This window comes from Scyliorhinus torazame, chromosome 14, assembly GCF_047496885.1.
Source record: "Scyliorhinus torazame isolate Kashiwa2021f chromosome 14, sScyTor2.1, whole genome shotgun sequence".
NCBI classification, from domain to species: Eukaryota; Metazoa; Chordata; class Chondrichthyes; order Carcharhiniformes; family Scyliorhinidae; genus Scyliorhinus; species Scyliorhinus torazame.
In genome coordinates, this window is record NC_092720.1 from 53,913,990 (window position 1) to 55,067,422 (window position 1,153,433).

A 1,153,433-nucleotide genomic window follows, 5' to 3' on the forward strand; every position below is an offset into this window, starting at 1 on the left:
CCAATCAATTGAATGTCTGCTGTGACAGACGAGGCACAGCTGATTAGAGTAGAGCCTGCAATAAGCATGACATTCACACATCTAGAGGGCACCCACATTCTCCCATTTCACAAACCCTACACACTTATTCCTGAAAGACAAGCTTCCGAAACAAGTGTTATTGTAATCAATAGAGATGGACCTATTGGTAACCAGATTTGTGCCTGAGTATAGGGTTGTACTCACAGTTCATTTGTGCTCCCCCAAGCGAGAGGGTCATCATTCCTCCTGAGGCAGGGAAGCAATCTATTACTGATTCACTCACTCTGGCCTCTCATGGGACCCCACCCAGCTACCTCACAGTGTGATGAATATAGAAAATTGTTATATATAATATTTTTATATTTGTTGCAGTAAAGTTATTAAAAACCCTGGTTTAAGATACATATGTGCAGTATGCCTGCTGAACCTGTGATTAAGGGGGCATAAAAGTGAGATAATTATTACTTGTTGACTGATAGATGGCAAAAGGCACACTGTTGAGAGACAGTAGAATGCCATATGCTTCAGGTAGAGATGATGTAATTCAGGGGAGGAGCCAGGTCATTCTGTAGTTTCAGTTTGTCATAGGAATTTAAGTTAAACAGGAGAGTCTTGAATTTGCTCCTGAAAGGTTCTCTCCAAGATCTTGGCATAGAGAAGAGCAAGTAACCCTGAATGTTAACTTTATTTGTAAGTGGTATTTGAAATATATTGGTTTGCTTAATTGGAATATATATAGTTTCAGATGTAGGTAATATGTTTTTCTTTTTATTTAAGAACTTTTTTTAAACTGTCAACTGTAAAGCTATTACTTTGTTACTAATGTGACTGATTCCGTGTTTAAATTAAAGTTTGTTTTCAGATAAAAGATACCAATTGATCAGTGTTATCACTCCCATGTGCAGTCAACTTTCCTCACAGTTTTACAAATCGTAGATAGCTGGGTTCTCATCTAGGATCTTAACATGAGTCATTCATACTGGACACTGAGGGGCGATTTTGAGCTCTCTCTCTTCATCTGTGAGAAAGTCGATGTGGGGTCAAAATCTGGAGGGAAGTGAAAAAAGTGATTCTCTCTGCGGCATTTTAATTTAAACACAGAATCAATTACATTAGCAACAAAGTAACAACCTACAGTTCTTAAAATACAAGGAAAGTGTATAACTTACTCCTGATACATGCAACTATATACATATTCCAATCAAGTAAACACATATAAAGTTCAAAGACCACATGTAAATAAAGTCAACCATCAGGTTTACTTGCTGTTCTCTGTGCAAAGATCTTGGAGAGAATCTTCCAGGAGCCAGTTGAAGCCCGGTTTTGTCAGATTAAAATCTGAGGCAAACTGCAAAACTACAGATAGACCTGGCTCCCCCTTAATTGCACCATAGGGCATTCTGCTACCTCCTCTCACTAAGATGTCCCTTGACCTGTTTATCCAGGATGAAGCACCGTCCATCAAAAAGTATCTACACCCTGAATCCTCTAAAATCAAAAACAATATTGCATTTGCCCATTATCTGTAAACAAGTAAATGGTTAAAATTAATTTTTACCTCACTTTTACACCCCTTAATCAGAGCTTTAGCAGACACACTGGCTGTATGCATATTAAACCTATTTTTAATAACATTACGGCAACAAATATAAAATACAACAATTTCTCACATTCATCACACTCAGTGTCAGAGTCAGTGACTACGTGCCCCGCGTGAGTGTCTCTTGTCGGAATTCACACATGGCCCTGCTGGCTGGTAGGATTTTGCGGGAGTTGAGAAATTGGTTTCATGCTTACCTGAATTCCAATGGTATCTTCTGCTGGGGCGGAATTCTCCGGTATCAGCGCGATATCCGCCGACTGGCGCCCAAAATGGCGCAAATCAGTCGGGCATCGCGCCGCCCCAAAGGTGCGGAATGCTCCGCATCTTTGGGGGCCGAGCCCCAACCTTGAGGGGCTAGGCCGGCGCCGGACGAATTTCCGCCCCGCCAGCTGGCGGAAAAGGCCTTTGGTGCCCCGCCAGCTGGCGCGGAAATGACATCTCCGGGCGGCGTATATGCGGGAGCGTCAGCGGCCGCTCACGGCATTCCCGCGCATGCGCAGTGGAGGGAGTCACTTCCGCCTCCGCCATGGTGGAGACCGTGGCGAAGGCGGAAGGGAAAGAGTGCCCCCACGGCACAGGCCCGCCCGCGGATCGGTGGGCCCCGATCGCGGGCCAGGCCACCGTGGGGGCACCCCCCGGGGCCAGATCGCCCTGCGCCCCCCCAGGACCCCGGAGTCTGCCTGCGCCGCCTTGTCCCGCCAGTAAGAGAGGTGGTTTAATTTACGCTGGCGGGACAGGCATTTTAGCGGCGGGACTTCGGCCCATCCGGGCCGGTGAATCGCGGGAGGGGCCCCGACAACCGACGCGGCGCGATTCCCGCCCCCGCCGAATATCCGGTGCCGGAGAATTCGGCAACCGGCGGGGGCGGGATCACGCCAGCCCCCGGCGATTCTCCGACCCGGCAGGGGGTCGGAGAATCTCGCCCCTGGTGTTTGCCATAGTGGACTGGTAAACCCGCTGGGTGCCAGCATGAAATTGCCTCTTAGTGTCCAAAGATGTGCAGGTTTGGTGGGGTTACAGGGATAGGGTGGGGGAATGGGCCTAGGTGGGTGTTCTTTCAGAGGATTAGTGCAGACTCGATGGGCCAAATGGCCTCCTTCTGCACTGTAGGGAATCTATGGATTCTATGGATGCAGATAGAGGCCTGACCAGGATCTTTCATCAAAGCTCGCGTCTCCATGAGGCCAGTGGGAAAACATGCCGGTCCAGACCACATCTGGAACAATGTGGCAAGCAGATGTTTGGACGCACCTGAACAATGCCCCGGACTGTCCCCAGAGATTGGAATGGTGGCCACTTGCAACCTTGGACCCCGGAATACTGGAACAATGGCCGTAGGGAGCATCTACAGGTGGATTTTTCAGATTCAGTGTCATCAAGGAGGTCCATTTTCCAGCCTCAAAATGTTCCTAGAGATCCATCTTCTTTCTTGGGAGGTCCATCTTCTGGCAGAATATTCCTAGAGATCCATCTTCTTTCTTGGGAGGTCCATCTTCTGGCATCAGAATATTCGCAGAGATCCTTCTTCATTTTCAGGAAGTCCATCCTCTTTTTTTCAACTGTGGGCCAGTGATGTAGGGTCCCTTTTCAATATGGCGCCTGGATACAATGGCGGACTGCACCCCTTCAGACCTGCCCCACCATGGAACACAGTGTTAAACATATGGTTGCATAACGAATGACGTCAGGGCCAGAAGATATGATGTTGTTTACCACTGGCCTCTGCAACAGGAAACGCTCTACATTCTCGATTCCACCACGGGATTTATTCCCAAATGGGAGAAATCCACCCTCGGTTTCAGTATGAATGAAATTGTGGCTTTCGAAAGATAACTGGATCAACACCTAAAGATAAAAGTTTTGCAGGGTTTCTGGGAAAGAGTGGGGGACTGCGACTACCTGAATTGTTCTTGCAAAGTGCTGCAGTGGACTGGATGGCCCAAATGGCATCTTTCTGCACTGTAACCATTCTATTATTCCATGAGTCTATAGATCCAGAAAATAATGTGGTCTCTGTTCAAGGCAATCCTGAAAAACACTTTGAAGTTTACTTAATGACTTTAATTCTGTGAACTCATTTCATTATCATCATGTGGCTGTACTTGTAATGTTAAAAGAATTCCCTGTTTACATGGAAACCATTCTCTGGACTATTTGCAACATGGAAACCTATTACCTGGAGCATTACAAATGCATAAAAATAAAACTACAGGGGTCAGGAGGATTATTACAATAATTACAAATCCTTGACAATTTGCAATTACCTTTCAAAGAGAATAGCTCTCCACCATCACAAATACGCTGTGGTGATGAATTCACATTTATTGTGAATCAGGGGTACTGTGATGAAAACTTTGTGTGAATGTTGGGAAGCTTTGTGGTACATGAGATTTCTGACAGAAAATCGATAGCTTTAGCTGTCAGACCTGTCTGCCACTGCAATGCAGAAGATTCAGTTGGATTATGTAGGCATCAACTAGTTTTATGCTGGTATTCAGCCTTGTAGATTGTAAACAAATGATTCGCTAATTGAGGTGGTAAACAAGATAGCAATGTCTCCACTTTAAGGAAAGGAGGGGGGGTGGGGGGATGGTGAGGGATGGGTGAAACAAGCAGCCTGGTTACTTCCCTAGTGGTGCTCTGCTGGAAAACATATTTGTAAAGAACTTTTGGTGAGGTGAACAGGGGATTGAGTTCAGACTTGATGCTTCCATTAGTAAAAAATCCCTACTTCTGGGCATATGAAATGTGTCCATTTGGAAGAGAGTATCAGAGAGAAGCTGATGCTTGTGTCTCCTCATCTTAACATGAGGCACTGCCCTGAGGAGGCGAGTTAAAGGTGGGAGACTGATATTACACACTCCTATTATTGACTAAGATAAGTTGCTAAAAAGCAAAACAGATTTTTGTCAGCATCTTGTCTGAAAGTTAAAATATGTAGATGCGGACTAAGGTTTGGTTTGGTGGTTAATTTTTGCAGAACAATATCAAAATTTCTGCTCTACTGGAAACGCGTTTTGAAATACATCTCCCACAAGCTATGTTAAAGGTTGTGAATTGTGAATGCTTTCATGGCTCCAAGACAACTAATTGACCTATTTATATAAAGATACAAAAGAGTAACCGATTCTCTAACTGAAAATTTTCCACCTAATTTTTGAACCGGCAAAGACACGTTAGAAAATTTAGTGCTGTGATAATGTGGAGGATTATTCACCATTATAGCCAAATAAAGCTAAGTGACATCACTTAACACCTTCTGAAAATATGCTGCTGAATGACATGACTGGATTAGTTGACATAAAATAGACAGTATCTAGCACTGCATACTGGGGAAATGTAAGTAGAGCACTGGATTTAGTAGCTGTGTATTTGACCTTCGGGAATGACGCTTTTCTTTTTATTCTGCAATATATTATTTCATATTCTTTGTATTAAGAAGACCAGTCAGTCCGAAGGATTACCAAGGAATTTGACCACAATTTTTTACATTGGAAAGGCCACAAGCTGTCATCAGTTGCAGGTGTTAATCTCATTATGGCTGAACTTGATCTGCTCAACGGTCACAAATATAAAGATAGTCGAAATAGTTAGTAGCAAGAAAGCCTAATTTACATTTCTCCAAGAGCTGCTGACCAATCAGAGACTAGCGGCTGCTTATTGCTGACAGCGCCACCAGGAGCCACCAGGAGCAGTGGTCACTGCTGGTAATGTTCCAAGACCCACCCAGAGGATTACCGCTGGATTGCTGAAGACAGGTAGGTTGGGCAGGATGATGGTCGTGGGGTGGAGGTTGCTGGAGAGGGGTTGCAGGGGATTCGGGGGGACAGGCAAGCGGTGGTCAGAGGGCAAGGCTAGGAGGTTGCTTTCAGTGGCCCCCACTTCCCAATGCAAGATTCTTCCATTGGGCACTGAGTCCCTGTTACCTGGGGACCCACCGCATACCCCCAACAGGGCAACAAGCAAACACACCTTAAGGTGTCTTTGTTCCAACTTTTTAAACTGTTAAGGTAAAAATTGCCTTCAGTGTCTGTAGGGCAGCACGGTAGCATAGTGGTTAGCACAGTTGCTTCACAGCTCCAGGGTCCCAGGTTCGATTCCCGGCTTGTGTCACTGTCTATGAGGAGTCTGCACGTTCTCCCCGTGTTTGCATAGGTTTCCTCCGGGTACTCCGGTTTCCTCCCACAGTCCAAAGATGTGCAGGTTAGGTGGATTGGCTATGCTAAATTGCTCTTTGTGATCAAAAAAGGTTAGGTGGGGTTTCGGGGATAGGGTGGAGGTGTGGGGATAGGGTGGCTCTTTCCAAGGGCCGGTGCAAACTCGATGGGCCGAATGGCCTCCTTCTGCACTGTAAATTCTATGGTCTATGGTACCTCCATTGTGGAGGTGGAAACCCTACAAATGGAAGCCTAAGGCCACAGTTGTGGCCATACATGCAGGTGGGAAGGGCAACTAGGGATCGGCAATAAATGCTGGCCTAACCAAGCGACATCCACATACCGTAAATGAATTTTTAAAAAGGGCCCTAAAGCCTGACTGAAGGTTAGAACATAGAACATAGAACATTACAGCGCAGTACAGGCCCTTCGGCCCTCGATGTTGCGCCGACCTGTGAAACGACTCTGAAGCCCATCTACACTATTCTCTTATCGTCCATATGTTTATCCAATGACCATTTGAATACCCTTAGTGTTGGCGAGTCCACTACTGTTTCAGGCAGGGCATTCCACGCACTTACTACTCTCTGAGTAAAGAACCTACCTCTGACATCTGTCTTATATCTATCTCCCCTCAATTTAAAGCTATGTCCCCTCATGCTAGACATCACCATCTGAGGAAAAAGGCTCTCACTGTCCATCCTATCCAATCCTCTGATCATCTTGTATGCCTCAGTTAAGTCACCTCTTAACCTTCTTCTCTCTAACGAAAACAGCCTCAAGTCCCTCAGCCTTTCCTCATAAGATCTTCCCTCCATACCAGGCTACATTCTGGTAAATCTCCTCTGCACCCTTTCCAATGCTTCCACATCCTTCCTATAATGCGGCGACCAGAATTGCACGCAATACTCCAAATGCGGCCGCACCAGTGTTTTGTACAGCTGCAGCATGACCTCATGGCTCCGAAACTCAATTCCTCTACCAATAAAAGCTAACACACCGTACGCCTTCTTAACAACCCTCTCAATCTGGGTGGCAACTTTCAGGGATCTATGTACATTGACACTGAGATCTCTCTGCTCATCCACACTGCTAAGTATCTTACCATTAGCCCAGTACTCAGTCTTCCTGTTATTCCTTCCAAAATGAATCACCTCACACTTTTCTGCATTAAACTCCATTTGCCACCTCTCAGCCCAGCGCTGCAGCTTATCTGTGCCCTCTGTAACTTGTAACATCCTTCCGTACTGTCCACAACTCCACCGACTTTAGTGTCATCTGCAAATTTACTCACCCATCCTTCTACGCCCTCCTCCAGGTCATTTAGAAAAATGAGAAACAGCAGTGGCCCCAAAGCAGATCCTTGTGGTACACCACTAGTAACTGGACTCCAGTCTGAACATTTCCCATCAACCACCACCCTTTGTCTTCTTCCAGCTAGCCAATTTCTGATCCAAACTGCTAAATCACCCTGAATCCCATGCCTCCGTATTTTCTGTAATAGCCTACCGTGGGGAACCTTATCAAACGCTTTACTGAAATCCATATACACCACATCAACTGCTTTACCCTCATCCACCTGTTTGGTCACCTTCTCAAAGAACTCAATAAGGTTTGTGAGGCACGACCTACCCTTCACAAAACCGTGTTGACTATCTCTAATCAAATTATTCCTTTCCAGATGATTATACATCCTATCTCTTATAAACCTTTCCAAGATTTTGCCCACAACAGAAGTAAGGCTCACTGGTCTATAGTTACCTGGGTTGTCTCTACTCCCCTTCTTGAGCAAGGGGACAACATTTGCTATCCTCCCGTCTTCTGCACTATTCCTGTAGACAAATATGACTTAAAGATCAAAGCCGAAGGCTCAGCAATCTCCTCCCTAGCTTCCCAGAGAATCCTAGGATAAATCCCATCCGGCCCAGGGGACTTATCTATTTTCACACTTTCCAGAATTGCTAACACCTCCTCCTTATGAACCTCAAGCCCTTCTAGTCTAGTAGCCTGAATCTCAGTATTCTCCTCGACAACATTGTCTTTTTCCTGTGTGAATACTGATTAAAAATATTCATTTAGCACCTCTCCTATCTCCTCGGACTCCAAGCACAACTTCCCAATACTGTCCTTGACTGGCCCTACTCTTACCCTAGTCATTCTTTTATTCCTGACATTTCTATAGAAGGCTTTAGGGTTAGCCTTTATCCTACCTGCCAAAGACTTCTCATGTCCCCTCCTGGCTCTTCTTAGCTCTCTCTTGAGGTCCTTCCTAGCTAACCTGTGGCTCTTGAGCGCCCTAACTGAACCTTCATGTCTCATCTTTACATAAGCCTCCTTCTTCCTCTTGACAAGTGTTTCGACTGCTTTAGTAGACCACGGTTCCCTTGCTCGACCACTTCCTCCCTGCCTGACAGGTACATACTTATCAAGGACACGCAGTAGCTGTTCCTTGAACAAGCTCCACATTTCCATTGTGCCCATCCCCTGCAGATTTCCTCTCCATCCGATGCATCCTAAGTCTTGCCTCATCGCATCATAATTGCCTTTCCCCCAGATATAACTCTTGCCCTGTGATATATACCTATCCCTTTCCATCACTAAAGTAAACGTAATCGAATTGTGGTCACTATCACCAAAGTGCTCACCTACCTCCAAATCTAACACCTGTCCTGGTTCATTACCCAGTACCAAATCCAATATGGCCTCGCCTCTCGTTGGCCTATCTATATACTGTGTCAGGAAATCCTCCTGCACACATTGGACAAAAACGGACCCATCTAAAGTACTCGAACTATAGTGTTTCCAGTCAATATTTGGAAAGTTAAAGTCCCCCATAACAACTACCCTGTTGCTTTCGCTCCTATCCAGAATCATCTTTGCAATCCTTTCCTCTACATCTCTGGAACTTTTCGGAGGCCTATAGAAAACCCCTAACAGGGCGATCTCTCCTTTCCTGTTTCTAACCTCAGCCCATACTACCTCAGTAGGCGAGTCCTCATCAAACGTCCTTTCTGCCACCGTAATACTGTCCTTGACTAACAATGCCATCCCTCCCCGCCTTTTACCACCTTCCCTGAGCTTACTGAAATATCAAAACCCTGGCACCTGCAACAACCTTTCCTGTCCCTGCTCTATCCATGTCTCCGAAATGGCCACGACATTGAAGTCCCAGGTACCAACCCATGCTGCAAGTTCACCCACCTTATTCTGGATGCTCCTGGCATTGAAGAAGACACACTTTAAACCACCTTCCTGCCTGCCGGTACATTCCTGCAACTTTGAAACCTTACTCATGACCTCACTACTCTCAACCTCCTGTATACTGGAGCTACAATTCAGCTTCCCAAGCCCCTGCTGAACTAGTTTAAACCCTCCCAAAGAGCATTACCAAATTTCCCCCCAGGATATTGGTACCCCTCTGGTCCAGGTGTAGACCACCCGTTTGTAGAGGTCCCACCGACCCCAGAATGAGCCCCAATTATCCAGAAATCTGAAACCCTCCCTCCTGCACCATCCCTGTAGCCACGTGTTCGACTCCTCTCTCTCCCTATTCCTCGCCTCGCTATCACATGGCACAGGTAACAACCCAGAGATAATAACTCTGTTTGTCCTGGATCTAAGTTTCCACCCTAGCTCCTTGAATTCCTGCCTTACATCCCTGTCCCTTTTCCTACCTATGTCGTTGGTACCTATGTGGACCACGACTTGGGATCCCTTAAGGATCCCGAAAACACGATCCGAGACATCACGCACCCTGGCACCTGGGAGGCAACACACCAACCGCGAGTCTCTCTCGTTCCCACAGAATCTCCTATCTATCCCCCTAACTATGGAGTCTCCAATGACTAATGATCTACTCCTCTCCCCCCTTCCCTTCTGAGCAACAGGGACAGACTCTGTGCCAGAGTCCTGTACCCCATGGCTTACCCCTGGTAAGTCACCCCCCCCCCCCCAACAGTATCCAAAGCGGTATATTTGTTACTAAGGGGAATGACCACAGGGGATCCCTGTACTGACTGCTTCCTCCCAGCCCCTCTCACCGTCACCCATCTATCTTTATTCTTCGGAGTAACTACATCCCTGAAGCTTCTATCTATGACCACCTCTGTCTCCCGAATGATCCGAAGTTCATCCAGCTCCAGCTCCAGTTCCCTAACGAGGTTTCTGAGGAGCTGGAGATGGGTGCACTTCCTACAGATGAAATCACCTCAAACATTCTGCAGGAGGAACATTTCACTACCTTCCCTGCCATCCCCTCTAGATAAAAAAAGAAAAAGAAAGAAAGAAAGTGCTTACCTGTTATTCACTCCCCTTCTCAGCAAGCACTCACTCAGCAACTTCTGCGCCCCGCACGATAACACCTGAGGGAAAATAAAATAAAAACTACTTACCAGTCACCAGCCAATCCCTTACCTGCAGGCTGTGACTTCACAGTTCAACTTCTTTCTACTGCTACCTGCCCTCGAGCCTTCCTTTTGATCTTTACAGCAGTTGCTTTTTTTTGTTTTTTTCTCTGGTTGTTGCTGGGAATCCATTAATTGGGGCTGGAGACTGACTGAAAAATTCAAGCGGTCTCTAACAGTAAGCCTTTAAATACCATTAATTGGCTATACCATTGGTGATGGTGGGGGGGTCGGAAGGCAAAATCCAACCCATGGCCTGGAGCCACATTTAGGCCAGCCTGCTGGGAAAGGCAATTCTCATTTTCTAAAGGACATTTGTGAGCCAGTTAAGCTTTTGCAGCAATTTAAGGTAATTTTATCTGGTGCCAGCCAACAAGTGATCAGATTTAATGTGTTGAATCTTTAGGACCATATGGGGTTGGGCACAGAGAGGGACAGCATGGACCATTTACCTGGAGACAGGATGCGGGGATAGCAGTAGGGCTACCCACCCGCAGGTGGCAGGTAACCAATTGACCTTGTTAAATGCCTACTCAGGCCTATTGTCGGAGACCGATGGAAACTGGACAATAGGCATCAAGGAACAAATGTAGCTGTAAGTTGGTGTCACCCTCTCCCCCTCCAATGGTGGCCCTGCTGCTCTGGCCATTTATGGAGTTGAAGTTAAAGAAGTTGTAGAAAGGACCCTTCTATGTTTCTTTAGAGAGCCTGCTCGTTGTCCTCAATTGGATAGCAAACCTGCACGCTGGCCACTAATTGGCCAGATGGAAGAATACATTTTTACTTTGGTCCCCTTTATTTTTCACATGCACTCCTGAGAAAGCCCTGGATACTTTCCAAGGATTTTATACAGACCACTAGTACCCATCTCTTCATGATATATATATAAATGAAATATATTAAAATATTGAATATATTAATGATTTAAATGAGGGAACAAAATGTAATGGCCGGTATTATCTGGTCCGCCAGTCGCGTTTTCCTGCGTGGCGTGCCCCTGCCGGCAGTGAGATTCTGCTTTCCCGCAGCCAGCCAATGGGGTTTCCCATTGTGGCAACTCCAAGCCATTGGGAAACCCACGGCGCTGCCAGTGGACTGGAGGATCCCGGTGACGGAGAATTCCGCAGCATATCTCCAAATTTGAAGATGACGCCAAGTTGTGTGGCGGATGAACTGTGAGAAGGATGCAGAGATCCCTTAGTGTGATTTGGACAGGTTGAGTGAGTGGGAAAATGAATGGCAGGTGCAGTATAATTTGGAGAAATGCGAGGTTATCCACTTTGGTAGCAAAAATGAGAAGGCAAACTATTATCTGAATGGCAATAAATTAGGAGAGGGGAATGTGCAACAGACTTGGTTGTCCTCGTACACCAGTCACTGAAAGTAAGTATGCAGGTACAGCAGGCGGTAAAGAAGGCAAATGATATGCTGGCCTTCATTGCGAGAGGATTCGAGTACAGGAGCAGGGATGTCTTGCTGCAATTGGGCCTTGATGAGGTCTTGTATAATATTGTGCGCAGTTCTGGCCTCCTTATCTGAGGAAGGATGTTCTTGCTCTAGATTTAGCAGACTGATTCCTGGGATGGCGGGAATGGTGAATGAGGAGGGATTGAATCGGTTAGGATTGTATTCACTAGAGTTCAGAAGAATTAGGGGAAATCTCATAGAAACCTATAAAATTCTAACAGCACTAGAAAGGGTAAATGTAGGAAGGATGTTTCCGATGGCGGATGTGTCCAGAACAATGGGTCACAGTCTGAGGATACGGGATAGACCGTTTAGGACAGAGATGAAGAGAAATTTCTTCACCCAGACAGTGGTCGGCCTGTAGAATGTGTTACCACAGAAAGTAGTTGAGGCCAAAACATTATATGTTTTCAAGAATCAGTTAGATATAGTAGTTAAGGCGAAGGGGATCAAAGGATATGGGGGGAAAGCGGGATTAGGCTATTGAATTATATGATCATCTATGATCATAATGAATGGTGGAGCAGGCTCAAAGCGCCGAATGGCCTCCTCCTGCACTTATTTTCTATGTTTCTATCCTGAAAATCAACTGCCAGTCCAGCTCACGGCATAGGAGGCTGGGCCCAGATCCTTACACCACTACTAGAGGTTGTAACAATATGTGTAAAGAATACAAAGGGTTAACAATAAGATAAAAATACTTCTCACCACCAGATGAGATAAGGGACAGTCGTATAAATATCATGTGACTCCTGGGATTCTGGGAGAAGGTGGTTAGGCATGAGATAGATTAGTTGCATAGCATAGAGTTCCGTTGTAAGAATATCGTATAGTTTTATTCAATGATTTATTCCTTGTTGACTGGTTATAATCTATAATTTAGTAGTGCAAATAAATTAGTGGTGTTCAATAACTCAGCATGATATTCTTTGTTTACACTATGTTCTCAAGACATCCGGATAGACCCAACAGAGAACATCACAGCGTTAGCCTAACCGACTGTTGTTCATGGGTAACCGGGGTCACCATGATACAATGGTCAATGGTTCCCCAGTGGATGTTGCCAGCTGGGCCTTGGTATCCCTCAAGCTCAGGTGCAGGATTCCCAACGGAGCTTACGGAATGTTTGTTGTTCGATAATGGAGACAGCAGCCCCACTATCAATTTCCCTGTCTAAGGGCTGACTGTTGACTTGAAGTCGTATACGAGTTTGGGCTGCCTTGGGTGCCTGGATGCAGTTTAACTGCATTAGGTCCTCTTCCTCGGGCAGGGAAATGTGCTGCCCATTCTGGTAGCCTTGACTGCCATGGTTCCTGTGACTGCAAGTGCAGCACTGTTGTGGGTACTTCTCTTCATCCTCCAGGGAGATGTCTTGTCTGGTCCTGGTGGCCCTTGATCATTGGGTTTGCCTGTAAAGCGGTTTCGGTGGTGACTGTGTTACGTGAGCCCTATCCTTGGGGGGCATTGCCCTTTGGAATGGGGGCAACGCTGTGTACGTCATAATCCATGGAACCCTGGAGCTCCTCGACTCCCTTTTCTGCATTCTCGTGGGAGAGTGACAGCTCTATGGCCCTTTCCAGGTCCAAGACGGGCTCTGCTTACAGCTTCCTTTGAGTTACCATATTGTTAATACCGCACACCAATCGATATCTTAACATTTCGGGGATGGAAGGGCTGAAGTCACAATGTTCTGCTAACTTGTGAAGGCACGTCAGAAATGCTTCAACCGATTCCCCTGGAGTTCGTCCGACCGCATTGTACCGGTACCTCTGCATAATTACCAACAGCTTAGGGTCGTAATGGATTGCGGCAAGTTCGAAGAGCTCACCAAAGGTCCTCACATCTTGGCCGGTTGGTTGGTGAGGCCAAATGTCGGGCCCTGCAGATGGCCAGGAGTATTACCTTCTGCAGGTCATCTCCAACAATACCAGTTGCCTGGAAGAAATACCGTATCCGTTCGGTATACTGGGCCCAGTCTTCTGTGCTTGTGTTAACAGCCTCTAGCTTTCTGAAAAGTGGCATTTTCAAACACCCCCTGACCTCGCTCTTGTGCTGGGCTCTTCCGGTATGGTCAAGACATCCAGAATCACAGCCACCATTTTCTTTGTCGCCAGTATAAAAGTTCAGAAGATACGTATTTAATAAACCAACACAAAGTAAAGGTCTCAACACGGCTTATGGTCCAAAGATCCCAACCAGGACTACCTGGGGCAGCACGGTAGCCTTGTGGATAGCACAATTGCTTCACAGCTCCAGGGTCCCAGGTTCGATTCTGGCTTGGGTCACTGTCTGTGCGGAGTCTGCACATCCTCCCCGTGTGTGCGTGGGTTTCCTCCGGGTGCTCTGGTTTCCTCCCACAGTCCAAAGATGTGCGGGTTAGGTGGATTGGCCATGATAAATTGCCCTTAGTGTCCAAAATTGCCCTTAGTGTTGGGTGGGGTTACTGGGTTATGGGGATAGGGTGGCGGTGTTGACCTTGGGTAGGGTGCTCTTTCCAAGAGCCGGTGCAGACTCGATGGGCTGAATGGCCTCCTTCTGCTCTGTAAATTCTATGATACCGATCACACTGGTCCGATCACCTGGCCGGCTTTTATAAGGCCAATTTATGAGCCCCAGCTGGGACGGCCTCTGCTCACTAGCAGGGGAGCTCGTTTTCCACAAGTACCACGGGGAGATCAATTTAGGTGCCCCGTGGGTCTTGTGAAGATTATTACATTGACTATGATGGGTTGGTTCAAAAGTCCGCCCAATGACTGTGGGTGGAGTACTCTCACTTTGAGACTAAACATGGTGGCGGGTGGCAGATCCTATCTCATTTACCAGGATGGCAGAATCCCAGGCCAAATTCAGTACATGGAACCTCACTAATTATGCACAAGCAAGTTCTTCCTCTGATTCAGCTGGCGCAGGACAGCAGCTGATTTATCCGCCCAACCTCAACTCGGGTTTGAAGGCTCCTGAGCCATATTTAAACACACTCAAAATACTCTTTCCAGCCTGCCAGGACACGTAAAGGGGACATGCATTTTACCTCGGTCCATTTCCTCTGATCACATCTTTTTATTTTGTTCCCGTACAAACCAAACTTGCACACAAGTGAGACTGAGCATAGACCTAGGGAAGGACAGTAGAGATGCTCACCCTCAGTGAGTTCAAGGAGGCTGCTGCAGAGCCCATTGGCGAGGACTTGGATTGCTCCTATGGTGATGTAGAGCTTGGCCTCTCGTGCCAACCTACTCTGGATCTCATATCCATCACTTCAAAGTGAATTCAAAGTGAATGCATTGCACTCTAAATGAGCTTCAGCTCATCCACTAAAACTGTCCTTTTGTCTGTTGCAGGTACAAACAGACCACAGCCAGCTAGCCAGCCCAGCAGCACTCCGAGCCTCTGAAGCACATTGGAGAATGAAAGGGCTCAGGAAGAACTGTCACACCGCTCATCCACACCCTCCACCAGCACAGAGACACATACCTCAATGGAACTCAGTTCAAGGTTAGACTCAGGGTCACTGTTAGGACAACACCTCTCAGACACTTCCTCGCAGTAGTCCAAGGCAGGAGCATCCCAGGTCTCCAGCATTCAGAGTGCTGCTGGAGACCAGCCTCCTGCTCAGTCCCAGTCAGATAATGAGCATCTGTTAGTGGCTTTGAACTCACTGGTGGAGGTGCAACGGCAGGCAGCAGATCAACAGAGGAGCTTTTCAGGGTCACTATGGGAAAGTTGGCAACCATCATGGAGACCTTGGTGCCGGATATGCACTCCATGGCCACACACTCTAGTGGACACCATCAGGATGTAGGCCACATGGAGATCAAGCACTTTGACCTCCATCCGGGCACTCCATCACGCCAGGGCCCTCTGGCACCCACAGGGAGGATGAGTGTCAGCCGGACACCCCGGGACCTCCATTCAGGACACTCCAAGAGTGTGCAGCCACTTACAGTCCCCTCTCCTGTACCTGCACCAACTTCAGCAGCACAAGCCGCAGAAGGTGCTGCTACCCCTGAGCAGGAGGCCATAATGAGGCTAGGCTTCCCCAGGGCTTGTTACACCAGGGAACATTTGCCAAGGTAATCACAGGAATCATCCCGAAGAAGCATAATTAAGTTCCCAAATGAAACCAAATTTCTGGATATTTTTGGACTGTGGAATTGTGTTCATCATGATATGAATTTGAAACTCTTCCACTAAATCTTGCTTAGCACAGCTGTCAGAGGAGATATTTGGGATGATATTCTGTTGTGCAATATTACCAACAAATATATTTGCATGCCATTTTACCATGATTGCATCATGCAATTTCAACTCTCTGACACATTTTTGCTGAATTGTAATCCAATTTTTTTACTAGCATACTGCAATATACCAGTTCATCATAAATTTAATGTCAATTGAATTAATAGGTGCATTCGGGAGGGCAGCTAAATATTAAATTATTTTGAGAGATACAGTACTGATTGATCCTGAACCAAGAGAATTTCTTTATGCATGCCAACCTCAAAATTGTTTTTTATTCATATGAGCTGTCACTGGCTAGGCCAGAATTTATTGCCCATCCCGAATTGCCCTTGCGAAGGCAGTTGTCAGCTGCGTTCACAAACTGCTGCAGTCCATTTGGTGTAAGAATATCCACAGTCCTGTTAACAAGGGAGTTCCAGGATTTTGACACAGCGATACCGAAGAAACAGCGATATGTTTCCAAGTTAGGTTTGTGAGTGGCTTGGGCAGGAACTTCCAGGTTGTGGTGTTTCCATGGATCTGCTACCCTTGTCCTTCTAGGTGGTACGCGTCATGGGTTTGGAAGCTGCTGTCTAAGGAGCCTTGGTGCGTTCCTGCAGTGCATTTTGTAGATAGTACACACTGTTGCTCATGTGCATTGGTGGTAGAGGAAGTGAATATTTGTGAATGGTGTACCAATCAAGTGAGCTGCTTTCTCCTGGATGGTATTGAGCTTCCTGAGTGTTGTTGGAGCTGCACTCATCCAGCCAAGGGGAGAGCATTCCATCACACTCCTGACTTGAGACATGTTGATGGTAGACAGGCTTTGAGGAGTCAGGAGGTGAGTTACTTGCCACAGGATTACTAGCCTCTGACCTGTTCTTGTAGCCACAGTATTTATATGGTTAGTTCAGTTAAGTTTCTAGTCAGTGGTAATCCCCAGGATGTTGAGAGTGAGGGATTCAGTGAATGTAATTCCATTGAATGTTGAGTGGCATTCCCTCTCAAAGAACAAAGAACAAAGAACAAAGAAATGTACAGCACAGGAACAGGCCCTTCGGCCCTCCAAGCCCGTGCCGACCATGCTGCCCGACTAAACTACAATCTTCTACACTTCCTGGGTCCGTATCCCTCTATTCCCATCCGATTCATGTATTTGTCAAGATGCCCCTTACATGTCACTATCGTCCCTGCTTCCACCACCTCCTCCGGTAGCGAGTTCCAGGCACCCACTACCCTCTGCGTAAAAAACTTGCCTCGTACATCTACTCTAAACCTTGCCCCTCTCACCTTAAACCTATGCCCCCTAGTAATTGACCCCTCTACCCTGGGGAAAAGCCTCTGACTATCCACTCTGTCTATGCCCCTCATAATTTTGTAGACCTCTATCAGGTCTCCCCTCAACCTCCTTCGTTCCAGTGAGAACAAACCAAGTTTATTCAATCGCTCCTCATAGCTAATGCCCTCCATACCAGGCAACCTTCTGGTAAATCTCTTCTGCACCCTCTCTAAAGCCTCCACATCCTTCTGGTAGTGTGGCGACCAGAATTGAACACTATACTCCAAGTGTGGCCTAACTAAGGTTCTATACAGCTGCAACATGACTTGCCAATTCTTATACTCAATGCCCCGGCCAATGAAAGCAAGCATGCCGTATGCCTTCTTGACTACCTTCTCCACCTGTGTTGCCCCTTTCAATGACCTGTGGACCTGTACTCCGAGATCTCTTTGACTTTCAATACTCTTGAGGGTTCTACCATTCACTGTATATTCCCTACCTGCATTAGACCTTCCAAAATGCATTACCTCACATTTGTCCGGATTAAACTCCATCTGCCATCTCTCCGCCCAAGTCTCCAAACAATCTAAATCCTGCTGTATCCTCTGACAGTCCTCATCGCTATCCGCAATTCCACCAACCTTTGTGTCGTCTGCAAACTTACTAATCAGACCAGTTACATTTTCCTCCAAATCATTTATATATACTACAAAGAGCAAAGGTCCCAGCACTGATCCCTGTGGAACACCACTGGTCACAGCCCTCCAATTAGAAAAGCATCCTTCCATTGCTACTCTCTGCCTTCTATGACCTAGCCAGTTCTGTATCCACCTTGCCAGCTCACCCCTGATCCCGTGTGACTTCACCTTTTGTACTAGTCTACCATGAGGGACCTTGTCAAAGGCCTTACTGAAGTCCATATAGACACCATCCACTGCCCTACCTGCATCAATCATCTTAGTGACCTCCTCGAAAAACTCTATCAAGTTAGTGAGACACGACCTCCCCTTCACAAAACCATGCTGCCTCTCACTAATACGTCCATTTGCTTCCAAATGGGAGTAGATCCTGTCTCGAAGAATTCTCTCCAGTAATTTCCCTACCACTGACGTAAGGCTCACCGGCCTGTAGTTCCCTGGATTATCCTTGCTACCCTTCTTAAACAGAGGAACAACATTGGCTATTCTCCAGTCCTCCGGGACATCCCCTGAAGACAGTGAGGATCCAAAGATTTCTGTCAAGGCCTCAGCAATTTCCTCTCCAGCCTCCTTCAGTATTCTGGGGTAGATCCCATCAGGCCCTGGGGACTTATCTACCTTAATATTTTTTAAGACACCCAACACCTCGTCTCAATGTGACCCAGGTTATCTACACACCCTTCTCCAGACTCAACATCTACCAATTTCTTCTCTTTGGTGAATACTGATGCAAAGTATTCATTTAGTACCTCGCCCATTTCCTCTGGCTCCACACATAGATTCCCTTGCCTATCCTTCAGTGGGCCAACCCTTTCCCTGGCTACCCTCTTGCTTTTTATGTACGTGTAAAAAGCATTGGGATTTTCCTTAACCCTATTTGCCAATGACTTTTCGTGACCCCTTCTAGCCCTCCTGACTCCTTGCTTAAGTTCCTTCCTACTTTCCTTATATTCCACGCAGGCTTCGTCTGTTCCCTGCCTTTTAGCCCTGACAAATGCCTCCTTTTTCTTTTTGACGAGGCCTACAATATCTCTCATTATCCAAGGTTCCCGAAAATTGCCGTATTTATCCTTCTTCCTCACAGGAACACGCCGGTCCTGAATTCCTTTCAACTGACACTTGAAAGCCTCCCACATGTCAGATGTTGATTTACCCTCAAACATCCGCCCCCAATCTATGTTCTTCAGTTCCCGCCTAATATTGTTATAATTAGCCTTCCCCCAATTTAGCACATTCATCCTAGGACCACTCTTATCCTTGTCCACCAGTACTTTAAAACTTACTGAATTGTGGTCACTGTTACCGAAATGCTCCCCTACTGAAACATCTACCACCTGGCCGGGCTCATTCCCCAATACCAGGTCCAGTACCGCCCCTTCCCTAGTTGGACTGTCTACATATTGTTTTAAGAAGCCCTCCTGGATGCTCCTTACAAACTCCGCCCCGGCTAAGCCCCTGGCACTAAGTGAGTCCCAGTCAATATTGGGGAAGTTGAAGTCTCCCATCACCACAACCCTGTTGTTTTTACTCTTTTCCAAAATCTGTCTACCTATCTGCTCCTCTATCTCCCGCTGGCTGTTGGGAGGCCTGTAGTAAACCCCCAACATTGTGACTGCACCCTTCTTATTCCTGATCTCTACCCATATAGCCTCACTGCCCTCTGAGGTGTCCTCCCGCAGTACAGCTGTGATATTCTCCCGAACCAGTAGCGCAACTCCGCCTCCCCTTTTACATCCCCCTCTATCCCGCCTGAAACATCTAAATCCTGGAACGTTTAGCTGCCAATCCTGCCCTTCCCTCAACCAGGTCTCTGTAATGGCAACAACATCATAGTTCCAAGTACTAATCCAAGCTCTAAGTTCATCTGCCTTACCCCTAATACTTCTTGCATTAAAACATATGCACTTCAGGCCACTAGACCCGCTGTGTTCAGCAACTTCTCCCTGTCTGCTCTGCCTCAGAGCCCCACTGTCCCTATTCCCTAGTTCTCCCTCAATGTTCTCACCTTCTGACCTATTGCTCCCGTGCCCACCCCCCTGCCATACTAGTTTAAACCCTCCCGTGTAACACTAGCAAACCTCGCGGCCAGGATATTTATGCCTCTCCAGTTTAGATGCAACCTGTCCTTATATAGGTCACACCTGCCCCGGAAGAGCTCCCAGTGGTCCAGATAACGGAAACCCTCCCTCCTACACCAGCTGTTTAGCCACGTGTTTAGCTGCTCTATCTTCCTATTTCTAGCCTCACTGGCACGTGGCACAGGGAGTAATCCCGAGATTACAACCCTAGAGGTCCTGTCTTTTAACTTTCTGCCTAGTTCCCTGAACTCCTGCTGCAGGACCTCATGCCCCTTCCTGCCTATGTCATTAGTACCAATATGTACAACGACCTCTGCCTGTTTGCCCTCCCCCTTCAGGATGCCCTCTACCTGTTCGGAGACATCCTGGACCCTGGCACCAGGGAGGCAACATACCATCCTGGAGTCTCTTTCACGTCCACAGAAGCGCCTATCTGTGCCCCTGACTATAGAGTCCCCTCTTACTATTGCTCTTCTGCGCTTTGACCCTCGCTTCTGAACATCAGAGCCAGCCGTGGTGCCACTGCTCTGGCTGCTGCTGATTTCCCCTGATAGGCTATCCCCCCCGACAGTATCCAAAGGGGTATACCTGTTCGAGAGGGGGACAACCACAGGGGATTCCTGCACTGACTGCCTGCCCTTTCTGGTGGTCACCCATTTCTCTGCCTGCACCTTGGGTGTGGCCACATTTACATAACTGCGATCTATGACGCTTTCCGCCACCTGCATGCTCCTAAGTGCATCCAATTGCTGCTCCAACCGAACCATGCGGTCTGTGAGGAGCTCCAGTTGGGTGTACTTTCTGCAGATGAATCCATCCGCGACGCTGGAAGCCTCCCGGACCTGCCACATCTCACAGTCCGAGCACTGCACCCCTCTAACTGACATTGCGTCAATTAATTAAAATTTAAATTTAAATTAAAAAAAAAAAAATATATAGTTTTTAAATGTTTTCAAAGTTACTGTTAACTATCTGTTTCCTAGCACTAGATTTCTAATAGAAATGCTAAAGCTAAATATAGTACTCTCCGATCTCTGGCTTAGATACCCCTCTAAATTATAATTAAGTAATTATGTTTAATTAGTTACCAATGCTTAATTTTTTTAATTTAGTGTAGATTCCGAACCAGCCACTCAGGCCACAGCTTTTCTGTGATGTCACTTCAGTTTCCCCCCGACACACACAATTTGAAAAAGGTATGAAAGTAAAAATGAGTAAAAATCACTTACTTACCTTCTGAGTGTCTTAGATGTTCTCAGGTTCTCTCCCTGACAGAGACTGCTCCTCCTCCTCCTCCAAACGGCTCCCGAAACTAGGCCGCGATCTTTTAAAATCTCCGCTCTGACTCGCAGCTCCTTGGAGATGGTCATTGCCTGGCACTTGTGTGTCATAAATGTCACTTGTTACTTGTCAGCCCAAGCCTAGATATTGTTCAAGTCTTGCTGCATTTGGACATGGACTGCTTCAGTGTCTGAGGAGTCCTGAATGGTGCTGAACATTGTGCCATCATCAATGAACATCCCCACTTCTGACCTTTTATCGAAAGGAAGGTCATCAATGAAGCTGAAGGTGGTTGGGCCTAGAACATGACCCTGAGGAACTCCTGCGGCAATGTCCTGGAGCTGTTACGACTGACCTCCAACAACCATAACCTTATGTGCTAGGTATGACTCCAACCAATGGAGAGTTTTCCCCTTGATTCCCATTGACTCCAGTTTTGCTAGGGCTCCTTTTTAAAAAAATATATATTTTATTCAAATTTTTTTCGGCCAAACACAACAGTACAAAATTGTTTCCCTTTTACAACAATAAAACAATATAAATAATAATGACCGTTTTTAACAAATAAATAAATAATATATAAACTAAATGGCAACTGCCATAACAAAATATTAACTCTCCCAAATAATAAAGTCAAACAAGCCAATATACATATCCAAGTAAAAATATCCATACAAAAACACCCCTGAGGACCCACCCGAGGCCTCCCCCCCCCCCCGCCCCCTGGGTTGCTGCTGCTACTTTCCCAGTTCCTTTATCGTTCTGCGAGATAGTCAATGAACGGTTGCCACCGCCTGGTGAACCCTTGAGCTGAACCTCTTAGAGCGAACTTTATCCGTTCCAGTTTTATAAACCCTGCCATGTCGTTTATCCAGGCCTCCACGCCCGGGGGTTTCGCTTCCTTCCACATTAACAATATCCTTCGCCGGGCTACTAGGGACGCAAAGGCCAAAACATCTGCCTCTCTCGCCTCCTGCACTCCCGGCTCTTCTGCAACCCCGAATATAGCCAACCCCCAGCTTGGCTCGACCCGGACCCCCACCACCTTCGAAAGCACATTTGCCACCCCCACCCAGAACCCATGCAGTGCCGAGCATGACCAAAACATGTGGGTGTGGTTCGCTGGGCTTCTCGCGCATCTCCCGCACCTATCCTCTACCCCGAAAAATTTTCTGAGCCTTGCTCCGGTCATGTGCGCCCTGTGCAAGACCTTGAATTGTATCAGGCTAAGCCTGGCACACGAGGACGAAGAGTTTACCCTGCGTAGGGCATCTGCCCACAGCCCCTCTTCGATCTCTTCCCCCAGCTCTTCTTCCCATTTTCCCTTCAGCTCATCCACCATGATCTCCCCCTCGTCTCTCATTTCCCTGTATATATCTGACACCCTACCATCCCCCACCCATGTCCCCGAAATCACTCTATCCTGAATCTCCTGCGTCGGGAGCTGTGGAAATTCCCTCACCTGTTGCCTCACAAAAGCCCTCAATTGCATATACCGAAATGCATTCCCCTGGGGCAACCCGTATTTTTCCGTCAGCGCTCCCAGACTCGCAAACGTTCCGTCTAGGAACAGATCCCTCAGTTGCACAATCCCTGCTCTCTGCCATGTTCTAAATCCCCCATCTACTCTCCCCGGGACAAACCTATGATTATTCCTTATCGGGGACCGCACCGAGGCACCTGTCATTCCCTTATGCCGTCTCCACTGCCCCCAGATTTTCAGCGTTGCCACCACCACTGGACTTGTGGTGTATTTCTTCGGAGAGAACGGCAACGGCGCCGTCTCCAATGCTTGTAGGCTGGTTCCTTTACAGGACGCCATTTCCAGTCTCTTCCACGCCGCTCCTTCCCCTTCTCCCATCCACTTACACACCATTGAGATATTGGTGGCCCAATAATAATCACTTAAGCTCGGCAGTGCCAGTCCCCCCCTATCCCTGCTATGCTGCAAAAAAAACCTCCTCACTCTCGGGGTCTTCCCAGCCCACACAAAGCTCCTAACACTCTTCTCAATTTAAAAAAAAAAAGCCCTCGTAACCATCACCGGGAGGCACTGGAACACAAAAAGAAATCTCGGGAGGACTACCATTTTGACCACCTGCACCCTGCCCACCAGTGACAGGGACACCATGTCCCATCTCTTAAAATCCTTCTCCATCTGTTCCACCAATCGTGTTAAATTAAGCCTATGTAGGGTTCCCCAGTTCCTGGCTATCTGGATCCCTAAGTACCGGAAATCTCTTGTTACCCTCCTCAGCGGTAAATCATCTATTCCCCTGCTCTGTTCCCCCGGATGCACCACAAACAACTCACTCTTCCCCATATTCAATTTGTACCCCGAAAATTCCCCAAACTCCCTGAGTGTCCACATTATCTCAGGCATCCCCTCCACTGGGTCCGCAACATACAGCAATAGATCATCTGCATACAATGATACCCGGTGTTCTTCTCCTCCCCTGAGTACTCCCCTCCACTTCCTAGAGCCCCTCTGTGCTATGGCCAGCGGCTCAATTGCCAATGCAAACAGTAACGGAGACAGGGGACACCCCTGTCTTGTCCCTCTATAAAGACGGAAGTAGTCGGACCTCTGCCTGTTCGTGATCACACTTGCCACCGGGGCCCTATATAGCAGCTGTACCCATCCGATAAACCCCTCTCCAAAACCAAATCTCTGCAACACTTCCCATAGGTAGTCCCACTCCACTCTGTCAAATGCTTTCTCAGCGTCCATCGCCACCACTATCTCCGCCTCCCCCTCCAGCGGGGGCATCATCATCACCCCTAGCAGCCTCCGTATATTCGTGTTCAGCTGTCTCCCCTTAACGAACCCAGTTTGATCCTCGTGGACCACCCCCGGGACACAGTCCTCTATCCTTGTCGCCAGCACCTTGGCCAGGAGCTTAGCATCCACGTTCAGGAGGGAAATAGGGCTGCAGCGGGTCTTTTCCCTTCTTTAAGAGTAACGATATCGTCGCCTCCGACATAGTCGGGGGCAGCTTCCCCCTTTCCCTGGCCTCATTAAAGGTTCTCGTCAAAAGCGGAATCAATAGGTCCATGTATTTCCTATAAAATTCCACCGGGAACCCATCCGGTCCCGGGGCCTTCCCCGCCTGCATGCTCCCAATCCCCTTTACCACCTCCTCCACCTCAATCCGTGCTCCCAGTCCCGCCCTCTCCTGCTCCTCCACCTTCGGGAATTCCAGCCGATCTAGGAAATGCATCATTCCCTCCTTCCCTTCCGGGGGCTGAGCCTTATACAGCCTTTCATAGAATGCCTTAAACACCCCGTTCACCCTCTCCACTCCCCGTTCCATCTCACCTTCCTCATCCCTCACCCCACCTATCTCCCTCGCCGCTCCCCTCTTCCTCAGTTGTTGGGCCAGTAACCGGCTCGCCTTCTCTCCATACTCATACTGTACTCCCTGTGCCCTCCTCCACTGTGCTTTTGCCTTGCCCGTGGTCAGCAGGTCTAATTCCATATGTAGCCTTTGTCTTTCCCTGTACAGTCCCTCCTCCGGAGCCTCTGCATATTGCCTGTCTACCCTCAGAAGTTCTCTCAACAGTCGCTCCCTTTCTTTGCTCTCTTGCTTCCCTTTATGGGCCCTTATGGATATCAGTTCCCCTCTGACCACCGCCTTCAGCGCCTCCCAGACCACTCCCACCTGGACCTCTCCATTATCATTAAGCTCCAGGTACCTTTTGATACACCCCCTCACCCTTAGACATACCCCCTCATCCGCCAACAACCCCACATCCAATCTCCAGAGTGGGTGCTGCTCCTTTTCCTCTCCTACCTCCAGATCTACCCAATGTGGAGCGTGGTCCGAAATGGCTATGGCCATGTACTCCATCCCTGTCACCTTCAGAATCAGTGCCCTTCCCAGGACAAAAAAGTCTATCCGTGAGTATACTTTGTGAACATGGGAGAAAAATGAGAACTCGTTACTCCTAGGCCTACTAAATCTCCAGGGCTCTACCCCTCCCATCTGCTCCATGAAGTCCTTGAGCACCCTGGCTGCTGCCGGCCTCCTCCCGGTCTTAGACCTAGACCGGTCCAGCCCTGGATCAAGCACCGTATTGAAGTCTCCCCCCATTACCAGCTTTCCGCCTCCAGGTCCGGGATACGCCCCAGCATACGCTTCATGAAGTTTACATCATCCCAGTTCGGGGCGTATACGTTCACCAGAACCACCGCCTCCCCTTGCAATCTGCCACTCACCATCACGTATCTACCCCCACTGTCCGCCACTATGGTCTTTGCCTCAAACAGTACCCGTTTCCCCACTAAAATAGCCACCCCCCTATTCTTCGCATCTAAGCCCGAATGGAACACCTGCCCCACCCATCCTTTACGTAGTCTGACCTGATCTGCCAGTTTCAGGTCCGTCTCCTGCAACATGACTACATCTGCCTTTAAGTTCTTTAGGTGTGCGAGTACCCGTGCCCTTTTAATCGGCCCATTCAGCCCTCTCACGTTCCATGTGATCAACCTGGTTGGGGGGAGTCTTTACCGCCACCCCCCCCCCCCCCCCCCCCATGTCGACTAGCCATCCCCTTTTCTAACCCAGCTCCTCACCGGTTCCCACGTACCCGTATATCCCACCGACGGTGCTCTCCTGTCCCGACCACCCCGCCCCATAACAGCTCCCCCTTCCCCCTAGCAGCAGCAACCCAGTTAACTCCCCCCCCCCCTCCGCTAGATCCCTTTCCAGCGTAGTTGCACCCCCCATGTTGCTCCCAGAAGTCAGCAAACTCTGGCTGACCTCAGCTTCCCCCGTTTGTCCTCGGCCCCTCATTGTGCGAGGCCCCCTCCTTCCTGCATCCCCGTTCCCGCCACAATTACCATAGCGCGGGAGCAAAGCCCACGTTTCCCACTCGGCCCCGCCCCTGATGGCGCAGTTCCCTTCTCCTTCCCCTTTCCTTCCCACCGGCGCCCACAGTTCCCCATACTCCCCCCCCCCCCTCCCCCCAACGAGGGGAAAAGAGAAAAGTTACAAAATTGAAAAAATTCCCCCCCCCTTCCCCTTCCTCGTCCCACACAATCACCCCACCACTTAATTACAGAAGCTTTTTCTCTCTCCTGACTATTCCAGCTTCTCGTCCACAATGAATGTCCACGCCTCTTCTGCCGTCTCAAAGTAGTGGTGCTTCCCTTGGTGTGTGACCCACAGTCTCGCCGGCTGCAACATTCCAAATTTAACCTTCTTTTTGTGGAGCACCGCCTTGGCCCGGTTGAAACTTGCCCTCCTTCTCGCCACCTCCGCACTCCAATCCTGGTACACGCGGATCACCGCGTTCTCCCACCTGCAGCTCCGAGTTTTCTTTGCCCATCTTAGAACCATCTCTCTGTCATTGTAGCGGTGAAACCTCACCACTATGGCTCGAGGTATTTCTCCTGCCTTTGGTCTTCGCGCCAAAACTCGATAAGCTCACTCCACCTCCAATGGGCCCGTCGGGGCCTCCGATCCCATTAGCGAGTGAAGCATCGTGCTCACATATGCCCCGACGTCCGCCCCCTCTGTGCCTTCGGGAAGACCCAAGACTCTTAAATTCTTCCTCCTCGAGTTATTCTCCAGGGCTTCCAACCTCTCCACACACCTTTTGTGCTGTGCCTCGTGCGTCTCTGTCCTTACCACCAGGCCCTGTATTTCATCCTCATTCTCTGCAGCCTTTGCCTTCACGACCCGAAGCTCCAACTCCTGGGTCCTCTGCGCCTCCTTTAGCCCTTCAATCGCCTGTAGCATTGGGGCCAACACCTCCTTCTTCAGCTCTTCCACACAGCGCCGCAGGAACTCTTGTTGCTCCGGGCCCCATACCAAACAGCCACCTTCCAACGCCATCTTGCTTCGAGCTTCCCTTCCTTGCCGCTGCTCCAGTGGATCCACTGCAATCCGGCCGCTATCCTCTCCTTTATCCATATTTATCCGGGGGGATTCCCTCCTATTTCACCGCACAATGATTTTGGCCGTTAAAAATTGCCGTTGGGGCTCCTAATAAGAGCCCAAAAGTCCGTTTCAACGGGAGGTGCCGAAACGTGCGACTTAGCTGGTCATCGCCGCACCCGGAAGTCTACTAGGGCTCCTTGATGTCATACTCAGTCAAATTTCATAGAATTCCTATTGAGTCTGCACCGACCCTTTGAATGACCATGTCCACCACCCTACCCCATCCCCGTAACCTAACCTGCCCATCCCTGGATACTAAGGGGCAATTGACCATGGCCAATCTACCTAACCTGCACATCTTTGGACTGTGGGAGGAAACCGGAGCACTCGGAGAAAACCCACGCAGGCACAGGGAGAAATTGCAAACTCCACAGTCACCTGAGGCCAGAATTGAACCCGGTCCCTGCTGTGAGGCAGGAGTGCTAACCACTGTGTCACCATCCTGCCCGCCAAATGTGGCCTTGATGTCAAGGGCAGTCGCTCTCACCTCACCTCTGGAGTTCAGCCTTTTTGTCCATGTTTGAACCAAGAATGTAATGAGATCAGGAGCTGAGTGGCCCTGGTGGAACCCAAATTTAGTGGCAGTGAGCAGGTTACTGCTTAGCAAGTGCTGCTTGATAGCACTGTTGGTGATCCCTTCCATCATTTGACTGATGATCGAGAGTAGACTAATGGGACTGGGATGGATCTTTCCTGCTTTTTATGTACAGGGCGTGCCCAGGCAATTTTCCACATTGCCAGGTAGATGCCAGTGTTGTAGCATGCAGAAATGTACAACCGGCATTCAAAAAACTGACAATCAAAAAAACAACCCTACGTATAATCAGTGTTACACTGAAAGTGCAGGAAGTGTGAGGTGCTGAGAGTTAAACCGCAGGAATATCAAACATTGCATTACTTCTATCATAGCCGATTGTGACAACAACTCGTGAAATTGTAGCTGTACATTGAAGACCTGTCCCCGAACAGGCGCCGGAATGTGGCGACTAGGTGCTTTTCACAGTAACTTCATTGAAGCCTACTTGTGATAATAAGCGATTTTCATTTCATTTCAAGAGGTTGCTGCATCTGCTTATTAAGTTGTTTATATTTTTGTCATGGTGACACAAAAGTACTCGATTTGCCATTCCACCCCCCGCCCCTTCCCCCGGTTCACACTGGCTCTTTTTGTCCATTACATCTCGTTCGCACTGGCTTTTTTGATCCATCACCCCCCCCCATTCACACTGGCCCTTTTCATCCATCTTCCCACATTTCACACTGCTATTCCACTCCTCCCCTAGTCTCCTTAGATAATGCTGGGAAAAACCGTCTTTCCATCCAATTGTTCCTGGCACTTTTTTCCCCCTTTTCCCTCTTCATTGCTGCTGGTTGCAGGATGGAATTCTTCTCCATGCTGTGGGCTGTAACGTGTGATCTTTTAAGTAAGAAGAGTCCCAGCCCTTGGAGTAGTATGAGCATCAGGTAGCAGCTCAGAGGGACAGGACCTGAAATTGCACTGATTTTCACCTGAAAACACACACAATTGGGCACTGACTCCAAACTTCTAGGCTGACAGTGTAAAACATGTTTATTTCAAATTTCACACTTCATTTGGGATAAGCTGTCTTTTTTCTGGAATTAATATGTGAGCCTCCATTGAGAAAAGAAACACTAATGAAAAGTAGAATCAAACTGTTAATATTCATGTTTAGTAATATTTGTTTAGATATATTTGAGACCAGTGTGTGCGCATAGAAAACGTAAGGGGCGGGGTTCTCTGTCGGCGGGATTCTCTGCTTCGCTGGCAGCGCACTCATGACCGCGGATTTCCCGACAGCGTGGAGCGTGGGGAAATCCATTGGCCGGCTGTCAGGACGGAGGATCCGATCCCACTGCCAATGGGGACGTGCTAGCAAACGGGTCTGGTGGGATGATTTATCCTGCCCACAGTCTTTAAGCCGAACTTGTTAAATATACACTAGTTTCTATGAATTACTAATTGTTTGGTAAAGCTTTGAACTCTGGCCAATTTCTAATAATTTATAGTAAAAATAACGTGAGAAAAATAGGTGCTTGTAAGAAAAAGGTTATTGAGCTCATTGAGTTCCTTTTTTTTTTTTTTTTTAGAAAATATTTTATTGAGGCATTTATAATTTTAACATTTTAACATTCTAAACAACAGAGCGGTCCAACACACTCAAAACCCCCACAATAACATACCTAACTTGCCCCAGCCCTAACTCCTAGCTACTGATATATTAGATTCCCTGCCCTTATTCTTCACTACAATATCTCCCCTTCCCCCCCCCTCCATTCTGCACCCTCCCCCCGCCCCCCCCCCCTCCTGCTAACGGCCAGTTTTCCTTAAAGAAGTCGACGAATGGCTGCCACTGTCATGATATTCATAACACATACATAATGATAGACAGACCAACGGACCAATTAGCACACATAACACAACAGCCAATCACAGACAAGCGCAGACACAGTATAAAACAAGAAACACGACACTTCCTGGGCAGTCCATCTGGAGGCAGCACAGGGCCAGGACCTCATAGCAAGACACTCACACAGTCACAACGTGCTGAGTACCAAGCCAGATGTATAAATAGTTAGATGGAATAAAACTGCGTTGTACCAATCGCAACCGTGTTGGTTTGTCTGTACCTCAGAGCACCCAACATCTCATGATACCAGGAGTGAATCGATACTTACCGGCAAATCTGCCATCCTGAGCCATGGACACCCGCAACAAACCGCAGCCGTTGCAAGTCGCTGGGAACCTGGGCACAAATTGGAAGCTCTTCAAGCAGCACTTCGAACTCTTCATGCAAGCCAATGAAAAACAGGGCGCCTCGGACGAAACAAAGATTGCCATGCTCCTCACTAACGCAGGTCAGCATGCCATCGATGTATACAACTCCTTGGTGTTCGCGGAAGGCGAGAACAAAGCTAAGTATGACACGGTCCTCCTCAAGCTCGACAAGCAGGTCAACATTGAGGTCAACGAAAGCTTTGAGAGGGATGTCTTTCAGCAGCGCCTGCAAGGTAAGGATGAGCTCTTTCAGTCCTTCCTAACGCACCTCCGCATACTCGCACAGTCCTGCGGTTACGACACCACCTCAGAGTCCGTTGATCCGGGACCAGATCGTTTTTGGCGTTGTCTCCAGTGGCCTACGCCAGCAGCTTCTAAAAATTAAAGGCCTGACCTTAGCATCTGAGGTTGAAGCCTGTGTCCTGCATGAGAATGCGACTCGCCGATATGCCCAATTTCAGACGACCGAATCGGCATGGAGGGGGTCCCACGCGATCGAATCGGCAAGCCAGGCCGCCCACGAGGCCGAACGCGTCCAGGCAATCGGGTTTCTCCCGGCCTGGACGAGGGCGGCCGTTTCGCGCGCTTTTTAAGGCCTCCCGCGTTTGTGCGCGCCAAAACCTACGGCAACACTGAGGGACGTGCTGCGCAGGCGCGCCCGACGCAAGACCGAACTGCGCATGCACAGTGGCGTAACGAACGCCATGACGTCATGACATGCGGCAACTGTGGAGCTGTACATTTAAAAGGGCAATGTCCTGCAAAAACCCGACAATGCCTACGCTGTGGCAAGATGGGCCACTACGCTGCCTACTGTCGAGCGGCTCAACCTGTTGATCTTCCACATCTCCGACAACCTCGCAGGAACATGCAAACCATTCAGCCTCCACATCACGACATCCAAACCGACGACACAGATGACCAAGACGCCTTCCGTGTTGCGGTCATTGATGCGAACCGGGTCAACACCATCAATCCGGGCGATGAATGGAGTGCCAAACTAACGGTCAGCCGATCGCCGATCACTTTCCGCCTGGACACTGGCGCCTCCGCCAACCTCATAGCATGGTCAGCCTTCTACGACATAAAGGTCAGACCACCAATCCAGCCATCCCGGTGCAAGATGGTCGACTACAACGGGAACGTTATCCCGTCCATGGGATCCTGCCAGCTCCAGGTGACACACAACACACACACGGCCACACTCTCGTTCGAGATAGTTGGCTCATCGAAGGACTCCCTGATGGGCGCACAGGCATGCAAGTCTCTCCCCCTTGTGCAACGAATCCTCTCTCTCTCTCCAAACGGCACATCTGACTTCTCGGATGCAGAGTTCTACGCACAGCTCCAATCGCTCCTCGCCCACAACCAGGAGGCATTCAAAGGCATGGGAACACTGCCATACACCTACCGAATTCGCCTCAAACCGGACGCCATCCCGGTCGTTCACGCACCTCGCAGGGTTCCTGCGCCACTTAAAGACCGCCTCAAGCAGCAGCTGCAGGATCTCCAGGACCAAGGGGTCCTATCCAGGGTCACAGAGCCCACGCCATGGGTCAGCTCCATAGTGTGTGTCAAGAAGCCCTCTGGCGAGCTCCGCATCTGTATTGACCCCAAAGACATCAATAATAATATTATGAGGGAACATTATCCCATACCCAAACGGGAGGAGATCACCAGTGAAATGGCCCAGGCGAAGATATTTACGAAACTGGATGCTTCTAAAGGATTTTGGCAGATCCAACTGGACCCATCCAGCCGAAAGCTATGTACCTTCAACACCCCTTTCAGCCGGTTCTGCTACAACCGGATGCCATTTGGCATCATCTCGGCATCCGAGGTCTTCCATAGAATCATGGAGCAGATGATGGAAGGCATTGAAGGGGTGCGCGTATATGTGGACGATGTCATCATCTGGCCCACCACACCGCAGGAGCACACACATCGTCTCCAACGCGTTTTTGCCCGCTACGGGAAAACGGCCTGCGCCTCAACCGAGCCAAGTGCTCCTTTGGCCAGACCGAGTTGAAGTTCCTGGGGACCATATCTCCCGGTCAGGGGTCCGTCCGGATGCAGACAAGGTGAGCGCCACCACAGCCATGCCGCAGCCGGCCGACAAGAAGGCTGTCCTACGCTTCCTTAGCATGGTCAACTTCCTGGGGAAGTTCATTCCCAACCTTGCCTCCCACACGACGACTCTGCGCCACCTCGTCAGAAAATCCACAGAGTTCCAGTGGCAACACACACACCAGCTGGAATGGGAGGAGCTCAAACGCAAACTCACTACGGCACCAGTGTTGGCGTTTTTTGACACGTCTCGTGCCACCAAAATCTCAACTGATGCCAGCCAATCCGGCATTGGAGCAGTGCTCCTGCAGAGGGATGACACGGCATCATGGGCCCCAGTGGCCTATGCATCGCGGGCCATGACCCCCACAGAGCAGCGCTACGCGCAAATCGAAAAAGAATGCCTGGGCTTGCTAACCGGTTTAGACAAGTTCCACGATTACGTCTATGGTCTTCCACGGTTCACGGTCGAAACTGACCACCGCCCCCTGGTCAGCATAATAAACAAGGACCTGAACGAGATGACCCCTTGCCTCTAGCGCATCCTACTTAAACTCAGGAGGTTCGACTTCCAACTGGTCTACACTCCAGGGAAGGACCTCATTGTGGCGGATGTCCTATCCAGAGCAGTGAGCATGCCACCAGATGCGGAGGGGTTCGTATGTCAGGTCGAGGCACAGGTGGCTTTCACATCGGCCAATCTGCCAGCTACTGATGCACGTCTGGCCCACATTCGCCGTAAGACTGCAGCTGACCCCCTTCTACAACGTGTGATGCGCCACATGACGGAAGGGTGGCTCAAGGGTCAGTGCCCACAATTCTACAATGTATGAGACGACCTAGCCATCATTGATGGTGTCCTTCTGAAGCTGGATCGGATTGTGATTCCGCACAGCACGCACCAGCTGGTTCTCAACCAACTACATGAAGGTCACTTGGGGGTCGAGAAGTGCAGACGGAGGGCTCGAGGGGCGGTATACTGGCCGGGCATCAGTGACGATATTGCCAACATGGTGCTCAACTGTACCACCTGCCAAAGGTTTCAGCCGGCGCAACCTCCTGAGACGCTTCTGCCCCATGAGCTGGTGACGTCCCCCTGGGCGAAGGTGGGTGTCGACCTATTTCACGCGCTCGGCATGGACTATGTCATCATAGTTGACTACTTCTCAAACTACCCAGAAGTCATACGCCTGCACGATTTGACGTCACCTGCTGTCATCAGGGCCTGCAAAGACACCTTTGCTCACCACGGCATTCCGATGACTGTCATGTCGGACAATGGGCCCTGTTTTGCGAGCCATGAATGGTCGTCCTTTGCTGCTTCGTATGACTTCACACACGTGACGTCCAGCCCTCTGCATCCCCAGTCCAATGGAAAGGCGGAGAAGGGTGTTCACATTGCCAAGTGGCTCCTCTGCAAGGCTGCTGCTGCCGGGTCGGACGTCTACCTCGCCCAGCTGGCCTATCGCTCGGCCCCACTAGCCACTGGTCTCTCACCAGCACAGCTGCTGATGGGTCGCGCCCTCAGAACCACTGTGCCTTCCATCCTGGCACCAACAATAGACCATGCTCCGGTACTGCATAGGATGCAACTGCAGCGCGATCACCAGAAGCGATCGTACGACATACGGGCAACTGATCTTCACTCCCTGGCCCCTGGAGACAACGTCTGCATCCACCTACCAGACGGTGGCTGGTCAGCACCTGCCGAAGTTCTCTGACGCGTGTCTCCGCGCTCGTTCCTGGTATGCATGCCGGATGGATCCGTGCGTAGGTGCAATCGCCGAGCCCTTTGCTTACTTCCACGCTCGCAACGGGACTCTACACAGACGCCGTGTCCTCCACTGGTTCCTGATAGCGACTTCGTGGAGCTGCCATATACCACACCCCTTCTGTCGCCGCCCGTGGCCAGGCTCGCACCTCAGCCGGTGGTTCTCGACCCACCCTTGAGGCGGTCAACCCGAATTCATTGCCCACCTACTAGACTGGACTTATGAGACTGCTCACACGTCAAACGTTTGCAACCACTGTTTTATAACATGTCAATGTTTTATCGTTACAGGCCTCGTTTCATCGTTCCAAATTTCCACGTTGTTCTTCTTTTGTTATGGTACAACCTCGTTTGCATGTCACACCTGACATTGCCCCTTGTATATAGTTAAGCCCCATGTACATGATGTAAATATTACGCACACACATACACCTTTAGCTGCACTCAGGACACATTTATATTTATAACCACATAGGCACATAATCTTGTAAAAAAGGGGGGATGTCATGATATTCAAACATACATCATAACACATACATAATGATAGACAGACCAACGGACCAATTAGCACACATAACACGACAGACAAGAGCAGACACAGTATAAGACAAGAAACACAACACTTCCTGGGCAGTCCATCTGGAGACAGCACAGGGCCAGGACCTCATAGCGAGACACTCACACAGTCACAACGTGCTGAGTACCAAGTCAGATGTATAAATAGTTAGATGGAATAAAACTGCGTTGTACCAATCGCAACCGTGTTGGTTCGTCTGTACCTCAGAGCACCCAACACCTCAGCCACCTTTGAGCGAACCCCTGTAATGAACCCCTTAAGGCGAACTTAATCTTCTCTAGTCTAAGAAACCCTGCCATGGGTTTACTGGGGCTGATTTAGCACAGTGGGCTAAATAGCTGGCTTTTAAAGCAAACCCAGGCAGGCCAGCAGCGCGGGTTCAATTCCCGTATCAGACTCCCCGAACAGGCGCCAGAATGTGGCGACTAGGGGCTTTTCACAGTCACTTCATTTATAGCCTACTTGTGACAATAATTGATTTTCATTTCATTTTCCATGTCACTGACCACACCCCCGACTTTGAAGGCTCCGAGTCCCTCCATCCCAGCAAAATTCGTCTCCGGGCCACCAGGGAGGCAAAGGCCAAAACATCGGCCTCTTTTCCCCCCTGGACTCCCGGATCTTCTGACACTCCAAATATTGCTACCTCTGGACTTGGAATCACCCTCCCTTCCAGGACCTCTGACATGACTTCTGACAATCCCTGCCAAAACCTCCGCTGCTTCAGACAAGCCCAAAACATACGTACATGATTCGCTGGACTTTCCCCGCACCGCCCACATCTGCCCATTATCTCCTCAAAATACCTACTCATCCAGACCACAGTGATATGAGCCCTGTGGACCACCTTGAACTGGATCAGGCTGAGCCTGGCACATGACGAGGATGCATTGACTCTCCTCAGGGCCTTCTCCCATAGCCTGACTTCCAACTCCCCTCCCAACTCTTCCCCCCACTTCCTCTTCTCCTCCCCGATTGGGAGCCTTTCCCACTCCATCAGTTCTTTACATATTTCTGAGACCCTCCCCTCCTCAACCCCTGTTTTGGACATCACCTTATCCTGTAGTCCCCTTAGAGGGAGGCGAGGGAAGCTTGGAAATTGCCTCTGGACAAAATCCTGCACCTGCAGGTACCGGAATCCGTTCCCACCCAGCAACTCAAACTCCTCTTCTATCTCATCTAGGCTCGGGAAACCCTCCTCTATGAAGATATCCCCAAATCTCTCAATCCCTTCCCGCTGCCATCTCCTAAAGCTCCCATCCAGCCCCCCCGGAGCAAACCTGTGATTATCACAGATCAGTGACCATACTGATGCTCCCTCCAGTCTCATGTGTTGCCTCCATTGCCCCTACACACTCAGGGCTGCCACTAACACTGGACTTGTGGAGTAACGAGCTGGTGAGAACGGTAGAGCTCCGTTAACAGAAACTTCAGACTCGTGCCTTTGCAAGATGCCGCCTCCACTCGCTCCCACACCGACCCCTCCCCCACTACCCATTTCCTAATCATCAAAATATTAGCCGCCCAGTGAGTTCATTTTAAATGATCATAAGCAAAGACTTTGATAGAATTGATATAATCCCTACAGTGCAGAAGGAGGCCAATCGACCCACCGTGTCTACACCGACCCTCTGAAAGAGCACCCTAACTACCCCATCCCTACCCCCCCATCCCCGATCCCTGTAACTCCACCTAACCTTTTGGACACTAAGGGACAATTTAGCATGGCCAATCCACCAAATCTACACATCTTTGGACTGTGGGAGGAAACCGGAGGTCCTGGAGGAAACCCACGCAGGTACAGGGAGAATGTGCAAACTCCACACAGACAGTCATCCAAGGTTGGAATTGAACACGGGTCCCTGGTGCAATGAAGCATCAGTGCTAACCACTGTGCCACCGTGCCGACCTTGCTTGTGTCTTTCACAACCTCAGGATGTCCTGTAATTCCTGCCTCCATGGAACTGATGCTGGCAATCCTATAATGTTTGAATCCAAAGTACACAAAAATACACTTTGAGATACATATGGGTCAGATAGTTTCCAATGTTTCAAGCTATATCTGTCATTGAAAACCAGCATTTTGCATTCTACATATCAAAATGAATCCTTGAAAATAATGGAAAATACAAAATGGAAGAAGCATATGTGAGAGTACTACAAAACAGATTACATTAGGATAAAACATTTGAAAATTGGGCCCATGATCTTTATGCACTTTACTACTTCAGTGGAAGAACTGCATCAACATAAATATTGGACCGTGGTTGTGATAATCTCATTACATTTAACTGTTGTAGGTTGGAATGGATTAAAGGCTGTTGGGTGAAAGCTTAAAACAGTGAATGGCATTTCAGAGCTTGAAATAATTGCCAGCAAATTACATTTCTTTTTTTCTGAGGATTTATCATTTATTCATTACAGATGCAGACCTACAGAATGATGCAAACATAGAAACATATTAAACTATACTTCCTTTACAGTACACATCTTTATCTGGATGCATAGACGTGTCTAATGAGCAAAGACAATGGCACTAATTTTGAATGGCATCATTCATGACAAATGTGGATTAACAAAGGCTTTGAATGTTTGCTCATTATTTTTAACTGGGTAACTCACTTTTCCTGGATCAGATGCTGCTGTTGTTCCTTAGCTGCACATAACTTAATACTGACATGGATTGCTTTTGTGCTTGCTCATTTTGTAAAACTGCAACTGTTTACTGAGCACCAGTTGGCTTGGATTAGTATTTCCTGCACCTTATCATAATATTGGCAGCAGAACAGGTTTACATGTGCATTCTTTCCAATTTGTTTGTAGTTTTGCCTCTTATTCCTACCTTGTTTCTTTGACTAATAACTTCTTGAATTTTGCTGGAAGGAGGGAGAATTCAATGTGTCGCTTCTGTGATTTAGGCTAACGGTCACCCAGATAATCTTTCTTCACTTAATAGAACTTTTCCTACATTTTTGATTTTGACAGATGGTGGAGATAAGTAATTTCTGCACCTATGAGTTTGATCTACTGTCTGTAGAAACCATTACCTGTCCAGCGGTAAAACTACCTCCCTTGTCTGAGCATACAGGCTAGTGTTGTACCTTAAAAACTCCTGGTATATGAATGTACACAATTAAAGCAACCACACTGTGTGCCAGTTCATGTTACCATTGGGCCCCATTTAAGTTTCTGCACTGTAAATTCTATGATAATCTATGAAATGCCACCAGGAACGAGGAGAATTGTTCATTTTCATTCTGGGTTGGCTAGCAGGTCAGGTCTTGGGGGGGAGCCTCAAACACACCAGCAGTGGGTTAGAATTTCTTTGTGAACCTGGAAAGAGAACTCCTGCGTCTTCTAGGCTCACAAAAAAATACAAGTTGAAAATTTAAAGAACGCTAGTTATGTTGCTGTTGTACAAATAAGCCAACGGTTGTTCAAGGATTTGTACCTAAATATCACATTCAGGATTCTACAGCTGTTGTTGAACCACCTCTTCCCCACCCTGTGCCCTTTGCCCCTTCTCACCTTCCTGAGGCCCCATGTAGTCTTATTTAATAGCTTTGAAACTAACCCAATGGGGCTGATTTTCAAATGGTCATGGAGGTGGGACTTGAGATGGGTGGGCTTTCAATTTTCTGCCACCAGCCGATGTGCCAATTTGTAGGCATGTTCCCGCCTCAAGGCCATTTTTGAACAAGCTTGTTCACGATGGAAAGGGTTACCATCCGCAAGTGGAAGGTAGCCAATTAGGTATCTTTATGGTTCTGTTAGGACCACTATGCCAATGCTGACTGAAGTTTTCTAGTCTGCATGTCCGAAGCACAAGCTGTGTGATGGAGGCAGCCTACTGGTGGCAAACCAGGAGTCCTGTGCTCCTTCCCATAATTTAATCCCCCCCCCCCTCCTGCCCCAGCCACAATTGGCACAAGGCCATGCAATTAGCCGCTGGCCATCATGTGGAGGTGTCGTATACAGTACCGGACTTGTGGGTTGGAAATGATTATCTTCCCCACGGCTCTCGCGGAGTACGAGCTCCTCCACTGAGGGGCGGGGGAACACCAGTCAGCTATGTATAAAAGGTCGGCCAGAAAGACACCGACCATGAAGAGACCGGTAGGAATCTATCGTGAGTTGTACATAACGTTAATAAACAAAATTCTACTCGGTCTGGACTCGCCGTGTCCTTATTAAAGGAGGGTCTCCCCCTCCACAATCGTAGCTGGTAGCTGTGGCCTTAAATTCTACCGTTTTAAAAAGTCTTCAGAGGATATCTCCATTTTGAGACGAGATTTGGGCGGCATTCTCCGTTTCAGAAACCAAGGGTGCAATTCCATGCCTTGTTGCGCTCTTGCTCAAGCGTAACAAGGCTGGTAAATAGCGAGAGACACCAAAAATGAGATCTGCGTCGGCCGGCAAACAGTTTGTCATAATGGTTGTGCAAAAAGTTGTTTAATGTGTTGTACAATACCCCATTCCCGGCGGTGCACCCACCCCCTCCCCCCCCACTACCTACCACCCCCACCACCCCATCCCTCCTGATCCCGGTGCCCTCAGTGATGCTCAACGTGCCTGACCCTTCTAGCTCTACTGCTACATCTTAGTGTTTCCCCAGGATGCACATAAGAGGTGGAGGCAGCCAGCTGCTTACCTCGTCCCATGGCCCTCGATGCCCATGACGGGCATCCTCCAAGGCCGGACGGCCCCGGCTCACTTGTCGGCGGCATACCTGTCTCATCTGCTGACTTTGAGGCACAGTCTAATCAGAGGGGTGGAACTCGGGGAGCTGGTTGCCACCGTCGCTCTGGCTGCCCCTGCATTGTCTGGCCAGACCCGGTGGTTCTGCATCGTCTGCAACATGGTGTCGACGCCCTTGGTGATGTTTCCCAGTGACTGGGCCATGCTCTGCAGCGCCACAGCCATTCTCACCTGCGACTGGTACAAGTTCTGATGCGCCTTGGCCACGCCCATCTGAGAGTGGGACATGTTCCACAGAACCTCATCAAGGTCGGCCTTGTGCTGGGTGACATCCCCCAGCGAGGCGGTCATTCTGCCAAGACCCTGAGCCATGGCCGTCACGACTGGGCGACGCCTTAGACACCCTCACTCATGGTGCCGACATCGTGCACCAGGTTCTCCACTGCGGCCGCCACCCTAGAAGTGTTGGCCTTGGTGCCAGTCATTGCCACCACCACCTCTTGTGCCCATAGCCTCTGGGACTCCTCCAAGCAGTTACTGATCTGCTGGAGTGACGCTGACATCTCCCTCTGAACGTCCCTGCCGCTCCCTATCATCTCCATCAGCTTGGGGTAACCCACTTCCAGATGCTCAGCATCAGGCGGGGACCCAGTTGTGTCCTGGATCCAGCAGACCTCCGACTGTTGTTTCACCTGGTGTTCCTGCCCCTGCCTGATGTACATCAGCAGCAGTGTGCTCACCAGGGGCGTCATTCTCCGCCGGCGGGAGTCTCCGTTTTGCCGGCGCCCGGGGGTTTCCCGACAGCGTGGGGCTGCCCCAAAATGGGAAACCCCATTGACCGGCCGGTGTAACGGAGACTCCCGCCGGCGGGTCGGGGCAGAAATGTGGCGGGGCGGGATGGAGAATTTCGCTCCAGATTCTGGCCCCAGAAGCCTGACCACAACATTTCCCACCGAGGTGAGTGTATCTGCGCTAGTGGAGGGTGGGGATGACAGCTGTGCCGCGACCACGGTGACATCCTTGGAGCTCTTCTCTGAGGTGTTCTCCTCGGAGTCAGGAAAGGGAGCCAATGGGATGGGCTGCCGCCGTTGGCTGGAGCACCTGTGGGGGAATGGACATGTGTTCAGTGGGAGGGATGGGTCAGTCAGTAAGGCAATCACTCCTCATGTTTGACAGGTACCTTGGGTGGGGCCCGATGGTTCTTCACCTCTGTGGCATCTGTCAGCCTCTGCGTGGGTCATCGATCTGTCCTCGGCCACCCCAGTCACCTCCAGGGCCCTCTACTTGAAGGAGTTGAGGAATCCTATGCCTGGTACCCCTCCGCTGGTCAGGGCCCTCTCGCGCCGATTGTGGGAGAACTTTTTCTGCGGAGACACATGGAGGGCATCGTTAGCCACAAGCGTGGTTCAGTGAAAGGAGAGGGAGTGTGAAGGCGGGTTGAGCGGGGGGAGGGAGGGCTGAGGGTCACTTGGAGAGTTGGGGGGTGGATGCTCCCTTGTGGGAGGTGGAGGGGGGGAGTGGGGGGTGTTGGTGTCTACTCACTCGTGCTTGCCGGTGTAGATCATTGACCTTCCTGTACTGCTGGCCAGTCCAGTTGGGTAAACTGTTCGAACTAACTCTGCCGCCACCTCATCCCAGACAGTACTGGTTGCCTTGTGGCTCACCATCCGGGACCCCCAGAGGAACAGGACATCTCTCCTGGTCTCCACCACGTCCATGAGTGTCCCTGAATCTTGGGGCTGATCTCCTCGGTGCCATTATTGCGAGCTGGCTGGGGTTGGCTGAGCAAGTGCAGTTTAAGAGCTGCTCGACCTTGTTAGTGGGGGGCTGCCGAGCACGGTCCCGGCGAATCAGCTGGCGAGCCGTTATTTGCTGCGAGAAGCCTGTGAAGCCTCGTCAAGTGGACAAATTGACGTTGAATTGCGTTTCCATTTTCGCTGGGTCGAGTGCCGGGAAGCTCACGGCAATTCCCACTCGCTACCACATTTCAAAATTGTTTGCGAGAATCGCGCCCTAAGTGCTGACGCCGGGACTGAATCCGTGGACTTCTACGACAGCAAAATTGGCGCAGGTGCCAGAGCAATTCAACAATCGTTAATAGGCTAGCACTGGCACCACATGGAACACGATCGATTTCAATGAAGAACGCATATTAGCATTCCACTCCCCACACACACTCACCCACACTCCCCACACACACTCACCCAGCCAACAGGATGGAAGCACGGAGAGGGGCACCCCGGTTTGCAGATGCGGAGCTGGAGATCTTGCTGGACACCGTGAAGGAGAGGCGAGCTACCTTGTACCCTGGGGTGGGAAGGAGGTTGCCAGATCCTGCTATATGCTGGGCCTGGGCGCAGGTGGCAGACACCATGGGCCCCACCACCAGGACCGAACAGCAGTGCAGGAAGAAGCTGCACAACTTGCTCAGTGCGCCCAGTGTGAGTAGGCAGCATTGTGCCCCTGGCACTAACCCCTGTCCCACACACCCATAACCATCACCACCCAGAGGGCGACCGAATCCCCACCCTGCACCACATGCCAGCACCCATACCTTCTACCATGGCTGGGTGCCCTGGCAACGAACCCATAGCTACCCACTCCTTGTGCTGCATGCGCTTTCTGTCTCTTCCTAACCCTTCACGCCCCCAGGACAAGGGGGCCCACAACCGCCGGAGAGGGAAAACACTGGAAGGGGATCGCCAGACCTGCGGCACCTCACCACAGCGGGCACTGGATCTGGTTGGTGGGCCCGGAGAGAGCAGTCACCGAGGTGGAGGTCGGCAATAGGCGAGCAAGTGAGACCTCACTGAGTTGCGGTTCCCCATGGCATATGTGTCTCTCCGCCCCCCTCTACCATCCCCAACCCCCCCACAAGCCCCCTAAGACCGCTGTCCCCACACCAACCCCCCCTCCAGAACCACCACCCCCACCCCCGCAGCTCACCCTCCACCACCACCACCTCCAAACCATTTACACACACCACCCCCACACACTCCTCTCCTACACCACCCACCACCCCAACTCGCAATCCAATCATGTGTCATGATTGTGTCTTGCAGGATCACCGACTTATGAGGCGAGTCTTTCTGGTGTCCCCCAACCCCAACCACAGCCCAAACCCCAAGCAGATAGCAACGATGAAGAAGACACGGACAGCAACCCGGGACGGCCAGGAGCACCAGTCCGGGGACAACTCTGACTTCCCACCACAGCTGTCTCCAACTCCCGAGTGGGCGGATGGTCGGAGGTTGACCTGACCTCAGGGACTAGCTGCTGTCCAGATGGGTTTCGGGCTTCAATCGACGGTGGAGATGCAGCCGCAGAGTCAGGGACTGCATGAGGGGATGTCAGCAACCATCCAAACTCATGGGTGACGTCAGTGGTGGAGGCCTTGTGGGCAGAGGTTTTGGCCATGATCAACATGTCTAAGATCTTGGCAACTCTGTGCAGGCGGTCTTGAGGTCCAGGAGAGGGCTGCCCCGTTGCAGGCAGCCATTTACCAGGGCCATCTGGACATTGCAGCGGTGCTCCAGAGCTTGGCCCAATCAGAGCGGGTCAAGGCTGAGGGCGTCGGCGGCAGAGCCTGTGTGCTGGCTGACCTGAGCCAGGCACAGAGGGAAGTGGCACAGTCACTGGCTGATGTGGCATAGAACAAGAGGGAGTTGGGGTAATCACCGCTGATGTGGCTCAGACCCAGAGGGTGGGGGCACAGTCACTGGGTGATGTGGCACACTCCCAGAGGGAGATGGTCCACCTCTGTGCTCTATTGCCATGAGCATAAAGACCCTGGTCGAGATGGGAATGGACCTCCAGGACTGGCAGCGCCAGGTGGCAGGGGATCCTCAGGGGCTATCTCTGCTCGCACCGCTGTCCCATGGAGGTGCCCGGATGTGATCGGGCACCCCGAGTGAGGAGGAGGCCACGGTGCCCCTGCCGGTAACTCCTGCAGGGGAGGTGCCGGAACACCACCTTTGACTCCTGTCTCTGCAGGATCTGATGGCAGTGGGAAGAACAGGGAAGCACCTGGGACACCCGAGTAGTAGCTGGACCTATCCAGGTCGCCCCAGAAGATGGACTCCAATGGGATCCAGGTCACAGGGCAGGAATCTCAGCAGGCCGCCTCCACTCTTGATGTACAGCCGGGGATCTGCCAGGCGTAGCATTAGGGCCCGTAAGGCCAGAAAGGTAGACACCAATTAAGTTGGCATGGGTACAGGACACAGTATAGCAATAGGGGCTAAGGCACAAACCTGTATATGTATGTTCACTGTTCACAATAAACACCTGTTCACAACGTTTCAACCTGTGTCGGTGCTCTGTCAGAAGGATGTGAGCGATGGGATGAGCTGGCTACAGAGGGGGCACTGGGGGCATGGGCAGATGGGCAGACGGTCGGGTTGGGATTGGGCCAGGGACTCCAGGACAGCCAGTACCGCTCTGTTGCCCCAACCTCCATCCCTCTCCACCCCACCGTCCCCCCGGCCTCCCCGTCCCCACCACCACCCCGTCGCCACGTCCGCCACCCAAGGGTTCAATGGGACCTTGTGGTGGAATGGCCAGCTCGCATGTAAGGATCACCCGGGTGGACGGTGGAAAGTGCTACAGTGAGTAGGAATCAGATGTTGTCAAGCAGTGCGGAGGATCAGAGCTCATCACAGAGCGGGTTGTCATCATCGTCCATCCCACGGATCAGATGCGCTGTTACTGGCGTCCCCAGAGCTGTGTCAACTCGGATGAAGCCACCATTCCTGGTTGGATGCCGAAGTCCATTGTCTGTAGGGGTGTGAAAGGCAAGACATGTTAGTATGGTGCATACCCTCGTGCGGGCTACACAGTGGCCCCGGTCTGCACTGCAGACCTTGCACCTGCATGTCTCCCCCCCCCCCCCCCCCCCCCCCACACACCTGGCCATTCCCTGACATTCTGCCCTCCCCACCCCTGGCTCCATCGCTGCCGGCCCACTGGGGGCCTCTGGCCCTGGGACCCATCCCTGCTGTCAGGGGTACAGAGGTGGGGGGTGGAGTGGAGGCACCCATACGGCCGGTGTCACTCTGCACAACCAAGGGTCACAGAGGGTGATCAGGGTGATCCGCTGCAAGGTGGCTGCCTTGCAGGCTGTGGAACTGGCAATCCGTGTCTGGGCGCTCCGGTCCAGTGGGGGAGCCGGGGGGGGTCAGGGGTCACCCCGACCCCCCGGCCCATCACCTGGCCACACCCCATCACCCCCCCGCTGTCCCCCAACCCCTGGCAGATGTCGACCCACTAGCCCTGCCAGTGGCAGGTCCAGCAGCCCACAGTTGCGCCTCTGTATGCCCTACCTCCTCTCTCTCCCTCATCGGCCAAAGCCCCTGTTTCCCAATTTTTGAAACCTCAAGTGAAACTCGCCATTGGTAATTTCTCCCGGCGGAGCGGAGCATCGCAGAGGCCCCAGAGAATACTGGGTCAGGCCTGCTAATAATATGGGGATGCCGTTTTTTGTACGTGCGGAGTAGAACTCATTGACGCCTCTCTTGAGGCACTGGAGCATGGCATTCTGGCCGATGCCTGGCACCGGCCACTATTTTGGCCTCACGATCGTTTCTCCACCCAATCGCCTTTCCCAATTTTGCCGTCGGCCAATGGAAAATCCCGGCCGCTGTTATCATCTAACCAAACAGGCAATCCCTGTCTTGCCGCTGTTATCATCTAACCAGCAGATGTTTCAGAGCAGCACGGCTCACTATTGCCCCTTGGCCTGAATGTTAAAAATCATGCTGGTGGTCAGGCGGTGATGTATGCAGTGTCTGGACCTTTAATGAACACTTTTTGTGTGATTTGCCCATCACGTTGTGCCTGCCACCGATCCTGGCATGCCAGGTACATCGCAAGAAAGACACAAATTGAGGTTCTGGCCAGCTACAATCCATTTTGCAATTCACCTGGCCTGCTCCCAATGGCGAGATCGTGACCAAAAATGGTGAGAAGCTCATTAAGCCTAATTTGCATTTATTTCAATCTCATTAGCGAGATTGAATTCGAATTCAGTCACCCAACTCCCCAGCGAGAGGTGCTTTGCATTTGTGAGGCCTTCAAGCCACCTTTAAATATTGTGGGCACCCATAACAGGAGCAATCACAGCTGCAGCCTGCCTGTCCTCCCAATCTCTCCCAGGACAGAGCCCTGCTGCAGCTTCTCCATGAAAGTCAATTTTGTGGTGATGTGCATCACTGTAAATACACAAGGGGTTAATGTAAATACACTACGACCAAGTAAACACTAGAGGGAGCACCAGAGACGTCATGACATGCAGACATACAGCTAATGAACACACAGAATAGGACACGACCAATGGGCAGTTAAGACACCCATAGGTGACACTACCACAAAGGGGCATTACACAACCCATATATAAGGACAGGGCACACATGCTCTGTCTCTTCCACAGGCGACACTTAGAGAGTAGGACAGGGGCAGATCAGAAGCATCACACCCACCACATGGCTTAGAGCAGACTGGTTAGTTAGACTGAGTTACTATAGCAAGATTAGCAGGAGAGTTGAACTCATACAGAACTGTGCTAATGGTTCAATAAATCACATTGAACTTACTTCAAAGTCTGGAGTATCTTTTGGTCAAAGCTGCATCGAGTTGCAGCCTGTGTTATCCCAGAGTACATAACACAACAAATTTCACCCCATTTGGTGTAAGCAGGCTATTCCAAAGGAGGGATTAATAATTCAATGACCTTTATTGTCACAAGTAGGCTTACATTAACATTGCATTGAAGTTACTGTGAAAAGCCCCGGGTCACCACATTCCGGCGGTACACAGAGGGAGAATTCAGAATACCCTAATTACCTAAGGTTAGCTGTGATAGTGCTTCACGCTCCTGAACTCTCAAGTGCCTCCTCAAAGGAATAGGTGCTCTGTCTAAGAGGACTGGATATCTTGCAACCTTTGATGCCTGAACTCTAGGAGCGACAGCACCATAGAGGCAGCAGCCAACAATCAAATACTAAAGAGCAGGGCTTCACCATTGAGGACCCTCTCACAGCTAACAGTTAAGTGTCTAGAAGAGCGGAGGATAGCTGAGTATGAGCCCCCTGTTGCTGGCAGAGGCCCGATTCCTGATCTGGCCAGAAGTGAGTGTGCAGAGTGAGGTTTGCCAGCACACCTGGCTGGCCGGATGGTACTCTGAGAGAAGGCGGGACAGTCATGGTAAGGGTGGGGGAGGCTTGGCCGATTTGAGGTTCCCAGGATGGAAGAGCTAACTGTTTGTCGGTCTCTCTCCTTCTCCAATTCCTTCCAGATAAAACTATGTTTGCTGGTGTAGATCCAGTGGAGGCTGCCCTTGCTGTGTTTATCGCAGCCGAGGTGGGCAGACACTGATGACAGCAGCAAAGCCATCACAGGTTGGTGGTGGCAGCACATGTGTGGTGCACCGTTGCACACACTGAAGACCTGGCTGCCCATCAGGCTGAGAAGGAACCCATGACGGGAGGCCAGCGCCAGCGTGTACAGGAGTCGTTGCTCCCTCAATGAGCTGATGGACAGCATATGTCACAGAAGACTGTGTCTCAACAGAGAGAAAGTGCGGCACTTGTGCCACCTCCTCGCAGACATGGCACCCTGTGGAGGAAAAGGGCATCCATTGCCAGTGGCCGCAAACGTCACTGCAGCACTACATTTTTATGCCACGGGGTCAGGGGTCATTCTAGGGCTCGAGTGGGAACCTGTGAGGCATTTTGTTGTCTTCAGTCCACAAGTGTATCCAGGAGGTGACGGATGCTCTTTATGCCCGGGCATCGGACCACATAATCCTTCAACCTGGGCCAGGTGTACCAAGATTTCCGGGTTGCAGGATACGTCACCATCACCAGTATGACCCATATCCAGTGGGCCATCAATGGCATGCATGTAGCACTGGGAGCACCTGGGCATCAGCGAGTGCCCTATATTAACAAGAAGGGGTTCCACTCCGTGAATGCTCAGATACACGACTGAGGATCACGCATGTATGTACCCACTACCCTGGGAGTGTGCATGACAGCTAAATCTGGAGCACTCGGAGATCCCTGGTGTCTTCAAGGCCCACCCCAGAATGCAAAGTTGTCTCATGGGGGTCAAGTAATACCCTCTGAGGTCATGGCCGGTGACGCTGGTATGGAGGCATGATGCTGAGGTGGAGATCCGATATGAGGCCAACGTTTCTACCACTCCTGTCACTGAGCAGTGCTTCGGGCTGTTAAAAATGTGGTTCTGCTACCAGGGCCACTGAAGCGGGGCTATACAGTACAGCCCCCAGAGGGTCACCCGCTTTGTGGTGGTCTGCTGTGCCCTCCACAATCTGGCACAGCAGCGGATGACATGCTGGAGGAGGAGGAAGAGGATCAGGAGAAGTTGAAGGAAGGGCCCGAGGAGGAGCTGGAGGATGGAGGACAAGCCTGAGGAGGAGCGGAGAATGGAGGTCATTAAGCGGCAAGGATTTGACATGCCAGGAGGACCAGGGAGGCCCTCATCATCTCCAGATTCTCCTGAGAAAGGCTGTGTCCATCAGCTCAACATCCCCATCCCATCCACCCCCAGTCACACCACCACCTCCCCAACCACCCTGTTCCCCCCTCCATGAGTCTATGTAACATCACTCCATGGTGATGTATTAGCACTATCAGCGGGTCCCTTTACAGGGCAGGAGAGTAATGACCACTTGATGTGAGGAAAGCTCTGGTGTTTCTCAGGATCTGATTCATTCTGACTGTTGTCTTCCTGCCGACAGCGTTCTCACACCCATCCCCATGATGGAGTCTCCATCTGGGGCTTCTGATCTTGGACCACCATGGAAGGGCTGGAAACGGGGGCGAGGGTGTGTGGGCAGGCCCGCTGTGAAGATTGAAGTGACAGAAGCATTGCATGTGTCAGGTGTGAAATGTTTTAATAGTGAACATTTTAATGTGACAGATTTCTATTCCCACTAGCTATGGATAGTGACCCCACCAGTGCCCACTCACTTCTCTTGATCTTTCGTGGTCTAGCGCTACAACAAGGTGTACCCCAGGATGCACATGAGAGGTATGGGCTTGTCACAGTAACTTCATTGAAGCCTACTCGTGACAATAAGCGATTATTATTATTATTAGAGGCAGCTTGCTGCTTTCCAGGCCCTGTGATCTTTTATGCCCTTGGCGGACATCCTCTGGATGACCTGCAGTCGCAGGACCTCGGCTGACTTACCAGTGTCACAGGCGTTGCCATGCAACTCTGTTCTGGCCACTGCCCTTTAAATGTGCCGGAGTCAGGAGGGTGGGGGGGATTCAGAAGAACTGGAGACCATTTTAGTCTCCTTGGTAGTAGGGCCCGGGATGGGCTCCAACGCTTATTCCTCTCTCAGCGTGTTCTTCGGGCCCTGGGTGACTCCATGGGATGGAAGGGCAGCTGGAGTGAACTCTAGAAGCCTCTAAGTCACCTGGCGCTGCTAGTCTTGGAAGCCCCCATTATCTGCACCATGGTGTCGATGCCCGCAGCGATGGTCCTCAGCAACTGGGCCACGTCTACCTGTGTCTGGGACATGTCCCTCAGTGAATGGGACATGTTGTCAAGGCCCTCAGCCATGGTCGTCACAGACTGAGAAACACTTTGAATACTACCACTCAAGGTGCGGACATCGTCCTCCAAGTGTTCCACTGTGGCTGCTACCCGAGCAGTGTTGGCCTTGGTGCCATGCAATGCCTGCACCATCTCCAGTGCCCTAGGATTTTGGGACCCCTCCAATTTGCCATGTAGTCACTGACACCCCCTCCTGAATCTCCTATCATCTGAATCATCTGGAGAACTTTGTCCAGAAGTTCAACATCTGGCTGAGATCCAGCTGAGTCTTAGGATCCAGCAGACCTCCAACTGCTATTTCCCTTGGACGTTCCTGCCTTCATCTGATGTGCATCAGCAGCTGTGTCGTGCTCACCCGAAGCCTGTCCACTAATGCCGTCCACCGAGGTGTTTCTCTGTGCGGGTGATAGCTGTGACATATTGCCAGTTATCTCCTTGTAGTTCTCCTCTGAGGTGTCCTCTTGGGTGGCAGAGGCGGGTACGACTCTGGATGGTCTGGCCTCATCAGATGGTGATTCTGCAAGACAATGGACATGTGGCTAGTGAAAGGGAAGGATAATTTTGTCTGACATCAGCAACACACTTGAGACAGGTCATCTGGATGAAGTGACAGTGGATCCTTACTTCTCTGTCACAGGCCGACCTTGCTGTTGGTGACTGCTCTCCACTCGGGCAACAGCACAAACTCCAGGGCCCTTTCCTCATCGGGGTGAGGACGCACATCTATGGGATTCCGCCCCATGTCTTCACCTTTCCCTCATATAATGGGCTATTTTCTCCTGCAGGGACAAAGAGAGGGCATTTTGAGTTGCATACTTGATGGGGCAGGAGGATTTATCGCAGTTGGCATGTGTGTGCACCTCGCCTGGATATTAAGAGGTTGTGCTGGAGGGTGCTGGGGGTTCTGAGGAACAAGTTTGAAGAGCAGATATTTAGAGGGTGTGAGGTGTCAGCCAGTGGATTGGGGAGGAGGGATTGTATTTGGGAAAGTTAAGGGTGGCAGGCGGGACTGATGCCAAGAGAGTGGTGATAACTTACCTTTGCAACACGTAGGAGGTAGTTCACCTTCTTCCTGTATTGGATGGCGGTCCTCCTGGCCATCCTGCCCACACTCACTGCAGCTGCCACTGCCTCCCAGGCGGCACTTCTCACCCTGCTGTTGGTTCTCTGACCCCCCTTGAGGTGCCCCATTTATCGGCCACTGCATTGAGAAGCCTGGCCAGGTCGGCATCCCCAAGGTAAGGAGAAGGTTGGCATCGCCAAAGCGAGGAGCAGGTCTCCGTGCTGCCATCCTCTTGTCTTGACTGGGTGTGAATGGTGAGGGAGAGTTTAAAATCAGCACCCTCTTGTTAGCAGTGAGCAGTTGAGGCCCGAGTCGGGCAAATCAGATGGCGAGGGAACCACGCATGACGAGATTCACGTGGTGGCTCATTTTCTACATTAAGTGTGGGTGAATACAGGTCTCGATCTCACCGTTACACCCGACATAAAACACCCCGCCAAACTCACCCAAAATGACAGGGTGTGATTCTCCAGCCTCATTGTGTTCTTGCCCGAGCAAAACGAGGCTGATGAATAGCAGGAGAGGCCGAAAACGAGAACTGGGCCAAACAGTTTGCGCTCCTGTAGGCAAAATCGGGATCTTGCCTTGGCATGGCAAGAAACCAATTTCACTACTTAAGCCCTATTTCCATACAATTAACGTGAGCCACCCCTTATCCAATGGCCTCCCGTGATTCATCGTCCTCCCCAGCATGGTCATGCTGGCGCCGATTAGTACTCCTTTTGAAAAGCGTGAACCTGGCGGGAGAGTTTCTGTGGGGGGCCGAGGAGGTGAGTAGCCACATTTGCTCACCGGCAAAGAGCCCGGGGGCGCTGGGCTTGCCACCCCAGTGCTTGGCGGACGTGGGGAACCCTCTGCAGGGGTGGGCCACCATGGGAAGGTGGGGGGGAGGCATTGGGTAGGCATCCAAACGCGGCACCACCATGCCAACCCTGAATCGTATGTACTCTTCTGGGGGCAAACCTTGTCCCTGCCTGTCTGCCCCACAGATCACCCATCGACTGCTGAGGCCTCTGGTCGTGTGGCTAAGGTTATTGCAATAGGAAATTGGCAATCGTGGTTAAGTGAGCAGTTCACACAACCCAAATGGATTCCCATGGGTAGGCAGGCCATGTAGCATGTGGGAGTCATTGCCTAACATCCGAATCATACCTAGACACTGTGCATAAACACTGGGGGAAACAACACCATACACGCAGCAGCCAACATCCGAACACCCAGGGGATGGGACTCAGCTCCGGGGACATGTCCATGCCTGGAGGGTGGGTGAGTGTCACGGAGAGGGGAGGATGCCTGGAGAGATGGGCCAAGGGTTTGGAGGACGGCCTACATTTCAGACGAAAGTGACAGAGGCATCATACTGTGTAACAATTCCCCATTCTCCCGATAGTGCCGCACATTCCCCCCCCCCACACACCCGCCCCCCCCAACCCCTTCCCCCCTCCCCCGGTGCCCTCAGTGATCCTCAATATACTTTGACTTCCTAGCCCTACTGCTACATCAAGGTGTGTCCCCAGGATGCACATCAGAGGTAGAGGCAGCCAGCTGTTTACCGTATCCCGTGGCCTTCGATGCCCCAGTGGGAATCATCTGGGGCCGGAGGGCAATGGCTCACTTATCGGCGGTACATGCACACAGTGCCGCCCTATTACGGGGTGGAATTCGGTGGAGCTGATGGCCACTGTCCCCACTCCCTGGGATGGGTCCGAGTTGGCACTCACCGGTCCCTGCTCCCGGTCGGTGCCGATCGGGCTCTGGGGTTCACCTTGGAATGGAGGGGTACGGAGGGGCAGCTGGTTCGAGCCCCGGCTCCCTATGGCGGACATTCTGCTTAGACCCTCAGCCATGGCCGTAATCCATGGCAAAGCTTTGGGCACCTCCAGTCACGGTGTCAACGTCGTGCCCCAGGCTTTCCACTGCTGACACCACCCTAGCAGTGGTGGCCTCCGTGCCACGCATTGCCAGCAACATCTCCTGCACCCATAGCCTTTGGGACTCCTCTAATCGGTTTGGACCTGTTGGAGTGTCGCTGACTTCTCCCTCTGAATATCCTAGGCTCACCCTAATGTCTCCATAAGCTCCTGGAAAATCTCTTCCACAGGCTCAGCATCAAGCTGGGACCCAGCTGGGTCCTGGGATCCAGCAGAATTCCAACTGCTGTCTCACCTGGGGGTTCCTGCCTCCACCTGATGTGGAGCATCTGTGTGGTGCTCATCAGATTGTGCCCCAGAAGCCTGACCACTAACATTTCTCACTGAGGTGCGTATATCTGCATTGTTGGAGGGTGGGGATGACAGCTGTGATGCCTCGATCGTATCTTCCTCGGAGCTCCCCTTTGAGGTGTTCACCTGGGAGGCTGGAGAGGGTGCCACCCAGGATGCTTCAGCACCGTCGACTGGAGGACCTGCGGGATAATGAACATGTGGCCATTGGGAGGGTTGGGTCAGTCAATAAGGCAATAACAACTCACGTTTGACAGGTCCTTTGGCTGGGACCTGATGGTTCCTCACCCCTGCGGCGTTCGCCAGCCTCCAGCTTGGTGACCACTCTGTCCTCGGCCACCCCAGTCACTTCCAGGCCCCGCTCCTTGAAGGAGGTGAGGATTCTTGGGCGAAATTCTCCCCCAATGGCGGGATGTCCGCCGACTGGCGCCAAAGACGGCGCCAATCAGACGGGCATCGCGCCGGCCCAAAGGTGCGGAATGCTCCGCACCTTTGGCGGCCTAGCCCCAACATTGAGGGGCTAGGCCGACGGCGGAGGGATTTCCGCCCCGCCAGCTGGCGGAAATGGCATTTGTTGCCCCGCCAGCTGGCGCGGAAATGCGGCGCATGCGCGGGAGCGTCAGCGGCCGCTGTCAGTTTCCCGGCGCATGCGCGGGAGCGTCAGCGGCCGCTGTCAGTTTCCCGCGCATGCGCAGTGGGGAGAGTCTCTTCCTCCTCCGCCATGGTGGAGGCCGTGGCGGAGGCGGAAGGGAAAGAGTGCCCCCACGGCACAGGCCCGCCCGCGGATCGGTGGGCCCCGATCGCGGGCCAGGCCACCGTGGGGGCACCCCCCCAGGGTCAGATCGCCCCGCGCCCCCCCCCAGGGCCCCGGAGCCCGCCCACGCCGCCTGGTCCCGCCGGTAAATACCAGGTTTGATTTACGCCGGCGGGACAGGCAATTTCTGGGCGGGACTTCGGCCCATCCGGGGCCGCCAACCGGCGCGGCCCAATTCTCGCCCCCGCCCAATCTCCGGTACCGGAGACTTCGGCGGGGGCGGGGGCGGCATTCACGGCGGCCAACGGCCATTCTCCGACCCGGCGGGGGGTCGGAGAATGACGCCCCTTATGTCTGGCACTCCATCACCAGTCTGGTCCCTCTCCCGACGGTTGTGGGACAGCTTTTCCTGAGGTGACACAGAGGGTATCGTTAGCCAAACGTGTGGTTCACAGTGTAGGAGAGGGGTTGTGAAGGAAGGGTTGGGGGGCGGGGGGCAGTCGAAGGGAGAGAGGAGTAGAGGGAGGGTTGGGAGTGGTTGCTTGTGTGGGGATGGAAAGGTCTCGGGGGGGGGGGGGGGGGGGGGGGGGTGGAGTTAGCCCTGTATTCAATTGTACTGCCCAGTGTAGATCATTGACCTTTTTCAAGCACTGGAGGCCAGTCCTCCTGGTCACATTCCCGGCATTCACAGCCACTGCCACCTCATCCCAGGCAGTACTGGTTGCCCTGTGACTGACTCGGGACACTTGGGGGAACAAGACATCCCTCCTGGCCTCCACTGCCTTCAGGAGCCTGGCAAGATCTGCATCCCCGAATCTTGGGGCGCATCTCCTGGGTGCCATTGTTGTGAGCTGTCTCGGGTTGGCTGAGCAAGAGTTGTTTAAGTGCTGCTCGACATTGCTAATGGGGGACTGGCGAGCATGGTGCCAGCGAATCGGCCAGCAAGCCATCATATGCGGTGAGAAGCCTGTGGGGCCTTGTTAAGTGGACCAATTAACGTTGAATAGTGTTGCCGGCTTTGCTGGGCTGAGCGCCAAGAAGCTTGCGGAAGTTCTCGCTTGCTACCACACTTAGAAATCATTCAGGGGAATCGTGCGCTTAATCATTTTTTGGGTGGATCGCGCTGTATGTCTGGTTCATGACCGCAGAACCAAAATTCAGCCCATGGCTGATTTTGGCTGAGTTTGGAACCTACATTTAATCCTCCAGACAAGAACTCGTGAAGCTCACTCCAAATAAATGGCATGTAAGTAACACATTGGCTCTGGCACACACGCCTTTTACAGTTGTTCTGTTTGGAAGCAGGTGTTTCACCAGTGCTTGCATTCTGCTAATTGACTTCCCAACTTCATATTTTTGCATATTATTTGTTAAGTAAATGTTCCCAAATAACAGATTGATCTTTTCTTTGTGGATAATATTAATAATATATTGAAGAAATATAATTGTTTACTGTAATAATCAGGAGTTTAAATTACTATGCCAGTTCCTACACATTCTTTTTTAAATAGGCTGTAGTTCATTGTTAAATTAAAGTGGAAGTTTAACAATTGATTAACGGTGCATTCAGAGCAGAAACAGTTAAAGTTAGAGTGCCTCATATTTCAACTCTGAGTGTAAATGTACATCCTGGGGACAATCATTACCTCCCACTGTCAAAAAGAATACTTTCTTTCCTGGGAGATTTTAGTTTAAAACTTTTAGCTGAAAATCTGGAAAGGAACACATCCTAATTTAAGTACCCAATCTAGCCAGAGGCCTCTGTAGCAGACGCCCTAAATAAGTCTAGGTCAGTAAGGAATCCCCAGTATGACATATCTATGGCAGGCGCCTGTGAGGAGAGATGCCCATATTCAGAAGATTTGAAGAGTTAAAGTGATCAGCAACTAACAGCCCTCCCAATGGGGATGCAAATGAACTGCCTCCAGCAAAGCCCTTTAGGAATTTTAAAAATGCTCCTCTTTGAAAATTAAGGGACGTACCATTCGAAAGAAAGAACTTAGATTTCTTTTGTGCCTTTCATGACTTCAGACATCCCAAAATGTTCTACAGACAATAGAGTAATTACAAAGTGTGGTCACTGTTGCAATGTAGAAAATTGCAGTCGCCAATTTAATGCACCAAAAGCTCCCAAAATAGTAATGAGACGAATAACCAGATAATCTATTTTAATAATGATGGTTGAGGGAAAACTATTGGCTGTGGCTTTGGAAGATTCTTATATATTGCATTGAGATTATTTACATCCACCTAAGAGGGCAGAGAGGGTCTTAGTTTATAGCAGCTCATAGACCGCTCTTCCAACAGTGTAGGACTCCCTTAGTACTCCACTGAAGCCAGTGGAGGTTATTTGCTTAAGTCTCTGATGTGGGGCTTGATCCCATAATCTCCTAAATCAAATATTAGAGCACTAAAACTGAATCAACAATGCCTTAAATGTCTGATTTTAGTCAATTGCTCCTTTGTTAATGCAGGTGGCTACAAGCATTCTTCTACTGATTTGATGACCTGAAAATGAATTTTCTCTGTATAACTGCTAAATGTTTTATTTTGAAGAAATGCCTGTTTCAAAAATTGCTATTTTGAAGAAATGTTTGTGCCCCATCAAACAAAAAAATTATCAGGGGTCACAGGGTTAGTCACTTTGATCTGCTCTTCAGCACCTCACCATGGTCGGTCAGCGGCATTGGCTGAGGAGATTGTCTCAGTCCTGTCCTCGAGGTTGGAAAAGAAATGTGAAGCAGGTTCTTTGAAGGGCATAGGAGAGAAATTCAATTTCTTGAAATAAAATTAATTATTTTTGCAAGCGTTAAAAGAGATAGAATCTATTTGGAACATAATTCTTTCATAGGGGTCCTGCTACCTTCATTCTGATCCTGTTTTGTGCCAATTGTTTTAACTGCCACACAAGTTGGCTTTAAGAAACATATGATAACACATAGCCGCCCCTTCAAATATTTACATTCTTTTTCTTCATGGTTCGTGAATGCTTGTGATCATTGCAATTCAGGTACTCTTTGAGCTTTTAAGATAGGAAAATGCTCAGTTGGATAGGCATGTTCAAAGAGAATATCCATCATGCTTTTGATCAGCTGGACTGTGCAACTTTCAATGTGTACATCTTTTTTACTCATAAATATGTCTGGGTGGAATCAGAAGTTAAATAATATTGTTACCCGTCAAACAAAACTGCAGATGTTTACTGATCACTCCTAAAGATTCAGTTGGAGAGACAGAGACATTTGTAGCTTAGATCAATCTCATCTGACCAATGCTTTTTAAACAAGATAGCTGAATTATGCATTGAATATGCCACACAGTGCTCATGAATTATGCCTCAATTTTTAAGAGCTATTGACACAAATGTCTACTTTTTTAATCTACTTTATACATAATTGCACGTGTTAGCAAGATGCCTGGTATAATTCAGTTCAGCTTTTCACTGCGGCCATTAACAGTTTTCTGTTTTTCTTGTACAGCTGGTTGTAGTGGGAATAAAGATTCCATACTTTTTCATTGTGTAAGAAGAGAGAGTACATTTTTGAACAGGAGGCACTGATTTGACAAACCTACTGTCGTTTTAGGTACACTGGTCTAACACTGGCTGCAACTGGATGCAGCGAAGATTAGAAAGATACTCCAGATCTTGAAGTTAGTTGAATCAGGTTTAGCACAGTTCTCTGTGAGTTCGACTCTCTGCCAACTTAAGTGTGTTTACTCTGTCTGACTGAACCAGACTAGCTCTTAGCCACGTGGTGGAGGTGTGAGATTGTAACAACACCCTTGACTGACTCTCTAGATGTTCATCAGTGGAAAGAGGCGGAGTGTGAGTGCCTCGTGTCTTTTATCGTCAGATCCCATCCCCGAGTGTACTGTCTGCTTATTGGTCATGTCCTGTTCTCTGTGTCCATTAGCTGCTTGTCTGTATGTCATTATGTGTGTGTCTGCATATCATGACACTTACGATGTACGTGTGTTATTCAGTCAGTTTGGTTATTAAAATCCCAGGATAAGTAATTAGTTGCTTGAATTAGTAACCTAACACTACAGTGGTCCAGGTATAGTGTCTCATATTTCGCCATCCAAAGATCAGGGGCTGGAGTCTCCATTTCAGGGACTATGTCCCCTCGCCATCGTGAAAACTGTTGGCTTTTACGCCAGAAAAACTGGGGTCAAAAGGCCACAGATTCACAGCCTTGCAGGGGGCTAGCAGGCAGCTGTTGTGGAGCTCACAGCTCCAGCTGCCAACAGCTGCCGTTTCGGCCCCCCGCACCTCCGGGTCAAAGGCCACGCATGCGCATGCTGGTGGCCTCCAGCGGCGGACTCAGACCGCTGACCTGGACCGCGGAAATAGTGCCCCTGATTGGCCCCTCTGTCTTCTGATTGGCCCGCCCCCATCTGTGGCAGCTGTGGAGTGAGTCCATAGCCGCCTTGCGAGTATCCTGCATGGCAGGACCAGATTAGATCCACGCCTCGGGAATTCGGCCGGTCGTGGGCGGAGAATAGCGGTGCGGGCCTCTGGCAATTGTCTCAGGTGGTGTAGACGCTGTACTTTTCGGAGGGGGGGGGGGGGGGGCGGAGAATCGCCGAACCGGCGCTGGTCCCGATTTCATGTGAGGAAATGGATTCTCCGCCTCGTGATTCTGGCATCGGGTGCGGAGAATCCAGCCCCAGATTTTTCTGAAAACCGTCCATTTTTAGAATGTGCCAAGCATCAATTTTACTTGAGCAATATAAAAATATATATAACTTACCCGGACAATTCGGTTAGGCAATGCATTGGTGAGGTGTGGTACTGGGCTAGTTATCTGCTTCCCACACTCCAGGCGACCCTTGACACCACCCGACCTGGCTTGGCCTGAACTCCCCATGGCCCAAACCATCCAACCCAAAATTCGGCAAGATCTGAAATCTTGCACGGCCTTGGTCCCAAGGTTGCTGATTTTGAGACATGGCACCTGTATTGCATTTTAAGGATAAGAAATTGATTCATACGCAGCTCTAAAACTGATATTTTTAGGTTGATCTGTGCACTCCTGATCTGCAATGATGAAAACTACACACACCCAGATTCATGTCAAAGTTGAAAGTGTTTGAAAGTAACATATGATGCACCAGCACTAGTTTACATTTGCGTAGCAATTTTTAATGCAAAAATACATCTCAAGGTTCCGAGGTATATTCCGATTCATTACGCAAGGGCCAGCGAGGCTGGGTGTCAGACCGTCATTTTCAGCATTGACCAAAAATCCGAACACTAGGCGAAATTCGGAAAAAACTTCCACCCAAAAGGGCCGGACAGCCGGCAGGGCGATGACCTGGGCCAGTCTCTACAGACCTAGAGACTCGAGGGGACACTTGGAACCAAAGTCCAATTCTCGACTTGCAGGTACCCTGCCAACCCCCAGGGCCAGCAAATGCAAGTGTCAATTCAGCGGGAGGACGCCCGGCAGGGGGAACAGAGGAAACAACTAGGCTAAAAGAAATTACATGTGGGCAGTGAACAATTGTTTTGTCAAAGTAGTGAGTTTTAAGAAACCTTTTTCAGTGAAGAAGAAGGCGGTGAGGCAATTGGGTTTAGAGAACGAATTTCTGAGCTTGAGGTTTAAGGTGGAACGCATTGATGCCTAAGATGGAGAAAATGGCTGAACACAAGACGTCAAACTCAAAAATTGACAACTTGGAGGCGAAGAACTGGCATAGCTGGAGAGGTTACCAAAGCAGCAAGGGATTGAAATTCAAAAGTGAGAATTTAAAATTTGGGGTCTGGCAGCCAATGTAGGCAAGCAAGGATGAAGTAATGGGAAAGAAACCATGATAAGATATTGAAAACTGAGTTTTGGATGAACTGAGGTTTTGGAGTATGGAGGATGGGAGGCTGGCCCAGAGACCATTGGAGAAGTTGAGTTACAAATACATGACTGTGCATTTCAGTGCCAGATGGATAGAGAAAAGGGGTGTAGACAGGTGAAGCTATGGAATTCGGAAGAGACAGTCTTTGGGATGGAGAAGATAATGTGGTTGAAAGCTCTGCTGGAGTTTGCAAGTACTTTAGTGTAGCCAGATGTTGTGGAAAGGAGTCAGTGATCATATTGTAGAGTTTGTGTAGTCTGGATAGAAACTTTGCAGATTTAATGTAAACCTGTGCAACCATGCAAATCTAATGAACACAAATGTATGTAAACCAATCTTCCATAGCAGATGTATATGGTACGGTAGCAATGCTCCAGACATTTGAATAAATTGGCGGTCATAGCTTAATTAATACTTTGGCGAAGCTCCTCATATTAACACTATGGTTAATCGAGAACTTGTTATGCCAGTTGAAAGCATTGAGGCAAAGCATTGAAACATTGAATTAATTAGTAAATGTTTAAACCTTATAGGCAAAACTTAGATATTTGTTATCTCAATCTATGTTTTATGGTATTCAACTTTTGAGAACTTGACTCAACCCTTACACTGAAGGATTTTAAATCAATGCTGTCATCTGAACAGTCCAATACGGGGCAGAAACCCACCGGCATAAACTCACCTTGCAATTCTCCGAATGGTGGGTCGATATTCCTGCCGGCAGGAGGCGCAAACATCATTTGCATTAATTTGCATCTCACAATTGCTCATTAAAACAATGGGGCCACCGGCATCCCGCCAAGCCTTTCAATATTGTGTCATACCAGCGGGAAATTACATTGGCATCAAATACGATGCTAATGAGTAGTGTGCACAAGGTGGTCCTCAGTTCACCAGAGGCTTCAGGGTGAGTGCAAAAACATTTTGCCACGGTACTGCCCTGCTCCTGATGCCACATGCCAGTGTCTATCTGGACAGGACTGTGTTGCGGGCTTCATGCAGCCACTGCAACAAATGTCCTAAGTTTGACAGAGAATAGAGTGTGAGGTGAGGCAGCGGGTTTGCGGGTTTGGCCGAATGAAGTGAGGAATGTAGAAGAAAGGCTGTGCATGGGAGATGGGGGGGAGGGCTTACGATAGCAGGCAGAGGGGCAAGAAGGTAGATGCAGGTGACAAACAATGGAAGGCAGAGGGAAGACAAAGGAGAGGGAAGCTGGACCCTAACAAGGCTGCATGAAAAGTTCACAAAAAAGGTGACTAAAGGAATACCACATTGATTGGAAGGCGATGCACAATGACCTCAGATGCAATGGATAGAGGTCCAAGTGGGGCATGGGCACCTTGCAGGTGATAGGTTGGGGGACAATGGCTGAATCAAGGAGAAGACGTCTTGAGGCTGTTAGCCTTTTTCTCTGGGTTGTTAACATCTTGCATGGTCTGGTGAAGACAGTTGGGCCAGAGAGAGTGTCCTGGACTGGTATTGAAATATGGCGCTGGGACCTTCGAACCCCCCAGCTGGTGGCGGGCGGTTGAATCAGGTGACCCGGAGGGGAATGCACTTCTGAATAATTATTGAGCTTTTAAGTGCAGAATCTGGTGCGGAATCATGTCATTCTGGTCGGTGGGAGAGGCCTGTCAGAGCCGCCTGTCACTGCACTTAGTCTCAAAATGGGAGAATTCCGCCCATGATTTTTGACCATGGAACTGTACTGGATCAATAAATCTTGATTTTCCAAAGGAATATTAGATTAATGTATTCAAAAAATATATATTCTACCCTGTCCTCCTATGGCTTAATTACTTAATGTATAATGTGGTTTGGCACTGAGCCATAATCACCAAGTTTGATTATGTCAGCCAGATCAATCGTTGACCTTGTAGCTGGCCTCACTTCCTGAACCAAGGTGATGCAGAGTCAGGGGGAATTTATCAGTGTTCTTGCTGCCATTTGTTATCTGTGACCTCTTGCAGGTTGTGCATGTCTCAGTTGTCATGGCTGCCAGGATCAGATGAGAAAAGATGAACTGGCTGTCTTCTGTTCAATCTTCTCGGTTGGTCACATAAGGTTTAAGTTTCTTTTTTACAAGGGTGCATCTTTTCCAAATCAGAATGTATTTAACTATTTAAACTGTGAGCAATAAGAAGCCAATCAAACAAGGTTTTCTTGAGTCAAATAAGGAAAATAGGTATTAACCACTAAACCTGAGGAAAATAATAAAAATGCAACATCGAACAATTGGCCCTCATGCCATCATTCAGGCACACACACACACACACACACACACACACACAGCTATAAGAAATAAGGGACTTTAGAGTGTAATAATAAAGGTAAAATAATACATTGTTAAGTTTCCTTTGATTGCCTTTGAGGTGTAGATTTTTAAATGTTGCAGACAATTTAGGTTAGCTGGTTTCTTGTATGCTGTCAGATGTAGATGTTGCAATTATTACAAAATCTTGTTTGCTGGTTGGTTTCTGGTAGAGTTGGCTTCTCGAACTGGGTGACACTTTATTTCCAAAAGAGAGAGAGGGAGAGTAACCGCGGCCTGTTTCCTCTGCTGAAGACTTTCTTGACAACCTCTGCATCACTCTAGTGGCTGACAGCCTTGTCTTAAATACTTTACCCATTGTGTATTTCCAAGAAGTTTTGGGTATGTCTGTCTGTCTGCCTTTGTTTCAACATCCAATAGTTTGCATTTTTAATGTCTCTTCCACAGACAGTTATGAGTTTCAATGCATGTCTGGATTATAGGAAATGACTCTCTCTTCATGCTCCATGGAGATAATTTGTTTGTTTCTCACTTTCACCTTGGAATGTGGCCTTGCATATTCTGAGCTGTTTGCTCTGCCTCAGTTCAAATTGTAAAATTTCCAGTCAGATGAAAGTTGAAGAATCATGGGCAGATTCTCTGTTCCAGAGACTAAGTGCTGACACCGGGATGAAACGGTTGACTTCTCGACAACAATATTGGCGATGGTCCCGGATCAATTCATCCACTGTTAATGGGCTAGCACCGGCACCACGTGGGACACGATCGATTCCAATGAACAACGGTGTCAGGATTGGCACTCGAGCAGCTGACAAGCTACAGCCACATATCAGCACTCCACTCCCCCACACATTCATCCCTCCCAGCCAACAAAATGGCACTGGTTGACCTGGAGCACACCTGTCCCGTTGATGTGTTGGCTGGGGCCAGACAGCACCTAGGGGGGTGATCTGGGGGTAACACCCATATGACCCGTGGCACTAAGCTCATAGTGGGCAGACAACAGTGTGCGCAGCCGCATGACTGCCTTGCAGGCTGCAGCAATGGTGTTTCGTGCCCATCCATCCCAACTAGTGGGCAGCACGGTAGCATAGTGGTTAGCACAGTTGCTTCACAGCTCCAGATTCCTGGCTTGGGTCACCGTCTGTACGGAGTCTGCACGTTCTCCCCGTGTGTGCGTGGGTTTCCTCCGGGTGCGCCAGTTTCCTCCCACAGTCCAAAGATGTACAGGTTAGGTGGATTGGCTATGCTAAATTGCCCTTAGTGTCCACAAAGTTTGGTCAGGTTGCTGGGTTACGGGGATAGATTGGAAGTGTGGGCTTAAGTGGGGTGCTCTTTCCAAGAGCCGGTGCAGACTCGATGGGCAGAATGGCCTCCTTCTGTACTGTAAATTCTATGAAATTCTATGAAACCCCATGGTATCCCTGCTGACACCTGCTATGCCCCTAGCCCTGGCGGAAGTCCTCCGGCCAGCGGTACAACTGTCAGCGATGTTGGACACTTTTCGTACCCCCTCTCTCTCAGGCAACCACAGTGCCTGTTTCCTGATTTTTAAAACCACAAGTGAAACTCGCCATCCGTAATTCCTCCTGGCGGAGGCAGAGCATCGCGGGAGCCACGGAGAATACTGGGTCAGGCTCGTTAGTGAAGTGCCAACGGTGATATGCGTTTATCGTACATGTAAAGTAGAATGCCGCTGTTGTGGCACCGGAGCATGGCATTATGATTGGCGCCCGGTGCCGGCCACAATTTTCGCCTCACGCACGATTCTCTGCCCAATCGCGTTCCCCGATTCCAGAATCGCTGTAAAGAGAATTCCGCCCATTGTCGTTACGAGAGATGGAGCAAGAATGGAAATTAGGGGATCTTTTTATTGTTGGGAGATTTGGGAGAATAATAATCATATTGTGGTACCCTCAATAATGACGCTTAGAATGTATTGTTTTCTACTGTGGCACCGGTGGTGGCTTGGTTGCTGCTGGTGGTGATGCCAAGTTTCTCAAGCTTTCTGTTCTTGGTGTGCATATAGGTGGCGTAGTATTGTTGTCTCATCTGTTTGGCGGTGTTCCGCAGCTGGTCTGCTGCGTCCTGAGCGCAAGTTGAGAATATGGCCTCTATCTTGGTTTCCAGGTTGCGTCGTCTGCTGTAGAGCTGGCGGACGAGGTGGTTGAGGAGTGTGAGAGAGGTGCGACGGCAGAGTCTCTCAGCGTAGTCTGTGTTGTAGGTCGACTTGAGTGGGTTTGTGATCTGTAGCCCTTTCGGGATCTTGTCTGCTTTCTTGCATCTTTGTAGAAACTTAATGTCAGTGTCTATATGTGCGATCTTCCTGGAGATCCTCTCCACTTTGAGACGGCAGTTTGCGGTGTCAATGTAAGCCATGATGTGGAGATGCCGGCGTTGGACTGGGGTGAGCACAGTACGAGTCAGTGTCTATATGCGCGATCTTCCTGGAGATCCTCTCCACTTTGAGCCGGCAGTTTGCGGTGTAAATGTAAGCCGTACTGTGCTCACCCCAGTCCAATGCCGGCATCTCCACATCATGGCTTAGAATGTAAACAGTAAAGAAAGCTTTAATAAACTAAGAACTAGACTAGTGCCGAGACGTGTGCTAACTGCTACACTGCCCACAAGGCGGCCCCTTATATACGGCTCCCGGATGGGCCAGGAGTTCCCCAGGGTTCCAAGCCCGGTCTTAAAGGGGACATCACCTTACATGATGAAAAGGGTACAGTGTTACAGTAACCGTTCATCACACATATAATTTATAAAACAAATGTGCCACTCATAAAATAATTTTCGGCATTTATTTTGGTGAGATAAATGGCCTAAAAATAACTGGAGATTCCATTGACTCAATGGCCGGCTCATATAAACTCATCATGCTTTAAACTAGGTCTTAAAGAACAAAGAACAATACAGCACAGGAACAGGCCCTTCGGCCCTCCAAACCTGCGCCGACCATGATACTGCCTAAACTAAAACTGTATGCACTTAAAAGTGGAGTAGATACCTAGGGTGACTTTCATTTGTGAAAATATGAGATTTATTTTCTACCATTTTTATTCCTGCTAAACCAGAGATTTTCCAAGTGGCTCATTTTATACTTTGCTCTTCGCAAAGCTCAGCTGGAATGTCAGTTTCATTTCAGCTTTAAAACATTTCTCTTTCAACACAGCCACGTAGACAGACAATGGGTAATTGAACAACATTTTTTTTTGCTTTTAATGTAAGGCATGATCATCTCCTGTGGAACAAAAACATTTTGCAGGATTTCTCCAATTTGTCCATCATCACTCCAGTGCAGGCAAAGCTCCAAGTCTGGCAGAGAAGCCGAGTATGGTATCTATTTTTTAATCTTGTTTTGCTGAACACCTGTTTCCAACTCACAGATGTTTGTCTGCTGTGATGCAGAATTGAGATAATTTAACTGCCAGAGAAAAATAGGAATATTTACAGATCAGTCTTTTAAAAATATCAATAGGTCAAAATACCACCTCTGGTCTCTGCCAACTAAATATTTTATTCTGGTTCTGTCTTTTAAGCAGAACCATTTCTCTTTGACAACTACAGTTGAAGATTTTTTTTTCATGCATTTTTTTTTACTGCTGGTCGTCAAAGGATTTGGGCTCTACTCGCAGGGTCTGAAGGAACATTTGCTTATCCAACACTCGGAATTGAGGAAACAATCACTGGATATTAAGTATATATGAATATTGGTGCCAGTTTTTTTTCCAGGTAAACATGATCGGTCATGATGGTGGATGTTTTTCTGTGAAGCCACACCTTTGACCACCCACAGTGCATAACACAATCATTATTTCAACTGTTTATGCCTTTTCAGTGGTGTTGAAGTCAAGAGCTTCAGTACCTATTCTGAGGACATAATAATTCATTACAGTTAACATTAATTAGATTTTACTGGTGTACATTTTATGACGTTAAATAATAGGATAAGTTGCTCCCAACCATTATGTCATGAATTACATCAGGGAGCCTTTTTGAAGATTTTAAAATAAGTTTGTCCCTGATGTAGTACTAATGTTGTATTTTTGCAATTTTGGTTCCATGTCATTTTGGTGTAGCGTGTGCACATTCCTCCTGTAGTGCTCAAATGGGTTCTTGGATGAAACATTTTAAATTTGAAGATTAATAATGCAGTTACTAAATAAACACGTCTGCCAGTAGTTGATTTGATATCCAGTCTCAGTTAGCGACCACATTGAGAAGGCATGTGAATACAAACCCAATCTTGTTCTGTTGCAACATGCAGCATTTTAATTTTCTAGTTTATCAGTTCAAAAGCTACAGAGATGGAGAACATGTTTCTGCAGTAGTGTGTGCTGCCAACTACAAAGTGAATTAGATGATGCACACCATTCAACAGCACTTTAGTTCTTTACACATTCCTATCTTTTAAGGAGTTGTTTGTTGGTAACTGCTTTAATGATCCAATGTAACAGCAGCTTAGGGTTCAATTTAATTCCTGCAAAAATGACAAGTACTGAAAGTCATGTTTAAGGAGTGTTATCTAAAAAGCACAAGAATCACTAGCACCAGGAACTTGATGCTTGATTATGGAAAAAAAGGCACTTCTTAAATTTCAGCATACAGATTTTAGATTTAGAGCTGCAGTATCCCATTTCCCTATTTCCTACCTGCCACTGGTGAATTTAAATAGGAGAGGAGGAAATGTCCTTCCTCAGCAGAACCATGTCCTTCCTCAGCATAACCACTTGCCTTTTCTTACAATTCCTGAATTAGTAAAGTAACTTAGTTGATAAATCTAAATAATTTTATATTGATTAATCCCAGTTATTATCAGATTCCCTTCCACTTCAAATCATTTTGTAGTTTCCACTGCCTTTGTCAAAGGGTCATCTGGACTTGAAACATTAGCCTTTTTCTCTCCCTACAGATGCTGCCAGACCTGCTGAGATTTTCCAGCATTTTCTCTTTGCTTTTATAAAGAAGTTCAAATTTCCAGTTAATAGCTGAAAGAATCACACAAAACGATTTCATATTTTAAGACTTTTACTGTACCAAAAGACTAAAAACAATGAACTAAATGAAAAAAAATCGCTTATTGTCACAAGTAGGCTTCAATGAAGTTACTATGAAAAGGCCCTAGTCGCCACATTCCGGTGCCTGTTCGTGGAGGCTGTTACGGGAATTGAACCGTGCTGCTGGCCTGCCTTGGTCTGCTTTCAAAGCCAGCAATTTAGCCCTGTGCTAAACAGCGCCTGCTGGCTCGGCAACATATACGTTAAATCATAAAATAAAACATTTCCCTTTTTCTTTTAGCACAGCCAAAACACATTTCACACTTATACGTTACACTGGCCTTTATGTAAATAATCAATTCTCCTGGACCAAGTCCAAGGTGGGTCTAGATCCTGAGAATTTATAATCATAGAACTGTCATTCACAGTTAGGTTTGTTTTCCGAGCAATCTTCCCTCTAGCATATGCTAGGAGGATCTTCCAGCTTTGTTTTAACTCCTTATGAATTTGGTCACGCTCAGGTTGAATTGTTTTCTGAAAGTGGAAGAACCATCCTATGATTTCAGAATTTTAAAAATCTCGTATGTTTCCTTAAGCCAAACCAGTGAGAAATTGATATCTTAAGGACCATTGTACCTTTTTGCTTCAGAATCTGTGGAAGAAATTTGTTAAATTATAGTTTCTAGCTTGAATGTAGCTGAAATTAAGTTATGTATTCAAATCAGTTAAAGTCCTAGTTCCTACACCTTCTTTCATTTATGGACATCCAGGTTCACATCCAAAATAAGTAATCTTTATGATGCTTCTGTTATGGGCCAGGGTTTAGAGAACACCTAAGTGTATAATGAAGTTCACCTGACCCACAACTTTTAATAGATTGTGGTATGGGGAGCACACGGCCCACTCTACAGGTGTGGTACAGCAGAAATGGAAAACGTATTTTTTAAAGCAAAACAATGTTTATTCTATGAACTCAAGTTAACTTTTTCAAAACATACAGAAAACATCTTAGCAACCATCAATTTAAATACAACCCCCAAAGAATACAACACTAAGTAATCCTTAATAACTTCCTTTTAACATCCAGAAGACTTAAAACACCTTTTACCAGAAGCACATCAGGTTAAAGTCACTACTGTTATTAGTTTTAAATCACCGGGATCAATTTACAGTCTTTAGTTTACAAAGAGAGATTCATACACCTTTTGGCTGTGACTGCAGCTACCCAGCTCTGAACACGAAAACTAAAACACACCCTGCAGCCTACTCAAAAATGAAAGTAAAAAGCTGACAGACAGCCCAGCTCCACCCACTCTCTGACATCACTGCAGAAATAAACACCCATTTCTTAAAGGGACTCTCAATACAGATATTTATATACACACCCATTTATAAACACCCATTTCTTAAAGGTACTCACATATGACACCTCCCCCCAAGAAAAAAAAATAAACCATCAACTTCAAGATGGTTCCATTTTTCACCTTTTCACTGTCCTTTAAGAAATGCACACAGCAAATATACTTTTTTGTTTCCAAAAAAACAATACACGCAAGCAGGTACAATAAGATAATCCATTTTTGTTTTTCCTCCAACTGAAATCCTTCTCAATTGACAGTCTCTTTGAACAAGAAGGTCTCTGAACGATCCGTCCATTTCTCTACGCCTCGGCATTTATCTTTAACGTCAGATACTTTAGTTCAATCTGACCGCAGAGTCCCTTGTAATTCTCCAACACAGGAGCATTGGTTATCACAGCTTTCAGGCAGTCAAATGCCTGTTGAAAGTCCGCTGTCCACCGAAATTTTCAACGTGTCTTCAGCAAATCCATCAGTGGAGCAACCATGCTACAAAAGATTTTCACAAAGTTTCGATCAAATCCACTCATGCCAAGAAATCGCATTATTTCCCTTCATCTTGAGGGTATCGAAAACTCCTGAAGGAAAGTGACTTGGGCTTTTCCAAATTCACTTTTAGCTAGGTTTATCACCAAACCCGCCTCCTGAAGTCGATCGAATAACTCCATCAGATGTTTTAAATGTTCTTTCCATGCCGGGCTGAAAATTACCAGATCGTTGATGTATACCGCACAATTGGGTAATCCTGAAACAACTTTGTTAGTTAACCATTGAAATGTGGCTGGGACGTTTTTCATGCCAAATGGCATAACTTTGAATTGGTATATACCATCTGGAGTCACAAAAGCTGAAATCTCCTTCGCCCTTTCGGATAAAGGTACCTGCCAGTAACCTTGAAATAAATCCAGTTTGGAAATAAAAGCTGATTTCCCACTTTCTCAATGCAATCCTCCAAACATGGGATAGGATAAGAGTCCGTTCTTGTAACTGCATTAACCTTTCTATAGTCCACACACAACCATTGGGTACCGTCTGGTTTTGCTACCATCACTATGGGTGAGCTCCATTGGCTGCAACCCACTTCAATTATGCCATTTTTAAGCATACTCTAAATCGCTTTGTTAACCTGTGCCAATTTTAACGGGTTATGTCTACATGGATGTTGTTTGATTGGAACAGCATTTCACACATCTACACCATGTATAGCCATTTTAGTGCTTCCCAATTTATCTCCACAAACTTGCCCATGTGATATCAGTAACTCTTTCAGGTCAGTCGGTTTTTCCTCTGGAAGGTAACTCAACAATTTATCCCAATTTTTAAGAACATCCTCGTTTCCAATTTAATTTGAGGTATGTCAACTTCACAGTCATCTGGATTTGTTTTGTCACTTTGAGTTAGAATCATTAAAACCTCCTTTTTCTCTCCTTCCCTTTCAAAGTACCTTTTAAGCATATTCACATGACACACTCGGTGAGTTTTCCTTCTATCTGGTGTTTTTACCACGTAATTCACCTCACTTAATTTCCTTTCAATCTGATAAGGTCCACAAAACCTAGCTTTTAAAGGTTCACCTACCACTGGTAACAATACTAAAACTTTATCTCCACTGGCAAAACTACAAACTTTGGATTTCTTGTCCACGATCCGTTTCATCACATTTTGTGCAACTTTCAAATGTTGTCTAGCCAATTCAACTGCTCTATTTAATCGTTCCCTAAAATTTGACACGTAATCCAATAATGTAATGTCCAATTTCTCACTCAATTTTTCCTTAATCAATTTAAGTAGTTCTCTTACCTCATGACCAAAGCTTAGTTCAAAAGGACTAAATTTGGTTGACTCATTAGGTGTATCCCTAATTGCAAACAGTACGAATGGAATTCCTTTATCCCATTCCTCTGGGAAATCTTGACAATAAGCGCTCAACATTGTCTTTAATGTCTGATGCCACCTTTCTAACGCTCTCTGCGATTCTGGATGGTACGCAGTTGATATAAATTGTTTTATTCCTAAGCTATCCATAACTTCTTTGAATAACCTCGAGGTAAATTTTGATCCTTGATCCGATTGTATTTCTGTGGGTAGTCCATAACTAGTAAAGAATTTAAGTAACTCCTCCACAATCTTTTTAGCTGTAATATTACGTACTGGAATGGCCTCTGGAAACCTAGTAGACACATCCATCATAGTCAAAAGATATTGATTCCCACTTTTTGTTTTAGGAAGCGGTCCTACGCAATCAATTTGGATCCTTGTAAAAGGTTCCTCAAATGCTGGAATGGGTATTAAGGGCACTGGTTTTATCACTGCTTGAGGTTTACATGTGTGACATGATTGACAAAATTTAACTACATCTTTATGTAGCCCAGGCCAATAAAAATGTTTTTGGATTTTAGCTTAAGTTTTCCTTATTCCCAAATGACCTCCCACTGGTACCTCATGTGCATCTCGCAACACCCCCTTTCTATACCCTACCGGCAATACTACTTGATGAACTTCTGCCCACTTTTCATCCGCCTGCACATGTAAAGGTCTCCATTTTCTCTTCAAGACATCACTTTTACAGTAATAACACTCTGGTATAACTCAGATTCCTGTTCCGTGTATGCTTTCTGATACATCCGTTTTATTTCAACATCTTTTTGTTGTAACTCCGCCAATTTTCCTGAACTAAAAATATCCGCTTCATCCTCAACCTGTTCTTGTTCTTTTTCAACCATCTGATCAAAAATCGTTTCTGATAATTGCACTTCAACTTCATCTTCACTCTTCGATTTCTCCTCTTGTCTTAACCTGTGATCTTGCGACCTTGTTACTACACAATCCAGAAAAATCCCAGGATATTCGTCCTTCAACATTTCAGTTGTCTGATTTTCCACTGGCTTATCAATCACAGTAGACATCACTCCCACCTGCGATCCAGCTATATCATTACCCAAGATAAACTGTATTACTGGACAAGATAGTTTCATTATTACTCCTACTACCACTTCACCACTCTTCACTGGACTTTCGAACCTTACCTTATATAATTGAGCACGACTCCTCTCACCCTGAATTCCACATATTAACACCTTTTCTGGCAATATCCTTCCCAGACTAGATAACTCCTCATCTCTTACCATTAAAGATTGACTAGCTCCCGTATCTCTTAAAATTGTGACTTCTTCACCTGCGCCTCCTGATACACATGAGTAAACTTTACCCACACAAGTAAATTCTTTAAAGAGATCTGGCACCTTCTTATCAATCGCCTCTTGATCGGGCTGCACAATCTTTTGCAGCTCCTTCGCTTCACTTGGGCTTTCCTTTACCACTTTAACAAACCCCACTGTCTTATCCTGTTTTACCATATCAGCCTTCCCAGTGCTTTTCTTCAACCACCAACACTGTGACTTTACATGGCCTCGTTTATTACAGTGAAAACATTTGAAATTTTTCATTTCTTTTCCACCCTCTTGGATTTATTTTTTAATCTGAGGTACACTCTCCTTATTATCTCCCATCAGATCACTTTTACCTTTACCACTTGAGTATTTCTCATGTCCCCAGTTTCTATCCCTCACAGGCTAAAACTGATGTCAGAAACCAAGCTTTGATTTATGAACTAATTCATAATCATCTGCCATTTCTGCTGCTAATCTCGCAGTTTTAATCCTCTGCTTTTCCACATGAGTTCTCACTACATCAGGAATTGAATTTTTAAACTCCTCCAAAAGTATAATTTCTCTGAGAGCTTCATATGTTTTGTCTACTTTCAAAGCCCTTATCCACCTATCAAAATTACTCAGTTTGAGCCTTTCAAACTCCATGTATGTTTGACCAAATTCTTTCCTTAAATTTCTAAACTTTTGTCTGTAGGCTTCAGGCACTATGCACCTAAGATGGATTTTTTCACCTCCTCATACGTCCCAGATACCTCCTCCGGTAGTGATGCAAACACTTCACGAGCCCTACCTATCAGCTTTGTTTGAATCAATAATACCCACGTGTCCTGTGGCCATTTCATTTGTTTAGCTACCTTCTCAAATGAAATGAAAAAGGCTGCCACTTCCTTCTCGTCTAACCTTGGCAAAGCTTGGACATATTTAAATAGATCCCCACCAAGCCTTCGACTATGACGCTCTTTCTCACTGTCCTCATCACTATCATCCAACTGTACGTTTCCCTTTATTAATCTGCCAATTTTAACTGACTGTCATGTTTCATGGCCATTTTCTGAAGTTCAAACTCTCTCTCTCTTTATCTTTTTCCCTGATCTGTATCTCCCGTTCTCTTTCTTTTTCCTCACTATCTCTTTCGTATTCAAGCTGCTTTAATTCTTTCTCATGTTCCATTTGTTTAATTTGCAACTGAAGTTTTGCCATTTCTAATGAGTCAAACTGTATCTCAGGCAACTTTAAATGCTTAGCCATCACCATAATTACTTCATCTTTTCGCATTTTGTCAGGTAATGTTAACTGCAATGTTTTTACCAAATCTAACAGTCTGCTTTTAGTCTCTGTCCGTAAGGTACTGCGTGTGACCGTCTCCACCCCCCAAAACCTTCAGAGCCTCTGAAAGTGCCATTGTCCACAACACACTCCCTACTTTCCTGAAATACCACACCTGAAAAGCAACCACAATATGCTTACCCCTCACTGTCTTTAAGTTCAATAAGCCAATACAATAGATAGACTTTTATCCCCCTCTCGCCCCCAATTTGTTATGGGCCAGGGTTTAGAGAACCCCAAAGTGTATAATGGAGTTCACCTGACCCACAACTTTTAATAGATTGTGGTATGGGGAACACACGGCCCACTCTACAGGTGTGGTACAGCAGAAATGGAAAAGTATTTTTTAAAGCAAAACAATGTTTATTCTATGAACTCAAGTTAACCTTTTCAAAACATACAGTGAACATCTTCGCAACCATCAATTCAAATACAACCCCCAAAGAATACAACACTAAGTAATCCTTAATAACTTTCTTTTACGGTAGAATTTTATAGGAAGTAAGTGGACCTGCTGGGCCCGCTAGTGAGGACTTTCAATGAGGCGAGGGAGGGGGGGACCTTGCCCCGACAATGTCCAGGGCGCCGATCTCTTTGATTTTGAAGCGGGACAAGGACCCATTACAGTGTGGATCGTACAGGCCGATCTCGCTCTTCAATGACGACGCGAAGTTGCTGGCGAAGGTTATGGCCACGAGAATTGAGGACTGTGTCCCGAGGGTGATTCATGAGGACCAGACGAGGTATGTGAAGGGTAGGCAGCTGAACACCAATGTGCGGAGGCTCCTTAATGTAATTATAATGCCTTCGGTGGATGTGGAAGCGGAGGTAGTGGCGGCTATGGACGAGGAGAAGGCCTTCGATAGGGTGGAGTGGGAATATCTTTGGGAGGTGCTGTGGAGGTTTGGGTTCGGGGAGGGGTCCATCAGTTGGGTTAGGCTAATATATAAAGCCCCGGTGGCGAGTGTGGCTACGAACCGGCGGAGGTCGGAGTACTTTCGGCTGTACTGGGGGCGAGGCAGGGGTGTCCCTTGTCCCCCTTGTTGTTTGCACTGGCAATTGAGCCGCTGGCCATGGCATTCAGGGAGTCCAGGAACTGGAGGGGATTGGTTCGGGGGGGGGAGAGGAACACCGGGTGTCGCTGTATGCCGATGACCTGTTATTGTATGTTGCAGACCCAGTGGAGGGGGTGGCGTAGGTCATGCGGATCCGTAGGAAGTTTGGGGACCTTTCGGGGTATAAACTTAACAAGGGGAAGAGTGAGCTCTTTGTGGTGCACCCAGGAGACCAGGGAAGGGGTATAGGCGAGCTTCCGCTGAAGAGGGCGAAAAAGAGCTTTCGGTACCTGGGGATCCAGGTAGCTAGGAGTTGGGGGGGCCCTGCACAAGCTCAATGTGACATGGTTAGTGGAGCAGATGGAGGAGGATTTTAAAAGATGGGCTATGTTGCCACTCTCACTCGCGGGTAGGGTGTAGTGGGTTAAAATGACGGTCCTTCCGAGGTTTCTCTTTGTATTTCAGTGCCTTCCCATTCTGATCCCTAAGGTCTTTTTTAAATGGGTAAGCAGGAGCATCCTGGGATTTGTGTGGGCGAATAAGACCCCATGGGTAAAAAGGGTTTTCCTGGAGCATAGCAGGGACAGAGGAGGGCTGGCATTGCCGAATCTATGTGGCTACTACTGGGCAGCCAATGTGGCGATGATCGATAAGTGGGTAATGGAAGGGGAGGGGCCGGCGTGGAAGAGGCTAGAGATGGCGTCCTATGTGAGCACGAGTCTGAGGGCGCTGGTGACGGCACCGTTGCCGCTCCCGCAGACAAGGTACACCATGAGTCCGGTGGTGGCGGCGACTCTGAAGATTTGGGGGCAGTGGAGGCGTGATAGGGGTGAGGTGGGGGCTTCGGTTTGGTCCCCGATTCGAGAGAACTATCGGTTCATCCCGGGAAGGATGGATGGGGGGTTTCTGAACTGGCATCGAGCAGGGATTAAAAGAATGGGGGACCTGTTCATTGATGGGACGTTTGCGAGCCTAGGGGCGCTGGAGGAGAAGTTTGGACTAATCCCGGGAAACGCTTTCAGGTACATGCATGTGAGGGCTTTCGTGAGGCGGCAGGTGAGGGAATTCCCGCTGCTTTCAGCACGCAGGATTCAGGACAGGGTGATCTCAGGGGTATGGGTTGGAGAAAGCAAGGTCTCGGCAATTACCAGGAGCTGCAAGAAGAGAAGGAGACCTCGGTGGAGGAGCTAAAGGGCAAATGGGAAGAGGAGCTCGGGGAGGAGATGGATGAGGGTCTGTGAGCTGATGCTCTGAGTAGGGTTAATTCTTCCTCCTCTTGCACCAGGCTCAGCCTGATACAGTTTAAAGTTGTTCACAGAGCGCATATGACAGGGGCGAGGTTGATTAGGTTCTTTGGGGTGGAGGACAGATGTGTGAGGTGCTCGGGGAGCCCAGCAAATCACGCCCATATGTTCTGGATGTGCCCGGCGCTGGATGGGTTTTGGAGGAGCTTTATGAGGACTATGTCCAAGGTGGTGAACGCCCGGGTCAAGCCCAGCTGGGAGGTAGCATTATTTGGGGTATCGGATGAGCCAGGAGTGCAGGAGGCGAAAGAGGCCGGTATTCTGGCCTTTGCGTCCCTGGTAGCCTGGCGGAGGATTTTGTTCCTGTGGAAGGATGCAAAGCCCCCTAGCATGGAAACCTGGATTAATGACATGGCAGGGTTCATCAAGCTGGAGAGGATAAAGTTTGCCTTGCGAGCGTCTGTGCAAGGGTTCTTCAGGTGGTGGCAACCGTTCGTAGACTTTCTCGCAGAGCGTTGGGAGGAGGCCAGCAGCAGCAGCAACCCGGGGGGGGGAGGGGGTTTCTCTTTTGGGGTGGCGTTTGGGTTAGGGTGGGGTGTTTCCCTATTTGTGTTTTTATTGTTATGTGGGGGTTATGGTAGTTTGGGGAAATTCTATGTATAATTCTTGCTGGTTGTGTTCTTATGTTCTTGTTTCTTTTTTCTGTGGGGGGGTTGTTGAAAATCTGTTGAAAATTTGAATAAAGATATTTTTTAAAAAATAATAATAACTTCCTTTTAACATCCAGAAGACTTAAAACACCTTTTACCAGAAGTACATCAGGTTAAAGTCACTACAGTTATTAGTTTTAAATCACCAGGATCGATTTGCAGTCTTTAGATTACAGAGAGAGATTCATACACCTTCTGGTTGTGACTGCAGCTATCCAGCTCTGATAACGAAAATTAAAACACACCCTGCAGCCTGCTCAAAAACGAAAGTAAAAAGCTGACAGACAGCCCAGCCCCACCAATTCTCTGACATCACTGCAGTCATAAACACCCATTTCTTAAAGGTACTCTCACAACAGATATTTAGATACACATCCATTTATAAACACCCATTTCTTAAAGGTACTCTCACATGACACTTCTCGCTCTGACATTCAAGATTGCATGTGTATTGGAGTCTAGTCATTCAAGATCCAAATAGAAATTGACTCAACATGCAAACCTTTGAAAAATAATAAACTTAATGTAGTTGCCTCTTCTTTGAAAGGTCACATTTAACTATGTAATCTTGGTGTAGGAGAGGCATTCTTCTGGAAGTTTGTTTGAAATGCATGGTTCAAGTAATGTAAGCGGTTCCAAAATTACTGATAACCTGTGAAATGTAAAAGTTGTTGATGGAAGAGATGCAGAATGGAGAGAATGCTCCATATTTGAGCTCTTTTCAAAAATGTTTCAACTCATACCAGGGCATGAATATGTTCAGTTTTATCCACAAACCCTTGTGTTTCCAACAATGTTCTTTATCTTAAAGGTGGGGTGGTTTGGATCACTGATCTGCCACTGCTACTTGTGAAAGCACAAATGAATTTGAGTCTGACCTCACTCCAGATCCCAATAGGTTTGACCTATCAGTGGAGATGAATAATATCAGTTTGCTACAGCATGCAGTATGCGTCACTATCTCAGAACCAGAATGAATAACACTCGTTAGAGCTGTGGTAGCTGATAAATTTGCATGGCAAGTAGATGTGGCATTTGAATTTGTGATCATTAGTTTATAAAACCAGCAATGTAACCAGTGAGGTACAAGATCTGCTACTTTATTATACTATTAGTCAGACCTTATTCCAGATAGATTTTCGAAGACCTTTGCAAATCTTCGAAAATATTTAATTTCATATTTACTGCCTGTTAATTGTAAACACTTGAGCTATGCCTTTGCGTATGTTTCTTCCACATTGAAAATATCAATTCATATAGACTATTAGCACTGAACTACATCACCAATATCTCTACATATCCTCTTAGAATTGTACAGTGGTAAATTGAACACAGTTTTTTTATCCATTGTCATTTCCAGGCCAGCATTATTGCCTATCTCTAATTTGCCCCAAGAAGATAGAGATGAACTACCTTCTTAAACCATTTCAGTTTGTTGTATCGATGCTCCCTCTGTGCTCTCAGGTATTAATTGTGTATCAATTGTGTTTAATTATATTCAGATGAAGGGATTTGATTGCCATTTCACTTGAGCACATATCATATAAAGAAACACCTTGCCTTTTTAAGGGGTTGTCAATTTGTTCATTTGTTTCCCGGTTAATTTGTTTATTTTTTATTTTCTCAAAAGAGTATAAAGAGGCACTTATTGAAACTGTGGCATAGTTCAGTTAGGAGGTGTATACTTGTAATGTTTTATTCTGTATCTAAATGTAAGACGGAATAAAGATTGGCTGCAGTAGTATCCTTCACCAACTGGCTTTGTACATTAGAAGATGCGAGCAGCGAATGGTTGCCAAAAGGGAAAGATTGGAAGCTAAAAAACAATCAGAAAGAAGATTACAATCCTAGTAACCATTGTGAGAAATGGCAGCAAGAAAGTGGAAATTGTTGTGGTGTGATTATCCTCCAATGTTTTGGGACTGTATGAAAGAATGAAATGGATATGTTTACAGGGGTTATTTCCCTGCCAAAGAGGAAATGAGGTATGACCTTGGCATTATTGCTTCCCACCAGAAGTAATATTAGGACAGAACTATCAGGCCTAAGGCCCAATTGTCCCCTAGTGGGTACTCAGGTGACTTAGAGTCCAAAGCGGGTTAAATGAATGGAGAGATTTTGACAATTGTGGGACATGCAGAAAAAGCTACTTACAAGTTTAAATATTTGTTGAATGTTCAGGATGATGGCCAAGTAGTAAGACCAGGGACTGGCAGAATAGAGTGGGCAGCACGGTAGCCTTGTGGATAGCACAATTGCTTCACAGCTCCAGGGTCCCAGGTTCGATTCTGGCTTGGGTCACTGTCTGTGTGGAGTCTGCACATTCTCCCCGTGTGTGCGTGGGTTTCCTCCGGGTGCTCCGGTTTCCTCCCACAGTCCAAAGATGTGCGGGTTAGGTGGATTGGCCATGCTAAATTTCCCTTAGTGTCCAAAATTGCCCTTAGTGTTGGGTGGGGTGACTGGGTTATGGGGATAGGGTGGCGGTGTTGACCTTGGGTAGGGTGCTCTTTCCAAGAGCCGGTGCAGACTCGATGGGCTGAATGGCCTCCTTCTGCTCTGCAAATTCTATGAAAAAAAGAAAGCAAGCACAGTGCAAATTCTGGTAATGGCTCTAGAAGTGACTCTTGCACCAGAAAACTATCACACACTGACAATCGCGTTTCCAATAGAGAGGCAACCTCATTGAAGTAGCCCCAACAGACACAAAAAACAAATCAAGGCTGTAGATGACGCAAAGGGCATGATTCTCCAGAAAAATTTCCCAGTGTGATAGCGAGCGGGAATTGCCGTGAGCTTCACGACACTCGGCCCAGCGAAACCTGCAATGCAATTAAATGTTAATTGGTCCACTTAACGAGGCCTCACAGACTTCTCGCTGCAAATAACGCCTCGCCAGCTGATTCGCCTGGACCGCGCTCGACAGCCCCCCGCGAACATGGTCAAGCAGAACTTAAACTGCACTTGCTCACCCACCCCAGCCAGCTCGCAATAATGGTGCCGAGAAGGCCAGCCCCAAGATTTGGGGACGCTGATCTGGGGAGGCGCCTGGACGCTGTGGAGACCAGGAGGAATGTCCTGATCCCCTGGGGGATCCTGAGGGTGAGCCACAAGGCAGCCAGTGTTGCCTGGAATGAGGTGGCAGCAGCCATTAGCTCCAACAGTATGACCAAGAGGACTGGCCAGCAGTGCAGGAAGAAGGTTAATGACTTACACTAGGCAGCACATGTGAGTAGACACCAACGGCCCCCCACCCCCAAGGAAGCATCCACCCCCCAACTCTCCAAGTGACCCCCAGCCCTCCCTCGCCCCCCCCAAAACCCCACCTTCATACCCCATCTCCCACCACTAAACCATGCGCGTGACCACTTGCTGGGGAGACCGCTGAATGACGGGAGGCAGTTGGATATGGGGATTATATGGAAATGGGTCTTAAATGGCGATGATTGGTTTCTCGCCTCGCTACGGTGAGATCCTGATTTTGTCAATAGGAGCAGGCCTGTTACATCGCAACTATTTGTGCCTGGCACGGATCTCGATTTTGGCCTCTCCTGCTATTCCCCGGCCTCGTTACGCTCGACCAAGAGCAACGAGGCTGGAGAATCGTCCCCAAAGAAAAGAAGGCTATATCGCAGTTGGAACAGAACTAGAAGCAGAGGACCTCGTGTCTTGAGGTTTTGATGGCCGTCAACAAACTTGAGGATAAACTAATAAGAGAGGCAAAAACCAAAGGACTCAGTTGTAAAGGTTTTGAAGATGTGGCTTCATGCTATATATGTTAAAGTGGACTCTCTCACAGCTGGAAAAGTAATCTAGAAATTCTTTTGCCACATAGTGTTGATCGATCAACATAAAAGCCGCATTTTGCAGGGCAGTACTTTTCAGAGAATAGTGTTTCTGAAATTGCCCAAAGAGGCAGAAGATGCAAAACCGAAACCGTGGAAACTGCCACATGCACAGTTTTACTGGGAAACACTTGCAGGTATTGTCACAATGCATGTTGTTTATTTCTTATGGGATGGTACCGTGGAATTTGTGAAACGTATTATTAATAAGATTAGAGTATAATTTGAACTTGGGAGTTAGATTTCTGGGGCGTTTAAATTTATTGATTTGGACATTAAGCAGAATAGGTGAGGATAACTTTAATAATAATAATATTTACTGGTGTCACAAGCCGGCTTACATTAACACTGCAATGAAGTTCCAGTGAAAATGAGCAATCCTATTTTGAGAGTGTTTCTACCAATTGGATAACCATGCTAGGTTATCACACAAAGATGATGCTATATCCAATAAAGAGTAATTGCGAAATTTGATTGTCAGTTGGAATGGTTGTGCACTTGACTAGATCGTATCCTGATTTTGATGTGCTAAATTAGGTACTACATTGAAACATTCTAAAGTCGAGAATGTTTTAAGGGCAAAGAATACATTGAAAAAATTTAATCTGCAGAAATGTGATATTTAATTTCCTATCCTCAGGTGACCCAAAAAACATGAAATTAATCATTTTTAGAGATGCTTCACAGGTTAATCTTCCTGACGGGTATTCGAGTGCAGCTGTTTTCATAATATTTCTTATTTGTGAAAATGAGAAATTTCCTTAGCTTGCGAAGCTAAGAAAATAAAGAAAGGCTGTTCAAATAATTTGGCTGTTGAAATGTTGGCTCTTGAGGAGGCAGTGGACAACGGGGAACCGGTGGATATGGTGTATCTGGATTTCCAGAAGGCATTTGATTAAGTGCCGCACAAAAGGCTGCTGCATAAGATAAAGGTGCATTGCGTCACGGGTAAAGTATTAGCATGGATAGAGGATTGGTTAACTGACAGAAAGCAAAGAGGGGGGATAAATGCGTGTTTTTCTGGTTGGCAATCAGTGACTAGTGGTGTGCCTCAGGGATCAGTGTTGGGTCTGCAATTGTTTCCAATTTACATAGATGGCCAAATGTTCATAATGTGTCAAAGTTCGCAGATGACACTAAGATGAGTGGTCGAGCCAAGTGGGCAGAGGACACTGAAAGTCTGCAGAGGGATATAGGTAGTTTAAGTGAGTGGGCAAGGGTCTGGCAGAGGAGTACAATGTTGGTAAATGAGGTATTCCATTTTGGTAGGAATAACAGTAAAATGGACCATTATTTAAAAGGTAAAAAATTGCAGCATGCTGCTGTGCAGAGGGATTTGGGTGTCCTTGTGCATGAATCGCAAAACAATGGTTGCAGGTGCAGCAGGTAATTAAGAAGGCAAATGGAATTTTATCCTTCATTGCTAGAAGGATGGAGTTTAAAAGCGTGGAGGTTATGTTGCAGCTGTAAAGGGTGCTGCTGAGGCCACATCTGGAGTACTGTGTATAGTTTTGGTCTCCTTACTTGAGAAAGAATGTAATGGCATGGGAGGATGTGCAGAGGAGATTCACTAGGTTGGTTCCGGAGTTGAGAAGATTAGCTTATGAGGAGAGACTAAGTAGACAGGGACTATACTCATTAGAATTTCGAAGAATGAGGGGGGGATCTTATAGATACATATAAAATTATGAAGGAAATAGATAGGATAGAAGCAGGGAGGTTGTTCCCACTGGCAAAACTAAAACTAGGGGGGCAGAGCCTCAAAATAAGGGGGAGTAGATTTAGGCTGAGTTGGGGAGAAACTTCTTCACACAAAGGGTCGTGAATCTGTAGAATTCCCTGCCCAGTGAAGCAGTTGAGTCTACCTAGTTAAATGTTTTTAAGGCAAAGGTAGATAGATTTGTTGGTTTAGCACAGTGGGCTAAACAGCTGGCTTGTAATGCAGAACAAGGCCAGCAGCGCGGGTTCAATTCCCGTACCAGCCTCCCTGAACAGGCACCGAAATGTGGCGACAAGGGGCTTTTCACAGTAACTTCATTTGAAGCCTACTTGTGATTTCATTTCATTTCATTCATTTTCAAAAGGTTATGGTGAGCCGTCGGGTAAGTGGAGCTGAGTCCACAAAAAGATCAGCCATGATCATAGTGAATGACGGAGCAGGCTCGAGTGGCCTGATGGCCTACTCCTGCTCCTAGTTCTTACATTTTTTATGTTCTTATGTGCAAATCTCCGCCCAATCGTGTTTCCCGATTCCGGCGTCAGCAGAGGGAGAATCCCAACCCTTGTTCCTGCACTACACACTGCAACCATACTCAGCTGGTGGATGAGACAGAGAATGTTTAAGATGGCAGATGTGGGCAGCACGGTGGCCCAGTGGATAGCACTGCTGCCTCACGGCGCCGAGGTCGCAGGTTCCATCCGGCTTTGGGTCACTTTCCGTGTTGAGTTTGCACATTCTCCCCGTGTTTGCGTGGGTTCCACCCCCACAACCCAAAAGATGTGTAGGGTAGGTGGATTGGCCACGCTAAATTGCCCCTTGATTGGAAAAAAATAAATTGGGTAATCTAAATTTAAAAAAAATAAAAAGTTGGTAGATGTGTCAATCATTGTTTCTATAAAACTGCTTTATCCTGAATTATGTTAAGCTTCTTGAGTGTTATTGGAGTTGCAGCTCCTAACTTGTTGCCTGTAGGTGATAGGAAGGATTTGCCGATTTAGGAAGGGATATACTTGCTGCAGAATATCTAGCCGCTAACCTTTTCTTGTAGTAACATTATTTAAGTATTTGGTCCAGTTAAGTTTCTGGCGATCCTCATGAGATGAAGATCTAGCGATAGTAATGCCATTGAAATTACACTGTCTTTTGGGGATGGTCACTGTTTGGCTCGTGTGTAATTTGAATGTTACTCACCACTTATCAACCTAAGGCCTTACTGCACGCAACCACAAGCTGCTTCATGTTCAGAGGAATTGTGAATGGAAATGACATTGTGTAATTATCAACAAACACCCCCACTTCTGACCATAACACAGAACAGGGGTTGCCAAACTGTGTTCCGTGGAACACTGGACTCATCCAGGGTTCCCACGGTAGGTTCGGCCCCGGGGGTCGGGGGGGAGCCAAGGTCAGGATGAGGTTGGAGGGTGTGGGGGGGGGGGGAGGTGGCAAGAGGATAGAGAGAAGATCCTTCTGTCAGATGGAGGGAAGATCTTTGATGAAGCATCTAGTGATGTTTGTCTCTATAACACTGCCCTGAGGAACTTTTGCAATGATGTCCTGAGACTTGGGTAATTGGCCTTCAACAATAACTCAGTGCCCAATATGACGTCAGTGGAGAATTTTCCTCTTTATTCCCATTGACTTAATTTGTACTAGGGCTGCTTGATGCCATCAATGTCTAATGCTACCTTCATGTCAAGAGCAATCACCCTCACTTCGGGCAGGATTCTCCGCGAACCGGCAGGGTGGGCCACTCCGACGCCGAGGAGTGGCGTTAACCACTCCAGCGTCAGGCCGCCCCGAAGTTGCGGAATCCTCCGCACCTTCAGGGGCTAGGCCGGCGCTGGAGTGTTTGGCGCCACACTAACCGGCGCCGAAAGGCCTCCACCGGCCGGCGCGAGTTGGCGCATGCGCGGGAGCACCAGCGTGTGCTGGTGTCATCCCAGCGCATGTGCAGGAGGGTTCTGCTCCGCACCGGCCATGGCAGAGGTTGATAGCCGCCGGTGTGGAGGGAAAGAGTGCCCCCACAGCACAGGCCCACCCGCGGATCGGTGGGCCCCGATCGTGGGCCAGGCCACCGTGGGAGCACCACCCGGGGCCAGAACCCCTCGTGCCCTCCCGAGGACTCTGCAGGCCGCCTGTGGAGCCCGGTCCCGCTGGTAAGGACCTGTTGTGATTTACGCCGGCTGGACCCGCCGAAAACGGGCGGCCACTCAGCCAATCGCGGGCCGGAGAATCGCTGGGGGGGCCGCTGCCAGCGGCCTCCGACCGGCGCGGCACGATTCCGGCCCCTGCCAAAACCCCGGCACCGGAGAATACGTCAGCCAGCGGGGGCGGGATTCACGCCGCCCCCCGGCGATTTTCCGACCTGGCAGGGGGTCGGAGAATCTCGCCCCATATCTCTGGTTTTGGTTCTTTTGTTCATATGAACGCAATAAATAGTAACTGGAGTGAGCCATTTGGCCCTTTGCATCCTTTTTGCTATTTAATAGGTAGTGTTTATTTCTGCTGCAACATTAGGGGGAACACTTGCTGCATATGTGCAGCTGCAGTCTCTGTCAGAGAGTCAGCTGTTTCCTTTAAAATTAACAAATTGGCTTGACAGAGGTCAACAATAAAGTTCAAGTTACCCATTCTTAGGTCTGTTCAGTCCTTAACCAACTGCAAATTCTTGTATCTAGTCTACATATACATATACTACTGTTATGGGCCAGGGTTTAGAGAACCCCAAAGTGTATCATGGAGTTCACCTGACCCACAACTTTTAATAGATTGTGGTATGGGGAGCACACAGCCCATTCTACAGGTGTGGTACAGCAGAAATGGAAAAGTATTTTTTAAAGCAAAACGATGTTTATTCTATGAACTCAAGTTAACCTTTTTGAAACATACAGTGAACATCTTAGCAACCATTAATTCAAATACAACCCCCAAAGATTACTAAGTAATCCTTTAAGCTTTCCTTTTAACATCCAGAAGACTTAAGAAATCTCTTTTAACATAGAATTTACAGTGCAGAAGGAGGCCATTCGGCCCATCGAGTCTGCATCGGCTCTTGGAAAGAGCACCCTACCTAAGGTCAACACCTCCACCCTATCCCCATAACCCAGTAACCCCACCCAACACTAAGGGCAATTTTGGACACTAAGGGCAATTTATCATGGCCAATCCACCTAACCCGCACATCTTTGGACGGTGGGAGGAAACCGGAGCACCCGGAGGAAACACACGGGGAGGATGTGCAGACTCCACACAGATAGTGGCCCAAGCCGGAATCGAACCTGGGACCCTGGAGCTGTGAAGCAATTGTGCTATCCACAATGCTACCGTGCTGCCCTTTTAACAGGATCACATTAGGTTTACATTCACTACTGAGAACATTTATAATTCTGAATTCACCAAATGATCAAGAGGTAGTCTTTTGATGGCAGAGAGAACAGCAGTACACCTGCTTGGTCTGGCTTCAGCTCCAACACTGAAAACGAAACTAAAACACACTCTGCAGCGAACAGCCTAAAACAAAAGTAAAAAACTGACAGACAGCCCAGTTCCACCCACACTCTGACATCACTGCTGTAGTAAATACCCATTTTTTAAAGGTACTCTCACTACAGATATTTATATACACATCCATTTATAAACACCCATTTCTTAAAGTTACTCTCACATGACACTACATAGGAGGTCCGTGCACAAAGGAAAAGCTTACAAAAAGACAGAACATAAATGGAAACAGTTCACTTTCAAGGGTACTGTTATGTGGGTCAAATCTCTGGACACCCAATCAATGGAGCTTGCAGGAAATGGATGGAATGCAAAATAAACTCGTTGGAGCCTCCATATTCTGAACAATTAGAAAGGCATTAGGAAGAGTTGTGCATGTGCCAACAACCATAGTGTGGGCCGAGTGTGCAGTGCAACTCTTCCTTCTGCCTTTCAGGTCGGTGGCAGGAGTTACAATGTTTTCAACAAGATAATGTCTGACTTCTACCTCATCTCCACCTTTCTGCGCTATCCTCATGTCTCTTAATTCCTAGTACCCAAAAATCTATCAACCTTTATTTTGAATTTATTCAAAAGCTCAGCACCCACAGCTTTCTAGACAAGTGAATAACAAAGATTCACAGGAATTTGAGTGAAGACATTTCTGCTCATCTCAATCTTAAGGACCAACCCCTTATTCTGAGATTGTGACCTTTTTTTCTAGATTCACCAGTCAGCTGAAACACATTTGGACCAAATTTGAAGTCTGGAGCAGAGTGCTTCAGACTGGACCCAAACTGAGGATTGCTGTGCAGGTGATTGGTAAGTACTGCTTGATTACACTGTCAAAAACATATTTCATAACTTTGCTAATAATTGAGGGTAGACTTTATGGAGTGTTCATTGGCCAGATTGAATTTGCCCTGAATTTTTGTGGAAGGGCTTAACTGTAAAGCTTCATATTTGCCAGGTAGGTGCCAGTATTGTGGCTGTAATGAGCAGCTTGGCTAGAGGTGCAGCTAGCTCTGGTGCACAAGACTTTGACACTACAGCTGGGATGTTGTCAGGGTCTGTCGTGTTCGCCATGTCCGGTGTGCTCAGCCGTTTCTTGATATCACATGGAGTGAATCGAATTGACTTAAGATTGCCTTTATGATGGCGAGGGCCTCAGGAAGAGGCCAAGATAGATCATCCACTCAGCACTCTGATTAAAGATGGTTGCAAATGCTTCAGTCTTGTTTTCTATACTCATGTGCTGGGCTCTGCCATCATTGAGGATGGGGGTGTTTGCAAAGCCTTCTTGTCCCATTAGTTTAATTGCTTGCCATCATTTACAATTGGATGTGGCAAGACTATGTACCTTTGAACTGATCCTTTGATCATTGCAAATAGATTAGTTGCATAGATTACATCAGAAGAAAAAACTACCCATTCTAGATGAAAACAATGTACGTTAACGATCATATCCAATGTTTTTGTGTATTCATGGATTTTCTTTAAAAAGTCACTGTGGAAACTAGCATTAAAGGATTGGAGAATTGTTATTGTTAGTGGTAATTGGCTGTCATCTTTTCAGTTGTAAGGAGAAAACATTCAAACAATTGCTGCTCACACTATTTTACTTTGTATATTTAACTATATTGGTATGTATTTCCACACTAGGATGATAATGCAGACATTCCAATGCATATGAAATATATGAATAATGGCATAACTGAAATGTAGACCATTTGTATTGATGCAGAGTGTTATTAAAGGACAATTATATAAAAGCATAAGCCCTGCTGACCAGAAAGTTGGTGGTGAAGGAATAGAAATCAAATTGCTCAGGTAGATCCAGAATGTTGCCACATTAAACACTAGATCCTGTTGATTTAAGTTTGTTCAAAATAAATTTAAATCTGATTGGAAGAATTATTTACTAAAAGTGATAAATGTTTAAAATAATGGATGCAAGACATCAGAAGCTACCAAAAATACAGACGAATGTTATAATAGGAGAATTGGGGTATTGTAGGCATGAGCTTTTACAGGCCAAATGACCTTTTCTTGTCCTTTACTTACTTCAGTGTTTATTCAGTCTGGATATTTTCAGAGAAATTTGGCAGAATTTTAACCTTGGGCCGATGGCCCCAGAGGGTCGGAGAATGGCCGTTGGCCGCCGTGAATCCCGCCCCCGCCGTTTGCCGAAGTCTCCGAAGGGAGAAAAGTCGGCGGGGCGTTAATGTCGCCGCTGCCGTTGGAGAATGGCACGGGTCTGCGCAAGGCAGACGATTTTCGGCCTGCCGATATTCTCCCTTCCGGATGGGCCGAAGTCCCGTCGACGTGATGACCGTTCACGTCGACGTAAATTAAACCTCCTTTTCATCGGCGTGACCCTGTGCTCCAGGTTCACGCCGACCAGCGTGGAGGTGAGTGACGGCCTGGGGGGTTGGCTCTGGGCAGGCGATGGCGTGGCCGCAGTCTGAATGCGTGAGGAGAGGTGTATCTAGGGTTGTCTGTGTGTGTGTGTGCGGCGGGGGGGGGGGGTGGTTAGAGTGGGCTGGGCTCCGGGGGAGTGGCGGGAGGGGGGTCCGTGCCGGGGAGGGGGATGGGGGGGTCCGTGCCGGGGTGGAGGTTGGGGGGGGTCTGTGCCGGGGAGGGGGATGGGGGGTCCGTGTCGGGGTGGAGGTTGGGGGGTGGGTCCGTGCCGGGGAGGGGGATGGGGGGGTCCGTGCCGGGGAGGGGCATGGGGGGTCCGTGCCGGGGTGGAGGTTGGGTGGGTTTCCGTGCCGGGGAGGGGGATGGGGGGGGGGCCGCGCCGGGTAGGAGGTTGGGGGGAGGTCTGTGCCGGGGAGGGGGATGGGGGGTCCGTGCCCGGGGAGGGGGATGGGGGGGGGGGTCCGTGCCGGGGAGGGGGATGGGTGGTCCGTGCCGGGGTGGAGGTTGGGGGGTCCGTGCCGGGGTGGAGGTTTGGGGGGGGAGTCCGTGCCGGGGAGGGGGATGGGGGGTCCGTGCCGGGGAGGAGGTTGAGGTTCGTGCCGGGGAGGAGGTTGGGGGGGGGGGGTCCGTGCCGGGGAGGGGGATGGGGGGGGTCCGTGCCGGGGAGGAGGTTGGGGAGGGGTCCGTGCCGGGGAGGGGGATGGGGGGGGTCCGTGCCGGGGTGGAGGATGGGGTGGGGGTCCGTGCCGGGGTGGGGGATGGGGGGTCTGTGCCGGGGAGGAGGTTGGGGTCCGTGCCGGGGAGGAGGTTGGGGGGTGGGTCCGTGCCGGGGAGGGGGATGGGGGGGGGGTCCGTGCCGGGGAGGAGGTTGGGGGAGGGGTCCGTGCCGGGGAGGGGGATGGGGGGGGTCCGTGCCGGGGTGGAGGTTGGTGGGGGGTCCGTGCCGGGGAGGAGGATGGGGGGTCCATGCCGGGGTGGAGGTTGGAGGGGGGGGTCCGTGCCGGGGAGGGGGATGGGAGGGGTCCGTGCCGGAGAGGAGGTTGGGGGGGGTCCGTGCCGGGGAGGGGGATGGGGGGTCCGTGCCGGGGTGGAGGTTGGGGGGGGGTCCGTGACAGGGAGGGGGATGGGGGGTGTCCGTGCCGGGGAGGAGGTTGGGGGGGGTCTGTGCCGGGGAAGGGGATGGGGGGGGTTCCGTGCCGGGGAGGAGGTTGGGTGGGGGGGGCGTCCGTGCCGGGTAGGGGGATGGGGGGAGTCCGTGCCGGGGAGGAGGTTGGGGGGGGACCGTGCCGGGGAGGGGGATGGGGGGGTCCGTGCCGGGGTGGAGGTTGGGGGGGGGGTCCGTGCCGGGGAGGGGGATGGGGGGTCCGTGCCGGGGAGGGGGATGCAAGGGCAAGTGAGTTGGTCCACCTGGCCAGGTGCCAGCCTCCAACAGTTGGACCCATGCGGTCCATGCCACCTGGCTGGGGGGAGGAGGGGATATGGGCAATGATGACATGTCGTCGTTCCCCTCCCCCCCACCAGGCCGTCATGTTTTCCGATCATCCAGCGATGTTGGCCGCTGTGGCGGCAGCTGCTAATGTCTATGTTGCCCTGGATGAGGAGGAGGAGGAGGAGGAGCGTGCCAGAGAGGCGGCGCAGGCTGCCGCAGAGGGACAGGCGGCAGCCGCCCAGGCTGGAGGGACACCTGACTGACAGGACGAGGAGGGGGAGGAGGACGTCGCGGCCCCACGGCAACGGGGGCACCCGAGGGCGCCCCGTGTGTACCGGCCCCGGCAGTCATACCAGGGCCTCACGAACCGGGAATGCAGGAGGAGACTCCGGATGAGGCGGGAAACCGTGGCACACGTCTGCCACCTGCTGGCACACCTGTCACCGCGTGGCACTGGCGGGGGGCACCCTCTCCCCGTGTCCGTCAAGGTTACGGTGGCCCTGAACTTTTATGCAACGGGGTCATTCCAGGCACCGAGTGGGGACCTGTCCGGCATATCGCAGACATCGGTGCATCGGTGCATCCGGGCAGTGACAGATGCCCTATATGCCATGGCGCACCGCTACATCCGCTTCCCCGTGGACCGGGCCAGCCAAGATGCCCGGGCCGTGGGCTTCTCTGCCGTGGCCGGGTTCCCCATGGTCCAGGGCGCGATCGATGGGATGCACGTCGCCGTGCGGCCACCTGCAGATAACAGGGCCGTGTTCACCAATAGGAAGGGGACCTATTCGATGAACATACAGGCGGTCTGCGACCACCGCATGATGATCCTGCACGTCTGCGCCCGTTACCCAGGCAGTGTACACGACTCATACGTGTTGTCACGGTCATCCATCCCCGGCATGTACGAGGGACGCCATCCCCGGCTGAGGGGCTGGTTGCTGGGCGACAGGGGCTACCCATTGCGATCGTGGCTGATGACGCCTATACGGAGGCCACGCAATGAGGCGGAGAACCGCTACAATGATGCCCATGTAGCGACAAGGGGAGCGATAGAGAGGTGCTTTGGCGTGCTGAAGATGCGTTTCAGGTGCCTGGACCTCTCTGGGGGCGCCCTCCAGTATCGGTCAGATAGGGTCGGCCGCATCATTGTGGTGTGCTGCGTCCTGCACAACATAGCCCAGCAGAGGGGCGATGTGCCGCAGGCAGAGGAGGGCGGAGTGGAGGAGCAGCAGGAAGAGGCGCAGTCCTCCCCAGATGAGGGGGATGCGGGTAATGGTCAGGGCAGACGGGGTAGACACAGGCGGGTGGCTGTCCACCGTTACCGGCTGGCCCAGCGGGCATGGGACAGACTGATAGCCGCCCGCTTCACTGACTAGATGGGCGTGGGAATCGGGTAGTATGGCTACAGACCGCACACCATGGCAACAGCCGACCACCCACATCCCCCACCCATTCACCCACCCAGCACCCTCACCCCCCTCCCCAACCCCACCCACCCCACCCGCATGCACACCACCCATTGCCGATCCACCTGCGGCACAACGGGCCGGGCTCACACAGTTGCGGGTGGGCGCGTGTCTATTGCAGGCCATGGAGGATGATGACAACCCGCCCTGCGGTGAGCTCCTGGCTCCACATCGTTGGACTATGTCTGACCCATGGCCACAGTGCCACCATCCACCCGGACCATCCCTGCATGCGGCTGTGACACTGCAGTGCACGGTCCCGTCCTCTGCCCGGGGGATGTTGATGGCGGCCCAGGGGGAAGGGGGCAGACTCACCTGGGGCTGAGGTAAGACCACCCCTCACACACACACTTGGGCTCAACGTACATGATACCGCCCTCACGCTTTGGACAGAGCACAAAGGCAGCTTCGGTAGGTGTAACATTGACTTTAATAACCAAAGGAGTTCATGCGCGTGCCCTTGCCCCTAAAACTCATCTGTGCCCTGCACCCGTGCCAACTTACTCAGTGTCTAATTGTTTGGCCTTACGGGCCCTTTGACTACGTCTACGTGGTTCCCCAGACGGTACAGCAGAACTGGAGGTGGGCTCCTGTGATTCCTGCCCTCTGTCACTGGATCCCTTTGGCGGCCGTTTCCTGGGGCGTCCTGGCCTAGATGGGCCAGGCTGCGGCCCGGGCGACTGGGATGGCGAGCTGCCAGCCTGTCCTGCCCGTTGCCCACCCGATGCACCTGGGACGGAAGGGGGGGTGTCCGAGGTGTCGCGGTGTACCGGGACCTCCCCTACAGCGGGAGCCGAGACGGACCACATCACCTCCTCCTCCCTCGGGGTGCCCAATGGCCCCCAGGCCTCTACATGGGTGGGGGATGCGAACGGACTGGCCATCCGACGCCCCCCAACATCTGGCGCTGCCAGTCCTGGAGGCCCGTGCTGGTATCGACAGGGGTCTGCAGGTTTGCAGCCATGGAGCCCAGGGGGTTGGCAAACCCTGTCTGTGACAGTGCGACGCCGGCTCGCACATGGCCATTGGCGCCGATGCCCTCAGCGATGGCCTGGAGAGACTGGGCCATGGCCTGCTGAGACTGGGCCATGGCCTGCAGAGACTGGGCTATGGCGTTGAGCGCCTCTGCCATCTGGCGCTGGCACTGGCTCATGGCCTCCTGTGAGAGGGCAGCCATGTCCTGGGCCACAGACGCCGCCTGCACGGAAAGCCCCAGGCCTCACAAACCGTTCCCCTTGTCTGACACCGTCGCACCCATTGCCTCCACCGCGGACGCCACCCGTGCGGTGTCAGCCTGGGTGGCACGCATGACCGGCACCACTCCCAGCTCCTGGACACGGGTGGACTCCTCCACCTGCGACTGCAGCCGCCGCAAGCCGGCCGTCACCCTCTTCGCTCGTCTCCGGGTCGGTGGTTGCATCGGATCTATGTGTGGGTGTGGTAACTCCAGGAACCCGGGATCCATCTGGGCGGCAGATGTTCGCATGGGCTGGGCTGCCCTCCGACCGCCCGGCCCCTCTGCTGCTCCTACCTCCACCTGCTGTACCGGGACGGCTGTGTTGTGCGCACCAGTGAGTGTACCAGACGCCTCATCACTAAAGTGCCCAACCGAGGTGGGTGTTTCTGCGATGGTGGAGGGTGTTGGTGACAGCATAGAACATAGAACAATACAGCGCAGTACAGGCCCTTCGGCCCACGATGTTGCACCGAAACAAAAGCCATCTAACCTACACTATACCATTATCATCCATATGTTTATCCAATAAACTTTTAAATGCCCTCAATGTTGGTGAGTTCACTACTGTAGCAGGTAGGGCATTCCACGGCCTCACTACTCTTTGCGTAAAGAACCTACCTCTGACCTCTGTCCTATATCTATTACCCCTCAGTTTAAGGCTATGTCCCCTCGTGCTAGCCATTTCCATCCGCGGGAGAAGGCTCTCACTGTCCACCCTATCTAACCCTCTGATCATTTTGTACGCCTCTATTAAGTCTCCTCTTAACCTTCTTCTCTCTAACGAAAACAACCTCAAGTCCATCAGCCTTTCCTCATAAGATTTTCCCTCCATACCAGGCAACATCATGGTAAATCTCCTCTGCACCCGTTCCAAAGCCTCCACGTCCTTCCTATAATGCGGTGACCAGAACTGTACGCAATACTCCAAATGCGGCCGTACCAGAGTTCTGTACAGCTGCAACATGACCTCCTGACTCCGGAACTCAATCCCTCTACCAATAAAGGCCAACACTCCATAGGCCTTCTTCACCACCCTATCAACCTGGGTGGCAACTTTCAGGGATCTATGTACATGGACACCTAGATCCCCCTGCTCATCCACACTTTCAAGAACTTTTCCATTAGCCAAATATTCCACATTCCTGTTATTCCTTCCAAAGTGAATCACCTCACACTTCTCTATATTAAACTCCATTTGCCACCTCTCAGCCCAGCACTGCAGCTTATCTATATCCCTCTGTAACCTGCTACTTCCTTCCACACTATCGACAACACCACCGACTTTAGTATCGTCTGCAAATTTACTCACCCACCCTTCTGCGCCTTCCTCTAGGTCATTGATAAAAATGACAAACAGCAACGGCCCCAGAACAGATCCTTGTGGTATTCCACTTGTGACTGAACTCCATTCTGAACATTTCCCATCAACCACCACCCTCTGTCTTCTTTCAGCTAGCCAATTTCTGATCCACATCTCTAAATCACCCTCAATCCCCAGCCTCCGTATTTTCTGCAATAGCCTACCGTGGGGAACCTTATCAAACGCTTTGCTGAAATCCATATACACCACATCAACTGCTCTACCCTCGTCTACCTGTTTAGTCACCTTCTCAAAGAACTCGATAAGGTTTGTGAGGCATGACCTACCCTTCACAAAGCCATGGTGACTATCCCTGATCATATTAGTGGCGTTGTGTCATGCTCTTCGTCCCACTCTGAGTCCATGGCACTTTGGGGTGGGGGTTCGTCTCTACCCATCCACTCTGAGTCACTGTCCGGTATTTCGTCTTCCTGGGTAGTGCTGTCCCGGGTAGCGGTGTCTTGGGCAGTGCTGTCCCGGGTAGTGGTGTCCCGGGTAGTGGTGTCCCGGGTAGTGGTGTCCCGGGTAGTGGTGTCCCGGGTAGTGGTGTCCTGGGTAGTGGTGTCCTGGGTAGTGGTGTCCTGGCTCGGATGTGACGGGGGCCTGTGGCTGCCCCCCTCGTCGCTGGGTTGTCGCTCCCGCACGTGACAGGGGTGTCATCTCCCTGTTGCTCCAGGTCTCTCCGTCTCCCGTGGTGTGTGAGGGGCATCCTGCGGGCGTCGCATGCTGGAGGGTCCGTGTCTCTCCGTCTCCCGTGGCCTCCGAGGGGCATCCTGCGGGCGGCCTGCATCTGCGGGGCTGGGTGCCTGGACGTTTGGTCCTGCGATACACAATGAAGCATGCATGGTTAGACATCAGGCAGTGATCAGGTGATATGGGGAAGGGGGATATAGGGGAGGGGGGATATGGGGACGGGCTGTCGGTGGCTCACTTGCTAGTACGCCCCCGACCTCTGCATCAGCAACCTCCCGGATATGGGGGAGGGGAGATATGGGGTAGGGGGGATATGGGGGATATGGGGGAGGGGGGATATGGGGGAGGGGGGATATGGGGGAGGGGGGGATATGGGGGAGGGGGGATATGGGAGGCTCACCCTGCCTGCTCTGACGAGGTCGTTCACCTTCTTGTGGCACTGGGTGCCTGTCCGTGGTGTCAGGGCCGCAGCGGTGACGGCCTCTGCCACTTCCCTCCACAGACGCCGGCTTTGGCGTGGGGCAACTCTGCGGCCGTGCCCGTGATACAGGGCGTCCCTCCTCTGCTCCACCGCGTCCAGGAGCGCCTCCACATCCCGTGACTCGAACCTCGGGGCTGAGCGGCGGCCAGCCATCCTGTCGGGTGTTCCGGTCGGATGTTCCGGTCGGGTGGGGGGGAGCAGCACGGCCTTATGAGCTGTCACGCCGTGCGGCGCGTATGACGCTGCACGGCGTGAACCACGTGCGCAAGCGCGGATCCCGTTACGTCGCTGCTAGCCCATTTCGGGCCGGAGACTTTCGACCCATTTTTCCGACGTGACGCAAGTCGGATTTGCGCCGTTTTTTGCGCCGATCGGCGGACTTTCCGCCGATAACGGAGAATTTCGCCCCTTGTCTTTTCAAGGTATCTTTGATATTCTTTGTTAGAAATCACTATTTCTTTAAATAATAAACAGTGACAATACAATGAGCATTTAGTATGTTTCTGGGAGGAGCTAAACGAGCTGTCAGAAATTAGCAATTATATAATGCAGAAACAATTGGAGTCTACGAAGTCAAGCTATCGGCTTGAAAAATAGGCTGGTTTCATAAGTCGTGATATAATAAAGTGAGAATCAGAGAGTCCACACATGTATCTGTTGATCTTACCTGAGAGTGAAAGGAGTCTCAGAATACATTGGGCGAGATCTTCTGGCTGTTCATGTTAGTGGGATTGGAAGATCCCGTTGATGGCGTACCTCCACAGTGGCAGGTTTCCTGGCGGCTTGGGGTGAGTTCAATGGGAAATCCCATTGACAGCAGCGGGACCAGAAGATCACGCCACCAGCCAAAGGCGGGCCATCTCCCGCCGCCGAGAAACACCCATATGGAGGCCAATGCCCATTGTCATATGTTTTAATCCTTCAATGGTGTAAATGAAAATGTCAACATGAATTAAGGTTTTTTTCTATTAATTTATAATATGTGGGCATCACCCACCATAGCCAGTTTTTATTACCCATCCTTAAATGTCCTTCAGAAGGTGGCATCTCAATATACCCCCTTCAGCACAGCTGAATGGAATGAATGGGCACTTCATAGAGCAATTAAGAATCAACTAGATTGCTTTGGGTCTGGAGTCACATATGGATCAGACAGCAGATTTCCATCAGTGAACAGATGGATTTTTAAAAGACAACCCAGTAATTTCATGGTCACCATTATTGATACTGCCTATTTACAGATTTTATTTAATTGAATTTAAATTTCCCCAGCTGGTGTGGGATTTGAAGCCACATCATTAGTCCAGTAAGATAACCACTATGCTATCATTCCCCACAATGTTGCACTTGTAAAAGGTGTGAAACCTGATTTACACTTGAGCTAATCATTTTTTTGTCAATATCAGCAAATTGCTAAAAAATCTCCTCTCTCACCATAAAATGATCACATGTAAAACAATGGTTGGTAACTAGCTGCTACTTCAGTGATACTGTGGCTAACAGGGATTTCTGCTTACTAAGGGTTTCACTCAAGAGCACTCATATCTTTGAATGAGATTTTATGGACATTATTTGAAGTGATAATCAATTATTGGGCATGGAACAAATATATTAAATGTAAATGGTTTAAGCAACTTGACGAGCGAGAAATTTAAGTGTGTGATTCTTGCATGTTACTGCTTGACAAAACTGCTCTTATAAAATTGTATAAAATGTCTTTTTAATTAAAAAAGAAATAAGAAGCCAAGATTTGGAAAGCAGGAGCTAGAGCTCATTATTGTGGGATGTTGAGGAGCAGAAACTCAATCTTGAAGGCCAGATAATATGCTACTAAATTTTACACCAATCTCTCATTGTAAAATAATTTGTCTAGGTGGTGGAGAGTGGTTTAGTAATGTCACAATGTCAGTCAAAAGGAAAAGGCATTCGGTTGTCAAACTCAAGAAAGCAACAAAAGACCTGTGACCACAGAGTGGAGGTTTGGAGAATAACAGTTTCTATGTAGTTTGAGGACGGCACAGTGGTTGTGAGATAGGTGACATGTTAATATACAATACAGGACGCAATTTAACTAAATGGGAACAAAGTCCCATAGCGAGCGCATTTAGCCACATGTTTCCCGGCTCTTGCAGTGCCGAAAAACACCAGACTATAAAACACGACTCATGTTAGATAAGGGGTCTCAACGGGGAATGCGCGGCTAAGGTCACACATAGGCTCGTTTTGTACACTTCGGAACTCTGCTCTCAGAACTCCTCAGTGTAGCGAGGCCCCCAAAGCAATCCCCAACCCCTGCAAAGCCCCAACGCTCTACGGAAGGGTTCCTGGCCCCCCAACACCCGCAAAGGACACTCTGACTGCACCCGCACAAAAAAGCCAGCTTGGCACCTTGGCAGTGCCAACCTGGCAGCCTGGCAGTGTCCCTGCCAATAGACAGTGCCACCAGTGTGGGAGGTGGTATAGTGGGGTCTGGGTGTGGGAGATGGTAGGGTGGGGGCTGGGGTGATGGGCTTGGGGGCAACCCTACGACCGGTGTCACTGCAGAACCAGGGGACAAGGCCGCTGCAATGGTGGTCTGTGCCTGGGCACCGCCCCAGTCCCATGGGCTGGGTAGGGGGGGGGGTCACCCGGCCACACGACCCGTTCCCCCGTCGACCCTCCCCCCCGTCATTCCCAGCCAGCCCGGCTAGTGTTAGGACTGGCAGCCCATGGTCGCGCCTCTCTGTGTCCTACCTCATCTCTCTTCCCCCATGACGCCCGTTTCATGATTTTTAAAAGCACAAGTGAACCTCGCCATTGGAAAATCGCCCCGGTGGAGACAAAGCATCGTGGAGGCGCTGGAGAATATCGGGTCGGGTCTGCTCATAATATTGTGGAATCATAGAATTTACAGTGCAGAAGGAGGCCATTCGGCCCATCGAGTCTGCACCTGCTCTCAGAAAGAGCACCCTACTTTAGCCCGCCACCCTATCCCCGTAACCCCGGTAACCCAACCTCACCTTTTGGACACTAAGAGGTAATTTAGCGTAGCCAATCCACCTAACCTGCACATCTTTGGATTGTGTGTAGAAACTGGAGCACCCGGAGAAAACTCATGTGGACATGGGTAGAAAGTGCAAACTCCACACAGTCACCCGAAGCCGTAATTGAACCCAGGACCCTGGCGCTGTGAGGCAGCAGTGCTAACCAGTGTGCCACCGCGCTGCCCTATGCCAATGGTGTTTACGGTACGTGTGTTCTGGAACGCATTGATGCCGCCGTCGAGGCAACGGAGAATTGAGATTTGGTGTGAAATCGACACCCGCCACACTTTCGGCACCGGAACCGATTCTCTGCCCAATCGCATTTCCCAATCCAAGCGTCAGCTGACAGAGAATCCCACCCTATAGCTTTAAAAGACAATGTAGATCTAAAATCTTCAAAATCTGTCATGTTTGAATCTTATGACTTATAATCTGAACTGAACTGATTCAAGTGACTCAAATTCAAGATGCACTGAAACATCCATCCATTTCAAAATGCATCGAGAGCCTCTGGTGCGAGAGATGGCATACTAGCATATGTGTCAACTTGGAAAATTATTAAAAGCAGACCAACAGCTTTCAACAAGCTGATACAGCCCTCAAAAACCTTGACAACTTTAGAATGAAAGACAGTTGGTTTCCCAAAAATATTCTTCTCCCACTTCCACTGCTCTTCCTTCCTCTCTTTCCATAGTTAACCCTGTCATTCATTGTTCCCAACTCCACATAATGGTATTCCTCCTTGATCCTCACTGTTTAGTCTGTTTCTCTTGATCCCCATTCCCTCTCTGTAAATATAGTGTAAGGGTCCTTCCTGTTTATTCCCTTATTTCCCCTTTTTTTTTTGCTGTAACATTTTTGATCTGTGAATTATTAATGGACACGTGTCTTTAAGGCAAGTAGCCTGTATCTTTAATTGAAACAAAATAATTCAGAAGGTTTTGCTGGTTTAAACTGGAGTTGCAAACTGGCCAGCACCAATTGAGAGAGTTGGCATTGGGACTCGGTTTAATTGTTGGGAGGTGGCCAATGGATTGGCCCTAAAATCTGCGCTTTTTAGGTGGTGATTGGATCTTATCCCACTCCGATGCTTTTCAGAGTCCCAAGGTTTCAGATTTGATTCTTTCAGAACAGCAAAAAGATCAAACAAACTCTCTCCAGAAGGCTGCTAAGAAGGCCCTCTCTCTCTCTCCCTCTCTCAAGCCTGTGGGTGTTGTATTCCTGAAACTGCAGGGGCCTGAAAACAGACCATGAACTGGAAGCAAGGACAAGAGAAATAGGGCGGGATTCTCTGATCCCGCGAATCGTGCCATGCCACCCCGACGCCAGCACGCGATTCTCCGCAGAGCGGAAAATAGGCGCCATTGGTGCCGGCGGGGTTGGCGTGGCCCCAGTTGCGGGCCGCTCTACGTGGCCGGCCTGCCAATTCTTCAGCCGTAAGAAAAGAGCTGAGCCCCGCCGGCATCGTTCTAACCTGCTCTGGGCCGGCGAGTCCACGGCGTGTAAGGGTCGGGTGTCGGCCTTTGGGGGGAGGGGGGAGTGGGGGGGCTCTGATGTGGCCTGGCCCGCGATTGGGGCCCACCAATCGGCTGGCCGGCCTCTGTGGCTGGGGGCCTCCTTTCCTACGCGCCGGCCCCTGTGGTCCTACGCCATGTTGCGTTGGGGCCGGTGCGTTGAAGGAGGCCACTGCGCATGCGCGCATTGGAGCCGGTGCCGCTGCGCATGTCCTCGTTGGTGCCAGCGCAACTGTGCATGCGTGGATCCCACAGCACACAGTTCACACCGGGATCTGCAGCTGGAGCGGCGCGAACCACTCCAGCACCGTGCTGGCCCCTGTAGGGGCCAGAATTAGTCGTGGGAGCGGCCCATTCACGCAGTCATAAAACGCGACGGTGTTTACGACGGCGTGGACACTCTGCTGCGGGATGGGAGAATCCCGCCCATAAAGTGCCTCTCCAGAAATGTTATGAGTACTGTATTTCTAAACCATAGAGAAGACCATTACTGGCTGCAAATCAACGACTTTAATCTGCAATGCCTAAAACCATCATCTGAAATAAAGACTCTTTTTCCTTTCACTTACAATTTTTACCCCTTTCCACCCCTCTGTGTTTGTCTCTCATGTGTGTGTGTGTGGAGGGTGGGGGCAAGTTAAAGTGGGGGTTAGGTAATAGTTAATCATTAACCAACTGTATCTCCTGCGTATTTCATTATAGTTCTTGTTATAAATAACAGTAATTGTGTATACATTTACAAACCTGCCTGGTCACTGTAATTATTGGGCAGCCAAGGGCCAAAGACTTTGGGTATTTTTATAAGAATTATTGGTTAATTCACTTGTGTTGTGACTCTGGGACGAGTGGGACTGGAATTGACCGCGCACTTGCCCAGGGTGTCAGAACAATAGGCATTCTCGTTACTACCCACCCTTCTACCCAAACTCCACCCTTTTTCTCATTCTCTTCTGATGGTTCTTCCCTTTTCTTATATTAGTAATCATTCACTCTGGCTGTTAGAGCTGGAAGTGGTATTGAGATGTGATTGGAAGCTGTTCCACTGCATAACTAGCAGTCTTGGGAGGAGAGCGAGTGTGATGGGAAGTGCTAATTGCACTGATTTTTGATCCCAAATAGTGACATATTGACCACCCCCAAAAGTACTGATTGTCAATGAAATGTTGATAGTTGGCACGCATGTACAGGATGGATGTGCTTTGACGAGTTCAGTGGTTTTATCTTGTTCTCGAATTCACTGTGCACTTATGGGCTGTATTTTCCTAACACATTGGAGACGGGCTGACAGACAGGAGAGCTGTCAAAATGGTAGGGGAAGACTTTGAGGGAAAAGCACACCTTGTCATCATACCATATTGCCAACAATGGGGAAATTGCAGCTTGGCCGTCCACCGGTTGGCCAATTGGGGACTTAAGTAGCCAATTGAGGGTCACTTCCAGCCTTCATAGGCATTTTTCCTGTGTCAGTAGGACCCGCTGTTGCATCAAAAGACAGGCAGGTAAACTATGTGTTATAACCTGACCACTTACCATTGGCTGGGGACTAATGACTATCCCACAATCCTGTGGGAGTATGAGCTTCCCCAATGAGGGGGGGCGGAGAAACCACTAGTAAACTCCTAGTATAAATAAGCCGGCCAGTTCAGGAACCAGGAGGAAGGAGTATGTAGCAAGGGAAGTTACTGCTACTGTTATGTATATATGTTATAGTAAATAAATGTTATTACTTTGTATCCTTAAAACTCGTGCTGGATTCTTCGTGGCCCTTACAAAACTGGCGACGAAGGTAAAAGCGAATAGCTGTCTACACTGCTGAAGCCACCTCCCTGGATTTTTGTTGGATACAGGTTGGAAGTTGTTTTCTATTATACCATGCCTCTGTACGGACGTTTGGATGTTTTTGATGCTACGCTGGAAAGCTGGAACCAGTACACACAACGGATGCGTTACTATTTCCGGGCAAACAATATCACCGAAAACGAGCGCCAGGTGGTCATATTGCTCACCGCCTGCGGCCCGCATACGTTTGGGGTGATTAGGAGCCTTACGTACCCAGCTGCGCCGGACACCAAAACGTTTGATGAACTTGTGAATATAGTGGGGCAACACTTTAACCCAACCCCGTCCACGATAGTCCAGCATTACCGGTTTAATAGCGCTGAGAGGACCCCTGGAGAATCCCTTGCCGATTTTCTATCCAGGCTACGCAGGATTGCGGAGTACTGTGACTCTGGTGAGACCTTGTCAGAAATGTTACGCGACTGTTTGGTTTGCGGTATTAACAATGCAGCCACCTAGAGAAAGTTGTTAGCAGAGCCAACATTGACTTTTCAACAGGCCATTCAAATAGTCTTGTCCCGAGAGAGCGCAGAGCGAGGAGTACAGGAGCTACAGGGAATGGAAGTGCATGCCTTGGGGAGCAACCCTTTCCGTCCAAAAACGTCCCCCCGCACTCCTGCGGTACCTTGGGCGAGGCAACGTCCGGACCGACGCCAGTGGCCATCGGACATTCCTCCCCGAAGGGAGCCTTCTCCAGAGCCAATGGATGAGGTGCCATGTCCGTGTCAGACTTGTAGGCGCCGACCCCGTCGCGGACGGCGGTCCTGGGGACGCCAGAGGTGCTGTCGTTCCGACCGAAACTGGGACCAGCCCAGGGGCCATAACTGGGACCAGCCCAGAGGCCGTACCTTCCATGTGGATGAACCTGCGGCGACTACTCCTGGGGACGTGGAGACGGAGGACGACTGCCTGCAGCTGCATTGTGTGGCAGCTCCCCATGTGGCCCCCATTAAGGTGACAGTACGGGTCAATGGCCACCCGCTTGAGATGGAGTTGGATACTGGCGCAGCGGTCTCCGTGATCGTCCAGAGACCGCATTCGACCGCATCAAGCAGGGTATACAGACCCTTACATTAACCGACTCACAGGCCAGGTTGGCCACCTACACGGGGGAACCACTGGACATTGCAGGAACTACAATGACCCCTGTTGTCTATGGACGCCAGGAGGGGCGTTTCCCACTTATCGTGGTGCGCGGCCATGGGCCCAGCCTGTTGGGTCGGGACTGGTTGCGCCATTTGCGGTTGCAATGGCAGCACATCCTCCAAACAGTTTCTGAAGGGTTGACTGAGGTGCTAGGACGATACCCAGATGTATTCCAGCCTGGTTTGGGGAAAATAAAAGGGGCCGTAGCCCGTATCCAAGTTGAACCAGGAGCCACGCCGCGCTATTTCCGGGCGCGCCCAGTGCCTTCCGCCTTGCTCGAGAAGGTAGAAGGGGAGCTCACTCGTTTGGAGCGTTTGGGTATTATCAGGCCCGTCCGTTTTGCTGACTGGGCAGCACCAATTGTACGTGTAATGAAGCCAGATGCCACAGTTCGCTTGTGTGGTGACTATAAACTTACAGTGAATACAGTTTCCCGACTCGACCGATATCCAATGCCTCGCATAGAGGATCTCTACGCGAAACTTGCAGGTGGACTCTCGTTCACAAAATTAGATATGAGTCACGCCTACCTGCAGTTGGAGCTGGACCCTGCCTCCCGACCATATGTAATGATTAATACACACCGGGGCCTGTATGAATATACACGGTTGCCCTTTGGAGTATCCTCTGCCTGCGCAATTTTTCAACGTGTTATGGAGGGCATTTTGAGAGGTTTACCACGTGTGGCTGGCTACCTAGATGACGTTTTGATTACAGGGATGTCGGAGCAAGAACATTTGGAAAATCTGGAGGCTGTCCTTAGACGCCTTTCGGAGGCTGGAGTCCGTTTACGTCGCACAAAGTGCGTATTTCAGGCAAAGGAAGTAGTCTACCTAGGTTATCGGGTGGACCGCGAAGGTCTGCACCCCGTCGCAGAGAAGGTGCGTGCAATTCAACATGCCCCCTCCCCGACTGACACTTCGCATCTTCGTTCTTTTCTCGGTCTCGTAAACTATTACGGGAAGTTCCTCCCCAATCTGGCAACTACGCTGGCTCCCTTACACCTGCTGCTAAAGAAAAATCACACCTGGGTTTGGGGTCAGCCGCAAGAAACCGCTTTCCGGTGGGTAAAGCAACAATTGTCGTCGTCTGGGTTACTAACCCACTATGATCCTGGAAAGCCTTTGCTCGTCACATGTGATGCATCCCCGTATGGTATTGGGGCCGTCCTGTCCCACAAGATGGAGAACGGGGCCGAGCGACCGATAGCTTTCGCCTCCCGCACATTGACTGCAGCGGAGAAAAAGTACGCGCAGATCAAGAAGGAGGGCCTGGCAGTGGTTTTTGCGGTGAAACGCTTCAACCAGTACGTGTACGGCCGCCATTTCACTATCGTGACTGATCATAAGCCCCTGCTGGGACTTTACAGAGAGGATAAGCCAATACCGCCCATTGCTTCTGCACGGATCCAGCGCTGGGCTTTGTTGCTTGCTGCATACGAGTATTCTCTGGAGCACAAACCAGGTACGCAGATAGCAAATGCCGACGCACTGAGCCGATTGCCTTTATCGACCGGCCCCATGTCGACCCTCACGACCGGTGAGGTGGTTGCAACCCTAAATTTTATGGACACCTTGCCTGTCACGGCATCACAGATCCGTGAGTGGACCCAGACGGAGCCAGTCCTGTCAAAGGTTCGGCACATAGTCCTGTCTGGTGGGCAGCATTGACAGCTCCCAGGCGAGTTGCGGGCATTTTCCTCCAAGTTGTCAGAATTCAGCGTGGAAGACGCCATCCTCTTGTGGGGGACGCGTTTGATTGTCCTTGAAAAAGGCCAGGAGCTGATACTATCAGACTTGCACAATGGGCATCCAGGCGTGACCAAAATGAAAATGTTGGCCCGGAGTTATGTCTGGTGGCCAGGCCTCGACACCGACATTGAGAAGGTGGCCCAAAACTGCTCCATTTGCCAGGAGCATCAGAAGCTTCCGCCGGCCGCGCCCCTACATCACTGGGAATGGCCAGGGCGGCCTTGGGCACGCTTGCATGCAGATTTCGCAGGCCCTTTTCAAGGATCCATGTTCCTTCTACTAATTGACGCCCAGTCCAAATGGCTAGAGGTGCATAAGATGCAGGGGACAACGTCCTGCGCAACAATTGAAAAGATGCGTTTATCGTTTAGTACGCATGGCCTCCCCGAGGTGCTGGTCATGGATAATGGCACTCCATTCACGAGTGAGGAGTTTGCTAGGTTCACAAAGATGAACGGCATCCGCCATATTCGCACTGCCCCTTACCACCCGGCTTCAAATGGGTTGGCAGAGCGCGCAGTGCAGACATTCAAAAGAGGCCTAAAGAAGCAGTCTTCCAGATCAATGGACACGAGACTGGCTCGCTTTTTGTTTACGTACAGGACCACCCCCCATGCAGTGACTGGGGTAGCTCCCGCAGAACTCCTAATGGGCCGGAGACTTCGCACCCGCCTTAGTATGGTTTTCCCGGACATTGGCGCAAAAGTACGCGGCACACAAGAACGGCAGGGACAGGGATTTTCTCAGCATCGTCCGATTCGGCAGTTTGCGCCCGGTGACCCAGTATTCATTCGGAATTTTGCTGCTGGTGCCCAATTGGTTCCTGGTGTAATCTTTCGCCAAACGGGCCCTATATCTTACCAAGTGCAAGCCCAGGGTCGTCTCCAGCGAAAACATGTAGACCACGTTCGGTCCAGAAGATCATCCCCTCAAAAGATTCCCCGCCCCCGGAGCTCATTTCAACAGCCGCAGAGACCAGAGACAAGGGAAGGTAGTCCTCACAATCTTCCACTGGTGCCTCACTCGAAACCTGCGCAGGTCGTTGCGGGACCGAATGGAGATAGAGACGCTGACGTGACGGAGGCAGCAGACTCTGACTCCGAGATGGAGACACAGGATGCATCAGAGGGGGAATCCTCGGGTCCACAGGCTGTAGATGTACAACCGCGCCGTTCATCACGGAAGCAGCGGTCTCCGCCTCGTTACACGCCGCCTGATCCAGCGCCGCGTGCAAATGGCGTCCGGCCTGCGGCCAAACGAGTCCGACGCCCTCCTTCGCCAGGGTCTTCGGTGGATTCCTTGGACTTTGGGGGGGAGGGATGTTATAACCTGCCTACTTACCATTGGCTGGGGTCCAATGACTATCCCACAATCCTGTGGGAGTATGAGCTTCCCCAATGAGGGGGGCGGAGAAACCACTAGTAAACTCCTAGTATAAATAAGCTGGCCAGTTCAGGAACTAGGAGGAAGGAGTATGTAGCAAGGGAAGTTACTGCTACTGTTATGTATATATGTTATAGTAAATAAATGTTATTACTTTGTATCCTTAAAACTCGTGCTGGATTCTTCGTGGCCCTTATAAAACTATGGTATCCTCCCAGTCATTTCTTTGGGGGAGGGGGGGGCCTCCTTTATAGGAACTCCATGGCCCAGGTAGGGGTCCCCAGTTGTAATGGCTGCACTTGTGACAACAACGCCATCGGTGCTCAACAATCCTCTCTCCTCCTCTCTCTGAACAATGGGGCCTGCCTGCCTGGCTCTGGTTTACCCCAACCACACTTTATCTTCGTTTGTACCTCATCATTGAGGCACTGTCCTCCTGGGCACCATTTAATTGCCTGTCACTGGCAGCTTGTTGCTCAAGTCCTTAACACTGGCCAAGGTGGCTCAGTTCCCACTTTCGTCCTCGACGACATGACTTCACCATCACCCACAAAATTCAGCCCCATATTTCTTCCGCCTCCACTTGTAGTCATCTGCTCCTGGCACCGATATAGGGTGAAGCATCAAATACCACATTTGAACCTTAGATTACAAGATGCAAATCAAATGATATAACCCAATTTATTCATTTTTAAAAGTTCTTTGTTTCACTCTTTGTTTCTATTGTGTTTTGCTTACTCATTTTGTTTAACTTTTTCTGTGCTGGATTTCACTATAGTCCCAGTGCCCTCTCTGTTTTCCTGGGAGTGAACAGAAAACAACACTTCTTGCTGTGCAGGAAGAAAGCCTGTCATTAAAAAAAAATCTGTGAAAAGAAGTCCTGATGGCAAAACTCATGTTTTAAATGCCCTCCATCAGCACCTGCCTACCCACATGTTGCTTTTTTGTAAATTGCTGTGCCTAAACATGCTGTGATTTTCAGCAAAATGGGCTCCACACTGCTTCAGAAATGTGATGCAAAAAGGATAATTCAAGTAGACCTGAACTGGTGATATTACAAACTGAAAGAACCTCAAATATTTCCAGGACATCAGTGGCACTGTGAGATTGAATTATTGGCCAGAGTTTATTGTCATTTGTATTTATTTTGAAATGGGTATTTTGTTTACTTTTTCCCTCTCTATCTCTTCCTCTGTTGCATTATTCCCCGGTTGACAGAGAAGGCAACTAAAACTTACTCTCAGACCACACATTGTTGCTTCCTGTTCTATGGGCAAGTACCTGAACTCTGTGTGAGGAACTGCACGTGTGACCAATATCCTGCCACCTCATAATCCAGAACATGGGGTGTCACTGCCACTCCAATTATGAATTTTTGAAAGTTTACTGTTTTATTTTGACTATTCTGAGATTATCTAAGGTGGTATTCATATATTTATACAAATGATAATGAGGTGAGTTCTCATGTTATATACTGTTACTGTCGTGGTACAGGATCACAGGATAGGTTTGGATGAACATGTTACTGTCGTGGTACAGGATCACAGGATAGGTTTGGATGAAGATGACCCTTCAGTCCGTTTAAACCCATCCTTCCAGAATCCAGGCTGTGATTCTTTGATGACAGCAAGTTACTGTGGAATATGCTTGGTATGATATAAGTCAGGAATAAACTAGAACTTGGTAAAACATGCTTTTGTCATTAGATTTGTTATGCCAGGTTTCAGCTGTGTAGGTTCTGTTCTTTTTAAGTTTCAAATAAATTAATTTATTATTTAGATTGACAGAAATAATGTTTGAATTTAATATTTAAATATAGACTGCTAAATCTATTCTAATTCCATTTTGATGATGAGATCGAATATGGCAGCAAAAAGGGGATAACTGAATGCACTTTAATCCGTAACTACGGAAACCTGCGCAACAAAGAAAATAAAAGCATTCTCAAAAATATTGGCCTACATAGATGAGCTAATTAATAGTTTACTATATTTATGTCATGTTACATATTTTCATGTATTTGGAAAATGAAGCTAATTATTACAAAAACTAACATTTGATGGTTCTATTTATTTTTCATTTAAATTATTTTTCAAGGGAGAAAATAATCACTGATCCCTCCACACTCACCCCTTCAGTACATTCAAAAATCACTGTTTCTAAATTACCTATGGACAATAATTGTGTAAACCTCATTACTGTTAGGGGTATCAGCGGATAAACACTTCTTTGTCCATTATTTTAACACCGGCATTAGCCCGTTTGCCAGGAATCCGTTAACATACCCTCTAAATTAGCAGACAATAGGAACACATTCAGCATTTGTCGACTAATATCTGCTATATAGCTTTATCATTCAACCATAGTTAAAATACTGAATACAAAATCTATTGGTTTGACAGTAAAAATTAAATTAAAATTAAAAGTTTCATTTCATTATTAGAACTCTAACACTTGACTTTTAAATTGCTATTGCTTTAATAAATCAAAACCATTATTTAGTAGTACGCGAAGTATTAAATCTAATAAATGACTCAGTAAATTAGGCTGCTAAATTGCTAATTAACCATCTTTTAAAACTTGTAATAAAGTACTTTTGTTGAGAAGCCTGAGGGGTTGATGGAACTTTTGCTCCCAAAATGAACATTGTTAAAAAAAAAGCAGGATACAATTTCAAAAAATGTCAAAATATGTCAAATGCAGATACCACTCAAGGATTTCATTTACTGAAGCTTTGGTGATAACTGTCATCTTGTCAGAGGCCCACCCATCTATTCCAGTACATTACCAAATGCACTAATTTCCTTGCTGAGTTTGATGTTTATTGTATAGCTGAAATTGAAAATGGTCGGTAATGGAGTGAGCCTCAATCCTAGACCAATTCTGAATCTAAATTACTTGCTTCTTTCAATGGCATCGACCGAAGAGAGCTTTGTACACCTCGTACCTAATCAACCCTTACTGTGACCCTAAATTCAGCAGCCTTCACAGATTAAAAATAAAATCCAGGGTTCAAACAATTATTTGCCCTGAAATTGCTGGCCATTTTATTCTGAAAATTAAAGAATGTGAAATTAATTTTTTCTGGGCCCTGTGTGTTGTAGATCACCACTCATTCTTGAACTCTGACCTACAAAACCAGATTTCAAATTTATTTTTTAATTGCAAAGCCTTTTTTGCATTGAGTACCATTCTAGCTGGCATCTACAGTATTACGCAGTCTTTCAAACTTTCATGAAAAAATCCTGCAATTCAGCTTGCACTGAGCAGCAATTTGTTTTCTCAGCATATGTATTAACAATGTGAAAATATAAATAACACATACAAATAATGCATTTTCAATCTCTTTGTATCCTAAGTGAACATAGCATCATTAGAATTGCATGCCCAAATTAAAAAGTAAGGATTCTGAAGATTCTTTCTTCACTGTTATTGCATAAGTGCTTCCTGAGCCTGCAATTTGACTTTTAAAGCTGGTATTAAATTATTTTGCAAAACGTCATGATTTGAAAACTGGAAAGAAAATCAAAATATGACAGATTTGTTTTGTTTTGCAAGCCCTATTATGATTACTTTACAATGATGTCATAATCCTGTTGATTTTTTTAAATTAACTATATATAATTGTGATGTAATAGCTTTGCAAATGTTTATTGTTGACTGTATATCAACATGGTTATTATAATTTATTTGGAGATGCACAGGGGTAATTTTTCATTACTATGAAATGGCCGTGATCTCACCAAATTGGAAGGGTCCCGTGCCAAGTCCATTTAGCCGTGTGTCTCCAGTGCTCACAGCGCTGAGAAACGTCACACTATCTATTGGGACTCTGTTACAATTCAGGGCCTGAGCCGGGAACTCTTCTCCCAAAGCCACACTTAGTACCGTATCCCGCTCACCAGATCTTCTCAGTGCAGGAAGAGAATAGCATCTCGATCTCTGGACACCACAACCTGACCCCCGAACAACTCCAAAGCCTGAACTCACCTATAAGGGGGTCCCTCAGACTTTGCCTGCACCCCACCTCAGCACTGCCAGCCTGACACTGCCCCTGCCAGTGCCACCTGAGCACCAGGGTGCCTGGCTGGTAGTGCAAGGCTGGCAGTGCCAAGATGCCAGCTTGCCCAGAGGGCAACCACCTGGGGACCTCTGAACCCCTGAGAGGGCCCCCATCCAACTACTGTTCCGTCGGATGCCCACCAGCACTGAACGGCACTCAGCCGAGGTCTCCGAAGCAAAGGGATTAGATACCAGGGCTCAGTAGATCAGGTGAGCGCATATTAGAGAGAGGCTAGCTGTCTCACTCTAATAGTCAGATTTGCAAAAAACTGATCCCGTCCACAATGGCCGGGATTTATATCATGAGGTCTTGATCTCGTGAGGCGCGACGAACCGAGTAGATCCTAGAAGAGGGATCTCCCGACATCTAATGGCCGTGCCGCACCGCCTTTCGGATGCAACGCGGCCGGTAGATCACACCCACTATCTCTATTTGTTAATTATGACAAAATTGGTAATTAAAACATGTATTATATGGATTCATAAATCAGATCACTCGTTGACCAACACACTCAAAGGCAAGAAAAAATATAAAAGCTCCAACAGCTATTGAAGTTACATTTATTTATTGTGTGCTGAACAATGATTGGAATTGAAAATCTCTTGTGCTAGCCTGCCAAGTCAATTGAAATTAACCTGTCTCACATACTGGGTGGGATTCTCCCAGCCCTGGGCTGGGCTTGAGAATCCCTGCGACCGGGCTCCGGCACGTAGGCCACCGTGGTTGGTGCGGCGCCGGTCGCCGGCCGCTCTACGCGGCTCCCCCGCGATTCTCCGGCCAGCATTGGCCGAACGGCCGTGATAAAAAAAACGAGTCCCACCAGCGCTCTTCTAACCTGCTCTGAGCCGGCGGGACCTCGGAGTTGAAGGGTCAGATGGCAGCCTGTGGGGGGGGAAGTGGTGTCCGACCCTTGGGGGGGCCTTCGATGCGGCCTGGCCCGCGATCGGGGCCCACCGATCAGCGGGCTGGCCTCTCTAGCTGGGGGCCTCCTTTCCTACGCGCCGGCCCCTGTAGCCCTGCGCCATGTTGCGTCGGGTCTGGCACGTCGAAGGAGGCCACTTCGCATGCGCGGATCCTGCGGCGCACAGTACGTGCTAGGATCAGCAGCGGAGCGGCGCGAACCGCTCCAGTGCCTGTTGGGGCCAGAATTAGTCCTGCCAGCTGCCCATTCACGCCGTCGTAAAATGCGACGGCGTTTACGACGGTGTGGACACTCTGCCACGGGATGAGAGAATCCCGCCCACTGATCTTTGCAGTGCTATTTTACCATGTGCTTTTGTGATATTACTGCAGAATAGCATCTGACGTTTTGCATATAAATGAGTATTGAGAAGTAGGAAATATGTAAATACACAACTGAAAACTAACTGATATTAGATGTGTATAAAATGTAATAAAATATTTTTGAGTTAATTTCAAAAGTTTATTTTAAATTAAATTGGACTGTCACCAATTTTACCAAGTACAAATGGAGCACAGTGATCAGGACATTTATATAAATGAGTTGTTCACACTTTTCACATTGGCCTGGATTTTGCTTTGAGTGAGAAGAAATGGTGTTTCACCATTGACTTTGCAGATAGTTACCTGGGGCGGTATTCTCTGTTGGCCGAAGCCGAAATTGGGAAAGGTGAATCGGTTCCGATGCCAAAATCACGGCAGGTGCCGATTTGACGCCAAACCACTATTCTCCATCAACTCGACAGCGGCCTCGATGCGTTCTGGAACGCACGTACAGTAGACACCATTTGCGTCATTAGCGGGCCCGACCCGGTATTCTCCGGGGCCTCCACGGTTCTCCACCCCCAATGGGCCGAGGTCACTTGTGCTTTTAAAAGTCATGAAACCGGCATGGTGGCTGCTGAGGGAGAGGTGGTATGACACGGAGAGGAGTGACTGCGAGCTGCCGGGCCGGTCACTGGCTAGGCTGGCTGGGGTGGGGGAGGCCCTGCCAGGGCCGGGGGAGACGGGGGGAAGAAGACGAGAGGCCGGGGTGACCCCCCCCCTCCCCCACGGGGCTGGGGCGGGGGGGGGGGGTTTGTGCCCTAGACCCTATAACTAAACTGTGCACTGCACCCGTGACAACTTAACTGGTGTCTACTTTTCTGGCCTTATGGGCCCTAATGCTATGTCTATGTAGATCCCCATACGGTATAGCAGGAGTGGAGGTGGCCTGCTGCGACAAGGGTCCCCATTGGTGGGCATCTTCTGGGGGCGACCGGGTCTGGATGGGCCCGGCTGCTGCTCGTGTGTCCCAGGTAGCGTGTTGCCACCCTGTTCTGCCCGCTGCCCACCAGATGTGCCAGGGTCAGGAGAGTGGTGGAGTCTGAGGTGCTGCAGTGTTCCGGCACCTCCCTTGTTGGAGTAACCGACACTGGCTCCATCATCTCCTCCTCCGTTGGGGTGCCCAATGGCCCCGGCTCCTACATGGGACAGGGGTACGAGCGGAACTATCCCCTGAGGCTATCCCGATTCCTGGCGCTGCCAGTCGTGGAGGCCCACTCTGGCCTCGACCAGGTTCTGCATGCTCGGTACCATGAAGCACAGGGAGTGGACCACAGCTGCCTGGGACTGCGCCACATCATGCTGCGATTGTGCCACCACCTTCTGGATTTGTGTCACATTAGCCAGTGACTGGGCCATCTTCCTCTGGGACTGGGCCACCTCCCTCTGTGTCTGCGCTATGTTGGCCAGCACCTGGGCCACTGATGGTCCCAGCCATGGCCTCCTGTGACTGGGCCACACTCAGGAGTGTTATGGGCCAGGGTTTAGAAAACTCCAAAGTATATCATGGAGTTCACCTGACCTACAATTTTTATTAATTTTGGTTATGAGGAGCACGAGGGCCTACCTAAATAAAGTTTATTCTATGAATTTAGTTAACATTTTTATAAACACACACAGTAAGCATTTAAATCAACTACAAACATAAATACCCTACAAAGCTACAGTACTCTATGTATAACCCTTAATAAATTCCCCCTTTTAAGCTGTTCCAATTTAGTAACAAAATTCCACAAACCAGAAACCCCTTTTCAAATGTGTGGCCCAGCACACAGCACTCAAGACCTAGTATTGACACTCTTGTTTCCTTTTCAAAACACCAGGTTTGAATTCCTTCCAGAAAGCAGTTATTTCTTTTCAAGTTATCACGTAATATGGAAACAGCTTTTAAAATGCAGAGAGAGAGAGAGAGACAGAACAGGACTGCTCTGTCTGAATCCAGCAGCCAAATATGAAAATGAAAGCAAAAACCTCAGAGCCACAGCCCAGCTCCACCCACACAATGACACCACTGAAGCCAAGTGATAAGAAAAAGCATTTCTTAAAGGGACACTCCCATGACAGGAGTGCTGCTGCAATGAACAGGTGGCGCTGGGACATGGTCGCCTGTGAGGCGGCAACCCTGTCTGGGCCTCGGCCAGTGCCTGTTCAAAATGCCACAGGCCTTGGACATGCTGATCAATAGCCACAATCGCCGGCCCCCCAATGCCAACACCACGGACACCTCCCATGCGGTGTTGGCCTGGGTGGCACGCATTGACGGCACCATCTCCTGCTCCTGCATGCAGTGGGACTCCTCCAACTGCGCTTGCAGGTGCTAGATTCTCACCGAGAACCCCTCCTGTAGTCCCTGGTTCTGAGACTGCCTATTCCAGAAGCCCGAGACCCGTGTGGATGGCAGCTTGTTCCTCGGATTGGCCTGCCCTCCGACCGTCCGGCCCCTCGGGAGTTCCTACCTTCATCTGCTGTACTGGGTCAACTGTATGGTGCACACCAGAGAGTGTCCCAGAAGCCTCTTCACTAACATGGCCACCCGAGGTGAGTGTCTCTGGGATGGTGGAGGGTGTCGGAGACAGCTGTGACTGAAAGTCAGTGTCATCCTCCCACCCAAGCTCTGGGGTGTCCTGAGCCTCGGGTGGAGGGCAGCTCCCATCACTGCTCGGCTCATGGGGGGGCTCTGGCTGTGGCACTGGCTGGGAGCGGGGGGAGCTAGGTGGACCCGCCCCATCTACAGCACATCCTGCAAGACAAGACAAAACTCATGATTAGAGTATGGGCCGGAATGGGCTTGGGGGTGGACGTGGGGTGTGTGGTGGAGATATGAAGGAGTGGGTGGGGGTGAGGGTGGTGTGGGAGTTACGGTGGTGTGGGGGTGAGGGTGGTGTTGGCATTACGGTGATATGGGGTTGAGGGTAGTGTTAGCGTTACGGTGGTGTGGGGGTGAGGGTGGTGTGGCGATAGTATTGGGGGGGGGGTTGACACACTTATCACAGGGAATCGCAACTAAGCGAGGTCTCACTTCCTCGCCCATGGTTGAGCTCCACCTTGAGGACCAACATTTTGTCCAGGCTGCCAACCACGTCCAGGGCCCTCTGCTTTGCCACAGAAAGGGGTCGCAGGTCAAGTGGTGCTCCTCCTGTCTTCATCCACACCCGGCGGTTGTGCGCACCCTTCTCCTGGGGGTGGGGACACCCACACACGTAAAACAACAGTGTTAGACAATCCGACGCATCAGCCCCGGGGGTGGGTAGGTGTTGGCCTCAGTGGCCAACTCACCCGGCCATTGCAGCTGGTATGGGTAGCCATATGTGGTGCAGGGTGGGGGTTCAGCTGACCTCTGGTGGGGGCGGGTTATGGTTATGTGTGTGTGGAATGGGGTTAGTGGCAGGGGCTCACTGCTGCCTACTCACCCTGGCCGCCCTGAGGAGGTCATGCACTTTGTTCTGGCACCCATGGCCCGTCCAGATCTTGTTGATGGTGGCACTCACGGCCTCTGCCAATTGTGCCCAGACACGACGAACGGGGGCAGCTGGCAACCTCCTTCCTGGGCCAGGGTATAGGACCATCAGCTTCACCTCCACCACGTCCAAAAGGATCTGCAGCTCGGCATCTCTGAACCTCGGTGCTCCTCTCCTCATTGCCATCTTGTTGGTTGGGATGGTGTGTGTGGGGGAGAATTGTTTATATGTGGCTGCAGCTTGTCAACCTTTGGGCGTCAATCGCGAAACCGCCGAATCCAGCACCGTTTCCCATTAGAATCGATTGTGTTCCATGTGACGCCGGTGCTAATCCCTTAACAGTGGCAGAATCGGTCCAGGTGCTGTCATAAAAGTCCACAGATTCTGCGTTGGCGTCAACACTTCTCAGAAATGGAGAATCCCGCCCCTGGTCTTGGCAGTGGAGGTTTTCACTAATCTGGGGCGCAATTTAACCGTAATAATGTTAGTGGCTGCATTTAGCGGGGTGTTTCTCAATGGCTGCAGTGCTGAGAAACACCCTGCCATTCAGTGGCACTTTGCCGGTTTGTTTTGGCCCTGGGACGTCTCTCTCCTCCGAGGTCAAACTTGAGTCATTCCCTGTTGGAGAACCCAGCAGGTAAGGCTGCTTGCGGATCGAGGCACAATTTTGTCTGGCTGCCCCGATCATAGAATTTTATCATAGAATTTACAGTGCAGAAGGAGGCCATTCGGTCCATCGAGTCTGCACCGGCCTTTAGAAAGAGCACCCCACCTAAGCCCACACCTCCATCCCATTTCCGCAACCCAGTGACCCCACCAAACCCTTTTTTGGACACTAAGGGCAATTTATCATGGCCAATCCACCTAACTTGCACATCTTTGGACTGTGGGAGGAAACCGGAGCACCCGGAGGAAACCCCCAGCTGCCATTACAACTGGTCCATGTTTGTACTAAACTGTGTCCTGGTATGGTCTTTCAGCATTGGTCATCTAGGTCCTGGGCACCTAATGGTTCATTTAAATATGCTGATCTGGATCACGGCCAGTGAGGGCGAGATCCAGATCGCATCATCTCACAAGACTCCGTTAAATCTGGCGAGGCGTCTCGAGCATCACAAATCATGCAACATTCAACAGTCTCACCCCGATACCAAGTCGGGCTCAATAAAACCATTAAATCGTGCCCCTGGTGTCTGTTTCAGTGCAGCACCCTCTCTATAGGGTGACCTTTGTGATCAGGGCAAACAACAGTGAGGCTCTTCAACCTGTCATTTAAAAAAATATCTTCACTGAGACACACAATTCAATGGTCGAAATGTTATGCCTGCATTCGCCGTGAGTGCAAATGGCGACATGAGTGCAAATTATCACGTGACTCGGAAAACGGGTATCTCGCAGGCGAGACCTCATTTCCAATTCTCCCCACCCCTCGAGAGTGACGTAACAAGGTACATTTCCATATAATTGCTAGCTTCCCTGCCGTATTGTCCCCCACATTTAGAATTCTCCCCTCGCCGACGTGACTTCTCGCAGCAGGATTTGCAACTGCTTTTTGAAACCATGAACCAGGCGAAGGGAACCCACCAAGGTGCACAGATAAGTATAGCCCCAGGTGAGAGGGGCAGCCCTGGCCAGTACCCTGGCACTGCCTCCTGGCACTGCCACCCTGGCACTTAGGGGATGGTGCCAGAGGGCCTCTGGTTGCTTCACTGGTGGGAGTGGGGGATCCCCTTATCGGTTGTGGGGGTTCCCTATGTATATGTGGGAGGAGTTCCCATGTCTTTGGGGAAATGTTTCCGTGTGCTTGTGGGGGGGGCGGGGGTTTCTGTATTTTCTGTCTGAGATTGGGGTGCCCTTTTTAAAGAGTGCACCGATCTCAGGCTTCCCTAATGCCAGCTTTTTCCGGCCCCAACCCACCTGTGTGATGGCATGGGCCACGTCTCCAGATTTTTTCTGCTCAGAGTTCTGAATTATCTGGAGAGAAAAGCCGGCTGTGCAGCCTGTGAGCTGAACGCCAGTTTTCTTGCCTAAGCCAGCACTCTGTGCAGAGAAGAAAATTCCGTCCCATGTCAGTGAATAGGTTTTGACTGTGCAGGCACAGGCCTGCCCGCGGATCGGTGGGCCACGATCGCGAGCCAGGCCACCATGGGGGCAACCCCCCCCCCAGGACACCGGAACCTGCCTGTGCCGCCTTGTCCCGCCGTTCAAAAGGTGGTTTAATCCACACTGGCGGGACAGGCATTCCAGCAGCGGGACTTCGGCCCATCGCGGGCCGGCGAATCGCCGGGGGGGGGCCTGCCAACCGGCGTGGCGCAATTCCCACCCCCGCCGAATATCCGGTGCTGGAGAATTCGGCAACCGGCGGGGGCGGGATTCACGCCAGCCCCTGGCGATTCTCCGACCCGGCGGGGGGTCGGAGAATCCCACCCCTGAATTGTGGTCTAACTAAGGTTTGGTACAGGTTGAACATAACGGGCGAAATTCTCCCCCAACGGCGGGATGCCCGCCGACTGGCGCCAAAGCCGGCGCCAATCAGACGGGCATTGCGCCGGCCCAAAGGTGCGGAAGTCTCCGCATCTTTGGCGGCCTAGCCCCAACATTGAGGGGCTAGGCCGACGCCGGAGGGATTTCCGCCCCGCCAGCTGGCGGAAATGGCGTTTGTTGCCCCGCCAGCTGGCGCGGAAATGCGGCGCATGCGCGGGAGCGTCAGCGACCGCTGTCAGTTTCCCCGCGCATGCGCGGGAGCGTCAGCGGCCGCTGAAAGTTTCCAGCGCATGCGCAGTGGGGAGAGTCTCTTCCGCCTCCGCCATGGTGGAGGCCGTAGCGGAGGCAGAAGGGAAAGAGTGCCCCCATGGCACAGGCCCGCCCGCGGATCGGTGGGCCCCGATCGCGGGCAGGGCCACCGTGGGGGCACCCCCCGGGGTCAGATCACCCCGCGCCCCCCCCAGGACCCCGGAGCCCGCCCACGCCGCCTGGTCCCGCCGGTAAATACCAGGTTTGATTTACGTCGGCGGGACAGGCAATTCCTGGGCGGGATTTCGGCCCATCCGGGCCGGAGAATCCAGCGGGGGGTCACGCCAACCGGCGCGGCCGGATTCCCGCCCCCGCCCAATCTCCGGGAGCGGAGACTTCGGCGGGGGCGGGGGCGGGATTCACGGCGGCCAACGGCCATTCTCCGACCTGGCGGGGGGTCGGAGAATGACGCCCAACTTCCTTACTTTTCAATTCTACCTCTTTTGAAATAAGCCCTAGTCTTCGGTTTACTTTCTTTTATAGCCTTGCTAAAGTTTGGCACTTCTTTTAATGATTAGTATATTTATACTCCAAAATCCCTTTGTTCCTGTACCTCACCTAGTCCTGCACTTTCCAACTAATAAGTGACCTCCCTATTCTTTGTACCAAAATGTACTACCTCACATTTATTTCATTTACCAATTATTTTCCCATTCTGAAAGTTTATTAACGTTCTCCTGTAATTTGTTGCAGTTCTCCTCAGTATTGAATATTAACCCCCCCAATGTGTTAACATCCATAAATTTAGATATTATGACTTTGATAAAAATTGAAAACAGTGGATCCAGCACAGATCCTTGTGGAACACCCTATCCACCCTGCCATCCACCCTGCCATCCTATCCTTTCCACCTGCTCTGCTTTTTGTCCTGAAGACAGGTGGAAATCCATCCTGCCACCTGTCTCCTGACTCTGTATTCGCTGGCCTTTTTTATTAGGATATGATGGGACACCTTATCAAAGACCTTAGCAAATGCAGATAAATTACATTTACAGCATTACCATTGTCTTTGCTGAATTCATCTGCAGGGACTGCAACAATACATCCTGTGAAGGACAAACATATCTCTGATAGCAATTTTAGATTTCTTCATTCACCTGCTTGACCTGAATTTTTCTTTTGTGGAGAATCCCTTTTCGCCATCCAAAGAATTGGCGGGGAACACATCAAGCTTGAGCTTCCTGTAAGTATTTCATGCTCGAAAGAGCTTGAAGTCGCTGCAGGTGGGGCTTCTGTCCCCCACTCAATAGGAAGCCCTGGGCCAAGTTGTCCACTTCGCGACACCGGAAACATGAACCGCAATTGGGCGGAGAGTTGGGTGTCTGGCCAAAATCAAGATCTGCACCCGGTGCTGAATTGGGCACCATGCTGGTGGTGATAATGAGGTACGCGGCCCATGCCAGCGGCAGTATACATGCATTTAAATGTCATCAGTGTGTTTGACCCACTATACTCCGGGCGTCCGCTCCGCAGGCGTGGTTTACTACAGGTATTTACAAACCAGGACGGGGTGCCCTGGCTGCTGAGGGTGAAGGTAAACAAAGTTTGAAAAACTGTTAAAAATTGTACCGCTTGCGAGGGGGTGGCTGCCAGGGTCGGGGGTGGGGATTGTAGCGGGAAGCGACTTGCTGACAGTTCTGTGGATTCCGGGTGTACCCCTCGGGATTGGGGTGGTCTGACTCAGGCCATCATCGTTACAGCATTTGTTTTAAATGCACACATTTGGTACAAGTTACAGGCTCCTGACTGCTCACTCGGCTGACTGCTCATTGAATCCTGCAAATGTTCACAGAGCCTCAGGTTATTTGGGAGCCCACCTAAGCCACCCCTCTGGAAACCCTCAGACCCCAACTGACTCCTCAACTGGATGGGCGTGGCCAAGTCAATCATTGGCACACCAGGTGCTGCCACCCCTCAGTGCACTCATCAGAAATGCTGCCCCCTGCAGAGGAAGCAGGGGAATAGCAGAGCTCACCCCAAAGACCACATGCACCGTGGTCTTTGGCACACTCCCTGGCACACTGCCCCTCTCAAGGCAGAGGCCTCACCTGTGACACTATCAGCTAGCCCACTCCGCAGGGCCACCAGCTGTCTCCAGGCCCTGTGCCTACTATGCCCCTGCCCCAATCCATTCTGTCCCCAGTCAGGTTGCCACAACCTGTGTGTTGCACCCAGGACACACATCACACTGTCATTAAGCTCCCAGCTGATGCACATCTCACTCGCTCACCTCCATCTGTATGTAGGACCTGCCCCCACACCAGCCTCTAAGCATGGAGGCGTTTGGCACATGGTGGCCCCCTCTTCCGCACAACCAGGTGCCATCCTGCTGGCAGGATTAAACACGGCTCACCCAATGAGGAGATCCACTGTAGACCCCACTGGGGAAACAGGACAGAGGCTGCAGAGCCCATCACTGACACAGGTTGTGGCAGCCACTGGTACCCCTGTTGACAGAGATGGGTGATGAGAAGGAGGCTCCCCAGTGCCACTTACTGCTGGGGACAGGGTAAGCGTGGAAGGCAACACATCGGGGGAAACGGCTGAGGGGTGGGGGTGGGATTGGGGGAGACACGTGGAGTGGAGCTGAAGTACATCTCAGGGTCACCATGTAGCCTGTTAGACCTGGATGGGCCAGGGAATACTCATCTTGCGAACATGTCTTCTCTTTCCCCCCTCTCCCCTGCAGAAGATGAATCTCGGAGTACAACAGGAATGCTCGCCATCCATCTGGCCGTAACTGTGGACACATGGAGGTTGGAAGCACAGGGTGTGCTCAGAGAGGAGCCTGTCCCAGAGGAGCAGCGACCAACCGATGAGGCTGGAGAGGTGGCCGTCCAACAGACCGAGGAGGAGATGCGAAGGAGGCGTCACATAAGGCCACATTTATACCATTGGCACAGTCTTTCGACAACCTCCTGGACCGCGTGTGCCACTAAAGACTCCGGCTAACCAGGGTGACCGTGCACCATGTGCCAGATGATAGTGCACCTGGCCCTGCAGGAGTTTGGAGAAGGACACCAGCTTCTGGTAGCCATCAGGGTTAGAGTAGTCCTGAGCGTTTATGCCCCAGGTCTTTCCAGGGGCTGTCAGGGATATTCCGCACATCAGCACACAGGTACACCCACGCTGTGACGGATGCCCTATGCGCCTGGTAGCGGATTATATCAACTTCATTCTGGACTAAGCCCACCAGGATGTCCAGGCAGCAGGATTTGCCACCATATCTGGCATATCCCAGGTCCAGGAGGTGATCGAAGGGACATATGTCCCCCTGCTTTTCATCAATAGGAAGGGTGTCCACTTCCTGAATGTGCAGTTGGTGCGTGACCACTAGCTGCACATCATGCACATCTGCGCTCGTTACCCAGGCACCGTGCACAACGCCCACACCCTGACTCACTTGTCGGTTCCCGGCACCTACGAGGCTCCTATTCAGGTCTTGGGTGACAAGGTTTACCTGCTGAGGTCATGGCTAATGATGTCTCATGCAGCAGAGGGAGGACATGCTGGAGGAGAAGGAAGAATGCCAGGCCTCATCTGACGAGGAGGATGAGGAGGAAGGCCAAGAAAATGGGGTATGGAGCCCGCGCTATCACGTCACCGATGATTTGACAGCTAGGAGGCTTGGCTACCAGCAGTTCCTCTACCCTGTCCCACTCCTCCATACTACCCCCCACACCCACCCCCTGCAAAGCCCCTTTGAAGTGGTGTCTTCTTACCCATAGCTGCTTCACATCCTCCCCTGTCTCTCCTCCCTTTTCTCCACTCACAACCCCAGCTCCCCCTCGTCCCTCCACGGGTCCTACCAGCATCACTACAGGGTGTTAGCCCGAGGCATGCAGTATCAGCAGGTCTTGTTATTGGACGGAGGATGGTGTTGACTCGCTGTGAGATGAATACTGGTGTTCCGCATTATTTGACAAAGTCTGATTCCTGTCTTCAGGATCACATTCCACTGTTTGCCCAGGTTATTCCTGCATGTATGATGGCCATTCTATCTCACGGGCCCATACATCCTATGGGGGGTGAAGGGGGGTGGACTGTTGTGGAGATGGTGAGCAGTGGTGGATCACTCGCTGGATAAACTGTCCTACAAGGCAGACTCATACTCCTTGCCCCGTTCCCTCTCGCCTCTCAGGGTGACCCCAGGTGGAATGCCGAACTGTCCAGCGGGCCATCTTCCAACACCCACACCACCAACTTCCCACATTCGCCATGTGGCACACCCTCTATATACAGCCCAGCCCAACCCATCCTTCACACCTTCCCCTAGACAGACGATTAAGGCAGGTTGGAATGTTTGTGAAAATGTGTTTAATAGTGACTATATACATTATTGTGCCCTGACCCCACCTCTAATTTATGTGCTGCACCCATGCCAACTTAACTGGTGTCTAACGTCTTTATTTTAGGTTGCCTACCGTTCCTTCTAGGTGTGACCCCAGACAGCACATCAGATGTGGAGGCGGCCTGCTGTGTATCTCGCCATCTGATCCAAGGTGCCTTTGGTGGACGCCCTCTGGACCTGGACGGGTCTGGATGACTTTTGGGTGTCACAGCTGACGAGTTGCCATCCTTGGGATGGTTCCTAGGATTGGGCAGCCCTCTGACTGCTCGCTCCCTCGGCAATTTCCGCCTCCACCTGATGCGCTGCAGCATGTGTGACGTGGGCACCAGAAGGTGACCCAGGAGCCTCTTCACTAATATGCCCCACCAAGGTGGTGATATCTGCATCGGTGGAGGGTGCAGGTGAAAGCAGTGCCGAGATGTCGGTGTTGTCCCTGGACTGGTCCTCCGGGTGTTCTTGGATTGGATTGAATTTGTTTATTGTCACGTGTACTGAGGTACCTTGAAAGGTATTTTTCTGTGAGCAGATCATTATGTACATGGAAAGAAAAGGGAATAAAAGGAAATACATAATAGGGCAACACAAGGTATACAATGTAACTACATAAGTACCGGCATCGGATGAAGCATACAGGGGTGTGGTGTTAATGAGGTCAGTCCATAAGAGGGTCACTTCGGAGTCTGGTAACAGCGGGGAAGAAGCTGTTTTTGAGTCTGTTCGAGCGTGTTCTCAGACTTCTGTATCTCCTGCCCGATGGAAGAAGTTGGAAGAGTGAGTAAGCCAGGTGGGAGGGGTCTTTGATTATGCTGCCTGCTTTCCCTAGGCAGCGGGAGGTGTAGATGGAGTCAATGGAGGCAGGTTCGTGTGATGGACTGGGCTGTGTTCACCATTCTCTGAAGTTTCTTGCGGTCCTGGGCAGGGCAGTTGCCATACCAGGTTGTGATGCAGCCAGATAGGATGCTTTCTATGGTGCATCTGTAAAAGTTGGTAAGAGTTAATGTGGACATGCTGAATTTCCTTAGTTTTCCTGAGGACGTATAGGCGCTGTTGTGCTTTCTTGGTGGTAGCTTCAACGTTGGTGGACCAGGATAGATTTTTTGGAGATGTGCACCCCGAGGAATTTGAAACTGGGTTTCTGGGGTTGTTGCTGGAGATGAGGTACCAAAGATGGGCCAGCCTGGTCTGATGGTAATCCTGCAAAACAAAAGACAAGAGACATCTTGGGAAGGAGGGGTCTGAGGGAAGAAAGGTGACTCACTTGCTATAGGAACATCATTTTGCAAAGTCCAATATCATTCACTTGTATATTTCAGATAAGATAATGACCATTCAGATTGTGCAAAAAAGTGTACACCAGTGTGTTAGCCAGTGTGCTTAAATTAGCACAAATCATAACTTCAATTCCTAATTTAATAGGGTTGTCCTGTAAAATGTTATAGTAGTGTATTTGCATTGCAATTCATCTGAACCTAATGAATGCTTTCTTAACAGTCTTTGCAAGACCAGAGCATTTTATTCTGTTGCCCTCTCTGTTGGGGAGGTGTGAATAACTTTAGTTCAATAAAGGTTGCCTGAAGTTGAGCATTCACTCAGTGCAATACACAGCAGAAAGATAACAACGATGATAAGTAGAATTCTTTTTTGTATTTCATTCGAGAAATTAATGGCTGAAGAATTTTGTGGCACACTTTTGAAACTCATAAAGTTCATTTTGAGGAAGTCTTAAATATTTGAAAGATTGCTCTATGTGTACATCATATGAAGGTACATAGTACGTTATAAAGAAATGGCACTGAAGGAATATTTGGGGACATTGGGAGAGTTCAGCCCTATCAAAGAGGCCCTGTCAAGAGGTTACATATTTGGCTGAAAGTGAATAAAATAGGAGATGAGGATAAAAATGTTTTCTTCACCATGATTAGAATTAACTGACCAGAGCAAGGAACTACTTATGATTCAAGCACATAAAAGGGTGTATCAGTATCAGGTGAGTGACTTCCCTTGACATCAAGGCAGCATTTGACTGAGTGTGGCACCAAGGGGCCTTTGCGAAACTGAATTCAACCATTGACCAGAAACCTAAGTGGACTAGCCATAAAATTATTGTGGCTACAAGAATAGGTCAGAGGCTAGGAATCATGCAGTGAATAACTCACCTCCCACCTCCCCAAAACCTGTCCACCACATACACAGCAGAAGTCAGGAGTGTGATGGAATACTCTCCACTTACCTGGATGAGTGCAGCTCCAGCACTCAAGAAGTTCAACACCAGCCAAGTCAAAGCAGCTCACTTGATTGGCAGTCCTTCCTCAAACGTTCACTCCCTCCGCCACCGATGCACAGTAGCAGGAGTGTGTACCATCTGAAGCAGTGTTTTTGGAACTTTTTTCCCCCAGGACCCACTTTTGCCAATTGGGCAACCTTCGCATCCCATGCCAAATGAACTTCGTGACCTATGGTGGCCAACCTTCGCAACACATCCCATGTTTGCTTACCTTTAATGCAAAGGGGGAGCCTGCTTGGTACTCACAATCTCACTCCAATCAGGTTCACAGGAGGAGAGGACAATGCACATATCAGGTGTAGATTTCAGCCAGTTCGTTTGTATCTCTTCTTTTTTTGTGAGATCGTAAAATCCAACCTCGCACATGTAGGTTGTCATGAAGGGCAATAACAACAAAATGCGTGTTTTATTCAGCACTGTTCCAGGGAGATGCTATTCCAAAATGCTGATAGCCTAATAGGAACATAGGAATTAGGAACAGAAGTAGACAATTCAGCCCTTTGAGCCTGTTCCGCCATTCAATCAGATCATGGCTGATCTGTTCCTGGTCTCAAATCCACCTCCCTACCTGTTCCTTTACCCAATTTTCTTATCAGAAATATATCTATCGCCTTCTTGAAACCATTTAATGATTCAGACTCCACCACTATGGGGCAGCGAGTTCCACAAATTTCCTCTGCGAGAAGTAGTTCCTCCTCATCTCAGTTTTAAATCAAGCACCTCTCAACCTATATCGCTCATTCTAGATTGCCCAACAAGGAGGAACATTTGGTTTACATTTACTTTGTCAATCCCTTTTACTATTTTATATGCCTCGATCAGATCCCCTCTCATTCTTCTAAACTCCGGCGAGTATAAGCTGTTTAATCTCTCCCCATACGTCAACCCTTTCATCCCCGGAATCAATCTAGCTTTTAGCGAGTTTTTAATGTGCTGTCACAGGTCAGGTACAACAGCTTAGTCTTTTCATTTCGAGTCAGCTGTAAGTTAATAACTGACTCTGGGGTCTCAACCTCAAAAGTAATTTTTCACCCACCATTTCCCTTTCAACAATTGAATCTTCTACTCTCATTTGCCAGTACTTCCCTGTTTCTAACACACCTGTGGCTGGATTCTCCGCAGCCCCGTGCCAAAATTGCATTTGGCGCAGGGGCGGCGAATCACCTTTCACGCCAAAATCTGGCCCGGTGCCGGTCCGGCGATTCTCCGGGACCCAAGAATCAACGTGTTCGCGGCGTACTTCGCGCGGCTGGGGGGCCATTGCCAGAGGCCCGCCCAGCGATCTTCGGGCATGTGGCCGATCGGGGGGCCTACATTTTTCCAGCTGCCTCTGTGGTCCAGGTCCACCATGGCGCTCGGCGCGGCCACTGGAGACCGCCGCAGCGCACATGCGTGGACTCGAAACCGAAAGTGCGGGGGCTGTATCCACAGCTAAAGCTGCGTGAATCACTCTGGGTCCATGCTAGCCCCCTGAAGGTGAGTGAATTAGCTTATCTTTTTTTGAGGAAACTCTGGAATGAAACACCAGCAATTTTACACCGGCATGTGGACATAGTCCCATTTTGGCAGAATCCAGCCCCTGGGCTTTGCATCCTTATTTACATTGGCACAATTGACAAAACCATATATCAAGAAATCATCTTTATACTGCTTTGTTTCCGAGTTAATTTTCTTCTTTGTAGGCTGTTAACCAGGGGCCCTTGAGCTCGCACTGCACTGTTCTGCCATGGATTCCCCTGAGCAGCTCTCTCCAGCAGATTCAGATGTGAGATCCTGTTCAGTAGGTACATGCCTATTTGTGTCTCTGGCTGTCCCTTCCTTGTAACGAAATGATCTATCTTCACAATCCTGTTGCCTTGCTTGCTAGCAGTGATAAAATGGAAGAATCTCACCTCTGTGATTTGGTGCTTGACGTCAAGTGCACATGCACGTGACCTGCTCACTGCTGCCGCTTATGGTTGGAATATTGCACACAACCACATTTTAAAAAAATAATAAATTTAGAGTACCAAGTTATTTTTTTTCCAATTAAGGGGCAATTTAGCATAGCCAATCCACCTAACCTTCACACATTTGGATTGTGGGAGTGAAACCCACGCAGACATGGGGAGAATATGCAAAGTCCACACAGACAGAGACTCAGGGCTGGGATTCGAACCCGGGTCCTCAGCACTGTAGTCTCAATGCTAACCACTGTGCCACATGTCCCATTGGGCAGCACGGTAGCATTGTGGATAGCACAATTGCTTCACAGCTCCAGGGTCCCAGGTTCGATACCGGCTTGGGTCACTGGCTGTGCGGAGTCTGCACGTCCTCCCCGTGTGTGTGTGGGTTTCCTCCGGGTGCTCCGGTTTCCTTCCACAGTCCAAAGATGTGCAGGTTAGGTGGATTGGCCATGATAAATTGCCCTTAGTGTCCAAAATTGCCCTTAGTGTTGGGTGGGGTTACTGGGTTGTGGGGATAGGGTGGAAGTGTTGACCTTGGGTAGGGTGCTCTTTCCAAGAGCCGGTGCAGACTCGATGGGCCGAATGGCCTCCTTCTGCACTGTAAATTCTAAATTCTATGACACTAACACACAACCACATTTTGTTCTCATTTAAAAGCCGGTACCAACTGGCAATCTCAATTTAAATAGTGGCCGTTGAGCGCTTCTCCCGTGATTGGGACCACCATGAGAACGCTGTGACCCACTCCCGGTTCGCAGCCCACACTTTGAAAGATTCTGATCTAGACAGCACTTGGATATTCAACTGGTTCAAGTGCAGGACATTAGATGTACTCACTTTGGGCAATGGATTCTGGTTGAGAAAGGAACTAGTCCAGCCATAATCTAATCAGATCTAAACCATAGACTTGGAATCAACTTGCTTTTGACCATGTTTGGATAACTGGTCAGTTGGTGAGGGGATGATATGATGAGCCAACTAACGCTCTCGATTGTTGTTAAGAAACTGCTTTTCTTCAGGCCACAGAACTAAGCAGAAGAGATGCTGAAGAAATAGAACACTGAGTCGGGCACTATCTCTCCCCCCAGCCATCCTGCAAAGTTGAGCCCTGCCTGTTGTCTGACCATCTACTTGCTGCAGGTAATGTTTTCGGAATCAATTCAGCAGCTACTGCCTCCAGGAGGACACACACAAATCATCCATCAACATCTTTAAACCATCTTGGTGCAAATAGACCAGGTATTAAATACAATAAACACTGTTCTCTTTTCTTTTTAAAAAACTTACAAGGCAAACTGCAGTGTGTGTCTTTTACAGTCATGGCATGTAAACATTTAAGCTTTCACTGAATTGGCAAGCATATCTTTTTTAAAAACCTTGCTGTGGTCAAATGAGGAGTGGAAAATAGGTGCGCCAATCTCCGACTTCTCACTCGGTCATAGCAGAAAATTGGGGGCTCATCTATGATTGGACCCATGTAGACAATGAAAAGTTGGAAGTGGAAAATCTCATTGATTCTTAGCAGTATTAAAACTACCAAAGAGATTTTCTTGATGTTATTTACAGTACTAGAGTACTAAAAGATCCACATTCGCGGCTGGTCCCTTCATAGTGCAGAGTGAATTAACTTTGGACTATTAAAATTCTTTGCCATTGAAGAGTTATGTAGTGTATGCCAAAAGGCTTAGAAAAAACAAAATTCTCAAACTTTTGGCCACCCATTTTGCAACTGAACCTGAAGATCAGGAGGTAGGAATGGAATCTTAAATGAACAGGTTAGCATTAGCAATGATACAGCTAAAGCTGTGGAAAGTTGAGCTAGAATTCCAAGCAAAGGAAAAAAAAGGGAAAAGAAGGAAAGAACGGAAGAGCGAGAATTCCAGAAAAAGGGTAAAGAAAGAGCTTTCCAGAAGGAAACAGGAAAGGGAATTAAAGCAGTAAGGAAGGGCCAGCTGTATCCAGTGAAGACATCACTGTGAGGCAATTACCCCTAGCTCAGGACCAAGTGTTAACATCTTAAAGTACTCACAATTGGTACCAGGATTTAATGAAAATGGAAACAATTTGTCTCATTATAAACTTTTACAACAAGGATGAAGTGGACCATTCCAGTACAAAGCAGATCAGCAGGAAAAGCCCGTGAGGTTTATTTCCGATTGTAAAACGATGAAATGGCCAAAAGAGCCACGCTGAGTGCATATGAACTGGTATCGGAGGTGTACCAACAGAAATTCAGATTTTAAAAAAAATGTGTTCATGGTACGTGGGGTCATTGTTGTGACTAGCCGTCATGGCAGGAGTTCCCCCATAAAGGTTGCTAGCCATGCTTCGGTGACACGCAAACCCAGCTGTTGAATTCCAGTCCTGATTTTCTAAAAGGTCTGTCTCCCTATTACTGAAATTGTGGCCCCCATGTCCAACTCCATCTGTAACGGGTGGCCGTCCACCTGGACAGTAAATTCTGGGGCGTCATTCTCCGAACCCCGCCGGGTCGGAGAATGGCCGTTGGCCGCCGTGAATCCCGCCCCCGCCCCCGCCGAAGTCTCCGGTACCGGAGATTGGGCGGGGGCGGGAATCGGGCCGCGCCGGTTGGCGGGACCCCCCGCTGGATTCTCCGGCCCAGATGGGCCGAAGTCCCGCCCAGAAATTGCCTGTCCCGCCGGCGTAAATCAAACCTGGTATTTACCGGCGGGACCAGGCGGCGTGGGCGGGCTCCGGGGTCCTGGGGGGGGGCGCGGGGCGATCTGACCCGGGGGGGTGCCCCCACGGTGGCCTGGCCTGCGATCAGGGCCCACCGATCCATGGGCGGGCCTGTGCCATGGGGGCACTCTTTCCCTTCCGCCTCCGCCACGGCCTCCACCATGGCGGAGGCGGAAGAGACTCTCCCCACTGCGCATGCGCGGGAAACTGACAGCAGCCGCTGACGCTCCCGCGCATGCGCCGGGAAACTGACAGCGGCCGTTGACACTCCCGCGCATGCGCCGCATTTCCGCGCCAGCTGGCGGGGCAACAAACGCCATTTCCGCCAGCTGGCGGGGCGAAAATCCCTCCGGCGTCGGCCTAGCCCCTCAATGTTGGGGCTAGGCCGCCAAAGATGCGGAGCATTCCGCACCTTTGGGCCGGCGCGATGCCCGTCTGATTGGCGCCGTCTTTGGCGCCAGTCGGCGGACATCCCGCCTTTGGGGGAGAATTTCGCCCCTGATGGGGGCAATTCATGGCCCGGCAAAGCAATGCAATTGCACACTCCTGTCATCATCAGACTGTTCTAAATGGAGGGTTCTGTCTCCCCTTTTTTAAAATGTTTTGTTGGCACATGGGAACATACTTACATGTGGTGGCATATATTAACATATTTACAAACGGTGGCATATGTGAACGTATTTACATGTGAAGACTGCTGTCTAATGTGAGAAAACAGAACATAGCAAACAAAACAAATGTTCATACGTCCAGTCTCTGGGGCTTGCATCTGATCCTTGTCGACCGCCGGAGAGGTGGTGGTGAGGACGATGGCGCCTTGACAGGCAGGATGGAAGCCTGACTGGTGGCCTCGTAGTTCGAGGTATCAGGAGGTGGCAAAACAACGAACGGAAATGGAGAAGAAAGCGGTTGCGGGCAGGCAACTTTGCACAGTGCCCGTCTGTTTGTCGCACAACAGAACCATCAGCCATACGTACAACATACGAGTGGGGCGCAGCCTGTCGAACAACGATAGCTGGAGCAGACCAGCCACCATCCGGTAGCTTGATCCTGACAGTGTCTGCCAGGGATAACACAGGCAAATCGGTGGCATGAGCATCATAGCCCTGCTTTTGCTGGTTTCGGAGCTGCTACACCTTCTGCAGCACCGGGAGGTTATCCAGGTTGGGCAAGTGTATGGTTGGAAGTGTCGTCCGCAGGTCCCTGTTCATCAGGAGTTGAGCCGGCGACATACCAGTGGACAGTGGGATCGCCCTGTACGCAAGCAGCGTGAGGTAGATGTCAGAAGCAGAATCCGCGGCCTAGCAGATGAGCTGTTTCACAATGTGCCCCTTTTTCAACCTTCCCATTGGACTGCGGATAGTGTGGGCTGGAAGTGACATGTTTGAAATGGTGTGACTTGGCAAACATAGACCATTCGTGGCTGTTGAAGCACGGGCCATTGTCACTCATGACAGTGAGTGGGATACCATGCCTGGAGAACGTCTCCTTACAGGCCTTGATGCCTGTCCGAGATGTGAGGTCTGAGAGCTTCATGATTTCAGAGCAATTGGAGAAATAGTCAATAATCAACACGTAGTCACGACCATTCGCACGAAAGAGGTCGATGCCAACCTTGGACCACGGGGAGGTCCCGATTTCATGCTGCTGGAGCGTCTCCTTGCTCTGCGCTGGCTGGAATCGTTGACAGGTCGCACAGTTGAGGACCATGTTCGAGATGTCGTGGCTAATACCGGGCCAGTAGACAGCCTGCCTGGCTCTGGTCTGCACTTCGACGCCCAGATGTCCCTCATGGATTTGGCGGAGCACCAAGCTCTGGAGATTGAGTGGAATGACAATCTGGTCCAGCTTGAGGAGGATACCATCAATCACCGTCAGGTCGTCCTTTACATTGTAAAATTGATGGCACTGCCCTTTCTGCCAGCCATTGGCGAGGTGGTGCATGACACATTTCAAGAGGGGGTCTTTGGCTGTCTCCTCGCGGATACGAACCATCTTCTCATCAGACGCTAGCACACAGCTGCACCTGTGATTCAATCTGCCGGATGATTTCCAGCGGTTCACTAGACAATGTGATGGAGCGGGACAATGCATCAGCGATGATGAGCTCCTTGCCAGGCTTGTACACTAAGTCAAAGTCATACCTTCTGAGTTTGAGGAGGATGCGCTGCAACCGAGGTGTCATGTCGTTCAGATCCTTGTGGATAATGTGGACCAGAGGCCTATGATCCGTCTCGACAGTGAATGTCGGCAGGCCGTAGACATAGTCGTGAAACTTGAGAATGCCAGTGAGAAGACCCAGGCATTCCTTCTCTATTTGCGCATACCTTGTTTCAGTGGGCATCATGGTCCTCGATGCTTAGGCTACTGGTGCCCAGGCTGAAGTGTCATCGCATTGAAGCAGCACCGCACCAATGCCGTCCTGGCTCGCATCTGTCGAGATTTTCGTCTTCGTCTCCCTGTCTGGGTCGAAAAATGCCAAGACGGGTGCAGTGGTGAGCTTAGCTTTCAGCTCCAACCACTCTGCCTGATGTGCTGCCTTCCACTCAAAGGCAGTGGATTTTTTCACCAGGTTTCGTAGGGCCCTGGTGTGTGAGGCCAGGTTTGGGATGAACTTGCCCAGAAAATTGACCATGCCCAGGAAGCGCAACACCGCCTTCTTGTCTTCAGGGACCTTCATGGCTTCGATGGCCTTGACCTTGTCTGTGTCTGGGCGCACGCCCTCCTGAGAGATCTGGTCACCTAGGAACTTGAGTGTCGACATGCCAAAGCACCATTTGGACCTGTTCAGCTTCAGGCCATTGGCATGGACATGGCAGAATACCTGCTGGAGATGGGAAACATGCTCTTCAGGGGTCGTGGACCATATGGTGATGTCGTCGACGTACACATGAACCCCTTCAATGCCCTCCATCATCTGCTCCATGATGCGATGGAAGATCTCCGATACCGAGACAATGCCAAACGGCATGCGATTATAGCAGTATCTGCCAAACGGTGTGTTGAAGGTGCAGAGCCTTCTGCTGGACTCATCCAGCTGGATTTGCCAAAATCCATGTGACGCATCTAACTTGGTGAAAAAACGTGCGTGTGCCATCTTACTGGTGATTTCCTCCCGCTTCGGGATGGGGTAGTGTTCACGCATTATATTCTTATTGAGATCCTTGGGATCAATGCAGATGCGCAGGTCTCCCGAAGGCTTTCTAACACATACCATTGAGCTGACCCAGTCAGTCGGTTCGGTTACCTTGGAAATTATGCCCTGTTGCTGAAGATCCTTGAGCTGTGCCTTCAGGTGCTCCCTCAGCGAAGCCGGGACCCGGCGTGGTGCGTGGACCACTGGCTTGGCATCAGGTCGTAGCAGAATCTTGTACCGATATGGCAGTGTGCCCATCCCGCCAAACACATCCGGATACTGAGCGAGGATGTCATCAATGCCGGCCTGAAGATCCACATTGGAGGATGTTGTTGTGTAAACCCGCTGCACGAGGTTCAGCTGCTTGCAGGCATGCGCGCCAAGTAGCGATGCCCTGTCTGGCTTGACAATTTCAAAACATAACCGAGCATGGGTGCTCCAGTTGGAGACGAGTCGATGGCAGGATCCCAGTGCCGTGATAGCATTTACGTTGTAGTCCAGGAGCCTGCAGGCTGCTGGAAGGACCTTCTTGATGCGTTTGAAATCTGCCTGTGAGAGGACTTTTTCAGAAGCACCTGTGTCCAGCTTAAACTGGATGGAGCAGTGGTTGACCTGCATCACCGCACGCTATTCGTCCGCAGAATCCACAGCGAGGATGGATTGAATTTGTGATGAGTTGGATGTGGCATATTCACATTTGGTAATGATGCCCACACAGTAGGCGGAGTCCAGGCATTCTTCCTCTGGATCCGTTGTGCTGCCAGGATCAGAATCCTGTAATCGTTGTTGCACACTCTGAACGCGCCGTGGTTGGAATTGGGAGCGTTGGCCCCTGACTGGTGGCTTACTTTCAGCGACTGATGCGCAAGGACACCAAGTTCTCACTGAGTATCCACCTCTCTCAATTTACACCCATTCAAATAATAATTTGCCTTCCTATTTTTGCTACCAAAGCGGATAACCTCACATTTATCCACATTATACTGCATCTGGCATGTATCTGTCCACTCACTCAGCCTGTCCAAATCCCGCTGAACCATCTCTGCATCCTCCTCACAGCTCACTCTCCCCCCCAACATTGTATCATTTGTAAATTTGGAGATAATACATTTTGATCCCTCATCCAAATCATTTATATGTAATGTGAATAGTTGGGGTCCCAACACAGAGCCCTGTGGTACCCCACTAGTTACTGCCTACCAATTGGAAAAGACCTACTTATTCCAACTTTTTGCTACCTATCTGCTAACCAGGACTGGGATTCTCCCCTACCCGGAGGGGCGGGGGGTCCCGGCGGGATGGAGTGACGGGAACCACTCCGGTGTCGGGCCGCCCCAAAGGTGCGGAGAAGCCAAGCCCCCACCTTGAGGGGCTAGGCTCGCGCCGGAATGGTTGGCGCACCGTTGGCCGGCGGGAAAGGCCTTTGGCGCCACGCCGGCGGAAGTCCGCGCATGCGCGGGAGCGTCAGCGGCTGCTGACATCATCCCTGCGCATGCGTAGGAGGGGGTGCCACTTCTGCATCGGCCATTGCGGAGGCTATGGCCGAGGCGGAAGGAAAAGAGTGCCCCCACGGCACAAGCCTGCCCGTGGATCGGTGGGCCCCGATCGCGGGCCAGGCCACCGTGGAGGCACCCCCCGGGGCTAGATCGCCCCGCGACCCCCCAGGACCCCGGAGCCCTCCCGCGCCGCCAGTCCCGCCGGTAAGGTAGGTGGTTTGATTCACGCCGGTGGGACTGGCTTGACAGCAGCGGGACTTCGGCCCATCGCGGGCCGGAGAATCGCTGGGGGGGGCCGCCGACCGGCGCGGCGCGATTCCCGCCCCCGCCGAATTTTCGGTGCCGGAGAATTCGGCAGCCGACGGGGGCAGGATTCACGCCTCCCCCCGACGATTCTCTGACCCGGCAGGGGTCGGAGAATCCCGCCCCAGCTTTCTATCCATCTCAAGACATTACCTGCAATCCCATGTGCTTCAACTTTACATAGTAATCTGCTATGTGAGACCATGTTGAAAGCCTTCTGAAAGCCTAAATAAACCATATCCACCGGTTCTCCCTGGTCAACTCTACTAGTTACATCTTCAGAGAATTCTGGTAGATTTGTCAAACATGATTTCCCTTTCGTAAATCCATGCTGACTTTGTCTGATTATACCACTGCTTTCCAAATGCTGTGCTATGAAATCCCTGATAATGGTCTCCAGCCACTTCCCTGCCACCGACCTTAGGCTCACAAGCCTATAGTTCCCTGTTTTCTCTCTATCTTCCTTTTTGAATTGTGGGGGTGTATTAGCTACCCTCCAATCTGTAGAAACCATTCCAGAGTCCAAAGAATTTTGGAAAATGACCACGTACTATATCTATTATTTATAGGGCCACTTACTTAAGTACTCTGGGATGAAGATTATCAGGCCCTGGAGATTTATCCGCCTTCAATCCCATTAATTTCCCCCAAACTATTTCTCTACTAATACTAATTTCCAACAGCTCCTCACTAAAACTTGTGTTTGTCAGAACTTCCGGTACATTATTCATACCTTCCTTTGTGAAGACAGAAGCAAAGTACGAATTTAGTTCCTCAGCCATTTCTTTGTTCCCTGTTATGAATTCCTGAGTTTTTGACTGTAAGGGGTCTGCATGAGTTTTTATCAATCTTTTTCTCTTTACATACCTTTTTTAAATTAAAAAAATAATTCCAATTAAGGGGCAATTTAATGTGGCCAATCCACCTACCCTGTACATCTTTGGGTTGTAGGGGGAGACCTACGCAGACACAAGGAGAATGTGCAAACTCCACACGGACAGTGGCCCGGGTCCGGGATTGAACCCAGGTCCTTGGCACTATGAGACAATAGTGCTAACCACAGCACCACCGTGTCGCCCACTCTTTACATACCTATAGAAACTTTTACAGTCAGTTTCTATCCCGCTAGCCTACTTTCATATTGTATTTTCCCCTTCTTAATCAATACCTTGATCCACCTTTGCTGAATTATAAACTGTTCCCAATCTGAGGATTGCTTTTTCTTGACTCTTCTTTGTTTCTTAACTCGACCCATACAGATTCCACATCATCTGTGCTCATATTTTTCCTCAATATTGTTCTTAATTTAAAAAATATATATTTTATTCATGCATTTACATAAAAAACAAACCGAAGCAGAAGTAAAATTGGACGACATCATAAATAACCAACACCACGCCTCCCCACCCCCGGCTCCCTACTCTCGCCCCTCCTCCCGTCCTGCCTTCCCCATTTTAACCCCCTTACCACCCCCCCCTCCCCAACCTCCCCTTTTGTTGACTCCTCAACCCTCCTTAAAGAAGTCAATGAATGGCTTCCACCTCCGAGCAAACCCATCAACCAACCCCCTCAGGACGAACTTGACCTTCTCCAGCCTCAGGAATTCTGTCAGGCCACTCACCCACACCTCCGCTTTCGGCAGCTCCGAGTCCCTCCATCTAAATAAGATCTGTCTCCGGGCTATCAGGGAGGCACAGGTCAAAACGTTGGTCTCTCTCATCTCCTAGACTCTTGGATCTTCCGACACCCCAAATATCGCTACCTCTGGACCCGGGGCCACCTTTACCCCCAACACCTCGGCTATTATGTCCGCAAACCCTTACCAGAACCCCTTTACCTTTGCACATGCCCAAAACATGTGGACGTGATTTGCGGGCCTCCCCACGCACTGCCCACACCTATCCTCTACCCCCTCAAAAAATCTACTCATCCTCACTACCATCATATGTGCCCTATGAATTACTTTAAATTGAAAGAGGCTTAGCCTCGCACACGACAAGGACGCATTCACCCTCCACAGGGTCTCAGCCCACATCCTAGCCTCCTCCTCCCCACCCAGCTACTCCTCCCACTTCCGCTTTATATCCCCCACCGGGGCCCCCTCCCAATCCATCAGCTCCTTGTAGATCTCAGGCGCCTTCCCCTCCCTTAACTCCCCTTTCGACAGCACCTCGTCTTGCAACCCCAAGGGCGGTAACCCGGGAAAGGACGGCACCTCTCTCTTCATAAAATCCCGAACCTGCAAGTACCTGAAACCATTCCCTCTGGACATCTCATTCTCTTCCTCCAGAACCTCTAATTTCTCGAAACTATCATAAACGGGTCACCGAATCGCTCAATCCCTGCCTGCCGCCACACCCGAAATCCCGCATCCAGCCCCCCTGGTGCAAACCTATGATTATAACAGATCGGTGCCCACACCAAGGCACCCTCCAGTCAAAAATGCTGCCTTAACTGCCCCCATATCCTCAAGGCCGACACCACCGCTGGGCTCACGGAGTGCTTGGCTGGCGAGAATGGCAGAAGTGCTGTTAACAGTGCCCTTAAGCTCAAAAAGGCAAAAAGCAACGGGGAGTGCGGGCACCTCTCCCTCGTCCCACGATGCAACCCGAAATATCCTGAACTCACCCGGTTCATCCGCGCACTTGCTACAGGTACCTTGGACAGCAACCGAACCCAGTCCACAAACCCCTGCCCAAACCGCCCCAGCACCTCCCACAGATATTCCCACCCCACCTGATCGAAAGCCTTCTCCACGTCCATTCTCCACGTCCATCGCCACAACCACCTCCTGCCCCTCTGGAGGCATCATAATCACATTCAGCAGCCTCCTCACATTTGCCAACAATTGCCTCCCTTTCACAAACCATGTTTGATCATCACCTATCACCCCCGGGACGCAGTCCTCTATTCGCGAAACCAACACCTTCTTGTAACTTGGTTTCTACATTCAATAGCAACATCGGGTGGTATCCTTGTCCTATTTCAATATCAGAGAGTTGGATTCCTGCGATAGTGGAGGGGAGAGTTCCCCCCCTCTCCCTAACCTCATTGTATGCCCATACCAGAAGTGGCCCCAGTTACGCCCCCAAACCTTTTATAAAACCCCACCGGGAACCCATCCACGCCCGGGGCCTTCCCTGCCTGCATCACCCCCACACTCCCCATCACCTCCCTCAACCCGATATGGGCCCTCAATTCCTCCACCAACTCCTCGTTCACCCTGGGAAATTCAAACCCGTCCAGGAACAGCCGCATTCCCTCCCCATGGCCTGGGGCTCCGACATACAATCTCCTGTAAAAAGCCTCAAGCACCCCATTCACCCCCACTGGGTCCACCACCCTTCCTGTTTCGTCCTTTACTCTACCAAACCCCTTGCCGCCTCCTGCTTCCTCAGCTGGTGGGCCAGCATCCAACTCGCCTTCTCTCCATACTCATCTTCTCCCCCATTAGCTCTCCACAGCTGCCCCACCTCCTTCCCCATGGACACTAATCTGAGCTCCATCTGGAGCCTCTGTCTAACCTTCAGCAGCCCTGCTTCCGGGGCCACCGGGTGCCTCCTATCCACCCTCAGAACCTCTTCCACCAGCCTTGCCATCTCTGCCCTTCTCTCGCCTTTTCCCTCTGCGCCTCGAATTGAAATAAACTCCCTCCGAACCATTGCCCTGAGTGCCTCCCACAGCGTGGTGGCCATGATCTCCCCCGTGTCATTGAGCTTTACATACCCTTGGATGGCGGCCCTCACCCGCACGCACACATCTGCCAACAATCCCACCTCCACTGAGGGCGCAGGACTCCCCCCCACCCCGCCCGGTCCACGCATAAATCCATCCAGTGTGGCGCGTGTTGGGAGGCCACCCCCATACACTCCATGAACTCCTTGAGCTCCTTTGCCACTGCCAACACCTTCTCCGACCTCGGGCTCGACCGGTCCAAGCTTGGCTCTATAACCGTGTTAAAATACCCCCCCCATGATCAACTGGTGCGAGTCTAGGTCAGGAATCTTCCCCAGCACCCGCCTCATGAAATCTACATCATCCCAATTTGGGGCATAACCATTTACCAGGGCCACCGGTATCCCCTCCAGCTTCCCACTCACCATCATAAATCCCCCCTCCCCCATATCTGCCACAGTATTCCCCTCGAACGCATCCACTTATTTACCAACACCTCCAGCCCCTCGTCCTCATGTCCAGTCCCGAGTGGAACACCTGCCCCACCCATCCTTTCCTCAACCTCGTCTGATCCCCTTTCTTCAAATGTGTCTCTTGTAAAAAGGCCACATCCGCCTTCAGCCTATATAATGAATATAAAAAGTTACAACACATAAACAATTCGGGAAACAAGCTTCCCAACAAACTACACAGTTTGTACAAATTCTTCCCTTTTTCACCCCCTCTCCCGCTCCCATTAACAACTCCTCAAACACGATCACGAACATCCCCCACCTTGCCTCGAAACCCTCCGCTGAACCCCTTAACTCGTATTTGATCTTTTCCAGCCAAAGAAAGTCATTCAAATCCCCCAGCCAGGCCACCACCCCCGGTGGCGTTGCAGACCACCACTCCAATAAGATTAGTCGCCGGGCAATTAGAGAGGCGAAGGTCACAACATCGGCCCACCTCCCCTCCATCAGCTCCGACTTCTCCGATATCCCAAATATTGCCACCAAAGGACGTCTTCAGCCTCCTCAGGTGGCGAACGCACGTGACTGTTTGACCGGCCCATTCAACCCTATCATGTTCCATATGACCAGCCTGGTTGGAGGGCTCCCCACCCCCCACCCCCCTTCCCAACCGATCAACCCTTTTTGGGCCATCCTCAGATGTCCACTGTCATCGCTCCCTTTCCAGCTGTGCCACAGCAACTGCACCTTTGTCAGCAATCCCTCCCCCTCCCAACAAATCAACAACCCCATCCCCCTCCCCTACACCCACCTCCTGACAACCCTCCACTGCACTTCCGTTAACTAGCCCGCCCAGCTAGCATGGCAGCCCCCGCCCAAGGCCAAACCCCCTGCCCCCAATTTTCCTCCCCATCACCCCACCCCCGTCTATGCTCCTCCAAAAAACAGAAAAGGTGCACTCACCCTTCATCTGCCCCCGGCGGAGGGACCTGCCCTCCAAACGCCCAAATAACATTTCAGGGGGAAAAGTTTCCAGAGAACAAAGAAACCTCCTCACAAACTCCTTCAAGTGTTCAACATTCTCTTTCTCCTGCCAGTCCTTTGTCTCTCAGAAACTCCATCGCCTCCTCTGGTGTACCAAAATAATATTCTAGAAGACCCCAGAGGTGGGCCGTGTACAGCACCCCGAACTTCACCTCTTTCTTGAAGAGGGCAGACTTGACCTGATCAAACCCGGCCCTCCTCTTCGCCAACGCTGCACGAAGGTATTGATACACCTGCTGCTTGTTCCCTTCCCAGGTGGACTTCCTCGTCTGCCTCACCCACCGAAGAATCTTCTCTTTATCCAGAAAGTGGTGCGGTCGCCCTTGGCGACTTGCCCGCTTACGGGCTCTGCATCAGCGCTCTGTTTGCTCAGTCGACCTCCAGGGGCCAGTCAAAGGCCCCTTCCCCCATCAACTGCTCCAACATTTTGGCCACATATGTGCCGGCATCTGCACCTTCAATACCTTCAGGCATCTCCACGATCCTCAAATTTTGCCTTCTGGAGCGGTTCTCCAGATCCTCCACCTTCTCCTTCAGCCTCTTCTGGATCTCCCGCATCTTCCCTATCTCAGCCACCAATGAGGCCAGCTGCTTATCGTGCTCCCCCATTGCCTCCTCCACTTTCTGGATCACTCGGCCCTGGGACTCCAGCCTCTGCTCCACTCTCTCAATACCTGCTTTAACCGGCCCCATCACTTTGGCCAGGTCCTCCAAGTCCTCCTTCCTCTGTTGGTTGAACTTAGCATTCAGAAATTCCACCAGCTGCTCCATTGACCACTGGGTGGGCAGAACAAGCCCTTTGTCCTCCGCCATCTTAATCTGTGGCGCACCACAAAGACTGTCCTGCTGCAAAACTCCTTTCTTCTTCACCCACTTCTAGTTCATGGATCCATCCATCAGCCACGCCAGAGGAGTTACACCTTCTCCAGGTACTCCTACACCTCTTTTCATCCAAAACTTCACCCTCAGGCGGGGAAAAGTCCGAAAAATACCACCTTGAGCAGGAGCCACCAAATGTATGACTGCTCACTCCATGGCTGCCACCAGAAGTCATCAATACCTTCTTTAATCAACAATACAACTTCACCACTTTTTCCTTTCTGTCTGTCCTTCCTAAAAACTGAATAGTGGGTCATCTACTCCCAGCTGATTGTGTGAAGCCAGATCTATACAAGACAACAGATATACGACTAAATTCCATTCCCAAAGTTAAGCACTCCTTGCAGTGCTTCCTTGGTATGATGAATTATTTATCCAAGTTCATTCCTTGCTCCAATGAGGTGATTGGCCCCTCTGTCAGCTCCTCCACCAAGATGCTGAATGGTGTTGGCAGGAGCACCACACTGCTATGATAAATAAACTTAAGCAGGCATCAACCACTCCAGTGTTACAATACTTTGACGTTTGAGCACCTGCACTCTTATCAGCAGATGCCTCCCAGCATGGATAAAGCGCAGTATCCAAAATTGCAGACCAGTTTTCGCATCAAGGCTTTCAATGACACTGAAGCTCATTATTCCCAGATTGAGATGGAACTCCTTGCCCTAGTCTTCGCTTGTCAAAAATTTCATGACTTTATCTATGGCAGTTCTGCCAATGTTGAAACTGATCACCAGCCACTCATAACCATTCGCAAAAGCCTCTTCATACTGAGACAACACAACTACAGTGCTACCATCTCAGAGCCCTCTACAAGCACGGTAAGGAGCTGTACCTGGCTGGTGCCCTCTCCAGGGTTTACCTACCTACCACTGACCAGGCAGATTGTGAGGAGGACAAGTACGATCGTCCCTGTCACCAAAGCTCTTCTGCAACCAAAAATGGAAACAAATGTGGGTCCCACTCTCATGAAGTGGCGACAAAGAGGTAAAAGTTACCATAACCAGAATGCCCATGCTGCACTCCAGAAGCAACCCAAATGGTCAGAATCAAAACCGCACAAGGCCATGACAAACTGGTGGTGGTACACAGCCATGCCCCACAACCAAACAGCTAAGTGGTTGCCTTGGATGGTGCTCTCTATGCCAGGAACTGGTATTACCTGTTGCAGGTACCTTAATCAGCACCTCAACCTCCACAGAGTCCAACACACAAGCCTACAATTTGTGTCCTATGCACTGGTGGGAATGGAGGCCTCCCCCGAGGCCAATAGAACAACCCTGCAGTCACTGGGCACACCACAAGGATGCCTGATGCCATCCACCCTGAGAACGGCAAAAATGGCACAATCACACAATCGGGGTGCCTGAGCAGGTCACATTCAAAGTTCAAGAGCTATGTACTGACCTAGTCTATTTATGGACTGTGTATTTTTAGAAAAAGGAGGGGTAGGAGACAAAATGGGCTATGCACCAGGTGTAACTCCATATCGTAAATAATTTATGTTCTGTTGCCCAAGTTTCTGCACTGTACATTGTAAATAGTTTATAACCTGTCACCGCTGTCCTACATTGTCACATGCCTCTGGTACCAGTTGTCCCAAATTAAACTGGGAAGATGTAGACCAGGTGCTCACGTGTACATGGGATGACATGGATACGGGAAATGATGTGTCAGTAGCGTGGGAGTTCTCCGCCAGCACAAGCAGCCACATTGCTTGTAAGAGCTGCTAAGGTTATTGAATAAACCCTTCTGCTTGTTAGGCCCTTGTTATTAGCCTATGCAACCCAGCAACGCAGGTACCCTCTGGAGAAATGTCAAATCACTGACAGCAACTTCTGGATTTCCATGCTATTATGTGCACATGGGAACTCCACAGCTGCTATCGGTTTTAGTGGGCTAATGATGGCAAATGCTGACAGTTTTACTGTCATTACCAGCACAATATCTGAGCCATTGGCGCAACAATGTTGTGTTTTTGGATGAAAATATTTCATTTTTTTCTCCTATGCTTCTGGAATCTGGCCATCCTCTAGCCAACATGTGTGGTGTTGGTAAGCCTGCTCTATTCACAATGTGCATTTACATTGGGATAAAACAAATTCAATGCACAATCATATTGAACCCTCTGTTTCTACACTCTCTAGCCACACTGAAACAGCTGCATCTGTAGTTGGTTGTGACACTGAGCCTGATTTGTCTGCAGTCTGCACTCTAACTGAATCGGTTTCACTCAAGACACACTTTCACCAAACTTTATCAGTGCATATTAGTATTGAACCTGCTCTGTGCGCACTTGTGTAGCCACATTGAACCCACTGTATCTTCAGTGTGCAGTCATACTGAGCAAGTGTATCTGAATATGTAATCATATCAAATTTGCTGCATCCTAAGTTTGTAGTCCATTAAACATAACAAGTGCATTGTGTGCAGTCACTGAACGCAATGTATCCTGATGTATTGAATGCATAATTTTTAACTTTACCACACTGGGCGCGATTTAAAGTGCAAAAAAGAGTCCCGTTTTGGGCGCCTATAGTGGAGTTTTCTTGGCGCTGGTAGTGCTGAGACCAACCCTGCTATCTCATAGGACTCTGCTGTTTTCTTTGGCCTCGGCGAGGAACGCCCCGCCGAGACCGCACTTACCTAACTTCCTGCACTGATGAGCTCAGGAAGATGTTTTGTGGATCCGGACACCATTTTTAAATGCCATCCTGATCATTTAACCTGCCCTGATCTGCTGACTCCCTCTGCTCCACAATCATGGCTCTGGACTTCCCATCTTCTCCATCTTCGGTGGTCCTCGAACCCCCTCTCCCCTCACCTCACCTCTTAAGGGCAGTGCATCCTCTGGCCTGATCCCCGGCATGGGCAACCTGGCATCTGGGCACCCAGGCACTGCCAGCCTGGAACCCTGGCAGTGCCCCTGTCAGCCTGACAGTACCACCTGGAGACCCTGGCAGTGCTAAGATGCCACACTGGCAGTGCTAATGTGCCTGGATGCCAGCAGGAGTGCCAGGATGCCACTCTGCCCTGTCCCCGAGCACCCAAGGTCTCTAATGGTCTGAGAAACACTCCAAGATGCCGTTACACTGCTAAACAGCGACATGGCGAGGTCTCCCAGGACATGCTGTTAGTTCCCGGGCCTTGGGAGAATCCGTGCCGTCTCGAGATTTGCGATGCTCGGAAAGCCTCGCGGGATCTAATAAGATCTCGTGAGACATCGTGATTTGGATCTCGCCCTCGCTGGATGAGACCCAGATATACATATTGAAATCAGCCATTAAGCTAAGAACTCTGTCAAAAGCAAGAAAGTTATTTCTGGTACTGGGTTTATGGAGGATATGAAGGCTTTAATAAGGATGCAGAAAAATTTCCGAGAATGGTTCCGGGGATGAATTACTTGTTTTGTGGAGGGTGAGGTTGTTCTTTTCAGAGAAGTGATATTTGAAAGGAGATGTGAGAGTTGTTAAAAATCCTGAGGGGTCTAGATAGATAATTGTTTCCATTGATGGAAATTTCAAGAAGAGGGCACATATTTAAAATGATTGACAAAAGAATCCAAGATGACGGGAAAAAGTGTTTACGATTTGGAATGCATTGCTTGAAATGGTGGTGGAAGCAGATTCAGTCATGGCTTTCAAAGAAAACTTTGTGGGACTATAGGAAAAGGGCAAAGGAATGGGATCAGCTAAATTGTTCCTGCAAAGAGTAAGCACAGGTTAATGGGATGAATGGCCTCTTTCTGTGCTGTAGTTATTCTATGATTCTATTTAAAGTAAAACAATTCTTATATGTTGTAGAAGAATTGGAAAAGTGATAGTTTCCGCTGAGGTCATCCTCAACAGGTGACCAATGAGGTCCAGGTGCATAGATGCAAATGTTCTCAGCCTTGTGTGATTTCCCCTTTGCCACTACATCTGTCTTGCAATTTGTGGCTGATTTGGCCATGATGAATCACTTGTCACAGCTTTTGCCAATTGGAATGAAGACAGTAACCAACTGGAATGGGAGATAATTGACAAGCATCTAATCACAAAGCACTTACTTAAAAAGTGAATTCAGCATACCCTGTGACGGCCAACCAGCATACAGGGAGGGTCACATTCTGTGCACTAAGGTGGTGAGAAGTTGTTCACCAGTCAATGTAACTATGCTGACAAACAGCTACAGGTGATTCCAAGTCCTGTTTTTATGTCCACCCTGAAGTCTAAAATGCTTTATTTTTCAGTATAGATACCATTTCCTGGTTACCTTAGTGTGAACTGCAGTTACTGCAGGAGATATTTGTGGGATATTAGAAATTGGCAAGTAATTATACTTTATTAATTAACATGCCTTTATGATACTCTGATTACACACTGAGTTGGTTCAGTAATGAGCTGTACCAAAGTTACGAGAATCAGATTTACATTCACATTGTAATTTCCCAATCTTGATTAAGAAAAAGAGCAGGCAAGATGAGAGGCTAGGCAAATGGCAGATTTTTTTATTCAAGGAGTGAGTTAAACCCAGAGGAAGGACCTTCTGAATTGTTCCTGTAAACTTCCTATAATCTAATTACACAGGCTATTTTTCATTTGTGTTATAACACCCAAAGTCCCTTAGGATGTGTTCCCACATTAAAGATCCTATATAAATACAAGTAGTTATTGTCTTAGGTACATTTAATGAATGTGGGACATTTTTATATAAATTGTATTATATATACTTGTTGCAGTAATATTTAAAAATATGCAGTAATTGATGGGAGTTTAGTATTGGCGTTGCAACATGTTTATATTTATGTTAGTAACAAATCATCACAGACAATTATGTATACATACATACATACATACCAGGGGCTGGTTTAGCACAGTGGGCTAAACAGCTGGCTTGTAATGCAGAACAAGGCCAACAGTGCGGGTTCAATTCCCGTACCGTTGCCCCAAACAGGCGCTGGAATGTGGTGACTAGGGACTTTTCACAGTAACTTCATTGAAGCCTACTTGTGACAATAAGCGATTATTATTATTGAGGAACCAGGGCTGTATAAAACGGTTTTGGCTGTGGGATCTTTGAGTCTGACAAACACAGAAGGATTTGAAGGTTGTGTGTGAACTATAGAAAAATCAATGCAGTTACAAAGTCAGATTTGTAACTTATTCCTCTTTTGGAAGACTGTATTGATAAGATGGGACAAGCAAATTTTATTAGCAAACTTGACTTACTTAAAGGATAATGGCAAGTACTTTTATCAGAAAAGGCGGAGGAGGTTTTGGCTTTTGGAGCACCAAATGGTCATTTGGCATGAAGAATGCACCAGCAACGTTCCAAAGACTAAACAATGAGGTAATTTCTGGACTAAACAATTGTGCAATGTACACATGATATGGTGGTGTTCAGTCAAATGTAGAAGGAGCATTTGGAACATTTAAAGGAATGTTCAATCGTTCAAAGGAATGAATTTGTGAAAGCCCAAGTCACGTTTTTAGACCATACAGTTGGACATGGTCAGTTGGCCCCATGGAATGTGAAACCAATGCTGTTGAGGAGTTTCCAATACCATTAACGAGAAGAGAAGTTCTGAGATTTCTGGACAAGAGTGGTTTCTACTGGAAATTTGTGCCAAATTATAGCAGCGTGGTTACTCCACTGACAATTTCTGAAAACACACAGGAAATTTAATTGGACATCAGGGGCGAAATTCTCCGGAAATGGCGCGATGTCCGCTGACTGGCGCCCAAAACGGCGCAAATCAGTCAGGCATCGCGCCGCCCCAAAGGTGCGGAATGCTCCGCATCTTTGGGGGCCGAGCCCCAACCTTAAGGGGCAAGGCCAGCGCCGGACGAATTTCTGCCCCGCCAGCTGGCGGAAAAGGCCTTTGGTGCCCCGCCAGCTGGCGCGGAAATGACATCCCCGGGCGGCGCATGTGCGGGAGCGTTAGCGGCCGCTGTCGGCATTCCCGCACATGCGCATTGGAGGGAGTCTCTTCTGCCTCTGCCATGGTGGAGACCGTGGTGAAGGCGGAAGGGAAAGAGTGCCCCCACGGCACAGGCCCGCCCGCGGATCGGTGGGCCCCGATTGCGGGCCAGGCCACTGTGGGGGCACCCCCCGGGGCCAGATCGCCCCGCGCCCCCCCCAGGACCCCCCCCGCGCCGCCTTGTCCCGTCGGTAAGGTAGGTGCTTTAATCTACGCCGGCGGGACAGGCATTTTAGCGGCGGGACTTTGGCCCATCCGGGCTGGAGAATCGCGCGGGGGGGCCTGCCAACCGGCGCGGCGCGTTCCCGCCCCCGCCGAATATCCGGTGCCGGAGACTTCGGCAACCGGCGGGGGCGGGATTCACGCCAGCCCCCGGCGATTCTCCGACCCAGCGGGGGGGGTCGGAGAATCTCGCCCCTGAATGTCACGAGGTATTCGACAATCTGAAAACTATGTTAACCACTGCAACAGTGTTGGCGACATCGAATTATGCCAAGCAATTTGATGCAAGTGGTGTGGGCATTCGGACTGTACTGTTACAAGAAGAGGATGAAAGTATAGCGAGGCCTGTTGGTTATTTTTCCAGCAAACAACATTCATCAAAAGAAGTGTTCAACAATTGAGGAGGAGGCATTGAGTTTAGTATTGGTGTTGCGACATGTTTACATTTATGTTAGTAACAATTCATCACAGACAATTATGTATACATACCATAATCCATTAAAATTTCTGGAGAAGTTTAAAGATCGAAATGTAAGACTACTTAGCTGGAGTTTATTGCTACGACCATTTAACTTGGAAATTATCCATGTAGCAGGAAGACAAAACTTGATTGCAGATGCTTTATTGCGACTTTGAGATGTGAGAAGAATGGCAAGTTGAAAGTTGGAAAAGAAAGACTGAAATGGACTACACTAATGTTTGCATTTGCATGCCTAAATATAATAAGCTATGTATCTTATAGAGTACAAGTAGTGTTTAGGAATGAGTAGTGTTTAAAGTTAAAAATGCTTTGGAAAAATGAAGCCATCTTTACATATTGCTGGTTTATCTTTTTAAAGGGGTGGTGTGGTTTACGTAGGAAGTTTTATATGGATTGTACAAAGAACAAAGAACAAAGAAATGTACAGCACAGGAACAGGCCCTTCGGCCCTCCAAGCCCGTGCCGACCATGCTGCTCGACTAAACTACAATCTTCTACACTTCCTGGGTCCATATCTGTCTATTCCCATCCTATTCATGTATTTGTCAAGATGCCCCTTAAATGTCGCTATCATCCCTGCTTCCACCACCTCCTCCGGTAGCGAGTTCCAGGCACCCACTACCCTCTGCGTAAAAAACCTGCCTCGTACATCTACTCTAAACCTTGCCCCTCTCACCTTAAACCTATGCCGCCTAGTAATTGACCCCTCTACCCCGGGGAAAAGCCTCTGACTATCCACTCTGTCTATGCCCCTCATAATTTTGTAGACCTCTATCAGGTCGCCCCTAAACCTCTGTCGTTCCAGTGAGAACAAACCGAGTTTATTCAACCGCTCCTCATAGCTAATGCCCTCCATACCAGGCAACATTCTGGTAAATCTCTTCTGCACCCTCGCTAAAGCCTCCACATCCTTCTGGTAGTGTGGCGACCAGAATTGAACACTATACTGCAAGTGTGGCCTAACTAAGGTTCTATACAGCTGCAACATGACTTGCCAATTCTTATACTCAATGCCCCGGCCAATGAAGGCAAGCATGCCGTATGCCTTCTTGTCTACCTTCTCCACCTGTGTTGCCCCTTTCAGTGACCTGTGGACCTGTACTCCTAGATCTCTTTGATTTTCAATACTCTTGAGGGTTCTACCATTCACTGTATATTCCCTACCTGCATTAGACCTTCCAAAATGCATTCCATCACATTTGTCCGGATTAAACTCCATCTGCCATCTCTCCGCCCAAGTCTCCAAACAATCTAAATCCTGCTGCATCCTCTGACAGTCCTCATCGCTATCCGCAATTCCACCAACCTTTGTGTCGTCTGCAAACTTACTAATCAGACCAGTTACATTTTCCTCCAAATCATTTAGATATACTACAAACAGCAAAGGTCCCAGCACTGATCCCTGTGGAACACCACTGGTCACAGCCCTCCAATTAGAAAAGCATCCTTCCATTGCTACTCTCTGCCTTCTATGACCTAGCCAGTTCTGTATCCACCTTGCCAGCTCACCCCTGATCCCATATACTATATATCTGTTGCAGTAATGTTTTTTTAGAATGTGGTTTAAAATGCAGGCAGGCAGTGTATCTGCAAAAGGCACAATTAAGATGTTGTAAAAGTGGGATAATCATTCAATTTAACCATTTACTTATTTCCAAAGCTATGCCTAATGGAACTTCATTATGAATGCTGGAGATTCCCTGGAGAGTAGATAATTTGAGGCATTGCGTTTATGTTAGTAACTTAGGTAAGTAGAAAATGGGATGAGTGAAATAGAGAATATGTAATAAATGGGAGGAGCAGGAATGTAGCAGGCAGTTTTGGCGGTAGACTTTTTGAGTCTGACAAACACAGAAGGATTTTAGGTTGTGCCTGAAAGGGTCTCTCTTTCCTTTTCTAAAAGGAAATGTCTACATAATAATACAGCAAGTATCCCTGTGTTTGCTAACTTTATTTACAGGTGGCTGTTGACCTGTAATGGACTTTGCTTAATTGGAGATAGAGAAGGTACGAGTTAGTAGTTAAAGAGTTTTCTTTTATTTTAAGAAATGTTTAATGGTTTATTGAAAAGCTATTTTCTATGAGTTTTGTGTGGTTACTCCTCTGTTAATAATAAAGGTTTAATATAAAAGATCTCTCTGTCAGTGGAATTACTCTTGGAGTGAAGTATCATTTCTTCACAGTTTACAAATTAAAAAATTGTTGGGGTTTCTCATCCGGTTTCCTAATACAAATTTGGGTCTGGTCCGGTACCATAACAATATGTTGCCAATCCTCAGGAGGGTATAATTTCTTCAGTTGTCAATGCAAGTGGGAAATCTAAGTGCAGGTATAAAAATGGGTCTTCCGATTTATAGCTGCAATGACTTCTCCATTTACAATGGAAATGGGCAATATATTGAAGTGTGTGTGTGATGCAATGAGACTTACTTAGGGACGAAGAAATGAAAATCTCATATAAGATGGACAAGAAAACCTGTATTACAGAATGTGGTCAGACTCAAAGAGTAGACTGGAACAATTGTTCCCTGATATACAACAACAGCTTATATTTATATAGCACCGTTAACCATTAAACATCACAAGTTGATTCACAGGAATATTACAAAATAAATTATTACATTGATCTACGTAAAGAGATGTTAGGTGAGATTCTAAAAAGCTTTTTCAGAGACGTTGGGTTTAAGGCATGTCTTGAAAGTGAGGTAGACAGGAGAGATTGGCGAAGGATTTCCAGGCCTTGGGTAACTGAAGGCACATTCACTCATGGTGGAGAAATTAAAATCAGGGATGCTCAAGGAGCCAAAATTGAATAAGCACAGGTATCTGGGAGGGTTGTGAGACTGCAGGAGATTAGAGTTAGGGAGGGTTGAGGCCATGAATGGATTTCAAAACAAGGATGAAAATTTTAAAATCAAGATGTTGCTTAACTGGAAGCCAACGTAGGTCAGGAAGGACAAGGGTGATAGGTGAATAAGACTTGGTGCGTGTTGGGACATAGGCAGCAGAGTATAGGATGACGTCAAGTCTATGGAGGGTGGAATGTGTAGTGAAGTCCAGAGGTAAAAAAGGCATGAATGAGGGTTTCAGCAGCAGATGAACTTGGTGAAGTCATGCAATGTTGCGGAGGTGGATAAAGGCGGTTTTAGTGATGGCATGAATATGTGGTTGGAAATTCATCTTGGAGTCAAATATGAAACACCAAGGGTGCAAGCAGTGTAATTTAGTCTCAAACAGTTGTCAGGGAAAGAAATGGAGTCAGTAGCTTGGGATCAGAGTTTGGAGTGGGGACCCGAAACAATGGACTGGATTCTCCGTCCTGCCGAGCCAGATTTCTGGTTCAGCACGCCAATGGGATGCTCCATTTCGCCGGCTGGTCAATAGGGTTTGCCATTGTGGGCAGCCCCACGCTGTAGGGAAACCCCCTGGCTGCCAGCAAAATGGAGCATCCCGACAACGGAGAATCCAGCCCAATGGCTTTAACCTTCCCAGTATTTAACTGGAGGAAATTTATATTTATCCAGTACTGAATGTCAGATAAGCAGAGTGATAATTTAGCGACAACGGAGGAATCAAGGGAGGTTGTGAGTAGAGATGGATGTCTCCAGCATGCATGCTGAAACCTAATGTCGTGCTTTTGGATGATGACATCGAGGGGTATTATGTAGATGACAAATAAGAAGGGAAAAGGGTAAATCCTTGGGGGACATTAGGTAAGGAAGAGGAAACAAAGCCTTGCAAGTAATATTCTTGCTCCGATTGGATAGGTAAGAATGGAACAAGATGAGAATAGTCCCACCTCGCTGGACGGCAGTGGAGGAGGATGGCGTGGTGAACTGTATCAAAGGCTGCAGGGAGAGTAAGAAGGAAACAGAGGGATGACAGAGGATGTAATCTGTGACTTTTTTAAGGGCTGTGTCAGCGGAAACCTGATTGGAGGAATTCAAACGTGGAGTTCAGAGAAAGATGGGCAAGGATAAGGCAACAACACACTCAAGGACATTGGAGAGACTGGGAAGGTTGATGCATGTTGGGAATCATGGGTAAATATTTTGAGAATGGGCGGTGATGATTGATTTAAACAAGGGAGAGACAAAGCTGAAGAGAAAGAACCATGAACAAAATAGGCCAATATGAGGGTAAATAAACTTTGAGCTGGAGAAATTTTCAAAGCAAGCACAATTAATTGTAAAAGTGTAAAATGGGATCAATTGAACAATAAATAAATTAGTTGAAATGAGTGTGAACATCCTGGGTCCATTTTATTTTAATCACGTTTTCATGTAGGTTTGGTGAACATTCCTCATCACAGCATATCATAAGTCTGACATATGGCAATTTTTTTCCCACTGATCAATTATACTACAAATTTGCACAAGTGTAATTTCAGAATATTTAAGAGTTAGGCCCCAAGTGTCTGGATGGTAAGTTCAGTAATGTAGCACACTGATCACTTCATATTTCAAACAATTATTTTCCTGTGCTATTAAGCATTTATGTTGTCAGTCCATTTTACTGACATGTGTAGTTGCTGAAACTTCTCATGTGAGAACAATAATTTTTTTTAAATTGAACCACTGGGGAAGATCTCCTCAGAGTGTGACATATAACAAAATCATAACCAAACATATTTACAGTTTTACTGCTAGTTTACAGATGGAATCTGTCTCTTACGTCAGACTCTTATCTCATGAGATGACAGGGTAAATATCGGTCAGATTTCCTTTGTGAGTATTCTTATGTAAATCCAAACTACATTATGTTTCTTACATATACTGCTTGTTAGTAAAGCTTATTAGTTCACTTAACTAAGTTTCACATGAATTATATATTGATTTTTTAAAAATTCTTAAGGGAATTTGCCAAAACAGAACACTAAAACCGACCTGAATTTTTAACTGCCTGAGAATCTTCGGCAAAAACCAGGCTGGCAGGAGAATGTTCTGTCCACTACAGCAGTGGGTCTTAATTTCCAGACGGGAAATAGTGGAAAATTGAATAGCCTGGGACCTGCCTATATGCTGCATTCACTGGCAGAATTAGCTGCCAGGTTATTCTCTGAGGGGTCCCATAATTGTGGGCTGACAGGTGGTGGTAAGACCATGGTGGAAAGCCTATGATTACCTTTCAGAGTACAGGGGAGCACTCCTGCTTCACTTGGAGCCACGATGCAAGTCTATAATGAAAACTTGGCTTCTTGAGCCTCAGCTCGCCCCAATTGTTTTGGCCATTGGGTTATTCTGGAAACTCACTGGTGCTTCTTGCTAAAGTCACCTAGTAAATGTTGCAGTCATGTTGCGATGACATAATTAGGATCTGACATTCATATGTTTAAGAAGAACCTTGCCAGATTTGTGTAGGCACTCTTTCCTCCTCAGGATAGCAAGCAAAAATTGGAAGTTGTCAGGTTCAAGGTGGGGTAGAGTTAAAATCGCCCCCCGTATTGTGATCAGGTCACATTCAGTTGCTGATTTCAATATGTTGGAACTGGCTGGTGTAGCCATACATTGTGAAGAAATTCACACCAGTATATTCAATTTTTTAAAATTTGAAAACAATAATCTTATGACATAGATCAGAAATGCCGTATTTGAACTTTAAAAAAATGACTACAGCAGGTGGTTGTCAACACTGGAAGGGAAGATGGTTGAAAGGTTGCAGTTATTGTGTGAACTGTGCAGCATCATGACATTTATCGTTGAAAATAGATTCAGATATCAATGCAATTCTGATACATTTTTCAACCATTTCATAGTGTTATGGTAGTAGAAAAAGAGTAGAATTTATTTATTAATAATCTTGTTTCTTACTATGTTAACTATCTTAAAATATTGATATGATTTAAGGAACTGAACTAAATTGGCAGAATAAAATGAATGAGTATCATGAAATCAGTACTTAATTTAAATAGAGTGCATATTGGAACTTTTCTTTCTTTCTAGCTTATATGAGTATTGTGCATAAAAATGAAAAAACATAGAATCCATTTCCTTTCAACCAATGCCTACATATAAGTTAAAGAAAAAAATGATTTTACCTTATTTACATACGGCACAGTCCTTCCAATTTTCCAGGGTTTTGTTTGAAAGCAGGAACACTGGGGATTACCATGGCAACAGATAGCATGCTGGCAGTATCCAACTCAGTATAGCTTTGTCTGGGCAGACCTGCAATTAATCAACCATCTACACGCAGAGGTTTCTATCTGAGCGATTGCACTGGCACTTCCTGTCTAACCCTGCTTTTGAAAGACTTGGCTTCTTGTCGGTTGAAATAAGGCAAGGAACTGAATAAGGATAATGAAACATCAAAAAATTAAGAATGCTGTATTTCTTAATTACTTTTGAGATTATTCCCTGAAACTATTCCCTGACATACAAAAATGGATTTAAAATACTTAAAATTACTATAAGGTAAAGCAAAATCTTACCGAATATTAGACTGCAAAAATCTGCTTGTGATCCTTTTCCCGAGCAAGAAAATTAATTGTGTGAATATAATTGTACAGGTACCAGTGAGCTGCAATAGTTTAGCACTTTAACAACACAGCAGCCACACAAAGACACATGTGGTGCAAACAGACTAAAACACTAGCGTACAGTCTTAAATAAATATTTCTATAATTTTCTTCCCTTCTATACTTGAAGGTGCCAATCCATGCCGAGATATGATTCCATGAGCACTGGCAGCCATTCAGTGCCCTGTTTATGTTGCAAATCTTCATGTGTACACCTGGCTGGCAGGCTGTTCAGGTGTGAGGTGCATCACAACCAGCTCAATCCTTTCCTGGTGCACTATCAATCAAAAAGTGCAATCGCATTTTTATCCCTTCATTGTTGAGGACATTGAGGAGGACTGGAGGCATCTATTGCCAAATCTGATGTTGCAGATGAGAATAATGACCAGGAATCAAACTTTTGATTTTCCCAGTCTGTCTGACTCCATGTGGATTCAAATTGATGCAGTAGGTGCTAAGGGAATCCAAGAAAATGTGGAGCCAAAAATCTGCATTTATTTAGCTGGGTGTGTAACAGCGGATTAGAATATTGCACTATGTCCCAGTGCCTGCTTGCGAGGGATTCTTTTGGGGGGGGGGGGGGGGGGGGGCGGCGGTGCGGTGTCTGCCACAAACATCCAAACCACATTTGAGTTAAGCCATTTAGGAAGAAAATCAAGGGCACGTATTCACATACAGAGTAGTGGAAATCTGGAACACTTCTTTCTCCCACCCAAAAGGCTGTGGATGTCATGTCAACTGATATTTTGATAGATAGATCTTGTTAGATAATGGAACATAGAACATAGAAAATACAGCACAGAACAGGCCCTTCGGCCCACGATGTTGTGCCGAACCTTTGTCCTAGATTAATCATAGATTATCATTGAATTTACAGTGCAGAAGGAGGCCATTCGGCCCTTTGAGTCTGCACCGGCTCTTGGAAAGAGCACCCTACCCAAACTCAACACCTCCACCCAACACCAAGGGCAATTTGGACATTAAGGGCAATTTATCATTGGCCAATTCACCTAACCCGCACATCTTTGGACTGTGGGAGGAAATCGGAGCACCCGGAGGAAACCCACGCAGACACGGGGAGGACGTGCAGACTCCGCACAGACAGTGACCCAAGCCGGAATCGAACCCGGGACCCTGGAGCTGTGAAGCAATTGTGCTATCCACAATGCTACCGTGCTGCCCTTGAGAACAAATAAATCTACACTATATCATTTTACCGTAATCCATGTACCTATCCAATAGCTGCTTGAAGGTCCCTAATGTTTCCGACTCAACTACTTCCACAGGCAGTGCATTCCATGCCCCCACTACTCTCTGGGTAAAGAACCTACCTCTGATATCCCTCCTATATCTTCCACCTTTCACCTTAAATTTATGTCCCCTTGTAATGGTTTGTTCCACCCGGGGAAAAAGTCTCTGACTGTCTACTCTATCTATTCCCCTGATCATCTTATAAACCTCTATCAAGTTGCCCCTCATCCTTCTCCGTTCTAATGAGAAAAGGCCTAGCACCCTCAACCTTTCCTCGTAAGACCTACTCTCCATTCCAGGCAACATCCTGGTAAATCTTCTTTGCACCTTTTCCAAAGCTTCCACATCCTTCCTAAAATGAGGCGACCAGAACTGTACACAGTACTCCAAATGTGGCCTTACCAAAGTTTTGTACAGCTGCATCATCACCTCACGGCTCTTAAATTCAATCCCTCTGTTAATGAACGCGAGCACACCATAGGCCTTCTTCACAGCTCTATCCACTTGAGTGGCAACTTTCAAAGATGTATGAACATAGACCCCAAGATCTCTCTGCTCCTCCACATTGCCAAGAACTCTACCGTTAACCCTGTATTCCGCATTCATATTTGTCTTTCCAAAATGGACAACCTCACACTTTTCAGGGTTAAACTCCATCTGCCACTTCTCAGCCCAGCTCTGCATCCTATCTATGTCTCTTTGCAGCCGACAACAGCCCTCCTTACTATCCACAACTCCACCAATCTTCGTATCGCCTGCAAATTTACTGACCCACCCTTCAACTCCCTCATCCAAGTCATTAATGAAAATCACAAACAGCAGAGGACCCAGAACTGATCCCTGCGGTACGCCACTGGTAACTGGGATCCAGGCTGAATATTTGCCATCCACCACCACTCTCTGACTTCTATCGGTTAGCCAGTTCGTTATCCAACTGGCCAAATTTCCCACTATCTCATGCCTCCTTACTTTCTGCATAAGCCTACCATGGGGAACTTTATCAAATGCCTTACTAAAATCCATGTACACTACATCCACTGCTTTACCTTCATCCACATGCTTGGTCACCTCCTCAAAGAATTCAATAAGATTTGTAAGGCAAGACCTACCCCTCACAAATCCGTGCTGACTATCCCTAATCAAGCAGTGTCTTTCCAGATGCTCAGAAATCCTATCCTTCAGTACCCTTTCCATTACTTTGCCTACCACCGAAGTAAGACTAACTGGCCTGTAATTCCCAGGGTTATCCCTAGTCCCTTTTTTGAACAGGGGCACGACATTCGCCACTCTCCAATCCCCTGGTACCACCCCTGTTGACAGTGAGGACGAAAAGATCATTCCCAACGGCTCTGCAATTTCATCTCTTGCTTCCCATAGAATCCTTGGATATATCCCGCCAGGCCCGGGGGACTTGTCTATCCTCAAGTTTTTCAAAATGCCCAACACATCTGCCTTCCTAACAAGTATGTCCTCGAACATAAGTCATACAACACCAGGTTAATTTGTTTTGAATCACTGGCTTTCGGCATACAGATCCTTCATCCGATGAGTGAGGAAGGAGCTGTGCTCTGAAAGCTGATTCGAAACAAACCTGTTGGATTTTAACCAGGTGTTGTATGACTTCTTACTGTGCCCACCCCAGTCCAACGCCAGCATCTCCACATCATTAGCTAATGGTACCAACAGATTTGGAAGTAGTATGTCCAGTCAAGTCATGTGTAGTGGGGAAATGAGTGGGGCTCGGTGTCCCAACCTCTGACTTTGGAGCAGGGCTGGATGCTGGGTCCTACCCACTATGGGGCATTTCCTGCGTGACACTAGTCCCCATCAACAGAGGTTGTCTGGGAAGCTGTCTGGCTGAGAGAGTGAGAGAGAGCAGGGCATCAGCACGGAGCTGGAGCAGAAATTCAAGACTGCTGAATCTCAGCGTTGAGGAACAAAGACCAAAGTGAGGAAGACCAAAGCCTCTGACGTTGGTTAGAGAACTGCGAAGCATCAGCAGAATTGGAGAATATCTGATGGAGACCTAGACGCACCACCTGGGTACCACCTCAGCTCGAAAGTCTACAAGGAGGAAAAGTGTGTATCGGAATCAAGGTAATCTGTGTCACAAGCTCACAGTAATTAGCAGGTGAAACTCCACCAACTGAACTCTGTTAACCAGAATGTAGAGATCAAGAGTTATCACCTCTGGGGAATCTGCAGCTTCAGCCATGTATGTCCATTGTAAATAGTTTGATTCTCTGAGCTGAGATTTTCCGTTAATGTTGATAAAGATCTGGGGTGGGGATTCCCCGGTTGCCGAAGCCAAAACTGCGTTCGGCGATTGGCTGGAGAATCAACGTTTCTGACAAAATTGGAGGCGGCACAGTTTTCGCGATGCTCCGCCCCTTCCAAAGCACCGTACTATCGGAGTACGCCATGCGCTGTATTGACGGCCTCAGGACATTGCCTGAGGCTCTTTCCCCAATGCTCCGCCCCGACCGGCCGAGTTCCCGACGGCGTCGGTCGCGTGTGTTGTCATTCGTCGGGAACTCGGCGTGGTGCTGCGGACTCAGTCCAGCGCCGCCACAGTTGGGGGAGGGCCGAGCCGCGGGCAGGGGGGACTTTGGCAGGGGCTGGGGGCACTGTTGGGGGGGTGGTCCAGGGGTCGCGAGTCGGCCAAAAGGGGGTATTATTTTGCAGGCCGGGTCCGCGTGCGGCCGGGGCCATATTGCACGGCACAGCCGTTGCACACCGCCGCCATGTGCCAGCGCAGCCATGGACCAGGCAAATCTCCGGGCCATATAAGCAGCTAGAGCCGGGTGCTCTACACTGCCTGCCTACTATCTCCCCTCCAACCGGAGGATCGGTGGCCGTTTTGCACCGAATGTTCGGACGTAACATGCCACGTTCCCACGCCGGCGTCAGGACATAACCTGAAAATCGGAGAGTCCAGCCCCTGATGTCATTGGAATAATGATTCCCTGTTTTTTTCAGTTTGTGTGCTTGAATATTATGTTATTTCTTGGCATCAGAATTGGGATTCCACAGCACAGGCAGCAAATCATGGTGGCTAAAATGGAAAGACACCTGGATGACAAGGAGCAGAGGGTGGCGGAGTTGGAACTTCCAATATCCACGAGGGAGGCTAAAGTTTTCATAGTTTTCATAGAATTTACAGTGCAGAAGGAGGCCATTCGGCCCATCGAGTCTGCACCGGCTCTTGGAAAGAGCACCCCACCCACGGTCGACACCTCCACCCTATCCCCATAACCCAGTAACCCCACCCAACACTAAGGGCAATTTAGGACACTAAGGGCAATTTATCATGCCCAATCCACCTAACCTGCACATCTTTGGACTGTGGGAGGAAACCGGAGCACCCGGAGGAAACCCACGCACACACAGGGAGGATGTGCAGACTCCGCACAGACAGTGACCCAAGCCGGAATCGAACCTGGGACCCTGGAGCTGTGAAGCAATTGTGCTATCCACAATGCTACCGTGCTGCCCTATGTTCCAGTATAATTGGGGGCTCAGACATTGGTGGAATAAATTAAATCTTGTGGCCAAAACCAGACAGAGGCTCCCCAAGTGCATTCCCTTTATCCTGCAGAGGGTGAAAATAGTACCCCCAGTCAGATATTCTACCTGCCAACAGGTAGGAGGCAGGATAGATTTGGAGGAAGACCAGAAACAGTCAACAACCTGGCAGCCAAGTCTGGATCGAGGATGTGCAGCTGATCATGGCATCCAGAGGTCCGACGAGAGTGAGCAGGTGGTGTTCATGGTGGAACAGCTGTATGGGAAAGCTCATAATTGTAGCGCACAAAGACTCCGTGAGACGAATAGAGTGAAGTCGATGAGGCTTTATTAAGCGTGTCTGTTCCCCCGCAGCTCAATAGTAGACTGGCCTGCGGGGGAGTACTCCGGCTTCTTATACTCCGCCTTCAGGGCGGAGCTAGAGGTCAACAGCCAACCAGGACCCGGGATCTGTCAGCCAATGACATTAGGGCTTACAGTCCCACATGACCCCCAATACATACTACCACATTCACCCCTTGTCAAAAATGAACCCGGCGGGGTGATGCTTCGTATGGTGGTAAGGGTTTACAGGGCTGGTCCTGGGAGGAAAAAAAAACATTCACATGGCAGTACAGTATTGTACAATTTTGTCCTGTTTCAACGATTTACAGAGGGTATAGGGAGAAAAGCAAAATGTTCTTGTGAAAAGTCCATATTTTGATTTAGATCGACGCCACGAGTCGGTCGGGCGGTCTGGTCGTCCGTGTCGATCGCCTCGGTCCCGGTGGTGGTGGTGGTGCTTGTATCGGTGTTGTCGTCTCCGGGAGCCTTACGGTTTCAGCTTGGGCTTTATTCTTGGTCGGGCCTGAGGGGAGGGGAACCGATCCTCCTGGGAAGGGGGTGGTCGCGGGGTGCGGCGGTGGCAGGAAGGGGGGGGGGGGGTGAATGGTGTCGGGGGTGTGTGTGTGTTGCCGGCGGGCGCCAGATCCCGCAGGGAGACCGTGTCCTGTCGGCCGTCGGGGTACTCCATGTAGGCGTACTGCGGGTTCGCGTGGAGGAGGCGAACCCTTTCGACCAACGGGTCCGCCTTATGTGCCAGGACATGCTTTCGGAGCAAAATGGGTCCTGGGGCCACCAGCCAGGTCGGCAGCGACGTTCCAGAGGAGGACCTCCGTGTCGGGGTGGATAAAGCTCTCCGTGCTCCCGGAGTCGACTAGGCATGGCGTCTCGTGGCCGTTTATTAGCACCGTTGTCGTCGTCGTCTGGAGTGTCCGGGGCCGAGCTTGATCGAGCGTAATTGAAGCGAGACGTGGTTGTAGTAGTGGAGTGGGGTCCGTTGTTGCCGTCCAAGATGGCGTCGGGGATGGACAAAATGGCCGCCCCCATACATCACACGTGGCTGGTGGGTCACAAGATGGCAATGGGGGTGGACAAAATGGCCACCCCCACGCGTCGTACAGGTCTGGGGCGGTCCAAGATGGCGGCGCCCTTCCTCCCCTCGTGGTGGCCGGGACCCAAAATGGCGGCGTCTGCGGGTCGCACATGGGGCGCTGAGGGGGCTGGGGAGAGCTAGGACCGCGTGGAGCTCCCTCACCGGGGACAGCGGTGGTCGGGACCCAAGTTGGTGGCGCCGGCGGGTCAGACGCGCGGCGCGGGGTGGGGGTTAGGGGGGCGTTAGGGACGCGCAAAACTCCCTCTTCTCCATGGAGAGTGGTGGCCGGGACCCAAAGCGGTAGCGCCGGCGGGTCATACATGGGGTACGGGGAGGGGGGTTGGGGAGCGTAAGCGGCGTGCAGGGCTCCCTGTTCTCCCGGGACCGCGGTGGTCGGGACCCAGAGCGGCTGCGCCTACGGGTCGTACATGGCGTGCTGGGGGGGTTGGGGCGCGTAAACGGCTTGCAGAGCTCTCTGTTCTCCCGGGACAGTGGCGACCTCGCGGGACCGGCACACAACCGCGTAATGGCCCTATTTCCCGCAGCTCTTGCAGATTGCTGTGCGGGCCGGGCAGCGCTGCCGGGGGTGTTTCGCCTGGCCGCAGAAATAACAGCGGCTGCCCCCGGTGCGACTCGGCGTTTGGACCGCGCAAGCCTGTGGGGTGTCCGGGGGGGGGGGGGTGGGTTTGTCGTGACGGGCACGTACGGAGCCCAATGGGCTGCCGCGCGGTCGGGGCCGTAGGCGCGGGTATTACGTGCGGCCACGTCTAGGGAGGCTGCTAGGGCCCGGGCCTCTGAGAGTCCTAGCGACTCTCTTTCTAGAAGTCTTTGGCGGATTTGGGAGGAATTCATACCTGCCACAAAAGCATCGCGCATTAACATGTCCGTGTGTTCATTTGCGTTCACCGAAGGGCAGCTGCAGGCTCGTCCCAAAATCAGCAGCGTGGCGTAGAATTCGTCCATCGATTCTCCGGGACCTTGCCGTCTCGTGGCGAGCTGGTAGCGAGCGTAGATTTGGTTAACTGGGCGGACATAGAGACTTTTCAGTGCTGCGAACGCCGTCTGGAAATCCTCCGAGTCTTCGATGAGGGAGAAGATCTCCGTGCTCACCCTCGAGTGCAGGACCTGTCGTTTTTGGTCTTCTGTGACCCGGCCGGTGGCCGTTCTGAGGTAGGCCTCGAAACAAGTCTGCCAGTGCTTGAAGGCTGCTGCCGCGTTCACTGCGTGGGGGCTGATCCTCAGGCATTCCGGAATGATCCTGAACTCCATAGTCCTTTTTAGGCACGCTTAATAAATTGTAGCGCACAAAGACTCCGTGAGACGAATAGAGTGAAGTCGATGAGGCTTTATTAAGCATGTCTGTTCCCCCGCAGCTCAATAGTAGACTGGCCTGCGGGGGAGGACTCCGGCTTCTTATACTCCGCCTTCAGGGCGGAGCTAGAGGTCAACGGCCAACCAGGACCCGGGATCTGTCAGCCAATGACATTAGGGCTTCCAGTCCCACATGACCCCCAATACCTACTACCACAATAGGAAAATACTGGGGCGAGGTCCAGATGTTCATAGAAGTCCATTGCAGATTATTGAGGTCCTGGCACGGCCTTTTGGGGACAGCAGTAGCCTTTTACGTCTGCAACAATGGTTTTATGAATATAAGCAAGCCAAAGGAGAGCACCTTATTTTCATAAGCTGGAGCTGGTGAAGTTGTTTGACGGAATTGTCATCCTGGATCCCTCCTTCAACTTGACCTTCAAATGGACACACAGTTGAAGGACCTCAGGCTGGAGTGGTGAGAGATGAAAACATCTAGATGGAGTTGAGGAGGCTTAATAGTGACAAGCTCCATTTGTCTTTTGTTGGCACCCAGGATCACATCATCCAGATCACAAAGACTGGACTCCTGAAACTTGGTAAGAGGCCATTATCAGGGAACAGACTGACAGCGTGGACAGAATGTTGACCTCAGGCTGAAGAAAAAGGAAGAACAGATGGCTGCACAGCAGGTGCAGTTCCAGCCCTGCCATGTGATACGGGTAGTTACCGGGATGAGAACTCTCAAGCAGGGAAGTGTATAGCAGGCCTCAGCATCCCCACTTCCACCTTCAGAGTGGGGTTGGATGCCAGTCCGTGCCCACTATGGGGTATTTCCTGCAGGACACTAGTTCACTGCCTGCTAAAATTGTCGGCCCGATAGAACAGCAGGCCAGGGCCTAGAGGCCCCCTCGGAATAAAAGGCAAAGATATCAGTGGACTCGGGATGGAACCTGAGCCCAGAGGGCGGGGCTGAGGAAGGAGGGGTTGGAGCGGAGGCTGAAGAAAGGGCAGAGGCAGAAACCTTGTGGAGAGAGAGTGAGAGAACAGGGCAGCAGCAAGGAGCTGGGGTGGAAGTCCGAGACTGATGAGTCACAGCTTTGAGAAACCAAGTCCACGAATAGGGCAGGCTGAAGCATCTGGTAATGGCTTGAGAACTTGGAAGCAGTAGCAGAGTGCTGGTGAGCTAGATGTACCACCTGGACATCATCTCTAAGTTCAGGATACCACGAGCAGGGGAAGATCCTCTTTGTGTCTTGGAGTCAACGTAATCTGGGTCACATGGTCACGGAAAATTAGCAGTCGAAGCTCCACCAACTGCACTTTGCTACCCAGCTGTTTAGCGATTAAGAATTAAGTTCTTGACCATTTCCTGGTGAATCTACAGATTCGGCCTTGAATGTCCATTGTAAATAGTTTGTTTCTCTAGCTAAGCTCTTCCATTAATGATAATAGAGACCTAATGCCAGTGGAATTAAGAATCCTTGTTTTATAATATTCTTGCCATTCACGCACTTGAATCTCTCATTACACACATCAAATTTACAATTTTTAAAGCATAATTTGTATGCAGTGTGTAATCTTCTGGATCTATCATTTCTTTTCAAAATGGCCAATGGTGGGCTACACAACAAGGCCACTGAGGGTCACCTAACTCTTGGTCTGTGGATTCAGAAACTACCACACAGTCTTGAAAGGACAAATAGACATATTCCAGACTGAGAATGTCAATGTCCATATCCTGAGACAATCCATGCTACGTTCTTGACTTGAATGGGGCACTCTGAAACCAGGACAGGATTGTCGCAAACCGCCAGGTAAATATCTGCAAACACAAACCCAAGTTGAGGCTAATCAAATGAAGCCCAATACCATATTTGGAAAAGGCACTGTGAGAAACCACATGGTAAGGCAGCCACGTTGATCCCCTTTTTAAATCTTTAAGTGCTGTCTGCACGACAACACAAGTACAGAAACAGCAGCATCAGAAAGAACAGTTACACCTATTCCATAAGAGCGGAAATCTGTAACATCATAAGGTCTCCTAGCTTGTTCCTTTTTAAGTCCATCAATGAATCAAAATGACCTCCTGGTTACAAGACCACAAGTAACTGATTCTGTGACTTGCAAAAAGTCCACCAGCAGAATTCTCCGTTGGCAGGATCTTCTGGTCCGCCAGCAGTGCACCCATGCCTGTGGGTTTCCCGATGGCATGGAGTGGCTACAATGGAAAACCTCATTGGCCAGCTGCGGGAACAGAGAATCCTGCTGCCGGCGATGGCACACTGTGCCATAAATCGCGACTGAGGGAAAGGAGAATCTGTCCCACAACTTTGAGAGAATCCTACAATGACTCTGATAAATGACTTGGCTATTGCATTAATCTAACTACACTTCAGGAATGAAAGGCTTCTTTTTCACCAGGCCCTCACCATGTGTTTTTTCCCCCAAGGTGAGCCAGTTACATGAATTAGAAACTGTTATTTTGATTAGAACATGTAAAAGTGCACTATTGTCTTTTACTGTCATTTCCTCGAGTTATGTGAGTGGCTCAGTGAGTGACGTGGCAGCAGATTTTTAGGGTGAGCGGGTGAATAAATAATCCTTTTGATTTAAACCCATTATTAGTTTACTGTTGGTTATGCAAAATGATCACACACTCAGGTGTTAAGAAACACACACATATTTCTTTTCAAAACACATTGATTACGGGCAGTAATTGAAGGGAACAGGAGATTCAGTTCTCTCCCATCCCTGTCATAGCAGATACAAATCAAACATGGCAGTGAATGACTGCCTCTCATACCTCCTGTTCCTATTTCTATCATATCAGAAGAGACAGGGTCAAAGGGATGGAATTCTCAACTGAATTTCAATCTCAACTGAGCTGGTATTCTCGGTTCAACAAGGTATATTGCCCCTTGATTTGGGGTAGCTGGTACTCACCTGAATGTCCAGACCTGGATCCCAAAGTAAATATCAATAAACACCCGCCTTACACTGGAGTCAATTGGTTTTTGGAATAGTTTCTGTATTTCCCAGCTACTGGCTGAAAGAGCAAATGGCTTCCCAGTGACATTACATGCCCTAATGCCCTGATGGATACCCTGATGGATGCGCCATAGTGGTGTGTCATTCACCAGCCATATTCAATTTAGGAACCTCCCCAAACTTTTCAGTCTTTGAGATAGTCATTACCTAGCACTTATGTGGTACAAGGATTGGAATGAGTTCGAAGGGAGGGACGCCATCAATTTTGAAAAAGCAATTGAGACATCTTCACCCATTGATCCATGATACACCTAGCCATTGTTTGTTAGAAACCCTTGCCCCCATCCGACCCTTCCCCTCCGAACCCCCTACTCTTGTTACTACTGTGCCAGTAAAGTACCTGCCTCACAAAAGGCAGCCAACCCTTCATTGGCTGCTGGAACCCTGCAGCGCAGCCTTGGTGCAATCAATTCAACACGAGAGACATACCCAGAGAAGCAGTAAGTTATGCAAATAGATTAACCGTACATTTTCTGAGAAGGAAGGTTCATCACGTGTAGTAGTAGTTGTATGCGTAGTACCTGTGTAACATCAGGGTTTAGGCAATCAGTCTGCATCACTGGCCACCTAATGTGTCCAAGTAGTTTGCTTTACCCAGACAAATGACTTGGAACAAGTGAAACAGCACATTTTCTGATTTTCTGGTACTGTTTTTTTATTGCTTCCAATCCCACAATTTCATGCCGCCAGCTCCATGCTAATTTCTGTTTCCTAATTGTTCACTGTGAGTCGCACTGTTGTCCCTCAATTTCTTACCTCAAATTTTCTATGTAAGTGCATATTTGCTTAGCCAGCCAGCAGGAGGTATGAGAGTGCAGTCCTGAGTAACTCCCTCTGATCTCTTCCTCAGGGGAAATCTTTGACCTTCTCTCAATGGCTCCTGTGCACAATGTAGCTGAGATTGGAAACTCACTGAATGGGAAATTGAATGTGCATTCACATCCTGCAACTTTGTGATATAGTGGGATGGGGCTAAAATGTACTGTGGTATGCCTCTGAGTCCTTTGATTCAAGTAAGTTTAGATACCTCTTATCGATAAGTGCATTTTTACTCTTTTTGATCTTGATGTTGATTCCCATCCAAGTCGATCTCTACTTTTATGTAATTGCATGTTACATGTTCTCAACCAAATATTGAGTAACATTTTCTTCTTGATGTTGCTATGGTGTTGTCAGGAAGCTACCAAAATAATAGAATGCCACAATTGACGTACATTACTGGATGATGTTTACTTATATAACTGTGCAAAATATATTTTATTCGCTTTCAGATTTTTGTTTTGCAATGCAAAATTTAACAGCTTTAAATATATGCAGTACAATTCAAAAGAGAGGGACTTCTTTGATCCCAATGATCAAAGCATTTTGACTTACCTCAGATACCATCATCCTTTTATACCTGCTGCACTCCCACAGGCATCTAAAGGGAATTTGCCTCCTGTTCTATTGGAGTTGATACTTGAGGGTGAATTTCAGTCCAGTTTGCCTGGTGGAAACTGATCAGGTGTGTAGTTAAAATAATTGTGCCCATTTCCATGTTACTTGGACCCTTTTTTTCAGCAAGTCAGGCAACTGTCTGACTTGGCTCAGAGCCTCAATAATTTATTGAGGCCCGAGGATGTCTTTGCTCATCGCAGGTTGCACATGCACCTACTAGTACACATGATGAACCTACCTTCTCAGAAAATGTAAGGTTAATCTACTTGCTTAACTTACTACTTAGTAAGCTGTCTGGGTCAAAGAAGAAGCTACGGTAAAGCCAAAAACCATCCTTGGTGTGATCAGGAGATTAGCCTCCCTCTTAACCACCCTGCAACATCCCTAAAAAAGAAACAGAGGAAACTGAAGTACTTTCACTGACACCAAAGTGTGACCTGAAATTGGGGGTACAGGGGGGCAGGTTGTGTACGCTGTCGGAACCTTTATTTGAATATTATAAACAGGGTGGTCTTGAATATGGTCACATTATCAGTTCTGCAGGAATGCACCTATCCAGACCCTAGATTTAACAAAGTCAAAATGGCTTTTACGAGGTTGCAGTCCAAAACCCAGTTTTTAAATCATTAAAATGATCCAAAGGGTTTCCCATTCCTTGCAGACAGTAATTGATTATAGAATCTACTTAACGTGCTGGTCCCATAAGATCTGTCTCAATTTAGTTACATTTACAAGAGATGTATTCCAAGGGAGTTCCTTATTCATTCCAGTTATCAATAGCAGTAGATTGCTGACTGATCCACATTGCTGAGTGCAAAAAAACTTTTAACAGTTTATTACACGGAAAGACTGGCTTGGTAGAATTATATTATGGGAATTTATGGCTGTGGCACACAATCTGTATGTGTTTATGAAATGGTTCAATCCAAGTGCTTGTTAATACATAAATAATAACCAGAGCTCCCAGGATGAAAAAGGGTCATAAAGGAAATTAAGACAGATGATTCCAGAACTCTTCAGCACCTAAGACTGTTTCTGCCAATTTGGAATCATCTGCAACTGCTAGATAAAGCAGGAATTTAATAAAAAGCTGGAGCTCCCCAGTGGTTCAAAGAGTACATGTCTCACATTATGTGTACTGCTGAGCCACGCAGTGTCGGTTCAATACTGGCTGATCTATGTTGAATTTAATATTTTCAGCCAGGCAGTAATAAGAAAATTTTCCACAGTTCCCCCATCTCAGAAAATAAAAATTCTAATAGCTTTCAAATGAGCCTCTACAGGGAAGTCTTGTGGGGGTAGGGTTTGGGGGTGGAGGGGGTGGGGTGGGGACTGGAATTGGATAAGGCCCGGAAACAAACTGTGCCCATTCGTTGTGATGCAGGCAACACTCTGGGGTTCTCTGGTGCAATACTGGAGACCTTGATGCAGGAGGAAGAAATTCAGGAGGAGAGAGGTCCACTATCCTAGGTGCACGAGAGACCCCCCCCCCAAGCAGAACTGAGAAGACAATGGGAGCAGATAGTTATCACTGTGTAGAACTGGATGCAGTGTGAAAACATTTAATGACCTCAAATGAATGATCAAGAACAGTGAATGCATCATCAAATGTCATATATTTATGAATGAATTACTAGCCTCACAAAGGTTGCTCCATTCAACATCCCCCTCTTTCATTCACCTACCAACATTCTCTTAAAGCATGACTCACATGTAAAATGTGTAACCTCACCTATTAAGAATTAGTCATACTGCAAGCCTCAGATCCAAACCTTATTGTTTCTATGCAGTTCCAGCTATTCAACTATGATAGGAACATCATTCAAACATTGCACCGCATACACTAAACCACTTCGCTCTTACTGGAGAAGCTGGCACATAAACAAACGCAGCAGCACCTAACCAGTGGGGATTGGCACAGCTGCATGTCCTCAGCCTCATGAGGAGACAGCGTCGGCTACATTCGGAGAGACCATGTGTGGTGGCTCAGGGGGCTTCTAATAGTTAGCCAGGAGTTTATTGATGAAAGACAAAAACAATAAATAGACACAGAGCTCGTATACATCAGGTCTGATCACTTCAGCTCCGGGGTCTACACTGCCTGGGGTCCTGCTCCCAAGGCCCCACGAAAACTCCCTATTGGCCGGTGTTCATGTGCTCCCGTGCGATTGGCCTTAACCTGCCATATAGTCTGTCGAGCCCGCTCCCTAAAAGAGGATGTGCTACTCAATCCCTCCCCCTTAAGTCCCTTATTACAACCACACAAAAAGATAAGTAGAAACTTTACAAACATAACAAGAGACAATGGGAAACGAGTGTCCATCAAAATGTCAATCAGTCTGGAGACGTCCAAGTCCTTTCGGACCTCCGCAGCATGCCCACAGGTTCAGCCCCCTTTGAGATAGTCAAGTTATCAGCCATCTATGACACTTCAGAAAGCATCACCTCAACGACAGGAGGACTGGCTTCACTGGCTTCCACAGGTGCAGCTAGATGAGTAGATTCAGGAGTCCTAGGCTACCTTTGGTCAGAAACATTTACAGAAGTGTCTAGAACACTATAAGAAATTGCTGGCTCCAAATTGGGGATCGTCAGCCCCCCAACTCCTCATGTGGTCAACGTACTTTATTTTTATAAATTAGAGTAACCAATTAATTTTTTCCAATTAAGGGCAATTTAGCGTGACTAATCCCCAATCCACCTACCCTGCACATCTTTGGGTTGTGGGGGCGAAACCCACGCAAACTCCACATGGACAGTGACCCAGAGCCGGGATCAAACCGGGGACCTCGGTGCCATGAGGCAGCAGTGCTAACCACTACGACACCGTGCTACACCGTCAATGTACTTTTTGACAGTTCTTCCATTTATGTTGGCCACGTACAATACTGGCCCTAACCTGGCCACAATCTGTCCAGCTAGCCAAGGCGACCTGAGGCAAAGTTATTAACCAAAACCAGGGGTGGGATTCTCCGCAATCGGCGCGATGTCCGCCGACTGGCGCCAAAAACGGCGCGAATCAGTCCGGCATCGGCCGCCCCAAAGGTGCGGAATTCTCCGCATCTTGAGGGGCCGAGCCCTCACCTTGAGGGACTAGGCCCGCACCAGACTGATTTCCGCCCTGCCAGCTGGAGGGAAAGGCCTTTGGCGCCCCACCAGCTGGTGCGGAAATGACTTTGCCGGGCGGCGCATGCGCGGGAGCGTCAGCGGCCGCTCACGGCATCCCCGTGCATGCGTAGTGGAGGGGGTCCCTGCCGCCTCCGCTATGGTGGAGACCATGGCGAAGGCGGAAGAAAAAGAGTGCCCCCACGGCACAGGCCCGCCCGCCGATCGGTGGGCCCCGATCACGGGCCAGGCCACCGTGGGGCACCCCCCAGGGCCTGATCGCCCCACGCCCCCCCCAAGGACCCCGGAGCCTGCCCGCGCCGCCGTGTCCTGCCGTCCCAAAGGCGTGGGTTGACAGTGGCGGGACTTCGGCCCATCGCGGGCCGGAGAATCGCCGGGGGGGGGGCCCACCGACCGGCGCGGCGCGATTCCCACCCCCGCCGAATATCCGGTGCCGGAGAATTCGGCAACCGGCAGGGACGGGATTCACGCCAGCCTCCGGCGATTCTCCGACCCGGCGGGGGGGTCGGAGAATCCTGCCCCAGATCCCCCATCCAGAACGACCTGTCTCCCTTCTGCGCAACCCGTTGACTTCTTTGGGAGGCCTGACCTGCCTCTACCGTACCCGCCAAATTAGAAAACACAAGATCCAATCAAGTTCTGAGGTGATAGTCAAGGGTAGCTTAGCAAGTGTGACCCCTGTGGCGGTGTGGGGGTTTGAGTTATATGATAATAAAAAATTGTCCAATCATTGTGGAGTGGCTTGTCAGACATTTTCTGCATTGCATTCTCGAAGATCTGAATGGCCCTCTCTGCGAAACGGCAGGTGATACAGGGCCATTCTCCTGCGTCGTGTGCCGTCAGCTCAGACGAAAACCTGGAAGTAATTGCATGTAAAAGTGGAACCATTGTCTGATACGATGAACTCCAGCAGACCATGATTAGTGAACACTCAGTGCAAGGCATACACCGCAGCCACCGAGGTCGTGGTTCCCATCTCCTGTATCGACAGCCACTCAGAGTGGGCATCTACCAGAACTAAAAACATTTTGCCCGTGAAAGGGCCCGCGTAATTAACATGGGCCCGGTTCCACGGGCGACCTGGCCATTCCCAAGGGTGGAGAGTGGCTGACAGAGGCAGGGGCTGCTGTTTTTGACAAGGGTGGCACTGTTTCACCAATTTTTCAATGACTTGATCCATAGCTGAATGCTAGCATCTTCATCTGTGTCTGCCCTAGGTGGGTACTGTGCAGCTCCTGTAAGAGAGGCTCCCTGGCTAGAGGCAGAATGACTACTTGTGGTCCCTACAAGATCACATGATCCTTGCAGGTCAACTTGTCCTACCAGATAAAATAGGGCCTTAATTGTTCCGATTTCTCATAGTACCATCCGGTCTGTATCATTGCAATCAATACATTGCGTGCCCTTCTTTGGAGCTCCTCTCTAATATGTTCAGTGGCACTGCGGACTGCTGCTGCTTTCTTTGCATTGGCCCGCTTTGCCTAGCACGACAATGTGCTTGAATGAGACCCTGCAATTGTTTCAGACACAAACAAATTCCCAAACATACCAGGTCTCTTGGGGATGGTCTCCCCGCTGCCCCCTCCCGCCAATAATGATAGCAATCTGCCTCTGACTTGGATTGACGCCCCTCCTTTGATTCCAGCCCTGTCCCGAGGTTCTCTACTGTGCCTGTTGAACCTGACGCGCACCTCATGGCCCTACTGCCCCTTACTTGATTGGTAAGATAAAGTTAATTAAAGTTGCCTTAGTCCCAGATGACCATAGGCTGCTTTCCCCTTTGAGGGGAGAGCTCACTGGTGATGGTTTAAACTGAGGATCACCACACCTCAGGTGAGGGGTAAGGTTGAGAAGGCAGGCCTTCATGAATAACACCTGAGCCAACAACTTTGCATCTGGATTTAACAGTGACATCGGTCGATAAGAACCACACTCTTCAGGATCCTTAACCGTTTTTCAGAATGAGCAAAATCAAAGCTTGTGCCAACGTGAGTTGTACCATGGCGAACAAATCATTGAATATTTCCACTAGCTGAGGCCCCAACTCCGTCGCAAACGTTTTCTAAAATTCCGCTGGGAATCCGTCCGGTCCCGACGTCATCCCAGACTGCATTGGACCAATGCACCCTGATGCACCGTCAATTACCACAAGACGAGAATGGTGGAACAATCAAGGCTTTATTGAGCAAGATGTTGTGCCTCCTGTACCTGGAATCAGAATGACTGCAGCATCGGAGAGCACACACTTTTATATGCCGCCTGCTGGGCGGAGCCAGCAGGCAGAGATTTACCGTTGTACCCTTAATATACGCGCAGTGCCGTAATACATATAATATGCCACTAGTGGTGACTACCACATTCACCCCCTGTTAAAAAAAGAGTCCGGCGGGGGTGGTGGAAAACATTACAAGTTAAGTCTGTCGGGGGCCTTGAACCTCCTCTGCGATCGCCTCAGTCCTATTGGTGATGTGGGCGCCCACTTGGTCACCTGTGACTCCGGGAGCGTGTTGTCCTCGTCTTCATCACCCCTGAGTGGATCCAGTGGGAGAACGGATCCTGCTGGGGTGGGAGCTGCGGTGAGGTTCGCTGGAGGGAGGATGAGTGGCGCAGGGGTGAATGAGGCAACCGGGTTGGGGGGGGGGCGGGCGGTGTCAGGTCGGGGGTCATGGGTGGGGATCCAGCGGGTGCCAGGTCCCAGAGGGAGACTGTGTCCTGGCGCCCGTCGGGGTGTGCACGTAGGCGTACTGCGGGTTTACATGTAAGAGGTGGACCTTTTCGACCAAGGGGTCCGACTTATCGGATGGAGTGGAGCGCGTCGGGGAAGACCTCCTGCCAGCGGGAGACTGGGAGATTTTTAGACTGCAGGGCCCGATCTCCCTCGAAACCGCCTGCTGTCACATCTAGTGTGCCAGCAACCTACTGGCCTTTTCACCATATTCATAAACCCCCGCCCCATACCCGGCCTACTGCCTTCCCCATCGACAACAGTTGAAACTCCATCTGGAGTTTCTTCCTCGCCTTCAACAGCTCATCCTCTGGTTTTGTCGAGTACTGCCGGTCCACTACCAAAATGGCCTCCACCAACCTCTGTCTTTCCATCCTCTCCACCTTCTCCCTTGATTGAGATAGCTCCCCTCCTAGTTACCACGTTCAATGCCTCACAAAAAGTGGACTGAAAGATCTCCTTGTTTTTATTGAACTAAAGCTACCCCAATTCTCACATGCCCCCTTATCCGCCAAATGCTACATCCAACCTCCACAGCGGTCGCTTGGTGCCTCCCTTCCCCACACACAGACCCACAAAGTGTGACATGTGATCTGAGATAACAATCGTCGAGTGTTCTAGTCCCACCACCCCTGGAAGCAACACTTTATCCATAACAAAAAAGTCGATATGGGAGTACACTCGGTGTACATGCGGAAAAAAAGAAAATTCCTTTGCCCTTGAGCGCCCAAACCGCCACAGATCCATACCCTTAGCCGCTCCATGAACCGAAGCAATTCCTTCGCTAACCCCGACACCTTCAGGGATTTGGGGCACAACTGATCCAGCCCAGGGTTAAGCACACAATTAATCTCCTCCCATAATCAACCAATGCATATCCAAATCCGGAACCCTCGCCAACACCTTCTTAATAAATTCCATTTCATCCAAGTAGGAGGTGTACACATTCATTAACAGCACAAGAGCCCCTTCCAACCTTCCACCCTTTTGTTGACCAGCACCGCAGCTACCCCTTGTCTCCATATCCATCCCCGAATAGAACACTTGTCCCACCCACCCTTTCCTCAACCTGTTTTGGTCCTTAGCCCTCAGGTGAGTCTCCTGCAGAAAGACCTAGTCCACCTTCAAACTTTTTAAATGGGCGAACACCTGAGACCTTTTAATTAGTCCACTCAGTCCCCTCACATTCCATGAGACCAGTTTGGTCTGGGGGCTCCAGGCCCCCACCCCCACCCTGATCAGCCATACCTGAATCCTAATGGGCTCCTCCAGGTCCCTACCTCGCCCATCTCCCGGGCCCACCCAAGATGGCCACCGCCACACCCTCTATGCAATGACTCTGACAAAAAAACGTTGTTGCATAAAACCCACATCCCATCCCAAACAAAGAAACCCCACCGCTCCAGACTCACTATACTAACTCACAAGAAAACAAAGAAAACAGAAGAAACTTCCGCCCCCCCCCCCTCCAAATAGTCAGCTGCGGCTTCCCCCCTTCCCACTTCCATTGACCAGCATTTCTGCTAGCAGGGTGACCCCCCACCTGAGGCTAAACACAAACTTTATTTACAAAAAGAACCATTTACTGCCCAGTCCTTCTTTAGTCTCGTACCCACCTCCCCCACTCGCCCCACGCCCCCCACCATACCCAACAAATATTTTAATACACCCAATGCCCACACCCCACATGCGGGGTGGCAGATATTACAAACCTATTTAACTATACATTCAAAATTGAAAGTGAACAGAAAACAGCAGCAAACGTAAGCAAAAACAAACAAGTCCCCTCCCCCCCCCTCAGTGCAATGCCATAGCTCAAACGTGCAGGTGGAACCTCCCAGAAATCTCAACTGTCCTGCAGTCCATGATCCTTTATGAAGTTACTTGCCTCCTCTGGCGTATCGAAAAGTGTTCTCTTCCCTCATGCATGACCCACACGCGAGCTGGGTACATCACGCCATATCTCACCTTGCTCCTGAAAAGAGCAACCTTCACCCCGTTGAACCTGTCCATTCTCTTAGCTAGCTTCGCTCCCAAGTCATAGAATCATAGAATCATAGAGTCTCTGCAGTGCAGAAGGAGGCGATTCGGGTCATGTCTGCACCGACCCTCAGAAAGAGCACCCTACTTAGGCCCACTCCTCTACCTTATCCCCGTAACCCCACCTAACATGTACACCCCTGGACACTAAGTGGTAATTTTATCATGGCCAATCCACCTAACTTGCTCATCTTTGGACCTCATAGATTCAGATAGTATGACCTTCCCAGCTACATTCTTGGGTTTACTTTGCCCACATCAGGATCTTTTCCTTGTCCAAATATCGATGTACCCATACGATAATCGCCCGCAGCAGTTCCCCAGTTATCGGCTTGTTCCTCAATGACCGATGGGCCCAGTCCACTTCAGGAGGACGGTCAAAGACCCCCTCTGCCACCAACTGCTCGAACGCCTTTGCCACAAAATCGGTGGTTCTCGTCCCCTCAATGGCTTTGTGCAGTCCCACGATCCTCAAGGTCTGCCTCTTTGAATGGCCCTCCAAATCATCAATCTTAGCCGTCAGTTTATTTTGCCACTCCGACATTATTAATATCTCTGCCAACAAAGAGGCAATCTGATCCTCGTGGTCAGCAAAATTCTCCTCCACCTTCTGGATCGGCACATTCTGCGTCTCCAGCTGCTGTTCCACCCTCTCCAGGGGAGCCAGAATGAGCTCTGCCATCCTTGCCAACCTTTGCTTTTTGAATTTGGCTGACAGGAACTCGACCAACTTCTCCACCAATCACTGTGCGGACAACGACGCCACAGGTCCCTTTGCTATCTTTACCCCTTCTGTGCCACGTGTGTCCTCCAGATCCGAAGAATGCCCCTTGCTCGACACACTCCTCGCCTGGTAACTCTTCGACATCACTTTTCCACCTGCACCAACCCCGTAAAACGGGCAAGAGAACCGAAAAAACAGTCCGCAGGTAGGAGCCACCTTATGTGCGACTACTCACTCCATGGCCGCTATCTGGTGTCCGAGGCTTCCAGTAGTTAACAAGGGGTTGATGAAAGGCAAAGGCAATAAATAACAGGCATAGAACACATATACAGATCTGACCACTTAGGCTCCGTGGTTCACACTACCGAGAGTCCTGCTCCCGGGGCCCTGCGCAAACTCCCGATTGGTTGGTTTTTGTGCGCACCCGCATGATTGGCCCCGAGCCAGTCACGTGGTCTGTCGGGCCCACCCCCTTAAAGGGGCTGCGCCAGCACACCATAAATTAGGCTGTGGCCATGGTGGGGCTCAAACCATAGAAGAAGGCAGTATGGTCCTACCTAAGCCACCTTCTCACATCTCACTTGCCCCACATTTCATAATGTCTTATGATATGTAAGTTGCAGGTAGTGTAAGCATGCACCTCTTATTTTCACCAGCTTCCCTCATGCAACCCCACTCTTGTGCCCTTTGTCATGATATGCAGACACACACATAATGATATACAGACAAGCAGCTAATGGACACAGAGAACAGGACATGACCAATAAGCAGGCAGGACACTCAGGGGTGGGATCTGACTATAAAAGACACGAGGCACTCACACTCCACCTCTTTCCACTGATGAACATCTAGAGAGTCAGTCAAGGGTGTTGTTACAATCTCACACCTCCACCACGTGGCTAAGAGCTAGTCTGGTTCAGTCAGACAGAGTAACCACACTTAAGTTAGCAGAGAGTCGAACTCACAGAGAACTGTGCTAACTGTGCTATTAGTTCAATAAACCTGATTGAACTAACTTCAAGGTCTGGAGTATCTTTCTGATCTAAGCTGCATCCAGTTGCAGCCAGTATTAGACCAGTGTACCTAACACAACACCCTTCTCCTTTCAAATACATAAGAGCTGCCATCTAATCAAACACTGGTGTGGGAGCCTGAAGTTCAGGAGGTGCAGGACACTGATAATGAAGAAAATCCATAATTTAACCTCTCATTCGCAGCCATCAGCTCATATACTGGTACTGCTAATACTTTGGTAGTTTCAAGGTGAGGTTGAGATCTTCACTACAGCACGGATGTTGTCATGACCTTTTGCTGTCACCAGTGTACACAATCGTTTTTTGGTATTGGATGTAGTTAGTTGAATCAGCTGAACACTGGCTTTTTTGATGGTCAGGCCCTCAGGAGGAAGCTGAGATTGATCATCAACTTGCCACATGTGTCTGAAGATGAATTGCAAATGCTTCAACCATCAGCGGGATTCTCCGTTTCTGAGACGAAGTGTTGATGCCAACGCAGAATTCGTGGACTTTCACGACAGCATTACTGGCGCCGCACCTGGACCGATTCCGCTACTATTGAGGGACTATCATCGGCGGCATGTGGAACACAATCGATTCCAATGAGAAATGGTGCCGAATTCGCCGGTTTTGTGATTGACACTCAGGAGGTTGACAAGCTGCAGCTGCATATACACACTTCACTCCCCACACGCACCATCCCAGCCAACAAGATGGCAGCAATTCACCGACGCTCAGCTGGAGATCCTCCTGATCGCGGTGGATGAGAGGTGGGAAGGAAGCTGCCACCTGCCGCCGTTGGTCGTGCCTGGCGCAGGTGGCAGATGCGGTCACCCTTCGGACCGGCCAACAGTGCCGGAAGAAACTCCTCAGGGCGACCAGGGTGAGTAGGCAGCAGCGTGCCCCTGGCACTACACACACCCGAAGCCCTACCCCTCCCCCACCCCCCCCGAACCCGGAGGGCGGTCGAACCCCCACCCTGCCCCACATGCCGGTACCCATACCAGTTGCCATGGTCGGGTGCCCTGCCCACTGAGGCCACCAGCCACCCACCCCTTGGGTTGCATGAGTCGGACTCTCTAACACTGTCGTTTTCTGTTTCCACCCCCGCCCCAAGCCGTGCACAACCGCCGGGAGCAGGAGAAGACTGGAAGGGGACAGCCAGACCAGTGACCCCTCACCATGGCCGAGCAAAGGGCCCTGGATGTGGTCGGTGGCCCGGAGGAAAGGGAGGGCACTGGGTTGGAGATTGGCCGCGGGCTAGGAACTGAGACCCTGCTGAGTTGCGGTACTCTGTGACACGTATGCCATCATCCCACACCACCCTCACCCCCACACCACCCTCACCCCTACACCACCCTCACCTCCACACCACCCTCACCTCCACACCACCCTCACCTCCACACCACCCTCACCCCCACATCACCCTCAGGCCAACACTACCCTCACCTCCACACCACCCTCACCTCCACACCACCCTCACCTCCACACCACCCTCACCCCCACACCACCCTCACCCCTACACCACCCTCACCTCCACACCACCCTCACCCCCACACCACCCTCACCCCCACACCACCTTCACCCCAACACCATCCTCACCCCAACATCACCCAAACCCCCACACCACCATCCCCCACCCACATGCGCCCCCCCCCGGCCCGCAGTCTAATCATGCATCTTATCTTACCAAACCTGCTGGGGATGGGGCGGGGTCCATCTGGTGTCCCCCCGCCCCCAACCAGTGGCACTCCCGGAGCCCCCCATCAGCAGCGACAAGGAGAGCAGCTCGGACACCAGCCCTCCGCCCGAGACTCAGGCGACCCCGCAGCTCAGGTCAGAGGGTGATCGTGATTTTCCATCACAGCTACCTCCAACGCATTCCACTATCTCAGAGACACTCATCTCGGTTGGGCATGTTAGTGAAGATACTCCTGGGGCACTCTCTGGTGCTCACCACACAGGTGACCCGGTACAGCAGACGGAGGTAGGAACACTCAAGGGGGCGGACGCTCGGAGGGGAGGCCAACCCGAGGAACTAGCTGCCATCCAGACGGATCTTGAGCTTCTGGAACAAACAGTACCATCTATACAGGTGCAGTCGCTGAGTCAGTACCTGCAGGCGCATTTGGAGGAGTCCAGCCGCATGCAGGAGCAAGAGGTGGTGCCGACAATGCATGTTACCCAGGCCAGTACCGCACAGGTGGCGTCCGCAGTGAAGGCCTTGGGGGACAAGGTTTCGACGCCAGATCAGCATGTCCAAAGTCTGTGCAGGCACTGGCCTTGGCCCAGGACAGGGTTGCCGCCTCACAGGCGATCATATCCCAGAGCCACCTGGAAATTGGAGCAGCGTTTCTGAGCATGGCCCAGTCACAGCAGGCCATGGTTGGGAATGTAGCCAGTATTGCCCAGGCATTGGCTGACGTGGCGCAGACACAGAGGGAGGTGGTCCAGTACCAGAGGGAGATAGCGCAGTAACTGGCTGATGTGACACAAACCCAAACAGAGATGTTCCACTCCCTGTGCTCCATTGTCACGAGTGTGCAGACCCTGGTCGAGACCAGAGCAGGCCTCCAGGACTGGCAGCGCCAGGTGGTAGAGGAGCCTCAGGGGATAGCTCCCCTTGTGCTCCCGCCTCATGGAGTAGCCTGGGGGCTATCGGGCACCCGAGGGAGGAGGAGGAGATGGGGCCCGTGCCGGTGACTCCCACAGGGGAGGTGCCGGAACACCATATCACCTTCGGACTCCCGCAGTGGGCAGAACCGGGTGGAATCACGCCACCCGGGGCACCCAAGCAGCAGCCGGTCCCATCCAAGGCCAGTCGCCCCAGAAGATGCCCGCCAACGGATACCCAGGCCTCCACTCCTGCTGTACCATTTGGTGAACCACCTAGACATAATGTTAGAGCCCGTAAGGCCAAGAAGTTAGACACTAGTTAACTTGGCACGAGTGCAGGGCACAGTTTAGTTATCGGGGCTAGGGCACAAATCTGTATATATTTGTTCACATTAAACACCTGTTGCCACCGTTACAACCTTCCTCGCTGCTCTGCCTGATGGGTGTGAGGGGTGGGCTGGTCTGGGCTGGCAGGGGGAGGGGGAAATGGGCGGTCATTGGGGGTGGGGGAATGGGCGGACCCTGTAGGTGGCCTGGGCTCCACACCCCCCGACTGTCCCCACGACTGCCACCCCAGGTATCCGACGGGACCGTGTGATGGAATGGGCAGCTTGCATGCAAGGATCACCCAGGTGGACGGTGGAAAGTGCAAACATGGGCAGGAGTTAGACATTGTCAAATGATGTGGAGCACCGGAGCCCATCGCTTAGCTGGTCGTCAGCATTATTCATCCTACGGACCAGACCCGCTGTTACTACCAATTCAAGGCCCGCACCCCATAGTGCGACAGGTATGTATCACAGAGGGAGTTGGAGGTGGGGGTGGTCAGTGGGGGGTGTTGAGGTGCAGTGTCTATGCCCCTGGCCAGTCCCCCCCCCCCCCCCCCCCCCCCGTCCCCGTCCCCCCTTCCGCCCCCACCACCACCACCACCACCACGCTTTACTGGTCCAGCCACCTGAACCGCATCTTCAGGAAGCCGAATCACCGCTCGTTCACGCTCCTGGTCGCTGCATGGGCTTCGCTGTAGCGGGTCTCTGCGTCAGTCTAAGTGGCCTCCGGATAGGCATCATCAGCCACGACAGCAGTGGATAACCCCTGTCACCCTGGAGCCAACCCCTCCCAGCCGGGGAGGAGACGGGGTTGGTGGGGGGCATCTCGAACGTGTCAGGAATCGTCGAGTGTGCCAGGATGAAGGCGTCGTGCACACTGCCCGGGTATCGGCGCAGATGAGTATGATGTGCAGCTGATGCTCACATATCAGCTGCAAGTTCATCGAATGGAATCCCCTTTTGGTTTGTGCAGAGCAGCCTGTCGTCTGCAGGTGCTCTTGGGTAACATGCATCCCATTGATGGTGGTGAACCCCGCTGCTCGGGCATCCTGGTGGGCTCGGTCCACATTGAAATGGATGTATTGAGCCACCTGGGCAGATAGGTCCTCCGTGACGGCACGGATGCACCTGTGCACCGAGGTCTGTGAGATCCCGGACAGGTGACCACTCGGTACCTGGAAGGACCCCGTCACCTAAAGGTTCAGGGCGACTGTCACCTTGACAGCCACTGGGAGCGGGTGTCCTTCCCCCATACCCCCACGGTGCCAGGTATGCCATCATCTGGCAGATATGTTGCAATGTCTCTCTGCTCAGCCGGAGTATTCGACAGCATGCCCTGTCCGGAGCAGGTTCTCGAATGGTCAGTGGGTGCGCAGCAAGCAGGCCGCGGTAATGCCTGGGCACCAGCCCAATCCCGTGGGGGCTCATCCGACCACTTGCCTATTCCCCCCATTCCGTCCCCTCCCCCGGCCCAGGCAGTGCTGGTACACGCCACGCCTCATGCCTCCTTGGCACCTCCTCTTCCTCGACCTGGTGGCAGGCCGGCTCTCCCACCTGGAAGGCTGCCACCTGTCCCTCTGCTGCCTGCTCCGCTGCTGCACACTCTGCTGCTGCAGCCTCCTCCTCCTCAAGCAGCACGCGCTCATACAGTCGCGAGACTTCACCCAGGGCTGCAGCCACCAGCAGCAAGGCCACCAATGCTGGTTGAATTTCAATATCTATTGTCTGCAGGGGGGTGACGGGGGGGGGGGGGGGGGGGGGGGGGGGGGGGGGGGGGGGGGGGGGGGGTTGGGTGCGGGATTGGGGCTGGCCGGTGTCACTCTGCAGGGTCCAAGGTGTGTGGTCAGTGGGTGCGCAGCTTGCTGGCCGCGGTAATGCCTGGGCACCACCCCAATCCCGCGGGGGCTCATCCCGACCACTTGCCTATTCCCCCCATTCTGTCCCCTCCTCCGGCCCAGGCAGCCCCCTCCCCACCCCTCCCCCCCCCCACCCCAGCCAGCCCGACCAGTGCCTGGCAGCCCGTGTGGCCGCTCCTCTCCATGTCCTACCTCCTCTCACTCTCTCCCTCAGCAGCCACCACACCAGTTTCACGATTTTTGAAAGTACAAGTGAGGAACTCAGCCCATTGGAGGAGGAGAATCGCGGAGGCTCAGGAGAATACTGGGTCGGGCCAGCTAATGACATGCAAACAGTGTTTACTGTATGTGCGTTCCAGTACGCATTGACGCCACTGCCGAGGTGCAGAGAATTGCGATTTGCCGTCAATTCGGCCACCGCATTTTTGGCTTAGGAACTTATTCTCCACCCAATAGAGTTTCATGATTTCGGTGTCAGCAAATGGAAAACCCGCCCCTTGTCTTTTGCACTGATGTGCTGGGTTCTGTCACCATGAGGATGTGGATGTTCATGAAGCTTTTATAAAAATCCCATATTTTAATGTTCACTGTTTGGAGAAATGTCTACGTGTATTGCTGCCGTTTGTACGCATTATAACTTGCCATAAGTGACCTTTGAGGTCATTGATGAAACAAAGGATTGAGCCAGAAGCCATTTTCACACACTACATGAAACAATCATGATTACTGATACTAGCTTTTTTATTCCAGATCTATTTAATTAACTAATTAACAACTTTATATTTAATGAACTCGAGACTCTGGAGCATTAGTCGTCTCTGGATTAGTAACATGTCCACTATACTATGACACCCTGGGGTCTGGTTAGCTCAGTTAGCTAAATGATTAGTGTGTGGTTCAGAATAACACCAACAGCACCAGCACCAACAGGGTTTGATTCCTGTTCTGGCTGAGGTAGACTTGGAATTTGTCTCCTTGCCCTGCCCCTGAGAGTAGAAGGCAATGGCAAACTATCACTGACAAAAACTGCCAAGAAAATGGCTCGGAATGAAACATCAGGGGTTGGATTCTCCGCATTCCGATGCCAAATTCGCATTCGGCGACAGGGCGGAGAATCCGTTTTCCCGCATGAAATCGGGACCAGCGCCGGTCCTGTTATTCTCCACCCCCCCAAAAAGCCGAGTGTCCACCGCCTCAGGCCATTGCCTGAGGCCTGCCCCGCTATTCTCCGTCCCCGACCGGCCGAATTCCCGATGACGTGGTTCTAATCTGGTCCTGCCATTCGGGAACCTCGCGTGGTGACTGCGGACTCAGTCCGTGGCCGCCACAGTCAGGGGAGGGACGGTCGGAGGGCAGGGGGGCTTCATTCGGGACTGGGGGCTATGTGTGTGGGCGGTCTGGGTCGGGCGAGCAGCCGATGCGGGGCACTATTTTGGCGGTCCGGTGGCTGAGTCCGCCATGTAGCACGGCCGCTGGAGGACGCGCCTTGCACATCGCGACCTCCGACCGGAAAAAGTGGGGGGGCCGTATCGGCAGCTCCACGACAGCTGCCTGCTAGCCCCCTGCAGTACGGTGAATCTGTGGCCTTTTGATGCCAGTTTTCATGGCGTAAAAGACCACAGTTTTCATGATGGCGTGGGGACATAAGTCCCAAAAAGGGTGAATCCAGCCCCAATGTGGAGTTTGCACATTCTTCCCATGCCTGCATGGGTTTGACCCCCGTAACCCAAAGATGTGCAAGGTAGGTGAATTGGCCATGCTAAATTGCCCCTTAATTGGAAAAAAAAGAATTCGGTACTCTAAATTTTTTTTAAATTGTCTGACTGCTTGCTGATATCCAGTACTGGATGACCAGAAACTTTCTTCTACTAAATATTGTAAAGACCAAAGTAATTGCCTTCCATCCTAACCACAAACTCTGTTCCGTAGTCACTGACGCAACACCTGTCACTGGCAACTCTCTGAGGCTGAACCAGACAATTTGCAACCTTGATGTCCTATTTTATCCTGAGTGGCGCTTCTGACCATATATCCACTCCATCACTAAGACTGCCTACTTCTTCCTCGATAACATCGCACAAGTCAATTCTTGCCTCAACCCATCTACTGCTGAGACTCTCAGCCAGGCCTTTGATGCCTTTAGACTTGACTACTACAATGAACTCCGAGTTATCTTGCCATCTTTCTCCCTTCCTAAACTTAAGGTCATCCAGCACTCTGCTGCCTGTGTCTTATCTCGCAACAACTCCCACTTACCCATCACCCCAATACTGCTGATCTGTATTAGCTCCTGTTGGAGCAGCACCTTGATTTTAAAATTCTTATTGCTGTTTTCAAATCACTATATGACCTCACTCTTGCATTTCTGTAATCTCTTCAAGTTTAACCCTTGGGGACACCTGTTCTCCTTAAATTATGGCCTTCTGCATCTATTTTAATTGCTCCACCATTGGCAGCCATGCCTTCAGCTGCCTAAGTCCCAAGTTCTGGAATTTCCCCCCATGCCTCTTTCCCTCATTATTGACCTAGATCTTCTGGTTTGCGGCAATTGTTGGGGGTGTAATTGGGTGAGGGGGTTGGCAAGTTGGGTCAGGGCTGGTTAGTTCCGTAGTTTGGGGGTTGATTGGGGATGGTGCTTAGTTGAGTTACCCAAGCTAATCACTGAGTTAGACCAGGTATCAAACTGTCTAACAGGATAAGTACGCATTCCTGAGCTCAGGGTCAGAGACATTTGTGGAGGGTGCGGGACAGCAGGGAATCAGCCCAAGGAAGTTTAAACATTCAGAGCAATTTTTACATATGTTTGTGTGTAAGCACTTCCACGGTGGTCCTGACACGCATCTCCCAATATCCCATCTCTGATTATCCAGAGACTGGAAGATTTTGGCCAACCTCTCTATCCTTCTTGAGGTTGCTTTTTAAAAACTATTAGTACCTCTTTTGTCTTAATATCACCTTATGTGACTTTGTGTTAACATTTGTTTGATAGCCTTCCTGTGAAGCACCTTGGGATATTTTACTTTATTGAAGGTGCTAAAAAAAATACAAGTTGTTGTTGTCTGGTCCATCAACTTGACCTACACCATGTGATACTCTTCACTCTCCACCCCACATAAAATTGCATGATCTCCTGAGGGAGGCAAAAGATAAAATGTAATTTTACCATTTATAGAAGTGACCATAATAATATTATAGTGTAAAATGTAATTTAAATGTTCCCGTTCTGCCAGTGGAGCTAGCACATTGGCTTTGCTCTGAACTTAATCCATTCTATTAAGCTTTCACCTTCATGAACACAGAAGTTCATCCAAAAAATATGCTTCTGCAATGCAGGCCACCCCCTTTCCTCACAGAGCACGAATCCATCACTTTCCCCACCTTCTTCTGGCAAATATTTAATGTACATTCTTCCTTTATTTGTTCCAATCCAGCATGATAGTATGTTTGCCTACATCCAAGTGATGTAAAGAACATTCTTTTTTTTTCTTCAAAATTCCTTCTATATGAAATCATATCTAACTGTAATTAGCTGCAATATTTGGAAAATTCAAATGACATTTTTGTACACGTTCAAAATTTCAGAGGCTATCTGTGGTACTCTCAGGTGTTTAATTGACTGCTGATATAGGGAAAGACATTTGTTTGCATAGTGTCACTTCTGAGGGCATTACACCGACTTACCTCGATTGCCTGGGGAGTTGTTAATGCCGCGGGTTGCTACATGTGCGGCCCACCTGGCATTCCTCATTGACATCATTGAAGAATAGCAAGTAGCCCTACTTATTCAGGGTTAGCTGCACCTCCACCGTCTTTTAAATTATAAGTACATTTCAGAAAATTTCACTGTGAGTTAAAATTAATTATTGATCAGTTAGTTAAAAATAATTTTTCCTTGCTTTTCAGAATGTGAATTTCAAACTACTCTGCATTAAACATGGCATTCTACAATTTGCAATAACATCTAAGTAAATATTAGCTTGAAGATTCATTCCTCAATGTTGCTTTGGGATTTTGAAGTAAAGTCACAGGTACTTTGTTTTTCTCCAAATTAGCTTCACCGTGAAACAATCTTGACATTCTCCAGTCCCACGGAACTATAAACGCATGAGTAGTTTGCCTCTGCCTTTTTCAGGATTAGCTTTCCCACCATGTTCAAACATGATCTGCCTTCTGTTGAATTTAGCACTCCAGTTGTCGAAATGTTTAACAAACAGCAGCTAATGGGATGTGAAATACTTTAGAAGGCAACAGTAATACATGAAAAGACTTGCAAAGCTGGCAAAATGTCCATGTGCAATTTTATGACACTTGTAATGTATTGCTTCTGCTTATGAAACGTACAGGATGAATTTATGTACAGGCCTACTTGTTTCCCTGAAATGATTATTCTAAAATTGGGCATAAACCTCCATCATTACAATTTACTAGACACCAGAAAGACACGTTGGGCTGGATTCTCTGTTGGCTGACGCCGAAATTGGAAACGCGATTGGCTGGAGAATAGATTCCGACACCAAAATTGTGGCGGGTGCCTATTTGACACCAAATCTCAATTCTTTGTCACCTTGACAGCGGCATAAATGCTACCTAGACGCACATACAGTGCACACCGTTTGAATATCATTAGTGGGCCTCACCCGGTATTCTCCGGGGCGTCCGCGATTCTCCACCTCTGATGGCCCGAGTTCCCGACGGCTCGGTTCACTTGTGCTTTTAAAATCGTGAAACCGGCGTCGTGGCTGCTGAGGGAGGGAGAAGGGGTACGGAAAGTGTCCAACATCACCATAGCTTGCTGACAGTTGTGCCGCTGCCCGGGGGGCTTCTGCCCGGGCCGGGGAATAGCGGGGAATGGCCAGGAAGTGGGCTGTGGGGTCAGGGTGGACGGGCACGGAACACCTTTGCCGCAGCCGGAAAGGCAGCCATGCGGCTGCGCATGCCGCTGACTGCCCAATGTGAACTTAGGGCCACGGGGCGTATAGGTGTCCCCCCAGGCCACCCCTCCCTTGCCGCCCTCTGGTCCCAGCCAGCCCATCAGTTGTATGGGCCCGCTCCAGCACAATCAGTGCCATCTTGTTGGCTGGGTTGAGTGTGTGTGGGGATTGTAATGTGTAGTGCGGCTGCAGCTTGTCAGCCTCCCGAGTGTCAATCATGGGCCCAGCGAATCCCACACCGTTTTTCATTGGAATCGATTGTGTTCCACGTGGCGCTGGTGCTAGCCCCTCCACAGTCGCTGAATTGGTCCAGGTTCGGCGCCAGTTTTGCTGTCGTGAAAGTCCACGAATCCTGCCCTGGCGTCAACACTTAGTCGCAGAGAATCCAGCCCATCATCTATACAGTACAGTACTTCATTCAGGAGTGATATAATAAAAATAAGCTGGACAACTAGTGAAACATCTCAGTTCTGTAAGTTGTTAGGCATAGTTCAGTAGGTCTCATCAAGGTATTCATTGTCATAGGTAGTTCAACGGTAAGTAGTTATTAACTACTAGAATCTATATACATAGTCACAGTAATGGTTGAAGATACGAGATGTCTCCATGTTTGTTTCTGTCCAACACTAGACTGATCCCAGGTGTGGTCATGTGTTCTCTTGCATCACTGTATGAGCGGTACTGTACTCAGTCTCGCATTAACCCTACATGTGCCAAATCCTTATACAGTAACCCCCCCCCCCAAAGTCTTCATCCAACATATTTACAGGTTATCCTAGTTTACCCCATTTTTGTATTTTTGTACATCAGTACTGTTATACCATTCCTCCCGCCCCCCCCTCCCCCTCAAGTTCTGAGTTCATAGGTTCAGGCAATCTGGAGACCTAAGCACTTTGATATCTTGGTCTCACTACTGTCTGAAGAGTAGTAGACTCAGTCAATGCAGGTAATCTTTGTTGAATTGGAGATTGTTCTGTCATCTGGGTATCTTATCATTCCCTTTTTCTGTTCTTTGGCATTGAATCTCTCTTTTTTTATTCCCCAGCTGTAGTGATAGATAACAGTTTAATTTTGCTTTTTACGGGCCGAATGAACTCTGCACTTGTACTATAGTTTTTTTTTGCTTCTTCCTTCGTGTGGCTTACCATGATGCATGGTGGGATGGAAGATGGCTCTTCCTGTTGTGTGGGTGTGACTTAGTAGTAAGCTCACCTTTACTTTTGGCTGTATGGTGTGCTGTTGTCAATGGATTACTGCTACTCAGTTCCAGTGTCTTTTGTGGCGTTGTCAGACTGACTGGGGATTGCCGTGTCTGCCCTGTGGTCTCAGGGGTTATCTCTTCAACAGATATTGGAGCTGGAGTTGAGGTTCTCTGGTTGCTGTTTCCTCTCTTTACCATCATCTATTCAAGGTGAACTCATAGAACCATAGAACATAGAACAGTACAGCACAGTACAGGCCCTTCGGCCCACAATGTTGTGCCAACCATTTATCCTAATCTAAGATCAATCTAACCTATACCCTTCAATTTACTGCTGTCCATGTGCCTGTCCAAGAGTCGCTTAAATGTCCCTAATGACTCAGACTCCACCACCCCTGCTGGCAGAGCATTCCACGCACCCACCACTCTCTGTGTAAAGAACCTACCTCTGACATCTTCCCTATACCTTCCTCCAATCACCTTAAAATTATGTCCCTCGTGACAGCCATTTACACCCCGGGGAAAAGTCTCTGGCTATCCACTCTATCCATGCCTCTCATCACCTTGTACACCTCTATCAAGTCACCTCGCTTCCTTCCTCACTCCATCTGAGTGGTTGGTTGATGTGACCAATGAGGGGCTTCTGGCACCTTGGATAAGTCCTAATTTGTCTGGAAGAGTGGATTTCTGATCCATGGTTAACAGTTTTAAACAGTTTTAAGAGATTTCCGAAAATCCAAGGTGGTGCAGCCATATGCTTCTTCACCAAGGGGTTTTCCCACGCTCGCCAGTTTTGGCAGCCTCCCACAAATATGGCGTTCAACATCCCAGCGTATACACGCCTAGATCGACTGAATCAGGGATAGCGCCTGTTTTCGGATGCTCCGCCTCCTTCAAAACGGCGTCATCAGGGGAGAACACCGCACGCCATTGGGACAGCCTCAGGACGTTACCTGAAGCCCTCCCCCATGCTCAGCCCCCGATGGGCTGAGTTCACGATGGCGCGGTTCGCTTGTGTTCTCAGTTTTTGTGAACTAGGCTTGGTGGTTGCGGACTGTGTCCAGCGCCACCACAGTCCGGGGGTGGGGGGGGGGGGGAGCCATGACGCTTGCCACGTGGCTTTGGGCGAGGGCTGGGAGGACTGGTGGAGGGTGGTCCGGGTGGCAAGGTGGCGTGCAGGGGGGCATAATCTGGCAGGTCGGGTCCCCGAGCGGCCGGCGCCATATTGTACGGCGCGACCACTGCAGGTCACGGACCTGGCAATTTTCCGCCGTTTATTTTGGGAAGGCCGTGTGTTTTACGTGGCACGGCTGCTAGCCCCTCACTGTGCTGGGGCTTAGACGATTTTTTCATCGTAGGACTAGACACTTCCACCAGGCAGACTGTTTATCTAACTCAGCATAAAATGTTGTGTGTTGTCATATCGTTATGTTGGTTTTTAAGACGTGCGAATGCAACCTTTACAAGTGGTTATCTGGGGTAAAATGTGTGGGTAGAGTTTTTGCCCAGTGTTGCTAATGTACCAAACATAGTAAATACAATGTTCATCTAAAATCACAATGGGTACAGTGAAGTACAGTGATGATGCAGCATAATTTCTTCCAGTAGAAAGTTATAGTTACCTCACACAAAGAAGATGGAGTATTTCATAATGAGACGCTTAACACAATATAGTTGGACGCTGACATTTTGCAGTTAAGTAGTAAAGGATTATGCTGATGAAGTATTAGTCTGTAGTTTTCTTAGGGATAAGGATGGTATTTAATTGACATTCTGAACTGTACTAATGCTTTAATGGAAGGACAATGCAATTTAGGTTTATGTCGAGTCGATGTCTTAGAGTTCTAAAAGGGACACAGTTTTATATTAATGTAAGCAGTGAATCATTTTGCATTTGTTTTTGAATTTAATAATGACATTTATTTCCATTGCTGTGTCTGCTATTCTTCCATTTGAATGCTTCAATGGATGGGATTTTTTTACCCCCCCCCCCCTCCCCACCTCAATGCAGGTTTTCTCCCAAATGGCAAGCCATTGGCCATTAGTGGGAACTTCCAGTCTTGCCAAAGTCTATAATGTCATGTGAGCATACCTTTAAGAAATGGGTGTTTATAAATGGGTGTGTATATAAATATCTGTAGTGAGAGTATCTTTAAGAAATGGGTGTTTACTACTGCAGTGATGTCAGAGAGTGGGTGGAGCTGGGCTGTCGGTCAGCTTTTTACTTTCGTTTTAGGCTGTTTGCTGCAGAGTGTGTTTTAGTTTAGTTTTCAGTGTTGGAGCTGAAGCCAGACCAAGCAGGTGTACTGCTGTTCTCTCTGCCATCAAAAGACTATCTCTTGATCATTTGGTGAATTCAGAATTATAAATGTTTTCAGTCGTGACTTTAACCTGATGTGCTTCTGTTAAAGTTCTTTTTTTAAATTCGTATGGATGTTAAAAGGAAAGCTTAAAGGATTACTTAGTGTTGTAGTCTTTGGGGGTTGTATTTGAATTAATGGTTGCTAAGATGTTCACTGTTTGTTTTAAAAAGGTTAACTTGAGTTCATAGAATAAACACTGTTTTGCTTTAAAAAATACTTTTCCATTTCTGCTGTACCACAGTTGTAGAGTGGGCCGTGTGCTCCCCATACCACAATCTATTAAAAGTTGTGGGTCAGGTGAACTCCATGATACACTTTGGGGTTCTCTAAACCCTGGCCCATAACAATAAGCTTTGCATGGCCTCCCCGCCCCACCGTCAGAGAAACTGCCAGGTGGGGGTCGACTTTGGTGGGACTGAAAGATCACGCTAACAGGATGGAACGGAAAATCCCACCCCGTGCTTTTACATAGAATTACATCGAATTTACAGAACAGAAACAGACCATTGGTCTAAAGGTTCATGCTTAATGTGAGCCTCCTCCCAAGCCTTTTCATCTAAATCAATAAGTGTTACCTCCTATTCCTTTTCCCCTCAAGCATTTATTTAGCTTTCCATTAAATGCATCTATGCTCATTCCAACAGCTCTCTGGGGAAAGACATTTCTCCTGATTTTCTTATTGGATTTATCAGTACCTGTCTTATGTTTATTGCACCTTATTTTGAACTGCAACACAAAAAGAACATTGGGTGTGGTTAAACCACTGCGTTGCGCCCGACACGAATCTGGGCATGCTGGGTAAATAGCGGTGATGCACGATCAATTACAATCAAAGACGAGGTTGTAACATAACTGGAGGCTAGAACTGTTCCCCAGCAGCTTCGGTACAGAAAATGAGGGCTGCTGGGACAGCACCGGTTCTTATACCCTGCCTGTCAAGGCGGAGCTACATACCAACAGCCAATGGTAAACTCCTAGGTTTAACCAATGATCTTCAGCCTCTTGGGTACTGTAATACCTGATAATACCACATTCAACCCCTGTTAAAAAAGAGTCCGGCGGGGGTGGTGGCCAGTGGTTACAATTGCATCTAACATGGTATGATCAGATACGGAGGTACTGTGATACCTCCTTACAGAGTTGTCGAGAATATTTCCAAGTGTGGAAGATATATACATTCAGTGTTCGCTTACAGTTACAGTGAAGCAATCAGTCGGTCGGGTGGCCTGGTCGTCGTCCTGGATCGCCTGGGCTTCGGTGGTGATTCTGGTGGGGGTCTGGGCGTCTGCGACTCCGGGAGCGTGGATTCGGCCTACATGGCAGCTTCGTCACCCTTAGACGGCGCTGGTGGGGCAAACAGTTGGCCCAAGAGGGGGGCGCCTGTAGGGGGCGTCATTGGGTGGGAGGGCCTAGGCAGGAATGGCGGGAGGACTGACCCTCCAGTGAGGTGCTGTGGGTGGGGTGGGGGGGGGGGGGGTAATGGTTCGGGTGCGCGTGGGGTTCCGGCGGTCCCTGGTGACTGTCCTGACCTCCTCAATGGAGTAGGGCAGGTCGCGGGTCTTAATGAAGTGGAAGAAACGAGTGACCCCTGGGTGGCAGAGGTCCTCGTGGAGGGCTCGGAGGCGATCCACTTGTGCAGTGGCACATGTGCCGCGGGACAGGGCATCAGGAGGCTCGTTTAGCTTCCCAGGACGGTACAAGATCTCGTAGTTATAGGTGGAGAGTTCTATCCTCCACCGTAAGATCGTGTCATTTTTTATCTTGCCCCACTGTGCATTATCGAACATGAACGCCACCGACCGTTGGTCAGTGAGGAGAGTGAATCTCCTGCCGGCCAGGTAATGCCCCCAATGTCGCACAGCTTCTACTATGGCTTGTGCCTCTTTTTCGACCGAGGAGTGGCGAATTTCGGAAGCATGGCGGGTACGGGAGAAGAAAGCCACGGGCCTGCCCGCTTGGTTGAGGGTGGCGGCCAGAGCTACGTCGGACGCATCGCTCTCAACCTGGAAGGGGAGGGACTCGTCGATGGCGCGCATCGTGGCCTTTGCAATGTCTGTTTTGATGCGGCAGAAGGCCTGGCGGGCCTCCGTCGACAGGGGGAAGGTTGTGGACTGGATTAGGGGTCGGGCTTTGTCTGCGTAGTTAGGGACCCACTGGGCGTAATAACTGAAAAACCCGAGGCAACGCTTCAGGGCCTTGGGGCAGTGAGGGAGGGGGAATTCCATAAGGGGGCGCATGCGTTCAGGGTCGGGGCTTATAACTCCATTTTGCACCACGTAGCCGAGGATGGCTAGGCGGTCGGTGCTAAATACGCATTTATCCTTATTATACGTTAAGTTAAGGATTTTCGCGGTCTGGAGAAATTTTCGGAGGTTGGTGTCATGGTCCTGCTGGTCATGGCCGCAGATGGTGACGTTATCCAGACACGGGAACGTTGCGCGTAAGCCGCACCGGTCAACCATTCAGTCCATCTCGCATTGCAAGACCGAGACCCCATTAGTGACACCAAAGGGAACCCTTAAAAATCGATAGAGCCGCCCATCTGCTTCGAAGGCAGTGTATTTGCGGTCACTAGTGCGGAGGGGTAGTTGATGGTAGGCGGACTTGAGATCCACCGTGGAGAAGACCTTGTATTGCGCGATCCTGTTTACCAGGTCGGATATGCGGGGGTGGAGGGTATGCATCCAGCTGCGTAAACCTGTTGATAGTCTGACTGTAATCAATGACCATCCTATGTTTCTCCCCGGTCTTTTCCACCACTACTTGAGCTCTCCAGGAACTGTTGCTAGCTTCAATGACCCCTTCCCTCCCCTCAGTAGCCTTTGGACCTCTGACCTGATGAAGGTCTGGCCCTGGGCACTGTACCGTCTGCTCCTGGTGGCGACGGGTTTGCAATCCGGGGCGAGGTTCGCAAACAGGGAAGGCGGGTCGACCTTTCGGGTCGCGAGGCCGCAGACAGTAAGGGGGGGGGGGGGTATAGGGCCGCCGAATTTGAATGGTGCATCAAACTGCTCAAAATGTGGTCCTGATGGCTATACCGCTCTGGTGGTGCCCTGCTTTACAGCCCCCAGAGGGTCACCTGCTTTGTGGTGGTCTGCTAGACCTCCACAACTTGGTACAGCAGCGGGGCAACATGGTGGAGAAGGAGGAGGAGGGGCATGTGACCTCGCCTGAGGAGGAGGACCAGGAGTGGCTGGAGGACGAGCCCAGGGAGGAGCCATAGGAGGAGCTGGAGGATGGAGAACTGGCGGTGGCTAGGCTCTGACCAGGGAGGCCCTCATCCTTACCAGATTCACATAGGTTGAGGATATATCTGTCAACCCCTCCCTTCCCCTTTCCCTCCTTTACCCCCCCTCCTCCCCATTTCCCTCCCTCGCCCCCAATCCCCCCTCAGCCCAATCACCTAACCTCAACCACCCTGCTCGCCCTCCAAAGGTTTGTGTAACATCACTCCAGGATGATGGGCCTGTGTCGGCACTGTCATTGGGTCATTATACAAGGCAGGTGAGTGATGATAACTCGCATGAGGCAGTTTCTGCAAAAATCTGACTCCGGTCTTTCTGCTAGCAGCGCGCTCACACCAATCTACTGAATGGGGCGTATGATCTTGGACCACCATGCCAGGAGGGTGGGGGGGGAGCGGAGAGATAAAGGGGCTGGGGGTACAGGCAGGCCCACTTTGAAGATTGACGTGACAGAGGCTTCCCATGTATCAGCAGTTACATATTGAACTATTGACAGTTCCATTCCCACTAGCTACAGATTCTTCTGCCACCCCTCCAGTGCTCTCTCAGTGCTCCTCAATCTTTTAGATCTTTTATGGTCCACTGCTACGTCTAAATGACCCCCAAGGATGCCCATCAGAGGTGGAGGCAGCCTGCTGTTTCTCATGCCCTGTGGCCTTTGGTGCCCTTGGCAGATAGCCTCGGGTGGGTTTGGAGCCGAGTGGCCCAGGCCAACGTATCGGTGTCACAGATGTCGCCGTGCTACCCTGTTTTGCCTGCTGTCCTTGAGACACGCCGGTGTCAAGGGGGGGGGGGGCTTCGGGATAGCCCGAGACTGCCGTCTCCTTGGGGGATGGCCCCAGGTTGGCTTCCAGCACTACCTCCTCCCTGATGATGGGTCCTTGGGGGTCTCCATGGGATGTGGGCAGCTGGAGTGAGTTCCCAAGGCCTCTGATGACTCTGGGTCTGCTAGTCCTGGCAACTACCCTTTGTCTGCACCATGGTATTGACACCCTCAATGATGCTCTTCTGTGAGTGGACCACGCTTTGGAGTGCCTTGGCAATGTCCATCTGCATCTGGGCCAAAGCCCTCAGTGCCTGGGATATGATGTAAAGGCCCTCAGCCATGGTCGTCACAGACTGAACCATGCCTTGGACAACACCACACAAGATGCGGACATCATGCTCCAGGTTTTCCACTGAGGCCACCACCCTAGCAGTGTTGGCCTCAGTGCCATGCATGGTCAGCAACATCTCCTGCGCCTGAAGGCTTTGAGACTCCTCCAATCGACTATGCAGTTACTGAAATGTATCTGACATCCCCTCCTGAATGTCACGGCTGTCTTCTGTCACCTGCATCAGCTCTGGTGCCTCAACTGGACTTTTTCTAATAATTTTTAAAAATCACTTACCTTGCACTGAGGGTGTGGAGACTGCTGAAATGGCAAACACCTGTTTTAGGTATTTCCCAGAGATGCATAAAAATGTCTACATGAATGTAACTGTCTGGCCAGCGCCTGTGCAGGTTGGGTGCAGATTGAACCTCTGATAAACCAATAAGCTTTGTCCCTGATTTACACCTGCAAATATTTGCCTGATAAACTTCTCCGGAATGTCATGGAGTTATTTTAAGGAAACTGCAGATCTTGAAAGTAAATACAGGACTGTCTAATGATGATTTATAAAAGGACAGAAAATAAGTCTTCAAACCACAGCATTGGGTTAATGAACTCTTTTCTTTCTCCCTCGTACTCCTGTAGGAGTGACCATGGCACAAAGTCCCATCTTCGTATTGAGGATACCCTCCATCGTGTTGTATTGCACTACCATCGTGCTAAATGGGATAGACCTTAAATAGATCTGGTAACTCAAGATTGGACATCCACGAGACGCTCTGGGCAATCAGAGCAGCAGAATTGTACTCAACCACAGTCTGCAACCTCATGGCCTGGCATATTCCCCACTCTAACGTTACCACCAAGCCAAGGGATCAACCCTGGTTCAATGTTGAGTGCAGGTAAGCATGCCAGGAGCGACATCAAGCATACCTAAAAATGAAGGGTCAACCTGGTGAAGCTACAACACAGGACTACTTGTGTGCCAAACAGCATAAACAGAAAATACTAGGCAGAGCTAAGAAATTCCACAACCAACCTTTTGTAAGGGCCACGAAGAATCCAGCACGAGTTTTAAGGATACAACGTAATAACATTTATTTACTATAACATATATACATAACAGTAGCAGTAACTTCCCTTGCTACATACTCCTTCCTGCTGGTTCCTGAATTGGCCAGCTTTATTTATACTAGGAGTTTACTAGTGGTTTCTCCGCCCCCCCCCCCCTCATTGGGGAAGCTCATACTCCCACAGGATTGTGGGATAGTCATTAGTCCCCAGCCAATGGTAAGTAGGCAGGTTATAACACAACCGATCAGATCAGTCCTGCCACATCCAGCAATGAACAATTAAATAACTGACTGGAGGTGAAAGCTCCACAAATGTTCCCTTCCACAATGATGGGGAGCTCAGCACGTAGCAGTGCAAAATATAAGGCTGAAGCATTCACAACAGTCTTCATCCAGAAGTGTTGAGTGGATGATCCATCTCAGCCTACTCTGGAGGTCCCCAGCATCATATATGTCAGTCTTCATCCATTTGATTAACTCCATGTGATATCAAGAAATGGCTGAAGACATCGGATACCGCAAAGGCTATGGGCCTTGACAATATTCTGGCAGTTTACCCAGCATTTTCAGTGAGTAACTCACCTCCTGATTCTTCAAAGTTTGTCCACAAGTCAGGAGTGTGATGGAATACCTTCCACTGGCCTGAATGAGTGCAGCTCCAACAACACTCAAAAGCTCAAAACCATCCAGGACAAAACAGACTGTTTGATTGGTACACCTTCCTCATAAATTCAATTCCTCCACCACTGATAAACAGTGGCAGTCATGTGTACCATCTACAATATGCACAGCAGGAACTCACCAAGGTTCCTTAGGCAGCACCTTCCAAATCCATGACTGCTACTATCTTAAAGGACAAGAGGAGTAGATATCTGGGAACACAACCACCTGAAAGTTCTGCTCCAACTCATTCACCATCCTGACATGGAAACATATCGTTGTTGCTTCACTGTCGCTAGGTCAAAATCCTGGTATTCCCTCCCTAACAGCACTGTGAGTGCACCTACATCTCAAGGACAGCAGCAGTTCAAGAGGGCAGCTCACCACCACCTTCTCGAGGGCGAGTAGGAATGGGCAATAATTGTTGGCCTCGGCAGCGGTATCCACGTCCCGTACAGGAATTAACAAAAATAATTAATAAATAATGAAAAACAAGATGGCCGAGATCTCCGGCTGTTCGTGCCGGTATGATCTTCCAGTCCTGCCAATGGCGTATCTGCACCACAGGTTTCCCGATGGCTTGGGGTAGATTCCTTTGACAGTGGCGGGACCAGAAAATCTCACCGCCAGCCAACGGCAGCCCACCTCTGGCTGCCGAGAACCACGCCGCGGGGACACCAGAGAATTGCTCCCAATGTCTTCAGGCTAAAAAAGTGATAACAGGAAAGATAAGCCTTTATCAAAATCACACATTCCTAAGCCAGGTAGATTCATAAACATACACGACAAACTATAAAACTTAGAAAGCTGATAAACTGTTTGAGAAGAATCATAGAATCATTGAATTTACACTGCTGAAGGAGGCCATTCAACCCACTGAGTCTGCATCGGCCCTTGGAAAGAGCACCCCACCCAAGACCACACCTCCACCCCATCCCCTTAACCCAGTAACCCCACCCAACCTTTTTTGGACACAAAGGGCAATTTAGCATGGCCAAACCACCTAACCTGCACGTCTTTGGACTGTGGAAGGAAACCGGAGCATCCGGAGGAAACCCACGCACACACGGGGAGATCGTGCAGACTCCGGACAGGCAGTGACCCAAGCTGGGAATCGAACCTGGGACCCTGGAGCTGTGAGACAACTGGGCTAACCACTGTGCTACCGTGCTGCCCATAAAGATTAATGTAACCCCCAAAATTTATCAACTCAAAACATTACATATTGTGGGCGCAATTTCGAAGTGTCATTTGGGTGAGGTTGGCGGGCTATTCCTCGACAGCTCCATAGGCACTTATTCAACGGCAGGTAGTGCAGTAGACCACGAAAGATCTAGAACATTGAAGAGCACTGGGGGGGGGTCACTATCTGTAGCTAGGGAGAATGGAAATGTCCATAGTTCATTATTAAAACATTTTGCACCTGATGCATGTGAAGCCTGTGACATGTTAATCTTCACAGCGGGCCTGCCTGCACTCCCACCCCCTTGCCCTCCGCTCGCCCCTGGGTACAGTGGTCCAAGATCAAATGCCGAGGAATCAAAGAGCAGCCACAGAGAAGAGTAGCGCCAACCAAGCACTCCAAGGGCTGTATCCCAGGACATCCCACCTCCCCTCTGCCAGTGACCCCATCACCTCCAACAGGTCAGGCTGAGGAGGGTGCATCTGCAACTGAGCAGGTCCAGGCCCTTGAGGTCGCAGGCCACCAGGGGACACCTATCACAGGGCATAGCACTGATCAAGGTGCCTCTACCTCAGCTGTGGATATTGGGACTGCACCTAGATGTAGTAATAGGAAAAGAAAGATAAAGAAGTTTTGAGTGCATACAGGTGGCACAGGTGTACAACAATTGTATATACTTCGGCACTTGTAACTATATGTTTAATTGCACTGTATTCAGGGTGTCTGTATTCCCATGATGCTGCTAGTTCCTGCCATGGATGTGGTGAATGAGGCTCCCAATGAGATTCCGATGATGCGGTTCTAATGGTACACCATTTAATGTCTCACATCATCAGTTGTATGATATTGAGTATTCTGACTATGTTTTAGCCTTGGCCATCATCCGTGAATGTGCGGCCTAGGCACGCATCAGGTAATCCAGCTGGTATTGCTCACCTGATTTTGAGCCCTTTTAGAATGCTGTTTATGCAATGTTTTCAGTCAAGTCATTGTATGTCCTGCTGGTGTCCTGATGTAAGAAATGAAGAGGATACAAAGAGGCCTGAAGGGGCGTTAGTCTTCCTAAATGAATGGCCAGAAACATAGCAGCTTGAGTATGAGGGTCAAAAGTGTGAGGCTGTCCATTCCTCAGTGGTGCGATAATGAGAGGTGTGGCTGGCCAAACATACCTGGCTGTCCTTGTTCAAAACATGCAGGTGCAGCCAGCAAGTAAGGAGATAACCATGAAGTTGGCCTTGATTGCAAGGCCGAAGGAATATCGGATGAATGTGGTCTGGGAGCAGTGGACTGCAGTCTTGGTGATTCCTCATCTGGAATAGTGCCTGTTGTCTGTCCTGTTTGTCTCTTTATCTAGCAAATAGTTGACCTTGCATAAAGTGATTGCTGCCAGGTTCCCCCAGGCTTATTCCAGGGACTGGGGGATCACCGGATGAGGTGAGATTACTATAGCTTCCTACCTTGCTGAAACCTCAATGTTATGAGACCCATAAGTCAGGGAGCATCCTGCTGCCATGTAGGCTTCACCACAGAGAGGAGAACACAACTGAGTATGGTTCTCATCCAGTTGCCTCATAAATATTAGGGTGTCCCTTTAGTCGGCCAATTGTGCTGACCTCAAAATCCACTCGCCCAAAAAGATCCTCCTCCCACTTTGATGACTCACAATGATGGAGAAATTGTCCTGTGAAGAAGAGCCTTGAAAAAATGGTATGCATGGCTTTTTAGACATGCTTCACCACCCAGGGCCGACATGGTGGCACAGTGGTTAGCAGTGCTGCCTACAGCGCTGACAACCCAGGTTCAATCCCGGCCCTGGCTCACTGTGTGTGGAGTTTGCACAATCTCCCCGTGTCTGCGTGGGTTTGACCCCCACAATCCAAAGATGTGCAGGTTAGATGGACTGCCACGCTAAATTGCCCCTTAATTGGAGAAAAAAATAATTGGGTACTCTAAATTTTTTGAAAAAAAATGCTTCACCACCTTTTAACTTCCCCTGACACCCACCGATGTCCGCCCATCACCCTTGACCCACCCAATATCACCATTCCTTTGTCACCCTTTAACCTCCCTCCATTAACCTTGAACCTATGACTTCTCTTCCCTCTGAGCCTACACCTGTTACCTTCCCCATACCCAGCCTTATCCTGACCTCTCCCCTTATCCAAGCCACCTGTTTCATCCATTTCCGTGACAACCCCATGAAACCTTCAGCTACCTGACTATCACCATGGACCTACCACCTCACCACATCTCACTCACTGTAACTGTTTCCCCTGCTGCCCAGTGCTCTCAGTTCAACTACCGGGCTCCACTGTAGACAGTACCAACCTCACCCTCTAACATCATCTCTCGATTAGCATCCCTGCCTGGAAAGCCCCTCCCCCACACAACCACGGGACTCCCTGACCAAACAATCAAGGCCCTTCTCTCCATCCCATATCCCTGCACCCTCCAATTCCCTTGCTGCCTCCCTCCCTGCCCCAGACAGTCTGTCTCCCTTCTCTGGACAGTCTCCCAGCCTTCCCCACTGGCCCTGCCTCCCTTGTGCAGCCTCTGCTGCACCTTCCCCACTGGCCCTGCCTCCTGTATCCAACCTCCATGCAACTTGGCCCATCAGCACCCAAACTCAATAAAGAGGCTGATATTGTGAGCAGTCCACAAGAAGTCCAAAGCAGTCGCTACTCACTTCAAAGTTGTGGAAGAAGTCAAGCTCACCAGGTGCATGTCATTTTTATGAGGTCATAAATGTGAATGTTCTAATTTCTGACTGCAGGTGAAATTACTTTTGAAGCCAAAATTAATTCTGGTTAGCTGGACTTTTAATAAGCATGCATGACATGCTAAGTGCTTCCTGACATTGTTCATCAGAAAGCTCAATCCTCCTTTAAAATCCAGTGAACATAATTGTAAAGGTCAATCCTGCCATCAGGAAACTGTTTTTTGTCCTCACGCCAAATTAAGTTCCCCTGCCCGCCAGGCTTCCTGCTGCGGCAGGACCGAAGGATTCTTGCCAATGTTTCTGAAACATTGGTCGGGATTTTGCGGCTGCATTCACTACAAGTGCCAACGGCAACCGGGGTGCAAAATATCGCGAGTAAACAAGAATCTCGCCAGATCTCATTTTCTGATTTTCCCGGCCCCTTGCCGCTGATGAAACAAGGCTCCTGCCCAGAAAGTTTAATTTCAAAACTTAACATGTAATTAACGGGCTTCCCCGCCCACATTAGGAATTCCCTTCTTCTTGACGTGAAGTCATGTTGGCGAGGTTTACAACTGCTTTTTAAAGATGGGAATGAGGCGAAGGGAACCCGCCGGAGGTGTTCAGGTAACTATAGCCCCTGGGGGGAGAGGGACATGCCCATGCAGTACCCTGCCATTGCCCCAAGTTCCCCCAGCATTGCCTCCTGTAACCCTAGAACTGCCTGCTGGCATCCTTGCACGAACCATTAGGACGCCCTGATTCAGGATTCCTCTTTTTTCCTGGTCTTGCCCCGCCAGGATATTTTCTGCTCAGATGTGGTGAAAAAAGCCAGCTGTGCAGCCGGCTAGCAGCACGCTGGTTTTCACGCCTCAGCCAGCACTCTGTGGAAAAAATGGAAAATTCCTGCCAGTAACTCTGTTTCACTCCACAGATGCTGCCTGGCTTGCTGAGTGTTTCCAGCACTTTTTGTTTTTATTTCAGATTTCCAGCATTTGTAGTATTTTACTTTTGTATCAGATGTTAAGAGTAAGATGTCCTTCGCAAAGCTAATGATTGAGTAAGTGGCACAAATCGGCCAGCAGATTGTGTTGATTCACAATTTAGGAGCTATCTCTTCCTCACCACAAGTTGCTGGTGAATTTGCACATTAATTATTTCATGAGCCATCCACAAGCTGTTTTTTTCCCAGCAAAGTTTGGTCCATTGTATCCAGATAGCATTCAGCTCCGTCATATGGAATGTTTTCTGATTCCTAACAGACACCTTATTGTCCACAATAGTGTATCATACAAAGAAAGCAATGTCAGGGTGGAAAAGTAAGAGATTTATATTTACCTAAGGGATAATATTGAAAACCATGTCATTGAGTTGTACAAATATCAGTTGACATCCAAGAGTATAAAAACCGTCAGCTACAGACAGTCAAATAAATGTCTACAACTTATTCTCTGATACTAAATTCACAGAAACAACAGTTCAATATATATAGAAACACTGCTAAAGGATGATGAAACTTTAAATTTATCACTGTGGGTCTACACTGGATAGCATTCATTTGACTGCATAACTCAACAACAAATAAAGATCTTTTATGCAGTTCTGAATATCCAAACAATGATGGTTTAAATAACAGGAACAAAATAAGATTTCTGTGTGACCTGATTTCCGAAATCAGTGTTTCTCCAACAGCAGAAATGGCATGCTGTATTGAGGCTAAATTGACGAATTCTATGGGTATGTATGTATGAAAATACGGTTATTAAAGTAATACTCGACAAATTCGGTACTCTTACTTTAATCTGTGTTTACGATGACATTTCAGTAAATTACATTTTTAATTAGGAAGTGGTGGTAGGCACAAATTTCAAAAGAAATTCAGTAATCCTTTGGTACAGTTAATCTAATTCCCATAGTTACAGCACTCTGATGGAAAAGCATTAAAATTTATATTTTTTGCAAAAAATGATAAAGAAAATACTCTTCCAAATAGGTTCAGGAGCATGTTTCTGAAACATTTTTTGTGTGATCCATTCTACCCAGTAAATTTTTAAAAATTACTTACCATATATAATTTTCAGTTAAGTACAGTATTTTATTCACTGGCATCTAATATTGCTGCAATCAAACTTGCAATAGATTAGATTTGGCAAACAACTATTAAAATTAAAAATGATGTCCAATATATGCCAGTGCTGCACCTTAGTGGGGAAGTAGTCTGTGTCAATATGTGGATATAACGTACATTTTCCAAGAATTGTAAAATATGTGTTAATGCACAACTCATTTTCTGGCATTGTAAACAATGAAACAATATCTGTTTATTGTAAATGAAAATGTAATTGTTACATGAACTAGAATGTGCTCCCTTACAATCCTGTGAGGTGTCGAAGCAATCCCACCAAAGAGACTTGTAAGGGTAAGGTGATAAAATTAATTTCTATTGATCTGCACACATTTGACCTTCAACCAAAAAAAAGTCTGATAAATGGCTTTTAAGACTAATCTATGCATATTTTTCAGAAAATCCATTTTGTGAATATGCCAGCTGCTCGTGGCAGTATAATGTACCAAAAAGATATTTATAAAATGTAGCTAACTCAATGTGACTGCTGTAGTGAGTGAATGTGGTAGAACAGCAGGATGCTAAATCTGTTACCTTACGTAAATTTACTTGAATATCAACTTGACTCAGTTTCAGCCCAGAAGGTTGTGGGCTTGAGCCTTACATCAGGGCTTGCAAACATAATCTGTTTAGGTGGATGGGAAATTCTGAAGTCATGAAGGGCATTATATCGCCGCAAGTTCTTTCTTTTGTAATGCTCCGTAAGAGATTCTTCAGCAGGTTTGGACTGCAGTTATATTTTATCATCAGCATGAAATTAATATTATAGCTTTGGAGTTAGGATTTGATTTGACTTATGAAAACACTAAACTCCTGCAATCTATGTGGTGTAGGTACACCTGCAGGTCTGAGAGGAAGGGAACGCCAGAATTTTGACCCAGTGACAATGAAGGAATGGGCGCGATTTAACTAAAAGGGAACAAAGCCCCATAATGAGCGCATTTAGCCGCATGTTTCCTGGCGCTCGCAGCGCCAAGAAACACATGGCTATAAAACACCACCCGCGTTAGATAAGAGGCCTCAGTGGGGAATGCGTGACCGAGGCCGCACATAATCCCCTTTTGTGCACTGAGGAGCTCCACTCACCGGAATTCCTCAATGCAGCAAGAGACTGGGATGCCATTTTAAAATGGCATCCCGATCTCCGAGGCCCCCAAACCGCCCGCCCCCGCAAGCCCCAATGCACAATGGGCGGGCCCCCACTCCCCAACACCCACACAGGGCACTTCCAGCCTGATCGACGGCGCACAAAAAAAAAGCTTGCCACATTGGGGGCACCAACCTGGCACCCTGGCAGTGCCCCTGCCAGCTAGCAGTGCCACTTGGGCATATTGGCAGTGCCAGGCTGGCACTCAAGCCAGGGTACCACTTTGCCCAAAGGCATGCACCTGGCAGCCTCCGATCCCCTGGGAGACCCCTACAAGTGCCATTCCATCTGGTTCCCGTTTCTGGAGAAAAGTAATGAACAGCACGCGCCCAAGGTGTCCGAGGCGAAGGCAATATATCCCAAAACCTTGGGTATCTCGGGAATCTTCACATTTAAGTAAGACTAACTGCTAATATGCAGATTTGCTAAAAAGTGATTGTGGGCGGGATTTACATTGCAACTTCTCCGAGACCCTGGGAAAGGGGTCTTCTAGCTTTTATTGGCTATGCTGTGCCGTGGCGAGCTGCCTTTTGGGCGCAGCGTGGCCGATGGATCACGCCCAATATATTTATTTCCAAGTCAGGATGGCGAGTGACTTGGAGGAGAACTTGTAGGTGTTATTCCCATGTGTCCGTTGTCCTCATTCCTCTAAAGAAAGAAAATCGTGCATGTATAAGGCACTTCTCATGACCACTGAACACCTCAACTGGAGTTATAGCTCATTAAGTATATTTGGAAGTGTAGCAATGTGATATGTAATTTGCAGTCAGAAAACTCACACAAACAGCAATGTAATAATGACAGGCAACCTATTTTTGAGATGTTGATCGAAAGTCAAACTGGGTAGATTCAGAAAGAATGATCTCAATGGTGGGGGAGTGCAGAACTAGGGGTCATAGATTGAGGTTTAGGACTGAGTTGAGGAGAAATCTTGTCACCCAGAGAATGGTGAACCTGTAGATTCACTACCACAAAAAGTAGTTGAGGCAAAAACATTGTGTAATTTCAAGAAGAAATTAGGTATAGCTCTTGGGGGTAAAGGGATCAAGGGATATGGGGGGAAGGTGGAGTCAGGGTATTGAACTTGATGATCAGCCACGGTCATAATGAATGGCAGAGCAGGCTCGAAGGGCCGAATGGCTTCCTCCTGCTTCTATTTTCTATGAATGTTTCTATGTATGAATACTTGCCAGAACAGAAGAGATATCTCCCCCCATTCTTCAAAATATAGCCACTGGATCTTTTACATCCACTTGAGCAGGCGCTTGGGCTGTCGATTTAATGTCTCATCCTTGGATAGTGTAATGCTACCTCAATACTGCACTGGAATGTCAGGTTTGATTTTTGTGCCGTAGCCCAGGGTTGGGATTTTCTGGCTCCTGTCAGCATTAGGAAGCTTGGCAGGCGTGGGAACATAATTTGGCATGCGGCCAAAAGCCAATTTCCACGACAGCAGGATGAACTTTAGGAATTCTGTTCTTGGGACTTTACAGGCAGATTAAAGGTAGGTCAAGCCTCCTGAAGAATAATGTTAAGAAACTCTTTTGCATGCATTAACATGTCAAGCATGCTCATTAAAATTTCACCTCAATGAAATTAAATTCCCTCTCCAAATTAAGTTCCCCACTTGTGAGAAATTAGAATGTTCACTTTTACAATTTCGCATGCATCTGATGAGCTTAAACGTTTCCACAACTTTGACGTGAGTAGGTGCTGCTTTGGACTTTTTGTGGACCACTCACAAATTTTGATTCACCTTGGGTGCCGGTAGGACAATCTGTGCAAGGCTGGACATGGGACACATGCTAAGGGTGGAAAGGTGGAGCGAAGGCTGGACATGGCGGCAGGCGAAGAGCGGAAGGTTAGGGTACAGTGGAGCTTTGGTTGGATAGGGAGTGCAGATGAAGGGTGTAACAGAAGCTGTACAGTGGAGGCAGGTGAAGGTTGGAGTGAAAGCTAGATGGGGATGCAAGCTAAGGGTGGAAAGGGGGAAGACTGTCCAGGACAGGGAGGGATATTGCCCAGAGAAGAAGAAACTGTCCAGGGCAGGGAAGGAAGCAGTGAGGGAAAGGGAGTGTGAAGTGATGTGTGATGGAGGGAACTGCCTTTGTTAGTGCACTATATCTGTGGTAACATGATAATATGCAAAGATACAAAATGTAATTTTTTTTTTTTTCTTTGCTATCACTTATTTTTATTTTCCGTCCTAGTAAATGTTAAGGACACCTTTATAAAATAGTGAAACATTGTACAGACAAATCCTGTTTTTACGAAATGGGTTGGCTGAGTTCATCCCATAAAAAAGGATTTTCCTGAAAGACAGAATTGTGTTTTCACGAGGAAATGTTTCAGCCTAATTAACCGAAAAAATCTCGGAAAAAGTAGATTGCCACAAGTGTTGCCACAAATGGACCCACAATAGAAAGGGGACGTGCCACCACAATCCAGTTATAAAATGAAACTAATGTACCCTGAGTGACGCCCAATATTCAGCCTGCTGCCATTATAAGCCCACAAGCCTGTCCGTAAAAGCGGCATTTCTGGTAAATTGATATTACTAAAACTTGGGATTTACCTGTAATGTGCTGATTGTATCTGGCAAGAGAATGTAAAACTGTCTTGCCACATTCAAGTCACTATGCTGAAGGATGTTCTAAACTTATCATGGGGTGAGGAAAGGAGGATTTTTGTCAATGATGATGACTGCCAGGGGGATTAAGACTTTGCCAGATATTTACCTCTATCACTCAAGGTGGAAACAGGTGATGTTTTCACTCCTGTTAGTCTGTTTGCCTGTGCACAATATATTTCAGAAACTACTGGATGGATTTCATTGAAACCTTGGATACAGGAAGGGTATGACCCAAGGAAGAACTGATTAGTTTTTGGCGAAGATGCAGATATGGATCCTGGAAATATTTAAGGCAGATAGGGTGAATTCACTTTTTTTTTACAATATTATGGGCTGTTTTATTGCGAATGTTGTTAATTATTTTAGGATGTTGTGGATTGTCTGACCTGCTGTGGCACAATTTGTCAGAGTTGCCAAACAGCGTCCAGAGTTTTCAGAGCAGGTTTCTGGAAACAAAATGGCCACTGAAGCTTCCTCAGTGAGATGAATAAAAAGATTTATTTTTTCAGCTTTGTAGTTATGAAGCATCAAGCAGGCTTGGGAAAAACCTCAAGGAAATGCTACAGAATTGTAATAATGCTGAATTAACATGGCAGTGGCAACTGTATACACTCTACTCAGTGTCCTCTTCACTTGTTTCATATGTTTCTATTATTTCAATGGAGAATGTATGATTGCTTACTTTAATTGCTGGTATATTTTGATTAGAAAGCTTAAAAAATATGTTTTCATCATGTTTGAATATGTGACAAGCTAACCAATTAGTGTAATATATTTAAAAAATGATAAATGTCAATTGATAATTCTAATGATGTGGTGATGCCAGCGTTGGACTCAGGTGGGCACAGTAAGAAGTCTTACAACACCAGGTTAAAGTCCAACAGGTTTGTGTCGAATCACTAGCTTTCGGAGTGCAGCTCCTTCATCAGGTGAACGTGTTGGACTTTAACCTGGTGTTGTGATAATTCTAATGTTTTTCTTTTGAGGTTGAATCAGTTCCTTCAGCTCCCACCTTGCTTCACATCCATCCACCATTACTATCTTTTGGCTATATATAAATTCACTTATAGACACTATAATTTGATACTTTCAATGTTGGTTGGCCTGGACTCTGAGCAAAATTCTCCATTTGGGGTTGATGCTGGGACTGACTTGTGTGCAGTTTGTGTTCTCACTGGGGGTTCTATTTGTGGAGTAATTCAGGACATGCTAATGGGTCAGCACTCTGCCCACGTGATTCTAGAGCTAGTCTCATTCCCGCCAGCATCGGATTCGTTGGAGCTGGAATTGGTGCTGGAGAGTTTGACAAGCTGGACCTACTTATAAGTACTCCACCCCCCACATACTCTCATTCCAGCCAAGAAGACGGCTCCATGAAGACTGCCCCCCCCCATGTTTCTGGACTCCGACCTCGAGAGAATGCTGGACGCAATGGAGGAGAGGGGGGGGACCCTCTTCCCCAGGGTGCGCAGGAGGCTCCAGCCTGCAATCATGAACCGGGTGGTCTAGGTGGAGATCGCCGACGCGGCCAGTGCTGCCAGCATCACCAGGCGAACTGGAACATAGTTTTGGAAGAAGGTGAGTGATCTCCTTAGGGCAGCTTGAGTGCATCACCACTTCTGTTCCCCTGGCATCACCCCTGTCCCTCACTCCTCATATTAGACCCCCACTCCCATGGAGACCAATCAAAACCCACCTGCTTGCATCTCCCTCACACTCAACCCTGAACCAAACCCCAACGCCTGTATTGCCCTCTTTGGCCAGGTGCCTTGCACACACATGCCAACGGCTACAAATCTCCAGGGTGGAGGGATCAGTCACAGTAAGTTATCATCATTCTCCGTCCCGTGAATAAGACCCACTGATTCTGTCTGCCCAGGGCCAACACTCTGTAGTGATGCTGGAAGGACCCTCAGGGAGTGAGGAGGAACTGAGCTGGTGGGATGCAGTGAAGAGAGGAGGGACAGGCAAGAATGTGAGTGGCTATGAGTCAGGGGGGCACAATCTGGAAGGGGGTTTGGGGATGGGGTTTATGGAGAGGTGGGACAAGGTGGTGGAGCTGCTGGTGGCCAGGCCTTTTACTCGGCAAATCAGAAGCTGATGAGGTTGTCCCGTCTGCAGCAGCCATGGAATAGACATTGTATGGCCTGCTGTGCCAGCCGGTCTCCATGCTTGGTTCATCCTGGCCATCCTCCTCATCCTCAGATGAGGCCTGGCATTCTTTATCCTCTTCCAGCATGTTCCCCCCTCTGCTGCACGATGATGTGCAGAGCGCAGCAGACCATCCCAATATTAGCGACCCTCCTGGGGTTATAATGGAGCATTTCACCGGAGCGCTCCAGGTATCAGAAACGTATGTTGAGGTCACCGATGCACCTCTCAATGATGATCCTGCATGGATCATCAACTGGAGGTTTTGATTGTAAGACCAGACCCTTTTCATACCAAGTGGCCACGGATTGGATTGGATTTGTTTATGGTCATGTGTACCGAGGTACAGTGAAAAGTATTTTTCTGTGAGCAGCTCAACAGATCATTAAGTATATGAAAATAAAATAAAAGAAATGCATAATGGAGGGACTGATCGTTCATTAACATGTGAACCACTTTAGGCGTAGAGAGACGCTTGAGCAGTCAGTATTGCAATCAACAAATGTTTCCGAACCCGTAAACACCAAAGTGTAATAGTAATAACTGATGTCTCCTTGGCAGAAAATAGTGATGAACTGCCTGTACTAGACGAGGTTTCAGTTTGATGTTGATCATGGGGAAGCACCCCGACAACAGAATTATACTGTGTTTAGTTAGAATTTAGAACTGAATAAATTACTTATTGAAGATTGTATAAAGAAGTTAAAGTGGGAGGGAGGGGGCACAGTAACATTCCTCAGTCCCTGGGCAGAACAGCAATATTGTGCTTTTTAATTGGCTAAGAATAGCTGTGCTGATCTTTTCCAACACACCCAGAGGCCCCTCCCCAATTGATACTTTTCGAGCTTGTTTTCTAGTTGCATCATTGTTAGGTGAGATCAAAAATGGTGCTGTCGACTTTCGTCCGTGAGACCAGATTCCAACCCCCCTCCCCCCCCCCCCCCCCCCCATCACCTACCATGATTTTGCTATCCTCCTCCATACTCACTGCCTCTAAATACCCCTTCCTCTTATCTTGCCTACCCCTGTTACCCTTGACACCATCCTTGTCCATATGGATATTCGTGTTCTCCCACCTGAACCTTGTAATGTTGATGTCTGCATGTTCTTTGTCAACATCACCTCTCTCCTTCCTAAGGCCGCATGGACCCATTGTTTTCAGGAAACCCACTCGACGGGATCATCCAACATTCCCCCCTGACTTTTCACCTATTGATTTACAGGATCCAGATACCTCCCCCGAACGTTACTATGCCCTCTGTCTCACAATACTATGACTCAATCCCCTGGATCAAATTCCTTAGGTGATTAACCATGCCCTACCTAAGACAGGGACCAAGTCGTGCATGCCATGCTGAGCCTTTGAACATGGCCCACACAACCCCAGGACAGTTTGTTCAATATGGCCCCAACAGCGTGGCCTCAGCCCCAGGACAGTCTCAGACTTTTCTTTGGACAGTATTATAAGTCTTGCCTCAGGACAGGCTTTCTCTACTCCATTCTGTTCCTTGACCATCACCTTCTCCTGTCTCTGTTTCCCCCCTTCGCTCTTGTATTCCCCTCCATCACCAGTCCAACTCCATCTCCCCTACCCTGTCGTGTTCCACATCAGCGCTGCAGTCCTGCATCCATCTCATCCCTACCTGCCTGTCTTGCCTCCCGTGCTCAACCTTGGCATAGCTTATACTACAGGCACCCAAGATCTTGCAGCAATGCTCTTAAAGGTAGGCAAAAACAGGATTTACTGACCTCCAAGTCATGGGTGATCTGAAGCTCATCAGGTGGGTGGCACTTTTGTACAGTTCTAATTATCTGCTGGTGGGGCACTTAATTTGGAGGGGCAACTTAATTCCAGCAAGTTGGTCTTATAATGAGCACTGCAGATGTGGGGCGAGATTCTCCGGTATCGGTGCGATGTCTGCCGACTGGCGCCCAAAACGGCGCATATCAGTCGGGCATCGTGCCGCCCCAAAGGTGCGGAATGCACCGCATCTTGGGGGGCCGAGCCGCAACCTTAAGGGGCTAGGCCCGCGCCAGACTGATTTCTGCCCCGCCAGCTGGCGGAAAAGGCCTTTGGTGCCCCACCAGCTGGCGGGGTAATGACATTGCCGGACGGCGCATGCGCGGGAGCGTTAGCAGCCGCTCACGGCATTCCCGCGCATGCGCAGTGGAGGGAGTCTCTTCCGCCTCCCCCATGGTGGAGGCCGTGGCGAGGCGGAAGGAAAAGAGTGCCCCCACGGCACAGGCCCGCCCGCGGATTGGTGGGCCCCGATCGCGGGCCAGGCCACCGTGGGGGCACCCCCCAGGGCCAGATCACCCCGCGCCCCCCACAGGACCCCGGAGCCCGCCCGCGCCGCCTTGTCCCGCCGGTAAGGTAGGTGGTTTAATCTACGCTGGCGGGACAGGCATTTTAGCAGCGGGACTTCGGCCCATACGGGCCGGAGAATCGCGGGGGGGAGGGCGCCAACCGGCGCGGCACGATTCCCGCCCCCGTCAAATATCCGGTGCCGGAGAATTCGGCAACCGGCGGGGGCGGGATTCACGCCAGCCCCCGGCAATTCTCCGACCCGCCCGTGGTTCCCAACTTAGACTGGAGGGAAAATTGATCCACCTTTAACCAGCGATCAAAGTTAGAAAATTCCAAACAAATTTCAGGCAGGAAGGAAACTGACTTTTTCCATCACATCAAATTTTGGTTGCCCCCACTCGTCATGATTCCTGCTGCTGGTGGAGCAGAAAATTCGTCCCATTTGTAACAGGAAAAGTTTAACATTTTAAAAATATTTTTAAATGACATGGACAGTGGCACAAAATTATTGTTGCAAATATTCTTATTACATATGTAATTGTTGCAGCCACTGCAAAAGTAGTGTATAAAGGTCATTTTACTTCCTGTAACGTAATGACTGTATACAGTCTGTGTTTTGTCTATTGACTATGTGGAGCCTTCTCATCTGTCTGTAGTATATACATGAAGCCACTAAGTGTGTGCTGCCTCAATGGATTCATTGTTCAAATTCAGAAGACAAAAAAATGAATAGACTAGTCATAAATTAAGGTCACCAAAGCTGATTACAGTGGAGCTCTTTTAGTGCTCAATTGTTGCTCAAAAAGTTGATCTTATGTTGGAATTGATCTTCACAGATCTGTGCAGATTTTGTCTGTAATAAAGGAAAAACTGACATGGAACCATTTTTGCAACTAAAAATGTTAATATGTTAAATATTGTATTGTAGGAAAATCACATTGCGCTGCAGACATCTAGTGGCAATTAAAAGATATTGCACTAACTTTTCATCTTGATTTATCAAATATGAAAGATAGACGAAACAATGACTGATTAAGTATGCTTTGTAGTTTGGAAGGAGTCAAACATCTTGATTTCAATTTGCCATAGATAAAAGTCATTTTACAGTTTGTAATATCAATCTTTAGCACAATCGCATTCAATTGAAATTATTAACATTTGGAAGATGCAATCTGAAGTGATCTTAAAACAGAATGTAGCAAAATAGACACGGTGAAAAAAAATCAGGAATTGTTAACAACACAAATTTATTTTGATTGAAAGAAAATGGGGTTAAAATCAACTTTAGTGAAGTGTAAAACGAGTGGTAGTGGATTAGAAGAAAATGGAAAACAAAATCTGTGCAGGTAATCAATCTGCAATTGCCTGGTTTGCACTTCTGCTGAAGTTGAATTTCATCCATTATAGCTTTTAATTATTTTCTTGTCTATTTGGATAAAGTATGTATCCATACAAATACACACTTTCAAAATGCAACACAGATTCCTTGCGTAAGGTTAATTGTGAGTTTTTACACGGATTTATCATTTAAAATAAATACCAAAATGAAAATATGGAGCCCAAAGGATTTCAGATTACGAGGGGTTTAAGAATAATAAAGAAACCATAAAGGAAGGAGTTAATTTGTCTATTCAATTTGTTTTAATTCTTAAAGATGTTTCCTTTGGTGAGTAAGCAGCCTTGATTCAGAAATCCTTTGTTTGTCATAGAAAAGCTTGAAAAGTCACATGGCCAACAAACGGTTACTCTATTATACAAGCAAAACAATGGCATGTTCATGTTTGCTCTAATTATTATTCTGAGAATGCACTAATTTGTTACATCCAAGATGACAGTTAGTTTGGTCCATGAAAAAGGCAGTGTGCCAGTGACTGGAGCTTTGTAAAAGGGCTTCTTTCATTCAGGGCAGTGAGACAGAAATTAGCCTGCCGAGTGTGTGGGTGGGGGTGGGGGGGGGCTTGCCAGCACAATCAGACTGGTACGAAGCTTCACCACACAGGCTGCTGAACTAGGCCAAACCATGACTTCACTAAATGTCAGCTCCAGCAGCTACATTTTTAAATGACCGGTGTTCTTTTTGAGAAACAATGGACAATGCATAGGGTGCAGATTCAGAAACTGAAGACCAGTGGGGCACAAAATTATGTTATAAAACTGTGCATGAGTGTCGTGGGTAATAACTTCCTTGCATTAAATCCTGGTAATTAATTTTTGTGATGAACAGCAGAAAAATGTTATAGCCGCTGTTGTTTTTGTAGTCACAAAGACAGAAAGTTTACAACTGTAGCACAACCTGTTTTCACAGATTCATCAGTTTATTGATCATGAACTTGGTCTTAGACGCTATCCTTGCTTACAGTTGTTGCAACTATATTTTTAAAAATAATTTTTGACTGAGGGAATAATTTTTATTTTACACTTTCTTCTTGCAAAGTTCTCTCTTCCTCTCCAAAAGGCTGAGTAACATCAACTAAGGGACCGTTGGACATGGTTAAATCTATACTGTGACGGTCAGCTAGCGATTTGGAAGCTGGGCCAAGTCACGTGTACACCAAACTTCCACACTTGCTGATGAGGGCCACAGAATTGCAGCATGAGCTGATTCTTAGCAGATAGTTTTTCCTCTCCAGTGTAGGGATGCTGAGTCTAGTGAGAGAATCCCGAGTGATACTCTGGTTCAGATACTGTTGCAATTTCCATGTGGGATATCACAAAAGTAGGATGTACCCCAATATGACTGGTGGAATTTCATCCTCAGGGTAGTAGCTGTCTTTTCAGTATTAGAAATGTGGGTAGTTTTCTGTCTTTTGTCAGCATTTCTGTGTTTTTTTGACCGTTATTGAAACGGAAATAATTGAATAGCTGTAATTCATTCTGGTGTTCCCAGGCGCCATGTCAAGGCAGGAGGTCTGTTTGCATTGCCTACTTAGCCTAACGTATAATATTGCTTCTGCAGCCTTAAGCTGTAGCACTGGTATTTTACCTTAGTTGTCAACTGGCATGTGCTGGTTGTTTATTGTTCAGTATTTTGACATAATACTGGTGTGCTTTAGAAAATAGTGTATCCATTTTCCGCTCACCCTGACCTCATCATTATAAATACTTTCATTCAACACAATTCTGTATGTATAGCCTTAATTGTTGGTGTAGCCATTTTTGCTCATTTTTCAGAATTGTTTCACCTCATGCTCAGTTTCTGCAAAGATCTGTTTTATTTCCTTTCCAGTTGAGTCACGATAGCTCTTTTTGTTCTTGTACTGTTGCTCATGTTTTTCAGGTAAGCTAAATTGACTTGAGCTAACTGAGGCTAAAATTTGCAATTTATAGTTTGCACTGTATTACACTTGTACTCCAATTGTTTCTCTTTTACTGCTAACATATGTCTTGCCGAGCAAAATTTATTCCTGCTTTGGCATTAATAGATGACCATTTGCAAGCTGGACAAGAAAGGCATGTTTTCAGTTCATGAGAACCCAATTGTACACCATACCATACACCAAGGGATTTAGAGATGTGGATCAGAAATTGGCTAGCTGAAAGAAGACAGAGGGTGGTGGTTGATGGGAAATGTTCAGAATGGAGTACAGTCACAAGTGGAGGACCACAAGGATCTGTTCTGGGGCCGTTGCTGTTTGTCATTTTTATCAATGACCTAGAGGAAGGCGCAGAAGGGTGGGTGAGTAAATTTGCAGACGATACTAAAGTCGGTGGTGTTGTCGATAGTGTGGAAGGATGTAGCAGGTTACAGAGGGATATAGATAAGCTGCAGAGCTGGGCTGAGAGGTGGCAAATGGAGTTTAATGTAGAGAAGTGTGAGGTGATTCACTTTGGAAGGAATAACAGGAATGCGGAATATTTGGCTAATGGTAAAGTTCTTGAAAGTGTGGATGAGCAGAGGGATCTAGGTGTCCATGTACATAGATCCCTGAAAGTTGCCACCCAGGTTGATAGGGTTGTGAAGAAGGCCTATGGAGTGTTGGCCTTTATTGGTAGAGGGATTGAGTTCCGGAGTCGGGAGGTCATGTTGCAGCTGTACAGAACTCTGGTACGGCCGCATTTGGAGTATTGCGTACAGTTCTGGTCACCGCATTATAGGAAGGACGTGGAGGCTTTGGAGCGGGTGCAGAGGAGATTTACCAGGATGTTGCCTGGTATGGAGGGAAAATCTTATGAGAAAAGGCTGATGGACTTGAGGTTGTTTTCGTTGGAGAGAAGAAGGTTAAGAGGAGACTTAATAGAGGCATACAAAATGATCAGGGGGTTGGATAGGGTGAACAGTGAGAGCCTTCTCCCGCGGATGGATATGGCTGGCACGAGGGGACATAACTTTAAACTGAGGGGTAATAGATATAGGACAGAGGTCAGAGGTAGGTTCTTTACGCAAAGAGTAGTGAGGCCGTGGAATGCCCTACCTGCTACAGTAGTGAACTCGCCAACATTGAGGGCATTTAAAAGTTTATTGGATAAACATATGGATGATAATGGCATAGTGTAGGTTAGATGGCTTTTGTTTTGGTGCAACATCGTGGGCCGAAGGGCCTGTACTGCGCTGTATTGTTCTATGTTCTATGTTCTAAGGGAGGTGATGTGGTATTGTCACTGAAGTATGTTGTGTTATGTAATCTGGAATAACACATGCTGCCACTTGATGCAGTTTTGAGTAAAAGATGCTCCAGACTTTGAAGTGAGTTCAATGTGTTTTATTGAACTATTAGCACAGTTCTCAATGAGTTTGACTCTGCTAATCACAGATTATCATAGAATTTACAGTGCAGAAGGAGGCCATTCGGCCCATCGAGTCTGCACCGGCTCTTGGAAAGAGCACCCTACCCAAGTTCAGCACCTCCACCCTATCCCCATAACCCAGTAACCCCACCCAACACTAAGGGCAATTTTGGACACTAAGGGCAATTTATCATGACCAATCCACCTAACCCGCACATCTTTGGACTGTGGGAGGAAACCGGAGCACCCGGAGGAAACCCACGCACACACGGGGAGGATGTGCAGACTCCGCACAGACAGTGACCCAAGCCGGAATCGAACCTGGGACCCTGGAGCTGTGAAGCAATTGTGCTATCCACAATGCTACCGTGCTGCCCGTAATCTAAATGTAGTAACTCAGTCTAACTGAACCAGCCTTGCTCTAAGCCACGTGCTGGGGTGTGATGCGGAGGATACACCCTGTCTCACTCTGTAGATGTTGGTCCGTGGAATGAGGCAGGGTGTGAGTGTCTCATCCCTTTTATAGTTGGATACCACCCCTGAGTGTCCTGACTGCTCATTGGTCGTGTCCTATTCTATGTGTTCATTAGCTGCATGTTTGCATATCATGACATCTCCCTTCTTTTAATGTTTTGTTGGCGTATGTGAAGGTATTTACATGTGAATGAGTCTGTCTAATGTGACTGACGGAGGACAACAGAACAGAGCAAACAAAACAAACATTCACAAGTCCAGTCTCTGAGGCTTGCGTCTGATCCTGGTCGACCGTCAGAGAGGTGGCGGAGGGGACGACGGCGCCTTAACAGGTGGGATGGAAGCCTGACTGGTGGCCTCGTGGTGCGAGGTGTCAGGAAGTGACAATTCAACATATGGAAATGGAGCAGAAAGCAGTTGCGGACAGGCAACTTTGCGCAGTGCCGATCGATTCCTTCGCACGATGGAGCCATCAGCCATACGTACAACATAAGAGCGGGGCGTGGCCTGTCGAACAACAACAGCCAGGGAAGACCACCCACCATCCGATATCTTGATCCTGACGGTGTCTGTCGGGGATAGCACAGCTAGAACGTTGGCATGGGCATCATAGCCCTGCTTTTTACGGTCTCTGAGCTGCTGCATCTTCTGCAGCATCGGGAGGTGATCCAGGTTGGGCAGGTGTATGGCTGGAAGCGCCGTCCATAGGTCCCTGTTCATCAGGAGTTGAATCGGCGACATGCCAGTGGACAATGGAGTCATCCTGTACGTGAGCAGTGCAAGATGTATGTCGGAAGCAGAGTCCGCGGCCTCGCAGGTGAGCTGTTTCACAATGTGCACCCCTTTCTTGACTTTTCCATTGGACTGCGGATAGTGCGGACTGGAGGTGACATGCTGGAAATTGTATGACCTGGCAAACATGGACCATTCTCGACTGTTAAAGCACGGGTCATTGTCGCTCATGACGGTGATTGGGATGCCATGCCTTGAGAATGTCTCCTTACAGGCTTTGATGACGGTCCGAGAGGTGAGGTCCGGGAGTGTCAGAACCTCAGGGTAATTCGAGAAATAGTCGATGATCAATACGTAGTCGTGATCATTCGCATGAAAGAGGTTGAAGCCAACCTTGGACCACGGAGAGGTCACTATATCATGCTGTTGAAGCGTCTCCTTGCTCTGTGCTGGCTGGAACCGCTGACAGGTAGCACAGTTCAGGACCATGTTTGTGATGTCCTGGCTGATGCCGGGCCAGTAGACAGCTTGCCGGGCTCTGCGCCTGCACTTCTCGACGCCCAGGTGTCCCTTATGAATCTGGCGCAGCACCAAGCTCTGGAGACTGAGCGGAATGACAAACCTGTCCAGCTTGAGGAGGATACCGTCAATCACCGTCACGTCATCCTTCACATTGTAAAATTGTGGGCACTGCCCTTTCTGCCAGCCATTGGTGAGGTTGTGGATGACGCGCTGCAAGAGGGGGTCTTTGGCTGTTTCATCACGGATGAGAACTATCTCCTCATCTGTTGCTGGGAGAGTGCTAGCACTCAGCTGCACCTGCGATTTGGTGTGCTGGATGATCTCCAGCGGCTTACTGAGCGAGGTGACGGAGTGGGACAATGCATCAGCGATGATGAGCTCCTTGCCAGGTGTGTACATCAAGTTGAAATCATACCTCCTAAGTTTAAGCCTGATTCTCTGCAACCGAGGCGTCATGTCGTTCAGGTCCTTGTGGATGATGTGGACCAGAGGCCTATGATCCGTCTCGACAGTGAATGTCGGCAGGCCGTAGACATAATCATGAAATTTGAGGATGCCGGTGAGAAGACACAAGCACTCCTTCTCAATCTGTGCATATCTGGTTTCAGTGGGCTTCATCGCCCTTGATACGTAGGCTACTGGTTCCCATCTCGTTGAAGCAACACCGCACCGATGCCATCCTGACTCGCATCTGTGGATATCTTTGTCTCCCAGTCCGGGTCGAAGAATGCCAGGACTGGTGCAGTGGTGACCTTGGCTTTCAGCTCCAGTCACTCTGTCTGGTGGGCCACCTTCCACTCAAAGGCAGTTGACTTTTTCACTAGGTTGCGTAGGGCCGTGGTGTGTGTGGCCATGTTTGGAACGAACTTGCCCAGAAAATTGACCATACCCAAGAAGTGCAGCACCGCCTCAGGGACCTTCATCGCCTCGATGGCCTTCATTTTGTCTGTGTCCGGGCGCACACCATGCTGTGAGATCTGGTCGCCTAGGAACTTGAGCGTCGATGTGCCAAAACAACATTTGGACCTGTTTAACTTTAGGCCATTGGCATATACACGGAGGAATACCTTCTGGAGACGGGACACATGTTCTTCAGGGGTCGTGGACCAAATGATGATGTCGTCCACGTACACACGAACCCCTTTAATGCCTTCCATCATCTGCTCCATGATGCGATGGAATATCTCCTATGCCGAGATGATGCCAAATGGCATGCGATTGTAGCAGTATCTGCCAAAAGATGTGTTGAAGGTACAGAGCCTTCTGCTGGATTCTTTCAGCTAGATTTGCCAAAATCCCTGTGAATGAGGTTCAGCTGATGGCAGGCGTGCGCACCTAGTAGGGATTCCATGTCCGCCGTAACAATTTCAAAGCGTAACCGTGCTTGTGTGTGTCGGTTGGATATGTGCAGATGGCAGGATCCCAGTGCCATGATGGCATTCCCGTTGTAATCCAGGAGCTTTCAGGCAGCTGGAAGGACCGTGGGGGGCTTCTTAATGCGTCTGAAGTCTGCCTGTGAGAGGAGGTTGGCAGAGGCACCTGTGTCCAGCTTGAACTGGTTGGGGCAGTGTTTGACATTCATCACTGCTCGCCATTCGTCCTCGGAATCCACAGCTAGGATTGATTGGACTTGCGATGTGTCTGGTGTGGCATATTCACACGTTGTAATAATGCCCACATGGTAGGCATTGTCCAGGCATTCATCATCTGGATCTGTTGCACTTCCGGGATCAGAATCCTGTAGGCATTGTTGCACACTCCGGATGCGCCGTCGTCGGAATTGGGAGCGCTGGCTCCTGACTGGTGGTGCAGATCTGCACAGGGCTGCATAGTGGCCTGGCTTCCCGCAGTTTAAACAGCGTCTGTCTCTTGCAGGGCCGTGTTTCTTTAAATGGGCAGTGCCACAGTTCGAACACGTCATGACTTTGGCGTCCTGACGCTCCGTGTGTTGTTGCACATGCGCACTGTGGTTCTCAGACGTCTGCACCTGCGCAGTGCGGGTTTCGCCCGCTTCGTTATCCCGTTCGCATCGCGCATATGTCGAGCCCCTGGAAGAGCGTGCAAAATGGCCGCTTTCGTCAATGTTGAGGCGCTGCATCCGGGAGATGGCCTGCACATCTCCGCCTCGTGGGAGGCTACTTTATCATTTTCTGCCGGTTTATATTGGGAAGAGCGATTTACAGCGTGCTCATTCACTGTGCATGTTTCAATCGCGACTGGCAGGGTCATATGCTGGATCTTCAGTAACTGCTCTCTCAGAGGATCAGAGTGAACTCCAAAAACGATTTGGTCTCTGTGGTAGTATGTATTGGGGGTCATGTGGGACTGGAAGCCCTAATGTCATTGGCTGACAGATCCCGGGTCCTGGTTGGCCGTTGACCTCAAGCTCCGCCCTGAAGGCGGAGTATAAGAAGCCGGAGTCTTCCCCCGCAGGCCAGTTTACTATCGAGCTGTGGGGGAACAGACACGCTTAATAAAGCCTCATCGACTTCACTCTATTCGTCTCATGGAGTCTTTGTGCGCTACAATTTATTAAGCGTGCCTAAAAAGGACTATGGAGCTCAGGATCATTCCGGAATGCCTGAGGATCAGCCCCCACGCAGTGAACGCGGCAGCAGCCTTCAAGCACTGGCAGACTTGCTTCGAGGCCTACCTCAGAACGACCACCGGCCGAGTCTCAGAAGACCAAAAACTGCAGGTCCTGCACTCGAGGGTGACCACGGAGATTTTCTCCCTCATCGAAGACTCGGACGATTTCCAGACGGCGTTCGCAGCACTGAGAAGTCTCTACGTTCGCCCAGTTAACCAAATCTACGCTCGCTACCAGCTCGCGACGAGACGGCAAGCTCCCGGAGAATCGCTGGACGAGTTCTACGCCGCGCTGCTGATTTTGGGACGAGCCTGCAGCTGCCCGTCGGTGAACGCAAACGAACACACGGACATGTTAATGCGCGATGCTTTTGTGGCAGGTATGCAATCCTCCCAAATCCGCCAAAGACTTCTAGAAAAAGAGTCGCTAGGACTCTCAGAGGCACGGGCCTTAGCAGCCTCCCTAGACGTGGCCGCGCGTAATACCCGCGCCTACGGCCCCGACCGCGCGGCAACCCATTGGGCCCTGTACGTACCCGTCGCGGCAAACCCCCTACCCCCTCCCCCGGACACCCCACAGGCTTGCGCGGTCCAAACGCCGAGGCGCACCGGAGGCGCCCGCTGTTATTTCTGCGGCCAGGCGAAACACCCCCGACAGCGCTGCCCGGCCCGCGCATCTATCTGCAAAAGCTGCGGGAAAAAGGGCCATTATGCGGTTGTGTGCCGGTCCCGCGAGGTCGCCGCCGTCCCGGGAGCACAGGGAGCCCTGCAAGCAGTTTACGCGCCCAAACCCCCCCAGCACGCCATGTACGACCCGCAGGCGCAGTCGCTCTGGGTCCCGACCACCGCGGTCCCGGGAGAACTGGGAGCCCTGCACGCCGCCTACGCTCCCCAACCCCCTCCCCGCAGCCCATGCATGACCCGCCACCGGCGCTACCGCTTTGGGTCCCGGCCAACACTCTCCACGGAGAGGAGGGAGTTTTCCGCGTCCCTAACGCCACCCTAACCCCCATCCCGCGCCCCACGCCTGACTCGCCGGCGCCACCTACTTGGGCCCCGACCACCGCTGTCCCCGGCGAGGGAGCTCCGCACGGTCCCAGCGCTCGCGGCCCCACGCCTGACCCGCCGGCGCCGCCGACTTGGGCCCCGACCACCGCTGTCCCCGGTGAGGGAGCTCCGCGTGGTCCTAGCGCTCGCGGTCCTAGCACTCGCGGTGAGGGAGCTCCGCGCGGTCCTAGCGCTCGCGGTCCTAGTGCTCCCCAGCCCCCCCAGCACACCATGTGCGACCCGCAGACGCCGCCATTTTGGGTCCCGGCCACCACGAGGGGAGGAGGGGCGCCGATGTGCGACCCGCAGACGCCGCCATTTTGGGTCCCGGCCACCACGAGGGGAGGAGGGGCGCCGCCATCTTGGACCGCCCCAGACCTGTACGACGCATGGGGGCGGCCATTTTGTCCACCCCCGCCGCCATCTTGTGACCCCCCAGCCACGTGCGATGTATCGGGGCGGCCATTTTGTTCTTCCCCGCCGCCATCTTGGACGGCAACAACGGACCCCACTCCACTATTACAACCACGGCTCGCTTCGATTACGCTCGATCAAACCCGGCCCCGGACACTCCAGACGACGACGACAACGGTACTAATAAACGGCCACGAGACGCCATGCCTAGTCGACTCCGGGAGCACGGAAAGCTTTATACACCCCGACACGGTAAGACGCTGTTCCTTGACCACCTATCCCAGCGCACAAAAGATTTGCCTAGCTGCAGGATCCCACTCCGTACAGATCCGGGGATTCTGCATAGTTACCCTAACGGTGCAGGGGAGGGGGTTCAAAAACTACAAACTAAACGTCCTTCCCCAACTCTGTGCCCCCACCTTGCTGGGATTAGATTTCCAATGCAATCTACAGAGCCTTACGTTCAAATTCGGCGGCCCCATACCCCCACTCACTATCTGCGGCCTCGCAACCCTCAAGGTGCAACCCCCGTCCTTGTTTGCGAACCTCACCCCGGATTGCAAACCCGTCGCCACTAGGAGCAGACGGTACAGCGCCCAGGACCGGACCTTCATTCGGGCCGAGGTCCAGCGGCTACTAAAGGAGGGCATAATCCAGGCCAGTAATAGTCCGTGGAGAGCGCAGGTGGTAGTAGTGAAGACAGGGGAGAAACAAAGGATGGTCATTGACTATAGCCAGACCATCAACAGGTACACACAACTAGACGCGTACCCTCTCCCCCGCATATCCGACGTGGTCAATCGGATTGCCCAATATAAAGTCTTCTCCACCGTGGACCTCAAGTCCGCCTACCATCAGCTCCCCATCCGCCCAAGTGACCGCAAGTACACAGCCTTCGAGGCAGACGGGCGATTATACCATTTCCTCCGGGTCCCTTTTGGCGTCACAAACGGGGTCTCGGTCTTCCAATGGGAGATGGACCGAATGGTTGATCAACATGGGTTGCGGGCCACGTTCCCGTATCTCGACAATGTAACCATCTGCAGCCACGATCAGCAGGACCACGACGCCAACCTCCAAAAATTCCTCCAGACCGCCAAAGCCTTGAACCTCACGTACAACGAGGACAAGTGCGTTTTTAGCACCGACCGGCTAGCCATTCTGGGCTACGTAGTGCGCAATGGGATAATAGGCCCCGACCCCGAACGTATGCGCGCACTCATGGAATTTCCCCTCCCACACTGCCCAAAAGCCCTGAAACGCTGCTTGGGGTTCTTTTCGTACTACGCCCAGTGGGTCCCCCAGTACGCAGACAAGGCCCGCCCCCTAATACAGACCACGACCTTCCCTCTGTCGACAGAGGCTTGCCAGGCCTTCAGCCGCATCAAAGCGGATATCGCAAAGGCCAAGATGCGCGCCATCGACGAGTCCCTCCCCTTCCAGGTCGAGAGCGACGCCTCCGACGTAGCTCTAGCGGCCACCCTTAACCAAGCGGGCAGACCCGTGGCCTTTTTCTCCCGGACCCTCCACGCCTCAGAAATCCGCCACTCTTCAGTAGAAAAGGAAGCCCAAGCCATAGTGGAAGCTGTGCGACATTGGAGGCATTACCTGGCCGGCAGGAGATTCACTCTCCTCACCGACCAACGGTCGCTAGCCTTCATGTTCGATAGTGCACAGCGGGGCAAAATCAAAAACGACAAAATCTTAAGGTGGAGGATCGAGCTCCCCACCTTCAACTATGAGATTTTGTATCGTCCCGGAAAGCTGAACGAGCCGTCCGATGCCCTATCCCGCGGCACATGTCCCAACGCACAAATTAACCGCCTCTAAACCCTCCACGAGGACCTCTGCCACCCGGTTCAGCTTTCCGGGACGATACAAAATCTCATAGTTGAAGGTGGGGAGCTCGATCCTCCACCTTAAGATTTTACTCCACCTTAAGATTCCACTCGGTTTTACCACTTCATCAAGTCCCGCAATCTCCCATACTCTTTAGAGGAGGTCCGTACAGTCACAAGGGACTGCCACATCTGCGCGGAATGCAAGCCGCATTTTTTCAGGCCAGATGGAGCGCACCTGATTAAGGCTTCCCGCCCCTTTGAACGCCTCAGTCTCGATTTCAAAGGGCCCCTCCCCTCCACCGACCGCAACGCATATTTTCTTAATGTAGTGGACGAATACTCCCGCTTCCCTTTTGTCATTCCCTGCTCTGACATGACCGCAGCCACAGTCATTAAAGCCCTGAACAGCATCTTCACACTGTTCGGTTACCCCGCATACGTCCACAGCGACAGGGGGTCCTCTTTCATGAGTGACGAGCTGCGCCAGTTCCTGCTCAGCAAGGGCATAGCCTCAAGCAGGACGACCAGCTACAACTCCCGGGGGAACGGGCAAGTAGAAAGGGAGAACGGCACGGTCTGGAAGGCCGTCCTACTGGCACATAAGGCGGACCCGTTGGTCGAAAGGGTTAACCTCCTCCACGCGAACCCCCAGTACGCCTACGTGGAGTACCCCGACGGCCGACAGGACACGGTCTCCCTGCGGGATCTGGCGCCCGCCGGCAACACGCACACCCCCCCGACACCATCAACCCAACCCCCCCCTTCCTGCCACCGCCGCACCCCGCGACCGCCCCCTTCCCAGGAGGATCTGTTCCCCTCCCCTCAGCACCGACCAAGAATCAAACCCGAGCTGAAACCGTACGGCTCCTGGAGGCGACAACACTAGTACAAGCACCACCACCACCGCCGGGGCCGAGGCGATCGACACGGACGACCAGACCGCCCGACCGACTCGTGGCGTCGATGTAAAACAAATATGGACTGTTCACAAGAACATTTTGCTTTTCTTCCTATACCCTCTGTAAATAGTTGCAACAGGACGAAATTGTCCAATACTGTACTGCCATGTGAATGTTTTGTCCTCCCAGGACCAGCCCTGTAAACCCTTACCACCATACGAAGCATCACCCCGCCGGGTTCATTTTTGACAAGGGGTGAATGTGGTAGTATGTATTGGGGGTCATGTGGGACTGGAAGCCCTAATGTCATTGGCTGACAGATCCCGGGTCCTGGTTGGCCGTTGACCTCAAGCTCCGCCCTGAAGGCGGAGTATAAGAAGCCAGAGTCTTCCCCCGCAGGCCAGTTTACTATCGAGCTGCGGGGGAACAGACACGCTTAATAAAGCCTCATCGACTTCACTCTATTCGTCCCATGGAGTCTTTGTGCGCTACAGTCTCTGATCATGGAGTCAGTGATATCAACAAAGTTGCAGGATTGCGCTAGCAGTTAAATATGAATTGAAGGATTCGCCTTTACCTTGCAATCGCTGCTTGAATATGTAGCGCTCGAAGATTTCGTTGGTAGTCCTCCTCATAGTGGCTGTCAAACTTGTCCAGGATGGTCTGAAACTTTGTCTTGTCCTGGTGTTCGGCAAAGTGAAAGGAGTTGAATATTGCCAAGGCGTGATCACCCGCTGTGGTGAGGAAAAGAGCTATCTTCCGTGCATCAGACGCACCATTGAGGGCTGAAATTTCTGCTTGAATGTCCACCAGTTGGCACTGAGATTGCTGGAGGTCCTGAGCTGGTGAGGAGCCGGAATCTTTTCCATTGTGCCGGTGTACTTTCGCTGGTCGTCATGGATCTTGCTGAGTTGAAATAACTAGATTGAACAAACTCCTGGGGCGAAATTCTCCGACCCCCCCCCCCGCCGGGTTGGAGAATCGCCGGGGGGTGGCGTGAATCCCGCCCCCGCCGGTTGCCGAAGTCTCCGGCACCGGAGATTCGGCGGGGGCGGGAATCGCGCCACGCCGGTTGGCTGGCACCCCCGCTCGATTCTCCGGCCCGGATGGGCCGTAGTCCCACCGATAAATTGCCTGTCCCGCCGGCGTAAATTGAACCACCTACCTTACCGGCGGGACAAGGCGGCGTGGGTGGGCTCAGGGGTCCTGGCGGGGCGGAAATTCCTCCGGCGCCGACCTAGCCCCTCAATGTTGGGGCTCGGCCCCCAAAGATGCAGAGCATTCCGCACCTTTGGTGCGGCGCAATGCCCGTCTGATTGGCGCCGTTTTGGGCACCAGTCGGCGGACATCGCGCCGTTTCCGGAGAATTTCGCCCCTGGTATCATGTTGTGTTATGTAATTTGGAATAACACAAGCTGCCACTTGATGCAGTTTTGAGTAAATGATGCTCCAGACTTTGAAGTGAGTTCAATGTGTTTCATTGAACTATTAGCACAGTTCTCAATGAGTTTGACTCTGCTAATCTAAATGTAGCAACTCAGTCTAACTGAACCAGCCTTGCTCTAAGCCACGTGCTGGGATGTGATGCTGAGGATACACCCTGTCTCACTCTGTAGATGTTGGTCTGTGGAAAGAGTGGGGTGTGAGTGCCTCATCCCTTTTATAGTGAGATACCACCCCTGAATGTCCTGACTGCTCATTGGTCGTGTCCTATTCTATGTGTTCATTAGCTGCATGTTTGCATATCATGACAAAGTAGTAATCCAGAGACCCAAACTAATGCTCTGCGGACCTGGGCTCAAATCCCAGCAAAGCAGACGGTGAAATTTGAATTAAATTAGAAGTCTAATGGTGACAGACCATTGTTGATTGTTGTAAAAAACCTTCTGGAAGGAAATCTGCTATCTTTACCTGGTCTGGTCTACATGTGACTCCAGATCCACAGCAATGTGATTGACTCTTGCAAGTTCAAGGGCAAGTAGGGATGGGCAATCAATGCTGGCTGATTTTTTAAAAGTTGATTCTTTTACCCTTCTATGTTATTGTTTTAAAGAAGGCGTACTACCTGCTCAGGCATGGAGTCTTTGAACAGCCCAAACACAGATTACTCAAATACGTTTGATCCTACAAAGCTAAAACTTGGACAGTGAGGAATCCAGCAAATTTGTTTTTAGCCATTAGCTGTGAAAAGGTGGAAAATAATGTTAGAGGATTCACTATAAATGTGGGAAAATGCAGCAAAATGTTTAGTAATACATTAATAATTCATTGGCTATGTGCTTCTTTATTTGCTGGGCAAAGAATTCAGCTGCTGATAGCCCTTTGATCAGTGGGAATACAATCTTGCAGGATTGCCTTCCAAAGCAGTAAATGGATAATTCGAGTAATTGGTGACTTTGGTTGCTATTAGAACTGAAATGGGTAAAGAGGAGTGAAAAATGGAGTGCAGTATTGCTTAGGTTAGCATAACATGAAGGAGTGCAAACAGAGGTCATTCAATCTGAGAATAAATCACTTAACAGCAATTTTCTCTGAAGATCAATTTAACACAGTGCACCATATTTTGGGGAAGATAGCAATGGTTAAAAAGGTATACATTGTACTTGAGAGGGCAATTTTGGTCAAGAGTATGTAACTTTAAAAAAAAAACAATCCTTCTTATCCTGTGAATAAAGTGACTTCACTATGTATCGGCATTAATTTTTTTTTTGCATGTTGATGACTATATTTTAATGCACACGAAATATCAATTTGACTTTGGAGACTGAGTTTTTATATTACACTGTTCGTGGTGCTGTTCCTGACTGATTGGTATCGCATAAGAAGGTGTAATGTAAACATGGGGGGATTTGCTAAGGCCGATGACCATAAGAATTGGCAACTCATTCCCAATGGGAATGACAAGCAAAACAGAATTGCTGATTATTATTATGGAAGTAATCTTTTACCTACCAGAGGACACAATAAAACGTCATAAGATTGTTGTTAATTTAGTTGTTTAGCTGTGGGATGCAAGGTAAATTTTATCAGTGTGTATTCCTAGCACATATTGAAGAAACAGTAGGTGTGCCTCTGAAGGTTTTCAATCCAATAATGAATGGAAAATCATGCAAAGTTCCACACTGCAAGCACACGTTCATAACATTTTCCCTATGTGTTCTGTCCAGACCAAGTTATCATCTGTACTTCACTGATTCAAAATGTAGCTTTTAGACAATTGATCATTTGTTGTTAGTACAATAAAAGTGAAATTACAAATTGGTTCAGCTTGAAAACCTATCCCACTTACTAGTCTATCTGCTCTGTTATAGGAAGAAATGCTGTGACATAGCTTTTGGATACAATTTAGGTAGTTTTGTTTTTGTTTTTTTTAACGCGAGAGTAGTATCATACTGTGGTACCCTGCTGCTAATAGCATTTCAGAAATCACTGTATTGTTGAGGGTACCAAGGTAGAATTGTATTAAAAATGTACACAGAATTGAAATGTATAACTCTACATTGCTGTGTTTATTTTTTTCTGTTTTGTGGTTGATTATGTGCCTTATTCAAACAAAAGATCAGCAAAGAGAGTATTTTAAGATGGTTTTATGAATATATTACATTTTTACTGATCCAGTTTTAATATTGCATAAACTCTGTACAATAGTACCAACTATTCAAAAATTCAGCAGTGTAAAAGCAAGAAATATTTGTCTTCGACAGAGGTGGGAAAGGGACAGCAATGATTTAGTATGAACTGAATCCAGATAGCTTAAATCCTTAGAGAGATTATACATTTTTTTCTTTCCTGGGTAGACTCATTCACAAAGAAAAATAGATTTATGTGATGTTTAATTAAAATTCAGTCTCAATCTGAGGTTTCCAACGCACACTGAGGTTGCTTACTTGTTTCACTGGTGTCGGAACAAACATTTCTTTAATGAGACTATGGCGCATTCTCATCTGGCTAAAGATGGATATATAACGATCAGTCCCATTCAGAATCGCTGCATTGACCTATGACACAGTGAGTGCTGCAATGTGTTGGCAAAAGAGGGGCTAGGCATTCATTAATATGCATAGGACTTTCCACTTTTGAAAGGACTCTGCTTCTTTCAGTGCTGGATATTGTTTGCCTGGGTTGTGCGCAGTATTTTGGCAGCTGAGAACAAGAACTGAAACCATTTGGCTTGCAGACTCATTATGACATAATCCTTTAGTAATTCCACATTCTGTGTTAATTTATCATGACAAAAGTTCTTATTCAGTTAACTGCAGAGGAAAAGTTGACTGCTATCATTCAGAATAAATTAATAAGTGACACTAAGAATACATTTTGCTGAATCCACTTACTGACCTCTCTAAGTTTAAACATATTGTTGCCTCAAGTTTGCATCTGTTCCTATAGTGCAAGATGCTTAATTTTTTGGGTTGGAGAGTATTATTCAAGAATGGGAAATTCAAATATTGAGAAAATAGTTGTGAAATTCAACTTTCTTAACTCTGACAATCTAGTTGGAAAACAATAAAGAGTAACACAAAGCAATGCATCTGTAAGTATTGCTGAACTGACCCTTAAAGTGATAAGTGGTGTAGTGGTATTGTCACTGGACTAGTAATCCAGGGACCCAGGGTAATCCTCTGGGCACCTGGGTTTGAATCCTACAAGTCAGATGGTGGAATTTAAATTCAATAAAACATCTGGAATTAAAAGTCTAATGATGACCTATGAAACCATTGTCAAATATCGTAAAAAAAACATCTGGTTCACTAATGTCCTTTAGAGAAGGAAATCTGCCATCCTTACCTGGTCTGGCCTACATGTGACTCCAGACAGCAATATGGTTGTCTCTTAACTTACTACTCAAGGGCAATTAGGGATAGACAATAAATGCTGACCCAGCCAACCATGCCCACATCGCTTGAAAGAATAGAAAAAAACTTGTGGGCGGCACAGTGGCACAATGGTTAGCATTGCTGCTGAGGATCCGGGTTCGATCTCGGCCCCGGGTCACTGTCCGCGTGGAGTTTGCACATTCTCCCCATGCCTGTGTGGGTCTCACCCTCACAACCCAAAGGATGTGCAGACTGGGTGAACTGACCACGCTAAATTGCCCCTTAATTTGAAAAAGAAATAATTGGATACTCTAAAAAAAAATTTTAAAAGAAAAAAACTTGCTCTTTTTCCAAACCTAAAACTTTTGAGAACTGATGAACCATATCTAATGTAATTGTAACTTGGAAGATTATATTTAGGACACAGTATGCCATCATTATTTTCTTCATGAACTCTAGAAAAGCTGTCAGGGGCCAGAAGCAGGTTACTGTGGCACGAAAGCTCTGAGCCTGTCTTTTTGAGAACTCCTGGATTTGTCAGGCCTTTCCCCAAACTACCACAACAGGAATTTGCAAGGATATTTGAACGGAACACATGGGATTGGAAAGGTATCTGCACTTGAGGCCAACATTTTCAAAAGCGAGAGGTTCCAAGAGTTGGCTAACAGATTCCACTCCACACAGTATCGAAACATGACCTTGGAAACAATTCATAAACCCAAATACATATGAATGAATGATAGCTAAGCTCCCTATCATACCTCCTGAGACAAATTCATAGGCAATGAACCATGGCAACACCATATCATTGAATCATAGAATTCCTACAGTGCAGAAGGAGGCCATTCGGCACACCGAGTCTTCACCGAACCTCTGAAAAAGCACCCTAACTAGGCCCATGCACCCAACCCTATCCCCGCAACTCCGGAACCCCACCTATCCTCTCAAAAAAACTTCTAGCTTTAAAAAAATGATCTCTAATAACTGATAAATAATAATTAAACTTTATTGAATGTGTTCATCATCAGAGTTCCTGGACTATTTGAATGCAATGGAAAAATCTGTAAAAAGAGAACTTGGGAGCATGCATCTTATAGTGTATTCCCACCAAACCTAGGGTTGCCAACTGTGATTAAATATATCCCTGTAAGAAGGTGGCATGGTGGCGCAGTGGTTAGCACTGCTGCCTCACGGCACGAGGACCTGGGTTTGATCTCGTCCGTGTGGAGTTTGCATTCTCCCGTGTCTGTGTAGGTCTCACCCCCACAACCCAAAAATGTGCAGGATAGGTGGGTTGGTCATGCTAAATTGCCCCTTTATTGGGAAAAAAAAGAATTGGGTACTCTTTAAAAAAAATTTTTTTTTTAAATTTAATATCCCTGCAGGTTTCATCAGCTGATTTTCCTCCAGGCTCCAGCCATTCGTCAGCCAACGCATTTATCTTTATGACGTTCTGCCTTCCTGCATTAAATGGAAAGCAAAATGACTCATTACTCAATTGGATGGTGTTTGTCTGTCAGCCAAACAGCCATTTTTCCTATTTTCAATATTTTTATATCTAGTGAAGAGAAAATTATAAAAAACATCTTTTTTAATATCCTGATGTTTTTCCCCCAGGGTTGAACACATCAATGTACTGGAGATTCATCTGCAATCCCTGGAGCTGCTAGGCCAATCTTGAGTGTTGGCAACCCTAACCAAACCCTATTCTCTCACCAGAAGCTACACTTAAAGGGAATGTGAGTCAGAGATAGAATATAATATTAATGCCCAATTAAGAGCCCCAATTTGCAGCAACGGAGGTGGATCCTGTTGGATGGTTCCTTGAGCAGACAGTCAAGGTCATTCACAGAATGCCTCTCTGGTGGTATGTATTGGGGGTCATGTGGGACTGGAAGCCCTAATGTCATTGGCTGACAGATCCCGGGTCCTGGTTGGCCGTTGACCTCAAACTCCGCCCTGAAGGCGGAGTATAAGAAGCCGGAGTCTTACCCGCAGGCCAGTTTACTATCGAGCTGCTGGGGAACAGACACGCTTAATAAAGCCTCATCGACTTCACTCTATTCGTCTCTTGTGCGCTACAGCCTCATCACCAGAACTTTCAAAAGAGCCAAGACCTAGCTTGGCTGGTGGTGAGAAAGACCATCCCTGTCAGATCCTTCCAACATGCCCGGAGTCTCACTCCATCTACATGTTGCCCTTGAGGTGACTGTGGTGGGTAAGAGACCATTATCCACCTCCTTGTGGAATGGGCTTTTGCACAGAAGGTCTAAAGAGAGATCAGGGAAGGGATTCTCCGACCCTCCGCCAGGTCGGAGAATCTCCGTGGGGTGGCGCGAATCCCGCCCCGCCGACGCCGGCTGCCGTATTCTCCGGTGCCAGTTTTCGGGTGGGAGCGGGGATCACGCCACGCCGGTCAGGGGCCGTTGACAGTGGCCCCCCCTGGCAATTCTCCGGGCCCCGATGGGACGAGCGGCCGTCGGTTTCTGGCCAGTCCCGCCGGCGTGGATTGGACATGGTCCCACACGGCGGGACCTGGCTGGTAGGCCAGCTGGTGTGGTCCTCGGGGGGGGGGGGGGGGGGGGGGGGGGGGGGAGGCGCGGGGGGACCAGCCCCAGGGGGGACCCCCACGGTGATCTGGCCCGCGATCATGACCCACCGATCTGCGGGCGGGCCTGTGCCGTGGGGGCACTCCTTCCTTCTGCGCCGGCTCCGCCATGGCCCGCGCGGCCATGGCCGGCACGGAGGAGACAACCCCCTGCACATGCGCCAGAATACACGGGCCGGTCTGCGCATGCGCTAAACCACGCCAGCGGTTCTGCGCATGCGCTAACTCACGCAGTCCCTTCGGCGCCGGCTGGCGTGGCGCCAACCCCTCCGCCGCCGGCCTAGCCCTGGAAGTGTGGAGAATTCTGCAATTTCCGGTTGGCCCGACGCCGGAGTGGTTCGCGCCGTTCTTGGCGTCGGGCCAATTCGCCGATTGTGGTGAATCCCGCCCCAGGTGTTTTTTGTCGAGATTCATCCTGAGCAGATCTGTGACACAGGACTATTTGCTGTTTGCAGGGACACACAGTGAGACAAACATCAACTGCTGCTGCAGGATCATCAACTTGGTGAAAGATATCCCATTGTCTGTCTGGGCAAAGAGTTGTCTTTGTCTGAGTGTTGCAGATTGACACATTCCAAATCCCAGGACTACGTGCTGAGGGATGCACTGCAACCTGGGGCAGCCGCCGCAGAGGCGCAACGGGGGAAGGTCACTGATTATGACCTTTTTGCCATAGTGAGCTGAGGCAAGAGGAACTGCATAGAACTCCCTTGGACTATATGACTCACATTGAATATATATAGTATATATTACATGTATTACAAATGTGTGGAAGCACCTTGGTGTGCAATTTGATCTCGATAGTCAAATTAAATACATTTGTACCATTTATAATAGCCATTTTGAAATGTCTGTGATATTTCTTTGACTGTATTGAAGCACCTCAGTGTGCAACATGATATATGTACAGAACCTGAATATTATTGCACTCTGTATGATGGCCTCATTGAAATGTTTGAAATGTTGAAATGCTCTTTAGGATATTTTACGAATAAAGTGTATGTTTGCAACAATAAAAAATTTGCAGCAGAGGCAGGAAGGCCCTCCATGAGCCTTCCTGCTACAGACTTAATTGGCTTGGAGGATCCTCACCTGCCATACTACCACCTGATTAAATGCCTTCTTCCATCAAACTTCCACAGAGGAGGTCACAATATTCCCCCCCATGTGTGGAGGTCACAATATTCCCCCCCATGTGTGGAGGTCACAATATTCCCCCCCATGTGTGGAGGTCACAATATTCCCCCCCATGTGTGGAGGTCACAATATGCCACCCCACGTGTGGAGGTCAGAATATTCCCCCCCACGTGTGGAGGTCACAATATGCCACCCTATGTGAAAGAACACTACTTCCACTGCTGAGATACAGCCTCCTCATTTAGTTAAAATGACCTAGGCCTGAAACTTTCTACAGTAAGTGCGCTTCACACTCACACCGCCTCTTAAGTCCACACAAGATTAAATTCAAGGCTGAATTTTACATTCCCCCGCTGGTGGGTTTGAAGCAAGGGGCTAATTTAATTTAACAGATGGCCTGCTTGCAACCTCTTCACTCATCCCTGCCCCCACCACAATTATACAAGCAGCGGGGGTGGTATTGAGCAGCCCATCCGCCAGTAGGCCATTTGAGACACTTAAATGGACAATGAATTCCCATTAAGCGGCTTCATCCTGCTGCTGCCGGGATTTAATTGGCTGGTTTCCCTGTGTGGGCTGGTGGTAGGTAGGAGAATTGTCCTCCATAATGGGCCCCCTGGATCCTTCAGAGGGGAACCACCAAAGATTTAACGCCCCCTCAAATTGCTCTTTCCTCATAGTCTCTCAAACCCAGTCCACCACCTCACTCACCACCCCCACCCCCTTGTTGGGTCTTGCCAGTTTGGCACCCCATGAGACTCTTGGACACATACCCAAAACCCGATCCAATGCTACAAGACTCTGTCCCGAATTTCTGGACAGCTGCTTTCCTTGGTTAACTAAGGAAATTAAGGATAGTACAAAATTGAAAGAAAAAGTGCATGATACTGTGAAAATTAGTGATATGTCAGAAGATTGGACAGATTATAGAAATCCCACAGGAATGACTAATAAAAAACTGAGGGAGAAATTAGAGTTTGAGAGAAATATAACTAGAAATATAAAAACACATGAAGAATTTCTACAAGTATTCAAAAAGGAAAAGAGTAACAAAAGTGAGCAGTGGTTCCTCGAAAGGTGAAAATGGGGAATTTATAATGAGAAAAACTGAAATGATGGAAGCCGAACAGGTATTTTGTGTCTCTCTTCACTGTAGAAGAAACACAAACATACCAAAAGTACTTGACCATCCAGAAGTAAAAGGAAGAAAGAACTTAAAACAATCACAATCATAGGGGAAAGATACTGGGAAACTATTAGAACTAGAGGTTGACAATCAAGTCCCCAGGACATGATGGCTTTCATTCTAGGGTCTTAAAAGAAGTGGCTGCAGAGATAGTAGTTGGTTGTGATCTTCATAGATTGCCTAGTTTCTGAAAAAGTCAGAGCAGATTAGAAAGTCGCTAATGTACCACCTATGTTGAAGAAAGGAGGAAAACAGAAAGTAAAAATCTTTGGGCCAGTTAGCCTAGCATCTGTCATAGGGAAAGTGCTAGAGTCCATTATTAAGGAGGTAATAGCAAGGCATTTAGAAAATAATAATACAATCAGGCAGAGTCAACATGGTTTTGTGAAAGAGAAATCATGCATGACAGATTTATTAGAGTTTTTTGAGGAAGATGGATGAAGTGAAACCTGTACATGTACTGTATTTGGATTTTCAAAAGGTGTTCAATGACATCCCTCATCAAAGGTTTCTACACAAAATAAGAGCTCATGGTTTAAGGAGTAACATATTAGCTTAGACAGAGGATTGGTTAGCTAACAAGAAGCTGAAAGTTGGGATAAATGGGTAATTTTCAGGTTGGCAAGCTGTTACTAGTGGATTTCCACAGGGATCAGTGTTGGGACCTCAACTATTTACAATTTATATCAATGATTTGTCTTTAGGGACAGAAGGTATGATAATTAAATGACACAAATATAGGTAGGAAAGTAAGTATTCAAGAGGACATAAAGAGACTACATGGAGATTAAGTGAGGTGGAAAAATTTGGCAGGAATATAGGCCGGGATTCCCCGAGCCCACGGCAGCTTGGAGAATTGGAGGTGATGGCAAGATGGCCTGCGAGGCCGGTCCAACGCCGGGACGCGATTCTCCGGCGACCGGAGAATTGCCGCCAGCCGCGCGCACGCGCGCGGTCGACGTGGCGCCGGTCGGGGGCTGATGAAAGAGGCACCCACGGCGATTCTCCGCGGTCGACTGGCCGAGTTCCCGCCAGCAATGATCCATCCGGCTGGCGCTCGGACCCGTGGCCGCAGTGGCCGCCCTGGTGGGGGGTCGGGGGGATCAGCCTCCGGGGGGGGGGGCCTCCACGACGGCCAGGCCCGCGATCAGGGTCCACCGATTGGTGGGCATGCGCGATCCAGGGGGCACTACCTTCTTCCGCGCCGGCCCGCTATGTGGCTCCATCATGTTGCCCGGCGCCAGCACGTGCATGCACGGACCCGTGGCAAGCATTGCATGGCCATGTACGGCAGCTAGAGCAGAGCACTCCAGCGCCATGCTGGCCCCCTCTGGGCAACAGAATTGCTGGGCCAAGAGGCCCGTTGACGCTGGCGTGAAACATTACGGTGTTTATGCTGGCGTCAACACTTAGCCGCGTTTTCAGAGAATCCCGGCCACAATGTGGAAAATGGGAATTTGTCCACTTTGACAGGAAGACTAGAAAAGTAATATATTATTTGAATGGAGAAAGACTGAAGGTCTGTATAGTACAGAGGGATCTGGATGAGCTGGTACATGAATCACAAAACGGTGGTCTTCGGGTACAGCAAGTGATTATGAAACCAAATGAAATGTTGTTGTTTATTGCAAATATAACTGAGTACAAAAGTAGAGAAATGTTGCTGAATCTGTACAGGGCTTTACTGAGATAGGTTTAAGGTGTGAGGGTCAAAGTTTAGAGGAGATGTGCGAGGCAAGCTTTTTACATAGAGGGTGGTGAGTGCCTAGAACTCGCTGCCGTGGGAGGTGGTGGAAGCAGGTGTGATAGCAATGTTTAAGAGGCATTTTGCCAAATACATGAATAGGGTGGGAATGGAGGGTTACGGTCCCCAGAAATGCAGAAGGTTTTAGTTTAGGTAGGCGTCATGATCGGCGCAGGCTTGGAAGGTCGAAGGGCCTGTTCCTGTGCTGTGCTGTTCTTTGTTCTCAGACCACATCTGGAGTGCTGGATGCAGTTTTGGTCTCTTTACTTAAGGAAGCATATAATTGCTTTAGAATCAGTTTAGAGAAGGTTCACTCGACTGATTCCTGGGATTAAGGGATTATTTTATGAGGAAAGGGTCAACAAGTTTAGAAGATGACATTACTGAAACATATAAGATTCTGTGGGGACTTGACAGGGTGGATTCTGAGAGGATGTTTTCCTTTACGGGCAAGACTAGAACTAGGGGATATGGTTTTAAAATTAGGCCTGGGATTTTCCACTCCCGTTCATGGCGGGTGGGAATGGGAAATATTGGGAAAAGATCAAAAATCGGTTTCATATCGTCGTAAAACCAGGTCACGATTGTGCACTTCTGTTTACATTGTTGAGCTTGCAAAGACTGTCCTTGTCCCTTTCCAGGGAGTTGGGATGAATGGGTGGGGGGAATGCCAGTCCAGTCTCAGTCATGTCAGCCTGTTGTTAGAAGTGCATGGTTGTAACATCACATGCCTCTCCCTGGGGTTTCTGCAATCATCATTAGCCACAATTGGCACACTCAATCAGGGGTGGCATCTGCAGCCTACTCATGGGGAAATGGCATGGGGTGTCCCAGGGTGTGGAGTGGGCTGTATGTTTAACTGTGTAAGTGGGCTGAACATGGGGAGGAGTAAGGTCCAAACAAGGCATAAGAACATTCACTTCAAGATATCCAGTGGCTAACAAATGGATAGGCACCTCAAAAATGACAGAGGGGGAGAAACCTGAACATTAAACTTTCCCACCACAATGGAGGGCGTTTCCACATTCACACAGGGAAGGTTCTGGCAGTAGACATCTGTACCAACATCTTCCAACCTGCAACGATGGTGCAGTAGAAAATTAAAATAGGAGAAGCTCTGCTGGTGAGGGCTTTTCGAGTGGATTAGAGGACAGGTGTGTGCACTTGGGGATGGTGGGTGATTAAACGGGTGCCCAAGTGATTTGTGCATTGCCAAATCAGGATAGAGGCACAGTTGAGACATGGTAGAAGCCCTTCAATGACAAAGCACAGAATCTCATGAGGTGGTATTCTTTGTTTCAACCCTTTGTTCACAGGCTGGAAATTCCCCGAGTAATAACAAACTCCAGAACAATTATGTGACTGGACCTCAATATGCTCCCAGCATTCACCAGCATTTCAGGGGCCAGTATTTTCTGACACAGGAAAAAAATCCCTTGAACTCACATTCACTGAGGAGCCATTGACAGAATGAGGACCTTTCAAAACTAATGCTGACTCTTGTCTGTTTCTCATCGATACTGCAGAGAGGAGGCCATCAGGAAATGGAGTCTGGATTTATTGCTGTTTTATTATCGCTTACAGGCAAGACAGATGAAGAAGGTTGCAACATAGACTCCTGGTTTGCCAGAGGCAGGAACAAATACCTCAAGCCCAAGGACCAGCAGGGCCCCCTCCGGATGCAATGAACGACAGAGATGTCATTCGTAGGCAGCTCGCAAGATCCATGGTGTACAGAACTCGCATATATTATCTGCAGATGGGCGAGAACCATTGTTGTGATGCTGCCACATGTCCAGGGATTTGGTGACTCAAATTAGCCACATTCTCCAGGTGTTGGCACCAAGGAGACTGGGTAAACACACATTGTCGGTGGCCGTGAAAACAACTGCTGTACTGAATGCCTATGTCAGTGGCTCCTTCCAGGTATCCACAGAGGACTACTGTGGGGTCTCTCAAGCGTCAAATGCATTCATGAGATCCCAGACACCCTTTTTGCCAAGGCCCACAATTACATCGTCAACAGAGATTAAGCAAAACAAGACACCAGAGCACAGGGCTTTTCTGGGATATCCAGATACCCACAGATACAGGGTGCCATCAACTGCACTCATGTGGCTATAAAAGCTCTCTGACAACAGGCGCACCAATACGTAAACCGTAAAGGCTACTACTCACTCAATGTATAGCTGGTCTGCGACCATAAGAAATTTATTATACATGTTTGCACCAAATGCTCAGGAAGCATCCACGACTTGAACATCTTGAGTAGATCGCAGAACTTGGACATCTTCGAGAGACACTACAGGAGTCAGGGTTGGCTCCTTGGCAGAAAAGGATACCAGCAAATGACTTGGCTGATGCGGCCCTGACAGTGGCCTCAGACTCCTGCAGAAAGAAGAAAAGACGAGGCTCATGCCACTGGTTGAGCATTAGTGGAACACATCATAGGCACCCTAAAAATGCGATTCCGATACCTGGATAGATCTGGCAGAGCACTCCAGTATAGTCCTCAGTGTCTCTTGGATCATCGTGGCTTCCTGCGCATTGCACATCCTGGTACAGCAAAGGGGGCAGGATGATAAGGTAGAGGTGCTGCCCATCTCTTGCAATGAGGAGGACCTTGAAGGTAATGGGTTCTATGAAGCTGGGGCTGCAGAGGAAGAGTCCACAGCACTGGCTAAATGACGTAGGTGTGTGATGAGGCACTCATTGTCACCAGATACCTCGAGGAGGAGGATGAGTTGCAGTGAGTACTTGTCTTCTTGGACAAGTACCCTCCATAATGAGCCAGCATCAACACCAGTGTTGCTATTCCTCTCATTTTACCCATGCACTTCAATATACAAGTTAATAGTTACACATCAGGCTCGCAGTGTCTTGATCCTTGAAGGATGATGAAGACTCAAAGCATGTGTCCTTGCTGAGATAAGGTGCTAACTAGTGGAAGTTGTCCCGACATCAGCCATTAGAAGGCGCCACTCCAGCATCCCAGTCATAATGGCACCTTACAAGATGCAGGCACAGTTGCACGGTCTTTAGGTCGTTAGGGGCAGCATGGTAGCATAGTGGTTAGCACTGTTGCTTCACAGCGCCAGGGACCTGGGTCGATTCTTGGCTTGGGTCACTGTGCGGAGTCTGCACGTTCTTCCCGTGTCTACGTGGTTTTCCTTCGGGTGCTCCAGTTTCCTCCCACAAAGTTCCGAAAGATGTGCTTGTTTGGTGAATTGGACATTCTGAATTCTCCCTCAGTGTACCCGAACTGGCGCCGGAGTGTGGCGACAAGGGGAATTTCACAGTAACTTCATTGCAGTGTTAATGTAAGCCTACTTGCGACACTAATAAAGATCATTATTATTAGTTGGCTCGTAGCTGTATGCAACTTGACAAGGCTCATCAAGGAGATCTATCTGAGGCAATAGAACAATGCACTCTGTGTAACGTTGATGGTGAATCAGATAATTCACACTTGGGAAAAAGCAGCTGATGACATTTTGCTGCTGTGAATTCATTGAGAAACGACAGTCATATGTGGTGCAATCTTCCAAATGACACTGTCACCTCTCATTTAGTTATCCTGGGCTGCATTTATCCTCACCTTAATATGGATGCAGACCACCTGAGCATGATGACATCAAAGAACAAACAAAGAACAAAGAAATGTACAGCACAGGAACAGGCCCTTCGGCCCTCCAAGCCCGTGCTGACCATGCTTCCCGACTAAACTACAATCTTCTACACTTCCTGGGTCCGTATCCCTCGATTCCCATCCTATTCATGTATTTGTCAAGATGCCCCTTAAATGTCACTATCGTCCCTGCTTCCACCACCTCCTCCAGTAGCGAGTTCCAGACACCCACTACCCACTTGCCTGCTAGATATTGAAATGTCTCTTAAACACAGATATTGTGCCTAATGGCCAGTCCTGGCTCTTGCGAAGTCCAAAACGTTCAGACAACATGAAACATTCAAGGGCACACATCCTTTATAATAAACAATGCACTTCAGCTTCAGCACATCCTTGTTCGTATTCCATTGTTCCCCTCCACATTGTCCAAAGCAACAATGTGCGCTCAAAGACGTGATTGGAAATCACCATTCGAATTAGCTTCAGTGACCGAGGCGGGTAGGGGATGCACAGTGTTGCATTCCAACTTGGTGATCCGAACTTTGTCCCCACAGTAGACACATCTACAGGGTGTGAGACACTCAAGTTTTGTCTTTTGAGCACCAGTACAATAATGTAGCTGAGAGGGGCCCAACTTCATCACCTTGAGGTGGCAAAGTGCTCCCTGTTATATTATATTACTACTCCTGGTAGCATATTATATTACTTGCTGTAATATATAGAACATAGAACATAGAACAATACAGCGCAGTACAGGCCCTTCGGCCCACGATGTTGCACCGAAACAAAAGCCATCTAACCTACACTATGCCATTATCATCCATATGTTTATCCAATAAACTTTTAAATGCCCTCAATGTTGGTGAGTTCACTACTGTAGCAGGTAGGGCATTCCACGGCCTCACTACTCTTTGCGTAAAGAACCTACCTCTGACCTCTGTCCTATATCTATTACCCCTCAGTTTAAAGCTATGTCCCCTCGTGCCAGCCATATCCATCCGCGGGAGAAGGCTCTCACTGTCCACCCTATCCAACCCCCTGATCATTTTGTATGCCTCTATTAAGTCTCCTCTTAACCTTCTTCTCTCCAACGAAAACAACCTCAAGTCCATCAGCCTTTCCTTATAAGATTTTCCCTCCATACCAGGCAACATCCTGGTAAATCTCCTCTGCACCCGCTCCAAAGCCTCCACGTCCTTCCTATAATGCGGTGACCAGAACTGTACGCAATACTCCAAATGCGGCCGTACCAGAGTTCTGTACAGCTGCAACATGACCTCCTGACTCCGGAACTCAATCCCTCTACCAATAAAGGCCAACACTCCATAGGCCTTCTTCACAACCCTATCAACCTGGGTGGCAACTTTCAGGGATCTATGTACATGGACACCTAGATCCCTCTGCTCATCCACACTTTCAAGAACGTTACCATTAGCCAAATATTCCGCATTCCTGTTATTCCTTCCAAAGTGAATCACCTCACACTTCTCTACATTAAACTCCATTTGCCACCTCTCAGCCCAGCTCTGCAGCTTATCTATATCCCTCTGTAACCTGCTACATCCTTCCACACTATCGACAACACCACCGACTTTAGTATCGTCTGCAAATTTACTCACCCACCCTTCTGCGCCTTCCTCTAGGTCATTGATAAAAATGACAAACAGCAATGGCCCCAGAACAGATCCTTGTGGTACTCCACTTGTGACTGAACTCCATTCTGAACATTTCCCATCAACCACCACCCTCTGTCTTCTTTCAGCTAGCCAATTTCTGATCCACATCTCTAAATCACCCTCAATCCCCAGCCTCCGTATTTTCTGCAATAGCCTACCGTGGGGAACCTTATCAAACGCTTTGCTGAAATCCATATACACCACATCAACTGCTCTACCCTCGTCTACTTGTTCAGTCACCTTCTCAAAGAACGCGATAAGGTTTGTGAGGCATGACCTACCCTTCACAAAGCCATGCTGACTATCCCTGATCATATTATTCCTATCTAGATGATTATAAATCTTGTCTCTTATAATCCCCTCCAAGACTTTACCCACTACAGACGTGAGGCTCACCGGTCTATAGTTGCCGGGGTTGTCTCTGCTCCCCTTTTTGAACAAAGGGACCACATTTGCTATCCTCCAGTCCTCTGGCACTATTCCTGTAGCCAATGATGACATAAAAATCAAAGCCAAAGGTCCAGCAATCTCTTCCCTGGCCTCCCAGAGAATCCTAGGATAAATCCCATCTGGTCCTGGGGACTTATCTATTTTCAGCCTGTCCAGAATTGCCAACACCTCTTCCCTACGTACCTCAATGCCATCTAATCTATTAGCCTGGGGCTCAGCATTCTCCTCCACAACATTATCTTTTTCCTGAGTGAATACTGACGAAAAATATTCATTTAGTATCTCGCCTATCTCTTCAGACTCCACACACAACTTCCCATCCCTGTCCTTGACTGGTCCTACTCTTTCCCTCGTCATTCGCTTATTCCTGACATACCTATAGAAAGCTTTTGGGTTTTCCTTGATCCTTCCTGCCAAATACTTCTCATGTCCCCTCCTTGCTCGTCTTAGCTCTCTCTTTAGATCCTTCTTCGCTACCTTGTAACTATCCATCGCCCCAACTGAAACTTCACACCTCATCTTCACATAGGCCTCCTTCTTCCTCTTAACAAGAGATTCCACTTCCTTGGTAAACCACGGTTCCCTCGCTCGGCGCCTTCCTCCCTGCCTGACCGGTACATACTTATCAAGAACACGCAGTAGCTGATCCTTGAACAAGCTCCACTTATCCAGTGTGCCCAACACTTGCAGCCTACTTCTCCACATTATCCCCCCCAAGTCACGTCTAATGGCATCATAATTGCCCTTCCCCCAGCTATAACTCTTGCCCTGCGGTGTATACTTATCCCTTTCCATCATTAACGTAAACGTCACCGAATTGTGGTCACTGTCCCCAAAGTGCTCTCCTACCTCCAAATCCAACACCTGGCCTGGTTCATTACCCAAAACCAAATCCAACGTGGCCTCGCCTCTTGTTGGCCTGTCAACAAACTGTGTCAGGAAACCCTCCTGCACACACTGTACAAAAAACGACCCATCTAATGTACTCGAACTATATCTTTTCCAGTCAATGTTTGGAAAGTTAAAGTCTCCCATAATAACTACCCTGTTACTTTCGCTCTTATCCAGGATCATCCTCGCCATCCTTTCCTCTACATCCCTAGAACTATTTGGAGGCCTATAGAAGACTCCCAACAGTGTGACCTCTCCTTTCATGTTTCTAACCTCAGCCCATACTACCTCGGAAGATGCGTCCCCATCTAGCATCCTCTCAGCCACCGTAATACTGCTCTTGACTAGCAGCGCCACACCTCCCCCTCTTTTGCCTCCTTCTCTGAGCTTACTAAAACACCTAAACCCCGGAACCTGCAACATCCATTCCTGTCCCTGCTCTATCCATGTCTCCGAAATGGCCACAACATCGAAGTCCCAGGTACCAACCCATGCTGCCAGTTCCCCTACCTTATTTCGTATACTCCTGGCATTGAAGTAGACACACTTCAAACCACCTACCTGAACACTGGCCCACTCCTGCGACGTCAAATCTGAGCTCCTGACCTCTATACTCTCATTCTCCCTTACCCTAAAACTACAATCCAGGTTCCCATGCCCCTGCTGCATTAGTTTAAACCCCCCCAAAGAGCACTAACAAATCTCCCCCCCCAGGATATTTGTGCCCCTCAGGTTCAGATGTAGACCATCCTGTCTGTAGAGGTCCCACCTTCCCCAGAAAGAGCCCCAGTTATCCATTTGCTTCTTACCAAGATGCTCTTAAACTCAATGTAGATTAACAGTCGTAGTCGTCCAAAGCAAATAATTTATTGAGTAACTTAAACAAATAAACTGTGAGTTTGTTTTCTCTCCGATACTTTTACTAGATATGAAATAAACAAGATTAAATAAGAATAAACTATGATTAACTACACTTGCACTCTGAGCTAACTCTCTCTACCTCTGGTCACTAGTCACAATACACATGAAGAGGCAGGAGCTCGGATTGAGTCTGTCTTATCTACCCCTTTCTAGTGCTGCCATCTAGTGATCACTTAGCTGTGATCACTTTACATTAACCCCTTGTACACATACAGATATGCAGATCACTACATCCCCCTCTCTTTGTTTTACATATTTTCTGTATTGTTGAAAGAAAAATGTACAATAAGAAATGATGATGTGAATATCTGTACAAGTTGTAACAATATTGATAATTATACAACGCCAATTAATTTTTATTTATGAGTCCAGTCTTTATAAATTGAGTCTCTTAGGGTTCTTTATTTCTTCTGTTTTCTTGTGTTTAAGTACCAAGAAGTCATCATGAGGTGTTTGAATGGTTGAATCACTTTTGTTATCTGACCTGACCTTTTTTCTGTGCTTGTGGTATCGATTCTGTATGTCATTTGTCTTAAAAACTGTTTTGCTTCTTTGTTTTGGAGCAAATACGAATACATGAAATTCGTTGGCATGACATTTGTTTTGTCTGAACAATATCCATGTTATCTTTCTACTCTTTGCTTTGGACTGTGCTGGAAGGTTGTCCTTTAGTTGCAGAGTTGTACCATTTTGTACAGGTTGTTGTTTCATAGTTTCTGTTGTTGTTGTGCTCAACAACTGTTCATTGTGGATAATTTGAGTCATTCTCAAAGTTATTAGTATCAGTGTCCTTTGTGGTGCCTGATGTTTCATTGAGCTTTATGATTTGAGGTTTTTGTGAATGATCTGATGTTGCATTGATCTTGGTGACATCAGTCATTTCTGGTTGATTTGATTCATATTTGATCCCTTGGTGCTCTTCTTCTGGAGTCATTTCAGGTTGATTTGATTCATCTTTGATTTCTTAGTGTTCCTCTTCTGGCGTCAACGTCTCCAAGATTTCATTTTCATGAAGGTTGTTTAGAGTAGATGAGGTTTCAATTGATGTGGTCTCAATGGACTCATGTGTAGTTTTACTTTGATTATTATGTTCTTCTGTACAGTCGAGCTGAGATCTTTCAGTCTCGCTGTGGTCTTGCACATCTTGTATGCTGATTGTGATCACTTTGTCACTATTCTCACATACAGTGGGTAGGCTTTCATAATCATCTTCTTGTTGATCAAATAAGGTGGATAGACCTTCAGAGTCTTCTTCATGCATGGTTGTCGCTCTGGAATCTTTAATTGCTTCTGTGCTGGAATCTGTCAATGAGCTCTCTGTGGAGGCTTCCATCGCTCTCTCTGTGGAGTCTTTCATTGCCCTCTTTGTGGAGTCCTGCAATGTTCTTTCTGTGGAGTCGATCAGCGCTCTCTCTCCACGGAGTCACTTAGAGCTCTCTGTGTTGTAGCGTTTTCTTCTTGGTTATTTGACAGCATCCAATGTATCAACGATCTGCCATTCCATCTTGGTATTGGATTCATCTACCATGAGTAGAGTCGTATTGAGCTTTTCAACTGTGTTGCTGATGCTATGATCATCATATCCGAATAACTCAGCCATGTCTGATAATAAACAATAAACAAATCATCTTCTTTAGTTTTGGATTTGTTATTGTGTTCTTCATTTTGAATTAACAAATCATTTTCTTTAGTTTGGGATTTGTTAATGTGCTCTTCGTGTTGAATGCTGCAAACTGCTTGTTCCGAGGTGCTACAAAAGTTATCTTCAACTGTTTGTTGAAATTCAGGCATTGTTCTGCCTTACAAGGTAAAAATGTTGGGTTTTGTGGCTTTAAAACCGTTATTTTGAATTTTCGGGCTGTTTCCCTTTAAGTGGGCCTGTACTGAGTGCTCTGATGGCATGACGCCCATGCGTAATCATCGATTCTGCATGCGCAAATCGATCCTCTTCCAGAGTGCGCTCTTGTTTCAACTGTGCATGCGCAGCTTTTCACACATGCGCGGAACTGTATTTTGCCAGTTTGCGTCTTTTCTGCATGTGCGCATGCGCATACTGGTTTGAATGCTCTCGCGCAAGATGGATGCCGTCAAAAACATGTTTCTTCATCGAATACGATACTGCCTCTACCTTGTGGTAAGTTTTCACATCATTTTCACGGATTTTATATTCTAGGTATTCATTATCTTGATTCTTTGATTGTTCGTGAGTTAAACATTTCTCAATCGCGGTTTTAAGCATTAAATCGTTTTGCCTTAATAATGCTTCCCCTAAACTTTCATCACAAAGTCCATATACAATCTGATCCCTTATCAGCAAATCATCAGTGAATCATGCAAATCTGCGAAGTTACATGTCTGTGCTAGCAATTTTAAGTCAGTGACAAAGCTTGTGATTGGCTCGCACTGTTTCTGCAACCTTTTGTGAAATCTAAATCTTTCCAAGTCTGCATTTTGCAGTGGTCGTCAAATTTTGCGATTATTACATTAAATTTGCTTTTGCCCTTCAGAGAAAATGAAAGAGTTGTAAAAATCCTGCCATGGATAATAGCAGCGCTATTTTTCCAGCTTCAGAAGCAGTGGTCAAATCATGCACCTCAAGATAAATTTGGAACTGCTGCTTGAAATGTTTCCACTTTGAGTTTAGGTTACCGGTAGTTTTTAGTTGACGTGGAGCTTGAACGTGGTCCATCGAGCCGATTGTTCTTCGAGGGTCCGAATGCTGTGAAGCCTTCCAAAGTCGAATAGTCGGTACATATTTTCTTGTTTATTTGCTAATTCTTATCTAATCAATCTAGTAAGCTTTCTTGAAATTAATTTCCTGGTACCATGTTATATTATATTACTACTCCTGGTAGCACGTTCTGTTACTTGCTGTAATATATGTTAGTCATTTGCTTCTTACCAAGATGCTCTTAAACCCGATGTTGATTAACAGTCGTAGTCGTCCAATGAAAGCAAATAATTTATTGAGCAACTTAAACAAATAAACTGTGAGTTTGTTCCCTCTCCAATACTTTTACCAGATATTAAATAAACAAGATTGAATAAGAATAAACTATAATTAACTACACTTGCACTCTGAGCTAACTCTCTCTACCTCTGGTCACTAGTCACAATATACATGAAGAGGCGGGAAATCGGATTGAGTCTGTCTTATATACCCCTTTCCAGTGCTGCCATCTAGTGATCACTTAGCTGTTATGTCTATACATTAATCCCTTGTATACATACAGATGTGCAGATCACTACACCCCGACTTATTGGTGAGCTTAGCAGATGAACACTTGGAAAGTTGTAAAAGGGTTGGGTTGGCTGACAGCAGCACGCACAAGTTCTGAGTATTGGTTCAGAGCATGAAAATCCTGCTGGGAGACAGAGAGCTCCACAATAAATGAGTCTTGTCCATGCGTGTACACATCTCTCCTTGTACGCTACACCTCACTTGTCAAGAATACAGAGGAGATAGGAGAAGACCAATGGCACAATCTTACACAGCCGAGAATAAACATGACATGACCCTGCAAAGCATGTGAACAAGATTTGTTCTATTAACACACTTAACATTATGGTCGAGACATTACTGATGTGGAGGATGATCGGGAAAAGGGCCACAGACTGTGGTGATATGGAAGTAATGTTGTCAATGATAATCTTGGCAGGTGTACCCTGGAGAGCTGATGTCCCCAGGCTGCTTTGGGTGTCCTGCCGTGGGGCAATGCATGCTCCTCAGCCTGTGGAACTGGAGGTGATGGAATCATAGGAAGGGGGGAATAAGGATCGGCCAGAGAGTCCCAGAGGCATCAGGGTAGATGGCTCCAGGGTGTCAAGCTTCTAGCCCACCTCCCTATGGGTACCCGATGCCCCTTGGCTGACTCCTTGAAGTGAAGGGGCAGCTGGAGTGAGATGTTAGTGCTCTGCCCCCATCTCTTGTAGCAACTGATGGATGCCACCAATGGCTACAGCGATGAATTGCTGCTCCTGAAACAGTGCAGGACCAATGTCCTGGGCAGGTCTCTACACTGGCTGCCATTCTAACAGTGTTGACCTCGATAGGTTGGCATTCCAGCGCTATTGCCTCAGGATGAACGGACTCTATTGCCCATTGCAACCTGAGGAATGCAGCTGAAATCTCTTCCTGATGTTCCCGTGATTGTTGCTTCAGCTCCAGCAAATGATGTAGGAGTGAGTCTGGAGCATTGACATGTGAGTAGGAGTCAGCAGAATTTTGGCCTTCAGCCGACCTCAAAGTGCTGATAACTTTGGATGTCTCTGCTTCTGCCTGCTATGTGTGTACTGTGCTCACCAGATTGTGACCGCAAGGCTGCTCTAGAACTAAACCCAACTGAGATGTGTGTCTTTGTGATGCAGGAGGGTGTGGGCGAATGCTGTGATGAATCTTCTGCTGTGGTGTCCTCTGGTTCCTCATCCAAGGTGACGTCAAGGCTGGAGTTGAGGGCCTGGTTAGTGGATATCCTCAAGAACTTTCCAGTGGTGCCTATGAAAGAAAGATGAAATCATTAGTGCATGGCAGGCACCTTGGAAACAGGACAAAGCCCTCACAGTATGGTCGTCTGAGGGATAAGCTGGTGCAGGCACAGTCAATTTCCTCACCAGCCAGCTCCATGACTTGGTTTTCGAATTGTATGAGGACCTTGAGTTTGGTCACTCCACCCCCAGTTTAGGACCGCTTCATTTTATTGTGCACGAGCTTATCCTGCATGAAGATAGACAGAGAGAATGTGAGCAAGGTGACAACCAGGGCAGAAGATAAGGATATCTGGCATTTGTGAGTGGTGAGTGGAGTCTTGTATGGGATGGGAATGCAAACTCCAGAGGAAATTAGGCCAGGTGGAGATGTGAGGGTGTGTGTGTGAGAGAATGAGTGGTGACGTCCCTTGAATTGGCAGCAAGTGAGATGTCAGTGAATGTGTGATGGGCTTATCAGTGTGTGAGTTTAGAGTGATGAGATGGTTGACTTACCCTGCTGGCACAGATGAGATCATTCATCCTATAGCTGCACTGGTGGCTGACCTTTTTGCATGGCAGTGGCACTGACCACTACTGCCACTGCCTCCCAAGCCAGATTGGTCACCTTGCTGCATCTCCTGCGCCGAGAGCAGGGGTAGTGGACATCATGGTAGAGGACATCATGGCACACTACTGAAGCGTCTCTGAATTTGTGGGCAGCTGTCTTCTTGGTTTTCCAGGGTCATCTCTCTCATCTGTCAGAGGAAACTGGAGCCCCCAGAGGAAATCCACGCAGAAAAGGAGAAAATGTGCAAATTACACACACATTACACAACTCTCCCAAAGTCGGAATTGAGCCCGGATCCCTGGCGCTGTGAGACAGCAGTGATAATCACTGTGCCGCTGTGCAGGGCACTGTTTAAATATGACACCTGAAGTGAGGAAGTGATGAGCTCACAGTAAGGTGGGCAAATCAGAAGCCACCTGCTAGTAATCACTCCTGCGCTAAGTGCAATGGGGGGGGAAATGCCAGCCTAGGGATTTCCATTTAAGAATGAGATGAGGAGATTTTTTTTCTCAGAGAATCGCTGGTCTGTGGAATTCATTTCCCCAGAAAGCAGTGGACTCTGGACGATTTAATATGTTCAAGGCTGAGTTTGGTGGGTTTTGATCAACAAGGAAGTCAAGGATTATGGGGGGCAGACAGGAAAGTGGAGTTAAGGCCACAATCAGATTAACCATGGTCTAACCATGGGGGAGTAGGCGCCAGGGACCTGGGTCAATTCCGACCTTGGGTGGCTGTGTGGAGTTCGCACTTTCTCCCCATGTCTGTGTGTTTCCTCCGGGTGCTCTGATCTGTTCCCTCCCCCATAACTTCTATCACCACCAATCACAAGGACATTCTAGACCACCTATCGTTCTCACTTACACAACTCCTCTTCCTTCTTCCTTTCATAGCAACCATTAGTACTATCTTCTTATTTGCTAGCCTTTGAAGAATCTCTCATCTTCTTTCATGGTCCCTCACTTCAGACTCCAGCTACTTGCTTTCCATTATCCCTCTTATTCCTCTTATCCATCCTTATCCCTCTCAGAATGTGCACAAGTAGAAGCCACACACATTTATTCTGTACTTCGACAATATCTAACTCTGGTCCTCACTCTTTGTACATGGAAACAACAAATAACAGCATAGACTGAGGTAGGATGGGGCTAGCCAACCGTTTGGTCACATTAAAGCTGGGGAAGAAATCTATTTAAAGAAATTATTCTGTAAAAAGTGCACATTTGGGATTTTGAGAATCGTGACATGATATGGACAGGATATCTGGCTCTGTTGCACCCCTCGTGAAGAGAAGTTATCGACCATGATCTCAAACATTTAAGAGTTCCCTTCTACTTTTTATACCTTCATAGTGATGTAGATGTTACTGGCAAGGTATTTATTGCTCATCCATAATGGCCCTTGAGAAAGAGGTGCTGACCAGCCTTTTGTGTACAGTGAGTGGCTTGCTAGACATGTTCAGAAGATTGTTAAAAATCAACTACATTCCCACATCTAGGCATAACCAGGTAAGGACAGCAGATTTACTAAAGCATATTCATAAACCAGATGGGTTTTTATGATAATCCACAAGTTTCATAATCCATCATTTCTGATACTGGATTTTAGTTAAATTGAACGTATTACCTGAATTAAAATTTCTTAGAAACATGGTGGGATTTGAATTTATACCTACAGAGCAATTGTAAAATCTTCTGTGCTGTTAGTCCAGGACATAAGCACTCTGCTACGTTGCCTCCAGATTTAGGCAGTTTACCAGTTTTCCTGAACCACTGGAAGAGACTTTTCTTTCTTTATTCTTTCATGGGATGCGGATTGCAGACAAGGCCAGCATTTGTTGCCAGTCCTTAATTTCCCTGAGTGGCATTTTAAGAGTCTGGAGTCACATGTAGGCCAGACCAGGTAAGGATGGCAGATTTCCTTCCCTAAGAGACATTAGCGAACCAGTTTTTACGGCAATTGACAATGGTTTCATCGTCATCATTAGACTTTTAATTCCTCTTCCTTCTTTATTGAATTCAAATTTCTCCATCTGCCATGGTGGGATTTGAACTCGGATCCCCAAAACATTACGCTGGGGTGTCTGGATTACTAGTCTAGTGACAATACCACTACGCCACTGCCTTACAGTAGTACTAGAGTCAGGAAACCCAAATGCCCAGTATCCATATGAAAAAGGTATCACATTCATTGGCTCCATAACATTTCTCCCCAACTCCTTCAATCTATTTTACACCAAAATAACTTGGAATAAATTCCAATATCAGTCAAGAGTTCCATTTATTAAACCTCGCAGTATGAGGTGCCAGATGTGGTGAAATTTTGCCTTCTGTTATTGAATATAAAGGCCTACGGGATCATAAGGAAACAGCATAATTCCCCAGACACAGGGTCACTTGGTGGGTTTACACTGCCCCTGGTGACCGGAGGTCGTGAATAATACTATGTACAGAATTGCTTTATGCATATCATCACATCCCCTTTCCTTTGAAAAATGAAATTATTTACATACACTAGATTATTTTTAAAATTCATCATGATCTGCATAACTATTTACATCTTTAGAGTATTTACGGTCTGTCACAAGTTCAGTCTTTCGGCTTTGCGCTTTAGCCTTGTAGATCTTCTAAGTGGCTGCTGAACTTGCAAAGTTAATTAATATTCTTTAGTGTTTGTTGATTGTGTTTGTTGATGTATCGATGTATCTTCCTCTTGTTGTTTTTGTTCTGTATGCTGCACTGTATATTCTTTCGCTGTTTTAGGTCTGTTGCATGCTTCTTCTGGTGGTTGCGTCACAAACGGTTGCCGGACCTTGAACAAAGCTCTTGTATTCCTTCTCAAGCCAGCACCTTCCTCAAAACAGCACCTTCATCCATAATGATGAGATATGAGTTTGAACCTGCTTGTCGAAGTACCTTCGCCTGCTTAAACCATCCATCTTCTCGTCTCACCATGTCCTCTGGCTGCAGAGGTTGGAGTCTTTTTGCGGATCTATCATAGAATCCTTTCTGCCTCCTTTTTTGAGAGATTAATTGTCTCGCTAACTTGTGGTTCACGGGTTCTTGAGGAATACGGGGCAAGGTCGTTCTCAGATGTTCATCAGCATCTGAGCAGGCGAGAGCCCATTGACTGGTGATGCTGAATGATAGCTTAGGAGCGCGAGATAGGTGGCATCTTGGCTGTCTCGTGCTTTTTTTCGGAGCTGCTCAATGATATGAACTCCCATTTCAGCATTGCCGTTTGACTGAGGGTAGAGAGGACTGGAGGTTACTTGTTGGAAATCATACTGCCGTGCAAATTCTGTTCACTCATAGCAATCAAAACAAGGACCATTGTCACTGGTGACCACGGGCGGGATTCTCCGACCCCCCGCCGGGTCGGAGAATCGCCGGGGGCTGGCGTGAATCCCGCCCCCGCCGGTTGCCGAATTCTCCGGCACCGGATATTCGGCGGGGGTGGGAATCGCGCTGCGCCGGTTGGCAGCCTCTCCTCCCCCCCCCCCCCCCCCCCCCCGGCGATTCTACGGCCCGTGACGGCCCGAAGTCCCGCTGCTGGAATGCCTGTCCCGCCGGCAAGAATCAAACCACCTCTCTTACCGGCGGGACAAGGCGGCGCGGGCGGGCTCCGGGGTCCTGGGGAGGGGCGCGGGGCGATCTGGCCCCCGGGGGGTGCCCCCACGGTGGCCTGGCCTGCGATTGGGGCCCACCGATCCGCGGGCGGGCCTGTGCCATGGGGGCACTCTTTTCCTTCCACCTTCGCCATAGTCTCCACTATGGCGGAGGCAGAAGAGACCCCCTCCACTGCGCATGCGCGGGGATGCCGTGAGCGGCCGCTGACGCTCCCGCGCATGCGCCGCACGGCAAAGTCTGTTTCGCGCCAACTGGTGGGGCACCAAAGGCCTTTCCTGCCAGCTGGCGGGGCGGAAATCAGTCCGGCGCGGGCCTAGCCCCTCAAGGTGAGGGCTTGGCCCCTCAAGATGCGGAGAATTCCGCACCTTTGGGGCGGCGCGATGCCAGACTGATTCACGCCGTTTTTGGCGCCGGTCGGTGGACATCGCGCCGATTGCGGAGAATCCCGCCCCACATTCGGAATGCTGTGGCACGCAAAAATCTCTTTGACATTCTTAATGACACATTTGGCCTTAGAGTTCGACCACTATGCTATCTCCGGGTAGTTAGAGAAATAGTCTATGACCAGAAGGTATTTCTTTCCATTTAAGTGGAAAAGATCCATGCCAACCTTCTGCCATGGAGTTGTGACTGTCTCATCCATCTGCATCGGTTCCTTGCCTTGCTTACGCTGAAATCTTTGCCATGTTATCCACCATCATTTCAATGTCATGGTTTATCCGTGGCCAATAAACTTACTCCCTGGCTCTACGCTTGGACCTTTCCACCCCCAAGTGCCCTTCATGTAGCTTCATGAGCATCATTGACCGTAGTGCCTGTGAAATCACAATCCGCTGATTCCGCAGCAAAAATCCATTCACATCACTTAACACTGCTCATACATTGTAGAAACCTCGGGCCATCCTTCATGGAGATACTTTCTCACTTTCTGCAGGACAGTGTCCCTGGCAGTTTCTTCTTTAATTATTTTTGACTTATTGTCAGAAACTGGCAGATGCTCAGTTACCAGGGGCTGGAATCTCCCATAATGGGGCTGTGTCCCCATGCCGGAGTTTCCAATAAAAAAGATTAGTCAATTCACTTACTTGCAGGGGGCTCGCAGGGACCCAGAGTAATTCACGCTGGGCCCCTGCACTTCCGGTCTGGAGTCCATGCATGCGCACGGCGGCAGCCTCCAGCGGATGTGCCGTGCACCATGATGGACTCGGACCGCAGAGGTAGCTTCGAAATGTAGGCCCCCCCGGATCGGCCACGCGCCCGAAGATCCGTCCGGCCTGATCTCCCCCCCCCGGCCGTCCATAAGCCCCCCCCCCCCCCGTGCCCGATCCCCCCGCCAGGGCGGCCGCGGACTGCATCCAGACCAACTATAGCATGTTAGTTCCATGCCGTCGGGAACTCGGCCGGTAGGGAGCGGGAGATCGCTGGGCAGGTCTCTGGCAATGGCCCCCCAGCTGCGCGGAGTACTACACGCACACGGCGATTTTCGGGGCCCGGAGAATTGCCGGACCGGCACGAGGCCCAATTTCGGTGCCAAATTCGATTCTCCGCCCCAGCGCCAAAAGCGATTTTGGCACAAGGCTGCGGAGAATCCAGCCCCAGGTTTACGTGGACCTGTATGTCCTCATGCAGCTGGAGTGATTCCTCAATGCTGGTAACTCTGGATAGCTTGTCAGCAACAATAACATGCTTTCCCGGTGTATACACCAACTCGAAGTCACACCTTTGCAACTTCATGATCATTCGCTGAATCCTTGGGGACATCTCGTTCAGATTTTTTTTATGATGGCGACCAGTGGTCTGTGGTCAGTCTCCACAATGAAGGTTGGAAGCCCATACACATAATCATAGAACTTCATTAGCCCATTAATCAGCCTGAGGCATTCCTTTTCGATTTCTGCACATCTTCGTTCAATATCAGACATCAATTTGGATGCATACGCTACTGGAAACCAGTTTCCTTCTAGATCCTGTTGGAGTAGGACCGCTCCCAAACCATCCTGTGATCCGTCTGTTGAGATTTTCGTATTTTCCACTGGGTCGAAAAACGTCAGGACTGGCACTGTGGTGAATGAAACTTGCAATGCCTGCCATTCTTGTTCATGGCTGCTGGACCACTGGAATGTCACATCTTTCGTTATCATTTCCCTAAGATGTGCCGTTTTAGCTTCCAAGTTGAGAATGAATTCGTCCACAAAATTTATCATCCCTAGCATTCTTGAAATGCCTTTTTTATTGGTAGGGCGTGGCATCTGCAGAATTGCCCTTATTTTGTCGCTATCAGGCTGAATGCCTTGTCTGGAGCTTGTCTCCCAGGAAGGTGATGCTGTGCACACCGATTTGACACTTCACCCTGTTCAACTTCTGACCGTTTTGCTTGATACTTTTTAGCACCCTGAGAAGCCATCTATCCTGCTCTTCCTGCGTCGATCCCCAAATATTTATGTCATCCACATAAACTTGGACCCCTTTCAACAACATGCTCCATGGCATGCTGAACATTTTCTGAAGCCGCAATTATGCCAAATGGCATTCTTAAGAAGCAATATCTTCCAAAGGGTGTTTGAATGTGCAGAATTTAGTGTTTCTTTATCTAGTTTAAGTTGCCAAAAGCCTTATGATGCGTCTAATTTGCTGAAACAGGTTGCTCTTGCCATTTTCCACGTTCTCTCCTCCCTTTTTGGAACAGCGGAATGTTCCCTTTTAATATTAAGATTCAAGTTGTGATGGCGTTCACGAACGGAACGGCCGCAGCAAAGAGGCGCCCGCAGGTCCACACAAACTGGGGCTTTTTTCTGGGGGTTTGCCGGCGGGTCTTTTAAAAAAACTAAAGTCCCGTGAAATCGGCCCTGCCTCCCTCACCCTGCCCAGGCGCCAAAGCGCCGTTCCATGGAGCCGAAGAGAAAAAAAAAAGTCAAGAGAGGAGAGACTGGTCCCCGTAGGCTCAGCGGAGCGGCTGCATGTGGAGGAGAAGTGGGGATCGCAACAAGAAACAGCCTGGAGAGGATAAGACAAAAAAACAATTTTATTCAACTTTTTTTTTCTCCTGAAAATGTTAAGAAAACTTTTAAAAAGAAAAAACTTTATTAAAAAAAATCCCTTTTTATAAAAAGAAAATCGTTTTTTAAAAAAAAAAAACCCTTGGGGTTTTTTTCTTTGAGGTGGGGGGGAAAGAATTTCTTTCTTTTTCGCACCAAAACCCAGTAAAAAGAGAAAGGCGCATAACAGAAATATGCCTGCAAATAATAATAAATCGGGTGGACGGCGAGATGTAAGAAGGAGCAGCAGCGAAGGCGAAAGAAAAAGGCAGGAGCTGCGGCCGCGCAGGCAGACGGCCCCACGAGGCGAGACGGAGGTTCAAGCCAACCAGGAAGCGGAAAAGCCAGTGAGCCGAGCAGCGAAGCTGGAACAGGACGCAGCGACCATCCCCCATCACCTCCCGCACAGGGGAAGGAATGGAGACGCGTGCTGAAAACGGAGATAAACGCCATAAAGGAGGAGATGAAGATGGAGATAAACGCCATGAGGGAGGCACTCAGGGCGGAGCTCCACACAATGGTGAAGGAAATGCTGGCGGAGACAACAGAAAAAATGCAGCGAACCATCGATGGCCTGGAAAGGAAGGTGGAGGCACAGGAGAAAACAATTCAGGAGTTGGAGAGGGCCGCCTCGGACCAGAGCGACAGGATGGTAACTCAGGAAACCGAGGTGAAAAGGCTGGTAACCACCCAGGGGAGCCTAAGAGGAAAAGTGGAGGACCAGGAAAATAGGTCCAGATGGGATGGAGGGCAGAGACCCAGCAGACTACGTCACCCAAATGCTGGGCAAGCTAGTGGGAAGGGAGAAATTTCCAAACCCCCCAGAAAACGACAGGGCGCACAGGTCGCTCCGACCCAGGCCCAAAGCCGGGGAGCAGCCCAGAGCGATTAACATGAAGCTGCACAGGTTCCAAGACAGGGAAAAAATCCTAAAGTGGGCCCGGCAGATGAAATCGAGCATGTGGAAAGGGAAGACCATAAGGGTGTACCAAGACATTGGGGCGGACCTGGTCAAAAGAAGGGCTGAATTCAACAGGGTCAAATCAGCACTCTACAAAAGTAATGTGAAATTTGGGATGTTATTCCTGGCCAAACTCTGGGTAACATTTGAGGGGAAGGAGCTGGTTTTTAACACCCCAGCAGCAGCTGAGGAGTTTGTTAGAGCAAACTAACTGGGGGAGGAACAGCCGCAACGGCCATCATGAAAGCGACGGGGATGGAAAAGAAAGCAAGAATCAGACGAAGAGCGGCGGACAGACGACAAACAGAGACAATAAAATCATGAACACTGTGAATGAGATCACAGGAGCTGGTTTAGCACAGGGCTAAAGAGCTGGTTTATAAAGCAAACCAAGGCAGGCCAGCAGCATGGTTTAATTCCCGTACCAGCCTCCCCGAACAGGTGCCAGAATGTGGCGACTAGGGGCTTTTCACAGTAACTTCATTTGAAGCCTACTTGATACAATAAGCGATTTTCATTTCATTTTTTTTTTCATGAACTGTACACACGTGTTTGGTGTACTGCGTGGGACTGCGCTGACTCGTTCCCGGGCTCATTCCATCTCTCAATGCAATGGGGGGCAGCTAAGCAAGGTAAAGGAGGGCGAGACAAGGGCTAGCAAAAGAAAGGTAAAACAGGACCAAAGCAGGGCAAGTGCTGGGAGGGGGGCCACTGTGCTAGTGAGGAGGGCTAACATGGGAGGACCGGAAAAAGGAGGCCCGCGGTGCGCCTCTCAGGGGAGAGGGAGCGCCTGCCACAAGCAGGGGGGGGGATAGGGCAGAAGGGGAGGAAGAACACAGGGGAGGGGGGAGGGACAGAGGAACAGGGACTAAGGGGGAGGGGGAGGAGTCAGGGGGGAGAACGTAGAACAAAAGAGAAGCAAAGGGAAGGGTGAGGTAGATAAGCAGCACGAACACAGGCCTCGGCAGGCATGGAGCAGGACGAGGAACCTAGATGGCGCCAAAAACAGCCACTCGGGAGGGCTGCAGGACGAAGGGAGACCCTGGAGTGCAGGGGCGCAGCCACATGGCGTACACCATAGCTGGTGGCCATGTTGGATGCTCCCTGGACAAAGGAAAACCCCGGAGCGCTGGGGCCCGACCTCATCAATGGTGACCGCGGCCATCTCGGATGGCCCCCTAACAAAGGGAAACCCCGGAGTGCAGTGGTGCATCCACCAGGTAAGTATGGGTGATCCCGCAGGACCAGGGGTCGAAACCCCCCCACCAGGATGGTTAACTGGAACGTAAGGGGACTCAATGGCCCAGTGAAAAAATTCAGAGTCTTCACCCATCTAAGATGCCTAAAAGCAGACATAATCTACCTTCAAGAGGCGCACCTGAGGGAGAAGGACCGACTGCTGGTAAGAAAGGGCTGGGTGGGACAGACGTACCACTCATGCTACGGGACGAGGGCTAGGTGGGTAGCAATATTAATTAGCAAGAGGACGAGGTTTAAGGAAACCAAGACAGTTACGGACCCAGGGGGACGGTACATCATGGTCAGCAGTGTCCTGGAAGGGGCACCGGTCGTACTGGTAAATGTGTACGCTTCCAACTGGGACAACACAGAATTCATAAAGAAGACCATGGCAGAAATCCCCGACCTTGACACACATCGCCTTATCATGGGGGCCGACTTCAACTGCATACAGGACCCACTGACCGGCCGGTCAAACCCCAGAGCAGGGAAAAAGACTGGCATGGCTAGGGAACTAGGAGCATTTATGTAGCAGATGGGGGCGGTGGACCCATGGAGGTTGCTGCACCCAGGAGAGGAGGAATTTTCATAATTCTCATAAGTACACAAGGACCTTTGACAAGGTCCCTCATGGTAGACTAGTACAAAAGGTGAAGTCACACGGGATCAGGGGTGAGCTGGCAAGGTGGATACAGAACTGGCTAGGTCATAGAAGGCAGAGAGCAGCAATGGAAGGATGCTTTTCTAATTGGAGGGCTGTGACCAGTGGTGTTCCACAGGGATCAGTGCTGGGACCTTTGCTGTTTGTAGTATATCTAAATGATTTGGAGGAAAATGTAACTGGTCTGATTAGTAAGTTTGCAGACGACACAAAGGTTGGTGGAATTGTGGATAGCGATGAGGACTGTCAGAGGATACAGCAGGATTTAGATTGTTTGGAGACTTGGGCGGAGAGATGGCAGATGGTGTTTAATCCGGACAAATGTGAGGTCATGCATTTTGGAAGGTCTAATGCAGGTAGGGAATATACAGTGAATGGTAGAACCCTCAAGAGTATTGAAAGTCAAAGAGATCTAGGAGTACAGGTCCACAGGTCATTGAAAGGGGCAACACAGGTGGAGAAGATAGTCAAGAAGGCATACGGCATGCTTGCCTTCATTGGCCGGGGCATTGAGTATAAGAATTGGCAAGTCATGTTGCAGCTGTATAGAACCTTAGTTAGGCCACACTTGGAGTACAGTGTTCAATTCTGGTCGCCACACTACCAGAAGGATGTGGAGGCTTTAGAGAGGGTGCAGAAGAGATTTACCAGAATGTTGCCTGGTATGGAGGGCATTAGCTATGAGGAGCGGTTGAATAAACTCGGTTTGTTCTCACTGGAACGAAGGAGGTTGAGGGGCGACCTGATAGAGGTCTACAAAATTATGAGGGGCATAGACAGAGTGGATAGTCAGAGGCTTTTCCCCAGGGTCGAGGGGTCAATTACTAGGGGGCATAGGTTTAAGGTGAGAGGGGCAAGGTTTAGAGTAGATGTACGAGGCAAGTTTTTTACGCAGAGGGTAGTGGGTGCCTGGAACCCGCTACCGGAGGAGGTGGTGGAAGCAGGGACGATAGTGACATTTAAGGGGCATCTTGACAAATACATGAATAGGATGGGAATAGAGGGATACGGACCCAGGAAGTCTAGAAGATTGTAGTTTAGTCTGGCAGCATGGTCGGCACGGGCTTGGAGGGCCGAAGGGCCTGTTCCTGTGCTGTACATTTCTTTGTTCTTTGTTCTTTGTTTGTATACACCCGTATCGACTTCTTTGCAGTGGGGATATCGGTGCTACCAGTACTCCGCAATCGTTATCTCCGACCACGCTCCACACTATATGGATGTGAGGTTGGAGACAGGCCTGGCCCAGCGCCCCACGTGGAGGCTGGACATGGACCTCCTGGCCGACAAGGCCTTCTGTCAAAAAATATCACGGGCCATACGCGACCATGTTAGTAACAACCAAAACGGTGAAGTCTCACCCTCCACGTTCTGGGAGGCAGTGAAGACCGTGATTAGAGGAGAAATCATAGCCTACAAGGCAAGCAGAGATAGGGAAGATAGGGTGGCCAGGCAACAACTGGTGGACTCCATCCTGGAAGTCGACAGAAAATACTCCTAGGCCCCTGTAGTGTACTGTAGAGCTGCTGGCAGAGAGAAAAAAGCTGCAAATGGACTTTAACCTGCTATCCACTGGGAAAGCAGTGTACCAACTCTATCAGACAAAGGGGGACCTTCTACGAACACGGAAACAAGGCTGGCCGCCTATTGGCTCACCAGCTGAGAAAGCAGGCAGCCACAAGGGAAATAGCGCAGGTAAATGATAGCAGAGGCAGACTGATATCAGAACCAAAGGATGTCAATCGGGCATTTGAGACTTTCTCCCGGGGACTGTACACCTCCGAGCCCCCCAACGGGGACGCGGGGATGAAACTGTTCCTAGACAGACTGGAACTACCAGTTGTGGGGGAAGACAGAATGGGGAGCTGGAAGCACCAATAGATCTGGGAGAAATCATGGAGAGCATCAGCTCCATGCAGGCGGGGAAGGCACCGGGACCCGACGGGTTCCCGCCGGACTTCTACAAAAAATTTGCACCAGTCCTGGCCCCACACCTAAGGGACATGTTTGTGGACTCACTGGCAAGGGGCACCCTGCCCCCAACGCTAGCGCAGGCCACACTTTCACTGATACCCAAAAAAGATAAAGACCTGACGGAATGCGGATCATACAGACCCATTTCACTGCTGAACGTGGATGCGAAAATACCCGCAAAAGTCCTGGCCAAAAGGCTGGAGGGCTGTGTACCAGAGGTGGTCGCAGAGGACCAAACAGGCTTTGTTAAGGGTAGGCAGCTCACAGCAATCATCAGGCGGCTGCTGAACGTAATGATGCCCCCCCCCCCCCGGGAGAGAACACCAGAGGTGATCGTCTCCCTGGACGCAGAAAAGACCTTCGACAGAGTCGAATGCAAATGCCTCCTCGAGGTACTGTAACGGTTTGGGCTAGGAGCGGGGTTCACCGCCTGGGTGAGGCTCCTGTACAATGTTCCCAAAGCAAGCATCCGAACTAACACCAGAGGAAGAGAGAGGAACAATACAGGGCTGCCCCCTGTCCCCACTCTTGTTCGCGCAAGCCATCGAACCCCTGGCGATAGCCCTGCGGGACACGAAAAGCTGGAAGGCAATCCGAAGAGGAGACAGAGAGCACAGAGTCTCACTCTATGCAGATGACCTGCTCCTCTATGTCTCAGAGCCACAGGAGGGACTGAAGGCAATACTGCAAATACTGAAAGAGTTTGGAAACTTCTCGGGCTACAAACTTAACCTGGGCAAAAGTGAGGCATTCCCAGTGAACCCAAACGGGGGAGGGAAAGAGCTGGAGGGGCTCCCGTTCAAAACGGCCCAGAACAGATTCCGTTACCTGGGGATCCAGATAGCCAGATACTGGACACAGATCCACAATTGGAACCTGACCAGCCTGGTGGAGGAAGTAGGAAGAGACCTTCAAAGGTGGGGCTCACTCCCACTCTCCCTGGCGGGGAGAGTGCAGACGATCAAGATGAACCTCCTGCCAAGGTTCCTCTTCCTGTTTAGATCGATTTCAATCTTCATCCCCAAGGCCTTTTTCCAAAACGTAGACAGTCTAATCATGACGTTTGTGTGGGGGAGTAAGAACCCGGGAATTCCCAAACAGACACTGCAAAGAAGGAAAATCAAAGGGGGCTTGGCCTTACCAAACCTATAATACTACCACTGGGCAGCAACGGCAGAAAGAATGAGGGGATGGGTACAAGAACCCGGCACAGATTGGGTACAAATGGAGGAGGCATTCTGTAAAGGAATGACCCTCCGGGCCCTGGCCACAGCAGCACTCCTATCCTCCTCAACAAGATCCACAACGAGCCCAGTGGTAGCGGCCACGCTGAGAACGTGGACACAGCTGGGACAACACTTCGGGATAACTAAAATGTCCCCCATGGCTCCCATATGCGGCAATCACAGATTCCCCCCAGCCATGCTGGATACCACCTTCAAAAGATGGAGGCGGGACAGGGGACACACTGACAGTCGGCGACTTCTACGTAGGGCACAGACTGGTGACACTAGACGAACTGACGAGGAAGTGGAAACTAGCAAAAGGACAGAAAATGAGACACCTCCAAATAAAACACTTGCTCCGCAATGAGACAGTAGGGTACCCCAGGGCCCCCAGAAACTACACTACTAGAGGACCTGATAGGCATAAGAAACGGGAAGGGGGGTCTATGTGGGAGAATATACGGACAGCTACTGGACAGAGCCCGGACTCCACTGGATGAGACCAGACAAAAATGGGAGGACGAACTAGGGACAGAGGTAGGATGGGGACTCTGGAACGAAGCACTGAGCAGGGTGAACTCCACCTCCTCCTGTGCAAGGCTAAGCCTAATGCAGCTCAAAATGGTGCACAGAGCGCACCTGACCAGAACCCGAATGAGCAGGTTCTTCCCGAAGGTGGAGGTCAAATGTGAGCGGTGCCTAAGGGGCCCGGCCAACCACACCCACATGTTTTGGGCTTGCCCCAAGCTTGCTGGGTTCTGGACAGCCTTCTCCGAGGCAATGTCCAAGGTTGTGGGGATGAGGGTGAAGCCATGCCCAAGAGTGGCAATCCTCGGGGTATCGGAGCAGCCAGAGGTACACATGGGAAAGGGGGTCAACGCCCTCGCTTTCGCTTCCCTAATCGCACGCCGGAGAATCCTGCTCGGCTGGCGATCGGCAGCACCACCCACACTTGCAGACTGGTTCGCTGATCTTTCGGAATTTCTCCACCTGGAGAAGATTAAGTACGCCATCCGAGGTTCAGAGGAAGGCTTCCTGGATACTTGGGGCAGTTTGTCGGTCTGTTCCAAAACCTGTTCGAGGCCAGCAACGAGGGATAACCTAATAAGAATTTTTTTTTAAAACACCAAGATAAATGAGGTACCAAAAGACTGCGCAACCCGGGGGGGAAGGGGTGTGTGAGGTGGAAGGAGGGGGCGGGGAAACCACGAGAGATGGAGGGGCTACCCCCCTTTTTCTCCCCATTCTGTCCAGAAAACAAAAGAAAAGCACAGCCGAAGGCCGAGGTGTGTGTGTGGGGGGGGGGGGGGGGGGGGGAGGAACCATAGACCGTTCCAGAGGGCAACGAAATGCACATAGGGTCAGTTAATCGAAGAACAAAATAAACCTCTCTGTATAATAAAGGAAATTAGCACGGGCGAGAAAAGTGTGATTGTATATATACAACTGTTTATAAATATGAGAAATGGCAATAACAAGATTTTAAAAATATATATTAAGATTCAAATCCTTAGGGTCCATACAGATTCATAGGTCTCCATTACGCTTCTTGACACAGACCATGGAATTAACACAGTCTACAGGCTCTTCAATATACTAATGATGCCTAAAGCTGTCATTCTCTCTAGCTCAGCCTTTAGTTCATCTCTTGGTGGAGCTGGTACACGTCTCGGCACATGAATCACAGGCTTTTCGTTTTCCTGAAATTGAATCTTGTACATGTATGGCAAGGGACCAAAACCCTGGAAAATCTCAGGGAAATCAGTTAGTATGGGGTCTCCTGAGGCATGAGGGCTTGTGGCAGCACTGTCTGCCCTGTAGTCTCGAAAGACTAGCTGCAGCTCCTCACAAGCTTCTACTTCAATCAAAGATTCACATTCCGCCATCACAACAAAAGATTTCAACTTTTTACATCGACATCAACCTCACATGCTCCGAACGTCGAGGTTTCATTACCATTGTAATCTCTTAACAATAACATTTTGTAAACGACATGCGGTTCAATTCGCAACTTTTTTACGAAGGACAGATTGATGTGGTTGGCCCTAGCACCGGTGTTGAGCTTGACTGTTATCACTGTGTCATTTATCTTGAATGGCACTGTCCATTTATCCTTGTGATTATCTGCCTTTAATTCACTATTGCTACATATTGGAACAAACGCATTGTCGTTTGGCATGACTTGAGTCTCTTTGTCTTTGCTGGAGATCATTTCTACAAAAAATGTGTCCTCGAGGCACACTTCATCAACTGTGTTGATACTCTTTGTCTGGTCAGGCCTTCTCCTGGAAAAACATTGTGTGGCAAATAATTTCTGCCATTACACCTGGCACATGTCTTCCCAAACGCCAAATTCCCAAATTTGCCATGGCAAATGCCGTTTGCCACATCTCGGACATAAAATGGAGGTTCAGGCTGGCCGCTCAAAATGGCCATCCGCACTGGGAGTACCTTTTTTACTTGGCTGAGTCACCACACTAATAGCGTCTGCTGCCTCTTCGGCCTTCGTGAAAAAATGTCAGAGATTTAATGTGCTGATCTGTTTTGCTGATAGCTCACTAGTGTGACATATTTGATGAGTATTTTCGAGTTGCAGGTCTGCTTCCCGTAGAAGCTGCTCGCGCACCTTATCGTGGGAGATCCGGAAAATGATCTGATCGCGTATCATTGACGACTGGAGTATTGCTAAAATTGCATGACTGTACCTTCAATCGCAAGTCAGTGAGGAAGCTATCAAATGTTTCTCCTGTGTTCTGGGCGCGCGTACGAAATATATAGCGCTCAAAGGTTTCATTTTTTTTAGGAGGGCAATGCCGATCGAATTGTTTGAGAATTTCATCAAAGCTCTTGCTGTCTGCCTCGTTTTCAAAGACAAACATGTTGAAAATTTAAATTGCTTGTGGACCTGCTACAGTGAGCAGCAGCCTCATCAGATTGTGCCTGCAGACCAAGGGCTGCAACATAGAGTTTAAATTGTTGCTTAAACACCCTCCAATTCTCATCTACATTACTGGTAATCTGAAGCTGCTGAGGTGCCTTGATACCTTCCATCCCAGGCTTTGAAGTTTTGCCTCAAGCTGAGCACCAATTGTCAGTAGCTTGCAAGGTTGGTAGAAAAAACAGCATTTTCTTTCTTCTTCAGAGTTATCTTTAGTGGTTCGGATTGTTTTATAGAATCTTCTTGTTCTTTGTAAACCATCAATCCTGGTACCATGTCATGTTCTGTTGTTCTGTAGACTGGCCAATGTGAATGATGAACTACAGAACATCTAGTTTCAATAATTTATTATGAAGTAATTGCGTGATAAAGGAAACTATGATAAATAGAACAACAAACTACTAACACCAACTATCATAGAGCTACTGTAAAATACATCTATCCTCCAACATGACTTACTCCCAACTACCCAGACACAGGATCATCTGGTGGATTTAAACTGCCACCTGGTGGTCAGAGGTTGTGTATAATATTATGGACAGAATTGCTTTATGTATATCATCACAGTCAGGGCAGAGATTCCTGGGTAGTGAGTACTAACGTGGAACTTGGCCAAGGAACTCAGTTCTGGAAAATGTTTATCAACCTTCGTGAATCTGGCAAACTAACATCTAGAGCTATACACCTTCTGACAATGCACTGAATGAAATATATCTGAAGCATGCAAAGATGTCTACATTTATGTGTAACGTACTTCAGTAGCTTGCCATCAGTGCTTATGAACCGGCACAAGGCTCTCCACACCTCTTCTCTTTCAATGTCATTGTAATCATTGCTCTGTTCACTTGCTCTCTGTGGGACTAAACACATCTTAATGTTTTGTATCTGGAGAAACATTCTTATGGGCATGCACAAAAGACAATTTGGGTCTTAAGGGTGAAGTGTTGTTACATGCCTGGGTTATGCTATAATAGTGGATACTGAGAAATATAAGTAAACTTTGACCACATAAAGGGTGCAGGATCTATTTTTGGGAGTGACTGATACCACTGAGGCTTTGTCTTCGACAGATCTGAATTTAGCTAAATGTCTTAGCTGCCTTTTACAGGAAAAGACCTGGCCCTTCACTTTAAGCAATGCTGTGCTTAGTACAATCAATGCCCATTTTTATCTGTGGTTCTGAATTACGAAGACCAATCAGGAAAATATTATCAGCACGATTTGGAAATCGACATGGGCGGGATTTTTCAGATGGCACCATTTTCAGCCCTGCCATGGGAAGAGTCAGCAGGGAATGCATCCCCTCTGATCAAGGCAACTCCACAGCCATTTAACAGGCCAAGGAGCATTTATTGGCTGGAGACAGAATTTCTAATGCTCACTCAGGCGGAGGTTGTGCCTCAGGGTGTTACTGACCAACCTGATTGGCCAGCTGATCTGTAGCCCCAGCAAAACCAGTCGCAGCATTGGCCAGGACTGTGATTACTTGCAGTCCACAGATCCTAAGTCCCAGAGTCTAAGACCAGTTCGGGGGGGGGGGGGGGGGGGGAAGAGGGTCGTAGGGATCTTGGTGGAGACTTTGTTGAGGGGGGGGGGGTTGTCCGATGTGGAAAGGAGGTCCTTGTGGGACGTGATGAAGGCGTCCCCCCCCAACTTTCGCAACTGACGCCTGAGCGGGATGAACTGCCGAACCTCTCCCACTGCCCCAGAGATCCTCCTGCCAGCTTCAAAATTCAGATCGATCAGGAAGGAGCTCTTAGATGAGGGCAGGCAGGCCATCTCGGCCTCACTTATGTGTCATAATATACACCAGTATATTATGGTGCAGACACACATACACACACTGATGGACATGCAGTGGGACCATAGAACATAGAACATTACAGCGCAGTACAGGCCCTTCGGCCCTCAATGTTGCGCCGACCTGTGAAACCACTCTAGAGCCCATCTACACTATTCCCTTATCGTCCACATGTCTATCCAATGACCATTTGAATGTCCTTAGTGTTGGCGAGTCCACTACTGTTGCAGGCAGGGCATTCCACGCCCTTACTACTCTCTGAGTAAAGAACCTACCTCTGACATCTGTCCTATATCTAGCTCCCCTCAATTTAAAGCTATGTCCCCTCGTGCTAGACATCACCATCCGAGGAAAAAGGCTCTCACTGTCCACCCTATCCAATCCTCTGATCATCTTGTGTGCCTCAATTAAGTCACCTTAACCTTCTTCTCTCTAACAGAAACAGCCTCAAGTCCCTCAGCCTTTTCTCATAAGATCTTCTCTCCATACCAGGCAACATTCTGGTAAATCTCCTCTGCACCCTTTCCAATGCTTCCACATCCTTCCTATAATGCGGCGACCAGAATTGCACGCAATACTCCAAATGCGGCCGCACCAGAGTTTTGTACAGCTGCAACATGACCTCATGGCTCCGAAACTCAATCCCTCTACCAATAAAAGCTAATACATCGTACGCCTTCTTAACAACCCTCTCAACCTGGGTGGCAACTTTCACGGATCTATGTACATGGACATCGAGATCTCTCTGCTCATCGACACTGCCAAGAATCTTACCATTAGCCCAGTACTCTGTCTTCCTGTTATTCCTTCCAAAATGAATCACCTCACACTTTTCTGCATTAAACTCCATTTGCCACCTCTCAGCCCAGCGCTGCAGCTTATCTATGTCCCTCTGTAACTTGTAACATCCTTCCGCACTGTTCACAACTCCACCAACTTTAGTGTCATCTGCAAATTTACTCACCCATCCTTCTACGCCCTCCTCCAGGTCATTTATAAAAATGAGAAACAGCAGTGGCCCCAAAACAGATCCTTGTGGTACACCACTAGTAACTGAACTCCAGTCTGAACATTTCCCATCAACCACCACCTTTTGTCTTCTTCCAGATAGCCAATTTCTGATCCAAACTGCTAAATCACCCTGAATCCCATGCCTCCGTATTTTCTGCAGTAGCCTACCGTGGGGAACCTTATCAAACGCTTTTCTGAAATCCATATACACCACATCAACTGCTTTACCCTCATCAACCTGTCTGGTCACCTTCTCAAAGAACTCAATAAGGTTTGTGAGGCACGACCTACCCTTCACAAAACCGTGTTGACTATCTCTAATCAAATTATTCCTTTCCAGATGATTATACATCCTATCTCTCATAAACCTTTCCAAGATTTTGCCCACAACAGAAGTAAGGCTCACTGGTCTATAGCTACCGGGGTTGTCTCTACTTCCCTTCTTGAACAAGGGGACAACATTTGCTATCTTCCAGTCTTCTGGCACTATTCCTGTAGACAAAGATGACTTAAAGATCAAAGCCAAAGGCTCAGCAATCTCCTCCCTAGCTTCCCAGAGAATCCTAGGATAAATCCCATCCGGCCCAGGGGACTTATCTATTTTCACACTTTCCAGAATTGCTAACACCTCCTCCTTATGAACCTCAAGCCCTTCTATTCTAGTAGCCTAAATCTCAGTATTCTCCTCGACAACATTATGTTTTTCCTGTGTGAACACTGACAAAAAATATTCATTTGGCACCTGTCTCCTCGGACTCCACGCACAACTTCCCGCTACTGTCCTTGACTGGCTCTACTCTTACCCTAGTCATTCTTTTATTCCTGACATATCTATAGAAAGCTTTAGGGTTATCCTTGATCCTACCTGCCAAAGACTTCTCATGTCTCCTCCTGGCTCTTCTTAGCTCTCTCTTTAGGTCCTTCCGAGCTAACCTGTAACTCTCGAGCGCCCTAACTGAACCTTCATGTCTCATCTTTACATAAGCCTCCTTCTTCCTCTTGACAAGTGTTTCGACTGCTTTAGTAAACCACGGTTCCCTTGCTCGACCAGTTCCTCCCTGCCTGACTGGTACATACTTATCAAGGACACGCAGTAGCTGGTCCTTGAACATGCTCCACATTTCCATTGTGCCCATCCCCTGCATTTTTTCTCTCCATCCGATGCATCCTAAGTCTTGCCTCATCGCATCATAATTGCCTTTCCCCCAGATATAACTCTTGCCCTGCGGTATGTACCTATCCCTTTCCATCACTAAAGTAAACGTAATCGAATTGTGGTCACTATCTCCAAAGTGCTCACCTACCTCCAAATCTAACACCTGTCCTGGTTCATTATCCAGTACCAAATCCAAAATGGCCTCGCCTCTCGTTGGCCTATCTACATACTGTGTCAGGAAACCCTCCTGCACACATTGGACAAAAACGGACCCATCTAAAGTACTCGAACTATAGTGTTTCCAGTCAATATTTGGAAAGTTAAAGTCCCCCATAACAACTACCCTGTTGCTTTCGCTCCTATCCAGGATCATCTTTGCAATCCTTTCCTCTACATCTCTGGAACTTTTCGGAGGCCTATAGAAAACCCCTAACAGGGTGACCTCTCCTTTCCTGTTTCTAACCTCAGCCCATACTACCTCAGTAGACAAGTCCTCATCAAACATCCTTTCTGCCACTGTAATACTGTCCTTGACTAACAATGCCACCCCTCCCCCTCTTTTACCACCTTCCCTGAGCTTACTGAAATATCTAAACCCTGGCACCTGCAACAACCATTCCTGTCCCTGCTCTGTCCATGTCTCCGAAATGGCCACAACATCGAAGTCCCAGGTACCAACCCATGCCGCAAGTTCACCCACCTTATTCCGGATGCTCCTGGCATTGAAGAAGACACACTTTAAACCACCTTCCTGCCTGCCGGTACACTCCTGCAACTTTGAAACCTTACTCATGACCTTACTACTCTCAGCCTCCTGTATACTGCAGCTACAATTCAGGTTCCCAAGCCCCTGCTGAACTCGTTTAAACCCTCCAGAAGAGCATTAGCAAATTTCCCCCCCAGGATATTGGTACCCCTCTGGTCCAGGTGTAGACCATCCCATTTGTAGAGATCCCACCAACCCCAGAATGAGCCCCAATTATCCAGAAATCTGAAACACTCCCTCCTGCACCATCCCTGTAGCCACGTGTTCAACTCCTCTCTCTCCCTATTCCTCGTCTCGCTAGCACGTGGCACAGGTAACAACCCAGAGATAATAACTCTGTTTGTCCTAGATCTAGGTTTCCACCCTAGCTCCCTGAATTCCTGCCTTACATCCTTATCCCTTTTCCTAGCTATGTCGTTGGTACCTATGTGGACCACGACTTGGGGCTGCTCCGCCTCCCCCTTAAGGATCTCGAAAACACGATCCGAGACATCACGGACCCTGGCATCTGGGAGGCAACACACCAACCGCGAGTCTCTCTCGTTCCCACAGAATCTCCTATCTATCCCCCTAACTATGGAGTCTCCAATGACTAATGCTCTGCTCCTCTTCCCCCTGCCCTTCTGAGCAACAGGGACAGACTCTGTGCCAGAGACCTGTACCCCATGGCTTACCCCTGGTAAGTTCCCCCCCCCCCAACAGTATCCAAAGCGGTATACTTGTTACTAAGGGGAACGACCACAGGGGATCCCTGTACTGACTGCTTCCTCCCAGCCCCTCTCACCGTCACCCATCTATCTTTATTATTCGGAGTAACTACATCCCTGAAGCTTCTATCTATGACCACCTCTGTCTCCCGAATGATCCGAAGTTCATCCAGCTCCAGCTCCAGTTCCCAAATGCGGTTTCTGAGGAGCTGCAGATGGGTGCACTTCCCACAGATGAAATCAGCAGGGACACTGACAGCGACCCTCACCTCAAACATTCTGCAGGAGGAATATTGCACTACCTTCCCTGCCAGCCCCTCTAGATACAAAAGAAAAAGAAAGAGCTTACCTGTTACTCACTCCCCTTCTCAGCAAGCACTCAGTCAGCAACCTCTGCACCCCGCACAATAACGCCTGAGGGAAAATAAAATAAAAACAACTTACCAGTCACCAGCCAATCCCATACCTACAGGCTGTGATGTCACGGTTCAACTTGTATCTACTTCTACCTGCCCTCGAGCCTGCCTCTTGATCTTTACAGCGGTTGTTATTTCTTGGTTAGAGGAGGGGGAGGGAGGGAAACACTGAAGAAGTGTTTTGTGTTTAAGTGTCACACCGGACGTATGCAAATTTTCCCCGCAACAGCCAATCAGCAGCTCCGCTCTACTGCCCTCTGCTGGATGCTTGTCTTCACTTGAACAGCTAAGGTCTCTTGCACAGGTACACCTTCAAGTAAGAGTGACTGCACCGGACGTATGCAAATATCCCCCGCAACAGCCAATGAGCAGCTCCACTCTACTGCCCTCTGTTGGATGCTTGTCTTCACTTGAACAGCTAGGGTCTCTTGCACAGGTACACCTTCACGTAAGAGTGACCGCACCGGATGTATGCAAATTTTCCCCTCAACAGCTAATCAGCAGCTCCGCTCTACTGCCCTCTGCTGGATCAATCAGCATACACAACACCGCAGCCAATCACCATTTTTGTCCAATGTGTGCAGGAGGGTTTCCTGACACAGTACGTAGATAGGCCAACGAGAGCACACGCACTATAAAGACAGGGGACAGGAGAGTTCCCGCTCATTCTAGTAGCAGCCAGCTCGGAGCACAGAGCTCACAGCCTGCAACACAGACATTCACCATGTGCTGAGTGCATCACCTGGTTAGGACTAGGCAAGGGTCAACAGTTAAAGCTGGTATTGCATTTACCCACAGTTCAAGTATGTTAATATAGTTAACCTTATAATAAAATAGAGTTGCACCACTTCCAGTGTTGGTGACCTGTTTGTGATCCAGAACACCCAACACATCGTGGTACAAGGAGTGGTTGCATACTAGCACTTCTGAGACCCACCTGCAACTAATCAGCATTCCGGCATCCTGAAGTATGGAGAACATCAATCCGCCGCCGCCGCTCCGCATCGCTGGCAATCTCGGGGTCAATTAGAAGATTTTTAAACAGCGCTTCCAGCTCTTCCTCGAAGCCACGGACAGGGAGAACGCCTCGGACACCAGGAAGATTGCTCTGCTCCTCTCCACGGCCCGGCAACACACCATCCACATCTTCAACTCCCTCACATTCGCAGATGATGAGGACAAGACAAAGTACAAGATGGTTGAGGGGGGGGGGGGGGGGGGCGCCTTCATCACGTCCCACAAGGATACCCATTTCAGCATCGAGATCAATGAAAGCTTCGAGAGATACCAGTTCCAGCAGCGCTTGCAGGGTAAGGGCGAGCCTTTCCAATCCTTTTTAACACAGCTCCGCATCCTTGCGCAGTCCTGCGGCTACGGGCCCACCTCCGACTCCATGATACATGACCAGATTGTATTTGGTGTTCTGTCGGACCCCCTGCGTCAGCAGCTCCTCAAAATTAAGCAACTCACCCTACCGACTGCCATCGAGACCTGTGAAAATGCCACCAGCCGGTACTCCCACCTACAGGCGGCTGAAACGACATGGCAAGGTCCCCACGAGGCGGAAATGGTCCAAACAATTGAACACCTCCAAGACTGCAGCCCGGATGAGGGCGGCCATTTTGAGCGCTTTTCGCGGCCTCCCACGCTTGTACGCGCCAAACGAGGGGACGGTGACGTAGAGGAACGTGATGCGCAGGTGCACACCATGCAGAACCGCACCGCGCATGCACGGTGGCGCAACGAGCGTATTGACATCACGACGTGCAGCAACTGTGGCTCCGCCCATTTAAAGCAGCAATGTCCTGCAAAATCGCGACAATGCCTATGATGTGGCAGACTTGGCCACTATGGTGCCTGCTGTCGAGCAGCTCAGCCTGCCAATTCGCATCGCTTCAGCCAGCCTCGCAGAAACGTTCGGGCAATTCAACCCACGTTCACCGAGTCCGATTCCGACTTCCCGCAGATCAGTGACGCCGAGGACCTGAGGGAGCCTTTTCGAGTTGCTGTTATAACAAAGAACAGGCTGTCCCCGAATCAAAACCACCAGCCACTGTCGGTGCACAGCATTGATCCAGACGACAAGTGGTGTGCCACCCTGATGGTCAACCGATCCCAGATACGATTCTGCCAAGACACTGGTGCTTCCGCTAATCTCCTAGCATGGTCAGACTTTCAGACCCTTGGGGTTAAACCAACCATTCTACCGTCGACCTACCAACTAGTGGACTACAATGGCAACGTCATTCCTGCTACCAGTTCATGCCAACTCGAAGTGACGCACAACTCGCGAAAAGCCATCCTTCCCTTCGAGATCGTGGGCTCCTCGAAGGACTCTGCTAGGCGCACAGCGTGTAAACTCCTAAACCTCGTTCAACGAGTACACTCTCCCTCTCCAGAGGACACATCTGCCTTCCAGGATGCGGACTTCAGTGCGCAACTCAGTGCCATCATCGAGCAGCACCTTGACATTTTCAAAAGCATGGGCACGCTTCCATACACTTACAAAATCCTGCTCAAACAAGACGCCACGCCTGTGGTTCATGCACCTCGCAGAGTCCCAGCACCCCTCAAGGACCGCCTCAAGTGGCAGCTGCAGGACCTCTAGGACCAAGGAGTGCTCTCCAGAGTGACTGGGTAAGTTCCATGGTGTGCGTAAAGAAGCCTTCTGGCGAGCTCCGGATCTGCATTGACCCAAAGGATCTGAATCGCAACATAATGAGGGAGCATTACCCTATCCCCAAGCGCGAGGAGATCACGTGCAAGATGGCTCGTGCCAACATCTTCACCAAACTTGATTCTGGCAAATTCAACAAGACAGGTCCAGCAGAAAGCTGTGTACCTGTAACACCCCGTTTGGCAGATACTGCTACAACAGGATGCCGTTTGGGATTATATCGGCGTCAGAAGTATTCCACCGGATCATGGAGCAAATGATGGAGGGCATTGAGGATGTGCGCGTCGATGTTGATGACATCATCATTTGGTCCACCACCCCGCAGGAGCATATCAGTCGCCTCCAGCGTGTTTTCAAACAAGTACGGGACCAAGGCCTTCGCCTCAACAGAGCCAAATGTTCCTTCGGCCAGACGGAACTCAAGTTCCTAGGGGACCACATCTCCCGGTTGGGTGTGCGGCCGGATGCGGACAAGATGGCAGCCATCACTGCCATACAGAAGCCAGCGGATAAGACGGCGGTCCTCCGATTTTTGGGCATGGTCAACTTCCTGGGGAAGTTCATCCCCAACCTTGCCTCCCATACCACAGCTCTCCGGAACCTGGTCAGGAAGACGACAGACTTCCAATGGCTTCCCGCCCACGAGCGCGAATGGGAGGAGCTTAAGACCAAGCTTACCACGGCCCCGGTATTGGCATTTTTTGATCCCATGAAGGAAACAAAAATTTCACCGGATGCCAGCCAATCCGGCATTGGGGCGGTGCTCCTGCAACGCGATGAGGCCTCATCATGGGCCCCCGTTGCATATGCGTCACGTGCCATGACCCCCATGGAACAGTGCTACGCGCAGATCGAAAAGGAGTGCCTGGGCCTGTTGGCTGGGGTCGACAAATTTCATGATTACGTGTACGGCCTCCCCCAATTCACTGTCGAGACCGACCATCGCCCGCTGGTCAACATTATACAAAAAGACCTGAATGGTATGACCCCACGCCTCCAGCGCATTCTGCTTAAACTCCGGCGGTACGATTTCCAGCTCCCATACACCCTGGGCAAGGACCTGATCATAGCCGACGCTCTGTCCAGGGCAGTCAACACCCCGTGTGACCCAGAGGGGTTCGTCTGCCAGGTTGACGCCCATGTGGCCTTCACGGCCTCCAATCTGCCGGCCACGGATGAACGCCTTATCCACATTCGCCGCGAGACTGCGGCTGACACCCTACTACAGCGTGTCATGCTCCACATGACGGACGGGTGGCTCAACGGCCAATGCCCGCAGTTCTACAATATCAGAGATGATCTGGCAGTAGTCGATGGTGTCCTCCTGAAGCTGGACCACATCGTGATCCGTCACAGCATGCGCCAGCTCGTTTTGGAACAGCTACACGAGGGCCATTTTGGCGTGGAGAAGTGCCAACGGAGGGCCCGAGAGTCTGTGTACTGGCCCGGCATCAATGAGGACATCGCCAACACAGTGCTCAACTGCCCCACCTGTCAGCGGTTCCAGCCGGCCCAATTACGTGAGACCCTACAGCTCCATGAGTTGGTCATGTCCCCTTGGTCTAAGGTAGGCGTTGACCTGTTCCATGCGCTTGGCAGGGACTATGTTCTGATTGCAGACTATTTTTTGAACTACCCGGAGGTCGTACGCCTGCACGACATCACATCATTGGCGGTCATCCGTGCCTGCAAGGAGACCTTTGCTCGTCACGGCATCCCACTCACTGTGATGTCGGACAATGGCCCCTGCTTCGCGAGTCAGGAATGGTCCAACTTTGCCAGCAGGTACAACTTTGTGCATGTGACATCCAGTCCCCTGCACCCCCAATCCAATGGCAAAGTGGAAAAGGGTGTCCACATCTTCAAACAGCTCCTCTGCAAGGCTGCCGATGCAGGATCCGACTTCTACCTCGCCTTGCTGGCCTATCGTTCGGCCCCACTCTCCACGGGCCTGTCGCCAGCCCAGCTGCTCATGGGCCGCACCCTCAGGATCACGGTGCCATCCATTCACGTCCCAGACCTCGACCACGTTCCGGTCCTTCAGCGGATGCAACAGTCTTGTGCACAACACAAGGCGGCGCATGACGCTCGGGCGACTGATCTCCCTGCTCTGGCGCCGGATGACAATGTCCGCATCCATCTTCCGGGGGGTGGATGGTCTGCAACTGCTGTGGTTCTTCGGCAGGTGTCTCCCCGTTCGTTCCTGGTTCGTCTGCCAGATGGTTTCATTCACCGCCGCAATCGGCATGCCCTTCGTCTCGTTCCACGCTCGCTACGTGATCCTCCACCGGTGCCACGCCCTCCTGTTGTCCCCAACCTGGACGATGTGGAGATTCCGAATACTCTGCATCCTCCTCAATCTGCCGTGGCCCAGCCCATTCCTCAGCCGGTGGCTCCTGACCCACCCTTGAGGCAGTCAACCAGAATTTGTCGCTCACCTCAGAGACTTGACTTATGAGTTTTACAATGTTGGACTCTTTGATCTGTTCAGTTATCCTGTTTCATCGTTCCAGTAGTTTGTATATAATGTTCATTTCGTTGTTGGTGTGACACCCTATTTCTCTGCACCAGGCACCTTCCCGTGTAAATAGATTAGCCTCATAGTCATGTAAATAACACACACACACATAGTCAGGTACATTCACTACACGATATTTATTGACACGCAGGAACATGTTCTTTATATAAAAGGGGGGATGTCATAATATACACCAGTATACCATGGTGCAGACACACACAAACACACACACTGATGGACATGCAGTGAGACCAATCAGCATACACAACACCGCAGCCAATCACCAGTGAGAGCACACGCACTATAAAGACAAGGGACAGGAGAGTTCCCGCTCATTCTAGTAGCAGCCAGCTCGGAGCACAGTGCTCACAGCCTGCAACACAGACATTCACCATTTGCTGTCTGCATCACCTGGTTAGGACAAGGCAAGGGTCAACAGTAAAAGCTGGTATTGCATTTACCCACAGCTCAAGTATGTTAATATAGTTAACCTTATAATAAAATAGAGTTGCACCACTTCCAGTGTTGGTGGCCTGTTTGTGATCCAGAACACCCAACACATCATTATGCTGTATAAAATTGTGGCAAGTTAGGGGTGGGCAGGATAGCAGTGGGAAGGACACCTAGGGATTTTATGAGACTCTTGGATTATGCGCCCATCAGCAGGATCAGTAAAATGCTGTCTCAAGTGTACAAAATATATTCAGTACATTGGGTGATATGTAATCATGCTGGTTTGCCACAAAGGCTAGTACTTGACCTAGAAATCTTCTAAATGATTCCCTTGTGGAAGCAGCACATCTGTCAACTGGCTTTGCAATTTGAATTATAACATTCTGGGACTCAGGTTACCCTTGACCAGTGGTTCTCAAACAGGGTTCCCGTACCAGCCTCCCCGAACAGGCGCCGGAATGTGGCGACTAGGGGCGTTCCACAGTAACTTCATTTGAAGCCTACTTGTGACAATACGCGATTATCATTTCATTTCATTTCAGATCCTTGGGGATCTGTAGAAACGTTCCAAGGAAACCATAAAACAGTGTGAAAGTAATAGTCGGGGTGGAATTCTTCCATTGAACGTGCAGCATAGATTGGGTTGGCTGTCTCAGAAATTAAAAACTTGGGACTGGATTTTCACAGAGTCTTCCCAATTCCTCTGACCTTTAAAAGTGGTGGGCAGTACCTGAATGTGGAAGTCCCACCCCTATTTCCAACATCGAGTTTTTGCTTGCGAGGTGGGCGGTGGGGGTTGGTTCTGGTAATTCACTAAGAAGAGAAACTGGAAACAGTAGGGTCTTTTGAACTTAATGCTTAGTTTAAAACAGCCGGATTTTGGTTGTTGCAAAGGCCTTAACCTGCAAAGAACAAAGAACAAAGAAATGTACAGCACAGGAACAGGCCCTTCGGCCCTCCAAGCCCGTGCCGACCATGCTGCCCGACTAAACTACAATCTTCTACACTTCCTGGGTCCGTATCCCTCTATTCCCATCCTATTCATGTATTTGTCAAGATGCCCCTTAAATGTCACTATCGTCCCTGCTTCCACCACCTCCTCCGGGAGCGAGTTCCAGGCACCCACTACCCTCTGCGTAAAAAACTTGCCTCGTACATCTACTCTAAACCTTGCCCCTCTCACCTTAAACCTATGCCCCCTAGTAATTGACCCCTCTACCCTGGGGAAAAGCCTCTGACTATCCACTCTGTCTATGCCCCTCATAATTTTGTAGACCTCTATCAGGTCTCCCCTCAACCTCCTTCGTTCCAGTGAGAACAAACCGAGTTTATTCAACCGCTCCTCATAGCTAATGCCCTCCATACCAGGCAACATTCTGGTAAATCTCTTCTGCACCCTCTCTAAAGCCTCCACGTCCTTCTGGTAGTGTGGCGACCAGAATTGAACACTATACTCCAAGTGTGGCCTAACTAAGGTTCTATACAGCTGCAGCATGACTTGCCAATTCTTATACTCAATGCCCCGGCCAATGAAGGCAAGCATGCCGTATGCCTTCTTGACTACCTTCTCCACCTGTGTTGCCCCTTTCAATGACCTGTGGACCTGTACTCCTAGATCTCTTTGACTTTCAATACTCTTGAGGGTTCTACCATTCACTGTATATTCCCTACCTGCATTAGACCTTCCAAAATGCATGACCTCACATTTGTCCGGATTAAACTCCATCTGCCATCTCTCCGCCCAAGTCTCCAAACAATCTAAATCCTGCTGTATCCTCCGACAGTCCTCATCGCTATCCGCAATTCCACCAACCTTTGTGTCGTCTGCAAACTTACTAATCAGACCAGTTACATTTTCCTCCAAATCATTTATATATACTACAAAGAGCAAAGGTCCCAGCACTGATCCCTGTGGAACACCACTGGTCACAGCCCTCCAATTAGAAAAGCATCCTTCCATTGCTACTCTCTGCCTTCTATGGCCTAGCCAGTTCTGAATCCACCTTGCCAGCTCACTGTGTGACTTCACCTTTTGTACTAGTCTACCATGAGGGACCTTGTCAAAGGCCTTACTGAAGTCCATATAGACAACATCCACTGCCCTACCTGCATCAATCATCTTAGTGACCTCCTCGAAAAACTCTATCAAGTTAGTGAGACACGACCTTCCCTTCACAAAACTGTGCTGCCTCTCACTAATACGTCCATTTGCTTCCAAATGGGAGTAGATCCTGTCTTGAAGAATTCTCTCCAGTAATTTCCCTACCACTGAAGTAAGGCTCACCGGCCTGTAGTTCCCGGGATTATCCTTGCTACCCTTCTTAAACAGAGGAACAACATTGGCTATTCTCCAGTCCTCCGGGACATCCCCTGAAGACAGCGAGGATCCAAAGATTTCTGTCAAGGCCTCAGCAATTTCCTCTCCAGCCTCCTTCAGTATTCTGGGGTAGATCCCATCAGGCCCTGGGGACTTATCTACCTTAATATTTTTTAAGACACCCAACACCTCGTCTTTTTGGATCTCAATGTGACCCAGGCTATCTACACACCCTTCTCCAGACTCAACATCTACCAATTTCTTCTCTTTGGTGAATACTGATGCAAACTATTCATTTAGTACCTCGCCCATTTCCTCTGGCTCCACACATAGATTCCCTTGCCTATCCTTCAGTGGGCCAACCCTTTCCCTGGCTACCCTCTTGCTTTTTATGTACGTGTAAAAAGCCTTGGGATTTTCCTTAACCCTATTTGCCAATGACTTTTCGTGACCCCTTCTAGCCCTCCTGACTCCTTGCTTAAGTTCCTTCCTACTTTCCTTATATTCCACGCAGGCTTTATCTGTTCCCAGCCTTTTAGCCCTGACAAATGCCTCCTTTTTCTTTTTGACGAGGCCTACAATATCTCTTGTCATCCAAGGTTCCCGAAAATTGCCGTATTTATCCTTCTTCCTCACAGGAACATGCCGGTCCTGAATTCCTTTCAACTGACACTTGAAAGCCTCCCACATGTCAGATGTTGATTTGCCCTCAAACATCCGCCCCCAATCTATGTTCTTCAGTTCCCGCCTAATATTGTTATAATTAGCCTTCCCCCAATTTAGCACATTCATCCTAGGACCACTCTTATCCTTGTCCACCAGTACTTTAAAACTTGCTGAATTGTGGTCACTGTTACCGAAATGCTCCCCTACTGAAACATCTACCACCTGGCCGGGCTCATTCCCCAATACCAGGTCCAGTACCGCCCCTTCCCTAGTTGGACTGTCTACATATTGTTTTAAGAAGCCCTCCTGGATGCTCCTTACAAACTCCGCCCCGTCTAAGCCCCTGGCACTAAGTGAGTCCCAGTCAATATTGGGGAAGTTGAAGTCTCCCATCACCACAACCCTGTTGTTTTTACTCTTTTCCAAACTCTGTCTACCTATCTGCTCCTCTATCTCCCGCTGGCTGTTGGGAGGCCTGCAGTAAACCCCCAACATTGTGACTGCACCCTTCTTATTCCTGATCTCTACCCATATAGCCTCACTGCCCTCTGAGGTGTCCTCCCGCAGTACAGCTGTGATATTCTCCCGAACCAGTAGCGCAACTCCGCCTCCCCTTTTACATCCCCCTCTATCCCACCTGAAACATCTAAATCCTGGAACGTTTAGCTGCCAATCCTGCCCTTCCCTCAACCAGGTCTCTGTAATGGCAACAACATCATATTTCCAAGTACTAATCCAAGCTCTAAGTTCATCTGCCTTACCCGTAATACTTCTTGCATGAAAACATATGCACTTCAGGCCACCAGACCCGCTGTGTTCAGCAACTTCTCCCTGTCTGCTCTGCCTCAGAGCCACACTGTCCCTATTCCCTAGTTCTCCCTCAATGCTCTCACCTTCTGACCTATTGCTCCCGTGCCCACCCCCCTGCCATACTAGTTTAAACCCTCCCGTGTGACACTAGCAAACCTCGCGGCAAGGATATTTATGCCTCTCCGGTTTAGATGCAACCTGTCCTTCTTATACAGGTCACACCTGCCCCGGAAGAGCTCCCAGTGGTCCAGATAATGGAAACCCTCCCTCCTACACCAGCTGTTTAGCCACATGTTTAGCTGCTCTATCTTCCTATTTCTAGCCTCACTGGCACGTGGCACAGGGAGTAATCCCGAGATTACAACCCTCGATGTCCTGTCTTTTAAATTTCTGCCTAGTTCCCTGAACTCCTGCTGCAGGACCTCATGCCCCTTCCTGCCTATGTCGTTAGTACCAATATGTACAATAACCTCTGCTTGTTTGCCCTCCCCCTTCAGGATGCCCTCTACCCATTCGGAGACATCCTGGACCCTGGCACCAGGGAGGCAACATACCATCCTGGAGTCTCTTTCACATCCACAGAAGCCCCTATCTGTGCCCCTGACTATAGCGTCCCCTATTACTATTACTCTTCTGCGCTTTGACCCTCCCTTCTGAACATCAGAGCCAGCCGTGGTGCCACTGCTCTGGCTGCTGCTGTTTTCCCCTGATAGGCTATCCCCCCGACAGTATCCAAAGGGGTATACCTGTTCGAGAGGGGGACAACCACAGGGGATTCCTGCACTGACTGCCTGCCCTTTCTGGTGGTCACCCATTTCTCTGCCTGCACCTTGGGTGTGACCACATTTACATAACTGCGATCTATGACACTTTCCGCCACCTGCATGCTCCTAAGTGCATCCAATTGCTGCTCCAACCGAACCATGCGGTCTGTGAGGAGCTCCAGTTGGGTTCACTTTCTGCAGATGAAGCCATCCGGGATGCTGGAAGCCTCCCGGACCTGCCACATCTCACAGTCAGAGCACTGCACCCCTCTAACTGACATTGCGTCAATTAATTAAAATTTAAATTTAAATTTAAAAAAAGATATATATATTTTTTTAAATTTCAAAGTTACTGTTAACTATCTGTTTCCTAGCACTAGATTTCTAATAGAAATGCGAAAGCTAAATATAGTACTCTCCGATCTCTGGCTTAGATATCCCTCAAAATTATAATTAAGTAATTATGTTTAATTAGTTACCAATGCTTAATTTTTTTAATTTAGTGTAGATTCCCAACCAGCCACTCAGGCCACAGCTTTTCTGTGATGTCACTTCAGTTTCCCCCCGACACACACAATTTGAAAAAGGTAAAGAAGTAAAAATGAGTAAAAATCACTTACTTACCTTCTTACCTTCTGAGTGTCTTACATGTTCTCAGGTTCTCTCCCTGACAGAGACTGCTCCTCCTCCTCCGAACGGCTCCCAAAACTAGGCCGCGATCTTTTAAAATCTCCGCAGTGTTAGAGTCAAAAGTAATGGAGAAGATGCAAACACACTTGAAGGGTCAATAAGGTCTGTTTAAGCGTCATGATATGAAGTTTTGTAAATCCTCTGCTCCTTGAACAAGAAAAAAAGGCTTAAGCTTCTGTGAGAGTTAAATGAAATCCTATCCTGCTTTGATTGATAGACTATCTGGTGTAGGTTAGGGAAAAACATTACCACCCGGTAATGCATTTTCACTACATGTTGACATTTCCCCAAGTGCTATTATAATGTTAGGCTCAATCTTAAAAGCTATAATTATCTCAGCAGAGTGTTCTCAGTTCACAGTTTGACTGAAATTTTAAAGAGGCCACTAAAGGAATAGTTGACTTTGAATTGGGTGTGATAGAAGTTTGTTTGTTTGTGCAAGAGATTAATCACTCGAGGTGACTGAAAATCTTTGGGTCCTACTTGCAGCGGGAAGCTTGGCAGGTGGGGGAAACTTAATTTGGCGGGATGACAAACATCAGTTTCCCAACAGAGAGATCAACTTTAGGACTTAGTTCTCAGGACTTTAAAGGCACGTTAAAGGTGGGTTGAGCTTCCCATGAACAATGTTGGGTCGTCTTTTTGCATGTATTAGCATGTTATGCATGCTTGTTAAAAGACCACCTCACCAGAATTAAGTTCCCTCTCCAAATTAAATTCCACACCATAGAGAAAGTAAAACATTCACCTTTCATACATTATCATAGATTATCACAGAATTTACAGTGCAGAAGGAGGCCATTCGGCCCATCGAGTCTGCACTGGCTCTCTTAAAGAGTGTCTTACCCAACTGCACACCTCCACCCTATCCGCTCACCCAGTAACCCCACCCAACACTAAGGGCAATGTTGGACACGAAGGGCAATTTAGCATGGCCAACCCACCTAACCTGCACATCTTTGGACTGTGGGAGGAAACCGGAGCACCCGGAGGAAACCCATGCACACACGGGGAGAACGTGCAGACTCCGCACAGATAGTGACCCATGCGGGAATCGAACTTGGGACCCTGGAGCTGTGAAGCAATTGTGCTTACCACCATGCTACCTTGCTGCCTTTATGACTATATAAGTGGTAGTCACCTGGCAAGCTTAACTTCTTCCTGGACTTTAAAGTGAGTAGCTGCTGTTTTAGTCTTCTTGGAGACTGCGCACAGGTCTCAGCCTCTTGACTCAGATCAGGTGCCGGAAGGTCAAGCTGTGCGAAAGTTGCACATGGGAGACAGGCTGAGGGTGCAAACATGGAGAGGAGGCTGCACATGGGAGACAGGCTGAGGGTGCAAGTGTGGAGAGGAGGCTGGGCATGGGAGACAGGCTGAGGGTGCAAACTTGGAGAGGAGGCTGCACATGGGAGACAGGCTAAGGGTGCAAGCATGGAGATGAGGCTGGACATGGGAGACCGGCTAAGGTGGAAGGGTGGGAGGCTGTCCGGGGAAGGAAGACTGACTGTCTGGGGCATGGAGGGAGGCTGACCAGGGACGGAAGACTGACTATATGGGCATGGAGCAGGGCTGTCTGGTGAAGGAAGACAGACTGTCTGGGGCATGGAGGGAGGCTGTCTGGTGAAGGAAGACAGACTGTCTGGGGCATGGAAGGAGCCTGTCTAGTGAAGGAAAACAGGCTGTCTAGGGCTTGGAGGGAGGCTGTCTGGTGGAGGGAGGCTGTCTGGTGAATGAAGGCAGACTGTCTGGACCATGGAGGGAGGCTGTCTGGTGAAGGAAGGCAGACTGTCTGGAGCATGGAGGGAGGCTGTCCGGTGAAGGAAGACAGACTGTTTGGACCATGGAGGGAGGCTGTCTGGTGAGGAAAGACAGACTCTCTGGGCATGGACCAGGGGTGTCTGGTGAAGGAAGGCAGACTGTTAGGAGCATGGCGGGAGGCTGTCTGGAGAATGAAGACAGATTGTCTGGAACAGGAGGGAGGCTGTCTGGTGAAGGAAGACAGACTGCCTGGGGCATGGAAAGAGGCTGTCTGGTGAAGCAAGACAGACTGTCTGTGCCATGGAGGGAGGCTGTCTGGGCCAGGGAGGAAAACAGCAAGGAAATGTGAGGGTGCAGGGAGGGAAGAGGCTTTATTGTTGGATTTGGAGGATCCTGTGTGTAGATGGAGGAGGTGCTTTCTGGGCAGTGACGACGGTAGAGAAATGGGCCTGGAGGGCGGGTGGGTGCATGATGGTGGGATACTGGGGAGGTAGTACTGGACAGTGGAAGGAACATCCACTGTGAGAGAGGGGAGTGGGATGCAATATGGTGGCAGGATCAGGATGATAATCTTGTAGCTGAAGGATTCCTGGGCTGGGTGGTACTCACAAAATGGACAAAACAGGTGGCTGGGGTAATGGGAGGGGTCAGGGTAAGAATGGGTTTAGTAACAGGTTTAGTAGGCACAGAAGGGAGAGAATACCTGTGAACGATGATGGGTATAGGTGCAAACGTAATGGGGGAAGTCTAAGGTTGACAAAGGGGGTAGAAATGGTTTTATTGGATGGGACAAGAGTGATGGGCAGAGGTCGGTGACTGACGGAAGGAGGAGTCAGAGTCGCACAGCATAGAAAAGGCCCTTTGACCTATTGAGACTGCACCGACAATAACTACCCCAAATCTGGTGCTAACACCACTTACCAGCACATCCCATATCCTTCAATGTGATGGTGTTTCAAGCGCTCAGCCAAGTGCTTTCTAAAGGTTGTGAGGGTTCCAGCCTTCACTACCTTCCTGGACAGTGTATTCCAGTGTGAGGTTTCCAGCCTTCACTACCTTCCTAGACAGTGCATTCCAGTGTGAGGTTTCCAGCCTTCATTACCTTCCTGGACAGTGCATTCCAGTGTGAGATTTCCAGCCTTCACTACCTTCCTGGACAGTGCATTCCAGTGTGTGGTTTCCAGCATTCACTACATTCCTGGACAGTGCATTCCAGTGTGAGGTTTGAGCCTTCACTACCTTCCCGGACAGTGCATTGCGGTGGGAGGTTTCCAGCCTTCACTACCTTCCCGGACAGTGCATTCCAGTGTGAGGTTTCCAGCCTTCACTACCTTCCTGGAGAGTGAATTCCAGTGGGAGGTTTCCAGCCTTCACTACCTTCCCGGACAGTGCATTCCAGTGTGAGGTTTCCAGCCTTCACTACCTTCCTGGACAGTGTATTCCAGTGTGAGGTTTCCAGCCTTCACTTATTTCCTGGGCAGTGCATTCCAGTGTGAGGTTTCCAGCCTTCACTACCTTCCTGGAGAGTGCATTCCAGTGTGAGGTTTCCAGCCTTCACTACCTTCCTGGAGAGTGCATTCCGGTGTGAGGTTTCCAGCCTTCATTACCATCCAAGACAGTGCATTCCAGTGTGCGGTTTCCAGCCTGCACTATCTTCCTGGACAGTGCATTCCAGTGTGAGGGTTCCAGTCTCCACTACCTTCCTGGACAGTACATTCCAGTGTGTGGTTTCCAGCCTCCACGACCTTCCTGGACAGTGCATTCCAGTGTGAGGTTTCAAGCCTTCATTAACTTCCTAGACAGTGCATTCCAGTGTGAGGTTTCCAGCCTTCACTACCTTCCTGGACAGTGCATTCCAGTGTGAGGTTTCCAGCCTTCACTACCTTCCTGGGCAGCGCATTCCAGTGTGAGGTTTCCAGCCTTCACTACCTTCCTGGACAGTGCATTCCAGTGTGAGGTTTCCAGCCTTCACTACCTTCCTGGACAGTGCATGCCAGTGTGAGGTTTCCAGCTTCACTACCTTCCTGGACAGTGCATTCCAGTGTGAGGTTTCCAGCCTTCACTACCTTCCTAGACAGTGCATTCCAGTGTGAGGTTTCCAGCCTTCACTACCTTCCTGGACAGTGCATTCCAGTGTGAGGTTTCCAGCCTTCACTACCATCCTGGACAGTGCATTCCAGTGTGAGGTTTCCAGCCTTCACTACCATCCTGGACAGTGCATTCCAGTGTGAGGTTTCCAGCCTTCACTACCTTCCTAGACAGTGCATTCCAGTGTGAGGTTTCCAGCCTTCACTACCTTCCTGGACAGTGCATTCCAGTGTGAGGTTTCCAGCCTCCACTACCTTCCTGGACAGTGAATTCCAGTGTGAGGTTTCCAGCCTTCACTACCTTCCTGGACAGTGAATTCCAGCGTGAGGCTTCCCGCCTTCATTACCTTCCTGGACAGTGCATTCCAGTGTGAGGTTACCAGCCTTCACTACCTTCCTGGACAGTGCATTCCAGTGTGAGGTTTCCAGTCTTCACTACCTTCCTGGACAGTGCATTCCAGTGTGTGGTTTCCAGTCTTCACTACCTTCCTAGACAATGCATTCCAGTGTGAGGCTTCCCGCCTTCATTACCTTCCTGGACAGTGCATTCCAGTGTGAGGTTACCAGCCTTCACTACCTTCCTGGACAGTGAATTCCAGTGTGAGGCTTCCCGCCTTCATTACCTTCCTGGACAGTGCATTCCAGTGCGTGGTTTCCAGCCTTCACTATCTTCCTAGACAATGCATTCCAGTGTGAGGTTTCCAGCCTTCACTACCTTCCTGGACAGTGAATTCCAGTGTGAGGCTTCCCGCCTTCATTACCTTCCTGGACAGTGCATTCCAGTGTGAGGTTACCAGCCTTCACTACCTTCCTGGACAGTGCATTCCAGTGTGAGGTTTCCAGCCTTCACTACCTTCCTGGACAGTGCATTCCAGTGTGAGGTTTCCAGCCTTCACTACCTTCCGGGACAGTGCATTCCAGTGTGAGGTTTCCAGTCTTCACTACCTTCCTAGACAATGCATTCCAGTGTGAGGTTTCCAGCCTTCACTACCTTCCTAGACAGTGCATTCCAGTGTGAGGATTCCAGCCTTCACTACCTTCCTAGACAGTGCATTCCAGTGCGTGGTTTCCAGCCTTCATTACCTTCCTGGACAGTGCATTCCAGTGTGAGGTTTCCAGCCTTCACTACCTTCCTGGACAGTGCATTCCAGTGTGAGGTTTCCAGCCTTCACTACCTTCCTGGACAGTGCATTCCAGTGTGAGGTTTCCAGTCTTCACTACCTTCCTAGACAATGCATTCCAGTGTGAGGTTTCCAGCCTTCACTACCTTCCTAGACAGTGCATTCCAGTGTGAGGATTCCAGCCTTCACTACCTTCCTAGACAGTGCATTCCAGTGCGTGGTTTCCAGCCTTCATTACCTTCCAGGACAGTGCATTCCAGTGTGAGGTTTCCAGCCTTCACTACCTTCCTGGACAGTGCATTCCAGTGTGAGGTTTCCAGCCTTCACTACCTTCCTAGACAGTGCATTCCAGTGTGAGGATTCCAGCCTTCACTACCTTCCTAGACAGTGCATTCCAGTGTGAGGTTTCCAGCCTTCATTACCTTCCTGGACAGTGCATTCCAGTGTGAGGTTTCCAGTCTTCACTACCTTCCTGGACAGTGCATTCCAGTGTGAGGTTTCCAGCCTTCACTACCTTCCTGGACAGTGCATTCCAGTGTGAGGTTTCCAGCCTTCACTACCTTCCTGGACAGTGCATTCCAGTGTGAGGTTTCCAGACTTCACTACCTTCCTGGACAGTGAATTCCAGTGTGAGGCTTCCCGCCTTCATTACCTTCCTGGACAGTGCATTCCAGTGTGAGGTTTCCAGCCTTCACTACCTTCCTGGACAGTGCATTCCAGTGTGAGGTTTCCAGCCTTCACTACCTTCCTAGACAGTGCATTCCAGTGTGCGGATTCCAGCCTTCACTACCTTCCTAGACAGTGCATTCCAGTGCGTGGTTTCCAGCCTTCATTACCTTCCAGGACAGTGCATTTCAGTGTGAGGTTTCCAGTCTTCACTACCTTCCTGGACAGTGCATTCCAGTGTGAGGTTTCCAGCCTTCACTACCTTCCTAGACAGTGCATTCCAGTGTGAGGATTCCAGCCTTCACTACCTTCCTAGACAGTGCATTCCAGTGTGAGGTTTCCAGCCTTCATTACCTTCCTGGACAGTGCATTCCAGTGTGAGGTTTCCAGTCTTCACTACCTTCCTGGACAGTGCATTTCAGTGTGAGGTTTCCAGCCTTCACTACCTTCCTGGACAGTGCCTTCCAGTGTGAGGTTTCCAGCCTTCACTACCTTCCTGGACAGTGCATTCCAGTGTGAGGTTTCCAGACTTCACTACCTTCCTGGACAGTGCATTCCAGTGTGAGGTTTCCAGCCTTCATTACCTTCCTGGACAGTGCATTCCAGTGTGAGGTTTCCAGCCTTCACTACTTTCCTGGTCAGTGCATTCCAGTGTGTTTTCCAGCCTTCATTACCTTCCTGGACAGTGCATTCCAGTGTGAGGTTTCCAGCCTTCATTACCTTCCTGGACAGTGTATTCCAGTGTGAGGTTTCCAGCCTTCACTACCTTCCTAGACAGTGCATTCCAGTGTGAGGTTTCCAGCCTTCACTACCTTCCTGGACAGTGCACTCCAGTGTGAGGTTTCCAGCCTTCATTACCTTCCTGGACAGTGCATTCCAGTGTGAGGTTTCCAGCCTTCACTACCTTCCTAGACAGTGCATTCCAGTGTGAGGTTTCCAGCCTTCACTACCATCCTAGACACTGCATTCCAGTGTGAGGTTTCCAGCCTTCACTACCTTCCTGGACAGTGCATTCCAGTGTGAGATTTCCAGCCTTCACTACCTTCCTGGACAGTGCATTCCAGTGTGAGGTTTCCAGCCTTCACTACCTTCCTGGACAGTGCATTCCAGTGTGAGGTTTCCAGCCTTCACTACCTTCCTGGAAAGTGCATTCCAGTGTGAGGTTTCCAGCCTTCATTACCTTCCTGGACAGTGCATTCCAGTGTGAGGTTTCCAGCCTTCATGACCTTCCTGGACAGTGCATGCCAGTGTGAGATTTCCAGCATTCATTACCTTCCTGGACAGTGCATTCCAGTGTGAGGTTTCCAGCCTTCACTACCTTCCTAGACAGTGCATTCCAGTGTGAGGTTTCCAGCCTTCACTACCTTCCTGGACAGTGCATTCCAGTGTGAGGTTTCCAGCCTTCACTACCATCCTGGACAGTGCATTCCAGTGTGAGGTTTCCAGTCTGCACTACCTTCCTGGACAGTGCACTCCAGTGTGCGGTTTCCAGCCTCCACTACCTTCCTGGACAGTGAATTCCAGTGTGAGGTTTCCAGCCTTCACTACCTTCCTGGACAGTGCATTCCGGTGTGAGGTTTCCAGCCTTCAATACCTTCCTGGACAGTGAATTCCAGTGTGAGGTTTCCAGCCTTCACTACCTTCTTGGACAGTGCGTTCCGGTGTGAGGTTTCCAGCCTTCAATACCTTCCTGGACAGTGAATTCCAGTGTGAGGTTTCCAGCCTTCACTACCTTCCTGGACAGTGCATTCCGGTGTGCGGTTTCCAGCCTCCACTACCTTCCTGGACAGTGAATTCCAGTGTGTGGTTTCCAGCCTTCATTACCTTCCTGGACAGTGCATTCCAGTGTGAGGTTTCCAGTCTTCACTACCTTCCTGGACAGTGCATTCCAGTGTGAGGTTTCCAGCCTTCACTACCTTCCTAGACAGTGCATTCTAGTGTGAGGATTCCAGCCTTCACTACCTTCCTAGACAGTGCATTCCAGTGTGAGGTTTCCAGCCTTCATTACCTTCCAGGACAGTGCATTCCAGTGTGAGGTTTCCAGTCTTCACTACCTTCCTGGACAGTGTATTCCAGTGTGAGGTTTCCAGCCTTCACTACCTTCCTGGACAGTGCATTCCAGTGTGAGGTTTCCAGCCTTCACTATCTTCCTGGACAGTGCATTTCAGTGTGAGGTTTCCAGCCTTCATTACCTGCCTGGACACTGCATTCCAGTGTGAGGTTTCCAGCCTTAATTTCCTTCCTGGACAGTGCATTCCAGTGTGACGTTTCCAGCCTTCACTACCTTCCTGGACCGTGCATTCCAGTGTGAGATTTCCAGCCTTCACTAACTTCCTGGACAGTGCATTCCAGTGTGAGGTTTCCAGCCTTCACTACTTTCCTGGTCAGTGCATTCCAGTGTGAGGTTTCCAGCCTTCATTACCTTCCAGGACAGTGCATTCCAGTGTGTGGTTTCCAGCCTTCATTACCTTCCTGGACAGTGCATTCCAGTGTGAGGTTTCCAGCCTTCACTACCTTCCTGGACAGTGCATTCCAGTGTGAGGTTTCCAGCCTTCACTACCTTCCTGGACAGTGCATTCCAGTGTGAGGTTTCCAGCCTTCATTACCTTCCTGGACAGTGCATTCCAGTGTGAGGTTTCCAGCCTTCACTACCTTCCTAGACACTGCATTCCAGTGTGAGGTTTCCAGCCTTCACTACCTTCCTGGACAGTGCATTCCAGTGTGAGATTTCCAGCCTTCACTACCTTCCTGGACAGTGCATTCCAGTGTGAGGTTTCCAGCCTTCATTACCTTCCTGGACAGTGCATTCCAGTGTGAGCTTTCCAGCCTTCACTACCTTCCTAGACAGTGCATTCCAGTGTGAGGTTTCCAGCCTTCACTATCTTCCTGGACAGTGCATTCCAATGTGAGATTTCCAGCCTTCAATACCTTCCTAGACAGTGCATTCCAGTGTCAGTTTTCCAGCCTTCACTACCTTCCTAGACAGTGCATTCCAGTGTGAGGTTTCCAGCCTTCATTACCTTCCTGGACAGTGCATTCCAGTGTGAGATTTCCAGCCTTCATTACCTTCCTGGACAGTGCATTCCAGTGTGAGGTTTCCAGCCTTCACTACCTTCCTAGACAGTGCATTCCAGTGTGAGGTTTCCAGCCTTCACTACCTTCCTGGACAGTGCATTCCAGTGTGAGATTTCCAGCCTTCACTACCTTCCTAGACAGTGCATTCCAGTGTGAGGTTTCCAGCCTTCACTACCTTCCTAGACAATGCATTCCAGTGTGAGGTTTGCAGCCTTCACTACCTTCCTGGACAGTGCATTCCAGTGTGAGATTTCCAGCCTTCACTACCTTCCTAGACAGTGCATTCCAGTGTGAGGTTTCCAGCCTTCACTACCTTCCTAGACAATGCATTCCAGTGTGAGGTTTCCAGCCTTCACTACCTTCCTGCACAGTGCATTCCAGTGTGAGGTTTCCAGCCTTTACTACCTTCCTAGACAATGCATTCCAGTGTGAGGTTTGCAGCCTTCACTACCTTCCTGGACAGTGCATTCCCATGTTAGATTTCCAGCCTTCATTACCTTCCTGGACAGTGCATTCCAGTGTGAGGTTTCCAGCCTTCATTACCTTCCTGGACAGTGCATTACAGTGTGAGGTTTCCAGCCTTCATTACCTTCCTGGACAGTGCATTCCAGTGTGAGGTTTCCAGCCTTCATTACCTTCCTGGACAGTGCATTCCAATGTCAGATTTCCAGCCTTCACTACCTTCCTAGACAGTGCATTCCAGTGTGAGGTTACCAGCCTTCACTACCTTCCTGGACAGTGAATTCCAGTGTGAGGTTTCCAGCCTTCACTACCTTCCTGGACAGTGAATTCCAGTGTGAGGCTTCCCGCCTTCATTACCTTCCTGGACAGTGCATTCCAGTGTGAGGTTACCAGCCTTCACTACCTTCCTGGACAGTGCATTCCAGTGTGAGGTTTCCAGCCTTCACTACCTTCCTGGACAGTGCATTCCAGTGTGAGGTTTCCAGTCTTCACTACCTTCCTAGACAATGCATTCCAGTGTGAGGTTTCCAGCCTTCACTACCTTCCTAGACAGTGCATTCCAGTGTGAGGATTCCAGCCTTCACTACCTTCCTAGACAGTGCATTCCAGTGCGTGGTTTCCAGCCTTCATTACCTTCCTGGACAGTGCATTCCAGTGTGAGGTTTCCAGCCTTCACTACCTTCCTAGACAGTGCATTCCAGTGTGAGGATTCCAGCCTTCACTACCTTCCTAGACAGTGCATTCCAGTGCGTGGTTTCCAGCCTTCATTACCTTCCAGGACAGTGCATTCCAGTGTGAGGTTTCCAGTCTTCACTACCTTCCTGGACAGTGCATTCCAGTGTGAGGTTTCCAGCCTTCACTACCTTCCTGGACAGTGCATTCCAGTGTGAGGTTTCCAGCCTTCACTACCTTCCTGGACAGTGCATTCCAGTGTGAGGTTTCCAGACTTCACTACCTTCCTGGACAGTGCATTCCAGTGTGAGGTTTCCAGCCTTCACTACCTTCCTGGACAGTGAATTCCAGTGTGAGGCTTCCCGCCTTCATTACCTTCCTGGACAGTGCATTCCAGTGTGAGGTTTCCAGCCTTCACTACCTTCCTAGACAGTGCATTCCAGTGTGAGGTTTCCAGTCTTCACTACCTTCCTGGACAGTGCATTCCAGTGTGAGGTTTCCAGCCTTCACTACCTTCCTAGACAGTGCATTCCAGTGTGCGGATTCCAGCCTTCACTACCTTCCTAGACAGTGCATTCCAGTGCGTGGTTTCCAGCCTTCATTACCTTCCAGGACAGTGCATTTCAGTGTGAGGTTTCCAGTCTTCACTACCTTCCTGGACAGTGCATTCCAGTGTGAGGTTTCCAGCCTTCACTACCTTCCTAGACAGTGCATTCCAGTGTGAGGTTTCCAGCCTTCATTACCTTCCTGGACAGTGCATTCCAGTGTGAGGTTTCCAGTCTTCACTACCTTCCTGGACAGTGCATTTCAGTGTGAGGTTTCCAGCCTTCACTACCTTCCTGGACAGTGCATTCCAGTGTGAGGTTTCCAGCCTTCACTACCTTCCTGGACAGTGCATTCCAGTGTGAGGTTTCCAGACTTCACTACCTTCCTGGACAGTGCATTCCAGTGTGAGGTTTCCAGCCTTCATTACCTTCCTGGACAGTGCATTCCAGTGTGAGGTTTCCAGCCTTCACTACTTTCCTGGTCAGTGCATTCCAGTGTGTTTTCCAGCCTTCATTACCTTCCTGGACAGTGCATTCCAGTGTGAGGTTTCCAGCCTTCATTACCTTCCTGGACAGTGTATTCCAGTGTGAGGTTTCCAGCCTTCACTACCTTCCTAGACAGTGCATTCCAGTGTGAGGTTTCCAGCCTTCACTACCTTCCTGGACAGTGCATTCCAGTGTGAGGTTTCCAGCCTTCATTACCTTCCTGGACAGTGCATTCCAGTGTGAGGTTTCCAGCCTTCACTACCTTCCTAGACAGTGCATTCCAGTGTGAGGTTTCCAGCCTTCACTACCATCCTAGACACTGCATTCCAGTGTGAGGTTTCCAGCCTTCACTACCTTCCTGGACAGTGCATTCCAGTGTGAGATTTCCAGCCTTCACTACCTTCCTGGACAGTGCATTGCAGTGTGAGGTTTCCAACCTTCACTACCTTCCTGGACAGTGCATTCTAGTGTGAGGTTTCCAGCCTTCACTACCTTCCTGGAAAGTGCATTCCAGTGTGAGGTTTCCAGCCTTCATTACCTTCCTGGACAGTGCATTCCAGTGTGAGGTTTCCAGCCTTCATGACCTTCCTGGACAGTGCATGCCAGTGTGAGATTTCCAGCATTCATTACCTTCCTGGACAGTGCATTCCAGTGTGAGGTTTCCAGCCTTCACTACCTTCCTAGACAGTGCATTCCAGTGTGAGGTTTCCAGCCTTCACTACCTTCCTGGACAGTGCATTCCAGTGTGAGGTTTCCAGCCTTCACTACCATCCTGGACAGTGCATTCCAGTGTGAGGTTTCCAGTCTGCACTACCTTCCTGGACAGTGCACTCCAGTGTGCGGTTTCCAGCCTCCACTACCTTCCTGGACAGTGAATTCCAGTGTGAGGTTTCCAGCCTTCACTACCTTCCTGGACAGTGCATTCCGGTGTGCGGATTCCAGCCTCCACTACCTTCCAGGACAGTGAATTCCAGTGTGAGGTTTCCAGCCTTCACTACCTTCCTAGACAGTGCATTCCAGTGTGAGGTTTCCAGCCTTCATTACCTTCCTGGACAGTGCATTCCAGTGTGAGGTTTCCAGTCTTCACTACCTTCCTGGACAGTGCATTCCAGTGTGAGGTTTCCAGCCTTCACTACCTTCCTGGACAGTGCATTCCAGTGTGAGGTTTCCAGCCTTCACTACCTTCCTGGACAGTGCATTCCAGTGTGAGGTTTCCAGACTTCACTACCTTCCTGGACAGTGCATTCCAGTGTGAGGTTTCCAGCCTTCACTACCTTCCTGGACAGTGAATTCCAGTGTGAGGCTTCCCGCCTTCATTACCTTCCTGGACAGTGCATTCCAGTGTGAGGTTTCCAGCCTTCACTACCTTCCTAGACAGTGCATTCCAGTGTGAGGTTTCCAGTCTTCACTACCTTCCTGGACAGTGCATTCCAGTGTGAGGTTTCCAGCCTTCACTACCTTCCTAGACAGTGCATTCCAGTGTGCGGATTCCAGCCTTCACTACCTTCCTAGACAGTGCATTCCAGTGCGTGGTTTCCAGCCTTCATTACCTTCCAGGACAGTGCATTTCAGTGTGAGGTTTCCAGTCTTCACTACCTTCCTGGACAGTGCATTCCAGTGTGAGGTTTCCAGCCTTCACTACCTTCCTAGACAGTGCATTCCAGTGTGAGGTTTCCAGCCTTCATTACCTTCCTGGACAGTGCATTCCAGTGTGAGGTTTCCAGTCTTCACTACCTTCCTGGACAGTGCATTTCAGTGTGAGGTTTCCAGCCTTCACTACCTTCCTGGACAGTGCATTCCAGTGTGAGGTTTCCAGCCTTCACTACCTTCCTGGACAGTGCATTCCAGTGTGAGGTTTCCAGACTTCACTACCTTCCTGGACAGTGCATTCCAGTGTGAGGTTTCCAGCCTTCATTACCTTCCTGGACAGTGCATTCCAGTGTGAGGTTTCCAGCCTTCACTACTTTCCTGGTCAGTGCATTCCAGTGTGTTTTCCAGCCTTCATTACCTTCCTGGACAGTGCATTCCAGTGTGAGGTTTCCAGCCTTCATTACCTTCCTGGACAGTGTATTCCAGTGTGAGGTTTCCAGCCTTCACTACCTTCCTAGACAGTGCATTCCAGTGTGAGGTTTCCAGCCTTCACTACCTTCCTGGACAGTGCATTCCAGTGTGAGGTTTCCAGCCTTCATTACCTTCCTGGACAGTGCATTCCAGTGTGAGGTTTCCAGCCTTCACTACCTTCCTAGACAGTGCATTCCAGTGTGAGGTTTCCAGCCTTCACTACCATCCTAGACACTGCATTCCAGTGTGAGGTTTCCAGCCTTCACTACCTTCCTGGACAGTGCATTCCAGTGTGAGATTTCCAGCCTTCACTACCTTCCTGGACAGTGCATTGCAGTGTGAGGTTTCCAACCTTCACTACCTTCCTGGACAGTGCATTCCAGTGTGAGGTTTCCAGCCTTCACTACCTTCCTGGAAAGTGCATTCCAGTGTGAGGTTTCCAGCCTTCATTACCTTCCTGGACAGTGCATTCCAGTGTGAGGTTTCCAGCCTTCATGACCTTCCTGGACAGTGCATGCCAGTGTGAGATTTCCAGCATTCATTACCTTCCTGGACAGTGCATTCCAGTGTGAGGTTTCCAGCCTTCACTACCTTCCTAGACAGTGCATTCCAGTGTGAGGTTTCCAGCCTTCACTACCTTCCTGGACAGTGCATTCCAGTGTGAGGTTTCCAGCCTTCACTACCATCCTGGACAGTGCATTCCAGTGTGAGGTTTCCAGTCTGCACTACCTTCCTGGACAGTGCACTCCAGTGTGCGGTTTCCAGCCTCCACTACCTTCCTGGACAGTGAATTCCAGTGTGAGGTTTCCAGCCTTCACTACCTTCCTGGACAGTGCATTCCGGTGTGCGGATTCCAGCCTCCACTACCTTCCAGGACAGTGAATTCCAGTGTGAGGTTTCCAGCCTTCAATACCTTCCTGGACAGTGAATTCCAGTGTGAGGTTTCCAGCCTTCACTACCTTCCTGGACAGTGCATTCCGGTGTGCGGTTTCCAGCCTCCACTACCTTCCTGGACAGTGAATTCCAGTGTGTGGTTTCCAGCCTTCATTACCTTCCTGGACAGTGCATTCCAGTGTGAGGTTTCCAGTCTTCACTACCTTCCTGGACAGTGCATTCCAGTGTGAGGTTTCCAGCCTTCACTACCTTCCTAGACAGTGCATTCCAGTGTGAGGATTCCAGCCTTCACTACCTTCCTAGACAGTGCATTCCAGTGTGAGGTTTCCAGCCTTCATTACCTTCCAGGACAGTGCATTCCAGTGTGAGGTTTCCAGTCTTCACTACCTTCCTGGACAGTGTATTCCAGTGTGAGGTTTCCAGCCTTCACTACCTTCCTGGGCAGTGCAGTCCAGTGTGAGGTTTCCAGCCTTCACTATCTTCCTGGACAGTGCATTTCAGTGTGAGGTTTCTAGCCTTCATTACCTGCCTGGACACTGCATTCCAGTGTGAGGTTTCCAGCCTTAATTTCCTTCCTGGACAGTGCATTCCAGTGTGACGTTTCCAGCCTTCACTACCTTCCTGGACAGTGCATTCCAGTGTGAGGTTTCCAGCCTTCACTATCTTCCTGGACAGTGCATTTCAGTGTGAGGTTTCCAGCCTTCATTACCTTCCTGGACCGTGCATTCCAGTGTGAGATTTCCAGCCTTCACTAACTTCCTGGACAGTGCATTCCAGTGTGAGGTTTCCAGCCTTCACTACTTTCCTGGTCAGTGCATTCCAGTGTGAGGTTTCCAGCCTTCATTACCTTCCAGGACAGTGCATTCCAGTGTGTGGTTTCCAGCCTTCATTACCTTCCTGGACAGTGCATTCCAGTGTGAGGTTTCCAGCCTTCACTACCTTCCTGGACAGTGCATTCCAGTGTGAGGTTTCCAGCCTTCACTACCTTCCTGGACAGTGCATTCCAGTGTGAGGTTTCCAGCCTTCATTACCTTCCTGGACAGTGCATTCCAGTGTGAGTTTTCCAGCCTTCACTACCTTCCTAGACACTGCATTCCAGTGTGAGGTTTCCAGCCTTCACTACCTTCCTGGACAATGCATTCCAGTGTGAGATTTCCAGCCTTCACTACCTTCCTGGACAGTGCATTCCAGTGTGAGGTTTCCAGCCTTCATTACCTTCCTGGACAGTGCATTCCAGTGTGAGCTTTCCAGCCTTCACTACCTTCCTAGACAGTGCATTCCAGTGTGAGGTTTCCAGCCTTCACTATCTTCCTGGACAGAGCATTCCAATGTGAGATTTCCAGCCTTCACTACCTTCCTAGACAGTGCATTCCAGTGTCAGTTTTCCAGCCTTCACTACCTTCCTAGACAGTGCATTCCAGTGTGAGGTTTCCAGCCTTCATTACCTTCCTGGACAGTGCATTCCAGTGTGAGATTTCCAGCCTTCATTACCTTCCTGGGCAGTGCATTCCAGTGTGAGGTTTCCAGCCTTCACTACCTTCCTAGACAATGCATTCCAGTGTGAGGTTTGCAGCCTTCACTACCTTCCTGGACAGTGCATTCCAGTGTGAGATTTCCAGCCTTCACTACCTTCCTAGACAGTGCATTCCAGTGTGAGGTTTCCAGCCTTCACTACCTTCCTAGACAATGCATTCCAGTGTGAGGTTTCCAGCCTTCACTACCTTCCTGCACAGTGCATTCCAGTGTGAGGTTTCCAGCCTTTACTACCTTCCTAGACAATGCATTCCAGTGTGAGGTTTGCAGCCTTCACTACCTTCCTGGACAGTGCATTCCCATGTTAGATTTCCAGCCTTCATTACCTTCCTGGACAGTGCATTCCAGTGTGAGGTTTCCAGCCTTCATTACCTTCCTGGACAGTGCATTCCAGTGTGAGGTTTCCAGCCTTCATTACCTTCCTGGACAGTGCATTCCAATGTCAGATTTCCAGCCTTCACTACCTTCCTAGACAGTGCATTCCAGTGTGAGTTTTCCAGCCTTCACTACCTTCCTAGACAGTGCATTCCAGTGTGAGATTTCCAGCCTTCACTCCCTTCCTGGACAGTGCATTCAAGTGTGAGGTTTCCAGCCTTCACTACCTTCCTAGACAGTGCATTCCAGTGTGAGGTTTACAGCCTTCATTACCTTCCTGGACAGTGCATTCCAGTGTGATGTTTCCAGCCTTCACTACCTTCCTAGACAGTGCATTCCAGTGTGAGGTTTCCAGCCTTCACTACCTTCCTGGACAGTGCATTCCAGTGTGAGGTTTCCAGCCTTCACTACCTTCCTGGACAGTGCATTCCAGTGTGAGGTTTCCAGCCTTCATTACCTTCCTGGACAGTGCATTCCAGTGTGAGATTTCCAGCCTTCACTACATTCCTAGACAGTGCATTCCAGTGTGAGATTTCCAGCCTTCACTACCTTCCTGGATAGTGCATTCCAGTGTGAGATTTCCAGCCTTCACTACCTTCCTGGACAGTGCATTCCAGTGTGAGGTTTCCAGCCTTCACTGCCTTCCTGGACACTGCATTCCAGTGTGAGGTTTCCAGCCTTCACTACCTTCCTGGACAGTGCATTCCAGTGTGAGGTTTCCAGCCTTCACTACCTTCCTGGACAGTGCATTCCAGTGTGAGGTTTCCAGCCTTCACTGCCTTCCTGGACAGTGCATTCCAGTGTGAGGTTTCCAGCCTTCACTACCTTCCTGGACTGTGCATTCCAGTGTGAGGTTTCCAGCCTTCACTACCTTCCTGGACAGTGCATTCCAGTGTGAGGTTTCCAGCCTTAATTACCTTCCTGGACAGTGCATTCCAGTGTGAGTTTTACAGCCTTCATTACCTTCCTGGACAGTGCATTCCAGTGTGAGGTTTCCAGCCTTCATTACCGTCCTGGACAGTGCATTCCAGTGTGAGGTTTCCAGCCTTCACTACCTTCCTAGACAGTGCATTCCAGTGTGAGTTTTCCAGCCTTCACTGCCTTCCTGGACAGTGCATTCCAGTGTGAGGTTTCCAGCCTTCACTACCTTCCTGGACAGTGCATTCCAGTGTGAGGTTTCCAGCCTTCACTACCTTCCTGGACAGTGCATTCCAGTGTGAGGTTTCCAGCCTTCATTACCTTCCTGGACAGTGCATTCCAGTGTGAGATTTCCAGCCTTCACTACCTTCCTGGACAGTGCATTCCAGTGTGAGGTTTCCAGCCTTCACTACCTTCCTAGACAATGCATTCCAGTGTGAGGTTTGCAGCCTTCACTACCTTCCCGGACAGTGCATTCCAATGTGAGATTTCCAGCCTTCATTACCTTCCTGGACAGTGCATTCCAGTGTGAGGTTTCCAGCCTTCATTACCTTCCTAGACAGTGCATTCCAATGTGAGATTTCCAGCCTTCACTACCTTCCTGGACAGTGCATTCCAGTGTGAGGTTTCCAGCCTTCACTACCTTCCTGGACAGTGCATTCCAGTGTGAGGTTTCCAGCCTTCATTACCTTCCTGGACCGTGCATTCCAGTGTGAGGTTTCCAGCCTTCACTACCTTCCTAGACAGTGCATTCCAGCGTGAGGTTTCCAGCCTTCATTACCTTCCTGGACAGTGCATTCCAGTGTGAGGTTTCCAGCCTTCACTACCTTCCTAGACAGTGCATTCCAGTGTGTGTTTTCCAGCCTTCACTGCCTTCCTGGACAGTGCATTCCAGTGTGAGGTTTCCAGCCTTCACTACCTCCCTGGACAGTGCATTCCAGTGTGAGGTTTCCAGCCTTCACTACCTTCCTGGACAGTGCATTCCAGTGTGAGGTTTCCAGCCTTCATTACCTTCCTGGACAGTGCATTCCAGTGTGAGATTTCCAGCCTTCACTACCTTCCTGGACAGTGCATTCCAATGTGAGATTTCCAGCCTTCATTACCTTCCTAGACAATGCATTCCAGTGAGAGGATTCCAGCCTTCACTACCTTCCTGGACAGTGCATTCCATTGTGAGGTTTGCAGCCTTCATTACCTTCCTGGACAGTGCATTCCAGTGTGAGGTTTGCAGCCTTCACTACCTTCCCGGACAGTGCATTCCAATGTGAGATTTCCAGCCTTCATTACCTTCCTAGACAATGCATTCCAGTGTGAGGTTTCCAGCCTTCACTACCTTCCTGGACAGTGCATTCCAGTGTGAGGTTTCCAGCCTTCATTACCTTCCTGGACAGTGCATTCCAGTGTGAGGTTTCCAGCCTTCATTACCTTCCTGGACAGTGCATTCCAGTGTGAGGTTTCCAGCCTTCATTACCTTCCTGGACAGTGCATTCCAGTGTGAGGTTTCCAGCCTTCATTACCTTCCTGGACAGTGCATTCCAATGTGAGATTTCCAGCCTTCACTACCTTCCTGGACAGTGCATTCCAGTGTGAGGTTTCCAGCCTTCACTACCTTCCTGGACAGTGCATTCTAATGTGAGGTTTCCAGCCTTCACTACCTTCCTGGACAGTGCATTCCAGTGTGAGGTTACGAGCCTTCATTACCTTCCTGGACAGTGCATTCCAATGTGAGATTTCCAGCCTTCACTACCTTCCTGGACAGTGCATTCCAGTGTGAGGTTTCCAGCCTTCACTACCTTCCTGGACAGTGCATTCTAATGTGAGGTTTCCAGCCTTCACTACCTTCCTGGACAGTGCATTCCAGTGTGAGGTTTCCAGCCTTCATTACCTTCCTGGACAGTGCATTCCAATGTGAGGTTTCCAGCCTTCACTACCTTCCTGGACAGTGCATTCCAGTGTGAGGTTTCCAGCCTTCACTACCTTCCTGGACAGTGCATTCCAGTGTGAGGTTTCCAGCCTTCATTACCTTCCTGGACCGTGCATTCCAGTGTGAGGTTTCCAGCCTTCACTACCTTCCTAGACAGTGCATTCCAGCGTGAGGTTTCCAGCCTTCATTACCTTCCTGGACAGTGCATTCCAGTGTGAGGTTTCCAGCCTTCATTACCTTCCTGGACAGTGCATTCCAGTGTGAGGTTTCCAGCCTTCACTACCTTCCTAGACAGTGCATTCCAGTGTGAGTTTTCCAGCCTTCACTGCCTTCCTGGACAGTGCATTCCAGTGTGAGGTTTCCAGCCTTCACTACCTCCCTGGACAGTGCATTCCAGTGTGAGGTTTCCAGCCTTCATTACCTTCCTGGACAGTGCATTCCAGTGTGAGGTTTCCAGCCTTCATTACCTTCCTGGACAGTGCATTCCAGTGTGAGATTTCCAGCCTTCATTACCTTCCTGGACAGTGCATTCCAATGTGAGATTTCCAGCCTTCATTACCTTCCTAGACAATGCATTCCAGTGTGAGGTTTCCAGCCTTTACTACCTTCCTGGACAGTGCATTCCAGTGTGAGGTTTCCAGCCTTCACTACCTTCCTAGACAATGCATTCCAGTGTGAGGTTTGCAGCCTTCACTACCTTCCCGGACAGTGCATTCCAATGTGAGATTTCCAGCCTTTATTACCTTCCTGGACAGTGCATTCCAGTTTGAGGTTTGCAGCCTTCACTCCCTTCCTAGACAGTGCAGTCCAGTGTGAGGTTTCCAGCCTTCATTACCTTCCTGGACAGTGCATTCCAATTTGAGATTTCCAGCCTTCACTACCTTCCTGGACAGTGCATTCCAGTGTGAGGTTTCCAGCCTTCACTACCTTCCTGGACAGTGCATTCCAGTGTGAGGTTTCCAGCCTTCATTACCTTCCTGGACCGTGCATTCCAGTGTGAGGTTTCCAGCCTTCACTACCTTCCTGGACAGTGCATGCCAGTGTGAGATTTCCAGCCTTCATTAACTTCCTGGACAGTGCATTCCAGTGTGAGGTTTCCAGCCTTCACTACCTTCCTAGACAGTGCATTCCAGTGTGAGGTTTTCAGCCTTCACCACCTTCCTGGACAGTGCATTCCAATGTGAGATTTCCTGCCTTCACTCCCTTCCTGGACAGTGCATTCCAGTGTGAGGTTTCCAGCCTTCACTACCTTCCTAGACAGTGCATTCCAATGTGAGGTTTCCAGCCTTCATTACCTTCCTGGACAGTGCATTCGAGTGTGAGGTTTCCAGCCTTCACTGCCTTCCTGGACAGTGCATTCCAGTGTGAGTTTTCCAGCCTTCACTACCTTCCTAGACAGTGCATTCCAATGTGAGGTTTCCAGCCTTCATTACCTTCCTGGACAGTGCATTCCAGTGTGAGGTTTCCAACCATCGCTACCTTCCTAGACAGTGCATTCCAGTGTGAGATTTCCAGCCTTCACTACCTTCCTGGACAGTGCATTCCAGTGTGAGATTTCCAGTCTTCACTACCTTCCTGGACAGTGCATTCCAGTGTGAGGTTTCCAGCCTTCACTACCTTCCTGGACAGTGCATTCCAGTGTGAGGTTTCCAGCCTTCACTACCTTCCTGGACAGTGCATTCCAGTGTGAGGTTTCCAGCCTTCACTACCTTCCTGGACAGTGTATTCCAGTGTGAGGTTTCCAGCCTTCGTTACCTTCCTAGACAGTGCATTCCAGTGTGAGGTTTCCAGCCTTCACTACCTTCCTGGACAGTGCATTCCAGTGTGAGGTTTCCAGCCTTCACTACCTTCCTGGACAGTGCATTCCAGTGTGAGGTTTCCAGCCTTCATTACCTTCCTAGACAGTGCATTCCAGTGTGAGTTTTCCAGCTTTCACTACCTTCCTGGACAGTGCATTCCAGTGTGAGGTTTCCAGCCTTCACTACCTTCCTGGACAGTGCATTCCAGTGTGAGGTTTCCAGCCTTCATTACCTTCCTGGACAGTGCATTCCAGTGTGAGGTTTCCAGCCTTCATTACCTTCCTGGACAGTGCATTCCAGTGTGAGGTTTCCTGCCTTCACTCCCTTCCTGGACAGTGCATTCCAGTGTGAGGTTTCCAGCCTTCATTACCTTCCTGGACAATGCATTCCAGTGTGAGGTTTCCAGCCTTCACTACCTTCCTGGACAGTGCATTCCAGTGTGAGGTTTCTAGCCTTCACTACCTTCCTGGACAGTGCATTCCAGTGTGAGGTTTCCAGCCTTCACTACCTTCCTGGACAGTGCATTCCAGTGTGAGGTTTCCAGCCTTCATTACCTTCCTGGACAGTGCATTCCAGTGTGAGGTTTCCAGCCTTCACTACCTTCCTGTACAGTGCATTCCAGTGTGAGGTTTCCAGCCTTCACTACCTTCCTGGACAGTGTATTCCAGTGCGAGGTTTCCAGCCTTCGTTACCTTCCTAGACAGTGGATTCCAGTGTGAGGTTTCCAGCCTTCACTACCTTCCTGGACAGTGCATTCCAGTGTGAGGTTTCCAGCCTTCACTACCTTCCTGGACAGTGCATTCCAGTGTGAGGTTTCCAGCCTTCATTACCTTCCTAGACAGTGCATTCCAGTGTGAGGTTTCCAGCTTTCACTACCTTCCTGGACAGTGCATTCCAGTGTGAGGTTTCCAGCCTTCATTACCTTCCTGGACAGTGCATTCCAGTGTGAGGTTTCCAGCCTTCACTACCTTCCTGGACAGTGCATTCCAGTGTGAGGTTTCCAGCCTTCATTACCTTCCTGGACAGTGCATTCCAGTGTGAGGTTTCCAGCCTTCATTACCTTCCTGGACAGTGCATTCCAGTGTGAGGTTTCCTGCCTTCACTCCCTTCCTGGACAGTGCATTCCAGTGTGAGGTTTCCAGCCTTCACTACCTTCCTAGACAATGCATCCCAGTGTGAGGTTTGCAGCCTTCACTACCTTCCCGGACAGTGAGTTCCAGTGTGAGGTTTCCAGCCTTCACTACCTTCCTGGACAGTGCATTCCAATGTGAGATTTCCAGCCTTCATTACCTTCCTAGACAATGCATTCCAGTGTGAGGATTCCAGCCTTCACTACCTTCCTGGACAGTGCATTCCAGTGTGAGGTTTCCAGCCTTCATTACCTTCCTGGACAGTGCATTCCAGTGTGAGGTTTGCAGCCTTCACTACCTTCCCGGACAGTGCATTCCAATGTGAGATTTCCAGCCTTCATTACCTTCCTAGACAATGCATTCCAGTGTGAGGATTCCAGCCTTCACTACCTTCCTGGACAGTGCATTCCAGTGTGAGGTTTCCAGCCTTCATTACCTTCCTGGACAGTGCATTCCAGTGTGAGGTTTCCAGCCTTCATTACCTTCCTGGACAGTGCATTCCAGTGTGAGGTTTCCAGCCTTCATTACCTTCCTGGACAGTGCATTCCAGTGTGAGGTTTCCAGCCTTCATTACCTTCCTGGACAGTGCATTCCAATGTGAGATTTCCAGCCTTCACTACCTTCCTGGACAGTGCATTCCAGTGTGAGGTTTCCAGCCTTCACTACCTTCCTGGACAGTGCATTCTAATGTGAGGTTTCCAGCCTTCACTACCTTCCTGGACAGTGCATTCCAGTGTTAGGTTACCAGCCTTCATTACCTTCCTGGACAGTGCATTCCAATGTGAGATTTCCAGCCTTCACTACCTTCCTGGACAGTGCATTCCAGTGTGAGGTTTCCAGCCTTCACTACCTTCCTGGACAGTGCATTCTAATGTGAGGTTTCCAGCCTTCACTACCTTCCTGGACAGTGCATTCCAGTGTGAGGTTTCCAGCCTTCATTACCTTCCTGGACAGTGCATTCCAATGTGAGATTTCCAGCCTTCACTACCTTCCTGGACAGTGCATTCCAGTGTGAGGTTTCCAGCCTTCACTACCTTCCTGGACAGTGCATTCCAGTGTGAGGTTTCCAGCCTTCATTACCTTCCTGGACCGTGCATTCCAGTGTGAGGTTTCCAGCCTTCACTACCTTCCTAGACAGTGCATTCCAGCGTGAGGTTTCCAGCCTTCATTACCTTCCTGGACAGTGCATTCCAGTGTGAGGTTTCCAGCCTTCATTACCTTCCTGGACAGTGCATTCCAGTGTGAGGTTTCCAGCCTTCACTACCTTCCTAGACAGTGCATTCCAGTGTGAGTTTTCCAGCCTTCACTGCCTTCCTGGACAGTGCATTCCAGTGTGAGGTTTCCAGCCTTCACTACCTCCCTGGACAGTGCATTCCAGTGTGAGGTTTCCAGCCTTCATTACCTTCCTGGACAGTGCATTCCAGTGTGAGGTTTCCAGCCTTCATTACCTTCCTGGACAGTGCATTCCAGTGTGAGATTTCCAGCCTTCATTACCTTCCTGGACAGTGCATTCCAATGTGAGATTTCCAGCCTTCATTACCTTCCTAGACAATGCATTCCAGTGTGAGGTTTCCAGCCTTTACTACCTTCCTGGACAGTGCATTCCAGTGTGAGGTTTCCAGCCTTCACTACCTTCCTAGACAATGCATTCCAGTGTGAGGTTTGCAGCCTTCACTACCTTCCCGGACAGTGCATTCCAATGTGAGATTTCCAGCCTTCATTACCTTCCTGGACAGTGCATTCCAGTTTGAGGTTTGCAGCCTTCACTCCCTTCCTAGACAGTGCATTCCAGTGTGAGGTTTCCAGCCTTCATTACCTTCCTGGACAGTGCATTCCAATTTGAGATTTCCAGCCTTCACTACCTTCCTGGACAGTGCATTCCAGTGTGAGGTTTCCAGCCTTCACTACCTTCCTGGACAGTGCATTCCAGTGTGAGGTTTCCAGCCTTCATTACCTTCCTGGACCTTGCATTCCAGTGTGAGGTTTCCAGCCTTCACTACCTTCCTGGACAGTGCATGCCAGTGTGAGATTTCCAGCCTTCATTAACTTCATGGACAGTGCATTCCAGTGTGAGGTTTCCAGCCTTCACTACCTTCCTAGACAGTGCATTCCAGTGTGAGGTTTTCAGCCTTCACCACCTTCCTGGACAGTGCATTCCAATGTGAGATTTCCTGCCTTCACTCCCTTCCTGGACAGTGCATTCCAGTGTGAGGTTTCCAGCCTTCACTACCTTCCTAGACAGTGCATTCCAATGTGAGGTTTCCAGCCTTCATTACCTTCCTGGACAGTGCATTCGAGTGTGAGGTTTCCAGCCTTCACTGCCTTCCTGGACAGTGCATTCCAGTGTGAGGTTTCCAGCCTTCACTACCTTCCTAGACAGTGCATTCCAATGTGAGGTTTCCAGCCTTCATTACCTTCCTGGACAGTGCATTCCAGTGTGAGGTTTCCAGCCATCGCTACCTTCCTAGACAGTGCATTCCAGTGTGAGATTTCCAGCCTTCACTAACTTCCTGGACAGTGCATTCCAGTGTGAGATTTCCAGTCTTCACTACCTTCCTGGACAGTGCATTCCAGTGTGAGGTTTCCAGCCTTCACTACCTTCCTGGACAGTGCATTCCAGTGTGAGGTTTCCAGCCTTCACTACCTTCCTGGACAGTGCATTCCAGTGTGAGGTTTCCAGCCTTCACTACCTTCCTGGACAGTGTATTCCAGTGTGAGGTTTCCAGCCTTCGTTACCTTCCTAGACAGTGCATTCCAGTGTGAGGTTTCCAGCCTTCACTACCTTCCTGGACAGTGCATTCCAGTGTGAGGTTTCCAGCCTTCACTACCTTCCTGGACAGTGCATTCCAGTGTGAGGTTTCCAGCCTTCATTACCTTCCTAGACAGTGCATTCCAGTGTGAGTTTTCCAGCTTTCACTACCTTCCTGGACAGTGCATTCCAGTGTGAGGTTTCCAGCCTTCACTACCTTCCTGGACATTGCATTCCAGTGTGAGGTTTCCAGCCTTCATTACCTTCCTGGACAGTGCATTCCAGTGTGAGGTTTCCAGCCTTCATTACCTTCCTGGACAGTGCATTCCAGTGTGAGGTTTCCTGCCTTCACTCCCTTCCTGGACAGTGCATTCCAGTGTGAGGTTTCCAGCCTTCATTACCTTCCTGGACAATGCATTCCAGTGTGAGGTTTCCAGCCTTCACTACCTTCCTGGACAGTGCATTCCAGTGTGAGGTTTCTAGCCTTCACTACCTTCCTGGACAGTGCATTCCAGTGTGAGGTTTCCAGCCTTCACTACCTTCCTGGACAGTGCATTCCAGTGTGAGGTTTCCAGCCTTCATTACCTTCCTGGACAGTGCATTCCAGTGTGAGGTTTCCAGCCTTCACTACCTTCCTGTACAGTGCATTCCAGTGTGAGGTTTCCAGCCTTCACTACCTTCCTGGACAGTGTATTCCAGTGTGAGGTTTCCAGCCTTCGTTACCTTCCTAGACAGTGCATTCCAGTGTGAGGTTTCCAGCCTTCATTACCTTCCTGGACAATGCATTCCAGTGTGAGGTTTCCAGCCTTCACTACCTTCCTGGACAGTGCATTCCAGTGTGAGGTTTCCAGCCTTCATTACCTTCCTGGACAGTGCATTCCAATGTGAGATTTCCAGCCTTCACTACCTTCCTGGACAGTGCATTCCAGTGTGAGGTTTCCAGCCTTCACTACCTTCCTGGACAGTGCATTCCAGTGTGAGGTTTCCAGCCTTCATTACCTTCCTGGACCGTGCATTCCAGTGTGAGGTTTCCAGCCTTCACTACCTTCCTAGACAGTGCATTCCAGCGTGAGGTTTCCAGCCTTCATTACCTTCCTGGACAGTGCATTCCAGTGTGAGGTTTCCAGCCTTCATTACCTTCCTGGACAGTGCATTCCAGTGTGAGGTTTCCAGCCTTCACTACCTTCCTAGACAGTGCATTCCAGTGTGAGTTTTCCAGCCTTCACTGCCTTCCTGGACAGTGCATTCCAGTGTGAGGTTTCCAGCCTTCACTACCTCCCTGGACAGTGCATTCCAGTGTGAGGTTTCCAGCCTTCATTACCTTCCTGGACAGTGCATTCCAGTGTGAGGTTTCCAGCCTTCATTACCTTCCTGGACAGTGCATTCCAGTGTGAGATTTCCAGCCTTCATTACCTTCCTGGACAGTGCATTCCAATGTGAGATTTCCAGCCTTCATTACCTTCCTAGACAATGCATTCCAGTGTGAGGTTTCCAGCCTTTACTACCTTCCTGGACAGTGCATTCCAGTGTGAGGTTTCCAGCCTTCACTACCTTCCTAGACAATGCATTCCAGTGTGAGGTTTGCAGCCTTCACTACCTTCCCGGACAGTGCATTCCAATGTGAGATTTCCAGCCTTCATTACCTTCCTGGACAGTGCATTCCAGTTTGAGGTTTGCAGCCTTCACTCCCTTCCTAGACAGTGCATTCCAGTGTGAGGTTTCCAGCCTTCATTACCTTCCTGGACAGTGCATTCCAATTTGAGATTTCCAGCCTTCACTACCTTCCTGGACAGTGCATTCCAGTGTGAGGTTTCCAGCCTTCACTACCTTCCTGGACAGTGCATTCCAGTGTGAGGTTTCCAGCCTTCATTACCTTCCTGGACCTTGCATTCCAGTGTGAGGTTTCCAGCCTTCACTACCTTCCTGGACAGTGCATGCCAGTGTGAGATTTCCAGCCTTCATTAACTTCATGGACAGTGCATTCCAGTGTGAGGTTTCCAGCCTTCACTGCCTTCCTAGACAGTGCATTCCAGTGTGAGGTTTTCAGCCTTCACCACCTTCCTGAACAGTGCATTCCAATGTGAGATTTCCTGCCTTCACTCCCTTCCTGGACAGTGCATTCCAGTGTGAGGTTTCCAGCCTTCACTACCTTCCTAGACAGTGCATTCCAATGTGAGGTTTCCAGCCTTCATTACCTTCCTGGACAGTGCATTCGAGTGTGAGGTTTCCAGCCTTCACTGCCTTCCTGGACAGTGCATTCCAGTGTGAGGTTTCCAGCCTTCACTACCTTCCTAGACAGTGCATTCCAATGTGAGGTTTCCAGCCTTCATTACCTTCCTGGACAGTGCATTCCAGTGTGAGGTTTCCAGCCATCGCTACCTTCCTAGACAGTGCATTCCAGTGTGAGATTTCCAGCCTTCACTACCTTCCTGGACAGTGCATTCCAGTGTGAGATTTCCAGTCTTCACTACCTTCCTGGACAGTGCATTCCAGTGTGAGGTTTCCAGCCTTCACTACCTTCCTGGACAGTGCATTCCAGTGTGAGGTTTCCAGCCTTCACTACCTTCCTGGACAGTGCATTCCAGTGTGAGGTTTCCAGCCTTCACTACCTTCCTGGACAGTGTATTCCAGTGTGAGGTTTCCAGCCTTCGTTACCTTCCTAGACAGTGCATTCCAGTGTGAGGTTTCCAGCCTTCACTACCTTCCTGGACAGTGCATTCCAGTGTGAGGTTTCCAGCCTTCACTACCTTCCTGGACAGTGCATTCCAGTGTGAGGTTTCCAGCCTTCATTACCTTCCTAGACAGTGCATTCCAGTGTGAGTTTTCCAGCTTTCACTACCTTCCTGGACAGTGCATTCCAGTGTGAGGTTTCCAGCCTTCACTACCTTCCTGGACATTGCATTCCAGTGTGAGGTTTCCAGCCTTCATTACCTTCCTGGACAGTGCATTCCAGTGTGAGGTTTCCAGCCTTCATTACCTTCCTGGACAGTGCATTCCAGTGTGAGGTTTCCTGCCTTCACTCCCTTCCTGGACAGTGCATTCCAGTGTGAGGTTTCCAGCCTTCATTACCTTCCTGGACAATGCATTCCAGTGTGAGGTTTCCAGCCTTCACTACCTTCCTGGACAGTGCATTCCAGTGTGAGGTTTCTAGCCTTCACTACCTTCCTGGACAGTGCATTCCAGTGTGAGGTTTCCAGCCTTCACTACCTTCCTGGACAGTGCATTCCAGTGTGAGGTTTCCAGCCTTCATTACCTTCCTGGACAGTGCATTCCAGTGTGAGGTTTCCAGCCTTCACTACCTTCCTGTACAGTGCATTCCAGTGTGAGGTTTCCAGCCTTCACTACCTTCCTGGACAGTGTATTCCAGTGTGAGGTTTCCAGCCTTCGTTACCTTCCTAGACAGTGCATTCCAGTGTGAGGTTTCCAGCCTTCATTACCTTCCTGGACAATGCATTCCAGTGTGAGGTTTCCAGCCTTCACTACCTTCCTGGACAGTGCATTCCAGTGTGAGGTTTCCAGCCTTCACTACCTTCCTGGACAGTGTATTCCAGTGTGAGGTTTCCAGCCTTCATTACCTTCCTAGACAGTGCATTCCAGTGTGAGGTTTCCAGCCTTCACTACCTTCCTGGACAGTGCATTCCAGTGTGAGGTTTCCAGCCTTCACTACCTTCCTGGACAGTGCATTCCAGTGTGAGGTTTCCAGCCTTCATTACCTTCCTAGACAGTGCATTCCAGTGTGAGTTTTCCAGCTTTCACTACCTTCCTGGACAGTGCATTCCAGTGTGAGGTTTCCAGCCTTCACTACCTTCCTGGACATTGCATTCCAGTGTGAGGTTTCCAGCCTTCATTACCTTCCTGGACAGTGCATTCCAGTGTGAGGTTTCCAGCCTTCATTACCTTCCTGGACAGTGCATTCCAGTGTGAGGTTTCCTGCCTTCACTCCCTTCCTGGACAGTGCATTCCAGTGTGAGGTTTCCAGCCTTCATTACCTTCCTGGACAATGCATTCCAGTGTGAGGTTTCCAGCCTTCACTACCTTCCTGGACAGTGCATTCCAGTGTGAGGTTTCTAGCCTTCACTACCTTCCTGGACAGTGCATTCCAGTGTGAGGTTTCCAGCCTTCACTACCTTCCTGGACAGTGCATTCCAGTGTGAGGTTTCCAGCCTTCATTACCTTCCTGGACAGTGCATTCCAGTGTGAGGTTTCCAGCCTTCACTACCTTCCTGTACAGTGCATTCCAGTGTGAGGTTTCCAGCCTTCACTACCTTCCTGGACAGTGTATTCCAGTGTGAGGTTTCCAGCCTTCGTTACCTTCCTAGACAGTGCATTCCAGTGTGAGGTTTCCAGCCTTCACTACCTTCCTGGACAGTGCATTCCAGTGTGAGGTTTCCAGCCTTCACTACCTTCCTGGACAGTGCATTCCAGTGTGAGGTTTCCAGCCTTCATTACCTTCCTAGACAGTGCATTCCAGTGTGAGGTTTCCAGCTTTCACTACCTTCCTGGACAGTGCATTCCAGTGTGAGGTTTCCAGCCTTCATTACCTTCCTGGACAGTGCATTCCAGTGTGAGGTTTCCAGCCTTCACTACCTTCCTGGACAGTGCATTCCAGTGTGAGGTTTCCAGCCTTCATTACCTTCCTGGACAGTGCATTCCAGTGTGAGGTTTCCAGCCTTCATTACCTTCCTGGACAGTGCATTCCAGTGTGAGGTTTCCTGCCTTCACTCCCTTCCTGGACAGTGCATTCCAGTGTGAGGTTTCCAGCCTTCATTACCTTCCTGGACAGTGCATTCCAGTGTGAGGTTTCCAGCCTTCATTACCTTCCTGGACAATGCATTCCAGTGTGAGGTTTCCAGCCTTCACTACCTTCCTGGACAGTGCATTCCAGTGTGAGGTTTCTAGCCTTCACTACCTTCCTGGACAGTGCATTCCAGTGTGAGGTTTCCAGCCTTCACTACCTTCCTGGACAGTGCATTCCAGTGTGAGGTTTCCAGCCTTCATTACCTTCCTGGACAGTGCATTCCAGTGTGAGGTTTCCAGCCTTCACTACCTTCCTGTACAGTGCATTCCAGTGTGAGGTTTCCAGCCTTCACTACCTTCCTGGACAGTGTATTCCAGTGTGAGGTTTCCAGCCTTCGTTACCTTCCTAGACAGTGCATTCCAGTGTGAGGTTTCCAGCCTTCACTACCTTCCTGGACAGTGCATTCCAGTGTGAGGTTTCCAGCCTTCACTACCTTCCTGGACAGTGCATTCCAGTGTGAGGTTTCCAGCCTTCATTACCTTCCTAGACAGTGCATTCCAGTGTGAGGTTTCCAGCTTTCACTACCTTCCTGGACAGTGCATTCCAGTGTGAGGTTTCCAGCCTTCATTACCTTCCTGGACAGTGCATTCCAGTGTGAGGTTTCCAGCCTTCACTACCTTCCTGGACAGTGCATTCCAGTGTGAGGTTTCCAGCCTTCATTACCTTCCTGGACAGTGCATTCCAGTGTGAGGTTTCCAGCCTTCATTACCTTCCTGGACAGTGCATTCCAGTGTGAGGTTTCCTGCCTTCACTCCCTTCCTGGACAGTGCATTCCAGTGTGAGGTTTCCAGCCTTCATTACCTTCCTGGACAGTGCATTCCAGTGTGAGGTTTCCAGCCTTCACTACCTTCCTGGACAGTGCATTCCAGTGTGAGGTTTCCAGCCTTCACTACCTTCCTGGACAGTGCATTCCAGTGTGAGGTTTCCAGCCTTCACTACCTTCCTGGACAGTGCATTCCAGTGTGAGGTTTCCAGCCTTCATTACCTTCCTGGACAGTGCATTCCAGTGTGAGGTTTCCAGCCTTCACTACCTTCCTGGACAGTGCATTCCAGTGTGAGGTTTCCAGCCTTCACTACCTTCCTAGACAATGCATCCCAGTGTGAGGTTTGCAGCCTTCACTACCTTCCCGGACAGTGAGTTCCAGTGTGAGGTTTCCAGCCTTCATTACCTTCCTGGACAGTGCATTCCAGTGTGAGGTTTCCAGCCTTCACTACCTTCCTGGACAGTGCATTCCAGTGTGAGGTTTCCAGCCTTCATTACCTTCCTGGACAGTGCATTCCAGTGTGAGGTTTCCAGCCTTCACTACCTTCCTAGACAGTGCATTCCAGTGTGAGTTTTTCAGCCTTCACCACCTTCCTGGACAGTGCATTCCAATGTGAGATTTCCTGCCTTCACTCCCTTCCTGGACAGTGCATTCCAATGTGAGGTTTCCAGCCTTTATTACCTTCCTGGACAGTGCATTCCAGTGTGAGGTTTCCAGCCTTCACTACCTTCCTGGACAGTGCATTCCAGTGTGAGGTTTCCAGCCTTCATTACCTTCCTGGACAGTGTATTCCAGTGTGAGGTTTCCAGCCTTCGTTACCTTCCTAGACAGTGCATTCCAGTGTGAGGTTTCCAGCCTTCACTACCTTCCTGGACAGTGCATTCCAGTGTGAGGTTTCCAGCCTTCACTACCTTCCTGGACAGTGCATTCCAGTGTGAGGTTTCCAGCCTTCATTACCTTCCTAGACAGTGCATTCCAGTGTGAGGTTTCCAGCTTTCACTACCTTCCTGGACAGTGCATTCCAGTGTGAGGTTTCCAGCCTTCATTACCTTCCTGGACAGTGCATACCAGTGTGAGGTTTCCAGCCTTCACTACCTTCCTAGACAGTGCATTCCAGTCTGAGGTTTCCAGCCTTCATTACCTTCCTGGACAGTGCATTCCAGTGTGAGGTTTCCAGCCTTCATTACCTTCCTGCACAGTGCATTCCAGTGTGAGGTTTCCAGCTTTCACTACCTTCCTGGACAGTGCATTCCAGTGTGAGGTTTCCAGCCTTCATTACCTTCCTGGACAGTGCATTCCAGTGTGAGGTTTCCAGCCTTCACTACCTTCCTGGACAGTGCATTCCAGTGTGAGGTTTCCAGCCTTCACTACCTTCCTGGACAGTGCATTCCAGTGTGAGGTTTCCAGCCTTCACTACCTTCCTGGACACTGTATTCCACAATCTGACCACCCTCTGAGTGAAACATTTCTGTCTCAGATCCCCTCAGAATCTCCTGCCCCTCACCCTAAAACTATGCCCTCTTGTGGTTGACCCCCTCAACCAAGAGGAACAGCTGCTTCCTATTTACCCTTTCCAAACCGCTCATAATCCGACACACCTTAATCATATCGCCTCTCAGCCTTATCTGCTCTAAAGAAAAGAAGCCAAGCCTATCCAATCTCTCTTTATTGCTCAGATGCTCCATCCCAAGCAACATCCTGGTGAACCTCCTCTGTACCCGCTCCAGTGCAATCATCTCCTTCCTATAGTGAGGTGACCAGAACTGCACAAAGTACTCCAACTGTGGTCTAACATTCTTCACACTTCCAACATAACCTCCTTGCTCTTATATTCTATGCCACAACTGATAAAGGTAAGTGTCCCATATGCCTTCTTAACTACTTTAATCACCTGCTCTGCCGCCTTCAGGAATCTGTGAACAAGTACCCCAGATGCATCTGTTCCTCTGGAGGTAATGGAGCGAGTTTCAAGTATCACATGAAATACTTTTCGAGTCTCAGTTATGCAACATTGCCATCCGAAAACTGCGATCTCTCAAATTGGGAGGAGGATGTTTTCAGGTGGATGGGATTCAAAGGCAGCGTAATGGCCTGAATAAAGGGACACTTTAATAATCATGAGGCAAATGGATGTGAAGAATGCTCAGTTGTGTTCTGCTCTCTATGATGAAGCCCACATGGCAGCAGGTTTCTTCCTGATTCATGGGTCTCATAACATTGAGATCCCAGTAAGGTCCATTCATTCTGTACAATTTGCCATCTGCTGCTGTCAGAGGTAGGGGAGGAAGGGAGGTGCATGCCCCAAGGGGAATGGCTGGTGGATGGAAGAAAGCTCCCAACTCCAAACTTCCATCCTCCCAGGCAAGGACTCATGTGGCTAGTCTTTCTAGCAATAGTCTCCCTATAGAATCTCAAGGGTAATGAAGGCAATCTGAATAGTCAGAAGGGGGGTTCATGCACATGGCTGTCATCACTCTGGTCAAAGAGAAATGTCTTCATGCACATGTTTGAACAGGAAGAGGGCCCCAGCCTGCTAAGGGTTTCCTGCTCTGGTGCTGCTGCGCTCTCCTTGACCTGATCTGCAGGAGGCGATGGTAGGACACTGGCAGAAGGGAGGTGGAGCAGCAGCGCACTCGTGGAGTGTCCTGAGATTAAGTCCCTGGGTGCTTGGCTCGCACTCCTTCTCAGTGTGGGCACCTGAAAGACACTCTGTGACTCTTTGAAGAGAAGGGTTACCTTGGAGGGACGTCAAGGAGCCCCATTCCCCACTCGCCTAGCCACTGCTGTGCTGAACCCATGGCAAGAGCATTGAAAGGATTCAAACACATATCCGCAAGTCAATTCACGGTCTGTTGGAGCTGGATCTCCAATGGGGCCACCACCCTTTCTATAGAGACAACCAAGTACTGGAGCCATGACGGCAGATAGAATGTGGACAGACTCCTCCAGCCCTCGATCCTGTCTGTGCCTGGCTCTGTATTTTTGCCTGATGTTCACCTGCCTGTCTCTGCATCTCCAACAGGTCTCTTAAAGTTGAGTCCAGAGGCTCATCAGTGGCATGGGGCTCAGCAGAAGCTGGTCTCCAGCAGTCTACCAAGTGTCACAGAGCTTGGCTGTCACTGCCTCTGCCAGCTATGGACCTGGTGTCAGTGATGTGCACACCAGACGATGAACCCGAGCATACTCTAGAATGTGCACCCACTGAGGTGAATGTATCTGTGCTGGTAGAGGGTGCAGATGGATGCCATGCCCGTGCATTCTCTGAGGCTTCTCAAGCACCTTCCTTGGAGGAGTGGATGGAGGTGGAAATGTGGATGGCCTCCGTTGTGGGTCTCCCCCTTTTCTCACTGATATCCAGAATGGAGTAAATAAAAATGTAGTGGTTGCATAAGCAGGTTTCTTAATTAAAGCACTGTCTCACTCTGTGGGTGCAGCTGACAACTGCAGACTGGAGACAGCCTCACTGGCTTCTTGTGGGAGTCCTATCTCGCCTTCAGCACAGGCACGGTCCTGCTCCTTCCTGACTAACCCAATGGCTTTCTCCCGTTTCTCGAAAGGGGTGCGAACTTGAATGTCTGGAATGCCACCTTGGTGCCCTCTCTCTTGTGGGTGTTTTTATCCTGCAGAAAGACAGGAATATTGTTGGGTCATGAGCAGTTTAGGAGCATGCATGCCTGTGGTTCTCCCCAGTAAGTGATTAACAAGCAGGATGCCCTGCAACTGATAAAAGCTTGAGAGCATGAAGTGACTGTGACATATTCAGTGCACATATCCCATTTGCAACAAGCAGGATGTCAGACAGGGGTTTGGTTGCAGCATTCACCAGCAGATGGGAAATATAGACAGCCTGATGACCTTATGAGTGTCACTTTGCAGTGAGTAGTCACTTATGCTGCAGATTGCTCATCCTCTTCCTACACTGCTGAGTGGTTCTTTGGTGACTAACTATTGCTACAACCTCCGCCCAGGTCGTTGTGGTCAGATGGAAGGGCCACCTGCTGCCATCCTTGGGAAACAGCACCTCCTGCATTTAATAATCTTTATTAGTGTCACAAGTAGGCTTACATTAATACTGCAATGAAGTTACTGTGAAAATCCCCCAGTCGCCACATTCCAGCGCCTGTTTGGGTACACTGAGGGAGAATTCACAATGTCTAATTCACCTAACAAACACGTCTTTTGGGACTTGTAGGAGGAAACCAGAGCACCCGGAGGGAAACAACGCAGACACGGGGAGAACGTGCAGATTCCGTCTCTGTGGTCTCCTGATCCCACTCCTTTCCGAGGGTGGTCTTTAACCCCAGACACAGGGAGAACGTGCAGACTCCACACAGACAGTGATCAAGGCCAGAAATCGAACCCGTGTCCCTAGTGCTGTGAAGCAACAGTGCTAACCATTGTGTGACCATGCCCTGGACAGTGAGGAGGGGAATCTACAGGAATGCTACACGAAACTGTGGTGCCACTTATTGTTTAGATTGCAACATCCTGGTGTTGGCAGAATCTAGAGTGCCTGGTTTGCATTGAATAAAGGGCTATCCGGGTGTCTTTTAAATATGGCATCTCGACCTTTGACCCCATGAGATAACGGTGGGAAAAGTGATTTCCTGCCTGCCCCCGCCATGAGATTTGCCAACCTCCTCACCGATACATATGTAATGAGCTGAACAGCACAAGATTGCGCCTGGTCAGCTGGTCTGCTGCTCAGAGCAGGGATCACTCCTACCCCTGTACCTGCCACCAAACTTAGACTCCAGAACAGAAGATTCTTGTCTTTGAATTGGTTTCATGGAAGCTTTTTTGTGCTATCAAATGTGCATGCTTGAAAACTGTATTAGATTGTTAGAAGTTTATTTTTTAATCTTTACATGGTTCTTGCTTCCTGCGGTATACCCATGGTGAATATTGGGTGAGTGGAGTATTTGGAGCAGGCATGGGGGTATGAGGGGGCATGCGGGTGGGTAAAGGAATATTGGCATGGAGGGCAATGGCAGTACAAGGGCTCATGGGGATGGGTGCATGGTACCATGGAGGTGGCATGGGTTTTGGATGGGGTTGGCATGGGGAGTATGAGGAGCATGTGGGTTAGTGAACTTAACAGTATCTAAATCAACTGGGAGGATGTCTCAGAGAACCAAGGCAACCCTACAGTTCACTTCAGCACATGTTCACCCCCGTGGTCATCTAGGATCGGCTTCCAAAGTACGCGTGCCCAACAAGATCCCTGGAGTAAAAATTGGGTCTCACAGGGTCCTTTAAATTGAGGCAGGTCTACCAAGTCAGGTAATTTCTTGACTCGAGCAACCTGCCTTCGGTAGTGAAAATTCAGCCCCTGCATTTCTGCAGCAGAGGAGCAGGCATGGATGAGAGTGGCATAGACTAAATTCTTGTTTTCTTTAAGTCTTTATTAAAAAGCATTATTAGATACAACTCACCCATAAGCATATAACACTCTGGATGGGGGTCAATGATTACTGGTCCACTTGAAAAAAAAAACTTCAACCTGTAGCACCGTCAATATGACGCGAGGCAGGTTGAGGTAATGTCAATTGAAGGCTTTATTAAGCAGAACTTTATCCCCAGCAGCGTGGTTACAGAATGCAACTGCTGAGGGAAATGGAGGGAAAAACTGGGTTCTTATACCGGCATTTCTGGGTGGAGTCCAGTAGGTGGCAGATCCTATCAGGACCTGGCATCCCTCCACCAATAGTCTGTTGACACATGGTGTACCGTATTACCCCTAATACATACCACCACACAACCAAAAAAGTTGAAGACTTCGACTGTGCAGTGTGAGTGTGCCTCATATATGAGTCATTCATATCCAGGACTGTGCTGCCTGATTTCAGCCACATCCTCTTACATCTGATGCATCAGGTACTACTTCAGATGTGGAGTAGAAATCAGTGTCATAAATGATTTACTTCCTCTCTGAACTTGCAGCAGGAATCCCGTAAAACTATCCTTTTCTAAAAATCAACAGTTCAATCATAGGCACAGTGCCTGCTTGATTGACTCGATATCAGGAACGGAGGAGGGGGCTGCTGACCCCGCCTACAGCCCTCTGCCTTAGATCCTATGCCACAAAAGCCCCCCACCCTGCCAAATTACTTACCTGTGGTTTGGGTCACATCTGTGACTCAGGTGCCTGTCCCTCCAGCAGCCCCACTATGACACTGTTGAGCACAAGAGCGGCCAGACTCTAATTGGTTGGTGGGACTTCTGCCCCTGGGGTCTTGATTCCACAATAAGGCTGGCCCCCCACTGCCTGATTAGTATGTGGTTTGGTGGGCCTTTCCAAAAAGGGCAGTGTGGGTCTCTCACCCACTCTCCAGCCAGCAGACAGGACTCTCTCGATGCCCCAAATGGGCATTTGCCTTTTAAAAATTGTGTATTTTGTTCTTATTTGTATTATATATTCCTATCTCCACATTTATTATGTAAACTACCTATATAAACATCTCACACTGTAATTACATCCTCCCAGTTGTGGTGAAGAAGAGGAGAGGTTGGTGTATAAACAGGTAGAACAGGGAGAATACAAAATAATAGGACAGAATAGGGAGGAGGTTAAAGAAGTGGACCAGCAATTTGGGATGGAGAAGCCTGAAGGGAGGTGGATGGTCAAAGCAGCAAAGAGATTGGACAGAGTGACCAGAGCGTGTTTATGGGGAGGAAGAAAAGTGGAGGGGAGGAAAGGCGTAGGGTTTGGGAGAGGGGAACGAGTGAAGAAGTAGATCTGTAAGAGGAGAAAGGAGGAGATGGGTAGGAGTGGGAAGGAAAGACAGAAGGAAGGGAATGGGGAAAGTGTGGAGAAGAAGGAAAGGGAAGGGAGAGAAAAGATCGGAAGATGAAGGGAAGAAAAAAACCAAAAGACTTACATTTATATAGCACCTTTCATGACTTCACAATGAAGTGTGGTTTGGAAATGTAGCAGCTCCACATATAACAATCAAATAAACTACCTATCCTGTTTAAGGTGTAGGATGAGGGTTAGGCATTGACTAGGATATCAGGAGAACCTCCTTGTTGTTCTTTGAATAGTTCAGTAGAATTTTTACATCCACCTGAGAGGACAAAAGTGCAAACATCTTGGCAATATCTACCCTATCAAACCCGCTCAGAATATTAAAAAACGTATATTAGGTAATCCCTTAACCTTCTTTTTCTAGAAGAAAGTGCCCCAGCCTGTCATTCTGTTCTGATGGTTATAACCTCTTCGTTTTGGTATTATCCTTGTAATTCTTTTTTGCGCCTTCTCCAATGCCTGTGATGTATGATGGGTGATCATCTGGAACCTGTGTGTTACGTTTTCTACAGTTTTTCCATAAAGTAGCAACAGTTTAATTTCCTCTTGTCTTTGCTCCTAAATGAGACATTACTCGAGACTAAGAGGGCAGTTCAAGAAGTTGTCCTGTCCAGCAAACAAGTGTGCTTTAATGGCCTTTCTTTTTGTACACCAGGCATGGAGTTTTCCTGGTGTTTTATATCAGGGACAGAAATTGAGTACACGTGTCAGTGAGACAATTTACTACTGTCTTAACTGGGCAATGAATAAGTGTAAGCACAGGTAGTGTTTCAGTGGAGATCATCCTGATTTGATCTGAAAATTATCTCTTACAGCTTGTAGTATAAACACAGCATAGGTTTGATGTTTGCTTACACATTTATGTTCCAGCAGATAACATGCTTGTCTTTTTTTTGTTGAGGCCACATAGCTTGTTCTAGGGGTCACCCACCTGTGTGGAAAGGGTGTGGGGAACTGGTAGTCAGGTGAGCATTGTGGTGATGCACTGCTATCTTGGGTATTTGTGGGTGGGCTGAAACCCAGAAGTATGCAGTATGTGTTGAGGGAAAAAGGTATGAAAATAGAACCAGGTCAGCAAGGTTGATAGCTTTGACAAGGAGTCACCAGTCTATGAAAAGCTTATGGAAGCATTGGCATTCAGCCTGATAGCCTTGCCTGGAACAGAACAAGTGAGTGGTGGAATTGGAAATGAAGCAAAACAATCTTTCTGTTGTCATCCGACAGATGACAAGACTCTGACTCAGATCCATATTTCAAACGAATCACATACGCTCTTATTGGTAAGATATGCTGCATTTTACTAACATAAGTGCACGCTACTTAAGATAAATTACCTGAGTTAGCAGCTATTAGAGAGAAAATATTTGACAGTGTGCCACAACTTTTGTGATTGTTTATCTTCAGGCAAGTGACTTGGAAACAGGTTGAGATGTGATTCTGGCTTAGTTTTTTAAAGTAGTCAATCAAGATCACCAGATGTTTTTCTCAAGTATCCTAAATTTTTACCAAGGGTATTTTATTGAATTGACAAGGTGTGCTGGTATGCAATCTTTGGTTTGTAACTGACTGCACACCTCAGTCAGTAACAGAGGTAAACTTAATGTAGTCAATATTCATTTGTTCTGTCACTGATTTCTCATTTTTTTCTGCCGAGATGTATGATGTTCATGCATCCTGACCTCTTCCTATCTTACTGGCCTGTCAGGACAGCAGTCCGTTTGATTTAGTTATCATTAAGTGGTTAGATGGCAAGTGTTTTGCTCACATGTCACTTGAGAAAAATGTACTGTAGGGATTTAATTGTATTTAGGCTGTTGGTTGGGACATATATAAATGTTGATCTTCAGCAATTGCATATAAGTTTTAAACAATACAGAGCGTGATTAAACGAAAAAGGTTCAGTGTCATATTGGGCTTGATTTCCTGGGTGTTCCACAACGGCTGCACCAGCGAGATCACAGCCTGTATCTAACGACACTTAGTGCCAAAATAAGCCACCACGAGCTTCACACTGAAGAGGCACGCCAGAGCATGTTTGAGTCACTGAGGAGCATCACTGAGGGCATCAACACCATGGTGCAGAGACAGTGGCATAGTGATATTGTCACTGGACTAATAATTCAGAGACCCGGGGTAATGCTCTGGGGATTCGGGTTCGAATCCCACCAAGGCAGATGGTGAAATTTGAATTCAATAAAAAAAATCTGGAATTAAAAGTCTAATGATGACCATGAAACCATTGTCAATTGTCGTAAAAACCTATCTGGATCACGAATGTCCTTTAGGGAAGGAAATCTGTGATCCTTATCTGGTCTGACCCATATGTGACTCAAGACCCACAGTAATGTGGTTGACTCTTAAATCCCTCAGGGAAATAATGACCCAGCCAGCAATGCCCACATCCTGTGTGAGGTACCCTCAATAACGACGCTTAGAGTGTAAACGGTAAAGAAGGCTTTAATAGACTAAGAACTATGCTGGAGACGAGACATGTGCTAACTGCTGCACAGCCCACAAGGCAGCCCTTATATATGGCTCACAGATGGGCGGAGCCAGAGGCGGAGTCACCAGGGTTCCAAGCCCGGTCTTAAAGGGGACATCACCTTACATGATGACAAGGCAGTAACCGTTCATCACATTCACCCCCTGTTTAAAAAAGAGTCTGGCGGGGGTGAAGTGCCATCATAGGTCCATCCGTCTCGGTGGCCGGATCGTCCTCATCGACCTCCTCAGTTCGGGCGGTGGTGCGGCGGGCACAGACGTCCCGGTTGAGGGTACATCCGGGAGCACAGCGGTCGGAGCTTCGGTCCGGGTCGGGCAGGGGGACTAGGCAGGGCCGGGGTAGTGGTGCCGGCGCCGGCGGGGTGTGTAAAGGGGGAGCGCAAGGGGGGGGCGCGCGGTAGGTGCTCACCAACGGGGTTAGGGCCGGAAGGGGGTGTGCTGTAGAGGGCGCCGGGTCCTGCAGGGGAGCGGCGCGGGAAGGGGCGTCTGTACTGGGGGATCCAGCGGGTGCCAGATCCCGGAGGGAAACCGTATCTTGCCTGCCGTCGGGGTACTCAACATAGGCGTAACTGGGGTTGGCGTGGAGCAGTCGGACCTTTTCAACCATGGGGTCCGTTTTATGGCTCCTCGTGTGCCTCCAGAGAAGAACAGGTCCCGGAGCCATCAGCCAAGGTGGAAGCGAGACCCCGGAGGTAGACTTCCTGCGGAAGACAAACAATCGGTTGTGAGGGGTCTCATTCGTGGCCATGCAGAGGAGTGACCTAATGGAGTGTAGGGCATCGGGTAGGACCTCCTGCCAGCGGGTAGTTGGGAGACTTCTCGACCGCAGGGCCAGAAGGACAGCCTTCCACACTGTTGCGTTCTCCCTCTCCACTTGCCCGTTTCCCCGCGGGTTATAACTGGTCATTCTGCTCGAGGCGATGCCTTTGCTGAGCAGATACTGACGCAGTTCATCGCTCATGAATGATGTACCTCGGTCGCTGTGGATATAAGCAGGGAAACCGAACAGGGTGAAGATGCTGTGCAGTGCCTTAATCACGGTGGCTGAGGTCATGTCGGGGGAGGGAATGGCGAATGGGAAACGGGAGAACTCATCGATAACGGTGAGGAAATAGGCATAACGATTGGTGGATGGGAGGGGCCCCTTGAAGTCCACGCTCAGTCGCTCAAAGGGACCCGAGGCCTTCGCGAGCCGAACCTTGTCTGGCCGGTGGAAGTGCGGTTTGCAATCCGCACAGATCTGGCAGGCCCTGACCATGGCCTTGACCTCCTTGGTTGAGTAAGGTAGGTTGCGGGACTTGATAAAATGGATGAGCCGGGTACCCCCCGGGTGGCAGAGGTCATTGTGGATGGCTTGCAGGCGGTCGTCCTGCGCGTTGGCACATGTGCCGCGGGACAGGGCATCTGGGGGCTCGTTGAGCTACCCTGGACGATACTTGATATCGTACGTGTAGGTGGAGAGTTCGATCCTCCACCTCAAAATTTTATCATTTTTTATTTTGCCCCTTTGCGTGTTATCGAACATATAGGTGACTGACCGTTGGTCGGTGACGAGGGTAAACCTCCTACCGGCGAGGTAGTGTCTCCAGCGCCCCACAGCCTCCACAATGGCTTGTGCCTCCTTTTCGACTGCAGAGTTTCGAACCTCGGAGGCGGTGAGGGTTCGGGAGAAGAACGCTACTGGTCTGCCTGCCTGATTGAGGGTAGCAGCCAGGGCGATGTCTGATGCATCGCTCTCTACCTGGAAAGGAATGGTTTCGTCCACCGCGTGCATAGCGGTCTTGATGATGTCGGCCTTGATGCGGTTGAAGGCCAATTGAGCCTCAGCCGAGAGGGGAAAAATGGTGGTCTTTATGAGTGGGCGGGCTTTGTCCGCATACTTGGGGACCCACTGGGCGTAATAAGAGAAAAGCCCCAAGCACCGTTTGAGGGCCTTGAGGCTGCGGGGGAGAGGGAGTTCCTTAAGAGGGCGCATGCGGTCGGGGTCGGGTCCTAGGACCCCGTCTTCCACGACATAGCCGAGGATGGCTAGCCGGGTGGTGTGGAAAACACATTTTTCATCATTATAGGTCAGGTTAAGGGCTCGGGCGGTCTGGAGGAACTTTTCGAGGTTAGCGTCATGGTCCTGCTGGTCATGGCCGCAGATGGTGACATTGTCCAAGTACGGGTATGTACCTGCAAACCGTACTGGTCCACCATTTGGTCCATCGCCCTTTGAAAGACGGAGACCCCATTTGTGACACCGAAGGGGACCCTGAGGAAGTGGAAGAGCCGGCCGGCTGCTTTGAAGGCAGTATAGGGGCGGTCTTTTGGTTGGTGGGGAGCTGGTGGTAGGCGGATTTGAGGTCGACCGTGGAAAAGACTCGGTATTGGGCGATCCGATTTACCATTTCCGCGATGCGAGGAAGGGGGTACGCATCAAGCTGCGTGAATAGGTTTATGGTCTGGCTATAATCCACGACCATCCGTTTCTTCTCCCCGGACCGGACTACCACCACTTGCGCTCTCCAAGGGCTGTTGCTAGCCTCGATGACCCCCTCTCCCAGTAAACGCTGGACCTCTGACTTGATGAAAGTCATACCTTGGGCACTGTAGCGCCGGCTCCTGGTGGCGACTGGCTTACAGTCGGGAGTGAGGTTCGCGAATAGCGAGGGGGGTGCAACTTTCAGTGTCGCAAGGCTGCATACCGTGAGGGGGGGGCAAGGGTCCGCCGAACATCAGTGTCAGGCTTCGGTGGCTGCACTGGAAATCCAGTCCGAGCAGCAGGGGGGCACAGAGGTGAGGGAGGATATAAAATTTGAAACGGGTGTATTTGGCGCCCTGGATCGAGAGATCCGCAATACAGTACCCCTTGATTTGTACCGAATGGGACCCGGATGCGGGGGCTATGGTTTGGGATGCGGGATGGGTGCGTAGGGAGCAGCGCCTTACCGTTTCAGGATGGATAAAGCTCTCCGTGCTCCCGGAGCCGAAGAGACATGCAGTGTCGCGCCCGTTGACCTGGACCTGCATCATAGAGTTCTGCAGGTGTTTTGGCCGAGTTTGGTCGAGGGTGATCGCACCCACTCGCGAGTAGTCCGAGTCCTCAGCCGAGTCGGACTCGTAAAATGGCCGCCGCCGTCGGTCGCACGTGTCGGGTCGAGAAGATGGCCGCCGACAAGGTGGCCGCTCCCATGATTCGCACGAGGCTGATGACGCGTCAGAAGGGGGCGTGTCGGGTTGGTGCGCAGCCGCATTGCGAGGCCTGCGGGCCTGAGAGCTTGATTTCCGGGCCGGCTGTTCTTTGTTTTTCTGGCCCCTGGGTCTGGCCAGGCAGACCCTCGCAAAATGCCCCTTCTTCCCGCAGTCGCTGCAGATCGCGGAGCGGGCTGGGCAGCGTTTCCGTGGATGCTGGCCCTGTCCTCAGAAGTAGCACGGTGTGCCCCCATGGTGAGCGGGTCGCCGCGCGGCGCAGGCCTGTAATACGGCTGAGTCCGCGAAGTCCGGGGGGGGGCTCGCAGAGTCCGCGGGGTACGTACCCAAGTTATGTCGGGCCACCTCCAGCGAGGAGGCGAGTGTTAGCGTGTCCTGGAGGTCTTTTGCCCCGTTTTCGAGCAGCCGCTGCCGGATGTTGGTCGAGCGGATGCCGGACACGAAAGCGTCTCTGATGTGCAGGTTCATATGGATTTCCCCTGTCACATCCTGATGGTCACAGTCCCTAGCAAGCGCGGTGAGTTTCTCAACGAATTCGTCTAGCGATTGCCCCGAGCGCTGCCGGCAGGTCGAGAGCAGATGCCTGGCGTGCACCTCGTTGATGGGCTTGACAAACCGCTTGCGGAGTAACTCGACCGCCTCTTCATAAGTCGTCGCCTTTTCGAGCGTGGCGGAGATTCTGTGACTCACCCGGGCGTGGAGTAGGCTCAGCTTGCGTGGCCCCAGGATGGCAATCTCTGCGGAGTCCAGGTAGGCCTCAAAGCACCGCAGCCAGTATTTAAAAGTTTCCTTTGCCTCCGGTGTCCGTGCTTCCAGATTGAGCTTCTCTGGTTTTAGGCCTGCGTCCATCCTGATCTAGTTTAGTCTATTAAATTGAGGTACCCTAAATAACGACGCTTAGAGTGTAAACGGTAAAGAAGGCTTTAATAGACTAAGAACTATGCTAGAGCCGAGACATGTGCTAACTGCTGCACAGCCCACAAGGCAGCCCCTTATATATGGCTCACAGATGGGCGGAGCCAGAGGCGGAGTCCCCAGGGTTCCAAGCCCGGTCTTAAAGGGGACATCACCTTACATGATGACAAGGCAGTAACCGTTCATCACACTGTGAATAAATAAATGAATAAAGAAAAATGTTGAAGTGCCAGAACTGACAAAGTCAGATGACTCAGGGGCCCCTGGATCTCACTCCAGCGGCCCCTCAGTCTCATGGAGACCCCCAGGGCCGAATGGGCACCATCCAGGAGGAGGGCGTGCTGGACGCCAACTAGTGCCTGCCTCCAGGGAGATGACGGTGGTCTCCATCTCATTGGAATCTCTCCCCCCTCCTGACTCTGGTGCATTTCAAGGACAGTGGGCAGAACAGGGTGGCACAATGATACCAGTGGCACCGGTAAATTGTCTGGGGCCTTCTGGCTCCAGGCCCTCCAGAGGATGTCTGCAAAGAGCATAAATGGCCAAAGGGTGCAAAAAGCGGCAGGCTACCTCCTCCTCTGATGTGCATCCTGGGGACACACCTAGACGTAGCGGTAGAGCATGAAAGATCAAGAAGATTGTGGATCACTCTGGCACTGGGGGGCATGAGAAGGCAATTAGAGGCAATTAAGGTTTCAAATGTTAATCTTTAAACATGTTACACCTGATATATGTGAAGCCTCTGTCACATTATTCTCCACAGTGGCCCGAAACTCCACCCCATGTTCCCCTCCGCCCACCCAACCCTGCTCCCCGGGGTATAGTGGTCCAAAATCAAGAGCCCCCGATGCAGACTCCGTTCAGAGGATGGATGTGAGAGCGCTGTCAGCAGAAAGACAGGAGTCATACTTTTGCAGAAACAGAAGAGCACTGAGCTTACCTCACAGTGAGTTATCACCACTCCCCTGCTTTGTATATTAACCCACTGACAGTGCTGTCACAGGCCCTTCACCTTGGGGTGATGTTATACAGATCCTAATGGGTGGAGCAGGGTTGTCGGGGAGGGCATGGTGTATGGGAGATCGGGGAATGGGTGGGTGAATGGGGGTGGGGGCGGGGGTGATCAATGGGGCAAGGGAGTGAGCTGATAGACAAAACCTCGTTCTATGAGAAGCGATTGAAAATGAAAGCCTCCTTGGACTTCCGGGCTTGCTGGACACTAGTCGACTGTCCTCCATTCTCTGGCTGCTCCCACGGAGCCTCCTTAGGCTCATCCTCCACCATCTCTGGTCAGACCTCTCCTCAACTTCCTCAGATGAGGCCACATGTCCCTACTCCTCCTCCTCCAGCATGTCACCCCGCTGCTGTGCCGGTTGCAGCAGACCACCACAAAGCGGGAGACCCTCTGTGGGCTTGTACTGCAGTGCACCACCAGAGTGGTCCAGGCATCGGAACCGCATTTTGAGCAGTCCGATTCACTGCTCAATGACAGCACGGGTGGCAACATGGACCTCATTATACTGGGTCTCGGTCTCTAGCCTCCGCACTGGCGTCATCATCCAGAACCTCAGCTGGTACCCCTTATCCCCCAACAACCAACCCATCATCCTGGGGTAGTCTTTGAAGATGCCGGGGATCTCTGAGATGTAACTGTCATGCACGCACCCTGGGAAGCGTGCACACACGTGCATGATCTGGAGGTGGTGGTCACACATGAGGTGAACACTTAGGGAGTGGAACTCCTTCCTGTTTAAGAAAGGTTTTCCTTGATGACCCGCGGTGCATGCAACGTGACCTGCATGCCATCAATTATCCCCTGGACCTGGGGCATTCCAGTGATGGCGGAGAATCCTGCTGCCCGGCTTAGTCCAGCTCAAAGTTTATATATTTTTTGCCCGGATAAACAGGGCAATCATGACTTCACAGTTGCACTGTGGGTTATAGCTTGTGAAATGCTGCAGAAGTCGCCACTTGAGCCCTGGAATGAACTCATTGCATAAACGTTCTAGGCTGCGGTGACCTTCATGGCCACTAGGAGCAGGTGTCCTACTCCTCCGCGGGGTGCCAGGTCCGCGAGGACGTGGCATAGGTGCCTCACCATCTCCTTGTTGAGACGAAGTCTCCTGCAGCACATACTGTCCACCATCTCCTCGTACGACCAACAACGCGTGTAGACCTTGGACATTTGCTAGCATCCCCCTCTGTGACCCTTCTCGGCCTGATGTGTGGCTGTGGCTTCAGCGTGTATGGCAGCCTCTTGCACATGCAGTGCCGCCTCCAACCTGCTTTGACGCTGCTTCCTTCTATAGCGTCTGCCAGCAACACTGCGAAGGCTGCTACTGTGGGGTCGACAACACCATCCATTTTGATATCTGTAAGGAATTGGACAAGGGGACAGATTGACAATCAGTTGGGGCTTCCACTCTGGGACCCTCAAATCCCCCAAGCCTCCCCTGCCCTTACGTAGCCCACCTTTTCTCAGAGTGACATTCACCGAGCCAGTTGTGCTGGAGAACTTCGCTCTGAATGCTCACCACTGGCCACAGCAGGAGTCCTCAGACCCATGCTGGGAACATTCGGGAGACGGTCCTCAGATGCCCTCCCGTGACCCACACACTCAAACTTTGGTTGTGAGGATATCCCCAGTGCTGAAGCCCAGCTCCCGAGTGTCTGATTGTTGACACTGTATCTGTGGTGCTGATGCCGCCAGGGTTCAGGCAAAGTATCCAGGCCTCATAGTTTGATTGGAATGCTCGACAATGACAATGACACCCATCTGAGACATGGCACGTGTACCCACAAGAATGCACTTGAGAGCTGAGCAGTTCTCGCATAACTAACAATGCCAATTTCTTATTAGTAATCGCCTTTAGCTGTGCAGTTAGGGGCTGCTCACAGTCAAAGGGAGTTAAAGTGACTGTCAGCATATAGCCAAGAACAGGGCTTTGTCCTGGAAGTGTTTGGTAGGACAGACAGACAGCAGCTGTAGTTGCCCCAGTTGCCCCAGTTAGGGATATACACTCTATTGGAGGATGGCTTGTATTCCCCGTGGACGCTAAGCCCCTCACTCCCCAGCCCAGGGGCGACCCCTGAGTCTCAGCCCCATGACCAGGCCCGATCACGGGGGCAACAGCTCCAGTGCCCCTGGGTTGCATTTCAGAAATGGCTACTGAGCTCCTCGGTCCCTCTCAGCAGCCATTGCACCAGCTTCCCAAATTTAAAAAGGAGTGCTCAATGACGCCCACGTGATCTCCCGCTGGGAAGCTGGTAAGTTCCCGGGAGGCCATTAGATTGGACTTACATCTCGCTAATGAGATGGAGATTGGCCTTAATTGGTGTCAATGATGTTCTCGCCACATTTGGGCAGGATACAGAACGTGCCAACGGGAGCGGGCCGGTTAGATAGCGAACCGATTCATGCCTGCCGTGGATCCTGATTTTGGCCTCTCCCACAATTTAACTGGCCCTGCCCAGATCTGCGTCAGGCGCAATACGGCTGTTAAATCGCGCCCACAATCTCCAGCTATAAATATTGAACTTACATGAAATTGTGTGTTTAGTTTCGCACTTTTATTTGTTAAGAATTTATACTTTTCATTTAAGTGCTGCTGATTGAATTCTAGCAACAGGAATATAGGTTTGGCATGTTAGTGTGAGTAACTGCTTTGATCAGAGACCTGTTATTCATTGTAAATTCAGTTGATTTTGATACAAATATATTTTGTAATATGTTTGAATTTTATTGATATGTGCTGAAGCAAAATTGTTTTAAAGAAACTTTTGCAATTGGAATGGTGCCACAGTTAGGACAATAAGAAAATGATGGTCAATTGTACTTTAGTGGGCAAACACCAAATGAAGAAAAAGCATAGGATAATAGATAGCTACTGAAAGATTCAAGGCACATGACTGGATCAAAAAGGTTTGATTTTGCATAAACCATGGAAATGAAGATTGAAGGTGAAAACCCCTTCATTCAACCAGTGTACTATGTTGGTTAAATTGAATATATTTTGTTTGTTTATACTGACTTGTAAAGTCACATCAAGATCTCTGTTTAAGTGGATGTATATTTTATACTTCCGATGTTACCTTTGCCATATACTGGCCTTGTCAATGTGACACTGTTGTTCTTTGTGTAATGCCCTGAATGGACAATACTGAGTTAAACTGTTTACTTGCACTACTATGATTAAGGAATGGGGGACAGAGATCTATGCCTGCATGTTAAACACACTTATTCACTCATAGAAAACACATTTTAAGCTGTCTTCTGTGCTGCCGCTCTGTGTTCCTGTTAAAAAGAAGAGCTGGCTGCACAGTCTGATGATTAGTCAGCTATTTTAAATGACAGTGATAAAATGGCAGCACAGGACGCTGGAAAGATTAATAAGAATATTACGTGAGCAATAGCACCACTGAAAAATTCAGGTGCAGCTGGGATCTTGGCCTGACCAATACTAAACGTGCACAGATAAGCATTCAGGACCAGTAAGGATGCTGATCTCCACTCACTATAATAGTAACTAGGCAAAAAACAGACACAATGCCAATTGGATAGTCATTCGAGTTGGTTTGTTTCAACTGTGAGAGCTGCATCAGTTGCTTTCTATGAGAATGCTTTTTGTTTTTCTAGTGCAGAGTCCTTCCTCTTGGCAATAAGAATTTGAGAGTTTCAGTTTCTTCATCACTGTGCAGTGCATACCTTGCTATGAAAGTAGCTTCATCATCTTCAAAGTGTGACGTTCCCATTTAAAAGCACGAACAAAGATAATTAACCAGGACGTACTGAGCAATAACTGAAATTTTCATGAAGTTACAATAAGTTGCTTATACTATTTCAAGGCAAATACTTGAGCAAAATTGAGGCAGTTTTAATCACATTAATCAAATCTGTGTAAGTTGTATGTCGCTATGAAGCTTTAAAAAAAAAATTAACATGAACATTATGAACAAAATATATGACGAGGTTGAAGGAGGTTTATGGAAATAAATAAAACTTTACTCATAGCAATGCCATTTTTGTGTATTTGACCTCATGTCACTTAGTGCTGTGTTCTTTGTAGATCGCTTTTCCACAGTGTATGCCTTTATCATAGTTTTTAAGCTAAAGTTGAAACACAAGCACATACAGTTAAAATCATAGTTTTTTTCTTGACCCAGCGTGCATAAATGAAACGCTGGCCAAATTATTAGCATATCATGTGAAATGAGTAGTCTCACACAGCGATTTTTGCCAAATAGGCATTTCAGTAACAAGAGGCAAAGCATCTGCTTAAAATATGCAACATTAGAATTTAATTTCACCACCGAGATGCTTTTGTGTGGTTAGGGTTGCCGCAGAGTACATGAGCATAGCGTTACGTGTCGGCAGGTGCATGCCACCAAATTACTGCTTTTAATTTGCATATTCATCTGCTAAGAAGCATGTCATTATCATATCAAAGGGATACTGAGCAACATCTAGCTTCAAGAGATGTGGCATAGTTTCAATTTGAGCAATTAATGCAAGATGAGGACACTCTCTGTGTCATGTCTCCCAGGGCTAACGGCAGTCAAGCTTATTGTTGGATGCCAGTAGGACAGAGGCACCAGTTGGCAGGAAAGGGGTGGTCTGAATGATACACTGGGATAAATGTTAAAAAAATATTTTTATTGAAAACTTTTCATTTATAACAAACACGACATTCACATCAAACAGCTCAGGAAACAAATATCAAATGGTACAATATCATACAAAAGGAAACAAAAAAGAAAAGAAGCACCCAACCTAACTTATAAATCCCACCCAAAGAAAGACCGAAATATCTTCTATTCTAAACCTACCCCCTAATAATAATATCTACCCACTCCCTGCCCCCCTTAACAGCTGATGGTGATTAACTTTTTAAAGTAGGAAATGAATGGCTGCTACCTCAGGTACAATCCCTCCACTGACCCCCGAACGGTGTACTTGACCTTTTCCAGATATCAAAGTTCCATGGGGGTCACCCTACGTTGAGGCACTGGGCGAGCAGAAGATCTCCATCCCAGGAGAACTTGCCTCCTGGCTATCAATAAGGCAAAGACGAGGACATCTGCCTTCTCCCCGGTGTGCAGCCCTGGCGTGTCTGACACCCCGAAAATGGGCACCAACGGGAAAGGCTCCAGGTCAGTGCTAAGAATCATATAATGCTAAAGAAGGAGACCCAAAAGCTTAGCATCCTTGTGCATGACCAGAACATGTGAGTGTGGTTAGCGGACCCATTAGAGCTCCACTCACATTTGTTCTCCACTCCCACAAAGAACCCACTTCATCCTAGCCTTAGTTTTTTTAAAAAATGTATTTTATTACAAACATGTGTCAAAACAGGTTACAGCGAATAAACACCCCAGGAAACATACTTCCCAACAATCAACTATACAGCCTGTACAGATTTTTCCCCTTTTCCACAATCCCCCCGCGATGAGCAACTCCTCAAACAAGATCACAAACATCCCCACCTTTCCTCAAACCCCCCTAAAGAGTCCCTTAACACATAATTTATCTTCTCTAATCGCAGGAGGTTGTACAGGTCATCCAACCAATCTGCTACCCCCGGTGGAGATGCCAACCGTCACTCCAGCAAAATTTGCCGCCGTGCAATCAGAGAGGCGAAGCCCAAGACATCGGCCTTCCTCCTCTCCATGAGCTCCGACTTCTCTGAAATCCCAAATATCACCACCAAAGGTTAAGGCCACCTCTTCCTGCACTAGCCTGGCTAAGACCGCAAACACTCCCGCCCAGAATCTTCCCAATTGGTCACAATCCCAAAACACGCGCGTGATTTGCTGGCCCCCGCCCACACCTCTCACACTCATCTGCTACCCCCTGAAAGAACCCACTCATTCTCACCCGAGTCATATGCACCCTGTGCACCATCTTGAACTGTATCAGGCTCATCCTTGCACAATAGGAGGTACCGTTTACCCTACGCAGTGCCTCACTCCACAGTCTCCAATTGACCTCCCCTTCCAACTCCGCTTCCCATTTCTCCTTGATCTTCACCACCCGCTCGCCTCCCTGCTCCCCCAGCCACTTGCATATATCTCCAATTCATCCCTCCCCTTTCGCATCCGGAAGCAGCAGTCGCTCCAGCAGGGTGTACCTAGGGGCATCCTAGCCTTAGTTAGGTGAACCTTATGTACCTCCTTAAGCTGAATTAGGCTTGTCTAAGGAGACAGCTTCCATTGACAGGATCTGCCCATAAATATTTGAAATCCTTCTACCCCCAGACCTCGGCAACAATAGGATTTTCCCCAGCAGGGTGGGGAAATGTAGGACATTTCCAGACAAAATCGCATAACTAGAAGTAGCGGAACAAGTGCGCTCCTGACAATTGCAATTTCACTGAAGGTTCCATCCAACTAGCAAACCATCCCTCCATGAACAGATCCCCACAATTCACAAGGCGCCTTCCTTCTCACGACTTAAACGCGCACCCAGACCCGACGGCACAAACAAATGGTTGCCGCAGATAGGGGCCAACAATGATATGATGCTCAGCTTCGATGCTGCCGAAACTGCTTCCATTTCCTTAAAGTAGATATCACCACCAGGTTTGAGGAATACCTTGCTGGGGAGAACAGCAGAAAAGCCATTACTAAAGCCTGTAAACTTGAACCCCTTCACAAATTTCCCTCCACCTGCACCTATATAGAATCTGACTTCCCCAACCACCCCAGCACCTTCTCAATATTGGCTGCCCAGTAATAAGCAAGCAAATTGGATAACGCCAGGCCCCCCTGGGGTTCCTCTGAAGGAATACCCTACAGATTCTCGGCGACATTCCTGCCCAAATAAAAGAGGTGATTAACTTGTTTACCTTGGCAAAGAAACATTTAGCAAGGAAAATCGGAAGACATTGAAACAAAAATAAAAACCTTGGAAGAATGTTCATCTTAACAGTCTGGACTGTTCCCGCCAGCAGAAGGTTATCTTCTGTAAGTCGGACCTCACCCTGGGGAAAGCATGTCGGGCAATGAACCCCAAGCCAAAGAATGATTGAACATATCTACAATGAATGGCACCAACTGGCCATCTCTCCTCTTATAAAATCCGTAAGCCCATCCGAACCAGGGGCCTTATCTGTTTGCATCAGTACATCCTCAGGGCATAACGGAGCTTCCAATATCTCCCATCTCTCTTTCTCCACCACCAGGAAGGATAGCCCATCTAGGAACTCTGACATGTCCACCCCACTCCCCAGGGGCTCTGACCAAAAGAGATCCCGGTGAAAAAACATGAATGCCGCATTAACCTATCTCGGAGCAGAGGCCAAGCCCTGAGTCCCTAATCTGTCCAATCTCCCGGGAAGCCATCTGGTGCCTCAGCTGGTGAGCCAAAAGATGGCCTACCTTCTCCTCGTACTCACAAACCAACCACCTCATGTGCTGCAACTGGCCCACTGCCTTCCCCGTGGACACCACATCAATCTGAATTGGCAGCTGCTACCTAATTGCCAGGAGCTCCGGCGTAGGGTCTTCCGAATAGTGGCGATCCGTCTCCAAGATCGCACACACCAGTCATTGCCGTTCCGCCCTCAACGTCCTATCTAAATGTACCTTATAGGAGATTACCTCCCTCCTTTCAACTGACCTAAGGGCCTCTTACAATATGGAGGGAGAGACTGAATCATTCCTGCTAAACCTAACATATTCTTCAATGTTCACAGACACAAGCTCACAAAACCTCTTCTCCGCTGGTAATGCCACATCTAACCTCCACAGCAAGTGCTGAATGGGACCCATCTCCACAAAGTGTGGAGCATGGTCAGAAATTACTACTGCTGAATATTCCACCCTTTTAACCAATGGAAGCAACAACCTACCCAGTGGAAAGAAGTCAATTCTGAAATAGACCTTCTACATATGGGAAAAGAACGAAAACTCCTTATCACTTGGGTGCTGAAATCTCCATGGGTCTGACCCCCCCCCCCGCCCCCCTCCCCCCCCCTCCCCCCGCCCCCACCGTCATCTGCACTATAAAGACCAGAAGCATCTTCGCCACCTCCGATAGAGCCAACAATTTAGGCCTGAACCGAGCCACTTTAGGATCCAGTGCAAAATTAAAATCCCCTCCCAGTACCAGCTGGTGCTTATCTAGGGAATGTTTTGAGTCTGGATGACTGTTTGTCAAAGAAAGTCATCAAGTCATTCAGAGGCTAAACGTTAGCTCCTTTCTCTCTCCACAGATGCTGTCAGCCTTGCTATGATTGTCCAGTATTTTCTGTTTTGTTTCAGATTCCAGCATCCGCAGTAATTTGCATTTAGCTTGGACTTATCTAGATCGAGAATGAAAGCCAACAGATTCTTAAAAAAGCCAAATCATCCCAGTTGGGGGCATAGACATTTACCATGACCATGAATATAACCACCAAAGGCCCACTGACTACCACATATCTACCATTGGGATCTGCCACAATCCTGTTTATTAACCAAGATGGCCACCAAACTCACCCCTGCCCCAGTTAAACAAAGAAAGTCCTACTATCACCATCAGCAACCTAACCCCCCCTCCCCGCTCCCACCTAACACCCTGCCCGAATACACAAACTGAAACCAAACACAAGCTCCAAACTGTCTCCACCCAAGCCCTAATCTAGACGCTAAGCCTGGCAAACCTGACCAAACTGATTCAATGGCTGCAGCTCTTCCCCCCATCTCACTCCCGTTCGCTGGCCTTGTTTATTGCTAGTGGAGCAGTTCCCCAACAGGACAAAGAAAAAAACAACGACATTGCCTGTCTTGTGAATAAAACAATCCTCATAGCACAGACCCCATAAAATCCCCCATGGACCCCATAAAAAGAAAACAAATGTTATCAACAAATGTCAACGACTATATACAGGATACCCCAACACCCTTCCCAAACCACATATATCAAAGCTATATGTGGTTTTTCTCCAGTTCCTCAAAGTATTACCTTGCTGGGTACACCCACCCCGAACCAAACTCCTTTCTTATACAGCACATACTTAACCTTATTAAAGACCATCTGCTTCCTTGCCAGCTCAGCCCCCATGTCATGGTAAGTCCTCATGAGGTTTCTTTCCCACTTTCCTTCTACCTAAAGCTGTAGAAGCGAATAATGATCGCTCGAGGTGGCTAGTTCGGCAGAGGCTTCTGCCAAAGTGTCTGATGAGCCTTATCTTTCTCCAGAGGGAATGTGAGACCATCCTCGCCCATCATCTTCTCAAGCAATGTTTCCGCCGCCATTTTCTCTGCTGGCAAACTGCACAAAGCCTCCGGGTCCGCCTGTTGTAACTCCCACAGGACCCATGGGGCCACGGGGCCGATTAGTCACCCCATGAGTCTCATGGAAAACAAACCTCCCCTCTGAGGGATAGGGCCCCCTCATAAGCAGGAGCGGAAATCAGAATATTTAAACCTGACCAGAGTGTTAGCCATGCACGGTAGCCGCTGCCGAGACCTGTGTACATAGTCTTTTCATACTTCTGTAAATCAACCTTCCATTCCCAAAACTTCCCATGTGGTTGCTTCTGTGAACTCAACACCACCAAGTAAGTACCTTCTGTAGGTATTTTGTTCTTTTTTCCTTTTCTTTTTGCCATATGTTTGGTGTGGGAACACTATTATTGACCCAGGGCATGGTGGTGCAGTGGTGAGCAGTGCTGCTTCATGGCGCTGAAGACCTGGGTTTGATTCCAGCCCCGGGCCACTGTCGATGTAGATTTTGCACATTCTCCCCGTGTCTGCGTGGGTCTTACCCCATAACCCCAAAAAATGTGCAGGGTAGGTGAATTGGCCATGCTGAATTGCCCCTTAATTGGAAAAAAAATTGGATACTCTAAATTTATTTTTTGAAGTCTATAGTCGACCCAGAATGCTTTCCTGCAAATGTCTCCTGAACAATTGGGTTAAAAGGCCTTAAAAACACGGATCCTGGTCAGAATTGTAATGTTCTTGTCGGATGGCCTGATTTATATGACAAGAACACTTGTAGCTAAAGCTATAAAAAATTTATTAACATTAACTGAGGGTAAACTATATACAAAACAACAGATGAGTAAAAGTATGATCATGCACAAGCAACCTCTTCCAGCCCTCCAGCCAGTCTGAGGTCACCTGACTCTAACATTCACTTATCTACTAATGAGACTCCTAGTGGTCAGTCAGTGAACTACAACACAACCATGTTATCACTACAAGAGCTACCTCGTGTGTGTCCTCCCCTCACATGTGGTGATTTTCTCCCTGTTTTCAAAAACCTTCAAAATGTGTTTTTCGGGCACTGAATAAAGAAGGATAATTTAATCGATATTTTCAAAATGATCACATTTACAAATTACTAAAGGTAGCGACGCATGTTAATAAGGCCATAGAAAAGGCAAACTAAACACCAGAAAAATAGAATTGAAAAGCACAGAAGGCAACTTAAACTTGTACAGCACCTTGATTAATATACACTTGGAGTACCCACGCAGTTTTGGCCTCCATGTCTGAAAGCTTTGGGTGCTGGTGAAAGTGCAAAAACAGTTCACAGGGATGATACTAAAACTGAGAGGAGATGCCTGTCAGGAGAAGCTCAAAGCCTGGGGGACATTTCCTCAGAAAAGAGGAGGCTGAGAGGTGACCCAATGGAGGCCTTAGTATGATGGAGTATGAATGGATTTGATAGAATAGACATAAATAAAATATTTCCATTTGTGGAGGTCTCCAAAACTGGAGGTCTTAAATATAAGGTAGTCAGCAATAAATCCAAACAAACAATTAGAAGAAACATCTTTACCCAGAAAAAGGTTCGAATGTGGAACTAGCTATCACAAGAACTATTTGAGGAGAAGGGCAGGGAGGCATTTAAGGGAAAGCTAGATAAAACCCATGAGGGAGGAAGGAACTGATAGTTATACCAATGAAATGAGATGAATCAGGATGGGTGAAGGCTCATACAGCACACAAACACCAACAGTTGAGGTGAATGGCTTGTTTCTGTACTGTAGATTCAATGAAACACGATGTTAAAAAAGGTAAATAGTAAAAGATTGAGTCTGCTGGTTGGTGAATTGGTAGACAATAGGCATGTATGGCCACAGCAACTTGTATTTGTATAGTACCCTGCACATAATAAAACATCCCAAAGGCTCTTCACAGCAGTATTATAAAATAGAATTTGACACCAAACTGCACAAGGAGATAATACGCTGGGTGACCAAAAGCTTAGTTAAGGAGAAAGGTTTTAAGATGCAGCTTCAATGAGAATAGGAGTTTGAGAGCCAGAGGCATTTAGGAAGGACATGCCAGAGCTGAAGGCCTAGGAAATACAACAGCCAATTGGGACGATTGGAAGATTTTACGAAAATTGGATTATAAATATATTGGGCAATTTAAGACTTAAAAGCTTGGGATTAAAATGTGTTTGAATGCAGTGGTCATGTTCTGCAGGGCCTGGGTGGTTTTAGCAATCAGAAGGTGAAATTGACAAATACATGTGTTTTTCAGTCTGGGCCAATGCATAGGGATTTGACTGGGGAAATCCCTGGGGAGTTAACGTGCTTTCAGTCCCTGGAAAGTTAATTTTTTTTTAAACTTGGGGAGCTGATGTTAGTGCTGGGTGGAGCTAAGAGAGATTTGTTTTGGAGAAAGGCTTTTGGAAGTGAAGTCTGATCTGGCAATCCTTGTTTTTTAGACCACGAGTAAAGGCAGTTTTCTTTCCCAGCGGGATAGTTTTTAAAAAAGAGCAATAATATTTTTAAAGCAGAGCAGTCTTGTCTGAAGGCAAGGAAGAGGCTGAAACAAACCAATTGAAGCAGCCATTTGAAGATATTCAGCCAGAGTCCAAAGGGGTTCTAACAAGAGCCAGAATCTGGTCTGGAAAGCAAGTATCACTATATGCCCCGCTGATTTTTAAGATGGATTGAGAGCTGTATGTTCCTTTTCTTGTTGTTTAATGAGAAATTGAGTAGTAGTATTAAAGAGTAATTGTGAGCTTTTTTTTAGGTGCAAAATTATAAAGTTTAATATTGTATTTATAATAAAGTTTTGTTTTAGAAATACCAAAGCCCTATTTTTCATGCAGCCACTCCTGAAGTGAATCATTCTTTCTGCACAGCCTTACAAATAAACTATAATATTGAGGTTTCAGTCCAGTATCCCTCGCCACTGTTGGGGTCAGGTCTGGGATTGTACTACAATGGTGGAGCAATGGAAATCATGAATGCGCAAGAGTGCAATGGAACTAAAGGACTGACATTATCATTATGAAGTGGGAAGTTAGATGGTATGGAATTGGATTTTCCACCACAGCAGAAGAATGTTTGCAGTAGTAGGGCATAAGGCAACAGCAACAGACTTGTTGAGTGCTCTTTCAGAGATGGAGGGCCCAAAACACTGACCTGTTTTTAGACCTGGGCATGCTCTGAATTTTAGCATAAATTCTTCCTGCAAACGTTCAGGAGAGTTTAATTTGGGTTCTGCCTCTTCTGGTGCTGAGGTAAGAATTTTCCAAACTTGCAATAGCAGACTCTTAATGCTGTCATCCCACTCAGAGCCCACCTTGCATAACATTTCAGCTCCAATCTCAAAGATTGTCAGTGAAGCAAGTGGGGGTCCTGTCCCATAATCCTCATCCACTGGAAAACTATCCAACAGGATAATCAAGACAATGGTCAAAGAATTATGAGAAAATGGAATGTTTTACCAGAACTAACTGATGAGATAAATTCTCTGGGCACAATTTTAACTGTGCAAATGAATGGATTTTGAGTGAGTTAAAATCTCACCTTATAATTTTCTTGAAAAGAGAATTGGATCAAAAATTGTAAAAAAAAAAGAATGTAAAAGGTTTCTGGGAAAAGCCAAAGATATGGGATTATGGTAGAGAGGTCTAATTGAAAAGTGAATACTGACAGTACCCAATAGACCAAATAAACTGTAATTCTCTGAATACACAATTGTCCCTTTTGATTTGGCAATTGTTTTCTTTATAAAATGATAGTGCTGGAGATTTTTTGGCATCATTTACTGTCCAGATTTCTGTTTTACCTCTCAATCCCTTGCTTTTTCTGCATTGGTATGTAGAGTTGTTTTCCCACTGATTCAGGCATAGTGAAACTCTATCTCGTTAGTTACACAGACCCATTGTCGAAACTGACAGATGGCCAATGCCAGCCCTCAGTGTATGCATGCTTGCCATTCAATTGTACAGAAATGAGGGCTGCGGGTAGGAGCAACTATATGAACAAGATATGTGTTCTTGTTCTTTCCTGATTCAATTGTGTGAGGCCAATTATGAAAGGGGGAAATCTCCCACACTTTTGTCTTATAGGTTTAATCATCCAACAGATTCTCTTCCTTCTAATAAAAATTATTCTTGAACCAATCTTTTATTTGTAAATATTTTTATTTTTTTAAATTTAGAGTACCCAATTATTTTTTCCAATTAAGGGGCAATTTAGCATGGCCAATCCGCCTATCCTGCACATCTTTGGGTTGTGGGGGTGAAACCCACGCAGACACGGGGAGAATGTGCAAACTCCACACAGACAGTGACCCAGGGCCGGGATTCGAACCCAGGTCCTCAGCGCCGTAGGCAGCAATGCTAACCATTGTGCCACCGTGCTGCCCTGTAAATATTTTTAATAGTGTAAGCTTTATTTTCACATTTTATGAAGATGAAAATGATGTATGAATCTGGACCACACACATGCAATTTCTTATTTCACTGTAGACTTGATTACAGAATTAATTTGAATCTGGAGTTCTTCCATCTCCATTCTAGCATTTATTTTGGGTAAGCTCTCTCCAAAGAGCAACTATACTTGCAGAAGGATCCATTTACTTTGTATGGCCTTACGAATGCTTTGTTACTCCTAAGGTCCTAAGGATAGAGGCACATCTTAATTCAGCTGGGCACTGGCCCTCTATTGAGGAGAGGGAATGGATTAGATACCCTAATCTTCATATTATTACAGCTGATATAGTGTACAGGATATGTGACTTTTCAATTACATCTGACCAAGCAGAATTGGATTGTAAATCCAGTTACATGATAAGAGGAAATAACAATGAAACACTTTTAAAAATGTTATCTCTGAAGGTGGGAAATGCTGACCATTATGTAATTATTGGTCATCCCTGGTTACCCTAAAAGGGTCTTCTGAACTAGTGCAGTTCTTGTGGTGCTGCTGTTCCCACAATATTATTGTTTTGTGGGCAATTGTTTAATGACTGAATGACTTACTAGGTCACTTGGGAGGGCATTAAGGGCCAGCCACATGTGGGACAGAACAGGTGAATAAGACAGATCAGATAGTGATGGCAGATTCCCATCCCTGAAAGACACGTTATGTCAGATTAGGATGATTTTACACTAGCCCACGGATTTCCTAATTTCTGAAATACAGTTCCATAATTTGCTGTGATGATATTTGAACATTGCTACCTTAGTACTATTCCAAGTAACTGATGTGTTGGGTGTTCTGGATCACAAACAGGTCACCAACACTGGAAGTGGTGCAACTCTATTTTATTATAAGGTTAACTAGATTAACATACTTGAACTGTGGGTAAATGCAATACCAGCTTTAACTGTTGACACTTGCCTAGTCCTAATCAGGTGATGCACTCAGCACATGGTGAATGTCTGTGTTGCAGGCTGTGAGCTCTGTGCTCCGAGCTGGCTGCTACTAGAATGAGCGGGAACTCTCCTGTCCCCTGTCTTTATAGTGCGTGTGCTCTCACTGGTGATTGGCTGCGGTGTTGTGTATGCTGATTGGTCCCATTTCATGTCCATCAGTGTGTGTGTGTGTTTGCACCATAATATACTGGTGTATATTATGACAGTAACTCCAGTGGCAGGTGATGAATACTGATAATAAAATGAAATGGTGAGGGTTCATGGAATATGGGCAGCATGGTAGCATAGTGGTTAGCACAATTGCTTCACAGCTCCAGGATCCCAGATTTGATTCCTGGCTGGGTCACTGTCTGTGCAGAATCTGCACATTCTCCCCGTGTCTGCGTGGGTTTCCTCTGGGTGCTCCGGTTTCCTCCCACAGTCCAAAGATGTGTGGGTTAGTGGATTGGCCATGCTAAATTGCCCTTAGTATCTAAAAAGGTTAAGTGGGGGTTACGGGGATAGGGTAGATAAGTGGGCTTGAGTATGGTGCTCTTTATAAGGGCTGGTGCAGACTCGATGGGCCGAATGGCCTCCTTCTGCGCTGTAAATTCTATGATTCTGTGATTCTATGGACTCTTTGTTGCACCAGAATAACCCTCAGGTGCTAGATTAAAATCAATACCAATTGTCCTCTGATAAAGACCAATAATCTTAAATGTGTAGGAGTAATAGGACTGAATTACCCGTAATTGCAAGTTGATACTCCTATTAGTAAAAAAAAATCCTTTTAATGGGATCCTGGCTCCAAGTGAAGCTGTTTAATTATAATAACAAGAGTGATGTAGGCAGATACAAAGTGCTACAACTTGAAATACAATTTAATTTTAAACATTTGCAAGAGCAGAAATTTATTTTAAAGATGATCCTGCTACTGAGATGGTTTTAAATAAAGTTTAAAAATATAAATCGGTTATAAAATACAAATGATAAACATTATCTAATATTTGTACAGTTGTAAAAATGTAAGCAAGAAATTCCTGATGATTGTGCACTGTAAGTGGTATGGACACAATGTATGTGCTCACTTTCTGCCCACGATAAGTATATGTTGTATGGAAAAGAATATATCCATTCTTATGCTTGGACTGTGTATTCCAAGTAAATAGATCAGCAGCAAGCTCTTGTGAATTTAAAATAAAGCAGGTTATTCACACTGTCCGTAGGTAAATATCCATTTACTGACTTAGGCAGCAGCAACATCCAGATGATTCACGGTGGTTTATTGTCATACTATAGTTCAGTACAAACACTGACATCCACTCCACTCTTCTGGATCATTGCCCTGTCAGAAAGAAGCAATGCCCCCACCAGGGAAAAAAACAGCTCTTCAATACAAGTTTCAATGAGGATTACTGCTCTCAATTCACTATGAAGCTAGTCCTGTTTACTCTTGAAGTAACCAACATTTCTAAAATTGTTTGTTTCATAAGAGAAAGGGAATCAGTCAATTATATTTCGATTAAATTATATTTACACGTATATAAATGCAGAAATTAAAATAACTAATTTCAGATTCTCCTGTTACATAGCAAGACAACCTTCTTCGAGAACTTTCTCAACAACCTTTCTGTAGAGGCATTCTTCTTGTTGAAGCAATCCAATAGTTGATGACTAGTATCAATCCCCCCACCCTTAGCTTTGTGATTTATTTCCTCTCCAACATCTGCTTTAAACTGGCTATGTCTATTCTAAGCCTTTTTCATTCACACTTTTTGTACCATGTACATTATCCCACAAAAAACGGTTATCAATATAAAATTTCATCAATCATGGCATGGTTTACTTTATACAAGCCATCCCTGATCAAACCTTCTGCAGCAATGTGCATGACTGTAATATTTAAGCTCTCAGATATGTCCCTAAACTCTTCATTCACAAATTTACCTCCAATATCTGTCAAAAGTTTTGTGGTGGCCTATCTGTTCAGACCCACTTTTCTATGACTTTATCCATGATTGTCGGTCTGTCCTTGTTGTTTATTATGATAGATATGCTGAACCTATTTGACATATTTATATAACTGATAAATACTCTGATCCTTGTCCCACACCTACAGGGCCATGGCTACCACCTTGTTAAATTCCTGGGGTATTGGAACACTTAAATTCAGGCACGGTGGCATCTTCCAATACTTATTGCATAAATCACATTGAGATATAGGGAGCGATACAGCGGCCTCGTCACATTCAACTTGGTGTTAGGAGGGAGAGGCCTCTCACGGGATTCGCAACGCTCGAGACATCTCGCGGGATTCAACGGAATCTTGCGAGACGTTAAGATCTGGATCTCGCCCTCACTGGACTTGATCCAGTTCAACATATTTAAATGAGCATAATTGCTTATTTAAATACCCGGATGCCAGATTCACCTGGTACCCGGGACCTGCCAGCTGCGCCTGGATGACCTCGCCAGGGTGCCATTTAATACTGGTCCACACAAACGGGACCAGTCATAACAGCATGTGGAGGGTCACCCAAGCTATTGGAGACCCCCGGGTGGTCAGGGAAAGAGCAAGATGACACTCTAGATCTTCCCTTTGTATGTGGGGACCTGGTACTGCCATCCTGGCACTCTGACAGTGTCACCTGGGCATCCTGGCAGTGCCACCACACTGAGAAATACCCCGCTAAACGTGCCCTTCAGCGGACTTTAACTCTAGTCCACTGAATCGCACCCGTGATCTGTTCTGCAATGGATTCATATTCTTTATCCACAACGCCAGCATCCTTTAGCAGTAGCTTTAATTTATCTGATGAAGGATGGACAAATAGTTGATGCGATTTTCAGATGACTCTCTTCTTATTAGCCAGAATCTTATCTTCAGAGGTCAACAATACTTTTTACGGGGACTTAGTCTCCAAAACGGAGAAGCCAGATCCCTGTGCTTTTAAAAATCGTGAAACCAGCGTAGTGGATACTGAGGGAGAGAGATAATAATAATCTTTATTATTGTCACATGTAGACTTATATTAACACTGCGCTTTGCAGTGAAAATTCCCTAGACGCCACACTCCGGCGCCTGTTCAGGTACACTGAGGTAGAATTCAGAATGTCCAGATTACCTAACAACATGGGCTGGATTCTCCGTTTTGGAGACTAAGTCCCCGCTGGCGTGAAAACGGTAAACTGGCGGAAAAGGGCCACCGATTCCTCATTTTGCTGGGGGCTAGCAGGGAGGCAACGTAGAGCTCGCAGCTCCAGCTGCTGATACGGCCCTCACCACTTCCAGTTACAAATCCGCGTATGCGCACGATGGCGGCCTGCAGCGGCTGTGCCGTGTTCCATGGCGGACTCAGCCGCAGACCTGGACCGCCAAACTAGTGCCCCCTCTGACCGCTCGCGTGTCCTGGACCACTCACCCACAGTGCCCCCAGCCCCAATGAAGCCCCCCCTGCCCGTGGATCGGCCATCCTCGATTGTGGTGGCCCCAGATGGAGCAACAGCCGCCACGCGAGGTTCCCGAATGAGCGGACGGGCAACGGCCTGAGGCGGTGGATAATCGGCGTGGCGTACTCGTGAAGTACACCACTTTTCAGGGGGTGAAGAATTCAGAAATCAGCGGCGCTCCCGATTTTGGCGACAAAACGGATTCTCCGCCCCATCGCCGAATGCGATTTCGGCATCAGGGTGCAGAGAATCCAGCCCCATCTTTCAGGACTTGTGGGAGGAAACCGGAGGACCTGGAAGAAACCCACGTAGACATGGGGAGAATGTGCAGACTCCGCACAGACAGTGACCCAAGCCGGGAATCGAACATGGGACCCTGACGCTGTGAAGCAACAGTGCTAACCACTGTGTGATCATGCCACCCTGCCAGGACCGGAAGGGAGTAGCGAGGGATGGCCAGGAGGTGGGCTGGATTGGGCATGGAACACCATTGCCGCAGCTGGCAAGGCAGCCATGCAGCTGCACACGCCGCTAACAGCCCACTGTGAACTTCGGGCCATCAGCTGTATGGGTGCGTTCCAGCACAACAAGTTCCATCTTTTTGGCTGGGATGAGTGTGTGGGGGGACTGAAATATGTGGCTGCAGCTTGTCAATCACAGACCCGGCGAATCCCACACCATTTCTCATTGGAATCGATTGTGTTCCACGTGGTGCCAGTGCTAGCCCCTCCACAGTCGCTGAATCGGTCCAGGTTCGGTACCAATTTTGCTATCGTGAAAGTTCACAAATTCTGCATCGCCGCCAACACTTAGTCTCAGAAACGGAAAATCCCACCCTTGATTCCTGACTTTTGGGCAATTCCCGACATGATATTTAGAATCACATCAGAAACACCGAGTAATTTCTCCCCGTGTATTTCTGGGATTCATTTGCTGCCGTCCATCAGCCAAATCTTGCTTGGTGCCTTAATGTATAAATCTATTTAAAGAACGACCCACCTCAGGATGCCTTCGAGCAGTACCTTCCTTCTACAAGTGCCTGCGACCAAGCCCTTGTTGATTTTGGGAGTCAGTAATCATGGAGTCCTCCATTCCATGCACCACTGCAGAATTTCCAATATCTCTCCCAAAGATAGCTTTGAAAATGTTTTAGGAGCAGCAGTCCTCACGATGGAATGGAAAACCTGCCAAAATCAGAAGTCTTTCCTTGTGAGATTTGTGCACAATCTAATAATCTGAACATAAGTACAGACTCTGGAATTTCTAGATCAAATTTCTTTAGTCTTTTACATAACTTTTCAAAATTCATGACATATTCTTTTATGGCCTGATTGTTCATCTTCCTAAAACTATCAGATATTGACCCTGCCTCATAGGCTTCAAATAAGTTATCTTTTTTTGTAAATTCTGTCCATAAATTGTAATAGAATCGACAATCCCTCTTTGGTATCCAAGATACTTTATTTACAATCTTACTTCTTTCTTGTAAAAACAAGGCCAAAGCCGTACCTTACGTCCTCTTGACTAGAGAACTGACCCGAGTGCGGGGGCGGGACTCTCTGATCCTGGAGCTAAGTGTTGACGCCAGCGTAAACCCTGGAGCATTTTATGCCGGCGCCAACAGGCCCCTAGGAGCAGCGATCCTGTGCCGCACAGGGGGCCAGCACGGCACTGGAGAGCTTCATGCTGCTCCAGCTGCTGATGCCGGCGTCAGAACGGGCGCCGCAGGTCCGCGCATGCGCGCTACGGCCGGCGCGAATTCATGCATGTGCATGGGTTGCCTTCTCCCCTCCGGCCCCGACGCAACATGGCGGAGAGCTACAGGGGCCTGGCGGGGAGGAACATAGGCCCCCACCAGGATAAGCCCCCCCCCGCCGATCGGTAGACCCCGATCGCGGGCCAGGCCACCGTGGAGGGTCACCCCCGGGGTAGGATCCACCCTCCCCCACACCAGGTCACCCTCCGCAACATGAACGCCGAGGTCCCGCCGGGTAGGACCACACAACGCTGGCGGGACTCGGCCTATCTCAGCGGGCACTCGGCCCATCGCACTTGGAGAATCGCCGGGGAAGCCGCTCTACCGGCGCCGCATCAACCGCGCTGGTGACCAGCGAATCAGCGGACTGGCATCGGGGCAGTGTCGCGTGAAACGCGCCCCACCCCCCCCCCCCCCCCGCCGATTCTCCGACCCGGCACGGGGTCGGAGAATCCCTCCCCATATCTCCACCTTGTTCTTCCAATGTTCATACGGTTCCAATTCCAAAACGATTGGCAGGCAATCCTGATTTCTGATCTTGCAGTATGACGCAGCCATTGCACCTTAAAAGCCACAAGATGCTTTACTTTTGTCAGAAACAGAGGGCGCGATTCAATGGAAAATTTCGAAGTGCCATTTTGGACGCATTTGACGGGTGTTTCGTGACGGCCGCGTGATTTCTCGCTGGGAAGTCAGGTACTTCATCAGAGGCCACTATTCAACTGGGCGAGATCCAGAACTTGTTAGTGGGAGCGGGCCGGGTGAGTTGCAAACTGGTTTGCACCTGACGAGAATCTCGATTTCGGCCTTTTCTGCTATTTAACCAGCACGTCCTATCCGCGCCAGCCTCAGCAGGGTGGTTAAATCACACTCAGGATTTTCTTTTGGTTTTCTTTATTTTCCCACCTGAAGAGATCAAGGTCAGTCCTATGCCACATTGGTGAACATGATGATTCACAACTGTCGCCACGCTACACAATGCCATGCCATGTCATGCCACGCCACTCTGTTCAAAAGCAAATCCCCCACTGGTGAAAAACACAACTCTTAAATACAAGCTTCAATGAGCTTCCGCGCTCTCAATTGAATGTGAAGCTATTCCTGGTTTACTCTTAAAGAGACCTACATTTCTAACATTGACAACACACACAATTGAAAACACATCCATGTTGGATACCAATAAAAATAGTGCACATTGACAGATTACAATTACTTCAGTTTCTGATTTTCAATTTCCGTTCTCTCATTTTGCAGGGCTGTGGTTCCTTGAATGGATTTAATATTTAAAAGTGAAGTGAGGATCTTGTAAGATGAAGGGTTCACAGCAGATTGTGAGGCTTCATATAATCAAATATCTAGGAGGTTGGTTCTTAGTTTTGAAACTGGAACAGGTTCAGTAAACTGAAATTAATTGCAAGTTCTCAGACTGGCTGATGATTGATGGTTCTGATGGATCTGCTGGGTCCTGGAGTAGTAAGGCAAGGAGGACCGCCGTCCAAAGTCAGAAGAAGACCAACGACCTCCAATGAGCTACAAGGGTAAGTTACCACCTCTCTCCTGGCATCAGTTCTGGCCTGCCACCCCTCAAATTCCCCAAACCCCCGTCCACCCCCCAATTGACTGGCTGACAGCTGGCCCTCACCCCCTATGAGGAATGGACTCTGAAAATCGCAGTGTTGCCCTAGGAGAAAGCAGTCACCGACAGCAAGGTTGGCCTGCACCACAGAGGTGGGAGTCCACTGCACCTTCATCCAGATGACCTGTCTCAAATGAGTTGTTCATGTCAGACAAAATGGTCCTTCCCTTTCACTGACCATGCCTCAGTGGACAGCATTAGTGGACAGGCTTCTGGGGAAAAATCTGGTGAGAACCACACGGTGGCTGATGCACATCTGGTGGAGGCAAGACATCCAAGGGAGACAGCACTCAGAGGTCTCCTGGATCCCAGACACAGTTGGGTCCTAGTCAGATGCCGAGCCAGAGTTGATGCAGATGATAGGCCACAACCGTGACATCCAGGACTGGGTGCCAGTGACATTCCAGCGACTGCAATGTCGATTTGAGGAGTCCAAAAGACAGCAGGTGCAGGAGATGGTGCTGACAATGCGTGGCACTGAGGCTAACACTGCTAGGGTGGCGATTGCAGCACGATATCCGCATCTTGAGTGGTGGTGTCCAAGGCATGGCTCAGTCTGTGACAACTATGGCTGAGGGCCTCGAGATCATGTCCCAATCATTGATGGACGTTTTGCTGAGGGCATCAACACCATTGTATAGACAGTGGGGAGTCACCAGGAATGGCAGCGCCAGATAACTCAGAGGCCATCAGGAGCTCACGCCAGCTGCCCCTGCCTCCAATGGAAACCCCCAGGGCCTTACGGGGACCATCAAGGAGGAGAAAGCGCTGGAGGCGAACCCGGGACCTGCCACCAAGTAGACTACAGCAGTCTCCATTTCTTCCGAATCTCCTCCTCCTGAGACCAACACATCTCAAGGGCAATGGGAAGAACAGGGTGGCACGGCAGTCACACCGGTAAGTTGGCCAGGGTTCCCATGCTCCAGGCTCTCCCGAGGACGTTCGCTGAGGTTAACAAAGGCCAAATGGCATGGAAAGCAGCAGGCTGCCTCCACCTATAATGTGCGCCCCGGAAACACACCTAGACGTAGCAATAGACCACGGAAGATCAAGAAGAGTGAGGAGCACTGAATGGGCACTGGGGCAGGCCCCTCACAACGATGCTTCTCAGTGACTGGGCAATGCTCTGCAGTGCCTCGGCAATTTCCACCTATGTCTGGGACATGTTCCTTAGTGACTGAGATATGGTGCCTTGGCCTTCAACCATGGTCATCACAGACTGATGCCTTTGACACCACTTCTCAAGATGCAGACGCCGTACTCCAGGTTTTCCACTGTGACCACCCGAGCAGTCTTGGCCTCAGTGCCACACATTGTCAGCACAATCAACTGTGCCTGCAGTCTTTGAGACTCCTTCAATTAGCCTTGCAGTCACTGGAATGTCGCTGACACATCACGGCTGTTTCCTAACATCTGCATCAGATCTATCCAGAGGTCCCAGCTATGGCCTGAGATCCAGTAGACCTCCGATTGCTGTCTCCCTTAGATGTTCCTGCCTTGACCTGATGTGCATCCGCAACTATGTTGTGCTCACCAGATTGTTCCCCGGAAGATTGTCCATTAATGTTGCCACTGAGGTGTGTGCCTCTGTACTGATGGAAGATGAGGGTGCAAGCTGTGACGCCTCACCCGTATTCTCCTCGGAATTCTCCTCAGAGGTGTTCTGTTGGGAGACAGTGGGGATACGACTCTGGATGGCCCGGCCTCATCAGATGGTGATCTTGCGAGACAATGGACATGTGAGAGGGAAGGATAATTGTGTCTGACACGAACAACTCACCTGTGACAGGACATCTGGGTGAAGGGACAGTGGATCCTTGCCTCTCTGGTGCAGGTCAGCCTCACTGTGGATGACTGCTCTCTCCTCAGGCAATCCTGCGATTTTTAGGGCCCGTTCCTCATAGGGGATGAGAACTCTGGGACTCCGCCCCCTGTCTTGGTCCTGTCCCGTTTATTATAGGCTATCTTCTCCTGTGCCGTCAAAGAAAGGGCATTGTGAGCCTCAAGCTTGATGAGTCAGGTGAGTATATAGCAGGTGGCATTTATGGGCAACTCACCTGGACATGAATGGATTGTGCTGGTGGATGGCAGGGGTGCTAAGCAACAAGCACCAAGATCGGATGTGGGGGGGGGTACGAGCTGTCAGCTAGTCGATTGCGGGGGGAGGAGGGGGCTTTGGAGAATTTGATGGGTGGCGGGTGGAACTGTTGCCAAGAGAGAGGTGGTAACGTACCCTTCCAGCTCATTGGAGTTTGTTAGTCTCCTTCTGATATTGGATGGCGGTTCTCCTTGTCATGCTGCCCGCATTGACAGCTGCAGCCGCTGCCTCCTAGGTGGAGTTGCTCACACTCACCCTCGGGGGGGGGGAAACAGGGTGCTCCACCTCTCATCCACAGCATCAAGAAGCTTTGAGGTCAGCATCCCCAAAGTGAGGAGCAGGTCTATGTGATCCCATGCTTGTGTGTTGACTAGAAGTGAGTGATGAGGTAGCATTTAAAAGTAGCTCCCTCTTATTAGCAGCAAGCTGCTGAGACACGAGTCTTGCGAATCAGATGGTGATGGAGCCGGTATTGTCGAGAATTTCGTGGGGGCTCATTTTTGGCACTAAGTGTCGTTGAATACGTGCCACAGTCTTGCTAACAAGCCATCGCAAAACACCCTGCCAAACGTGCATAAAACCGGCTTTAACTTTAGTCCGCTGAATCATGCTCCCAACCTCCTTTTGCTTTTTACCATTACCTCTTTTGTAATTTCATTTGTCCTCGCTTCCAGCCAAGCACAGATCTACTGTTTTGTTATGTTCTCCCCATCCCACTTCCCTTGCCTCTCAGTTTGCTTAGAACCTGTTATGTCTCTAACTCTTCCCAGTTGTGATGAAAAGTCAGCGACCTGAAGAATTAAGGAGTCTCTGTTCCTCTCTCCAAAAGTCCTGCTTGACATAATGAGCATTTCCAATATTTTCAGTTTGATTTTCAATTTCAGAATACTTTGCTTTTGTGTTAACTATTTTATCTTCATTTTGTAATATTTTTCTGTTCCTTCTTCTTATTTGACAGAAATCTATTCTGCAGTTTTCCGAGAACTTCTGGTTCCCTGTTACAGACATGTTAGGATTGAGAACTAACTGCCTTCCCTGTTCTGCAGTAAATTATATAAAATGTGACTTCTTGAAGAGTTCCCTCTGCAGGTGGCACATTATCACTGTAATTTTGTGCACTGTATAATGCAATTTAAAAATAGAAAGTGGAAATCATAGTTGCAACTTGATCGGCAGGCAGAAGTATAACCTTTCATACAGGAGCCTCACTATGCACACTCCATCTTGTGCTCTAATAACAATGTACACACATTTTCTGAGCTTAGTGGACAAGTATATCATCCACTGTGGTGCTGCACCATGCAGAGTAAGAAGGACCAGAATTGATCAATAATCTGTGCTGAGTTCGCTGACCTATCCGTGATGGTAGGAAAGTTGCAGTGCCTGTGGGGCTTGAGTAGGAGGGGGGGGAGGAGAATCACTATCCAGTGAACTCTGATGAAAAGTGCATGTTAAATAATGACACCAGGATCATCCTTGGGTCTGATCTTCCCAGCCCTTGCTGACACTCCGGGCTGAATTTCCATTTGGGTTTTGGAACCTAACTTGGAGGCTTGTTCCGGGCCCTTACCCCATACAGCATGTTATAGACAAACCTACCACTATTTTGAAATGCAGAGTCAATAGAATCCCAGCAATTGACCGTGGTGGCTGGTTCATGATGTTGGAGGGCCAATGGGAGTTCCTCCAGTGCTCTGATTGGCTGCTCCATCCACTGCAGTGGGAACTGCCAATGTAAAGATGGAGACAGTGAGGCGCAAATGCCAGTGATGTTTTGTTTTAGAAGCTACAGCTGCCTGGGTCCTGGAGAGGCTGCCCTCCTGAGGCTTTGGTGAGCATCATCAGCACAAAGTCTGCAGTCATTCAGGAAGAAAGCTCACCACTCTCAGCTGGAAAATATATATGAGCAGCAACCAACCTTACCAGTGTCACCCACTTCCTGAAAACAAGTAAAAGAATATTACAAAAAGAACAATTAGAAATTTGATAATCACCCATCGCACTTATCTCCCAACTTCCCGCCCTGAGCCCACCACGTTGGCCTGGACAGGCTGTCCATATTGCCAATTGGAAATTCCAGTCAGTATAGGCACGGGATCTTAATAAGCCACATAATTTGCCAATAATCCACGACCTGCTGGTAGACAGCAAGTCTGACCCTGACCAGGCCTCTTTGAATATGGGCCGGGTCAGAAACGCGGCAGGGGATTGACACAATGGCCAGTAGCTCCAAATTGTGGGAGTGCCTGCCTCCAATCTGGGCCTCAACCTCGATTGAAAATTTGGCCTTCAATATCTAAGCTCAGACTTGAAGAATGGCTACTTGGCAAGATATTGGAGAGCTGGACGCTATGGGCTCAATTCTACTGAATAATTGTCTAAGATTGCAATAGTTTTAGACAACCCCCCGGGCTTCATGGTTTACGCCGAATAGACTCAGATCTGGTGACCCGTAAACAAATGCAGTAATTAAGGTTCATATCTTGGCCAACTGTATCACACAACCTCTATTTTCTAGATGGCCATTGAATTTCTAATTGCTCTGTTTGTAATATTCTTTTAATTGTTTCAGGAAGAGGGTGACACTGGTAAGACAGCTTATTGCCCATCCATACTTGCCTGTGGAGAATGTTGGGCCTTCTCCCTGAAATACTGCAGCCCTGGTGGTCCTCTCCAGAGACATGGTGGGGTTTTGACCCAGTGATGATGAAGAAATGAAGGTTCTTGATGAACATTCCCTGCAGCGTTGTCCCGAGGCAATCCTGCTGATTGGTTTCCAATAACCATGACCATCGTTCTTTATGAGGTACGACTCCACCCACTGGAATGACTTTCCACTTGATTCTCATTTACATCAGTTTTGAATGGGCTCTTTGGTGCCACACCCAGCTAAATGCTACCTTCGTGTCAAAGGGCAATTACTCTATTTCTCCTCTGGAAAGTCCATGCCTCAGTTAACTTGCTTTGCCAATTGTAGTTAATCAGCAAATGGCTTCAGTTTAGAAGGGTGTTGCCAAAGATCCAGGTGGATACATTGTTTCCTGTACTATGGTTGAATGTTTTGTTGAACCTTATTAAGCTTTATACATTTAAGCTCAGCAGATGACAGCAGTATTTACATAGTATTGTGAGTTTAGCCAACATCCTTTCTTACTCACCACATTGGCATTTGTTTGTCCCATGGTGTAATACTCTAATGGATAAGGCCAAATTTGTAGCTTTTATTTGCCAAGCTTCTTCCTGTTGTTCGTGCCCTAGATAAATATCAGAAACTTATGATCAAAAGACAAAAATAGCTCATGTTGCAGCACCATATAAAATAGCTCAGCTATGAGTCACATCAAAGTATGATGGGTATAAATGGAAATTTTTGTGGGTGAGTGATCATGATATTTTTGGCTCGACGTATCATATCTTTCATGATTTAAACATAATGGCTGAATAATCAAACAATGAAATTACACAACTGGCAATGCTAGTATTGAAGACACTGATGCCTCCCTATCCACAGTGCCATGTTCAGGTGGCAGTAGAAAATGGAAATCACAACCTATGGCAACTCTACTAAAACTGCCAAAATCATTCTGAGAACAAAGAAAAAGGAAGCAGAAAAGATTAGATAATGCCTGTCTTAACAGAGACCGCACAAAAGTTGGGAATTGTAGACACGCTGTGTTCAGAAGAAACAGCGAAGTTCAAAGTCAGCTGGGTTCAAAACAGTGTCAGGATATATAGTGTGAATTGTACTCCACAGGAAGAGAGGAAGGCTGGGGTATGATGTTCTGTTGATTAAAAGTGATGAGAAAAGTCAGATTTTAAAAAATACAGGAATGTACAAGTTTTTGGAAATTATCTAACATCTCATCTAAACCTAATTATCTTGCCATTTATCTAAATGCTAAATAGTAAATCACCAGTTGGGCTTTTCCTGCAGTTTGCAATAAAGCTATCTGCTGTGATATTGAAATTTTAAAATAAATACAGATTCATTTAGATTACATTCAGGTGTTTCCATGCTGAGTTACCACTCAGATCCAAATAACATAATTTGATTTTGATTTTAGTCTATCTAAAATCTAGGTTGACACTCCTGTGCAGCACTGAAGAAATGCAGCTTAGTTGAAAATAGTGTTCTTTCGAAGCGACAATAAACCAAGATCCTGTCAGCCTATTTTGACTGAGCAAGGTCGATCCTGTGACAGTATTTTGATAGAAGGGTTCTCCTGATATTCTTCCCTCAAAGAATCCCACGAGAAATCAGATGACTAACCAAACATCTCCCAGCAATTCCAGGCCAGTCAGAGGCCTTGTGCCTTGCAATTGTCTTTGTTGTAACTGTTGAATTGTGATTACAATAAAATATTTCCAGGCCAGTCAGTTTAACATCAGTGTTGGGCAAGTTTCTAGAAGCAATTATTTGGGATAGAATTAGTTGTCATATGGAAAAATGTTGGTTGATTAGGAAGAGCCAGCATGGATTTCTAAAGGGAAAATTGTGTTTAATTACTGGAGTTTTTTGATGAGGCAACAGAAAGGATTGATGAGGGTTGTGTGTTTGATGTGGTGTACGTGGACTTTCAGAACACATTGATACAGTGCCACAAAACAGGCTTCAGAGAAAAGTTAATGCTCAGGGAATAAAAGGGACAGTCGCAACATGGATATAAAATTGGCTGAATATGAAGAAGCAGAGAGTAATGGTTAATGGATATTTTTTTGGCTGGAGGAAGATTTGTAGAGGGGTTCCCCAGATAGTGGCAATGGGACCCTTGCTTTTCCTAATATTATTAATGATCTGGATCTTGGTGTGCAGGGACAATTTCAAAGTTTGCAGATGACACAAAACTTGGAAGTATTGTGAAGAGGACAGTGTAGAACTTTGAAAGGACAGAGACAAGTTGGTGGAGTCGGCATATAGGTGGCAGATGAAGTTCAATGCAGAGAAGTGTATTTTGGTAAAAAGAACATGGCGAGACAATATGAAATAAGGGGTGAAATTCTTGAATGGGGGCAGGAACAGAGGGATCTGGGTGTATATGTGCATATATCATTGAAGGTGGCAGTTCAGGTGGAGAGAGCAGTTAACAAAGTGTAAAGTACTCTAGGCTTTATTAATAGGGGCATAGAGTACCAGAGCAAGGAGGTTATGCTGAAATTATACTAGATACTAGTTAAACAGCTGGAGTATCGTATACAGTCCTGGGTGCCACACTATATAAAGGATGTGAATGCATTGGAAACAATGCAGAAGAGGTTAACAAGAATGGATCCAGGGATCAGAAACTTCAGTTATGAGAAGAGATTGGAGAGGTTAGGAATGTTCTTCTTGGAAAGAAGAAGGCTAAGAGCTGATTTGTTTGTGATGTTTAAAATCAAAAGGGGGCTGGAAAGAGTAGATAGGGAGAAACTATTCCTGCTCATAGAATTATCAAGAATGAGAGGGCACAGGTTTAAAGTGATTTGCTAAAGAAGCAAATGCGGTGCGAGAAAAAACGTCTGCCACAAAATGTTGCTTGGGTCTGTAATTCACTACCTGGAAGTATAGTGGAGGCAGATTTAGTCGAGGCATTCAAGAGGACATTACATGATTACTTGAATAGAAATAATGTTCAGGGTATGGGGAAAAGGCAGGGAATGGCACTAAGTCATGATGCTTGTTTGGAGAGCCAATGCAGACACGATGGGCCAAATGATCTCCTCCTGCACCACAAAATTTCTATGATTCTGTGATTACTATTTGTGGGTTCTTGTGGAGTACCTGTATATTTTGCTACATTTTTAAGTAACTCATTGTTAACTACTTTGGGATTTTTCTGCGACCTGCTTTGGCTCTGTCTACGTTCTGTATTCAAAATAATAATGAATCTGAAGGTGAAATAACTAGGGGTGTGATAATCATTGATAGGGTGGCCTACCACAAGCTACTAGGTGAGGGATGTGCTGTGGGTTGCTTCCTGCATGGTCTGAACTAAAGTTCACACAATCCTCTGTGCACCCAATGACTTTGAATCAACACGATCATGACATTAGTGATGCAATACCAGGATATCAAACTTAGTTAACATGTGTGCTGACAACATCTTTGTTAAGCACTCCTGAAACAACAAACACTGCGAAGCAAGATGGGTCCTGTTCTGGTGCAATTTAAAGCATAACTATACAAGTTGAAGCTGAGGGGCTTTTGACTTAGTTTTGTGAAGGCAAAGTTTGTGGAAACACTGTGGTATATTTCTGGAGCAGTTTGGAAGTTTTTGCTGCACACAGGAAGGAAGTGAAGCCGACTGCCTTAAATTGGAATGGGACAGCTTTTATGCTATCACTTTCTCTACAACATTAGCAGAGATACACGGAGAGGAGAAGGCAGAGAGGGCAACTTCTGTGAGGAGAAAGGAAGGGGAGAGTTCTCCCTAGAAGATGTACGCACTGGGAGCACCACTTTGACTTAGCCATGAGTCAAGAGCAGTGGCTGAGGAGGTTCAGATTTAAGAAAGGAGGTTGTCATAGAGTTGTGCTGCCTCTTTCACACCGACCTGGTGCTTAAAGCAGATGAGGATGGCTGTCACAATGGCACGTCACTGTTGCCTTTACTTTCTATGCCAGGAGGTCCTTCGAGGGCATAATGAATGACATCAGCAACATATTGTAGTTCGCTTTGCACAGGTGCCTCAGGGAGTTCGCAGAAACAATCCATAGGAAGAAAAGGGACTTCATCCTCTTCTTTCTCAGAAGGGACTATGATGTAAGGACTTGTGGATTTTTCAGGATAATGGACTTCCTGATGATGCAAGGCACCATCAACTGCATGCACCACCAACATCAACTGTAGGTTCCTCACATCACCTGGAAGTGATACAGCAACTATAAGCTCTCCCACTCTGAATGTACAGTTTGTGTGCCACACAAAGAAATTCATCTCAGTGAATGTACACTATCCTGGAAGCACCCATGAATACTTTTAACTTGTGCCAGTCCACTAGCTCCAGGTCTCTGTGGCATACTACAAGATGGGTGCTTGGTGACAAGGGATGCCCCTCAACACAAGGCTCTTGAGCCCATTTGCACTATCATACTGTGTAAGGTTTTTTTTGGCCATTGACCTCCTTAGATTGCTGACACTACTGTTTGTGATTTGGTGTTGTGTTTTCACCAACATTGCCATTCTGAGGGCCCATCCAGTACCACAAGGTTTCCTCAAGAGGATGAGGATTGGTGGGCAGCACGAAGACCACATTCACTAGATTGACTGGACAAAGCAAGAGGCAACACATTACGAGGCTTTGCTTGAGTTAAACTGAGTTCCCCCACCCTAACATTGATCCACCTTTCATCTGTATCAGACTTCCTATTATAAAATCACTTTGACCAACGTAATTCAATAAAGGCCAACAGTAAAAACCTTTATTCAATAACTTCACTCAGCTACGCATTAATAATACAAAAAAAATCAAACTGGTCACCCTTGTGTATCCTCTTAATGTCTGCCCTGCTTGTCTGATCTAATGCTCCTATGCAGTGCTGCCCCAGTGGCTGCACAATGGTTGATGGAAGACTGCTGATTTTCATGGGAGAGTCACTAAATGGCCTTGTGGTACACCGTTAGTAACCCTGGGTATCCAGAGCTTGGTTTCATACGACATCACCCAGCATAGATGGCAAAAGCCTCAACTAGCTGGCTGAGGCAACATTTACGTCACCAAAGTGGCAGCGATGGGAATACAAATGCTATCATCTTAAGAGAGGACAGCGGGTTTAAAATTAGCACTGTGACTGGAAATCCCTTGGAACAGGACCTTAATAATCTTGGTAAACTGCTAGAGCATAGATTGCTGGACTTCTGTGAAAGCCTGCATGCCCTGTTAAGTGCTGAGATCCACATGCAAAAGGCTGTAGTTAGAGCCTGCTTCCAGCAGCCAGGAATCTCGTGAACCTCCATCTGATCTTCCACTGCGGCATTGGGACATTGTATTCTGTTGCCGTGGAATCTCAGACAGCGGCTAGCAGACACGTGGAAAGGATGGGCTCCAATTCTAAAAAAAATACCTTGTGCCATGGTTAAACTGATTTCTTCCCGACATGGATCTGGGTGCAACAGTTGAATCGCACCCAAGCTCCAAATCGGGCTCCGTGCCGGGCTGATCGCGAGTCACCTGACTTGCTCTGCCGGACGTGATCTGGATCTCACCTTGGCTGGGTGAGATCCAGATCTGAACATTTGAATTAAATACCAGGACATTAGATTCACCCAGTGCCTGGGACTCACCAACCGTGCCTGGGAGACTTGGTCCATACAAACGAGGACCAGGCATAAATTATTCTAAGTGCAGCCTTGGCAGGAAGAAACTCCAGGAGGCCAAATAAAACAGTGCTGCAGCCACCAAGAAACACCCTGCTAAACGTGTCCGACAGCGGACTTTAATGTTAGTCCGCTGAATCGCGCCCGGTATCTCTCCTGGCCTCCATGTGGCTGACCCATACCTCCCAAATAATGTCACTTCCCGGGCATGATGCAACATCTGATGCGACCATCAATTCACACGAAACCAGAGTAGAAGTAAACTGTGGCTTTAATCAACTAGAACAGTACCTGCCTGCGACTGATCTGTTAGTGGGAGCCGCCTACAGGGCGACTGCTCTTTATACCTCCCCTCAAGGGGTGGAGCCAGGGGCGGAGTCCACACAGGCCCCAACATGCTACATCATAGTTAATACCTTACAATGGTCCATAGGTGGAGCCCACATGGGCAACAGCGTAATACAGATATGCACATGGTGAATTGTTACAGCAATACATTCACCACATTCACCCCCGTTAAAAAAAATGAAGTCCGGCGGGGGTGAAGGGTTCATAAGTTCAGCCTGCTGGCGCACGGATTGTGCGCTGTGATCGCCAAAGCTCTGGTATCGCAGCTGGCCTGGGCGTCGAACTCAGCCGTGCTGGCATCGGTAGTGAAGTCGCCGGTGCGGGCACAGACGTGGACTCTGGGAGCGTGTCTTCTGGGGCTTCATTCCTGTGGGTCGGTGAGGGGAATGGCGGGTGGGAGGGGGTGCGGGTGCCATGTAAGGACGGGGGTGCTGATCAGCGTAGGTTGGGCGGGGTAAGATGGGGTGGCGGTGGTAGTGGAACCTGCGGGTGCTAGGTCCCGGAGGGAGACCGTATCCTGTCGGCCGTCGGGGTGTTCGATGTATGCGTACTGGGGGTTGGAGTGTAGGAGCTGGACTCGCTCGACCAGGGGGTCGGACTTATGACTCCTGATGTGTTTGCGGAGCAGGACAGGCCCCGGTGTCCTCAGCCAGGACGGAAGCGAAGCCCCGGAGGTGGATTTCCTGGGGGAAACAAATAGGCGGCCATGAGGGGTCTCGTTTGTGGCCGTGCAAAGTAGGGACCTAATAGAGTGTAGTGCGTCGGGGAGGACCTCCTGCCAGTGGGGAACTGTGAGATTCCTAGACCGTAGGGCCAGGAGGACAGTCTTCCAGTCCGTCGCGTTCTCCCTCTCCACCCGCCCGCTTCCCCGGGGGTTATAACTGGTAGTCCTGCTCGAGGCGATACCCTTACTGAGCAGGTACTGATGCAGTTCATCGCTCATGAACGACGAGCCTCGGTCACTGTGAACGTATGTCGGGAAACCAAACAGGGTGAAGACACTATGTAGGGCTTTAATGAAGGTGGCCGCGGTCATGTCGGGGCAGGGGATTGCAAAGGGGAAGCGGGAGAACTCGTCGATGATGTTGAGGAAATATGTGTTGCGGTTGTTGGAGGGGAGGGCCCCTTTGAAATCAATACTGAGGCGCTCAAAGGGCTGGGATGCCTTTACCAGGTGGTCCTTGTCTGGTCGATAGAAGTGCGGCTTACACTCCGCACAGATTTGGCAGTCCTTGGTCATGGCTCTGACCTCCTCAGTGGAGTAGGGCAGGTTGCGGGCCTTGATATAATGGAGAAGCCGGGTGACCCCCGGGTGGCAAAGGTCATTGTGGATAGCACGCTGGCACATGTGCTGCGGGACAGGGCATCTGGGGGTTTGTTGAGGTTCCCAGGACGATATACTATATCGGAATTATAGGTGGAAAGTTCGATCCTCCACCTCAAGATCTTATCTTTCGTGATCGTGCCCCGCAGCGTATTATCGAACATGAAGGCTGCCGATCGTTGGTCGGTGACGAGTGTAAACCTGCTACCAACGAGGTAGTGCCTCCAGTGCCGCACGGCTTTCACGATGGCTTGGGCTTCCTTTTCGACTGAGGAATGTCGAATTTCGTAGGTGGTGAGGGTTTGTGAAAACAATGCTACTGGCCTGTGTCGTGTTGGGTGTTCCAATACACAAACGAACCAACATGGTTGCAGATGGTACAACTCTGTTTTATTATTCTGTATAATAACAACTGTTAACTTCTGGCTGTGGTTCGTACTTCGCCAGTTAACCTGTGGACCCAGCCCTAGCACTATCTTAGAGAGGCACTCAGCACATGGTGTATGTCTGAGTGGCGCGCTGTGAGCTCTGTGCTCTGAGCTATCTCCTGGTGGAATGAGCGGGAACTGTGGTGTTCCCTGTTTTATAGTGCGTGTGCTCTCATTGGTGATTGGCTGTGATGTTGCATGTGTGTTGATTGGTCCATCGACCTGTCCATCAGTGTGTGTGTGATTGCACCATGATATGTTAGCATGGATATCATGACAGCCTGCTTGCCTGATTGAGGGTAGCAGCGAGGGCGACCTCTGATGCGTCGCTCTCCACCTGGAAGGGGACGGACTCATCCACCGCACGCATCACAGCTTTTGCGATATCCGCCTTGATGCAGCTGGTGGCCTTGATTAGTGGGCGGGCTTTGTCCGCAAAGTTGGGGACACACTGGGCGTAATATGAAAAGAACCCGAGGCACCTTTTCAGGGCCTTGGGGAAGTGGGGAAGGGGGAGTTGCAGGAGGGGGTGCATACGGTCGGGGTCGTGTCCTAGAACCCCGTTTTCCATGACATAGCCGAGGATGGCTAGTCTGGTTGTGCGGAAAATGCATTTCTCCTTGTTATAAGTGAGGTTAAGGGTACGGGCGATTTGGAGAAATCTCTGGAGGTTGGCATCGTGGTCCTGCTCATCATGACCGCAGATGGTGACGTTGTCCAAGTACGGAAATGTGACCCGCAGCCTGTACTGGTCCACCATTCAGTCCATCTTTCTTTGGAAGACCGAGACCCCATTTGTGACGCCAAAGGGGACACGGAGGAAGTGGAAGAGGCGGCTGTCTGCCTCAAAAGCCGTGTAGTGGCGGTCCCCCGGGCGGATTGGGAGCTGGTGGTACGCAGACTTCAGATCCACCGTGGAGAATACCCCGTAGTGCACGATCTGATTAACCATGTCTGCAATCCGGGGAAGGGGGTACGCATCGAGGTGCGTGTACCGGTTTATGGTTTGGCTGTAATCTACAACCATCCGGTTCTTTTCACCGGTCCTGACGACTACCACATGGGCTCTCCAGGGACTATTGCTGGCCTCGATGATTCCCTCCCGCAAGAGTCGCTGGACCTCAGACCTGATAAACGTCCTATCCTGGATGCTGTACCGCCTGCTTCTGGTGGCGACTGGTTTGCAGTTGGCGGTGAGATTTGCGAAGAGCGGGGGAGGGTCGACCTTAAGGGTTGCGAGGCTACATACGGTGAGTGGGGGTTGGGGCCCGCCGAACTTCAGGGTTAGGCTCCTGAGGTTACATTGTAAATCCAGTCCCAATAGAAGAGGAGTGCAGAGGTCGGGGAGTACATATAATTTAAAATTGGCGTACTCGGCGCCCTGTATTGCGAGGGTTGCGGTAGTACATCCCCGGACCTGCACCGAGTGCAATCCGGAGGCAAGGGAGATGGTTTGATGCGCCGGGAAGATTGGGAGCGAGCAGCGTCTTACCATGTCTGGATGAATGAAGCTCACTGTGCTCCCGCAGTCCAAGAGGCAGGACGTTTCGTGTCCGTTTACCCGGACGGTCATCATAGAGCACCGGAGGTGTTTTGGTCGCGACTGGTCAAGGGTGACCGCGCTGAGTTACGGGTAGCTGGCGTGGTCGGAGGTGCTGGGGTGGTTCCAAGATGGCTGCCCCCGTTGATCGCACGTGAGGACGGCGAGGAAGATGGTGTCCAAGGTGGTGGCCCCCATGAATCGCACGTGGCGGGATGCGTGGGCGAGGGTGGCCAAGATGGCTACCCCCATGAGTCGCACATGCTGTGCGGGCTGGAAGATGGCTGCCCCAAGGACAACACAAGGCCAATGACGCGCCCGGGAGGGGGGGCGGAGCCGGCAGACACACTGCCACTCTGCGGAATCTGAGGGCCTGTGAGTCTGAGGGTCGGGCGTGCGATTAAGAATTTTTAGATCTGGCCAGGCAAACTTTTGCAAAATGTCCTTTTCTCCCGCAGTCACTGCAGTTCGCGCTCCATGCCGGGCAGCGCTGCCGGGGGCGTTGAGGCTGGCCGCAGAAATAACAGGGTGGGCGGGCAGCCGCGCGGCACAGGCCTGGGGTATTCTTTGGTCGGGGTCCACAAGGGGGTCGCATGATTGGACGGGAACGCGTTAAGGCTTTGGAACGCTACTTCCACAGAGGAGGCTAATTTTACCATCTCTTCCAGGTCTCGGGCACCTTTTTCTAGTAGGTGCTGTCTCACGTAGTTGGACCTGACTCCTTCCACTTGGGAGCCCCGGATGGCGAGGTCCATATGTTGAGTGGCCGTAACAGTCTAGTAATTGCAGCTTCGTGCAAGGACTTTGAGGTCGCGTAGGTACTCTTCCAGCGATTCCCCGGGACCTGGTGGCAAGTGGTGAGGAGATGCCGCACGTATACCTCGTTCACGGGCCTTATGTAGAGGCGCTCTTGCATCGCGAGGGCGTCTGCGTAGGTGGAGGCTTCCTCGAGTTGAACAGAGATTCGATGGCTCACCCGTGCGTGGAGGAGACTCAGCTTCTGTTCGTCGGTGACGGAAGGCGAGGAGGAGGCGGCGAGGGTGGCCTTGAAACAGCGGAGCCAGTGTGAAAAAATCTCTTTCGCCTCGCGGCCTGCGGATCGAGATCAGTTGGTCAGGTTTGAGGGCCGATTCCATAGTGGGGTTGTAGTTGATTAAATTGATGCGACCATCAATTCACACGAAACCAGGAGTAGAAGTAAACTGTGGCTTTTATCAACTAGAACAGTGCCTGCCTGCGACTGATCTTTATACCTCCCCTCAAGGGGTGGAGCCAGGGGCGGAGCCTACACAGGCCCCAATATGCTACATCATATACAATACCTTACAATGGTCCATAGGTGCAGCCCACATGGGCAACAGCGTAATACTGATATGCACATGGTGAATTTTTACAGCAATACATTCACCACAACATCCTCCTTGGCCTTGAGTGTTTCGATGTGATTATCCAGTGGGCTTCAGTGCATTGTGGTGCACCTGCCCAACTGTGTCTTTGAAAAGAAAGCACGTGGAGCACGTGCTTTGTTCAGAATGCTACCTGAGGCTCACTGCACTGCAGAGAGGCTGCCGGATGGGCAGCACCACACAGAGGAATGCAGCTCGAGATCCACTTGCAGCCACATTATAATCATGGAATTTAGGGGAATTTTGCAACTAGTAAAGGCAGGTGTAGATCATGAGACCCTGCCCAAAAACTGGTGATATCTGATTACTAGCTCAAGATATTTTCATAGGTAGTTTTAGTTTTTGAGTAAAATGCATGGTTTGAATGAAAAGTTTAATTCTGCACAACTAATCTGATACAAATAAATTAATGAACAATGAGTGGAAAAAAATTAAACAGTGTATTTAATGCTAAATAAGTATTTATTTTAGAAGCAAAATGTTTCTATCAAAAGCCATCTTTAATATATGGTCCATATCATAACTTGTCCCAAGTCCCTCTAGCCTATATTGGCTTCTTCTTCTCCAATGCCTTTTCATCCTTGTGATTATATTCCTCATTGCCTCACCCCTCCCTATTGTAACTGTCTCTCGCCATACATCCGATGATGAGGATGAGTCTATGTTCCTCCAAATCCACATTCATGCATTGCCCAGTCCCTTCACTTCAGGGCTGGTGAGTGTGTCCTCTCTGGTACTCTTTCCAAAACATTTCCAACTCTTGTTCTCCCTCTAAGACACAACTTAAAACCAAGCTCTTTGATCAAACTTTTAGCCACCATCGATAATAACTTTGTACTTCGCTTAGTATTTTTTTTTTGTCAGATTACACTTCCAAGAAGCACCTTAAGACATGTTTCTATGTTAAAAGCACTGTTATCTGTAGTTGAATAAAATTTCACGACATCTGAGTGCTCTGGTGTTCCTACTTATGCTCACTAATCATTAACCTCCTGCTAGAAAGTGTACATATCTAGATGATTGGTTAACTCAGTTGTCAGCAGTGGGATTTGTGTTGCTGGTGTGGGAAGTGGTGAGAGGGGGAGGTGTTTAAGTCAAATAATGTCTGGATTTGGAATGGGAAAGGGGGGGGTTAAAGTCTTAAAAATTAGATTCCCCCAAATCTGAACTTGCCTCCCGCACCACCTGTGGCTTTAACTTAGGTGTGAATCTGGATGGGCGACCAACCAGTTTCAATGAGACAGGTTGGCATTTCAATTATGATAATGAGGCTGTGAGCTTCATTGCTATTATTGCGAGGTTTCTCCTGGAACAGTTAGCTAGCCTGTCACCAGAGCCTTATAGCTTGAGCGACGCCACTCTGAATCAAGCATGGCTGACCAGGAGCCTCTCCTACCCTTACCACCTGAATTGGCGCAGGTTGGAAGGATTTTTCAGGTTGATGTGACTTAAACCCAGAAGTTCTGGTTCAGAGGCAGGGGCGCTACCTACTGCGCCGCAATTCCTCCCATTGTTTTAGGTTGTAAAAGCAAATTGAGATTGGATATTCAGTGCTTAATCTCTCTGTGGTGATTGAACTGTGGAACAGGATTAAAGAGGTGATATTGAGGGCTGGCTCCTTGGGGCAGATTTTGCTGTCCTGATTCTGGGCAAATCCAAATCGTCTGGCCACAAATGGAGGTGGGAGGCAGAGTAAACTTAAATTTGAAAGGCGATTCCTGCCAGCCCCCATTCTGACCGGTGCTGGAAACATTTTGGATTGCGCTCCAATGCACTATCGATATGACAATAGTTTCAGTCTTTTAAATGCCTGCCTCAATTTTGAATGCCCCTGACTTTTGAGATCCTCCGTGATGTGGGTGGGTTTTAGAAACCTGTGTGAATCACGTCAGGTCAGTCAGTCAGAAGCTTGGGAGGAGCCTGTGGAGTCAGGAATGTTTTGACAGTTTAAATGGTCTTGCCAACTTCAAATTTGACTGGGGCTGGTTTAGCACACTGGGCTAAATCGCTGGCTTTTAAAGCAGACCAAGGCAGGCCAGCAGCACGGTTCAATTCCCGTACCAGCCTCCCTGAACAGGCGCCAGAATGTGGCAACTAGGGGCTTTTCACAGTAACTTCATTGAAGCCTACTTGTGGCAATAAGCGATTTTCAGTTTCATTTCATTTCAAATTTCCTAATTAGGTGCTGTATATCAGAAATGTATGATAAGTTAAGTATGTTTTAAAGCAGTGATTGATCATAGTGCTCTGTCCTTACAAGATAAGTGGCTGTTAAATTGACCAGCAATGTGTAAGTGTTCAAATGTGTTAGATTACTTTCTCCAGTGAATAAAGTGCTCTTCTACATTCAACAATGAGAGAGCTGGTGGTAGTCCCATGTTGCCTCTGTTAGGGAAAGGCCTGGCCTATTTAGTGCGTATAGGCACCTATGTGGCTACTGGATAGCTGGTTTGTGATACAGAGCAAGATCAACAGACCAGTTCCTGTACTGGCTGAACTTTGCCTCTTACCTGAGGTGTGGTGATCCTCAGGTTAAATCAAAGGGGAAAGCATCTTGGACAATGGTGACTTTACTTTACTTAAGGCCCCCACTATATTAAGGATCCCAGGGGCAGAAGTGTCACCCCTTGAGAGCTGCCGGCCAATCAGAAACCAGCAGCTCTCCACTGCAAGGCGCACCACCAGGCCCAGCCTTCCAGATACTCAAGGTCAATGAGAAACATAAGGCAAAAGGTGAGTGAAGATAGATGGGGGGTCATGGAGTGGGGTTTGTCAATTGTGGGTGTGGGAGTTGGTGAGGAGACCTGAAGGCAAGGGCAGCAGTTGGCTTTCAGCAGCACAAGCAAACCTGACAAGAGTTTGCTCTTGGGTGTCCAGTGTGACAAATGCCCTGCTTGCCACTGGTTGAATGTCATTGTTGATGGGATGTGGTCCTTAAGTGGGGTTAATTGTCCACTTGAATGCCTCAATTAGCTTCCAGGAGAGAAGGCCACCCATGAACCTTCCTGCCCTGGACTTAATCAATGGAGGTGGGAAGGCAGCTGGGAACCCCAGGTAGTACTTGCTCACCCAATTCAATGCACCCCGCCTCCAAACTCATGTGGGGGGAGCATTCACCAATATATTCCACCAATCATGCACATGCGGGTTCATTCAGAACTTAGAAATGCGACATCCAGAAATGGCCCAACTTGCGATTCCAGAGCCTATCATTAAAATTCAGCCCCTTGTGATCTCCCAAACAAAAAATAAAACTTTGGGTTAAGAATGTGGGTTCTTGGCTCCTTGTGACATGCCAGATCAGCTTGCAGGGGATAAAGAGTAACATTTTTACAGAAGACTTTTAAATACATTACATCTCTTTTCAGGAGTTTTTGATAAATGTTTTTCATTGGGTTTTTGAACACAGTATATGTACAGTTATGTACACAGATAAATATATATATATATATAGAAGAGAAGAAAACACACAAAAAAAAAACAGGTAGGGTATTATGCACACGCCCAACAACAGCAAATGTGTACAATTGGCAATATTATTTTAACACATAAGTAGGCACCTGTTTGTGGGGGGATGGAAACTGGTGAGGTACATATACATTTGGGTGCCAGAGAAACAATTACATTAGTTATGTCCAATACAGAGAGGGCAATACGCGAATGGATCTGGTGGTGTTGTTACTTGCTTCTCCCGGACGGTTTTCGCTGCCGTTGTCGTCTCCTGTGCACCTCCGCTTCGGCCGTTCGTCCCGTCTTTCGCCCGTATTTTCCTTGCTCTCTGTTCCTGTATTTGCTAAGTTTGTTATCGTTTCCCGTGCCCTCCTTCCGGTTATCATTCCCTTGCCCCCCCCACCTCTCTGGTTCCCCTCTATTGTTCCCTGTCTCCTCCCTCTTCTCCCCCCCCCCCCTCTGCCCCTCCTGCCCCCTTCCCCCTCCCCTTCTGTGGTTCGCCTTTCTTTTCTCTTAGGTTTAGCTCCCCCCCCCCCCCCCCCCCCCCCACACACACACACACACACACACCACCACCCCAGTCTATCCCTCCCTCTCATGCCTTGGCTACTTTCCCCTGATTCTTGGCTACCTGGCTATTCCTCTGCTTGTTTGTTGGCCACAAATAGGTCCCGGAACAATTGCGTGAATGGCTCCCACGTTCTGTGGAAGCCGTCGTCTGACCCTCAGATGGCAAATTTGATTTTCTCCATTTGGAGAGATTCTGAGAGGTCGGACAGCCAGTCTGCAGCTTTGGGTGGTGCTGCTGACCGCCAGCCGAACAGGATTCTACGGCGGGCGATCAGGGGGGCAAAGGCAAAGGCGTCCGCCCTCCCCAGGAATCGATCTGGCTGGTCTGATACCCCTAAGACCACCACTTTCGGGCATGGTTCCACCCTGATCCCCACCACTTTGGACATTGCCTCGAAGAAGGCTGTCCAGTTCCCCGCAAGTCTGGGGCAAGACCAGAACACGTGGGCGTGGTTGGCCGGGCCTCCTTGGCACCGTTCACATCCATCCTCCACCTCCGGGAAGAACCTACTCATACGGGTTCTTGTTAAGTGGGCTCTATGTACCACTTTTAGTTGCTGAGCCTTGCACACGTGGAGGTGGAGTTGACCCGATGCAATGCTTCGCTCCAGAGTCACCACCCTATTTCAATCCCCAGGTCTTCCTCCCATTTCTTTCTTGTTGCATCCAGTACGGTGTCGGCCCTTTCTACCTGTCGGTCATACATGTCGCTACAGTTCCCTTTATCTAGGATGCCTGCGTCCAGTAACTCTTCCAGTAATGTCTGTCGTGGCGGTTGTGGGTACGTCCTTGTCTCCTTTTGTAGGAAGTTTTTGAGTTGCAGGTACCTTAGCTCGTTCCCCCTGGCTAGCTGGAATTTCTCTGTCAGTTCGTCCAGTGTTGCGATCCTGCCGTCCATATACAGGTCCCTGACTGTCAGTATCCCTCCGTCCTGTCCCCACTTTTTAAAGGTGGTGTCAGTCAGGGCTGGTGTGAACCTATGGTTGCTGCAGATGGGAGCTTTGTCCGACATTTTGGTCAGGCCAAATTGCTGCCGTAGTTGGTTCCAGGACTGGAGGGTGGCTATCACCACCGGGCTGCTGGAGTGTTTTTTGGGTGGGGATGGGAGTGCCGCCGTGGCGAGGGCCCGGAGGAAGGTCCCCTTGCAGGAGGCTCCTTGATCCATCCCCTTATTCGCTCGGCTGTCCCCGCCCAGTGGTAGAATTGTACGTTTGGGAGGGCTTGCCCCCTCGATCCTAGCATTCCCCCCCCCCCCCCCCCCCCCGCCCATACGAATGCCATGATTAGTTTGTCTAGTGCTTTGAAAAAAGCCTTGGGGATGTAGATCAGGATAGATCTAAGTAGGGAGAGGTACCTGGGCAGTATGTTCATTTTGATCATCTGGACTCTCCCCACGAGGAAGAGTGGGCGTGTGTTCCATCTTTGCAGGTCCTTTTTTACTTCCTCTGTCAGACTGGTGAGGTTCCATTTGTGGATCCCTTTCCAGTCGTGGGCTATTTGGATCCCCAGGTAGCGGAATTTGTGTTGGGCTTGTTTAAACAGCAGTCCCATTAGTGCTGCCACCCTCACTTGTGGGTGTACCGGGAAGATCTCGCTTTTGCTCATGTTGAGTTTGTAGCCCTAGAAGGCGTCAAACTCTTTCAGGGGCGCGATGATTCCGTCCATGCTGCTCTGTGGGTCCGAAATGTAGAGGACCAGGTCATCTGCATAGAGTGAGACTCTGTGCTCTCTGCCGCCCCTTCGGATCCCCCTCCAGCTTTTTTGCTGCTCTGATTGCAATAGCTAATGGCTCGATCTCAAGAGCGAACAGCAGCAGGGACAGTTGGCATGCTTGGTTGGTGCCCCTGTGCAGCTGGAAGTATCGGGAGTTGGTGTTGTTGGTCTGTATGCTCGCCATGGGAGCGTTGTATAGGAGCTTTACCCAAGAGGTGAACCCTGTTCCAAGCCCGAACCGCTCCAGTAGCTCTATGAGGTATTTCCATTCGACCCTGTTGAAGGCCTTTTCTGCATCTCGGGAGACGATCACCTCTGGTGTTCTCTCGCTGGAGGGGGTCATTATCACGTTCAGCAGGCGCCTGATGTTCGAGGTTAGCTGTCTACCTTTGACAAAGCCCGTCTGGTCCTCTGCGACCACCTCTGGTACGCAGTCTTCTAGCCTTTTGGCTAGGATTTTGGCCAGTATTTTGGCATCTGCGTTCAGCAGTAAGATGGGTCTGTATGACCGACATTCCGTTGGGTCTTTGTCTTTCTTAGGTATCAGCGAGATTGAGGCCTGTGCTAGCGTGGGTGGCAGTGTGCCCCTAGCTAGCGAGTCTGTGAACATCTCCCGCAGGTGCAGGGCCAGTGCTGTTGCAAATTTTTGTAGAAGTCCGCTGTGAACCAGTCTGGTCCCTGCGTCTTCCCTGCCTGCATGGAGCTAATGCTGTCCATGATCTCTCCCAGTGCTAGTGGTGCTTCCAGGCCCCGTTTTCTGCCCTCCCCCACGACTGGTATGTCCAGTCCATCAAGGAACCGTTTCATCCTGGAATCCTCCACTGGGGGGTCTGAGGTGTACAGCCCTTGGTAGAAGGCCTTGAAGGTTTTGTTAATCTTTTCTGGTTATGTTTCTAATGTGCCTCTGGTATCTCTGATTTGTGCAATTTCTCTGGTGGCTGCCTGCTTTCTCAGCTGGTGTGCCAACAGGCGGCTGGCTTTGGCTCCGTGTTCGTATAGGGTCCCACGTGCTTGGCGGAGTTGGTGCACTGCTTCCCTGGTGGAGAGCAGATTAAAGTTCCTTTGCAGCTCTTTCCTCTCCGTCAGAAGTGGTACGGTCGGGGCCTCGGAGTATTTACGGTCTACCTCCAGTATGGAGTTGACCAGCCTCCCTTTCCTCCCTATCTCTTCGCGCTTTGAAAGCGATAATTTCCCCTCTTACGCCTTTAGCGCTTCCCAGAATGTGGAGGGTGAGACCTCCCCATTTTGGTTGTTCTCCGTGTACTCTGCTATGGCCTGCAATATATTTTCGTTGAAGGCCTTGTCAGCTAATAGGGCAATGTCCAACCTCCATGTGGGGCGTTGGGCCCTGCCCGTTCCAGCCTCACGTCCATGTAGTGTAGAGCGTGGTCAGATATCACAATTGTGGAGTATTCCACTTTGTCTAGCCCCGGAAACACCGTTTTCCTCACCGCAAAGAAGTCAATTCTGCTGTATACGTTGTGTACTGGAGAGAAAAAGGAGAACTCCTTCTCCCCTGGGTGGGTAAACCTCCAGGAGTCCACTGCTCCCATCTGTTCCACAAAGTGACCAAGTTCCCTTGCCATGCTTGAGGTTTTCCCCGTTTTGGTGCTTGATCTGTCAGTCGTTGGATCCTGTACACAGTTGAAGTTCCCACCCCCCCCCCATGCGTCGCTATGTCGGGGATTTCTGCCATGGTCTTTTGGATGAATCTCGTGTCGTCCCAGTTGGGTGCTTACACGTTAACTAGTACTACCCGTGCCCCATCCAGGGCCCCGTTGACCATGACGTACCATCCCCCTGGGTCCATAACCGTCCTCGTCGCCCTAATCATCGTCTGCTTGCTGATCAGTATTGCCACACCCCCCTGGCTCTCGTCCCATAGCAGGAATAGTAAGTCTGCCCCACCCAGCCCTTTCTTACCTGCAGTCGGTCCTGCTCTCTCAGGTGTGTGTCTTGGAGGAAGACTATGTCGGCTTTCATATTTCTTAGGTGCGTGAGGACGCTGGATCTTTTCACTGGGCCGTTGAGTCCCCTTATATTCCAGGTGACTATCCAGCTTCTGTCCCCCCCTCCTTTGGGGGGATATTTACCTGGTGGATGTGCCCCTGCACTCCAGGGTTTCCCTTTGTTAGGGGGCCGTCCAGGATGGCCGCTGTCACTGCTCTCTCCATGCAGTCGGGTCCCTGCGCTCCGGGGTTTTCCTTTGTCCCGGGGGCACCCGACATGGCCGCCTGCTTTGCATCCGCCACGCGGGTAGTCCCCTGCACTCTGGAGTCTCCCTTCGCCCAGAGACCGTACTAGGTGGTTGCTTACAGCGATTCCTTGTTTCGAGCCCTTGGTTGTGGCATTTTGTAGCCCTATTGTTGTTCTCTTTCTAGCCTTATTTGTCTCTCCTTCCCTGTGTCCCCCCCTACCCGGTCCCTCCCTTTCCCCCCCTTTTTCCCCCCTCTCCAGTATACCCCTCTTTTGTTCCTCTTTCCCCTGTTCCTATCCTCGTTTGGTCTCCCGCCTCTGTTGATTGGTCCCGTCCCCCCCCCCTGCCTGGCGCCGTCCCCCCTGTTGGGGACGCACTGCGTCCCTGCTTTGTTGCATGCCTCTGCCGCTAGCTTTCCAGCTAGTGCGGTGGCCCCCCTCTTGGGGTTACTGTCTTGCTTCTCCCTCGCTCGACCTCTGCTGTTTTCTGCTCTCTCTTCCCCCGTCCCAACCTGCACTCCTCTCGCTTGCTCTCCCTTCTCCGCTACTATCGTTCCCTCGTGCCGGGGCCTGGTCTCCCACCTGAAGCGGTCCCTCGGGTAGTGGTTTGCTTTTTGTTCATGGTGCGCTTGCCATGGCGGGGGGAGGCAGAGAGGCCTGGCGTTGCCTCACCCCCCCCCCCCCCCCCTTCCCTGTTGGTGTGCTGTTGCCCCTTGCCAGGGGCCCCTTATTCCTACCCTTGTTGTCGGCTTTCCAGCCCGTGTTCCTCGACATACTTGTTTGCTTCGGCGGGGGCTGTGAAGAAGTACTTTCTTTCTTGGTATGTGACCCAGAGTTTCGCTGCTTTCGCTCTAATGAATTCGGCCCATCTCCTGGCTAGGTCTGCCCCAATGCCCTTTAACACTCTAATGAAGTGTCCTTCCCACTTGTAGGTTCTGTTTTGCCTGGCCCAGTGCAGGATTGTTTCCCTGTCTTGGTACCGGTGCAGTTTAGCTATAACTGCCCTTGGTTGATCCCCTGCCTTGGGCTTCGGGCCCAGCGACCGGTCTGCTCTGTCCATTTCTGGTGGGTTGGGGAAAGTTTTCCTCCCCACGAAGTTGCCCAGCATCTCGGCCACGTATGCCATGGGGTTTCTACCCTCGACCCCCTCTGGTAGGCCCACTATCCTTACATTTTGCCTTCTCGAGAGGTTTTCCTGATCGTCCACTTTGCCCTTCAGGCTCCCCTGCGTTGTGACCAGTCTCACCACCTACTTCTCCAGTGCCGTGATCCGGTCGCTCTTGTCAGTCATGGCTTTTTCCAGCTCCTTAATGGTTGCCTCTTGGGCTTCAAGTTTCTCCTCTGCGCTGCCCAGGGCGAACTGCACCTCCGCCAGGGCCTTGACCATTGCTGCCTGCACCGCGGCCTCCCTGTCTGCTCTGGCCTCTGCCTTGGTTTTCTGCTGATGTTACCTCAGCGCCGCGGCAAAGGATGCCTTCCAGTTCCAGTTGCCCCCTGGCCCAAGGGTAAAATGCTCCTGACTGTCCAGTTCTTTTTGTTGCGGCGAACGCTTCGTGCGCCGGTTAGCTCGTCTGAGTGGGCTCGTCCATGGCCCCTTCTGCTTTTGGTGCCCTTTCTCCCTCTGCTTTGGCTACCTTCTGGCATTTAAAAAAAAAAACTCTTCTTTTTTCCTTTCTTTTTTCTATTTTTTCCTCTTTTCCGGGAATCCTTCTCTCCTTTAACACCTTTTTTTCAAACTTTAAAAAAAAAATTCTTTCTCTTCAAAAGTTTTCTTTTCAAAAAGTCCTGCTTTTTAAAAAAAAGGGAAAGTTCTTTTTTTTTCCTCACTCACCCACACACTGGGTCAGGAGGGTCGAGAGAGAGAGGCTCTGGTCAGGCCAGGAGTCCTCCTTTGTTCCGCCGCCTGCCTCGTAGTCGGCGCCGGGGGTGGGGGGGGTGGGGATCAGTCTTTGCCGCTGGCTCACTCCCCGCTCAGTCCCCGCTTTGGTCCAGACCACCGCTCGTCTTACCCCGCGCTCTCCTGCCGTGCGGGGGGGGGGTGTCAGTCTGTGCTGCTGGATCGGTCCCCGCTCTGGTCCAGGCTGCCGCTCGTCTTACCCCGCGTTTTCCTACCGTGCCGGGGGGGCCGGGGTGGGGGTGGGGGTGGGGGCACGGGGCGGCTGGGGCGTGAAGTCCGGCTGTCGGGACGCGACTACGTTCCCTTCTCCGGAGCTCTCCTCTTTTCAGGATTTGCTGACAGTTTCTACATCTGTTACATTTGCTACAAAAAGACATTGGGCTGTTTTCTGGACCTTCTTCTCAGCTGAACTATTCATTTTTGCTCTCCTCTTTCAATGCCCTTCTGAACAGTCAGCCTCCAGAGGCCATAGATGTCAGTGATTGTCTCCCAGTTGTCAGGGTCAATATCCACTAGCTTCATAAATCAATTATTGGTATGGAGGTAGTAGAGATTATGGATGCCTAGGAGGTCATGACCCAGTGGACAGTTTATTGTACCGAAGGTCTTTGGGCATTCGACCGTCTGTTCAACATGGCTAAGTCAGTGCAGACATTGTTGGTTTAGCAATGAGTGTATGTTGATGGAATTGGCACATTTCTGGATCTCTGTGTTGGTGACCTTGTCCTTCCAAGAGATGCTGAGGATATGACTGGGGCAATGAAGGTGGAAACTGTTCAGCCTTTTCTCATGTCAAGGTCTCACCGTTGTAAAGAAATGAGCTGAGAGGATAACTTGGTAGACAGGCTTGTTTTCAGTGAGATTGCTATTGCTCTACGTCATTTTATTCAGCTTGGACATAACAGCTGCAGCTTTTGCCATGCATTCATTGATTTCAGCATCAAGTGACAGATTGCTGGTGATTGTGGAGCCTTGATATGTGAAGCTATCAATAACTTTCAGTGTCATGTTCTCAATGCTGATAGATCATAGAATCATAGAATTTACGGTGCAGAAGGAGGCTATTCAGCGGAACGAGCATCCTACTTAAACCCATGCCTCCACCCTATCCCCGTAATCCAGTAATCCCACCTAACCCTTTGGACACCAAGGGGCAATTTAGCATGGCCAATCCACCTAACCTCTTTGGACTGTGGGAGGAAACCCGAGCACCCGGATGAAACCAACGCAAACACGGTGAGAACATACGAACTTCACACAGACAGTAACTTGAGGCCGGAATTAAACCTGGTTCCCTAGAGCTGTGATACAGCAATGCCACTGTGCCACCATGCTGCTCATATGGTAAATGGTAGCATAGCAACATACTGGACCTGTCATTTCTTTTCCTGATGCTGATAGTCAAACCAAACTCTTTACAGGCTTTGGAGAGTCTGTCAATTTGTTGCATCACCAGAGCAAAGAAACTCAATGACGAGGACTTGGCAAACCTTTATCTTGGACCTCACGAACAAGGCCGAACAGCTGTCAGCCAGTTCTGGGTTTTCTATTCAGTTATTGCCCATACCTAATTTCCCTTAAGAAGGAGGTGGTGAGCTGCCTTCATGAATCTCTGCCATCCATGTAGTGTAGGTACACCTACAGTGCTGTTAGGGAGGGAGGTCCAGGATTTTGACCTAATGACAGTAAAGGAATGGCGATATATTTCCAAGTCAGGATGGTGTCTTAGAAGTGAGCTTCCAGGTGATGGTGTTCCCATGTGTCTGCTGCCCATGTCCTTCTAGATGATAGCGGTCATGGGTTTGGAAGTTGCTTCTTAAGGAGCCTTGATGAGCTCATGCAGTGAATCTTGATACACACTGTGGCCACTTTTTGTCGGTGGTGGGGGGAGTGTATATTTGTGGAAGGGATGCCAATCAAGCAGGCTGCTTTGTCCTGGAGGGTATTGAGCTTCTTGAGTGTTGTTCGAGCTGCACTGATCCAAGCAAGAGGAGAGTATTCCATCACACTCCTGACTTGTAGATGGTGGACAGGCTTTGGGGAGTCAGGATTCCTAGCCTCTGATCTGCTCTTGTAGCCACAGTATTTATATGGCTGGTCCAGTTCAATTTGTGGTCAGTGGTAACCCTCCCCAGGATTTTGGTCGTGGGGAGTCAGCGATGTAATGCCATTGAACGTCAAGGAGTGATGGTTAGATTCTCTCTTGTTGGAGATGGTTATTGCCTGACACTTGGTGCAAATGTTACCTGCCACTTGTCAGCCGAAGCCTGGATATTGCACAGGTCTTATTATATTTGGACAGGGTATGTAGATGGCCTGAAGGCATATGAAAGCAGCAAAGAGAAGAGTATGCCTGAGTGTGTCAATGCCCAAACACAATCATGTTTGACCCACAGCTGATCCCAAAGGATTCTGATGTTGACCTGTCATAGCTGGCCTTACACACCATGTTATCATGGAAAGAGGAGATCACACTGAGCAGATTTGGTGGATAACCAATTTTCTCCGTCAACTGCCTCTACTCACATGGTCAAATGCATTAGTGAGATGGATGAAGGCAATATTCAGTGCATATAGAAAGTATAAGTCACATTTAGGCCCAATAGCTGCCTCTTGTCGTAAGTGCACAGCATAACCTAACATTTATTCAGGCTTTGGCTGATTACTCCTGCAGCCTGCATATATGGGTAGTGAAAAATGATCAATGAATGATTAAAATGCAGTAGGTTGCAAAAACGTTGAGGTTTGCAATTTAAGCATTTGCCTTCAGCTCAAATAAAATCTAGTAAAATGTTATTTTATTTAACTTGCAGTCTATACAAAATAAAACATTATGCACTACAGGCAGCAGCGTATGAATAAAAAAATGTTTAGGAGGTGTCATAATTGATTTTGTATTTAGAAAAACAACTCTGAATATCCGCTTGGTAAATGAACAAGAGGAGGATAATGAAGAATAATTAATCAGTCTGAAGCTATGAAACAATTTACACACAAACCACTTAAATTCTGAGTTATTCTGAGGTGATATCACAGAATATATTGTGACTAGACTAGGATCTATTAAATAGAAAAATCATAGGCCGTGGTGCTTCTCCTGTTTGCGAGCTACTTATTCCAATTGCCAGCCCCCAGCATCCATTAGCAACATTGCACCGCCCCCGTCTCCACATCCTACCCCCCCCCCCACCCCCCCGCCACATACTTCAGGTGTCACAGTGCGGCTGAACTGTTTCTTACAGGCATAGCATAGCTTCTTGGCTTGATTGTATGCCTCTATTGTAAAGCCCATCGAGAGCTCAAGTTTCAGTATGATACGCTACAACCATGACTTTGTCAGACAATTACATACATGTTACTCATTAATATTATTCAACCAGCTCTGCTTCTTTGAGCTTGGCTCTATCAGCAACATCAAAAGACTTGAACACCAAGCATCACAAACAACAATCCTATGGACAAATGAGAACATCTTGAACTAACAACAACATATTCTACATGGTCATTGTTGTAACCCCCACGAGAGTCACAGGATGTAGACAATAAGGTTCCCCGTGATCTCGGATGAATACGAGCTTAAGGCGGCGGGGTTTTCCCTTAACAAGGGAAACCAACCGGACATAAAAACTTTGACCTGGATGTGGGTCGGGCCAGAGACCCTTCAGGGTATGAACTTGTATAATGTAGTTATTTGGAGGGCAGCATGGTGGCACAGTGGTTCGCACTGCTGCCTCACAGCGCCGAGGTACCAGGTTCGATCCCGGCCCTGGACCATGCGTAGTTTGCATATTCTCCCCATGTTTGCAGGGATTTCGCTTCCATGAACCAAAGATGTGCAGGGTAGTTGGATTGGCCACGCTAAATTGTCCCTTAATTGTAAAAAATGAATTGGGTACTTAAAATCTTTTTTAAATGTAGTTAATTGTGTAAATAAAACTTTTGTTGCTTTCATCATCGCTTCCATGTGGTCGCTCTGTCTGGATCTAACACTGGCGATGAGGATAAATTGGAGCTGCCGACAGCATCATCTTCTCAGAATTCAGCCCATTTTTTATATGCCTCAGGAGGCCACCTCACTGATGGAAGACACGCCACACATTGGGTAGTTGGAGGCTTTTGGTGCAGGTACAAATGACTGGTCACAATATGTGAAGATAATGCAATATTTGTTTCACACCAATGTCATCTTTGGGGACGAGTGCCAGATGGTCATCCTCCGCATGGCTTGTGGGGCTGCCACATACAGCGTGATCAAAGGCCTCACATACCCTGATGCACGGTTATTCGAGGACTTGTCACATTGGTGGGTGAATATTTCTTTCTCAGGCCGCCCATTATTGTTCAGCATTTCTCTTTCCATACTGCCAGCCAGGTCCAGAGGAATTTTGGGTCCTCCTGCGGAAGCTTGCAGAGTTCTGCGAATTTGAGATATCCCTATCTGAAATGCTGAGAGACAGGCTGGTTTGCAGTATCCGCAAAGCGACAACTCAGAGAAAATTATTAGCTGAATCACGGCTGAACCTGAAGAGTGCAATTGATATAGTTCTATCCTGCGACAATGCGGAACAAGATGTCCAGGAGTTACAAGGCATGGAGGTCCTCAGTCTAGGGCATTCAACCGCCCACAGAAAAAGCCTTCTCAGTCAGATTATTTCAACCCCCGACCCTGGGAGTGCAACCGCCGAGAGCCGGACCGACGTTGGAGGGGCCAGGATGCTAGACGGACATTTTTCCCCAACCCGGAAGACCTGGACCATCAAGACGGGACACGTATGGCCGCCGGGACCATGATGTGGGGCGCCCAAGAGATAGCCTGCCCTCCCGCTGCCCCGCCAGGTACAGCCGCCCACCCCGGGCCTAGACAAACTTTGTAGATGATATTGCTGACGACTGCTAACAGCTGAGTTGAATTGTTGTACCAACAGTAGCACCAATACAAGTCATGCTCCGCATAAATGGCCATCCAATCTTGATGGAGTTGGATATGGGAGCTGTCGTCTCCATCGTCAGCTGCCGCAATTTCGATCGGATCCAGTTGGGAATCCAGGCCTTATCTTTGCAGGTAACAGATGCTCAATTAGCCCCCTCTTCATGAGAGCCTTTTGTGATTACCGGAACCTCAGTGGTTCCCATCAAGTACGGACAGCAATTCGCCTGTTTGCCATTAGTCGTGGTGCGAGGCCATGGCCCTAGTTTACTGGGCTGAGATTGGCTGAAACATCTCTGTCTTGACTGGCAGCAGGTATGCCAAATGGGCCGGATGCCATTCTGGCCAAATTCCGAGTGGTCCAGTAGGGGTTGGGTACCATCTGGGGGGGCCACACCGAAAATCAGTGTGTACCCATCAACGCATGTACGTTATTTCCACGTGTGCCCGGTTCCATATGCAATACGACTGAAGATGGATGCTGAACTTGACCACCTGGAGAGTTTGGACATCATCCGCCCCGTTCATGGATTAGGCAGCACCAGTCATACCCATGATAAAATCCGATGGCACCGTTTGTCTATAAAGGGATTACAAAATGATGGTCACCGAGTTTCCTGGTTGGACCTTTACCCAGTACCACAGATAGTGGACCTTTACGCGAAACTCACCGGAGGTCATTCCTTCATGAAGCTCGACATGAGTCATGCTTAACTTCAGTTGATTTTGGACCCGGGGTACAGGAAATATGTGACTGGAAGTACACATATGTACCAGATTGCCTTTCAGAGTCTTTATCATCGACCTGCATGATATTCTAGCGTGTGATGGAAAACATACTACGGGGTTTACCACACGTCATGGTCTTCCTTGTTGATGTGCTGATAAGAGGGACGTTGGACCAAGAACATTTGAGGAACTGCGATGAGATACTCCGCTGTTTCGCGGCCGTTGGGGTTAGACTCCGTAGAGAGAAGTGAGTGTTCCACGCTCGGGAGGCTACGGACCTCAGTTACTGCTTGGACCGATGCGGCCTTCACCCGATCGAAGACAAGGTTGGGACAATTCGCCAGGTCCCCGTTCCGGAAGGCCCCACGGAACTCTGTTCATTCCTTGGACTCATAAACTATTATGGGAAGTTCATCCCAAACCTTGTGGCCCTGTTGGCCCCGCTGCACCATTTTCTGAAGAAGGGCCAGACGTGGATATGGAGTACGCCATAGCAGGCGGCATTTGACGAGATTATGTAACAACTATCGTCTTCACGATTGTTCAACACAACTTCGACCCCGCCAAACCGCTGATAGTCACCTGTGATGTTTTGCCTTCTGGTGGCAGAGCAGTTTTGGCTCACTAAATGAACGATGGCAGGGAACGGCCCATCACTTTCGCCTCTCGGACTCTTGCCGCTGCTGAGCGAAATTACACCCAAGTCGAGGAGGAGGGGTTGGCCGAGGTTTTGTGGTTAAAAGGTTCCATCAATACACTTACGGGCATGCGTTCACAGTATTGACAGGTCACAAACCCTGCTGGGGTTGTGCAAAGAGGACCGGGCAGTCCCTCCCGTCGTCTCTGCAAGCATCCAGCGATGGGCTTTACTGTTGGCGGCTTATGAAAATGTGTTGGACATCATCCCAGGACGAAGATATCTTATGCAGATACTCTGAGTCAGCTTCCCCTGCGACCAGGCCGCCGATGCCTGCTTGCGTCGACGAGGACATCGCGACTTTACACTTTTGTGGGCACGTTGCCCATCACAGCATCCCAAATCGTACTTGGACCCAGATGGACCCCAGTTAACCCAGGTATAGCATATGATTTTGTACAGGGCCCAACACTGCATTGCCCGACGCCATGAAAGTCTTAATGACGAAGATTGCAGAACTCAGGATAGAAGACGGTATTCTTCTGTGGGGGACGTGTGTCAAGGTCCCAACAAAGAGTCGTCGTCCCATTTTACGGGCTCTTTATAACGGTCACCTCGGGGTGTCTAAAATGAAAATGGTGGCCCGCAGCTGTCATAATATGCACCCATGCACATCATGAGGTAAAAACAGGCAGTGACAGACACCCAGGTTAGCCAATCAACAGACAGAAAAGAACACAACCAATCACCAGACAGAACACCAGAGGGGGGCTTCCAACTATAAAACACATGAGGCATCAGCACTTCGCCTGTTTCCACTGGTGACAACTGTAGTGACAGTCAGGGTGTATATATCAGTCAGCACCTTCTAGCCTGGTCTAGTAAGTTAGAGTTAGTACACTTAGATAGTAGAGTGTCAACCCACAGCCAGCTGTGTGCATTATTGCAGAAGTTCAATAAATCGTATTGAACCAATGTCTACATTTGGGGTACGCTTTACCGTTCATCTGCATCCTGTTGCAGTCCGTGTTACCTCAGGGTGAATAACACGACATGATACCAGGAGTCTACTTCATCACTTGAATAATTCAGTGACGGCCAGCAAGTGCCTTCCAGGGACATGGAGAAGATCCAGGCCCCTCCACAGCTCCGGATCTCCGGAAATCTCGGCGCCAACTGGCGGGTCTTCAAGCAGACATTCAGTCCATACATTGAGGCCTTGGGCCTCGAGGATGCGTCCGATGCCAGAAAAGTCGCGCTGCTCCTATCGACTGCGGGGGACCAGGCCATCCAAATCTTCAATTTGCTAACTTTTGCCGACGGCGAGGACAAGACCTAGTTCCAGACCGTGTTGGCCAAATTTGACAGTCACTGTGAAGTCGAAACGAATGAGAGCTTTGAGCGCTATGTCTTCCAGCAACGCCTTCAGGGTAAGGATGAGCCTTTCCAATCCTTTCTTACTCATCGCCGCATATTAGCGCAATCCTGCAACTACGGTGACACCGCTGATTCCCTCATCAGGGATCAGATCGTGTTTGGGGTCCACTCCGATGCCCTGTGGGAGCAGCTCCTAATAATAAAAAACATGGCCCTGCCAGTAGTCATCGAGACGTGTAAAGTGCATGAACAGGCGAAAAGTCGCTACTCCCATCTTAAATCGGCAGAACAGGACCAACATGCCGCCCACGATGCAGAGAGTGTACAGGCCATCGCCCGAATGCGGCGCCTTAGCATCGATGCTTTTCCCGGGGTCCCACGCATGCGCACCACGGACGGGAGAACAAAGTGGCCGAAGACCACACTGCGCAGGTGCGAGCGCCGGCTTACCGCACTGCGCATGTGCGACCACGCACGGAGCATTACGACGTCAACGTTATGACGTGCCCGAACTGCTGCACCGCCCACTTAAAGCGGCAATGCCCTGCAAGAGGGAGGCGATGTTTAAATTGTGGGAAGCCTGACCATTATTCAGCCTTGTGCAGGTCTGCACCTCCGATCGTGGGCCAGCGATCCCAGTTCCAACGCAAACGGGTTTGAAGTGTGCAGCAAGAGCTGCTGGATTCCGAACCTGATACCACCACGGATCCAGAGGGCGACTGCCTGGAATCCCCATATCGTGTGGGCATCATTACCACGTATGACAAGGCCTCCTCAAATTCAGCAACACGCCTACCCACCCTCAACGTGGATTCTGCAGGCGAATGGCGTGCTGTCGTACAAGTCAACCAATGCAGCATCCGGTTCAAGCTGGACACTGGTGCTTCAGCCAATCTCATACCTCAAGCAGATCTTGCTCGCATCCAAAGGCAGCCAAAAATTCTTCCGCCGGCCTGCCAGCTGCTTGATTATAATGGCAATGCCATTACTGCGTTAGGGTCCTGTCACCTGCATGTCTCCAACAAGGCCATCAAAGCCACATTGCAGTTGGAAATCGTCAAGCCCGACAAGGCTTCCCTGCTTGGTGCCCATGCATGCAATCTACTCAGTCTGGTCCAGCATGTACATGCCATATCCTCTGTCAACATGAATCTTCAGGCTGACATTGACGGAATCCTATCACAATACCCAGATGTGTTCACTGGGATGGGCACGCTGCCCTACCGCTACAAAACCTTACTCAAGCCTGATGCCACGCCTGTGATCCATGCACCACGCCGGGTGCCGGCTCCTCTGAAGGACCGTTTAAAGGCGCAGTTAGAGAAGCTGCAAGACCAGGGTATAATCTCTAAAGTGACGGAACCGACTGACAGGGTCATCCCAATGGTCTGTGTGAAGAAGCCCTCTGGATTACTGCGCATATGTATAGATCCCAAGGATCTTAACCAAAACATAATGCGGGAATACTACCCGATCCCGAAGCAGGAGGAGCTAACCAGTGAGATGGCACATGCCAAATTCTTCACGAAGCTAGATGCATTGTGTGGCTTCTGGCAACTACAACTGGACGAGTCCAGCAGGAAGCTCTGCAGGTTTAATACACCTTTCGGAAGGTACTGTTCCAACCGCATGCCGTTTGGTATTGTTTCAGCCTCTGAAATCTTTCACAGGATCATGGAACAGATGCTGGAGGGCATTGAGGGTGTGTGGGTTTATGTTGATGGCGTCATTATATGGTCCACGACCCCAGAGGAACACATATCTCGTCTCCAACGGCCTCAAGTTGAACAAGGCCAAATGCTCCTTTGGCATGTCATCAATCAAGTTTTTGGGTGATCAAATATCCCAGCAGGGCGTGCAACCGGACTCGGACAAAGTCAAGGCCATCAACACCATGAAGACCCCGGAAGACAAAAAGGTGGTACTCCGCTTCCTGGGTATGGTTAACTTCTTGGGAAAGTTCATTCCCAACCTCGCATCACACACCACGGCTCTCAGGCATCTGGTGAAGAAGTCCGCTGCCTTTCAGTGGCTACCCACACATCAAGCAGAGTGGCTCGAGTTAAAGGCAAAGCTCACCACTGCTCCGGTACTAGTGTTTTTTGACCCAGAGCGGGAGATAAGCTGTCATTATGCCTTTTCCGGACACTTCTCTCCACGAGGCCACAAATCTGGCTGCAATCCTGCCTGTCAAGGCGCCGTCGTCCCCACCTCCACCTCTCAGGCGGCCGACAAGGATCCGACGCCAGCCCCAGAGATTGGACTTATAAATATTTCCTTTGTACATATTGTTCTGTATTTGCACGCTAGACACCTGACATGTACATATGCCTTCACTCGCCATTTGCTGTAAATAGTTATATCTGTAAATATGTCGTACATGATTTAAGCAACTGACAATTTTTTTTTAAAAAGGGGGATGTCATAATATGCACCCATGCACATCATGAGGTAAAAACAGGAAGTAACAGACACCCAGGTTAGCCAATCAACATACAGGAAGGAACACAACCAATCACCAGACAGAACACCAGAAGGAGGCTTCCAACTATAAAACACATGAGGCATCAGCACTCAGCCTCTTTCCACTGATGACAATTGTAGTGACAGTCAGGGTGTATATATCAGTCAGCACCTTCTACACGTGGATCAGAGCTAGCCTGGTCTAGTAAGTTAGAGTTAGTACACTTAGAGTATCAGAGTGTCAACCCACAGCCAGCTGTGTGCTTTGTTACAGAAGTTCAATATATCGTATTGAACCAACACCTACGTTTGGTGTGTGCTTTACCGTTCATCTGCATCCTGTTGCAGTGTTACCCCAGGATGAATAGCACGACAGCAGCTACGTATCGTGGTCAGGACTGATACTGATATCGTGATGCTCGCCCAGCAATGCAGGCCATGCCAGGAACACCAGAAGCTCCCATGGCCGGCTCCCCTCCACCCTTCAGAATGACCGGGCGACTATAAAAATGCTTCATAGCGATTTTGCCGGTCCTTTCCAAGGATCGATGGTCCTGATCCTGGCCGACGTCCCCTCAAAATGGATGGACGCTCACCGAATACTTTAGACGATCTCCAAGACCATGATCGAACAGCTCCGACAGACAATTTGCATGCACAGCATACCGGAGGTCCTCGTCTGGGACAACGGGACGGCGTTCACAACTGCAGAATTTGAGACGTTCTTGCAGACGAACGGGATTCACAATGTCTTTTTTAAAATTAATTTCCGGGATGTGGGCGTCACTGGTTAGGCCAGCATTTAGTGCCCATTCCTAGTTGCCCTTCAGAAGTACTGGTGAGTTGGCTTTTTGAACCATTGCAGTCCTTCAGATGTAGGTACACCCACTGTGCTGTTAGGGAGGGAGTTCCAGGATTTTGTTCCAGCGACAGCGAAGGAACGGCGATATATTTCCAAGTCAGTGTGGTGAGTGACTTGGAGTGGAACCTCCAGATGGTGGAGTTCCCAGGTATGTGCTGCTCTTGTCCTTATAAATGGTAGTGGTCGTGGGTTTGGAAGGTATTGTCTCAGGAACCTTGGGGAGTTTTTTTCATAGAATTTACAGTGCAGAAGGAGGCCATTCGGCCCATCGAGTCTGCACCGGCTCTTGGAAAGAGCACCCTACCCAAGGTCAACACCTCCACCCTATCCCCATAACCCAGTAACCCCACCCAACACTAAGGGCAATTTTGAACACTAAGGGCAATTTATCATGGCCAATCCACCTAACCTGCACATCTTTGGACTGTGGGAGGAAACCGGAGCACCCGGAGGAAACCCACGCACACACGGGGAGGATGTGCAGACTCCGCACAGACAGTGACCCAAGCCGGAATCGAACCTGGGACCCTGGAGCTGTGAAGCAATTGTGCTATCCACAAGGCTACCGTGCTGCCCAAAGTTACTGCAGTGCAGTAGATGGCACACATACTGCCACTGTTCGATGGTGGTGGAGGATTTGAATGCTTGTGGAAGGAGGAGCAATCAAGCGGGTTGCTTTATCCTGGATGCTGTTGAGCTTCTTGAGTGTTGTTGGAGCTGCACTCATCCAGGCAAGTGGAGAGTATTCCATTACACTCCTGACTTATGCCTTGTAGATGGTGGACAGGCTTTGGGAGTCAGGAGGTGAGTTACTCACCATAGGATTCCTAGCCTTTGACCTGCCCTGGTAGCCACAGTATTAATATGGCCAGTCCCGTTCAGTTTCTGATCAATGGTAACCCCTAGGTGTTGATTGTGGGGGATTCAGCAATGTTGATGCCATTGAATGTCAAGGAGCGATGGTTAGATCCTCTCTTGCAGGAGATGGGCATTGCCTGACATTTGTGTGCCGCGAATGTAACTTGCCACTTGTCAGCCCAAGCCTGGATATTTTCCACGTCTTGCTGCATTTGAACATGGACTGCTTCATTATCTGAGGAGTTGCGAATGGTGTTGAACATTGTGCAGTCATCCGCAAACATCCCCACTTCTGATCTTATGATGGAAGGCAGGTCACTGATGAAGCAGCTGGAGATGGTTGGGCCAAGGACACTACCCTGAGGAACACTTGCAGTGATGTCCTGGAGTTGTGATGATTGACCTCCAACCACCACAACCATCATCCTTTGTACCAGGTATGACTCCAACCATTGGAGAGTTTTCCCCCTGATTCTCATACACGGGTCAAATGCTGCATTTATGATTACACAAACCACCCGGCATCGAATGGTGTAGCCGAGCGGAGAGTCCAGACATTCAAGCGGGGGGGTGATAGAAACAGGCTATGGATTTCCTCGAGACGCATCTGGCCTGTTTCCTTTCCGTTGCATAAGAACATAAGAACAAGGAGCAGGAGTAGGCCATCTGGCCCCTCGAGCCAGCTCCGCCATTTAATGAGATCATGGTTGATCTTTGTGGACTCAGCTCCACTCTCCGGCCCGTACACCATATCCCCGAATCCCTTTATTCTTTAGAAAGGTATCTATCTTTTTCTTAAAAACGTTTAAAGAAGGAGCCTCAACTGCTTCACTGGGCAAGGAATTCCAGAGATTCACAACCCTTTGGGTGAAGAAGTTCCTCCTAAACTCGGTCCTAAATCTACTTCCCCTTATTTTGAGGCTATGCCCCCTAGTTCTGCTTTCCCCGACCAGTGGAAACAACCTGTCCGCATCTATCCTATCTATTCCCTTCATAATTTTATATGTTTCAATAAGATCCCCCCGCATCCTTCTAAACTCCAATGAGTACAGTCCCAGTCTACTCAACCTCTCGTCATAATCTAATCCCCTCAACTCTGGGATCAACCTAGTGAATCTCCTCTGTACTCCCTCCAGTGCCAATATGTCCTTTCTCAGGTAAGGAGACCAAAACTGAACACAATACTCCAGATGTGGCCTCACCAACACCTTATACAATTGCAGCATAACCTCCCTAGTCTTGAACTCCATCCCTCTAGCAATGAAAGACAAAACTCGGTTAGCCTTCTTAATCACCTGTTGCACCTGCACACCAACTTTTTGCGACTCGTGTACCAGCACACCCAGGTCCCTCTGCACAGCAGTATGTTTTAACATCTTACCGTTTAAATAATAATCCATTCTGCTGTTATTCCTCCCAAAATGGATAGCCTCACACTTGGCAACATTGAATTCCATCTGCCAGACCCTAGCCCATTCACCCAACCTATCCAAATCCTTCTGCAGACTTCCGGTATCCTCTGCACTTTTTGCTTTACCACTCATCTTAGTGTCGTCTGCAAACTTTGCCACATTGCACTTGGTCCCCAACTCCAAATCATCTATGTAAATTGTGAACAACTGCGGGCCCAACACTGATCCTTGAGGGACCCCACTAGTTACAGGTTGCCAACCAGAGAAACACCCATTTATCCTAACTCTCTGCTTTCTGTTAGTTAACCAATCCTCTACCCATGCTACCACTTTACCGTCAATGCCATGCATCTTTAGTTTATGCAGCAACCTTTTGTGTGGCACCCTGTCAAAAGCTTTCTGGAAATCCAGATATACCACATTCTTTGGCTCCCTGTTATCTACTGCACTGGTAACGTCCTCAAAAAATTCTACCAAATTAGTCAGACACGACCTATCCTTTATGAACCCATGTTGCGTCTGCCCAATTGGACAATTTCCCTCCAGGTGCCCCGCTATTTTCTCCTTAATGATAGATTCCAGCATTTTCCCTACAACCGAAGTTAAGCTTACCGGCCCATAATTACCCGCTTTCTGCCGACCTTTTTTAAACAGTGGTGTTACGTTTGCTACTTCCCAATCCTCTGGGACCACCCCAGAGTCTAGTGAATTTTGATAAATTATCGCTAGTGCGTTTACAATTTCCCTAGCCATCTCTTTTAACACCCTGGGATGCATCCCATCAGGGCCAGGAGACTTGTCTACCTTTAGTCCCATTAGCTTGCCCAATACTGCCTCCTTAGTGATTACAATCATTCAAGGTCCTCATCTATCATATCTTTATTTCCATCAGTCACTGGCATGTTATTTGTGTCTTCCACTGTGAAGACTGACCCAAAAAACCTGTTCAGCTCCTCAGCCATTTCCCTGTCTCCTATTATTAAATCTCCCTTCTCATCTTCCAAAGGACCAATATTTACCTTAGACACTTTTTTTTGTCTTATATATTTGTAGAAGCTTTTACTATCTGCTTTTATGTTCTGAGCAAGTTTACTTTCATAGTCTACCTTACTCTGCTTTATAGCTTTTTTAGTAGCTTTCTGTTGTCCCCTAAAGACTTCCCAGTCCTCTAGTATCCCACTAATTTTTACCACTTTGTATGTTTTTTCCTTCAATTTGATACTCTCCCTCACCTCCTTCGATATCCACGGTCGATTTTTCCCCTTTCTGCCGTCTTTCTTTTTTGTCGGTATGAACCTTTCCTGAACACTGTGAAAGATCGCTCGGAAGGTTCTCCACTGTTCCTCAACTGCTTCACCATGAAGTCTTTGCTCCCAGTCTACCTTAGCTAGTTCTTCTCTCATCCCATTGTAATCGCCTTTGTTTAAGCACAAAACACTAGTGTTTGATTTTACCTTGTCATCCTCCAACTGTATTTTAAATTCCACCATATTGTGGTCGCTCCTTCCAAGAGGATCCCGAACTATGAGATCATTAATCAATCCTGCCTCATTGCACAGGACCAGATCTAGGACCGCTTGTTCCCTTGTAGGCTCCATTACATACTGTTCCAGGAAATTATCCCGGACACATTCTATAAACTCCTCCACAAGGCTGCCTTTACCAACCTGGTTAAACCAATCGACATGCAGATTAAAATCTCCCATGATAACCGCTGTACCATTTCTACATGCATCCATTATTTCTTTGCTTATTGCCTGCCCTACCATCCTGTTTCTATTTGGTGGCCTATAGACTACGCCTATCAGTGACCTTTTCGCCTTACTATTCCTGATTTCCACCCAAATTGATTCAACCATGTCCTCCATAGCACCAATATCATCCCTTACTATTGGACGGATGCCATCCTTAAACAACAAAGCTACACCACCGCCCTTACCGTCCATTCTATCCTTTCGTATAGTCTGATACCCTTGGATATTTAACTCCCAGTCGTGACCATCTTTTAACCATGTTTCAGTAATGGCCGCTAAATCATAGTCATTCATGATGATTTGCGCCATCAACTCATTCACCTTATTCCGTATACTACGAGCATTCAGGTAAAGTACACTTATGCTGTTTTTAATGTCTTTGTTATGAATCCTAACACCTTGATCAGTAACTTTTCGCAAATTATTTTTCCTCTTACCCTTTCTCCTAATTTTCATTGTCTTTGAACCCATATCTCTACATAATAACCTGTCATGTAACCTGCTGCCTTGCTCTCCATTAACCATTATACTGTCCATAGCTTTACCCTTCCCTTCCCCCCAACTTGCTAGTTTAAAGTCCTTGTGACCAACCTATTTATCCTATTCGCTAGAACACTGGTCCCAGAATGGTTCAGGTTAAGACCGTCCCAACGGTACAGGTCCCTCCTGCCCCAGTACTGATGCCAATGCCCCATGAAATGGAATCCCTCTTTCCCGCACCACTCCTTTAGCCACGTGTTAACTTCCCTAATTTTCTCAACCCTATGCCAATTGGCACGTGGCTCGGGTAGTAATCCAGATATTATAACCCTGGAGGACCTGTTCTTTAATTTAGCCCCTAGTGTTTGATAATCCCCAAACAGGTCCTCTTTCCTAGTCTTACCTATGTTGTTAGTCCCAACGTGGACCACAACAACTGAATCCTCCCCCTCCCTCTCCAAAATCCTTTCAAGCCGATCAGAGATGTCCCTCACCCTGGCACCGGGCAGGCAACATACCATGTGGGACTCACGATCTGGCTTACAAAGGATGCCATCAATCCCCCTAATTATAGAATCCCCTACAACTACCACTTGTCTTTTTGCTCCCCCCTCTTGAATGGCTTCCTGTATCACAGTGCAGTGGTCAGTCAACGCATCCTTAGCCTTGCTAAGGCAGCACGGTAGCCTTGTGGATAGCACAATTGCTTCACAGCTCCAGGGTCCCATGTTCGATTCCAGCTTGGGTCGCTGTCTGTGCGGAGTCTGCACATCCTCCCCGTGTGTGCGTGGGTTTCCTCCGGGTGCTCCGGTTTCCTCCCACAGTCCAAAGATGTGCAGGTTAGGTGGATTGGCCATGATAAATTGCCCTTAGTGTCCAAAATTGCCCTTAGTGTTGGGTGGGGTTACTGGGTTATGGGGATAGGGTGGCGGTGTTGACCTTGGGTGGGGTGCTCTTTCCAAGAGCCGGTGCAGACTCGATGGGCCAAATGGCCTCCTTCTGCACTGTAAATTCTATGATCCTCCCTACAGCTCTCTTCCTCATCCACACAGGGAGCAAGTACCTCATACCTGTTGGACAAGGTCAAGGGCTGAGGCTCCTCAACTCCTAAACTCAGGATCCCCTACCTGCCTCCCTTTCAGTCACACCACTCTGTCCCTGACCACTGACCAAATTAACAGTACTTATTCTACCGGGTGTGACTGCCTCCTGAAACAAAGGGTCCAGGTAATTTTCCCCCTCCCTGATGTGCCGCAGTGTGTGCAGCTCGGTCTCCAGCTCATCAATTCTGAGCCGAAGTTCCTCGAGCAGCCAACACTTGCTGCAGATGTGGTCACTGACGGTCTCAATGGGATCCACCAGTTCCATCATCATACAGCAACAGCACATCACCTGTCCAGCCATATTCAACTGGTTAATTAATTTAAATAATTTAAAAAATTTTTTTTATAGAACCTCAAGGATAAACCCGAACACCAACAAAAACACAGCCCTCTCTCGCCACTCACCCGAACTCAGTCACTCACCTAAACTCAGATGCACTCTGTTCCAATCAGCACTCCATGTCTAAATGGGTTCAAAGTTACAGGACTACACTGCACGCCACCACGGTAGCGGCGCATCAGAGTTGCTCATGGGGTGGTGCCTATGCACATGCCTGTGCCTTGCGTTGTCGGACATTGCCGGGAATGTCTGCAGTATGCAGGAATGGTCCGAATTTGATTCCGGCACTCATACGCCCCTTCGGTGCTTTTCGCCTAGCGACATAGTGCCCGTCCAAAATGTTGGCGATGGAGTTATGTGAGTTCTGGGCATCGTGCTTAAGCAGACAGGGCCGGTGTCTTACGTGGTACGGGCGCAGGGTTGAGAATCAAATCGGTATGTGGGTCACCTCCGCAGCCACGCTCCAGCATTGGCCAACCCTTGCTCAGATGAATAGGTGCCGCTTTTGCCATCTCCACCACAGCTGGCACCGGAGCCACCACCATGGGCCCCAGGACCCCACGACAATAAGATGTTAGATGCGGAGGACTTGGATTCCTTCTTTGATATGGAGGCTCAACCACCTGTGGCTGCTGAAGACCAAGGAATGGATACTGGTCCACTGGAGGCAGCACCGCTTCGTCAATCAGCTCAAAAATGACGGTCCCCGTGCACTACATGCTGCCAGGACCTGCACAGATGCCACCCAAGGCAAAGAGCATCTGCCCGACAACCCATCAGGGCAGATGCTGTTCCATACTTAGGATGGGGGGAGGAGCTCTGTAACCCCCACAAAAGTAACGGGGTGTGGGCTGCCAGGTTCCCCGTGACATCGGATGAATACGAGCTTCCCCGTTAAGGGGACGGGGGTTTCCCTGAACAAGGAAAGCCAACCGGACATAAATACCCTGACCAGAGGTGGGTCAGGGCCGGAGATTTTCGAGGAGTGGAGTTGTGCAGTGTAGTCATTCGTGTAATTAAAACCTTTGTTGCTTTCAACATCATTTCCTTGTAGTCACTCTGTGTGGACCTAACAGTCATGACTATTGGATTCTCCATTTCTGAGACTAGGTGTTGACTCACCCCCTGAGCTGCATGCGTCGGACTGTCCATACTGTCGTTTTCCATTTGCCACCCATAACCGCTGGGAGCGGGAGAAAACTGGACGGGGAGCACCGGATCTGCTGCCCTTGACCGTGGCAGAGCAGAGAGCCCTGGACGTGGTTGGCAGCCCCGAGGAAACGGAGGTCACCGGGGTGGAATTTGGCTGCGGGCGAGGAAGTGAGACCCTGCTGATTTGCAGTTCGCCATAACATTTGTGTCAAACCTCCCTCCCCCCACCACACCACCCTCAACCTCACCCTCATGACCACACCACCATCACCTTCACCCCCACCCTTGGAGGAGGACATGCGTCCCGTTGATCACCCCCTGGACCCGGGGCATGCCGACGGTGGCAGCAAACCCCGTTACCCGGGTATCCGGGTGGGCTCAGTCCACATTGAAATGGATGTATTGGCCGACTGGGCATATAGGGCCTCCATGACGCACGGTTGCACTTGAGCACTGAGCTCTGTGAGATGTGAGACAGGTCCCCACTCGGTGCCTGGAAGGAACCTGTGGAGTAAAAGTTCAGGGCAACCGTCACCTTGACACCTCATGATGCACTTCCTTGGCACCTCCTCCTCCTCAGCCGGTTAGGCCGCTGGCTCTCCAGCCTGCTGCCTCCTGTTCCATGGGGCAGGCTCCACTGCTACATGCTCTGCTGCTGTACGCTCCCTTGCTGCAGCTTTCTCTATCTTGAGCAGCTCCAGCTCGTACAGCCACAGGACATCCCCCAGCGCTGCGGCGGCTAGCAGGAACGCCATCATTGCTGGTTGAATTCCAATATCCATTGTCTGTTGGGGTGAAAGGCTGACATGTTAGCATGGTGAGTACCCCCGTGCCCAACCAGTTCCAATGAGCAACATGGTGGCCCCAGTTGCACATGCCCCTCCCCCACCATCCCTACACCCCTGGCCCCGTCGGTTCCTGGCTGCCATCGGCTGACACTGCCCTTGCCAGCGGTACATTCGGTGTCCCCACCTGGTGCAGCCATAGGGGCTACAGTGGACATTGCAGTAGGCCACCTGATTCACCGGTGGGTGGCGGCGGGGTGGTATGGCGGATAGTGGGGTGCAATGTGGGAGTACCAGTGCCGGTGTCACTCTGCAGAACCAGGTGCCAACGTGGGTGGTCTATCGGATGCGCAGCAAGATGGCTGCCTTGCAGGCCGTGGCAATGGCGGTCCATGCGTGGACACTGCCCCAGTCCTTTGGGGAGTGACACCCTGGATACTGTTTCCCTCCCCCCACCCCAGCCAGCCCGGCCAGTGACCAGCCAAGCAGCCCACGGTCTTGCCTCTATGTGTGTATGTCATACATCCTCTCTCTCCCTCATCAGCCACGCCTCTGGTTTCACGATTTTTAAAAGCACAAGTGAACTGTCTGGAACTTGGCCCATCGGAGGCGGAGAACCGCGGAGACTCCGGAGAATACCGGTTCAGGCCGCTAATGATATGCACATGGTGTCTATTGTAGCTGCGTTCCGGACCGCATTGACACTGCTGTCGAGGTGACGGAGAATTGCGATTTGGCATCAAAACGGCGTCAGCCAACATAGAACCCTGCCCCTGGTTTCACTTCCAAGTTTAAAAATGTCAAAACCTTCCACTAAATTAGCAACAACAGGCGGCACGGTGGCATAGTGGTTTACACTGCTGCCTCACAGCTCCAGGGACTCGGGTTCAATTCCATCCTTGAGTGACTGCCTGTGGGGAGTTTGCACTTTCTCCCCGTGTCTGTGTGGGTTTCCTACGGGTGCTCGGTTATCTGCCACAGTCCATGGCTGTGCAGGTTGGATGGATTGGCCATGCTAAATTGCCCCTTAGTGTCCAAAAGGTTAGGTGGTGTTGCTGGCTTACGGGGATAGAGTGGAGGTGTGGGTTTAAGTAGGGTGCTCTTTCCAGGGGCCGGTGCAGACTCAGTGGGTCAAATGGCCTCCTTCTGCAGTGTAAATTCACAAAACTCACCTGCAATAATGTTCTACTCCGATCCACACAAGGAAGCTTTGTTAACAGAAAATTATACTTTTCATTCAGCGATAAATATTTTCGCATTTTGAATCGAAACTAACCACACTTACAAATGCCCAGCACAGAACATATGATATGAGAGCAAAGTACTGCAGATGCTGAATATCTGAAATATAAATAGAAAACACTGGAAGCAACCCGGGTTCGAATCCCGGCCCTGGGTCACTGTCCGTGTGCAGTTTGTACATTCTCCCCATGTCTGCGTGGGTTTCACCCCCACAACCCAAAGATGTGCAGGGTAGGTAGATTGGCCACGCTAAATTACCCCTGAATTGGAAAAAAATAATAATTGGCTATTCTAAACTTATATTAAAAAAAAGAAAACACTGGAAGTAGCCAGCAGTTCAGGCAGTGTCTGTGGAGAGAAAAACAAACGCAGTATTTTTCTGGCCCCATCATGGAAGATTTGGGAGCCCGGCCAAAAGTCCATTGACTGTCGGCAGAGCTGGACGTTTCCGGTGGCAGGCATGACCAGAGATTCCTTCCCAGGGTCAATGCTTCAGTTACAGTCTACATTAGTTCTTATGAAGGGTCACTAACCTTTGTTCCTCTCTGCCCTGAGACGACCAGACATGTTGGAACATTTCCAACACGTTCCATTTTAATTGGAGCAAAAATAACCCTTTTTACTACCCCTCCAAAGAGCAATTGGACTTTTTGCGAGCGTCTCATGCCCCTTCATCAAGAAATCCAGAAGAAGCTGCCTAAGATCTGGGGCGAAATTCTCCGGAAAAAGTGCGATGTCCACCGACTGGCGCCCAAAACGGCGCAAATCAGTCGGGCATCGCGCCGCCCCAAAGGTGCGGAATGCTCCGCATCTTTGGGGGCCGAGCCCCAACCTTAAGGGGCTAGGCCAGCGCCGGACGAATTTCCGCCCTGCCAGCTGGCGGAAAAGGCCTTTGGTGCCCCGCCAGCTGGCGCGGAAATTACATCTCCGGGCGGCGCATGCGCGGGAGCGTTAGCGGCCGCTGACGGCATTCCCGCGCATGCGCATTGGAGGGAGTCTCTTCTGCCTCCGCCATGGTGGAGACCGTGGCGAAGGCGGAAGGAAAAGAGTGCCCCCACGGCACAGGCCCGCCCGCGGATCGGTGAGCCCCGATCGTGGGCCAGGCCACCGTGGGGGTACCCCCCCGGGGCCAGATCGCCCCGCGCCCCCCCCCCCCCCCCCCAGGATCCCGAAGCCCACCCGTGCCGCCTTGTCCCGCCGGTAAGGTAGGTGGTTTAATCTATGCCGGCAGGACAGGCATTTTAGCGGCGGGACTTCGGCCCATCCGGGCCGGAGAATCGTGCGGGGGGGGCCGGCCAACTGGCGCGGCCCGATTCCCGCCCCCGCCGAATTTCCGGTGCCGGAGACTTCGGCAACCGGTGGGGGCGGGATTCACGTCAGCCCCCGGCGATTCTCCGACCCGGCGGGGGGGGGTCGGAGAATCTCGCCCCTGGTTTGGCACAATATTAATTAAGGGTTAAAATAAAATTTCATGAAGTAAACATAAACAACATTAACACCAAAGCAGTAAATTAATCATTGAAAAATATGAACAATTAATAAAATGACTATTAAATAGTGCCAAGCAGCAGAGCTAACTAATAAAAGCTTTTTTTGCCTTTTTGCTTAAGAAGCAGAGCTAAGAAGAGACAGACTAGGCTTGGTCCTGGTCACAGGGAAGTGGGAGGAGATTGGGACCAAGCTAAGGAGTTGGATTTAACTAACACTGACCTTGCATTTACTCTTGGTAACGCACACAGTGAGCTGGCCTCGGCAAAATCCGTACGAACGTGGCAGTTTTAGCCTGGGTTATCTTCCTCTGCAGGCCCAATGTGTGGATAGGTTTTTGGAGAGGGCAGAGGAAGAGGAGGGGTGGGGGAGTGGGTGTCGCTGCACTGAGCAGCCTAAGTGAGTCAGTGAGTACATGTGTACGTGTGAGTGTGTATACTCACTCTTTGCAGCTTCAGTGAAAAAGCTCAAACTTCTCAGGTTTCTCTTACTAACTCTGCCTCCTCATCTTTCAAATATTCTGATGAACTTACAATGCACCTTTTCTATTACTTTTATATCCTTTCCATTTGTGCATGTTCAAAAATGCACAGTAAAACTAGAAAATCTATATCCTGCTACAGTCTTTCACAACTGGCAATCATTCAGGCCAAGAAAGTTTGGAGATTAATATCACTGAGGAGAAGTTTGGGATGACTGTGAAGGTGAAAAGATATGCTTCCCCTTGGCCCCGTCCAACACTGCAGCTGCTCTGGGCCTCACAGTTGCTTTAAACACCCGTTCTCATGGCTTCCCTGGCCTACTCCACCATTTTGATTACTGCAGTCCTTTGGTGGGCCGGGGCATACACGGGAGGGTGAAAGAGCAACCAAAGGACTACAACATCCAACATGCACCCTGGCTGTCAAAACAAATGGCTGTGCGGACTCGGGCTCTTACTCCAATAACTCTTTATATCACAGAATTTTGTCCTGGAGCAGTGCCCACTGTGAACTTGTTTGCATGTACATTGCGGCATAAGGTGACCACTCGTGAGAGGGACCGTTGTTACCTGAGCTCCCCAAGGGTATTGGACCCGGTGATTAATTCCTTCTCTCGGGCCCTGCTTTTAATCTTATTTCAAATACTTTGGCCAGAATTTTCTGACTGTTCTCCCGCTGAAGCAAACCATGACACAAATATGGCTTTTGTTCCAGCAAAGCTGAGAGTGATGTTCCCTCTCTAGCCTTCTAAATCAACTGCTTCTAGAAGAGCTGTGAGAGTTGCCTTCTCTTTCACTACCTATCTTCAACTGTAATCAAATTAGCTAAATTAAAAGTTAAAAGCTTCTTTATCTTACAAATTGCTAAGCAATACCCACATACTTATTGTGGTAGTCACCACTGATGTATATATTAGGTGCTTTGTGGTAAGGCCCTGTACTACAGGTACAGGGGTAGTTCCCTGCCTGCTGGCTCCGCCCAGTAGGCGGAGTATAAATATGTGTGCTCTTCGTACAGCAGCCATTTCGCCAGCTGCTGTAGGAGGCCACACACCTTTGTGTAATTGATCGTGTATCACTTATGCATTTTATTTATTTTTTATGCCTTAGCCCTCTCTAAACGCAATAAAAGTACAGTTGGAACATAACCAACCCCCACACATACAAACACATTTGTCCAGCATGAATCTACCGATACGTTTTACCCTTCCAGACATAAAAACATTAAATTAAATCCACTAAAAACTATATTTATTTCTCATGTTTACCAATACAAATATAGATCGTTTAAAACTACCATTTGTTTTCCTAACACCAGCTACTTTGACAGGAGGGACAGTAAATTAGTAAGTGGATGGGATGGGTCAGGTGTTGGGGGGGATCTTGTGATCAGGGAGTGGAGGGAAGTCAACGGTGTTGGGGAGGGAGTAGCGAGGAAAGGTTGGTTTTAGTCGGTGGTGGTGAAGACAATCGGGGGTGAGGGTGTAGTTGGGGTTTGGGGTGGCTAGTTGGGGAAGGTTACCAGGTTGCAGTTGGGGGTGTCCACTGGGAGGGTCGGGAGGGGGGTGGGCTTCTGGTGTTCAGTACCATAATTATCCAGGAATTGGAAGTGCTTACCTTGCTTACCTTTCCTGGGTAACTATTCTGCTAAGACAGTCAGAACCATCCAAGTTTTGGATGGTTCCAGGCACAGAGTAATTGCCATCGGAAATTTAAACTTCTTGGACAATTCCCAGGCAGTACTTGCAAGGGGACTTCTGGTGATCACCCAGCACATCTTCTGGGGTACGGTACAATCCCTTGGGGGATGGAAGATTTGGGCATGTCTTACATCAAAGCACTTGCTCTATGATGTTGTTCTCTGACCTCCCAATCTCTATCCTCACTAAATTCCTGCTCGCCTGAAACTTCAGCTCAAGGGCTCTCAAAGCATTTGAGCTTGTTTTCATCCCATTCTTGGTAGTCCCTCAAAGCAAGATGGATGCCTGCCATGGAGTATATCCTGTGACAAGAACCGGCATGTGGTGTCTTTTAACATGGGGAGGCTGTTGCCTTGCAGCTCACACATGGTTCTGGCTGACACCATCACTACCTGTCATAGGTGCACCGGAAGGGTTTGCATGTTGGTGATTAACTAGTTTGGTCACTAGTGGCCATCATATCCTGCAGTGAGATTCTAACCCAGAGCTTCTGGCTCAGGTTAGGAATGCTATCACTTTGGCACAGGATCTGTTTTCTGAGTGCCGAGGTCCCACTTATGAAACCACCTCCTCAAATGTTTTCCTTTAAATTCTTCTTTAAAACTTAGTTCCTTGACAAAGCTTTGGGTCAGCCCTTCTAATCTCTTCTTTAGCTCAGCATATGTTTTTCTTGCCTCTCTGTGAAGAACCTTGAAACATTTTCTGCATCTTCAGGGGTACATCTTGTTATGAAGAGGAACATGTTGTGGTGAAATGAGCCATTCTGCTGCTTGTGTTATTACACCATTAGTACATAGGCATAAAGTTAAAATGTCACAGAGCTCATCACCATAGCTATCAAAAACTGACAGCAGAAATGAAAGACATACAAAAACTGTCATTGGAAGGAGAAAATGTAATTGTTTGCAATGAGTTGTGTGAATTAATGTGAAAGGATGTTTATAAAAACTGTTCTACATGGTTTATGGTATGACTGCTTAGTCAAGATATCAGTGCTAAGTCAGACAAAGTTGTATTGGCTTTTTTTGAGGCTGAAGGCATGGAACTGCTCACCAGGGAAAATTGGCCTTATCTGCTGGAGTTCTGGCACGATCCATTGGAAGAGCCAAACAATTTCAGAGTGAGTTGCTGGTGATAAGATATGATTGACCTATTGAATCAATATTTTTTTAAACCGGGGGCACTCTCTAAGATGTATTTCAATCCATTTGCTGGTTCTCAGAAACCCTAAAGGAGTTTATCACGATAAACACAAAAGTTAAAAAGCATCAGCTGATTCATAAATTCATTATAAAGGTTTTTCTGTACTAATGGAATGTTCATTTTAAGACAAAAGGAAAAACTCACAGGAGAACTTCACATAATATGTGGTGACACAACATGGAAGAATAACTTTGGCCCAGATTTTCCTGTCAAAATAACGATGAGGTTAATGGTGCATTTGATACCAGTGCACAAATGGTATGCTTCAGGCAAGCGACCAAATTCCATGTTATGCTACCCCATTATTAGTGTCACGAAAATGGCATCTTGTTGTTTGGCTCACCATTGAAATGCATTGAATGGTGTGAAGTTGTTGTATCTGCATGGTAGATAAGAATCAAATTCACCACACAAAATGAAGTCATGTTCCTTGCAGTCTAAGAACCCTTTAACAATATGTTGTGTTAATTACTGTCAGTCAACCTCTCTTGCACAGAAAATTAACTATTGCAAGTCAACCTTTCCATACCAGTGATTCTGACATATCTTCCTTTTTCCATAGTTGAGGACTCTGCTCCATTGTGGTTCACAGGGCACTTAACCGTGCCTATTCCATTTCCTGCTCTCTCCCCTCCCCCTCACCCTCAGAACCACAATGGGGTTCCTGTTGTCATCATCTTTCAGCCAAACAGCCTCTTTATTCAACAGATCCGCTACCATTTACAGCATCTCAATAAGGCCACCACTAAATACCTCATCCCTTCCACTTCCAGCATTCCGAAGGTTCTGTTTCCTCAATGTCATCCTGGCCTACTCGTCATTCACTAAGCCCTCCTCTTTCCATGGCACCTCCCTATGGAGATGTAACACTTGTTGTTTCATCTCATACCTTTCGACGATTCAGGGCCCGAAACACTCTTTCCATGTGGATTACGTGTACTTCTTTCAAAACCTCTTTACCAAGATGGCGCCGGAGCGAGGCGACTCTCTGCGAGCTCTCCCAAACAGATCCACTTTTTACTTAGCTTATACTCGTTCTAATCTTTTAAAAATTAATTCTAAAACTAACATTACATTGTATATGTTGTGTTGCCCTATTATGTATTTTCTTTTATTCCCTTTTCTTCTCATGTACTTAATGATCTGTTGAGCTGCTCGCAGAAAAATACCTTTCACTGTACCTCGGTACACGTGACAATAAACAAATCCAATCCAATCCAATCCAATTTAGTATGCTCTATGTACCACACATGGTGCAGACTCCTCTATATTTGATGACCAAATACAGATTGAATGACTGCATTGTGGAACACCTCCATTCAGTCTGCAAGCATAACCCTGTGCGTCTGGTCACCTTTTATTTTAAGCCTCTGTCTTACACCCACTTTGATGTTTCTCTTCATGTCCTCTGGCATTGTTCCAATAAAGCTCAATGTAAGATCAAGGAACAGCACCTCACCTTTCAGTTTGGATCTTTGGAGTCTTCCAGATTCAGCAAGTTAAACTTCAGGTCATAATGTCAGCCCTAGTATTTTTCAGATGGTAGGCTATTGGTAATGATTCTATTCTTTCTATTTACATCTTCTCTAGAGCCATATTTTGCTTCTTGTCACAGTACCAACGTCTTTGACCTTGCACAGCCATCCCTTTTGTCATTTAGTCTCTCCTATTTTCCAATCTCTCACGGAGTTTCTTTGTTTGTTCTTTCCTTCCTCTTTTGTTCCCGCTGCACTTTCCCTGCCTCTATACTTGCTAAAAATCTGTTATATCCCTAATTTGTTGACCTTTTGACTTATTGATCTAAATTATTGACCTGGATTGAAAATTGGTTGAAGTGACAGAGCAGAGAGAAAATGAGCAGGTACTTTAACTGGCAAGATGTGGCTAGTGGCATCCCGCAAGGATCCATGTTGGGGCCGCATGTATTCACCACATTTATTAATGACTTAGATAATATCCATTTCTGCTAATGACACAAAGATAGGCAGTATTGTAAGTTGTGTTGATTGAAGTATTACATTATAATGAGATATTAATAGATTTCTTGAAGAACAAAACTGGCAAATGTATTCCAGTGCAGGGAAATGTGAGGTCTTCCAGTTTGGACCTATTGAAGGCAGAACTTAGTGCTCTCTAGATGGTAGAAAGCTAGAAACAGTAGAGATCCAGAGCTGGATTTTCACTCATCAAATGGATACGGGGAATCAGGAAAATTTCTGCTTTGGCCTACCTGCCTTGGGAGAAAGTGTCTGCAAGGACGGGATTTTAATTATGTGGGTAGGTTACGGGCCGCCGTCAAACCAGCCAACTCAGGAAAAAGTTTGGAGGCAGCCACAGAGGCTATCAGGCACAGAGACAGGCTGTTTAAAAAGTCCACCTTCGTGCTATGGGATTTAAAACAGAAAGACCTACAAGCTCTCACACCTCACCCCCACACACTCCACATACCCCATCCATATTGCCCCCTGTCCAACCCCTTGCCAAGCTCAACCGCCAAGCAACCCATATGAACACTTACGCCCACATGTCAAGGAGTATCAACCACCCGGCCCCCATGGCCCTTCATCCCCCACCCGGCCCCCATGGCCCTTCATCCCCCACCCGGCCCCCATGGCCCTTCATCCCCTAATGCCACAATATGGCACTTCCATCCCCATTCACCCACAATACAATGTATAGAAGCAATGAATACTGCAGTGATAGTAGAATGTGTCAAAAACGTTTTTTAAAAAGATATTCATTCATGACTTTCCACATTCTTAAAATAATTCTTTTTACTACAGCCCATAAATGTGTGAGTCAACCAGACCATTAAAGGTATCAATACCAGAAACTGTGAGCAATGGAAACCTCTTTGGCCTGTGTAACTATTCTGTGGGGTTCAAATGTTTCAGTATGCTGACGGATTTCTGGATTCTCTGTCAAGAATAGAAATGAGGCTTGGCTAAGAGCCCAGCTTTGACAGAGTCATCCAGACTCAAAATATTATCTCTGTTCTCTCTCCACATCTGCTGTCAGACCTGCTAATATTGTCCAGCATTTTCTGTTTTTGTTTTAACCCAGAAACCCGTTAGCCTGTTAAAGCACCTGGGCCCCATGGAAAACATTGCTTTACTGATAGACCTGGCTCTTCTGATTTATGCTGTTAATTTCACAATGTTCATTTACACAAGATAAAGAGGTTTCAAGTACTAAAGTTTCAGCTCTTGATATTATAAAGGGTCTGGACGATTGAGACTTTTATTTGGTTGCAGTAAAATATATATTTTTATGAAGTTATCAATGAAAGACTTTTTAAAACATTTTTTTACACACCCTACTGCCACTATAGGGCTCATGCTTCTATACAATATATCATTGGTGAATTGGCATGGAAGCTCTATACCTTAGCATGAATGACAAGAGTGTTGTTTGGAGGTGATATCTTGGTGTGGGGACATGAGGGGCCATAGGGGATGGCAATGAGGGCATACCTTGGCAGAGGAAGGCATGAGAAGGACCTGCTGAACTTACTTTTCAAAAGGTTCCCTCATGCAGGCTACGGTTCACAACACATTAGAGGTGCCATGAACCTCACTCTTTGAAAAACTGACTGACACCATGAATATTGTGGAGGACTAGGACATGCCTGCAATGGAACCAGCCAGGTCAAGAGTACAGGGCCTGGGCTCCTCACCTGAACCAGCCGGCACCCTTAAAAGGCACACCTCAAATGAAAAAGCCTGGGAATTGAGTCGACAAAGACACTTGGGGGGGGGGGGGGGAGGGGGGAGTTGAGGTACATAGATTATTAAAATGCCATGAGCAGGTACAGAAAATAATCCAAAAAGATTAGTGGATTTCCAGGGTTAAATTTTAAGGAGAAATTACACAAACCTGAGTTGTATTTTTTGGAATGTAGAAAATTAAAGGGTGATTTGATTGAACTTTTCACCGTACTGAGGAGAACTGACAGGGTAGATGGAGAGAAATTGTTTCCTCAGGTTGAAGAGTCCAGGGCTAGGGGGACATAGTCGAAATATTACCTTTCAGGAATTGAATTAGGAAACATTTCAGTCACACAAAGGTTAGTAAAAGTAGCAACTCTGCGCTGCAAACAACAATTGATGCTAGATCAATTGTTAATTTTAAATCTGAGATTGATAGCTTTTTGTTAACCAGGTACGAATGGAAATTGGGCAAAAGTGGTTATATGGAGTTAGGTCACAGGTCAGCCATGACCTAATTACATGGAGAAACAGGCTCAAGGGGCCAAATAGCCTACTCCTGGTCCTAACATATTCTAGTCCTGACAATAGGTCATTAACCAGAAATATTGGGCCCGAATTAACAAAAGAAATAGAGTCTCGTTTTCGGCGGGTTTAGCGGGGTCGTTCCCAGTGCTCTTTCTTTTTTGGGGGGCTATGGAGTGCCCCGCCGAGGCCACACTTGGTCGCATTTCCAGCACTGAGGAACTCCGCTCGCCAGTGCAGGAAGAGACCCCCGATATCTCGACCCCCCGATGTGACCCCCGAACTGTCCCAATGTCCCACCTCACCTGTTGGGAGGTCTTCGAACCCCCTCGCACCTCACCTCAGGCACCCTTGGCTCGATCCCCAGCATGGGCATAATGCTACCTGGACATCTTGGCGCTGTCAGCCTGGCATCCTGGCATTGCAAGGTTGCCAGGCTTGCAGTGCCATGGTGCTTGGGTGGCATTATCAGCACCAGAGTACCATCCTGCCCAGAGACCAATCAGCTGGGGGCCTCTGATCACCTGAGAGATCCCTCCAAGTGCCATTTCACCTGGTCCCCCTTTGTGGAGACCTGTGCTAAACGGCGCTTGGCTGGGGTCGCCTCGGCAAGGCCAATAGATCCTGGGGACCGGTTAGATCTGGCATAAGCTTGGTTAAGTGAGCAGTTGAGCTCACTTAACTATATAAGCCTGGATCCCACCCATTCTGTGCCGAATCCAGATTGCGACGTCTCACGAGATCTCGTTAGATCTTGTGGAGTGCAACGGCTGTTGAGAATACTGTAAGAGGCTTTTTGCGGGATTTGCCATCTGTGCCCCGTCCCGATTCCGGCGGGACGTGGCCAGCAAATAACAGCCATTAACTCTGTTTCTCTATCCCTAGTAAGAAGTCTTACAACACCAGGATAAAGTCCCACAGGTTTGTTTCAAATCACTAGCATTCGGAGCACTGCTCCTTCCTTCATTCACCTGAGGAAGGAGCAGTGCATCGAAAGCTAGTGATTTGAAACAAACCTGTGGGTCTTTAACCTGGTGTTGTAAGACTTCTTACTGTGCTCACCCCAGTCCAATGCTGGCATCTCCACATCATCTCTCTCCCTAGATACTGCCAGACCTGCTGAGTATTTCACAATATGCTGTAGTACAACTGTGAAGTTCATTTCTTCAGGTTATAATTGCTATTGGGAAATTTTGAGAAAGTCAAATTTTTAAATCTTTCCCTTTCTCCTTTAATCAATTTTCCATCCATCTCTATTTTTCTTTCTGTACCTGATTTGATATTATAGAATTCATTCACTCTAGCTGGCATTTCTTTCTTAGCCCTCAGCCAATTTGAACACAGCAAGCTGCCACCAAAATAATGAGGTAATGACCAAATTATCTGCTTTAGCGATATTGATTGAGGGATAAATATTGGCAAGAACACCAGAAAAGCTCTTCTGTTCTTCAAATAATGTTTTGGCATCTTTTCCATCCATATGAAAGGGCAAAGGGGCCTCAATTTCACATCTAATCTGAAAGACAGAACCTCCAACAATGCAGCACTCCCTCAGTACTGCAGTAAAGTGCCAGCCTCTATTAGGTGCTTAAAGCTCTGGAATTGAAATTGAACTCACAACCTTTTAACTTGGAGGCGAGAGTGCCTGCTCGTGGTTGGCACCTATTACACTTGCTTCACTAATCATTTGCATATTTCGTTTTTGCATTTATAACAAAAAGATAGACAATTTACATGGCTTTGATTAACACCTGCTCAACCTGTTGTAGAATCTATTGGAATAACATAGCTTCTTTCTTTAATGCCAGTCATTAATAATTGTTCTCAGCAATGACTCGAGTCTTATGCTCTTATTGTACTGAGATGACAGTTTGAAGAAGTTCAAATGCCAAGTAGGCAGTTGAAGTTGTCAGTTACTTTTGTTCAAAGAAACTTACAGCAGCAAACCCTGTTTGACAGATTTAAAAAGAGGAATAGCTTTAATGCTATGGTTAATTAATGCAGCAAATATCAGAAACAAATAAGGCGCTGAATGCATCCCTACCACATAACTTATTCATTAACTAGTAAAACAATTATTTAGGAACTAAGCCAAAATGGGTCTTGATTTTTTATGTTGCACTATTTGACCTTCATTGTTTGCTGGTTTTCAGATAGTTACTATTACAGCCTCAAGTAAGACTGTGCAAACATTCACTTAACATTGAAGATATCAATCTTCTCTCACTCTCTTTTCTCAGTTTGAAATAACAGGGTTCAGATATACAGGTACACAATGCTGTTTTCTTATCAGGAATGTTATGTTAATGGATATTTGGGAATGATTATAAGATGGTGGCATCGTGTCAGGGGTTCAGTTGATGCAACAAACTGAAGTAAAGATTAAGTGGTGTTTCACCATCATCGAACTTCCAAGACTGGATTACCACCTTGAAATTACCACTTGGTCTCTGTTATTTATACTGCAAAGTGGTTTAATTTGTTTAGTAATTGCTATGTATTTTTCTATTTTAAAGTAGAAGTGGCTGTCTGAGAGTCACTGTCGCTGCACTTTGCGAATGCCTGTGGTATTTTACCATATGTTTATCTGGAATTCTGGATTTTTTTAAACTAGAAACCTTGGTCTACGTTATATTTTCAAAGAATATCAGAGAAACCCTGATGTGCTGTGATGTCATTTAAACAAATATGTGGAACTGGTTGCATAACTCACTTTGCAATTAGTCTCTTTAGTATTAAGTTTGGTCTGGTCTACAAATTATTTTAAGTCATTTAAGTAGTAACCGTGTGGTCCTGTGCAGGAAGTCTGAGAGGCAGTAGAATAGGGAGAAAAGTGTGAACCACTTTTTGCTAATGCATCGTGTTGTGGAGTAACAATAGTTTGGCGTGGTTGTGCTGTTGTGGATTATATTTTTTAATACTTAATCTTAGTATAGAGTTTCTAGTGACATGGTTGTACTTTTGCCGCTTTGTTGATTGCTTTAACTAAAATTTCACCCTAAATTGAGAATAGTAGAAGTAGTGCTAAACTAGGCGCAACTTATAGTGGGAGAAAGTGTTCCCTGCAGCTTTTGCCAAATTCAAAATTAGAGCTGCAAACAGCATCATTCCTTTTAATCCCACTAAAAATTCCATCAGAAATCTCAAACTTTTACATTTCTCAATTTAGCTTCAATAAATTATTTTTGGTCATTTGTTTCTGAGAAGAATGGGAGCATATAACCCATATACAGTACAGTTTGATAGCCCAAAACTCGCTTCCTTCCACAGAAGAACCACAGAAGAAGCTGAATGAAATTGTGGCACGGTAACACAGTGGTTAGCACTGTTGCTTCACAGCGCAGGGACCCAGTTTCAATTCCCGGCTTGAGTCACTGTCTGTGCGGAGTCTGCACATTGTCCCCGTGTCTGCGTGGGTTTCCTCCGGGTGCTCCGGATTCCTCCCACAAGTCTCAAAAGACGTGCTTGTTAGGTGAATTGGACATTCGGGATTCTCCCTCAGTGTACCCGATTAGGTGCCGGAGTGTGGCGACTAGGGGTTTTCATAGTAACTTTATTGCAGTGTTAATGTAAGCGTACTTGTGGCACTAATAAAGACTGTTATTATCACTGCCTAACTAGGTTTGCAAGCGTGTGGAATTATGAAAGATGCTCAGAAATTTTGTGCAGTTGCACAATTTATCAGATTTACCCGATTGGTTAATTTTCTAATATTATGGAACGGCTGGATGCTTTGTCTGGAATACTTTGATTGCTGGTCTTACACATTGTTCTGGTCAATGGTTGAAATGCTGGTACTGTAAATACGTCAATTTTTCAAACATTGTGACATTCATAAAATTGTCTGAAAATGTTTGATTCAGTGTTTAAAATCTTGTATGGAATGTTGTTGGGTAGTCTTTCAGAATGATATTTCAGTTTTTGAAACTTGAACAATATTGTATTGAAACCTTTCATGAAACATGACGATTACTTGCATGCTCAGCTCTGAATCTAAATGGAAGGGAGGTGGGAATACAAAACAATGGCGCTGGCCATGGTGTAGGCCTGCCACCTCCATTCCCGAATTTGGTGACTTTCCAGAGGTTGTGGGAAGAGTGGGGGACAGATGGAAAAGTGAAGTTACCTACCTCAATATTTGAGCATTTTGCAGCTCATTAAGAACCTGTCTTCTGATTCCCAAGTTCTTTATGGGGGCGGGCAGCCATTAGAAATTCTGGCAGGAGCAGGTTGTGCAGCATTGGAACAACTTTATTTGATGGAAAGAAGTGCAAGTCTGGAGAAATAAATGGCTGTGCAGCAATGACATTTGAATAACAAACCTTTCCCTACCCAATCCCAAGTCCTTGCTCTCCAGCCCTGGCCACTTTGAAGATGAAGACCCTCTAATTTTTTTAACACCACTTTGACCAGAATGTGACCCACTTTCCACATCAGGGGCGTCATTCCCCGCCCCCCCAGAGGGTCGGAGAATGGCCGTTGGCCGCCGTGAATCCCGCCCCCGCCCCCACCGAAGTCTCTGAAGGGAGAAAAGTCGGCGGGGCGTTAATGGCGCCGCTGCCGCGGAGAATGTCACGGGTCTGCGCAAGGCAGCCGATTTTCGGCCTGCCGATATTCTCCCTTCCGGATGGGCCGAAGTCCCGTCGACGTGATGACCGTTCACGTCGACGTGAATCAAACCTCCTTTTCATCAGCGTGACCCGGTGCTCCAGGCTCACGCCGACCAGCGTGGAGGTGAGTGACGGCCTGGGGGGTTGGCTCTGGGCAGGCAATGGCGTGGCCGCAGTCTGATTGCGTGAGGAGAGGTGTGTCTCGGGTTGTGTGTGTGTGTGTGCGACGGGGGGGGGGGGGGGGTGGTTAGAGTAGGCTGGGCTCCGGGGGAGTGCCGGGAGGGGGTCCGTGCTGGGGTGGAGGTTGGGGGGGGGGGGTCCGTGCTGGGGTGGAGGTTGGGGGGGTCCGTGCCGTGCTGGGGTTGAGGTTGGGGGGGGGGGTCCGTGCTGGGGTGGAGGTTGGGGGGGGTCCGTGCTGGGGTGGAGGTTGGGGGGGGGGGTCCGTGCCGAGGAGGGGGATGGGAGGGCAAGTGAGTTGGTCCACCTGGCCAGGTGCCAGCCTCCAACAGTTGGACCCATGCGGTCCATGCCACCTGGCTGGGGGGAGGAGGGGATATGGGCAATGATGACATGTCGTCGTTCCCCTCCCCCCCACCAGGCCGTCATGTTTTCAGATCATCCAGCGATGTTGGACGCCGTGGTGGCAGCCGCTCATGTCTATGTTGCCCTGGATGAGGAGGAGGAGGAGGAGGAGGAGCGTGCCAGAGAGGCGGCGCAGGCTGCCGCAGAGGGGCAGGCGGCAGCCGCCCAGGCTGGAGGGACACCTGACCGACAGGACAAGGAGGGGGAGGAGGACGTCGCGGCCCCACGGCAACGGAGGCAGCCGAGGGTGCCCCGTGTGTACCGGCCCCGGCAGCCATACCAGGACCTCACGGACCGGGAATGCAGGAGGAGACTCCGGATGAGCCGGGAAACCGTGGCACACATCTGCCACCTGCTGGCACACCTGTCACCGCGTGGCACTGGCGGGGGACACCCTCTCCCCGTGTCCGTCAAGGTTACGGTGGCCCTGAACTTTTATGCAACGGGGTCATTCCAGGCACCGAGTGGGGACCTGTCCGGCATATCGCAGACATCAGTACATCGGTGCATCCGGGCAGTGACAGATGCCCTATATGCCATGGCGCACCGCTACATCCGCTTCCCCGTGGACCGGGCCAGCCAAGATGCCCGGGCCGTGGGCTTCTCTGCCGTTGCCGGGTTCCCCATGGTCCAGGGCGCGATCGATGGGATGCACGTCGCCGTGCGGCCACCTGCAGATAACAGGGCTGTGTTCACTAATAGGAAGGGGACCTATTCGATGAACGTACAGGTGGTCTGCGACCACCGCATGACGATCCTGCACATCTGCGCCCGTCACCCAGGCAGTGTACACGACTCATTCGTGTTGTCGCGGTCATCCATCCCCGGCATGTACGAGGGACGCCATCCCCGGCTGAGGGGCTGGTTGCTGGGCGACAGGGGCTACCCATTGCGATCGTGGCTGATGACGCCTATACGGAGGCCACGCAATGAGGCGGAGAACCGCTACAATGATGCCCATGTAGCGACAAGGGGAGTGATCGAGAGGTGCTTTGGCGTGCTGAAGATGCGTTTCAGGTGCCTGGACCTCTCTGGAGGCGCCCTCCAGTATCGGTCAGATAGGGTCGGCAGCATCATTGTGGTGTGCTGCGTCCTGCACAACATAGCCCAGCAGAGGGGCGATGTGCCGCAGGCAGAGGAGGGCGGAGTGGAGGAGCAGCAGGAAGAGGCCCAGTCCTCCCCAGATGAGGGGGATGGGGGCAATGGTCAGGGCAGACGGGCTAGACACAGGCGGGTGGCTGTCCACCGTTACCGACTGGCCCCGCGGGCACGGGACAGACTGATAGACGCCCGCTTCACTGACTAGATGGGCGAGGGAATCGGGTAGTATGGCCACAGACCGCACACCATGGCAACAGCCGACCACCCACACCCCCCACCCATCCACCCACCCAGCACCCTCACCCCCCTCCCCAACCCCACCCACCCCACCCGCATGCACACCACCCCCCCCCCCCCCCCCCCCCCCATTGCCGATCCACCTGCGGCACAACGGGCCGGGCTCACACAGTTGCGGGTGGACGCGTGTCTATCGCAGGCCATGGAGGATGATGACAACCCGCCCTGCGATGATCTCCTGGCTCTACATCGTTGGACTATGTCTGACCCATGGCCACAGTACCACCATCCACCCGGACCATCCCTGCATGCGGCTGTGACACTGCAGCGCACATTCCCGTCCTCTGCCCGGGGGATGTTGATGGCGGCCCAGGGGGAAGGGGGCAGACTCACCTGGGGCTGAGGTAAGACCACCCCTCACACACACACTTGCGCTCAACGTACATGACACCCCCGCACACTTTGGACAGAGCACAAAGGCAGCTTCTGTAGGTGTAACATTGACTTTAATAACCAAAGGAGTTCATGCGCGTGCCCTTGCCCCTAAAACTCATCTGTGCCCTGCACCCGTGCCAACTTACTCAGTGTCTAATTGTTTGGCCTTACAGGCCCTTTGACTACGTCTACGTGGTTCCCCAGACGGTACAGCAGAACTGGAGGTGGACTCCTGTGATTCCTGCCCTCTGACACTGGATCCCTTTGGCGGCCGTTTCCTGGGGCGTCCTGGCCTAGATGGGCCAGGCTGTGGCCCGGGCGACTGGGATGGCGAGCTGCCAGCCTGTCCTGCCCGTTGCCCACCCGATGCACCTGGGACGGAAGGGGGGAAGTCCGAGGTGTCGTGGTGTACCGGGACCTCCCCTACAGAGGGAGCCGGGACGGACCACACCACCTCCTCCTCCCTCGGGGTGCCCGATGGCCCCCAGGCCTCTACATGGGTGGGGGATGCGAACGGACTGGCCATCCGACGCCCCCCCCGACATCTGGCGCTGCCAGTCCTGGAGGCCCGTGCTGGTATCGACAGGGGTCTGCAGGTTTGCAGCCATGGAGCCCAGGGTGTTGGCAAACCCTGTCTGTGACAGTGCGACGCCGGCTCGCACATGGCCACTGGCGCCGATGCCCTCAGCGATGGCCTGCAGAGACTGGGCCATGGCCTGCAGAGACTGGGCTATGGCGTTGAGCGCCTCTGCCATCTGGCGCTGGCACTGGCTCATGGCCTCCTGTGAGAGGGCAGCCATTTCCTGGGCCACAGACGCCGCCTGCACGGAAGGCCCCAGGCCTCGCAAACCGTTCCCCATGTCTGACACCGTCGCACCCATTGCCTCCACCGCGGACGCCACCCGTGCGGTGTCAGCCTGGGTGGCACGCATGACCGGCACCACTCCCAGCTCCTGGACGCGGGTGGACTCCTCCACCTGCGACCGCAGCCGCCGCAAGCCACCCGTCACCCTCTTCGCTCGTCTCCGGGTCGGTGGTTGCATCGGATCTATGTGTGGGTGTGGTAACTCCAGGAACCCGGGATCCATCTGGGCGGCAGATGTTCGCTTGGGCTGGGCTGCCCTCCGACCGCCCGGTCCCTCTGCTGCTGCTACCTCCACCTGCTGTACCGGGACGGCTGTGTTGTGCGCACCAGTGAGTGTACCAGACGCCTCATCACTAAAGTGCCCAACCGTGGTGAGTGTTTCTGCGATGGTGGAGGGTGTTGGTGACAGCAGTGGCGTTGTGTCGTGCTCTTCGTCCCACTCTGAGTCCATGGCACTTTGGGGTGGGGGTTCGTCTCCACCCATCCACTCTGACTCACTGTCCGGTATTTCGTCTTCCTGGGTAGTGCTGTCCCGGGTAGGGGTGCCCTGGGTAGTGGTGTCCTGGGTAGTGGTGTCCTGGGTAGTGGTGTCCTGGCTCGGATGTGACGGGGGCCTGTGGCTGCCCCCCTCATCGCTGGGTGGTCGCTCCCGCACGTGACGGGGGTGTCGTCTCCCTGTTGCTCCAGGTCTCTCCGTCTCCCGTGGTGTGCGAGGGGCATCCTGCGGGCGTCGCATGCTGGAGGGTGCGGGTCTCTCCGTCTCCCGTGGTCTCCGAGGGGCATCCTGCAGGCGTCGCATGCTGGAGGGTGCGGGTCTCTCCGTCTCCTGTGGTCTCCGAGGGGCATCCTGCGGGCGTCGCATGCTGGAGGGTGCGGGTCTCTCCGTCTCCTGTGGTCTCCGAGGGGCATCCTGCGGGCGTCGCATGCTGGAGGGTGCGGGTCTCTCCGTCTCCCGTGGTCTCCGAGGGGCATCCTGCGGTCGTCGCATGCTGCAGGGTGCGGGTCTCTCCGTCTCCTGTGGTCTCCGAGGGGCATCCTGCGGGTGGTCTGCATCTGCGGGGATGGGTGCCTGGACGTTTGGTCCTGCGATACACAATGAAGCATGCATGGTTAGACATCAGGCAGTGATCAGGTGATACGGGGGGAGGGGGATATAGGGGAGGGGGGATATGGGGACGGGCTGTCGGTGGCTCACTCGCTAGTACGCCCCCGACCTCTGCATCAGCAACCTCCCGGTCCTCAGGTCCGCCAGCCAGTTCCAGGGCCCTTTCCTCATGTACGGTCAGTGGCCTCTCATCAGCGGGCCCTCCTCCAGTCCTCACATGCTCCCTATTGTTGTGTGCGCGCTTCTCCTGTGGGGGGGGGGGAATGGCAGGGGTAAAAGGCAACAGTGTTAGGCAGGTATATGAATGCACGCCATCGGTTGCGCATGCATTGCAGAGGTTAAGGTTAGGGCTGGATTCACTTGGGGATATGGGGGAGGGGGGATATGGGGGATAAGGGAGAGGGGCGATATGGGGGATATGGGGGAGGGGGGACATGGGGGAGGGGGATATGGGGGATATGGGGGAGGGGGATATGGGGGAGGGGGGATATGGGGGAGGGGGGATATGGGGGATATGGGGAGGGGGGATATGGGGGATATGGGGGAGGGGGGATATGGGGGAGGCGGGATATGGGGGAGGGGGATATGGGGGAGGGGGGATATGGGGGAGGGGGGATATAGGGGAGGGGGGATATGGGGAGGGGGGATATGGGGGATATGGGGGAGGGGGGATATGGGGGAGGGGGGATATGGGGAGGGGGGATATGGGGGATATGGGGGATATGGGGGAGGGGGATATGGGGGAGGGGGGATATGGGGGAGGGGGGATATGGGGAGGGGGGATATGGGGGATATGGGGAGGGGGGATTTGGGGGAGGGGGGATATGGGGGATATGGGGGAGGGGGATATGGGGAGGGGGGATATGGGGGAGGGGCGGATATGGGGGAGGGGGATATGGGGAGGGGGATATGGGGGATATGGGGGAGGGGGGATATGGGGGAGGGGGGATATGGGGAGGGGATATGGGGGAGGGGGGGATATGGGGGAGGGGGGATATGGGGATATGGGGGAGGGGGGATATGGGGAGGGGGGATATGGGGGAGGGGGGGATATGGGTGATATGGGGGAGGGGGGATATGGGGGAGGGGGGGATATGGGGAGGCTCACCCTGCCTGCTCTGACGAGGTCGTTCACCTTCTTGTGGCACTGGGTGCCTGTCCGTGGTGTCAGGGCCACAGCGGTGACGGCCTCTGCCACTTCCCTCCACAGACGCCGGCTGTGGCGTGAGGCAACTCTGCGGCCGTGCCCGGGATACAGGGCATCCCTCCTCTGCTCCACCGCGTCCAGGAGCACCTCCACATTGCGTGACTCGAACCTCGGGGCTGAGCGACGGCCAGCCATCCAGTCGGGTGCTGCAGTCGGGTGTTCTGGTCGGGTGGGGGGGAGCAGCGCGGCCTTATGAGCTGTCACGCCGTGCAGCGCGTATGACGCTGCACGCGTGAACCACTGCGCAAGCGCGGATCCCGTTACGTCGCTGCTAGCCCATTTCGGGCCGGAGACTATCGACCCATTTTTCCGACGTGACGCAAGTCGGATTTGCGCCGTTTTTTGCGCCGATCGGCGGACTTTCCGCCGATAACGGAGAATTTCGCCCCAGAGGTTAGTTTGTAAGATTAAAGTGCATGGGATTGAGTGCAGTCTATTGAGATGGATATAAAACTGGTTGGCAGACGGGAAACAAAGAGTCGGAATAAACAGGTCTTTTTCCAAATGGCAGGCAGTGACTAGTGGGGTACCGTAGGGTTTGGCGTTGGGACACCAGCTATTCACAATATATATAAATTATTGAGATGAGGGAACTAAATGTAACATCTCCAAATTTGCAGATGAAATAAAACTGTTGTTCCTGATGGTGGGGGAGTCCAGAACAAGCTCACAGTCTGAGGATATGGAGTAGACCATTTGGGACTGAGATGAGGAGAAATTTCTTCACCCAGAGAGTGCTAAACCTATGGAATTTGCTGCCACAGAATGTAGTTGAGACCAAAATCTTGTAGGCGCGATTTAATGGAAAAGTCTTTAAGTGTGGTAGCGAGTGGGAACTGCCGTGAGCTTCCCAACGCTTGGCCCAGCGAAGCCTTCAGTATCAACCGCTAATTGGTCCACTTAACAAGGCCCCATGGGCTTCACACCACAAATGATGGTTTCGCTAGGACCACATCCGCCAGCGCTCCATCAACAAGGGGGAGCAGCACTTAAACTGATCCCGCAGAGAAGACCCCACACAGCGCGCAGCTATGCCAACGATGAGACCAGCCCTACGATTCGGGGATGCCAACCTGGCCAGGTGATTGAACGCGATCAAGTACAGATGGGATGCCATATTCCCCAGAGGGGCAAGGAGGGTTAGCCACAGTGCAGTCAGTGTCATCTGGGAGGAAGTGACAGTGGCTGTCAGCTTGGGGAGCATCACCAGGAGGACGGGCACCCAATGCCATAAGGAGATCAACAACCTCCATCGGGCTGCACGGGTGGGTTGGCATCGGCCCCTGGCACTGCCCGCCCTCCCCAACAACCATGCACCTGGCACCCCGCCACCCAGCACCATGCCATGCTACGACCCACTCATGTCCAGCAGTGTTGCCCATGCCTGACCCCTCACCTTTCTCCCCACTCCCTCTGCGGTGAACAAAGTGTGTGCCTCACGATACCCTCGCTGTGTCCCCGCAGGAGAAGTTGGCTCACAACAGCCTGTAGATCCTGTCTCGAAGAATTCTCTCCAGTAATTTCCCTACCACTGAAGTAAGGCTCACCGGCCTGTAGTTCCCTGGATTATCCTTGCTACCCTTCTTAAACAAAGGAACAACATTGGCTATTCTCCAGTCCTCCGGGACATCACCTGAAGACAGTGAGGATCCAAAGATTTCTGTCAAGGCCTCAGCAATTTCCTCTCCAGCCTCCTTCAGTATTCTGGGGTAGATCCCATCATATCCTAGGGATTTATCTACCTTAATATTTTTTAAGACGCCCAACACCTCGTCTTTTTGGATCTCAATGTGACCCAGGCTATCTACACACCCTTCTCCAGACTCAACATCTACCAATTCCTTCTCTTTGGTGAATACTGACGCAAAGTATTCATTTAGTACCTCGCCCATTTCCTCTGGCTCCACATATAGATTCCCTTGCCTATCCTTCAGTGGGCCAACCCTTTCCCTGGCTACCCTCTTGCTTTTTATGTACGTGTAAAAAGCCTTGGGATTTTCCTTAACCCTATTTGCCATTGACTTTTTGTGACCCCTTCTAGCCCTCCTGACTCCTTGCTTAAGTTCCTTCCTACTTTCCTTTTTTCCACACAGGCTACATCTGTTCCCAGCCTTTTAACCCTGACAAATGCCTCCTTTTTCTTTTTGACGAGGCCTACAATATCTCTTGTTATCCAAGGTTCCCGAAAATTGCCGTATTTATCCTTCTTCCTCACAGGAACATGCCGGTCCTGAATTCCTTTCAACTGACACTTGAAAGCCTCCCACATGTCAGATGTTGATTTGCCCTCAAACATCCGCCCCCAATCTATGTTCTTCAGTTCCCGCCTAATATTGTTATAATTAGCCTTCCCCCAATTTAGCACATTCACCCGAGGACCACTCTTATCCTTGTCCACCAGCACTTTAAAACTTACTGAATTGTGGTCACTGTTCCCGAAATGCTCCCCTACTGAAACTTCTAACACCTGGCCGGGCTCATTCCCCAATACCAGGTCCAGTACCGCCCCTTCCCTAGTTGGACTGTCTACATATTGTTTTAAGAAGCCCTCCTGGATGCTCCTTACAAACTCTGCCCCGTCTAAGCCCTTGGCACTAAGTGAGTCCCAGTCAATATTGGGGAAGTTGAAGTCTCCCATCACCACAACCCTGTTGTTTTTACTCTTTTCGAAACTCTGTCTACCTATCTGCTCCTCTATCTCCCGCTGACTGTTGGGAGGCCTGTAGTAAACCCCCAACATTGTGACTGCACCCTTCTTATTCCCGATCTCTACCCATATAGCCGCACTGCCCTCTGAGGTGTCCTCCCGTAGTACAGCTGTGATATCCTCCCTAACCAGTAGCGCAACTCCGCCACCCCTTTTACATCCCCCTCTATCCCACCTGAAACATCTAAATCCTGGAACGTTTAGCTGCCAATCCTGCCCTTCCCTCAACCAGGTCTCTGTAATGGCAACAACGTCATAGTTCCAAGTACTAATCCAAGCTCTAAGTTCATCTGCCTTACCCGTAATACCTCTTGCATTAAAACATATGCACTTCAGGCCACCAGATCCGCTCTGTTAAGCAACTTCTCCTTGTCTGCTCTGCCTCAGAGCCACACTATCCCTAGTCCCTAGTTCTCCCTCAATGCTCTCACCTTCTGACCTATTGCTCCCGTGCCCACCCCCCTGCCATACTAGTTTAAACCCTCCCGTGTGACACTAGCAAACCTCGCGGCCAGGATATTTATGCCTCTCCAGTTTAGATGCAACCTGTCCTTCTTATATAGGTCACACCTGCCCTGGAAGAGCTCCCAGTGGTCCAGATAACGGAAACCCTCCCTCCTACACCAGCTGTTTAGCCACGTGTTTAGCTGCTCTATCTTCCTATTTCTAGCCTCACTGGCACGTGGCACAGGGGGTAATCCCGAGATTACAACCCTAGAGGTCCTGTCTTTTAAATTTCTGCCTAGTTCCCTGAATTCATGCTGCAGGACCTCATGCCCCTTCCTGCCTATGTCGTTAGTACCAATATGTACAACGACCTCTGCCTGTTTGCCCTCCCCCTTCAGGATGCCCTCTACCCGTTCGGAGACATCCTGGACCCTGGCACCAGGGAGGCAACATACCATCCTGGAGTCTCTTTCACGTCCACAGAAGCGCCTATCTGTGCCCCTGACTATAGAGTCCCCTATTACTATTGCTGTTCTGTGCTTTGACCCTCCCTTCTGAACATCAGAGCCAGCCGTGGTGCCACTGCTCTGGTTGCTGCTGTTTTCCCCTGATAGGCTATCCCCCCCGACAGTATCCAAAGGGGTATACCTTTTCGAGAGGGGGACAACCACAGGGGATTCCTGCACTGACTGCCTGCCCTTTCTGGTGGTCAACCATTTCTCTGCCTGCACCTTGGGTGTGACCACATTTATATAACTGCTATCTATGACACTTTCCGCCATCTGCATGCTCCTAAGTGCATCCAATTGCTGCTCCAACCGAACCATGCGGTCTGTGAGGAGCTCCAGTTGGGTGCACTTTCTGCAGATGAAGCCATCCGGGACGCTGGAAGCCTCCCGGACCTGCCACATCTCACAGTCAGGTGGAACAATAGAACATTACAGCGCAGTACAGGCCCTTCGGCCCTCGATGTTGCGCCGACCTGTGAAACCAATCTAAAGCCCATCTACACTATTGCATTATCATCCATATGTTTATCCAATGACCATTTAAATGCCCTTAATGTTGGCGAGTCCACGACTGTTGTAGGCAGGGAATTCCACACCCCTACTACTCTCTGAGTAAAGAACCTACCTCTGACATCTGTCCTATATCTAGCCCCCCTCAATTTAAAACTATGTCCCCTCGTGCTAGCCATCACCATCTGAGGAAAAAGGCTCTGACTGTCCACCCTATCTAATCATCTTGTATGCCTCTATTAAGTCACCTCTTAACCTTCTTCTCTCTAACAAGAACAGCCTCAAGTCCCACAGCCTTTCCTCATAAGATCTTCCCTCCATACCAGCCAACATCCTGGTAAATCTGCTCTGCACCCTTTCCAATGCTTCCACATCCTTCCTATAATGCGGCGACCAAAACTGCACGCAATACTCCAAATGCGGCCGCACCAGAGTTTTGTACAGCTGCAACATGACCTCATGGCTCTGAAACTCAATCCCTCTACCAATAAAAGCAAACACACAGTACGCCTTCTTAACAACCCTCTCAACCTGGGTGGCAACTTTCAGGGATCTATGTACATGGATACCGAGATCTCTCGGCTCATCCACACTGCCCAGAATCTTACCATTACCTGTTACTCCTTCCAAAATGAATTACCTAACACTTTTCTGCATTAAACTCCATTTGCCACTTCTCAGCCCAGCTCTGCAGCTTATCTATGTCCCTCCGAAACCTGCAACATCCTTCCGCACTGTCCACAACTCCGCCGACTTTAGTGTCATCCGCTAACTTACTCACCCATCCTTCTACACCATCCTCCAGGTCATTTATAAAAATAACAAACAGCAGTGGCCCCAAAACAGATCCTTGTGGTACACCACTAGTAACTGAACTCCAGGCTGAACATTTCCCATCAACCACCACCCTCTGTCTTCTTACAGCTAGCCAATTTCTGATCCAAACCACTAAATCACCCTGAATCCCATGCCTCCGTATTTTCTGCAATAGCCTACCGTGGGGAACCTTATCAAACGCTTTACTGAAATCCATATACACCACATCAACTGCTTTACCCTCGTCCAACTGTTTGGTCACCTTCTCAAAGAACTCAATAAGGTATGTGAGGCACAACCTACCCTTCACAAAACCATGTTGACTATCCCTAACCAAATTATTCCTTTCTAGATGATTGTAAATCCTATCTCTTATAATCCTTTCCAAGACTTTGCCCGCAACAGAAGTAAGGCTCACTGGTCTGTAGTTACAAGGGTTGTCTCGAACAAGGGGACAACATTTGCTATCCTTCAGTCTTCTGGCACTATTCCTGCAGACAATGACGACATAAAGATCAAAGCCAAAGGCTCTGCATTCTCCTCCCCATCTTCCCAGAGAATCCTAGGATAAATCCCATCTGGCCCAGGGGACTTACCTATTTTCACACTTTCCAGAATTGCTCACACCTCCTCTTTATGAATCTCAATCCCGTCTAGGTGGAGGCAGGAATGCCCAGGCGAGACAGCAGTCACAGGTCTACTGGATCCCAGGATCCAGCTGGGTCCCAGTCAGATGCTGAGCCTCTGGACCAGGTTTTCCCAGAGTGGATGTAGTCGATAGGGTGCGGCCGTAACATTCAGAGGATGATGTCAGCGACACTCCAGGCTGCCTCCCCCTCAGATGTGCACCTGCGGACAAACCTCGATGCAGCGGAAGAGCACGGAAGGCTAAGCCAGATTGAGAATCACTGAGTGGGCACCGGGGAGTTGAGGTGAAGGAGGAAGGTGGTGGGGTGGGTGATGGGAAGGGGTGGGGGGAAAGGCTGGGAGGAGTGGGGAAGGGGAAGTGGCACCATTGGAGGCTCAGGGCAGTTGTACAGCATTAAAAAATGATGCACCCAAGAAATGTGATGCCTCAGGCACTTTCTTCCATATTATGAGTCGATCCCTAAACCCCTGCACCAGCTCCCCAGGCATTGTGATCTTGCCCCCCACCCCAACCCCCCCAGCCCCATCTCACCCCAACCAAAGCAAACCACGTGCAGGTAATGGGTGTGAGCGAGCAGGAGTCAGACTATGGCATAGCTGGAGGAACACGAGTGCTCAGCTCTCAGCGGGTTATCATCAGCCCCCTGCCTTCGACAGAGACCCGCTGACAATGTCGACACAGTCCTGCCACCTTGTGCTTGTGTCACACAGACCCTGGGAGGGTAGAATAGGTGGGAAAGGGGGGCAATGGGTGGGGGTGAGACGGGGGAGGGGGTGAGATGACGGACGAAGCCACAACTTATGTGAAGCGGGTGAGGATGAGGGCCTCCTTTGCCCATAGGGTTTGTCGGACCCTCACCGCTGCCGCCTGTCCTTCATCGTCCAGCATGTCCTCTGGTCCTCCGTGGGCTCATCCTCCAGCCCCTCCTGGTCTGGCACCTCCTCATCTTCCTCGGAGGTGGCCACATGTTCCTCCCCCTCCACCTCCAGCAGATTGCCCCGATGCAGTGGCAGGTTGTGGAGGGCACAGCAGACCACTACAAAGCAGCGACCATCTGGAGGAGTGTACTGCAATGCACCACCAGAGCGGTCGAGGCATTGGAACTGCATTTGAGAATGACAGCCCGGGTGGCTGAAGGGGCCTCGTTGTATCGGGTCTCTGCATCAGTCATCGGCCTCCGTACTGGTGTCATTAGCCAGGTCTTCAGTGGGTACCCCTTATCCCCCAAGAGCCAACCGGCCATCCTGGGGTGGTCTTCGAAGAGACTGGGGATGTTCTACTGCCCCAGGATGTAGCTCTCATGCATACTCCCTGGGAAGCGTGCAGGCATATGATCTTCATGTGGTCGTTGCACATAAATGGACGTTTAGGGAGTGGAAGCCTTTCCTGTTGCTGTAGGGCACTCCCTCACATTCCGGTGTGCGCAAGGCGACATGCATGCCATCTATTACCCTCTGGACCTGGGGCATCCCGTCGATTGCGGAGAATTGCCGTCAAAGATTATATAGTTGCCTGGGCAAACAGGGCATTTGTGAGGTGTGGGCTGCAGCTAGTGAAATGCCACACATCCCGGAATGATCCTGAGGCGTAAAAGTCCAGGTCTGCGGTAACCTTGATGGCCACTGGGAGCAGGTATCCTCCGCATGGTGCCAAGTCCGCAAGGAGATGGCACAGGTGCTGCACTGTCCCCTTGTTGAGGCAGAGCCTCCTTCGGCACACGCTGTCCTTCGTCTGTTCAAAAGACCAGCAATGCCTGTACACCTTGGGCCAATGTCGGCCTCCCCATCTGGGTCCTTCCCTGGACGGCTGAGTCCTCAGAGTGTGGGGCAGGGCCCTGCACATGGGCCACCGCCATCGAGCCTCTGTCGACACAGCTGCCGCCGCCTTCTCCGGCGTTTGCGAGGGCAGCCTTTGCGAGCTGCAGCTCGGGCCCCTGTCACCGGACACCAGACCCTGTACCCCAGCCACCCGCATGTAACATTAACTGGACCGGTCGCTGGTCCGCTCCCTGGTGCACACACACACCCTTTGGTCACTGAAATGTCCCAAGTGCTGGGGCCCATCCCCTGAGTGTTTGGATGTCGGCTGTTTCATTTGCGGTGTTTCTTCCTGCAGTGTTCAGGCACAGTATCCAGGCATCACGGTCTGATTGGGATACTAGGCAATAACTCCCACATGCTACATGGCACGCCTACCCACTGGAATCCACTTGGGAGGTGTGAAGTGCTCATTTAACTGTGATGCTAATTCCCTATTAACAATAGCCTTCAGCATCGTGGCCAGAGGCCTCCATGGTCAGTGGGAGTTATGGGTGGTCAGTGCGACAGACAGGCAGGGGCTGGGGTTGACCCTTTATGGGTACACCCGATCCAGGGGGTGGCATGGCGGACCCATGGGTGCTAAGTGACCCACCCCCCCCCCCCCCCCACCAGCCCAAGGGTGACGACATCCCCCACTGGTGGCGGCCCACCCTCCTTCCCCAACTGAGGCTGCGCCCCATGGCCCCCAGTGCCCCGGGCCCATTGCCCGGGAGTGAAGATGGCGACTCAACTCCACAGTAGTCATTCCACCAGATTCACATTTTTACAAGGTGAACTAATCGGCGCCCGGGTGACCACTTGCAGGGGAGGCAGTTAGATCACGGGAGGCCATTAGGTCGGGAGCCGATCCCGTTAATTGTGTGAAGGTTGGCTTTAAGTGGTGATTATTACTTTCTCGCCACTCCACGGTGGGATCCTGGTTTCATCAGCGGCAGCGGCCCGGTTAGATCTCAAACCAACTGTTGTCTGGCGCGGATCCTGATTTTGGCCTTCCCCGCAATTTAAAGACTGCATCGCACTTCCCTCAAGCGCGATGCGGCCGTAAAATCACATCCAGTATGCTTTTAAGGCGGAGTTAGATAGACCTCTTGGGGTTAAAATGATCAAAGGATATGGGGAGAAGGTTATTGAGTTGGATGATCAGCTATGATTATAATGAATGGGGGAGCAGCCTTGAAGGGCAGAATGTCCTACTCCTCTTCCTATTTTCTATATTTTTATATTTCTAATGTCCTGCCCCTCCAGTCACCCTCCCCTCTCACAACCAATAATTTGGCAGAAAATCTGTTCCAAGTGTCATTCAGACCCCAAACACGTGAAAATCCTGCTTCCCAGTAGGTTGACTACAGAGGTCGGAACTTGAGCTGGGATTGGAACCCCCTTCGAATTCCTGCCTTGAATGGAACAATCCTGCCCAGGGTTTCTGCTGTATTTGGTTGGCCGCACTCTTGCCGCTGAGTCAGAAAGTTGTGGGTTCAAGTCCCATTCCAGGACTTGTGTACAAAGTCCAGGCTGACACTCCAGTGCAACACTGAGGAAGAGCTCACGGTTGAAGATGCTAAATATTAAGCTGAGGGCCCATACACTCTGTCAGGTGGATGCAAATGATTCCATGACACTACTTTGAATTGTTTTCCTGAGTATTAACTCGGGCTCGATAGTCATTGTATTGTGGTAACTTCAATTTCAGTTTTCGGTGGTCAAGGTTTCAAATTGGAGATATTGGGTGAGATTGGTCTTTGCTAGAAGAAGAAATTAGCAGCCTAATTTAAATCACATGAGGATTACTTTCACCTCCAATAATTGCAAAGCATTTCTAGCTAAGCGGCAAAAGTTTGTTTATCTCATTTCTCAAACAGGGGGAGCAAATCATTTGTGGAATGTGACTTCAGGCAGTGCTACGCAGACTGTGATAATTCCCCAGAGGCAGACAGCGCTGCCAGCTACCTGCACAGCCCCATGGGTCTCTTCAATTATATCAATATGCAATGCCACGTGGTTATGGCCTAAAGCACCTTCTATCCCTAGGGAATGGGTGTAAATTTGCATAGAGCTGCTTGAAGCAATGCTACAAAAATTAATTTTTCCCACGTCTCTAATAACTTCTAACATTTAAATGATAGATTCTATCCAACTTTATTGGAATAGAAACCAAATAGGATTGATGTAAAATCCCAATTTTTTGAAACTTTACCTAAGAAAGACGAGGATAACAAACCAATCATTTAAAAAAACTGGAGTCGACTTCCGGTGACGGCGGGCGGGAGGCGGCCGCACAATGGAGGGCTCCCGTTCGGGAACGGCATTTTCGGGGCTTTAAGCCCGGTCCCAGGGTCCACGGAGGCGGCAGAAGCAGGGAGAAGGCACGGAGGAGGCACAGTGAAGACACAGGAGGGAAAAAAAAACAAAACAAAGAAAAATGTCGAGGGTGAGCAAAAAAAGGCGAAAAAAAAACAGCTGAAGGTCCGTCGGGGAGTGGAAAGGTCACCGTGGGGTCACCAAGGAAAATGGAGGCTGGAGCACCAAGGAAGGCCGCATTGCTTACGGCTGAAGAAATAACTAAGGTGATGGCTGCGGAATTTGAAAAGCAGTTGGCGCAGATTGCGAAATGCATGGAGACGGTGAGGAAGGAGATGAGGGAGGTTTTGAGTGTGCTGGTAGAGGAGGCGGTTTCTCCGGTGAGGATGGAGGTGGCGAGCGCAGTGGCGGAGGTGTGAGAGCAAGGGGAGGCGCTGAAGGAAGTGGGGGAGACGTTATTGCAGCACGGTGATCAACTTGCCTCGATGGGGAAAGAGATGCAGAAGGTGATGGACACAAACGAGGATCTGCGAGGAAAAATGGAAGACCTGGAAAACAGATCCAGGCGACAGAATTTGAGGATTGTGGGGCTGCCCGAAGGAGTTGAAGGACCGAAGCCGACTGAGTATTTTGCCGCGATGCTGGCAAAACTACTGGGGGAGGGGGAGGATCCCTCCCGATATGAACTGGATCGGGCTCATCGGTCATGGAGGCCTGTACCAAAGGCGAGTGAGCCACCAAGGGCAGTGACTCTGTGCTTCCGTAGGTACAGTGTGAAGGAGAAGGTCCTGAGCTGGGCCAAGCAGAATCGGGTGGTGCAGTGGGCTGGAGCTGGTATACGTGTATACCAGGACTTTACGGTGGAGCTGCCTTCAACCGGGTGAAGAGGGCACTGTACATTAGCAAGGTGCAGTGCGGCATTGTATATCCAGCGAAGCTGAGGGTGACTTACAAGCTCAGGGACTTTTATTTTGGAACGGCGGAAGCAGCGGAGGAGTTTGCGAAAGCAGAAGGACTGTGGCAGAACTGACAAATTGAGGAATGGCCATGTGCCGATGTAACCTCATGACTGTATTTTCTTCTTTTTTGTATCACTGCGCGCGGGTGTAGAGACTAAAGGAGCCAATGTGGTATATATTTGGACAAGGGAAGGGACGGGACTTTCACTTGAAATGAGGGCTCTTTGGGGTGTAGGTGGATATGCGGGGTTTGTGTGCTAAAAGGGGATCTTTGGGCTTTCCTAGGGCCGGGCAAGTGGGAAAGGGACCCGGGCGGGGGCCTCCACGCTGGCCGGTTTAAGCCGGCCAGTGAACGGGAGTGAGGTGGGGGGAGGGGCTGCGGCCATCGGAGCCTGGCAGAACAGGGTCCGAGTGGTCTAGCCAGGGTGGAAAGTTGGGGGGAAGGAACCGAGGTTGGGAGGAGGAGTTTTACAAGAGGCAGTGGACGGGAGGAGCTGGAGACCTGGGGTGGGGGGTGGGGGGGGGGGGGGGGGGGGGGTGGGGGGGTGGGGGGGGTGGAAGAGCTGTGTAAGATTAAGGGTGACTACGGGTAATCCCTGATTCCTTTTTTTGTCATTTGTTTATATAAACATGCGGGTTGAGGTTTGGGGGTTGGTGGGTAGATGGGATCGTTGTTATTATGGGGACTGACATATCTTGCTGATTATTGTTTATTGTTGATGGATGTAAATGTGGGAGAAAATGTGAAAAAGGAGGAGAATAAAATTTTTTTTAAAAATTAAAAAAACTGGAGTCAAAAACCAACAGAGCCCAAGGGATGTATATCATGGTCAAATAATTTTAATCGCATAAAACTTACAGTTACTTACACAAGCTTAGTACATCAGGGATTTTAGAAAAATGTTCATGGGCTGGACTTTACAGGGTGCTGTGGTCCTCGCCACCTCAATATGCCAACATCTTCATGCACAAGTTTGAACAAGATCTCCTCCCTGCACAGGACCTTCAACCGACGTTATACACTAGATACATCGATGACATTTTTTCCTTTGGACCCACGGCGAAGAATCACTGAAACGACTACACAATGACATCAATAAGTTCCATCCTACCATCAGACTCACCATGGACTACTCTTCAGAATCAGTTGCATTCTTGGACACACTCATCTCCATCAAGGACGGTCACCTCAGCACTTCGCTTTACCGCAAGCCCACGGATAACCTCACGATTTTCCACTTCTCCAGCTTCCACCCTAAACACATTAAAGGAGTCATACCCTATGGACAAGGCCTCTGTATACACAGGATCTGCTCAGACGAGGAGGAGCGTAACAGACATCTACAGATGCTGAAAGATGCCCTCGTATGAACAGAATATGGCGCTCGACTCATCGATCGACAGTTCCAACGCGCCACAGCAAACAAACCGCACCGACCTCTTCAGAAGACAAACATGGGACACAACCGACAGAGTACCCTTCTTCATCCAGTACTTCCCCGGAGCAGAGAAACTACGACATCTTCTTCGCAGCCTTCAACACATCATCGATGAAGACCAACATCTTGCCAAGGTCATCCCCACACCCCACTACGTCCCTTCAAACTACCGCACAACCATTGTTTGCAGCAAACTACCCTGCCTTCAGAAGAGCGAGCACGACTCCACATAACCCTGCCATGGCAATCTCTGCAAGACGTGCCAGATCATCGACATGGGTACCACCATTACACGTGAGAACACCACCCACCAGGTACATGGTACATACTCGTGCGACTTGGCCAACGTTGTCTACCTCATATGCTGTAGGAAAGGATGTCCCGAAGCGTGGTACATTGGCGAGACCATGCAGACAACGGATGAACGGACATCGCGTGACAGTCGCCTGGCAGAAATGTTCCCTTCCAGTCGGGGAACACTTCAGCAGTCAAGGACTTTCAGCCTCTGATCTTCGGGTAAGCGTTCTCCAAGGCGGCCTTCAGGACGTGCGACAACGCAGAATCACCGAGCAGAAACATATAGCCACGTTCTGCACACATGAGTACGGCCTCAACCGGGGCCTTGGATTCATATCGCTTACACTCACCCCCCCCCACCATCTGGCCTAGGGTTTGCGAAATCCTTCCAACTGTCCTGGCTTGAGGCAATTCACACCTCTTTAACCTGTGATTAGCCCTTTTTCCAGTCGCTCCGTCTGGACCTGTAATGACTTAGTTACCTGCAAAGACTAGCATTCATAGTATCGTCTTGCATCTTTGCCTTTGTCTATATATATGTTTCTGGAACCTTCCTCTTCATTCACCTGAGGAAGGAGCTGTGCTCCGAAAGCTAGTGATTTGAAACAAACCTGTTGGGCTTTAACCTTGTGTTGTAAGACTTCTTACTGTGCTCACCCCAGTCTAACGCCGGCATCTCCACATCATGCCTGCTAATTTAAACTTCCTTATATAGTCTGCCAATCCATATCTCCCTGATCTCCTCCAACCTCACAATCCTCTGAGATTTATTTTCTCCTCCAATTATGGCCTCTTGCGCACCGCCATTTTAATTTCTCTATGATTGGCAGCTGTGCTTTCTGCGCGCAATGTCCTAAAGTCTTGATGAATTTCTTCCCACAACCTCTTCCCTGAAACTTGCTCCTCCTTTAAGACCTCCTTAAAACCTACTCCCATGGATCACCTTTCTTAATATCTTCTTGTATGCCTCAAAGAATGTTTGTTTGATAATCCTCCAGTGAATTTACTACATTAAAACTATATAAATGCTTTTTGTTGTTGTTGCCTTTGACTTGCAATGGCTGATTTTATTATCTTGTTGAAGATTACTAGTATATTATCATTTGTTCACATTTCCATGTCTAATATCTTTTCATAAGGATCAGTTACTTGTAAACACTTGTGAGTCTTGCCTCTTGTTTGCAGTTGCAAATAAGAGATGAACTGGTAAAAATATAGAGCTACCTGACTTATTTAGTCCATTATAAATGGAGTCCATGTCCCGATTTTTCATAATGGTTACACCACAAAGCAGTGAGTAGTTGCTGGGAATCTTTTCAGTGTGGCATTTGACTCTCATGGATGAATAACCTACTAGTAATCATTATTAAGCCTCAAACCAAATGGCCATTGTTCAGAGTGTTACTGTTACATATGAAACCCTATGACTGCAAGGAATCATCAACTTCAGGAAAAGAGAGGGGAAAATAAACAAAAATTAACTTTAAAAAGATGGAAATATTGGATTCTTGTTGAGTGAACCAATCTCAGTCAGCATGACTTCATTTTGCCTCACCTTTCCTACTTCTGATTGCAATCTAGTGAGCATCACGGGAAAGTGACCATATCTGGGCATCAGATGAGAACAGGATCAGGTTTGGTTGCTGTGGTTCTCCTGGTCAAGTATCTCACTATCTAGTTGCCAATGAAGAATTACTACATAACTGTGGTGACCTTTGTGAGGAGTTTCCAAGATGGAAGGTATAGTGATCACTAAGATACACAAAGCTCTTTTGAAGAACTAAACTAATTTTATTAACACTACTAAATTTGAGTTCGACACTTATTCTGAATAGCAAACATACATAAAAGAATTAAACTACACTCACTGACACGATCTCTATCTATTAATTATAACTATTATATCTTAACTAACTCTGCAATACACTATGAATCTTATCTTCTTCAGCTTCAGTCTAATCTCCTCCCCCTAGCTTAAGAGCCAGTGACATTTATAGTACTGTTCCTTAGCTCCTTCCAGTGGCTCGGCTTAACATAACATTAACTCTTCACATGCTGTACATTTGTATAATGTCACAATAACTATGATATTGGAATGTCCTGGTTTCTGTGAAGGGCACAGTAGCATAAGTTACTGGACTACTCATCTGCCTCACCCAGCTTCTGTATTCAACTGATCATGCTCTGCTATTTCCACCACCTCCAAATGATATCACCTCCAAACATATTTTCCTCTTTCAGCATTATGAAGGGACTATTCCCTCCATGGCACGCTGGTTCATGCACCAGTCATTCCCAACATTCCATCCCTTTCCTTAAGGCACCACTCCATGGAAGTGCACTTTCCCTCCTCCCTTCCCACCATCCAAGGCCCCAATCATCCCTCCCAAGTGAAACAGAGATTTACATGTACTTTCAATTTGGTATGCTGTATTAGCTGCTAACCATGAGGTCTCCTCTGCACTGAGGAAACCAGACACAGATAGGGCGACTGCTTTGCGGAACACCTCTTTTGAGTCCACAAGCTACATCTTTTGTTTCCTTACTTTTCCCATCACCACTCCCTTTGGTCTTGCATGATGAAACTTTTTCTCATTTAATCACCCTGTTCTTTCCACACCTCCACCGACCCCCCCCACCCACCCACTCAAATCGATTATATATCTGTTTCCCAGTTCAAATGAAAGGCCACAGCCTGAAACATTATCTCTGTTTCTCTCTCCAAAGGTGCAACAAGACCTCCTGCGATTTCCAGCATCTTCTGTTTTTATGTTTTAAAAAACAACCTGCTTCATTGATGTCCTTTAGGGAAGGAAATCTGCCGCCCTTACCTGGTCTGACCTACATGTGACTCCATATACACAGTAATGTGGTTGACTCTTAATTGCTCTTGAGATGTCCCAACAAGCCAATCAGTTGTCTGGGGTGGGCAAAACATTCTGACTTGCCAGCGGCACCCACATCCCATGAACGAATGGAAAAAAAACGATTTAAACAGTGGAGAAAGCTAGAGGGAAAGCTGAAGAAGAGAAATCCTTAAAAATATTGGGTGTATATTAAAATACAATGCATGCAAACATACATATAAGCAGAAATCTATTTCTGGGTGATAACCTTCCCAGTTTAGTAGTAGATGTAAATACATACTACTGAAATGCTAAGAAGGTGAGTAAATTAATTTTAAGATATAAAACAAGTTAACCAATGGCAGCATGTTTTTTTAATGTCTCTGGCTGTTTTTTTGTCCACTTGGGTAAAACTATCAACTTGGGGAGATTCAGCAAATAACAAGAAACATGTTCAAATATTCAGACTGGATTTGGGCTCTATATTTGTGTCCAAATCATCGAACTCTAATAAATTATGTTGAGGCAATGTGGTCAACAGTGAATATGGTTGGTTGCTATGCCCTCTCATTTCACAGCAGCGCAATTGGAGGGTAAGGTGTGTTTGTCATACTGCTGACACAAAGTAAATGCACCCCAAGCATTAGCGCGATCAATTTTGTTAAACCAAGCTTGCATTTCACCATATAATAAATAAGCTTTAAAATGGTTCTTTCTATATTGAATCAGCACATTGTTCAAAGAACATACTATGATCAATGACAAGCATACAATGGGGAAGATTTAATTAAACAGCTAACTGAAACAAATTTGCTATGAAAGCAAAAGAACATATTCTGCACGCTGCAAAATACATGAGCCAGCCTCCTAATTATTATTTATTTTTTTCAGGCAAATTAGATCTGGAAACTTATTCAGTGTTTCCTCTTCCATTCTAACTTGCACCGATACTGCACCCAGCCAATTTGGGAAGACAAGATATTGGTGTTGCTTTACACTGACAGAATATTTAGCACACTAATCACAAATTATTACTCTAATTCCTGTATCAATAACAATTTTATTTTAACTCGCTAAACAATTAAACAAATATTGCAACAAGATAAGAAATTGGGTCTGTGCCCAGCTCCCCCCAGAGAGCTTAGGTAAATAAATGTGTTACCACAGAGAAGTAGCAGACTATGTGACAGCCCTTTCTCTACCCACCCAAATACAGCGTTTTTCACTCGTGCATGCAGCTGTTCTAATACAGAAGAAAAGGAAATTTTAAAAATTATCTTGAAGTAAAAGATTTGTTCTTTCTTTGCCTATTCAAATGCTTTTTGATTATGTATCACAGACACTTCTCATCACAAATGGCATTTTAAAACTCAACCACACAAGCTGCTCCACACCTTTTACATCACACTATTTCTCCCTTCCCTCTTATCTTCAATTCCGATGATTCGCAGCTTTCTTTTTTTCCTGTGGGTTTATGCGGATTTTTGATGTTTGTGACAGGCCACGATAGGGGAAGCTCTTATCACTATGGGGTTCGGAGGCCTCGGTAAATTGAAAATTGCAAATGAAATCCACTGAGCTTAAATTCATCAGCTATTATGTCAGATGACCTTTGGCAGTTGCTGATAAAATTGAGAGAATGCTAGCGCTGATCCAATTTTCATCAGTAACCATTCCTTTCACTTCATTCACAGTCAGGTTGCAGACACACGGGAAGTGAAAATGATAGGGTTTCTAGAGAGCTGCATTGTATTGAAGATTAAGATTTTTTACCCCTATTTCCAGAGGTTGGCCCTCAGTCTCCTGTCTGGTATCTACAATTGTCCAATCAGTTTTAATATCTGCTTCTCAGGACATGTAAGCCATCCTGACAGATAAATGCTTACAGCAGGAAATGTTGAACTTAATAGTTTCTGCTTTAGAAGTACTGAGGGTCACAGTGTAAGAATATTGACTGGCACATGTTGGTTTAATCTGACATTCTGAAGGAATGTGACTCTCGTCTCTTGAAGAAGCTGAGTTGCAATAGGTTTTGTCAGCAGTTTGCAAAATTGAAAGTGCATATGTCAGTAACCCTTTTGAGCTGCTTGTCAGCACTGTAAATGGATGTGACTGATTCAGTGCTACATCCGTAACTCAGCCCAATAAAACCTGTTGTGTTTTATTTCATAACTAATAGTGTTAAAATTGTTGAAATTCTTAAATTAAAAAACACAGTAAACTTTGTCTGTCAATACAGAAAATATCGTAATTTTCTGTGAATGAAAGATTATTATATTTTATTATTCAAATGTCTTTAGTTGCACCAGAGTTTCCATTTGCAATGATAGGTAGCCAAAACTTGTATCCAGTGTAATAACCATTTTTAATCCAGTGTAATACCCATTTTTTTCTTATGTAGCTTCTCTTGGTAAAACTAGAAGTCAAAATTGAATTTAGCTCACATTGATGAGTTTATATAGCACCTCTATGTAATGTAGTTAATTAATCAGCTGCAGTTGTTCTGCATCACAATTTATTTATAGGGAGGGATTTATATAGTCCTTCTGTACAAGTGGATAGTTCCTACTAATAATACACCTTATGGGTTTATATAGCTTCTCTGTGTATTCCACAGTCTCCAGGTAACTTCATGCACCAGGGATTGAGTGTTGGAAATAATAAGCTTTGAGTAAAAAGCTGGAGCTTTGGAAATTTTGAGAATAAGATCTGACATCCAAGAATGATTCTACAGAAAAGGGAAGAAACAATCCACTACAATTGTCCATGCAAAAGAATAAAAAGTTAATTAATTTATAGAATGTGCTGATACTGTAAAATGTCTAAAAAAAAATTAGTTAAGTTCTTGAAAATGCCAGTGCCAGGCAACATGTCAATTTCAACATGCCATTCCAGCACCATCAACAATCCTCAAATTGAGGCCATCAGTTAGAAAGCTTGCTGAGAACTAGTTAAGGATTGAAGTTTAAATTTGTAAAGAGGTGGATGGGTTACCCATATCTTCCAAAACAGATCAGCTGAAGAGAAACAGGTAAAGAGTTGGGTGCTAGTCATGGCTGCCCCACGGCACAACCTTAGCCCTATAGAGGGTCAACAGGGCAAAAAAGGACTCAGAATTTGATAAGAGGGTGCCGTTGGTGCTTCATAGATGGCAGGGAGAGTGAGGACTCAGCACCTGGGCTTTGAATGGAGTCTTCTCCCTGTGGCATCATGGAGACAGAAGAACAGGGGACTAGGCTGCCAAGGACAGTTAACAGCCACTTTCCCAGATGAAAGCCTCTAGGTGGCAACGGAGGGCATGACTGGCAGTTTTTAGGCTCAGTGGCAGAAAAGGCAGAATACCAAGCATCAGCAGGGCAAGCAGAAGGTCAGAACTGCAGTGGAGGCCAAAGTTTCAACTGGATCTACCACCAAAGATGGAGCTACCTGGAGTTGACCGAGCAGCAGTACAGCAGAAGACTTTGGCTTTCTAACCAGATACCAAAGACATCTGTGCCCACATTATCCAACATCTTGCCATGCCCTGCCAGGCCTGTCAAAGTCATTGGGCCATTGAACCTCCTCACTGGTGGCTCCTTCCATGGATCAACTGTGCACCTTAGTTGCATCTTAAAAAATGCTGCACACGACTGCATTTTGCTGGTCAATGAAGTCCTTTTTAGATGTGGCCTTGCAGGGACAGAGAGCAGTGCATTTCACCTCCATTACTAGATTCCTCCAGGTGTATGGCATCATCGATTGCACTCCTGTAGCCATCAAGGCCAGTGACCTATTATCAGGATGGGCTTCCAACTCTCTCTAACATCCAACTAGTCTGCTACCAGAACTAGAGCTTCCTCCATGTGTATACTCTCTTTCCTGGCAATGCTTTTACTCCCTCATTCCCCACCAGTCCAGGATGCCTCAGTTCTTCATTTTAACTCCCAAAACGTATGGATGGATCTTAAGGAGTCAGAGATATCCCTTGAAGAAATGGCTACTGGCCTCTTGGCGAGAACTCCAGACAGAGGTGTAGGGGCAATATAATCAATGACACCGGCTCAGTAGGGGAGCCACTGAACAGGGCAGCAGGCTCCAGAAGGTGCGATTCTGGCCCCCTCCGCTAACTTCCTGCGAGGATCTCGGTCACTGTGGTGGTCTGCTTAGTTCTCATGACATGGCCCTCTGGAGAGGTGTGGACCTGGAAGGAGACAGTTCATTTGCGGCAAGAGAAGAAGCCGGAGGTGTGAAATATGCAGGAAGAGGAGGTGAAGAGAGATGATGCTGAACACAGAGGTTCTCCTGCTGTATGGCAAGGTGGTCTCCCCCTGCCACCCTCCGAGAAGAAAATGATCTCCTCTCCTTCATGACCTCCAACATTACATCCAGGTCAGCACCAACTAAGCTCTGCTCTGCCCTATGGAGTCCAGCTTCCCCTTGACATATCACTATTGTAGTGGAAGGCCTTGGCACAGTCAGAAGATATTTCCCTCAGGATAAGCAGCAACCAGAGTGTAATGACTTAGGCCAGGCCTTTGAGATTGGCCAATTAGAATACGAGTTCCCTGATTAGTGGCCCAATCAGGGAACCCCTTTCTGTGTATATAACAGGGAGTGTCAGATCCTCTGCACTCCCGGTGTAGACAGCAAGCTGAATGCACCTGGTTGTTCGGCTGTGGGTTTTGTAAATAAAAGGAATTCTGGTGAAGGAACATCTGCCTCCGTGAACTTATTACAGTGGCGAAGAGGGAAATGGAACGATCCGAAGGAACCTGCTCATTAGCAGCTGCCGCATATTGAGGGTAAGCCACGACAGGCAAAATGCCTTTATTCGGGAAGTTGGATTCTTTTGACCCTGCAGTGGAAGACTGGGCACAATATTTAGAACAAACGATATAATTCCAGATCAAAAGCAATGGGTCATTCTGCTGACTGCGTGTGGGCCAGCAGCTTTTGCCATTATGCGCAGTCTCACTTTTCCGGAGGCACCGGGCACAAAACCTTTCCGGACTGAGTAAAAGAGTCTATGACCCTAAACCACCTCTGATCCTGCAAAGGTACCGGTTTTACTCAGCATTCCGAGACACTTGGGAGTCAGTTACAAACTTTTGAACAAGATTAAGGTAATTAGCAGAGGCTTGCGAATTTGGCCTGCTGCTAAATGAGATGCTCCGAGACCGGTTGGTGTGTGGAATAAATAATTTAGCAACCCAGAGCTGGATTGCAAACGAGCATCGCGGCTGGCTTTGTCCTTAGAAAAAGTGGCAAGCAGGGCACTTGAGTTACAAGGTACTCCAATGGAGGTAGACGCTCATACCAGTGAAACTGAGTTGAGGGACTACCGCCGGGGGCTAGACAACTGCATAGCCACCCTCAGTAACGACTCTGATACTAAGTTACCCACGCCCTCTCGCAGAACTGCTCCCAAGCAAGGGAAAATTAGGTCCAGGCAGACAGCAGCTCCTGCAGCCTATCGCCCAGCAAAATATTGTTGTTGTTGCCAGAGATCAGAGCCAGAGAGGAGAAATAGAAGCCCAAAACCAACATCTTGGAGAAGGACTCATAGGCCGGGGTACAGGAGAATGCACATCCTAGAAGCCCCACCTACCTCCGACGAGGAACAACTAAATTGTGTAACAATGGTTAAATCAAAACCCATTAAATTATCCATAATGTTGAATGGACGTCCCACACTAATGGAAGTTGACACGGGAGCAGCTGTATCTGTGATAGGGGAATCAGTATTTAGTAAAATTCGCACTGGACTCCAACCCTTACCCCTAACTCGGACCTCGGCAAAACTGAGGACATACACAGGGGAACCACAGAGTGTTGGGCACAAGACATGGACCTGTAGCTTCTGGAGAGCAATTGGTTAGGCTGCCTTTAATGGTAGTGAAAAGTGTGGGGCCAAGCTTATTGGGACGAAAAGAGATCCAGCTGGATTGGGTAAACATTTTCCAGCTGGAAAATGGTCGCCTGAGTGAACTCCTGTGCAAATACCCAGAGGTTTTCCGAGAAGGCCTCGGAACAATAAAGGGAGCAAAGGCGACATTACACATAGATCAGATGCAATCCCAAAATTCTACAACCCCGACCGGTACCCTTCACTTTAAGGCAGAAAGTCGATACGGAAATCAAATGATTGGAGCGTGAGGGAATTATAAAACGAGTCCAGTTTGCAGAATGGGCAGCACCTGTGGTGCCTATCCTTAAACCGGACGGCTCGGCCGCCTTTGTGGCGATTTCAAACAAACGATTAGTCGTTACTCACAGCTGGACAAATACCCAATTCCCTGGATTGAGGATTTGTATGCAAAGCTGGCTGGAGGACTCTTATTCTCAAAGCTGGATATGAGCAACGCATATCTACAGCTGGACGAAGAGTCCCAAATTCTCAACGATAAACACTCTGAAGGGCCTTTTTCAGTATACAAGATTACCCTTCGGGCTATTGTCAGTCTGTGCGATATTCCAGAGGACAATGGAGAATATATTACAAGGGCTACGACAGGTCGCCATTTACCTGGACGTCATCCTCATTACGGGTAAAACAAAGGCAGAACACCTGCAAAACCTGGAGGAAGTCCTCAGGAGGTTTTCAGCAGCAGGCGAGCCCCTAAAGTGGGTGAAAATGTGTTTTTCTAGCACCTCAAGTAACTTATCTGGGGTACAAGGTTGACAAGACAGGGCTACACCCTTTGGAGGATTGGGTGAGGGGATTAAAGATGCCCTGGCCCCCACCACAATCCAGGAGTTAAGATCTTTTTTAGGACTGGTGATATATTTTGGAAAGTTGATTCAGAACAGGGCTTCCATCCTGGACCCCCTACACCAATACTAAAAAAAGGGGCAAGCTTGGGAGTGGTCTGCCCACCAAGACAGGGCTTTCAAGAAGATCAAAGAACAGCTCTCCTCAGAAAACGTCTTAGCACACTACGACCCCAGGAAAGACTTGGTGCTCACTTGCGACGCGTCTCCATATGGTGTTGGTGCATGGAACACACGGGCAAAACGGACAGGAATGGCCCTATAGCTTTTGCTTCCAGGATGTTAGCAGCAGCAGAACGAAAGTACGCCCAAATTGAAAAGGAAGGATTGGCTGGGATCTTGGCAGTGAAGAAATCTCGCCAGTACTTGTACGGGCGGAAATTCACTATAATCACAGACCACAAGCGATTGCTGGGTTTGCTGAAAGAAGACAAAGTGGTGCCACCAATAGCTCCGGCCTGGATCCAATGCTGGGCCCTACCACTGGCAGCGTACCAGTATCAACTGGAGCATCGGCCGGGAATCCGGGTGGCAAACGCCGATGCACTACCGGACACCCATCCATTAATACCCAGAATAGAGGAAAATGTGATGACATTACATTTCCTGGACACCCTCCCAGTGGCCGCACAAAACATTTGTTTGTGGACTCAAAGGGACCCGGTTTTATCAAAAATAAAACACATAGGGCAGCACGGTGGCGCAGTGGTAGCACTGCAGTCTCACGGTGCTGAGGTCCCAGGCTCTGGGTCACTGTCCGTGTGGAGTTTGCACATTCTCCCCGTGTATGCTTGGGTTTCGCCCCTACAACCCAAAGATGTGCAAGGTAGGTGGATTTAACATGCTAAATTGCCCCTTAATTGGAAAAAATGAATTGGGTATTCTAAATTTAAAAAAATAAATAAAACACATGGTGCTAACGGGGCAGATGGAAAGACCGGATCAGGTGGAATTCCACCCTTACTGGAGCAGAAGAGAGCAGATCACTGTGGAAGATGGGATACTGCTATGAGTAATAGTTCCAAGTCGAGGCCGTCGAGCCATACTGGCTGAACTACATCATGCGCACCCTGGAGTCTCAAAGATGAAGATGCTGGCCAGAAGCTATGTCGGGTGGCCCGGCCTGGACACAGACATAGCGGCATTGGTAGGTTGGTGCCAAGAATACCAACAAGGGCAGAGGTGCCACCGTCAGCTCCGCTGCACCCATGGGAATGGCCGGTAGATCATGGTCGCAAAAGTCGGTTTTGTAGGCACGTTTATGGATTCAATGTTTTTTGTAATATTAAACGCCCATTCCAAATGGCTGGGTGTCTACAAATTCAAAGCGCAGGCCGCCCCCCCAGCGTTCCCATGCTGTCCCCCCCCCCCCCCGGCGCCGTCCACACCTGGTCGCTGCCGGCGGGAACAGTGCGGGAACACTGGGGGGGGGGGGGGGGCGGCCTGCGGGGGGGAGGGGGGATCCTGCACCGGGGGGGCCTCAAATAGGGTCTGGCCCACAATCGGTGCCCACCGATCGTCAGGCTGACCTCTCTGAAGGAGGACCTCCTTTCTTCCACAGCTCCGCAAGATCCGTCTGACATCTTCTTGCGGGGCGGACTCGGAGAGGACGGCAACCACGCATGCGCGGGTGACGCCAGTTATGCGGCGCCGGCCGCGTCATGTATGCGGCACCGCCTTTACGTGGCGACAAGGCCTGGCGCGTGTAAATGATGCAGCCCCGCTCCTAGCCCATTATCGGGCCCTGAATCGGTCGGGATAGGGGCCGTTTCGTGCCGTCGTCACGACGGCGTGGCCACTTCGGCGCGGGAGCGGAGAATCCTGCCCATGGTATCCCGGAGGTGTTGGTTTTGGATAATATATTTGGTTTTCACCAGCGAGGACTTCACAAAATTCATGAAGTCAAATGGCATTCGGCACATAAGAACGGCACCATACCACCCGGCATTGAATGGGTTGGCGGAAAGAGCCGTCCAGACCCTAATAGTCGGGTTGAAAAAACACTCAGCAGCATCATTAAACGCCAAACTGTCGTGCTGGCTATTTGACTACAGGACAACCCCACACGCCAGAACGGGAATAGCACCGGCAGAGCTACTCATGGGCAGACGACTCCGAACCTGGCTGAGTCTACTATTCTCAAATTTAGGCCGAAGAGTAGAGCGACACCATGTGGCCCAATGCAGGGGCCACGACAACACTCGCCAAGAAAGGCAGTTCAACACGGGAGAAAAGGTATGAGTCAGAAATTATGCGAATGGCCCCACATGAGTAGCAGGAACAGTCAGGGCCAAGACAGAACCTATGTCGTATGAGATACGTGTGGGAAAACATGCAATAAAAAAACACCTGGATCAAATGCGGGCCTCAGATTGGTTTCCTCCCCCGGAGCTGACTCCGACCAGGGCCCGATAATGGGCTAGGAGCGGGGCTGCGTCATTTACACGCGCCAGGCCCTGTCGCCACGTAAAGGCGGCGCCGCATACATGATGCGGCCAGCGCCGCATAACTGGCGTCACCCGCGCATGCGTGGTTGCCGTCGTCTCCGAGTCCGCCCCGCAAGAAGATGTCAGACGGATCTTGCGGGGCTGCGGAACAAAGGAGGTCCTCCTTCAGAGAGGACAGCCCGACGATCGGTGGGCACCGATCGCGGGTCAGACCCCATTTGAGGCCCCCCCCTGGTGCAGGACCCCCCTCCCCCCCCGCAGGCCGCCCCGCCAAGCGTTCCCGCGCTGTTCCCCCCGGCGCCGTCCACACCTGGTCAGATGACTCAGACTCAGACCACACCTGACTCAGACCAGGGATTCTGCACATCTTTGGACTGTGGGAGGAAACCGGAGCACCCGGAGGAAACCCACGCAGACACGGGGAGGATGTGCAGACTCCACACAGACAGTGACCCAAGCCGGAATCCAACCTGGGACCCTGGAGCTGTGAAGCAATTGTGCTATCCACAATGCTACCGTGCTGCGCTTAAGAATAAATTAATCTACACTATATCATTCTACCGTAATCCATGTACCTATCCAATAGCTGCTTGAAGGTCCCTAATGTTTCCAACTCAACTACTTCCACAGGCAGTGCATTCCATGCCCCCACTACTCTCTGGGTAAATAACCTACCTCTGACATCCCCCCTATATCTTCCACCATTCACCTTAAATTTATGTCCCCTTGTAATGGTTTGTTCCACCCGGGGAAAAAGTCTCTGACTGTCTACTCTACCTATTCCCCTGATCATCTTATAAACCTCTATCAAGTCGCCCCTCATCCTTCTCCGTTCGAATGAGAAAAGGCCTAGCACCCTCAACCTTTCCTCGTAAGACCGACTCTCCATTCCAGGCAACATCCTGGTAAATCTCCTTTGCACCTTTTCCAAAGCTTCCACATCCTTCCTAAAATGAGGCGACCAGAACTGTACACAGTACTCCAAATGTGGCCTTACCAAAGTTTTGTACAGCCGCATCATCACCTCACGGCTCTTAAATTCAATCCCTCTGTTAACGAACGCTAGCACACCATAGGCCTTCTTCACAGCTCTATCCACTTGAGTGGCAACTTTCAAAGATATATGAACATAGACCCCAAGATCCCTCTGCTCCTCCACATTGCCAAGAACTCTACCGTTAACCCTGTATTCCGCATTCATATTTGTCCTTCCAAAATGGACAACCTCGCACTTTTCAGGGTTAAACTCCATCTGCCACTTCTCAGCCCAGCTCTGCATCCTATCGCTGTCTCTTTGCAGCCGACATCAGCCTTCCTTACTATCCACAACTCCACCAATCTTCGTATCGTCTGCAAATTTACTGACCCACCATTCAACTCCCTCATCCAAGTCATTAATGAAAATCACAAACAGCAGAGGACCCAGAACTGATCCCTGCGGTACGCCACTGGTAACTGGGCTCCAGGCTGAATATTTGCCATCCACCACCCCTCTCTGACTTCTATCGGTTAGCCAGTTCATTATCCAACTGGCCAAATTTCCCACTATCCCATGCCTCCTTACTTTCTGCATAAGCCTACCATGGGGAACCTTATCAAATGCCTTACTAAAATCCATGTACACTACATCCACTGCTTTACCTTCATCCACATGCTTGGTCACCTCCTCAAAGAATTCAATAAGACTTGTAAGGCAAGACCTACCCCTCACAAATCCGTGCTGACTATCCCTAATCAAGCAGTGTCTTTCCAGATGCTCAGAAATCCTATCCTTCAGTACCCTTTCCATTACTTTGCCTACCACCGAAGTAAGACTAACTGGCCTGTAATTCCCAGGGTTATCCCGAGTCCCTTTTTTAAACAGGGGCACGACATTCGCCACTCTCCAATCCCCTGGTACCACCTCTGTTGACGGTGAGGACGAAAAGATCATTGCCAACGGCTCTGCAATTTAATCTCTTGCTTCCCATAGAATCCTTGGATATATCCCGTCAGGCCCGGGGGACTTGTCTATCATCAAGTTTTTCAAAATGCCCAACATATCTTCCTTCCTAACAAGTATTTCCTCGAGCTTACCAGTCTGTTTCACACTGTCCTCTTCAACAATATGGCCCCTCTCATTTGTAAATACAGAAGAAAAGTACTCGTTCAAGACCTCTCCTATCTCTTCAGACTCAATACACAATTTCCTGCTACTGTCCTTGATCGGACCTACCCTCGCTCTAGTCATTCTCATATTTCTCACATATGTGTAAAAGGCCTTGGGGTTTTCCTTGATCTTACCCGCCAAAGATTGTTCATTCCCTCTCTTAGCTCTCCTAATCCCTTTCTTCAGTTCCCTCCTGGCTATCTTGTATCCCTCCTATCTTGTCTGAACCTTGTGTCCTCAGCCTTACATAAGTCTCCTTCTTCCTCTTAACAAGACATTCAACCTCTCTTGTCAACCATGGTTCCCTCACTCGACCATCTCTTCCCTGCCTGACAGGGACATACATATCAAGGACACGTAGCACCTGTTCCTTGAACAAGTTCCACATTTCACTTGTGTCCTTCCCTGCCAGCCTATGTTCCCAACTTATGCACTTCAATTCTTGTCTGACAACATCGTATTTACCCTTCCCCCAATTGTAAACCTTGCCCTGTTGCACGCACCTATCCCTCTCCATTACTAAAGTGAAAGTCACAGAATTGTGGTCACTATCTCAAAAATGCTCCCCCACTAACAAATCTATCACTTGCCCTGGTTCATTACCAAGTACCAAATCCAAATTGGCCTCCCCTCTGGTCGGACAATCTACATACTGTGTTAGAAAAGCTTCCTGGACACACTGCACAAACACCACCCCATCCAAACTATTTGATCTAAAGAGTTTCCACTCCATGTTTTGCGACTGGTGTTCAATCATCATGCTGAAGTTGCAGTAGAACTGCTTCCAGACCATCTTTGGAAGCGTCTGTTGACACTTTAAACTGCTTAGATTGGTCACAAAATGTGAGAACTGGCATGGTGGTTAGTGAAGTCTTGAGCTTCTTTCACGCTGATCATGTTGCTCAGTCCAAGTGAAACCCGTTGTCTTGTGCAGGAGATCACGTAGATGTGTTGTTTTTGCTGATAGGTTAGGAATACATTTCCCCGGTGACTTCCGGTTGCGGCTATGCGGAGCTAAGTCGCACATTCAGCAGCTCCTGCTAAAAACGGACTTTTGGGCTCTTTTCAGGGCCCCCAACGGAATTTTTTCGAAGTTTCCCGGTGTGGGAAGGAGATTGCAATAGTTCCCCGACAGTGTATGGCTTGGACCAGGAGCGGGGCGACTAAAAAAGTGGTGGTGAACCCAAAGAACGTGTGAGGGAAGAAGAGCAAAATGGCGGCGGGCGGGGACCAGGCAGCGTGGATGCAGTGGGCGCAGGAGCAGCAGGAGGGTATCCAGCGCTGCTTCAGGGAGATCAAAGCGGACCTGCTGGAGCCGATGAAGGCTTCTATCGACAAGCTGCTGGAGACAAGACGGCCCAGGGTGTGGCGATCCGTGATGTCCGACAAAGGATCTCTGACAACGAGGACGAGATCTTAGGCCTTGTGGTAAAGGTGGAGGCGCACGAGGCGCTCCACAAGAAATGGCAGGAATGGTTCGAGGAGATGGAGAATCGGTCGAGGCGGAAGAATTTGCGGATTCTGGGCCTCCCGGAGGGGCTGGAGGGATCGGACGTAGGGGCCTATGTGGTCACCATGTTAAACTCGCTGATGGGAACGGAGTCCTTCCAGGGGCCCCTGGAGCTGGAAGGGGCCCACAGAGTGCTGGCGAGGAGGCCCAAGGCTAACGAGCCGCCGCAGGCGGTGCTGGTGCAGTTTCATCGGTTCGCTAGTCAGGAATGCGTGCTCGGGTGGGCCAAGAAAGAGAGGTGCAGCAGGTGGGAGAACGCGGAGGTTCGAATATACCAGGACTGGAGTGCGGAGGTGGCGAAGAAGAGGGCCGGGTACAATCGGGCGAAGGCGGTGCTGCACAGGAAGGGGGTGAAGTTTGGCATGCTGCAGCTGGCGCGACTGTGGGTCACCTTGAAGGACCGGCACCATTATTTTGAGTCTCCGGAGGAGGCGTGGGCCTTTGTCCAGGCCGAGAAGCTGGACACAAACTGAGGGTCGGGATGGGTGGTCGGGGATTGCTGTTGGGGTGTTACATTTGGAGGGGGGGGTTCTTTGCTCTTATTTCTGTTTTGGTTCGGTGAGAGTGGTTAGGGTGGGTTGGATACTGTTTTGGTTGGGTCTGTCGGGTGGGCTCGTGGAGGGGGGAAAGTAAATGGAGTAGGGGTGGATGGCCGGTAGGGGGATGGGGCCCCGCGGGGGAGGGGGAGGCCCGAGTCAGGGGTGAGGGGACTGGGCCTGTAAAAGGAGCGGCGTCAGAGGTGGCGGGGCCGAGCATGTGGAAAGCGCGGGCTTTTTCCCGCGCTGAAGGCTGGAGGGGGCGGGGCCGAGGCGGGGAAGCGAGAGTTCTTTCCCACGCTACGGATGGAAGGGGGAGGCGGAGAGCCTGTGGATGGGTAATGGAAGAGGAGGGTATCTCCCACAATGGGAGGAGTCCAAGGAGAGGTGGGAGTAGCCGGGGTCAGCAGGAGTCAGCTGACATGCGGGAGTGTAATGGGGGGAGTAAAGCAACTAGGAAGGGTCCTAGCTTGGGGGGGGGGGAGAGAGTGTGGGGGGTGGGGGGGGGGGGGAGAACCGGGTTGCTGCTGCTATGGTCAAGGGGGAGCTGGAGTGAGTAGAGGGGGTTGGGACGGGGGGCTGCCGCAGTGGGGAACGGGCCGGGAGTGGGGTGCTGGCGCGTGGCTGGCCGAGGAGGGGTTATGGCTAGTCGGTGGGGGAGGGGGGCAGGTAGCCCCCTGATCCGGCTGATAACCCCCTGATCCGGCTGATAACCTGGAATGTGAGGGGACTGAACGGGCCGGTCAAGCGGGCCCGGGTGTTCGCGCACCTGAAGGGGCTGAAGGCGGATGTGGTCGTGCTCCAGGAGACACACCTGAAGGTGGTAGACCAGGCAAGATTGAGGAAGGGGTGGGTAGGTCAGGTGTTTCATTCGGGGCTGGATGCCAAAAATCGGAGGGTGGCGATCTTGGTGGGAAAGAGGGTGTCGTTCGAGGTGTCGAGCATTGTGACAGACAATGGTGGCAGGTACGTAATGGTAAGTGGTAAGCTGCAAGGGGAAAGGGTGATGCTGGTCAACGTGTACGCCCCGAAGTGGGACAATGCGGGTTTTATGCGGCGCATGTTGGGTCGGATCCCGGACTTGGAAGTGGGGGGCCTGGTAATGGGCGGGGGACTTTAACACTGTGTTGGATCCTGCACTGGATCGCTCCAGGTCTAGGACGGGTAGGAAGCCGGCGGCGGCTAAGGTGCTGAGGAGGTTTATGGACCAAATGGGAGGGGTGGACCCTTGGAGATTTGCAAGGCCGGGGGCTAGGGAATTTTCATTCTTCTCACATGTTCATAAGGCTTATTCCCGGATCGACTTTTTTTATTATGAGTAGGGCGCTGATAGCGAGAGTAGAGGATGCCGAGTACTCGGCGATAGCCATTTCGGACCACGCCCCGCATTGGGTGGACTTAGAGCTGGGGGAGGAGAGGGACCAGCGCCCATTGTGGCGCTTGGAGGTGGGGCTGTTGGCGGACGTGGAGGTGAGTGAGTGGGTCCGAGGAAGCATAGAGAGTTACCTGGAGGCCAACGATAACGGGGAGGTCCGAGTGGGGATGGTATGGGAGGCGCTGAAGGCGGTGGTTAGGAGAGAGTTGATCTCCATTAGGGCCCACAAGGAGAGGGAGAGGCTGGTGGGGGAGATGGTGAGGGTAGACAGGAGGTGCCTGAGGAGGGACCTTTGAGGAAGAGGCGTAGCCTCCAGGCCGAATTCGACCTGTTGACCACCAGGAAGGCGGAGGTGCAGTGGAGGAAGGCCCAGAGGGTGATTTATGAGTATGGGGAAAAGGCAAGCCGGCTGCTGGCGCATCAGCTTCGGAAGCGGGACGTAGCTAGGGAGATCGGGGGAGTTAAGGACAGGGGAGGGAGCGTGGTGCGGAGTGGGGTTGGCATCAATGGGGTCTTCAGGGACTTTTATGAGGAATTGTATCGGTCCGAGCCCCCACTGGAGGAGGGAGGAATGGGCCGCTTTCTGGACCAATTGAGGTTTCCAAAGTGGAGGAGGGACTGGTGGTGGGATTGGGGGCCCCGATTGGGCTGGAGGAGCTGGCCAAAGGGATAGGGAACATGCAGGCGGGGAAGGCACCGGGGCCGGACGGTTTCCCGGTCGAATTCTACAACAAATATGTGGACCTGTTGGGCCCGTTGCTAGTTAGGACCTTCAATGAGGCAAGGGAGGGGGGGGGCTTTGCCCCCGACGATGTCCCGGGCACTGATCTCCTTGATCCTGAAGTGGGACAAGGATCCCCTGCAGTGTGGGTCTTACAGACCGATTTCGTTGCTAAATGTAGATGCCAAGGTGCTGGCGAAGGTCTTAGCCACGAGAATTGAGGATTGTGTGCCGCAGGTGATCCACGAAGACCAGACGGGGTTCGTGAAGGGGAGGCAGTTGAAAGCGAATGTGCGGAGGCTCCTGAACGTTGTTATGATGCCAGCGAGGGAGGGGGAGGCGGAGATAGTGACAGCGATGGATGCTGAGAACGCCTTCGATATGGTAGAGTGGGGGTACTTGTGGGAGGTGCTGAAACAGGTTCGGGTTTGGGGAGGGGTTTGTCAGGTGGGTTAGGCTGTTGTACGAGGTCCCGATGGCGAGTGTGGCCATGAACAAGAGGAGGTCTGAGTACTTTCGGTTGCATTGAGGGACGAAGCAGGGGTGTCCCCTGTACCCCCTGCTTTTCGCACTGGCGATTGAACCCCTGGCTATGGCACTGAGGGAGTCGAGGAACTGGAGGGTTTGGTGCGGAGTGGGGAGGAGCATAGGGTGTCACTTTATGTGGACGACTTGCTGCTATATGTGGCGGACCCGGTGGGGGGGAATGCTGGAGGTAATGAGGATCCTCAGGGAGTTTGGGGATTTCTCAGGGTACAAGCTCAACATGGGGAAGAGCGAGTTGTTCGTGGTTCACCCAGGGTACCAGGAGAGGGTGATTGACGAGCTCCCACTAAAAAGGGCGGAGAGGAGCTTCAGGTATTTGGGGGTCCAGGTGGTCAGGAGCTGGGGGGCCCTGCATAGACTTAATTACACGAGGCTGGTGGAGAAAATGTAGGAGGAGTTCAAGAGGTGGGACGCGCTGCCGCTGTCCCTGGCGGGTAGGGTGCAGTCGGTTAAGATGACGGTGCTCCCAATGTTTCAGTTCCTGTTCGAGTGCCTCCCCATGTTTATCCCAAAGGCCTTCTTTAGGCAGGTCAACAGGAGCATAACGGGGTTTGTGTGGGTGCGAGGGACTCTGAGGGTGAGAAGGGTGTTCCTGGAGCGGAGTAGGGATGGCAGGGGCTGGCACTGCCCAACCTCTGTGGGTACTACTGGGCTGCCAATGTGGCGATGGTGCGCAAGTGGGTGATGGAGGGGGGGGGGGCTGCATGGAGGAGGCTGGAGACGGCATCTTGTGAGGGTACGAGTCTGGAGGCGCTGGCAACGGTGCCGCTGCCCCTCCCTCCAATGAGGTATACCACGAGCCCGGTAGTGGCGGCTACCCTCAAAATCTGGGGGCAGTGGAGGCGGCACAGGGGGGAAGTTGCGGCCTCAGTGTGGACCCCAATAAGGGGGAACCACTGGTTTGTCCCAGGGAGAATAGACGGAGGGTTTTCGGGGTGGCACAGGGCAGGGATAAGAAGGTTGGGTGACCTGTTTGTGGACGGGAGGTTCGCGAGCCTGGGTGAGCTGGAGGAGAAGCATGGGCTCCCCCCGGGGAACACCTTTAGATATTTACAGGTAAGGGCGTTTGCCAGGCGGCAAGTGGTGGAATTCCCATGGCTGCTGCCACGTACAGTACAGGACAGGGTGCTCTTGGGGGTGGGGGGGGGGGGGTGTTGGAGTGGGGAAGATCTCGGAAACTTACCAGGTGATGCAGGAGGAGGCCTCGGTGGTGGAGTTGAAAGGTAAGTGTGAGGAGGAGTTGGGAGAGGAGACAAGGATGAGCCGGTTCTTTGGGGGTGAGGACAGGTGTGTTAGGTGCTCAGGGAGCCCAGCAAATCACACCCATATGTTCTGGGCATGCCCAGCGCTGGAGGAATTTTGGAATGGCGTAGCGAGGGTGGTGTCGGGGGTGGTAGGAGCCAGGGTCAAGCCGGGCTGGGGGCTCGCAATATTTGGGGTTGCAGGGGAGCCGGGAGTGCAGGAGGCAAAAGTGGCCTGTATTCTGGCCTTTGCGTGCCTGGTAGCCCGGCGAAGGATTCTTCTTCAGTGGAGGGATGCGAGGCCCCCAAGTGTGGAATCCTGGATCAACAATGTGGCGGAGTTCATTAAATTGGAGAGGGTGAACTTAAAAGGTACAAGGGCTCTTTAGGCGGTGGCAACCATTCTTGGACTTCCTGGCAGAACGGCAGACAATGGTCAGCAGCAGCAGCAACCCGGGGGGGGGGGGGGTTCTATTTTATCTTTGTTTATTTACCCTGGGGGATCTGAGGGGGTGTATATATTTGCTATGTTTGCTTTGTGTTAATTCGGGGTGTTAATTTATTATTTATGTATAGGGGGGATGGGCACGGGGGTTGTTTTACTTTGTTATGTCGTTAATTCTATTGGGTTCCTTTTTCATTCTGTTGTTGATATTTTGTGAAAACCCCAATAAAAAAAAATTTTTTTTAAAAGGAATACATTTCCCTATAAAATTGATCATACCCATTACCCTTAAGATGGCTTTCTTGTCATGTGATTTTGGCATGTTGAGAATTGCTTGGATTTTGTCTTTGTCAGGTTCAATGCCATGCGATGAGAGCTTGTCACCTAGGAATGTGACCTCAGTTACTCCAAATTGGCACTTTTGCTTGTTGAGCTTCAGCCCATTTCTCCTGATGCTCATTAGAACTTTAAGCAACCTCGTATTGTGCTCTTCTATGGTTGAACCCCAAACGACGATATCATCCATGTATTCACATACGCCTTCGATGCCTTCGATATGTGCTCCATGGCACAGTGTAAAATTTCTGATGCCGAAATTATGTCAAGCGGCATTCTCAGAAAGCAGCACCGTCCAAATGGCTTATTAAAAGTGCAGTATTTTGTATCTTGTTCCTCTAGCTTTAGTTACCAGAAACCCAGAGATACGTCAAGTTTTGTAAAGAATTGCGCACCAGCCATCTCAGATGTGATTTCCTCACGCTTTGGCATTTGGTAATGTTCTCTTTTTATATTCTCGTTAAGATCTTTAGGAACCATGCATATGCGAATATCGCCATTCTTTTTCTTTACACAAACCATGGAATTTATCCAATCGGTAGGTTCCTCTATCTTTTTGATGACTTTTAATTTTGTCACTCTGTCCAGCTCCTTTTTGAGGCGATCCCGAAGAGGTGCAGGTACACTTCTTGGTGCCTGTATCACAGGTTTTGCATTCTCTTTGAGTTGTATCTTGTAGGAAAATGGTAGTGTACCAAAACCTGTGAACATGTTGCTGAATTTGATGATAATGTTCTCAGAATCGTCGGAGTATTGATCAAATTCTTTGTGGATGCGATTTACCAACTGCACTAGACCTAATTCTTTACAGAATTGTCATCTAATAATGAATCCAAGCCGTCTGATACAATACAGAATGGGACGGAATAAAGGGGCGGCGCCATCTGCCATCTCTCCACCCAAGTCTCCAACTGATCTTATCCTGCTGTAACCTCTGACAGTCCTCATCGCTATCTGCATTTCCACCAACCTTTATGTCATCCGCAAACTTACTAATCAGACCAGTTGCATTTTCTTCCAAGTCATTTATATATACTACAACCAGCAAAGATCCCAGCACTGATCCCTGCAGAACACCACTAGTCACAACCAACAATTCAGAAAAGCACCCTTCTACTGCTACCCTGTCTTCCATGACCGAGCCAGTTCTGTATCCACCTTGCCAGCTCACCCCTGGTCCCGTGTGACTTCACCTCCTGTACCAGGCTGCCATGAGGGACTTTGTCAAAGGCCTTACTGAAGTCCATGTAGACAATATCCACTGCCTTACCATCATCAATCATCTTCATCACTTCCTCGAAAAACTCGATCAAGTTAGTGAGACACGACCTCCCGTTCACAAAACCATGCTGCCTCTCACTAAAACGCCCGCTTGCATCCAAATGGGAGTAAACCCAGTCTCGAATAATTCTCTCCAATAATTTCTCCACTAATGTAAGACTCACCAGCCTGTAATTTCTTGGATTATCCTTGCTACCCTTCTTAAACAAAGGAACAATATTAACCATTCTCCAGTCCTCTGGGTTCTCACCTGTAGCCAGTGAGGATACAAATATTCCTGTCTAGGCCCCAGCAATTTCCTCCCTTGCCTCCTGCAGTGACCTTCACAGTCACCGGGAGTGGGTGTCCTCCTCCTCCACGGCGTGCCAAGTCCGCACTTTCTCTTTGTTGAGTTGCAGCCTCTTGTATCCTCGAAATGATCATATCCTCGAAAGACCAATGATGCCTGTACACCTTGTGCCATTGCTGACGTCTTCCTCTGAGTTCCTCCTTGATCTGGTGGGCAGCTGGGTCTTCAGGATGTGTGGCAGCCCCCTGCATGTGGAGTGCCGCCTCCAGCCTGCATTGACGCTGCTGCCTTCTCCGGCGTCTAATTGCCTGGGCTGCTACCAGAACCGCAAAGGCATCCTCTGCGTGATCGATACCACCATTCATTTTGGTATCTGTATGAAATTGGAGAAGATTAGAGCCCGACAATCAATTCGGGTTTCCACCCCGGGACCCCCAAATCCCCCATGCCTCCCCCTCCCTTATATGTCCGTCTTCTCTGAGTGCCATCCACTGAGCCAGTTGTGATGGAAAACCTCGCTCTGCACACTCTCCCCACCATGCCCCCACGGCCACAGCAGAGCTCCTAAACCCCAGAACCCCCGGCCACAGCACACAGCAGGAGCCCCTGGACCCCAGGCCCCTGCCGGCGAACATTAGGGTGACCATGCTCAGGTGCCCTTACCTGAACCACACACTCACCCTTTGGTCGTGAGGATATTCCCAGTGCTGAAGCCCAGTTCTTAAGTGTTTGATTGTTGGCTGCTGCCTCGATGGTGCTGACACATCTAGAGTTCCGGCAAACTGTTCAGGCTTCAAAGTTTGACTGAAATGCGATGCAATAATCATTGTATGAGACATGGTTTGTGTACCATCGAGAAGCCACTTGATCTCTTTTGAAGTCCAACCAATTAAACGAAAGTAAACAAATTAAGGGACAAATCAAAAAGGGCTGCTCCTGATATGGAGCTGAAAAACTGAAAAAAGATCAACTGAAACTTTAAAAACTCTAACAAAAATGTCATCAAAAGGGTCTTAAGAATGCATTTGAGCAATATTTTATTTGCAAAAACAGTCAACATTAACAAAGATTGGAAAATCAATGATGTAACATTCCAGACACCACACTAACCATTAAACAACAAAGAAACATCACTGTTCCATATTGGTACCAATACAAAGCTATATCAGCTCATTTTCACACAAAAAACAAACACACGGTATCACCCCTTGCAGGTTCCCCATCAGAAATGGAGGATAAGCCTGAGAATGTGTTATCCAGAACTTTGAGGTCAAAATGATCTGTTCATTCATGTGTGACTTGTTGGTTGTTCCACGTATCAGTTATTCTCCATCCATGAGCTGCAGCTGTGCAGGTCCTCCCACACAGCTCTTCTCATCGGAATCAAATCCTGGCATTCACATATTCCACTGGCGCTGAAGGTACAGTTGAACATCCTTGACTTCCAGCGTGCATAATCCGCAGTGACGTGCGAGTTACATGCAGCACTCACCACACCAGCAACAAAAGCATCAGCAATCTGCAAAAGCATTTCTTCAACGGCGTTAGCAGGTGGCCCATTTGGAACAATGTCGCGCACCAGGTCCCACAGCGTCTTCCTGCTTCAAACCAGGTTGCCTTCTGGACTGTTCCAGGCTCCAGGACCCAGGCATCTTAGAAAAAAATTGTTCTTCTTTCCAGCTACAGAAAAGAAAGGAAACAGCAACCGTAGCATCTAGGCAACTGAAGCCACTGGCAGGAACAAGCTGAAAATACAACCTGCAGCTGTTGTGAAGTACTCTCACAACTGACAAGGCCAATTCCTTATTAGCAATAGACTTCAGCTGTGAAGCTAGAGGCTGCTCACAGTCAAAGGAGTTAAATTGATCTCCAGCATAACACCAAGAGCAGGGCTCTTTCATGGAAGTATTTGGTAGGACAGACAATCAGCAGCTGTAGTTGCCCCTGTTATGGGTATCTACAATATTTAGAGATGGCTTGAAGACCTTACAGATGAAAAGCCCCTTGATCACACCCACCTCAGCCCAGGAGCGACCCCTGACCTGGAATGCTTCAGCCCCTGACCAAGCTCAAACCCCAAGCGGTCCCCCCCACCCCCCGCACACTGGGGCAGCAGCAATAGTGCCCTTGAGCTGCATGCCCGAAAATGGAAATGGCTACTCACTTCCTCAGTTCCCCGCAGCAACCATTGCCTAGCTTCACATTTTAAAAAAGGAGAGGAGTATTAAACAATGCCCACGTGATTTCTTGTTGAGGAACTGGTTAATTCCCAGGAGACCGTTACATTTGACTTCAAGCTCACTAATGAGATGGAAATCACTGCTGTTTGGGGTTAATGATGTATTTGTCATATTTGGGTGTGATCTGGAACTCGCCATCAGGAGCAGGCCAATTAGATAGCAAACTGATTCGCACCCGGCGGGAATCTCGATTTTGGCCTTTTCCGCTATTTAACTAGCACGCCCAGATTCGCGCCGGGTTCAACGTGGCGGTTAAATCAATTTGTCCTTCTTCTGACTTGCCTCTATCTCCATTCCCACTTGCTCTATGTGGACAGGAAACCCATCTCCATACCAATTAACGTTTTCCCCTCACGTAAACCTTGAACCAAACCCAGCTCTTGTTTTCCAACTCTGCGGTGATTGTTTAGCCCACGAACAGCACCCACCCACGTATATTTGAATTGCACGTTTAAAGTAGGAAGATGCCCAAGACGTTTCACATGAGTGATATCAATTAAAAACATGAATGCCATTTTGGACACAGAGCCCTGTCAGCATCCTTCCATAATGTGCCACAGTGAGAGAAGGTGGAAATTGTTGAACTTCATTTCTTGATAGCTGTAAGTCATCCATTTTTCACAGTCATATTACAAAGAGCTGCGAACAAATGCATTATAAACTCAGATTGGTCCTGAGGGTTAGCTGGATGTTATACCATGCAGGTTTCATCAGCCAACCAAAGGTGGTAGCAGCTTTCCCAATACATATATCAAGGTCTGCATTAAGGGACAAGTTGTCTGTCACCGTGGACTTGAGGTAGCAGAATTTGCTAACCTCTTCCAATGGGGTGTATTTAGTGTGATCATGGGCTAAGATGCAAAATCTTGTCCCATAGCCATGGTTTTCTTGACACTTATAGTCAAGGAGAACAAATTACATAAATGGAAGAGACAGCCTATGAGTATTCCCTCTGGGTTACAAGCATAGCATCATCTATGTAGAGGAGCTCTCTGATCAGGACATGCTATGTTTTTTGACTTCACTTCCAAACAAACAACAAAGAACAAAGAAATGTACAGCACAGGAACAGGCCCTTCGGCCCTCCAAGCCCGTGCCGACCATGCTGCCCGACTAAACTACAATCTTCTACACTTCCTGGGTCCGTATCCTTCTATTCCCATCCTATTCATGTATTTGTCAAGATGCCCCTTAAATGTCACTATCGTCCCTGCTTCCACCACCTCCTCCGGTAGCGAGTTCCAGGCACCCACTACCCTCTGCGTAAAAAACTTGCCTCATACATCTCCTCTAAACCTTGCCCCTCTCACCTTAAATCTATGCCCCCTAGTAATTGACCCCTCTACCCTGGGGAAAAGCCTCTGACTATCCACTCTGTCTATGCCCCTCATAATTTTGTATACCTCTATCAGGTCTCCCCTCAACCTCCTTCGTTCCAGTGAGAACAAACCGAGTTTATTCAACCGCTCCTCATAGCTAATGCCCTCCATACCAGGCAACATTCTGGTAAATCTCTTCTGCACCCTCTCTAAAGCCTCCACATCCTTCTGGTAGTGTGGTGACCAGAATTGAACACTATACTCCAAGTGTGGCCTAACTAAGGTTCTAGACAGCTGCAACATGACTTGCCAATTCTTATACTCAATGCCCCGGCCAATGAAGGCAAGCATGCCGTATGCCTTCTTGACTACCTTCTCCACCTGTGTTGCCCCTTTCAATGACCTGTGGACCTGTACTCCAAGATCTCTTTGACTTTCAATACTCTTGAGGGTTCTACCATTCACTGTATATTCCCTACCTGCATTCGACCTTCCAAAATGCATTACCTCACATTTGTCCGGATTAAACTCCATCTGCCATCTCTCCGCCCAAGTCTCCAAACAATCTAAATCCTGCTGTATCCTCCGACAGTCCTCATCGCTATCCGCAATTCCACCAACCTTTGTGTCGTCTGCAAACTTACTAATCAGACCAGTTACATTTTCCTCCAAATCATTTATATATACTACAAAGAGCAAAGGTCCCAGCACTGATCCCTGTGGAACACCACTGGTCACAGCCCTCCAATGAGAAAAGCATCCTTCCATTGCTACTCTCTGCCTTCTATGGCCTAGCCAGTTCTGTATCCACCTTGCCAGCTCACCCCTGATCCCGTGTGACTTCACCTTTTGTACTAGTCTACCATGAAGGACCTTGTCAAAGGCCTTACTGAAGTCCATATAGACAACATCCACTGCCCTACCTGCATCAATCATCTTAGTGACCTCCTCGAAAAACTCTATCAAGTTAGTGAGACACGACCTCCCCTTCACAAAACCGTGCTGCCTCTCACTAATACGTCCATTTGCTTCCAAATGGGAGTAGATCCTGTCTCGAAGAATTCTCTCCAGTAATTTCCCTACCACTGAAGTAAGGCTCACCGGCCTGTAGTTCCCGGGATTATCCTTGCTACCCTTCTTAAACAGAGGAACAACATTGGCTATTCTCCAGTCCTCCGGGACATCCCCTGAAGACAGCGAGGATCCAAAGATTTCTGTCAAGGCCTCAGCAATTTCCTCTCCAGCTTCCTTCAGTATTCTGGGGTAGATCCCATCAGGCCCTGGGGACTTATCTACCTTAATATTTTTTAAGACACCCAACACCTCGTCTTTTTGGATCTCAATGTGACCCAGGCTATCTACACGCCCTTCTCCAGACTCAACATCTACCAATTTCTTCTCTTTGGTGAATACTGATGCAAAGTATTCATTTAGTACCTCGCCCATTTCCTCTGGCTCCACACATAGATTCCCTTGTCTATCCTTCAGTGGGCCAACCCTTTCCCTGGCTACCCTCTTGCTTTTTATGTACGTGTAAAAAGCATTGGGATTTTCCTTAACCCTATTTGCCAATGACTTTTCGTGACCCCTTCTAGCCCTCCTGACTCCTTGCTTAAGTTCCTTCCTACTTTCCTTATATTCCTCGCAGGCTTCGTCTGTTCCCAGCCTTTTATCCCTGACAAATGCCTCCTTTTTCTTTTTGACGAGGCCTACAATATCTCTCGTCATCCAAGGTTCCCGAAAATTGCCGTATTTATCCTTCTTCCTCACAGGAACATGCCGGTCCTGAATTCCTTTCAACTGCCACTTGAAAGCCTCCCACATGTCAGATGTTGATTTACCCTCAAACATCCGCCCCCAATCTATGTTCTTCAGTTCCCGCCTAATATTGTTATAATTAGCCTTCCCCCAATTTAGCACATTCATCCTAGGACCACTCTTATCCTTGTCCACCAGTACTTTAAAACTTACTGAATTGTGGTCACTGTTATCGAAATGCTCCCCTACTGAAACATCTACCACCTGGCCGGGCTCATTCCCCAATACCAGGTCCAGTACCGCCCCGTCCCTAGTTGGACTGTCCACATATTGTTTTAAGAAGCCCTCCTGGATGCTCCTTACAAACTCCGCCCCGTCTAAGCCCCTGGCACTAAGTGAGTCCCAGTCTATATTGGGGAAGTTGAAGTCTCCCATCACCACAACCCTGTTGTTTTTACTCTTTTCCAAAATCTGTCTACCTATCTGCTCCTCTATCTCCCGCTGGCTGTTGGGAGGCCTGTAGTAAACCCCCAACATTGTGACTGCACCCTTCTTATTCCTGATCTCTACCCATATAGCCTCACTGCCCTCTGAGGTGTCCTCTCACAGTACAGCTGTGATATTCTCCCGAACCAGTAGCGCAACTCCGCCTCCCCTTTTACATCCCCCTCTATCCCGCCTGAAACATCTAAATCCTGGAACGTTTAGCTGCCAATCCTGCCCTTCCCTCAACCAGGTCTCTGTAATGGCAACAACATAGTTCCAAGTACTAATCCAAGCTCTAAGTTCATCTGCCTTACCCATAATACTTCTTGCATTAAAACATATGCACTTCAGGCCACCAGACCCGCTGTGTTCAGCAACTTCTCCCTGTCTGCTCTGCCTCAGAGCCACACTGTCCCTGTTCCCTAGTTCTCCCTCAATGCTCTCACCTTCTGACCTATTGCTCCCGTGCCCACCCCCCTGCCATACTAGTTTAAACCCTCCCGTGTGACACTAGCAAACCTCGCGGCCAGGATATTTATGCCTCTCCGGTTTAGATGCAACCCGTCCTTCTTATACAGGTCACACCTGCCCCGGAAGAGCTCCCAGTGGTCCAGATAATGGAAACCCTCCCTCCTACACCAGCTGTTTAGCCACGTGTTTAGCTGCTTATATCTTCCTATTTCTAGCCTCACTGGCACGTGGCACAGGGAGTAATCCCGAGATTACAACCCTCGAGGTCCTGTCTTTTAACTTTCTGCCTAGCTCCCTGAACTCCTGCTGCAGGACCTCATGCCCCTTCCTGCCTATGTCGTTAGTACCAATATGTACAACGACCTCTGCCTGTTTGCCCTCCCCCTTCAGGATGCCCTCTACCCGTTCGGAGACATCCTGGACCCTGGCACCAGGGAGGCAACATACCATCCTGGAGTCTCTTTCACGTCCACAGAAGCGCCTATCTGTGCCCCTGACTATAGAGTCCCCTATTACTATTACTCTTCTGCGCTTTGACCCTCCCTTCTGAACATCAGAGCCAGCCGTGGTGCCACTGCTCTGGCTACTGCTGTTTTCCCCTGATAGGCTATCCCCCCCGACAGTATCCAAAGGGGTATATCTGTTCGAGAGGGGGACAACCACAGGGGATTCCTGCACTGACTGCCTGCCCTTTCTGGTGGTCTATAATTCTTGATAAATTATAGACCCTGCTGCCTGACCTACTTTGCAAGTTGACTCCTTCCACATCTAGGAAGGCCAAGATGAGGAGCTTGGATAAGAAGATGTCAGCCAGAGAAGGGGCCACAACTCAGCCTTATTCCACTCATTCTTCATTCCAAAATTATCAAAAGTGGAGCCATCAAACTGCACAGTGCAGTGCATGTCATAATGGGAGGAGCAGATAAGACTGATAAGCTTTGGAGAATTGCCAATTCTTCCCAAAATCTTACAGATTCCTGCTCTGCCTACGGTGGTGAATGCCTTGCTTAGATCTACGAACATAAGGTAAAGGGGTATATCCTTTTCTTACACTTCTCTTGCAGCTGACACATGGAGAAGATTATGTCCACACTAGACCTGCTGGCATGGTAAATACACTATGCTTCCGGGTATACTTATAGTCTGAATGTAGGGTGGCACAGTGGCATAGTAGTTAGCACTGCTGCCTCACAGTGCCCGGGACCCAGGTTCGATTCCGACCTTGGGCGACTGTCTCTTTGGAGTTTGCATATTCTCCACGTGTCTGCGTGGGTTTCCTCCGGGTGCTTCAGTTTCCTTCCGCAGTCAAAAGATGTGCAGGTTAGGTGGATTGGCCATGCTAAATTGCCCCTTAATGTCCAAAGGCTAGGTGGGTTTACGGGATTGTGAGGGAGTGGGCCTAGGTAAGGTGCTCTCTCAGAGGTCGGTGCAGTCTTGATGGGCCAAATGGCCTCCTGCTGCACTGTGGAGATTCTATGATTCTGTGATAGATGGGGTCTTTTAAGTGTGACCCCAGCAAAGGAATTCCCTGTTATGCTAAGGAGTAAGATGGCCCTGAAGGTATTGCAGTCTCCTCTGTCATTTTTTTGGGTGGTCTGGTGTGATGATTTTTAAATCACGCATTTCCTGTGGAATGGAGCTAACTTTCTAGAACCGAAGAAAAATGTCTTATAGTGTGGCAATAGGTGGGACTTTCTGAGTTTGAGTAGTTCAGCTGGGATTCCATCCTTGCCAGATGTCTTTCTGTTTGCTAAGCAATCTATTGCCTTCTCGAGCATGAGTAACAAGTGTTCTTCATCTAACTTATCCATGTTAAGAAACTATGGGGGAGCATCTAGCACAGATGGGGCTTGTCTGTCTCACAGGAATACAGCTCACAGTTGTGTTCAGCCCAGCAGGACAGCTGTTTACTGCTGTCAGTTAGTACTTCACCATCTGGCCACTTTAGAGGGATAACTTTGGTGATGATAGGGCCAAGTACCTTATTGATCCTTCATAAATTGCTTGTAGATTTCCATTTTCACAGGCAGTTTGGATTTCTTGATCAGGGCACTATAAATATCGTTTTGGCCTAGCTTAGCGGGGTTTTTCTTGTCGACATTTTGGGTGAGGTCCTCACCGCTATTCAACCATACTTAGGGCGCTGTTTAACGGCTGCATGCGCCTGACTAGGCACATGGCGTGGCCTGTAAATCTCACGAGAGGCCTCTTGCGAGATTTACCCGGCTCATTACCCGGCAGCACGGGAGCATGGTGGGTAGCACAATTGCTTCACAGCTCCAGGGTCCCAGGTTCGATTCCTGGCTTGGTTCACTGTCTGTGCGGAGTCTGCACGTTCTCCCCGTATGTGCGTGGGTTTCCTCCAGGTGCTCCGGTTTCCTCCAACAGTCCAAAGATGTGCAGGTTAGGTGGATTGGTCATGCAAAATTGCCCTCAGTGTCCAAAATTGCCCTTAGTGTTGGATCGGGTTACTGGGTTATGGGGATAGGGTGGAGGAGTGGGCTTGGGTAGGGTGCTCTTTCAAAGAGCTGGTGCAGACTCGATGGGCCGAATGGCCTCCTTCTGCACTGTAAATTCTATGGTCTATTCTCTGGTCATTACGCCTCACGAGGTCTAATGGAATCTTGCGAGGTATTGCGATCTGGATCCTGCCCACAATTGGTGGGACACAGATTTGCATATTCATATGTGCAGTCAGGCTCACTCGCCTATGCTCTTGCTGGAGGTACCCAAGCTGCAGGATCGAACCTCTGCGCCTTGGAGACCACGAGCGAGCACCATTTAGCACGCATTTCCACCAACGCCAACCAGGCATCGTGGCACTTGGGGGTCCCTAGATGGTATCGTTCTGTGCCGGTTGATACCTTGCCACCCCATATTCTACCTGAGCATTATAGCACTGCCAACTGGGCACCCTGGCAGTGCCACCTGGGCACCCTGGCAATGTCACCTGTGCCACTCTGGCAAGGGCACTGGGGACCTGAAATTGGCAGTGGGACAGGCTCCTCAGAGATTAGACTGCCATTTTGAAAGGGTGCCTTGATCCCTAAGTGAACCTGAGGGTCCCCCACACCCCACCCACCCATGGGCAATGTCACCCTCTCCACACATGGGCATTACCCCACCAGCCCAAGTGAGGGCACCCAGCTATTTGATCGTTGAAGGGCCCCCTTTTTCAGGTGTCACCACCCCCACCCTTTCCTTAACTCCCTTCATGCATGCCCTTCACCCCTCCATCCATCATACTCCCCTCACCCCCCTTTCATGGGCATGCCCCCCCTTACCCCATACCCTTTCTAGTGCCACCCTGGCACCCTGGTATTGTCACTCAGATACCCTGGCAGTGCCACCGAGGCACCTTTGCAATGCCAGGAGGCTAGTGTTAGGCTGGCAGTGCCAAGATGCCCAGCTTCCAGAGGGAGAGACAGTGGGCCATTCTGCCCTGTCCCAGACACCCAAAGGTCTCCAGTGGCCTGGGAAACCCCCGAGATGCCATTATGCCTGGTCCACATTTATGTGGACCAGTACTAAAGAGCACCAAGTCCAGGCCTCGCTAGGGAGGCCGTTAGTTCCCAGGCACCAGGAGAATCCGGCACAGACATTTTTGATGAGCCTAATGGCTCATTTAAATATGTATAACTGAATCTCGCCCAGTGAGGGCGAGATTCAGATCGCAACATCTCGCAAGATTCGGATGAATCTCGTGAGACATCTCAAGCATCATGAATCTCGCGAGTGGTCTCTCACGGGATTCAATGGCCTCGTCCCATCACCAAGTCGGGCGCGACGAGGCTGGCAAATCACGCTGACATGTTTATTTGCATAGTATTTCCCAGCTTTTGCATGGCCATCTTGACTACTTTCAGGTTGTGCACTGTTTTAGCTTTCGGATCCATGTTGTGCCTCATGTCGCCTTTTGGCGCGATAGAATGACCTTGTCGCGCCTGATTCGGTGACCTGACGAGACAGTTAAATCTCATGAGAGGCCTCGCGTGAGATTTGAAATGCTTGGAACGTCTTGTGAAACCTAACTAGACTTCACGAGACATCACCCTTGCTGGGCGAAATCCAGATTTACATATTCAAGTGAGAGTTAGGCTCACTTAAATATGTTGGCATCCGTTGCTCCCGAGGCCTGGGAATGAATACCCACACCTGAAAGACCTTGCCATGGCGCGGTTTAGCACTGGTCCACACAAACGGCACCTCAACAGGTTTCCCAGGCCATCTGAAATCCCAGGTGGTTGGGTTCTGGGCAGGGTGGTACCGTTGCACTCCTGCCAGCTGAGAAACTTGGCACTGCCAGCCTGGCAACTTGCCTGTCACTCAGGCACCCTGGAAGTGCCACCCAGACACCCTAGCAGTGCCAGGCTGACAGTGCCAAGGTGCCCGGGTGTCAGGTTGCCCATGCCAGGGACCTGGCCCAGGGATGCCCTGCTCTTATGTGGTGGGGTAGGCAAGGGGTAATCAACGGCCCCCTAACTGGTAAGTTTTGGCATTGTGGTGGATCCGAAGGCTGCGGTGGTGAATTTGAGCAGAGTCAAGAGATCGGGGCAGATCTCTACCTGCATGATGAGCTGAGCTTGCCAGTGCAGGAAGCAAGGTCAGTGTGGCCTCGTTGGGGCATTTCTCGCCGAGGCCAAAAACAATGTCTTATTTGATAGCTGGGTCGTTTGATAGCTGGGTGCTGCAGGTGCCGAGAAACATCCCCCTCAACACGCCTAAAATGAGACTGATATCCCCCCGCTAATTCGGGCCCTTTGTTTTTTGCATCAATGACAAATGCCATCTCAACTGAGTAATTCTCAAAGCAGCCCTTGGTACAGATTACCAAATTATGCTTCTGCTGCGTCATAGATTATTGAACTTGGGGACTTCTGAGCTTCCTCGAGGACAGCATCAGCAATTTTTAGTAAACTTTTGATAGGTAGCAAGTGAAAGTTTCTGGCACCATCTCTTTTGCAAAGGATGTTGATGTGTGCAGGACTGTCAATCAGCTGCTGACAAGGGACTAGATTGTGTTGCAAACTGCACTGGGGAGAACACTGGGCAGATCATGCTTTTTCATGAAAATCAGGTCGAGTTGGTGCCAGTATCCAGACCTTCGGTGATGCCATGGTTCCTTGTGATGAGGTCTGTCCTGAGGCAGAGTTCATTCAGGACACAAAGCTCTAGACATTGTCCGGTATCATAGAACATACAGTGCATAAGGAAGACATTCGGCCCATCGAGTCTGCACCGACCCACTTAAGCCCTCACTTCCACCCTATCCCCCTAACCCAATAACCCCTCCTAACATTTTTGGACACTAAGGGCAATTTAGCATGGCCAATCCACCTGACCTGCATGTCTTTGGACTATGGGAGGAAACCGGAGCAGCCGGAGGAAACCCATGCAGACACGGGGAGAACGTGCAGACTCCGCGCAGACAGTGACCCAAGCCGGGAATCGAACCTGGGACCCTGCAGCTGTGGAGGCACAGTGCTAACCACTATGCTACTGTGCTGCCCATTATCGACACTGAGTCAAACAAGGAAAAATCAGAAGAGATGGGCAAAAACTTGATCAATGAGGTTGGTTTTCAGGAACATCTTAAAAGAAGAGAGAGAGGTGGAGAGACAGAGTGGCTTGGGAAGAAAAGTCCTGAACTGAGGATCATGGCAATTGAAAGCACAGGGGTCAGTGGTGGGCTGATTAATATCAGGGATGCGATTGCGGCCAGAATTTGACACCCACAGAGATCTCAATGTTTTTTTTTATTCATTCATGGGATGTAGGCATCTATTTTCCAGAATGTTGATAGTCGGGATTTAGTGATGGTAATGACATTGAACGCCAAGAGGCGATTGTTTGGTTCTCTCTCATTGGAGATGTTCATTTCCTGGAACTTGTATGGGGCAAATGTTACTTGCCACTTGTCAGGCCAGCCTGGATATTGTTCAGGCTTTCCTGGATTTGCTTGTGGACTGCTTCAGTGTCTGAGGAGTCACGAATGGTGCTGATCATTGTGAAATCATCAGCGAACATCCCCACATCTAACCTTATGTTAGAAGAAAGGTCATTGATGAAGCAACTGAAGGTGGTTGGGCCTAGGACACTATCCTGAGGAACCCCTGAAATGATGTCCCGAGACTGAAATGACTGAATTCCAACAACCACAGCTTCATCCTTTGTGCTAGGTATGACTCTAACCAGTGGAGAGTTTCCCCCCTGATTCCCACTGACTCCAGTTTTGCTAGTGGCCCTTGATGCCATAATCAATCAAATGCTGCCTTGATGTCAAGGGCAGTCACTCTCACCTCACCTCTGGAGTTAAGCTCTCTTGTCAATGTTTGAAACAAGGCTGTGATGATGTCAGGAGCTGAGTGACCTGCCGAACCCAAACTGACGTCAGTGAGCAGGTTACTGCTAAGTAAGTGCCACTTGATAGCACTGTTGATGACTCCTTCCATCACTTTGCTGATGATTGAGGGTAGACTAATAGGACGGTAATTGGTCGGGTTGGATTTATCCTGCTTTTTGTGTACAGGACATAGCTGGACAATTTTCCACATTGCCGGGTAGATGCCAGTGTTGTCGCTGTACTGGAACACCTTGATTAGGGGCACAGCAAGTTCTGGAGCACAGGTCTTCAGCACTATTGCCAGAATATTGTCAGGGCTCAAACATTTGCAGTATCAAATGCCATTTCTTGATATCACATGTGGTAATTCGAATTGACTAAGACTGGCATCTGTCATGCTAGGGACCTCTGGGGGAGACCGACATGTTTCATCCACTCAACATTTGTGGCTGAAGATTATTGCGAATGCTTCAGCTCTGTTTTTGCACTGATGTGCTAGGCACCTCCATCATTGAGGATGGGATATTTGTGGAGCCTCCTCCTCCCGTGAGTTGTTTAATTGTCCACCAACATTCACAACTGGATGTTGTAGGACTGCAGAGCTTAGATCTGATGCATTTATTGTGGAATCGCTTAGCTCTGTCTATTACTTGCTGCTTATGTTGTTTGGCATGCAAGTAGTCCTGTGTTGTAGCTTCACCAGGTTTATACCTCATTTTTCGGTATGCCTGGTGCTGCTCCTGGCATGCCCACCGGCATTCTTCATTGAACAGGGTTGATCCCCTGACTTGGTAGTGATGGCAGAGTGGGAGATATGCCGGGCAATGAGGTTACCGAAGAGTGGGAGATATGCCGGGCAATGAGGTAATGGCTGAGTACAATTCTGGTGCTGCTGATGACCCATAGCACTTTATGGGTGCCCAGTATTGAGTTGCAAATCTGTTCTGGATCCATCCCATTTAACACAATGGTAGTGCCACACAACATGATGGAGGGTATCCTCAATGTGAAGGCGGGACTGTGCAGTGATCACTCCTGCTGCTACTGTCATGGAAAGATACATCTGCGGCAGGCAGGTTGGTGAGAATGAAGTCTAGTATGTTTTTCCCTCTTGTTGGTTCCCTCATCACCTGTTGCAGACCCAATATAGGAGCTATGTCCTTTAGGACTCGGCCAGCTTGGGCAGTAGTGGTGCTACCTGAAGTGTTGGGTACCCTGATACACAGACGAACCAACACGGTTGCGAATGGTACAACGCAGTTTTATTTCAATGAACTATTACCATATTAAACTCTGGTATTCAGCACATGGTGAACCTCTGAGTGGCTGGCAATGAGGTCTGTGCCCTGAGCCCTCTCCTGCTTGAGTGCCCAGGAAGTGTCGCCCTGCTTTGTACTGTGTATGCTCTTGTCCGTGATTGGCTGTCGTGTTTTGTGTGTTGATTGGTCCATTAATCTGTCCATCATTATGTGCATATGTATGTGCTGTGATGTTCACCTGAATATCATGACATCCTCCCTTTTTTACAGGATTATGTGCCTACGTGTTTATAAATAGAGATGTGCACTGAGTGTAGCTAAATGTGTGTGTGTGCAATATTTACAGCATGTACAGGGGGCTTAACTATATACAAGGGGCGATGTCGGGTGTGACATAACAACGAGGTTGTACCATAAACAAAGAACGGGGAAATGTTGAACGATAAAACAAATTCCTGTAACGATAAGAACATAAACATATTAACAAAGTGGTTGCATGAGTTCAATGTATAAACAGTCTCATAAGTCCAGTCTAGTAGGTGGGCGACGAATTCGGGTTGACCGCCTCAAGGGTAGGTCTGGAACCACCGGCTGAGGAACGGGCCTGGCCACAGGCGACGACGGAAGGGGCATGGTAGCAGGCAGCTCCACAAAGTCGAAATCAGGAACAACAGGACGGCACGGTGTCAGTGTAAGGTCTCGTAGCGAGCGTGGAAGCAGGAGAAGAGCCCGGCGATTGCGCCTACGAACGGATCCATCAGGCATGCGAACCAGGAACGAATGGGGAGCCACGCGTCGGAGAACTTCGGCAGGTGCTGACCAGCCACCTTCTGGTAGGTGGATGCGGACTTTGTCTCCAGGGGCCAGGGAGGGAAGGTCAGTTGCCCGTGTGTCATATGACCTCTTCTGGTGACTGCGTTGCAGTTGCATCCTGTGCAGTACCGGAGCATGGTCGATTGTGTGCGCCAGAATGGAAGGCACAGTAGTCCTGAGGGCGCGACCCATCAACAGCTGGGCTGGTGAGAGACCAGTGGCTAGTGGGGCCGAGCGATAGGCTAGTAGGGCGAGGCAGAAATCCGATCCGGCAGCAGCAGCTTTACAGAGGAGCTGCTTGACAATGTGAACGCCCTTCTCCGCCTTTCCGTTGGACTGGGGGTGCAGAGGGCTAGAGGTAACGTGTGTGAAGCCATACGAGGCAGCAAACGATGACCATTCCTGGCTGGCGAAACAGGGCCCATTGTCCGACATGACAGTCATCGGAATGCTGTGGCGAGCGAAGGTGTCTTTGCAGGCCCTTATGACAGCGGACAACGTCAAATCGTGCAGGCGTATGACCTCTGGGTAGTTGGAGAAGTAGTCAACAACGATGACATAGTCCCTGCCGAGCACTTGAAAGAGGTCCACACCCACCTTCGCCCAGGGGGACGTCACCAGCTCATGGGGCAGAAGCGTTTCAGGAGGTTGCGCCAGCTGAAACTTTTGGCAGGTTGGGCAGTTGAGCACCATATTGGCAATGTCATCACTGATGCCTGGCCAGTATAATGCCTCTTGGGCCCTCCTTCTGCACTTCTCGACCCCCAGGTGGCCTTCGTGTAGTTGGTTGAGAACCAGCTTGTGCATGATGTGCGGAATCACAATCCGGCCCAGCTTCAGAAGGACACCATCAATGATGGCCAAGTCGTCTCGGACATTGTAGAACTGCCCCACTGCCCTTTGAGCCACCCTCCCGTCATGTGGCGCATCACACGCTGTAGAAGGAGGTCGGCCGCAGTCTCTCGGCGAATATGGGCCAGACTGGAGTCGTCAGCTGGTAGATTTGCCGATGTGAAGGCCACCTGCGCCTCGACCTGACATACGAACCCCTCCGAATCTGGCGGCGTGCTCACTGCTCCCGATAGGGCATCCGCAATGATAAAGTCCTTCCCTGGGGTGTAGACCAGTTGGAAGTCATACCTCCTGAGTTTAAGTAGGATGCGCTGGAGGCGAGGGGTCATCTCGTTCAGGTCCTTGTTTATGATGCTGACCAGGGGGCGGTGGTCAGTTTCAACAGTGAACCGGGGAAGACCATACACATAATCATGGAACTTGTCCAAACCGGTTAGCAAGCCCGGGTGCTCCTTTTCGATCTGCGCATAGTGCTGCTCTGTGGGGGTCATGGCCTGCGAGGCATAGGCGACTGGGGCCCATGACGCAGTGTCATCCCGCTGCAGGAGCACTGCCCCAATGCCGGACTGGCTGGCATCAGTCGAGATTTTAGTGGCACGAGACGTGTCGAAAAACACCAGTACCGGTGCAGTGGTGAGCTTGAGTTTGAGCTCCTCCCAATCTTGCTGGTGTGTGTGCTGCCACTGGAACTCCGTGGACTTTTTGACGAGGTGGCGCAGAGCTGTCGTGTGGGAGGCAAGGTTGGGAATGAGCTTCCCCAGGATCAATAGACCATGCCTAGGAAGCGTAGTACTGCTTTCTTGTCTGCCGGCTGTGGCATGGCTGTGATGGCGCTCACCTTGTCTGCATCCGGACGGACCCCTGACAGGGAAATGAGGTCCCCCAGGAACTTCAGTTTGGTTTGGCCGAAAGAACACTTGGCTCGGTTGAGGCGCAGGCCGTTTTCACGTATGCCTGTAAAGACGCGTTGGAGACGATAGATGTGCTCCTGTGGTGTGGTGGACCAGATGATGACGTCGTCCACGTAGACACATCATCTGCTCCGTGATCCTATGAAAGACCTCGGATGCCGAGATGATGCCAAATGGCATTCGGTTGTAGCAGAACCTGCCGAAAGGGGCGTTGAAAGTGCACAGCTTTCGACTGGACGGATCCAGTTGGATCTGCCAAAAGCCTTTAAAGGCATCCAGTTTGGTAAGTATTTTTGCATGGGCCATTTCACTCGTGATCTCTTCCCGTTTGGGTATGGGGTAATGTTCCCTCATAATATTGTTATTGAGGTCTTTTGGATCAATACAGATCCGGAGCTTGCCAGAGGGCTTCTTGACACACACCATGGAGCTGACCCACGCCGTGGGCTCCGTGACCCTGGATAGGACCCCTTGGTCCTGGAGATCCTGCAGCTGCTGCTTGAGGCGGTCTTTGAGTGGCGCAGGGACCCTGCGAGGTGCGTGAATGACCGGGGTGGCGTCTGGTTTGAGCCGAATTCTATAGGTGTATGGCAGTGTTCCCATGCCCTCGAATGCCTCCTGGTTGTGGGCGAGGAGCGATTGGAGCTGTGCGTAAAACTCTGCATCCGGGAAGTCAGACGTTCCGTCTGGAGAGAGAGAGTGGACTCGTTGCACGAGGTGGAGAGCCTTGCTAGCCTGTGCGCCCAGCAGGGAGTCCTTCGACGATCCGACTATCTCGAATGAGAGTGTGGCCGTGTGTGTGTTGTGTGTCACCTGGAGCTGGCAGGATCCCATAGCCGGGATAATGTCCCCGTTGTAGTCGACCATCCTGCACCGGGACGGCTGAATTGGTGGTCTGACCTTCATGGCGTAGAAGGCTGTCCATGCTATGAGGTTGGCGGAGGCGCCAGTGTCCAAGCAGAAGGTTATCGCCGATCGGTTGACCGTCAGGGTGGCACACCATTCATCACCTGGATTGATCGTGTTAACTCGGTTCCCATCAATGACCGCAACACGGAAGGCGTCTCGTTCATCTGTGTCACCGGTCTGGATGTCGTCTGGGCAAGATTCGTAATGGGGAGGCTGAATGGTCCGCACGTCCCTGCGAGGTTGTCGGAGTTGTGGAAGATTGACAGGTTGAGCTGCTCGACAGTAAGCAGCGTAGTGGCCCACCTTGCCACAGCGTAGGCATTGTCGGGTTCTTGCGGGACATTGCCACTTTAAATGTGCAGCTCCACAGTTGCTGCACGTCGTGACGTCATGACGTTCGTTGGGCCACTGCGCATGCGCAGTTCAGTCTTGCGTCGGGCGCGCCTGCGCATCATGTCCCTCAGTGTTGCCGTAGGTTTTGGCGCGCACAAGCGCGGGAGGCCCCGAAAAGCGCGCGAAATGGCCGACGTCGTTCGGGCCGCGGGCCAGGAGGAACTCATTCGCCTGGACCCGTTCGGCCTCGTGGGGCACCTGGCTCGCCGATCCAGCCGCGTAGGACCCCCGCCGCACCGATTCGGTCGCCTGAAATTGTGCATAGCGGCTAGTCGCGTTTTCGTGCAGGACACAGGCTTCGATTGCGGAGGCTAAGGTGAGGCCTTTTATTTTTAAAAGCTGCTGGCGTAGGATGCCCGAGGTGACCCCAAAAATGATCTGGTCCCGAATCATCGAGTCTGAGGTGGTGTCGTAACCGCAGGACTGCGCGAGGATGCGGAGATGGGTAAGGAATGACTGAAAGAGCTCCTCCTTACCCTGCAGGCGCTGCTGGGAGACATATCTCTCAAAGCTTTCGTTGACCTCGACTTTGAAGTGTTGGTCGAGCTTGAGAAGGACCGTCTTGTATTTGGATTTGTCCTCGCCTTCCGCGAACACCAGGGAGTTGTAGACATGGATGGCGTGCTGCCCTGCGGTAGTGAGGAGAATGGCGATCTTTCTGGTGTCCAAGACGCTCTCTCTTTCATTGGCTTCCAGAAAGAGCTGGAAACGCTGCTTGAACAACTTCCAATTTACGCCGAGGTTCCCAGCGGCTGCGGTGTGTTGACTGTGTCCATGGCGCAGGATGGCAGATTTGTGGGTAGGTGTCAAACCACACCTGGTACCATGAAGTGTTGGGTACTCTGATACACAGACGAACCAACACGGTTGCGAATGGTACAACGCAGTTCTATTTCAATGAACTATTAACATATTAAACTCTGGTATTCAGCACATGGTGAACCTCTGAGTGGCTGGCAATGAGGTCTGTGCCCTGAGCCCGCTCCTGCTCGAGTGCCCAGGAAGTGTCGTGTTCCCTGCTTTGTACTGTGTATGCTCTTGTCCGTGATTGGCTGTCGTGTTTTGTGTGTTGATTGGTCCGTTGATCTGTCCATCATTATGTGTGTATGTATGTGCTGTGATGTTCACCTGAATATCATGACACTACCGAGTCATTCTTGGTGATGTTGAAGCCCCCACCTTGAGTATATTCTGTGCCCTTGCCACCCTTAGTGCTTCCTCAAAGTGGTGTTAAGCATGGTGGACGATACGTAGTAATTATCAGAAGGTTTCTCTGTCCATCATGGGGTCCAGAGTCGATGTTAAGGACTCCCAGGGGAACTCCCTTCCGACTGTACGCCACTGTGCCGCCACCTCTGTTGGGTCTGTCCTGCAGGATGGTGTCTGGAACATTATCTGTAAGGAATGATTCTGTCAGTATGACGATGTCAGACTATGCTTGACTAGTCTATGAGACAGCTCTCCCAGGTTTGACACAAGGCCCCAGTGAGGAGAACTTTGCAGGATGTGCAAGGCTGGGTGTGCCATTGTTGTTTCCAGTGCCTAGGTTGGTGTCGGGTGGTCTGACTGGTTTCTTTCCTTTTTTCCTTATTTACTTTGTAGTGGTTTTGATGTAACTGATTGACTTGCTTGGGCATAATCAATGGGTATTTAAGAGTCACATGTAGGCCAGACCAGGTGAAGTCTGCAGATTTCCTTCTCTAAAGAACATTAGTAAATCAGCTGGTTTTTTTTACAACAATCAACAATGTTTTCATAGTCATCATGAGATTTTTAATTCCAGATACTTATTGGATTCAATTTCCACCATCTGCCATGGCGAGATTTGAATCCGTGTCCCCGGACTATTACTCTGGGTATCTGGTTCACCAGCTCAGTGACAACACCACTACGCTGCTCCCCCTCCCCAGTACTCTACACAGTATTCTAGCTGTGGCTTAATGAGCGTTTTATGCAGCTCCATCAAGCCTCCCTGCTCTTATAGTCTATGCCTCGGCTAATAAAGGCAATTATCCCATATGCCTTCTTAACTACCTTATCTACCTATCCTGCTGCCTTAAGAGATCTATGGACATGCATGCCAAGATCCCTCTGGTCCTCTGTACTTTCTAGAGTCCTACCATTCACTGTGTGTTCCCTTGCCTTGTTAGTCCTTCCAAAATGCTTCACCTCTCACAATTTTGGGGTTAAATTCCATTGCCACTTACCATCTGGCTAGCCCATCTACATTGTCCTGTAATCTAAGGCTTTCCTCATTGCTTTTTACCACACCGCCAATTTTCGTGTCATCTGCAAACTTATAGATCATACCTCCCGCATTCATGTCTAGGTTATTAAGTACACTACGAACAACATGGAACCCAATACCGACCCCTGTGGTTAAACCATTGGACACATGGTAGACAATACGTGGTAATTGCCTTTATTAGGCGAGGCATGGACTATAAGAGCAGGGAGGTTATGATAGAGCTGCATAAAATGCTCATTAAGCCACAGCTAGAAAACTGTGTAGAGTACTGAGGAGGGAGTGGTGTTGTCACTGAGCTGGTGAACCAGATACCCAGAGTAATAGTCCGGGGACACGGATTCAAATCCCGCCATGGCAGATGGTGGAAATTGAATCCAATAAGTATCTAGAATTAAAAATCTAATGATTGTTGTAATGTCCAGTCACAAAACCAACTTTGGACCATCACCCTCTGTCTCCTGCTACTAAGCCAATTGTGGCTCCAATTTGCCAAATTGCCCTGGATCACATGGGCTCTTACCTTCTTGATCAGTCTCCCATATGTGACCTTGTCAAAAGCCTTCCTGAAGTCCTTGTAGACTACATCAACTCCACTGCCCTCATCTACATACCTGGTCACCCACTCTAAAAATTAAATCGAATTTGTCAGACAAGACGCTGCCTTATGAAAAAGATTAGTTGGCATTGGAGATGGTGAAGCTAGAAGCCTATTGCAGTCTGCCTGGATCTTTCTGCTTGACTGTTTTAGCAATGCACTCACTCATCTGAACACGACAACTTGTTGTGGAATAGGGCAGCCAGTGACCTAGCAAGTAGTTACCATGAAACATTCTTCTCAATCTTTTTACAATTGATGTAATGAAGTGATTTTCATCCCATTATCCTTCAACTTTGGATATTTTTATTTATCCTTGTGAGGGGGAATATATAATGGATGGAATATCATATAATATATAATATATGATGGATGGAATAAAGTAAGTGCTATGCTCTGAACAGTGTTCAAGAAAGTGATGCATACGACACAGAAAGAATCAATGCAAATAAACCGAATGATCTGCCACCATGGTTGCTGAACTGTGTCTTTAATATGAGTGGAGACTTTGAAGCTGGTCTACCAGTTACTCATTGTTAGTTTCAAGATAATTTAATATGAATATGATATTTACACTAATACAGTTTGTGCATTGCTGTTGGTGGAAGGTGTCTTGCGAGCTTATATGTTGCTGTTTAATGTTGCTTAAGTCACACTGACTGAGCTTTATCATGTTGATAATTACACTCTTGGAAACATTTAAAAAAGTACAGAATCACTGTAAATTCCACGCCATTTCTAAATTGTGGTCTGTGGTCAATATGTTATCAAGGGTCTAAAGATGAATTACACAATCCAAGGAGAAGGGAATGTTTCCTTAAATATATCTCCCAACTCTAGATCTGGCTTGCAGGTTCAGGTGGAAATTTCTGTTCAGTCTCATTGACATATATTTCTGTTTTTAATGTGTTTAATAGTACTGGATTATGACACCGTTTAATTATAATAATAATCTTTATTGTCACAAGTAGGCTGACATTGCAATGAAGTTACTGTGAAAAATAATTGAATGAAATAGCAAAGGCTAATGAATCCCAATTGCGGGGCAATGGAGAATCCAGCCCCTTGTTTGTTTGTGCCTTAATGTTCTGCCTATCCTTTAAAAATATTTTTTCTGCGCAATGGAGATGGCCCGCCATTGGCCAGCGGTGGGATGTTCTGTTCGTGCCGTTGTCAACGGGGTTTCCCGTAGAATGAACCCTTTTTCGCTGGGGACCCGTGGCCGGGGTGTACTTTTGGTAGGACCAGAAGATCCCGCCGGTGTGAATACCCAGAAAAATCCGGCTCAGGTCACACACCATCCTGACCTGGAAATATATTGCCATTCCTTCGCTGCTGCTGGATAAAAATCCTGGAGCTCCCTCCCACACCACATGAATTGCAATGGTTCAAGTAGGTGGCTCACTATTAAATAAATAAATAAATGATCTTTAATATTGTCACAAGTAGGCTTACATTAACACTGCAATGAAGTTACTGTGAAAGTCGTCACAGTACAGCACATGTTTGGGTACACAGAGGAGAATTCAGAATGTCCAATTCACCTAACAAGCACATCTTTCGGGACTTTGTGGGAGTAAACCAGAGCACCCGGAGGAAACCCACGCAGACATGGGAGAATGTGCAGACTCCACACAGACAGTGACGCAAGAGGGAATCAAACCTGGGACCTTGGCGCTGTGAAGCAATATTACCTTCTCGGCCATTAGGGATGGACAATAAATTCTTGCTTTGCCAACAATGCTCAGGTCCCAAGGACGAATATAAAATAAAATATTTGCCCTATATGTCCACATTAGTCTATTGCTCTGTTCCAACCACTTAAACTAAATGAGAAAACGTTTATGTAAAATGAAAACTGTGATTTCCTTTTGAACTTGATGTTTCAGTACGGCACTGAGCCTAATGTCAGTACATTCCTAGGATTGATCTGCGATGTTTAATCTCATCCTTGGGTAAGATTGTGAGCACAATAATTGGTCTCAGTATCTAAAAGGTACAAATGATTAAAAATTGTCCAAGTTACCCGACCCGCCTGCTATTGAGTGAAATATGGGGAGGGGGTGATGGACAAATTTCACTCAGTTGTGATGCCCTCAAAGTAAAATAGCTTGATGTCAACTCACACATGCAAGATAGTTGTTCCAGCATCGTACTGGAGAGCCAGCACCATCTGTGGAACTATTACTGTATGTGCCATTGACTTAAGAAAGTATGGAAAATATTTTCCTCCAAAGAAGCGCTTTTTGAGTACAAGAATGTTAATACACTATATTTGTTGACATGCTAAATGAACAACTTTTTAAAAAAAATATTTAGTATATGAAGAAAAACAATACTGTGTTTTTTAATGATTTTGAGACATAAACCACTTGTCAAGAAATAAATTCAAATTGTTTTTAACCCCCTGTCAGGGATATGTATTAGTGCAGGGAGTGATAAAGCAAACTTTACAGTCCTATGTAGCACCTGTCACAGGTGCTGAACATTAATCAGTTATTACTGTAGTTTATTCTACCGGTGACAAGTTGCAATTTTCCACTGATTCAGCTAGTTTGTCAGGTGGGAATTATAGCATAGTGTGTGTGACAAAACACATCACCCTTTTGCAATTCCAAGCTTCTCCTCTCCTTTCTGAAAACAATATAAGGGAACTCAGAAGTAATAAGGCGGAATGTATAATTAATTACCCAGCTTGCTCTAATTAGGGTTGAATAAGTTGTGTCCCTCTCATCATCACAAATGTGCTGATGGGTAATACCAGTTTATGCTATATTAACTGCAAATATGCAATCCCTCTGAGAGCACTTTCCTTGATGAATTTGATGAATGTGACAATAATTAGCAGAGACAGATGAGAGCTAAATTACTACTGACAATGTAATGCTATCTGGCTCGAGGGCCTGGGAATGTGGCAAGCTAACATAGCAGGGACCAGGCCCATTTCTAATTAATAGTCTTTTAGCCAGAGAAAAGGAATGGTAATTGTTTTCGTCAAAGGCTGCAGGGAGCTATCAGGGTAATAAAGTTAATTAACAGAACAAACAATCTTTCACTGCTGTACTAGAAGTGGAAAAGAGTGTAATTCAAACCGAAGAAAGATATGACTAGATGATACGATACCAGCAGCATTTTTCATGCAAGAGACTTGGGGAATAATTTAGAATAATCACTTATTCTTCCCATTTTTGTTGCCATCCCTCAAATCACACGCACAATTAAAAACTGTTGAACTATTTTTGCCCGTATGATTCAAGCCCTGAGTTTTCAATTAAACACGTTTCTTGCTGTCTCCATTTTAATTTATTGAGTTCATTTTTCACATTCCTATTGGTTTCTGCCCATAATATTTAAATTTGTATTTCAATGTTCATTTTGTTTCTCATATATTTTGTTGCCAGCCATCTTCATGAACAAAAATATTTTACCCCTGCAGTAATTTATTGATTTTTCTTAATGTCTCACATCACATGTTGACAATACTTAAGGAGCAGATTTCACTGTGCACTCCATTGACATACCTCTGTTCCAATGTGATAATTAGCCATCCTCACTAATCAGTCATTCCCTCCCAACTGTGCAGATTAAGTTGATGCATCAGGAAATCAAATGATAAAGAACAGGATGTACGTAAAGCTCTGTTATTCAAAGCATGATATGCAGTGAGTTATTCAAAGGATCCTCAGCACCGTACATATACTTGGGAAATAATTTTCATACCCTCCACCAGGTATGAAATCACGAGGGGGTGGTGGACAAATTTGGCTCAGTTGTGATGCTATCTGGCTCGAGGTGGAGCACAATTAAAATAGCAGTACATGTCTTGCCACTGCATTCCTGCTGACATGCAAGTCTGTGCCATTTTGGTTAGGGCCTTAAAACAGGAAGCCCAGGCACTGTTGGAAACAAGCAGTAGTCTCTTTAGATCATGCAAATTGAGTTTCTATGGCAGTAGTACAAAATGGAACTTTAAAATACAGGGCTGAATTCTCCGCCGTTGGGATTCTCCATTTTGCCAGCAGCCCGCGTGTTTCCCGACGGCGTGCGGTTGCCCCACAATGGGAAACCCCATTGACCAGCTAGCGAAACGGAGAATCCCGACGGCGTGCAGCACCAGAAACCTGGTTCGCCGGGATTGGAAAAACCCACCCACAGTCTCCACCACTTTAGGAGTTTAGATTTAATTCAGGTAATCAGTTAAATTGGCTGAAAAGTATTTTCAATTTACCATTTCCATCACTGTCAATTGCAAAGTTGACACATATCATCTGATAAATACTTTATGTATTTTGGGTGGAAGCAGGCGTTCACTCTATAGTTGGCTGCTTCAACAAATGAGCTTTGCGAATAAATGTTACAAATTGAACAAGTGTTGATAATGATTTTTTAATAATGATATTCTTTGAATTTACCCAGTTACTGTTTGATGGTGGTAGGTTCTCAGGCCTGCTCTCGTCCTGCTTTTCAATCCTCTGCTTTCTTAGAACGGTTGGAACTTCCTTCCCTCAGAGGAAATGCCTCATCTCCTGATAATCCCTGTAGTCCAAATATCTGTGCTCCTCTCAAACTCGCAGCGAATGTGATCTCAGGTGCAAGACATCAAGTGCAGTGATCCCATAGGTATATAGACATAAGGTATGAAAATTGAGATATCCCCACGTTCAGGTGCGCACTTTCTAGGTTTAGGCATCACTTGCTATTTAGTAGCTGTAGTGTTTGCTCTGAGAAAATCGAGTTTCCTTTTGGAAAAATCAAATTAGCATCAACACCTTTGCCATAAGCAATGAGAACTGTAGCAACCTCCCATTTTTATTGATACTGAACCACATAACCAACGGTCCTTAAAGAAACCTCTACAGGTTTCTCATTAATAATCTCTGTATAAGTTTGTAAATGATTTGTGTGAGGCCAGGTACACCGTCTGATGCCCAATTCTCTGTTCCTCACTCAGGATTATCACTCCCTTCCACCTGCCCATTCCCTGCCATCTACCACCTTTAATTTGCCTGAACACGCTGGGGTATGTAGTGGAACCAGCTGTTTTTTACAGTCTTCTCCATCCAGTGTGCTCCTCCGAAAATATGAGCAGCTCCATGATGGAACAATAAGTTTAGAGCAGATTTAAGTTTTGTGTCAAAGCGCACCATGGTTTTCAGTAGTTGGGGTGGGATTTTCCATGCCCCCTGTGGCATGTTTCCCAGCAGTGGAGGCGGCCATTGACCAGTGGCAGGAACATCTGGTCCTGCCACGGTCAATGGAGTTTCCCGTTCTATGCACCGCTAGCCGCTGGGAAACTCGAGGTAGGGGTTCACCGTTGGTGGGATCAGAAGAACCCGCCATGTGAGAATGGCTGGAAAATTCATGCCCAGGGCCAGGATTCTCAATTGCGGAGAACTATCTGGATTCTCCGATTTAGCGACTATGTCCAGAGAAAGCATCTGGTCTTACGACCAAAAAGTCGATGATCCCGCACCGATGCACTGCCCACTAGCAGCCGCGCACCCAGCTTTACCTGCCGATATGGACGCATAATGGCCTGGTCTGTGGTCGCACATACTGGGCCGTACAACATGGTGCCGGCCGCACGCGGACCCGGCCTGCCAGATAGTGCCCCCCCATAACCCCCGTCGCAACCCCCGGACCACCCCCCACCAATCCCCCCAGCCCCTCATGCCAGCGGAATGCCGCCGCCTCCCCCCCTCCCCCGACAATGGCGGCACTGGACACAGTCCGCAGCTGCCATGCGAGGTCCCTGAAAATTGAGAGGACACGCCACCAACACCGTCGGGAAATCGTCCCATTGGAGGTGGAGCATCGGGGGAGGGCCTCAGGTGATGTCCTGAGGCCATCCCAGCGGCGTGCGGTGTACTCCTCCAGATTTTGAAGGGGCGGAGCATCTGAAAAACGGCACCGCCCCCGATTTTGACGTAAAATCGGATTCTCCGGCCAATCGCCGAACGGGATTTTGCCATCAGCAATCGGAGAATCCCACCCCGTGTTCTCCCATCGGACATGAATTGGAACTGATTTACGCTCCCAAATCAAGAATCAATTCAGTATCCCTCACCATGCAATTGTATGCATGGAGAGAAATACAAGGGATTCCCGAGGGAATGCCATTATCAGGCTGCCATTTTGAATGGCAACCTGATAGTGAGATCCAGCGGCTGGCCACCCCCGCCACATCGCAAAGCAGCCCTCCCACCCTGCCCCTGCATTGTGCATCAGTCCCCTCATCGCAAAGCAGCCCCCTTCCACAATGCGATTCAACCCCCACCCCCAGAATTTCAGTGTGTCTCCTTCACCCAAGTACGGGGGTGGCCAGACCCACCTGCCCCCAGAGAACTCTTGGATAGGGGAATCCCGCCCCAAAAAAAATCTTTATTGTCACCAGTAGGTTGACCTTAACACTGCAATGAACTTACTGTGAAAAGCCGCTAGTCGCCACATTCCCTCAAGGTCCCTCAAGGATCAGTGTTGGGCCCGCAGTTGTTCACAATTTACAGAGATGATTTGGAGTTGGAGACCAAGTGCAATGTGGCAAAGTTTGCAGATGACACTAAGATGAGTGGTAAAGTAAAAAGTGCAGAGGATACCGGAAGACTGCAGAAGGATTTGGATAGGTTAGGTGAATGGGCTAGGGTCTGGCAGATGGAATTCAATGTTGCCAAGTGTGAGGCTATCCATTTTGGGAGGAATAACAGCAGAATGGATTATTATTTAAACGGTAAGATGTCAAAACATGCTGCTGTGCAGAGGGACCTGGGTGTGCTGGTGCACGAGTCGCAAAAAGTTGGTGTGCAGGTGCAACAGGTGATTAAGAAGGCTAATCGAGTTTTGTCTTTCATTGCTAGAGGGATGGAGTTCAAGACTAGGGAGGTTATGCTGCAATTGTATAAGGTGTTGGTGAGGCCACATCTGGAGTATTGTGTTCAGTTTTGGTCTCCTTACTTGAGAAAGGACATATTGGCACTGGAGGGAGTGCAGAGGAGATTCACTAGGTTGATCCCAGAGTTGAGGGGATTAGATTATGACGAGAGGTTGAGTAGACTGGGACTGTACTCATTGGAGTTTAGAAGGATGCGGGGGGATCTTATTGAAACATATAAAATTATGAAGGGAATAGATAGGATAGATGCGGGCAGGTTGTTTCGACTGGTCGGGGAAAGCAGAACTAGGGGGCATAGCCTCAAAATAAGGGGAAGTAGATTTAGGACCGAGTTTAGGAGGAACTTCTTCACCCAAAGGGTTGTGAATCTCTGGAATTCCTTGTCCAGTGAAGCAGTTGAGGCTCCTTCTTTAAACGTTTTTAAGAAAAAGATAGATACCTTTCTAAAGAATAAAGGGATTCGGGGATATGGTGTACGGGCCGGAGAGTGGAGCTGAGTCCACAAAGATCAGCCATGATCTCATTGAATGGCGGAGCAGGCTCGAGAGGCCAGATGGCCTACTCCTGCTCCTAGTTCTTATGTTCTTATTCTGGTGCCTGTTCGAGTACACAGAGGGAGAATTCAGAATTCTCAGCTGATACGGGAATTGAACCCGCGCTGCTGGCCTTGTTCTGCATCACAATCATGCCATCTAGCCCATTGAGCTAAACCAGCCCCTGACACCCTGGATAGGGGGACACCCGAGATCCCATGGATAGGGGAAAACCCCAGCGAACCCCTAAATAAGGGGAATCCGCAGGCTCCCTGGATAGGGGGACCCCCAAAACGCTCCCTAAATAAAGGGGCCCCCCGAGACCCCATAACTAAAGTAACTCCCCACAAAGACCCCCTAACTAAAGGGAACCTCTACAAAGACCCCCTAACTAAAGGGAATCCCCACAGAGACCCCCCTAACTAAAGGAACGTCCCCACAGACTCCCCCCCCCCCCCCCCCCCAGAAAAGAGACTCTTGTTTGCAAGTTAGAGAGCACTCCAGACAGGGACAGTGTTGTAACACTCACCTGGGCATACACCTGCTGGCTCAAACAGAGGAGCACCATGTGTCCATTCCTGGAAAGAGAAAAGCATTGACCTGAATTTAATGACCTCAAATCCTTGAGCTGCAAGCCATTCATTCATTTCTCTTGTGATTGACAGCTTCCACAAACACAGCTGTCAGCCTTGCTTCATTCATCTTACTTCATGGATGAGTAACTAACTGCTGTAACCACAATGTTTACAAACGTCAACCCCATCAAAGAGAGTTAAGTGCTGTTAATTTCCAGCTCAGCACTTCAAAATCACTCAAGCGTGAAGGAAGGTGATTGTAATGCACTTAACTCTCTGATGTGGTTGATGTTCATTAGGACCAATTTGCATCTATTAGCATCCTCCCGCTGTCGCATGACATGAACCCTAATCCCACCACCAGCAGGGGGGTGGACCATAGTGGTCAGTTCGGCGCCCGGCACGATCCTCGAACTCGACTGGACAACTGACTCCGTCCGATCACGAACCATGTTGGCAGCGTCAAGGGGTGGATAATCCAACCCCAGGTCTTCTCATATGTCCTGCTCTCTTTCAGCTGGTTTCTTGGTACACCAAGATTTTGAAAAAATGTGAATCTTTTGTTTTGCATCAGTGTCTTCTAAATCTATTGAGGTGTTGTGACCATGTTAGTGAAATAGAAATGATCATTTGAAAGGAATATGTAATTGCAGTGAATACGTCACAATTCTAACTGCACAAAAGTGACAGCTAGGTTTAGATCTCGACATCCCAGGCTTATACAGTTAAGAGAAATTTTGTGAAGGAAGTAAAAAAAATGTTATTCATTAAAAATTACAACATTGTTACAATTGTGAAGAGTATAGCAATGTTAAATTTTGGGAATGTAGCTTTAAATTTCGGGTAAATGAATGCCCTGTTCCTTTTCTGCCTGACAAAAGCCTGGGTGCTGGAAATACTCAACATGTGTGTCAGTGTCTGGGGAGAGAGAAACAGAGTTAATGCTTTGAGTTGAATATGATTCTTCTTCAGTATGATATTCAACTCAAAACAATCAGCAGGATTCACCGAGCAATGGGGAGGTGGCCAGCCATTGGCCACTGATGGGATCTGCTAGTCCCGCCATTGTCAACGGGGCTTCCCATTGAGTGCACCTTGCCACACTGTTGGCGGGACTGGAAGATCCCGCCAGCATGAAAGGCCAGAAATCTTGCTCATCATCTCTGTTGCTCACCCTACAGCTGCTATCAGCCTGCTGAGTATTTCCAACATTTTCAGTTTTTCTTTAAGATTTCCAGCATCTGTAGTATTTTGCTTTTATTCAAGTAAGTCTGGGTGGTTTGATTGATAGAAATCAAAGGAAGGCTTAGATAGCTTTATTGAAAGGAACAATTCAGCCACCCAGCGCGGATCCGGGTGCAACGGGTGAATCACTCAATGTGATCTGGATCACACTCTCATTTATATACCCGGAGGCCAGATTCACCCAGTGCCCAGTACTCAATGGCTGTACCTGGGGGACCTCATCAGGGCGCCGTTTAACCCACACAACTGTGGACCAGGGTAATGAAAAGGGGGCGGGGGCTCTGTCAGGACATTGAAGACCCTGGTTGTTCAGGGACAGGGCATGGTGGTATCCTGGCCCCTGGGCACCTTGGCATTGCCAGCCTGGTACCCTGGCAGTGCCAAGGTGCCAGGTTGGCAGTGCCGGGGTCAGGCTCTTGGGGCCTTGCCACTTAGACGGGGGCGTCCCAGGGACCTCCCTAAGGTTAGGTGATGAGGGGAATTGATAATGGTGGGGAGGGGACCTGTAGGGGGGGGAAATGATCAGGCCTGCCGATCTAAATGGCACCCCGATCTGAAGCTCACCAGAGGAAATCACTTTAAGCGCAGCCTCGGCAGAAAGAAACCTCCCGAGGCCAAAAAAAACGGCAAAGTGCCTTTGGATAGGCAGCCGCCGAGAAACACCCCACTAAATGCGCCCGACACCGGACTTAGTTTGAAGTCCACTGAATTGCACCCTGAGTCTCCCAAAGTTCCAGGAAGGTGCTAAAGATGCCAAGATGAAAGAGAGTAATTTTGATCAAGGAACACTGATTAGCATTTCTGTCTGAATGCAAGGTACTTTTGCTGTGAGGAAGAGGGCAGAGGAAGCCTTTTGTAGGTTGAGTTACAGACACCCTGACAAATCAATGAATATTACAGACAAACAACAGTTTTGTGTGGTTAGCAGACATTGCAGGAGGGAAGTTAAAGCCTGAATGACTGGATGAGCTAATAACATAATAAGTAAAAAGTGCTTCTGAAAGTTATGACCGCTATTAAGATTGGCCTTGCAATGAAATGTTTTTAAAAATAAGATTTAACATGGGGGTTAAGATACAGTAAAAACGCCCAGTAGGCTCAACCCCAGGAAGTACCCCAGAAGATGTACTGGGGGACCCCCTGGAATACCCCATGCAAACAATGTATGGCAATTGCCCGAGCAGTTTAAACTTTCATAGGGCAATTACCCTGCATAGGGAACCATCCGAAACTCAGATTTAAATTGAAGACTTCAGATGGTTTGGACACTTTGAGCAAAATAGTTACCCAGGAAAAATTAGAAGGATTAAAACCAATTCAAACTCTTAGGTAACTATGGTACTGACTCCTGACCTTCAACCCCACTGGACTCCCCAACTACCCAACGCCATTCACCTCTTCAATCCTACCAATTCTCGACTACCCTCCCCTCTTCCGACTACTCAACCACCTCATCAACTACCCTACAACCTCCTGAGCCCCTCAGCTCTGACTACTCTCCCCACACCTGTCCCTATTAATGCACAGCTACTGGCGCAACAAACACCCCGCCTACCCCCAACTACCTTTCCGATCTTCCAGACCATCCTTCCCCACTCCCTCTGATCATCTGATCCTCCCAACCACCCGAACGCCTTCGACCACCCAATCCTTCCACCTAACAATCCCCCTGACCACCCCCAGCCACCTGACCCCTCTTTCCCTTGATCACCCAACCGCACACCCCTGACCACATGACCCTCCCTTGACCAACCCCCAGCCACCACCACCCGACTTCCTCCGACCATCCAAACATCCTCCCCACCCCACCCCCTCCACCCACTACTGTAACCCACTTACATTACACACTATCCCCCTGCCTTCTCAAACTGAAATTGATAAATGAGTGATACTGAGGTAATATTGTAAAACTAAAATCACAGTTCCAGTGTTTTAGAATTGTTTACATGTATATGTCTTATATTTTAATAATTAACAGATTTAGAACAAAGTAGAGCTCAAATCCTTTCTATTCAGCAGACTTTACATTGCCCTACACTGGTGCAGAATAGTGTGGTCCACTATTTACTTAATGAAATAATTTCATTTTTACATTTATAGTCCAAATTTTGGATGCTACAATTTGGCAACAAACCCATTAAGGTCAGGAGGGGTCAAAAATACCCAGGTTTCCCTTGCTAGTGACTCCCATTGGAGAATGCATGTGTGTGAATAGAATGTGAGCTCATGATCAGATTTTGCTGTGTGTCACTTATGTTGAATAGCCTGCTAACAGTAATTACTTAGACAATAAACAAATCCAATCTAAAATATGGTTACCAAGATGATATACAGCAGAGGGCTGTTGGCCCCCATGGACCATGCCCCAGCATCAATCAAAATGTAATTTTAACTTCTGACAATGGTGTAGGTCATACGTTTTTGAATTAATTGTCCTTAATATATCCCTTGACTTTAATGGAAAGTAAAATTGGGGACGCAGGGTGTATAAGAAGCAGTCAATCCAATGTTGGTTGGTTTACATTCACAATTATTGTTAAAAGTAGGAACATAGAACTAGGCGATCGAGCCCATTCCCCCATTCAATGTAATCATGGCTGATCTGTACCCTAATACCAGAAACACACCTTTGCCCCATTTCCCTTAATACCTTTGATGAACAAAAATCTATCCATCTCAGATTTAAAATTAGCAGTTGATCTAGCATCAATTGTTATTTTCAGAGGAGAATTCCAAACTTCTACCACAGTTTATATGTAGGAGTATTTTCCAATTTCATCCCTGAAAGGTCTGGCTCTAACCTTTATACTAGGACTCCTAGTCCTAGACTCCATAACTAGCAGAAATATTTTCTGTCTACCCTTTCTATTCCCCTAAATATTTTGAAAACTTTAATCAAAATACGCCTCATTGTTCTAAATTCCAGGGACTGCAACCCTAATGTATGAAATCTCTCCTCATAATTTAACCCTTGGGATCCAGGCATCACTCTGGTAAAGGTAAATGCAGTTCATCCAAGACCAATATATTCTTCCTAAGTGTGCTGCCCAGAACTGCTCACAGTGCTCCAAGTGTGGTCTACCCAAGGCTTCATATCGCTGAAGAATAACATCGACCCCCGAGTTCTTTATTTCTCTAAATATAAAAACCAGCATTTCTATTCATCATTTAAATTAATTTCTGTACCTATTAACGACATTTTGATGCATCCCCCACCACCACCCCTAGTCTCTTTGGGTCTCCACTGTTTCTACCTTGACTTATCCTTTTTAGGTCCAAAGTAAATGACCTCACATTTGTCTCAGTTTTGCCCATTCACTTAAATCATCAATATCTCTGCAATTTTATGCTTCCTTCGACACTGCTTCAAATGCCCCCTATCTTTCTGCCATTGGTAAACTTGAACACGTGGCTTTCTTTTGCATCATCTAAGTAATTAATAATTAACGTGAATAGTTGTGGCCCCTAACAGGAGAGATCTTCAGGAGAGGGAGAGAAAAGGGAAAAACGGTCTAATTCTAATATAGAAGTAAAATAAACTAATTGATTAAAATGGATTGCAGTTACAGTATCTTTGATTCTGAATCCTTCTCCATTTTGATGCACAAAGACTGATCTGCATGCAAATAATTATTTGTACACAAGGTGGTGATATGAGCACTAACTGCTTTTCGTCAACGATAAAAGATAATCTTCATGCATTCTGATAGCATGGTTATTATATTCAAGACCATTATTTTGTTCTTAAGCCAAAGAGTCCAAGAAATTAGATAAAGAGGAACCAGTTTTTAAGATTTGGCACAATGCAAAATTCAATTCTCTGGTGAACTACATCTTCAAGCAATTATCTATGAATGTAAACATAGGGCTAATTGCATGATCCCCTATTCCCAACAGAAATCTGTACTTCTGTGAGCAAGTGGAATTGGGGCTACAGGATTGCCTCCGCCCCATATTCTCTCCGAGTGCACCTTCCCCACTGAGGAAAAGTAGTTGGGATTTTACCAGCTCTCTGGATTCTGACTGGAAGGCAGAAGGTTCCACAAGTGACAGTGGAAGGCATCAGGAGGGAAGTCAATGTCTTCCACCACCATGGAATACTTCAAGAGCCAGAAAGACCAATTCAGGTATTTAACAATCCTAGTAATGCACATTTTAAGCTCCTGCCGGCATTTTGTTGTCATAGGAATAGCCCCATCCCCTTGTAGTACCTCCTGGCTGCCTCTCAGTGGCTTCACGACTAAGGGCCTTCCCACCTGAGGGCTGCCTGTCCGGCTGCAACAATGGGTGCCCCTGTGGCTCAGGTGCTTCATTGGAGGGATACCCTTTCCAATTGCAGGGGCCTGCCGGCCTGATCCCAGCACATTCAAAAAAATCGTGTCCAACTCTTCGAGGGTACCTCAACAGTGTGGCACTTTCTCCTTCTCCCTACAGCCTCAGCAGTAGTCAAGTCTGTTCGTGGCACTGTCAAAGCTGTCGAGCTGCCTGCCCTCTGATTCAGCTGCCAGCTCTGAGAGGCAGGCCACCATTCTTAATGGGACAGTGGCCCCAACAATGTCCTCTCAATTGGCACAACCGGTAAAATCTCCTTTGCAGTTCCACTTTTTGCCTTCGTGGGCTTGGGACCCGCATTTAGTTCTCGTGACAAGACCCATGGCGGGCTGGTAAAATGTCACAATTTCACATCACATTGAATATTGATGTACACATAAATGCAATAACTTAATATATTATGTTAATGTTTCAGTTTTGTGCATTAATTTAGTCTTAAAAAGACCGACTTTGAGGAAAATTAACAAAATATTTGCAATAATAATATATGTGCTGAAACAAAAACATCTAAATCCTTCATGACAGGCAGAAACGTTGGCGTTATTAATGGGTTAATTAATGAGTTGGTGTCATTATCTGCTGTATCGGTGTTGTCCATTATTTTGCATTTTGATAAAGGTTGAAAGATAATTGCAATCATTTATGGGAGTGGCAGAAATCTATTTTTGTACAAATGTTTCAATGATAAGCTTACCTTTTCATAAAAATGCTTTAGTATAAATAAACTAAAAGCAGCTTACTAAATGAGAAACAAATTTAGGCAGCCTTTAGCAGTTTATGGAGCACACTATGAAGTATATTTCAAACACAGGCCTGTTTTTTTGTATGACTCATGTTTCATGTGGATAAAGAACTTACTGAAAAACAAATTATAGAATAGGAGATTAAATTTCCCTGTAAAATCAAATTATTCAGTTCAGGTGTATCCTTTACGATTCTAATTTTCCATTGTGGTACCTGGAATCACCTCCCCACAAGTATCCTATATCCTATTGAATGTTATGAAACGGCAATAATATACCCATTAGAATAGATTTTAATGCCCTGTATTCAGGGTCTCAAAGTAAAGAACTGTTTATGATGATGGGATATGATGGCAGCTGAAAGAGGAAACCAGACAAGGGAGTGATTATGACAGTTGTTTGCAAACCCTGCCTAGTGTACAGTGTTTTCAAGTGTTGTCTTGTCTTGATGTGCTGTCAGTCCTTCTCACCTGGGAATAGCGATAGCTTATCAAAGCCTAAACAGTCCTTCTTTACCAGGGCCTGATAATGGTGGCCCTCAATTTATCATCATATTGGAACACTGGGGGAACCATGGGAACGACTGGTCAGGTGACAGCTAGATGGACAGTTTGACAGTTGTTGAAGCATCATGGGAAATAGCTGTCACCTGATATTCACAATGACCACTGAGATAACCTTCAACATGACAGGGAAAACAAAGATGTGAATATTCTTAACATCAGTGATTTGATAATTAAAGTGCCAAATTTACTTCTTAAAGTTGTCACTTTTGACTGAATTTTGTGGGAATTGTTGAAAGGTGTTTTTTTTTACATTCTTACTATTATTGCATTCGAACAGAATGACTTTATCTTTCAATTTGTCTTTTCTATCAATTTAAAGCATCTATGAAAAGCTTTATACATTTTCATCTTGTTTTGACAGTCTTTTATCTAAGGCTCAGTATCCATTTTCAGCATTTTCTGTAAGGGATACCAAAATAGTCTGGCAGTTGGAATTCTGAGTTTGTTGACTTGTAGTTTAGTTTATCTCTTTGCATCTTGTGCAATTCCCAAAGAACATATTTTTTCACAATGCTCAAGCTTTTGCCACTGAAATCTTGGAAATGTATTTAACTTTACCAAAACATCTAATAGGAATTTAAGAAGAAAAACACCAGCCATCAACCTAAGCTTCAGATTTGGGTGTATCCTGCCTAGCCAACCCTGTAAAATCAAAATCCTCTTCATTAAAATCTGGGGACTTGTGCCAAAATTGGGAGAGCTGTCCAACTGGCCAGTCAAGCAACACCCTGACTTAGCCATACGCAGAGAATAATTCCTTCCAGCCAACATCCCTTGGTATGCCTGCCTCACCGGCATGACAGACCTCCAATGGTGGGTGCATAGTGATATGCAGGAAGCTGTGGCCCTGGGAATTCTCATATTGGCTGTGGATGCCATGAAGTTTCATGGTATCAGGTCAGAAATGGGCGATAACCCCACAACCAAAGAGGTGGATTGACCATGCTAAATTTCCCTTTAATTGAAAAAAAAAGAATTGGGCACTTTAAATTTAAAAAAAGAAATGGACGATAAAACCACCTGGTGAGCATCAGCTACTGCCTTCCCTCAGTTGATGTATTAGTACTCGTCTATGTTCAACACCACTTGGAAGAAATGTTGAGGGTAGCAAGAGGGCAGAACGTGCTCTGGATAGGGGACTTCAATGTCTTTCATCAAGAATGGCTCAGTAGCACCACTATTGACTGAGCTGGCCAAGCTTTGAAGAATATAGCTGCGTAGCTGCTAGACTGGGCAGGCAGCAGGCGGTAAGAAAGCAAACATGTGGGGAAACATTATTTCCCTGAACTTGTTCTCACAAATCTACCTGCAACAGATGCATCTTTCCATGGTAATGCTAGTATTGTGAAGGCAAAGTCCCATCTTCACACTGAGGACACCCTCTATTGTTTTGCGTGGCATCATCAACGTGTTAAATAGGAGAGATTCAGTCAAGATCTAGCAGCTCAAAACTGGGCATCCATGAGGCAGGGTGGCCATCATCCACAGCAGAATTATATTTCACTGGAACTGGAACCTCAAATTTCACCATTTCCCTCACCCTAACTGTCATGATATTCAAACACACACATCATGATGGACACACTAACAGGCAAATCAGAGTACACAACACCACAACCAATCACAGACAAGAACACCAACCACATAAAAAGCACGAGCACGACACCTGGAGGTCAGTAGGTCTGGGGAGAAGGAAGCATGAAAGAGCTGTTGAAACACCACAAGCAGGGAGCCCCCCACGTGCAGAGTGCAAAGACCAAGTTGTAAATAGCAAGTTTAAATAAACAAGTGTTGTACCATATGCAACTGTGTTGGCTCTTCTGTGTGTTAGAACACCCAACACCACATGGTACAGGAGTGGATCGATACCTGCCTACCAACCTGCCATTCTGGACATGGACCACACCGGCAAACCGCAGCCGATGCAAGTCACGGGGAACCTAGGCACCAACTGGAAGCTCTACAGGCAGCGATTTGACCTGTACATCCGTGCCACCGAAAAACAGAATGTCTCGGATGATTCGAAGATTGCAATGCTCCTCTTCTACGCAGGCCCCCACCCAAATGATGTCTTTAATTCACTGGTGTTCGAGGAAGGCGAAAACCAGGCCAAATATGACACGGTCATCCTCAAAATGGACCAGCACTTTCAAACTGAAGTAAACGAAACTTTCGAAAGATACATCTTTCAGCAACGCCTGCAAGGTAAGGAGGAGCTTTTTCAACCCTTTTTGACGCACCTCCGGATTCTAGCGCAGTCCTGCGGTTACGGCACCACCACAGAGTCCATGATCAGGGACCAGATTGTTTTTGGCGTTGCCTCTAGTGGCCTACGCCAGCAGCTTCTTAAAATAAAGAGCCTCACCTTAGCGTCTGCTGTGGAAGCCTGTGTCCTCCATGAAAATGCTACCTGCCGTTTTGCCCGATTTCAGGCGTCCGAGTTGGCACGGAGGGGGTCCCCAGCCGTCGAATCGGCAAGCCAGGCCGCCCACGACGTTGAACGCATCCAGGCCGTCGATTTCTTCCCGCCCCACGGCCCGGACGACAGCGGCCGCTTCCCGCGCTTTTCGCGGTCTCCCGCGCAGGTGCGCGCCAAGAATAACGGCCACAACGAGGGACGCACTGCGCAGGCGCGCCCACCGCAAGATCGCACTGCGCATGCGCAGTGGCGCAACGAACGCCGTGACGTCATGACGTGCAGCAAGTGTGGAGGTCTACACTTAAAAGGGCAATGTCCTGCAAAATACCAACAGTGCAACAGATGTGCCATGATAGGCCACTACGCAGCCCGCTGTCGTGCGGCTCAACCCATGGATCCGGCGCATCCTCGACAACCTCGCACACGAGTCAGGACCGTCCAGCCCACGCATCAAGACTTCCAGTTAAGTGATGCAGATGACCAGGATGACTTCAGAGTTGCCGTCATTGATGTCAACAAGGTCAATGCCATCAATCCAGACGATGAGTGGTGTGCCACCCTGACGGTCAACCGATCGCGCGTCGCCTTCCGTCTGGACACCGGCGCATCCGCCAACCTGATTGCTTACTCTGCAGTCCAGGCCATGAAGGTCAAACCACTCATCACACCATCCCGGCTTAAGATGGTTGACTATAACGGGAACGTTATCCCGTCCGTAGGATCTTGCCAGCTACAGGTGACTCACAAGAGGTACACGGCCACACTCCCCTTCGAAGTTGTGGGCTCATCAAAGGACTCGTTACTGGGCGCACAAGCGTGTAAGGTCCTTCACCTGGTACAGCGCATCATGTCTCTCTCTCCAGATGAGATATCCGACTTCCCGGATGCTGAGTTCCACGCGAATCTCCATTCCCTCCTCGCTCACAACCAGGAGGTTTTTGAAGGCATGGGGACATTGCCACACACGTACAAGATTCGACTCAGACCGGACGCCATCCCTGTCGTTCACGCACCTCGCAGGGTTCCTGCGCCTCTCAAAGACCGCCTCAAGGCACAACTGCAGATTCTTCAGGACCAAGGGGTCCTATCCAAGGTCACGGAGCCCACGCCATGGGTCAGCTCCATGGTCTGTGTAAAGAAGCCCTCTGGCGAGCTCCGTATATGTATAGATCCAAAAGATCTGAACAACAACATCATGCGGGAACACTATCCCATCCCAAAACGAGAAGACCTCACCAGCGAGATGGCGCGAGCCAACATATTCACTAAATTGGATGCGTCCAAAGGATTCTGGCAGATCCAACTGGACCCGGCCAGCCGAAGACTATGCACATTCAACACCCCTTTTGGCAGATTCTGCTACAACCGGATGCCATTCGGCATCATTTCGGCATCTGAAGTATTCCACCGCATTATGGAGCAGATGATGGAAGGCATCGAAGGGGTACGTGTATATGTGGACGATATCATCATTTGGTCCACCACTCCGCAGGAACACATGCATCGTCTTCGACGTGTCTTCACCCGCATACGGCAAAATGGCCTGCGTCTCAACCGTGCGAAGTGTGCTTTCGGCCAGACGGAGCTGAAATTCCTCGGGGACCACATCTCAAGGTCCGGGGTCCGTCCCGATGCAGACAAGGTTAGCGCCATCACAGCCATGCCACGACCGGCTGACAAGAAGGCTGTCTTAAGATTCCTGGGCATGGTCAACTTCCTTGGGAAGTTCATTCCCAACCTGGCTTCTCATACAACAAACATGCGCCATCTCGTAAAAAAATCGACGGAATTCAACTGGCACCAGTCGCATCAGCAGGAATGGGAGGAGCTCAAGCACAAACTGGTCACGGCACCAGTGCTGGCCTTCTTTGACGCGACTCGCCCTACAAAGATCTCAACAGACGCCAGCCAATCTGGTATTGGAGCGGTACTCCTGCAAAAAGACAGCACGTCATCATGGGCCCCGGTTGCGTATGCCTCACGAGCCATGACCCCTACCGAACAGCGCTACGCGCAAATCGAAAAAGAATGCCTGGGCTTGTTAACTGGACTGGACAAGTTCCACGACTATGTGTATGGCCTGCCACGATTCACGGTCGAAACTGACCACCGCCCCCTGGTCAACATCATTAACAAAGACCTGAACGACATGACTCCTCGCCTCCAGCGCATCTTACTCAAACTCAGGAGGTACGATTTTGAACTGATCTACACTCCGGGGAAGGAACTCATAGTGGCGGACACTCTTTCCCGAGCAGTGAGCACACCACCAGATGCGGAGGGGTTCGTGCGTCAAATTGAGGCACACGTGACTCTGACAGCAGCAAATATGCCAGCTGATGATCCTTGTCTGGCCCACATACGCGCAGAGACGGCGACTGACCCTCTGCTGCAGCGAGTGATGCGCCACATGACGGAAGGGTGGCTAAAAGGGCAGTGCCCCCAGTTTTACAATGTGCGAGATGATCTCACCAATATAGACGGGGTCCTTATGAAATCGCATAGGATCGTCATTCCACACAGTGTGCGCCAGATGATTCTTCGTCAACTACACGAAGGCCACTTGGGTGTCGAAAAATGCAGACGAAGGGCCCGGGCGGCGGTATATTGGCCGGGTATTAATGAAGACATAGCCAACATGGTGCTCAACTGCACAACCTGTCAGAGGTTTCAGCCGGCGCAACCTCCGGAAACACTTCTACCACACGAGATGGTGACGTCCCCCTGGGCGAAGGTGGGTGTTGACCTATTTCACGCGCTCGGCAGAGATTACATTGTTATTATAGACTACTTCTCAAACTACCCGGAAGTCATGCCTCTCCATGATCTGACGTCGTCCGCAGTCATTGGGGCCTGCAAGGAAACGTTTGCTCGCCATGGCATTCCAAGGACTGTCATGTCAGACAATGGACCTTGTTTTGCCAGCCGTGAATGGTCGTCCTTTGCCGCAGCATATGGTTTCACTCATGTGACATCCAGCCCTCTGCATCCACAATCGAACGGGAAGGCTGAAAAGGGTGTCCACATCGCAAAGCGGCTCCTGTGCAAGGCGGCTGATGCCGGATCGGACTTTAACCTTGCCTTGCTGGCCTATCGATCGGCCCCGTTATCCACGGGCCTCTCGCCAGCGCAGCTACTAATGGGTCGCTCCCTCAGGACGACGGTACCTTCCGTCCTGGCACCGACAACAGACCATGAGGCGGTTCTTCGGGACATGCAACTGCAGCGTGATCGCCAGAAAGGTCGGTACGACACACGAGCGACGGACCTGCCCCCCCTGTCCTCCGGAGACAAAGTACGCGTCCATCAACCGTATGGTGGCTGGTCAGCACCGGCCGAAGTCCTCCGACAAGTGGCTCCCCGCTCGTTCCTGGTTCGCATGCCGGATGGTTCCGTGCGTCGCCGCAATCGGCGCGCCCTTCGCCGACTTCCACGTTCACAGCCACACAACACGCCAGATCCTCAACAGGCTTCCGAGGATGACTTTGTGGAGCTGCCGCACATCACGCCCTTTCCATCGCCACCCATGGCCATGCCTGCACAGCAGCCGGTGGTTCTTGATCCACCCTTAAGGCGGTCAACCCGAATTCGTCGCAAACCCATTAGAATGGACTTATAATACAGTTCATATGTTTAATAAGTTGGACAATTTTACATGATAACCTGTTGTTGTTTATCGTTCCAGATGTCGTCTGACTGGACAACTGTTCAAAATTTTTTTTTCTTCTTCTCTCGTTCGCATTTCTGTTATGTTATGGTACAACTGGATTCATGTGACGCACTCGACATCGCCCCATGTACATAGTTCCGTCATAGACACATGCTGCACACGACACACACACACTCTTAGATGCACTCACGTCACGATCATATTTATTACCACGTAGGCACATATCTTTGTAAAAAGGGGGGATGTCATGATATTCAAACACACACATCATGATGGACACACTAACAGGCAAATCAGAGTACACAACACCACAACCAATCACAGACAAGAACACCAACCACATAAAAAGCACGAGCACGACACCTGGAGGTCAGTAGGTCTGGGGAGAAGGAAGCATGAAAGAGCTGTTGAAACACCACAAGCAGGGAGCCCCCCACGTGCAGAGTGCAAAGACCAAGTTGTAAATAGCAAGTTTAAATAAACAAGTGTTGTACCATATGCAACTGTGTTGGCTCTTCTGTGTGTTAGAACACCCAACACCACACTAACAAACTAGGTGACCAACACTGGTTCAATGAAAAATGTAGAACAGCATGTCAGGAGCAGCACTAGGTGTATTAGAAAATGAGGTGCCAACCTGGGAAAACTACAGCACAAGACTACATACATTCTAAACAGTGAATACAGCATGCTACAGAGCAAAGTGATTGTGTTGAACGTATTGTACTAACCATTCACCACTGTATTACACTGTATCATGCTGTTGCCCATGTGGGCTCCACCTATGGACCATTGTACGATATTACACAGAATGTACCATGTTGATGCCCTTGTGGGCTCTGCCCCTGGCTCCGCCCCCTTGAAGGGAGGTATAAAGAGCAGCTGCCCTGTAGGCGGCCCTCACTAGCATAGCAGTCGCAGGCAGGCACTGTTCTAGTTGATTAAAGCCACTGTTCACTTCAACTCTCTGTCTCACGTGACTTGATGGTCGCATCAATTTAATCGACTGCAACACCACAATGCAAATGGCCCTCAAAGCTGACCGACTGGAACTCGACCCACAGGCTGCAGAAGCCAAAGGGATCTTTTCACACTGGCTCCGATGTTTTGAGGCCTACTTCACCGCCTCCCCCTCGCCTTCCGTCACCGACGATCAGAAGCTCAGCCTCCTCCACGCCCGGGTGAGCCATCGAATCTCTGTACAACTCGAGAAAGCCTCCACATACGCGGACGCCCTCGCGATGCTGAAGCGCCTATACGTAAGGCCGGTGAACGAGGTGTACGTGCGACATCTCCTCACCACTCACCGCCAACGCCCCGGGGAATCACTGGAGGAGTACCTATGCGGCCTCAAAGTCCTCGCGCGAAACGGCAACTACCAGGCCGTCACAGCCTCTCAACATATGGAACAGACCGTCCGTGACGCCTACGTGGCTGGGGTCCGGTCCAACTACGTCCGACAGCGCCTGCTCGAGAAGGGCGCCCTCGACCTAGAAGAGACGATAAAACTAGCCACCTCCCTAGAAGTGGCGTTTCAATGCCTCAACGCTTTCCCTTCCGATCTCGCGACCCCCTCGTGGACTCCCGACCAGAGAGTACCCCAGGCCTGTGCTGGGCGGCTGCCCGCCCAACCCGGGGTGCTACCCTGCTATTTCTGCGGCCAGCACCAGCACCCCAGGCAGCGTTGCCCGGCTCGAAACGTGAACTGTACCGACTATGGCAAGAAAGGACACTGTGCCAAAGTTTGCCTGGCTAAGTCCAAATCCTCCAAGTTGCAGGCCCGGCTCTCAGACTCACAGGCCCGCAGGCCTCGCAGTGTGGCTGCGTGCCTGCCGGCTCCGCCCCCTCCGGACGGGTCATCTGCCTCGTGTTGTCCTTGGGGGCAGCCATCTTCAACCCCGCACACCATGTGCGACTCATGCGGGCCGCCATCTTGGACACCATCTTCCTGTGTGACGTGGGTTTCCTCCGGGTGCTCCGGTTTCCTCCCATAGTCCAAAGATGTGCAGGTTAGGTGGATTGGCCATGCTAAATTGCCCTTAGTGTCCAAAATTGCCCTTAGTGTTGGGTGGGGTTACTGGGTTATGGGGATAGGGTGGAAGTGTGGACCTTGGGTAGGGTGCTCTTTCCAAGAGCCGGTGCAGACTCGATGGGCCGAATGGCCTCCTTCTGCACTGTAAATTCTATGATTCCTTGCCACCCGACATGTGCGACCGACGGGCGCCGCCATCTTGGCCGCCATCTGCAATGCCGCTCGACACGTGCGACCGATAGGGGCAGCCATCTTGGGACTGCCCCATCACCTCCGACCACGCCAGCTACCCACAACTCGGCGCGGTCACCCTCGACCAGTCACAACCAAAACATCTCCGGAACTCCATGATGACCGTCTGGGTCAATGGACACGAAACGCCTTGCCTGTTTGACTCCGGGAGCACGGAGAGCTTCATTCACCCAGACACGGTAAGGCGCTGCTCGCTCCAAATCTTCCCCGCACTTCAAACAATCTCCCTCGTTTCTGGATCGCACTCAGTGTAGATCCGGGGGTACACTGTCGCAAACCTCGCGATACAGGGCACTGAGTACGCCAATTTTAAACTATATGTACTCCCCAATCTCTGCGCTCCTCTCCTGTTGAGACTGGATTTCTAGTGCAACCTCAGGAGCCTGACCCTGAAGTTCGCCGGGCCCGTACCCCCAATTACCGTATGTAGCCTCACGACACTGAAGGTCGACCCTCCCCCTCTCTTCACAAATCTCACCGCCGACTGTAAGCCAGTTGCCACCAGAAGCAGGCGGTACAGCATCCAGGACAGGACTTTTATCAGGTCCGAGGTCCAGCGACTCTTGAGGGAAGGGATCATCGAGGCCAGTAATAGCCCCTGTAGAGCTCAGGTGGTGGTCGTCAGGACCGGGGGAAAGAACCGGATGGTTGTAGACTACAGCCAAACCATAAACCGGTACACGCACCTCAATGCGTACCCCCTTCCCCGGATAGCGGACATGGTCAATCAGATCGCACACTACCGGGTGTTCTCCACGGTGGATCTGAAGTCTGCATACCACCAGCTCCCAATCCGTCCGGAGGATCACCCCTACACGGCGTTTGAGGCAGACAGCCGCCTCTTCCACTTCCTCCGGGTTCCCTTCAGCATCACAAACGGGGTCTCGGTCTTCCAAAGAACGATGGACCGAATGGTGGACCAGTACGGGCTCCGGGCCACATTTCCGTACTGGGACAACGTCACCATCTGCGGCCATGACCAGCAGGACCACGACGTCAACTTCCAGAAACTTCTCCAAACTGCCCAAGCCCTCAACCTCACTTATAACAAGGAGAAATGCTTTTTCCGCACAACCAGATTAGCCATCCTCGGCTACGTTGTGGAAAACGGAGTTCTAGGACCCGACCCCGACCGTGTGCGCCCCTTCTGCAACTCCCCCTTCCCCACTTCCCAAGGCCCTGAAAAGCTGCCTCGAGTTCTTTTCCTATTACGCCCAGTGGGTCCCCAACTATGTAGACAAAGCCCGCCCACTAATCAAGGCCACCATCTTCCCCCTGATGGCTGAGGCCCGCCAGGCCTTCAGCTGCATCAAGGCAGATATTGCCACAGCCGTGATGCGCGCGGTGGACGAGTCCGTCCCCTTCCAGGTGGAGAGCGACGCGTCAGAGGTCGCCCTCGCCGCCACCCTTAACTAGGCGGGCAGGCCAGTAGCATTTTTTTCCCGTACCCTCAACGCCTCCGAAATTTGGCACTCCTCAGTTGAAAAAGAAGTCCAAGCCATTGTGGAAGCTGGAGGCACTACCTCGCTGGTAGGAGGTTTACCCTCGTCACCGACCAACGGTCGGTAGCCTTCATGTTTGATAATTCACAGCGGGGCAAGATCAAGAACGATAATATCTCGAGGTGGAGGATCAAACTCTCTACCTATAATTACGATATAGTGCATCGTCCTGGGAATCTCAACAAGCCCCCAGATGCCCTGTACCGCGGCACATGCGTCAGCGCGCAAGATGACCGACTCCGGGCCATCCACGCTGACCTCGGCCACCCGGGGGTCACCCGGCTTCTCCACTACATCAAGGCCCGCAACCTGCCCTACTCCACCGAGGAGGTCAGGGCCATGACCAGGGACTGCCAAATCTGCGCGGAGTGTAAGCCGCACTTCTATCGACCGGATAAGGCCCACCTGGTGAAGGCATCCCGGCCCTTTGAGCGCCTCAGTATCGACTTCAAAGGGCCCCTCTCCTCTACCAACTGCAACACGTATTTCCTAAATGTCGTTGATGAGTTCTCCCGCTTTCCCTTTGCAATCCCATGCCCTGACATGACCGCAGCCACTGTCATTAAGGCCCTACATAGTGTCTTCACCTTGTTCGCTTTCCCCATTTATGTCCACAGTGACCGGGGCTCCTCGTTTATGAGCGACGAACTGCGTCAGTATCTGCTCGGTAAGGGCATCGCCTCAAGCAGGACTACCAGTTACAACCCCCGGGGAAGCGGACAGGTGGAGAGGGAGAACGCGACGGTTGGAAGACCGTCCTCCTGGCCCTACGGACTAGGAATCTCCCAGTTTCCCACTGGCAGGAGGTCCTCCCTGACGCGCAACACTCCATTAGATCCTTCCTTTGCACGGCCACGAACGAGACCCCTCATGACCGCCTGTTTGTTTTCCCCAGGAAATCCACCTCTGGGGTCTCGCTTCCGTCCTGGCTGAAGGCACCGGGGCCTGTCCTGCTCCGCAAACACGTAAGGAGCCATAGGTCCGGCCCCCTGGTCGAGAGGGTCCAGCTCCTTCACACCGACCCCCAGTATGCATACCCCGACGTCCGACAGGATACGGTTTCCCTCCGGGACCTGGCACCCACAGGTTCCACCACCACCTACCCTCCCAACCTACACCGACCAGCGCCCCCGCCGCTACATGGCCTCCACACCCTCTCCTATACTCCCTTCCCCCTTCACCGACCCACAGGAACGAAGCTCCAGAAGACACGCACCTGGAGTCAACGTCAATGTACCACACTCCAGGACATCCTTTCCTGCAGTGTATGAGGTAGACAACGTTGGCCGAGTCGCACGAGTATGTAATGGGAGGATGAGGCTTCATGTTCTTCCCATCTGCAGTGAAAACAGAGCCCCAGCATGTGAATGCAAAAGGACAAGGCTATTGCATTCACCATCTCCAGCCGAAAGTGCCAATGACTTGCACGTAAGGAGTTCAGATGTTTGCTATAACAGTAGGTTCAGGTTTTAAGCAATGAGTGGTTAGAATCATAGAATCACTACAGTGCAGAAGGAGGCTATTCAGCCCATCGAGTCTGCACCGGCCCTCTGAAAGAGCACCCTACCCAGACCCAATTCCCCAACCTATCCCCGTAACCCCACCTCGGGGCAATTTAGCATGGCCAATCCACCTAACCTGCACATCTTTGGACTGGGAGAAAACCGGAGCACCCGGAGGAAACACAGACATGGGAAGAATGTGCAAACACCATACAAATAGTCACCCAACCCGGGTCCCTGACGCTGTGAGGCAACAGTGCTAGACTCTAATATCTAATAGCTGATTTAATATTGTGAGGATCAGGAATGTGCTGCCAGAGAGTGTGGTGGAGTCATATTCAGTTGTGGCTCTCAAAAGGAAATTGGGTCATTGTCTGAAGAGCAAAGTATTGCAGGGTTATGGGGAAAGATGGGGGTGTGGTACTAAATAAATTACTCTTGTACAGACAAGATGGGGCGAATGGCCTCCTTCTGTGCTGTAACCACTCGAATTCTATGTTATTGCGTATGTGGTAAAAGCATAAATAAGGAACAATCTAATCATTCATAAAATATTCTAACTAAGACGATGGTAAAGATAGCTGTGAAGTAGTTCATCTCCCATGATGTTACTCATGGCTACTCAGAGTGGGAGATGATGTGGAGAGGGCAGTGGGGATGGGGTGGGGTTGCAGTTTCTTTTGATTTAAGTAACCCCGCTCTGAGGTTAGGCAGGCACTTGCCCCTGTTCGCTGGTCCTTTCCTAATACCTCTTGAGGGGGTGATACTCCTTACTTTCTACATATTTTGCCTACCCTTGCAGCTTAATTCCCCTATTAAAATTGTTTTCTCCCTTTGACATCTTTTCAAGGGAAATTGTTTAATTTTTGTTTGTTCTCCTGTCACTTGATCTCCCAAAGGCTCCTGCAAAATCTCAGTACCTGTGCTGTTTCAGAGCATGAATTAAATTTTAAACCAGCATACATGTCCATCAAGCACTAGGGCCAGCACATCAGCTAGTTTTGTGAGTGCTAAACAGCTATTTTTAAAAATGTATTTTTTTCTTATTATGACTTTGATAGGAGCGGGTTTCCTATTCTTTTAATTAATGGTATATTGTGTTGTTTTAAAAACGCATGAATTGTTATACCAAATGTATAATGTGCTGTTATGTGATGTTTTGGATTATATAGTGGCATACCACGCCTTCCATAATTTTTACAATGCTCCTTTCCAAATCTCTCTTTTTCTGCAGCCAAGGTTGTATTGAACAATTTTTCCTACTGCTTGAGTGACAGAGACTGTAATGTTCTTGTTTATGTTGTCTGATTTATATTACAAGCTAAAGCTATAAATGATTTATTAACATTAACTATGGGTCAAATATATACAAAACAACAGATGAATAATAGTATGAATGTGCACAAGGAGTCTCTCTCCCAGCTCCCTCGTCAGTCTGAGGTCACCTGACTCTAACATTCACTTGTATGCTAATGAGGCCTCTAGTGGTCAATCAGTGAATTAAAACACAAGCATGATATCAGTACATCCAGGAGTAAATTAATACATTATTATCAGTATGTTTACATGTGATATCATTAGCCTGTGAGTCTAACCGTATTAATTTTTTTCTTTAAATTTTTTAAAACTGGCTTAACAAATATATATATACACAAAAACAGCAAGCATAATATGTACAAATAGTCCAAATCTACAAATTGAGTCGATCAGGTTTGCTTCTGACTCTGGTTGATCGTCTCAAGGTTTGACCTTGCTGCTCAGAACTTGTAGATTCAATGTTCTCCATGACATTCTCATGCTCAGGAACTGCTAAACTATCTGACACTGCAGCCGACGTTGATTCTGATGTAGACTCGTCATCCATCACGTTGTTGTGAAAGTCTTCTCTGGTTTTCAAGAGTGTGCGACAATTTCTTCTTAAAACCAACCCTTCCTCTGTCTGTACATTGTAGGAATGAGGTGCTACTTTTTTCTCGACCACATGCCTGAATCTTCAGAGGTGGTACAGTTCTAGACTCTATCTAAGAACTGCTTTTGTTTTGCTTTAATGTTTTGCAATTCCTGCAGTACCACTGCATTCTCCTCCTTTTCCAAGTATGGAAGTGTGGTATGCAACCTTCTATTCATGAGTAACTCTGCTGGCGATCTCGCATGTGACAATAGTGATATTTTTCCTTTGCATCTGGAACATAACTTGCCAAAAGCTGGACACTGCCTTAACAAAGAACAACAAAGAACAAAGAAAAGTACAGCACAGGACAGACCCTTCGGCCCACCAAGCCCGTGCCGACCATGCTGCCCGTCTAAACTAAAATCTTCTACACTTCCTGGGTCCGTACCCCTCTATTCCCATCCTATTCATGTATTTGTCAAGATGCCCTTAAATGTCATTATCGTTCCTGCTTCCACCACCTCCTCCGGCAGCGAGTTCCAGGCACCCACTACCCTCTGTGTAAAAAAACTTGCCTCGTGCATCTCCTCGCATCTTAAACCTATGCCCCCTAGTAATTGACCCCTCTACCTACTAATTTGTGCCTTCAACCACATCTTTTGCACAGAAATACTTTGTCCTTATCTTGAACCTGTTTGTTGGTGTGCGGGGAGCTGCAGGAACATTCCTGCCTTTTTTTGGAAGGTTCCCACCTTTTTGGAAAAAAGGGAGCCAACGGAGTACTTTCCTCCAAGAAGGTGCAGCCATTACTGAGAAACATTTTAGAATGCTGTGCTGCTAGCTCGTGAGCCTGACAAATGTTAACTGTTGGTTTCAAAGATAGTGCCGATTTCCTCAGCAACATTCCCTCAGCTTAGTTTAATTCACACCAAACACAATTTGGTCCCGAATCATGAAAGATTCCACCACAGAAAAATTACAGGTTTTATCTTTTAACTAAAGTGATGAAATGATCAATGGACTCTTCTGTCTTCTGTAAGCGTTCATAAATTTCACTCTTTCTGGGGTGCAATGTTCATCAAATCTTCGAATTACTTCTTTAAAATTTTTACTATCTTCATCGTTTGCAAATTTAAATGTATTGAACACAGCAATTGCTTTGGGGCCTTGCCGTTGTCAGGAGCATCGCTACCTTATGCAATTCTGATTGATCTTCTAAATTTACTGCAGTAAGAAACAGATTTATTTGTTGTTTAAACACACGCCAATTGCTGTCCACATTACCGTGACATCTGAGACTCATTGGTGGCTTCAACGACTCCATATGGTTCATTCTTGCAGTCTGCAGAATCTTCAAATATCTGTGGACCTCGTGACAGGTTTCACCGATGATGTGATAGTTTGTTTCTCAGTGTTTAGTACCATTCAACCCCATTCCTGGTACCATGTAATGTTGTTGTTGGATGCCTGATTTATATTAGAAGAACACTTGTAGCTAAAGTGATAAACGATTTATTAACATTAACTGTGGGTTAAATTATATACAAAACAATGGATGAATAATAGTGTGAACATGCACAAGCAACATCTCTCCCAGCTCCCTAGTCAGTCTGAGGTCACCTGACTCTAACATCCACTTATATACTAATGAGACTTCTAGTGGTAAGTTGGTGAATTACAACACAACCATGATATAACTACAGAGACCACACTGAAAATAATCTATCCATTTTGTCTGCCATCTCTTCTCAACCTTATGCTATGACTCTCTCGCTCTTGTTCTCTCCGTTGTATTCTGTATGATATTCAGACATAACCTTTTCCTGATGGACTAGATTTCTATGTCTTTCTTTTATTAAAGCATTGGTTTACATGCAACATGATGGCAGCTAACATGCAGTGGGTTGAAGATGGTCCTTGATCAGATTGTTTGGGTATGCGTGCATCATCCAAGTGGAACAAAAGTGTTGAAAATAAATTGTTTCTATGGGACAGGACTGGGAGGAGTGTACAATTCAGCTGAGGTGTAGTATGGTAAAGGTGAGCTAGGAGTGATTGATCAGGTTTGAGAGCAGTGTGGTTGGTGTATGGGTCCAGCTGCACTTGAGGTTTATCCCCTTTGAGCAGCTCTGGGGCCTGCTGAATGATTAAGATACAAAGTGAGAGTTGGGAGTTTGAGATGTACATTTGGGAAGCCTCTGAACCCTTGATGGCTTTGAAGTTAATCTCGGATAGGATAGTGGCTGGAGTGGTGGTGCTTCAGAATAAGGGTATAGAAAGAGATTGTGGGATCAAGAAAAGATTGGGAATGGCAATGGGGGGGGAAATGGCAAATTGATAGTGGGTGCTTGGGGAGAGATGGGAAATGCGGGACAGGAGGATGTGGGAGTGAAATGCTGGGTGAATGTGGCTCAAGTGTATTGGTGGGTGAAAATAGGCTGGGATGGGTATGGGAACAGCATTTCACTTCGGGCAGGGAGCAGCAGCAGCAAACAGGTGAATGGGAGTGGCTCTGAGAGAAGAACAACGGTAATATGAAAACCGGAGATCTTGGGATAATCGTGAAAGGTTTGGTTGAGTTTTCTCATCAGCTTCAAGACCTCAACATTGGGACAAAATAGGTGATTCTGCAATTTCTGACAGAGAAACTGGGGGTACATGCTTTGGGGAGGTGGTCTTGTAATTAGCCCCTGTCAATCGATGTCCTATTAAGGACAGTGGGTGGGTTGTTGATACCAGAGGTCCAATAAGAGACTGGAAACATTGGAGCCTCAGCAGTGTCACTGGAAGAGGTGTGCACGACAGAGGCAGGAAATGGACCATGAAGACAGCTTAACATGGAGGGATCCCCATTGGGTGCCTCAAAGGAGGGGAAAACCCACTGGAGGACTTATTTGGGCTGAAGGGATGACCTATCCTGCCTACAGCCTTTTCATTAAGGTATGTGCCTCTGGCTCTGTTTGCCTAACACCCCATCCCTGCCAGCCTGCTGCAATGAAGCCACCTCCATTGAGCTGGCGCAATCCAAATGTGACGGGGAGCCACTCCGCCAGTAGAAAATTGCCAATAAGACTGAAAGATTAACACAGACAGACGATTCAATTCCCAGCACATTGCTGGGAAAGTTCTCTGGCAGTGTTTATGGAGCTAGGAAAATTCAGCCCATTATTTTCATTGGGAGATGAATGGAGAAGGAGCAAAAATGGCAAGCAAGCATTTTCACCAGGATAAACAAGGGAGGAGAGAATGAAAGGTCATGAACTGTTTGGTAGTGGGATACTGCTACGATCCTGGTTGTTGTTATAACTGGATGGGAATATCCCAGAATGGAACCCTGGCTCAAAAGACCGTGAGCGGGATTCTCCGTTTTCTGACGCCGAAATTGGGCAGAGAATAGACTCCGCACCCCAATCGCGGCCCGTGCCGATTTGGCTGCTGCTCGGGTATCCCAGGTGGCGTGCTGGCACCCTGTTCTGCCCACTGCCCACCAGATGCACCAGCGACAGGAGGGGGAGTCCAAGGTACTGCAGTGTTCTGGCAACTCCCCTGTAGTCACTGGCATGGGCCCCATCACCTTCTCCTCCCTCGGGGTGCCTGATGGTCCCTGGGCTACTCCATGGGATGGAGGTGCGAGCGGAGCTATTCCCTGAGGTTCCCCCGCCACCTGGCACTGCCAGTCCTGGAGGCCCGCTCTGGTCTCAACCAGGGTCTGCATACTCGTGGCCATGGAGCACAAGAAATGGACCATCTCCATCTGGGACTGCGCCACGTCACCCATTGGCTGTACCGCCACCCTCTGGATTTGTGTCACATCAGCCAGTGACTGCAGCATCTCATTCTGGGACTGGGCCACCTCCCCCTGATTCTACGCTGGCCAGCGCCTGGGCAATGCCGCCAACGTTTCCAGCCATGGCCTTCTGTGACTGGGCCATACTCAGAATCACCACTGCGATGTTCAGGTGGCTATGGCACATGGCTGCCTGTGAGATGGCAACCCTGTCCTGGACCACGTCCAGCACCTGCACAGAATGCTCCAGGCCTTGGACATGTTGATCCATAGTCAAAACCATCGCCCCGAATACCTCCATCGCGGACGCCATCCGTGCAGTGTTGGCATGGTTGGCACGCACTGTCGACTCCTCCAACTGCACCTGCAGGTGCTGGATGCTCGCCGACAATCCCTCATGTAACCCCTGGCTCTCCGACCACATCTCCACGATTCTGTCCATTCCAGAAGCACAAAACCCATCTGGATGGCAGCTAATCCCAGGGGATAGCGTGTCCTCCGATGGCCCGCACCCTCAGGGGTTCCTACCTCCACCTGATGTACCGGATCAGGTGTGTGGTGCACACCAGATAGTGTCCCAGGAGCCTCTTCACTAAAGTGCCCAACTGAGGTGAATGTCTCTGGGATGGTGGAGCATGTTGGAGACAATTGTGACGGGAAATCCATGTCACCTTCAGACTCGAGCTCCGGGGTGGCCTGAGTCTCAGGTCGAAGGCTACCGTCCGAACTGCTCTCCTCCTCACTGCTCGGTGAGAAGTGTGAGAGTGGTGTCCGGGGTGGTGAGCGTGTTGTGGGGGTGGTGTGGGGAGGTGTTGACACATGTGTCACGGGGAACCGCAACTCAGCAGGGCCTCACTTCCTTGCCTGCGGCCGACCTCCACCCAGGCGACCTCCCTTTCCTCCGGGACACCAACCATGTCCAGGGCCCTCTGCTCCGCAACGGTCAGGGGCCGCAGGTTTTCTACCGCTGCTGGTGATTGCGCAGCCTTCTCCTGTGGGGGGTGGGGGGCAGGAAATGACAGTGTCAGACAGTCTGACACATGCAGCCCAGGGGGTGGGGAGCTGGTGGCCTAGTGGCCAGGGCACCTGGCCATGGTGGCTGCTAGGATGCCGGTATGTGATGCATGGTGGAAGTTCAGCCACCTCCGGGCTGTGCGGGGACGGTTGGGGGGGGAAGTCGGGTTAAAGATGTATGCGATATAGGTTAGTTCCGGGGCACAGTACTGGCTACTCACCTTGGCCGTCCTGAGGAGGTTGTGCAGTTTTTACCGGCACTGCTGGGTAGAGTTTCTGATGGAGCTCACCGTCTCTGCCGCCTGCGCCCAGGCATAGTGAATGGCAGCAGCTGACAGCCTCCTTCCTGGGCCCGGGTTCAGGGTCAACTGCCTCTCTTCCACCACGTCCAGGTGGGTCTCCAGCTTGGCATCTGTGAATCTCGGGGCCGCTCTCCTCACTGCCATCTTGTTGGCTGGGTTGATGTGTGTGGGGAGTGAAGTGTGTATATGCGGCTGCAGCTTGTCAGCCTCCTGAGTGTTAATCGCGAAACTGGTGAATTACACGCCGTTTCTCATTGGAATTGATTGTGTTCCACGTGGCGCTGGTGCTAGCCCCTCAGCAGTCGCTGAATCGGTCCAGGTATGGCGCCAGTTTTGCTGTCGTGGAATCCACAAATCCTACACCGGCGTCAGCACTTAGTCTCAGTAATGGAGAAATCCGCCACATAACTTTTCCTTTTTAATAATAATAACCTTTATTATTGTCACAAGTAGGCTTACATTAACACTTCAGTGAAGTCACTGTGAAAACCCCCCAGTCGCCACACTCCGGCGCCTGGTCGGGGACACAGAGGCAGAGTTCAGAATGTCCAATTCACCTAACAAGTACGTTTTTCGAGGCTTGTGGGAGGAAACCAGAGCACCCGGAGGAAACCCACGCAGACACGGGGAGAACATTCAGACTCCGCAGAGACAATGACCCAAGCCGGGAATCGACCCCGAATCGGGTCCCTGGTGCTGTGAAGCAAATGTAGTAACCACTGTGCTACCATTTGTTATTAAATGTGGAGGAACAGAGTTACAGGACCGCAAATTAGTTTTAACAACAAGAAAAAAAACATTTATAAAACATGAAAAAATTGGATTATGATACAATACTCCTTTACTCCCCTCTTAGCTTAACAATTACACACAGGTTTTAAGAGTAACACGGACTTCAAAGTACATTCTAAACTAGAATGGTCTCATTCACCCACAAAGTCCCTTTTAAGCACTATCGAGACATAGGTGAAACTGAACAAACCCCCACACATACAAATATCTTTGTCCAGCATGAATCTAACTATAGGTTTTACCCTTCCAGGCACAGAAACGTTAAATTAAATCCACTTCAATCTATACCTTATCACAAGTCCCAAAAGAAGTGCTGTTCGGGAATTTGGACATTCTGTATTCTCCCTCCATGTACCCGAACAGGCAACGGAATGTGGCGACTTGGGGCTTTTCGCAGAAACTTCATTGCAGTGTTAATGTAAGCCTACTTGTGACAATAAAGATTATTACATTATAAAGTGTTATTTCTAATGTTTATCAATACAAATATAAATCACTTCAAGCAACCTTTGTTTTCCTAACACTCCACCTTTGAAAGAAAGAAATCTTCATAATTATAAAGATTTCTTTACTCTGGTGTTACATCCACTTTACACAAATTTATCACAAATATCTAACCACATAACTTATTACATCATACAATTACAGTTTTCTTAGTTCACAATTACACATGTCATAATATATAATTACAATGATTTCAGCAAAACCAAGGACGCGAAGAGGCCGTTGAATCTCGCAAGAGGCCTCTCACGAGATTCGCGATACTCGGGACATCTCGCAAGATTCAACCGAACCTCTCGAGACATCGCGATCTGGATCTCACCCTCATTCAGCGAATTAATGTCCACTTCAGGGCTACTTCCCTCCCAACCACAATTTTGAGGTGCAGGTTACCTTGTACGGGCCTCATGCAAGAAAGGTGAGTGCATCTCTTAGGCCTCTTTCCTGATCAGGATCCCCACCCAAAATCTGACCCTTTCAGGTGCTCTCTGCCACCTCCCCACCACAACCTTTCCAACCATAAATAGGGTCACAGATAGAGCACTACTGATCGAGTTACCTCCTCCTGTGCTATAATTTCTATAATTCCATGAAAGCCATTGATTTTCAAGTCCAAGATTAGGAAGTGATTTAGGGATGGTGGTGGTGATCTGAGTTTAGGACAAGAATTGCAGAGTCCACATCCCAAGAGTGAATTAAAATATATTGTGGCGTTATATCTAATGCTATCAGTTACATACAAAACAACAGTGAATTATTGCATTATTGTTGGCTCAGATAGGTTTCTGAGATTTAGTGTTACTATTAATTATCCATGGAATTTCATTGAGTTATGATTAGTTGCTGGTTGAATTAATGTTCTTTTCACTTTTGGTTTCCATCTGCAAATTGCTCCCCCACCTTCAAATTCCCAACTTCTGTTTTCCCTTGGTTTGGCGGGGTCATGTGATTCTCCTTGCCCTGCTGCTGTATGTTCGTTCCTCTTCTACACTACTGTGCAATATTTCATTTTGCGAGGGCAGAATTTTTAAAACCCATAGGTTTTTAATTTTTAGTTAATTTTAAGAGGACTCATATACAGGAAAGCAAGACTAATTTTCTTCATTATATCATGTGACCTCTCCAGATGTGCCTGGCTGATTATCTCATCAACAAGATATGATTAATAACCATTTACTGTGCTATCTCAAACCTGAAGCCTGTAAATATTTCTGCAGTCACGAAGGCCAGCATGACTCAGTATAAGCACTAAAATGTTGAATGTGCTTTTGGAATCACGCTGTACAACTTTTATTGTTTCAGTTCGAGACAACAGGTCAAAAATAGAGCAGCTTTTTTTCAGCAATGGGAAGGAATGACGTTCTAACGTTACTGCTGTCACACAATGGTGAAATGTTTCTAATCACTCTCCTGGGTATCAAGGTAATTGCAAATTAACGCATATATGTATATGTAGCCAACCCTTCTGGTTAGCTACCATTTGCCATCAGTCATGTTGCTGAAAATCCCTTAAGTCCCGTGAAAATGTGCTTTTTAAATAACAACTTACCCAATCCAACCTTCTTTCAGTGTGTGAAAAGTATATTCTAGAGTCTATGTAGCTATGTACAGATTGTCCACCAAACATTTTGGGCGCAATTTTCCGTTGGCTGACGCTGAAATCACGAAATGCTATTGGGCGGAGAATAGTTTCCGACACTAAAATAGCGGAGGGAGCCGATTTGACACCAAATCACGATTCTCCGTCACCTCGATAGCGGTGTCAATGCGGTCCGGAACACATGTACAGTAGACACCGTTTACATATTGTCATAATATCCACGCATGTATATAATGAAGTGCAGACAGGCAGTGATTGACACACAGGATGACCAGTAAGCACACAGCACAGTGCAGCCAATCACCAGACAGGACACCACCACTATAAAGCCAGAGGGCAGTAGGTTTCCCGCTCTCTCGGGACCCAGCCACTGAGACAGTCAGAGTCCACGAGCTAGCACAGTGCAAACACCATGCAGTAAGTCTGATCAGGCTAGTACAAGGTCTCCAGTCAGTTCAGTATAGTGTCGACCCACAGTTAAATATGTATGTTAGTTCGATCGTTCAATAAAACCATGTTGGATGTTCTACAGTGTTAGAGGTCTGTTTCTTGCAACGCTGCAACAAGTGCAGTCCACACCGAACCGACCTGCCTAACACATCATTGGACCACGGAGTGATACTGAATATTGACGGACCTACCTCGAGTGAATCAGCATTGACCAGCAAGCAGCCATCCGGTGACAGAGAAAACATCCAGCCTCCTCCGCAGCTCCACATCTCCGGCAACTTCAGCGCAAATTGGAAGCTCTTCAAGCAAAAGTTCCTCTAGTACATCGAGGCCTCCGACCTCGAAGCAGCATCGGATGCCAGGAAGATCGCGCTATTTCTCTCCACCGCGGAGGACCACGCCATCCACATCTATAACTCCCTCACGTTCGCTGACGGCGAAGACAAAACAAAATTCAAAACAGTCCGACTGAAGTTTGACAGCCACTGCGACATTGAGGTGAATGAGAGCTTTGAACGGTACGTTTTCCAGCAGAGGCTTCAGGGTAAGGATGAACCTTTTCAGTCCTTCTTGACCCATCTCCGCATCCGAGCGCAGTCATGTAACTATGACTCGACGGCTGATTCCATGATCCGGGATCAGATCGTTTTCGGGGTCCACTCCGACTCCCTTCGGCAGCAACTCCTGAAAGTCAAACAGTTGACCCTCTCTGTTGCTATCGAGACGTGCGTTGTCCATGAGCATTCTAAGAATCGTTACTCCCACATCAGGGCGGCAGAAACTGCAAAGCTGGCCTCCCACGAGGCGGAACGGGTGCAGGCCATTGCACAAATGCAGGGCCTGAGCATCGAGGAGAGTGGCCATTTCGCACGCTTTTCCCGGGTCCCTGCACATGCATGCCACGACCGAGTGGACGGCGAGCCCGACAACCCGACTGCGCAGGTGCGTACGTCGAACGACCGCACTGCGCATGCACGATGGCGCATGGAATGCGCTGACGTCGGCGTCATGACATGTCCGAATTGTGGCTCCGCCCATTTAAAGCGGCAATGTCCGGCAAAAGGTCACCCTAAATTGAAGGTGTACCTGAGCTAGAGACCCTAGCTGTTCGAGTGAAGACAAGCATCCAGCAGAGGGCAGTAGAGCGGAGCTGCTGATTGGTGTTGCAAGGGAAATTTGCATACCTCCGTCGTGGTCACCCTAATTTGAAGGTAGTTTGTGGAGGAGCTGTTGTCAAGTGACACTTAAACCTGAAACACTTCTTCAGTGTTTCCCTCCCTACCCCCTCCTCTAACCAAAAAAAAAAACCAACCGCTGGGAAGATCAAGAGGAAAGGTCGAGGTCAGTGACTGGTAAATAGCTTTCATAGAATTTACAGTGCAGAAGGAGGCCATTCGGCCCATCGAGTCTGCACCGGCTCTTGGAAAGAGCACCTTACCCAAGCCCACACCACCCTATCCCCATAACCCAGTAACCCCACTCAACCAACATTAAGGGCAATTTTGGACACTAAGGGCAATTTAGCATGGCCAATCCACCTAACCTGCACATCTTTGGACTGTGGGAGGAAACCGGAGCACCCGGAGAAAACCCACGCACACACGGGGAGAACGTGCAGACTCCGCACAGACAGTGACCCAGCCGGGAATCAAACCTGGGACCCTGGAGCTGTGAAGCAATTGTGCTAACCACTATGCTACCGTGCTAGTGTTTCTGTTTTCTTTTCATTGGTATATTGATATATTTTTTTCTTCTTTGATTATTTTTTTTTTTTTGGTAAATTGTAAAAGTTAACCGGAGGTTTAAGACATGGCAGGAGATCTCAGACCCGTGTTATGCTCCTCATGTGCGATGTGGGAGCTCAGGGACACGTCCACTGTCCCTGGCTCCTTCACGTGCAAGAAGTGTGTCCAGTTGTAGCTCCTGTTAGACCACTTGACGGCTCTGGAGCTGCGGATGGACTCACTTTGGAGCATCCGCGATGCTGAGGACGTCGTGGATAGCACGTTTAGCGAGTTGGTCACACCGCAGGTGAAAGGTACTGAGGGAGATAGAAAATGGGTGACCAAAAGACAGAACAAGAGTAGGAAGGCAGTGCAGGTGTCCTCTGCAGTCATCTCCCTGCAAAACAGATATACTGCTTTGGATACTGTTGAGGGAGATGGCTCACCAGGGGAAGGCAGCAGCAGCCAGGTTCATGGCATCGTGGCTGGCTCTGCTGTGCAGCTGGGCAGGAAGAAGAATGGCAGGGCTATAGTGATAGGGGACTCAATTGTAAGGGGAATAGACAGGCGGTTCTGCGGACGCAATCGAGACTCCAGGATGGTATGTTGCCTCCCTGGTGCAAGGGTCAAGGATGTCTCGGAGCGGTTGCAGGACATTCTGGGGGGGGGGGGTGAACAGCCAGCTGTCGTGGTGCACATAGGCACCAACGATATAGGTAAAAAACGGGACGTGGTCCTACAAGCTGAATTTAGGGAGTTAGGAGTTAAACTAAAAAGTAGGACCTCAAAGGTAGTAATCTCAGGATTGCTACCAGTGCCATGAGCTAGTCAGAGTAGGAATGTCAGGATAGATAGGATGAATGCGTGGCTCGAGAGATGGTGCAAGAGGGAGGGATTCAAATTCCTGGGACATTGGAACCGTTTCTGGGGGAGGTGGGACCAGTACAAACTGGACGCTCTGCACCTGGGCAGGACTGGAACCGATGTCCTAGGCGGGGTGTTTGCTAGAGCTGTTGGGGAGAGTTTAAACTAATGTGGCAGGGGGATGGGAACCGATGCAGGAAGTTGGAAGGTAGTAAAACAGGGACAGAAATAAAAGGCAGTAAGGGGGAAAGTGGAAGGCAGAGAAGCCATAGTCAAAAATCAAAAAGGGCGACAGTACAAGGTACAGTGACTGAGGGGAGCTCAGTGAATAGGACCAGGAATACTAAAAGGAATAAAACGGGAAGTGAAAACATTAATGGTAAGCGACGCGGCAGGTTGTTACATGAAGATATGGGTTCAACGACAAGGAAAATTAGGAGAAAGTTTAAGAGGAAATATAACTTAGGAGAGGTTACTGATCGAGGTGTTAAGATTCAGAACAGAGGTAAAAAAGCCAACATAAGTGTACTTTACCTGAATGCTCCTAGTATTCGGAATAAGGTAAATGAGTTGATGGCGCAAATCATCGTGAATGACTATGATTTAGTGACCATTACTGAAACATGGTTAAAGGATGGTCACGACTGGGAGTTAAATATCCGAGGGTATCAAACTATTCGGAAGGACAGAGTGGATGGTAAGGGAGGTGGTGTAGCTCTGTTATTTAAGGATGACATCCGGGCAACAGTAAGGGATGTAGTAAGGCGAAAAAGTCACTGATAGGAGCAGTCTATAGGCCACCAAATAGTAACATTATGGTGGGGCAGGCAATAAACAAAGAAATAACTGATGCATGTAGAAATGGTACAGCAGTTATCATGGGGGATTTTAATCTACATGTCGATTGGTTTAACCAGGTCGGTCAAGGCAGCCTTGAGGAGGAGTTTATAGAATGTATCCGTGATAGTTTCCTAGAACAGTATGTAATGGAACCTAGGAGGGAACAAGCGGTCCGAGATCTGGTCCTGTGTAATGAGACAAGATTGATTCAGGATCTCATAGTTAGGGATCCTCTCGGAAGGAGCGATCACAATATGGTGGAATTTAAAATACAGATGGAGGGTGAGAAGGTAAAATCAAGCACTAGTGTTTTGTGCTTAAACAAAGGAGATTACAATGGGATGAGAGAAGAACTAGCTAAGGTAGACTGGGAGCAGAGACTTTATGGTGAACAGTTGAGGACCAGTGGAGAACCTTCCAAGTGATTTTTCACAGTGCTCAGCAAAGGTTTATACCAACAAAAAGGAAGGACGGTAAAAAGAGGGAAAATCGACCATGGATATCAAGACCAAGGAAATAAGGTAGAGTATCATATTGAAGGAAAAAACATACAAAGTAGCAAAGATCAATGGGAGACTAGAGGACTGGGAAATCTTTAGGGGGCAACAGAAAGCTACTAAAAAAGCTATAAAGAAGAGCAAGATAGATTATGAGAGTAAACTTGCTCAGAATATAAAAACAGATAGTAAAAGTTTCTACAAATATATAAAACAAAAAAGAGTGGCTAAGGTAAATATTGGTCCTTTAGAGGATGAGAAGGGAGATTTAATAATGGGAGATGAGGAAATGGCTGAGGAACTGAACAGATTTTTTGGGTCGGTCTTCACAGTGGAAGACACAAATAACATGCCAGTGACTGATGGAAATGAGGCTATGACAGGTGAGGACCTTGAGAGGATTGTTATCACCAAGGAGGTAGTGATGGGCAAGCTAATGGGGCTAAAGGTAGACAAGTCTCCTGGACCTGATGGAATGCATCCCAGAGTGCTAAAAGAGATGGCTAGGGAAATTGCAAATGCACGAGTGATAATTTACCAAAATTCACTAGACTCTGGGGTGGTCCCGGCGGATTGGAAATTAGCAAATGTGACACCACTGTTTAAAAAAGGAGGTAGGCAGAAAGCGGGTAATTTTAGGCCAGTGAGCATAACTTCGGTAGTACGGAAGATGCTGGAATCTATCATCAAGGAAGAAATAGCGAGGCATCTGGATGGAAATTGTCCCATTGGGCAGACGTAGCATGGGTTCATAAAGGGCAGGTCGTGCCTTACTAATTTAGTGGAATTTTTTGAGGACATTAACAGTGCGGTAGATAACGGGGAGCCAATGGATGTGGTATATCTGGATTTCCAGAAAGCCTTTGACAAGGTGCCACACAAAAGATAAAGATGCATGGCATTAAGGGGAAAGTAGTAGCATGGATAGCGGATTGGTTAATTAATAGATAGCAAAGAGTGGGGATTAATGGGTGTTTCTCTGGTTGGCAATCAATAGCTAGTGGTGTCCCTCAGGGATCAGTGTTGGGCCCACAACTGTTCACAATTTACATAGGTGATTTGGAGTTGGGGACCAAGGGCAATGTGTGCAAGTTTGCAGACGATACTAAGATAAGTGGTAAAGCAAAAAGTGCAGAGGATACTGGAAGTCTGCAGAGGGATTTGGATAGGCTAAGTGAATGGGCTAGGGCCTGGCAGATGGAATACAATGTTGACAAATGTGAGATTATTCATTTTGGTAGGAATAACAGCAAAAGGGATTATTATTTAAATGATAAAATATTAAAACATGCTGCTGTGCAGAGAGACCTGGGTGTGCTAGTGCATGAGTCGCAAAAAGTTGGTTTACAGGTGCAACAGGTGATTCAGAAGGCAAATGGAATTTTGTCCTTCATTGCTAGAGGGATGGACTTTAAGACTAGGGAGGTTATGCTGCAATTGTATAAGGTGTTAGTGAGGCCACACCTGGAGTATTGTGTTCAGTTTTGGTCTCCTTACCTGAGAAAGGACGTACTGGCACTGGAGGGTGTGCAGAGGAGATTCACTAGGTTAATCCCAGAGCTGAAGGGGTTGGATTACGAGGAGAGGTTGAGTAGACTGGGACTGTACTCATTGGAATTTAGAAGGATGAGGGGGGATCTTACAGAAACATATAAGATTATGAAGGGAATAGATAGGATAGATGCAGGCAGGTTGTTTCCGCTGGTGGGTGAAAGCAGAACTAGGGGGCATAGCCTCAAAATAAGGGGAAGTAGATTTAGGACTTGGTTTAGGAGGAACCTCTTCACCCAAAGGGTTGTGAATCTATGGAATTCCTTGCCAGTGAAGCAGTAGAGGCTCCTTCATGAAATGTTTTTAAGATAAAGATAGATAGTTTTTTGAAGAATAAAGGGATTAAGGGTTATGGTGTTCGGGCCGGAAAGTGGAGCTGAGTCCACAAAAGATCAGCCATGATCTCATTGAATGGTGGAGCTGGCTCGAGGGGCCAGATGGCCTACTCCTGCCCCTTGTTCTTCTGTTCTTATGTTCTTATGTTCTAAAAGGACGCCGGTGTCTACAGTGTGGCAAGCTTGGCCACTACGCAGCCCTTTGCAGATCTGCTCCACTGCTCAGCAGCTGCGGCGCAGAAGTGTCTGCTCAATACAACAAGGCATGCCAGACTACGATCTCGACAGCCCAATGGACCCTGATGCTGAGTGCCTCAAGTCCCCATACCGGGTGGGCATCATAACTACACATGCGCTGCCTTCCACCACACCTACGCAACGCCTCTCGATCCTCAGTGTGGATCCCGACGACGAGTGGTCTGCTGTCCTCACAGTGAACAAGGCCCGCATCCGGTTCAGACTGGACACCAGCGCATCGGCGAACCTCATCTCGAAATCCGACCTCGACACCATCCACGCCAAACAAAGCATTCTTCCACCGGCCTGCCAGCTCCTTCACTACAATGGCAACGCCATAGCTGCCAGTGGCTCATGTCAACTGGGGGTATCCAATAAGGCGATCAAGGCGACGCTGCGGTTTGAAATTGTCGGGCCTGGCAGAGCATCTCTGCTCGGTGCTCGTGCCTGCAAGCTCCTGAACCTGGTTCAACGTGTCCACACCATGTCATCACCACCGGCAACGGCCTCGCCCGATGGAAACTTGCAAGCCGACATAGATGACATCATCACGCAGTACCACAGCTTATTCGACGGAATGGGCACGCTCCTGACAAATCCCAAATTTCTTTACCCGTCAGTCTGGCCTCAATAAAAGTCGAGATGGATTTGCAGGTACAGCATTAGTTATTTTATTTGACTTGCAAGCCTGACTCAGTTCACAGCGGTACAAAACACATCTTGCTTCGTACACCTCTGGAATCAAGTGAGTCTGTAGAACAAAGGGATCTCTGCTACTCACACAACTGGCATCACGTTTCACATACACGATTCCCATAGGTCATCCTATACCCCTCCTGACCTATCCATACACTCTAATTGGCTCACTTCCAATCCCTTCCTCTGGCCCCTATTACCCAGCATCCTTTTCCCCTCCTTTGGTGGACACACCTCCTCCTTGCTTTGCCATGCGGTCTGAAATCCTTTGTCTGTGAACTCACCAGAATGAGACTGGCCTATCTCTACATTACAGTAACTAATATCTCTAAAGTAACTATTTTATATCACATTCGTCACTCCCATACCAATACAAAATCCTGCTCAAGCCGAACGCCTGTAATTCATGCACCTCGCTGGGTGCCAGCGCCCCTCAAGGATCGTCTGAAGAAGCAATTACAGGATCTCCAAGACCAGGGCATCATATCAAAGGTTACAGCGCCCACAGACTGGGTCAGCTCCATGGTCTGCGTCAAGAAGCCGTCAGGGGAGCTTCGCATTTGCATTGACCCGAAGGATCTAAACCGCAACATCATGAGGGAACATTACCCGATACCAAAACGAGAAGAGTTGACCAGTGAGATGGCTCATGCCAAATTCTTTACTAAGCTCGACGCCTCCAAGGCTTTTTGGCAAACACGACTGGACGCGTCCAGTCGCAAGTTGTTCACGTTCAACACCCCGTTTGGCCGTTACTGATGCAACCAGATGCCTTTTGGCATCATATCTGCCTCCAAAGTATTTCATCGCATCATGTAAGGGCATCGAGAGGGTGCGAGTGTATGTTGACAATGTCATTATCTGGTCCACAACGCCCCAGGAACACATCGCTCGCCTCAAAACGGTATTCCAAAGAATCCATGAACATGGTCTTCAGCTCAACAGGGCCAAGTGCTCATTTGGTCAATCGGAGATCAAATTCCTAGGTGATCACATCTCGCAGCAGGGCGTACGGCCAGACGCCGACAAGGTCTCGCCGATCAACGCCATGAAGACCCCGGAGGACAAAAAGGCGGGCATCCGCTTTCTCAGAATGGTCAACTTCCTCGGGAAATTCATTCCCAATATGGCATCCCACACCACGGCCCTCCGCCACCTCGTCAAAAAGTCAACTGAATTCCAGTGGCTGCCCACGCATGAAGAGGAATGGTGCGAGCTGAAAGCAAAACTCACGACAGCCCCGGTTCTAGCGTTCTTCGACCCAACCAAGGAAACCAAGGTATCAACTGATGCAAGCCAGGACGGCGTTGGGGTGGTGCTCCTTCAGCGGGATGACTCCGCGTCCTGCGGCATATGCCTCCAGGGCCATGACGCCCACTGAGCAACGGTATGCCCAGATTGAGAAGGAGTGTCTGGTCCTCCTAACAGGGATAGTCAAGTTCCACGACTATGTTTCTGGCCTGCCGAAATTCACGGTAGAAACGGACCACAGGCCTCTAGTTCACATAATCCAGAAGGATTTAAACGACATGACACCTCGGTTACAGCGTATTCTTCTAAAGCTATGCCCCTACGACTTCGAACTGGTCTACACGGCAGGTAAAGAGCTAATCGTTGCAGATGTCCTGTCCAGGTCCATTACCACACCTCATGAACAAAGCGACTTCATCTGTCACATAGAAGCCCAAGTGCAGTTGTGTGCTTCGAACTTTCCAGCCTCTGATGAACGGGTGGTCCAAATTCGTGAGGAGACGGCCAAGGATCCTCTGCTGCAGCGTGTAATGCAGCACCTTACCAATGGCTGGCAGAAGGGACAATGTCCCCAGTTCTATAACGTAAAAGACAACCTGACGGTGGTGGAGGGAATCCTTCTGAAACTCGACAGAATCATAATTCCTCAGAACATGCGGGCTATGGTGCTGGGCCAACTCCATGAGGGTCACCTTGGGGTCGAGAAATGCCGACGCAGAGCTCGGGAGGCGGTCTATTGGCCGGGCATCAGCCAGGGCATTGCCGACACAGTCCTCAATCAGTCAGAAGTTTCAGCCAGCTCAACCCAAAGAAACGTTGCAGCAGCACGAGATTGTGACCTCTCCATGGTCCAAAGGTGGTGTAGACCTTTTCCATGCCAAGGGGCGTGATTACGTACTCCTGGTCGACTCCTTCTCCAGTTACCCAGAAGTAGTGAAACTGTCCGACCTCACGTCGAAGGTGGTAATCAAAGCCTGCAAAGAAACGTTCGCCAGGCATGGGATACCGCTCACGGTAATGAGCGACAACAGCCCTTGCTTTTACAGCCAGAAATGGTCTGACTTCGCACAGTCCTACAACTTCCGTCACATTACCTCCAGTCCCCACTACCCGCAGTCAAACTGGAAGGCCGAAAAAGGGGTCCACATTGTAAAGCGGCTGCTGTGCAAAGCTGCAGATTCAGGCTCCGATTTTAACCTGGCGATGCTGGCATACAGGGCAACCCCACTGTCCACTGGATTGTCTCCAGCCCAGATGCTCATGAATCGCACTCTGAGGACCACAGTTCCAGCCATCCACGTTCCCGACCTTGACCACCTCACAGTCCTACAGGAAATGAAGCAGTCACGGGCCCAACAGAAAGCCACGTACGATGCCCATGCCACGGATCTGCCCAAGCTGGCCCCAACTAATCATGTTCACGTACAGTTGCCTGAGGGCAGCTAGTCAGCCACAGCTGTCGTGCTCAAACAAGTGGCCCCAAGATCATTCCTTGTCCGCATGGCTGATGGCTCCCTGCTACAGCGCAACAGACGGGCACTGCGAAGAGTTCCACGCCCGCTACCTGACCGGCGTGCCCTGCCCGCTACCTGACCGGTGTGCCCCGCCGCCTACGATGCCTCCTCCGGATGTACCCTACCACGAGGCTACCGATCTACCAGCAATCCAGCCGGTCCACGCACCCACCGCGATGCCAGCAAACCCGCCTCTCCAAGCGCAGGCGGCCCCTAATCCGCCTCTGCGGCGATCAACAAGAATTTGTCGCCCACCACAAAGACTAAATCTATAGACTGAGCTTCTGTACATTTTTGTGACTTCACCAATTGGACCTCTATAAATATCGTTTCATTTGCCATGTATCTGCACTATCGCAACCTTCCTATGTATATATGTTCATTTAGACATCTTTCTGTATATAGTCAGGCACATATGTATATATATATATTTAAAGCATCCACACCTTAGTATTTATTTTAGAAAAAAAAAAGGGAGATGTCATAATATCCCTGCATGTATATAATAAGATGCAGACAGGCAGTGATTGACACACAAGATGACCAGTAAGCACACAGCACAGGGCAGCCAATCACCAGACAGGACACCACCACTATAAAGCCAGAGGGCACTAGGTTTCCCGCTCTCTCTGGACCCAGCCACTGAGACAGTCAGAGTCCACGAGCTAGCACAGTGAAAACACCATGCGGTAGCTAATAAGTCTGGTCAGGCTAGTAAAGGTTTCCAGTCAGTTCAGTATAGTGTCGACCCACAGTTAAATATGTATGTTAGTTCTATCGTTCAATAAAACCGTGTTGGATCTTCTACAGTGTTAGAGGTCTGTTTCTCGCATCACTGCATAAAGTGCAGTCCACATCGAACTGACCTGCCTAACACATCACATATCATGAGCAAGCCTGACCCGTATTTACCGGGGCCTCTACGATGCTCCGCCTTAGATGGGCCAAGTTCTTGACGGCGCGGTTCACTTGTGCTTTTAAAAATCGTAAACCCAGTATCGTGGCTGCTGAGCGAGAGAGAGGGGGTACGGAAAGTGTCCATAGTTTGCTGATAGTTGTGCCACTGGCCAGGGGGCTTCTGCCAGGGAGTAGTGGCGTTGGCCAGGAGGTGGGCTGTGGGGTCGGGGTGGACGGACACGGAGCACCATTGATGCAGCCGGAAAGGCAGCCATGCAGTTGCGCACACCGCTGACAGTCCACTGTGAACTTAGGGCCATGGGGCATATAGGTGTCCCCCCAGGCCACCCCCCCCCCCTTGCTGCCCTCTGGCCCCAGCCGGCCCATCAGCTGTATGGGCGCACTCCAGCACAAACAGTGCCATCTTGAGTGTGTGTGGGGATTGTAATGTGTATATGCAACTATAGCTTGTCAGCCTCCAAAGTGTCAACCACGGACCTGCCGAATCCTGCACAATTTTTCATTGGAATCAATTGTGCTCCATGTGGGGTTGGTGCTAGCCCCTCCACAGTCACTGAATCGATCCAGGTATGGTGCCAGTTTTGCTGTCGTGAAATTCCACGAATTATGCATTGGCGTCAACACTAGTCTCAGAAACGGAGACTCCTGCCCATTGTATTTTGTACAGACATGCCTTCAGTCTGCCATACTTGTCACCGTTTCACCAGGAATGTAAGTTTTCTGTATTGTAAAAGTCTATAGTCCCAGGTGACCATAGGCTGCTTTCTCCTTTGAGGGGGAGAACTGACTGGTGGTGATTTATCCTGAGGATCACCATACCTCAGGCGTGGGGAAAGACTGAGAAGGCGTTCATGAATAACCTCAGCCGGTACAAGAATTTAACCCGTGCTGTTGGCATCGCTTTGCATCACAAACCTGTTGTCCAGCCAACTGAGTTAAACTGGCCCCCATGTTGTACCATGATTCTCTGTTCAGATGTAATCTATTAGCTGCTAATTCTCTCAAAACCAACTCGGCACAACAAATAAAAAGTACCTCCCTTTTTAATCAGAACATCGGATAGCTGTTTAAATTCTGAGATGCTTGGAATTTATAGTTATTTTGTTTGAAAACTGGCCAAAATATACTGTAATAGTAACAATGAGGCTAACAGTTACACTTATGTGTAAATTAGATAGAAACAGTAAGCAAAAATACAGAAGTCACTATCTATGATACACCTTCCATAATTAGTTTTGCAAAAACAGTGTTTCGCTGTTTGGCTTCCTATTCAAATATATTGGCAGGTGATGGAATAAATATCTGGAATTAAAAAGTCTAATGATGACCATGAAACCATTGTCGATTGTCGGAAAAACCCATCTGGTTCACTAATGTCCTTTAGGGAAGGAAATCTGCCATCCTTACCTGGTCTGGTCCTGACCCCACAGCAGTGTGGTTGACTCTTACCTGCCCCCTCAAGGGCAATTAGAGATGGGCAATAACTGCTGGCACAGCCTGCAGTGCCCACGTCCCATGAATGAATTTTTAAAAACAGCACGATATTCCTGCATTAACATCGTATATACAGACTAAATGCACCACAGAATTGTAGCTTGTTCATTTCAATCTATGTACCCTTACTAATTATATACTACTATGACATTTGTATAATGTGAACAGCTTATGCCAAGGTCCCAGGTTCGATTCCCGGCTCGGGTCACTGTCTGTGTGGAGTCTGCACGTTCCCCATGCTTGCATAGGTTTCCCACAGGTGTTTCGGTCTCCTCCCACAAGTTCCGAAAGACGTGCTGTTAGGTGATTGGGTCATTCTGAATTCTCCCTCAGTGTACCTAAACAGGCGCCATAGTGTGGCGACTAGGGGATTTTCACAGTAACTTCATTGCAGTGTTAATGGCGAGACCATGCAGACGCTGCGACAACGAATGAACGGACATCGCGCAACAATCACCAGGCAGGAATGTTCCCTTCCAGTCGGGGAACACTTCAGCAGTCAAGGGCATTCAGCCTCTGATCTCCGGGTAAGCGTTCTCCAAGGCGGCCTTCAGGACGCGCGACAATGCAGAATCGCCGAGCAGAAACTTATAGCCAAGTTCCGCACACATGAGTGCGGCCTCAACCGGGACCTGGGATTCATGTCACATTACATTCATGCCCCACCATCTGGCCTGCGAAATCCTACCAACTGTCCTGGCTTGATACAGTTCACACCTCTTTAACCTGGGGTTACCCCATCTCTGGATCTGTAAAGATTTAATCACCTGCTAATGGTCGCATTCCTAGCATTGTTTGGCATCTTTGAATTTGTCTATATATGTGTTTCTGGAACATACCTCTTCATTCACCTGAGGAAGGAGCAGCGCTCCGAAAGCTAGTGACATCGAAACAAACCTGTTGGACTTTAACCTGGTGTTGTAAGACTTCGTACAGTGTTAATGTAAGCCTACTTGTGACGCTGATAAATATTATCAGTAGTAGTAATGCAATGTCTAATTTTTTTTAAAGAATTTACAGTGCAGAAGGAGGCCATTCGGCCCATCGAGTCTGCACCAGCCCTTACAAAGAGCATCCGACTGAAGCCCACCTATCCCCGTAACCCAGTAACCCCACTTAACATTTTTTGGACACTAAGGGCAATTTAGCACGGCCAATCCACCTAACCCGCACATCTTTGGACTGTGGGAGGAAACTGGAGCACCCGGAGGAAACCAGCGCAGACACGGGGAGAATGTGCAGACTCCGCACAGACAGTGACCCAGCCGGGAATCGAACCTGGGACCCTGGAGCTGTGAAGCAACTATGTAACCACTATGCCACTGTGCTGCCCGCTACCTGTTTGGCTACCTGTGATGTCAAGTGGCGGAATGAGGTGTCTCCTGCAACAGATCTTAGTGGCATGATATGCCAAATGGCCTTCCTAGCACTGAAAATAAACTTGTACATTTGTGGCGTCTCTTTCAGATTTTTTTTAAAGTTACATTTTTTTTCTTCTTTCTGTCTCTTGTATCTTTCTCAACCCAATCTTTTCCTCTCTTTATTTTGCATTCTACCCTTGATTTAATATTGAATTCACAATTCTAACTTATACTCCTGGTCAGACTCTGCACTGTTTTTTCACAATATTTCAGTCTGAGTGTTTGAGGAAACACTTGTCCAGTTCATACAGATCCTGCCTTGTAGAGGACATAGTACAGTTTCTATCTTGCACTTATGGCAACATGCTATTGTTACGATAGGGAGATATTAGGAAATTGGATCCGAAAATGGGATCGAAGACGTAGTAGGAAATTTAGGGGTTAACATATTGAGGGTAAAACTGCTACCACTTGGTCAGAGGTATATGCCCACACCTAGCCTGAGTTACATTGCCCTGTTCCGGCTTAAATTCATTAATGGGAATAAACAGAAAAGCCCTGTAAGCCAAGGTGATTCAAGGCGAGTCATTGTTGTCTGCCTTCCCACGTGGAGTTGCGAGCTGTATGTCCATTTTACGTGCTGTTTAATGGGAAATCGTGAGTTAGGGTTAAAAGATACATCAAGCTGTTCTTATTAGGTTTGAAGTTTAAAAGTTTAAATATTGTTTCTCTTTTGTGTTAATAAAGTTTTGTTTGTAAAAATAGCCAAGTCCTATTTCTCATGCAATCACTCCTGGAGCAAATTGATCTTTCCGCAGTCTTAAAGATTTTTAAAAACATTGCGATTCTGGTCCAGTATCTTAGCCACGGTTCAGATCTGACCAGGCGTCTGTAACAAAGTTGGGGGCTCATCGTGTAAATTTAATGGGCAAGGGAAAAATCATTTGCTGGTTGTAGTGACGTCTGGCCCAATATATTTCCTGAAAAATACAGGAGAATTTGATATTAGATTAGTGCGATATGAGCAAACAATTTCAATAGAAAGGTTCCAGTTAGTGTGCATATTTCCAATTATTGTTTGGTTTACTTGTACCTGGATTCAAAATCATGTATGTATCACTCCAGAATACATATAGGTGGGATTTTCCCACCTGCCCCCACCGTGTTTTTTCAAGGATTGGCATAATCCTTGACTCCCAAAGCCACATTCCAGCGAGAATGAGTATTCTCAGGAGAAAGTTTTCATTTTTTTTAGATAGGAGGTAAGGCAGGGAGATGCACAGGATTTCAGCCTCAGTCTTTCACCTGATGCAACACAGCTGTATCTACTCTTACGGTCCGTGAAACAAAAACAATTTGTAAGGCAAGTAGAAACATATTGTGAAGCTGCCTAAAAGGCTTTGCGTCTGAATGGACTGCTCTGTGTAGCACTGAGTCACAGACCAGGTTTAATTCCTGAATTGGGCTGAGCCAGGTAATTATACCGAATATAGCAGTTAGGTTACCAGAATTGATCTCAGTGTTCCTGGGCTGGACAGGGAATAACGTCAGTGGGGGTCATTTTCATTTCATTGTTGGGGCATAAAACCGATGGAGACAAAGCATTGTAGATAATGGAAAGGGAGAACGATCAACAGCTACCAGTTTTCTGATCCGGTGAAAATAAAAATGAACCCCAGCTGGAATTCCTGCTCTGCTTGTTAACCGGTAAACCTTGCTAGAAAGTTCATCTGTGGAAGTCAGACGACTGGGGTTGAATATCCTGATAACACTTACTTCAGAGCTCAAACATGAGGTAGCCAAAACCAACGGGCATCCATATCATAGAACAGTACAGCTCAGAAGGAGACCATTCAGCCCATCAAGTCTGCACTGGTTTGAAGAGTAATCCAGTTAGTCCCACACCTCCACTCTTGTCTCATATCCCTACGTTTCTTTTTCAAGCATTTATCCACTTCTGTTTTTGAAGGCCACTGTCAAATCTGTGTCCACCATCCTCCCAGGCAGTGCATTCTAAACGACTTGTTATGTAAAAAAGATTTTCTACATTGTTGCCTTTGATTATTTTGCCAAACACCTTGGGCGGGATTCTCCGTCCCGCCACATCCGTTTTCTGTTGCGGCAAGCCCCCTCCCCCCAGCCGGACAATGGGCTATCCCATTCTGGGCAGCCCCACACTGTCGGGAAATCCCCCGCCGTGGGTGCACTGCTGGCAAAACGGAGAAACCCGACAGCGGAGAATCCAGCCCCTTAAATCTGTGTCCTCTGGTTATCCACCCTACGGCCATTGGAAACAATGGGCAGGATCCTCCAGTCCATCAGCCACACGTTTCTCGGCTGTGCGCTGTTCGCATTGTAACCACCCCACGCTGCCACAAAACCCGCTGGTGGGGCTGGCAGAAAAATGGAATCGCCACAACCGGAGAATTCTGCCCAATTTAACTTTATTTAGTGTATCTAAACGTTCATGATTTTAAAAACCTCGTCGAATCTCCTCTTAGCAATGCTAACGAGAAAATTCTCAATTTCTCCAGTCTACCCACATAGCTGTAATCCTTCATTTGCAGAACCATTCCAGTTAATCTCTACCGTACCCTCGCCAAGGCCTTCACGTCCTTCTAATTTGTGGTGTCCAGAATTGGGCAACATCAATGCTTTTTAGGTTCCGCGGGGAGTTTAATTAGGGTAATCCCCATGGGCCTCATAGGGTTTTTTCCCTCCCCCAAGTTCGACTGTTCCCCTGCTGCAACCATCTGAGGAGGCCTGCTACGCTGCTGCGATGCTTTGCATGCGGTTGTGCTTCTGCCAGCGGCGGGTCTGGGTCGAGTGACGTACAGTGGTTTGTAGACCACATTTTTCGAGATGATCTCCGGAGGGATACTGCCAGGGGTTTGGCTCAGATACGACGTCACCTGTAGGTGCAGATGCTTCGGTGTTCATCATCTTGATGGTCTGGCTTTGGACCACAGCAGTGTACTAACCTGCGCTTGTCCTATGGGATAGGGACAATTAGCTACCCCGTGGATCTGGGGGAATATGAGCTCCCCCGATAAGGAGGAGGGGGAAATCATTAACCTTTCCTATCTATAAATAGAGCAAGCCAGGAAGGTACCGGCTAAAGAGAAGACCCAGTAGCGAACTACTGGTGCTGTGTAAATACTATTGTAAATAAAGTTACGTTTCCTTTGACTCAACAAACTCAAGTTGGACTCTCCATGGCCTCACAAAAGGTGGGTTCCTTTCTCCCCCGCATACTGTGGTCATGATACTGCCTTTGCATGTCTTGTTGCAGCTCGACTATTCTGCTCAACATGGCGAAGTCAGACTTGAACGAGTTTGGAGATGCCAGCCCATCAGCAGCTCTGCCAGTGCTACTCTTGTTGTGACATGCGGCATGGTTTTGTAATGAAAAGAAACCTCGTCAGTCATGTGTCCAGGGAGCCTATGGTCTACTTCCACATGCCCCACTTGAACGTTTTCAATGCCCGCTCTGTCAAGCCATTTGAGGACGGATGATAGTGGATGGCCCAGATGTCTCTTATCCCATTTGTACGTATAAATGTGGATAACTCCTTTCGTGTAAATGGGGTCCCGTTATCGAGAACCAGCACCCCTAGAATCCCATGGGTTCTAACTGAGCACCTTCATTTTTCAGCAGTGGCTCTCGAGGTGGTGGAGGTCATCCTGTGTACAACTAGCCACATAGAATGGGATCATTCACAAGGATCAAGAACATGGATCCCATGAAAGGTCCAGCAGCGTACAACCCAGGTTTTCCTGGCCATTCCCAGGGGTGAAGAGAGGCTGAAGGAGGGAGTTTCTGGTGCTCTTGACACACCAGGCATTTTTTCACTCCTCACTCAATGCCTTGCCACCAGACATAGCTCCACACCAACATCTTCATCTTTGAAGCCCCTGGGTGACCACCATGCAGGATTAATTTCTAGTCTGGCTGTGGGGTGACCACAGGAGCTCCCCATAGGAGGATGCCATCTTCTACACTCAGCTCCTGCTGTTTCATAACATAAGGCAGCAGGACTGCCGGGGTTTCCCCCCGCAATCCTCCATGGAGTACAATATGGCAAAGTTTCACCAATGTGGGATCTCTCTGCCCCCACGTGCGAATCTGTGCGTTGTTACTGGCAGAGTATCCATGAAATTTAAAGTTGCCACTATGTCGTCTGCCGCGGGTGCTCAAAGGCAACAGAAGTTGGCTGAGCTTATCGGCTGAGCGCTTGTGCTATTCGGACCACTGGGTGTATTGACAGGTGTAATTCGTACGCCACCAGTAATAGAACCCAATGCTGAATCCGGGCCGAGGCGATGGAGGGAATCCCTTTGTCCTCCTTAAAAAGACCCAGCAGTGCCTTATGGTGCCTGTTAATGAAAAAACGCCGCTCATAGACATATTGATGGAATTTTTTAACTGCGTATATCACAGCCAAGTCTTTTTTCAATCTGGGCCTGGCGGTGTTCCGCATCTGTCAGGGTTCTGGAAGCATATGCGATGGGATGCACTGTGCCATCATCCCATCAACGGGATAGAACCGCCCCAATGGAGAAGTATCACAGGTGAGAACGAGCAGCCGGCACGGATCATAGTGGACCAACAGCTGGGAGGAGAATAACAGCTCCCTCTCCACTCCTGTGATTGGCTCCTCTTGTGGCACTCCCCAAGCTCACTTCTGGTTATTGTTTAACAAGACGTGAAGAAGCGTCAGCAGGGTGGCCAAATTTGGAATAAACTTCCTGTAATAATTTACGAGTGCCAGAAATTATCTCAATTCCGTGGCGTTTTGTGGATTCAGGGCTCCTTTTATGGCCTGGACCTTTTACTCCACAGGTCCACACAGTAATCTCAGTATGTTACAGCCTTTGCCTGCAAGACGCATTTACCGCTTTTCAGGCAGACGCCCACTTGGGAAAATTATCCGAGGACCTCTTCTAGATTGTCCAGATTTTCATTTTCAGTGGTCCTCGTGATGAGTACATCTTCCAGATATATCGCCACTTTTCGTAGCCGTCGGAAGATACCTTCCATCATCCTCTGAAAAACTGGCATGTGGATGAGATCCCGAAGGTAAGGCGACTGTATTCGAATAGCCCCCTATGGGTTCTTAGGTTACATACCTACGCGATGTGGTATCCAATTCTTCAGGAGCCAACTGAAGATATGCGTAACTCATTTCTGGTTTTATGAACAAGCAGCCTCCAGCCAGTTTCGGGTACAAATCCTCCACATGCGGCATATGGTAATAGTTCAGGCGGGATGCCCTGTTTATAGTCAGTTTATAATCCCCGCAGAGGCGAACTGACTTATCTGACTTCATTACTGGGGCCACTGGTATGGCCCACTCCACAAATAGCACAGGTCGAATGATGCCCAAACTCTCCAAGCGCTGCAACTCAGTATCCACCTTTGTGAGCAAGACTTAGGAGACCGGTTGTGCTCTGAAGTACCTGGGCTGGGCCTCTGGGTCGATATAAATGCATGCGTTGGCTCCTTTTATCTTGCCCAGACCCTCCTGGAATATCTCTGGATACTTCCCAAGGACCTCATGCAGGTTTCTGGTGTCCATCCGAAACATCTGCTGCCAATCAAAGCGAAGTGTTCACAGCCAATCACAGCTGAACAGTTTGGGTCCCGGCACTTGCACCATTATTAGAGGCAGCCTGACTCACCGGGATCAATCAGCACACCGTGGCTCACCGGGATCACGGTGGTTCCACTGATGCTCAATATCTTTCCTGTATGTATCGACAATCTGGTGCAGGTTTAATGGCAAGATTCCTGTGCGAAGCCTACGGAAGGTGTGCTGATTGATGATGGAAACAGCAGCCCATGTGTCTATCTCTATCACTAGGGGTGTCCATTTACCTGTAGTTTAACTCAAATCGGTGCCACTTTAGGGACCGGGTTGCAGCTCAACTGCATCATGCCTTCCTCATGTGGGGCCACATGAAAGGCCCTTGCTCGAGCCAACCTCATCATCTGGCCTGGGCGACGTGCTCACTGCCGATTCTGGCAGCCTTAGTTGCTGCGCATTCTATATCTGCAGGCTTAGAACTCCCCTTCGTCCTCTGGGGAATTGACCGGCTGGTCCCTGGTGGTCCTTGACCATGGAGTCTGGTCAGGGCGTTGTACTATTGGTTGTGGTTTTACTGTCGATCTGGTCAGTTGAGTACAGCGCTGGGGAGCCACTGGATCCCAGTATGGCGGTAGAGCAATACTAGGGAGCATGTAGTCAATAGAACCTTGGAGCCCCTGAACCGCTTTTTCCCTGTTCTCAAGGACAGTGCTAGCTCAACTGCTCTCTTCAAATCAAGTATAGGCTCTGCCAACAGCTTCTGCTGTATGGCCACGTTATTAATTCCGCACACCAGCCGGTTCCTCAACATATCATAAAGGGAGATCAAATAACAATGCTCAGCTGGCCTTCGGAGTCGAGTCAAGAATTCCAGAACTGACTCCCCCAAAGTCCACACAGCGGTACTGAATTGGTACCATTGCATAATTATAGACAGTTTCAGGTCAAATGGTTAGACATCAGCTCTACCAATTCGTTAAAAGATCTTGCTTCTGGAGCAGCTAGATACGTGAGGTTTTTAATTATTGTGAAGTTTGGGACCCGCAGGCAGCCAAGAGGATTGAAAGCTTTCCAACAATACAGCTCACGCTTTCCCTCCTACCGGTGCCAGTGAATTGAAACCTATTTCCTCCGCACCAATCTTTGAGCATTCAACCCTCTGATCTTAATGGCCCTAAACCAATTTGCTTGTGGCTCAGGTAGAGATTGCTTTGTTATTCTGCTTTTTAGTTTAGTCTTTAGGTAATCATATTCCCTCAGCAGAACCTCTTTCTTGGACCTGCATCTACTGTCGGCATGGCAACTGGATCCTTCCATTCCCAGTCCAGGTTTCCTTCCAGCTGGAAGGAGATGTCCTGAGCCCTGGGACCGGACAGACAACATAGCTTTCAGGACTCACACACTCGGCTGCAGAGAAGAGCGTCTATCCCCCTAACTATACTGTTCATTATTACATCTACTCTTTTTTGTCCACCCCAATTGAATGGCCACTTCCACCGTGGTACCATAATGAGTTTGTTCTTCTGCCCTGTAGTCCTTTCTGTCATCCACACAAGATGCAAGAACCTCAAACCTGTTGGACAATTGCAGTGGCTAATTGCAGAGGGATAAAATCTTAAATTCTGGATTACCTGCCCTGCCCCACTTGTAGTTTCAGCCTCCTGTCCGTGATTACACATCAATTCTGAAGTACCTAGCCTAACCTGAAGCCTGATTAGGTGTTGATTACTTACTTTTGAAGCCTATCTGGTGTGCGAGTCAGCTCAGTCCATCTCAGCTCTATTTAAGAAAAGGGCCTCAAAGTGCACTCACAGTGTGCGTTGTGCACGAGCAGTGGGAGAGGTCACATCTGGAGCTTGGCACACACAGCCAGAGTGAGTTTCAAACTTGGGAATTTGAAACAGAGTGGCAGTTTGGTGCAGGGCGGGAAGAGATGCTCTTTGCTTTTTCTCCTTGCTTTGTAACTTTTAAATCCGAGAGTGGTCTTGCCCTTCTGCAGTGGAGAAGGGAGAGAGCTGATTAGTAAGTAGTGGGTAAGGTCGATAAGTCTTTACAACTTTCATCACTTATAATTGAAAAAACTTTTTATGGTTTATAAACTCTAAGGGCTATAATTGGTAGTAACGAGGAAAAGAAAAGAAGGGCTATAGAGAATTGGATTAAATCTTAATATCAGATATCTTCCAACGGTTTAATTTAAAGGGGTAAGGTATGGCAGGAGATCTCAAAGCCTTGGTTTGCTCCTCTTGCTCTATGTGGGAAGCCGAGAACATTTCTAGTGCCCAGGACCAACATGTGTGCAGAAGGTGTCTCTAGCTACAGCTCCTGGAAGCCAGGGTTTCGGAGCTGGAGCGGCAACTGTGGACACTGTGGAGCATCCATAAATTCACAGATATGGAGCTGACTCCAGTCTAGGCCTTTACCCATTCCTATCCATCTCTAAACTGACCCTGACTCTGGATCATCTGCTTTCTTACATCAATGTGTGGGCGGCACTGTACTCATTCCCACATTAAGCCTTTATGTAGCAGACCCTGCCACCGTGTTGCCATGGATCACAACGGGGTCCACCAGTGCCACATACTGCAGCTACAACAAACACATCACCTGTTCTGCCCTGTTTAGGTTTCAAACTTATAAATTTTACTAAACTGTTATCTGTAGTTATTTTACATCATTTAACTAGTTAAGCTATAAATTTAATGGAGTACTTATATCCACAGGCCATTTTAACTACTGCCCCCATTTAGAGGGATAAAATCTTAAATCTCACCAACACAAAATCTGCTCAGCAGGTCCAAAGCTTCTGATTTGTGGGGGCTGCACCGCAGAGGTACCCCAGAAGATGCATTGCAGGACCCCCGGGAAGTCCCCATGCAAGAACAGCACTGGAATAGCTGGGAAGTCAAACTTACGGTGGGCAAATTGTCTGCACTGGGAACCATTTGATCCTCTGATTTAAATCAAAGACTCTGGATGGTTCCAACACTCTTAGCTGAATAGCTACCCAGGAAAAGTTAGAAGATTTCAAACCACTTCTAATTCTAGGGTAATAATATTACTGACTCTCCCACCCCTGATCCCTCACTACAGCCCCAACTACAGCCCTGACTAACTCAACTACCCACCCGACCTCCCTCAACTACTCCCCTACACCCCTATTATTCCCCTCTGACTAGCCCCCCCCCATGCCCCGACTACCCCCACCCCTGACCATCCCCAACCCCTCGATTACTCCCCCACACCCCAACTACCCTCCTGATCCCCACTAGCCCTCCAACGAACCTTCCAACTACCTGCACCCCCAAACTACCCTCCACACACAACTACCCTCCACCCCCAAGTAACTTCCTGAACCTCCAAGTAGCCCCCGCCATGATGATCCCATCCCCAAATGTCCCCCTGATTATCTCACAACTAACCTTCAACTATTCCATGACTCCCCCCAGCTCCAATTACCCCCTGACTATACCCCTGAGTAACCCCGACTCTCCAACTATCCACCAACCCGTTCATCCCCCACACCCCGACCACCCCACGCTCTCCTAGCTACCCCTCCCTCACCCCCCAACTAGCTGCCCCCTTCCCCTCCCGGTAGGGTAGCTGACTGGGAGGACGCAGACGGGTTGAAAGAAAGGGCAGGTGAATGATTTCTAGCTGGCCCTTCCCATTCCCAAGGCCAAGGCCCTTGATCAGACACTGATCGTGAGGGTGCTCATCCCCTTACATTCTGGGAGCTCGCATGCATGTATGACGGGGTTCGCTTTTCAGGCTCCCCACGTGGCATCTGCCTCGCCTACTGCTTGTTGAATAGTAGCAGAGGTGGAATGAGGCTCTTCAGTGACATTAATTGCCCACTTCACAGAATCGCAGAATTGTTACTCCATTTGGCGCATTGGGTGTGCACTGGCTCTCTGATTGATAAACTCAGAGGGCTGGATTCTCCGATTTCCAGACTAAGTGCTGATGCCGGCGTGGAAACAGTGGCGTTTTACGCCAGAAAAAAAGGCGCAACAGCTGCACTGATTCCGGGACCGTTGATGGACTTGCAGCCGTGCTGCTAAAGCTCCTGGCTACCACATCAAAAACCCTTGGAGAATGGCCGGGTCCGTGGCCGCGCATGGGCACGGCGGCGGCCGCGGGCGGATCCAGCCTACCAAATAATGACCCCCAATCACCCCTCTCGCCATCCCTGGACCAACCCCCATCAGTCACCCAGCCCTCGCTGAAGCACCCCCGGCCAGTGGCACGGTTTCCGCCCCCCGCCCCCCCACTGACTGTGGCAGTGCTGGACACAGTCCAGAGCCGCCACGCGGGGTCCATGAAAAAAATAGCATAAGTGTTCCTCGCCATCTGGAACTCAGCCCATCGAGGGTGGAGCATCAGGGTTTGGCCTCAGATGACGTCCTGAAGCCGTCCCGACGGCGTGCGGCATACTCTTCGAGAATGCCGTTTTTGAGGGGGCGGAGCATCGCAAAAGTGGCGCTGACAATTTTGGCGCAAACGGGGGTTCTCCGGTGTCAGCGATTGGAGAATCCCACCCAGCGAGTTACATTTTCCCACCTTATCCCCTTGACCCTATACATTCTTCCTTTTCAAATAACACTTGAGGGCCTCAGTTTTGTCATGATATCCACATTAACATATCATGGTGCAATCACACACACACACTGATGGACAGGTAGTTGGACCAACCAACGCACACACATCGCAGCCAATCACCAGTGAGAGCACACGCACTATAAAACAGGGAACACCACAGTTCCCGCTCATTCTACCAGGAGATAGCTCAGAGCACAGAGTTCACAGCGCGCCACTCAGACATACACCATGTGCTGAGTGCCTCACTAAGATAGTGCTAGGGCTGGGTCCACAGGTTAACTGGTGAAGTACGAACCACAGCCAGAAGTTAATAGTTATTATTGTACAGAATAATAAAACAGAGTTGTACCATCTACAACCGCGTTGGTTCGTTTGTGTATCGGAACACCCAACACGACATGATACCAGGTCTGGAAACTCGCCAGCGACTGTGAGACCTACCTGCACCTCTTCAGAAACCCGCCATTCTGCGCCATGGAAACCATCAGCCCGCCGCAGCCGCTCCGGATCGCTGGAAATCTCGGCGTCAACTGGAAGCTGTTTAAACAGCGCTTCCAACTCTTCCTAGAAGCCACAGACAGGGAGAATGCATCGGACACCGGGAAGATCGCCCTCCACCTCTCCACGGCGGGGCAACATGCCATCCACATCTACAACTCCCTGGCATTCGCGGAAGGCGAGGACAAGACGAAGTACAAGACGGTCCTGCTAAAATTTGAGGAACACTTCAATGTGGTTGTTAATGAGAGCTTCGAGAGGTACCTCTTCCAGCAGCGCCTGCAGGGTAAGGATGAGCCTTTTCAATCTTATTTGACACACCTCCGTATCCTCGCGCAGTCCTGCAGCTATGAGGCCACCTCCGACTCCATGATTCGGGATCAGATAGTTTTTGGGGTCACCTCGGACACCCTACGCCAGCAGCTCCTCAAAATAAAGCGCCTCACCCTAGCCACCACCATCGAGACCTGCGTCCTCCACAAAAACGCGACCAGCCGGTACTCCCAATTCCAGGCGGCCAAATCGGCACGGCAGGGGTCCTACGAGCCCGAGCGGGTCCAGTCGATCGAGTTCCTCTCGGCCCGCGGCCCGGACGAGAGCGGCCATTTTGCGCGCTTTCCGAGGCCTCCCGCATGCACCGCATGCGCGGTGCCGCAACGAACGCCATGACGTCACGACATGCGACAACTGTGGATCCGCACACTTAAAGCGGCAATGTCCGGCCAAAGCGCGACAATGCCTCCGCTGTGGCAGGATGGGCCACTACGCTGCCTGCTGTTGAGCAGCTTAACCTGCCAACTCTCCGCAATTCCGCCAGCCTCGCAGGGACGTGTGGGCCATTCAGCCCCCATACACCGAGTCATACCCTGACGACGTGCTGACCGGTGATACTGACGACCAGGAACCCTTCCGCGTTGTGGTAATAAACAAGAACCGGATGTCTCTGAGTCGGACCCCCCAGCCGATGCCAGTGCACAGCATTAATCCGGGTGATGAATGGTGTGCCACCCTAATGGTCAACCGATCACCAGTCACATTCCGCTTAGACACTGGTGCCTCCGCCAATCTCGTTGCATGGTCAGCCTTCCACACCTTGAAGGTTAAGCCACCGATTCTGCCATCCCATTGTCAGCTGGTTGATTATAACGGAAACGTTATCCCAGCCATGGGGTCCTGCCAGCTCGATGTTACACACAATTCACATACAGCCACACTATGTTTTGAGATAGTTGGATCCTCAAAGGACTCTCTGTGGGCGCACAGGCGTGCAAGATCCTCCACCTCGTTCAGCGGGTACACACTTTGTCTCCAGAAGGCACGTCCGATTTCCCGGGTGCAGACTTTAGGGCGCAGCTCCACTCGCTCCTCGCCCACAACCAGGAGGTTTTCGAGGGCATGGGCACACTGCCCTACACTTACAGAATACGGCTCAAACCGGATGCCACCCCGGTCATTCATGCACCTTGTAGAGTCCCAGCACCACTCAAGGACCGCCTCAAGCAGCAGCTGCAGGACCTGCAGGAGCAAGGAGTGCTTTCCCGGGTCATGGAGCCAATGCCATGGGTCAGCTCCATGGTGTGCGTAAAAAAGCCCTCCGGCGAGCTCCGGATCTGCATCGACCCGAAAGACCTGAACAACAACATCATGAGGGAACACTACCCCATACCCAAACGGGAAGAGATCACAAGCGAAATGGCCCGGGCTAAAATTTTCACCAAGCTTGATGCCTCGAGGGGTTTTTGGCAGATACAACTGGATCAGTCCAGCAGGAAGCTGTGCACTTTCAACACTCCCTTTGGCAGATACTGCTACAATAGGATGCCGTTTGGCATCATCTCGGCATCCGAGGTGTTTCATCGCATCATGGAACAGATGATGGAGGGTATCGAAGCGGTACGAGTCTATGTTGACGACGTCATCATCTGGTCCACCACACCACAGGAGCACATCAGTCGTCTCCAGCGTGCCTTTGCACCGATACGAGATCAGGGCCTGCGCCTCAACTGAGCCAAGCGCTCTTTTGGCCAAACTGAGCTAAAGTTTCTGGGGGACCACATATCCCGGTCAGGGGTGCGGCCGGATGCCGACAAAGTGGCAGCTATTGCAGCCATGCCACAGCCAGCAGACAAGAAGGCAGTGTTACGCTTTCTCGGGATGATCAACTTCCTGGGGAAGTTTATTCCCAACCTTGCCTCGCACACAATGGCTCTTCGTCACCTGGTCAAGACGACAACGGAATTCCAGGGGCTGCCTGCGCACCAGAAGGAATGGGAGGAGCTCAAGATCAAGCTCACCACCGCCCCGGTTTTGGCGTTCTTCGACACCACTCAGGACACAAAGATCTCGACTGATGCCAGCCAGTCCGGCATTGGGGCGGTACTCCTGCAACGGAACGACACTGCATCATGGGCCCCAGTCGCCTATGCCTCGCGGGCCATGATCCCCACAGAACAGCGCTATGCGCAGATTGAAAAGGAGTGCCTGGGTTTGTTGACCGGCATCGACAAATTCCACGATTATGTGTATGGTCTTCCGCAGTTCACGGTGGAGACCGACCATCGCCCCCTGGTCGGCATCATTCAGAAGGACCTCAATGATATGACCCCTCGCCTCCAGCGCATTCTGCTCAAGCTCCGGAGGTACGACTTCCAACTTGTCTACACCCCGGGAAAGGACCTCATCATCGCGGATGCCCTGTCCAGAGCAGTGAACACACCGCCCGAATCGGAGGGGTTCGTTTGTCAGGTCGACGCACATGTAGCCTTCACATCGGCCAATCTGCCGGCTACTGATGCACGTCTGGCCCACATTCGCCGTGAGACGGCGGCTGACCCCCTTCTACAACGTGTGATGTGCCACATGACGGAAGGGTGGCTCAAGGGGCAGTGCCCACAACTCTACAATGTCCGGGACGACTTGGCCGTCGTTGATGGTGTCCTCCTAAAGTTGGACCGGATTGTGATCCCACACAGCATGCACCGGCTTGTCCTCGAACAACTGCACGAAGACCATCTCGGAGTTGAAAAGTGCAGGCGGAGGGCCCGAGAAACTGTGTACTGGCCGGGCATCAGCGACGACATCGCTAACATGGTGCTCAACTGCCCCACCTGCCAAAGGTTTCAGCCGGCGCAACCCCCTGAAACACTTCATCCCCATGAGTTGGTCACGTCCCCCTGAGCAAAGGTGCGTGTGGACCTCTTTCATGCGCTCAGCAGGGACTACATCATTATAATTGACTATTTTTCAAATTATCCAGAGGTCATACGCCTGCACGACTTGACATCATCAGCTGTCATCAGAGCATGCAAAGAAACCTTCCCTCGCCATGCGATTCCGCTCACCGTCATGTCTGACAACGGGCCCTGTTTTGCGAGCCAAGAATGGTCTTCTTTTGCCGCTTCATATGGCTTCACACACGTGACGTCCAGCCCTTTGCATCCCCAGTCCAATGGCAAGGCGGAAAAAGGCATCCATATCGTGAAGCGGCTCCGCTGCAAGGCTGCTGATGCCGGATCTGACTTCTGTTTAGCCCTGCTGGCCTATCGCTCAGCCCCACTGCCCACGGGCCTCTCGCAAGGCCCAGCTGTTGATGGGCCACACCCTCAGGACCACTGTGCCGTCAATTCATGTTCCTAAACCCGACTATGCTCCAGTACTGCAAAGGATCCGACATCAGTGTGCTCAGCAGAAGGTGGCACATGACGCTCGGGCAACTGATCTTCCTGCCCTGGCGCCTGGAGACAACATCCGCATACACATACCGGAGGGTGGCTGGTCGGCAATCGCCGAGGTTCTCCGCCGCGTGGCTCCCCGCTCGTTCCTGGTTCGCCTGCCTGATGGCTCCATTCGCCGGCGCAAGCGGCGGGCCCTTCGGCTGCTTCCGCGCTCGCTACGTGATCATGCACCGGTGCCACGTCCTCCTGTTGTCCCTGATGTCGACTTTGTTGAGCTTCCTGCCACTCTGCCTATTCCTCTCTCGCCCGTGGCCAGGCCCATTGCTCAGCCGGTGGATCCTGACCCACCCTTGAGGCGGTCAACCCGAATTCGTCGCCCACCTAATAGACTGGACTTATGAGCCTGTTTGCACATTGGACTCACTGAATTGTTTTGCAATACTGTTAACGTGTTTCTTTCTTGTCGTTCCAGAAGTTCTCTTTCGATGTTTGCTGTTTGCACTTGTTTTGTTCGTGGTACAACCTCGTTGCTCTGTTGCACCTGACACCTTCCTATGTATATAGTTTAGCCTCATGTACATGTTGTAAATATGGCACACACATACTCAGATGCACTCAGTACACACCAATATTTATTACCATGTAGGCACATATCCTTGTGAAAAGGGGGGATGTCATGATATCCACATTAACATATCATGGTGCAATCACACACACAGACTGATGGACAGGTAGTTGGACCAACCAACACACACACAACATTGCAGCCAATCACCAGTGAGAGCACACGCACTATAAAACAGGGAACACCACAGTTCCCGCTCATTCTACCAGGAGACCAGGAGATAGCTCAGAGCACAGAGCTCACAGTGTGCCACTCAGACATACACTATGTGCTGAGTGCCTCACTAAGATAAGGCTCAGGCTGGGTCCACAGGTTAGCTGGTGAAGTACGAACCATAGCCAGATGTTAATAGTTATTATTGTACAGAATAATAAAACAGAGTTGTACCATCTACAACCGTGTTGGTTCATTTGTGTGTCGGAACACCCAACACGACAAGTTTGTGTCAAGGCAGGAAGGTGACAGGGTTCCCACTTTGCTCCCTAGTTCAATTATCATAGAATTTACAGTGCAGAGGAGGCCATTCGGCCCACCGAGTCTGCACCGGCTCTTGGAAAGAGCACGCAACTCAAGGTCAACACCTCCACCATATCCCCATAACCCAGTAACCCCACCCAATACTAAGGGCAATTTTGGACACTAAGGGCAATTTATCATGGCCAATCCACCTAACCTGCACATCTTTGGACTGTGGGAGGAAACCGGAGCACCCGGAGGAAACCCACACACACACGGGGAGGATGTGCAGACTCTGCACAGACAGTGACCCAAGCCGGAATCGAACCTGGGACCCTGGAGCTGTGAAGCAATTGTGCTATCCACAATGCTACCATGCTGCCCAAATGACCCCTGGCTCCAAGCTCGCCTCGGTGGCACATTAAATTTCATCCATTAACTAGGTTTCACCCACAGATGCTGCTTAACCTGCTGAGTATTTCCAGCATTTTCCAGTTTTGAAGCATTTAGTGAGCCTGATTTGGAGAGAGCAGGTACAGATTAAATGAATGAAAATATAGAAATCATTTATCTCTAATGGAATAACTGCAGGCGCTGAATGGTTCTGTTTGCTAATTGGTCAACTCAATGTGCAGTAATGTGATGATCATTTTTTTGCAATTATTTTTTCTTGTGACACATGAAAGCACACCTGTGTTCTGCTTACATTAAAACAGCTGTCATTGTTTAAGCTCTTCTTTCTCTTGAAGTTAACCAGAAGCCAATCAGTTCAAAGCAAGCAAAGGTTCTCAGTTTCATTTGTGAAGGAAAAGTAAACTAATAATATATATTGCGACAAAGTCTATCGAATGAAGGAAAATGTCAATATTTTTGTTCCAGCTATTGAGGATGGTGTTGTGCTGGTGGAACCTTTCTCTTTGGACCTTTCAATATCAGTGCCCAGCATTGTCCTTCAGGTCTTGTAATGTCTTTATTTTACAAGACTGTAACACTCTGTTGGGGCTAGATAGTCTAGATAACAAGATGAATAAGAAAAAATGTCTGCAGACAGCTTCTTTCAGTGCCCATTTAAGTGTAGTAGTAGAACGAACTTGTTTTTACTTGATTATTCCAATAGCGTGACTTTGATCTTCACTAATGCATGCGGGGATACAAAGGGCTCGGAAATATTTTGCAGGCAATTTTTAGGATATGTCAGTCAGGATCTGTTATGAATGAAAATGGTCAACTGATATCAAAATATCACCTTCAGAAAAGGGAAGAAATAATCTTTTATCTATGTTGATAACTCAGATTTAGCATCAGATTTTACAACTTAAGTTGATTGATGCTGATCCAATATTTTTCAGAGAATCTGTTGATTTGATTTGATTTGATTTATTATTGTCACATGTATTAGTATACAGTGAAAAGTATTGTTTCTTGCATGCTGTACAAACAATGCATACCGAACATAGGGAAGGAAGGAGAGACTGCAGAATATAATGTTACAGTTATAGCAAGGTGTAGAGAAAAGATCAACTTAATATGAGGTAGGTCCATTCAAAGGTCTGATGGCAGTAGGGCTAAATCTGTAAGTAATTGAATTAGAACCTTGTTAGACAGTTAGAATGAAGTTGTCTACCCATAGAATGAGAGTAAAAGATAGAATTAGAGGGTATGTTGGGCACAGCTTGCAAGAAGTCGCCTCGCTCCAGCGCCATCTTTCTTCAAAATAGGAAAGATAGGAAAGATAAGTATAAAATCACTCGTGGCTTATTTTCATTAATTGCCTGTGGTTATGCTGTTTTCAGTAGTTATTTATAAAGTGTTTGTTTTGTAGTTATGTTTCAATTTAATCATGTAACTACCTGTAACTCTTCTGTGATTTGTCACTACATGCAGTGTACTGTCATGTTCAAATTCAAGTCTGAGAACTAGCTGGTAAAATCTCACAGATTCTCAGAGCCAATTTCTTTGTTAATTCTTTGCGTCTTGGCGGAGGTGAACTTATGATGTCACTTCCAGGCATGCATGCCACTTGACAGAATAAGGCATTGTTTGCATTGTGTCTTTTTCCGGACCAGCTGCTGTACTTTGTAATGACCTTCTTCTTTTGATATCTCTAATGCTTTTTGGCTATGCAATCGAAAGCCAATAATGTGTAGATAAAAATCAATATTCACAAAGAAAAAAAAGCTGAAATGCTGGAAATTTGAATTGGCATTGAAAATGCATACGTTTGGGCAGCAGGTTGGCGCAGTGGTTAGCACTGCTGTCTCATGGCACTGAGGTCCCAGGTTTGGTCACTGTCCGTGTGTAGTTTGCACATTCTCCTCGTGTTTGCGTGGGTTTCGCCCCAACAACTCAAAGAAGTGCAGGTTAGGTGGATTGGCCACGCTAAATTGCCCCTTAATTGGAAAAAAAATGAATTGGACACTAAATTTAAAAAAAACCAAAATGCATAAGTCATTCAGCATTTGAAAAATTAAAAATAAGTTTTGGATGGGACCCTTCTTCATTGATCTATTTTGAATGAGTCATACAAGTTCCCCTCCAAGCCACACACCATTCTGACTTGGAAATACATCGCCATTCATTCACTGTAGCTGGGTCAACTCCTGGAGCTTCCTCCCTAACAGCACAGTGGGTGCACCTAGGCAGCGTGGACTGCAATGGTTCAAGAAGGCAACTTACACCACTTTCTCAAGGGCATTTAGGGATGGGCAATACATGCTGGCCTAGCCAGTGAAGTCCACATCTCTGACTGAATCAAAAAAACACAAGCAGACTTTTTCATCTATCCCTGCTAGCCAACCTAAAAGGAAAGAAAGCTTTGCATTTGTATGGCGCATTTCACAACATCTGAATATCCCAAAGTGATTTATAGCCAATGGCATACTTTTGAAATTAAATCACTGTTGCAATGTAGAAAACACTAAAACGATAACCTGTTTGAAATACTAACTGGCTTGCATTTTATGCATTGAATATTTTAAAGGATTTCAATTAACCGGATCTTGCTGCAACAAAACAGTGGGTGGGAGTTTCCGTTTGAGAGACTAAGTGCCGATGCTGGGACTGAATAGGAGGTTTTCCCCATTCCTGATGGGGGGACCAGTGCCGGAGCCATTCAGGACATGCTAATGGTCCAGCAATCGCGCCATGTGACACTCGTGCGATTGCAACCAATGCCAGCATCTGATTCACTGGCATGGGATTTGCACTGGAGAGGCTGACAAGCTGAAGCTGCATATAAACACTCGACTCGCCACACACATACCAACCAAGACACTGGCAGCCCATAGAGCGGACACGAGGTTCATGGATGCAGACATGGAGACACTGCTGGATTCTGGGGAGGATAGGCTGGACACCTTCCTCGCCGGGTGGGAAGGGGGCTGCCACCCGCCGAGGTCAATCGGGCCTGAGTGCTGTGATGCCGTGGGCACCACCGCGAGGAACGGCCAGCAGTGCCGGAAGAAGCTGCAGAACCTCCTCAGCACGACCCGGATGACCCGGGTGAGTCATTCTCGTCCCACTCACCCCAATCCCACAAACCCTATTCTCCCACCCTCCCCACCCCCATTCAGTCCACACTAGGTGGACAGGTAGGTAGCGCTATGTGAGGGTAACCCCGCCAAGGCCAGCCAGGGTGAGTCCCCACCTCTGTGCCCCTGTCATCACCCCCCCATCCCACACCCCTCACCCCTCGACACCCAGACCCCACCAGGCGGACGGGTAGGCAATGCCGTGTGGGAATGGGCAATCCCCAGGCCAGCCAGGGTGAGTCATCTCGTCTGTGACCCTGGAACCACCCCTGTCCCACAGCTCTCAGCCACCCTGCCCCTATGCGGCCCCCACCAGGATGGACTGGTAGGCAGTGCCCCGTGAGGATGGACAACCCCCCAGGACAGCCAAGGTGACTTACCACCTCCATGCCCCAGGCACCAGCCCCGTCTCTCATGCCACATGCGTCTCCTCACCCCCTCCTCAAAGGCATTCAAACCCAACCTGCCGGCAGTCCGCCGCACTCCATCACACATCACATCGCATATCCATACCATCTGCCATGGCCAGTTGCCCTGCACACACAGACCACTAGCCATGGCCCCCTGTGTTGCCCGTGTTCGAGTGCCTCACACTGTGCATTAACTTTCCCCCCAGGAGAAGGCAGCCCACAACCACTGGGCAATTAAATTACTGTGAAAAGTCCATCGTCGTCACACTCCGGGAGAATTCAGAATGTCTAAATTACCTAGCAGCACGGGCAGAATTCTCCGACCCCCGCCGGGTCGGAGAATCCCCGGGGGGGCGGCGTGAATCCCTTCCCCCGCTGTTCCGACGCCGACTGCCGTATTCTCCAGCGCCGGTTTTTGGACGGGGGCGGGGATCACACCATGCCGGTCGGGGCCATTGGCAGTTCTCCGGGCCTTGATGGGCCCAGCGGCCGTCGGTTTCTGGCAAGTCCCGCCGGTAGGCCGGCTGGTAGGCCGGCTGGTGCGGTCCTCGGGGGGGCGCGGGGGGATCCGGCTCCCACCGATCTGCGGGCGGGCCTGTGCCGTGGGGGCACTCCTTCCTTCCGCGCCGGCCCCTGTAGGGCTCCGCCATGGCTGGCGCAGAGAAGACACCTCCCCTGCGCATGTGCTAAAATACTGTTGCTAACTTTGCCTTAGTTTAATTGATCTGTTTTATCACCTTTGCTCTTGAGTCGCCAGGTATCTTTATGATACCGCCACGTGGTTCAAGTCGGAGTAATGATCAATAATCCAATACACCGCTTAGTAAGATTTAAATCAGAGCACATTTATTATATACAGTAATCAATACTCATGCATAAATTCTACGTCTAAGCTATTTCTACAGCTAACAGGCCAATACTTAACTTGGAACTGGCCCACCAGGTCAGGGAAACGAATGGCCTTTCGTTCGGGTTCTGAGCCTGCAGGATTCGAAGCTGGTACAGATTGATAGCTAGGAGCGCCTATCTCGTAGCGAGCGTTGAAGTAAGACTTACAGTTTTTGAGCGGCTGTTGAAGAGTTAAGCGAGCTGGAAGAGGTTGAAGAGAGCTGGAAGAGAGCGCCTTGAACTTGTGGCTCAATTCTTATAGTCCCCAGGGGCTTCCCGCCTTTCGGGGCGGACCCTGTACCTTGTCCCAAGTGATTGGACTTTGTCCCAATCACTTGGTTCGATTATCTCCAATGCCGGAGCGGTTCCCTGATCGATGGGCGGTCTTGAGGTGCTTGTTCACCTCCCTTTGTGTATCTTCTGCTGGCGCCGAAGAGTCTGGTTTTGCTTTGTGTGTCTAAATGTTGCTCATTGTTCCCGGGGATTGCTCATTAATATGCAGATGGCCGATGTTTTGTTATGCTGATGGTTGCTGGTATCAATCTTGTCTGGTCTTTCCAGAGGTAAATACACAGTCAACCTGCAGCTGCTTGTTTTTGTCCTGTTGGTTGACTTTCCCATCAGCCTTTGCCGTTCGCCATTTTAAATCGGGAGTTAGCCATTTTAAGTGGCTATAATACGCCGGTGGTTCTCCGCATACGCTTACTCGCGCCGGCCCTTTGGTGCCGGCTAGCGCGGCGCCTACCCCTCCGGTGCCGGCCTAGCCCCCAGAAGTGCACAGGATTCCGCAACTTCCGTTCGGCCCGACGCCGGAATGGTTCTTGCCGATTTTTTACCCCGGCGTCGGGCCATCGCGGGGATTCGGGAGAATCCCGCCCCATGTCTTTCAGGAATTGTGGGAGGAAACCGGAGCACCCTGAGGAAATGCACGCAGACACAAGGAGGACGTGCAGACTCTGCACAGACAGTGACCCAAGCCGGGAATCAAACCTGGGTCCCTGGCGCTGTGAAGCAACAGTGCTAACCACTATGCTACCTTGCCATCCTGGCTCTTCTCTGCATCCTCCTTGCGGACGAGGTCTGGTGTTCATTCTCCTCCTCTTCCAGCATATTGCCCCTCTACAGCGCAATGTTGAGGAGGACGCAGCAGGTCAGATCGATGTGGGAGATCTCCTAGGGCTATACTGGAGGACCCCGCCAGAGTGATCGAGGCACCTGAACCGCATCTTCAAGGGACCGATGCACTGTTCGATTACACTTTTGGTTGCTGCATGGGCGCCGTTGTAAAGGTTCTCCACGTCTGGGCCCTCTGGAAAGGCATCTTTCATCACAACTGCAACAGATAACCCCTGTCGCCTAAGAGACAAACCCTCACCTGAGGGTGCACCTCGAAGGTGTCGGGTACTGACGAGTGTGCTAGAATGAATGCGTTGTGCACGCTGCCCGGGTATCAGACGCATACGTGCATGGTGTGCAGCCGGTAGTCACACACTAACTTATCGTTCATGGAGTGGAAGCCCTTCCGGTTTATGAAGGGCACCCCATCATGCGGCGGTGCTCTTAGGGTGATATGTCCCATCGATCACCGCCTGGACCTGGGGAATGCCTGTAATGGCGGCAAATCCCACTGCCGGGTGACCTGGTGGGCCCGGTCCACATTGAAGTTTATATAGTGTGCTACCCGGGCAAATAGGGCATCCATGACGGCGCATGTGCACCTGTGTACAGAGGTCTGGCAAATCCTGGGCAGGTCCCCACTCACCACCTGGAAGGACCCCATAGCATAGATATTCATCTTGACAGCCAACGGGAGCGGGTGTCCTCCCCCATATCGCCGCGGTTCCAGTGCATCATAATCCAGCAGAGGTGTCACCTGGTCTCCCTGCGCACCCAAAGTCATCGGCGACACGCTCGATCCGACAAGTCCATGAATGACAGGCGCTGCCGATATTCACAAGGCCTGATGTGGTGCTTCCTTCCCACCTCCTCCTTGGTCCGTTGGGTGGCCGGCTCTCCAGCCTCACCAGCAGGCCCTTGCTCCTCTAAGTCACGCTCATGTTCTGCAGGGTCCTCCCCAAGCAGCTCTTGTTCATTCACCCTCAATGCATGGGCAAGTGCCGCTGCAGCCAGGCAGATGCCAACCATTCCTCGCAGAACTCCAAAATCCATTTTCTGCAGGGGCTGAAGAGCAGACATGTTAGCATGGTGAGTACTCCCATGCCCATCCAGGTCCAACGGGATTCACGGTGGCCCTAGATTGCACTGCTGCCCATGCCCCTGCATATGTCCCCCACTCCCCTCTCAGGAGGAACAGCGAAGGCATCTGGAACTTATTCTCTCTGGACAGAAAATCATGAGTGACTTTGAGTCCAGTTCCCCTGAAATCTATTCCCACATATTGTTGCTCCACACAATTCCCTGCCTTTCCATCCATCTGCTGCAGACCATCACAGTCTCATTTGGAGCCTTAAATAAAAGACACAACAGAAAAATCATTCCATAACAACTTTATCCTGCAGCATTTTTACATACATAGAAAACTGAACAATTCACCCCTGTGCGTTCTCTTACTGCATGTCTAATAGGTGCCTTTGCCTATCTAGTGCAGTGCTACCCTAGTAACTGCAGAAGGCTGGTGGAAGGCTGCTGAATTTTATTGGGGAGACTTGAAGGTCTCCTCCACAGTGCCTCTAACACTATTGCCTCCAACCTTCCTTCCAAGAACCTGGGCAACCTCCCTCTAACCTATTGTTCTAAATACTATCTCCTTCCTGTCATTCAAGACTTTCTGAAATTGTTCCAGCAATTGCTGTGCCTTGAATTCACGCCTCTTTTAAGAGAGGCAGGTTGTCTTTAAGATGTGCAAGCTATCTGCCCATCAGCTCCCGGGCTCCCTGGTGAATGCACAGCCAGTCAACAGTGTGTTTTTCAGTACATTCCATTCTGCAATCATGTTGATGAACACACAGCATGATGTTTGTGTGCTGTCTACCTCAACTTGACCGGTACAATTACATATCATGCATCCTGTGGCCAAAAGTAGTCCCAATCCAATTCAATTTTTCACCCAAATGGTAGCAACTCTGACAGGGCTGCATTTTCTCAATGCTGCACTGAAGTTTACGCCAAGATCATGTGCTCCAGTCCTGAATGTAGCTTGAGCCCACAACCTTTATGATTGAGCATCAAGAGTGCTACCATTGAACCAAGGCTGGCAATCAAAATTGGAATGGTGACTCAATTGTGAACTCAATGTAGATCCTAGAAGTAATCTCCAATTGTGTTGACCTCGCTAATCCCAGCCATAAGCGGTATACAAGTGATACCATTCCTATCAGTTGCTCTAGGCTGGAGTGGGGAAAACTAGGTAGAGCAGGAGCACTGTCCATGGGTGGTTGCTTGCTTATATTAGAATGTGAATGTCAGATGAGGACAGATTGGACACAGATGCTAGCATGGTAAAATACTTTTCCGAACTTCACTGTCTGGATTTAAATAATTAGGGCGCTATCTAAACAAACTGAAACAGAGTGGCATTCTGGGCAAGGTTAGCGGGGTCGTTCCCAGCGCTACTTGCGCTATAAGCGCCGGGAACGACCTGCTAACTACCAGCTGTAATGATATGCAGACACATAACCAATGGGCCATCAGAACAGGACACAACCAATGGGTAATCGGGACACCCAGCGGTGGCATCACCACAAGGGGCCACCACACGACCACTATAAAAAGGACAAGGCACACAGGCCCTGCCTCTTTCACCGGCAGAAATCTAGAGAGCAAGTCGTGTGTGGTTAACAGCACCATCACACCATAGCACGTGGTCTAGAGCAAGCTCATATAGTTAGTAGAGTATACTGTGTTACTAGAGTCAGATTAGTAGAGTGTAGAACTCATTTAGGAGCGTTGTTAATCGTTCAACTTACCTCAAAATCTGGAGTATCCTTCAGCAATGCCTACACCAAGTAGCGGCTTATGTTACTCAAAGTAACATAACAACACACTGGCATTCTGTCTTGTTTCCATGTCCCAGCAGGGAACACCCCGCTGAGGCCGCACTTAGCAGCATTTCCTGCACTGAGGAGCTCTGACGAGCAGGAAGGGATGTGGATACCATTTTTAAATGGCACCCCGATTTCATGACACCCCCCCCCCCCCCCCCCCGGTACAACTTCTGGGATCCCCCCAATACCCCAACTCATCTGTCAGGGGGTCCTCGGGCCCCTCACACACCACCACATGTGGGCAGGGCACCCCCGGCCCAATCCCCAGAGTGGGCACAATGCCAGCTTGGCACCTTGACACAGCCAGCTTGACACCCTTGCAGTGCCACCTGGGCACCCTGGCTATGCCAGGCTGGCACCCAGCTGGCTCAGTCAGGGTGACCAGGTGGTACTGTCAGGGTGCCACGTTGGCAGCGCCAAGATGCCCAGATGGCACCAGGAGTGCCAGGATTACTCCCTCCCGGAGGCTGACCACCCGATGACAGAATCACCTGATGAAAGAGCGATGCTCCGAAAGCTAGTGATTCCAAATAAGCCTGTTGGACATTAACCTGGTGTTGTAAGACTTCTTACTGTGAAGATTTAACTCCGTGAATCTCACTAAAAGTTACTGATTTCTCTATTTTCTAAATCTCTGCTCTTCTTTTCTCTATTTACCTGCACCCCAAATGGTGTAAATTTGTCAAAAAGTATTCCAAGTGTATTAAATTCTTAGTATTTCGAGGTACCACTTTAAATCTGTATATTAGTTGTCCAACTGGTAAACCTGAAACAATTTTTCATGTACCAGTACATTAAAGTTCTAGGCAAAGGCTGTTGGTTTTAACATTGAGAACATTTTGTATTGTTGGTATCTAGAGTGGCACAGTGGTTGGCACTGTTATCTCACAGTGCCAAGGACCCGGGTTTGATACATTGGGTGACGGAGTGGAGTTTTTACATTCTCCCCGTGTGTGCGTGGGTTTCCTCCGAGTGCTCCGGTTTCCTCCCACAGTCCAAAGATGTGCAGGTTAGGTAGATTCGCCATGCTAAATTGCCCCTGTATCCAAAGGTCAGCTGGGGAATGGGGATAAGGCAGGGGTGTGGGCCTAGGTAGGGTTGCCCCTTAGTGTCCAAAGATGTGCAGGTTAGGTGGTGTTACGGCGATGAGGTGGGGGAGTGGGCCTAGGTAGAATGCTCTTTCAGAGGCTCAGTGCAGACCCGGTGGGCTGAATGGCCTCCTTCTGCACTGTCGGGATCCTATAATTCTATGATAGGTCATTGGGCTTTTCATCATTTATTTAATTATGCAACTCTCTGTAGGATATAGATTATGTTTTCTTCAGTTTCCCTACAGGTGGAACTGGGACTGTCAGCAGCATCTAGAAAATGTATGCCTGACCCTCTGTCTATCATGTGTTGCTGATATGGAAGTACAATATTTTCCAAGGTACCATTATCTCATGCATCAAATAATAATCTGCTTTTTTCTTTGCATATTTTTATTACAGAATTATGCTTTACTGTTGAAGTATGAGCCTTCTATTCCCATCTGCCAATGTGATCATCTTAACAATATTCATTGTGAAATCTTGTGGGAGTCTTGCCCAGTGTGCAGTGTGGTACAGAGTTAGCATGTCATGTTGCAACATTGCAATAACCCATCCACATTTTTTTGGCACACTACAAATGTTTTTTGTTTTTCTGCATTACTATTGTAGCCACGTAAAATGGCTGCGTTCCGATTAATCTGGCCAAAACTCAGTTTAAAATGGCTAACCCGAAAGACTGCTGGGAAAAGCAGCTAAGAAGACACAAGCAGGCAGCTGCAGAGAGTATTGCATATTCGGCTCTGGGAAGGTAGCCCAGATCGATACACAGGGCTATCAACAGCCCATCAACCCAGGTATTCACAGTTGCATTCAGGACTGTTTGCAGCCCATCTATTCAGACATCCACAGTTAAATCGGCTAGCCCCGGGAACAATTGCAACATATTAGCAATTGAATACCGGGCCAGACCTGTCGGCGCCTGCAGTGGCCGAAACAAAGACAGGTGAGCGACCACCCCCCGATCGAGGAATCGCCTCACCATTGGACACATCGACCCCAGAGATTGGGGACAGAATCCAATCACTTGGGACTCAGGGTCAAGGGCCGCCCCGGGAGGCGGGAATCCCCTGGGCCCTATAAATGTGAAGGTCCAAGTTCAGATCTCTCTCTCTCTCATCTTCGCCTGCTCGAGACCTTCGCAAGACCAGCCACCGGCAAGTGTAAGTTTGAATCCAACGATCGCTATCCGGTAGAGACACCTAGCCACCGACCTGTAGCAGCCTTTTGAATCCCGCGGGCCAGATTTGATTGGACAAGCCATTCGTTTCCCTGACCTGGTGGGCTCTTCCTAAGTTAAATATTGGCCAGTAGCGATAGGTTTATTATATAAATAGTAGTATTAGGGTATTAATATTGCTTGTTGTATATAATAAATGACCGTTGTTTTAATCCTTACTAAGCGGTGTGCTGTGTTATTAATCATAACCTGAACTTGAACCACGTGGCGGTATCATAAAGATACCTGGCGACTCATGAGCAAAGGTGACCTAAACAGAGCAAATAGACTAAGGTTAAAAAGAGCAACAATCCAGACCCAGGTTCAACCAATGATGGCCTCAATTTTTGGATGTCCTCTACATTAGCAAGGCCAGAATGTGGGAGAGCAACCAGGAGTGTGTTAGAATAGTCAAGCTGAGAAGTAACAAAAGGATGAATGAAGGTTTCAGCAGCTGATGAGCTGAGGCAGAGGTTGAGTAAGAAAATGTTAAGCGAAGTGAAAATAGGTGATGTTAGTTATGACAAGAATATGTAGTTGGAAGCTCATCTTGGGGTCAAATATGACACCAGGATTGTGAACAGTCTGATCGCACGAGGATGGAATTTGCATCTGGGACCGTCATAGAGCCTCTCGCGCCACCTCCCTTCTTACATTAATACCCTCCTTAAAATATATCTTGTTCACTTAGTCACTCATTTGCTTTGGCATCTGTTTTTATCTGTTTATGCCTCTCTGTAGCATCTTAGGACTATTTTGATGTCAAAGAAAATGTGAAAATGTAATTGTTTGTTTTATACGGACAATTCAGGTCCCAATTTTTCTGAGGCAGTAGTTACTGAGAACATTATTTATCTGCCAAAACCCCTCCAAAATTGAATACCTCAGAGGGGAAACCTGGCTTGGATTTCAAAGTGGAACGATATCTATTCTTCAGCACTAATAAAATGGATTTGGTTTCCTCCAGTAGTTTTACCTTTCTGTTCCCTCTTATTCTGAAGGTAGCATTTCAAATTTGGCATGATTCCTCAGGCATGGGCAGCTCCCAAGTATCTTGCCCATCCATCCGTTTGTGAGGGTAGATGGTGTCATTGTATACTGATTGAAAAGAACTGATGGCACCTGAGCAAAGTACCAGAGTATCTTACCCATCCATCCGTTTGTGAGGGTAGATGGTGTCATTGTATACTGATTGAAAAGAACTGATGGCACCTGAGCAAAGTACCAGAGAGCACATTGAGTGCGCATGCAAAAGCACTGTATTATGAGTCAATATCTTCAGCGAAGGATAAAAAAGTAAAAAAATACAATCTGACGTATGCTTAGTTTTAGCTCCCTGTGTGGCCTATGATCAAATGTCAAATTTTATTGTTTTATGAATCGCTTTATTATTTTGTGGATGTCTTTATTGTTTTGTGGATGTCATACATGCCACAAAATTCAATTGCCAAGTCCTTCAACTCTGCTAAGTATCTCATCTGTCCCATGCATGAGACAACAATACCACAGCTTCACTACCTGTAGTCTTCCTCTCAATGATTTCCACAAACGAGGACTCAAAAAATCAGTATCACGATAAGTATTCTTCTCTCGTTTGATATTTCAAATGAAAGTTGTTTGGGGCTTACCTGAAGATAGCAGTGTGAATTTGAAGCATTTTGTACCTCAACTGTTTGTTCCCTCTGAATAATCTTCTGATGTCAGAGGCTGTTTAGCACAGGGCTAAATTGCTGGCTTTGAAAGCAGACCAAGGCAGGCCAGCAGCACGGTTCGATTCCTGTAACAGCCTCCCCGAACAGGCGCCGGAATGTGGCGACTAGGGGCTTTTCACAGTAACTTCATTTGAAGCCTACTTGTGACAATAAGCAATTTTCATTTCATTTGTGAAGAAATAAAGTAATTTTCCATCATTAGGTGCCATAAATTGAAGCTGTAATACAGCCCAATGCCTCATGAGCCTGAATCTCCTCACCATATTATCCTTAATTTCAAGTTACTTGCCATCTTGTTTGACAAAAGGCATAAAATAAGTTCATGAGGAAATTTCTGAAATAGGACAACAAGCGAGAAACGGCAGGACCATTTCCGAACAGCTGGGGGAAAAAAATCACTAGAAAAGCCGACAGAAATGCACTCAATTTACTTATTTATTTTTCAAATATATCAATTTACACATGTTCTGCAAATGTCTTCCCTTCTGCCCTGAAAACACTACTATTGGGACATGGTTTTATAAATGCTTGGTAGCTCTCCCCGTCCAAATGTGCATTCTTCATGTAGACAAAATGCAGTGATTATGGGGAATGTTGAATTTGCACCCTAACCTCATCTGTTGTCAACTTTTGTCATCTAGCAGGGATCATTAGAAACGGCCTCCCGACTGTCCAGATTTACTTGCAGTTTTATACATGAGAGTGCATTCACATGGTTCAATGTAGGGCATGTTTCGTGCAATCAGTTTTGGACTCTGCACTAACTTAATGGCATACTGCTAATGGGGAGAATGCGTGTAGAGGGTTTTTGTTTAAAAAAAAGCACCACTTAGGTTTAGCGGCAAGCATTTAATAATTATAAAGATATGGGGCCCTTATTTCAAAAGACTTTGAGCACCATTAAACGATTTTGATGCCTCTCTTTTGGTGCAATGCATGTCTTAACTTGATGTGGAGATGCTGGCGTTGGACTGGGGTGGGCATAGTAAGAAGTCTTACAACACAAGGTTAAAGTCCACAGGTTTGTTTGGAATTACCAGCTTTTGGAGCGCATCCTTCACCAGGTGACTCCTGCCCTCTGAAAGCCAGTGATTCCAAACAAACCTGTTGAACTTTAACTTTGATGTGGATATGCCGGCGTTGGACTGGGGTGAGCACAGTAAGAAGTCTTACAACACCAGGTTAAAGTCCAACAGGTTTGTTTCAATCACCAGCTTTCAGAGCACTGCTCCTTCCTCAGGTAAAGAAGCCATCCCCTATGGACAAGTCCTCCGTATATACAGGATCTGCTCAGACGAGGAGGAGCGTAACAGACATCTACAGATGCTGAAAGATGCCCTTGTACGAATGAGATATGGCGCTCGACTCATCGGTCGACAGTTCCAATACGCCACAGCAAAAAACCGCACCGACCTCCTCAGAAGACAAACATGGGACACAACCGACAGAGTACCCTTCGTCGTCCAGTACTTCCCCGGAGCGGAGAAACTACGACATCTTCTTCGCAGCCTTCAACACGACATCGATGAAGATGAACATCTTGCCAAGGTCATCCCTACACCCCCACTACTTGTCTTCAAACAACCGCGCAACCTCAAACAAACCATTATTTGCAGCAAACTACCCAGCCTTCAGAACAGCGACCACGACACCACACAACCCTGCCATGGCAATCTCTGCAAGATGTACCAGATCATCGACATGGGTACCACCATTACACGTGAGAATACTACCCACCAGGCACGCGGTACATACTCGTGCGACTCGGCCAACGTTATCTACCTCATATGCTGCAGGAAAGGATGTCCCGAAGCCTGGTACATTGGCGAGACCATGCAGATGCTGCGACAATGGATGAACGGACATTGCGCGACAATCGCCAGGCAGGAATGTTCCCTTCCAGTCGGGGAACACTTCAGCAATCAAGGGCATTCAGCCTCTGATCTCCGGGCAAGCGTTCTCCAAGGCGGCCTTCAGGACACGGGACAATGCAAAACCACTGAGCAGAAACTTCTAGCCAAATTCCACACACATGAGTACGGCCTCAACCGGGACCTTGGATTCATGTCGCATTACATTCATCCCCCACCATCTGGCCTGGGCTTGCGAAATCCTACCAACTGTCCTGGCTTGAGACAATTCACACCTCTTTAACCTAGGGTTACGTCTATCTCTGGATCTGTAAAGACTTCATTACCTGCAAATGCTCGCATTCAAAGCATTGACTTGCATCTTTGACTTTGTCTATATATATGTTTCTGGAACATACCTCTTCATTCACCTGAGGAAGGAGCAGTGCTCTGAAAGCTAGGGATTTGAAACAAACCTGTTGGACATTAACCTGGTGTTGTAAAACTTCTTACTGGACTTTAACTTGATATTGCAAGACTTCTTACTGTGTCTTAACTTGTTCAGAAATTTCTCTCCTGCTCTGGTACCTCTGAATGTTTCTAGTGAGTACACATTGCATATTCTTGTTTATTTTTTTCCAAAATACATCAGTTTAACTCGTGTTTTTGAGTTGACAGATCTGGCTTGCTTGTGATAGAAAATTTGCAGGTGATTCCAATGTCTTAATTTGTGCTAGAAGACGTACCAATATGACTATGGAGGAGCATATATAGCTATAGGTATTTTGATGTAATCGATGGGGACCGTAGATGATTGGTCTGCACATCTATTTCATGCTCTTATGCCAACTTTGTATTGCCAACCATTTAACAAGTATCATAAGCAATGCAAAGGAGAGGACTTCATCACTTCTTTGGACAAAGATTCCACAGAAAGCTCTCATTCTGAAAAATAGGTCAAACCTACATCCATATCCATGGGAAAAGCTTTCGCCAGCTGTTAACACTTGTTTGTCTTTGAATTCCAGTCTGGAAGGAATTTACCTAATTACATAATGTACTTGTACTCAGGTAGAGAGCGATGAGTACTTAATAAGTAACAAATACATGCAATGTATTTAAATGTATTGTTCACAAAATATTAGAATATTTTAAAACCTGATAGTGATTACTTAATTGGGATATTAGGAGGGAAGAGACAAATGTTTAAGGTCTGTGTCGAAAAAATAGGAGCTACTTGAAATTATATAAAGCAAATATTTATTGTTAGGTTACTTACTCTCCAATAACAGTTTTATTTGGAAGCTCTAACAGTGAGAACCTTCTGGAAAATCTTCTAAGCATGTTTTTTTTTATTTTGTCACAATTATTTTCTGCAGATTTTTCAACAACTTTTCTCCACTTACACTTTGTCGTAAAAAGACTGTAAACCATGCTGGGTTACCATAATGAGTACAGGGAGCATGGGCCTCATAATAACGGGCCAAGCCTTTTTTAAAGTTCTCCGCACTGTCATCATCAGCCATGACCTCAGCGAGTATCCCTTGTCTCCCACGAGCCAAGCCGTCATTCTGCGGTGGTCCTCGAAGACACTGGAGATCTCCAAGTGCCCCAGGATGTAGCTGTCATGCAGGCTCCCAGGGTAGCACACGATCTGAACATTCAAGGGGTGGAATCCCTTCCTGTTAAAATAGGGCACTCCCTGATGCCCCAGTGCTCGCAGTACAACATGCATGCCATCAATTGCCCCCTGGACCTGGGGGAACTCGGCAGCAAATCTTGCAGCCCTGGCACCTTGGTGGGCCTGATACAGTCCGAAGGTGATGTAGTGTGATGCCTGAGCATACAGACCATCCGTCACGTCCCAAATGCATCTGTGGGTTAAAGATTGGGATATGCCTCACAGGTCAACGCTCTAGCCCTGGAATGACTCTGTGGCATAGAGGTTGACGGCTGTGGTGATGTTGACGGTCACCAGGAGCAGGTGTCCTCCTCCTCCATGGGCACAGGTGCCTCATTGTCTCCCTGCTGAGATGCTGCCTTCTGCAGCACATGGTGCCCGTCAGCTTATTGAATGACCAACACGCCTGGACGCCTTGGGCCATCGCTAGCCTTCCCTTCTGGGTTCCTCCTCAGTCTGATGGGTGGCCGGGTCTTCAGGGTGTGTGGCGGTACTACCTCCAGCCAGAGTTGTTGCTGCTGCCTTCTCCAGCGTCTGCCCGCCTTGGTTGCCACAAGCAACATGAAGGCAGCCTCCGTGGGATCGACACCAGCAAACATTGTTACATCTGGAAGGAATTGGAGGAGAAAGACCAACAATCTATTAGGGCTTCTATCCCAGGGCCCTCAAATCCCCCAAGCCTCCCCCACCATTATCATGAATGTCCTGCTTTCTCGCAGAGTGCCATTCAGTGAGCCAGTTGTGCTGGCAAACCTTGCTCTGCACACTCACCCTTGGCCAGATTAGAACTCAGATACCAGACCTCTGCTGGGAACATGAGGGAGATCGCGCTGATCCAGACACTTATCCAATGGTCGCAAGAAGATCCTCAGTGGTGAAGCCCGGCTCTTTAGTGTTTTATTGTTGGCAGCTGCCTCTATGGTGCTGACGTTCCTTGAGTATAGGCCCATTATTCAGGCATCAAAGGGTCCTGCACATGCAGTGCACTAATCACCTCTGAGGGTGACCCCAGGTGGAACATGTGCCACCAATCACCTCCATGCTTGGAGGCTTGTCTGTGGGCAGGTCCTACAGATGGGGTGAGCAGGGAAGTGTGCATCTGCTGGGACCGTAGCTGCAGTATGATGTGTGTCCTGGGTGTGACACACAGGTTTCGACAACCTGTCTGGGGCAGGATGGATGGGAGCAGTGGACAGGCAGGGCGTAGAGCTAGTTGGTAATCCTGTGGAGTGGGCTAGCCGGTAGAGTGATTGAGATTGGGAGGAATGCCAGGGGTACAGATGTGGTGACTCAGCCGAGCTAACCCAAGGAGGTTGTTCATCTTTTTGCAGCACTGTATACCCGTGTGCCTGGAGAGGCCATGGCACTTACCACCTTTGCCACCTCCATCCAGGCCCAGTTAACCTCGGTGGGCCATAGCTTCCTGCCCACTCTGAGGAAGAGGGCATCCCGCCTCTCCTCCAACGCATCCAGCATCCATTCAAGCTCTGCATCTATGAACCTCGGGGCTGCTTTCCTCGGTGCTATCTTCTGGCTGGGATGAGAGTGTGTGGGGAGTGGAGTGCTTATAAACAGCTCCAGCTTGTCAAACTCTCCAGTGCAAGTTCCAGCACCAGTGAATCTGATGCCGGCGCTAATGAAAATTGAACTAGTTTCAAGTGGGCAGAGTACTGGCCCATTAACATGATCCAAATTGCTCCAGATCTAGCACCCTGAACGAGAACGCAAAACTTCCACAATTCAGTCCCACCGTCAACGCTTAGTCTCTCAAACCGAGTATTCTGCCCAGAGTCAGAAAGAGGAAGACAAAGAATTCTGGTGAAGAGAAGAAACAATTCACACTCAGGAAGAGGCCAATTTTTAAATGTTTTGTAGAAAAGGAGACAAGAGCTCTTGGAGGTAACGTGTGAGCTGGTTAAAACAGCCAAACACCTGGAAACTGTGTGAAGAGCTTGGACACAGTAGCACAGTGGTTAGCACTGTTGCTTCACAGTTCCAGGGTTCCAGGTTCGATTCCCTGCTGGGTCACTGTCTGTGCGGAGTCTGTACGTTCTCCCCGTGTCTGCGTGGGTTTCCTCTGGGTGCTCCAGTTTCCTCCCACAGTACAAAGATGTGCAGGTTAGGTGGATTGGCCATGCTAACTTGCTCTTAGTGTCCAAAAAGGTTGCCATGATGTGGAGGTGCCGGCATTGGACTGGGGTGAGCACAGTAAGAAGTCTTTCAACACCAGGTTAAAGTCCAACATGTTTGTTTCAAACACTAGTTTTCGGAGCACTGCTCCTTCCTCAGGTGAATGAAGAGGTATGTTCCAGAAACATATATATAGACAAATTCAAAGATGCAAGACAATTGTCTAAGCATTGTCTTGCATCTTTGAATTTGTCTATATATATGTTTCTGGAACATACCTCTTCATTCACTTGAGGAAGGGGCAGTGCTCCGAAAGCTAGTGTTTGAAACAAACATGTTGGACTTTAACCTGGTGTTGTAAGACTTCTTACTGTCCAAAAAGGTTACGAGGGGTTATTGGGTTACGGGGATAGGGTAGAGGTATGGGCTTAAGTAGGGTGCTCTTGGTTCTGGTGGTGGCCATGGAGTGAAATGTCACACATTTGGCAGCTCCCGCTCATGGTGGTCCTTTTATGGCTTTTACGCCGGATTGTTGTAGGAATTTTGTGAAGTAAAGGTGTAGAAGCAGGAACAGAAGCAGGGACCCCTCGTTTATGGAGCTGCACCCCAGGAAAAATCGGAAAAGGAAGAATCACAAGTTGGTGGCGAGTGAGGACCAGATTTTGAGTGCTTGGCAATGGCGAATGCGCAGGGTCCGGCCCCGCCAGCTCAGTGCTCGATGGACCAGTTGGTGAGTGTCAACAACATAAGGAGTGTGCGGAGCAACTGGCCAGGTGGGTGGACTCGATCAGGGCAGTGGTTGACCGTGTGGAGGCGAGACTGGGGTAGGCAATCCAGGGGTTGGAAGAGCAGTCTGGGGAGCATGAGGAGCAGTCCACCTCGATGGCAGCGGAGATCGGAATGCTGCAGGACCAGCAGAAGCGACTGCTGGAGAAAGTGGAAGACCTGGAGAACCGTTCTCGGAGGCAGAACTTTCGGATCGTGGGTCGGCCGGAGGGAAAAGAAGAATCGGATGCTGGTGCGTATGTGGGGAAGATGTTGGAGAAGCTGCTGGGAAAAGGTGCGTTGAACACGCTTTTGAAGGTGGACTGGGGCCACAGAGCGCTTATGCGTAAGCCCAGGGGGGAGAGCCCCCGAGGGCGATGGTGGTACGAATGCATCTGTCCTGGACAAGGAACATGTTATGAGGTGGGCCAGGCAGACGAGGCGATGTACATGGGAGAATGCTGAGATCCAGGTGTACCAGGACTTGCGAGCAGAACTTGCAAAGAGGAGGGTGTGTTTTAACAAGGTCAAGTTGGCCCTGTATGAAAAGGAATAAATTTTGGACTGCTGTACCCAGCCTGCCTATGGGTGACCTATGAGTGTCGGGAACTGTACTTTGGCCCGGCGGAGTGTCATGTGAGAGTACCTTTAAGAAATGGGTGTTTATAAATGGGTGTGTATATAAATATCGGTAGTGAGAGTACCTTTAATAAATGGATGTTTACTGCTGCAGTGATGTCAGAGAATGGGTGGAGCTGGGCTGTCTGTCAGCTTTTTACTTTCGTTTTTGAGCAGGCTGCAGGGTGTGTTTTACTTTCATTTTCAGTGTGGGAGTTGAAGCCAGACAGAGCAGCTGTACTGTTGATCTCTCTGCCATGAAAATATATCTCTTGATCATTTGGTGAATTCAGATTTATAAATGTTTTCAGTAGTGAATGTAAACCTAATGTGCTTCTGTTGAAAGGTGTTTCTTCTGTCTTCAGGATGTTGTTTGGGAAGTGATTAAGGATTATTTAGTGTTGTATTCTTTGGGGGTTGTATTTGAATTGATGGTTGCTAAGATGTTCACTGTATGTTTCAAAAAGGTTAACTGGAGTTCAGAGAATAAACATTGTTTTGCTTCAAAAAATACTTTTCCATTTCTGCTCTACCACACCTGTAGAGTGGGCCATGTGCTCCTCATACCACAGTCTATTAAAAGTTGTGGGTCAGGTGAACTCCATAATAAACTTTGGGGTTCTCTAAACCCTGGCCCATAACAAACTGGGGGCTCGTCCGGGATAAAAGTCTATCTATTGGATCGACTTAGTGAACTTAAAGACAGTGAGGGCTGAGCATATTGTGGGTGCTTTTCAGGTGTGGTATTCTAGTTTAAGTAGGGAGTGTGTTGTGGACAATGGCTCTTTCAGAGGCTCTGATGTTTCTGGGGTTGGAGATGGTCACACGCAGTACCTTACGGACAGAGACTAAAAGCAGACTGTTAGATTTGGCAAAAACATTGCAGTTAACATTACCTGACAAAACGTGAAAAGATGAGGTAATTATGGCAGTGGCTAAGCATTTAAAGTTGCCTGAGATACAGTTTGACTCATTGGAAATGGCAAAAATTCAGTTACAACTTAAACAAATGGAACATGAGAAAGAATTAAAGCAGCTTGAATACGAAAGGGATAGAGTGGAAAAAGAAAGAGAAAGGGGGATATAGATCAGGGAAAAAGATAAAGAGAGAGAGTTTGAACTTCAGAAAATGGCAATGAAACATGACAGTCAGTTAAAATTGGCAGCCATAAAGGGAAACGTACAGATGGATGATAGTGATGAGGATAGTGAGAAAGAGCATCGTAGTCAAAGGCTTGGTGGGGATCTATTTAAATATGTCGAAGCATTGCCAAGGTTTGATGAGAAGGAAGTGGAAGTCTTTTTCATTTCATTTGAGAAGGTAGCTAAACAAATGAAATGGCCACAGGACATGTGGGTCTTACTGATTCAAACAAAGCTGATAGGTAGAGCTAGTGAAGTGTTTGTATCACTACCGGAGGAGGTATCCGGGACGTATGAGGAGGTGAAAAAAATCAAACAGAGTAATTTTGATAGTTGGATAAGGGCTTTGAAAATAGACCAAACGTATGAAGCTCTCAGAGAAATTATACTTTTGGAGGAGTTGAAAAGTTCAATTCCTGATGTAGTGAGAACTCATGTGGAAGAGCAGAGGGTTAAAACTGCGAGGTTAGCAGCAGAAATGACAGATGATTATGAATTAGTTCATAAATGAAAGCTTGGTTTCCGACATCAGTATCAGCCAGTGAGGGATAGAAACTGGGGACATGAGAAATACTCAAGTGGTAAAGGTAAAGGTGATCTGATGGGAGATAATAAGGAGAGTGTACCTCAGATTAAAAAAGAAATCCAGGAGGGTGGAAAAATAATGAAAAATTTCAAATATTTTCACTGCAATAAACTAGGCCATGTAAAGTCACAGTGTTGGAGGTTGAAGAAAAGCACTGTGAAGGCTGATGTGGTAAAACAGGATAAGACAGTGGGGTTTGTTAAAGTGGTAAAGGAAAGCCCAAGTGAAGCGAAGGAGGTGCAAACGATTGTACAGCCTGATCAAGAGGTGATTGATAAGAAGGTGCCAGGTCTCTTTAAAGAATTTACTTGTGTGGGTAAAGTTTACTCAAGTGTATCAGGAGGAGCAGGTAAAGAAGTCATAATTTTAAGAGATACGGGAGCTAGTCAATCTTTAATGGTAAGAGATGAGGAGTTATATAGTCTGGGAAGAATATTGCCAGAAAAGGTGGTAATATGTGGAATTCAGGGTGAGAGGAGTAGTGTTCCATTATATAAGGTAAGGTTGGAAAGTCCAGTGAAGGGTGGTGAAGTGGTAGTAAGAGTAATAGAGAAACTATCTTGTCCAGGAATACAGTTTATCTTGGGTAATGATATAGCTGGATCACAGGTGGGAGTGATGCCTACTGTGGTTGATATGCCAGTGGAAAATCAGACAACTGAAGTGTTGAATGACGAATATCCTTGGATTTTTCCGGATTGTGCAGTAACAAGGTCGCAAAGTCACAGGTTAAGACAAGAGGATAAATTAAAGAGTGAAAATGAAATTGAAGTGAAATTATCAGAAACAATTTTTGATCAGATGGTTGAAAAAGAACAAGAACAGGTGGAGGATGAGGCGAATATTTTTAGATCAGGAAAATTGGCGAAGTTACAACAGAAAGATGTAGAAATAAAACGGATGTATCAGAAAGCATACACGGAACAGGAATCTGCGTGTATACCAGAGTATTATTACCGTAAAAGTAATGTCTTGATGCGAAAATGGAGACCTTTACATATGCAGGCGGATGAGAAGTGGGCAGAAGTTCATCAAGTAGTATTGCCGGTAGGGTAGAAAGGAGGTGTTGCAAGTTGCACATGAGGTACCAGTGGGAGGTCATTTGGGAATAAGGAAAACTTAAGCTAAAATTCAAAAACATTTTTATTGGCCTGGGCTATATAAAGATGTAGTTAAATTTTGTCAATCATGTCACACATGTTAAGTGACAGGGAAACCTCAAGCAGTGATAAAACCAGCGCCCTGAATACCCATTCCAGCATTTGAGGAACCTTTTACAAGGATCCTAATTGATCACTTAGGACCGCTTCCTAAAACAAAAAGTGGGAATCAATATCTTTTGACTATAATGGATGTGTCTATGAGGTTTCCAGAAATCATTCCAGTCCGTAATATTACAGCTGAAAAGATTGTGGAGGAGTTACTTAAATTCTTTACTGGATATGGACTACCCACAAAAATACAATCAGATCAAGGATCACATTTTACCTCGAGGTTATTTAAAGAAGTTATGGATAGCTTAGGAATAAAACAATTTAAATCAACCACGCAGTGAGCGTTAGAAAGGTGGCATCAGATATTAACGACAATGTTAAGGGCTTATTTTCACGATTATCCACAGGATTGGGATAAAGAAATTCCATTTATACTGTTTGCAATTAGGGATGCACCTAATGAGTCAACCAAATTCAATCCTTTTGAACTAATTTTTGGTCATGAGGTAAGAGGACCACTTTAATTGATTAAGGAAAAATTGGTGAGTGAGAAATCAGAAATTACATTATTGGATTACGTGTCAAATTTTAGGGAACGATTAAATAGAGCAGGTGAATTGGCTGGACAACATATAAAAGTTGCAAAAAAATGTGATGAAATGGGTCACGGACAAGAAATCCAAAGTTCGTAGTTTTGCCAGTGGAGATAAAGTTTTAGTGTTGTTACCAATGGTAGGTGAGCCTTTAAAAGCTAGGTTTTGTGGACCTTATCAGATTGAAAGGAAATTAAGTGAGGTGAATTATGAGGTAAAAACACTAGATAGAAGGAAGACTCACCGAGTGTGTCATGTGAATATGCTTAAAAGGTACTTTGAAAGGGAAGGAGAGAAAAAGGAGGAAATTTTAGTGATTCTAACTCAAAGTGATGAACCAATTCCAGATGACTGTGAATTTGACATACCTCAAATTAAATTGGAAAACGAGGATGTTCTTAAAAATTGGGATAAATTGGTGAGTTACCTTCCAGAGGAAAAATGAACTGACCTGAAAGAGTTATTGATATCGCGTGGGCAAGTTTATAGAGATAAATTGGGAAGTACTAAAATGGCTATACATGATGTAGATGTGGGAAATGCTGTTCCAATCAAATAACATCTATATAGACTTTAAAATTGGCACAGGTTAACAAAGAGATTGAGAGTATGTTTAAAAATGGCATAATTGAAGTGGGTTGCAGCCAATGGAGCTCACCCAGAGTGATGGTACCAAAACCAGACGGTATCCAACGGTTGTGTGTGGACTATAGAAAGGTTAATGCAGTTACAAGAACGGACTCTTATCCTATCCCATTGCATTGAGGATTGCATTGAGAAAGTGAGACAATCAACTTTTATTTCCAAACTGGATTTACTTAAAGGTTACTGGCAGGTATCTTTGTCCGAAAGGGCAAAGGAGATTTCAGCTTTTGTGACTCCAGATGGTATATACCAATTCAAAGTTATGCAATTTGGCATGAAAAACACCCCAGCCACATTTCAACGGTTAACTAACAAAGTCATTTCAGGATTACCCAATTGTGCGGTATACATAGACGATCTGGTAATTTTCAGCCAGACATGGAAAGAACATTTAAAACATCTGATGGAGTTATACGATCGACTTCAGGAGGCGGGTTTGGTGGTAAACCTAGCCAAAAGTGAATTTGGAAAAGCCCAAGTCACTTTCCTTGAGGAGTTTCCGATAACCTCAAGACAAAGGGAAATAATGCGATTTCTTGGCATGAGTGGATTTGATCGAACATTTGTGCAAATGTTTTGTGGCGTGATTGTTCCACTGATGGACTTGCTGAAGAAACGTCAAAAATTTCAGTGGGCAGCAGACTTTCAACAGGCATTTGATGGCCTGAAAGCTGTGATAACCAATGCTCCTGAGTTGGAGAATTACAAGGGACTCTGTGATCAGATTGAACCAAAATATCTGACTTTAAAGAGAAATGCCGAGGCTTAGAGAAATGGACGGATCGTGCACAGCACGGTAGCATTGTGGATAGCACAATTGCTTCACAGCTCCAGGGTCCCAGGTTCGATTCCGGCTTGGGTCACTGTCTGTGCGGAGTCTGCACATCCTCCCTGTGTGTGCATGGGTTTCCTCCAGGTGCTCCGGTTTCCTCCTACAGTCCAAAGATGTGCGGGTTAGATGGATTGGCCATGATAAATTGCCCTTAGTGTCCAAAATTGCCCTTAGTGTTGGGTGGGGTTACTGGGTTATGGGGATAGGGTGGAGGTGTTGACCTTGGGTAGGGTGCTCTTTCCAAGAGCCGGTGCAGCCTCGATGGGCTGAATGGCCTCCTTCTGCACTGTAAATTCTATGTTCAAAGAGACTGTCAATCGAGAAGGATTTCAGTTGGAGGAATAAGAAGTAAAAATGGACTATATTATTATACCTGTTTGTGTGTCTTTTTTGAAACGAAAAGAATATTTACTGTGTGCATTTCTTAAAGGGTAGTGAAAAGTGAAAAATGAAACCATCTTGAAGTTGATGGTTTATTCTTTTTCTTGGGGGGAGGTGTCATGTGAGAGTACCTTTAAGAAATGGGTGTTTATAAATGGGTGTGTATGTAAATATCTGTAGTGAGAGTACCTTTAAGAAATGGGTGTTTACTACTGCAGTGATGTCAGGGAGTGGGTGGAGCTGGGCTGTCTGTCAGATTTTTACTTTTGTTTTTGAGCAGGCTGCAAGGTGTGTTTTAGTTTCGTTTTCAGTGTGGGAGCTGAAGCCAGACAGAGCAGCTGTACTGTTGATCTCTCTGCCATGAAAAGACTATCTCTTGATCATTTGGTGAATTCAGAATTATAAATGTTTTCAGTAGTGAATGTAAACCTAATGTGCTTCTGTTGAAAGGTGTTTCTTCTGTCTTCTGGATGTTGTTTGGCAAGTTATTAAGGATTACTTAATGTTGTATTCTTTGGGGGTTGTATTTGAATTGATGGTTGCTAAGATGTTCACTGTCTATTCCAAAAAGGTTAACTTGAGTTCATAGAATAAACATTGTTTTGCTTTCAAAAATACTTTTCCATTTCTGCTCTACCACGCCTGCAGAGTGGACTGGGAGCAGCACTTGCAAAAAGGAGGGTGTGTTTTAACAAGGTCAAGTTGGTCCTGTATGAAAAGGGAATAAAGTTTGGATTGCTGTACCCAGCCCACCTATGGGTGTCGGGAACTCTACTTTGGCCCGGCGGAGGAAGCGATGGACTTTATGAAAGAACCTAAACTGATGAGAGAAGGAAGACTTTGAACCTTGACTGTGGGGAACTGAGTCACGTTTTGTAAACCTTTTAACCTTTCACTTGCGATGTTTGGACTGACTTTGGAGGTTCTGTATATATTTTTTCCGTTTTTCTTTCAGTTCTGTTTGGGATTAGGTTAACAGATAGTACTTAGTTAAAGGAGATGGGGTGGGCCTTTGTGCTCGGACCTTGGGAGGGACTGTTTGTTTGTTTTTGCTTCTTGCCGTTGTTTGATTGTTTGCACTAAGAGCTGGGGGTGGTGGGGTAAGATGTACTCCCGGATAGATTTCTTTGCGCTGGACAAAACACTGCTGGCTGAGGTGGTGGATAGTGAATATTCAGCAATTGTGGTGTCAGATCACGCCCCACACTGGGCAGACATGCAAGTGAGCAAAGGAAAGGCCCAGCGGCCTCAATGGAGGTTAGATGTAGGGCTGCTAGCAGAGGACGAGGTGTGTGAGCGGGTGAGGGAGGCCATTTGGGGATACATAAGGATCAATGATATGGGTGGGATCTCAGCAGGGGTGGTGTGGGAGGTACTGGAGGAGGATATCGGGGGGGATCTCATTTTGATTTGTGCCCATAAGGAGAAGGCTGAACAGGTGGAGTTGGACAGGCTGGTAGGCGAACTTTTACAGGTGGACAGGAGGTATGCGGAGTCTCCGGATGAGGGACTTCTGAAGGAACGTCAGAGACTGCAAATGGAATTTGGGCTCCTGTCCACAGGTAAGATGGAGGGGCAGCTGAGGAAGGTAAAGGGGGCGGTGTATGAATATGGGGAAAAAGCCAGCAGGATGTTGAAGCATCAGCTGAGGAAGCAGGAGGCGGCGAGAGAAATTGGGAAAGTAAAGGATATAGGGGGGAGGGTGGCTGTGGATCCGGGGGGGAATGGTGGGCGGGATTCTCTCAGCCCAGGCCGGGCCAGAGAATCGCCGGGACAGGCACGAATAGCGTGACGCCGCCCCAACGCCAGTCTGCCGATTCTCCGGTCGAGTGCCGCTCTGCGCGGCCCCCCGGAGATTCTCGGTCCGAGATGGGCCAAGCGGCCGTACAAAAAAAACCCGAGTCCCGCCTGTGGCATTCGAACCAGGTCTGACCCGGCAGGACCTCGGCGTGAATGGATCTGGGGCGGCCTGGTGGGGGGAGAGGGGGGTCCGACCATTGTGGGGGGCCTCCGCTGTGGCCTGGCCCGCGATCGGAGCCTACCGATCGGCGGGCCGGCCTCTCGGGCTGGGGGCCTCTTTTGTTCTGCGCCGGCCCCTGTAGCCCTACGCCATGTTGCGTCGGGGCCGGCGCGGAGAAGGGAGCCACCGTGCAGGTGCGGCAATCGCGCCGGTCCCACTGCGCATGCGCAGACCCGTGGCGCCCATCTGACGCCGGGATCGGCAGCTGGAGTGGCGTGGGTTGCTCCAGTGCCGTGCTGGCCCCCTGCAAGGGTCAGAATCGCTGCTCCTGAGGCCATGTTGACGCCGTCGAGAAACGCGACGCCGTTTACAATGACGTCAACACTTAGCCTCAGGATCAGAGAATCCCGCCCGATGTGTTTTGTGAATTTAATCATAGTCTATACAAATTGGAACCCACAGCCGGGGAGGAGCTTATGAAGCGATTTCTGGGGGGGCTGGAGTTCCCGAGGATAGATGCGGAGTTAGTGGAAGGCTTGGGAGGCCCAATCGGGCTTGGGGAGATTATAGACGGATTGGGGGCGATGCAATCAGGTAAGGCTCCGGGACCTGATGGATACCCGGTCGAGTTCTACAAAACAGTTTCCGGGCTAGATAGAACATAGAACATAGAAAATACAGCACAGAACAGGCCCTTCGGCCCACGATGTTGTGCCGAACCTTTGTCCTAGATTAATCATAGATTATCATTGAATCTACAGTGCAGAAGGAGGGCCGCTCCTGGTAAAGGCTATTAATGAGTACAAGGAGCTGGGAGTGCTCCTCCCAACGTTATCACAGGCATCGATTTCCCTTATTCTGAAGCGGGATAAGGATCAGGAGAGCTGTGGATCGTATAGGCCGATCTCTCTTTTAAATGTGGATGCGAAATTGTTGGCAAAGATCTTGGCCACGCACACAGAGGATTGTGTCCCGGAGGTGATAGGGGAGGACCAGACGGGGTTTGTGAAGGGACGTCACCTGACATCCAACATTAGACGGCTCTTAAATGTGACAATGATGCCAGCGGAGGAGCGCGAGGTTGAGTGGTGGTAGCCATGAATGCAGAAAAGGCCTTTGATCGGGTAGAGTGGAAGTACCTGTGGGATGTCCAGGGAAGGTATGGGTTTGGGCAGGGTTCGTTGACTGGGTTCGGCTGTTATACCAGGCACCGGTGGCAAATGTAAGGACCAACCGGGTCCGGTCAGAATATTTTAGTTTGTGTCGGGGGACAAGACAGGGATGTCCTCTCCCCACTATTGTTTGCCCTCGCCACAGAGCCTTTGGCAATGGCACTTAGGTCATCGAACATCTGGCGGGGGATAGTGAGAGGGGATTCAATCTACGTGGACGACTTGCTCCTTTACATAACAGACCCGTTGGTGGGGATGGCTGGGATCATGGAGATATTGGAGGAATTTGGTCGGTTCTCGGGCTACAAATTAAACATGGGGAAGAGTGAGGTGTTCGCGATCCAGGCACGGGGGCAGGAGAGGAGACTGAGGGAGTTACCGTTTAAAGTGGTGGGAAGGAGTTTTAGGTACCTGAGGATTCAGGTGCCAAGGGACTGGGGTCAACTCCAAAAGTTAAATTTGGGCAGGGTGGTTGAGCAAATGAAAGGGGACTTCTGCAGGTGGGACCTGCTCCCACTGTCATTGGCGGGGAGGGTACAGACTGTGAAGATGTCAGTCCTCCCGAGATTGTTATTTGTGTTTCAATGTCTTCCAATTTTTAGCCCTAAGGCATTTTTTGGAAGATGAACGCGGTGATCTTGGGTTTTGTATGGGCTGGTAAGGCCCCGAGGGTGAGGAAGGTCCTTCTGGAACGGGGGTGCGGGATGGGGGGCTTGGCCCTTCCGAAATTGATTAATTATTACTGGGCGGCGAATATATTAATGGTTCGGAAGTGGGTAGTGGGGGAGGGGTCGGTGTGGGAGCGAGTGGAGGCGGCATCCTGTAAGGGTACAAGTTTGGAGGCTTTGTTAACGGCACCTCTGCCGTACTCGCCGGCTCGGTACTCCACAAGCCCAGTGGTGGTTGCAGCCCTGATCGGTGACCGCACCGTTTTGTAGGAGGGCTGGATAGGGGCTTTAGGAGGTGGCAGCGGGCAGGGATTGAGAGATTTGGTGGTCTCTTCATTGAAGAGGGTTTTCAAGCCTGGAGAGATAAGAGAAGGAGTTTGAGTAACCGGGTGGGAACGGATTTCGGTACCTACAGGTACGGGACTTAGTCCGGAGGCAGGTTCCAAGCTTCCCTCGCCTCCCTCTAAGGGGACTGCAGAAGAAGGTGATGTCAAAAACAGGGGTTGGGGAGGGGAGGGTCTCGGAGATATATAAGGAATTGATGGAGTGGGAAGGGGTCCCAAGAGGAAGTGGGAGGAAGAGTTGGGAGGGGAGTTGGAAGTCGGACTATGGGACAAGGCCTTGAGGAGAGTCAATTCATCCTCGTCGTGTGCCAGGCTTAGCCTGAACCAGTTCAAGGTGGTCCACAGGGCTCATATGACTGTGGCCCGGATGAGTAAATTTTTTGAGGAGGTGGAGGACAGTTGTGGGTGGTACGGGGGAAGTCCGGCGAATCACGTACACATGTTTTAGGCGTGTCCAAAGTTGAGGGGATTCTGGCAGGGATTTGCGGACGCCATGTCAGAAGTCCTGGAAGGGAGGGTTATTCCAAGTCCAGAGATGGCAATATTTGGGGTGTCGGAAGATCCGGGGGCCCAGGAGGGGAGAAAGGCCGATGTTTTGGTCTTTGCCTCCCTGGTGGCCCGGAGATGGATTTTGCTGGGATGGAGGGACTCGGAGCCTCCAAAGTCAGGAGTGTGGGTCAGCGACATCATAGAATTATAGAATTTACAGTGCAGAAGGAGGCTATTTGGCCCGTCGAGTCTGCACCGGCTCTTGGAAAGAGCACCCTACCCAAGGTCAACACCTCCACCCTATCCTCATAACCCAGTAACCCCACCCAACACTAAGGACAATTTTGGACACGAAGGGCAATTTATCATGGCCAATCCACCTAACCTGCACATCTTTGGACTGTGGGAGGAAACCGGAGCACCCGAAGGAAACCCACGCACACACGGGGAGGATGTGTAGACTCCGCACAGACAGTGACCCAAGCCGGGAATCGAACCTGGGACCCTGGAGCTGTGAAGCAATTGTGCTATCCACAATGCTACCGTGCTGCCCTGGCAGGGTTTCTCAGGCTAGAGAAGATTAAGTTTGCCTTAAGAGGTTCAATTCAGGGGTTCGCTTGTAGGTGGCAGACGTTCATCGACTTCTTTAAGGACAACTGACTGTCAGCAGAAGGGGAAGGAGAGGGAGAGAAAAAAGGGAGGCATGGCATTGTAGAATAAGGATAGGTGGCGGGATTCTCCTCTACACGGCGAGGCGGGGGGTCCTGGTGAGATGGGGTGGCATGAACCACTCCGGCGTTGTGCCGCCCCAAAGGTGCGGAATCGTCCGCACCTTCAGGGGCTAGGCCCGCACCTTTAGGGGCTAGGCCTGCCCTGGAATGGTTGGCGCCCCGCTGGCTGGCGTGGAAGGCCTTTGGCGCCATGCCAGCCGGGGCCGAAGGGACTCCGCCGGCCGGCGCGAGTCCGCGCATGCATGGGAGCGTCAGCGGCTGCTGACATCATCCCCGCGCATTCGCAGGGGGGAGGGGCTCACCTACGCGTAGGCCATGGCGGACGCTGATGGTCGGCGCCTAGGAAAAGAATGCCCCCATGGCACATGCCTGCCCGCAGATCGGTGGGTCCCGATCGTGGGCCAGGCCACCATGGGGGCACCCCCCGAGGCCAGATCACCCCCCCCGCCCCCCAGGACCTCGGAGCCCGCCTGCGCCGCCAGGTCCCGCCGGTAAGGGACCTGGTTCAATTTACGCCGGCGGGACTGGCATAGAAGCAGCGAGACTTTGGCCCATCGCGGGCCAGAGAATCGCTGGGGGAGGGGGCCCGCCAACTCGCCGAATCTCTGGTGCTGGAGAATTTGGTGGCTGGCGGAGGCGGGATTCACGCCGCCCCCCGGCGATTCTCCGACCCGGCGGGGCGTTGGAGAATCCCGCCCAGGGAATCTAATATATGGGCAGTCAGGAGGTAGGGTTGGGGGGAAGTTGGGTATGTTATTGTGATGTTGTTGCGTGAGTCGGACCGCTCTGTTGTTTAGAATGTTTAAATGTTAAAATTATAAATGCTTCAATAAAATATTTTCTGAAAAGAAAGTAGGGTGCTCTTTTCAAGGGCCGGTGCAGACATGATGGGCCAAATGGATTCCTTCTGCACTGTAAATTGTATGAGTCTGTTAAATAGCTGGATATTTTCCCAGGTGACCAAACCGTGAGATGAGTTGATATTGGTTGTTCAGTTGAAAAGGGACACTGGAAATCTCCACTATCAGGATTGCCATAACCTGAAGGAGAGACATTTCATAGCAATGTGCCTTTCTGGTGATCATCGTACATGTGGAACTCAAAGGTGAAAGCTGTTGTCGGATCGGACGCCTGACTTGACCTGTGTAAATCATGAACAGCATATTATGGAACTGCTCAGCTACATTGTGCCACATTTGCACAGGCCATGAGGTCAATGCTTATGGTTGTGTAAGACATCTCTTTGTTATTTATTTATTGACAAAAAAAATTTACAGTACCCAATTCATTTTTTCCAATTAAGGGGCAATTTAGCGTGGCCAATCCACCTAACCTGCACATCTTAGGGTTGTGGGGGCAAAACCCACGCAAACACGGGGAGAATGTGCAAACTCCACACGCATAGTGACCCAGAGCCGGGATCGAACCTGGGTCCTTGGTGCCATGAGGCAGCAATGCTAACCACTGTGCCACCGTGCTGTCGCCTCTCTTTGTTATTTTGACTATTTAAAGTGGAAGTTACTTTTTATCTGGTTTCATTTGCCCATTATTCATGTTTTATTTACGTGGTTTCAGATTTGTGTTAAAGTAGAAGTTGCAAAAAATGAAATCTTGTTCGTAATTTCTTCTTTGGATGTCATTTGGTAAATTTGATTATTTTGGTTTACGATTCCGCCATGGAGATCATAACAAATGTAATAACTCTTTGTAAGTGCTTTGGTCTGTTCACGTATGTGAAATGTGCAATATAATTGAATATAAATGAACATTATTTCTCTCGCACTGAGAAATAGAGTAACTACAAATATTGTGGTGTATTATGTTAAAGGCAAAAGTAGCCTTAGGCAAATGCTATCAGTAACACAATCACAGGCTATTCCCAACAACAGTGCTTTTACAGTATGGAAACATATTTGACATTAAACAAAGTGTTATCAGATATTCTGTAATCTGTTAAGTAAAACATGTGTTCCCATTCAAATTTCACTCATTTGTCGTGGTTTTATAGTAACCTTATGTTATCCACATAACCAAAACAAAAATAATCAATGAAGGGAGTGCAACATAGTTGTTACACTCATCTTTGTACGATACTGACTGATCTGCACTGTATTTTCAACATTTTCTGTTTTTATGACTGGAATAATTTGTTATAACACAGTGAGTTAACATATTGAGGCACGTTTATACACTGTGTACAGTAATACAAGTCAAACTCAAACCTCTGCAAAGCGACATGACTATAGTAAATGTTTTTCTTTAATGTGATAATCAACTCAAAATGATGTAATACTCTGAACTCATCTGAGTGCAGCTCAGTCTGTGATTAAATACTAATCTCCAAGCTCCGTTGTGGTGTTGTATAACATCTGTGCATATGTGGAATACTACTTCATGTACTTTGTTTTATTGATACCTGAGATGCAAACACCAGGAAAAGGAACTGTTGGTACCAGATGCCATGTATGAGTCACTGCCTTGTTATTGCTGCTGCTCTACATAATGTTTGGATGCTTTGAAAAGTTTATTTTTCTCAACTGAGAAAGTCCTAATAGAAATATGGAACAATGCATACAACACAGTTCTGTGTTTCTTCAACAGTCAGGTCAAAGTGGTGGGTTTCATCTTTATATACTTTTGGCAACACCATTTCCTCTCTGTATAGCACCAGATAAATGTGGAATTTTAGAGTCAAAGGGCACAGTGGATTTAAGTGCGGACAAGTAAAATTATTGATAAATCCCAGTCAGAGAGAATCATTGATTCACTTGGGCTCTCAAGAAATAATTTATTATGATTTCCTTTCTGGAGTGCTGTGACCAACTAACAATTGTTACACCAAATTGATGTTTAAAGAACAGTTTGAGATTGGGCAGATTGCCATTGATCTCAGAAATCTGTGCCCATATATCTTTATTGGTGTCCAAAGTGTAATTCCCCAAGTCAATGCACATAAACCAATTACCTAAATGTAAAAGTTCTGTGTTTCCTGATGAAGAAAGTGTGCATTTCTTCCAAACCCCTGTTTGAATTGAATAGTTCCTGAAAATTCACCCTTTCCTGCCCCTCCAACTCACAACCTAATGGGGTGACATCACTTCACTTAACTTAGAAAACAATCCACATTACACTGATAGCTCTTTACCAGAAGTGCATTAAGTCCGACCCTGTACCGACCTGTTATGCTGGGAGATGGAAACCAAATCTGTCTTAATTTCCTATACAGCTTGGTTTCCAAGTACCATTGGTGATGCTATTGTTCCGACTGGAATGGGAGGAGTGCGCAGTTTATCTTGCCCTACTAATCCGCAGATCGCACCATTATTTTAAAGGTTTAATTCATTCCCAAGATGGCCATATATTTGCCTTTACTGCTGTTAGACCCAGATTAAATGAGACTGTAACCAGATTTATTTCAATAAACCTAGAATGATGGACTTGAGGTTGTTTTCGTTAGAGAGAAGAAGGTTAAGAGGAGACTTAATAGAGGCATACAAAATGATCAGAGGGTTAGATAGGGTGGACAGTGAGAGCCTTCTCCCGCGGATGGAAATGGCTAGCACGAGGGGACATAGCCTTAAACTGAGGGGTAATAGATATAGGACAGAGGTCAGGGGTAGGTTCTTTACGCAAAGAGTAGTGAGGCCGTGGAATGCCCTACCTGCTACAGTAGTGAACTCGCCAACATTAAGGGCATTTAAAAGTTTATTGGATAAACATATGGATGATAATGGTATAGTGTAGGTTAGATGGCTTTTGTTTCGGTGCAACATCGTGGGCCGAAGGGCCTGTACTGCGCTGTATTGTTCTATGTTCTATGATTGATTATAAATCAAAACTTCTTATTGAAGAGAAGTTGAAAGAACTGGTACACACACAATTGAACTCTGGAAGTATAATTATCTATCCCTTTGTAAAAATACCCCAAGCACATACACAAATAAAGAAATGACAAACAGATAGCGGCGGGCTTCGTTGTTTGGAAGACTGTGAGCTGGATTATCCGATTCTGCGGCTATATACAACATGGAGCCGGCCGCGCACGGACCCGGTCTGCCAAATACTGCCCCCCTGTAACCCCCTCGCCACCCCCGGACCACCCCCCACCAGTCCCTGCAGTCCCCGCCGAAGCCCCCCTTGCCAGCGGAATGGCTCTCCACTCCGACTGTGACGGCATTGGACACAGTCCGCAACCGCCACGCCAGGTTCACAAAAGTTGAGAGGAAACGAGTCCCATGCCATCGGGAAGTCGGTCCATCGGGGTGGAGCATCGGGGAAGGGCCTCAGGTGATGTCCTGAGACTGTCCCAACAGCGTGCGGCGAATTCCTGGAGTATGCCGTTTTTGAGGGGGCGGAGCCTCCGAAAAACGGCAGCGCCCCAATTTTGGGGCAGAAATGTATTCTCCGGCCGATCGCCGAATGTGGTTTTGGCGTCGGCAATTGGAGAATCCTGCCCTATGTTCTCCCACTGGGACTGAATTGAAACCAGTTTATAATCCCCTTGTGATGTATCCATGGTGTGGAATACGAGAAATTCCCAGAGAATCCCGTTATTGGGATGCCATCTTGAGTGGGCGATCCGTTAGCGAGGTGCCCCCCCCCCCCTCCATTCTGCAAGTCAGCCCCGAATCCCCCCCAGCACAGCAAATTGGTCCTGAACAGCCCCCACCCCCCACCCCCACAGTGGAAAGCAGGCCCCCACCCCCAGATTGCCTGGGTGCTACCCCTACCCCGAAGTACAGGCGTGACCCAACCACCCCCCGCCGGACCCCAAACAGTTGCCCTCTTGGTCTACCAGGCGGTCCACCATGCCAGAGACCACAAGTGATCAGCGCACACGTGATTCCCGGGCACGGGCCAGAGAATCACAGAAGGCAGGAGCATTGAGTGCCAGGCCTGCTAAATCGGCATTTATTTCCGTGCTCCCACTGGCATGCGGCATGGACCTCGTTCCTGCTGCCAGTGGGGAGTCGAAGCATCGTGATCGGGTCAGCGTCCAACGTTGATCCCGTTTTTGACCCGACGCCCGGTTCTCCATCCCATCTGGAAACATGATCCAGCTTCCCTGGACGGAGAATCCCATCCAGTATCTCTGCATAGGTGTGCTTCAGAGGATAGTCTTTATAAGATAAAGGATAAAGTTCACAGGGTTTCAATGCTGTCAATCTGAAGCTCCCTCATGGGATGACGGGTTGCTGTTCCTAGTAGATATCTGGGGCTTCTCACCAGTGAAGCTTCAGCGTGGAGGAGAATATAGCCAAATATAGCCAAACTTAAGTAATCAAATCTTCATATTTGCTACATGATATAAAATATGTGCAACATTAATAAAACAGACGCACATTCTTTTGAATGTATGTCAGAGGTTTTAAACCATCAGCGATCAAAACTAGTACACTCACTACCAGAACCAGGAGAATAACTTCACAAGTAAAAGCTTGTGGAATCTGCAGATCTGAAATAAAAACATAAAATACAGGGAAACTGGTCTGGTAGCATTTGTGGAAAGAGAAACAGAGTTAACATTTCGAGTCCAATATGATTCCTCTTCAGAACCTGAAGAAGAGTATTGGACTTGAAACATTAACTCCGCTTCTCTCGCGATGCTGCCGGAAAAGCTTCAAGCATTTTTGTAATTCAACTGTTTATCAAAGTAAGCCTGCTGTATATATTCTTAAAGGGTGGTGACAATATTAATTGTTTCTGACAATACACTCCAGTTTATTTAAAAAAACACACAAATTTCTTAGAGTAAAATGTCTCTATTTTATCAGAATTGAAACATTGGGAGACCCACGGAGAGAAAAGAATCCACTAATATCTACTTATTTGTTTCTGCAATCTGACTCTTACCTTGCTTACACTCTGTTGCCTGCCATTTCTAGATCTTTGGCTTATGTCCAACCACCTGTAATCTCTCTTTTTACACCAATAGCGTCCTATTCCTTTCAATTGTTCATTTCAACAGATCTATTAAGATGAAGGCCCTACACCTTTAGTCTTGCTGAACCGCCCCAGCTTGCCAGAATTGCACACTTCCACCCTTATTGGGAGCCATGCAGCACTGTCAGTTACTCACACACCTCAACTGTTATGTGAAACCTGCAAGCTACCAGCTAAACACAACCAAATTCTTCAGTTAGTATCCCTTATGCCACTAGGTTCACCAAGAAAATTTTGTGAGCAGTCAGACAATTGTCCTTAAGGCCGATAATGCTTTCACATGTATCATCATTTAGAGGCACCAGAGAGAACAGGAACAGAGAAGATAACAAACAGCCATCTATTTTTATTATTTCATTCAGCAAGTGCCCTTCAGCTTCCAGGTCACTAGAAACCCAATAACTTGATTATATTCTGATAAACACAGTCATGGTCTGAACAATATGTAACTCCTGTCTGTAAGTGACATGGTTGATTCTTGCACCTATACTCATACCCACCACTGCAACTTTAACATAACTCAGTATTTGCTGGCTCTAAAACTGAACAGTATACATTTGCCACATGTCTGTGACCGACTCATCACATGTGGTAAGAGACAAGTATGTTGGACTACACTGCTCCACTCAAGATGCAAGGAATGAAGAGACAACATTCATCCCCATGTAATTAGCTTTAGGAAAGTTGACAGCGCCCTGGAGTGGGTGCAGAGGAGATTTATCAGAACGATACCAAGGATGGGAGACTTCAGTTATGTTGGCAAGACGGGTGCCTGGCTGGGGATCTCAGGGATGTTGTGATCGTGAATTCAAGAAGGAAGACATGTCTGCTTAGAATCTCCCTGCTATCCTCCACAATGGCCTCCTCCCAGTGGTGAAAGAGCTCTTTCAAGAGTTGCAGTATTCCAAAATTTGACTGCCCACTGAAATTTGTCTCCTCTTCTGCCTACTCCATGATGACATGTAAGCTGTGATCCTCACCAATGGAACCACCGCAGTCCCTATCGCAGTGAAGACTGGAGTCAAACAGGGCTGTGTTATTGCACCAACCCTCTTCATTTCCCTCAATGCAATTCATTCCAGCAAACCACCCGCAGACAGGAAGATAATTTATAAAATAGATGAATAACTGTTTAACCAATACCACCTTCAATCCAAAACCGAAATCACTCCAATCTCAGTCATAGAGCAGATGAAGCTTGTGTATGCTCACTAAGAAACTGAGTTTATTGTCAACTCCTTCTCCGAAGCATCAGAGAAAATGAGCCTTTCACTAAGCAACCATAAAGGAATGATGGTGCAAGGCAAAAGAAGATGGGACAAATAAAGAAACAAAAGACAAGACTAGAGGAGGTATAAATGGAGATAGTAGAATTCTTTTTTTTGAACAAACAATTTTATTGAGGTATTTTTTGGCATTGTAAACAGTTACAGATAACAGAAATGTGCAAACATCAATATAAAACCAATACTTCAATCAAACCATACTGCACATGCCCGCTCCCCTCCCCTAGACACTACCCGCCTATTTATCCCTCCTACTCTACTCTAATCTCCCCCCTCCCCCCTTCCTCCTCCTCCTCCCCCCCCCCTCCCCCCCCCCCTGCTGACGTTCACTCTCCCGCGAAGAAGTCGATGAATGGTTGCCACCTTCGGGCGAACCCCAGTACAGATCCCCTCAAGGCGAACTTAATTTTTTCCATACCCAGAAAACTTGACATGTCCGAAAGCCATAGTTTGGTCTTCGGGGGTTTTGAGTCCCTCCATGCCAGCAGTATCCGCCGCCGGGCTATTAGGGAAGCAAAGGCCAGAACATCTGCCTCTTTCTCCCCCTGGACTCCCGGGTCTTCCGAAACCCTGAAAATTGCCACCCCTGGACTCATCACCACCCTTGTTTTCAGCTCCCGGGATATGACCCCCGCAAAAAATCCCTCCCAGTACCCCCTAAGCTTAGGACATTCCCAAAACATGTGAACATGGATCGCTGGTCCTCCCGCGCATCTAGCGCACTTGTCCTCTACCCCAAAGAATTTGCTCATCCGAACTACTGTCATGTGGGCCCGGTGAACGATTTTAAATTGAATCAGGCCGAGCCTGGCACATGTTGCGGTTGAGTTTACCCTACTCAGAGCTTCCGCCCACAGCCCGTCCTCCATCTCCCCACCGAGCTCCTCCTCCCATTTGAGTTTCAGTTCCTCCGTCTGGGACTCTTCCCCATTCATGAGCACCTTGTAGATATCTGAGACTCTACCCTCTCCTCCTTCTCCTCTAGAGACTATTCTGTCCTGGATCCCTTTTGGCGGCAGGCGTGGGAAGGATGGGACCTGTCTGCGTACAAAGTCCCGTATCTGTAAGTGCCTGAAGTCATTTCCCCTTACCAGCCCAAATTTCTCCTCCAAGCCCCTCAAACTCGCAAAGCTCCCCTCCAGGAACATATCGCCCACCCTCCCCACCCCCGCCCGCCGCCATGTTCGAAACCCTCCATCCATGTTCCCGGGGGCGAATCAATAGTTATCACATATTGGAGCCCAGACAGACGCACCTCCCCCCCCCCCCCCCCCCCACATGCCTCCTCCACTGGCCCCATATCCACAGGGCCGCCCCCACTACCGGGCTGGTGGAGTACCTGGCTGGCGACAGTGGTAGGTGAGCTGTGACCAGGGCTGCTGCACGAAGCCACCTCCACTCGCTCCCAGATAGACCCCGTACCCACATCCACTTCCTTATCATGGCTATGTTAGCCGCCCAGTAGTAGTTCATCAGACTCGGCAATGCCAGTCCCCCCTCGCTGCGGCTCCTTTCAAGCATCGCCTTCCTCACCCGCGGGGATTTTCCCGCCCAGACAAAGCTCATGATGATTTTGCCAGTCCTTTTGAAGAAGGACCGTGGGATAAAGATTGGGAGGCACTGGAAGATGAACAGAAATCTAGGGAGGATTGTCATCTTTACAGTCTGCACCCTCCCCTCCAGTGACAGTGGGATGCACCCCATCTCCGAAACTCCCTCTTCAGGGGCGTCATTCTCCGCCGGCGGGAGTCTCCGTTCTGCCGGCGCCCGGGGGTTTCCCGACGGCGTGGGGCTGCCCCACAATGGGAAACCCCATTGACCGGCCGGTGTTACGGAGACTCCCGCCGGCCGGTCGGGGCAGAAATGTGGCGGGGCGGGTAGGAGAATTTCGCCCCATTTGTTCCACCACCCTAGTCAAACTTAACTTATGTAACCTGCCCCAGTCTCGTGCCACCTGTATCATCGCCAAGTACCGGAAACTTTCCTCCACCAGCCTAAATGGCAGCTCCTTCAGTCTATTCTCCTGTCCCCTTGCCTGCACCACAAACATCTCACTCTTGGCCATATTTAATTTGTACCCGGCCAGTGGGTCCGACACGTACAGGAGCAGGTCGTCCGCATAGAGAGAGACCCTATGTTCCACCCTCCCCCCCCTTAGTCATTCCCTTCCACCCCTTCGCAGCTCTCAACGCCATCGCCAATGGCTCTATGGCCAGCGCGAACAGCAACGGGGAGAGTGGGCACACCTGTCTGGTCCCGTGGTGTAGTCTGAAATAATCTGACATCCTATTCGTCCTAACGCTAGCTTTTGGGGCCTGGTACAATAGTCTGACCCAATTAACCAGTCCCTCCCCGAACCCAAACTGTCCAAGCACCTCCCACAAATAGCCCCACTCCATCCAGTCGAAGGCCTTCTCAGCATCCATTGCCACCACTACCTCCACCTCCTTGCCAATCGGGGGCATCATGATCACATTAAGCAATCTTCTCAAGTTAGCTGTCAGATGCCTGCCTTTCACAAACCCTGTCTGATCGTCCCCAATCACCTCCGGTACGCAGTCCGCAATTCTAATCGCCACGACCTTGGCCAGGAGCTTGGCATCCACATTGATCAGGGAGATTGGCCTGTATGACCCCCAGGATTCCGGGTCCTGGTCCCGCTTCAGTATCAGCGAGATGGTGGCTTGCGACATTGTCGGTGGCAGGGTCCCTCTGTCCCTTGTCTCAATAAAAACCCTTGTCAGGACCGGTCCCACTATCTCCAAGAACCTCTTGTAAAACTCTACTGGGTATCCATCCAGTCCCGGGGCTTTCCCCGACTGCATGGCCTTTAGGCCCCCCAATACCTCCACCGCTCTAATCGGGGCCCCCAGCCCGTCCACTAGTCCCCTGCCTACTTTTGGGAAGGTTAGTCCATTCAGGAACCTTTTCATCTCCTCCGGCTCTTCCGGGGGTTCTTAAGTGTACAGCTTACTATAGAAGTCCCGAAATACCTTATTCAGTCCTGCCGGTCCTCCACTCTGCTCCCCTCCCCGTCAACCACTCTACTTATTTGCCTGGCCTCCTCCGTCTTCCTGAATTGCTGCGCTAGCAATCTACTGGTCTTCTCCCCATGCTCATACACCACTCCCCTCGCCTTCCTAAGTTGTTCCACGGCCCTACTCGTGGATAGCACCCCCAGTTCCGCCTGCAATCTCTGCCTCTCCCTGAGTAGGTCCTCCCCCGGGGACCCCGCATGCTCCTCGTCTATCCAGTGAATTTCCCTAACCAATCTGTCCATTTCTGCTCTGTCCGCCCTGACCCTGTGAGCCCGAATTGAGATCAGCTGCCCCCTCACTACTGCCTTCAGCGCCTCCCACAGGGTCGCTGCTGAAACCTCCCCCGTATCAGTCACCTGCAAGTAATTTTGCATATACTTCCGCAGTCTCTCACATATCCCCTCCTCCGACAACAGTCCTACGTCTAACCTCCATTGCGGGCGTTGGTAATTCGCCCCCCCGACCTGCAGGTCCACCCAGTGCGGGGCATGGTCCGAGATAGTGATGGCCGAGTATTCCGTATTCTTTACCTCCCCGACACAGTCCCTGCTCACGATAAAAAAAATCAATCCTAGAACATACTTTATGAACATGCAAATAAAACGAGTAGCCCCTTCCCGTCGGCTGTCTGGCTCTCCATGGGTCCACAGCCCCCATTTGCTCCATGAACCCTTTCAGCTCCCTTGCCATTGCTGGGAGTCTGCCCGTTCTGGGACATGACCGGTCCAGCCCCGGGTCAAGGACCGTATTAAAGTCCCCGTCCCCCCCATTATCAACTTACGTCTAGGTCCGGGATCTTCCCCAGCGTTGTCCCAGTTCGTCGCATATATGTTCACCAGCACCACTCTTCTCCACTCCAGCTTGCCCCTTACCATATGAAATCTGCCCCCGCCGTCTGCGACTACGCCCTCTGCCTCAAATTGAACCCGCTTATTTATCATAATTGCTACGTAGCCTAGTCTGGTCAGACACTTTCCGATGTGTCTCCTGCAACATAATTACGTCCGCCTTTAGAGCCTGCAAATGCGCGAACACGCGCGCTCTTTTAACCTGACCATTTAGTCCCCTGACATTCCAGGTGATCAGCCTGGCACAACCCCCCACCCCCGCCGGTCAGCCATAACCTTTCTTGGGCCCGCCCCCGGCCCATGCGCCACGCCATTCCTGGCTCACCTCTTGGCTGCCTCCACCCCCAACCTCCTTTCTATTACCTACTTCAGATCCCCCCCCACGTCAGCAAAATAACTCTCCCTCCCTCTCCCCCGCAGCAACATCCCCCGATAACCCCAGCCCTGCCATTCACTGGCTGTATTCTCTCCCCCACCTGACTCCCTTGACTAGCCAATCTGCTAGCCCGGTGACTCATCGCTCCGGCGCCCCCTTGTCTCACTTCCATTGTTTCCCCGACCTCATCTCCCCACTCCCCAGCACCCCATCCTCCACTCCGACCCACTGGAGCGGTCTCACTAAGATGGGAAAGATCAAACAAGATGTAAACATCAAACAGCAGCGCGAGGCTGCTCCAGGTACAATACAGTTCCAGCTGTGTACACAGAAAAGTGTTAACCCACGTCCCTTTCAGAGCACCAAAAAATATATGTATATAACACCGTAATGACCCAGTACCCGTACATCCCCCATCCGAAACAAACATAAAAACCATAGACATAAATGAAACAAAAGACCCCAACCAACATCTTTAATCCCCATTGCTGACCGGCCCCCCTTTTGTTACAATACAGGCTCCAGCGCACTCAGAGAGCCCAACAAAAGGTACCGACCACAACAGAAAAAAAAAAGGAGAGGAAAAAAAAACAACAGAAAAAAGGAAACAGACCATTCAAAGGGGGAGGGGGGGGGATACCCTCCCCCTACATCCCCCACAGGCAAAAACTGCCCACAGAAAATACACCACAAGGCACCTTTAACGCAGTAAACAGTCGACCTGCAGTCCAGGCACGGTAGGCGTCCCTTCCACCAGTAATTCTCGGACCCTAGCTCGCGTCTGTGGGTCCTTTTTTTGAGACCAGCCCCTGATCCCTCACAAAGTCCCTCGCTTCTTCGGGCTCGGAGAAGTAATGGTGTTGGCCCTGATGCGTAACCCAAAGACGGGCCGGGAAGAGCAGACCAAACTTCGTGCTTTTTGAACAACACCTCCTTAACTTGTTTAAAGGCTGCTCGCCGCCTGGCCACCTCCTGGCTTAGGTCCTGGTAAATGCGAAGGACACTGTTATTCCACGTGCTGCTCTTAGCGCTCTTTTCCCACTGCAGCACCCGCTCCTTCTCCACAAACCTGTGGAACCTAATCACCATCGGACGGGGGGGGCCTCCCCGGACACACCTGTCTCGCCTGTACTCTGTGTGCCCCCTTCCAGCTCCGGCGGTCGCGGACAGGCTTCAGCCTCCATCAGCTGCATCAACAGTTCCGCTACGAACGCAGTGGCATCAGTTCCCTCCGCCCCCTCCGGGAGGCCGATGATCCTCAGATTTTGTCTACAGGCTCTATTTTCCAGCTCCTCTACTCTGTCCAGCAGTCTTCTCTGTCTTCCTTCAACCCGTCGACTTCTAGCGCAGCAATCGTCTGCGCGTCCGCCTACTCCTCCACCGCCTCCCCCAGCTCCTTAACTTTTTCGTCCTGGGCATCCAGTCTCTGGTTCAGCTGATCCACTGCCTTCTGAAGTGGGTCCAAGTTATCCCGCTTCAACTACTCAAAACTGCTCTTTATTACCTGCAACATGTTTTCCAGCGCCTGCTGGATCGCTGGGTCCGAGGTCCGCAGGTCCGCCATCTTTGCTCCCGGGTCAGCTTCCCCTGCACCTTGCCTTTGTCCCTTCCTCCCCCCATTTGCGCTGCTTTCTGCTCTCCCGCAGTTCCATGCAGCTCTGCTCGCTCCTTAGCCCCCCGTGGCCGTCCTTTCACAGCCCCGCAAAACCGGGGAACCAGGTCCTCAAATCCCACCGGAGTGAGAGCCCCCGAATGTGCTGCTCACTCACTCATTGCCGCCACCGGAAGTCCAGATAGTAGAATTCTTGACCACAGCTGCCATCCAATAAATGGGGGAAAACATTATCTCAGCTGGTCTGACGGCATCAGTGGAAAGAGAACAGAGCTAATGTTTCGAGTATGGATAACTCTTCATCAGAACTAGAGAGAACTGGAAGTAGAATGAGATTTAGACTGCTGTGGCGGGATTGAGGTGGGGGGGGGGGGGGGGGGGGGGGGTGCATGGGACAATAAGGGCTGGATAGTGGGCCAGAGATAGGGGGAGGCTGGGGAGACATTGATAGATATCATGGACAAAAAGACAAAGTGGTGGTGGTGGTCATGGCTAATAAGATGTGGAGATGCCGGCGTTGGACTGGGGTGAGCACAGTAAGAAGTCTTACAGCAGCAGGTTAAAGTCTGACAGGCTTGTTTCAAGCCTGTTGGGCTTTAACCTGGTGTTGTAAGACTTCTTACATGGCTAATAAGGGCGCTGATAGTGACAGAATATGTCAATGGAACAAAGAAAAGCAGTGTATCAAAGGACAACCTGGAACAGAGTATTTCCAGCACATTTTATGTACTAAATTCTGGTTTGGCTAAAACCCACCTTGATCTTTAGTGTCTCAATCCAAAAAGCACGGGTCAGCAATTGTTAAATAGGTTCATGACTACACTTCTAAACTTATGTGCATGTACACTGTCATGACAAATTGTCTCTTCCCTCTGGGGGTTGACTCCCCCCTTAATGCAACATATGTTCCTTGACTTAGTTTGGCAACTGACCAAAACTGATGGAGAAAGTTGATATTGAAAACATGCAAACAAATTGGGTGATGCATGGAGTCAAGATTGAATTCAAAATTAAATCTGACACCTGTTTTAATCCTAAATGATTCCAGAAAAACTCATCAGTGCAATTCAGTATTGATATTTGACTTTTAACGAGACTTATCCCCCCCCCCCCCCCCCCCCCGTTAATGGAAGTGGAAGAGTTTTCTCGTTAAATTCTTCCTTGAACTGAACAATTTTCATGCACACTTTGTATGAACTCACTAAAAATTCTGAAATAATAAATAGTGTGTTTTGACTTTTCAACAAGTGTACTGAAGCCGATGGAAAGCTGCTTGCAGACTGCTGAAAAATGCCACAGTGGAAAGTGGTAAGCATGTGTGGTATTTCACTCATACTGGAGAGGATGTTTGACACCCTCACAGCTTCTGGTGAGATTTTTCTCTATTCAGATTCAGTACGAGTGGCACTTTGTCTCTTTGTCCTCTGTTGCCCACATGCTTAGATAAATTGTATCACTTCATGAAATGAGAGCTTTCAGTTTAATCAGCAACAACAAAGTAGCTGACATGAAAATTAAACTGCGACATTGAGAAAGGTAGACATAAACATCAAATCCAATGTATAGGACCCAACTGTCTTGCTCGTTCTTCGGCTTCTTCGGAAAATGATACATCATGCCAATATCTTAGCAGTTTCTGTTCCGTGGCCTGCACTGAATTGCCAATCTCTGATTGCTCTGTTTAAATAGTTAAAACTTTTGATCAAATTGTCAAGTGTCAGGTAACAAAAATGTGGTGGTTGTTTTTGATGCAGAAATTAAGTATGAGTTGTTTTATAAGATACCACACATAAAATGCAGTTCTGCTCACAGAACGATGTTAAGGATAGTAAAGCTAACAAAAGAATAGCGTGAAGATTCATAAGATTACATAGGATATAAAGCACAGAAACAGGCTTTTGGCCAGCATTTATGCAGTCAGACCTTCTATAATTCCTCATGTAAATCTATCATTGTAATCCTCTATTCTCTTCTTCATATACTTCTCCAGCTCCCCCTCTAAATGCATCTTTGTTACTCGCTTAACTACTCCTGCTAGAAAGCTCCACTTTCTCACCACTCCAGGTAAAGAAGTTTCTTCTGAATTCCCTGTTGGATTTCTTGGTGACTACCTTATATTTGTGGCCTCTAGCTGCTCTGTTCCCACAACAGGAAACTTTCTCTGTATCCAAGCTATTACAGCCTTTCATAATATTAAGAACTACTATTATCCAAGCTTTCTTATTTCTTTTTTTAAAATAAATTACTTTTTATCCAATTAAGGGGCAATTTAGCGGGACCAATCCGCCTACCCTGCACATTTTGGGTTGTGGGGGTGAGACCCATGCAGACACAGAGAGAATGTGCAAACTCCACATGGCGGGTGACCCGGGGCGGGGATTGAATCTGGGTCCTCAGCGTCGTGAGGCAGCAGTGCTAACCACTGCACCATTGTGCTGCCCTAACTTTCTTATTTCAAGAGAAAAGAAACTCATCTTGTCAATCCTTTCCCGATATGTATGCCCATATATTTCAGGTATCATCCCTGTAAATCTTCCCTCCACTCTTTCCATATCCCTATATATCCCTTTTATATTATGGTCTGTGGTATAATAATGTGGTCTAACCAAGGTTTGATACAGGCATTACTTCCATTGTTTCCATTTCCCTTGAGAAATAAAGCCAAATGCTTGATCTTTTTACAGCCTTGCTAACACACTTTGGTGATAGTTATTCAACAACAACAAGAATTTCTATTTACGTGTAACACCTTGAATGCAATAAAACTTCGCAGGTTAACAGGAGCAGTGCAAAAACATGTCTTCAAGGAAGAAAGCAATGTTGAGACGTGTAGGGAGGGAATTCCAGAGCTGAGGGTTCAGGCAACTGAAGACAGGGGTATGCAAGAGCCTAGAATTAGATGAGGGCAGATGACTTGGAGGGTCGTGGGATTGGAAGAGATTACAGAGATAGGGAGGGATAAGGCCATGGAGTTATTAGAAATCAAGGATAAGGATTTTAAAATCAAGACATTGCTTGAACAGGGACCAATGTAAACAGTAAGTACAAGGGTGTTAGATGAATGGAACTTGACACAAGGTAAGAGATGGATATCAACATTTTGGATGACTTCAATTATAGATAATAATCTGGGAGGCCAGCCAGAAGTTGTTTGGAATAGTCAAGCCTTGAAATAACAAAGGCATGAATGAGGGTTTGAGCAGCAGATGAGCTGAGAAGGTGTTGAGCTTGGGGAATATTGTATAGGTGAAAAGAGGTAGTCTTAGTGATGGTGTGACTACATGGTCAGAAGCTCATCCCAGGTTCAAGTATGACATCAAGGTTACAAATAGTCTGGTTTAAAATCACACTGTCGACAGTGAGAGGACTGGAGTTGGTAGCTAGGGGATCGAGTTTGGAGCAGGGACTGAAAGCCGTGGTTTCAGTCTTCTCCGTGTTTTATTGGAGGAACTTTCTGCTCATCCAGTATTAGATGTCAGATAAGAAGTCTGATTTAGTGACAGTGAAGAAGTCGAGAGAGGTGGTGGTGAGGGAGAGCTGGCTGCCATTTGCATACATGTGCAAACTAACATTATTTTTGAATGATTTCACTGGGGGAGGGGGGCAGCATGAGAAATAGAAGAAAACCGAGGATTGATCCTTGCAGGGGACCAGAGGTAACGGTGGGAAGAGAAGACAATGGCTGTGATTAGACAGATAAGAATAGAACCATTGAGAACAGTTGTAACAAATGTGCAGAGAGATTGTGCAGAGCAAAGGGTGGGGGTGGGTCTACCTCAGTCCTAAATGCATCGGGGTGGGAACCAGATCAGAGGGATCCAAACATGGCGTTTGGAAAGATGGGCACAGATTTAGGAGGTGGCGAGATATTCAAATACTTTGGTGAGGAATGAAAGGTAGGAAGGGGGATGGTGGGACTTTGTGAACATGGGTTGTTTGTTTTGAGGAGAGGGATGGTGTCAGTTGATTTGAAGGAGAGGGGAACAACACCTGAAGAGAGAGATAGCCATTAACAATATTGACGAACATGGGGACCAAGAAGGAAATTTGATGAACAGTTTAGTGGGAATCAGGTCCATGGAGCAGGAAGTGGGTCTCAGGGTGAGCTTGGAGCAGGCATAAGAGGAAATAGGAGATAAACCAGAGAAAGTGCTGGGGCGTGTGGAGCATTAGAGAAGTTTGACACAGTGGTCTAGTGAAAGGGAGGGATGCAGCACAGACAGCTAATCGTACTGTTTTAACCTGAGAGGCAAAGTGAACTCCTTGCACTTGTTTTTAGAGGTGTGAGCAGAGTGGGCAGGGATGAGAGGTTTGTGAAGATGGTTAATTGTACAGAAAAGAATCAAGGGATTACCTTTATATTGCACGCAGTCCTGGAAGAGTGAGCATTTTAGCAGATGAAAACCGAACGTTTTATGTGCTTTTATGTGGAACAGCCAGATCTGGTAATGGACGGTGTTGCAAAGGGTGGGGGGAGGGGTTTAAAGACGGTTATGTTTTAAACTGCCTCTTTTAGCTTAAAGTAAAATAGAGCAGGTGATCTCCTACTAGTTTTGCCCTGTCATAAGCCACATGACCTGGTTGGTATGGGAACCAGGGGCCCAAGTCAAATATTATTGAAATTGAAAATAGCTTTCACTTGGAATACAAAGGAAAGAGAAGCTGGTCTTGCTACTTGCAAACTTACTGATTCAGAGACCCTCAACATAAATATATATGTATACAGAGAGAGAGGGAGTTAGGAAGGGAGAGTGAACGCGAAACAGCAGCTCTTGTAAATAGCAGGGGAAAAGGCTGTTCTCTGTTAGCTACCAGAATGTAAGTGGGAGTTTGTTCTTTGGTCGAAGGGACAGGATCTAGAGCAATTTAAGGACACTGGAAGATTTGCCTGGCATGGCCGAGAGAAGGAATCGCCAAAGTGGACCTTGCTACTGGATGTCGGTTTAGGGATTCTCAGAAGACCAAAGGAAACAACTACCAAAGGAAACGACATTACAACTCTGGGAAACAAGAAATTGTGTCCTTTGACCATTTGAGTTGGTCACCGGGAATTCAAATCACTTTTTTAAAATAATCAGTCTCTACAGTGTGGTAAACCACTGTAATGTATAATACGTGTATTGTGGTAATGGCCACTGTATTATGTGTAAGGTGGTAAACCACTGCTGATGGCTCCGCCTCCCCTCAAGCTGGTATAAAGGTGGCTGGTCTCCGCCTCTGATCCAGTTCGGGATCTGAGGCCAGGAGGTTTTCTGTTTAGTGTATTAAAACCTCAGTTACGTTCACCACTCGACGTGTGTTTATTGATGGCATATCATACAGGAATCGGAACAAATTGGGGGAATCTTGCGGGATATAAATCCTGAGGCTGGGAATTACTTCACTGGAATTTGCCACAAGATTTCACTGTTTCTTTTGTCATTTTAATTTAAAAGTTAACATGACTATGTTAAATGCTCAATATTTCTGGAAAGAAATGGCTGACGGTTAATGCCTTGTAAACATTAACAGAGGTCAATTTGAAAGCAGAGGCAGAGGAGTTCAGGGTAGATTTAAAAGTAAGCTAAAAAGGTAGAGTTTGTATTGCCTCAAATTCTGAACCTTGAGGAAGAAAATAGAAATCCCCATAGCATGCAGGTTGAGTTAGATAGAACCAAATTGCAAATGAAATGACTGGAATCCAAAAAAAAGAGAGAAATGAAAACAAACTTGAATTCCAATACGACAGAGAGTTAACGGAAAGAGAAAAAGAAAGGGAAATGCAAAACGTTAGAGCTTGGATCCCAAAGAGCAAATATAATAAAGGAAAACCTTGATCTTCGAAATAGAGGAAAAGAAAACCTAGAAAGGAAAAGCTTTGAATTCCAGAGCGAAAATGAAGTGGTGAAATGTGATCTCAACAAAGAAAACCTTGGATTACACAAACAGGGTGTGGCAGGAAAACTTGATCATAACGTGGATTTAGCGTTGGGTTTTGATTTGGCAAGGACTGTTTGATTAGTGTCTAAATCCAATGAAGAAGGAGCTGAAATGTATTTTGTGTTTTTTGAGAAAATTGTTGCAAAAATGCAATGGCTAAAAGAAAGTTGGATGGTTTTATTGAAAAGCATGTATGTGGCAAAGATTTTAGAAATGTACTCATCTCTTTTAGACATCAATATAGTAACTATGTTACAGTAAAAACTGCTGTGCTCAATGACGATGAGTTAGTTCCAGAAGATTACAGGCAGAAGTTTTAAAATTTAAGGAAGAAACAGAAGCAGACTTTTGTGCAATTTATTAGAGAAAGGGGAATGATATTTGTTAGGTTGCATGGATCTGTGAAGTTTAAACAAGATTTTGAAAATCTTAGACAAATAATGCTGATGGAGGAAATTTTAAAATTCCCTTACGGAATAAGGTTCCAACTAGAAGACTGTAAAATTGCTAAGATAATGCCAACTGTTGTAATGTCTCATAACTAGCGATAAACCTTTATTTGCAAACTCAACAAAAACTGGAGGGATAAGAGATCATCATAATGAACAGACCACTTATTGCAGTGAGGGAGAAATCAGAAATGAAACGACAGATGCCACCCCCCCCCCCCTCCGCCCCCCCAAATAGTAAAAAATACAGCATGGAGGATAAGTATGATTCAAGGGGATCAACCTGTTATGTTTGGCTTGAGGGGACATATGAAGGCAGATTATTGGAGATTAAAAGCCAAGGCTGTAGCATTTCGACACTGTGGCACAATGGTTAGCACTACTGTCTCATAGCACCAGGGACCTGAGTTCGATTCCAACCTGTGTGGAGTTTGCAAATTCTCCCTGTGACTGTGTGGGTTTCTTCCGGGTGCACTGGTTTCCTCCCACAGTCAAAAGATGTGCAGGCTAGGTGGATTTGCCTTGCTAAAATTGTCCCTTACTGTCCAAAAGGTAGGTGCGTTTACTGGGTTACTGGGATGGGGGGGGTGGGGGGGGGGGGGCAGAGGATAGGGCCTAGGTAGGGTACTCTTTCAGTGGGCCAAATCACCTCCTTCTGCACTGTAGGGATTCTCTGATTCTGTGATTTGTGGGGAGTGTATAGTGTGTCTTCAGAAAATGCCATACCAATAGGTGGAGCTTGTGACAAACTGGTCGCTTTGAATGTGTTTACTGGTGAAATAGATCAGAGTCTAGAATATGATTAAAATATTGTGTTTAAAACATGCTGAAAGAACGAACTTAAAAGACCTGCAAAGGGCACAATTAATGGAAACACCCAATGATAAATAATTCAGCCATAGGGCCGTGACCACTTTTGTGAGTGGGGCCAACTTCTACCACAATGTTTTTTGGACTAACTCAAAAGATCATGGGAACTCGATTTGTGCTGAATGTATTCCGCATTTAAAATGCTGCCATTTCTGTTTAGATTATGCTAATTTCAGATGGAATGCACTGAGATAAACAGCACAACCATGCCTCAGTATGTTTAAAAAAAGAAAAAAACAGTATTTCTTTTTTTTTAGATGAGAATCAAATATTATAATTGGGGAACATAGTTATCATTATCAAAGACAGTACGGCAGCATAGTGGTTAGCACAGTGGACTGGCTATGCTAAATTGTCCTGAGTGTCCAAAAAATAGTTGATTGGGGGGACTGGGTTTGGGGCATGGGATGGAGGATGTGTGTGCTTGAGTGGGGTACTCTTTCCAAGGGCCAGTGCAGACACGATGGGCTGAGTCTGCATTGTAAATTCAATGGCCGGGATTCTCCCGGAATCGGCGGGGCGGCCCCTACCGGCGCCAAAGAGCGGCGTGAACCACTCCGGCGTCGGGCCGCCCGGAAGTTGCGGAATCCTCCGCACTTCCGGTGGCTAGGCTGGCGCTGGAGGGGTTGGCGCGAGTTGGCACATGCGCAGGACCGCCAGCGTGTTTGGCACATGCGCAGAACCGCTGGCGTGTTTCCTGCGCACGCGCAGGGGGTTTCTTCCCCGCACCGGCCATGGTGGAGCCTTACAGAGGCTAGCGCGGAGGGAAAGAGTGCCCCCACGGCACAGGCCCGCCCGCAGATCGATAGGCCCAGATCGCGGGCCAGGCCACCGTGGGGCCCGCCCCTGGGGCCGGATCCCCCCGCACCCCCCCGAGGGCTCCGCTAGCCACCCTCCAAGCCAGGTCCCGCCGGTATGGACCATGTCCAATCCACGCCGGCGGGACTGACCGAAAACGGGCGGCCGCTCGCCCCATCGGGGCTCGGAGAATTGCCGGATCCCTGCCTCGCCCGAAAACCGGCGCCGGAGAATTCGGCAGCCGGCGTCGGAGCAACGGGGCGGGATTCACGCTGCCCCCTCGCGATTCACCTAACCGGCGGTGCGTTGGAGAATCCTGTCCTATGATTGAAGAAGAACATGAAATTATGCAGAGAAAGTGAGGTTAATCTGTGTCTTTGCAGGTGAATTGAATGGAAAGCAAAAGTCAGTCTGTAGGGGAGGTTATTATAATCTATTCCTGCCAATCTTTTTTTTACATAAATTTAGAGTATCCAATTATTTTCTTTCCAATTAAGGGGCAGTTTAGAGTGGCCAGTTGACCAACCCTGCACATCTTTGGGTTGTGGGGGTGAGACCCACGCAGACATGGGGAGAATGTGCAAACTCCACATGGACAGTGACTCAGGGCGGGGATCAAACCTGGGACCTCGGACAGCAGCGCTAACCACTGCGCCACCATGCCACCCAATATTTCTGCCTAGCTTGCACATCTGCCGAAATTGAACTTCATCCCAGTGCAAGAAAATGTCATTCGGGAGGCAGAGGTGGTCATAGATAGAAGCTTCAGGGATGTAGTTACTCTGAAGAATGAAGATAGATGGGTGATGGTGAGAGGGGCTGGGAGGAAGCAGTCAGTACAGGGATCCCCTGTAATTGTTCCCCTTAGTAACAACTATACCGCTTTGGATACTGATGGGAGGGGGGACTTACCAGTGGGGTACAGATCTCTGGCGCAGAGTCTGTCTCTGTTGCTCAGAAGGGAAGGGGGGAGAGGAGTAGAGCATTAGTCATTGGAGACTCCATAGTTAGGGGGATAAATAAGATATTTTGTGGGAACGAGAGAGACTCGCGGTTGGTGTGTTGCCTCCCAGGTGCCAGGGTCCGTGATGTCTCGGATCGTGTTTTCGGGATCCTTAAGGGGGAGGGGGAGCAGCCCCAAGTCGTGCTCCACATAGGCACCAATGACATAGGTAGGAAAAGGATAGGGACGTAAGGCAGGAATTCAGGGAGCTAGGGTGGAATCCTAGACCTAGAACAAACAGAGTTATTATCTCTGGGTTGTTACCCATGCCATGTGCTAGCGAGACAAAGAATAGGGAGAGAGAGCAGTTGAACACGTGGCTACAGGGATGGTGCAGGAGGGAGAGTTTCAGATACCTGGATAATTGGGGCTCATTCTGGGGTAGGTGGGACCTCTACAAATGGGATGGTCTGCACCTGGACCAGAGGGGTACCAATATCCTGGGGGGGAAATTTGCTAATGCTCTTTGGGATGGTTTAAACTAGTTCGGCAGGGGGTTTTGAACCTGAATTGTAGCTTCAGTATACAGGAGGTTGAAAGTAGTGAGGTCATGAGTAAGTTTTCAAGGTTGCAGGAGTGTACCGGCAGGCAGGAAGGTGGTTTAAAGTGTGTCTTCAATGCCCGGAGCATCCGGAATAAGGTGGGTGAACTTGCAGCATAGGTTGATACCTGGGACTTCGATGTTGTGGCCATTTCGGAGACATGGATAGAGCAGGGACAGGAATCCGGGGATGCAGGTGCCAGGGTTTAGATATTTCAGTAAGCTCAGGGAAGGTGGTTGCAGATCTGTGAGCTTTGGTTCCATTTCAAAGTGGGCCTGCATTGTGATTAGAGGGTTTTTGACGTGAAAGTAAAAAATGTCAAAGCAAGACAAGGCTGTTACTTAGCAACCTTTAAGTTAGAAAGACCTCTTAAGTTTAGCTTTTAAGCTGGACCCAGTAATAGTTGAAGAAGGTAGCTGGAGAGGGAGCAGCTCTCACAGAAATTACCAGAACAAGCAGAGAGGCAGGACAATCGAGTAAGGGCAAGAAAACAAGTCTCAGAAACAAGTTCAAGAATAGATGGTTCTAGAAACCAGGGAATGAAAGAGAAGTCCCAGGAAGATTGAAGTCAAAGGGACAAAAGGAAGTGGAAATTTAATTGAGGTTAAAGAAAGGGGCAGAGGGAGGCTCCCAGTTAAAGACAGAGCTGCAAGGTTCGAAACTGGCAAAGCTACTAGTTGGTATCAGGGGCTTGGGGGCACACAAATTGTGAGGGATGGCAAGCCCACTGCCTTCCTGCCCATCCCAAATCAGATCCCAATAATACAGTAGATAGACTGGCAGTGGACCTCTGGGACTGCAAACAGCTCTTCTTCATGCAGCTGCTTGCAATCCCAGCAGTGTCCACCACTCAGTTCTTGATGCTGCTGAGACTGCCATTGGCTAGCAGCTCTTGCAGGTGAGACTTCCTCGCACTGAGCAGTAGAATTCCCGCAGTCAGCCTGTTTAACCCACCGGCAGAATATTATTGATGTGGGGAAGGCTTTTTGTTGGTCAGTTGGCTGCCGGCTATTTCTTGCAATGGGGGAGACAAACCATAAACCCCCTCCCATCCCTCGTGAAATTCAGCCCAAGGAGTCTGCAAAAGGTTACGTAAGTGGGTAAAAAACATGGCATATGCAGCATAAAGTAGGAAAAGGTGAACTTGTCCACTTTGGCAAGAAGAATAGAAAATTAGTATGTTGTTAAAAGGAGAGCTCTCCTTTTAACAAATTGTGAATTGTTGACGAATTGTGCGGTAGGAAGGGATCTGGGTGTCCTGCTACATGAATCACAGAAAGTTAGCATGCAGATGCAGCAAATGATGAGGAAGGCAAATGGAATGTTGTTTATTGATGGCAATTGGAATATAAAACTAGGGAAGTTTTGCTAGAGTTTTACAGGGCCACATTTGGAGTACTGTGTACAATTTTGGTCTCCTTAGTTAAGAAGGATATAATTGTACTGAATGGGGGCCGCTTTAGCTCAGATGGTTAGACAGCTAGTTTGTGATGCAGAGTGAAGCTAGTAGTGCATGTTCAATTCCCGTACTGGCTGAGGTTATTTATGAAGGCCCCGCCTTCTCAACCTTGCTCTTCGTCTGAGGTGTGGTGATCCTTGGGTTAAATCACAACCAGTCAGCTTTCCCCCTCAAAAGGGGAAAGCAGCCTATGGTCATCTAGGACTATGGTGGCTTTACCTTACCTAATTGTATTAGAAACAGTTCAAGAAGTATTACTTGACTGATTCCTGGATGAAGGGATTATTTTATGAGGACAGGTTGACCCTATATCCATTGGCGTTTCAAAGAATGAGAGGCAATCTTATTGAAATATAAAAGATCATGAGAGGGCTTGATAGGTTGGAAGCTGAGAGGATGTGGGAGATCCTAGAATAAGGAGGCACCATTTAAAAATAAGGGGGTTTCCTATTTACAAATTATATGAGAAAAAACATTCTCCTAGTGGGACATTAGTTTGTGGAATTCTCTTCTCCAGAGAACATGGAAGCAGGATTATTCAATATTTTTAAAGTTGACTTCTATGATTTCCTTGATTGGCAAAGGAATCAAAGAGTATAGGGAATAGAAAGGAAAGTAGAACTGAGGCCACAATCAAATCAGCTATGGCCTTATCAAATTGTGGAGCAGGCTCAAGAGGCCAAATGACGTACTCCTGCTCCTAATCTGTATATGTTTTGTAATTTTGTTCATATGTTCCATTGAATACAAATATCGAAGAGATTTTTTAAAAATTCATTCAAGGGATATGGGCATCGCTGGTTAGGCCAGCATTTATTGTCCATCCCTAATTGCCCTTGAGAAGTTCATGGTGAGCTGCATCCTTGAATGTTTGCAGTCCGTGTGGTGTAGGTGCATCCACAGCACTGTTAGGAAGGGAGTTCCAGGACTTTGACACAGTGACAATGAAGGAACGGTGATATATTTTCAGGTCAGGATGGTGAGTAGCTTGGAGGAGAACCTCCAGATGGTGGTGGTCCCATGTATCTGCTGCCCTTCTCCTTCTAGATGGTAGTGGTCATGCGTTTGAAAGGTGCTGTTGAAGGAACCTTGGTGAGTTGCTGCAGTGCATCTTGTAGATGGTATACATTGCTATGTTGGTGGTGGAGGGAGCGAATGTTTATGTATGGGGTGTCAATCAAATGGGCTGCTTTATCCTGGATGATGTCAAGTGTCTTGAGTGCTGTTGAAGCTCCACTCATCCAGGCAGGAGGAGAGTATCCATTACATGCTTGAAATATGCATTGTAGATTGCGGACAAGCTTTGGGGAGTCAGGAAGTGAGTTATTCACCATAGGATTCCTAGCTCCTGACCTGTTCTTGTAGTTGCAGTATTTATATCGCTAGCCCAGTTAGGTTTCTGGTCAATGGTAACACCCAGGATGTTGATAGTGGGGGTGCAGCGATGGTAGTGCCTTTGAATGTCATAAAGAAATGGTTAGATTCTCTCTTATTGGAGATGGTCACTGCCTGGCACTTGTGTGTCCTGAATGTTACTTGCCACTTGACAGTCCAAGCCTGGATAATGTTCAGTTGTGTTGCATTTGGACATGGACTGTTTCAGTATCTGAGAAGTTGCAAATGCTGCTGAACATTATGTAATCATCAGCAAATATCCCCTCATGTGACCTTAAAGGGAGTTCATTGATGAAGCATCTGATGATGTTTGGGCCTAGGACGTTCCCCTGAGGAACTCCTGAGGTAGTGGCCTGGAGCTGAGATGATTGACCTCCAATAACCACAACCATTTTCCTTTGTGCCAGGTATGACTCCAATCAGTGGAGAGTTTTCCCCTTCATTCCCATTGACTCCAGTTTTGCTCAGGCTCCTTGATGCCTCCCTCGGTCAAACGTGACCTTGATGTCAAGGGAAATCATTCCCACCTCATATCTGGAGTCCAGTTCTTTTGTCCATGTTTGAACCAAGGCTGTAATGAGGCAAAACCCCAAATAGTGCCAGTAAGCAGGTTATTACTAAGCAGTGCTACTTGATTGCACTGTTGATGACCCCTTCCATCACTTTATTGATGATTGAGTGGACTGATGGATGGTAATTGGCTGGGTTAGATTTGTCCTGGTTATTGAGTGCAGGACATAGCTGGGCAATTTTTCACATTACCGGATAGATGCTGTGTTATAGCTATACTGGAACAGCTTGGCTAGGGGTGTGGCAATTCTGGAGCATGAGTCGTCATTTCTATTGCTGGAATATCGTCAGAGCCCATAGCCTTTGCAGTATCCAGTAACTTCAGCTGTTTCTTGATATCACGTGGGGTGAATCAAATTGCCTGAAGACTGCCATCTGTAATACTGGGGACCTCCAGAGGAGCCTGAGAGGGATAATCCGCTCGGCACTTTTGAAGCTTGTAGCAAATACTGCAGCCTTATCTTTTGTACTGATGTACTGGGCTCTACCCTCATTGAGAATTGGGATATTTGTGAAGACTCCTCCTCCAATGGGTTGTTTAATTGTCCAGCACAAATCATGGTTGCATGTGGCTTGGCTGCAGAGCTTAGATGTAATCCATTGGTTGTGGAATTGCTTAACTCTGGTTATTACACGCTGCTTATGCTGTTTGGCACACAAGTAGTCCTGTAGTATAGCTTCACCATGTTAATGCCTCATTTTAGGCGGGCCTTATGCTGCTCCTTGCATGCACTCCTGTGCATTCATTGAACAAGGTTTGATCCCCTGGCTTGGTGGTAATGGTAGAGTGGGGGATATGCCGGGCCATGAGGTTACAGATTTTGACGGAATACAGGGCGGTGTTCTCTGATCCTGAGGCTAAGTGTTGACGGCGTCATAAACGCCGTCGCGTTTCTCGACGGCGTCAATATGGCCTCAGAAGCAACGATTCTGACCACTACAGGGGGTCAGCACGGCACTGGAGTGACTCACGCCGCTCCAGCTGCCGATCCACGGCGTCACATGGGCGCCGCGGGTCTGCGCATGTGTGTGGTACCGGCGCCAATGCGCGCATGTGCAGTGGCTCCCTTCTCCGCGCCGGCCCCGACGCAACATGGCGTAGGGCTACAGGGGCCGGCGCAGAACAAAAGAGGCCCCCAGCCCGAGAGGCCAGCCCGCCGATGTTTCTTGATATCACGTGGGGTGTTATCACGATGAAGCTAGGGCAGCACGGTAACATTGTGGATAGCACAACTGCTTCACAGCTCCAGGGTCCCAGGTTCGATTCCGGCTTGGGTCACTGTCTGTGCGGATTCTGCACATCCTCCCCGTGTGGGCGTGGGTTTCCTCCGGGTGCTCCGGTTTCCTCCCACAGTCCAAAGATGTGCAGGTTAGGTGGAATGGCCATGATAAATTGCCCTTAGTGTCCAAAATTGCCCTTAGTGTTGGGTGGGGTTACTGGGTTATGGGGATAGGGTGGCGGTGTTGACCTTGGGTGGGGTGCTCAAGAGCTGGTGCAGACTCGATGGGCCGAATGGCCTCCTTCTGCACTGTAAATTCTATGATAATCTATGAACTCAGGAGAAGCATAATCTGGGTAATCACAGCAACTTTGAGGTGACAATGATCATGGTATCCTTTTCAGTGTTCATATAAAGGGTTAATAGAATATATAAAATGATAAAATCCGGAACACAACTCAGCAAATGTAATAAATCTATGGTGGAACAGCATTTTGAACTCATGGAAAGAATAATATTGGTTAGTTTGCGTACATTTATAAATACCTAGTCTAGCTTGAATTCATATCGCTCTTTAAACAAATAAGACAACAATAGAAAATGCATTTTCAATATTCTGTCTTTGCATAAGCAATATGGACAGACTAATCCTACTTTTTATTAATACAATAGCTGTTATTTTTATCAATCTCTGAGGTTGCAAATGTCTTCATTGAGACACAGAACAGCTAGAGATAATTTTAATAATGACTTTTATTCGGGTTATATATCTGAAACTGTGGTAAGAACTCTGTAATGATCTTGTTATTGGTATGATGCCCTGTATTTGATTCCTGGCTGTCAATGGGTATGGAAGGCAGGAGATGTGTTTCTGTTGCCTGCTGCTCAAAGGATCTTTGCTTACTGGTTTACAGGATCATGAAAAGTCTTTGATTTTCACAAAACAATGGAGTTGATGGCAAAGTTAAAACTTAAAAATCTGAAACATTTTAATCCTAGTGCTTGAGGACTTTAACTTCAAATATCTCAGATAGTAAAAATAAGCAAGATCATGGAACAGTAGCTACGTTCCTGTTGCTCAGCAATACAATTGAGAGGAATCAGTTTATGTGATTTTATGTAACTGCAGTCAAAGGGAAAGTATTATACCAAATCTTCAGAGGTGAAAATTTCATGTTCCAGACCTTGAGAAAGCATGTCATGATTATTTCAAAGGTTTTGTGACCAGCGCAGCCAACGTTTCCTGAAGGAACAATCAGTCCAGTATGGAACGACCAAAAGAACTAAAACATCAGAGCCACTTTGTACATTAACCCTTTCATCAAATAGAAACTTTACTGACTAGTGTTTTCATGCTGGTCATGTCCTTCAGAGGACTTAGACTGAAATGGACAAGACTTAACTTCCTAGCTTTGACGAAGTCATTCCAGCCTCGAAACGTTAGCTCCCTTCTGTCTCCACAGATGTTGTCAGACCTGCTGAGATTGTCCAGTATTTTCTGTTTTTGTTTCAGATTCCAGCATCTGCAGTAATTTGGTTTGATCTTAACTTTCTGTGATGAGTTTAGTTTGTAGCTATCATGCAAGTATAGCAACCTCACGCCATTCAATGCATTTTAATGGTGAGTCAGGGAACTAGATGACATTTTTGCGAAGCTAATGGCAGATCAGCACACCTTGGGCGACAAAGTTTGGACTTCAGAGTTTAACCACGCATCTGTCACTTACCTGCGGTTGCTGTAGCAATCGCATATAAATAATGGGGAGCACGATTAGGCCCATTATTTTAACAATATGTTTTTAGCCCATTGTGTGACAAGTTTGTTTTCTGAAACAATAAAGAGGTAAATAACCTGATAATTAAGAAACTTATGAGTCAGCATTCCAGGTTTTTAAAATGTAAATGTAAATGTCGTATGTGGTGTATTTGAGTTTATGTATTGCACACTGAGCATTTCACCTTCCATAGAGAACAATTGTGTAAGATGTAAGGAGTATTCGGGAATATTAAGATGGATTTCTTTGAAAATCGATTGTTGTATTGGACCACAAAGCATAAATAATGGGCTGGATTCTCCGATAGGTGACGCTGAAATTGCGAAACGCGCTCGGACGGAGAATTGGCTCCGACGCTAAAATCAAGCCTGACGCCGATTTCACGCTGAATCGGCATTCACCGGCCCCCGAAAAACGATGAAATCGCTGCGCCCGCCGCGTGACCCGGAAGTACAGTATGCATCTCATTATCGGTCCGGACGACCGATTCTCCGGGGCCTCAGCAATTCAGCGCCTCGAATGGCCGATTTCCCGACATCGTGCTTCTAATGTGGTATAAAAAATAGTGAACCTGGCGTGCTGGCTGAGGCGGCTGAGAGAGGACGTGATGTGGAGGGACCGTGGGCTTCCTGCTCGGACACCGGCCTTGCTGACTGCGGCGGGGGGCTGGGGGAGGGCAGGGGAAGGGAGGAGAGGACAAGCCGAGCAGCTGGGGAACCCCCAACAGGACAGGGGCGGTGTCCAGGCATGGACTGCCATTACAGCGGCCATCTTGCTGGTGACCCACCCTGGACCCTGGGTGCACACAGTGAAATCGGCCGTATGGGTGCCCTCCCCCCAATCACCCCACCCAACCGGCAGCACCCACCAGGGGACCACCCAGGGCCACACCGACGGCATCCCCTAGTGAGGGCAGTGCCATCCAATGGCAGCAGAGACCTGCGCCAGGACCAGGGGCCAACGACGGGTCCGGGGTGTGGGGGTGGGGGGCATGCGTGGTTGGGGCGCGGGGTGACAACTAGGGCCACAGTGTAGCCCATGGCACCTGGTTGGGCACGGGTGTATGTGCCATGATTACATGTTTGCCTTTCACCCCCGGCAGAGAATTATGGCTTTTGGGCATCAACCTGCGATGTTGGCCGCTGTGGCAATGGCCGCTGCCCTGCATGCAGCCCTGTGGCAGCGTGAACAGGGGCAGCTCAGAGAGGAGATAGAGGCTGTAGCAGAGCAGCGAGCTGCAGAGGGGCAGGTGACAGCCGTTCAGGCCCACCCGCCCGACAGGCCAAAGAAGAGGAGGAGGTATCAAGGAGGCGCCGGATGAGGCCACGCGTTTTCCGCGACCGCATGTCCTTCTGGACTGGGCATGCAGACGGAGACTGCGGATGAGCAGGGAGACAGTGCAACACATCTGCCACATGACGGCACACCTGTCACGGCATGGGTATGGGGGAGGACACCCACTACCGGTGGCCGTCAAGGTGACAGTGGCGCTGAACTTTTACGCGAGGGGTCATTCCAGTCGCTGAGTGGGAACTGTCCGGTATCTCCCAGGTATCGCCGCACAGGTGCATCTGTGCAGTCACTGACGCCCTGTATGTCCAGGCGGGTGAGTACATCCAGTACCCTGTGGACAGCACCCACCAGGATGCCCAGGCAGCGGGCTTCGCGGCCATCGCTGGGATGCCCCTGGGTCGAGGGGGTCATCGATGGGGTTCATGTCGCCCTACAGCCACTTACGGATAACAAGCCACTGTTCACCAACTGAAAGGGGTACCACTCCATGAACATTCAGGTCTGTGACTATCAGATGCGGATCCTGCACGTCTGCGCCCAATTCCCGGGCAGTGTACATGACTCCTTCATCTTGGGGCACACGGTGATCTCCGACATGTTCGAGGGACACCCCCCCAGGCTGCGGGGCTGGTTGCTAGATGACAGGGGTTACCCGTTGCGGTCGTGGCTGATGATGCCTATATGGAAGCCGCAGACCGACGCGGAGACTCAGTGCAATGAGGCCCATTGTGTGACCAGGGGTGTGGTTGAAAGCTGCTTCATGGTCCTGAAAATGCACTTCAGGTGCCTGGACCGCTCTGGAGGGGCCCTCCAGTATAAGGCTAGGAAGGTCACCCTCATTGTGGTGGTCTGCTGCGTCCTCCACAGTATAGCCCAGCAGAGGGGCGATGTGCTGGAGGAGGATTAGGAGGAAGGGCAGGCCTCGTCAGACGAGGAGGATGATGGGGAGGGGGCAATAAGCGGGACATGGGGCTTGGCCAGGCACGGGACACACTCATCAAAACACATTTCACAGACAAGGTGGGGGGAGGGGTGTCGCTGGCCAGGGGCACAGACACCACCATACCACATCCCTTCACCTCCCACACCACCCAACACCCACACCTCCCACAGCACCAAACCACCCGCATGCACACCCCCTCCGTCATATATACCGACGGCCCTACGGGCTGGGTTGGCAGTGACAGCGAGTGTGGTCCATGGGATGGAGGATGATGACAGCCCGCTCTGCGATGAACACCGTGCTCCACATTGTTAGACAATGTCTGACTCATGCCAACAGTTGCACCCTTCACTGGGTGATCTCTGCATGCAAGCTGGCCAGTCCATCACATGGCCCTGTTGAATAGCTGGAGAGTGGGTGCTGAGGACGGTCGGGGGCGGGAGGGGGGGCCTTATACTGTGCACCCAGTGGGCCTCAGACATCCCCCACCCCCCACTCCAGGTGGCAGCAGTCACCGCCCCACCCCCACACCCATCAGCCAGAGCATAGAGGCAGATTTGAACGGTGTGAACATGTGTTTATTGTGAACAAATATACACAGTCTGTGCCCTAGCTCCTATAACTAAGCTGTGTCCTGCACCCGTGCCAACTTAACTAGTGTCTAACTTTCTGGCCTTACGGGCCCCACCACTATGCCTTTGTGGTTCCCCAGACGGTACAGCAGGAATGGAGGTGGCCTGCAGTGACTCCTGCCCTACGATGAGGGTCCCCGTTGGTGCATATCTCCTGGGGCGGCCTGGTCTGGATGGGCCTGGCTGCTCCTCGGGTGGCGTGATGCCGCCCTGTTCTGCCCGCTGCCCACAAGATTCACCAGGGACAGGAGGGAGGAGTCCGAGGTGCTGTGGTGTTCCGGCACCTCCCCTGCAGGAGCCACCGGCATGGATCGGGCCACATTAGCCAGTAAGTGGACCACAACCTTCTGGGACTGGATCACCTCCCTCTGTGTCTGCGCCACGCTGGCCTGCACCTGGGAAATGCCGCCAATGCTCTCAGCAATGGCCTGCTGTGACTGTGCCACGCTGAAGAGCGCCGCTGCAATCTCCAGCAGGCCCCGGCACATGGTTGCAGAGGGCAGCCCTGTCCTGTGCCTCAGCTCCCACCTGCACAGAATGCCCCAGGCCTTGCACACGCTGACCCATGTCCAACACTGTCGTCCCCGTTGCCTCCACCGCGGACGCCACCCGTGCGGTTTTGGCTTGGGTGGCACGCATGACCAGCACCACCCCCAGCTTCTGCATGCGGATGGACTCCTCCACTTGCTCCTGCAGGTGCTGGGAGCCAGCCGTCAATCCCTCCTCTAGTCCCTGGGTCTCTGACTGCACTTGCACTATGTGGGACTGGATGTTCCAGGAGCCCGGGACCCGTCTGGGCGGCAGCTGGTTCCTGGAGCTGGGCTGCCCTCCGACCGAACAGCCCCTCGGCTGCTCCTACCTCCACCTGATGTCTGGACCGACTGTGTGGTGCGCACCAGGTTATGTCCCAGGAACCTCTTCACTCGTGTACCCAATCGAGGTGATAGTCTCTGAGATGGTGGAGAGTGTTGGAGATAGCAGAGACGGAAACTTTGTGTCCTCCTCTGACCCGAACTCTGGGGTATCCTGGGCTTCGTGCAAAAGGTAGGTGTTCTGGCATCCGGGGGGGCACCGGCTCTGGCACTGGCTGGGGGCGGAGGGGGCCCCGAATGGGCTGGCCCAATCTTCGGCAGGTCCTATAAGACACTAGACGGCATGTATGGTTAGACAGCCGAATGGTGCCGAGTCGTGATGTGGTGAGGGCTGAGGTGAGGGGGGTAAGGAGTGGCGGGATGTGGTGAGGGCTGCGACGAGGGAGTGAGGGGTGGTGTGAGGGGGTTGGGATGGGCTGAGGGTGGTTGGGGTGGTCACACATGTGTCATGAGGATCCGCAACTAGGTAGGGGGGACTCACTTTGCCGCGCGCTGCCGACCTTCGTGTCAGTGACCTCCCTCTCCGCCGGGCCGGCGACCATGTCCAGTGTCCACTGCTTGGGCATGATGAGGGGATGCAGGTCTGGTGGTGTGTCCTCCCCCCCGGTGTTCTCCTGCTCCCGGCGGTTGTGCACGCCCTTGTCCTGGGGTGGGGGGGAGAAACACAAACAACGGCACTGTTAGACAGTCCGGCACGTACAGCCCAGGGGTTGGGTAGCTGATAGCATCAGTGGCCAGGGCACACGGCCATTGCAGCAGACATGGGTGCTGGCATGTGGGGCAGGATGGGGTCCGGCTGTCCCCCGGGAGGGGGTCTGGTCACATGTGTGTGGGAGTTAGGGGGGGTTAGTGCCTGGGGCACATCGCTGCTTACTCACCCTGGCCGCCCTGAGGAGGTTGTTGCAGTTTTTTTCTGCACTGGATGCCAGTCCGGACGACTTCGCTGACGGCGGCTCCCATCTCTGCCCAGGCATGGCGAATGGTGGCGCCTGAGGACCTCCCTCCCGGGCCGGGGTACAGCACTAGCCACCTCCCCTCCACGGGGTCAAGGAGGGTCTCCAGTCCGGTATTGCGGAAGCGCGGCGCTGCTCTCTTTGCGGTCATGATGACTGCGGTGCTTGTGTGTGGGAGGGGTAGAATCCCTTAAGTCCAGCCGCAGCTGTGCGGCAATCACGGAATCGGCAAATCCGCCGCCGTTCCGCTTCCAGAGTGTGACTTTTCGCGTGACACCCATGCTTGCCCCTTTGCAGTGTCTGAATAGCTTCACCTGTAGACCCGATTTCGCCATCGTGAAACTCTATAGTTTTCACGACGGCGTCAACACTTAGTCTCCAGAACGGAGAATCCAGCGAAATATCTTTTCTTCAATACTCTAGCAAACTGCTGTCCATTATTATGTTTAAATACAAAATAACAATGTACAATGTACTCATTTTAATAATCAGAGTTTTGAATAAGGCAATAGGGCACAAATAGAATGTATTTTATTGGTTGTAAAGCACGTTAGGATGACCTGAGAGTGTAAAGGCACTCTTCAAATTCAAATCTCATGGAAAAACCTATGGCACTGCTATCATGAGACCTTCATGACTGAGAAACGGACTTTGCACAATGGGTTGATGGTTAATTTTCTGCTATTTGTTTTCCACAAAGTAACGTATCGATTGCTTCTGATCAATTTTGATGAAATAAGAAATATTTTCTTGTTAAACATCTAACATCTGTAGTTTCAGCCTGAGAGAGTTTGACAAAATAATTGCATTCTCTGTCTTCAGGATACTAGTTTCTTGCCGAATTATGTGGATCGGGGAAACAAGGAAATAAAACAGAAGGTGTTGCAGGTAGGTGAGAAATCTACAATTAAAAGTGAAGGATGAAATTGATTCACACTGTTACTTTTGCTGGAGCTACTTGTTTGAGTGTTACTGCTAATTTCAACAACAGAAAGATAAATCTGCATGTTCCATTGTCGGGGTGGGTGGGGGGGGGGGAGGGGGGATCAACTTTAAAGAAAATAATCTGGTTTAACTGAAGGGAGGTTCTTGTTTATGTTTTTTGTGACTCACTCACTAAAGGTCCATAATGCCATGAGGCCAGATGCAACGCACGCCCAGTTCTTTGAGAGTAATTTTACCATTCACCTTGTCAAAACCCAACAGATTGAACCTCCTGTCTGTTTTGCGGCTGGTTACTTTCTACTTTTCATTGACGGCAATGAAATGTAGCATCGGGTGGAGTGTGAAACAGATGCCAACCCAATCCTCCCAGTTTCCTGCTGGGTGGGTTAAGTTAAAATTAATTCAGAACCAACCTTGAGAAGAAACTGAAAAGCAGAATCAAATTAATTTAAACCAGCAGTTGAATCATAATGCAATAGAAATTGGAGTTAATGGAACTTACAGATTTTGTCAAATTCATACGTTTGCAAAAGCTTGCGAAGAAATGTTTTAGAATTAGTTTTTTCAGCTGTTCCCATGCATATCTCTTTGCAGTTTTGAAGCTGCCCATGTTCCTTCATGAATATACAATTTGAAGCCTCCCTCGAAAACGTTACTGGCTTTGATGTGAAATATTGAAAACCCATCATTTTAATTCTAGGTGAAGATTACAGCTCAGGTGGTCATTCTGAAGTAAACTGTTGTTATTTGTAACTCAAACTGCTATTTTGGTTACATTATCTGCCATGTTCTTTCACATGAATCATAGTCGTCAACTCTCCAGAGAGTATTATCAAGACTTCCAATCAAAGTCTCAACAGACAGGAACAAAATGCTCTGCTCCCAGAGGATCTAAAGGGAAGGAACAGCCCTGTGCTACATTTACAGATTGCTGTAGGGTGCTTTTTCAGTTCAAATCGAAGATACTTTTACAAGCAGCTGTGAATCTAAAGTTTCAGATCTGTTTTGCACTCCTTTAAAATCCATGACAGTGGAATATTGTGTGATTGTATCTGAGCACAAATGAACCTAATGTTTCTATTGTGGATACCAGACAAACTGATACTTTAGCAGATCACTGTACTAAATGACTATAGTGTCTTCTTGTGGGAAAATGCTGCGAGAATTTTGTAATGAACTGGTTGACTTGTCTTTCCTGATTGATGCAAATTATACTTTAAGTTTACTGGCTTAATAGTTAACACTTACTCCAGTTCTCAAAACTTATGAATTGGGACATTATATAAGCAAATAATACCTTTGTTAACACCATGTTGTTAGAATAGAATATTGCTTGTGATGCTTACTGTCACGATGTATGCCTAGTTAATCCTGTGAGTACATTGTCTGGAAACTTGGAGAAATAAGTGATCATTTCCCTTGGTTCAGAACATATAAAAAAGTAAGTGATTCCTGTGCTGGCTAACTGTAGACATGCCAGATTGAGTGATTTAATCAAACTTTGAGAATTATTATGTGTGCACTTCAGACAAACTGAAGTTACCATTATGGTACTAAATTGTAGAATAAAGTGATAGGAATTTCCCTTTTATCTTGCAGTATTACTTTTTTGTCAGTAGGTGTCACTAGGAGAATTTGCCACAATTTTGACAAGTTCATTCACCAGTGAACCTTTTCCTTTAGCAACTTTTTTACTATTTTACCTTACTTTTGAAGACTCTTTTTAATTTTGTTGTTTGCTTCTTTTTCATTTATGTTTTAAAAAATATTTTGCTGCTCTGACATGAATATACCGTTGATAACAGTTGATAACTCAGTTTTTCTCTGATGAGATCATAGTCATGTGTTGAAAGGTATTCATTATGCTTGGGCAATGAGCTGGTCAACTGATGCTGAGTCATTGGCATACTAATCATTGGCATACTTTGATAAGCAACCATCATTCTCATGAGAGAGAAATGGAGCTAACGTTTTGGATCTGTGACCTTTCATCACAGCACAGACCTGCTGGAGGCCTCTGCCGAGAGAGTTATCCTCTCTAACGTCCCGCCTTTCATTCCCACAGAGCTCCTCCTCACCCACCTCCATCAACTGGGGGACGTCCGGTCAGGGGTGATTCCGCTCCTGCTCGGCCTCAAAGACACCACCCTCAAGCATATTTTCTCCTTCCGACACCAGGTCTTTGTTTGCTTGGCCCGGGAGGAGGTCCTGGAAGGGACGGTTGAGATCCCTTTTGGGGACAAAACCTACCACATCTTCTGGTCTGCGGGTGACGTGCGGTGCCACGCCTGCGAGAAGGTGGGGCATATTTTTAAAAATTGCCCCACCTCTAACACTGCTGCTAATGGTGCCGCCGCCCCCTCTACTTCCACTGGCGTGGAGGTGAGGGGACAGCTGCGTGGATGGAAGGCTGAGAGGAAGACCAACATAGCGATTCGCCAGTGGTCAGTTTGGATCCTTCTGACCCTCTGACCCTGACTGACCCAGTGCCCCTGACTACTGACTCAGGTGCAGTCATTACGCCTCACCCCACCATCACCCAGCAACACCCTCAGCCCGGTGACATTTCTCCGTCAGATGCCGGGCAACACTTCTGCGTGGGCCCTCTGGGTGGCGGTAGTGAGGTGCACGAACTCGAACCAGAGGGTGCTCTGTCCCAGCCACAAATTCTAGAGAGAAGCATTGAGGGACAAGGAGTCAGCCTGGAGGGGCCTCCAGAGATAGAGGTCTCCCCAGTGTGTGACCCTCTCCCCCGCAAACAGCGTCAATCGAGGTTCTTTTCCATAGATGTCACGCCCAGTCCCCGAAAGAAAAGGGGCTGGGTTGTAGATGGTGAGGAAATCCCAGCAACTGCCACTGCCCACCGAGCAAGGTGCTTCGGGGTCGGACGGGACCCGAGACTTGTTCACTTTCTCAGGAGAGGGGGTCAGCGATAACCCCCTGCTTCTTAGCGTGTTATGGTTTGGAAGACCCTCTGTCCCAACCGCTGTCTTCGGCACCTCTGCCACCATCCCGGAACTGTTTCCGGAGTTGTATTCGGGGCCTTCCGGAGACTAGGCAGCGGGGGCGGAGCAGGCATCTGCACCACCGCCCCCCACTGGCACGGGGCCCCGGGAGGAGCCTGAGGAGATCCCGCTTGTCGATGATCCCGGTGGCGGGATCAAGGCAGGCCCTGGGTTGGTTGGTGGGCCCATGTCGCCCGCTGCACTCAGTGTGGTGGAGGTTCTGGGCCCAGAGGGCAACTGTCCGAAGGCTGTCAGCCGCCCAGTGTCGGGAGCACAGGGTACACGAGACGCTCTGTAGCGAGGTGCGGGTCTCACTCGTGCCTGACACTGTGTCGCCCCCTCACCCCCCGGGGGACTCCCGGAATCTGGCACATCATAATTGAAGGTTCTATTTTCTGCCTCCGTAGATAGTTCAGGCAGACCCAAAATGTTAACTGTTTTCCTTTCCACAATTGCTGTCAGACTGCTGAGTTTTTCCGGCATGTTCTGTTTTAATTTCAGTATTCCAGCATCAACAGTATTTTTGTTTTTGCATCATTCCTGTGCCCATGGGGGTCAGTTAACTCAGGTGGCTGAGCGGCTGGAATGAAGTACAGGATGATGCCAAAGTGCAAGTTCAACCCCCGGGCCAACTGTGATAGTCCATGGAGGCCTGCTTCATTGCCTTGCCCCATGCACGATGGGGACTGATGCCGCTCAAGTTATACAACCACTTGTCTCCCTCTCTAACAGAGAAAGATGCCTTTTTGAACCCTCGTGGACTCCAGCTAATTATCAGTTATCATGAGCCTGTCTCAATGCTATAACTTATTATTATTACATAATGTTGACAGATTTGTTTGGTAAGGTATTTGGTAGAACTGTGATGAGTGCTTTGGCAACAATATTCATGGTGACTGTTCCACAAGTTTTACTACAGTATGACATGCTATGCCAAATCCATAATATTTGCAATCTCCTGTGAAGTGGGTGTTTGTTTTTGCCACACTAATGATGATAGATTCAAAGTCGGGTTCATTTGTCCAAATCTACCTTCTTATAGATTTTGCTATTGAACATGTTGCAGATGAGAAAGCTTATGCACATGTTATTGTAATATTTTATAACAGAGGCTCATAGCTCTGAAATCGCCTACCTTCTGGTCAGCATTTTGTTGAGTTCAGAACCTTCATTTTCTATCTGTCCAGAGACTGTGGGATCTTCCACAGACCACCCGTGGTTAATTATGCCATTTCTTTGAGAAGAACTTCTTTCAACCACAATTATTTCAATAATTTTGTCTTGCAGAAGCCGTGCCTTAATTTTTCATGCAATTACACTTATTGGTCTGTTAAACCATTATATTTCTTGATTGTATTCCTACTGCATTGAGATACTATGGCTGAGATTCTCTCGCCTCCCTGTGGTGTGCTTCTAGGTCCAGCTGCTGTCAGTCGGATTTCCCGTTGAATTTACCCCACGCTGCCTGGACACCCACAGTGGGGATGTGCTGTCGGCTGAACCAGAAGATCCCATTGGCGTGAACAACCGGTTGATCTCGTCCATAGAATCTGTCATATCCACACGTGTTTGCAGGGGTGGATTTACAGTTCGTGGGGCCCTGTGCTCGCCTTCATCTCTGCCCCTCCTAACCGCACGCCCCTCCCGACGCCACCCACCCTCATCCCACAGAACGCAAAGGCGGCAGCTAGGAAAATACACAAATTGATCACTTCTTTTTAACTTGCAATAAAATGCCTGTGTGAATAATTTCTGAATTGAAATCCAAGCTTACCTCATGTCAAAATGACAATAGAGATGGTCAATATTGCAATCTCTGAATCTTGAGGCGAACAAACATGGAACTTGTTGATGAGCAACAAGATGGACAAATCAGCCGATGACATCATGGCAACACAGTGCAGGACAGAATGACCCAGTCCAGAGCAGGGACAAATACTCCAGTCAACAAGATGCATACACTGTGTGGTATTATAGGTATTACGGTACCTGAGAGGCTGAAGTACCATTGGTAGAACCTATATGCTTGCTATTGGCTAGAGAGTATGATAGCTCTGCCCTGATAGGCAGGGTATAAGAACCTGTGCCGCCCCAGCAGCCCTCATTCTGTACCTGAGCTGCTGGGGGAAACATCTAGCTTATTAAAGCCTTCAGTTGTACTACAACCTCGTTTTACTGGTCATTGATCGTGCATCGCACTGCCATTCAGTATAGATCATAGATCATAGAATTTACAGTGCAGAAGGAAGCCACCCGGCCCATCGAGTCTGCACCGGACCCTGGAAAGAGCACCTCACCCTATCCCCGTAACCCAGAAACTCCACCCAACCCTTTTGGACACTAAGGGCAAATTATCATGGCCAATCCACCTAACCTGCACAGCTTTGGACTGTGGGAGCACCCGGAGGAAACCCACGCAGACACAGGGAGAACATGCAGACTCCGCACAGACAGTGACCCAAGCCAGGAATCAAACCTGGTACCCTGGAGCTATAACGCAACTGTGCTAACCACTATGCTACCGTGCTGCCCCGTCTCGCCCTCACCTGTCATCATGGTCTCTTGCGCACACGCCTCAACTTAATCATTCGTTACCAGTTTTCCCGCTCTGTCAGACTCAAGGCTTGAGCCTATCATCAGCAAATGCAGAGTAATCAGCCTCTGATTGGAGGCCCAGTGTGGTGGCCCAGTGTTGGGGCACTGTGACTAGGCATGGCGTGTTTCATTGTAAATTTATCTCTGCCTGTTTGTGTGATTTTCAAGGTTTTTCTTTCAAGCGAACAATGGTTTTCAGTTTACATTGTTCAGACAAATAATGAACCCTAGTTATGACCTCCAAATAATGATGACAAAGCAATGTGAATCGGACAGGTCTGCATCATGGTCCAAATTACACTTGCAAAGTCACATTTTTAATTGATTGCTTTGTGGTCTCAAATTATAGTAGTTTCTTTGGAATTGTGTGCAGTTTTGGTCTCTGCATTTAATAAGAATTATACAGCGAAGGTTCACTAAATTGGTTCCTGGAGTGAGGGGGTTGTCCTAAGATGAGAGGCTGAGTAAATTGGTCTTATATTCTCTGGAGTTTCGAAGAATGAGACGTGATCTCATTGGAACCTACACGACTCTGAAGGGGCTTGGTAGAGTGAACGCTGAGCGACAGTTTCTGCCAGACGCCGAATCTAAAACATGAGGGTACATTCTCAGGATCAAGGGCTGATCATTTAGAACTAAGATGAGGAGAAATTACTTCATTCACAGGGTTCTGAATCTTTGGAATTCTCAACCCCAGAGGGCTGTAGGGCTCCATCATTGATTAAATTCAAGTCTGAGGTTGACAGATCTTTGGTCTATCAGGAATCAAGGGATATGCGGACTGGCGGGAAGGTCAAAACGCAAGATCGAACATGATTGTATTAAATGGTGGAGCCGGCTTAACGGGCCATATGGACTACTCCTGCTCCTGTTTCATATATCCTTGTGTTTGCATATTCTTGAACTGCCAATAACTTTCAACATAAACACCATGCACAAAATAGTCTTATTCTAGTGGGTATGCTTGATCATGACAATGAGGGGACAAATGACCATTCTGAGACTTTGATTTATTGAGCCTAAACAAACTTAGTGATAATTTCCCACTCCCCACCACATGTGTACGATAATTATTGTCGTTTTCTGAACTAAGTATGACAGTATTACTCAAATAGTTTGAGTAAAACAGTTCAGATCTTCAACATTTCTTGCATTGCTGTTCTATTTATGAATACAATGACTTGCGACTTTGAGAAAACCAGGAGCTGCTGGATACTGATATTTGCTGTGTATGTTAATATATCAGTTCACATACTCCATATAAGCAATAGGTTCCAGGAGGGTCAACTTTAAATACTCCATTAAAGAGGTCACCTGCATCAACCAAGATCAGCTGTTTCCCCAATCCTGCTGCAGAAGACTTCAGAAAGCTTGAGAAGTGCTGGGTTTTGATTTTTAAGGATTCCTATCACATTTATGTGATTATTCTTCCTTCTTATTGTAAAAGCTGTAGTTTGTGCACAGATGACAGTAGCCCTCAGTACATTGCCATGATGGCTGCTTTTCATCCATGAGTCAAGAGAGTGAGTGTTGGAAAGACGGTCAACTCCAAAAGACTCTGTGACTGAAACCGTTCTCGCCTGACAACATTGCACGTGACTGTTTGAAGCTAGGGTCACAGGATACAATCAAGAGGAGGCGCTCTGGCTGATTATCCCATTCCCTAATCTATGGATAAATGCAACACCTGCACATATTTTATGACTGAGATGGGCTAATTCAGTACAAATCCGGGGTCAAACCTGAGTCCTTCACATTTGCATGACTCAGTGCACCACCTTGTCAGAGAGTGCATCGGGGCAGCAGAGACTTGATATTGTTTAAACCTTCTTGTTTCACTTAAAGCTCCTTGCCCTTTGAAACTGTTTTAAACTAACAAATTTCAGTTGATAGAGTTGTCTCCACCAATTCACTGGGAAAAAATGGAGTGAGCAAAAGCATTAAATACAACACCTGGATTGCAAACACTGTTGTGCTGCACATTAGTTTTGGATTCCATCCATCTACTGAACACAGAGGCACTTTTGCAAATGTGAACACAAACTTCATGTAGAGCAGTTACCGAATAGGTTAAACCATTATTCATGCAGCAATTGAGTCAGGACACTGGACTCATTCAAGGAGCAGTTTGATGTTGTCATTAATGATGATAGGGTTGATATTCTGGAAGAGTGAGATTAAATAGGCTGAAAAACTGCCTCATCCAAGCCCATCTCACAATCTTGCTGTTCAGCATTATCACAAGAATTATAAAATGAGACCAAAATTAAACTTTGTAGCAACAACTTTCTTACTTATCACAGGCAGGCTCTTGATAAGTGAGACAGCTCCGAGTTCTAGCTATACAGTGGCATATTGGTGAGCAGTAAATCACCAGAACTAGATAGGAATCTGAAATTTATTGGGTTTCAAGGTTCACATAATGTGTATAAATCACTCCAGTTTATCATGTCATCAGAGACCCTGGAGAAAATATTCACTTGCAGTTTGTTTCTTTCAAACGCATCACAGATCAACTCTGAAAATAAGGGATTTATTTTAATTTACCCATCAGTACAATTTCACAGGCTCTCCATATACAGCAGACAGGCCTGGTCAATATAAGTTTTTTATTGTTCTGGAATGGAGGTCGAGGTTGAGGGGAAAGTTGGCCGAGTTACTAAGAGAGGGAAAAGAAAACAGATGTTTCAATTGTTTGGAGGCAAGCTTCATTCTTAATCCATGAAGTCAGTGAATGAAAAGCCTGCATGAATATAAAGCAGAAGATGACATTCAATACCATGTGGAGTCCCAGTATGTCTTTTCAGTCTTGATTCCCATTCCTATGGCCGTGATTTTGATTGGCTGCACCCAAGTTAAGAAGACCAGCTTGCCAGTTTGGGGGCTACCCCAAATAGATCTAGAATTTTAGTTACAAAGAAGCTGTTAATCCCCCACAGTGAAGCTAGCAGTAAGCAAAAGATTCCTACAGGGATAAGACAAAGTACGCAGCTAAGCAGCTCAGCAACTATAGCTCAGCACTTCACTTGCCTGAACATGCATTGGTTAACATCATGGTCTTCAAACGCTTGTAGGCCCCATGCTGTTACCAGGTGTTAGGTTTTGTCCAATCCAGACAGCATAACACTCGAAGTTTTTTAGCAGTCTTAAACCATTGTTTGCAACTTAAAACCTTAGTTCATGTGATATTATTTTTGGGGTGCTCAGCTTGTGACTGTCCTTACTGAAGAAAAGTACAAAGTGTAAAATACCAGAACAATCTTGTTACTGTCGAAGCTGTCAAGCTAAGTCAGGCCACGGAGATGTACAGGCAGCTGGTCTCAATCACAGGCAACTGAAAGTTGCCCAAACTGTTGTGTAACATTTGGGAAATACTGGGCAAAAAAATTTGAAGCTTACCTTATGGCTGGCAGGTCATATTATTGTCTCCTGGAAGCTTTCCTGGTAATGCAGCCCAATGATTAGGATTTGATTACTGGTTCTCTCAGCAATTTATAGAAAATGAATGGCTGACAGACAAGGAAATGGACTGCAGAAAGCCTGTGAAATTGTAATGATGGGTTAGAGTGTCTATATAAAGGTACAGTATGTGTGTCTAAGTCATATAAAAACATAGCAGATCGGCAGTATGCTCTATTATTTGATAGAGTGGATAATGTGAGAAAGCTCAGACAAAAATGAAAAGAATGGGATAAAATCCATTAATTGTAGTACCGCACTTCTGCAGGTGATCATGGTTCAGTAAAGCAACTGATTTCCTTTGAGAGAATTTTGTGTTGTAGAATGTTAGCATATAAATACATATTTGGTGATAATTACTTTGATTTCATTGTATCTTTGTATGATTTTTTTTGACAATCTGTTAAACTGTAGATTAAAAAGCCAAATTATTGAAATCATAACTTTTTACATTTATATGTTTCTGATGTTGATTCTCTTAGCAGTGACTTAAACTATCTAACCATATATACGGCAGTTAATAACTGTGGTTTTCAATATTTGATAGCCAAAAGGAAGTAATATTTTGACATCCACAATGCTTAACGTGTGTTGCTGCTGTTAAAGTATGTAGTTACATTGGGGAAAGGCATTATAAGATCAAAGATGCAATTCTAAAGCTGTGCAGGAGCAGAGGGGCCTGCGGATGTGGTGGGGTACATCTGTACAAATTATTGAAGGCTGTAGGCTAGGTTGAGAAAGCAGTTAATATGACATATGGAATACTGGGCCTTATAAATGGAAGTATAGATTAGAAAAGCAAGGAAGTTACGGTGAATCTTTATAAAACACTGATTCAGCTTCGACTGGAGCATTATGCCAACTTCTGGGCACCACATTTTAGAAAGGATGTGAAGGCATTGCTGAGGGTGCACAAATGATTTATGAGAATGGTTCTGGATATGAGACTCTTCAGTTCCGTGTACAAATTAGCATAGCTGGGGCTATTCACCTTAGGGAAGGGAAGGTTGAGGGAAGATTTAATAGAGGTAATAAAAATCATGAGGGGTCTGGAGGAGAGTTTGTATAGGAGGTCGGGATTGAAGGCACTAGCAACACCGCCGCTCCCGACGGCCCGGGGGAAATACTCAGGGAGTCCGGTAGTAATAGCTTTGTTGAGAATTTGGAGGCAGTTTCGACAGTACTTCGGGTTGGGGGCAGGGTCAAGGGAAATGTCGATTCAGGGGAACCATAGATTTGAGCCAGGGCAGTGGGATGGAAATTTTCGAAGATGGGAGGAGAAAGGAATTAGGACACTAAAATATTTGTTTCTTGGGGGTCGGTTTGCAGGATTGAAGGAGCTGGGAGGGAAATATGGGTTGGAGCAGGGGATATTTAGATACATGCAGGTTCAAGACTTTGCCAGAAAGAAGACACAGAGCTTCCCGGAAGAGCCGGCCTCCACATTTCTGGAGGAGGTGCTGACGACAGGGGGACTGGAGAAGGGGGTATTGTCGGCGGTTTACGGGGCTATTTTAGAAGAGGAGAAGGCATCACTGGATGGGATCAAGGCAAAGTGGGAGGAAGAGTTGGGAAAGGGTATGGAGGAGGGGCTCTGGTGTGAGATGCTCTGGAGGGTGAACGCCACCACCTCATGCGCGAGGTTGGGGCTGATACAGCTGAAGATAGTATATAGAGCGCATCTCACAAAGGCGAGCATGAGGGGGTAGAAGATGTGTGTGAGCTTTGCCGGGGGGGGGGTCCCGCAAATCACGTTCATATGTTTTGGTCCTGTCCAAAGCTGGAGCATTACTGGAAGGAGGTTTTTAGAGTAATCTCTAAAGTGGTGCACGTGAAACTGTACCAGGGCCCTTGGGTGACCATATTTGGGGTGTTGGACCAGCCGGGGTTGGAAACAGGTGCGGAGGCAGATGATGTGGTCTTCGCCTTGTTGATCACCCGAAGGCGGATCCTGTTGGGATGGAGATCAACCTCTCCACCCTGTGCCCTGGTGTGTTGGAGGGACCTGCTGGAATTCTTGAGAAGGTCAAATTTGAACTGAGGGGAAGGATGGAAGGGTTCTACAATTCATGGGCGTTATTCATTATGCACTTTCGAGAATTGGATTACATCGAACATTGGGGGGGGAGGGAGACTGACTCTATGTGTTAATGGTGACTGTGGGTGAATCCTGATTTCTTTTTGTTATTTGTTTATGTTAACATGCGGGATGCTGTTTGGGGTTTGGTGGGATTAATGTTTATTGTTGGTGGGTGTAAATTTGGGAGAAAATGTGAAAAAGGAGGAGAATAAAAATATTTTTTTTAAAACATCATGAAGGGTCAAGGCAGAATAGGTAAGGAGAAACTGTTCTCTGCACCAAAAAGATTGATAACCAAAGAACACTGATTTAAAGTGACGACACAAGAACCAGAATCACAGAATGGTTACAACACAGTGGGAGGCCATTTAGTCCATCATGTCTGTGCCAGCTCACAGAATGAGCAATTTACTTAGTGTCGCTCCCCTGCCTTCTCCCTGTAGTCCTGCACATTCTTCCTTTTCAGATAATAATCAAAATTCCTCTTGAATGCATCAGTTGAACCAACCTCCACCACACACTCAGGTGTGCGTTCCAGAGCTGAGCCTCTCTCTGTATCAAATCGTTATTCATTATGTCGCTATTGCTTTTTTTTTGCCAATTACCTTAAATCTGGGCCCTCCTGTTCTAAATCCTAAAGTGTGATGCCCAGTCTGGCACAATACTCCAGCGGAGGTCAAACTAGTATTTCATATATCCTGAACATGTCCGCTTTGCTCTTGTACTCTATGTTCCTATTAATAATGAGGCGAGTTGTTGGCATGTGAAATGGACTGTTTGAGAGTGTGCTCGATGCAGATTCAATCATGGTTTCCAAAAGGAAATTATATAATTATTTGAAGAGTAAAATTTGCAGGGCTGCAGCTGGGACTAGGAAAGTAGGGCTAGATTCTCTGTTTGGGAGATTATGGGCTGGATTCTCTGTTTCAGTCACTAATTGCCGGCTGAAACAGAGAACCTGCGGGCATTTTACGACGCCAAAATCAGCACCGAACTCTCACGAAGTCCGGGACCGGTGAGGGGCAAGCAGCGGCACTGGGTGAAACTCCCGGCTCCCACGCCAAAAACGGCCGGAGAATGGCTGGGTCCGTGGGCGCGCAACGCGATTACGCCACTTCCGTGGGGGTGGAGCTTGTCTGACCGGCACCAAAACGGCGCCGGCCCCGATTTGGGCGTCGGAATGGATTCTCATCCCAATTGCTGATTATGATGTCGGCGTTGGGCAACGGAGAATCCCACCCCATGTTTTCCTGACGGAGGTAAATTTCTCCCCCTAGGAGCTCAAACCAGCAAACAATTCCAATTTATGCATGGCAAGGAATTTGAGGGATTTTAAGCAGGCGAGGTCTTGCAGTCAGCTACTCCCCACTCCCTCACGTCTCAAATCAGCCCTGAATGTCATCCTGCACTGTACAGCAGTCCCCCACCCCCAGATTGCATGGATGCCTCCCCTACCCCCAGTTAAGGGGTGTCCCGACCCTCCCCCCATCCCGGGACCCTTGTAATAGGGAGACCCCCCAGGGACCCTTGTAACAGGGAGACCCCCACAGGGACCCCTTGAATAGGGAGACCCCCAACAGGGACCCCTGTAATGGGCTGCATGGTATCACAGTGGTTAGCACTGTTGCTTCACTGCACCAGGGTCCCTATTTTGATTCCCGGCTTGGGTCATTCTCTGTGCGAAGTCTGCACATTCTCCTTGTGTCTGCATGGGTTTCCTCCGGGTACTCCACAAGTCTTGAAAGATGTGCTGTTAGGTAATTTGGACATTCTGAATTCTCCCTCAGTGTACCCGAACAGACGCCTGAATGTGGCGACTAGGGGCTTTTCACAGTAACTTTGTTGCAGTGTTAATGTAAGCCTACTTGTGACAATAAAGATTATTATTATAATAGTGAGACCCCCCCATAGTGACCCCTGTAATAAGGAGACCCCCCTCAGGGACCCCTGTAATAGGGGGACTTCCCCCACAGGGACCCGGGTAATAGGGAGACCCTTCCAGAGATGCCTGTAATAGGGAGACCCCCCACAGGGACCCATGTAATAGAGAGATAGCCAACAGGGACCCCGTAATAGGGAGACCCCCCAGGGATGCCTGTAATAGGTGGACCCCCCCAGGGACCTACATAATAAGGAGACCCCAACAGGGACCCCTGCATTAGGTAGACCCCCCCCACCACATGGACCCCTATAGGGACCCCTGTGATAGGGAGACCCCCAAGGGGCTCTGTAATAGGGAGAGTCCCCAGGTGGAGTCCTGTAAAAGGAAGACCCTTCCAGAGATGCCTGTAATAGGGAGACCACCACAGGGACCCCTGTAATATCGAGGACCCCTCTCCCAAGGGCCTCTGTTAAATGGGGGGGATCCCCCAGGGAGTCCTGTAATAGGGGAACACCACAGAGACCCCCTGCCTAAAAGGACCCCACCATGGACCTCCCCACACAGATTTCACCCCTCCCTCCCAGAAAAGGAACCCTTTTTAGAGGCTACAGAACAGTCCAGATAGGGGCAGTGAGAAGAATTGCAGATGTAACATTTACCTTGAAACTCCACGTGTCCATTACAGCTACAACACTGGCATCTACCCGGTAATGTGAGAGGTTGCCCAAGTGCGTCCTGTACTCAAAATACAGGACAAATCCAACCCAGCCAATTACTGCCCTATCTGTCTACTCTCCATCATCAGCAAAGTGATGGAAGGAGTCATTAACAGTGCTATTAAGTGGCCCTTACTCAGCAAAACTTTCTCACAGACACTCAGTTTGGGTTCCGCCAAGGTCACTCAGCTCCTGACCTCATTACAGCCTTGGTTCAAACGTGGACAAAAGAGCTTAATGCCCGAGGTGAAGTGAGAGTGACTGCGTTTGACATCAAGGCAGCATTTGATCGAGTATGGCATCAAGGGGCCCTAGCTAAACTGGAGTCAGAGGGAATTAGGGGAAAACCCCTGCACTGGTTTGAGTCATACCTGGCGCAAAGGAAGATGGTTGTGGTGGTTGGAGGTCAATCATCTCAACTCCAGGACATCACTGCAGGAGTTCCTCAGGGTAGTGTCCTGTGACCAACCATTTCAGCTGCTTCATCAATGACCTCCCTTCCATCATAAGGTAAGAAGTGGGGATGTTTTCGGATGACTGCACAAAATGTTCAGCACCATTCGTTACACCTCAGATATTGAAGCAGTTCATGTCCAAATGCAGCAAGTCCTGATCAATATCCAGGCTTGGGCTGACAAGTGGCAAGTTGCATTCGCATCACACAAGTGCCAGGCAATGACCATCTCCTACAGAGAGGCTCTAACCGCCCCTTGACATTCAATGGTATTACCATCGTTGAATCCCACACAATCAATATCCTGGGGGTTACCATTGATCAGAAACTGAACTGGACTAGCCATATTAATACTGTGGCTGCCATGGCAGGTCAAAGGCTAGGAATCCTATGGCGAGTAACTCACCTCCTGACCCCCTAAAGCCTGTCCACCATCTACAAGGCATAAGTCAGGAGTGTAATGGAATACTCTCCACTTGCCTGGATGAGTGAAGCTCCAACAACACTCAAGAAGCTCAACACCATCCAGCACAAAGCAGTCAGCTTGATTGCTCCCCTTTTCACAAACATTTGAACCTTTCACCACCAATAAACAGTGACAGCCATGTGTACCTACAAGATGCACTTCAGTAACTCACCAATGTTCCTTAGACAACACCTTCCAAACCAACGACCACTACCATCTAGAAGGACAAGAAAAGCAGATACCTGGGAACCTCACACCTGGAGGTTCCGCTCCAAGTCACTCACCACCCTGACTTGGAAATTTCTCGCCACTCCTTCACTGTCGCTGGGGCAATATCCTCGAACTCCATCTCTAACAGCACAGTGGGTGTATCTACACCTCAAAGACTGCAGCGGTCCAAGAAGGCAACTCACGAGAGCTTCCGGTGGCGATCGCGAACGGATTGGCCGCAGCAAAGACGCTCCCGCACAGCCACAAAATCACGGCTTTTTCGGGGGGGGGGGTTTCCCGGGGAATTTTTTTTAAAAAAATCCTTTAGGCCCCGCGAATTCGGCCCTGCCCAGGCGCCAAAGCTCCGATCCACAGAGCTGGAGAGGGAGAGGAAAAAAAAGGAGAGACTGGTCCCGGTGAATTGCACGTGGAGGAGGAGTGGGGATCGCTCAGAAACGGCCTGAAAGTCGGAGCACGGAGAGGGTCACAAGGACAAAATAAGAATTTTTAAATTCAACCTTCCTTGTTCCTCTCCTGCAAATTTATTTTTAAAAAAGAAAAACTTTTTTAAAGGGAAAAAGAAACTTTCAAAAAAAATAAATCCCTTTTTAGAAAAGAAAATCGTTTTTTAATTGGATTTTTTTTTTCCTTTGGGGGGAACAAAAAAAAATAATTTCTTTTTCGCACCAAAACCCAGGAAAAAAAGAGAAACGCTCAGACAGAAATATGCCTCCAAATAATAAATTGGGGGGACGGCGAGATGTAAGAAGGAGCAGCAGCGAAGGCGAAGGAAAAAAGCAGGAGCTGCGGCCGCGCAGGCAGACGACCCCATGGGGCGAGGCGGAGGTTTTCATAGTTTTCATAGAATTTACAGTGCAGAAGGAGGCCATTCGGCCCATCGAGTCTGTACCGGCTCTTGGAAAGAGCACCCCACCCAAGGTCAACACCTCCACCCTATCCGCATAACCCAGTAACCCCACCCAACACTAAGGGCAATTTTGGACACTAAGGGCAATTTATCATGGCCAATCCACCTAACCTGCACATCTTTGGACTGTGGGAGGAAACCGGAGCACCCGGAGGAAACCCACGCACACACGGGGAGGATGTGCAGACTCCGCACAGACAGTGACCCAAGCCAGAATCGAACCTGGGACCCTGGAGCTGTGAAGCAATTGTGCTATCCACAATGCTACCGTGCTGCCCATTCAGGCGAATCAGGAAGTAGGAAAGCTGGCGAGCCGAGCAACGGACAGGAACAGGACACAGCAACCATCCCCCCCCTCCCTGCCCCCCCCCTGCCCCCCCCCCCCCCCCCCGCACAGGGGAGGAATGGAGAAGCGTGCTGAAAACGGAAATATACGCCATAAAGGAGGAGATAAAAACGGAGATAAACGCCATGAGGGAGGCACTCAGGACGGAGCTCCACACAATGATGAAGGAAATGCTGGCAGAGACAACAGAAAAAATGCAGCGAACCATCAACGGCCTGGAAAGGAAGGTGGAGGTGCAGGAGAAAACTATTCAGGAGTTGGAGAGGGCCGCCTCGGACCAGAGCGACAGGATGGTAACTCAGGAAACCGAGGTGAAAAGGCTGGTAACCACCCAAGGGAGCCTAAGAGGAAAAGTGGAGGACCAGGAAAATAGGTCCAGACGGCAGAATGTTAAAATAGTGGGTCTGCCAGATGGGATGGAGGGCAGAGATCCAACAGACTACGTCACCCAAATGCTGGGCAAGCTAGTGGGAAGGGAGAAGTTTCCAAACCCCCCCGAAATTGACAGGGCGCACAGGTCGCTCCGACCCAGGCCCAAAGCCGGGGAGCAGCCCAGAGCGATTATCGTGAAGCTGCACAGGTTCCAAGACAGGGAAGAAATCCGAAAGTGGGCCCGGCAGACGAAAGCGAGCACGTGGGAAGGGAAGACCATAAGGGTGTACCAAGACATTGGGGCGGACCTGGCCAAAAGAAGGGCTGAATTCAACAGGGCCAAATCAGCACTCTACAAAAGTAATGTGAAATTTGGGATGTTATTCCCGGCCAAACTCTGCGTAACATTTGAGGGGAAGGAGCTGTTTTTTAACACCCCAGCGGCAGCGGAGGTGTTAGAGCGAAGAAACGGGGAGAGGAACAGCCACAACGGCCATCATGAAAGCGACGGGGATGGAAAAGGAAGAATTGGAACAAAGAGCAGCGGGCAGACCGCAAACAGACAATAAGATCACAAACTGTACACACGTGTTTGGTGCACTGTGCGGGACTGTGCTGACTCGTTCCCGGGCTCGTTCCACCTCTCAATGCAATGGGGGGAGCGAAGCAAGGTGAATGAGGGTGAAAAAGGCAGACAGGAGGGCGAGACAAGGGCTAGCAAAAGGAAGGTAAAACAGGACCAGAACAGGGCAAGTGCTGGGAGGGGGGCCACCGTGCTAGAGAGGAGGGCTAACACGGGAGGGCAAGAAGAAAGGAGGGCCGCGGCGCACTTCTCAGGGGAGAGGGTGGGGAAGAACACGGGGGGGGGGGACAGAGGAACAGGGACTAAGGGGGGGGGGGAGAGGAGTCGGGAGGAGAGCGCAGAACAAAAGAGAAGCAAAGGGAAGGGTGAGGTAGATAAGCAGCACGAACACAGGCCTCGGCAGGCATGGAGCATGGATAGGAACCAAGATGGTGCCACAAACAGCCACTCGGGAGGGCTTCAGGACGAAGGGAGACCCTGGAGTGCAGGGGCGCATCCACATGGCGTACACACAGCTGGCGGTCATGGTGGGTGCCCCCTGGACAAAAGGAAACCCTGGAGCCCTGGGGCCTGACCACATGGTGAGAGCGGTGACCGTGGCCATTTTGTACGGCCCCCTAATGAAGGGAAACCCCGGAGGGCAGGGGCGCATCCACCGGGTAAGTATGGGTGACCCCGCAGGACCGGGGGGTCAAAAATCCCCCACCAGGATTGTTACCTGGAACGTAAGGGGACTCAACGGCCCGGTCAAAAGATCCAGAGTCTTCACCCACCTTAGAAGCCTGAAAGCAGACATAATCTACCTACAAGAGACGCACCTGAGGGAGAAGGACCGAATGCTGGTAAGGAAGGGCTGGGTGGGACAGACATACCACTCATGCTACGGGATGAGGGCTAGGGTAGTAGCAATATTAATTAGTAAGAGGACGAGGTTTACGGAAACCAAGATAGTTACGAACCCAGGGGGACGGTACGTCATGGTCAGCGGTGTCCTGGGAGGAGTACCGGTCGTACTGGTAAATGTGCGCACTCCCAACTGGGACGACACAGAATTCATAAAGAAGACCATGGCAGAATTCCCCGACTTTGACACACATCGACTTATCATGGGGGGCGACTTCAACTGTGTACAGGACCCACTGACCGGCCGATCAAACCCCAGAGCAGGGAAAAAGACTGGCATGGCTGGGGAACTAGGAGCATTTATGGAGAAGATGGGGCGGTGGACCCATGGAGGTTCCTGCACCCGGGAGAGAAGGAATTTTCATACTTCTCACAAGTACACAAGGTATACACCCGTATCGACTTCTTTGCAGTAGGGATATCGGTGCTTCCAGGGATCACGGGAACGGAGTACTCCGCGATCGTTATCTCTGACCACGCTCCACACTATATGGATGAGAGGTTGGAGACAGGTTGTGCCCAGCACCCCACATGGAGGCTGGACATGGACCTCCTGGCTGACAAGGCCTTCTGTCAGAAAACATCGCGGGCCACAGGCGACTATGTGACTAACAACCAAAATGGGGAGGTCTCACCCTCCACGTTCTGGGAGGCACTGAAGGGCGTGATTAGAGGAGAGATCATAGCCTACAAGGTAAGCAGAGATAGGGAAGAGAGGGTGGCCAGGCAACAACTGGTGGACTCCATCCTGGAAGTCGACAGAAAATACTCCGGGGCCCCGACCGTAGGGCTGCTGGCGGAGAGGAAAAAGCTGCAAATGGACTTTAACCTGCTATCCACTAGGAAAGCAGTGTACCAACTCCGCCAGACACGGGGGACCTTCTACGAACACGGAGACAAGGCTGGCCGCCTATTGGCTCACCAGCTGAGAAAGCAGGCAGCCACAACAGAAATAGCGCAGGTAAAGGATAGCAGAGGCAGACTGGTAACAGAACTAAAGGAGATCAATCGGGCATTTGAGACCTTCTACCGGGGACTGTACACCTCCGAGCCCCCCAACGGGGCCGCGGGGATGAAACTGTTCCGAGACAGACTGGAACTACCAGTTTGGGGGAAGACAGACGGGCGGAGCTGGAAGCACCAATAGACCTGGGAGAAATCATGGAGAGTATCAGCTCCATGCAGGCGGGGAAGGCACCGGGACCCGATGGGTTCTCGGCGGACTTCTACAAAAAATTTGCACCAGTCCTGGCCCCACGCCTAAGGGACATGTTCGCGGACTCACTGGCAAGGGGCACTCTGCCCCCAACACGAGCGCAGGCCACAATTTCACTGATACCCAAAAAAGATAAAGACCTGATGGAATGTGGATCATACAGACCCATTTCACTGCTGAACGTGGATGCGAAAATACTCGCAAGGGTCCTGGCCAAAAGGCTGGAGGGTTGTGTACCAGAAGTGGTTGCAGAGGACCAAACCGGCTTTGTCAAGGGTAGGCAGCTCACGGCGAACATCAGGCGGCTGCTGAACGTAATAATGACCCTCTCTGGGGAGAGAACAGCAGAGGTGATCATCTCCCTGGACACAGAAAAGGCCTTCGACAGAGTCGAATGGAAATACCTCTTCGAGGTACTGGAACGGTTTGGGCTAGGAGCGGGGTTCACCGCCTGGATGAGGCTCTTAAGACATAAGACATAAGACATAGGAGCGGAAGTAAGGCCATTCGGCCCATCGAGTCCACTCCACTATTCAATCATGGCTGATTTCAACTCCATTTACCCGCTCTCTCTCCATAGCCCTTAATTCCTCGAGAAATCAAGACTTTATCAACTTCTGTCTTAAAGACACTCAACGTCCCGGCCTCCACCGCCCTCTGTGGCAATGAATTCCACAGACCCACCACTCTCTGGCTGAAGAAATTTCTCCTCATCTCTGTTCTAAAGTGACTCCCTTTTATTCTAAGGCTATGCCCCTGGGTCCTAGTCTCCCCTGCTAATGGAAACAACTTCCCTACATCCACCCTATCTAAGCCATTCATTATCTTGTAAGTTTCTATTAGATCTCCCCTCAACCTCCTAAACTCCAATGAATATAATCCCAGGATCCTCAGATGTTCATCGTATGTTAGGCCTACCATTCCTGGGATCATCCGTGTGAATCTCCGCTGGACCCGCTCCAGTGCCAGTATGTCCTTCCTGAGGTGTGGGGCCCAAAATTGCTCACAGTATTCTAAATGGGGCCTAACTAATGCTTTATAAAGCTTCAGAAGTACATCCCTGCTTTTATATTCCAAGCCTCTTGAGATAAATGACAACATTGCATTTGCTTTCTTAATTACGGACTCAACCTGCAAGTTTACCTTTAGAGAATCCTGGACTAGGGCTCCCAAGTCCCTTCAGCATTTTGAATTTTATTACCGTTTAGAAAATAGTCCATGCCTCTATTCTTTTTTCCAAAGTGCAAGACCTCGCACTTGCCCACGTTGAATTTCATCAGCCATTTCTTGGACCACTCTCCTAAACTGTCTAAATCTTTCTGCAGCCTCCCCACCTCCTCCATACTACCTGCCCCTCCACCTATCTTTGTATCATCGGCAAACTTAGCCAGAATGCCCCCAGTCCCGTCATCTAGATCGTTAATAGATAAAGAGAACAGCTGTGGCCCCAACACTGAACCCTGCGGGACACTACTCGTCACCGGTTGCCATTCCGAAAAAGAACCTTTTATCCCAACTCTCTGCCTTCTGCCTGACAGCCAATCGTCAATCCATGTTAGTACCTTGCCTCGAATACCATGGGCCCTTATTTTACTCAACAGTCTCCCGTGAGGCACCTTATCAAAGGCCTTTTGGAAGTCAAGATAGATAACATCCATTGGCTCTCCTTGGTCTAACCTATTTGTTATCTCTTCAAAGAACTCTAACAGGTTTGTCAGGCACGACCTCCCCTTACTAAATCCATGCTGACTTGTCCTAAACAGACACTGCACTTCCAAGAATTTAGAAATCTCATCCTTAACAATGGATTCTAGAATCTTGCCAACAACCGAGGTTAGGCTAATTGGCCTATAATTTTCCATCTTTTCCTTGTTCCCTTCCTGAACAGGAGGGTTACAACAGCGATTTTCCAATCCTCTGGGACTTTCCCTGACTCCAGTGACTTTTGAAAGATCATAACTAACGCCTCCACTATTTCTTCAGCTATCTCCTTTAGAACTCTAGGATGTAGCCCATCTGGGCCCGGAGATTTATAAATTTTTAGACCTCTTAGTTTCTCTAGCACTTTCTCCTTTGTGATGGCTACCATATTCAACTCTGCCCCCTGACTCTCCGGAATTGTTGGGATATTACTCATGTCTTCTACTGTGAAGACTGACGCATAGTACTTATTCAGTTCCTCAGCTATTTCCTTGTCTCCCATCACAAAATTACCAGCGTCATTTTGGAGTGGCCCAATGTCTACTTTTGCCTCCCGTTTGTTTTTAATGTATTTAAAGAAACTTTTACTGTCATTCCTAATGTTACTGGCTAGCCTACCTTCAAATTTGATCCTCTCTTTCCTTATTTCTCTCTTTGTTATCCTCTGTTTGTTTTTGTAGTCTTCCCAATCTTCTGACTTCCCACTACTCTTTGCCACATTATAGGCTTTCTCTTTTGCTTTGATGCATTCCCTAACTTCCTTTGTCAGCCATGGCTGCCTAATCCCCCCTCTGATAACCTTTCTTTTCTTTGGGATGAACCTCTGTACTGTGTCCTCAATTACTCCCAGAAACTCCTGCCATTGCTGTTCTACTGTCTTTCCCACTAGGCTCTGCTCCCAGTCGATTTTCGTCAGTTCATCCCTCATGCCCCTGTAGTTACCTTTATTTAACTGTAACACCTTTACATCTGATTCTACCTTCTTTCTTTCAAATTGGAGATTGCATTCGACCATATTATGATCACTGCCTCCTAAGTGCTCCCTTACTTTAAGATCTTTAATCAAGTCTGGCTCATTACATAACACTCAGTCCAGAATGGTCTGTTCCCTCGTGGGCTCCATCACAAGCTGTTCCAAAAAGCCCTCCTGTAAACATTCAATGAATTCCCTTTCCTTGGGTCCACTGGCAGCATTATTTACCCAGTCCACCTGCATATTGAAGTCCCCCATGATCACTGTGACCTTGCCTTTCTGACATGCACATTCTATTTCGTGGTGCATTTTGTGCCCCCGGTCCTGACCACTGTTAGGAGGCCTGTACACAACTCCCATTATGGTTTTTTTTGCCTTTGTGGTTCCTCAACTCTACCCACACAGACTCCACATCATCTGACCCTATGTCGTTTAGTGCTATTGATTTAATTTCATTCCTAATTAACAAGGCAACCCCGCCCCCTCTGCCCACCTCTCTGTCTTTTCGATAGGTTGTGAATCCCTGGATGTTTAAATGCCAGTCCTGAACCCCCTGCAACCATGTCTCTGTGATGCCTACCACATCATACCTGCCAGTCACAATCTGGGCCACAAGCTCATCTACCTTGTTCCGTACACTGCGCGCATTTAAATATAGCACCTTTAATTCTCTATTGACCGTCCCTTTTTGTTTTCTTAGTGTGGTGGACCTTGGTTTACTGAGCCTTTCCATACACTGTGTCATATTTTGTGGGATGGGGACAATCGTAACCACTCTTGAGTTTTGTCTGTTCGTGTTTTTTTGTATTCCTAAGCAGCTATGCTCCCCACTGATTACTTCACCTCTTGGTTCCCTGACTTTCCCTTCCACCCCAATCTTTAGTTTAAAGTCCTATTGACCACCCTATTTACTCTTTTCGCCAGAACACTGGTCCCAGCTCGGTTCAGGTGGAGACCATCCCAACGGTATAGGTCCCCTCTGTCCCAAAACTGATGCCAGTGTCCCATGAAAAGGAACCCCTCATTCCCACACCACTCTTTCAGCCACGTGTTAACTTCCCTTATTCTTGCCTCCCTATGCCAATTTGCACGTGGCTCGGGCAGTAATCCGGAGATTATGACCCTTGAGGACCTGTTTTTTAATTTGAATCCTAGCTCTTTATAATCTCTAAACAGGTCCTCTTTCCTAGACTTGCCTATGTTGTTGGTACCGACATGGACCACAACAACTGGATCCTCCCCCTCCCTCTCCAGTATCCTTTCAAGCCGGTCAGAGATGTCCCGCACCCTAGCACCGGGCAGGCAACATACCATGCGGGACTCTTTATCCTGCTCACATAGGATACTATCTATCCCCCTGATAATAGAATCCCCTACAACTACAACTTGCCTATTTACTCCCTCCCCTTGAATGACCTGCTGAATCATGGTGCCTTGGTCAGCTGACTCATCCTTCCTGCAACCCTGTTCGCCATCCACACAGGGAGCAAGTGCCTCATACCTGTTGGACAGAGTCAAGGGCTGAGGCTCCTGAGTTCCTGACTGCTGGTTCCCTTTACCTGCCTGACTTGCAGTCACACCCTGCTGTCCCTGGCCACTGGCAGGATTTAAACTACTTACTCTGACAGGTGTGACTGCCTCCTGAAACACAGTGTCCAGGTAAGTCGCCCCCTCCCGGATGTGCCTCAGTGTTTGAAGCTCAGACTCCAGCTCATCAACTCTGAGCTGGAGCTCTTCGAGCAGCCAACACTTACTGCAGATGTGGTCGCTGCAGCTCGCAATGGGATCTGTCAGCTCCCACATCAAGCAGCTCAAGCACATCACCTGACCAGCCATCACTAATTAATTAATTAGTTTAATTTAAGTTCATGGTGGGGGCAGCTTCAGCCAATCAGACACTAATCTACACTGCACTTTTAACTGAAAAACAGCACAATTAAATTAACCACTTACCTTTCCTGGTTACCTCCTGCACCAAACTACCAAATTCTCACTGTCTGTATCTCTCTCACTCAGGCTGTGTCTCCTTGACCTGCGCAATGCTAATAATATAATATAATAATGCTCATAATAATAATATAATATGGCACTTACCTCACACCAATGGATCTTATTATTAGGTTAGAGGAGGAGGGTGGGTGGGAGACACTACACGTGTAGTGTCTCGGGTTTCCTCTCCACCAGAATTTATTGGTTGGGGGGGGGCCTTCCCAGAAGTCCGCGGGTTGAACTTCCGGTTCTTGTACAACGCTCCCAAGCGAACATCAGAACTAACACCACCAGCTCTAAATACTTCCAGCTGCAGAGAGGAACAAGACAGGGCTGCCCCCTGTCCCCACTCTTCTTCGCGCAAGCCATCAAACCCCTGGCGATAGCCCTGCGGGACGCGAAAAGCTGGAAGGGAATCCGGAGAGGAGACAGAGAGCACAGAGTCTCACTCTCTGAGATGACCTGCTCCTCTATGTCTCGAAGCCACAGGATGGACTGAAGGCAATACTACAAATGCTGAAAGAGTTTGGAACCTTCTCGGGCTACAAAATTAACCTGGGCAAAAGCGAGGCATTCCCAGTGAACCCAAACGGGGGAGGGAGAGAGCTGGAGGGGCTCCTGTTCAAAACAGCCCAGAACAGATTCCGCTACCTTGGGATCCAGGTAACCAGAGACTGGACACAGATCCACAAGCGGAACCTGACCAGCCTGGTGGAGGAAGTAAGAAGAGACCTTCAAAGGTGGGGCTCACTCCCACTCTCCCTGGCGGGGAGAGTGCAGACGATCAAGATGAACGTACTGCCAAGGTTCCTCTTCCTGTTTAGATCCATTCCGATCTTCATCCCCAAGGCCTTTTTCCAAAACGTAGACAGTCTAATATGGTGTTTGTGTGTGTGTGTGTGTGTGTGTGGGGGAGGGGGGGGGGGGGGGAGGGGGGGGGGGGGGGAGGGGGAGAACCCAAGAATCCCAAAACAGACACTGCAAAGAAGGAAAATCAAAGGGGGCTTGGCCTTACCAAACCTACAATACTACCACTGGGCAGCAAAGGCAGAAAGAGTGAGGGGATGGGTACAAGAACCTGACACAGATTGGGTACAAATGGAGGAGGCATCCTGTAAAGGAATGACCCTCCGGGCCCTGGCTACAGCTCCCATCCCCCTCAACAAGATACACAACAAGCCCAGTGATAGCGGCCACGCTGAGAACATGGACCCAGCTCAGACAACACTTCGGTATAACTAAAATGCCCCCCATGGCCCCCAACTGCAGCAATCACAGATACCCCCAGCCATGCTAGATACCACCTTCAAACGATGGAGGCGGGAAGGGAGCACATTGACGGTCGGGGACTTCTATGTAGGGCACAGACTGGCGACACTCGACGAACTGACGAGGAAGTGGAGGCTAGCAAAAGTTATCCCTTTGGCTAGCAAAAGGACAGGAAATGAGACACCTCCAAATAAAACACTTCCTCCGCAAAGAGACAGTGGGGTACCCTAGGGCCCCAGAAAGCACACTACTAGAGGACCTGATAGGCACAAGCAACGAGAAGGGGGGGCTATGTGGGAAAATATACGGACATCTACTGGACAGACCGGACTCCACTGGACAAGATCAGACAAAAATGGGAGGATGAACTGGGGACAGAGGTAGGATGGGGCCTCTGGAGCGAAGCACTGAGCAGGGTGAACTCCACCTCCTCCTGCGCAAGGCTAAGCCTAATGCAGCTCAAAGTGGTGCACAGAGCGCACCTGACCAGAACCCGAATGAGCAGGTTCTTCCCGGAGGTGGAGGACAAATGTGAGCGGTGCCAGAGGGGCCCGGCCAACCACATCCACATGTTTTGGGCCTGCCCCAAGCTTGCTGGGTTCTGGACAGCCTTCTCCGAGGCAATGTCCAAGGTTGTGGGGGTGAGGGTGAAGCCATGCCCAATAGTGGCAATCTTCGGGGTATCGGAGCAGCCAGAGTTACACATGGGGAAGGGGGCCAACGCCCTTGTTTTCGCTTCCCTAATCACGCCGGAGAATCCTGCGTGGCTGGCGGTCGGCAGCACCACCCACAGCTGCAGACTGGCTCGCTGAGCTTTCGGAATTTCTCCACCTGGAGAAGATTAAGTACGCCACCCGAGGGTCAGAGGAAGGCTTCCTGGATACTTGGGGGCAGTTTGTCGGTCTGTTCCAAAACCTCTTCGAGGCCAGCAACAAGGAGTAACCTAATAAGATTTTTTTTAAAAACTAAAACACCAAGATAGATGAGTTACCAAAAGACTGCGCAACCCGGGGGGGGGGGGGGGGGGGGGGGGGGGGGGGCGGGGAAGGAAGGCAGGGAAACCACGAGAGATGATTCCACTCTGTCCGGAAAATAAAAGGAAAGCACAGCCGAAGCCGGGGGGTGAACGGGGAAGGGGGAGGAACCATGGACCGATCCAGAGGGCAATGAAAGGCACATAGGGTCAGTTAGACAAAGGACAAACTAAACCTCTGTATAGTAAAGGAAATTAGCGCAGGCGAGAAAAATGTATATATACAACTGTTGATAAATCTGAGAAATGCCAATAAAAAGATTTTTTTTAAAAAGGAGGCAACTCCCCCTCACCTTCTGTAGGGCAAATAGGGATGTGCAATAAATACTGGCCTAACCAGCGACAACCACATCACGTAAAGGAATTTTGAAAAAAATTAGTTCCTGGATGGAGAACAGCTGTGACCTGTGTCTGGTTCCCACAGATCCATTAGCTGGAAGCCAGTCATAGCTTTATAGTGGTGGTCTGTGATTGACAGCTTCCAAAGCTTTGATTCATTCATCTCCCTTCATGGTTCAGTCGCCTAAGTGGTGAAACCCCAATGTTTATATGCATTGACCACATCAAAGAGAGGTAAGTGCAATGCAATCAACCCTTGAGTGATTGGAATGCACTTAGTTATCCCTTTGGCCCACCGAGAGGTCCACCATGCCAGGGCCATGTTGGTAAAGACCACAAATGATACTTGCCCACGTGATGCCCAGCCGCGGGAACCGGAGAATCATGGAGAGCCAGAGCACAGGGCGCTGGGCCTGCTAAATAAATGCAAATAGGTCATTAAGATCCATTCGCATTTATTTATATGCTTCCGCTGATAGGTGGCATGGACCTTGATACCTAGGGTTGGAACATTGCACTTGGGTCAGAGCCCGGCGTCGATCCCGATGCCGAATTATCGGCCCTTCAGGGAATGCGATCTGGGCATCACGGGAAGAGAATCCTGCCTGTAATTCTTACAGAGGACCTACACAGACACAATGGATACATGCATGCGTGCCTTCTGTGTATACTGTTATGGGCCAGGGTTTTGAGAACCCCAAAGTGTATCATAGAGTTCACCTGACCACAACTTTTAATAGATTGTGGTATGGAAAGCACACGGCCCACTCTACAGGTGTGGTACAGCAGAAATGGAAAAGTATTTTTTAAAGCAAAACAATGTTTGTTCTATGAACTCAAGTTAACCTTTTTAAAACATACAGTGAACATCTTAGCAACCATTAATTCAAATACAAACCCCAAAGAATACAACACTAAGTAATCCTTAAGCTGTCCTTTTAACATCCATAAGACTTAAAAAAGAACTTTTAACAGAAGCACATCAGGTTAAAATCACTACTGAGAGCAGTTATTAGTTTTAAATCCCCAAAGGATCGATTTACAGTTTTTAGATTACAAAGAGAGAGACTAATACCCCTTCTGGCTGTGACTGCAGCTATCCAGCTCTGAAAACGAAACTAAAACACACCCTGCAGCAAACAGCCTAAAATGAAAGTAAAAAGCTGATAGACAGCCCAGCTCCACCCACTGTCTGACATCACTGCAGTAGCAAACACCCATTTTTTAAAGGTACTCTCACTACAGATATTTATATACATACCCATTTATAAACACCCATTTCTTAAAGGTACTCTCACATGACAATACCCATTTTATGATTATATGATACAGCAAATATTCGGCTTGAATTTTACCTTCAGGGCACTTCCAAAGTTGACATGGGTTTGGGTGGACCTGAAACTCACTCCCACCCTGGGTGGTACGGTGGTGCAGGGGTTAGCAGTTCTGCCTCACGGCGCCGAGGTCCTAGGTTCGATCCCGGCCCTGGGTCACTGTCCATGTGGAGTTTGCACATTCTCCTTTGCTGAGCATTTAAATGCATTACATAGCAGTAGAAAAGCTTTTTTGGAAACAGAAGTCTCTGAATGGGTTGTCCATCAAGCTGGCTACTTTGTTCTGGATGCTGTTGAGCTTCTTGTCTGTTATATGTTATGACCAGATGCTTTAATACTGGACAGTCAGGTCCCAGAGCAGAACCCTGGCTCAATAGATTGCAACTTTTATTTTTTGTTTGGCTACGTGGATGAATCGATTTGCAGGGCTGCCAATTAACTTTTACAAAGGAATAAAAGCTTTATCAAACAAGAAAAGATTAACTATAATATACTACTCCTTCACCCCACCTATATCTTTAAAGGTGTATAGAGATCTGTAAGGGTACCACAAGTTACAAAATATAACTTATATTCTAATGTTTTCAGTCAATATACAGTCCACATAAACCAATTGGCAAAATCTGGTCAGACACACCACACTGAAACCAAGTGGCAGGTGCCACTCAATACAATTTCTGTGGATTTCTCATTACATCTCCCAGATGCTTGTCACACTGTGAACCAACTGGCTACCCTAGAACCTGCCTTGGAATCTTCTCCCACACAAAGCTTTCTCTCAAATACCTTCACCAAGGATCCAGATCCATGATCTCAACCTCTCCTTTCAATTTTCCCCTGCCCTGATTGCCACATACATTCAGGCTTCTGCACAATCTCTCAGGTACCCAGCCATGCCAACAGAACACCATTGCTTCACAGGCTGTATTAAGGTCTCACTGTCTCTCTCCGCCCCTTTCTTTAACTTCAGTGAACAGTGCCTTGTTCAGATTCCAGTTCCTTGTCACTCTGACATTAGTCTTTCTGAGACTTCTCTTTTCATCCCCTGGTTTCTAGAACTTCTGTACCTTTAGCTTCCTGGACTTGTTTTCTGCTCCTTACTCCATTGTCCTACCTCGTCTGGCTGTGTCTGTGAGAGTTGCTTTCTTCTCGGATACCTGATTCTAATTGAAACAAAGTGCTTCTACTCTTCAGCGTGGGCCTCTGCTAGCTTAGCAACAGCTTAGTTTTTTTATGCCTCTTTTATTGCTTTTACATCATAAACCTTTAATTACAATGCAGCACAGTTTAAAATGAAACCAAAAACCACAGACATGCAGGGAGCTTTGTTTAACATGAAGCTACCTAATGTTTTAACCCTTTCTGAGCACACAAGTGCAGAAACATAAATTAAGGTTATACTTAAACTTATACCTCATTTCTAATACCCACAAATAAAATATCAATTATTTAAGTCAGCTCTGTTTCCTAACATGGTGGAGCTACAGTCATCCAGTGTAAGGTAATCTATCACACTCGTGACTGCACCTTGTAGATAGTGGACAGGATTTGAGGAATCAGAAAATGAGTTACTCATCTCAGAATCCCCCTAGATGTTGATGAGGGGGGTGGGAGGGCAAGATTCACCAATTGGAATGCCATTGAATGCCAGATAGAGAAGGTTAAATTCCCTCTTGTTGATGATGGTCATCGCCTGGCAATTGTGTGGCATGAATGTTCCTTTTTACTTATCAACCCAAGACTGATTGTTGTCCAGGTCTTGCTGCATGTTGGCACTGATTGCTTCAGTATCTGAGGAATTGCAAATGGTACTGAACATTGACATTGCTGCATGCCATAATGCCGACAAACATACCATACCATTGTGATAGCATTGTGATGCACCTTACCACGTTTACTTCTCTGTGATCGAAATGTAACCCCAAGCAAATGGCTCTTCTCTCACTCAACTGCCACAAGGATCTACAGATTAAGAGATATTTTGATGATACACAGTTCTACTTATCCACCACTTCTCTTGGTCGTTCAACTGCCTCTGTATTACCAGAATTCTTGTCCAACATCATCCTAGATGAGGCAACACTTTCTCCGACTACTAGTGGCAGGATTGATCTCATGCCTTCAATTCCACCACAAACTCAGCTGTTATCAGCTGTTATCACCCACGAGCTGGGACCAGTGTTCTGGCGAAAAGAGTAAATAGGGTGGTCAATAGGACTTTAAACTAGAGATTGGGGGGGAAGGGAAAGTCAGGGAACCAAGAGGTGAAGTAATCAGTGGGAAGTGTAGCTGCTTAGGAATACAAAAAAGCACGAAAAGACAAAACTCAGGAGAGGTTACGATAGTCCCCATCCCACAAAATATGACACAGTGTATGGAAAGGCTCAGTAAACCAAGGTCCACCACACTAAGAAAACAAAAAGGGACGGTCAATAGGGAATTAAAGGTGCTATATTTAAATGCGCGCAGTGTACGGAACAAGGTAGATGAGCTTGTGGCCCAGATTGTGACTGGCAGGTATGATGTGGTAGGCATCACAGAGACATGGTTGCAGGGGGTTCAGGACTGGCATTTAAACATCCAGGGATTCACAACCTATCGAAAAGACAGAGAGGTGGGCAGAGGGGGCGGGGTTGCCTTGTTAATTAGGAATGAAATTAAATCAATAGCACTAAACGACACAGGGTCAGATGATGTGGAGTCTGTGTGGGTAGAGTTGAGGAACCACAAAGGCAAAAAAAACATAATGGGAGTTATGTACAGGCCCCCTGATCGGGGGCACAAAATGCACCATGAAATAGAAAGTGCATGTCAGAAAGGCAAGGTCACAGTGATCATGGGGGACTTCAATATGCAGGTGGACTGGGTAAATAATGCTGCCAGTGGACCCAAGGAAAGGGAATTCATTGAATGTTTACAGGAGGGCTTTTTGGAACAGCTTGTGATGGAGCCCACGAGGGAACAGGCCATTCTGGACTTAGTGTTATGTAATGAGCCAGACTTGATTAAAGATCTTAAAGTAAGGGAACACTTAGGAGGCAGTGATCATAATATGGTCGAATTCAGTCTCCAATTTGAAAGAAAGAAGGTAGAATCAGATGTAAAGGTGTTACAGTTAAATAAAGGTAACTACAGGGGCATGAGGGAGGAACTGACGAAAATCGACTGGGAGCAGACCCTACTGGGAAAGACAGTAGAACAGCAATGGCAGGAGTTTCTGGGAGTAATTGAGGACACAGTACAGAGGTTCATCCCAAAGAAAAGAAAGGTTATCAGAGGGGGGATTAGGCAGCCATGGCTGACAAAGGAAGTTAGGGAATGCATCAAAGCAAAAGAGAAAGCCTATAATGTGGCAAAGAGTAGTGGGAAGTCAGAAGATTGGGAAGGCTACAAAAACAAACAGAGGATAACAAAGAGAGAGATAAGGAAAGAGAGGATCAAATTTGAAGGTAGGCTAGCCAGTAACATTAGGAATGATAGTAAAAGTTTCTTTAAATACATTAAAAACAAACGGAAGGCAAAAGTTGACATTGGGCCGCTCCAAAATGACGCTGGTAACAGCCAGCAGGAGATTGAGGAGCAGATAGGTAGACAGATTTTGGAAAAGAGTAAAAACAACAGGGTTGTGATGGGAGCCTTCAACTTCCCCAATATTGACTGGGACTCACTTAATGCCAGGGGCTTAGACAGGGCAGACTTTGTAAGGAGCATCCAGGAGGGCTTCTTAAAACAATGTGTAGACAGTCCAACTAGGGAAGGTGCTGTACTGGACCTGGTATTGGGGAATGAGCCCGGCCAGGTGGTAGAAGTTTCAGCAGGAGAGCATTTCGGGAACAGTGACCACAATTCAGTAAGTTTTAAAGTGCTGGTGGACAAGGGTAAGAGTGGTCCGAGGGTGAATGTGCTAAATTGGGGGAAGGCTAATTATAATAATATTAGGCGGGAACTGAAGAACCTCGATTGGGGGCGGATGTTTGAGGGTAAATCAACATCTGACATGTGGGAGGCTTTCAAGTGTCAGTTGAAAGGAATTCAGCACCGGCATATTCCTGTGAGGAAGAAGGACAAATACAGCAAATTTCGGGAACCTTGGATAATGAGAGATATTGTAGGCCTCGTCAAAAAGAAAAAGATGCATTCGTCAGGGCTAGAAGGCTGGGAACAGACAAATCCTGTGTGGAATATAAGGAAAGTAGGAAGGAACTTAAGCAAGGAGTCAGGAGGGCTAGAAGGGGTCACGAAACGTCATTGGCAAATAGGGTCAAGGAAAATCCCAAGGCTTTTTACACGTACATAAAAAGCAAGAGGGTAGCCAGGGAAAGGGTTGGCCCACTGAAGGATAGGCAAGGGAATCTATGTGTGGCGCCAGAGGAAATGGGCGAGGTACTAAATGAATACTTTGCATCAGTATTCACCAAAGAGAAGGAATTGGTGTATGTTGAGTCTGGAGAAGGGTGTGTAGATAGCCTGGGTCACATTGAGATCCAAAAAGACGAGGTGTTGGGCGTCTTGAAAAATATTAAGGTAGATAAGTCCGCAGGGCCTGATGGGATCTACCCCAGAATACTGAAGGAGGCTAGAGAGGAAATTGCTGAGGCCTTGACAGAAATCTTTGGATCCTCACTGTCTTCAGGTGATGTCTCGGAGGACTGGAGAATAGCCAATGCTGTTCCTTTGTTTAAGAAGGGTAGCAAGGATAATCCAGGGAACTACAGGCCGGTGAGCCTTATGTCAGTGGTAGGGAAATTACTGGAGAGAATTCTTCGAGACAGGATTTACTCCCATTTGGAAGCAAATGGACGTATTAGTGAGAGACAGCATGGTTTTGTGAAGGGGAGGTAGTGTCTCACTAACTTGATAGTTTTTCGAGGAGGTCACAAAGATGATTGATGCAGGTAGGACAGTGGATGTTGTCTGTATGGACTTTGGTAAGGCCTTTGACAAGGTCCCTCATGGTAGACTGGTACAAAAGGTGAAGTCACACGAGATCAGGGGTGAGCTGGCAAGGTGGATACAGAACTGGCTATGTCATAGAAGGCAGAGAGTAGCAATGGAAGGATGCTTTTCTAATTGGAGGGCTGTGACTAGTGGTGTTCCGCAGGGATCAGTGCTGGGACCTTTGCTGTTTGTAGTATATATAAATGATTTGGAGGAAAATGTAACTGGTCTGATTAGTAAGTTTGCAGACGACACAAAGGTTGGTGGAATTGCGGATAGCGATGAGGACTGTCAGAGGATACAGCAGGATTTAGATTGTTTGGAGACTTGGGCGGAGAGATGGCAGATGGAGTTTAATCCGGACAAATGTGAGGTAATGCATTTTGGAAGGTCTAATGCAGGTAGGGAATATACAGTGAATGGTAGAACCCTTAAGAGTATTGAAAGTCAGAAAGATCTAGGTGTACAGGTCCACAGGTCACTGAAAGGGGCAACACAGGTGGAGAAGGCAGTCAAGAAGCCATACGGCATGCTTGCCTTCATTGGCCAGGGCATTGAGTATAAAAATTGGCAAGTCATGTTGCAGCTGTATAGAACCTTAGTTAGGCCACACTTGGAGTAGTGTGTTCAATTCTGGTCGCCACACTACCAGAAGGATGTGGAGGCTTTAGAGAGGGTGCAAAAGAGATTTACCAGAATGTTGCCTGGTATGGAGGGTATTAGCTATGAGGAGCGGTTGAATAAACTCGGTTTGTTCTCACTGGAACGACGGAGGTTGAGGGGCGACCTGATAGAGGTTTACAAAATTATGAGGGGCATAGACAGAGTGGATAGTCAAAGGCTTTTCCCCAGGGTAGAGGGGTCAATTACTAGGGGGCATAGGTTTAAGGTGCGAGAGGCAAAGGTTAGAGTAGATGTACGAGGCGAGTTTTTTTACACAGAGAGTAGTGGGTGCAGGGACGATAGTGACATTTAAGGGGCATCTTGACAAATACATGAATAGGATGGGAATAGAGGGATACGGACCCAGGAAGTGTAGAAGATTGTAGTTTAGTCGGGCAGCATGGTCGGCACTGGCTTGGAGGGCCGAAGGGCCTGTTCCTGTGCTGTACTTTTCTTCGTTCTTTGTTCTTTGTTGTTCAAAAGATTTCACCAATTTGGGTTGAAACTCAACCAATCCAAGTGCACCTTCACACACTCATCTCTGACCTTCCTGGGTGACACTATATCAGTGCAATCGTTGGGGCAAGATAATGAAAAGATCACGGCAATCCAGAACATGCAGCAGCCAAGAGACAAGAAAGCTGTGCTCAGGTTTCTTGGATTCGTCAACTTCCTAGGCAAGTTTATACCGAACCTATCAACAAGGACGTCAGCATTACGAAACGTGATAAGGAAGGACACAGGGTTTGACTGGACTCCACGCCACCAAGAAGAGTGGGTGGATCTAAAGCACCAATTGATGGCAGCTCCAACTCTGACATTCTTCGAGCCAACAAATTCCACAAAGACGTCCACCGATGCCAGTCAACATGGAATTGGTGTGGTACTCCTCCAACAGGATGACCAATCGGACTGGGTTCCAGTTGCATACGCATCCAGAGCGATGACCGCCACAGAGTGCAGGTATGCACAGATAAGAGAAGGAGCGCCTGGGGCTGATCACAGGTATAACAAAATTTCACCACTATGTGTACGGCCTTCCCACGTTCTTAGTTGAGACTGATCATAGACTGCTGGTCAACATAATTGAAAAACATCTCAATGATATGACGCCGCGCCTACAACGCATGATGATGAAGCTGAGGAGGTATGACTTCACACTGGTCTACATTCCTGGGAAGGACCTCACCATAGCTGACACACTGTCATGAGCCATTAACACTGACAGCTCACCTCTTGCGTCCATTGACGCTGTAGAAGCTCAAGCACAGTTGTGCAGAGAGACTCTCCCGGCATCTGACGAGAAGCTGCAGCAAATTTGTCTGGCGATACGAGAAGATGCGACCTTGCTCCAGGTCATGCACAACCTTCAGCATGGCTGGCCAGAAGGACGGTACCCGCAGTTCCAAAACACCAAATCTGAACTGTCAGTCGTGGATGGATTAATATTGAGAAATGACAGAATCGTCATTCCACTAACGCTCAGGTCAGACATGCTCCACAGGATTCACAAGGGACATTTTGGAATCGAAAAATGCAAAAGAAGAGCAAGGCAATCCGTGTACTGGCCCGGGATAAATGAGGACATTACAAACATGCTACTCACATGTGACACATGTCAAAATCATCAACCAGCACAATGCAAGGAGCCACTCCAGCAGCATGCGATGACTACGTAACAGTGGAACAAAGTTGGCATAGATTTGTTTCATTCCATGGGTCAAAACTATGTTCTTATCATTGACTATTACTCCAACTTTCCGGAAGTAATGAAACTCCCGGATCTCACTTCTGCATCAGTTATCAAAGCCTGCAAGGAAACATTCTCGAGGCAAGGTATTCCACAAACAGTCATGTCCGATAATGGTCCTTGCTTTGCGAGCTGGGAGTGGACGGAATTCTCCAAGAAATACAACTTTAAACATGTGACATCGAGTCCACACTTTCCCCAATCCAATGGCAAAGTAGAGAAAGGTGTACACATTATCAAACAACTCATAAGCAAGGCCGCTGACTCGAATTCTGACATACTCCATTATCATACAGATCATCACCGTTGAGCTCAGGGCTATCACCAGCTCAAATGCTCTTCAATCGAGATGTGAGAACAATGCTACTAGCGTTACACTTCAGCAATCCGGATCACTCACAAGTGCTTGACAAGATACGACACCAATGTCACAAACAAAAGCAGCACTATGACCGGCGTGCAAAATCCCTGCAACCATTAACGGTCAATGGCATGGTTCGACTGCGACACCCAGGTGGAGGATGGTCCAACGCGGCAACAGTGCTACAACAAGCAGCGCCACGATCATACATTGTAAAGTCCGACGAAGGTGTGCTGTTCAGACACAATCGACAACACCTGCTAAAGGTTCCACTTCCTGAACCTGTCTTTCTGACGTTAAATCTACAGGACTCACTCACTGAACAACACTTGACACCATCAGCCGGTGAACAGACGGACATTAAAACCTCAGTGTCTCCATGCCCACTTAGGAGATCAACTTGAATCAGATGCACACTCAACTGTCTGAACCTGTGAACATTGGACTAATGCAATCATTGATTTCTGTAATGCATTTGCACATGATACGAACTATGTTTGTTCCATTCTAGTAACAACACTGGAACTATGTAAAAAACAAAAAAGAAAAAAGGGGGATGTAGTGAACTTTACATGGGTATGTACATAAGGGGTTAATGGGAAATTGAAAGATCACTAGGGGGCAGCACTGGTGGATATAAAAGCCAGACGCATGCGGCTCTCTGGCTCTTGGTGATTAGACTGTGACGAGAGCAGGAGCATAAATCTAGCTCAGGGCTACTAGTGTGGTCAGACATAGCTACTATATATAAACGTTGTAACATTTCTACCAGTATTGATCTTAAAGTAACAACTCACGCTGTTGTTAAATTCTGTTACTCAAATAAACCTTTCAATACCTCTGGACGACTTTGTGCCTTCTTCATCAAGGTGTAGAAAGCCTCTGCCGCAACTGGATTGAGTAACACATGTTACATACAGTAGTGCTATCAAACATGCTACAGTAAGGTAACAAAAGAGGGAGATGATATAATCATTACACAATATCGCCCCTTGCTACCCTCCCATCCTCCAGGCCTCATCCAAAATTCTGCTGCCCATGTTGACTTGCTCATTATTACTCATTATCCACTTTTTGTGATGCTATGCATAAAGCAATTCTGTATATAATATTATACACAACCTCTGACCAGGTGGCAGTGTGCCAGTGTAAGTCTACCATGCGGCTCTGTGCCTCGAGGCAATTGGGAATAAGTCGTGTTGGTGGACGTATTTTGCAGTAGCTCTATAGTAGTTAGTGTTATTAGTTGGTCATTTATTTATTCTAGTTATCTTTACCATGCAGTTATTTCATGATAAATTATTTAAACTAGTTGTTCTGTAGTGCATCATTCATATTAGCCAGTGTACAGAACATGACATGGTACCAAGAGTGATGATCGTCTAAAAACAAGAGGATTCTGCACAGATCTGAACAATTAAAGATAATTTTGAAACAGAAGAAAGGAAACGCATTTTTTTCTACTAACCTTATAAGCTACTGGCAACTGGTGCTCAACGTGCAGTGAAGATTCGAAGCCCAGGTAGCAAGGCACCACAACAGCTTTGGATTACCGGTAACGTAGACGAGAATTGGTGGGTGTTTAAGCAGCAGTTCAAACTCGATGTTGCAGCCCTTGGTCTGCATGCACAGCCCAACAAGAGGCATATCACATTGCTGCTCACTATAGCAGGTCCCCAAGAAATTGAAATTTTCAACACGTTTGTCTTCGAAAGCGAGGCAGATGGTAAGAACTTCGACGAAGTTCTCAAATAATTTGATTGGCTTTGCTCTCCTAAAAAAATGAAACCTTCGAGTGCTATATATTTTGCACACGCACCCAGAATGCAGGCGAGGCATTTGATAGATTTTTCACCGACTTGCGGTTGAAGGCACAGTCATGCAATTTTAGTACCTTCCATTCATCAATGATCCGAGATCAGATACTATTTGGGATCTCCAACGATAAGCTATGTGAGAGTTTTCTAAAGGAAACAGAGCTTCAACTCAAAAATTCTATCCAAATATGTCACGATAGCGAGCTTGCAGCATAACAGATGAGCACATTGAATCTTCGACATTTTGGGGCGAAGGTAGAAGAGGCGGCCGACGCCATTAGTGTAGTGATACAGTCGAATAAAAAACGTGGTCCCAGCGCAAGTGGCCATTTTGAGCAGCTGACCCAATCCACCGTTCCATGCCAGCGATGCGGCAAATGACACTTGCCATGACAATGTGCAGCATTTGGAAAGATATGCTCCAAATGTGGAAGAACAAATCATTTTGCTAGCCAATGTTTTTCTCACCAGAAAAAGGAACAAACAAAAGCCAGCAACACAGTTGATGAAGTGTGCTTCAAAGGCATGTTCTTCATCGACATGGTCTCTGGAGGGGACATGTATAGTCGTTGCATGCAAAATAACAATGTTGCAATGACAAAATGTCGCAACAGCTCAGATAATGCAGAAACTCAAAAAGATAAACGGACAATGCCATTAATGATAAATGACACAGTCATAACAGTCAAGCTCGGCACAGGTGTGAGGGCCAACCTCATCAATTAGTCCGATGTCAGAAAGCTAAGAATTAAACCGCAAGTAGTAAACAAAACAATATTGTCAAGAGATTACAATGGGGACTTCCGGTGGCGGCCATGAGGGAATAGGTCGCACATTTGGTGGCTCTCGCTCGTGAAGGACTTCTTGGACCTTTTCTCCTGACTTTTTCGGAATTTTTTTTGAGGGGTTGGTGGTGGATGAGACTGTGAGGAGGAATCCCACCCAGTATATGGAGACACGGTACAGAAATGGACGTAAGAGAAGGAATAACCGAATCGAGCAGGCACGTGTAGATCTGCAGCAAAGGAAAGCATGGCGGATCTGCAGAGTACTGGCTTGGCGGCCCAGTGGACACCGGACCAGCTGATGGAGTTTATTCGGGAGGGCTTTGCCAAGCAAAAAAAGGAATGCCTGGACCCGATCAAGGAGTCAATCACTCGGGTGGAGCAGAGACTGGAAGCCCAAGATCGGGCGGTCCAGAAGGTGGAGGAAATGGTGGCTGAGCATGAGGAACACCTAACTACGCTAGAGGCGCAGGTGGGGCTGATGAAAGGGCACCAGCAAAGGCTGAAAGACAAGGTGGAGGACTTAGAGAATAGGTGCAGCTGGCAGAACTTGAGGATCGTTGGCCTCCCTGAGGGATGTGAGGGAACGGATGCAAGGGCTTATGTAGCGAATATGCTTGAGACGTGAACGGGCGATGGGTCGTTTTCTAGACGCCTGGAAGTAGACAGAGCGCACAGAACACTTGTGAGGTTTACATGTGCGAACGAGCCACCGAGTGCGATGGTGGTACGAATGCACAGATTCCTGGATAAGGGACAGATTTTGCGTTGGGCCAAGCAGACACGGAGCTGTAAGCGGGAGAATAACATTCTGCGCATCTACCAAGATCTGGGTGCGGACCTGGCCAAGAGAAGAGCGGGATTCAACTGAGTCAAATCGACCCTTTTCAAGAGGAAGGTGAAGTTTGGTCTATTTATCCAGCCCGTTTATGGGTCGCCTATGAAGAGCGGCAATTTTATTGTGAGTCGCAGGATGAAGCAATGGACTTTGTGAAAAGCAAAGGTCTAGATAGAGACTGAGGTGACTGATCTTTGCTGTAGGGACTCTGATAAAATTGTTCTTACTCTTGCACTACATGAGAAATGCCTTTTGTATCGTTTTTGGGCTGTTGCTAAGTTTTGTGAGTTAGCTTTACACTGGTGGGGGAAGGTTGGGTGAATCTTTGATGTTTTTTCTTTGGGTGTGTTTGGGTGGAAATGTGCCTTTTGAATAGGTATGTCTGAGCGGGGGGAGGGGCTCACCAAGCCAGCTGGGCCGGTTGGCTCACGGAAGCGCAGGGGGGGTGAGCAGATGTTATGTTTGTTGAACGCATTTATTGTGCTGTTAACGGTGGGGGGTGGGGGGGGGGGTGGGGGGGGGGATTGCTCTGCTGACAAGGGGGGACTGTTGCTTGGAGATAAATGGGAGGTCGGGGACGGAGGCTACCTGAGAGCGGGCTGGAGGGAGCGCTGGGCACGAGCTGGAGGCTGGCCTAAGAAGGGGGATGGTTGACTGGGGGTGGGGGGGTGGGGGGGAGGAGGGGGGGGAGGAGCCTCCCGACCAGGCTGATCACATGGAACATCAGAGGGCTGAATGGGCCGGTTAAGAGGGCTCGCGGGTTCGTACGTTTGATTGGATTGAAGGCGGACGTGGTAATGCTACGGAAGACACACCTGAGGGTAATTGATCAGACCAGACTGAGGAAGGGATGAGTCGGGCAGGTATTTCACTCGGGGCTGGATTCTAAGACTAGAGGGGTTGCGATCCTGGTTAATAAACGAGTGTCATTTGAGGCGGGGCGAATAGTTGCGGATGTGGGGGGTAGATATATCATGGTTAGCGGGAAGCTGGAAGGGTTGCCTGTGGTGCTTGTGAATGTCTACGCACCAAACTGGGATGATGTGGAGTTTGTAAGATGGATGTTAGGGTAGATCCTGGATCGGGATTCACACAAGCTGATCATGGGGGGTATTTCAAAATGGTCATTGACCTAAGGCTGGACCGGTCGAGTTCAAGGACAGGCAGGGTGCCGGCAATGGCGAAGGAGCTAAAGGGGTTTATGGAACAGATGGGTGGGGCAGACCCATGGAGGTTTGGACAGCCAAGAGCGAAGGAGTTCTTCTTCTCACATGTACATGAAGTATACTCCCGGATTGACTTTTTTATTTTGAACAGGGCTTTACTGGCGGGGGTGGTTGACACCGAGTATTCGGCGATTGCTGTGTCGAACCATGCCTCACATTGGTGGTCCTACAGGTGAGCAAGGAGTGTGGGCAGCGCCCGCAATGGAGATTTGATGTAGGACTGTTAGTAGACGAGGGTGTGTGCGGGCGGGTGAGGGAATCCATCCAGAACTACCTGGAAATTAACGATATGGGAGCGGTCTCAGCAGCAATCGTTTGGGACGCACTGAACGCAGTGGTCAGAGGGGAGCTGACATAGATCCGGACCCATAGGGAGAAGGAAGAGAGGGCAGATATGGATAGGTTGGTCGGGGAAATACTTCAGGTAGACAGCAGGTATGCAGAGGCCCCGGAGGTAGAATTACTGAAGGAATGACGAAGGCTACAATGGAATTTGGCTTGTTATCTACGGGGAAGACAGTGGAGCAGTTGAGAAAGGCGAGGGGGCGATATATGAGTATGGAGAGAAGGCCAGTAGAATGCTTGCGCACCAGCTCAGGAAAAGGGAGGCAGCTAGGGAGATAGGGAGAGTGAAAGGCAGAGGAGGGAACACAATCTTGGACCCAGCAGGGGTCAACGGGGTATTTAAGGAGTTTTACAGCAGGCTATATGAGTCGGAACCCCCAGCTGGAGTGGGAGGAATGAGGCAATTTCTGGGAGGGTTGGAGTTCCCGAAGGTGGACGAAGGGTTGGTAGAAGGGCTGGGAGCCCCGATAGGGATTGAAGAAATAGCAGATGGATTGGAGGCCATGCAGTCGGGCAAGGCCCTGGAACCAGATGGTTACCCAGTGGAATTTTATAAAAAGTTCTCTGAGATGCTGGGCCCACTGTTGGTGTGGACATTTAATGAGGCAAGGAAGCGCGGTGTTTTCCCCCAGACAATATCACAGGCCTTGATCTCACTGATCCTGAAGCAGGAGAAGGACCCTGAGCTATGCGGGTCTTACAGGCCGATCTCCCTGTTGAATGTTGATGCCAAACTGTTGGCTAAAATCTTGTCCTCAAGGATAGAAGACTGTGTCCCGGAGGTGATGGGGAAGACCAGACGGGGTTCGTTAAGGGTAGGCAGCTAACCGCCAACGTTAGAAGGCTCTTGAATGTAATCATGATGCCCCCAGAGGGAAAGGAGGTAGAGGCAGTGGTCGCAATGGACGCAGGGAAGGCCTTTGACCGGGTGGAATGGGTTGCTATGTGTGGGAGGTGTTGGGGCGGTTTTGGGGTTGATCTGGTTTTCATCGACTGGGCCAGGCTACTGTACCAGGCACCAGAGGCGAATGTTTGAACGGCTGACGTCGGGCTATTTTAGACTGCACCGGGGGACTAGGCAGGGATGCCCCCTTCTCCGTTGCTGTTCGCTCTGGCCATTGAGGCACTCGCTATGACGTTAAGAGCTTCCAGGGGCTAGAAGGTGCTGGTCCGGGTGAGGTGGAACACAGGGTCTCGCTATACGCCAATGATTTGCTCCTGTATGTTTCTGACCCGTTAGAGGGGATGGGAGAGATCATGAGGATTTAGGGGAATTTGGCCGGTTTTCGGGGCACAAATTGAACATGAGAAAAAACGAGATGTTTGCGATCCAGGCAAGGGGACAGGAGAGGAGACTGGGAGAGCTGCCGCTCAGGGTGGTGGGAGGAAGCTTCCATTATTTAGGGATCCAGGTGGTGCGGGACTGGGGGCTGTTACATAAACTAAACTTGACCCGGTTAGTGGACCAATTGAAAGAAGACTTCCGAAGGTGAGATATGCTCCGTTATCACTGGCGGGGAGAGTAAAGACAGTGAAAATGACGGTCTTCCCGAGATTCCTGTTTGTTTTTCAATGCCTCCCCATCTTTATCCCTAAGGCCTTTATCAAGCGGGTAAATAAGGTGATCTTCGGTTTTGTTTGGGCGGGTAAAACCCAGCGAGTAAAGAACGTGATGCTGGAGCGTGGCCGGGGGGGGAGGGTGGGCTGGTGCTGCTGATCTTTAGTAACTATTACTGGGTGGCAAATATAACCATGATTAGGAAGTGAGTAGTAGGGAAAGGGACGGTGTGGGAGCGAGTAGAGGCAGCATCTTGTAAGGACATGAACCCCTCCGTGGTCGACCCCGAGACGTCCCTCATTCCACCACAGGCCTGCGCTGCAAGGCGGCCTGGCAACCCCGAGGGGCCCCACTGCTACTTTTGCGGGCAGGCCAAGCACCCCTGCCAGCGCTGCCCGGCCCGCGCATCCACCTGCATGGGATGCGGCAAAAAGGGCCATTTCGTGGGGGTATGCCAGGCCCGTGCGGTTGCCGCGGGCCGCAACCACAAACTTCTCCACGGGCCCCGTGCGGCCAGCAGTCGCTGCCATTTTTATATTCCAGGGCCACGTGCAGACCCCGGGCGCCGCCATCTTGTTCCGCGGACGCCACATTGGAGGAATGGGCGCCGCCATCTTGGACGAACCCCCAGGACCCCAGCTTGGCTGACCACGCACTGCCCGAAGAGAACTCTCAACTGCTGTGATTAACCTCAGTGACTCTGGATCAGTCTCGGCCTCGAACACTCTCAACTGCTACGACGACCGTATTCATCAACGGGCACGAGATGTCCTGTCTAATCGACTCTGGGAGCACGGAGAGCTTCACTCACCCTGGCACGGTAAGGCACTGTTCTCTCCTCATCCACCCCATTAATCAAAAAAATCTCCCAGGCTTCCGGTTCACACTCAGTGGAGATAAAGGGGTTTTGTGTAGCAAACCTCACAGTCCAGGGAAGGGAGTTCAAAAATTTCCATCTCTACGTCCTTCCCCACCTCTGCGCGGCTACACTCCTGGGTTTAGACTTCCAGTGTAACCTGCAAAGTCTGACCTTCAAATTTGGCAGCCCTATACCCCCCTTACTGTCTGCGGCCTCGCGACCCTTAAGATCGACCCGCCTTCCCTGTTTGCAAACCTCACCGCGGATTGCAAACCCGTCGCCACCAGGAGCAGACGCTACCGTGCCCAGTACCGGATCTTTATTAGGTCAGAGGTCCAAGGCTACTGAGGGAAGGGGTCATTGAGGCCAGTAACAACCCCTGGAGAGCTCAAGTAGTGGTGGTAAAGACTGGGGAGAAGCATAGGATGGTCATTGACTACAGTCAGACCAACGACAGGTTTACGCAGCTGGACGGATACCCTCTCCCCCACATATCCGACCTGGTAAACAGGATCGCGCATTATAAGGTCTTCTCCACGGTGGATTTCAAGTCCGCCTACCACCAGCTCCCCATCCGTACTAGTGACCACAAATACACTGCCTTCGAGGCAGATGGGCGGCTCTATTACTTCTGAAGGGTTCCCTTCGGTGTCACCAACGGGGTCTCGGTTTTCCAGCGCGAGATGGACCGAATGGTTGACCGGTACGGTTTACTGGCAACATTCCCGTATCTCGATAATGTCACCATCTGCGGCCATGACCAGCAGGACCACGACACCAACCTCCGAAAATTTCTCCAGACTGCTAAAATCCTTAACCTTACATACAACAAGGCTAAATGCGTGTTTAGCACCGACCGCCTAGCCATCCTCGACTACGTAGTGCAAAATGGAGTTATAGGCCCCGACCCTGAATGCATGCGTCCCCCTTATGGAGTTCCCCCTCCCTCACTGCTCCAAGGCCCTGAAACGTAGCCTAGGGTTTTTTAGCTACTACGCCCAGTGGGTCCCCAACTATGCGGACAAGGCCCGTCCCCTGATCCAATCCACAGCTTTTCCCCTGTCGATAGAGGCCCGCCAGGCCTTCAGCTGCATCAAAGCAGACAATGCAAAGGCCACGATGCACGCCATCGACGAGTCCCTCCCCTTCCAGGTCGAGAGCGATGCGTCCAACGTAGCTCTGGCGGCCACCTTCAACCAAGCGGGCAGACCCGTGGCCTTCTTCTCTCGTACCCTCCATGCTTCCGAAATCCGCCACTCCTCAGTCGAAAAAGAGGCCCAGGCCATAGTAGAAGCTGTGCGACATTGAAGGCATTACCTGGCCGGCAGGAGATTCACTCTCCTCATGGACCAACGGTCGGTTGCTTTCATGTTTGATATTGCACAGCGGGGCAAGATAAAAAACGATAAGATCTTGCGGTGGAGGATCGAACTCTCCACCTACAACTACGAGATCTTTTATCGTCCCGGGAAGCTAAACGAGCCTCCTGACGCCCTGTCCCGCGGTACAGGTGCCACCGCACAAGTGGACCGCCTCCGAGCCCTCCACGAGGACCTCTGCCACCCAGGGGTCGCTCGCTTTTTCCACTTTGTCAAGACCCGCAACCTGCCCTACTCCATCGAGGAGGTCAGGGCAGCCACCAGGGACTGCCAAATCTGCGCGAAGTGCAAACCGCACTTCTACCAAACAGTGAAAGTGCACCTGATAAAGGCTTCTCGTCCCTTTGAACGCCTCAGCATGGACTTCAAAGGCCCCCTCCCCTCCACCGACCGCAACACGTACTTCCTGAACGTGATTGACGAGTACTCCGGTTCCCATTCGCCATCCCCTGCCCCGACATGACCGCAACCACCGTCATCAAGGCCCTTCCTGGCATCTTTGCACTGTTTGGGTTCCCCGCTTACATACATAGTGATAGGGGGTCCTCCTTTATGAGCGACGAACTGCGTCAATTCCTGCTCAGCAAGGGCATCGCCTCGAGCAGGACAACCAGTTACAACCCCAAGGTAACGGACAGGTAGAGAGGGAGAACGGAACGGTTTGCAAGACCGTCCTACTGGCCCTACAGTCCAGGAACCTCCCAGTCTCCCGCTGGCAAGAAGTCCTCCCGGATGCCCTCCACTCCATCCGATCACTGCTTTGTACGACCACCAATCAGACACCTCACGAAAGTCTCCTTGTCTCCCCCAGGAGGTCCTCCTCTGGGACCTCACTCCCGACCTGGCTGGCAGCAACCGGACCCACCCTGCTCCGAAAACACGTGCGGGCGCACAAGTCGGACCCGTTGGTCGAGACGGTCCATCTGCTCCAATGCTAACCCCCAGTACGCCTAAGTGGGGTACCACGACTGCTGACAAGATACGGTCTCCCTACGGGACCTGGCGCCAGCCGGAATCCCACGCACCTCCCAGCCACCAGTCCCACCCACCCCTCCACCGCAGCATCTTACAGGAGGATCGGTCCTTCCGCCGGCCCCGTCTAGGCCCCCCCACCCACCGACGCCCCTGCAGGCGCTCCCTTCCCAGGTCAACCATTTTCCCCACCAGCACCGTCTAGGGGTGCCGAAGCTGCCATGGAGAAGAACCGAGGACACAGTCTATTGGCCGGGTATCAGCAACGCCATTGAAGCAATGGTAAAAGCCTGCACACCATGTAGAGTCAGTTTCTCAAAGACCTGAGAGGAAACTGATCTTTCAAAAAAAAATGAAACACTTCAGAAGTTCAGCAGCTACTCAGAAGATCAACAAGGCTAAGACGTAAACCTGAGAGACTGAATTTGTGACAGACTGTAAATAGGTATGCATATCATGTTGAACTGTAAAAAAAAGATCTAATCAATGTAAATAATTACATTTTCTAAATGAAAGGGGATGTGATGATATCTATAAAGCAATTCTGCATATAATATATATATGACCTCCGACCAGCAGGTGGCAGAGTGGCAGTGTAAGCCTACCATGCAGCTCTGTGCCTCGAGACAGTTGGGAGTAAGTTGTGTGATTGGATAGACATATATTGCAGTAGCTCTACAATAGTTGGTTAGTGTTAGTAGTTTGTTCTTTATTTATTCCAGTTATCTGTACCACGCAGTTGTTTCATAATAAATTATTTAAACTAGATGTTCTGTAGTGCATCATTCATATCGGCCATTCTACAGAACATGACACTTTTCACCAACCTATACTTGCTCTGGAACACCTAAACACATTAAATTCAAAACCATTTCCAATTTCCCAAATGTCCATGCCCTACTTGATCCGTGTATTCTCCTCCCGCACCACAGTCCCTTTCAAACTCTGCAATCATCTGCTTCTCACCACCTCTGAAATTTCCCTCACTACATCAATGGTGACCTGCTTTCATCTGCCTTTGTCTTGATCTTTGCAATTTCCTTCCTTATCCACTCAGTCCCATAGCTCTCTTTGCAAAACATCGCAAACCTTTCATCCAGGGTTTCAGCCATCTTTCCTTGTCTTAGCTTTTCCGGCATTGTCTTTTTTTGGTTACCCTTACTTGCTAAGCACTTTGGAAGAAGAAATGAAGGAAGAAAGGAAGGAAGGAAAGAAGGGAAGCACGGGAGGAAAGGGAAGATAGAAAAGAAGGATGGAAGGAAGAGAAGGAGGCAGGGTTGGACTTTCAAAACCACCAGATGCCTCAAAGTGCTTTTCAGCCAATGAAGCACTTTTTAAGGGTAGTTCGCTGTTGTATGAATGCACGTTATTGTTGTTGGCATGAAGCAAGCATTTCAAAATTAGTACATTACCCAAGGCAGGAGCCATGAGTTTAACAACTAACTTGAGTTTAATTTAAGTGCCTCCAACTGGCAGATATTATCAGTTTAGTTTGTCAACATGCCAGGAGCTATGCTTGAGTAATCTAAGAACAGTGTCCTGCTTTCTGGCTGGCAAGTTCACCTCTTTTCACCTCAGATAACATGGTCAAGGCTGACATAAATGCCCAAACTGGCACTTAATTCCCCCATTGATTTTCTCGTGTTGAACTGAGCTCTCCACTTCTCTGAGTACATTGAGTTCAGTGAAGCTGCATATCTCCTACAAGCATCATTTTGATAGAGACGTCAAATTCCTTTGTACCATGCCCAATTTACTTCTAGTACTGTATATAGAGTTCCTTAATCAAACCTGTTTTTTAATCATTATCCCTTTAAAAGCAATGCAAATTACCATGCACTAAATATAGGGGATTGTTGCCAAATTCGACTACATAACATAATAGTAGCACATTTGAGAGCTCCAGTAGTTTGTTTTCAGCTCTTTCTGTCTAGGGCCGAATTATTGCCTGACTAGGAACTGGTAAAAAGATTTTAGGCAAAACATTTTATGCCAATCTTATAAAATTACTGATCCAAGTGATTTTCTTTGTTACAGTATATCAACATTCAACTGCATCGGGGCAGCATGGTGGCACAGTGCGTAGCACTGCAGCCTCACGGCGCTGAGGTCCCAGTTTCAATCCCGGCTCTGGGTCACTGTCCGTGTGGAGTTTGCACTTTCTCCCCGTGTTTGCATGGGTTTCGCTCCCACAACCCAAAAATGTGCAGGGTAGGTGGATTGGCTACGCTAAATTGCCCCTTAATTGAAAAAATTAATTGGGTACTCTAAATTTATTTTTTTTAAAGATTCAACTGCATCACCGTGATACTCAAACTATTCTGTCATCTGATTGCAGAAATCAGTGGGAAACATGTCAGATTTTGAGACAGGAATAATATGGTCTTACTGATGATTCTGCCAAAATCTTAATTACGAACAAAGTTCTCGATAGCCCCTTGAACTTAAGCTTCAGATTTCTCAGAGATGAACAAATCCCCAACTGATTGTATTATTCAAGACATTTCAAATACAGAAGCACCAACATATGCAGAGGTTCAATGCTTTGCTTATAAATTTTGCAATTGTGATCTTTACTGATATGGACATTGGGCGCGATTCTCCGGAAAAATTTCTCAGTGTGGTAGCGAACGGGAATTGCCGCAAGCTTCCTGGCGCTCGGATAACGAGGCCGGCAATGCAATTCAACGTTAATTGGTCCCCTTAACAAGGCCTCACAGGCTTTGCGCAGCGAATGATGGCTCACCAGCTGATTCGCTAGGACCGTGCTCACCAGTCCCCCGCTAACAAGTTAGAGCAGCACTTAAGTTGCACTGGATCAGCCAAACCTGTAATGATCTTGTCAGATGGCTTGATTTATTACGAGAGCACTTGTAGCTACAGCTATAAACGATTTATTAGCATGAACTGTGGGTAAACGATATACAAGACAACAGATGAAAGACAGTAAAATCATGCAAGTAACCTCTCTCTTCAACTTCATCCAGCCAGTCTGAGGTCAGCTGCCTTTAATTCACTTATATATTAGTGATGCTCCTAGTGGCCAGTCGGTGAATTACAACACAACCATTATATCACCACATCCCCTTTACTTTGAAAGAATAAATTAATACATTATCATCAGTATATTTACATGTGATATCATGAGCCTATGAGTCTAACAGTATAATTTTTTTTTTTTAAATTTTAAACTGGTTTAGCAACTATATATATATATATATATGCACAAGAACAGCAAGCAAGCGTGTACAAATAGTCCAAATCTACAAATTGAGTCGATCAGGTTTTCTTCTGACTCTGGTTGATCTTCTCATGGTTTGCTCAGAACTTATAGATTCAATGTTCTCCATGACAGTCTCATGCTCAGGAACTGCTGGACTATCTGACACTGCAGCTTGCGTTGATTCTGATGTAGATTTGTCATCCATCATGTTGTTGTGAACGTCTTCTCTGGTTTTCAAGAGTGTGCGGCAATATCTTCTGAAAACCAACCCTTCCTCTGTCTGTACAGTGTAGGAATGAGGTGCTGCTTCTTTAAGTACAATGGCTTTTTTTGACCAATTGCCTGAATCTTCTACTCTCACAATGTCATCACTACCCAGAGATGGTAGCCCTAGACTCATCATAGAACTGATTTTGTTTCTCTTTAATGTATTGAATTTCTTGCGGTATCACTGTATTCTCGTCCTTCTTTGCCAAGTATGGAAGTGTGGTGTGCAATCTTCTATTCATGAGTAACTCTGCTGACGATCTACCATGTTACAATAGTGACGCTATGTAACTCAATAGTGCGAGGTATGGATCAGATTGACTTTCCATTGCTTTCTTCAACAATTACTGAACAATATGGACACCTTTTTCAGCTTTTCTATTGGCTTTCTATTTTCTATTTTCAACGGACTCAACGTGATGAGATTGAAATCATACCTGACTGCGAAGTGTTGCCACACTTTACAGCTAATACAAGGACTGTTGTCAGTCACGACGACTTGCGGATATCCAAACCTAGCAAAAATTGACTTGGGTAAGCAGTATTACACTGCTTGCCATTATACTTGACAGTGGAGCCATTTTGGGATAGTTTGAAAAATAGTCTATGATCATTAAATAATCTTTCCCTCGTTGGTGAAAAAGATCAATAGCTATTTTTCGCCATGGCGCCGTAAGTAAATCATATATTTGCATAGATTCTCTTGTTTGCTTGCAATGATGCATCCGGCATGTGTCACAAAAACTGACCATCCTGTCAATACCCTGGTTTATACCTGGCCAGTGAACAGAACCACAAGCTCTCCGTTTACATTTTTCAATCTCAAGATGTCCTTCATGTATCCTCTTTAGTACATCCTTGCGAAGAGATTGAGGTATGACTGTAGTGATGAAACAAAGTACCACCCCATTAATGATACTGAATTCAGATCCTATTTTGTAGAACTCCATACATTGACCTCTGGGCCAGTGTGAGTTGAAGTTCGTCATCACCTCTTGAAGAGTTTGATCCTTCCTGGTCTCTTCTTGGATCTCACGTAGTTTTGTATCTGATACTGGTAGTAGTGTGGAAATAAGATTGACATGCAGGTCTACATCCTCAGCAATCTCACCACCAATACTTTGCACCAGCACTCTCAATAATGCATCTGCTAAGAACAAATATTTGCCAGGCATGTAGATGAGATTGAAGTCATAGCGTAACTTCATCATCAACCTCTGAATGCACGGAGACATCTGATTGAGGATTTTTTGATGATGTTAACCAAAGGACGATTATCTGTCTCAATTGTGACATTTGGAAGACCATAGATGTAGTCGTGGAATGTCTCCAAGCCTACAACTAAACCAGGCATTCTTTTTTTATTTGAAATGAAATGAAATGAAAATCACTTATTGTCACAAGTAGGCTTCAAATGAAGTTACTGTGAAAAGCCCCTAGTCGCCACATCCCGGCGCCTGTTCGGGGAGGCTGGTACGGGAATTGAACGTATCTCTGCTCTGTTGTCATCATGGATTGTGTTGCATACGCGACTGGTTTCCAATCAGTACAAAAAATTTTCCCTTTTACAACAATAAAACAATATAAATAATAGTGACCGTTTTTAACAAATAAATAAATAATATATAAACTAAATGGCAACTGCCATAACAAAATATTAACTCTCCCAAATAATAAAGTCAAACAAGCCAATATACATATCCAAGTAAAAATATCCATACAAAAACACCCCTGAGGACCCACCCGAGCCCTTCCCCCTCCCTCCCCCCCTGGGTTGCTGCTGCTACTTTCCCAGTTCCTTTATCATTCTGCGAGATAGTCAATGAACGGTTGCCACCGCCTGGTGAACCCTTGAGCCGAACCTCTTAGTGCGAACTTTATCCGTTCCAGTTTTATAAACCCTGCCATGTCGTTTATCCAGGCCTCCACGCCCGGGGGTTTAGCTTCCTTCCACAGTAACAATATCCTTCGCCGGGCTACTAGGGACGCAAAGGCCAAAACATCAGCCTCTCTCGCCTCCTGCATTCCCGGCTCTTCTGCAACCCCAAATATAGCCAACTCTCAGCTTGGCTCGACCCGGACCCCCACCACCTTCGAAAGCACATTTGCCACCCCCACCCAGAACGCATGCAGTGCCGAGCATGACCAAAATATGTGGGTGTGGTTCGCTGGGCTTCTCGTGCATCTCCCGCACCTATCCTCTACCCCGGAAAATTTACTAAGCCTTGCTCCGGTCATGTGCGCCCTGTGCAAGACCTTAAATTGTATCAGGCTAAGCCAGGCACACGAGGACAAAGAGTTTACCCTGCATAGGGCATCTGCCCACAGCCCCTCTTCGATCTCTTCCCCCAGCTCTTCTTCCCATTTTCCCTTCAGCTCATCCACCATGATCTCCCCTTCGTCTCTAATTTCCATGTATATATCTGACACCCTACCATCCCCCACCCATGTCCCCGAAATCACTCTATCCTGAATCTCCTGCGTCGGGAGCTACGGAAATTCCCTCACCTGTTGCCTCACAAAAGCCCTCAATTGCATATACCGAAATGCATTCCCCTGGGGCAACCCGTATTTTTCCGTAAGCGCTCCCAGACTCGCAAACGTCCCGTCTAGGAACAGATACCTCAGTTGCACAATCCCTGCTCTCTGCCATGTTCTAAATCCCCCATCTATTCTCCCCGGGACAAACCTATGATTATTCCTTATCGGGGACCGCACCGAGGCACCCGTCATTCCCTTATGCCGTCTCCACTGCCCCCAAATTTTCAGCGTTGCCACCACCACTGGACTTGTGGTGTATTTCTTCGGGGAGAACGGCAACGGCGCCGTCGCCAATGCTTGTAGGCTGGTTCCTTTACAGGACGCCATTTCCAGTCTCTTCCACGCCGCTCCCTCCCCTTCTCCCATCCAATTACACACCATTGAGATATTGGCAGCCCAATAATAATCACTTAAGCTCGGCAGTGCCAGTCCCCCCCTATCGCTGCTATGCTGCAAAAAAAACCTCCTCACTCTCGGGGTCTTCCCAGCCCACACAAAGCTCATAACACTCTTCTCAAATTTTTTGAAAAAAGCCCTCGTAATCATCACCGGGAGGCACTGGAACACAAAAAGAAATCTCGGGAGGACTACCATTTTGACCGCCTGCACCCTGCCCACCAGTGACAGGGACACCATGTCCCATCTCTAAAAATCCTTCTCCATCTGTTCCACCAATCGTGTTAAATTAAACCTATGTAGGGTTCCCCAGTTCCTGGCTATCTGGATCCCTAAGTACCGGAAATCTCTTGTTACCCTCCTCAGCGGTAAATCATCTATTCCCCTGCTCTGCTCCCCCGGATGCACCACAAACAACTCACTCTTCCCCATATTCAATTTGTACCCCGAAAATTCCCCAAACTCCACATTATCTCAGGCATCCCCTCCACTGGGTCCGCAACATACAGCAATAGATCATCTGCATACAATGATACCCGGTGTTCTTCTCCTCCCCTGAGTACTCCCCTCCACTTCCTAGAGCCCCTCAGTGCTATGGCCAGCGGCTCAATTGCCAATGCAAACAGTAACGGAGACAGGGGACACCCCTGTCTTGTCCCTCTATAAAGACGGAAGTAGTCGGACCTCTGCCTGTTTGTGATCACACTTGCCACCGGGGCCCTATATAGCAGCTGTACCCATCCAATAAACCCCTCTCCAAAACCAAATCTCTTCAACACTTCCCATAGGTAGTCCCACTCCACTCTGTCAAATGCTTTCTCAGCGTCCATCGCCACCACTATCTCCGCCTCCCCCTCCGGCGGGGGCATCATCATCACCCCTAGCAGCCTCCTTACATTCGTGTTCAGCTGTCTCCCCTTAACGAACCCAGTTTGATCCTCGTGGACCACCCCCGGGACACAATCCTCTATCCTTGTCGCCATCACCTTGGCCAGGAGCTTAGCATCCACGTTCAGGAGGGAAATAGGCCTGTAAGACCCGCACTGCAGCGGGTCTTTTTCCTTCTTTAAGAGTAACAATATCGTCGCCTCCGACATAGTCGGGGGCAACTTCCCCCTTTCCCTGGCCTCATTAAAGGTTCTCGTTAAAAGCGGGGCCAGTAGGTCCATGTATTTCCTATAAAATTCCACAGGGAACCCATCCGGTCCCGGGGCCTTCCCCGCCTGCATGCTCCCAATCCCCTTTACCACCTCCTCCACCTCAATCCGTGCTCCCAGTCCCGCCCTCTCCTGCTCCTCCACCTTCGGGAATTCCAACCGATCTAGGAAATGCATCATTCCCTCCTTCCCTTCCGGGGGCTGAGCCTTATACAGCCTCTCGTAGAATGCCTTAAACACCCCGTTCACCCTCTCCGCTCCCCGTTCCATCTCATCTTCCTCATCCCTCACCCCGCCTAACTCCCTCGCCGCTCCCCTCTTCCTCAGTTGTTGGGCCAGTAACCGGCTCGCCTTCTCTCCATACTCATACTGTACTCCCTGTGCCCTCCTCCACTGTGCTTCTGCCTTGCCCGTGGTCAGCAGGTCAAATTCCATATGTAGCCTTTGTCTTTCCCTGTATAGTCCCTCCTCCGGAGCCTCTGCATATTGCCTGTCTACCCTCAGAAGTTCTCTCAACAGTCGCTCCCTTTCTTTGCTCTCTTGCTTCCCTTTATGGGCCCTTATGGATATCAGTTCCCCTCTGACCACCGCCTTCAGCGCCTCCCAGACCACTCCCACCTGGACATCTCCGTTATCATTAAGCTCCAGGTACCTTTTGATACACCCCCTCACCCTTAGACATACCCCCTCATCCGCCAACAACCCCATATCCAATCTCCAGAGTGGGTGCTGCTCCTTTTCCTCTCCTACCTCCAGATCTACCCAATGTGGAGCGTGGTCCGAAATGGCTATGGCCATGTACTCCGTCCCTGTCACCTTCGGAATCAGTGCCCTTCCCAGGACAAAAAGTCTATCCGTGAATACACCTTGTGAACATGGGAGAAAAATGAAAACTCCTTACTCCTAGGCCTAATAAATCTCCAGGGGTCTACTCCTCCCATCTACTCCATGAAATCCTTAAGCACCTTGGCCGCTGCCGTCCTCCTCCCGACCTAGACCGGTCCAGCCCTGGATCAAGCACCGTATTGAAGTCTCCCCCCATTACCAGCTTTCCCGCCTCCAGGTCCGGGATACGCCCCAACATACGCTTCATGAAGTTTACATCATCCCAGTTCGGGGCGTATACGTTCACCAGAACCACCGCCTCCCCTTGCAATCTGCCACTCACCATCACGTATCTACCCCCACTGTCCACCACTATGGTCTTTGCCTCAAACAGTACCCGTTTCCCCACTAAAATAGCCACCCCCCTATTCTTCGCATCTAAGCCCGAATGGAACACCTGCCCGACCCATCCTTTACGTAGTCTAACCTGATCTGCCAGTTTCAGGTGCGTCTCCTGCAACATGACCACATCTGCCTTTAAGTTCTTTAGGTGTGCGAGTACCCGTGCCCTTTTAATCGGCCCATTCAGCCCTCTCACGTTCCACGTGATCAACCGGGTTGAGGGGCTCTTTACCTCCCCCCCCCCCATGTCGACTAGCCATCCCCTTTTCTAACCCAGCTCCTCACCCGGTTCCCACGTACCCGTATATCCCACCGACGGTGCTCTCCCGTCCCGACCACCCCGCCCCATAACAGCTCCCCCTTCCCCTTAGCAGCAGCAACCCAGTTAACTCCCCCCCCCCTCCGCTAGATCCCCTTCTAGCGTAGTTGCACCCCCATGTTGCTCCCAGAAGTCAGCAAACTCTGGCTGACCTCAGCTTCCCCCATTTGTCCTCGGCCCCTCATTGTGCGAGGCCCCCTCCTTCCTGCATCCCCGTTCCCGCCACAATTACCATAGCGCAGGAGCAAAGCCCGCGTTTCCCACTCGGCCCCGCCCCCGATGGCGCAGTTCCCTTCTCCTTCCCCTTTCCTTCCCACCGGTGCCCACAGTTCCCCATACTCCTCTCCCCCCCCCCCACCCCCCCCCCCCCACCCCCCACGAGGGGAAAAGAGAAAAGTTACAAAATTGAAAAAATTCCCCCCACCCTTCCCCTTCCTCGTCCCACATAATCACCCCACCACTTTATTACAGAAGCTTTTTCTCTCGCCAGACTATTCCAGCTTCTCGTCCACAATGAATGTCCACGCCTCTTCTGCCGTCTCAAAGTAGTGGTGCTTCCCTTGGTGTGTGACCCACAGTCTCGCCGGCTGCAACATTCCAAATTTAACCTTCTTTTTGTGGAGCACGCCTTGGCCCGGTTGAAACTTGACCTCCTTCTCGCCACCTCCGCACTCCAATCCTGGTACACGCGGATCACCGCGTTCTCCCACCTGCAGCTCCGAGTTTTCTTCGCCCATCTTAGAACCATCTCTCTGTCATTGTAGTGGTGAAACCTCACCACTATGGCTCGAGGTATTTCTCCTGCCTTTGGTCTTCGCGCCAGAACTCGATAAGCTCACTCCACCTCCAAAGGGCCCGTCGGGGCCTCCGATCCCATTAGCGAGTGAAGCATCGTGCTCACATATGCCCCGATGTCCGCCCCCTCTGTGCCTTCGGGAAGACCCAAGTCTCTTAAATTCTTCCTCCACGAGTTATTCTCCAGGGCTTCCAACCTCTCCACACACCTTTTGTGCTGTGCCTCGTGCGTCTCTGTCCTTCCCACCAGGCCCTGTATTTAATCCTCATTCTCCGCAGTCTTTGCCTTCACGACCCGAAGCTCCAACTCCTGGGTCCTCTGTGCCTCCTTTAGCCCTTCAATCGCCTGTAGCATCGGGGCCAACACCTCCTTCTTCAGCTCTTCCACACAGTGCCGCAGGAACTCTTGTTGCTCCGGGCCCCATACCAAACAGCCACCTTCCAACGCCATCTTGCTTTGAGCTTCCCTTCCTTGCCGCTGCTCCAGTGGATCCACTACAATCCGGCCACTATCCTCTCCTTTATCCATATTTATCCGGGGGGATTCCCTCCTATTTCACCGCACAATAATTTTGGCCGTTAAAAATTGCCGTTGGGGCTCCTAATAAGAGCCCAAAAGTCCGTTTCAACGGGAGGTGTCGAAACGTGCGACTTAGCTGGTCATTGCCGCACCCGGAAGCCATTTTTAATTAATCTTTATTATTGATACAAGTAAGCTTACATTAACACTGCAATGAAGTTACTGTGAAATTCCCACACTCCGGCGCCTGTTTGGACACTGAGGGAGAATTCAGAATGTCCAATTCACCTAACAAGCACGTCTTTCGGGACTTGTGGGAGGAAACCAGAGCACCCGTAGGAAACCCATGCAAACACAGGGAGAACGTGCAGACTCCGCACAGACAGTGACCCAAGCCGGAAATCGAACCTGCGACCCTGGCACTGTGAAGCAAACGCGCTAACCACTGTGCTACCATGAAGGCAGTAGGCTGCCTTCACCTCTGATGTGCATCCTGGAGACTCACCTCATTGTAGCACTAGACCATGAATAATCACAAAGAGTGAGGAGCACGGAGTGGGCACTAGTGAGTCACTATCTGTAGCTAGGGGGAATGGAAATCTCTCACATTGAAATGTTCGCCGGTAAAACATTTTGCACCTGAAACATGTGAAGCCTCTGTCATCTTAATCTTCACAGTTAGCCTGCCCGCAACCCCAACAACCCCAACCCCGTTCAACCTCTGCCTGACCCCCACCCCACTCCCACCCCGGCGCAGTGGTCCAAGATTAAAAGGCCCTCTCTTGGCTTGAATAGTGACCCGCTGACAATGCCCTTGGGGAAGGGATCAGGATTGGCGCGGAAGGGGCAGTGTGATCAGTTGGGTAGAGAGGTAGAGCTGACGGGCACAGCCTTATCTCGTGAATCTCGCGACTATGAGGCCTCCCTGGTCCTCTTGGTATGTTGGACCCTTGCGTCAGCCTGACTCCATCCTCCAGCTCCTCCTCGGGCTCGTCCACCAGCTCCCCCCCCACCCCTCCACACACACCCCCACCCCCCCCCACCCCCGGTCCTCCTCCTCCTCAAATGAGACTGTATGTTCCTCCTCCTCGTCCAGCTTGTCGCCTGCTGCTGTGCCAAGTTGTGATGGGCACTGCAGACCACCACAAAGCAGGTGATCCTCTGGGGGCTGCGCTGTAGAGCTCCACCAGATTGGCTGCAGTGACCTTCAAAGCCACCGGGAGCAGGTGTCCTCCTTCTCCACGGGGTGTCATGTCTGCCAGGACATGGGAGAGGTGCTGCACTATCTCCCTGTTGAGACACAGTCTTCTGCAGAATATGCTGTCCGTCACCTCATAGAATGATCATCGACTCCTTTACACCCTTCAACATAATTTACCTTCACTTCTGTCCCCTCCTCAGCCTGACCGGGGGCCACGTCTGCCCGCCTTGGCTGCAACATGCAGGGCAAATGCAACCTCCGTGGGATCTGCACCAACATTCATTTTTGTCTCTGGAAGGATTTGGAGAAGGAGGAAGACCGACAATCAGCCACCCTGCGTCCCAAAGTTCCTCAAGCCTCCCCCACCCTTACCATGACTGTCCCACCTTCTCTCAGAGTATCATTCGACTCGCCAGTTATGCTGGCAAACCACACACTGCACACTTATTCCTGGCCAGATCAAGAGCCCCAAAACCCCAGAACTCTGTCAGCAAAATTAGGGAGCTCATGCTCAACTGCCCTCCACTCATCCAGACACTTACCCTTTAGCCGCGAGAGGGTCCTCAGTGGTGAACTCCTGCTCTTTACTATTTGATTGTTGGCATCCGCCTCTATGGTGTTGATGCATCCATAGTACAGGCACGCTGTTCAGGCATCAAAGGTTGCAGGACATCCATTCCACTCATCATTCTCTTAGACAGCCACCTGGTCCTTCGAGGAGGCACTTGAGAGTTCAGGCACATGAAGTGCTATCACAACTAACAAGGCTAGTCCCTCCTTTGAAATAGCCTTCAGCTGTGAAGCTAGATGCAGCTCACAGTCAAAGGGGGTGAAATTGACTTTCATGAAAGAAGCTACAGCAGGGCTCTGTCCTGGAAGAGTTTAGTAGGACAGACAGGTTGCAGCTGTGGTAGCCCCTGTTACGGATCTCCACAATATTTCAAGTTGGCTTGAATGCCTCACAGATGCAAAACCCCTCACACCCCTCAGCCCACCTGGCTCCCTCCAGCCCCTGAACAGCCCCAGCCAACCTGAAGAGCCCCCACCCACCCCAGAGCAGAGGTTCTCGTGCCCTTGAACTGCACGCCAGTAAATGGAGAGGACTACGCACCTCCTCACTTCCCTCGGTAGTAATTGCATCAGGTTCCCATTTTTGCAGAGATACATTAAACGCTCACGTGACTTCTCCCTGGTGGGTTTGGGGTGACTCCCGGGAGGCCGCTGCCTTCAATTTCAATGAGATTGAAATGAATGTAAATTCGGCTCAATGAACATCTCGCCATTTCTGGGCGAGATCTTGATCTCGCCAGGTGAATGGCAAAATGATTCACGCAAGGGACAAATCACATTTTCCCCTTTCCCGCTATTCACCTGGCATAATACGTTCGGCGCCAGGCGCAACAAAGTGGAAATATTGTGTCCATTATTCTTAATAAAACAACCTGGCATCTTGATCTCAATGTTCCCCTTGTCGAAAAAAGATTACTGCTCACGGATCCAAAACGATTAATTAGTAAATTTTATAACACTCCATGTTCAAGAACCAAGAGGTCCTGCCGATTTGGGAAAGGGATCTCGCGATGAATGTCGATTCAGAGATCTGGGAAATATCTGGAAGAATGCAAATAAAATTTCTGTTTGTAATTGAATGAAGGTGATTCAGCTTAAAAATTCTACATAGTTTGCATATTGCACCAAGTGTAAGACACAAGATGGATCCCGCCATATCGCCACTGTGCCAAAAATGTAGAATTGCAATAGGGAAATATACTCACTGGGGCGAATTCTCCTTTTGAGAGACTAAGTGTTGACACTGGGACTGAGTCACGGCTGTTCTATGTGAACAAAAGTGGTGCCAGTTCCGGAGCGAGTCAGGTCACGTTAATGGGCTCGCACTGGCACTGCGTAGAATCCGCGCAATTCCAATACATGCCGACCCTCATACCAGTCAATGTGATGGCATTAGTTATGCTGGAACATGCCCATTCCATTGATGGATCGGCTGGGGCCAGGGGTACTTAGGGGCGTGGCCTGGGTGGGTAACCATCCAACCCATGGGTCTTTATCGGATCCAAATTCCCAGTGGGCAGTCAGCGGCATGCGCAGCCGCATGGCTGGCTTCCAGGCTGTGGCAGTGGCAGTTCCTGCCTGGCCAACTGGACCCACGGCCTACCTCCTACCCACCCTCCCAGCTACTCCGCCCGGCTCTGACAGACCCCCCCTCCCGGCCAGCGACACAACAATCAGCACACTATAGCGATGTTGAACGCTGTTTGTACCCCCTCCCACACCCTCAGCAGCCACGGCGCCTGTTTCCTGATTTGAAATACCTCAAGTGAACCTCGCCATTGGTAATTCCTCCTTGAGGAGGTGGAGCATCACGAAGGCCCGGAAAATGTTGGGCTAGGCCCGTTAATGATAAGCCAATGGCCTTTACTGTACAATTTGCATGTATGCCCAGGCTGGCGTGCGGCATAGAAATCATTCACGCCGCTGTCGAGGGACTGGAGCATGGCATTCCTTTTGGAGCCCGGCGCCAATCTCAATTTTTGGCTGATGCCGAATTCTCCGCCCAATCGTGTTTCCCGATTCCGGCTGTCGGAGAATCCCGTCCGCTGTCTGGTCAAATGCCTAAATAAAAAAACTATTGGTCAGGCATACTTAAAGAGCTGGAAAAAATATTTGACATGGACCCTGTGTTTTTGATTCTGGGATTTCCAGATCCACGTATAATTGGTGATAACGAGAAAAAGTTATATAATCTAACATTTGAAGCATGAAAATATATTTTATATTCTTGGATCAATGATTAGTCACCTTCTGTACATAATTAGCATAAAGTTATTATGGAGTACATTTCAATAGCATGTCCAACTTGTATACTTCGATTTAAATCAGACTTATTCCAAAAAGTATGGGCCCCTATCTTAAGTATACAGGTTCAGTGGCGTCATATTTATTTCTACATGGTTTCCCTTAGAATACACAGTACTGTCCCTAATGTACTGCATGTGAGGGCATGCCCCTTCTCCTTCCACCTCTTTTTATTTTATTCTTTGTCTCTTCATCCTTTTATTCTGCTTTTATGTCAAAGCGCTGGGTTAGATGATTCAGCTGTTTTTTTTACGGTTGAATAATTGTGCTGTACTGTATCAATTGTATAGGTGCGATGTTTTGTTGGTTAAAAAAAAGGGGGGGAAATCTCAAATAAAGACAGAAAAACAGACAAGGTACAGCATTGTCTTCTGTGTGGTGCGGGTGAGGGTGCGGCGGTTACAGCAGCAATGACAGATTATTGGCTCCAAAATGGTCTCACCCATGTCCTGAATGAATGTGAACCATGAGACATTTTTAATGCAGATGAAACCAGGCTGTTTCACCATCTTTTGTCTGACTGCTCTTTGATGTTTAAAGGTGAAACATGTGCTCATGGAAAACAGAGCAAGGATCATGTCACTGCTATGATCTGCACCAACATGGAAGGCACTGAAAAGCTGCCGCTTCTTGTGACAGAAAAATCCTCAAAGCCATATTACTCCATGAATGTCACACTGCAACCCATTCAGTACAAGGTTAACAAAGCAGTCTGGATGTCCTCCAGCATTTTTGAGGCATGAATCAGGAAAGTGGACAAGACATATCAGCGAAAGGAAGATTATCATCAGTATAGACAATATGATAGACAATTTCCCAGCACACCTCAAGTTCGATGGCCTCAAGTGCATCAGAAAGATGTTCTTGCCTCCCAATGCTATGGCTAAGCACCAGTTAATGGGTCAAAGGTGATTAGGAACTTGAAAACCCACTACCGATGGCAGCTGATCTCTCAGGTTATTGAGGCCGTCGATAAGAAGCAGAAGTACAATTCAGCTGTTCTATGGGCCATGTTTATGATGAAAAAGATGTGCAAGATGGTGATGGAAGCCAAAATTGCTAACTGCTACCACCAGGCTGGGTTCAAAAAGGTTACAACTGCACAAGATGTCAACAACGAGGAGGAGATGGAAAAGGCCAACGAACCAGATGTGAGGCATTTTTTACTAGCCTGCAGGAGGTCAACCTGGAAATTCCAGCAGGGACCCCATGGAAAATTACGTGGAGGTGGATGATGCTATACGCTGTCTTGGAACTGACAGATGATGTAATTGCAAGTGGAGTATGTTCTTCAACCGAGGAACCCAAGGAGGCCGAGGACCCTAAAGAGTCCGATGAATGCCCATTCGCTTCCCTAGTTGATGCCGCAATGGCCACAGAGATTTTGCACTGTGGCACGAAAGCACTGGAAACATATTTAATTGTATTGACAACATCGTGGACTGTAACATGCACGCGTGAAGACAGCTTGTTTAGCATTAAAAAATTATTACTTTTTTCAGAGCTAAATCCTGACATTTTTGAATGCAAAACTCCTGTTTTGTACAAGGACAGGCTAATGTAAGTTGTGAACAAATTGAATAAAGACTTTCACACATGTACTGTTTTACTGTGTTTTCATTTGGCATTTGTATGTGTGTCCGGTTACATAGAGATGCATTCATGTGGGAATAGTTTCTCAGCTGTCACAAATTTGTGGGCCGATCCCCTGGGATTCAACTCGCTGGGATTTTACTGTACATCTTTCACTGTTTCCATTCCGCAGGTAATACAAGCAACAATGTGATCAATATCCCTCATGGTTTCAGTCAATCAGATCAAAGCGTTCTGATTTCATTTCAAAATCATTGGCCAAATTGATTTTGCAGCTTGCAAATGATCTTGTTTAAATTGTAATTTCTAAGAACTCTATTCAACCACATTCATGGTATACATCTGCATTGAGGTATTGGGTGAAACTCTCCTCTGCAATTCTGCCTGCCAAAGGGAAGATGCCAGCTGTCCCTAAAAAAAAGTGGTAAAGGTCATGACATCTCCTTAGCCTTTTACTCTCCTTCCTGTCAATTCCAAACCCTTACCTGGTCTCAACTGCAGTAGATGCCTTGATCTAATCCTTTATCTTACTGAGGCATTAGCAAACCTGAAGATAACCAAAAATAGATAGATCTGAATGGGAGTGGGATGAGAAATGAAGACTTGTACCATAACCCCCACGAGGCTCACGGGGCAATCATTATCGATCTCCCCATGGGGCTCAGGGAGTATGAAAACAGTCCGAGTCTATTCAGTATTCACTAGAGAGAGGGACCTTGTTGCTCATGAGAACAGCGTGAACCAGGTTAATAGACTCAAACAGGTTGATATTAAGAAGGAGGATGTGCTGGAAATTTTGAAAAACATCAGGATGGATAAGTGCCCTGGGCCTGACAGGGTATACCCAAAGTTACTACGGGAAGCGAGGGAGGAGATTGCTGCGCCGTCGGCGATGATCTTTGCATCCTCGCTCTCCACTGGAGTAGTACCGGATGACAGGAGGGAGGCAAATGTTGTTCCCCTGTTCAAGAAAGGGAATAAGGAAATCCCTGGGAATTACAGACCAGTCAGTCTTACGTCTGTGGTGAGCAAAATATTGGAAAGGATTCTGAGAGATAGGATTTATGATTATTTAGAAAAACATAGTTTGATTAAAAATAGTCATCATGGCTTTGTGAGGGGCAGGTCATGCCTCACAAGCCTCATTGAAGACACATTGATGAAGGTCGTGGGTGGATCTGGTGTACATAGATTTCAGTGAGGCATTTGATAAGGTTCCCCATGGTAGGCTCATTCAGAAAGTTAGGGGGCATGGGATACAGGGAAATTTGGCTGTCTGGATACAGAATTGGCTGGCCAAATGAAGACAGCGAGTGTCAGTGGATGGAAAGTATTTCGCCTGGAGGTCGGTGACCAGTGGTGTCCCACAGGGATCTGTTCTGGGACCTCTGCTCTTTGTGGTTTTTATAAGTGACTTGGATGAGGAAGTGGAAGGGTGGGTTAGTAAGTTTGCCGATGGCACGAAGGTTGGTGGAGTTGTAGATAGTGTCGAGGGCTGTTGCAGGTTACAGCAGGACATTGACAGGATGCAGAGCTGAGCTGAGATGTGGCAAATGGAGTTCAACCTAGATAAATGTGAAGTGATTCATTTTGGAAGGTCGAATTTGAATGCTGAATACAGAGTTAAAGGCAGGATTCTTGGAAGTGTGGAGGAACAGAGGGATCTTGGAGTCCACGTACATAGATCCCTCAAAGTTGCCACCAATTGATAGAGTTATTAAGAAGGCGTATGGTGTGTTGGCTTTCATTAACAGGGGGATTGATTTTAAGAGCCGCGAGATTTTGCTGCAGCTTTATAAAACCCTGGTTAGACCACACTTGGAATACTGTGTCCAGTTCTGGTCGCCTCATTATAGGAAGGATGTGGATGCTTTGGAGAGGGTGCAGAGGGGATTTACCAGGGTGCTGCCTGGACTGGAGGGCACGTCTTATGAAGAATGGTTGAGGGAGCTAGGGCTTTTCTCACTGGAGCGAAGAAGGAACAGTGGTGTACAAGGTGATGAGATGCATAGATAGAGTGGATAGCCAGAGACTTTTCCCCAGGACAGAAATGGCTGCCACGAGGGGACATCATTTTAAGGTGATTGGAAGAAGGTATAGGGGAGATATCAGAGGTAGGTTCTTGACACAGAGAGTGGTGGGTGCGTGGAATGCACAACCAGCAAAGGTGGTGGAGTCAGAGTCATTAGTGACATTTAAGCGACTCTTGGACAGGCATGGACCGCAGTAAGTTGAAGGGGTGTAGGTGAGGTTGATCTTAGATTAGGATAAAAGGTCGGCACAACATTGTGGGACGAAGGGCCTGTACTGTGCTGTACTGTTCTATATTCTATGTTCTATGTTCTATTCAGCCTCTCCACATATCTAACATCCTCCAGACCAGGCAACATCCTGGTAAACCTCCTCTGCACCAACTCCAAAGCCTCCACATCCTTCTGGTAGTGTGGCGACTAGAATTGTGTGCATTAGTCTAAGTACGGTTTTATCAAGGTTCCATACAACTGTAGCATGACTTGCCAGTTTTTATACTCGATGCCCCATCCAATGAAGGCAAGCATTCCATCAAGCATTCTTGACTTCCTTATCCACTTATGTTGCCACCTTCAAAGATCTGTGGACCTGCATGCCCAGATCTCTCTGACTTTCTATATTCCTAACAGTTTTGCCATTTACGGTATATGTCCCCTCTATGTTAGACCTACCAAAATGCATAACCACACATTTGTCCGGATTAAACTACATTTGCCATTTTTCTGCTCAGGTCTCCAACCTATCTATGTCCTACTGTATCCTCTGACAATCCTCAACACTATCTGCCACTCCACCAACCTTGGTGTCATCCGCAAACTTACTCATCAGACCATCTCCATTTTTCTCCAAATCGTTTATGTATACTACAAACAGCAGAGGCCGCAGCACTGATCCCAGTGGAACACCACTAGTCACAACTTTTCATTCAGAGAAACATCCTTCTACTGCTATCCTTATTTCTTTGACTGAGCCAGTTGTGTATCCATCTTACCACCTCACCTCTGATCCTGTGTGACTTTACCTTTTGTACCAGTCTGCCATGAGGCACATTGTCAAAGGCTTAACTGAAGTCCATGTAAACAACATTCACCGCCCTCCCCTCATCAGTTACCTTTGTCACCTCCTCAAAAAACTCGATGAAGTAAGTGAAACTCAACCTCCTCTTCACAAAACCACGCTGTCTATCGCTAATGAGTCCATTTGTTTCCAAATGGGTATGAATCCTGTTCCTGAGAATTCTCTCCATTAATTTGCCTACTACGAACATGAGGCTCACCGGCCGCGAGTTTCCAGGATTATCCCTGCTACGTTTCTTAAACAGTGGTACACCGTTAGCTCTTCTCCAGTCCTCTGGGGTCTCACCTGAAGCCAATGGGGATACAAAGATGTCAGTCAAGGCCCCAGCAATTGCCTCCCTTGACCCCTCAGTATTTTGGGGTAAATACCATCCTATCCAAGAGATGTATCTATCTTAATATCTTTTAAAACACCCAATAACTCCTCCTATTCGATGTTAACATGATTCAGTCAGTCCACATGCCCTACCGAAGAATCATCTTCCTCAAAATCCTTTTCTTTGGTGAACACTGATGCAAAGTACTCATTTAGTACCTCACCCATTTCCTCTGGCTCAACACATTGATTTCCCCCACTGTCCTCAAGCGGCCCAATCCTTTCCCTAGCCACCTTCTTGCTTTTTGCATACAAATAAAGAACTTTGGGATTCACCTTAATCCTACTTGCCAAGGACTTTTCATGACCCTACGTAGCCCTCCTAATTTCTTGCTTAAGTACCTTCGGAAGAACTTCGGATCATTCGGGAGGCAGAAGGGGTCATAGATAGCAGCTTCAGGGAATTAGTTACACCAAAGATTGGAGATAGGTGGGTAACTGTAAGAGGGACTGGGAAAAAGCAGTCAGTGCAGGGATCCCCTGCGGTCGTTCCCCTGAGAAACAAGTATACCGCTTTGGATACTTGTGGGGGGGACGACTTACCAGGGGTAAGCCATGGGGTACGGGCCTCTGGCACGGAGTCTGTCCCTGTTGCTCAGAAGGGAAGGGGGGAGAGGAGCAGAGCATTAGTAATTGGGGACTCTATAGTCAGGGGCACAGATAGGAGATTTTGTGGGAGCATGAGAGACTCACGTTTGGTATGTTGCCTCCCAGGTGCAAGGGTACGTGATGTCTCGGATCGTGTTTTCCGGGTCCTTAGGGGGAGGGGGAGCAGCCCCAAGTCATGGTCCACATTGGCACTAACGACATAGGTAGGAAAGGGGACAAGGATGTCAGGCAGGCTTTCAGGGAGCTAGGATGGAAGCTCAGAACTAGAACAAACAGAGTTGTTATCTCTGGGTTGTTGCCCGTGCCACGTGATAGTGAGATGAGGAATAGGGAGAGAGAGCATTTAAACACGTGGCTACAGGGATGGTGCAGGCGGGAGGGATTCAGATTTTTGGATAACTGGGGCTCTTTCTGGGGAAGGTGGGACCTCTACAGACAGGATGGTCTACATCTGAACCTGAGGGGCACAAATATCCTGGGGGCGAGATTTGTTAGTGCTCTTTGGGGGGGTTTAAACTAATGCAGCAGGGGCATGGGAACCTGGATTGTAGTTTTAGGGTAAGGGAGAATGAGAGTATAGAGGTCAGGAGCACAGATTTGACGTCGCAGGAGGGGGCCAGTGTTCAGGTAGGTGGTTTGAAGTGTGTCTACTTCAATGCCAGGAGTATACGAAACAAGGTAGGGGAACTGGCAGCGTGGGTTGGTACCTGGGACTTCGATGTTGTGGCCATTTCGGAGACATGGATAGAGCAGGGACAGGAATGGATGTTGCGGGTTCCGGGGTTTAGGTGTTTTAGTAAGCTCAGAGAAGGAGGCAAAAGAGGGGAAGGTGTGGCGCTGCTAGTCAAGAGCAGTATTACGGTGGCGGAGAGGATGCTAGATGGGGACTCTTCTTCCGAGGTAGTATGGGCTGAAATTAGAAACAGGAAAGGAGAGGTCACCCTGTTGGGAGTTTTTTATAGGCCTCCTAATAGTTCTAGGGATGTAGAGGAAAGGATGGCGAAGATGATTCTGGATATGAGCGAAAGTAACAGGGTAGTTATTATGGGAGACTTTAACTTTCCAAATATTGACTGGAAAAGATATAGTTCGAGTACAATAGATGGGTCGTTTTTTGTACAGTGTGTGCAGGAGGGTTTCCTGAAACAATATGTTGACAGGCCAACAAGAGGCGAGGCCACGTTGGATTTGGTTTTGGGTAATGAACCAGGCCAGGTGTTGGATTTGGAGGTAGGAGAGCACTTTGGGGACAGTGACCACAATTCGGTGACGTTTACGTTAATGATGGAAAGGGATAAGTATACACCGCAGGGCAAGAGTTATAGCTGGGGGAAGGGCAATTATGATGCCATTAGACGTGACTTGGGGGGGATAAGGTGGAGAAGTAGGCTGCAAGTGTTGGGCACACTGGATAAGTGGGGCTTGTTCAAGGATCAGCTACTGCGTGTTCTTGATAAGTATGTACCGGTCAGACAGGGAGGAAGGCGTCGAGCGAGGGAACCGTGGTTTACCAAGGAAATGGAATCTCTTGTTAAGAGGAAGAAGGAGGCCTATGTGAAGATGAAGTGTGAAGTTTCGGTTGGGGCGATGGATAGTTACAAGGTAGCGAGGAAGGATCTGAAGAGAGAGCTAAGACGAGCAAGGAGGGGACATGAGAAGTATTTGGCAGGAAGGATCAAGGAAAACCCAAAAGCTTTCTATAGGTATGTCAGGAATAAGCGAATGACTAGTGAAAGAGTAGGACCAGTCAAGGACAGGGATGGGAAATTGTGTGTGGAGTCTGAAGAGATAGGCGAGATACTAAATGAATATTTTTCGTCAGTATTCACTCAGGAAAAAGATAATGTTGTGGAGGAGAATGCTGAGCCCCAGGCTAATAGAATAGATGGCATTGAGGTACGTAGGGAAGAGGTGTTGGCAATTCTGGACAGGCTGAAAATAGATAAGTCCCCGGGACCTGATGGGATTTATCCTAGGATTCTATGGGAGGCCAGGGAAGAGATTGCTGGACCTTTGGCTTTGATTTTTATGTCATCATTGGCTACAGGAATAGTGCCAGAGGACTGGAGGACAGCAAATGTGGTCCCTTTGTTCAAAAAGGGGAGCGGAGACAACCCCGGCAACTATAGACTGGTGAGCCTCACGTCTGTAGTGGGTAAAGTCTTGGAGGGGATTATAAGAGACAAGATTTATAATCATCTAGATAGGAATAATATGATTAGGGATAGTCAGCATGGCTTTGTGAAGGGTAGGTCATGCCTCACAAACCTTATTGAGTTCTTTGAGAAGGTGACTGAACAGGTAGACGAGGGTAGAGCAGTTGATGTGGTGTATATGGATTTCAGCAAAGCGTTTGATAAGGTTCCCCACGGTAGGCTATTGCAAAAAATACGGAGGCTGGGGATTGAGGGTGATTTAGAGATGTGGATCAGAAATTGGCTAGCTGAAAGAAGACAGAGGGTGGTGGTTGATGGGAAATGTTCAGAATGGAGTACAGTCACAAATGGAGTACCACAAGGATCTGTTCTGGGGCCGTTGCTGTTTGTCATTTTTATCAATGACCTAGAGGAAGGCGCAGAAGGATGGGTGAGTAAATTTGCAGATGATACTAAAGTCGGTGGTGTTGTCGATAGTGTGGAAGGATGTAGCAGGTTACAGAGGGATATAGATAAGCTGCAGAGCTGGGCTGAGAGGTGGCAAATGGAGTTTAATGTAGAGAAGTGTGAGGTGATTCACTTTGGAAGGAATAACAGGAATGCGGAATATTTGGCTAATGGTAAAGTTCTTGAAAGTGTGGATGAGCAGAGGGATCTAGGTGTCCATGTACATAGATCCCTGAAAGTTGCCACCCAGGTTGATAGGGTTGTGAAGAAGGCCTATGGAATGTTGGCCTTTATTGGTAGAGGGATTGAGTTCCGGAGTCGGGAGGTCATGTTGCAGCTGTACAGAACTCTGGTACGGCCGCATTTGGAGTATTGCGTACAGTTCTGGTCACCGCATTATAGGAAGGACGTGGAGGCTTTGGAGCGGGTGCAGAGGAGATTTACCAGGATGTTGCCTGGTATGGAGGGAAAATCTTATGAGGAAAGGCTGATGGACTTGAGGTTGTTTTCGTTGGAGAGAAGAAGGTTAAGAGGAGACTTAATAGAGGCATACAAAATGATCAGGGGGTTGGATAGGGTGGACAGTGAGAGCCTTCTCCCGCGGATGGATATGGCTGGCACGAGGGGACATAGCTTTAAACTGAGGGGTAATAGATATAGGACAGAGGTCAGAGGTAGGTTCTTTACGCAAAGAGTAGTGAGGCCGTGGAATGCCCTACTTGCTACAGTAGTGAACTCGCCAACATTGAGGGCATTTAAAAGTTTATTGGATAAACATATGGATGATAATGGCATAGTGTAGGTTAGATGGCTTTTGTTTTGGTGCAACATCGTGGGCCGAAGGGCCTGTACTGCGCTGTATTGTTCTATGTTCTATGTTCTACCTTTCTACTATCTTTACACTCCTCAAGGGTTTTGACTGTCCCCACCTTTCCAGACCGTACATGGCCGAGGGCCATGGTGGTGTGTTTCCACCATTTTTTATTTTTGACAAGGTTCACAATATCCCGCGTTATCCAAGGTTCCCTAAACTTCCCATACTTATCCTTCATTTTCTCAGGAACGTGACTTTCCTGAATCCTAATTAACTGTCACTTGAAAGACTCCCACATGTCTGATGTTAATTTACCATCCAACAGCCGCACCCAATCCAAATTCTTGAATTCCTGTCTAATGTTATAGTAATTTGCCTTTCCCCAGTTTAGCACCTTAACACGAGGGTTACCGGACTTCCGGTGGCGACCATGGAGAAGTAGGTCGCACATTCGATAGCTCCTGCCTGAAACGGATTTTCGGACATTTTCCCCCGACTTTTCTCGGACTTTATGAGATAGATCGGTGAAGTGGACAATATTAAGAAGGATTCCCTCTCCGATGTATGGCTAATTGGACTAGAAGTGGCCGTGTGAAAAGACTCAGCCCTGATAGAGTGAAGCGGTTGGAGCTGGGACCGCGACGCAGCATGGCGGAGGGTCAGGACCAGGGAGCGGTGGCTCAGTGGTCTAAGGAGCAGCAGATGAAGTTCTTTAAGGACTGTTTCGCTGAGCTGAAAAAGGGAACGCTGGACCCGATCAAGGCTGCGATCGATCAAGTGGTTTTGAACCAGGCGGCCCAAGGGAAAACGATACAAGAAATTGAGCTGACGTCCAGCCAGGAGGACTATCTAACCGTGCTGGAGCATAAGGGGGAGGTGTTGGATGAGCAACACAAGAGAATGCAGGAAAAGTTGGAGGACCTGGAGAACAGGTCCAGGAGGCATAACTTAAGGATCGTTGGCCTCCCCGAAGAAATTGAGGGGTCGAATGCGGGAGCATATGTGGCGAGTATGCTGGAGACGCTGATGGGGCCCGGGGCGTTTTATCGGCCCCTGGAAGTGGGCGGAACGCATCGTGCCCACGCAAGGCAGCCTAAGGCGAATGACCTGCCGAGGGCAATGGTGGTGTGTTTCCACCGTTTTTCGGACAAAGAACGTGTCTTGCGGTGGGCCAAGAAGGAGCGGAGCAGCAGATGTGAGAACAGCGAGGTGCGCATCTACCAGGACCTGGGAGCGGAGCTGGCCAAGAGACGTGGTGAGTTTAACCGGGTGAAGGCGATCCTCTTCAAGAAGGGGGTGAAATTCGGGATGCTGCATCCAGCGCGGTTGTGGGTTACGCACGAAGACCGGCACTGTTACTTTGAGGCAGCGGACGATGTATGGTCTTTTATCGAGGAAAAGAAGTTGGAAGCGGCTTAAAGAACAATTAAGTCTTGAAGGAGTTATGTGACGGCGGTTTGTAATTTTTATAATGCTTGTATCTGTTCAAATAAGACTGTATGGGGTTCTGGGTTAAGTAGTGGGCTGGGGTGGTGGTTTGAGGGAGCTTTGTTTTTGCAGAGATTGGATGCGGAGGGGGGAGAGGGGCTCCGATTCTGTGGGAGGTTGGGTGTGGTTTCAAGTGATTGTTTCTGCATTGGTTTATGTTAATTTCTTTTACTAGAGGTTGTTTACTTACTGGGGACTGCGATGTTTTTAAATGGTTTATGCATGTCAGGAGAGGGGTTTGAACAATAGGGAGCCAGACTGCTTGGCACCAAGGGCGGGGGCTGTCGGGGTCAGCATGGGTCAGCTGACTCTTGGAAGTGTGGTGGTGAGTACACATGTGCGAAGATGGTGCTTGACCTGGGGGATTAGGTTTCAGGGGCTGTTGTGCGGGGGGAAGGGGGAGGCTGCTTCGCTGACAGGGGAGGAACTACTATCGGGGAACAAAAGGGAGGTCAGGGGCGGTTGCTGTTTGTGGGGGAGTTTGGGGAAGCGTGGGGCGCGGGCTCTCGGCTGGCCAAAAAAAAGGTTATGGCTAGTTGGCAGTTGGGGGGGGTGGGGGGGGCAGCCTCCCATCCAGGCTCATTATGTGGAATGTGAGGGGTTTGAATGGGCCGGTCAAAAGGGCTCGCGTTTTCACGCATTTGAAGGGGCTGAAGGCAGGCGTAGCAATGCTTCAGGAGATACATCTGAAGATTATTGATCAGACAAGATTGAGAAAGGGGTGGGTTGGTCAGGTGTTTCACTCTGGGCTGCACTCAAAGACCAGGGGGGTAGCGATATTGATCAGCAAGCGGGTGGCGTTTGAGGCTGGAAGAATTGTGGCAGATAAAGGGGGGTAGATATATTATGGTGAGTGGGAAGCTGGAGGGTGTACGGGTGGTGCTTGTAAACGTATACGCTCCAAACTGGGACGATGTGGGATTTATGAGACGGGTGTTAGGCGAGATCCCGGACCAAGAGTCTCATGGCTTGATCATGGGGGGGTACTTTGACACGGTCATTGATCCCGATCTGGACTGGACAAAATTCAGGACTGGAAGTAGGCCTGCCGCGGCGAAGGAATTGAGGGGTTTCATGGAGCAGATGAGGGAGGTAGACCCGTGGCGATTCGAATAGCTGAGGGCGAAGGAGTTTTCGTTTTTTTCTCATGTCCATAAAGTTTACTCTCGCATTGATTTTTTTGTTCTAAGCTGGGCGCTAATTCCAAAGGGGGCGGGGACAGAATCTTCGGCGATTGCAGTCTCTGATCATGCCCCGCATTGGGTGGATTTGCGGTTGAGTGAGGAGAGAGGGCAGCGCCCGCTCTGGAGACTGGATGTGGGTTGTTAGCGGACGAAGCGGTCTGCGGGCAGGTGAATAAGTCCATTCAGAATTACCTGGATACAAACGGTACGGGTGAGGTATCAGCAGCCGTGGTTTGGGAGGCTCTGAAAGCAGTTGTAAGAGGGGAACTAATTTTGATTTGGTCCCACAGAGAAAAGGTGGAACGAGCAGAGAGGGAGAGATTAGTGGAGGAGATACTTCAAGTGGATAGGAGATATGCGGAGGCCCGGGACGCGGGGCTCTTGAGGGAGCGTCGGAAACTACACGCAGAGTTTGAGTTGTTGACCACGGGGAGGGCAGTGGAGCAGTTGAGGAGGGCAAGGGGGGGGCGGTCTACGAATATGGGGGAAAGGCGAGCAGGATGCTGGCGCACCGGCTTAGGAAGAGAGAAGCGGTCAGGGAGATTGGGGGAGTAAGGAATAGGGAGGGTAATTTGGTCTTGGACCCTGGAGGGGGTTGAACAACGTTTTTAAAGAATTTTATAGCAAACTATATGAGTCGGAACCCCCGCCTGTTGTAGAAGGGATGAGGCAGTTCCTGGATCAGGTGAGGTTTCCGAGGGTGGAGAAGGACCTGGTCGAGGGGCTGGGCGTCCCGATTGAAGCAGAGGAAATTGTTAAAGGACTGGAGGGCATGCAGTCGGGCAAGGCTCCAGGGCCGGACGGTTACCCGGTAGAATTCTATAAGAAGTTCCCAGAGGTGTTGTGCCCGCTCCGCTGCTGATGAGGACCTTCAATGAGGCTAAAGAGAGGGGAATCCTCCCCTCAACGATGTCGCAGGTCTCTATTTCGCTCATTCCTAAATGAGAAAAAGACCCGGAGCAATGTGGGTCATATAGGCCGATCTCGCTTTTGAATGTAGATGCCAAGCTGCTGGCTAAGATTTTGGCCACTAGGATAGAAGACTGTGTCCCGGGGGTGATAGGGGAGGACTAAACCAGATTTGTTACGGGTAGACAGCTCAATACTAACGTTCGGAGGCTTTTGAATGTAATTATGATGCCCTCAGAAGGAGAGGAGGCGGAGGTGGTGGTTGCGATAGATGCGGAGAAGGCTTTTGATCGGGTGGAGTGGGAGGATCTTTAGGAGACGCTGGGAAGGCTTGGGTTTGGTGTGGGCTTCATCGACTGGGTGCGATTGCTCTACCAGGGGCCGGTAGCGAGTGTGTGCACGAACCGGCTGAGGTCGGGGTACTTTCAGCTACACCGAGGGACGAGGCAGGGGTGCTCCCTCTCCCCGTTGCTGTTCGCTCTGGCTATAGAGCCGCTGGCCATGGTGCTAAGGTCATCAAGGAAGTGGCAGGGGCTGGTTCGGGGTGGGGTGGAGCTCCGGGTTTCGCTGTACGCGGACGATCTGCTCTTATACATCTCGGACCTGGTGGAGGGGATGGGGAGGTCAGGCAGATCTTGGGTGAATTTGGCAGGTTCTCGGGGTACAAATTGGACATGGGAAAAAGTGAATTGTTCGTGATCCAGGCAAGGGGGCAGCAGAGGAGACTGAAGGAGCTGCCACTCAGGATGGTAGAGAGGAGCTTTCGCTACCTGGGAATACAGGTGGCTTGGAAATAGGAGGCATTACACAGGCTCAACCTAACCCGGCTGGTGGAGCAAATGGAGGGGGACTTTAAAAGATGGGATATGCTCCCGCTATCGCTGGGAGGAAGGGTGCAGACCGTGAAAATGACGGTGCTCCCCAGATTTTTGTTTGTCTTCCAGTGCCTCCCCATCTTCATCCCTAAGGCCTTTTTCAAGCAGGTAAACAAGATTAATTTGGGCTTTGTATGGGCGAATAAAACCCCACGGGTGAAGAAAATGTTGTTGGAGCGCAGTCGGGGGGAGGGTGGGTTGCCGCTGCCGAACTTCTGCAGCTACTACTGGGTGGCGTATATAGCGACGATTAGGAAGTGGGTAATGGGGGGAGGGGTCGGCATGCGAGTGGATGGAGGCGGCGTCATGCAAAGGCACCAGTTTGGGAGCACTGGTAATGGCACCACTGCCGTTGTCGTCCGGCCCGTTACTCCACTAGCCCGGTGGTGGTGGCGGCACTGAGGATCTGGGGGCAATGGAGGAGGTATAAGAAGGTGGAGGGTGCGTCAGCCTGGACCTCGATTTGCAATAACCACAGGTTTGCGCCGGGCAGGGTAGATGGCGGGTTCCAGAGCTGGCAGAGGGCAGGAATTAGGAGGATGGGAGATCTATTCATAGACGGGAACTTTCCCAATCTGAAGGCGCTGGAGGACAAGTTCAAGCTGCCGCCGGGGAATGGTTTCAGATATTTACAAGTCCGGGACTTTCTGAGGAAACAGGTGTTGGCTTTCCCGCTGATCCCGCCATGGGGGATGCAGGATAGAGTAGTGTCCGGTACCTGGGTGGGGGAGGGGAAAGTGTTGGATAACTATCAGGAGTTGTTGGAGGCGGAGGAGACCCCGGTGGAGGAACTGAAGGGCAAGTGGGAGGAGGAGCTAGGTGGGGAGTAAGAGGCGGGTCTGTGGGTGGACGTCCTAAGCAAGGTTAGTTCCTCCTCATCATGTGCCAGGCTCAGTCTAATACAGTTAAAGTGGTACACCGGGCACACATGACGGCGGCGAGGATGAGCAAGTTTTTCGGGCTAGAAGATAGATGTGCGAGGTGTGCGGGAAGCCCAGCAAACCATGTCCACATGTTTTGGGCATGCCCGAAGCTTGGTGGATTCTGGCAGGGGTTTGCCAAGGCAATGTCCAAGGTGCCAGCTACGCAGGTGGTGCCGAGTCCAGAGATAGCGATCTTTGGAGTGTCAGAAGACCCGGGAGTTCAGGGAGTGAAAGAGGCCGACGTTCTGGCCTTTGCCTCCCTGGTAGCCCGGAGACGGATCCTTTTAATGTGGAGGGACTCGAAGCTCCCGAGCGTGGAGACTTGGGTCAGTGACATGGCTGGGTTTCTCAAGCTGGAGAAAATAAAGTTTGCCTTGAGGGGGTCAATGCTGGGATTCTCCCGGAGGTGGCAGCCGTTCGTCGACTTCCTCGGGGAAAATTAAAATGTCAGCAGAAGCAGCATTCTGAAGGGGGCGGGAGGGGTGAGCGGGTCGGTGCAATATGGTTAAGGGATGTACAGAAGGGGTTGGGTGGGAAATGTCCAGTTTACCATGTTGATGTTTATGTTATTATTGTTTTGTTTGTTATTGTTATAAAAATTTTGCAAATGCTTCAATAAAAATATATTTTTTTAAAAGACACGAGGGTTACCCTTATCCCTATGCAAGAGTACCCTAAAACTTACGGAATTGTGGACAATACTCCCAAAATGTTCCCTACTGAAACCTCACCACCTGTCCAGGCTTATTCGCCAATACCAGATCAAGTACTGCCCCTTCCCAAGTTGGACTATCTACATATTGCATCAAGAAGTCTTCCTGGAGATACTTTACAAACTCTGCCCCATCCAAGCCCCTAGCAATAAGTGAGTCCCAGTCAATATAAGGAAAATTAAAATCCCCTACCACAACAACCCTATTACTTTTGCACCTATCCAAAATCTCTCTCCCTATCTGCTCCTCTACCTCTCACTGGCTTGTAATAAACTCCCAACATTGTGATTGCCCCCTTCCTGTTCCTGAGCTCTACCCAGATTGCCTTATTGTATGAGCCCTCCGAGGTGTCCTTCTGCAGTACGGCTATAATATTCTCCTTAACCAGTAATGCCACTCCCCCACCCTTTTACATCCCCCTCTATCGCTCCTGAAGCAACATCTACCAGCGCATCCCCTGTCCCACCAGGGGCGACAACACTCTTGACCACTGCTGCTCAAAAATCAAGGGCGCCTACCGTTCCATCGCCCGACCGCACTTTGGAAAATCAGACCACAAGACGGTGCTCCTTCTCCCGGCATACAAGCAGGAACTCAAGCGGGAGAATCCAGCTAAAAGGTTGTGCAGTGCTGGTCCGAGGAGACAGAAGAGCTCCTACGTGACTGCTTAGAGACAGTGGACTGGTCCATGTTTAAGAACTCAGCGACCAACTTAAATGTGTATGCCATCACCATCATAGACTTCATCAGAAAATGTGTGGACGACTGCGTGGCAAAGAAAGCATTACGTGGGTTACAACCGGGAACCATGGCTCAATCGCGAGATTGACTCCCTACTGAAGGACAGGTCTGAGGCGTTCAAGTCAGGCAACCCTGACCTATACAGGAAATCCAGGTACAACCTCCGCAAAGCCATCCGAGATGCCAAGAACAAAGAACAAACAAAGAACAAAGAAATGTACAGCACAGGAACAGGCCCTCCAAGCCCGTGCCGACCATGCTGCCCGACTAAACTACAATCTTCTACACTTCCTGGGTCCGTATCCTTCTATTCCCATCCTATTCATATATTTGTCAAGATGCCCCTTAAATGTCCCTATCGTCCCTGCTTCCACTACCTCCTCCGGTAGCGAGTTCCAGGCACCCACTACCCTCTGCGTAAAAAACTTGCCTCGTACATCTACTCTAAACCTTGCCCCTCTCACCTTAAACCTATGCCCCCTAGTAATTGACCCCTCTACCCTGGGGAAAAGCCTCTGACTATCCACTCTGTCTATGCCCCTCATAATTTTGTATACCTCTATCAGGTCTCCCCTCAACCTCCTTCGTTCCAGTGAGAACAAACCAAGTTTATTCAACCGCTCCTCATAGCTAATGCCCTCCATACCAGGCAACATTCTGGTAAATCTCTTCTGCACCCTCTCTAAAGCCTCCACATCCTTCTGGTAGTGTGGCGACCAGAATTGAACACTATACTCCAAGTGTGGCCTAACTAAGGTTCTATACAGCTGCAACATGACTTGCCAATTCTTATACTCAATGCCCCGGCCAATGAAGGCAAGCATGCCGTATGCCTTCTTGACTACCTTCTCCACCTGTGTTGCCCCTTTCAATGACCTGTGGACCTGTACTCCTAGATCTCTTTGACTTTCGATACTCTTGAGGGTTCTACCATTCACTGTATATTCCCTACCTGCATTAGACCTTCCAAAATGCATTACCTCACATTTGTCCGGATTAAACTCCATCTGCCATCTCTCCGCCCAAGTCTCCAGACAATCTAAATCCTGCTGTATCCTCCGACAGGCCTCATCGCTATCCGCAATTCCACCAACCTTTGTGTCGTCTGCAAACTTACTAATCAGACCAGTTACATTTTCCTCCAAATCATTTATATATACTACAAAGAGCAAAGGTCCCAGCACTGATCCCTGTGGAACACTACTGGTCACAGCCCTCCAATTAGAAAAGCATCCCTCCATTGCTACTCTCTGCCTTCTATGGCCTAGCCAGTTCTGTATCCACCTTGCCAGCTCACCCCTGATCCCGTGTGACTTCACCTTTTGTACTAGTCTACCATGAGGGACCTTGTCAAAGGCCTTACTGAAGTCCATATAGACAACATCCACTGCCCTACCTGCATCAATCATCTTAGTGACCTCCTCGAAAAACTCTATCAAGTTAGTGAGACACGACCTCCCCTTTACAAAACCGTGCTGCCTCTCACTAATACGTCTATTTGCTTCCAAATGGGAGTAGATCCTGTCTCGAAGAATTCTCTCCAGTAATTTCCCTACCACTGAAGTAAGGCTCACCGGCCTGTAGTTCCCGGGATTATCCTTGCTACCCTTCTTAAACAGAGGAACAACATTGGCTATTCTCCAGTCCTCCGGGACATCCCCTGAAGACAGCGAGGATCCAAAGATTTCTGTCAAGGCCTCAGCAATTTCCTCTCCAGCCTCCTTCAGTATTCTGGGGTAGATCCCATCAGGCCCTGGGGACTTATCTACCTTAATATTTTTTAAGACACCCAACGCCTCGTCTTTTTGGATCACAATGTGACCCAGGCTATCTACACCCCCTTCTCCAGACTCAACATCTACCAATTCCTTCTCTTTGGTGAATACTGATGCAAAGTATTCATTTAGTACCTCGCCCATTTCCTCTGGCTCCACACATAGATTCCCTTGCCTATCCTTCAGTGGGCCAACCCTTTCCCTGGCTACCCTCTTGCTTTTTATGTACGTGTAAAAAGCCTTGGGATTTTCCTTAACCCTATTTGCCAATGACTTTTCGTGACCCCTTCTAGCCCTCCTGACTCCTTGCTTAAGTTCCTTCCTACTTTCCTTATATTCCACGCAGGCTTCGTCTGTTCCCAGCCTTTTAGCCCTGACAAATGCCTCCTTTTTCTTTTTGACGAGGCCTACAATATCACTCGTCATCCAAGGTTCCCGAAAATTGCCGTATTTATCTTTCTTCCTCACAGGGACATGCCGGTCCTGTATTCCTTTCAACTGACACTTGAAAGCCTCCCACATGTCAGATGTTGATTTGCCCTCAAACATCCGCCCCCAATCTATGTTTTTCAGTTCCCGCCTAATATTGTTATAATTAGCCTTCCCCCAATTTAGCACATTCATCCTCGGACCACTCTTATCCTTGTCCACCAGTACTTTAAAACTTGCTGAATTGTGGTCACTGTTACCGAAATGCTCCCCTACTGAAACATCTACCACCTGGCCGGGCTCATTCCCCAATACCAGGTCCAGTACCGCCCCTTCCCTAGTTGGACTGTCTACATATTGTTTTAAGAAGCCCTCCTGGATGCTCCTTACAAACTCCGCCCCATCTAAGCCCCTGGCACTAAGTGAGTCCCAGTCAATATTGGGGAAGTTGAAGTCTCCCATCACCACAACCCTGTTGTTTTTACTCTTTTCCAAAATCTGTCTACCTATCTGCTCCTCTATCTCCCGCCGGCTGTTGGGAGGCCTGTAGTATACCCCCAACATTGTGACTGCACCCTTCTTATTCCTGATCTCTACCCATATAGCCTCACTGCCCTCTGAGGTGTCCTCTCGCAGTACAGCTGTGATATTCTCCCGAACAAGTAGCGCAACTCCACCTCCCCTTTTACATCCCCCTCTATCCCGCCTGAAACATCTAAATCCTGGAACGTTTAGCTGCCAATCCTGCCCTTCCCTCAACCAGGTCTCTGTAATGGCAACAACATCATAGTTCCAAGTACTAATCCAAGCTCTATGTTCATCTGCCTTACCCGTAATGCTCCTTGCATTAAAACATATGCACTTCAGGCCACCAGACCCGCTGTGTTCAGCAACTTCTCCCTGTCTGCTCTGCCTCAGAGCCACACTGTCCCTATTCCCTAGTTCTCCCTCAATGCTCTCACCTTCTGACCTATTGCTCCCGTGCCCACCCCCCTGCCATACTAGTTTAAACCCTCCCGTGTGACACTAGCAAACCTCGCGGCCAGCATATTTATGCCTCTCCGGTTTAGATGCAACCCGTCCTTCTTATACAGGTCACACCTGCCCCGGAAGAGCTCCCAGTGGTCCAGATAATGGAAACCCTCCCTCCTACACCAGCTGTTTAGCCACGTGTTTAGCTGCTCTATCTTCCTAGTTCTAGCCTCACTGGCACGTGGCACAGGGAGTAATCCCGAGATTACAACCCTCGAGGTCCTGTCTTTTAACTTTCTGCCTTGCTCCCTGAACTCCTGCTGCAGGACCTCATGCCCCTTCCTGCCTATGTCGTTAGTACCAATATGTACAACGACCTCTGCCTGTTTGCCCTCCCCCTTCAGGATGCCCTCTACCCGTTCGGAGACATCCTGGACCCTGGCACCAGGGAGGCAACATACCATCCTGGAGTCTCTTTCTCGTCCACAGAAACGCCTATCTGTGCCCCTGACTATAGAGTCCCCTATTACTATTACTCTTCTGCGCTTTGACCCTCCCTTCTGAACATCAGAGCCAGCCGTGGTGCCACTGCTCTGGCTGCTGCTGTTTTCCCCTGATAGGCTATCCCCCCCGACAGTATCCAAAGGGGTATATCTGTTCGAGAGGGGGACAACCACAGGGGATTCCTGCACTGACTGCCTGCCCTTTCTGGTGGTCACCCATTTCTCTGCCTGCACCTTGGGTATGACCACATTTACATAACTGCGATCTATGACGCTTTCCGCCACCTGAATGCTCCTAAGTGCATCCAATTGCTGCTCCAACCGAACCATGCGGTCTGTGAGGAGCTCCAGTTGGGTACACTTTCTGCAGATGAAGCCATCCGGGACGCTGGAAGCCTCCCGGACCTGCCACATCTCACAGTCAGAGCACAGCACCCCTCTAACTGACATTGCATCAATTAATTAAAATTAAAATTAAAATTTGTCTTTTTTTTAAAATATTTTTTTTTAAATTTCAAAGTTACTGTCAACTATCTGTTTCCTAGCACTAGATTTCTAATAGAAATGCGATATATAACTATAGTACTCTCCGATCTCTGGCTTAGATATCCCTCTAAATTATAATTAAGTTATTATGTTTAATTAGTTCCCAAATACTAGCCACTCTGGCCACAGCTTTTCTGTGATGTCACTTCAGTTTCCCCCCGACACACACAATTTGAAAAAAGGTATAAAAGTAAAAATAAGTAAAAATCACTTACTTACCTTCTTACCTTCTGAGTGTCTTAGATGTTCTCAGGTTCTCTCGCTGACAGAGACTGCTCCTCCACCTCCGAACCTTGACCTGCACAATGCTAATAATATAATAATAATATAATATGGCACTTACCTCACACCAATGGGTCTTATTATTAGGTTAGAGGAGGAGGACGGGTGGAGAGAATATCAGACCAAGCTAGAGTCACAGACTAGTGTTACAGACTCTCAACGGTTGTGACAAGGCCTAAACAACATAACGGGCTACAAAGTGAAGCCGAGCAGTAACTCCAGCAGCAGAGCACCCCTCCCCGATGAACTCAATGCATTCTATGCTCGGTTCAAGCAGGAAACCAACAATCTACTGTCGAGAGCCCCAGCAGCCCATAACACACCCATACCCATGATCACAGCTTCCAAAGTCAGATCGGCCTTCCTGAAAGTGAACCCTTGGAAGGCGACGGGTCCGGATGCGATCCCTCATCGTGCACTTAGAGCCTGCATGGGTCAGCTGGCAGAAGTGTTCGCGGGCATCTTTAACCTGTCCCGACTCCGCTCCGAGGTCCCCACCTGCTTCAAGAAGACGACCATCATACCGGTGCCAAAGAAGAACCAAGCAACGTGCCTCAATGACTACCGTTTGGTGGCTCTGACATCAGTTATAATGAAATACGGGTGGCCCTGACATCAGTTGTAATGAAGTACTTCGAGATGTTGGTCATGAAGCGCATCAACTTCATACTCCCAGAACGCCTTGATCCACTGCAATTCGCAGACTGCCGCGACCGGTCCACAGCAGACGCCATCTCCCTGGCCCTACACTCATCCCTAGAACATCTTGACAACAAGGACTCCTACATCAGACTCCTATTTATTGACAACAGCTCCGCCTTCAACACCATAATCCCAGCCAAGCTCATATCAAAGCTCCAAAAACTAGGACTTGGCTCCTCACTCTGCAACTGGATCCTCAACTTTCTGACTCACACACCACAATCAGTAAGAATAAAAAACAACAACACCTCATCCACAATAGTCCTTGATACCGGGGCCCCCAAGACTGTGTACTTCGCCCCCTACTGTACTCCCTGAACATACATGACTGCATGCCAAAATTTAATTTCCAACTCCATCTACAATTTTGCTGATGGTACGACCAAAGTTTCCGGATCTCGAATAACGCCGAGTTAGAATACAGGAGGGAGATAGAGAACCTAGTGGAGTAGTGCAGCCACAACAATCTCTCCCTCAATGCCAGCAAAACTAAAGAGCTGGTCATTGACTTCAGGAAGCAAAGTACTGTACACACCCCTGTCAGCATCAATGGGACCAAGGTGGAGATGGTTAACAGCTTCAATTCCTAGGGGTACACATCACCAAAAATCTGTCCTGGTCCACCCACATCGATGCTACCTCCAAGAAAACACAACAGTGCCTATACTTTCTCAGGAAACTAAGGAAATTCGGCATATCCACATTAACTCTTACCAACTTTTACAGATGCACCATAGAAAGCATCCTATCTGGCTACCTGGTATGGCAACTGCTCGGCCCAAGACCGCAAGAAACTTCAGAGAGTTGTGAACACAGCCCAGTCCATCACATGAACCTGCCTCCCATCCACTGACTCCATCTACACCTCCCACTGCCTGGGGAAAGCAGGCAGCATAATCAAAGACCCCTCCCACCCAGCTTACTCACTCTTCCAACTTCTATCATCGGGCAGAAGATACAAAAGTCTGAGAACACGCACAAACAGATTCAGAAACAGCTTCTTCCCCGCTGTTACCAGACTCCTAAACGACTCTCTTATGGACTGACCTGATTAACACTACACCCTTGTATGCTTCACCCGATGCCGGTGTATTTACATTGCGTCCCTTGTGTTGCCCTATTATGTATTTTCTTTTATTCCCTTTTCTTCCCATGTACTTAATGATCTATTGAGCTGCTCGCAGAAAAATACTTTTCACTGTACCTCGGTACACGTGACAATAAACAAATCCAATCCAATCCAACCCAGAAGCATCTATATCCTCCACTGTTCAGCAGCCAATCCTGCCCTTCCTTTAACCACGTTTCTGTGATAGCCAAAACATCATAATTCCAAGTACTAATAAGTGCTCTAAGTTCATCTGCCTGACCTGCTATACTTCTGGCATTGAAACAAATACACTTCAAACCACTGCGTTTGAGCTGACAGGGTGATGTTGTTGTTCTCTTATTTTTGTTCTCTATTTCTTCTTCAGTTATTACACCTTCTATGCTAGTGCTCTGGTTCCCACCCGCTTCCCAAGTGACTCTAGCAAACCTCCCAGCCAGGATTTAGATGCAACCCGTCCTTCTTGTACAGGTCACACCTGCCCCGGAAGAGATCCCAGTGCTCCAGAAATCTGAAACCCTCCCTCCTACACCACCAGTTTAGCCACATATTTAGCTGCACTAGCCTCCTATTTCTAGCCTCACTGGCACATGACAAAGGAGTAATCCTGAGATGACATCCCTAGAGGTCCTGCTTTTTAGCTTATTGCCTAAATCCCTGAACTACTTCTGCAGGACCTCATCACTCTTCCTGCCTATGTCATTAATACCTATGTGTACTACGACCTCTGGCTGTTCACCCTCCCCCTTCAGGATATCCTGTGTTTGTTCAGAGACACCCTTGACCCTGGCACCAGGGAGACAACATACCATCCTGGAGTCTCTTTCAAGTCCACAGAAGCGGCTATCTCTGCCCCTTACTATAGAGTCCCCTATAACTATTGCTCTCCTGCACTTTGCCCTCCCCTGCTGAGCAACAAAGCCAGTTGTGGTGCCACTGTTCTGGCTGCTGTTATTTTCCCTGATAGGCTATCCCCCCAACAGTATCAAAAACGGTATACTTGTTAAAGACGGGGACAGCCACAGGGGGTTCCTGCACTCCCCGCCTGCCCTTTCTAGTGGTTACCCATCTGTCTGCCTGCATCTTGGGTGTGATCACATCTTTATAACTCCTATCTATGACGCTTTCCACCACCTGCATGCTCCTAAGTGCATCCAACTGCTGCTCTAATCGAACCACACGGTCTTGGAGGAGCTGCCATTGGTTAGACTTCCTGCAGACATAGTCAACTGGAATACTGGAAGCGTCATGGATCTCCCACATCTCACAGGAGATAATCTGGGGTACGAGGTGGATAGAGATGGCCTACACCCTGTGGAGGAGAAAGTTCAAGCTACAAAGGGGGCTCCAACCACCGAGGAATGCCACCGAACACTGGTCATTATTGGTTCAAGTGAATTATGGGAAATTCATCTCAAACTTGGCCACCATGTTGGCACCCCTCCACTTACTGCTAAAGAAGAACCAGAAGTGGGTTTGGGGTGCCTTACAGGAGGAAGCATTTACCAGGGTGAAGAAGTGTCTGTCATCCTCGCAGCTTCTCACCCATTATGACCCAGCTCGACCGCTAGTCCTGACTTGTGATGCCCAGCCCCGAAAGGAATTGAGGCAGTGCTGGCTCACAGGTGAGACAATGGCATGGAGTGCCCAATTGCTCTTGCTTCAAGGACTCTGGCAGACAAGGAATGACACTATGCAACAAATAGAGAAGAAAGGCTTGGCGATGATATTTGGAGTTAAGAGGTTCCATCAGTCCATCTACAGATGGCACGTCTCCATTGTGACGGATCACAAGCCTCTGCTGGGCCACCTTTAAAGAGGACTGGGGGATTCCCCTCATTGCATCAGTCCGGATACAGCGTTGGGCACTTTTGCTCACTGCATATGAGTATTTTGCAGCACAGTCCTGGTACACAGCCCACACTGATGCCCTTAGTCATCGCCCATTGCTCTTGAGCTGGTCATTTATAATCTGACCTCAATGAGTTCAAGGGCCACCGTCGAGAAGCTGAGGTGCTCATTCAGTACCCATGGGATTCCTGAGTCCTGTGATGGATAATGGAACACCGTTCATGGGCTAAAGTTTGACTCGTTCACTAAACTGAACAGAATCCAGCACATCAGAACCACCGAATACCATTCCTCATCTAATTTCCTGGCTGAAAGGGTGGTTCAGACATTGAAAAGAAGCATAAAAAAGCACACATTGAGCTCCATAGACTGGCACGATTACTTTTTAATTATAGGACGACGTCGCCGTGACCACGGGGTGGTGCCAGCAGAAGTACTGATGGACTACAGGCTCAGGACCCAGTTAAGCCTGACTTTCCCGAACCTGGGTGGGAAAATGAAAGTGCAGCAAGAAGCACAGAAATGGCACCAAGACCACTGAGCGCCAGGCTGGAAGTTCCAATCAGGGGACATGGTCTACACCTGCAACTTTGGAGACGGGGCACTCTGGTTCCCTGGAGCCATAACTGAGAGAACGAGGCAAGTCTCCTCTAAAGTCAAGGTCCAAGAAAAAATCCAACAAAAGCACATGGACCACCTTAAGAAGCGGGAGCCCATGGTACACAACATCCAACCAGAATCGTTGATGCTTCTGCCTTGTCAGGAACCACCGCTCAGATAGGAAACCCATCCAACTGTGGCCCATTGACCGGACCAGCAGGAGGAAGATGATTCCGGCTCAGGTGTGTACACAGAGGCATCAGCGCAGATGGATGATGTAGTGTCCAGGACTGAGGTTCCAGCAATAGTCCTCTGGAGATCGGCCAGGAAAAGGCGGTCGACCAGCCAGTACACATCACCCGCTGCAGTCAGAAGCTCAGCCTCGGGTAAAGCAGTTCAGAAAGTCCCCGCAGAAGGGCAGCATGGTGGCGCAGTGGCTAGCATTGCTGCCTCACGGCACCGAGGTCCCAGGTTCAATCCCGGCTCTGGGTCACTGTCCGTATGGAGCTTGCACATTCTCCCCATGTTTGCGTGGGTTTCACCCCCACAAACCAAAGATGTGCAGGGTAGGTCAATTGGCCACGTTAAATTGCCCTTAATTGGAAAAAAAGAATTGGGTACTCTAAATTTATTTAAAAAAAAGAAAGTTCCCGCAGAGGGGGAACTTTCGGACTTTGGAAGGAAGGGGTGTTAGAACCCCCATGCGTCCCACGGGAAAACCATTATCGATCTCCCATTGCAGCTTGTGGAGTACGAGCTTCCCAGGCAGGGGATGGGGCTCATCAGAACCGAGCATAAAAGCCGGCCCGAGCAGGTACCGGTATGCTGGTCATCCAAACGGGGACTATGATTGTAGATGGCTACTGCCATTGACAGATTATTGTTGAAAGTCAATAAAATATTTTCTTTTCTACTGCTGACGACTTTGGTCATTAAAACTTGCATTTATATAATGCCTGTCAGAGGCTCAGATGTCCCAAAGTATTTTACAGCCACCAAGGTACTTTTGACGTTTAATTACTGTTGCAATGCAGGAAACAAGGCAGCCAATTTACCACTCCCACCAATAACAATGTGATAATGACCAGATAATATGTTTTAGTGATGTTGATTGAAGGATAAGTATTGGCAAGGATACTGCAGATATCTCCCCATACTCTTCTTCAAAATAGTGCTGTGGAATTGTTTGTGTTTACCTGAGAAGAAAGAGAAGGTCTCAACATTTCAACTGGCATCTCCAACAGTCCAGCACTCCTCCAGTACTGCACTCGAGTGCTAACCTACATTATTGTGCTCTGGCCTCTGGAGTGAATATAAACCCATGACCTTCTGATTCAGAAGTGAGAACATGACAAACTGAGGCACAGCTGGCAAGTTATAGCTGATATGTGGCAAGTTGAAGTGAACGCGGTTATATCTGCAGACAGAACTGAGACTAATCTGTGTTTGGTCTTTCAAAGTAGAGGAAAAATGAAAATGAAATGAAAATCGCTTATTGTCACAAGTAGGCTTCAAATGAAGTTACTGTGAAAAGCCCCTAGTCGCCACATTCCGGCGCCTGTTCGGGGAGGCTGGTACAGGAATTGAACCGTGCTGCTGGCCTTGGTCTGCTTTAAAAGCCAGCTATTTAGCCCACTGTGCTAAACCAGTCAGCACCTTGAGCAGTGAACACAGTATACTGGATTGAAAATAGTACTAGCAAACATATTGCTGATTCCACACAGAAGGAAGTTTGGGGCTGAGGAAATTATTTTTGTTTCAGCTTTCCAGCATCTGCAGATTTTGGCTGTTTATTTATAAAAGTGATTTTGGTCTCCCAGGTGTAATGAAAGGTAGGTTAATATTTTCTGTGTACCTTCACAGAGCTTCATGCTGCAAATTGAGCCATTAGGAGAGACAGTGGGGTAGTGGCAATGTTACGAGACTATTAATCCAGAAGGTAAGGCTGATGCTCTGGGGCTGTAGGTTCAAATCCCATTACAGTAGCTGGTGGAATTTAAATTCAATTATTTTTTAAAAATCTGGAATTTAAAGCTAATATCAGTAATGGTGAGCAGGAAATGCATTGATTGTTGTAAAAACCCCTCTGGTTCACTAAATCCTTTAGGGAAGGAAATCTGTCATTCTTACCCAATCTGGCCTACATGTGACTCCAGACCCACAGCAATGTGGTTGATTCTCAGCTGCCCCTCTGAAATGGCTGAGAAAGACACTCACTTCGAGGGCAATTTGGGATGGACAGCAAATGCTTGCCTTGCCAGTAACACCCAAATCCCATGAAATAATTTTTAAAATAATAATAGTATAAAAGCAACAGGCTCTGGCATTTGGTTAAGATTACATATACAGCATATATATTTTTCATATCTTTCCACACCTAATCCCATGTTGTAAGCAAAAATGTTGTTTATTATTTTATTTGGCAGCATGCAAAAAGTGGTGATGAGCCAAGTGTTTGGAAGGCAAACTTAATAATGATATGGATAACTCAGATACATCCACAACACGTGGGCAGCACGGTAGCATTGTGGATAGCACAATTGCTTCACAGCTCCAAGGTCGCAGGTTCGATTCCGGCTTGGGTCACTGTCTGTGTGGAGTCCGCACATCCTGTGCGTGGGTTTCCTCCGGGTGCTCCGGTTTCCTCCCACAGTCCAAAGATGTGCAGGTTAGGTGGATTGGCTATGCTAAATTGCCCTTCGTGTCCAAAATTGCCCTTGGTGTTGGGTGGGGTTACTGGGTTATGGGGATAGGGTGGAGGTGTTGACCTTGGGTGGGGTGCTCTTCCCAAGAGCCAGTACAGACTCAATGGGCCGAATGGCACTGTAAATTCTATGATCTATGAACTGTGGTCAATGAAGAAAATGCTTTCATTTTGTCTGAAAAAAGGAAAGTGAGCATGATTGAAATGAAAATCGCTTATTGTCACAAGTAGGCTTCAAATGAAGTTACTGTGAAAAGCCCCTAGTCGCCACATTCCGGCACCTGTTCGGGGAGGCTGGTATGGGAATTGAACCGTGCTGCTGGCCTGCCTTGGTCTGCTTTCAAAGCCAGCGATTTAGCCCAGTGTGCTAAACCAGCCCCTGAGAACAAGAGAACAAGTACGGGGCCATTTACAAACAAAGCGCAGAACATGGGTCTACCTTGATCATGGGTCTACCAGATTACAGAATTGTCCCCATCTCTGACCAGTGTTCCCACATTTTCCAAAACAGGAATAAAGACTTGCAAATTACTGTTGTGCTTTTTTCCCTCTCAGCAGAGCACAGAGTTAACAGAAGAGAAAATGTGAGGTGTTTGCCTCATTTCCAGGAACTTTTAAAAATCATGTTGTAAACAGTTGGGAAATCCTTGTTTGCAGTTGGTAAATCTGAAGGGGCAGCTCAGTCGTAACAAAAGATGTTCCCTTAACTGTTCACCCCTTCGTCCTCCCCACCAAACAGGCTGAGACAGCAGGAAGTGTTCTGATCAGACATTGAAGATATTTTTGATGCTCTGCTGACGAGCTTCAACCAACAGCAGAATAATCCTTGTAATGCAAGTCGGGACCTTTGCCAGTCATGATGGTTTGCTCAGCAGTCTACACTAATTTGCCACCTGTCACCTTCCTCTACTTAGCTCAGAGACTAATATTTATTGATATTAATTGTGTAACTGTGACATCTGGCTCAGTGAGACTCTTGGGTTACCATTACCACTGTGGTTGAAGTGTTGTTTTCAGTGTCTGACTATGTAGAGAACCCTCTCTCAAGTTTCAACTTCAGGTAATATGACAGATTTACGATGAGAGGGTGGAAATGATCAGATATGATCACTGACAATAATTTCTGCTCTTAAATGTCTCTCAGTTGAAAATAATGGAGGTCTGTTTCACATGTATCTCAATTAATGCGTGAAAGTGATGCAGAATCACCCGTCTGCTTACTTTCGCTATGTCAAACCCTTAATAATTAGTTTATTTGGTGATTTAGTGCATTACGCCCATGATTAATTAACTGAGCAAAATTCAGCATTGCAGTAATTATACCAAAAATTGTGTTTGTGCCAAAATAACTGCTCCACTGTGACTGCTAAACAGGAGCAACATTAATGTCAGATGACTACACTCCATTTTCATATTCTTAGACTAAATGGGTTCATATATAACTAAACTGCTTACATCAATGCAGATTAATTTTAAAACTAGATGTTTTCACTGCACCCTAAATGTGTGACTGTATCTTTAGATTTTTAATTGTTCAGTTAACGTCCTTATTCAAAAAGGGAGGGAGGTAGAATGCAGGAAATTACAGACCAGTTAGTTTAACATCTGTTGTTGGGAAATTGTTAGAATCCATTATTAAGGAAGTAATATCAAAACCCAATCCATCAGAGTCAGCATGGTTTTATGAAGGGTAAATCATGTTTAACTTCTTTGCCAGAGGTCTTCAAAGATGTATCAAGCCAGGTTGATAATGGGAATCCTGTAGATGTAGTATATCTGGACTTCCGGAAGGCATTTGATAAGGTGCCGTACAGAAGGTTAATATACAAGGTTAGATCACATGGGGTTTGGAGTTATCTATGAGTTTGGATAGAAGATTGGCTGACAGACAGAAGACAGAGAGTCAGGATAAATGGGTATTTTTCTGGATGGTAAGATGTAACTAGTGGGGTACCACAAGGTTCGGTCATTGAGCCCCAACTATTTACAATCTATATTAACGACTTGGATACAGGGATAGAAAATTCTGGAGCCAAATTTGCAGTTGACACTGAAATAGGTGGGACAGAAAGTTGCAATAAGGAAATAAGAACATTACAAACGGATATAAATGAGTTAGGTGAGTGGGCCAAAATGAGGCAGATTAAGTTCAACGTGGATAAGTGTGAGATCATCCATTTTGGTTGGAAAAATGGAAAGGTAACTTATTATCTAATTGAGGCGAGATTGCGGGGTGCTTTGGTGCAGCGGGATCTGGGTATCTTCATGCATGAGTCACAGAAAACTAGCATGCAAGTAGAGCAGGTAATAAAGAAAGCAAATGGAATGTTAGCATTTATAAATAAAGGAATAGAGAATGAAGGTAAGGAAGTGTTGTTGCAACTGTGCAAGGCTTGGCGAGACCACATCTGGAGAATTGTGCACAGTTTTGGTCCTCTTATTTGAGGAAAGATGTAGCGGCATTGGAGGCAGTTCAGAGATTGATTCCAGAGATGAGGGGCGGGATTCTCTATCCTATGGTGTGGCTCGCCCCTGCTGGCAGCGGCATTCTTCATCCCACCAGCCGGCCAGTGGGGTTTCCCATCATGGACAGCCCCACGCCTTTGGGAATTCCCCGGGCATGGGTGCACTGCAGGCGGAACGGAGAATCCAGACAGCGGAGAATCCACTCTGAGGGGTTTGTGTTATGAAGAGAGATTGAGCAGTTAGACCTATACTCTCTAGAGTTTAGAAGAAGGTGGGGTGATCAAATTGAGGTATATGAGATAGTAAAAGGTGTGGATAAAGTCGGCATGGAACAGATGCTTCCTCTTGTGGGGCATTCCAGAACAAGTTGTCATATTGACCCAGGACTGTACAGGATGAGCTGATACTGTGGTCAACAATTTGTGATCCATACCTCTTTGCAGAGACACCACACCTAGCAGCTCCACCAAGGGCATCCAGGATTGGAGGCAACTAGATAAAATAAGTAAGTCAAGTCGCTATAGTCCTAGATGGCCGTAGGCTGCTTTCCCATTTGAGGGGGAGAGCTGATTTGTGATAACCCGAGGATCACCATACCTCAAACGAGGGGCAAAGTTGAGATGATGGGACCTTCATGAATAACCTTAGCCGATACGGAAATTGAATCCGAGTTGTTGGTCTCGCTCTGCATCATGAACCAGCTGTCCAGCCAACTGAGTTGAACTGGCCTCCACAACAATGGCGCCCAATATGGGGCTTGAACATCCAACCTTGAAATTAAGACTCTCAAGCTCTACCAATTGAGCTAGCTGGTTATACGAGGCAACCAGGTACAAGGCAAAGGAATCCCTATCCTGGCCATCGATGTATGCGGACATGGAGAGAGAAGTATCCGGGTGTGTGATGAAGTCAAGCCACATCAAACCAAGAAACCACTGTAACTACATGAGGTCCCCAATCTACCATGGTTTTTCACAGTGGCTGATATATTCGAATGGAGCAGTAAACAGCACTTGGTCTGATGCAACTCATATTCTGGTTGGTTTGAAATCGACCATCTACCAGGCATGAAGAGCAACACGATTGTAACCAAGCTCAAGAGACACCACCGCACATGGCATCCCGCACCACAAAATGACAGACAACACTTGTTAGTTCATTTCCAGAGAGTTTGGGAACTTTACGCACACATGGGACTTGGAGCATATCATGAGTAGTCCACTATAGCCATAGTTCAGTGGTCTGGCAGAAAGGACGACATGTTCAGCCAAGCACGACTGGCAGTCTCCATTTATACAAAGGCACATGAATTGTGTTAAGGGTTCCCTGCCCTCTTATCGGGGGAGCTCATATTATGCAAGCTCCACGGGATAGTGGATCATCCCTGTGAGACCCATGCGAGTTACAACAACGAGCTACATCCTCAAAAAATCTCCAGTGTCAACTCGGTGTTAACGTTTTCTTCTTATACTTCTGTGAGGCACTTTATTAATAATAATAATAATCTTTATTGTCACAAATCGGCTTGCATTAACACTGCAATGAAGTTACTGTGAAAAGCCCCTAGTTGCCACAGTCCAGTGGTTTGGGTACACAGAGGGAGAATTCAGAGTGTCCAAATTACCTAACAGCACGTCTTTCGGGACTAGTGGGAGGAAACTGAAGAGCCCGGCGGAAACCCACACAGACACAGGGAGAATGTGCAGACTCCACACAGACAGTGACCCAGCCGGGAATCGAATCTGGGTCCCTGGCGCTGTGAAGCCGCAGTTCTAACCACTGTGCTACCCTGCTGGAATGTTTCCTGCATTTCTTATTTGCCATATAAAGGCAAATTGTTGTTATTTTGCAGTCTTCCACATTATTCGTCATACACCTCAATTTGGTATGATCTACAATTGTTGACACTGTACCTCCAATTTCCTAGTGCAAATCATTTATGTAGTTCAGGGGCGTCATTCTCCGACCCCCCAGAGGGTCGGAGAATGGCCGTTGGCCGCCGTGAATCCCGCCCCCGCCGGTTGCCGAAGTCTCCGAAGGGAGAAAAGTCGGCGGGGCGTTAATGGCGCCGCTGCCGTCGGAGAATGTCACGGGTCTGCGCAAGGCAGCCGATTTTCGGCCTGCCGATATTCTCCCTTCCGGATGGGCCGAAGTCCCGTCGACGTGATGACCGTTCACGTCGACGTAAATTAAACCTCCTTTTCATCGGCGTGACCCGGTGCTCCAGGCTCACGCCGACCAGCGTGGAGGTGAGTGACGGCCTGGGGGGTTGGCTCTGGACAGGCGATGGCGTGGCCGCAGTCTGAATGCATGAGGAGAGGTGTGTCTCGGGTTGTGTGTGTGTGTGTGTGCGGCGGGGGGGGGGGGGGTGGTTAGAGTAGGCTGGGCTCCGGGGGAGTGCCGGGAGGGGGTCCGTGCCGGGGAGGTGGATGGGGGGTCCGTGCCGGGGTGGAGGTTGGGGGGGGCGGTTCGTGCCGGGGTGGAGGTTGGGGGGGGGGGTCCGTGCTGGGGTGGAGGTTGGGGGGGGGGGGGTCCGTGCTGGGGTGGAGGTTGGGGGGGGGGGGGGTCCGTGCTGGGGTGGAGGTTGGGGGGGGTCCGTGCCGGGGTGGAGGTTGGGGGGGGGGGGTCCGTGCCGAGGAGGGGGATGGGAGGGCAAGTGAGTTGGTCCACCTGGCCAGGTGCCAGCCTCCAACAGTTGGACCCATGCGGTCCATGCCGCCTGGCTGGGGGGAGGAGGGGATATGGGCAATGATGACATGTCGTCGTTCCCCTCCCCCCCACCAGGCCGTCATGTTTTCAGATCATCCAGCGATGTTGGCCGCCGTGGTGGCAGCCGCTCATGTCTATGTTGCCCTGGATGAGGAGGAGGAGGAGGAGCGTGCCAGAGAGGCGGCGCAGGCTGCCGCAGAGGGGCAGGCGGCAGCCGCCCAGGCTGGAGGGACACCTGACCGACAGGACGAGGAGGGGGAGGAGGACGTCGCGGCCCCACGGCAACGGAGGCACCCGAGGGCGCCCCGTGTGTACCGGCCCCGGCAGTCATACCAGGACCTCACGGACCGGGAATGCAGGAGGAGACTCCGGATGAGCCGGGAAACCGTGGCACACATCTGCCACCTGCTGGCACACCTGTCACTGCGTGGCACTGGCGGGGGACACCCTCTCCCCGTGTCCGTCAAGGTTACGGTGGCCCTGAACGTTTATGCAACGGGGTCATTCCAGGCACCGAGTGGGGACCTGTCCGGCATATCGCAGACATCGGTGCACCGGTGCATCCGGGCAGTGACAGTTGCCCTATATGCCATGGCGCACCGCTACATCCGCTTCCCCGTGGACCGGGCCAGCCAAGATGCCCGGGCCGTGGGCTTCTCTGTCGTGGCCGGGTTCCCCATGGTCCAGGGCGCGATCGATGGGATGCACGTCGCCGTGCGGCCACCTGCAGATAACAGGGCCGTGTTCACTAATAGGAAGGGGACCTATTCGATGAACGTACAGGTGGTCTGCGACCACCGCATGATGATCCTGTACGTCTGCGCCCGTCACCCAGGCAGTGTACACGACTCATTCGTGTTGTCGCGGTCATCCATCCCCGGTATGTACGAGGGACGCCATCCCCGGCTGAGGGGCTGGTTGCTGGGCGACAGGGGCTACCCATTGCGATCGTGGCTGATGACGCCTATACGGAGGCCACGCAATGAGGCGGAGAACCGCTACAATGATGCCCATGTAGCGACAAGGGGAGTGATCGAGAGGTGCTTTGGCGTGCTGAAGATGCGTTTCAGGTGCCTGGACCTCTCTGGGGGCGCCCTCCAGTATCGGTCAGATAGGGTCGGCCGCATCATTGTGGTGTGCTGCGTCCTGCACAACATAGCCCAGCAGAGGGGCGATGTGCCGCAGGCAGGGGAGGGTGGAGTGGAGGAGCAGCAGGAAGAGGCCCAGTCCTCCCCAGATGAGGGGGATGGGGGCAATGGTCAGGGCAGACGGGGTAGACACAGGCGGGTGGCTGTCCACCGTTACCGGCTGGCACAGCGGGCACGGGACAGACTGATAGACGCCCGCTTCACTGACTAGATGGGCGTGGGAATCGGGTAGTATGGCCACAGACCACACACCATGGCAACAGCCGACCACCCACACCCCCCACCCATCCACCCACCCAGCACCCTCACCCCCCTCCCCAACTCCACCCACCCCACCCGCATGCACACCACCCCCCCCCCCCCATTGCCGATCCACCTGCGGCACAACGGGCCGGGCTCACACAGTTGCGGGTGGACACGTGTCTATCGCAGGCCATGGAGGATGATGACAACCCGCCCTGCGATGAGCTCCTGGCTCTACATCGTTGGACTATGTCTGACCCATGGCCACAGTACCACCATCCACCCGGACCATCCCTGCATGCGGCTGTGACACTGCAGCGCACGGTCCCGTCCTCTGCCCGGGGGATGTTGATGGCGGCCCAGGGGGAAGGGGGCAGACTCACCTGGGGCTGAGGTAAGACCACCCCTCACACACACACTTGCGCTCAACGTACATGACACCCCCGCACACTTTGGACAGAGCACAAAGGCAGCTTCGGTAGGTGTAACATTGACTTTAATAACCAAAGGAGTTCATGCACGTGCCCTAGCCCCTAAAACTCATCTGTGCCCTGCACCCGTGCCAACTTACTCAGTAAGTTGTTTGGCCTTACGGGCCCTTTGACTACGTCTACGTGGTTCCCCAGACGGTACAGCAGAACTGGAGGTGGACTCCTGTGATTCCTGCCCTCTGACACTGGATCCCTTTGGCGGCCGTTTCCTGGGGCGTCCTGGCCTAGATGGGCCAGGCTGCGGCCCGGGCGACTGGGATGGCGAGCTGCCAGCCTGTCCTGCCCGTTGCCCACCCGATGCACCTGGGACGGAAGGGGGGAGTCCGAGGTGTCGCGGTGTACCGGGACCTCCCCTACAGAGGGAGCCGGGACGGACCACACCACCTCCTCCTCCCTCGGGGTGCCCGATGGCCCCCAGGCCTCTACATGGGTGGGGGATGCGAACGGACTGGCCATCCGACGCCCCCCCGACATCTGGCGCTGCCAGTCCTGGAGGCCCGTGCTGGTATCGACAGGGGTCTGCAGGTTTGCAGCCATGGAGCCCACGGGGTTGGCAAACCCTGTCTGTGACAGTGCGACGCCGGCTCGCACATGGCCACTGGCGCCGATGCCCTCAGCGATGGCCTGCAGAGACTGGGCCATGGCCTGCTGAGACTGGGCTATGGCGTTGAGCGCCTCTGCCATCTGGCGCTGGCACTGGCTCATGGCCTCCTGTGAGAGGGCAGCCATTTCCTGGGCCACAGACGCCGCCTGCACGGAAGGCCCCAGGCCTCGCAAACCGTTCCCCATGTCTGACACCGTCGCACCCATTGCCTCCACCATGGATGCCACCCGTGCGGTGTCGGCCTGGGTGGCACGCATGACCGGCACCACTCCCAGCTCCTGGACGCGGGTGGACTCCTCCACCTGCGACCGCAGCCGCCGCAAGCCGCCCGTCACCCTCTTCGCTCGTCTACGGGTCGGTGGTTGCATCGGATCTATGTGTGGGTGTGGTAACTGCAGGAACCCGGGATCGGCAGATGTTCGCTTGGGCTGGGCTGCCCTCCGACCGCCCGGTCCCTCTGCTGCTCCTACCTCCACCTGCTGTACCGGGACGGCTGTGTTGTGCGCACCAGTGAGTGTACCAGACGCCTCATCACTAAAGTGCCCAACCGTGGTGAGTGTTTCTGCAATGGTGGAGGGTGTTGGTGACAGCAGTGGCGTTGTGTCGTGCTCTTCGTCCCACTCTGAGTCCATGGCACTTTGGGGTGGGGGTTCATCTCCACCCATCCACTCTGAGTCACTGTCCGGTATTTCGTCTTCCTGGGTAGTGCTGTCCCGGGTAGGGGTGTCCTGGGTAGTGGTGTCCTGGGTAGTGGTGTCCTGGGTAGTGGTGTCCTGGGTAGTGGTGTCCTGGCTCAGATGTGACGGGGGCCTGTGGCTGCCCCCCTCGTCGCTGGGTGGTCGCTCCCGCACGTGACGGGGGTGTCGTCTCCCTGTTGCTCCAGGTCTCTCCGTCTCCCGTGGTGTGCGAGGGGCATCCTGCGGGCGTCGCATGCTGGAGGGTCCGGGTCTCTCCGTCTCCCATGGTCTCCGAGGGGCATCCTGCGGGCGTCGCATGCTGGAGGGTGCGGGTCTCTCCGTCTCCTGTGGTCTCCGAGGGGCAGCCTGCGGGCGTCGCATGCTGGAGGGTGCGGGTCTCTCCGTCTCCTGTGGTCTCCGAGGGGCATCCTGCGGGCGGTCTGCATCTGCGGGGATGGGTGCCTGGACGTTTGGTCCTGCGATACACAATGAAGCATGCATGGTTAGACATCAGGCAGTGATCAGGTGATACGGGGGAGGGGGATATAGGGGAGGGGGGATATGGGGACGGGCTGTCGGTGGCTCACTTGCTAGTACGCCCCCGACCTCTGCATCAGCAACCTCCCGGTCCTCAGGTCCGCCAGCCAGTTCCAGGGCCCTTTCCTGGTGTTCGGTCAGTGGCCTCTCATCAGCGGGCCCTCCTCCAGTCCTTAAATGCTCCCTATTGTTGTGTGCGCGCTTCTCCTGTGGGGGGGGGGCAGGGGTAAAAGGCAACAGTGTTAGGCAGGTATATGAATGCACGCCATCGGTTGCGCGTGCATTGCAGAGGTTAAAGTTAGGGCTGGATTCACTTGGGGATATGGGGGATATGGGGGAGGGGGGATATGGGGGAGGGGGGGATATGGGGGAGGGGGGATATGGGGGATATGGGGGAGGGGGGATATGGGGAGGGGGGATATGGGGAGGGGGATATGGGGGATATGGGGGAGGGGGGATATGGGGGAGGGGGGATATGGGGGATATGGGGGAGGGGGGATATGGGGAGGGGGGGATATGGGGGAGGGGGGATATGGGGGACGGGGGATATGGGGGAGGAGGGATATGGGGAGGGGGGATATGGGGGAGGGGGGATATGGGGGATATGGGGAGGGGGGATATGGGGGAGGGGGATATGGGGGAGGGGGATATGGGGGAGGGGGATATGGGGGGATATGGGGAGGGGGGATATGGGGGAGGGGGGTTATGGATATTGGGCAGGGGGAGGCTCACCCTGCCTGCTCTGACGAGGTCGTTCACCTTCTTGTGGCACTGGGTGCCTGTCTGTGGTGTCAGGGCCACAGCGGTGACGGCCTCTGCCACTTCCCTCCACAGACGCCGGCTGTGGCGTGGGGCAACTCTGCGGCCGTGCCCGGGATACAGGGCGTCCCTCCTCTGCTCCACCGCGTCCAGGAGCGCCTCCACATCGCGTGACTCGAACCTCGGGGCTGAGCGACGGCCAGCCATCCAGTCGGGTGTTCCGGTCGGATGTTCCGGTCGGGTGGGGGGAGCAGCACGGCCTTATGAGCCGTCACGCCGTGCAGCGCGTATGACGCTGCACGGCGTGAACCACGTGTGCAAGCGCGGATCCCGTTACGTCGCTGCTAGCCCATTTCAGGCCGGAGACTATCGACCCATTTTTCCGACGTGACGCAAGTCGGATTTGCGCCGTTTTTTGCGCCGATCGGCGGGCTTTCCGCCGATAACAGAGAATTTCGCCCCAGAACTGTAACATGAGAACTTCTAGGGCATCACAGTCCGAGAAACTTCCCTCAATTCATAGCCTCGTCTTTCTGTTATGCAGCCACTTTTCCAATCCATTCTGCTACCTGACTGCCGACCCTAAAAGCCTTTGGCTGGAATTTCCCAGACCGCTGTGGGGAATGCGATGGGTGGGGCTGGATAATCCCATCCTTTGTCTTTTCAAGGGCAATCATCATGGAAGTGTACATATGGAGGGTTGGAATTGCCTTTTCATCCAGAGTCATCACCTTGTGAGCCTGTGGTTCAAACATGAATGCCAGAGGTGAGGTGAGAGCGACTACCCTTGACATCAAGACAGCATTTGACTGAGTATGGCATCAAGGAGCCCGAGCAAAACTGGAGTCAATGTGAATCAGAGTCATTCCTAGCACAAAGGAAGATGGTTGTGGTGGCTGGAGTTCTATCACATTAGCTTCAGGATGCCACTGCAAGAGTTCCTCAGAGTAATGTCCTAGGCCCAACCATCTTCAGCTGCTTCATCAGTGTTACGACCCCCTCAGAGGCCAAAACCTATATTGGATATGGTTCCCCTCCTACACCTTGGAGTATGAACTCCCCAGGTGATGGGGAGGGGGGGCAGGTGAAGCCTTCTTTCTAATTGGGTTGAACCTCACAGGATATAAAAACTCCTGCCTGGGAGCAGGTCAGGGAGAGTGACCCTGCTGGGTGGGGAGTAGCGTAATTGTAGTATTTGTGAATAAAGTAAATAGATCTAGATGTATCCTGCCCACCTGGCATCGTATGAAGTCCTTACCTTCCGCTATCACACTGGCGATAAGTTGGGGATCCCGACCCATCCGCGACAGCAACCCGGCGCCATTTGCACCAACACCTTTGCCAGCCGTGCCTTGCCGCTCTTCATGAAAATTACGTTAGCCGGTGCGCTACATGCCTCCCGGACCAACCTTACCGCCACTGGACCACAGTCCGCATCCAGAGCGGACACAGGAACCACCACCTGAAGCAACAGACATTTCTCCAGACCTGGGTAGAGGGGTATTACGACCCCCTCAGGGGCCAAAACCTATATTGTCTGCGGTTCCCCTCCTATACCTTGAAATATGAACCCCCAGGTGATTTGGGGTGGGGGCGGAGGGGTGGCTCTAGAGACGGAGGTGGGGCTCCTAGGAGATTTCTGTAAAATGTTGAGGGCAAAGGTGGAGGAGCAGGAGAATACTTCTATCAGGATATCAGAGCCGAGTTGGCGAAGCGGCATGCAGGCTTCAACATGGCCAAGGCAGTGCTGTCCTGGTGGCAGATCGGGGGCGCGATTCGCCCATCAGGCGGCTAAGTGCTGACGCCGTTGTAAAACCGGGAGTGTTTTACTCCGGCGTCGGCGCCCGTTCCGAGACCCAATTCTCCGGGTCACAGTGGGGTAGCATGGCACTGGAGTGGCCTACGCCGCTCCAGCTGCCGATCCCGGCTTGAACCCGGCGCTGCGGGGTCCGCGCATGTGCAGTTGGGCTGGCACCAACTAGCACATGCGCAGTGGCCTTCTTTCCAGCGCCGGCCCCAACGCCAAATGGCGCAGGGCTACAGGAGCCGGCGCAGAGGAAAGGAGGCCCCCCAACAGCGAGGTGGGCCCCGATCGCGGGCCAGGCCACTACAGAGGCCCCCACCCCCCGGGGTCGGACCCCCACTCCCCCCCACAGGCCGCCCCTGGACCCTTCAACGTCGAGGCCCTGCCAGCTCAGAGGATGTTAGAACGGCGCCCGCGGGACTCGGCTTTGTGGTGACAGCCGCTTGGCCGAGTCGGAGAGTCGTCACATACCCCGACCGGCACCGCACCGACCACACTGTCCCCAGTGGCGCCAATTCTCCGGAGAATCGCGCCCCGGCATCGGGGCAGCATGGTGTGATTAGCGTGGCCCGCCGGCGATTCTCTGACCCGGCAGGGGTCAGAGAATTCCGCCCCAGGTTTGGGGTGCTCTACCCGCTGGAATTATGGGTGACATTCGGAGCCCAGAAGCAGCCGAAGACTTAATTAAGGAGCATAAACTGGGGGAGAACTGAGTGGACAACGCTTGGCACTTTGTAATGGTTGGGAGCATGTTTGAAGTGGAGATAGGTATTGCGGGATTTTTGTCTTTTTTGGGGGGGTTGCTGTTTGTAAGGGGTTGTAGGGGTGAAATGTTCATGTGGGGATGTTTTATTGGACTGTTTGTGTTTAACATTTGTTTGTAGCTTTTGGAGAAGACTGCCTGGAGTTCAGGAGAAGTCTTGGCTTGGGTGGGGGGTGTAAGGTGAGCAGGGAGTCTTCCTCCTTGAGCTGAGGGGTGTCATGTTGGGTGTTCTGATGCACAAATGATCCAACACGGCTGTAGATGGTACAACTCTGTTTTATTGTCTAATCAACGGTAACAACTAACTACTGGCTTGGGTTCGTGCTTCACCAGCTAACCTGTGGACCCAGAACTACTGGCTTGGGTACATGCTTCACCAGCTAACCTGTGGACCCAGCCCTATCACTATCCTAGTGAGGCACTCAGCACATGGACTATGTCTGAGTGGCACGCTGTGAGCTCTGTGCTCTGAGCTATCTCCTGGTAGAATGAGTGGGAACTGTGGTGTTCCCTATTTTATAGTGCGTGTGCTCTCACTGGTGATTGGCTGTGATGTTATGTGTGTGCTGGTTGGTCCAACTGCCTGTCCATCAGTGTGTGTGTGATTGCACCATGATATGCTGATGTGGATATCATGACATCACCCCCTTTCACAAAGGATATGTGCCTACATGATAATAAATAGAAATGTGTAGTGAGTGCATCTGAGTATGTGTGTGCAATATTTACAACATGTACATGAGGCTAAACTATATACAGAGGAAGGTGTCAGGTGCAACAGAACAACGACGTTGTACCAATAACAGAACAAATGCAATCAGCAAACAACGAGAGAAAACTTCTGGAACAATGAACGACAAGAAAAAAAAACTCATTAACAGTACTGTAAAACAGTTCAGTGAGTCCAATGTGCTAACAGGCTCATAAGTCAAGTCTCTCAGGTGGGCCCCAAATTTGGGTTGACCACCTCAAGGGTGGGTCAGGATTCACCGGCTGAGGGATGGGCCTGGCCATGGGCGAGAGAGGAAGAGGCAGAGTGGCAGGAAGCTCAATAAAGGCAACATCAGGAATAACAGGAGGGCGTGGCACCGGTGCATGATCTCACAGCGAGCGCGGAACCAGACGAAGGGCCCGCCGATTACGGCGGCGAATGGAGCCATTGGGCATACGAGCCAGGAATGAGCGGGGAGCCATGTGGCGGCGGTTGCCGACCAGCCACCCTCCGGTATGTGTATGCGGACGTTGTCTCCAGGCGCCAGGGCAGGAAGATCAGTCGCCCGAGCGTCATGTGCCACCTTCTGCTGAGCACGCTGTTGTTGCATCCTTCGCAATACTGGAGCATGGTCGAGGTCAGGAACATGAATGGACGGCATAGTGGTCCTGAGGGTGCGACCCATCAACAGCTGGGCTGGCGAGAGACCCGTGGACAGTGGGGCCGAGCGATAGGCCAGCAGGGCTAAACAGAAGTCAGATCCGGCATCAGCAGCCTTGCAGAGGAGCCGCTTCGCAATGTGGACGCCCTTTTCCGCCTTGCCATTCGACTGAGGATGCAAGGGACTGGACGTCACGTGTGTGAAGTTGTATGAAGTGGCAAAGGAAGACCATTCTTGACTCGCAATGCAAGGCCCATTGTCAGACATGACGGTGAGCGGAATCCCATGGCAAGCAAAGGTTTCTTTGCATGCCCGGATGACAGCTGATGACGTTGTGTCGTGCAGGCGTATGACCTCCGGATAACTTGAGAAGTAGTCAATAAGAATAATGTAGTCCCTACCGAGCACATGAAAGAGGTCCACGCCCACCTTCAACCAGGGGGACGTGACTAACTCATGGGGCTGAAGGGTCTCAGGAGGTTGCGCCGGCTGAAACCTCTGGCAGGTGGGGCAGTTGAGCACCATGTTGGTGTTGTCGTCGCTGATGCCCGGCCAGTACACAGCCTCTCGGGCCCTCCGCCTGCACTTTCCAACTCCGAGATGACCTTCGTGCAGTTGTTCGAGGACAAGCCGGTGCATGCTGTGTGGGATGACGATCCGGTCCAACTTCAAGAGGACACCATCAATGACGGCCAAGTCGTCCCGGACGTTGTAAAATTGTGGGCACTGCCCCTTGAGCCACCCTTCCGTCATGTGGCGCATGTTGTAGAAGGGGGTCAGCCGCAGTCTCACGGCGAATGTGGGCCAGACGTGCATCAGTGGCCGGCAGATTGGCCGATGTGAAGGCTACCTGTGCATCGACCTGACAAACGAACCCCTCCGAGTCGGGCGGTGTGTTGACCGCCCTGGACAGAGCATCTGCGATGATGAGATCCTTCCCCGGGGTGTAGACAAGTTGGAAGTCGTACTTCCGGAGCTTGAGCAGAATGCGCTGGAGGCGAGGGGTCATGTCGTTGAGGTCCTTCTGAATGATGCCGATCAGGGAGCGATGGTCGGTTTCCACAGTGAACTGCAGAAGACCAAATACATAGTCGTGAAACTTGTCGATGCCAGTCAACTGGCCTCGGCACTCCTTCTCAATCTGCGCATAGCGCTGTTCTGTGCGGGTCATGGCCCGCGAGGCATAGGCGACCGGAGCCCATGATGCGGTGTCGTCCCGTTGGAGGAGTACCGCCCCAATGCTAGACTGGCTGGCGTCAGTTGAGATCTTTGTTTCCCGTGTGGTATCGAAAAACGCCAGTACCGGGGGGGTGGTGAGCTTGACCTTAAGCTCCTCCCATTCACTCTGGTGTGCGGGCAGCCACTGGAATTCCGTTGTCTTTTTGACCAGGTGGTAAAGAGCAGTCGTGTGTGAAGCAAGGTTAGGAATGAACTTCCGCAGGAAGTTGACCATCCCGAGAAAGCGCAGCACTGCCTTTTTGTCTGACGGCTGCTGCATGGCTGCGATGGCTGCCACTTTGTCGGCATCCGGCCGCACACCCGACCGGGAGATGTGGTCCCCCAAAAGCTTTTGCTCAGTCTGGCCAAAAGAGCATTTGGCTCGGTTAAGGCGCAGGCCCTGATCCTGTATCCGTGCAAAGACACGCTGGAGACGACTGATGTGCTCCTGTGGTGTGGTGGACCAGATGATAACGTCGTCCATGTTGACGCGTACCCCTTCGATGCCCTCCATCATCTGTTCCATGATGCGATGGAACACTTCGGAGGCCGAAATGATGCCGAATAGCGTCCTATTGTAGCAGTATCTGCCAAATGGTGTTGAAAATGCACAGCTTCCTGCTGGACTGATCCAATTGAATCTGCCAAAAGCCCTTTGAGGCATCAAGCTTGGTGAATATTTTTTGCCCAAGCCATCTCGCTCGTGATTTCTTCTCATTTGGGTACGGTGTAGCGTTCCCTCATAATGTTGTGATTTAAATCTTTTGGGTCGATACAGATCCGGAGCTCACCGGAGGGCTTCTTGACGCACACCACGGAGCTGACCCATGGCGGTGGCTCCGTGACCCGGGAAAGCACTCCTTGGTCCTGAACGTCCTGCAGCTGCTGCTTGAGGCGGTCGTTGAGGAGTGCTGGGACTCTACGAGATGCCTGAATGACCGGGGTGGCATCCGGTTTGAGCCGTATTTTGTACGTGTAGGGCAGTGTGCCCATGCCCTCGAAAACCTCCTGGTTGTGGGCGAGGAGTGAGTGGAGCTGCGCCCTACTGTCTGCATCTGGGAAATCGGACGTGCCTTCTTGGGACAGAGTGTGTACCCGCTGAACGAGGTGGAGGATCTTGCACGCCTGTATGCCTAACAGAGAGTCCTTCGAGGGTCCTACGATTTCAAATGATAATTTGGCTTTGTGTGAGTTGTGTGTAACATCGAGCTGGCAGGACCCCGTGGCCGGGATGACGTTTCCATTGTAGTCAACCAACTGACAGTGGGATGGCAGAATCGGTGGTTTAACCTTCAAGGTCTGGAAGGCTGACCATGCGAGGAGATTGGCGGAGACACCAGGGGCGAAATTCTCCGGAAATGGCGCGCTGTCCGCCGACTGGCGCCCAAAATGGCGCAAATCAGTCGGACATCGCGTCGCCCCAAAGGTGCGGAATGCTCCGCATCTTTGGGGGCCAAGCCCCAACCTTAAGGGGCTAGGTTGGCGCCGGACGAATTTCCGCCCCGCCAGCTGGCGGAAAAGGCCTTTTGTGCCCCGCCAGCTGGCGCGGAAATGACATTTCCGGGCGGCGCATGCGCGGGAGCGTTAGCGGCCGCTGACAGCATTCCCACGCATGCGCATTGGAGGGAGTCTCTTCTGCCTCCGCCATGGTGGAGACCGTGGCGGAGGCGGAAGGGAAAGAGTTCCCCTACGGCACAGGCCCGCCCGTGGATCGGTGGGCCCCGATCGCGGGCCAGGCCACCGTGGGGGCACCCCCCGGGGCCAGATCGCCCCGCGCCCCCCCCCAGGACCCCGGAGCCCGCTCGCGCCACCTTGTCCCACCGGTAAGGTAGGTGGTTTAATCTACGCCGGCGGGACAGGCATTTTAGCGGCGAGACTTCGGCCCATCCGGGCCGGAGAATCGCGCAGGGGGGCCCGCCAACCGGCGCGGCGCGATTCCCGCCCCTGCCGAATATCCGGTGCCGGAGACTTCGGCAACCGGCGGTGGCAGAATTCACGCCTGCCCCCGGCGATTCTCCGACCCGGCGGGGGGTCGGAAATCTCGCCCCAGTGTCCAGGTGAAATGTGATCTGGGATCGGTTAACCGTTAGGGTGGTACACCACTCATCGCCCGGATCAGTGCTGTGCACTGGCAACGGCTGGTGGTTCCGACTTGGGGACATCCGGTTCTTGTGGATTACCGCAACGTGGAAGGGCTCCCTGTCTTCGGTATCGCTGGTCGGCATACTATCTGGATATGACTCAGTGAAGGTGGGCTGAATCGCCCGCACGTCCCTGCGAGGCTGGCAGAATTGTTGGGAGTGGGCAGGTTTGAGCTGCTCAACAGCAGGCAGCATAGTGGCCCATCCTGCCACATCGAAGGCATTGTTGCGCTTTGGCCAGACATTGCCGCTTTAAGTGGGCGGAGCCACGGTTGCTGCACATCGTGATGTAATGGCGTTCGTTGCACCACCGCGCATGCGTGGTGCGGTCCTGCGTAGATCGTGCCTGTGCATAACGTTCCTCTGCGTCAACGTCCCCTCTTTTGGCGCGTACAAGCGCGGGAGGCCTCGGAAAGCACGCGAAATGGCCACCCTCGTCCGGGCCGGGGGCCGGGAGGAATTCGATCGACTGGACCCGCTCCGCCTCATGGGACCCCTGCCATGCCGTTTCAGCCACCTGGATTTGGGAGTACCGGCTGGTCGCATTCTCATGGAGGACGCAGGTCTCGATGGCAGTCGCTAGGGTGAGGCGCTTTATTTTAAGGAGCTGGTGGCGTAGAGTGTCCGAGATTACCCCAAAAACTATCTGATCCCGTATCATGGAGTCGGAGGTGGCCCCATAGCCGCAGGACTGCGCTAGGATTCGGAGGTGTGTTAAGTAAGATTGAAAAGGCTCATCCTTACCCTGTAGGCGCTGCTGGAATAGGTACCTCTCGAAGCTCTCATTGATTTCCACGCTAAAGTGTTCATCGAACTTCAGAAGCACCGTCTTATATTTTGTTTTGTCCTCACCTTCCACGAATGCCAGGGAGTTATAGATGTGGATGACGTGTTGCCCCACCATGGAGAGGAGGAGGGCGATCTTCCTGGTGTCCGATGCATTCTCCCTGTCTGTGGCTTCGAGGAAGAGCTGGAAGCGCTGTTTAAACAGCTTCCAGTTTACGCCGAGATTACCAGCGATTCGGAGCGGCTGCGGCGGGCTGATGTTTACTATGGAGCAGGATGGCGGATTTCTGAAAGGGTGCAGGTAGGTCTCACAGTCGCTGGTTTGCATCCACTACTGGTATCATGTCGTGTTGGGTGTTCTGATGCACAAATGATCCAACACGGCTGTAGATGGTACAACTCTGTTTTATTGTCTAATCAACGGTAACAACTAACTACTGGCTTGGGTACGTGCTTCACCAGCTAACCTGTGGACCCAGCCCTATCACTATCCTAGTGAGGCACTCAGCACATGATCTATGTCTGAGTGGCACGCTGTGAGCTCTGTGCTCTGAGCTATCTCCTGGTAGAATGAGCGGGAACTGTGGTGTTCCCTGTTTTATAGTGCGTGTGCTCTCACTGGTGATTGGCTGCGATGTTATGTGTGTGCTGGTTGGTCCAACTGCCTGTCCATCAGTGTGTGTGTGATTGCACCATGATATGCTGTTGTGGATATCATGACAAGGGGTGGGGTGGAAAGGGAGGTCATTGGGAGGTGCCTTTGGTCAGGGGCTGTGCTAGCAGGTGATGCTGGTGAATGGAAGTGAGGTGGTGGGGGAGAAGGAGTAGTGGCCGGGGTGGGGGGGGGGAGAGGGGGAGGTTATTGCAACGTGGCAGGGGGTGAGAGATGACATGGTCAGGGGTGGAGAAAGGGGCCACCTGGAATGGGTTAGATATAGGGTGGAATTAAGGGGGCGGAGTTAAGTAGGGAAGATGACGGACGTTAGAGGGGATTGGAGGCATAAGCCTCCGGTGAGGCTAGTAACGTGGAACGTCCAGGGGTTGAATGGGCTGGTTAAAAAGTCATGGGTGTTCACGCACCTCAGGAGCGTGAAAGCGGCGGTGGTCTTCCTGCAGAAAGCGCACCTCCGTGTGAAGGACCAGGTTAGGTTAAGGAAGGGGTGGGCCTGGCAGGTTTTCCACTTGGGGTTTGATTCGAAATCGAGGGGAGTGGTGATTTTAATTAGCAAAAAATGCAATTTGTGAGTGTGAAGGAGGTGAGGGATCCGGGTGGGAGATATGTGATTGTGAGTGGGATATTGGAAAAGGCACCGGTGGTGTTGGTAATGTGTATGTCCCAAATTGGGATGATGTGGGTTTTATGAGGGGGTTGCTGGCAGCGATCCCGGATTTGGCCACGCACCAGTTGGGAGGAGATTTTAACTGTGTCCTAGAGCCGAGGGTGGATAGGTTGAGCTCCAGGTTGATGGGTAGGGTATGAATGGCAAGGGAGCTGGGGGGGGGTTTATAGAGAGGATTGGTATGGTGGATATATGGCGCTCTCAGAACCCAGGGAAAGGGAATATTTCTTCTTTTCACATGTCTATAAGGTGTATTCAAGGATTGATTACTTTGTAGTGAGTCGAGAGATTTTGGTTGGGGTGAGGGGGTACAGTATGCGGGGATAGTTATCTCAGACAATGCACCCCATTGGCTGGAGATTCGGTTTAGATCGGGACGAGAGCAGAGGCCGGTTTGACTCGGGGCTGTTGGCGGATGGAAGTTTTTATGATAAGGTGCGGGCAGCGATTAAGGAGTATGTGGAGTTGAATCAGAAAGGGGAGGTGTCGGCGTCCATTTTTTGGGAAGCACTGAAGGCAGTGGTCCGGGTGGAAATTATTTGTTTAAGGCTCATACGGATAGGGAAAGCAGGGAGGAACATGAGCTTCTAGCGAGTAGATGGTGGAAGTGGACAGGGAATATTCGAGTATGCCCACCGCGGACGAGGAGGAAAAAGTTGCAGGGTCCGTTTGTCAGGCTGACAAAGGGGAGAGTGGTAGGGCACCTGCGTAGGGCAAGGGGGGTGCAATATGAGTATGGGGAGAATTTCATAGAATTTCACTCTGCACCAGCTGCGGAGGCAGGACCTGTCCAGGGAAATATTGAAAATACGGCCTGGGGCTGGAGATGTGGAGTCGGAGCCAGGGAAGATAAACGAGGCATTTAGGGAGTACTACCATGGACATTATGAGGTGAACCCAGGGGGAAAGGAGGGGGACATGGGGCGGTTTCTGGACAAGCTGGAATTTCCCCAGGTGGAGGAAGCAAAGTGGCAGGTGTTGGAGGAGGCCCTGGGGCTGAGGGAGGAGCTGGATAGTATCAGGGGTATGAAGTCGGGGAAGGCCCCTGGGCCGGATGGGTACCCAGTGGACTTTTATCAGGAATTTGCGACGGACCTGGCAGCATATCAGTTGGGGGCGTTTAATGAAGCACTGGAGAAGGGGGAGTTGCCGGAGATGATGAAGCAGGCAGTCATCACACTAATCCCGAACAAGGGGAAGGACCCGGTGAAATGTGGGTTGTACAGGCCCATATCGCTATTGAACATGGATGTGAAAGTATTGGCTAAGTTGTTGGTGGGGAGGATGGCAGATTGTGTCTCGGGGTGGTTGCAGAAGATCAAAGAAGCTTTGTGAAGGGCAAGTAGCTCACGAGTAATATAAGATGGCTGTTGAATGTGGTGATGAATTCGTCGGGGCTCTGATCCGGGGATGGTTTTGTCCATGGATGCGGACAAGGCATTTGATCGGGTTGAGTGGCGGCACTTATGGGAAGGATTATGGGCCTGCTGGGGAAGTTTGGAGGGTTCTCTGGTTACAATTTGAATGTCGGGAAAAGCGAGGTTTTCCTGGTGAATGACCTGGGACAGCGGGCTAATTTAGAGAGGATGCCATTTACGATAGCGAGGGATAGGTTTAATTATTTGGGGATTCAGGTAGCGAGGGAATGGATGGAGCTCCATAAGTAGAACTTAACGAAGCTGGTGGAGGAGGCCAGGGAGGATCTTAAGAGGTGAGATACACTGCACTTAACATTGGCTGGAGGGGTCCTAGTGGTGAAAATGAATATTCTGCCAAGATTCTCGTTTATTTTTCAGGCTCTTCCGATCTTTTTTCGGAAACATTTCGGACTTTGTATGGGCGGTGAAGGTGCCGAGGGTGGGGCGGGCCCTGCTACAGAGGCAGACGCAGCAGGGGGTTTGGCATTGCCGAACTTGCTTCACTATTATTGGGCGGCGAATGTGGACAGGGTGTGGCAGTGGTGGGAAGGAGAAGGGGTAGAGTGGGTTAGGATGGAAGAGGAATCTTGTCAAGGGTCTAGTTTGAGGGCTATGGTGTCGGCAGCATTGCCAATGGCTCCGAATAGGTATTCAGGGAGCCCGGTGGTGCAGTGCACAGTGAAGATATGGAATCAGTTGAGGAGGTATTTTAGGGTGGAAGGAGGGGATGGATAGTGTATACAGGAGGTGGAGGGAAGTGGGGCTGGTCAAGGTGAGGGAATCTGTATTTGGAGGAAGGGTTCAACAGTCTGGAGGAGCTAAGGGAGAGGGTAGAGTTGCCGAGCGGGAGTGAGTTCAGGTATCTGCAGCGTAGGGACTTTACGCAAAAGGTCTGGAGGGCGTTCCCTGCTTGAAGGACTGCTGCTTCCAGATGTAGAAGTGGAGGGAAGAATTGGGGATATATACAAGTTGCTGGGGGAGCATGGAGGCGAGCGGGTGGTGAAGATCAAGGAGAAATGGGAAGCGGTGTTGGGAGGGGAGATCAATTGGGGAGTATGGAGTGAGGCACTGCATAGGGTAAACAGGACCTCCTTTTGTGCAAAGATGAGCCTGATACAGTTTAAGATGGTGCACAGGATGCATATGACTCGGGCGAGAATTAAAAGGTTCTTTTAGGGGGTCACAGATGAGTGTGAGAGGTGTGGGCGGGGACCAGCGAATCAGGTGCACATGTTTTGGAGTTGCGGAAAATTGGGGGATATTCGGGGTTTCAAAGAATCTGGAGCTCATGGTGAGGAGGAAAGCCGATGTTGTGGTTGATTGCACAGCGGCGGATTTTACTGGTGTGGCAGTCGGCATCGCCACCGGGGATAGCAGCATGGTTGGGTGACCTGTACGACTTCCTGCGGTTGGAGAAGATAAAGTACGAGTTAAGGGGCTCTGCAGGGGGGTTTGAGAAAAGGTTGGGATGTTTGTGGCCGTGTTTGAGGAGCTGTTCGTATCGCGGGGGGTGGCGGGGGGAGGGGGGGGGAACAGGGAAAAAATCTGTACAAACTGTATAATTGATTGCTGGGAAGTATGTTTCCCGGGTGTTTATTTACTATAACCTGTTTTGATAGATGTTTGTAATAAAGTACTTTTTTTTAAATTACCTTCGGCTATCACAATCAGTGATCTTCCTTCCATCATCAGGTCAGAAGTGGGGATGTTTGCAGATGATTGCACAATGTTCAGCACCAATTTAGACTCCTCAGACGCTAAAGCAGCCCATGTGCAAATGCAGCAAGTCCTGGACAATATCTAGGCTTGGGTTGATAAGTGGCACGTTACATTTGCGCCTCACAAGTGCCAGGCAATGACCATCTCCAACAAGAGAGGTTCTAACCATCACCCCTTGGCATTCAATGACATTACCATCACAAAACCCCCACTGTTAACCTCCTGGGGGTTTACCTTTGACCAGAAACTGAACTGGACTAGCCATATAAATACTGTGGCTATCAGAGAAGGTCAAAAGCTGGAAATCCTGCTGAGATGAACTGGCCTCCTGATTTCCCAAAGCCTGACCACCATCTACAATGCACAAGTCAGGAGTGAAATGGAATACTCTCCACTTGCCTGGATGTGTGCAGCTCCAATAACACTCAAGATGCTCAGCACCAACCAGGACAAAGTAGTCCACTTGATTGCTACTTCCACAAACATTCAATCCTTCCAGCACCAACGGACAGTGGAAGCCATGTGCACCATCTACAAGATGCACTGCTGGAACATGTTATGTATGTGGGTTGGTATTGTTGTGTTGTTGCATGCCCTTCAAGAGTTGAGTCACGTGATAGTCCGTGATGTCATTAGCTACTTCACAGGCTTAGACTTAGTCTAGCCTAGCCTTTGTACAGTTAACAACCATCCAATAAACCTCTGTTGAATATTGCATTCAATCCACGTGCTTCAACAATTCCTCTCTTTTATCCTGTAAGTATAATATATAACAGAACTCACCAAGGTTCCTTAGCCAGACCATTCCAAATCCTTGATCACTACCATCCAGAAGGATAAGAGCAGCAGATACCTGGAAGGAACACCGCCAACTGGAAGTTCCCCTCCAAACTACTCACCATTCTGATTTGGAAATACATTGCCGTTCCTTCAAAGTCACTGGGTCAAAATCCTGAAACTCTCTCCGTAACAGCACTCTGGGTGTACCTAAACCGCAGGGACCACAGCAGTTCAAAAATGCAGCTCACCACCACCACCTTCTCAAGGGCAACTAGGGATGGTCTAGCCAGTGATACCCACACCCCATAAATTATTTTTTGTAAAGTACTGTGTAATACAGGCCAGAAGATCCCAAGTTTGGTCTGTTGTTAATTGAGCTCCAATGAGCTAACATAGGATTGGGGAGGAAATGATAATGTTCCTGTTCCTAATGGTGCATCCATTGATCCCTGCTATAATATGCATTTGTGGATGTTAGGCCCGACAGCATCAAATTCAGTATTGATAGCTTCCACTGTTGAATTGACATTTATCATGCAGGCTTCCAGTGAGGTAACAGAATGGGGGACTATCTATATCCTTTGATTCTCAGTGCAGCAAGTGAGTCACCACCTTCAGGAGACCTGAAGAAAGGGAAAGGGAGAATGAAATGCCTGCAGAATGATCTGAGGATCTTGCATAGAATACTCTGGCTCCTCAGGCATGCAACAGTTTGAAAAATGAACAGGAGTGCCACATTATTATCTAACGCAAACCCAGATGTGGCATGGCAGGCATTTATGTGCCCTCCTGACTCCCTCCCAGATTTAAGTCCAGTAATAGAGATATTGAATAAAAAGCAGTACGTTACTTCAAAGGATAATGCAGCATACAATTCCTTTCGTCTTTCCTGCCTTTTACTTCCTGCAACACCTGAATAAAAATAGACGTCCAAAGGAATGATCAAATGGTGACCAGGCAACAGCAGCAACCTCTCGTCTAAGCAGATGATGGAGACGCCCAAGATATAATATACTGGATATGGTATTTTATAAGCTGATCTTCACCTTGTTAGTAGTGTGCTTGCATTGAACAAGCATCTGTGGAGCCCAGCAGAGCAATTAAGGCTGAGTTTAATGGCAGCATTAGAAATATGTGTCTTTGTGTCTCGTGTCTATAGGATTAGGACAATAGTATTGCTACGTAAGGTACTTAAGTGAGGAACGTCATCAACCAAGGGTCACCAAGGTTGGGAATTGAAAGCTCAAGGGTATTCAGATTTAGGAAGGATAGGAAAAAAGCAAAAGGATGGGGTCAGTACATTAGTGAGAGAGGATCTGGGATCAGAAGATCAAGATGTAGAATCAGTTTGGGTGAAGTTAAGAAACAATAAGGGGCAACAAACTTTGAAGAGAAAATGCTTGAAAAACTCAGCAGGTCTGACAGCATCTATGAAGAGAAACAGAGTTTATGTGTGACTTCTTCAGAGTCCCCGTCCAACCATCCTCCCCAGCACAGACCATCGTTGCCCAACAGTATCTCATGCAGCTGTGTACCTACAGCAAGAAGATCCACCTCCTGGAATCTCCTACAACACCACATTCCAGGTCCTGGAAACTCCTGCAGCACCAAGATCCACGTGGTTGACGCACCACCCGCCCACTGTTGCATGTGGTGCTCGAGGTCTACAGTTGCTGGAGGCCTCCAACTTTCAATCCCCAGAGGTGCCACAGGCCTTTTTACAGGTGAATACCAACATGTCCACGCCACATTGTTCCGGACGGGTTCTGGACTTGGGTGATATCCCCCTGTAGGTGCGGATAATTGGACAGTGGGGGCAATTCAGTCAGGCCTTCATCCACATCCCTTTAAAAGGCTGCAGCATGTTTTTACTCTGGCCACTGGCAGGAATGGACCCGCTGTGAAGAGTGGGGACATATTTTCCTGCTCGTGGCCAGACTAGTGGCAAACACCATTAAAGCCACCGCTCTTGAGTCTGGAGACTTCCTCCTCTGTGTCTGATTTCACGGAGGAAAATAGAAAAAATATTTCTGAAATATTGGGGAGCCAAGGGACTAATATAGTAAGATTAAGGGCCTGAAAGAGATCAGTACAGTTATTAGTAAAAAAGTAATACTAGAGAATTTAATGGGACTGAAAGTTGATAAATGCCGTGATCTGCATTCCAGAGTATTGGAAGAGGTGGCTGTAGAGATAGTGGATACGTTGGTGGTCAGCTTCCAAAATTGTATAGATTCTGGAACAGTGCCTGTGGGTCAGAAGCTGGCAAATCATAGACTATTTGAGAAAGGAGGGAGAGAGAAACTAGGGAATTGGAGACCTGTTAACTGCCATCAGTAGTAGGGGAAATGCTGGACTTTATTATAAAGGATGTGATAACTGAGTACTTAGAAAATAATGGTAGGATTGGCCCAAGCAGGAGATGGGTAAACAAAATTAGAGCACATGGGAATAAACAAAATACTGCGGATGCTGGAATCTGAAACAAAATATTGGGGCTGCTGGAATGTGAATCTAAATCTGAAGGAGAGTCAAAAGGATTCAAAATGTCCTGTGGAATTTTCCCATAATTTGTCAAAGTGTCAGGCTCTGACTGAAAATCAGCATGTCTCTCTTCAGATGTGCTGCTGAGTTTTCAGACCACATCTTGAACCAATCTGACAAAAGAAAATCAGGGCGTGTGATTTACGCCGTCAGTCAGGCGGGCCAGGGCCTGGTAGAGCTGGCAAGGCTGGCTCCACAGAAATCAGGGTGCCATCTCGAAAGGGCGCTCCGATCGGAACTAAGGTGAAACTCCCCCGAGCACCCTCTCCCCCCGCCAGGTAGGTATTGGGGGATCTCTCCCCCACTCCCTACCAGCACAATTACCAGGGGCTCTTCCCGCGTACAGCACAATTATCGGGAGCTCTCTCCTCAACAGCACAATTATCAGGCCTCTCCCCCATGATACAATTATCAGGGGCTCTCCCCAATGCACAATTATCAGGGGCTCTCCCCAATGCACAATTATCAGGGGCTCCCCACCAAGACACAATTATCAGGGCTCTCCCACCCCCACAACCACCACGCACTATCGCCAGCGCTCCCCTCTAACTGCCTGGTTGCAAATAAAATGGCACTCGTGCAGGGTCTCCCAGGGGATCGAGGCCTCTAGCTACATGCCCTTTGAACAGGGTGGTGCCCTGGCACTGCTAGTGCCACCTGGGTACCCTGGTGGTGTCAGCTTGGCACCCTGGCAGTGCCAAGCTGGCATTTATTGCACTCGCACTATCGAGCCGGGGTTGCCCGGTGTGGGTGTTCGGGGGGGCCAGGGACCCTCTCATGTTGCATTCGGGCTGGGGTGGAGGTAGGTGATTCGTTTGGGAGCCTCAGAGATTGGGACGCCATTTAAAAATGGGGTCCGATCTCTACCTACAGTGGGAGGTTCAGGCGAGCGGTGCTCCCCATTGTAAAAAACAGAGCTATGTGTGGCTTCGGCCGTGGGTTCCCCATTCAGGCCCCTTATTCAAAGCGAGTCGCATTGAATAGCCATGTGTTTCTCGGCACTGCGAGTGCCGGGAAATACGAGGCTAAACGTGCTCCCCAAGGGACTTTGTTCCCTTTTGGGACGATCACGCCCAAAGTGTAGAGATAAATGGATCATTCTCAAATTTGAGGAAAATATTCAAAATCATTAGGTGCCGGGACAGAATAGATAGGAAAAAAACAGCTCCAACTCTTGGAAGCATCAAGAATGAGAGAGCACAGATTTAATATAATTGGCAAAGGATGCAATGGCAACCTGAGGAAAATCTTTTTCATGCGATGAGTGATTGGGATCTGGAATGTACTGCCTGAGAGTGTTGTGGAGACAGGTTCAATTGAAGCATTCAAAAGGGAATTAGATAATTATCTGTAAAGGAATAATAATAATATTAATAATAATCCTTATTGTCACAAGTAGGCTTACATTAACACTGCAATGAAGTTACTGTGAAATTCCCCTCATCGCCACATTCCAGCGCCCGTTCGGGTACACAGAGGGAGAATTCAGAATGTCCAATTCACACCTAACAGCACTTCTTTCTGGACTTGTGGACGGAAATTGGAGCACCCGGAGGAAACCCACACAGACACGGGGAGAGCCTGCAGACTCCGCACAGACAATGACCCAAGCTGGGAATCGAACCTGGGACCCTGGTGCTGTGAAACAACAGTGATAACCACTATGCTACCATGCTGCCTGTGAATAGTTACGGGGAGAAGGTGGAGGAATGTCACCTCTTGGACAGCTGGTGCAGACATGATGGGCTGAATGGCCTCCTTCTTTGCTGTAACACCCCTGTGATTTTGCAATACAACTATTATCATTCCCTTTGCCGTTAGTTCCATAACATCTTTGTAATTTAATCTCTCCCGCCCTCAATCGTAATCCATACCTTCCCTTTTGTTCGACCCCACTATACCCACCACCTTCAATTGTCTGTAACCCATCACACTTCTACCCTCATTCAGTTCTCAAGAAGAATCATGTTCGACTTGAAACATTAACTCTGTTTCTTTCCACTCAAATGCTGCCAGACCTGTTGAATATTTCCGACTTTCTTCTTATATTCAAGTGGAGACTTATTTTGTGTTGATTACTCGTAAATAATTGAGGTAAAAAAAGTTGATCAGCATTTTAACTAATGATCGAGGGTCTCTGAGAAACTTTTGCGGATTAAAGTGAACTGTTTGCTAGTATTAGTTCTGGCTCTTAAGATACTGTTTTTGATCTAAAGTAGCCCCTCACTGTTACTTGACATAAGCATCCTTACATTACATAATGTTGCAAGCTTCTTTCTTCTCAACTGCACAAAATTGTTGATGCCATTGCTTCCAAATGCTCAGTTTTGTGTCTGAAGCTACTTTGTTCTGATTTCTTCCTCACATCTGACAATGATATTAAATGAGAATACCCTGTTTCAGGTACTACAGTACTTTATGGAAAGACAGCCAAGGACCACTGTTAATAAGAGACCATTCTTTGCGTGGTGTGCTTAAATATCACAGTGGCTAGTTGAGATTACATCTGTGTTACTGACAAGACAATCGATTTGGAAAAATGGATAGTGTGACACTAGAAAGCATATTTAACAACAATGCTGGGGCATTTACACAGCTTTGAATGATTTGAAGCTGCAGACTCCTATTTTCTGATAGACATACATTGTACATTATGTTGTCTGCTGCGGTTTTGTTCTGACAGTGTGATGGGAAATATTGTGAGTACAGCATTATCTCATAATGAATGCTGTTAGAAGCATGTGAAATCCCTGGGGTAGCCAGATTTGAAAGGACCATCAGTTTTCTGTGAAAGATGTTTCCAGGGAAATCATGAAATCTTCAGAAAGAAGGAAGAAATATAAAATGAAATGTTCTCTTTAAAAGTCACTGACAGATACTGAATTTTTATTCTTTGAGCTTAATTGGTGTTTTCTGTGTCCACTGAGGATTTCACGTAAGTGAGAAGCACTAATGATGCATTTAAACTTGAGGGCAAACTGGTGCCCCCAGAAAGGATGCCACGTGGAGGGGTGTACTGATAATAAACTGCAGTGGAATCATTCATCATTCATGTGACCAATCTTCCCCTGCTTACACCACTTATCCTGCAGCAATATGCAGCAATTCCCAATAATGTGAGAACTCTGATTGGTACCCCCTCCCTAACCCAAGAGTACTGAGGCCAATTGTTGAACATTGTTACCACTCTGGCCAAGGTCAGTCATTACAGCATATTATTATTACAGCACAGAATCATCCAGAGGCACACTCTTGGTCTCTGTGATTCAGCTGTTCACCATCAGAAGAGGCCCAATTATCACTCATTCATTAACATCTTACCTGCCGGTATCAGAGTGATCGCGAACCCCTTTAATTTTTGTGCTCTCATGGCAGGAGAGGGGGAGCTTGTTGATAGTTGTTTTGTTACCTGTGTGGTAGGTAACATGTGCTACTCAAACCTTGGTTAGCGATGAGATCTTCTGAATCTCGATGAAGAAGACTCAAACTTGTTCAGTAGTAACAAAAGGTTTATTGAGTAACTATAACAATAATTGCATGAGTTCTTTACTTTAACTTTGACACTAGTGATAAGGTTAACAAGATCTAACTACGGTAACTATACGTAACTCCACTAGCCATCTGAACTAGTCTGCTATTGCCCTGGTCACAGTGCATCCAAGAGAGAGCAAGAGACCCAATGTGGTTGCTTTTTATACCCCTGTTGGTCCAGCCCTTTAGTGATCATGTGGTGCTACTGATTACACATTACACATTGCTGTGATCACGTGACAATCTAGGCTCATACTAGCCTTCACCTTTTCTGGTCTTAGAATGAAAAAGCATTAATCTCCTTTACATCTTACAGATCAATAATTGAATGATTTGGTTTGACATTTTTAAAATTATTATAGATGAGTAAAGCTTCTTTATCTGAATATCAGTCAACATTAATGGCAAATGTAATCAAACAAAATGCCTCACAAAGTGACCATTGCTGGTACAGCGCAAGGGTTTACTGTGGGGACAGTAAATGATTAATTTTACACAAACTTTAATAGGGTTTGCTTCCATTCAGGGTAACGGTGGGTATTTAGCAGTATGCTTTTTAGTTGATTTTATGCTACTTAATTTTGATAGTTTATCTACAAAGTAGAGTAGCACTTCCACCCGTGACTGTGAGGGACAGGAATTATTTTCGTTGTGCAGAAAACCATTCCAACTCATGTGCACAAACAGGAATGGTGGGTGCGATTTAATGCAAATGAAATGAAGTCCCATGTCGAGCGGGTTTAGCCGGGTGTTGCCTGGCGCTGGCTCCCTCGCCAGTGCAGGAAGAGACCAGGGCGCCATTTTTAAATGGTGCCCCAATGTCTAGACCCACCCATCATGGCCTCCTTAACCCCTAACATCCCAACTCACTAATAAGGGGGTCATCAAGCCCCCTGCACCCCACCTCATAAGGCAGGGCACCCCCAGGCCCGGTCCCTGGCATGAGCACAATGCCACCTGGGCACTGTGACACTGCCAGCCTGGAAATGCCCCTGCCAGCCTGGAAGTGCCACCTGGGCATCCTGGCACTGCCAGGGTGGCATACAGGTGGCACTACCAGGGTGCCCAGGTAGCACTGACAGGGTGCCAGGCTGGTAGAGCCATGGTTCCCAGGTGGCATCGTGGGTGCCAGGATACCATTCTTCCCAGAGCCTGACCATTCAGGGGCCCCCGATCACCTGGGAGACCTGCCCCAAGTGCCGGTACACCTGGTCCACATTTGTGGAAAACAGTGCTAAGCAGGGTCTCTAAGGTGCGTACATATTCAAGTGAAACTAACTGCTCACGTGAATATGCAAATTTGGGTACCGGCCTCAATGGGCAGAACCCAGATTGCGACGCCTCATGAGATCCATTAGATCTGACGAGGCGTGATGAGTCCAGTAAATCGATTTAGCAGCCACATTGTGGCCTGAGTTGGGTCTGGTGAGGCGTACAGGTTCGGTCTGGTGTCTTTCACATTCATGAAAGAACCACAACAGCAACATATATTTATATAGAACCTTCAACATCATGAATCACCCCAAGAAGCATTATAAAACAAAACATAATACTTAGCCATATGAGGGTGATATCAGGTGTCAGCTAAAATAACCAAATAATAGGTCAAAGAGGTGAGTTGCAAGGAATTTTGTAAAGAAGGAAAGCAATATATAGAGGATAAGAGATATAGGAAGGGAAATCCAGAGCTTAGGGCCTAGGCAATTGAATAATGAAGGAAATTTAAAATCGGGGGTGCTCAAGCGGCTACAATTAAAGGAACCCAGATATCTCAGGGGTTCATGGGGCTGGAGGAGATTACAAAGTTGATGAGGGGCGAGGCCATGGAGGTATCTGAAAATAAGATTATGAATTTTAAAACCAAGATGTTGCTTTATCAGGAGTCAATGTAGTTCAGTGATGTAGGTTAACTGCCACTATTAAATGTCTGATGTGTTATCATATCAATTTACAACACCAAGAGGCAAAATAAAATCTTTGTAATCCAACTGAGCTAAATAAAGTTGATCAGCTGAATTAACAATTGTAAATTCTGATTATACATTTGGAGACTGGAGGGAACAGTTTGATACTGTTTTTAATTATCTAATTGATGCAGCAACTCTGCATTTAAGCCTGAATTCTTTCACCACTACTAAGGCTGGAATTTTCCAGCTCCTCCACAGAGGGTTTTCCCATGGCGGAGGTGGTTCACCATTGGCTGCCGGCAGGATTGTCTGGTCCCACCGATGTTCATGCCAATTTGCGTGTCTCGCTCACCCTGCCACCAGGCAACCCATGGCAGGTGTTGACTTCAGCGGGCTCAGAAGATCCAGCAGGTGGGAAGGGCCGGAAAATCCCGCCCTCAGGGGGATGTACTTTACATCTGAGCTAAATTTGACTCTGAATCAAACTGCAGTGAAATGACTTCCTCCAAGGTATAGACTCCATCCACTTTGCTCTGCTGTTAGACTAGGCCCTGATTGAAAATTGCTGTATAACTTTAGTGTTGGCGTAAAGTAAAATGGCTTCACACCAGCTGTATGCTGGTTGTAAGGTATCAATCCAAGATTTTTGCTTCCTTGCCAATGAAAAGGTATTTTTCAAATGAATGCTGCATTAACTGTACAGAACACTAATAGTTAACGAAACGTGGAAAAAGTTCAAGGTCAAACTGAGTATTCCATGGTCTATTCAGGCACATCTTATCTTAAACTCACATGCCTAATTTTTCTCTGCAAAGAATAGCTCTTGCGTTGAATAGGAGCCTAAGTCCGGCCCAGTGCCATCCTTCATTCAAGTTCCTTTATGCTCCTCTTTTTAAAGAAGCTGTCAAGTTCCTTTCTGCAGTTGGCAGGAAAGGCCAAATCTACAGTATTAGAAAAGGGACAAAAAAGGAAACTTTTTGTTGTGTTGCTATTGTACTAAGTGAGTGAAAGAGAATTTTAGAATCATGTAATTTACTCTGGAGGCATTTACTGTACATAGCTTTAGTAATGGTAATTTCTCCTATTGTAAGACTGAAAAGATAACCATCAATCAGTTGTCAATTGGTCAATTGCTGAACTGATGAAAAGAAGCTGGTAGGAACAATCACTTCTATGGCTACCTAGAGCATTCAGTGGTCTGAAGGAAAACTGGGAACTGGATCTTTGTTTTAAAAAAGGAACGTGGAATTTAGAAATGAATAAAGGGGATAAGGAAGGAATAGGAAAATAACAAAGATACATTTATTATACGTTGCACTACAACAGAAATCAGTGCCTTATTGCCACAGAGATTAGTTCTCTGTGGTTACATGTCCATTCTGATTTTTTCAGGCTAAGTGTTGTTAAGAAATATTATGTAGGTTTATGCTTTTAAATTTGGACAAAACGTTATTTTGTCTTTAAAAATGAAGGGAAAGTGAATTGGGACTATGTATCTAATTGAAACAAAAACCTAAATGCTGGACATGGAGAGCAAATTAATCACGATACCTGAAGAGAAAGGATAGGCTAATCTTCTGGTTATACCCTACATTAAACATTCAGAATTTTTCTTCTATTTAAATGTTCCAAACTGTCTGTTGTTTAGGGTTATCCTGTCAGATGCTCTCTTCAAAAGTACATTTCAAAGAGTGGCATTTTTTTTCTCAATAAAAACAGAGTGGTGATTGTAATACTGAAGTTACATATTTCCTTATTTCCCCGGACGTCTGCCATTAAAATTTCAGTTTTTCAAATAACATCACAATATTTTACTTGATCAAGCAATTGTCTTGTCTCCAGATGGAACATCTTATTCCATTGAATTTTTTTTTTCATTTAAGCAGACTGATATTGATTTTGGTTTATGCTCCCCTTAATCATTTGGATTGGTTAAGAAAAAAGGATTACTGAACAGTGAATAAATGAGATATGATCTACTTATAATCCAGCCCATGGTTTCCTAGCTACCATATTGTCTATTCTGTTCCGCTATGTGAAAAATGTTGAATATCAACAATGGGTTTCAGTGCTGTATTGTTGAGTTTTGTATGAACTAATCTTGCTTCACTAAAAAAGACCTACAGCTTTGGAAAAAGTCTATAGCCAGTGCATTCCTAACTCCCCCTGCATTAGAGCTGGCTGTGGCTGTGGGAAGACATTTTACTCTCTTACTCTCTTCTGTTTTAAATATTTTTTATTTTCTAAATATTTGGTATTGTGTTTTACCTATGTAGTGTTACACCTGTTTGTGTGTCCCGGAAAACCTCTGGATTTATCTGCAGATTTAGGCCTCATACAGATGTCTGTATTTTGTGTGAAGGTAAGCCCTACAAACTGTTTTGTTGACTCCTGCTGAACCATCCAATTTCGCAAACTCTATCGACATATGTAGTCAAATTCATAATTTCATCAATATTCAATGTTGCCAGGAAATTACTGAGAATTTCAATTTCAAAAGCCAAGCAACACCAAAACAAAACATGTATATGGGTGCAACCAATGTCAGTGATCATCTTGCACAATTCTTATGTTTTGACTTTGCTGAACAGTTAATGGACTTATTATTCAAAGGAAAACTAATACTGCAGCCATTTCTACCACATTGATTTTTGGCTATAAAGTTCCATTTTCCGTCTGAACTATCTTCTTAGCTTTGATTGTTGCAAAGCAATGAATGTTTCTGATAGTATAGATATGGTTTTCCTGTCCATGGGCTGCTTTTGGGGGAGAGGTATTATGCTTCCACTAGCAAAAAATGGATGGAGAACTTTATAAGTAAACATAGATGCAGTGTTCTAACAAATGCTTTTTGTCTGGATGATGAAATTAAAGGAGATTGCAATTGGAAGATGAAGGATCTTATTTTGTTCCTTAATATTGTAATGGTCATGTCCGAAGTTGCAAAATAATCTCATTAAATTGCTGTATTAAATTGACCGCAAAATCAAAACTAGACTTATATATAGAAAGACTAACTCAGCATGAAGCAATATTGGACCTTGTGGACCATTTGTATATCCTGTGGAACAACCAAAATTTCATTGATTCAAACTGCATTAATGCCAATTCCAAAAGACATCTGTACGAAATAAGGATTTTAATTGTGAGGTGTGACTCTATAAGGTGATTCATGTTGCTTGTAAGCAAATTGGAATATTTTAGGAATAGCTGTATGATACCTATTGAAACTTGGGAGAAACTTATATAAATCAGACTTAAAAGTTTATCTTGCATAACATGGTAAAATTTGTATGTTTAACATTATTTTCTATCTATGATGCCAAAAGCAATTGTAAAAATTCTGTTTAAGTTACTTTGTAATAACATTTCCCATTTAACATATAACATAAAAGACTGCATCTTAAGTAATATATGTATTTTAGTATTAAGTATGCAAATCTGTGAACATGCAGGTCAGTTTGCAAGTTCCCTATAAAGCAGTCTGCTGGCCTTAATGGACTTGAACTAGTTCCAGATTATTTTAAACTAGCTAGCAAGTGTTCTCCAGATTTAAGCTGTCAGAGCCTCATTGCAACTTGAAATGTTACACTTTGAATTCTGCATGATGTACATACCATTATTTTGATTAAATTGTCCATCTGTACAGCAAATATAAAGAAATCTTAGCAAATATACTGAGTTTTTGAGTAATTATGAAATCAAAGTAATATGTGATCAGTAGTGTGTGACATAGCTTTTTCATTTGAGTTATACACTTGCAGCAGCTGATTCTATTTCAAACTTTTTATTTGGGTATTGGAAAATACAGGTACTGTATTTCATAGAGTTTCCATAAAACTTCAGAACAGGAGAATCCTTTTAGGGGGTTACAATGACAAGCTCCTGCCAATACATTTGCAGGAAAACAGCCAACAGCATTCCTCAAGCTTTTAATAAGAACATAGTGAAAGAAAATAGACAAATTACTTAAAATGATTTTGAACTCATTTCATGTACCTCCCAAGTTTAGATCTGGCTGAGCGAGCAAGATGAGCAGCAGATCTACAGATGGTGCTTGATTAATCCTGTACAGAATGCCAGAAGATGATGGCCTCTCTGTGAAACATTATCTGACCCTCTGCCTGCAGTAGTGAGCCTGAATTTTTCTCCTTTTTTGCCCATCTTTGTCAATTATAGAATGCAACTGACCCAGAAAACCTGGTACAATCTGGCAATTAGTACAAAGAGTTTTCAGTCTAGTGTAAAGACAGTGTTGCAGAAGCCCAAGGAGCCATAGAAATAGCTTTGATTGGATAAGACATTAGCTTTTAGTGCTGCTTGGATACTTCCTAATGGGACTGGCTTCTACCCTACAGGTCTTTACTGTAAAGTATTACATTATGGACTTGGCTTTCGATTATTCTGTTTCAGTCTTCATTTTTGCTTGTGCATCTTACATTTTCTCTTTATCTTTTTGATCCATCACTCAGACAGGCTTTGACTTGAACAACAAAGAACCAAGTTACCGAACACTCACAGAAATTGACGTTTTTAATCCATTCTTTATTATGTATCATGGCATGGCAGTCAGCGTAAAATGCATTAAAAGTTTTTTCTTTATCATTCTTGAAATACCAGACTCTATTTGCTATATTCTTTCCATATTAATCTTTTTCCTTTATATTCTCCTTTCCATTATTGTTCCTTGCCTGATGATGAGGATGATTGCTAGCTAGCACAAACTGATTTGTGATTCCCTGACCTTGTATCACCACAGATTTCACTATTGTAACTTTAGGACTAGTTTGTTGACTGCATACGGCAAAGCATAAGTGACCAAACAAAAGTATATAGTAAAACGCAGAGCAATCTCACTGCAGAATCAAATTTATTTTCCAATATTGTAACAGTTATTTAAAATTTTATAATTTCAGAGTATGAGAAAACTGGAAAACAATTGTTCAACTAGCAAAAGAAACAACTAATCCTGTTTTAAAATAGTGTAGTGTTTTAAAATAAGTCCTTAGCTGTCCTTTTTCCTGTATATTAAAGCCATTTTCCCTGTTTCAGATGTGATTTGTGATTTCTATGTAGAATTTACAGAAAGCTGCTCTATTTTCTGCACATTCTGTGATATGCTTACTCTTCAGCACATTATTATTTCTGGTTTATGCAAGAGAAGTTCTTTCTAAGTTAACCTTTATTGGTTGTAATAATTTGAGCAATAAAGCTGGCTAATAAGTTCATCACTATTTATATTGATGCTTTAAGTCGTGAAATTGCATGTCTCCCAACTACTCATGCATAGTTTCTTTTCAGTGTTGGGATGTTGGTGCCCAAGCATGTTTATTGAATGTCTACTGTTTAACACAGTCATAAGGTCTAGCTATTCTTCTGAAAAGTGCTCTGTTCCATTAATATTTATTGAGAAATAAAACTGTTAACAATGGTACAATTAATTCTGCAATTATTTTCAGAGTTGAGATGAGTGCTTGAAATATGTTTGGGTATATATTTGCAACAAATTAGATTTATATTTACCTCACAAGCTTCATCAGCATTTGTCAATAAGTAAAAATTGTAGGGAATTTAACATCGGGATGAACAGTGCCACTGTATATTTGGTGAAGGCACAAAGGAATATTTAAGCCCTGGAGGCAGTACAGAGGAGAGCCATGAGACTGGTCCCTTGCATCAGTGGATTATTGGAAAGATTAAACAAACTTGGGCTATTAGTTTTGAAAGAAAGAGACTACAGGGGACTTTAAAAATGTATATTCAATAATAAACAGTATGGAAATCATAAATCTTAAACATTACTTCAAATTAAATTGTGACAAAGATTGAGGAGGTACATGTCCGAACGACTGAAAGAACAATTTCAGAAAGTTGTTTGGTAGACCAAGAGTGGTGAATGTGGAATCGACTTTTGGGTAGGAGGAACATAGAGACAGGAGTGGGCTGTTTGAACCCTTGAGCCTTTTCCGCCATTTAGTGAAATTGTGGTTGATATGCCACCCATTTCCTCATAACCGCTTTTGCCCCACATTTCTTTATACCTTTAAGTATAAGGGAAAACTTTGGAATAATTCAAGAAACAGCTGGATGTTCTGTTGGAGGAATGTAAATTACTTCTCGATCTAATCACATTGAGGTACAGGAGAATCTCCAGCCCCACCACTACCCCCATGCCCACCAACCCTCCTCCCCTCCCATGTAGGAATATGGGAACAGTAGTCTATTTTGTCCCTCGGGTTTGTCCGCTGTTCAGTGTGATTCTGGATGATAAACGACCCAACTCCACATTCCTGCCTTTGTCCATATGCCTTAATTCTTTTGATAAACGAAAATCCACTCTTGCCTAGATTCAATTTATAACCAGAGTAGGAGCCAAAGGTATTAAGCGTCTTCATCATGCCATTTATGGAGGGAGTTGGGTCCGTAATACACAGAAGTAGGTCATCCGTATAAAGTGATACCCTATGCTCTTCCACATCATGACAAAGTCCCCTCTATTGAGAAGAGGCCCTCAACACTATAGAGAGAGGGTCGATTGCCAAGGCAAACAAAAGTGGGGAAAGAGGGCAGCCCTATCCAGTGCCTCTATTTAAGGGGAAGTAATATAGAGTGTTTGTGCGACGCTGGCCAAAGGAGCATTAATAATAATCTTTATTATTGTCACTAGGCTTACATTAACACTGCAATGAAATTACTGTGAAAATGCCCTAGTCGCCACACTCCAGTGTCTGTTCAGGTTGTAGCCACCTGGGTTGGCCACTTCCCGACTTAAAATGGAGAACCGCAAAGACTGAAGGGAAATTCAGCCAACACAGGCAAAGACTAGCAAGTGCAGAAATCATGTGTATTGAAACTTGCAAAAACCAGACAGCACTGAAACCAGCAGCCATCTGCATAGTAATGTGCGATTCCAAGGCACAAACGCAACACTTAAGGTGAATAAAGCCAAACCAGACTCCTCGGCGCCAGCAGGAGCCAAGACAAAGGAAGGCCAACGGACAGTTAGGGACTGCCCAGTGATCAGGGAACAACTCCAGTATTGGAGAAATCGATCCAAATGATCGGAACGCAGTCCAATAATTTGGAACCAGGTACGGGTTCCGCCCCAAAGGGCAGGAAGCCCCTGGGGACTATAAAGTAAAGGCCGTATCTTGATCACTCGTATTGATCTTGAAGGGGTGGGTGCCCTGATGGCTGGGCGTGTCCTAGGTGGCCGTTGGCCTGGCTTTGTTTGCGCTTTCGGTTTGGGGAACTGGTGCCGTGAGGTCTGGAGCCAGATCGGTTTCTTGAGTATCTTTCCTTTGTTCCCGGAGATGGACCATCAATATGTTAATAGACCTACAGTTTCAGTCTCGGCTGGGTGCTGCAGTTCCAATATGCATACAGGCTCTGTGCCTGCCTGCTTTCTTAGCATTGTCCATAGTTCCCTACAATCTTTGCAAACATCCATTTTGTATTCTGGAAGTGGCCATCCCAGATGGCTTCACTCCCCCCTTGTGATCCTCAACGCGATGCGTGAAGGATCAAATTACCGCGTCATCTTCGTTCTCATCCCAAGTCGGGCACCCATAAGCACTGACAGGCTCTACACTGCTCTGTCCTATGAATTGCAACTTTTACCTAAATTATTTTATGTACATACATCATTATAAAATTCTACGGGGCGCTATGACATTCAGGCATGCATTACAAAATAAAAAAACTGGAACCTCTAACTGTCCTTAACTAAACTATCCTTAATCAATCAAAATAATTTACAACATTTTAAACTGTACAATAGCAGCAACACAGGTCTCTCTGGCTTGGCAGGCAAGCACAGAGTTTTACCTGTCTTTATTAGAAAGAAACGAACACACAAAAAAACAGATGTATTTTAATTCACTTAAAGGCGTTGGGGGGGTCTGTTGAAGTCTGAAAATAGGGGATCTGAATGTGTATACCGGGGTGCGGGAGGCTTTCCTTCGCCATTTCCTGAGTCTAAGGGTCTGAACGACACTGCAGAGTATCGCCAGTACTAACAGTGCTTCTACAACGTAGGACAGGGAATACCAGGTGATGAACTTGTCACACCAGGTCGGTGTATCGGTACCTACCTCGGGGTACAGTGTATGGCAGGAGTGGGAAACATTCACGGCCTGTGTGGTAGGGGTCAGGGGGGTAGCGTCCACGCGCAACTGGAGGGATCCCGCTAAGATCCAACTGTAGAGCTTGATGGTTGTCTTCAACTTTCCTCCTTTCTTTCTTCTTCTTTTTTTCTTCTTGAGGCTTCTGTGGTTCCGGAGTTCTATGGACACAAGCATAATTTCTGTTATTATCTTGTTTAAGATCTTGTGTGCCTGTCTGTCTGTCCTTTATTGTCAATTACCCATTATAATTGGTCAGCATCTGTGACTCCCTCATTTATTTTTTTATTTTTTTAAACCAAATATTTGGGACAAGACATCCAAGAAAAAAAAACTAACACAGTGCGAGCCGTCTCGCAGCCTGTGCGATCTACCATCCCAGTGTTTGTGGATGTAAATAGCATCTGGAAGCAACCTAAGGGTGGCGATAAACAAACAGAAGAGTTTTGAACTAAAAGTGCCAAATGGGGTGCGTATGGGCCGCGGCGGGTAAGAATGGGTGGAATCCCCAGGTAGGACAGTGACCAGTGCTGTATGTGCTCTACCCGAGCGTAGCTGACCAGAGGGATTCTCAGGCAGAGCGGGGACCAGTGCCGTTTCGCCACTGCCTGAGCGACCAGCAAGAACGGTAAGAATTTGTGGTCGTCGTGGGGTTGCATTTGTGCTAACTTCTAACTTTGAAGCAGAAGAGCAGTTATGATCGCTTGTCTGTGGACAAACTAGTTCCTCTAACAGCCATTGGGCGTCAGAAGGGTAGTTCTGACTGCATCAAGATGTGGCGTGGGGCCATGGAAAACTTTAAGTGAACAAACAACATTCAACATTCACAGTAACAAACAAACATACATAACAAACATGGTGCAGGTTCCATCAGAAAGGACACTGTAACTCTCCATCGGTTCATTTTTACCATCATCTGGACACCTCATTGCTCTAAAGTGAACAGAGCCGCGAAGGGATTCATTTGGTGGGAGTCAGACTCTATGCCATCATCTTCTCCCGGCTTCCATACTCTTGACTGGAGTAGGTGCGCTAAAGCTGTTTGGGGCGAATTGGGGTCCACCTCACCATTCCGGATGAGCCTGAACGAATTGTCTCGGTGCCAGAATCTTGTGTCGAGGTTGGAGCTGCTAGGGTTTAATTCGTAATCGTCGGGCGCTGGGTCTGGATCAGGGGCTTTAATGTACGTTATCTCGAAGGGGTCGCTGGAATCATGTTCAGAATCACTGGGAGTGGGGCCTGGTGCAGGGGTATAATCGTAACGTGCTGTGCTGGGGCTGTCATCATCATTATCGCTGTCGCTGCTGGTTGAAGGAAGGGAGAGGCGGAGTCGTGCCTCTGGGGGTGGAGACGAAGTTGTGTCTGAGGATGGGCTGGACAGGTTGGGGGAGGGTAGGAATACGTCGTTCGTGGGCGGGACGTGCTCATCTGCTGCTGCAAGCGAGATGTGGTGTGCATGGTTGTTCTGCGAGCCAAAAGCCTTAAGCTGGTTTATGTGAAACCACGCAGACTTGCCATCCGGATATGTGATCTTATACACAGAGGGGCAGACTTTATCAGAGATGGAGTACGGTCCGGTGAATTTGGGGGAAAGGAATGAACTGGGGTTGTATAGGGATAGCATCACTTGCTGCCCTACTGCAAACTCGGTGGTGTGTACCGTTTTATCAAAGCAAGCATTGCTTTGTTTCTTGTGGGTTCCAAGCCTGACGGCTGCTGCAAGCTGGGCGGCCTTCACATTTTCAACAACCTGTTGTACTGCTTTCTCATGCGTGAGGGCGGTGACTGTGGGGCTGGCCAAATCCAGTCCTAATAAATATTCTGGCTCTTTCATGGGCGTCCGGTCACGAGGGTGTGGGGGGTGTATCCTGTGGACGTGGATACTGTGTTTCGAATGAACATTAATGCAAATGGGAGAACTGTGTCCCAGGTGCTGTTGTGTTATTGCACCATTTTTCTGAGGGTCGCTTTTAAAGTTCTGTTCATCCTTTCTACTATGCCACTCGATTGGGGGTGGTATGCAATATGGAACTTTTGCTTTATTCCGAAAACTGTGAGGACGTTTTTCATCACGCGTCCTGTAAAATGGGAGCCTTGATCGGACTCTATACTGCGTGGGCGTCCCCATCTTGTAAAGATGTGCTGTGTTAGGATTTTAGCTGTCGTTTTGGCCGTGTTTGTTCTGGATGGAAAAGCTTCCACCCATTTTGTGAAGGTGTCGATGACCACCAACACATACTTGAAACCATTTCTGCAGGGGGGAGGAGCCCTATATAGTCGATTTCCAAATTCGTCCAGGGGCCATTAACGGGGCGGGTGTGACTTAGCTGAGCTTTTCTTGCATATCTGTATGGATTGTTCTGGGCACAGATTAAGCAATTCTCGATGTAATGTGTAACATCGGCTTTTAAATCAGGCCACCAGCAGAGAGGTCTGAGGTGGGCTAGGGTGGGTTCAATGCCCTGGTGTCCATGATTGTCATGGAACTGACAAATAATCTGGTTCCTGTCCAGGCTGGGGACTACATAAATGTTGTCTTTTAAAATCACACCGTCATGTGTGGTTATCACATTTTTAAACTTATCATAAGGGGTTGGGAAGTTGCCTTTTAAAACTTCCCTGAGCTTCTCATCTTCTTTTTGAGCCTTTGCCAAATCTTGAATGTTGGTCTGTGAGACCTGAACCGCGTGTACTGGGGCGCTTTCGGGGGGGATTCCAAAAGTGACCATGTCTGGAACCTGCTTTCGCTAGGGCGTCTGCTTTAACGTTACCAGGGGGGAAGAACGATGATGACTCCGAACTTTGATGATTCCATATTTACGGCCTTTGGCCATTTTTAGGATATGCTGGAGTAATCTTAGAATCTTAGAATTTACAGAGCAGGAGGAGGCCATTCGGCCCATTGAGTCTACACCAGCTCTTGGAAAGAGCACCCTACTTCAGCCCACGCCTCCATCCGTAACCCAGCAACCACACCTAACCCAAGGACAATTTAGCATGAAGCATTTGTCTACTCCATAAAAGATTATGTTAAATTAAACCAGTCAGACACAATCTCTGAAATGCTCTTAGGGTGTGTCTTTAAGACAGAGATAGATAGGTTCCTGATTTATAAGGGGACCAGGGGTTATGGGGATAAGGAAGGAAAATGGGCGTGAGAAAAATATCAACCATGATTGAATAGTGGAGCAGACTCGATGGGCCGAGTGGGCTAATTCAGCTCCTATGTCTTATGGCCTTATGGATGGACAATAAATACTGGCTCAGCCTGCGATGCCCAGGTCCCATAAACAAATTTTTTAAAAAATCATCTGGCTCATCAACTCAAACGGCAAGTAGCCTTACGTGAGATTCCTAGATTAGGCAATAGAGGCGGCAATCTTGTTTCTGCTCCTCTCCAGGTCAACACAGCTTTTAGATCTCATTACTGCGATCTGTATAAGTCAGAGGCCCCTGCAGATAAATCAATCTTGTCTGATGTCTTGGATGGTCTGCACTGCCCAACTGTTGAAGTGGATAAGAGCTGTGAATTGGATTCACCATTACACCCATATGAGGTTTTAAAATATATTATGGGGCTGAGGGTAGGGGCTTTCCGTCTGCCGAAACAAATCTTCTATTTTCCCACAGGGGTAGGAATTCGGTTAAACGTTTGCAGACATATAAACTGTCCGAATATATGTCGGCTGGGGTCGGAAACGAGTCGGGGTGATCTACAATATACGCTATGGCTGCCAGTTCTGCTGCCTGCGAGCCTAGATGTCCTGGCAAATTTAATGAAATATCTTCTAGGGCGCGTCCTCTACATAAATAGCGCAACCAGTAATTGGATTGGAGTGGATTGGATTGGATTTGTTTATTGTCACGTGTACCGAGGTACAGTGAAAAGTATTTTTCTGCGAGCAGCTCAACAGATCATTAAGTACATGGGAAGAAAAGGGAATAAAAGAAAATACATAATAGGGCAACACAACATATACAATGTAACTACATAAGCACTGGCATCGATCGGATGGAGCATACAGGGTGTAGTGCTAATGAGATCAGTCCATAAGAGGGTCATTTAGGAGTCTGGTAACAGTGGGGAAGAAGCTGTTTTTGAGTCTGTTCGTGCGTGTTCTCAGACTTCTGAATCTCCTGCCCGATGGAAGAAGTTAGAAGAGTGAGTAAGCCGGGTGGGAGGGATCTTTGATTTTGCTGCCCACTTTCCCCAGGCAGCGAGAGGTGCAGATGGAATCAATGGATGGGAGGCAGGTTCATGTGATGGACTGGGCTCTCTGAAGTTTCTTGTGGTCCTGGGCCGAGCAGTTGCCATACCAGGCTGTGATAGGATGCTTTCTATGGTGCATCTGTAAAAGTTGGTAAGGGTTAATGTGGACATGCCGAATTTCCTTAGTTTCCTGGGGAAGTATAGGCGCTGTTGTGCTTTCTTGGTGGTAGCGTCAACGTGGGTGGACCAGGACAGATTTTTGGAGATGTGCACCCCTGGGAATTTGAAGCTGCTAACCATCTCCACCTCGGCCCCGTAGATGCTGACAGGGGTGTGTACAGTACTTTGCTTCCTGAAGTCAATGACCAGCTCTTTAGTTTTGCTGGCATTGAGGGAGAGATTGTTGTCGCTGCACCACTCCACTAGGTTCTCTATCTCCCGCCTGTATTCTGACTCGTCATTATTCGAGATCCGGCCCACTATGGTCGTATCGTCAGCAAACCTGTAGATGGAGTTGGAACCAAGTTTTGCCATGCAGTCGTGTGTGTACAGGGAGTAGAGTAGGGGGCTAAGTACGCAGCCTTGCGGGGCCCCGGTGTTGAGGACTATTGTGGAAGAGGTGTTGTTGTTCATTCTTACTGATTGTGGTCTGTTGGTCAGAAAATCGAGGATCCAGTTGCAGAGTAGGGAGCCAAGTCCTAGGTTTTGGAGCTTTGATATGAGCTTGGCTGGGATTATAGTGTTGAAGGCAGAGCTGCAGTCAATAATTCTTTTCCCGTTTAGAACTCCACATAGATTCTCAAGGGTGCGCATGTGTCTGTGGGCTGGGGTTTCTGGGGTGTAGTACCTGCTTTCTGGGGAGCTGACTTTGGTATAAAGGGACCTATATTGTGCTTAGTGGAGATGATTTCACACTCATGTGGGGTGCCTGCAAATTGTAAATTGTCAGCGAGAAAAGTGTGGGTCTTGGTTCTCTTAACTGTGATGTCCAGTCCCTGTAAAAGAAGGGTCCAACGGGCTGCGCGGATCTGGCTGACTGTGCCATCCTTTAGTCGACCATCTAGTAGGAGCTGTGTTGGGGTGTGTTCAGATAAAATGGTGATGGGGTTGAGTCCTGTAATGTAGGCGAAGTACTGTACTGCCCAAAAAACTGCGAGCAGGTGCCTTTCACAGGCAGAAAACCCTTGCTCGACTGGATCTAATTCGCGTCAGGCGTATGCCACGGGGCCTAAGCGATCATGTCGTTCTTGGAGGAGCACAGCCGAAAGGGTTCGGTCGGTAGTTGCAACCTCAATTGCGTACAGGGAAAGTGGATCTGAGACCTGTAATGCGGGGGCTGTGGAAGCCATTCCCAAGGTGCTTGTTTCTTGAGAAGTTCGGATAGAGGCGCTGCTTTTGTGGTGAAACCGTCGATATGGTTTCGGCAGTAGCCAACCAGTCCTAGAAATGACCGGAGGGCTGAGACATTATGGGGCAGGGATAATTTGACGATCGAGTCGATTCTTTTCTGCTCGATCTCGTGTTTGCCATGTGTGTTTACTGTACCTAAGCAAATCACTTTTTCCTGTAAAATCTGGCCCTTCTTGGGGTTCACTTTCCAGCCAATTTGTTGTAGGAGTCCTAAACGTTCAGCGAGAAGCGAAATGTGCTCTCCCTTTGTGTCCGTCTACAGTAGCAGATCATCTACATATTGGACCAGACAATCGGGTCGGGAAAATTTTGCTAATCCATTTGCCAGCTGTCGGTGGAAAATGGAGGGGGAGTTGCGCCAGCCTTGTGGAAGGCACGTCCACGTATATTGCTGTCCCTGGAATGTGAATGCGAATTTATATTGGCACGCTTTATCCAATGGAATGGACCAAAAGCCGTTGCTAATGTCCAAAACCGAAAAAAAATTTGACTGTAGTCCCTGTTTGAGCATGGTCTCAGGACCCGTGGCTACGGTGGGGGCTGCTACTGGGGTTACTTTGTTCAGCTCCCGGTAATCAATGGTCAGTCGCCATGATCAATCGGGTTTCCTGATGGGCCAAATTGGTGCATTATTTGTGGAGGCTACTGATCGGAGTACGCCTTGATCAAGCAGACTCTGTAGCACTTTTGAGATTTCTCCCTCTGCTTCTTGGGGAAAACTGTACTGCTTTTGGGGTCTGGGGTCGAGACCTGTAATATTCACTAAGCCAACGATCTTGCCACAGTCGTGCTTGTGCTGTGCAAATGCTGCTTTGTGTCGCTGCAGGACTTCCCTAACTTGTTTGTCCTGACTAATGGCTCGAGGGTCGAACCAGAAGTCTCCTACTGCGCTGATCCGATTTTCATACTCTCCAACTGTGAGCGTGGTGGGGGCTCGTGCTGCCTTTGCCATTCTCCACACACATTTATTTACTGGGTCAAATGATAGATTGTGGGAGCTCATGAAATCAATTCCTAAGATGTGTTCGGCTGTCTGGGGTAGATCGACCAGAACTACGGGGTGTTTTGTTTTAATGTTCCCTATCTGGATTGCTACAGGGGCTGTGATGTGTCCCTGCTGTAAATGCCCTGTAAAACCGCTGAGTGTAATGGTGTCTGTCGTGGGCCACGTGTCTCGCTGAAACATCGTGGAGGAATTGAGCGTGGTGCGGGACCCTCCTGTGTCCCAAAGGAATTCTACGGGGTGTCCCCAGACTGTGCCTGCCACTACCGGTCGACCGGACTTGTCCCAAAGGGTGTCGCAGATCCAAGTTGGGGAGCCCGAACACCGTCAGTCGGTGCCGTTTATATCTGCGTTCTCAGAACGGGTGCTAATACTGTGAATTGGCTTTGCGCTATTCCTATTTAGAGTGCCTGTCTGTTGGTTTCTCTGCTGCTTCTGGGGCGCACTGCACTCTCGTGTAGAGTGTCCTAATTGTCCTGGGATTTGGGTTGCTGTGGGCTGTTCCTGCCCTCATTTACCCATGCGGGGTTCTGGTGCGTCCTAACTGGACGCATGTCTGCCTGTTCTTCCTCTGTTTTAACAAATGCGGTTTTGCCTTGGATGGACTGTTCCCAAGCGCCGGACAATCTTTTCAAAACCCATTTCTCATTGTGGGCCTCGTCTGAGGGGGTCGTAATTTGCGCAAGCTCTCTGTCCTGCCTCTGTCGCATGAGAGACTAGGATGCGAGTCCATTTGGCCATATTATCTGGGGACAAATGGGCGCGGGCTAACTCTCCGAGTACTGCCGTGAAATGTATCCACAAGCGTCCAGCAAACACTGTGGGGTGCTCTGTTTTCTTTTGCCTACACTTGTTTAAGCCTTCTACTTTGTTATAGCCGATCGCATCTAGGATCGCTGTGTGCATTTCTTGTAGGGTGCCTCCTCCTATATTCGGTGGGTTGGGAAGGGCTGCCACGACTGAAGGGTCGAGGCTTAAAACTGTGAGCTTCACTTGCTCCTTTTCATCCAGGCCGTACATGGTCGCCTGCTGTTTTACTCTAGCAAAGAACTGGTGGGGTCTGATGTGGGTAGGAACGGTGTTATTTTATCATACGCGTCCCGTAATTGAGTGACGGTTAACGGGGTAGTGTATAGGAAATCTGAGTTTCCTTCTGTTGTGGCCCTGCGATGTGTGGTTACAGGGTTCATAGGGGTGTGTTCTGCTTGTGCAGTCAGGGTTTGGGGTGCTTTTCGTTTCTGGGGTTTTTCTGTGTACATATCACATGTACATATCTGTGGGCAGTCTCATTTAACTCCTCCAATCGGAGCCATTTTCCTGGTCTAACTGGGGTCCAAACGTGCTCTGAAACCCATTCTGAACAGAAAGCAGAGATTGCAATTCTGCAATTTGCTTCCGGCACTTTGCGTGATCTACCGAGCTCTGCCTTTGTTCCGTCGTGGAAATGTGGCGTGCTCGTAAGGCTGCTTTTAAATCGCTGCACTGTTTCTGCAACTGCTCGACCTGTTGTTCAGTTTCCTGTTTTACCAACACCGCGCGTTGCGTGTCTTGGTAGGCTTTGTCATATTGGGACTGAAAGCTGCTCAAATGGGCGAGACAAGACTGGTGTGCCCGCTTGGCATCCTCCACCTCCTTGTCCCTCGCCGCTAACTGCTCTCTCAGTTCCTTGTTCTCTCTCTCATATCCACTCACATCTCCTTCACTACTCTTGTCTCTCTCCTCAATCTCTCTACGGAGCGTCCTCATGACCTCCTCTGTGCCTCGCAATTGTGCCAAGTAGGATACGATTGCCATCGGCTTGCAAACTTTCCCTAAGCTCTTCTTATGGATCTCTGTCAGGTTGTCCCACCAAGTATGCCCTATACTTCCGGGACCTGTTTCATCATTGGCGCAGAATTCACTCAAAGGGGGCCATCCTTTCCCTTTAAGATATTTTCTGGTCTCTTCTTCCCATACGGGACACTGTCCTACTCTACTGGTCGCTGCGACCTCGAATTCTTGGGGGTTCATAAGGCGTTCCATTGCCTTCATTGCGATTTTTCTCTCTCTCCGTGGTCTCTACCGAATTTGGAATAGGGGGTGATAAAGTGGTGATGCAAATATGGGTACGGCTTACGCTAATTTCCGGTCTCCAAAACTCCCGACAGTTTTACGCAACAAAATCTCTCAGGTTTACCTTATATCCCTGAGAGGAGGCATGCATGAACACACTTCCGAATCTTGGAGGTTTAATCAGTATCGTTCTTACACTTGTGGTTTTTCTTTTTCCAATTGGATTCCAATTCAAATTTGGGTTCTCTCGGAGTGACTAGGCCACTTCTAGGTCGAGTCCCGTCAGAGGTCGCCAGTAAATGTTGCTCTCTTTATTTGGTTCTAAATATGGCGGTCAATATGGTCGCCTTCCTTAATTCTAATTACGTTTGCTTTAGGGTCGCCAGGTATCTTTTGATACCGCCACAAGGTTCAAACCCGAATACTGATCAAAGAGCCGGTACACCAGTTAGTTAGTTCAGAGTCAATACTATTTGTTTACACACACAGTAATATCTACTCATGCACAAAATACTACAGACTAAACTATCACTACTACTAAAGCCTATACTCTTCGGGTGCCCACTCAGTCAGAGGAACAATGGCCGTTGTTCGGGTCTGAGGCTGCTGGGGTCGAAGGGGGGTACAGGAGAACAGCTAAGGTCGTCCGTCTGGTAGCGAGCGTTGACCTTGGACTTACTTGCTTCCAGTGCAGCTGGTGGGCGGGTCTTTCTGCTTTGAGAGCCGAGTCCAAGAGAGCAATTCTCTCTCGGGGGTTTCTTCTTGTACCCGAAGGGGCTTCACGCGCTTTTGGGCGGGCCTTGAACTTGGCCCCAATCAATTGGGCTGTATCTTGATCACTCATATTGATCTTGACCAATAAAGGGGTGGGTGCCCTTATGGCTGGGCGTGTCCTGGGTGGCCGATGGCCTGGCTTTGTTTGCGCTTTCGGTTTGGGGAACTAGCGCCGTGAGGTCTGGAGCCAGATCGGTTACTTGAGTATCTTTCCTTTGTTCCCAGAGATGGGCCATCAATATGCTAATAGACCTACAGTTTCAGTCTCGTCTGGGAGCTGCGGTTTCAATATGCATAAAGGCTCTGTGCCTGCCTGCTTTCTTAGCATTGTCCATAGTTCCCTACAATCTTTGCAAACATCCATTTTGTATTCTGGAAGTGGTCATCCCAGATGGCTACATTCCCCCTATATCCTTTGATCCATTTAGCCCCAAGAGCTATATCTAACTCTTTCTTGAAAACATCATGTTTTGGCCTCAACTGCTTTCTGTGGTATCAAATTCCGCAGGATCATCACTCTCTGTAAGAATAAATTTCTCCTCATCTCAGTCCTAAATGATTTACCCCGTATCCTTGGACTGTGACCCCTGGTTCTGGACACACTTGCCAATGGGAACATGCTTCCTGCAGCTATCCTGTCTAGTCCTGTTAGAATGTTATGGGTTTCTATGAGATCCTCCTTCATTCTTCTAAACTCCAGCGAACATAATCCTGACTCGATCCCTCCTCATATGTCAGGTCGCCCTCCCAGGAATCAGTCTGGTAAACCTTCACTGCACTCTCTTTATAGCAAGAACATCCTTCCTCAGATAAGGAAACCAAAACTCCACACAATATTCCAGGTGTGACCTCACCTAATTGCAGCAAGACATACCTGCTCCTGTACTCGAATCTTCTCTATGAAGACCGCTGAGGGATAGAACAAAGAGGTGACACCGGTGTTGTCCTCCAATGCAAGGCAGTACATAACAGCGCTCATTTGTCACCATTTTCAGGACATGACGGGTGGCAGCATCTCGTTTCCCCCCTGAGGTGAGAACACAGGTCGATTGAATGCACTCAACTGCCCTCAGTCCTCACCCTTAGGGGGGGCTCACACGACTGCTGGGATTCTCAAAGTTCAAGGTGCTTCATTCAGATGGAATTGAGAGGGGCAGCTGTGGGGAATTGTCTGTTGTGTGGAAGGAGAGGGAGTGAGGCTCATTGGAAAGGCACTCCGATGGGGGCTGTGCACGGATGGATGTCCCAGATGCTGAGAGGGTTGTCAGTCAGAGCATTGTTAGGATTCCTCATCGCTCACTTTCATGTTCTCTTCCTTTTAGTTTGTGGTTCGAGAGGATAATGGAGCCAGTAAACTGGCAGTTCTACTAATAGCTGTGGAGCAGCAGCAGTGATGTCAACTTGCGGCTGCATGTGGGCAGGACAAACCCCTTGCAGGGGTACATGGCGTTCAGATGTGAAAGGGGGGGGCACTTTATGGGTAATCAACATTATTTTTAATAGATGCTTGTTATTACACTGGTGACTTATCTCTGCTTGTACCTAGGTTCACCAAGTCCACTACCTGACCAACCTTTCTTATCCGTCCATACACTCCCGTGATGTCTGGGTGCATCCCCAGGATCCACAGCTGAGGATGAAGCAGCCTGCAGACTGCCATGCGCTGTTGCCAGAGAGGACCTTGGCGGGCGTCCGCTGGGGGGTCAGGACCTTGAGCGTTTGGGCCTGCTTTTGGGCAGCATGGGTGTTGCAGTGCTGGCCTCCACAGTGTGCAGGACTGGTGGTGTGTCGCTCACAGGGATGGGGGTTTCAAGTGAGCTGGACAGAGGGTAGAAGACCACAGGCTGTGGACTTGCCGATCCTCTTCTCTGTGCATGTGCAGGGAGCCCCGGGCTGCTCCATGAGATAGAGGGACAGCTGTAGTGAGATCCAGAATCCCTCCCAGCCTCTAGTGCTGACACTCATTGATTCCCACTAGTGCCTGCACCATGCAGATGATTAATACGATTAGGGAGGGTGGTAAAAGAGGTGGGGGGGGGGGCATTGTTAATTAGAGATAGTATAACAGCTTCAGAAAGGCAGTTCGAGGAGTATCACCCTACTGGGGTAGTATGGGTTGAAGTCAGAAATAGGAAAGGAGCAGTCACCTTGTTAGGAGTTTTCTATAGGCCCCCCAATAGTAGCAGAGATGTGGAGGAACAGATTGAGAAACAGATTTTGGAAAGGTGCAGAAGTCACAGGGTAGTAGTCATGGGTGACTTTAACTTCCCAAATATTGAGTGGAAACTCTTTAGATCAAATAGCTTGGATGGGGTGGTGTTTGTGCAGTGTGTCCAGGAAGCTTTTCTAACACAGTATGTAGATTGTCCGACCAGAGGAGGGGCAATATTGGATTTAGTACTTGGTATTGAACCAGGGCAAGTGATAGATTTGTTAGTGGGGGAGCATTTTGGAGATAGTTACCACAATTCTGTGACTTTTACTTTAGTAATGGAGAGGGATAGGTGCGTGCAACAGGGCAAGGTTTACAATTGGGGGAAGGGTAAATACGATGTTGTCAGACAAGAATTGAAGTGCATAAGTTGGGAACATAGGCTGTCAGGGAAGGACACAAGTGAAATGTGGAACTTGTTCAAGGAACAGGTACTACATGTCCTTGATATGTATGTCCCTGTCAGGCAGGGAAGAGATGGTCGAGTGAGGGAACCTTGGTTGACAAGAGAGGTTGAATGTCTTGTTAAGAGGAAAAAGGAGACTTATGTAAGGCTGAGGAAACAAGGTTCAGACAGGGCACTGGAGGGATACAAGATAGCCAGGAGGGAACTGAAGAAAGGGATTAGGAGAGCTAAGAGAGGGCATGAACAATCTTTGGCGGGTAGGATCAAGGAAAACCCCAAGGCCTTTTACACATATGTGAGAAATATGAGAATGACTAGAGCGAGGGTAGGTCCGATCAAGGACAGTAGCGGGAGATTGTGTATTGAGTCTGAAGAGATAGGAGAGGTCTTGAACGAGTACTTTTCTTTTGTATTTACAAATGAGAGGGGCGATATTGTTGGAGAGGACAATGCGAAACAGATTGGTAAGCTCGAGGAAATACTTGTTAGGAAGGAAGATGTGTTGGGCATTTTGAAAAACTTGAGGATAGACAAGTCCCCCGGGCCTGACGGGATATATCCAAGGATTCTATGGGAAGCAAGAGATGAAATTGCAGAGCCGTTGGCAATGATCTTTTCGTCCTCACTGTCAACAGGGGTGCTACCAGGGCATTGGAGAGTGGCGAATGTCGTGCCCCTGTTCAAAAAAGGGACCAGGGATAACCCTGGGAATTACAGGCCAGTTAGTCTTACTTCGGTGGTAGGCAAAGTAATGGAAAGGGTACTGAAGGATAGGATTTCTGAGCATCTGGAAAGACACTGCTTGATTAGGGATAGTCAGCATGGATTTGTGAGGGTAACGTCTTGCCTTACAAGTCTTATTGAATTCTTCGAGGAGGTGACCAAGCATGTGGATGAAGATAAAGCAGTGGATGTAGTGTACATGGATTTTAGTAAGGCATTTGATAAGGTTCCCCATGGTAGGCTTCTGCAGAAAGTAAGGAGGCATGGGATAGTGGGAAATTTGGCCAGTTGCATAACGAACTGGCTAACCGATAGAAGTCAGAGAGTGGTGGTGGATGGCAAATATTCAGCCTGGATCCCAGTTACCAGTGGCGTACCGCAGGGATCAGTTCTGGGTCCTCTGCTGTTTGTGATTTTCATTAATGACTTGGATGAGGGAGTTGAAGAGTGGGTCAGTAAATTTGCAGACGATACGAAGGTTGGTGGAGTTGTGGATAGTAAGGAGGGCTGTTGTCGGCTGCAAAGAGACATAGATAGGATGCAGAGCTGTGCTGAGAAGTGGCAGATGGAGTTTAACCCTGAAAAGTGTGAAGTTGTCCATTTTGGAAGGACAAATATGAATGCGGAATACAGGGTTAACGGTAGAGTTCTAGCAATGTGGAGGAGCAGAGAGATCTTGGGGTCTATGTTCATACATCTTTGAAAGTTGCCACTCAAGTGGATAGAGCTGTGAAGAAGGCCTATGGTGTGCTCGCGTTCATTAACAGAGGGATTGAATTTAAGAGCCATGAGGTAATGATGCAGCTGTACAAAACTTTGGTAAGGCCACATTTGGAGTACTGTGTACAGTTCTGGTCGCCTCATTTTAGGAAGGATGTGGAAGCTTTGGAAAAGGTGCAAAGGAGATTTCCAGGATGTTGCCTGGAATGGAGAGTAGGTCTTACGAGGAAAGGTTGAGGGTGCTAGGCCTTTTCTCATTAGAACGGAGAAGGATGAGGGGCGACTTGATAGAGGTTTATAAGGTGATCAGGGGAATAGATAGAGTAGACAGTCAGAGGCTTTTTCCCCGGGTGGAACAAACCATTACACGGGGACATAAATTTAAGGTGAAAGGTTGAAGATATAGGAGGGATATCAGAGGTAGGTTCTTTACCCAGAGAGTAGTGGGGGCATGGAATGCACTGCCTGTGGAAGTAGTTGAGTCGGAAACATTAGGGACCTTCAAGCAGCTATTGGATAGGTGCATGGATTACGGTAAAATGATATAGTGTAGATTTATTTGTTCTTAAGGGCAGCACGGTAGCATTGTGGATAGCACAATTGCTTCACAGCTCCAGGGTCCCAGGTTCGATTCCGGCTTGGATCACTGTCTGTGCGGTGTCTGCACATCCTCCCCGTGTCTGCGAGGGTTTCCTCCGGGTGCTCCGGTTTCCTCCCACAGTCCAAAGATGTGCAGGTTAGGTGGATTGGTCATGATAAATTGCCCTTAGTGTCCAAAATTGCCCTTGGTGTTGGGTGGAGGTGTTGAGTTTGGGTAGGGGGCTCTTTCCAAGAGCCGGTGCAGACTCAAAGGGCCGAATGGCCTCCTTCTGCACTGTAAATTCAATTATAATCTATGATTAATCTAGGACAAAGGTTCGGCACAACATCGTGGGCCGAAGGGCCTGTTCTGTGCTGTATTTTCTATGTTCTATGTTCTATGCAGTTAAAGCCCTGCACCATGAAACTCATGCCCCCAGCTATGAATTTCAAGAGCGGAATCAAAGATTTCCCACTGAAGTGTGAGTTTCTGTGTTGGTGAAGGGTGCAGGTGCCAAATGTAATGCCTCTGCAATATCTCTGCAATGTTAGTCTCTGAGATGTCTCCCTCGGAGCTGCTCTGGTTTGTGGTGTCCAGGGACGGTGAGGATTTTCCAGGCTGATTAACCTGCAAGAGAAACAAAATGGCATTTGTGCAGGACTGGAGAACACTGATAGGAGAAAGGTAACTCACATGAAGTTTGTGCAATGGCTGGACGTGTTGAAGGTCCTCACTTATGTCTCATTCCCCCAGCTCAACCTGTGTACAAACTCAAGGGCTTGTTCCAATTGCCCATTAATAGGCTGGAATCTATTCCAATTCCGATGGTGGTAGTGATGGGTGGATAGTCAGCAAGCAAACTATCTGCTGGATTGTCTTCAAACCCACCAGTGGGGAAGCGTAGAATCCATGCTGTCATTCTACAGTGCAGGATTTTTTGGTAACAACGCATGGAGACCATGAAACACTTGCCCCCCTTAATTGGGTTTTTCGCTTCTCAGGAAGCCCTCCTCAAGGGGCTGCCAGCCAATCAGAGGCCTACAGTTCTCCAGCACTTCAGGACAGAGGCATGTAGTGCTGAATCAGTATTTGGGTAAATACTTTAGGGGCTTGCCAGGTGCCAAGCTGGCAGTCACTGGCAAGGAGGGTGGCGGTCTGGAGAGCTAGGGTTTGAAAGGGAGAGGGCAACATAGGAGTGTAAAGCCTCCAAGGGGGACCGTCTGATGGGCCCAGGGAGTAATGCAGGGAGAAATGAAACACTTGTCTTCCACACGGGTGAGGGTGCTTAATTGGGCGAGGGCCAATTACATCCAAATTTGACATGAACTGGGAAGTGTGGATGGGGGCAGCTATTTGAAGGCAAATTAACGTCTGACATGTGGGAGGCTTTTAAAGGCCAGTTGATTGAAGTGCAGGACAAACATGTCCCCGCAAAAACGAAGGATAGAAATGGCAGGATTTGGGAACCATGGATGAGAAGGGAAATTGTAAGCTTAGTCAAAAGGAAAAATGAAGCATACGATAGGTCTAGGCATCTAAAAACTGACAAAGCCCTTGACGAATACAGTGAAAGTAGGAAGCAACTTAAACGTGAAATTAGGAGGGCTAAACGGGCCATTATATGTCTTTGGCAAATATGGTCAAGGAGAATCCCAAGGCTTTTTTTGCATATATTAGGAGCAAGAGAGTAGCAAGAGAAAGAGTAGGCCAACTCAAGAACAATGGAGGGAAGTTATGCACGGAACCTCAAGATGTGGGTGAAATCTTTAATGAGTACATTGTATCGGTGTTAACCAGGGAGATGGACATGACGGATGTTGAGTTCAGGGATAGGTGTGTGAACGATCTTGAGAACGTCAATATAAAAAAGGAAGAAGTGTTGAGTATCCTAAATTCCATCAAGGTAGACAAGTCCCCGGGGCCGGATGGGATCTATCCCAGGCAACTGTGCGAGGCATGGGAAGAAATAGCTGAAGCCTTAACAAATATCTTCACATCCTCTTTGATCACTGGCGAGTTTCCAAAGGACTGGAGAATAACCAATGTTATTCCCCTGTTTAAGAAAGGAAGCAGGGATCATCCAGCAAATTATAGGCCGGTGATCCTGACATCAGTGGTGGAGAAGCTGTTGGAAAAGGTACTGAGATACTGGATATATGCACATTTGGAGAAAAATGGACTAGTTAGTGACAGGCAGCATGGTTTTGTGCGGGGAAAGTCATGTCTCACCAACTTGATTGAGTTTTTTGAAGACGTGACAAAGAAAATTGATGAGGGAAGGGCAATGGATATGGTTTATATGGACTTTAGTAAGGCATTTGACAAGGTCTCACATGGCAGACTGGTACAAAAACTAAAATCACGTGGGATTTGGGGTGGGCTGGCTAGATGGATACAGAACTGGCTTGGTTATAGAAAACAGAGGGTAATGGTGGAAGGGTGTTTTTCAGAAAGAAGATCTGTAGCTAGTGGTGTTCCACAGGGATCAGTCGAGGGACCTCTGTTGTTCCTAATAATATAAATGATCCGGAGGAAAATGTGGGTGGTCTGATTAGTAAGTTTGCGGATGACACAAAGATTGGCAGAGTTGCTGATAGCGCCGAGAATTGTCAGAGGATACAACAGGGTAAAGATAGATTGGAGACTTGGGCACAGAAATGGCAGATGGAGTTTAATCCGGACAAATGCGAGGTGATGCATTTTGGAGGATCAAGTCTAGGTATGAATTATACTGTAATTGACAGAACCCTTAGGAACATTTAGGGCAGCACGGTAGCATGGTGGTTAGCACAATTGCTTCACAGCTCCAGGGTCCCAGGTTCGATTCCGGCTTGGGTCACTGTCTGTGCGGAGTCTGCACATCATAGAACATAGAACATAGAACAATACAGCGCAGTACAGGCCCTTCGGCCCACGATGTTGCACCGAAACAAAAGCCATCTAACCTACACTATACCATTATCATCCATATGTTTATCCAATAAACTTTTAAATGCCTTCAATGTTGGCGAGTTCACTACTGTAGCAGGTAGGGCATTCCACGGCCTCACTACTCTTTGCGTAAAGAACCTACCTCTGACCTCTGTCCTATATCTATTACCCCTCAGTTTAAGGCTATGTCCCCTCGTGCTAGCCATTTCCATCCGCGGGAGAAGGCTCTCACTGTCCACCCTATCTAACCCTCTGATCATTTTGTATGCCTCTATTAAGTCTCCTCTTAACCTTCTCTCTAACGAAAACAACCTCAAGTCCATCAGCCTTTCCTCATAAGATTTTCCCTCCATACCAGGCAACATCCTGGTAAATCTCCTCTGCACCCGTTCCAAAGCCTCCACGTCCTTCCTATAATGCGGTGACCAGAACTGTACGCAATACTCCAAATGCGGCCGTACCAGAGTTCTGTACAGCTGCAACATGACCTCCTGACTCCGGAACTCAATCCCTCTACCAATAAAGGCCAACACTCCATAGGCCTTCTTCACCACCCTATCAACCTGGGTGGCAACTTTCAGGGATATATGTACATGGACACCTAGATCCCTCTGCTCATCCACACTTTCAAGAACTTTTCCATTAGCCAAATATTCCACATTCCTGTTATTCCTTCCAAAGTGAATCACCTCACACTTCTCTACATTAAACTCCATTTGCCACCTCTCAGCCCAGCACTGCAGCTTATCTATATCCCTCTGTAACCTGCTACTTCCTTCCACACTATCGACAACACCACCGACTTTAGTATCGTCTGCAAATTTACTCACCCACCCTTCTGCGCCTTCCTCTAGGTCATTGATAAAAATGACAAACAGCAACGGCCCCAGAACAGATCCTTGTGGTACTCCACTTGTGACTGAACTCCATTCTGAACACTTCCCATCAACCACCACCCTCTGTCTTCTTTCAGCTAGCCAATTTCTGATCCACATCTCTAAATCACCCTCAATCCCCAGCCTCCGTATTTTCTGCAATAGCCTACCGTGGGGAACCTTATCAAACGCTTTGCTGAAATCCATATACACCACATCTACTGCTCTACCCTCATCTACCTGTTCAGTCACCTTCTCAAAGAACTCGATAAGGTTTGTGAGGCATGACCTACCCTTCACAAAGCCATGCTGACTATCCCTGATCATATTATTCCTATCTAGATGATTATAAATCTTGTCTCTTATAATCCCCTCCAAGACTTTACCCACTACAGACGTGAGGCTCACCGGTCTATAGTTGCCGGGGTTGTCTCTGCTCCCCTTTTTGAACAAAGGGACCACATTTGCTATCCTCCAGTCCTCTGGCACTATTCCTGTAGCCAATGATGACATAAAAATCAAAGCCAATGAACAAAGAACAAAGAACAAAGAAATGTACAGCACAGGAACAGGCCCTTCGGCCCTCCAAGCCCGTGCCGACCATACTGCCCGACTAAACTACAATCTTCTACACTTCCTGGGTCCGTATCCTTCTATTCCCATCCTATTCATATATTTGTCAAGATGCCCCTTAAATGTCCCTATCGTCCCTGCCTCCACTACCACCTCCGGTAGTGAGTTCCAGGCACCCACTACCCTCTGTGTAAAAAACTTGCCTCGTACATCTACTCTAAACTTTGCCCCTCTCACCTTAAACCTATGCCCCCTAGTAATTGACCCCTCTACCCTGGGGAAAAGCCTCTGACTATCCACTCTGTCTATGCCCCTCATAATTTTGTATACCTCTATCAGGTCGCCCCTCAACCTCCTTCGTTCCAGTGAGAACAAACCGAGTTTATTCAATCGCTCCTCATAGCTTATGCCCTCCATACCAGGCAACATTCTGGTAAATCTCTTCTGCACCCTCTCTAAAGCCTCCACATCCTTCTGGTAGTGTGGCGACCAGAATTGAACACAAATGGTCCAGCAATCTCTTCCCTGGCCTCCCAGAGAATCCTAGGATAAATCCCATCAGGTCCCGGGGACTTATCTATTTTCAGCCTCCCCGTGTGTGCGTGGGTTTCCTCCGGGTGCTCCGGTTTCCTCCCACAGTCCAAAGATGTGCAGGTTAGTTGGATTGGCCATGATAAATTGCCCTTAGTGTCCAAAATTGCCCTTAGTGTTGGGTGGGGTTACTGGGTTATGGGGACAGGGTGGAGGTGTTGACCTTGGGTAGGGTGCTCTTTCCAAGAGCCGGTGCAGACTCGATGGGCCGAATGGCCTCCTTCTGCACTGTAAATTCTATGATAATCTATGATAATTACATAGAGAGGGATCAATTATGAAGGTAGGCTAGCCAGTAACATTAGGAGTGATAGTAAAAGTTTCTTTAAATACATTAAAAACAAACGGGAGGCAAAAGTAGACATTGGGCCGCTCCAAAATGACGCTGGTAATCTAGTGATTGGAGACAAGGAAATAGCTGAGGAACTAAATAAGTACTTTGCGTCAGTCTTCACAGTAGAAGACATGAGTAATATCCCAACAATTCAGGAGAGTCAGGGGGCAGAGTTGAATATGGTAGCCATCACAAAGGAGAAAGTGTTAGAGAAACTAAGAGGTCTAAAAATTGATAAATCTCCGGGCCCAGATGGGCTACATCCTAGAGTTCTAAAGGAGATAGCTGAAGAAATAGTGGAGGCATTAGTTATGATCTTTCAAAAGTCACTGGAGTCAGGGAAAGTCCCAGAGGATTGGAAAATCGCTGTTGTAATCCCCCTGTTCAAGAAGGGAACAAGGAAAAAGATGGAAAATTATAGGCCAGTTAGCCTAACCTCGGTTGTTGGCAAGATTCTAGAATCCATTGTTAAGGATGAGATTTCTAAATTCTTGGAAGTGCAGGGTCGGATTAGGACAAGTCAGCATGAATTTAGTAAGGGGAGGTCATGCCTGACAAACCTGTTGGAGTTCTTTGAAGAGATAACAAATAGGTTAGACCAAGGAGAGCCAATGGATGTTATCTATCTTGACTTCCAAAAGGCCTTTGATAAGGTGCCTCACGGGAGACTGCTGAGTAAAATAAGGGCCCATGGTATTCGAGGCAAGGTACTAACATGGATTGACGATTGGCTGTCAGGCAGAAGGCAGAGAGTTGGAATAAAAGGTTCTTTTTTGGAATGGCAACCGGTGACGAGTGGTGTCCTGCAGGGTTCAGTGTTGGGGCCACAGCTGTTCTCTTTATATATTAGGCTGTTTAGCACAGCGCTAAATCGCTGGCTTTGAAAGCAGACCAAGGCAGGCCAGCAGCATGGTTCGATTCCCGTAACAGCCTCCCCGAACAGGCGCCGGAATGTGGCGACTAGGGGCTTTTCACAGTAACTTCATTTGAAGCCTACTTGTGACAATAAGCGATTTTCATTTCATATTAACGATCTAGATGACGGGACTGGGGGCATTCTGGCTAAGTTTGCCGATGATACAAAAATAGGTGGAGGGTCAGGTAGTATGGAGGAGGTGGGAGGCTGCAGAAAGATTTAGACAGTTTAGGAGAGTGGTTCAAGAAATGGCTGATGAAATTCAACGTGGGCAAGTGCGAGGTCTTGCACTTTGGAAAAAAGAATAGAGGCATGGACTATTTTCTAAATGATGAGCATTATTTAGGCCCCATTTAGAATACTGTGAGCAATTTTGGGCCCCACACCTCAGGAAGGACATACTGGCACTGGAGCGGGTCCAGCGGAGATTCACACAGACGATCCCAGGAATGGTAGGCCTAACATACGATGAACGTCTGAGGATCCTGGGATTATATTCATTGGAGTTTAGGAGGTTGAGAGGAGATCTAATAGAAACTTACAAGATAACGAATGGCTTAGATAGGGTGGGCGTAGGGAAGTTGTTTCCATTAGCAGGGGAGACTAGGACCCGGTGGCACAGCCTTAGAATAAAAGGGAGTCACTTTAGAACAGAGATGAGGAGAAATTTCTTCAGCCAGAGAGTGGTGGGTCTGTGGAATTCATTGCCACAGAGGGCGGTGGAGGCCGGGATGTTGAGTGTCTTTAAGACAGAAGTTGATAAATTCATGATTTCTCGAGGAATTAAGGGCTATGGAGAGAGTAAATGGAGTTGAAATCAGCCATGATTGAATGGTGGAGTGGACTCGATGGGCCGAATGGCCTTACTTCCGCTCCTATGTCTTATGGTCTTATGGTCTGGGCGTGCAGCTCCACAGTTCCCTAAAAGTGGCAACACAGGTGGCCAAGATGATCAAGAAGGCATACGACATGCTTGCCCTCATCAGCCAGGGAACTGAGTAAATTAAGTCTGAAAAAATGTGAAGGAGCATAAGCCTTGGTGCTGAGGCAGAAGATGACATACAACAAATAGTTCAGCCCTCATAGCGCTGGTAGTGAGGTTTGGATTTTGGTAGCATTTGGAGGAAAGGAGGCTAGTCTGGGAGAATAATTCTAGTCCATGAAAGAGTTTGGAGGATTAATTGGAGATCTCTGGAAACTTATTTACCTGGAGAAGAAAGTACAAGTTGCCCTGCCAGTGGATGAGAAGTATGCCATAGGCCATTTATTGAAAGTTTTCAAGGTGACCACATGATTTCTGTCTCAGAATTCCTGCAGTTCTTGAATTGCACACTCAACATCAGTAGCATAAAGCCTAAGAAGGGACTGGGGTGGGGAGGGGCTGGAGCTGGGGACCAGTTGGGTAAGGTTGAGGACTCCAGGTCTGTACTCGGTGGAGTTTAGAAGGTTGAGGGTATATCAGTTCATCACTATTTGAAACATTTGAAAAGTATGACTTGTTTTATGCTGCAGGCAAATTTAAATGTCTCACACACATATTTAACATGATACATGTTTTACACTAACCTTCTGGTTATGCCAATAGTATTTTATATACATTCATTTACTTTTGTTGGATACAACCTGAGTCTTAAAAGTAGTCATTATTTTCTCACTCAGATAATTGGGTAATAAATAGAGTTTAACATCCCTGAATGCTCCATTTGCTGATGATGTCCATTGCCATTCATATAAAGTTTTCAATAGGTTATTTAAGAATTATACAAATCTCTTTAAACCTAAGTTTGAATGTAACAGTTGAAACTGAATGTGAATTGTTTAGACATCTTGAATACTCAATTAGAACTCATTTAATTTTGTGTCCACATACATTAATGTGTAGTACATATTGAAACTAACAGGATACTGTGAGGCCTGGATAGAGTGGACATGGAGAGGATGTTTCCACTTGTAGGAAAAACTAGAACCAAAAGACACAATCTCAGACTAAAGGGACGATCCTTTAAAACAGAGATGACTGAAAGGACAGGTGTCTGTAAGGGAACTTTATCATCAGGAATTATATATTCAATTGTAAATTTAATGATTTTAGTTTGAAATATATTTTAGATTATAATAATTTATATACCTCTACATTTGGATGAGAAATTGAGATGGCAACTGAAACCAGCTTGACAAAATTAAATTGAGAGATGATATTGGATCATTTTGTGATAGTTGCTGCTAGCAGATTGATAATTGCCTGGAAAATAAAATTAATTGCTTTGGTTTTGTGTGGGTTCCTGATGGTTAACATTTTGTACCTGCTCATGTTTGGGTATATCAGTTCATCACTATTTGAAACATTTGAAAAGTATGACTTGTTTTATGCTGCAGGCAAATTTAAATGTCTCACACACATATTTAACATGATACATGTTTTACACTAACCTTCTGGTTATGCCAATAGTATTTTATATACATTCATTTACTTTTGTTGGATACAACCTGAGTCTTAAAAGTAGTCATTATTTTCTCACTCAGATAATTGGGTAATAAATAGAGTTTAACATCCCTGAATGCTCCATTTGCTGATGATGTCCATTGCCATTCATATAAAGTTTTCAATAGGTTATTTAAGAATTATACAAATCTCTTTAAACCTAAGTTTGAATGTAACAGTTGAAACTGAATGTGAATTGTTTAGACATCTTGAATACTCAATTAGAACTCATTTAATTTTGTGTCCACATACATTAATGTGTAGTACATATTTGTCATGCATGCTGTGCATGTTTGTTGCTTTCTAAATCAAGCCAGTAATGATGTGAATAAGCATGTCCCTTGGTGGTAGATGAGAGCAAATTCATCAACCTTTTGAATACTGAATGGTTTCTGCAGCTGGCACAATTTGCATCATGGAACATCTGCAAAAAAATGATTTTCAGAGCATTCTTTCTCCTCAGTGTTAGGAAGCACAATTTGTGAAATGCACAGAGGCATGATTGGTTTGAATACAAGCTTCCACAATAGATTAACCTTGACCACAGATTTACCACAATGATTGGCTTGAACAGTTTCATACATGGACCATAACAGATAACAAAGTTGACAGGCATGCTAAAATTAGCATATTCAAATTATATGGGGAGAAATTGTGTACACGCTGGTGCCTGCCGCAAAGTGAACGGCATGCCTGGAATATGTCCCTGAAGATTGTACCCTGAGGTTTGTCCAAATTGGACCTCGATTCTCAATTCCATAGTGCTAGTGAGCTGTAGATGCCCATTGGCTGATCTGAAGCAACTCACATGTTGGAGCCTTCCTGAGGATTGGATGCTGAACTGGTCCACAGATAAATCTTGGTAGGACAGCAGGAACGACCATAGCAGTGCACATTGTTGCGGTGGAGCCAAAAGGAGCATTCCTGATTCTCCTGGCTCCACATTCAGGTAAGTAAAAAAAATGTACTTGGTGTTCAGTGACCTTCAATGGGCCCTTTAAGGGAATGCTTTGCCCAGTTTTTGCCCAATTTAGCATTGAGGTCTTTTGTAAAGCCCCAATTAATATAATCAAGGGGGACTGTTTTAGCATGGCAACCTGGACACTTGGAAGTCACTGGTTGCCTATTTTGCAGGAATCCTGCCCCTAGAAATTGGACCCCAAAACATGAAAGTTGCACTAAAAAGCAAACATGTTAGAGCGATGATCAGCAAATTAAATAGAAATTAAAGGGGGAGAAGTGAATTAGCATAGCACCACAAGCAGTGCCACGCAGACTGTTGATTGTATGTGAACAAGGGTTGACACTTGCCCATATTTGAGTGACTCGTGCATGTTTCTTCCATATATCTTTCATCAAGACACGGGAGTCCACACTGAGTAAAGTAAGAACAAAGCTTTATTTACAAGAACGGTCTATACACTGCCCAGTAGATCCCTACCGGGTTTCTCTCTCTGGTTGGTGCCTTACTGGCCGACCTTATACACAGTGGGTAATTGAGATACCCCGCGTCGAGCAGGGGAGCTGGTACTCCGCAAGGAGCACGGGAAAGACAAGCATTCCTACCCTGTAGGTCCCTTGCGGGGTATTACAATATCAATGGTTAAAATGGCACTATATTAACAACTCACTCCCCAAAAATGTATTTAACTGGGCAGAATAACATGATTATATGTTGAATAACATGAATAACATGATTATATCCAGGCGAAGGGATATATGTTGCATCAGAAGGCTCAAGTTATCCTAGGTTAAATATGCAGCAGAAAACTAAATTGTAGGTCTACTCGTCTGAATTGGAATTGTAGCTCATGGGACTGAAGACAAACTACTCACCTGGTTGGGAAATGTGATGAGTGGGAGGAGATGGATAGAAAAGATAATGGGCAGGTATTCTAATTGCTACGATGTGGCTAGTGGTGTCCCACAAGGATCTGTGTTGGAGTCTCAGCTATTCATTATATTTATTAGTGACAGATATGATGGGGTAGAAAGTTCACATATCTAAATTTTCCAATGATACAAAGATAGGAGCCATTGTGTGCATAGTCGTTGGAAGCATAAAATTTACAAAGAGATGCTGTATTGATAGAATAAGTAAAATAAGATGCTGTATAGATAAAACTGCGACAAATGGATTTCAGCAGAGGATTATGTAAAGTCACTGAGGTTATCTGTTTCGGATCTAAAGAAGATAGAACAGAGTACTTTCTCAATGATCAGCAGCCAGCAACAGTGGTGGACCAAAGCGACTTGGTAGTCCAGGCATGCAAATCATGAAAATGTTACAAAAAGCACAGAAATTAATCCAAAAGGTGAATGGAGTGCTGGCATTTTTGTCTAGAAGAATAGAATATAATGTGTAGTACATTGCAAGATCTGAGCATTTTGTTATAGTGCCCTCTCTGTCACCTTCTCTGATGGGGAGGTGTAAATAAAGTTAGTTCAATATGGCTGCCTGCAGTTGAGTGTGTGTTTGTTTTACTGAGTGCAACACAGAACAAAAGGGGTAGAAGTGTTTGGGGCAGCACGGTAGCCTTGTGGATAGCACAATTGCTTCACAGCTCCAGGGTCCCAGGTTCGATTCTGGCTTGGGTCACTGTCTGTGCGGAGTCTGCACATCCTCCCCGTGTGTGCGTGGGTTTCCTCCGGGTGCTCCGGTTTCCTCCCACAGTCCAAAGATGTGCGGGTTAGGTGGATTGGCCATGATAAATTGCCCTTAGTGTCCAAAATTGCCCTTAGTGTTGGGTGGGGTTACTGGGTTATGGGGATAGGGTGGCGGTGTTGACCTTGGGTAGGGTGCTCTTTCCAAGAGCCGGTGCAGACTCGATGGGCTGAATGGCCTCCTTCTGCACTGTAAATTCTATGATAATCTATGAAGTCATGTTTCAGCTATACAAATCCCTAGTCAAAACATACCTGGCTTACTCTGAGAAGTTCCTTAGGTAGGTTTTATTGGTGTTAGAGGGAGTGCAACATAGATTTACCAAAATGATATTTGAACTCTAAGGAGGGATTACACAAACTTGAGCTGTATTCCTTGGAGTTTAGAAAATTAAGGGGTGACTTGATTGCCATTTTTCAGATATTGAGAAAGTATTTCTGCTGGTTGAGGAGTCTAGGACCAGGAGGCATAGTCAAAGAAGTGAAGCCAGATCCCATAGGAGTGAAATTAGGGACTTCACACAAAGGCTACTGGAAGATTAAAACACTCTTCCACAAATGGCAATTGATGCTAGATCAAATATTAATTTTGATACTGAGGTTAATAGATTTTTGTTGGCCAAAGGTAACAAAGGATATAGGGCAAAGGCAGATAGAAGGTTTAGGTCAGAGCTCAGTTGTCCATTCTGTCTGTTTGTAATGTTGATTGAATGTTACAATAGCATTGGCTTCAAAAGATGAAATAAAACAAATCTAATTCAATTACATTTTTGTCACAAATGTCTTGCTGTTAACAAATAAGGCTTGAACTATTTGTATTGTATTTACCTTAGAAAATACAATGCATTTAGTGGATTTTACACGCAGCTGAAAAAATGAATACAAATTCTTCACTTTAGAAGAAATAGGTCCTTTTTTCAGGGTGTCTCTATCTGAGTGGTTATTGTTATTAATTCTGGTAATGTAACAATGTGTTTGCTAGTGATACAGCATGCTGACCAAAAAAAACATTTATACATTGAACTCTAATAGTCATTTGGAAAAAATACTTGTTCTTTTAGAATTGTAGTAGTTTTAAATCAGATTTTGTTGTTCTCAGAGGGGAACATTCTCATGTTAGAATATAGTTACATTAATGCTGGCAATTCTTTCGTCCCTTGCCCAAGTGGTCATTCGTTAAATTAGTCTGCAAGGTATGAGCAGCCATCGTGACCAAAAAAGCATCACAACTGCGTCTGGATATTACCCATTCCAACAGTGATAGTGATCAGGTGCAGGAATCCTGGATGATTCCTCCCCCTCTCTAATCCAGGATTGCTAAAGCCAATTGTCGCATTCCCCAACCCCAGACTACATCAACTGATTTGGCATCGACCAGGGATTAATCTGGGATTTTGTTGGTTTATACACATCCCATACTTGATTTATCCATTGAACTATGAAGAAAACACCAATTGAAGTTAAAATTCTATTTTATCTGGTTCAAAAAATCAATATCTACATGGACTGAAAGAATTCCAAGGATCACAGTACTATTGCCTCAAATCAAAAAGGACAATGAGATTTTTTTTATTGGGAATGACCATTAAGAATGTTCCATTGATTTCTGTAATTCTGCCTTAAAGAATTCACATTGGGCTGAGTACTGTTTCTTTCAATACAAGTACGTATGGATATTTTTACTGATGTATTTAAATGAACTGTTACCCTGATGCATAGACATTTCAAGCAGTTAGCATGAGAAATCCTGAGGTGAAATTGGTCCTTAGCAGCTGGGCAAAAATGGGCTCAAAGCGAATTGGAGCCTGATCTTTTTTCTACTGAGGTTCACATAATGAAGTTCAAATTCTGTTTGGTATAGTTTCGCTGTCACTTTTATTTGAAATTAAAAATCTTGGTAATACTTTCCAAGTCAGTGGGAATTAAAAACTGGTGCAGTGAAAGATTGGATGCTGCTTTGCTATTCGCCTGTTTGTGCTATTATAGTCTAATTTCACCATAATGTCTGGCACACTAAATGTTAACACTGGACTGTAAGCAGCATTAATGATTAATCTGGTGTGTTCATTTTCCTCAGTCATTGTTCAGAACTCAGATTGATATTTTGGTAGATTGCCAGTCAATCAAGGAAGCTTTTGGCAGCTTAAAGCATGACAAATTATAAATATGAATTAATCTTCTCCATTCTGCAGCTTGTTTTCTTCAAACCAATACTTAATTGTAATCCAATTATGGTTTCTATGTTTTGGAATGGGAACATTTGCAAGAACATGCTGATTGTATACATATGTGTGTTATAGAAGAGTAACTCATTGTTTACTGTAAGGTGATTCCTAGTTGATTTTGTAGCCTTGACTTTCCTCAACTGAGGTAAGCTGGATCATAAATCAGATGGTGTGGCAACAGCACCCATTCAATCCATAGTGTGCTACACCAGCAGATGTTTTTTAGATTCAGTGTGATTTAAATATTGAGCTTCAATTAAAGGAAACACTAGTAGTTGGGGATTTACCTGTGGCAGAGCCAGATATTTTATAGGACGGCAGAATTTAAAGTTATTTGCAGTATATAGTTTATCATGATTTGGAATACAGTAAGCTGGCCCAGAAATGTCAACAATCTAGATATTTCCATCGGTGGTGTTTGCCATTCACCTCAAGAAAGGCAACCCACAAAGTTTTATAGGATTCTAGAACATAGACTTCCTTTTTTCAGTGTACTTGTGAATCTGCACATTCTTCAGGGGATCTGTAACATTTTTGAACAGAACAAGCAGTGGGGGAATTCATCAACCATTTAAATTGAAGAGTTCTCGCTGATGACAAATTTAAAATACATTTAAATATTTTCACAGAAAACAAAATAAAGATTGGGATTAACACATGGGTTTATGGAGAAATTGAAGTCGAGAAACACAATTTAAAATCAATATGCATATTTTTAAAAATTTCTGCAACATTAATTTTCTTCTGAGGGAATGAAACTCTACAATTTTAAAATGATTTTTTCAAGGCTAAAGATGTTCTGAGCTGTAGTTGTGACCAGGATTAAACTAGCCCCCAAGAGATGGAATTGGAGGTGGAGGGCTGGAAAAATCTCAGGGAGCTGGATCACTTTGGCTCCCTATCCGATGACATGGTCCTGCCATCAGGACATTTTTCCAAATGCAAGACAGGATGAAGAGCAACTCATTTTTATATGATTAAAAGCCAATTAGGAGTAATTTTACCCTTTCTTTGATAAAAGCCAAGCCCCACAATGTAGGGAGGCTCCCAGTTAAATTGAGGCAATCTCTCAACAACAGCCAAAGCGGGGGTAATTTAATAAGACAAAAAAGGGGTCGGGGGTAGAAAAGTTAGCAACCGTAGCCCCGACAACTTTCCACAGAGGGCTTCCCGTCCAACTCTCGTCATTTAATTGCACATGCGCAGGAGTCAAAAAATACCTGTCAGCTTATGCAGTAATAATTGTGAACGTTGACAGACTTGCCATTATTAGTACAGCAATGTCTATATGCCAGAGCAAGAAGCCTGAGAGCAACCCATTTCCTCAATGAGGCAATTGGAATTTTCTTGGTGAAGGTGAAACAGAGGAGTCATGCCCTTTCCAACAGTAAGTACCACTGATCCCAGCATAGAGCAGCACAAACAAAGAACAAAAGAACAAAGAACAATGCAGCACAGGAACAGGCCCTTCGGCCCTCCAATCTAGACCAGCCGCCTGCATTCTTCTATATCCCATCTGTTCATGTGCCTATCCAGATAAGTCTTAAAGGTTGCTAACGTATCTTCCTCAACCACCTCACTTGGCAGTGCATTCCAGGCCACCACCACCCTCTGTGTAAAAAACATCCCCCACACATCTCCACTGAACCTTTCCCCCCTCACCTTGAACTTGTGCCCCCTTGTAATTGTCATTTCCGCCCTGGGAAAAAGCCTCCAACTGTTCACCCTATCTATACCCCTAATAATTTTATAAACTTCTATCAGGTGACCCATCAACCTCTGGATTTAGAGGAAGAACAATCCCAGTTTATTCAATCTCTCCTCATAGCTAATACCCTCCATACCAGGCAACATCCTGGTAAATCTTTTCTGTACTTTCTCCAAAACCTCCATGTCCTTCTGGTAGTGCGGTGACCAGAATTGGATACAGTATTCCAAATGTGACCTAATCATCGTTCTATATAACGGTAACATAATTTTCGAGCTTTTATACTTGATACCCTATCCTACGAAGGAAAGCATGCCATATGCTTTCTTTACCACATTTCTACCTGTGCTGCCCCTTTTAAGGATCTGTGGACCTGCACGCCCAGATCTTTCTGTGTCTCTATGCTCCTAATGGTTCTGCCATTTATTTTATAGCTCCCCCCTGAATAGGATCTACCAAAATGCATCACCTCGCATTTGTCCAGGTTAAATTCCATCTGCCATTTCTCTGCCCAATTTGGCAGCCTATCTATATCCTCTTGTATACTCTGACAATCTTCATCACTATTCGCAACTCCTGCAATCTTGGTATCCGCTACGTTTTCTTCCAAGTCATTTATATATATTACAAAGAGCAGAGGTCCCAGTCCCTGCAGAACACCACTAGTTACAGACCTCTATTCTGAAAAACACCCTTCCACTGCTACCCCGTGTCTTCCATGGTGTTCTGGCCAGTTCTGGATCCATCCAACTAGTTCACCCCTGGCCCCATGTGATGTAATCTTTTGCACAAACCTGCCATGAAGGACTTTATCAAATGCTTTACTAAAGTCCATGTAGACAACATCCACAGCCCTTCCCTCGTTAATCATTTTTGTCACCTCCTCAAAAAATTCAATCAAATTAGTGAGACATGTCCTCCCTCGTACAAAACCATGCTGTCTATCGCTAATAAGACCAGTCACTTCCAAATGTGCATGGATCCTATCTCTGAGAATCCTTTCCAACAATTTCACTATCACTGACGTCAACCTCACTGGCCTATAATTACCCTGATTATCCTTGCAACCCTTCTTAAATAACGGTACAACATTGGCTATCCTCCAATCTTCTGGGATCTCACCTGTGGCCAATGAGGACACAAAGATTTCTGGCAGAGGCCCAGCGATTTCATCTCTTGTCTCCCTCAGTAATCTGGGATAAATGCCATCTGGCCCCGGAGATTTATCTACTGTAATGCTTTGTCCACCGTAATGCTTTTTAACACACCTAACACTTCCTACCTCGTGATAACGACCTGTTCTAAAGTGTTTACACATCACTCTGAGACACCACCAATTCCTTTGGGAATACCAATGCAAAATACTCATTAAGGACCTCACCTACTTCCTCCGGTTCTACACATAATTTCCTTCCTTTGTCCTTGAGTGGACCAACTCTTTCTCTAGCTACCCTCTTGATCCTAATATACGTATAAAACAGAATGGAAATATTGCCTGACAGTTTAATTGCCATGAACAGCATCCAGCACACCTGGAGGCAATGTAGATATAGGTTTAACAACCGTGCCAGGCAGCTAAGATAGGAGAACACATTATTATCTACCATTAATACCATGTACACAGCTTGCATTGCCCATCTAATGTAGTTAAATATTACATGCACATGTCAACACGTAACAAAACCCTCTAAAGGCTGAATGCTGACAATTGTATGTTACAGAATATCATTCTCAAAACTGGAGCTTCTGACTAATTCTACTTTGCTTAAAGGAGAAAGAAGCCCAAAGTAACTGAGAAATGCATGTATTTTCCTGTAAATGTTCTAACATGTGGCTAAGTGTTCAGTTAGGCTATGCAATGGGTACACCAGCACTTCACATCTCTTACTGTCTCTTGAAAGCACAAATTCGGACAGAACAGGCCAAAGGGGAGTACAATGGTTGATGCAAATAACATGGGTGAATGGCAAAAATACAGAAAGAGCCTAATATCCAAAAAATAAGTTTGCATTCTATCTGAGCTGATGAACAGAGAAGGAAGCCTCTGGAGGATCAATTCACCGAGTGCCACTTTGCCCATAAACGTACAAATTCCTCCTTTCAGATCATGATCCAATTCATTTTTGAAAGCCTCAATTGATCCTGCCTCCACCGCACACTCAGACAGTACATCATAGATATAAACCATTCCCTGCGTGAAAAGGTTTTCCTCATGTTACCCTTGTTTCTTTTGCCAATTACCTTAAATCTGTGCCCTCTTATTCTCGATTCTTACACCAATGGGAATGGTTTCTCCCTATTTACTCTGCTCAGACCCATCATGATTTTGAATACCTCTATCAAATTTCCTCTCAGCCTTCTCTTCTCCAATGAGAATAGTTCCAACTTTCTACCTTACTGAAATTCCTCATTCCTGGAACCCTTTCCGTGAATCTTTTCTGCATCTTCTCTAATGCCTTCACATCCTTCCTAAAGTGTGGTGACCAGAATTAGGTGCAATACTCTAGTTGAGACTGAACCAGTGACTTATCCAGGCATTAGAGTATCGCAAGGCAGTTATGCGTAATTTACACAATCCACTAGTTAGATCTCAAATTTAATTTTTAGTACAGTTCTGGGCACCACTATATAAAGGATGTGAATGCAATGGAGAAAGTGCAGAAGAGGTTTACATTATTGGTTCCAGGGATGAGAAACTTCAGTTCATAGGACAGATTGGAGAGGTTGGGATTGTTCTCCTCAGAGTGAAGAAGGGCTCAGAGGAGATTTGGTGAAGATGTTCAAAATCATGAGGGTGCTGAACAAAGTAGATCGGGAGAAACCGTTCCTGCTCATAAAAGGATCAAGAACGAGAGGGCACAGATTTGAAGTGATTTTCAAAAGAAGCAAATGTATTGCGAGCAAAAAACTTTTCCACACAGCAAGTGGCTGGGGTCTGGAATGCACTGGCTGGAAAAGTGGTGGAGGCAGGTTCAATTGAGGCATTCTGGAGGGCATTAGATGATTATTTGAACAGAAACAATGTACAGGGGTATGGGGAAAAGGTAGGGGAGTAGCACTACGTCATGATGTTCGTTTGGGGAGCCTGTGCACACATGATGGGCCAAATGTTGTGTGTTTTATTCTCAACCTATCCTACTATCGTCAATGATTTTTGTACATATACAACCAAGTTCACCTGCTCTTGCTCCCCCTTTAGAATTGTATCCTTTATTTCATACTGTCACTCTGCATTTTTCCTAACAAAAAACACTTTACACTTCATTGCATTAAATTTAATTTGCCACTTGTGGCATGGGTGGCACGGTAGCACAATAGTTAGCACTGTTGCTTCACAGCGCCGTGGACCAGGGTTCGATTCCCGGCTTGGGTCCTTGTCTGTGCAGAGTCTGCACGTTCTCCCCGTCTCTGCGTGGGTTTCCTCCGGGTGCTCCAGTTTCCCCCCACAGTCCAAAGATGTGCAGGCTAGGTGGATTGGCCATGCTAAGTTCATAAGTTCATGAGTTATAGGAGCAGAATTAGGCCATTAGGCATATCGAGTCTGTTCCGCCATTCTATCATGGCTGATATGTTCCTCATCTGCTACCTACAATGTTACAGACCAAGAGCTGGATTGCGAAATCAGCCAGAGCATCTCCTCCCTAGAACACATGACCTAGGAACAGGAGTATACAATTTAGCCTCTTGGGCCAGCACCTTCAATGTGATCAAGGCTGATCCCATCCTGGCCTCAACTCCACAGTCCTGCCCGTTCTCCATAACCCTTCAGCCCATTACCAATTAAAAATCTGCCTAACTCCTCCTTAAATTCACTCACTGTCCCTGCATCCACAGATTCATAACCCTTTGGGAGAAATAGTTTTTCTTCAAATCTGTTTTAAATTTGCTCCCTCTTATTCTAAGATTATAACCTCCTGATTTAGAATGCCCCACAAGAGGAAGCATCTGCTTCACGTTTACTTTATCCTTACCTTTTAGCATCTTGTGTACCTCAATTAGATCGCCCTCATTCTTCTAAACTCTAGAGAGTGTAGGCCTAAACTGTTCAATCTCTCTTCATACGACAAACCCCTCATCTCTGGAATCAATCTAGCGAACCTCCTCTGTACTGCCTCCAATGCCACTACATCTTTCCTCAAATAAGGGGACCAAAACTGTGCACAGTACTCCAGGTTCGGTCTTACCAATGCCTTGCATAATTGCAAGAACACTTCCTTACCTTTATACTCAATTCGTTTTGCTTTAAATGCCAACATTCCATTTACTTCCCTTATTATCTACTGCACCTGCATGCTCGTTTAGTGTCCAAAAAGGTTGGGCGGGGTTGCTGGGTTGCGGGGATAGGGTGGAGGTGTGGGTTTAAGTGGGGTGCTCTTTCCAAAGGCCGGTGCAGGCTTGATGGGCTGAATGGCCTCCTTCTGCACTGTAAATTCTATGATTCTGTGATTCTATGATTTATCCGTCCGTTCCAACAACCTGTAATATCCTTTAGAAGTTCTACGCTATCCTCCTCACGGTTCACAGTATTTCCAAATTTTATATCATCCACAAATTTTGAAATTGTTCCCTGTACACAAGATATAGGTCATTAATATATATCCATGAAAAGCAAGGGTCCTAACACCAATCCCTGGGGAGCTCCAGTATAAATCTCCCAGCTCAAGAACAATTGCTCACCCCTACTCTTAGTTTCCTCTCACTCGCTGAATTTTGTATCCATGTTTCTCCTGTCCCTTTCAATCTGTGACCTGTAACTTCACATCTGTTCTGTGACATTATATCAAATGCCTTTCGGAAGTCCATGTGCACCATATCAATGGCATTACTGCCATCAACTCTCTTTTATCTCATCAAAAAACTGAAGCAATTTAGTAAAACATTATTCGTTTTTCAAATCTCCATGCTGGTTTTCCTTAATTAACCCACATTTCCCCAAGTGACTATTAATTTTGTCCCAAAGTATTGTTTCTGAAAGCCTCCCTTGTAGTTGCTATGCTTATCTTTACACCTTTTTTTTGACCAAGGTTATAACATTTGCAATTCTCCAGTTCTCTGGCACCAACCCTGAGTCTTAGCAAGATTGGCAAATTATGGCTCGTGTTTCTGCAATTTTCACTCTCACTTACTGATGTATCCTTGGATGCATCCCAGCTGATCCTAGTGCCTTTTCAACTTTAAGTACAGACAATCAATCCAATACCTCCTAATTTAAACTCTTAAAATGTCTGAACTACTCCTTATGTCACCATGACCTAGGCAGCAACTTCTTCCTTAGTTAAGACAGATGCTGCTAGGATCACAAAGAAAGTCTTACAAAAAGCAAAATCAAGGGGAGGGCAAGCCCTCCCTAACCTACAATTCTACCACTGGGCGGCGACAGCTGAGCGAATAAAGGGATGGATCAAGGAACCAGAAGTCGAGTGGGTGCGCGCGGAAGAGGCCTTCTGTAAGGGGACCTCCCTCCGGGTCCTCGCCACGGCGGCACTCCCATCCCCACCCAAAAAACACTCCAGCAGCCTAGTGGTGATAGCCACCCTCCAGTCCTGGAACCAGCTATGGCAGCAATTTGGCCTGACCAAAATGTCGGACAAAGCTCCCATCTGTAACAACCATAGGTTCACACCAGCACTGACTGACGCCACCTTCAATAGGTGGAGACAGGACGGGGGGAACACTGACAGTCAGGGACCTATACACCGACAGCAAGGTCGCGACACTGGACGAACTGATGGAGAAATTCCAGCTGCCCAGTGGGAACGAGCTAAGGTACCTGCAGCTCAGAAACCTCCTATGAAAGGAGACAAGGACTTACCCACAACCGCCACAACAGACATTACTGGAAGAGTTACTGGACGCAAGCAGATTAGAGAGAGGAAACTGTAACGACATGTACGACCGACTGGTAGAAGGGGCCGACACCGTACTGGATGCAACAAGAAGGAAATGGGAGGAGGATCTAGGGATCGAGATTGGGTGGGGACTCTGGAGCCAAGCACTGCAGAGGGTCAACTCCACCTCCACCTGCGCAAGGCTCAGCCTGACGCAACTAAAAGTGGTACATAGAGCCCACTTAACAAGAACCCGTATGAGTAGGTTCTTCCCGGAGGTGGAGGATAGATGTGAACGGTGCCAACCACGCCCACATGTTCTGGTCTTGCCCCAGACTTGTGGAGTACTGGACTGCCTTCTTCGAAGCAATGTCCAAAGTGGTGGGGGTGAGGGTGGAGCCATGCCCGAAAGTGACGGTCTTCGGGGTTTCAGACCAGCCTGATCTATATCTGGGGAGGGGGGCAGACGCCCTTGCCTTTGCCTCCCTGATCGCCCGACATAGAATCCTGTTCGGCTGGCGGTCAGCAGCACCACCTAAAGCTGTAGACTGGCTGTCTGACCTCTCTGAATCCCTCCAAATGGAAAAAATGTAATTCGCCATCCGAGGGTCAGACGACAGCTTCCACAGAACGTGGGAGCCATTCACCTAATTGTTCTGGGACTTGTTAGTGGCCAACAGACAAGCAGAAGAATAGCCAGGTATCCAGGAACCAGTGGAAAGCAGCCAAAGCATGAGAGGGAGAGATAGACAGGGAGATGGGGGGGGAACAACTCAGTCTAAGAGGAAGGAAAGGCGAACCACGGGGGAAGGGGGTGGAGGAGGAAAGGAAAGGCGAACCGCAGGGGGGGGGGGCGGGGGAGGAGGGAAGAGACAGGGAACAATAGAGAAGAGCCAGGGAGGTGGGGGGGGGGGGGGGGGGGGAGGCAGGGAAACGTTAACCAACCTGACATCCACAGGAACAGAGAAAAAGGAGAATACAGGCGGAGGACGGGAGGGCTGGCTGAAGCGGCAGCGTGCACGAGACGACAACGGCGGCAAAATCCGACCGGGAGAAGCGAGGGGCAACACCGGTGATGCACGATCAATGACCACTAAAGCGAGGTTGTAGTCCAACTGAAGGCTTTAATAAGCTAGATGTTTCCCCCAGCAGCTCAGGTACAGAATGAGGGCTGCTGGGGCGGCACAGGTTCTTATACCCTGCCTATCAGGACGGAGCTATCATACACTCTAACCAATAGAAAGCATACTGTTTCCACCAATGGTGCTTTAGCCTATCAGGTACCATAATACCTATAATACCACAACCGGCACCAGACCCACTCGAGGATTGCCCTCCAGAAGTGCCTCGCCGGCACGAACGGATGCCTACTTACATATATGTAGACATATCAAATCCTGTGTAAATAACGGCAAAATATACTCTGTTCAAAAATCCAATAAAAAAACATTTATTTAAAAAAAGTTAAATTAGATGCAAAGTATTAATTTAATAACTCAGCAATGCCCCCACCTCCATGCATAAATCCATTTTTGGCCCCTTATTGGCCCCAAATCTCCTCCTACCACCTTTTTACTATTTTTATGCCGGTAGAAAAATTTTGAATTTCCTTTTATGTTAGCTTGCAGGCTCTTCCAATACGCTCTCTTTACTTCTCTTATTTCCTCTTCCAGTTCCCCTCTGAGTCTTCTTTATTATGCATTATATTAGTCACCTGGTTTAGCACAGTGGGCTAAACAGATGGCTTGTAATGCAGAACAATGCCAGTAGTGCAGATTCAATTCCCGTACCAGCCTCCCCGAACAGGCGCCAGAATGTGGCAACTCGGGGCTTTTTACAGTAATTTCATTGAAGCCTACTTGTGACAATAAGCGATTATTATTATATTATTATACCTGGTATAAGCGCACATTTCTCCTTCATCTTAATCTCTATTTCCATCATCCAGCAAACTCTGGATTTGATTGCCCTACCTTTTCCTTTCTTGGAATGTACCTTGACTGTAATTCAACCATCTGTCCTATAAAGGCAGCTCGTTGTTCAGTTACAGTCTTGCCTGTTAATCATAGGTTCCAGTATATCTGGATCAGATCCATTCTTACAACATTGAAGTTGGCTTTCCCCCAGTTTATTTTTACTCAGGATTGCTGCTTGTCAAGGCAGTACGGTGGCGCGTGGTTAGCACTACTGCCTCACGGCATCGAGGTCCCAGGTTCGATCCCAGCCCTGGGTCGCTGTCCGTGTGGGGTCTGCACATTCTCCCCATGTTTGTGTGGGTTTCGCCCCCACAACCCAAAGATGTGCAGGGTACGTGGATTGGCCACACTTAAATTGCCCTTTAATTGGGAAAAAAAATGAATTGGGTATGCTAAATTTATTTTTTAAAAAGGATTGCTGCTTGTTCTTTTCCATGGCCACCCAAACCTTATGATACAATGATCACTGTCCCCTTAATGTTCCCCGACTGACTCTTGATACACTTCATTCACAAGAACCATGTCCAGGAATGCCTTCTCTTTTGTTGGATTGGAAACTTACTGATGTCGAAAATTCTCCTGAACACACTGTAAGAGCTTTTGCCCCTCTCTGCCCTTTACTTTACAACTATCCCAGTCTATATTCAGATAATTAAAGTCTGACATTATAACTACTCTACGCTTCTCTCTAATTTCCTTGCACATTTGTTCCTCTGCATTTTTCCTGATAGTTGGTGGCCCAAACTCTGCACAGAGCAATTTAATTGACTCCTTTTGTTCCTTAGTTCTAGCTAAATTGATTCAATCCTTGAAGCCTCCGGGACATCATCTCTCGCTCTCCAGCACTGTTCTCCTTAATCAATACTGACATCCCTTTTCATTCCTTTCCTTCCATTTCTATCTTTCCTAAACAACTTACATCCAGGAATATTTAATACCAAATCCTGCCCATTATTGAGCCAGATCTCTGTTATAGCCACAACATCATATTTCAACATGACTATTTGTGTCTGCAACTCATCAAACTTATTTACCACACACTGTGTAGTCACATATGATCTCGGCACTGTAGGCTTTATTACCTTCTCTCTTATGTTGAATTCACCAAATACCATACCATTTCCTGCTCTCATCCTATCTATCTTTCCCAATATTCTGTGCACCTTGGTATTCTTCTCTAGTATTATCCTGGTTCCCACAACATCATATACACCAAACAAGTTAATTTAAACCCTCTCCAAATGCTCGAGCAAATTGCCCGAGAGGGAAATTGGTCCTGGATCTGTTTAGCTGCAGCCTGTCCAGCCTGTATAGGTCCTATCTCCCCCAGAATGTATCCCAAAGTCCCAAGAATCTAAGACCCTCCCTCCTGCACAGTCTTTCCAGCCACGCATTCATCTGTTCCTTCCTCTTATTTTCTGTACTCACGTGGTCTGGAGAGTAATCCAGAGATTACTACTTTTAAATCTTGCTCACTAATTTCCTACCTAGCTCCCTAAATTCTGACGGCATGATCACTTTCCTTGTTCTAACTAAGTTGCTGGTTCTGATGTGGAGCATGAGGACTGTTCACCCTCCCCCTCAGAGTGCTCTGCAGCTGTTCAGCCACATCCTGGGCCTGGCACCATGGGGGCCACATGCTATCCTGGACTCACATCTGCTGCTACAGAAACGGCAGTCAGTTCCCCTTACTATCGAATCTCCAAGCAGCATTGCTCTTCTAGTCTTTGTGCCCCAAGTCAGCCGTGAATCTGGACCTCACAAGGCTTTTTTTTTAAAAGGATGGTGAAAATTAAGCTTTGGTTTAGTTTTTGGATATCATATCAGTCCAAAAGTTGTTGATGGCGGCATGGGTAAAGGAGTCAGCTAGTTACATATGCAACTTTACATGTAGTTTAATAACTGCAGTCCACCATGGGAACTCTCTGCATCAAACACAGGCAATTTCTCTGCCTCACTAAAACGTCAGTTACATAGTGCCTTTCACAACTCAGAATGTGCCAAAGCTCTACAGCTCCTTGAAGTTGTAATGCAGCAATTACAGTCGTCAATTTTCATGGAGCAAGCTCCAGCAAACAGCAATGTAATAATGGCCAGATCAACTGTTTTTGTTCTTTTGATTGCGGGATAAATATTGACCAGGACACCAGGATTAGTTCCCCTGCTCTTCTTCAAATTAGTATCATGCATCCACTTGGCAGTTCAGATGGAATAACTAACAGCGCTGCCTCCATGCTGCACTGAAATGTCAGCATAGGTTTTTATGCTCAAGTCTCTGGAGTGGAAAGTCATGAATGAGAGGTGGGCTGAACTGGTCCATGCAATAAAGAGACATTATTGTGTTGCTTTTAGGAGACTGCACAGTTCAAATTGTCTTTGTAAACTTACCAACATCCATATGACAGCACTTCTGATATTTTCAGTTAAAAAGTCATCGTATTGTTCTGATGTGCATGTTTTAAGAGACAATTGTTGTATTGACCACCTTAAAAAAAAAAAAATTGAATACTGACAATGTCACTGGGCACGAATCAAGCATGTACCAGGTAAGTTTACAAAGACAATTTGAACTGTGCAGTCTCCTAAAAGCAACACAATAATGTCTCTTTATTGCATGGACCAGTTCAGCCCACCTCTCATTCATGACTTTCTACCCTGACCAATGAAGCTGGAACCAACACCAATGTTTTCAAACAGCATTTGTCTTTATGAGTTTCTACTCTCCATGCCTTTAGTTAATTGAATTCAATCATTCAGGAGCACAAAAGCAACATGCTGAGGATTGAAAATCTAAAATAAAGATTGTGGTGAAGGTATTGCAGCTACAATTCACCACTGTATTGTATTGTATTATGTTGATGCCCTTGTGGGCTCCGCCTATGGCTCCGCCCCCTCGGGGGAGGTATATAGATCTGCAGCCTGTAGGCGGCACTCAGTACAGAGCAGTCGCAGGCAGGCACAGATCTAGCTTATTAAAACCACTGTTCACTTCTATTAATTGTCTCGTGTGAATTGATGGTCGCATCAAAGAGAAAATGTTGGAAATACTCAACAGGTCTGGCAGCATCTGCGAAGAGAGAACCAGTTAACATTTCAAGTCTGTGATCTTTCATTTACGTGAGGAGCAAAATGCCAATTATTAAAATGAGCTTCCCTTGCTCAATGAACTGGCATCACTTCTCCATTTCCCTTGCACAAGACATCCTCACACCTTTTTGTTATCAGATGTTCAATCTCTTCAGAACACCAAAGTACATTTCCTGAAAACCGCAGCACATTTGTACAACTGTTTCAGCAGAGATTTGTTTTTGGCGCCTGTGTAATTTAGTCCTAAAAGTGACCAGTTATTCTAAGAAATATGATCCAACTAAATGTAAGGAGAGTTCCTCGGAAGCAATAATTCTACTCAAAACTAATTAAGCAAAGACAGTTCAGAATTCAAACAGTAATCCACATTTCTACTGAACTTAGATTTTTATTACATATTCAATGCCATCACCTTAAGTCATGCAGGTTTATTGAATCGATAATTTCAATGTATTTTCTAAATGTAGTTTTCCACACTGTATAGTTTTAGGTGACCAGAACAAATAAGGCAGGTTTTAGAGAATTTGCATTTTTCATCACGAAATACAAATTAAACTATTTGAATTTCTAAGTCACATCCCAGGGCCAGGAAGATTAAAAAAAGTCCTGTGAAAGTTTGATGGACACTTAACGGTTGGTGTTCTATAATCTGCTTGGAAACTTGATGACAAGGTTATTAATTTTACTTCAATACAATTTTTTTTACATGCAAATGCCTACAGATGTTAATATATGTATATTTTTTGGAGTTCGTGTGAGATAAAATTAACATTAACCCGTAGTGATTTCCGACCAAAAACACTGCTCAGTTTCAGATGGTCTGCATATTCAGCCTCAGCCAGCCTGAAATTTTCTGATGCAAACAGGGACAGGAAGACTCAACTGGGGGCGCAGTGATCTTTGCAGTCAGTGGTGATCATTCCGGCATTATTGCTGAGAAGAAAACCTAAGCCAACATTTCTGTTCTAGCCTGGGGGCACTTGGATCCAGTTGCAGAACCTGAATGCCAGCTCCAGGTGAGAAAAAAAAGTGCTTACATTTGTGTAACAGCTATAAATATCCCAAAGCACTACAGAAGAAATGAAGTATTTTGAAATGGAGCAACTATTATTTTCCTGTCAAACCCAGTTTGCATGGTAATATCCTACAGGATATTGTGGTGCAGTGAGCAGCCTCCCTACCTCTGAGCTAGAAGTCCCACACCAGAGCTTGATGGCCTCAGAGGGTTCTTTGATCACTGGCCAATCTGGTTGATTATCACTTTGTAAATGCTCCCAATATACCAATGGCAGGCAGTAAGAGCAGGCGAGTCTCTTGGTCAGCCATACTTGATGTAGAGTCACACCTCTCAAGCTATAGCCTCTGGTGACAGGCTGTGACCGGTTCCAAGAAAAGCTAGCTACGGAAACATATGTAAACATGTGTTTCGTAAGCTTCAACTATCTCCAGATGTGGGAAAACAGCAATCAAATGAATGATCAGTTAATCTGTTTTGGTTGAAAGAGAAATGTTGGGCAGGTGACTAAAGTAGCAATGGAATGGGATCCACCTGAACAACAGCAGCTTCATGCCTCACTGAAGGACTACATCTGCAACACTCCCTCAATATCATATTGGGGAGTCAGTCTAAATTTTGAATAACTAACTCCTTGTGAACTGAGGATTACTTGTGCTCTGTATGACTCCATTTTGATCTATATGGCGCTATTGCTCACTGGCCCAACTTTTTAAACAAATAGATGCCTGTGGTGTTGGGTGCTCTGGTGCACAGATGAGCCAACACAGTTGTATGTGGTACAACTCTATTTTATTTTAACTCTTATAATACAGTTCGTTCTGGATACTCTGCACGTGCTGTCTCCCTGAGTGTGTCGTGTAGTAGGTCTGTCCTGGTCCTCCTCTGCAGCTAATACTGACCACCGGGGGTCGTGTCTGTGCTTTTATATCTTTCTGTCATTGGTTGTGGTGTTGTGTGTTCTGATTTGTCTGTTGGTGTGTCTATCATGATGTGTGTGTTTGAATATCATGACATCCCCCTTTTTACAAAGATATGTGCCTACGTGGTTATAAATATAATTGTGTCGTGAGTGCATCTAAGAGTGTGTGTGTGTGTTGTGTACAGCGTGTGTATATGACGTAACTATTTACATGGGGCGATGTCGGGTGCGTCACACTAACAAGGTTGTACCATAACAAAACATGGATGCGAGAGAAAAAAAAAACTTGAACAGTGGTCCGGTCAGACGATATCTGGAACAATAAACAACAACAGGTTATAATACAGAAGTGTTTGACTTTTTGAACGTATGAACAGCGTTATAAGTCCAGTCTAATGGGTGACCGCCTCAAGAATGGGCTGGTCCTCAAGCCGGTTCAGCTGTGGAGATTTGGGGTCACACTGGTTCACCTTGGACTGTTGGAGGTGATGCTGTTGCCGAAGTCTCTACTTTACCATTTGTTGTACTTCGTGCAGTGCTTGGTTTTTCATTCGTGCAAATATAACATTCAACATCTTTGTTAGTGTTGCCTTGGCTGTGGTTTGGTTCTGGTGGCGATGGAAGGGGCATGATCCGTGGCATCTCCACGAAGTCATCCTTGGGAACCAGTGGAGGATCCGGCGTGTGCGTACGGTTCAGTTGTGAGCGTGGAAGGCGGCGCAAAGCTCGCTGATTGCGCCTACGCACCAATCCATCCGCCCTGCATGCCAGGAACAAGGTGGAGTCTTTTTTCTTTTTATGTTTGTGGTGGACGGCATCTTGTAGCTGATGGGTCGTTGCCATCGAAGTAGCACCATCACTAATATCATGCAAGGCGATGACTGTGCCAGATGTGGAAGTTGGCCGAGACCGTGCACGCTGGTTCCGGCCACCTGCTGTGCCGGAAGGGCGACTCCGCAGAGAAACGTCGAAGCATGTCGCCTTGGAGAGAGAATTGTTGCTCGCATCAACGTCTGGCGATGGCGCGAATTGGTGTGTCCATCTTGGACCGCCGGTGCTGGTTGCCACTGCCGACCCAGTGGGACTGCCACGCGATCCATTCCCTGTCGCCGTGGCATCCGCCGTCACCCTGAGCGTGCCATCACCGAGGCCGCGACACCGTCGGCCGGAGCAAGGTCTGGCGTGCGCGAATCAGAGTCGGCGCTTGGCTGCTCCCCATCTGGAGTCCAGTCTGCCTTCCGTCGATGCCCCCCGTCCGGAGTCCCAACAGGTTCACTGGAGGCAGCCGAGATTCCCTGAAGCTGCACTTCTGGAGTCGGAACATACAGGAATGCACCAACCAGTGGAGAGGCTCGAGCCATCGAGGGTGGAAGCGGTGCGCCGCCACCGCAGTCGTCAGTGGTCCCACCGTGATCGTCGAGTGCCTCGGTACGCACTAGGCGAGGTCTGTCACCTTGCACCTTTTGCATGGGAAGTGGGATGCTGTCGTCACTCGTCTCACATCCCGTGGATAGATCATCATTAGCAGCTTGCTGTTCACTAGGGTTGGGTAAATTGTCAGAGTTTTCATCTGGTGGTGCACACCATGTCGGTGGACTGTCATTGTCTTGCCGTTGTCCTTCATTTGGGCTTTTCTTCTTTGGAATTTTAAATCTTCCCCCAGACATTGCAGAACCTTGTTTATTACCCCCAAATTCTCCCATATGTATGGTCTCGAATATAGGATCCAATGTTTCTATCGACATTGTACTATTTTCCAAAGAACATTCCGTTTCACTTTTCTTCTCAGGTACCTCATATGTATCTTTGTCTAATGTACATGCCTTCATGGTCTCTGGGTCTGATTTTGCTGGGACTGGCATGGTCACAGTCTCTCTTTTACTGTTCTCAATTGCCCACATTATACTCCCCATACATAACTGCTTAATCACTGGGGTTAGTGTGGTACAATGGATAATCGGGTCGACCTTATCTGCATCTTCACCATTAGTGGAAAGCACACTTGGTTCACTTGAAACTGCTGTGGGTTTTAAATTCGTTATCTGGCTACTCGATGTCGGTGTCCTCAGGATTCTTGCTCCAATGTTCTGCTCATTTATCAGTGGAGTGTGTATAGGTTCAATGCAATTAATGTTCCCCTCAAGGTTTGAAGAGTCATTACTGACTAACTGCTGGTCTCCGAAGTTGGGACTTTGCGGCGTTGTGTTGAAGGGAGACATTTGTCCCTGCTGTAGATATGATTCAGGTTGTGTTATTTCCATTACCTGAGGATCAATGTCTTGTCCATTTTTTCGATCCGTACTAAAACACTGGCAATTCTCAGTCTGCTCCTTGCAAGTTAAACATTCAATTAATTTCTTTAGCAAATCCTCAGCATCCTTCTGTGGCCGTGCAGCATTATTAATCTCTGTTCGGCTATAATGATCCTGAAGGTCAGCGCATAAACCTTTTTTCTTCGGGCTTGGACGAGGCGATTCCTTTGGTTTGTCTTCAGTTGCGCTTGAACAGTCTTCAGCGCTGTGCCCTTCATTGTAGCATGAGAGACCGTCATGGTCATGCTGCTGTGTAGTGGAGCATGGTAGGCTGTTATAGCCTTCTTGCTGTTCACGTGAGCATGGCAGACTTGTATCGTCTGCCGCTGGTTGGTCAGGAGAGGTTGCTAGACCCTCATGATCTTGTTCCTGCAAGGACTGCACATTGGAGTCTTGCGTTGCTTCTATCGTGGAGGCTGTCCACGAGCTCCCTCTGGAGGCTTGTGACTCTGGAGTCACTTCTTGTTCATGCAAGGACTGCGCTCTGGAGTCTTGCGTTGCTTCTATCGTGGAGGCTGTCCACGAGCTCTCTGTGGAGGCTTGTGACACTGGAGTCACTTCTTGTTCGTGCAAGGACTGCGCTCTGGAGTCTTGCGTTTCTGCAATTGTGGAGTCTGTCCACGAGCTTGCTGTGGAGGCTTGTGACACTGGAGTCACTTCTGGTTCATGCGAGGACTGCGCTCTGGAGTCTTGCATGTCTTCTTTCATAGAGTCGGGAACGTTGAGCGGGACATGGACCACGCTCTGTGTGGCAGCAGGGCGCTCTCCGTGTGCTTGCAGCGCTCCCTGTCTGTTAATGTCAGGCTGCAGCATCATCCGGTACTGATAAGTTGGGACGTCATATCTGCTGGATTGAAGATCCTCAAATCCGAAAAATGAATCCGCATCTGCGTCGGATTCAATGTGGGGGCCGCCAATGTGCAACACGAAAGGTTCGTCCGAGTCATAGTCGTATAGGACCACGGAGCTATCATTGGGCTTGCGAGGTCCGGAAACACTGTAAAGATCGTCATCGAAGTATTCGAGGTCAGAATCATCGGCTTGTGCGTAGGTAACTGCTTGTCGGAGGGTTCTTCGGAGGTCAAATTCATCTCCTGGGTCAATTTGCGGCAATGTGCTGTCATTCCAGGTGAGGGAAGGTTGTTTTACAGCTTTAACAGATTTTTGTTTTTTTGATTTGGGACGTTTCCCTTTTAAATTGGATTTGGGATGTTTCCCCTTTAAATTGGTGCAGTCTGGGGCCTCTGACATCCTGACGCTCGGTATGTAGCACGTAGGAAGCGACTGTGCATGCTCAGATCGCTGTTCCTTTACCGATGGCCGTTTTCTTGACTGCGCATGCGCAGCATCTCGCGCATGCGCAAACGATACTTCCGGTTCTGCGCACTGCTCGCGCAACTGTGCTAGCGTGATACCTTTAGCAAGGTGGCCGCCGACCTCGACCCAGCCCTCTCTCAGGCCCGGGATTTCGGCCTCTGGGAATTCGGGCTCCGGGATCCCGGCCACGAGGTGAGTACTGCAGCTTTTCTTACCTTTACTAGCCGATTGGATTGCGTTTTCTTCACAGTACTTGGAGAATTTGTCCAGGACTGCCTGGTAATCGTACCTTTGCTGCCTCCTGAAGAACCTGAACCTTGTGAATATTTCTCTTGCCCTTGCACCGGCGATGGTGAGGAGAAATTCAATTTTTTCGCTATCATCCAGGTCTTGGAGTTCAGCTGCTACCAGGAACAATTCGAACACTTGCCGGAATCGCCGCCAGTTTTCGCGGAGATCGCCGTAGCACTGGAGCGGCTGCGGAACCGGGAGCTCTATCATTTTGCCTGGGCACTGCTGGTTGTCTGTGTACACTGAGGTATGCCGGCAGGTATCGATCCACTCCTGTACCATGTGGTGTTGGGTGCTCTGGTGCACAGATGAGCCAACACAGTTGTATGTGGTACAACTCTATTTTATTTTAACTCTTATAATACAGTTCGTTCTGGATACTCTGCACGTGCTGTCTCCTTGAGTGTGTCGTGTAGTAGGTCTGTCCTGGTCCTCCTCTGCAGCTAATACTGACCACCGGGGGTCGTGTCTGTGCTTTTATATCTTTCTGTCATTGGTTGTGGTGTTGTGTGTTCTGATTTGTCTGTTGGTGTGTCTATCATGATGTGTGTGTTTGAATATCATGACAATGCCCATTTACTTTCTTTGCTTTACTTGTTTCATACAACCATATCTTAAATTATTCACATCAAATCCTAATTGCTTGTGGGGTAGAACCACGAACAAGGCTAAATGAGCTGCCATTACACTTAAATATGAAGGAATTGTATTTTGTTTAAAAGAATGGCGTATATAAAAACTTTGCCTGGAACTCTGGCCTCAAAAATCACATTTTCCTAATACCTGTTAACATCAATAGAGCAAGGGGATATGTCCATGGAGGCTCTGGCTGTGATGGTGCACCTGTCTGCCTCAGGAAAGGCACTTCCATTTAGCTGGCAGCCCTCCCTTCATTGAAAAAATGCCCACAGCTCTGCAAAATAGTCCTTAATAGGGCATTTAAGTGTGCAAATCAACTGCTGCCTTACTGGAAATTCTGCCAATTCGCCTTACAGTTACCAGCGGGAGACTGCCCTGATGGCTAGACTGCATTGGGGTGTTATTCGGACAGGGCTGCCTACTATTTTACCACCAACCAGGAACAGTAAACTGCTGTCCTAAGTTTCAATGATGGAATGGGGGCTATCATAAAGCATTGTATAGTTTAAAAGTTGTTAGAATAATACTAGGCTCTCGTTTATATATCTAAAACTTAGAATTCAATTAATAATGAATCCTATCTTCTCCATTTGTGGTATATCATAACTGGATGTTAACTTGTGGGGATTCTGCTGATTCATAAAGCACATAAGAACAACAAGAAGCGCCGCAACAATCGGGGGGAGGAGGCGCTCCACTGGCAGGGGGCGTTCGGCAGGGGCTGGGGTTGGGGAGTGGTCCGGGGGTGGCGATGGGGGTTACAGGGGGGTGGTTTTCGACAGGCCGGGTCCGCGCGCGGCCAGTGCCATGTTGTACAGCGCGGCCGCCACAGGCCGCCGCCGTGCGGATGTGCTGCCACGGACCCAGCCATTCTGCATCTGTATCGGCAGGTAAGCCAGGCTGATGGAGCATCAGTGCGGGGGCGGCGCCGATGTTTTGGTTGTAAGGCCAGATGCATCCTCCGGTCATAGCCACAAAATCGGAGAATGCAGCCCAAGATCTAGCCGGCGGCCCACCCAGGACAACATCCACAGTAGCCCCTGCGGGAGCCGCTGTGCCTACCCCTGGCAGGGACAGCGCCAGTCAACGGTACCCCTGGCATCAGAGATGGGCGCCAGGGACAAAGGTCCCCACTGCCGGCCACCGATGGGGCCAGGGGTACGGGTATTGGGGGGGGTGGGGGGGCGGAGGAACATGCGGGGGCGAAGTCCGCAGTGCAAACCCAGGCCAATATGTAGCCCGGTGGACCTGGTTAAGTATGGGGCTATGCCCAATGCTAACCTAGCGCCCTTTCCCCCCCGTGCAGACAATGGATATTGGAATTCAACCAGCAATGGTGTCCTTCCTGCTCGTCACCATAGGCCTGGGGGAGGCCCTGCAGCTGTACGAGCTGGAGCTGCTAGACGAGGAGGAGGAAACTGCAGCAGCAGAGCGTGCAGCAGCGGAACAGAAGGTAGTCGCCCAGGCTGGTGAGCTGGCCACCCAACAGGCCAAGGGGGAGGAGTTGCCAAGGAGATGCCGCATGATGCCTCGCGTGTACTGGCAGTGCCTGTCATTCGAAGACCTGGCCGACGGGGCATGCCGACGAAGACTCCGGCTGAGCAGAGCGATAGGGTGACATATCTGCCAGATGATGGCACTCCTGGCACCGCGGGGAGATGGGGGATGATGCCAGCTCCCGGTGGCCGTCCAGATCGCCCTGAACCTTTACACCACAGGCTCCTTCCAGGCGCTGAATGGGGACCTATCCGGGATCTCTCAGACCTCGGTGCACAGGTACATCCACAGCGTCACGGAAGCCCTATATGCCCAGGCGCCTCAATACATCCATTTCGATGTGGACAGACCCCACAAGGATGTCCGGACATGGGGTTCGCCACCATTGACCGGATGCCCCGGGTCCAGGGGGTGATCGATGGGATGCATGTGCCCCTACGGGAACCTGCAGATGACAGGCTGCTCTGAACCATCCCAAAGGGGTACCACTCAATGAACGTCCAGCTGCACACCATATATAAGCGATCGAAAACAAGCTGGATGAACTTAACGCCAGACTTACCTCTCAGAGGGAAGTAAGAGACTGCTGTGTGCTCTGTTTCACAGAGACATGGCTCACCCCTGCCTCACCAGACTGTGCCATACAACCTGAAGGCTTCTCAATTCACCGGGCGGACCGCACGGCATCATCAGGCAAAGCGAAGGGTGGAGGGGTTTGCCTCCTCATCAACTCCTGGTGCTTGGATGTGGCGACCCTGGCGACCTACTGCTCCCCAGACCTGGAATACCTGACCGTGAAGTGCCGCCCATATTATCTTCCACGTGAGTTCACTTCAGCCATTATCACAGCGGTCTACATCCCACCCCAGGCAGTAGTGAGGAAGGCGCTGGACGAAATATACACAATAATAAACAACTACGAAACAGAACACCCGGAGGCCTTGTTCATCGTGGCTGGAGACTTCAACAAAGCCAACCTCAAGAGTGTACTGCCAAAATTCCACCAGCACATCTCCTGTCCCACCAGGGGCGACAACACTCTTGACCACTGAAACTCAAAAATCAAGGGCGCCTACCGTTCCATCCCCCGACCGCACTTTGGGGAAATCAGACCATAAGACGGTGCTCCTTCTCCCGGCATACAAGCAGAAACTCAAGCGGGAGAATCCAGCTAAGAAGGTTGTGCAGTGCTGGTCCGAGGAGACAGAAGAGCTCTTACGTGTCTGCTTAGAGACAGTGGACTGGTCCATATTTAAGAACTCAGCGACCAACTTAAATGACTATGCCACCACCGTCACAGACTTCATCAGCAAATGTGTGGACGACTGCGTGCCAAAGAAAGCAGTACATGCATTCCCCAACTGGAAACCATGGCTCAGTCGCGAGATTGACTCCCTACTGAAGGACAGATCGGAGGCGTTCAAGGTAGACGACCCTGACCTATACAAGAAATCCAGGTACGACCTCCGGAAAGCCATCCGGAATGCCAAGAGAGACTATCAAACCAAGCTAGAGTCGCAGACAGACTCTCGGCGGTTGTGGCAAGGACTAAACAACATAACGGGCTACAAAGCGAAGCCGAACAGTATCTCTGGCAGCAGCGCACCCCTCCCCGATGAACTCAATGCATTCTATGCTCGGTTCGAGCAGGTAACCAACAATCCGCTGGCGAGTGCCCCAGCAGCCCATAATTCACCCATACCCACCCAGTCAGTCCGACTCATGCAGCCCAGGGGGGTGGGTATCTGGTGGCCTCAGTGGCCATGGCACCCGGCCATGGCGGTCGATATGGGAACCGGCATGTGGTGCAGGGTGGGGGTTCGGCTGTCCTCCTGGTGGGGTGGGGGGGATAGGTTTACAGGTGTGTAGGACGTGGGTTACTACCAGGGGCACAGTGCTGCCTACTCATCCTGACCACCCTGAGGAGGTCATGCAGCTTTTTCTGGCACTGCTGGCAGGTCCGGATGGTGTTGCCCATGGCGTGCACAGTCTCTGCTACCTGCGCCCAGGCACGGTGAACAGCGGCAGTTGGCAGCCCCCTTCCTGGGCTGGGGTACATGTCACCCTCCGCTCCTCCACTGCGTCCAAGAGGGTCTCCAGCTCGACATCCCAAATCATGGAGCTGCTCTCCTCGCTGCCATCTTGTTGGCTGGGATGGTATGTGTGGGGAGTGAAGTGTGCATATGCGGCTACATCTTGTCAGCTTCCTGAGTGACAATCATTGGAATCGATTGTGTTCCACGTGGCACCAGTGCTAGCCCCTCAGCAGTAGTGGAATCGGTCCAGGTGCGGCGCCGGTTATTCTGTTGTGAAAGTCCACGAATTCTGCGTTGGCATCAACGCTTAGTCTCAGAAATGGAGAATCCCGCCCCTTAAACTTCAACAAAGCCAATTACATAGATATGAGGGAAGGCCTGGCTAAAATTAATTGGGTAAATAGACTAAGATGTTTGGAGATAAATGAACAGTAGGAAAAATGTAAAGAAAAAATTGAAAATTCAACAAAAACACATTCCATTGACGAATCAAAACACAGCAAGAAGGACGCATCCATGGTCCCTCGGGAAGTTATGGATGGTATTTCATTAAAAGAAGAAGTGTTGCAATGAACAGAAGCAAGTGTGAAGATTGGGAGTGTTAACAAAACTAGTAAAGGGCCACCAAAAAGTTGATAAAAAGGTAAAAAAGAGAATGACAGTAAACAAACCAGAAATTTAAAAACAGACAGTAAGACCTTTTATCAGTAAATAAAAAGGAAGAGTATACCAAGATAAATGTTGATCCCTTAGAAGCAGAGGGAGGAGAAATTATCATGGGGAAACGAGGAAAGCACGGAAACATTGAACTAATATTTTGGGCAGGATTCTCCGACCCCCCGCCGGGTCGGAGAGTCCCCGGGAGGCGGCATGAATCCCGCCCCGCCGCCGGCTGCCGTATTCTCCGGCGCCGGATTTCAGGCAGGAGCGGGATTCACGCCACGCCGGTCTAGCGGCTCCCCAGCAATTCTCCGGGCCCTGATGGGCCGAGCAGCTGCCCATATTTGGCCATTCCCGCTGCCGTGGATTGGACATGGTCCCACACGGCGGGACCTGGCAGGTAAGTTGGCTGGTGCGGTCCTCGGGGGTGCGCGGGGGCCCCGACCCCGGGGGGGGGGGGGGGGGGGCCACGGTGGCCTGGCCCGCGATCCCTAAATAAATGCAACATCCCCACTGGCATGTGGGGATCACTGTAGAAGCCAGGTATTTCGAATACAACTAGTATAGGTAAAAGATAGCTGTTCAAGCATAAATATTAAGCCCCAGTTTTAAATACCCATTTATACAACATAATTCACTTTTACTGAGATCTGTTGTTCTGGGAAATGCATATTTTCAAAGTCAGTGTAACATTAAAACACAAGCTGTACCAGTAATCAGATCAAGGACGAAGCAGGCACCATAACAACATGAAGGCACCATTGTTCACAATGCAGATAACAGCGAAGTCAGCAGAAGACCAGTTTTTGTTGGTAAAGATTAGCAGAATATCACATTCCATAACATGCAGACATGAAACAATTAAAAGCTAATGTTGCACATTGAAGATGGATGGCTTGCCATCAAATTAAATGTGTTTGAGTCTAACCCAAACCAATTAGGATTATATTGGGGTGTGATTAGATAACTTAAGACAGACATGAAAGTGTATAACTGAAAAGTTTCCGCCCGCCATTTTAGTGTTGTTGTGTTCTCTTTCTGTTTGTTTAGTCAGTTTTGTCCTTAATAGTCTTTCTGTTAGTTTAGTCAGTTTTGTCCTTAATAGTCTTTCTGTTGTGTTGTATTGTGTTGTCATTTCCGGCGTGTTGGTCTGTGTCAGTGATGTAGTGTACTTTTGACTTTGAGTTTGAGTTTAGCTGAAGATTAGTTCTCTCTCTCTCTTCATGTTTCATTTCCAGACTTTGACCTTTTAAAAGTTACTTTCGAGCTGTCTGCCTAAGCAAAAAAGATAATAAGACCATAAGACATAGGAGCGGAAGTAAGGCCATTCGGCCCTTCGAGTCCACTCCACCATTCAATCATGGCTGATTTCAACTCCATTTACCCGCTCTCTTTCCATAGCCCTTAATTCCTTGAGAAATCAAGAATTTATCAACTTCTGTCTTAAAGACACTCAACGTCCCGGCCTCCACCGCCCTCTGTGGCAATGAATTCCACAGACCCACCACTCTCTGGCTGAATAAATTTCTCCTCATCTCTGTTCTAAAGTGACTCCCTTTTATTCTAAGGCTGTGCCCCCGGGTCCTAGTCTCCCCTGCTAATGGAAACAACTTCCCTACATCCACCCTATCTAAGCCATTCATTATCTTGTAAGTTTCTATTAGATCTCCCCTCAACCTCCTAAACTCCAATGAATATAATCCCAGGATCCTCAGACGTTCATCGTATGTTAGGCCTACCATTCCTGGGATCATCCGTGTGAATCTCCGCTGGACCCGCTCCAATGCCAGTATGTCCTTCCTGAGGTGTGGGGCCCAAAATTGCTCACAGTATTCTAAATGGGGCCTAACTAATGCTTTATAAAGCTTCAGAAGTACATCCCTGCTTTTATATTCCAAGCCTCTTGAGATGAATGACAACATTGCATTTGCTTTCTTAATTACGGACTCAACCTGCAAGTTTACCTTTAGAGAATCCTGGACTAGGACTCCCAAGTCCCTTTGCACTTCAGCATTATGAATTTTGTCACCGTTTAGAAAATAGTCCATGCCTCTATTCTTTTTTCCAAAGTGCAAGACCTCGCACTTGCCCACGTTAAATTTCATCAGCCATTTCTTGGACCACTCTCCTAAACTGTCTAAATCTTTCTGCAGCCTCCCCACCTCCTCCATACTACCTGCCCCTCCACCTATCTTTGTATCATCGGCAAACTTAGCCAGAATGCCCCCAGTCCCGTCATCTAGATCGTTAATATATAAAGAGAACAGCTGTGGCCCCAACACTGAACCCTGCGGGACACCACTCGTCACCGGTTGCCATTCCGAAAAAGAACCTTTTATCCCAACTCTCTGCCTTCTGCCTGACAGCCAATCGTCAATCCATGTTAGTACCTTGCCTTTGATTCTCTGAAAGCTTCGAATTGTCTACGAATTGCCTTTTAAATGACTTTCAAATTGTAATCAAGCAACTACAAATAAAACAATTCTTTTTGGCACCTGAGAAGTTTTAACTGCAAATTTCTGCTGAGTCCCAGTAATCGCAATGTGCTACTGGTAACCGAATAGTGGAAATAATATAAATTCCTTCAACTTTACACAGTCGAATAATACTAGGAATCCAACAACTTGGCATAGTCCAGAAATATTACAAATCTTACAACTTGTCGTAGTGCGCCAGGACTTTGATTCATCAACTAAGCTTCCCCCAACTTGGCGTAGTTCGGCAAGTTAAGATCCCCAAAGAAAAAGAATCCACAAAGGTGCCAATCACCTCGAGCGTCGTAGGGTGGAACATGGAGGTCAAGCGTAAATAGCAGAAGCGCAGAATCCAGAGCATCCCACTCACCCACCTCATCAAACACCACCTGTCAAACCTGTGGCAGAGCCTGCGGATGAACAATTGGACTATTCCGCCACCGCAGATCCCACCTCCCCGGAGTGGAAGCAAGTCATCCTGAATGCTGAGGGACTGTCCCAGAGAGAGAAATTAAAGGGAAATCCTATTGGAGTTTTTTGAGGATGAAACTAGTGGGGTGGATAAAAAGGAACCCTTAAGAAGTGACACCGAAGGGAACCCTTAAGAAGTAGTAGAGCCACCCGTCTGCCTCGAAGGCAGTGTGTTTGCGGTCACTAGTGCAGATGGGGAGCTGGTGGTAGGCGGACTTAAGGTCCACCGTGGAGAAGACCTTGTAATGCGCGATCCTGTTTATCAGGTTGGATATGCGGGGGAGAGGGTACGCGTCCAGCTGCGTAAACCTGTTGATGGTCTGACTGTAGTCGATGACCATCCTATGCTTCTCCCCGGTCATTACCACCACTACTTGAGCTCTCCAGGGGCTGTTACTGGCTTCAATGATCCCTTCCCTCAGTAGCCTTTGGATCTCTGACCTAATAAAGATCCGGTCCTGGGCACCGTACCGTCTGCTCCTGGTGGCGACGGGTTTGCAATCCGGGGTGAGGTTCGCAAACAGGGAAGGCGGGTCGACCTTAAGGGTCGCAAGGCCTCAGACAGTGAGGGGGGTATAGGGCCGCCGAATTTGAAGGTTAGACTTTGGAGGTTACACTGGAAGTCTAAACCTAGGAGTGTGGCCGCGCAGAGGTGGGGGAGGACGTAGAGACGGAAATTTTTGAACTCCCTTCCCTGGACTGTGTGGTTTGCGACACAAAACCCCTTTATCTCCACTGAGTGTGAACCGGAGGCCAGGGAGATTTTTTGATTAACGGGGTGGATGAGGAGAGAACAGCGCCTTACCGGGTCAGGGTGTATGAAGCTCTCTGTTCTCCCAGAGTTGATTAGGCAGGATGTCTCATGCCCGTTGATGAATACAGTCGTTGTAGCAGTTGCGAGCGTTCGAGGCCGGGACTGATCCAGAGTCACCGAGGCTAATCGCAGCAGTTGAGTGTTCTCTTCGGGCAGTGTGTAGTCAGCTGAGCTGGGGTCCTGGGGGTTCATTCAAGATGGCGAGTCCCATCGGTCGCACATGGCTGGGGTGCACAAAATGGCGGCGCCCATCCCTCTAACGTGGCGTCTGCGGGACAAAATGGCGGCACCCGGGGTCCACACGTGGCCCTGGAGTAGGAAGATGGCAGCGACCGCTGGCCGCACGGGGACCGTGGATAGGTTTGTGGTGGCGCTCCGCATTCGCCGCCGGAGACCGCGGCAACCGCACGAGCCTGACACACCCTCACGAAATGGCCCTTTTTGCCGCATCCCTTGCAGGTGGATACACAGGCCGGGTAGCGCTGGCAGGGGTGCTTGGCCTGCCCGCAAAAGTAGCAGCGGGGCTCCCCAGGGTTGCCAGGCCGCCTTGCAGCGCAGGCTTGTGGGGGGATGGGGGTGTCTCGGGGTCGGCTGCGGAGGGGTTCCACGCTGCCCAGGGGGCTGCCGCGCGGTCGGGAACATAAGCGCGGGCGTTTCTGAAGGCTACATCCAGGGAGCCTGCAAGGGCCCGTGCCTCCTTGAGACCTAGAGTGTCTTTTTCTAGCAGTTGCTGGCGGATTTGTGAGGATAGCATACCTGCCACGAAAGCGTCCCGGTCCAAGAGTTCAGTGTGTTCGCTCTCCAAAACTTGTGGGCAACTGCAGTTTCTCCCCAACACCAGGAGTGCACGGTAGAATTCTTCCAGCAATTCCCCAAGGGTTTGTCGCCTCGTTGCTAGCAGGTGCCGGGCATAGACCTGATTTACCGGGTGAATATAATGTCCTTTTAGCAGCTCTATTGCTGCATCGAAGTCTTCTGCTTCCTCGATGAGGGTGTAAATCTCCGGGCTCACCCTTGAGTGCAGGTCTTGCATTTTCTGCTCTCCCGTGGGTGTGTTTTCGGCCGTCCCGAGATACCCTTTAAAGCACGCCAGCCAGTGCTTGAAGATTGCCGCTGAGTTCGCCGCGTGGGGGTTGAGTTGCAGACATTCCGGCTTGATTCGGAGCTCCATCCTTTTTTTAAAAACTAGCTTATTAAATTGATGCACGATCAATGACCACAAAGGCGAGGTTGTTGTCCAACTGAAGGCTTTAATAAGCTAGATGTTTCCCCCAGCAGCTCAGGTACAGAATGAAGGTTGTTCGGGTGGCACGGGCTGTTCTAGCAGGGCGGAGCTACCATACATCTTAACCAATAGAAAGCATACAGTTTCCACCAATGGTGCTCCAGCCTATCAGGTACTGTAATACCTCTACTACCACAAGCCCTGCCTCCCTCTCCTCTGCAGGTCGCTGGTCCTGGCCACATGCAACGGCACATCGATGTTGCTGCTGTTACTCGCTAGAAATCAAAAGAATTGTCAGCTCGACGAACTTCATGATTCTTCAGAATAAAAAACTGAAAGGAAGAGAACATCAAAATGAGAAATGAAGAATACTGACAATACCCTGACCATCAGCCCTCTTTTGATTTGGGACATCCACCCATGCACATCCCCCTTTGTGAGCCACTTTCCACTAAGCCTCACTCCCTCCCCTGTCACACAATAGCCACTTCCCCATAATTGTCCATCTCAACTCCACCTGAATGTAGTGTTTAGGCCCTTGAGCGCCTCAGTGAGCCATGTGGCTTCCCCAAGGGAGGAGTGAAGGCAGTTGAGTGCATTCATTAACTTGCACTCTAACCTCACGTGGGATCGAGATGCTGCCACCTGTCATCTCCTGAATGGGTAACTGATGAGCATCTTCAGTGTAATGCCTTGCACTGGGGCACATCTGTTACCTTTCTGTTATGGAGATATGAGTATTAGCCTTGGAGTTCAATGTTTGGGGGCTAGGCTTCCAGCTACTGGACGTCAATCAGTGGCACACTCATACATTGTGATGCTGACTAAATTGACTAATCAAGGAAGGGTTAGGAAGCTGATTAGGCAACTGACTTCCACTTGTGGCAGGAGAGGCACACCTGATGCATTGAAGACTTCAATTTGCCATCAACTTCATCCTTAGAGGGCTCTCTCATTCCCCCAGCTCTCATGGACTGTGGTGTAAAGAGCCTTCCAACTTGAACAGCCAGCCACCCATACACTAATCCCTGACAACCTGGCCTCCATAACCAGTGGCTTTGAACCTCCAGACAGCTCATGTCCTCAGACTTCAAAGTTCAGCCTGAGTGTTGGTGTTCATTGTGACTCCACACATCCTCTCCCCATGTGCAGGTCATCAGCCCACATGAGGCTGGATAACACCCCTTTTCAGAGTTCCCAGCTCTACCCATAATGCCTCTACTTCTCGTGGAGTCCCACCCAGGGACTTTACAGTCGCTCCCAGTGCTGACCCTGCGGATTCATCTGCTCCCATTCACTTTCCAGCTGCCACCCTCAGTGGTGATATTGCCACAAGCCCAGCAAGGAGGACACGGGAAGTGCTCCCTGCAAAACCTTTAAACTTAGAGGCTCACAGCTAAGAAGGGTCGCTAAGGGTTGTGAGTGACCCCTGTTCCCGAGGTGCCGAGACTGAATCTACTAATGTATTTAAATGAGCTTCCCGATCCTCTGTGGTGAGATTCTCGTTACTTAAGGAGCCTAGAAAATCGGAATACGCAACCTCGGCGGCGAGAATTCTGTTTCCTGATTTTCGGCCTACTTTGCTCCCTCACCGCTGTTCTCATTGATGGTTAATGCGGGCTGAAAATCGCCCCTACTGTGAACAGATTTGGTCTCCATACTTAGGAAAAGACATGCTTGCATTGGAAGTGATACAGTGGAACTTCACTAAATTGGTCCATGGGATGATGGGAGTTGTTCTATGATAGGAGGCTGAGTAAATTGGTTTTATATTCTTGGGCATTTAGAAGAATGAGAGGCGATCTCATTAAAATCTAAAGTTCTGAAGGGGTTTGACAGGGTGGATGCTGAGAGATTGTTTCCATTGGTCTGAGAATCTAAAACACTGGGTGCAGCCTCAGTATAAGCATCCAATCATTTTTGACTGGAAATTTCTTCACTCAAAGGGCTGTGAATCTTTGGAATACTCTATCATTAAATGTTGAATGCATTTAAGGCTGGGATAGATAGATGTTTGGTCTCTCTGGAATTAAGGGATATGGGAGTGGGCAGGAAATGGAAATGAAGCCCAAGATCAGCCGTAATTGTATTGAATTGCACAGCAGCTTCAACAGGCCATATGTTATACCCCTGCTCATATTTCTTATGTTCTGATGAAAGTCTGCTTTACCTGTGCTAGCTAATCAGGTTATTTAATCAAATTAATTTGTGCACTCTTTATCCTTGTTTCATTGGCCCAGAGATCCCACAAAGATTGATAGTTTTGAAAGTAAAAACATCACAATAAAGCTTCCAATGGTTTTTGAGTCTGTTCCTGCGTGTTCTCAGACTTTTGTATCTCCTGCCCGATGGAAGAAGTTGGAAGAGTGAGTAAGCCAGGTGGGAGGGGTCTTTGATTATGCTGTCCGCTTTCCCAAGGCAGCGGGAGGTGCAGATGGATTTAGGATACTTTTTTTTTGGAACAGAGTAATATTGGCTTTATTCGGCATCCAGCCTTTGCGATATCTGATCAGCCGTGCTTGATGCAGGCTGTAGTTAGCTGAAGTGCGAAGGTGTTAAATTTATCAGTGCTCGCATTGACACTGATAAACCAAATATTTCATCCCAAAACAGGGGAACAGATAAACGATTTTCACAGTAACTTAATTGCAGTGTTAATGTCAGCCTACATGTGACACTAATAAAGATTAGAAGAAACTAGAAGGCCATTTATTTCTAACAGCTGACCTTATTCTTGAAATCAAGGATGCAGTCATGTCTGTCCTACCTCAGCACCAAATCCCTTTAATAAGGACACTGGGAGTCCACACCGAGCAAAATAAAGAACTTTGCTTTATTTACAATTACGCGATATACTTCCCGGTAGATCCCTACCGGATCACTTGCCGGTCAGTGCCTTACTGGCCGACATTTTATACAGTGCTAAATAGAGTTCCCCACCCCGCAGTAGGGGAGCCTGTGCTCCTCAAAAACCAAGGGGAAGACAATCATTCCCATCGCGTGCATCCCGTGCGGGATATCCCAATCCCTCAACTTTCTGCTCGATCATGTAAGATTTTTTTAAATTCAGATTTAGCATCTTGATTGATTTTTACCTGCCAAATCTTGATTGTAAATGTGCAAGTATATCATACATTTTGAATATTATCAAATTGAGAATATACATTGCAAAAATCTGTGGAGTTTAATTTAAGTTGTCTTTGACTAATCTATAGATTATATGGAGACAGAATGTATCTTGCCATCAATTTTTGCATCATTTTGCATTTAAACATTGTTAAGGTCTGGCTAAATTGTAAAATTAATTAGCTACATAAATGAAATATGCTATTGTCATGGTACCTTTTGTAAAATATGTTTTTTTACGAAATCACTTTACTTAATAATTTAAAATATTTCTGATCACTGAATTAATAGTTTTGCAGCGTGTTTTTAGATATTCATTGACATAGGTGATTGCCTCTTAATTACTACACTGCCCTTACTCCATTCATTCTTATTAATTCATGTTTTCTGGCACAGTCCCAAAAGGCAGCCTTTCCCTCTATCTTCTAATTACTTCTGTAATTGAATTTGCCCACTTTTTCCAACCTATTTTTTAAAGTGACTGTGTTTGTTCATGGGTTTATTGTCTCTCTTTGTGTCTGCTCAGTTCAGACAGAGCATACATTGATTCCTTTCTGATTTCTCATTAATTTTTCAGGGTCTTGCAGTGTCTCACCCTGTCAAATTGAATGCTTGAGAAAAATAAGGGCCTGCTTATTAAAGGTTAGGCAAAACAGACTGAAGTTAATTAATTCATTAGTAACTCTAAGCCAATTACTGTAGCCTCCTCTTATTTTTACACTTGTTAACGAGCCAGAGATGGGAAGAGCTAATTAAACAGACATTTATTTATGTCAAGAATCATATAAAAATTGCCCAGTGGGGGTTGTTTACATTTATATTTATAAATTAGCTTTGGAACAGTTTTCATAATAGCTGGGAAAGAGCAACTCCCATATAAAAGATGGCTTCAGGGGTTAGGTACATTGTAAGCGGCTAAAACATTTGGTATGCCTCAATGCCTTTTAATTATGGTGTTCTACATTCAAATCCAACACAGGAATAGCTGAATTAGAAAAAAAAAATCACTGAAGATTGTTAAAAATCACAATTGAAACGAGCGTGGAGCTTCAGATAGATCAGACTGGGCAGGACTTAAAACTGGTATAAGTGATGGTTCTTTAACTGCTGTGACCATGGAAGTGTCATGACAAAGAATAAAATCCAATAGGATATACGGGCAGGAATTGTAACGTTTTATTGCATTAACCTGGTTGTAGAGGATGGGTGGGGGAGGCGGGGGCGGGGTGGGGGGGGGGGGGGTGTAGAGACACAGAAAATAGTTTTTTTAAAAAGCTACGAAACCTTTCCAAGTACATTAAAAGGGTTTAATAGAGTGTATGGTAGAACAGATTGTGTCTGGTGTAAAAGAAACAGATATGGACAGAATGGTCATTTCTTGTGTTTTCTGTTTGCACAGCCTGCAAATTACCCAACCTTTTAGTTTTGGGCATTCTGACTTCACTGTCTAGAGTGTGACAATGCCACATAATTGAATGGTAGCTCTTGATAATAGAATCCCTACAGTGCAGAATGAGGCCATTCAGCCCATCGAATCTGCACTGACCCTCTGAAAGAGCACCATAACCAGGCTTCCACGCTCTCCCTGCAACCTCATAACCCCACTTAACCCACAAATGCCTGGATGCTAAGGGGCAATTTAGCATGGTCAATCCACCTAACCTGCACATCTTTGGACATTGGGAGGAAACCGGGGCACTCGGAGGAAACCCACGCAGACACGGTGAGAACATGCAAACTCCGCACAGGGAGTCACCCAAGGCCAGAATTGAACCCAGGACTTAATTTTACAATTTAGCCAGACCTTAACAATGTTTGAATGCAAAAATTGATGGCAAGACACATTCTGTCTCCACATAATCTATAGATTAGTCAAAGACAACGTAAATTAAACGCCACAGACTTCTGCAATGTATATTCTCAATCCGGGTCCCTGGCGCTGTGAGGCAGCAGTGCTAACCACTGTGTCACCGAGCCGCTAAGTGTCACACTTAGAATTAAATTCCTTCACCTAAACAATATCAAACGTCTAAAAGCAATCTCCTTTCAAATGCTCAAGAATTGCAACTTGACCAGGCAGTGCTGCAAGGGCAAGAGGTGGAAGAGCAGGAAGAGCGTCATGAAGAAGAAACACTATGTTAGGGCGGGATTCTCCGACCCCCTGCCCCCTGTTTGCAGCGCCCCCCCCCGCCCCCCGGCGATTCTCTGCTCCCGATGGGCTGAGCAACAGCCTGTTTTCGGCCAGTCCCGCCGGCGTAAATGACGCAAGGTTCTTACCAGCGGGACCTGGCTCCGCAGGCGGCCTGTGGAGTCCTTGGAGGGGCACGGGGGGATCTGGCCCTGGGGGGTGCCCCCACGGTGGCCTGGCCCACGATTGGGACCCACCGATCTGCGGGCGGGCCTATGCCGTGGAGGCACTCTTTCCATCCGCGCCGGCCGCTGTAAAGCTCCGCCATGGCTGGCGCGGTGAAGAAACCCCCTGCGCATGCGCTGGGATCACGGCAGCGGTTCTGCGCATGCGCCAGAGAACATTGGCGCTCCCGCACATGCGCCGACTCGCGCCGTCTGGCAGAGGCCCTTTGGCGCCAACCCTGCTGCCGCCGGCCTAGCCCCCAAAGGTGCGGAGGATTCCGCACCTTCCGGGCAGCCCGACACTGGAGTGGTTCACGTCACTCCTTGGCGCCAGTACGGCCCGCCCACCGGTTATCAGAGAATCCCGGCCCTCAACTTGTTCTCACACTCACAACCACAGCTCAGATACTGACACTACGTGTACTTTAGAGGATAGCTCAGAGGAGTGAAAAGCATGTGGTGAGACATTAGGCACAAGTGACTTGAAGCCAGGCCAGGGGACAAGGATAGCACAGAGCGTGAGGTTGCACAGGAGTTCTCCTACTGAGGACTTGGGTGAGGACTTGATGGAGTCGACTACAGAAGAAGGTTGATGGGTAGGCACATTGAATTGCTTGGTGCATTGGCCGGCCTGCCAATAAGCCTATGGTCATTGTCAAGGAGCATGAAGGAGTCTAGAGGAGTCTTTCTCCAAGGAATACATTCCTAACCGCTCCAATATATCCTCATGGCTACAGTTCTTTATCCCTGGAATCATTCTTGGGAATCTCCCCTGGACGCACTCTAATGTCTTCACATTCTTTCTCAAGTATTGCACCCAGAACTGGTCACATGAGGCCTAACTAGTGCCTTATAAAGCTCAAAATGACCTCCTTACTTAGTCTTGTACATTGGGGAGATCAAATGCAGACTGGATGACCACTTTACAGAACACCTGCGCTCAGTCCCCACACATGACCCTGATCTTCCAGCCACTTGCCATTTCAATTCACCATCTTGCTCTCATACTCACATTTCTGTCTTCAACCTGCTACAATGTTCTAGTGAAGCCCAACACATCTGATCTTCTGTTTAAGCACTTTACAGCTTTCTGACCTCAACACAGAATTCCACAACTTCAGATCATGAACTCTTCTCCATTTGGACTTATTTTTTTGCTGACTGCCAATCTATGTTTTGTTTTTTCAGACTGCGCACATCTATTCTGATATTAACACCTACTCTGGACCTGCTTTTTTTCTTTACCAAAACCATTACCACTTCCTTTCTCTTTGATATCTTTGGTATTGAACCTTCCCACCCTATAACTCACCCCTGACCTTCCCTTTTGTTCGACCTGACCCTTCCCCGCTTGTTGAACAGTATAAAACCTATCACATTTCCACCTCTCTTCAGTTCCAAAGAAGGGTCATATTGAACTTGAAACATGTTTCTTTCTCCCAAATCCTGTCAGTCCTGTTGAGTCTTTTCAGCATTTTATGTTTTTTTAATCCATTAACCTCTAGTCTGTTTTCTGTCTTTGACCAACATCCTGTCTATACTGCCGTAATTCTTTTTAATACTTTGTGCTAAACTGTGACCAAAAAATGTCCTATGCAACACCTATCACAGGAAAATTAGATGAACTCTCATGTGGTTCCTCACATACACCATGCATGTTCCTCTTGCTGTTGGGAGATTGTTGAGTTCTCTTTTAATCATATTCAACCATCCACCCAACATTTTGTTAGTGGAAGTTGTGACTTCCTAATAAATGCATACCTTAATGTGAAGTCTCCAACTGGAGTTGTTACAGTTTGTTCACTTAACGTGACACCATTGCTGAAGCTGATGGATATCCATGGCAAAATAGGAGCAATTTGGTGTACACTTCCAGTGCAGATTTGTATAACAAGATTGCAAGTTGTGATTATTGGACATTGAAGGCCTGATTTGTAGCACAAATTATTTTCTATCCCATTAAAAATTTTATGAAAGGGAAAACCGTGTGGGCATAAATCAGGATCCCAGGGACAGCACGGTGGCACAGTGGTTAGCACTGGGACGACACAAAGGTTTGTGGAATTGCGGATAGCGATGAGGACTGTCAGAGGATACAGCAGGATTTAGATTGTTTGGAGACTTGGGCGGCGAAACGGCAGATGGAGTCTAATCCAGAAAAATGTGAGGTAATGCATTTTGGAAGGTCTGATGCAGGTAGGGAATATACAGTGAATGGAAGAACCCTCAAGAGTATTGACAGTCAGAGAGATCTTGGTGTATAGGTCCACAGATCACTGAAAGGGGCAACACAGTTGGAGAAGGTAGTCAAGAAGGAATATGGCATGCTTGCCTTCATTGGCCGGGGCATTGAGTATAAAAATTGGCAAGTCATGTTGCAGCTGTATAGAACCTTAGTTAGGCCACACTTGGAGTATAGTATTCAATTATGGTCGCCACGCTACCAGAAGGATGTGGAGGCTTTAGAGAGGGTGAAGAAGAGATTTACCAGGATGTTGCCTGGTATGGAGGGCATTAGCTATGAGGAGAGGTTGAATAAACTCGATTTGTTCTCACTGGAACGAAGGAGGTTGAGGGGCGCCCTGATAGAGGTCTACAAAATTATGAGGGGCATAGACAGAGTGGATAGTCAGAGATTTTGTTCCCAGGGTAGAGGGGTCAATTACTAGGGGGCATAGGTTTAACGTGCAAGGGGCAAGGTTTAGAGGAGATGTATGAGGCAAGTTTTTTACACAGAGGGTAGTGGGTGCCTGGAACTCGCTGCCGGAGGAGGTGCTGGAAGCAGGGACAATAGTGACGTTTAAGGGGCATCTTGACAAATACATGAATAGGATGGGAATAGAGGGATATGGACCCCAGAAGTGTAGAAGATTTTAGTTTAGTCGGGCAGCATCGTCGGCGCAGGCTTGGAGGGCCGAAGGGCCTGTTCCTGTGCTGTACTTTTCTTTGTTCTTTGTCCAGCGCTGAGAACGCGAGTTCGAATCCCAGCCCTGGGTCACTGTCCGTGTGGAGTTTGCATGTTCGTCTCGTGTCTGCGTGGGTTTCATCCCCACAACCCAAAAGATGTGCAGGTTGGGTGGATTGGCCACGCTAAATTGCCCCTTAATTGGAAAAAAAATAATTGGGCACTCTAAATTTATTTGAAAATAATCAGGATCCATAATCTCTAAGCATGAAATTCTAACCTGTATTGTCCAGACATTCAGCTCTGCACCAGCAGTGTAAATTAAAAATTTGACTAGCGTCTGTATTTGTGGCCAATGGAAGCCGGGGTACCCTGCTCCCAGGATCCACTCAGCTCGCAACACCTCACAAGATCGGACGCGATCTTACGAGATGTTGTGGTCCAGATCACTTTTTGACAAATCTGTATATTAGAGCGACACAGCTAGTATCACTCTAATATGCAGTTTCCCGGGGTACCCGAGGCGTTGGGATCTATCCCCTTCGCCTCGGAGACCTCAGACAAGCGCCGTTCAGCACTGGTCTCCATAAACAGGGACCAGATGGAACGGCACTCGTGGGTGTCTCCCAGGGGATTGGAAGCCCCCCAGGTGCATGCCTTTTGTGCAGTGTGCCCTGGCACTGCTGGTGCCATCCGGGCAATGCAGGTGGCACTGCCAGCTGACAAGGACACTGCCAGGGTACAAGGTTGGCACTGCCAAGGTGCCAGTCTGCCATTTTCCGTACGGTGGTGATTAGGCGGGGGGGGGGGCGTCCAGCACAGGTGTTGTTTGGGGGGGGGGCCTCTCACTGTGAGTTAGGGCTTGGAGGGTTCGCATTGGGGGCTTACTACACTTCGGAGTTCCGATGAGCAGAGCTCCTCAGTGTAGAAAACGGGGCTATGTATGGCCTCAGCCACGTGTTCCGCACTGAGGCCCCCTATCCAACTCAAGTGACATTTGATAATGTTGTATTTCTCGGCCTTGTGAGTGCCAGGAAACATTCGGCTAAATGTGCTCGCTATGGGACTTTGTTCCCATTTAGTTAAATCGCCGGGACTGAATTGCGTGCAGTTCACCTAGCCATTGAGGGCGCTATTTGTGGAGCAATTCAGGAAATGCTATTGGGCCAGCACTCTGCTGGTGCAAATGCCTTGCAATTCTAAATGCTGGGGCTGGTATTTGTCGTGTTGGGTGTTCTGATGTACAAACAATCCAACATGGCTGGAGATGGTATAACTCAATTTTATTAACTACTCAACTGTAACAACACACTGCTAACTTGGGTACGCGCATTACCAGCTAATCTGTGGACTCTGTCCTATCACTATCTGGGTGAGGCACTCAGCATATGCTGAATGTCTGAGTGGCAGGCTCTGAGCTCGGTGCTCTGAGCTGGCTGCTGCTGGAATGAGCGGGAACTGTAGTCTCCCCTGTTTTTATAGTACGTGTCCTCTCACTGGTGATTGACTGCGATGTTGTGTGTGTGCTGGTTGGTCCTACTGCATGTCCATCAGTGTGTGTGTGTGATTGCACCATGATATGCTGATCTAAATATCATGACATCCCCCCTTTACGCAAAGAATATGTGCCTACATGATAATAAATAAAGAAGTGTAGTGAGTGCATCTAATCATGTGTGTGCAATATTTCCAACAATATGTACATGTGGCTATACTATATACACAGGAAGGTGCCAGGTGCAGAAACTACCTATGTTACACCAAGAACGAAACCAATGTCATTAACAAACAATAACAAAATCTTAATCAGTGAGTCCAATATGAAAAGGTTCATAAATTAAGTCTCTCAGGTGGGTGACGAATTCGGGTTGACCGCCTCAAGGGTGGGTCAGGATCCACCGGCTGAGGAACGGGCCGGGCAACGGTCGAGTGAGGAGGATGCAGGGTGTCCGGAAGGTCAACAAAGTCCATTGCAGGGACAGCAGGAGGGTGTGGCACCGGTGCAGGATCACGTAGCGAGCATGGAACCAGGTGAAGGGCACGCCGATTGCGGCGGCGAATAGAGCCATTAGGCAGACGAACCAGGAATGAGCGGGGAGCTATCTGTCGGAGAACCTCAGCGGTTGCCGACCAGCCACCCTCCGGAAGGTGTATGCGGACATTATCTCCAGGCGCCAGGGCAGGTAGATCAGTCGCCCGAGCATAAAGTGCCACCTTTTGTTGCTCACGCTGTTGCTGCATCCGCCGAAGTACCGGAGCATGGTCGAGGTCTGGGACGTGAATGGGTGGCACAGTGGTCCTGAGGGTGCGACCCATAAGCAGCTGGGCCGGCGATAGGCCCATGGACAGTGGGGCCGAGCGATAGGCCAGCAAGGTGAGGCAGAAGTCAGATCCTGCATCAGCAGCCTTGCAGAGGAGCCCTTTAACGATGTGGACTCCTTTTTCTGCTTTGCCATTCGACTGAGGATGCAGAGGACTGGACGTCACATGTGTGAAGTTGTATGAACTGGCGAAGGAAGACCATTCCTGACTCGCAAAGCAGGGGCCATTGTCTGACATCACGGTGAGCAGAATGCCGTGGCGAGCAAAGGTCTCTTTGCAGGCCCGGATGACAGCCGATGACGTGGTGTCGTGCAGGCGTATGACCTCTGGATAGCTGGAAATGTAGTCAATGATGATGATGTAGGCCCTGCCGAGCGCATGGAACAGGTCCACGCCCACCTTTGACCAGGGGGACGTGACCAACTCATGGGGCTGAAGGGTCTCACGGGGTTGTGCCGGCTGAAACCGCTGACAGGTGGGGCAATTGAGCACGGTGTTAGCAATGTCCTCGCTTATTCCCGGCCAGTACACAGCCTCTCGGGCCCTCCGCCGGCACTTCTCAACGCCGAGATGGCCTTCGTGCAGTTGTTCTAAGACAAGCCGGTGCATGCTGTGTGGGATCACGATGCGGTCCAGCTTCAGGAGGACACCATCGACGACTGCCAAGTCGTCCCAAACATTGTAAAACTGTGGGCATTGTCCCTTGAGCCACCCGTCCGTCATGGCGCATCACACGTTGCAGAAGGGGGTCGGCCGCAGTCTCGCGTCGAATGTGGGCCAGGCATGCATCAGTGGCCGGCAGATTGGCAGAAGTGAAGGCTACATGTGCGTCGACTTGGCAAACGAACCCCTCAGGGTCGGACGGCGTGTTGACTGCCCTGGACAGAGCGTTTGCTATGATGAGGTCCTTACCCGGGGTGTAGACAAGTTGAACGTCGTACCTCCGGAGTTTGAGCAGAATGTGCTGGAGGCGAGGGGTCATATCATTGAGGTCCTTTTGAATGATGCCAACCAGCGGGCGATGGTCAGTCTCCACAGTGAACTGGGGAAGGCCATACACATAGTCGTGGAACTTGTCAACGCCAGTCAACAGGCCTAGGCACTCCTTCTCAATCTGCGCATAGCGCTGCTCTGTGGGGGTCATGGCCCGTGACGCATAGGCGACTGAGGCCCATGATGAGGCGTCATCCCGTTGCCGGAGGACCGCCCCAATGCCGGACTGGCTGGCGTCAGTCGAGATTTTTGTCTTCCTAGCAGGATCGAAAAATGCCAGTACCGGGGCGGCGGTGAGCTTGACCTTGAGCTCCTCCCATTCACGCTGGTGGGTGGGAAGCCACTGGAATTCAGTTGTCTTCCTGACAAGGTGCCAGAGAGCTGTAGTGTGGGAAGCAAGGTTAGGGATGAACTTCCCCAGGAAGTTGACCATTCCGAGAAAGCGTAGCACCGCCTTCTTGTCTGTCGGCTTCTGCATGGCCGTGATGGATGCCACCTTGTCGGCATCCGGCCGCACCCCAAACTGGGAGATGTGGCCCCCCAGGAACTTAAGCTCAGTTTGTCCAAAAGAGCATTTGGCTCAGTTAAGACGCAGGCCCTGGTCCCGTATCCGTTTAAAGACGCGCTGGAGGCGACTGATGTGCTCCTGCGGTGTGGTGGACCAAATAATGATGTTGTCTACATAGACGCGCACCCCTTCGATGCCCTCCATCATCTGTTCCATGATGCGATGGAACGCTTCAGAGGCCGATATGATGCCAAATGGCATCCTATTGTAGCAGTATCTGCCAAATGGAGTGTTGAAAGTGCTCAGCTTCCTGCTGGACTGATCCAATTGAATCTGCCAGAAGCCCTTTGAGGCATCAAGCTTGGTGAATATTTTTGCCCAAGCCATTGCGCACGTGATCTCCTCACGTTTGGGTATGGGGTAGTGTTCCCTCATTGTGTTGCGATTTGAGTCCTTCGGCTCTATACAGATCCGGAGCTCGCAGGAAGGCTTCTTGACGCACACCATGGAGCTGACCCATGCAGTTGGCTCCGTTACCCGGGAAAGCACTCCTTGGTCCTGAACGTCCTGCAGCTACTGCTTGAGGCGGTCATTGAGGAGTGCTGGGACCCTGCGAGGTGCGTGAACTACCGGGGTGGCATCCTGTTTAAGCCGGATTTTGTACGTGTAGGGCAGTGTGCCCATGCCCTCGAAAACATTCTGGTTGTGCGTGAGGATTGAGTTGAGCTGCGCCCTAAAGTCTGCATCTGGGAAATCGGACGTGCCTTTTGGAGAGAGAGTGTACACGCCGAATGAGGTGGAGGATTTTGCATGCCTGTGCGCCGATCAGAGAGTCCTTTGAGGAGCCCACGATTTTGAATGGTAGTATGGCTTTACGTAGGTTGTGTGTCACTTCGAGCTGGCACGACCCCGTGGCGGGGATGACGTTGCCATTATAGTCAACAAGTTGACAGTTGGATGGCAGAATAGGTGGTTTAACCTTCAGGGTCTGGAATGCTGACCATGCGAGGAGATTGGCGGAGGCACCAGTGTCCAGGCGGAATCTGATCTAGGATCGGTTGACCGTCAGGATGCCACACCACTCGTCGTCCAGATCAATGCTGTGCACTGACAGCGGCTGGTGCTTTCGACTCGGGGACAGCGTGTTCTTGTTGATGACAGCAACGCGGAAGGGCTCCCTGCCCTCAGTGTCACTGGTCTGTATGATGTCGGGATCGGACTCGGTGAACGTGGGTTGAATTGCCTGAACGTTTCTGCGAGGCTGGCTAAACGGGTACGAGTTGGCAGGCTGAGCTGCTCGACAGCAGGCAGCATAGTGGCCCAACCTGCCACAGCGTAGGAATTGTAGCACTTTGGCAGGACATTGCCGCTTTAAATGGGCGGTGCCACAGTTGCCACACATCGTGACGTCAGTGCGTTCGTTGCGCCTCCGCGCATGCGCGGTGTGGTCTTGCGTAGTGCACGCCTGCGCATCGCGTTCCTCTGCGTCAGCGTCCCCTCTTTTGGCGCGTACAAGCGCGGGAGGCCTCGGAAAGCGCGCAAAATGGCCGGCCTCCTCCAGGCCGCGGCCCGGGAGGTACTCGATCGTCTGGACCCGCTCTGCCTCATGGGGCCCGTGCCACGCCGTTTCAGCCGCCTGGATGTGTGAGTACCGGCTGGTGGCAGTACGCAGGTCTCGATGGCAGTCGCCAGGGTGTGTTGCTTGACCTGAAGGAGCTGCTGGCGCAGGGTGTCCGACATGTCCCCGAAAACTATCTGGTCGCGTATCATGGAGTCAGAGGTGGTCCCATAGCCGCAGGACTGCACGAGGATGCGGAGGTGTGTTAAATAAAACTGGAAAGGTTCGTCCTTACCCTGCAGGCACTGCTGGAACAGGTACCTTTCGAACATTTTGTTTACTTCAACGCTGAAGTATTCGTCGAACTTCAGGAACACCGTCTTGTATTTGGTTTTGTCCTCGCCGTCCGCAAATGTAAGGGAGTTAAAGATGTGGATAGTGTGTTGCCCAGCCGTGGAGAGGAGGAGGACGATCTCCTGGTGTCCGATGCATTCTCCCTGTCTGTGGCCTCGAGGAAGAGTTGGAAGCGCTGCTTGAACAGTTTCCAATTGACCCGGAGATTGCCAGCGATTCGGAGCGGCGGTGGCGGGTTGATGTTCTCCATGGTGCAGGACAGCAGATTGCTAATACGTTGCAGGTAGGTCTCACAGGCGCTGGTTTGCGTCTACTTCTGGTATCATGTCGTGTTGGGTGTTCTGATGTACAAACGATCCAACACGGCTGGAGATGGTGTAACTCAATTTTATTAACTACTCAACTGTAACAACACACTGCTAACTTGGGTACGTGCATTACCAGCTAATCTGTGGACCCTGTCCTATCACTATCTGAGTGAGGCACTCAGCACATGGTGAATGTCTGAGTGGCAGGCTCTGAGCTTGGTGCTCTGAGCTGGCTGCTGCTAGAATGAGCGAGAACTCTAGTGTGCCCTGTTTTTATAGTGCGTGTGCCCTCACTGGTGATTGGCTGCAGTGTTGTGCTGGTTGGTCCTATTGCATGTCCATCATTGTGTGTGTGATTGCACCATGATATGCTGATCTAAATATCATGACAGTATTAACAGCAAAGAGCCTGGCAGCTGGAGTTGTTAAGCATTCCACTTACCACACACTCACTGCAGCCATCAAGATGGCTCACAGAAGACCTGCCTCCAGAGGTCGGGGGACCAAGGTGGACCCATAGGTTTATGCCAGTGAGGAGCAGAGGGGTACCCTCTTCCCCAGCATGGGCCACAGACTCAAGCCTGTCCTCTGAACACTGCCTGGGAGGTGGTAGGAGAGGCAGTCAGCCAGTCTTACCAGGGAAGACAGCTGGAGATCAAGAAGGGTAGAGGTCACTGGTGAATCTTCTGCCCTCAGAGGGACAGAGAACCAGGGGTGGGTTCCAAAGGCTGCAGTGCAGGTGTCCTCTGATTGGGGTGAGCTCTGAGGATCCCCTGCTTCCTCTGCGATGGGGCAGCGCATCTAAGGAGTGCCAACACCTGGTGGGCTCCTGATTGAGGTTGGCCCTTGATGAAACAGCCTGGGTATGAGGATGTCCAGAGGGGCGGCCTGGGTGGGCTTCCAGGTGACAAGAGGCCTTCTAAACATTTACAGGACACAGGCAGCATGCATCAGTGTGAGCAACCAGGAGCCTGTAAGTATTACCAAAGGGGTGGGTTTAAAAGACAGACTGCAGCAATGGCAGTCTGAACCGGGCCATCCCAATCCCAAGGGAGATATCCCAAGACCACAGACTTAACGCCAAGTCACTACCCACTACTGCCCTGGCCCGGGCAGCCATCCCACAGCAAGCCCAACATTTATCACTGGTTTTTCAGTTTTTTTTTTTAACTTCCCACTCCTCCTCCGCAGCCATGGCGCCCAGTCCATGTTTGTCAATACTTGTAGTAATTCACGCCCGCGAGACTTCGCCTGAGAGGAGTGGAGCATTGCGGACAACAACAATCCAACCTGTTTTTGATTAGTACCTGAACCTGTTAATTGTAAGTTAAATTCTTGTTTTCTTTTAGAAACAAAAAAGCGAATAAAACATCCTTATGGACTCATTGGTAAACCACAGACTACAATTGCTTTCTTTGAAAAGTATTACTTTGAGGAATGCTGAAAAAAGACTTATTTTGTTGAAGCTTTTCATCTTCACTCATCTGGGGCGCGATTCTCCGAACCCCCACCGGGTCGGAGAATCGGCGGGGGCCGGCGTGAATCCCGCCCCCGCCGTGTCCCAAATTCTCCGCCACCGGATATTCGGCGGGGGCGGGAATCGCGCCGCGCCGGTCGGCGGAAATCCCCCGGCGATTCTCCGGTCCGCGATGAGCCGAAGTTCCACCGCTGTCAACCCACGCCAGCCGGCGTGGATTGAACCAACTTTGGGACGGCGGGACATGGCAGCGCGGGCGGGCTCCGGGGTCCTGGGGGGGGCGCGAGGCGATCTGGCCCCGGCGGGTGCCCCCACGGTGGCCTGGTCCGCGATCGGGGCCCACCGATCGCGGGCTGGCCTGTGCCGTGGGGGCACTCTTTTCCTTACGCCTTCGTCATGGTCTCCACCATGGCGGAGGCGGAAGAGACGCCCTCCACTGCGCATGCGCGGGGATGCCGTGAGCGGCCGCTGACGCTCCCGCGCATGCGCCACCTGGCAAAGTCAGTTTCGCACCAGCTGGCGGGGCACCAAAGGCCTTTCCCACCAGCTGGCAGGGCGGAAATCAGTCAGGCGCGGGCCTCGCCCCTCAAGGTGAGGGCTCGGCCCCTCAAGATGCGGAGACTTCCGCACCTTTGGGGCGGCGCGATGCCGGACTGATTCGCGCCGTTTTTGGCGCCGGTTGGCGGACATCGCGCCGATATCGGAGAATCCCGCCCCTGAATACCAAATGTAAAGGGAACAACAATTTACTCTTTATGAGAAGTGAGTGTTGATTCATTGACAAGTGGAATCTGATTGGTAGAGGTGTTGCCATGTAGAATGTACCAGCAGATGGTGGCTGACAGTTAATTGCCAAGCATTGTTTGAAATTTAAACCAGGAAGCTTGACTCTGATTGGTCAAGGCATTGCTCTGAGGAATGGACCAGTGAATGACTGTCATTTATTTTGTTTGGCTGAAACAGCTGCAATGTGTGTTCATGTTCTTTCTTCCTGAAAAGTATTACTTTGCAATCATCCAGCTCTCAACTACTATGACAGTTTATTATACATTTGTTAGGGGAAAGCTCAGAGAATCCAATGCAAAATTGACTTCTTTGTTCCTTCCATGATGTCTATCTTCAACAAGCAAACACTAAGAGCCAAATTTTCAAACAGCCACAGAGGCGGGACTGGAAGTGGATGGGCCTGCAAATTCCCACCACTGATGGCATGCAGGCCTCCTACCATGGTCTTGCTTACTGGCCATTTTAGTTCTAGGAGGAACAGGGGTGGTGGGGGGGGGGGAGGAGTGGTGAGAACTGTTCTCTCCCAAGCAGTGGGCAGAATATTGAGGCAGCATTCCAGCCACCTAGATAAACCACTTCCCCCTGCCTTAGCTAAAGGCCAACAGCAGTAGCCGCTAGCTGCCCAGTGAAGCGTTTGCCCCTCCAAGATGATAGCCTGGCAGCTTAGCCTTTTTGATGTAAAAGTTTTTAAAATTTCTTCAGAGGACACCTCCATCTTGAGGCACCCTCTCTTTTACCTGGCTACACCAACAGCTCCCGCTTCTGATTCTGTTTTTTATTTGCTACAGGGCCTTGTATAGCCTTCAGCAGCCTGCCATTGTTAATTGGGTGGTGAGCACACATCCTGGCCACTACCGAGAATCATATTGCAGGCGTCGGAAGGTAATGCAATATGGGATCAGGATGGGGAAATTCACCCAATGTCATGGATCCCTACCCCAGAACAAAATTTCAGCCCTTGACGTTACCTAATCATTGCCTGATTTACCATTTCTTCCATTTTCTTTAAACTTAGTAATTTTTACACTATGGAAATTCAGCCTTCACTAAGATTGCTGTTTTTTTAAATATGCTTGCCCAGTGGCCTTGGCTCTTTTGAATAGCAAGATACCATTTTCCAGCACTGCTCTTTTCAGGAAACCAAAAATGGTATTTTACATGCAATTACTGTAATAGCCTACTGAAAATATGATCACAGCAGAACAGATTCCATTTACATCTTTGTGCTGAAGATGAAAGTTTGACCCTGTGCTTTTCAACAGGTTAACAACATCCTCATGGTAAAAACATAACATACAGACTCTATGACTAAAAATGTTTCACTAAATTATTAATGAAAGCTTTCTGTAGTCCCCACTTGTGTAGACCAGAGCTGATATTCACTGACACACGGGAGTTTTCTTCATTGTAAAAGCAGGCAGCTTTTAACAGAATAGTCCAGCGAAGGTTTTGGCAGACTGGAATTCAGTGAGTTTTTCTTCTTGAATATTATTCAGTGACTAAACTATTTATCTCCACCAAACCCTCAAGCCCCAAATGGTGGATCAATCACAAGACCTTTTGTTTAACAATGTTAGATGCCCCAATGGCACAGAATGGAGCAAAGCATTCACATTGGCTATCTGCAGGTTTGCTTCACAGATGTGTCTATCACTCCAAACTGACAGTACTGCAAACAACTCTACTAATTCTCAACTGGAACAATAGAAGCAGTGCCACACTGTGGTGAGGTGCTTCATGTTGGGGGGTGGGGGTGGGAGGGGGGGAGAGAGAGAACTGGTGTAGTTAGTCCTGCTGTAATTGTAGATGATGCTAACAAACAGCGAAAAGGATTGATTGTGGTCATGGACACTACATTTTCATGTCCTCCAAATATAAAGAACCTGTAGCTGACATTGGCAATGTTTGTGGATTTGTTTTTAAAATCTGGAGTTAACATTGTGAAATATCAAAAATTAATGCTGCATATTTGTGAAATTGCATAAAGCATATCGATAAAAAATGAAAAACAACCCATGTTTGCTGTGTACTTTGAATTATTGACGCTTGCATGAGTTTTGCACAGTTGACGAATGAGAAGATTAAGTAATGAAAATACAAACTGCACTAATTCTCATGTTATTTGAAACAATCTCAGTTCTCGATGTTAATGTTTTAATAGCAACAAAATTTTAAGTACTTTAGTTATCACTCTGCTGCCCGTTGGATCTTACTATCGCAGTCATCCAGCTTTGTATGGTCACCTACCACTTGTATCTCAACCTGCTCTTAGTGCACTGACAATTTCCTGCCCCACTAATGAACCTGGAGGACACATTGTTCCCTTGTCAGGAGTCATTATCTCAGCAATTCGGTTAAATTTCTCTTCATTTTGACAGTTTGTCTTTCAAACTTTCTATGCTTTCATTGATTTGTTTTCTCCTGTTCCTTTCTTCTCTTTTGTTTCCTTATCATAGCTTCAGGTTATTACGTGCAAAGTATTGATGGAACTGGATGGCTTCAGTCGATCGGGAGCTAATGCATCCCTAATCCTGTCTTTGTTACAGAGGAATGTTCTGCTTGGGTCTCTGATGGGGAAATAGGTGCAAAGCTGTTGATCCTGGTTTTATTTGTCAGAAACCCATGCATCAATCAAATAAAAACCCAGCTGAGTGTTGAAAGACATGGGGTTTCAGCTGAAGAAATTTGATAACAGTCTATTGTCAGGTTGTACATTCACTTTTCGATAAGAAGTACGTTTGACTGATGTAGATAAGAATGGAAGGGTTTTAGAGGTGAAGAGAGAACTGACATACATGAAACCAGTGGTGGAGATGCTTCACTACTGCGTAATGTATGTGTAAAATCAAGTATTACCATGTTGAAATGTGGGCTTTGACTTCTGGGTTCAAGTAAAATTCATAGAATGACTGAAAGGAAAGCTGCATAAATACAGCACCGATGTGCTGGCCACTGGGATCACATGCAGTGCTGATTCTGTAAGACAAACCAGAAGTAAGCATGTTATTATTAGTGCTCAGTGAGCTTCGTGAAGGGCTGTTGCTATCCATTTTAAAAACACCCTTAAGCGCTGCAAAATAATTTTTGCAGCATAATATTAGTTTTCTTTATAAAATGTGTTAAACCAAGAATTGTATATATTTACTTCTGCTTTATAATAACTGTTATTAGGGAACAAACTCAAATTGTCTTTGCAGATGTTATACGAAAGGATAAAAAAATACTGATTTTGAATAGCAGGAAAAACATGAAGGTTAACAGATGATGTTGACAGAGTTTCTATCAATTCTCAAGCTAGCGGTAGTTTTTTAAAAAATTATGACCCAAATCATGGTACTGATCTTAAACATTTGGATCAGCTGTTAAATCTGCAGTGGAACCACTGCTCCGAGAATAATTATAAAAAGTATAATTCAAGGGCTGTAATGATCAACGTGGAAGGCTTTTGGTGTGAAACAAAAAAGAAAATTTCAAAATTATACTCCGTATTATCTCAAAATCAAAAGGAATAAATTGAATTATGTACATTTAGAGGAACTTAGCATCTCGTACAGAACGCTTGTTATGCACTGATAATTGTATAGTACATTTGCTTTACTGGTTATATAGGCAAAGTAATAGGGCCTCAGTAATCATTAAGATTTCAATTGATTATAAGTATTTGATAAATTGAGCATATTTTAGAAATCCATTTTTATTAGCTGTTTTATTAATTCTTATGAGGTCTTTGCCAAAAGCATTACACATGTACAATTAATCATTATACAAACTTGTATTTGGTTTGCATTTAGAAAATTATTTTACTGGTTTTGCAGACGTGGATAAAACTAAGACGTAAATATAACTGAGAGACAATTGAACAAATAGTTCCATGTTTATTTCCCAAATACACCACAATCATAGTATTCCCTGAGAGGACGAATGTTTTACAAATATTGATCATTTCTACCATAGTGTAGACAGATTACAATTCTTTATAAAAATAGCATTTTCACCATAAACCTTTGGACAAATTAATTTGCAATGTTCCTCATAAAGTATTTAGCATTCATTTTATGTTGAGAAGAAATGTAGTAACTAAGTTATCAAAGGATTTTTTTTCTTGATGTTTACTGCAATAATTTAGCACACTGGGCTAAGTAGCTGGCTTTTAAAGCAGACCAAGGCAGGCCAGCAGCACGGTTCAATTCCCGTACCAGCCTCCCCAAACAGGTGCTGGAATGTGGCGACTAGAGGCTTTTCACAGTAACTTCATTTGAAGCCTACTTGTGACAATAAGCGATTTTCATTTCAATACTTCCTGTCGAGCTCAGAATGCTACACGTAATCCTGTATTTCACAGTGTTTTATTTTCCTGCCTGTGGGAAGTAGATTTTAGATTGTTTACCGCATTTTCTGAAGAATTGCTCCATCTTTCTATGATGTTTTCTGTCCATTCCAAATATTTCTGCCAGTTATGAATCTGTTAACACTCCCACTGTGGCCCCGTGAACTATATTTTCAAATGAAGCATAAACATCAAGTTTCCTAACTTAAACAATGAAATGCAAGTGTAATTATAGATAAATTATGAATCAACTTGCAATCAATTATAGTACTTATTTGACGTCTGATTCTTTGGATTACCTCTCAACATATCTATACCAAACTGCCCCTTTCACTACCGGAATCAATGGGATACCTTGCTGTAGAATTGACAATGATTAAGGGAGTTGCCTGGGTTAACCTCAAGCATCCGAAAAAGCCTATTAAACTGATGAAGTACAATCTACTTGTTCATTAACATTTTTGTATGCAATTCATGTATATGCCATTTTGAATGTGCCTGCTGGTCTTGTACTTTTTAATACAAACACCTGATCCCATTTATTCTTGGCTGGCATTTGTAATCTGGAGCTGTGGGAGTTTTGTAAGTGTCTAATTAGGCATCTAAGCCCATGGTTGTAACTGTTGAGATGGAATGCAAAGGCACTTCAAATTCCTCTTTAATCGGTGGTTTCGATACAGAATTTTGTCCATGAACAAGAGTTGAAACACCCTTAGTAAAGAAGGAACCAAGTTACCTTTATATTGCATTTATACTCCAGTGAATCTAAGAAGTGCCAAAGTAGTGTGAGACTATTTGCTCCAGAAAGTCTCACACTTCTCATCCAAGTCAGATTGTGTCCTGACTCGGAATTTATGCTATCGAGAGAACATTTTACAGTCCCCTGCAGGCGGGTTTGTAGATGGGGCACCCATAAACTCCCATTGTGCCTCTCCTGCTGATAATCCATCCGCCTCTGACCTTGCCACGATTTATCAGGGTTAGGCAGCCCCTCCACCTTTGCACCAATTAAGGCCAATTAGTGGTCACTTAAGGACCTCTTCCCATCCAGGCGCAATTCTTTGCCTGACAGGAGGAGGTCAGCAATGGGTGTGAAACCCGGCAGGAAAACTTACTTTTGCCTTGTGATTGCACTCCCCCCCCCCCCCTTCAAAGTCTGCCCCACCCACAGGTGTCCCCTCTCCTCATGGGCTGTGCATACTGACCCACCACCCTTTGTGGTGCTGTTGGGATCAGATTCTCTGCTAGTTCCCAGAGACTGGATCTCCTTCCCAAATGGGGGAATACTGCCCATCTCAAGTCGGTCAACACTCTGCAGAGCATTAAATGGCTGTCGGACAACCCACCAGAGTGGGGGAGAATTCTATGGTGACTTTTCAGTGGCAGGGCAGGAAACCCAGCAAGGCATAAGCCCTATGAGTTTAGATTCTCTGCCATGCCTTTGACATTGACCTATTAAAGATCTCCACTGTCAAATTAATTTGCTGTTGGAAACACTGTGCTGCTATGTCATAATAATAAAATAAAGTGTTTGCAGATCAACTGATTTCTAATTCTAATATGTGTGTTACCCAATTGAATTGCGATCTGCAGTATGATTTATTGATTTATCTGCAGTATGATCCTTCTTATTTTCCTTATTCCCTCTTATTCGGACTTTTGATTCATTCAATGGGTGCAAAAGTCCTCTAGTATCTTGTATGAATGACATTCTTTATGTTGGAACATGGACAATGAATGAAGATATCACTGTCCTAACTCTAACCAAATATTCATGGGGTTGCTTGTGAGACCACTGGATTCAGAAATGAGAACCTTGGCTAGTTTATTTTCCTTCATACCCTTGGCACCCTAAAATCAAGATTATCATCCATATCTGATTAGCTACCTTACCACAGAGACATGAATAAATCTTCTTGGTTTACATGAATCAGTACATAGTAAGTGATGCATTTCCATAGTGTCATTATTACTTTTTTAGCATTTAAATTGCACAAATATATTGCACAATTGTTAGTTAATTCATATTCAGTTAATTAATTTTGTTCCCCAAATATCCTACTTGTTGAGTATTCCATTTATGTACAGTGCCATGTTTAGTAATAATCGACCAGAAAAAAGGCAACGCGCTTCAGTAAAATGTCTTCTTTCGATTTACGAAAACTAACATGGGATTTGATGAGTATCTAAAACAAAATTGAAGAAATACCATCTGCGGGATTCTCCGTCGGCGGAATCCTCCACGTTGCCTGCAGCGCACCCACGCCTGTGGGTTTCCCGATGACGTGGGATGGCCACAATGAGAAACCCTATTGGCCAGCTGCTAGAATGTAGCATCTCGCTGCCGGCAGGGGTGCGCCGCGCTGGAAAACGGGGCTGGCAGGACGGAGAATCCCGCCCAGTAGCTTTCTACTCAAACAGTTATAATCAGCTGGGTTCTCCGATCCCCCAGCCACGTGTTTCTCAGCGGCGCACCGTTCACAGGCGGCGGGATTCTATCTTCCTGCCACTTGTCAATGGGATTTCCCATCAAAGCCATCCCACACCGTCGGGAAACTTGTGGGTAGGGGTGCGCTGCCAGCGGAAAAAGAGAATCCTGACAAACGGAAAATTCAGGCCAATTTCTACCACAGGTCTAATTTCAACTGCAGCTATAATTTCTGCTGCAGAATCAACTGCTTTTAAAGGCCGCTTTTGTGAGGATGCAGTTTGAGGTCTACATTGGCATGCAAGGGACAATATATCTTGAGAATCAGGTCAACAGTCTGAAGAGAATGATGTGAGACCATTTCGAGTAGGTAGTCTTATACAAATTAGAGTGAGCACCATACAAAGTAGTTGTTGTGAAGCTGCAATTTAAAAATGTCCAGAAGGTCCATTAGACTTCCTGGAAACTTACTAAACTTACCTTGTGATGTTTTTACCGTTAGGCGATAGTGGATGTTCCTGTCTCTCTGACACAACACACAGGTCCAGGAGCCTTTGTAGCGAAGCTAAAAGTGCAGGTTTCAGTTAATTGTGTAATTGTGCTCTGCCATTTGTACCTCACAATCTACAGATGCCAGATTCCGACACTGCTGGCTATAGTATAACTGTAGTAATATGTCATCACAGCACCAGATATCCATAGGCTGCTTTCCTCTTTGAGGGGGCGAGCTGACTGGTGGTGGTTTAACCTGAGGATTACCACACCTCAGGCAAGGGGCAAGGTTGAGAAGGTGGGGCCTTCACAAATAACCTCAGCTGGGACGGGGATTCAATCCACACTACTGGCCTTATTCTGCATCACAAACCAGCTGCCTAGCCCACTGAGCTAAACTGAAGTAATAGACGTCCCTCATGACCAGTTTAATAAAGAGTCTACACTGAGTAGTTCAAAGAAACATAGTTTATTTACAATAACTGTTATATATATCTTACAGTAGACCCCAACTGCCTTGCTGGTGCATAACTGGCCAGCTTTATATACCATACAGCTAGGCATTGTTTAGAATTCCCCTCGACCCCTTAACTTGTATTCTGTGAGGTTCATGGCAAAGGTAATTGTTCCCACCCCATAAGATACTTGTGGGATACTTATAAGATATAACAACCAGCTTAGAAGAATGTTTTCACACCTTTTTTTAAAAAAAAATTTAGAATGCCCAATTCTTTTTTCCAATTAAGAGACAATTTAGTGTGGCCAATTCACCTACTACTTTTGGGGTGTGAGGGTGAGACCCACGCAGACAATGTGAAACTCCATACAGACAGGGACCCAGGGCCAGGATCAAACCAGATCCTCAGTGCCGTGAGGCAGCAGTGCTAACCACTGCATAATCGTGCTCTCCAAAAGTTTCCATACCTGACTTTTCACTGATTGAATGCACTCAACATGCCTGTCCAAATAGGATGGCTGTACATCCTTCCAGTTCTTCTGGAATTTGGTTAGTTGGAAGCAATTACTGGCCAAAAAGAACAATAATCACATACATTTGGCTTATGGCTTATGGGATACTGTAAAAAAAATGCTAAAAGTTAAAAACTGCCAAATGGAATTCCCAGAGGAGTTTTTAGTGTGGATCATGCTGTGCAGTTTGCTCTATGATCGATGTGAACTTTTGTTTAACTCGTGGTATAGTTGACTGGTCAATAAACTGACTTTTAGTTTTATAAATTATTAATAGTTTTCTTTTCAGCGAATATCCCAGGCTCTGCTTTTATTTTACTCAGCTGTTGTCATGCAGATGAGCGAGCTCAGAGAATACTAAGGCTGAATGTTTTTTTAAACCAGCTTAATGAGAGAAAATGGATGCGATCTAATGGGAGAAGCACTAAGTGCGGTAACTTCCTGCGTGCTTCCCGACGGCCAACCCGGCAATACCCCAGCCGGTATCTAACGTCACTTAGGGCCCAGAATTATCCACCATAGGCTTCAAGGTGGAAATGGCTGACTCGCCCGCCAGCTGATTCTCCTGGACCGAACCCGGCAGTTGCCCGTGAACAAAGGGAGAGCAGCACATAAACCACTCCCTCCAAACACACGCCAGGCAGCACACAGCCATGCCACCACGGTGGCCTGCTCCACGCTTTGGGGGACGTGACCCGGCTCATGGACGCTGCAGAAGTGAGACGGGACACCCTATTACCCCGAGGGGGGGTGTTGGAGGATCAGCCACAGGGGGCTGCCAATGCCTTCTAGGGGGCAGTGGCAGCCACTGTCAGTTCGTGCAACGTGACCAGGAGGACACCAGTCCAGTGCAGCAAGAGGACCAATGACCTCCGCAGGCCACACTGGTAAATTGACACCGGCCCCATGGCATCAGCCCTGCCTGCCCCCTCCTGACCTCCCCCAAGCATATGCCCCTAACAGGTCGATGGCTGGCACCTCACACCACCCCCCACCCCCCCACCAGCATAATACCATGCCTGTTCCCCAGCACACACTGGCACCACCAGCACAAGCCACCCATGCCGAACAGTGCTAGCCATAGACTCACCCCCTTAAGGTATGCGGCTCACGATGCCCTCTCTTTGTCCAAATAGGAGAAGTTGGCACGTAATAGGTTGGTAAGGGCCCAGACTGGCAGCGATGTGCCGGACATCAGAGTCCTCACCCCCTTTGAGAAACGGGCCCTGGCGATCGTGGGGCTGACCGAGGATAGAGCAGTCACTGACAGCGAGATTGGCCTGCACCACAGAGGTGAGGATCCACTGACCCTTCACCTGTCTCAAGTGAGTTGTACATGTCAGACAAAATGATCCTGCCCTCTCATTGACCACATGTCCTTTCCCTCACAGGATCCCCATCAGATGGGGCTGGGACATTCGGGGTGCCCCCCCCCTCCCCGCGCCCTCCCCTCTGCCACCTTCGAAAACAACTTGGAGGAGAGCTCCGAGGATGAAACGATCGATGCATCACAGCTGCCCCCCCCCCCACACTCCACCAGCGCAGAGACACACACCACGGTGGGCGACATTAGTGGACAGTGGGTAATCTGGTGAGCACCACACAGTTGCTGATGTACATAAGGTGGAGGAGGCAGGGACATCCGAAGAAGTCAGAGATCTGCTAGATCCAAGGATGCAGCTGTGTGTGGTGAATGTATTATACCAATAATCCACCACTGTATCAGTACCATGCTTTGCGTTTGTATTTGCATCTATGCTATGCTGTTGCCCTTGTGGGCTCCACCTATGGGCCATTGTATGGCATCATCCATAGGGGAACATGTTGGGGCCTGTGTGGGCTCCGCCCATGGCTCCTCCCCTTCAGGGGGGTATAAAGAGCAGTTGACCTGTAGGCGGTTCTCAGTATTGGATCAGTCGCAGGCAGGCACTGTTCTACGTTGATTAAAGCCACGGTTTACTTTTACTCTTGTCTCGAGTGAATTGATGGTCGCATCAATTTAATCAACTTAAATGCAACTATGGAATCGGCCCTCAAACCTGACCGACTGGAACTCGATCCGCAGGCCGCGGAGGCGAAAGAAATTTTTTGCACTGGCTTCAATGCTTCAAGGCCTATCTCGCAGCCGCCTCCACTCTTTCCGTCACTGATGAACAGAAGCTGAGCCTCCTCCATGCACGGGTGAGCCATCGAATCTCTGTTCAACTCGACGAGGCCTCCTCCTACGCAGATGCCCTCGCGATGCTCGAACGCCTCTATGTACGGCCCGTGAACGAGGTCTACGCGCGACACATCCTCACCACTCACCGCCAGCGTTCCGTAGAGTTGCTAGATGACTACCTATGTGACCTCAAAGCCCTCGCACGCAACTGCAATTACCAGGCCGTTACGGCCACTCAGCATATGGAACTTGCCATCCGAGAGGTTTACGTGGTGGGAGTCCGGTCTAATTACGTGAGACAGCGCCTACTCGAAAAGGGGCCCCTGGACCTGGATGAGACGGTAAAGTTAGCCTCCTCTCTGGAAGTAGTGTTCCAGAGCCTTACCGCGTTCCCGGCTGACCACGCGACCCCCTCGTGGACCCCCGATCACAGACTACCCCAGGCCTGTGCCACGCGGCCGCCCGCCCATCATGGGGGGATACCCTGTTATTTCTGCGGCCAGTCCCAACACCCGGCCCGCAATGCGAACTGCAGCAGCTGCGGGAGAAAAGGACATTTCGCCAAAGTCTGCCTGGCCAGGTCTAATAACTCTAACTCACAGGCCCGATCGTCAGACTCACAGGCCCGCAGACCCCGCAGCGTGGCAGCGTGTCTGCCGACTCCGCCCCCCTCATCAACCTCGTGCTATCAGTGGGCGCAGCCATCTTCCAGTCCTCACAGCACATGCGACTCACGAGGGCCGCTATCTTGGCCATCCTCCCCTACGCGGCTGGCCATGTGCGATCCATGGGGGCCGCCATCTTGGACGCCATCTTCCTCGCCACCTGCCACGCTATACCAACGGGGGCCGCCATCTGCTACGCCGCTCGACGCGTACGATCAACAAGGGCAGCCATCGCGGAGCCACCCCAGCACCTCTGACCACGCCGGCTACCCACAACTCTGCGCGGTCACCCTGGGCCAGTCGCAACCCAAGCACCTCCGGAGCTCCATGATGACCGTCCGGGTAAACGGGCACGAGGCGCCTTGCCTTTTCGACTCCGGGAGCACAGGGAGCTTCATTCGCCCGGACATGGTAGACGCTGCTCACTCCCAATTTTCCCGGCGCACCAAACCATCTCCCTCGCCTCTGGGTCACACTCGGTGCAAATCCAAGGGTGAACTACCGCAACCCTAGCAATACAGGGCGCCGAGTACGCAAACTTTAAATTATATGTGCTCCCAGACCTCTGCGCTCCTCTCCTATTGGGACTCTATTTCCAATGCAACCTCAGGAGCCTAACCCTGAGGTTCGGGGGGCCCCTGCCCCCATTCACATAAGCAGCCTCGCGACCCTAAAGGTCGACCCTCCCTCACTCTTCGCAAAGCTCACCGCCGAATGCAAACCAGTCGCCACCAGAAGCAGGCGGTATGGCATACAGGACAGGACTTTTGTGAGGTCCGAGGTCCAGCGTCTCTTGCGGGAGGGAGTCAACGAGGGCAGCAATTGCCCCTGGAGAGCCCAGGTGGTGGTCGTCAAGACCAAGGGAAAGTTCCGGATGGTGGTTGATTACAGCCAAACCATAAACCGGCATACGCAACTCGATGCGTACCCCCTTCCCCGGATTGCAGGCATGGTAAATCAGATCGCGCACTACCGCGTGTTCTCCACGGTGGATCTGAAGTCTGCATACCACCAACTCCCAATCCGCCCGGAGGACCGCCACTACACGGCTTTTGAGGCAGACGGCCACCTTTTCCACTTCCTCTGCGTCCCCTTTGGCGTCACGAACGGGGTTTTGGTGTTCCAAAGAACAATGGACCGAATGGTGGACCAGTACGGGCTGCGGGCCACATTTCCGTACTTGGACAATGTCACCATCTGCGGCCATGATCAGCAGGACCACGACGCCAACCTCCACCGATTTCTCCAAACCGCCCAAACCCTCAGTCTCACCTACAACAAGGAGAAATGCGTTTTCCGCACGACCAGACTAGCCATCCTCGGCTACGTCCTGGAGAACGGGGTCCTAGGGCCCGATCCTGACCATATGCGCCCCCTCCTGCAACTCCCCCTCCCTCACTGCCCCAAGGTCCTGAAGAGGTGCCTCGGGTTCTTTTCATATTATGCCCAGTGGGTCCCCAACTATGCGGACAAAGCCCGCCCACTAATCAAGGCCACCATCTTTCCACTGGCAAGGCCCGCCAGGCCTTCAGCTGCATCAAGACGGACATCGCCAAAGCCGTGATGTGTGCGGTGGACGAGTCCGTCCCCTTCCAGGTGGAGAGCGACGCATCAGAGGTCGCTCTCGCCGCCACCCTCAACCAAGCAGGCAGACCGGTGGCGTTTTTTTCGCACACCCTCACCACCTCTGAAATTCGACACTCCTTGGTCGAAAAAGAAGCCCAAGTCACTGTGGAAGCCGTACGGCACTGGAGGCACTACCTTGCTGGTAGGAGGTTTACCCTCGTCACCAACCAACGATCGGTAGCCTTCATGTTCGACAATACGCAGCGGGGCAAAATCAAGAACGATAAGATCTTGCGGTGGAGGATCGAACTCTCCACCTTTAACTACGATATAGTATATCGTCCTGGGAAGCTCAACGAGGCCCCAGATGCCCTGTCCCGCGGTACAAGCGCCAGCGCAAGATAAACGACTATGCAACCCGGGGGCCACCCGGCTTATCCACGATATCAAGGTCCACAACCTGCCCTACTCCACTGAGGAGGTCAGAGCCATGACCAGGGACTGCCAGATCTGTGCGGAGTGTAAACCGCACTTCTATCGACCGGATAAGGCCCACCTGGTAAAGGCATCCTGGCCCTTTGAGCGCCTCAATATCGATTTCAAAGGGCCCCACCCCTCCAATCACCGCAATACATATTTCCTCAATATTATTGATGAGTTCTCCCGCTTCCCTTTTGCAATTCCTTGCCCCGATATGACCACGTCCACCGTAATTAAAGCCCTACATAGTGTCTTCACCCTGTTTGGTTTCTTATGGCCACAGTGACCGGGGCTCGTCGTTCATGAGCGACGAACTGCATCAGTACCTGCTCAGTAAGGGCATTGCCTCGAGCAGGACTACTGGTTATAACCCCAGGGGAAACGGGCAGGTGGAGAGGGAGAACGCAATGGTCTGGAAGACCGTCCTACTGACCCTGCGGCCCAGGAATCTCCCAGTTTCTTACTGGCAGGGGGCCTCCCCGATGCGCTCCACTCTATTAGGCCCCTACTTTGCACGGCCACAAACGAGACCCCTCATGACCGCCTATTTGTTTTCCCTAGGAGATCCATCTCAGGGGCCTCGCTTCCTTCCTGGCTGAAGACACCAGGGCCAGTCCTACTCAGAAAATATGTCAGGAGCCATAAGGCCGATCCTCTGGTAGAGACGGTCCAGCTCCTACAATCAAATCCCCAGTACGCTTATATCGAACACCCCGATGGCCGACAAGATACGGTCTCCCTCTGGGACCTGGCGCCTGCCAGTTCCACCACCACCTCCACTACCACCACCACTGCCCCTCCACTATATCCCGCCCAACCTACCATGATCAGCGCCCCCGCCCCTTTATGGCTCCCGCCCGCCATTCCCCCTTCACTGGTCCACAGGAATGAAGCTCCAGAAGAGACACTCCCGGAGTCCACGTCTGTACTCGCACCGGCGCCCCCACTACCGATGCCAACAAGGATGAGCTCGACACCCAGGCCAGCACCGACGCCAGAGCTTCGGCGATCACTGCGTGCAATCTGTTTGCCAGACCGGCTGAACTTATAAACCCGTCACCCCCGCCGGACTTCATTTTTTTAACAGGGGGTGAATGTGGTGAATGTATTATACCAATAATCCACCATTGTATCAGTACCATGCTTTGCCTTTGTATTTGCATCTATGCTATGTTGTTGCCCTTGTGGGCTCCACCTATGGGCCATTGTATAGCATCATCCATAGGGGAACATGTTGGGACACGTTTGGGCTCTGCCCATGGCTCCTCCCCTTGACTGAATGGTGCAGGGGCCTCTGGAGCTCACTCCAGCTGCCACTTCATCCCTTGCCGTCCCCCACGGTCCCAAGGGCACCGTCCGGGAGGAGGGACCACTGGAGTCCAACCCAGAGCCTCGCACCAAGGAGACGACGGCGGTCCCAGCTCTCCCGAGGTTCCCCCTCCTTATCTCCGTGACATAATCCTTCAGGGTGACCGTCACCTTGACAGCCACTGAGACATCCAGTGACGGTGATGTGCTGAGCGGATGGACATTTGGTGACTCTCCTCCCACAGAATCAAAAAGGCACTTTTAGGCAAATTTTGCCCTAACAATCGACAGCGAAGTAGCCCCAACGGAAGAGAACAACTTTGACAGCCACTGGGAGCAGGTGTCCGCCCTCATTCCTCGTGCCATGATCCGGCAGATATGCCTTATGGTCTCTCTGGTTAGCCGGGAGTCTTCGACGACACGCTCGGTCCGGCAGGTCCTTGAACGACAAGCACTGCCGGTATTCACAGGGCCTGATGCAATGCCTCCGTACACCTCCTTTTCTGCCTGTTGGGTGGCCGTCTCTCCATCCACACCAGCTGGTCCCTGCTTCACTATGGCAGGCTCCGGTTCTACTGGAACTTCCCTGAGCAGCTTTTGCTCATGCAGCTGCAGTACGTCTGCCATGGCTGCAGAGGCCAGGCAGATGCCAATCATTCCTGGTTGGATACCGAACTCCATTATCTACAAGGGATGTAGGGCAGACATGTTAGCAGGTCCAACGGGCTGCACAGTGGCCCTGATTTGGACTGCAGCCCATGCCCCTCCATGTCATACCCCCCACCCCCCCCCTCCCCAGCCTCCCATTCTCACCCCTACCCTCTGACCGTTCCCCCTGACACTTTGCCCTCCGCACCCCTGGTCCCATCGATGCCTCTCCCTCAGCAGCCATGGGCACATGTTTCCCGATTTTAAATACCACAAGTGAGCCTCGCCGTCGTCACTTCCCCCTGACATGAGCGGAGCATCGCAGGAGGCCGGAGACTACCGGGTCAGGTCGGTAATGAGATGTTAGTGTATGTTACTGTACATTTTGCATGTACAGTGTGGGCTGCACTCATGCCACAATTGAGGAGCCGGAACATGGCGTTCCGTTGGGTGCCCAGCGCAGACCTCGACTTTCGGCTGATGCCATATTCTCCGCCCAATCGCAATTCCGTGATTCTGGCTTCGGAATCGTTTCCCAAGTGTTTACTTGGCATCAATAACTGGTGGGCCTGGTAGTGTATAATCTATTCATCATTGTTGTGTTATACTGCTTCGGATAACACAGGCTGCTACTTGATGCAGTCTTAACTAAAGGATGCTCCAGACTCTGGAATGAGTTCAACGTGTTTATTGAACTATTAACACAATTCTCAAATGAGTTCGACTCTCTGCTAATCTAACTGTAGTAACTCAGTCTAACTGTACCAGCTTGCTCTAAGCCACGTGCTGGGGTGTGATGCTGCTGATCAATCCTGCCTAACTCTCAAGATGTCTGTCTGTGGAAAGAGGCAGAGTGTGAGTGCCTCATCCCTTTTATAGTGTTTATGTCATGCCCCCTTGTGGTGATGCCACCTCTGAGTGTTCTGACTTTCCATTGGTTGTGTTCTATTCTGAGTGTTCATTGTTTGCATGTTTGCATTCATGACATCTCCCCTTTTTTTTAAATAGATGTATATACACGTGAATGTGTCTGTCTAATGTGACTGACTGAGGAATACAGAACAGAACAAACAAAACAAATGCTCATAAGTCCAGTCTCTGAGGCTTGCGTCTGATCCTCGTCAACCGCCGGAGAGGTGGTGGAGGGGATGAAGGTGTCTTGACAGGCGAGTGGGAGACATGACTGGTGGCCTCCTGGTTCGAGGTGTCTGGAGGTGGCAATTCGACATGTGGAAATGGAGGGTAAAGTGGTTGTGGGCAAGCAACCTTTCGCAGTGCCCTTCGATTCCTTCGCACAATGGAGCCATCAGCCATATGTAGGACATAGGATCTGGGCGCGGCCTGTTGAACAACGACAGCCGGAGCAGACCACCCACCATCCGGTATCTTGATCCTGACCATGTCTGCCGCGGATAGCACGTCCAGATCGGTGGCATGTGTGTCATAGCCCTGCTTCTGGCTGTCGCAAAGCTGCAGCATCTTCTGCAACACCGGGAGGTAATCAAGGTTGGGCAGGTGTATGGCTGGAAGCGTCGTCCGCAGGTCCCTGTCCATCAGCAGTTGAGCTGCCGACATGCCAGTGGACAAGGGAGTTGCCCAGTACGCAAGTAGTGCAAGGTGTATGTCGGAAGCGGAGTCTGAGGCCTTGCGGATGAGCCGAGGCCTTGCGGATGAGCTGCTTAACGATGTGCACCCCTTTTTTGACTTTGCCATTGGACTGCGGATAGTGCGCACTGGAGGTGACATGCCTGAAATTATAGCTCTTGGCAAACATGGACCATTCGCAACTGTGGAAGCCCGGGCCATTGTCGCTCATGACGGTGTTCGGGATGCCATGCCGTGAGAATGTCTCTTTACACGCTTTGATGAAGGTCCGTGAGGTGAGGTCTGGCAGCTTCAGCACCTCAGGATAGTTCGAAAAGTAATCGATGATTAAGATATAGTCGCGACCATTCGCGTGGAATAGGTCAATGCCAACCTTGGACCACGGAGAGGTTTCTAGGTCATGTGGTTGGAGCGTCTCCTTGCTCTGCGCTGGTGGGAATCTCTGACAGGTTTCGCAGTTCAGGACCATATCCCTGATGGCCTGGTTGATGCCGGGCCAGTAGACAGCTTGCCGGGACCTGCGTCTGCACTTTTCTACGCCCAGGTGTCCCTCATTAATCTGCCGCAGCACCATGCTCTGGAGACAAAGCAGGATGACTATCCTGTCCAGCTTGAGCAGGATACTGTCGATCAGCGTCAGGTCATCCTTGATGTTGTAGAATTGAGAACATTGCCTTTTCTGCCAGCCACTGCTGAGGTTGTGGATGACTCGCTTAACAGGGGGTCTTTGGCCGTCTCTTCTCGGATGAGAACGATCTTCTGATCTGTTGCCGGGAGAGTGCTTGCACACAGTTGTACCTGCAATTCAATATGCTGGATGATCTCCAGTGGTTCACTGGGTGAGTTGACGGAGCGGGACAATGCATCGGCAATGATGTGCTCCTTGCCAGGTGTGTACACCAAATTGAAATCATACCTCCGGAGTTTGTGAAGAATTCTCTGCAAACGAGGCATCATGTCGTTCAGGTCCTTTTGGATGATGTGGACCAGAGGCCTATGATCCGTCTCAACAGTGAATGTTGGCAGGCCGTAGACATAATCATGAAATTTGAGGATGCCGGTGAGATGACCTAAACACTCCTTCTCAATCTGCGCATATCTGGTCTCAGTGGGTGTCATTGCCCTTGACACGTATGCTACTGGTACTCAGGATGATGTGTCATCTCTTTGAAGCAACACCGCCCGAATGCCATCCTGACTCGCATCTGTGGATATCTTGGTCTCTCGGTCTGGGTCAATGAATGCAAGGACGGGTGCAGTGGTGAGCTTGGCTTTCAGCTCCAGCCACTCTGTTCGGTGCTCCGCCTTCCACTCAAAGAAGGTTAATTTTTTCAACAGGTTGCGTAGGACCATGGTGTGTGTGGCCAAATTCGGGATGAACTTGCCAAGGAAATTGACCATTCCCAGGAAGCGCAGTACTGCCTTCTTGTCCTCGGGGACTTTCATTGCCTCGATGGCTTTAATTTTGTCTGTATCCGGGCGCACACTGTGTTGCGAAATCTGATCGCCCAGGAACTTCAGCGTGGATGTCCCAAAACAACACTTGGACCTGTTTAGCTTGAGGCCATGTTCATGTATGTGTTGGAATACTTTCTTGAGTCGCGACACATGTTCCTCTGGGGTTGTGGACCAGATTATGATATCGTCAACCTAGACACGAACCCCTTCTATTCCCTCCATCATCTGTTCCATGATGCGATGGAAAATCTCTGATGCCGAGATTATGCCAAATGGCATTCCGTTGTAGCAGAATCTGCCAAAAGGCGTGTTGAAGGTGCAGAGCCTTCTGCTGGATTCTTCAAGTTGGATGTGCCAAAATCCTTGGGATGCGTCCAATTTTGTGAAGAAGTGCACGTGTGCCATCTCACTCATGATTTCTTCCCTCTGTTTTTGTTTAGATCCTTGGGGTCAATGCAGATGCGTCGGTCCCCCGAAGTCTTCTTTACGCACACCATCGAGCTGACCCAGTCGGTTGGTTAAATGACCTTTGAAATTATGCCTTTTTGTTGTGGACTCGTAAGCTCTGCCTTCAGGCGCTCTCTCAGTGGAGCAGGGACACGTTGTGGTGCGTGGACCACTGGCTTGACATCAGGCCGCAGTAGAATCTTGTACTCGTACGGCAGCATGCCCATCCCGCTAAATAGATCTGGGTACTGGGTTAGGATGTCGTCGATGCTGGCCTGAAGATCCGAATGGGACGGCGTCGTGGTGTAGACCCTTTGAATGAGGTTCAGTTGCTTGCAGGCATGCGCACCTAGCAGGGACGTCATGTCTGGTTTAACAATCTCGAAGCGTAAACTTGCTTGTGTGTGTCAGCTGGACACATGCAGATGGCAGGATCCCAGTGCCGTGATTGCATTTCCATTGTAGTCCAGGAGTTTGCAGGCAACTGGAAGGATTGTGGGGGGTTTCTTGATTCTCTTGAAATCCACCTGCGAAATCAGGTTGGCGGAGGCACCTGTGTCCAGTTTGAACTGGATGGGGCTGTGGTTGACCTTCATCACTGCATGCCATTAGTCCTCTGAAACCATGGCCAGGATTGATTGGACTTGCGATGTGTCCGGTGTGGCGTTTTCGCACTTCGTAATAATGCCCACTCGGTAAGTATTGTCCAGGTATTCATCATCTGGATCCGTTGCACTGCCTGGATCAGAGTCATGCATTCGGTGTTGCACACTTCTGATGCATGTCGGAATTGGGAGCTCCTGACTGGTGATGCAGATCTGCACAAGGCTGCATAGTGGTTTGGTTTCCCACAGTTTAAACAGCATTTGCCTCTTGCAGGGCAGTTTTTTTAAAAATGGGTGGTGCCGCAGTTCGCACACGTCATGACGTCGGCGTCATGACTCTCAGTGCGTCATTACGCATGCGCGGTGCGGTTCTCAGACATCTGCACCTGCACAGTGCGGTTTTCAGCCGCTTCGTGCTCCCGATCGCATTGCGCATGCGTCAAGCCCCGGGAAGAGCGCTCGAAATGGCCGCTTCCGTTAATGTGGAGGCGCTGCATCCGGGAGATGGCCTGAACACTCTCCACCTCATGGGAGGCTTGTTTTTCACTTTCTGCCGTTTTGTACTGTGAATAGTGATTTTTAGAGTGGTCATACACAGTACACGTTTCAATCGCGACTGGCAGGGTCATGTGCTTGATTTTCAACAATTGCTTTCGCAGAGGATCAGGGTGGACTCCAAAAACGATTTGGTCTCTGATCATGGAGTCAGTGATACCACCGAAGTTGCAGGATTGCGCTAGCAGTCTAAGGTTAGTTAGATAGGAGTTGAAGGATTCGTCTTTACCTTGCATCCTCTGCTTGAAGATGTAGCGCTCGAAGATTTCGTTGGTGTCCAACTCACAGTGGCTGTCGAATTTGTCCAGGATGGTTTGGTACTTTATTTTGTCCTGCCCTTCGGAAAAGTGAAAGGAGTTGAAGATCTCTATCGCATGGTCACCTGCAGTGGTGAGTAGAAGAGCTAACTTCCGAGCATCGGTCGCGCCATTGAGGTCGGATGCTTCCACGTATAGTTGAAATTTCTGCTTGAATGATCGCCAGTTAGCACTAAGATTGCCGGTGGTCCTGAGATGATGAGGAGCCTGAATCTTGTCCATTGTGCCTGTATTCAGTAGCTGATTGTCACGGACCTTGCTGAGTTGAACTAAATAGATTGAACAATCACTCCTGGTATCATGCTGTGTTATGCTGCTTCGGATAACACAGGCTGCTACTTGATGCAGTCTTAACTAAAGGATGCTCCAGACTCTGAAATGAATTCAACGTGTTTATTGAACTATTAACACAGTTCTCAAGCGAGTTTGACTCTCTGCTAATCTAACTGTAGTAACTCAGTCCAACTGTACCAGCTTGCTCTAAGCCATGTGCTGGGGTGTGATGCTGCTGATCAACCCTGTCTAACTCTCTGGATGTCTGTCTGTGAAAAGAGGCAGGGTGTGAGTGCCTCATCCCTTTTATAGTGTTTATGTCATGCCCCCTTGTGGTGATGCCACCTCTGAGTGTCCTGACTGCCCATTGGTTGTGTCCTATTCTGAGTGTTCATTGGCTGCATGTTTGCATATCGTAACAATTATTTTCAAATCCGATCCATAATTCTATTTACCAGGTTGCATAAATGGATACGTGTAAGTTTAGAAACCAATTAACATTTTACAAGTATATTGTCTATGTTTTATGAACAGTTTATATATGTTATTCATTTTTTAAAATGTTTCAATTTAACTACTTAGATAACTATTGGGGTGACCTACAAATTCATCCCAATTTGGAAAAATAGCCAGAAGGCAAAAGACTTTCAATATTGCCACACTTATTTTCTGTCCCCTTTTTCAATGCCCAGGGGCTAAAAACTAAAAAAAAGTCTATGATTGCTTTGTATTTGTCTGACAAATTACACATGCTTGGCTGTCCCATTGTATTTGTCCCATATAGTGGCCTATGAAATAAAGAGGGAGCAGCCAAATGTTACTCATATACTTCCTGTTTAAACAGTTAAAAAAGAACTTGAATAGTTAAAAACGATTGAGCTAGGGTAAAGTGTTGCTCAATGATATCACAATATATGTAAGACACTCCTGTCAACTTTTTGCATCATAAATTCCTATATCCACGATGGCAGCATCTGTGGAGCGAGAAACAATATTAATATTTTGAGCTGAATATAATTCTTCTTCACATTCAGGCTCTGAACAAAAGTTATATCTGACTTTTCTTTGTCCATGGATGCTGCCAGACCTACTGAGTATTTCTAGCACATTCAGATTTAATTTCAGATTTCCAACAACTGCAGTATTTTGCTTTTACAAGTTAAAATTATTCGTCTGATTAGTGAGCAGAAAGTACGAAGAGCTATAAAGGTCAAATATCTCTTCAATAGTATTGAGGAAATCAATAGCTCTGGGAAAAATATTAACTCCAAGAGCTGAGTTTTATGGGGTTCCGTGGTCATGGAGTAGCTTGCCCACAATCCCGATGGCTGCCTTCCAGCAATTTAATTCTGGGAGCAGCGTTAATTTCTTTAATTGAGACTTCAGTTCTCGGCCAGTCGGATGGCCAGCAGCTTTGTGGTCTCAGCAGTGCAAGCCAAGAGTGATGGCTACTGTAGGGGTGACCGCCCCGACCAATGCCAAAGTCCAACCACACTGAAGAACCCAGGTAAATCTGGGGTTTTGGTGAGGAGGGCATTGGAATGGGTTTAAGAGGTCAGAGAGGGTGTTAATGAGGGGGTTGATTGGTGTGCCCGATAGTAAGTCCCCATCCCTTGCCCGACTGCAGCTAAAACTGCCTTCCCAAGCCAGTGGGTAAAATACGGATGGGCAGCAGGGTGGCCCCTTAAGGAACTCATTAGGCCCAAGGACAGGAAAGCTGCCTGCACCTCCCCAATCCCTGTCAAATTTCAGACAAGTCAAGGCAGACAGGTAGGTGGCGTGAAGGCCACCTGCTGGATTTTATTTGTCCCCCACCCCTCTCCTTCAAACCTGCCCGCAGGGGAGCATAACATCCATCCCCAAGGTCAGGATTTTATGAGAGGACACTGAAGCCTTCAAATAAAAACAATGGCATGAAAAGACATAAACGCCAAATTCAAAGGTAGATAGAATAATGTTATTCTCAAAATAGAATTCTTTTAAAAATTGTTCAAACACTTATTTTGGACATTTGATGAGCGTTGCTACGAAAACATAGTGAATGAAAAAAATTATGCAAATATTTTGAATGATGTGTGGAAACGTTATCATAAAATTGTAGGTATTGTGTGTGGCACTATGATTCCTTCCACAATACAATATAATATTTAGAGCACTACAAACAGGAGTAACATGTACTGCAGGTATTTACAATAAAACACATGCCCTTGGTACAAAATTTGTTTTTATAATAGATTATTTATTGTTAAAGAGCAAAACCTATAGCAATTTAAGAAACAGAAGGCGGAATCTTTTGGACTTAGTCTTTGTCAGAATGATGGGACGTTTTGCAGGTCGGAAGCCTGACTTACTAATGGATGGGCTTTTATTTATTTTATTTAATGGGATGTGGGCATCACTGGCAAAGGAAGCATTTATTAACCATCCCTAATTGTCCTGGAACTGAGTAGCTTGTTAGGCCATCCCAGAGGGTAGTAACCTTCAAAAATTGCACGGTGGGTTCTCTGCTCTGGGACAAAGCTCTGGAGCTTAAGCGGTTATTGGAGAGAGAGCCCAAATCCATGCGGTCATTTGTTTTGGCAGCCATGGTGCATTCTGGGTAATATTGTTCACTGTTGCTCACAGTCTTGCCCTCCCAAGCATGCGCCAGTCACTTAAAGGACCACAGGAGTCAAGATATCGAAGCAAGCCAGGAAGGCCAGAAGAAGCAGCGGTTGCAGCAATAGCAATAACTGGAATGTTAGATAGGGTCGAGGGGAAGCATACCTTGCCAGTTTCACAGTCATCTTCAGCTACTCCCAGTGATATTAATCCACATACCCTCCAGATAACCAGAATTTGGAGCCTTGTCTGTCTTTCTCCAGCTCCACGTCTTAAGCGAAAAAGCAAAACAGGAATAGCTCTGCTGCTTGATAATTTTTGTTAATTACTGATTTTTATAAACAATCAATTTGTGTAGTGCTTGTGAGGTTCATTTCTTTTCGATGTTACAGTCTGTATAACTTGCTCACTCATGCTCAGTTTGTGTTCCGCCAAGGTCACTCAGCTCCTGACCTCATTACAGCTGTGATTCAAAATGTACAAAAGAGCTGAATGCCAGAGGTGAGGTGAGAGTGACTGCCTTTGACATCAAGGCAGCATTTGACCGTGTGGCATCAAGGAGCCCCAGCAAAACTGGAGTTAATGGGAATTAGGGAGAAATTTCTCTGCTGATTGAAGTCATACCTGGCACAAAGGAAGGTGCTTGTTGTGGTTGGAGGTCAATCAACTCAGTTCAAGGACATCACTGAAGGAGTTCCTCAGAATAATGTCCTAGGCCCAACTATCTTCCTTTGCTTCATCAATCACCTTTCTTCCAACACAAGGTCTGAAACAGGAATGTTCACTACTGACGATTGCCAATGTTCAGCACCATTTGTCAATCCTCAGAAACTGAAGCAATCCATGTTCAAATGCAGAAAGACCTAGACAATATTCAGTCTTGGGGTGACAAGTGGCAAGTAATATTCACGCCACACAAGTGCCAGACAATGACCACCTCCAACAAGGGAGAATCGTGACATTCAATGGCATTACAATCGCTGAATCCCCCAGTATCGCCCAACTGGGGGTTACCATTGACCAGAAACTGAACTGGACTAATGATACAAATACTGTGGCTGGAAGAACATGTCAGATGCTGAGAATTCTGTGGTGAGTAACTCACCTCCGGACTTCTCAAAACCTGCCCACCATCTATAAGGCACCATGTCAGGAATGTAATGGATACTCCACCTGTTGCCTGGATGAGTGCAGCTCCAACAACACTCAAGAAACATGACACCGTCCAGGACAAAGCAGCCCGCTTCATTGGCATCCCTTCCATAAACATTCATTGCATCCGATGCATAGTAGCAGCAGTGTGCACCATCTACATGATGCACTGCAGAAACACACCAAGGCTCCTTAAATAGCACCTTCCAAACCCATGATCACTGTTATCTCGAAGGATAAGGGCAGCTGATACATGGGGACAACACCACCTGGAAGTTCCCCCCAAGAAACCCACTAATCTGACTTGGAAATATAATAATAATAATCTTTATTATTGTCACAAGTAGGCTTACATTAACACTGCAATGAAGTTACTGCGAAAATCGTCACTGTGACAAATTCCTGAAACACCTTCCCCAACAGCACTGTGGGCATACCTACACCACATAGACTGCAGCAGTTCAAGAAGGCAGCACCCCATCACCTTCTGAAAGGTAATTTGGGATAGGCAATAAATGCTGGCCTAGAAAGCAACGACACATCCCGTAATTGAATTTTTAAAAATATAAAATATATCCCACTGTGACTGGTTCCCAACTCTGTTGCCTGAATGTGTGTCAAAGCTGGGGTGCGAATAAGAGCCCAGGAAGAGGAAAAAAACCTGGGCAAATAATTTCACTCCCTGGTCCTGCTTGAGGGTGTGAGTAGGTAGTGTTCGGGAAAGTCTGGTACTTCAGGAGATGTAGTAATCGGGTTTCAGAATTAGGAAAGTCTTTTCAATACTGATTAGGTCTTTTGCCATTAGACGGGGAGGTCTCATGGTCTGGCAGACTGTGACTCAATTTGTGTGTCTCGTTCTCCTTATCAATCTTGCTCTGTCTCCGTCTTTTACTGTCTCCCTCTCTCTCAATCTTTTTCTGTCAGATATTAGTTTGAGGTTCCAGATGAAGCTATTTTTTAAATGCATAATCCACTGTTAATTCATTTGCTAATTGTCTTCTTCCATTAAGTTGGCAGATAGGGCATTTTAAATAGTCTGCGTTTAAAACTGCCTTTAGGCTGGGGTTTAGGCTGGCACCTCAAGATTTTGTGAGGTTTGTGAAAACACAAGGAAATAAAGAGTTAAAGAGAAAGGATACAAGAAATAGTAAGAATCAAGATATAAACAAAGCACACTGAAAATAAAAAGGAGGCAAAGGGAGAAAACAAACAGGAGGAGGGCGGAAGAAAGAAAGAATGAAAGAGCTGCAGAGACCTAATTGTATAGATAATTTGGAACGATAAAGAGCAGGCACAATTTTGTTTTTTCAATGAGAAACGTCACATATTATTTAACTAAGATGTAGCATATGCAATAATGCTGTAGAAGTGCATGTGTGTTGTTCCCACGGGGTTTATTACATAACACTGCACCGTGGGGTTACGTTCGTAACACAAAAGTGGTTTGGAGATACTTGTAGCACAAATCAACCAATGAATCCATATTGAACTACTTCATGAGACCACCACTGGGAGACATGATCTGGGTGTGTTTCTTGTGAGTTTGCAATGATTCTGGTGGACATTATACTACACTAGTGGAGGCAGTTTTATAAAAACTACAGAACACTATTGCGAGAAAATGCAATGAAGTGTGGAAGAGACAACTCTTGGTAGGTGACTAATGGCCTGAGTTTTGACATGAATCTACAGTCCACTTTGAGCAAAATGAATAGTTAAAAGAAAACATAATCAGAAGTGAAAGTAATAATGGTTACCAAGGGAAAAACCAAGTGATCTCTGAGCTACTTTGCATGAGAGAAAATTAGAAATCTCTGTAGCATGGTAAAGCTGTCTAAAGCTAGTTTTACTTGAAATGAGTGCTGTCACCTACAAATGTTCAGCTCTGTTTGTCTTCAACTTCACTGTAATAAAACTGACTCACCTGTCGGAATGCAAAAGCATTGGAACACCACATTATTATTGACCTTGCAAGCTGTTGTTGGGTTATGTTTGTTTAAATAAATTTAGAGTACCCAATTCTTTTTTTCCAATTAAGGGGCAATTTAGCATGGCCAATTCACTTACCCTGCACATCTTTGAGTTGTGGGGGCGAAACCCATGCAGATATGGGAAGAATGTGCAAACTCCACACGGACAGTGACCCGGGGCTGGGATCAAATCCAGGTCCTCAGCGCTGTGAGGCAGCAGTGCTAACCACTGTTCCACCCCATTGTTGGGGTGTGGTTGAAATTAATAGTGGCACATCAGCCTTGGCAAAGCACGTTTTGCCCTCACTAATCAGTATGGACCTTGTTCACGCATTTGGGTCGGCAGATATTTGGTCAGTACCATGGGCAGAATCCACTGCCCTCCCTGGTGGTGTATTTGGAGGCAGGGAGGTCATATAATTGAGAAGGAGAGTTGTGGCTGCTGCCTTCCTGCCTCCACTCTATTTAAGTTCAGTGTGTTTCTTGTGAGTTTGCAATGATTCTGGTGGACATTATACTACACTAGTGGAGGCAGTTAAAAACTATAGAACACATACTCTCAGCAATTGAGACACTTAAGTGGGCAATTAATGACCACTTAAGGGCCTCAGCCGCTGCCACTAATATTAACCCAGCTATGGGTTAGGGGAGGACCTATCACCAAACAGAGAGCAGGAAAAGTGAATATATGCCTGCTGCTTGTCATCTCCAGGGAATGGGAGATTTAAAGGCACTGAGCGATCAAGGGACCAGGCTTCAGGAAGGGGAGGCCTGCTGTGGACCACACCGCTGCCCTTCCTGCCAACAATGCCTAAAACCACCAATACTCTTTACCCGACGACCCCACCTTGTGAAACCCCTTCTACCATTACATACATCTGGCCTGGGCCCTCCACAATCCTGGGCCTCAGGAGGCTGTTGCTCCAGTAACAGCCAGTTCTCACTTGGTGATGCTCTGGCCGGCAGCTCTTGGTAGGCGGGGTCCTCATCCCAAGAAAAGGTTTGAGATTTGGCAGGCCTTCCCCAAAGGAGACAACACAGGTCTCTTACCTGTTCTCCAGCAAGCAGGTGAGACCCCTGTCACCTCTTCAAGATTCTAACCCAGGACTCCAAAATAACTATGTCGTAAAAATACGGCAGTTTCTCTCACCCTCTGAGCACAGTTAGTGTTTCAGAGCCAATTCATAAAGTGGTCCTGTAGTATGAGTGAACTAATGTGACAATGGCCAGAATGCTCTGGTACGTTGCCAATCAATTTTCCTGCTGGCAGAGCATCCCCCGCCCATGGATTCCCCAGCAGCTTGGGGTGGTTACAATGGGAAATCCCATTGGCAAGTGGCAGGAAGATGGAACCTCGCCGCCAGCGAACGGCATGCAGCCATCAAACACGGGGCTGGGGGAATCGGAGAATCCTGCCCAATATCTTTCTCAAGTCATTAACAAAAAAGTGAATCCAGAATAACAGAAGACCAAAGTTGTGTTGAGAAGCATCAAGCCAATATTACTGAAGTGAGTGATAGAAAACAGCTACAGTTGGGTGCCTTGCAGCCTCAATGTGTGGATAGGCAGAATGCTGGCAGATATTGTTCGCATCATTGCCATTAGCTGAAAGTCTATTTTTTAAGAGTTGATGGCGTTCTTCTCCCTTTTCCTGCTCCATGAATGGGCCTTGTGTCATCTGGTCTTGCTGTGCAAAGTTTCCATGAAATGCATTTATAAATCAAACTTGTCTTTTCCCCTTGTTTCTTCAAAGAAATGTTAGTTTCCTGTCTGCGTTCCGAGTTTGCTTGTAATAAGTTGTGAAATTCAACAACTTGTATTTAAAAGTTTGAGACAAAGCACTGGACACTGGAATGCGACCAAAGTCACGGCTTGTCTCACAGCTGACGGAAGGCAATTACTGGATGTGCCAGGCAAAGGCCGTCTTTTCTTTTCTGACTTGTAGCACCATATTCAGCTGAAATGCTGACAGCAGCATTGCTCCATATCCAATCTCGTTTTTGAAGAATGAATGGCAGGGAAAATTCCTGATTAACTTCATAATATAGTGGCTGGCCTATGGCAGCAAATTGCTGATGACAAGGATGGGGCTATTAAACTGTAGAAAATCAAAGCACTGAGAGCTCAAACTGCTTTCACAAGCAGATGTTTGCCTGATAACTTCAACTGAAGTTTCAAATAAATTTCGATATTAATTTTGGTATTTGCATCTTAAAAGATAAACATTTGCAAAGTATGCCTTCTTGGTCAGTTTTTAAAAATTACTCACAACACTTAATTAGAGTGGGTGAGAGGGATGCCTCATTTTCCTTTGTTATAAATTAAGCTTTCAGTAATCCTAAACAAAAAGCTGAGATCTGGAAGCTATAGGATTTGGTAGCAGGATTATGGTGCCTCGGATAATGATGTGCAGTCAGCAGAACCAAAGCTGTATTTTAATTCAAATCAGCTGGTAAACAAACCATTGACATGTTTGTGGATGACAGCAACTGAGTCCCGTGGAAGTGTCTTAACAGCAAAATTATTATTATTTTTTCTGTCAAAGACAACTACTGAATAATAGACATGTCCCTTACTCCACATGGTACTGCATCCATTCTGCTTTTATGTAGAATGCTGGTAATGATACAGCCCTTCTTATTCAATTAACCCTTTCCTGGTTCTGGTAGTGTTGGTTTCTGTAAAAGAATTGGAAGGTGAGAAGTGTTCAGCTTCCTTGCTCTCCCTTTTTGCTCAATGAATAATGTACATTGTACAGATCCATACAGTCCTCCAATTCTAAATATATAATCAGTCTTCAACGTTCAGCGAATGTTTTTCAATGATACATGAAAATTTGCTTTCAATTGATGCCAAGCAATTACATTTCTAATCTTAAGATTTTCTGATGAATTGACTATATATTGTAAAATCTCTCTTTATATCCTAACTACGTGTTTTAAATTTCTAATATGTATTTACTGAGTTGTGTGGTAAACAACATTTGTTTGAATGAGAAGTAGTAAACATATTCAGAATTCTGAAGTAGCATGAATGCATACTGATTATCTTTTTGGAAGATGCATTGTGTCTGATTACTTTGGTTTACAAGGTCATTGCACTCTCAATTGTTGGAGTGAATAAACACTATTGTTCAGGGCCAGCAATTCTTTACACCTTCTCAAGACACAAAAGCAATTTGTCATTATCAAAGAATAATTGTTGCTTTTGCTTTGTGAATATGTTTGAGTGTTGGATAACTAAGCAAGGAAAACATGTATATGTGCAGAAATTAATAAGTCACTGATGTTGCTGCTATCATTTTTTTTACAAAGGATTTTCAGTAAAGTTCTCTGCTTTAAAGAACTAACAAAGGCTGCTTGGTCAGAAATTTAAAATGCGACTAAAATGAATTTCAAGTGAAATCAAAATGAAAAAAAAAATCTCCATTTAAACTGCTTTATACTTATTCCTCATAGGGCTATTTTCTAAAAGCAGTCTCTTGATGTGGTATTGAATTTGGTTCGTTTAAGTACTTTCTTAATATAGATCAACATTCCACTTCCAAATATCATGTAAGTTCATGTTACCAGTAATTATCTTTGTGTATGTAAGGGATATTTAACTTTGTAAGTATGCTACAGTTTGTGGTTTACCATTATTTAAATTTAATTCTCATCAAATTTCAGAGCCAATAAACCCCAATTAAATGGATTTTCAAACATTTGAGTAAAACGAATTGTCACATTTAATGCACTAAAATAAGTACAAATGGACTTTAAAACGGGTTTACATTTATGTTCGTAATATGAATGTATTTTTGTGTTATCATTAAAGTGTATTGAAATCAAAAATGCACAATTTCTTAAAATGTTTATTGCCTCAAATTTTCTCCTTCCTTCTAAGATACTTCAATAAGAGATTGCTAAACTGGTTGATGTGCTGCTTTTTGGGTGAGGCATTAAATTTGCGGCTGGTGGATGTAAAATATCATGATGTGGAGATGCTGGCGTTGGACTGGGGTGAGCACAGTAAGAAGTCTTACAACACCAGGTTAAAGCCCAACAGGTTTGTTTCAAACACTAGCTTTCAGAGCGCTGCTCCTTCCTCCTTCCTGAGGAAGGAGCAGTGCCCCGAAAGCTAGTGTTTGAAACAAACCTGTTGGACTTTAACCTGGTGTTGTAAGATTTTGTAAAATATCATGGCGCTATTCAAAGAAGGGCATGACCCCTCTCCAAAATGGACAGGCTAAAGTTTATCCCCCAACCAACATAACAAAAGCAGATTAACTATTTCCTTGCTCTTTGTGGAACCTTGCTGTTTGCTATTTAGCGATTCCATTTACTTGCATTACGACAGTAACCGTATTATTTTAATTGGCTGTGAAGCTCTTTGGGACAACCTGGGGTCATGAACGGTCCTCTAGAAATGGGGAGTTGGGGGAGGTTGGGTGTTGGAGGGATGTTAGAGGGAGGTGGAGGGAGTTTGATGGGGGTTTGGGGAAGTTAAAGAGTGGAAGGAGGCAGGAGGGGGTGGGGGATGTCGGTGGGGGATTAATGGGAGTTCGGATGGTAGAGGGTGTAATATCCCTCATGGGCCTACGGGGTGGGAATGATCATCTTCTCCCTGGTCCTTGTGGAGTATGAGTTCCCCCGCTAGGGGCAGGGAATCTCTATTGATCTCTGTAGAAAAGTTTGGCCATTAAGATACCGACTAGAACAGGAACCCGTTAGGGATCTATCAGGCAGTATATATATCGTGGTTGTAAATAAAACTATGTTCCTTTATTTTAATCGGTGTGGACTCCCCGTGTCCTTATTAAAGCAGGGAAGCTGGGGAGGGGAAGGATGTCAAAGGGCAGTTTAGGGTAGGTGGAGTTGGGTGTGCAGCTGGAGGGTGTTGAGGCTGGTTGGGAATGGGTGATGTTTGGAGGAGAGGTTGGGAGGATGGGGGGAAGTTGTAGGGGAGGTCGGAGAGGGGATTGCGGGAGATGTAGGGATTGAAGTGGGTCGAGGCTGGTTGGGGAAGTGAGAATTTGGAGAGCGGGTTGGGGGACATTGGACGGGTGGAGGGGAGGTTAGGGGTGTGATGTGGGAAGGTTGATGGAATGTTGGGGAGAGGGCTTGCAGGGAATGTTGGAGGGTGTGGGTGGGTGGCGAGGGCAATTTAGGGATAGGGAAGGTTGATGGGGAGTTGAGGGTTTATATCATGAATTTAAATATTGTACACTTTTCAAAATCCTGTTTTGAATATAAACCAGTATATAAATAGCAGTCTAAATTTTCATTATGGGGGGCCAGCATGGTGGCGCAATGGTTAGCATTGCTGCCTCATGGCGCCGAGGTCCCAGGTTCAATCCCGGCTCTGGGTCACTGTCCGTGTGGAGTTTGCACATTCTCCTCGTGCTTGCGTGGGTTTCGCCCTCACAACCCAAAGATGTGCAGGTTAGGTGGATTGGCCACGCTAATTTGCCCTTAATTGGAAAAAATGAATTGGATACTCTAAATTTTTGTTTTTTATATTTCATTGTGCTCTAAAGCAGACACAACTCTGATGTCAAATCTGTCTGCTGCATGCAGGTGTAATGAAAAACGGACAAAGCCTGCATTTATGCCCCAAATCGCTTTACAGCCAGTTTCATACTTTTGAGTAGTAGTCATTGGTTTAATGTAGGCAATGTTATCAAATGGCAGAGCAGCCTCCAGGGGTCGAATGGCTTATTCCTGCTCCTAATACATTTTGGGTGGATGAGATGGGCTGGGCTAGATAGCCTTTGTCATCCATAATTATCTTGCAAGCAGAAGGTGGAATCATGGCTGGAATTCTATTTATTATGTTAATAATGAAGGTTCACTGTGAGCAGGCATTATTGGGTCAAATTGCAATTCAGGGGTGCGGGATGGCCTCATAATGAAACATTTTACACTGCACATGATTCTCAAAAGTCTTTTTCATTGACTTTGACCTTGTCATTTTGTCTACTTACCTATTATCTCATTCTATCTTGGTGCTTTTTATGAGTTTTTGAGGTATTGAAATATAATTATAAAGTTATGTAGCATAATAGATATTGAAAATATATTGTAGTGAGAAGCAGCAATTGGCAGAATATTCAGACTTGCTGATCAAGAAAACTGATATAATTGTGAACCATTCAGTTTATGTCCTCTGGCCTCTTAAAGGTTGTGTCACACAGAGACAGCTGAGGGCTCCAAAGCTTCTCACTGACAGTGAAGTCCTGTTGTTCAATAATTCCACTGTATATTGAATATTTTCCCCAAGTATGAATTTTCTGTCACCATATTCATATGATGCAATGTACAGAACTTTTAACGAGGGCTGAGACAGTGACTGAAATCAGTGTTATCGTCTGCACGGTGTTAGAAATTGTTAACGGGATGTTTTCCTGTCCAAATAAAAATAACAATGCTGTTAACCCTCTGGTTTGTTCAATGGTCACAATGAGATCACCTATAGGGTGCACACCAAACTAATGCTGCATTATATTGTTCCTATTCTGAATGTTAACACCCATGCTGCTGCATCTATAAATATATCAGACAATATTTGTAATGAGATGCTGACAATGGATGGTATCATTATACGAGGACTTTTCTGTGAGTATTTGGTGAATGTGATGATGAATCATGAGAGGGGAAAAAACTATCATGCATGATTGAGGGAGAGAGATAAAGCTGGAGCTGGAGAGGGTGGGGGAAAGGCAGGGGGGAGGGGAGGGGAGTTGGGGAGTCAGAGGTCCGGAGACAAGAGAAGCACAAGGGCCCGTGATTCATCTCTGTGGCCTTGGGTCAGGGTGGAGAGGAAATGGGGGAGGTGGATAATTAAAGGAAACTCTCCTGTGATCCCAGAGGAGTTGAGGAGGCAAACAAGCCCCATTGCCCACCACCAGCCCCACACAGTGAAAGCTGCCAGGCTGGACACTTGGTGTGAGCCTGCCAACCTCTGGTTAAATCCCAGCAATGGCAGGATAAGGCCCTTAAGTGGTCTTAAGGGAGGCCCTCACCCATGCTAAACAAAGAGTCATCCAGACTTGAAATGTTAGCTCCCTTCTCTCTCCACTAATGCTGTCAGATCTGCTGAAATTGTCCAGTACTTTCTGTTTTTGTTTCAGATTCCAGCATCTGCTGTTATTTGCTTTTATTTCCCGCAATCATCTTTTCTCACCTATGTCTTGAAAAGCAAAAGAATATTGCTATTCATGGCTTCAGGTGTTCCCCCATCTGGATCAGATTGTTTGTAGTGTGGTAGCGAACCAAAAGCATATTTAGACCTTAATCCCCCTCCAACTGGAAGGAAAAGATTCAAAAGTATTGGCAGAGCTTTGGATTGTGCTTTGGATTCTGATTCTCAAATTTATGATGGATCAAAACTGTCGGTACAGACAAGGATCTGAACTAAAAAAAATAGCATGATTAAAACAAAATAGAAAAATGGGGAAAGCAAGCACGTGAAACCAATGAGAAGATGTGGTATGGTCAACCAGATACTAGAGATCAGCACTGGGGAGTGGAGGATTCTGTACTGTATAAACCTGAAACAAGTACAAGCACAGTTTATTAGACTGCCTGTGAAAACAGATAATTGGTTTTGGTTCCTGGAGGCGCCTTACTCGTAGCAAAGCCTGACAGGTAAAAATCTGGATCACAACAGAGGGTGAATATGCATGTAGATAGACCACTGGGAAGATCGGGTGTGCGAATGGCACTGGAGTACCAAGGATTTTGGCACAAACATACCCAGTGGATTGACAAAGATATTGGATATTTGAATAACACTTGCTCCCTTTCAGCAAATATCAGATGCTCACCATTGGGCATGTTGACAAGCTTCCCTTTGACTTGTTAGCAGGCAACATGACTCTTTATACATGTGCAGAGGAGGGTGTGTGGTATTGAACTTTGAAGCCCAGGTATAAACAAACAAAATCGTACCATTTATTTTGATGTTAGCCTGGCAGTCTCTGTTAATCTATGTCTAGTTTTGTTACCTCGATGACTTAAAATGAGAGAGAGAGTCAGAACATGCTCAGCATTTATTTTAAATTTATTTTTTATTTATTTTTAAATCTTCAACAAAAATTGAAAACGAAGGAATGAGACTCCACATTTGTAAAAGTTATATTTTAGTTCCAGGGAAGTAGCATGGCATTAATTCAGATTTATCATGCCATTAAAATTTAATAACATTGGAATGGACAAGCCCTAAGTTTTTCTGAAGAGCTTAGTGCTATTCATCACATAAATTTTAAAAACTTCACACTCCTGTATATTCCAATGATACATCTCTTGGTGAGGGACTGGCATTGTGCAGCTTTTGGAGGAGCAGGTCAAGTTTGTCAGCAATTCCCTGATCTACACATTTAGCTGCTCATGTGTGATCACTGGAGATTGATGTCCCATTTACACTTAGTAATAACAATTAGTGCTGTTTGCCTCACTGTAGCAAAACCTGATTGAATGTTTCCAAAAGTGATCTCAAGTAAAATTAAAATGCAAATTGTTTCCTTTCTTCAGATTGTTGAGCTGCGATTATCCTGAGACATAATATTTTTATAACCCTCAGTATATCAAGCCTATTTAGCTGGACTAATGATGTTGTCCATTATACTCAATACTGAATTTTTTATTGGTGTTAAATGTATCAATGTTCAAATACACAGAGTATTTTAACTTTTTAAAATATTAAAATGTAATTGACAACAACTAGCATCAGGCAAAGTAGGTTCTTATTTTTATTTATTCTTTCATGAGATGTGAGTGTCACTGGCAAGGCCAGCATTTGTTGCCCATCCCTAATTGTCTGTGAGGCCTTTGCTAAGAGTCAACCTCATTGCTGTGGGTCTGAAATCAAATGTAGGCCAGACGAGGTAAGGATAGCAGATTTCCTTTCCTAAAGGACTTGAGCGAACCAGACAGTTTTTACAACAATTGGAAACAGGTACCAATACTGAGACTAGCTTTCAGTTCCAGATTTTTGATTTCAATTAATTGAATTAAAATTCCACCAGTTGCCATGGTGAGATTTGAGCCATATCCCCAGGGTGTTAGCATGGGCCTTGAGAGTACCAAACCAGCTACAATACCACGACACTCCAATGTGGTTTTGGGAGGCAGATTTAAGAAAAACAGGATGTGCCAGGTGCTGATGAGCTGTTTCAGCATTGAACGCATTGTCAGGTTACATTGGTGTTTGTCCAAATTGGTGCCGTCATGAAGCCAACCCTAGAAGTCTGTTTGACTTTTGCAAGCTACAGTTTGCCACCTGTGATTCAGGTTGATTAAACTGTATATCAGAGGTCACATTGAGGTCAGTTCAGCATCAAGCCAATCTCCACATGGCATTTTAACCGTGGCATTAGTTCTTTTAGAAATCAGCATCAAATGGGTTTGTGTGAGTGTCAAAAGTACTGAAATGTAACCTGGGCAATGAAGCACTTTTAGCAAAGTTCAGTGGTGCCCCCGTGCATTTTATGGTTGGATTTATTTAATTAACAATAAATCATGTTGACTTGTGTTATCAGCACCAAAATGAACACTGTGAAGGCAATAACAGTACTTTTAGATTATTTATGGCTTGGAACGGTTATTTTTTTTTAAAAGGCGTACAAGTTTAACGAAAAAAACTTAGTAAATTTAGCCTCAATAAATTTCCAATGACATTTATGGGTTTCTTTTGTACTTTATTTTTTACATTCAAAAAAATCCCTTATTTTAATAAAACCTTCTCCATCAATGTTCTCTTTGTGAGCCCAGTATGGTAAGCATCACAGACTTTTTCAAGGTTATGCCTGGGCAAATGAACTGAGGGCAATAGGGTACTAGTCACTGGCTTTGCTACCATCACCCCATCTTATTGGTGCTGCCATTGGAACTTCCAACAGGTGTCCAATGTTTTTATTTTATTTGCATTTAGTACCAGGAAAAATAACTGTCTTTTATAGTGATAAGAGTTGTGCCAAGTGTGTCAATCATTATCACTTGGCAAATATAATGTAGCAGCAAATCTTTGGTTCTGTTATTGTGCATTCATTATTGTACCTGTCGTAGCCTCCATCCTTATCTGTCTCCCTCTTATATTTGGCATCAGGTGCAGTTTGCACTAATCTAATGCTACATTGACTTTACTAAAATGAATGACATGACCCCACTGGACCAAATTAATTCTGAGGTTGCGATGCCATGGATTCGCTAAATTTTATTCACATTGTGGAGACCAATCAACAGCTGAGAACTGCATATCTTCCTTTGGCTGTGGTCCTGTAGGGGGGAAAGCATTTTTGGACGAACAGTAAATAGAATAAGTTAACAATATTGCAGAGAAATTACAAAATTGTAAGACAATCTTCAAGCTTTATCCGATAAAGGTGCAAGCCTGAATGGTGATATTGGTGGATGGGAAGCAGATGATTACTAACAGTCCTTATAATAATGCTTATACAGTGCCTTTAATGTAATAAAACATCCCAAGGTGCTTCACAGGAACGTTATAAAACAAAATTTAATACCGAGCCACCTGAGCAGATATTAAGGCAGATGATCAAAAAGAGGACAGAGAAGTAGAGAGGATTAGGGAGCAAATTTGAGAGTTAAGGTTTAGGCAACCAAATGCACACCTGCCAGTGGTGAAGTAATTAAAGTCAGGCTATGCAAGAAGTCAGAATCGGAGGAACACCGAGATCACACAGAAGAGATTATATAAATGGGGTGGGTGGGGAGCGGGGAGAGATCTGAGGTGAGACCATTGATGGATTTGAAAACAAAGTTATGAATTTTAAAATGCTAACTGGGAACAATGTAGGTAATCAAGCACAGGGCTGATAGTGTGAGTTTGCGAGTTAGAACATGGACATGAATTTTGAATGACCACAAGTTTACAGAGGTTAGAACAGGAGTGTATTGGAATAGTTGAATCTAGAGGTAACAAAGGGATGAATGAACTGAGGCAGGGGCAGAGCTGGGTGATGTTAAGGGGGTAGAAATAGATGGTCGTGGTGACAGCATGAACATACAATTGGGAGCTTGCCTGGGCATCAAATAGGACACCAAGGTGATTCACCCTTGTACTGTTGCCAGGAAAAGAGAACAAAGTTTGTGACAGAAGCCTTCTTATTCCTTCCAATATTTAATTGGAGAACATTTCAGTCCACCCAGTACTGGTCGCTGAACATGCAATCAAACAATTTAGAGGCTGGAGTGGGGTTGAGTGGGGTGGTGTTGGAGTAGAGTTGGATGCCATCAGCACACACGTGGAAACTGTTTTCAGCTGATGTCGAGAGGGAAGCCATTGCAGGTGATTCTCTGGCTACGACTGTATGTATGAAAATTTGAAAAGAAAGATATCTGTTTGACTGGGTTCCAAGAATCAAGAAACCTGACTGCCCAATACAAGGGAAAGATATGGGTTAATATTCCAGCTTTTAGACATTAATGCTCATTAGTTAGCTGTGCATTCCTTCACCCAGCAACCAAAATGGTACCACAGCTTCTAACATGCAGCAACTCAATAGGAACTTGGACAGCCACTCAGGAATTAGCTGGCAGTTTCAAATCTCAGGAAAATACTTCATGAATGTAATACGATACCAAGTGACGGCTATGAAACAAAATGGAGTTTAGAAGCAGACAGACTGGATTAACCACATTTCATGAAAATAAATCGTTTATTTCAGGTAAGTAGTTTGTAAAATATAAAGATGCCTTTTTCAGGATGATGCACGATCAATTACACTCAAGACGAAGTGATTTCATAACTGAAGGCTTTAATCGACTAGAACTTGTTTTCCAGCAGCTTCCGTACAGAAAGTGAAGGGTGCTGGGACAGCACCGGTTCTTATACACCGCCTGTCAGGGCGGAGCTACGTATCAATACCTGATAATACCACATTCACCCCTGTTTAAAAAAAAGTCCGGCGGGGGTGGGCGCCGGTGGTAACAGTCGCCTTTAACATGGTATGATCAGATATGGAGGTACCGTGATACCTCCTTACAGGGCTGTCGAGAATATTTATAAAGTGTTCGTTCACGGTTAAAGTCACAGTGAAGCAATCAGTCGATCGGGTGGCCTGGTCGTCCTTCTGGGTCGTCTGGGCTTCGGTGGTGATTCTGGTGGGGGTCCAGGTGGTTGCGACTCCGGGAGCATGGTTTCGGCCTCCCTGGCAGCTTTGTCACCCCTAGGCGGCGCTGTTAGGGCAAACGGTTGACACTGGGGGGAGGGGGAGGCCTGTAGGGGGCGTCGGTGGGTGGGCGGGCCTAGGCAGGAGCGGTGAGAGTACTGCCCCTCCAGTGAGGTGCTGGGGGGGGGGTAATGGTTCTGGTGCGTGTGGGGTTCCGGAGGGTGCCAGGTCCCATAGGGAGACCGTATCTTGCCAGCCGTCAGGGAACGCCACGTAGGCATACTGGGGGTTAGCGTGCAGCAGGTGGACCCTCTTGACCAACGGGACCGACTTGTGCTTCCGAAGCAGGATGGGTCCGGGTGTCACTAGCCAGGTTGGGAGCGAGGTCCCGGAGGAGGACTTTCTGGGGAAAACAAGGAGATGTTCATGAGGTGTCTGATTGGTAGTTGTACAGAGCAGCGACCGGATGGCGTGGAGGGCCACCGGGAGGACTTCTTGCCAGCGGGAGACTGGGAGATTCCTGGACCGTAGGGCCAGTAGAACCGTCTTCCAGACCGTTCCGTTCTCCCTCTCCACCTGTCCGTTTCCCCGGGGGTTGTAACTGGTCATCCTGCTTGAGGCAATGCCCCTGCTGAGCAGGAATTGACGCAGTTCGTCGCTCATAAAGGAGGACCCCCTATCACTGTGTCTGTACGCGGGGAAACCGAACTGTGTAAAGATACCCTGGAGGGCCTTGATGACAGTGGTTGTGGTCATGTCTGGGCAGGAGATGGCGAATGGGAACCGGGAGTACTCGTCAATCACGTTCAGGAAATACGTGTTGCGGTCGGTGGAGGGGAGGGGGCCTTTGAAATCCAGTCTGAGGCGTTCAAAGGGACGGGAAGCCTTTATCAAGTGCACCCTCTCTGGCCGGTAGAAGTGCGGTTTGCACTCCACGCAGATTTGGCAGTCCCTGGTGACTGTCCTGACCTCCTCTAGTGAAGCAGGCTCCTTCATTAAATGTTTTTAAGATAAAGATAGATAGTTTTTTGAAGAATAAAGGGATTAAGGGTTATGGTGTTCGGGCCGGAAAGTGGAGCTGAGTCCACAAAAGATCAGCCATGATCTCATTGAATGGTGGAGCAGGCTCGAGGGGCCAGATGGCCTACTCCTGCTCCTAGTTCTTATGTTCTTATGTTCCTCGATGGAGTAGGGCAGGTTTCGGGTCTTGATGAAGTGGAAGAAACGAGTGACGCCCGGGTGGCAGAGGTCCTCGTGGAGGGCTCGGAGGCGGTCCACTTGTGCAGTGGCACAAGTGCCGCGGGACAGGGCATCAGGAGGCTCGTTTAGCTTCCCCGGACGGTACAAGATCTCGTAGTTGAAGGTGGAGAGTTCTATCCTCCACCGCAAGATCTTGTCGTTTTTAATCTTGCGCCGCTGTGCATTAGTGAACATGAAAGCAACCGACCGTTGGTCCATGAGGAGAGTGAATCTCCTGCCGGCCAGGTAATGCCGCCAATGTCTCACAGCTTCAACTATGGCTTGTGCCTCTTTTTCAACCGAGGAATGGCGAATTTCGGAAGCATGGAGGCCACGGGCCACTTCGGACGCATCGCTCTCGACCTGGAAGGGGAGGGATTCGTCGATGGCGCGCATCGTGGCCTTTGCAATGTCTGCTTTGATGCGGCTGAAGGCCTGGCGGGCCTCCGTCGACAGGGATTAGGGGTCGGGCTTTGTCTGCGTAGTTAGGGACCCACTGGGCGTAGTAACTGAAAAACCCTAGGCAGTGCTTCAGGGCCTTGGAGCAGTGAGGGAGGGGGAACTCCATAAGGGGGCGCATGCGCTCAGGGTCGGGGCCTATAACTCAATTTCGCACTACGTAGCCTAGAATAGCTAGACTGTTGGTGCTAAATACGCATTTATCCTTATTGTACGTTAAGTTAAGGATTTTCGCAGTCTGGAGAAATTTGCGGAGGATGGCACCGTGGTCCTGCTGGTCATGGCCGCAGATTGTGACGTTATCTAGATACGGGAATGTTGCGCGGAAGCCGTACCGGTCAACCATTCGGTCCATCTGTATAGAACCTTAGTTAGGCCACACTTGGAGTATAGTGTTCAATTCTGGTCGCCACACTACCAGAAGGATGTGGAGGCTTTAGAGAGGGTGCAGAAGAGATTTACCAGAATGTTGCCTGGTATGGAGGGCATAAGCTATGAGGAGCGATTGAATAAACTCGGTTTGTTCTCACTGGAACGAAGAAGGTTGAGGGGCGACCTGATAGAGGTATACAAAATTATGAGGGGCATAGACAGAGTGGATAGTCAGAGGCTTTTCCCCAGGGTAGAGGGGTCAATTACTAGGGGGCATAGGTTTAAGGTGAGAGGGGCAAAGTTTAGAGTAGATGTACGAGGCAAGTTTTTTACGCAGAGGGTAGTGGGTGCCTGGAACTCACTACCGGAGGAGGTAGTGGAGGCAGGGACGATAGGGACATTTAAGGGACATCTTGACAAATATATGAATAGGATGGGAATAGAAGGATACGGACCCAGGAAGTGTAGAAGATTGTAGTTTAGTCGGGCAGTATGGTCGGCACGGGCTTGGAGGGCCGAAGGGCCTGTTCCTGTGCTGTACATTTCTTTGTTCTTTGTTCTTTGTTCATCTCTCGCTGGAAGACCAAGACCCCATTAGTGACACCAAAGGGAACTCTTAAAAATTGATAGAGCCGCCCATCTGCTTCGAAGGCAGTGTACTTGCGGTCACTATTACGGAGGGGTAGCTGGTGGTAGGCGGACTTGAGATCCACCGTGGAGAAGACCTTGTATTGCGCGATCCTGTTCACCAGGTCGGCTATACGGGGGAGAGGGTACGCGTCCAGCTGTGTAAACCTGTTGATGGTCTGACTGTAGTCAATGACCATCCTATGTTTCTCCCCAGTCTTTACCACCACTACTTGAGGGACTGTTGCTCGCTTCGATGACCCCTTCCCTCAGCAGCCTTTGGACCTCTGATCTGATGAAGGTCCGGTCCTGGGCACTGTACCGTCTGCTCCTGGTGGCGACGGGTTTGCAATCCGGGGTGAGGTTCGCAAACAGGGAAGGCAGTTCGACCTTAAGGGTCGCGAGGCCGCAAACAGTAAGCGGGGGTGTAGGGCCGCCGAATTTAAAGGTCAGGCTCTGCAAGTTACATTGGAAGTCCAACCCCAGGAGGGTAGCCGCGCAGAGGTGCGGCAGGGCATAAAGGCGGAAATTGATGAATCTCCTGCCTTGGACAGTGAGGTTCGCTAGGCAGAACCCCTTTATCTCCACCGAGTGTGACCCGGAGACCAGGGAGATCCTTTGGTTTACAGGGTGGTGAACAGCACCTTACTGTGTCAGGGTGAACAAAGCTTTCCGTGCTCCCAGAGTCAATCAGGCAAGACGTCTAGTGGCCGTTGATGAAGACCGTCGTTGTTGCTGTTGCGAGTGTCCGAGGTCGACTTTGGTCCAGTATCACCGAGGTCAGATGAATCAGTTGCGAGTTCTGATCGGGCAGCGTGTAGTCGGCCGTTCTGGGGGCCTGGGGCCCCATCCAAGATGGCATCTCCCATGGGTCGCACATGGTGGCCGGGGATGGACAAGATGGCGGCGGGGATGGACAAAATGGCGGCACCCACCGGTCCAGCGTGGTGTCCGGGGGGCAAGTTGGCCGCGCCCGTGGGTTGCACGTGGCCCGAGGATAGGGGCAGTGAGCACTGCCCGGTCGGGGCCTGAAGAGGGGGTTGCCGCAGCGGTCCAGAGTCGCTGGAGACCGCGGCCACGGCGTGGGCCTGGCAGACCCCCACAAAGTGGCCCTTCTTGCCGCACCCTTTGCAGGTGGCGGTGCGGGCCGGGCAGCGCGGGCGGGGATGATTTGCCTGCCCGCAGAAGAAACAGCGGGGCCCGGCGGCATTAGCAGGCCGTCTCGCAGCGCAGGCCTGCGGGGTCAGGGGGAAGGTCTGTGGGGCTGCGGCTGCGGGGTGCCACGCAGCCCAGGGGGCCACCACGCGGTCGGGCGCATAGGACTGCGCGTTTTGGGAGGCTACGTCCATGGACCCTGCCAGGGCCAGTGCCTCTCTAAGTCCCAGGGTGTCCTTTTCTAGGAGTCTTTGGCGGATCTCGGAGGAGCTCATACCTGCTACGAGGGCATCCCTGATTAAAAGTTCCGTGTGTTCGCTCCCCGAAACTTGCGGGCAGCCACAGTTTCAGCCCAGCACCAGTAACGCCCGGTAGAAATCCTCCAACGATTCCCCGGGGCTTTGCCGTCTAGTTGCAAGCAGGTGACGTGCGTAGACCTGATTTACAGGACGGATATAATGTCCTTTTAACAGTTCAATCGCGGCAGCATAGTCCTCCACCTCCTCGATAAGGGTGTAGATCCCAGGCTGACCCTTGAGCGCAGGAGATGCATTTTCTGTCCTTCTGAGGGGGTGCCTCCGGCCGTCTCGAGGTAGCCTTTAAAACACGCCAGCCAGTGTTTAAATATTGCAGCCGAGTTCTCCGCGTGGGGGCTGAGTTGTAGGCACTCCGGTTTGACTCGGAGATCCATCCTTCCAGCTTAAGTCTGGTCGATTAAATTGATGCACGATCAATTACACTCAAGACAAAGTGATTTCATAACTGAAGGCTTTAATCGACTAGAACTTGTTTCCCAGCAGCTTCGGTACAGAAAGTGAAGGCTGCTGGGACCGCACCGGTTCTCATACTCCGTCTGTCAGGGCGGAGCTACGTAACAACAGCCAAGGGTAAACGCCTAGGTTTAACCAATGGTCATCAGCCTCTTAGGTAACATAATACCTGATAATACCACACAGGATTTAGCAGTATCTACTCCCAAATAATCTAATTGTTTATAATAAACTTTTAAAAAAGTGATTGAAATGTTTCACATTTGGCGAATCCCATGGGACTTCAAGAATGCATTAACAGCCTTCAAAGGTGGGAAAAAATATTTAATTAAGCACACAACAGAGGTTCGGTTCCATTGATATTTGCATGATTGGAGGGAACCATCTCAAAGTATTTCAAGTTAGCTCTTGAAGAGGGAACGTTATCCTCGGAGTCCCAACAAACTGGGAAGTATATATTTTTATTTTTCTTACAGTCAACAATAACATTTTCCCTGCAGGGATTAACTCTTCCCTTCGGTCTTTAGTTATATATTAACAGATAAATGTGCAACACTTTTAGAACACAACTTTTAAATGTTCCAGAGCAGCATGAAATATATTAGAGTGTATACTTTTAGGGCAGGATTCTCCGCTTGTCAACACCGAAATCGGGGAACGTGATTGGGCGGAGAATAGCCTCCGACGCCAAAATCGGATTAAGCCCCGGTTTGACGCCAAATCGTGATGCTCCGGCACCCCGAAAATGGCGTAAATGTGTCACTCACCACACACCTTTAAAGTACAGTAGGCATATCATTAGCGGGCCTGACACCCTATTCCCTGGGGCAACCAAAATTCACCGCCTCCGATGGGCCAAGTTCCCGACGACGTGCTTCACTTGTGCTTTCATAAATCGTGAACCGACGTCGTGGCTGCGATGCGAGAGAGAGAGGAGGTAGGAAATGGAGTGGAGTGACTGCGGGCTGCCGGCCTGGGCACTGGCCGTGCTGGCTGGGGTGAGGGGCAACCTGCCAGGACCGGGGGAGGGGAGTGGAAAAAGGCTGTGCAGCCGGGCTGCCCCCTCCATAGGACTGGGGCGGTGCCTAGGCACCGACCGCCATTACGGTGGCCATCTCGCTGTGCACCACTATCCACCCACCCCGGCCCCTGGTTCTACACAGTGACACCAGTCATATGGGTGCATCCACCACAGCACCCCACCCCCCTGTCGCAGCACACCCCACCCCCGGCCCCACCCCACCCCCGGCCAACCGGCCGCCACCCACCGAGGGACCACCCAGCGCAACACCCACGGCAGCCCCAAGTGAGGGCAGTGCCAGCCAATGGTACCCCGGGCATTAGGGACAGGTGCTAGGACAAGGAACCCCATGGTACCAGGCACCGACGGAGCAGGGGTGAGGGGTGGGCCCATGGAATCTGGTTGGGCACGAAGTATGCACCATGCTAACATGTTGGCCTTTCACCCCATACAGACAATGACGTTTGGCGTTCAACCAGCAATGGTGGCCGCCCTGGTGATGGTCACAGATCTGCGCGATGCCCTGCGGCCGCGTGAGTGTAAGCCGCTCGGAGAGGAGGGGGAAGCTTCAGCAGCGGAGCGGGCAGCACCAGAATGGCCAGCAGAGGACCAGGCTGCAGAGGAACGGGCTGCAGAGGGGCAGGTGGAGGCCGCACAGGCTGGAGGGCTGGCGGTCCAACAGGCCGAGGAGGAGGAGGCGCCGTATAAGACCTTGTGTGTACCGGCAGCACCTGTCATTCGAGGACCTGCCGAACCAGACATGCCGTCGGAGACTCCGGATGAGCATGGGGCCAGTGATCTGCCTGATGATGGCACACCTGGCACCGTGGGGGGGGACACCCTCTCCCGGTGATCATCAAGATGATGGTTGCCCTGAACGTCTACGCGACGGGGTCCTTCCAGTCGCCGAGTGTGGGCCTGTCCAGGATCTTACAGAGCTCAGTGCACAGGTGCATCCACGGAGCACGGGGGCCCTTTTAGCCCAGGGGGAGGAATACATTCATTTCCATGTGCTCTGAGCCCACCAGGATGCCTGGGCAGTGGGGTTCACCGGCATCGCCAGGATGCCCCAGGTCCAGGGGTGATCAATGGGATGCATGTCACCCTACGGGCACCGGCCGATAACAGACCGCGGTTCACAAACCAAAAGGGGTATCACTCAATGAACGTACAGCTGGTCTGTGACCATCAGCTGCGTATTGTGCATCTCTGCGCTCGATACCCAGGCAGTGTGCACGATTCCTTCAACCAGGCACACTCGGCAGTCCCTGACACATTCTAGGGGCAGCCCCCCTCGGCAGAGGGGTTGGCTCGCTGGGGGATGGGATCGCTGAATTGTGCCATAATTACTGTTCCTTCACTGTCGCTGGGTCAAAATCCTGGAACTCCCTGACTAGCAGCACTCTGGGTGTACCTACTCCACAAGGACTGCAGCGGTTCAAGAAGGCAGCTCACCGCCCCCTTCTCAAAGGCAATTAGGGAGGGCAATAACTGCTGGCCTAGCCACTGACACCCACATGCCATGAATGAATTTTCTTTTTGGCGGCTCATGGCACAGTGGTTATCACTGCTGCCTCACAGCGCTGAGGACCCAGATTCGATCCCGGCCCCGGGTCACTGACTGTGTGGAGTTTGTACATTCTCCCCATGTCTGCGTGGGTCTCACCCCCACAACCCAAAAAGTGCGCAATGTAGGTGGATTGGCCACGCTAAATTACCCCTTAATTGGAAAAAAAAGAATTGGGTACTCTAAATTTATTTTTTTAATGCTTTTTTTGAATATAAGTATTTTTTCTTTCAGAAAGAGAAGGAATGTCTGCATCAGCAGACCAATCTGGTCCAATTACACCCAGATACACACTGGCATGCTGAGACTGAACAATATTATGCAATTGGAGTCGTAATAGTTTGGTCAGCTAGACTGGTTATTGTGCACCAATCTGGTGTGAAATCAACAATGCTAGTTTGTATCATTCAAGGATACATAATTGAAAACTCTCAGTTTTCCAAAACATTTCTTCGTAGATTAGTACCCACCTCCCTCCAATCCAAAGTACCACACTGGGATGTGTTCTTCATGGACAGTCCTTCCAAATCTGAACAGTTAGTTTCTGGAATCAGTAAATATAAATAATCAAATATAAGTCCTGTAATCATGTATGTACAACAGAAAATAATTTAACAGTGCTTTTTTACACTGTTTACCTTTGTGTCATGAGTGTACTAAATCAGTACAGTCTGGCAGACATTGTAAAATTTCTGTTTATGTATATATGATTTAGCCATTTAAGACCACTATTATATAAAAGTAATTAGGCATTATATTTATGATCTATATTGATATGTTTCTACCTGTAATATTTTCCAGGAAAGGCTCATTATTTTTCTCCAGTGTCCAGTACCATCTTTGACACCCGATGCTGCAAATCTTTTAACCTCATTTCATAATTAAAGTTGATTTTTCAATATGTTGTTCTTTCACAATCCTGTACAGAACCAGATTGTTCAGTCACATGTGACCTACTTGTGCTTTCCAGGTCTTCTCTCATGAATATATTCATGCAAGGGTGCTTTAGCTTGTGCCAGTTCAAACAGTGCTATTAAGCATATTTACTGTGTTAGTATGTTATATCTCTTTGTTAACCACAAAGAGAAAAGGTACAGAGGTGCTACACTCTGGATTATTTCAAACATGATGAGAGGTTTAATAAGAGATGTTGCTCACACAATCTAAGATGGAGAACTGCAAACTCGTGCACTCTGCTGATGTCACTGCACATCACGTGACGCTTTCCCAGCAGGGATGTATTACCTGATACATAACCATAACACACCTTCCCCTTTACTTTATTAGTGCAACAACAATGATTTAAAATTTATACATATGCATTAACTTATACACATATATATAATTCAATAAGACAGTCTCTCAGGTGGACATCTATTCCATTTAGGTTGAATTCGGCATTCTGGAACTTGGTTACTTGAGACCTTGGAAGTATCCTCATTTTCTTCAGTAGGTTGTATTTCCTGGGAAGTTACTCCAATGTCTGGCACTATAGGTATTTGAAAGTCCTCAGAAACAGAATCAAAACTTGCTTCTGCATTAGTCTCTGTCCCGAAGTATCGCTGTATGGAATTTCGAAAGGTGGAACTTCTGAAGACGTCTTGGTGATTTCACTGCATGAAGCCAGTAGCTGATCAGCATGACGTCGTCAAACTCTTTCATCATTCATATGTACGCTGTATGATATTGGACCTGGCTTTGCTAGGATCACAGCAGCAATCCATTTCTCGTTGGTGGTGCAGCTCCGAGCTAACACTCTCTCTCTCTGGTTGAATACTCGCTTTTTGGAGTTTTGCTCCCTCGTAACAATTTGTACTTGTCCTGGTCGTTTGATAATCGAAAAAGTATCTGGTGGAATTAACAAATCAAACTGTGTTCTCAGTTTCCTTTTGAACAGCATTGCTGAACTCCGTGTTGTTGCGTACCGTGTTCCGATAAGACATTAGGGATTTGATAACTCTCCTTGCCAATGTCCCCTGGTCCTTCGATGCTTTGATAGAATGCTTCAAAGATCAAACAAATTGTTCAGCCAATCCCTTTGCTGCAGGATGATACGGAGCTGACTTAATACAGTGTATACCGTTTCCCTTCAAGTAATCCTCAAACTCCTTTGGTGTTCCAAATCTGGAGAATATTTCATCTAGTTTCTCAATGGTCTGCTCAGATGTCAGTGACTTAATGATCGCAACATCTGGCCATTTTGAATGTGCATCCACAATCACTAAGAACATGTGATCCTCCACTGGACCAGCGTAGTCTATATGTATTCTCTGCCATAGCTGAGTCGGCCATTCCCACGGATGTAACGGTGGAGTGTTCCTTAGTTTTGCATCGGATTGTCATTGCCCAACTTTCTCTTCTATTTGAGCATCTAACCCTGGCTACCAAACAATACTGCGTGCCAGTTCCTTCATCCTCACCACACCAGATGCCCCTCATGTAGTTGGTCAAGGACTTTACTACATAAGCATGGACGAATAATCACACCGATTCCCCATAATAGAACTCCATTTTGCACTGTCAGCTCAAGTTGCTGTGTGATGTAAGGCTTAAGCTCTGGATTTTTCCACTGAACATCTGACAGTGTCCTTTTTGGGTCAAGTCCATCATCTTCCCCATTACTGGATCAGTTCTTGTGTATCTCTGAACTTGAGAAGAAGTCACAGGTACACTATCTACGAGCGAGAAATACAGGATCTTCATGAAACGTTCTTCAGCCTCATTCTTGATTTGTAACAGTAATAGACATAGCATCAGCAGTTGCTTGCTGCTCTGACTTGCAATATTGAATATCGTATGTGTGTGCCGACAATATTCAAGTCCATCTTTGCAATCTATTAGCTGCCAAAGAAGGTATATACCTTTGTGCAACCCAAAGATTGTCATCAAGGGTCAATGATCCATCAAAAGAGTGAAATTACGTCCATAAAGGTAATGGTGGAACCTTCTTACCCTGAAAATGATGCTCAAATTCTCTTTTTCTAGCTGGGCATAATTTGTTTCTGCGCTCGTAAGAGTTTGTGACGCAAATGCTATCAGCCGTTCCTCTCAAAGAACAAAGAACAAAGAACAAAGAAATGTACAGCACAGGAACAGGCCCTTCGGCCCTCCAAGCCCGTGCCGACCATACTGCCCGACTAAACTACAATCTTCTACACTTCCTGGGTCCGTATCCTTCTATTCCCATCCTATTCATATATTTGTCAAGATGCCCCTTAAATGTCCCTATCGTCCCTGCCTCCACTACCTCCTCCGGTAGTGAGTTCCAGGCACCCACTACCCTCTGCGTAAAAAACTTGCCTCGTACATCTACTCTAAACTTTGCCCCTCTCACCTTAAACCTATGCCCCCTAGTAATTGACCCCTCTACCCTGGGGAAAAGCCTCTGACTATCCACTCTGTCTATGCCCCTCATAATTTTGTATACCTCTATCAGGTCGCCCCTCAACCTCCTTCGTTCCAGTGAGAACAAACCGAGTTTATTCAATCGCTCCTCATAGCTTATGCCCTCCATACCAGGCAACATTCTGGTAAATCTCTTCTGCACCCTCTCTAAAGCCTCCACATCCTTCTGGTAGTGTGGCGACCAGAATTGAACACTATACTCCAAGTGTGGCCTAACTAAGGTTCTATACAGCTGCAACATGACTTGCCAATTCTTATACTCAATGCCCCGGCCAATGAAGGCAAGCATGCCGTATGCCTTCTTGACTACCTTCTCCACCTGTGTAGCCCCTTTCAGTGATCTGTGGACCTGTACTCCTAGATCTCTTTGACTTTCAATACTCTTGAGGGTTCTACCATTCACTGTATATTCCCTACCTGCATTAGCCCTTCCAAAATGCATTACCTCACATTTGTCCAGGTTAAACTCCATCTGCCATCTCTCCGCCCAAGTCTCCAGACAATCTAAATCCTGCTGTATCCTCAGACAGTCCTCATCGCTATCCGCAATTCCACCAACCTTTGTGTCGTCTGCAAACTTACTAATCAGACCAGTTACATTTTCCTCCAAATCATTTATATATACTACAAAGAGCAAAGGTCCCAGCACTGATCCCTGTGGAACACCACTGGTCACAGCCCTCCAATTAGAAAAGCATCCCTCCATTGCTACCCTCTGCCTTCTATGGCCTAGCCAGTTCTGTATCCATCTTGCCAGTTCACCCCTGATCCCGTGTGACTTCACCTTTTGTACTAGTCTACCATGAGGGACCTTGTCAAAGGCCTTACTGAAGTCCATATAGACAACATCTACTGCCCTACCTGCATCAATCATCTTAGTGACCTCCTCGAAAAACTCTATCAAGTTAGTGAGACACGACCTCCCCTTCACAAAACCGTGCTGCCTCTCACTAATACGTCCATTTGCTTCCAAATGGGAGTAGATCCTGTCTCGAAGAATTCTCTCCAGTAATTTCCCTACCACTGAAGTAAGGCTCACCGGCCTGTAGTTCCCGGGATTATCCCTGCCACCCTTCTTAAACAGAGGAACAACATTGGCTATTCTCCAGTCCTCCGGGACATCCCCTGAAGACAGCGAGGATCCAAAGATTTCTGTCAAGGCCTCAGCAATTTCCTCTCCAGCCTCCTTCAGTATTCTGGGGTAGATCCCATCCGGCCCTGGGGACTTATCTACCTTAATATTTTTTAAGACACCCAACACCTCGTCTTTTTGGATCACAATGTGACCCAGGCTATCTACACCCCCTTCTCCAGACTCAACATCTACCAATTCCTTCTCTTTGGTGAATACTGATGCAAAGTATTCATTTAGTACCTCGCCCATTTCCTCTGGCTCCACACATAGATTCCCTTGCCTATCCTTCAGTGGGCCAACCCTTTCCCTGGCTACCCTCTTGCTTTTTATGTAAGTGTAAAAAGCCTTGGGATTTTCCTTAACCCTATTTGCCAATGACTTTTCATGACCCCTTCTAGCCCTCCTGACTCCCTGCTTAAGTTCCTTCCTACTTTCCTTATATGCCACACAGGCTTCGTCTGTTCCCAGCCTTTTAGCCCTGACAAATGCCTCCTTTTTCTTTTTGACGAGGCCTACAATATCATTCGTCATCCAAGGTTCCCGAAAATTGCCGTATTTATCTTTCTTCCTCACAGGAACATGCCTGTCCTGTATTCCTATCAACTGACACTTGAAAGCCTCCCACATGTCAGATGTTGATTTGCCCTCAAACATCCGCCCCCAATCTATGTTCTTCAGTTCCCGCCTAATATTGTTATAATTAGCCTTCCCCCAATTTAGCACATTCATCCTCGGACCACTCTTATCCTTGTCCACCAGTACTTTAAAACTTACTGAATTGTGGTCACTGTTACCGAAATGCTCCCCTACTGAAACATCTACCACCTGGCCGGGCTCATTCCCCAATACCAGGTCCAGTACCGCCTCTTCCCTAGTTGGACTGTTTACATATTGTTTTAAGAAGCCCTCCTGGATGCTCCTTACAAACTCTGCCCCGTCTAAGCCCCTGGCACTAAGTGAGTCCCAGTCAATATTGGGGAAGTTGAAGTCTCCCATCACCACAACCCTGTTGTTTTTACTCTTTTCCAAAATCTGTCTACCTATCTGCTCCTCTATCTCCCGCTGGCTGTTGGGAGGCCTGTAGTATACCCCCAACATTGTGACTGCACCCTTCTTATTCCTGATCTCTACCCATATAGCCTCACTGCCCTCTGAGGTGTCCTCTCGCTGTATAGCTGTGATACTCTCCTGAACAAGTAGCGCAACTCCGCCTCCCCTTTTACATCCCCCTCTATCCCGCCTGAAACATCTAAATCCTGGAACGTTTAGCTGCCAATCCTGCCCTTCCCTCAACCAGGTCTCTGTAATGGCAACAACATCATAGTTCCAAGTACTAATCCAAGCTCTAAGTTCATCTGCCTTACCCGTAATGCTCCTTGCATTAAAACATATGCACTTCAGGCCACCAGACCCGCTGTGTTCAGCAACTTCTCCCCGTCTGCTCTGCCTCAGAGCCACACTGTCCATATTCCCTAGTTCTCCCTCAACGCTCTCACCTTCTGACCTATTGCTCCCGTGCCCACCCCCCTGCCATACTAGTTTAAACCCTCCCGTGTGACACTAGCAAATCTCGCGGCCAGGATATTTATGCCTCTCCGGTTTAGATGCAACCCGTCCATCTTATACAGGTCACACCTGCCCCGGAAGAGCTCCCAGTGGTCCAGATAACCGAAACCCTCCCTCCTACACCAGCTGTTTAGCCACGTGTTTGTCTGCTCTATCTTCCTATTTCTAGCCTCACTGGCACGTGGCACAGGGAGTAATCCCGAGATTACAACCCTCGAGGTCCTGTCTTTTAACTTTCTGCCTAGCTCCCTGAACTCCTGCTGCAGGACCTCATGCCTCTTCCTGCCTATGTCGTTAGTACCAATATGTACAACGACCTCTACCTGTTTGCCCTCCCCCTTCAGGATTCCCTCTACCCGTTCGGAGACATCCTGGACCCTGGCACCAGGGAGGCAACATACCATCCTGGAGTCTCTTTCACGTCCACAGAAGCGCCTATCTGTTCCCCTGACTATAGAGTCCCCTATAACTATTACTCTTCTGCGCTTTGACCCTCCCTTCTGAACATCAGAGCCAGCCGTGGTGCCACTGCTCTGGCTGCTGCTGTTTTCCCCTGATAGGCTATCCCCCCCGACAGTATCCAAAGGGGTATATCTGTTCGAGAGGGGGACAACCACAGGGGATTCCTGCACTGACTGCCTGCCCTTTCTGGTGGTCACCCATTTCTCTGCCTGCACCTTGGGTGTGACCACACTTACATAACTGCGATCTATGACGCTTTCCGCCACCTGCATGCTCCTAAGTGCATCCAATTGCTGCTCCAACCGAACCATGCGGTCTGTGAGGAGCTGCAGTTGGGTGCACTTTCTGCAGATGAAGCCATCCAGGACGCTGGAAGCCTCCCGGACCTGCCACATCTCACAGTCAGAGCACAGCACCCCTCTAACTGACATTGCGTCAATTAATTAAAATTAAAATTTGTCTTTTTTTTTTTATAAATACTTTTTTTTTTTAAATTACAAAGTTACTGTCAACTATCTGTTTCCTAGCACTAGATTTCTAATAGAAATGCGATAGCTAACTATAATATCCTCCGATCTCTGGCTTAGATATCCTCTAAATTATAATTAAGTTATTATGTTTAATTAGTTCCCAAATAGTCAAAAAAATTTAGGTTAGAATCCCAACCAGCCACTCAGGTCACACCTTTTCTCCTGAAGGCATTATGAGCAAGACAGCTGCCCTAACTCCATAGGATGATTCATCGCAAGCAAGTTGTAACTTGAGCTTGGAATTATAATGAACCAACAGTTCTGATTTCTGGAGGGCCTCGATTACCTCACTGTAAACACTTTCACATTCTCCTGACTAGTGCCATGCCTGATTGGGACATAGCAAAGCATGTAAAGACTTCAATCGTGTTGCTAAATTCGGCACAAATTTACCATAAAATTTTACCTGTTTATTTGCTATGTTAAAGTCGCTCCTAGTATGCACCGTTCTTTGAGTGAGAAGGTGACTTCCTTGAACCAGATACCAAAAAAAGAGAAATATAATGAGTTAACTAACCTTCCAGTGCATTTGTCTCCATGTGAAAACTCTTCTTTTGCTCAGGATTTCATTCTTAGATTTTTATTTTTTTTAACCATTGTCATACTAGATTTACTGGGTTGCTACCAGGATGTGATGGTTTGAGTTATAAGGAGAGGCTGGATAGACTGGGACTTTTTTCCCTGGAGCATCGGAGGCTTAGGGGTGATCTTATAGAGGTCTATAAATAATGAGCGGCATAGATAAGGCATAAAATCAACATCTTTTCCCAAAGATAGGGGAGTCTAAAACTAGAGGGCACAGGTTTAAGGTAAGACAAGAGAAATGCAAAAGGGTCCAGGGAGGCAATTGTTTTCACACAGAGGGTGGTGAGAGTTTGGAATGAGCTGTCGAGTCAGTAGTAGAGGCGGGTATAATTTTGTCTTTTAAAAAGCATTTAGACAGTTAAATGGGTAAGATGGGTATAGAGGGATATGGACCAAATGCAGGCAATTATAGGAGGTGGAGGGAAGTGGGTCTGGTCAAGGTGAGGGATTTGTATTTGGAGGAAGGGTTCGCCAGTCTGGAGGAGCTAAGGGAGAGGGTAGAGCAGCCAATGGGTAGTGAGTTCAGATATCTGCAGGTTCGGGACTTTGCACGAAAGATCTGGAGGGGGTTCCATTCGTTGCCGGAATACACCCTGCTGGAGTGACTGCTGCTTCCGGGTGTGGAAGGGGAGGGAAAATTTGGGATATATACAAGTGGCTGGGGGAGCAGGGAGGCGAGCGGGTGGTGAAGATCAAGGAGAAATGGGAAGCGGAGTTGGGAATGGAGATAAATTGGGGAGTGAGGCACTGCGAAGGGTAAACGGGACCTCCTCTTGTGCAAGGATGAGCCTGATACAATTTAAGGTGGTGCACAGGCTGCATATGACTCGGGCGAAAATGAGTGGGTTCTTTCAGGGGGTAGCAGATGAGTGTGAGAGGTATGGGCGGGGGCCAGCGAATCTCGCGCACATGTTTTGGGGTTGCAAAAAATTGGGAAGATTCTGGGCGGGAGTGTTCGCGGTCTTAGCCAGGATAGTAGAGGAGGAGGTGGACCCGGACCCTTTGGTGGCGATATTTGGGGTTACAGAGAAGCCGAAGCTTGTGGAGAGGAGGAAGGCCGATGTCTTGGCCTTCGCCTCTCTGATTGCACGGCGGCGAATTTTGTTGGAGTGACGGTCGGCTTCGCCACCAGGGGTAGCGGCATGGTTGGGTGACCTGTACGACTTCCTGTGGTTAGAGAAGATAAAGTATGAGTTAAGGGGCTTAGCAGGGGAGTTTGAGAAAAGGTGGGGGATGTTTGTGACCGTGTTTGAGGGGGACACCTCCTCGCACTACTAACCAGTAGGAAAAAAACCTCTTTAATGTTGCAATGAGATTCTTCCTCCCCATTAGAAAGCAACGGTCACCATTCAAGCTGGATTTCCAACTCAGGCATTGTCAATGGTGTCAAACGATTCATAATCATTGACTGACATAATTTAGCTTGGATGTTGAATAATCCTACGCTCAGATAGGTTTTTTACATGAAAGGTTTGAACACAACTTTAATTTCTACTTGTCTAATTTTAATAATGAAAACAATTGGATTTGAAAGAAACTTAGTGCTGAGTTACAAACATCTAAGTTGCATGGTATTTACTAAGCTGAGGCTGGATTATACTCATTTTTTTCCAAAAAGAATGAGCTGCTTCGATATTCCAAAACTATATTATTCTCTCTTATTTACATGATTATCCATATTATCCAAAAATTCTGAAATGCATTTTTGGAAAGAGAATTAAACAGCTTTCCTTAGGGAGGAAACCTGTTACGGAACAGGGCAATGCTGTCTGCTGCAATGGAACAGGGACAAGCTGTTTGATTTATCATCCAATATATATTCATACATGGGTCTGATTTAGTAAGAGCTTCACACAAATACTTTTGATAGTGCATAGAATCATAGAATTTACAGTGCAGAAGGAGGCCATTCAGCCCATTGAGTCTGCACCGGCTCTTGGAAAGAGCACCCCACTTAAGCCCACACCCCACCTAACCTAAGGGTAATTTAGCATGGCCAATCCACCTAACCTGCACATCTTTGGCGTGTGGGAGGAAACCGGAGCACCCGGAGGAAACCCACACAGACATGGGGCGAACGTGAAGACTCCGCACAGACAGTGACCCAAGCCGGGAATCGAACCTTGGACCCTGGAGCTGTGAAGCAACTGTGCTAACCACTGTGCTACCGTACAGGATCCAGCAGGAACAGTAATTATGAATGTGTATGACCTAAACCTTATGCAAGCTCTTCAACTTGCTTTGAGCCTGCTTTACGTTTGGAAGGGAACACTTTAAAAAAGTACTGGAACAAATGAGAAGCATTCCGTTTTCCAGGTGTTTCACTATTCACAATGTTTTTATCAACGCAAACACACTGGATTGCAGATGTGATCTGTCTACTTAGAACATAGAATATACAGTGTAGCAGGAGGCCATTCAGCCCATCGATCTGCACCGACCCACTTAAGCCCTCAGTTCCACCCTATCCCCATAACCCAATAACCCCTCCTAACTGTTTTGGTCACACAAGGCGATTTATCATGGCCAATCTAACCAACCTGCACGTGTTTCGACTGTGGGAGGAAATCGGAGCACCCGGAGGAAACCCACGCAGACACGGGGAGAACGTGCAGACTCCGCATGTGACCCAGCAGGGAATTGAACCTGGGACCCTGGGCTGTGATGCCACATTGCTAACCACATGTGCTACCGTGCTGCCCATAGCATCACAATTTCAGTGTCAGAATTGAAACTGTGGGCTTCCCGTGACATCAGGTAAGAGCAAGACGCATGAAAAGTGGCTCCTGGCAGGATCTTTAAGGCTGAATGGGGCTACCTGGTCGCGGTTCTGGAGACGTTTAGGATCGGGTCCTGGGTTTGTTTTGAGCAGGCGGCTGCTATATAAGGCACCGTCTGCTAGTGTGCGAACCAGCACCAAGAGTTTGAGGTACTTTAGGCTGTATAGGAGGACGAAACAAGGTTGTCCTCTGTCTTTGTTGTTATTCATATTGGCGATTGAGCCATTGGCAATTGTCTTGAGGGTTTTGGAAAAGTGGAGAAGGATCGTGAAAGGGGGGTGGAGCACAGAGTGTCTTTGTATGCCAATGATCTTTTGCTCCATGTGGGAGACCCAGGGATAGTGATGGGGACATTATGGGGATATTGAAGAAGTTTGTCTCCTTTTCAGGGTATAAGCTAAACTTTGGGAAGAGTGAGTAGTTTGTGCTTGGATCCCTGACACGAAGGGTTGGGTTGAGGAGGGCTGCCATTTCGGCTTGGTGGGACTAGTTTCTGCTGTCTGGGGATCCAGGTGGCACAGGATTGGGCACAGCTTCGCAAATTGAATTTTACTAGCCTGGTGAGTAGGGTTAGGGCGGATTTACCGAGGAGGGACAGCCTTCCATTGTCGCTAGCGGGCCGGGTTCAGGCTATGAAAATGAATATCTTGCCAAGATTTGTGTTTTGTTTCAATGTCTCCCAGTCTTTCTGCCTAAAGAGTTTTTTTGGGGGTTTGAGCGGCTCATGAGCAGTGTTCATATGGGCAGGAAAAACTCCTCCGATTCAGAGGGGGGTCTTGCAGAGGGAGAGGCAAGAGGGAGGGTTGGCACTGCCAAACTTGATGTTTTATTATTGGCCAATCAATGCAGAGAAGCTTCTGATTGGTTTGGGGACCAGAATGCGGATGGAGTCGGGGTCATGCAAGGGGGCGTACTTGGAGGCACTGGGGATGGCAACTCTGCCATTGGCCTCAGCGAAATATTCTTCCAATCCAATGGCCATCTGCATGTTAAAGATATGCCGCCATCTCTGCCAGCATTTTAAGCTACTGCTAGTGTCAAGGTGGGCCTCTATCTGTAGGAACTCTCTGTTCGAACCGGTGAAATTGGATACCACACTTGGGTGGGATAGAAAGACAAGAAATTGGGAATGTTAAGGGATTGTATTTGGAGGGTTAGGTTGCTAGCTGGGTGGTGCTAAAGGAGAAAGCAGGATTTGGAGGGGGTTGTGATGCACTATCAATTACTACAAAGACGAGAGTAGTGAATAATCGAGGCTTTATTAAGCAGAGATGTGTGGCCTCCTGCAGCTGCTACCAGAATGAGAGCAGCTCCGGTGTGCACACACATTTATACACCGCCTACCGTGCTGAGCCAGCAGGCAGGGATTTACCCCCGTACCTCTAGTACAGGATCCTTACTGTACTACATCTAATATACAGTTACTACATCTAATATACAGTTAGTGGTGACTACCACATTCACCCCCTGTTAAAAAAAGAGTCCAGCGGGGGGGGGAAACTTACAGTTCAGACAAAATTTACAAGTTCAGGCAAAATCTACTGGTTCAGTCGGTCAGGTGCCTTGATCCTCCGCTGTGATCGCCCCGGTCCCGGTGGTGATGCAGGCGCCGACTTGGTCGTCTGTGACTCCAGTAGTGTGTTGTCCTCGTCTTCATCCCTGAGTGGAACCAGTGGGAGGACGGATCGTCCTGGAGTGAGAGCTGTGGTGAGGTGCGCTGGGGGGAAGGTGAGTGGCACCGGGGCAATCGGAGGGGGGTGTCGGGTGGTGGGCCGTGGGTGGGGATCCAGCTGGTGCCAGGTCCCGGAGGGAGACTGCGTCCTGGCGCCCGTCGGGGTGTGCCACGTAGGCGTACTGCGGGTTCGCGTGCAGTAGTTGTACTCTTTCAACCAACGGGTCCGCCTTGTGGGTCCGCACGTGTTTGCGGAGGAGGACAGGTCCAGGAGCTGCCAGCCATCTTGGGAGCGAAACCCCGGACGTAGACCTCCTGGGGAAGGCAAGGAGATGTTCATGGGGGGTTTCGTTAGTTGCAGTGCAGAGGAGTGATCGGATGGAGTGAAGCGCGTTGGGGAGGTCATTCTTCCAGCGGGAGATTTTAGACCGTAGGACCAGCAGGATGGCCTTCGAGACCATCCCATTCTCCCTCTCCACCTGCCCATTTCCCCGGGGGTTGTAGCTGGTTGTCCTGCTCGAGGCAATGCCCTTGCTGAGCAGGAACTAACGCAGCTCATCGCTCATAAAGGAGGATCCCCGGTCGCTGTGGATGTAAGCGGGGAAAACGAACAGGGCGAATATTCTGTTGAGCGCTTTAATGACCGTGGCAGAAGTCATATCAGGGCATGGGATGGCGAAGGAAAATCGTGAGTACTCATCGACCACGTTCAGGAAGTACGTGTTTCGGTCGGTGGAGGGGAGGGGCCCTTTGAAGTCCATGCTGAGGCATTCAAAGGGGCGGGAGGCCTTCACCAGGTGCGCTCGGTCTGGCCGATAGAAGTGCGGTTTGCACTCTGCACAGACCTGGCAGTCTCTGGTGACAGCCCTGACCTCCGCAATGGAGTAGGGCAGGTTGCGGGCCTTTATGAAGTGAAAGAACCGGGTGACCCCCGGGTGACAGAGACTATCGTGTAGGGCCCGGAGTCGGTCCACTTGTGCGCTGGCACATGTACCTCGGGATAGGGCATCGGGGGGCTCGTTGAGCTTCCCTGGGCAATACAAAATCTCGTAATTGTAGGTGGAGAGCTCGATCCTCCACCTTAAGATTTTATCATTTTTGATCTTGCTCCGCTCTGTATTATTGAACATGAAGGCAACCGACCGTTGGTCAGTGAGGAGAGTGAATCACCTGCCGGCCAGGTAATGCCTCCAATGCCGCACAGCTTCCACGATGGCTTGGGCCTCCTTTTCGACAGAGGAGTTCCGAATTTCGGAGGCATGGAGGGTGCGGGAAAAGAATGCCACGGGCCTGCCTGCCTGGTTGAGGGTGGCGGCCAGAGCGACGTCCGATGCATCGCCCTCGACCTGAAAAGGGAGGGACTCGTCAATCGCGTGCATTGTGGCCTTGGCTATGTCTGCCTTGATGTGGTTGAAGGCCTGGCGGGCCTCAGCCGTCAGGGGGAAAAATGTGGAGTGAATGAGTGGGCGGGCCTTGTCCGCATAGTTCGGGACCCACTGGGCATAATAGGAGAAAAACCCCAGGCATTGTTTCAGGGCCTTGGGGAAGTTGCGGAGGGGGAGTTCCATGAGGGGGCACATGCGGTTGGGGTCAGGCCCTAGAACTCCGTTTTCCACAACATAGCCAAGGATGGCTAAGCGGTTGGTGCGGAACACGCATTTCTCCTTATTGTACGTGAGATTAAGGAGTTTGGCAGTGTGGAGAAATTTGAGAAGGTTACCGTTGTGGTCCTGCTGATCGTGGCCGCAGATGGTGACGTTATCTAGGTACGGGAAGGTGGCCCGCAGTCCATACCGGTCAACCATTCGGTCCATCTCACGTTGGAAGACCGAGACCCCGTTAGTGACGCTGAAGGAAACCCTAAGGAAATGGTAAAGGCGGCCGTCTGCTTCGCACACAGTGTATTTGCGGTCCGCCTTGCGGATGGGGAGCTGGTGGTAGGCAGATTTCAGGTCCACCGTAGAATAGACCTGGTACTGTGCAATCTGATTGACCATATCAGATATGCGTGGGAGGGGGTATGCGTCGAGCTGCGTGTACCGATTGATGGTCTGACTGTAGTCAATGACCATCCTATGTTTCTCCCCAGTCTTTACCACTACCACTTGGGCTCTCCAGGGCCTGTTGCTGGCCTCAATGATGCCTTTCCGCAGCAGCCGCTGGACCTCCGACCTGGTGAAGGTCCTGTCCTGGGCACTGTACCGTCGGCTCCTGGTGGCGACGGGTTTGCAATCCGGAGTGAGGTTTGCAAACAAGGAAGGTGGAACGACCTTTAGGGTCATGAGGCCGCATACGGTGAAGGGTGGTAGGGGTCCGCCGAATTTTAAAGTTAAGCTTTGGAGATTGCATTGGAAATCCAGACCGAGTAACAGGGCATCGCAGGGGTTGGGGAGGACGTAGAGTCGGAAGTTGCTGAACTCTACGCCCTGGATGGTGAGGGTCGCGATGCAGTACCCCCGGATTTCCACGGAATGGGATCCGGCGGCCAGGGAGATTCTCTGGGTAATGGGGTGTACCGCAAGGGAGCAGCGCCTTACCGTAGAGGGGTGGATGAAGCTTTCCGTGCTCCCGGAGTCAAGAAGGCAGGAAGTCTTGTGCTCATCGATTTTCACCGTAGTCGTCGCAGTTGCGAGGTTGTGAGGCCGGGACTGGTTGAGGGTGATCGAGGTGAGCTGCGGCTGGTGCTGGTAGGCCCCAGGCTGGTCGGCGGTGGTGGCAGGCGATGAACGGCCAGGCGAAGTTCCCGACGAGCAGGGGTCCTGAGGCGCTGTCCAAAATGGCGCCGAAGATGGCGGCGCCCATGGCGGGCGGCGTTAAAGATGGCGGCACCCACGGGCTGCACATGGTCTGTAGAGAAGAAGATGGTGGCGCCCACGGGCCGCACTTGGGGGGGTGTAGGAACGCTGGGCCTCGAAACAGCAGCGATCGACCGGGCCTGGCACACAGCACCAAAATGTCCCTTCTTTCCGCAGGTCTTGCAGGTTGCGCTCCGCACCGGGCAGCGCTGCCGGGGGTGCTTGGTCTGCCCGCAGAAGTAGCATTTGGGCCCCCCGGGGTTGGCTGGCTGCCGTGCGGCGCAGGCTTGAGGTGGGCTGGGGGCGGTAGCTGGTGGGGCCCACGATGCCCATGAGAGTGCCGTGCGGTCGGGGGGCGTACGACTGTACATTACGGGAGGCTACTGTTAGCGAGTTTGCGAGCTGCCTGGTTGCCGCAAGGTCAAGCGTACCCCCTTCTAATAGGTGCTGGTGGATGTACGCCGACCCATGCCCGTAACAAAAGCGTCTCTGATTAAAAGTTCTGTATGCTCGACTGCCGAAACTGCCTGACAGTCACAGTTCCTCGTCAGGATGTGCAGGGCATGCCATAAATCGTCTAAGGACACTGTCTCATGGACAGGAGGTGCCTGGTGTAGAGTTTGTTAACTGTTCAAACATAATGTCCTTTCAGGAGCTCCATTGCTTCAGTGTAAGTGGGTGCATCCCGGATAAGGGGAAAAATATCAGAGCTCACCCGAGAATAAAGGACCTATAGCTTCTGTGCGTCCGAGGGTTGTTCAGCCGATGACCGGAGATAACTTTCGAAGCAGGCTAGCCAGTGGTCGAAGGCCGACGTGGCGTTGGCTGCTTGAGGGTGCAGCTGTAGGCGATCAGGCTTGATACGAAGTTCCATCGCTGTAAAATCTTTGCTTAATAAATTGATGCACTATCAATTACTACAAAGACGAGAGTAGTGAATAATCGAGGCTTTATTAAGCAGAGATGTGTGGCCTCCTGCAGCTGCTACCAGAATGAGAGCAGCTCCGGTGTGCACACACATTTATACACCGGCTACCGTGCTGAGCCAGCAGGCAGGGATTTACCCCCGTACCTCTAGTACAGGAGCCTTACCGTACTACATCTACTATACAGTAACTACAGTTAGTGGTGACTACCACAGGTTGATATGTTCAGGATCTTTCAGATTCATGATTGGGTTCGAAGTTTTTTTTTCGACTTTTCCGGAGGCACCACCATCTACTTTGCAGGAAAGGATCTCTGTGGGATTGGAGGAGGGCAGTACGTCTGGGATATATGGACGGATCATGGGAAAAAGCAGGTATCAGTTGAGGAGTTGAAGACCAGGTGGGAGGAAGTGCTGGGGCTCATTTTGGAGGAGGTGGTGTGAAGTGAGTCCCTCCGCAGAGTGAACACTATGTCATCCTGAGTGAGGTTAAGTTTGATTCAGCTCAAGGTGGTGTTCAGGGCACACTTCACCAAGTCCAGAATGAGTTGATTTTTTGAGACGGTGGAGGATAGCTGAGTTTTGGGTGGACATTTTCAGCACTATATCAGCAATCCTGAACGTGGATCTGGAGCCCTGTCCATTAGTCACGATATTTGAGATATCGGATCAGCAGTAATTGAGGACGGGTGTAGGGGCGGATATTCCAGCTTTTGGCAGAGGATTCCACTGAGTTGAAGGCAGACAACAGCACCCAGTACCACATTGTGGCTAGGTAATTTGACAGAGTTGTTGGATCTCAAGAAGGTCAAGTTCACCGTGAGGGGGACGATCGACGGGTTCTATCGTAGATGCCGGCTGTTCAATTTGCACTTTAAGGATCTAGTCACTGTTAGCTGTTAGTGGGTGTGCAGGGTGCGCGGTTTTCTTTAGAGGGGGCTGTTATAGTTGTTGATAGGCGTTTGTCTATTTGGACATTGATACATGTTTTATTATTGTTTTGTTTCCATTTGTATAAAATGTCAAAGTTTTGATTAAAATATATTTTCCAAAAAAAGATTTTAACTGGGCTTTCTGTCTTTGGCAATTGGCTGACTCTGGAATAACGCAAACTACGTGAATGTCTGGAAAACTGCTCTTGCTCTTTTTCATTTTGTAACAGTTTTGGGTTGGCTTAGGCTAATGTGCTCCCAGATAAATATTAGACAGTGATCAGAAAATTCTCTTGAAAATTGCAAGAAATGGCTCAACCCACTCATTCACCAACCTGCCTGTTTGACATGTTTAATCTAAACAAAACCCATTGACAAGATGTGCAGGGTGTGGGCTTCGCTGGCTAGGCCAGCATTTGTTGCCCATCCCGAATTGCCCTTGAGTAGGTGGTGAGCTATCTTCTTGAACCACTGCAATCCATGTGGTATTGGTACACCCACCATGATATTAGGGAGGAACTTCCAGTATTTTGACCCAGCGACAGTGACAGATTTGCGCTATATTTCCAAGTCAGGATGGTGAGTGACTTGGAGGGGAAATTTCTGGAGTGGTATTCCCATATATCTTCTGCCTTTGTACTTCTAGATGGTAGTGGTCATGGGTTTGGAAGGTGCTGCCTAAGGAGTCTTGGTGAGTTCCTGGAGTGCATCTTATAGGTGGTACACACTGTCGCTCCTGTGCGCTGGTTGTGGAGGGAGTGACTGTTTGTGGAAGGGGTGCCAATCAAGTGGGCTGCTTTGTCCTGGATGGTGTCAAGCTTCTTGAGTGTTTTTGTTGCTGCACTCATCCAGGTAAGTGGGGAGTATTCCATCACACTCCTTACATGTGGTGGTGGAGAGACTTTGGGGAGTCAGGAGGTGAGTTACTTGCCACAGGATTCCTAGCCTCTTACCTGCTCTTGTAGCCACACTATTTATATGGCTAGTCCAGTTCAATTCGTGGTCAATGATAACCCCCAAGATGTTAATAGTGGGGGATTCAGTGATGCTAATGCTATTGAATGTGATTGTTTGATTCTCTCTTATTGGAGATAGTCATTGCCTGGCACTTGTGTGGCACAGGGCTAAATCGCTGGCTTTGAAACCAAGGCAGGCCAGCAGCATGGTTCAATTCCCGTACCATCCTCCCTGAACAGGCGCCGGAATGTGGCGACTAGGGGCTTTTCACAGTAACTTCATTTGAAGCCTACTTGGGACAATAAGCAATTTTTATTTCATTTTCATGTAACTTGTCAGCCCAAGCCTGGATATTGTCCAGGTCTTGTTGCATTTGCACATGGATTGCTTCAGTATCTGAGGAGTCAGGAATGGTGATGATCATCAGCAAACATCCTCATATCTGACCTTATGTTGTAACGAAAGTCATTCATTGATGAAGCAGCTGAATATGGTTGGGCAAAGGACACTATCCTGAGGAACTCCTGCAGTGATATCCTGGGAATGAAATGACTGACCTCCAATAACCACAACCGTCATCCTTTGTGTCAAGCATGACTCCAACTAGTGGAGAGTTTTCCCTCTGATTCCCATTGATTCCAGTTTAGCTAGGGATCCTTGATGCTATACTCGGTCAAATGCTGCCTTGATCTCAAGAGCAGTCACTCTCACCTCATCTCTTGGGTTCAGCTCTTTTGTCCATGTTTGAACCAAGGCAGTAATGAGGTCAGGAGCTGAGTGATCCTGGCGGAATCTAAACTGAGCATCCGTGAGCAGGTTACTGCTAAGAGAGTGCCGCTTGATAGCACTGTTGATGACCCCACCCATCACATTACTGATGATTGAAAGTAGACTGATTGAGTGGTAATTGGCCAGGGTGGATTTGTCATGCTTTTTTTGTGTACAGGACATGCCTGGGCAATTTTCCACATTGCTGGATAGATGCCAGTGTTGTAGCTGTACTGGAACAGATTGGTGAGGGGTGCGGCAAGTTCTGGAGCCATGTTAAGTAACTGCAAAGGTTGAATCACTTAAAATGCTTTGTCAATTACCTACCTTATTGATTTTTGTCAGCTATATGGAACAACTGAACATTGATACAAATGAAAAATTATGAAAGGGTATAAAATTAAAGCTTTCATTTGGTTTCCCCCGTGTTTCAAACAGATTTTACTGAATGCCAATGAGACTTAATCTATAATGGACACATATGAAAAAAAAACACATCCCAAAAGATGTGCAGGGTAGGTGGATTGGCTACAGTAAACTGCCCCTTAATTGGAATTTTGTTTTAAAAACACAATACTCCAGTTGTGGCCTGACCAGTTTTATACAATTCTAACATTATTTCCTTACTTTTATACTCTCTATTACCTCTGCCAATGAATAGGAGCATTCCATATGCTTTCTTTACAACCTTGTCTACTTGAACTGCTGCCTGTAGGGACCTGTGCATTTGTTCGCCAAGACCCTCACTTCAACTGCTCTTCTTAATATATTCCCATTTATTGTGTACTCCTTATAACTGTTTTACCTCCCTGAATGCATGACCTCACATTTCACTGTGTTAAATTCCATCTGCCACTTTATCACCCACTCCACCAACAAATCTATATCATTTTGGAGATTATAGCTATCCTCTACGCTGTTCACCACTTGGCCAATCATTGTGCTGTCTGAAAATTTCCCAATCGTGCTCCCCACGTTCACATCCAAATCATTAATACATAACAAGCAGTGAGAGTCCCAACACTGAGCCCTGTGGAACACCACTTGAAACAATTTTCCATTTGCAAGGGCAGCCATCGACCAGTTTTGTTTCCTGTTACTAAGCCAACTTTTTATCCAGTTTGCCACATTGCCCTGTATCCCATGGGCTTTCACTTTTTTTTGTTGTTTTTTTTTATTTTTATAAATTTAGAGTATCCAATTTATTTTTTCCAATTAAGGGGCAATTTTACCTTGGCCAATCCACCTACGCTGCACATCTTTTGGGTTGTGGGGGCGAAACCCACGCAAACATGGGGAGAATGTGCAAACTCCACATGGACAGTGACCCAGAGCTGGGATCGAACCTGGGACCTCGGCACCGTGAGGCAACTGTGCTAACCACTGGGCTTTCACTTTTTTGACCAATCTGCCATGTGGGGCTTTGTCAAATGCCTTGCTAAAATCCATGTACACAACAACCACTGCATTACCTTCATCAACCCTTCTTGTCACTTCCTCCTCAAAGAATTCAATCAAATTTGTGAGGCAAGACCTTCTTTTAACAAATCCATGCTGACTATCCCTGACTAGTCCATGCCTTACTATGTGACAGTTAATCCTATCTCAGAATTGATTCTACTAATTTGCCCACCACTGACATGAGACTAACTGGCCTATAATTGTTTGGTATTTGCTTTGATCCCTCTTTAAACAATGGAACCACATTTGCATTTCTCCAGTACTCCGGTACCTCTCTGTATCTAATGGGGATTGGAAAATGATCCTCAGAGTAGCTGCTATCTCCTCCCTAACCTCGCTGTCTTTCATTGGACAATCTTCAACCTTTCATTTAGAACCAATGAAAATTCAGGCTACAATAGCTGAGGAGATTTATTCAATCAGCAACAAATTTATTTATTTCACAGTGACACCATCCAGTAGACCGCAGGCAGAACTTGAAGTTATGAATCTCTCAGTTCTTCATTAAGTAAGCTCAGATGGATACAGAAGGCATTGCAGGAGATGGCAACCATCTGCATGAAGACATGCTGGGCCTGAATTGACTCTTCCCAAAGAAAGTGATTCTTCCTTGCTTTTGCAACACTGAATTATCTGTTGGAAGATGAGATCTCAGAGGACGATCAATCTTTCCAGTTGATAGGCACACCACATGAACTACTGCCTACAGAGCACAGTCAATCATTTTAGAAAAGTCAGCTGTGTTTCTAGTGGATGAACAATACTCATATCTTTATTCCACTGAACCTTTGAATGCATTCCTAGTCTATCCCTTGTGGTCCATGAAGAGTCTTCCAGAGACAATGCCTTCTTGATATCATGTCACAGTCCATGGAGGTTACACTGCCACAGAGCTGCTGTCTTCCAGGGGTGAAGGTCAATTGACACTTCAGTTCCAGCCGAAAGTCTTGTTCCCTCCAGAATAGGGGCCGAGATTCTCCCTTCTGGGGACTAAGTCCCCACGCTGGCGAGAAAACCGGTGCCAACCACTCCAGCGTCAACAGCCCCCCGAAAGTGCAGAATTTTCCGTATTTTTGGGGGCGTGGTGGACGCCGGAGGGGCTGGCGTGATGTCGCGCAAGCGCGGAACAGCAGGCGTGATGTCACGCAAGCGTGGAACAGCAGGCGTGATGTCGCGCATGCGCGGAACGGCTGGCGTTATTACGTGCATGCGCAGACCGGCCGGCGTATTTTCGCGCATGCGTAGGGAGTTCTTTTCTCCGCGCTGGCCCCTGGGCAATACGTTGGAGCCCTACAGGGGCCCGGCGCGGAAGAAAGAAGTGCCCCCATGGAACAAGCCCGCCCGCAGATCGGTGGGCCCCAATCGCAGGCCTTGCCACCGTGGGCCCCCCCCCCCCCCCCCGCCCGGGGTCAGATCCCCCGGCGCTCCCCCCCCAAGGTCCGCCCGCGCATACTCACCTTCCAGGTCCCACTGGTGCGTGAGTTGAGTGATTCTAGGATGGCCACTCGGCCCATCGGGGCCCGGAGAATCACCCGGGGTGGGGGGGCGCTGCCAAAGGCCCCCGACCAGCGTGTCGGGAATCCCGCCGCCGCCTGAAAAATGCCACCGGAGAATACAGCAGCCAGCATTGGGGCCGCGAGGCGGGGTTCGTACCTCCCCCCGCGGATTCTCAGACCCGGCGGGGGGGTCGGAGAATCCCGCCCAGGATGTCAGTCAACATAGAAGCTGCAGCAGAATCTTTAGCACTTCCGAAACTGCACAACCGGTGTGTTGCTATCATCACTGGGCTTGTTGAGTATTTATTCGGTGGGGATGGAAGTGCCGCTATGGCTAGGGCCCGGAGGGAGGTCCCCCTGCATGAGCCCTCTTCCATAAGCACCCACTTGGCCTCTGGGTCTTTTATCCACCCCTTTCCCACTCCCCGGTTGCCGCCCGTGGTAATATTGCAGTTTTGGGAGGGCTAGGGCCTCCCATGGTTCTAGCTCTCCGCCGTGCCCTTTTTAGGATCCTTGGGTTCTTCCTCCCTGCCCACCCCACCACACAAACGCCATGATCAGTTTTTCTAATGAGTTAAAGAAAGCCTTGGGGTTGTAGATCAGAATGGATCTGAACAGGAAGAGGAACCTGGGCAGTATGTTCCTCTTGATTGTCTGCACTCTCCCTGCAAGGGCGAGTGGGAGTGTGCTCCATCTCTGCAGGTCCTCTTTTAATTCCTCCATCAGCCTGGTCAGGTTCCATTTGTGGATCCCTGTCCAGTCATGAGCGATTTGGATCCCCAGGTAGTGGAATTTGTGTTCGCCGAGTTTAAACAGCAGCCCCTCCAGCTCTACCCCTCTCCCTTGCGGGTTCGCCGGGAAGACATCACTTTTGCCCAGATTGAGATTGTAGCCAGAGAAAGCTCCAAACTCTTTCAAGAGTGCCATGATTCCTTCCATTCTGTTTTGCGGGTCCGAGGCGTAGAGGAGCATGTCACCTGCATAGAGCGACTCTGTGCTCACTGTCCCCTCTCCGGATCCCTTTCCAATTATTTGCCGCCCTAAGTGTGATCGCCAGTGGTTCGATCACTTGGGTGAACAGCATTGGGGACAATGGGCATCCCTGCCTTGTGCTGTGCAGCTGGAAGTAGTTAGAGCTGGTGGTATTTGTCCATACGCTTGCTGTTGGAGCGCTGTACAGGAGTTTCACCCAGGCGGTGAACCCTGCTCCAAGCCCGAACCGCTCCAGTACCTCTATGAGGTACTTCCATTTGACTCTGTCGAAGGTCTTTTCTGTATCCAGGATGACGATCACCTAGGGTGTTCGCTCCATGGTTGGGGTCATGATCACATTTAGCAGGCGCCTGATGTTCAATGACAGCTGACTATCCTTAACAAATCCCATTTGGTCTTCTAGTGCCACCTCTGGTATGCAGTCCTCCAGCTAGGATCTTGGCCAGTGTTTTTGAGCCTGCGTTTTGCAGCGAGATGGGTTTGTAAGACCCCCATTCTGTTGGGTCTTTGTCTTTCTTGAGTATCAGCGAGATTGAGGCTTGTGCTAGTGTAGGTGGCAAGGTGCCCTCCGCCAGTGACTCTGTTACATCTCCCACAGGTGCAGGGCCAGTGCCATCGCAAATTTTTTGTGGGAATCCACCTGGTCCCTTCCCCACTTGCATGGAGTTAATACTCTCCATGACTTCTCCCAGTTCTAGCGGTGCTTCCAGGCCTATCCTTCCCCACGACTGGCATGTCCAGTCCATTGAGGAACTGCTTCATCCTCAAGTCCCCTGCTGGGGGCTCGGAGGTGTACAAGACCCGGTAGAAGGTCTTGAATGCCTAGTTGACCTTTTACGTCTCCGCTGCTAGTTTGGCTTTACTGTCCCTAATCTTGGCTATTTCCCTTGTGGCTGCCTGCTTTCTCAGCTGGTGAGCCAGCAGGCAACTGGCCTTGTCTCCATGCTCATACAGAGTCCCCCGTGCCTGGCGGAGTTGGTGCACTGCTTTCCTCATGGAGGGCAGGTCGAAGTCCTCTCCGCCAGGAGCTCTACAGTTGGGGCCTCGGAATATCGCTGGTCTACTTCCAGTATGGAGTTGACTGGCTGTTGCCTAGCCACCCTCTCTTCCCTATCTCTTCTTGCTTTGCAAGCAATAATTTCACCCCTGATCACAGCCTTCAGCGCCTCCCAGAACATGGAGAGTGAGACCTCCCCATTCTGGTTATTAGTAATATACTTGTCTATGGCCTGTGATGTTTTCTCGCAGAAAGCCTTATCAGCTAGGAGAGCTGCGTCTAACCTCCATGGCGGTCGTTGGGCACGGCCTGTCTTCACATCCATATAATGCGGAGCGTGGTCGGAGATTACGATCGCGGAATATTTTGTTCTTACTAGCCCTGGAAGCACCGATTTCCCCACTACAAAGAAGTCGATTCATGAATATTCATTGTGTACCTGGGAGAAGAAGGAGAACTGCTTCTCCCCTGGGTGGGTGAACCGCCATGGGTCCACAGCCCCATCTGCTCCATGAATATGCTGAGTTCTTTCACCATGTTGGAGGGCTTTCCTGTTTTGGAATTTGACCTGCCTTTCTGCGGGTCCTATACACAGTTTAAGTGTCGTCGTTTCCCCCCCACCCACCATGATTAGTCAGTGTGTATCTATGTCAGGGATTTTCACCATGGTCTTTTTTATAAACTCTGTGGGAGCGTACAGGTTCACCAGGACACCGTTGGCCATGATGTACCGTCGCCTTGGGTTCATGACCATCCTTGTCGCCATAAACACTGTCCTCTTTTTTAGCAGAATGGCCAGCCACCTCTCGCTGGTCCCGTAACAAGAATGGTTGGTCTGTCCCACCCAGCCCTTCCTTAGCCGCAATCGGTCCTTCTTTCACAGGTGCGGCTCTTGGAGAAAGACTATGTCGGCTTTCAAAGTTTTTAGGTGGGTGAAGACTCTGGATCTTTTCACTAGGCCACTGAGTCCCCTGACATTCCGGGTGACTATCCTGAATGGGGGGGTTTTGTCCACGGCTCTTGCGGGATCACCCATAGTTAGCTGTTGGATGCGCCCTTGCACTCCAGGGTTTCCCTTTGTTCGGAGGCCATCCAAAATGGCCACCAACTGTGTGTACTCCATGTGGGTGAGCCCCTGCACTCCAGGGTTTCCCTTTGTATAGGGACCTTCCAAAGTGGCTGCTTGCGGTGCCATCTTGTTCCAAGTCGCCTTACGTGGCTTGTTGCAGCCAGCCTAATGCCCTTAATCTCTTTGTTTCTGTGTTCCCTTATAGTATTTTCCTCCCCCCCCCGCCACCGCCCCCCCCCCCCCCCCCGCCGCCCCCCCCCCCCCACCGCCCCCCCCCCCCCCATCCTCTCTCTCCCCCCTCCTCCCTGTAGCTGTGGTTCTATGATTCTAATCTCATGCCTTCAGGTCACCTACCCTCACCTCACAGAACGCAAAGGAGAAAGCCACAAAAATATGCAAATTGATCACTGCTTTTTAACTTAATATAAAACGCCTGTGTGAATAATTGCTGAAATAATGACACTAATGCAGAATGACACTAAAGATGGTCAATATTGCAATCTCTGAGTCCTGAGGCGAGCACACTCACACACTCTCCCTCTCTGCAAGTCTGCAACCTAACCCTTTCACACACTCTCGTCACACCACATCCTCACACTTTCCCCCACTCCCATCCCCCAACAGTCTCCCCCAACCCATTACACTCACCCATTCTCACAATCTCACTCACCTGGTGATTTCAATGCACTCTGCCTCACTTGTCATGGCTGCTGAGCCTCTCCCTCACCTCTGGGTATCATTGCCCACCTGTTGCTGGTTGGGTCCACTCATCTGCTCGTCAGCTCCTTGTGGCTTGATTTGAGGCATAGCGCCTCGTGGGCCTGTTGCCGTTTCTGGCCTGGGTCTGCTAGTGCAGGCGCCCGACACAAACCTCCTTGCGTGCTCGGCTCGTTGTGGCTTGATTCACTAACCTCAGCAGCCTCCCTCGCCTCTCATTGTGGTCTCACACGCCTCAAGTTGACCATTCATTACCTGCTCTTTCAGGCTCCCCAACCAGTCTGATTTTGGTCTGCGTTTGCTGCCGATCGGCTCATTTGTGTTTTTTGAGGCTATCAGCAAATGCAGAGTAATCAGCCTCTGATTGGATGCCCAGTGCACCGGCCGAGTGCCCCCCCCCCCTCATTGGTAGGGGCCCTGTAAGTAGGTATGGTGTGTTTCATTGTAAATCCGCCTCTGATTGGAGTTTAGAGAAATGAGAGGTGACATATAGGACACTCTGGGGCCTTGACAAGGTAGATGCTGAGAATTTCTGTGAGAGTCTAGGACCAGAGGGATATAATCTCAGGGTAAGGGATCGCCCATTTAAGACAGATGAGGAGAAATTTCTTCTCCCAGAGGGTAGTGAATCTGTGGAATTCTTTGCTGCAGAGAGCTGAGAAGGTTAGGTCACTAGGTATGTTCACGGCTGAGATAGGCAGATTTTTAATCAGTGAGGGAATCATGTGTCACGGGGATAAGATGGGAAAGTGCAGCTGAGATTTATCATTTCAGATCAACCATTGAATGGCAGGGCAGACTCAATGGGCTGAATGGCTTCCTTCTGCTTCTAGGCCTTCTGGTCTTATGGGTGGAGTGTGTGGTTGTGGGGATGTCGGGAGAATTGCAGAGGTTTGTTGTGGATGATTGGAGACGTGGTTACATACTGTTGTTGAAGATTGGATGGTGTACTTGTAGGAGGTTTTGTGTAGAGGCTTGGCAGATGGGATGTGCTGGTGTGTGGCATAGATGATGCTATGTTGCTGGCATCAGTCTATCATGTGTTCGACTTGAGAGAGAGATTGGAATACCATGCCGAGGAGCAACATACCTACTAGGGGCGGTTTAGCACAGGGCTAAATCGCTGGCTTTGAAAGCAGACCAAGGCAGGCCAGCAGCACGGTTCGATTCCCGTATCAGCCTCCCCGAACAGGTGCTGAAATGTGGTGACTAGGGGATTTTCACAGTAACTTCATTTGAAGCCTACTTGTGACAATAAGCAATTTTCATTTCATTTTTCACTTTGTAACCTGCTTAGAAGTAGTACCAATAAATAAGTGTTAAGCAGACACCAGAGTATGTCTGCAGTTTGACATATACTACGCCTAGAGTCCACGGATAGAAGGACCATTTCAGAGCTATGGCTGAACCATAAGGAACTCTGAATAAATGGAAAGATCCAGAGAATAACTGATTAATTACCCCACAGCTGGAACAATTTTGAAAGGAACAAAATAATGATGAATAAAGCTTTGGTGAGGATTTGCTTAGAAATACAAGATGGGATTTTATGGGGCACAAGGAGTGTCATGGGAGACGGGAGGCAGGCAGGAAATCGGGTGGTATGGAGAGATGGGTGGCATACCTGTCGCCATCCCACCGCCACCGGCATTTTACCTGTGGCAGGGAAGGTAGCAGATGCCCTTTGGAAAATTGAGGCCTCTAAGTGGCCAAATGAGGGCTAGTTAATGGCTGCATCCACCCACCGCTAGTTGGGTGAGCAGTGCTACACTCAGGGAGCAGCAGATATATCCTGATGACTTCCACACGGTTCGGGGGTGGGGGGGTGCGGTTAGCGGCTGGGTGGGGAAGGAATTCCTGATCAGGCATGCTGTGGACCATGGTGAGCCCCCAGCCAACAAGGGCCAACCCCTCAAGAACACAACCTTCCTTATGAGCGTGGCCCCTCCCTTGCTCCATCGCCAGGACTTGCCTGAATGTCACCAGCCAGCCGGACTCCACATAACTATGTTCGGGGACTCCCTACATCACCACCAGCGGTGGTTCATTGCCTGACTAACCAGGGGGGTGGGGGCAGTCATCCAGGGTGCAGTGTGCTGAGAAGCGTTAAAAAATAGAAATAGGGAGAGTGAAAAAATTAAATGGATAAAAAGAAACAAATGAAAAATTGAATTAGTTAAGGTAAATTATGTTGCATTACGATCTTATTTAGTTTTAACTTCATATTATCCAAAAGTACACTTAAGGTCACCTTACCCCATCATGTGCCTTGGTGTGGGTGAGTGAGGGGAAACACAGGCTGTACCCGTGCACAGTGTGTGCTTGTGAACAACAATTATCGACAATATTTATATCAGGTAAGAAGTATACATTCTACATTAGAGGTTAAAAGGTCTATATTATGTGACCAGCAACAATACTAATTTGTAGTTAGTATTGTTGCAGGTTACATATTTCTAAAACAACACCAACAAGTTTCAGGATATTATGCCAAATCTAGGCTGTTTTAAGGATAATGCTTACAATTCCAATAACTGTGGTCACAGGAGAAATGAGCTTTAATAAGCTGAAACCAATAAAGACATACTTAAGAACAGAGAACATAGAACAGTACAGCACAGAATAGACCCTTCGGCCCTCGATGTTGTGCCGAGCTTTGTCCAAAACCAAGATCAAGCTATCCCACTCCCCGTCATTCTGGCATGCTCCATGTGCCTATCCAATAACCGCTTGAAAGTTCTAAAGTGTCCGACTCCACTATCACAGCAGGCAGCCCATTCCACACTCTAACCACTCTCTGAGTAAAGAACCTACCTCGGACATCCATCCTACATCTCCCACCCCGAACCTGATAGTTATGCCCCCTTGTAGTAGCTACATCCACTCGAGGATATCGTTTCTGAACGTCCACTCCATCTATCCCCCTCATCATCTTATAAACCTCTACTAAGTCGCCTCTCATCCACCTTCCCTCCAGTGAGAAAAGCCCTAGCTCCGTCAACCTTTCCTCATAGGACCTACTCTCCAATCCAGGCAGCATTCTGGTAAATCTCCTTTGCACCCTTTCCAATGCTTCCACATCCTTCCTATAATGAGGTGATCAGAACTGCACACAATACTCCAAACGTGGTCTCACCAAGGTCCTGTACAGTTGCAGAATAACCCCACGGCTCTTAAACTCAAGGCCCCTGTTAATAAACACTAACATACTATAGGCCTTCTTCACGGCTCTATCCACTTGAGTGGCAACCTTCAGAGATCTGTGGACATGAACCCCAAGATCTCTCTGTTCCTCCAGATTCCTCAGAACCCTGCCATTGACCCTGTAATCCGCATTCAAAATGAATCACCTCGCACTTATCAGGGTTAAACTCCATCTGCCATTTTTCAGCCCAGCTCTGCATCCCATCAATGTCTCTTTGCAGCCTACAAAAGCCCTCCACCTCGTCCACTCCTCCACCAGTCTTGGTGTCATCATCAAATTTACTGACCCACCCTTCAGCCCCCTCCTCCAAGTCATTTATAAAAATTACAAATAGCAGAGGACCCAGCACTGATCCCTGTGGTACATCGCTGGTAACTGGTCTCCAGTCTGAAAATTTTCCATCCACCACCAGCCTCTGTCTTCTATGTGATAGCCAGTTACTTATCCAATTGGCCAAATTTCCCTCTATCCCACACCTCCTTACTTTCTTCATGAGCTGACCATGGGGAACCTTATCAAATGCCTTACTGAAATCGATGTATACAACATCAACTGCTCTACCTTCATCTACACACTTAGTTACCTCCTCAAAGAATTCAATCAAATTTGTGAGGCAAGACTTACCCTTCACAAATCCATGTTGACTATCCCAGATTAAGCTGCATCTTTCCAAATGGTCATTAATCCTATCCCTCAGGACCCTTTCCATTAATTTACCGACCACCGAAGTAAGACTAACCGGCCTATAATTACTGGGGTCCTTCCTATTCCCTTTCTTGAACAGAGGGATAACATTCGCCACTCTCCAGTCCTCTGGCACTATCCCCATGGACAGTGAGGACCCAAAGATCAAAGCCAAAGGCTCTGCAATCTCATCCCTTGCCTCCCAAAGAATCCTAGGATATATCCCATCTGGCCCAGGGGACTTGTCGACCCTCAGGTTTTTCAAAATTGCTATACACCTTCCCTCAGAAGATCTACCTCCTCCAGCCTACCCACCTGTATGACACTCTCATCCTCAAAAACATAGCCCCTCTCCTCGGTGAACACTGAAGAAAAATACTCATTCAACGCCTCTCCTATCTCTTCTGACTCCATGCGCATGTTTCCACTACTGTCCTTGACCGGCCCTAACCTCACCCTGGTCATTCTTTTATTTCTCACATAAGAGTAAAAAGCCTTGGGGTTTTCCTTCATCCGACTCACCAAGGACTTCTCATGCCCCCTCCTAGTTCTCCTGAGCCCTTTTTTTTAGCTCATTCCTTGCTACATTGTAACCCTCAAGCGACCCAACTGAACCTTGTTTTCTCATCCTTACATACACTTCCTTTTACCTCTTGACAAGACATTCAACCTCTTTTGTGAACCATGGTTCTCCTCCCTGCCTGACAGGGACATACCTATCAAGGACACGCAGTATTTGTTCCTTGAACAAGCTCCACTTTTCATTTGTGCCTTTCCCTGATAGTTTCTGTTCCCATCTTATGCTCCCTAATTCTTGCCTAATCGCATCATAATTACCCCTCCCCAATTATAAACCTTGCCCGGCCGTATGGCCCTATCCCTCTCCATTGCAATAGTGAAAGACACCGAATTGTGGTCACTTTCTCCAAACTGCTCTCCCACAAACAAATCTAACACTTGGCCCGGTTCATTACCCAGTCCCAAATCCAATGTGGCCCCACCTCTTGTCGACCTATCCACATATTGTGTCAGGAAACCCTCCTGTACAAAAACTGCCCCATCCGAACTGTTCGACCTATAGAGGTTCCAATCAATATTTGGAAAGTTAAAGTCATCCATGACAACAACCTGAGACCTCCACACCTATCCATAATCTGCTTTGCAATTTCTTCCTCCACATCTCTATTACTATTTGGGGCCCTATAGAAAACTCCTAACAACGTGACCGCTCCTTTCCTATTTCTAACTTCAGCCCATATTACCTCAGTCGGCAGATCCCCCTCGAACTGCCTTTCTGCAGCCGTTAAACTATCCTTGATTAACAATGCTACTCCTCCACCTCTTTTACCAGCTTCCCAACTCTTACTGAAACATCTATACCCCGGAACTTCCAACAACCATTCCTGTCCCTGTTCTAACCATGTCTCCGTAATGGCCACAACATCGTAGTCCTAAGTACCAATCCACGCTCCAAGTTCACCTACCTTATTCCGAATGCTCCTTGCATTAAAGTAGACACACTTCAACCCACCTTCCTGCCTGCCGGTACACTCCTGCGCCCTTGATACCCTCCTCAGTGCCTCACTACTCTCAACACTGGCTTCTGGACTACAACTCGTTTTCCCATCCCCCTGACAAATTAGTTTAAACCCCCACGAAGAACCGGAGCAAATTTTCCTCCCAGGATATTGGTGCCCCTCTGGTTCAGATGCAAAACGTCCTGTTTGTACAAGTCCCACCTTCCCTCGAATGTGCTCCAATTATTCACGTAACTGAAACCCTCCCTCCTCCACCATCCCTGCAGCCACGTGTTTATCTGCACTGTCTTCCTGTTCCTCAACTCGCTAACACGTGGCACCGGCAACAAACCAGAGATGACAACATGGTTTGTCCTGGCTCTCAGCTTCCACCCTAGCTCCCGAAATTCCTGTTTTAAATCCCCGTCCCTACTCTTGGTACCGATGTGTACCACGACTTGTGACTGTTTCCCCTCCCCTTAAGCATTCGGAAAACACGGTCCAAGACGTCACGGACCTTGGCACCCGGGAGGCAACATACCATCCGTGAGTCTCTTTCGTTGCCACAGAACCGTCTATCCGTCCCTCTAGCTATCGAGTCCCCAATAACTATTGCTCTCCTGCTCTCCCCCCTCCCCTCCTGAGCCACAGGGACGGACTCAGTGCTGAAGTTCCGGTCACTGTGGCTTACCCCTGGTAAGTCCCCCCCCCCCACCCCCGCACCAGTATCCAAAACGGTATACTTGTTCCTTAGGGGAACGACCACAGGGATCCCTGTACTGACTGCTTCCTCCCAGTTCCTCTCACTGTCACCCATCTATCTTCATTCATCGGAGTAACTACATCCTTGAAGCTACTATCTATGACCACTACTGCCTCCCGAATGATCCGCAGTTCATCCAGGTCGAGCTCCAGTTCCCTAACACGGTTTCTGAGGAGCTGGAGATAGGTGCACATCCCACAGGTGAAATCAGCAGGGACACTGACGGCGTCCCTCACCTCAAAGATTCTGCAGGAGAAACATTGCACTGCCTTCCCTGCCATCCCCCCTTGATAACTTGCGGTAAAAACAAGAAAAAGAAAGAAAGAGCTTACCTGATATTCACTCACCCACTTAGGCTAGAGGAGGTGGAAGGGTGGGGGAACACTACAAGTGTAGTGTCTCGGGTTTCGCAACCGCCCAACTTAAATACAGGTAAAAATAAAAAATAAAACACTTAACCAGCAACCACTGCGTCACCCGGCTGTCTCTCCTCTCGCGCTGTTTTCAATGTCCACTTTAGGTCTTCTATGACAGAAGAAATACTAAATTCTCTAGCAATGTTGGGTGAAATTTTACGGCTGTTCACATTGGCAGGATCTTCCCGTCCCACAGGATTCCCAGCGGCAAGGGGTGCCACAGGAAACCCATTGACAACAGCGGGATCAGAAGATCCTGTCAGCAGCCAATGGCAGGGCACCTCACAGTGGATTGCGTGGAAAATCCCACCCTTTGTCACTGGAAAATGACTTTACCAGAAGTTTAAATATGGAAAGAGCTATTAAAAAATTTGCAGATCTAAAATCGAAAAAAATATACAGTTAGGAGAATGTAAGGATTTGCATATCTGTTGCAGGTCTGGCAGCATCTGTGGAGAGGAAAACAGAGTTAACATTTAGAGCCCCAGGTGCTATATTTGCATGGACTTGAAACATTTCTCTCTCCACAGAAGCTGCCAGACTTGCTTAGTTTTTCCATCATTTTTCTGTTTTTATTTCAGATGTCCAGCATCCGCAATATTTTGTATTTATTTACATTGTTATGGGCCAGGGTTTAGAGAACCCCAAAGTGTATCATGGAGTTCACCTGACCCACAACTTTTAATAGATTGTGGTACGGGAAGCACATGGCCCACTCTACAGGTGTGGTACAGCAGAAATGGAAAAGTATTTTTTAAAGCAAAACAATGTTTATTCTATGAACTCTAGTTAACCTTTTTAAAACATACAGTGAACATCTTAGCAACCATTAATTCAAATACAACCCCCAAAGAATACAACACTAAGTAATTTTTAAGCTGTCCTTTTAACATCCAGAGGACTTTTTTAAAAAAACTTTCAGCAGAGGCACATCAGGTTAACGTCACTACTAAGAGCAGTTATTAGTTTTAAATCACCAAATCACCAAAGGATCGATTTACATCCTTTAGATTACAGAGAGAGACTCTAATACACATTCTGGCTGTGACTGCAGCTATCCAGCTCTGAAAATGAAACTAAAACACCACCCTGCAGCAAACAGCCTAAATTGAAAGTAAAAAGCTGACAGACAGCCCAGCTCCACACACTCTCTGACATCACTGCAGTAATAAACACCAATTTCTTAAAGGTACTCTCACTACAGATACTTATATACACACCCATTTATAAACACCCAGTCCTTAAAGGTACTCTCACATGACACCTCCCCCCAAGAAAACAAAAATAAACCATCAACTTCAAGATGGTTTCATTCTTCATCTTTTCACCATCCTTTAAGAAATGCGCACAGTAAATATACTTTATTGTTTTAAAAAAACAACACACACAAACAAATTTCCAAATTCACTTTTGTCTAGGTTTATCACCAAACCCGCCTCCTGAAGTCGATCAAATAACTCCATCAGATGTTTTAAATGTTCTTTCAATGTCTGGCTGAAAATTACCAGATCGTCGATGTATACCGCACAATTGGGTAATCCTGAAACAACTTTGTTAGTTAACCGTTGAAATGTGGCAGGGGTGTTTTTCATGCCAAATGGCATAACTTTGAATTGGTATATACCATCTGGAGTCACAAAAGCTGAAATCTCCTTCGCCCTTTCGGATAAAGGTACCTGCCAGTAACCTTTAAGTAAATCCAGTTTGGAAATAAAAGCTGATTGTCCCACTTTCTCAATGCAATCCTGCAAACGTGGGATAGGATACGAGTCCGTTCTTGTAACTGCATTAACCTTCGTATGGTCCACCCACAACCATTGGGTGCCATCTGGTTTAGGTACCATCGCTATGGGTGAGCTCCATTGGCTGCAACCCACTTCAATTATGCCATTTTTAAGCATGCTCTCAATCTCTTTGTTAACCTGTGCCAATTTTAAAGGGTTAAGTCTGTATGGATATTGTTTGATTGGAGCAGCATTTCCCACATCTACATCATGTATAGCCATTTTAGTACTTCCCAATTTATCTCCGCAACTATGCCCATGTGATATCAATAACTCTTTCAGGTCAGTTTGTTTTTACTCTGGAAGGTAACTCAACAATTTATCCCAATTTTTCAGAACATCCTCGTTTTCCAATTTAATTTGAGGTATAACATAAGAACATAAGAACATAAGAATTAGGAACAGGAGTAGGCCATCTGGCCCCTCGAGCCTGCTCCGCCATTTACTGAGATCATGGCTGATCTTTGTGGACTCAGCTCCACTCTCCGGCCCGTACACCATATCCCCGAATCCCTTTATTCTTTAGAAAGGCATCTATCTTTTTCTTAAAAACGTTTAAAGAAGGAGCCTCAACTGCTTCACTGGGCAAGGAATTCCAGAGATTCACAACCCTTTGGGTAAAGAAGTTCCTCCTACACTCCGTCCTAAATCTACCTCCCCTTATTTTGAGGCTATGCCCCCTAGTTCTGCTTTCCCCGACCAGTGGAAACAACCTGCCCGCATCTATCCTATCTATTCCCTTCATAATTTTACATGTCTCAATAAGATCCCCCCGCATCCTTCTAAACTCCAATGAGTACAGTCCCAGTCTACTCAACCTCTCGTCATAATCTAATCCCCTCAACTCTGGGATCAACCTAGTGAATCTCCTCTGCACTCCCTCCAGTGCCAATATGTCCTTTCTCAGGTAAGGAGACCAAAACTGAACACAATACTCCAGATGCGGCCTCACCAACACCCTATACAATTGCAGCATAACCTCACTAGTCTTGAGGATGTCAAATTCACAATCATCGGAATTTGGTTCGTCACTTTGAGTTAGAATCATTAAAACCTCCTCCTTTTTCTCTCCTTCCCTTTCAAAGTACCTTTAAAGCATATTCACATGACACACTCGGTGAGACTTCCTTCTATCTGGTGTTTTTACCACATAATTCGCCTCACTTAATTTCCTTTCAATCTGCGAAGGTCCACAAAACCTTGCTTTTAAAGATTCACCTACCATTGGTAACAATACTAAAACTTTATCTCCACAGACAAAACTACGAACTTTGGATTTCTTGTCCGCTACCCGTTTCATCACATTTTGTGCAACTTTTAAATGTTGTCTAGTCAATTCACCTGCACTATTTAATCATTCCCTAAAATTTAACATGTAATCCAATAATGTAATTTCCGATTTCTCAGGCACCAATTTTTCCTTAATCAATTTCCGTGGTCCTCTTACCTCATGACCAAAAATTAGTTGAAAAGGACTAAATTTGGTTGACTCATTAGGTGCATCACTAATTGCAAACTGTACGAATGGAATTCCTTTATCCTAATCCTCTGGATAATCTTGACAATAAGCCCTCAACATTGTCTTTAATGTTTGATGCCACCTTTCTAACGCTCCCTGCGATTCTGGATGGTACGCAGTTAATTTAAATTGTTTTATTCCTAAACTATCCATGACTTCTTTGAATAACCTTGAGGTAAAATTTGATCCTTAATCCGATTGTATTTCTGTGTGTAGTCCATATCTAGTAAAGAATTTAAGAAACTCCTCCACAATCGTTATAGCTGTAATATTACTGGAATGGCCTCTGGAAACCTAGTAGACACATCCATTATAGTCAAAAGATATTGATTCCCACTTTTTGTTTTAGGAAGCGCTTCTACGCAATCAATTAGGACCCTTGTAAAAGGTTCCTCAAATGCTGGAATGGGTATTAAGGGTGCTGGTTTTATCACTGTTTGAGGTTTCCCTATCACTTGACATGTGTGACATGATTGACAAAATTTAATTACACCTTTATGTAGTCCAGGCCAATAAAAATGTTTCTGGTACCTCATGTGCAACTCGCAACACCTCCTTTCTATACCCTACCGGCAATACTACTTGATGAACTTTTGCCCACTTTTCAGCCGCCTGCATATGTAAAGGTCTCCATTTTCTGATCAAGACATTACTTTTACGGTAATAACACTGGTTATACACTCAGATTCCTCTTCCGTGTATGCTTTCTGATACATCCATTTTATTTCTACATATTTCTGTTGTAACCCCGCCAATTTTCCCGAACTAAAAATATCCACCTCATCCTCCATTTGTTCTTGTTCTTTTTCAACAATCTGATCAAAAATCGTTTCTGATAATTGCCCTTCACCTTTATCTTCACTGTCTGATTTCTCCTCTTGTCTGAATCTGTGACTTTGCGACCTTGTTACTACACAATCCGGAAAAATCCCAGGATATTCGTCCTTCAACACTTCAGTTGTCTGATTTTCCACTGGCTTATCAATCACAGTAGGCATCACTCCCACCTGCGATCCAGCTATATCATTCCCCAAGATAAACTGTATTCCTGGACAAGATAGTTTCTCTATTACTCCTACTACCATTTCACCACTCTTCACTGGACTTTCCAACATTACCTTATATAATGGAACACTACTCCTCTCACCCTGAATTCCACATATTACCACCTTTTCTGGCAATATTCTTCCAGACTACATAACTCCTCATCTCTTGCCATTAAAGATTAGCTCCCGTTTCTTTAAAAATTGTGACTTATTTACCTACTCCTCCTGATATACATGAGTAAACTTTACCCACACAAGTAAATTCTTCAAAGAGATCTGGCACCTACTTATCAATCACCTCTTGATCAGGCTGTACAATATTTTGCACCTCCTTCGCTTCACTTTGGCTTTCCTTTACCTCTTTCACAACCCCCACTGTCTTATTCTGTTTTACCACATCAGCCTTCCCAGTGCTTTTCTTCAACCACCAACACTGTGGCTTTATATGGCCTAGTTTATTACAGTGAAAACATGTTAAACTTTTCATGTCTCTTCCACCCTCCTGGATTTCTTTTGTAATCTGAGGTACACTCTCCTTATTATCTCCCATCAGATCACCTTTACTTTTTCCACTTGAGTATTTCTCATGTCCCCAGTTTCTATCCCTCACAGGCTGAAACTGATGTCGGAAACCAAACTTTGATTTATGAACTAATTCATAATCATCGTCCATTTCTGCTGCTAACCTCGCAGTTTTGACCCTCTGCTCTTCCACATGAGTTCTCACTACATCAAGAATTGAATTTTTAACCTCCTCCAAAAGCATAATTTCTCTGAGAGCTTCATACGTTTTCAATGCCCTTATCCACCTATCAAAATTACTCAGTTTGAGCCTTTCAAACTCCATGTATGTTTGATCAAATTCTTTCCTTAAATTTCTAAACCTTTGTCTGTAAGCTTCAGGCACTAATCCATATGCACATAAGATGGATTTTTTTCACCTCCTCATACGTCCCAGTTACCTCCTCCGGTAGTGATGCAAACACTTCACTAGCCAGACCTATCAGCTTTGTTTGAATCAGTAATACCCACATGTCTTGTGGCCATTTCATTTGTTTAGCTACCTTCATAAAGGATGCTTCTATCTCCTTCCATCAAACCTTGACACTGCGTGGACATATTTAAATAGATCGCCACCAAGCCTTTGACTTTGACGCTATTTCTCACTATCCTCATCACTATCATCCAACTGTACGTTTCTCTTTACGTCTGCCAATTTTAACTGACTGTCATGTTTCTTGGCCATTTTCTGACGTTCAAACTTTCTTCTTTATCTTTTTCCCTGATCTGTATCTCCCTTTCTCTTTCTTTTTGTTCTGCTAGGGCTATTCTTTCTTTTCTCCTTTCTTCTTTCTCCTTTTCTTTTTCCTCTCTCTCTCTTTCTTTTTCCTCTCTTTCGTATTCAAGCTGCTTTAATTCTTTCTCATGTTCCATTTGTTTAATTTGTAACTGAATTTTTGCCATTTCCAGTGAGTCAAACTGTATCTCAGGCAAATTTAAATGCTTAGTCACCACCATAATTACCTCATCTTTTTGCATTTTGTCAGGTAATGTTAACTGCAATGTTTTTGCCAAATCTAACAGTCTGCTTTTAGTCTCTGTCCGTAAGGTACTGCGTGTGACCGTCTCCACCCCCAAAAATTTCTGAGCCTCTGAAAGAGCCATTGTCCACAACACACTCCCTACTTAAACTAAAATACCACACCTGAAAAGCAACCACAATGTGCTCACGCCTCGCTGTCTTTAAGTTCACTAAGCCAATCCAATAGATAGACTGTTATCCCGGACGAGCTCCCAATTTGTTATGGGCCAGGGTTTAGAGAACCCCAAAGTGTATCACGGAGTTCACCTGACCCACAACTTTTAATAGATTGTGGTATGGGAAGCACATGGTCCACTCTACAGGTGTGGTACAGCAGAAATGGAAAAGTATTTTTTAAAGTAAAACAATGTTTATTCTATGAACTCAAGTTAACCTTTTTAAAACATACAGTGAACATCTTAGCAACTATTAATTCAAATACAACCCCCAAAGAATACAACACTAAGTAATTCTTAAGCTGTCCTTTTAAAATCCAGAGGAGTTTTTTAAAAAAACTTTCAGCAGAAGCACATCAGGTTAAAGTCACTACTAAGAGCAGTTATTAGTTTTAAATCACCAAAGAATCGATTTACATTCTTTAGATTACAGAGAGAAACTTTAATACACCTTCTGGCTGTGACTGCAGCTATCCAGCTCTGTAAATGAAACTAAAACACATCCTGCAGCAAACAGCCTAAAATGAAAGTAAAACGCTGACAGACAGCCCAGCTCCACCCACTCTCTGACATCACTGCAGTAATTTTTTTTTTTAATTTTGAGTACCCAATTAATTTTTTCTAATTAGGGGGCAATTTAGCGTGGCCAATCCACCTACTCTGCACATCTTTGGGTTGTGGGTCGAAACCCATGCAGACACGGGGAGAATGTGCAAACTCCACATGGACAGTGACCCAGAGCTGGGATTGAACTTGGGACCTCGGCGCCGTGAGGCAGCAGCGGCTAACCCACTGCGCCACCGTGCTTCCCTATCACTGCAGTAATAAACACCCATTTCTTAAAGGTACTCTTGCTACAGATACTTATATACACACCCATTTATAAACACCCATTTCTTAAAGGTACTCTCACATGACAACATGTCTGTTGTTGTGTTTGATTTAGCTTTGACTTATCTTTTACCTTTCTTTTCACTTATTTGTACAGGAGAATAACTTAAGCTCTCTTTTTCCTTTCTTCTATTTTACTATAATAAAATAACAGGTTCATGTATTTGTCAAGATGCCCCTTAAATGTCACTATCGTCCCTGCTTCCACCACCTCCTCCGGTAGCGAGTTCCAGGCACCCACTACCCTCTGCGTAAAAAACTTGCCTCGTACATCTACTCTAAACCTTGCCCCTCTCACCTTAAACCTATGACCCCTCTACCCTGGGTATACTATAATAAAATGACAATTGTACAGGTCTTAAAGTTTAAATTTTGATAATGTACCTATTTGCATGACTGTTGTATTTGATTTTTTCTTAATTTATTTGTAATAAATGCTTTGTTGCCATATTTATAGTTTATTTGTCATTATGAAATAATTATGAAAATTCAAAATGTCTTCATGCTGCTGAAACTCAATTTGCCCGGGCTGCTAACAAACCTCAAACTGGCCCTGATCACTGCTGCTGCCTGGTTGCAGTCCCAGCAGTGGCCACCACTCCCAATGCCAGCACTGATGGGACTAAATAGCTGCCAGCTCCTGATTGGATGAAAGGATGGGTGCCCCCAACTGCAGACTGTTAACTGTTGTGTGGGAACGATCTCCCTTAACCCACTGATTGCAGGTAAAACCAATGTCAGACCAAAGTGTTCAAGGACACAGTTCTAGAGAAACTTGATGTAAGTAGACAAGGGTTGGCACTGTTGCCTCACAGTGCCAGGGCGTCAGGTTCAATTTCAGCCTTGGGTGTCTGTCTGTGTGGAGTTTGCACTTTCTCCCCATGTCTGCGTGGGTTTCCTCCGCATGCTCCAGTTTCCTCCCACAGTCCAAAGATGTGCAGGTTAGGTTATCATAGAATTTACAATGCAGAAGGAGGCCATTCAGCCCATCGAGTCCGCAACACTCTTGGAAAGAGCACCCTACCCAAGGTCAGCACCTCCACCCTATCCCCATAACCCAGTAACCCCACCCAACACTAAGGGCAATTTTGGACACTAAGGGCAATTTATCATGGCCAATCCACTGAACCTGCACATCTTTGGACTGTGGGAGGAAACCAGAGCACCCGGAGGAAACCCACCCACACACGGGAGGATGTGCAGTCGCCGCACAGACAGTGACCCAAGCCGGAATCGAACCTGGGACCCTGGAGCTGTGAAGCAATTGTGCTATCCACAATGCTACCGTGCTGCCCGTGATTGGTGGATTGGCCATGCTAAATTGCCCCTTAGTGTCCAAACATTAAATGAGGTTACTGGGTTGCGGGGGAGTAGGCTTGGGTAGGATGCTCTTTCGGAGGGTCAGTGCAGATTCAATGGACTAAATGGCCTCCTTCTGCAATTTAGGGATTCTATGATTCTAAGGTCATCAGTATAATGGGCATATCAAAATGCACATTTCTGATCATTGGTTAGTCCAAAGCTTTTAAGATGATGGAAATTTAGGAGTTAGCAGCATCTGCTATAACTTTAGATAATAGATAAGGTTAATGGGACACTAATTTTGAACAGTAAGAGTTATCACCTTTCTGAGGCATAAGGACAAGTTTTCAAGAAAAAGAAAAGCTGCTTGAGAAAATGGCAAAATTTGAAGACACCTATCTCGAGGGTCATGGGGAGGATATTGCCAGGACCATACCCTTGCTCGGATTCAGAGAATAAACAAGCTGATAGACCTAGTGCCAGAGGTAAGATTTAATGTTGTTCTGAACAGAATAAGGGATTTGAGGGAAGTTTCTTTCCCCAGAAAGATATTACAATTTAGTTTGAAAGATAAAAATTAGCCAAAAAAAACAGTTTTATCTGGAACAAAGCTAACAACGGCACCTTCAGTACAGAAGAGGATGGGAAGGAGGATTCACAGAAGTTACTAAAATTAGCTTTGGCAAGCGACCAGACGGAGCAGCTGCTGAGAGACAGAAAGATAATAGTTGATGCTTCTTTCCCATTTAGGAGCTTTAATCAAGGATTTACAGAAGTTACAAGTAAACACAAAATTGGCTCTGAATGCTTTGGATTGATCAAGATGTGAAGTACAATATGCATTTTTATGAGAGATAGCAGAATAACAAACGTGAGGGGAGCAAGATTCAGTATCAGATCAGACATAAAAGGATAGTCAGAGGCTTTTCCCCAGGGTAGAGGGGTCAATTACTAGGGGGCATAGGTTTAAGGTGAGAGGGGCAAGGTTTAGAGTAGATGTACGAGGCAAGTTTTTTACGCAGAGGGTAGTGGGTGCCTGGAACTCGCTACCGGAGGAGGTGGTGGAAGCAGGGACGATAGTGACATTTAAGGGGCATCTTGACAAATACATGAATAGGATGGGAATAGAGGGATACGGACCCAGGAAGTGTAGAAGATTGTAGTTTAGTCGGGCAGCATGGTCGGCACAGGCTTGGAGAGCCGAAGGGCCTGTTCCTGTGCTGTACATTTCTTTGTTCTTTGTTCTTTGAGTGGCCTATGAATCCTTTTCTGCCAGCTAAAATAACATAACTGACTTTACTACCACAAATAGTAGAGTCAAGAGTGTAAAGGGAGAAGTCTAACCAAGCTGGAGCAGCAACAAATTCTTAATGATCATCCCAATCACCTGATCTATTGAGCTAAACAAAGATTTGATCCAGAGAATTCAGCAGAAAACTGGCATTGGATCAAGAGACCAGTGGTGAGGGGACAAACATAATGGGCGGGATTCTCCGTTTGCCGACACCGATTTCATAATCGGCAATTGGGCGGAGAATCACTTTTGACGACCAAATCGGGGGCCGGGCATGTTTTCGGATGCTCCACGCCGTCCACAATGGTGTCATCGAGGAGTTCACCGCACGCCGTTGGGACGGCCTCAGGATATCACCTGAAGGCCCTCCTCGATGCTCCGCCCCAGATGGGCCGAGTTCCTGATTCGTTGTCTCAGCGATCGGGAACCCGGCATGGCGGATGCGGACTGTGTCCAGCGTTGCTGCAGTGCGCGGGGGGGGGGGGGGCGGGGGGGAGGGGAGCCGCGCTGCTGGCCAGGGAGCTGCGCTGCTGGCCGGGGAGGGGCCTTTGGCGAGGGCTGGGGGGACTTGTGGGGTGGTCGATAGTGGGGCACTATCTGGCAGGTCGGGTCCGTGCGGCCGACACCATGTTGTACGGAACGACCGCTGCAGGTCATTGCCGTGCGCATGCGCAGTTAGGGACCTGGCAATTCTCCGGCCGTTTATTTTGTGAAGGCCGTGTGTTTTGCGTGGCATGCCTGCTAGCCCCTCACCAGTCAGAGTATTAGTGCTGGGGCCTTGATAATTTTTTTCATCGTACAACTAGACGCTTCCTCCGGACATAGCCTCAAAATTGAAGAATGCAGCCCAAGTATCGGAGTTATGGGCTGCACGGTATCACAGTGGTTAGGGATATCACCTGTTGCTTCAAGCGCCAGGGACATGGATTTTATTCCCGGCTTGGGTCACTGTCTGTGCGAAGTCTGCACATTCTCCCCGTATCTGTGTGGTTTTCCTCCGGGCGCTCCGGTTTACTCCCACAAGTCCCGAAAAACTTGATTGTTAGGTGAATTGGGCATTCTGTATTCTCCCGCTGTATACATGAACAGGCGCTGGAGTGTGGCGACGAAGGGATTGTCACAATAGCTTCATTGCAGTGTAAGCAATGTAAGCCTACTTGTGACACTAATAAAGATTATTATTATTGTTATTAATTAATTAATCAAAAATATGGGATAGGCTGATTGACGAATTGCTCAGAATCATCAGGGCAATTGGAGCCTCCACATCATCAGTACTTGAAATGCAGCAATTGTTGAAGAAGCGGATTCCAAGCTGCTTGTAAGAAATTTGAAAAGTGTTATAGAATTAATAATGTCCAAAGAATGATAGGAACAGTTGACGTACTAAATGATAAAGGATAGGAAATAGTGCACACGAAAGTATGAAATGGAGAAAAAGTATCTGACCTTTTTCGTTCCGCAGACCAAGTTGTATCTTGGGTCTATTTATTGTCCTGAGCAAAGGCTCTGCATGTTTCTGCCTCCTCCAGTTCCAAGAATACATATCTCAGCTTACATCCCAGTGTATTCATTCCTGATAAACTAGCTTCCTTGGCATGGCCTTTCCAAAGTGCAGCAACACAGGAAACATCATGTTCTACTGATCTACCCAACAGTTAATCATAATGTCAACAATTATGTTATAACTCTTAAAAGCAATATTATGAGTAGTTCTGGCCACCGCCCTTTAGGGTGGATATAATGGCCTTGGAGGGAGTGAGGGTTTACCTGGCCTCCAAGAGTTCAGCTATGAGGAGAGATTACACAAACTAGGGCAGTAGTCCATGGAATTTAGAAAGTTAAGTATGATTTATTAAAGTTTTTAAGATATTAAAGGGAACAGGTAGAATATGCAGAAACTATTTCCACTGTTTAGGAAATATAGGACTAGCAAGGATCATCAAAAGCTTAAACCTAGACGTTTCAGGAGTGAAATTAGGAAACCTTTCCCCACACACAGAAGGGCAGTAGAAGTTTGGAACTCCCTTCAACATATAGCAATTGATGCTAGATCAATTGTAACTTTTACATCTGAGATTGATAATTTTTATTATTCAAAGTTATTGTTATTAAGGGATGAACCCTGGGTGTGACTTCAAATGGGATTAACATAGATTAACATAGAATTTACAGTGCAGAAGGATGCCATTCGGCCCATCGAGACTGCACCAGCTCTTGGAAAGAGCACCCGACCCAAGGTCAACACCTCCACCCGATCCCCATAACCCAGTAGCCCCACCCAACACTAAGGGCAATTTTGGACACGAAGGGCAATTTATCATGGCCAATCCACCTAACCTGCACATCTTTGGACTGTGGGAGGAAACCGGAGCACCCGGAGGAAACCCACGCACACACGAGGAGGATGTGCAGGCTCCGCACAGACAGTGACCCAAGCCGGAATCAAACTTGGGACCCTGGAGCTGTGAAGCAATTGTGCTATCCACAATGCTACCGTGCAGACTGTTGGCAGTCTGATTGAATTCCTGGAGGTTTCAACACAAGACCTCCAGTCTCTAATTGCTTCATCCAGTCACTTTTTCTCCTTGCCACCTTCAAAATATTTTATAAATAATGAACAAACCTATTCAAAGAAAATGAAAAAAAAACAGCATTCAGGAAATTAATCTTTATCTCCTGGATACTCCTGGGCAGCCTTGTAGGTTTGGCAACCTTACACCAGGCCAATGAGAGTTGTTTTCCTCTCTTGGTTCTAAAGATGCTGAGTCAAAAGAGTTCGGACAATCTCAGTTTAACTGCTAGTGGGTCTCATGCCACATTACAAACTGCTTCGGTTTCAACACTAATCTTGCTGAATATGATCATCAGGAATTGCTTATGTATGAAGGGATAAGTTCACTCTCATGATTAGGGAGGGCTTTACCTCCATCTACTTGTGCTGTTCTAAACCTGAGAGCTTGTGATATCTTCTTTTCAAAAAGCTAAAATTAAACAATAAAGAATTAACTAAAAAATTAATACTGACTATAGACAAAATGATAGTGAAAAGAGAAATAGATGACAGTCAGTAAAATCCATGTTTGAGTCACTGCAGTCTTTCATTTTCACTTGTATTACCTGTACTTTATTATTGTTAATCCCTTGTGACAGTCAGCTCGTCCTCATAAGAAGAAACACATCATCATTTGTCCTTCAATGTGATATATTTTAATTTTATCCGTCGTCCCAAATCCAGCAATTTGTAAATACCCTGGAAATTCCTGTGTAAGAAGTATTTCGATGAGCACTTGGAATGCCATAGCATACAAGGCTGCGGGCCAAGTGCTGGAAAATAGGATTAGAGTGAATAAGTGCTTGATGGCCGTTGCAGACAGAATGGGCCGAAGGGCCTTTTCCGCACTGTAAAATGTCTATTATGACTTTATTTGTGCTCAGACCCTTACTCAACCTGATCGTGAGATTTGAGAGTAATGGCAACAATGCGTTCAAATCTTAATCTTGTATCCATCATTTCTTGTTTAGTAATCCTTCCGCCCAAAAGCACTTTGACAATAATGATGGCTCTACTTTACATTGTATGAGTGTTTTCTGCAATTGAGCTTTCTCGGAGCTCTCTTGAAATTACGACCAGCTTTAAGGCATAGCAGGAAAAGATCAGTTTTATTGCAATTTTTAGAGTTTAAAAAATCGGAGATCTGAACGGTAATTTATGTACTTTTAAATAGATTTTATGGTATATGTCATATTAAAAACTGAAAAGCTACCTGATGGCAGATTCTGAAGCATGTTGTGCTTAATGTAGCCAAAATATATGCTGCTAGTTCCCACCTTTACTTGGGCACTATTTCTTCAGACTGTGTGCCCAATTTGTTCTAATAAGATTTGCAGGAAATTTGAGTGTAATTATAACGTCAGAATGGATGGACTTTTCGGTCGAACATCCAGATTGTGCGCAGGGAGAACATTTCAGTCGAAGATTTATATTTCTGAACATTAGTTGTATGTGAGGAATGCTTGTCTGGGAGAGGCCAGAGAGCAAGATTTCAAACAAGTAGGTAAATCGTGAATGTTAGTAATTATTGTGCTGCTAAAACTGATTGCAGCTTTCCTTTTCACACATTGCAGCCGGGGTCTCAGCCATTGCATTCTATGTGAATCAAAAACCATCCACGATGGTGGTCTGGAAACAGCAGTGTAGAGAAACAGTTTGGCAAACCTTGACCTTTGCATTGAAAACAGGTTTCACATGTCACGCTGTCGCAGTGCAACAGTGTTTGGGGGCATTCTAATTACTTACACCATCTGTACCTGCAGAATTCCCAACCCAAAGCACTTATTACACAATTAAGAACTGTCAAGAACCCGTATTTGTACATTGTAGCAAAATCATTTCACTTCCAACAGGCACAAGATTTTTTCTTCTTCCAGTATACTTTACATTGTTCATTTAAAAATCATCCTAAGTACACTTACTATTTTAGTTTTGATTATGTAATCATTAAATGAGACATAACATCTAATTGTTTGTCTTTCGTTATTAATGAATTCAGTGAGATAATTAGTCTTTTGTCCCACCCCATGTCAAATCGAGTTAGCTTCTCTTTCACCCCTCTTGTGTGATTAAGTATAGAAATCTATCACATTATCCATCCCTAATTTAATTTAAATAGTGCCATACAATCTTCTGAGTTATGGACAATCGTTTAGCAGCAGCAATTACAAAGAAAAGACTAAGATAAATTGTCAAGGATTATTTAGCATACTCCAGTGAAAGATAGCTGTTGAGATTATCTAATGTGATTAAATTGATCATTGATTTAACTTGTTTGATAGTTAATGTGATTAAAGTGTTCACTGGTTAATCTGTAAAGCAGATCAATGTGAGCAACCCTGAAGCTGGCTTCTCCAAACATCCATATAAGGGAAATGTATTGTATGGGGTCATACAAATTAGCTAACTATTTTCCTTCCGTTTTTAATACTGTCACCTGTAGAAGGGATTATCTGCCCAATGAGTGCTTAATACATGGAAATCACTCACATCATTCTTCATTCTGTTCGAACATTTCAATGTTGCTCTGTTTCCTGATTGATGGCATAATAAATAGTACTGAAAGAAAACATCAGATGCTGATCTTTAGGAAGGAGAGCATTTTGGGGACATGTGCAGCACTTCAGTTAACTACATTAAAATACTTATTAGCTTGAAGATAACAATATATTTTGGACAAGGGTCTCAAGGTGGAGCAGAGAGTGAAGTGGAGGAGAGGGGACATTGCCGCCCAATTATTGTCATAATAAACTTGAACAACAAGAAAATAACCAGCTAAAATCCTGAGTAGAATGTTGCAGATTCAATTTCAACTAACTCCTTCCTTCACTGGAAAAATCAATTAAATGCACATTTGTGCAATCCCAATCATCTGTTAGTTTGTGTTAATGCTGTTGAGAGGAATAAAATAATACAATAATTGAGCAAGTGAACTTCCACACATGAACTTTCACATGCTCACTTAGTTATTGGCTTAGCCTTTTGATCTAATCTGATTTAATTCTTGTAAAACAACCTATCATTTTTTGTTAAGCAAATAGATCTTCTTTCTGCGATCACATCTGGTCCTTATGATGTACTGTTCCTGCAAAATAAGGCACTTTGCGTTTGGAGTATTCTGCAAGAAAATTACAAGCTGAAATGAGTAAAACATATGCTGAAAAGTGTATGTCACTTTTAAAAATTTGAATGATGTAGCAGTTGGATGAACTCCAGTGAAATAGTATAACTCAAAGCTGTGTGAGTTTGAGGGCCTCAAAGGAAAGGTTGTTAGAATCTCCTGGGAGAATGTCACTAATACCTACACTTCATTGTGAAAACTTAATTGGTATGAATTAAGTTAGGCAGAGTATTTAAAATCAACCATTTGAAGGGCAGAACTGAAAGATTGATATCAAACTGAAAGAGATTTTGCCCCACTATCAAATTAAGAATCCAAATCATTACTGCCTGTTTTTGGTTCTCAAAACTATTTATTTATATTTTGAATTTATAATATATAAAGTCTATAATAAATTTGTAATAAACCAATTTAGTTGTTTCAGTAATTTAAGCAAATGTGTAAACTATTTTAGTGGTATTTAAAAACCTTGAAAGCCATTAACAGTACCCCAATAATTAATTATTTTAACTCCTTCTAATTTTCCTGTGGTATGCTTATGGCATTTCTATGCAATTGTGAGGAAGTATTTTCCCGTATAATGCTAGCTGCAGTTACAGTATATTTTCTGTAATTTTTTTAAAATTCGTTTCTGATGTATTGTAGAACTAGGAACTGTTGTTTCTGCGTCATCCGCTCATCGTAAGATCAAAGACAAGAGCGGCAGTGGGCCATTCGGTCCCTCGAGCCTGTCCACTGTGTAATCAATAGTTACTTCTTGCATAAATATCAAAAAGGTTTAATCATATTTAATCAAACTTTTCTCATTTTATTTTTCACTTCGGGGATGGGGAAATTGAGCAATTTGTGACTAAGAGGTCGATATGAAAATGAAGTTGATATACCCATTGTCTATGCTTCTCTCCCCTCCCCTGTTGAAAGTGGTGACTCGTGTTGCACTGCGATTCCATTGGCAAAACCATGTTTCAATACCTCCACAACATGGCCATTCTTCACCGCTGATCAAAGGCAAAAAACTGCCAGTAGCAAAATATCACACGTTACACAAGCTGCCCATTTCTCTCTTTACTAATTGCACTGGGAGGAATATTCGATGGGTTGGGGGGGGGGGGGGGCGGTTGCCGGACAGTGGATCCGCGGCTGTCAGTTTTGTGGTCAGCAAAGGAAATTAAAACCCCGTGAATATTGGCAGATTGCTTCTTGCAAGAGGGAACATCACAATGAAGCCTGATCCTGTCCCGCTATTCGCCATGTTCATGTTCCAGCAGAAATCGCTCGATCAAACACAATTCAATTACAGAATATTGTTTCAAAGTAGTACTTTAAAGTTCACCAGATGGATAATCCAAAATTACACATGCACATTTGCACTATAATCTGTTTGATTATCAGCATTGACAGGGGGGAAGACACACGTGTGGTTTACTCTGTACTCCTACGATTAGCTATCCCACCCTTCTCGATGTTGCCCTGTTTGAGAGCGCGATGAAGTAACAAATGTAAAGAGGATAATACAAATATTTGAAGAAGATTGCACACCTATGAAGGAAATGATTTATTAACAACTGCAGTTCAATCATGTTTAACAATATTTGGGACATGGCTAAAATAGGTTGGGGTTATTGAGAACTTCGATATATGTAACATTGGGAAAAGTCATATTTGAAGCTATTTCGAAGCTTGGTGTTTGACATTTATCATACAAGGTGTCCGTCGGGTTTATTTTTCAACGTAGGTCGACAACAGCTTATCTTGTGCGAATGCAATTACAAAAGCAGTTCCTGTCGCATCCTTCTGGGAAATGTCGCCTTTCCTTTCAGTTGTGTTGGGGAGAACTTTCTTCAGTGTCCATTCCATCCATTTCAATGTACCTTGTCCAGTCGCCGGAACCATCACATTTCAGATTGTGTGCTGCTGTTATTTTCCATTGTAGATGCTCGGGGTGAGAAAATGGTTGGTGAAATGTTAACCAATAACTCATCATACCCAGCTTCCAGTAATCTCTTCTGATGTAGCAATGAAACTCCGAGACGTTAGACTGTGCTTTATTAAGACTCGCAACCGACGATTGTATTAATATAATTATATACATATATATTGAAAAATGTTGCTCTGGGGAGGGGTCTTTATTTATACCGGCGTTGTACGCTGTAGAACTGCACTTTATTCCTTACTTTAATGAGATAAGCATCAGCAACAGCCTTCGCATCAAAACAAAGGTGAACTTGTTTTAAAACACTCGCAAAGAACACTCGGAAACTATGAATATATATTTGGTCCGAGGCTATTGTCCTTGTGCCTGAAAAGACTTGGCGGCTACGAACTGAGAAAGGGGATGTTGCTAATTGTCAGGGGCGTTGAAATGGTACACTTGCAGGCAAAACAGATCTATTCTTCAGTAATACACAGGAGATGCTCCCTGTTTGTAGCTGTGAGGAACGCAAACTTCATTGGTCACCATTTCTAACTCATTCTTCTAATAGTTTTAAGATGTTGAATTGAATGATAATTTCCGCTGTTGCTGGGAAAATATCACCTTGAATCTGGTATCAAGTATCTTTAAATGATGGTCAGAAAGGGCAATAAACATGAAATGCCTGTCAGCGGCACTTTTGTTTTTACTTCAATGCATATTTTACCTGTGGATTGAGCACACAGAAATAGCGTTGTTATGAGTTGGAAATGTTGGAGTGTTAACTGGTGAGGGTGCAAATCAAGTTTATTCAAGTGAAGAAATCAAAGCAAGAACAGTTGGGACAGAAAAGATTTCTTCAGACACTATCTATTGTACAAACATAAAGAAATGGTGGTAATTGAAAATTGATTTTCTAACGCACGAAACACTTTCATTGACGCCTAAGACGTTTTGTTATAGGTTACAAGAGTAAGATCACCTCGGATTAAGTTACATGTCATTACGATTGTAAAATAACATCTGTATACATATGTACAAAATCTCGTGTCTGAAGATAAGATAGACGCCTATGAATATCTGCAAACATCTTATTAAAATCGCTGTTGAACAAGTAAACTGATCATTTGGAATGTTTGTGCCAATGAACAATTCTCATCCATTTGGGTTGATATCACAGAATATTGAAAACACCCAGAATATATTAGTAACAGGTGAATGAATAGCCGACTTTGGTTGTTTGGGGGAAACATACAGTCAAATACAATCTATGTTCACTGATTTGTGAAAAATTCTGCTAATTCCAATATGTAGCAAACAGATTACAAAAATCGTATCCCATTGGAGCATGCTTGTACTTCCAACTCGCGGCATAAGTCGCCGATCTAACAAACCAACTTTCTACCGCACAGGCTGGTCTCGTGCACCCTGAAGGTTAATTAAAGGAAGTAGTGTTAAGGTTAAAGTCATGACATCCTATTGTAATTGTAGCTTTGAGATTATGGTTGAGACATGTTCTATAAACACACAAAAGGCAGAAGTCATTGGAGTGGATTACTGTCAGTCTGGAACTGGGAGAGAATGAGCTAGTAATTCCTAGAGAAAGGTAGACAAACAGAGAGTCAGTGACTAACAACTTTCCCTGCAGAGATCCATTGTTTCCGACTTTCCCTTTCTGAGGAGCCCGCTCTCAAAGCCGATAAAGACCTCAGCTCAAGCCAAATACATGGTCTACATGTCAAGGCAGACTAAATTGATGCTGAATTCACATGACACAAAATATATTTACCCCTTTCGTGAACAATATAGCTGGTGTGTCGATAGACATTTTAATTAGAGTTTAAGAACCATTAAGGTGGATGAGAAATCAGATAGTAACAACTTTTTGTCCAGTTAATTTATCGGCATACATTGTTTCAAGTGATGTATTGTTTAGGGCAAAGTCCTCGATGCTTACCTTTGGCGGCTGTTTGACGAGCACTAAATTTTGCTATTGTGTTGATAGGAAAATCCATCTTTTTGTGCAATTTGGACATTTTCACTAAGAAGTGTATGAGCAGTGTGTAGAAGCGAATTAATACCATATTGGGAACCATTTGTGTTAGGTTACTTGTTACAATGTTTAACATTTTTGCACTGGAAATTAGTTTCCTTCTTTCAATTATATGACCAATTATTTGAAAAAGCGGGGTGGGTTGGGGGGGGGGAGCTGGTGTGTTGTCCGACTCTTGTTTTTGGAAATATTTGTCCAAATGTAATGGTAAAGTCACTGTTCTGTGTAACTTTTTATAGACATGATTTAGCACATAAACTGGGAGGAGGTCATTGTTTTATTGACATACAGTCCTCAGGTGCAGTTAAAAGTAGTCTGTGCTTTTAAATCATATTTTATTCTAATAAAGAGTTTTCGTGTGACCTTGTAACGTCTTTTCCTTCCCTCTATCCAGCCCCTATTCCATGGTTTCAATAAACAGCGAAGCCATTACCTCACGGCAGCTTTTGTTGGACCCATACAACAGAGAACAAAATGGTTATTCAAGAGAACGCTTTAGATTTTATTGTGGGTAGTATGCACAAAGAGCAGTGTTATTGTATTAAAAAGAACCATCTGTAGCAGAAACAATGGCTTCAAATTATCTTGAATACCCACTGAAAAAAATAAAGCTTTTTCTTCTGTGTGGCGGTGGGGGTATAGAGCAGCGTAGTGTAACTGACTTTTGTTGTTCTGCGTCCATTCTTTCTTTTTAAACGTTCAGCCTTTTAGAATTTTTTTTTCCATAAACGACTTTTCTTGTTCCAGGGTTTTACATATCCTCTGTGGTTAGATGAAGAGGACTGTACACGTTTGCAAGCGGCCAGGAGAGCGCAGGGACTCCAGTTTCAAGCAGACATGGCTCGCTCGTCTCTGCTTCAGAGAGGGTGCAAAAATATTAAATAAAATCCAAACCCAGCGGCTGTCTGGCTCTCGCGCAAGCCCCGGGGACAAGTGAGCAGTGGCGGCACACATCACCTCCCGCGGCCGGGATTGCGGCAGTGGAGCCGTCCGTTTCTTCTGAAGGCGACAACATCGCGGAGGACACCCGGACCCTGACAAGTAAGTGACTCCCAGTGTTTTCCACTTGTTTTTGGACATTTCTATACTCTGGGAGGGGGAAATGCAACAGTGCAGGCTCTTGCATTGCTAATATCAGACATGACTGCCCTCTTTCCCGATTCCCAGTATTATAACCCGAAAATGGCGAGCGCTGTTAATGGCCAGGTTATCCTAAAACAAGACCCCTTTTAAAAAAAGAAATAAAAGAGAGATTTTTCCCGCTGTTGTGAAAACTCCCGAGTTTTTTTGCGGGAGGCGGGGGGGGGGGGGGGGGGGGGTGTAGGAAGAACGGTAGCTCGCTTGGGTAAAGAACCTTTAATTTGTTGATGCTGTATTGCAGGCGATTGGGCCGAGCGTTTGTGTGTGAAAACTTCAAGGCCGATCCCCCGGCCGCGGGAGTTGACAGAACTGTTCTAATGCAGCGTGTAATGGGGAGGAAAGGCCCAGCGCTTTCAACGGCGTAGGTGGCGACCTTCAGTGGTGCCAATGAGAAAGCAGGGCTGCTTTCTATTTCTCACTTGCAGAGTCAGTCCCTGAACTTTTTTTTTGGTGGGGTGGGGGAGGAGGGTAGAATCAGCTGACAGCACTGTATAATATACAATCGGACTCCAGTTAGTTGAAGCGATGAGGATACAGGTCGCCATAGCGCTGTGCTTCCCCCCCTTAATTATTTCTTTGATTCGGGGGAAGGGGTCTGCTAAGTGGCATAAGCTCTCTCGGGCGCCCCCTAACGGTCCCTCGTGTGTTCGGCAAGCATGAATTTATGCACGGCTAGAATTTGGGAAAGGACAACCAAGCCTGTCACAAGGCTGTCAGCAATCGACATTTTATTTTATATTTTATAAAAAGAAATTGCAACAACCTGTTGTTTCCGAAATTGAGTAATTCGTCAAGGTCCATGCGTCTGACCGGCGCAGACACTTTCTCCCTGAATGTGACGTTACCCCCAAACAGCCCGTCAAATCGTTAGTAATCAAAGCAAACGTTCTCCTCGATATTCCTCTTCCAATATTCAAGCCGAACCAGTATTCAAGTTCTTGCCAGTAAAATAACACGTTTAATCCTGGAGGCACTTCTAATTTATGCTTCATTTACCCAGGAGTGAAGGAGTTAAATTGTTCAGAAACGTGCAATCTATTATACAATGTCGAATTTAATAATATAGTGTAGCAAGTCAGAGTGGTGGAGAAGGGGGGAAAAACTAATTTAAAAAAAAAATCTTGCCTGCATTATTACTTGCTCCGTTATCAAGGCGCTAAACTCATCTGAAATTGGTTGAGAAACTGGGCTGAGTTTTTGACACTCCGGTTAATTATACTGAAATTTAACAGATCTTTTCAGTTATAAAAAAATAGCCACTGTAGGCGAAGTTTTTTTTTTAATTTTGCAGATAAAGGTTAATCTAGGGATGAATTGCAGAGCTGTGATTGACAACAGAAAAGGTGGTAAGGGGAGGTAGAGCTGTCTTATTTACGGCCCACTGCTTGCTATACAGGCTTTGTCAGAGGGAAAGCTAATTTACTGCTGATCAAAAGGACCATATAGTTAAAAGACTAGTAATGACTGCTAATTTCATTCCAGCCTCACATCGACAGCTAGAGTAATTAGATATGTACCGCTTAAATTTAGTTCTGTGGATAACAGTTTAAAGAGATAAATAATTCAATTTTGTTGCTGAGGCATTTTGTATCTATTTACTTAGATATTAAATGTTTCTGTTCTTCCTTGAAATTGGATGGACGCCTCAGAGATGATAATTATTTATCAGATTTTTAAAACTACAATGAAAACAATTATTTGGCTGAAAATCCACCTCAACAACTTGTGTTTGTCGATAAAGATTCGTTTTTTTAAATTTTCCAGCATTGGAATATTTAATGAGGAAATAAATTAAAGTTTTGCCGTCTCGATGGGGAAATCTCAAATAATCAGCCGACTGATTAGTTTGCGCAGTTTCTTTTTTAAATACTGCATTTGTGGTATTAATCTGGGAGGACTTGATGTCCCAGTTTACACCTTGGGCTACTGAAGATGATGGGCAATCACAGTCACCAAGGGTCATTAATCAGAACACAAGACCATCCCAAACTGGGTAATCTTAGCTCTCGGAGAGGTAGATTTTGGATGCATACTTCTTCATGTTACCTGCTGGTCCAAATAGCCCAGTTAGGGATTGTGTATTATTTGTAATATATATATATATATACAGGAACCCCATCTTGTTTCTGACAAACACCGTCCTCAATTTGAAAGGATATTGTTTCGACACTAATTTGACACACGGATTTTAATCACTAGAACCATTCATCACAACTTACAGAGGTGCATGCACACTCTGAACCACTTAGAAATAATGCAATGCACTGTGAATTAAAACAGCTCATTATTTCCCTACTACGCGGCGACTAATACTTGGCGCGTTAGATAGGGCGCAAATAAGTTCCGCCGGGCCCATGTTACAGTAATTGAGCTTTAGTTTCCTAAAAGAGAGATTGGAAGTTTTCAGTCTCTTTCTGGGGGTCAGTAAGCAGAGAGAGCTCACGATGCCATGGTCATAACGTAGAATGATAAAATACAGAAGAAGACCATTCGGCCCCTCATGCCTCCGCCGGTTCTTTGAAAGAACATTGCTATGCCGATGCTAGTGTTGGATGGCAAGGATATGTGCTCCATGTGTGTAAATTAATCCGATTGCGTTCTGTGCGATGGTTTGGCTAAATTCTACCTCGTCGACTTTTTAAAATATGGATAGTCTGTATTACTATAATTCTTATATCTTGTGATTCAGTTAAATGATGTTGAAGATGCTTATTTTAAGTTGTTTTTTTATTATAGTTTGAAAGCGTGAGCATGTAAATGCCATGTGAATGTCAGATACTATTTCAGGTGCATAGGTGTCCTGAGATGCAGTTTCCCCTAATACATCACAATCTATTAAAAAAATGATGAAAATTCCTAAAGGTGTTTCGCTTTACTCTTAATTAAAACCGCCTCATACCCTTCACCCGCTACAATTGCAACGTTTCTTTGTTGGATTCATATAGGAATAACTGCAGTGTGTAAAATATGACTGGGGCCATTGATGATTCCAAAATTCAGTGCGTTGCATCAGACTAGGCACATGCGTTTATTAAATCGTGAGTCACTTGTAATTGAAGGCACTTTCACCAACTTGGAATCTGGGCATGTCTGCCCGTTAACCTGCCGTTCAGCAGACAAGCTGTGGGTTTGTGAAATAAAATCAGCCAGGCTTCACGCTTCTAAATGGTAAACAAAAGGCTCGAAGTCTGTATGTATAATCGCCCCCTTTTTTAATGAAAGATAATTCTGGAGAATTTTCTTAAAGTCATAAATTGCTGGGGAGTTACATTTCTCGCACCTCTGACATCTGAGGTTTTTTTGTCGGAAGCAAACGAAAACCAGTGGGAACATTTACGAAACTTTCTCAAAGTGCTCAATGTAGGGTGGTCAGAAGTAAGAATTGTCAATTTCACGCACCCGCATTGACATGTAATCAGATGGGTGCTTTTCACGTGGTTTTCAAGCCAGAATTCAGGTTCAGAATATTACCGAATACAAAAGCCTAGGAAATGATTACTGGTTAAATAAATTGGACTGTCGCCTATTGTGATGTAGTTTATCAAAACAGAATGATTCCTATTTGACCCCCTGTCTCCCGACGCGGTTTTGATTTCGAGAAGGAGCCATATATTATCTGCTCCGGTATCGAACGCCGTGTTAAACAATCCATGTTTCCAGTTTAATTATAAATAAGACACTTCGGAATGACACCGATACACCTTTACCCTTTGAAGGCGCTCAGACATTTGTACCACTTATTGAGGTGTTGGTACAACGGGGGATTTTTAAAATATTTCGCGGTGATATCTATTTGACATTGGTTGTGTGCTACAGGGTCACCATGTGGGATGACCGATTAGATTCGCTTTTTGTACCAAACTTACCGAAATCAGTTTGTTGAAAGCAGAACTCAACCGCGCTGTTAATTATACATGCCAGCGAGTAAGATGGGCCAAACTGGTAGCAACCTTCAGCCAGCAGCTTACAAACTTCTTAACAGACACAGAAGTTTGGGCTTGGTGAGCTGATGATCACTGAAATTGCTGCAATACTGTCAGGGGTGGATGGTGATATTTTCATTCCTGGTTGGCCGGAGAATGGGGAATGGATAAAGCGTCACTTGAGCCACTGATTGTCACGCAAAGATCAGCAACAAAGTAGCTAACTTTTTTTTCTTATAAAGTGTGGTAAGAACAAAATGGTGTGTGTGTTGAAGGTCCCAGCTCAGTCTCTTGGATTGACTATACTGGCAGTTTTCAGACTCACAGGCACCTTCAGTACTGAAATAAAATGAATCGTCAGATTGTCATTTGGAAATGCAATGCGTGCCTTTAAAATACGGTGTCAGATTATATCATTGTCAATTTGAGATTTTTAGCACCTTTGCCACAATTACATTCAAACTAAAGCAGCAGACTTGAATGGATGGTCTGTGTCCTCTTTTCCAAGCACGTGTAGTTTTTTGTGTGTGGCTGTTATTGGGAGTTAGTCTGAAGAACGGAAAACACCAGAGAGCGGAGTTGCCGCAATTTCCTCCAGGCTTCAAGTGCCCTTGGACTCCTTGAATGAAATTGTTTACCAGAGTTGAGTCTAAAAGAGTCAGTTGCCTCCCTGTTCTTTTAGACCTTCAATACCACTTGTACGAACCGGAATCGTTAGTGCAGGTATTTACGTGGTAATGATGGAAAGATCCCACGTTCCCGCGGAAATGGCTGGGCCCAGTGGATACATATATTGCAAAGTCAGAACTCACAAATGGGGCGCAAAAAAATGTTTTTGGACTGTGATTATTTGGACGGAAAGTTAATTAGTGCAGAAAAAATCCTTCCATTTGCAATGTGAAGTGTTTTCTTTTTGCATGGAATGGGTTGGTGGATAATAAAGTCCCGCACCAGGTGCTTTCGAGCATCCAGCAGGTGGTAACTTTATTATTTCACCTTTCTAAACCACAATTTAATTTTTAGCATTTTATATAGGCTTTTGCACAAATAATGCAATGTCTAAGTCTTGTTTACCAAAGTAGACTGAAATGTGTTTCGAGTCAATAGCCCTGGCTTTTGGGGAGAACATATCAGCATTTTTGTTTCAATTTAGCCTCCAGCGCCACTCGCATTTTCTTTTTGGGTAAATACTGCAGTACCTACCTGGAACATTTGCCAGAAACTCTTCAAAATACTTGAGAAAGAAAAGATCGCTGTGGCGAATCAATAAAGAATACACCCCCCCCCCCCCACCCCCGTCAGTAGAATGATGCCTGTATTATTTAACAAACTGGTACGAGGGATTTTCCAGATCCCAATGCAAAGTTTCCTGGTTTGGAAGCAGCTGGCTGAGGACCATTGGCTTTAGATCATTTTTACTTCGCAAAATTTAAATTTTTGGCGTTTTCAGTTGACATTTTGCAGAAATTGAGTTATCAAGGCGGCAATTATTTCACGGGGAGATAAAACGCTCAGAGCTTTAACTGTCAAATAGGCCTTTTCAAATTTTAATTACAAAATAAAATTAGTCTGCTCCCTCGGATGGGTTGTGAGTGGTTAAACAGTGCTTCCCAATACCGGTGGCCGTCAAACTCTGTGCTAATTAGCAATGATGAGAAATTCCAGTTAACAAGGACATTCTCCTACACTCTACTGGATCCCCGCTGTTCGCCTTCATTTCCATAAGAAGATTATAGTGGAGGGGACACACTCAAATGCAGATGCGAAACGTTTTTAACAAGCATCATAATAGTCAGATGCTTGGCTAGTTCTCACCCAATTACCGCAAAGTTAAATCTCCATTTGCATCGAAAGACAAAATAAGAAATAGTTCTGTTCAATCTCACAATTTCTGACTTTAATTGCAAAAGTAGTTCAAAAAGCGTCTTTTTTACGGTCATAATCGATTCATACATATATATATATAAACTGTGGCTTTAATTACAAAATATATTTGCACCCATCCGTTTTATTATTACATGTATCTGTATTCACTCAGATCCACTGGGAATATTTTTTATTTCAATTAGACTGTTTGTATATCACCATGCATCAGTTATCTATTTATTACCATTATCAATCAAACACTTCACACCCACACCCTCCTTCTTTTTTGAACGTTAATTATACGTAAGGTCGTAAAATAATGTTATCAACGAGCAAAGCATAAACAATAGCAGCAAGAAATTGATTTGAGCGCCCTTTCCATTGTTTGATTAATCATAATTCACTTACACCATAAATTAAATAATATGCACTTACTTTTATTTCTTCTACCCGGATAGAAGTCTAATTTAACTAGTCGGTTTGAAATGAAGATGAAATGAATCGGAAAATACAATTCCTTAAAAAGGAAGTATTTTTATTTTTCGCAGTTAGCTAATTCACAATACGGATTGATCACAACTTCCGTGCGTTTGTTTGATAAATTCGCATATTTTCTTGCTTTAATAGCGTTTTTCTAAATGGCAGTGAGTGAAAGAGGTTTCACTGAAGAGGTGCAGCCAGCAGACGGCGACATTAACACACGCCACACTCTGCGTGTAACTCCCAGGTCTATTACAAAGGGAAGTCATTTGCAATATAAACGAATAATGTATTACTATTCTTATCGGTTACAAATGTGTTACGGATGGCGAAAACACGATAACAAGATTCGCAAATACGTTTGCGTGTTACTGTTGCCACCGTGTACAGCGGTGTACCCGTAAAAATAAACAAATGTAGACCTTGTGGCTATCGAATGTATTCTGATCAAATTGCATACATTATTCTGCTCAATCAAAAGAACCAGGTCTCCGCCGTGAACTCACAAAGCGACCTAACAAATCTAACGAACGAAAAAAATATAAGTGCTAAATGTGTTGGTTTTAATTAGAGAGAGACCGTCGGTTTCTTTTTTTTTAAAGAAACAACTTGTTTTGCGGCTGATCGGAAAAATAGTGATCTTTCAAGTACCATAAACACTGAAATACCATTAGTCTTTTTATTTGTGTTCAAGTGCATTTTGGTGAAAAGATCCAAACAACGGTGTGGAAGTAAACTTATACTAGTCTTTGTTAGCTACAGTGCACTGACAACAAGAGGAACAAAACTACCTTTTTGTATTGGTGGTGCTAGTCTTTATATTGGCATTGATGTTTTCTCTATTCAAATTTCTACATTCGGACAAAGAAGGCTCGATTAAATTACAATCCGTGTGTTAGCAAAAATCAAGAAAACAAAACATAAAATCAAGGCAGAGAGGTACGATCGCGCCTCTGAAAACACGTGCATTCGTTCGAAGTCCGTTTGCACTTTTAAAAATGTGATTTACAGTGTTCTAACTCAAGAATGGCGAAACTTCAAAATGGAGCGAAAGAAAACTCGAACAACAGGATTATAGCGACTGTCCTCTCCGAGTGAGTCCCTTTATTTAGAATGAGAGTATCTGGCCCCCTTTGAATCGTGGTTCGGGAGGATTGATTTAGTTGCTTCAAGAAGCTAAATTATTCATCTTGGCCTTCCACCTAAAATTGCCCGCAGAATGTCTTGTTTCAGAATGTTAGTGTGCAGAAACACACGAGCAATGTTAGCCATTGATTTGAATCGCCGTTGATTTGGCTTTATAGGACTAATCTATAAATGAGAGGAACCCATTCTGCTGTGGTCCCCCCCCCCCCCCCCCCTCTCTGTGAATACGGACCGATGCCGTTGCTAAGGGAACTTTTCAGGCTTGAATATAGGACGCGCCAGTTTGTTGTTGGGTGGTGGTGGTTGGCTGGGGAGGGAGTGAGCAGGCGGGTTTGATTGACAGCCAGTGGAGCTGTCACTCAGAGCGCCGGCGGGGACAGACACCTGCAGCGGCGGCGCCGTTTTCCGGCCCCGTCCTCCAAAGAGCGCAGGTGACGGAAGAGCCGAATGAGATGCGCGGGGCGCTGATTGGCCGGGAATGGGAGGGGGGGGGGGGAGAGGGGGGGGAGGGGGAGGCCCCTGGGGGGGAGAGGCCCCGCCCCTTCTCTCGCGCTGCCGCTGAGAGGCGCGCGGGAGCGCCGGGACACGCCCCTTATTATGCAGATCGGGTCGGGCCAGCTGTCAGTCAGGGGCGGCCGGCCCCGCCGATTGGCTGCCGCACAGCCATTTATTGTCTGACAGCCCCCATCACATGGATGGTTGTCTATTAACTTGTTCAAAAAAGTATCAGGAGTTGTCAGCCTCTGCTCTCTTTCTCTCTCCACTGGAAAGTGCCAGTTGTTTGGTTTCTTCTATAAGTTGCGAGAGTGACGAAAATATAACCAAAAAATCCCACCTTCGTCCCTCACTTTTTCCTTCCTGTTTCGGACTGAGCAAGAAAACTTTCTTCCCTCTTCACAGGAAAAGGACGTGTTTCATTTTTTTTTTAAAGAAGCCCTCAGACATCAGGTTGAATGTACAACATGATGGAAACCGACCTCAAACCGCCCGCCCCACAACAAACTTCGGGGGGAACGGGCAACTCCAACTCGGCGGGAAACAACGCGAAGAACAGTCCCGACAGGGTCAAGAGACCCATGAACGCGTTTATGGTCTGGTCCAGAGGACAGCGGCGGAAAATGGCCCAAGAGAACCCCAAAATGCACAACTCGGAGATCAGCAAGAGGCTCGGGGCGGAGTGGAAACTTTTATCCGAGGCTGAGAAGAGGCCGTTCATCGACGAGGCGAAGCGGCTGCGAGCGCTGCACATGAAGGAGCACCCGGATTATAAATATCGGCCCCGGAGGAAAACCAAGACCCTGATGAAAAAGGACAAGTACACTCTGCCCGGCGGCCTGCTGGCGCCCGGCGCCAATGCTATGAACGCCGGGGTCGGGGTCGGCGTCGGCGCTGGAGTCAACCAGAGGATGGACGGTTACGCACACATGAACGGCTGGACGAACGGAGGCTACAGCATGATGCAGGAGCAGCTCGGCTACTCTCAGCACCAGGGCCTGAACGCTCACAACGTGGCCCAGATGCAGCAGATGCACCGCTATGACATGAGCGCGCTGCAATACAACTCAATGACCGGCGCTCAGACCTACATGAACGGCTCGCCCACCTACAGCATGTCCCCAGCCTACACGCAGCAAAGCACAGGTATGGCTCTGGGATCAATGGGGTCGGTGGTTAAGTCAGAGTCGAGCACAAGCCCCCCAGTCACTACTCACTCTCGGGGTCCACCGTGTCAGGGGGACCTTCGGGACATGATTAGCATGTACCTGCCCGGAGCTGAGGTGCCTGAGCCCACCGCCCAGAGTAGACTGCATATGCCCCAACATTACCAGAGCGCACCTGTCCCAGGGACGGGCATAAACGGCACACTTCCTCTAACACATATGTAAAACTGTAAACAAGCAAAACTCAAAAAATCGGACTTCTTTGGACTATTTTTGTACAGAATAATACATGCAGAAAGAACTTGTATAGAACCATGGGCGGGGGAGGGGGGAACTTAATACTTAAAACAATTATAGTCCTATGATTCCTTGGTAGAAACTTTGCAAAAAGTTTGCAAGTGTCTTTACCGGTAATCTTTTAGAGCTAGTCTCGGTTAAGGAAAAAAAAAGAAGTTTTATTATACATGCCACTTTTTTGTACAGTATTTATCAAGAAAAACGGCAATCAAAATGTCCACAGTTTGTAAACTGAGAAATTGCCAATTTTTATAACAGTTCACAAGTGTAAGCTTCTGTACATTTGCTCTTGTTAACATAATGCGGAGAAGGATGGGGAAAAGAGTGGCTGGAAATTGGGCATTTTCATTGTTTGGGTATTTTACGAAAGTGAAGCGATTGAGTTATCGATTTTGCGAACTGTTGTGTGGAGTTTTCACGAAAACGGGAGAAATTTTAGATTGTACTAAATTTTTGGGTTTTTTTTTACTCATTGTTAAATGCAGCAAAATAAGGCCTGCAGGTCAAACCCTTGTTAATTAATTTATAGTCATGTTAGTTTTCATATTTTCATCTTGTTCCGAAACTGAAAACATGAAGTTACTGTGTTTGAATTATTTTCTTATGGTTTGTAATATTTCTGTAAATTTATTGTGACGATATTTTAAGTTTTCTCATTTTCCGTAGTGTATTGTGCAACTCGGCTCTGTATTATTTGAAACAGTCTGCCGACCAGTCCATGTATATAATTAACTAATACAGCCTTATAACAGAACATTTCGACCTTACGTTTTTTTCCATTATGCAGAGTTTGAGATGAATAAATTTTGCAAATTTAGACACTTGAGTTCCATTTGAGTTGTGTAGTTATTTTACTGCTCTCTGCCCTCGCAAACCTTCATTACCTACTCGCAGTTGGGGTAGTAGACAAACTAAAACAAAGGTGCCTGAGTTTGAATGAGTTATATCTGTTCGTGACCATTAAATTTTCGTCTGTTGCTTCTCTGTAGCTGAAGTTAGTTCGACCCTTAATTTTCACTTTTGTACCCCTTTCGGGTTTGTACCCCTCCCCCCACCACACCGGCAATAAAACAAAATCAACTTCTGACCTGCTCCGGACCTATTAACGCATATTGCTTCCGATCAACACGGACCTTAATTCATACTAAAGAGTGAGGAACCAAAGTAATCAATTAATAAACCAGGCCCTGTCTTTGGCTTCGCTACTTGTTGAGCTCAACCAATCGAGCAAAATTGATTGAAGTTTGAATTTTTAAAAACAGATAGAACCGCACCGTTCAGCTCAACAAAAATGTATGCACTGCGTTTACTTGGCATTACTTTCTTAAACGCGAATGTCTGCTGGGAATATATCAAGAGAAGGATGTTTGTGGGGGGGGGGGGGGCGGGGGTCTGGTTTATGCCTAAAACATCGCCCTTGTAAATTCAGCTATCAACAATAAAAAAACAAACACACGGGGAAGTTGAGAGAAACTGGAAGTTGTGTAGAAGCGCGTGAAGGGAGTTTTTTTTGCGACAGAATGTCCAGTTTTTTTTTGCTCTAATCCTGTTTCTGTATTCCCAGCGGGGGTTGGAGATTGACTCTGCACAGTAGCGCAGTTTGGATAAACTGCGTTAGATATGGACTCTCGGCATCAGTCAAATTCTCGAAGCTTGCAGTAAAGAAAAGAAATCCTGACACATGCAGGAACGTTCTGAACTGTTCCCCACCGTGATTCCTGCGTAAATCCTTTATGGTTTGGAGAGAACGCGCGAATGTTCTCTCTGCTGCGTCAGAATTAGTTCCATTGATGATCGTAGTAATTTAACTCCATTACTGCAGGAATTATAAGGGTCCTATTACTGTTCCATCGAAGTTAATTTACTGGCCATAGCTTTTTTTGTCAATATCCCTACTTTTTGTTACATATAATAAATACAAAGCATAGTAGTTTGGATCACATGATTTACCCCGTCATATGAAGTTAGTACCGAATATTGCAGCCTGACCTTTAAGGATTGTAATGAGAATAGAACACATCCACGGACATTTCTGACCACGAAGTCCTGGTCTAAATCTTTTTTTTTGCCGAATTAATGACATGAAAGATTTGCCCATTTCTGATTAAGCTGAATCTCCGTGCGTTTCACTGGAGCACAGAACCCCAGTGTAGAGCTCTCTCCATTTGAGAATTGCGCTCTCAGATCCATTTACAAAAGTTAGAATCAAATGTTAAAACTGTCGATGACCAGAGGGATACCGCTCGCTTGTCATACATTAATCTGCCCCCACATGTTTAATATTTGGAAGTGTTATTTTCCAAAGGAATTCGGAATGCTGGAAAGAAAGGACTAAGCAAGTTTTACAACTACTTGAGAACTGGGAGGAGTTTGGTAGCAGGTACACACACACTATTGTCCCTTTTTAAAGACCTGTTAAACAGGGGCCCGGATTTTTTTTTGCATGGCAGCAAAGGAATTTGCAGAATTGCACAGCATGTGTGATGCATATAGGGATTATTCACGCGGCGATGGCCTCTCATATGCATAAGAAAGAGGTGTTGTGAATATGGTTTTCACGGCCCTGCCGTTCATCTGAATTTAGCTGTGAAACACTTATTACATAAATTATACATAGGAAAATTTGCCTCTTCTACCGCTGACCCAAAGTGGCTCCTAAGCAAATGCAGTAAGATTTTGTTTTCCATTTTTATGGGGAAATTCTAATCTCGAATTTGCCACCAGAAATGACGAGTGAATAAAGTAACACTGTGGTTACCCAATGTGACGTGTGAAATCGCAGCATAAAACAATTGATTCCTCCACATTTTTGAGGACCATGCGTGTGTGTCTTTTTTTTCCTGTATTAAACGATTCATTAAATCCGTTTAAGATTAGCAGCGCAGAACCGTTCAGACGTGTTTGAAGATAGAAATGATTAGTCGTCCGCCATTAGAATGTTTCCATTCCACATTCTCTGCACATTTCCCTGGCGAAATTTAGAAGTTTTACGATTAACTAAACTGCGCTCCGCTGCAAGAGAAATTATAATTCAGTATTTGTTGTATTGTCCAAACAGATCAGCCTATCCCAAGCGAAGCTGAGGCTCTGCTGTCAACATAATCAAACGCGTCTTTGCTGGACAGGGTCAGACAGCTTTGGTCAAATTAATTATTGATACAACCTACAGACGCAATCGTGTCAGACTATTCTGAAGAAAGCTTAATGTCCTACTATACCATCGTTGTCCCAATTTAATAAGCTTATATGAATGCAAACGTAGCATAAAGATAGAAAATGAAGAACATCACAAACGCCAAATGGTTCACATTTAAATGCCTGCCTACTGATTACTGGGTAGCGTCTAATTTTATATTTACCCTCATTCGACATTTATATATGTAATAAATGCGTCTGTTTTTTTTCCCATGGTCCAACTGTACCATAAACAAATATATTCCGGTATAGAGCCATGGTATTTGTTGGGCGAGATTACCTGACAATAATATACATTGAATGAGGACAGATAAGCTAACGGAACATGAACTAATAATTACAATGCTGAATTAAATCAGCTAGGGGGTCTCAATCGAGACCTTTGTATAGTGGTCCATTGAGGGTTCCAGCTGACAGCCTTTTGACAGAAAATAGCCTAAAACCTGCACAGTGCCTCGGAGGGACAAGCGATACCGCTGAAGTGTGATGGGATTCTCATTTTTAAACCATTGCATCCTGGCAATTAAATGCCGGCCTTTATGCCAGCAAGGTTTAACTTTCAGTAACTCACCAGCACTCCGATAAACCCGAGGAGGCAGTAAATAATGGCAATGCAGATCGTGGAGAGCTCTTCTTCGTCTAAAGATTGGGAAACGCCAAGAAGATGCAACTTTCAACGCGTCAGTAGGGATCATACAGAGAAGGTGCGCCCGACCCTCAGGGCTTGGTGATGGTTCAACAGGTGCCAACATTCAGTACATTCGGAATTCTTCACTGGTTGTTCCCCGAAGGGCCGAGAAAACCCGAATGAGTTCCACTGATAAGCTGCAGACCTCTTTACTTTATAAAAATACAAAATTTCCCAACATTTTTGATTACAATCGTGTCACTTTTGCCAACCAATGTTTTATGCGTAATACAGATTGCGACTGTTATTGAAATAATTATTTCCCTGCAGCCGAATAATGAAGAGAGACGATAGAAACTTTAAATCAATTATAATTGTCTTTCTTATCCTGCCCCAAATACACATCTTGCCTAAAACTATCAGTATGCTTAGAAATTTAATTAGCCGATTAGACAGACCTCGCATAACTTGTTGGTTAACTTTAATCTCTTAATTTAACACATTAGAGAATTGTCTGAAGAAAACGTGGCCATGAATAGGGAACCATAGCGATTCCCCTTATTAAACTGCAGTTGGCAGCTTGAAGGCCCAACTAATTGCTGAATTATAACTGAAAGATGTAAACTGCCGCCTCCAGCCCATGTGTAAATCTTGCAATTCCTCCAGTATATAGCTGCAGTATGGGTGAAACAGGAATAAAGGAGCGACTTGTCCCGGACTGCTAATAAGTAATGAAACCTCGCATGAGGGATGCAGTACTGTGTTTATGCTATTTTCAGCAAAGCAATTTTATACAAACACCAGAAATGTAAAACAGTGCGAATCATTGCGGTTGACATATTAATTCAAGCATTCTAATTTAAGATTTTCCCCCCTTTCTGAGAGTCTTTGCGAACTTCGGAAAGATTAAAAGAATCGGTGGCCCGGACAGGAGTTTGAATCAAGTCTGCTCTGGCAAAGGGGACAGGTTTACACCCTGACGTCATTGCCCTCTGCTAGTTGGCTCCCAGTTTCCCACGGCTCAGGATCCAGAACCCCCCCCCCCCCCCAGGAGTTCTGAGACGCTTCCTTTAACCATACCTCAGAGCATTTAACAGATCTCCTTGTATTCATGATGACATACAGACCTTACGTGCATCATGGATGTAGAAGTTTTAAAAATGTTGCCCCATCGTTCTGTTTAACAGGGTATCTAAACTTTGTTACTTTAAATGTATCAGGTTCAATGTTTGTAGTTATCTGCGTGAATTCACACAAAGCAAAACATATTTCTGTTCGAGTTTGGGAGGGGAGGAGGGCACTGTGAGTCGCAAATTTGCCATCGGGCAGTTCTGAAGTGAGCTGTATATCACCAGGCTCACTCTGCCATAACCATCAAACCCGAGAGTAAAACACGAAATGAATGGGCTGAATTGTCCGCAAGGACTCAAATGCTACACAACAAACTCTATGCTGAGGTTTTTTTTCTCATTTTCACGGCAGGCATTCTGCTTTAACCCTCTCCTAACCACATTACTTGAAATACATGACCTGCAGCTTTAATAGAATCATAGAATTTACAGTGCAGAAGGAGACCATTCGGCCCATCGTAAATAGACCTAAAACAATTAGTAATACCTACATGAGCATATTTTAGGACAAATTGTGAATTGACATAAACTAAATTTATAAATATTTGGATATACATGCACTTCGGTTTACTAAGCTTTTAATCTAAATAGATCATTCCCTTTTTTGATCCGTAACCTGTCGCAGTCAGCATCACTGTGGGATGTTGCTTTTACCATTTTAGAAACTAGCGCAAGGTCAGCACATCACAGCTCCAGCTGAAAGTGACAAAAACAGCCTGAATGTCAGTCTTTACTGACGGCTGGATCTTGAGGTCAGAATTACACTGCCTGCATTTGTTGGACATTCAAATAGAATCCCTGCAGTTTATATGTAAACACCAGCCATACATTGTGAATTCTCGGGAAATACTATTCCGTTTGGGTCTTTCCGATTTGCATTTTACATCTGCGATTGAAATGAAGGTACAATGAAAAGTGATTTACTGTTATTCACGGGGCACATTTGAATTCTAGGGAAGAGGCACACACTGAAAGTTGACGGACAGGGAAGGACTAGTCAGTATTAATATAACAATGCGCCTTACTTTTTCACATGAGGCAATCATATCAGATAGTTAATGCAAAGAGTGTGCATGCTTTAATGTAGGTGATTGGTGTGACCCTAAAGGCCCGACGTTACCATTTGTGCTTCCGCATTTGAAATGCGTTGAGTTTTCTGTTGAAGCTTTAGGGGCGAATAGTGTTTTCACCTCTTAGACATCCGCATGCTCCCCACTTCAGTCTCACACTGAATGCCACTGAAGCGAGCAGCACCACCTCAAATCTGGACAGTCCAGTTGCTGCATTTAATTTTTTTAAGTGATAAAAGAAAGACCCCACATGGCCCGCACAAAGCAAACGGACGAGGGGACTTCAAAAAGAAAAGGCCAGGCGTCTTTTAAAGGGTTTGAGTAAATTTCTGTGACACCGTGAACATTTGTATTAAAGTCGAGGTGTAGCGATCTGTTAAATGTCTGTTTAGCGTTTTCTTTTTTGTGCAATGTTATTTCTTAAGATTTCTTTTTCAAATTACAGAACTTGGAAATAGCTGGCAGATAGAGGGAAAGTAATTAAGGTATTAAAACAAGCAGTGCATTCCTCCAGAGGACCTTATCAACCAAGAACAGACTGAGCAGCCCTCAATATGCTAATATAGGAAGAGTGACGTCACGGCTACAAGTTGCCTGCACCCATTTGTGGAAACAAAGTGTGAAGTTCTGTAAATAAAATGATGTTCCCCACTCTCAGCATAATCACTTAAGTACAATCTGCAGTGTTTTAAAACGCCACCACCCACCCCGACTGTTACGTGATATTTTGCCGCAATTTGACAGGCTAGGATGTTTTGTTTGAGCACTATCATTTTTTAAAAAAACTTTTGGAAAAAAAAAGTGGGAGTGGAATGCAGAATTTAGAACGCAATGAACTTTCCGAGAAGAATTATTGGAGCGAGACACCATCTGGATTCCGCAACACATTATTGTGCAGAAGATACAATTTAACTTTGCATTCCGTGTGCCCGAGCAATTCATCTGAGACTGAGAGTCAATTACTGTACCGCTTTCATAATGTTGAAAACTTCATTAGCGCGCCTAGTTTTATTAACAGGAGGCAAAGGTCTGTGCAAAAAAAAAAACGCTTTTGCCAGCAATAACGGTTGTTTGTGTTTTAGAAGTATGACAATCGGATTCGATATTAAGCACAGTTCTGCCTGAGAAGAATGTCATTAACTCGCCCGATGGGCCACTATCAGTTAAAATTGCGTTGAACTTAACTCTGACGTTAATCGTGTACTTAAATAGCTCCTGACATGTTGTGAATCATCGTGCATGATTTAAAAAAAAATCCCTTTTCTTTTATCCACAATAAAAGGCCATTCACGTGATGGAAATCAAAATATGAAGGCAGACTTTCTTTTGACTTGCAAAGGCGGATCTTCTCACAAACATTTGCTGATCATTTCTTGGTTTACTGTGCGACAGAAGTCAAATCGCAGCGGGTTCCTTAAGTACGGTTAAAATAGTAAATAAATGGCGTACACATTTTGGAATTGAGCTCTTCGGGGTTACGTTTTGGGTTCAGGGAACGGAAGAGTCTGCTTGTGGGTTGCCAGAAGCCCACAAACACATCCATTAGCACAAAGCCGGGTTGTCACAGTGTTACTGGCCAGGTTCTAATCACCACCGACTGATTGATTCACACAGCCAGAGAGTTGCACACATCAATCCAGTAAATCGAATATAAAAACAAAACTTTTTTTGACGCCTAACGTCTCATAAATTAAACGTGGATCTATCTGTGCTCCTCGAGATCTCAGTTGGTCAAGTTATCAGCTGGGACAGTCAGCCGATTAGAAGCAATGATGAAAATAATTATTTGTTTATGACATTGAAAACTTGCAGTAAGCTAAACGTATTCAAAAGTTTTCTGCTTCAGTGTTCTCTACCATGAGAGGCGAGAACATTGAGCCGGAGCATAATGAAAGTTCTTATCCTCGCCCTGTTTCAGAACATTTTAAGTAAAGCCTTTGTTGAACATTCTCTTATTCGCGCGAGTTTAAACAAGCGACAGTGTACGATCCCTGCAAAAGACTTAATTTCAACCCACATTATGCAGCCGGGAAGAGGTCGGTTTACTTTAGGCGCCATTATTCAGCGGATTATGTATGCATATGGTGTCAAATACAATATGTGACAACGATGTGCAAACTGCTGCTACTGAGTCTACTACAGTTTCCCACTTTGCACCTAAAAGTGCTACTTGATCGCTTTGTATTTCAGCTCCAAACACGCCCGGGATTAATCCTCGTTATTAATGCTGGCGTTTTGCGCACTAAAGGCCTCTGAAAGGATTTGAAAGTTTGCTCGTTAAACCTCTTTCCTCTCACGACTGAGCTAAATTTGCAAACCTTGAAAGGATGGCCCGTCAAATTATGGTTTAAATCAATAAATATTCCAAGCAATCCGATTAGATGGAATGATATTATGAGGGGAAAGGATAAGCGGTGAAACATAAAGCTCAAACTCTGCACGCATTGCAAAATAGCTATTCGTGACTTAGGCACTGTTTAACTTCCCATCAAATATTAAATATAAGTAACAGTAATGCGCGATAACGCCGTATGTTTGGTTTCATGTGTAAAGGTTTTGACACGTTGCGGGAGATAGACGAAGAGATAGACTATAGAAATTACATCATATTAGCCAGCAAACTCAGGTGCTCAAAGTTTGTTTACCTTATGGAAAGTTTGAGAAATGTTACATGTATTCCTTGACCAGCTGGATACAGTCCCTGGTTCGTCAGTCCAGGAAATCACTCATATTAGCAAACATATTTTGTAGAAAGCGCCTACTAAATGTCACCGTCTGCTGGTGTGCTATTAAGATCGTTCAGTTATTTTAATACTTAATTTACATTAAATCGAACTGTGAGGAAACGACTAAAAAGATATCCCGATCCCACTTGTTTTCCTGGTTTCAGTGCATTTGCCTCTCATGCAGTGTAGAAATAATGGGGATTAAACGTGCACTGGTTTGAAATGTGTATCTTTCGCTTTGTTCTATATATTGGCATCTATTATTGAAGCTGAGTAAAGGAGCAACAATGCTCAAACATAACAGTAATATCGCGATCTCATACATTAAACGCTAGCACATTGTTTGATTACTAATTCGAGCTAATGCGATCTTTATGGAAACATAAGAGCGGATAATTGCCTCTTTTTCTGCGCAACAATATAAATCACAATCGCTTTATTATTTAATAACGTCAAACGCTTTGTTGGATTGGCTCCGACAGGGAAGACCTTTTTCTCTGCTCAGTGTTGTCGGGAAATACAATGCAGATCTAATTGTGGAGATTTTTGAAGTTGGCTCCTGTAAATGAACAACAGAGATATGGAAGTTCCAACAGATGTCTGCGGTTCTACTCTGACAAACTAAGCCACACACAGACTGACGACCTATAGAAGAATTTTTTGCACCGGATGCCTAGCAACAGTCTAAATCTTTCTCAAATACAACCCCTTCCTCGGTTGCTAGAGAGCACTTCAAACTGCGGAAAAGGCTATATTGTGTTAACCAGGGCAGTGCGTTTTGCAAACTTTATTGCCCTGTTCTCTACACAGTATGTCTTGTAACCCAAAATGTTTTTAAAAAGGTGGTTGGAAAGTCGACGTTGTGATTTTCAGAGCATTTTGAACTGAAATTACAATGCTTCATTCTGAGCCAAGCTTTGCAATAAACCTATTTCATGCCATATTCTTCAAATATCCCATGATGCTATTTCCCCCAGGTTTTGCACATCTAATCATTGCCTGTTTGGAGAAACTCAAAGTACATAGGCAGTTTCTGAAATTGTTTTCTTTCAGGCACCGAAGGAAATTAATTCGGTCATGCTACCTTGAGAGTTTTTAGAGAACACAACTGTTTACATTGAATACATAATATCAACAGAATACGCCATTGATCTAAAAAGCGATGTTTTCACTGCACAGCGCACCTGTTATCAGCATTGTAATGACTGTTAACAATAATTGAGTATCGCATTGGTGAAGAGAAATAGAAACACTTTACATTATTTGTAGATATGGACAACTCCAAATGAACACATGGCCCTCATGAATCCTGTTGGGTAATATTGTCTCCTGAATCAGTGGAATGGATGGCAGATTTCAAGCGAACTTAATGGTTGTTGGCTCCCCAAAGCATTGGGGACGCTGCTCACTAGTCTTTTTGAAAGGTCTAAGAATTTTATTTTCATCTAAAATATTGTCATAACTAGATGACTACAACAGGTGGTTGTGTGTGTGGTGGTGTGGTGGTGTGGGGTGGTGGGGTGGTCTAGGAGGGTGCCACAATTTCTCCACGATCTACATATCGATAATTCTCTATTCCACACTCAACCGGTACTTCCCAGTTATATTGCCCGAACATCTTAAACTGAACTGGACAACACATCTCTAAGTATGTTTGGAGGCGAATCATCCGAATGTTCCTTGCTGAGCGCTGGGGGCTGCACGTCCCACAACACATTGAAGAATCACCAGTGAGTTCACAAAGCTCCCAAAAGTTCCGAGGTCCCATTGCTGCAGGTGAGAAGCTTGACGCAGTGGAACCAATTGTTCGGAGTGGCCTCATATCCCCTGCTTTCTAGACACTGGGCAACCGTGGCCCGCGATCTGACTATCCAGTCATACTGCGTCTATCGCGCGTGGTTCCGCATCCAAAACCACAGCGTAATGGCAAACACTGCAAACAGCATTTGCCAAGTCAAAGACTTGCTTCCTCAGTAAAAAAAAGAGTAATAAGGATGCAGCTTCTCGCACGTCACTGTTTTGCTGCTTTTCCAATTCTTTTGTACTGTACTTGGTTCACCACATGCTTAGAACAATGCGCGCTTTGATACCAGTTCTCAGCTCAGCAGGGGTCGCGAAGATGTGTAGCACGCACCAACCCCACATTACTCTTCTATCAAAAATATAGCAGCCTTTCAGGACACAGGGACTTAGAACATACAGCAGTACAGCACAGTACAGGCCCTTCGGCCCACGATGTTATGCCGATCATTTATCCTCATCTAAGGTCGGAGACACGGCGAATAACCATCAAAAGTTCCCTCAGAATGTTTTCAAAATTCATATTCTACTGATATAAGCATTGAAATGCCAAATCGTGGCTGGATGCAGTGCTTTCTTGGACACACTTGTAATATTTGTTTTAAAAAGTGCAACAGGGGGTACGTTTAAAATACATCTCGTTTGTGTTATAGATTCTGCCCAGCTGTCCCACGGGGACTGCCAACTAACAGCATTGTAACACACATTAACCAGTAGTTTGCGTAAAACTCTGATGTGAGAAGGAGTTGCATAAATTAGTCTCAGGCGAGTGCTGGTCATTCTCAATGTCGGTTTGTTGAAGTCTGCATTATCGCCCACTGCACAGTCCACTATAGGATCATTTGAATTGCATTGAAAATAAACTTATGACTGTTCTGATGGAATAATAACAAGGCACTCACCAGAAACAGTTGCCCACTTGGACTAGCCTTTTCGCTTCTCACTGTAGTTAGGCACTGCATTCAGTGATATTAATACTATTCAGAAGATACCAATGTAGCTGAAGGAAACTTCAGAAAAATAATGATTTACCATTGTTTTAACGGTTTAACAATTAAGTGAGAGCAGTATTAAACGGTGAATGTAAACAAAACTGAGACGGAAGGTAAATTTTGATCATACCGCCTTGCTAATTGTTTTTACAATAGTTCAAATGCATCTGCTCTCAATCATATCCTTAACCAAAGGTGCATCTCCTGCTCTAAAATTTATTGGTTAGAATTTCCGCGAACTTTGGCCAATACTGTTCATGTCATAGCATCCTAACATCATACATCATTGAAAGAGGCCGTTCGGCCCTCCGTGCATGTACCAGCTATTTGAAAGTGGTACCTAGTCAAATGCCCCGCCCCTAAGACATAAACCTGCATTATTTTAGTTTCGCAAATATATATCCAAATTCCCTTTGAAAGTTCGCATTGAATGTGTTTCCACCATCCTTTCCTCATTGAGGGAGTTGTCGCGGAAAGATTACTGTAAATACATTTAAAAAGATCGGAAATACTTTCAATCGGATCAAATGTGTTATTCTGCCGAAAGGACTGCTTTCTCAACTCAAAGTGTTAACTTTCATGTAAATACTAACACCTTGTGATAGAAAACGAATCCTGGAACTCGTTAAGTAGTTGTTGTGGAGACAAACATTTCTGTTATGACAGTACTACCGATTTCTAACGGGTAGAGTGACGGACTGGCTACTGCTAACTGATTATTGATAGGCCCGTCAAAGTGGCCTGATGACTGGCAAATGGGTTGGAACATTCCCAGTGATCTTTTGGACCTTGCTTGCCTCCGAAGTTTCATTCGAGAGTGCGCTAAACAACGGCCATCTGGACTTGGCAGCTCTGACAAACTCCAACTGGCGTGTGTAACAGTAATCTGAACGCTACTGTGTGCGCGCACTATACCATGGACTGTTCTTCAGGCACCTGCACCAGATCCCTGGTGCTGGCATACACCCTGTGATAGTCTTTTTTTTCGGTTACCCTCCTCTCCCTCATCCCCCCCCCCCCCCTCCCCATTCAGTCCCCAACCTTAGTGCCTTTGTGTGCGCGTGAATGTGAATTACTAGCACGTTTAGGCTTTGTAAGGCCGTGACTGCATCAAGGACTGAAGCACTGTGGCAGAGGCCTGGAGAGACAGACATGTGCTCATAACCAAGAAGCATTTAATAAGAACGGAAATTTTCTAAACTAAACCAGAACCAGAAAGTTGTAGGAAACACTGAGCGGGTTAGGCAGCACCCGTGGAGAGGTTCACAACATCTGATGTAGATCTCTAGTTATGAACCCAGCACTTGTTTGCGTTGTTTTCAGAGTGTCAGTATCGGCGGTTGTGTCTTTTTCATTTTGGCTGTGCGCAGTATGGGTGCCCCTGGTGAAGTGCGGCTCCGGATTGTGAAGTGTTGGATACAGATCCCGGTGACTCCTGGAATTCACGCACCGCGATTGCAATATCTGTTGGTAGCAAACCACAGGCTTCAAAACTGATTGAAAATTCACGACATTGAATCCACGGGGAAAGGGTATCAGGCAATGGCTTAAGTGTGAAAACCAGAGTTCAGCACATGTGACTCCCCCCCCCCCCCCCCCCCAACAACCACCACCACCACCCCAGCGCCGTCCACTGGAATATTGGGGAGCACTTGATCTTTATTTTCCGTGCTTTTAGAGTTGAAGTTTGGGGAATTGGAGGGGGGCGGGGGTCATGACTAAGGATGTGAGCCCATTTTAGCTGAAAAAAAGTCATTGCGAGTCCCGCGTTTTATGATAATGAATTCTGAATACTATGAATAAGTAATGAGTATCTGGTGCCTCAGATATTTCCCTATCTTTCCCAAGCATCCGAGCTGCTGCGCGGGAAATCAGATTTCCGGTGGGAAGACAGTCTTTAAACGAACAGGAAATAATGTATGGAGTCTGCACAATTATTTCATTGTTACTTCCTACAAATTGTCGAAAACCTCCAACTCCATTGTGCTGGAGGGTCATTCTGAAACAATGGAAATAACATCAGGGTGTCATTTGGAGCGCCTGCTCTGATTTTAATATACCTACACCGACGCCCCTATCTACATTGCGAGGGCCAGTGGAGGATTTGAGGGTGGGTGGCCTTTCGCGCCGCGTTCAATCGCACCCGGCATGAAACCTGAGTCACACAGTTTCTTTGCAAACTGGTCACCCGCACATCAGGATTAAACTGAGATCATTTGTTTAAACTGCATCAAGGAAAAGGAATCGGTTATGTCCGGGGGGAGAGGTTTTAGCGGTAAATCTAGCATTGACTGGGCAAACGGTACTTTGAGCGTGAGCAGAGACAGCAGCTTCACTCTCACGCAGCTGACTCGGCTCCAGGCAGCCCAGTGTCAGCTGTACCATGAACCTGTTAACAAGGGACCAAATTAACACTGTTTCCAATAAACTCCCAGAAGACAATTTGCCATTCAGCAGGGTGTGCCTTTATTTTTTTGCATTATTAATTTACGGGATATGGGTGTCGCTGGTTAGACCAGGCACTTATTGCCCATCCCTAGTTGCCCTTCAGAAGGTGGTGGTGAGCTGCCTTCTTTGAACCGCTGCAGTCCCGGAGGTGTGGGTGTTATAATATCCAGAGGGGGTGCCGAATTGAAAGTTAACCAATTGTTGAAATGCAAGAGGAAAATTTGCTAAAAGGAGCAAATGAGAGTGGGTTGGGAGACTAGGTCCCAGTGGAAGCAGGAAAGTGCAAGGCAACAAAGAGTGTGATCTTAAATATACTGCTAAGTGTTCGTCTCGAGCATCTTTCAATCCATTCAGCACGTGAACGGGGCAGATAACGGATACCCCCGCAGGTGCACCTTCTTACACTGCCATCCGGAACATTAATGTAGATCACTCTTGTCCGTTTGATCGGAGCCTTTAAAATCCTATAAAACGGTCTGTGACCAAATGGCAGACTAGCATTTTCTTGAAGCATGCCTGGAGGGCACGTTCTTTGCAGCCTGAGAGATCTGCTGGAGGGAGGACAGTATATGAGGATGTCAGCTTTCACTCGGGACTCGGGATCAGGTTGCACCGAGCTGACCATTTAGCAAACATGAGACCAATACCTACAGCCTTTGTTTTGTGTACGATTGAAGATATTATTTGTGCAATCAGCTCTGACAGTTCTTAATAACTGCGCCGTTACTAAACAACTAAAGGACGTGTTATGCCATAAATAAAGCATACATACAATTCTTTGGCGTTGTGTTACTGATTAATATGCATGCCTTGTGAGGTTTGCATATTTCGTTGCAACTTGGCGGATTGGACATAATTCCAAAAGTCCCCAGTTACAAATCGACCAACAACTTTTTTGACGGAGCAACTTGAAATTAATCGCGATAACAAATGAGGATAAACACTGTTACAGCTAAGGGCACGCCTCGCTCACTCTAATTGTTCCTCACTCTTTCAACATCCTACAAAAGGATGGTATCATCCTTAGCCCTTTGTTAAGCTGTCAATGTCACGTTGACGTCCCTGCTGTTGCCCATTTTCTTTGAGAAAAAAGCTACCCGAATTATGCCCAGGAATTCTTAAACCATTTTAATAAAATCGGTTTTGAAAACTTGTAATGAAATCGACTACTGGTGACGTGTTTAACTCCACACGTGACTTTACAGGGAGCAGCTGAATTGAGCAAAGGGCTTGAACTGTCCTTTCTGCAAATCTGTGAGCTGCAGCTTCAATCATCTGCTCTAACTTTACAAAATGCAATTATTGACCTGTTTCAAAGTAAGTTATGATGCGAAACTATCTTTTTTGGAATGGTTGCCTTATCCTAATATCAGAAACTAGTCATGCCCCCTGTATTCAGTAGATTCATTTAAAAGGGGGGGGGGGGGGGCAAATGGAAGCTTTGGGGAAATTTGTTTTAAGGGCATTTTAAAATTCGCTTCAGAGAGACCGGCGCGCTGTGTAACTAGCTCGCCAGGGAACTGAGGAACAGATCAGGATTGTTGTCACTCGGCACATCCAGCCCAAAGAAGCAGCAATAGCCGGATTCAATCAGTTACATTTAAAACCGGTGTCTGAAAACTTCACTGCTCCACAAAGTACCCTAACATCCCTGTCACAATCAAACTCGACAAAAACCCCCGAAATCGTGATACTGGGCGCAGACAGCGCTGCAGAATTCCATATTAGCTTGCGTGAATAGAAAGAGGAGATTTTACAACACCAGCCCCATTGTTCCCCAGATCCCTCCCAATTTCAGGCTTGACTTGCACATCCAAAGTTTGTTTGTTAATGACGCCGTTACCATCTGCCTCGTCCTACTTTCCAAAAGGAGTAAATCTCTCTTAAATTTGTCAAGAATTTCGGGTTTTCTTTTACAAATTATAATTAAAACAATTTAAAACAAAAGGAACATTGGAATTTCCCCCTGACACTTGCATGTTAACCGTTACGCAACAGTATACTCCGTGGAAACGAACTGGCATGGAAAGTTCACAGGTTGACGGTTCCGATTTCCAAATCGTTTTATTTTTAAAACGTAACGGGTCATAAATTAGTGCCCCCACCTCCTTCACACACACACACACACACACATCTCTGAATATGACTTGAAACGGGAAAGTTAGTGAAGCAGCCATAAATTACCCAGGCAGTGCGGCAGACTGGGTGATCATTCAAGAGACGAAATGAATGCACCCAAAGGAAAGGCTGCTCACTATTTTACCCTTCATCTCTACTCAACAAAAAATAGACCGAAATCTGTTCCCTAGCTTGCCGAACCTAAAGGTGGTAGTAGATTCGCATCTTGCGTCTATTTGCGGGTAATGTCATCTCAAAGATTTGGTGTCTTTTGCTTTGAAAAACGATTGAGGTCGTGTGTGCTTTTCGCATAAAAGCTTGACAAAAGTTGAGATGGTTTATGTATTGGCCCCACAATGGCTCTATTTATCCGCTGCGCGCAGACTTGAGCCTTCAGTGAATTGGAAAACGGAGTCAAACTCAACCCCGATCGCGTGGTCTTGTTTACAACCCCCAGTAGCCCAGGTAAAGCCATGAAAGAAATGAAAAGGATGTACATGCAGAAAACGCATAGTTCATTCTTTTTTAAAATAAATTTAGAGTACCCAATTCATTTTTTCCAATTAAGGGACAATTTAGCGTGGCCAATCCACCTAACCTGCACATCTTTGGGTTGTGGGGGCGAAACCCAGGCTAACACGGGGAGAATGTGCAAACTCCACACGGACAGTGACCTAGAGCCGGGATCGAACCGGGACCTCGGCGCAGTGAGGCGGCAATGCTAACCACTTCGCCACCGTGCTGCCCTGATGGTTCATTTCTTAGTGCAAAAGTTAGAAACGTTCCTTGGCAGCTTAATAGAGGAAGAGGGCATTCCTAAACTATATTCATCAGCTTTGAAACAGTTGGTATTTCATGTTGCTTTTTCAGTTCCCACTTGTTGATCTGCTACTGTTAGCCAACTGATCTTGCCTCATTATGAGTCGACGTTACAAATTTTCACAAATGACACACGAATTAAAACGGTTAAATTCTCAAATGGAGGTGCAATTTGGAAGAACTATTGTAACCAGCCAATGAAAGGGACGGATCTCGTGTGACACGCTGTGATTTCCCTTAAGAATTCAACAGTTGGTTTTAGGAAAAAAAGTTGCACCAGTTTTCAAAACTTGCGACGATCTGATTAATTTCAGAAATTTCCGAATACCTTTAGGGCTTGGCCAACAATTCAGAGCAATAGAGAAAACTTCTGCCCATGAACATATAATCAGTCATCGATAACATTATTTAAATGCTACCTACATGATAGGGTTCTGCATCCTTCAGATTGCTAACTTAACTTTTTTTTAACAACACTAACCAGGAAAACTCAGAAACACTTAACAAACATTCCTTAGTGCCAGGCACTGATGGGGAAGGTACTCAAACCTAATACCAGTTCACTTGTAGTGAGAAGTAATCACAGGGAAACTTAAGTCTGCTGTGTATGGAGTACCTGTCTCTCCACCAAAATGGCTAATTAATTGTTAACTAATTGCATTGCGGAGTAATTATTGGACTTTGCACTTTTTTGTTGCAAATCTCACTGTCAGGTTTTAAACAAAATGTTAATTGCATGAAAATAAAACATGCATAAATATCACTTAAGCCTATACATTTGATTTATTTTTGATCATTATCTGAATTACCGTACACTCTACGCGTAATTCTATATAAGAAGGTAAGTCTATTTCTTATTAATCACCCTGGCTTGAATCTTAATGTTAAATTTACTCAATTATTCGCATGACTTCACTTAAACAGTAATATCTGTTATCCAGCTGTCCACCTATTCTTTAACTACAGCCAGAAGTTGAAACTCGATTATGTTGAATCTATAGTTCCCTTTAGTTTTTCACGACCTGATTAATGCTTCCGTGTGGTCCCTATTTAAGCACTGAATCATACTCTTTCTGCCTTCTCTATCGCAGACAGCACCGGAATGCACTGCAGCTTTATTTCCTATTTATCCAAGCGGTTGCTTTGGAACTCTGCTATCAACGTACAGCATCATTGTAAACTCGCGCACTACACTAAACTATTTGTAACAACACTGACTCGTAATTTAGCTTCAATGTTCTAATATATTACATGCAAGTAGCAAGGACGTGTTTTGAATTTGACTTATTACATAGAAAATGTTTCTTTCTCTCCATGCATCTTGTTAAGTTGGAAGGTTTGTCTACCAACTTATTTTGTCAGCTTCCGAAGACAATGGATCTTACCTCTCCATTTGGACACATTTTGTTGAATGCCAAAAGCCAACTAAATATATTGGATGCATTCTGGAACTGACCAATATCTGAAATTAAATATATACAACATATCCCACAAATCCGTTCTGGAGCATTTTGTCCATGCAACTGATATTGTCAACGTCGGGGTGGCTACATTATGGTCCTTAAGTCTAACTAAAAGCATTCCCTGTTTCTTGCAGAGTTTCAACTGATATATGGATTCGCTGCACAGAGAAGCTGCACCGAAAAGTGCACGTTGTTTACTGAAGTAAACTAGTGCAGGTTAAATAATGTCCTGGTTCTGTTTGTGTGTCGTAATTAATCTGCGTGATTATTTTCCAGTTCAAGGACTGGTATTTGCCTAAAGTGTAATAGTAGAGCACTGTGTTTGTATAATTGCCTTAAATGTAGTTTGCCAGTACTCACTACTCTTGGTCTCCCTCCTGCACACAAGAAAACTGGACTAACTAGCATCACTGGTATTGAGCAAGGCCATCGAACTGGGCAACATCATCACATTTCTCATTAATTTTTACAGGCAGTTGCTGCAGCACAACTTGAAGCTGGTCTTCCTCTCTGAGCTCCACTAGGAAGTTGATGGCCGAAATCTTGTTGCAAGAAGACCGCCCTGCAGAAGCACATGCAATCGCTGCGATTCAGGCATTGCACATTATTGTAAATAACGCGGGTTCACACGCTTATCAAGTAACGGCAGAACAACCAAGCCATTTTAATCAAGCGGTTATCGTAACCATCATGGAGATCAGAGCGCTATCACTGTGGGGTTCGTCATTGTGCTTCTGCTAGAAATGACAGCTCTCTGACTAATGGGGGAACCAGTCAGTGGATGAGATTTCAGTCCCCTGGACTAAAATTCACGCATTACCATTTCATTAAAACACACAGAAAGAAAGCATGCCCTTTAAGCAGTTATTAAGACTGATGCCTAATTGTGCAGTCTGGATTTTTAAAAAACCAAATTGCAGAGAACTCCCCAAAGTGTTTTTCCGAACCTTCCCTACTATTGGACAGTAACTGCAACCAACGCTGCGCTCAACTTTATTTGAAACCGTTACTTTAAAGAAGACAATATATCAATTATTGTCTCATTTAATATTCCGCAAACGGTGCCCGTTTTCGATATAATAGTGTGTGTCTCATCTCCGGCCAATCCCATCCGTCTTAGCCTTTCAAAAATGACCCAAACTATATTTTCATACTGCCTCATTCAGGGTAAAGTAAAATCCTGTTTACGATTATTTTCTCTGGTAAAACAGTTGCTGGGTCGCCCAGGTCTTGCCAATTTACCAACTTGCCCTACATTACAACTGTTAGAATTACCGATAAAGTGTTAAAGTGTAGGTTTGATTCTTAAAAGTGTTTAAATTCAGCTTTATTTATAGAATTACAAAAGATATATTCTGAGTTTCTAGAGGATGCAGAAACTGCTTGGCAGTGTGCACCTCAGTCCCAGAGACTGAAACTTGAATTCTGAACGATCTAATGCTCAATGTTTCACTTGTGTTCCATTGTACTGAAAAGGGGTAGATATTCACTTAAACACCTATTCAACAAAAGGAGGCATTCCCCATGACATGAATAGGATATTTTAAACAAGTGCAGCGTTTGCCTTTAAGTTGGAATTTGTTATTTATAACACGGTAACCAAAACACTCGAAAGACAAGATCAGATTGGGGAAAATAACTTAATGTACGTTCTGCACATGTGGTTAATTTCGTTAACATTACATGTTCCTTAAGTTAATTAGCATGTATCTATTTTCCATTTAGGGTTAGGGTGAGAAGCAAGTTTCAAATTAGACTGACAAGGGCATCAGTTCTCCAGACACATTTGTATTAGAGGACGCAGCCAGTTTTATACACATTGTCATTTGAGGTTCACACACCCAATTGTCCCAAATGCTGAAACCCAAAACTTCCTCAAATGACAACTCACGTTATCATTTTGGGAAAAGGCGGGCTGAAGATCTGTGACAGCTGAGGCTCTCACATCGATTATATGACAGTCTGGGTCATTTACGGTGCGATACGCGAAGAATTATAGATATCACACAAGACATCACCTTTCAGACACAATTTGAGATGAGAAACGAGGGAATTTGTCAAGGGATGGTATATCAGATTTGCCTAACCGATACGTCAGCTAGTTGCCTCTCGAGTCCACCGCTTCACGTGTAACCCTGTTGGTGCAAGACAGCTTAAGGTAGAAATCTTCCCACTTGAACTCTTGTCAAGAAAATGCTCTGGATGAAATTTTCTGTAATAGTTCCGTTAATCTTTCAAAGGTCGTTGCATCATTTGGCAGTAATGCATCCAAACAAAGAGAACACGGAAATGTTCTTATATTGATTATTTGTCACCGTGCATTTGTCACTTTCAGTAACTTTTCCAGAAGTTTTACTTACGGGCACTTGAGCTTTTAGATTAGCTCAGCTCTTTGTATTTCAGAGTAGTTTTGCGCCAAAGGCTTAATTATACAGTGTCCTACTTCCGAGTGGTCAAATCCTGAAGCAGACCATTGTGGTAGCCATCATAAAGCGAAACGCATTAATATATGGCACCATTAATCTGCTCTCAGTTCAAGAAGTACCACCCTACAGCATTCTCCATCCAGATCGATACAAGAAGTCTTTGCATAAACCGTTGTAGTTCCAGTTATATTACCTGAAAACTCTCACAGTTGTCCTGCCTTTTATTTTACTTTCCCTGTTTTATTTTCCCAACCATTTCCATTTTAGTAGCGTATTCCTTCTTTCAATTTACTTTAAATGAAGAGTCCGCCTATCTTCACCTCCTCTGGTTTTCTTTCACAAGCCTCTTTCAATGATCATGTATGTGCGCGCACTTTGAATCTCCTTCACGAATACAAGCGGTTTGTAGACTGAAGGATGCACCGCGTGAATAACAAACACAATTTTAGCATTTATCTGAGTCGTTCCAGCGACCAGCGTTGAAGAAAGTTAGTGAAATGTAATTTTACGTTGGAAAGACAATTTGACTTTCAGTCTGGTGTGTCTCGTTAAATTACCAGGAAATGGAAAGGTGCTTCGAGGACTTGAAATGTGCTAAAACACACACACGCGCAAGGAAAACGATGGGAATATCAGGTGGAAAAGCAATGGAGAGAAGAAAGGCTAACGGGAAACCCGGAATTTATCTGATGGTTAGTTCATTGGCAACAGCTGAGATGTGCGGGGATCATATCCACTATAGGACTGCATTGTCTGCGGAAGGGACAGATAACCATCAGGTGCCTGCAGACATTTCTTAACTGCCCGATCCATTATCATTCAGTCCAAAGCTTGCCAGCCAGCAGGCAAAACTCATCAGTCTCACATCTTGGTCACCAGGGAACGGGTCGGACTCTATTATGGCCCCAAACCACCTTTGAACTTGGCAAATTACAATACTTTGCTGCCCTTAATGCAACAACAAACTAATTAAGAAGTAGCAGCAGGCATACTTACAATTCAGAAAATGTGTTGGCCCCTTTTTGGGAATAACATTTACTTTATTCAAACACTTTGTTAATTGTGCTTCTTATATGTAAGAGTGTGATTGTTTACCTCCTTGCACACACACTTCTTTTGTCTCCCTGCGACATGTCATGTCATTGGAAAGAATGTATGTGTAAGCAGGTGTGTGTCAGCTGGTACAGGAAGGGGCAGGTTGCACACTGCATTGAGGAAACTTTTAACAGGAGATGCCTTCCACTTTATTACAGTGACGTTTATTAATAGAAGTGAAAATAAACGTCGGGCATGGCATCAAATCATCCGGTTCCTTCACTGGATTTTACGAGAAAACAGCTGCTGGAGACAGCAGTGAGAAGACGCTGGCGAGGGGAGAGCAGCCCTAGTTGCTGTTCTGAATCATTACCACACGGTAGGTTGCAAAAAAAAATCTTTTCTCCTGTGTTTTTTTTTATTGTGGTAGCTAGGATAAGCTTGGGGTGCCCAGTCACCACGGTAACTGCCAGAAAAATTGTGCTGAAGTTTGAAGGGGTCAGGCAATAGGGTCAACAACTCTGGCCTCTTCCTGCGATAGCTTTGCCACCTAATATCCAGGAGTGGCAGTGGCAGGCCCAGCCGGGGCTAGCCCTGGGAGGTAAGGCCGCCAGAGCTCTGACAAAAATTGTCTGAGTCAGTTCACGGCCTGGGCCCTCCAGGTGGCCTGTGAAATCGATTTTGACCCCTGTGACCCTGTCTAGCAGAGGCATGGCAGCCAGCGTAGCCGAGGATTTAGCTGGGTAAGACAGATTTACATTAAGTAATTTGGGCAGCCTTGAAGCTTTTCAGGGGGGCGGGGGTGGAGGGCAAGGTGGGCTCACGTGACCTCGGGAAAGGTGCAGCTCTGTCAAGTCCCAGTTATTTACAGTGACATTTAGATTTCTGGACAAATAGCCACTTGTGTTTGTCTTTTCATTAAGTCAAAAATAAAACTATTTTAGTTGGTTTGCAGTCTGTGATCCCCCCCCCCCCCCCCCCCGCCCGCCCCCTCCAGTACCTATTCCTGGTCTGGTTTGGTGGCCAGTATTGAAGGTGAGCAGTCCTGCTTTGTCTGCAACAGAGTGAAGCAGAATTAAAAGAGCACTGTCTTCATGGGGGGGGGGGAGCCTTTGACAAACCTTTTTGATTGTGTATAAAATTACGATTATACTATGCCACCATTGCGATATCATTGCTGACAGTGATAAAGTTTATCGTGTACTTTAAATGAAGAACGCATCCTTAAAGAGCCATTTACAATGGCAAATGTAAAATATATACAATTTGAAAGGAAAATTCTCTATAAAACTTCCTTTTCCCTGTAACCAGGCAAACTGTTTCCCTTCAGGTGCTTTTCCAACTCCATCATAAAAGCCATGATTGTACCTGCCTCCTCCATACTCTCGCTGTGTAAAAAGGTTTTCCTCATGTTGCCAACATTTCTTTTGCCATATACCTTAAATTGATGTCCTCTAATTTTGACCAGTTTCTCCCTGTCTGTTCTGTCCAGACCCATCATGATTTGAACACTTTGAACAAATTTATTTGCACCCTCCTCTCAGGAGGACAGCCTCAGATTTTCCTCACGGCCAGCTTTCCTCATAACTGGTTGCAAAGATGAGGGACTTCATTCTTGTGACTCCCCTCTGCACTCTCTCTAAAGTCTCAAGTCCTTTCAAAATTGTGGTACTCAGAACTGGCTACAGTACGCTAGTTGAGGCTGAAGCAATGTTTTATAAAGGTTCATCATAGCATCTGTGCTTTTGTACTCTATGCCTCTACTTACAAAGCCTGGGATCCCATCCGCCTTTTCAACCACGACTTTAAGCTGCCCTGCCACCTTCAGTGATTTGTGCATATTGTTAAGGGCCAGGGTTTAGAGAACCCCAAAGTGTATCATGGAGTTCACCTGACCCTCAACTTTTAATAGATTGTGGTATGGGGAGCACACGACCCACTCTACAGGTGTGGTACAGCAGAAATGGAAAGTATTTTTTAAAGCAAAACAATGTTTATTCTATGAACTCAAGTTAACCTTTTTAAAATATACAGTGAACATCTTAGCAACCATTAATTAAAATACAACCCCCAAAGACTACAACACTAAGTAAACCTTTAAGCTTTCCTTTTAACATCCATATGACTTAAAACACCTTTTACCAGAAGCACATCAGGTTAAAGTCACTACTATTATTAGTTTTAAATCACCAGGATCGATTTACAGTCTTTAGATTACAGAGAGAGATTCATACACTTTCTGGCTGTGACTGCAGCTATCCAGCTCTGAAAACGAAACTAAAACACACCCTGCAACCTGCTCAAAAATGAAAGTAAAAAGCTGACAGGCAGCCCAGCTCCACCCCCTCTCTGACATCACTGCAGTAATAAACACCCATTTATTAAAGGTACCCTCACTACAGATATTTATATACACACCAATTTATAAACACCGATTTCTTAAAGGTACTTTCACATGGCACCTCCCCCAAGAAAAAACAAACAAACCATCAACTTCAAGATGGTTTCATTTTTCACTATCCTTTAAGAAATGCACACAGTAAATATACTTTTTTGTTTTAAAAAAAACGACACACGCAAACATGTCCAACAATATAGCCCATTTTTGTTCTTCTTCCTCCAACTGAAATCCTTCTCGATTGACAGTCTCTTTGAACAAGAAGGTCCTTGCACGGTCCGTCCATTTCTCTATGCCTCAGCATTTCTCTTTAAAGTCAGATACTTTAGTTCAATCTGATCACAGAGTCCCTTGTAATTCTCCAACACAGGAGCATTGGTTATCACAGCTTTCAGGCCGTGAAATGCCTGATGAAAGTCTGCTGTCCACAGAAATTTTTGACATTTCTTCAGCAAGTCCATCAGTGGACCAATCACGCTACAAAACCTTTGCACAAATGTTTGATCAAATTCACTCATGCCAAGAAATCGCAGTATTTCCCTTCGTCTTTAGGTTATCGAAAGCTCCTCAATAACTGATGGTTTCACATCCTGTGTGACCATTCGACCCTGTCCAATTGTGTGGCCAAGGAAAGTGAATTGGGCTTTTCCAAATTCACTTTTGGCTAGGTTTATCACCAAACCCGCCTCCTGAAGTCGATCAAATAACTCCATCAGAAGTTCCAAATGTTCTGTCCATGTCTGGCTGAAAATTACCAGATCGTCGATGTATACCACACAATTGGGTAATCCTGAAACAACTTTGTTAGTTAACCAATGAAATGTGGCTGGGCGTTTTTCATGCCAAATGGCATAACTTTGAATTGATATATACCACCTTGAGTCACAAAAACTGAAATCTCCTTCGCCCTTTCGGATAAAGGTACCTGCCAGTAACCTTTAAATAAATCCAGTTTGGAAATAAAAGCTGATTGTCCCACTTTCTCAATGCAATCCTCCAAACGTGGGATAGGATAAGAGTCCATTCTTGTAACTGCATTAACCTTTCTATAGTCCACACACAACCATTGGGTAGCGACTGGTTTAGGTACCATCACTATGGGTGAGCTCCATTGGCTCCAAACCACTTCAATTATGCCACTTGAAAGCATAATCTCAATCTCTTTGTTAACCTGTGCCAATTTTAAAGGGTTAAGTCTGTATGGATGTTGTTTGATTGGAACAGCATTTCCCACATCTACATCATGTATAGTCATTTTAGTACTTCCCAATTTATCTCTACAAACTTGCCCATGTGAAAGCGATAACTCTTTCAGGTCAGTTCGTTTTTCCTCTGGAAGGTAAGTCAACAATTTATCCCAATTTTTCAGAACATCCTCGTTTTCCAATTTAATTTGAGGTATGTCAAATTCACAGTCATCTGGATTTGGTTTGTCACTTTTGAGTTAGAATCATTAAAACCTCCTTTTTCTCTCCTTCCCTTTCAAAGTACCTTTTAAACATATTTCCATGACACACTCGGTGAGTCTTCCTTCTATCTGGTGTTTTTACCACACAATTCACCTCACTTAATTTCCTTTAAATCTGTTAAGGTCCACAAAACCTAGCTTTTAAAGGTTCACCTACCACTGGTATTGACACTAAAACTTTATCTCCAATGGCAAAACTACGAACTTTGGATTTCTTGTCCGCTACCCATTTCATCACATTTTGTGCAAATCTTATATGTTGTCTAGCCAATTCACATGGTCTATTTAATCGTTTCCTACAATTTGACACATAATCCATAATGTAATTTCCGATTTCTCACTCACCAATTTTCCTTAATCAATTTAAGTTGTCCTCTTACCTCATGACCAAAAATTAGTTCAAAAGGACTGAATTTGGTTGACTCATCAGGTGCATCCCTAATTGCAAACAAATGGAATTCCTTTATCCCAATCCTCTGGATAATCGTGACAATAAGCCCTCAACATTGTCTTTAATGTCTGATGCCACCTTTCTAACGTTCCCTGCGATTCTGGATGGTACGCAGTTGATTTAAATTGTTTTACTCCTAAGCTATCCATAACTTCTTTGAATAACCTTGAGGTAAAATTTGATCCTTGATCCGATTGTATTTCTGTGCGTAGTCCATATCTAGTAAAGAATTTAAGTAACTCCTCCACATTCTTTTTAGCTGTAATGTTACGTACTGGAATGGCCTATGGAAACCTAGTAGACACATCCATTATAGTCAAAAGATATTGATTCCTACTTTTTGTTTTAGGAAGCGGTCCTACGCAATCAATTAGGACCCTTGTAAAAGTTTCCTCAAATGCTGGAATGGGTATTAAGGGCTCTGGTTTTATCACTGCTTGAGGTTTCCCTAGCACTTGACATGTGTGACATGATTGACAAAATTTAACTAATCTTTATGTAGTCCAGGCCAATAAAAATGTTTTTGGATTTTAGCTTGAGTTTTCCTTATTCCCAAATGACCTCCCACTGGTACCTCATGTGCAACTCGGAACACCTCCTTTCTATACCGTACCGGCAATACTACTTGATGAACTTCTGCCCACTTTTCATCCGCCTGCATATGTAAAGATCTCCATTTTCTCATCAAGACATCACTTTTACGGTAATAACACTGGTATACACTCAGATTCCTCTTCCGTGTATGCTTTACACTGGGGCAGGTTTAGCACAGGGCTAAATCACTGCCTTTGAAAGCAGACCAAGGCAAGCCAGCAGCATGGTTCAATTCCCGTACCAGCCTCCCCGAACAGGCGCCGGAATGTGGCGATGAGGGGCTTTTCACAGTAACTTCATTTGAAGCCTACTGGTGACAATAAGCGATTTTCATTTCATTTCTGATACATCGGTTTATTTCTATATCTTTCTGTTGTAACTCCACCAATTTTCCTGAACTAAAATATCTGCCTCATCCTCCACCTGTTCTTGTTCTTTTTCAACCATCTGATCAAAAATCGTTTCTGATAATTGCACTTCAACTTCATCTTCACTCTTTGATTTCTCCTCTTGTCTTAACCTGTGTCTTTGCAACCTTATTACTACACAATCTGGAAAAATCCCAGGATATTCGTCCTTCAACACTTCAGTTGTCTGATTTTCCACTGCCTTATCAACCACAGTAGGCATCACTCCCACCTGCGATCCAGCTATATCATTACCCAAGATAAACTGTATTCCTGGACAAGATAGTTTCTCTTTTACTCGTATTACCACTTCACAAGTACATTCGTTAAAGAGATCTGGCACCTTCTGATCAATCACCTTTTGATCAGGCTGTACGATCTTTTGCTCCTCGTTCGCTTCACTTGGACTTTCCTTTACCACTTCCACAAACCCCACTGTCTTATCCTGTTTTACCACATCAGCCTTCCCAGTACTTTTCTTCAACCACCACCACTGTGACTTTACATGCCCTAGTTTATTACAGTGAAAACATTTGAAACTTTTCATTTCTTTTCCACCCTCCTGGATTAATTTTTAATCTGAGGTATCTCAGATTATCTCCCATCAGATCACCTTTACCTTTACCTCTTGTAATAAAGGTCAACAAACCATTTGCCTTCTTAATTGTTTGCTGTACCTGTATATTAGTTTTCAGTGACTCATGAACAAGGGCAACCAAGTCCCTTTGAAGTTCAAAACGTCCCAGCTTCTCACCATTCAAGAAGTAATCTATATTTCTGTTTTTCCTATCAAAATGGATAATGTTACATTTTTCCAAATTGTATTCCATCTGACAAACTTGCCCATTCATATAGCCTCTCCAAATCCACTTAAATCATCTTGCATTCTCCTCACAACTCATACTTCCACCTAGTTTTATGTCATCTGCTACTTGGAAATATCACATTTAACCCTGACATCCAAACTATCGATTATAGATTGTGAATAGCTCGGGCCCAAGCACTGATCCTTGCGGTACTCCATTAGTCAACCTGAAAATTTCCCATTTATTCCTACTCTTTGTATTCTGTCCACTAATCAGTTACCAACCATGGGAGTGTATTGGCCCTATTTCATGTGCTTTAATTTTATTCACTAACCTCTTGTGTGGGACATAATCAAAAAACATCTATAAATCTAAATATACCACATCCACCCATTCCCCTTATCTATTCTGCTAGCTACATCCTAAAACAATTCCAGCAGGTTTGCTAAACATGATTCCACTTTAATAAATCCATGTTGATTCTGCTCAATTCTACCATTATTTTCCAGAGGTCCTGTTATTACATCCTTTATAATAGATTCTAACATTTTCCCTACTACACTTGCAAGGCTAGCAGATCTGTAGTTTGCTGTTTTCTCTTTCCCTCTGTTCTTAAATAGTGGGATTACATTTGCAGGAATCTGCAGGAATCATTGTAGAGTCTATACCATTTTGAAAGATGACCACCAATGCATCTACTATCTCTGCAGCCACTTCTTTCAATAATCTGGGTTGTAGGTAATTAGGTCCTGGGGATTTATCTGCTTTAAATCCCTTCATCTCTCTTGTATTTTTTTTAACTAATATTGCAGTTCCTCTTTTACACTAGTTCCTTGATTCTCCATTATTTTGGGGAGGGTTTTCGTATTTGACTCTGAGAAGACAGACACAAAGGTTTCTGGCTGAGGCAAGACAACCAGTGTGTAGCTTTCCAGCTGCACAGCTGGGTTTTGTCTCCAGATAATCAGCATTTGTGAGAGGCCTCTCTCAAGATTCACAACACTTGAAATGCCTAAGCTGGGAGACCTCACAATGACACCATTTCGGACTGGTCCACACAAATGTGGACCAGGCATAAGGGCACCTGAGGGGTCTCCCAGGCCATCAGCAATCCCTGAACAGTCGGGCAATGGACAGGGTGTACTCCTTCGGGTACCTAGGCATTGCCAGCCTGGCACCTTGATAATGCCACCCAGGCACCCTGGCAGGGCCACCGTTGCATTGCCAGGGTGTCCAGTGGAATCTCCAGTCTGATAGGGGCACTGCAGGGTGCTAAACTGGCAGTGCCAAGGTGCCAGGTTTCACATGCCATGGACCGAGCCTGGGTGAGTCTTGCCCTTAAGAAGTAGGATGCTGGGGTCTCGAGGATCCCATAAGAGGTAGGTTGGGTGCAGTAGGGGGTGTCCGGAGGCCTCGGTGATGTGGCTGAGGGCTATCGAAAAACCAGAGCATCGCGATCCATGAATACTCTTCATGCACTGGTGAGCTGAGCTCGTCAGTGCAGGAAATGGTGTAAAGTGCGGCCTCAGTGGGGTATTCCTTGCCAAGGCCAAAAAAGAATGGCAACATGCCATTACATCGCGGTGTCAATCTTGGCACTACAGACACCAAGAAATACCCCACTAAACGTGCCCAAAAGTGATCTGCGTTTGTCCCATTAAATCGCCCCCTATGTTTCTCACTAATTTACACTCATATTCTATTTTCCCTTTGTCAATCTTTTTTGTGAGCCTCCTTTGCAGAATTCTTAAGTGTTCCCAATCATCAGGCTTACTTTTTTTTGACAACGGTTTACGCATCTTTCTTTGATCTAATGCAATCCTTGATTTATTCATTAGCCACGACTAGAACACATTCTTTGCTGGGTTTTTGTGCATTAAAGGAATGTATTAGTTCTTAAAATGTTAGATTTTGCCTATCTACAATCGTACCTTTTAAAAAAAATAATTTTAGAGTACCCAATTAATTTTTTTCCAAGTAATCAATCCACCTACCTTGTACATCTTTGTGTTGTGTGGGCGAAACCCATGCAAACACGGGGAGCATGTACAAACTCCACACGGACAGTGAGTCAGAGCCGGATCGAACCTGGGACTTTGGCGCTGTGAGACTGCAGTGCGAACGACTGCGCCACTATGCTGCCCCTTACAATTGTACTTTTAACATAGTTTCCCAATGTACCATACCCATTTTGCCTTCATACCTTCATAGTTTCCCTTGTTTAGATTTAAGACCCTAGTCTCTGATTATACAACACCACTTTCAAACTTCATGTAACAGCCTATCATATTATGGTCACTCTTTCCTAACATTATTAATTAGTCCTTTATCATTGCACAATAATTTTAAGAAAAGGAGAGGGGGGAAGGTGCGAAAATTGAAGTGGAATGTGTTGGACTATGCTTTACATTTAAGAGGCCATTGCATGGTTGCCAATATGGTAAGTTATATAATGATTACTGCCGATATTGTACTACATATTGATATATAATACTGAAAGTTGAAAAGTAGTATATTGAACGCTTCTTCATTATTAGAAATTAAGATGTTCCTCACAAATAATATTTTCTTGAATCTTATCTTATGAAATAAGTGCTACCAGACTAAAACTTAGTAACATAGTACTTCTTCAATTTTGTTTATTTACAGGCTTTATGAATGCAAAGTTAGCAGTTCTATACTCATTTTTATCATTTAATGTGAAGATAAATGTTCATTCCAGTTACCTGGCCTATTTATCAAAGCTGATTTGATACTATGAACTTAATATGCCAGTTACACTGCAGTTTCCAAATTAGCGTGATGCAAGTTTTGCATTTCTCTGATGTATAGACAATAATACAATTCTGGTGTGAGACCAACAGTGTGAAGCCATCGAGGAGAAAGATTGTATGCTCCACTGATGGCTCAATGAATAAGGCTTTGAGACAGAAATGTTTAAACACTGGTTGTTCTTGAGTTAGCTGACCTGAGCTTAGATAGTGACAATAGTGCTCCAATTAGCATTACCTCAGCCTCCTTGTGCTAGGAAGTGGAAAACATAGACCAATTTCTCATCGCTGAATCGCTCTCCTGTGATACACGCTGAGTGAGAATGCTGGCATCAATTGAGGACAGACAGGATTGACGGTGATGCATCAATGACAACAACTTGTATTATATATGGCACCTTGGAAATAATAAAACATTCATAGGAGCGTTACCAAACAAATTTGACACTGAGCCACAAAAGGAGAGAATAAGGCAAATGATCAAAAGCTTTGTCAAAGAGGTATTTTTTAAGGAGCATCTTAAAGGAGGAGGAGGAAAAAGAGAGGTGGAGAGACATAGCGTTAGTTAGAACAAAGGCAGCAGAGATTGATGACCTCAAGTTTATGGAGGGTAGAATGTGGGCTGCTGGCCTGGACTAGGTTGGAATTGTCAAGTCTGACGGTAACAAAGGCACGTATGAGGGTTAAGGCAGCAGATGAGCCAGGGATGGAGTGAGATGATATTATGGAAGGGAGGCAGTGCCATAGTGGTGTTGTCGCTGGACTAATAATCCAGAGACCCAGGGTAATGCTCTGGGAAGCTAGGTTTCCATTCCCACCAGATGGTGAGATTTGAATTCAATAAAAATCTAGAATTAGAAAGTGTAATGATGACCTTGAAACCATTTTGATTGCCACAAAATCTGGTTCATTAATGTCCTTTAGGGAAGGAAATCTGTCATCCTTCCCTGGTCTGGCCTACAATCCACAGCAATAGATGGCATGGCAGCACAGTGATTAGCAGTGCTGCCTCACAGGATACCAGGTTCAATTCTGACCTTGAGACTGTATGAGGTTTGTACATTTTCCCCATGTCTGCGTGGGTTTCCTCCGGGTCCTCCCGTTTCCTCCCACAGTCCAAAGATGTGCAGTTGAGGTGGATTGGCCATGCTAAATTAGTGGGGTTCCGGGATAGGGCAGGGGAGTGGGCCTAGGTAGGGTGATCTTTCGGATGGTCGGTGCAGACTCGATGGGCCTTCTGCACAGCAGGGATTCTATGATGCTTTGAATTGCCCAGCAACACCTACATTCCATTAACGAATAAAACAAATATAAACAATCAATATGACTTCCAAGTTTGTGAATACCAGGCATTTGAATCAGCTGTCATTGTTCACTATAATAATAATTTTTATTACTGTCACAAGTAGGCTTACATTAACACTGCAATGAAGTACTGTGAAAATCCCCTAGCCGCCACACTCCAGTGCCTGTACAGGTGCACTGAGGGACTAGAGAGGCCCACAAAGAATTATGGGCAGTTGGTAAGGTTCTGTTGGATGACTGGTGGCTCGAGAGGTGTAGAGGTGCACTTCAATAAAGAATCGCTATCTTTCCGAGACAAGGATAGAAATTTGTCAAGGGGAAAAGCAGCAAGGAGACATAATAATTCATCTGATTAAAAGTAACCTTTGGTGAGAGATGTCGATATAACATAATGATTGTATTGAATTACCTTTCATGTTGGTAGGTATCTAGACTACAGATAAATAATTCAAATAAAGCATTTTATTATTGAACAAAATTAACTCCATATCTGCTCCATAAACAATGCATGGCTGGGAAATAAGTTAATGTGCAGTTTATTCCAAAATGATTTATGGAAGTTATCAGCTCACTTATGCATCCACTGTTACCTATTTACAGCATTTTATCTGCAAAAGGTACTGAAAACACCCTTTATTTTCTCTTTATATTTTATTTAGTACCTTGGCATCTGCTGCATAGTTATAGCTTCACTCGATTGAAACGGAGTCAGTTAAGTTACTGACTGTTGTTATGACATTTGCCTACAGGCATATGGAGTGAAAAGTGATATTTTCACATCCATAATATTTCACTAAATTGAATGTGATATATAAACTCTGAGATTGGGTTACAACCTTTGTTCCCTTCTCTAATATCTGCCACTTTGTTTGTATATAAGGCATCTATTGATGTTTTTAAAAATCGAAGTTTGTTTGAAAGTTCATGAGATGTATTGTCATTTTTGATGCTTTACAAGCAATGCAAATGATCATCATATAAGTTATTGACCTTCTTGTGGAACGTTCATGCATGTGAAATTATGTCAAAATATTCAGATGCTATAAAAGAACTATCTGCTGTGCATCATTAAATTGTGGACAGATTCCTTGGTCAGAAAGTACCACATGGATCGATCATCCAGAAAATACCACACTGCACAAGACTGAATGGGCTGCAACTGCTAGATTGCAAGATACTAACCAATCAAGAACTACTCCACTGCACTTAGCTTGACAAAAGTCTGCATCACTGCTATTTGTTTGTTGCTTCCTTTGCCCTGCTCTAATAAAAATTCATATCAAAAATGTACCGATTGCCTGTGAGGTCATTCATTTCTTAATTACATTCTCACAGAATACATCGACTCAGCATAATGAAAAAGGGGAAAAAAAACATTCAAACTTCTGAAATAGAAAATGCAATACTGCTGGAAATTCACCAATGTGAAAAGTAAAGACAGTAAGTGTCATTTTAAATGTATACCCTTTCTGAGATTGCAAGGTGCCTGCAAGATGCACTTTGTCCAACAGAAAATGACTTGTCAGTGCAGGTTATTTTAAAATATTCCTTTGAAGCAGCATTGCTAACATACGATAGTGGATGCAGAGTTAGCCGGCCTTACAAAATGGAATCGGACAAATACTTGGAGGAGAAAACATTGCAGGGATATCAGGAAGGATTGGTGTGTGGGACTAACTGGCTTGCTCTTTGAAAGAGCCAGCCCAGACTCGATGAGCCAAATAATCTCCTTCTGTGCTGTTCTATTAGAAGTTTCTATGACTTGTCTGATGAAGGGCATTCTCCATGGAGGATAAAGAAATAGGAAAGGAAGTTAGTATTTAAATTTGGAGTGGTTGGTTAAGCTGAAAGGCCCATTTCGATGTGTCCCTACATATCTAATGAATCATTGTTTCTGATGGTATAGGACTTCCAATTGATCACATCATTTTTCATAATGGTTTTAGTTTTAACCATTCCTGACGTGGAGAGTTGTCTTATTCCCAGAAGAACTGGGATACTAATGTAAAAGTGCATTAAACTCCAGTATTCCATCAGTGTTGAATATTGAAATTGAATTGAAAATGACTTTCAGGGGTGAACTGTAGAAGATTGATGCTCAGCATCAAATACAATTCAGTATTAACGAAAAAAATACATCAAATATCAAATTTGATTAAAGCAAATTATTGGCCATAACTTGCTGGATTGGTGCATCTCATGGTATATACCATTAGATGGCGAGGCAGCATGGTAGCACAGAGGTTAGCACAGTTGCTTCACAGCTCCAGGGTCCCAGGTTCGATTCCCTGTTTAGGTCACTGGCTGTGCGGAGTCTGCACGTTCTCCCCGTGTCTGTGTGCATTTCCTCCGGGTGCTCCGGTTTCCTCGCACAAGTCCTGAAAGACGTGCTGTTAGGTGAATTGGATATTCTGAATTGTCCCTCTGTGTACCCGAACAGGTGCCGGAATGTGGCAACTAGGGCTTTTCACAGTAACTTCATTGCAGTGTTAATCTAAGCCTACTTGTGACAATAATAAAATATTATTATTAGTTTGACATTTTCCTGCACCTTTTGACTCATGGTTTGTTTTGCATCCTAACTTGCTGGAAATGTAAGCTGATTATGACGTGAGGGGGGCAATGGGCCACATTTAGGCCTTAGTGAACGGTGAGCCCAACAGTTTGACTCTTTTATCAATGAGGTTTAAGGATTAAGAATTAAACAGCTGAAACAAAAGGTGAGTTGGACAAATCAGGTATAGAAGGAGAAATAAAGAGTGTGATAAAAATATTGGATTAGGACAGAGATTAAAAATGAGAAAGGAAAAGTAAGAGTATTTTTGAAAAAAATTGTTATTTTAAAGCCTACAAAAAATCACTACCTGAAGAATCGACACTCCAAGTTTAAGTTGCTCATTTTCTGGGCCAGAGAGGTTGATTGTCAAACATGAACAATTATCACATTATTATATAAGTACCTGCACTATTAATATACTGGACTTTTTTTATCTGTGTTTAGCAGATAATTAATATCGAAATCCAGCAAGTTATTAAAGTAACAGGAAGATGCTTTTTGTACAAAGCTAATGGCGGTGTGGTGCAAATCACCCAGCAAATTATGGTAATTAGAAGTTAACAGGGATCTCTTCCTATACAGAGGTTGCAGAACTATTTACACATTGATACTAGCAAGTGGCATTAAGATTGCCATTATCACAACAAATTTTGACCCCTTATATTTACAGTTATAATATTGGTCACTACCACTCGATCTGTTCTGGATAGTAAAACCTTTCGGTTACTGTCATGGAATTCCATTAGTACTATTGGCTTTTATCTGAATAACATCTTCAGGCTAATCCTGCTGACAATTAACTGGAAAATAAATCACCCCTTGGCTTGCTTCAGACCTCCAACCAATCCCCTCCCCCAAATTCTCTGATGTAACAGATCTTGCCAAAGTAATATATGACCTGAATTTTTATGCCTTTCTTTCTTTGCTCATGTTTTATAGGGTGAATGTACTGATTGTTGTCCATGAAACAAACTCTAATGTGACTTCCTGCCACTTTTCCTACCACTCTAAATGGCACAGGCAATAACTTTACATGAGACTTGCATTGACAGATTGTTCATGAAAATCTAGTGATGTAAACTGGCAGAGGTCTGTGCTCTGAAAAAAATTCAAGTGGTATCATAAGCGGCAGGAGTATCCATTAATGGTTTCAGTGTGAGACTGCTGTTGGTATCGGGCAACTTCAGCTGATCAAAGCATTAGACTTTTAATCAGCTCGTGCACCCATTCCACCATTGCAGAAGCATGATTGCACAATATAGCCACACTAATTATCAAAGTATTAATATTCATGAATTACATAATGCTTTAGGGATGAGTTTTTTGAATGGATTATGAAAATGTAATACATATTGCACTAAAACTAGAAATTGGAGATGTAATGCAAAATTTTACATAACTTATACACAATTTCCCTCTCCTTGGTGCATGTATTCATCAGAACCTTTTCATTCAGGGGTGTGCAAATAATCTCTCCAAATGCCAATTTATACAGACTGCACTAAGATTTCGTTTTTTTTTAAAAGAAAGCAGTTTCTTTTTTTAATATATATTTAGAGCAGCCAAATCTTTTTTCCAATTAAGGGGCAATTTAGAGTGGCCAATTCACCTACCTTGCACATCTTTGTGTTGCGGGGGTGAGACCCATGCAGACACGGGGAGAATGTGCAAACTCCACATGGACAGTGACCTGGTGCTGGGATCGAAGCCGGGTCCTCGGGCACCGTGAAGCAGCAGTGCTAACCACTGTGCCGTCGTGCCATCCAACTGCACTAAGATTTATGAGGGAAGAATGGGGAAAAGCAATATAGCCAAAATGGTACAATTTTAGAAGTTCAGGAACAGAGAGACTGGAGGTGGATGGGGGGGGTTCTACTGAAATCTTTGACGGTGACAGGGCGTACTGAGAAGACTGTTTAAAACAGCATAAGGGATTTTCAGGCTTCATACTCGTCTCTCCCAAAATTCTCTCTTCAATTTCTTCAGCCCAATTTCCACCTTGTCCGCTTTGTGGTCGATATCAGGATGGAAGTCCAATACTAGGAGTAAATGGTTGACCAGTATTAATGTTCCTTCTCTGTTTTTCAGTTTCCCTGTCCACTTGCTTTTAAATATTTTTTATTTCTTCTGTACCAGGCACTTCATTTAGATAAAAAAACAAGGATCTTTAAAAATTATACACAAATTCAACATATATTTTCCTGCAGATTTATGAAACAATAACACTTCTAATAGATGGCAGTTAGGAACTAAAATATCCACCTACTTGGACTGCACCTACCTAGTGTTTTGCGCCAGTAGATGCTTTACATAAAGGTAAAAGAAAATACATTACTTCGTATGTGCTCACATTTTGGGCTATTCTTCAATGCAGAATGTTTGTACGTGAAATTTCTCCCACTACTAGTGAAAACATCACTGTGACTAAGGGAAGTTAACGAGCTACGAGACAGACTGAGACTCAGGGTGGTGATCACCAGAATACTATAGGTATGATTAAATAATCAACTTTACCAGGTTCTTTGACTTCACATGCCTCCAAATTGTCCTGGGTCTGAGTATAAAGGATAATTTTGGGCAAATGCAAAGCGAAGGAACTTGGATGGTTCACTGTAGAAAAGGATATCTAATTCATCCATGCTTATATCCAAATTAGTCATGGTTAGCATGGCCAAATTGTACACATAACAATGACACACCACCAATGCAGGGCTCAAGCATCTCTTATATGTCATCTGCGACTGCAGCAATTGTATGTCTTCTCTCTTCTGCTTTTGCATGACAAGCAGGACACGTAACCATCCTATCCTCCATCCTCCGCTCTGTGACTCACCTCTGGGAGATTACCAATCTAGTTTATTCTGTTATTCCTGAAGAGAACCAGCACATTTCCTGTAATGGTTGTTCTTCTCATTTCCACATTATCACCACTGGAATACCTAAAGCTCCCTATCTGTCCTCTATGTGACACTGGCCGTGGAGATATTATCAGCAGACGTGGGATGAATTTTGATTTATTTGGTGATTACACCACATTATGCTTCTCCACCAGCATCCTCAATTCCATGACTATTCTTGTTTTGTCAGACTTCTTATCTGATGCCAAGTCATGGATGAACCATAACTTTCTCCAGCTGGACTTCCGGTTGCGGCTATGTGGAGCTAAGTCGCACATTCGGCGGCTCCCGCAAAAACGGACTTTTGGGCTCTTTTCAGGGCCCCCAACGGCACTTTTATGACGTTTCCCGGTGTGGGAAGGAGTCTACAACAGCTCCCCGTCAGTATATGTCTTCAACTAGGAGCGGGGCGACAAGAAAGGTGGTGGTGGACCCGAAGAAGATGCGAGGGAAGAAGGACAAATTGGCGGCGGGCAGAGACCAGGCAGCGTGGGTGCAGTGGGCGGAAGAGCAGCAGGAGGGTATCCAGCATTGCTTCAGAGAGATTAAAACGGACCTGCTAGAGCCAATGAAGGGTCTATTGATAAGCTGCTGGAGATACAGACAGCCCAGGGAGTGGCGATCCGCAAGGCTCGACAAAAGATCTCTGACAATGAGGACGAGATCTTAGGCCTGGTGGTAAAGGTGGAGGCGCACGAGGCGCTCCACAAGAAATGGCAGGCGCAGTTCGAGGAGATGGAGAATAGGTTGAGGCAGAAGAATCTGCAGATTCTGGACCTCCCGGAGGGGCTGGAGGGGCCGGACGTGAGGGCCTATGAGGTCACCATGTTGAACTCGCTGATGGGAGTGGGGTCCTTCCAGGGGCCCCTGGAGCATAGAGTGCTGGCGAGGAGGCCCAAGGCTAACGAGCCTCCGCGGGCGGTGCTGGTGAGGTTCCATCGGTTTGTCGATCGGGAGTGTGTGCTCAGGTGGGCCAAGAAGGAGAGGAGCAGCAGGTGGGAGAACGCGGAGGTTCGGATATATCAGGACTGGAGTGCGGAGGTGGCGAAGAGGAGGGCCGGGTACAATCGAGCGAAGGCAGTGCTGAACAGGAAGGGGGTGAAGTTTGGCATGTTGCAGCCGGTGCGACTGTGGGTTACCTACAAGGACCGCCACCATTATTTTGAGTCTCCGGAGGAGGCGTGGGCCTTTGTTCAGGCCGAGAAGTTGGACACAGATTTAGGGTCGGGACGGGCGATTGGGGACTGCGGTTGATATGCTATGTTTATATTTGTTTCGAGGGGGGGCCTTTGCTCCGGGTTTCTTTATCTTTGTGTTTTTTCTCTTTTGGGTCGGTGAGGGTGGCTGGGGCGGTTAGGGCACTATTTTGGTTGGGTTGGTCGGGGGGGCTCTTGGAGGTGAGATGGGCCCCGCGGGGAGGGGGAGGCCCGAGTCAGGGGTGAGGGTCCGGGCCTGTAAAAGGAGCTGCGTCAGAGGTGGCAGTGCCTGGTAGGTGGAAAGCGCGGGCTTTTTCCCGCGCTGAAGACTGGAGGGGGCGGGGCCGGGGCGGGGAAGCGAGGGTTGCTTCCCGCGCTTCAAACAGAAGGGGGAGGGGGGAAGCCTATGGAGAGGAGGGTGTGCCACACAATGGGAGGAGTCGAAGGAGAGGCGGGAGTAGGCGGGGTCAGCAGAAGTCAGCTGACTTGCGGTAGTGTAATGGGGGGAGTAAATCAGCTAGGGTGGATCCTAGCCAGTGGGGGGGGGGTGGTTGGGTTGCTGCTGCTATGGTCAAGGAGGAGCTGGAGCGAGTGGGGGGGGTGGGGTCGAGGCGGGGCTATGCCGCTGTGGGGAACGGGCCGGGTGTGGGGTGCCGGCGCGTGGCTGGCCGAGGAGGGGTCATGGCTAGTCGGCGGGGGAGGGGGGTGGGTAGCCCCCCGATCCGGCTGATAACCTGGAATGTAAGGGGACTGAATGGGCCGGTTAAGCGGGCCCGTGAGTTCGCGCACCTGAAGGGGCTCAAGGCGGATGTGGTTATGCTTCAGGAGACACACCTGAAGGTGGCAGACCAGGTAAGACTGAGGAAAGGGTGGGTAGGTCAGGTGTTTCACTCGGGGCTGGATGCCAAAAATCGAGGGGTGGCGATCTTGGTGGGAAAGAAGGTGTCGTTTGAGGCGTCGAGCATTGTGGCAGATAATGGCGGTAGGTACGTAATGGTAAGTGGTAAGTTGCAGGGAGAGAGGGTGGTACTGGTCAATGTGTATGCCCCAAACTGGGACGATGCGGGTTTTATGCGGCGTAAGGTGGGTCGGATCCCAGACTTGGAAGTGGGGGGCCTGATAATGGGGGAGACTTTAACACGGTGCTGGATCCGGCACTGGATCGCTCCAGGTCTAGGACGGGTAGGAAGCCGGCGGCGGCTAGAGTGCTGAGGGGGTTTATGGACCAGATGGGAGGGGTGGACCCTTGGAGATTTGCAAGGCCGAGGGCTAGGGAATTTTCATTTTTCTCATATGTCCATAAGGCTTATTCCCGAATCGACTTTTTCATCTTGAGTAGGGCGTTGATAGCGAGAGTAGAGGATACTGAGTATTCGGCAATAGCCATTTCAGACCATGCCCCGCATTGGGTGGACTTGGAGATGGGGAGGAGAGGGCTGTTGGCAGATGAGGAGGTGAGCGAGCGGGTCCGAGGAAGTATAGAGAGGTACCTGGTGACCAATGACAACGGGGAGGTCCGAGTGGGGATGGTATGGGAGGCACTGAAGGCGGTGGTGAGGGGAGAGCTGATCTCCATTAGGGCCCACAAGGAGCGGAGGGAGCGGGGGGAGAGGGAGAGGCTGGTGGGGGAGATGGTGAGGGTAGACAGGAGGTATGCGGAGGAGCCCAAGGAAGGATTGTTGAGGAAGAGGCGTAGCCTACAGGCCGAATTCGACCTGGTGACCACCAGGAAGGCAGAGGTGCAGTGGAGGAAGGCCCAGGGGGTGATTTACGAGTATGGGGAAAAGGCAAGCCGGATGCTGGCGCATCAGCTTCGGAAGCGGGACGCAGCTAGGGAGATCGGGGGAGTTAAGGACAGGGGAGGGAGTGTGGTGCAGAGTGGAGCTGGCATCAATGGGGTCTTCAGGGACTTCTACGAGGAATTGTACCGATCCGAGCCCCCACGGGAGGAGGGAGGGATGGGCCGCTTCCTGGACCGATTGAGGTTTCCAAAGGTGGAAGAGGGACTGGTGGCGGGATTGGGGGCCCCGATTGGGCTGGAAGAGCTGATCAAAGGGATAGGAAGCATGCAGGCGGGGAAGGCACCGGGGCCGGACGGTTTCCCGGTTGGATTCTACAAAAAATATATGGACCTGTTGGGCCCGCTGTTAGTTAGGACCTTCAATGAGGCAAGGGAGGGGGGGGGCTTTGCCCCCGACGATGTCCCAGGCACTGATCTCCTTGATCCTGACGCGGGACAAGGATCCCCTGCAGTGTGGGTCTTACAGACCGATTTCCTTGCTAAATGTAGATGCCAAGGTGCTGGTGAAGGTCTTAGCCACGAGGATTGAGGATTGTGTGCCGCAGATCATCCATGAAGACCAGACGGGGTTTGTGAAGGGGAGGCAGTTGAACGCGAATGTGCAGAGGCTTTTGAACGTTATCATGTTGCCGGCGAGGGAGGGGGAGGCGGAGATAGTGGTGGCGATGGACGCTGAGAAAGCCTTCGATAGGGTAGAGTGGGGGTACCTGTGGGAGGTGCTGAAGAGGTTCAGGTTTGGGGAGGGGTTTGTCAGGTGGGTTAGGCTGTTGTATGAGGTCCTGATGACGAGTGTGGCCACAAACAGGGGGAGGTCCGCATACTTTTGGTTGCACCGAGGGATGAGACAGGGGTGTCCCTTATCCCCCCTGCTCTTCGCACTGGCGATTGAACCCCTGGCTATGGCATGAGGGAGTCAAGGTACTGGAGGGGGTTGGTGCGGGGTGGGGAGGAGCATAGGGTGTCACTTTATGCGGACGACCTGCTGCAGTATGTGGCGGACCCGGTGGGAGGAATGCCGGAGGTAATGAGGATTCTTAGGGAATTCGGGGACTTTTCGGGGTACAAGCTCAACATGGGGAAGAGCGAGCTGTTCGTAGTTCATCCAGGGGACCAGGAGAGGGGGATTGGCGAGCTCCCACTAAAAAAAGGCGGAGAGGAGCTTCAGGTATCTGGGAGTCCAGGTGGCCAGGAGCTGGGGGGCCCTGCATAGGCTTAATTTTACAAGGCAGGTGGAGCAAATGGAGGAGGAGTTCAAGAGGTGGGACGCGTTGCCGCTGTCCTTGGCGGGTAGGGTGCAGTCAATCAAAATGACGGTGTTCCCAAGGTTTTTGTTCCTGTTCCAGTGCCTCTCCGTGTTTATCCCGAAGGCTTTTTTCAGGCAGGTTAGCTGGAGTATAATGGGGTTTGTGTGGGCGCTAGGGACTCCGAGGGTGAGAAGGGTGTTCCTGGAGTGGAGTAGAGATAGGGGAGGGGCTGGCGCTGCCCAACCTCTGTGGATACTACTGGGCCACCAATGCGCCGATGGTGCGCAAATGGATGATGGAGGGGGCTGCATGGAAGAGGCTGGAGACGGCGTCTTGTGTGGGTACGAGACTGGGGGCGCTGGCAATGGCGCCGCTGCCGCTCCCTCCAAGGAGGTATACCACGAGCCCGGTGGTGGTGGTTGCCCTCAAAATTTGGGGGCAGTGGAGGCGGCACAGGGGGGAAGTGGGGGCCTCGGCGGGGACCCCATTACGGGGGAACCACCGGTTCGCCCCAGGAAGAACAGGTGGAGGGTTTTCGGGGTGGCACAGGGCAGGGATACGAAAGCTGGGGGACCTGTTTGTGGACGGGAAGTTCGCGTGCCTGGGTGAGCTGGAGGAGAAGTACGGGCTTCCCCCGGGGAACACCTTCAGGTACTTACAGGTAAGGGCATTTGCCAGACGGCAGGTGGTGGAATTCCCGCGGCTATGGCCACACATAGTACAGGACAGGGTGCTCTCGGGGGGCGGGGGGGGTGGGAGTGGGAAAGATCTCGGAAACTTACCAGGTGATGTAGGAGGAGGAGGAGGCTTCGGTGGTGGAGGTAAAAGGTAAGTGGGAGGAGGAGTTGGGAGAGGAAATTGAGGAAGGGATGTGGGCAGGTGGCCGGGGGAGGGTGAACTCTTCCTCATTGTGCGCGAGGCTCAGCCTCATACAATTTAAGGTGCTCCACAGGGCACACATGACCGGGACAAGGATGAGTCGGTTTTTTGGGGGTGAGGACAGGTGTGTTAGGTGCTCAGGGAGTCCAGCAAACCACACCCATATGTTCTGGGCATGCCCAGCGCTGGAGGAATTTTGGAAGGGGGTAGCGAGGACGGTGTCGTGGGTGGTAGGATCCAGGGTCAAACCGGGCTGGGGGCTCGCAATATTTGGGGTGGCAGAGGAGCCGGGAGTGCAGGAGGCGAAAGAGGCCGGTATTCTGGCCTTTGCGTCCCTGGTAGCTTGGCGAAGGATTCTTCTTCAGTGGAAAGATACGAGGCCCCCAAGCGTGGAATCCTGGATCAGTGATATGGCAGGGTTTATTAAGTTGGAGAGGGTGAAATCCGCCTTGAGAGGGTTGGTACAAGGGTTCTTTAGGCGGTGGCAACCATTCTTAGACTTCCTGGCAGAGCGGTAGACATTGGTCAATGGCAGCAGCAACTCGGGGGGTGGGGGGGGGGTCACTTTATTTTTTTGTTTTTGTTATTTACACTGGAGGGTCTGAGAGGGTGTATATACCTGTTGTATTTAGTCAGGGTGTTAATGTTAATTTATTGTTTATGTACAGGGGGGCTATGGAGGGTTGTTTTTCTGGACTGTGGCTTGTACTTAACCCTGTTGGGTTTCTTTTTCATTTTGTTATTGATATTTTATGAAAACATTTAATAAAAATTATTTTCTTTAAAAAAAACTTTCTCCAGCTGAACAATGGGCAAATCAAAACTATTTCATTTGGCACCCTTCCTTGTTTCCACATCCTTACTCCTCTCCCTCTACATCTTCCCAGTTGCTCACACTAGTTATTTCCCACTTTATTCTACTTCCATGTTTGACCTATTGCTGAGTCCAAAACTCCAAGACTTATCCATCACCAACACTGCATACTTCCATATCTACAACATTGTCCACTGTACCACTATCCCACCTTCACTGCCACTGAAACCATTACTTCAAGACTTGTATTTCAGGCTAATTTCCTGTATTTTCTCTGACAAACTCCAAACCACTTCTTGTCTTACATTAAAATGTGATCCCTCATAAATCTTATTGCTGTTAACATCCATTAGCATCCTGTCTTCCAAAGCACCAAATTCAAAATCCTTGTTCTTGTTTACAAGTACCATAGCGGATTTACTCCACTCTACCCCTGAAACCTATGAAGGCTCATGTCCTAGCCCATGTTGTCCAGTCCTCAAATGTTAGTAGACCTTGTTGCTTTTGTGTTCTCGTTTGGTGTCAGACCTTTCAGCCATTTAAGCACTTACTACCTTGAATTCCCTTCCTAAACCTCTTTGCTTTATTACTTCCTCTCTGCCTTTAAAAGTCCTTGAAAGCTTTTGTTTTCACCTATACTTTAAGGAAAGTTGTTTCAAGTCACACCCCAACTGATCTATGAGACACACCTTAGGGTGCTTAATTACATAGATTTGTTATGCAAAGGCGAGCTATTGTTTTGAGGACATTGGGAAAAAAATCCTTCACTTCATAGTTTGGCCCAAAGTAGTTGATCGATAGGAAATGCTATGAGTCCCGAGCCATTTTGAAGACCTCATTTGATCAATGTGACATCCTGAGCACATAAAACTGGTGTTTCAATGCAGCTCGCTGATTGGAGAGGGTGGGAATTCTGGCAGCCGCATGTAGGATCCAGGAAACCATCCGAACATTGGGTGGCCATAAGCTGGAGTATGTTTATGGGACCAGAAAGAATCCTGCTGCTCCGGACCACACAAACATAAAAGATGAAAATGGTTCTGGGCCTCCAGTGAACTCTTTGACAATCACTGGAGATTGCTCAATGCTGTGTAAATTGGCAGAGCATGCAGAGTCCATGTTCCACCCATTTGTACCTCAAAATTACTATCTGAGTACTATGCATGTCAGAGCACCTTGATTAAAAACAGCCTCCTTTCTAAAACAAGCAGGTGCTCTGGCCACCCGTCTAAAGGTTCCAACAAGATGTCAGTGGCTGAAGTGTCAACATGAACACTGCAGTGCACTGAACCCAATGCAACATGCAGACCAATATTGCCCATTTGTTTGGATGGTTGCTGTCAAACCTGGCCCTATTGAATGACACATCATGGAATACCACTCAGTGTGATGTGTTTTTTGCTAGAGGAATCCAAAACTAATTTCACTACCCTGCACTTTTTTCATTGTCCAGTTTAGAATCATAGAATTTACAGTGCAGAAGGAGGCCATTCAGCCCATCGCGTCTGCACCGGCCCTTACAACGAGCATCCTACTCCAATCCACATATCTACCCTCTCCCCATAACCCCCACTTAACCTTTTTGGACACTAAGGGCAATTTATCATGGCCAATCCACCTAACCCGCACATCTTTGGACTGTGGGAGGAAACCGGAGCACCCGGAGGAAACCCACGCAGACATGGGGAGAACATGCAGACTCCGCACAGACAGTGACCCAGCTGGGAATCGAACCTGGAGCTGTGACGCAATTGTGCTAACCACTATGCTACCGTGCTGCCCCAGTATCTTCCTGAGCTTCAAATGTTTATTTATTTTCCCCTTTAAAACAAATCGCAGATATTTTTTACAGGAAAGAGCTGCAAGTCTGCTTCTCCCATCCGATGATTAAATTATGAGGGATTTGTTCAAATAATTCAGGGTTTAGAAAAGAATGATAACAGAGATGATAAGTTGAAAGCATCCATTATATATAAAAACATTTTCCTTCATAAATTTTCAAATAAAGAAAAAAGCATACCATGTTGGACATATGAGTGTGCATGTGCACATTGAATCAATCACATTTCTTGTGATTTATTATTATTGTGACAACTTATTTGCTGTCAGTTTTTTCCAATGTTCAAAATGCAAAAACGCACATTTTCTAGTTCTCATTAAAAGGAAGTTTGGATAGGTTCACCGAGGCAGTGTTTTTCAAACTTTTTTTTCCTGAGACCCACTTTTAGCAACAGGCTACTCTTCGGTACCCATGCTGGCCGACCTTCACGACCCATGCCGGCTGACCTTTAAAACCTAGGCCAGCCGATCTTCGTGATTCATACCGGCCGACATTCGTGACTCACCATTATTCCTTACCTTTAATGCAACAGGTGAGCCTGCTTGATCCTCACAATCTCACTTGCTTTGTCCTTCAATGTCGCATTTCTGCGAAGGACTTCAGCTGACGATTTAAGTTCTTGCTGTGTCGTTTGAAAAAAAACAAGAGGTTTGTCCCCAAACTCGCCATGCCTTTGAAGTTTTGAGGAATTTAAACTTTCATTTGCCAGTACCTCCCGGCACATAACACACATGGGCTTTGCATCCTGATCTACATTGGCAATTAAGAAAGCCAAACCTCAATAAATCATTTTTGCACTACTTTGTTCCTGATTTCAGTTTTTTCTTTGTTGGTTGTTCACCAGAAGCCCTGGAGCTCTGCATACAGCTTACACCAGCACTGCTCTGTCCTTCCCTGGACTCTCCTGGTAAGCTCTCTCCAGGAGATTCAGTTGTGAGGCCCTGGCCTGTTTGTGTCTCTGGCCCTCTCTTTATTACAAAATGACCCATCTTCAGTTCTCCACACAGTCCTGTTGATTGCTTACTGGCAGCTACAAATGGAGGAATCTCTCTTCCATGATTTTGAGCGTAAAGCACAAAAGTACAGGGCGCGTGATGTCAGTGTACGTGCCGAGCCCGTGACTTGCTCTCTGCCACTGCTTCTGGTGGAAAGATTTGATCATTTTATTTAAAGGCCAGTCGAGGCTAGCATCCTTAAAAGTCGATCGTGGCCGTTGGACGCTTCTACCGCGATAGGGAATGCCGTGACTGATCACTCCGGGAACCTCCCGAGACCCACCCGCAGGTTGCGCCCTGAATTTGAAAAACCCTGCACTAAGGGATGAGCAAGATAAACTCATGCAAGATCGTATAAAAATAGCTGGGAGATTGACTCTGTGCTTTGCCTAAGTTCTCACTAGAAGATAATACAGAGAAGAAGCAAAAGGAATATTCCAACAATTAAGGTGGAAAGAAAGAAGATAGTTGACAAACCAGCCAAACTTAATAAGGCCAAATGGACGACACTTGCAAGAATTCAAAGAAGCCATAGAGGAGTTAGCAGAGACACTAGTATCCATCTCTAATACATTCAAAGGAAAAGGGATATTACCAGATGATTGCTGAACTGTAATCATGGGCGAAATTCTCCGGTATCGGCGCGATGTCCGCCGACCGGCGCCAAAAACGGCGCAAATCAGTCCGGCATCGCGCCGCCCCAAAGGTGAGGAATCCTCCACATCTTGGGGGGCCGAGCCCTAACCTTGAGGGGCTAGGCCCACGCCGGACTGATTTCCGCCCCGCCAGCTGGCGGAAAGGGCCTTTGGTGCCCCGCCAGCTGGCGCGGAAATGACATTGCCGGGCGGCGCATGCGCGGGAGCGTTAGCGGCCGCTCACGGCATCCCCGCACATGCGCTGTGGAGGGAGTCTCTTCCGCCTCCGCCATGGAGGAGACCGTGGCGAAGGCGGAAGGAAAAGAGTGCCCCCATGGCACAGGCCTGCCCGCGGATCGGTGGGCCCCAATCGCGGGCCAGGCCACCGTGGGGGCACCCCCTGGGGCCAGATCGCCCTGCGCCCCCCCCAGGACCACGGAGCCCGTCCATGCCGCCTTGTCCCGCCGGTAAGAGAGGTGGTGTAATCCACGCCGGCGGGACAGGCATTCTAGCAGCGGGACTTCGGCCCATCCGGGCTGGAGAATCGCGGGGGGGGAGGCGCCAATCGGCGCGGCGCGATTCCCGCCCCCGCCGAACCTCCGGTGCCGGAGAATTCGGCCACCGGCAGTGGCGGGATTCACGGCAGCCCCCAGCGATTCTCCGACCCAGCGGGGGGTCGGAGAATCTCACCCCACATGTCCAATCTTCAACGGTAGAATGGAACATTGAACCAGTTTGCTAACATCGGTACTAGAAAATATTAGAATCTAAAACCTAAAATCATCTAAAGGTGGAGAATACAATAAAAATAACAGATTTTTAAAGAATAAGAGAATATAATAATAATATATTTCTGAAAGGAAGGTTATATTTATCCAACCTTATTTAATTATTTGAAGAAATTATAGAAAAAGTAGACAAGGGCAAGTTGATAGATAGTATAAATTATCTTTCAGAAACTCTTTGATAAGATACCACTTAAGATACTGATGAGAAAGGTCAGGGAATTTGGAGTTGAAGGAGAGGTATCAGTATTATTTAAAAGAATGACTACAAAGCAGAAAGCAGAGATTGGTGGTTAAAGAAAGTTTTTGGGACTTGAAGAAAGGGCGAAGAGGTAATTGCCTGGTATACATGCTGGGACCACTGCAATTCACCATATTGTTAAATAATGTGGACTCAGAAATTGGAGCTGTGGGCTGGAAGTTTATGTCCCCCCACCCCCGCCTGATTTTTCCAATAATGGGGCTGCTCACGCCATGTGGAAAAGCTACCACGTAACCTTGGTGACCTATCTGCATGACCGATGGAGGTGTCCTCCCACTTGGACACTCTGGAGGCCGGCCCAACAGAAATGACCACCCTAATTTGTCAATGGCCTGAAGGCCGTTATATCTGGTTGTGGCTTCCTGGGCCATGCTTCTGAAAGCATTCTGGCCATAGTGTGCCAAATGGGCAGATGACACCAAAATAAGGGGTGTAGCTAGCAATGGGAGCAATTTTCCCAGCGCAGATTCTGTTGCACTGGAAGCATCGAGTGGAGGCTCAAAATGGGCTTGACACCAGGCGCCAAGCCATATGCATGTTACCGGACCCAGGGCACCCGGCACAATCGGGATCATGCTCTTGCTGGGGGTGATCCAGGTAATGATTTTTAAATGAACAATTAGGCTCATCTAAATATGCACGGTGGGGTTGAGGCTCCATTCTCCCAGCTACCAGGAAACACTGGCTGCACTGGTGAGGCCTTATGTGAACGGCAAGTAGTACTGGTCTCCACACAGGCGTGATGGACACTCCGTGGGTCTCAGAGATCATCCGAGCCCCAGAGTGATTGAGGATGGGCACCCTAGTAGTGCCAACCAGCGGCTGTCAGTGTGGGCAGCATGACCCGGAGGATGGCCGTCCAATGTCGTAAGAAGGCCAACAAACTCCACTGATCTGCAAGGGTAAGATACCACCCCTCTTCTGGCACCCCTCAAATTCGCAAACGCCAGCCCCGCAATTCACTGACTGACACCTTGCACCCTCCTCACATCCGATCTTTGTACTTGTTCCTCAGAATGACCTGGGATCCACCAGCACAACCCCTTCACGTCCATGTGCAGTGCCCACACATGCCACCTGCTATAGAACCCCCTGACCCATCAAGCGCAGGGCTCAAGAAGGCCTATCTTTGTCCCCACAGATGAAGATAGCCCATAATAAGCAGGAAAGGGCCAAGACAGGGGGGAATGGAATGCCAGAGATCCGTGCCCTCAGCCCCTACGAGGAACGGGGCCCTGGAGATCGTGATGTTGACAGAGGAGCGAGCAGTCACTGACAGTGAGGTTAGCGTGTACCACAGAGATGAGGATCCACTGCACCTTCAGCCAGATGACCTGTCTCAAGTCAATAGTTCATGTCAGTCAAAATGATCCCTCCCTCTCACTGACCACATGACCGTTGTCTTGCAGGATCACCACCTGGTGAGACCGGGCCATCCAGAGTCATAACCCTCCCGTCCTCCACCACCCAAGCGATCACCTCAGAGGAGAGCTCTGAGGAGACCATCACTGAGCTGTCACAGCTCACACGCCACCTATCACCAGCATAGAAATTTACATCTTGTTGGGCAACATTAGTGGACAGGCTTCTGGGGCATAGTCTGTTGAGAACCACCCAGTTGCTGATACATATCAAGTGGAGGGAGGAACATCCAAGGAACACAACAGTCGGAGGACTGCTGAATCCCAGGACTCAGCTGGGTCCCAGTCAGATGCCGAGCCTCTAATCAAGATTCTTCTAGAGCTGGTGCAGATGACAGCAACAGTCATGACATCTAGGAAGGGATGTCAGCAACATTCCAGTGACCGCATAGCTGTTTGGAGGAGTCTCAAAGGCTCCAGGTGCAGGAGATGGTGCTGACAATGCATGGCCCTGAGGCAAACACTGCTAGGGTGGTGACCACAGTGGAAAGCCTGAAGCGCAACATTCATGCCTTGAGTGGTGGCGTCCAAGGCGTTGTTCAGTCTGTGACAACCATGGCTGAGGGCCTCCACATCATTTCCCAATCGCTGAGGGATGTGTCCCAGACGCAGGTGGATATTGCCGAGGCACTCTTGAGCATGGCAGAGTCATTGAGGACCATCGCTGAGGCATCGACGCCTTGGTGCAGACAATGGGGAGCCACCAAGACTCAGAGGCCTCTGGAGTTCACTTCAGCTGTCCCTCCGTCCCATGGCATCCCCCAGGACCCTATGGTCACTGTCAGGGAGGGGAAGCACAGGAGGCCAACCTAGAGCCTGTCTCTAAGGAGACGGCAGTCTCCAGTTCTTCTGAATCTCCCCCTCTTGACACAAGCATCTCAAGGGCAGCAGGCAGAACTGGTTGGCACCGGTAAGTCAGCTGGGGCCCTCTGGCTCCAGGCCCTCCAGAGGACGTCCGTCAAGGGCATCAAAGGCCAAAGGGCGTGGAAAGCAGCAGGCCGTCTCCACCTCTCATGTGCATCCTGGGGACACACCGAGACATAGCATTAGACCACAAAAAAGCAAGAAGAGAGAGGAGCACTGAGTGGGCATTGTGGGGTCAATATCTGTAGCTAGTGGGAATGGGAATGTCAAATGTTCACCAATAAAACATGTTACACAGGATAGATGTGAAGTATCATGATTAATATTCACAGCATGCCTGCCTGCACCCGCACTCCCTGTTGCCCTACACTCCCCCCACCCCCTGGGTACAGTGGTCCAAGATCAGGCGCCCCCCCCCCCCCCATGCAGACCCTGTTCAGAGGATGGGTGTGAGCGCGCTGTCAGCAAAAAGACAGGAGCCAGACTTTTGCAGAAACAGAGGAGCACTGAGTTTACCTCACAGCGAGTGATCATCACTCTCCTGCTTTGTATACTGACCCGCTGACAGTGCCAATACAGGCCCATCACCCTGGAGTGATGTTACACAGACCCTTGGATGGGGGGAAACAGATGGTATTGGAGGGGATAGTGTGATGGGGAGGGGCATGGGAGGGATTGGGAGGAAGGTGTGAAATGGGAGCTGGATTTGGGGGAGGAGGGAAATGAGGGACAAGGAGATGTAAAGTTCCAGACGAGCGACCACACGGAGGCAATGACTGTAAGAAAAACTCAGGTTTACTTTACTTACTATAATACAATACCTACTCCCTATGGGCCTCCCACACCCAGCCCATACTTGGGCCGGGGTATTTATGTCCCATGAGGCCCTTGGTTTAAGGGTATAGCTCTGGCTCTTCATCTAGGGAGATCATACTCAGGTGAGGCCACAGGCACTTTGATGGTGCAGACCCCATGGCCTCCAGTCGGATTATAATAGGAGGGAAATGAGGGAAGGGGGTTTGGGGGAAGGAAATGGTGGGGGGCGGGGTGGATCGGGGGAGAGAAATGGTGGTGGGGGATTGAGAGGGAAGGAGGGAAATTGGGGGAGGGGGAATAAAGGATTGGGGGGAGGGAAAGGAATGGAGGGGGAGGCGGTTTGAGCTGATGGACATAGCCTCATTCTATTAGAATCTAGGGAGGATGAGGGCCTCCTTGTGTGTCAGACTTTTGCCACCACCTGTCCTCCATCTGCCGGTTCCTCCTTCAGCTCCTCTCCTGGCTCATCCTCCAGCCCCTCCTGGTCTGCCAGCTTCTCAGACAAGGCTGCATTCTCCTCCTCCTCCAGCCTGTCGCCCCGCTGATATGCTGGATTGTGGAGGGCACAGCAGACCACCACAAAGCGGGAGACCCTCTGGGGGGGGGGGGGCACTTCAGACCACCACTTAGCAGTCCAAGCATCGGAGCTGCATTTCGAGCAGACCGATGCACCGTTCTATGACAGCACGGGTGGCAACGGGCCTAATTATAACTGGTCTCCGCATTGATCTGAAGCCTCCACAGCGGTGCCATCAGCCATGATCTCAGCGGGTATCCCTTGCCCCCCAAGAGCCAACCCATCATGCTGAGGTAGTCCTCGAAGACGGCGGTGATCTCAGAGTGCTCCAGGATGTCGCTGTCATGCATGCTCCCTGGGAAGCAGGCACACATGTGCATGAGACAGAGGTGGTGGTCGCACAATCTGAACCTTCAGGGAATGGAACCTCTTCCTGTTAATAAAGGGCACTCCCTGATGCTCCGGTGTGTGCAGGGCGACACGTGTGCCATTGATCGACCCGGACCTGCGGCATCCTGGCGATGGTGGCAAACCCTGCAGCCTAGGTCTCTTGGTGGGCCTGGTCCAGTTCAAAGGTGATAAAGTCTGATGCCCGGGCGTACAGGGCATCTGTGACCTCCCGGATGCACCTGTTGATTTTGAAATGTCGCATTGGTCACCGCTTGAGCCCTGGAAAGAACCGGTGGCATAAAAGTTGAGGGCTGCGGTGACCTTCATGGCCACCGGGAATGTGTGTTCCCCTCCTGCATGTGGTTCCAAGTCCGCGAGGATATGGCACAGGTGCCGCACTGTCTCACTCCAGAGACGGAGTCTTCTGTGGCGCATGCTGTCCGTCATTTCGTTGAAAGACCAATGGCGCCTGTACACGTTGGGCTGTCGCTGGCCTCCCCCTCTCATCTCTGGCCACTTCAGGAGACCCGAGACCCCAAACCGACCTCTGATGGGACTATTAGGGAGATCGTGCTCAGGTGTCCTCCCCTGATCCACACACTTATACTTTGGCCTCGAGGGGATTCCCAATCCTAAAGTTCTTTTATGTTTGATTGTTGGCAGCTGCCTCTACGGTGGTGATGTTCAGGCACACTGTTCAGGCATCAAAGGTTGTTGAAATGTTATCATCCTCTGAGATATGGCATGTGTGCTCTCGAGAAGGCACTTGAGAGTTGAGAATATTTTGTTTATTAAATGGTCAACAGTAATAAAGATTTGAAAATCAACTACGTAACGTTCCACATATCACACTAATCATTAAACAACAATGAAACGCCACCGTTCCAGATTGGTACCAATACAAAACTATATCAGCTCATGTTCACAAAGAAACACAAATACATGGTATCACTAATCATAGACTCCTCAACAGAAATGGAGGATAAGCTTGAGAATGTGTTATCATGTCTGGAAATTATCTGTCCATCAATGTGTTACTTGCACCGTGCATCAGTGCTATTCTCTGTCCGGGGCTGTGCAGGCCCTCCCACACGGCCCAATCTCACTGGAACCAAATCCTGGCATCCACATATTTCACTGGCACTCAAGGTGCAGTTGAACATCCTTGACTTCCAGCGTGTTTAACCCCCGGTGACATGCCAGTTACATGTAGCACTCATCATACCAGCAACAAAAGCTTCAGCAATCTGCAAAAGCATTTCTTCAATGGCGCAGTCAATGAGTGATATGGCGTAATGCCAGATGGAGATGGTCCACTCCCTGTACTCCCTGGCCGTGAGCATGCAGAACCTGGTCGAGACCAGAGTGGGCCTCCAGGACTGGCAGCGCCAGGTGGCAGGGGAGCCTCAGGGGCTAGCTCTGCTCACCCCCCCCGTCCCATGGAGTAGCGTGGGGGCTATCGGGCACCCCGAGGGAGGAGGAGGTGATAGGGCTTGTACTGATGACTCCCGCAGGGGAGGTGCTGGAATGCCCCCTCCCCCCCTGTCCTTGGTGCATCTGGTGGATTGCGGGCAGATAAAAGTGGCACCACGTCAACTGGTACACCCGAGCAGCAGCCGGGCCCATCCAGGCCCGGTCTCCCCAGAAGACGCCCGCCAACAGGGACCCAGGGCGCTGAGCGGGAATCATAGCAGGCCGCCTCCACTCCTGCTGTACCGTCTGGGGACCCACCTAGGCGTAGAGCTATGGCCTGTAAGGCCAGAAAGTTATACACCAGTTGAATTGGCACCGATGCAGGGCACAGTTTAGTTATAGGGGCTAGGGCACAAATCTGTATATGTTCATTCACATTAAACATCTGTTACCATTGTTACAAGCTGCCTCGGTGCTCTGTCAGATGGATGTAAGGGGTGGGTTGGCCTGGGCTGGCCGGGAGATGGGGGGGGGGGAATGGGCGGGCGTTGGGGAGGGAATAGGCTGGCCCCTATGAGTGGCCTGGGCTCCACACCACCGCCATTCGGACCGTCCCCATCACTGTCACTCCAGGGATTCAGCGGCACAGTGTGATGGAATGGCCGCTCGCATGCAGGGATCACCCAGGTGGACGGTGGAAAGTGCTACCGTGGGCAAAAAGCATGTGGAGCACCAGGGATCATCACAGAGCGAGTTGTCATCATCCTCCATCCCGTGGACCAGACCCCTGGGAGCTGTCAGGTAACTCCCCGTGGTGTGTCAGGTATGTATCGCGGAGGGGGTTGCAGGCGGCGGCTGTCTGGGAGAAGTGGGGGGGGGGGGGGGGGGAGAGGGGGGTGAAGGGGTGTGGGAGAGGGTTGTGGTGTCTGTGCCCCTGGCCAGTGCCCCCCCCCCCCCCCACCCCCACCCCCAGTTGGTGAATCTGGAGGCGATCAGATCCTCCTGTGCACGTTGGCCCTGGCTTACAGATCGTGCGGCCTCCCGTGCATACCTGGGCCCAATGTCTTCCCCATCCTCGCTCTCTTCTGCATGCTCCTCGTCGGACGAGGCCTGGTGTTCCTCCTCCTCCAGCACATCGCCCCTCTGCTGCGCGATGTTGTGGAGGATGCAACACGCAGCCACAATGCGGTCGACCCTCTCAGCTTCATCCTGAACCACATCTTCAGGAGTCCAAAGCATCGCTCAATCATGGACCTGGTCGCTGCATGGGCATCGTGGTAGTAGATCTCCCCGTTGGTGTGTCGGGGTCACGGTCACCGGGAGTGGGTGTCCTCCCTCATATCCCCACGGTGCCAAGTGTGCCATCATCTGGCAGATATGTCACACTGTCCCCCTGCTCAGCCAGAGCCTTCGACGCCATACCCGGTCCGGCAGGTCCGCGAATGACAGGCTCTGCTGGCATACACGAGGCCTCATGCGTGCCTCCTTGGCACCTCCTCCTCCTCGGTCTGTTGGGCAGCTCGATCTCCATCCTGGCTGCTACCACCTATCCCTCTGTGGTACGCTTCACTGCAGCCAGATCCGCTGCTGCCTGCTCCGCCGCAGCACGCTCCACTGCTGCACGCTCCCCTGCTGCAGCTTCATCCCTCTCGATCAGTTCCAGCTCTTACAGCCGCAGGGCATCCCCCAGGGCTAGGGCGACTAGCAGGAAGGCCACCATTGCTGGTTGAATTCCAATATCCATTGACTGCAGGGGTGAAAGGCTGACATGTTAGCATGGTGCATACCCCTGTGCCCAACCAGGTCCAACGGGTAACATGGTGGCTCTGGACGGCATCAAGGGCTCTGCTCCCATATGTCCATTACCCCCACATCCCCACACCTCTGGCACCGTCGGTGGCCGGCACAGTGGGGGCTTCTGGCTCTGGCGCCCATCTCTGATGCCAGGGATGCCATCAGCTGGCACTGCCCCTGACAGGGGAATGACCCGTGCTCCCGGAGGCGCTACTGTGGGCGTTGCCCTGGGTGGGTCACCGGCCGGTGGCAGCCGGGGGTGTGGCGTGTGGCGGAGGTGGGGTGACAGAGGGTGGGGTGCGGGGGCTGGGTGTTGGGGGCACCCATACGGCCGGTGTCACTCTGCAGAACCAGGGGCCAAGTTGGGCTTGCAGTGGGTGAGCAGCAAGCTGGCCGCGATAATGGTGAGGTGTGCCTAGGCACCACCCCAGTCCCGTGGAGGCCACTCTGGCCTGTTCCCCTCGTCACCACCCCCTCCCCCCCCATCCCTCTCCTGGCCCTGGCTTGGCTCACCTCACACCAACCAGCCCAGACAACCGCAGTCGCTCCTCTCTGTGTCCTACCTCCTCTCTCACCCTCATCAGCCGCGACGCTAGTTTCAAGATTTTTAAAAGCACTAGTGAACCGCGCCATCAGGAACTCAGCCCATCAGAGGAGGAGAATCGCAGGGAATACCGGGTTGGGCCCGCTAATGATATGCAAACGGTGTTTGTTGTATGTGCGTTCCGGGACGTATTGATGCCACTGTTGAGGTGATGGAGAATCGTAATTTGTGCAAAATTGGCGCCCGCCACGATTTTGGCATCGGAACCTATTCTCCACCCAATCATGTTTCGCAATTTTGGCGTTGGCAAACGGAGAATCCTGCCCATGGGTTTTAAGGAGCATTTTAAAGGTGGAAAGAGATGTAGAGAGATTTAGATGGGAATTCCAGGGCTTTGGGCTTTGGCAGCTGAGGGAATGGCCGATGGTGGATTGATTAAAAGTGGGGGAAATCAATCAGCCAGAATTGGAGCAACATCAATGTTATGGAGCTGGAACAGATTGCAGAGATAGAGGGGTGAGACCATGGAGGGACCTGAAAACAATAATTAAAGTTTTTAAATTGAGGCGTTGCTTAATCAGGAGCCAAACCAGGAGCCGATGTAGGTCAGCGATCACAGGAGTAATGCGCGAATGGGACTTGATGCGAGTTTGGATACGGGCAGCAGAGTTTTGAATGAGTTAGCATTCACAAAGGGGAGAATATGAGGGGCCTGCCAGAAGTGCTTTGGAATAGCCAAGTCTATAGGTAATAAAGGCATGAATGAGAGAGAATCGCAGCAGGAAAGGATATTGAATCATAGGTGGAAGTGCAGATAAGATTTCCAAGGATGTTTCCAGAATTGAGATGATGTAACAATCAGGAAATATTGAGCTGGTTGGATCTCTTTTGTCTGCAACATGGGAGACAAATCTATACTACATGAGGAAAAATGGAATAGAAGTATATGGGGTAGGGTCAGAAGAGGGCGATTTGTTTCTGGAGGGGCGGTTTGCGTGTCTGGAGGAGCTGTCAGCGAAGTTTGGATTTTCCCAGGTGGAAAGCTTTAGATATCTGCAGGTGAGGGACTTTGTGAGGAAGGTTTTCCCGTTGTTTCTGGTTGCGCTGCCATCCTCACTGTTGGAAAGGGCTCTGACATTCACGGGGCTGGAAGAAGGGAGTAACTTGGGAGGATAATGGCTGAGGATACTGTGTCCCTGGTGGGAATTAAGGCCAAGTGGGAGGAGGAGTTGGGGTGGCATTAGAGGAGGGGGTATGGTGTGAGACTTTGCCTAGTGTGAACGTTACTTCATCGTGTGTGAGACTGTGGTTGATACAGTTGAAGGTGGTACACCGGGCACACTTAACTCAGGCTAGGTTGAGTCAGTTGTTTGAGAGGGTGGAAGATAAGCACTGTGAAAGGGGCCCGACAAACCATATGCTTATGTTCTTGATGTGTCTTGAGCTGGTGAGGTTTTGGGTCTCCTTCTTCAGCACACTGTTGGAGATTTTACAAATGGATTTGGAGCCCAGTCCCCTAATGGCCATATTTGGGGTGTCAGACCTGCCGATTACAGGCAGGTGCGGGGGCGGATGTCTTGGCCTTCGCCTCATTGACCGCTCGCAGGCGGGTTCTGTTAGAGTGGAGGTCAGCTTCTCCACCCAGTGCCTCGGTGTGACTGGGGGTTCGCATGGAGATTTTGAATTTTGAGAAAATTAAATACACAATTTTTTTTAAAAAAATTGTTTCATAAAATATTTTTTAGAAGTTGGAGGAGCTTCCTATGTAATATAAACAGCTGCATTGCCCAGTTGGGCTGAACACATTTTTCTGGGGTGTAGATCATGTTTAATTCTCTGCAGTATAAATTTCAAACATTGAATATCATTAAATGGAATTACAGAAATGTTCAATGTAAGTCTTTTTTAATTCTTAATTTTATCTTCTATTCAGGATTTAAGCAAGTTCTCCGTTGAATATGCAATATAGCCAATGCTGTTAGCTTTTTTGTTATAAATTTACAGTACCCAATTATTTTGTTTCCAATTAAGGGGCAATTTAGTTTGGCCAATCCACCTGCCCTGCACATCTTTGGGTTGTGGGGGTGAGACCCACGCAGACATGGGGAGAATGTGCAAACCTCACACGGTCAGCGACCCGGGGCCTGGATTGAACCCGGGTTCTCAGCGCCATGAGGCAGCAGTGCTAACCACTACACCACAGTGCCTCCCCCTCCAATGCTGTTAATTTGAATGTATATCGCCAAATGTGGTCTTCTTATGACATAGAGCTGAGGACAGGCTACACATTCATCCGTGTCATTGTAAAATATCTCTCATTGAATGCACACAGACAGATCTGGTTAAACTCTGTCTTAAGTCAGTTTAAATTTGACTGCCTTTCTGACAAAGAAAACCATTTGGTCTAGCTACAGGTTATTCAGCAAATTACATCACAAATGAGGGCACTCCTTTTTCAGAACTACACAAAATATTGGGATATTTGTACTGTCACAAATTATTTTATTTAATCCGTTAACCCACAATATAACAATTTTAAAAATATTTTACTGGAGTATTACCTAAATTCCGATAGGCCACTTGCTTACGGAAAAGCTTAATAAGAATCACAGCTAGCTACATAGGAAATAACTGTGCATAAAATAGAGACCGTGACTTACTTCTGTTTGCAGGATGGAGAAATGCACTGATGGTGCATTTGGCAGCAAATAAAATGACCTTGTCTGCCCTTTTCTTCCCACATTCTCTTTTGTGAAGGATTTCTTTCTGTATTCTTTTATATTGTGAAGAAAAAATGTCCTCAGCATTTGCGCTGTGCCGTGCAAGGATATTTGCTTCCCAATCTCTTTGGAAATTCCAGTGTACCAATACAAAAATTGTCAGGAATGAGTATGAAGGAGCTCATGTCTCTTAATTCAACAATGCTAAATGTACATTAGGTAAGCTCTGAATGCAATATGCAAAACAGTATGGTGCCAACAACAGTACCTCCCAAAAATAGAGCTCAGTCTATTTGCTGGTCAGCAACTAGTCGTTAAATATAATTCTCCAGCCTAAAACTGATTTGACTAGAGTAAGTGTAAATGGTAGAATATTATAGACAAAATATTATAATGGTTTCTGTCCTGAAATGTGACACGGTTCCTGAAAAATGGCTTTCATGCAACTGAAAGCAAACATAGTGCACAGAATATTTTGCATCATTGTTGCAATAATGTATGTATACCCAGCCCGTTATTCTGAATCAATTGCAGTGGCAATGCTGCCTTGTACAATAGAACTCGCTGGGACCAAAAGCACTTTCTTTCTCCCTTAAAAACAACTTCTTCTTCAATAACCAATTGGTTTTACAGAGCTACTTTACTATGTGACTTTTTGAGTGTTGGTTTGTGCTTATCATGGGATAAATCATTGAAAATGCCAGTTAATGCTCATAGGTACACTTCCAGCAGCAGCCACGACTAGCCAGGAACTGGAAGTGAGATCTCACAGTTCTCTGTGGCTCTCCGAGATTCAATCACTCCGCCATTAAGCACTTAATTAATCGGCACAAAAGACTTAAATTATAAAATGCAACATTTAATTTGATATAGACTGTGACCGCGCCATCTACCATTTTAACTTTAGCAATGTTTAAGTTTGCCATTCGAATCTCTTTCCTGAAGTTGCAGTAAAATTTAGACTCCTAAACTAGCTACAAATTTTTAACTTTATAGAACTTCACAAAAAATCGATTCTGAACTGTTAAAAAAACCTCTCAAAGTGATTTTATATGAGAAATATAAGAAAACACAGCATCTTGTGATTTGTAAAGACAGGAAATGTTTCTGGTGGTGTTATTGGATAAAAAGAGCAATGTATTTTTTCTCTTGAACTAAATGCTTACTGTCCTCAGCACATCCCCTGTGCCATTTGTTAACCCTAAATTTAACACTCATTCGATGTTATCTCACAACCTCAGCATTTAGTTTCTAAAACTGTGTACAGGGCATTCTGGTAAATCGCTATTACTCATCTGTCTCGTGGTAGTTTTGTTTCAAAACTGCTGTAGTTGGAAAATAGGGATTTTATCAGATCAGCAGTGTATAATGCCAGCATGTAGCTGAACAAAGGGCAGTAATGTAAGCTTCGACCATGTTTAAACATGGGATCCTCTGTAGTCATGTAAATACATGTTCAGATTTTTAAAAAAAATTTCTAGGTCCAAATAAAAATGTCACAAATGTTCAGATAGTAACCAGGCCAAAGTTGTTTAATCTGCGGAATTGGATCGTGAAGGACTCAAAATCACAATTGCCACTTGCTGCATGAGCTGGAAATTAAATGGTCAGTAAATTCACCTTTCTTCAATCTTCCATATTGACCTGTTTTAAAATAGACAAGTCTAAAAGTTTACACTTTCTTCGAAAGACAAGAATGATCTTTAAATTAAACCCCATAAGGTAACGTGCCTTTAGAAAGATCTGAGACGTTTCCTGCGTCAGTGACAAAGTTGAGATGAGCAGAGCGCGACCACAGTGAAACTGCAGATTATGCCATTCATTAAACACACAGCTGTTCAGCTGTAAGAAGTTCCCCAGTGTTTTTATTAATTTAGTTGTTTATGCTTGAATAATATGGGCAGAAGTTACAGAGTTAGTGTGAATGCACTTGTTGAAATTGGGGTGTAAGTCTAAATTTAAAGCTATAAGATAAAGTACACAGCACTCTGATATCTCACAATCTATCATATAACACAAATTCTTTGTAATTTTCTTAAATAGAGAACATTGTGAAGTGCTCCAATTTAAACTGTTCCCTCAAAATATGTTGGCTTCTAAAAATAGCAAAATTAAAAAGAAATCCCAAAGCCTTTTTAATATATTCTATGTTGTTTGTTCTTAAAAATAAATTTAGAGTACCCGATTATTTTTTTTCCAATTAAGGGGCAATTTAGTGTGGCTAATCCACCTAACCTGCACATCTTTTGGGGTGTGATGGTGAAACCCACGCAGGCACGGGGAGAATGTGCAAACTCCACACAGACAGTGACCCAGGGTCGGGATCAAACCTGGGTCCTCAGCACCGTAGCAGCAGTGCTAACCACCGCTCCACCGTGGCCCCAGGTATTTTATTTGTATTGGTCAACCAGCTGATTTCTATTACGCAAGTATAGAGAAGATGATTTGTTGTGCAGTATGTTTGAAGTTGTATATGATGACCAAGTAGAGAGGGGATTATTTTAACTCGTATAAATAAGTGGGTTTACTGAAATTGTATAAGCCTCAAATCTGCCTGTCATGAACCCAACCACTTTTGATTTCAATGGAGGCGAGGTGAGGTTGGACAACGAACCTACTCCCAGGAGACAGGCCGGTCATTTGAATATTTTAATGAAGCTAGGTGCCTCAGATTTGATCTTTTTTCAGGTTTAAATCTGTCCGATTGTGTTTCCTGAGCCTCGTACAAACCAACAGCTAAAGTAAAATGGGAAATGCAGTTTGGAACAGCTAAGTGTTTTCCCAGCACAGCTTATAGACTAAGAGGAGCAGGAGTGCTTGCCCACCCTCCGTGATCGGCAACACATCCCAATCTCTGCCTCATTCTTGCTCTGCCAACCTCCAAACCACTTTGTACTCACAAATCCACCTCATGATCTGTACCATGGCGGAATCCCTTTTTGTTACAACCCTTTCTGAAACATTTCCTGCCTGACGGGGAGCCAAGTCTGTCAGTCAGTCAGGCTGGCTTTTGAACCTACTAAAGAGCGGCTCTACAGCTTCTGGGTAAACCCAGACTGATTTCCCGACCAGAATTCCCCACTTGGAAATCCCACCCCAGTAAACGGTGTGGCCAAGCAGTTTGTTGGGAGTAGACACCAAGATCAATTCTGGGACATGAAGCAGAGAGGGCTGATGAAAATGACATAACCCATGCAAAAATTAGAAGAGACAATGTTTCCTAATGCATTTGTGGGCCCTCCAGTGCAATCTCAGAAATAGTTTTCAGAAAATATAGTCCTTTGTTTTGTTGCAGTTGTTTGGTCCCATTTCCCTCAAACGAATGAGTGTTTTATGCTTTAGCCTGTGTGTCAGAAAATGAATGTGAAGGGTAAAAGGTTAATCCAATAATTTTCTATTGTATAGATCATTGATGCCTACTGATATATTTACTAAGGCTGAATGAACTGGCCCAAGTATATCAGACCAAGGCCCAGATTTTCAGCACAATGCCTCTCATTGTGGCGAAAATACTGGAAATGGCCAAACATTCTAAACCCCATCCCAAACAAGGCATGTACCATTTTCATGGGGTTGGGAGTAGCGATGGGCCGGGGCACACATGTGTGATTCACTGAGCCAGCCGGCTAATAAAATCACCAGCTGCCTACACTGAAGTGGGATTTTGTTAAGCCTGGAGTGTGAAACCCAAAGTGTGCAGATGTGAACAGTCAAGAAGAGGTCTGAATTTGGTGGATTCATTTGGATATCCATGGTATCCCTTTTGAGAGGTAAGGTACCCCTTTGGATATGGTCCTGGAACACCTTTGGGAGTGGTAAGCCATCGTTTGGGAGAAGTAAGGCACCCTTTACCATTATTGAAAGTGAACATGATAATGCACTTCTTACACACAAACGCATTTGAATTGTCAAGCTGTCAAGGAACTGCCATACTGTCAAGGAACTGTCAAAGAATGGTGCTGTAATCAAAGAACTGTCCAACTGTCAAAGCTGTCAAGGAGCTGTCAAATTATGCTTTTTAAAAATTCATTCCTCGGATGTGGGTGTTGCTGGCTGGCCCAACATTTGTTGCCCATCCCTGAGGGCATTTAAGAGTCAAACACATTGTTGTAGATCTGGAGTCACATGTAGACCAAGCCAGGTAAGTTGACAGATTTCCTTCCCTAAAGGACATTAATGAACCAGATGGGTTTTTACAATAATCAACAATGGTTTAATGGTAATCTTTAAGTGTTTAATTCCAGATTTCTTTTAGTGAATTCAAATTTAACCATCTATGATAGTGGGATTTCAACCTAGGTCCCCAGAGAATGACTCTGCGTCTCTGGATTACTTGTCCAGTGACAATACCACTACGCCACTGCCTTCTCTAGCTCACTAGGTGAGTTGACATGGGGGTAAGGGGAAAGGATGGGTGGGGGTATGAGCTAGCACTAAATTGGCATAGGGGCTATACAGGACCATGGGGATGTGGGACATAGGGTTATGTGGGTAGAGCGGAATATAGGGTTTGAGAGACCATAGGGAATGGTAGAGGCATGAAGTGGCATACTTTGGCAAGAACGGAGCATAGGGCATGTTTGGGAGGGGGGGGGTGAAGACAGATGAATTTGTTTTTAAAATGTATTTCTACAGGGTGCTGGAGGACAGAGGCAGGGCTTCAGTCTTGCCTGCCTCCATGCTGAGCAGCCTCCACCCCTCAGAACAAAAATCCAATCTGCGGGCAGCCATTTTTAAAGGTGGGGTTCACAGAATTGAGAATTCTACCAAGTCTGTGCACCTAACCCGGGGAGTGAAAATCTGTGCCAAAATGTGAAAATGTTAAGTCTTTTATTAAAGCTCCACACTATATACCTCAAGCATCTTCTCTTGCACCTATTAAAGCATCTATTCTAACCTGGACTACAGTTAATGACATGAATCGAGAAGACTATTTAACTTGAGTTAATTGTCCACAATTCAATACCTTTTTCAATTGTATTGTTATCACCTATTATCACCAGCTATATTATGATGTCAGACAAAAAGGCTCCCATCTCCTTGCAACACATACTCCATAGCTAGACTTGCCAAGCGTACAGAAGTTGTTGCTTTGTGCCTGCATTCTTGGTAAAGGCACCTGAAAAGATCCAAAGTTTCCTTTAAGAAAGTCACAGTTGTTTTTCAAAAGCCTGGACTATTTCACCTGGTTTTCAAAGGCTTGATTTTCTGGCTTTACCGATCCATGTTATTAATGCAGTTAGACTCAACTAATTTCAGTGAAAAATATTTCGAAAAGATTTTTTATCGCCTATCAGTTTAAGCTTTAAAATCTGTGACTTTTCCCGCCATTCATAGCCCAGAGTGCTATTGTTGCAACAGATTAAGACACATCATTGAATTCAGTTACAGTGGCAGATAACCAAAGGGACAAGTGTCCCGATACATTTACACAAACCATGCAAATATTGGCTATCTATAATAGTGAATGTAACTCAGGCAAAAAGTGTTCACTAAATAGGGGTAAATCATTGCATTTAGACAACAAACATGAGTGAATGAATGGACCTAGAAAGGTAATAGTTTTGAATTACTTTTTACTTAAGAAAACAGTGGCCAAGATTTTCCGGCTGTTTACAAGGCCGTATGTTCCAGTCCCGCCAATGGTGCATCCATGCGGTTAGTTACCTGGAGGTGTGGGGTGGATTCAATGGGAAATCCCATTGACAGCATTGGGACCAGAAGATCCCACCACCAACCAGCGGCGGCCACCTACCGCCACTGAGAAACATGCCATGGGACACATGGAAAATTCCCCCCCCCCATTATTTATGGAGACAGCATTTTCAAAATACAACAAGCTTTCCATATTACCAAAGAATGAAAGACATCAGTGTTTCTTCAAATTATTTCTGTGTGCGAAATATTGTTTGGAAGAATGTTCGTGTTTTGCCAGTCCATCGTTCAGTGGAGTGTCCACTGCAGTTATTGGGAGAAAAGGATAAAGGATGTTTCAGCACCTCGTGACCTGCTGGACAACGACTTCTCCTCAATAAACACATCAAGTTCAACCGTGTATAAATGGAAGTTTGATGCATACATAGTTATATATTCACTGGTGCATATTGAATATATAAGAATAGTTTGTAAAATACTAAATATTGTCACATAATTGATTATATCTAATGCTGAGTTTCCATTTCATATAGGTGGGGGAAAACTACTTAATTCACTAGCTGGAAGTGAAGATATTTAGTCAGAATGCATTCTAAAATTTGCAAAAGATTAGGTTGAATCTTCAACTTGGCATACAATGGCACTTAAGAGGAAATAACAAATGATCTGTGTTTCTAACACAATAGTTAATGTGAAATAATTAAAGAACGTTCTCACAGATGTCTTTGTTAATTCAGATACTAAACCTGTACTTTAGCCAAGCTGAATGCTGAGGTTGAAACGGAAGTCTTAATCTTTCTTGGACTTCTGCCCTACTGCCACCCCTTCCCTCATTCCAGTATTTCTGCAATCCCGGACAAGGGAACAATCCCTGTTTCAGTACCTAACAAGGCTAAAGACCACAGCCAGAGATGGCATCGGCAGGCCCTGCAGGCAGAACTTTGTAGACTCAGCCAGCTTCCAACAAACCCTCTTTATGCTCCCATTTCTGCGAAGAATTATGATTCCAGTGCCCTGCCGTTGATCGGTCAGATCTGTGGTAGGCCAAGAGATGGAGTTCTGTAATTCTGATGTACTATATAACAGCAGATCCTATTCATTGGAGCCTATGTGTAATAAACCACCAAAAAAGCAGCTGCTGTGTGCAGAGACAAACAACGAAACTCATTCTTAAAAGCCCAATTTTTGAATTGCTGCTGGGCAGTCCAGCTTTGCTGAAATACTTTGTGATTATACAGTCATGCCCTTACATTCCAAATCAGAATTTATGGGGGTTTGTTTTTAAGTTTTAAAGGCCTTGGTCTTAGTTTTTTCTTAAACTGAGATGTGTCGACACTTTCTACAAAGAATAAGCCAAACAGGAATGACCCTTAATTTGGAACTAACAGCCAGTTTAGGTTTAGTACTGCATAAAATTAGAAATTGTAACAATTTAATGTCTTCAAACCTACAATTCTGATACATTTATTTACAAATTAGTTTGCTATTGGAAATCTGCATTGATTTGCTGTACACAGCATTCTTCTTCGTCTGTTGTCTGTGCAACATGAAAAGTACGTATTAACAATAAATAAAAATAAGTAAAAACACTCAGCAGGTGAATTTGCTAAAATGGCTGCTTTTAGTACGATGGGGTGTCTTGTTCTGTATCATGGTTGCTGCAGAAGAGAAAATTATACAGTTTTCAATTCCTTGAAATCCCTGGCTTTTCTGTTTTGTTTGCATCAGGTGTGGCGTGCAAGTCGAGGGATAGTTGTCCTTCAGCTCCTGTTGCGTATCTACATGTTGTTGGCTGAAAGAAGCACTGTCAGAAAGTTGGAAGCTGGTGGCATGGTAGCACAGGGGTTAGCACTGTTGCTTCATAACGCCAGGGACCCGGGTTCAGTTCCCGGCTTGAGTCACCGTCTATGCGGAGTCTGCACGTTCTCCCCGTGTCTGCGTGGATTCCTCTGGGTGCTCTGCTTTCCTCCCACAAGTCCCAAAACACATGCTTGTTAGGTGAATTGAACATTCTGAATTCGCCCTCAGTGTACTCGAACAGGCGCCGAAGTGGGATTTTCACAGTAACTTCATCGCAGTGTTAATGTAAGCCTACTTGTGATAATAATAAAGATTATTATTATCTCTGAAAGTGAAGACGTGTTTCTTCACAAAATTCTCAAAAAGGTCTACTTTTATTAGATAACTGTCGATTGACGATTCCTTGCCCCTTGTTGAGAATAAGACCCCATGAACACATTTTCAAATTTATTGTTTAATGAACTAGATTTACTGATATTTACAAGCCAGGTGCAATGCCTCACCATGTAGGAACTGTAAACTTTACCCCTCCGCTGTACCCCATTGTCTCTTACTATGGGGATAGCATACTGTAAATTCCACAGCTCTTTCAGTGAGTCAGATGGTTGAGATTCATTGGGCTGAAAGAAATTCCATAGGTCTAGGAATTTTTGCAGGTGCTAGCAATGCAGAGAGACCTTTCAGGCAATAGTATCTATATCTGTCTTATACTATTGTGCTCATGGCCACTATTTGTGTTTGTTTATATTCTACACTGACTGTTGCTGATCATAGTTGCTGACTACTGAATGACAGAAAATATATTAGATTACAGAGTTTCCAAAAGTCGTGCAAGACTGAAATATAAATGGGTGTTAATGTGGTATTTTTATTTTTATCTGCTTTTGCACAATGAATGAGGTGAACCATTCAGTTTTGGTACATTGAAATATTGAAATAAGCTTTTTCAGTGCATAATAGCTGATAATTGTTTTTAATTTCTTGCTGAGTTTTCTTATGGTCTGTTGACAGCAGTCTGAAAAACATGAGACTTTGGGGAACGCTCTTTCAAACTGTGCTCACTGTTCCAGTGTTACAAAATCAACCTGTGCTGCTGAAATCCTAATTCAGAAAGCCTCGTATCCCACTGAATCTCTCCGGGCTGCTTTTAGTGGGCCTCAGCATGTGCTAGATTGGGGGTGACTGGCTGGAGGAGGGGCCCAAGCCCTAATCCTTTGTAGCTATGGGGAGAGACATTGACGTCCCACAGAGAAGGAAACAAGGAGGCCCCTGAGCTAGGAAGAAATAGTCCCAGACAAAAGCCCATTACATGGTTGCAAATCACCTCACTGCTGTTTTTTTTATTTACAAGAGTCTGCAGGAAGATTGTTTCCTCCCTGCTAAATTTTGATGCTTCATAGGTCTTAATGCTTCACTTCTATAGGCACTTATCTGAATTGCCACATGCAGACAATATTCCCCCCAGGGCTTTTAATTCCTAAAGCTGTACAATGTTTGGTGTGGATTCAGTTGGAAGCTGCTGATTCTGTTCACAAAGTTATAAACACTCAGTTTTGTTGGATTTTTTTTAGGTTAAACTAAGTATGTGCAGCTGAAACGTATAACAAATATTTTAATGTTAGTAAACAAGTTGTGATGACTGTTAAAAAAGATATAGCTGCCTAGGGATCTTTTCATTGATTTTTCCTTGCATATTAGTCTCTTATCGTGGTCATTCACTTGTTCATTACTTCAGCCATTAAATCATTTTTGCAATGGAACTTATTGGCATCATTTGCATCATTACTATCTCAGCCATTTTTATTCACCGACTTAGCTGCAATATTATTTAGTTCGTCACCTCACATGTAACTTGTCAAAATGTGCAGGACTTGGACGTTAATGGGAGAATTCATCTAGTAAAAATGCTGTGACATTGTTTGCTTATTAAAAATATTAAGCGCTGTGCAGGGCTTACTTAATGACGGCTGAATAATGGATTATTAATTTAAATTGGTGAGATTAGTTATGGGACAGTACCAGAATTTACCTGATAGTTTAAAAATGCAATTTTTAAAAAATCTACAGATAAACCTACCACTGGAATCATTAATGTATGAAAAATGTATCAGATAGTATAGGAATTACTGTCCAAGGATCAAGGCTACAGTGAAATAAAAGAAAGACTTGCATTTATATAGACCATTTCATCACATCAAGATGTCCCAAAACATTTTACAGCTTTCACACCCCCTCCCAATCTTTGTCAGTGCTTCTTCCCCTGCCGGCCGCTTGATACCATTCCCATAGGCCCTCAGCTATGACCTTCCATCACCAGATGCCCACTCCTGCCTGCTGGTTGTTGGGCAGGATCCTGCAGAGTTTTATTCAAATGAGGCCCAATAAGAACCATTTTCCTTCACAAGGGCAAACTATGTGTAGCTTATTGTCTAAGAAATTGCAGTTTATCAACATGAGGCTGATGTGTATTCCCCAGTCTGAAAACTGTGCTCAGCCTTGCAACTTTTGATACAGTTTTGCAGAATGACAACACTGCGGAAACAAGAAAATAAAATAACAGTGAGGCAAAATTAACACTTCATTATTTGTCTTATAGCTTGTGACACAGTGAGAATACTAAAATAGTAATGACTGTCACGGGAGGTTCTTTTAGTCTTAAAAAGGAAGTGGAATGTCTGCATTTCAAGTAAGTGTGTGGTGCAGACATAAGCTCCTAAAAATCACACTTTGGGTTTAAAAGGGGGAAAAAAATCGAACATTTAGATAATAGCAATCAAGATTGAGGACACAATAGAAGTGTGTGGAAACTGCTGGCTTACTGTATGTAAACATTTATTTTCAACACAATCAGTAGTAGCTTCAGAGAAAGGCTTAAAGAAAACATAAGGGCTGTCGAAAGAGTTGGCTGACTGTTTCAACAACAGAATTAGAATGTTGAAAAGGGAACATGGAGTAAGTACCTTTCAGTGAAAAGGTGAGTTCCCTCTTTGACAGGTTTACAGAGGTATTTACAAGGTGTTTGACCAGGTAATTAGCAGCCAGACTGGGCTGCAGGAAGTACCTCTGGTCACTTCAGAGTGAGAATACGTAATGAGCTTGAGGGCTTGATTTTCAACGGATGGCTTGCTCTGAACAATGCTCCCAAACAGAACTGACTAACTGCAGGGCTTCCAATGCTAACTGAGAAGGTTGGGTGGGGGGAGGAGTCGCTTTCCCATCAGCTGAAGTGACTTTTAAAAAAACTGGATGGAAAATGCGGTTTGAAGCTTCCAGCACGGCTTTCCTGAAATTCCCAATGCACCTGCTGTGCTAAGAATGACTGAAATAATAATTCAGGTGCTAATTCGAATAGGATGACAAGTGGAATTACTTTCAGCAAAATTTATTTTTCCTAGGCATTCCAGTTCTGAAGTAACGACAGACTTACCTCAGGAATAAACTAAGTGGACTTTGACCATATTTCCATAATAGTTACATATGTTAATAGTGTCACAGCATACCTCATAATCCTTTTCAATCATCCAAATGTCATTCCAAAATGCATGTTAAATTGCAAAGAATATAATTTGCAGGAATTTGAAGGCAGTTTACAGGGAAATGGAAGAATTTGGGTGTTCTGGTTGGTCAAGCTTTTTAAAGAATTTCTTTTGTGCCCGAGTATGAATTTAAATTATGTTCCTTGCATCCGCATTATATTTGTCCTACATGTGACGAAGCTAAATTGATGTAAGACATTTGTTTCTTTTACCAAACTCACATTCAAAAATGATTGAGTAGAACATTCCTGCTTTTGGTCTGACTTGTTCATAGTAATAAGACTTTAGACTAAGAAAACAAGCCATCTGACATTATTAGAGTTTTAAGAGTAAGAAGAGGTCAGGTGGAACCTTTTCAACCTCAAACCAGAATGTAAAGTAAAGAAGGCGAATATTTAACCTTTAATTCACATGCCAGTGCTAACTTTTCAAATGGTGCATCTACTCTAATTTAATTTCTCTACCTAGTCCCTGTACCCTTTTATATTCTGCCCTTTCAAATACTCAATCCAACTCCCTTATAAATTATATTATAGACAACAGCTATTTATCGCAATGCATTCCATGTTTTATTAACCCTCTCTATGTAAAACAGTCTAATTTCACCTTTGTGTTTCGGGTGATAATGACCTTTTTATCAACTCAGGGACCAATGAAAACAATGGCCGGAATTCTCCAGTCATTGGATTAACTTTGCCCGCTGGCAACACGCCCCCTCCAGCATGTTTCCCAGCAGCGTGCAGTGGTTACAATGGGAAATCCCGTTGACAAGCGGCAGGAAGATAAGAATCCATACTCCAGGGAATGGCACACTGCCGAAAAACAGGTGGCTGGAGGACCAGAGAATCGCACCCAATCTTTCATTTACCTTTCAAAAACCATTCATGATGTACAAAATTTCTGTTAATTCTTATTTATCTATGTTTCATTAAAGAGGGCCTGTTTTTTTCAAGCCTTTCTTCACAACCTCTCATTCTGATATTGAGAATTATACACTATTACTTACCTTGCAATATCGCTTCTTTGCTTTTGTGCTCAATACCCCACAGAACTGAATTGCCTTGTCAATGCATTTTTCCACCTGTGATCCTACCTATATGGGTGCATGTAAAAAAAACCTCTCTTTTCTCCATTCTGTTAAAATCTTACCAAATGGTGGATTTCCGGTGACGGCGGGCAGGAGGCAGCCGCACATTGGAGGGCTCCCGCTGGGAACGGCATTTTCGGGGTCTAACGCCCAGTCCCAGGGGTAACAGAGGCGGCAAAAGCGGGGAGAAGACACAGTGAAGAAAGATGACGAGAACAAGTAAAAAAACGGCCGTGAAAAAAATAGCTGAAAGTCCATCGGGGAGTGGAAAGGTCACCGCGGGGACAGCAAGTAAAATGGCGGCTGGGGACCAGGGGAGGCCGCTTTGCCCACGGCTGAAGAAATGACTAAGGTGATGGCCGCGGAATTCGAAAGGCAGTTCACAAAACACATGGAGGCGATGAGGAAGGAGATGGGGGCGGTATTGAAAGTGCTGGTGGAGGAGGCGATTGCCCCGGTGAGGGCAGCGGTATTGAACGCATGGCGGAGGTACGGGAGCAAGGTGAGGCGCTGAAGGAAGTGGAAGAGACATTGTTACAGCACAGCGATCAACTTACCTCGATGGAAAAGGAGATGCGGAAGGTGATAGAGGTCAACGAGGGTCTGCGAGCCAAAATGGGTGACTTGGAAGACAGATCCAGGCGACAGAATCTGAGGATTGTGGGTCTTCCCAAAGGAGTGGAAGGCCCAAGGCCGACTGAGTATTTTGCCATGATGTTGACGAAGCTATTGGGGCAGGGTGATGATCCCTCCCGATATGAACTGGATCGGGCTCATCGGTCGTGGAGGCCTGTACCAAAGGAGAGTGAGCCGCCAAGAGTAGTTTTCGTAGGTACAGTGTGAAGGAGAAGATCCTGTGCTGGGCAAAGCAGAAGCGGGTGGTGCAGTGGGTTGGAGCTGGTATACGCATATATCAGGACTTTATGGTGGAGCTGGCGAGGAGGCGGGCTGCCTTTAGCCGGGTGAAGAAGGCGCTGAACATCAGTAAGGTGCAGTGCGACATAGTATACCCAGCTAAGTTGAGGGTGAGCTACAAATCCAAGGACTTTTATTTTGGGACGGCGGAAGCAGCGGAGGAGTTTGCGAAGGCAGAAGGACTGTGGCTGAATTGAGAAGCAGTCATGTACTGATGTAACCTCATGTCACTGTATTTTTTCACTGCGGCGGGTGTATGTGCTAAATGAGCCAATGTTGTATATACTTGGACAAGGGAAGAGAGGGGATTTTCACTTGCAATGATGGTTCTTTGGAGCTTGGGTGTGTATGCGGGGTTTGTGTGCTAAAGGGGATTTCTTGGTTTTCCTGGGGCCGGGCAAGGGGAAAGAGACGTGGGCGGAGGCCTCCACGCTGGCCGGTTTAAGCCAGCCAGTGAACGGGAGTGAGGTGGGGGGAGGGGATGCGGCCATTGGAGCCTGGCAGAATAGGTCCCGATGAGTCTAGCCGGGGTGGAAAGATGGGGGGAAGGAACGGAGGTTGGGGGGAGGATTTCTGTAAGAGGAAGTGGAGGGGAGGAGCCGGGGAGGAGGGGGGCGGGGGGGGGGGGGAGCTTGCAATGCATGGGTGTCATCTACGGTACTCCTTCATGGATTGGATGGCATTGAATGTTAGGGAGGGGGCGTGGGAGGGACTCTATAGGTTAATGGTGACCATAGGTGATTCCTAATTCCTTTCTCTTTTATTTCTCCTTTGTTTGTCCCACCGTGGGAGGGTTTGTTCTATTTGACGTTTATATTGTCAGGTGGGTCGTTGCTTGGGGTGGTGAGAGGATGGGATCGTTGTTGTTGATAAGGGAATTGACTTTGTATTTGTTACCGTTTACTGCTTGTGGGTGGGGTGTAAATTCTGGAGAAAATGTGAAAATGGAGAATAAAAATATTTAACAAAAAAAAACTTACCAAATCATTTAGAGTATATTTCCTTTCACTACTGACTATCTCTCAGGTCTTTGCAGTGAACTGCTTTTGCCACGCATCTGTCACTTGACTAATCTGCCGATGACTTCCCCAAGTCTCCTGTTAGCTGGCTTCAGAGTTTGCCAGGCATTTTAATTTATTATTATCAGCAAACTTCAAAACCACTCATCTTTTGCCTATGTCCAAATAATTTATGTCACGTGTCCCAGGATAGCATTCTAGGGAACAGAACCAATCTTCACATTAGTCTAAAATGAAAATGATCAACTTCTTCCTGGCTTTTTGTCCTCGAGGCATCTCTATCCAAATGACTCCATTCCGTTAAATGCGTAGAATCTTATTTTTTGTTGCACGTCTCTTACATGGTAGCTTATCAAATGCAACAATTTATTAAATAGTGAAAGTATTTATATTTGGCTTGGATCAGATCTGCAGTGCAAAGTTATTGAATGAATTTTGAGTGATTTAGAATCTCATCCAACATTAAGTCAAACATATGAATGATGTTTAAAACTACATAGAAGTTGCAACATGGAACAGACCTAACCTGCCTTTGTTGGTGTTTACCCTCCGTGCAAGTAAATAGTCCTAACCCCATCTGCCTGCTCTGTTACTATATCCCTTCATCTTTGATTTCTTCCCCCTAGCCAATCTAATCGGATAAGTTGCCATCGTTTCTGCCATTACCACAAATCCTGGAAGTGAATTCTGCAACATCAGTTCTTGGAGTAATTTCCATTTCCCTTGTCAAAAACATTTTCTAAAGTCCAAGCACAACGAGTATACAGTGCTTGAATGTTCCTCATATCCTGTTTGTATTACAACAGAGTATTGCTAATTTAACATTGCATTTCCACCTATTCCAGTGTCCATGCAAACCTCAATCGTTGCAGCCAAGGCTCCTGCCAGAAGCAGGTGGAGGCCTCATTAATGTATTTTAATTGGGTGAGTTGATGGATTTATGAGCTTTGATGCCATTTGTATTTCTGGGCACAAATCGATTACTTACAAGTTTAGAGACAAACATTTTGGGTGATACGCAAGGGCAACATCCGTTACTCTGAGGGAGAATGTTGCAGCAAGTTTGGGAAGATTCTTTGCTTGTATTAGATACTTTTATTTTACTATTTAGATAGTTTAAGATGCCTGCAGATGCTGTAAAATGTGAACTGTAAAGGGAATTTTGGCCTTGCACATTTTTTCTTCTGCAAATTATAATCTTTCAAGAAAAAGAATAGAAGAGGCGTAGGGAAAAGGAGCAATCAGAGCTGCAACAGGAGAGAAAGCAAATATAGTCAAAGGAAATATATTTACAGAGTGGCAGCACAATGCACCATCAAATTACCATGGGTAATGTGTGAATGCCTGAATGAGAGTTAAGTAGATGAGAAAAGGAAGGAAAGGTGCTCAAAGACCCTCGGAATGCAAGACTCCTAGATTGGCCTTCTCCTCGGCTGCTGCCATTGATATTGATGGAGGCGTCTATTGTGTTTGTATGGAGACAGAACCTTCTCCCTTCTGTTGTGTGACAGCCGTTCCTGCAAGTTGGAGTGGAAGTAGGTTCGTATGTGAGTGGCTGCAGGATTTTCAAGATATTGCGAGGCAGATCAGCACAGTGTATGTGATGACGGAACAGCAAGTGTGGTCAGGAAGAGTAATTGCTGTGAGGGCAGCTGTAGGTTTTGGGAGAACAAGGAGATGTAGTGGAGTAATCCATGCTGACTCGGGAGAGGCATGGGAAGCAGAGAAGAATTCATATTGCTGGGTCTTAAGTGGGGTTGTGTAAAGAGTAAGGGAGATATTATGGGGAGTCTTAGCTGGTAAAAAAAGTAAGTATTTTTCTTCACTGAATGAAGTTCGTGTGACAACACTAGTGACATTGAAACCTTCAGCCAGCAATCACTATGTCTATTGTTTTGACACAGCTTTCCTTTCACAGGGAAGAGTCTGTGGTGGTATGTATTAGGGGTAATACGGTACACCACGTGTCGACAGGCTATTGGTGGAGGGATGCCAGGTCCTGATAGGATCTGCCACCTACTGGACTCCACCCAGAAATGCCGGTATAAGAACCCAGCTTTTCCCTCCATTTCCCTCAGCAGCTGCATTCTGTAACCACGCTGCTGGGGATAAAGTTCTGCTTAATAAAGCCTTCAATTGACATTACCTCAACCTGCCTCGCATCATATTGACGGTGCTACAATTTATTAAGCAGAATTTAAATAGAAGAAAACGACTTGGGAACATGGAGCTCCGAATCACCCCGGAGTGCCTGCGCATCGCACCCCAAGCAGCTAACTCGACATCTGTTTTCAAGCACTGGCTGGCATGCTTTGAGGGCTACCTCCGAACGGCCCCCGGCACACTGACAGACGAACAAAAGATGCAGGTCCTCTATTCCAGGGTGAGTCCTGAAGTCTACTCCCTTATCGAGGACGAGGACGGATTCACCGGTGCCATCGCCACGCTGAAGGATATCTACATCCGGCCCGCCAACCAGGTTTTTGCTCGCTACCAGCTCGCCACACGATGGCAATTTGAAGGGGAATCGCTGGACGAGTTTTATAACGCCCTGCAGATCCTGGGTCGAAACTGCAACTGCCCGGCGGTAACAGCGAGTGAAGCAAATGGACGTATTAGTGAGAGGCAGCATGGTTTTGTGAAGGGGAGGTCGTGTCTCACTAACTTGATAGAGTTTTTCGAGGAGGTCACTAAGATGATTAATGCAGGTAGGGCAGTAGATGTTGTCTATATGGACTTCAGTAAGGCCTTTGACACGGTCCCTCATGGTAGACTAGTACAAAAGGTGAAGTCACACGGGATCAGGGGTGAGCTGGCAAGGTGGATACAGAACTGGCTAGGCCATAGAAGGCAGAGTAGCAATGGAAGGATGCTTTTCTCATTGGTTGGCTGTGACCAGTGGTGTTCCACAGGAATCAGTGCTGGGACCTTTGCTCTTTGTAGTATATATAAATGATTTGGAGGAAAATGTAACTGGTCTGATTAGTAAGTTTGCAGACGACACAAAGGTTGGTGGAATTGCGGATAGCGATGAGGACTGTCGGAGGATACAGCAGGATTTAGATTGTTTGGAGACTTGGGCGGAGAGATGGCAGATGGAGTTTAATCCGGACAAATGTGAGGTCATGCATTTTGGAAGGTCTAATGCAGGTAGGGAATATACAGTGAATGGTAGAACCCTCAAGAGTATTGAAAGTCAAAGAGATCTCGGAGTACAGGTCCACAGGTCATTGAAAGGGGCAACACAGGTGGAGAAGGTAGTCAAGAAGGCATACGGCATGCTTGCCTTCATTGGCCGGGGCATTGAGTATAAGAATTGGCAAGTCATGTTGCAGCTGTATAGAACCTTAGTTAGGCCACACTTGGAGTATAGTGTTCAATTCTGGTCGCCACACTACCAGAAGAATGTGGAGGCTTTAGAGAGGGTGCAGAAGAGATTTACCAGAATGTTGCCTGGCATGGAGGGCATTAGCTATGAGGAGCGGTTGAATAAACTCGGTTTGTTCTCACTGGAACGAAGGAGGTTGAGGGGAGACCTGATAGAGGTATACAAAATTATGAGGGGCATAGACAGAGTGGATAGTCAGAGGCTTTTCCCCAGGGTAGAGGGGTCAATTACTAGGGGGCATAGGTTTAAGGTGAGAGGGGCAAGGTTTAGAGTAGATGTACGAGGCAAGTTTTTTACGCAGAGGGTAGTGGGTGCCTGGAACTCGCTACCGGAGGAGGTGGTGGAAGCAGGGACGATAGTGACATTTAAGGGGCATCTTGACAAATACATGAATAGGATGGGAATAGAGGGATACGGACCCAGGAAGTGTAGAAGATTGTAGTTTAGTCGGGCAGCATGGTCGGCACGGGCTTGGAGGGCCGAAGGGCCTGTTCCTGTGCTGTACATTTCTTTGTTCTTTGTTCTTTGTTTGAACACACAGAGCTCCTGGTCTGCGATGCGTATGTGGCAGGTTTGGCCTCTTCCCAGATCCGCCAGAGGCTTCTGGAGAAAGAATCTCTGGGACTTACAGAAGCTCGGGCCCTGGCGGCATCCCTTGATGTGGCCTCGCGTAACGCCCGCGCCTACGCCCCCGACCGCACTACAGCCTCTTGGGCTCCGTGGACCCCCGCTGCGGTCGACTCTCCGACACCCCCCCCCTCCGCAAACCTGCGCGGCCAAAACACCAGACCAACCGGGGGGGCCCCGCTGCTATTTTTGTGGCCAGCCGAAACACCCTCGGCAGCGCTGCCCGGCCCGCGCGGCTACCTACAAAAGCTGCGGGAAGAAGGGCCACTACGCGACGGTGTGCAAGTCCCGCGGGGTCGCCGCTATCTCCGGGGAAGAAACGGGACCACAGACCCAGCCCCCCCAGTGATCCACGTGCGACCAACGGACGCTGCCATTTTGGACCCCGGACGCCACGCGTGCTCGATCCGTGGACGCCACCATCTTGGCTGAAGGACCCCGACACAGACGGCCACATACTGCCTGATTACGATGCTCAACTTCAACAACCACGTCTGGCTTCGACGACCCTCGACCAGTTGCGACCCCGGACGCTTCAGACTGCAACCGCTACAGTCCTAGTGAATGGCTACGAGACGCCGTGTCTTATCGACTCTGGGAGCACGGAGAGCTTCATTCATCCGGACACGGTAAGGCGCTGTTCCCTCGTAATTCGGCCAAGCACCCAGAAAATTTTCCTGGCGGTGGGATCCCACTCCGTTCAGATCACGGGGTTCTGCATCGCTAACCTAACGGTGCACGGGAGGGAGTTCCAAAATTACCGGCTGTATGTCCTCCCCCATCTCTGTGCGCCCACACTCCTAGGGTTGAACTTCCAATGCAACCTCCAGAGTTTAGCATTTAAATTTGGCGGCCCTATACCCCCACTGACTGTCTGCGGCCTCGCGACTCTCAAGGTTGAACCGCCTTCCTTGTTTGCGAACCTCACCCCGGATTGCAAACCTGTCGGCACAAGGAGCAGACGGTACAGCGCCCAGGACCGAGCATTTATCTGGTCTGAAGTCCAGAGGCTGCTGAAGGAAGGCTTCATCAAGGCTAGCAACAGTCCCTGGAGAGCCCAGGTGGTAGTCGTTAAGACCGGGGAGAAACAGAGGATGGTCATCGACTATAGTCAGACCATCAACAGGTACACTCAGCTAGATGCGTACCCTCTCCCCCGCATATCCGACATGGTCAATCGGATTGCACAGTACAAGGTCTTTTCCACCGTGGACCTCAAGTCCGCCTACCACCAGCTCCCCATCTGTCCCGGTGACCGCAACTATACTGCCTTCGAAGCAGACGGGCGGTTATATCACTTTTTAAGGGTTCCATTCGGCGTCACGAACGGAGTATCGGTCTCCCACGAGAGATGGACCGAATGGTTGACCAGCACGGTTTACGGGCCATGTTCCCGTATCTCGACAACGTCACCATCTGCGCCCACGACCAGCAGGACCACGACGCCAATCTCCAAAAATTCCTCCAGACCGCTCACGCCCTGAACCTCACTTACAACAAAGAAAAATGCGTGTTCCGCACCGATCGTCTAGCCATCCTGGGCTACGTAGTGCATAATGGAGTGATAGGCCCCGACCCTGAACGCATGCGCCCCCTCATGGAGTTCCCTCTCCCCCACTGTGCCAAAGCCCTGAAACGTTGCCTGGGCTTCTTTTCTTATTACGCCCAGTGGGTTCCACAATACGCCGACAAGGCCCGTGCGCTAATCCAGTCCACTACTTTTCCCCTGTCGACAGAGGCATGCCAGGCCTTTAGCCGCATCAAAGCGGATATCGCAAAGGCCACGATGCGCGCCATCGACGAGTCCCTCCCCTTCCAGGTCAAGAGCGACGCATCGGATGTAGCTCTGGCGGCCACCCTCAACCAAGCGGGCAGACCCGTGGCCTTCTTCTCCCGAACCCTCCATGCTTCAGAAATCCGTCACTCCTCAGTGGAAAAGGAGGCACAAGCAATAGTGGAAGCTGTGCGACACTGGAGGCATTACCTGGCCGGTAGGAGATTCACTCTCCTCACTGACCAACGGTCGGTTGCCTTCATGTTCGATAATGCACAGCGGGGCAAGATCAAGAACGACAAGATCTTGCGGTGGAAGATTGAACTCTCCACCTTCAATTATGAGATCTTGTACCGTCCCGGAAAGCTGAACGAGCCATCCGATGCCCTATCACGCGGCACATGTGCCAATGTACAAGTGGACCATCTACAAGCCCTCCACGCGGACCTCTGCCACCCGGGGGTCACTAGTTTCTACCACTTCCTTAAGGCCCGCAACCTCCCTTACTCCGTCGAGGACGTCCGAACAGTCACCAGAAACCGCCAGATCTGCGCTGAGTGCAAACCGCACTTTTTCAGGCCAGATAGAGCGCACCTGGTTAAGGCGTCTCGACCCTTTGAACGCCTCAGTTTGGATTTCAAAGGCCCCCTCCCCTCCACCGATCGCAACGCATACTTCCTGACCGTCATTGACGAATACTCCTGTTTCCCTTTCGCCATCCCCTGCCCCGACATGACAGCGTCCACGGTCATTAAAGCCCTCGGTACCATTTTTACACTGTTCGGTTTCCCCGACTATATCCACAGTGACAGGGGGTTCTCCTTTATGAGTGACGAACTGCGTCAATTCCTGCTCAGCAGGGGCATAGCCTCGAGCAGGACGACCAGTTACAACCCCCGGGGGAACGGGCAGGCAGAAAGGGAGAATGGAATGGTCTGGAAGGCCGTCCTGCTGGCCCTCCGGTCTAGGAGTCTCCCAATTTCCCGCTGGCAGGAAGTCCTCCTGGATGCCCTTCACTCTATCCGGTCCCTGCTGTGCACCACCACGAATCAAATGCCTCACGAGCGCCTCCTCCTCTTTCCTAGGAAGTCCTCCTCTGGAACGCCACTTCCGACCTGGCTAGCAGCTCCGAGACCCATTCTGCTCCGGAAACATGTGCGGGCGCACAAGTCAGATCCGTTGGTGGAACAGGTGCATCTCCTTCACGCCAACCCGCAATACGCCTATGTGGAGTACCCCGATGGCCGACAGGACACGGTCTCCCTGCGAGATCTGGCGCCCGCTGGAGCTACCCACACCCCCCAACGCCAATCACCACCTCCTCACTCCCGCCGGTTCATCCCGCAGCCACCCCCTTCCCGGGGGGTTCGGTTCTCCTCCCAGACCCGCCCAGGAGTAAGGACACAGGGGACAGCGCTACGCTCTCAGAGTCGACGGGACTCGAGCCAGCGCCATCACCACCACGCCCGAGACGATCGGAAAGGACAACCAGGGTGCCCATCCGGCTCATCGAATCACTTTAATTCTCAACATTTTCAGTTATTGTGTCTTGTTCTAGTTTTGGCATCATGCCGACCCTGTTTGGCCCGTTGGCCCAGTTTTCAGTTATTGTGTCTTGGTATAGTTATGGCATCATGCCGACCCTGTTTGGCCCGTTGGCCCAGTTGAAGCGATAATTTTGTGTTTTGTTCAAAGTTACGGCACAGTACCGACTCTGTAAACCCCTACCACCATGCAAACCACCATCCTGCCGGGTTCTTTTTCAACAAGGGGTGAATGTGGTGGTATGTATTAGGGGTAATACGGTACACCACGTGTCGACAGGCTATTGGTGGAGGGATGCCAGGCCCTGATAGGATCTGCCATCTACTGGACTCCACCCAGAAATGCCGGTATAAGAACCCAGCTTTTCCCTCCATTTCCCTCAGCAGTTGCATTCTGTAACCACGCTGCTGGGGATAAAGTTCTGCTTAATAAAGCCTTCAATTGACATTACCTCAACCTGCACGCGTCATATTGATGGTGCTACAGAGGCCAATTGTGCTATAAGAAAACCTGGATACTTGACTCAAAATCATTTTCTGTGCTTATGAGTTGTTCACTGTAATACCAGGCCTGAAGCAGCAGCTACCTCACTGAATTTGCTGCCTTCCCAAACAGCAAGCAGCCTAGAGGTCTGCCTTTTGGGTTGGTGCTTCTTATACAGGAGTATATTTCATATGTGGATCTTGATAGTGGGTGATGGTGGCTATTTTGCTGTGAGCAACACCAGGTAAGCCCCCTGCTATCTGAGATTGATTCATTCACATTTCCAGCAATGAGAATGCATTCGTTCACATTTCTAGCAAAGACAGTGCATTCAAACATTTTACACTGTATTAAGTGCGCAACTTTGAACTCAGCTGTTGCTTGTACATTAGGTGTAATTCTCCCATCTGGGCCTAAGGTCTGTGGCAGGGATGGGGCTGGGAAGTTTTTCCCGTTGCAGAGTTCAATGGTAAACCATGCCATATTTTCCAGGCCAACGTCATCCAGGGGTTGAGCACCGTATTCCGTGGCAGGGCAGGCTGGATTGTACGTGCCCCACCATCATATCTGGGTGCCGTATTGAAAAGGCATCCAACATCGCTAACCCACCATTGAAGAAAGAAGATGGATAATCAGGAACACTCTGAAGCTGGATGATCCACCTGCTGTGGTGGTCCAAGGTCGCTGGCAGTCTCCATCCCAAACTCTCCCATACTTTGGGAAGTCCCAGGTATTCTTCATGCAAGTCCTGACCTCTGCATGCCACATTGTGCCAGACGTGTTCTGGACTAGCTTGTTTGCCCGCTGGTGTCATGGAGAATTGGGTATGGGTGGAAGATTCTGGTCAGACCTTCATCTGCATTCCATTAGTGGGATGCAAATCAGTTTCACACCAGCTACCAATGGGTATGCTAATCTGCCATGGCGGGCACTGGCAGAAGATCCCATGGCAAATTCATGATTGGCGTGAATCAGTTTAGTAATAATAATGATCTTTATTGTCACAAGTAGGCTTACATTAACACTTCAATGAAGTTACTGTAAAAAGCCCCTAGTTGGCACATTCCGGCGCCAGTTCGGATAACAGAGGGAGAATTCAGAATGTCCAAATTACCGAGCAGCACGTCTTTTGGGACTTGTGGGAGGAAACCGGAGCACCCGGAGGAAACCCAGGCAGACACGGGGAGAACACGCAGACTCCACACAGACAGTGGCCCAAGCTGGGAATCGAACCTGGGGCCCTGGCACTGTGAAACAACAGTGCTAACCACTGTGCTACCGTGTTTGGGCCTCCAGCCGAATTATCAACCCCCTACAGGGAAGGTCGCAAAGCATAGCGGGAAAAATGGACAATACGAGATTCAGGCAGGCTCAGAGCCTGGAAATGTATACTTGAGAGTGGGGAATCCAGACGGTATCGAAACCCCAACCGATTAGCATTTGATGGCCCGATTAGCATTTGATGGCCCATCTCCACCAGACAACGGACTGGTACTTGAGCGACCGGTTCAGTCTCAGACATTTCGATGCCGCTCCCTGTACTAGGGATGCGTAAACAACAGGGTCAATGACCGCTTGCGACACGCCCTGCCATCAGGACACCCACACATTTTTTGGTTCGATTCGAACATAGTGATCTGGGATCACCCAATTAGTGGGGTCCAAACTGAAGGACCGCCCAAAACAGCGTGAAAACCCCCAAGCATAAAAAGAGAGTCCACCATGTGTTCGGCCTCTTTTGGACCTGCGCTCCGGCAACGTCCATCTCCAATCGCAGCACCACCAGAGGCAAGTTCAAGTTCAACGCCCACTACCAGACGGATGAGCCTAGCTGAGCAGCAGTTAATTCTACAGACCCGATAGATCCAGAATTGAACAACGGCCACTGTTCCTCTGACCTAAGCCAGGTGCCTGAAGTTAAGTACGGGTTGTCATAGTTGATAGGTGTAGTTTAACTAGCAGTGTTTATGTTGCATGACTAATTGTGTGTGTAAATAAAGTACCCTTGACCTTGAACTAACTAACTGGTGTTTGGCTCTTTGATCGATAGCCGGCTGAACCTTGTGGTGGTATCATTTGATACCTGGCGACTCTGAGCATTAGAATATAGATATCCAAAGGAAGGAGGGCCACCTCACTGACTGCCATATTTACAGTAGGTAAAAAAAGGCAACAGTTATTGGTGACTCTGGTGGTACTCGACACAGAAGTGACCGTGTCACTCCGAGAGAACCCACAAAATATTTGAAATAGAATCCAAATTGGCAAAGTAAAAGAAACCACAAACGAAACCAGTATCGATCAAACCTCCAAAATTCAGAAATGTGTAATTTGCATGAGTACTAGCAAAGGGATATACGGTAAACTCGATAGATTTTGTTGCGTAAAACTTTCGGGAGTTGTGTAAACCGGAAAATAGCTTGAGCCGTACCCGTGTTTGCACCACCGCTTTATTCCCCCTTGTTCCAAATTCCCGGTAGAGACAGAGATAATCGTAGGGATGGCAATGAAGGCAATGGAACGCCTTATCCATCCACAAGAGCCCGAGGTCGCAGCGACCAACAGAGCAGAACAGTGTCCCATATGGGAAGAAGAGATTAGGAAATACCTAAAGGGGAAAGGATGGCCCCTATGGTCGGAATTTTGCGCGAATGAGGAAACAGGTCCTGGCAGCATAGAACAGACTTGGTGGGACAGCCTGACCGAGATCCACAAAAAGAATTGGAGTAAGGTTCGTAAGCCGATGGCAATCGTGTCCTGCTTGGCACAATTGCGAGGCACAGAGGAGGTCATGAGGACGCTCCGTAGACAGCTTGAGGAGAAAGAAAGGAGTAGAGTGGGAAATGTTAGCGAGTGTGAGAGAGTAAACGAGCAGCTCCGGGAGCAGCTAGCGGTGAAGGACAAGGAGATGGATGATGTCAAGAGGGCACACCAATCTTGCCTTGCCCACCTCAGCAGCTTTCAGATTCAATACGATAAGGCCTACCAGGACACGCAATGTGCGGTACTGGTAAGAGAGGAAACAGAGAACCAGGTAGAACAGTTGAGGAAACAATGTGAGGATTTGAAGGCAGCCCTCCGAGCACTCCACAGTTCCACCACGGAACAGAGGCAGAGTTCGGTGGATCATGCCAAGAGCTGGCAGCAAATTGCAAGATTGCAATCACTGCTATCCGTTCAGAACGGGTTCAGAGATACCTTTGGCCCACAGCTAGATCAGGAAGACGGCCCCGATTGACAGGAACTTAGTGAAACGGCCCAACGGTACGTGAACGGGTCAGAAAACCAGAATAGAGCCCCCCAGGCACCGAAAATAAAAGCACCCGCACCACCGACTGCACAGGCAGCACCCAACCCAATGAACCCCATCACCACGCAGCGCAGAGTCACCTTGGAAGACCAACCCGATTTTGTGTACACCACCCCATTAACCATCACCCAGTTACGAGATGCCCGCGATAAAATTGAGACTTTCCACCCCACATCAGACCCACACCACTCTTTCGAACTAGTTAAGCAACAGACCCTCCTGTACGGTTTGGACGAGCAGGAAGAGGTAAAGCTCATAGTGATGTGCCTAGACCCGTCAGTTAGTTCAGCCCTTCCCGACCCACAAAATGTAGGAGGAGGTAGCCTCCAAGACATGAAAACAGCCATTTTAGTCACCATTGGCTACAATAGAGGAGATCCGGTAGAAGGACTCAACCGGTGCTGACAGAAAAAGGGAGAGCATCCAACAGCGTTTGCTGGACGCCTCTGGATCCACTTTACCGCTGTATTCGGTGAGTTAGCCCGCGCCCGTTTATCGGCAGACAATATGGCCAAATGGATCCGTACTCTAGTATCCCATGCCACAGAGGCAGGACAAAAGGCATGTGCCAACTATGACCCCTCAGACCCGGCCCACAATGAAGTGTGGGTACTGAAGCGATTATCCAGAGCTTGGGAACAGTCCCTACAGAGAAAGACAGAGCAGGAAAGAGTAGACGCCACAATGAATCCAGTAAGAACACACCAAGACTCCGCATGGGTAAATGAAGGCAGAAGTAACGCACAGCACCCTAAAGCACAGAAATGTTACAATTGTGGACACGAGGGACATTACGCACAAGAATGCAATGCCCCCCCAAAACAGCAACGGAATCAGCACGCAAATGCCCCCCCTAGAAACAATGCCAGACCCATCCACAGTGTTAGTGCTCGAGCAGATAATTTGGCCATAAATGGCACCGATTGACGGTGTTCGGGCTCCCCAACTTGGGTCTGCAATACCCTTTGGGAAAAGTCCGGAAGACCGGTAGTTGCAGGCACAGTCCGGGGACACCCAGTAGAGTTCCTTTGGGACACAGGAGGGTCCCGAACCATGTTAAACTCCTCCACGATGTACTAGCGAGATATATGGCCCACTACAGATACCATAACCCTTAGTGGCTTTACAGGTCACCTCCAGCAGGGACACATTACAGCCCCTGTGGATATCCAGATTGACAACATTAAAACAAAACACTCAGTCGTTTTGGCAGATTTACCCCAGACAGCAGAACACATCTTGGGAATAGATTTTATGAGTTCACACAACCTTTCGTTCGACCCCATAAATAGATGTGTGTGGAAAATGGCTAGAGCAGCATGAGCCCCCGCCACGCTCACAGTAGGAGACTACGCACACAGGATTAGCTCAGTGGGACAATACTGGTTTGATCCACAAACCATTACCACAGACAAAACGGTTAGAGAAGTCTTGAAAAGCCATAAAGCATTGTTTGCCTAGCACAATCACGACTGCGGCAAAATCCCAGGAGTGGTTAACATTACAGGTCCCGATCCTAAGCCCCAGAAACAATACGGCTTTCCCCAGCAAGCCGAGGGAGAGATAGCTAAAGTAATCCAGAGTCCATTAAACCAAGGAGTGATTCGACCCGTAGCATCAACGAACAATGCCCCGATTTAGCCTGTATGGAAACCAGATGGTTCATGGCGACTGACCATCGATTATAGGGAATTAAACAAAGTGACTCCGTTAGCAGTCCCCACCATTGCCACGAGTCCCAAGACCATGTTGAAACAGGGACTCCAGTCAAAATTTTTCACGGTATTGGACATCAGCAATGGCTTTTGGTCCATTCCACTGGACAAAATGTGCCAGTACAAGTTTGCGTTCACTTTCCAGGGACAGCAGTACACGTGGACGTGTCTTCCACAAGGCTTCCACAACTCCCCCTCCATTTTTCACGGACAATTGGTGAACGGCATTTCAAAATTTTCCCTACCTGTATGCCTTGTTCAGTATGTGGATGACTTGCTCCTACAGACTGACACCAAGGAAGAGCACATTTCGCTTCTTTCGGAATTATTAGGACTCCTCACAGAAATTGGATGCAAAATTAACCCCAAGAAGGCACAAATTCTCCAGGAAAAAGTCACTTATTTAGGTACGGTCATCATGCATGCTAAGCGTGAAATGGAACAAAAACGGATAGATTTGATTATAAAATTGCCCTTGTCCCAAAATGTTACAGCACTTCGGTCATTTTTAGGACTGGTGGGTTACTGCAGGCACCACATAGATGGTTTCGCCACAAAAGCAGCCACACTTTCCGAGCTCCTCAAGAAACAGGCCCCACGGATATGGTTCCCACAGCACACGGATGCCGTGGATGCATTGTAACACGCCCTAAGCACAGTCCCCGCTTTGCAAGCCCCAGATCCACACTCCCCATACGCGATAGAGGTAGCGACCACCGACTGACCCTTTCGGCCGTTCTCCTGCAGGAAAGGTACGATCGTTTAGGACCCGTAGTCTATGCCTCACGAGTTTTAGATCCAGTAGAGCAGGGATTCTCAGCCTGAGAAAGGGACCTGCTAGCAGTTTTCTGGACGGTACAGTACTTCTCGTACATAACCGAACTCAACCCCGTAACCATTCTGACCGAGCACACCCCGACACAGCTTTTATTGGACGGCAGACTAAAAGATGGCACAGTAAGCCAAATTCGAGAAGCACGATGGTCCCTACTCCTACAAGGACGCGACATTACCGTAAAATGGACAAAAACGCACACATTTCTGGCCGACAATTTACACTATGCAGGAACCCCACATGAGTACGAGATCATTGCACCCAAGCACAGCACAGGCCCCTTTGTTCCCAAATCGGTACCGAAAAAGACAGGCATCCGACCACAGACGACCCAGCCCACAGACAAAGCTCTGAAAATTTATGTAGATGGCTCCTCCACAGTTCTTGATGGAAAAAGAATCACAGGATGTGGGATTTATGTAGAGGACGCGCAGGGACGCGCTTTAGAAGAAATCACATTAAAATTGCCTGGACATTTAGGTTCGCAGCCAGCCGGGTTAGCAGCCATCACTTACATTGTCCAGCACCCCGATTCGTTCCCGACCCCAACAGACATATATTCAGACAGTTTGTACATCTGCAACAGCCTAACAGAATTCCTGCCCCTCTGAGAATCTAGAGGATTTATATCCGCCGACGGAAAACCCCTACCCTCAGCGCCACTGCTCAAACATATCCTCCAGACAGCGAAAGGTAGTAAGTACGGAATAGTCAAAGTTGGAAGTCACCACCGTTCCTCCCCACCCGGTAACGTGAAAGCTGACGCCCTAACGAAAGCAGGCTCACGACATGGCCACTTTTTGCAACCCCCCGAGAGTGCCCCAGTACACACGGTTCAGGTCTCACAGACCAACATTCAAGACTTAGCCCAAGCACAGAAAGAAGACGAGACACGAAAGGAAATTTTAAAAGGAAACTTCCCAGCTCCCTACGAAAAGTTTAAAGATACTTTAACGATCCATGAGGGAATCGTTTTAAAAGATGGTATTTATGTGGTCCCCACCCAGGACAGGAACAAGATCATTTGCAAATTTCATGACGGACATGGACACCATAGAACATAGAACATAGAACGATACGGCGCAGTACAGGCCCTTCGGTCCACGATGTTGCACCGACATGGGAAGTAAAAAAAAAACAAAAGCCATCTAACCTACACTATGCCATTATCATCCATATGCTTATCCAATAAACTTTTAAATGCCCTCAATGTTGGCGAGTTCACTACTGTTGCAGGCAGGGCATTCCACGGCCTCACCACTCTTTGCGTAAAGAACCTACCTCTGACCTCTGTCCTATATCTATTACCCCTCAGTTTAAGGCTATGTCCCCTCGTGCTAGCCATTTCCATCCGCGGGAGAAGGCTCTCACTGTCCACCCTATCTAACCCCCTGATCATTTTGTATGCCTCTATTAAATCTCCTCTTAACCTTCTTCTCTCTAACGAAAACAACCTCAAGTCCATCAGCCTTTCCTCATAAGATTTTCCCTCCATACCAGGCAACATCCTGGTAAATCTCCTCTGCACCCGTTCCAAAGCTTCCACGTCCTTCCTATAATAAGGTGACCTTATTATAATAAACTGTACGCAATACTCCAAATGCGGCCGTACCAGAGTTTTGTACAGCTGCAACATGACCTCATGACTCTGGAACTCAATCCCTCTACCAATAAAGGCCAACACTCCATAGGCCTTCTTCACAACCCTATCAACCTGGGTGGCAACTTTCAGGGATCTATGTACATGGACACCTAGATCCCTCTGCTCATCCACACTTCCAAGAATTTTACCATTAGCCAAATATTCCGCATTCCTGTTATTCCTTCCAAAGTGAATCACCTCACAATTCTCTACATTAAACTCCATTTGCCACCTCTCAGCCCAGCTCTGCAGCTTATCTATGTCCCTCTGTAACCTGCAACATCCTTCCGCACTGTCGACAACACCACCGACTTTAGTGTCGTCTGCAAATTTACTCACCCACCCTTCTGTGCCCTCCTCTAGGTCATTTATAAAAATGACAAACAGCAATGGCCCCAGAACTGATCCTTGTAGTACGCCACTTGTAACTGAACTCCATTCTGAACATTTCCCATCAACCACCATCCTCTGTCTTCTTTCAGCTGGCCAATTTCTGATCCAGATCTCTAAATCACCCTCAATCCCCAGCCTCCATATTTTCTGCAATAGCCTACCATGGGGAACCTTATCAAACGCTTTACTGAAATCCATATATGCCACATCAACTGCTCTACCCTCGTCTACCTGTTCAGTCACCTTCTCAAAGAACTCGATAAGGTTTGTGAGGCATGACCTACCCTTCACAAAGCCATGCTGACTATCCCTGATCATATTATTCCCATCTAGATGATTATAAATCTTGTCTCTTATAATCCCCTCCAAGACTTTACCCACAACAGACGTGAGGCTCACCGGTCTATAGTTGCCGGGGTTGTCTCTACTCCCCTTCTTGAACAAAGGGACCACATTTGCTATCCTCCAGTCCTCTGGCACTATTCCTGTAGCCAACGATGACATAAAAATCAAAGCCAAAGGCTCAGCAATCTCTTCCCTGGCTTCCCAGAGAATCCTAGGATAAATCCCATCAGGCCCCGGTGACTTATCTATTTTCAGCCTGTCCAGAATTGCCAACACCTCTTCCCTACGTACCTCAATGCCATCTATTCTAATAGCCTGGGTCTCAGCATTCTCCTCCACAACATTCTCTTTTTCCTGAGTGAATACTGACGAAAAATATTCATTTAGTATCTCGCCTATCTCTTTAGACTCCACACACAACTTCCCATCCCTGTCCTTGACTGGCCCTACTCTTACCCTAGTCATTCTTTTATTCCTGACATACCTATAGAAAGCTTTTGGGTTTTCCTTGATCCTACCTGCCAAGGGTTAGAATCCACCCTTGCCCACCTCAGACTTCTCTGCTGGTGGTGGCCTGATTTAAAAACCGACGTATCTCATTACATTGAGAATTGCTTGATTTGCGCACAGAACAACTTGGACGGATATGCGAAGAAAGCCCAGCTAAGACACAACCACCCTGTTAATGGCCCGTGGACAAACTTGCAGTTGGACTATATTGGTCCCCTCCCCACCCCCTGCAGAAATGGATACAAATATGTGTTGGTTGTCATCGACACATTCACGAAATGGGTAGAAGTTTTCCCTTCACGAACAAATATGGCCAAAGCCATGGCAAAAATTCTAACTGAGTAAATTGTCACCAGATGGGGACTCCCCCATAGTATTGAGTCGGACCAAGGTTCGCACTTCACAGGCAGGGTCATGAATAATGTCATGACGATTTTTGTCATAAAACAGAAGTTTCACATTGCCTATCACCCGCAGTCCAGCGGCATTGTGGAACGCATGAATCGGACACTAAAGGCCACACTTAGAAAAATGGTACAGCAGCATAATACGACATGGGACACAGTGCTCCCATTCACACTGATGTTTATTAGAAACACGGTGTCGAGGTTGACAGGTTACACCCCCCATACCCTCATGACCGGAGGACCCATGAAGGGTACCGAGTATTTATTTGGACTTGATTTGGCCAGCTCCGCAGTAACCGCCCTGACCCACGAGAAAGTGGTCCAAAACATGTTGGAGACTATTAAAGCAGCACAGCTCGCTGCAGCTGTTCGACTAGGCGCTAAACAAAAGCAGAGTAAGACCTGCTTTGATAAGACAGTACACACAACATAGTATACAGTCGGACAGCAAGCCATGATCTCCCTCTACAACCCCAGCTCATTCCTCTCCCCTAAATTTGCAGGACCCTATTGAATCTCTGACAAAGTAAGCCCCTCAGCTTAAAAAATCACATATCCTAACGGAAAGTCAGGATGGTTCCATGTAAACCAGCTTAAGGTGCAGCCACTCGCACCACCTCTCATTGGCAATGGCAGACAACGGAGACCCACCCACTGACAACCCAATCCCACCCTCCCCCAACAGCGACAGCACGTCCACAGACACGACCTTGATCCCGCCCCCAGAGTCAAATTTCACCCTAACGCTTGATTCGGTTGCTAGCAACAGCAATAGCGACAGCGACAGCACAACTGATGCCCTTGATAGACCCGAACAATGGAAACACAGACCAGGCCCCAGTCACTATGGCCCCAGTGACACTGACCACGATATGTTCAGCCCCTTAGAGACAATTTATTTTCCCTTACCGGAACCTGACCCACCACCCGACGATAGCGACACCCCCCTTGCCCCTACCGCCCTACAGAATTCGAAACATTGGCACCGCGACAATTCCTGTCGCCTGACACGGAATGAAGAGATGGACCCCACATCGGCACATGCCGCATTGACCCTAAAACTCCAGGCACTAGTTTGGCACCCGGGAGATGGTAATGACTCCGAGACCCTTTTTGGAATGGAACCTTGAGGTGTCCAGATGATGAGAGAAAGGAACCAAATTAGATTTACGGTGTCCTATTCCCTGATGGAACCTGCCCGCTTTCTTCTTCAGTTTGGTCAGCCAAGCTCGGGTAGTGGAGCTACGGCACTGATCACTGCCCTACCCGGGGAGTCCACCGATTCTTGGCCTGCCACGGATCATACGCACCCCATTCGGAGAATTGTTTTCGAAACTCTTTTGCTGTTCTTTTTACAACTGTGGTTTAAAGAATGCACTTTTGACACAACTTTTGTTCCCTTTCTGGCGACCCTTCGGTTGCTATCCCCCACCTGCTATTTACATGTTCAAGTCATTTGGTTGAAACGAATTTGCAGAGGACGGAGAAATTGTCCGTCCACTCAGCCCATCAAACACTGGCTGCGGGAGTGCTCGCACTGTGACAGAATTTTTCCCGGATTTCTTGTCTCCCAAATGGTTGTTTTAAAAAAAATAATAAGGGAGTCACATATGGTGATGATTCTAAGTGGGAAATTGATGATCAGGAGAAACAGACAGACAGACAAGATATTAAGCAACAAGATAATAACAGATATGCTTGTACCCCCAGGAAGATACGGAGATACCTGAAGGCAGAGAAAAGTACGGACAAGATGAAGACGAACCTGATGATCTGCATCATGATCGTCGTTGGATCAATACAGTTGTGCGCGTTACCCACCCCCACACCCCTCACCACACAGGCCCTAAACATTACGACCCAACACAACACCCCTAGCCCGGACACTACACCACACATAGACACAGCCACTGATACCCCTACATGGTGTGAGAATATCATAAAATGGTACTCCCTGTTATACACAGTAGAAGCCCTACTGGTGATAGCTATACTGTGCAGTGTCATCCAGACGATCAGACTTTGGAAATGGAGAAGGAGAGCCTCCCGCCCTCCAGTATACACACTTAGAGCCCCTTACCTCGGACTCCAGCAAACCCCACACTCTTTCTGAACCCTTCCTCCCTAATAAATTCCGCGGTTATTGTTTTAATAAAGTTACTTTCTTTGTACATAGACATTAGTGATAAGTAAGAATGTGATGCTGCTATTGGTTATTTTGTATTGTAAGATAAGTTCTTTGATTATTAGATAGCAGCATGAGTGTAGTCTAGTTAGAGGCAGTTAGAGGTTCCTTTTTTTTGTGTAAAGAGACTGAATAGTATGTTTGAATGTTAAATGCCCCCTTAAAATTCTTAGAGATATGTGTTGTATTAGAGAAACTTAGATAAATATTTTGACCCATAGGACAGAGTAGGGTAGAACCTGTCCTTGATTGAGGGTACCCGGCATGTCAGAGAACAGGCGACGATCCAGTAGTGTGATCCTCACCGCTTCCATCTGGGATGGCCACTTACAACCAGGAACAGGGAAGGTCGCAAAGCATAGTGGGAAAAATGGACAATGCGAGATTCAGGCAGGCTCAGAGCCTGAATGTATATTTGCGATTGGGGAATCCAGACAGTATCGAAACCCCAACCGATTAGCATTTGATGGACCGATTAGCATTTGATGGCCCATCTCCACCAGACAACGGACTGGTACTTGAGCGACCGGTACAGTCCCAGACATTTTGGTGCCGCTCCCTGTACTAGGGAAGCGTAAACAACAGGGTCAATGACCGCTTGCGACACGCCCAGCCATCCCACCCATTTATTGGTTCGATTCGAACATAGTGATGAGGGATCACCCAATTAGTGGGGTCCAAACTGAAGGACCGCCCAAAAGAGCATGAAAACCCCCAAGAATAAAAAGAGAGTCCACCATGTGTTCGGCCTCTTTTGGACCTGGCGCTCCGGCAAAGTCCATCTCCAATCGCAGCACCACCAGAGGCAAGTTCAAGTTCAACTCCCGCTACCAGACGGATGAGCCTAGCTGAGCAGCAGTTACTTCTACAGACCGATAGATCCAGAATCGAACAACGGCCACTGTTTCTCTGACCTAAGCCGGGTGCCTGAAGTTAAGTACAGGTTGTCATAGTTGATAGGTGTAGTTTAACTAGTAGTGTTTATGTTGCATGTGTGTAAATAAGTACGCTTGACCTTGAACTAACCAATTGGTGTTTGGCTCTTTGATCGATAGCCGGTTGAACCTTGTGGTGGTATCATTTGATACCTGGCGACTCTGAGCATTAGAATATTGATATCCAAAGGAAGGAGGGCAACCTCACTGACTGCCATATTTACAGTAGGTAAAAAAAGGCAACCCCCCCCCAACACCCACACCCACCACCCGTTATCAAACTCTCCAGTGGAGACATGGGAGAATTCTACCTATAGGATGTAAGTGCCTGAAAAATAATATACATTTGTGGCAGGAAACATCAATGTATTATAAGGTATGATACTGAGTCAAACAGGGTAGAAAGGTTTCAGGTTCATTATTCTGTTGCACAAACTCAGCTCGTTTTCATTTTCTATGTGGCAGTGGGGGGAGTGCTGCTACAATTAAAGTTGGTGTTTCTGAGCTGGAGAAAGCAAATGTTAGACAAAATTCTCACATCAGTTGATATTACACATTTATGGATGACGAGTGAGGGGAAATTCGCTCAACTACCCTCCCCCACATTTCGATAGTTTACCAAAATCAAATGAAACATTTCTGGGAGTCTCTGTAGCCTTGACCATGACTCCAAATAGGAAGCCTGGTTAGGGAGAAAATGAAACTTTCTGTATAAGTGGACCTTTGGTGCTGACAATCTGATTCCTAAACCTGTTAACGTAACACTGGGCGGAATCTTATTATAGTTTTTCAGTGTCAGGCTCAGACTGAAAACAGACATGTAGCTCTCCAGTTGCACAGACCACTTTTCACTCCAGATCTTGATCCTCATTTAAAGAAAGAAAATGGTTTACGCTGTCACTCTTGCAGGGCGAGACCTGATAGGCTGGGAACCGGCTTTACAGAGATCAGGTCACCATCTTTAAAGGGGCTCTTGATCAGCACTGAAACCAAACGGCCCCAGTCCACACCACAGAGCTATCAGGGTCAACCCCGGGAGCCAGAGGGTGGTGAATCTGTGGAACTCATTGCCGCAGAAGGCTGTGGAGGCCTAGTCACTGAGTGTCTTTAAGAAAGAGATAGATAGGTTCTTGATTGATAAGGCGATCAAGTATATGGGAGAAGGCAGGAGAATGGGGATGAGAAATACATCAGCCATGATAGAATGGCCGATCAGACTCAAAGGGCCGAATGGCCTAATTCTGCTCCTATGTCTTATGGTCTTAAGGTCTAATCCCCCCTGACAATCATCGGTGGCAGTCTCCTCCACTCTCTGACAATCATCACCGACATTCCCCCCACGCCCCAGATAATCAGCAGCAGCATACCCCCCAGACAATTATCGCTGGCATTCCCCACCCCCCTGACAATCATCGCCGGCATTCCCCTCCACTCCCTGACAATAATCGCTGGCATTCCCCCCACTGCAGCTAATCATCGCCACCATTCCTCTCCCCCCCCCACTGGAGCCTACTCCTGGCACTACTGCCTCACTGGTTGGTACTGTCAGTTTGGCACTGTGCCAACCTAGTGCTAACCTGTGCCGGGAGAAGTGCTGGTACACTGACCGGACATGTCGTCACCTCCCCACCCCCTCCTCCTCGGGGCTATTCCTACCTCTGTACCGCTGCAGGGCTCCCCTCGACTGATTCTCGTTTGGCTAAACCTGTTGCAACCCTCCCTGATTTGACGTTACATCGGCAAGGTATAAATATTTAGTGAGGGGGATGTGATGAGGGGCCCATTTAAAAATATTTGATTTCATTAAAATCTATTTAAATTAGGATCATGCCCTTATGGGTGTGAACCTTGTGCCGGTACCGAGTGGCATGGGGCCAGGGAAATCGGGAAATGCATTCGCTCCGGGTAGAATCACGTTTCCCGATTCTCTTCGGATTTCCCACCCGCGTCGCCAATCCCGCACACGGCTAGTGCAGGCTCAAAATAGCCCCCATAGTCTTTTAGCCATAACATGCATGTAGTTGGCTGGCCTAACTTTCATTGTAGCTGCCGAGGAATCACATTTGTTCAAAAACCTTTCTTGTCTTTATTTTATGGTTGAAGTGAAGGTACACGAGTAGATCCTTCTCCTTGTTAAATATGCGAAAGCCTTTATGAAGAGTGCTGTATTTTTCAGACAACCATAAACAAAGTGCATTTAACCTCAAGGCAAACTGAATTCAGAAACTTCATAAAGGGAGTTGTGTCAGAATGTTACCATCTGGTAACTTGGACCTTCATCAACCAGTAACAAACCTCAGCTGTCAACCACACACCTCCCCCTGTCAATCTAGAGGTGAGTGTAAAGCCTCAAGAATGCAATTAAGTATAAATTAGGATCACTACCAAACTGGCAGGCATGTTTTGCTGCCACTGATGAAAATCCAAGATATGAAACCATAAACTTTTGGACATCCTGAGATATTTAAACTTCAGCAACAGGCTGAGAGAAGAAAACCATGAAAGCAATGATTGTTTCAATCTCAGCAATTATTAAATAAACGTCTCGATCTTTTGTATAGAGAGGCAGTTGTGAGAATTCCTTTGCACATCAAAATAAATATATAGTCATGATCTGATAATGCATTTCCTGGTGTCAATGTAATTCATCCCCTTTCTATTCTAATGCTTAGGGTCTAGTAAAACAATTGTGGGAATAGGAATTAGTTATAAACACAGGACCTAATTGGTTATCTATAGTCACGCTTGATGAAACAGTGCATGATTGATTTCAATATCTACTGAATGGAAAGAATATTTTATCCCATTGACCGGACTTAGAAAAGGTATTAATTTGAATTTTAAATCCTATTAGTGTACCATCACTTGAACACACAATTATAACATGTATTTGCAGCTACTTTTGGACTTGGCCTAAAGGGTCAGACACATCTTCTCTGTGAGAAAACAAACAATTAATTTAGTATCAAAATGTAATAGAATAAGACCATGTCAGGGCTTGGCTATTGTTCTGTGGGAATTAACTTTTGCAGGTCACATGTCACTGGTCAATGACCCCAAGCTACATAGGGTCAGGGATCAGGGAGAGAGTACACTCAGTTATTTGCTGTGTTACTGCACCCAGCAAATGCTCATTCTTTTACTGGAATAAACACAAAAGATTTAAATTCTTGGATATGTTTAAGCAATTTATTTTGGCAAATGTGTTGTTTGTTGATTTAATAAATATTTTCCGATGGTAATTGAATTGCAAATAACAGATTTAAATTGTACTTGATGTTATCGTCCCAAAAAAAGTGGGCAAGTTATATCAGATCAGTATCGTGTATAAAAAGGCTATTACCGCTACTGCAAGCTGAAAGTGCTGTGGGTTGCCACATTTAACACGCAGGTTCAAAGTAAATGGAGAACAGGTTTAGTTCAAATGAACAACAGGAGAGCAATAATCTCAAATTTTCATGAATGATTAATATATTTGTAAATCCATTTTGATTTGTCAATTATTTGCATCTGAAAAAACATTACTGGAACGAAGTAAATCTCATAGGATTAAAATATAACAGTGTTATTACCTTGGTCTCAATGTGCAATTATACTCAGGAAAGTAATCAATCGGTTGGTATTGAGAATGTATGATAAAGTTTGAAGTTGAATTAATTCATACAATTGATTCAGTGTAATTTTGCTATTTCACACTGTCCCTCTTTCATTCTATCTTAATCATTATTTTTGTGGAAAAGAAAATTATATTTCCTTGGATGTCTAATTTTGTTTACATTTAGTTTTGTAGCGCTACATTTGACACATGACTGCATTATTAAGTACGCTTTAGCAATTATGGTATGTTGTAAAATGCTTCAGGCTATGTTCTCCAACTATTAGAAAAGCTGCCACATGTCTTAATTGTATACCTAGTTAAACTTTAACATTCCTTTCCAGCCCATGACTTTTGCTTGAAAAGCCTTTAAAAGTCCTGACAGCAGCCATTTGCATTCTCTTTGGTCCATGGTACCGACAGGCTGACAAAGTCTAAAAAGGTCCTTGAAAATGTAGATGACATCATATTCAGGCACTACTGATTGATTAAGGGCTTTTGTTGCTACATTGACCCATGAATAACTGATGTTCTTGACCACTTCAGCCTAGGACTATCAACACTGCTTTCATAAAAGTCAGCCCAGTTTGCAGTGAAATGCTAGGCCTACGAACTGTAAACGCTGAGAACAAGGTGCCAAATTTAATCACATGGAGTTATGCTGGGTGGAATGAGTGCTCCGTGGTTCCAGTTCGATTGTGAATTTTCACCTCTTGCAAATTAGCTTTGCAGGAAAAGTTTAGTTTAAACTTACAAAATTGGCATTATTGTTCCTGGGGTGGAGCGGGAAATCAAAGTGAGGTCTCTTCTAATTATTATCAAGTACTCCTTCTGGAAAGTACATGTTTGTGGATATTGCGTAAGAATAGGATTGAGTTTGGCTATGATAATCTTGCGTTGTTAATAGGCCCTAGAGAGTGGTTTGTGTCAGTGTAAAATATTCAGTTGCAGAAGTTAGTAGAAGGGGAGAGTGTGAAAGAAGTTAAATTTAGTATTGCTTACATTATCAAACAATTTAGCAGAAATGAAAAATATTGACCTCATATCCAAATGTTCACTCAAAAACATCTCTGACTATTTGTAAGTGCAGGCTTAGTATACGATACAAACATTCCTGGTAGGTTGAGCACCGCTATACCATATTGATATTGGACTGATATCTGTTTGTATGATCAGTATGATCAAATTCATTGAACTAACATATTTCCAATATAGTGAATTGCGGACAGAAGATTAGTAATTATTGTGCCACCTGATTATATTGAAGACATCTGTGATTTGGACCACCCTTACCTCCTGGCTGACTGAAAGTGTGTTGAGGTGGGAAGCCAACAGGAAGGGGAACACATCGAACCGACTTTCCAAAGCATGATTTTTCTGTTGTAAAATAAACTTGATAAGTGCAAACACTACAGAATAAATCATTCCCATATTATCTCATGCATACTAAAGCAGAAATTCTAATAATGAAAAATCTTGAGTAAATATTTTCCATCTTCAATGTAAAATGTTGAGAAAATGGATATATTTTAGAAGTTTCATCTTATAGAGCAGGAAAAGGAACAAGACATAGCCTAAAATGAACACCTTTTTGATTGGACTATGTATATACATGCATACACAGCAGAACATCATATAATGCAAAAATCATATTAAATCAGGATAATAGTGGTCTGGGATTTGCTTTGGACGAGTGCTAGCAGTTTACTGATGGAGATCAGCACCATTTCTGGCTGCTTTTGTTCCCCTCTTCTGGTGGAAATGTTTAAATATCCAGTCAGCAATCTTCTGAGCGAATGGTATTTTTGATCCTGATAGCAGGCATTGGAGAAAAAGGCAGTGTGGCAAATGGATGGGTGTATCTTTTTGAAATATTGGCATAGATTTTCACCCACTTTGTCTGGAGGGAGTGGGGTGAGGGAATTTTGACATTAAAATCGATATAATTCACTTATGGCCCATTTCCCATTGTAATCGCACCAGCTGCCATTTTAACTCCTAATTTCATTTCGGTGACGGCGATACGGAAGTGCATGAATCCTGTGATCTTGTAACTGTGATTTTAACTTAATCCCAACCTGCTGAGTAAAACCCCTCAGGGTTGACCATAGGAACTGTCTGACTCACTAACTGAAAGCACCTCTTACATAGCAAGCAGGCACCAAGATCATAGATGTGTTAATGTGCTTACTGGATTTCCAAGTCATTATTGCTGCTTTTGATTATTTCTTTCCTTACTCAATCTGATTAAGCTCTCGTAATCTATCATGTCTGCCATTTTTGCTTAATTCCTTTAGATGGAAGGTCAGCGAGAAGCAACAATCAGAATGAGCAGCAACTGGGTGTGTCAGACTGGAGGTGAAGGGTGAGAGGAGCTGTTCTTGAGGGTCTTATGCACCTCGCAGAACCCATAGATCTAGAGTCACTTACCTGCACGTGACTGAGGAGTACTGCAACAGGGGTCGGCTCTTCACCAGGCAGGTTATCGTTTAACTCTGCATTTCCTGCATTATGATCTGCTGCCTGCTGGACGAGGGTGCCATGCCTGGTCAGAGGTAGTTAAAGTCACCACTGCTTTTAATTTCTGTGACAAAACCATCTCCCAGTCTGCAGTGCACAGCTGCACCAAACCAGTCACTGATGTTCTGTTTGCCAGTACCACCTAATACATCAACTTTCCTGTGGACACTTAATAGGAGAGAGATTTGGAATACGTGACAGTGGCTGACTCCCATTGTTCCCAGGGAATTACAGACTGTTCTCAAGTCGCCATCAAGGCAGCAGAAGTCAAGTTGTTAGCTTTAATCATCAAGAAATGTTGTCTCTCCATTAATATTCAGCTGTGCGCCCACAGCAGGAGGATTGTACATATTGCCAGTTTCAAGACAACTATCATAATATCTTGGATAAGGCTTACTCATAACAAAATGGTTTATGCCACTCCTCTGTAACTCCATGACCCCATAATAGCTCATGTACAGCTCAGATACAATCAGTTATGGGACCACCAGGAGCATCATTGAGTATGTTATGCATTATATAAGCAAAGAATCAGGTTCCTGGGACCTTCCTACAAAATTCCTCACAAAAGGTTTGTTGTATTAATGTAATATTCTGCTTATTGCATAACATGGCAACGAGATGACTATAGTTAGGGGAGTCAAAGCAACTGGATATCATCACCTTACCAGGGTGAATTGGGTGAAGATAAAAATGAAGGAGGACTTGTGCAATGCGTTGCCAGAAAAACCAAGGCTCAATTGTTAGCACTTCCAGCATCCTAATGCACTGAAAAGTGGCAGAAGGTCCTTTTGTTTCAACAGACATTGTTATCCTCTTTCCAAATCTCTTAATCCTACAGAAACATAATTTAAGACACAGACATAGGTCATTCCTTAACCTTCAATCCAGTCAGATGACTTTAATTTCAATGGCTTACTGGCAATATAGAGAAACTGTTATAAAACAAACATTGCTTTCCAATACGCCAAATGTGATCAAGGCAATTCATTTAATGTCAAACACAATAATTGGCATGAATTTATTTCCCAATCAAATATCAATCATTGCGTATTTCTTAAAAGAAGATTTACTAACTCAACCAGTCCAACAAGGTGCTTCCAAATAGCCTCAGCAAAGCTGGTGGGTGGGATGCCATAAATGCTTGAGGCCTGTGGCTTCTGGTTGCTCGAGACATTTGAGGACACAATTGTGTATTGTTGGACTTTGGTACCCGCTGACTCAATTGGCTTTCCAGCATAGTTGTGGATGTTGTCAAGATGAATAGTTGTGCATTTCTCTGAAATACATGAAAGAATGCAATGTGTTGTTGTGTGTACTTTCTCATTCTTTCCTCCTCTGATAGAATATTGGAAGGATTGCAGGCTGAATTTTTTTTTAAACTTGTGAAATATCATGAACACTCCTTCAACAGCCAGCAGGTCCTAGAGTGGGACTTGAACCTGGATGCTTCTGGCCCAATGCCAGGAGCCACAATATTTCCCAGGGTGCAATAGTCAGAAATCCTGCTGAGATAAGCTTCCAGCCTCAAACTCTTCACTCACACAATGCTGGAAGGGCCACTGATTACCAGAACATTTGTGCTTCAGATGGGGAGGATCATCAAGTTGAATATTCCTGCCCCTGTCTTAACTTCTCTCCCTGATATTCTCTGCCACCTTCATAAATACTGTGGTTGTAAGAATCGTTTAGAGATTACGGCCGGATCTCTAATAACGATGAGTCAGAATACAGGAGGGAGATAGAGAACCTAGTGGAGTGGTGTAGTGACAACAATCTCTCCCTCAATGCCAGCAAAACTAAAGAGCAGGTAATTGACTTCAGGAAGCAAAGTACTGTACACACCCCTGTCAGCATCAACGGGGCCGAGGTGGAGATGGTTAGCAGTTTCAAATTCCTAGGGGTGCACATCTCCAAAAATCTGTCCTGGTCCACCCACGTCGATGCTATCACCAAGAAAGCACAACAGAGCCTATACTTCCTCGGGAAACTAAGGAAATTCGGCATGTCCACATTGACCCTTACAAACTTTTACAGATGCACCATAGAAAGCATCCTATCGGGCTGCATCACAGCCTGGTATGGCAACTGCTCGGCCCAGGACCGCAAGAAACTTCAGAGAGTCGCGAACACCACCCTGTCCATCACACAAACCTGCCTCCCATCCATTGACTCCATCTACACCTCCCGCTGCCTGGGGAAAGCGGGCAGCATAATCAAAGATCCCTCCCACCTGGCTTACTTACTCTTCCAACTTCTTCCATTGGGCAGGAGATACAGAAGTCCGAGAACACGCACGAACAGACTCAAAAACAGCTTCTTCCCCACTGTCACCAGACTCCTAAATGACCGTCTTATGGACTGACCTCATTAGCACTACACCCCTGTATGCTTCATCCGATGCCAGTGCTTATGTAGTTACATTGTATACCTTGTGTTGCCCTATTAAGTATTTTCTTTTATTCCCTTTTCTTTTCATGTACTTAATGATCTGTTGAGCTGTTTGCAGAAAAATACTTTTCACTGTACCTCGGTACACGTGACAATAAACCAATCCAATCCAATGCAATCCAAAATGCCCCCGGCACAGCAGGGGTGGTGCTGTAAAATACAGCAAGTCCTTAAAAAGTCCATTGACATTGAATGGACTGTAAAATTCTTCCAGTGTAAAATTCTGCCCTGGGTGTTGAGCATTTTACCTCTTGATTCCCCAAAGCCTTTCCACCATTTACAAGGCAAAGCCAGGAGTCTGATGGAATACTCTCCACTTGCCTGGATTAGTGCAGCTCCAACAACATTCATGAAGCTTGATGCCACCCAGGACAAAGCAGCCCACTTGATTGACATCTCATCCACCACCTTAAACTTTCATTTTCTCCACCATCGTAGCTGCAGTGTGAGACCATATGCAAGATGCACTGCAGTAACTCGCCAAAGCTCCTTCGACAGCATCCACCAAATATGCAACCTCTGCCACCTTGCAGGGTAAGAGCAAAAGGCATATGGGAACACCATTACCTCCTGATTTGGAATCGTGGTGCCATTCCTTCAAAATCCTGGAACTCCTTCCCTAACAGCACTGTAGTTGTAGGCACCACAGACTGTTGCGGTTCAATAAGGTGACTCACCACCACCTTCTCAAGGGTAATTACAGATGGACAATAAATGCTGGTCTTATCAGTGATGCCCAGACCCTATTAATGAATAAAAAATGCATCCTTGCAGCAGGTTTCAACATTTTCGGCTGGGAAGAATCCTTCTTAGTAATATAAAAAGTGCTGAAATAAACTCAAATGCAGATAATCCCTTTCTCTTGTTCAGAAAAAAACATAACTTGACAGCACACTTACTTTGGGTTATTGCACAGCACGCGGTGTAATATGCACACAAAGTAAACTTGTTTTAGATTTGAAAATAAATCAAAAATTTTAAATGTTGCCCAAAGACAAAATTGCTCCAGGTGTCCGTGTAAACTGTCCATTATTTAAATGCTGAACCTTGCATGCATCATCACTGTTGGTAGAATGATCTGAATGATCTGTTGAATTAACTCTTCATAAGTGTTCAATGAACATGGACTCCAGTAAATATCAATCTTATATTCAGAGGATGAGGGCTTTTTGAAACATTAGGGGTGGGATAATCCCATCGGGCGGCTAAGTGCCGACGCCGGTGTAAAAACGGGAGTGTTTTGCTCCGGCATCGGCGCCCGTTCTGGGACCCCTGAGAATTCTGCCCTAGAAGTGTATTTAATCTGATCATGTTTATAATCCTGCAGAAAAGAAACATAAAAAAGAGCTTCATATAATTTCTCTTTTCCTTACCTTCTGTCCTACAATTCTGAATTTTAATTTCAAAGACCCAGGTGCAACAGCATCCCCTTTGTCTCTGAAGAGATAAATAGACATCCATGTCAGTTGAAGTGCAAATTAAAGGAAAATGTGTTTGTAAAGGGATAAGAAAGGCAATTTGTTTCGAATACATTCCATTGCGATGTTGTGTAAAATGCAGTAGAGTGATTGCTCATTGGTGTTTATCAAACAGGCTCATTTTCATGCTCAACTGAAGTCATTTCTAAGCAAATCACTCTTGTAAGGGCATTCCCTGAGTGACTCCAGTTTAACAAACATTGACCAAAGACTGAAATGCAGCTTAAAATGCTGGTTCACCACAAAGGTACTTTCTCTGGAACTAGTGTTGCGTCTGAAACCAGGTGTTTCTGTTGTAACAGCAAAGACCTTTTAACTTCAACAGATAAGCAAACCCTCAAACGTGGCTGGCATTGATTAACAAAGGCGTCATCCTCAGCCAGAATGTATCCCGTGCAAAAGTGTATTTCTCATGAAATATTTAAACCATGCTAAAGTCTTATTTCAAATTACCAATTTGCTGTTGGCCTGATTTTTTTATAGTTCTATGTAGTTCATGTTGAAATGTCTCATTCCAACACTTGCACACAGCTGATAATTTAGAGTATACCATAGAAAAGTAGTTTTGTCACTGAGTTATTAACCCCTAGCCCTGGATTGTCTGGCAGAGCCAATATGTGACTCCAGCTCCACAACAACTTGGTTGACTCTGAAGTGACCTGGAGAATCATTCCGTGGTAGCAAGTTTCCAGTGGGTGAAGAAGGCAACCCACCATCACCTTTCGTGGGGCAGCTATGATTGCGAAATAAATGCCACCTTTCGCAGCCCCTTCTACAGCCCAAGAAGGAGTGCATTTTTAAAAATCCACTCAACAACTTGCCCCGAACCTTTTAAGTCTCTCTCTATGCTTCACTGCCATCATCCGCCAGAGACCGGCAGCAGCCTTATAAGAACATACGAAATAGGAGCAGGGATAAGCCATATGGCCATTTCAGTTTGCCCTGTCACTCAAGAAGATGATTGCTGATCTTTCACCTCTGCACCATTTTCCCCCCTATCCCAATAAATATTGAAATGTCTGGAGATGATGACATCAATTTCACATTGTTGCCAATTTAACTCTAAGGTGCATGAATTGTGCCATTAAAATATGGCAAGAACAGGTTGGAAGTTGTACAGGTAAAAATTGTGTTTTACGATAGCTTCTTCTGGTTCAATGAAAGAAGATAGCCTCCCCTGGGTGCAATCAGCCCAGAGGTGGCACCTCCATCCATTACCCTCTGTTGCAGACATTTTCTTCAGACAGTGGCTGAGAGACATCGCCATTTTCCACTCCCACCACCAGCCTTCACATCTTTTCCAACTTGAGTCACTGTTGAGAAGTTTAAATGAGGGCTGGGAATTTAAATCTCCCGGACCTGACCTATCATGAGGTCAGATGGATTACCTCCCACTTTGCCCTCCCTCTTGCATCTCACTTTCCTCTTCGTCCACTCAATGAACAAAGAAAAGCACAGCAGACAGGCCCTTCGGCCCGACAAGCCTGTGCCGATCATGATGCCCTAACTAAAAAACAACCTTCTGCCCTTACTCGGTCCGTATCCCTCTATTTCCTCCCTATTCCTATATCCATCCAGATGCCTCTTAAATTTTGCTAATGTGCCTGCTTCCACCACATCCTCTGGCAGTGCGTTCCAGGCACCCACCACTCTCTGCTTGAAAAACCTACCCCGCACATCTCCCTTAAACCTTCCCCCTCTCACCTTGAACCTATGCCCCCTTGTAATTGACACTTCCACCCTTGGAAAAAGCCTCTGACTGTCCACCCTGTCTATGCCTCTCATCATTTATCAAGTCTCCCCTCAGCCTCCGTCTTTCCAGTGAAAACAATCCCAGTTTATTCAAGTTCTCCTCACAGTCAATGACCAGGCAACATCCGAGTGAATCTTCTTTGCACTCTCTCCAAAGCTTCCATGTCCTTCTGATAATGTGATGACCAGAACTGCTCACAATACTCCAAATGCGGCCTAACCACGGTTTTATACAGCTGCAACATGATTTCGCAACTCTTGAACTCGATGCCTCAGCAGATGAAGGCAAGCATGCTATATGCTTTCTTAATCACCTTGGCCATCTGTGTGGCCACTTTTAGGGAACTGTGGACCTGCACTCCCAGATCCCGCTGTATGTTAATGTTCCTAAGGGTTCTGTCAATTACAGTATAATTCATACCCAGATTTGATCTTCCAAAATGCATCACCTCGCATTTGTCCGGATTAAACTCCATCTGCCATTTCTGTGCCCAAGTCTCCAATGTATCTATATTTTGTTGTGTCCTCTGACAATCCTCGACACTATCAGCAACTCCTCCTATTTTCATGCCATCTGCAAAGTTATAAATCAGACCTCCCATATTTTCCTCCAGATCACTCTTATAAAAGGGCAGCACGGTAGCATGGTAGTTAGCACAATTGCTTCACAGCTCCAGGGTCCCAGGTTCGATTCCCGACTTGGGTCACTGTCTGTGCAGAGTCTGCACGTTCTCCCGTGTGTGCGTGGGTTTCCTCCCACACTCCAAAGATGTGCAGGTTAGGTGGATTGGCCATGCTAAATTGCCCTTAGTGTCCAAAATTGCCCTTAGTGTTGGATGGGATTACTGGGTTATGGGGATAGGGTGGAGGTGTTGACCTTGGGTAGGGTGCTCTTTCAAAGAGCCAGTGCAGACTCGATGGGCTGAATGGTCTCCTTCTACACTGTAAATTCTATGAACCATACGCTCCTCCTCTCATCTCTACCCATTTCTCCACATTCTTTTAAAGAAAATAAATTTAGAGTACCCAATTATTTTTCTTTTTGTTCCAATTAAGGGGCAATTTAGTGTGGCCAATCCACCTACCCAGCACATCTTTGGGTTGTGGGGGTGAAACCCACGCAGACACGGGGAGTATGTGCAAACTCTACACGGACGGTGACCCAGGGCCGGGATTCGAACCCGGGTCCTCAGTGCCGTAGTTTTGGTACTAACCACTGCACCACGTGTCGCCCCATCTCGCCACATTCCTGGGGGACAGTGCCTTTGAAAACTTGCTCTCCCCCTTCATTACACCTAAATGGTGATACCACCTTTGGCAGTGGTTTGCACTGGAACTAGGGCCACCTATCCGGGAGTGACAATTTCCTAGGCCGCCGGTGCTCCCATGGCCCCATCACCATTTAAAGTAATAACTCAAAAACTGGGGCACAATCTAACAGAGAAGTTCTAAGGGCATGATTCAATGGCCTGTTGTGGCTGTTAGATCACGGGACAGAAGAAATTCAAGAACTGCGTCTTGCGCCGATTGGTTTGCAAACTAACCGGCCCACTCCCGTTAATGAAATCAGGGAAAGGGTTGGCCCACTGAAGGATAGGCAAGGGAATCTATGTGTGGAGCCAGAGGAAATGGGCGAGGTACTAAATGAATACTTTGCATCAGTATTCACCAAAGAGAAGGAATTGGTAGATGTTGAGTCTGGAGAAGGGGGTGTAGATAGCCTGGGTCACATTGTGATCCAAAAAGACGAGGTGTTGGGTGTCTTAAAAAATATTAAGGTAGATAAGTCCCCAGGGCCTGATGGGATCTACCCCAGAATACGGAAGGAGGCTGGAGAGGAAATTGCTGAGGCCTTGACAGAAATCTTTGGATCCTCGCTGTCTTCAGGGGATGTCCCGGAGGACTGGAGAATAGCCAATGTTGTTCCTCTGTTTAAGAAGGGTAGCAAGGATAATCCCGGGAACTACAGGCCGGTGAGCCTTACTTCAGTGGTAGGGAAATTACTGGAGAGAATTCTTCGAGACAGGATATACTCCCATTTGGAAGCAAATGGACGTATTAGTGAGAGGCAGCACGGTTTTGTGAAGGGGAGGTCGTGTCTCACTAACTTGATAGAGTTTTTCGAGGAGGTCACTAAGATGATTGATGCAGGTAGGGCAGTAGATGTTGTCTATATGGACTTCAGTAAGGCCTTTGACAAGGTCCCTCATGGTAGACTAGTACAAAAGGTGAAGTCACACGGGATCAGGGGTGAACTGGCAAGGTGGATACAGAACTGGCTAGGCCATAGAAGGCAGAGGGTAGCAATGGAAGGATGCTTTTCTAATTGGAGGGCTGTGACCAGTGGTGTTCCACAGGGATCAGTGTTGGGACCTTTGCTGTTTGTAGTATATATAAATGATTTGGAGGAAAATGTAACTGGTCTGATTAGTAAGTTTGCAGACGACACAAAGGTTGGTGGAATTGCGGATAGCGATGAGGACTGTCTGAGGATACAGCAGGATTTAGATTGTCTGGAGACTTGGGCGGAGAGATGGCAGATGGAGTTTAATCCGGACAAATGTGAGGTAATGCATTTTGGAAGGGCTAATGCAGGTAGGGAATATACAGTGAATGGTAGAACCCTCAAGAGTATTGAAAGTCAAAGAGATCTAGCAGTACAGGTCCACAGGTCATTGAAAGGGGCAACACAGGTGGAGAAGGTAGTCAAGAAGGCATACGGCATGCTTGCCTTCATTGGCCGGGGCATTGAGTATAAGAATTGGCAAGTCATGTTGCAGCTGTATAGAACCTTAGTTAGGCCACACTTGGAGTATAGTGTTCAATTCTGGTCGCCACACTACCAGAAGGATGTGGAGGCTTTAGAGAGGGTGCAGAAGAGATTTACCAGAATGTTGCCTGGTATGGAGGGCATAAGCTATGAGGAGCGATTAAATAAACTCGGTTTGTTCTCACTGGAACGAAGGAGGTTGAGGGGCGACCTGATAGAGGTATACAAAATTATGAGGGGCATAGACAGAGTGGATAGTCAGAGGCTTTTCCCCAGGGTAGAGGGGTCAATTACTAGGGGGCATAGGTTTAAGGTGAGAGGGGCAAGGTTTAGAGTAGATGTACGAGGCAAGTTTTTTACACAGAGGGTAGTGGGTGCCTGGAACTCGCTACCGGAGGAGGTAGTGGAAGCAGGGACGATAGTGACATTTAAGGGGCATCTTGACAAATATATGAATAGGATGGGAATAGAAGGATACGGACCCAGGAAGTGTAGAAGATTGTAGTTTAGTCGGGCAGTATGGTCGGCACGGGCTTGGAGGGCCGAAGGGCCTGTTCCTGTGCTGTACATTTCTTTGTTCTTTGTTCTTTGTTTGAAATCAGGATCCCGCCTTAGCGTGGTGAGAAACCAATAATCACCACATAAGGCCGAGCAAGAGCACGATGTGGCTGTTGGATTGCGGGAGAGGCCAAAATCGAGACCGGCACCAGGCGCCGATCAGCTGATGTCGGGATGTGTCGGTATTGGTAGTGGTAGGGGGTGGGGCTGGGGGGGGTGGGGGGGGGGGGGGTGTTGCCGCCCACAGGCTGGGTTGGGTGTCTCAGCACCCGCAGGTCTGCCATGCCACCCCCTGGATCATGTGTACCCGTTAAGGGGCAACCCCAGCTCCTGCCTGTCTGCCCCACTGACCATCCATTACTACCACTGATCGTGGAGGCTGAAGGCTATTGCTCATAGAGAATTGGCAATTGTAGTCAAGTGAGCAGCTCATACCTCCCAAGTGGGTTCCTGTGGCGTGCCATGTAGCATGCGGGAGCTATTGCCTAGCGTCCTAGTCAGGCCGTGATGCCTGCATACTGTGCCTGGACACTGCAGGAAGCAATGCCATGTACCCTGCGGTCAACTTCCAAACACCCAGGAGCTGGGCCCCAGCACCGGGAACATTTCTGCGAACAGAGAGAAGGTGTGTGCACCGGTGTGGGGATCAGCACACGGCACAGTTAATATTATGAGCGGGTGTCTGGGGTATAGGGTGTGGTGTCCGGTGACCCGGGGCCACTGCTGTGGCCGGGTGTGCGTGGGCAGGACATGTCGGATAGCAGGCGATGTGGAGGTAAGAGCAATTCGGGAATGGAGGATTCTCCATCATCGCCGGGATGCCCCCGGTCCCAGGGGTAATAGATGGCACGGATGTGGCCCTGCGCTCACCGGGCCATCACGGAGTGTGCTACATCAACAGGAAGTGGTTCCATTCCCTGAACATCCAGCTCGTGTCATAGTCATAGTCGGGATTCTACGGCCCTGCGCCGGGTCGGAGAATCCCCGGGGGGAGGCGCGAATCAAGCCCTGCCGCCCCGAATACGGCTTCCCCGTTCTCCGGCGCTGTTTTTCGGGCGCTGGCAGGATTCCTGCCGCGCCCGTCGGGGCAGTTGACAGGGCCTCGATGGGCCGAGTTGCCGATGAGTTTGGACAAGTCCCGCCGGCGAGGATTATTTACCTTCCACATGGCGGGACCTGAAAGGTGAGTCTGTGGGGGCTGTCCTGGAGAGATCCGACCCTGGGGGGGGGCACACAATCGGGGCCTACCGATTGGCGGGCGGGCTGGTTCCGTGGGGGTCTACATTCCTCCACGCATGCGCGGAAATACGCCGGCCATTCTCCGCATACGCGGAAATACGCCGGCCGTTCCGCGCATGCGCGAACTCGCGTGGGCTGTTTGGCGCTGCCTGGAGCTGCGGGAACCGCTCCGGCGGCAATCTAGCCCCTAGAAAGGGGAGAATTCCACACTTTCGGGGACCGTTGACGCCGGAGTGGTTGGCGCCGGTTTTCACGCCGGCGTGGGGACATAGCCCCGTTATTGGAGAATCCCGTCCAGAGTGTGTGCACGCTTCCCAGAGAGTGTGCACGACAGCTATATCCTGGGGCAGTCGCTACCCCAGGATGGCAGGTAAGCTCTTGGGGGATGAGGGATACCTGCTGAGGACTGGCTAATGATGCTGGTGCGGACTCCAGTGAACGATGCGGAGAACCAATTCAACGAAGTCCATTCGGCCACCCAGGCTGTCACTGAGCGGTGCATCGGACTCCTCAAAATGCAGTTCCAAGGCCTCGGCCTCTCTAGTGGTGCACTGTAGTCCACCCCCCGCACCCCTCCAGTGTGTCATCCGTTTTGTGATGGTCTGCTGTGCCCTCCACAACCTGGCACAGCAGTGGGGTGGTGTGCTGAAGGGGCATGGGGAGGAATATGTGATCACCTCCAAGGAGGACTGGGACTTGCCCTGGAGCACCCCGGGAATGCTCACCTGAGACCGGGTCACATTCCCCAGTGACAAGGACTTGCTCTGGAGCACCACTGCAATGCTCACCTGAGACCGGGACACGTTCCCCAGTGACCGGGATTTGCCCTGGAGCACCTTGGCATTGCTCACCTGAGACCGGGTCACATTCCCCAGTGACCAGGACTTGCCCTGGAGTGCCTCGGCAATGCTCACCTGAGACCGGGTCACATTCCCCAGTGACCGGGACTTGCTCTGGAGTGCCTCGGCAATGCTCACCTGAGACCGGAACACATTCCCCAGTGACCGGGACTTGCCCTGGAGCACCCCGGCAATGCTCACCTGAGACCGGGTCATATTCCCCAGTGACCGGGACTTGCCCTGGAGTGCCTCGGCAATGCTCACCTGAGACCGGGACACATTCCCCAGTGACCGGGACTTGCTCTGGAGCACCACTGCAATGCTCACCTGAGACCGGGACACGTTCCCCAGGGACCGGGATTTGCCCTGGAGCACCCCGGCAATGCTCACCTGAGACCGGGTTACATTCCCCAGTGACCGGGACCTACTCTGGAGCACCCCGGCAATGCTCATCTGAGACCGGGACACGTTCCTCAGTGACCGGGACTTGCACTGGAGTGCCTCGGCAATGCTCACCTGAGACTGGGACACGTTCCCCAGTGACTGTGACTTGCTCTGGAGCATCCTGGCATTGCTCACCTGAGACCGGGACACATTCCCCAGTGACCGGGACTTGCCCTGGTGCACCCTGGCATTGCTCACCTGAGACTGTGACATGTTCCCCAGTGACCGGGACTTGCATTGGAGCACCCCGGCAATGCTCACCTGAGACCGGGACACGTTCCCCAGTGACCGGGACTTGCTCTGGAGCACCCCGGCAATGCTCACCTGAGACCGGGACACATTTCTTAGTGACCGGGACTTGCATTGGAGCACCTCGGCAATGCTCGCCTGAGACCGGGACACGTTCCCCAGTGACCGGGACTTGATCTGGAGCACCTCGGCAATGCTCACCTGAGGCCGGGACACGTTCCCCAGTGACCGGGACTTGGTTTGGAGCACCCCGGCAATGCTCACCTGAGACCGGGTCACATTCCCCAGTGACCGGGACTTGCCCTGGAGCACCCCGGCAATGCTCACCTCAGACCGGGCCACGTTCTCCAGTGACCGGGACTTGCTCTGGAGCACCCCGGCAATACTCACCTGAGACCGGGACATGTTCCCCAGGACCGGGACTTGCCCTGGAGCATCCTCGCATTGCTCACCTGAGACCGGGACACGTTCCCCAGTGACCGGGACTTGCCCTGGAGCACCCCGGCAATGCTCACCTGAGACCGGGACACGTTCCCCAGCGACCTAGACTTGCCCTGGAGCACCCCGGCAATGCTCACCTGAGACCGGGACACGTTCCCCAGTGACCGGGACCTACTCTGGAGCACCCCGGCAATGCTCACCTGAGACCGGGACATGTTCCCCAGTGACCGGGACTTGCCCTGGAGCACACCGGCAATGCTCGCCTGAGACCGGGACACGTTCCCCAGTGACCGGGATTGCTCTGGAGTGCCTCAGCAATGCTCACCTGAGAGCGGGACACGTTCCCCAGTGACTGTGACTTGCTCTGGAGCACCCTGGCATTGCTCACCTGAGACCGGGACACATTCCCCAGTGACCGAGACTTGCCCTGGAGCACCCTGGCGTTGCTCACCTGAGACCGGGACACGTTCCCCAGGTACCCGGACTTGCTCTGGAGCACCCCGACAATGCTCACCTGAGACCGGGACACGTTCCCCAGTGACCGGGACTTGGTCTGGAGTGCCTCGGCAATGCTCACCTGAGACCGGGTCACATTCCCCAGTGACCGGGACTTGGTCTGGAGCACCCCGGCAATGCTCACCTGAGACCGGGACACGTTCCCCAGTGACCGGGACTTGCCCTGGAGTACCCTGGCATTGCTCACCTGAGACCGGGACACATTCCCCAGTGACCGGGACTTGGTCTGGAGCACCCTGGCATTGCTCACCTGAGACCGGGTCACGTTCCCCAGTGACCGGGACTTGCTCTGGAGCACCCCGGCAATGCTCACCTGAGACCGGGACATGTTCCCCAGTGACCGGGACTTGCCCTGGAGTGCCTCGGCAATGCTCACCTGAGACCGGGTCACATTCCTTAGTGACCGGGACTTGCATTGGAGCACCTCGGCAATGCTCGCCTGAGACCGGGACACGTTCCCCAGTGACCGGGACTTGCTCTGGCGCACCACTGCAATGCTCACCTGAGACCGGGACGCGTTCCCCAGGGACCGGGATTTGCCCTGGAGCACCCCGGCAATGCTCACCTGAGACCGGGTCACATTCCCCAGTGACCGGGACCTACTCTGGAGCACCCCGGCAATGCTCATCTGAGACCGGGACACGTTCCTCAGTGACCGGGACTTGCACTGGAGTGCCTCGGCAATGCTCACCTGAGACTGGGACACGTTCCCCAGTGAATGTGACTTGCTCTGGAGCATCCTGGCATTGCTCACCTGAGACCGGGACACATTCCCCAGTGACCGGGACTTGCCCTGGTGCACCCTGGCATTGCTCACCTGAGACTGTGACATGTTCCCCAGTGACCGGGACTTGCATTGGAGCACCCCGGCAATGCTCACCTGAGACCGGGACACGTTCCCCAGTGACCGGGACTTGCTCTGGAGCACCCCGGCAATGCTCACCTGAGACCGGGACACATTCCTTAGTGACCGGGACTTGCATTGGAGCACCTCGGCAATGCTCGCCTGAGACCGGGACACGTTCCCCAGTGACCGGGACTTGATCTGGAGCACCTCGGCAATGCTCACCTGAGGCTGGGACACGTTCCCCAGTGACCGGGACTTGGTTTGGAGCACCCCGGCAATGCTCACCTGAGACCGGGTCACATTCCCCAGTGATCGGGACTTGCCCTGGAGCACCCCGGCAATGCTCACCTCAGACCGGGCCACGTTCTCCAGTGACCGGGACTTGCTCTGGAGCACCCCGGCAATACTCACTGAGACCGGGACATGTTCCCCAGGACCGGGACTTGCCCTGGAGCATCCTCGCATTGCTCACCTGAGACCGGGACACGTTCCCCAGTGACCGGGACTTGCCCTGGAGCACCCCGGCAATGCTCACCTGAGACCGGGACACGTTCCCCAGCGACCTAGACTTGCCCTGGAGCACCCCGGCAATGCTCACCTGAGACCGGGACACGTTCCCCAGTGACCGGGACCTACTCTGGAGCACCCCGGCAATGCTCACCTGAGACCGGGACATGTTCCCCAGTGACCGGGACTTGCCCTGGAGCACACCGGCAATGCTCGCCTGAGACCGGGACACGTTCCCCAGTGACCGGGATTGCTCTGGAGTGCCTCAGCAATGCTCACCTGAGAGCGGGACACGTTCCCCAGTGACTGTGACTTGCTCTGGAGCACCCTGGCATTGCTCACCTGAGACCGGGACACATTCCCCAGTGACCGAGACTTGCCCTGGAGCACCCTGGCATTGCTCACCTGAGACCGGGACACGTTCCCCAGGTACCCGGACTTGCTCTGGAGCACCCCGACAATGCTCACCTGAGACCGGGACACGTTCCCCAGTGACCGGGACTTGGTCTGGAGTGCCTCGGCAATGCTCACCTGAGACCGGGTCACATTCCCCAGTGACCGGGACTTGGTCTGGAGCACCCCGGCAATGCTCACCTGAGACCGGGACACGTTCCCCAGTGACCGGGACTTGCCCTGGAGTACCCTGGCATTGCTCACCTGAGACCGGGACACGTTCCCCAGTGACCGGGACTTGGTCTGGAGCACCCTGGCATTGCTCACCTGAGACCGGGTCACGTTCCCCAGTGACCGGGACTTGCTCTAGAGCACCCCGGCAATGCTCACCTGAGACCGGGACATGTTCCCCAGTGACCGGGACTTGGTCTGGAGCACCTCGGCAACGCTCACCTGAGACCGGGTCACATTCCCCAGTGACCGGGACTTGGTCTGTAGCACCTCGGCAACGCTCACCTGAGACCGGGTCACATTCCCCAGTGACCGGGACTTGCTCTGGAGTACCCCGGCAATGCTCACCTGAGACCGGGACACGTTCCCCAGTGACCGGGACTTGCTCTGGAGCACTCCGGCAATGCTCACCTGAGACCGGGACACGTTCCCCAGTGACCGGGACTTGCACTGGAGCATCCTGGCATTGCTCACCTGAGACCGGGTCACATTCCCCAGTGACCGGGACTTAGTCTGGAGCACCTCGGCAACGCTCACCTGAGACCGGGACACGTTCCCCAGTGACCAGGACTTGCTCTGGAGCACCCCGGCAATGCTCATCTGAGACCGGGACACATTCCCCAGTGACCGGGACTTGCACTGTAGTGCCTCGGCAATGCTCACCTGAGACCGGGACACGTTCCCCAGTGACTGTGACTTGCTCTGGAGCACCCTGGCATTGCTCACCTGAGACCGGGACACATTCCCCAGTGACCAGGACTTGCCCTGGAGCACCCTGGCAATGCTCACCTGAGACCGGGACACGTTCCCCGGTGACCGAGACTTGCCCTGGAGCACCCCGGCAATGCTCACCTCAGACCGGGACACGTTCCCCAGTGACCGGGACTTGCTCTGGAGCAGCCCGGCAATGCTCACCTGAGACCGGGACACGTTCCCCAGTGACCGGGACTTGCTCTGGAGCACCCCGGCAATGCTCACCTGAGACTGTGACACGTTCCCCAGTGACCGGGACTTGCCCTGGAGTGCCTCGGCAATGTCCTCCTGAAACTGGAACATGCTCCGTAGCGCCTCATCAAGATCCTCCTGGGATTGGAACACGTCCCCTAGCGACTGGGGAATGCTGTCGAGGTGCTCAGCCATGGCTGTCACAGATTGAGCCATGCCTTGACCCCACAACTCATGCTGCAGCAGGCTCTCCGCAGCGGTCACCACCCTAGCAGTTTTGACCTCGGTGCCACACATTGCCAGCGCAATCTCCTGCACCCGTAGCCACTGGGACTATTCCAATTGGCTATGGACATGCTGGAGTGTTGCTGACATCCCCCTGGAATATCACGGCCGCATCCCATTGATGGCATCATCTCCGGGTAAACCTGTTCCAGAGGCTCCATATCTGACTGGGACCTCCAACGGCTGTCTCGCCTGGACGTTCCACCTGATGTGCGTCAACAACTGTGTGGTGCTCACCAGAATGTGCCCCAGAAGCCTGTCCACTAATGTCGCCAACTGAGTTGCGTGTCTCTGCGCTGGTGAAGCACATTTGTGTGGACCAGTGCTGAATGGAGCTCAGCTGGGGTCTCCCTAGGGAGGCCGGTGGATGCCGGGAGTCTGATAGGATGCGTAAGTGGGTTTTAAACCTATTTAGGAGTGCAAGACTTGGTCCCACACACTTTGGGTGGGATCCTGATCTCGATGCCTCACCATGCACAATGCACCCAATAGAATGCACCCTAGGGGTGAAATGCTACACTCACCCCACCACGACTATTGACGCTTGTGTAAAGACAATGGCCAGAGATATCGGCCTCTCGCCCATCGCGCAGCGTCAAAAAATATATGGGACGGCAGCGTTCTTCCTGGGGTCTGAACGGGCGGTCCAGCTTGGCGTGGAAAAGGTGCACACGCTGTGCAGGATCCTCCTAGCGATGGACCCTTTGGAGGGCATCACCCAGAGATTAGTTCTTTCAAATGTCCCACCCTTCATCCCGAGTAGGCTCCTCCGCCAGACCTCCATCTGTGGGGGGAGGTCCGTTCCGGGCTGGTGCTGCTTCCACTTGGCCTCAGGAAGGCAAACGTCCGTCATATCTACTCCTTCCAGCACCAGGTCTTTGTCCGCCTGGCCTGGGAGGAGTGTTTGGAGAGCAGCTTTGTCTTCTGATCGGCGGACAGAGAGTGGTGCCATGCCCGCAAGGGGCGGTACGGTACATCCAAAAGAATTGCCCCACTTCCAAGGCCACAGACAATATCAAAGTGACTGCGGCATTTGCCAACCCCCCTTCCACAACTTTCCGGCTGATTTCTCCAAGGGGAGACCACGGGGGGGGGGGGGGGGGGGCTCGCCCCCAAGCCCCAACCACTCACATCACGAAAAAACAAACACCTCTGGTCACTGGCTCGGGGGAAACTAGAAGTCTGGGCTTGATGTCACACTGCAAACACCCGGGCCCAACAATACCTCAGCGTCATTTTCTGGACCCGTTTTCATCTGTGCGCGGGTGTCCGCGTTCGCACGGCCATGAGCCGGTGGTCATACTGACCAGAGTTTGCATGTTCTCCCAGTGTCTGCATGGGTTTCCTCTGGGTGCTCCGGTTTCCTCCCACAGTCCAAAGATGTGCAGGTTAGGTGGATTGGCTGTGGTAATTTGCCCCTTCGTGTCCAAAGACATGCAAATGAGTGGGGTTTCAGGGATAGGGCAGGGGAGTGGGCCTAGGTGGGGTGCTCTTTCAGGGGGTTGCTGCAGTCTCAATGGGCCAGGATGGCCTCCTTCTGCACCGGAGGGATTCTCTGACTCTTGGAAAGAGCCCGATGAGTGCCCAGACATGCAGCTGGCGTCGGAAGAGACGGGCGCACTGATAGTCTTGCAATGCGCTGGGTCCCGCGGTGCTTGTGTGAGGTTGTGAATCCAGATCCTCACAGAACTAGACCATGGCTCTTCCTTCTACTCGCTGGAAAAAAGACACGGGGTCCGTCAGCAGCTCTTTACGCTGCTGGCTGCTGACGGATCCTCATCTAGGGTCTGGAGGGCATCAGGATTCACAGAGCTTCTACACTTTCCCCTTTCTCCCCGGATCTGTCCAGCGAGGATGATGCAGAGATTTGTGTGAGGACCTGCCGCAGGCCAGCCTGGAGGGCGTCGGAATGCTTGATGCCGTGTCAGCCGAGGGGAACTGACCGGCACCCTTGTCAGCCTCTCCAGGGCAAAACCCCGGGGTTGGGCTGACCATAGAGTTCTTCAGGGCATTCGGGGACGTCCTGGAGAATAACTATGTGGGGGGTCATGGGATGAAGAATGCCGCAACTGGGGAGATGCCCCTTTCTTGGCTCAGGGTGTTATTACCCTGCTGCCCAAGAAGGGGGATCTCCGCCTCCTTAAAAACTGACACGTTATCGTCCCCCTCAGAACTGACTACAAAATCTTCACCTGGGCAATATCTTCCCGTCTTGACACCATACTGGATCACATGATCCATCCTGACCAGTCCTACAAGGTCCCAGGCCGAACTATTCATGACAACATCTACCCGGTCCGGGTCCTAATCCACCATTCCCAGAAGACTGGTCTGTCGCACATCTTCCTGTCTCTTGACTAGCAGACGGCGTTCTTCAGGGTGCATCATGAATATTTATTCGGGACTCTGCGGGCATTCGGGTTCGGGATGTACTTCTTCCCCCAGTTCCGACTTCTGTTTGCTGCCGCAGAGTGTCTCGTTAAGGTTAATGGTTCCCTGACGGTGCCCCTTCACTTTGAGTGAGGGGTGCGGCAGGGCTGTCCCTTGTATGGCCAACTGTTTTCTATCTGCATGGAGCCTTTTCTGTGCGGCTTCCAGAGGAAGTTGTCGGGACTGGTTCTACACGGGCCCGGCACCTGGGTGCCCTTTAGCCCTACGCCAATGATGTGCTCCTCATTTTCACGGACATGCTGACCTGCGGAGGATGTGCGTGTTCTAGGCTGCTGTGTAATCTGCTGCATTCTCTGCCAGGATCAACCGGGCCAAGTGTTCCAGACACCCAGTGGGCCCCTGGCAGGTGGAACCCCTCTCAGAGGAGCTCAGGTCGGTCACCTGGAGCAAGCCTCGCCTCCTCTACTTGGGATCCACCTTTGCCCGGCTGAGGAATCCTGGTCGGTGAATTGGCAGGAGCTAGAGACCAAGGTCACCGTTCACCTGAGACGCTGGACAGGACTTCTCTGAAGGCTGTCTTACAGGGGCTGAGTTCTGGTCATAAAGCAGCTGACTGCCTCCATGTCGTGTAGCCGCTAAGCACTTTGACCCCACTCCCTGACTTTGTGACAAAAATCCAGAAAATGCTCATACAGTTCTTTTGGGACAAAAGACTGCACTGGGCCGCATTGAGGTTCTGGGTCTCCTGCTTAGTGAGGGGGATCAGGCCTCCAGACCCAGGTGGTGACCTTCCGCTGCCATCAGGCCTTGCAGCCATGCCTTAACGTCAAGCTCCCTCCTAGATGTGTGCCCGGCAACTTATTTTTTCTGCCAGGTGCACGGCCTGAACTATGACGTGCAGCTCCTGTTCATAGACCCGCGGGGTTTCTGTCACTCCTTGCAGGTGCTACCCTTTTTTTACCAGGACGTACTCAAAGTCTGGAACATGATCGCCTCACGTCACAGCTCTCTTCTGTCTGGAATAGTGACTGGCGTCAGGGAGCCGCTGCTCGGGAATCCGCACTACCACCAATACCATTTTGGGTAGCTGGCGGAGAGATGGGTTGTGGCTGCCAGGGTGATCAGTATCAGGGATATGCTGGGTGGTGGAGAAATGGTTTGGATGACACCCCTTGAGTTGGCACATTGTGTGGCGTTAGATGTCCAGCTTGTTGCTAATGCCTTCCATGACCTTAAAATGGTTGTATTCAGGCCTGATGGCACTTGTGGTCTTGAGGCGACCAGGTGTGCAGTGGGCACCCGACTGAGAGTACTGCTGCTTGGACGGAATTCCACATTGGCTCCGGAGCCCACCTCGGGAATCGGAGCTCCAGAGCCCGAGCTGCCTTGCGGAAATGCCCTCTGTGCCCTTTTGTACTGCGCGGAGGGGTTTCCTGTATGAGCTGCTGCTGCACACACTTCACTTCTTTGCCCTCACCCATCGCCCATACACGCCTTGGTGACCCTTGTTGCCGTCCGACGGCAGAGGTCCCCAGTGGAGTCCCTCTATGGAGGAGTCCTCCCTCTTAACTTGGAGTGGAGGGTGTTGCTTGCAACAGTCCCATACAATCGTGGGCTGCATCGATTCACGGACCCCCAAGATGCCTGCCCTTTCTGTGGCCTTCTGGAGTCTGTGGACCATACGTATATAAGTTGCTTTACACTGCACCCCTTTTTAGTTACTTGAAAATTGTTTTGTCACAGTTTTGTTTGCACTTCAGCCCCACTCTCTTGATCTATGGGCACCTGGTGTGGAGAGGGGTGGGGAACCGCCTATGAACCTCCTCGGCCTTGTCGAACTTTCCACCTAGGAGGTCCAAATAGTAGGTGATCTGGGGGGGTCATCCGCCCAGACTGCCTGCGGTTACATTCACGGCCGGGTGTCCACTAGCACCATTGAGATCTTCCGTCCCTGTTGGGCACGCAGGGACTGGGGCGCCTTATTGACTCTCTTCATTACATTTTACTTTGATGTTTCTTTGTGTTTTGTTTTTGTTCAAGGCAGTGTCCCTTTAAGGGGCTGCCCCATTTAGCTGGTCCCTCAGTTCTTTTGATTTAGTTTTTTTGGTGTCACAAAAAATAGTTCAGTCCCAACCAGTGAACCCCAATGCTCATCACACAGGGCACACTTAAGTTATCCCCAAGGCAAGACATCATGTTTAAGTCTATCATCACTCAGCCTGTTCCATGTCATGATGGGAAGGTTTGTTGAGGTGCCCTATGAGAATGCAGATGCAGGTCCCATGCATCCACCCAATAGCCCAGTCATCCAGTGCAAGTTTGGAGGGAGTGGTTGGCCTTGTGCTTGGGGAATGGCCATGGGACAAGAGCCAGGGAGACTCTCGAGTATAAGGGACCCGGGTTTGATTCCTGGCTTGGGTCGCTGTCTGTGCGGAGTCTGCACGTTCTCCCAGTGTCTGCGTGGGTTTCCTCCCGTGGTCCGGAATTGTGCAGGTTAGATGGATTGGTCAAGCTAAATTGCCCCATAATGTCCAAACATTAGGTGGGGTTGCTGGGTTGTGGGGGGTGAGGTCGGGGTGGGGGGGGGAGGGGGTTGGGGTGGGTGTTGCTGCTGGGCTTGGATGGGGTGCTCTTTCGGGGGCCAGTATAGGCTCAATGGGCCAAGTGGCCTCCTCTGGCACTGTAAATTCTATGATTCTATTTTTTGAGTGTCCATGCATGTTATCCTGGTGGACCTGATAAAGACAGGAGTGAGGACATGCTAGTGTGAGAGGGGAGGATGTGAGGCTTAGTGGAGAGGCGCTCACTAAGAAAGCACATGGTGGAGGTCTCAGAGGAGTAGAGGGCTGAGGGGCAGGGCTTTCTCAGGAATCCTCACCGCTCACTTTGGTTTCCATCTCATTTCAGTGCATGATTCTGGGGAATCATGGAGCTTGTCGAGTTGGTGTTCCTACTATTTGCAATAGAGCAGTATCAGAGACAGAGACATGCTGCTGCACGCAGCCAGGACCAGGGCCCTGCTGAGGAAGGGGAGCCTGGGCCTTTAGTTGTACAGGGAGCAGCATCACAGATGGAAGAACCCCATTTGAGGCTCTACCAGCCAAGGGTCTTCCGATGTTGATCCTCCTATCTTTAGATTTTGGAACCACAGTGCCGGAGAAGACTCTACCTGTCCTGGGGGACAGTGGACCACCTTGGCCAAGTCCTGCAAGAGCTGGCACCATATAAGATGGAAAGACACGCACAGCCAGTGGCCCTCAGCCCTGAACTTCTATGCAAGGGGTTTGTTTCAGGGCAGAACCGGTAATATGTTTGGCATCTTTACATCAGGCCATGCATTATGGAGGTGACATGCCCTCTATGCGAGAGCCCAAATGTATATAATCTTGGACCGGGGCCTGGAGGGCCAAGACACCAGGGCCATGGGCTTCGCCCTTTAGCTGGCAAGTCCCAATGCAGGGTTTTATAGACTGCAACCATGTGGCCCTACGGTCCCCATGTCATCATGCGTCTTCACTGAGTCATTTATGAACCGCAAGCGATCTCATTCCTCCGATTCAGATCGTCTGTGACCACATGATGAGAATCATTAAAAAAATTTTTTAGAGTATCCAATTCATTTTTTTCCAATTAAGGGGCAATTCAGCGTGGCTTGCACACCTTTGGGCTGTGAGGACGAAAGCCACGCAAACACGGGGAGAATGTGCAAACTCCACACGGACAGTGACCCAGAGCCGGGATCGAACCAGAGGCCTCGGCGCGTGAGGCAGCAGTGCTGACCACTGCGCCACTGTGCTGTCCAAACACGACGAGAATCATGCATGTGCGTGCCCATTTCCCAGAGAGCGTCCATGACAGTTACATCATGGGGTGCTTGCAAATCCCAAATACCTTTGAGGGAGAGTAGAGTTTGAAAGGACACTAAGAGGCTGGCTGGTGACACCAATGTGGAGACCACAAACTGAGACAGAGACTTGCTACAATGAGGCTCATGCTTCAATGCTGGTGGAGAAGGCAATTGGAAAGTTGAAGATGCGGTTCCGGTGTCTGGACCGGTCAGGGGTTGCACTCCAGATCAGCCCCTACAGGGTGTCGCACATTATTGTGGCCTGCTGTGCTCTCCACAACTGGCGCTGCAGAGGGGAGACCACCTGGACCTGGAGGAGATGGAGGAACACCAGATCTTCTAAGGTGAGGAGATCGAGGAGGGCAGCGAGGGGCAACAGACAGAGCAGGAGGAGGAGGAAGAAACACCAGCCTAGGCTAGAGCCGTCAGCCTAGGGATGCCCTCATAACCTCTAGGTTTGGCAACGAGCAGGACTGGAGTGAGGAAATCACCATACGAGGAGACTGCTATCTCAGCAATAGTGTGGTGGCCAATTCCCTGGGAAGGGTGCTGAAGCCATTGGCCGGACTCTGCAGCAGAATGATAATGACTTGCATTGAGGACAGAGGGATGCTCCTTTCATCCTCAGAGATATATCTGACTCCTGCCTAACAAAGAGCTGAATGCACCTTGCCAAGGAACGGGGTTATCATGGGGTTCAGAGACGTGGGACATACGCTCATCTCCCTCTGCCCCCTTCGATGTCAGGAGTCCTGGTGTGTTCCTCCAACTAACCTCTGGGGCGGGTCAGCATCTCAGCACTTTGTCAGCCTGTGGCATCCTCATCATTGGAGAAGAGTGGCATCAATGAGAGGCCTGACCGTTGATGAGGGGGGAGAAGAATGGGGGGGGGGGGAGTTGTTGCCAGCACCAGTGCATCTTCACTGAGCCATCAGTGTGGGAGCTGGTGGAGACATAGCACTGCCGCTGTCACACCACATGGGGATGAAGTGCCGAGTGCGGCACGGGGGTTTGTGGATCTTGGGCCCATGAAATGAAAGGTGGAGGATCATGGTGAACAAAGTGAAATTTATTACAGGTGCTATATTACAGTGGTGTCCTCCTTTACCTACTGCCTGTGATCACTCGTGCCCACGAGGTGCCACAGTTTCCTACTGTTCCTCACCCTCACATTGCATCTAGGTGTATGCCCAGGATCCACAGCTGAGGTAGAGACGGTCTGCTGCCTTCCACACTCTATAGCCTGAGATGACTTAGGTGGATGTCCACTGGGTGGTGGGGGGGGGGCTGGACCTTGAGGATCCGGGCCTACGTTCGAGCAGCACGGGTCCCCTCGCTGGAGGGCCCCGAGTTGCGCTCCTACCCATCCTCTTCTGACAATTGTGATGTCTCTTTGGAGGGTGAGGTCGGAGAAGTCCCTCGCTGAGTTGTGTGAGGATGGTCCGGGCTGGTCCACTCTGCCCTGCAAGGGAAGGGAGAGGGCATGAGTATATCACCGTTGATTATTGGTGCGAGGTTTTAGGTATGACTGTGTGTCCTGAGGGTTCTCACTTTTCCTCGTTGCCCCCACCGCCATCAGCTCAGGCAGGGTCAGGCACCTCCCGGCCAGCTCAAGCGCTATCTCCTCAGGCGGGGTCAGGTTTCTAAGTTCTCACATGACGCCAGGTGGCTGAGCCATCTCACGCCAGTTGTGTTCCAGCTTCTCCTGCACAGATGGGGAGATTGTAGGCAGCATACAGTTCAGATGGTTTGGGAGTGGCATGCATGGGACTGGAGTGGAAGCAGGAATGTATGGAGCAAACTTGAAATGAGGGTAGGAAGGGGGATAAAAGGCTTCGCAAGAGGTGGGTAACCCGTGAGGTCAATGGGGGGGGGTGGGGGGGAGGTGGGGTGATCACCTTGGAGCTGCGAGGGGTGGGTGAGTGGATGCAGTGAGAGACTGGAGGTGTCTGACCTACCCTGACTGGGTGAAGAAGGTTCATCTTCTTCCTGCACTGCTAACCCATTCTCTTCTGCAGAGTGCTGGCAGTGACTAGGGCAGCCATTGCCTCACAGGCATAGGTGGTGACCCTGCTCATGGGCCTCCTGCTGGATTGCGGATAGTGTACACCCCGCCTCTGCTGCACCCCATCCCGGAGTGTGGTCAAGGCTCCCTCAGTAAAACACGGAGCTGGCTTACGTTCTGCCATCCCCGTCAAATGGATCTGAATCAAGTGCTGTGGAAGCGTTTACATGGAGCTCCCCTGTGATTGTACTGATGAAGTTTCCCCGGTGCGAGCGAATCACTGGGAGGATGCCGGGAGAGTGGTGAGCTTCCCTTTTTTAAAAATAAATTTAGAGTACCCAATTATTTTTTCCAATTAAGGAGCAAGTTAGCGTGGCCAATCCACCTAAGCTGCACATCTTTGGGTTGTGGGGGTGAAACCCACGCAAACACGGGGAGAATATGCAAGTTCTATACAGATAGTGACCCGGGCCGAGATCAAATCCGGGTCCTCAGCGCCATAGGCAGTAGTGCCAACCACTGCACCACCATGCTGCCCGTGCGGCGAGATTCTCATGGGGAGATAAACTTTCTTTAAAGAGGCGGAGTTGGCAGGTTTCACTCCGGTTTCTCGCCGGAACAGACACTTTGCTTTTTTTTGGTAAGATTCCTGCCATTAAAAAAGGATCCCAGACTCCAACCAGATTTTGAATATAATTTCTGACAAACCCTTGCTAGAACTAATCCATGGCAGCATTCCCTAGCGAGTTGTTTGTAAGATTGTAGAAAGAAACTCTTCAGAGAAATGATTAAGAGGCAGATGCCATTTTTCTCTCTAGCTTCCGTGGAGGTGCTATTGGTGCCATTTACCAGCTCTGCTGCGAGGATTGTCACCAGAGTTACAAAAGTCATCATCCTCCGTTGCTGGATACAGTGCGGCAAATGCTTAGAATAGCAGGGTGAACACTGCTCTTCATTTATCCCTCTCACTTAGTTACACATGACAACAGTCATTCACCTTCTCCAACAACATTTCCTTCATCACCCAAAATAAAAGGACACCTCTGATTCTCATTCCAAAAACACACTCAAATTCTTCCTCCTTTCACACCAGCCACTAGAAATATTCTTCTCTGTTGGTGATCTGCATCACTGTAAATACACAAGGGGTTAATGTAAATACACTATGAATAAGTAAACACTAGAGGGAGCCCCAGAGACGTCATGACATGCAGACATACAGCTAATGAACACATAGAATAGGACATGATAATAGGCAGTCAAGACACCCAGAGGTGACACTACCACAAGGGGACATTACACAACTCATATATAAGGACAGGGCACACATGCTGTGGCTCTTTCCACAGGCGACACTTAGAGAGTAGGACAGGGGCAGATCAGAAGCATCACACCCACCACATGGCTTAGAGCAGACTGGTTAGTTAGACTGAGTTACTATAGCAAGATTAGCAGGAGAGTCAAACTCATAGAGAACTGTGCTAATGGTTCAATAAATCACATTGAACTTGCTTCAAAGTCTGGAGTATCTTTTGGTCAAAGCTGCATCGCGTTGCAGCCTGTGTTATCCCAGAGTACATAACACAACATTGGTGGCCTTTTCTCATTCACTGACTTCTTTCAGGACCACTTCCTGACTTCACACTCAAAGGTGCTCTTTCTTCTGCTTGCTGCATGTCCCACTCAGCTTCTCAGTGCCTTCTCAACTTCAGGAACAATCCACTAGCTCTCTCCCACTACTTCTGTGGGACAAAATGTTGCCCAGGCCTCATGTCAGAAGCAAGACCAGGGGTGAGCAGGTAACCTGATGGTGCTGAGTGACTGGAGTAGCAAGCCATTGAATTTTGTGGACCCACCAGAGTTATTCATATTGAGTCTTTTCAAGGTAGTGGTCTTCAGTAAATAAAGTATCTGACAATCACTTGTGCCCCTTTACTAAGAATCGGAAAACACACACACCCCCGGCCACTATGGAGGTGGAGAATCCTAATGCTGTCACATAGAACATAGAACATAGAAAATACAGCACAGATGTGCGGGTTAGGTGAATTGGCCAATGATAAATTGCCCTTAATGTCCAAATTGCCCTTGGTGTTGGGTGGAAGTGTTGAGTTTGGGTGGGGTGCTCTTTCCAGGAGCCGCTGCAGACTCAAGGGACCAAATGGCCTCCTTCTGCACTGTAAATTCAATGATAATCTATGATTAATCTAGGACAAAGGTTCGGCACAACATCGTGGGCCGAATGCCATGTTTCATTACTCCCAGCGGCTGACACAAATTTTATGAACTGCAGTTCGAAGGTGAGGTCGAGAGGTTTGCATCTAATAGTTTACGTAGCCTTAGTGTACAGGCACAGACAGTGGGAACAGAGACAATGTAGGAAGCAGATTGTGGAGTGGATTGGGATTCACCCACCTTCTGCACTTTGCCCTCTTGCAGATCAATGAAAGTAATGAGGTTCACAAATGGTTAACAATGACAAAAGTGATTTGTATTTATATAGAAACTTAAGATGAATTGCACTTCACAGGAGCATTATAAAGCAAACTTGAACAACCAGTATTGAACACAACCCAGTATTATCAGATGGCTAAAATCCCTAAACAAAGAGATAGATTTTAAGGAATGTTTTAAAAGAGAGGTGGAGAGGTTTAAAAGAGAGGTGGAGAGGTTTATGGGGGAGTTCCGTGGTTTAGGCACAACCACCAGTGGTAGAGCAATTAAAATCAGCGATGCTCAAGAAGCCAGAATTAGACACATGAGGATATCTTGGGAGTGATGTGGTTTGGAGGGGATTACAGAGATGAAACGTGGTCAGGCCATGGAGGGATTTGAAAAGAGTGTGAGAATTTTTAAATTGAGGCACTGCTCAACCTGGAGCCAAAGTAGGTCAGCAAGCTTTGTGGTAAATGGGGCTTGATACAAATAAAGGAATGCGCGTCAGAGTTTTGGACAACCTCAAGTTTACGGACGGTAGGATGTGGGATGCCAGTCAGGAATGCATTGGAATAGTCAGTCAGCAGATAACAAAGACATTCATCAGAATATGGGCTGAACTAAGATGGAGGCAGAGTCAATAATGTTATAGAGGTGGTCTTAATGATGGCCCGGAAATGTGATTAGAAGCTCATCTTGGGGTGAAATTGTAAACTGTCTCTTCAATGTGTATGATTGATGGATAAATTAGTTAAAGCTTTAATTTTCATATGTATATGTAATTGTTTATGCCAATTTATATCCAATTACACCCACTTTTACATCCAAATAAATGTATTTGGAATTTGCTTGCAACCATTCTGCTCCTGAATTGAGATATCTGGCGGGTTTTGTTGACTTTCTATGTTGCATGTACAATTGTTTTATACATGCTAAATGTGACCATATCACATGTAAGGGGTAAAACATTGTAATTATTAGAAATCTAGGAACACCTGGAAATATTTTCAAAATATAGCTGTTCATTTTCTTATAGAATTCCTGCAACATTCTGATGCAATATATTTATTGTGTCCACTGCCAAGGAAGTGTTGCCCCCAAATATTTGGCTTTTTCTCCCACAACATCTTTAGCTTTTTAAAATGCCCAACTAGGCCCAGATTTTTCATTCCCGAATTGGATGCGCAGTCAGGAGACTTCCTGTCTCCGCGAACCCAGCCTTTAATGCTAACTGGATATTGGATTTTCGGTCCAGGATGCAGGCTAGAATAAGAGTCATGTTGGGCAACACAGGATAAGTGAGGAGGTTGTTGGGTGCAGACATGAGTTAGGTGGAAGGTCTGCCATGGGGCACTCTGTCCGGAGATTTTTAAAGTTTAAAATACCACTCCAGCCCTCACCCCTCTCACCCTCTCAACCCCCCACACACTCCCCATGCGCCATTCATGCTATCACATGCCACCTCATGCCGTGTACTCATCCCTCGTGGACCCTCATACCCTCCATGTCAACCTTCATCCTTCTATTCACCTCCATTGCCTCTCCTACCTCCATGCCCCTCACCCACCTCCACAGCCCCTCCTGCCTCCCCCATGCCCTCACCCACCACCCTTTACCTTTACAGCTATCATGCCGGCTCACCATGTGTTCATCATGGGAAGACCTCAGGACTCATGTGGAGATTAGATAAAATATAGTTCTATGACGTAAAGTTCTACGTGTCTGTTACAGTCTTCACTATATCGCAAAAACCACACTCATTCATTAAAAATCCATATACAACATTTTCATTCCTTCAACTAAATAAAGCCTTATAATAACAAACATTTTATTCAGGTGCAGAACCCCTTATAACAATACATTTTGGCATTCATAATCCCAAGTTAAAGATTTTATAACTACTTGTGTCTGTCACTCAATTGTGAAATGACAGGCCCCCTATTGTGATAACGGATGGTTGCAAAATCATGCATCACCAATCCAGTGATGGAAATACTTAGACTGAGTGAAATAGCAAGCAATTTTTTTAACACAAGATTTATTTTTAAAATAATTTAGATGCCTTGATAGCTTGAAATTCCCTATGACAGGTGCTTCTGACAAGTTTTGACATTTGATTTTGACAGGTCTGTTGATAGTTCCAATGAGCTTGACAGTAATGAGTTTATGTGCTTTTTATGCACATTAGCACCAACTAAAGGCACCTGACCTACACAAAAGAGCACCTTACTTGCCTCAATGCCACCTGACAAAGAGGCACCTTACCTCTCTAAAGGGGTACCCTCGGTATCCAAACAAATCCACCAAGTTCAGAACTGCACTTCCCTGGTCTAATCTGCACATGTTGGGTTTCACATTCCTGGTCGGCCAAAACCCCACTTCAGTGAAGGCAGCTGATGATTTAAATTGCCAGTTGCCTGCATAGACTGTTCATGCATGAAAGGCACCCTGCCTCCAATCTCGTCCCAGAACTTTTGATTTTTAGACGTTCCTGCTATTTTCACCATGCTCTTCAAACCCAGAATCCAGGTAGCAAAGGGATACTTTCCCTTTGTAAATTAAAGTTGTTGATGTATAGCACTGGGCTAAGTACCAGTGTGCCTCACTGAATTAGAACGTTGTGGGTTCAAGTCACACTGCAGGGTTTGACCATATAGCCATTTCAGTTTAATACTAACGGAGCATTGCACCGTCTGAGGTGCCGCATATCGGTGGAGACATTAACCTCAGATCCCATGCAGGTGAATGTGAAAGATCCCATGGAACTACTTGAATATAAATTGTTGCTGTCCTGGATGACATTTATCCCTCAATTAACACCGCTAAAAGCTAAAGTTGATTAACTGGTCATTTACCTCATTGTTGTTCAAACATAGACATAGAACATACAGTGCAGAAGGAGGCTATTTGGCCTATTGAGTCTGCACCGACCAACTTAAGCCCTCATTTCCACCCTATCCCCGTAACCCAATAACCCCTCCTCACCTTTTTGGCCACCAAAGGCAATTTATCATGGCCAATCCACCTAATCTGCACGTCTTTGGACTGTGGGAGGAAACCGGAGCACCCGGAGGAAACCCACGCACACACGGGGAGAACGTGCAGACTCCACACAGACAGTGACCCAGCGGGAATCAAACCTGGGACCCTGGTGCTGTGAAGCCACAGTGCTAGCCACTTGTGCTCCTGTGCTGCCCATAGATTAAAGGAACTTTGTCTGCAAATTGGTTGCCATGTTTGTCTACATAACCACAGTGACTACTCATGAAACAATAACTCACTGCCTGTGCAATACATTAGAATGTCCTGGAAATGTGACAGGTTCTATATAAATGCAAGTTCTTTCTTATTCACCATGCACTAGGATAGCAAGCCTGCCTCTTGGCACTCCTGGTTTTCCTCACTCTTTTGCAGTAAAGAGGACAATTTTGTGAAACATTGTTCTGTTTCAGCTGCTCTACGGTTGTGCTGCTGAATATACCACAACAAAGTGACGTAATTCCATGGAGCTAAATCCTGCTACATGTTTCAAGGCCCTTTTCATCTTAATGGACTAAATGAGAAAAAAAGCTTGTATGAAGGTAATGACTGTGGTTTAAAGCTAATTCTAAAACTTGTTATTTAGCATTTGATTGTCTTCAATTGATTGCCAGTCAATTATAGTTAGTGACATATCTTGTATGTGGCAACTCATGCAAGTCTAACAGCATGGAGAATTTGAAACCATTTATCATAATATTATCACTGCTTTATTAATTTCTCCACACTAAATCATTTATTTGCTTATTCAAATGGATTTAGTTAGAGTGGCTATTCATATCATGCATAATAATATCAAACTGCAACATAACATTTATGCCCGGAGACAGAAGGTACATGTGACTGGAAGAAGCCTCTGATGCTATGTGTATTGGTTTTGGCTCTGCCCTTTTCTATCAATTTGCACTAAAATTCTGCACTTGCAGCATTAAGCAGAGCATCGATTCAACTTTTTTCTTGTGAGCACGTATTTAGCACTACTAATTTCTTTTGACACATCCTCAAGATTTACAGAATCATAAATAAAGACCAATGGCAGCTAGGGTTTATTCCTTTAAAGTAACAATTTTATCATTTAAAGGAATCTCCAGTTCAGTTGTTAGTAGGCTACCTCCTCAAAGGCATTTTGGCAACACGCACTTTAAATTTAGTGACCATGTCCATTCATTAAGTCCCATTATTGAGGTTAAAGTAAAGATAACAGTGATGCAGACTGGGAGGCAAAACCAATAGTCCAGATAGCCTTTTGGAGATATAAGCTGTGTCTTCTCCTTTTCTCACGCATTCAGTTCCCTATTTTCCACTTTCCCCTTCATTGAAAAAGGCTGTTTGCCTGGGGATTTTTCAGGAAAATCTAAGGAGTCTAAACTTTTCTGTAGAAATTTACGAAAATCCTTTTAAATTGATTTATCTTTTTAACATAGAACAAGTTTAGTTCCTCGGCTGTGAGTTTGCAGTCTTCGCTGCGACGCACAATGACGTATGATTAATGGTACAAAATAATAATAATAATCTTTATTGTCACAGGTAGGCTTACATTAACACTGCAATGATGTTACTGTGAAAAGCCGTAAATCTTTTCTCACTCCCAGTTTCTTAGATTTCAGGTTGAAGATTCGCACATCAGATAAAGAAATATTGTTTGATCTGATTTAAATATGAAAATGTTGAAAAATATACTAATGTTGCATTTTATTTAAGACCCTTATTATTGTCAGTCATCTATCTCTCCCAGATCTAGCCTTCAGAATGAGAGAAACAGGCTGCCATCTACTTCTGGCACTTGTTACTTCATTGTAACTAGTGGTAACAAAACAATTTATCTTTCATTAAAAATTATAAATATTTAGTAATTTGGTGTTTCTACAAATTTTAATTACACTCTGTGCCATGGTTCCCATCTAACAGTTTTTTTTGCTATGAAGGGAATTATTAAACTGGCAAAAGGGACAATTTCCTGGAAATCATTAAAGCTGGAATCCATCTGCAAAATTTAATTATATCGTGTCAGGAACACCGTGGTGTTAAACAGAAACACTATATGAAATCACATCAATCTATATCACAAGAAAACTTCTTCATTATTTAAACTAGAAAATGTTAAGACACATTCATCTGGCAATATGATATGCTACTTTCGTGTATTTTGTTCTGTCTTTGCGTTTATGGATGTATTAAAATGCTGTCTGATATGTCTAGCCTCTTTAAGTGGATGCATTTCAACACCAAATTCTGTGATAATGTTTCATACCAGCACAGTTCACCTGTGATGAATGATGATTATGGAAGTGAGCCAAAATGACTGATGAGAGGAGGTGGGAGAGTGGGTGGTTCTGTAGTTTGTGCAGTGTTTGTCAGCTTCAGCTAGGTTTGGCTTGTCTGAAGGTCGGGCAACTGCAAGGATTTCTTAACGTAGTCAGAATTATTTGCCAAGGTTTTCCGTGACCTTTTGATTCGGTCTAATAAGAGTTGTTTTAAGTGGTAAAAAATAGTTGGACATCTGTAGTGGCTTTGTACGCAGTAACCAAGGCCTAAGACATGGATATGCCTTTACCTGTCAACAGTAAACAAAGCACAACAGGAGAACTTGGGGCTTGCCGCACACCTTGGTCACACACTAAGCAAACTATCACCAGGTGTGCTTACAGAACAGACCCTCCATCAGCGTCCTGTCATGCATAATATGTTTATCCAATTTGTCAAGATAATCTTTCCTCAAATAAGCCCAGGAACTCGTTCTCTGAACAACCCAAAGTAAGGTAGCATAATGTAATCACACTCCTCCCTTATTTTCTCATAAGCTTGTTGTCCGTGCTTTACCCAGCTTTAGGTTATGGCAAATTGAAAATAATTAAGTGAGAGTTTTGACACCAATCACCTCCTGTGCGAGGAATAAAAGACTTAATAATGTTCAATGCCAGTATAAAACAATGCTAGTATAAAACAATATATTGGTGGTATATTGTAAGTTAACTAAATGAAAATGAAGGAAAAACCCAGCAACAAGTTGTTGGTGACCAATGTATGTTCAATTACTAATTTTAATGTGGTTTTAAAATGGTGGAACCTTATGAAGTCAGATGAAAAACACATTGCACAAATTCATAACCTGCACACTGATAAGTATCCAATTAGTAAACACAGATTTTTCCCCCCCTAATAGCTGGAGCTCTAAGGTAAAGAAAGTCAAGTCTAAGTACACACCCAAAGATAAATATGATTTCATTACCTAATGTGTACTTGGTGGCTTATTTGTTACTTTATATGTGAATTAAGATAATTTACATACCACCTATAAATAGCTATTTTGAACTTTATTATAAAAAATAGTGAGTGTCATTTGATTGACCTAGTAGATAAAGGCATCACCTGGTGTCACTCTCAGCAATAGTCAATAGTGGCCTGCTTCAATTCCTGAATTAGTTGATTGGATACTGTAATTGTGCTCTGTACTCTCGGACTAAAGAGTGAGATTTTCAAAAAATCAACTGAAGTTCCCAATCTGAAATGTATTCATTGATTCCTGCCAGGAAATCTGTGTTTGTGAATATTGGTTCAGAACAGAATTGGGCTCAGCTGAGATGCCCTCTGCATTTGAAAAGCTAGATGACACTCATTGTCTATGCCGACACAAAATTGTTGGATGACATACCGAAGAGCTGTTGATGTACATGGAACTGTGCCTTCGCAAAAGTCAGCATCTTTAATAAAGGGATGGAGGAAGGGAAATGAAAACGAGGGCAAATTGGCAAAAAGGATTTCAGCAAAACCCTTTTTCTTTATCCAGTATTTTCTGTTTTCGATAATCTCAGCAGGGCTGCCAGCATCTGTGGAGAGGGAAGGGAGTTAACATTTCACGTCTGGATGACTCTTTCCAGTTAGGGACTGTTAACATTTACTTTTTCTTAATTTTAATTTTTGCAATTAAGGGGCAGTTTAATGTGGCTAATCCACCTACCCTGCACATCTTTGGGTTGTGGGGGTGAGAACCACACAGACGCGGGGAGAATGTGCAAACTCCACACGGACAGTGACCAGGGGCCGGGATTGTACTCCAGTCCTCGGCGCTGTGAGGCAGCAGTGCTAACCACTGCACCACCCTGTCACCTCTTGGGATTGTTAATATTTAGTAAAACTGGTACCTTATTTTGACAAATTGAACTGAGCCATGAGATTTAACATTTTTTAGCACAATAAACGTTATTATTTATAAATGAATTAAACAAATCAAGCACCGTCAACATTATGCCATCAGGCTTATTTCCTACGTCCCCCAAGAATTCTCTTAGACACATCAATCTTAAAGTTTTGTACCTTAGAGACTACCCCTAAGTATGTCACAGTCCTCTTGCAAATTTTCCTCTGCTCCAGCTATTATCAGAGGCAAAACTTCCTTTCCCCCTCTCCTGACTGTAGAGACCACAATCCCTTGTTCTGGTTACTTTCTCAATTTCCAAACTAACCTGCGGGGTACTTTTTTTTACAATGAGGTCTATTGTAGGTTCTCCCACTATCTTCAAACTAGCCAATCATCCAGTTTATGTTCCTCACAAGATTCAAACAGAGGTTAAGCCTAACCCGCCTTCCATGAGGTCAATGTTGAAGTTAATGTTTTACCCTCCTTATAATGCAGGTCTGTCTAACTCTCATTTGTTTTGCCTATCTTCTCCCAATAAGCTGCAAACTACATAAGGTCCAAACTGCAACTAACAACCTCTTGCAGCCAACGGCAAGATAAATTGAAACCAATGCGTCTTCCTAAGTGCCGCCCATCTCCAGGATGAAATAGCTTGCTCTGGGTCATTGTCAAACCGACCTTTAAACCTAGTTATCCCTCATTTACAATTTCCCCACCAGCTCTTTTATAGTTCTATCTCTTCTATTCTGACTCCAATAAACAAACATGTGTAACCTTCTGAACTACCATTTCTTTCGATGTTCTGGCAATCACAAGTTCTGAACATTTTAAATATCTTGCCTTTACAACAATAATCTTCCTAGAACTAACATTACCTCCAAAACATTAACATGAACTGTGAACTAAATATTCGCAACAATAGTTACACAGTTTAATGGCATAAATCACTTGAATGTGATATTGCGATGAAAATGAGAGAAGGATTTTTCTGTATAATCTCAGCAGGTCTGATGGAATCGGTGGAAGGAAAAGAAAGCTAACGTTTCAAGTCTGGATAACTCTTTGTCAAAGCTAGAGAGAACCGGAAATGGGGTCAGATTTATACTGTAGTTGGGGGTGTGGAGCGGTGGGGCTGGATAGGGGGCCAGCGATAGGTGGAGATAGGCAAAGATGTCGAGGACAGAAGACAATAGAAATGTAAATCGGGGTGATTGAGGCTAAGAAGGATGCTGATATTGGGACATAAATAGATTAAACGTGTGAATGGCAGAACAAAACGTTGAGCAGTGTGTCAAAGGCCATCTAGGAACAATTGGCCCAAGTGGAGTGGGGGGGGTGTGTCTGTGTGGGGGTGGGGGGTTGGGGGTTGGGGGTGGGGGGGGGGGGTGCGGTCAATGGTGAGGGAAAAACAGGTCGCTGGAAGAAATGAAAATAAATTGATAGAAATAAAAATGGGGTGAAAGTGGAGGAGAGAGTTCACAGTCTGAAGTTGTTGAACTCAATGTTAAGTCAAGCAGGCTGTAATGTGCCTAATTGGAAGGTGAGGTGCCTGTTCCTCCAGTTTGCTCTTCATTGGAACATTGCAGCAGGCCAATGATGGACATGTAGACGTGAGAGCAGGGCGGTGAGTTGAAATGGCAAGAAACAGGAGGATCTGGGTCCAGCTTGCAGATGGACGGAAGGTGTTCTGCAAAGCCGTCACCCAGTCTGCGTTTTATCTCTCCAATGTAGAGTAGACCACACTGGGAGCAGCAAATGCAATAGACCAGATTGAAGGAGGTGCACGTGAAACGCAGCCTCACTAGAAAATAATGTTTAGGGTCTGAGATGGTGAGCAGGGAGAAGGTAAAGGGGCAGGTGTTACACCTTGCCAATTGCATGGGAAGAGGGTGAGGTGTTGGGGGTGATGGAGGAGTGGGCCAGGATACCCTGCGAAATACTGACAGGGGGAGTGAGGGGAAAATGTATTTGGTGGTGGAATCATGCTGGGGTTGGCGCACCTGGCAGAGGATGATTCTTTGAATGCAGAGATTGGTGCGGTGAAAAGTGAGGAGGGAGGGTGAGAGCAGAGGTGTGGGAGATGGGTCGGATGGGGTTGAGAGCCCTGTCGACCACAGCGGGTAGGACATCCCGATTAAGGAAGAATGAAGACATCTCAGCAGCACCATTTTGGAAAGTGGCATCATTGGAACAGATGCGACGGAAGTGAAGGAACTGGGAGAATGGGATGGAGTCCTTCCAGGATGTGTGGTGAGAACAGCTGTAGTCGAGGTAGCTGTGGGAGTAGGTGGGTCTTTAATGGATATTAGTGGACAGTCTAACCCCAGAAATTGAAATGGAAAGGTCAAGGAAGGGAAGAGAAGTGTTGGAGTTGGATCATGTGAAGGTGATAGAGGGGTGGAAATAGGAAGTGAAACAAATAAAATGTTGCAGGTTCAGACGGGAACATGAAGCGGCACTGAAACAGTCGCCGATGTACCGTACCGATAGAAGAGTTGTGTGATTGGGCCAGAGTAGGGCTGGAGCAAAGAATGTTCCACATACCCCATAAAGAGACAGACAAAGCTGGGACCCATGCGGTTTGGAGAAAATGAGACAAGCTAAAGGTGAAATTATTGAGTGAGACGACAAGTTCAGCCAGACGGAGGAGAGTGTTGGTGGTTGGGAATTGTTCAGGCCTCTGTTGGAGGAAGAAGCGGAGAGCCCTCAGACCATCCTAGTGGGGAATGGAGGTATAGAGGGATTGGAATCCATGGTAAAGAGGAGACGGAAAGGACTGGGGAACTGGAAGTTGTTGATATGATGTAGGGCATTGGAGGAATCACAAATGTAGGTTGGAAGGGACTGGACAAGAGGAGACAGCAGGGAGTAAAGATAGGAAGAAATGACTTCGGGGGGCAAGACTAGACTGACACCATGGGTCTACTGGGACAGTCCTGTTTGTGGATTTTGGGGAGGAGGTAGAGTGGGCTGTTCGGGGTTGGGAGATTATGAGATTGGATGCTGTGGATGGAAGATCTCCAGAGGAGATGAGGTCAGTGACAGTCCTGGAAACAATGGCTTGATGCTCGGTGGTGGGGTCACGGTCCAGGGGGAGGTCTGAGAGTTAATGTTCAGTCTCTGTGAGGTAGAGGTGAGTACGCCAGACAACAACCGCCCCACCCTTGTCAGTGGGTTTGATGACATTTTTCTGTATTTTCTTCCTTTCAAAAGGAACGCATCGTTCGAAACATTGCATGAAAAATGCCCTTGTTTTAGGCTTGTAAACAGGACCCTTAAAGTAAAAATATCCTTTTCTGCAACTTCACAAATTCAAAATAATCCTATACCATTCCCTTTCCACTAATTCTGTTTTTCAGAGCTCCAAAGTTGACTTCAATCCATGTTACACATTAATGTTTGAGAATGTATTATACACACTGTCAAAAATCAATACGGAGCAGGGGTTACTTATTATTTGACAATAAAGCTTTCTCTAGCCTTTAGACTTGAACTGTTGAGTTTCCAACAAAAGCCCCCCAAAATGTAAGATCAATCTTTTTATTTATTTAATTTTTTATTGTAATGGTGTTTTCCTTTGCAACTAACAATTAGTGGTAAAAGAGATTGAGGCATGTGTTGAATAGGAATTGAGCCGCTGGTCATTGCTCTGAAGTAGTCTGAGGTAGTCTACTGGGTGGGGGGAATACAGCGTGGGGGGAGCGAGTACAGAGTGTCGTTATATGTGGGCGATTTGTCCCCATGTTTGCGTGGGTTTCGCCCCCACATCCCAAAGATGTGCAGGGTAGGTGGATTGAACATGCTAAATTGCCCCTTAATTGGAAAAAATGAATTGGGTACTCTGAATTTTTTTAACAATGTGGGCGATTTGTTACTATACCTCACGCACACTCTCCAATGTGGGGGAGATAATGGAGCTGTTCAGCATGTTTGGCTTTTTTTCTGGGTACAAGTTGAATCTAGGCAAGAGTGACTATTTTCTTGTGAACCCGGGGGAAGGGGAGTTGATCTGGAGAGGCTGCCATTTCATCCGGCCAGGACTAGCGGTATCTGAGAATCTGGCTGGCCCATGACTGGGCCACGTGCCATAACTTAACTTTCCTAGTCTGGTGGCGGGGGCGAAGGCCGATTTGAAAAGGTGGGATGGCCTCCCTCTGACCTTAGCAGGAAGGGTACAGGTGGTGAAGACTTCTCCTGAAGTTTTTGTTTTTGTTCTGGTGTCTCCCAGTCATTCACCCCAAATCTTTTGGAGATCTATGGGCAGAATTTGGTGGTGGAGCAGGCATCATTAGATGAGGTAAAGAGGAAATGGGAGGGTGAGCTGGCCTTGGCCTTTGAGGGGGGATGTGAGGCTCCTCACAGAGTCAACTTCACCTCCTCATTGTAATGTTCTTGTCGGATGGCCTGATTTATATTACAAGAACACTTGTAGCTAAAGCGATAATCAATTTATTAACATTGACTCTGAGTCAGATATATAAAAAACAAACAGAATAACAGCGCAAACATGCACAAGCAACCTCTCTCCCAGCTCCCTAGTCAGTCTGAGGTCACCTGACTCTAACATTCACTTATATACTAATGAGATTCTTAGTGATCAGTCGGTGAATTACAGTGCAACCATGATATCACTACACTCATGTGCAAGATAAAGCCTGATCCAGTTCAAGGTGGTGCACAGGGCACACCTGATGCGTACGAGTGCATTCTTCTCGGGGGTGGAGGAGAGGAGTGAGCAGTGCTCTGGAGAATGGCGAATCCCACGCACATGTTTTGGTCTTACCCAAGCTTGTTAGTTTGTGGTCTCCTTTTATTGATGTAATGTCAAGGATTTTGGGAGCTGTGCCAGTTGGTGGCCTTTATTGGAGTTATGGACTTGCGTATGCTGCAGACAGGGATGAGGGCAGATGTATGAGCCTTTGCGTCGCTAATAGCCCGGAGGTGAGTTCTGTTTGGGTGGAGGTCCCCGGTGCTGCTTAAGACCTCGGTGTGGTTGGGGGACCTGATGGAACTTTTGCACCTGGGGAAGATCAAATGTAATGTTGGAGGGGGGGGGGGGCAGGGTTAGTGGAAAGGTTCTACTGAAGGTGGCAGCATTTCATCTAATTTTTCAGGGAGCTGGGTACCATCAGCTATTAAGGAGTGGTGGGGGGAGAGGGTTTGTCTCTGTTTTTTGTTTAAGGTTTGGATTCTTTTTCTGTCATGGGGGGAAGGGGAGAGTGGATTTGGGGGGAATTGGTGGTTGTTGTACTGTTGTTGTTTGTGTATAATGAAACATTTTTGCCAGAATAAAAACATATTTTATATGTGGCTTCGAAGCATTCTATAGGAATCTTTATAGATTGGAGCCCCCAGAGGAGAGTTCGGTCATGGCGCAGCTTTTAGATAGTTTACCCTTCCCTTTGGTGGAGTGAGAAAGACGGAAGGAGTTGGAATCTCTGCTGAGTCCTGAGGAAATTCTGAAAGGTATTGGGTTAATGCAGACAGGAAAAGCATCCGCCCTGATGGATTCCCCCATTGAGTTCTACAAGACGTTTGCAGGTCAGTTTTTCCATTAATATTGGAAATGTTCAATGGTTCCTTGTCCCAGGGTTCATTAGCCATTATACCTCCACAGGCTTTGATTTCTCTGATCCTGAAGAAGGACAAGGACCCTACGGAATGCGGGTCGTATCGATCCATATTGCTTTTGAACACGGATGCTAAATTACTCGCTAAGATGTTGGCACTGCAACTGGAGCCCTGCCTCCAATAGCTGATTGTGGAAGACAGGCTTTGTTAAAGGACGGCAATTGTCGGCCAATATATGTTGGCTGTTAAACATCATTCTTTCCCCCTCTCCTGTGCCCGGACCAGAGGTGATTGTATCCGTGGATGCCGAAAAAGCTTTTTAAAAAAAATTTAAAGTACCCAATTCATTTTTTCCAATTAAGGGGCGATTTAGCGTGGCCAATCCACCTAGCCTTTGGATTGTGGGTGTGAAACCCACCCAACACGGAGAGAATGTGCAAACTCCGCACGGACAGTGACCACCCAGAACCGGGATCAAACCTGGGACCTCGGCGCCGTGAGGCAGCAATGCTAACCACTGCGCCACGGTGCTGCCCCAAAAAAGCTTTTGATAGGGTGGAGTGGCGATATCTTTTTGAGATCCTTGGAGGTTTGGGGGTCTATTCTCCAATATGGAGCCGAAGTGTTCGCGCTGTCATGAATGCCTCTATTAAGTCTCCTCTTAACCGTCTTCTCTCCAACGAAAACAACCTCAAGTCCATCAGCCTTTCCTCATAAGATTTTCCCTCCATACCAGGCAACATCCTGGTAAATCTCCTCTGCACCCGCTCCAAAGCCTCCACGTCCTCCTATAATGCGGTGACCAGAACTGTACGCAATACTCCAAATGCGGCCGTACCAGAGTTTTGTACAGCTGCAACATGACCTCCTGACTCCGGAACTCAATCCCTCTACCAATAAAGGCCAACACTCCATAGGCCTTCTTCACAACCCTATCAACCTGGGTGGCAACTTTCAGGGATCTATGTACATGGACACCTAGATCCCTCTGCTCATCCACACTTCCAAGAACTTTACCATTAGCCAAATATTCCGTATTCCTGTTATTCCTTCCAAAGTGAATCACCTCACACTTCTCTACATTAAACTCCATTTGCAACCTCTCAGCCCAACTCTGCAGCTTATCTATGTCCCTCTGTAACCTGCTACATCCTTCCACACTGTCGACAACACCACCGACTTTAGTGTCGTCTGCAAATTTACTCACCCACCCTTCTGCGCCTTCCTCTAGGTCATTGATAAAAATGACAAACAGCAACGGCCCCAGAACAGATCCTTGTGTTACGCCACTTGTAACTGAACTCCATTCTGAACATTTCCCATCAACCACCACCCTCTGTCTTCTTTCAGCTAGCCAATTTCAGATCCACATCTCTAAATCACCCTCAATCCCCAGCCTCCGTATTTTCTGCAATAGCCTACCGTGGGGAACCTTATCAAACGCTTTACTGAAATCCATATACACCACATCAACTGCTCTACCCTCGTCTACCTGTTCAGTCACCTTCTCAAAGAACTCGATAAGGTTTGTGAGGCATGACCTACCCTTCACAAAGCCATGCTGACTATCCCTGATCATATTATTCCTATCTAGATGATTATAAATCTTGTCTCTTATAATCCCCTCCAAGACTTTACCCACTACAGACGTGAGGCTCACCGGTCTATAGTTGCCGGGGTTGTCTCTGCTCCCCTTTTTGAACAAAGGGACCACATTTGCTATCCTCCAGTCCTCTGGCACTATTCCTGTAGCCAATGATGACATAAAAATCAAAGCCAAAGGTCCAGCAATCTCTTCCCTGGCCTCCCAGAGAATCCTAGGATAAATCCCATCAGGCCCCGGGGACTTATCTATTTTCAGCCTGTCCAGAATTGCCAACACCTCTTCCTAATGGTCATTGGATAGACATATGGACGATAAGGGAATAGTGTAGATGGGCTTTAGAGTGGTTTCACAGGTCGGCGCAACATCGAGGGCTGAAGGGCCTGTACTGCGCTGTAATGTTCTATGTTCTATGTTAGCGCGCCAGCCCCGACTCAACATGGAGTCGGTGTTCAGGGGCCGGCCGTGCCAGCAAGTAGGCCCGGGGGTGGGGAGAGGCCGGCCCGCCGATCAGTGGGCCCCGATCATGGGCCAGACCCCATCGGAGGCCCCCCCCGGTGAAGGAGCCCCCCCCCCACAAGCCGCCCCCTGACTGTTCGCGCAGAGTTCTCGCTGGCAGTAACCAGGGACGAACGACGCTGGCGGGGCTCTGTCAGATCCACGTGGCCGCTCGGCCCATGCGGGCCGGAGAATCGTCGGCCCCGTCGATTCCAGCGGCCCGCAGCTGGCGCCTCACCAAACGCGCCGCGCAAATGGCGCCGACTCTCCGCACCTCGGAGAATCGCGCGCCGGCGTCGGTGCGTCGTGGCGCGGTTAATTCTCCGGCCCGGTGCGGGGCTCGGAGAATCACCCCCGTGGTTTGGGGCAAAAGTTGATATCTTGGGTTTGATTACTGTATAGAGCCCCCGTGGCTAGTCTCTGCACGAATGCCTTGAGCTCAGGGTATTTTTCATTGAATAGTGGTATGAATCAGGGATGTCCACTGATTCCACTTCTATTTGTTTTAGCCATTGACCCATTGGTCATAGTGTTGAGATCTTCCAACAGGCGGAAGGGGTTAAGCAGGGGAGGGAGGGTGTCCTCGTAAGCAGATGATCTGCTTCTTTCTATTACTGACCCAGTCCATACTATGGATGAGATAATGAAACTACTTAGGAATTTTGGCTTCTTTTCTGGGTATAAGTTGAATATGGATAAGAGTGAATACTTCCCGGTCAACTTGATCTCATTGAATGGTGGAGCAGGCTCGAGGGGCCAGATGGCCTACTCCTGCTCCTAGTTCTTATGTTCTTATGTTCTTAACCGCCCAGGGTGGGCAGCCAATCTGGGGATGTTGCCTTTTCGCCTTGCCAGATCTAGTTTCATTATCTGGGTATCCGTGTGGCCCACGATTGGGCCTCGTTTCATCCATGTGCTGGTTTCGTAAATGTAATAACGCTAGTCTGGTGAGTGGAGTCAAATCTGACTTGCAGGGGCGGCATGTGGTGCAGTGGTTAGCACTGGGACTGCAGCGCTGAGGACCCGAATCCTGGCCCTGGGTCACTATCCGTGTGGAGTTTGCTCATTCTCCCCATGTCTGCATGGGTTTCACCCCCACAACCCAAAGATGTGTAGGTTAAGTGGGTTGGTCCTGCTAAATTGCCCCTTAATTGGGATAAAATAAAATTGGGTAATCCAAATTTTTAAAAAAAATCTGACATGCAGAGTGTGATAACCTTCCCATGTCCTTGGTGGACAGGACTATTAAAATGAATGCCCTCCCAAGGTTTTTAATTCTTTTTCAGTCTCTCCCCACTTTTCTTCCGAAACCCTTCTTGTTAGAGTTAACAAATTGGTGTCCTCTTTTACTTGGGTGAGCAGGACCCCAAGAATCCCGAGGGCATTTCTCCAGAGGGTTAGACAGTCACGTGACTTAGCTTTAGCCAATTTGCTATTTTATTATTGGGCTGTCAATATGGTGAAAGTGCTGGGATGGCTTAGCAATCCGAGTTCCATACGGTGACAAATAAGGACGAGTTCTTGTAGGGGCACTGGTTTGTGTGCCTTTGTAACTGCCTCACTTAAATTTAGCTCCATGTCATTGTTGGCCCCTATCTGTGGTAATCATTTATTTGTGTCAGTGAGTTTAGTCTCAACATTTAGGTCTTGGGAGGGGAAGGGTCTGGAAAGGTTTGGGAACTTGTTTGTGGAGGGGCAGTTTGCCAGTTTTGAGCAGCTGAGAGTAAAGTTTCAGCTAATTTGTTTTGTTATTTTCAGATTCGGGACTTTTTGCAGAAGACTTGTCCTTCATTTCCCTGGACACCACCATGCTCCTTGCTGAAGCGGATTTTAACTTTGGCCGGGTCTGGTGAGGGGGAGTATTTCAGGAATCTATGGCCAGATACTATCGGCAGAGTCGGCCCCGTTGGATGAGGTGAAGAGAAAGTCTTATTTTGGGTCTTATTTTGGATGAGGGTCTTCACAGGGTAAACTCCACGCCTCCTGTGCTCAGCTTAGTGTGATCCAGCTCAAGGCGGTGCACAGGGCTCATCTGACCAAGGCGAGGAGGAGGTTTTTTTCGGGCTGGATGACAATTGTGAGTGGTGTTCTCGGGGGCTGGCTAATCATACTCCTATATGTTCTGGTCGTTTCCCAACTTGTGTGGTCCTCGTTCTTTAACACCATGTCAGAAATCAAACTGGAGCCTTGTCCGTTGGTGGCCATTTTCAGGGTATCAGAAGCACTGGTGCTGCAGACGGGCCGAAGGTTGATGACCTCGCTTTTGCCTCATTAATAGCCCGAAGGCGTGTCCTGCTTGAGTGGTGGTCTCCTACTTTGCCCAGTGTCTCGCCTGGTTGGATGACCTGATGAAATTTTTACATTTGGTGAAGGCCAAATACACCATTAGGGGGTCATTAGAAGGGTTCTACCTGAGATGGCAGCCGTTCATTTCCGTTTTTAAAGAGTTAGTAACCGTCACTTGTTGGAATGGGTTTAGTTTATTATTGGAGGGTTTTGCCGATGGCCCTGGGGAAATACTCAGGGAGTCTGGTATTAGAAGCGACGTTGAAAATCTGGAGGCAGTTGCGCCAGAACTTTAGGCTGGGGGCGGGATCAAGGGAAATGCCGATTCGGGGAAATCACAGATTTGAGCCAGAGAAGAGGGACGGGAGTTTTCAGAGATGGGAGGAGAAGGTAGTCAGGGCACTAAAGGATTTGTTTCTAGGGGGCCGGTTTGTGGGACTGAAGGAGCTGGGAGCGAAATATGGGTTGGGGCAGTGGGAAATGTTCAGATATTTGCAGGTCCGAGATTTTGCTAAGAAGGAGATACAGAGCTTTCTGGTGGTGCCAGCCTCCACACTGTTGGAGGAGGTGCTGACGACAGGGGGAATGGAGAAGGGGGTGGTGTTGGCGATATATGGGCCGATTCTGGGAGAAGAGAGGGCACCGCTGAAGGGGATTAAGACAAAGTGGGAGGAAGAGTTGCGAGAGGGCATGGAGGAGGGGTTGTGGTGTGAGGTGATCCGGAGGATGAATGCCTCAACTTCGTGCGCGAGGTTGGGGCTGATACAGCTGAAGATGGTACATAGGGCGCACCTCACAAAGGCGAGGATGAGCCGACTCTTTGAGGGGGTAGCGAATGTTTGTGAACGCTGTGGGTGGGGGGGACCGCAAACCACGTTCATATGTTTTGGTCCTGTCCAAAGCTGGAGGGGTATTGGACGGAGGTGTTCAGGGTAATTTTGATGGTGGTACATGTCAGGCTCAAGCCGGAACTCTGTAAGCCATATTTGGGGTATCGGATCGGCCGGGGTTTGAAACGGGTGCGGAGGCAGATGTTTCAGCCTTTGCCTCGCTGATCGCTCGAATCGGATCCTGTTGGGGTGGAGGTCAGTTTCTCCACCTGGTGCCCTGCCATGGCGGGGGTTTCTGTTGGAGTTTTTAATGGAGAAGGTGAAGTTTGAGTTGAGGGGAAGGATGGCAGGGTTCTACAGTTCATGGGCTTTGTTTATTATGCACTTTCAAGAATTGGATGACATCAAACATTGGGCGGGGAGGAGGGGGTTTGGGGTGGGGGGGGGGGGGGGTAAGGCTTGGACTGTGTATGTTGTTGGTGACTATGCATGGGTGGATGGTGGATTCTTGAATCCTTTTCTTTGATGTTTGCATTTAAAATGTTGAGGGTTTAATGGGGGTTGGTGGGAGGGAGGAATTGTTGGCCAGGGGATTGACATTCTATTTGTTCCCAATGATTGTTTGTTGGTGGGTGTAAATTTGGATGAATATGGCGAAAAGTAGGAGAATAAACTTTTTTTTAAAAATTGTTGGGGGGTTTGCTTTGGATGCATTCTTAACTGTTAACTGTATTCCTTTCATATTGTAATTTGTTGCATCCATTTTATATTATGTGGTTATAAATGAAAACATTTTCAATAAAAATATTTTAAAAAAGAGATAGTTGGTTATATGTTTCGAAAATTCCTTAGATTCTGGGAAGGTTCCATTAGATTGGAAAATAGCAAACGTAACTTTTATTCAAAAAGGAGGGAGACAGAAAGCAATAAACTACAGATCAGTTAGCTTAACATATGTCGTAGGGAAAAGATTAGAAGCTATGATTAAAGTTGTTAATGCAGGGAACTTAGCAAAATTCAAGGCAATTACGTAGCGTTAACATGGTTTTGTGAAAGAAATCATGGTTTGAAGAATTCACATGTGCTGTGGATAAAGGGGAACCGGACAATATACTGTACTGAGATGTCCAGATGACATTTGATAAGGTGTTACATCAAAGGTTATTGTAGAAAATAAATGTTCATGATGTAGGGGATAACATATTCGCATGGATAGGCGATTTGCTAGCTAAGACTAAGAAGGAACAGCGAGCAGGCATAAATGGGTCTTTTTCAGGTTGGCAGGATTTAACGAGTGGTGTTCCACAGGGATCAGTGCTGGGACATTAACTTTTTGCAAATTATATAAATGATTTTGATTCAGGGACTGAAAGTATGGTTGCTAAATTTGCTGATGACCAAGGTTATGTAGAAACGTAAGTTGTGAAGAGGAACAAGGAGGCTACAAAAGATATAGACAGATGATTGGGCAAAGATCTGGCAAGTGGAGTATAATATGGGAAAATGTGAAATTGTTAATTTTGGCAGGACGAATAAAGAAGAAGCATGTTATTTATATGGTGAGAGATTGCAGTACTCTGAGATGTCGAGGGATCTGGGTATCCGAGCGCATGAATCACAAAAGGTTAGTACGCAGGTACAACAACCAATGGAACATTGTAATTTATTATGAGGGGAATTGAATATAAATGTAGGGAGGTTATCTTTTAGATGTACAGGACACGGGGAGACCACATCTGGAGTATTAATCCCCTTATTTAAGGAAGGATGTAAACGCATTAGAAGCAGTTCAGAGAAGGTTTACTCGTTTGATACCAGGAATGGTGCGGGTTGCCGAATGAGGAATGATTGGACAGGCTAGGTATGTATCTGCTGAAGTTTAGAGAAACATAGAAAATCCTGAGGAGTCTTGGCAGGGTGGGTGTGGAGAGGATGTTTCCTCTTGTGGGAGAATCTAAAACCCGGGGTCACTGTTTAAATATAAGGGATTGCCTATTTAAGGCTGAGATAAGGAGAATCTTTTGCTATCAGAGGTAGTAAGTCTTTGGAACTCTCTTCCTAAAAGGCAGCAGAAGCAAAGTCTTTGAATATTTTTAAGGCAGAGGTAGATAGATTCTTGATGAACAAGAGGGTGAAAGGTTATCGTGGGCAGTTGGGAAATTACAATCAGATCAACCATGATTTTATTGAATGTGGAGCAGGCTTGAGGGAAGATGGCTTATTCCTGCTCCTAATTCGTACATTTGTAGTGATCAACTAATTCAGCACAGAGCAATGGTAAAACATGGATCTTTCCTGGTCTGTATGACTCAGTGCCAATACTTTACTTTTTGTGTCATTGAAGTTGAATCTATTAAAATATACATGATGTGGAGATGCCGGCGTTGGACTCGGGTGAGCACAGTAAGAAGTTTTAAACACCAGGTTAAAGGCCAACAGGTTTGTTTTGAATCACTAGCTTTCGGAGCACTGCTCCTTCCTCAGATTCCCTGCAATCCATGCAATAAGAGACAAATACAGTTCTGTTCAAGAGGGAACAAAGAACATACAGTACACAGGCCCTTCAGCCCTCCAAGCCTGTGCCGATCATGATGCCTGTCCAAACTGAAACCTTCTGCACTTACGGAGTCCATATCCCTCTATTCCCATCCTATTCATGTATTTGTCAAGATCCCTCTTGAACACCGCTATCGTATCTGCTTCCACTACCTACTCGGCAGCACTTTACAGACACTCACCAACCTCAAGTAACAAACTTGCCTCTCACAACTCCTCTAACCTTTCCCCCTCAGACCTTAAACCTATGTCCCCTAGTAATTGACTTTTCCACCTCAGGAAAAAGCGTCTGACTATCCATTCTATCGATGCCACTCAAAATCAGGTCACCCCTCAACCTCCGTCATTCTAGTGAAAACAATTCAAGTTTATCCAACCTCTCCTCATAGCTAATACCATCGACACCAGGCACCATCCTGGTAAAACTCTTCTGTACCCTCTCCAAAGCATCACATCCTTCTGGTAGTGTGGCGACCAGAATTGTATGTAATATGGCCGAACTATGGTTCTGTACAGCTGCAGCATGTCTTACCAATTTTTATACTCAATGCCCAGACCGATGAAGGCAAGCATGCCATTTGCCTTCTTGATTCTTGACTACCTTATCCACCTGCATTGCCACTTTCAATGATCTGTGGACTTGTACCCCCAGATCTCTCTGCCTATCAATAACCCAAAGGGTTCTGCCATTTACTGTATAATGTTATGGGCCAGGGTTTAGAGAACCCCAGAGTGTATCATGGAGTTCACCTGACTGTGGTATGGGGAGCACACGGCCGACTCTACAGGTGTGGTACAGCAGGAATGGAAAAGTATTTTTAAAAACAAAACAATGTTTATTCTATGAACTCAAGTTAACCTTTTTAAAACATACAGTGAACATCTTAGCAACCATCAATTCAAATACAACCCCCAAAGAATACAACAATAAGCGTTAATAAATGCCCAAACAACATTGAGAAGACAAAAGACCCTTTTAACACAAAGATCTGGTTTAAATTCACTATTGAGAACATTTATAATTCTGAATTCACCAAATGATCAAGAGACAGTATTTTCATGGCAGAGAGAACAGTACACCTGCTTTGTCTGGCTTCAGCTCCAACACTGAAACGAATCCAAAAAACACAGACACACCCAAGCTTTTCTCAAAGTGAAACTAAAAGCTGACAGCTCCACCCACACTCTGACATCACTCCAGTAATAAACACCCATTTCTTAAAGGTACACCCACTATAGTTATTCTATAAAAACACCCATTTCTTAAAGGTACTCTCACATAACAATAATTTCCATCTGTATTAGACCTTCCAAAATGCATTACCTCATATTTGTCCGGATTAAACTCCACCTGCCATTTCTCCACCCAAGTCTCCAACCGATCTGTATACTCTGACAACCCTCGTCAGTATCCGCAACTCCACCAATCTTTGTGTCATCCACAAACCAACTAATCAGACGAACTACATTTTCCTCAATCATTTGTATATACTACAAACAGCAAAGGTCCCAGCACATATCCCTGCAGAACACCACAAGTCACAGCCTTCCATTCAGAAAAGCACCCTTCCATCGCTACCCTGTGATCTATGACCGAGCCAGTTCTGTATCCAGCTTGCCAGCTTACCTCTCTGATCCCATATGACTACACCTTTCGTACCAGTCTGCCATGAGGGACCTTGTCAAAGGCTTTACTGAAGTCCATGTAGACAACACCCGCTGCCCTACCTTCATCAATCATCTTTGTCACTTCCTCAAAGAATTTGATCAAGTTAGTGAGACACAACCTCCCATTCACAAAACCATGCTGCATATCGCTAATAAATCCATTTGTTTCCAAATGTGAGTAAATCCTGACTGTAAGAATCTTTTCTTTTTTTTCTAAACATTTAGAGTACCCAATTATTTTTTTCCAATTAAGGGCAATTTAGCATGGCCAATCCACCTACCCTGCACATCTTTGGGTTGTGAGGGGGAAACCCACGCAGACAGGGGGAGGACGTGCAGACTCCACACGGACAGTGACCCGGGGCCGGGTCCCTCTTTCAACGCCTCCCCCCTCAGCTCCTCCTCTCACTTTGCCTTAATCCCATACGTGGAACCCTGTCCTCCTCCAGGATCCTCCAGTAGATCGCCAAAACAAACCTCCTCTCCAGCCCTCCCACTGACGGCACCACCTCCATAACGAAGAGGCCGGCGCTATCGGGAAGCTGGGGAAAATCTTTCTTGCGAAGTCCTGAACCTGCAGGTATCTAAACCCTTCCTGCTGCGCCAACCCATACTTCTCTCCCAACTCCTCTAGGCTCACGATTTGGCCCCAAAGGAACAACCTTCACTTCCCTAATCCCCCTCTCATCCCATTTCCAAAGCCTCACATCCATTGTCCCTGGCTCGAACCAATGATTCCCCCTAATCGGCATCCCCTTCACCCAGCCCCCAGCTTAAAATGCTGCCTAAGCTGCCTCCAAATCTCCAAGTGGCCACAACCACTTGGACTCACCGAATACCTTCCTGGAGCCATCGCAAGCGGCGCCGTTGCCTTTCCCTCCGCCGGAGTCAGCACCATATTCAACAGCCTCCTTACGTTCAAGAACAGCTGCCTTCCCTTCATGAACCCTGTCTGATCCTCTTCAATAACCTTCGGGGGACAACCCTCCAGCCTTGAGGTCAGCACCTTTCCCAATATCTTGGCATCTACATTCAGACCCGCTCTCCACTGGAACCTTATCCTCCTTCAGCAGCAATGAAATAGAAGCTTGCCCCATCGTTTGCGGCAAGACACCCCTGCCTATCGCCTCCTGAAACATTGCCATCATCAGCGGCACCTACCTTCCCTACATTTCTTATAGACTTCAACCGGGAACCCATCAGGTCCCACCGCCTTCCCTGCCTGCATCCTCCCAATTGCCTCCTTCACCTCCTGCTCCCCCACAGGCCCCTCCAAGCCTGTTCCATCATCCTCTCCCAACCTCGGATACTCCAACCTGTCCAGGAACTCCCTCATCGCCCTCTCCTCTCCCTGGTGTCTCCGGCATATACAGATCCTTATAAAACTCCTTGAATACTTTACTGATCTGCTCCGGGGCCACCACCAGCTTCCCCATCTTGTCCCTTACCTGAACTATCTCTCTCACCACTGTCTTTCTCCGGAGCTTGCCGGCCAGCATATGTCCTGCCTTCTCCTCGTGCACGTAGATCATCCTCTCACCCTTCTCAACTGGCACACTGCTTTCCCTGTGGACAACTGCAATCCCTTCCTCTTGACCAAGAGGCCTGGGTTCGGGTCCCCCACGTACCTCCCATCCAACTCCAGAATCTCCTCTATCAGTTTTTGGCGCTCCTCTCTCTCCTCCTTGTCCACCTTAGCTTTGAACGAAATCACCTTCCCCCTCACTACTGTCTTCAGAGTCTCCCATGCCACCGACTGCAAAACCTCCCCCGTGCAATTAAACCCCACATGTTCCTCAATCACCTTCCCAATCTTATCACAAAAGCTCCGGTCCGCTAGCAACCCCACATCCATTCTCCACCCAGGCCTCTGGTCCATCCCTTCTCCAAAACCACAGCCAACCAATGTGGAGCATGGACCAAAATCACAATTGCTGAGTACTTCGACCTCCTAACCCCAGCCAATAGCACCTTCCCCAGAGCTTTGTCCCTGGCGGCACTATCTAATAGGCTAACACCACTCTATATGTTGGACTTGTGGGTCAATGATAGGGCCTGGGGGAGGGATCTGCAAGGCTACAGGCAATTCGAGAGGTGGCCATGGAGGTAGCAAGGATGCCCTCCCAGCTTATTGTCATGGATGGAGAATCACTGATAGCAGGTAATATTGTTGTCAATGGTGGAGGTAACCCTGTTAGTGCAATAAGCAGATAGGAACATTGGCATAGTGGGGAGTGCAAAGATTGGGTTGCATGACAAGGGCACCGCAGTTATGGTTAAAGACAATGGTGTGCGACTTCCGGTTGCGGTGATGCCTAGCTAGCCGCACGCTTCGGCGGCTCCAGCTCCGACGGACCTTCGGGCTCTTTTAAGAGCCTCAACGGGGAATTTTTCGACGACGCAACCCGGTGTGGGGCGTGTGAGAAGGGAGTCCCCCCCAAACGAAGGAGGAAAAAACCGGCGGCGGCGGCTGCAGCGCGAGGAATCGTCGACCAAAGGGTCAGAAAGAGAGAAGTACAAGATGGCGGCGGAGAAAGCGCAGGCGACATGGGGGCCTGAGCATGAAATTGTGAGACGGTGCGTGGAGCTGCTGAAGAGGGAGGTGCTGACCCCGTTGCTACAGGCAATTGAGGGGCTCAAGGAGACATTAAAGACCCAGGAGACAGAGCTCCGTGTGGTGGAGCAGAAGGTGACAGATATTGAGGACGAGATCCTGGGCCTGGCGGTTAAGACACAGACGCACGAGGCACTTCATAAAAAGTGTACTGAAAGGATCGAAGCCCTAGAAAATGGAGCGCGAAGGAAGAACCTTCGGATACTGGGTCTCCCTGAGGGTGTGGAAGGAGTGGACTGTGGAGCGTACGCAAGTACGATGCTGAGCTCACTGATGGGTGCTGAGGCCCCTACGGGCCCCTTGGAGGTGGAGTGGGCAAATCGGATTCCGGCGAGAAGACCAAAAGCGGGAGAACCACCCAGGGCGATAATCGTGCGATTTTACCGCCTTAAGGATAGAGAAGAGGTCCTGAGATGGGCTAAAAAGGTGCGGAGTAGCAGATGGGAGAATGCAGTGGTACGGGTATACCAGGATTGGAGTGCGGAGGTGGCGAGAAGGAGGGCGAGCTTCAACCGAGCCAAAGAGGTGTTGCATAAAAGGAAGGTGAAGTTCGGGATGCTGCAGCCGGCAAGACTATGGGTCACGTATCAAGAGAGACACCATTATTTCGAGACGGCGGAGGAAGCATGGACCTTCATCAAAGAAGAGAAATTGGATCGGAACTGAGGGACTGATGCTGCAGGAAATGTTATTGTTAATGTTACGGTGGAAGTTAATTGAGAAGTAAACAGGGAAGGGGGGAGACATTGGGGAAATGTGGGCGCCGGTGAGGGGGGAAAGACGGGACATAGTTGGAGAATGGGGAAGGGGAGGGGGAGGGGAAAGGGAGCTGCGCCATAAGAGGCGGGTCAGGTAAAGGGATGTTCCCGCACCAGAAAGAATAAGGCGGGAAGACAGGCGCAAGGCGGATGGGAGTTCCCCACATGGGGGGGGTCGAGGAGTGAGCAGGAGTAGCCGGGGTCAGTTGAAGTCAGCTGACTTACGGAAGTAATATGGGGGGAGCAATCAAGCTAGAAAGAGATCTAGCGGGGAGGGGAGGAGGGAGGGAGAAGGGGGGGGGGGACAACTGGGTTGCTGCTGCGGAAATCCAAAAGGAAATGGCTAAAGAGTGGGTGGGCGGGGATGGTGTGCGACGCTGGGGGAGCGAGCGGGAGCGTGGAGGCGGGATATGGGACTGGCCTAGAGAAGGTAATGGCTAGTCGACACGGGAGGGGGGCAGGTAGCCCCCTAGTGAGGCTGATCACGTGGAACGTGAGAGGCCTGAACGGACCGATAAAAAGGGCCCGAGTGCTCGCGCATTTGAAAGGACTAAGGGCAGACGTGGTTATGCTCCAAGAGACGCACCTAAAGGTGGCGGACCAAGTTAGGCTAAGGAAAGGATGGGTGGGACAGGTGTTCCACTCAGGACTGGACGCAAAGAATAGAGGGGTGGCCATTTTGGTGGGGAAACAGGTCGCATTTGAAGCAAAGAACATCGTAGCAGATAGCGGAGGTAGATATGTAATGGTGAGTGGCAGGCTGGAGGGAATGGAGGTCGTGTTGGTTAACGTGTATGCCCCAAACTGGGACGATGCGGGATTTATGAGACGGATGCTGGGGCGTATACCGGACCTGGAGGTAGGAAACTTGATTTTAGGAGGGGACTTTAATACGGTGCTGGACCCGGGGCTAGATAGATCCAGTTCAAGGACCGGAAGAAGGCCGGCAGCGGCCAAGGTACTTAAGGGGTTTATGGACCAAATGGGGGAGTGGATCCATGGCGATTTCTTAGACCTAGGGCTAGGGAGTATTCCTTCTTCTCCCATGTCCATAAAGTGTACTCCCGGATAGATTTTTTTGTTTTGGGAAGGTCGTTGATCTCTAGGGTGGAAGAAGCTGAGTACTCAGCCATAGCGGTTTCGGATCATGCCCCACATTGGGTGGACCTGGAATTAGGAGAGGAAAGGGAGCAGAGAACACTCTGGCGATTAGATGTGGGACTGATGGCGGATGAGGGAGTGTGTGCAAGAGTGCGGGGGTGTATTGAGAGATACCTGGAGGTCAATGACGACGGCAAGGTCCCTGTGGGAGTGGTATGGGAAGCACTAAAAGCGGTGGTCAGAGGAGAGCTGATCTCCATTGGGGCCCACAAAAGGAAAACAGAGGCCAAGGAAAGGGAAAGATTACTGGGGGAGATTTTAAGGGTGGATAGGGAATTTGCAGAGACCCCGGAGGAGGAATTGTACAGGGAGAGGAGACGACTCCAGACGGAATTTGACCTTCTGACCACCAGAAAGGCGGAGGTACTGTGGAGGAAGGCACAGGGGAGGAGGTATGAATATGGGGAAAAGGCGAGTCGCCTGTTGGCTCATCAATTGCGAAAGAGGGCAGCAGCGAGGGAAATAGGAGGAATTAGAGACGAAAGGGGAGACACGGTGCGAAGGGCAGGAAAGATAAATGAGGTGTTCAAGACCTTCTATGAGGAACTGTATAGGTCTCAACCCCCAGAGGGAGAGGAGGGGATGCGGCAGTTCCTGGACCAATTGAGGTTCCCGAAAGTGGAGGAGCGGGGGGTGGTAGGCCTGGGGGCACCGATTGGGGTGGACGAGGTTATTAAGGGACTGGGAAGCATGCAAGCAGGGAAGGCCCCAGGACCAGACGGGTTCCCGGTGGAGTATTACAGAAAATATGTGGACTTGTTGGCCCCGTTGATGGTGAGGACGTTCAATGAGGCCAGGAAAGGGGGGACTCTACCCCCGACGATGTCGGAGGCGACGATATCGTTAATTTTGAAGAGGGATAAAGATCCGTTGCAGTGCGGGTCCTATAGACCCATTTCATTGTTGAACGTGGACGCCAAATTGTTGGCAAAGGTACTGGCATCGAGGATAGAGGACTGTGTCCCGGGGGTGGTGCACGAAGACCAGACAGGGTTCGTAAAAGGGAGACAACTGAATGTTAACGTGCGACGACTATTAGGGGTGATAATGATGCCCCCAGTGGAGGGGGAGGCAGAGATAGTGGCGGCAATGGACGCAGAGAAGGCATTTGATAGGGTGGAGTGGGAGTATTTATGGGAAGTGTTAAGGAGGTTTGGGTTTGGGAACGGGTTTATTAGCTGGGTTAGACTTCTTTATGGGGCTCCAACGGCAAGCGTAGTTACAGGTCGACATAGATCGGAGTATTTCCGACTATATAGGGGAACAAGACAGGGATGCCCGCTGTCTCCATTGTTGTTCGCGTTGGCAATTGAACCTCTGGCCATGGCGTTGAGAGACTCCAGGAAATGGAGAGGGGTGATTAGAGGGGGAGAAGAACACCGAGTCTCGTTATATGCGGATGACCTATTGTTATACGTGTCGGACCCAGCGGGGGGAATGATAGAGGTTATGCGAATTTTGAGGGGGTTCGGGGATTTCTCGGGGTATAGGCTAAACATGGGGAAGAGTGAATTATTTGTGATACATCCAGGGGACCAGAGTAGAGAGATAGAAGGCTTGCCTCTAAGGAAAGTGGAAAGAAACTTCCGATACCTGGGGATTCAGATCGCTAGGAGCTGGGGAACCTTGCACAGACTTAATCTGACACGGTTGGTAGAACAAATGGAGGAGGACTTCAAGAGGTGGGACATGCAGCCTCTATCGCTGGCGGGCAGGGTGCAAGCAATTAAGATGATGGTCCTCCCGAGGTTCTTATTTGTATTTCAATGTCTCCCTATACTAATCACTAAGACCTTTTTTAATAAAATAGACAGGAGCATCACGAGCTTCGTGTGGGCAGGGAAAGTTCCGAGAGTAAGGAGGGGGTTCCTTCAGCGTAGTAGGGACAGAGGAGGATTGGCACTACCGAACTTGGGCGATTACTATTGGGCCGCCAATGTGGCAATGATACGTAAATGGATGATGGAGGGTGAGGGAGCGGCGTGGGAAAGACTGGAGAGAAAGTCCTGTAAAGGGACGAGTTTAGAGGCGCTGGTGACGGCGCCGCTACCGATCTCACCTAAAAAGTTTACCACGAACCCGGTGGTGGCGGCAACATTGAATATCTGGGGACAGTGGAGGCGACAGAGAGGGGTGCGGGGAGCCCTGGTGGGGTCCCCAATCAGGAACAACCATAGGTTCGCCCCAGGAAGAATGGATGGAGGATTTCAGAGCTGGTTCCAGTTGGGAATTAGGAGGGTGGGAGATTTATTTATAGATGGGACTTTTGCGAGCTTGGGAGCATTGGAGGAAAAGTATAAGTTGCCCCGGGGAAATTTCTTGAGATATATGCAGGTGAGGGCATTTACTAGACAACAGGTGAGGGAATTTCCATTGCTCCCGACACAGGGGATACAGGACAGGGTGCTTTCAGGGGTGTGGGTCGGAGAGGGCAAGGTGTCAGAGATTTACCGAGAGATGAGGGAAGAGGGGGAGGAGTCGGTGGGCGAACTAAAAGGAAAGTGGGAAGAAGAACTAGGGGAGGAGATAGAGGAGGGTATGTGGGCTGATGCCCTAAGCAGGGTAAATTCCTCTTCCTCATGCGCCAGGCTTAGCCTGATTCAATTTAAGGTGCTACATAGAGCACACATAACGGGAGCAAGATTGAGCAGGTTCTTTGGAGTGGAGGACAAATGTGGGAGGTGTGGCGGGAGCCCGGCAAACCACGCACATATGTTTTGGGCATGCCCGGCACTGGAAGGGTATTGGAAGGGAGTGACGGGAGTGATTTCGCGGGTGGTGAGGGCCCGGGTCAAACCAGGCTGGGGGTTAGCTCTATTTGGAGTTGCGGAAGAGTCAGGAGTGCAGGAGGCGAAAGAGGCCGACGTTGTGGCCTTTGCGTCCCTAGTAGCCCGGCGCAGGATCCTACTCATGTGGAAGGAGGCGAAACCCCCCGGACTGGAGGCCTGGGTAAATGATATGGCGGGGTTCATTAAACTGGAGCAGATAAAGTTTGCCCTGAGAGGATCGGCTCAAGGGTTCACCAGGCGGTGGCAGCCATTTCTCGACTACCTAGGGGAACGTTAGAGGGAAGACAGATGACCAGCAGCAGCAACCCAGGGGGAGGGGGGGTTTAGTTTAGGTCAAAGATAAAGGGGTTTTGTTACTTGTGTATTGTTTAAAATTTCTGTATTGTTATTGTTGCGTTTGCTTTGTAAGAGGGGAAAAATTGTTGTTTGGGAAAAAATTTTCAATAAAACATTTATAAAAAAAAAAAAAAAAAAAAAAAAAAAGACAATGGTGTGCATCTGAACATGCTTTCACAATGTCAAGCGCTGCAGATAATTATCTCCTTTATGTTTCACACAGATCCCAGTGGTACTCTCCCATCCTCCCTGGCTCACCACATCCCTTTGGCATCAGGGGAAAGAAAGATGTCTGAAGATGCACTGTCAGGTTGACTTGAGGCTGAAACAGGAACCTGTGTTACTAGTTAACGAGTCTGGCCAACACATTCCTGAGGGTGTACTGGACGGTTGCAGGTGCCGTGTCCTGGCTAGGACGTTAAACTGAAGCCCCAGCCGCCTGTTTGGTGGATGTAAAAGATCCCACGATATTATTTTGAAGAACAGTAGGTGGGCTGTTCCCATTGTCCGGACCAATGTTTATCCCTCAATCGACATCGTAAAAATCAGACTATCTGGTCATCACCATTGCTGTTTCTGGGAGGACAAATTGGCAGCTGTGTTTCCTACAACATAACAGTGAATATGCTTCATAAAAAATTATTCATTGGCTGTAAATCACTTTGAGCTGTCCAGTGGCTTTGAAAGGTGCTATATAAATGCAAGACTTTTTTACGTGGAGATGTTGAAGCAAACAGACCAGTAGACACCATCAGGATGAGGAACAATTGAAAATTAAATTCTCTGGGCAGCATATTATTTCAGATTCATGGCAGGAGAAACCTGTTGTGAAAACCTTAAAATATTTTTAAACTGTCAAGCAACAAGTAGCTCCCGTTTGCTGTTAATCTGTTAAATTTCAAAAAATGATTGCGTTAATGAAAAAAAGCTACAGTCATGTTGTACATACCATCCATCCTACAAGCAAACCAGATGTCATAACACAGTCATGAATTTGTTGCTTATGAATTATTTAGTCTAGTCTTCTTGTTGGAGGAGTATCATATGCCACGGACCTGGATGTGTATCATTTATTAATGATTCATTTCTCTAAGCATTTAACTTGACAGTAAATTATATCGTTTATATTTTTAATAATACTATTAGCTGAGTTTTCTGTAATGCATGGTTGGTCTTGACTTTAAGCTTTATCATCTATTTGTAGCCGGTTAATTTGAATTAAAATATCACATCCCCAAGCCTCAAAGACATGTTAACGATATTCAAACAATTTTAGTATTACAAGAGCCTTGGTCAGATCATATCTGAAGTTCTGCATTCAGTTTTGGGCACCTCACTTCAGGAAGGGCATTTTGGCCTTGAGATAGGTGCAATATCGATTCACCTGAATGATACCAAGGCTTAGACAGCTACATTATGAGGAAAGTTTGCGTAAAGTTGTACTGTACTCCCTTACGTATAGAAGATGAAGGGGTGATCTGATTGGGGTGTTTAAAATGTTAAAATAATTTTATAGGATTGATACAGAAAAATATTATTTCCTTTGGTTGAGGCTATCAAGTACAAGGGAAAATAAAATTGGAGTTAGGACATTAAAGTGAAAATAAAAGTGCTGGATAAGTTCTCTGCTTTTATGTAGGACTTACATCTGAGACCCTCCCCAGGATTTCAGCGATGTAGGCCCTGTGTACCAGCTGGAAAGTTGGGGTTAACCCTGTTTTGCTCTGTTGTGGGAGTCTTGGCCCTATTTTATGTGCAGCAGGCAATTAATTGTTTGCCATCAGAACTTCCAACCCTTTAACGGACAAGGTCTTGTCCCAAAGAGTTGCCAGCCAATTAGAGGACTGGCAGCTTTTCAGTACCAACAGAGCCACCAGGCTTAGTGCCATTGTCGGACTGCAACCAGGCAGGGCCAACAATGATGGAGAGAGTCCTGAAATTCAGCTAGGTCAGGTTGGGCTTTCCGGAGCTTTTCAGGCCGTCCTCAGTGAGGCGGGGCAGGACGGGGCAGGGGATGTATGGGGTTATCTGTGAGGACAAACGGTGATTCAAAGGGGACAGCTGTTGCTCTGAGGGGTCCTCCTTTACCAAAGGCTGCCAGAGATGACCAGGTGGTGTGGCCTCCCCATTATAAGGTCTGGAAAGGAGTCCACACCTAGCCGAAGAGGTTGAATCAAAAGGAAAAAGGTTTAATGCAACGGAACAAGAGTACAAAGCAGTCACTCTACTACAGGAGCCAGCTCACAGTTCATGGCCCTCCAGTTTTATAGAGTATGTAAAAGGGAGCGCCCTGCCAATCAGTGGGGGAGTACGTATTCCCCATAGCCCTTTTGGAATATCAATCCACCAGTCTCAAACCTGCTGAATGTTTCATTAGTGTCCCATGACCTGCTTAACCCCAGGGTATGACACTCCTCACGGTGCAAATTGTCCATATGTCACTGGTGACCTATGACTGTCGGTGGGAAGAGTGGCCCTTAATTGGCTGCTTGGGAAAGATTTCCATTACATTTGCTGCTACTGGTGAAGTACCAGTGGCTGTGGGGATGCGATGGGGGATGCAGTATGTAATGGTCAGCGGTGTCCTAGAAGGGGTACCAGTGGTGCTGGTGAATATATATGACCCGAACTGGGATGACGAAGGCTTTATCAAATAGACTATGACAGAAATCCCCGACCTTGACTCCCACCGACTCACCATGGGGGGAGACGTCAACTGTGTACAGGACCCGCGGATGGACAAATCTAGCCCCAAAGTGGGGAAACAATCGGCTATGTTGCGAGAACTGAGTGTCTTTCTGGAGCAGATGGGGGGGGGGGGGGGGTGGATGCGGTGTGTGGACACATGGAGGTTCACAGCGGGGGGAGAAGCAGTTCTTCTTATTCTTCCAGGTCCACAAGATCTACACCAGAATTGATTTCTTCGTCGTGGGGAAAGAGGTGCTTCCAGGGTGGTAGCGCGGAACATTCCGCAATAGTCATCTATGGCCCCTCTCCACACTCCTCTCCATGGGGTTATAGACGGGCCAGGCTAACGACCCCATGGAAGCTGCACACGACCTCCTCGCCGATAAGGCATTCTGTGAAAGAATGTCACAAGGCATCAACGGGTATGTACCCTGCAACCAGAATGGGATGGTCTCACCCTCCACATTCTGGTAGACACTAAAGTCTTCCCCCCCCCCCCCCACCCCTCCCAACTCTGCCAGGTGCTTGGGACCTTTTATGATCATGGGGACAAGGCCAGCCACCTACTGGCACACCAGCTGAGAAAGCAGGCAGCCACGAGGGAAATAGCACAGCTAAAAGATGGGAGAGGCAAACTAGTCGCAGAGCCACAGGAGATCAATGAGTCCTCTCCTACCGAGAGTTGTACACCTCCAAGCCCCAGAGGGGGGCTCTAAGATAAAACGGTTCCTCGACGGGCTGGTTATACCAGTCACAGTCATGGGAGAGGAAAAGAAGCAGGGACTGGAAGTGTCACTGGAACTGGGGAAGTCATGGAGAGTATCAACTCCATGCAGCCAGGGAAGCCAAAGGTCTGGCGAAGGCCCTGGTGAGGCGACTGGAGAGTTGTGTGCCGGAGGTAGACGCAAAGGATCAGATGGGCTTCGTGATGGGCAGAAAACTAACGGCGAACATCAGGCGCCTGCTGAATGTGATCATAATCCCACCCGGGGAGGAGATACCAGAATGTTTATTTTTATTTTAGAAATTTAGTATACCCAATTCATTTTTTCCAATTAAGGGGCAATTTAGCGTGGCCAATCCACCTAACCTGCACATCTTTGGGTTGTGGGGACGGAACCCACGCAAACACGGGGAGAATGTGGAAACTCCACATGGACAGTGGCCCAGATCCGGGATCGAACCTGGGACCTCGGCGCCGTGAGGCAGCAGTGCTAATCACTGCACCACCGTGTTTCCCTGAGAAGACACCAGAATTGCTCATCTTCCTGGACGCAGAGAAGAACTTTGACAGAGTTGAATGGATGTACCTCATGCAGGTACTGGAACGGTTTAGTCATCCCCATGGCCTTCTTCACTAAGATAGACAAATTCATTATGGTGCTTATGTGGGGAGGAAGAAACCAAGGATCAGAAAGAATGTATTGCAAAGAAGGAGGAATGTGGGGGGCCTGACCCTCTGAACCTCCTGTTCTACCAGTGGGCAGCTACCGCAGAAAGAGTACAGGGATCCTCGAGTGGAATGGGTAAAAATAGAGGAAAGATCCTTCATGGGGCCATCCCTCCGAGCACTGGCCATGGCCAGACTCCCATTCATCCCCAGCTAGATAATCAAGAAGCCAAGTGGTAGTGGCCACACCGAGAATATGGAACCAACTGAGACACCACTTCAGTCTGACTGCAATGTCCGCCATGACCCCTTTCTGCAAGAACCATACGTTCCCCCTCTCCAATTATTGTCGCCTCCTTTAAAAGGTGGAAAAAGGACAAAGGGGTAATGACAGTCGGGGTCTTATATGTCGACAGCAGAATATCGACCCTGGATGAACACATGGATAAGTTCCAGTTCCCAAAAGGGAATGAGCTACGATATGTACAAATAAGGAACTTCCTCCAAAAGGAAACAGCGACATTCTCCCAGCCACCAGAACACTCCCTATTGGACAGACCTCTCTGACCGCGAGCGAACTAGGAGATGGTAACTGTGCGGACATATACGGATGGCGACTGGGGGAAGTATGGTCACCAGTGGATGAGACGCAGCAGAGGTGGGAGGAAATGTTCGGCATAGAGATGCTGGGGGACTCTGGATCGAAGTACTGTACAGGGTGGACTCCACCTCCTCATGCGCAGGGCTGAGCTGAATGCAGCTAAAGGAGGCACACAGGGCGCATTTAACCAGAGCAAGAATAAGTGGGTTCGTCCGGAGGTGGAAGTCAAGTGTGAACGGTGCCAGGGAGAACCAATCAACCACACCCATATGTTCTGGTCTTGCCCCAGACTTGTTGGGTACTGACAGCCTTTTACAAGGCCATGTCCAAGTTTGTGGGGTGAGGATGGAGCCGCTTGTGTGGGTGAGGATGGCGGTCTTCAGGTGTTTTGGAGTAGCCAGAACTCTTTATGGGGAGACGGACTGACACCCGAGCCTTTGCCTCCCTTATCACCCGCCGAAGACTCCTACTCGGCTGGCGATCAGCAGCGCCACCCAAGGCCGCAGACTGGGTGTCCGACTTGCCAGAGTTTCTCAAATTAGAAAAAATAAAATACGCTATTTGGGGATCGGAGGAAGATTCTATAACATGTGGAGACGATTCACCAGCCTGTTCCAAGACCTGTTTGTGACCAGCAACCAATATGTATTGGGGGTGGAAGAAGACCGAATCAGACAATGGAGAGAGAGTTGAAAGGGGCGGGGGGGACCGAATCAGACAACAGAGGGAGAAATGAAAGGGGGAGGTGAGAGGATGGGGGGGGGACAGGAGAGGGGGATGAAGACGTCAAGGAAAACACAGGGCAAGCATGGTAGAGGAGCCTGAAGGCCAAAGGCCAAGGACACATATGGCGGCGACCATAGCAGAAAAGCCAAAGCATGCATGACCGACGACAAACACGTCACCCTGGTATGGTCTAGTACCAGGGGCCAGCAGGGACATAAGTAAAATAATATGGTTGTGGCAACCAACTTCCGGGGGCTAAAAACAGGTGCCCCCCGTACCTGTACATAAATTTATTTTCTTCAATGTCTAAAGGTTTGTTTTTGCTTCATTATTTTCTTTTGTACACACATTTTGTAGAATCCCGTTTTTTCTTCTTCTTTTGTATTATGGTATGTTATCCATAGCAACTGCTACTGTCAATAAATATTTTTTTAAATAATAATTTGTCAGCAGCCACAAATACCGTTACTGAAGGCATCTTAAAGTTTCCGTTTGACAATATTTGCTTGTGCCTTCTCCGTTAACCTGGGAATGTCCATAGAGACTGACAATATCAAAACTACTGTTACCTGTATGGAGTGGCAATGCTACCTGAGTGGCGATGTTATGGTTGTTCACTCTACCTATGTCATGGCTTCTTTAGGCAGCCTATGCCTTCAGTGACAGTTCCGGCGGCTGAAGCAACATTGTCAATGAAGATATCACTGAAAACAATCTTTGATCATACTTATTCTCAGCTGAGACCTCCTGATTTGTTCAAGTGAATGTCTGTTACTTCGAGGGTGATTTATTTATTTATTTTTAGAAATTTAGAATTTCCAATTAATTTTTTTCCAATTAAGGGGAAATTTAACATGGCCAATTCACCTACCCTGCACATCTTTGAGTTGTGGGGGCGAAACCCACGCAAATACGGGGAGAATGTGCAAACTCCACATTGACAGTGACCCAGAGCCGGGATCGAACCTGGGACCTTGGCGACGTGAGGCAGCAGGGCTAAGAGGATGATTTATAAATCAAATATTGGCCATTACTTAAGATTGATGGATCAGGGTGTCTACAGCAGGTGGCATGTGTGGGCACCGCAACTAAACTTGAAGCGGTTGTGTTGGTGGGTGCAAAGGGGTGCTGCGGAACAAGCGTTATGATAGGATTTGGGGAGGGTGCGAGGTGTCAGCCAGTGATTTGGGGAGGGGGAGGGAGTTGGCAGGCGGACTGATGCCACAGGAGAGGTGATAACTTACCCTTGCAGCTTTGTGGAGGTCATTGGTCTTCTTCCGACATTGGATGCTGGTCCTCCTGGTCATGCTGCCCACACTGACAGCCAGTGTCTCCCAGGTGGTATTGGTGGCCCTGCTGATGGCTCTCTGAGGCCCTTGGGGGAACTGGATGCCCCATCTGTCATTCAGTGTTGAGAAGCCTGTCCAGGTCACCATCCCCAAAGCAAGGAGCAAGTCTGCGCACTGCCATGTCTGTGTGTTGACTAGAGTGAGTGGTGAGGGAGCTCAGCTCTCCCTTCTTAGCAGCGAGATATTGACACATGAATCTGGCGAATCAGATGGCGAGACAGCCAGTAATGGCAAAACGCTCGCGGAGGCTCATTCTCAGCACTAAGGTGCCGATAATTATGGGCTGTGATCTCACCAACGCGGCTGTCGAGAAACACCGAGCCCAAACTGACACTTAGAAATGTTTCCGTTAAACCGCGCCCGAGATGCCATGCCACAATAAATGAGTACAATGGAATTATTCGCCTGCTTGGACTATGCAATGTAATATATTGCAATTCTAATTTCTAAAGTGCCCATGAACTCCCTGACAACTTTGGAAATGTAAGGTTGACTCTTTAATGGTACATGATGCTTCCAGCTGTACCCTCAGGACATAAAAAATGTACTTCTGTGGAGTGGGGCTTCACATGTCTAAGCATGGATGTGAAGAGCTGTTGTCACTGAGCTTAATTTGAACCACATTCAACAGTGTAACATGGATCTATTAACAACGCATTTCACTCTGCATCTATTCTAGAAAAGAGGAGGTAATTTGCATTTATATAGGCATCTTTCATGTTGATTGAATGTCTCAAGGTAATTCGCAATATGGAATACCTTTGAAGTGAAGAGAAGTATAGGCATTGTTGCAATGTAAGCTACTGGCCTGACACCGACCGGTAGTCTGATATAGGATAACTATGGCTTTAAATGTAATGCTTTTGAATCTTAACCCACAGCATGCTTGATGGAATCTAGGTTACAGCTGGAGGAGCAGAGTTGCTAATCCTAAACCAGATGTAAGAAGCAGATGAGAAAACACAACCTGCATTATTTTGGATTAGAAAAGCATGTTAGTTTGAACAATTATTGCTCACTTATAAACATGTGCTTCAGGAACCTGAAACTTCTTTTTTGGAAAGTGCACCGTATTAATTTTTGGAAAGGATAGGGTTGGCCATGGTTCTTCGGCAGTAGCCGAAGACAAAACTGCATAATATAAATTTATTGAAACGAGTACTGTGAAATAAAAACCCTTTCCAGCTTTCCTCTTCTGGTGTTGTTGTAGGTACAGTCTGATCGAGGAGAACAAGGTGTTATATGAAGTAAAATGTAGTCGTAAGATAACCTTTTCACCAATAATGTCATCAAATTTTAATAAGCTAATATGGTGTTAATACACTGGGAGTGCTTCAACAAGACTCAAGAGGAGACAGTTAGGAACCTGAGTTTACATAGCAAATGTCTCTTTGTTTTCCAAATGTTTTTCAGACCCACTGCTATGTGGTGGAGTGAGGGTACCCATCTTTCATTTGCTTTTATTGTGACTTTAAAAAAAAGGGTCCTCAACCAGTCCTAATTACATTTTGATCATTCACTGTGTCTTCCCTGGTGCTGCATGTGGCGACTCTTCTCAAAAGAGGGATACATCCTGATTTTCAAAGAACTTTGTCGCAATGCTAGTTGTTTTCATCTCATTTACATGTGCCCTTATTGCGACCCTGTGGCATGCCCTCACTTGACAAAGACAACAGCCACTTTGTACTGCGATAAGTGGGGGCAATAATGCACCTGTGCTCAAACACACAGTGCTCAGAGCCATATATTCTATACATCCCGCACTGTACACCTCCAGGGGACATATTAAAATAAAAAACGTGACCGAAAGATATTCGTTACTCAGAAACAAACACAAATCATTGGCAATTCTCAAAGGGTTAATGCACTTGGTACTTTTCATAATGCACGTCCAAGAACTGCCAGCTCTCATTTCCTGTTTTGTAATCTAAAAAGGTAGTGAGTTTAAGAACGCAAGCGTTTTCTGTCTGTTTGTTGGCTCCAGCTTCTCAAATTCTGCCCTGTTTGCTTAGCAATGTTCTGTTCTTTGGAAGTTGTTAGGGGTAACCACAGCAGCAGATTGCTTAATTGTTTAAACCAGGAAATCGGGTCTTTTCATTAGTTTCCATAATGCCCGAAAGAACTAACAAGCATTCTGCCTGACTAGGTTTCTGATCCTGTAATTAGACATACACCTTTACCTTAATACCCTTCAAATGTTTTCCTGTTAAACTGATTTTAAATAGAAATTGGTTTTTATTTTCTTCCAAAGTTAAAATCACCATTATTAACCAGCTCACACAGTAGCAGAAAGACAAAGGCTAATTATCTTTATATTCATATTGGAAAAATTGATAAATGAATTGATAAATTGGACATTAATAAATAAAAAGTATTTTACTGGAAAACAATCTGTGTCAATATACAGTTGTTTAAACAAATAGAAATGCAAATAAAAGTAAATTGGTTAGTGCAAGCACACAATAATTTAACACCAGGTTATGCTGCATGATATTTAACATGGAGCCATATCGTGAAAGAACAAACCTAACACTTAACACCTAATACCTTACAGCTGTTTCAACGCGCTTGAACTAATATTGTTTCCTGCTTGGTTAGGTTTCAGGTCAGAGGGTCGGGAGTTTAAAATTTTGTACCATAAGAAGTAGTACATCTCTCAAACTCCTCTTTATAATGTGCCATTTAGCTACTGATATATATTGACACGGGAGATACATCATTACCTTGATGTAAAATGCTACAAGTGAACTGAATAGGGCTGGGCTTAATTCAATGGAAGATGTTATCTATGTGACAGCTCAGCTGGGAAGTGTTGTTTGCTTCAGAACTAATTTGCAGGAAATCAGAAAGTCCACATTGCTTGCTTGTGTACATAAGCACGTTGCAGCCAGAGAAACAATCCAACTTTTAGTTTTGATGGCACAGCAAGAATTTAGTTCAATAAATTATGCAGCTTTCTTTAGCTTTTGTGCTTGCTTGTTATTTAGCTATTGAAAGCACCTTTTCCGGCTCCCTTCCTACCCATGTCTGTAATGCCACAAATGGAGGGCAGTGAATAGTGTCCTGACAAGGTGGAGGCAGTTTATTTCCTGTTGTTTATTGTTTACTTTGTCTTGTTGGTACTGGTGTAACGCTTGGCACATTGAAGCCTGAACCTGGATCATGGTGCTGCCTGACCTGACACCGGCGTCAAAGTTGTGATAATGTCCCTGGAAGAGGCTTCCTCGTACAACTTTGCTTTGGAGTGGGCTCAGGCCTCAGCACTTGTTTACCATCACATGTTTTGTGGCACTGGGAAACTGAAACCACTGTATATTGACGTGAAACCTTTAGGGCAAATATAACATTAGACATTTATACAGAACACTGCCCACCGCTCTCCAATTGTTGGTTACATTTTTAAAGTACTGAATTGTCAAGATATTTTATAAGATTGGAATTGTAAAAGTTCACAAAGAATTCAGGTTCTTTACAGAACAGTCTTAAATATTAACATTTTGAATTTGGCTACACTTTGCAAATTCAAGTTGTTTTACCTTGTAACAAAATTGGTAAATTGGCATGAGTTTAGCACAGTTATGTCATGATTATTATGTCCAGGGTTCAGGGTTAAAGGGGTATGGGGAACAGGTAGGGAGTTGGTTTTGTGCTCAGCTGTGATCTGATTGAATGGCTGAGCAGGCTCGAATGGCTAAATTGCCTACTTCTGCTCCTAATTCCTATGTTTGGATTCCATAAACCATGAAATGCTTCACAATAAGATAAGAGGTGCAGGAAAACCACTCCATTAGAGAAACAGAGGAAATACTTGGTAACGTTTCATTATTCATTTTTGTAATTCTGTCAGCTTTTCAAATATTTTTCAATTGGGTTCAAAAGTTTGGACATGAATTACACAGGATTTCATCAAACATAAAACCCAGAAACATTTGACCTGACTGGCCGATGCTGCATTTATACAAACATTTGACCTGACTGGCCGATGCTGTGTTTATACATCCAGAAAGGTATTCTCACTTTAATGATCTCTTCCCACCCTGTCACCATATTCTTCTATTCCTTTCTCCCTCATATGACTGCAATTAAAGAGAGGCTTTTTGTCCGTGTTATCTGTTTCAACCCCTTCACGAGGCAGCAAGTTGCATATTTTTGCAACTCTGTGTTAAGAACTTACTGTGAAAATCCCCTAGTCGCCACATTTCGGCGCCTGTTTGGGTACACAGAGGGAGAATTCAGAATGTCTAATTTACCTAACAAGCACGTCTTTCAGAACTTGTGGGAGGAAACTGGAGCACCTGAAGCAAACCCATGCAGACACGACGAGAATGTGCAGACTCCGCACAGACAGTGACCCAAGTCGGGAATCGAACCAGGTTCCCTGGCACTGTGAAGCAACAGTGCTAACCACTGTGCTGCCTTAATCTCTTGTTAGCTCTCATACAAATGGGAATGGCTTAAATGTGATTTTGGAAATTGTGGGAGTGAGACACGTAGCCTCATTCTCTTGTAAAAGATTCAGTAACGCTAAAATCATATTTTAACTGCACACTGGCATGTTTTTGGAATTAAAATTGTTTTGGATCAATCTGACATTTTGAGAATTTTGCAGTTTCAAGTGATGAGGGGTTGCCAGTGAGGTGTTTTTCCTGGTGTACGTTTGGCTGATGGCCCTCTGTTCATAAGAGCTTCTGTGACATACTTAGCCGTACGTGTGGAGAGTAACCCTGTTCTAGAAAAAGATAGTCTCATGTTTCTGCCCTTTGTATATTAGACCTGGTTAGCCGATGTATGACAATCAAGGTCAGGAAAAGTACAAGACCGTAATCTACTTTAGTACAGCTACACCTAAAAGTAATCGTCCCCTCATTTATACAAAATGCATTGTGAGATTTAAAGTCAGTTCCTGCTAAGTGAATAATTCTGGTTTATGATAATAAATGACAGCTGAAACAATTCACCAAATAGGGGAAAGTAAAAAATGCTCACATTTTTTTAAAAAAGCAGTTGTGATTTGTTAAGGCATCGTTTATTGTGTCAATATATAATTACGCCTGACAATAGCAGACCTGCGCCTGTAACTTCAGTCTAGACTTGCATTTTGTTTTTTGTGCCTTCTTTTTGACCTCCTTTACTATTATATTCTGTACTTTTATTACATAATTGTTAAGTTGGAACTGTTTTAATGGTAAACATTTAAATTGCATGTCACATGTTTATCAATTTTCAAAGTTCTTGTGCTGTAAATAATAATTTTTTTTTGTTCCACTGTTTTGCAAGCCATAACCAATTGATATTCAGAAAAAGCAATCCACTGCAGATGCTGCAAATGCTGGAAACACTCAGCAGGTCAGGTAGCATGTGCCGGGATGAGGAAAGATGCCTGATCACTGACCTGAAATGTTAACCCGACCATCCGCTCTCCGCAGATGCTGCAGACCCACACAACATTTCCCGCATTTTGGTTTTATACTGATATTCATGTTGAATGTGGCGCTGATAAACTGCATGCAATGATGGGTAATTTAGCAAGCGATGTTTTAAAGTACAGCATCTCTTGTTCTGAAGTCCACTCCTTCAAAACTTAAAGGAGACTTCATTCGAAAAAGGAACCAATTTCATATTTGATGTGGACAGGGAACTAGTTTGCTTGATAAGGAAGAACTACAACAAAACACCAGATGCTCTAAGGAGGCAAAAGAAACCATGAATGAGTGGAGATGATTGATAAACTTACTGCATTCACTCACGGTGATGAGCTGCCTTGGTTTCCAGGTCATCAAAGCTAGAAAGTAACTCAGCTTAAAGCTAGTTGATGAGTCAGATTTTACAGCCCTGGTTCAGCATTCATTTATGGGCACAGACTTGTAATTTCAATGTAAAGAAATCTCTGTTTGGACCAATGGTCAATATGATCAGATTTTCTGATAATGTCTGATATGAATTCTGAATGTGTCATGTTTGTTCAGATTTTTTGTTAGAAGCTATTCTCTTTGTTCTTCAAGTAATTCATTTTAGAAGGTGGTGGCAGAATAACATCAGAGACTTTGAACCGGAAAATAATTTTCAGAATTAATGTCTTTTTCAAACTAGCGAAGTGACTTTTGGTCACTAATAAAGACCAATTTTACCTCTTAATAGCATGGTAAGACTTTGGCTGCACATTAGGAACTGCATATTCATTTTTGGGCCTTATTGAATTTTTCCCTAAAGCCCAGAAACTGACGTGTGATTCCCAATGTGCGATTACCCCGAGTTCATTGTTTCTGATGCAGGCAACGTAGAAATCTCAGGCTATCTGCTCATTTACATGTTTGCAGTGTACAACCGGGACCAAATAGGCTGCTGAGTGGCTGCACACCTATGCAGGTGGCTTATAGGAGTTCAAGCTAACCTGCATTACCTTAACACAGGTCAAGGGGGATAGGAATGCAGCACCCATGACTGGGAGCAAGTGATGTGAGCAGAGTCACTGTAGTGTGAACCAATGCCTTTCTATGTGCCACACTACTTGCTGTAGACCGTACCAATTTCAACTCGCAGCACAAATCTCCAACTACTTCTACCAGCTCAGCAAAAGCCAGTAGGAATCAATCACCCCTGTGGAAAACTGACTGCTGGTTCAAGAGTGATGTCTCCAAGTAGACAATGAGTGGCCCCATGGTTCAGCATCGCCTCGCTGCAATTTCTCAGGCTGTCTGTGAAAGGCGAGGGGCAGGATTCTCTCATCCCAGGCCGGGCCGGAGAATCAGCGGCCCAGGCGTGAATCGCGCGGCACTGCCCCGACGCCGGTCTGCCGATTCTCCAGAGAGTGGAGAATCGGCACCATTGGCGCCGACAGCGTTGGCGCGGTGCCGGTCTGGTGGCCCCCCGGCGATACTGCGCCCGGGATGGGCCGAGTGGCTGTACAAAAAATCCGAGTCCCGCTGGCGCCGTCCACGTGTGGTCTTACCCGGCGGGACCTCGGCCAGCATGCATCCGGGGGCTGGCCACTCGGGCTGGGGGCCTCTTTTGTTCCGCGCTGGCCCCTGTAGTCCTACGCCATATTGCGTTGTGGTCGGCGCGGAGAAAGGAGCCCTGTGCATGCGCGCATTGGTGCCGGTCCCATTGCATATGCGCAGACCCGCGCCACCCATCTGACGCCGGGATCGGCAGCTAGAGAGGTGTGGGTCGCTCCAGTGCCATGCTGGCCCCCTGTAGGGGTTAGAATTGCTGCTCTGGGGGGTATGTTGACACCGTCGAGAAACGCGACGGCATTTATGACGGCGTCAACACGTAGCCTCAAATCACGCCCGAGATATCCAGGTTCAGAGGAATGGCAGCAGGAGACCCTCCCATCTGACCAAGGCAGCCTGAATGAAGGTGGCAACCCAGGTTAGCAGCCTTCGGGCCCACTGTAGAACCTGGACTAACTGCTACAATATTGTTCAGAAAAGAGATTGTCTTTTTATTCTCCACTGCAGGTCCTTGCAGCAACTCAGGAAGAAGAGGAGACAATCTTCCTCCAGCTCCAGCTGATGTGTTGGGTGTTCTGGATCACAAACAGGTCACCAACACTGGAAGTGGTGCAACTCTATTTTATTATAAGGTTAACTATATTAACATACTTGAACTGTGGGTAAATGCAATACCAGCTTTTACTGTTGACCCTTGCCTAGTCCTAACCAGGTGATGCACTCAGCAAATGGTGAATGTCTGTGTTGCAGGCTGTGAGCTCTGTGCTCTGAGCTGGCTGCTACTAGAATGAGCAGGAACTCTCCTGTCCCCTGTCTTTATAGTGCGTGTGCTCTCACTGGTGATTGGCTGCGGTGTTGTCTATGCTGATTGGTCCCACTGCATGTCCATCAATGTGTGTGTGTGTCTGCACCATAATATACTGGTGTATATTATGACATCCCCCCTTAAGAACATGTGCCTGCGTGACAATAAATATTGTGTAGTGAATGTACCTGACTATGTGTGTGCGTGTTATTTACATGACTATGTACATGAGGCTAATCTATTTACACGGGAAGGAGCCTGGTGCAGAGAAATAGGGTGTCACACCAACAACGAAATGAACATTATATACAAACTACTGGAACGAGGAAACAGGATAACAGAACAGATCAAAGAGTCCAACATTGTAAAACTCATAAGTCAAGTCTCTGAGGTGGGCGACAAATTCTGGTTGACCGCCTCAAGGGTGGGCCAGGAGCCACCGGCTGAGGAATGGGCTGGGCCACGGCAGGTTGAGGAGGATGCAGAGTATTCGGAATCTCCACATAGTCCAGGTTGGGACAACAGGAGGGTGTGGCACCGGTGGAGGATCACGTAGCGAACATGGAACGAGACGAAGGGCACGCCGATTGCGGCGGTGAATGGAACCATCTGGCAGACGAACCAGGAACGACGGGGAGACACCTGCCGAAGAACCACAGCAGTTGCAGACCATCCACCCCCCGGAAGATGGTTGCGGACATTGTCATCCGGCGCCAGAGCAGGGAGATCAGTCGCCCGAGCGTCATGCGCCGCCTTGTGTTGTGCACGAGACTGTTGCATCCGCTGAAGGACCGGAACGTGGTCGAGGTCTGGGACGTGAATGGACGGCACAGTGGTCCTGAGGGTGCAACCCATGAGCAGCTGGGCAGGCGACAGGCCCGTGGAGAGTGGGGCCGAACGATAGGCCAGCAAGGTGAGGTAGAAGTTGGATCCTGCATCGGCAGCCTTGCAGAGGAGCCGTTTGACGATGTGAACGCCCTTTTCCGCTTTGCCATTGGATTGGGGGTGCAGGGGACTGGATGTCACATGCACAAAGTTGTACCTGCTGGCAAAGTTGGACCATTCCTGGCTCGCGAAGCAGGGGCCATTGTCCGACATCACAGTGAGTGGGATGCCGTGACGAGCAAAGGTTTCCTTGCAGGCACGGATGACCGCCGATGATGTGATGTCGTGCAGGTGTACGACCTCCGGGTAGTTCGAAAAATAGTCTACAATCAGAACATAGTCCCTGCCGAGCGCATGGAACAGGTCAACTCCTACTTTAGACGAAGGGGACGTGACCAACTCATGGGGCTGTAGGGTTTCACGTGGTTGGGCCGGCTGGAACCGCTGACAGGCAGGGCAGTTGAGCACTGTGTTGGCGATGTCCTCATTAATGCCGGGCCAGTACACAGCCTCTTGGGTCCTCCGTCGGCACTTCTCCACACCAAGATGGCCCTCGTGTAGCTGTTCCAAAATGAGCTGTCGCATGCTGTGCGGGATCACGTTGCGGCCCAGCTTCAGGTGGACACCATCGACTACTGCCAGATCGTCCCTGATATTGTAGAACTGCGGGCATTGGCCCTTGAACCTCCCATCCGTCATGTGGCGCATGACACGCTGTAGTAGGGGGTCAGCCGCAGTCTCGCGGTGAATGTGGATAAGGCGTTCATCCGTGGCCGGCGGATTGGAGGCCGTGAAGGCCACATGGGCGTCAACCTGGCAGACGGACCCCTCTGGGTCACAAGGGGTGTTGACTGCCCTGGACAGAGCATTGGCTATGATCAGGTCCTTGCCCGGGGTGTATAGGAGCTGGAAATCGTACCACCGGAGTTTAAGCAGAATGTGCTGGAGGCGATAGGGGTCATATCATTCACGTCTTTTTGTATAATGTTGACCAGCAGGTGATGGTCGGTCTCAACAGTGAATTGGGGGAGGCCGTACACGTAATCATGAAATTTGTCGACCCCAGTCACAAGGCCCAGGCACTCCTTTTCGATCTAAGCGTAGCGCTGTTCCGTGGGGGTCATGGCACGTGACGCATATGCAACGGGGGCCCATGATGAGGCCTCATCGCATTGCAGGAGCACCGCCCCAATACCGGATTGGCTGGCATCCATTGAAATTTTTGTTTCCTTCGTGGGATCAGAAAATGCCAATACCAGGGCCGTGGTAAGCTTGGTCTTAAGCTCCTCCCATTCGCGCTCGTGGGCGGGAAGCCATTGGAAGTCTGTCGTCTTCCGGAGAGCTGTGATATGGGAGGTGAGGTTGGGGATGAACTTCCCCAGGAAGTTGACCATGCCCAAAAACCGGAGGACCGCCTTCTTATCCGCTGGCTTCTGCATGGCCGTGATGGCTGCCACCTTGTCCGCACCCAGCCGCACACCCAACCGGGAGATGTGGTCCCCTCGGAACTTGAGTTCCGTCTGGCCGAAGGAACATTTGGCTCTGTTGAGGCGAAGGCCTTGGTCCCGTATTCGTTTGAAAACGTGCTGGAGGCGACTGATATGCTCCTGCGGGGTGGTGGACCAAATGATGATGTCGTCAACATAGACGCGCACACCCTCAATGCCCTCCATCATTTGCTCCATGATCCGGTGGAATACTTCTGATGCCGATATAATCCCAAACGGCATCCTGTTGTAGCAGTATCTGCCAAACGAGGTATTAAAGGTACACAGCTTTCTGCTGGACCTGTCTAGTTGAATTTGCCAGAATCCTTTCGAGGCGTCAAGTTTGGTGAAGATGTTGGCACGAGCCATCTCGCGCGTGATCTCCTCGCGCTTGGGGAGAGGGTATTGCTCCCTCATTAGGTTGCGAGTCAGATCCTTTTGGTCAATGCAGATCCGGAGCTCGCCAGAAGGCTTCTTTACGCACACCATGGAACTGACCCAGTCACTCTGGAGAGCACTCCTTGGTCCTGGAGGTCCTGCAGCTGCTGCTTGAGGCAGCCCTTGAGGGGTGCTGGGACTCTGCGAGGTGCATGAACCACAGTCTTGTTTGAGCAGGATTTTGTAAGTGTATGGAAGCGTGCCCATGCCTTCGAAAACGTTGCGGTGCTGGTCGATGATGGCATTGAGTTGCGCCCTGAAGTCCGCATCCTGGAAAGCAGAAGTGTCCTTTGGAGAGCGAGAGTGTACTCGTTGAACGAGGTTTAGGAGTTTGCACACCTGTGCGCCTAGCAGAGAGTCCTTCGAGGAGCCCACGATCTCGAAGGTAAGGATGGCTTTTCGCGCATTGTGCGTCACTTCGAGTTGGCATGAACCGGTAGCAGGAATGACGTTGCTATTGTAATCCACTAGTTGGCAGGTCGACGGAAGAATGGTTGGTTTAACCCCAAGGGTCTGAAAGTCTGACCACGCTAGGAGATTAGTGGAAGCACCAGTGTCCAGGAAGAATCGTATCTGGGATCGGCTGACCGTCAGGATGGCACACCACTCGTCGTCTGGATCAATGCTGTGCACCGACAGCGGCTGGTGGTTTTGATTCGGGGACAGCCTGTTCTTTGTTATAACAGCGACTCGAAAAGGCTCCCTCAGGTCCTCGGTGCCACTGATCTGCGGGAAGTCGGATTCAGACTCGGTGAACGTGGGTTGAATTGCCCGAACGTTCCTGCGAGGCTGGCTGAAGTGATACGAATTGGCAGGCTGAGCTGCTCGACAGTAGGCAGCATAGTGGCCAAGTCTGCCACATCGTAGGCATTGTCTCGATTTTGCGGGACATTGCCGCTTTAAATGGGCGGAGTCACAGTTGCCGCACATCGTGACGTCAGTACGCTCATTGCGCCACCGCGCATGTGCGGTGCGGTCCTGCGTGGCCTGCTCACCACGTTCCTCCACGTCACCGTCCCCTCGTTTGGCACGTACAAGTGCGGGAGGCCACGAAAAGCGCGTAAAATGGCCGCCCTCATCCAAGCTGCAGCCTTGGAGGTGTTCAATTGTTTGGACTCTTTCCGCCTCGTGGGGACCTTGCCGCGCCGTTTCAGTCGCCTGTATGTGGGAGTACCGGCTGGTGGCATTTTCATGCAGGACACAGGTCTTGATGGCAGTCGCTAGGGTGAGTTGCTTAATTTTGAGGAGCTGCTGACGCAGGGGGTCCGACAGAACACCAAATACGATCTGGTCGAGTATCAAGGAGTCGGAGGTGGGCCCGTAGCTGCAGGACTACACAAGGATGCGGAGGTGTGTTAAAAAGGATTGGAAAGGCTGGTCCTTACCCTGCAAGCGCTGCTGGAACAGGTATCTTTCGAAGCTTTCATTGACCTCTATGCTGAAGTGGGTATCGAATTTGAGGAGAACCTTGTCTTGTCCTCGTCGTCTGCGAATGTGAGGGAGTTGAAGATGTGGATGGTGTGTTGCCCGGCCGTGGAGAGGAGCAGAGCAATCTTCCTATTACTATTATCACACACGGCAAACGCGAGATCGAGCACAAAAGAATTGACTCGATCGCTAAATTGCCCCTTCCCCAAAACGTTTCTGCCCTCCGGTCATTTTTAGGACTGGTTGGCTACTGCCGAAACCACATTGACAGTTTCGCCAGCAAGGCAGCGCCCCTCTCAGACCTCCTAAAGAAAGGAGCCCCCTGGGAGTGGCTTCCGCAGCATACGGATGCTGTGGAATCATTAAAACAGGCGCTCATAGCCGCCCCCGCACTACAAGTTCCCGACCCGCTTTCCCCTTACGCCATAGAGGTAGCGACCACAAACCACACCCTTTCAGCCGTGCTCCTGCAGGAACGGCATGACCAGCTAAGACCCGTGGCTTGTGCCTCCCGAATTTTAGATGCTGTGGAGCAGGGATTCTCAGCCTGTGAGAGGCACCTGCTCACAGTTTTCTGGGCAGTCCAGTACTTCTCATACATTACCGGACTGCACCCCATCACCATTTTGACCGAGCACACCCCCACTCAACTTTTACTAGACGGACGACTTAAAGACGGTACCGTCAGCCAAATCCGCGCTGCTAGGTGGACCCTTCTCTTACAAGGACGGGACATCACAGTCAAACGGACCAAAACACACACATACTTAGCGGACAATCTACAGTACCCCGGAAGCCCTCCATGAGTGTGAAACCATCTCGCCCCACCATAATACAGGCCGCTTTATAGCTAAAACACCCCCCAGAAAATTAGCCACTCCATCTCAGAACCCCCCTCACCTGGACACGTGTGACCCCATTAGGATCTATGTGGATGGATCTTCCACAGTCCTGGATGGGAAACGCATAACAGGTTGTGGGATTTATGTGGAGGACGTGCAGGGACGCGCCCTCGAGGAAATCGCATTAAAATTACCCGGGCACTTAGGCGCGCAGGCAGCAGAGCTTGCGGCCATCGCTTACATTGTAGAGCACCCAGATGACCACCTCCCGATCGAGGAATCGCCCCATTATTGGAGCATATCGAACCCAGTGATTGGGAACAAGTCCAATCATTTGGGACTCAGGGTCAATGGCCGCCCCGAGAGGCGGGAAGCCCCTGGGCCCTATAAAGTGAGGGGCCAAGTTCAGATCTCTCTCTCTCTCCCTTCTTCACCTGCTCGCAACCTTCGCAAGAACCTTCGACAAAGAACCGTAAGTCTGACTCCAGCGATCGCTACCCGATAGAGATCCCTAGCCATCGACCCGTATCAGCCTTTTGAATCCCGCAGGCCAGATCCAATTCGATAAACTATTTGTTTCCCTGACCTGGTGGGCCATCTCCTAAAGTTAAGTATTGGCCAGTAGTGGTAGGTTTTGATATAGATAGTAGGATTATTGTGTAGGTATTGATTGCTGTACATAATAAATGACCGTTGATTTCAATCTTAATAAGCGGTGTGCTGACTTATTAATCATAACTCGAGCTTGAACCACGTGGCGGTATCAGAAAGATACCTGGCGACTCGTGAGCAAAGGTGACATAATCAGAGCTAATAAAACTAAGGCTAAAAAGAGCAACAATACTGAAAACTCGCATTTCTCATTTGCCGAAACTTAATTTGAAAGGTGCACTTAATTCTAGTGATAGAAACATAGAAACATAGAAGATAGTAACAGGAGGAGGCCATTCGTACCTTTAAGCCTGCTCCGCCATTCGTCACGATCATGGCTGATCATCCAACTGAACAGCCTAACCCTGCTTTCTCCATACGGATGCTGTGGAATCATTAAAACAGGCGCTCATAGCCGCCCCCGCACTACAAGTTCCCGACCCGCTTTCCCCTTACGCAATAGAGGTAGCGACCACAGACCGCACCCTTTCAGCCGTGCTCCTGCAGGAACGGCATGACCAGCTAAGACCCGTGGCTTATGCCTCCCGAATTTTAGATGCTGTGGAGCAGGGATTCTCAGCCTGTGAGAGGCACCTGCTCACAGTGTTCTGGGCAGTCCAGTACTTCTCATACATTACCGGACTGATCCCCATCACCATTTTGACCGAGCACACCCCCACCCAACTTTTACTAGACGGATGACTTAAAGACGGTACCGTCAGCCAAATCCGCGCTGCTAGGTGGACCCTTCTCTTACAAGGACGGGACATCACAGTCAAACGGACCAAAACACACACATACTTAGCGGACAATCTACAGTACCCCGGAAGCCCTCCATGAGTGTGAAATCATCTCGCCCCACCATAATACAGGCCGCTTTATAGCTAAAACCCCCCCCAGAAAATTAGCCACTCCATCTCAGAACCCCCCCTCACCTGGACAAGTGTGACCCCATTAGGATCTATGTGGATGGATCTTCCACAGTCCTGGATGGGAAACGCATAACAGGTTGTGGGATTTATGTGGAGGACGCGCAGGGACGCGCCCTCGAGGAAATCGCATTAAAATTACCCGGACACTGAGGCGCGCAGGCAGCAGAGCTTGCGGCCATCGCTTACATTGTAGAGCACCCAGATTCCTTCGCCAGCCCAGCAGACATATATTCAGATAGTCTATACGTGTACAACAGCCTCACTGAATTTCTGCCCCTCTGGGAAACAAGAGGATTTGTTTCCACGGATGGGAAACCCCTCCCCTCAGCCCCATTACTCCGCCATATTCTGGAAAAAGCCAAGGACAGGACTTTTGGCATTATAAAAGTTCGCAACCACCATCGTTCCTCCCCCCTGGAAATGTAAAAGCCGACGCACTGGCTAAGGCAGGATCCAGGCATGGGTACTTTTGGAAGCCCCCCGAAAGCACCCCAGTGAGTGCACCAGTGAGCGCAGTTCAGGTCGCGCTGACTAGGATAGAAGATCTAGTAGAGGCCCAGAAGCATGATAGCGCTCTCACTAAAATCGTGAAAGGGACGTTTCCAGCCTCATACGAGAGGTACAGAAATGCAATAACCACACATGACGGTGTGGTGCTAAAGGACACCCTTTATGTAGTTCCTGAGCAGGATAAGAACCAAATAATCTGTTAATTCCATGATGGTCATGGACACCAGGGAATCAAACCCACCGCAGCCCACCTCAAACAGCTTTGTTGGTGGCCAAATCTCAAAGAGGATGTATCCCATTACATTGAGAATTGCCTCATCTGCGCTCAGGACAACCCAGATAGATATGCCAAAAAGGCACATCTCAGCCACACCCGACCCGTTAACGGCCCCTGGACTAACCTCCAGATCGATTTTATAGGTCCATTGCTCCCTTGCAGGAATGGCTATCAATATGTTCTGGTGGTCATAGACACTTTTACAAAGTGGGTGGAAGCATTTCCAGCCCGCACCAACACCGCGAAAACCACAGCCAAAATCCTAACCCACCACATTTTTACAAGATGGGGACTCCCCCGCAGTATTGAATCGGACCAAGGTTCTCACTTTACGGGACGGGTCATGCAGAACGTCCGCACGACATTTGGCATAACCCAAAAATTTCACATTGCGTACCACCCACAGTCGAGTGGTATAGTGGAGCGCATGAATCGGACCCTAAAAACCACCCTTAGAAAAATGGTCCAGCAGAACAACACCACTTGGGATTCTGTCCTCCCCTTTGCGCTGATGTTTTTGCGTAACACTGTTTCCACCTCCACAGGTTACACCCCACACACCCTCATGACCGGACGCCCCATGAAAGGGACAGAGTACTTGTTGGGTTTAGACCTGACCAGCCCTGAAGTTACGGCACTCACCCACGAGAAAGCCGTTGGACAATTACTTGTAAATGTAAAAACGGCTCAGTTAGCAGCCGCTGTTAAATTGGGCATTAAAAAGAAACAGAGCAAGGCCTGTTTTGATAAGGCAGTACATGCAACGGAGTATAATATAGGACAACAAGTGATGTTGTCGGTGTATAACCCCAGCACATTTCTGTCTCCGAAATACTCGGGTCCGTACTCCATTACGGATAAAGTAAGCCCATCGGTATACAAAATAAAATACCCAAATGGTAAGACTGCGTGGTTTCACATAAACCAGCTAAAGGTTTATGGAACACAGTCAAACCACACCCACCACGTCATGCTTGACGCAGCAGACCAAACCCCACCCACAGCCAACGTGACCACACCAACCCCCTCCACGTCCAGCCCAGACACAGACTCACCCCCGACTCCACCCACAAACTTTACACTCCGCCCCGGAACTCCCATAGACTGCAGCAGCAGAGACAGCGACTGTGACTCTGAAGACAGCCACAGCACGCCTCCCTACTATCCTGGTCCCACACCCAGCGACTCCGAGTTCGACTCCAGTGATCCCTTCCTCATCACTTTCTTAAACAAACCACACCACCGACCACCGAACCACACGGACGACCCCAAATTTATCCCCACACAACTTGACGAACGCCATTGGCACCGCAACATCGTCCGCAACGACGAGAGCAACCCCAACTCATACCATGCAGCCCTCTCAACATTAATTCACTCTAGAATTTGGCACCCGGGAGAAGGGGACGACCCCGAGTCAGACCCCCAATCCGCCAACCCCTTTGCGACCCTGTTCGCAACAGAGAACTGAGGTGTCCACATGATGATTTAAGGGAGACACTTGGTGAAAAGTGTTGTCCTTCCTGATGGAACCTGCAGGATGTTTTGCGTTGTTTGTATGTTTGTTTAAATGTTGTTCGTCCGACAGGAGAATTTTCTCACCGCCACACACCCATTCACCTGAAACTTTTTAGCTCTTTCCAAATCCCCCACCGCGTCTAGACGCTTGTTCAGTGGTACCAAGTTGCCCACAGATACCTGGTCAACAGACCAGACGCTTGTTCAGCAGAACTAGCTTATCTGCAGATACCTGGTCAGCAGACCACACGCTCGTTCAGAGGAACTAGCTCTTCAGCTGGTTCTGGTCCATGTGCCAGACGCCCGTTCTGATTTGACGGGAGAATCACAGCAGCAACCCCACCATGATGACTACATTTTTGCCGGTTCTTGTCGGTTGCTCAGGCAGTGGAGAAACGGCGTGAGACCCGCCCTGCCTGGGGACCCCCCCGCTGGTCAAAAACGCTCGGGTAGGGGACATACGGTATTGGTAGCCGTCCTACCCGGGGACTCCATCCAAATCTTACCCGTCGTGGCCCATACGCACCTCATTCGACCTTTTCCTTTCAAAACATCTTTATTTATTTAGGCGACCCTTGGGTTGCTGCCTCATGCTATTTACATCCAGGAACATTTGGATGATAAACTTAGCACTGGTTCACCATTGGGAAGTGTGCCGTGTCCTAACATTTGTTTTGAAAAAGAAATGGGGGGGGAAGTCACATATAGTGACCAATTATAAGGGTTTAATTGGCCCCAAGAAGGACAGACACACTAACATACCGGATATTATACCAAGGTAGTTACAGAGACTGCTTGTTTTACAGAACTCCAGAAGCTCCAGGACCGGAGAAAACAGAGAACACAAAGCAAGAAAAAGAAAGAGGACAGCCATGAGGACTTCTTTCATCGTGATCAAGATTTTTATACTGAACATTTGGTTGCGCGGGAACGCGGACCCCATTACTCCAAACCTCTCTGCCGTTAATGTTTCACTGCCCCGCAGTACCGAGGGCCCAGTCACCAGTCACGCTGCATTATCCTGGTGTGCCAAGTTCATAACTTGGTACTCCCTGTCGTACGTCATTGAAACACTATTAGCGTTGGCAATACTCTGCTGTGCAATGCAGACTATGCGCCTCCGCAAATGGAGGAGAGCCTACCGCGCTCGAACCATGGTATATCGGGTCCAATCCCTTATATTCGGTTATGACCAGACCTCAGACCCCCGCGACCTATAAAAAAAAAAGAACAAGCACTTGAGTTTTTCTGTAAATAAAAGATGTACAAAACTGCCAGTAACAAAAAAAATGTATGATCCTGAGCTTGACTGCCAAGCCAGGAAAAAATATATGGAATGTTATGATTGTTGTTGTATGTTTTAGAGAGATAGGATGATGCAATGCTTGATGAGTGTATTTAGGTAAAATTAGAGATTCCAAGTTTTATTTTTTTAGATGCATGCCCCTGCCTGACATAGCGCCCTCAAGAACTGTTTATGTAAATTTTTGTGCATAGCTAGGGTCAGAGTAGTGGCCATGTAGGAGGTGTCCCCCCTCAGGGTAGGGAACGGAAAGGAAAAAATTTATGTGATCCTTCACACTTCGCGTTAGGATCACAAGGAGGATCTGTAGCCACCTAAAATGGCTGATTCCCTATTTATTTGGCCAAAACCCGATTTAAAATGGCTAACCGAAAAGGCTGATGGGAAAAGCAGCCAACAGGACACAAACGGACAGCTGCAGACAGAATAGCGTACTCGGATCTGGGGAAGTCGGCCCAGATCGATACCTAAGACTATTAGCAGCACATCAACACAGACATCTGCCGTTTAATCGGCTATCCCCGGGAACAATTGCAACATATTAGCAATTGAATGCCGGGCCAGACCTTTCGGCGCCTGCAGTGGCCGAAACAAAGACAGGTGAACGACCACCTCCCGATCGAGGAATCGCCCCATTATTGGAGCATATCGAACCCAGTGATTGGGAACAAGTCCAATCACTTGGGACTCAGGGTCAAGGGCCGCCCCGAGAGGCGGGAAGCCCCTGGGCCCTATAAAGTGAGGGGCCAAGTTCAGATCTCTCTCTCTCCCTTCTTCACCTGCTCGCAACCTTCGCAAGAACCTTCGACAAAGAACCGTAAGTCTGACTCCAGCGATCGCTACCCGATAGAGATCCCTAGCCATCGACCCGTATCAGCCTTTTGAATCCCGCAGGCCAGATCCAATTCGATAAACTATTTGTTTCCCTGACCTGGTGGGCCATCTCCTAAAGTTAAGTATTGGCCAGTAGTGGTAGGTTTTGATATAGATAGTAGGATTATTGTGTAGGTATTGATTGCTGTACATAATAAATGACCGTTGATTTCAATCTTAATAAGCGGTGTGCTGACTTATTAATCATAGCTCGAGCTTGAACCACGTGGCGGTATCAGAAAGATACCTGGCGACTCGTGAGCAAAGGTGACATAATCAGAGCTAATAAAACTAAGGCTAAAAAGAGCAACAATACTGAAAACTCGCATTTCTCATTTGCCGAAACTTAATTTGAAAGGTGCACTTAATTCTAGTGATAGAAACATAGAAACATAGAAGATAGTAACAGGAGGAGGCCATTCGTACCTTTAAGCCTGCTCCGCCATTCGTCACGATCATGGCTGATCATCCAACCGAACAGCCTAATCCTGCTTTCTCCACGTAACTCTTGATCCCATTCACCTCAAGTGCCATTACTAGCCACCTCTTGAATGTATTCAATGTCTCAGCCTCAACTACTTCCTGTGGTAATGAATTCCACAGACTCACCACTCTTTGGGTGAAGAAATGTCTCCTCATTTCTGTCCTAAAGAATCCTCAGACTGTGACCCCTGGTTCGGGACAACCCCACCATTGGGTATATCCTCCCTGCATCCACCCTATCTCGCTCTGATAGAATTTTATAAGTCTCTATGAGATCCCCCCTCATTCGTCTGAACTCCAGTGAAAACAATCCTAACCTCGTCAATCTCTCCTCATACGTCAGTCCCGCCATAGCCGGAATCAGTCTGGTAAACCTTTGCTGCACTCTCTCGAGAGCAAGAACATCCTTCCTCAGAAAAGGAGACCAAAACTGCACACAATATTCTCGGTGTGGCCTCACCAAGACCCTGTATAATTGCAGCAACACCTGTACTCGAAACCTCGCACAATGACAGCCAACATGCCGTTTGCCTTGTTTATCGCCTGCTGCACCTGCATGCTTACCTTAAGCGACTGGTGCACAAGGACATCCAGGTCCCACTGCACACTCCCCTCTCCAAATTTACAGCCATTCAGGTAGTAATCTGTTTTCTTGTTTTTGCTTCCAAAGTGAATAACCTCACATTTATCCAAATTATTCTGCATCTGCCATTTATTTGCCCACTCACCCACCCTGTCCAGATCTTGCTGTCGGATCTCTGCATCCTCGTCACAGTTCACCTTCCCACCTGCAAATATGCAAACGTTGGATTGTTGCATTTTGTTCCCTCGTCCAAATCATTAATATATATTGTGAATAGCATCAATCCCAGTGCACCCCACTAGTTACTGCCTGCCAATTTGCAAAGGATCCGTCAATTCCTACTCTTTGTTTCCTTTCTGCCAACCAGTTTTCTGTCCACCTCAATACATTTCCCCAATCCCATGCCCTTTAATCTTGCATGATAATCCCTTCTAGGACTTTGTCAAACACTTTATGTAAGTCCAAATATACCACATCGACTGGTTCCCCCTTCTCAACTCTACCAATTACTTCTTTTAAAAAAATAATTTTCATAAAATATCAATAACAAAATGAAAAAAAGAACCCAACAGGGTTAAGTACAAAACACAGTCCAGAAAAGCAACCCTCCGTACCCCCCTCCCCCCTGTACATAAATAATAAATTAATATTAACACCCTGACTTAACACACCAGGTATATACACCCCCCAGACCCTTCAGTGTAAATAACAAAAACAAAAATAAAGTAACCCCCCCCCCCCCGAGTTGCTGATGCCATTGACCAATGTCTACCGTTCTGCCAGGAAGTCTAAGAACGGTTGCCACCGCCTAAAGAACCCTTGTACCGACCCTCTCAAGGCGAATTTCACCCTCTCCAATTTAATGAACCCCGCCATATCGCTGATCCAGGATTCCACGCTTGGGGGCCTCGCATCCTTCCACTGAACAAGAATCCTTCGCCGGGCTACCAGGGACGCAAAGGCCAGAATTCCGGCCTCTTTCGCCTCCTGCACTCCCGGCTCCTCTGCCACCCCAAATATTGCGAGCCCCCAGCCCGATTTGACCCTGGATCCTACCACCCTCGACACCGTCCTCGCTATGCCCTTCCAAAATTCCTCCAGCGCTGGGCATGCCCAGAACATATGGGTGTGATTTGCTGGGCTCCCTGAGCACCTAACACACCTGTCCTCACCCCCCAAAAAACGGCTCATGTGTGCCCTCTGCAGCACCTTAAACTGTATGAGGCTGAGCCTCATGCACGATGAGGAAGAGTTCACCCTCCCTAGGGCATCTGCCCACGTCCCTTCCTCAATCTCCTCTCCCAACTCCTCCTCCCACTTACCTTTCACCTCCACCACCGAGGCCTAGCAGGGGCTGTTTAGCACAGGGCTAAATCGCTGGCTTTGAAAGCAGACCAAGGCAAACCAGCAGCACGATTCAATTCCCATAACAGCCTCCCCGAACAGGCGCCGGAATGTGGCGACTAGGGGCTTTTCACAGTAACTTCATTTGAAGCCTACTCATGACAATAAGCAATTTTCATTTCATTTCATTTCCTCCTCCTCCTGCATCACCTGGTAAGTTTCCGAGATCTTCCCCACTCCCACCCACCCCCCCGAGAGCACTCTGTCCTGTACTGTGTGTGGCAGTAGCCGCGGGAATTCCACTACCTGCCGTCTGGCAAACGCCCTTACCTGTAAGTACCTGAAGGTGTTCCCCGGGGGGAGCCCATACTTCTCCTCCAGCTCACCCAGGCTCGCGAACTTCCCGTCCACAAACAGGTCCCCCAACTTTCGTATCCCTGCCATGTGCCACCCCAAAAACCCTCCACCTGTTCTCCCTGGGGCGAACCGGTGGTTGCCCCGTATTGGGGTCCACGCCGAGGCCCCAACTTCCCCCCTATGCCGCCTCCACTGCCCCCAAATTTTGAGGGCAGCCGCCACCACCGGGCTCGTGGTATACCTCCTTGGAGGGAGCGGCAGCGGCGCCGTTGCCAGCGCCCCCAGACTCGTACCCACACAAGACGCCATCTCCAGCCTCTTCCATGCAGCCACCTCCCCCTCCATCACCCACTTGCGCACCATCGTTGCATTGGCAGCCCAGTAGTACCCACAGAGGTTGGGCAGCGCCAGGCCCCCTATCTCTACTCCACTCCAGGAACATCCTTCTCACCCTCGGAGTCCCTCGCGCCCACACAAACCCCATTATACTCCTGTTAACCAGCCTAAAAAAAGCCTTCGGGATAAACATGGGGAGGCACTGGAACAGGAACAAAAACCTTGGGAGCACCGTCATTTTGATTGACTGCACCCTACCCGCCAAGGACAGCGGCAACGCGTCCCACCTCTTGAACTCCTCCATTTGCTCCACCAGCCTTGTAAAATTAAGCCTATGCAGGGCCCCCCAGCTCCTGGCCACCTGAACCCCCAAGTACCTGAAGCTCCTCTCTGCCCTTTTTAGTGGGAGATCGCCAATCCCCCTCTCCTGGTCCCCTGGGTGAACCACGAACAGCTCGCTCTTCCCCATGTTAAGCTTGTACCCCGAAAAGTCCCTGAATTCCCTAAGAATCCTCATTACCTCCGGCATTCCTCCCAAACTCTACTAACTACATCTTCAAAGGATTTTAATAGATTTGTCAAGCATGATTTCCCTTTCATATATCCTTGCTGACTCTGTCTGACCCTGCCATTGTTTTCTAAATGCTTCACTATAAAGTCCTTGATAATTTCATACATTTTACAGTGCCGAAGGAGGCCATTCAGCCCGATAATGGATTGGAGAATTTTCCCCACTACTGAAGTTAGTGATTAGCATGCAGACCATGCAGGTACATGCAAAACACCTTCATGATGCTTGTAATCGGCAAGTTTGACCTGCATTCAAACGTTTAGTTTCACCCAACCATCAGAAAGTTGATTTTTGGTCTCCCACACATTTAAATTCACCCGCCCATCTTGTCTGACACATCCAGGAGCAATACAATCTCCACCCTGACATAGGATTAAGGTAGGAAGTGAAATAACCTAAATTTAAAAAATCCATGGCATCTTTAACATGGAATTGAGAAATTGACATTCAGCAAGTTTAAAATTACTTTTTCAGGTCCAGAGGGGTGGTTCTGCAAGAACTAGGGCTTGATGTGCCATGAGAACTCCAATTATGATGCATTCAACAGGTTTTCAAGGATTTTACAGTGAGAACAGTGTCTAAAGTGAAAGTTCACATCAAGTCAGTGATCCTCATTCATTTCCATCCGTGAGAACATCAACAGCATATACTGAAGAGGAATTGGAAATCACCGACAACCATTTCTGTATTTTAATGTTTAACTGCATTTGTGTGAATGCCAGGCACCATTGTCAGTTTCACAGAGGAATGATGGTGAAAGCAACCAGGTTTACTGTCATTATAACCGCAAGTCCTATGTCATAGTAATTATCTATAATTGAATCACACTAATCTATGCTTTGGATCTTTAAACTAAAATTAAAATTTACAGAACATGCATTTGGACTCAATGATACAAGCACACTGCAGTTGAATCTATTTAATGACAGTTGGCATGTAATAAACTTTTCAATAATCTTGGTGTTAGGTTTCCACATTTAGCTCACAGCTAAACCGGGATTATGGTAGAATTCTGGTATTCTGTTAAACACAATGATTAGATAACTATGTTTTTCTTGTATTTAGGAAAAAGCCATATGGCACCATAGACATCTGAATTTTGGTGCTGATGAGATACTGCCTGCTTGATCATATCCTGGATTCTAGGAACCATAGTTCATTTCTAATAAGTGTGTCCCGTCAAGTTCCAGTATTTTATGAACTCTGTCAATATTTTATGTTGTTAAAAAACCACAAAAAGCTACAGAAAAATGGCTGCGCAAGGATCACCTGACTTCTCTTATGGATTGAAACACTGTCCCGTCTCAAGAGGGAACAAAAGGAATCTTACAGACTGATGTTGTCTTAATGATTTTTCCCTGAAACTAATTCAAAAGGGCAATTTCAAATTGAAAGGGTCATTCAAATACAAAGACACTGGGCTGGATTTTATGTGCTCCCGCTGGGCGTTTTTCTGTAAGGGTGCATATAAAATAGGTCAGGTGTCCAGCTCACGACCTTCCTGCCCACCCTCAAGTTCAACCCCAAAACATGGCAGGAGGACGCTGAAATCGGCAGCATGCCCATCATACAAAAATAAATAATTAAGGATCAATTAAGCTTGTTAACAAACCAATTGACCCCAATAACAGACTGCTCACACCATAATACTGTTGGTGTGGGCAGTCGGGCGGGAGGGCGAAGGCCGTTTTTGTAAAAATATTTTTGAAAGGGTGGAAATGAATGGGGGATACTGTCTTTGGGAATTCCCTTTGCTCATTAGGGGAAACCCTCATAAGATATTCGTCACCCCCCTTTCCTCCTACCCACCTGATCCACCAATCCCACCATAAGCTGGCCAAATCTTTTCTGCCCAATAATGACTTCGCCCATTCCGGGATTGACCGGGTCTTCTTTGGAGCATCTCCCATCCCGGCAGTGCCCGTGAATGAGTTCTTGGCACTGCCAGGGCAGCTGGAGCTGTTGGCCAATCGAACTGATCGGCAGCTCCAGAGGGTACATGAGGGGCACAATCCGAACGCCCCACCAACCTTTCCCTGCCACTGCATATTATTGCTGCAGGGTAAGCTGTAATGAAGCACAATGGCTTTCTTTCTGGGGTGGAGTGGGGGGGTGGGGGGTGCGGGGAGCGAGTAATTCATCTCCTCTCTTCACACGCACCCCCCACCCCGCCCATTGGCCATTAGTCTCAAACCCCTAAGGTGTGAAAGTCATTGGACAGAATGCACGATCACACTGGCTAACTATCTTATTTGGAAAGTGACTTTGGACCTGTAACAGTTCACTCAGTTGAGTCTGTCATGTTTGTTACCTGTTTTTTTAAAACAGCAAGAATCGGATTTGCAGAAGCAGAGAAAACCATCAAACCAGCCACAGTCAACTAAGCAGCCAAGGTAATGAACATCAATATGGTAAAATTGGGAGAAGGACTCTCCCCAATCTGTTCCACCTTCAAGTTCACATAAGAACCAACCTACTGGAAATTCAACTACAAGAAGCCTCACAGCTTACTGTAAAACCATTGTTTACAAGACCTTCACTTCAACTAAAAACATCAACTCATCTAAGATTTATCATCGATACAACCACAAATCAGCCATGATTTCCACTCACAAAAACACACTTTAAAATCTTCTCTCATAATTAGACCTTCTCTTCCAGTCCAGGTTTTCCAATTGACACTTTTTACACACAGCTTGCACTCCACTTTTAACCGTGGATCCAGCACATGATTTTGCACCAACCCCTTTAGGAATCTTTTGTCTTGACTACGGTACAAACTGTTCACAATTACCTGAACTCTTGATTCCCATACTGTATTAAAATGCCATCAAACGTTTCAAGACCTCTGAAGTCTGCTGTTCCACCTTAAATCTGTGGCATGATTTAACCATCGCATTGTGGCCGCTGCAGAACTGGATGCGCCGATTAAATAGCGGGGAAGGCCAAAATCAAGATTTCCGCTGGGCACGAATCAGTTTGCCATCTAACCGCCCGTTCCATTTGGCGAGTTCCGGATCACGGCCAAATATAATGAGCGTATCATTAACCCTAATTTCCATTCATTTCCATCTCATTAGTGAGATTGAAGTCGAATGGAACGGCCTCCTGGGAATTAACCGGCTTCTCAGTGAGAAATCACGTGAGCGTTGTTTTGTACTCCTTTTTAAAAACATGAAGCTAGAGCAATGCCTGCTGAGTTACTGAGGAGGTGAGTAGCTTTTTGTCTGCAAGGCCTTCAAGTCATCTTTAAATATTGCTGATACACATACCAGGGACAACTACAGCTGCTGCCTGTCTATCCTACCAAACTCCTCCAAGATGGAGCCCTGCTCATGGATCGATGCTAAATGTCACTTTAACTCCCTTTGACTGTGAGCAGCCTCTAGCTTCACAGTTGAAGCCCATTGCTAATGAGGAATCGGCTATGCTGGTTGTGAAAGCACTTCATAGCTGCAGGTTGTGTTTGCTGCTTGCTCCTGCTGGTGGCTTCATGTTAATGGAGGCTGCTGCTGCTGTTTCCTTCCTTTTCTGTAGCCAGACCTGATGCGTGACATTGTTCCAAATGGGCCACCTGATGATGCTGTTGAAGAAATGCTTTCGTAGATTGCTGTTGCTTTTGTTGCTGATGTGGTGAGTGCTCCATGTAACTGGCGATCACCACTGGTTAAACACTCTGGAAGTCACGGATGATCAACTGCTTCTGGACCACCAGTGGAATATGTGGATACCAGGATTTGGTTCCGGTGAGATCTGGTCCTGTGGGACAGCTGTGGCTCCTGGATGGAGAATGGCACTGATACACGGCACAAGTAACACATTGATCGACAGATCATTTCTATGATAAAATTCTGGACATTCTCAGGTTTATCCTCCCTTTCTGTTGAGGAACCTGCATGGTTGATACTGTGATTTTTTTTGTGAACATGAGCTAATATAGCTTTGCATTGATACCAATATGGAACGGTGATGATTCCTTGTTGTTTAATGGTTAGTGTGATATATGGAATGTCAAGTAGATTATTTTCAAATCTTTGGCACTGTTGACCGTTTCATACACAAAATAATCTCCAGTGGTTTCCCATGGGCATACGTGCCATGTCTCATACAATGATTATTGCATCGCATTTCAAACAAACCTTGAAGCCTGAACAGTTTGCCTGAACTCTAGAAGCATCAGCCCAAGTGTCCTCCAATGCACCCCCCCCCCCCCCCCCCCCCCCCCCCCCACAACCATGCTTATTCAGTGATCCTCTCTCTTCTTGATCTTTCTTGCTCTACTGCTGTGTCTGGTTGTTTCCCATGATATACATCGGAGGAGGAGGCAGACTGCTGCTTTTGTGCCTTGTGGCCTTAGATTAGATGCTCAGTGATGCCCTCAGTGATGGTCCTCAGTGACTGGGCGACGCTCTGCAGTGCCGCAGCAATGCCCATCTGCATCTAGGACACGTCGCTCATTAATTGGGACATGATGTGAAGACCCTCAGCCATGGTCGTCATGGACTGAGCAATTCCTGAACACTGCCACTCAAGACGATAGGGGCTGTTTAGCACAGGGCTAAATCGCTGGCTTTGAAAGCAGACCAAGGCAGGCCAGCAGCACGGTTCAATTCCCGTAACAGCCTCCCCGAACAGGCGCCAGAATGTGGCGACTAGGGGCTTTTCACAGTCACTTAATTGAAGCCTACTTGTGACAATAATCGATTTTCATTTCATTTCATTTCATTTCATGCTTCAGTTTTTCCACTGTGGTCACCAGCCTAGCAGTGTTGGCCTCAGTGTCACACATTGGCAGCATCATTTCCTGTGACTGTAACTTTTGAGACTCCTCCAATCGACTATGCACTCGCTGGAATGTTGCTGACACTGTCGTGTTGGGTGTTCTGCTGCACAAATGATCCAACACGGCTGTAGATGGTACAACTCTGTTTTATTGTCTAATCAACGGTTACAACTAACTGCTGGCTTGGGTACATGCTTCACCAGCTAACCTGTGGACCCAGCCCTATCACTATCTTAGTGAGGCACTCAGCACATGGACTATGTCTGAGTGGCACGCTGTGAGCTCTGTGCTCTGAGCTATCTCCTAGTAGAATGAGCGGGAACTGTGGTGTTCCCTGTTTTATAGTGCGTGTGCTGTCACTGGTGATTGGCTGCGATGTTATGAGTGTGCTGGTTGGTCCAACTGCCTGTCCATCAGTGTGTGTGTGATTGCACCATGATATGCTGATGTGGGTATCATGAATCCCCCCCTTTCACAAAGGATATGTGCCTACATGCTAATAAATAGAAATGTGTACTGAGTGCACCTGAGTATGTGTGTTCAATATTTACAACATGTACATGAGGCTGAACTATATACAGAGGAAGGTGTCAGGTGCAACAGAACAACGAGGTTGTACCAATAACAGAACAAATGCAAACAGCAAACGACGAGAGAAAACATCTGGAACAATGAAACAACAAGAAAAGAAACTCGTTAACAGTGCTGTAAAACAATTCAGTGAGTCCAATGTGCTAGCAGGCTCATAAGTCAAGTCTCTCAGGTGGGCGACGAATTCGGGTTGACCGTTAGGGTGGCACACCACTCATCAGCCGGATCACTGCTGTGCACTGGCAGTGGCTGGTGGTTCCGACTTGGGGACATCCGGTTCTTGTGGATTACCACAACGCGGAAGGGCTCCCTGTCTTTGGTATCGCTGGTCTGCATACCATCTGGATATGACTCAGTGTAGGGGGGCTGAATCGCCCGCACGTCCCTGCGAGGCAGGCGGAATTGTTGGGAGTTGGCAGGTTGAGCTGCTTGACAGCAGGCAGCGTAGTGGCCCATCCTGCCACAGCGGAGGCATTGTCGCGCATTAGCAGGACATTGCCGTTTTAAGTGGGTGGAGCCACAGTTGCCGCATGGCATTCGTTGTGCCACCGCGCAGGCACGGTGCGGTCCTGCGTAGAGCGCGCCTGCGCATCACGTCCCTCTGCGTCAACGTTCATTCTTTTGGCGCGTACAAGCGTGGGAGGCCTCGGAAAGTGCGCAAAATGGCCGCCCTCGTCCGGGCCGCGGGCCGTGAGGAACTTGATCGACTGGACCCGCTCTGCCTCGTAGGACCCGTGCCGTGCCGTTTCGGCTGCCTGGATTTGGGAGTACCGGCTGGTCGCGTTCTCATGGAGGACGCAGGTCTCGATGGCAGTCGCTAGGGTGAGGTGCTTTATTTTTAGGAGCTGCTGGCGTAGGGTGTCTGAGATGACCCCAAAAACTATCTGATCCCGTATCATGGAGTCGGAGGTGGCCTCATAGCCGCAGGACAAGTGCGAGGATACGGAGGTGTGTCAAGTAAGATTGGAAAGGCTCATTCTTACCCTGCAGGCGCTGCTGGAATAGGTACCTCTCAAAGCTCTCATTGACTTCTATGCTGAAGTGTTCATCGAACTTGAGAAGCACCGTCTTATATTTTGTTTTGTCCTCGCCTTCCGCGAATGCCAGGGAGTTATAGATGTGGATGGCGTGTTGCCCCGCCGTGGAGAGGAGGAGGACGATCTCCTGGTGTCCGATGCATTCTCCCTGTCTGTGGCTTCGAGGAAGAGCTGGAAGCGCTGTTTAAACAGCTTCCAGTTGACGCCAAGATTTCCAGCGATTCGGAGCGGCTGCGGTGGGCTGATGGTTTCCATGGAGCAGGATGGCGGATTTCTGAAAGGGTGCAGGTAGGTCTCACAGTCGCTGGTTAGCTTCCACTACTGGTATCATGTCATGTTGGGTGTTCTGCTGCACAAATGATCCAACACGGCTGTAGATGGTACAACTCTGTTTTATTGTCTAATCAACGGTTATAACTAACTGCTGGCTTGGGTACGTGCTTCACCAGCTAACCTGTGGACCCAGCCCTATCACTATCTTAGTGAGGCACTCAGCACATGGTCTATGTCTGAGTGGCGCGCTGTGAGCTCTGTGCTCTGAGCTATTTCCTGGTAGAATGAGCGGGATCTGTGGTGTTCCCTGTTTTATAGTGTGTGTGCTCTCACTGGTGATTGGCTGCAATGTTATGTGTGTGCTGATTGGTCCAACTGCCTGTCCATCAGTGTGTGTGTGATTGCACCATGATATGCTGATGTGGATATCATGACAGACATCCCCTCCTGAATCTCATGGCTGTGTCCTTTCATCTGCATCAAATCTGGAAGAACCTTGTCCAGAGGCTTGGCATCTGACTGGGGCCCAGCTGTGCCCTGGGATCCAGCAGACCTCCAAGTTCCTGCCTCCACCTGAGGTGCATCAGCATCAGTTTTGGTGCTCAGCAGATTGTGCCCCAGAAGCCTGTCTACTCACGTTGCCCACCGAGGTGTGTCTCTCTGCGCTGGTGGAGGGTGCAGGTGAGAGCTGTGATGCCTCGATGGTGGCCTCCCTGGAGCTCTCCTCTGAGGTGTTCTTAGCTGGCAGGGAGGGGGAGGGGGTAACGACTCTGGATGGCCCGGCCCCATCAGATGGAGATTTTGCAAGACAATGAGCATATGGTCATTGAGAGGGAAGGATCATTTTGTCTGACATGAACAATTCACTTGGGCAGGACATCTGGGTGATGGGCAGTGGACCGTCACCTCGGCGGTGCAGGCCAGCCTCGCTGTCGGTATTTGCACCCTCCTTGGTCAACCCTCCGATTTCCAGGCCCGTTCCTCATAGGTACGCTGCCCCCTCCCCCGGTCTGGGCCCTTTCCCGCTTATTATGGGCTATATTCTCCTGCGGGGATAACGAGAGAGCATTGTAAGCAGCACGCTTGTTGGGTCGGGGGGTCTATAGTAGATGGTATGTGTGGGCACTGTACCTCGAAATGAAGGAGTTCTGCCGGTGGGTGCCAGCAGGTTCTGAGGATCAAGCACGAAGATCGGATGTGGGTGCGAGGTGTCAGCCAGTGAATTGTGGTGAGGTGGTTCTGGAATTTGAGGGTTGGCAAGCAGAACTGATGCCAGGAGAGAGGTGATAACTTATCTTTGCAGCTCAGTGGAGCTAGTTGGTCTTCTTCCAACATTGCATGGCGGTCCTTCTGGTCATGCTGCCCACACTGGCAGTCGCTGCCACTGCTTCTCAGGCAGTATTGGTGACCCTGCTGGTCCTCCGATCCCCTCGGGGAAACAGGATGTCCTGCCTCACATTGATGGCATCAAAAAGCCTGGCCAGGTTGGTATCCCCAAAGCGAGGAACAGGTCTGGGCTTTGCCATGCTTATGTGTTGACTGGGAGTGAGTGCTGACAAAGCACTTAAAAATAGCTCCCCCTTGTTAGCGGTGAGACGCTGAGCTGAGAGCCTGGCGAATCGGATGGTGAGACAGCAAGTAATGACGAGAAGCACAAAGGGGCTCATTTCTGGCACTAAGTGCTGTTAAATATGGGCCGTGATCTTGCCAACGCAGCCATTGAGAAACACCCCGCCAAACACGTCCAAAATCGCACTTAGCAATTTTCCCATTAAATCACGCCCCTGGTTACTGCAATTATCTCTGTCACAGTGGTTAGCACTGCTGCCTCACAGCTCCAGGGACCCAGGTTCAATTCCAGCCTTGGGTGATTTCTGGGTGGAGTTTCCATTTCCTCCCTGTGTCTGCGTGAATTTCCTTCGGGTGCTCTGGTTTCCTCCCACAGTCCAAAGATGAACAGGTTAGGTGGATTGGCCATGCTAAATTGCCCCTTATTGTCCAAAAGGTTAGGTGGGGTTACTGGATTACAGGGATATAGTGGAGGGATGGGTTTAAACCATGGCTGGTGCAGACTCGATGGGCCGAATGGCCTCCTGCTGTACTGTAAACTCCAGGACTCCATGATTCTAAAACTCAGAACACTTTGTTTGCTCTTCCTTGAATTCTCCTGAACAAACCTTGGTCTCTGTTCTCTTAACTTCAGTTATCTTAAGAAATTCTTTCTGTCCCAATTTTCTGGTCATCTGGACAGAACTGGTACTCTAGGAAGCCTGCTGCCTTTCTGCAGCTCCTGTACCGTCCAGTTTTCTTCTGGCAGAGTTGAGAGATGTTCACTCCCCAATGCCCTGCCTCGAACTGCTACATATCTAGCTAAAATTAACACTTAAAATTTTTTTTTATCTTACAAGGGCCCCAGTTGCTATGTACCGCCCACATACCCCTGCTGGGCATTCCCCAGTTGCTATGTACCATCCGCATACCCCTGCTGGGTATGTCCATCTCACCCGGGGGCTATAATGAACCATGGCGCCCCCAGTATGTTCCTCTCAGCAGCTTCCCATTTTGCAATAGCTGTTGTAAACCTTGCACGTCAGCGAGGGGGGCGGTCCATACCTGGGAGGATCATATGGCGGGGAGGCCCTTTAAATACATTTCGACTTAATTAAATGTACTTAGATGAGGTTCATGCCCTTTCTTGGGTGGGAAACTAGTTGTGCTACTGGCGAGGGGCGGGGAAAATCTCAGAATGAGATCTTGGCAATGAGATTCTTGTTAACGCAGCCTCATGTGATTTTCCTCTAATGTCTCCATTTTCACCCGGGATGAATGCCGGTTGAAACCCCCCCCCTCCAGAGAGTGATGTATCTAAATTTGATGATAATACAAAGCTTGCTTACATGGTAAGCTGTGGAGAGGACGGAGAGAGGCAGCAAAGAGATACAGACAGATTAAGTGAGTGAACAACAAGATGGCAAACAGGTTATAATGTAGAGAAGTGTGAAGTTGTTAACTGGTCAAAAGAGTATTTTTTTAAAGGTGTGAAACTTGTAAGTGTAGATATTCAAAGAAACTCGGGTATACTCTTACAAGCAATGCAAAAAGTTAACATCCAGGTGCAGCAAGCAATTGGGACGGCAAATGGCATGTTGGCCTTTACTGCAAAGGGGATTGGAGTACAGGAATAAAAAAGTCTTGCGTCCGTAGTAGAGTTCTGGTGAGACCACATCTGGAATACTGTGTGCCTTTTGGGTCTCCACATTTACTTGCATTGGAGGCGGTACAAAGGAAGTTTACCAAATTGATCAATGGGATAAGGGGGTTATCCTATGGTGCGAGGCTGAGTAAATTGGGGCTAGTTTCTCTGGAGTTTAGACGAATGAGAGGTGATCTCATTGAAATGAACACAATTATGAAGGGGATTGATGGGGCGAACACTGAGAGATCGTTCCCATTGGTTGTGGAATTTCAAACGTGGATGCACAGTCTCAGGATCAGGGGCCGATCATTTAGGACTGAGATGAGGGGAAATTGCTTCACTCCAAGGGTTGGAATTCGGTGCCCCATAGGGTTGTGTATGCCTCATCATTGAATACATTTAAGGCTGGGATAGACAGATGTTTGGTCTTCATCTCCCTGGAGCAAGTGGCAAAGTGGAGCTGAAACCCAAGATCAGTCATAAGCGTATTGAATGGCGGAGCAAGCTCGAAGGGCCATGTGGTACCCCTGCTCCTAGTTCTTGTACGTTCTCCCTGTGTTAAGTTTGGTTGATGATCATGAAACTACCGACTGTTGTAAAAATGACCTGGATCATTAATGTATGTTAGGAAAGGAATTCTACTGTCCTCACTTGTTCTTGTCTATATGTGACTCCAGACCCACAGCACTGTGGTTTTGCTCTTAACTGTCCTTTGAAATGGCCTAGTAACTCATTCAATTGTATCAAATCTAATCAGGATAAAACTCACCTGGCATCAGTTTAGGCATTGAACATGACAAAGGTGCACTCAATCCAGCTGACCCTGAAAAGTCCTCCTCATTGACATTTGGGGACTTTTGCAAAAATTGGGAGAAATGTCCCATGGACTATTCAAGCAACAGCCTGACATAGCCATACTCACAGAATCAAACCTATCAGGCAACAACCCAGACTCCATCACCAATCCTGGGTATGTTGTGTTCCACTAGAAAGGCAAACCTACTGGAAGTAGTGGAACATTGCTAAGGAGTTTACAGGGAATGGCCCTGATAACCATCAATATTCACTCCAGATCCGATGAAGTTTCATGCCAGTGCATAAAACCACCACCTGTCCAGGCAACGTGCCTCAATGACTACCATCCGGTGGTCCTGACTTCAGTCGTAATGAAGTGCTTCGAGAGGTTGGTCATGAAGCGCATCACCGCCATACTCCCAGAACGCCTTGATAGAATCATAGAATCATAGAATCATAGAAGTTTACAGCATGGAAACAGGCCCTTCGGCCCAACCAGTCCATGCCGCCCAGTTTTTACCATTAAGCTAGTCCCAGTTGCCCGCACTTGGCCCATAACCCTCTATACCCATCTTACCCATGTAACTATCTAAATGTTTTTTAAAAGACACAATTGTACCCGCCTCTACTACTACCTCTGGCAGCCCATTCCAGACACTCACTACCCTCTGAGTGAAGAAATTGCCCCTCTGGGCCCTTCTGAATCTCTCCCCTCTCACCTTAAACCTATGCCCTCTAGTTTTAGACTCCCCTACCTTTGGGAAAAGATGTTGACTATCTACCTTATCTATGCCCCTCATTATTTTATAGACCTCTATAAGATCACCCCTAAGCCGCCTACGCTCCAAGGAAAAAAGTCCCAGTCTATCCAGCCTCTCCTTATAACTCAAACCATCAAGTCCCGGCAACATCCTAGTAAATCTTTTCTGCACTCTTTCCAGTTTAATAATATCCTTCCTATAATAGGGTGACCAGAACTGCACACAGTATTCCAAGTGTGGCCGTACCAATGTCTTGTACAACTTCAACAAGACGTCCCAACTCCTGTATTCAATGTTCTGACCAATGAAACCAAGCATGCCGAATGCCTTCTTCACCACCCTGTCCACCTGCGACTCCACCTTCAAGGAGCTATGAACCTGTACTCCTAGATCTCTTTGTTCTATAACTCTCCCCAACGCCATACCATTAACTGAGTAGGTCCTGGCCTGATTCGATCTGCCAAAATGCATCACCTCACATTTATCTAAATTAAACTCCATCTGCCATTCGTCGGCCCACTGGCCTAATTGATCAAGATCCCGTTGCAATCCTAGATAACCTTCTTCACTATCCATGCCTCCTAAATTCTCATCCAAATCATTAATATAAATCACAAATAACAGTGGACCCAGCACCGATCCCTGAGGCACACCACTGGTCACAGGCCTCCAGTTTGAAAAACAACCCTCTACAACCACCCTCTGCCTTCTGTTGTCCAGCCAATTTTGAATCCAATTGGCAACCTCACCCTGGATCCCGTGAGCTTTAACCTTCTGCAACAACCTACCATGCGGTACCTTGTCAAAGGCTTTGCTAAAGTCCATGTAGACAACGTCTACTGCACTGCCCTCATCTACCTTCTTGGTCACCCCCTCAAAAAACTCAATCAAATTTGTGAGACATGATTTTCCACTCACAAAGCCATGCTGACTGCCCCGAATCAGTCCTTGCCTCTCTAAATGCTTGTAGATCCTGTCTCTCAGAATACCTTCTAGCAACTTACCTACTACAGACGTTAGGCTCACCGGTCTGTAGTTCCCAGGCTTTTCCCTGCTGCCCTTCTTAAACAAGGGCACAACATTCGCCACTCTCCAATCTTCAGGCACCTCACCTGTGGCTGCCGATGATTCAAATATCTCTGTTCGGGGGCCCGCAATTTCCTCCCTAGCCTCCCACAACACCCTGGGATACATTTCATCAGGTCCCGGGGATTTATCTACCTTGATGCGCTTTAAGACTTCCAGCACCTCCTCCTCTGTAATATGCACACTTCTCAAGACATCACTATTTATTTCCCTTAGTTTCCTAACATCCATGCCTTTCTCCACCGTGAATACCGATGAGAAATATTCATTCAGGATCTCACCCAACTCTTGTGGCTCTGCACATAGATGCCCTTGTTGATCCTTAAGAGGCCCTACTCTGTCCCTAGTTACTCTTCTTGGTCCCCTTTATGTATTTGTAGAATCTCTTTGGATTCTCCCTTGCATTATTTGCCAAAGCAATTTCATGTCCCCTTTTTGCCCTCCTGATTTCCCTCTTAACTCTATTTCGACAATCTCTATACTCTTCAAGGGATCCACTTGATCCCAGTTGCTTATGTACGTCATATGCCTCCTTCTTCTTTTTGACCAGAGTCTCAATATCTCGAGTCATCCAGGGTTCCCTACTTCTACCAGCCTTACCCTTCACTCTAAAGGGAATGTGCTTACCCTGCACCCTGGTTAATACATTTTTAAAAGCCTCCCATTTACCAGCCGTCCCTTTGCCTGCCAACAGTCTCCCCCAATCTACCTCTGCAAGTTCCTGTCTGATACCATCAAAATTGGCCTTGCCCCAATTAAGAATTTTAACTCTTGGGCCAGACCTATCATTCTCCATAGCTATCTTAAAACTAATGGAGTTATGGTCACTTGTCCCAAAGTGATCCCTCACTAGCACTTCTGTCACTTGCCCTTCCTTATTTCCCAAGACGAGGTCAAGTTTTGCCCCCTCTCTAGTCGGTCCATCCACATACTGAATGAGAAATTCCTCCTGAATACACTCAACAAATTTCCCTCCATCCAAGCCCCTAATGCTCTGGCTGTCCCAGTCAATGTTGGGAAAGTTAAAGTCCCCTACTACTACCACCCTATTATTCTTGCAGCTATCTGTAATCTCCTTACATATTTGCTCCTCAATTTCCCGCTGACTATTTGGGGGCCTGTAGTACAGTCCTACCAAGGTGATCTCTCCCTTCTTATTTTTCAGTTCCACCCATATAGACTCAGTGGGCGAACCCTCGGATATATCCCCTCTAAGTACTGCCGTGATGTTCTCCCTAATCAAAAACGCCACTCCCCCTCCTCTCTTACCTCCTGTTCTATCCTTTCTATAGCATCTGTACCCCGGAACATTGAGCTGCCAGTCCTGCCCCTCCCTTAGCCATGTTTCAGTCATAGCTATAATATCCCAGTCCCATGTGCCCGTCCATGCCCTGAGTTCATCCGCTTTGCCCGTCAGGCCCCTTGCATTGAAATAAATGCAGTTTAATGTAGACCTTCCTTGCTCTCTGCCCTGCTTTCTCAGGTCATGCTTTACACACTCTCCCTTCCTGCCTTTTGTTTCTGTCCCCACTGACTTCCTACATCGGTTCCCATCCCCCTGCCACATTAGTTTAAACCCTCCCCAACTGCACTAGCAAACACACCCCCGAGAACATTGGTTCCGGTCCCACCCAGATGCAGACCGTCCGATTTGTACAGGTCCCACCTCCCCCAGAACCGGTCCCAATGTCCCAGGAATTTGAAACCCTCCCTCTTGCACCATCTCTCAAGCCACGTATTCATCCTAGCTATCCTGTCATTCCTACTCTGACTATCACGTGGCACTGGTAGCAATCCTGAGATTACTACCTTTGAGGTCCTACTTTTTAGTTTAACTCCTAACTCCCTAAATTCAGCTTGTAGGACCTCATCCCGTTTTTTACCTATATCGTTGGTGCCTATATGCACCACGACAGCTGGCTGATCACCCTCCCCCTCCAGAATGATCAACTGCAATTCGCATACCGCCGCAACCAGTCCACAGCAGATGCAATCTCCCTGGCCCTACACTCATCCCTAGAGCATCTCGACAACAAGAACTGCTACATCAGACTCCTATTTATTGACTACAGCTCCGTCTTCAACACCATAATCCCAGCCAAGCTCATATCAAAGCCCCAAAACCTAGGACTTGGCTCCTCACTCTGCAACTGGATACTCGACTTTCTAACCCACAGACCACAATCAGTAAGAATAAACAACAACACCTCCTCCACAATAGTCCTCGATACCGGGACCCCGCAAGGCTGCGTACTTAGCCCCCTACTCTACTCCCTGTACACACACGACTGCGTGGCAAAATTTGGTTCCAACTCCATCTACAAGTTTGCTGACGATACGACCATAGTGGGCCGGAACTCGAATAATGACGAGTCAGAATACAGGAGGGAGATTGAGAACCTAGTGGAGTGGTGTAGCGACAACAATCTATCCCTCAATGCAAGCCAAACTAAAGAGCTGGTCATTGACTTCAGAAAGCAAAGTACTGTACACACCCCTGTCAGCATCAACGGGGCCGAGGTGGAGATGGTTAGCAGTTTCAAATTCCTAGGGGTGTACATCTCCAAAGATCTGTCCTGGTCCATCCACGTTGACGCTACCACCAAGAAAGCACAACAGCGCCTATACTTCCTCAGGAAACTAAGGAAATTCGGCATGTCCACATTAACGCTTACCAACTTTTACAGATGCACCAAAGAAAGCATCCTATTTGGCTGCATCGCAGCTTGGTATGGCAACTGCTCGGCCCAAGACTGCAAGAAACTTCCGAGAGTTGTGAATACAGCCCAGTCCATCACACAAACCCGCCTCCCATCCATTGACTCCATTTACACCTCCAGCTGCCTGGGGAAAGCGGGCAGCATAATCAAAGATCCCTCCCACCCAGCTTACTCACTCTTCCAACTTCTTTCATCGGGCAGGAGATACAAAAGTCTGGGATCACGCACAAACAGACTCAAAAACAGTTTCTTCCCCACTGTTACCAGACTCCTAAACGACCCTCTTATGGACTGACCTCATCAACACTACACCCCTGTATGTTTCATCCGATGCCGGTGTTATATCGTTACATTGTGTACCCTGTGTTGCCCTATTCTGTATTTTCTTTTATTTCCTTTTCTTTTCAAGTACTTAATGATCTGTTGAGAAGCTCGTAGAGAAATACTTTTCACTGTACCTCGGTACACGTGACAATAAACAATATTTAATCCAATCCTCCCTCAGCTGATGAATCCGTACTCCTCCATGTTGAACAGCACTTGTGAGAGGCACTGAGGGTAACAAAGGCACCAAATTTACTCTGGATGGGGAACTTCAGTGCCCATCACCAAGAGTGCTTTGATAGTACCACTACTGACCAAGCTGGCCAAGGGCATTGTTGCCATATTGGCCTTGAGACAGATGGTGAAAGAATTACCATGAGGGAAGAACCTACTTGACCCTTTCTTCATCTAATGCAGAGGCATTTATCCAGCAGGAATGCCCATTGCACAGTTCTCGTGGGGGGTGAAGTCCCACTGAGGATAGCCTCCATTATTTTCTGTTGGAACTATATCTCTGTTCCGTTGTCAAAAACCTGGAACTCTGTCCATAGCAGCACTGTGAGTGTACCCACACCACATGGACTGCAGCACTTCAAGAAGGTAGCTCACCATCCTTATCAAGATCAATTAGGAATAGGCATCAGGTGATTTCCACCTCCCATGACTGCATGAAGAAAATCCCTTTAGGTTCAGTGTAATCAACTACCTCAGATCTGATCCTTGACTCTCGCAAAGAGTTCATTGGCTTGCATAGATAACTCGGTTTATTTGTATCTGTCCAAGGATCAAACAAAGAATTCACTTGACTTTGCTATAGTTTACAATACTATAAAACTGAGAAACTACTAAACCACGTTGAACATCACATCCATTTGAAGCAGCTGGACAAAAACTAAGCTATTTTTTCTTCGGTGAGATCCTCAGGTGATCCTGTTCAACTTCAGAAGGTGGCAAAATAACGCTGGACTAGACTGTGACTTGGACTTTCAACTGCCAGTCAAATTGATTAAATTGAAAAATGATTGAGCAGTAACCATGAAATACGATGGATTTTACTACCATTTTTAAGCATAGATCTCTCCGTGAATAAACAAAATCTGGCAAATCGTTGCATGATCCAAAGGATGATCACATGGTATTCTTATTTGATTTTTTTTGCCTCCTCCACTGTCCACAGAAACTTGCTGGTCTGGAAAATTGGTGCATAAAAACCAATGTTGTAAGATGTTTGTATTTAAATTGAATGCCTTGCACTGCCCCCCCCCCCTTCCCCCATCCCCCCAATTAGGGAGACAAACGGCTGATTGCAACTATTGTTTTGAGATATGTTCGAGCACCTTCTATGAAAGCGGAGTTAAATTTGAACTCCTCGTGTAATGTGATAAAATTAAAGAAGGCCACATCTTAGGCAAAAATCTGCTTTATTTTTCTCTGGATTCTGGAGATAACTATGAAGCTATTTTAGTGACTTTGAACCTGAATTGCAAAAGTCGCAGAGTACAATTCATGATTAAAATCTGCCTTGTGTGTTTAATTAGAATTTGAAGTCAGGTGCTAGCCATCGAGGAGAGTAGAGACAACTCATGTAATTGCTGGAGCAAAGCCAGTTTCAGACACTGGCAGAAACAATAAGTGAATTATAAGTTCGCCAAAGGCGTCAAATTTCAGGTCATTACTGAGCTTCCTGGAGAACAGCTAATCCCCCATGTGTCCTTTCTGCACACCTGTAAATATTCAGATGTATTTTTGGATACTCCTGCAAAGCTTTCCAAGTAGCATGCATCTGAAGATGATTTGAATTGGCAGGCTGCTAAATCTGCACAGAAAACAACTATTCAAAATGTTATTTGCTAATGGATAAAAAGAGCCATTCATATTTTATCTGTGTGGGATCTCCCTAACGTTATCTTTCTGCACACACATATTCCTGGTAAATGTCAAACAGCTTTTGCTAAATTATCTGACAACTGCAGAACATGAGTCTCCCTATTTAATTTATAAATATCTAAGTTTATTTCGCGAAAATCAAGAAGCTGCTCTCCCTTCAGATTTTTTTTTAGTCGTTCATGGGATGTGGGCGTTCCTGCCTGAGCCGGCATTTATTGCCCCATCCCTGAGGGGCATTTACGAGTCAAACATATTGCTATTGGGTCCGGAGTCACGTGTAGGGCAGACCAGGAAGGAAGACAGATTTCCTTCTCCTAAAGGACATCAGTGAACCTTTTTTTTATAAATGTTTTTTATTGGGTTTTTGAACAAAGTATGTTTACCGGGAGTATGGAACTGGGAGGTACATATACATTTGAGTGCCAGAGAAACAATTGCATTGGTTATGTCCAATACAGAGAGGGCAATACGCGAATGGCTTCTCCTGGACGGTTTTCGCTGCCGTTGTCGTCTCACGTTCACCTCCACTTCGGCCGTTCGTCCCCTCTTTCGCCCATATTTTCCTTGCTCTCTGTTCCTTGGTTGCCAAGTTTGTTATCATTTCCCATGCTCTCCTTCCGGCTCTCATTCCCTTGCCTCCCCCCCTCTCTGGTTCCCCTCCATTGATCCCTGTCTCCTTCCTCTTCCCTCTTCCCCCTCTTCCCCCCCTTCGCCCCTTCCCTTCTCCTGTGGTTTGCCTTAGCTGCCCCCCCCCCCCCCGGTATATCCCTGCCTCCCCCGCCTTGGCTACTTTCCCCTGATTCTTAGCTACCTGGCTATTCTTCTGCTTGTTCGTTGGCCACGAACAGGTCCCGGAATAATTGGGTGAATGGCTCCCACGTTCTGTGGAAGCCGTCGTCTGACCCTCGGATGGCAAATTTGATTTTCTCCATTTGGAGAGATTCTGAGAGGTAGTCAGTCTGCAACTTTGGGTGGTGCTGCCGACCGCCAACTGACCAGGATTCTACGGCTGGCAATCAGGGAGGCAAAGGCAAGGGCGTCCGTCCTCCTCCCCAGGAATAGATCTGGCTGGTCTGATACCCCGAAGACTGTCACTTTCGGGCATGGCTCCATCCTCATCCTCACCACTTTGGACATTGCCTCAAAGAAGGCGGTCCAGTACCCCGCAGGTCTGGGGCAAGACTGCAACATGTGGACGTGGTTGGCCGGGACTCCTTGGCACCGTTCACATCTATCCTCCACCTCCGAGAAGAACCTACTCATATGGGTTCTTGTTAAGTGGGCTCTATGTACCAATTTTAGTTGCGTCAGGTTGAGCCTTGCGCACGTGGAGGTGGAGTTCACCCTCCAGACTCGCTCCAGACTCCCCACCCTATTTCAATCCCCAAGTCTTCCTCCCATTTCTTTCTTGTTGTATCCAGTACGGTGTCGGCCCTTTCTACCAGTCGCTCATACATGTCATACAGTTTTCTTTATCTAGGATGCTTGCGTCCAGTAACTCTTCCAGTAATGTCTGTCGTGGCGGTTGTGGATACGTCCTTGTCTCCTTTCGTAGGAACAAAGAACAACAAAGAACAAAGAAATGTACAGCACAGGAACAGGCCCTTCGGCCCTCCAAGCCCGTGCCGACCATGCTGCCCGACTAAACTACAATCTTCTACACTTCCTGGGTCCGTATCCCTCTATTCCCATCCTATTCATGTATTTGTCAAGATGCCCCTTAAATGTCACTATCGTCCCTGCTTCCACCACCTCCTCCGGTAGCGAGTTCCAGGCAACCACTACCCTCTGCGTAAAAAACTTGCCTCGTACATCTACTCTAAACCTTGCCCCTCTCACCTTAAACCTATGCCCCCTAGTAATTGACCCCCTACCCTGGGGAAAAGCCTCTGACTATCCACTCTGTCTATGCCCCTCATAATTTTGTAGACCTCTATCAGGTCTCCCCTCAACCTCCTTCGTTCCAGTGAGAACAAACCGAGTTTACTCAACCGCTCCTCATAGCTAATGCCCTCCATACCAGGCAACATTCTGGTAAATCTCTTCTGCACCCTCTCTAAAGCCTCCACATCCTTCTGGTAGTGTGGCGACCAGAATTGAACACTATACTCCAAGTGTGGCCTAACTAAGGTTCTATACAGCTGCAACATGACTTGCCAATTCTTATACTCAATGCCCCGGCCAATGAAGGCAAGCATGCCGTATGCCTTCTTGACTACCTTCTCCAACTGTGTTGCCCCTTTCAATGACCTGTGGACCTGTACTCCTAGATCTCTTTGACTTTCAATACTCTTGAGGGTTCTACCATTCACTGTATATTCCCTACCTGCATTAGACCTTCCAAAATGCATTACCTCACATTTGTCCGGATTAAACTCCATCTGCCATCTCTCCGCCCAAGTCTCCAAACAATCTAAATCCTGCTGTATCCTCCGACAGTCCTCATCGCTATCCGCAATTCCACCAACCTTTGTGCAGTCTGCAACCTTACTAATCAGACCAGTTACATCTTCCTCCAAATCATTTATATATACTACAAAGAGCAAGGGTCCCAGAACTGATCGCTGTGGAACACCACTGGTCACAGCCCTCCAATTAGAAAAGCATCCTTCCATTGCTACCCTCTGCCTTCTATGACCTAGCCAGTTCTGTATCCACCTTGCCAGCTCATCCCTGATCCCGTGTGACTTCACCTTTTGTACTAGTCTAACATGAGGGACCTTGTCAAAGGCCTTACTGAAGTCCATATAGACAACATCCACTGCCCTACCTGCATCAATCATCTTAGTGACCTCCTCGAAAAACTCTATCAAGTTAGTGAGACATGACCTCCCCTTCACAAAACCATGCTACCTCTCACTAATACGTCCATTTGCTTCCAAATGGGAGTAGATCCTGTCTCGAAGAATTCTCTCCAGTAATTTCCCTGCCACTGAAGTAAGGCTCACTGGCCTGTAGTTCCCTGGATTATCCTTGCTACCCTTCTTAAACAGAGGAACAACATTGGCTATTCTCCAGTCCTCCGGGACATCCCCTGAAGACAGTGAGGATCCAAAGATTTCTGTCAAGGCCTCAGCAATTTCCTCTCCAGCCTCCTTCAGTATTCTGGGGTAGATCCCATCAGGCCCTGGGGACTTATCTACCTTAATATTTTTTAAGACACCCAACACCTCATCTTTTTGGATCTCAATGTGACCCAGGCTATCTACACACCCTTCTCCAGACTCAACATCTACCAATTCTTTCTCTTTGGTGAATACTGATGCAAAGTATTAATTTAGTACCTTGCCCATTTCCTCTGGCTCCACGCATAGATTCCCTTGCCTATCCTTCAGTGGGCCAACCCTTTCCCTGGCTACCCTCTTGCTTTTTATGTACGTGTAAAAAGCCTTGGGATTTTCCTTAACCCTATTTGCCAATGACTTTTCGTGACCCCTTCTAGCCCTCCTGACTCCTTGCTTAAGTTCCTTCCTACTTTCCTTATATTCCACGCAGGCTTCGTCTGTTCCCAGCCTTTTAGCCCTGACAAATGCCTCCTTTTTCTTTTTGACGAGGCCTACAATATCTCTCGTTATCCAGGGTTCCCGAAAATTGCCGTATTTATCCTTCTTCCTCACAGGAACATGCCGGTCCTGAATTCCTTTCAACTGACACTTGAAAGCCTCCCACATGTTAGATGTTGATTTGCCCTCAAACATCCGCCCCCAATCTATGTTCTTCAGTTCCCGCCTAATATTGTTATAATTAGCCTTCCCCCAATTTAGCACATTCATCCTAGGACCACTCTTATCCTTGTCCACCAGTACTTTAAAACTTACTGAATTGTGGTCACTGTTACAGAAATGCTCCCCTACTGAAACATTTACCACCTGGCCGGTCTCATTCCCCAATACCAGGTCCAGTACCGCCCCTTCCCTAGTTGGACTGTCTACATATTGTTTTAAGACGCCCTCCTGGATGCTCCTTACAAACTCCGCCCCGTCTAAGCCCCTGGCACTAAGTGAGTCCCAGTCAATATTGGGGAAGTTGAAGTCTCCCATCACCACAACCCTGTTGTTTTTACTCTTTTCCAAAATCTGTCTACCTATCTGCTCCTCTATCTCCCGCTGGCTGTTGGGAGGCCTGTAGTAAACCCCCAACATTGTGACTGCACCCTTCTTATTCCTGATCTCTACCCATATAGCCTCACTGCCCCCTGAGGTGTCCTCCCGCAGTACAGCTGTGATATTCTCCCGAACCAGTAGCGCAACTCCGCCTCCCCTTTTACATCCCCCTCTATCCCGTTGTTTTTGAGTTGCCGGTACCTTAGCTCGTTCCCCCTGGCTAGCTGGAATTTCTCAGTCAGTTTGTCCAATGTTGCGATCCTGCCGTCTGTATATGGGTCCTTAACTGTCAGTGTCCTTCCGCCCTGTCCCCACTTTTTGAAGGTGGCGTCAGTCAGCACTGTTGTGAACCTATGGTTTTTGCAGATGGGAGCTTTGTCCGACATTTTGATCTGGCCAAATTGCTGCCGTAGTTAGTTCCAGGGCTGGAGGGTGGCTATCACCACTGGGCTGCTGGAGTGTTTCTTGGGTGAGGATTGGAGTGCCGCCGTGACGAGGGCCTGGAAGGAGAGTACATCAGTGAACTTGATGTTTGTTCACGACAGTGGCAATGGGCTTCATGATTGTCAGTAGATTTTTAATTCCAGATTTTTATTGACTTCAAATGCCACCATCTGCCCCAGTGGGATTCAAACCAAGGTCCCGCTCGGTCTCTGGATTACTAGCCCAATGCCAATACCACTACGCGACTGCCTCCCCTTAAACTCCCCTCAACTTGTGATTAGTTGGACAGCTCTGATCTTTTTTACCAGTTTCTTCAGATTGAGACTTTATTTTTGCAATGTAATGTTTCCTGAAACCAAAAGTGCTTTTAACTATGTCTGTTCACATGTGTGTACATAATGTTTTTATCCAATCATTTCCCCCCCCCTAAAGGTTTGTTGAAAGAAATACTCCAGCCAAAACCTGCATTTGTGAGCCCTTTGCTTGGGCCTGGCAGCTTGGAGAATTATAAACTTAAATTTAAATTTACCTGAGTAAGTTCTTTCACTTGTTCATCCACAAACAACCATCCTGCGGGACAGGATGAATAGGGTCGTTACAGGAGCCCACGCTCATTTTCAGAGGGCCGTGGTGTCCTCATGTTATGCAGGATGACATGATTGCTGGATGCTGAGTCACTGGCAGTAGCAATCAGCATTCAGTGCTACTGCCAGCATAACAGCATTACCAAAATGTCATAAAAGCCCCATGTACAATTAAAATCATGCACATTATATTAAAAAAAATCATGGCGAGAAGTTAAGGCTGTAATCTGATCAGGGATTTAAGATTACAGTTATCAATCACTTGACCTTTGCTCTCACTGTTCGTGACATCATCTGAAGCTCTGGATTAAGCCACTTCCTTGTAATTGCTCACAAGCAACCAACGTTTTCTGCATAATGGCCCTGAAGTTTCAAAATGTCACTGGGAAACTAAGTTTTGAAGTATAATCAGTATGTTACTTATTTTTATGTAATAAAAATTATCAAAAATAAAAGAAAATGATTGATAGTGCATCTTAAGGTATCCACAATTTATTTAGCTTTGCACTGTTAATACTTTCTGTTACGACCACCACTACGGGGACAGAGCTGAACTATTCTATTCTATTCTGTTCTATTTGTTTAATAGGGGCAGCACGGCAGCATAGTGGTTAGCATAATTGCTTCACAGCTCCAGGGTCCCAGGTTCGATTCCCGGCTTGGGTCACTATCTGTGCGGAGTCTGCACGTTCTCCCCGTGTCTGCGTGGGTTTTCTCCGGGTTCTCCGGTTTCCTCCCACAGTCCAAAGATGTGCAGGTTAGGTGGATTGGCCATGATAAATTGCCCTTAATGTCCAAAATTGCCCTTAATGTCCAAAATTGCCCTTAGTGTTGGGTGGGGTTAGTAGGGTGTGGGGATGGTGTGGGCTTGGGTGGGGTGCTCTTTCCAAGAGCCGGTGCAGACTCGATGGGCCAAATGGCCTCCATCTGCACTGTAAATTCTATGAAAACATCCCCTTCCCCTCCTAAATGCCTGAGAATGAGCTACTGAGGTAACTAGGGGGTGGAATATAAACCCAGACCTGGAAGCAGTTCGGGGAAGGAGACCCTGTTATTGTGACTAGTGTGGAATAAAGTGAGTTGCACCCTGTCAGCCTGGCATCTCGTAGAGTCTTTGCCTCCGTCTGCAACACTTCCAGTAAAATTTAAACAAATTTTACAGAAACCCAAACAGAAGTCAAAGCAAAGCTTTGAAATTCAGAAAGGCCTTGGAGAGGTGGATCTAATGCAGAGTGGTATGCCTGAAGTGGCGTATGGGACATGCTGAAATATATAGGATTCTCAGGAGGCTTGACAGGATAGATGCTGAGAGGTTGTTTCCCTTTGTGGGACAGTCTAGGACCAGAAGGCATAATCTCAGAGTAAGGGGTCACCTATTCAAGAGAGAGATGAGGAGGAATTTCTGCTCTCACAAGATAGTGAATCTGTGGAATTCTTTACCGCAGAGAGCTGTCGAGGTTGGGTCATTAAGTATGTTCAAGGCTGAGATAGACAGAGTTTTAATCAGTAAGGGGATCAAGGGTCATGGGGATAAGATGGGAAAGTAGAATTGAGGATTATATCTGATCAGTTATGATTTCATTGAATGGCAGAGCAGACTCGATGGGCCGAATGGCCTACTTCTGCTCCTACATATTATACACTTATGGTCTCTGCCTGCCCAATTCCAGTGCTCTAACTCCATACAAAATTCCTTAGTCAGAGCAACTTTAATGGGCAGTCACTCTCACTATTCCCAGCATAACAGGGGAATCCGTGAATGGAGCGATTTCACTGCAGTGTCAACTTGCCTACAAGGGCTCTTGGAGGCAAACCAATGGTTTTAAAATGGTATGGTTGCAAAATTCAGCTCCATGGCATCACCGGTGCCGTGCTATAGAGGACCTCAGAAAATATCAGTTAGGATACTTCTGGCCACTTCTGGCATAGTCTGTACAGTGTGTCCTGGCCTGACAGGTCATTGTGTATGCTGTGCATGCACTGGAAGCTTGAGAGTAGGTGAATTATGATGTTAAAAGTTCTTCAATGCTGATTAGGCACAGGATGATCTGTCATTTTGGCCCACGCAGGTCAGTTAACGCCCGGTTGTCCTGTGAGGTGAAAGTCTGCTTCAGTAATGGGGACCATAGTTGAAGTTCCTCATCCTGGCGTATGATTTGGAAATGATGCACAGGCAACAGAGAGGTTAAGCTGTGCAGAGGCAGGCTCTCAATAGAAGTCCCAACCCATCAGTGGTATCCATCTCAGTCAGGAACAATGTGTGAGGTGCCTGTGTCTGCCAAGAAGGTGACCACTGAACTGTGCCACCTCCAAAAGCTTGGCCTTCAGCCTCACAATAGTGCGAGGGTGGCATTGCCAATGGCTGTCAAGGTCACTATCGGCATAGATTTCTTTGCTAATAGCTCCTTCCGATTGGGCCAGTGACATTAGCAACATCTCAGTTTGCATCTACCACCACCGCAGGGAGGTGACAGAGGCCCTATGTAGAAGGAGAGGAAACCATAGCCTTCTCACTGACCAGAGAGAAGCAGGAGGGCTGAGCAAGTGTATTTGCCAGACACAGGGTACAAGCAGCAATTTCGAACATTTCCTCATGTTTTATTTCTGCACCCTTTCAAAAATGGGTGATTATTTTGTGATCAATTGCACAGCTGAAAATGTTAGCGTTTGAAGTCTACCTTTTAACAACACCGTCTTCACAAATGTGAAAAAAATACACCATGCAACCTATTCCTCACTTTATCTTAAATTAAAATGCATCTTCCCATTTTGTTAGTACCTGAAAGAGCTGGGATTTCTTTTGGAGAAATATTTCCCTAATTAAGGGGAAAAAGCACGACTGGGTAAGTGAATGGCTAACTTACAATTTGCACATAACTATATTTGTGACAGACTCTGATAGGCATGCATCAGTGTTAAAGAATGTTTCTTCTGGGTGGCTGACTCTGCTTTCAGAAGTAATGCCTACTGTCACTTGGGCAGAGCTACATAAAGGGGAGGGAGGGGGGACTGCTGCGATATCACTGCCAGCTGGCTGTTCCTACACTGCTTCTGAAGGACATCATCTTACAATGTCCACTGATCTCTCTGAGTATAGAACAGTGGGCTTGTGTGTGGTCTCTGGATCCCTCCCTTCGGATTTTCTGTAACTGCTCTCCAAATGAATTAATTCCAACAATGACGGTACCTTGGATTTTGGATCCCAGAGCCTCCATTGCAACAATCACAGCGTTCATGAACCATGTACTTACTGTCCTTATGGTTCGCAAGAGTGAATTCTCCTCTGCAGGGCTGCTGTGAAAGACTCACCCAACCAGGTTTAACAATTTCTTTGGAATGTTACATAATGTAACCTCGTTTTCAGTGCCTCGAATAGCCATCTTCTCAGGACCATTGTTGTATTAGTGAAATTCTAACAACATTGTATTTTCCGGAACCTTGCATTTTCCCGCTTCTAGTTAGGAGAAATTCCATCCCTGGAGATTGGTGAGTTGAAAGTCAATACTGTACCTCTCACTTTCTGAATGAGCACAGTAAGAAGTCTTACAACACCAGGTTAAAGTCCAACAGGTTTGTTTGGAATCACTAGCTTTCGGAGCGCAGCTCCTTCCTCAGGTGATCAGGACTCAACCTGATGAAGGAGCTGCGCTCCAAAAGCTAGTGTTTCAAAACAAACCTGTTGGACTTTAACCTGGTGTTGTAAGACTTCTTACTGTGCCCACCCCAGTCTAATGCCGGCATCTCCACATCATTTCTGAATGGGTCTGGAAGCCATGTTGTGATTTTTATCAATATTTCCTTTTCTTTTCATTTATTGGATGTGAGCATTGTTATTACGGTCAGAACTTATTACCCATCCCTAATTGCCTGTGAGTTACAACTGAGTGGTTTGCTGGACATTTCTGAGGGCAGCTAAGAGCCGACTACATTGCTGAGGGTCTAGAGTCACATAAAGGCCAGACCAGGTAAGAGCAGCAGGTTTCCCAAAGGACATTCGTGAACCAGGTACATTTTTACAACAGCCCTGAAGATCCATGGTCAATTTTACTGATTTCAGATTTTTATTTAATTAACTGAGATTATGTTCCCAAGTCGCTATGGTGTGATTTGAACTCATGTCTCCAGTTCATTATTAGTCTCAGTCCAGGCTTCTGGGTGACTAATCCAGTAACATAATCACTATGTTCCCATACTCCTTATTCTTACAAGTCAATTTGTTTGTCCAATGCATCTTCAGTAAAAACAGCCTTGTTCTTCTGTTCTGAGGGGAAGTTGATTATGGTATTTGGTTATGAGCTTCCTCTGACCTCAGGTACCTTAAAGCAGCACTCGCAATGAAAAACCGAAGTCCAAGTAGAAGGATAAACTGTTTTCGCTATTTGCACCTGTCGCCATTAGCAATATGTTGAGGGAGGCAGCTGAAGATCTTGTGCTGTCTCAACCATACCCAGATCTGATTCCATTGTTAGAATCTAGTCTCTGACAGATGACCTCTTGAGGAGTCAGTGATTTCTCCCATTCGTGTTGGACTGATCAACACAGAGTTTCAATACACAGATAATCATCAAGTTCAAAGCTATTTATTGTCATCCAAGGCTCAGTTTGAAGCATCTTTTTGGTATGGGCCAGGCTATTAATCTGTTCCTCCTCACTGCACTTCATTGCATTCCAGCCTTGTGGCACCAGGTGGTGCTGCCAACACAGTCTGATTAGCTGTGAAGGACTGTGGAAGCAGAAAAAATTTAGTAAATATGACTGGCTGAATGACATTAAATTCCTTCAGATAATGTCTACCTTTCCAGAATAATATTTCCACTGATAGCCAGGGGACCCTATACTATGGGTGTGATTTCGATGCCCTCTGTAAGGGGCATGAAAATTGGATCCCTCAGCAGGTTTCAAGAACAAGTGGCTGGTGACTTCACTAAATCAGGAGATATGAGCAAGATAAATATTTTTTTAAATTAGCATGTTATAAAAACACTTTTGAAATTACCTCTTAAAAAATATCTTTTAGTGAGTGCTTAAGCAGTACAGGAAGTGTATGTTTTATAAAACTCTACAAGTATTTTGTGGTTCATGAAATTATCGATAGTATGGTAACCAGTCTCTCCAACTAATTGTCTGCTTCCCAAGGGATTGCCTATCTTACATGACTGAGGCAGTTGCAGGTCTCAAACATTGTTCACATGTAGGCTACTATGCCGACATTTCCCCGTCGAGATGGCTCCTGCTAAAAAGGCGGAGAGAAGAAAAAGGGCCGTTTGCCATCAACGAGGTGGTTACGAGGGAATATACAATAAATGTGCACAAGCGCATCCATGGCATGGGTTTTAAGAGACGTGCTCCCCGTGCCATTAAGGAGATCCGTAAATTTGCAGTGAAGGAGCTGGGCACTCCAGATGTCCGCATTGATACTCGTTTGAACAAGGCTGTTTGGACCAAAGGTGTAAGGAATGTTCCATATCACGGGCGTCATTCTCCGGCCCCCCGCCGGGTCGGAGAATGGCCGTCCCATTCGTGTGCGTTTATCCAGAAAGCGTAACGAGGATGAGGACTTTCCTAACAAACTCTACACATTGGTAACTTATGTTCCTGTCACATCCTACAAAGGTCTGTAGACAGTTAATGTTGATGAGAACTAAATTGTAAATGTGATCAAAATAAACTGGAAAAAGTGAAAAAAAAATTTTTTTAAACGTAGGCTACTATGGATTCTGAATTGTGAACTTCGAAACCTCTAGCAGAAAGGTTTTGGAAAAAATACATTTTCTTGCCTGTTTCATTCCAAACAGCGTCATGGCCATTTTTGTCTGCAGCACAGTACATTGTACAGAGTGGCCGACTGGTGGTCTAATGGTTAATGAAGTGGAAGAAATTGGATAAGATTGAAAAAAGAAGTATAAAACTAATAGTAACAGGAAACTAGGAAGACAGACAAAGAGGGAGGGAAGCAAGCTAAAACAGAGAGAATCGAGGCGAAGATGAAATAATGATACATTTTTGATGATAAGCATTTTGAACCTTGGATTGATTTATTAAAATCTCTGAATGCAAATGAGCATACCCTAAAAGAAACATTGAAATAGTTTCAATGGAGGAGATAATCAGCTCCGCAGCTGATAGAATTCTGGTGGTGGTTTCGGTACTAAGTATGAATACAGAACTTGCTACAAATACAGCCTCTTGATTTACCAAGCTTGCAAAGTTTGAAAAGATGCAGACAGAAGCTTATTAAAATGGAAGATCCCCCGGTGTCCTGGACAGCATGTACCCCTCATCCAACATTACCAGAAATAGATGAGCTAGTTGTTTATCTTACTGCCCTTGTGCAATCTTGCTGTGTGTAAACTGGATGCTGCATTTGTCTAAATTATTATACTTTAAAATGACCAAACTTGGCGAGAAAGGATTTTGAGGTGTCTTGAGATTATGAAAGGTACTAAATAATTGTAAGCCTTTCTTCTTCTTTCTTAAGTCTTGTTGAAGTAGTGAACATGAAAAATATGCATGTATAACAATGAATGGTAATTAGTGCCGATGTGTCAACATGTGTGCTGGTGGCAGTAAATAGGCAAAAGAGAATCCAATGTTTCTACCAGCCAAAGATATTTATCCTTGTGAAAGTTCTATAAACAGTGGCACAATTTTTGGAGTATTGAACTAATGTCCAAATGAATGCCATCTGCATTGACATAGAATTCCAAAAATGATAGTAAACATTTTGAGCTTATTAAACAACATAAGATTATTGAAATACAATCAATGATCAGAATAGGCTTACAAAAAGTTTAATTTCAGACTCATGTGGAAATGAAATCACTGCGGTGCTACGGCATTAAAGAAAAAAAGTTTATAATAATATAAATATAAAAGCAAATTTCAGTTGATGCTGGAATCTGCAACAAAAACAGAAAATACTGGACATTCTCAGCAGGTCTGACAGTGAGCCTGTGGAGAGAGAAGGGAGCTAGCAAAGAACAAAGAACAATGCAGTGCAGGAACAGGCCCTTCAGCCCTCCAAGCCTGTACTGGTCATGATACCACCATTGGCCAAAACCCTCAGCACTTCCTAGTGCCATATCCCTCTATACCCATCCTATCCATGTATTTGTCGAGATGCCTTTTAAACACCGTTAATGTATCTGCTTCCACAACCTCCCCTGATAGCGTGTTCCAGGCACTCACCATCCTCTATGTAAAAAACCTGCCTCGCACATCTCCTCCAAACTTTGCCCCACAGACCTTAAACCTATGTCCCCTAGTGACTGATCTCTCCACCCTGCAAAAGAGTGCCTGCCCATCTACTCTATCCATGCCTCTCATAATCTTATAGACCTCTATCAGGTCACCCCTCAACTCCGCCATTCTAATGAAAACAGTCCAAGTCTATTCAGTCTCTCCACATACCTAACACCCTCCAGACCAGGCAACATCCTGGTAAAACTCCTCTGCACCCTCTCCAAAGCCTCCACATTCTTCTGGTAGTGTGGCGACCAGAATTGTGCGCAATATTCCAAGTGCGGCCTTACCAAGGTTCTAAAAAACTGTTGCATGACTTGTCAATTTTTACACTCAGTGCCCTGCCCAATGAGGGCAAACATTCCATATGCTTTCTTGACTACCTTGCTTACTTGTGTTGTCACTTTCAAAGATCAGTGGACTTGTACACCCAGATCTCTCTGACTTTCTATATTTCTAAACGTTTTGCCATTTACTGTATATTTCCCCTCTATGTTAGACCTATCAAAATACATTACCTCATATTTGTCTGGATTAAACTCCATTTGCCATTTCTCTGCCCAAGTCTCCAACCTCTCTTTGTCCTGCTGTATCCTATGAGAATCCTTAACACTATCGGCCACTCCACCAACCTTGGTGTCACCCGCAAACTTACTAATCAGACCAGCTATATTTTCCTCCAAATTGATAACGTGTACTACAAACAGAGGCTCCAGCACCGATCCCTGTGGAACACCACTAGTCATAACCTTCCATTCAGAAAAACATCCTTTTACTCCTACCCTCTGCCTTCTGTGACCGAGCCAGTTCTCATATTCACTATTCACCTTGCCACTTTACCTCTGATCCTGTGTGACTCCACCTTTTGTAGCAGTCTGCCATGATGCACCTTGTCAAAGGCTTTACTGAAGCCCATGTAAACAACATCCACCGCCCTCCCCTCATCAATCATCTTTATCAGTTCCTCAAAAAACTTGATCAAGTTAGTGAGGCATGACCTCCCTTTCACAAAGCTATGCTGTATATTGCTAATGAGTCCATTTGTTTCCAAATGGGTATAAATCCTGCACCTGAGAATTCTCGCCAATAATTTACCTACTACCGACGTGATGCTCGCCGGCCTATAGTTTCCTGGATTATCCCTGCTACCTTTCTTAAACAGCGGTACCACATTTGCTATTCTCTAGTCCTCTGAGACCTCACCTCTGGCCAATGAGGAAACAAAGATGTCAGTCAAGGCCCCAGCAAATTCCTGCTTTGCTTCCCTCAGTATTCTGGAGTAAATCCCATTAGGCCCAGGAGACTTGTCTACTTTAATGTCTTTTGAAACACCCAATACCTCCTCTTTTTGATGTTAACCATGGCCCAGACTATCCACACACCCTACCCAAGAATCATCTTCCACAAAGTCCTTTAAGTTGGTGAACACTGATGCAAATTACTCATTCAGTACCACGCCCATTTCCTCTAGCTCAACACATAGATTCCCTCCACTGTCCTTTAGTAGTCCAATCCTTGCCCTGGCCACCCTCTTGCTTTTTACATATGAATAAAACGTTTTGGGATTCACCTTAATCCTATTTGCTAAAGACTTTTCATGACCCTTCCTAGCCCCCCTAGATTCCCGTTTAAGTGCCTTCCTACTTTCTTTATACTCCTCAAGGGTTTCGACTGTCCCCACCTTTTTGACCATACAAAAGCATCCTTTTTCTTTTTGACGAGGTTCACAAAATCCCTCATTATTCAAGACTCCCGATACTTATCCTTCATTCCCTCAGGAACGTGACTTTCCTGAATCCTAATCAACTGTCTCTTGAAAGACTCCCACATGTCCGATGTTGATTTACTCTCCAACAGCCGCACCCAATCCAAATTCTTCAATTCCTGTCGAATGTTATCGTAATTTACCTTTCCCCAGTTTCGCACCTTAAACCTCATCCCTATCCAAAAGTACCCTAAAACGTACGGAATTGTGATCACTACTCCCAAAATGTTTTCCTACTGAAACCTCAACCACTTGTCTAGGCTCATTCCCCAATACCAGGTCCAGTATTGCCCCTTCCCCAGTTCAACTATCCACATATTGCATCAAGACTCTGCCCCATCCAAGCCCCCAGCACAAAGTGAGTCAGAATCAATATCGGGGAAATGAAAATCTCCTACCAGAACAATCCTGTTACTTTTGCACCTATCCAAAATCTCTCTACTTATCTGCTCCTCTATTTCTCGCTGGCAGTTGGGAGGCCTGTAATAAACCACCAACATTGTGATTGCCCCCTTCCTGTTCCTGAGCTCTACCCAGATTATCTCATTGTATGAGCCCTCCGAAGTGTCATCCCACAGTATGGCTAAAATATTTTCCTTAACCAGTAATGCTACTGCTTCACCCCTTTTACACCTGCTCTGTCTCTCCTGAAGCATCTATAGCCTCCAATGTTCAGCTGACAATCCTGCCCTTCCTTTAACCACGTTTCTGTGATAGCCGTAACATCATAGTTCCAAATACTAATCAGTGCTCCAAGTTCATCTGCCTTACCTGCTATACTTCTGGCATTGAAACAAATACACTTCAAACCACTGCGTTTGAGCAGACGGGGCGATGTTGATGTCCTCTTATTTTTGTTCTTTATTTCCCCTTCAGTTGTTACACCTTCTAAGCTAATGCTCTAGTTCCCACCCCCTGCCAGACTAGTTTAAAATCTCCCCAGTGACTCTGGCAAACCTCCCGGCCAGGATATTGATGCCCCTCCAGTTTAGATGCAACTCGTCCTTCTTGTATAGATCCTACTTGCCCGGGAAGAGATCTCAATGGTCCAGAAATCTAAAACTGTCCCTCCCCTCCTGCAACTCTAGTTTAGCCACATATTTAGCTGCACTATCCTCCTATTTCTAGCCTCACTGGCACGTAGCACAGAGACTAATCCTGAGATTACAACCCTAGAGGTCCTGCTTTTTAGCTTACTACCTAACTCCCTGAACTCCTTCTGGAGGACATCATCTCTCTCCTGCCTATGTCATGAGTACCTATGTGTACTACGGCCTCTGGCTGTTCACCCTCCCCCTTCAGGATGTCCTGTGTTCATTCAAAGACATACTTGACCCTGGCACCAAGGAGGCAACGTACCATCCTGGAGTCTCTTTCATGTCCACAGATGCACCTATCTGTGCCCCTTACTCTAGAGTCCACTATAACTACCGCTCCCCTGCACTATGCCGTGACCTGCTGAGCAACAGAGCCAGTCATGGTGCCACTGTTTTAGCTGCTGTTGTTTTCCCCTGATACGCTCTCCTCCACAACAGTATCCAAAACGGTATATCCATTAGAGAGGGGGAGAGGCACAGGGTTTCCCGCACTGATTGCCTGCCCTTTCTAGCAGTCACCCATCTGTCTGCCTACACCTTGGATGTGACCACGTCGCTATAATTCCTGTCGATGACGCTTTCTACCACCTGTATGCTCTTAAGTGCATCCAACTGCTGCTCCAACCGAACCAAGCGGTCTGTGAGGAGCTGCCATTGGTTACACTTTCTGCAGACGTAGTCGACTGGAATGCTGAAAACATCACAGATCTCCCTCATCTCACAGTTAGAGCACTGCAACCCGCTGAGTGACATTTAGTCACTAGTTAATTAATTTAAAGTAAATACTTATTAAATTGTTATTAGATGAAGATGCAATAAACTATATGATCCCTGGTGCAGGATTTCTACTGAAAAATTAAATGCTAAATACTAATCTCCGCCCTCAGGTTTAGTTACTTCTCTAGCTAGTTAATTCATTCGTTTTAATTATTTTTTTTTCAATTTCTTTGTTTCAAATTTAAAACAGATTCCCTACCAGCCAATCAGCTCACAGCTTTACTGTGCTGTCACTTCTCAGTTTTCTCCCCCCACAATTTGAAAACACAGAGAGACACAGACACAGAGAGAGACACAGACACAGAGAGAGACACAGACACAGAGAGAGACACAGACACTGAGAGACACATAGACACAGCGAGAGACACATAGACACAGCGAGAGACACACAGACACAGAGAGAGACACAGACACAGAGAGACACATAGACAGAGAGGCACACAGACACAGAGAGGGACACAGACACAGCGAGAGACACACAGACACAGAGACACAGACAGAGAGAGAGACACAGACACAGAGTGTGGTAGTATGCATTAGGGGTCATGTGGAACTGTGAAGCCATGATGCTATTGGCTGACAGATCCCGGGTCCTGGTTGGCTGTTGATCCCTAGCTCCGCCCTGAAGGTGGAGTATAAGAACCTGGGCTTCTCCCCGCAGCTCCAGTCTGTTGCTGAACTGCGGGGAACAAGTCACGCTTAATAAAGCCTCATCGACTTCACCTCTATTCGTCTCTCTCGTAAGTCATTGTGCGCTACAATTTATTAAGCGTGCTTAAAGGACTATGGAGCTCAGGATCGCCCCGGAATGCCTGCGGATCAGCCCCCACGCAGTGAACGCGGCAGCAGTTTTTAAACACTGGCAGACTTGTTTCGAAGGCTACCTCCGAACGGCCCCCGGCCGGATCACAGAAGACCAGAAACTACAGGTCCTGCACTCAAGGGTAAGCCCGGAAATTTACCCTCTCATAGAAGATGCATAGGATTTCCCGACGGCGCTCGCAGCACTAAAGAGCGTCTACGTTCGCCCAGTGAACCAGGTCTACGCACGCTACCAACTCGCAACGAGACGGCAAAGTCCCGGAGAATCGCTAGAGGAGTTCTACGCCGCGCTGCTAATTTTGGGACGGGGCTGCGGCTGCCCGCCGGTAAACGCGACTGAACACACGGACATGTTAATTCGCGATGCGTTTGTGGCAGGTATGAACTCTCCCCAAATCCGCCAAAGACTTTTAGAAAAAGAGTCGCTAGGACTCTCAGAGGCACGGGCCATCGCAGCTTCCCTAGATGTGGCCTCGCAAAACGCCCGCGCCTACGGCCCCGACCGCGCGGCAGCCCCTTGGGCTCCGTGGACACCCATCGCGACAAACCCCCCCCCTCCCTCACAGGCTTGCGCGGTTAAGACGCCAGATCATCCCGGGGGGGCCCGCTGCTATTTCTGCGGGCAGACGAAACACCCCCGGCAGCGCTGCCCGGCCCGCGCACCGACTTGCAAGAGCTGCGGGAAAAAGGGCTATTTCGCGGCTGTGTGCCGGTCCCTGGGGGTCGCCGCTGTCCCCGGAGAAGAAAGAGTCCAGCGTATCCCAAACGCTCCCCAACCCCCCCCAGCGCCCCATGTGCGACCCGCGGGCGCCGCCATTTTGGGTCCCGGCCACCACGAGGGGAGGATGGGCGCCGCCATCTTGTGACCTCCCAGCCATGTGCGATGCATGGGGGCGGCCATTTTGTCCACCCCCGACCACGTGCGATCCGTGGGGGCGGCCATTTTGTCCACCCCCGGCCGCGTGCGATTCATGGACACCGCCATCTTGGATGACAACAATGGACCCCAGCATCGACGGCTCCACGGGGTCCAAAGAAGATGCTGAGACACTACGACCACATCTGGCCTCGGTGACGCTGGATCAAGCACGGCCCCGGACGCTCCAGACGACGACAACAACGGTGCTGATCAACGGACACGAGACACCATGCCTGATCGACTCCGGGAGCACCGAAAGCTTCATCCACCCCGACACGGTAAGACGCTGTTTTTTTACCATCCGTCCCAGTACGCATAAGATTTCCCTAGCTGCAGGACCCCACTCCGTAGAGATCAAAGGGTTCTGCATAGTGACCCTAACGGTGCAAGGAAGGGAGTTTAAAAACTACAGGCTCTACGTCCTTCCCTAACTCTGCGCGCCCACATTACTGGGATTAGATTTCCAGTGCAACCTGCAGAGCCTAACGTTTCAATTCGGCGGCCCAATACCCCCACTCACTATCTGCGGCCTCGCAACCCTCAAAGTTGAACCGCCATCCTTGTTTGCAAACCTCACCCCGGATTGCAAACCCGTCGCCACTAGGAGCAGACGGTACAGCGCCCAGGACCGGACATTTATCCGGTCCGAAGTCCAGCGGTTGCTGAAGGAAGGCATAATCCAGGCCAGCAATAGTCCCTGGAGACCACAGGTGGTAGTAGTAAAGACAGGGGAGAAGCAAAGGATGGTCATAGACTATAGCCAGACCATCAACAGGTACACACAGCTAGATGCGTACCCTCTCCCCCGCATATCCGACATGGTAAATCGGATTGCCAAATATGAGGTCTTCTCCACCGTGGACCTCAAGTCCGCCTATCACCAGCTCCCCATTCGCCCAAGTGACCGCAAGTACACAGCCTTCGAGGCAGATGGGCGACTATACCACTTCCTAAGGGTCCCGTTTGGCGTCACAAACGGGGTCTCGGTCTTCCAACGGGAGATGGACCGAATGGTTGATCAACACGGGTTACAGGCCACGTTCCCGTATCTCGACAACGTAACCATCTGCGGCCACGATCAGCAGGACCACGACGCCAACCTCCAAAAATTCCTCCAGACCGCAAACGCCTTGAACCTCACATACAACGAGGACAAGTGTGTGTTTAGCACAAACCGGCTGGCCATCCTGGGATACGTAGTGCGCAATGGGATAATAGGCCCCGACCCCGAACGCATGCGCCCCCTTATGGAATTTCCCCTCCCCCACTGCTCCAAAGCCCTGAAACGCTGCCTGGGTTTTTTTTTATATTACGCCCAGTGGGTCCCCCAGTATGCAGACAAGGCCCGCCCACTAATACAGACTACTACCTTCCCCCTGTCGACAGAGGCTCGCCAGGTCTTCAGCCGCATCAAAGCGGATATTGCAAAGGCCACGATGCGCGCCATCGACGAGTCCCTCCTCTTCCAGGTCGAGAGCGACGCCTCCGATGTAACTCTAGCGGCCACCCTTAACCAAGCAGGCAGACCCGTGGCCTTCTTCTCCCGAACCCTCCACGCCTCAGAAATCCGCCACTCCTCAGTGGAAAAGGAAGCCCAAGCCATAGTGGAAGCTGTGCGACATTGGAGGCATTACCTGGCCGGCAGGAGATTCACTCTCCTCACTGACCAACGGTCGGTAGCTTTCATGTTCGATAATGCACAGCGGGGCAAAATTAAAAATGACAAGATCTTAAGGTGGAGGATCGAGCTCTCCACCTTCAACTACGAGATCTTGTACCGTCCCGGAAAGCTGAACGAGCCGTCCGATGCCCTATCCCGCGGCACATGTGCCAACGCACAAATAGACCGTCTCCAAACCCTCCACGAGGACCTCTGCCACCCGGGGGTCACACGGTTCTACCATTTTATAAAGTCCCACAACCTCCCCTACTCTGTGGAGGAGGTCCGTACAGTCACCAGGAACTGCCACATCTGCGCAGAGTGCAAACCGCACTTCTTCAGGCCAGATAGAGCACACCTGATCAAGGCTTCCCGCCCCTTTGAACGCCTCAGTCTGGATTTCAAAGGGCCCCTCCCCTCCACCGATCGCAACACATACTTCCTGAACGTGGTGGACGAGTACTCCCGTTTCCCTTTCGCCATCCCCTGACCTGACATGACAGCGGCCACAGTTATTAAAGCCCTTAGCACTATATTCACACTGTTCGGTTGCCCCGCATATATCCATAGCGACAGGGGGTCCTCCTTCATGAGTGACGAGCTGCGCCAGTTCCTGCTCAGCAAGGGCATAGCCTCGAGCAGGACGACCAGCTACAACCCCCGGGGGAACGGGCAAGTAGAGAGGGAGAATGGCATGGTCTGGAAGACCGTCCAACTGGCCCTACAGTCCAGGGATCTCCCAGTTTCACGGTGGCAGGAGATCCTCCCGGATGCTCTCCACTCCATCCGGTCGCTGCTGTGTACCACCACTAACCAAACGCCTCATGAGCGCCTCCTTGTCTTCCCCAGGAAGTCCTCCTCCGGAATGTCGCTGCCGACCTGGCTGGCGGCCCCAGGACCCATCCTGCTCTGGAAACATGTGCGGGCGCACAAGTCGGACCCGTTGGTCGAGAGGGTTCATCTCCTCCGCGCGAACCCGCAGTACGCCTACGTGGCGTACCCCGACGGCCGACAGGACACGGTCTCCCTGCGAGACCTGGCGCCCGCCGGCAACATGCACACCCCCCCGACACCGATCACCCCCTCCCTGCCACCGGCGCACCCCGCGACCGCCCCCTTCCCGGGAGGATCGGTCCTCCTCCCATGTCCGACCAGGAGTGAAACAGACGCAGACACCGAAAAGCTCCCGGGGACGACAACGCGGGAACAAGCACCTGCACCACCACCGGGGCTGAGGCGATCAACAAGGAAGACCAGACCGCCCGCTCGACTCGTGGCATCAGTGTAACACAAGAATGTTGTGGACTTTAACGAGAATGTTCTTTTTCCTCTTACGAATATTGTAAATAGTTCACAAACCCTGTACATAGCCCAATGTAGGGCAAAGTGTAGAGCATTGAAAGGACATGCCAAAAATTTTCCCCTCCCAGGACCAGCCTTGTAAACTCCTACCACCATGCGAAGCACCACCCCGCCGGGTTCATTTTTAACAAGAGGTGAATGTGGTAGTATGCATTAGGGGTCATGTGGAACTGTGAAGCCGTGATGCTATTGGCTGACTGATCCCGGGTCCTGGTTGGCTGTTGATCCCTAGCTCCGCCCTGAAGGCGGAGTATAAGAACCTGGGCTTCTCCCCGCAGCTCCAGTCTGTTGCTGAACTGTGGGGAACAAGTCACGCTTAATAAAGCCTCATCGACTTCACCTCTATTCGTCTTTCGCTACACAGAGAGACACAGACACAGTGAGAGACACACAGACACAGAGAGACACAGACATAGAGCGAAACACAGACCCAAGAGACACACAGACACAACGAGAGGCACACAGACACAGAGAGAGACACAGAGACAGAGAGACTCACAGACACAGAGAGACACACAGACACAGAGAGAGACACAGACACAGAGAGACACACAGACACAGAGAGACACAGACAAAGAGAGACACAGACACAGTGAGAGACACAGACACAGAGAGACACACAGACAGAGAGAGCAACACAGACACAGAGAGACACAGAAACAGAGACGCACAGACAGAGAGAGAAACACAGACACAGAGAGACACACAAACACAGAGAGACACAGAACAGAGAGAGACAGACACAGACACAGAGAGAAACACAGACACAGAGAGAAACAGACACAGAGAGACACAGACACAGAGAGACACAGACACAGAGAGAAACACAGACACAGGGAGACACAGACACAGAGAGACACACAGACACAGAGAGAAATACAGACACAGGGAGACACAGGCACAGAGACACACAGACACAGAGAGACACAGACACAGAGAGAAACACAGACACAGAGAGAGACACAGACACAGAGAGACACACAGACACAGAGAGACACAGACACAGAGATAAACACAGACACAGAGAGACACACAGACACAGAGAGAAACACAGACACAGAGAGAAACACAGACACAGAGAGACACAGACACAGGGAGACACACAGACACAGAGAGAAATACAGACACAGGGAGACACAGACACAGAGACACACAGACAGAGAGATAAACACAGACATAGAGAGACACACAGACATAGAGAGAAACACAGACACAGAGAGAGACACAGACAGTGAGAGACACAGACACAGAGAGACACACAGACACAGAGAGAGACACAGACACAGAGAGCCAGACAGACACAGAGAGAGACACAGACACAGAGAGACGCACAGACAGGGAGACACAGACACAGAGAGAGACACAGACACAGAGAGAAACACAGTCACAGAGAGACACAGACACAGAGAGAAACACAGACACAGAGAGAGACACAGACACAGAGAGACACACAGGCACAGAGAGACACAGGCACAGAGAGAGACAGAGACAGAGAGATAAACACAGACACAGAGAGAAACACAGACAAAGAGAGACACAGACACAGAGAGACACAGACCCAGAGAGAAACACAGGCAGAGAGAGACACAGACACAGAGAGTCACAGACACAGAGAAACACAGACACAGGGAGACACACAGACACAGAGAGACACACAGACACAGAGAGAGACACAGACACAGAGAGACACAGACAAAGAGAGACACAGACACAGTGAGAGACACAGACACAGAGAGACACACAGACAGAGAGAGCAACACAGACACAGAGAGACACAGAAACATAGACGCACAGACAGAGAGAGAAACACAGACACAGAGAGACACACAAACACAGAGAGACACAGAACAGAGAGAGACAGACACAGACACAGAGAGAAACACAGACACAGAGAGAAACAGACACAGAGAGACACAGACACAGAGAGACACAGACACAGAGAATGTCATGATATTCAAACACACACATCATGATAGACACACCAACAGACAAATCAGAACACACAACACCACAACCAATGACAGAAAGATATAAAAGCACAGACACGACCCCCGGTGGTCAGTATTAGCTGCAGAGGAGGACCAGGACACATCTGCCACCAAACACACTCAGGGAGACAGCACGTGCAGAGTATCCAGAACGAACTGTATTATAAGAGTTAAAATAAAATAGAGTTGTACCACGTACAACTGTGTTGGCTCATCTGTGCACCAGAGCACCCAACACCACATGGTACAGGAGTGGATCGATACCTGCCGGCATACCTCAGTGTACAGAGACAACCAGCAGTGCCCAGGCAAAATGATAGAGCTCCCGGTTCCGCAGCCGCTCCAGTGCCACGGCGACCTCCGCGAAAACTGGCGGCGATTCCGGCAATGGTTCGAATTGTTCCTGGTGGCAGCTGAACTCCAAGACCTGGATGATAGCGAAAAAATTGAATTTCTCCTCACCATCGCCGGTGCAAGGGCAAGAGAAATATTCACAAGGTTCAGGTTCTTCAGGAGGCAGCAAAGGTACGATTACCAGGCAGTCCTGGACAAATTCTCCAAGTACTGTGAAGAAAACGCAATCCAATCGGCAAATAAAGGTAAGAAAAGCTGCAGTACTCACCTCGTGGCTGGGATCCCGGAGCCCGAATTCCCAGAGGCCGAAATCCCGGGCCTGAGAGAGGGCTGGGTCGAGGTCGGCGGCCATCTTGCTAAAGGTATCACGCTAGCACAGTTGCGCGAGCAGTGCGCAGAACCGGAAGTATCGTTTGCGCATGCGCGAGATGCTGCGCAAGCGCAGTCAAGAAAACGGCCATCGGTAAAGGAACAGCGATCTGAGCATGCGCAGTCGCTTCCTACGTGCTACATACCGAGCGTCAGGATGTTAGAGGCCCCAGACTGCACCAATTTAAAGGGGAAACGTCCCAAATCCAATTTAAAAGGGAAACGTCCCAAATCAAAAAAACAAAAATCTGTTAAAGCTGTAAAACAACCTTCCCTCACCTGGAATGACAGCACAGTGCCGCAAATTGACCCAGGAGATGAATTTGACCTCCGAAGAACCCTCCGACAAGCAGTTACCTACGCACAAGCCGATGATTCCGACCTCGAATACTTCGATGACGATCTTTACAGTGTTTCCGGACCTCGCGAGCCCAATGATAGCTCCGTGGTCCTATACGACTATGACTCGGACGAACCTTTCGTGTTGCACATTGGCGGCCCCCACATTGAATCCGACGCAGATGCGGATTCATTTTTCGGATTTGAGGATCTTCAATCCAGCAGATATGACGTTCCAACTTATCAGTACCGGATGATGCTGCAGCCTGACATTAACAGACAGGGAGCGGTGCAAGCACACGGAGAGCGCCCTGCTGCCACACAGAGCGTGGTCCACGTCCCGCTCAACGTTCCCGACTCTATGAAAGAAGACATGCAAGACTCCAGAGCGCAGTCCTCGCATGAACCAGAAGTGACTCCAGTGTCACAAGCCTCCACAGCAAGCTCGTGGACAGACTCCACAATTGCAGAAATGCAAGACTCCAGAGCGCAGTCCTTGCACGGACAAGAAGTGACTCCAGTGTCACAAGCCTCCACAGAGAGCTCGTGGACAGCCTCCACGATAGAAGAAACGCAAGACTCCAGAGCGCAGTCCTTGCACGAACAAGAAGTGACTCCAGTGTCACAAGCCTCTACAGAGAGCTCGTGGACAGCCTCCACGATAGAAGCAACGCAAGACTCCAGAGCGCAGTCCTTGCACGAACAAGAAGTGACTCCAGTGTCACAAGCCTCCACAGAGAGCTCGTGGACAGCCTCCACGATAGAAGCAACGCAAGACTCCAATGTGCAGTCCTTGCAGGAACAAGACCATGAGGGTCTAGCAACCTCTCCTGACCAACCAGCGGTAGATGATGCAAGTCTGCCATGCTCACGTGAACAGCAAGAAGGCTATAACAGCCTACCATGCTCCACTACACAGCAGCATGACCATGAAGGTCTCTCATGCTACAATGAAGGGCACAGCGCTGATGACTGTTCAAGCCCAACTGAAGACAAGCCAAAGGAATCGCCTCGTCCAAGCCCGAAGAAAAAAGGTTTATGCGCTGACCTTCAGGATCATTATAGCCGAACAGAGATTAATAATGCTGCACGGCCACAGAAGGATGCTGAGGATTTGCTAAAGAAATTTATTGAATGTTTAACTAGCAAGGAGCAGACTGAGAATTGCCAGTGTTTTAGTACGGATCGAAAAAATGGACAAGACATTGATCCTCAGGTAATGGAAATAACACAACCTGAATCATATCTACAGCAGGGACAAATGTCTCCCTTCAACACAACGCCGCAAAATCCCAACTTCGGAGACCAGCAGTTAGTCAGTAATGACTCTTCAAACCTTGAGGGGAACATTAATTGCATTGAACCTATACACACTCCACTGATAAATGAGCAGAACATTGGAGCAAGAATCCTGAGGACACCGACATCGAGTAGCCAGATAATGAATTTAAAACCCACAGCAGTTTCAAGTGAACCAAGTGTGCTTTCCACTAATGGTGAAGATGCAGATAAGGTCGACCCGATTATCCATTGTACCACACTAACCCCAGTGATTAAGCAGTTATGTATGGGGAGTATAATGTGGGCAATTGAGAACAGTAAAAGAGAGATTGTGACCATGCCAGTCCCAGCAAAATCAGACCCAGAGACCATGAAGGCATGTACATTAGACAAAGATACATATGAGGTACCTGAGAAGAAAAGTGAAACGGAATGTTCTTTGGAAAATAGTACAATGTCGATAGAAACATTGGATCCTATATTCGAGACCATACATATGGGAGAATTTGGGGGTAATAAACAAGGTTCTGCAATGTCTGGGGGAAGATTTAAAATTCCAAAGAAGAAAAGCCCAAATGAAGGACAACGGCAAGACAATGACAGTCCACCGACATGGTGTGCACCACCAGATGAAAACTCTGACAATTTATCCAACCTAGTGAACAGCAAGCTGCTAATGAGGATCTATCCACGGGATGTGAGACGAGTGACGACAGCATCCCACTTCCCACGCAAAAGGTGCAAGGTGACAGACCTCGCCTAGTGCGTACTGAGGCACTCGACGATCACGGTGGGACCACTGATGACTGCGGTGGCGGCGCACCGCTTCCACCCTCGATGGCTCGAGCCTCTCCACTGGTTGGTGCATTCCTGCATGTTCCGACTCCAGAAGTGCAGCTTCAGGGAATCTCGGCTGCCTCCAGTGAACCTGTTGGGACTCCGGACGGGGGGCATCGACGGAAGGCAGACCGGACTCCAGGTGGGGAGCAGCCAAGCGCCGACTCTGATTTGCGCACGCCAGACCTTGCTCCGGACGGGCGGTGTCGCGGCCTCGGTGATGGCACGCTCAGGGTGACGGCGGATGCCACGGCGACAGGGAATGGATCGCGTGGCAGTCCCACTGGGTCGGCAGTGGCAACCAGCACCGGCGGTCCAAGATGGACACACCAATTCGCGCCATCGCCAGACGTTGATGCGAGCAACAATTCTCTCTCCAAGGCGACATGCTTCGACGTTTCTCTGCGGAGTCGCCCTTCCGGCACAGCAGGTGGCCGGAACCAGCGTGCACGGTCTCGGCCAACTTCCACATCTGGCACAGTCATCGCCTTGCATGATATTAGTGATAGTGCTACTTCGATGGCAACGACCCATCGGCTACAAGATGCCGTCCACCACAAACATAAAAAGAAAGAAGACTCCACCTTGTTCCTGGCATGCAGGGCGGATGGATTGGTGCGTAGGCGCAATCAGCGAGCTTTGCGCCGCCTTCCACGCTCGCAACTGAACCGTACGCACACGCCGGATCCTCCACTGGTTCCCAAGGATGACTTCGTGGAGATGCCACGGATCATGCCCCTTCCATCGCCACCAGAACCAAACCACAGCCAAGGCACCACTAACAAAGATGTTGAATGTTATATTTGCACGAATGAAAAAACCAAGCACTGCACGAAGTACAACAAATGGTAAAGTAGAGACTTCGGCAACAGCATCACCTCCCAACAGTCCAAGGTGAACCAGTGTGACCCCAAATCTCCACAGCTGAACCGGCTTGAGGACCAGCCCATTCTTGAGGCGGTCACCCATTAGACTGGACTTATAACGCTGTTCATACGTTCAAAAAGTCAAACACTTCTGTATTATAACCTGTTGTTCTTTATTGTTCCAGATATCGTCTGACCAGACCAATGTTCACGTTTTTTTTTTTCTCTCGTATCCAAGTTTTGTTATGGTACAACCTTGTTAGTGTGACGCACCCGACATCGCCCCATGTAAATAGTTACGTCATATACACACGCTGTACACAACACACACACACACTCTTAGATGCACTCACGACACAATTATATTTATAACCACGTAGGCACATATCTTTGTAAAAAGGGGGGATGTCATGATATTCAAACACACACATCATGATAGACACACCAACAGACAAATCAGAACACACAACACCACAACCAATGACAGAAAGATATAAAAGCACAGACACGACCCCCGGTGGTCAGTATTAGCTGCAGAGGAGGACCAGGACACATCTGCCACCAAACACACTCAGGGAGACAGCACGTGCAGAGTATCCAGAACGAACTGTATTATAAGAGTTAAAATAAAATAGAGTTGTACCACATAGAACTGTGTTGGCTCATCTGTGCACCAGAGCACCCAACACCACAACAGAGAGACACAGACACAGAGAGACACACAGACACAGAGAGAGACAGAGACAGAGTGAGAGACACAGACACAGAGAGACACACAGACACAGAGAGAGACACAGACACAGAGAGACACACAGACACAGAGAGACACAGACAAAGAGAGACACAGACACAGTGAGAGACACAGACACAGAGAGACACACAGACAGAGAGAGCAACACAGACACAGAGAGACACAGAAACAGAGACGCACAGACAGAGAGAGAAACACAGACACAGAGAGACACACAAACACAGAGAGACACAGAACAGAGAGAGACAGACACAGACACAGAGAGAAACACAGACACAGAGAGAAACAGACACAGAGAGACACAGACACAGAGAGACACAGACACAGAGAGAAACACAGACACAGGGAGACACAGACACAGAGAGACACACAGACACAGAGAGAAATACAGACACAGGGAGACACATGCACAGAGACACACAGACACAGAGAGACACAGACACAGAGAGAAACACAGACACAGAGAGAGACACAGACACAGAGAGACACACAGACACAGAGAGACACAGACAAGAGAGAGACACAGACACAGAGATAAACACAGACACAGAGAGACACACAGACACAGAGAGAAACACAGACACAGAGAGAAACACAGACACAGAGAGACACAGACACAGGGAGACACAGACACAGAGACACACAGACAGAGAGATAAACACAGACATAGAGAGACACACAGACATAGAGAGAAACACAGACACAGAGAGAGACACAGACAGTGAGAGACACAGACACAGAGAGACACACAGACACAGAGAGAGACACAGACACAGAGAGCCAGACAGACACAGAGAGAGACACAGACACAGAGAGACACAGACACAGAGAGACGCACAGACAGGGAGACACAGACACAGAGAGAGACACAGACACAGAGAGAAACACAGTCACAGAGAGACACAGACACAGAGAGAAACACAGACACAGAGAGAGACACAGACACAGAGACACACAGGCACAGAGAGACACAGGCACAGAGAGAGACAGAGAGATAAACACAGACACAGAGAGAAACACAGACAAAGAGAGACACAGACACAGAGAGACACAGACCCAGAGAGAAACACAGGCAGAGAGAGACACAGACACAGAGAGTCACAGACACAGAGAAACACAGACACAGGGAGACACACAGACACAGAGAGACACACAGACACAGAGAGACACACACAGACACAGAGAGAAACACAGACACAGAGAGACACACAGACACAGAGAGACACACAGGCACAGAGACACACACACAGAGACAGGGAGAAACACAGACACAGAGAGACACACAGACACAGAGAGAAACACAGACACATAGAGACACACAGACACAGAGAGACACACAGACACAGAGACACACACACAGAGACAGACAGAAACACAGACACAGGGAGACACAGACACAGAGAGACACGCAGACACATAGAGACACACAAACACACAGAGACACACAGACACAGAGAGACACAGACACAGAGAGACACACAGACACAGAGAGAGACAGAGACAGAGTGAGAGGCACAGACACAGAGAGACACACAGACACAGAGAGAGACACAGACACAGAGAGACACACAGACACAGAGAGACACAGACAAAGAGAGACACAGACACAGTGAGAGACACAGACACAGAGAGACACACAGACAGAGAGAGCAACACAGACACAGAGAGACACAGACACAGGGACACACAGACACAGAGAGAAACACAGACACAGAGAGACACAGCCACAGAGAGACACACAGACACACAGAGAGGGATACAGAGAGAAACACAGACACAGAGAAACACACAGACACAGAGAGAGACACAGACACAGAGAGAGACACAAACACAGAGAGACACATACACAGAGAGGCACACAGACAGAGAAAGAGACACATAGACACAGTGAGAGACACATAGACACAGCGAGAGACACACAGACACAGAGAGAGACACAGACACAGAGAGACTCACAGACACAGCGAGAGACACACAGACACAGAGAGAGACACAGCCACAGAGAGACACATACACAGAGAGGAACACAGACACAGCGAGGGACACAGACACAGCGAGAGGCACACAGACACAGAGAGAGACACAGACACAGAGAGACTCACAGACACAGCGAGAGACACACAGACACAGAGAGAGACACAGACACAGAGAGACACATACACAGAGAGGCACACAGACACAGAGAGGGACACAGACACAGACAGAGAGAGCGACACAGACACAGAGAGACACAGACACAGAGAGAAACACAGACCCAAGAGACACATAGACACAGCGAGAGGCACACAGACACAGAGAGAGACACAAACAAAGAGAGATTCACAGACACAGAGAGACACACAGACACAGAGAGACACACAGACAGAGAGAGAGACACAGAGAGACACACAGACAGAGAGAGACACAGACACAGAGAGAAACACAGACACAGAGAGACACAGACACAGAGCGACACAAACACAGCGAGACACAGACACAGAGAGAAGCACAGACACAGAGAGACACACAGACAGAGAGAGAGACACAGACACAGAGAGACACAGACACAGAGAGACACACAGACACAGAGAGAAACACAGACACAGAGAGACACAGGCACAGAGGGACACAGACACAGAGAGAAACACAGACCCAAGAGACACATAGACACAGCGAGAGGCACACAGACACAGAGAGAGACACAAACAAAGAGAGATTCACAGACACAGAGAGACACACAGACACAGAGAGACACAGACACAGAGAGACACACAGACACAGAGAGACACACAGACAGAGAGAGAGTCACAGAGAGACACACAGACAGAGAGAGACACAGACACAGAGAGAAACACAGACACAGAGAGACACAGACACAGAGCGACACAAACACAGCGAGACACAGACACAGAGAGAAGCACAGCCACAGAGAGACACACAGACAGAGAGACACAGACACAGAGAGACACAGACACAGAGAGACACACAGACACAGAGAGAAACACAGACACAGAGAGACACAGGCACAGAGGGACACAGACACAGAGAGACACACAGACCAAGAGAGACACAGACACAGTGAGACACACAGACACAGAGAGAAACACAGTCACAGAGAGACACAGACACAGAGAGAAATACAGACACAGAGAGACACAGAGAGACACACAGGCACAGGGTCACACAGACACAGTGAGAGACACAGGCACAGAGAGAAACACAGACACAGAGAGACACAGGCACAGAGGGACACAGACACAGAGAGACACACAGACACAGAGAGACACAGGCACAGTGAGACACACAGACATAGAGAGAAACACAGTCACAGAGAGACACAGACACAGAGGGAAACACAGACACAGACAGACACAGAGAGACACAGACAGAGAGAGACACACAGACACAGAGAGACAGAGACACAGAGAGAGACATAGGCACAGAGAGAGGCACAGACACAGAGAGACACAGACACAGAGAGAGACACAGACACAGAGAGACACAGACACAGAGAGACACATAGGCACAGAGAGAGACACAGACACAGAGAGACACAGCCACAGCGAGAGAGAGACACAGACACAGAGAGACACAGACACAGAGAGACACGCAGACACAGAGAGATACACAGACGCAGAGACACACAGACACAGAGAGACACAGACACAGAGAGAGACACAAACAAAGAGAGATTCACAGACCCACAAACACAGAGAGACACAGACACAGAGAGACACACAGACACAGAGAGACACACAGACAGAGAGAGAGACACAGAGAGACACACAGACAGAGAGAGACACAGGCACAGAGGGACACAGACACAGAGAGACACACAGACACAGAGAGACAGAGACACAGTGAGACACACAGACACAGAGAGAAACACAGTCACAGAGAGACACAGACACAGAGAGAAACACAGACACAGAGAGACACAGAGAGACACACAGACACAGAGACACACAGACACAGTGAGAGACACAGACACAGAGAGACACAGCCACAGCGAGAGAGAGACACAGACACAGAGAGACACAGACACAGAGAGACACACAGACACAGAGAGACACACAGACGCAGAGACACACAGACACAGGCACAGAGAGACACAGACACAGAGAGAGACACAGAGAGACACATAGGCACAGAGAGAGACACAGACACAGAGAGACACAGACACAGAGAGAGACACAGGCACAGAGAGAGACACAGACGCAGAGAGACACAGACACAGAGAGACACATAGGCACAGAGACACAGACACAGAGAGACACAGCCACAGCGAGAGAGAGACACAGACACAGAGAGACACAGACACAGAGAGACACACAGACACAGAGAGACACACTGACGCAGAGACACACAGACACAGAGAGACACAGACACAGAGAGAGACACAGACACAGAGAGACACATAGGCACAGAGAGAGACACAGACACAGAGAGACACAGGCACAGAGGGACACAGACACAGAGAGACACACAGACACAGAGAGACACAGACACAGTGAGACACACAGACATAGAGAGAAACACAGTCACAGAGAGACACAGACACAGAGAGAAACACAGACACAGACAGACACAGAGAGACACAGACAGAGAGAGAGACACAGACACAGAGAGACAGAGACACAGAGAGAGACATAGGCACAGAGAGAGGCACAGACACAGAGAGACACAGACACAGAGAGAGACACAGACACAGAGAGACACAGACACAGAGAGACACATAGGCACAGAGAGAGTCACAGACACAGAGAGACACAGCCACAGCGAGAGAGAGACACAGACACAGAGAGACACAGACACAGAGAGACACGCAGACACAGAGAGATACACAGACGCAGAGACACACAGACACAGAGAGACACAGACACAGAGAGAGACACAAACAAAGAGAGATTCACAGACCCACAGACACAGAGAGACACACAGACACAGAGAGACACACAGACAGAGAGAGAGACACAGAGAGACACACAGACAGAGAGAGACACAGGCACAGAGGGACACAGACACAGAGAGACACACAGACACAGAGAGACAGAGACACAGTGAGACACACAGACACAGAGAGAAACACAGTCACAGAGAGACACAGACACAGAGAGAAACACAGACACAGAGAGACACAGAGAGACACACAGACACAGAGACACACAGACACAGTGAGAGACACAGACACAGAGAGACACAGCCACAGCGAGAGAGAGACACAGACACAGAGAGACACAGACACAGAGAGACACACAGACACAGAGAGACACACAGACGCAGAGACACACAGACACAGGCACAGAGAGACACAGACACAGAGAGAGACACAGACACAGAGAGACACATAGGCACAGAGAGAGACACAGACACAGAGAGACACAGACACAGAGAGAGACACAGGCACAGAGAGAGACACAGACGCAGAGAGACACAGACACAGAGAGACACATAGGCACAGAGACACAGACACAGAGAGACACAGCCACAGCGAGAGAGAGACACAGACACAGAGAGACACAGACACAGAGAGACACACAGACACAGAGACACACAGACACAGACACAGAGAGACACAGACACAGAGAGAGACACAGACAGAGAGACACAGACAGAGGGACACACTGACACAGAGAGAAACACAGACACAGAGAGACACAGCCACAGAGAGACACATAGACCCACAGACAGGGATACAGAGAGAAACACAGACACAGAGAAACACACAGACACAAAGAGAGACACAGACACAGAGAGAGACACAAACACAGAGAGACACATACACAGAGAGGCACACAGACACAGAGAGAGACACATAGACACAGTGAGAGACACATAGACACAGCGAGAGACACACAGACACAGAGAGAGGCACAGACACAGAGAGACTCACAGACACAGCAAGAGACACACAGACACAGAGAGAGACACAGCCACAGAGAGACACATACACAGAGAGGCACACAGACACAGAGAGGGACACAGACACAGCGAGGGACACACAGACACAAAGAGAGAGACAGACACAGAGAGACACATACACAGAGAGGCACAAGACACAGAGAGGGACTCAGACACAGCGAGAGGCACACAGACACAGAGAGAGACACAGACACAGAGAGACTCACAGACACAGCGAGAGACACACAGACACAGAGAGAGACACAGACACAGAGAGACACATACACAGAGAGGCACACAGACACAGAGAGGGACACAGACACAGCGAGAGACACACAGACACAGAGACACAGACAGAGAGAGAGACACAGACACAGAGAGACACAGACACAGAGAGAAACACAGACCCAAGAGACACATAGACACAGCGAGAGGCACACAGACACAGAGAGAGACACAAACAAAGAGAGATTCACAGACACAAAGAGACACACAGACACAGAGAGACACAGACACAGAGAGACGAACAGACACAGAGAGACACACAGACAGAGAGAGACACACAGAGAGACACACAGACAGAGAGAGACACAGACACAGAGAGAAACACAGACACAGAGAGACACAGACACAGAGCGACACAAACACAGCGAGACACAGACACAGAGAGAAACACAGAGAGACACACAGACAGAGAGAGAGACGCAGACACAGAGAGACACAGACACAGAGAGACACAGACGCAGAGAGAAACACAGACACAGAGAGACACACAGACACAGAGAGAAACATAGACACAGAGAGACACAGACACAGAGAGACACACAGACACAGAGAGAGACACAGACACAGAGAGAAACACAGACACAGAGAGACATAGACACAGAGAGAAACACAGACACAGAAAGTCACAGACGCAGAGCGACACACAGACACAGAGAGAGACACAGCCACAGAGAGAAACACAGACACAGAGAGACACACAGAAACAGAGAGAATCACAGACACAGAGAGACACAGACACAGAGATGTTGTGTTGGGTGCTCTGCTACACAGACGAACCAACACGGTTGTGGATGGTGCAATTCAGTTTTATTACTAACAAATTTTACAATGATAAACTGGTTACTGTGGTTCGTTCATTACCCTTGAATCTGTGGACCTATCCCTAACACTATCTTGGAGTGGCACTCAGCACATGGTGGATGTCTGAGTCACTTGCTGTGAGCTCTGTGCCCTGAGCTGTCTCCTGCTGGAATGAGCGGGATTTGTCATGTTCCCCGTTTTATAGTGTGTTTGCTCTTGCCTGTGATTGGCTGTGGTGTTGCGTGTGTATTGATTGGTCCGTTGATCTGTCCATCAGTGTGTATGTATGTTTGCACCATGATGTTTACCTGAATATCATGACATCCCCCCTTTTTTACAAGAACATGTGCCTAAGTGGTTATAAATAGAGATGTGTACTGAGTGCAGCTGAATGTGTGTGTGTGCAATATCCTACAGCATGTACATGAGGCTAAACTATATATATGGGGCGATGTCAGGTGCGACATAGCAACGAGGTTGTATCATAAACAAAACACGTGGAAATGTTAAACGTCAAAACGAACTCCTGTAACGACAAGGAAAAAGAGAAACATATTAACACATTGGTATGATACAGCAGTGAGCTCAATGTTCAAACAGGCTCATAAGTCCAGCCTAGTATGTGGGCGACAAATTCGGGTTGACCGCCTCAAGGGTGGGTCAGGATTCACTGGCTGAGGAATGGGCCTGGCCACGGGTGACGACGGAATGGACATGGTGGCAGGAAGCTCCACGAAGTCGACATCAGGAACAACAGGAGGACATGGCACCAGTGTAAGTTCCCGTAGCGAGCGTGGAAGCAGGCGAAGAGCCCGGCGATTGCGCCGGCGAATGGAGCCATCAGGCATGCGAACCAGGAACGAGCGGGGAGCCACGCGTCAGAGAACTTCGGCAGGTGCTGACTCGCCACCTTCTGGTAGGTGGATGTGGACGTCGTCCCCAGGCGCGAGGGCGGGAAGATAAGTTGCCCGTGTGTCATGTGCCACCTTCTGGCAAACGCGCTGCTGTCGCATCCTGTGCAGTACCGGAGCATGGTTGGTTGTGGGGACCAGAATGGATAGCACAATGGTCCTGAGGGCGCGACCCATCAACAGCTGGGCTGGTGAGAGGCCAGTGGCTAGTGGGGCCGAGCGATAGGCCAGCAGGGCTAGGCAGAAATCCGATCCGGCAGCAGCAGCCTTGCAGAGGAGCCGCTTGACGATGTGAACGCCCTTCTCCGCCTTTCCATTGGACTGGGGCTGCAGATGGCTGGACGTCACGTGTGTGAAGCCATGTGAAGCAGCAAAGAAGGCCATTCCTGGCTGGCAAAACAGGGCCCATTTTCCGACATGACAGGAATCGGAATGCCGTGGCGAGCGAAGGTGTCTTTGCAGGCCCTTATGACAGTGGACGATGTCAAATCGTGCAAGCGTATGACCTCTGGATAGTTTGAAAAGTAATCAATGACGATTACATAGTCCCTGCCGAGCATGTGAAAAAGGTTCATACCCACCTTCACCCAGGGGGACGTCACCAGCTCATGGGGCTGAAGCGTCTCAGGAGGTTGCGCCGGCTGAAACCTTTGGCAAGTGGGGCAGTTGAGCACCATATTGACAATGTCATCACTGATGCCTGGCCAGTATACCGCCTCTCGGGCCCTCCGTCTGCACTTCTTGACCCCCAGATGGCCTTCGTGTAGTTGGTCGAGGACCAGCTTGTGCATGCTGTGTGGAATCCAGCTTTAGGAGGACACCATCAATGACGGCCAAGTCGTCCTGGACATTGTAGAACTGCGGGCACTGTCCTTTGAGCCACCCTCCCGTCATGTGGCGAATCACACGTTGTAGAAGGGGGTCAGCCGCAGTCTCCCAGCAAATATGGGCCAGACTGGAGTCATCGGCTGGCAGATTTGCCGATGTGAAGGCCACCTGCGCTTCAACCTGACAGACGAACCCCTCCGAGTCGGGCGGTGTGCTCACTGCTCGAGATAGGGCATCCGCAATGATAAGGTCCTTTCCCGGGGTGTAGACCAGATAGAAGTCGTATCTCCTGAGTCTGAGTAGGATGCGCTGGAGGCGAGGGGTCATCTCGTTCAGGTCCTTATGTATGATTTTGACCAGGGGGCGATGGTCAGTCTCAACGGTAAACTGGGGGAGACCAGACACGTAGTCATGGAACTTTTCTATTCCGGTTAGCAAACCCAGGCACTCCTTTTCGATCTGCGCCTAGCGCTGTTTTGTGGGGGTCATGGCCCATGAGGCATAGGCGACCGGGGTCCATGACGCAGTGTCATCCCGCTGTAGGAGTACCGCCCCAATGTCGGACTGGCTGGCATCAGTCGAGATTTTAGTGTCACGAGATGTGTCGAAAATACCAATACCGGGGCTGTGGTGAGCTTAATTTTGAGCTCCTCCCATTCCTTCTGGTGTGCGGGCAGCCACTGGAACTCCGTGGACTTCTTGACTAGGTGGCGAAGAGCCGTTGTGTGGGAGGCAAGGTTGGGAATGAACTTCCCCAGGAAGTTTACCATGCCTAGGAAGCGTAGCACTGCTTTCTTGTCTGCCGGCTGCGGCATGGCTGTAATGGCGCTCACCTTGTCTGCATCCGGACGGACCCCTGACCGGGATATGTGGTCCCCCAGAAACCTCAGCTCAGTTTGGCCGAAAGAACACTTGGCTCGCTTGAGGTGCAGGCCGTTTTCCCGTATCCGCGCAAAGACGCGCTGGAGACGGTTGATGTGCTCCTGTGGTGTGGTGGACCAGATGATGACGTCGTCCACGTAGACGCGCACCCCTTCGATGCCCTCCATCATCTGTTCCATGATCCTGTGAAAGACCTCGGATGCCGAGATGATGCCAAACGGCATTCTGTTATAGCAGAACCTGCCGAAAGGAGTGTTGAAGGTGCACAGCTTCCTGCTGGACTGGTCCAGTTGGATCTGCCAAAAACCCTTCGAGGCATCCAGTAACTGAACGATTAAACGGAAGAACAGAACAGACCAGAGTCCATTAGTGCACACAGTTCACAAATTAAGTCTCTGAGGTGGATGACGAATTAAGGTTGACCGTCATGGTGGCACACCACTCATCGTCTGGATCGAAGCTGTATACCGACAGCGGCTGGTGTCTTTGCTTCGGGGACAGCCTGTTTTTCGTTATGACACCGACTCGAAAAGGCGCCTTCGGGTCCTCGGTGTCACTGCTGTGCGGGAGGTCGGAATCGGAATCGGTGACCGTGGGTTGAATTGCCCGAACATTCCTGCGAGGCTGGCTGAAGCAATATGAATTGGCAGGCTGAGCTGCTTGACAGCAGGCAGCATAGTGGCCAAGTCTTCCACATCATAGGCATTGTCGAGATTTTGCGGGGCATTTCCGCTTTAAATGGGCGGAGCCACAGTTGCCGCACATCGTGACGTCAGCACGTTCGCTGTGCCACCGCACATGCGCGGTGCGGTCATGCGTGGCGTGCGCCTGCGCATTACGTTCCTCCACGTCGCCGTCCCCTCGTTTGGTGCGTCTAAGCGTGGGAGTCCGTGAAAAGTGCGCGAAATGGCCGCCCTCATCCAGGCTGAGGCCCTGGAGGTGCTCAATCACTTGGACCCGTTCCGCCTCGTGGGGACCTTGCCGCGCCGTTTCAGCTGCTTGTATATGGGAGTTGGCATTTTCATGTAAGACACAGGTCTCGATGACGGTCGCTAGGGTGAGTTGCTTTACTTTGAGGAGCTGCTGATGTAGGGGGTCCGACTGAACACCGAAAACGATCTGGTCGCAGATCATGGAGTCGGAGGTGGGCCCGTAGCTGCAAGATTGCGCAAGGGTGCGGATGTGCATTAGAAAGGATTGGAAAGGTTCGTCCTTACCCTGCAAACGCTGCTGGAACACGTAGCGCTCAAAACTTTCATTCACCTCTACGCTGCAGTGAGTGTCAACTTTGAGGAGAACAGTCTTGAACTTCGTCTTGCATTCGGCATCTGCAAAGGTGAGAGAGTTGAAAATGTGGATGGCATGGTCCCCGGCCGTGGAGAGGAGAAGAGCAATCTTTCTGGTATCTGAGGCGCCCTCCCTGTCTGTGGCTTCGAGGCAGAGCTGGAAGCGCTGCTTGAAAATCTTCCAGTTGGCCCCGAGGTTGCCGGCGATGCGGAGCGGCGGCGGCGGGCTGATGTTGTCCGTGTTGCAGGATGACGGAATGCTGGCGGAAGAGGCATATCACTTGCAGGTAGATCTAAGAAGTGCTAGTATGCAACCACTCCTGGTATCATGATGTGTTGGGTGTTCTGGGTCACATACAGGTCACTAACACTTGAAGTAGTGCAACACTATTTTATTAAAAGGTTAACTATTTAAACATACTTGAACTGTGGGTAAATACGATACAAGATTTAACTAAAGACCTTTGCCTTGTCCTAACCAGTTGAGGCACTCAGCACATGGTGAATGTCTGTGTTGCAGGCTGTGAGCTCTGTGCTCCTAGTTAGCTGCAACTTGAATGAGCGGGAAATCTGATGCCCCCTGTCTTTATAGTGTGTGTGCTCTCACTGGTGATTAGCTGCGGTGTTGTGTATGTTGATTGGTCCTGCTGTGTGTCCATCAGTGTGTGTCTGCACCATGATATACTGGTGTATATTATGACACCTCCCACCTCCACTCCCTCCCTCACCCCCTCCCACCTCCACACTCTCCCTTACCCCCTCCCACCTCCACTCCCTCCCTCACCCCCCCTCCCACCTCCACTCCCTCCCCCCCTCCCCCCTCCCACCCATCCCCCGTTGGCCGCAGCGTTCTCGGGGAAGCCGACCCGGTCTGCAGGAGTTCCGGAACAGTCCGCTCACCTCCTCACTGCTCAGCGTCAGCCAGACTTTATTAACCAGGTGTGAACAGCGACGGGGTGAACTGGGGTCACGCCGTCGGGACTTTGGCCCATCCGGGCGGAGAATCGCCATTTTGGGTGTCTCGGGCGATTCTCCAGCCTGCCCGCGCAGAACTCGACGGGGCCGATCTCGCCGCTTGGGCGTCGGACCGGCGATTCTCCCAACCGCCCGGCATCGGAGAATCGCGCCCAGAATGGCACTTACCTTCCCAGACTGCACTCCGGATTTCTCCTGCTCCTGCTCCATTCCAGATGTGAATGCCTTGATTCTGGATGACTCTTCGTCAAAGAAAAAAGTCCATCTTGTTTGGAGTAAAAGATATCAAACATCTGCAAAATCATTCCAGAGTGTGAAGCATATCCCCTGAAGTTGCAGTAAGTTTAAATTACAATTGTAAATTTTAATTATAATTACAATTTAAATAAATTTTTTCACACAAATATTCCACAATAGTAATTATTGAAAAACCTTTGTGTATAAATGTAACTTAAAGGGAATCATTATTGTCTGTAGTTGTACTCCATCTGATTTTGAAAATCTTTTCCAAAATGGAGTCTGCTTCCAAAGTTCCACAGCATGTTTAATGATCTTTGATGCCTCTACTGAAGTTTTGTTATCTTTTTCGATCCTCACTTCATCTCAGTAGACAGCTGAAAGTCATTTCTCAGGTGAGACACAGGGGAAATGAGGATTTATATAAAAGCAACTTGCATCAAGGCAGGATAGTCCACATTTAGCTACTAAACGGTGGGAAAACATGTCACCAGATCCTGGAAGTACGTCATTGATCAGGAGATACTTCCCCGAAGGTGTTGGGACATTCCAGCCACAAGAGGCAGACAGAAATCTTCTCATACCCTTTACCCCAACATTCCAGAGCTTTACGGAGGAATGCACTTGTTTGTTAAAGTAGACCATTTGCAATGTCTATGCCAGTGTGATCTGGCATCACCCAGAAGCAGTGAGACTGAATAATATTATGTGGTTGGGCACACTTGGCAGAGTAGATGGGATCCGTAGCCAATTTGCACAGCACACTCAGTAACTAATTACCTGCGGTTCAGTAATTAATTATAGACTCCTCTCCCTGGTGGATATTGTTCAGTGGTTATAGATAATGGGACTGATAATGCAGCTCATGTACTGTGCCTCTGGTGCTTCCAAGGTAATATGTGCGCTCTACACAAATGGTCTAACCTCAGGATAATACAAGGTCAGCTTATTTACATAAATCACTGGTGCTCCGGGTATATTGTTCATGATGCATTGGGGATGCCAGGGTTGCACAGTTGAATACCAGCAGTCAATAAAGAGCTGCTGGCTTCCTCTTGTGTAATGGGCACTTTTCTGGCATGGGAAAACGGGCACTGGGCAATAGGGTATTGCTGCAGAGATACCACAAAAACTGTGCAGGGGTACCAGAATTTCTTCAGCCACACTTCAGCAGCAGGCCTCCATTTGAAACGGAGTGCTGTGTGTCGGGATTGCTGCTGAAATGTTACAGCCACACTATGGAGTAGCAAAGAAAGGTCAAGGCCCCAAACAGCCCACTGCAGGACGGGCACAAGCTGCCAGCTCCCTTGTCACAAGCTGCAGCTTTGGGGGGAATTACTGAGCGCATTGTTGAATTGCTGGCCTCGGTGCCTCAATGACTGATGCGCCTCAGTGCATTGAACATCTGTCCTAATACTGTAAGCCTCAACTCGTGCTTGTATCTAGTCCAACTCTCCTCTATCTTGCTCCAAAGGTAACTACTCAGAACTCTGTGCAGACAATTAAAGACCTTTTGATGGAATTATGGGGGGATGGGAGGTGGGGGGTGAATTTTACAGGATTCCCACACGATAAGTTCATTTGAAAATCTGTGGATGCCACAGGGTGGGGGGGGGGCTACCGATCAGTGGGCGGGCTAGTTTCGTGGGGGCCTCTGCTCCTCCACGCCGGGCATCTGTAGGGCTCCACCATATTGCCTGGGGGCCGGCGCGGAGACGGGAGCCCACGTGCATGCGCGAACACACGCCGGCCATGGCTTTCGGGCGCCGGAGCTGCGGGAGCCAATCCTGCATCGTACTAACCCCCTAGGAAGGGGTGGATAGCTGCCAGGTGAGGCCAGGTGATGCCAGAGTGGCTCGCGCCACTTTTCACGCCGGCGTCAAAACTTGGCCGCAGGACTGGAGAATCCCGGCCATGAAGCTGGCACAATGGCTGCTGAGAGGAACTGAGGAGGTGAGTAGCAATTCCTATTTTGGTGCATGCAGTTCAAGGGCATTGGAGCTGATGCCCCAGTGCTTGGTGGGGGCACCCTTCAGAGAGGTTGGGCTTGATCAGGGGGCTGAAGAGTTCCTGGCCGCGGGGGTTGGGGTGTGGGGGGGGGGGGGGAGTGGGGCTGAGGGGTCTTTGAACCATGAGGTCTTCAAGCCATCTTTAAATATTGTAGATACCCATAACAGGGGCAACTACAGCTACTGCTTGTCTGCTTCCCAAAAACTATGCGTTGAAGGTTGATTTCACATTCTTTGACTGTGAGCCGCCTGAAACTTCACAGCCGAAGGCTATGACTAATGAGGAATTCACCTTGCTAGTTGTGCGAACGCTTCACAACTCTCAGGTGGCTTCTCGTTGGTGGACGCGCCATGTCTCAGACGATGATTATTACATCGCATTTCAATCACACTTTGAAGCCTGAACTCTAGAAATGTCAGCACCACAGAGGTGACAGCTAACAATCAAACACTCTGGAGCTGGGCTTTACATTGGAGATATCCACGTGACCAAAGGGTGAGTGTGTGGATCAGGGGAGGGCACCTAAAGACGGTCTCCCTAATGTTCCCGTCAGGGGTCTGGAATCTAGGGGCTCCTGCTGTGGCCGGGCGTGAGTGTGTAGAGCCAGGTTCTACAGCACAATTGGCTCAGTGGCTGGCACTCTGAGAGAAGGCAGGACATGTAAGGTTGCTTGGGGATTTGGGGGATTTGAAGGTCCCGGGATGGAAGTCCTAACTGATTGTCAGTCTATCTCCTTCTCCAATTCCTTACAGATACCGAAATGGATGTGGTGTTGACCCTGCAAAGGATGCCCTCGAGATGCTGATGGCAGTCCAGGCAGCTAGACGCCGGAGTAGGTGACAGCAGCATCGATGAAAGCTGGAGGTAAGTTAGGTGCAGTTGGGTGGTCCGGACTCTGCGTTAAGGTGGCTGAGGGGGAGGGATGCCCCGGTCAGCAAGTACTATTCATGCACTGGTGAGCTGAGCTCGTCAGTGCAGGAAAAGTGCGGCCTAGGCGGGGTGTTCCTCACTGAGGCCAAAAAAAATCAAAGTGCCACTAAATAGCGGTGTCTTTCAGCACTGGGAAACACCCAAGCCTTGAACGTCGTAACCCATGACTGTGAATTTTCGACCCGAGGCTTCCACCGCAAACGCCTCCCGTTCAATCTCCTGCACCTGAAGGTGGGAAGACTCCTCCAGCTGCACTTGCAGACGCTGGAAAGTTGATAACTGGGACTCTGTTTTTGTCCCGTTAAATCACACCGACTGGGTGGGATTCTCCAATCCCGCAGGAGAGTATCCACGCCGTAGTAAACGCTGTCACATTTTACGGCAGCGTGAACGGGCCGTTCCCTCGACTAACTCTGGCCCCTCCAGGGGGCCAGCACGGCGCTGGAGCGGTTTGTGCCGCTCCAGCTGCAGATCCCGGCACGAACTGTGCGCCACGGGATCCGCGCATGCGGAGTTCGCCGGCGCCAACGAGGACATGCGCAGTGGGACCGGCGCCAACGCGTGCATGCGCAGTGGCCTCCTTCAATGCGCTGGCCCCGACGCAACATGGCGCAGGACTACAGGGGCCGGTGCGTAGGAAAGGAGGCCCCCAGCCACAGAGGCCAGCCTGCCGATCGGTGGGCCTCGATCGTGGGCCAGGCCACATCGGAGGCCCCCCCCTAGGGTATGACACCCCCTCCAGCCCCAAAGGCCGCCACCCGACCCTTATCCCGCCGGCCCAGAGCAGGTTAGAACGGCGCCGGCAGGACTCGGCTCTTTTCTTACGGCCGCTCGGCCCATCCGGGCCGGAGAATCGGTGGGCCGGCTGCATAGATTCTGCGGAGAATCGCGTGCCGGCGTCTTGGCGGCATGGCGCGATTCGCGCGGCCCGTCGGCCATTCTCCGACCTGGCACAGGGTCGGAGAATCCCGCCCACTATCTCCATATTCTTTCTGCCAAAATGAATCCCTCATACCTCTCTGCATTGAGCTTCATCTGCCACTTGTCTGTACAAACGATCAGCATGTCCATGTCCTTTTGAAGTTCAAGACTATTCTCATCATAGTTGACAATAAGCTGGATTCGTCCGCCCCACCTACCACAAGGCCGCCACGGGCGGGTCATGGACCGTGGAAAAGTTCATTGACCTCGGGCGGGATTCTCCGATCTCCAGGCGGGCGTGGCTGGAGAATCCTGTCCAATGTTTCTAACCTTCGCATCATCTGCAAATTTTGAAATCGTGTGTTAGCCACCACAGATTAGGTCATTCATTTATGTATATTTGGGGCAGCATGGTGGCGCAGTGGTTAGCACTGCTGCCTCACGCCGCTGAGGGCCCTGGTTCGATCTCGGCTCTGGGTCACTGTCCGTGTGGAGTTTGCACCTTCTCCCCACGTCTGCGTGGGTCTCACCCCCACAACCCAAAGATGTGCAGGGTAGGTATTTGGCTGTGCTAAAACTGCCCCTTAATTGGGAAAAAAATAATTGAGTACTCTAAATTTCTAAAGAAAAAAAAGTGTGAAAAAGAATTAGTGCATATATATTGTCTGATCCTGCATCTCATTGTTGTTTATGAAACCTTACACCATACAAATTGGCTGCCACGTTTGCCAACAATGCAACAGTTCAAAAATAATTCATTATCTGTAATGCTGTGAGGTGTTCTGAGGCATCCTATGAACTTGAAAAGTGCTAGAAAGATGCACATTCTTTCTTTACACAATTCTGAGCCTGATCTTTAACAAATTTCTACGTTACAAATTTTGTTCGAATTTGCATTTCCTTGCTTTTGTAACGTGAGGCATTTTGCTCCCGACGTACTTGCAGTCTTGACACATGTAGTTTTAAAAGATTTACAATAATTCCACATTTCAAAGCATTTGTTTTCATCTTAGTTTTGGTGCAATTTCACTGTCTCCATAGGTGTTATTTCCAAAAGTTTTTTTTCCTTTTTGATCAAAGGAATCTCTGCTTGTCGAAAGGGTTGAGGTGAAGAATCACATTTTCCAAATGTCTAATAGTCCCAGGTTACAATGTTGCCCAACTGTGATGAATACTGACTCCACTGCTCCTAATTTTGAAAGATTATCTACCATTAACATCTGTCTAAAACACCAGCGGGACATATGTTACACCAGAATAAAACGATTACCCTATCGCTAAATGACAATTATGGGAAGAGATAACCAGATAGACTGTAGCAATTGAAGAATTCAGCTCACCACCACATTCCCAAAGACAATTAGGAATGGGCAACAATTTTCCGACGTTGCCAGCAACACACACACCCCATGAAAAGAATAAAAAGAACCTTTAGTTACCACATTCATAACCAATTTTGATTATCTTTTTGATAGTATAATTATATGCCCAGTTATTCAACAGAATCTGATATTCTGGAAAGGATGATTCCATCACAGGTGGAGATGAAGACGTAGAGCCAGGATCCACAGGAGGGGGTGTCATCAACTTTCCAGCGTCCGCAAGTGCAGCTGGAGGAGTCTTTCCACCTTCCGGTGCAGGAGATTGAACGGGAAGCGTTTGCGGTGGAAGCCTCGGGTCGAACATTCACAGTCATGGGTTACGACGTTCAAGGCTTGGGGAAATCTGCGGCCAATGGCTGAGTCTCAGGGCAGGGGTGCCCAGTCACAGGCATCCATGAACTGGGCCCACATGGACATTGCTGTGACACTCCAGAGCTGGCCCAGTCACAAAGGATCATGGCTGAGGGCATCAAGAGCATTGGCCGGGTGCTGACTGACCTGGGCCAAACACAGAGGGATGTGGCACTGTCCCAGAGGGACTTGACCAAGGCAGTGAGGGACATGTGATGAATAGAGGATTTTAGGAATATTGATTTCAAAATATTGGGACAATTTAAAGGTTAAAAGCCCAGGGCTATAGTGTGTTTGACTGCAGTGGTCATGCTTCTAAAAAGCTGGTTGTTTTGTAAAGGCCTAGGAGCTTCTAGGAACCAGAAGGTGAAATTGACTCGATGGGCCAAGTTGCCTAATTCTGCTCCTATGTCTTATGGAATGTGGTTTGACTGGTGAAGCCCTGGGGAGTTAATGTGCTTTGCAACCTGCAGCCTCAGTACTCCAAGGCTGAGGGCAACGAGACATTGATTGAGACGAGAGTGGGCCTCCAGGACTGGCAGCTCCAGGTGACGGTAGAGCCTCCATCACTCTGGTCTCACCTCCATCCCATGGAGTAGCTTGGGGGCCATCGAGCACCCCGAGGGAGGAGGAAGTGTAGGGGCCCATGGCGGTGCCTCTCACAGGGGAGGTACTGGAACACATCAGCGCTTCGGAATCCCACCCCCCCCCCCCCCCCGCCCCCCCACCACCTGACACTGGTGCATCTGATGGGCCGTGGGCAGAAACAGGATGGCAGCTCATCAGCTGTGACACCTGAAAGTCGGCCAGGCCCATTCAGGTCTAGATCCTCCAAAGAATAGCCGCCAAGGGCATCTCAGGTCAGAGGGTGAGATACGCAGAGGCCACTCTATGTCTAATGTGCTGTCTGGGGTCACACCTAGAAGAAGAGATAGGCCATGTAAGATAAGGTGGTTAGGCACCAGTTAAGTTAGCACGGGTGCAGCACATAGATTAGACGTAGGGGTCAGGGCACAATAATGTATATAATCACTATTAAACAGCTTTTCACCAACATTCCGACCTGCCTCAATCCTCTGTATGAAGGGTGTGAGGGATGGACTGTGCTGGGTGTACAGGGTGTGCCGGGAGGGGATGTGGAGAGTGTGGGGTGCGGGTACTGGGGAATGGAATGGGACAGGGCCCCCAGGACAATTGGACGTTCCACCTGAGCTCACCCTCAGAGATGGCAGGGAACGCGGCCAGAAGTATGAGTCTGCCTTGCAGGACAGCTTACGCAGTGAGTGAACCATTACCGTTCACCATCTCCCTAACCACTCCCCTCTCCTTCCCCCAAAGAATATATGAACCTGTGCGATGGAATATCCAGCACACATGCAGGGATCAGACTGGAATGTGATCCTGAAGGCAGGAGTGAGACTTTGACAAATGATGAGGAACACCGGAGCTCATCTCCCAGCGAGTTGTTATCATCCTCCATCCTGTGGACAAGACCCACTGATACTGCCTGCCCAGGGCCAGTACTCTGTAGTGATGTTGGTAGGACCCTCGGAGGGGGGAGGGTGAGCTGGGGTGGTGGGAGAGAGTGAAGCGAGGAGGGACAAGGGAGGATGTGAGTGGCTTTGGGGAAGGGAACACCACTTGGAAGCGGATGGGGGAAGGGAGGGGAGCGTTTGGAGAGGTGGAACAGGGTGGTGAAGCTGCCGGTGACCAGGCCTCTTAGTTGGTGAATCTGGAGGTGATGAGGTTGTCCCACCTTTGGCGGCCCTGGAGCACACGTTGGGTGGCCTGCCATGCCAGCCCGGGATCCGTGCACAGTTTTTCCTGGCCATCCGCCTCATCCTTGTCAGATAAAGTCTGCCTTCTTCTTCCTCCTCCAGCATGTTCCCCCATCTGCTGCGTGATGTTGTGCAAGATGCAGCAGACCAGCACATTGTTCGAGACCCTCCTGGGGCTATATTAGAGTCCATGTTCGGAACAGTCCAGGTATCGAAGCGCATCTTGAGAACGCTGACGCACCGCTCAATAATGCTCCTGGTTGCTGCATGCGCGTTGCTATAGCAGTTCTTTGCATCAGTCTGAGGCCACTGGATAGGTCTCACTAGCCAAGACCTCATCAGTTCACCGTTGTTGCCCAGGAGCCAACCCATCACCAGAGGGAGGTTCTCGAAGATGCCGGGAACCTCCGAGTGTGCCAGGATGTATGCGTCGTGCACGCTGCCTGGTTATCAGGCACAGGTTATCAGGCACCAGGTGGTCACACACAAACTGCACAAATAAGGGAGTGGAAGATCTTTTGATTGATGAAGAGTACCCTCTGATCAGCCGGTGCTCTCAGGGACATGTGTGTCATCGATCATCCCCTGGAACTGGGCCATGCATGCGATGGTGGTGAATCCTGCTGTGGACACCCTGATGTGCTTGGCCCAGACTTGGCTGCTGCTCGGGCACATAGGGCATCTATCACAGTGTGGATGTATCTGTGTACGATGTCTGAGAGATCCCAGACAGGTCCCCGCTCGCCACTGGAAATACCCAGAGGCATACAAATTCAGAGCAACTGTCACATTGGCGACCACCGGGAATGGGTATCCTCCTCCCTCTATACCCCCACGGTGCCAGGTGCACCATCATCTGGCACAGGTGGCCCAGAGTCACCCTGGTTAGCCACCCTTGGTGGCACACATGGTCCAGCAGCTCTTCGAAGTTCAGATGCTGATGGTATAAATATGGACTCATACAGATCCGCCTTCACACCTCATCCTCGGCCTTGTTGCTCTGTTTCTCTGGTTATGAATATGGCGGTCAATATGGTCGCCTTCCTTAATCCTAATTATGTTTGTTTTAGAGTCGCCAGGTATCTCTCGATACCGCCACAAGGTTCAAACCCGAATACTGATCAAAGAGCCAATACACCAGTTAGTTAGTTCAAAGTCAATACTATTTATTTACACACACAGTAAGATCTACACATGCACAAAGTACTACAAACTAAACTATCTCTAATGCTAACACCTATATTTAGCTTCGGGTGCCTACTCAGTCAGAGGAACAATGGCCGTTGTTCGGATCTGAGGTTGTTGGGTTTGAAGTGGTACAGGAGAATAGCTAAGGTCGTCCGTCTGGTAGCGAGCGTTGACCTTGGACTTACTTGCTTCTGGTGCTGCTGGTGGATGGGTCTCTCCGCTTTGAGAGCCGAGTCCAAGAGAGCGATTCTCTCGTGGGGGTTCCTTATTATACCCGGAGGGGCTTCACGCGCTTTTAGGTGGGCCTTAAACTTGGCCCCAATTAATTGGGCCGCTTCTCAATCACTAGTATTGATCTTGACCAATAAAGGGGTGGGTGCCCTGATGGCTGGGTGTGTCTTTGGTGGCTGTTGGTCTTGCTTTGTTTGTGCTTTTGATTTGGGGAACTGGCGCCAGGATGTCTGGAGCAGTATCGGTTGCTTGAGTGTCTTTCCTTTGTTCCCGGAGATGGGCTATCAATATGTTAATTGACCTATAATTTCAGCTCCGTCTGGGAGCTGTCTTTCCAATATGCATGCAGGCTCTGTGCCTGCTTACTTTCCTAACATTGTCCACAGTTCCCTACAGTCTTTGCGAGCGTCCATTTTGTATTCTGGAAGTGGCCATCACAGATGGCTACACTCCCTCCTTGTGATCCTCAACGCGAAGCGTGAAGGATCATATTACTGTGTCTTCTTTGTTCTCCTCCTAAGTCGGGCACCCATAAGCAAGGACAGGCTCTACTCTACTCTGTCCTATGGATTGGAACTTTTACCTAAATTACTTTATGTACACACATCCTTATAAAATTCTACGGGGTTCTATGACATTCAGGCATGCATTACAAAATAAAAACACGGGAATCTCTAACTATCCTGAACTAAACTATCCTTAATCAATGAAAAGCATGTACAACATTTTAAACTATCCAGTAGCAGCAACACATGTTTCTGTGGCTTGGCAGTCAAGCACAGAGTTTTACATTTTTATTAGAACAAGTAAACAAACAAAAAAAAACCCGGTCGATGCACTTTAATTCACTTAAAGAGAGTGGGGGCTTTGTTGAAGTCCGCAAATAGGGGATCTGAATGTGTATACCGGAGTGCGGGAGGCTTTCCTCCACCATTTCCTAAGTCTTAGTGTCTGAACGACACTGCAGAGTATTGCAAGTACTAATAGTGCTTTTACAATGTTGGACAGGGAATACCCAGTAATGAACTTGTCACACCAGGTTGGTGTATCGGTTGTTATCTCTGGGTGAAATGTATGGCAGGGATGGGAAAACATTCACGGCCTGTGTGGTAGGGGTCACGGGGGTCGCGTCCAAGCGCAGCTGGACGGATCCCACGAAGATCCAAATGTAGACCATGATGTTTGCCTTCATGTTCTTTTCTTTCTTTCATAGTCCTCTTGAGGCTTCTGTGGTTCCGGATATCTGTGGACACAAGCATAATACCTGTTATTATCTTGTTTAAGATCTCGTATGTCTGTCTGTCTGTCCGTTTATTGCCAATTACCCATTATAATTGGTCGCCACCTATTTTTTTTTAAACCAAATATTTTTGGACAAGACATCTGAGAAAAAAAATACTGACATAGCGCGCAGTCTCGCAGCCTGTGCGATCGATATGGTGAATGTACCATCCCAGTGTGTGAGGATGTAAATAGCATATGGAAAGCAACCTAAGGGTTGCCGTAAAACAAACAAAAGAGTTTTGAACTAAAAGTTCCAAATGGGGTGCTTATGGGCTGCGCCGGGTAAGAATGGGTGGAATCCCCGGGTAGGAGCTGACCAGATGGGGGTCCTCAGGCAGCGTGGGGACCAGTGCCGTTTCTCTACTGCCTGAGTGACCGGGCAAGAACGGTAAGAATTTGTGGTCGTCGTGGGGGTTGCCTTTTGTACCTATCTTCTACCTTCAAAGCAGAAGAGTAGCTATGATCGGTTGTCTGCGGACAAACTAGTTCCTCTAACAGCCATTTGGCATCAAAAGGATAGTTCTGACTGCATCAAGATGTGGCGTGGGGCCATGGATAAACTTCAAGTGCACAAACAACATTTAACATACACAGTAACAAACATTTACTGTAACACACAAACATAACAAAAATCATGCAGGTTCCATCAGAAAGGACACCATAAATCTCCATCGGTTCCTTTTTACCATCATCTGGACACCTCATTGCTCTATAGCGAAAAGAGTCGCAAAGGGGTTCATCTGGTGGGAATCAGACTGTAAGTTATCATCCTCTCCCGGTTGCAATACTCGTGACTGGAGTAGCTGTGCCAAAGCTGCTTGGGGCGAAGTGGGGTGCATCTCATCATTCCGGATGAGCCTGAACGAATTGTCTCGGTGCCAGTGTTTTGTGTCGAGGTTGGAGGTGCTAGAGGCAATCTGTAATCGTCGGGGGGTGGGTCTGGATCAGGGGCTTTAATGTACGTGATCTCAAAGGGGTCGCTGGAATCTTGTTTGGAGTTGCTGGGAGTGGGGCCCGGTGCAGGGGTATAATCGTAGCGTGCTGTGCTGGGGCTGTCGCTATCGCTGTCGCTGCTGGTTGAAGGAAGGGAGAGGCGGAGTCGTGCCTCTGGGGGTGGAGTCATAGTCGTATCTGAGGATGGGCTGGACTGGTTGGGGAGGGTAGGAATAGGTCGTTCGTGGGCTGGGCAGGTTCATCTGCTGCTGCAAGCGAGATGTGGTGTGAATGGTTGTTCTGCGAGCCATAAGCCTTAAGCTGGTTTACGTGGAACCATCCAGACTTGCCATTGGGATATGTGATCTTGTATACAGATGGGCTGACTTTATCAGAGATGGAGTACAGTCTGACAAATTTGGGGGAAAGGAATGAACTGGGGTTGTATAGGGCTAGCATGACTTGCTGCCTACTACAAACTCTGTGGCGTGTACTGTCTTATCAAAGCAAGCTTTGCTTTGCTTCTTGCGTGTCCCAAGCCTAACAGCTGGGCTGCTTTCACATTCTCTAAAATTTGTTGAACTGCTTTCTCATTGGTGAGGGCGGTGACTGCGGGGCTGGCCAAATCCAGTCCTAACAAATATTTTGTCCCTTTCATGGGGCGTCCGGTCATGAGGGTGTGGACGTGGATACCGTGTTCCTTATGAACATCAGTGCAAAGGGGAGAACTGAGTGCCAGGTGCTGTTGTGTTCTTGCACCATTTTTCTGAGGGTCGCTTTTAAAGTCCTGTTCATTCTTTCTACTTGACTGGGGGTGGTATGCAATGTGGAATTTTTGTTTGATTCCGAAAATTGTAAGGACGTTTTTCATCACTCGTCCTGTAAAATGGGAGCCTTGGTCAGACTCTGTGCTGCGTGGAAGTCCCCATCTTGTAAAGATGTGCTGAGTGAGGATTTTAGCTGTCGTTTTGGCAGTGTTTGTTCTGGATGGAAAGGCTTCCACCCATTTTGTGAAGGTGTCGATGACCACCAACACATACTTGAAACCATTTCTGCAGGGGGGGGGGGGTAGGGGTCCTATATAATCAATTTGCAAGTTCGTCCAGGGGCCATTAACGGAGCGGGTGTGGCTAAACTGACCTTTTTTTGCGCATTTGTCCGGATTGTTCTGCACAGATTAAGCAGTTGTCAATGTAGTGTGTCGCATTAGTTTTTAAATCAGGCCACCAGCAGAGAGGTCTGAGGTGGGCGAATGTAGCTTCTATGCCTTGATGTCCATGGTTGTCATGGAATTGGCAAATAATCTGATTCCGATCCTGGCTGGGGACTACATCAATTCCATCTTTTAAAATAACACCGTCACGTGTTGTCAATGCGTTTTTGTACTTATCATAGGGGGCCGGGAAGTTGCCTTTTAAAACTTCCCTGAGCTGTGTGTCTGCTTTTTGGGCCTTTGCTAAATCTTGAATGTTGGTCTATGAGACCTGAACCGTGTGTACTGGGTCGCTCTCGGGGAGGTTCCAAAGGTCACCGTGTCTGGAACCTGCCTTTGCTATGGCGCCTTAACGTTACCGGGGGGGGGGGGAAACGATGGTGGCTGCGGATTTTAATAATGCCATATTTCCTATCTTTGGCTGTCTTTAGGATATGCCGGAGTAATGGTGCTGAGGGTAGGGGTTTTCCGTCTGCGGAAATGAATCCTCTAGATTCCCACAGGGGTAGGAATTCAGTCAAACTGTTACAGGCATATAAACTGTCAGAATATATGTCGGCTGGGGTCGGGAACAAGTCGGGGTGCTCTACAATATAAACTATGGCTGCTAGTTCTGCTGCCTGTGAGCCTAAATGTCCTGGCAATTTCAACGATATTTCTTCTAGGGCGTGTTCCTGCGCGCCCTCTACATAAATACAGCAACCGGTAATCCTTTTTCCGTTTAAAACTGTGGAGGAGCCATCCACATAGATCCTAAGGGGTGCGCCTATGTCTGTGGGCTGGGGTCTCTGGGGTGTCGTTCCTGGTTTCGGGGGAGCTAACTTTGGTACAAAGGGTTCTGTATTGTGTCTAGTGGATATTATTTCACACTCATGTGGGGTACCTGCATAGTGTGAATTATCGGCGAAGAAAGTGTGTGTCTTTACTGTTATGTCCCGTCCCTGTAAGAGAAGGGTCGAACGGGCTGCGCGGATCTGGCTGACTGTGCCACCCTTAAGTCTACCATCAAATAGTAGCTGTGTTGGGGTGTGCTCAGTTAAAATGGTGATGGGGTTGAGTCCTGTAATGTATGCGAAGTATTGTACTGCCCAAAAAACTGTGAGCAGGTGCCTTTCGCAGGCAGAAAATCCTTGCTCGACTGGATCTAATACTCGTGAGGCGTATGCCACGGGGCCTAATCGATCATGGCGTTCTTGGAGGAGCACAGCCGAAAGGGTTTGGTCGGTAGTTGCAACTTCAATTGCGTACGGGGAAAGTGGATCTGGGACCTGTAACGTGGGGGCTGTGCTGCGGGATTTTAATGCATCCACGGCATCTGTGTGCTGTGGAAGCCATTCCCAAGGTGCCTGCTTCTTGAGAAGTTCGGATAGGGGCGCTGCCTTTGTGGCAAAACCGTCGATGTGGTTTCTACAGTAGCCAACCAGTCCTAGAAATGACCGGAGGGCTGTGACATTATGGGGCAGGGGTAATCTGATGATCGAGTCAACTCGTTTCTGCTCGATCTCGCGGTTGTCATGAGTGATTACTGTTCCTAAGTAAATCACTTTTTCCTGTAAAATCTGGGCCTTATTGGGGTTCACTTTACAGCTGAAGGAGTTGTTGAAGGAGTCGTAATAGTTCAGCGAGAAACAAAATGTGCTCTCCCTTAGTGTCTGCCTGCAGAAGCAGATCGTCTACATACTGGACCAAACAATCGGGTCGGGAAAATTTTG

The 1,153,433-nt window shown here is 48.1% G+C and overlaps 1 protein-coding gene and 2 long non-coding RNA genes across 11 annotated transcripts; all 3 read left to right on the forward strand.

Annotated features, from left to right (window-relative positions):
* Positions 1 to 84,450: 84,450 nt before the first annotated feature.
* LOC140389742 (uncharacterized) lies at positions 84,451 to 931,286 on the forward strand. 8 transcript variants are annotated; one of them, XR_011934461.1, is made up of 7 exons: positions 84,451 to 84,542; positions 474,450 to 474,679; positions 591,904 to 591,969; positions 888,181 to 888,474; positions 919,322 to 919,453; positions 920,015 to 920,175; positions 928,570 to 931,286. It is a non-coding gene; the product is annotated as an uncharacterized lncRNA (long non-coding RNA). The 8 variants fall into 8 exon arrangements; XR_011934462.1 differs by lacking the exons at positions 84,451 to 84,542; positions 474,450 to 474,679; positions 591,904 to 591,969 and adding exons at positions 712,418 to 712,617; positions 714,263 to 714,387; XR_011934464.1 differs by lacking the exons at positions 84,451 to 84,542; positions 474,450 to 474,679; positions 591,904 to 591,969 and adding exons at positions 712,418 to 712,617; positions 916,808 to 916,944.
* Positions 896,674 to 905,282, forward strand: sox2 (SRY-box transcription factor 2). Of its 2 annotated transcripts, none has more exons than XM_072474208.1 (2): positions 896,674 to 897,629; positions 904,415 to 905,282. In XM_072474208.1, the coding sequence occupies exons 1-2, from the start codon at positions 896,942 to 896,944 to the stop codon at positions 904,447 to 904,449; spliced, it is 723 nt and encodes a 240-aa protein (XP_072330309.1). In that variant the 5' UTR covers positions 896,674 to 896,941; the 3' UTR covers positions 904,450 to 905,282. The 2 variants fall into 2 exon arrangements, with proteins under 2 accessions (XP_072330309.1, XP_072330310.1); XM_072474209.1 differs by lacking the exon at positions 904,415 to 905,282 and adding an exon at positions 899,511 to 900,752.
* Positions 931,287 to 971,254: 39,968 nt separating the features above from the next.
* LOC140389743 (uncharacterized) lies at positions 971,255 to 997,907 on the forward strand. The gene is made up of 2 exons (XR_011934468.1): positions 971,255 to 971,316; positions 996,379 to 997,907. It is a non-coding gene; the product is annotated as an uncharacterized lncRNA (long non-coding RNA).
* The last annotated feature ends 155,526 nt before the right edge of the window (positions 997,908 to 1,153,433 follow it).

What these genes read in the sequence shown, in the direction of transcription:
- sox2 (XM_072474208.1), top strand. Translation starts at nt 896,942, where the DNA reads ATGTACAACATGATGGAAACCGACCTCAAACCGCCCGCCCCACAACAA. An exon ending in CTACACGCAGCAAAGCACAG is followed by an intron (nt 897,630 to 904,414) that starts GTATGGCTCTGG and finishes TTCAAATTACAG; the next exon opens with AACTTGGAAATAGCTGGCAG.